General features: G+C 39.2%; 15 protein-coding genes, 2 long non-coding RNA genes and 7 pseudogenes across 28 annotated transcripts; 11 read left to right on the top strand and 13 right to left on the bottom strand.

Moving 5' to 3' along the window:
• Nucleotides 1–3,119: 3,119 nt before the first annotated feature.
• LOC148351392 (b(0,+)-type amino acid transporter 1 pseudogene) lies at nt 3,120–3,851 on the bottom strand (annotated as a pseudogene).
• Nucleotides 3,852–5,135: 1,284 nt separating this feature from the next.
• On the bottom strand, nt 5,136–30,830 carry utp25 (UTP25 small subunit processor component). 2 transcript variants are annotated; one of them, XM_088355052.1, is made up of 12 exons: nt 30,675–30,830; nt 29,177–29,216; nt 28,872–29,040; nt 28,562–28,798; nt 24,562–24,650; nt 24,077–24,487; nt 20,549–20,762; nt 15,935–16,137; nt 14,488–14,670; nt 10,442–10,551; nt 7,083–7,328; nt 5,136–5,573 (listed from the first exon to the last, which is right to left on the bottom strand). In XM_088355052.1, the coding sequence occupies exons 1-12, from the start codon at nt 30,773–30,775 to the stop codon at nt 5,321–5,323; spliced, it is 2,256 nt and encodes a 751-aa protein (XP_088211178.1). In that variant the 5' UTR covers nt 30,776–30,830; the 3' UTR covers nt 5,136–5,320. The 2 variants fall into 2 exon arrangements, with proteins under 2 accessions (XP_088211178.1, XP_088211179.1); XM_088355053.1 differs by having other exon boundaries at nt 28,878–29,040.
• A 2,844-nt stretch (nt 30,831–33,674) lies between these two features.
• grxcr1b (glutaredoxin and cysteine rich domain containing 1 b) lies at nt 33,675–34,877 on the top strand. Its single transcript, XM_088354864.1, has 2 exons — nt 33,675–34,295; nt 34,372–34,877. The coding sequence occupies exons 1-2, from the start codon at nt 33,885–33,887 to the stop codon at nt 34,414–34,416; spliced, it is 456 nt and encodes a 151-aa protein (XP_088210990.1). The 5' UTR covers nt 33,675–33,884; the 3' UTR covers nt 34,417–34,877.
• Nucleotides 34,878–35,770: 893 nt separating this feature from the next.
• On the top strand, nt 35,771–46,522 carry tmem151bb (transmembrane protein 151Bb). 2 transcript variants are annotated; one of them, XM_088354937.1, is made up of 2 exons: nt 35,771–36,024; nt 41,819–46,522. In XM_088354937.1, the coding sequence occupies exon 2, from the start codon at nt 41,897–41,899 to the stop codon at nt 43,226–43,228; it is 1,332 nt and encodes a 443-aa protein (XP_088211063.1). In that variant the 5' UTR covers nt 35,771–36,024; nt 41,819–41,896; the 3' UTR covers nt 43,229–46,522. The 2 variants fall into 2 exon arrangements, with proteins under 2 accessions (XP_088211063.1, XP_088211062.1); XM_088354936.1 differs by lacking the exon at nt 35,771–36,024 and adding an exon at nt 38,570–39,006.
• A 1,026-nt stretch (nt 46,523–47,548) lies between these two features.
• mtres1 (mitochondrial transcription rescue factor 1) lies at nt 47,549–56,914 on the top strand. Of its 2 annotated transcripts, none has more exons than XM_088354097.1 (4): nt 47,549–47,618; nt 49,754–50,207; nt 55,296–55,368; nt 55,455–56,914. In XM_088354097.1, exons 1-4 carry the CDS (start codon nt 47,600–47,602, stop codon nt 55,635–55,637), a joined length of 729 nt encoding a protein of 242 aa, XP_088210223.1. In that variant the 5' UTR covers nt 47,549–47,599; the 3' UTR covers nt 55,638–56,914. The 2 variants fall into 2 exon arrangements, with proteins under 2 accessions (XP_088210223.1, XP_088210224.1); XM_088354098.1 differs by lacking the exon at nt 47,549–47,618 and adding an exon at nt 48,243–48,550.
• A 2-nt stretch (nt 56,915–56,916) lies between these two features.
• Nucleotides 56,917–67,729, bottom strand: bend3 (BEN domain containing 3). Of its 4 annotated transcripts, XM_088354093.1 has the most exons (5): nt 67,585–67,729; nt 67,019–67,093; nt 65,681–65,735; nt 64,880–65,049; nt 56,917–60,891 (listed from the first exon to the last, which is right to left on the bottom strand). In XM_088354093.1, the coding sequence occupies exons 2-5, from the start codon at nt 67,025–67,027 to the stop codon at nt 58,702–58,704; spliced, it is 2,424 nt and encodes an 807-aa protein (XP_088210219.1). In that variant the 5' UTR covers nt 67,028–67,093; nt 67,585–67,729; the 3' UTR covers nt 56,917–58,701. The 4 variants fall into 4 exon arrangements, with proteins under 4 accessions (XP_088210219.1, XP_088210221.1, XP_088210220.1 ...); XM_088354095.1 differs by lacking the exon at nt 65,681–65,735; XM_088354094.1 differs by lacking the exon at nt 67,585–67,729 and having other exon boundaries at nt 67,019–67,220.
• A 19,196-nt stretch (nt 67,730–86,925) lies between these two features.
• On the bottom strand, nt 86,926–133,588 carry pdss2 (prenyl (decaprenyl) diphosphate synthase, subunit 2). The gene is made up of 8 exons (XM_088355015.1): nt 133,140–133,588; nt 118,968–119,102; nt 108,316–108,514; nt 98,913–98,987; nt 96,160–96,333; nt 92,414–92,545; nt 92,310–92,345; nt 86,926–89,131 (listed from the first exon to the last, which is right to left on the bottom strand). The coding sequence occupies exons 1-8, from the start codon at nt 133,385–133,387 to the stop codon at nt 88,976–88,978; spliced, it is 1,155 nt and encodes a 384-aa protein (XP_088211141.1). The 5' UTR covers nt 133,388–133,588; the 3' UTR covers nt 86,926–88,975.
• Nucleotides 133,589–138,821: 5,233 nt separating this feature from the next.
• On the top strand, nt 138,822–197,980 carry sobpa (sine oculis binding protein homolog (Drosophila) a). Of its 3 annotated transcripts, none has more exons than XM_088354403.1 (7): nt 138,822–139,127; nt 155,741–155,861; nt 159,091–159,300; nt 166,041–166,192; nt 189,305–190,412; nt 190,485–191,293; nt 192,032–197,980. In XM_088354403.1, exons 1-6 carry the CDS (start codon nt 139,032–139,034, stop codon nt 191,291–191,293), a joined length of 2,496 nt encoding a protein of 831 aa, XP_088210529.1. In that variant the 5' UTR covers nt 138,822–139,031; the 3' UTR covers nt 192,032–197,980. The 3 variants fall into 3 exon arrangements, with proteins under 3 accessions (XP_088210529.1, XP_088210530.1, XP_088210528.1); XM_088354404.1 differs by adding an exon at nt 180,758–180,853 and having other exon boundaries at nt 189,305–191,293; XM_088354402.1 differs by having other exon boundaries at nt 189,305–191,293.
• On the top strand, nt 181,791–181,909 carry LOC148351385 (U2 spliceosomal RNA; annotated as a pseudogene).
• A 5,161-nt stretch (nt 197,981–203,141) lies between the features above and the next one.
• LOC148351383 (U2 spliceosomal RNA) lies at nt 203,142–203,285 on the bottom strand (annotated as a pseudogene).
• A 4,259-nt stretch (nt 203,286–207,544) lies between these two features.
• On the top strand, nt 207,545–267,094 carry rock2a (rho-associated, coiled-coil containing protein kinase 2a). The gene is made up of 32 exons (XM_088353926.1): nt 207,545–208,404; nt 234,587–234,668; nt 234,752–234,852; nt 237,509–237,646; nt 237,740–238,000; nt 239,094–239,238; nt 239,327–239,465; nt 241,404–241,495; nt 241,572–241,731; nt 241,832–241,886; nt 242,460–242,548; nt 242,622–242,670; nt 242,997–243,132; nt 243,369–243,460; nt 244,463–244,709; nt 247,831–247,937; nt 248,110–248,269; nt 248,407–248,567; nt 252,718–252,902; nt 252,981–253,050; nt 253,181–253,284; nt 253,915–254,101; nt 254,191–254,281; nt 254,354–254,448; nt 255,479–255,670; nt 255,791–255,959; nt 258,014–258,084; nt 258,168–258,256; nt 258,370–258,448; nt 261,596–261,863; nt 261,936–262,149; nt 266,194–267,094. Exons 1-32 carry the CDS (start codon nt 208,306–208,308, stop codon nt 266,195–266,197), a joined length of 4,131 nt encoding a protein of 1,376 aa, XP_088210052.1. The 5' UTR covers nt 207,545–208,305; the 3' UTR covers nt 266,198–267,094.
• LOC148351382 (large ribosomal subunit protein mL52 pseudogene) lies at nt 208,545–213,925 on the bottom strand (annotated as a pseudogene).
• On the bottom strand, nt 249,796–249,926 carry LOC148351381 (U2 spliceosomal RNA; annotated as a pseudogene).
• A 6,841-nt stretch (nt 267,095–273,935) lies between the features above and the next one.
• On the top strand, nt 273,936–274,026 carry LOC148351379 (U2 spliceosomal RNA; annotated as a pseudogene).
• Nucleotides 274,027–274,364: 338 nt separating this feature from the next.
• slc66a3 (solute carrier family 66 member 3) lies at nt 274,365–295,820 on the bottom strand. 2 transcript variants are annotated; one of them, XM_088354577.1, is made up of 7 exons: nt 295,609–295,820; nt 286,492–286,574; nt 286,304–286,373; nt 283,805–283,862; nt 282,501–282,621; nt 282,386–282,427; nt 274,365–279,458 (listed from the first exon to the last, which is right to left on the bottom strand). In XM_088354577.1, exons 1-7 carry the CDS (start codon nt 295,752–295,754, stop codon nt 279,364–279,366), a joined length of 615 nt encoding a protein of 204 aa, XP_088210703.1. In that variant the 5' UTR covers nt 295,755–295,820; the 3' UTR covers nt 274,365–279,363. The 2 variants fall into 2 exon arrangements, with proteins under 2 accessions (XP_088210703.1, XP_088210704.1); XM_088354578.1 differs by lacking the exon at nt 274,365–279,458 and adding an exon at nt 281,234–282,055.
• Nucleotides 295,821–298,026: 2,206 nt separating this feature from the next.
• On the bottom strand, nt 298,027–301,739 carry cimip5 (ciliary microtubule inner protein 5). Its single transcript, XM_088354461.1, has 3 exons — nt 301,359–301,739; nt 301,252–301,291; nt 298,027–299,546 (listed from the first exon to the last, which is right to left on the bottom strand). The coding sequence occupies exons 1-3, from the start codon at nt 301,607–301,609 to the stop codon at nt 299,349–299,351; spliced, it is 489 nt and encodes a 162-aa protein (XP_088210587.1). The 5' UTR covers nt 301,610–301,739; the 3' UTR covers nt 298,027–299,348.
• A 3,538-nt stretch (nt 301,740–305,277) lies between these two features.
• On the top strand, nt 305,278–386,855 carry LOC148351376 (CAP-Gly domain-containing linker protein 4). Of its 3 annotated transcripts, none has more exons than XM_088353796.1 (15): nt 305,278–305,520; nt 313,818–313,967; nt 320,375–320,514; nt 325,960–326,053; nt 327,085–327,246; nt 336,124–336,242; nt 343,109–343,354; nt 345,596–345,731; nt 346,931–347,047; nt 357,886–358,074; nt 361,467–361,601; nt 367,081–367,204; nt 376,741–376,808; nt 376,887–376,965; nt 380,954–386,855. In XM_088353796.1, exons 2-15 carry the CDS (start codon nt 313,838–313,840, stop codon nt 381,315–381,317), a joined length of 2,103 nt encoding a protein of 700 aa, XP_088209922.1. In that variant the 5' UTR covers nt 305,278–305,520; nt 313,818–313,837; the 3' UTR covers nt 381,318–386,855. The 3 variants fall into 3 exon arrangements, with proteins under 3 accessions (XP_088209922.1, XP_088209921.1, XP_088209923.1); XM_088353795.1 differs by lacking the exon at nt 305,278–305,520 and adding an exon at nt 307,149–307,295; XM_088353797.1 differs by lacking the exons at nt 305,278–305,520; nt 376,741–376,808; nt 376,887–376,965 and adding an exon at nt 307,149–307,295.
• A 17,620-nt stretch (nt 386,856–404,475) lies between these two features.
• On the bottom strand, nt 404,476–414,932 carry LOC148351375 (creatine kinase, testis isozyme-like). Its single transcript, XM_088354957.1, has 8 exons — nt 414,701–414,932; nt 410,764–410,951; nt 410,382–410,536; nt 410,172–410,304; nt 409,943–410,114; nt 407,652–407,775; nt 407,396–407,585; nt 404,476–404,826 (listed from the first exon to the last, which is right to left on the bottom strand). The coding sequence occupies exons 1-8, from the start codon at nt 414,721–414,723 to the stop codon at nt 404,648–404,650; spliced, it is 1,164 nt and encodes a 387-aa protein (XP_088211083.1). The 5' UTR covers nt 414,724–414,932; the 3' UTR covers nt 404,476–404,647.
• Nucleotides 414,651–419,017, top strand: LOC148351374 (uncharacterized). Its single transcript, XR_015852920.1, has 2 exons — nt 414,651–416,808; nt 418,139–419,017. It is a non-coding gene; the product is annotated as an uncharacterized LOC148351374 (long non-coding RNA).
• A 2,352-nt stretch (nt 419,018–421,369) lies between these two features.
• Nucleotides 421,370–991,283, bottom strand: LOC148351372 (ALK tyrosine kinase receptor-like). Its single transcript, XM_088354005.1, is given in 30 exon segments — nt 421,370–427,459; nt 430,804–430,894; nt 446,068–446,202; nt 446,466–446,567; nt 463,430–463,522; nt 470,229–470,326; nt 473,010–473,139; nt 474,775–474,839; nt 474,950–475,040; nt 475,846–476,032; nt 481,292–481,405; nt 484,442–484,597; nt 489,838–489,936; nt 492,101–492,268; nt 495,904–496,045; nt 496,266–496,376; nt 514,219–514,366; nt 515,064–515,229; nt 520,927–521,046; nt 536,013–536,113; nt 541,195–541,367; nt 552,344–552,447; nt 553,886–554,014; nt 568,028–568,159; nt 614,840–614,970; nt 701,716–701,920; nt 752,255–752,404; nt 770,365–770,469; nt 990,103–990,246; nt 990,249–991,283. Coding segments are annotated over 30 exon segments (5,136 nt in total). The 5' UTR covers nt 990,814–991,283; the 3' UTR covers nt 421,370–426,478.
• Nucleotides 927,853–929,540, top strand: LOC148351373 (matrin-3-like). The gene is made up of 4 exons (XM_088354006.1): nt 927,853–927,868; nt 928,899–928,957; nt 929,033–929,149; nt 929,210–929,540. The coding sequence occupies exons 2-4, from the start codon at nt 928,925–928,927 to the stop codon at nt 929,393–929,395; spliced, it is 336 nt and encodes a 111-aa protein (XP_088210132.1). The 5' UTR covers nt 927,853–927,868; nt 928,899–928,924; the 3' UTR covers nt 929,396–929,540.
• On the top strand, nt 990,133–1,010,663 carry LOC148351371 (uncharacterized). The gene is made up of 3 exons (XR_015852836.1): nt 990,133–990,588; nt 990,685–990,842; nt 1,010,363–1,010,663. It is a non-coding gene; the product is annotated as an uncharacterized LOC148351371 (long non-coding RNA).
• Nucleotides 1,010,664–1,080,865: 70,202 nt separating this feature from the next.
• LOC148351370 (U2 spliceosomal RNA) lies at nt 1,080,866–1,080,987 on the bottom strand (annotated as a pseudogene).
• A 41,064-nt stretch (nt 1,080,988–1,122,051) lies between these two features.
• Nucleotides 1,122,052–1,151,282, bottom strand: wdr43 (WD repeat domain 43). The gene is made up of 18 exons (XM_088353704.1): nt 1,151,005–1,151,282; nt 1,147,012–1,147,146; nt 1,145,339–1,145,460; nt 1,141,974–1,142,094; nt 1,141,732–1,141,853; nt 1,141,538–1,141,640; nt 1,140,598–1,140,662; nt 1,138,995–1,139,154; nt 1,138,808–1,138,894; nt 1,133,733–1,133,840; nt 1,133,461–1,133,613; nt 1,132,836–1,132,922; nt 1,132,721–1,132,752; nt 1,131,963–1,132,026; nt 1,129,989–1,130,102; nt 1,129,749–1,129,818; nt 1,124,439–1,124,497; nt 1,122,052–1,123,672 (listed from the first exon to the last, which is right to left on the bottom strand). The coding sequence occupies exons 1-18, from the start codon at nt 1,151,209–1,151,211 to the stop codon at nt 1,123,532–1,123,534; spliced, it is 1,950 nt and encodes a 649-aa protein (XP_088209830.1). The 5' UTR covers nt 1,151,212–1,151,282; the 3' UTR covers nt 1,122,052–1,123,531.
• Nucleotides 1,151,283–1,153,433: the final 2,151 nt, after the last annotated feature.

The raw sequence follows: 1,153,433 nt of genomic DNA, 5'->3' as shown, positions 1-1,153,433 counted from the left end.
ATGCGTGGGGCAGACTGCTGGACCGACCACCGCATGATTCTGACAAAGGTCAGAATGCATGTCCGGCCCCTAGCACGTCAGGGTGGTTCAAAGAGGAAGACACTCAACTGTGCCAAACTCTCCAGTAGCGACACCCTTGACAACTTCCGTTGCTCCCTAGCTGAGAGGCTGGCAAACATTGAGCAGCTGGTCATGTCAGAGTCTGGGATGGATGAGAAGTGGACCTATATATCTACCACCCTCTTTGACACTGCAGCCCAAACCGTTGGTTTTAAAACTAAAAAACACCAGGACTGGTGTGACCAGAATGCCGGAGAGATCTCAACCCTCCTGGACAGAATGCACAAGGCGCACAGAGCCACCCTGAACAACCCACAATCTCAATTCCATAAAAAGCTATGGCAAGCCCTTCGTTCCGAGGCCCAGAGAACTCTTAGAAAACTGCAAGATGAGTGGTGGATCTCAAAAGCCAATGAAATCCAGTCTCAAGCTGAAAGAAGCGATATGCACAGTTTCTATGATGCAGTAAAAACCATCTATGGCCCCAGAAACTGCTCCCTGGCACCGGTTAGATCTGCTGATGGAACATCTCTAATCAAGGATCAGGCTATGATAGTGAAGCGGTGGGCTGAGCATTTCAACACCCTGCTCAACCAGCCCACCCCAGTGGACCAAATTGTCCTTTCAGAGCTCCCTGAACATTGACATTGCCAGACCTCGACCTCCCGCCAACTTTCAATGAAATCCTGCATGCATTCAAAACCCTGAAAAACAATAAATCCCCTGGACCTGACCATTCTTGCACAGTTCCATTCAGGGATGACGGCCAGAGTGGTAGTTGGAAGACACAGCTTATAGCCTTTTGGCGTGGAAACTGGAGTGAGGCAAGGCTGTGTGCTGGCTCCAGTTCCCTTCAACATCTTTCTTGTCTGTGTTACAACACTGCTACGTAGAAGGATGGAGAAGCAGGCTGGAGTTACCATCAACCTCAGGGTTGATGGTAACCTGTTTAACATCAGGAGGCCACAGGCAACTACCAAGCTGACTTCAGAGACCATCATTGAGCTACAGTATGCTGATGACTGTGCCCTGGTTGCCCATACACCAGAAGCTCTGCAAAACATTCTCTCGGCAGCTGTAACTGCATACACCAGAACAGGACTGACGATCAACACCCAGAAGACAGAGGTAGCCTGTCAGTGCTGACCTCTTACCAAACCCAATAATCCTCACAGCAGCAGGGCAACACCTGCTCATGTGCCCACCTTCAAATATCTGGGGAGCATAGTGTCTGACACCTGCTCATTGGATGATGAGATCCAGAGCAGTCTCACGCAAGCATCAGCATCTTTCGGTCGACTAAGGAGAAGGGTCTTTCAAAACAACAACCTTAGACTCTACACCAAAATGCTGGTCTACAGAGCTGTATGTATCACCACATTGCTGTATGGATGTGAGGCATGGACCATCTACAGACGCCATCTGAAGCCTGGAGACCTTCCATGTAAGATGTCTTCAGAAGATCCTTGGCATCACATGGAGGGACAGAGTGCCGCACACAGAGGTGTTGGAGAGGGCAGGCAGCTGCAGCATGGAATCCATTATGGCCCAACGCCAACTCAGGTGGCTGGGGCATGTTGTTCGAATGCCCAGCCACAGACTTCCACGCTGTATCCTCTATGGTCAGTTACATCTAGGCCAACGCAGTGCTGGTGGGCAGAAGAAGCGGTTCAAAGACCAAATGAAGAACATCCTGAAGAGATGTCGGATAAACCCCTCCTCACTGGAGGAACTTGCTTCCTGCCGAGACCTCTGGCGCTCCCACTGCTCACAGGGAGTGGATTACATGGAGGAATAGCGCATGCAACACCGTGCAGCAAAGCGTGCAAAGAGACATGCTCGCCAGGCCACCCCTGCTCCCCCCAGCACCCCCTTCACATGCTCTGTCTGTAACCGCATCTGTGGATCCAGGATCGGACTGTTCAAACATCAGCAGACTCACAATTAAAAGAAGATGGTCATCATCGAATCGATGGACAACCCCCAGCAAGCAGTGTTGGGACTAACGCGTTACAAAGGGAAGCGTTCCTGGAACGCAATTACTTTTCTTGGTAACAAGTAATATAACGTGTAATTAATAAAGCGCTATAATTTAAACGTCGTTACCACATGGAGCGTTACTGCTTACTGAAACCAGATTATGAATTGCTAAGTCCTCTGATTGCTGCATGTTACTGCATCGCTCACGTAGTTACGTCCAACTCGAGATTCGCCATAACAGCCTGGGCATGTTTATATATACCTACAATGTACAACTGTATACAGTAATGATGGCACAGAGTACGAATTTTTCTTCCTGGAGATCTTCCCCAGAGCGTACATACTGGCCTTTAAGTGGAATTTACAACTAAAAAATAAAATACTAAAATTAGGGGGTCAGTTTATATGTGCATATTTGGTTGTGTCACCAGTAGAGAATGGTAGGTAGCATGTGAAATGGTGGTGTAGTTTATACAGGAACAGGAAAAAAACAATAGATATCAATGGGGCAAATGTGGGCATACAATTTACTGTAAAAGCATCCAGAATTTTGGTCTTTTTATTCTTGCAATTCACAATACCCATAGCAAGAAAGAAGACGTCTCGGAAAGTACCCGTAAATGGAGATCTTCTAGTGGTTTGAAGCCCAGAGACAAAATTGATATGGAGTGTCTCAGCTAAGTGTTCGTTTGCAAGCTCTCTAGATTGCTCAAGCCAAGAAATATGAAGAATTCACTTCTTCCACAAGTTGGTTTATGCATTTTAATCTAATTCTTTAATTATGTGGGTATTTTGCAGCAGCTTCAGTGGGTCAGCTTCAATAAGAGTTTATACGGTAACTTGTAACTAGATGGATACTTTTAGAGTAACATGCTACTTTTTGGTGTTAGTAATTTGACTTTTTAAATGAAGTAACTAGTAAATGCAATTACTGTTGTTTCAGTAACCATCATTGCTCCCCTCTACCAAAAAGATCGTCCTAGATATAAACTTTACAATCATACAAACATTTTTTTACAAGCTTATTTTTTACGACTTGAAAAAGAGTCCCTTATCGACAGTGATTGTAAAAAAAGACATCAAGGCGTCAAATAAAAAATTATTTACTGTACCTCTGGACGTTTTAATTCCTCTGTCACATAGTTGAGATTGTTCCACCCATCATATGACCACAATCCTTGATAAAAAGCAATACCAATCGGTTTAATGCCAATCTTTGAGTTATCAAATGAGTCTTCAAAGTTTTCCGTGTGTCCTCTGGCAAGCATCACAATACCTCCCACAATAATAACCACCAGCGCCAGGACCTTGGCCACCATAAAAAACACTTGCAACGACATGGAAAAACGAACGTTAAGACAGTTTACGGTGGCCAAAGTGATAATGGCCGTGGCTGCCACGCACTTGATGACCAAAAAAGGAGGAGCGCAATCTGGGTAGAAGGGTGCCACCACGTACTGTGCGAAACTCAGCGCGATGCCAACCACGCCAGCGGGTCTTACGAATAAGACTGAGCTGAAGATCAACAAAAAGGCCACAACCGGGCCCGACGTCCTCAGGATATAGATGTACTCTCCTCCGGACTCCTTGATGACGGTCCCTAACTCGGCGTAGCAAAAAGACGCTAGTATAACCAGTAGGCCGCAGCACGCCCACACCACCAAACTGGCACCGGGGCTGCCGATGGTGGCGAGCACCGTCTGTGGGGACATGAAGATCCCGGAACCGATCATGGTTCCGCCAATGAGGGACACGGCTCCAACCAGGCCCACGTCACGCTTGAGGCTGAGCTTTTGCGTTTCAGCTTCCATGATCACAGCCCATAGAAAAACATCCGCTGCCTTGCGCCTTTTAACTGTAAAAATACTTGAATTCTGTGGCCAAGGTCCTGCATACAACAGCTTAGAAGTTAATGATTAAGTGACTCACACGTAAAATGAAAAGTAAGCGAAAAAGTAACACTTGACTGTTTTTATTACTGTATACAAGAGGTCGTACAGTAACTAAAACGGAGATCCCACACCACACCGTGGATGTTAAAAAAAGACTAAAACGTTTATTTATCAACAATAACTCAAATCACAATAATCATTTACACCGGGGGTCTCAAACCCACAGCCTGTTAGTTGCATGAGAAGTTTGTGGCCAGTCTAAATGTGGTTTCGGTGGTTTTTAGGGGTTTTTGGGTCGTCTCGTTCATTTGTCAGTTGATTTTAGGGTTGATTTTTTTGGTAGTTTTTCATATTTACTTTATATTTGTGAATTTCCCTGCGGGGATGAATAAAGTATCTATATACTATATATGTACTACCATACTTCTTAACACTTTTGCACGCTTTTCAGGAGTTTTACAGTTAATCTTCATACTTCAAATGTTTACAATTGGTTATAAAACGTACCACTAATAAAAATGTGTTAATTTGGTGCCACTAGGGCGCCAGTAGCTCAGGAAGTCGAGCGCTCGTCTTGGGATCAAGAGGTCGCAAGTTCAATTCCCTATGTCGAAGTTTCTTTGGGCAAGACACTGAACACCTAATGCCCCCAATAAGCAGGTAGTTGCCTTGCATGGCTGACGCTGCTATTGGTTAGTTAGTGTGTAAAGGGGAAAGTGTGAAGCACATTGTAAAGCGCTTTGGGAGGTCTTCATTGACATTTGCCACTCTTGTCCCCGGTGTCCCCAACATTCATACAGCCGGCCACATTTTTCTTTGCATCCTATTTCTTACCATGCATTCATTATATTTATCAATAAATTCATGAAATTTGATGAATAAAAATAACTTCTGCCCTAGATGCAATTGCATGATGTGTTTTACATGTTCTCAAATTTACTGCTTTAAAAAGGGACACAATTTATTACTTGCCTTTGATTTTGAGTGTTTCAAAACCAATAAATTGTCCATTTGTTCAGTTCATTGTTCCCTTAGAAGGACATTATGTTTTCATTTATTTTCGAGGTATCTGTTTCAAGACTATCAGCAGATTTACAGTTCTTAAATATACAATAAATCAAAATGATCCTTTTTTTTCCTCCTGGCCCCGCCCCAAATGTTTCTACCCAATATGTCCTGTGACTCAAAAAGTGGGCCAATCCCTTGTTTATGGTATTGAGTGTCTTTATTTTCATTGATAACATCATCGTGAAACATTGTATGCAACAAGATGAGACATGACTCTCCGAGGTAAACACAAAATAGGGTTTAAAGAGAAAAATAAAAGACAGTCAGGATGAATAGTCAAAATGTACGGGCTTGAGCGACAACAACTGTTCATTCAGGATTCAGGATCTCTCTTCCCCGCCGGTAACAAAAAGGTGGAGATTCTTGTTTGAGTGCAGCATTTGGCCAGCTCGCTGTGCGCCCGTGATAGCGGCTAATTTGTGGGCATCGAAGCGGCAATACAATGCCGTGCACGTCCAACTGGCTTCTTCCCCCTGAGACCCTGCCGTCAGCATGTTACACACTTCACTGTAGAAGTGCGGGAAAGTGGGAAGGCCGTAAAATATCAGATTCTTAATCCCTCTGATGGTATATCTGAACAGTGGAAAAGAAAGAAATTAAACATTTTTGGTAGGTGATGGCAACTGAAATCCAAACAGCAACAGTGGAAATGTTTACAAGCAGGGAACAATTGCATTAACAGTGTTGGTAAGAAAGGGTTCATGGAATGTAATTACTTTTCTCAGTAACGAGCACTCTTACACATTATTAATCAAGATTCATAACTTTACTGTTGATACTACTTGGTGCATTACCACGTTTCTCCGTTACACTATGAATACAGTTAAAAATTATAGTGTCCTCCAATTGATGAGCACTTTTGCTTCAATTATGTTGTCATATACAGCCTTCAATCCAGTAATAGCAATATTTGAAGGGTGTTTATATTTACTTAGAAAATACAACTGAATACAGTTATGGTGGCGCCGTCTAAAGCAGAGTTCAAGATCACTGAATTTCTCTTGTAGATATTCTCCCTAGCGTATATACTCGCACCTAAGCCGAATTTACAATTACGAAATAAATACCAAAATCAGGGATTCAGCTTATTCGTGCATATTTGATTGTATGTCACCTGTAGCGAATGGGTTGTGTGGCTTTAACAGGAACAACAAACCAACGAGAAATAAATTGGGCAAACATGAACACAGAATTTACGGAAAACAGGTACTGAATTTATGTTTATTCATAAAATGTATTTTTGCAATACACTGTGCATGTAGAAAGAAATTGTCTAGGCCAGTACACAAATATCTTCTTCAAATGGTTTGAAGCCAGAAGGCAAACTGGATATGGAGTGTCTCAGTTAAGTGTTCCTTTTGCAAGCTCTCAAGATTGCACAAAATATTAAATGTTAAACATGTTCAAAGGTTGTTGTACATCCTTTTTTTCCTACTTATTTTGTTATTGGGCTTTTTCGAAACAGTTTCAGAGGGTTGGCTTTGATGCAAGTAAATATAAAGTAATCCCTCGGTTATCGCGGTTAATGGGACCAAAACCACCCGCGAAAAGTGAAAATCTGTGAAGTAGCGACGCCCCTTCAAAAATGCTTAAAAAAAATAAATATATATATTTATTTATTTTTTTAAAATTATTTTATTTATTATTATTATTTTCTAGACCCGGTTAATGGGGACCAAAACCACCCGCGAAAAGTGAAAATCCGCTAAGTAGCGACGCCCCTTCGAAAATGCTTAAAAAAACATTTAAAAAAATATATTTTATCTTATTATTATTATTTTTTAGACCCGCGAAACTCTGAACCCGCGAAGTAGCGGGGTCCCACTGTACATTAATTTGTAACTAGTTTCTTTTAGAGTAACGCTCTACTTTTGTACTCTGGGGGTTAATAGAATTACTTTTTAAACAAAGTAACTAGCAATGTTAACTAATTACTGTTTTTAAATAACACGCCTAAAACTGGTCACGTTACACAACTAGTAGTAGCCTGCTACAATGGCTACATGTTTTTGTGTTCGACCGAAATAAAAAAAGAGGATTTATATTCCCAAGTAATTTTCGTAATTCTACCCTCGCACTCACCTCTTGTAGAAGTGAAAGCGTTCTGTGTACAACATGAACTGTTTATCGCCTTTCTGGAAAAAGTGCCTTGCTCGAGACACCTCAGATTTACTGGAATATTCGCACACGCTGGCAAAGCTCATCTCCAGTTTCTTCATGTGGTTGCGCAAGCGGACGTAATCGAAGTAAGATGGAATGTAGATCAGCGTGTGCGACATGACAGAGTCCTTGTACTGAGGGAGAACTTGGTCAACAAAGAACTGAAACCTAGAAGAAGCATAAACAAGTTTCATTTTATCTATGTTGAATGTCTTATGGCTGAAAAATAAAGGAAATTTTGAATTGTTGTTGTTGTTTACGCTGAATATGCATTACAAGTAGTACATTCCTGATTGTTGTCTAACAATCTCAAAACAGAAACATGTAGGATTAAAAAATGATGAAACTAGATAAACCAGAACACAAAGGAAGAGAAAACATATGACATTCAGAAAGGAGTGAGCAGAAGCAAAGCTTATTAGCTCTCAACCCTTTACAAAATAAAAAAAAGATATACATACGCTCAAACACACAAAGCAAGATACCTAACCTAATTACATACGTACATACATACATATATTCATAGTTACTGTGCCATATTACTACATGAATTAAATTTACTATTGATTGTCATTGTGCTTTGTACCCACTAAGGAACATATTTGATACATTTTCTTAAACACAGATTTTTGGACTTTGCTTCAGGTCCTCATTTAGATTGCTCCATAATTTTACTCCGGTTCCAGATATACAAAAACAATGTTGTTCTTCCATCTAAGATTTTGAAGTTATGTCTCCACCCTAACTGATAGCTGCCCTAACGATTCCTAAATATGTTCTAAAAAATTCTGGTAATAACTCGTTTTTTGTCTCATACTGTACATGATAATTGCTGCTTGATATATATACAATGTCAGGAAATTGCAACAGTTTTGATGAGTTTAGGGCGGCAGTAGCTAAGGAGAGAGCTCGTCTCGTGATCAAGAGATCGCAGTTCGAATCCCGGCTCCTCCGTGTTACATGTCGAAGTGTCCTTGGGTAAGACACTGAACACCTAATGCCCCCAATAAGCAGGTTGGCGCCTTGCATGGCTGCACAGCCGCTATTGGTGTGTGAGTGTGGGTGAATGGGTAAAATGTGAAGCACATTGTAAAGCGCTTTGGGAAGTTTTCATTGACTTGAAAAGAGCTATATAAATGCAGATCATTTCATTTCATGAGTGGATGTGTGTGTTTCAAATTTTCCATTTGATGCTCGTTTTTTACAGTTTAACAAGCGACTGTTGTGAAGTTTTATAGATATTCCCTCAAAACCCTTAAGTTTTTCTTTGCCTTTATGCTTGTGGCAAAAAAGCCATGCACATATGTATTTTCCAGTTTTTCTAATAGATTTGAATGTGATGAAACACTCTCATGTTGTCTAGTAAACATTCTACAGGTCAACGTACATGGGCCACACAAATGTGTTTTCTTTGCAGGGCCAAAACTGCCTTAGTTAAAAATGAAGAAAAGAGAAATTAAAAAAAAAACCTGATACGTTTATTCTGCATGCCTACAATAATGTGGTTATGTTTTTAATATTGGAGACCTGCAAATGAGATTGCATTGAATGTCAGGGTTGTTAGGTATTTTGTTTAGAATTGCTCACTGTGGTTCATTATTTTGACTATCATGCACCGTTAGATATACTTGTCACTTTCTGCCAATAATGGGCTCAGGGGAGGACTTAAAGAACAAGTTAGAATTTTGCATCTTTAATCTTTGTAATGTCCTCTCTTGTTCTCCTGCAGGTTCAAAATTAGTCGATGTCTTCTTACCTTATTTCCGAGTGTATACTAAAATATGTATTTTTCAAAAACCAAAAAACTCATATGAAACACTAAATACAAAGAAAGGCATCAGTGGGCTTTTAGAACAGGCTGGCATTTCGCATCTCGAGGGTCTTTGAACAATCATCTCCTGTTCTCCTTACAAGTTTAACATGCAGTGATATCTTCTCTCCTTATTGAAAGTCTGCTAAACTATAAACTTATCAAAAAACAAATAAGGACAATAAATAATAAAACTTAAGTTAAATACAAATACATTTACCTAGAACAGGGTTCCTACAGCCTAAGGCCAGTTAAATTCAAGGCTTTGGCAAAATACTGTAAATATTTTTTTAAATTTAATAATTCATGTTCATATGACAGTTAATGTATTTTTATTTATTATTCAAATTAATAATGTTTTTAATGAATTATTTTTTACCACAAGGATGTGCTAAATAATAAACAATGTCCTTTTAAAACTATAACAATGAGGATAAAATAAATCACACATAACCGTAGGAAAATGAAAGGCAGCTAGCCTTTTTACGAAAACATTTTTGAAATTCAGAACTAGAAATAGCTTTACAAATAAACACTCAAAAATACAGGAATTTACAAAGTTTTCATAGCCGATATATTAAGGAAGCACTGCAGCTCGACACAGTTTAAATACAGCAAAAATGTAAATGTACAAAGACCCCTTACTACTGTACGCCACGGTGTTCGCTGGTTCACTCTTTCCGGATTTTTAATTGAATTGTCTTTGTTATTGTTGATGTTAATGTATCGTACATTGCGTTTCTAATAAGACAGAAGATAGCGAGGGAAAGATTAGGGATGGCGTTTTGTGTTGGGAGGGTGTTACTGTGTGGGCGACAGTGATTGGCTGCTGTATGCTGTCAGTCAAACAGCCGGTTTGTGCATGCGTAGTCAATGTCTCTGAATCAAAACAAACTGGGAAGGATAGCGGCCGCTGGCTTTAAGCAGCTCATTACATTGACAATGAATTTATCAATTAAATTGGCACGGTGCAGAGGTTTAGGGTTCAAGTCTAGCTCCCGCAGCGTCCCCATGTGGAGTTTGCATGTTTTTCCCGTGTCTGTGTGGGTTTCCTCCGGGCACTCCGGTTTCCTCCCATATTCTGAAAACATGCATGTCAGGTTAATTTAGCTGGTCCAAATAGTCCCTAGGTGTGAATGAGCGAGTGAGTGTGTCTTGTGTGCCCCTGTGACCGGCTGGCAACCAGTTAAGTGTGTCCCCTGCCCACTGCCCAAAGACAGCTGGGATGGGCTCCAGCACCCATGCGACCCTACTGAGGATAAGCGGTGCAGATAATGGATGGATGGATTTCATAAGTGCAGCGGGCTCCAGAAAGCCATCAAGTTTCACACGTATGGCAGGTTGACACGCTCACATACACACACAGTAAGAGACTCAGTGATGCACAAAATGATCCTGTTATTTTGAAATACATGTTCAATGATTTCACCATGCAGCGTTGAAAAAATTATCAAGGTTGGTTCACTCTTACCGTGATTCGTGATTCAAGAAGCTATTGGAGGAAAACATATGGAAGACATGCGGCAGCTGAACAAGAACTTGGCATATGGACCCGATCTTTGGGATGTTTTTAGCAGAGATCTGAGGAAAAATAGAAAAAGAGGATGAAATGTAAGTCAAATATGAATTATGCACAGTTTTCAGTTGACAAAGATAAGACATTCTGGGGTGCGATTCAGTAGAACAGTAATCCCCCACTGTATCGCAATTTACTTTTTGCGGTTTTGATACTCTGGATTTTTATCATGCATTTGTTCTGCAGCAGACAACACACAGCAAATGCTATCACAGGGGCTGGTTGGAGAGGGCTTTGTGTGTTTGGGGTGGGTGAGATTGTCTGTGTGCACAAGACAATGCATCCACCTAAACAACATACTGCGAAGCATGGCGACAGCTAGTAATTTAGCACCATGTTACATTGAAATGAAATTTATTAATTCAAATCAGAATCTAAGGAAAGTCAAATGAGCGCAAAGAAATGCTGATCACAAGTTAATGCTCCGTGGGCGGTGTCAGGAGAGGAAGCATTAGCCATGCTGCAGGTCTGGCTTACTTCTGCGACTTCAACTCTCACAAGCCACCGCTGCAGAGCCTGTATCTCACCAACGCCAGATCCATTACCAATATAACTGATGACATGAAACTACAACTCGTGGGAAAACACTACATTTGTGTGTGTTGTGTTATAATGATCGTGGAGACCTGGCTAAACCACATGCAGGTACTAGCAAGCGGCTAGGCGGCAGCCCTCTACATCGCTTTCTAACACTGAAAGTATAAGCCCTACGTGAGTTGTCATGTAGCACGCTCTTTGAAGAAGGGTGACGGTGTTGCGCTAATTTCTGAAAAAACTACTCAAACTTACTCCCTGTACCTCTAATAATTATAAGGCATTCGAGGCTCTTGTTATGCGGTCCTCCTTAATGTCAATTTATGTAGTAACTATTTACCGCGCACCAGGACCATACTCAGTGTTCTTAGATTAATTCTCTGAACTGTTGTCTGACCTAGTAACCTATGCAGACAAAATAATAATTATGGGGAACTTTAAAAAGGGGATCGAATTTAATGATGAAATCCGAGAGATCAAACAAGAACCAAAAGCTTTGGCGGAAATTAAGAGCAAAGGCAGAATGTCACACTTTCACTCTCGCCGCCATCAAAAACGCCATCTGGACCTCCAGAAACCTTGTTAGAATATGATATGGTGAAATTGTGACTGTTTAACTGCTGTTAAAAGTGTCAATAAAAATTGTTCAAACCTAATATTGTTAGAATATGATATAATGAAATTGTGAATGTGTTTAATTGCTGTTAAAAGTGTCAATAAAATTGTTCAAACGAAAAATAAAAAACTCCCCACCCAGTTCACTTACTGTTGCGTTTCGGTCTCTAATTGATACATTTGGTTTTAATCAACTGGTTGATTTGCCGACTCAAAGATGGAAACACTCTAGACTTGGTTCTGACTCTAGGAGTTTCAACCTCAAACGTGACAGTGTTACCGTGTACTACCGTTATCTCTGATCATTATTTAGTTACATTTGAGGTGCTGGCTAAATGCTGTATTAAAAAACGGAAGGATTTAGCGGACGCAATATAAGCACTGGCATAGTTTCTAAGCTCTCTGATCTTCTTTCAGGAGTAGTTGAGTCGTTTCCTTAATATAAGGCTCTATTGACTCACTCATGAATGAGTTTAATGCTACCCTGGCTAGTGTCCTGGATTCAGTAGCGCCCATACGGCTTAAATCACGACCTAAAAGACGCACGCCTTGGTTTACTGATGAAACTAGATCGCTTAAACAAGAATGCAGGAAATCTGAAAGAAAATGGCGCGCTACCAAGCTTGAGGTTTTCTGTCAAACCTGGTGTGACAACTTGTTAAAGTATAAATCAGCCCTTGCCTCCGCAAAATCAGCCTATTTTTCGAAGGTGATTGCGGCACAAAAGAATAACCCCCAATCCTTTTGACACTGTAGCATTGCTAACGAGGCAACAGATTATCCCAGATAGTTCTACCCATTGAGCCCATGACTTTATGGTCTTCTTTAATAAGAAGATTCAACGCATACGAGAAGAAATTTCTAAAGACACTGTTAATACATCACATATTAAAGGGCTGAAATCTATAGATGCGCGACATGGTGGCTGTCCAGGGAATTTTTCCCGATTTCATGATCTGTCACTCGATAATCTTAAACAGGTGGTGAATACGGCCAAACAGACTACTTGCCTGTTTGACCCGCTTCTGGGTTCGCTGATTAAAGGTCTTTTTGGGGTCCTTGGACCTTCAGTTCTAAATATTATAAACATATCACTATCCTCAGGTGTAGTTTCAGCGGCTTTTAAGTCCGCCGTTATTAAGCCTACACTGAAACAACCCAACCTTGATCCAGAAAGCTTATGTAATTATAGACTTATGTCAAACCTACCGTTTCTTTCTAAAGTACTTGAAAAAGTTGTGGCACGGCAGCTGAATGATTTTATATCTGATAACAATCTTTTTGAATCAATGCAATCAGGATTCAGGGCTAACCACTCTAATGAGACAGCCCTGATTAAGGTGACCAATGATCTTCTACTGTCAATGGACTCCGGGGCTTCATCACTCTTGCTGCTGCTGGACCTTAGTGCTGCTTTTGACACTGTGGACATTAATATCTTACTAGAACGGTTGGAAAAAATGGATTGGTCTCTCAGGAACCGTCCTCTTAAGGTTCAGATCCTACCTCTCAGATAGGACGCACTGTGTTAAATATGGTGAAATGACATCTGATCCCTTTAGTGTTACCTGTGGTGTTCCGCAGGGTTCAGTACTTGGCCCCCTTCTTTTCAGCATTTACATGCTTCCATTAGGTGATATTATTCGCAAGTATAATATCAGTTTCCATTGCTACACAGATGACACTCAACTATATTTTCCAATGGAGGAATCTGCCACACTAAATTGTGGAAATTTGGAGGCCTGCGTCACTGAGATAAAAGAGTGGATGTCATGCAACTTCTTGAGTCTTCACTCTGAAAAGAACGAAATGTTGAGATTGGTCCATCTAAATGCCGTGACTTGTTCTCAAAAACTGCTGCGAACATTGACAAATGTAAGATCACCCAGAGTGACTCGGTTAAAAATTTAGGTGTCATATTTGACTCGATTTGTCCTTTCAAACACATATGAAGAATATTACTAGAACAGCTTTCTTTCATCTTCGCAACATTGCTAAAATTCGTCCTATGCTGTCTCAGTCAGATGCGGAGAATATAATTCACGCGTTTGTTACTTCACGTCTCGATTACTGTAATGCAAAGTCCAAAATCAAGATCCTTCAGCTGGTACAAAATGCTGCAGCGAGGCTTTTAACTAAGACAAGAAAGTTTTATCACATTACCTCGATTTTAGCTAACTTGCATTGGCTCTCTGTTAGCTTAAGATGTGATTTTAAGGTTCTGTTGGTATTATACAATATCATGCGAGGACTTGCTCCCTCATATATTTCAGATTTAATTTCCCCTTTGCTCTGAAAATGCTGGTCTACTAGTGATCCCAAGAGCCAAGAGGAGATCCGCAGGGTCGAGAGCGTTCTCCATCCGGGCCATGGTGCTGTGGAATGCTCTTCCCCCTGAGATTCGATCTGCAACCTCAGTGGAAATGTTTAAATCTAAGCTTAAAACACACTTCTACTCTATAGCATATGAATAACCTATACTTTATGTTGATAATATGTGTATCATTTGTAGGTTTTAGATGAGAGGATGGTGTCATAATAGTCTGTAATAATAGTTTGCAATAGTCTTTGATCTGTGCAGCCCTTTGAGACTCTTTGTGATTAAGGGCTACATAAATAAACATGACCTCCAATTTTGTTGTACTATTGAATAGAGAAATACTACACCCCAAGTTCAAGCACTTTAAAAACCTTGAAAACGCCACATTAAGATTCAAGCAATTAAAATAACTTCAAGCACCCGTGCTTTCTATTTTGGGTCTAGAAGCAAAAGAAGCTATGAGAAAGCGAACCTGTCCGCGGTAGTTGCTGCAATGTTTGGAGAGGATGTTGTTGATCTGAGGTTCTGGGATGGAACTGAACACAAGCGTTTGGCGGTAATGGCGGGCCCAATTGTTGAGGTTCCACATTCGCACCCGAGAAAAGTCGACTCCGTGTGAATCCAGTGGCTGCAGGTTCATGTTCTTCATCACATTCTGGTGGGGGGAGAACAAGATGATAAGCAAATAATAATACTTTTGAAGTAGTTTTGTCGTATATTTGTCAAATTTCCTTAGTATGACTGTAGTAATATTTTTTAGAATTTCTGTTGTTGTATGTTTGTAGTATTTCCGTGGAGGTATTTTTGTGGTTGTGTTTTTGGGAGTATTACTGCAGTAGTATTTTTTATTATTACAGTCATAGTATTTCTGTCGTAGTATTTTTGTATTTGAATAAGATTGTACAGGTATTTTTAGCATTTCTTTTTTTTCCCAAATAAAGAAATGTATTAGGATCATGTTTGTTAGCACTAAATTTGATATTTAGTTTGGAAGTAATTTTAAGGTATATTTGTCGTATTGTTTGTTGAATTTCCATAGTCGTTTTTTTTTAGTATTTTTTTTTAGTATTTCTGTAGTATTACTGTAGTTGTAATGCAAAATTTCTGTCGTATTTCTGTAATTATTTCTGTCATTTTATTGTTGGAGTATTTCTGTAGTAATATGGTACTATTTCAGTTGTTGTATTTATTAAAGTATTTCTGTCAATTTTTTTTGTACGTCTTTAGTTTTATCATTGTAGTATTACTGTAGCTATATTTTTGAGGTACCAGCATTTCTGTAGTACAATTTCTGTAGTATGATTTCTGTTGTATTTCTGTGGTAGTATTTTATTAGTATTTTTGTAGCAGTATTTTTGAGGTATTTTTGTAATTCCGTAGCAGTATTATTACAGTATTTCTGTAGCGGTATTTTTATTGTATTTCCACAGTTGTAGCAATATTTCCATAGTAGTATTCCCGTAATTGTATTTTTGTAATATGACTGTATTTTTTTCTGTAGTAGTTTTTTCTGTATTATTATTGTAGTAGTAGAATTCCTGTATAATTTCTGTGGTAGTGTTTTTGTAGCAATATTTTTGGAGTATTACTGCAGTAGTATTTCTATTTTATTTTCAAAATTCAGGCAAAAAAAATTATTAGGCTTTTGTCAAAGTTTTCCTATTATTTCTGTAGTAGACAAACAAAAGGAGGGTGCGAACAGGCTGACACCGATAAAAAAATAAAATGTCTTCATTAGTAGTACATTATTTACTATATACATACAAATATCTATGTATATATTGTCATGATACTTTTACCATTTTCGTTTGACAGGCCAGATTAAAAAGGCTAACTGCGAGCCGTAGTTCGGCCACCCTTGATTTGGAAGATGACCGTATACGAGTGCACACAATCTAAAAGGGTAAGTGTACTCCTACCAAAACGTGTTCCCAGTTCTGCATGAGGAAGACATCGGCCTTGTCTAGTACGAGTATTTCGATGGAGGAGAGGAAGTCAAAGTCTCTCTTGTGTTCTCCTTCCACTCCGATGATTGTACGGAGCCCCAGCGGAGAAGCAATGATGATGTCTGATGAGTAGAAGGGCGAGTAGAGGCGCATATTGCCCTTGATAATGGAGACACCTGAAGAAAGTAAAAATAAAATAAATAAGTATTTTTTTTAACCAGGTAAGTATTTTTTATTTGACAAAAATTGATAATAGAAAGAGTCAACAATGAATTACATTGTTGACTATCGTTTCCGGACTCAATTTTTTTCAACATAGATAGATAGATACTTTATTCATCCCCGAAGTGAAATTCACATTTCCAGCAGCATCCCTGAGCTGAGAACAGTACAATAATAAAGCCAAAAGAATACAATATACAAATACCCAGTGTGACGTGCAAATGCCCACTGTAGCGTGTTATATAGAGTAACTAAATAGTGCTACACAGAATACATATTGCAGTAAGATTCGGTAATATCCAATGTAGGTGGTGTGGTTTAATGTGGGCCTTTACTCTGCCGGGTGGAGTTAAAGAGCCTCATGGCATGAGGAAGAAAAGCCATCTCACTATTAATATGATCTCTGCTCACATTCGCACATGCTTAATAGCGTCTCGGTTTCAAGCGGTAACATAACAAAATGACGCGGGTACACCAAGTATGCGTACTAAAATCTCTAAAGTTTGGGACCATTTTAGTCTGCATAAGGCCAATAAAAGGATGACCTGCAAAGTTTGCATAGCACGCCTTGGGTATCATGGCAGTAGCTTAGAGATGCATGAACATTTAAAGAGCACATTGGATAGTTGAACGAAAATGAGTCGGACTTGCCTTGGTAAGATTCAAGCTAATACGGTTTGGATGAGATGCATTGTACATTTTCGAAGCATATATTTTGCTATAAAAAAAAAGAGTTGGAGTGTCATTTCATATCGTGTTTGACAGACTTATTGGAAATAAAATCCATGCAGTCTGAAAAACAAAGATCCCTACTTAAAACGCTAAAAACAACCAACGCCAGACTACAAGTCAAGGCCAACTGCTGATAATTGTTAAGTCTCTTTTGTTACAGACTGCAGTTGACTACTGAATGTACAAAATACACATCTTTTTTGTTTTGTTTACTGTTTCACTAATGCTAATGGGCCTGGTCTTGGATTTCAGGAATACATGTTTACTTGACTCCACTTACTTTTTTTCATGGCCAAATTCAAGCACTTTTAAGCTAAATTTTTAATTTTTTCCCCCAATACCTTTGAAGAAATCCAGCGTAAAAGTACCCTTTTTGTGGTTGACTTTGACGACAACAATAAAGACGCAATCTTGCAGCTAGCACATACTTTGTACTGTTTTGAGCTGTTTCCATCTATGATCTTTTTTGTGTCAATATGCTGCTATTAACTGACATGAATTCTGCCATCCTGCTTCAACAAGGCATGTGCAGCTCGTCTACGTCACACTTCTTTACAGACACGGAAAGGGTGTTTGGTAATGATTGAGATCAATGCAAAAGACAAAAAAGGAAGTACTGTATACAGGACTGTCTCAGAAAATTAGAATATTGTGATAAAGTTCTTTATTTTCTGTAATGCAATTAAAAAAACAAATATGTCATACATTCTGGATTCATTACACATCAACTGAACTATTTCAAGCCTTTTATTATTTGAATATTGCTGATTTTGGCTTACAGCTGAAAAAAACTCAAAAATCCTATCTCAAAATATTAGAATACTTCCTCAGACCAAGTAAAAAAATAATTTTATAACAGCAAAACTAAATCAAACATTTGAAAATGTCCATTGATGCACTCAGTACTTGGTTGGGAATCCTTTTGCACGGATTACTGCATCAATCCGGCGTGGCATGGAGGCAATCAGCCTGTGGCATTGCTGAAGTGTTATTGATGTCCAGGATGCTTCGATAGCGGCCTTCAGCTCATTTGCATTTGTAGGTCTGGTGTCTTTCATCTTCTTCTTAACTATACCCCACAAATTCTCGATGGGGTTCAGGTCAGGGGAATTAGCAGGCCAATCAAGGACAGTGATGCCATGGTCAGTGCACCAGTTACTGGTGGTTTTGGCACTGTGGGCAGGTGCCAGATCATGCTGGAAAATGAAATCCTCATCTCCATAGAGCTTTTCAGCAGATGGAAGCATGTAGTGCTCTAAAATCTCTTGGTACACAGTTGCATTTACTCTGGACTTGATGAAACACAGTGGACCAACACCAACAGCTGACATGGCTCCCCAAACCATTGCTGACTGTGGGAACTTCACACTGGATTTCAAGCAACTTGGATTTTGCTCCTCTCCAGCCTTTCTCCAGACTCTGGCGCCTTGACTTCCAAATGAAATGCAAAACTTGCTTTCGTCTGAAAAGAGGACTTTGGACCACTCTGCAACTGTCCAGTGCTTCTTCTCCATAGCCCAAGTCAGACGCTTCTTCCGTTGTCTTGAGTTCAGAAGTGGCTTGACCATGGGAATACGGCTATTGTAGCCCATTTCCCGGACACGTCTGTGAACTGTGGCTTTTGATACCTGGACTCCAGCTTCAGCCCACTGTCTTTGAAGCTCCCCCAAATTCTGGAAGCGGCTCTTCTTCACAATTTTGTTAAGGCTGCGGTCATCTCTCTTGGTTGTGCAGCGTTTCCGGCCACATTTTTCCCTTCCAACAGACTTTTTGTGGATATGCTTTGAAACTGCACTCTGTGAACAGCCTGCTCTTTGAGAAATTTCTTTTTGTGTCTTACCCTCCTGATGGAGGGTATCAATGATGGTCCTCTGGACAGCAGTCAGATCAGCAGTCTTCCCCATACTTGTGATTTAGTTTACTGAACCAAGCTGAGTGTTTTTAAGGCTCAGGAAACCCTCGCAAGGTGTTGCGAGTTAATTAGATGATTCAGGTGATTAGTTGAATAGCCTACTTGTATACTTTTTCATGATATTCTAATATTTTGAGATAGGATTTTTGAGTTTTTTTCAGCTGTAAGCCAAAATCAGCAATATTCAAATAATAAAAGGCTTGAAATAGTTCAGTTGATGTGTAATGAATCCAGAATGTATGACATTTTTGTTTTTTTAATTGCATTACAGAAAATAAAGAACTTTATCACAATATTCTAATTTACTGAGACAGTCCTGTATATATCTCATCAGCTGCACCGCTTATCCTCAGTAGGGTCGCGGGGGTGCTGGAACCCATCCCAGCAATCATCGGGCAGTGGGCAAGGGACACCCTGAACTGGTTGCCAGCCAATCGCAGGGCACACGGGTACAGACAATTTGCTCATTCACACCTAGGGACAATTTGGACCGGGCAATTCACCTGAAATGCATGTCTTTGGAATGTGGGAGGAAACCGGAGTGCCCGGAGGAAACCCACGCAAGCACGGGGAGAACATACAGACTCCGCACAGTAAGGCCGGGAGCTGGATTTGAACCCACGCAGGAGGTTCCCACGACCTCAGAACTGTGCCGCACACGCGCTAACCACTGCGCCGCCGTGCTGCCCTGTATATATATATATATATATATATTTATATATAATGTATAAAGCAGAAAAATTAGCCAAATTTGGACTTATTTTAATATGGATTACTCCTAAGCAGAGTGCGTTCATTCTTTTAATCATAGAGACTGCTGATGATCTTTTACTTTTTGTTTTACAAATAATATTTATGGCACGATTTTCAGAGGATCTGTGTCTGAACTGGTTAAAACAGAATTGTAAATCGTGGATTTGTTTAGCATTTTTTTCCCAATTATATATAGCATTGAAGAGTTAATATTCTTAATGTTTATTTTATTGTTTTGCATTTTGGGGGATTTAGTGTTGCTCTTGAACTTTAAATCTGTTCATTGTGTAAAAAGCTAAAATTGTTTTGTATTTTAAGTTGTATATTTTTGTAGATCTGTGAACATTTCAAATAATATTTAATGTGTTTTTTCAGGGACCCTCTGCAAAAATTACTAAATAATTTGGTGGATAATGTTTTATTGATATTCCTTGTGTACAATTAAAACAACCGAAAATCTGAGCAGTCGATTGAGAGCCGAAAGAGCGGGATCTCCTCAGTGAGCCGAGCCAAAAGAACCGGTTTTATAAACAGCGCTATCCTCCTGGGTAAGACCAGTGGGGGCGGTGACACTCCACATAACAACGCCATAATGACAAGCGTTCAGAGCATGTGCCCTGGGCGTCATTTTCACGCACTTGAAAAAAAAAAAGATATAGTCAGACTGCCAAGACACGTGGCAATGGCAACAATTTCAGGCATTTTCCAGCACTTCACCCAAAATCCAAGCATTTTCCTGACCTTGAAAACACAACATTAAAATGCAAGCAATTTCATGGATTTCAAGCACCTGTAAAAACCCTGGAATCAGCAGTTTCCGCATCATTAAATCGACTTCATAATGGATATAAGAAAAATATTTATCAGATTATTGGACTAATTGTTTCATTCAATATTTGGTGACCAGTTGACTATTAAAACAGCAGTTAGCTTTAATCATAAAGGGAATCTCTGGGATAGAACCTCACCAATTCTGAAGTGATCGTCCACGTTGCCGGAAAAGATAGCGTGATAATCGTCCGGTCTGTGCAGGTTAGGTGGTTTGTCTTCAGCCAATCCAAACTGGTCTTTGAAGCGCTTCTTGTTGCTGACCACTATTTTCTTGCCTTTGCTCTCCAACAAATGAATAAATGTGTTGACGATATGGAGGACTTCGCCACCCAACGGCACAAGAATCAGGACCTTTCGGGTTACAAGATTTAATTGACATGGCTTTAATTTACACTGCTGTGTGTTTTGGGCACGTTATATTTGAAAATCGTTACTCACTACTACTTCCAAACAATAACTGAGTAAGTGACGATTCACTCTATAGAAAAATAAACTAGTAACCAGAAAAATTAACCATTTCTGTTCCTTAAAAAAATAAATATCAGCATTATTCCCTACACTGACACACAGATAGTGCATGAACAATTTTGATCGTCTCTTCTAAGCCATGGTTCCTGACTTTAGACATCCGTTTTTAGACAACCAGAATGCTGCAGCTTATGTGACGATGCGGGCAAATGATTGAAACAAATTACGCTAGCATTCAGTCTAAAAGGCTCAGTGACCGTTAAGTCCCCAGGGTCAAAACCACCCTAAACAAGCGTGGAACACTGGAAAATATATATCGTGCCAGTTGTATTGAAAAATGGGTTAGCTGCTAAATATTATTTCACTACATGTCATTGCACTTCAGGAAGCTTTTCGTTCCAAAGAGCTATAATAGCAAAATATTTTGGTTTTTTTTACCAAGAGAGCCATATTCTATATTTTAAGACAAATTTCAGCAAATCCGCCAAACTAGCTCTTAAGACAAATCTAATTTTTGAGCGCAATTTATTTAACTGTGTAATGTAAGATGATTTCAAAAAAATTAGGAAATACAAAAAAAAAAAGTCAGAGCCTGTGTCCCATATCAACAATTATACGACTTTCAACTTGTCTCCCTCCCACAATTACTTAAGATTGTCGAAGCTCTTTTTGACCTTCATTTTTTTCATAAATAATGGTTTCAAAACAAGGGGCAAGCAGAGTTCCAACTCCAGTAAAAATGTCACATAATACTGCAAACGAGGATAGTGACGTATTTACCTCCAGTGCAAATGGTGCTGTGTGCATAGCTTCGCCTACCCCTACCACTTACCCAATCAATTTTGCTCTGTGTGCTTGGCTGGTGTTTCTGGCTCTTTACAGTTTTTGTGTGGGGTTTAATAATAAAGTGTCTCAACAGTAAACATTGTTCTAAACTGAATTAAAGAAATGTAATTAGAGGTATGATAGGCCCCCCAAAAAATAAATCCAGACCGACCTAACACGTGGGTATTAAAGGCCGAACCATCCAGAGCCCGACCGATTGACTTGATTTGAGGGACTGAGCCTGAAGCAAACCTGAAGTGCAGCCGAAGTGCGTCGAACACTGTACATGCTGTGCAGATCCTCAACTAAGAGTTAAGACCGGGCCTAAAAAAAATCCAGCCCGACCCAACAGTATAAAAGTCCAAACCAGCCCGAACCCTACGAATTAGCTTGGCACACACAACAACACACACACACACGCCTGAGACCTGCGCGGCTACTCTTAAAGGGCCGGAGCCTGGGCCGCAAAGTTCGGCGCTCACACGGGAGAAAGAACGAAATAAGAGTACCATTCCTCCTTCACAGGTAAAAGTATCGTGATCTAAAAATACTCAGGGAAGTACCAAATGTCCCAAAACTTTATGAAATAAATGTTAAAGAGTAAATGTAACTCCTTTCTACCCCCTTCTGGCCACTGCTTTGTTTACCAGAAAACAACAAGCACCCAACAGTAAGTGGGCGGGATTAGTTTTAATTTCTTGTTGGTTTAACAAATCTCACATCAAGCGAAAGCTTCATATAACATATTTTGGTTGCCAATTTTCTAAATTACAGTCGCTATTGTCGCATGCAAAGTAATCAAAAGTACACACAGCAAATAACTGACCCTCATGAAAAGTGTGTTGGTGTTGCGTGGTCTGCATGCTGTGCTTGTTTTATTTTGTACGTAGGGATTCCTCAAACTGCAATTATTGATTATTCCTCTATGGCCACCAGTTTTTTTACCATCTTTGCAGCTTGACGTAGCAGGCTGCAGTTGACCATTTTTTCACACTGATTGGCCACCGGCGCAGAAGATTGGTTTGAGTAATCCTTTGCTGTATCTTCCAATGTGAGAGTTGCACTGTCTGCCAGCCCAACGCAAACCACAATGACCAGATTTCAAATGCAACACTTAATAATAATAATAATAATTTCCTTTGTATTGTCATTCTTTGTAACAATGTACACAGAACGAAATGTCGATACATCTGACCCGTTGTAGCGAGTCGATGCAGCCGCAGCCAGAGGGCGCCGCCATTATACCAATTAGGTATGTCTCGGTCGAGGCGCGAACCAGCGACCCCCCAGTCTCAAAGCGGGCACACTACCATCTAGGCTACTGAGCTGGTAAGATGCCTGGTTCAAGTTTGGTGTGATCGTAGCGGTCTTAATAAAACAATAAAAGGAAAATAAATAATGGAACTTAATCTTCTTCCTTATGGCACAAAAGCAAATAAACTACACCTGTTAACAGGCCACAATCTAGTGGTTGGAGACCGCTTTGCGATAAAAGCAGATTGAAAGGACGGCATCTGAGGCTTTTGTAAGTTTGACAACTTTTAGGTGGAGTGTCATCAGGTACAAAATCATTTTGCTCTAATATTTTATTTCAAATCCATATATATTTGCATTGAATAGTATAGTGCGACAATATATGTTAAATGTTGTTCAAGCGACAATGTGGTTAAAACTTATAGGCGACGCACTGTATAGCCCAGGGGTGGGGAAACATTTTGAATTCTGAGCTGCGCTGGGTTAAAAAAAATCTACAAGAGGAACAACTTTTACACGTACATGGTAAATTTGCTTATAAATCGAGTGTTTCACCCATTTGATTTTAAAACACTCTGAATTAAAGTGAAGTAATAATGCCTCTTATTAAATCACTAAAATATGATAAACAGCATTGAAAAAAACTCCAAATGCAATGAGGCTAGCTAAGAAGTGTTATTGCTTGAAATGTCATAGCTCCCTAGTAGAAGTTGGTTTAAGTCGAGAACACACTCACATTCACCAAGCATTTATTCCACTTTCCTCTTCCCAACCTGACACTGAAAATGAAGCCCACAGCACCACATGGGGTAAGTTGTTGCGCCATGCAACCCTTCAGCAGAGGCCCGACAGCATACCATGATTTACCCCCTCTGCATCATATGGTTCAATTTTTATTTGGCAGGCCGGATTATGTGGTAATTTGCCCACCCAGGTATGGTCCAATAAAATACAATATATGAGTGAACTCCAAAACCTGGCATTATTACACCGGTGTGTAAACATTTTCCAGCAACTGCCGCCATTATCTTAATGAATAACCAATATAAACCAAAACAATGCTAGGTAAATTCACCTGCAAGTACAGTAATTACACATTGAGTGTAACAGGTATTTACCTTGGGCCTGGTTAGACCTTGGTCTCTTGGTTCATCTAGTTGCAGTTTTCCACACTTTGCCTGCTCCTTCTGCTCTTTGAGCTGAGCGTTGTGAGCTAGGACGCTCGAGTTGGCTTTTAGCACGTGGTTAAGAACATGGAGACAGTAAGCATTTCGAACTTGCGGGCCCAACTTCAGGGGGCAAGTCTCAGGGTAGTACAGGTCTTTGTATGTTCCCATGAGAGCCAACAGTCCCAACTGAAATGGGCTGGTTCCCTCTGAGTTCTCTTTAGGCTTTTCGGACATGTCGAGATTTTTCCAACTGGTTTCCAGGCGCTTGTGGAAAGCTGGGAGCTCAGTGTCTTTGTATGAGCTGATGGGGCCAAATCTCTCCAAGGGTGTAACGGAGAGAAGCGAGCCAAATTTTGGCCACTAAATTCAGAAATACACAACGGATCATATTGATGATTTAACAACACTCGAGAAGGTTACGTCAAAGACTGTACCGTGATCTGTGCCTTTGCTTTGCTTCCTGATGTAATCTTTTGCACATCTTCCTCACTAAGCTCCGTGTCCAAATGCTGGAAAAACAGATCTGAAAGTACATAATACCAGCACGTGTTTTTATTTGTAAAGGTAAATTTCAAAATGATTTGATTATGTTGCTACACCACTGAGTTAAACTTAATTTATGAAGACATCTCAGTGTTTCCGATACATAGGTTCGCCAAGGTTTAATGGATCCCGCCAGTCTTATGAACTTGCATTATAAAAATAATACAACATTTTAGAACATCGGATTCAGATTCAGATATACTTTATTGTTATTCTAGTACACGTGTATACAGAGCGAAATGTCGATACATCTGACCCGCACTGTTTCCTTGAATGTACAGATATAAATAAAATGTATTGAGTTGGAGTATTGAAGTACTAATAATATACTAAATAATTATGGCTATGTATAGTATTATACAATAGTGCAAAGAGTGCAAGAGTAGCAGCTGACCAGATGTGCAAAATGGGCAGTCAGGTAAACAAGTCACTGTACAGTATCAATAACACTGTAGTACGATAGTGCAGAGGAGAACAGATGTGCAAAGGAGTGGCTAGGTATAAAGAACTCCTAGTAGTGCAAAAAACAAAACAGACAAACAGATGTACAGATTAGCAGCAATGTAGACTTACTATGTGTGTGATTGACCATTTAACCGTCTAATGGCCAGGGGGACAAAACTATTGCAGAAACTGGTGGTCCTGCACCGCACACTGCAGTACCTCTTCCCAGAGGCTAGCAGAGTGAAGAGTCCATGATGGGGGTGAGAGGGGTCCCTAATGATGTTCTTGGCTCGGGATAGGCAGCGCTTCTGGCCAATGTCCTGAATGGAGGGGAGAGAAGTCCCGATGATTTTCTCTGCTGTCCTCATCACCCTCCTCACACTACCCCAGTCCGAGGCACTGCAGCCTCCACTCCACACAGAGATACAGCTGGTCAGGATGCTCTCTATGGTGCCCCTGTAGAATGTGATGAGGGTGGGTGGGGGCAGTTGGGCTCTCCTCATCCTCTGCAGGAAGTACAGGCGCTGCTGTGCCCTCTTCAACAGTGATGCAGTGTTCACGGTCCAGGCGAGTTTGTTTGTGATGTGCACCCCTAGGAACTTGGTGCTGCTGACCACCTCCACAGCCTTGTTGTTGATGAGAAGTGGGGCATGGTTGGGCTGGTTTTTCCTGAAGTTGATGATGATCTCTTTAGTCTTATCAACATTCAGGACCAGGCTGTTGTCTCTGCACCAGCCCACCAACTGCTCCACCTCCTCTCTGTAGGCCAGGTTGTCGTCGTCCCTGATGAGGCCCACCACTGTTGTGTCGTCCGCAAACTTCACAATGTGGTTTGCGGCTGACCTGGGGACGCAGTCGTGTGTCATCAGGGTGAACAGCAGGGGGCTCAGGACACAGCCTTGGGGGGAGCCCGTGCTGAGGGTGATGACATCGGAGATGTTCTGACCAATCCGCACTGACTGGGGTCTGTCAGTGAGGAAGTCCAGCAGCCAGTTCCGCAGGGGGGTGTTGAATCCCAGGAGTCTCAGTTTGTCTACCAGGTGTTGTGGGATGATGGTGTTGAATGCTGAACTGAAGTCCAAGAACAGCATCCGCACATGGGTGTTCTTCTCCTCTAGGTGTGTCAGGCTAGGGTGAAGCGCAGAGGAGATGGCATCCCCCGGAGGAGCGGCAAAACTGAAAAGGGGTCGAGTGAGGAGGGGAGACTGGAGGTGATGTGCTCTTTAACCAGTCTCTCAAAGCACTTCATTCTGATAGGAGTCAGTGCAACGGGCCGGTAATCGTTCAATGATGAGATCTGGGGATTCTTTGGCACTGGGGTGATGGTGGCAATCTTGAAGCAGGATGGTACCGTGTCTTGGTCTAGCGAGGTGTTGAAAATGTCTGTTAGGACACAAGCCAGCTGATCGGCGCACTCCCTAAGGACCCGCCCTGGAATGTTGTCAGGGCCTGGAGCCTTCCGTGTGTTGACCCTTCTCAGGGTTTTCCTCTCGTCAGTCGAGTCCAGGAGGAGTGCTCTTTCGTCCTGATGTGGCACCGCTTTCGCTGCAGGGGTGCCATTTTGTGCCTCGAACCTCCCAAAGAAGTTGTTGAGGTCATTCAGGAAGTCCATGCTAGTGTCCCCCACTGGAGCGGTGGTTGGCTTGTATCTTGTGATGGCCTGAATGCCTTTCCACATAGCCCTGGTGTTGGTTGTGCTAAGGAAAAAGGTCCTGGATTTTTTGACTGTACGATCGCTTTGCTAGTCTGATAGCACGGTTCAGGTTGGCCCTCGCTGATATCAGTGCCTCCTCATCACCAGATTTAAAGGCAAGGTTCCGTGCCTTTAGCAATTTGCGTATCTCAGCAGTCATCCAGGTCTTCTGATTGGCACGGGTGCAGATGGTTTTGGTGTTGCTGACGTCCTCTGCACATTTACTGATGAAGGCTGACACAGACATGGCATACTCATCTAAGTTTATTTTGTTGTTGTAAGTGGGAGCCGATTTAAACATGTCCCAATCTGTGCATTCAAAGCAGTCCTGTAGTGCCGCCATTGCCCCCTCAGTGCACACCCTCACCTGCTTCACTGTAGGTTTTTCTCTGGTCAGCAGGGGCTTGTATGCAGGAAATAGCCTAACAGAAAGGTGATCTGATGAGCCAAGGTGGGGGCGGGGGGCTGCTCTGTATGCTCCTCTGATATCGGTACACGGCAGTAATAATAGTAGCGCTAAACTCCCTCGGGAGGTAGAAGGGTCTGCAAATCACCGTCAAAAGTTCAATGTCCCGTGAGCAGTGATTTGAGATTATCTTAGCATTTCTACACCAGTTGTTGTTGGTATAAATGCATAGTCCGCCACACTTGCTCTTATCGGTGAGTTGGCCGCTACAATCAGCGCGGAATGCAGTTAGCCCCACAATGCTAAAAGCGTCATCCGGGATAGATGAGTTTAGCCATGTCTCCGTCAGAATTATAGCGCAGCAGTTCGTCAACCCCGGTTCGATGTAAGTTCCACTTGTAAATTGTCCAGTTTATTGTCCCGAGAGCGAACGGAGAGGAAAATGGATGGGAGAGGCGTTTTGAACGGTTTAGCCTTTAGCCTAGCTGATAGCCCGGCCCGACAACCTCGCTTCCTCCTCCGGTCACACCGCCTTCTCTTGCCACTCTGCTTCGCTGCTTTGTAGGCCGCTGGGTCTTGTTGAAGTAGCACTCCGAGGCTAAGTAAACACTCCAGAGTGGTCGTAGCAACGAGCGCTTGATTTCTGGATGATCGCATATCCAGCAAAAAACTGCGATCATATATTAATCTGCAGTTAGAGTTGACTTTGTTCGCCGTCAAAAACTGAGTCGAAGACTGGGTTTTATGACCAAAATGTAAGAAACTGTAGCGAGCCGATGCAGCCGCAGCTTTTAGATTTCTCATTACACAAGTATTCAAACTCCATGGCGTGTATTTGTGCTTTGTGTCTCTGTTAGTAAAATGGTATCTTGGTCAGTCAGCCCCATGCCCTGAAGTAGAGCCAGCACTTATACTGACTGACAGAAGACATTTGGTTGTTGTGGTGTACCGCTCCGGTTGCACTGTGTTTAAACGGCTGGGTAAAATGTGACATTGACACTATGGTATTAACAAAAGCTTACCACCGTGGAGCAGTGTGAACTATTAGCAATGAAGAGGAGGGCATATCAAATAAGCATACAGGACACCCAATTAAAGGACAAATGGAAAAAATGGAAAATTTGCTGTGTCATTGCCTTTCATAACTAGTGAATTCAGGATTCGATAGCTCAGAAGGGCACACATTTATCATAGAGATAACTTTCTCTGAAAAAGCATTACATAGATGCGTTTGAATTGAAAATATACACATATTCTTCTGGGAAAATATGCACCTGGACCCTGCTGGACCACCCACTAGGGTCCCACAAAATTATTTGGGATAAACTGCATCTTTATTTACCCTCACCTTTGTTATGGTCAGTAACACCATCAATGTCCCCTTGCACTCTTTCATTGGTCTCCAAGCAGAATTCAGACTCGTTCTCCTTGTCGATGAAATCCTCTCCATCATCCTCCTCACCATCTTCCTCGTCTTTTTCTTCGCCTTCTAATGACTGAGAAAGAGCCACACCAGAATCTTCGGTTTCCTCTTCTTCACCAGTCTCCTCATCACTATTGTCTGGGTCAACTTCGTTGCAGTTTTCTGCAATCAACACATCATTTGTTAACATTGGAATGATCATATTTAACTTCAAAATATGTCAGCAGTAGCATGCCTTCACCAAGAAGTTCCTCTTGTTCGTCACTGCTGCTCTCTTCACTTTGGGCATTGTGGTTGGGTTGGCAAAGAGTGGAAAGAAGTTTCTGATAAGCTGTTTTCTGCTCTGCCGCCTCCTCCTCCTCCAAATCATCGAGCTCAGCGTCTGACTGTTCTGGGCTTGGTGCCTTCGATTTTTAAAAAAACAGTGATTATATATTGGTCAGTACAAAACTGGTGGATCCTGATGAAATTTTAAATAGCAAATTACAGTAACAACTTTGTCATGCACATGATGTAAGGGATTAGATTTGGATCACTCACCAGTTCTACTATTTGTGTCTTTTCAGATTGATCATCAACACTGTAAGTAAAAAACAAAAAAACAAAACAAGGAACATTACAAAAGAAAAAAAAGGAAATAAATTGCAGCCTTTCTTGTCCTTGAGGGAGAAGAATGAGCTTGGATGCTGCACAGCGCATGCTTTCTGAGCCATCGTACGAATTAATGTACCTGATGCACACCATCATATAGAACACAGGTATCAAACCTATGGCCCACAGGCCAAATGTGACCCGCCACATTATTTTATATGGCCCACAAGAGCTTAAAATGTCTGAGTGTCTGAAAATGAAGTTGAAAGAGTGCTTTGAACAAAAACTATATTTTCCCACAATGCCTGTCGACTACAAAACACGCAAAGTGACTACTTACCAGTATTTCTGTATAACCTCAATGAGGGGAATTGAAAAACACATGACCCTAAAAATGTCCAAGTTGATTTCTGTATATTATTTAACATTATACATATGTTTAGTGACATTTTTTTTCAATGCAACTGTAATGTCCGGCACTCGAATAATTGCTTTACATGAAGGAGTATGGGTAGTTAGTAGTTACAGTTATCTAACATACCAGATTAATTTACAAGTAACATTTAAGGCCTTTGAGGACAGCCATTTGCTGATGTTGATGTGGCCCTCGGTGAAATTGAGTTTGACACTATAACGTGCTGCATACGTCGAGATTTTGCGACAGGAAGCCTGACGTTGCTGTTAACAGGACTTTTTGCATGTTTTCTATTACTTATATTTAATGTTGATTGAATATCTGGCGGCACAGCGGATGGGTGGTTATCGCGCAGTCCCGCGGTGCGGAGGTCCAGAATTCAATTACGGGTACCAAAGCCTCCCCGTGCCTGCAAGGTTACTTAGTCGGGTCAATTGGTCCTTAGGTGTAAATGAGCATGGTGTCAGTCGGCGACTCCCCTGCGGCTGGCTGGAAACCAGTTCAGGGTGTCCCCTGCCCAAAGATGGATGGTAGGGGCCCTGCACTACTAGTGAAGACGAGCGGCGCAGAAAATAGATGGATGGATGAATATCGTTTGCTAATGCCCCTGTAACATCAGTTGCAACCTTGTCATACTGGAAGACCGTTACCTCATGGGTACTCCCTTATCAAGTGCTTTTAATATTCCTCAAACTGAGTTTTTTAAGGTTTTTCCTTGCCCTCGTGTAGGTCTCAGATCAGGGGATGTTGTAATAGTGGAGAGAGAAATTTTGTGACAGTAAATAAAGCGACTAGACTTGTGAAATAAGTTCGTAATGGCTTTTTAAACAACATTAAATGAGCACATGGCCAGTCAACACACAATGCCACCATTTCATTGTCATTTATTAAGTAACCACTAAAGAAATCTGTGAATACTTTGTCGGCAAATCAAGTTATCATACAGAAGGAGCCCACAGCACGCCTCGTCATTGAACAAATTGGAGTATGAGTAACACATTTTGAGTAGTTTTAAGTTTTGTTGCCACTTACACATCGTGAAATGGATGCTCCTCTCCAAAGTCTTTCAAGTGTTTCTTCTGTTTTTTAGTCAGACTGGTAAGAAGCTCCTTATTGTTCCTTCTCTTCCCCATGTTGATACACTCGACCCACGTGAATAGCTAACTCTTCTATCATACTGTATGTAGCCACGTGCTACTGCCATCTACTGTGCCGGAGTTACACTACATGTATATTGAATGAATTATTGCTTGATAGGTTAAATTTTAACCTTTAAACGATTGCTTTTAATCTTGTTATTGTATTCGTTGAACATAAGAAAAAATAGTTACAGTTATCTTATTATTGTAATTTTTAATATCTCGTGGCAGGGAATTATATTCTGCTATTATTGATCTCAAATCTAAGATATCATATTTGAAAGCAATATACTATTACTTTAAAGCGGCAAAACTACAGCCACATGCGTTTGTCAAGCATTGTCATCAGGCTTGACAAACGAAAATGTTAAGAAATATAACAATGCATCAAATGGTAAATGGTAAAGTACTACAAATGAAAATCTGATTAAGGAAGAACTGTGCATTTTTTAAATACTGCCAGGTCAAGAATTTTTTGTTCATTACTACACACCAGGAGCCTCACCTATCTGACAATGATCTTGCATCTTAGGGTCCCCCCAAAAAAAACAATTACACACCTAGGCCTTCAGTAGTGCTACGTCTGAATTACTATTTCATCATCTCATTATCTCATTAGCTGCACCGCTTATCCTCAGTAGGGTCGCGGGGTTGCTGGAGCCCATCCCAGCAATCATCGGGCAGTGGGCAGGAGACACCCTGAACTGGTTGCCAGCCAATCGCAGGGCAAATAACTATTTTATGGCTATAAAAAATTCATTGCAGCTAAGCTGCAACACATATCGTATTAAAAAAACTCAGTAATAACCTCATGAAATTGCACTAATATTTAGGAATAAAGCCACAATTTACTCATCAAAAAACATTTTTATTTGTGCAAAAATCCATCCTCCTTTCTTTACAATTTTTTTTAATTACCCTCTTGTACAGATTATCCGTGCGTTTCAGTTCCATCACTAAGTATTTTATGTCGCGATCAAAACTAGTCCTGAAAGTCGAGCCTGTCCTGTCGTATTTCTGGGATACTCTTTTTTTAGATTTAAGGCTGAAAATGTCCGGTCTATAGAAGCAGCAGACATGGGAATTGTTTTCTTTACTTTTTTGTGTGGTACTGGCAAAATGTTGAATTATTTATAAAGTATTAAAGGACAAAAAAAATGAACATTACATGATTCAGAACTTTTTAGGCCAGCAGAGAAGGCCTCGCTGGCCCTGATGGCCTACCTTTGTAACACAGTGACATCTGGTGGTCAAATATTACAATGACCCTTTAATTTCAAGTTTGTGATTGTCAAAGGACGATTACATGATAACAATAAAAGTACTGCCATTACTGATACTTTGAAAAAAAAGGATAACATTTTTTAAGAGACTGTTAATGATAGTTTCTAAAAACTGATTGTACCAATTTATAACATTTTCTATAAACATATTTCCATATTTACAAGTTTTGTAGACTCTCACAAAGTCAGCTGTATCAATGGTAAACTATTTTTAACTTGTCCACGGACTACAGCAGGGGTCTTTAATCTTTTTCATGGGTCAAGCTACTTACTCATGAGCGCAAAGGGCACTCAGTTCGATATGCATTTTTAAAAATAGCAACTTAGCTAGGTGGCTTGATTAATTGCCGAAAAGGTAGCCTTAATAGTTAGCTTGAAAGGTAAACAGGTAAGAAACTAAACGGGAGCAAGGAAGCTAGCTAAAAGAGAAAAAAAGCCATCTAAATAGTTGGAAGGAACACCCAAAAAAAAACATAAACAAAAACAAAAAAGCTAGTTAGCTCGAAAGGAGACCAAAATTTTGCTTAATAACTAGCAAAAAAGGTGACATATTAGCCAGATAGGATGCAAAACATGTAAAAAGCTAGATAGATAGATTAATAAATAGCTAAAATAGTAGCTTGATAGTTTTCTTGAAAGGTTAACTGGTAGATTAAAAAAAAAAAAAAAAAAAAAACTAACAGGACGCTAGATAGCTAGCTAAAAGAGTAAAAAGCCATCTAAATAGCTGGATAGAAATCCTAAAACAAAGCTAGATAGATAGCTAGAAAAGAGCTCAAAAGTTTGCTTGATGAAAAGTAAAACGTGAGCTAGATCGCATGCAAAAACAAATTAAAAAGCTAGCTAGATAGCTTGCTAAAAAACTAAAAAGGTGGAAAGATAGCTAGCTACAAAGCTAAAAAGGTACCCATATACTTAGCTAAAACAATACACATTTTTTGGGATGATTTGCCTTATAAAACCCATTAATTGGAATTTTGTTTGTTGTATTTCCTGTGAAATAGATAAATTGACAGATGAATAAATACATTTGTTTAATACACTAATAGATTCCTATTCTTCTCTCTTAAATTATTGCGATAATATAATCATCAATACTTCAATAGATTTTCTTCATCAATGAAGGCCATGAACTGAAATATGTTTATGATTTAAAAAAAAAAAAAAAAAACTTATGTTATGACTATATTGATACTATGTCATTACCAGGTTGATTATTAAAAATAGGGTTAAATAGACTTAGTCAACAAATAAAAAAAATCTTACTAGACATTCACAATGACCCAGCACTGGTGAGCTATTTTGAGAAAAGATGCGCAGGCACTTCATTTGTTTTAAGGGGGCACTCTGATGCCTGCGGGCACCAGGTTGGAGATCCCTGGACTACACAGATCGTTTGAGCTGCTGGTTCAGGTTCAAGGTCAGATACAACTGAGGAGGGATTACTTTGCACAAAAGGTCATGTATAGTTCCTTGAGGGATCATTCTTAGTCACTGCCAGTCCATCACACCTCTCCTCGTAGATCTTTCAAAAACAAGACACAGATATCTGCTTCTTGAAAACAGACGGTCAATAATTGAACACGCTGACACGTATCGGCTGACAGTTTTCCTCTTTTAGCTGTTGCCATGACAACGACTCCTTCATTATTCAACAATTTGGCATCTCGTTTTTGTACTCAGGGTATTTCTAGTTCACTTTGGCGCGTCGGGATGTTTATGTTTCCATAATTACGCAGCAAGTGACTATGGCTTGAGCTGAACGAATATGTCCGGGCTTTTTGAGCAGAGTGTAAAATGTGAAGTATTCTTGTGTTTCCATGGAGGGTTCCAAATTGAAACAGGGGACTGTGAAGACAGTCAGGTTCAGGGTAGCTTCTGCCAACAGTGGACGAGTGTTGGCTGAAGTCTTCAAGGACGAAACGCTGCGCTACCATTCGGATTCCGATCCGGCGGACTCCAAAAGCCTCAACGGATTGGAAAACCAGACGAAGGTCTCGTCTCCTCCCAGCCAGGCCAACAGCCACCTGAAAGGTCTTCAGGTTAAATCTTACCAGGAAGAGAATTGTGGCGAACCCGACGACCTGCTTTTGTATGCGAGTGCCAAGAAAGAGACAATTTTCACCAACACGCGACTCAATATCTGCAGCAAAAATGGAACCGTCAGAGGCGTAAAAAACAAAGTGAGCGCAGGCCAAGTGCTCTACAATAATCTCTCCAAAATGTATTCTGTAAGTGAAATTTTGCACCGTTATCTTTAGGTATGAAGTGCTGTTTATCACAACTGCTATTTTGTGTTTCTTAAAGGGCCCGCTTCGTCACCAGAAAAGGAAACCTTGGGAAAAATATTAAAATTCTTTAAAAGTATGATTCATCATTAAATAATTACTATTCAAACTTCATTGACTTTTTCAAGATGCAGATAAACATTTGATAGGTTTCTATTTCCGTAGACACTCAAAATAAGGAGAGAAGACTTTTGAAGGGAATAATGTAAATGCACTATGCATTTGCTACAAATATTACACATTACAGGGACCTTACTGTGGATTAGAGTATTTTCATTGCTTCTGAGAGTTGTATCATTTGGTGGTCTACTCAAGCTCATCCACCATTTTTCCTAGAGACAAGCTGCATTGTCATATTGGTGTGATGCCGGTGTGTTTGATGTTCCCCTTTTTCTGATTGTAACCCCATGTAATGTCAGTTATCCCTCCCCTAATTCTATAGATGAATAAATGACGGGAGTTGTTGAGGTTCTGGTCGGATGAAGATCAGGACATGAGCTAATCCCATCTCCTCATGAGCTGAAATTGTTGTCTCTTGTCTTTGTTTTTTATTCAGAGATGAAAGGTGATAGATGGAACACCATCAATGGATTTTGAACTTGCAATGAGAATAGGAAAGGACCCAACCCCCAAATAAGACATTCCTACCTGTTCTAAAAGCCCTCCCCTGAGCCTTAGTAACAATGATGTAAACAGTCCAAATAATAACCAACAGGGATAATTGTCAAAATAACGAACAGGCATCCTAGGCAATCTCCTTTGAAAACAAAATAAAGTTATTATCACTGAAACAAATGTGTAAAATTGAGCTTTTAGATAGGTATACATGTTTGCTTATAAAATGTTGAATGTATCAGGTGAATGTACAGATATTGAATTAGACGTTTGGATTTTCATAGCATACATCGAACACTGACAGGTCTGTGCCTTTATATTTGATATATTTGTCGTGTTTATCATCACGAGACACCCTGTCACAAGCCAGAAACGGAGACAGGACCCAGTAGCGTTCGTTTACAGTTTTATTGATAAGAGGGAGCGCAGTGCTTGCTTCCACGATCCGATGATCGGCAGACACGGGTAGCAGATGGCTGGAACGCGGAAGTGGCACTTCTGTGTCGAGCGAGGATAATCGTAGACAGCAGGGATACTGGTCACTAGCCAGGACGGGAGAGCAAGGGCGGTATCTAGTTCAGTAACAAGGTCGGCACAGGTATCAGGCAGGACACGGGGCAAAACAGGTCGGAGGTCGGGATGGCAGATCAGGGCAGAGACGGGTCGGCAACAGGTATCAGGCAGGAGAAAACAGGGCAGGAATATGTCGGAAGGTATGAGCTTGCCTAGCTGGGAGCATAGGTTCGCAAACGGTCTGACGGCTTCCTCTTAAAAGCCGGGGGTTTAAAAGGAGTCTCTGAACCAATCAGCTCTCAGGGCTGTTGGCGCCAATTGGGCAGTCACAGGTGCCCTGAATCAGCAATCATGACACACCCTGTATTTATCGCGGATCAGGCAGACAAGGACCACAATTGCGTCACGTTAAGAAAGTTTATTTAGGGACGGGGAAACGGGAGAGAGGGTCTTGGATTGAAGAGAGATCTTGAAGTGGAGATTTGGGACTACCTTTAAGGAAAATGGCTTGAAAGATGGAACGAAGAGGAAACTGAGCAACCAGGTTGGTGAGCGCAGACAAACAGGTTCCGGGCGTAGCTTTGCAAACAATCAGACGTAGGTAGGCAGGGCTCTAAATACAGAGCTTGATTAGCTGGGAATTCAGAACAGCTGGTGGTAAACGAGAACAGACAGGTGGAACTGATCGGGGTGCAGTGATGATTCTTTTTTTTTAACTAGGACATTTTTTGTGTTGCAGAATATTAAGAGGTTGCTAACATGTTGCTTAGAATCAATCAATATTTAAATTGCTTTAACATTTATAACTTTTTTGAATAAGAGTTAACCAGCTGAGTCAATTTGTTTTCATTTATCTGAGGTAGCAGACATTATGCCCAGTTATGAGTTGAAAATGACATCAAAGATGATTAGGGCTCAGATAACAACAAATCTTACCTCACACTGCTCATGCTCGATTTATATTAGATCTGCAGCTAAAATACAAAAAGGTTAAGTCTAGAAAAAAAAATCCTTAGAGGGACCTTGTGCGATATTCAGAATCTCCTAGTGTTAAAATAATCATCTCCCAATTTCTACAGGGACCTTAATGTGAAGCTACATGATGAATCAGATTCTTGGTCTGGGTTGCCAATCGGATCACTGAGATTTTCAATAGTCCTCGGAATCGAGGAATCATACAAAACTCGTCTAGATCGGATTTTCGGTCATTGTGAATCACAACGTCACCGTTTAGTCAAAATGGAGTAGAGGAGAGATTTGGTTTTCCAAGCGATGTATTGCTCACAACTGCTTTTGATAATTTTAGGTGCTGTCTGTCGTTTCTCAAGGTTTCTTCATTTACTTCATGCTGAGGTTTTGAGTTTTTCCTTGTCTTCATGTAGGTTTTAAATCAGAGGATGGTGTAATAATAATCTGTGGTTTGCAATAATCTGTGGTCTGTGCAGCCCTCTGAGACTCCTAGTGATTAAGGGCTATACAAATAAACATGATTTGACTTGACTATATTTTTTTAAATGAATGACTTTTTACCACCAGAGGGCTTTTAATAGTACACACTGTCTTGTTAATCTTTCATGTCAAAGAGGGGGCCTCAAACTGTCCTTCCGTGGGCCTAAATTGACCCCTGGGCTGCGAGTTTAAGACACCTGGGTAAGAAATTGAAGGTATCACAAATTTTAAAAAAAATGCACCAAAGTGAAAATTCTGCTTGAAAAGCATCCTTTCACAAAAAGCTGTTTTTCTCAGAAGATTTCTCAGAGACGATTATTTTCAAGAAACTTAGCAATGTTCAACTGTTGTTTGCCAAACAATGGTAAAAGGTAGAAGCATGATTTTTTTCCCCCCGAATAAAAGATAAGGGTTCAAGTTTCCTTTGATTGGCCTATATAGCTTTAGAACTAAATTCTGTGTAGGCCTTCAAAAATGAGTCAAAACGGCAAAAATTGCCTGGCAATCGCACTTTCCATCACAAATAATTGAATGAGTTGTCAATAGTTTATTTCAATTGCTAGCCATATGTTCAAATATGTACTACAATGTGTTTCCAACCAAATTTCAAGATTTTGAATTATCTTTTTTTACTCATTTATTCACCAACAAGTGAAAAAAAAATATATAGATGGTGATAGATAGAAGTGGAGAGGTGTTGTGAAAGGATAGTGGGATTGTGGACACGTTCTTAAGGATGGGCTGGGCACCCATATGATGCGGCAGGGGTAAACCAGTGAAAGCTGTCGGGCCCTGCTGTTGAACAAAATAGTGTGTTGTGTCACCCTGACCCGAGTGACATGGCCACTTTCTGGTGTCCCATTTCATCTGAAGGGACGAAAGCATGACCGACTTGGGTGCCGAGGTGCTTAACTTGTTTGGGTGTTTGGGCAATTGGGTTGGCCATGGTCCAAAAGATTTTGTGTGTTTTTTTTGCTACTTATTTCCCTTTTATTTTCTTTGTTATTGTATGTGTGTGTCTTGCTGTCGGTCACCCCTCTTGAGGGATATGACCAAGGTAGATAGATAGATAGATAGATAGAACTTATTTATTAACTTCCTTTTTTAATGGGGGTTACATCCTCGCCTGTCCCTTATCATTTTATATATATAGACACACCGGAGCCATATCCCCCTAGTGGGAGGTGGCTAGAGTCAAGACACATTAACACATTAACATTTCGGACTCTTTCTGGAAGATTGATACAGAGGAGGGGATTCCCAGCCCCCTCGCTCAACCTAACTGGTGTGTTGGGAGTCATTAGGAGACCAAACCCCCCAATTTCAACCCCTAATGCCGAACGCCAAGCAGGGAGGCAATGAGTACCAATGTTGTAAGTCTTAGGTATGACTCGGCCGAGGCTTGAACCAGCAACCCCCCAGTCTCGGTCGGGCGCCCTACCCCCAAGGCCACCCTTATCATGGATTTTTAGTGGGGAATGCAATATAGGAAATCTTTTGTTTGTCTTTTTTTAAATTATGTATGAGGTATTCATTGAAAATGCAGTGGCAATAGGGATCTTTCCCTTTAAGTGACATCTGCAACCGTGTGGGCTACCTGCCCCCTACCTCCCCCTCCTACATCAGCGGCACCACGGAGAGCAACCTTTCACACGGCATCTTCTCAGGAAAGAATCAGTATCCCGGAAGTGCAGGTCAAGTCCTCCCCTGTGAGGTCTGACGAGTCGCCGATATTCCCCGCACCCATCTGCTCTCGCATTACTGCGGCACACCGGAGAAAAGGGGGTTGGGACTTGGGGGTCTGTCGCGGCACAGGCTTTTTCACACACTGCATTTGCATAGTTGGCTGCAAAATGCAGCTTGAGCTTTTTCTCAGGCGCCCTGAGCCGCAGCTAGCATCGATCATGAGGAGTCGGAATTAGAGAGGGAGTTCTCTAAGCTCTTTCATCAGTAACATCATTGCCATCATCATCAATCGCTTATCAGCATCATGTCTCCTCCGGCGTCGGCTGCCACTGCCAGTGAAAGCAGCAACAGCACCACTACCGTTGTGTTCGAAGAGGACGCCAGGGAGGAGGTATCTTCTCCATGCTCCTTGTTGTTTGGGGAATGCAAACCTTAAGCCAAGTGCATGTGTTCTAAATATGCGATCCTAATGTGAAAGCATTTGTCTATTCAGGGTTCATCTGGATGCTTGAAATCCTTGAGAATGCTTGAATTTTAATATTGTATTTTTATTACTTTTAAAACGTGCTTGAATTTTTTGGGCTAGGTTTGAAGCTTGGGTTTGGGCTTCAAATAAAGGTTAATGTTATTTTATTCTTCTGATATAGGGTTTAAGCTCCATGTTAGGGTTCTAAACGGAATGGAGGGTTCCAGAATAGGTTTAGAGATAGGGTTACTGTTTGAAACAGGGTTAGGGCTAGGAACTCGGATTGGAGCTCCATGTTAGGGTTCTAAACTGAATAGAGGGTTCAAAAATAGGTTCAGAGCTAGGGTTACAATTTGTAACAGGGTTAGGGCTAAGGTTACAGCTAGGGTTAGATGAAAACGCTTGGGTTTTGGCTTCAAGTTAGGGTTTTAAACCAAGTATAGGGTCCCAAAGCAAGGTTTTGGCTAGAGTTGGGGTTTGAAACTCATTCTTTTGATCATCGCTGTATTTCTTCTTGTAATGGTACTGGAAAAAATTGAATTTGCTTTGAGAGTCCCTAAAAAGTGCCTGAATTTTGCCATGAAAAGGGTGTACGAACCCTGTCTTTCGGACATAATAAACCTGCACTGCATTAGAAATAATATATACAACACACCTGACATATTAGGAATAATTTAATCACCGTTTCTCAACTGGTGGATCGGGATCTAAAAGTTTTGAGTTAGTGGGCTAGCCTTGGAAAACATTTTCAGGAAGAAGACAAAATGGAGGGTCGACTACACTCTTTAACAGTAGATGGAGATCTTTCCTACTGGTTCAGTCAATTGGCGCGTTTTAGAAGGACCACAAAACCTAATTTTGGGGGATTTTGTTGGATCTATTTTTTTCCTGCCTGTAATAATGTGTCCCAAGAAAGTTAGTGATAAGGGGAAGGAAAAGTGCGAGACAGTGACAACAAAGATCAAGTCATAGTTGTAAACTATTGCGAAATACGAAAATGGTGACCTTTTTTCAAAGTGCCATTGGCCTTTGTCCTGGCAAAGTAATGCTTAAAGAAGAAACAATTACACAGTAGATGGCAATATTGACGTACTCGATTTCCTCTTCCTGTTCTGTCAATTAGCGCTGTACCAAATCTTTTAAAGGGGGACCACATCTCAATTTATTGTGATTTTGTTTGTTTTATTTCCCTTTCATGCCAATAATAACGGATCTCAAAAAAATTAGTGATAAGGGAAAGGAAAAGTGAAAAACAGTGATAACAACGATCGAGTCATAGAAGTAAACTTGCGAAATACGAAAATGGTTTTCAATGGGTCGCGGCCTTGGTCCTGGAAAAATAAGGCTAAAAGAAGAAAAAATGGAAGGTAGATGCCAATAATGTCCTGCTCGATCTCCTCTTCCTGTTCGGTCAATTGACGTCATCACATCTTTTTTGAGAGGGACCACATCTCATTTTATCGTGATTTTGTATGTTTTATTTCCATTTTCTGCCTATCATAATGGATCCAAAGAAAGTTAGTGATAAAGGAATGGAAAGGTGGAAAAAACAATAGTCGAAGAAAATGTTTACAAAATACGAATATATTGTATGATTGTCTGCAATTGAAGCGCTACCGGAAGGTACAGTACTATTTCTGTGGTTTACATTATTTTGTATGGTACACACAAGTACTCGATGAAATTGGAATCATGTGCACATCTAATAGAAAAGGGGAATTTTTGAAACCAGGACACTAAGTACTATTCAAATCTGATAAGCAAAAAAAAGAAAGCTAGGTAGAATTTTGTTTATTTTTGTGTATTTTATTTTAAATGGCTTTGTCTATACATAACAGTGTAGCTCCCAAAGATTGTTGTCATTGTTTTGAAATGTGATCCCCAAAAAAGCACACATTGACTTCATGTTAACAATTCTCATGATAAAACATACACTGATCAAAGTAAATATCTCTAAAGACTTCTTTCATGCGTTTGCATTTGGACTATTATTTATGGATTTTTTATAATATGACTTGCTGCAAACGACAATTATTTTCACAACTGTAACATATGTGACATGTGTTTATGATTCGGAAACCATATGGATGCCCTGCAAAATTTTTGCATTCTTATTGAATAAAAAAATCTTGAATAGAGTAATCATTTGTAAAACAAAAAAACAAATACATAAACAAAACAGATAGTGCCCTGTTCTCTGGTGTTAATTTATTGTTGAGTAGTTAATTCTAAAATAAATAAATAAATAAATACACCTTAAATAAACATTACTAAACATTTTTCTTGGGTTATTTTCGAAACACGACTTCAAACAGCTCTCTGAAGAAGGAGGAAGTAAGATAACGGGCAGCACAAATACATTACAAAAACTCAAGGTTGGATAGATGCACAAATCTAACTGGGCACGACGCAGGTGTCAAGGGCTCAGAGAAGTAGCACGGATGGGGAGAAATGTCTCTGATCTGACGCTGGGGATCTCTTCGTGCTGTCTTTATATGCAGGGGCATATTGAGCGCGGTGTGCACTTAATTAGTTAATTAGTCTCTTAGTGCCCTCTGGAGGGTATTAGCTTGCTGGGTCCTCACAACAAATAAAAGTCCTGTCAAACTCCCATTTAATGCCCTACCATCAAGCTAAGCTTTAAAGACATACATTTATTTGCATGCACTTTTTGCATGGTTTGTATGTTTCACGCCTCCAGATTTCAAAGATTGCATTATTTTCTCTTCCTCTGCAGCAAAAACCCCTCAAGCAATCGTTGAGCAAGTCTCTATGCCGAGAGAGTTTTTGGAAATGCCTTATCCTCTCCATACTCATGTACGGCTGCATGGCAGCCATGGTTTGGTGTCACGTGACCGAGGTGACCCGCCTCAACTTTGACAGTGCATTCAAAGGGAAATCCATGATGTACCACGACAGTCCCTGTTCTGACGGCTACATTTACATTCCTCTCGCCCTGCTGGGCATGCTCTACCTGGTCTACCTCGTGGAATGCTGGCACTGCCATGTGCAGAATGAGCTTCAGCACAAGACGGATGTGGATGGCATCTATGAGCGAATCCAGAGGATGCAGCAGGCAAAACCTTGCATTTGGTGGAAAGCCATCAGTTACCACTACGTGCGCCGCACCAGGCAGGTCACTCGCTACCGCAACGGCGACGCCTACACCAGCACCCAAGTTTACCACGAACGGGTCAACACTCACGTGGCAGAAGCAGAATTTGATTACGGGCACTGTGGGGTCAAAGACGTCTCGAAGCAGCTGCTCAGCCTGGAGAAAGCGTCCCTCACCAAGATGCGCTTCACAAAGTGTTTCAGCTTCGCCAACGTTGAGTCTGAGAATTCGTACCTCACGCAACGAGCGAGGTTCTTCACCGACAACGAAGGCCTGGACGACTACATGGAAGCCAGGGAGGGCATGCATCTAAAAAACATCGAACTGAAGGAATACATCATGGCCCTGTCTGACCCGGAGCACTACCCTTGGTATCTATCCCATTACGTCTTCTGGGTGGCCTCCTTCCTCACATTTTCATGGCCTCTGCGGGTGTTCACCGAGTACCGCACCGCATACGTGCACTATCGCGTGGAGAAACTCTTCGGTCACGATTACATTCCAGTGACACCGTGCGAGGACCGGCCTTACTGGAGACGCATCCCTCGCGTCAACACCATTGACAGCACAGAACTGGAATGGCACATTCGCTCCAACCAGCAGCTGGTCCCCAGTTATTCCGAGGCGGGCTTGATGGACCTGGCTCAGCGCCCTTCCGGTTTCAGTGGTGTCCGCCAGAATTGCGAACGCTGCCACAGGGCCATCAGTTGTTCCTCTGTGTTCTCAAGGAGCGCCCTAAGCATCTGCACGGGCGCGAGCTCCCGGATCCCCTTCAGCGCCAGCCGCTTCTCCTTGGCCCGGCGCTATGGCTCGCAAAGGAGCTGCTTCTGGAGGAGTGGGAGCTTGGATGATCAGGAAAGCCCCAGCGAGAATACCCGCTGCCTGTCAGAACGCCTCACAACGGATGAAGAGGGACCCCCGGACTACGACGACGCGCTATGCTACCCAGTACTTATCGTCCACTGCAGCGAAAACTGCCATAATCACAGGTCCTTCCACAGAAACGGATCATGTGTGGAGACGTCGCTATGACTGTGTAAAATCAAAGATCTGTAGCATACAAACACTTGCCGCTGCATGTGACATACACAAACAAATGCCTAAATCCTGAATGTGTGAAACAGCAAAGCAATAACTGTGAGGAGGAAAAAGACTGTTAACATTGCATATCATTGCCATTGTTTTTAACCTCTCAATCTGTAAACAGCTGGACCCAGAAAAATGGAGACCTCCAAAAGTTCATTCATTCATTATCTACACCGCTTATCCTCAGTAGGGTCGCGGGGGTGCTGGAGCCTATTCCAGCTGTCTTCGGGTAGTTGGCAAGGGACACCCTGAACTGGTTGCCAGCCAGTCGCAGGACACACAGGGACCGACAACACACTCGCTCATTTCTACCTAGGGACGAATCTTACTTCCTCCTTCTTCAGAGAGCTGTTTGAAGTCGTGTTTCGAAAACAACCAATTAACCTGACATGCATGGAATGTGGGAAGAAACCATTGGAAGCACGGGGAGAACATGCAAACGCCACACAGTAAGGCTGGTAGTTGGATTTGAACCTATGACCTTAGAACTGTGCTGTGGACGCGCTAACCACTGCGCTGCCGTGCTGCCACCTCCAAAGGTTAACATTTGAAATATATGGAAGAAAGGCATCATTGGTAACCTGTTAGTGAAAACGTTTTATGAAATTCTTCATCTATAACTACAATACTAAATTGTAAAATTCCAAGTATAATTGTTTTAATGAAAGGTGAAAATAGTCTGTTCCACTGATATATATTAAGAGAATGAAATCTTTGAATATCTATGCCATACTCAATACAAGCTGTAATTTTCTATTTTTTTCTTTTTAAGGGTTGTCCAATCTGTTAGCTATAAATTATATTTTATCAATCTTATTTCATATTTAAAAAAAATGATTTACCTGCAAAATATTTTTCACACTTATGTTTTTTTGTATTAACAGAAAATAATTATTCAAAGAAATCTGATGTTATTAACAACAGTGATCGTTCTTTAAATGAAGAAATTTTAAATATAAATGCCATCTGCAGTATTAGTTAAATTTGTCCATTACAATTATTGTTTTAAATTTTGGGGGATAAAATTGGGCGCCATGGCAACCGTGACATTATATTTCACTGTAAAAAAATCTTCACCCGCAGATCATTTAGCTCAATTGATTTTTTTAGGTGTGCAAATGATTAAAATGAATCAAATAATAATAAGAATTATAACAAGAACAACCACAATAAGGATGATGATGATGATGATAATTATTATTAAAATATCTTCAAATAAAAAGAAACCCAAAAACAACTAAAACCTAATATTGTAGAATTTATCTATCGGCAGATTTTATTTTCTGTCTATTATTGTTGTTATTAAAAAATATTTTTAAATAAAATAAGAATACAGTACTTGAAACAGAATAAAATAGTTTGTTTGAACTTTTATTCTTTTTATATATTGTAAAAACAACAAAAAGACACTACTGAAGTAAAGAGTGCCGTTTATAAAATCCTAATATTGTTCTTTTAATCAAAACTTGAAAGAAAAGCTCTAGATGAGTCAAACACAAGTTTCCCAAAACCTTATGAGACATACCTCATCACACATTTAAAGCATCTTTTGTGTTGATATCAGATCAATATTGGGACACCCCCCTGCCTTATTCTGAAGAGTTTTTTTCAAGTAGAATGCTAGTCCAAAGATTATAATATGATTTGTTTCCCCCGTGTATTCCATGCAGACTTATTTTGTATTGGAATTTCATAGATTTATAATTTAGTAGACATCAAAGTAAGGAAAGAGGACATTGATGGATTTTGAACTGGCAAGGAGAACAGGACAGAACCATACCCTCAGCTAAGAAATTCCAACTTGTTCTGAAGGCTCTCCCCTGAGCCTTTTATTTTGATTAAATCTCCTAGGTTACAAAAGCCGATCCGTCCTAAAAGGGTGTGGTATCAGAGAACAGCAACATTATTGGCCAATAGTGACAATGATGTAAACGGCTGAGTAAAAGGGATGTACCTCACCTCTAACAATCGTTCTAGATACCTCTGATATACATTACAAGTGCCCCAGACACATCATCCGACCATTTTGAATCAACACTGTACGAGCGTGTGGATCATATATGCGTTGTTTGTGATCCAAAGAAGGCCCACCTATATCAGGTTGTTGTCTGCCTCGCGTTCTGATTACCCGAAAACAAGTGCTGTTGGATGTATAAATTTCAAGCCTTTACAAGCACTTCACCTACATTTTTTTTAAACGCGGCACTGCTTAGATTTTTTCAGAACAGGTCTGTGGGCACCTCAGCTGACCTCAGGGGGGCACCCTGGTGTCATGTGGTCATCTTTCAAACATCTGCACTCCGTGTGCATCATAAAGGCCTAATACACCAACGTATCGATTATGTAGCTTTACAAAAATAGGACTTGATGCAAACGTTACATCTCTGTTATTGTATACATTTTTTTTCCTACTCTCTCAAGTCGAGTTTCCCAAAAATGCAAATATATTAAGCGCACTTTTGTTTACAGTCGATAGACCATAAACATTTTATAATATCTGTTTTTGTATAAAATATAACGGGTGTAAGTAGTGATGCAAATATTTTGTGTTTGGTGTAGTCAAACCAGTATTATGCACTTGAAAATGACTAGGAATTGTACTGAAGATGAATGTCGTTATAAATTCACTTATACTGTATGTAACACCCGTACACTGTTGCCAATCCCTTGAGAGGAACGAAAAACAGGTTAAAGGGACAATGTGTAATATTCAACCAGTAGATGTCGCTTTATTGTGTAGTGCATCTGAAAAAAGGGCTACAAAGCTCATGGACGAATACAAACTGCATAGAAACATTGTTGCCTATTATTTAATCAGCACAGATATTTCTAACGGGTGATTTTTTTTACCACTAGGAGTCACTGAAAAAAACGCAATGTCCCTTTAAAGACCAACACGTCAGTTAGCAACGTTGTTACTATTTTTAACCCTTTCCAGGAGTCTAAAAAGGGACAGTGTGGAATATTTGACTATATTTTACCTTAATCCTCAAATAAATATAGATATATTTTAATCAAATGATTATTTTACCACTAGGAGGCGCTAAATAATACACAATGTCCCTTTAGGATCTGTTGTTCCAATCCATCATACATAAAGCAAATTTGTCACTTGTAAATTATAATCGTTGTGGTGACATTCAAAATGGCTGTAAATGTGACTATATTTAAAAAAGATATGTAAGCAATTTTATCTTATGCTGGAAAAAAGGTTTCTGCAATAAATGTTACTGCAACCCATATGTGTTTTTGATTTTTTTGGCCAGCCCTTTGCAAAGAAAGAAAAGTAAGGAAAAAAGGAATTAAAAAAACAAAAAGGGGAAAGGTGAACAAAGTTAAGAAAAAAGGAAGAAAAAGGAAAAAATAAGAAAAACGAGGAAAATGGAAAAAGAAAAAGGGGAAAGGAGAAAACAAATGTGAAAAAGGGGAAAAATGCAAAGGGGAAAAAGAATAAAAGGAAAAAGAAGAAAATGAGCAAAAACAAAAGAAAAAGGGAAAAAGAAAGAAACAACGGAAAAGGGAGACAAAAAAGAAAAAAGAAAGGGGGATATAGAAAAAAAAGAATACAAGAAAAGAAAAAATGAGAAAAATAAAAAAATAAAAAGGGGAAAACAAATAAAAGGGAAAGGGAAGAACAAAGGGGAAAGGGAAAGAAAAAGGGGTAGAAAGAAAAATTAGAGAAAGCTAAATGAGAGAAAAAAGTGGAAACGAAAGACAAGAAGGAAGAATAACGAAAGAAGGAAAGAAGAAGATTAACAGGCTTTGGGTACTCGTATCAACAAGATGGCTGACAATGATGTCAATTCCCTTCACTTTTGAGTACTTAAAAATACACCTTTATAAGATAGTTCATTCATTTTTCCTTATAATTCAAATCAATATTGTTTACTTTCAATTCATGAGGTTTTAGTTTTTGCCACCAGGAGGTGAAAAATAATACACACTGTCCCTTTAATAATTCATTTATTCGCTGACCACTTACACTCGCTGTGGTCGTGAAGTTGCCGTGGTCCTTTTTATCTGATTTTGGTCATTAGGCGGGGACAACCCTGGATTGGTTGAAGGCCAATATGAGTTTAAACTATTTTTCACGTAAAAAAGAAAAAAATATATAATTCTTGTGGGAAAAAAAAGTATTATTATTATTATTATTATCATTCTTGACAACAGTGCAACATTCACCGATTTCTGACAACTTTCCCTACTAGAATGTTGTGGAATTGTGATAACTCTCCAAAGCAATAGAGGGCAGCACAAAAGCTTAACAGCTGATTGTACTACAATAATAACTAAAAGAAGCAACGTACCATAATAGCAATGCGAGGTTATTTTCTAGGTGAGTTACATTCATGTGCTCGAAATCAATACAATGGATTAACTTCACGTGTTACAATTATCCTTCATTTTAATTCGATAAATTGTCTATTGCGATACCGACCTAAATGTAAAAGAAAAACATATCTTTATACCCACGTAAACTGTTAGCTTCTCATTCATCATAACCTGATTAATGTAAGGTTGAGAATCCAGCCCAACAGTGCAGGAAAAAAGAGGAAACATTTTTAGTAATGTTTGCTCGCTGTTAACAAATTATGCATGTGCTAAATGCTGTTAGGATAATGTAAAATCACTATATATGTTTATAATTGTATGAGGTTTCAATTTAGGTTTCATAATTGAATCATCACATTAATATTTAATAATAAAAAGACAACTGGAAAAAAATTCCATTGATAATCAAATGTGGAGTGACATATTACAATATTCTAACGATATCCAAAAAGTGCACGCTGAAACGTTGTAGTTGTCTTTCAACACGCTTACTTATTTCATAAAACTTCAAACTTCTTTAGCGTCTGTTCATCATAACCAATTCGTGCAGTAATCTCGCGAGAATTCAAGTAGCTACAGTGCCCTTTTGGTGCTTCAATTTTGTTTTCTGTGTATGTTTTTTAAAGGACATAGTGTATTATTTAGCCTGGCCTAGTGGTTAAAAAAAACGTCATTACCAAAACCAGTTATTTGACTAAAAAGCAAAAATACATGGAAATTGGGGTGCATCGTTTATTTACTCCATTGAGTATGTGTTAACAATGTCCAACTGAGTTCAAAGAGACATTAAGCCAATCTGCTTTTATCTTACTTTTACCGGAGCGGAAGAAACTCCCAAAAAGATGAAAAGAAGATTTTATTCGAGCACCTGTTACTCTGCCGCCATCTCCTGGTTTAAAGTTCTCCTGGCTTAAAGTCACGATTGAAGTCTCAAAGGTGGGGTGCGGAACTTAAGACGTCCTTAAGAAGTTTGAAATTAAACCTGTTCTCTATTAAGTATGCGTTAACAATGCCGAACTGTGTTCAAGGAGCCGTGATTTTTTTCAGTGCGATTATCTGCTTTTTACCTTTTATCATCAGTGTTCAGGCCACGTGGCACATTAGGTTGGAAGAAAGGATGGGGGGGGGGGAAGTGATTTCATGTTCAGGCTCTAGGTTTTCCTTTTTTCTAGGATGAAAATGGTGAAAGTAAATAACAGACTGTTTTAAATACAGTCCAAATGCCAGGCCAAACCCGAAAAGATTGGAAAACAAAAGCTTTTTTCGACCACATCTAAGACAGACACGCACTTGCATGTGCTAAACTAGCAGCTTGACAGAGGCTGTAATAATGATATCAGCCAGAATATGGTGTCAGCAAGTAGCATATTTTGAGGTTAGGGACACCACCTTTAAACTCTCTCTTTCTCTTACTCTCACACTTTCTCTCTGTCTGCCTCCTTCTCTCAATTTGTGTCTCTGTTTCTCTTTATTTTGCCATCTCCTTTTCTCCTTCCCTTTCTCTCAATTCATTTTTCTCTCCTCTCTCCTCCTTCTCTCATTATCCTTCTTGCTCAGTTTCTTGCTTTCCCTCTCTATTTCTTTCTTGCCCTCATTTTCCATCTTTTGCTTTTTGTCTCTTCTCTTTCTCCATCTCCTTTTTCTCTTTGTCTCTTGTTCTTTCTTTTTTTTCTAGCTCTCTTTGTGTCTCTCTGTCTGTTCTCTGTCCATCCCTCCCACTCTTATTCTCTTCCTTTCTCTTACTCTCTCTTACTTTCTATATATTTCTCTTTTTCTGTCTACATCACTCCTCTCTTTCTCTAATTTTCCCACTCTGTGTCTCTATTATCTCCCTTTTTTCTTTGTCTTTCTTTTTTGTCTCATTCTTTCTCTTTTATGTCTTTCTTTTTCTCTCTTTCTCCCCTTCTCTCTTAGTTTCTCTCTTCGTCTCTTTTGCTCTCCTCTCTGTCTCATTTTTTCCCTGACTCTCTTTTTCTCTTTAATTTTCTAGTCTGGCCCACTTGAGAGTCTCAAAGGAGTTTGACACCCCTGTTCTATCAGAACCAACACCTTGATTGATGCAATTGTTTCTATAGACAAACGTTCAACAAACCATGGCCTGCCTTTCTGCTAGTATTGCTAATTACCTTTGTTTGTTAGTGACTGGCTGGACCTCCAACATGCACAGTTTGGTGGTACAAGCTCTTACCATGAGGCAACTAGGAAGGTTGAACCCGCGCCATCTCCTGGCTGCTGGCTATGGACTTGCACAGAGCGAATGGTGCCCGAGGACTATCCACAAACGGCAGTTGTGGGGATGCTCCGCATATTCCTCGCTATGTTGCCACCGACCTGCTCTTTGCGGCAGAGACACTGCTCGGAGGTGGTCTGTTCATCAGTTTCGCTTCAAAAGCAATAGAAAAAAAGGGGCTGCTAAGACGACGCAAGAAGAAGAAGAAGAGGGTGAGGACGAAAATGATCCAGAGAGCAGCTATTCTGACGAAGAGGTGGAGGAGGATCCAAATATGCCGAAAGACTATAAAGACATTGAGAAACATGTACAGTCTTTCCGTTACGATGTGGTTTTAAGAGCTGGATTGGACATGGCGCGCAAGTAAGTCACAGACACTGATTAAAAATGTTTATAATTTTATGAATTGTAAACTCTAAAGCCATGAGGACAAAGGTGTCGATCGTATGTGAGACAGAACCAACCCTTCACGGCTTCCAAGATGGCTGTCCAAGACAACACAAACTGTATTCATTTACCCTAAATTCCGGACTTCGACCCGTTACATTTTTTGCTACATTTTAAACACTGTGACTTAGAATTAAGGATCGACCGATATGTTTTTTTTTTTTTGGGCCGATAACGATACCGAAAATTAGTATTACGAAGAGGCCGATAACCGATATTTGGAGCAGATATTTGTTTGCTGTAGAGGCTAAATATTGGTGTAGGGAAATGTTAATGTAAAAAGAAACAAAAAATATTCTTCATAAATTAAAAAAAACAACTTTATTAGCTCTCTGAAACCTTTTAAAGTAAAAACATTTGATTTTCAACACAACAGGTCAAAAAGTAACAAGTGCAGTAATTAAAATTGGGCAGTAACTAATATAAAGGCATATAAAAACCTAAATAGCTCCTTGATAATTAAAAAAAAATAAATAAATACAAATTTCAACACAACTAACATGACTTAACTTAAAACAAGAAGTGCATCAATGTTTTAGCGGAGCTCACGAATTGAAAAATGTGGGCACTCATCTTTTAGAGGCAGATTGACAAACTAATGTTATGGTAACAGCTAATCATTCAGCTTTTTACTTTAGCATGCAATTTCTACTCTCTATCAATCACAAACACACATTTAATTGACTAATGTCATGAAAGAGCTAATATATCAGTCTCCACCTGAATATGCTTCCCTAAAACAGGTTAACTACACTTTACGCTATCAATCACTCGCAGACCTTTCTACTACAGACTTTTTAAACTCTCAATACTATCAGCTGTCTTGACTCACAGACGTGTCGGAACTCAGGAGTTTGAATAGCTGCCGCTGTTTAATCTGCTCTAACATTATTCTTTCTGCTTCTTTGGCTCCGCCCCGGTCGCTTATCCAATCAGAAGGCGCGGGGTGGGTAGCGTGTGAGAAAGAAGGCAGGAGAAAGGGAGAGCGCCAATAACTATATCCGTCAATTTCCAAATATCGGTGCTGGTAATTTGCCTACCTGATCATTTGTGACATCTACTTTGAATATGGTGCGAGTTATTCTTTTTTTTTCTTTATGTTGGAACCGACGAAACAGCGAGTTGATCTTTTCCATAACATATGCGCTCTAAATACAAAACACCATGGTACGTCTGGAAACATTTGTGACACCTTTCATGAGAAATACGACATATTTTTACCAAGATATAACACACAACAGGAGAAAAACTTTTTAATGTTGTCCACATACCCATGAGATTTAAACTTTTTACCCTCAAATCCAGTGCCCAATTAAGACATCCTACTGAACAGCAGTGGAAGTCGACTCAAAAACGCTACACTTCCTTTCCATATCATCAGCGTCGATGTCAGCTCGCTGAAGTTTCCTTTAATCTTCGAGGAGCAATACAAGGGAATGTCATTTGTTCTCCTTTTGCACAAACCACCAATGACAACAACTCAAAGACATGTTTGTGTTGCACTCTGGCACTATGCTCCACAGTATGGCTGACCTGGTGCTGTCATAGCGGTTTGCAGCCAACCGCGTCAATGCCAAATTCACCACGCGGTTGGCGTCAGGTGTGCACTAGGACTATAATTTAAACATAGGAAAGTTAACTTCTCTGGCTGTTTAAGCCTGCAGCTTAAAATCCGGCGAGGCTTGTACAAAGACAAAGTGAAGTTTCGTTCTTAAACTTGTGCATACGGTTTTTAATCGGGTGCGTTCTGTAGTCCATAATTTACGGCACTAACATGGACTTTCGTTGCACATATTTTTGTTAATGTTCCACTGCAGGGGGAACTGACAACCTTCAAAATGACATCCTCAAGTATACCTATTATACCAAATTTGGTTGCGCTCAGTCTTGTTAAAAATAATCAGATCACTTCAATACATTAATAATTGGATAATAATTTTGAATATTAACTTTGAATCATTTGCACGAAAAAGAAAAAAAAAGGAAATATTTTGACCTATTTAAAAACAAACTAAATAATACTTTCTTACTGCCAAGGCATGCAATTGCACCCGTCCTACTGACTTAAGATCAGAGATGTGCAAACTACAGCCTGTGGGTCACATGTGGCCCGTCAAGCTTTTTATTCTGGCTCGCTAGGTGTTAAAAATATAATATCATGCGTATAATAGTTAAAAAAACAACTTCTTATACAAATGAGTTGATTTGGTGCCACTCTTGTCTCCAACATTCAAAAAGCTAGCTACATCTTTCTTTACTGGCTTTTTTTAATCAAGTGGAGGAAGACTCAGTTTATCAAAATAGTATGGATTTAAAAAAAAAAAACATCTGAGCTAGCCCTGTTGGATTTTATGATCTTTAATGCATATGCTCTAATTTAGTGATTAAAAAAGACCTAATTCACATACTTGCTTGCTTTAATTTAGTGTTTTAAAAACAATTTAAACACATTGTTTATAAATAGATAAAAAACGTTAAAAAACATACTCAGGAATGTGTGCATTTGAATTCACAGAGATCTTGGTGTTGATGATGTACATTTCTTAAAACAGATATTTTATACAAGACTTGCAATAGAATGTGCTATGAAAGATGCTATATACATTTGAATAGTTCACTCTGTATAGCATGCTTTCTTAGACCTTTAAATAACACCTACAGGAAATGTCCTTTAAAATTAGGTCCTAAGAATAATAATTCAGTCCAACAACCAAAACTCAGGAGTAGGGCTTCACTATTTTTGAAAGAAAACCTAATTGCGATTTTTTTTTTTTAAACCTGTATTGCAATTTCCGATTTTAGATTTTAGAAAAAAGGTCCATTTACGTGCTAGTTTACTTTTTTGTGGGAACTTAATTAGTGACATGCAAAACTTGCCTTAAATGATTTTTCTTTTCCAATGTAACAAACTGCAAAGGCTCCTAGAAATCGTGTCGCCGCTTGTTTTGACGACCAATTGGGCAAAACGTCTGGACAGCATACACCAGCCATTGACAGTCGTTCGCACACACACTGCATGCAAACTTTGCCTCACTTTAAATAGCTGGTGCCGTTAAAACTTGCCTCCCAATTCTGGTTGGCCAAGCATTCCATCACTCACAAGCATGGAACTATGAACGCTTGAAAATACCATAGTGTCTTGCGATTACGATTGCTACCCTTTGCATCGGGATATAGATTAGATTACGGTTAATCGTGAAGCCCCATTAGGACACTACTTAATCTATTTCACTCTCATGCTGAGTAAAATTCACACTTCTTAGAATTTAAGAATCTATTTTTCTAACATGTATTGAGAAACATAAAACCTACAACATAACTTTCAATACCTTTCACAGAGGTAGGCCAGACAAATTACTGGAAAATGATAAATTGAGTACACACTGAGAAGTCCCAATCCCAGCCACCGTTTTGGAGTAGGTCAGGCACACAATGGACCCTGTTACTACTGTACTATGAATCAGTTATCCGTGCCTGCCGTTTTTACTTTTAAAACTGTTTTGATATATAATGAATTGTCAAAGATCTTCAGTCCCTATACCTTGTTAAATGGCCCAGAGGTCACAGGATATGCAGCTTGGGGCACTTAGTGAGCTGGCACACCAAAACACTGAATGGAATGAGGGCACTACATTTGAGATGACTACAAAATGCGGGGCTGTCTAGGAAATAGGGCATTAGGGACTGAGAACACATTCGAAAAAAGCAATCGTATCCTTTCGCCATTAACGAGCACCGCATTGTGAGTAACAAATATGTTGCATTCAATTTATTCATCACAAAACAGCACCAATTGCTCGGTGTAGTTTGACCCCCTTCCTGATCTATGTATTTTTTGCATATTTATCACTCAAAGGTTTCAGATCATCAAACCAATTTTCATATCACACAGAGACAGCCCAAGGAAGTACAAAATTCATTTTTGAAATGTTAATTCCATTTATTGAGGCACACAAAAAATGAAAACCTATCTGGCCCGATGTGAAAAAGTAATTGCCGCCTGAACCTAATTGCAAGTTAACCTTCGGCAGCGATAACAGAAACCAAGCCTTTATGATAATTGGTAATGAGTCTTTCACAACACTGGAGAAATTTTGAAAATAGTTTCAAATCTGCCAGATCGAAGGGTTTTCAAAAATGAACTGCCGGTTAAAGGTCATACCACAGCATCTTAATTGGATTTAAATCTGGACTTTGACTTGGGCACTCCACAACCCTTTTTTGTGAGCCATTCATAGATGGTTTTTGCTGGTGTTTTTCGGATCGTTGTGTTGCTGCATGATCCAAGAGTGGTTTAGTTTAAAGGTACGAACTCATGGACGGACGTCCTCTTTCAGTATCTTCTGGTAAACACCATAACTCATTATTCAGTCAACCACAGCAATTTTCCTGGTCCTGAGGCAGCAAGGCTGCCCCACACCATTACACTGCTACCACTATGCTTTACTCTCTGCATTATGTTCTTTTCGTCAAATGCTGTGCCATTTTTTTACGCCAGATCTAATGAGCTGCACACTTTCCCAAAAGTTACATTTTCAGTCCACAAAAGAGAATAATAATGTGACAGTAGAGGTTTTTGCCTGGGAACTCTCCCATGGATGTTATTTTTGGCCAGTGTCTTTTTGTACAGTGGACATTGACCTTAATTACTTTTCCACATAGCGCCATGTAGGCCTGGATTTTTTTTGTGCTTTGATAAACGGAATCAACATTTCAGAACTGTATTTCCTTAGGTTGTCTGTGTGATCTTAAAATTGGTTTGATGACCTGAAACCTCTGTGAGCAACGGACAAACATAAAATTCAGGAAGGGGGGTGAATATTTTTCAGTGCACTGTAACTCATAATTACCAATGCTTTTAATTATTTTTCTTATAAATTGTATAATTGTTTCCAGTAAAGTGACTTCTGATATTTTGTTCTACTCTCTGATATTGGTTGTGATAACATGCAATACAAAAACACCCCTCATTCCATTCATTCAATTACTATTTCTTTCCAACAGCAAAATTGAAGATAATTTCTACAACAACAAACTCAGATTAAATGGACAAAAGCTTATCAAGAAAAGTAAAACGGTGAGTTTTCCCCTCAATATATTCCAATGACTTATTTTCGTACATTTTATGCATAGCCTGATTTGATGATGATGTACCTTATCCAGGTGAAAGTTGGGGATACTTTGGACCTGGTGCTGTCTGAGAACCAAGACGCCAACACTGTCACTTTAATGAGAGTTGTCCTGAAAAAGGTTTTGGGGCAAACCGCTAGTGCAGAAAAGTACAAAGTTTCTCTAAGGCGCTGGAAGTTTATAGCGCTTTCCAAGGAGGAGGCCTTTAAGCCTTGACCAGACCAATTAAGGCAATACAAATACATGGTACACTGTCTATATCTGTGGCATATAATATCATCTGGAATATTTCTACAAGTTTTCTAAAGGCTGGGAAAATCTACTGTTGTGAGTCATGACAGGGAGAAAAAAATTCACTTGCACTTGCATCGATTGCTAATTTGAGCTCACCAACATCTATTTTTGACGAAAATTCGTCTATGATGCAATCCGCAGGCATAGCATAACAGTGCATTTAAATATTTTTAAGAAGGGCATGGGCCACATTGGGTCAAAATATTTTACAAAGGAAGAAAAAAATGGATTCGTTGGAAAAAGTACAAAACCTTGGCAATACATGAGGAAAAAAGATCGCACTTCTTAGAATTTAAAATGATGTGCACAAGTTATATTTCATTGTATATTTATTTGTAAAGGAACGGTCTCATCTAATTGGTTCTTAAACACATTCATACCAATTAAAAGTAATTGAAGCAAAGCTATATTATATCTCCCTTTTTTAATCACTAAATGTGATCACTTGCATTGAAAAACTGCAAACACTAGTTAGGAAGTCTTTATTTCATGGAATTTCATAAATATAGTGCCTAGCAAATATATTGCCTCCCACCACCCCAAAATATTTTTGTAAAACACAATCGTGAAGTAGGACAAAATTATTTCAACATTTTACATTGTTTGCTATGAAAAAAATGAAAGCTAGAAGTTGCAAAAATATTGGCCCTCTGTTCTCTCAGTACAGCTAACTGATTCTAAAAGTTCCCTGGTGAATTTTAATATTGACATAATGACTTACCTGTCACATTTACACATCTGCCGGAGCACTAGTATCAAAATGCAGTGCCTAAAACTACTAGTAGCAGGCCTACCAAGACCTGGCCGCCCAATAAACATTCAGCCCAAACAAGGGAAAAAAAATATCAGATAGCCACCAAAAGGACCTTGTTGGCATTGGATGACCTGCAGGCATACATAATGTGGTGGGACAATCTGTGCATAAGCCTAACTATTTGCCGTACTCGGCATAAATCTGCCTTTTATAGAAGAGTGGAAAGAAGAAAAACCCTTTCTTGGAAAATTATCATAAAAAGGGGAGTTTTGTGTTGAGGTTGTCAATTCTTTTGCCAGGCACTGCATGTTAGCATTTATCTTTTACAATTTTTGTGGTCCATAGTTTGCTCTAACCCTGTTTCAAGAGGACTGAAGTGCTTGCTGCTAGACAGTGTTAAAATCAATGCCTGATCACAAGCGTTCAGTAAATAAAGTGTCAAAGTCCCAAAGTGTCATGTGATTTTTATTAGAAAAAAAGTGCTCAACCGCTGTCAGTGTTCACTATAAACCTCTACAACAAGGCTTGATATCAGCATGTTATTGAAACAGGTGAAACATTGATGACTGAAATTTTTGCTGGTTCGGGAAAACGGCTAGGAGGTACTATTATGACACAGGATAACAATACAGTTTGGACAAAATCTGTTGAGCAAGATTGCAACGCTGACTGAAACCAAATTTGGCGTGTTAATTCTGAAATAGTCAGTTTTTTTAGAAACACCAAATTTACCTCCACTGCTTAGGTTTCAGGTAGTAAAAAATGTGCTGATTGGCTAATGTGTGAAGTTTTTTTTGGTGTTAGTTTTTAAAATCTGTAACTATGCTATATTGATGTTTTATTTTTACGTACATAGAATTATTCCATATTTGGAAAAAAAGGACGACATAGCTCAGGGCGAGGAAATGCTGCCTTTTTAAGAGCCCGTTAGTTTTCCGTAACTCCCTCTGACAAAGCAGCCATGGACACAAGAGCATAGTTTTGGCATAGACAGAGGGGATGTGTCCCCACCAATATTATGTGATTACTTTAAGGGACAGTGTGTAATATTTGATCACTAAATGTCACTGTACAGTGTAGTGCAATAAAAAAAACAACTGCTCCAAAGCACATGGGAGAAAACAGACTTCAAAGACCAAAACACCACATTTTGCATCTCATTTTTATGCTCATCCTTTTGCAAAGAAAGACAAAAGGCAACAATGGAAATAAATGAAAAGGAAGAAACTGGAACAAAACAAGGAAAATAAAATGTTAAAAAGAAGGGAGAAAAACAACTAAAAAGAAACGAGCAACAAAACAAGGAAAATGTGAACAGCGGGAAAAAAAAGATATTGGAAAAAGTGAATGAGACAAAAAAGGGGAGGAAAAAGGGAAGTTTGAACTGAAAAATATAATTGAACAAAGAGAAATAAAGAAGGAAAAAGAAACATTCAAGAAAAAATAAAATAAGATAATAAAATAAAACTGAATTTTTTTTTTTAAGAGGACCGATTATTTTCATACCCATAGCAGCAAAATGGCTAACAACAATGTCAGCAACCGCTAGGTGAGCCTCATTTAATGTGAAATAAACACAAATCTCTCGACCTAAGAGTACTTTAAAATAACGCACTTTTATATGATAGTTCATGCACTTTTGGTTATTATCCAAATCAATATTTTTTTAAATGAATGACTTTTTTGCCATTGGGTTGTGTTGGGTGGATCCCTTAACCACCAAGGTTGTAGGGGCGCCATTTCTTGTGGTGTGTATTGGGCAAGTAAGGCCCAGTAGCGCCCATCCCTCTCCAGGCAGTACTAATTTATACACACTGTCCCTTTAGAAAATGTGCTTTGTCCCTTCCATTAACGAGAACAAACCTACGCCCTTGAACAAACAGTCCTGATCCAACTTAACATGTTCAAAAACAACACGTGTAAAGAACAACACTTAAGGATTCCGCATGCCAAAAGGAGTTTCAAAAACAGCTGACAGATCTAACTCAACAGAAATTATGCTCTCCCACGTATTCTTGAATGTAATATAAGCAATGACAGTTTTGGCTATTTATGCAGACACTTAAGTGAAGGGTAGAATTGTAGCAGGACTAAATGTGTTGTACAGAGGAAACGTGATAACGGTGACTTGTTGGCTTGATCCTACACAGGACAGCTTTGTAAATGTAAGCTTATATGCTGTGCAAAAAACACAAACTGTGTTTGGGCATCTGTGCGGGGGAGAGTCTTTCCCTACAATACCGAATTTGACCTCTTGGTCTTCTTCAGAATATCGCACTTCTTGCGATTGGGTCGCCTGCAGCGTTCATCGATGCTCGGTACGCACTCGTAGTGCCACACTTCCTCCATCTTCTCCACCGGGTACACCATTTCCACGTAGTGACGGATCAGTCGGAGGCGCGTCGGGTCCAGCTGCTTCTTGTTGCAGGCCCCCGAATGGTTGTACTGCAGCCGCAAGTTCTCTTGCGTAAATAGCTCTGGGAAGAGGCGCACCAGGAGGCGGGCGGCAAAGTTTCCGACCGAAAGCGACTGCTGAACTATCTCCCGAATCTCCGCATCAGAAAGCAAGTAGGCTGGCAGGACCGGGAAGTCAGGTTTGGAAACCATTAGTTTATCTAAGGGGATTTTGCAAAAGTCTTTACTGCTTTTCTCTGGTGGTAATGCTGGATTTTCTGGATCCTCCCTCGTGCTTTCCAAGTGGGTCTGGTTCAGGAAAAAGTCCTGCTCCAAATCGTGACCGGAGACTTTGCGGTGCTGCAGGTAAGATCGCCTCTGTTCGGTGTCGCGTCTCCGGCACCTCTCGTCCAGCTTGCCCACAAACTCAACCATCCACACTCGGTCATTCCTGGCTCGCGGGTAAACCAGCTGCACATAGTGGCGGATAAGGTTCACGCGAAGGGGGTCTAGCTGCTTTTTCCCCAGAGAACCACTGCAGTTGTACAGCTTGCGCGCGTTCTCGTGGGTGAAGAGTTCGGGGAACATAAGCACCAGAAGCCGGGACGCAAAGTTGCCGATAGACAAGCTACATTCGTAGTGACACTTCAGCTGCTCCTTGGACAGGAGAAACTCTTGAGGAACCGTAAAGTTAGGTATGGGTATCTCCAGATTGTCGAAATCGATCAAGGATAGTAGCGACTTTTTGAATTTGCGTGTGGTTATGTCATTGTCACACATCTCCGGGACTTTCAGAATCGGAACCTCTTCTGAGATGCTGGCCGCATCGAAGCGTTCTTCGTTGATGTTTTCGGACTCGCTCGCATTCCCGTTGCTGTGGGCTCCTTCAAACACCTCGTCCAAATGGTGAATACACACCTGAAGCCAGCTTTCCTCCGGCACGTCTGGAAAATTGCTTTCCATGTACCTTTTAATTATTTCCATCCTGTCTGAGTCTAGGATCTGCTGAGCCACGGTGTTTAAACAGTTCGAGCCCTCTGGCACTTTAGGTCCTTCTTGGAAAAGCTCAGGGAACAGTCGATGCATGAGGAAAACGACAAAGTCCTCCGGAGAGGAGAACTCATCAAGCTCCTCCGCGGCCTGCTCAGGGAACGTTTCTTGCTCCCCTTCCCCCTGCTTATTGAGGAACCCGTAAGTCGGGGAGCGCTCGGATTTTATCCCATTTTCGGCCATTGTGTGCTTCCTGAGCAACCTGGCATTTTCCATATCCCTCTGGGCCCAAAAGCGATTAAAGAAGTCGTTGATGTGAGGGAGGCACTCACCCTTCCACACGCTGTTGCTTTTGACGGTGGGGTAGCAAGCCTCCACGTAGTTACGGATCAGCTGCAGATGTAAAGATTCCAGCGTCCTCTTGCTCGCCATGCAGTCGTGGGAGCACTCCCTGGCCTTGAACAGCTCGGGGAAGAGATGCACCAGCAGGCGACAAGCAAACTCTCCAGGGTTGGAAGTCTGCTCGGCGAATGAGTTCAACTCGTCGCTTGTCAGTAGATATTCCGGCGGAGGTTGAAATTCGGCCACCGTCAGCCCCGGTTTGATCTGCTTCTTTATCCGCATGACTTCTAGACTTAAAAGGTCCACTTTGCTGTGCAACTGTGTCATGCTGGAACTGAGGCTATTGAGAATGAAAAACATTTTTTCGATCAGTGGGTAAATGCTGGAGTCTTTTGACCACGCGTGGCCTGAGTTTTCCACACTTGGGAAAGCCTCCGCTCGACCATTTTCCTGGGAACTTAAAGGAAAGGGTAAGAAGAGGCTGCCTGATTTAAGTTGGTTTCCAGGACCTTGACTGACTTGCTGCTCTGGACTCTGTGTAATGTTCTTCTTCTCTAAGATGCGGTGGGAGATACTGAAAAGAGGCTTTCTGTAGGAGATCTTGGACTTGCCGTGCTGGTTATCCCTCATCTCCCCGCTTGTGCTGAGACAAAGAGGCTCATGTCTGGTGCTTTCATCTGACAACTGCTGCCTCATCTAGATGTGATAAAGGATAATATGTGCACAAAATTACTCCATGGAAACGACATGTCGAAACGATGATGTGTCACAAAATAAATTTTACCAAACAGATTCTGATCTTTCTTTTCAATTAAAAAGCTGCATGCCCTCAAATTAACTTTTAAAGGAGTCTGTGTTGCTCATATTGGTTAAGTTGTGTTGGATTGAATCCATTTACCACTAGGGTCATAGTGGCACCATTTCTTATTTCTTATAGTGTGTCTAAGGCAAGTACAGCCTGGTGGCACCTATCTCTTTCCAGAGCATCAAATGTTTCCACCCGGTCTTGAACTGGGGACTTCTTGCAAGTTAGGCGAATGTGCTAACCACTGCACTAAAAGAACAACTGAACTGAATGTTAAGTCCTGTGATTTCATCCTTATAATACACATTACTGGCAGAATACAGAGATGGAGAAAATGTCGTATGAGTTATACTAGAGATTGGAAATACTGCGTTTACAACTATAGTAAACCTTTTTGTTATTGTTACTATTATATCATAATTGTTATTATTGCTGTTGTTGTTATTATCATTGTTGTCACAATATTATTTAGTGACAAGTAGCATTATAACATTAATAAATGGGTACTTCGATGATTAGTGGATAAAATAAGTGACTATTGTTGTTATTATAATTATTGATATCTGACCTAGGTAATATGTATATTTTGTTGTTTGTGTCCTGTTTTTATTTTATAATGTTCGAAATAAAGTTTTCATTCATTCATTCACATGTTTCAAGCTCATGGCACAACACATAATTTTATGTGGCCCAAGAGACAATGCTGAGAGAAGCACAAGAGAAAAATAAGCCGCATCACTTTTAAATATGTAAGTGGATGTCGCAAAAGCCAGGTGCCACTTGCAAAGGACCCACTGTAGCTGTATTTGCTGTCTAACATTAATCATCCAGAGAATTAAATCTATTTAAGGCAATATAAAAAACAGGACACTAAAATAAAAAGCCCCGTTTTTTTGCAGAAGTTTAAAGAAACTTTAGCTCTTTTCGATAACATATTATGAAATGTAATAGCAACGTTCCCATATTGGAGCAAACGCCTTAATTATCAGAAAAAGCAGACGTCCATGTCATTAAATCAATCATTTAACTTAGTGTTTGTACGCTATTTTTGTCTGTTTCCAATCCCTCATGTGTTTCCGAGTAAAATAAACCGTAGTGGAAATGAATTCCAATGTCGTTTTGCTTTTTTTGATGCACAGTTGATAAACACTACAAAAGATTGAATCTTAGTAAAGGAAAGAAATCTTGAGGAAAATAAATCCATCAATAATTGTTTGTAGTCAAATCCCTGAATCCTAACTTAATTGTGAGCATTCAAAAAGACCCATTCTAGCTAAGGCACATTTTTGATGCCATTAATTTACTAGTCCAGCCCCCGTGAGAATGTTTTTTCTATAATCTCGCCACTGAGCTATAATAAGTTTGATACCCCTGCTATTAGACATGTCTCTTTAAATAATCAGGTCGGTTGGTAAGGGTTGTGCACTCAATATTTGTGAAATATAGGGCAGTGACTACTTACTTTTTGTAGTTTATAAAACGTAAATATATGTGGCATCAAAACTAAGGGGGAAAATCGTGCTTTTTACTTTACATTCAGCTTTGTATAATCAAGAAGACAACATCCATGCTTATATCAGGCCGCCAAGGAAAACAAAGCACAGGACCATCAGAGGATCTTTGACAGTGCACGTCTCAGCAGTTTAAAACCCAACTTTGAGTTAGTCACATGACAGAGCTGTGCTCTAACCAGTTCTGTAAAGGCAGTAATAATTCAAAGTTTAATATGTCTTTTTTCACTTAGGAGGATCGTTCTTAATCAATAATTTTTGCTTATTCATAACTTCATGTAGAGAGAATATTTTTCAGTTTGGGGATTTCTTTTTTGGATGTTAAACAGAGAGACCTGACACCACAAACATTTGACTAAGCAATACTAGTGCTGACACCTTTAAGCTTTAACCCGTGCTTTAACTCTAGGAGTAACTTAGCATCGGCTCGCTACACTTTAACTGTGCGGGTCAGGTGTATCGACATTTCGTTCTGTGTGCATGGTTACAAAGAATGACAATTAAAGTAAATTCTATTCTTCTTAAAAAAGGTTAATACATATTAAAAGCTTCTTTAACTTTCCAGTTAATGCATCATAAAAATGTTACACAGAGTTGAAGTTTGAAAGATATTTTTACCTGAGACGACGGCAGGAAACATAGGGAAGGGAAAATAAACAATACACAAAATGGAGGAAAACAAATCGATAACAGATTTATTTTTCAAAAGCGTTGTGAAAGCGTAATGTGTGTACGTGCCCTCTGTGTGTACCAGGAGCGGCTCTGTCAAAAGTATATTAAGTCTAAATATTAAAATGAAAAGTAAGAAGGTATCCAAATAGAAAGGGAAAAATAAATCAAATATGTAAACGTAACCAATATGATCTAAAGATGATGTTGTTAAATATCTCATCGATCGAAAATAGTCAAACGCCCACTACTAGTTCCTAGTGAAATGGTTCATTTGAGATTGCGTCAGACAAAAAGCTTAATTTAACAAAGTAGAATATAAAGCGCTCTACCAGATATAAAGTGTCCCCTGCTAAAACAAGTGTTTTAACCACACATGGCACCTTGTGAGGACTGCATTTTTCTGTTTGCTACCACAAGGAAAAGCCTGATGGGTTACCTCTGCATCTAAACCAAAAAAGTTGATCTAAAATGGATCACAGAATAGTGAATATCTGTTAAATCACGATTAAGTTTGTTTGGAATGAGGCAAATAAAAAGTAAAACTACATGCAATGATACTTCTACATACAAGGATACGGGAGGCCATGCGAACAAATATCTTGCTTGACATTGGAGGGAAAATCCAAGTTACAATAATTTCCAGACACTACTAGTAAAGGGCAGAGAGCAATAGACTGCTCACTGTCAGCATTAGCTCATCTCAGTAAGCGCAAACGTTTCCCGCCATACAAACATGATCTTAAGCTCTTGTGTTTTTTTAGCGCATTGCTTATGTATTACCAAGAGTCTCTCATGCTCTCTTACTCCTTCCCAACCTCTCTCCATCAGTCCTCCACCACCATATGTTCATCTCCGTTAGCAAACGCTAAATTTCTCGATGGCTCATAATAAAGTCACATTTTATTTTGTTAATATATTCTTATTTATGTTATTACCGTACTGTATTTTCATGTTTAAAAACGATTTCAATATTTTTCTCGTGATCAGAAAGAAGTGTTTCAAAGCTATTCAGGGTTAACTTAGCTGCTTTTGAGAGGCTGGGAACTGATTAATTGGTCTTCAGTTATTGCGTATTAGGAAAGTTCCCTCGAGATACGAGATTTCTAGATAGGAGCACGATCTGTAGAGGGGTCACTGTATATTTGTATAGATCTGATGGCACTGAGCATTTTTAGTGATTGACAGTAAAAACACATTTAGAATTAACTTTTAGAGATTTTGCATTCGTACAAAATGTCAGCAAAATAATGCACTGATCCCCCAGAAAATAATAATACACTGGCCTACCTCCGCTGAGCAAAACCTATACTGTAAGCACCCTCTGTGATGCAATTACGGTTGCAGGTACATTCTGTACTTGTAACCACGGCAATAAACAAGCCACAAATTAAATGCTCATCATAATTAACAGGGAACTGGTCCAATGGGTCTTCACCCTGGATGTATTTGCCAAAGAGCGAACTCCAGTGAGAACTATCACGTGCCATAGCAACGCATCTTGGGTTTCATATTTAAAATGCTTCTACATGTTTGCCATCTTTCAACACTAACATTTTATTCCTTAACAGAAGCAGACCACATTCAATATCAGAGTTTACAGAGTAAGAGAAACTTTGATAATTTAGGAACGCTCTGCAATTTAAAAAAAACAAATGGAACATCCTACATCATCTTCAAATAGTCAGCAAAGACTCACTTCTCCTGCGACTTTCATTTTCTTGCCGCTGGAAAACTGCTTGCAGTCTGGCTCCATTTCCGAAGAAGTTCGTTTACCAGCTTCAGAAGTCCCAAGAGAGCCTCCATACTCTTTTGGCATCTCACCGAAAGCAAAGTCCTCTGTTTCGTATTCTTTACCATAGTTGTGTACTGGCAACAGAAGGTCATGTTTTTCAAAGTGACATGCAAAACTTCAAACAGATAGGTATATAACAAAAAGATGTGACGGTTCCCAAATGTTTTCTGCCCCATATAACAGCAACCACATCACCTTGAGGGGGAGAAAAAAGGGAAAAAAATATACTCCTAATTTCCCTTTTTAACCCTCATAGGAAAGAGTGGTGATTCCATGCTAGTAAGTGGTGATAATGAAGTTTACATAACGTTTGGCATATCTATCACAACACACTGGATGCCTGACAAAAAATATGAACAAAAACGTCAACACAGAACTGATTAGTGTCAGGTAACAGCCGGAGTATTTATGATATACAAATGCAGAGTTTGAACTAACAAACAAAGGCCGTAGTTTTGGCAAGGACAAAGGGGACATGTCCCCACCGATATCGAGCAATCAGTGTTTTGTCCCCACAGATCATGTATAAACACGTCTTAAAAAATGTGCTGCGTCCGCACCAGTGCCAAAATCAAACCTATGTTCTTGAAACAAACAAACTAAATAAATAAATTAAATAGTTGGAACTTTGTATAATTTGTCCTTTCAGTCATCAGGAATCAAAGATTTCGCTTTGGCATTTTCTTTCCTTAGATAACAACTCACCATTTCCAGGAATTATTTCATTTGAAGTGTTCCCATTCTTGGAGAAATTCATAGCCTACAAGACAATAATCCCTGTTATGTTCAGAGTTCACGAATCCCTGTATTTTGCTGTAAATCAAACACTCGGAAAGAAAAATTAGGAAAATGGTTTCTTAAAAAGTAAACATAATTTAGCCTTGACCCATTACACATGTCCAAGAACTAAATGAACGACCGGTGTTTGATGATGCATTACGATTCAATTTCTATTTTTTAACATTACGTTTGTACTCTCATGATGCCAAAATGCTAACATAATAACCAAGATTGACTGTTAACTCTCCCTATGTTTCCCTGTCTTTTCTCAATGATGAAACTTGCAACTTTAATTTTGTAAATTTCAGATGCACTGGAGTTGGTTTTAGCATCACAGGCTGCCCAGATTTTGATGTCATACTCCCTTGGCTTACTTTCATCTAGAAGGTCTGAAGTAACATTGTTGCCTTGAAAATACTCTGGAAGTTGGCAGCTTTATAATGAATTGACTTGACGTGTCTTGGCAAGCCTTTGTTTTTTTCTTTTGTGCAGATATACTTGAAAATGGCAAAATGAGAACCCCTTAAAGCTCGCGGGACAGGGAGAGTGGCTGGTTGTCACTGTGTAGGCTGACAGTGTACTTATTGTTTGTTTGTGCCGTTTGATTAAGGCACAGCACTCACACACACAAAAAAAAACCCAAAAGGAAACAATAGACTAATTGCCCACAAACAGCTGTATAATATAACACAAAGGGAATAGGCAGAAGCAGAAGCTTTTAGGTGCCTTCCCCAGTTCCATTTTTTCTTTGAAACAGAAATTTACCACACCAGGGAAAATTAGAAAAAGAAATAACATTTAAAACTTATAATAGTTTTGTTAGTGACTAATCATCACCTAATCTTGTTTAGTATGTTAATCAAAAATGTGTAAAGTATATGGTTATTTAAATTGTTGTAAATAAGGGACATTTTTAAGGTCATCATCTAAAGTGTTCCATAAATGAAAAGCTTTTCGGATGGCCTTTTAATTTTGTTTGAGTTTATTGGACCTTGAAGTTAAGATTTCAGGTTTGGTGGCAGTTAGTATTTTATAATCTTGTTCTTGTAGCTGGGCCGAAACTGACACAACGAATATATGTAATAAATTGGGGTTGGTGGCAACCCTTACACAGAAGGAGGATTATAACAGTTTTAGCAAATGATTCATGTTAATTATTTGATCAAAGTCATACACTTTGTAGGTCAACTCTTTGTCGTTGCAAACAATGGCACATGTGCAATAAGATTCCAGCTAACGATAGGAAGTCGCGTATTTTCTCACCTGTAGCATGTTCTGGGGTGCTTTACCAACCAATTTACATCTTTGATTCCATTGCGTCGTCCTTGCACTGCTGATCTAGACAACCAAAACAAACACACGGCGATCCGTTAGGTTTAGAGTGGCCACATGAGCGAACACTTATGGCTCTGAAAACAAAACGTGAAGCATCATGTCATCAAATAAGCAGTGAACTTATTGAACAAATGACACAGTGCGTAGCGTGTGATTGCATCATGTGTCAACAAACTCACTGCAGGCTAATGACGTCACGTCGATTCGTCAACAAGTCAGCTGTCCCCACAGTACTTCCGCATTCCATTGCCCGTCAAACCCCCTAGAACCAAAACAGCTAAACGGGTAGTACGAAACGCGGCAACTAACAAAGCAACCCATAGTTTTTATCTTTATTTTATAAGTAAACGAGACACAAACAAACAAACAGCAGTAAGAGTGAATTTGGGTGACGTCGGGGACGTTTGCGTGGACCCTTCGTCTTGCTAAAGCTATTGCTAACTTGACGGAACACAACTAGGAAAAGCAACACGGGAAATAACAAGTTTGCATACCTTCAATGGTCACCTTTGTGAGTCTTTGTCATCCTTCTAGGCAATTTTGCACAATGTCACCGCTTATAACAGTTGTTGACGTTGTTGGCCATTATTTCCTGCTGTTCCTTCACTCCAATGTGTTCTCGCGTGACGTATCGTGACGTCACTGCGCGCGCTCATGTGTCTCGTTTCCGTACCGTAACAATTTTTAACAAATAGCATACTTTCCTGTGCTAAATTAAATGTTCAAATTGAAGTTATGAATCACAAATGATATGAAGTGGATATGATTATTTGTTTATATATTTATTTTAAATATATCTTTAGCATACCTGTCAACCTCCACGGCTCCATGCCCTTACAAACTGTCGTATTTTCCCTTACAAAATACAAAATAATCTTACACCATATTTTTTTTTCAAACGTGTTTATTAATGTAGTTTAACATGTTATATTGTGTGTTTCGTTATATCTTATATATATATTGTTAATTATCATTTTGTTATGAGATACTGAGTTGCTCGAGATGAATTAGGTTTATTATGAAAAAAGTTCAAAAATTAAGGAGCTTGGATGTTCACTGTAGAAGGAGAAAATACAAGCGAATATAATTAAGTAGAATAATACATTTTCTTATTCAAATTATTAATTCATTTTCTGCAACAAAATTATTGTTGGTTACCAATAAAGGGATAACCACAAACCTGTCTTTTTTAATTTCCTTTTTTTCTTAACTTCTTTATACAATATATTAATCCGTAATATCATGCATCAAAGCAAGTGAGCCGTTTGAGAGCCGGCTCTCTTTAATGAGTTGAGCCGAAAAAGACAGTTCTCAAATTTACTCAATCAACCCCGCCTGTTGTTTTCAGATCAGAATGACTTAAGGCGTTTTAATTCAGGTTCGGCCATCGCAACTTGATGATTGTATCCCCAAAAAAATCAAAACTATGTTGTAATGTAGGCCTACTGCTCTGCTTTCGCTTTGGTCGCGTGTGATCGGAATGATGTATGATGGGAAATCCCCAGGCGGCAGACGCCTGCGCACAGTAGCATCAAACCGCTCGCTTTGTTTGCAACGAAAAAAACTATACCGAGATAGAGGCTACCGCGGCGAACTAGTTTGACTTGATTGGTTTGCCGTTTCGAGATAGTCGGTGTACTGTATACTGTATGGTACCCATAATTGACACGTTTTTCCGTACAGATTTTCTTGTACGTCGTACACGTCTTAAAATGCATAATAAACATACTTTGTACGGCAAAAACGTACAGGTTGACAGGTATGCTTTAGAGTTGATGTATAACAGTGGTCTTCAACAACTGTTCCGCAGACCAGTACCGAGCTAGACAGAAAGAAAGATAATAACAGTAACAATAATACATTATATTTCAGAGCGCCTTTTAGGACACTCAAGCTCACTGTGCACAAAATATAAAACAACAATAAAACCAGAATAAAAAAACAGGAGTTAAATTAAAAAATAAAACATAGTGAAGTTAAAAAGAAGGAGGGAAGGCATGTAAGGCAGTTACTTATGGATAAGCAAGTCGCAAGAGATGGGTTTCGAGCACAGATTTGAAGATGGACAGGGTGGTGGAATTCCAGGGGTCATGTAATAATGAGTTCCAGAGCTGGGGGGGCAGAGCGGAAGAGATGAGGGCGCAGGATGGTGCGGCAATGTGTAGAAAGTCAGAAAGGTAGGGAGGGGCAAGGTTGTGGATGGACTTATTGGTGTACAGAAGGATTTTGCAGGTGATTCTTTGATCAGGAGCTAGTGGAGTTGATGTGGTGGCGAGAGGGGGTTTTGGCGATGATGCGGGAAGCAGAGTTCTGTAGTTTATGGAGAGACTTTAGAGGTAGAATTACAGAATTGACAAGGCTATGGACAAGGATGGCGTTGGTGTGGGGGGCGACGGAGGGGTGAAGACTGTTGATGGAGCGCAGGTGAAAACGGGTGGACAGAGTGATGTTATTTATGTGAGAGTGGAAGGAGAGTGTACTGTCGAGTAACACACATAGACTCTTGACCTGAGGGGAGGGAAGACTGTAATAAGTTCCATTTTTTTCAACCCATATTTTTTTACTGACTGTGCTTTGTTTTAGACTAAACTTGAACAGGTGCTTTGAGGTGGCACTTTTGAATTAAAATCTGTGTGGTTCTTAAGGACGGGCAAAGTTGCCTGTCGGGGGGTAAAACTTTCACGTTGGAAACAAGGATTCTCGCCCGCTGAGGATACAATAAGGTATGAAACAAACCAAACATTTGTGCGTATATCCAATCATTGTGGAAAATTGTCAACCTCATCATGCTAGAACGATCGTAAACAAACTTGCCCCATGTCCAGTCACGTCACAAGAAATTTCCCCTGATCTGAAACCTTCACGAGGGCAGATAAACTCAAAAACTTCAGCATGAGGAGATGAAGAAACATTGAGAAGTGGCCGCACATGAGGTAATCCCCCGTCCAGGATGATGAGGCTGCAATGGATGTTACAAGGGCAATGCCGGAGTGGCTACTTTGGAAAAACGGAAGATTCCCCGAAGGGTCGGCTCATATCAAGGTGGAGTTTGTGCTGGCTGGTTGGGAAAAATAATTTGAACATGTATCTGTCACTTGCACTGTCTAAACTTCATTGTGGATTCATTTTTAAATCAGCTATTTGGCCACATTCAGTGCAACAGATCAGTTAACTTTTACCATCTGGGGAAATTCTCCCCTAGCAAATTTGAAGTTGGTCTGGCCCACTACCACACTCTGTAGAGGCAAAAAGAACACAGAATACTAATTGTGGACTGAGCAATTCGGAAAAACGCTGGACTGTGTAATGTAAGATCAAACAACCGCTCACTTCATTTGCAACGAAAAAAAACAAAACCGAAATAGAGGCTACCGCGGCGAACTCGTTAGACTTGATTGATTTGCCGTTTCGTGATAGTCGGTGTTTACCGGATGGTACCCATAATTGACAAATTTGCGTTTTTCCGTACAGATTTTCTTGTACGTCGTACACGTTTTAAAATGCATAATATACCTACTTTGTACGGCAAAAACGTACAGGTTGACAGGTATGCATCTGTGTGTCCCCAGGTGTGTGTTGTGCTATGTGTTTGCAGAATTAAGCAGTTAAATTACTTCACCGGGAAGCTCCTCACACTCAAATAAGCTCGTAGTGATAGAAATTCTGTCTCTTTCGAGAAGCTGCTTTTTCAGCTCGGCTCACTAAAAGCCTCTTTTTGTTTTTGTTTCTTATGTCCATATATTAAAAATGATTATATAACATTATGCACAAAGTCACTTTTAGGGGACAAATAAAGGCCAGAAAAGACAACAATGAAAGAAAAAACATCAGGAGAAAAAAATCAAATGAAGGCAAAAAAAGGAAAATTAACGAAACAAAAATAAATAGGGCAGCACGGCGGCGCAGTGGTTAGCGCTTGTGCGGCACAGTTCATGTCATGGGAACCTGTCGTGTGTTCAAATCCAGCTCCAGACTTCCTGTGCGGAGTTTGTATGTTCTCCCCGTGCTTGCGTGGGTTTCCTCCGGGCACTCCGGTTTCCTCCCACGTTCCAAAAACATGCATTTCAGGTGAATTGGCCGGTCCAAATTGTCCCTAGGTGTGAATGAGCGAATGAGTTGTCTGTCCCTGTGTGCCCTGCGATTGGCTGGCAACCAGTTCAAGGTGTCCCCCGCCCACTGCCCGGAGATGGCTGGGATGGGCTCCAGCCCCCCCGCGACCCTACTGAGGATAAGCGGTGTAGCTGATGAGATGAAAAATAAATAAAGAAAAAAAGATGTAAATGGCTAGAAAGGTTAAAAGAATACAGGCAACATGAGAAAAGGGAAGGAGAAAGCAGGGAAAAAAATAAGAAAAAGAGGAAAAATGCCAGAAAAACATAAGAAGAAAAAATTAGGGGAAAAAAGAAAAAAAAAAGAAAAAAAAACCTGAAAAAAAACAGGTCCTCTCACAATATAACTTCATCACAGATGCCCACCATTACATTGGGCTGGCATATATGTTCCTGTTGTTGTTGTTGTTAGATCGCTTCAAGTCGTCTAAAGATGATCTTTAGGAACGACATGGAACGCTTCGGTTGTGTTACGAGTTCCGCGAATTGGCCGCTCCGAAAGCGGATGAGGTCAGCTTTGGGTAACTTGTACCGAAGCGTTCGTGTAGCGGGTGGGAGACGCATTCGTCGGCCATGAGGCCGTCCACAGGACACCACGTGGAGGTTGCGTTCCTTGTCCTGCTATATGTTCCTGTTGACCCTTTCCTGTACTCAGGTTGCTTCCCTGCTTTAAAATGTGTGAAAACTAGGCTAAAAAGTTCACTGTCTTCATGCTGATTTACACTGAAAAGGAAATTCTCATGACTATGTAAAATGACATTGTCATCAACAACGATTTAGAGACCAGAGCTTTGCTTAGGGGGACTTTGATGTTGTAAATAGTTGACTTAAAATGTATGTATTGAAACTACTTCTTAAGAGTTATTTAGTGTAAAGCCTAACAATCTGTTGGGAAGGCAAATGCAATGTTCATTTTAAATTGCTGATACTGTACATAGGTAAATATGTTTCATCTTTATCCAAATATTTATATAGTTTTCCTTCGAATTAAAACGGCAAGAGTTTTCTGTTAACTTGTCAACATATACCTGAATATCTTCTCAATAAAAGTGCATCCTAAGAGCTCGCTGCTGCTCCATTCATTCAAAATTCTCTCCCATAGCCAAGTGGGCTGGCTTTGGGTAGAAAACTCGGGCTAAAAAAAGGGGTCCACTTCGGCCCTGCACGAGGATGAGCCAGAGTATTCAGAATGAAACCATTTAATATTACGAGTAATTCTTTATATCCTTTATAATCCGCCACTTTCCATCGCTATCCCTTTTTGTGTTTTATTGTTTTCTTCATTGATGAAACGTTCATTACGTCTGCTCTCCTCAGGGTTCATAAAAGGGACAAGCAGCCCCCTCAAGTGGTGACAGTATAGAATGACAGTTAGCGATGTGATTTGCGGTGCTGATTTATGAAACCCTCATTGGTAAATCTGTCATTCTTAACCTGCTTTAATTTGGTACTAAGAAACAAAACAGAAATCCACCAGAGTCTGTATTGCTGCCGTAAATACACCTCTTTGACAACAGTCGGCTGTAGAATGGATTTTTTAAGCAACTGCAGAGATCAGAAGTGTTACTAAGGTGGGACAGGCAGTGGCAGTACCCACCCAAGGACACACTCTGCCCACCCAAAAAAAGTGGATGTAGTACTGACGGCAATCTGGGCAGTGCATATGCTAACTCCTTGCTATTGTGTATGTCAGTCGACAGTAGCATGGATCCTCTTGCCCCCTACAGCACACAATGAGCGTCAGTCTCCACGGTGGTGGGAGCAGCCCCTTCCACAGCGTATCCTTTTGTTTTTTGTTTTTCTCGAAAAATGTCTCTTTCGGCTCGGCTAACCAAAAACGTCCGGCTCTTTTGGTTACTAAACTGGTGTTCAGATTGTTTTTGTTGTTTTAATCCAAATTTTACCAATTATTATTTAACATTATAAACATTTACTTAAAAAGGGGAATCACAACCCAAAATAACCAAAACAATAAAATCAAACAAAATATGAAAAATAAAAAAATAAAAAGGAAAACAGAGAGAACAGAAGAAAAACAAGAAAGAAAAAAACAACTAAACAGCTAGAAAAATAAAAATAAAAATGAAAAAAGAAAAAGGGGGAAACAGAGAAAAAAATAATAAAAAAGCAAGAAAAATAATTAAAAAGCAGGGAAGAAAGAAACAGAAAGAAGGGAACTAAAACAAAAAAAACTGAGACAAAGGAAGAGGAAAATGTGAGAAAGAAAAAACACGCAAAATTTAGGACAAAAAGACGTAAAAGAAGAAAAACATAAAAAGAGTTGTAGTACATTACAGTAATTGAGACGGGGATAAAATAAAAATGAATAAAATGGAAATGAAGAGGAATGCTCGGTAAAAGCCTTTTTGGCATTTGTTTAAGCACCCCCAAATTACACCTAAGCACCCCCAAAACTGATAGCATTTTAAAAATTCTCTTTTCCTTTATAATATGATGCAAAACGCTAGATTGAAAAAAAAAATCTAAAACAAAAGAAAAATGTGAACAACACAGCTTTCAATAATGCTCCACTGCCTTGAAATGGTTCAGTCCATTCAATTTCTAGCACCACATTGTTGTATTTTTGCAGTAGTATTTTTGTAGTATTTCTTATCATATAATTTTTGTAGTATATCTGTAGTATTGTAGTTGTATTTTTTGTATTTTTGTAGTATTTCTGTAGTCATGATTTTATAGTACTGTATTGCTGTAGTACTACTGTAGTTCTATTTTTGTAGTATTTTTTTGTATTTTTGAGGTTTTATTTTTGTGGTACTTCCATTGTATAATAATAATAATAATAATAATAATTTCCTTGTATTGTCATTCTGTGTAACAATGTACACAGAACGAAATGTCGATTGCACCTGACCCGTTCTTTGTAGTATATCTGTAGTATTTCTTTGTTTTACTATAGTTGTTTTTGGTGGCACTTTTGTTGTATAATGCAGTCAAATATTTGTATTATTTCTGTAATAGTTTTATTCTATTACTGTACTTTTATTTTGCAGTATTATTTAGTATTTCCATAGTACACTTTTTGGAGTATACAGTATCTAGTATTATTGTAGTTCTACTTTTGTAATATTTCTGTCGTAATATATCTTTAGAAGTATTTTGGAAGTATTTATGTTGTAGTATTTATATGGTATGGTTTTTTTAATTATAGTTTTACTGTATTGGTATTTTTGTAGTATTTTTGCGGAGGTATTTTGAAGTATTTCAGTACTAGTATCTTTGTAGTATTTAAGTATTTTTAACATTACTTTAGTTGTATTTCTGTCGTAATTGTTCTGTTTTAGTATTTTTGTATCATAGTATTACTGCGGTAGTATTTTTGTAGTCTTTCTATAGTATTTTTTCTCATTATAATAAAGATAAAGTATTATATTAGGTCCCAGTTTTGAAGCACTAAATTTGATGTTTAATTCTGTAGCATTTTTGTAGTATTTTTGTTTCAGACACACAAAAGGACAATGGGGATAGAGTTGGCACCCCCAAAAATAATTCTCATTACGAGTACCGTATTTTCCGCACTATAAGGCGCACCTAAAAGCCTTTATTTTTTTCAAAAGCTGACCATGCGCCTTATAATTCAGTGCGCCTTATATATGGATCAATATTAAGTCGCAAAGTCTTGCAACTAAGGCAAGCAGCCGCCGACTAGATTTTCCCCCGAAGGCGAAGTAGTCCGCGGTGTATGCTGGGATTTATATACCGTTTCATTTCCTAACCAATGTGTCAATCATCATTTGAATCAGTCACTATTGGCTAAAGTTATTCGGAGGTAAAGGGGGCGGATCCTTTTTATCATTTACAGGCTCGCATAGGCTAAAGGGGCGAAACAAAGAATGCAATTGGCCGAAAAAGATGAATGTGAATCACAGTTGGGTTGCACTATGGCATAGAGAAAACATTTTTTACTCTTCTGAATTGGCCTGTCCAAATTGTCCTTAGGTGTGACTGAACGAGTGAATTGTCTGTCCCTGTGTGCCCTGCGACTGGCTGGCAACCAGTTCAGGATGGATGGATGGATGTTTACCGGTCCAGATGAAGAAGCCTGATGGGCCACGGTTTTCGGGGCCCACTTTGGGTGTTGAACACCACCAAAGCTCCGAACCTAAAATCGCCGATTTTAGCAGCCAATGTTGCTTGGCGTCCACAAATGCGTGGACGCGAGAAAACGAAGAAACGATCTTAAAAGAAGGGAATGCTTTCGGTTGATGTGCTTCTCGTTAGTGCCCTAATGAGCTAATCCTCCGTGGCGGTCAGACGACTGCGCATGCGCGTGATGAAGCGGCGGCTGAGGGTCAGCCAGGCGACGGCGGGCGGCACTTAACACGGGGAAGGAGCTCGTTAAAGTGTCATTTTTAGCCAATATGCTCGTTAAAGTGTCATTTCTAGCCAATATTCTCGTATGTTGTCAAGCAGGGGCGCTCAGCCGTACTTGTGCCATCACGGGGAATGACTCTCATCCATCACTGTCAATTAAAGGCTCGTACTGTAGTCACGGGTGTTTACGGAAAGAGCATTTGGAAGCGCACCGATGGAGAATTTCATCGTGTAGAAGCGGACATAGATTTTGCAATATGCTTCTAATTTTCACTAGATGTAGGGGTGCATGTCTAATTTATGGATCTGCTAAATGAAAATGATACTTTAACCCTTTATTGACCAAGTATTATACGGGCCACTTGGAATAAACAGACCCGACAGCGCTTGTTTTCAACCAATCAGAACGCAAAGCAGGCCACAGCTCGCCCCCTTTTGCATACCTGTCAACCTCCACGGCTCCATGCCCTTACAAACCGTCGTATTTTCCCTTACAAAATACAAAATAATCTTACACCATATTTTTTTCCAAACGTGTTTATTGATGTAGCTTAACATTTTATATTGTACATGTGCTTCGTTATATCATATATTGTTAATTAACATTTTGTTGTGAGATACTGAGTTGCTCGACATGAATGAGGTTTATCATAAAAAAAAGTTCAAAAATTAAATAGCTTGAACGTTCACTGTAGAAGGAAAAATACATGCAAATATAATTAAGTAGAATAATACATTTTCTTATTCAAATTATTAATTCATTTTCTGCATTAAATTATTGTTGGTAATATACTGATTAAAGGGATAACCACAAACCTGTCTTTTTAATTTTTATCCATTTATATTTCCTTTTTTTCTTAACTTCTTTATACAACATAATAATTCGTAATATAATGCATCAAAGCAAGTGGGCCATTTGTGAGCCGGCTCCCTTTAATGAATTGAGCCAAAAAAGTCGGTTCTCTAAAAAGAGACTGACTTCCTTTCACTACACAACTACCACGGAATGATCCCTGATGGGAAATCCTCAGGCGGCAGACGCATACGCACAGTAGCATCAAACCGCTCGCTTCGTTGGCAATTAAAAAAACGATACTGAGATAGAGGGTACCGCGGCTAACTCGTTTGACTTGATTGATTTGCCGTTTCGTGATAGTCGGTGTATACCGGATGGTACCCATAATTGACAAATTTGCGTTTTTCCGTACAGATTTTCTTGTACGTCGTACACGTCTTGAAATGCATAATGAACATACTTTGTAGGGCAAAAACGTACAGGTTGACAGGTATGCTTTTTTATCATACACAATACATCGTACACTAGCGGCTTCACCAACTCATCGTGCATAGGATCGACGGGAACCGAAACAAAGTTATATGTTCTACAGTGTTTTATTTTTCTTACGCTGCTGTTGGGTCGGTTAGTTGTCGGTGAGAGAAGTTTGTAAGTTACTGCACGCCCTTCACTTGCACTTTCTTTGAGTATATCACTGCGCCCTCGTTAGCATAAACCGTTAGCATATGACCAAAATAAATACAAGCAAAGGTCGCGTTTCGTTATTCAGGTAAAACTTGCAAATTATGGGATGGATCGGATGTGCAGTTCGTGATCCGGTGTATGGGGTTTGTGAGGCTTGTGATGTAGTTTCCACATGTTCCTCGCCAGGGACTCGGAACGGGTGGAGATGGCACCAGTCGTTTTGAGAATTTGATGTGCTGGTTCACTCATTTGTATATCCTGTACATAACATTATCTCTCACAAATCTGACTATTTGTATGTGTTGTTGGTTTGGGGCTTCTGACTTCCTCATAGCTCGCCTACAATTTTAACGTCTTTGGACACCTATAACCCTGCATAGAATAATTAAGACCCTTTTCTACTGACTTTTGAGATAAGTTTGCATAATAAGGAAGAAATGATATGGCTAGCAATCAGGAATAGTGACTGAAGAGTTGATCGCTGTTGTTTCACTTAACTATGGTGGCTGTGGCATGGTGCTCTGTCGGTTTTATTAATTTTGTTTTATTTTTTCCATGAAAGAGTCAGAATTCAGACCGTTGCCAGACATGAGTCTCAGGGGGGCATATCAAATGCAGATGGAGGACAGAACTATTATAAGCCCCAACATTTTTATTTTATTCTTGTATTTTGGAGTTGATTTGTTGTTGCTCTGAAAAGTGAATATTTTCAACATACATTTTTGTTGTGTGATGCAGGCCTTCCAGTTTAAAGTTGCTTAGTATAAAAAAGTTGAAATAAGTTAAAAGTTCTCGGCAGAGTGAAAAAAATAAAGGTATATTTGTGTAGAGGGGCGGCGCAGCGGGTGAGTGGTTAGCGCATCCGCGGCACAGTTCTGAGGTCATGAGATCGAACCTTCCTGTGTGGAGTTTGCATGTTCTCCCCGTGCTTGTGTGGGTCTCCTCCGGGCACTCTGGTTTCCTCGCACAACTGAAAGACTCTTGCAAAAACACTACCTCACACGAATGTATAATGGTACTCACGTCTATGTTCTTGCACATGTTGACTGCACTATGTTTGTTTACTGCTCAAAACAGACACCGCACAAAAAAAAATGAAAAACTTGCAAAACACTACCTCACACGAATGTAAAATGGTACTCTTGTCTATGTTCTGGCACATGTTGACTCCACTATGTCTACTGCTCACCTTGCACTATGATGACTATGTTTGCACCAATGCATATGTTGACCATTTTTTTTTTTGCACTATGATCACTTTTGCACCAAATGCAAAATTGCTCAACCCTTACGATACCAACTGTATTACGATACCAACTGTATGTAACATCCTACATGCCGACATTTCTTGTGTAAATAGCATGTAAATTATAACTATAGCCTTATCCCCCTTGTTTTATAACCTTATCTTCCTTTGTTCCCTTATCTTCTTGGCTCATACCTCACTGTGAATGTGTAAAACTGGAGTGTCATGCCCAATTTCGTTGTCACAGTATGTTAACCCATTTTGTAACAATGACAATAAAGGTATATTCTATTCTATATTCTATATTCTACATTCCAAAAATATGCATGTAAGGTAAATTGGCGGGTGCAAAACTGTCCCTCGGTGTGAATAAGCGAGTGAGTTGTCTGTCTCTGTGTGCACTGCGACTGGCTGGCAACCAGTTCAAGGTGTCCCCTGCCCACTGCCCGAAGATAGGTGGGATGGGCTCCAGCCCCCCCGCGACCCTAATGTGGATAAGCGGTGCAGATAATGGATGGATATTGGATATTTTTGTAGAATAACAGATTTTTCAAAAACGTATTAGTTTATTTTGTGCAGAATAATACATTATTATTAGTAATATACTGAACAAAATGAACCCCCAAACCTGTCTTTTTTCCGGCTTTTTGATTTATTTTTTCTCTTCTTTTGTTCTTCTTTTGTTCGCTTTTCGTTCTTTTTAGTAAATTTCTTCTCCTTGCTTTCTTCTTCTCTGTCCTTTTTTACCTTCTTCTATATTTTTTCGTTTTTTGTCTTTTATTAGACTGCTCTCACCACTACATCAAGTTTTATTTGGGTGGGCAGGGCGTGTCTGTGGGTGCACCCCCTTTCTACATTACATTATTAACTATTTTTCACCATAACCAGGTACTTTATGAGCTTGTGTGGTAGATGGTGGAGCAATTCCTGGAGAGAGAGAGAGAGAGACCCGCATGACCCATCAATACCCCAATCCATTGCTCCTTTTACAATCAAAACTAATAAAGTAATATTCAAAGGATTCATATGTTTTTATTATTGGTTACAGGTAACAAAAAATGCTTTACAAAATGCATTCCTTATAATGCCCCATATGTGTCATTTCTTGCCTGTGATTATACCGTGCCACACAAGGATTCCTGTGAGATGCGATTGTGGGATGTTGCTGCTACCTTGTAGGTGTTTTGGATAACTACTTTGAATCAATTAGAATTTATTTTTCATATCACCGCAAAGCCCGGCTTCTTCTTCTCTATTATGCTTATTAATTAAAATTTCCTGTAAATTCAAAATGAACCATCACTCGTGAGCTAATTTGAGAACCTGTTTGCGGGCTACACAGGCGTTCTTGGGGGGGACTACCTGCACAACACCATGTAGCGACATCTAGTCAAATAATAGACATTGTACCTTTAAAAACAAAGAAAGAAAACATGAATTATAATGTGGTTTTCAAAGTGGCGCTTCAGTCGTTGAGTTTTTATGTGTCTGTCAGACAAAAAATGCAAACTTCTGCATTGAAATATCGACTGATTTAAAAAAGCCTCATAATAGAAAAAAGAAAAGGTGTACACCAACCTGTGGAAGCAGTGAACTCTTTATATTTCTTGGCTTGTGAAATCTTGAGAGCTTGCAAACTAAGACGGCCGAGACATTCCATAACCATTTTGTCGTCAAACACCTCGAAGATTCGTTTCTCAATTTCTGGGTAATTTCCAAGACGTTTTCTGTTTTTCTCCAGGCATTGTGTATTGAAAAAATACTTTTACAAATAAAAATACAAAAATTTAGCACTCTTATACTGTAAATTCTGTGCTCACGTTTGCCTTATTGATTTCAATGTTTCTGTATAAGTCACCCCTCCCACTCCCCCACGATCTGCCTACCATCCACTAGTGGTGACACACAACCAAATACGTGCATGTAAGCCAGGGGTCTCAAACTCAATTGAGTTGGGGGCCGCCGAAGCTAGAATCCGGGTGAGGTTGGGTCAAATGGGGTTTTCCACAAAAACAGCGCTGATAAAAACAGTGCACTGTTCTTAAAAGGGACAGTGTTTTATGTTTGTCCACTGGATGTCGCTGTCATGTGTAGTGCGACCAAAAATAAGTCCAAGTAAGACCACAAACTACGGAGACTGGAAGTGGGCAAAAAGCACCCTTTTTCTCCACATTTATACCCAACTTTTTCAAAGAAAGACAAAAAAATGGAAACGATCTTATTTTAAATATGAATCAAAAATAGGGAAGAAGAAATCAGAAAAGAGGCAAAAAGGGAAACTTGGAATAAAAAGAAAAGTAGGGGAAAGAAAGTGAAAAAGGAAAAAAGGAGAGAAAGGAAGAAACAAGGAAAGAACGAAACGAAGGGAATTAAAGAGAAAAAAGACATAACAAAAAAAATATATTTTTTTTCTCTTTTTTAGTTTTCTCATTTTTTTTCATTTTTCTTTTCCTTTTTTCCTGAGTTTCAGTTTTTGTCTCTTTTAAAAATGTCTCCTTTTTTCTTTATTTCTCTTATTTGCAAAAGTAATAAAGTCACGGTTACCATGGCGCCCAATTGGTCTCAGCCGTGTGGCGCCAGGTTCTGTCATGGTTGCCACGGCGCCCAATTGGCCCCGCCCATGGATACTGGCTGAAACGCGTTGACAGATTGCTCCCTGGGAGTACTTAAACGCTGTCCTTTGAGCCGTTAGTTGTCAGAGAGTCTGTGAAACTCCTCTTAAACTCTGTGTGAAATGCCTAGTTCTGTGAATTTGCCTGTGTTTGATCCTGTTTTATTTTCGGTCTGATCTGTTTGATTTCAACCACTCTTTTGTTCGGATTTCAATCCACTTCCGCGACCATCGATCCCCGGATTGAGTGTGCGCGCATTTCTCCTCTCCCCAATAAACTGTGAGTACGTTACGCTATTGGGTTCTCATTCCTGTTTCCTGCACTCGTTTTTGGTGGCACGACAGAATACAGCAACATCTTGTGGGAAAAGAATACACACTGTCCCTTCAACTTTTAAATTAAGGTGGGAGGCCTCAAACTATCACCCTGGGAGCTGCAATTGGCCCCACAGGCCACAAATTTGAGATCCCTGATGTAAGCAGCCAGCCAGCCTCATTTCATAGTTGTAAATACGACTTGATTAGAGTATTTACGGTAGAGAGAATATCAGAATATTATTAGGGAGAAATTATATGGCCTCCAACTCTGTGCTTGAGACGACACCACCGTAACTGTATTTCGTTTTTCATTATCTGTTTTTCATAAGTAGCGGAGTAAGGTTGTAATAAGGACAGTTGAGTAACAAAATTGCATTATTAACGCTGAAGGATTTGATATTTTATATGATTAAATACATGTTACATTTATTGAGTGCAATGAAGATTTTCACTGAGTGAGCTACAGGTCACGCCGTTCTGAATGCAAATGTTTTGTTTAGTTCTGTTGATAACAGGACTCTGACGCAGAAGGCCAGACACACAAGGACAGACATCCCGATGATCTTCTCTGAGATGGTCTGGCCACGTGGGGGCTTTTCTCTAGCCCGCCCATAGGAGGAGCTGACACGCCAGCTTAGGAGAAAGGCGTGGGCAGAGGAAGAACTTCAGAAGATCGGAGAAGACCGAGGGAGAATGAGAGAAAAGGCTCGACGAAGACTCGAGCGACAATAATTCGGCTAATTCGATGGAATTCACTTAGTTTATTATTTAAGAAATTAAATCTGCCCCCGTGTGGAAATGCCGGTCTCTTGTCCGTCTTTTCACAAAAAGAAACAAGCATGCATTGTTAGGTGAACGAAGGTTATGTTTGGTTAATGGAGTCAGATAACTAATTCGAACAATTCGGTAAACAGTACATTGTAATATATATTTCCTAACCACGCGTTACAGTTACCGAAAAAGTAATTGGGTTCCAGCAAGGCGTTACTCCCAACATTGACAATTGTTGTCTTCTCTACTTGAATATGACATGATATTCTCTCCCGAGAGGGAAACGGCCCGTGTACAGCTGTGGAATATAGATATCTGTGTCACTTTCAAGCATGTGTGATGCGATCTGAGTCAAGTTGGTGGCTGGCAAAGGTCACCCGACGCTTTCCTCTCGGCCCAACCAGAACGTTGAAGCTCCGCCAGGCAGTAATTATTGATGAAGAGACTTGAGCAAATGGACAGGAAATGCAGAGCTATCGATCGGGCTCCGAATGGCACAAGCTGGCGCCAGCTTGCGGGTCCGCCGTCGCTTTCAAGGAGAAGGTGTTAACCGTCGCCACAGACCGGTCTTACCTAAAGATTGGACCCTGAGGGCAGCCCAAAAGGTTTGAAGACTGAGCAGTTAGGATTATGCGCTGGACCCAAACGCAGGAGGAAGGAAGCATTGCAAGGTGCTAAAAAAATGATAATATTCAATCACAAAAACCTCAACAAAGTAACAAACAATTAAAGAACAATAAAACTGTCTTAGGCAAAAAACAAAGCCCATAAACCAAGATGGAACTGGGAAAAAGGCGATAGTGATATTGATGAAAAGGGTGACGAAGGTACGGTCACCGAAGGCGGGTCCTGCGACCGGTGAGTTCCTGTTAAGGCTTTTCAAAATAAAATTCTCCTACTGGTCGATTATAACTACAGTATGATTACTATTATCTATCTATCTACGTACCTATCTACCTACCCTGTTCATATCCCTCGAGAGGGGTCACTGACAGCAAGACAAACACAAAAACAAAGAAAAGAAAGTAGCAAAAAACACAAAAATTTGACCATGGCCAACCCAAATGCCCAAACACCCAAACAAGTTAAGCGAGAACATGAAAGCAGCCATGTCGCTCGGGTCAGGGTAACACAACACACTCTTCGGTTCAACAGCAGGGCCCGACAGCTTTCACTGGTTTACCCCTGCCGCATCATACAGGTGCCCTACCCATCCCTTAGGGCACCTGTATGATACGGCAGGGGTAATTATAATTGATAGTAGGCAACTTTTCATTTTAGACACGCAGTTAAATAATTCCTGGCATGAACATTACTCAGATGCAGATAATTACTCTTTTGATTAGATACTGGGTGGAGTTAAAGAGCCTCATGGCATGAGGAAGAAATGATCACCTCAGTCTGTCCGTGGAACAAGACTTTATTATACAGGTGGAAAGTGGTCACTTCCTGTGAATGGGGTGTGGGTCTTTCGAGGTGTGTGCAGAGTCAGAGGTTGGAAAATCGTCAGGAGAAATTGATTTGTGGCAGTGTAGTTCCTCTACAAAAACAACAATAAAACTGTCGGCAACAGAAAACAAACCTCTCAAAGCAGAATGACTCTGGAAAAAGGTGACGGTGATATTTATTGTGGAAATTGATAATGACTGACAACGGTTGCCTTCCGAAATGTCCTTATAAAGGGTCAGGCTACTTAGGCACAGGTGTAGGTGATTGGGCACACCTGTTCCAATTACAAACTGATCAGACGCCCTCTGGTGGATGGAGGCACGCCAGACCCTAACAGTAGTACCGTAATCCCAGAGAAAACGGTATACTTTATTTTCCGGACAACAACCCCCCCTAAAATCCCCAAATTGGCCAGAAATTTGAAAGTGCGCCTTATATACCGCGAACTACAGTGAATAAGATGGGAAATTCATACAGTATTTATACATGTGGGTTACTAGTTTTCGGTATACAACCATATCTATGCAATGACTGACCAATTGTTATAAAAACACTGACCAAGGTCGTAAAACATTGTATGCAACATGGATCGAAACCGAAACAGCTATACAGATGATATATGAAAAGGCATTAAATTATCCAGGAGTACTTCCGTAAATAATAGACGCATTCCATGTGACGTCACGTGTCCTCTTCTGCACAAGCGGGACACTTATCGCAAAGAAATCACAGTAGTTGGCATACTAGTCGCATTTAGTTGGATTTCACCCCAAATTTGGAATTGAGCAATATACCTGATTATCACACTATTTTTACTCACGATGCCAGAAACGAATGTCACCAAATGGAGAAAACCTAATGTCATCCTGAAAAATAGAAACAAGCGCAAAGTCCGATTCATCATTAGGACAGTTGTTTCCCTCGTTTATTTATATATTTCTTGATTCTCTAACGTAAAAACAGTGTGACAATAGGATAAAAGTTTATGCCTTTTCTTATTTTATTTCTGCCATTGGTAGTCCAGTGGTTAGGTTTCGGCGCTCTCATCGCCACGACCCGGGTTTGATTCCTGCTGCATGCAATGTTTTGCGATCTCTATCAGGAACCTTATTTGTATGCACTAATACAGTGGTCTCCAAAATGGTGCCAGTGGGCATCAGGGTGTACACTGAGAACAGCTGAGATGCCCGCGGACCTGTTCTGTAAACAGTGCTGGGATTTTTTTTATTGGTCATTAGTCAATTTACTTCATACTTCTTTTTCAATTTTTCATTCTTTCGCGATCTTCCTCTTTTTATTCTCTCATTCTTTCTCTCTCCCCCTTTCTTTTTTTCTCTTTCTTCAATTCTTCCTCTTGTTCTCTCTCTTCCTCTATCTGTCTTACATTCTTTCTCCCTTTTCTTCCCCTTTCTCTTTAATTTTTAAATTGCTTTCTTTCTTTTTGTTCTTTCTCTCAGTGTCTTACTTTATCTCGCTCTTTCTTTCTCTCCTTTCTCTTTCTTTTTCCCTCTCTTTCTCTCCTTCTTTGTCTTGTTCTCCCTTTTCGCTCTTTCTCTCTTTTTTCTACTTCCAATAATTAGCCTGGTAATAACATAAGTAACAAATTAGTATATCAGGAAAAGTTATATTAGAAAAGCATCAAAATGGGTGCCCTTTGCGCTTATAAGTAGCAAAAAGCAGCTCTCAGCTTAAAAATGGGTGGACCTCTGCACGAATATGTGTATTAAAATGCGCGACGGTTATACACGAATAAATACGGTAGTTCTTACCGTAGTTTTAATTCCATGCGCCTTAGGTAGATGAACCCTTAATGAAAAAATATGACAAAACACTATTTTTTGGAGTGCGCCTTAATGTGCGGAAAATACAATATATTCTTTTAACTTTATTTTTTTAGTTCATCAGCATTGCCGGACTCTTCTGCATCCACCTCCTCTCCTGTTTGGGCTTCTTTGACCATCATGGCTTCCAGTCCAGCGGATGTACCAAGGAAAGCCCGGGGCACTCCATGAAATATTTATCCTCGCTGTGAGGCGAATGAGGGAAGGTACATGGTAAGCTAAAATAACTAAACAAGGAAGATAGAATGTATTAAGCACTAAAAAACTAAACTTAGCACAGGAGTAACGTTAAGTTTTGTAAACATTCATAAGTAAAGAATAGTTTTTTGTTTTTTTATTTTTACATAGCGAATCCATTAAGAGTAGTCGCCGCCATGTTTGTTTGGCATCTTGCTGCTCATTTGGCACTGTTTTTTGTTAGTAATGAACAATACAGTGGTCAAATATTACATAGTGTCCCTTGAAGTTTACATTTATATTTCTAACCGACATTTTGCGTACTCAGGAGATAACACTTTAGTTTTAGACATTTACCTTTTAAATGAGCGATGAAATAGGCATTATCCATGACATTGTCAGGTATTTGGCAAAATAAACTTTACTTTGTGTCGCGGCATTCAACCAAAATGTACCGCTTTTCCAGGTTTTTCCAGCATCCTCTTGTGCTCTTTCCCATATCGCCTTAATATGTATGGTAAAGGGACAATGTGCATTAGTTTCCCACTCGCGGTATTGTGTCGTGCCACCAAAAACGAGTGCTAAAAGCACAACAAAATATGAAGATCAAAGTGAGCAAAAAGCACCATATTACTTTTGAAAATAAGAAAAGAAAAAAAGAACGGAAAAAAGAAACTAGGAAAAAAATGAAATGAAACAAAAAATAAAATGGGAACAAAAAGAAAAAGAAAAAAAAAAAAAGAAAAAAGAGAAAATTGCATTTTTTGGTTTGTCTTTTTTCCTCTTTGATTCCCTTTTTCTTTCCTTTTCTCCATTGCCTCCTGTCCCAGTCGCTGCTTGTTTCCGAACTACTCTGAGATGTATGCATCTGAATCTCGAAACGGTACCGGCTGTGTCTCCGCAGACCACTATTCTATGAGTAGAGCCCGACTTTTCTTTCACTTCATTTCAAACACCGAAAAAGAGCCGAAAATAAAAACCGTCGCCAACCGTAAAACCTTTTCCCTTGTTTGCTTTCTTCCCCCCTACTTTTCTTTTTATCCTCCGATTCCTTTTGCCTCTTTTTCTTATTCCGTCTTCCCATTTTTTAAAATTCCTTTAAAAAAAAAAAACTGCTTTGAGAAAGCCTGGGTAAAGATTGGAAGAGAAAGGGTGCTTTTTGCTCACTTTCAGTCTCCACAATTTGTGGTCTTCTTTGAACTAATTTTTGGTTGCACTACACATTAGAGCAACATCTTGTGGACAGATATAAAACACTGTCCCTTTAAGGACAGCGGAATATTTTTATCAACGCTGTTTTTAAAACCCAATTTGGCCCAACCTCACCCGGACACCGCCAACTCAATTGAATCGTGGTTAAATTTCTGCAATGACAAACTTAAATAAACTTTTTTTTTTTTTTTTCTACTTTAGGGCAAAATTTCAGTCTGTGCTGATAACCATGGAAACAAGAACAACATGAATAGGTTCTACACTTATATGGAGTGTGAACAGGTCGAAACAATGCTAAAATATTTATTTTTCTTTCAGGTATGCTTAAGCACAGTGGACATTTTAAAGGGTAAATGCACAGAGGATAAACAAGGATTGATAGTCCTATACACAGTTTATAAAATATAAAATAAATAAGCAATTTCAAAATGTTCACTTGTGCAGTGGTGCAACTTTTCTTAATTGTGTGTGTCATGATTGACTTCATTACCTCTTTTAATAATTATCTAAAAAGACAACAATCAAACTTCCTAAACAGGCATTTTTCATAAAAGGAGTCAAGAGCTGTAGCACCAAGTAGTGTCAATTTGTGCACACAGCTGCTGTTGCAGGCAAAATTCACGGCTGAGTTCAACAGAGCACCAGGTTTGCTTCCAAAGTCACGCGATTCCTTTTGGTTTTCCATTCTGACCAACGAGGCCATACCTTCAAAATCATCCGTGTGAGAGTATTTGTGTGTGTCATCTGAAACTGTTTCTCAACTGGTGGTTCGAGGACCTGTTTTCAGTGGGTCATAGGTCTTTGCTTTGGCAAAATTATGCTAAGATGATGAAAAACCGGGTGGGTCCATTACACTTCTTAACAGTAAATGGTGATAATGGCCTTCCTGATCTCTTCTTCCTGCTCATTTAATTGGCGAGTTTGAGTAGGAACACATCTCATTTTGTTGGGGTTTTGCTGGTTTTATTTTCCTTTTCTGCCTTTGATAATGTGTCCCCCCAAAAATAGTGATAAGAATAGGAAAAGTGGAAAACAGTGACAGCCAACAATCAATTCGATAATGCTTTACGACTGTCTGCCAATGAAGCGCTGCTGTAATGTACAGTAAATTATTTAAAAACATTGTTTTTAGCTCTTTACCAGTACAGTAATCCCTCGGGGGTTGTGTTCCAAAAACGTTCCGCGATAATAAAAACCGGCATATTAGATTTATTCATTATTAAAGACTCCAGAAAAAAAATCAGTTTATTGGCAAGTACTTGTTTAATGAAAATAGAAGTACTGTACTTTATGAACTTTTTTTTTTTTTAAATAAACAATTTCTGTACTGTCAAATTATCATTTTAAATATAGCCACATACATCTTGCCGTTTTGGTGTACAACTTATGATTAAGGACACAATCCACTTTACTTTACACGGTACTTTGTTGCCATCGTTATGGAAAACTACATTTACTTTCTAGTCATCCACCCAAAAAGCCCTATTGGACTCGAAACAAAACAACAAAAAATATTGTCTCGAACTGCAAAAAATGAAATGCCTTGTATACAGCTTATACAATGCTTTGACATTTTTTAATTTTTAAGAAAGAAAACACATACTGTATCCATCAATATTGATTGGAAAACGTTAACAATGTGTCCTGTTTTATCCTACAGAAACCATATATTTTTACATTATCAAACATGAAAACGCGCCAGGGAGCCAATATTTTCAGAGCAAGTTTAGCTTATTGAGAGGTCCAGCTTTTGTTGGCAATAGAAAACATCTACCTCTGCTTTGGTGCTCGTGTTTTCTATTTTAGGAAACTTAAAAAATGAAAACGATTTGCGCATACATAGTGTAGGTTCGTCAAGCTGTTTTACGTACGTGTTCAGACCGCATTGTCGTTGAAATTAGGGGCGTGGCAACTGTTTCTCCAATTCTTACAAGTACTGAAATCACGATACATAAACCAAGATACAGCAAGGGTTTACTTTATTTTCATCATTATTTTCTGCATAAATAAGTATCGATTTTTACACACATGCTTTATCAATATTTTGAATTTCTTTCAGTGTGTGGCTATTTTAAAGCAGTTTTAGGGGGTAGCTTATATACGGGTATATATGGTACTTGAAGTCGTTTTGGTGGTCATTTTGCTTTTTCAAAAAGAAAAAGGTCAATATATTAGACCATATCTGCCTCAAACTTCACAATCCTTTCTTTCCTTATATTTGAGAAGTGGATTTGTTTTTTCTTGATTTGGGCCGCTGTTTCTTATTTCGGTGGGGGGTTGGGGGTAGATGGGTCCTGAAGTTAGACCAGTTGAGAAGCAGTGATGTAATTGAACCCCGGTCAAAATTTGGTGATGGCGGAGGCGATGTTTTCCAAGGCGGATCGAGCTTCGGATGAGGGGAAAGCCTGGATGGCCTCCAGGGCTTTGTTGCCGTGGTAACGGCATAAGTTGACTGCCGTGCTCAAGCCTTTCTCCGACTTAATCGCTGCCAAAAGCTGTCGAGGGGACAAAACAGTCAAATTTAATAGTCTTGTTTGTCAGACAAAATAAAAGAATAACTACTCATATCCAAATGTTTGGGTCTGGGGCCAGATCAGTAAAATAATGTCAACTAAAATTTTAGCTTTGTTTTTCAGAATTATGTTTCATCTACATCAGTAAGCTACCGTACATATTATAATCCCGGATAGCAAGGGAGCGTTTCGAAACACGACACGTTTATTCACAAACAATGGGAAAAACACTGTTTTATGTTTGGCATTGTATGTTTTAACTGGTTTATCTAACAGTTGAGTGAATGAATGCAGTTTTATTGAACCAACTCACCACGCTTTACTAACTGAAGACTGCTCTTTAGCGGACGGAGACAGCATTTAGTTTACATGTGTTTGATAAAGTTATAACTTTGATAGAAATTTTTGACATAGTCAGAAGTTTACGGACGGATTAAATCATCCATTTGACATACCTGTTTTGGAGTGAAGGCTTCCTTTGTCGCTTATTTTTCTATTGCTTTTCTTTTGAATAAGGCAACGTAAATCAAGCAAAAAGTCAATTTCCGCAGCGCTGATTTCTTTTATACAAAAAGCGATCAAACCTGTACGCTGTTGACGTTTTTTTTTGCCGTGGGCTTCTTACCTCATAAATTCCAGCGGTGGGGAGCACTGTGGGCTCTTCTTTTATTTCTTTTTCAATAAGAGAGCCCGGCCTTACCATGGCACATTATCAATTTACAAGAGATTCATTTTCATCAGTCTGGTTGCACGTCGCATATTCAATAAGATTGTGGCACAATAGGCTACATTTGTAAAAGTGATGGAGAGGATGCTGCAAATACTTAATGAAGTCATGGAACTGGTTGGCAGAAGAAAAAAAAAAGATTATTTAATCATTTTAGGGAAGCGACATTTTTCAATTATGCTTCCATTGATCATTCTCATCCTCAATATGAGTCCAAAGCAAAAACCTGACAGGTCTGTGTGCTAACACATTTCATTCGATTTCATTAATGGGTAGTTAGTAAATCCATTTCCACAGCAGTTTCTGTGTATGTGTGTGATAACTTTATCCTGTTTTTAATATTGGACAAGTCAAGTCATGTTTATTTGTATAGCCCTTGATCACAAAGAGTCTCAAAGGACACCTGAAAAATAGATTGTACAGGGTGCCAGTTCATAAGTTTGACTGTTATTGCACAATGTTGTTTGTTGTTTTGATTATTATGCAAATATTTCTTTGTGAATTATATCCATCAGCACTTAATCCAAAGGACATTCGGTAATGCAAATAGATGTCCTGATTGTCCAAAACCTTAAGCTGCGAAATCCATATTTTAAATTTGGCGTAGGGGCAGAAAGAAAAGACTATTTGGACTTTATTAAGTTTAATGTTTCTAATATTTAACATCTGCAAAGAAGATCGCATAGAATCCCCATTCGTTATTTAGACAAATTCCCGGGTGGACGTCAACCTCTCACAAGACAAGATTTGTGAGCGGATTTGCTTTTGTAAGCTAGGTGATTTAATAAAAAGAAGGGGCTCAGCGAAGGGCCATTAGAAAGGTTGGAATTTCTTATCAGAGTTGTTCCCTACACTGTTCTCTGCATTTTAAAAATCTATTGATGTCTTATCTACTTATTTTTAATGGTCTACCAAACTTGAAACTTACCAGTGTATATTTGTTTTCCCCCACCAACACACTTGATGCATATACAGTGGTACCTCTTCTTACGGATTTATTTCATCCTGAGAGTAGCTTAGTAGCCTGAAACATTTGTAAGTAGGGACGCCTTTTGCATGTAAGTATGCTAATCAGTTCCAAACCCCGCAACAGTATGATATATATTTTTAATAGATCATAAAAGAGCAGCAGAACATGAAACATGTTGTGTACATGTTAAAATGTGATTACTGCACAATAAACATGAAACGAGGCCCATAATGTGATAAAAACAAAGAATAAAGGAAAAGATAAAAATAAATTTTTGAATTTAAAAGGGGCATGCCGGGATTCACCCATACGCATCGAGTTGCCAGGTAGAACTCTGGGAGCGGAAAATCGCAGCGCGTTCTCTACTGTATTTTTGACTTTATATACTCAAGCGCCTTTGTAACTAACTCTCATTTTTTTTAAGATTTAGTGTTTTATTGCCGTTTTGCGCTGATAACAACGGTTCTTGAGAAAGTTAGCGATTTAGTATATGGCTATATTTAAAAGCAGTTTTACAGGGTTGGCTTATATGAAATGTAGGCTTAAATTAAGAGTATGTAAGGTAGATCAATTTGATCAGACTTTCTGGCTTATTTTGGACCAAAAAAAAAAAAAAATTACGTTATTTTAATCCAAACGTTTTTTTGGGGTGTGATAACAGTCCTGTTATTCACAATTCATTTTGCTGTAGGTCCAGAACTTCCACAACCTGCATAAGTCAGGCTTGCTAGGATACCTTTTTAGAAATCCGGGTGATGTATACATTAAAATTTGTGCATACTTATTCATGAAATAACCTTCAGTAAATCTGGCCCTTTAACTAGTTCGCAATTGTGATTCTTCCTAAATTCCGCACGCGAAATAGTACTTGCAAAACCCAGCTCCAGTATCCTTCAGAACTTGAACTGCGATTAAACATATGTTTCAATACTAAGCTAATTGTGGATCCAATGACTGCAACATATTTAAAAGAGACATCTTAAGCTGTTAATGGAACCGGATGGTTTGATGACAAAATTTACTTCCAAATGTACTGATCATCTACCTGTGTGTGTGTATGTCTCAATAGTTGTATGTGAATGAAAAACATCTATTGTAGTGAAAGATTTTTGATAAATTGTTCCCACTTGAGTTTAACTCATAGTTAACATTTTGTGATATCAATCATTCATCCCTGGTCAAATTGAGTAATCATCTCCAAGACCAAGATCCTTCGATCAAACTTCTCCTGATGTGTCCTTTCGTGGCCAAATTAAATTCTACCACCGCAGCCATGTCTTAGAGCCTCAGTGTCTTCTCCACAAATAGGTCCTGTTAACCAATCTATGCTGCTCTGGTTTCGACGGGAGTATATATCCCCCATCCTTTAGTATCCCAATTTCCTTCCTCCCCTTAGTTAACTTTTTTTTTTTTTTACACCCCAACTTGGTAACACAATCATGAGTCAAAAAAACGTTTCTCACCTTGTAATAATCCAATTGGTTTCTCATTGTTTTTGCCTAATGAAAAAAGAAAATGACTTAACAACAGAAAATAAACCAATATAGTAGCCACAATCACCCTTTACATCATGCAGTTGCTGCTGCCATCGCTCGGGACCGACGATGAAGCGGTGAAAAACAACTGGGGCGGCGCTGAAGCTGAAAGACACCTGTTCCCCAAAGTTGCTCTTCACAAATGGCTGCAGGTCAGAGTTCAGCTGTGGAAAACAGAGCAAACCAAAAATAAATGTCTACGTGCACCTGTAGTAGGACTAGGACAAGCCCTTATAAAAAAATGAATGGCGTTTATAAATAAAGTTTATACGGGCACAGCAGAAAAAATGAACTAAGGTGAAAAAGGTAGTATATAAGATTGCTTATTCCTGTCGAATACATACCTGGTTAATTAAGTCAGTCCCAAAAAGACCTTTTTACATCATTTACATTTTTGGTGGTCCTTTAAATTGGACGGAATTTCAACAAATGGAATTAAAGCCCCACCAAGCTAGCCAGCAGTTTTACAGTGTCTTCTCTATATATAAGAATAATTCTTCCCCGGATTGAGTTGGTATTTTCTCGTATCTTGAACAAATGTTCCCGATGTTCCCAATATTATGCAGCCAGTCGTAGGGCACACTGAGACAGAGCTATTTCATACCTAGGGACAATTCAGACCAGCCAATTAACCTGACATGCATGTTTTTGGAATTTGGGAGGAAACTGGAGAACACCGAGAAAAAACCCATGCAACCATGGGGAGAACATGCTAACTCCACACAGAAAGGTTTGATCTCATGACCTCAGAACTGTGCCACCCACGCACTAACCACTGCGCTGCCGTGCTGCCCTTCCCGATATTAAATAACCTTAAAACCAATTAATCTGTTCCCAGCTAACCAAAATCATTCCAGTTATCCCCTAATAGCTATGAAACACATCATCCTGATAACTATAAACCAAATAGTAAATGAACATAAAAATACTATAATAAGATATTAACAAAATAAATTGCGCCTTCTAGGAAATTATGCTCTCCGTGATGGTTTCTCTTGCTATCTCTCTTCGTTCCTTATATAAAATAACATAAGTCTCTTCATCTTGTCATTGTTGTTGGTTCTCAATTCTGGAATTAGGTCAGTTTTTTAGCTTTGATGGCATTTTTCTGTTTCAATATCGTAGATAATGACCCATCGTACTGCTTCACTAGATCACTACCATGAACACCACGCTCATGTTAATCTGTTATTTCCTGCTTGGTTTCAATGGCATCATTCTCTTTTTTCTCAGATCACGAAAAGCATCACATAAAGGTGATGCGATGAGATTAAATAAACAACACAAGAGCACGGGATCATTTGTCTTTTGGCAAGAAATGCATGCGCCAACTGGGGCGAGCTGATGCTGGCAGGGAGTGATCTCGAGCGGTCTCTCGTGATTGCATCTGGAAACTCTCGTAGTTTGGATTTTCTCTTGTATGTTGGGCAAAACCTTTGTTCGAAAGACATCTTGCATCCCGAATTTCTCGTCTCTAGTATAGAGAGTTAGGGTTAAGATTAGGCCTAATAAATCCAGTCCGACCCGACCCAGGCTCTTTGGGATCAATGCCCAACCCAGCCCAACCAAATAGCTTGATGTGCAGGACCAACCCCGAAGAACACCGGAAAATTAATATTTTCTATTTTTCATGTTTTATATTATCTATTTAAGGCCTGTATTTTGTAATGAAATCCAAGCTAAACATGACTGTATAAACAATTTAATCTTTAATATAACTGTGTCTGCAGAAGTTACATTAAATGATAATTTTCCATCGTTAACAGAGTTAAAAGGACAATTGTATGGCTGTCGGTCATTTTGACTGGTGGAAAATTGGACCATAAACTACAGCAACAGTACTTTTTTCTATAGATGCGTTTTGGTTTTTCGTATAGTACCCAAACATCGTTTTAGTATGCATTGTTACAAACATAATTAACCTATTTTTTATGAAGTCAACGAGAGAGAAGCCCGGGCTGAAGTTTGGGTCGGCCAGCTCGGATTCAACTTGGACTTAAGATCTTACCTCTGATATGGAGGGGCACCTTTCTGTTACTATGTATTATGATTAAATGTTACAACACATCAAAATGCTCAGGGCTGTTTCATTGTTTTGGGAAACAAAAATGAAATGCAAACACAATATAGGCCTTACTGCATTATGTAGTCTATTGTATCCAATTTCCTATTGCACGCAATATGGACAAATGCATCATAAGGCTTCTTCTCCTATACAGGTCCTTCTAAGAAATAGCATATTGTGATCAGTTAATCATTTTCTGTAATGTGCTGCTAAACATGAGACTTTTATATATTTTAGATTTATTACAAACAACTGAAGTAGTTCAAGCCTTCAATTGTATTGCATATATAGTAAGGAAAAAAAAAAAACTATCTCAAATAATAAGGATATTTCATCTGACCAATAAAAAAAGGGTTTTTAATTAAAAGAAAAAGGTCAACCTTCGAAAAATTATGTTCAGTTATGGACTCAATACTTGCTCGGAAATCCTTCTGCAAAAATGACTGCTTCAATGTGGCACAGTGGGGCATAGAGGCAATCAGCCTGTGGCACTGCTAAAGTGTTATGGAGGCCCAGGATGCTTTGAAAGCAGCCTTAAGCTCATACACAGTGTTAGGTCTGGTGTCTCTCACCTTCCTCTTCACATTATCCCGCAGATTCTCTATGGGGTTGAGGTCAGGAGAGTTGGCAGGCCAAATGACCACAGTAACACCATGGTCAATAAACCATTTACCAGTGGTTTTGGCACTGTGAGCAGGTGCCAAGTTGTGCTGAAAAATAAAATATTCATCTCCAAAAAGCTTTCAGCTGATGGAAGCATGAAGTACTCAAAAATCTCTTGATGGTAAGCTGCATTGACCCTGCCCTTGATAAAAACAGTGTGCACCAACACCAGCAGCTGACATGGCGCCCCAGACGACTACTGACTGTGGGTACTTGACACCGGATTTCAGGCATTTCCTTCACCCTAGTCTTCCTCCAGACTTTGGCACTTTGATTTCTGAAGGAGATAAAAAATTAGCTTTTATCTGAAAATTTACTTTGCTTCACTGAGCAACAGTCCAGTGTTGCTTTGCTGTCGCCCAGGTCATCCATTTCTGCTGCTGTTATTGGTTCAAAGTGGCTTGATGTAGAGAATGCAGCACCTGTAGCCCATTTCCTACACACATCTGTGCACTGTGGCTTTAGATGCTTCTACTTCAGACTCAGTCCACTGCTTGCTCAGCTCCCCCCCAAGGTCTGGAATCGGCCGTTCTCCACAATTTTCCCCGGGATTCAGTCACCTCTTCTGGTTGTGCAGCGTTTTCTGCCACACTTTTTTCTTCCCACTGACTTCCCAAAGGTGCCTTGATACAGCACTCTGGGAAATTTCTTTTTGTGTCTCACACTATTTCTTGAGGGTGCCAACGGTGGCCTTTTGGACAGCAGTCTGGCCAGCAGTCTTACCGATGATTGAGGTTTTAAGTAATGAGTTAACTCGTTAACTCAGATGATTAGGTCAGTAGCTCGTTTAGAGCACCTTTTTCATGATTCGCAAATATTTTTGAGAAATTAATTTTAAGTTTTCATGAGTTGTATGCCAAAATACTTAATATTAAAGCAATAAAAGACCTGAAATATTTCATTTGGTGTGGAAAGAGTCTAAAATGTATGAAAGTTTTATTTTTATCATTGTGCTTTGGAAAATAATGAACTTTATCAAATGTATGCAATTTTTTTTTAGAAGGACCTATAATTAATTACACATGAGTCATTTCACTGCATCAAAGTTACCTTGTGGCCTAGCGAAAGGTGTTTGCCGTACTTGTAAGCTAGTTTTTGGGACTTGATATCGTGTTGTGCCAGCTCCATAGCAGCTTGGCAGCTCTTAGCAAGTAGTGCCCCGTTAGTCAGGAACGTCTGCTCCTCCCAAGATTTTGTGTCCACTTCAGGGCTGAAATTATTATCCTGCAAAAACAGGCAGACGCCATGAAATTATTTTGGGCCAGGGCTGAGCACGAGAATAAACTTCCAATTCAACAATTTCCAGCACTTTTAACAACGGATAAAAAAAGTCTCCACACCCATGATTAGATAGCATTAAATGCACTAATCACATAAATGGCATAATACATTCTGGAGGTTCTAACTTCTTTAACAACAAAACAGGCATTTGGAGAGGGGTGTATAGACTTGTGTCCCTCACTTGTGCTTCAAAACAAAAGTAGAAGGTAATTGACAAGTACATCCAGTTAAATTAAGAATGTTTTTAAAGAAAATGAATTGATTAAGAAATATTTCCCCAAACCTGTCAAATTCTTCCTGATGTTTTCTTCCCTCTACCATTATTCCTCCCCTCAAAATGCTAATGGAAAAAGATGCTTTCTTTCCCAGACAAGCAACAAAACAAAAATCACCTCATTTGTGCTTTCTCAAGCACTGTAATTTCTTTACAAAACTAGGTTTTGCTGCATTCTAAAAACAAAAATGTTCCATTTATGTGTTTGTGTACAGGAGACTTGGGTGTATTGTGGTGCTTGTGCTAATTGCAACTAATGGATTATTATTTGTTGTTAAAACAAGGAGAACATGTTTTTTAATAGATTCCCAGCACTGGTTTCAGTGCTATGTTTGAGACTGCTTTGTTATCTTGTCTTTTTTTTAAAAGAATTATAAATGGTTCTGGTACTTTTATAAGCTTTTGCCAGTATGGGCTTTGATTTCACTTAATTTGTCAACATGATTATTAAAGAAATTCCTTATTCACCCATCCCTCTTATCCCAAACACAATGGTGAACTACCTAAAAATACATGGCGGGCACAAAGAAACCATGTCAGGAAAAACACCCAAGGGTGGCTCATTTACAATGTCAGGGATAGCAGCCTGCAACAACAGAGAGCAGTCGTAGTAATGCCTATTTTTCCCCATGTCTTGATAATTTATAATTTCAGTTGTTTTTTTCTTCCCAAGATGCGTAAAGAAATAATTATGAAACAAGATTCTTCAGCTTATTTTACAACAGTAATAAGTTAAAATATGATAAAAAGAAAGAAATATCCATCTACCCTGCTCATATACCTCGAGAGGGGTGACCAACAGCAAGACCAATACAATGACAAAGAAAATAAAAAGGGAAAGGAGCAAAAAACACACAAAAATTTTTGGACCAGGGCTAACCCAAATGTCCAAACACCCAAACAAGTTAAGCACCTCGGCACCCAAGTTGGTCATGCTTTCGTCCCTCCAGATAAAACGGGACACAAGAAAGCGTCCATATCACTCGGGTCAGGGTGACACAACACACTCTTCTGTTCAACAGCAGGGCCCGACAGATTTCACTGGTTTATCCCTGCCGCATCATACGGGTGCCGTGCCCATCCCTTAGAACGCGTCTAAACATCCCACTATCCTTTTACAACACCTCTCAACTCATTCCTATCACCAACAAGAGCTCTTGTTTCTTCTCTTCATGTTTTGGTCCATTAGAGCCAGTTAGTTGCCAAATTATGGTCCGGGGTTTTGTCGTCCTGGCACAACCACTTTTTTTATATACATGTGTGAGTAAATTACTTCCACTATAATTAGACCTCTTTCTTGCAGTGCACTCATAAGACCATCCATCCACGTCAATCGCGGCCTTCCACTTGATCTTCCATTTACTTCTGCTCTGTAGATCCTCTTCAACATTCGCAAAAATACTTCAATTTTTTTAAGATCCTCTTTAAAAAAAAAAAATTTAATTGAGGAATACTTTGGGGTACCATTTTTTTTTATTGCCGCTGCAATATAGATAAATAATAAAATCAGAAAAAAATCGTTGCTGTCATAAGAAACAAATCTATCTTACATTGCAATGTTAACATTTCAGAAATGCAACAGAGAAAACAAAAGATGACAAAAATATGGAGATACCCTGTTGTCACATGACAGCGACAATACATAGGATATTTTAATTGGTTTCCCTAGAAACATTAACCCTAAAATTAGCAAAATTGGACCGCAGAATGTGGATACCATTCCTCATTTTACAAATGATTACATAGAGCATATTTTATATTTACAAAAAATATCTGCCATATTACATTTATTTGGGTTTCAAAAGTGGTGTCTACAGTACAGTTTTTTGTCTTGTATACAATAAAGTGGCCATGTGGATCAGATTATTTTGTTAGTTAAATGTGAGCTTAATATAAGAGAGACGACTACGTTTTATGTTACTGAAGTGGCAAAAAAAAGAATTCCTTGTGCGTGGGCGCTAGATGGGAAAAAAAACAAAACCAAAAAAAAAAAACACAAACAAAAAAAAGAGTTCAACAAAAAAGAAATTGCAACATGGCAGCAATTGTGTCTAAATGAGGATGAACAAGAATAAACATGTAGTATTAACGAGAAAAAAATGCTGTTAATTTTTTTTTTTTTTTTTTAAAGAATACAATTTTTCTGCTATCTGGCCCCCCATAACAAATTTTTTTTTTTGCAATGTGAATACATTTTCTACTTTTTTTAAGTTCGAGCAATTTTACAGTAATAATAGTCAAAGCTTACCTCGGGGTTAATGGAATTCTCATCGTAGATTCCTTGAACTAAATCACCAATGGCGCCGGAAATCAGTTCGACGACCTGCCAAAAGGCCAAAACACAAAAGGTTCATTTACGCAACCTTTAAGGGTAACAGTGCCCCCTAATAGTGAAGATTAAAAACTTTTTATTTTGAGAATATCACAGTAAAAATAGCATTCAAACAGAGGTAGGCTTGCGAGCCTATTACACACTACCTTCAATGAGCAGAATAACAGACACAATCTACAAAGTTATGTCCTGCTAAAGTGGTGCATGTACTACAAAATCATCTTGCCTTTGAAATCACATTTAAGACCAAGTAGACAGAAAAAAACCCACAGTTGGAAAAAAAACACAAAAACCCCACAAAAATACACTGTGCCTTGTACACGATACCTGGCACAGCTTTTAGCCATGGAGAAAAACGCTCATTGGACAGCACTTTTCAGTGGTCCAAAGTAAACGCCTCTGTCCGAAGTTGCTATTTATATTGTGGGTAGACAAAAGACATGCTTCTGCTCTGAAAGGCCTGAGTGAAAACACCCACTGTTTTGATAATTCCATTATTGTGATCACGGGATGTTGCCACGAAAGTAAATCAGTGAATTATTAGAAAGACAATTGATAAATGGTACTAAATTCTTTTAGTTAAAACAAATATAAATCTTCTTAGTGTTTTTACATTTTTAAGACTTTCTAAAATTGCATTCAAGACATTTTAATGCCAATTAAGGCCTTAAATTTTCAAACATTGAATGAAACGCATTTTAAGACTTTTCAAGGATCAGCACGAACCTTGCATGAACTCTTAAAGCAAATCAGATACACTGCTACCTCTTTCTATGAGACAGCTACACGTGAGGATTTTGTTACATACGTTTTTTTTAGTAACAAAAATCTACCTTACTTAATGCAAGAAAAAAGTCATCGTGCAGTCCCAGAGGCTACCAATAGAGACCGCTTGTGACTGGTCACCGCCATCAGTTTGGTTCAGTTTTCGCATTTGCCTCCCACAATCAGGCACCTGATTCCCGCTCTTGGTTATACCTGTAGAGTACCTGTACTCTGCAGCATGTTCATTTTGATCACATCTCTTTATTCACATTTTTTGTGAGGTGTCTAAGAAAATAAGTAAAACGGTGACAATTGAAACAAAGCAAAACAAAGCAGTGTTTGTATATGACCAAGCCAAGGTGGACGATAGGGAAGCAGAGAGCGCCGATCACAAAGCCGCGAAAAAATGTATGCAGAGCTTTGCGGCAATAATTTGTGAGGGAAGTTAAATTCTTGTTGTAGATAAAACAGTGAAGAGGAGGACAAACCAGAGAACCTGGTGTCTACTGAGAAGATTAGAAGGTGCTGACTAAGTGGGAAATAGTTGCGGCTTTCGTTGACAAAAAAAAAAAAAGATGAATGACAACTGATAAAGGCAAAAAAAGTGCTGTAAAATATGTTGTGTGTTCCTGTTCATTTAAAGTTAATTACTAATTGAATGTGTTTTTAGTGATCAGGAAGATGGATTTTACAGCTTTTTAGGTTTCACTTTGATCCTTTTGGGAGGTCGGGAATGGGCCAGTTAGTTTTAATTATTTTGTATCGGGAAAATTTGCTTGTTACACGAGCGATTCGGGCTACAAGCTCACACACATGCCCACCAGGCTTTTGAATCTGGCCCCCCATAACAAATTTGTGAAAATATTGTGACAATATTTATAAAATAGTCACTAAATTACTAAACTTTATTTGGGGGCCAGCTTTGTCCCCAATGTCCTTTTGTGTGTTTTTGTGTGTGCTAGAAAACAAAATATGTAATTTAGTGCTTAAAAGGAGGGACCTAAAATTGTATTTTGCTTTATTTCTGAAAAGAAAAACAATACGACATAAATCTTAAAAAGAAACTACTACAGTAATAATATACTGTAATACAAAATTCTACTACAGATATATTACTGCGGAAATACTACCACAGTAATATCACAAAATTACTGTGACAAAAATACAACAAAATACTAAAGAATCACTACAAAAGTACTAATAAAACACAACTGCAGTAATACTGCAAAAATACTACATAAATACTACAAAAACACTCCTACAGTAATCAGGTTACTTTAACTTGATTACTTTCAATTACTTTTGGATTACTCCAATACCAAATATGCTAATAAAAGACAAAGAAACTAAATATGAATACAATTACTAAATTTTGTGCAGGCTTGGGGAGTAACGGAACACATGGAACGGCAAAAATGATGTTGGCAAGCTGTTTGGATTTATTTTCATTTTGTTTCTGTCGCATTTTATGTTAGTTTTGCCGGAGATCAAATAGATCAAAGCCAGGAGAGAAAGCTTACCACGTGTTGTGAGTCATAATTGTATTCATATTTAGTTTCTTTTGTCTTTTATTAGCATATTTGGTATTGGAGTAATCCAAAAGTAATTGAAAATAATCAAGTTAAAGTAACCCTAACCAACCCTGACAGTAATACAACAGAAATTCGACTACAAAAGTAATAAAAATTTACTACAGAAATATTAGCAAAATACTACAAAACACAACCTTAATGATACAAAAATACTAAAGAAATGGCATTAAAATAAGACTATGGTAATACTACAAAGTACTAAAGCAATACTAAAAAATTAAATATAAGTATTAGTGCTTAGAGCATGGACCAAATATATTATTTTTCTTCCTCAGTGTTTCAAAACCAAATTGATAAAACTAAAACTATTTTAAAATAAATATAAAGAGAAATATAACTTGCATGTACAGTATATTTACTTATAAATGTGAATGACAAAAAATGGATAGGTGTCCAGGCCAGGGCCCCTGACTCCAAAAGTTTTCCCGCCACATGGGAAGTAGGGTAAAATAAACTCAATCAATCACTAAAAAAATCATTTTACAAGAAAATCCCTGTGGCCCATTACTTGTAATCTATTTTCAGATCAAGTCCGCAGGCACCTAAGCTGTCTTAGTGGGGCACCACATTGGAGAACTCTATTGTAGAAAAACAGCTTTCAACTGAATTTTAATTGGAATATTGCAGTTGCCTTGTTCCTCTCACAGAGGGCACGCACGACTATATTTTAGCTTCCAGGAACCATGAGCATTGTTAATCGAAAGGCTCAATGTAATATTGAACAGAATGAATCATAACACTCAGAGATTTTTCATGACAGACATCGTTGGTTCATCAGAAAAGTCTGGAGACACGTACAGTGCCCTTTAGGTAACGGGATCCATTTGAGGGAAAATATTGAGGAAACCCGAGCATCACCCGTGGACAAGGAAAGGACAATGTGCCTACAGTGTTACTCTGGTGTGTCTCCCTGTCTTGGGAAGCAGGGAGGCGGGAGGCTTTTTTTGGAAAGTATCAGATAAGCTCTACCTCTGCTCCCCTCTTACTCTGTTCCCAAATCCAGTCGGATCGTGTTTTGCCGACAGGGCCTGCTAAAGGGAAGAAACCAGAGCTGCCGGGCCGGATTGCTTTACTGAAGTAGAGGCGTGGGTTACTTCTCAAGGCCATGACACATCAACTCCATCACTTTTGTGTGCTCAAAAGCTCGATGTTGACCCATGTGCAGGTCAAGATCCTGGACATGCTACAATTTACCTTTGCCATCTGGAAAAAAATCTTTTAACATTAAGAGATGATATTGATTATTAAAGGGATATTGTGTAACATTTGACCACTAGACCACTGTATTGTGTAGTGCAGGGGTGTCCAAACTATTCAGAAAGTGGGCAAGATTTGGTAAGCTGAAAATGTGTGAGGGCCGACTATTCTGCCTGGCATTCTTTGAACAGTAATAAATCAACCCTCCATGAAAAGTTGGCAGAGCTTGTCAATCAGCGTCACGACCTCCTTGCTCGCCATCGTACCATTTTCATTTGACTCGAGGGACTTGTGGAAAAGTGCTGCTGTACCGTTAAAACAGCTTACAGTTGCTTCACCGTTTCACAGCCTTCATATCCATTTAGCTTTTTGTAGTCAGTGGGGTACCATCAAAGGTGGTGTCCGAACCTCAATAAAAATATTCTACTTACTAACACCATCTTCTGGCTGAAATCGTCATTGCAGCCTCTGTCAATCTGCCTGTCTGCCGCATGCACGTACGCGACTCTTTTAGGAGCGCTCAAATAGACTTCTTTTTTCATCCATTTTGGGGTTTGGGTTGGTATTTGGACTGTGTTTGAAACAGTCATTTTCTTAATTTGACCATTTCATCCTTGAATAAATGAAAACAACCAGAACGCTTGTGAAATCACTGTGCCCTTGAGAATTATCTTGGCCAGTCCTAATGATCTTGTGACGTGACCATACCACCATACCACAGTTCAGAACAGTTCTTTGTAGGGTCGAATGCTTCCTCTGAGGGTGTTGCGCACCATTTCATTTGTCACATGGGCTAAGTAGCTGATGCCTAGAAGTTTCCACTAGCATCACATCCCCATGACCTTTCTTTTCCAGTTTTTCTGTGAGCGTCCATGTCTCGCAATTGTAGAGAAAGATGGAAGTAACAAGCACTTGCATGAGTCTGATCTTTGATTTAACTGCTGTGTTCTTGTCCTCCAGATGGGTCTAAGTCTGGCAAGTGCGGCTGTGGTTTGAGCTATCCTGGCCATTATTTTTGGTTCTGACCCCTCATCTGATATGTCAGGTCCAAAGTATTTAAATTTGGTGACAGGTCCAAGATCTTGGTGGTTGATGGTGGTGTTCGTGGTTATACCTTCAGGGTTGCTTTTTTTCTGTGCTGATTTCATTCACACACAGGTCTTATGCTTTGTCCAGGCAATTAATCAGATCTCTTGAGTTTCTGTTCGTCTACTGCTAATCTGGCAATATCATCAGCAAAATGGAGGTAAGAGATGCTGTGTCCCCAGATACTGACTGTACCTTTATGTTGCTCCAGGGCTTCGGACATGATCCTCCCCAGGAATATGTTGAACAAAGTTGGAGAGAGAATGCAACCGTATCTCACACTGACTGTGGTTTGAAACCACACTCCAATGGTACCATTGATCAGTACCGCATTGTTGGCATTGGCACACAGTTGTTCAATGGTCTGAACTAGTTTCTGGCCCATGTTGTACTTCAGCATGGTGGCCCATAAAGCCGCTTGCCATACTCTGTCTAAAGCCTTCTTCAAATCAACAAAAATGTGATCGAGGTTTCTCTGAAGTTGTTGAAACTTCTCACATTGGATGTGCAGATCAAAAATATGTTCTGTGGTGCTCCTCCCATCCCTGAAACCTGCCTGTTCTTCAGCTAAAATATTTTCAGCTTGTGGTTTCAGTCTGTTCAGTGTGACCTTTAGCATAACTTTACTTGCATGGCTGATGAGGCATACGGTTCTGTAGTTGGAGCATGGTTGAAGGCTTCCTTTCTTTGGTAGCATGATTTATATGTGATTATGTCCATGCAAATGGTCACTTTCCTGTTTGCAAGATCTTTCTGCAAATGTTTGTCAATAAGTCTATAGTTTGCTTGCCACCATTTCGTATGGGTTCTGATGGGCTGTTGTCGAATTCCTGGAGACTTTCTAGTCTTCAGGGAGGTAATTTCTGCCTCTACTTCTTCTCTGAGGACAGAGAGAGAAATTGTCTTTTTCCTCTGTGCTGGAATTCTTAAGGATCTCAGGGTCTCCTTGTGTCGGGTGGTTGTAAAGTTTGAAGCAGTTTGTCCATCTATTCATGTTCTCTTTTTCTTCAGTTAGCTTATTCTCTGCAAAAAGTTTATTGTTAAAAAATATACATGAAAAAAAAAAAAAACGCAAAATGCTAAATAATGATCTCATTTGACAGTTTCCCTTTTCAATTACATTTTTTCAATGCTGTCGGAAAACCAATACTAAAAATTAGGGATGCACGGAATTTTCAATACTACAACTTGTGTGCCAATTGGCATGTTTGGTTTTTGCCAAAGAATCAACACAACCGAAAAAGGCGTAAAAAATTGAGACAAGCTATGCAAAGTTGATATTCACTCTGGGTTTCCTTTCGTTTTTGGCACGAGGGGATTGAATTTATTTCAGATAATTATGATAAATTGAAGTAATACTTTTTTTTCAATTTTATTTGAAAAACAAGTTCAAAATATTCTCAAAAAATACTTGAAACATTTTCTACCAGTTGGGTAGGAATGTTTTGTCTATGAATACTTAAGCTGTATACTGTACACTTCAACTCAAAATCCTACCCAAATGGCAAAAAACTATGCTAAATTGTAGTATTTGTCTCCATATTTGACTACATTTTGAACTTGTTTTCTAATCAAGAGAAAAATTAGACATTACTTAAAAGTTATTGACTAGGAAAACATGATATATGATTATAATATTTTAGTCCCCAAGAATTTTTGGAGACACATGAGAACCGTTTTTTTCCGACCACTATATTTTTTAAACTATATGTTATAGTTACAGCTTTATTTTACACATATTCTATTGCAAGTGCATCCTGCATTCAAAATAACTCAAATCCATTCTTATAGAGTTGCTGTTGGGCTTTGTGTCAGCGTGAAAATATCTACAATAATCTGTTTTTGGTATCGAACGTCCCTCGTGCAAATTTGGTGTTTAAGGATTCCATAAAACATATCTTGTAAAATATTTTCTGGAATTCCTATCCCTCCTTGTTTGGGTTGATTGTAAAGAGTCCTCACATTTGCTGTACACTTAAAGCGCACTACCCTTCATGAGGATTCGAGGTTGAATCAAAAACAATATTTCTGTTAAGCCTCAACATAACTGAACCAGGGATTGCTTTCATTTTCATTATAAAATGTAATGAAATCTGTTAAATTTAAACTTTAGTATACACTCAAAATAAGACGAGAAGACGTCAATGGATTTTGAACTTGAGAAAGGGGCTCTCTGTTAAGAAAATTCCATGCCCCTCTATACCCCTCCTCTGAGCTCCCTCTTTTTCTTGAATCTTTAAGGTTACGTAAACAGAACAGCCCCAAAAGATGTGATAATCAAAAATAGCAATAGAATTGGCCTAATGCGACAATGATGCAATAATCAAAACAACAAACAACAGTAAGTTAAAATAAGGAACTGGTATTCTATGAAATTTTCTTTACACTCGTAGTGGAAACAGAAAATAATAGAAACAGAAAAAAACTTTTGAAAATCATCCTAAAAAAAATTCAGTATTAAGTCAGCACTTAACGGAATGTTTACAACTATATACTGTATTCTTTTAGAAAAGAAATTTGTGGCATAGCTTATTTTTCATGAAGTTTTCCCCAAAATAAAATGAATGTATGAAGGAAATAGTGGAGCAAAGCATAACTATATTACTCCCCTCAATACAAACTATTCCACAATAATACAATAGAAATTAAAAGGAAAAGTTAGTACTAATCTACGGTGAGCGTAGCTGATGAAGAGGCTCTCATGAACATGTGATTTATGAAGGACAGAAAAAGATGTGCCTGAGTGATTGAGAATATAGACTGATGATGGGATCCGCCTTCAATTATATGCTTTGACTCAATAGCTTATAACAACCTGGTATTTGATTGCTTTTTACAACATCCAATCACGCCTTGGATAACCATTATCCAAACTCACTTTGAACATAAAGCCCTTAGTTAACATTGTTCAGGTCCCTGTCTCCTCTCATTTTGGTCAGATTTCTAAATTATGTTGTTTTATTGAATAATACTGGAACTTTTCTGGGAACTTCAGAATTTATTTGATCTTGAATGGTAATTAAAAGGACAGTGTGTATTATTTAGCACCCCTTAGTGGTAAAATAAAAAATCAGTCATTAAAAACAAGATTGATTCAAATTATAAGCAAAAATCATCATATCGTGCAATATAGTGTAATACCTTGCCTTTTCGCGGTTAGCTTATAGCGATTTCGCTACTATGGGGATTTTCCTCATGCATTGTGTTCTGCTTCCTGAGACTAAACCGAGGAAGATGCTTTCTATCGCCAACAAAGTTAGACATCTACACCCGTTAAAACAGCTCAGAAAGCCAAATGCGGGTCTTTGGCGCTCCCTGGCACTTTTTCAAAAATGTATGGTTTTTGTAGGACAGAACCAGATGGTGGCAAAGTATCATGTAATGTAAAGTGGATCGTATCCTTAATTCATACAGGTGTTCAACCAAATAGCATTTTTTTTAAATTTGACAGTACAGAAGTTATTTGTAAAATAAGATTTATAATGTACAGTACTTTTTTTTGTAAAACAAATACTTGAGCCTGTAAAATGGGTTTGTTCTTGAGTAATAAATACATAAATAGATCAAAGGTTCTACTTTGCAGGTTTTTACTAAATACTAGCATTTATTTAACATAACATGAGCCGTACCTAAGGGGAGCTGACATTATTGTCCAAAATTGCTGCTATGGGTACCCAAAAAACTCAACAAATTAGGTAAAAAATGAGAAGTAAGAAGTGTGGTTTGGTCGCTTTAAGCCTCCATACTTTGTATTCTTTCTCGTTATATATCACTCTTTTTAAGCTGCACTACATCATACAACAGCATCTTATGGTCAAACATTACACACTGTACCTTTAAGACTTAAACACCACAATACACAAAGGCTTAAAAAGGTTCTTAAACCACAAACACACTCTAAAGAGCCAACTTATAATGATCTACTACAGTCAACGATATTAAAAAGAAGTCAAACCATTTTTCTTTTCATTACCATGTTGAATGCATCTATACACTGCATTGTTATTGGGTGTAAATAATATAAAACTGTTTCTAACCTGTTAGGTGGGTGGCTATCTTAGCACTTGTAGTAGTAGTAATGAAAATATGAATTAAATGTTGAAAAGTCGATTGTTGCTTTAATAAGACTATTGAGGGTTTTCCAGTTTATTTGCATTGTGGAGTTGCACACAAGGGAAATACATATTCAGTGAACCCTTGTTTATCACGAGGGTTACGTTTTATAAAGATCCCATGAGAGACGAAATCCCAAGTAGAAACCTTTATCTCATTTTACTATTACACAATGAAATACTCTAATTAACATTAAAACCAAAGGACAAACATAAGTATTGAAATACTGAAATGAAATGAAATGATCTGCATTTATATAGCGCTTTTCAAGTCAATGACTTCCCAAAGCGCTTTACATTGTGCTTCACATTTCCCAATAGCGGCCGTGATCTGTGCAGCCATGTAAGGCGCTAACCTGCTTATTGGGGGTAATTGGGGGTTCAATGTCTTACCCAAGGACACTTCGACATGTAACACGGACAAGCTGGGATTCGAACTGGGATCCCTTAATCCTAAAACGATCGCTCTACCTCCTGAGCTACTGCCGCCCCAAGACCTACTTTCTTCGTCACTGTTTAGCTAGTCAGGATGCAGAACATAATGCACAATGAAAATACTAAAATTACCTTGGTGTTGTTTAACTGGGCCAATCCAGTACAAGCATTTGCAAGGAGGAAGTCCCCGCTCAGGACAGCCATCTTGTTCCCAAACTCCATGTCCTTCAGCAGGCCGTCCGAAGAAGACAACTCTTTCAGATCGACGACACCGCGGTGCACCAGGAACGCCGTGTGGATCAGCTCTGTGATCTCGGCCAAGTTGCGCTGGCTATGACACACAAAAACAAAACAAAAAATGAATGCATTTTACGAACATTAAAATGGGGTATTGTCCAGAATCTTGAGATTAAAGAGTCTTTCATCAATAAACAAAAAAAGCATAGTTATAAACCAAGTAGCAGGTAGTCTCAATTTGATTGCTTGGTTACTCGTTCCTGAAACTAAAAATTAAGGACTCACCAAATCTTTGCCACTGAAAATCTTTCTACCAAAAATGAACTAAAGAGCATTTTCAGTTTCGGCTAAAAGAATAAAATAAAACCAAAACAAGCCTTCCAAAAGAACAGCATTGAGATGACGTCACGCCCTAAGTAAGGTGAGACATGCAAAGCTGGCTTTTTACTCGGGGGAGGAGTTTGAGCATGAGAAACTGTCAAAACGAAAGCTTCGACATGCTTTTACCACCAAGTTATTTTTTAAAAGTTCTACTAAAGATATTTTCAAACAGACTTGATATTCTTTATCGAAAAATAAATTGTAAAGAAATAACAATATTAATAATGATAATTAAAAGTACAATAATAATAGTAATAATAATAAAGTTGATCTCGAAGCGCCTGTTAGGACACCCAGGTTGTTGTACACAAAATAAAGGACATTCATGTTCATAATTTAAAAAAAATTAATAAAAACAAGTGCAATGCATTCCAAGACAGTCAATACAGTTTTAGAGAAAAACAATCCTACTAGAAACTAAAAAAAAAGAAAATCTCTACCTGTATATAAAGTAAAATAGTCCATAGTCTGGATTTTCATTGGTTTGAAAAGAAAAAAATGATACTGTCAGCTGTAATATATTAAAGAAAAATGCAAAATATGGTATGAGTCGTATAGGCCATAACTGATGGCAGGCCACAAATGGGCTGTCATTTGGAAACAAACTCATTTTAGATATTTTTCCCGTGTAAAATAATTTCATTTCTGCATTCACCTCATTTATTTCATACACACTATTGATATAACGCTTCACCTGATGCAACCTTCTAGTAACACATTCGCATCCACACACATGCAGATGATTCAAAAAACACTTCCTGTCATTTCATTAATCTGAACTCTTCTAGGGATGCAACTAACAGTTATTTTAACAATCGATGAATCAATCAATAATTCTTTCGATTAATCTGATTTTTAAAAAACACATTTTTAACTTCCTCCTCTTTGGTTAAATATCAGTTGTGTATGGATAGAAAAATAGTCCACAACACAACATAATATTATAAGAAACATTAAAAAAGTTTTTGACAAATACCCTTAAAACATACAAATATACATACAAATGTATGCTATACACCTGCAAATGTGTAAGACACCTTTTCCTACCACCTTATCAAAAGATCATATTATATTTAGACTTATCACACAAAACAAAAGAAGAAGAAAAGGAAATTAATAAAAACTTTTGACGAGCAAAACTTTTATCCGCCATATATGAAAAATATAAAACCTCTTTTAAAACTGTTGTCAACAAATTTGATATTTTTGGGTTAAATCTTTGACTATGATCAACACTCTCAATGTGCAAAAAATACACTATATGCTTAAAACTGCCCCCTTGTGTTGAGATAAACATGCCATTATTATCATTTTCTTTTTACTTTGTATATTTTGTTCATTTATTTTCCTTTTTTTATTGGTAATTCTGCAGCACTTTCTTTTCCTTTGTTAACTTTGTATTGTTTGACTATTTCAGGCTAATTTTGTTTGTAATGATGCAATGTTCCCCCCAAAAAATCATTACAAAAAGTAAGATACTTTTATGCCGGACCAGTGGTATTACAACTTAACAACTTCACAAGATCCAATGCACTAATTTGCATTGATTAACGTGCTTAGCGGGGCATAAATTGCGCAAAACGAGAAATCAATGAGGTAATTAGTTGCCAACCCTTTTAATAATCGATCTTAATAAATTGTATCGATTCGCTGTTGCAGCCCTAAAACCTTCATTAGCATACAACAGTTTTTTTTGCTCCTGTTTGGTGAATTGAAGCCTTCTGGGAGGATATAATCAAATGTTGATTCAGGCGTTGGTGGGGGATAATTAGGACCTTCTCCATATAGAAGGGACAAATAGGGGTGCGGCAGGAGGGATTCATCGTGACAGGGTCGGGCGCCCTGATAGCCACTTACCTCTTTTTCAGCCACAGTAAGAACCTGATGAGCCAGCTCTGATCCCCTCGAACCCTTAAGCAACCCCCCCCGTCTATCCCAAAACACAGAAACCAGCACACACTCATCTCATATGCAGGCCAGGCAATTGCAAAGTTCAATGACAGCTTTAAAAAAAGATGTGATTAACATTCAGTAATGTACTGTAGTTTACATTTCTCAATCACATCTGTTGTCTGGTTGGTTAGACACTTGCTCTCGCAACTAAAAGCAACGTTTTCTTGCCACGGTCATTGAAACAAATAGGAAAAGATGCTTGGAAGTGATGGCAAAATCTTTCAAACTACAAGAATGTCAAACTAACTATTCTTACCCTTTTACACAGCGTTAATGCACGTTAAACATAATCATCCAGCAGCAGCTTAGATCAGGTTTCATTATTTAAAACAATAGACAGCCAGCTCCCTTCTATATGATTTTTTTCCTCCCTTGTGATTGGTCAATATGCATTTTTTCCATGGATTTTGATGTGTGGACCTTAATTTTGTTGAGTATATAAAAGGTTAGAATTGTTTTATATTATTTATGTTTCCAGTGTTTTTCAGAGATGTGTTTCATGATTACCGGTAGCTTTTGCAAAAAACTGTTTAGTTTATTCTTGTATTTTGTATTTTATCTGTTGCTGCACTAAAAAGATAAAACTTATTTAAAATTTACATTTTGATTGTGTTTCAGGCTGGGCGGTTAGCTGGGTGGTTAGCGCGCAGCCCCACAGTGCAGAGGTTCAGGGTTCAAGTCCAACCTCCCCGTGTGGAGTTTGCATGTTCTCCCTGAGCCTGTGTGGGTTTCCTCCGGGCACTCCAGTTTACAAAAACATGCATGTCAGGGCTATTGGCCGGTTCAATTTGTCCCTAGATGTGAACGAGTGGGTGAGTTGTATGTCTCTATGTGCCCTACGACTGGCTGGCAACCAGTTCAGAGTCTCCCCTGCCCACTGCTCCAAGATAGCTGGGATGGGCTCCAGCTCCCACACGACTATTCTGAGGAAAAGCGGTGCAAATAATGGATGTATGATTTTGTTTCACGCTTGACTTTAAAGTTGCTTCGTATAAAAAGGTTCGAAGTTTAAATGAGTTTTAAGTTCACTGGAGAAAGAAAAAAATGCTATATAATACATCATCTAAAAGAATAAATTATTTTATTTGATTAAAAAACAAATTAATTCATTTTGTGCATAATATTACATTATTATCGGTAGTTTACTGACCAAGGGACCACCTAAAATCTGTCTTCTTTTTTTTTTTTTTTTTCCCTTCTCTTTTGTTTCTTTTTTCCCTAGCCTTTCAAGTATTTTTCTTCTTTTGCACTTAATTTTCCCTTTATCCTTTTGTTTCATTTTTCCTACATGCACTTTTCTTTGGGTAGGCAGAGCATATCTGCCGGTGGGCACGGCCCACCTATGCCCCCTCTGGTAACGCTCCTAGTAAAGTGTTACGTTTGAAGTTTAGTAGACGTTCAAAATAAGGAGAAAAGACATTGCAAGGAGAACAGGAGTGGACCTAAACCTCATATAAGAAATTCCAACCTGTTCTAAAACCTATCCTCTTGAGCCCTTTCTTTTGATCAAATCTACTATGTTCCAAAAGCAAATCTTCCCTTAGGATGTGGAATCAAAGAACAGCAACATGATTGGCCCATAAAGACAATTATGTAAACAGTGCACAACACTCAAATCAATGAACAACAATGAGGTATAATAGTCAAAAAAACAAATTGGCATCCTAGGCAATTTCCTTTGCAGTTTTCCAATAGTGAAAAGAAAATAGACTTATCAAAAACAAACAGCTTCTCACTCAAAATGCAAACGTGTTAAAGCATTTCACCTTCTCTAATATCACCTGTGGAACATAACGGGCCAAATCATCATATGCCCACTGTGTAACGCGAAAATATAGATCCCAAGGAGGCGTTTGAGTGATGACAGGCCGAAGTTTTTGCCGCCTCGCTAGCTACCATATATCAACGACAAACTTGTCAGCTTCATCACAAAGTGAGTGAGCTCAGGTAGGCGACACCATCCGACATTATTTTACTCACAGTCCAAAGTCTTGGGATCGCTGATTAAGGCAACAACTACAACAACAATACTTTAAACATATTTTAAGTTTTCTGTTGCTAAATGAGAAGGCTTATTAAAAATGACTCGGGTTTAAAACAGCTATGTCAAACTTATGCCCCGCGGCCCAGACCCAGTCACCCGTTGGACAATTTAAACCTGCCAGTTAAGAATTTCTAGCTATGTTAAAAAAAGAAACGAGTCCGTGGGTCGTTTATATCAAAAGTTTTGATTTTTTTCAATAAATGCAGACCAAATGCTCCCTCTGGTCGATAGAGGGTAGTACTCTCAACTTGAGTTTGTATAGCATGGTGAATTGGCTCAGGTGAGAAACTGCATACAATCAACTGTTGAAAAAAAATGACACATTCAATGGCAAACAGGATTTTTTCTAAAATTTTTTTTGAATAAATGTCTTATGCTTAGAAAATATGCCTTGTCATCCATGATTATAAAATGTAAGATCATCTCATTAGCTGCACCGCTTATCCTCAGTAGGGTCGCGGGGGTGCTGGAGCCCATCCCAGCAATCATCGGGCAGTGGGCAGGGGACACCCTGAACCAATCGCAGGGCACACAGGGACAGACAACTCGCTCGCTCATTCACATCGAGGGACAATTTGGACCGGCCAATCCACCTGAAATGCATGTCTTTGGAATGTGGGAGGAAACCGGAGTGCCCGGAGGAAACCCACGCAAGCACGGGGAGAACATACAAACTCCGCACAGGAAGTCCGGTAGCTGGATTTGAACCCACACAGGTTCCCAAGACCTTAGAACTGTGCAGCACACGCGCTAACTACTGCGCCGCCGTGCTGCCCATGTATATATATATATATATATATATATATATATATATATATATATATACATATACATACAGTGGAACCTTGGTTTTCGAACGACTCACAGTTCGAACAAATCGGAGTACGAACAAAAAATTCGAGAAATTCTTGCTTCGTAGTTCGAACAAAAATCAGAGTTTGAGCGCTGGTACGACGCATGAGTGCGTACGCGAGGGTGGGATGCTGAGCGGCGTACGGGTGATGAAAATACGTGAAGTCGCAAAACCACGTTAAGTAATCCGCGATACAGCTATGGCTAACTGTAGTGTAGTGGTACCGTCTAGGGGAGAATGTTTTACATCACATTTTTTTTTACTCCTTTTAATTTTCTCAGGTGCAATTGCAACTCCACTACAATAGGGGGCGTCTGAGATTAAACAAATGTGTAGCAAAGACAGAATTTCGTCGAACTCCACCACCCCGATGAAGCTGGAGTCACCAGAGTCATCAATGACTTTAACGACACTGTCATGAACAAATTCCGAAAAGTGCTAAAAAGAAGGCAGAAGCAAGTGATATTGGATAGATATTTTAAGAGAAAAGAACATCCTGTAGCCGAGTCATCCGTAGCAAAGAGATTTGAACGTGTGAGCACCCCTCAGACAGAAGAGCTCCCCGAAGTTTTTATGGAAGGGGACTCTCCTTACAAACAATAATTTTCCTTCCTCCTTCGTCCCTCTCCACCGTCCACCTGCGCCTTCTGCTGACCACCACAAAGGTAAAAAATCCTATTCATAATTCTTTTCTTTATCCTTTTTTTTTATTTTTACATGTTCATGTTAACGTAATCTTTCGTACAGAAGATTACGATAACGCGAATGTACGATTAGCCTGGGTTACATTTATGTTTATGTTATTTGTGTCTTAAAGGTAAACAAAGGTAAACATTCAGGGTGTTGGAACGGATTAAAACGATTTACATTATTTGTAATGGGAAAAATTATTTCGGTGTTCGAACAAATCGCTTTTCGAACAGGGTTCTGGAACGGATTTTGGTCGAGAACCGAGGTTCCACTGTATTTTCCGCACTATAGGGCGCACCGGGTGGTAGGGCGCACCCCCAAAAAATAGTTTTTGGTCCTATATCTTCCATAGATAAGGCGCACCGGATTATAAGGCGCTACAATGGGAACGTCGACAAAACAGTCAGATGATTCAGTCAAACTGATTACCCCCTTAACATTCCCAAAGCTTGCTAAGAAGCAAATACGTGTCGTAGACATGTGCGGATGCAGTGTCCGTACGATGCCACTCAAATGCATCATTTCAAATATCATTCGGAAGGTTAAAGTCTTGGGATTCAAGAAATGCCAACCATTCCTTAGTTTCTATTTTCTTTTTCGCTCGCAACTTTACTGTGCATATGACAATAAACACTTGGAATTGAGTTTAATTCACTCAACTCATCACAGCAACATCAAGATCGTTCTAAAACAAGATACCGGGAAAATATAAAGCCGCATAGCTCACCTAAGTTCTCACGTTCAATAATGATACGCAACCATAGTCTTCTTACAACCGTGAGTGTAGTAAATCCAGGAGAGTAAAATATTTACAAATACAGACTAATGAAACATGTTTCTTTATGGCGTAGTTTAGAAAGCTTGCTATTCAGTCATCTTTTTCGGCCAATTGCAGGGTTTGTTTTGGCCCTCTAGCCTATCCGAGGCTCCGAATAACTTCAGCCAATAGCGATCGATTTAACTGATGATTGACACATCTTTTTCGGCCAATTGCAGGGTTTGTTTCGGCCCTCTAGCCTATCCGAGGCTCCGAATAACTTCAGCCAATAGCGATCGATTTAACTGATGATTGACGCATCTTTTTAGGCCAATTGCAGTGTTTGTTTCGGCCCTCTAGCCTTTCCGAGGCTCCGAATAACTTTAGCCAATAGCGATCGATTCAAATGATGATTGACACATTGGTTAGCCAATGAAATGCCGGTATATAAATCCCAGCATACACCGCGGACTACTCCACGTTCGGGGTAAATCGAGTCGGCGGCTGTTGCATAAGTTGCGAGACCTTGCGATTTAATATTGAGCCATATATAAGGCGCACTGTATTATACGGCGCATGGTCAGCTTTTGAAAAAAATTAAGACTTTTAGGTGCGCCTTATAGTGCGGAAAATACGGTATATATATATATATATATATATATATATATATATATATATATATATATATATGGTGGGTGGATCCCTTAACCACTAGACGAGGGTCAAAGGATTTGAACTTCTTTTCTAAACACTGTACATCGGGGTTGTTGGGTAAATCTCTTTTTATTTTATTGTAACTTATTTTGGATTCTCTCTTGTGCTAAATTGTTATTAAACTTCTTTTTGTTGCAACATTGCTCGGATGCACTATTCATTTACATTCACGAACAGTTATTTCACTCAGGCCAGTCTCTAAGCACTACGTTGTGAAATTTCTTTGCCTTTTATTTTAATAGTCTTTTCTCTTTATTTATCTTTAAAGTCTTTATCACATTTTTACACTGGAGTGCTATGTCCAATCCTGTTGCATACAATTTTTCACAACATTGATATCAATAACAAAAAAGATCTCATCTCATCTCATCTCATCTCATTAGCCGCACCGCTTATCCTCATTAGGGTCACGGGGGGGCTGGAGCCCATCCCAGCCATCTCCGGGCAGTGGGCAGGGGACACCCTGAACTGGTTGCCAGCCAATCGCAGGGCACACAGGGACAGACAACTCATTCGCTCATTCACACCTAGGGACAATTTGGACCGGCCAATTCACCTGAAATGCATGTTTATCATTCAAATTAATTAATGACATTACAGACAATCTTGAATCTTGAAAAAAGCTGGTACTTAAAGTTAATTTCGGGACATTCTGACGTCATGATTGTTGGAATTTCATGTTATTATAGTTCTTTTGGATCCACACATTCATAGTTTGTTGTTCACTATAAAAAAACAAAAACATTTTATACTATTTTTAGATTATTTTTTTGCGGCTGGCCTGGACCCCATGTGTCAGGGATCAAAAATAACAAACATTAATTCTGCCTACACTGCAGCGCCACTCATTACTGAGCAGAAAATAAAAGTGAACAAGAGTATGGTCGCCGTGAGTTAGTAGACCGTGACATAAATGCTTTGTTTAAAGTACCTTCACTGTGTTTTCACTGTGTTCACTTGAGTTAATCCATTCTGTAAATAACTCTTATTTTGGGGTGCTTCAGATAATGATGGGTAATCATCATTTCTCTTGATGAGTGCTGACCCCATTGCAATTGATAATTAAATTGCTTCACGCACCATAATAATGGCAGCACAATCTGCCACAGTACCCGGAATGGGCTCATCTAACAGCCCGATCTTTTGAGTATTCACGAGTAGGGTGGAAATGAAATGGTAAAATATCCGTCATTAAGAGCATATTTATTGTCATTTCAGGTAGCAGCATTTTATGCTCAGTTCAAGAGATAATAAAACCCAAAAATAATGATGCAATGGAACGGCTGAATAAAGTTGACATGCAGTAATGAGACAAACACTTTCTCCATGTGCCTGATTTCCAAAACCTTGCCTGCCTATCTCTCAGTCCAGTTATGTATCTGCGGGGCTTTGGGAGGAAAAAAGGGGACAAGGGGGTCCGTGTATAAATAGCTTTGGTGCCTGGTTGCATAGCAACTGATGCCATCTTGCACAGTTGTAACGCCCCTTACCACGCCTCTCGTCCTGAGTGTTCTATGCCATTTCCCTCCCTCAGCTGTCTGCCTTACCATCAAATACAGCCACCACCATGTGGCAGTGACTTAAAAAAAACATTGCTGTCTAGAAGATTGATAAAGAGATGTGCTCATTGGCATCTGAATACAGATATTTATCCTTCCGTCCGTCTATCCATCCATCCCAACATCTGTTCATCCATCCCCCTGTCTGTTCTTCCCCCAATCCGTCCGTTCTTCCCCCCTATCCGTCCCCCCAACAATCAGGCCCTCCATAGATCTCAAACATATTCTTTTGGTCCCCTCGAGCTATCAATACATCGCATCCATCCTCTTTTGTCCATCAATCATTTCTGTTTTGGCGAATCATCAGTGTCAGGCGGCAGAGTGGGGAATCTTTTACAAATGCTGCCTGTCAAGGAGGGAGGAGACCGTCCCCAGAGGTTTCAATAATAATACTCACTTGCAAACTTTGTTTATTAATTTTTTCCTTCATTACGTTTTCATTCAAAATTGTCATTGGTAGGCTGCCAACAGAAGAAAACTAGTTCATCGACAGCGCATGCCGTCTTCTTATTTGTAAGAGGAAATGCACCATGTGCCCTGGGTAAATAAAGGTTGGATAGAAGTTTATATTGTTTTTAAAATTGGACTTCTGCAAAAGAGATTACCAGTTTGTTATTTTGACTCTTAAATCTCAGTCTTGTTTGTTGTAATTACTATTATGCGCTATTTACATCATTGTCACCATTGTACAATCATGTTGCTGTTCTTTGATCTGCTTTCATAACCAAGGAGATAAGATAAAAATTATCAGAGGAGGGCTTTCAGAACAGGTTTGGTTTCTTTTCTGATGTTTGGGTCCTCTCCTGTTTAAAATCCATAGACGTCTTTTTTTTTTATTTTTAGTGTCTACTCAACTAAAGACTTAAAAGTTGGCAAACAACTGCAAGGATATAAATACATGGAACCAAAAGCAGGTGTAATTGTTACATTTCAAGTTTTGAATCAAATTGATATAAGCTAAAATTGAATGAATGAGTTCAAGTATTTTGGGGTTTTGTACACGAGTGATAGTAGGATGGAACGGAAGATTGACAGATGGATCGGGGTAGCGTCTGCCATCATGTACAGTGGGACCTCGCTACTTCGCAGTTCCACGTTCGGGGTTCAGAGCTTCGCGGGTCTAAAAAATAATAATAATAAAATTAAAAAAAATATATATATATTTTTTTTTTAAGCATTTTTGAAGGGGCGTCGCTATTTCGCGGATTTTTACGTTTAGTGGCTGGTTTTGGTACCCATTAACCGCGATAACCGAGGGATTACTGTAGTCCCTGTACCGGTCTGTCATTTGAGAGGAGCCAGTTGAGGTGGATTGGGCATCTGATAAGGATGTCTCCTGGACGTCTCCCTTGGGAGATGTTCCAGGCATATCCCACCGGAAGGAGGCCCCGCGGATAAACTAGGACATGCATGTGAGGCTATGACTCAAGCCTGGCCTGGGAATGCCTCAGGATCCTGTCAGATGAGCTGGATCAAGTGGCTGGGGATAGGGAGGTCTGGGCTAGCCTGCTGAGACTGACGCGACCCCAGATAAGTGGAGCAGGATGGATGGATGGATGGATAGATGGATGAATGGAATGACATGAGTAGCTTTACCTTGGGTAGATGCCACTGACCATGTCCTGAGCTAAGGGATCGGGCGATGTGTGGTTCGGTCCTGCGGCTTTTGAAAGCAGTAGGACAACCAGCCCTCTCATCTGAAGGTTGTTTCTGCTGTCGTAAACAAACCCCCTGCAAAGACCAGAGAAACATTTGAGTCAAATATTGTAAACAAAATTTGACTAACTGGGTGATTGCTAGAGAACTTCATTATCCATTATTCAACACGTCGCTGAAAACAGTTTTTTGGGAAATGTTTGCAGTTAGCTTAAAAAGTATGTTTTGAGGGAAATTGTGAGGAGAATCTTGAGCATAAAAAACTCACACACTGCTACTCGTTATTTGCTCACAATCCCAGTATTGTTTAGAGTAATTAATACATTTTCCCACTAGATATAGTATTTATAGGGTCGAAACAAACAATTATATTATTTTAAATCAATAAGTCCGACAAATATTTTGATGATAAATAGACCAATCTATGCACTTCTAATAATATGTTTTCTCACCATACATTTGTAAAAACTATCCAAATCATTCATTATAATTTTGTAACTACTTTGGCCCAAATGATGTCAGAAAATAGGTAAAAACGATAATCATGCCCTCCTCCCCAAAAAAAGATTGTTATCTGAGTCTTTTACACCAAATATATACATTCAGACTTGTTTGCATAGCCACCAATAGTCTTTAAAACCAATACAGTAGCAATTGGAATTTAATTATCGATCATTAGGCACACTGGCTCGCGAAACTATTTGCCCCCCTTGAACTTTGTGACCTTTTGCCACATCTCAGACTTCAAACATTAAGATATAAAACTGTAATTTCTTGTGAAGCATCAACAATAAGTGGGACACAATCACGAAGTGGAACACAATTTATTGGGTATTTTAAACTTTTTTAACAAATAAAAAAAACAAAAAGTGGGTGTGCAAAGTTATTCAGCCCCATTGAGTTAATACTTTGTAGCGCAACCTTTTGCTGGGATTACAGCTGCAAGTCGCTTGGGGTACGTCTCTATCAGTTTTGCACATCGAGAAACTGATATTTTTGCCCATTCCTCCTTGCAAAACAGCTCGAGTTCAGTGAGGTTGGATGGAAAGCTTTTGTGAACAGCAGTTTTCAGTTCTTTCCACGGATTCTCAATTGGATTGAGGTCTGAACTTTGACTCGGCCATTCTAACACCTTGATGTATTTTGGTGAACCATTCTATTGTAGCGTTTGCTTTATGTTTTGGATCATTGTCTTGTTGGAAGACAAATCTCTGTACCAATCTCAGGTCTTTTGCGGACTTCTTCAGATTTTCTTCCAGAATGGTCCTGTCTTTGGCTCCAACAATCTTCCCTGTCCCTGCTGAAGAAAAGCAGGCCCAAACCATGATGCTGCTGCCACCACCATGTTTGACTGTGGGGATGGTGTGTTGAGGGTGATGAGCCGTGCTGCTTTTACACCAAACATAACGTCTTGCATTGTTGCCAAAAAGTTTGATTTTGGTCTCATCTGACCAGAGCACCTTCTTCCACATGTTTGGTGCGTCTCCCAGGTGGCTTGTGGAAAACTTTAAACGACACTTTTTATGGATATCTTTAAGAAATGGCTTCCTTCTTGCCACTCTTCCATAAAGGCCAGATTTGTGCAGTATACGACTGATTGTTGTCCTATGGACAGATTCTGCCACCTCAGCTGTAGACCTCTGCAGTTCATGCAGAGTGATCATGGGCCTCTTGGCTGCATCTCTGATCAGTTTTCTCCTTGTATGAGCTGAAAGTTTGGGCTTGGTAGATTTGCAGTAGTCTGATACGCCTTCCATTTTGATATTGTTGCTTGCACAGTGCTCCTTGGGATGTTTAAAGCTTGGGAAATATTTTTGTATTCAAATCCAGCTTTAAACTTATCCACAACAGTATATCGGACCTGCCTGGTGTGTTCCTCGTTTTTCATGATGCTCTCTGCGCTTTAAACAGACTTCTGAGACTATCACAGTGCAGGTGTATTTCTAAAGAGACTTGATTACACACAGGTGGATTCCATTTATCATTGTTAGTCATTTAGATCAACATTGAATCATTCAGAGATCCTCACGGAACTTCTGGAAGTAAAGGGGCTGAATAATTTTGCAAACCCACTTTTTTGTTTTTTATATGTTAAAAAAGTTTAAAATATCCAATAAAGTGTGTTCCACTTCATGATTGTGTCCCACTTATTGTTGATGCTTCACAAGAAATTATAGTTTTATATCTTGATGGTTGAAGTCTGAAATATGGCAAAAGGTCACAAAGTTCAAGGGCGCCAAATAGTTTTGCAAGCCACTGTATTTGAAGCAGCTTAGGTTTGTAGGCAGCGAGATAAAGGGAATAGAGAGAAAAAAAATAATTAATCTTGATATCAATCGAGTCACAATCGAAAAACCCTACATTGGATAAATTAAATACAAGATATTTATGAGCTCTCATTCCCCCAACTACTGGCGAGGATCACTTGATGACGGGCAGCGCTGCAACTAGCGATTATTTTCATAAACGATGAATTGGTCGATTATTAGATTGCAGTTTAACATAAATATAATTGAAGAAAAAAAAATAGATGAAGGGTGAAAAGCACCTATTCAGAGGATTTGCAGACTTAAAATTAAATAGATTATATATATATATATATATATATATATATATATATATATATATATATATATATATATACATACAACAATTAATCAATTATTAAAGAATAGTTAATAATTATTTTGATTATCAAATAGCTGTTGAATAAATTATTAGTTGGCCTCTTCTTTTTCTACTCTTGTTAGATCCTGTATATACTGTATACAGTATATATATAAAGGGGGCAGGAGTATTAGACACAATTGTAGGAGATCTTAAGTTTCTTGACAATTCTTTGCATGAAACAGCCTTAATTTCTTATTGCCTGTCAAGTTTCCCATGAAAGTTCTCTTTATCTGGCCATTATGACTGTTTAATCACACTCACAAATTTGATGCTCCAGATACTCAACAAGTTCAAAGGAAGGTCAGTTTTATAGCTTCTCGATCCCGCTAAATTGTTTTCAGTTGTGCTAACATCATTGCACAAGTTTTTTTTTAATCATCTATTAACCTTTTAACAAAATTAGCAAACACAGTGTACTCTTAACTGGAGTACTGGTTGCTGGAAATCGACCTCTATACACCTTTGTGCAGACAATTGCAGCTAAAATAGTAATTTATCACATTAACAATCCATAAGGAAAGTATTTCTGATTAGTTAAATGTTATCTCCATTAAAGAAACAATGTTTTTCCTTAAAAAAATAAGGGCATTTTTAAGTGACGCCAAACTATTAGATGATAGTGTAAAATTTTAAACTAATGTAGACCTTCTTGTGATCAAAGTCTCACCCCATCACTATACTTGGAGTCTACTAAATAAATGTAAGTACACAAAGACAAACCCCATGAAGTGCAACGGTCGCTGCCTGTGTGGTAGCTAGATTAAATATCTTTTTAATGTCTCTTGGGAGCGCTTAGACCGAGCGCCTCTAATCCTGTCCCGATGGGAGCCCCTCGTGCAATGAATCAAGCTCTCGTTAGGGCTCCGAGGCAGACAGGCAGCCACACCCCCACTGCTCAATGCCCAGACATCAGCCTCACACTTCACACTAGCGCTCCCCCCATTCCCCTTTGCTTTAACCCACCCCTGCACCACAGAGTTGATGTGGGAGATGGACCATGAAAAGAAGGCGTGAATGCAGCGAGAACAGAGTGGAAGTAAAGCCCAGCCAGAACTTAGAATGCAGAACGCCGCATGACGGATATATGAGGGATACACGTCGTCATGGTTGAATAAAACAGACACGAGCCTTAGGTTTTGGAAACTGCAATCAACAAAATCCTAATGCCGCAGTAATCCCACACCTTTTTTCACATTTTGCATCATTGACCCTTCAGCCCAGGGGTGGGCAGACTGAGTGGCAGGCACAATGGGCTAAAAATGTTGGCCGAGGGGCCGGTCTTGGAGCTCATCCATTTGTTCTTATTTATGAATGATTTTACATGCAGACATCTACATGTTATATTTTTTTAGATCTGGTTTTATCATTTAAGAACAGTTTTAAGATTAGTCTCATTAAATTTGTTTTGAAACACAATTAAAGAAATAATATATTACGTCCCTGTTTTAGGCGCTAAATTTGTGTTGTTGTTGTATTTTTGTAGTATTTTCGTTCTAGTACTTTTGTAGTTGTATTTTCTAGTATTTTTGTATTATTTTGTAGTGTTAACACTATTTTGTAGTATTTATTTCGTAGTATTTTTGTAATAGTATTTTTGTAGTTTTATTTTGTAGTATATTTGTATTGTTTCATAATGTTTCTTAAAACTATTTTGCCGTATTTATGTCGTTGTATTTTGTAATACTTCTGAAGGGGTTTGGTTTGATTAGTATTTCTGCAGTAGTATTTTTGTATCATTTAAGCATTTTTTACTTTCTTTTAGAATTAAAACAAAAGTATACACTTGGTCCCTGTTTTAAGCACTAAATTTAATATAAAGCTTTGTAGTGTTACTGTGGTTGTATTTTCGTAGTATTTATGTCGTAGTATTTGTGTAGTAGTCGTTTTGTAGTATTTATGTAGCATTTTTGTAGTATTTCTGTAATAGTATTTTGGAGTGTTGATGTATTTTTTGTACTATTTCTTGAGTAGTATTCCTGTATAATAGTATTGATGTAGTAGAATTTTTGTATTATTTCTGTAGTATTTTTGTAGTAGTTTTGTAGTAGTTATTTATAATACTGAATTTCTGTAGTTGTATTTTTGTAATTTTTTTGTGGTACTATTATTGTATTGCTCTAGTAGTATTTCTTCTGGTATTTATGTAGCATTTTTTTCAAAATGAAAGCAAAATAACATATTAAGCCCCTGTTTTGAAACACTAAAGGTTTGATGTTTAGGGTTTTTAGCAATTTGATGTATTTTTGTGTTATTTTTGTTGTAAACTCACAAAGGGGCAATCGGGACAAAGCTGCCCCCCAAAAATATTTTTTTTTATGAGTAGTACTTTATTTCCTATTGTATATATCGTCAAATATAGTTTGACCATTTTCGTTAGGCGGGCCGGATTAAAAAGCTTGCCGGGACGTAGTTTTCACGCCCCTGCTGCAGCCCATCAAAGAAGGTTCAATTGTGGTCAAAAGAAGCAAACTAAAAATCAATTCTAAGGGGGTTTGTGAGTGCAGGGAAGTGATTAATATTTTCCTCATTCTCTTTAACAGGAAATATCAATCAATCACAGAAACGAGCAGATCTGGTATGATAAAAGTGAGCCAGCAAAGTAGAGGAGAAAAATGAGCTGCTGTCATGTCGGGAGGGTTGTGAACAGGTCACCACGCCTTCTACTTGGACTGTGAATGAGAACTTTCACCAGCCTACAAGCAGCTGCATTTCTAAAGATCAAATCCTAAATAACGTTTCCTTGAAAAGACACTGAAGCCTGCACAGAAATTGGGTTGGTCTAAAATGACGTCAAACTACTATTTTTAGAACGTGGGAGGTATTCAAAAAAACTTCCAGAAAAACTGTTGCACGCTATGGCCAGAAAGTGTGCGTTAACAGAACGCAAATTGTGAACCGATCCACTTTACTTCATCGCACATTCAGTATGTAAATCATGGTAAGCAATATGATGTTCACTCGCTGCTCTGTACCGGAGATAACACCATAAAAGCAAACAGTCAGTACATGCAGGGAGTAGTAAGATTAAAATCAGAATATAGATAGATAGATAGATACTTTGTTCATCCCCGAAGGGAAATTCACATTTCCAGCAGCATCCCTGAGCTGAGAATATTACTTGGCTTTTATAAAAAAATGTGAACAAAAATACAAAACCAAATATGCTCTTATTCTGTTTTGTCTACTTAAGTCATATTTATGTTCATGTAAAGAAAATGTGTCCATCATGTGGCCCAAGGGCCGGACTAGGCCCGCCAAGGGTTTGAGCCCGTCCCGCGAGACAGTGCCAAGAGAAGTTCAACAGAAAAATGAGCTGCACTTCAAAATGTGCCCACTTGATGTTTCCTAAGCCTGGCCCAGACACTCACACAGCAACTGGAGATAGATTACTTTTACTCTCTCTCTCTCTCTCTGTCTCTATTTCTTCCTCTCCCATTTCTCCCTCTTTCTCATACTGTCTCTCTCTTTGCCTCACCCTCTTTATTCATTTTTCTCTTCTATGTTGTTTTCTTGCTCTTTATCTTTTTTCTCAATTTGTCTCTTTTTTCTTTCTCTCCTCCGCTTTTCTTTTTTTCTGTGCTTTCTCTCTGTCACTATCTCACATTGTCTCTCTCTCTTATTTTGTCTCTTTCTGTCTCTCTCTTTCATTCTTTGTTCCTCTCATTTTTTCTTTCTCTTTTATCTTTTTATCAGTCTTTATTCTCTGTCTCTCTTTTACTGAATTTCTTTTACTTTGTCACTTCTTTCCACCTTTCTCTCTATTCTGTTTTTTTTCTCTCTCTCTGTGTGTTAGCCTTTCTTTCTCTCTCACTTTCTCTCTTATTGTTTCTCTTAGTGACTATTTCTTTCTCTTTCTCTTCTCCCTTTCTTTTTCTCTCACTCTCTAGCCGTGTCTTTTGTTTATCTCTCTCTTTCTTGGCATCCTTCTCTCATTTGTTGGTTAATTTACCTGCAACATTTTGATTATATTTTTTATCACTACAGTCAAATGCCACAATTATATTAATACATATATGTAGGTAGAAGTTTGTTCTCCTAGCAAGCAACTGAACACTACACAACTTCTAAACACGCAAGTGTAAACAACTAAGCAAACTTTTGTAGCATTGAGGAAACAAACAAGGTACTACATTGATTGTGGACATGAATAAAATGACGTTTTATTTGTTATCATGGGTTAAATGTAGAAATATAGTTTTCTTAGGTAATGACAATGCTCATGCTCTGCCCCTTACAGTCAGGTTTTTCCAAAACACCATTTATACTCTTGTCACTAGTCATCCAAACAGATTAGTCGGATTTGCCAAAAACCTGAATCTTGATCTCAATACAACTATTCCCCGCATGTAGACATACCCAGTGCATCGTTACTAGACCTGGAGTGTTTCCCACACTTGTGTGCTCATGCATGCAGCAGCTCTGTTATTTTCAATATAAGATAGAAATGTTATTATACTTAACATCGCCACAATGAACGTATTTATTCATTGCTTTGTTATATACTTTTTTGTTTGTCTGTGTGAACGGTTAGAGCTGAGACAATGACAATTTAAAGTCTGCAGTCAGTCTACGAAGTAGTTATTCACCAATATCATCTTTACTGTGCTAATCCTGATTAATGGTGGTACATGGGCCCAATAATCGTTTATAAAGCTGTGATTTAGGAGCAGAGCTGCTTTTAAGACAACTGCAGTAGGCTCACAACACTACCTCATGATCCCTGATTGCACACTCCATCCATTATCTGCACTGCTTATCCTCAGTAGGGTCACGGGGTGCTGGAGCCCATCCCGCTGTCTTTGAGCAGTGGGCATAGGCTGATTGCACAATGAATTGATATTTTAATAGATAAATAAATGAATAAATACATAATTGAATAATCTGTCACCTGTTTCTTACCAATAATGAAACAACAATCATTTTTAAATAAAATTATCCATCGTATATAGCGAAGGTTACGTTCCAAAAATAACTCCTGATAGGGGAATTCCGTGTAGTAGAATCCATATTTTTTTTGCAGTTACTTTACAATTAAATACTATGTTATACACTGAAATTAAAAAACAAACCCCTTTACAGGCTCAAAATGTGTTTAAATTATAAAAGCACTGTATAAAATGTTGTTTTCCCCTATTTTCTTTTCTTTTCTACAAATGAATACCGTACAATCAAATAATAGAGAATTAAAATGCAGAACACAATGCACCATTGAAGTAGCAAAACCATGAAAAGAAAGCTGTGTTATAGCGAAGGATTGCTGTATACACGTAAACACAGTATAGACACAGTAACAATGTGTGATCCTATTTGTACACACATTCAGCAACCATTATGAACCTTTTTCTAATATCATATTTTAACGTCAACATTTAGAATGGAAGGGGCGTTTTTTAATCAGATTTTAATTCAAATCAAAATTGATTTTAATTTTTTATTTTGTTTTTTACCAATAGGAGGTGCATAATAATCTACATTGTCCCTTTAAAGTAACAGTGTGTATAATTTGACCACTTTATGTCGCTGTACTGTGTCGTGCAACCAATTTATTGACCAGCCTTTAGTAAAGGTCTGGCTTAACAGAATGATTGTCATTTTTATATTTTTACCCAGTTCATGAAATACAATATACAAATGAAACTCAATTCAAAACCTACAACTATGAAAAACAATTAAGGACCTAGAAAGTAAAAAAACGGTTGACTAGAGAAAAAAAAAACTCTTCTTGGTCCCGTCCCCTTGAGAGTCTGCACACTAATCAAATTATGTAACTTGTCACGAAAAACAAAGTCTTATATGTTCCATGAATTACCATATTTTCTGCACTATAAGGCGCACCTAAAAGTCGTAATTTTTTTCAAAAGCTGACCATGCGCCTTTAATACAGTGCGCCTTATATATGTCTCAATATTAAGTCGCAAGGTCTCGCAACTTACGCAACAGCCGCCGACTCGATTTCCCCCCGAACGTGGAGTAGTCCGCGGTGTATGCTGGGATTTATATACCGGCGTTTCATTGGCTAACCAATGTGTCAATCATCATTTGAATCGATCGCTATTGGCTGAAGTTATTCGGAGCCTCGGATAGGCTAGAGGGCCAAAACAAACCCTGCAATTGGCCGAAAAAGATGTGTCAATCATCAGTTAAATCGATCGCTATTGGCTGAAGTTATTCGGAGCCTCGGATAGGCTAGAGGGCCGAAACAAACCCTGCAATTGGCCGAAAAAGATGTGTTAATCATCAGTTAAATCGATCACTATTGGCTGAAGTTATTCGGAGCCAAAACAAACCCTGCAATTGGCCGAAAAAGATGACTCTGAATAGCAAGCTAGCTAAAGTACGCCATAAAGAAACATGTTTCATTAGTCTGTATTTGTAAATATTTTACTCTCCTGGATTTACTTCACTCACAGTTGTAAGAAGACCATGGTTGCGTATCATTATTGAACGTGAGAACTTAGGTGAGCTATGCGGCTTTATATTTTCCCGGTATCTTGTTTTAGAACGATCTTGATGTTGCTGTGATGAGTTGAGTGAATTAAACTCAATTCCAAGTGTTTATTGTCATATGCACAGTAAAGTTGCGAGCGAAAAAGAAAATAGAAACTAAGGAATGGTTGGCATTTCTTGAATCCCAAGACTTTAACCTTCCGAATGACATTTGAAACGATGCATTTGAGTGACATCGTACGGACACCGCATCCGCACGTGTCTACGACACGTATTTGCTTCTTTGCAAGCTTTGGGAATGTTAAGCGAGTAATAAGTTTGACTGAATCATCTGACTGTTTTGTCGACGTTCCCATTGTAGTGCCTTATAATCCGGTGAGCCTTATCTATGGAAGATATAGGACCAAAAACTATTTTTTGGGGGTGCGCCCTATAACCCGGTGCGCCCTACAGTGCGGAAAATACGGTACATTTTATTATCAGTCATACGAACTAAGGTACAATTTTTAAACGCTACGGTAAATTCAACTCATGAAACTTGACGGACACGGAGAAAAGAGTTTGTCCTAAGTCCACAAAAGTGTGGAGAATTCCACACGACACAAAACAAAAAAAACGTGATATGGTATGGGAGCACCAAACCAACGAGGATGAAGGGAGCTCATTAGCAAGGTAAGCCAATACATTATTTGTTTTAATTCGTTTGTTATTTGTTTCAAAAATGTGGAAACGCCACCTTGGTCTCTGGTACCTAGCTGATGTAAGCGTTTGCTTTTTAGCTAAATAATGACCCGCATCTGTGTGTGTGTGATACTTTTTATTTCATTTAAATAATCGTAAGCAGTGCTTAATTGGGATTTGTACAAAAACACTCTACTTTTCACAAAATGGTGGAAAGATTAAGCATCAAGTTTTAATTTTCTGGCAAAGTCCAAGTGATTAAGTGAGGAAACTTAAATTTAGTCTCTGGTTGCTTGCTTATTGCTAGCGTTTAAATGTTAGTTTATTTATGAATTTTTATTTCAGTTGTATGAAAGAATAGAGTTTATTTGGGCACAGCACAAAAACAACAGTACCAATTACTAAGTTACAAAAAAGAACAACAAATAATTTCCACCAAACACACGGGAAAAAAAATCCGCTGAACAATACAATATTATCTTAATCATATGCCCAAAGGGAGTAAGTAGGCTCAAGTAATGCTTAATTTTACTTTAAAAAAAAAGTAAACTTGCACACAATGTTTTCAATAAGTTTAAGATTAAGCATCAAGTTTTAACTTCCTGGCAAAATCTGAGTGATTTTTGAGTCATTGTAAATTGTGCCATAATAATACTCATACTATACATTCTAATCTTAATACAAAACAGCAAACAATGACAAGCTTCATGATGAGAAAGAGACATCATGCACGCCACAGCAAGCAGCTGTCATTACTGAGAGCATCCTCAATAAACATGATCATCATTGACATGCTCACATTTTTGTGTTGCGATGCAAAGTTTTTAAAGAAGGAAGAGTGAGTGAGTTAGTAAACAAAGGTGATGGTGGTTACTTTTTGCTTGTTAATGTTGAAAATCATGTTACTGGGTTTTCTCATTTGCATCTTGTTCTTGTTCCAAAAGCTCATATCCCTTTAAACAACAAAAATACCTATTTCTTTGCACTTTTTAAAAATACTCTCTTATACATTTGCAGGTGTGTACAATTTATCTGTATGTATTTTTTTTATCATTAAGATATTTGACTTGGAATGCTAATGTTGATAAGTGTCACTGGGTTTTGTGATTCTCAATGATTTCTTACTCCAAAAGCTCATGTCCCTTAAACAACCAAAATGCCTTTTTTGCACTTTATTAATAAAGTATATGTTTGCAGTTGTATAGCAACATTTGTGTGTATTTTGTTTGTCATTTGACAAACACTGAATATTTTATTGTTTAATATCATAGAATATTTAGTTTTGTGCACTATCTTCTTAATTCTCCACAAAATTTCAATATTTAAATAAAGAAGAGGAAATTAATAATGTGTTTTTTTTTCTCGGATTCAGTGATTAATCCGGAAAAATAATCGTCAGATTAGTCAATTATTAAAATAATCGTTAGTTGGAGCCCTAAAACGATCCATGTTCATCAATGAGACACTTTATGATGAAAAGCCACATAACGATTTTTAAACACCCAGAAGCGATTGCAAAGCATTTGGCTGGTAGTTTATTTATTAATTTCAGTCAAAGAGATTTAGGCTCATTCAACACTGTTCAGGAGTGTCACTTCCCATTTGTAAACATAACATTACTCTTTGTGGTTATCAAAAACACTATTACTACGCCATACCCAGTTCATTTATTTCTAATAAAGTATACATACAGAGGAAAAAGCATGGTTGCACTCAATTCCATGCAGCCAAGTCTAATATCTGATAACAAACTCATGATATTGGGTGGTAAAATAGTAATTCAGAATAACCATCGTATAACATACCATAACCATAATACACTGGAGGAATCAAATGGATAGAACCTTTTCAAGGCAGTGTAGTAGTTCTGACGCTGTGTTATTTTATATATATATATGTATATATATATACATATATATATATATATATATATATATATATATATATATATGCAGTGTTCTCGTTTGCCCGAGTCCCTGCGTCCTAGACGCATCATTTTTGATGGGGACGCATAGTCTCAAATCAACGTGCGTCCCCGGGACGCAACTTTTTTGCCACAAAATTGTCATTATTACCCGATTACTTTTTTTAACAAAGATTTACTGCACTCCAAACTTTTCGTCAGGCAGATCCGCCATTGTTGTTTTGGTCTCGCGGTTCCGGTTTTCGTCTGAAAGCCGATCTCGGCCAACGAGATCTCATTGCTTCGAGGTTACGTCAATGTTGTGGTGCTTGTCGTCGAGCGGAGGTTAAGTATGCCTTCGAAAAAAAGTTAGTATTAGGTGAAAATCAGCACAAAATTGGTAATTTCTTCAGTGTCAGTAATAAGTCGAAACATAATGCCGAAAGTGATAACAACGGCAATAATTCCGGCAAAAAAAAACGGCGGAGAAATTCATACCTGTCAACCTGTATGTTTTTGCCGTACAAAGTACGTTTATTATGCATTTTAAGACGTGTACGACGTACGAGAAAACCTGTACGGAAAAACACAAATTTGTCAATGATGGGTACCATCAGGTATACACCGACTATCACGAAACGGCAAATCAATCAAGTCAAACGAGTTTGAGTTGTGTAGTGAAAGGAAGTCCGTCTTTTTTTAGAGAACCAGCTTTTTTGGCTAAACTCATTAAAAAGAGCGGGCTCTCAAAAGGCTCACTTGCTTTGGTGATTGATATTATGAATTATGTTGTATAAAGAAGTTAAGAAAAAAAGGAAGTATAAAAGTAGAAAATAAAAAATCGGTATATTACCAACAAGAATTTGATGCAGAAAATGAATTAATAATTTGATGATTAAAACTGAATGAATATATAGATTTATATTATATATTTGTCGCCGATTTACAATTTCAACCTCGATAACACTACATTTTGGGGACCCATAGATCTCCATAGAGATCCATAGATGTTTGAGCATGCTAGTCCCCGGGACCCATCACTTTTCAGAGGTAAAATGAACACTGTATATATGTAACCGCGGTGTACCCGTCCCACCAAAGATCCACATTCACGCTAGACTGAATGATGAGGCTTTTATTACAGTTGCCGCAATGAGCAACACAGCACATCCACAACATGTGGTTAGCACCTCCGCTGGCTATCAACGCGTTAGCAGCACGCTGTAGACTGCTCTAACCATATCAAATAGTTTTCTTTTCAGTTTACATAAAATACATTTTAGAATATCAACTATCACAATACATTTTACATACATTTTAACAAGATACTTTTAACAAGTAATACCACATACCACATATAGTGTTTTTTTAATTCAACATATTTTTTTTCCTGAATTTTAACCAACATCATCCTTTTTATATATATGAGAAAATAGAAATAATTACAATAACGAGTGTAAAAACGGGAACAATTTACCTGCAATGAGTCACACAAGATATCCACAACATGTGGTTAGCACCTCCGCTGGCTTTCAACACTATAAGGGGAATTAGCATTTTAGTAAAACGTGCAACGTCCGGCAAAACTAACATAAAAGTCGACAGAAACAAAACGAAAATAAAGCCAAACAGCTTGACAACATCAATCTCATTACTGTGCATGTTGAGAGATTTGTCAGCTGTGGTTTTAATGTTTAAAATTAACTTTTTGTGGAGCACTAAAAGATCGTGGCTCACGTTAGCAGCGCGATAGAGACTGCTAACAACATCCGCCTGCTGGTCACAAAATCAGAAACCTTACCCCCTACCAGCAGGTGCCACTGTTGGACTCGTCATTGCAGGACGCTTATACAAAAACTATACAAACATATTTCAGCAGGAATTTCAACAAAACAAGTTATTATTACACCCGTTACATACATACATACACATATATATATATATATATATATTATATGTATAGGGCAGCACGGCGGCGCAGTGGTTAGCGCGTGTGCGACACAGTTCTGAGGTCATGAGATCGAACCTCTTGTGTGGAGTTTGCATGTGCTCCCCGTGCTTGCATGGGTTTCCTCCGGGCACTCCGGTTTCCTCCCACGTTCCGAAAACATGCATGTCAGGTTAATTGGCCGGTCTAAATTGTCCCTAGGTGTGAATCGGCGAGCTAATTTTCTGTCCCATGCCCAAATATAGCTGGCATGGGCTCCAGCACCCCCGCGACCCTACTGAGGATAAGCGGTGCATCTAATGAGATGATATATGTATATATATATTACATTTTAATAATATTTAAGTTTGTCCTGGCCTTTATTAAGTAAAACAGAGGTTAAAAATGCTACATTTGTTGCGAGTGTTTGAGCACCCCAAAAACGGGCATGTGGATCGGGGAACAACGTGTGTCTTGGTTATACCTTGCGGTGTTCAGTAGAGGGTGTTGCGTTCCAACCAGCTTCTTGACATGCATGGCAACATTACTGAACTCGTCGCTTAGTAGACAACGGAGGCTCATGAAAGACGTTGGGTAACCGACAATTTTCTCGGCATCAGACACAACTTTACTCCAGTTTGAAGGTCCCGGGCTGGAAAATAAACTCAGTGTCCTTCGCATCGGTCCAGAGCAGACTGTGCACGGCAGTCGCGTAAATAAGGAGGCAAACATCTTCTCTTTAATATATCAGCACGTCTTATTACCCTCTACGGTATTTCATGCCATCATATCACAGTTTACTACTTCCGACGCCGCATGGTTTTGAATGGAGTTCATTGGATTAGTTTTTAAAAAGGAAAATCACTCTTTCGCAACTGTTTCACAAGCCACGACCTGTCACAGTGGGCTGCCATCTTGAAAATCATGTAGTGATGTCACAACTCTGGTATGCGTCACTTCCTGTCACGCCGATTTCATATGGCTATTTTTTTCCCGATAAAAATCACAAATAAAAAAACGTCTTAATTTTTGATACTAACAAATTATATTAAGGAAAATTACACACAATACGTTTTCATTGTTTACAGATTCCGAAGAGACGCAGCAAAAATAGACATAAGTCGGGGGGCCGCATTGTGTTAAAACTGTGGACAAGGGGCCTATCCTGGACACCTGTCCAATTTTTCCATTTATGAATAAATACACATGCATACATACAACTACATGTTATATTTCTTTATATTTGTTTTTTCATAGATTCGTTTCATCAAATTGGTTTTGAAACACTCACAATTAAAGAAAATTAATATATAAGGTCTGTTTAATTTGCTATTTAGTTTTGTCATATTATTGTAACTGTATATATTGTCCGAAGTATTTCTGTAGTTTTATTGTTGTAGTATTTTTGTAGTATTCACACAGTCGTATTTTTGTTGTATATCTGGAGTACTTATGTTGTATTTTTAAACCATTTCCATAGGAGAACGTGTGTAGTATATCAGTAGTATTACTGTTATATTACTGTAGTTGTATTTTTGTCGCATTTTTGTTGCGATATTTCTGTAGTATTTTTTTTTATAGTATTTTTGTAGTATTTTTGTAGTATTTATGAAGTAATTATCAGGACCAGAACGGAGACAAGACCCACTTGCGTTACGTTTCCCTCAGTTTTATTGGAAGAAAGGAAAGGGTTGCCCCCACGATCCGGTGATCGCTGGACGCGGGAAGCAGTCGCTCTGGACGCGGAAGTGGGACATCCGTGGCGAGCGATGACGGTGTCTGGAACGGAAAAACGGGTCAGTAGCCAGCACAGCAGAGCAAAAACGTGGTCGGGGTCGTAAGCAAGTCGTGAGCCAGGAAAGGAGAGTACACGTGGTCGGGGACAAAAAAGGTCGAAAGCCGGGACGAGAGTAGACGTGGTCAGGATCAAAAACGGGTCGAAGCTGGGGGACAGACAGGTGCAAAAAACAGGTTGGAGTCAGGGTCGAAAAAAAGGCTTGTCTAGTGTAAACTGAGATTCGCAGACGGACTGACAACAGGGGACAGATATGAGTGGGTTTAAATAGGGACAGAGAGCCAATCAGAGTCGGAGGCAGTTGGCGCTAAAGGAGCTGGCACAGGTGAAGCATATCGGTAATCATGACAGTAATTCTATAGGGGTATTCTTGTAGTATTTCTGTAGTATTTTTGTTGTTTTACTGTAGTTTTATTTTGTTGTATGACTGTGGTATTTCTGAAGTATTTCCGTTGGAGAATACTTTTAGTATATCTAGTATTTTTGTAATATTAGTGTAGTTCTTTGTCATTTTTGCAAAAGTATTTGATGAAGTAATTCCACAGGAGTATTTTTTAGTAATACATTAATATTTCTGTAGTCGTATTTTTGTATCATAGTATTACTGTAGTAGTATATTTTTAGTATTTCTATAGATTCATTTTTCTTTTCAGAATGAAAGAAAATAATATATTAGGTCCCTGGTTTTACAAAATCCTCTTACCAGTTATGCAAATAGCTGGTAAAGGAAGTGTCACTTTTCATCTGTAGTTTTCCCCTGAAGTCTTTCCATCTTAGAAAATGCAGTCCCTAGATAAATCCTTGTACTGTCGTGCTGTTTTTGATCGGTACGCTTTTGTTTGAGAACGGCGGTTGGCTCCAAAGGGTAGGAATTTATGTGGTTGTCCATTCGAGATTTTTTTTAGACCTTCAGATTGAAATTCAAAATCTAATACTGAGCGAATTCTCATGGCTTTCAGAGGGAACCAAAATATTTCTTCGTTGTACTTTTAACTTGGGCAGACCGGAAGAACGTCTACGCCAGAGGTCCCAAACAGACGGCCCGCGGGCCGGATCAGGCCCGCTAAGGGATTGAATCTGGCCTGCAAGACAACACCCACTATTTCTCCTTTTATCTCTTGTTTCTTACGCTCTCTCTCTCTCTCTCTCTCTCTCTCTCTCTCTCTCTCTCTCTCTCTCTCTCGCTCTCTCTTTTCTCTCTCCCTCTCTTTTTTTGTCTTTCTTTGATTTCTTTCTCTCTTTTTTTCTTTTTCTCTAATCTACTTGTCCGGCCCCTGAGAGAATGTTTCTTCTATCGTGTTGCCCCTGAGTTAAAATGAGTTTGACACTCCTGGTCTATGTTGTCTTTCTCATGCCATTGGTAGGATTCGGCCAAACATAATGCATGATATGTTACGTATGACAAAGTCGCGTGAAGTCTCAGACGAATCGCGAGCGTTGCGTAAAATTCAAGACACATAGCATTCGTTGTTGCTCTGGGCACCCATAGCAGTGCGACCTCAGACTAACATGGCGTCAACTTCCGCATAGGATGCCAATTTTTAGATGAAACTCAAATTTCTCGACCTATGATTTTTTTTTAATGAAAATTAACATTGGTATGATAGTTCATGTATTTTTGCCTAGTATTCAAATCAATGTTTTTCTTTTTACTGAAAGAACGTTTTTATTCGGCCACTAAGAGGCACTAAATGTTACATACTCTCCCTTTAGTGGATCCTTGTTCTCATGCCTACAAAGATTTCCTTTTGATCCTACATTGTTAATTTGGGTTAAAAAACTTTAAATAATTAATCAAATCCCATCCATTCATTATCTGCACCGCTTATCCTCAGTCGGGTCGCAGGGATAAATCAAATAACATGCCTATATGATGATTAATATTTAATGTATACATTTGTGTAGGTTGCTACAGGCCAAAAATTGCTCAAGTTACTGCTGGGCCCGCTACCTGAGTCTATGAGGTGTACTGTATATTTGGTTTGTTAAAATAAGTGCCCTTGCTATAAAAATGTTTTTGCACATTATTCATTTAGATCACACAGGCAACAAACATTTAAATAACAATGTCATAAAACGAATTGCATCATGAATTAAAAGTTGTATATGGAAAAGCATTTAACAATTTAGCTTAGGGCACAGCAGCGCCTGTACTTCCTGCGGAGGATGAGGAGAGCCCGCCTGCCCCCACCCTCCCTCATCACATTCTACAGGGGCACCATAGAGAGTATCCTGACCAGCTGTATCTCTGTGTGGTGTGGAGGCTGCAGCGCTACCGACTGGGGTAGTGTGAGGAGGGTGACGAGGACAGCAGAGAAAATCATCGGGACTTCTCTTCCCTCCATTCAGGACATTGGCCAGAAGCGCTGCCTATCCCAAGCTAAGAACATTATCAGGGACCCCTCTCACCCCCATCATGGACTGTTCACTCTGCTAGCCTCTGGGAAGAGGTACTGCAGTGTGCGGTGCAGGACCACCAGGTTCCACAATAGTCTTGTCCCCCTGGCCATTAGACTGTTAAATGGTCACTCAAACACATAGTAAATCTAAACTGCTGCTAATCTGTACATCTGTGGGTTCTGTTTGACTTTTTGCACTACTGGCAGTTCTTTATAGCTAGCCACTCCTTGCACATCTGTTTCTCTGCACTATTGTACTTACAGTACTTACAGCGTTATTGTTACAGTGTTATTGTTCTGTTTACCTGACTGGTTTACCTGACTGCCGATTTTGCACATCTGGTTGGCTACTCCTCTTGCACTATTTGCGCTACTGTAAAATACTATACATAGCCATAATTATTTAGTATATCATTAGCACTCAATACTCAACTCAATACAACATTTTATTTATATCTGTACATTCAAGGAAACTGTGCGGGTCAGATGTATCGACATTTCGTTCTGTATACACGTGTACTAGAATGACAATAAAGTAGATCTGAATCTGAATCTGAATCTGAATCTGAATCTGAGCTTGCAGCTAAAGAATTGCTGTCACAGAAAAGTGCCAATGATGTATTCTTGTAGTCAGTTCTTGGTAGAGTGATTGGAATGGGATCAATTATTACAGTATACCAGACAAACCTTAACTAATGTGCTTCGAGAAATTATGTTGATGGGTCACTCCTGTTCATCCCTCTTAAGCCAACAGAAAAAGCCTGCAGGCTCTCACGACCCACCACTGATGTACAGTATGTATTGCCTTCCTTATAAGCTTTTATTTTTTTGCACATCCAAACCTGTGTCAGGTGAAGTCAAGTCAAGTCATGTTTATTTGCATCCCCCTTAATCACAAGAAGTTTTACAAGGCTATACAGACTACAGACTACTATTATACCACCCCCTGATGTAAAACCTACATGAAGCCATGGAAAAACTCAACTACCTCCGCAGGAGGAAGTTAAGAAAACTTTAAAAGGGGCCACACATGAGGTAATCCCCCTTCCAGGATGACCAAGCTGCAATGGATGTTGTAAGGGCATCAACAAATAATACACATACATCATAAACGTTCATAAGATATAGAATTATACGTGTGTTTTAAGCCCTGGATTGCAGTTCCAGTGAGGTTTTCAGATCAAATCTCAGATGAAAGAGCATTCCGCAGCACCAGGGCCCCAATAGGGACTGCTCTTGAACCTGTGCATTTCTTCTTGGCTCTTGGGATCACTAATAGACCAGCATTTTCCAAGCAAAGGCTCAAAGTCAGAAACAAAATATAGTGACGAAAATAGATACATTTACGATTTGACTGTAATTCGGGATTATTACACTGGAAACGACTTCAAAGACAACAACACACACAAAAATCATTTTTTTTTCTTTTATTGATAAATAATCACTTTGAAAAAGAGCAAATCTTTGCCTTCAGCGATGTACAAACACTCATCCTTTCATGTAAGTTTGCTCATAATGTCACATTCAAAAGGTTAAATGCCACCTACTGGGCTGGATGTGCCACATAACACTAAATTAAAGATTAATTAATGATTATTCTAAGGTTTATTGATGTATGTATAAATCTTAAATAACGTAAAATTAAAACGTTTGTTATTTTGTTTGTTAATGTGTTTTTTTGTAGTTGGCTGTTTCGACATTTTGTCTCGCCAACCCCTGGCATAGGTGCCACACCTGTGTTTAGGTGTGCGTCTGCATGGGCACCTGTTTGCCTCTTGTAGTCTCCCCCCTAACCCAAGACAATCGAGTAGAACGAATGAGACTGAACTGATTGCGCCTCATTCAAAACTGAGAAGACACAATCCTACCTCTAATCATCAACACGTCATATAATGTTTCAGCTCAAGCCCCTCCCCCTGTCTCCTTTCCCCTCTCGCTCAACCTCTCCTTTGACTCTTGGACAGAGGCGGCAACACACCGAGCAAGGACCGGCCAGAAGATGGCTTACTTAGCCCGGTACGGCGAGTCCTCTTTGGCATCACCATCTACAAAAGGCTCGCTACGATCCTGGAAGACCTTCTCCGTCTGGCTACTATAGAGATCTCTCTTCCCGTCCCCCGTGCATCACCACAACCTCCCACCCCCTCAACAGCAAATATTGACAGAATTATCATCGCAAAACATGGCAGAGATGGAAAAAGAGGGCAGACCCCCGGAAAATAAACGGAGTCGAAAACCAGCTCACCCGGTGAAAAGGGAGATTAATGAGGAGATGAAGGTAACGGACCTGCATGCTGTATACGCGTGGAGCAGTTGTGCATGCGCCTGTTAAAGCGCCAGTTGCTATAAACGATGCACCCTAGCGTAATATTATACTGCGTGCCACACTCACTCACAACATATTCCCATTTATTTAATCACACGAATTATGTTGTTCCAACACATCTGCGCGAAATCTTCACCATCGCCGCAAGTTTGAAAGCAAAACGAAACGAAACAAGCGTTCATTTCTGTCTTTGTGACATGTAGTATTAATACACTTCGTGAATGCTTCATAAAAAAATCTTGCGCGCCGTGAAGGCACCTCACGCCTCCGCTACTATTACTATAAAAGCTATGGAGAGCTTCCAGTGCGCATAATGAGTACAAATCAATGGGGGAATACTCGCCTCCTCGTGGTGTGTTTACTTGCTCGTTTGTTCGCATGTGTGTGTCCTGCCCACAGGCGCCTGATCCAGATGTGCGTCTGTTGTCAGATTTTACGCACACGACGAGAGCACATTTTCAACAGAAACCAAACACCTCGTTTCATTTGAGGCTTTAATTCAGCACACATTGAAGATATTTGATTTTCGGAGGGGACAAATGCAATCGTTTGACGGCAGATGTTCCGAGTGTCGCTTTTGTCTCCCATCTTGGCATTGTGTGTGTACATATTTCAGCCAATCGGGCTCTAAACATTTCAGGTAACGCAGGCGTAGAATCTGTGTTGCTGGATCTCGGCGAGACCTTAAATACCCTTTTTTTTGTTTTGGGGTCCGTTCACTTTTACGTAGTTAGGATGCGTTCATGGTCAGCTTCCTCCCTGACATCCGATGTTGCAAGGATGCCTTTTTCTTCAGAATTAGGATAAGAATTGTCTTTATATTCATTACACATTGTTAGCAACCAGATCTGTCATAGCACTCCAGGACCAACATGTGATAAAAACTTAAAAGAGAAAAATAAGACAAGAAGAAGGTCAGGATAACATACCCGTCAACCTCCCCTGATTAGTTATATTAGTTATAAAAACCTTACAATCACAACATGGCACCTATTTAGTCACAGCAAGACAGACTATATAGAATAAAAACAAAATTGATTTAAGTAAACATCTCCATTTTTTTAAACAATTAACACAAATAATTGATTCAACATATGTCTTAGTTCTTTCCCCACTTGGACTAAATTCAGTGTTGCTTTTCATGTAGCAGTACAGAATATAAAAAAATCTGTACAAGCTAAATTATATATAAAAATAAAAAATTGTAATTTTTTTTTTGATAAGTCAGACACATTTGAAATGACCAAAAAATAAAGATAATGCGAGAAAAATGTAAATAAGTAGACAGGTGTGAAATTGTCTTGATCATACCTTACAAGAGTAGCGAGTTACGCGTTAGACTATCACTTTTCTCCCCTTAAAAAAACATATCAATTTTTAAAAAAACATCTGCCCCAATTAAATTTAAACAACAACTAAAAATCTTGATTCAAGACTACGATTTTAGTCTGCCACTGCTTCATTTTTAAGCAAGACAATGTCTTTGTGCACGAATACACTCCTCCCATGATCACATTAGATTTCGGTTTTAGTGAAGGGTTTGCACTCCCTGTTTCAAACTAGCACTTGGTATTTGTTTTTTTTATATATATTCTGGAGTCTGATTGCGTTTTATGCTTAGAAATAGACTGCACAATAAAATCTACCGCTTTTTAAGGTCAAAACTTTGGCATGTAGTAACAACGTAATAAACGCTCTTTGCAACGAGATCGGGTGTGACCCTCCAGGATAAACACATACTGTAAAAGAATGGTAAATGGTAAATGGTCTGCATTTATATAGCGCTTTTCAAGTCAATGAAGACCTCCCAAAGCACTTTACAATGTGCTTCACACTTACCCATTCACACTCACACACACCAATAGGGAGTCAGCCATGCAAGGCGCCTACCTGCTTATTGGGGGCATTAGGGATTCAGTGTCTTACCCAAGGACACTTTGACATATAACACGGAGGAGCAGGGAATCAAACCTGCGACGTCTTGATCTCAAGACGAACGCTCTACCCCCTGAAAAAACTTAAAAGAGAGAAATAAGATTAAAAGAATGGCTGGATAACTAGGCAAACATATTAACAAGGAAGTGCTTGGAGATAGGCCTATGTTGTAATAATCGTGAAATCGTGTTGTTGTTGTTTTTTTACTCACTGTTACCATAACGTTTTTTGAGGTGCAATTTCAACTCACTACCAATCTTAAAAATGATTGAATGTATTATTGTAAGCTAAAACGGTTTGATTTTAAAGGTGTTGTACTGAAATTAGAATTATTTACCTCATAGATGTCCTCTTCTGACTTGTGTCATCATTGCAGCCTCCATCAAGCTACTTATTTTGCGTTTGCTACAACTTGCACTTCTTAGAAGCATTTGAATAAACACCTTTTTTTTATCTTTTTGGGGGGTTTGGACTGTACTTGAAACAGGCCTTTTTGTACTTTTACCATTTCTGTGTGACACTGGCAAAAAACTGCGATAATGAGGATAAAATCTCGCTGGGACAGCTTTTCTTAAAGTAAGTTGAAAGAAAAAAGGCACAGGGGAAAAAAATAAATAAGGGCTATTTGAACTCACTTGAGCATCGTTAACACATACTTGATAAAGAAAACATTCTACTTTCAACCTTTTAAAAAATGCACCCCACCTTTAAGTTTCCTGTTCAAATTAGTGGGCATTTTGGCGCAGAGAATAGTGATATATTTTACACCATAATTAGCATATAAATAGTACAACATTTTAGAACTTATGATTCAAATGAATTGAACTAATTAATTAGAACAAATTAATTGAAGCATATACTGACATTTAGACTACATGTTCTGACTGCAAACGGATGTCAATGTAATTCAAAACAGCCGCTGATAAGTTTATAATTTAGTAAACATTTAAAATAAGTACAGAATACATCAATTCTGAACTTGCAAGGAGATCAGCAGGGGACTTTGCCCAAACCCTCTAATGCAAAAATTCTATTCCATTCTTAAGGTCCCCCCTGAGCCATTTCTTTTAAACTGTGTAGGTTACAAAAAACAGATCCTCCATTAAGGGTGCGGAAATTAAAGAAAAGGAACATTATTGGCCCTTTTTGACAATGACGTAAACAGTGCCTGATATTCAAAATAACAAACATCAGGGAACAGCAACGGCCACAATAAATAAAAACCCTGGAATCCAATCCCCTAGATGCCAAATTACCAAAAACAGAGCTACAATCTTTATAGAAAGCAAGCAGAATATACTTGCCAGCTGCCAACCACGGTAAAATGGTTGAAATTAAATCTCTCAGTTTCAAACTTAAGTGTACCTCGTTGTCTCAAATTGTTACGACAGCCTAACACCGCGGTGCCACACGATTTATGTCTTTTTGTTTCACTCTAAATTCATGTAAATATTGTTTGCCATTTTTGGGAAAATACACAGTAGTAATAATGTTGTGAAACATTTAGAGGATAACGTACAAAAAAAGGAAAAAATGTATATCACACTCACTTAGGGGATTTTAAAATGGAATTTTTCAAATAAGAGGATCATTTACCCACATATACACTGGACTTGTCATTTTTATGTGTTCTGTGACTTAAGACCATTTCGAACTGTTTGACTCTTGAAAGACAGTTTTCATTTTACAAGGAGAAGCCCGGTTAGCATGTCTCCATGTGCCATCAGTAATTCCAGCATCATTCCACCATATTTGTCAGAACCAGAACAGAAGGAGGACCCAGATGCATAACGTTTTCACTCAAGCTTTATTTTACGGGAATGGGGCAGTCATGCGCGTGAACACAAAACGGCAGTAATTCGGCGATCGCTGGGTGGAAGAAGTAAGACAGAAGTCCGGTGTGAAAAAACAGGAAGCCAGAGGCAGACGAGATAGATACCAGATACATGAGCAGATACCGCACAGACTGGGTCGATACCGGACAGGACGGGACAGAAAGGATGGATACCAGATACCGGACAGACGAGGTCGATACCGGATACTGTACCAGATACTGGAGACTGGAGTCAGATATCAGACCGGACGAGACAGACAGGATCGATACCGGATACTGGAGACTGGAGTCAGATATCAGACAGGACAAGACAGACGGGCTCGATACCAGATACCGGAGACTGGAGTTAGATATCAGACAGGACGCGACAGACTTAATTGATACCAGACACTGGGGACTGGAGTCAGATATATAACAAGACGAGATAGACGGGATCGATACCAGACACTGGGGACTGGAGTCAGATACTAAACAGGCCGAGAGAGACGGAATCGATACCGGACAGGATTCACAAGCAGGATACTTGACAGAGTCAAAACACACGCCTTGCGGGTGCAGAGGTTCGTTGACGGACTGACAAGGGGTAAGTGAGAGCACTGAGCTTAAGTGAGGGCAATGGGCAACCCTGACATTATTTGCACTACAATCAAAGAACATATACTTGGTTTATGCTTAATGGCTATCAGTAGACAGAACAACATTAGGGACAAGACCCCAGAAATGTTTTTAATATGAGTACAAGTTTCATCGAATAGATGCTGTTCAAGTATTCAATTTTACACACGGTAAATAAAACACACGCATAAAGAAAAAAAAACAAAAAAACCACAACATATTCTATCATATACTTGCTCCGTTTTTCATTTGAAGTATATTCGGCCATAACTGAAGCGGAAAAAGTACAGGTGCCTACACCACTACACAATAATCTTTTATAGTGCTCCACTAGAAATCGTAACAGTCTGACAATATTTCCTTCATCTGGCTGCAGTCTAATGTGTGCCACACACGGCAAGGCGAGTTCTGGTGAGTAATCACGGGGAAGAAGTATCGGACAGAGAGGGAAGACGAAAGCTAAGGGAAGGGGCGGATGGAATGCACGGAGGACGGGGGCCGGCTTAGCTGTAAAAACTGTAACCCGAGCGACTCTGGAGGATCCGATATCAAGCAAAGGAGAGGGAAATGAAAGCAGAGAGGGAATAGTGAGAGAAGGTAGAAGAGGGAAAACATGGACAAGGTGTCTGCAAAAAAGAGAAACTTTGGTCTTGGTTTTGGGAAGTGTGTTATGGCCTTTTGCATCCTGCTCTGGTTTCTATCCATTGTCTTCAGTGGACACCACACTGGAGTCCTCTTGATTGAGATTTTTCATTATATTATCTGGTTCTGAACCGGTTTCGGATGATTATGTATATGCAGTTTGCATCGCATACAGTAGATGAATATTTATCATCGTGGTCTTTCCTAAAAATGGCAATAACTTTAATAGTTTTTACTGTGTATCAATATGTACACCAGGGGGGTCCAAACTTGAGAAAGTGGGCTGAATTTGGTAAGCTATAAATGTGTGAGGGTTTATTATTCAGCCTGGCATTCTTTGAACCAGCCTTAATAAATTCCCCCTTTAATAAATTCCCGCGTGGAAGGTGTGTAGTGCTTGGCGATTACCGACGCCACCTCGTAGATTACCATTGTTGCATTTTCACTTGACTTGCATGTTATCATGAAAAAGCGCTGCGCTGCGGTCAAAACAGCTCCCAGTTGCTTCACCTTTTTAGTTAGCTTTTTCTAGCATGTTACATCTGGCAGTCCCTCTTGATATTATATTCTTTGAAAACAGCCACAGTGTCTTGGCAAATTAGACGGACGCAGTTATTTTGGATTTTGGTGAAAAAAATAGTCCAATTTCCACTTGTCTTGGAAGTGGCAGCCCTCATAGTCAACATTCCTTTTTTTATTTATAGTCACCATTTCAAAATAGGGTGGACTAAAAGTCTCACTGAAAGCCAGGGGCAAGGTGGGCGAAGGGCCAGTGCCATCATCTGGTGAAATGGTGAGTTTTGTTTTTTTTTGTACCAATTTATTTCATACTGCTGTCAAGATGACATATGGTTAATTTTATGACAGACACCTCGGGTCAGTAAAAACTTGATCTTGGGCTGTAACTGCCCCCCAAGCTGGACTTTGGACTTGTCTTATGTAGACAATTTAGCTCCTAGTCATAGTTTGGTTGTACAGTGAACCCTTTTTACTCACGAGGGTTACAATCTAAAAAGAACCCGCGATAGGCAAAATCTGTAAACGAGGAACCTTAATTTAAGGCTAGCGAAGGCTAAGAAGGAGAAACGTGGACTCGGCATCTGTTAAAAAGAGAAACAATGCTTTTGGATTAATGAAGTGTGTTATGGCCCTTTGCATCCTGCTCTGGTTTCTATCCACTGTCCTCAGTAGACGCCACACGGGCTATGTTGGATCAAGAAGAGGGAGAGGCTACTTTTCATTCGGTCATCTGGTTCTGAAAAGGTTTTAGATGATTATGTATATGCAGTTTGCATCGCATAACGTAGCTAAATATTTATTATCGTGGTCTTTCCCTAAAAATGGCAAAAACCTTAAGAGTTGTGACTGTATTTCCTCATGAAAAAGAATTAGCTCCCAGTTATAGTTGGGTTGTACAGTGAACCCACTTTTATCACTGGGATTACATTCTAAAGGGGCTGCTACAAGCAAAATATTTGAATGACAAACCTTGATTTTTATCTTATAATTACTGTATTTTCCAGATTATAAGGTGCACTTAAAAATTAAAAAATGGCCAGAAATTTTAAAGCGCGCCTTAGATACCACAAACTACAGTTGATGTAATTGGAAATGCATATAGTATTTAATCATGTATGTTACTTAACGAGGTTTTAAAGCTATACTATTGTATAACTGTAAAATGATTTATCGATCGAAAAATATCGTGTCTGACTTTTAACCACTGGACCACCATCTATGCAGATGTCATATGAAAAGGCATTGAATTTTACCCCATTATCCCACTTTTTTAAACTCACAGTACCAGAAACAACATTTAGAGAATGGAAAAAACTGTATGTCGTAGTGAAAGATATAAATAAACGCAAAGTTCGATTTATCATCATATAAACCAACAAGGTCTTTCCTTTGTCTTCCTTTGAGCTTTTTAATGTAGAACCTTATTACATTTTTTTTGACCTGATTTTGTCCCATCACATCTAAGAAGAGAGTGAAAATAGCCTACTCCATTGCTCACTTATGAATTTCAGTTTTACCTTGATATGCATTCACAGTTGCAACCAAAACAAAAATCAGAATGCCATGGGTGTGAAAAAAAGCATGTCATCCATTGTTTTTGAAGTTATTTAGGTCAAGAAAAATGACTAAAAGACATTGTAGCACGCCCCTGCACAGATTTACATGCAGCTATCATATTTTGATTGGGATACAAAAATGAATTCACTGCTGTATGTAACACAAGGAAAAATAAACTATACTTGTTGAGCGAATATGGATGGTAAATTAATTATTCTAACAAACAATTTATCAATAAATTGAAATAAAGAGCCATGTCTATTCTTTTCAAAACTCATCTCGCCTTTTTGGAGCACCACATACGTTTTTAAATCATTATGTCAGGAAAATCGATGAAAAACTTTGTTTTGTTAGGTGAATTCTCTTTATCGTTTTGATAGTTCAATGTACAAAACACACTCACTCTTGGATTTATGGACTTGTCTTTTACTAATGAGGCAGAGGTTGACTGCTGGTGGCTTGAGGCTTCTCTGAGGTTGTTGGTTTTATTCCACCGGTCTGGCCGCTAGCTTGATCAAGTTTGGCTGCTGACTTGGCAAGGTTCTCTGGCTGTTTGTTAAGCTGAGACTTGGTCAGGACCGGCCAGGGTTTTGGTTCAGTTCTTCTTGTTAGGATATGCCCTCTTGCCTTCTGGCTGGCCAAATTTAGACTGCCCTTGCAAGGTGAGACGTGTACTAGCTCTCAGTTCCGGTCTCCTAAGAGAGGCAAAACCCCTCTGGTGAAGTTGTCACGGCAACCTTTTGATGCACAAATGCAAGGTAACCCTCCCCAACCTCACATTCCACCAGTATCAGTCAGATATATCTGTGTGATTGATTTAAAACACAGTATTCACCTCACATGTTTAGACATTGTTTGATCATTTCCCGACATTGCAAAACGGAATTCTGACCAAACGTTGAATACTCTACACTTGTAAGAGCATTTCCAACGTTTTTAAAGATACAAATGCAGGATTTAGCCCCACTATGATTTTTCTTTAAGATAGTTTACCAAGTACACTATATTATTTTTTTGTTTTGTTTATGTAAACAGAAACTAAAATATATTCTTATGTGCTTAGTTTATAATTTCACAAAAATAATCAAAAAAATACAGAATTCAGTATAGTTAATTGTACATTTAAAAAAAGGAAGTGTGCCAAATATTTTGGGGGAGAGCATATATTTTAAGTTAACATGCTGTTGGCTGTTAAAAAGCTTGGTGGGCAACTGAAAAAAAACTGCAGATGTCCCTCAGGACCTAGGACATCCCTGCTCGATATTTTGGGGGGAAACGAGGACAGAATAATGAAATGCTCCATTTATTGACGACAAAGAGTACGATGAACCTGAGATTTGGTCTTATTCAATTCATTCAATTGAAAACACGTCTGCTTTGTGCTACATATAAAAATACATTGTGTATTATTTAGTGGCCCCAAGTGGTAAAAGAAATAATTCATTTTTTAAAAATCCAATATTGATTTGAATATTAAGTAACAAAACGTTAGCTTACATTTAAATAAACACGCATTTTATAAACACTCAGACGTCAATTTCTTTAAATTTTACATAACATGACCCGCCTAGGGTGGCACGGCGGAAGAGTGGCTACCGCGTCTGCAGCACAGATCTGAGGCTATGGGATCAAATCCAGCTACCAGCCCTCCTGTGCGGAGTTTGCATGCTCTCCCCGCGCTTGCGTGGGTTTCATCCGGACACTCCGGTTTCCTCCCACATTTTAAAAACATGCATGTCAAGTTAATTGGGCAGTCTAAATTGTCCCTGCGCGTGAGTGGTTGCATGTTTCGCGACTGGCTGTCGACCAGTTCAGGGTGTCCCCCGCCCACTGCCTGAATATAGCTGGGATGGGCTCCATCACACCTGCAACCCTACAAAAGATAAGCGGTGCAGATAATGGATGGATGGATGAGGCTAGCCTAGAAAGAACTGACATGATTGTCTGCCATCTTGATAGTACGGGTACCCAAAAACCTGAAAAAGCCCAGGTCACACAAATAATTGGAAATATTCTTCCTTGTGCTTTCTGCAATTTTTCTAATGGTCAAATAACAGACACTGTCCCTTTAAAGACACCTGGAAATGGTTTGAAATAGTAACAATGATGATTATTGGTGTGTTTGTCATTAGAGGGTCACTGTGTATTATTCAACGCCTCCTAGTGGTAAAAAAGCAAAAACCTTTTTATTAGCACATTCAGAGTGTGGGGAGCTCATTTTCAACAGTTTGGACGAGTCACACTTTTTTTTTAAAAACAAAAACCTTGTGAAAGGCTGGCCAACAAAATTGGAAAAATGGTGGGGTTTGGTAACTCTGAGTCTCTATAATTTGTATTTGTGCTTTGTAGCGCTCGTTTTTTTTTTTGTAGCACTCGTTTTTAATTGTACCACACCATACAGCGTCGTTTAGGGCTCAAATATTAGAGTGTCCCTTTGAGAAACCCAGATTTTACACTGATTAATCTGCTACAGAAATTGCGCATTGACATTATTTATATTCATACTGAAATAAATGTTGACTTCTGAGTTTTAGGTTTAAGATTTTCCAATGGTAAATATATGCCTTGGATAAATAAAGATTGGTAAACCTTGTGTACAACCATGGACACGCTATGCAGAGGTATTTATGGGGTGCAAATGCAATAAATGATGAATGTATTCTTAATTTATGCATGTGTGTATGAAGAAATTCTGTCAGTTAGGGGCTGATTAGTTTTTCCCTGCTTCTTCTGCAACTACACCAGAGCTGAAGTTTGTGTTTTTGCTTTGATGAGATGCCAACCAGGATTAGATTCCTCTCGTTATAATCCTCCCACTTTCTCTAAGTTGAGGGGTGACACAAGGGACACAGACACTGGGAAGAAAACAAATGCTGTCTTATTCTTCCTTTTGCTACCTTTGTTATATATTTCAGTTGTCTAGGATGCATTTATTTGACGCTGCCGTTTTGCATGATGCTGACCCTTTGAACCAGGGATCTCGAAACCCATGGCCCGCTGACCAATTGTAGTTTCCTAGCCCTAATATGAAATTTGAAGGGACATTGTGTATTATTTGATCACTCAATGTTGTAGAATTCTATGGTGAAACCGAAAACGATTGCTAAAAATCGCAGGCAACAGTGGAAATTACAGAGACTCAAGGTAAAGCATCTTGCATTTCCATTTTGAGCTCTGGTTTTGGTTTGGACATTGTTTGGTTTGATTTCGTCTGAACATTTTATTTTTTTGGACACCCCTTGTTTGTTTGTTACTGTGTTCTTTGCATTTCTATGTCCTATTTGGTCTTTGTTTCTGGTTTGGATCACGTCAGGTTTTGTTCTGTTTGGACATTTAGTTGTTTTATAGCGCCTTGTTTTTTTGTTACTGTCATGGTTGCCATGGCGCCCAATTGACTGCGCCGTGTGTGTCACGGTTGCCATGGTGTCTAATTGGCCCCGCCTGTGTGTGTCACGGTTGCCATGGTGCCCAATTGGCCCCGCCCGTGTGTCTCCAGCTGCGGCTCGTTGACAGATTGACTTTCTGTCTAGATAAAGCCCAGCGCTCCCTTGCTTTGGTTGTCAGCCCGTCAAACGAACTTCTGCCCCACAAGACGTGGGTTCTGATTCGGTCCTGTTTTCCTGTTGAGATCTTCAGTCCGGTATTGTTCCTGTTTATTTTTGTCCTGTTTAATTTTGGGTTCCAGTTTTGTTTCCGTCTATTTTGGTCCTGTTTTCGTTCCCGTCTAGGTTCTCCAGTTAGTTATCGATATCCTGGTTTGTTGTTATTCCTGTCTGTCCCTTCCTTTCCGGTTTTGACCTCATCTGTCCGATATCAACTCGGGCAATTGGAATCTGTCTCATTGGTCTCTGGCTTTCTGTCCTCCCACACCAGACCGGATTCCAACCGTGCATGACTCCCCATTTCCCGTAAAATAAAAGGCTTGTGTGAGAACGTCACGCGATTGGGTCCTGTATCTGTTCTGGTTCTGACTCTGTTCTTTGCTTTACGATTTCCTGTTTGGTCTTAATTTCGGGTTCGGACATTGTCAGATATATTTTGTTTGGATGTGTTATTTGTTTCGTAACTCCTTATTTGTTTGCTACTTTGTTTCTGTTTTTGTTATTAAATAACATCCTTATTTTGAGCACCCCTTTTTTTTTGCCCAGGCTTTTGCTAGTTTTTTTTTTTTTTTTGGCACCCATGGCAGCAAGATGGAGGACAATTTTGTCATCTCTTTGTTTAGGTGAAGCTTGTGTAATATAAAATAAATATAAATTTCTAGACATAAAACTGCAAAATTCACATCTATATGATAATTCATGTGATTTTTCCAAATTATTTCAATCAATCTACATATTTTTTTATGAATGACAATTTTTGACACTAGGTGGCACCGAATAATACACACTTTCACTTTAAGTGTAGCCCTGAATTATTTTATTGCTGATTAGTTTTCTTATGAATTCTTGAAGTTGTTTCTATTTTTAGATACATTTTTGTGTAGGGAATTAAAAAAAGTAATAACGATTTTTGAAAACAGTGGAATGTTTTTTGTCATGGTCGCCTTGGCGACCGGTCTGCCCCGCCCCCTGGGCTCCAGCTGAAGCAGTTCAACTAATTGAGTGTCTGCTATTTAAGGCTGGATTGTGGGTTTTGTGGGTGCTGGCTCATTATCTACACATTCCCCGGTCTGTTATGCCTTGTCCTGTTTTAGTTTAAAACATTGTCCGTTCTGTTATGCCTTGTCCTGTTTAGTTGAGTTGGGAGAAACAACTGTTTGTTTTGTCATGTCCCAGAGTTTTGGACAACTTTTATTTTGGTGAATAAAAGTTTTGGATCGTTACGCAATTGAGTTCTCCCTTCCTGCCTCCTGCCTCCGTTCTGGTCCGGTCACCCCTTTACTCCACCACACCTCGTGACAGCCCCCTTCCACCTCGCCACGTGACAGAATGAGCCAGCCAACATTTGAACTCAGCGAACGATCCCAGCGCGACTTGGGGAGAGCTGGAGAACGCAGTTTGCCAAGCGCCCACTGAGGTAACCTTCCCTGCCCATTCGAACCACGGCCCCGCCTGTCGTGGCCATTGCTGTGCCTCGAATGGGGTCCCGGGAAGAATTGACGCCTGCCTGTTCGACTCTCGCCTGCTATTCGACTCTTGCCTGCTATTCCGTCTCCCCTGCGTGCCAGTCCGACTGTGCTGCCTGCCAGTCCGACTCTGCTGCCTGCCAGTCCGACTCTGCTGCCTGCCAGTCCGACTCTGCTGCCTGCCAGTCCGACTCTGCTGCCTGCCAGTCCGACTCCGACTCTGCTGCCTGCCAGTCCGACTCCGACTCTGCTGCCTGCCAGTCCGACTCTGCTGCCTGCCAGTCCGACTCTGCTGCCTGCCAGTCCGACTCTGCTGCCTGCCAGTCCGACTCTGCTGCCTGCCAGTCCGACTCTGCTGCCTGCCAGTCCGACTCCGACTCTGCTGCCTGCCAGTCCGACTCCGACTCTGCTGCCAGCCAGTCTGACTCCGACTCTGCTGCCTGCCAGTCCGACTCCGACTCTGCTGCCTGCCAGTCCGACTCCGACTCTGCTGCCTGCCAGTCCGACTCCGACTCTGCTGCCTGCCAGTCCGACTCAGACTCTGCTGCCTGCCAGTCCGACTCCGACTCTGCTGCCTGCCAGTCCGACTCCGACTCTGCTGCCTGCCAGTCCGACTCTGCTGCCTGCCAGTCCGACTCCGACTCTGCTGCCTGCCAGTCCGACTCCGACTCTGCTGCCTGCCAGGCCGACTCCGACTCTGCTGCCTGCCAGTCCGACTCCGACTCTGCTGCCTGCCAGTCCGACTCTGCTGCCTGCCAGTCCGACTCTGCTGCCTGCCAGTCCGACTCCGACTCTGCTGCCTGCCAGTCCGACTCCGACTCTGCTGCCTGCCAGTCCGACTCCGACTCTGCTGCCAGCCAGTCCGACTCCGACTCTGCTGCCTGCCAGTCCGACTCCGACTCTGCTGCCTGCCAGTCCGACTCCGACTCTGCTGCCTGCCAGTCCGACTCCGACTCTGCTGCCTGCCAGTCCGACTCCGACTCTGCTGCCTGCCAGTCCGACTCCGACTCTGCTGCCTGCCAGTCCGACTCCGACTCTGCTGCCTGCCAGTTTTGCCGGTTCTGATTCCGTCTGTCCTCCGTGTTTGCCGGTTCTGATTCCGTCTGTCCTCCGTGTTTGCCGGTTCTGATTCCGTCTGTCCTCCGTGTTTGCCGGTTCTGATTCCGTCTGTCCTCCGTGTTTGCCGGTTCTGACTCCGTCTGTCCTCCGTGTTTGCCGGTTCTGACTCCGTCTGTCCTCCGTGTTTGCCGGTTCTGACTCCGTCTGTCCTCCGTGTTTGCCGGTTCTGACTCCGTCTGTCCTCCGTGTTTGCCGGTTCTGACTCCGTCTGTCCTCCGTGTTTGCCGGTTCTGAGTCCGTCTGTCCTCCGTGTTTGCCGGTTCTGACTCCGTCTGTCCTCCGTGTTTGCCGGTTCTGACTCCGTCTGTCCTCCGTGTTTGCCGGTTCTGATTCCGTCTGTCCTCCGTGTTTGCCGGTTCTGATTCCGTCTGTCCTCCGTGTTTGCCGGTTCTGATTCCGTCTGTCCTCCGTGTTTGCCGGTTCTGATTCCGTCTGTCCTCCGTGTTCGCCGGTCCTGATTCCGTCTGTCCTCCGTGTTCGCCGGTCCTGATTCCGTCTGTCCTCCGTGTTCGCCGGTCCTGATTCCGTCTGTCCTCCGTGTTCGCCGGTCCTGATTCCGTCTGTCCTCCGTGTTCGCCGGTCCTGATTCCGTCTGTCCTCCGTGTTCGCCGGTCCTGATTCCGTCTGTCCTCCGTGTTCGCCGGTCCTGATTCTGTCTGTCCTCCGTGTTCGCCGGTCCTGATTCTGTCTGTCCTCCGTGTTCGCCGGTCCAATTTGCCCGCCGGACCCCCCCTGCCGACCGCCGATTCCGATCCGCCCGACGCAGATGGCGCCTGCCTCTCCCCGTTCCTGCGCGTTCGGAGGAGGGAGCGGGGTTGCCCCAATCGTGAGCGTCGAACCATTCCGGGGCACGAGGTAGTAATTTTTTCTTTTTGGGACCTCGGGAGCTGTCCCTTAAAGGGGGGGCTCTGTCATGGTCGCCTTGGCGACCGGTCTGCCCCGCCCCCTGGGCTCCAGCTGAAGCAGTTCAACTAATTGAGTGTCTGCTATTTAAGGCTGGATTGTGGGTTTTGCGGGTGCTGGCTCATTATCTACACATTCCCCGGTCTGTTATGCCTTGTCCTGTTTTAGTTTAAAACATTGTCCGTTCTGTTATGCCTTGTCCTGTTTAGTTGAGTTGGGAGAAACAACTGTTTGTTTTGTCATGTCCCAGAGTTTTGGACAACTTTTATTTTGGTGAATAAAAGTTTTGGATCGTTACGCAATTGAGTTCTCCCTTCCTGCCTCCTGCCTCCCTTCTGGTCCGGTCACCCCTTTCCACTCCACCACGCCTCGTGACAGCCCCCTTCCACCTCGCCACGTGACAGTTTTTGCTGGGATTTTTTTGTGTGGAAAACCCTAATTGGGGTACTTCCCCCAGACCCTAGCTCTGGCAGCCCCCAGGTAAATTGGTTTTGAGACCCCAGATTTAGACATCGACAGTTGCCCCATACTTTTGGTCACAATATTGAAATGTAAATTAGAATGTGGTTTATCTCTGGCTTTGTCACAGTATCATAATTCCTGGTCATATTCATATGATGAAGTCTGTGTTTTAAAAAAAGAAAGGAATTCATTTTAGGGGAACTTTTTTGGATGCTGTCATGGTATACCATCTCATTTGAACAACTGATGTTGCAAATACTGAATCTGAAAATGGTCAACTCTAAAAAAATAATAAAAAAAAAATCCCTGAATTTTATGAATGAGATTCTTCAACAACATCCCACAGAGATTTGGACGGTGGCTTGCTTTTATGGTGTGTCCAAGCTTTGTGCAAGCCACTTTTGTGGTTTTTCATATCAATACAGATCAATAACTACTGTCAGTGGTAATTAGCAATGCAATTTAACTCCGAACTAAAAGAGCGCTAAGATAGTTCAGTTCAATTTAGATAAAACATACACTTAACTTCATTGAAACAAAACAAATGAGAACTCACCTTCTAAGTGACATTTTTTCAGGTTATCTTGATTGTAGGAACACGGTAAAATTGTATGGAAAAGTATGTGAAAGGGACTGTGTGTTTTACTTTACACACATTGTGGTACAGTTTTATTCGTTGAAAAAGACAACATTGATTCAAAAGTTGAGCGAAAATACATGAGCTATCACATAGTTTGATTTTTTTTTTAGATATACGGAGGTCGAGAAATTTGCATTTATTTCACATAACATGAGCCCCAGCCACCGGGGGCTGCCATTTTGCTGCGACGGATATCCCAAAACCTTGTGAAAGGATAGGCAATAGAATTAGAAGAAAGATTGTGCTTTCTGGTCACTTTTGAGTTCTGCACTTTGTATTCTTTCTTGTGCGTTTTGGCACTCGTTTTTGGGTTGCACTACAATACATCACATAGTCATCAAATAATACACATTGTCACTTTAACTCTATTTGTTCTCAGGTAACTGTGCTTTGTGTCAATATGTTTAACAATTGCATTGTTAATAACACTGTCAAAAAATATGTTCTTTTGGCAGATAATTTTGCTAATCGCAATTGTTTTTAAAGGTATTACAAGCTTAATATCCTTTCTTAGATTTGAACGGTATTGGTTTATGTTAAAATGCTTTCTTTTTTATTTCGAGAACTATTTCACTTATTTTGATACATTTTTCACCTTTTTGTTGTAAAATAAGAAACAGATCCAAAAGGACCAAACTGTTTGAATATGGCAGATGGCTGTATTATATATATATTTTTAATTTTATGAAATTAATTCCTAAAATGATAAAAATATAAAATAAATTAATACAAATATCTGCCAACAGAATAAATAAGTTTGTTCTGCTTTTAATGTTGGACACCTGCAAAGGAGATTGCATAGGATGCCAGCTGTTTACATCATTGTCACTATCGGCCAATCATAATGTTGTTCTTTGATTCTCACACCCTTTAGGGCAGAGTTGCTTTCCATAACCAAGGTGATTTATTTAAAAATGAGGACTTGGGAGAGGACCTTTAAGTTGGAATTTGGCATTGTGAGGATTTTTTTTTTTACAGTCCTCTACTGTTCTCTTTGCAAGTTAGAAATATTTGATATCTTCCCTCCTTATATTGAATGTCTACTAAACTAAAAACTTATCAAGTACAGAATATTTTTCTTTGGAAAGATAATCATTTTTCTAAGTTAAATACACATTTTCTTAAATTTTAAACTTGTCTCTGTGTGGATTAAATTATGTGTAGTTTGCTTTTATAATTTTCCATGCATCCATTTTCTGAGATGCCTATTCTCACAATAAATAGTATTATACTTTGTCAACCTTCCTTATCATCCTTCTGTTTTTGTGCAGAGCTTTGCAGAGAATACCATGAATGAGCTTTTGGGATGGTATGGCTATGACAAGGTGGACTTGAAAGACTCCGACAACTTGGATATGAATGAAACGCCACAGCACATCTCTGTCCTTAAAGGTATTCCCAAATTCCTAAACATGCAAAATGTGAGGACATTGTAAGTACATGGTTTTTGCATAAAATATATGTATATTTCATTGGTATATTCCAATTATTTTCCGAGGTATTGCATTTCGTGTTTTTGTCATCTTGAGCTGTGACATCATCGGAGGAACACCAGCAGCCTAGCAAGCCAGTGGCCATATTGTTTTAAGTGTTAATTAGTTGCAGAGGTTATGAGTGTTTAAAGCGACGATTTGGTAGTTGTTGTGGAGAATGCCTAGGTTTTGTGTCGCAGGTAGCTACAGTAAGGGTACAACAAGAGACAAGCGGGTAAAAAGGGGTTGAATGGCAAAAAAACATATAAAGACCCACCAAAGGGGCGGTAGCTAATCAGGACCGATCAACTAAAGACGACCGCAGCCTCGATGAAAAAAACACAAGGCTGGCTGACCAAAAAACACGCAGTGAGCAGCCATACTAACCTGGAACCTACAATGAAAAGTGGCAATGGCACTAAACGCGAAGCATGATGGAAATAAACAAACCAAGGAACAAGGCAAAACCGGCGATAATGCCAGGCCAGACGGCAAAACAACTCATGGTAGGCATCAAACAAGTGACAACAGGAGCAAACAAAACAGGAAATCCCTCGGGAGCCTCAACGCTAACAGGGAGCTATAAAAGAAAAAAAACATACCAACAGCGACACAAGCAGCGAAAAACATAGCGGAAAAGACACAATTGCCTATTTAAAATGAGGCGTAGGCAAATGAGGAACTTAGCCCACGCAGCTTTTGGAGGTTGAAGCACGCAACTCTGTCAAAGCAGTCACAAAGCAGGGTGAGAAAATTTCCTTTCTTCAAGCATAAAAAAGCGGTAATCAAATGCATTTCATAACAATCAATGCCTGTTTTGGAGCTTGCCTTATTTGTTGTGTTAAAGGGATTCCCCATTTTGAAAGTGTTGTGTTCATCCAATGGCGTCACAGCTCTACAATGATGATAGTGAGAGGGAACGCAACACTTTCTGTGCTCAATTAGGCAAAAAAAAATCTGTTTTGGAATACTTTTAAAGGTGCATCTTGCTAATATTTGTGAGACATCAACCTCCTAAAATGTGGTATAAATTACAATGGCAGGATTGATATTTTGTGCCTGGGCCTTAACATTACCTGAATTGATCTCTCTTAATACTGCCACTGACATATCACAATTATGCAAACCATTACTGCTATAAATTGAAATTTTGTCATTTGAGTCTCGGTTTTTTTTTTCATTTCAAGCCAGTGTCTAACCTATTGCACGGGTTGCAAAAAAAATGCAAAGTCCACTTTTACTTTACCTCCAATAGTTCTCGGAAAGCATTTTCTTCGGGGAAGAGAAGAATATGACCTTAGTCTACAATCCTAAATTGTGCCTGAGTAAATAAAGGTAAAATGTTTATGCAATGAGGCAAGAAGCAATGATTTTGGTATTGCCAGCGGCACTGCATCACATTTGAGTCGTGTATGTACTACTTCATTTCTATATTTTGGAAATTTAAAATTTGACCCCTAGATGTCGCTGTGGTGTGTACTCCAACCTAAAATGAGTGCTATAAAGTACAAGGAAGATTACAAACTATGGACACTCAAAGTGAGCAAACCGCATCATTTTTCTTCTAATTTTTTTTGCTCAGCCTTTCACAAAATTTGGGGTTTGGAAGGTAATTGTAGCAGCATGATGGCAGTAAAGTTTCCTTTAAGTTAGAATTTTTTTTTTTTTTTTTTTTTTTAATGGATGAAGGTTTTTTTCCCACTAGGAGGCACTAAATAATACACAATGTCCCTACAAGCAAAGTGTGTTATTTTTGTTTTTTTCCTTTTATTTTAATACATGTTTAAATACAAATTCCCCTTACAAAAATTCACAAATTATTATTTATCTAAAGTTAAAGGAATCGGGCAGCACGGCAGCGCAGTGGTTAGCGCTTGTGCGGCACAGTTCATGTCATGGGAACCTGTCGTGGGTTCAAATCCAGCTCCAGACTTCCTGTGCGGAGTTTGTATGTTCTCCCCGTGCTTGCGTGGGTTTCCTCCGGGCACTCCGGTTTCCTCCCACGTTCCAAAAACATGCATTTCAGGTGAATTGGCCGGTCCAAATTGTCCCTAGGTGTGAATGAGCGAATGAGTTGTCTGTCCCTGTGTGCCCTGCGATTGGCTGGCAACCAGTTCAAGGTGTCCCCCGCCCACTGCCCGGAGATGGCTGGGATGGGCTCCAGCCCCCCCGCGACCCTAATGAGGATAAGCGGTACGGCTAATGAGATGAGATGAGTTAAAGGAATCTGAAATTCGTTTTTAGAGTATCCAATTGTGATGCATGCCACTTGTTTGTCTAACTGATTTTGAAACTCTATCCCCAATCCAATTGCCAATTTCTCTTTCTTTGCAGAGGTCTCAAACTCAATTTACTTGGGGATTGTCAAAGCTAGGGCCTGGGTGACGTTTTACCATATCGTGTTTTCCACAAAATAAAAATATTCCACCATTTTCGTATGGACACTGGTTGTGGCATTATTATTTTTTCATAAAAATGTATCCAATCATCATATGTCACACAGTGAAATAAAATGCGCTGAAGAATTAGCTTTTGTCTTGAGAGTGGGTTTTGTTGAATTTTGTCTTAAAATGTATCGTGTGTCTCTCAAAGAAAATTCTAAATATTTTTGCTTTAATGGCTCTTTACGTCCTAAATGTTTCCAACATGCTAAAATAGAAAATCATTTATTTGTTGTCACTGTCAATTCAAGTTGCTGTCCATTTCAGTAGGCACAGACATCCACACATAACCTAATTTTGAAGGAATACGTAAAAATGTGACATTCTAGTACACATCTTTTATGCCTGAAATACAAAATCAAGGTGTTGGCTATAAACCATGACTATAATGAATAGGACCATACATAACTCTTTACAAAGTAAAACATTTCATAAATGTAAAAAACTTAAAGATGACAAAAATTGCATTAGGTATTTTTTAACGTGACAGCGATAATATGTGCAGAGGATGAATATCTGCTCTATATTCTCCTCATAATCCTTATGATGCTTTCAAGGCTAAAGCACACTGTCTGAAAAATACACAATTTATTTACTCTGGCAGAAAGTTTCCCCATAATTCACCTGTTTTTTTTGCGCTGTCATTATGGATGAACTTGCAGTGTGGTCAACAGCATCTCATCAGTGTTGCTTTTATTTTCCTCATAGAAAACCTTTTGCCAAAAACTCCGACTTCAAGCCAGAGCAATGAAGTGACTCCAGATCGAGCGAACAGCTCCCTGATTTTGCCAACAGCCAGAAACGGAGTCTCAGAGCACACCACCACACCGTCCACCTCTATAGCCAGCAGCAAGGAACATGGAAACCAGCCCATCACTGTGCCAGTTATACCACCACCACTGGTCAAGCCCATAACAGGTACAGGGTGCTTTGATTTCTGCAGAGATGTATGCATGTTTGGGACTTTGGCGGAATGCGAATACAGATTTCCCTTGCTTTAACCTGGTTCACCTTGCACCGTATTGCGGCTTCACGGATTTTCATTAGCATTTGTGTTCTTCATTCTGATTGGTTAAACAAGTGCCCCCCAAGATCCAGCGACCCCGCGTTTCAACATTTTAATTTTACAAGGGTAATAAGATTTTTTTATGCCCCTCATTTACGGCATTTTCTCTACTATACGTCTTCAAAAACAATTTATTTTGCATGCCTAAAAATGTATTAATTTTGCTTTGTTTATCAAAGGCAGAACAATTACCATATGCAGTATCATTGAACTTAACTATACCTTTCCAATTTTATCCATGGTATATAGGGTGCACTTTCATATTTCTGGCCAATGTCATTTTTTTGGGTGCACCTTATAGTCCAGTAAGTACTGTAATTGCGTTTCAGGAACTCTTTTTTTTTGGTAACACGTTTGTCCCAACACTAGCTAGCAGGAAGGACAGGTACTAATGAACAGTGTTGGACTCTTTACTGGAAAAAAGTAATTAATTACTTTTACTAGTTACTTCATCTAAATAATAATTTTGTTACCACCCGGATTAGTAACACACAGATTAGCACGTTACTCTATCTATCTAGTTACAATATTTGCTCACATTGAAGCTGACCCTGTAAAACTGCTTAAGAATAGCCCCATAATAAAAGATATGAAAGAAAATGTGTTCACCAACCTGTGGTAGCGGTAAAGCTTTCATATTTCTTGTGTAATCTTGAGAGCTTGCAAAAGAACACTTATACACTCCATATCTATTTTGTCTATGGTCTTCAAACCACTCATAGATTTCCTCCTCCAGTGAAGAGTATTGTCCAAAACTTATTTTTTCTCTAGGAATGGGGTATTGCAAAAATACTATTGCAAAACATTCAGAATTTGTTTACCATAAATTCTGTGCTTGCCCTTTTGATTTCCTGTTGGTTTATTTTTCCTGCGTAAGCCACATCCCTACCCATACACTGCCTACCATTTGCTACTGGTGAGTCGTGACACAACCAAATTTGTGTATTTAAGCAGATCCATGATTTGAATATTTTATAGTTGTAAGTACAGCTTAGATGCAAGTATATAAAGTATAGAAAATAGTTGGGAGAAATTATTTTATTCTGTGCTTGAGACTGTGCCACCGTAACTGTATTGAGTTGAATTTTGTAGATATGCCAACTCCTCTTAATTGATGTGAGTAGCCCTGTGATGGTGGTGGACTGAGGGTTCATGAATCTGTCATAGACAAGGGTGAACAGGTACCAATTAGATGGTGTTAAAATTTGTGAAACATTTTTAACGAGTAGCAGAGTAACGCACAAAGTTGTAAAGACGTTTGAGTTACAAATTGTGATTTGTGATGCGTTACAATACTCGTTTCTGGAAAAAAATAATTGGGTTTCAGAAAACAAAATAACGTGTTACTTGCACTAACTAAAACCCAAGCACCTTTAAATATTACAGCATTTTTAAAACTCCCGTTTTATTAATAAAGTACGGGTTTGGCTTACATATGATGAAAAACGCTAAATAAAAAATAAAAAGAGTTAAAAAAATACTGTCATTGTACGCGCCTTGTTTGACCTGCGCATGTTTGACCAGTGCATCCTTGTATCTTTATATATATATATATATATATATATATATATATATATATATATATATATATATATATATATATATATATAAAAATAAATCTAAACAGCTTGACAATATCGATCACATTACTGTGCATGTTGAGAGAAATTTGTCAGCTGGGGTTATAATGTTTAAAATTAACTTCTTTTGTGGAGCACCAAAAAATGTGTCTTACCGGTAGCAGTTCCCTCTGAAAACTGCCAACAAACCCCGCCTCCCGGTCACATGTCAAAAGCCAAAACCAAATCCCACCCCATACCAACAGGTGGCACTGTTGGACTCATCCTTGCAGGACACTTACCAAAAACTATACACATATTTCAGCAGGAATTTCAATAAAACAAAAGTTATTATTACACCCGTTACATATATTTATATATATATATATATATATATATATATATATATATATATATATATATATATATATATATATATATATATATATATATATATATATATATATATATATATATATAATTTTATACATATATCAGTATGTGTGTGTGTGTCTACTCTATTAGAAGTGAATAAAGGCTCAAACCAGCAACCCTCAGTCTCCAAGCGGGTGGCCTCCCCCCAAGTCCACCGAGCTGTTACAAAGTGTGATGTTTACAAATGGGAAGTGACACTCCTTAACAGTGTTGAAAGATCCTAAATCGCTTTAAGTGAAATGAAAAAAAGACATTAACTGCCAGACACTCTGGATGCTCAGCACCCTCAAAGCTCTGAACCTGAAATCGCCCCCTGCCTACGCTGCTAATGAGCTAGCCATCTTGTTTCGAGTGTCAATATTGCCCATAAGCTCTCCGTGGAAATATTCGTGTTCTTTGACCAGACAGGGGCATCATTATCTCCTGCGTCTGCTGTTGCACGAGAGGTTGTTTCGTCTTGTGGAAGGTATCAGCCTTATTGGCATGGCCCAAGAGGAGTCCCTATCGGCCCTGCCTTGGCAGGAGGGAAACAGATGGTGTTGTGCCACTTAAAGCCCGGTGCCTGGCCAACACCTCCTTGGAAAAGCTCCCCCTCTCCATGCATACGTTGAATTATTCATACGGCCGGCAAAATCTGACAAAGACTGTTTTCAAGTGAAGGTTTTTATACATTTATCAGGGCGGTTTGAATAATTGTCAAGAGTGTAACTGCCCCCTCATGCAGATGTGCGTTGCTTGGGATGCATGACCTTGTTCTATGACATTGAAAAACAGTATACCTCAAGTCTTGGCTATTTATATACAAGAAAAGACGATGCACTGGATTTTGAATTCACATTCGTCCCTAGCTCCTACTTTATTCTATTTGTTCGTTCGATTTTCTTCAACTATTTTGAGCCAATGTACTAAATTTTCAGTGAAAAATGTTGCTGCACTAAAGTATAAAAAATATTCTCAGTCAAAGAATTATTTTTCAAAAATTCAATTTATAACGTTTAAATCATTAAGGTGTTCTCATCAAAGTATTTTGTACTAGAACAAAGTAAATCAATTACTTTGAAGGGGATGTTCCATCTGACAATATTTATTTTTATCTTATTTATTTTTCCATTTTTATGATTTGCAATATATTCTTTTTAATATAAATATGATCATAAATATTTATATTGATGATTATATTTGTATTTTTGCTACAATAATAATACCTGAAATGCTCATAATGTTTCTCATTTTGAATATATATTTATTGATTTTATCACAACATATTCCTAAAGGGACACTGTGTAATAGTTGACCACTAGATGTCGAAAATGAGTTCTACTTAGCACAAAGGACAATACAAACCAAGAACATTTTAAGTGACCAAACCACACTTTTTTTCTGCTCAGCCATTAACAAGGTTTTTTAGGGGTACTAATAGCAGCAAGATGTCAGGTCCCTCGAGGTGAGTCTCATGTTATGTGAAATAAACAAACACATTTATTGACCTACAAGTATTTAAAACATTTTCGTTTCGCCTTGCATGGCTGCATGGCCGCTATTGGTGTGTGAGTGTGTGTGTGAATGGATAAGTGTGAAGCACATTGTAAAGCGCTTTGGGAGGTCTTCATTGACTTGAAAAGCGCTATATAAATGCAGACCATTTACCTTTTATCTAATGTATTTTTGCTTATTAAAAAATCAATATTGTTTCTTTGATAAAGCTTTTTTTACCACTAGGATGCACGAAATAAAACACAATGTCCCATTAAATCGCAAATTAATGTTTAATTAAGTACATTGATTTTTTTTTTTTAGTAAAACAATATTTTATCATTAAGGATATATATATATATATATATATATATATATATATATATATATATATATATATATATATATATATATATATATATATATACATACATGTGGGGCAAAAAATCCACTAGTAGAACACAAATACAAAAAAGATAATGGTTTGTATATTAGAATGATGACCAGAAGAAAAGTATCCCATTCTGTATGTATTTGCAATTGTTCTGCCTTAAGAACCCGAGGGAGTGATTCTCTTAATAGCGCATTTAGTCTTTAACATCAAATGGGTTTGCACTGCAGGTGCATTAATCCTAACATGAGGTGAAAAGCCTGGCCAGCATGTGTTGAAGGGGTCAGTGGGGGCCAGAGGCTAATGGCTCCCCTTTTTTTTTGCTTCACACCCATGAGTAAGTAAGATGCAGAAGGGGTCTTAGAGGATCTTTTTTACCTATCGCAATAGCAGCAGCGCTAAAAGCACAGAGACACAGAGACGCTGCTTAATACAAAGAGCCTTTTGAGTGTCACTGAGGGTCTCGCCTAATGATTTTCTGTCCACATTAAGCACAGTGCGACACTGCTGCTGTAAACGTTTTAAGGAGGGGTTGCACATTTTGAAGGGTTTAAAGATATTTTCATTTTCAATGCTTTATTCTGTTTACATGTAGGTGTAGTGCAGGGAAGGAAATAAACATGTTTATATCACACAGAAAAATCTTGACTGAGCTGGATAAACTCAGGTTTTTTTTTGGGTTTGAACAATTTTATTAACACTATTAACAGCAAATAAACAATGTGAGGTTTGAACAATTTTTTTCGACAATTTTAACAGCAATTAAGCATATTCACAATTTCGTTATATCTGACAATATGACGCTTTAAGAATTTTTTCTGACATTTTTAACAGCAATTAAACACAGAATTTCATTATATCATATCCCAACAATATGAGTTTTTATTGACAATACTATTATACTATTGTGCAAGGGCATAGCTCTGTCTTCTCAAGTGGGATTCCATCCCACCCTCCCAAGCAGCATCCTCCAGTCCTCTGCCCGGGATGCTCAGATGGGTCCTCTCCCTTCCTGTTTCTACCTTCCACAACCACCCAAATAACCAGGCCGTTGCTGCCGGGAACCCCACAGTGGAGCTCCGGTTCCCTCCTCCGGGTGGGTACCTCATTTGGAGACCCACCGGGGAAAACTCTGGAATCCTCTGACTCTCTGTCTGTGGTTCCAGGTCTTCCCATTTTTTCTGGGTTAGGGGGTGGGCCAGAGGACCTGTCGGGGGGTCTCTTACTTCCCTGCCCACAAGGGATCAGATTTTTTTCCTTCCCCGACTTCCTCCGGCTCAACTTCATACAGTTCCCTTGTGGGCGTTTTCATCAGCCATCGGCTTTCCTCTAAATCCTTTATCTTTGTTTCCGGTGTTTTCACCACCCCCAATTTTGCCCTATTTTTACCCCTCTTTCCAGTGGCCGTATGGGTTTTGGGAGAGACATTCGCCTCTTCGATTTTTTTGTCTTCTTCAAATTCCGGTAGTGGAGTAAAAAACAATTTTGTTTTTTTGGCCTCTCTTCCAGGCCCTTCCAGATTACCGTAAATTCCGGACTATAGAGTGCACCTGATTATAAGCCGCACCCACCACATTTTAAGAGGACAACCGCTTTTGTACTTACACATTCTCATACTCTGTGCTACGTACAAAACTCAATGCTAATCACTAAGACATAGCCCCATGTCATCCCCACTATTTGAAAACTATGTGATTATGATGAGAGTTGGTCAGTTTTGAAAGTTATGGTTCAGGTAAAGTGCTACATAGTCCATTTTGTCAAAGGATGTCCGCACAATATGTGCATAGATACTTAGGTATTGAGTTGTCTCTTGTCTTAAAAATATTTTGAGAAACAAAGCTATAGACATAGTTTGTGTTCCAAAAAAAAACCCCGTTTGTTTCCACTTAAATGTCATGGAACAGGGGGACAGGGGTAATTACAGCCACAGGCTGATAGTTTGAGCCCCCCTTGATTAATATTAAGCTATTTTCCCAATAGATGTCGCTGTATTCTGTTGTGCCACTGAAAATGAGTGCTAAAAGCACAACGGAAGAAGACAAAGAATGAGGGGATTCAAACCTTATAACTTTTGAAAAAAAGAGAAATAAAAAAAGAAAAAAAACACTAAAGAAAAAGAAAAAATAAGAAAAGACAAAGTAGACAAAGTAAAACTTAAGAAAAAAAAAAGAAAAAAGAAAGAGAGAAAGAAAAAAGAGAGAAAATGGCATTGTTTTCGTGGTCCTTTTTCTCTTTAATACCTTTTTCTTTCCTCCCTCTTTTCTTTCTTTTTCTCCATTTCCTCTTTTTTGTTTTACCATCCCCTACTTTTCTTCCCTATTTTTTATACTTTAAAAAAATATATTTTTCCCTTCTTTTATTCTGTCTTTATGAAAGGCTGTGTAAACATTGGGAGAAAAAAGGTCCTTTTTGCCCACTTTCAGTCTCCGTAGTTTGTATTCTTCCTTGGACTCATTTTGGATTGTACTACACATTACAGAGACATCTAGTGGACAAATATAAAACACTGTCCCTTTACGAACAGCGGGACGCTTTTATCACTCTGTTTTTGTGAAAAAGCCCATTTGGCCTTACCAAACCTAGACCCTAGCTTCGGCCGCCCCCAACTCAATTGAGTTTGAGACCTCTGTCTTAGAAACTCACACAGTGAAAATTATTTCCTGTATCTACGAAGTGTGTCCTCTCATTCGAGTTCAACTTTCCTATTGAGCAAACTGCGCTTTACCAACAGATGAAGAATCTAACGGCGCGCAGATCATGTGCGCTTGGTGCCAGAAGATCGGTGTCAAACGCTACTCACTCAGCATGGGGAGCGAGCTGAAGAATTTCTGCAGCGAGAAGTGCTTTGCTGCCTGCCGCAGAGCTTATTTCAAGAGGAACAAGGTAAGGAAACAAAGCCAACAAAGGCACCGCAGTCTTTTTGCAGAAGCAATATGTTGACGTTGAACAAAGAAAAAGAAACACAAAATAATAACAACAGATGATACGTTTATAGAGTAGTTCAAGCAGAGAGCTACTTTTTATTACGAATTAGCACAAAGGGCACCCAGTGTGATATGAATTTCTATAATCGCAACTTAGCTAGATGGCTTGCTAAATAGCTAAAAAGGGAGCTTGATAGTTAGCCTGGAAGGTAAACGGGTAAAAAAACTAAAATTGAGCTAGGTAGCTAGCTCAAAAAGTATAAAGATAACTAAATAGCTCGATAGAAAACTAAAAAAAAAAAGCTCCACAGCTAGCTAGAAAGGAGGCCAAAAGTTAGCTTGATGACTAGCAAAAATGGTAGAATGCTAGCTAGGGAGTATGCAAAAAAGTGTAAAAATCTAGCATGGCAAAAGGACATTTCCAATGTCTTGCCGCGTGTTCCAGACTGAGTATTCGGACTTTGAAAAATAGAGCTGGAGAGAAGCAATGGAGTTAAGGAAATTTGTTGGAAAGTTTCAAAATAAAGATATATCAGAGTACATTCAGGTCCAATCGATGGGAAGCATGTCTCCCACCAAGAAAAGCCATGAGTGCGCTTCCCCCAAAAGGCATCGAAAAATATTTCGGTTTTCACTTATAGGAGTTTTGGATTTTGCAAAACGTAAAAATGAACTCTAAGAAGCTCTCCCGGGAACTCACATTACAAGATAAAGGAGAGGATCTCAATGAACAAGAGACTTTTGTTAACACTGCAAAGCTGGATTTTGAAGGTTGTTAGATAAGATAATGGTGGAAGACCATTGCTTGGAAAGTACTGGTACGAAAGAATACGATAAGTAAATACTTCACTCAGATATGTGGATGAACAAAAGTGCATCTAATACAACAAAAATGAATAATGTAATTATTAAAGTAAAGCTGTGATAATCACATATTAAACTTAATAAAGCTGGAAAACTCATGTTTTGGTGACAACATTCTCATTGACCTGGTTTAATTGGTCTAACACTAGATAGCTAGTTGGATGATAGCTACAAAGGTAGCTAGGTAGCTAGTTAAAAATGTTACTAATTAATGCAAAGGGCAGCCATTTTCATATGAATTTCTAAAATACAAACTTAGCTGGATGGCTTTCTAAAAAACTAATGAAGGTAGCTTAATAGTTAGCTGGAGAGGTAAAAAGGGGATAAAAAACAAAAGGGAGCTAGATATGTAGCTAACTAAATAGCTGGATAGAAATCTAAAAAAAAAGCGAGATAGCTAGCTAGAAAGTAGGCCTAAAGTGAATTGGAGTTTGTTGTATTTCCTATAAAGTAGATGAATAAAATATTGATAAATGAATGTGTTTAATACATAAATATCTTCTCCTAATTAACTGCTTAAAAACATTTATTCATCCATCCATCCATCCATTTTCTGCACTGCTTATCCTCAGTAGGGTCGCGGGGGTGCTGGAGCCCATCCCAGCCATCTTCGGGCAGTGGGCAGGGGACACCCTGAACTGGTTGCCAGCCAGTAGCAGGGCACACAGAGACGGACAACTAAAAAAGAAACAATTATTAATACTTGAATATATTTTTTTGTTTATAAAGCCCTTAAACTGTTTTTTATATATTTGAATTTCTAAATTAAAAACGTATTATCTTATTACTATGTGTTTTCTATGTTGTTAGTAGAATAATTAAGGGAATCACGGTTAAATAAGAATATATCAAATCGCAATGACCCAGCACTGGTGAGCTATTTTCAGAACTGGTCCGCGGGCACCTCCTCGGTACTAAGGGGGCAACACGTTGAAGACCCCTGGTTTAGTAGATACTCAAAATAAGGAGAGAAGACATCAGTGGATTTTGGACTTACAAGGAAAACAGGAGATGAATGTAGGTCTCAAGATGCAAAATGTACAACCAGTTCTAAAGGTCCTCCCTTAATATATTTATTTTTATTAAATCTCAAAGGTGACAAAAATAGATCTGCCCTAAAGGGTGTGGAAATCAGAGAACAGCAACGTTATTGGCTGATAGTGACAATGATGTAAACAATGCATGATTGTCACTACAAACAGCAGTGAGGTATTATAGTCAAAATAATAAACTGGTGTCAGGAACCAGAACAGGATCAGGACCCAATCGCGTGACGTTCTCACACAAGCCTTTTATTTTACGGGAAATGGGGAGTCATGCACGTTAGGCAGCCGGTCTTGCGTGGAAAGACAGGAAGCCAGAGACCGACGAGACCGATTCCAATTGCCCGAGTTGATATCGGACAGATGGGGTCGATACCGGACAGGAAGGGACAGACAGGATAGATAATGAATCAGGATATCAAAAATTAACAGGAGAAACTAAAGTAGACGGGAACGAAAACTGGAGAAAATAATAAACAGGACAAAATAGACGGAAACAAAACTGGAAAACGGAATTAAACAGGACAAAATAAAAGGGAACAATACCGGACAAGAAAATCCAACAGGAAAACAGGACCAAGTCAGAGCCCACATCTTACGGGGCAGTGGTTCGTTGACAGGCTGACAAGGGAAGCGTGACAGCGCTGAGCTTAAAGTAGACAAAAAGCCAATTTGTTAACGAGCCGCAGATGGCACCACACGGGTGGGGCTAATTGGGCGCCATGGCAACCGCGACAACTGGCGTTCGATGCAATCACCTTTGCTGGGGTCCAATATTAAAAACTAAATTAACTTATCCAGGGTTGGGTAGGGTTACTTTAATTGGATTACTTTCAATGACTTTTGGATTACTCCAATACCAAATATGCTAATAAAAGACAAAAGAAACTAAATATGAATAAAATTATGACTCACAACACGTGGTAAGCTTTCTCTCCTGGCTTTGATCTCTTTGATCTCCGGCAAAACTAACATCAAATGCGACAGAAAAAGAAAAATGAAAATCAATCCAAAGAGCTTGCCAACATCATTTTTGCCGTTCCATGTAGTCCGTTACTCCCACAAGGATTTATTTTATTCAAATTTAGTTTCTTTTGTCTTTTATTAGCATATTTGGTATTGGAGTAATCCAAAAGTAATTGAAAGTAATCCAGTTAAAGTAACCCTACCCAACCCTGACTTATGAATAACAACAGAACAAAAATAAATTTTAAAATAATTTACAAGCCAATGGTGTAAGAATACACAGTTTATAATATCAGTTATTGGTCTGGGTATATGTCTGGAGCAGTAGGATGTTGTCACTTATCGTTATTGGTTGTGAAAAAACAGTTATCTTTACTGTATTTTAAAGGGACATTGTGTGTAATGTAGCGCCTACCCCTGGTAAAGAAAACAAATCATTAAAAAAATCAAACTAATTTGAAATAAAATGTAAAGTACATGAACAATCAGATTAACGTGCATTTTTTAAAATACTCATTGGTCGAGATATTTGTACATTATTTATTTTACATACCTTGAGGCTCACCTAGAGGGAGCTCACATTGTTGTCCGCCATCTTGCTACCATGAGTACCCCAAAATACCAAAAACTTTGTGTCTCCTTAGCTTGTGTACTTCGATGTACTTTGTAACACTTGTTTTCGTTTGCACCAAAAAAAAACAGCAACATCTCGTGGTCAATATTACACAGTGTCCCTTTAATTGTTAACATGGGTGCACACTACTTATCTCATAATTCTATTAGTGCAGTTGATGTATTATTGTATACAAAATTTACATGTTGTGACACTAACTTCGCCTTCCTCAATAAACAATCCTCATGTACATTGGTTGATTTCTCCTAGACATTTCCATTTTATTTTCCATCGCCAAGGCAGAAAAAAAGAGCTCCGTAAAGCTATATTGACACCTGGGAAAAAGCATACTTCTCTGTTGCCAGTCAGCCAGCAGCTATATTTTAAATATACATCACTAAAATGTTTGTCACTTTTGCCTTGAATATAAAATGTGAAATGCACTTCACCTGAAAGCATTGGGAATAAAAACCAGACTTTGACCATAAAAAACCCCGTAGGCAATGCTGTTGTTGAATATTGGCATCTTCTGTTTGTAAACTGGGATTTTCAATTCCACTAGGGTTTTGTTGAACTATTTCCACTTTATGTTATCGTAAGTTGACGTTGTGTATTATTGAGTGCCTCCTATTGGTAGATAAAAACAACTTAATTCATTCAAAACATAACATTATATATATATATATATATATATATATATATATATATATATACAGTAATCCCTCGGTTATCGCGGTAAATGGGGACCAAAACCACCCGCGAAAAGTGAAAATGCGCGAAGTAGCGACGCCCCTTCGAAAATGCTTACAAATTTTTTCCTTTTTTTAAAAAAATATTTTATTTCATTATTATTATTTTTTAGACCTGCAAAGCTCTGAACCTGCGAACGTGAAACTGCGAAGTAGCGACGCCCCTTCAAAAATGCTTAAAAAAATAAAAATTATTTTTAATTTTTTTTTTTTTTAATTGTTTTATTTTATTATTTTATTTTTTTAGACCCGCGAAGCTCTGAACCGCCAAGTAGCGAGGTCCCACTGTATATATATATATATATATATATATATATATATATAAGAGACGTAGTCTCTGAAATGATCTGCATTTATATAGCGCTTTTCAAGTCAAGACTTCCCAAAGTGCTTTACATTGTGCTTCACATGTCCCATTAGTGGCCAAGCAGCCATGTAAGGCGCTAACCTTCGACATGTAACACGGAGGAGCCGGGATTCAAACTGTGATCTCTTGATCCCAAGACAAGCGCTCTACCACCTGAGCCACTGCCGCCGCCCCTCATCTCATTAGCTGTACTGCTCATCCTTATTAGGGTCACGGGGGGGCTGGAGCCCATCCCAGCCATCTCCGGGCAGTGGGCAGGGGACACCCTGAACTGGTTGCCAGCCAATCGCAGGGCACACGGGGTCAGACAACTCACTCACTCATTCACACCTAGGTACAATTTGGACCGACCAATTCACCTGAAATGCATGTCTTTGCAATGTGGGAGGAAACCGGAGCGCTTATCCTCAGTAGGGTCGCGGGGATACATATATATACATATGTATATATGTATATGTGTATATGTAAATATATATATGTGTGTGTGTATATGTATATACATATAGTATACACTATATAGAGTTAAAGGTTTTCCCGTGGCACTTTTATTTTCTCTCGACATTTTAGTCAAATGTGGGAGAAGTAGACCTTTATTTAGTTTGCATATTGCAGGATTACTTTTTTAATGTTAATGTGTAAGAAGAGGATGCATGGACCAAGACACATGCCTGAAAGTTCTCTCAAAATAATTTTTAGAATGGGATCATTTTCACATCTGTGGACTGATGAAAGCGGTCAGCTGATGTGTAATGCATTAAAGTAGGTGTAATAGTTGACGAGTCCATGCTCATCTTCACAAAATGGTGGTTACTATTTTAAAAACAGTTCCTCCTTAAAGGGACGCTGTTTTGTATTTGACCACTAGATGTCGCTGTATCATGTAGTGCAACCGGAAAACAGTGCTACGAAACTAAACGAAAATTACAACTACGGAGACTCAGCGACCAATCCAGGCCATTTTTCTTCTGTATTTGTTGGCCAGCATTTAACGAGGTTTTTGTTTTTTTAGGGTACCCTTGGCAGCACTTCCTCAGATTTTTGGTGAATATCTCTAAGTGTGCAGTAAATAAATTTACTGTTTAAAAACTAGGGCTGCAACAACGAATCGATAAAATCTATTAAAATCAATGATTCTAAGCGTTGGCAATAAATTAGTTCATTGATTCGTTGTGCCGCGCGATTTATGCATCACTGAGCATGCCGCAGAGCCAATGACGTCACACGAACCGCAAATCGGGAGCATAACAGAGCGAAGTGGAGTGCTATTTAAGGCGCTATTTTCAAAAGCTACGGTCAATTCAGATCACGACAAGCAAAAGTGTGGGAGCACTCCACATTTCACAAAACAAAAAGAGTGATATGGCACGGGAACACCACGTTGGTAAGGCAGCAATAAAAACCAAAACGTGGATTCACCGACGAGAATGAAGGGAACTCTTTAGAAGGGTAAGTCACTACATCATTTGTTTTATTCATTTGTTATTTGCATTTCGAAGAGTGAAAATCTAACCTTTGTCTCTGGTTGCTAGCTGATGTTAGCGTTTTCTTTTTAGCTGATGACTCCGAACATATATATGTGTGTGTGTGAGATCATTTTTTTTTTTTCAATTAAATCATTTTTAGCAGTTTTTAATTGTGATTTATACAAAACACTCAACTTTCACTCAACGGTGGTAAGATTAAGCATTAGGTTTTCATTTTCTGGCAAAGTCTGAGTGTTTAAGTGAGGAAACGTAGTCTCTAGTCGCTCACCCGATGTGCTAGCGTGGGCATATTAGGTACTGCGTGAGTGTGAGTGAGCGAGATACTTTTTTATCATAAACTTGTTCCCAAAGGTAGTAGGCTTAAGCAGTGTTTACTTGTACATTATAAAAAAGCTCAACTTGCACACAATGGTGTCAATAAGTTTAAGACTAAGCATCCAGTTTTACTGGTCTGAGTGATTATTTTGTCCTTGTAAATTGTGCCATAATAATACTCATTCTTTACGTTCTTATCTTAATTGAAAACGAGAAACTATGACAAGCTTTATGATGAGAAAGAGACATGTATGCCACAGCAAGCCACTGTCATCACTGAGATCCTCATTGACATGCTCACATTATTGCATTGTAATGCAAAGTTCTCAAAGATGGAAGAGTTAGTGAGTTAGTTAGCAAAGGTGATAGTGGTTACTTTTGCTTGTTAATGTTGAAAATCATGTTACTGGGTTTTCACGTTTGAATTTATTTCTTGTTCCAAAATCTAATTTCCCTTTAATCAACAAAACTATTTTTTTTTCACTTTTTAAAATGGCTGCACAAATGTCAAAATTGTCAAAGCAAGGTAAATGTGGCAAAAGAAATTCAATCCCACTGAAATACTGCATCTCTCATTAAATCACGTCAAACTAAATTTTCTAAACCAGTGCAGCAATATTCAGTAATAAATAGCTCCACCGTTTGTGTTAATCGCTTCAAAAATTAATCCAGGCATGCTTGATGGAAGTGTTCCCAGGAAGCTAATGACAGCAATACTCAAAGTGCTGAGGATGGCTTCACGTCTGGAATCAATAGAAAAATTATTATTATTATTGTTTTCGAGCAAGACAGATAATACTTAGGAGTGGGTAGGTTAAAATATAATAAATTATAAAAATGTACCATAAAAAGAAAAATATTATCATCAAATGGGGCAACTTTTAAAATGTCAGTTGAAATGACAAGTACCCCTTGGAGAGTATTGACTTACCTGCAAGATTTTGTCTAGTGTGCTGCATGAAACTGCCCGATTTTATCTTTGCAAAAAAGCATGCTATGTCACGACCAGCACCACGGGTAGACCTAATCGCGTAACGATTCTCACAAATTTATTGAGATATAGAGGAAAGGCAGCGCGATCCGATGCTTGTTAGCCGCAGGAAGCAAGCCGCTCACAGGATCGGAGCGTGTTCCAAATGCGGAAGTGGATCTTCCGGAGCGAGAGATTGTGGTGTCGAAGACGGAAAAAACGGGTCTATAGCCGGGACAGGAGAGCAAAACGTGGTCGGGATCAAAAACTAGTCGTAAGCTGGGGCGGGAGAGCAAAACGTGGTCGGGGTCAAAAAACAGGTCGTAGCCGGAGACAAACGAGGAAATCAGGAACGGACGGGTGGAAAATGGGTGCAAAAAGAGGGGCCGACGGGAGTCAGAGTCAATGTGCTGGCCTTTTAGAAACAGAGGTTTGCTGACGGACTGACAACCGGAGGGTGACAGGACTGGGCTTAAAAAAAGACAGGGAACCAATCAGGTATCCCGCAGCGGCTGCCGCCAAATGAGCGGGCACAGGTGATCCGAATCAATAATCATGACATGCCATTGTTCAGCACCTTTGCTTTTTTGCATTTTTTTCTTCATACTAGTATTCTAGTTCTCTGCTCCTGAGGTAGAACAGGCATATAACAAGGACTTATTATGGGGAAAAAAAGCTGTTTGATACTGCACTCAAAACATGACACATACATTTGCTAATTTTACTTTCTTATTTCACTGAAAAAAGTTACATGGTTATAAATATTTTCCACGACCATTTTTTGTCCAATATAATTTGGGTTATTGTTCAGTTTGTTTAGTTTGTTATGTTTAAAGTTGAGTAGACACTTAAAATAAGTGTCAACTACAGTGTGGAATGATAATCAAAGTAACAAACTGGCATCCTATGCAATCTCCTTTGCAGGTGTCCAATATTAAAAACAGAATAAACTTATCAGTTGTTTTGGGCGAAAACAACATAAAAATAGATTGAAACTTGAAAAACTGGTTAAAGTATTGTTAGATACCAAAATATGGCAAAATTTTCAACCAATAACAATTACAAAGAAAATGCAAATGACGGCTTTTTATTTGAGTTGTTGTCATTAGTGGTTTCCGCAGTATTTAACCAAAATGCATTCACTTGTTATCGTTCCTCAAGATTTAAAGGAAACTTCTGCATTCTGACATTGAACCCAATGAAACGAAAAGAAAAGTGTTGCGTTTTTGATATGTTACTATTTCTGCTGTTCAAATTAGATGAATAAATTCAGGACTTGGTTTGATGAAACATTGTGAGTACGTTGTAAATAGTGAATAGAGTACTGTTACACATCCTGTTTTGCCCCTGTTGTGTATTATATGAATAATGTTGGCAAAAATTGAACTAATTTTTCTCAAAGGGCGCCATAAATCTTTCAAGACGTCTCTGTGGTGTTTTGTCTTTAAAGCGCATGAGTTGGCTAAAATCAGCTTGCCATTTTACTTGGTACAACCACGTAAAAAAGCATAACAAAAATGCCCCATATTTAAAGCTATAGTGTTTAAAATGTGGGAAGCACGGCGGCGCAGTGGTTAGCGCGTGTGTGTGGCACAGTTCTGAGGTCATAAGATCGAACCTCCTGTGTCGAGTTTGCATGTTCTCCCCGTGCATGCGTGGGTTTTCTCCGAGCCCTCCGTTTTCCTCCCACATTCCAAAAACTGCATGTTAGGTTAATCGGCCGGTCCAAATTGTCCCTAGGTGTGAATGAGCGAGCAAATTGTCTGTCCCTGTGTACCCTGTGACGAGCTGGCAACCAGTTCAGGGTGTCCTCTGCCTGCGGCCCGAAGATAGTTGGGATGAGCTCCAGCATCCCCGCGACAATACTGAGGATAAGCGGTGCAGATAATGGATTGATGGATGGATGTTTAAAATGTTAAAAAATAACAGTCCGTAGTCCAGAATTTAATATACAACGATGCTATTTGTAAAAGTAAAGAAAGAAACAGACGATTAGGACAGAGCCTATTTTCCCATCAGTTTGTTTCTGTCAAGATTTTTGTTCACACCTAAAAATATCCCCCCCTTGAGACTTCAGAGCGCCATCAGCATCTCATCCCAGGAGGCACCTTTTGGCATGAGGGTGCAGAGTGCCACTTCATGTCATCCAATAAATGTCACCTCACCTCAAACACAGATGTCAGCTACACTCCACACAACCTTGCGGTTGGTGCAGCATGGAAGCAAGATTGTGTGGCACGTGTGCAATTGTGTGGTGCCGAGATAGCCTCAAGGCCTGCATCTCACAGCTTCAGGGCATCGAGGGGAAGGTGATTATATTGTAGCTGCCAGCTATTCTCTTCGAACCTAGACCCAAGTATGTGTCACTAACAAGGCCCCTGGATTGTGTCATTTTCCAAACAGGCTTAAGTTAGCATTTGGAAGCACAGCATGTTTGCACCTACAAGTTTGGAGGCATTGGTTCACTTCCCACTAATTCATAGCATCAAAGTGAGTGTGAAAGGCATTAAATAATAGTGGAAGGTAAAAATGATTAACTCCTATTATTCAAACAGGTTCCAGCTTGAAGAAATGAAAATGAAAATGAAAATCGAAAAAACATTAAACGCTACAAATGGTCAATGGACTCAGTGTTCATTTTACCTCTGAAAAGTGATGGCTCAAAAATCTATGGGTCCCAACAGAGACCTATGGGTCCCCAAAATTTAGTGTTATCAAGGTTGAAATTGTAAATTGGCGATAATATATAATATAAATCTATATATTCATTCAGTTTTAATCATCACAGTTTATTGGTAATACAAATCATTCATCACTTCAAGATTTTTCAGTTCACAACAATATTTTACATTATACAAAATAATATTGCTGAAATAATTGTATTAATCTATATTCTTTTGTTTATTTTCTTTTGTCGAATCGTTCGCTTCAACACACTTGTTTTCCTTGTCTCCGCGATCATCCGAAGAATTTCTCTGCCGTTTGTTCGTGCCAGAATTATTGCCGTTGTTATTACTTTCTGCATTATGTTTCGACTTATTACTTGCACTGAAGAAATTACCAATTTTGTGTTGATTTTCTCCTAATATTAACTGTTTTTTCGGAGGCATACTCATACCTGTCAACCTCCACGGCTCTATGCCCTTACAAACTGTCGTATTTTCCCTTGCAAAATACAAAAAAATCTTACACCATATTTTTTTTTCAAATGTGTTTATTTATGTAGTTTAATATGTTATATTGTACATGTGTTTCCTTATATCATATATATTGTTAATGAACATTTTGTTGTGAGACACTGAGTTGCTCAACGTGAATGAGGTTTATTATAAAAAAAAAGTTCAAAAATGAAGTAGCTTGGACGTTCACTGCAGAAGGAAAAAATACATGCAAATATAATTAAGTAGACTAATACATTTTCTTATTCAAATTATTAATTCATTTTCTGCATTAAATTATTGTTGGTAATATACTGGTTAAAGGGATAACCTCAAACCTGTCTTTTTTCATTTATACAACATAATAATTCGTAATATAATGCATCAAAGCAAGTGAGCCATTTGAGAACCGGCTCTCTTTGATGAGTTGAGCCGAAAAAGGCGGTTCTCTAAAAAGAGACGGACTTTCAATACACAACTCAAACTCGTTTGACTTGATTGATTTGCCGTTTTCGTGATAGTCGGTGTTTACCGGATGGTACCCATGTTTGACAAATTTGCGTTTTTCTTGTACGTCGTACACGTCTTAAAATGCATAATAAGCGTACTTTGTACGGCAAAAACGTACAGGTTGACAGGTATGCATACTTAACCTTCCCTCGTTGACAACCACCACAACAATGACGTAATCTCGAAGCAACGACATCTTGTTTGCCGAGATCGGCGTGCAGACGAAAACTCGAACTGCGAGACCAAAACCATAATGGCGGATCTGCCTGACGAAAAGTTTGAAGTGCGGTAAATCTTTGTTAAAAAAAAAAAGTGATTGGGTAATAATGTCAATTTTGTGTCAAAAAGGTTGCATCCCGGGGACGTTGTTTTGACACTATGTGTCCCCAGCAAAAATTATGCGTCTAGGATGCAGGGACACGGGCAGACGAGAACACTGATGGACTGCATTTATATAGCGCTTTTAAAGTCACTGAAGACCCCCCCAAAGTGCTTTACTATGTATTTCACACTACAAAGTTAACAATTTTCAAAGGAACAGAAAGTGCTGCAGAAATACAAAGAAAACAAATCTGAAAATAGTAGAATAAATAAAGTAAAAAGAATAATAGTAAAAATGGTATGTTTTAATCAACACACATGGCAGATTCTGGTAAGTTTGTTGCTAAATTTAATAGATTCTCAAACTTATTATATATCATCTGCAAATTGAGAATGTGTATTCTGTTCAAAGATTCAACACAAAAAAACAATTAATTCACAAAATTTTGAAAGATGTTCAACATTTTTTTTAATTTCGTAGATCAAATAAATTTGATACATAAAAAATGAAATGTATTGCTCTTTCTTTGTGTTATTTTTGAATGAAAAGTCCAAATATAATATGATCTTTGGCTAAGGTGGTTTCATAATTGCAGGTGTATACACTATACAATACACCATACAATATTCTGCTGTTTTGTGTTTTTTCTATCCGCCCAAAACTTCAATAGTCAAGTCACATTTTATTGAATAGCCCTTAACTACAAAGAGTCTCAAAGTGCTGCACAGACATTGAAGTAAAAGTGTACCAAATCCTTCTGTTTCGTTTTTTGTAGGTTTTAAAGTAAAGAATTAAGTTTTAACTCACTATTTGCATTCAAATCAGGTCTTTAGTTCCTTCTTTACACGTTTGAATAAAGAGAAGGAAATAAAAGATGTGTTTTTTTAAAAATCCGCTTCATCGATTAATCAAAAAATCGTTAGTCGCGGCCCTAAAATTGTGTAACATTGGTGTTGTTTTGAAAACATTTTGAGCGGTCTAAAGTTTGTAAACAGAACCACTACATGCGGTTTTTGAGAGGTTTTGGCTTTACACCAACATTGCTTTTTATTTTGGAAACTCAACATTGACAATATTGCGTGTTTACTGACTTATGATAGATGGATGGATGGATGTATAGATACACGGATAGATAGACTGATAGACAGATAGATAGACTGATGGATAAACAGATAGACGGATGGATGAATGGACAGACGGTTCGGTAGATGGATGGGCGGACGGACTGACAGATATGTATGTAGGTTGATAGATGGATATCCGTCCATCTCTTTCCCCCTTTCACTTTGTTCACAGTGCCAGCACCTCATTAGTACAATATGTAAATAAAGTGGCGCATGTCCAGGGGGTCAGAACACAAACTAGAGTTGGAATAATAGTGTGAATGTGCAAATGTGCCAAGCGCACACGCAGATCTGGGCAGAGCTGCGAGTTTTTGTTTGATGAGACAGTTATGGGTTGTTCATTTGACCCAACACGCCTTGAGTTTGTTTAAAATCTCTTGTTGCCGTGGAAAATTTCGCTAATGCGTGGCGAAATGAGCTGAACAGGTTTTTTTTCAGATCTTGTATTCTTCATAGCACTTCATATTGGTTTCGCATAACACATTATGTAATAGAGTGGTTGGTGTCCATTGGATTTGAGTGACCCAGTCAGCTTTGTGGATACAAATAAAATGATCCAAGGATAGAGGATAATACCAAATGTACACTTGTCTTACTTTAAACTTGGGGTTTGCGGATTGTCCCTGTTTTTTCACTCTTTTATTCAGGTAGTTTTGCGTCCTCTAACATTCAGATTGTTAAATTTACAGATGGATGAACACCCTGATACATACTTCAACTTTTTGGGGGTTAGAAACACATCCTCTTTGGGGAACTTTTACCCGTGCTGCTCAACTCTGAATGAGAAAATCAATTGTATTTTGTTAAAACAGACAAAAGCTGGACTTTAGTTAGTGTGATCTCAGGAATGTTCTCTTTTAGACGTCATTAATTTAAATCAATGTTTTCTATTTTTTGTTGTGTATCCCACTAAATCAAGTAAGGTTATATTGTAAAAATAAAACAGCTGAAGTCATATAGTTGTACGAATTAAGATATTATAAGTGAAGAAATAATATAATCATATATTCCATATTTCAATCTTACAACACTAGTGTCAGCATGTTTATTGATTTATCTTTGTAGTAGTATGAATACTTGGTCGCCTGTCATTTCGTCAAGTGCGCAAAGGATGGGAAAGCTTAAGATCACCCGCAATGCACAAGTGTACTGGCCATTGTGAGTGAGTTTTAGTCACTACAGTACATTGAGTTTTGTTTTTAGAATGTCCTACGTATATGTTAATGCTAATTTTATAAATATTTACTGTTGTGGTAGTTGATTGAGATTGACAGCTGCGGACAGGGTCCGCAAATGAGTGTCCTTATGGCGGCACAATGTGTTACTTTGCTGTACTAGACATTTTCCCGCTGATTCTGCTTGGATCGCTATTTTACACCAAAGGGACAATTGTAATCTTGTTCATCCATTCATTTGTGTCACTAACTAAATGACGAGGCATTTGGCAACTGAAGAGAGTCATAATTACTCCCGTCGTTTACGCACGCTTAATTTGAATGTCTTAACTTTGACATTCAGAGCAAAAATCCGCGCGCCCTCGCAATGCTTTGTTACGATTAAATGATTTACAGTATATAAATTAGCATGCGTCAAGAGGCTCCTTACTGACACTGCAGCAAAATCCTAAATAACCTGTAAATTGTTGTTTTTTCTGATCAAGGAGACGTCCATAGTGTTAGTATGATTTACTTTTTATGATCATTACTGCCCCGAGATTGCTGGGATGGGCTCCAGCCCCCCGCGACCCTAATAAGGATAAGCGCGACAGCTAATGAGATGAGATGAGATGAGATTAGATGTTTTCTTTGTATTTGGCCATTTCAAGATGCGTTCTCTGCCCTGCAAATCATGCGCACTCACTTCAAGGTTGCCACAGTTTTGTTTCAAATACTTTTTTATTGGTTTACCTTTAAACCAATCTAAAGTATTATTTTACCCATGTTCTTCATTTGTTTTCCATTCTTGAGTTTCTTTGTTGCCTGTGTTCAAGTGTTCATTTTGTCCATCCATAAAAAGCCGCCATTGTTTCTCCCCCCCAGGCGAGAGACGACGATGGCCTCAGTGGGAAATTACTCCAGCACAGCTTTTCTCAGGAAACGCCAAGGCTTGTCTTCAAGACAAACAGCGATGTGCTTGTAAGGACCCAACCATTACCACCAGTTAGCGTTTCCATGTCACATAAAACATATGTTTTTTTTTTGTAATTAGTGAGGACCATTTTCATCCATCCTCAACAGGGGGGGGAATTATTTGGAAATCAAATGTCCTGGGAAACCACAATGACCCTCATTGGTGAGCTATTTATAGATCCTGTACGGAGGCTACTCAAGAGTTGTTAGGGGACTACCTGGTGCCCGCGGGCACCACGTTGTGGACCCCTGCAAGAGAATACTGGACAATATCCTTCCCCCTCAGTCATTAGTTCTTAAATCTTTTCTGCATTTCTTTTTTTAACGATTTGTACACATCCTTGATTTGGATCAGGGGTATCAAACCTGCGGTCCGGGGCCAATTGCGGTCCAAGAGACAACAGTTTGAGGCCCCACCTTAATATGAAATATGTGTATTATTAAGAGCCTACCAGTGGTAAAATAAATAATTGATTAAAAAGATATATTTATTTAAAAAAAGCAAAATATGATATTATCTCTCATGTTTTAAAATACTTATAGGTAGAGACTTTAGCATTGATTTTACTTAACATGAGCTAGTTGTACGCCATCTTACTGCTAAAAGTGCACAAAAAAACAAACGTTTTTCATCTTTGTTTTCCCTTTTTTTCTTTGTTCTTTCTTTTACTCATTTTATTTTTTATTTTTTTTCCTTTGTTTCCTACTTCCCCCCTTTTTCTCATTTTCTTTCATCATTTTTCCATCTTTCCTTTGTTCTTTTTGAAAGGCTGGGATAAAATGGTAAGAAAATTGTGCTCTTTGGTCACCTTGAGTTTGTGTAGTTATTCCATGTGCTTTGTAGGACTTTTTTTGGGTCGCACTAGACACTACAGCAACATCTAGTGGTCCTTTTCCCATATTCGCACCCTGTGAAAGTCCAAATGCGCCGGGATTCGCAATGACCGCTCGATCAACCAATGATCATTGATTTTTGCAATTGGGAGATGGAATAAGAGCTTGCTCTGTCCACTCCACGCATCGGCCCGGTATTGCAGTACCTCCGGGAACGGTGCATTCGCAATGATCGCAGCAAGGCTTTAAGGCTAGGACCTTAGCTTGGCCTTTTGGCTGAGAGTAAGAGTCCCGGCTCCTAGGCTTTGCAGCGTATTATGAACTGACCGATAACGGATAATGGATAATGAATAAAGAAGACAGAACAATAACCCTTAAAACATCCCCCCACCCTCCCCACCCTGCACAAATTATGGATTCATGTATTAATAATTCATTTTTTTCATTTTATATCTTATTTTGTGTAGCTATTTTTGTTTACAGTGCAATAGTGCAATACTTTATACCAAAGGTTTTCTGGTAGAAAACCCGATTCGGTCCGAACCTTATCCAGACCCTAGGTTCGACGAGTTTGAGACCTCTGTTTTTCTTGACATTTGTTGCACAAATTGCCCACATCTCCGCGACCACTTAATGATCATGGTACATTTCCTGTTAGAAAAAATCCACTGTATCCTTCTTTCATCTAATCCTGCATTTACAATCATCGGATTACTGAGGCTACTGGCATTGTCATTTGCAGTGTTGGGAATAACGGTGAGACAAATAGCGCCATTACGCTATTTGTTCATTTTTCAGTAACGGGGTAATCCAACCGACTGTTTTGTATTAAATGTTCTTTTTGGTAGATTTAGTTATATTTTGATCATATTTATTGTGTTTTTCAGTGTTAATATGTTTATATACATATGTAAAATTTATCCTTTTTTCCTTATTTTATTCATCTTTTTCCTTTTGTTTTTGTATTTTTCCTTTGTTTCTTTTTTCAATGTTTCTCTTTTCTCCTTTCTCTTTGTCTCAGTCTTTTTTCACCTTAATTCCTTTCTTTTTCTTTCTTTTTCCCTTTTGTGCTTTCTTTTCCCAAACTTTTCTTTGTATTCCCATTTACATTTTTTGCCCATTTTTCTTATTTATTCTTACCTATTTTTATTCCTTTAAAAATATTGAAGTGCTAGGTGAAAACGATAAGAAAAATGGTGCTTTTGCTCATTTTCAGTCTCTGTTGTTTGTAGTCTACATTGGACTCGTTTTTGGTTGGACTACACATGACAGTGACATCAAGTGGACAAACATAACACTGTCCCTTTCAATTGAGTTTCAGACCACTGATTTTCAGTAATTACGTGACTAACTCAGTTACTTTTTGCAAAAAGTAGTGAGTAACTGTAACTAATTAATTTTTTTAAACTAATGTTCTTAACACTTTGCCTTTGTCAATAGGTCACATGATACACAGATTAAGATTGTCCGTCATGGCTGACCAGTGAAAAGCACCATAATTGTCAAACTGCGAATAGTTAAACTACGAGTAGTCCATGGCCATGGTGGAAATAAATGAGCGTAATGAAATTCAACTGCAAACATCTGTGTGCAGGATGTGAAGAGCATAACTCCATTAGCTTAATGTGCAGCAGAGTTTCACTCACAGCGGGCTCGCGTTAAGTGCTCTCCATCTGTATTTAAGGGTGAAGAAACGTTTTAGCACATTCATATTTTAAATGTTATGATTTCCCCATAAAGTTCATCTGTAAAGAAGACCTTTTTCACTTGAATTTAGTTATGATTTATTGTGGTAACTAGGGATGGATAGCATACTTGTCAACCTGTCCGTTTTTGCCGTACAAAGTACCTTTATTATGTATTTTAAGACATGTACGACGTTAAAGAAAATATGTACGGAAAAACGCAAATTTGTCAATTATGGGTACCATCCGGTATACACCGACTATCACGAAACGGCAAATCACTCAAGTCAAACGAGTTTGCCGCGGTAGCCTCTATCTCGGTATAGATTTTTTTCGTTGCAAACGAAGCGAGCGCTTTGATGCTACTGCGCGCATGCGTCTGCCGCCTGGGGATTTCCCATCATGCATCATTCCGTGGTAGTTGTGTAGTGAAAGGATGTCGGTCTCTTTTCAGAGAACCGGCTTTTTCGACTTAACTCATTAAAGAGAGCCAGCTGTAAAACGGCTCACCTACTTTGATGCATTATATTACGAATTATTATGTTGTATAAAGAAGTTAAGAAAAAAAAGAATGAAATGAAAGGAGAAAATGAAAAAAGACAGGTTTGTGGTTATCCTTTTAATCAGTATAATACCAACAATAACTTAATGCAGAAATTGAATTAATAACTTCAACTTAATTATTTTCGCATGTATTTTTTCCTCTGTAATAGCTAACAAAAGCTACTATACCAAATATTAACATTCATTTTCTTAGGTGTTCAAATACTTATTTGCAGCTATGTCACACAAATAAATTGTTAAAAAAAATCACGCAGTTATTTCTGGATTTTTCTTTTTAGTGTATCTCTCTCACAGTGGAGATGCACCGATGATGAAAATTTCAGACCCCTTTATGATTTCTAAGTGGGAGAAATAGCAAAATAGCAGGGTGCTCAAACAGTGTTCTCGTTTGCCCGCGTCCCTGCGTCCTAGATGCATTATTTTTGCTGGGGACGCATTGTGTCGAATCAAAGTGCGTCCCCGGGACGCAACTTTTTTGACACAAAATTGTCATTATCATTTTTTAACAAAGATTTACCGCACTCCAAACTTTTCGTGAGGCAGATCCGCCATTGTGGTTTTGGTCTCGCGGTTCGAGTTTTCGTCTGCACGCTGATCTCCAGTTCGAGTTGTGTAGTGAAAGTCCGTTTTTTTGGAGAACCAGCTTTTTCGGCTCAACTCATTAAAGAGAGCCGGCTCTCAAACGGCTCACTTGCTTTGATGCATTATATTACGAATTATTATGTTGTATAAAGAAATTAAGAAAAAAAAGAAGTATAAAAGGAGAAAATGAAAAAAGACAGGTTTGTGGTGATCCCTTTTAATCAGTATATTACCAACAATAATTTAATGCAGAAAATGATTTAATAATTTGAATAAGAAGATGTATTGTTCTACTTAATTATATTTGCATGTATTTTTTCCTTCTACAGTGAACGTCCAAGCTACTTAATTTTTTAACTTTTTTATAATAGACCTTATTCATGTCGAGCAACTCAGTATCTCACGACAAAATGTTAATTAACAATATATATGATATAACGAAACACAATATAACATGTTAAAGTACATAAATAAACAAGTTTGAAAAAATAATATGGTGTAAGATTTTTTTGTATTTTGTAAGGGAAAATACGACAGTTTGTAAGGGCATGGAGCCGTGGAGGTTGACAGGTATTGGATAGGCTGTGACTTTGGTAAAATCCCGAAGAATTCCTTATGCTCCAAGTGAACTATTTCTGAGCAAAGTATGAAATTTTATAAAAAGGTGTGTCTTATCTAGCGTCTCCTACTGGTGAAAAAGAAATTCCTTTCGTGAAAAAAACAATATTGATTTAGATAATAAGCACAAATGCATTAACTATCATATAAACATGCATTGTTTTGAATACCCGGAGTATCATGTTCCAGCACTGGGATTCTGTGTCTCTATAGGTTCTTTATCTCTCACTCTCCTATCTCCCTCGACCTTACCCTATTTGGTCACTTATTTCCACTTATTTATTGCAACTCTCCTTCATCATTGTTGAGAGAGAGAGAGAGAGAGAGAGAGAGAGAGAGAGAGAGAGAGAGAGAGAGAGAGAGAGAGAGAAGAGAAACAAAGATAGAGAGGGAGAGAGAGAGAAGAGAAACAAAGATAGAGAGGGAGAGAGAGAGAGAAGAGAAACAAAGATAGAGAGGGAGAGAGAGAGAAGAGAAACAAAGATAGAGAGGGAGAGAGAGAGAAGAGAAACAAAGATAGAGAGGGAGAAAGAATAATAAGAAAAATAATAATAAGAAAGAAAAAATAAGAGTGAAAGGAAAAATAACAATAGTAATAATAATATTGGTAATAATAATAATATGAATATGAATAATGAGCCCAAATCATCTGTGTAAACACTAGACCACCGTGGGGATCTAGATGACATGGAAAAGGCATTCGATTTTATCTCACCATCACACTATTTTTGCTCGCAGTTGAAATGTGGAACTTCAGCTAAAAAGTGTGATGATGAGATAAAATTGAATGCTTTTTCTTATGTCAACTACAATCCCAGTGGGCCGGTTGCTAGTATTTGATGCTCTCATCACAACGATTAAGATTCGATTCCCGTTGCTTCCAATGCTGAGCAAATTAGGTGAACGACATAAGTTGGTTGATCAATCATTGCTTAATTAAGGTGATATATTACCGTAAAACTTGAATAAATAGAGCAGCGGTCAGGAACCTATGCCTCACAAGCCATAAATGGCTCTTTTCATGAGCACATGTGATTTGATAAAATAGAACTTGCGCAACTATTCTATACATGGGATTGTCACCCTAGGGAAGCCAAGAACGAGAAATTTGTATTTTTTTTTACATAGTGGAATCCATCCCCAAGGTCGCCGCCATGTTTTTCTGCCGTCTTGCTGCTTGCTGTGGCACTGTTTTTTGTTTGCATTAGACAACAGTGTCATGTAGTAGTCAAATATTACACACTAGGGCTTAAAGTAACTGCGAGAAGGAGGTGAATTTTAATTGGCATTTTATTAATATGGGACACAGGCTCTGGCATTATTAATATATTATATATTTTATGAAACCATCAAACATCACACAGTGAAACAAAACGTGATAAAGAATAAGCTTTTGTCTGGAAAGCGGGTTTGGTAGTTTAGTTGAAATGTGGCTTAATATAAGGTGTGACTCACTGAAAAACAACAACCCAACCCCTGAAATTGAGTATTAGCAAAAACAAAGGCAATTTATTTTACTTTCTGTGCAGCCTTGTACCAAAAGACACATGGCCCAGTAACAGTCGCAGCCCGGTGTTTGCCGACCACTGTCATTGGTTCTGAATAGCATATCCACCCTAAAGGATTCGGAAAAAGTAAATAACGGCAACATTATCATTTAATAGTGACAATGATGTAAACAGTGCATTATAATCAAAATAACAAACAACCTTTGCATCCTATGAAATCTCATTTGCAGGTATCCACTATTAAAAAGAAAAACAAGCATAATAAACATATCATTTCTACCTTTTGTTTTAAAAGCAGAATAAAATTATCAAAAACTGGGGTGCATTGTACGGTAAATAATGACTTATCAATTATTCAAACACAGTTCAGGAGATGATCTGCATTTATATAGCGCTTTTCAAGTCAATGACTTCCCAAAGCGCTTTACATTGTGCTTCACATTTCCCAATAGCGGCCGTGATCTGTGCAGCCATGTAAGGCGCTAACCTGCTTATTGGGGGTATTGGGGGTTCAGTGTCTTACCCAAGGACACTTCAACATGTAACATGGACAAGCCGGGATTCGAACTGGGATCCCTTAATCCTAAGACGATCGTTCTACCTCCTGGGCTACTGCCGCCCCAGGAAACACCTTCCTTTCTTTTAGAGGCTGCCAAAGAGCCAACTGTTACAATGCCGATGGCTAAAATAGTTTTTACTCTGCCCGTTTACCTCCTCCTGCTGATTAACATTCAGTACCCAGGGATCTTAAGGATGTGTGTGATGGATGATTGTCATTGACGGCTCTGACAACTGATTAATGCCTTAATTATCTCCAGCAAGGACCCGACACTCCTCCTTGAGCTGACAGAGTGAGCTGTGTGTGGCCTAACAAGTAACACTGTGTTTAGGGCTCGCCCACTGCTATCTGCTCTACCGGGGTCACATTCATTCTCTCCCTCAAGGAAAATGTGCCTTTTTTTGTTTGGACAAAATGCCAGAAAAAAATGGCAATGGCAGCGGGTAGCAAGTTGTTCAAGGGTTATGGATAGGGAAATAAACTTCACTTCTCATTAACCTACATTTATCAAATCAAACGATTTGGTTGGAAACACTAATTTGTACTATGATGATACAAAGTGAGATTACAGTAATCCCTTGCCATATTGCGTTTTACTATTTTGCGGTTTCCCAACTTAGAGAATTTTCATTTTGGATTGCGTTCTGCCTTCTGATTGGCTAACCGTCAGTGGCTCCCACCTTTTACCACATAATTTCTTTACTTTGATATTCAGAACACTGAGCCGGAATCACATTGCGTCACTACACACTGCCGGCCCTCGGGATGCTTTATTTTTAAATTAAACAATCAGATTCCCCTCGTCTGCACCAGTTCTAAGCAATTTGTTAGCCGTCATCCAAGGCGACCCACCAGGAGTGCACCGCAGCGTTACATGGTGCGAGGCTGCCGGGTGCCACAGCGGGTGAGATACAGTACATGGAAAGTGTCATGCGTGCGTCCAGAGTCGCCATCGACACCCGCTGCTCCAACACCCACCGCACCGACACCATCGCTCCATCTGCTTCCCTGGGCGGGCTGTAAAAAGATAAATTAAGGTTTTTACTTCGAGGAAAATGCCTATTTGCGGGTATTTTAGTAATGTAAAGTATTGCTAAGCAGAGCAATGTTTTTGGTTTGGGGGATGTATAAAAATGCCCCCTGTGACAATCAAATGTCGGGAACTTTCTCAGGACTGTGCCTTTATTAGGCAAGTGTTCATCACAAGGAAAGGCAGGTAGCAAGGCAACAGTTTTCAGAGCACCATAGGCAAACAAGTGTTACCAAAGAGACAGGTGAAATTTTTGGAGATCCAGTGAGTACAAACAACAAACTCAACAGTCCAAAAGATTATCGTAGTTCGTATTGTAGGTTATTGTAGTGTATCGTAGGTTATCGTAGGTTACCGTAGGTATTCGTAGTCCTGGATGTCAGGCAGGGGTTCGGTACTCTTGGTAGGCAAGAGCGCTGTGACAAGAGTGCTTGGAATGTCATGAGAAAGGCAAAAAAACTAGCAGGGGGGAGAGTTGAAATAAAGCAAAGAGGACGGGTCGTGATAGAAACAAAAACACGGGGAAATCAAGCAACAACAATTGTGCACGGTAAAATAAAAGAGAAGTGAGTGACCAAATAAGGTAAGGTCGAGTGAGAGTTAAGAGAGATAGAAAGAAGACGGGGAGAAAGAAAAAGGGAGAGAGAACACACACAGAAACAGAACTCAGACTGCAGGTTGGTGGCATCAAGAAGATAAGTCATACGAAACATGCATGGCTGGAAGGATGAGTGGATGAGTGGCTGAATCAATAAGTAAATGAATGCATGAATAGATGAATTAAAGGATGAGTGGATGAATTCATGGTTGTGCACAATAGCAGGGAACAACCATATTTCTTAATTGCTTAAAAAAAAGTTGGAACATTCCATGTTCATCACAGTTGTACAACACCCTGTACATTATCCAGTCAAAGTTAAGTGTTTTTTGCGAATTTCAAACATCATTGTACTCATTGTCTAGATGTGGTCCTTGCCCAACTGAGTACCTTAAACCAGAAGGTGACCTGATTTAATTAAAAACATGTTTTTCAAGCAATGTGACTGATGCAAAATGTGTACTGTGTTTTTGTCATAGGTATGCGACTGGTGCAAGCATATCCGCCACACAAAGGAATATCTCGATTTTGGAGCTGGTGAAAGACGGCTGCAGTTTTGCAGTGCCAAATGCCTGAACCAATATAAAATGGATATTTTTTACAAGGAGACACAAGCAGCATTGCCCGCAGCTCTGTGCAACCCAGGACTTGGGGTTGGAGGCGACGGTAAAGTAGACTGCAGTGGTGGCGTACAGCTCCTCACTCCTGAATCCTGGGGGACACCAATATCAGACATTTGCCGGAAAGTTGCCTCTCCTGGAGGGCAACCAAACTCTTCAGCTCCTTGCACATCATCTACAACCTCGTCTTCGGATGCTCTTTGTTCACCTCCCTCTGCTTCCTCCTCTGCTAAGATCCCCACACCTCGACCCCATGAAAACCCTGCACTTCCACTGCCTCCTCTACCTGCTTTGCATCCAGCGGTTGGTGTTCCTCCAGGGAGTCCTCCAATGGTGATGACCCCCCGTGGACCAATGCCTTTTTCTCTATTCATGGAACATCAGATGATGCAGCAGCTCAGACCGCCCTTCCTTCGTCCATCTGTCCATTCAGGAGGGCGCAACAGTCCACTGTCTAATCCCATCATCCCGGGCATAGGTCCCCCGCCTCCTCCTAGGACTCTTGGTCCTGTTTCTAGTCCCATGCACAGACCCATGATGTCCCCTCAAATACATCCCTCATCTAATTCCAATCCTGTCATCATCCCTCCCCACCATGGTTTCCACATACCAGGATTTTCTTCTTTCCCCCCAGTCAACATGATGTCTAATGGACCTGTTCCATTGCCTCCAATGATGAATTACGGCATGCCATCCTTAGCCCCACTAGTACCACCTCCAACACTTTTGGTCCCTTATCCCGTCATTGTACCCCTTCCTGTCCCAATACCCATTCCAATTCCAATTCCCTTGACCCCTAGATCTTCCAGGAACCAATCAGAAGATTGTAACCCTCTTTCCAGTGAACCTTTGGCTTCAGAGCTTTTAGCATCCGGACGATCAGAGTCTCCAGCATCCCTTGGAGGAGAGAGAGGCGAAAAAACACACAATTCTGATGGTGTAAGGTATCTCTCTCCAGAATGTTCAGGTAGAAACAAGTCATCAGTAATGAACATGAATGTGAAGTTAGAGGATAATATGAGAGGTTTATTCTCAACAGGGGACACTGGACCACCTGAAGGAGTAATTGACCTAACTGTAAGCCAGAAACTATGCCAAAATCACACAATCTCGCCGATTTTGCCCAAGGTTCGTGTTAAAGTAGAATCAGAGTCTGCGTCAAGATCTTCACCGGATGTTGTACTTGAAAAGGAAGTCAATGGATGTCATATTCTTGGAGAAAGACCTGCACTACAGCATTCCCACACTAATATTGATCTGTTTGAACCACTGGAAACATTGAATACAGCTTCCAGCAAAAATTGTATTTTCATTGAAACTGATGTTACTGTACCACCTGCTCCCAGCACACCAAGGACACAAGCCCACCGTCTTTCACAGATCCAAATCGACCCCAGAGATTCTTGTAATGTAATTGGCAATGGTACAGGATGCCCTTCACTTCACATGTCCCCTTTCAACTTAGAAAGTACTGGAGATGGGTTGACATCTGAGGGAAATGTTGAGGCAAACTCAGCAAATGGTGAGTTGGAACAGGATGCCCTAAAAGAGAATTGTTCCATCAGAGAATGCACATTTGTTAGGCGTGGCTCAACTCAGGACCTGATAGCAGAGCCTGTGGAGTGTACAGCAGACCCTGACTCCTTGGAAGAGGGTGAACATGCTATCACCTTACCATTGCTATCGACTGGGGGTTGTGTGGTTATCCAGCCCGTGCCCAAACCTGGCACTGAGAAAACGGCCATCCTTTCCTGTTCTTTCACTGCACCATTATCAGCTGCTGGAAGCTCTGAGCTTGAACCCCCAATGAAAAGAAGGTGTCTGCGGATCCGCAATCAAAATAAATAGGTCAGTTCACCATAATATAACTTTCTTTACCACATCAGTTTTTGCATGTATTATGTTTTTATGTTTTCCTGTTAATTTCTTTATTTACAGATTGGTTTTAAATATTTACTTTTTTTTCAATGGCTTGAAATGATACAATGCCTCCCCAAATGAATGCCGGTGTATATAGTACCGGTTCTTTTCATCAATTTAAGTAGGAAACGTGCCTTTGTGTTGGCACGGGGCTGATTGGTTGGCGTGTCTGCCTCGCAGTTCAGAGGCCCTGGGTTCAATAGGCACCGTGATTTCCTCCCGCATACCAAAAACATGCATTGCAAGTCAATTGATGAGTTTAAACTATCTCTAGGAGTGTGTGTGTGTGTGTGTGTGTGTGTGTGTGTGTGTGTGTGTGTGTGTATGTGTGTGTGTGTGTGTGTGTGTGTGTGTGTGTGTGTGTGTGTGTGTGTGTGTGTGTGTGTGTGTGTGTGTGTGTGTGTGTGTGTGTGTGTGTGTGTCTCTTTGTCTCTGTGTCTCCTGCAACTGACTGGTAACAAGTCCAGAGTGTCCCTTGTCCACTGCCCGAAGTCAGATGCAATTTGTCTCGGCACCCCATAACCTTCATGTGGATAAAATGTTGGAATATTAATGAACGGAAGATGTTTTCCTGTATACAGTATTATATGTGAAAACTTGGATTTTAAGACAGGTGGTTTCTTCTTTTCACTCACTGAAAGCTTCTCCTCCTATTTTGATTTGCAGGATACTCAAAGGACTGCTGTTTCCTCTCATGCCACAACCCACAATGTATACACACTCAGGCATGTGTCCTTGTCATCATTCGACCTACCAGCATCACAACTCACCTTAGACTTTGAGTCAGTTAAACAAGCACGTTGTAGTAAAAGGGTGTTACAGTCTTTTGGTCGAAGTTACGGATTCTGTCCTGGGAATTCTTGGAGAAGTGGTCTGCAAGATCACCTGTTAACTAATCTCATGCACACGAGCCCCGGCTTATACCAACTTAGCGTAGTTTGTTGATTCAGGTGTTCTCTCTATTATCTGTTATCTATTGCCTGGACCATGCTGTAAAGGAGTAATTTTTTAACTGCTACACCGTGGTCTGACAAGAGTCACACATAATTTCCTAAGTGTCCAGCTTCAACCATTTTCAATAAAACATACTCGTTACCCTCTTTCTTAAGCCTTATCATGACAACCAGAAAAGTGCACTTGGCAACATTGTTTTCAAATTTTGATGAGCATCCCTGCAAAAATCAACAACATTGTGAATTCATGATGACTGAGGACTCAACAAATAATCATGAATATTAACTCAGCAAATGTTTCATGCTGGCATTGTGCAACCTCTGCGTTCATCTGCGGTTTTCATTTGTTTTGTCTTAAACATGACAGACTGGAGAGAACCAATTCAGACCCCTGCTGTTTGAGAGCTGTGAAAGCACGGCAGCCTGAAATGGTGAAACGACACTGCGGGTTAGTACTTTTCTATAATAGATAAGCAGTGCTGTTACTGTCACAGGGCACTTTGAGACTGATGCGCTGAATTGAGACAGGTCTAAGAGAAGCCAGCTTTTATAAATAATTCTCTCTGTGCCTGCTGAGTAAAATGGGACTGAACAAAATTATCATCAAAAATGATCGCACACGACACCATTTAAAAATGTTGCAGTTGTATTTGATGTTTTATCTCTGCGTTTTATTTCTTAATTTTATTTTTTTGTGCCAGTATGAAGATACAATGTACAGTATTTCCACTTTTTGGGCTGTACTGTTTCGAATCAAACACTTTGCTAATTTAAACAAATATGATGCCAAATTACCAAGCACTTAGCATTAAAAAGAATGCTTGTTACTTGTGACTTACCTAATAAGCTTACATTGATCTTCATCTAAATCTTACTATGGTGTTTTTGTATGTCCGGCATTTTTGGGTTGAATAGTTCCTGAAATTGCGCATCAGTAGATTACACCCTCATGCAATGAATGCCCAAACTTGATGGGATGCAAGGGTAAGATTGAAAAGTGCAATCATCAGCTGCGTGGTAGTCATGCATTTAGCTTCACACAGCTACCTGCTTAGGCCTTGTTTTCGTATCTCTTGAAGCATTTTCATTCACATTTCTCTAATCATTGTCAATGCCAGAGAAAAAAAGGCAATCTAAATACTTAAGCGGCTCTTTTCTGCCCGCTTATTTCTGCAGTCTGCCTCTACTTCTATCACTGTGTTTAAACAAGGAGGAATACTAATTAAATTCTTTAGACAAATTTGATCTCAAGTGTGCTGGACAAATATGTAAGTCATGGAAAAAAAATAATCGAACCTCAAATTTCATAACAAAAATGGGAGCAAAATTTTTGCTGAAACACGAAACAACAGCCAAATGTCAATATCTTTTGATTAGTTGCCACTCTACTTGCCAATCTTGAGTGATCACGTTTTGCTTAAACAATTCCAAAATGCAGATTTGGTCATCTGCTTAGGCCTGATTGTGCAACTGTAAAACCATGCATATTATAAATACACTATAAATGATTGCCCGTTACTTATTTCCCAAAACATCGTAATGGACTTATACTCAAGATGCTCTTACATGATATTTTAAATGTGTCCATGTAAATCTATTCAGCATCAAGGTAGAAGAATAAGAGAGACTTCACAGAATGTACCTTTTTTGATAAAAACAACCCCAGCCTAATGCAATCTCTCTAGAAGAGATGCACAAAGATTTCGGTTTTATTACTTCTTGGTAAGAGCCACATATTAAGTAAGAAAAACAAAAAGAAAGGAAAACGTCTGTGCTACTTTTCAAAATTGGTCACCGCCAACATTACTGGTATGTGTATGTATTGGCACAGATACAGATATCAGCACTAGGAGGTTGTTGTGTTTAAAGGGACAGTGTGTATTTTTTGACCACGAGATGTCATGGTGTAGTGCGGGCATGTCAATCATAGAGCACGCTGGATGATGTAATCCTACCAACTAGAAATTTCTGAGTATGTCAAAAAAGAAGCAAGTGTCTAGGTCATTTATATCAAAAGTTGTGATTTGTTTTTGAATAAATCCAAACCAAGTGCTCTTTCTGGCTGCTAGAGGGTCGTGAGGGGTGTAACCTAAGCTCTATTTAACCCACCCTTGTAGTTTAATCTGATGTAGTTTAATATTATTGCCAATGTACTGCTAAAACTTTTATTTTAATTAATTGTATTTACTTCAAAACCATTAACATATTTAATGCCAAACATAAAGGCATTTTCCCCATTGTGTTATGCTTAGAAAAGATCCCGTGTCATCCATGATTATAATGTATGTTATATATGTATGGTAGGCTATTAAAGTAGGCTGAATGATGAAGTCAAGTCAAGTCACACTTATTTGTATGGCCCTTAATCACAATAATGTCTCTAACGACTGCACAGGTTACAAAGATACCACCCCCTAATCTGAAACCAACATGCGAATTCAAAAACCTCAGCATGAGGACAGTAGGAAACCTAGAGAAGGGGCCACACAAGTGGTCATCCCCCCTTATAGGATGACCAGGCTGGAATTGATGTTGCATTGGGTAACAAAACACAAAACATAGTTAATGTCAATTGAAAAAAGCAAAGGTAATATGTAACATTTTTCAAAAGGTCCGACATCAGCCTGCTGGTTGATGCGGATGATGACACGCTTCAGGCCCAGGTGCTGGTCCACTGACTCATCCCGATTCGTCATACTCCCTCATTTCGCCCCCAATGAGGCAGCCTAATAAGGCAGGAAAAGAAAAGTATGAGGTCGGCATCAATCATAAGCTATAGAATAGTAATGTGTCTTAAGTCTAGATTTAAAAACGTCCACTGAGGTTGCAAATCTTATCTCAGGAGGCAGAGCATTCCAAAGCACCGAGGCCTGGATGGAGAACGCTCTCGAGCTTGGAGACTTTTTCTTGGCTCTTGGAGTCACAAGTAGAACAGCACTTTCTAAGCGGAGGCTTCATGCAAGACTATAGGGGCAAATCAAATCAGAAAGATAAGGAAGGGCAAGTCCATGTAAACATATTTACGTTAGTAAGAGAACCTTAAAGTCACATATTAAGCGGACCAGGAGCCAGTATGAGTTAGCTAATATTGGAGTTGATGGTCAAACTTTCCAAACTTAATTAAAAGTATCACTGCCGCATTTTGAACCGGCTGCAAACTTGATGCTGAGAAATATATTACAGACAAAATGAATGCATGCATTTTAATATCAGCGTCTGGTTTTAAATGAATGAATGAATAAATGAAAACGTTATTACGAACATGATAAAATTAAAACAGGCCAAAAACCATGACTCAACAACAAAATAATGTTAATATAACCTGTTCGAAAAGGGTTAGTAAGAAGCAGGCAGAATTGGCGAATCTTAGCAATATTACCAAGGTGGAAGAAAGCTATTTTAGTAATATTTTTCTCATGTAACTAAAACGACAGATTATGATCAAATGTTACACCTAGATTTTTAACCGAGTCACTTTGAGTAATATTACATTTATCAAGACTAAGAGCAGTGTTTGAAAACAAATTACAACAATGAGCTAGACAAACGATCAGCATCTCGGTTTTATCTGGGTTAAGGCGCAAACAATTCAGTATCGTCCATCTTTGTATCTCAGTAAGGTAGGCCTCCAAATTTACACAGTTGTCTCCTGTGGCAGATACAGTTGAGTGTCATCTGCATATAAATGGAAACTAATATTATACTTGCGGATAATGTCACCAAGCGAAAGCATATAAATACTAAAAAAGGGGGCCAAGTACAGGGCCCCGTGAAACACCACAGGTGACATCAAAATGTTCAGAGGTCAGATGGCCGTAGTTCACACATTGCGTCCTGTCTGAAAGGGAGGACCAAACCCATGACTGTCCAGTTCCTGAAATACCAATCTATATTTCCAGACGTTTATATAATATGTTCTGGTCTACTGTATCAAGGACAGCACTAAAATCCAGCAGTAGCAGCATTGCCGATGCGCCGGAATCTATATAGGGAAGATCATTGGTTACTTTAGCCGGGGCTGTGTCAGTAGAGTGAATGCTGACTGGACAACGTCAAAGCAATTATTTTCAGATATAAAGTCATTCAGCTGCTGTGCAACAACATTTTCCAGAAATTTTGCAAAAAATTGTAGATTTGACATCGGCCTGTAATTAGTGTAAAGCATAATACTGAAAACTGTGGTAAGCTTAAAATTTTAAGTTGGCATTATTTTACTGTTTTGGCCCACCTGAGAACATAAAGTCTGAATTCTGCCCCAGAACCAAACTGAGTTTGGCATCCTGGTGTAATGCAACCAAAAACAAGTGCTAAAAAGCACTACGAAGAATACAAACTACAGGGATTCAAAGTGACTGAAACTAACCATTTTACTTCTTGTTATTTTTTGCCCAGCCTTTTTAAGGTGTTTGGGTACCCAGAGTAGCACATGCTAATTCCTCAACTTACGTGTATTCAAAAAAATGCATGCTTACATTATTTTTCGTGTATTTTTGCGTATTATTCTAATCAATGTTGTTTTTTTAATCAATGTATTTTGTTTTACCACTAAGATGCACTAAATAATATACACTGTCCCTTTAATCCCACATTTCTATATGCATGCCAGGCTAGGAAACTGCAAATCGGTTTATTTTCAACAGCAAAGTTGTCTGTTGTTTTGGGTATCGTCTAAAATTTTGCTCACTAAAAACCAAACTTCATACTTGCTTCCATTATGTGTCTTGTCATTTTATCAATGTGGATTTCTCAAGAAGTAATTTAATTTACAGTTTAACTGTTGTTTATTTTCACAACATTGATAAGATAGAAAATGTTGTTTTTACGTGCAAATGCTGCTGTACTGAATTATTGTTATTTTTTCAAACAAATAAAAACTTCTGAATCTGTTTTGAATATAAACTGCAGGCCGGGTCTATTGATCGCTATGAATTATGCAATGACTGCTGGCCCTGGAAGAGACGAAAAAAATCAAAGTCCAAAATAAGTTGCCTTATTTCTTGCTTGAATAATCTCTACAATTTAGACAATGATGCTCACACTGAAAATAACGTTTAATTTCTTTGTGTTGATATAAAATTTGCCAGACCTTGTTACCTTGTGTCTATGTACTGTGTAAATGATCTGTTTTTTCTGTATCTTTTACAAATAATCCCAAACTTATTTTCAAATTCAATGTCCTTGTTCTCAATTGTTTGAATGACCTTGTTGTGAACTGTCAATCTTTTTGTGCACATTTTATCTTCTTATTTATTGTCAACATGTTTTGCTTTTGCAAATAGTTTCTAAAAAATGACAACTTTTTGATCTGTGGATTCTGTTTCTATGTAAATGCTTGGAGAGAAATGGCATTCTTTTGTAATCATTAAAATGGTAGATACATCAGATCTTTTTTTTTATATAATTGTGGCCATAGTTACATTGGAAAGTAACTTTTTGTGTTGTAACAGTATTTGTTAGTGAATTGCTTCTGAAGAAAAATAAATTAGAGGCAGGCGCCTCTTATTTAAAGTTTCCATTGTGTTTATGAGAGTGTACTGTTGACCTGCACACTAAATTGCGTTGGAAAACAAAGTAGAACATGAGTTATTGGCCAAATACTGTATTGTCCAGGGCTGTGTTCACCAAATTCATGATGATTTTCATAAATAAAGTTTTAAAACTGCCTGTTTTATTAAGCAGTATTTTTTTTTTAAATGGGCCAGAAATTTGAAAGTGTGCCTTATAACCTGGTGCACCTTATACACCGGAAAATACAGTGAGTAAAATTCAAAACGCATATCCATAATTAAATGATACTGCATACAGTAACTGTTCTGCCTTTGAGAAACATATAGAGTGGTATTTAAGTGCCCTCTCTTGGTTAACATGTTAATTTTCCAGACAAGCTTGTTAGGTTTCAACCAAATGCTCATAAAAATATTATATTTCAGTGATAAAAACAAGTGTTCATAAGTTTAATTTATGTTCAATGAAATATTTTTATTTATCTAACTATGTATTCATCTTTTATGCAACCCTATCTCTTGCTGGAGTTTTATTTCCATGTGCCTTATAGTTGTATACAGGTATGATATACAGTACAACCCCTAGCAAAAAGTATGGGTTCGACAAGCCCTCACTCAGACATTTTATTCTGTAGAAAAAACTGAAAAAAAAATGAAACAATCGTAAGGCCATTCCAAAGTACAACATATTGGCGTTCAGAAATTAAGAAAAAAACATTACAATGGTCAGTAAATGTTACTTTAATAGAGCAAATTGACTGGATGTGTCCTTATTTTCTACTCAAAATATTACTAATATATTTTAGAGTTTCTGAATGCCAATATGTTGCACTTTGGAATGACCTTACAATTGTTTCATGTTTGTGATATGAGTTTTTTCTACAGAATAAAATGAGTGAGTGCTTGCCGGAGACTGGTGATTCCATACTTTTTGCTAAATGTCGTATATATAACAAACGACTATTTTTGGGCAACGCGCCTAATGAACACATGGCGTATAGTACAGAAAATAGCTACCTTTCAGAGTAAATAGTTTTTTTATGGCGGTGACATTACCTAAATTAACAAATAACTGCCTCGTTTTGAAATTCAAATAATTGTTATCTCTTTGAGATTGTGGAAACATCGACTTGATTAATCAAATAATCAATCAATTAAAAATTAAATGTCAAGTACGTTTTAGGAAATTAATTTGCAACTCAAAGTGTTGTATAAAACATTCAGTGTATAGTTATAAAATAAAATTCCCTCCTTTTTTGGTTTACATAAAATTTTAAAAAATCTGATAATATTAAAAAACAAAATGATAAAATAGATGCAATTATGACAGGGTACATACTTGAACATTGTAAATCAATCGATACTGGATGGAATTAAACTAAATCGATTTTTTTTTTATCGAATCGATTCAAGAAATCAGTATCACTATCCAGCCCTATTTTTTCCTTTATATCTTTGACACTGGTAAAATAGCCCACAATCCCCCGGTTTTATACACTACATTCAAGATAAATTGGTGCATAACTTATTAAGAAACGCTTGGATGCAAATTAGCACGTTCGATTTTATTTTCAATCAACATAACATTTTTAAATACCTGCAGTGGTCCTTGAGCAAGGTCATGGTGCTGCAGTAGGTTTAGCTGAATTGTAGCGCCATTGTGTGGCCTTTGCAAGTACTGACTGGCATATACGTCACAAGTAGTATACACTTGCTCACACAACACCTCTGAATGAAAATGTTCGGTTTAAGACCCAAAAATAGGAAAAAATAAAACATTTCAATGCAATACAAAGCTATCACATACTGGGCTGCCTCCTCATTTGAATACAATATCGTTGAGAAAAAATACAGGACGAAATACAACCTACTTTACACGAAAAAATACACAACAAAAAACATGATGAAAAAATATACATATACTATAATGGTTGGATTCCTTAACCGTAAACATTTTCACGTGGTGTGTCTTGAGCAAGTACAGCCTGGTGGTGCCACACTCTCCATATGCTAACCACTGCACAACTGAATCACAAATTTCATATCACACTACAAAATACAGGACTAAACGCAACAGAAGGACATGGTAAAATAAAAGACAGAGTATACAAAAAAAATACACGATGAAATATCTCACAAAACATACGACGAAATACATGATGAAATAAAAATGATTATACTCGACAAAATACATGACGATACATGTTAGAAAAACGGAACACAATGCAAAAAAATACCGTAATACATGACAAAATACATGACAAAATACATGATGAAATATGTGATGAAAGAAAGTCAAAATAGACGACAAAATACACAGCAAAATACAAGACAAAAGACATGACAAAATAGAGACCACAGTACACAACATACATACATGATGAAATACATGAAAAATACACTGCAAAATAAACATCAAAATACACAACAGCATCCTGTACAAGACAAAAAACAAATAAACATGCCGGAGACGGAACACAACGCAAGAAAGTACGGTAATACGCGACAAAATACACAGCAAAATACATGACAAAATACACGACAAAATAAATACTCTAGTATACAACATAATACACGACAAAATACATGACAGCATATATGATAAAATATATGACAAAATATGTGATATAGGAAATGACAAAATACACATCAAAATGCATGACAATACAAACACCAAAAATGACAAAATAAACACAGTAATACACGACAAAATACACAACAAAATACATGATAAAACAGATGACAAAATTTGCGATAAAATACATGAAAAAAATACACGATATAATTACATGCCAAAATAAAAAACAAAATGCTCGACGGTTCTTATATACACTTTTGGTGCAACTTAAAACACATCATCAGTGTTTGTCACTATTTGAACCCGGTCCTGTCCCCTGACCTGAAGCATGTCAACCCCTGCATTTACCAGCTGGCAGAGATGGGAAGCTGCGTCGTGGCCGTTATAGACTTTCTGTACTAGTTTACAGGCTGGGGGCGTCGTTGGTGTCATGCTCTTTCCGGACATTTTCAATATCTTACCTAGTGTTTACTATTCTTTGTACAGTAATGCTAATTGTGATTCACCCTGGTCAATCCTGGAAGGGGGATTACCACATGTGAGGTCCTTTCTCAAGGTTTCTCTTTTCTCCTCACACTGAGGTTTTTGAGTTGTTCCTTGCCCGCATGCTGGCTTAAGATCAGGTAATTATGCAATTTTGTAATTGTAATCCTTTGCAGTCCTTTGAGACATTTTTGTGATCAAGGTCTATATAAATAAATGTGACTTGACTTGACTTCACACTTGGGTTCACTGGGTGTTTCGGGTCTTACAACAGACACCCTCGCCTAGGGGATTCAGCCAGAGTTGATCAAGTCCTGGTTTGTGTCTTAAAACCCTGTGACCACGTGTCGCCCTGCTTGTTTTACAGTCATCTGGACGCCTTCTCTGCTGCGTCGTGATGTTACTGATGGCTCGCATGTTGTGCAGTCTCTTCACTCCGAACATCTTGAGTGCCCTGATGAGAGACTGACCGCAAATGCTCTGCACCCGACCTTTATGGGATTGCAACGGGTCATCTTCCCCCCTGCTTCGGCATTTGCCTGCCAGTTCCTCATACTTGGCTCTTTTTCCTTCCTCTGTACCTTGTTGTTGGAAGGTTTTGGGATACTAGGATTACTGCTCGTCCTTGTGCCACTGCTTCCCTCAGCTCACTGTGCCGCAGGCGGAACTTAACCTGGTCGACTGCCTCCTGAGCACACTACCTCTTGCCAGCCCTCACCTGTATGCCAGCCGAAGAGTCCCTGTACAGCAGCACCTGCAGGACAAAGACTATGAACCTTCCCGCGGTGTCCTGCGAAGGGCTCTCTCCCGGGGGAGCCTTACAAATCCAACTCAATCCACTCAGACTCGCTCTTTCTATCTTTCTTGGTCCTCTCTCCTTCTTTGTCTCTCCTTTTCTCTCTTCCCCCTTTTCACTCTTGTCTCTCATTTTCTCTATCCCTCTCTTTCCTACTCTCTCCCCACCTCTCTAACTCTCTTTTCCCCTTTTTTGCATTTTACTCTGTCTGTCTGTCTTTCTCTCTTTCTATCTGTCCCTCTCTTTCTCTCTTCTACTCTCCTCTCTTTGTTCTTCTTAGGGCGGGCGACTTCGAGAGCAACCCTGGCCCCCAGTCCAAATGCCAGTGTTGCTTTTGAACCATTCGCTGCGACCACACCCCAAACACCTGTACTACCTGCCCACGGGGCTTCCATAAATCATGCACCGGCCTGTCCGAACGTACTAAGGACTTCAGAGGCTTCGTATGCTTGGTTTGCTTGGGTCACACCCCGTCAGGCCTGGCGGCACAGGACAGTCGCAGCCCCCTCTCCTTCGGAGAACTACGGAGCCTCCCACGAACGGGTCTAGCGCTACTATAGATTATCTTAGGCGCCTTGAGTGTCTCAACAACAACAACAGCAGCATCTCTCTTGCTCGAATAACCATAAACTTTTCTTTCAGCCAGCTGAAGGGCAGATTTAATTTGGTGTTTCTCCTGGACAATGTGATGCTGCTGAGGCTTCGTGAAAGGCCAGCCACCTCCTCAAGAATGAACTAGCCATCCATTCGAGGTGCTCTAAGGTGGTGATTGGCTCATTATAGACCAGCGTTGGCCGGGAGTTGAGGCAAGATGCTATGTTGGTAAACGCAGCCTTTAAACTTCCATGGTAGCCCCGACTGGTTTCAAAGCTGTCAGCCAGGCTCACAACTCCTCTGATGTTGCCTGGAGTGCTGTGGCGTCCCTTAAAGTTCTGCCATAGATCTTCTACAGGCTCTTGAGTGGATTCTCTCCCACTAATGGAATCTGGGTGTCTCCTGTGGAGAAGTGGAACTTGTCTAAGACCTTCCCCTTCCTCACCACCAAACCTGAATTTGGACAGCTTGAAGTTAATCCTGGCCCAGCTGATGAGATGCTCGAGACACTGAAGGATCCATCTACAACCTGAGACGGATGTTGTAGTTACAGTCAAATCATCCTTGAAAGCTCTGTTGAGAGGCTTTCATGTACCTGATTCAGCTAGTGGTCCCCTACACTCCACATATGGTGGCTTCACCAGCATGTTCATAGCAAAGGAAAACCACACAACAGAAATGGTACACAGTATAAGATGCCCTTCTCAAGTGGGGGTTTTTAAGGGTTATTGTTCTATCTTCGTTATTCATTATCCATTATCCGTTATCGGTCAGTTCATAATACGCTACAAAGCCTAGGAGCCGGGACACTTACTCTCAGCCAAAAGGCCAAGCTAAGGTCCTAGCCCTAAAGCCTTGCTGCGATCATTGCGAATGCACCGGTCCTGGAGGTACTGCAATACCGGGCCGATGCGTGGAGTGGACAGAGCAAGCTCTTATTCCATCTCCGGAATGCAAAAATCAAAGATCATGGCAAAGGCCAAGCTAAGGATCGGCCAAAAGGCCAAGCTGTCAATGAAATTAAAATGTAACAGCTTCAGAAGTGACTCTCAAACTGAAGCTGCTGTAATAGTCCAATATGAGGTCCTTGAACTTGCCTGGGACATGGTGTTGATCAAGCAAGGTTTCCACACCTGCTTGTGAGGGATAGACCCATAGGCATTAGCAAAGTCAAGCCAAAGGACTGCCAGGTCTCCTTTGGCCTCCTGTACCTCCCGGATCAGCTGGGTGACCACTCCTGTATGCGCCATGCATCCTGGGACATTTGGGACTCCTCCCTTATGCACAGAGGTGTCAATGTATGAATTCCTCAGTAGAAACTGTGTCATGCACTACAAAAATATGGTGAAAAATATCTTCCTCTCTACGCTGAGAAGGGAGATGATTCTAAATTACTCGATAGTTCTTGAGCTCTCCTCTTTTGTAATCCATACACCCTTTGCGTGTCTCCACTGCTGGGCAACCCCCCACCCCACCCAGCCCCCACCCTTCAGATTACCCTGGGGATCTTCCATAGCCGCTTCAAGAGTATGGGGCACCTCTTGTAAACTTAATATGGCACTCCACTAGGGCCTGGTGATGAATTGGATTTGGCTGCCTTGACAACATCCTTAACTTCTTTTAAAGTTGTTTTTTTTTAGTGTTAAATGCCATGATGGGTTCTTGCGGGGTTATAAAGGTTCTGCAAAGTCCAAGATCTTCCTCTTTTTCACTGTCACTGTAGCAGGTATTGAGGTAGTTGTTAACCTCACCTTTGTTGCAGATGGTCGCTTGTTTTCTGACTGAGGATCTTCTATATGAATAACATGACAAAATAATTACTGTAATACATGACAAAATGCACGGCAGCATGCATGACAAAATAAATACCATAATACACGGCAAAACACATGACAAAAAAGATGCCAAATTACAAGACAAAATACTGTACATGAAAAAATACACAACAAAAAACAAGACAAAATCAATACTGTAATACAATACAAAATACATGATGAAATAAAAATGATTATACACGACAAAATACATGACAAAATACTTTACAAAATACATGACGATACATGTTAGAAAAACGACAAAATGCACGACAAAATACACGTCAAAATACATGATAAAAAAATGACAATGAACACAAAACACACGAAAAAGTACATGCCAAAATAAATACTGTGATACACGACAAAATACATGACAAAATGCAATGAAAAATAAACATCAAAATACACGACAGCATGCAGTACAAGACAAAAAAAATACATGCCGGAACACAATGCAAGAAAGTACGGTAATACGCGACAAATTACACAGCAAAATGCACAACAATATCCATCCGTCCATCCATCCATCCATTATCTGCACCGCTTATCCTCAGTAGGGTCACGGGGGTGCTGGAGCCCATCTCAGCTGTCTCCGGGCAGTGGGCAGGGGACACCCTGAACTGGTTGCCAGCCAGTCGCAGGGCACACAGGGACAGACAATTCGCTTGCTCATTCACACCTAGGGACAATTTGGACCGGCCGATTAACCTGCATGCATGTTTTTGGAATGTGGGCGGAAACCGGAGTGCCCGGAGGAAACCCACGCAAACACGGGGAGAACATGGAAACTCCACACAGGAGGTTTGATCTCATGACCTCAGAACTGTGCCGCACACGTGCTAACCACTGCGCCGCCGTGCTGCCCTACACAACAATAAACGTGACAAAAGAAATACTTTAACATATAACTGACAACAATGCTGGAGTGACTAATCTGGAAGAAAGAGATATTTCCCGAAGTCAAGGAGGAGTTTGGGCTGGCTGTATAAGAAAAAAATCATTTGAATATGTATCTGTCACTCGCACTATCTAATCTGATTCGTGCATTAGTTCTCTAGTCTGCTATTTGACCACGAGCAGCGCAACCCCGACATTGTGGCAGATACCATCTGAGGGAATTCTCTCCTCCCAAATGTTGAGTCAGTTCGGCCCACCGTTCTTCTTTTCTGTAGAGGTCAAATGAACACAAATTGAATGATATGAGTTAGGTACAATGGAGGGCAGGAAGGTGCTAGTGAGAGCCAAAAAAGCCATGAAAAGAAAAAGAAACCCTTAAAAAAAGGACTTATATTATTCATTTCACTCATCTTGCACTTGCACGCTTATGTGCTATGCTACCTGTTTGCAGAATTTAGCAGTTAACTGCCTTTACCGAGCAGCTTTTCTCACTCAGATAAGCTCGCGGTGATGGGAATTTGGCCTTTTTTTCGAGAAGCTACTTCTTCAGCTCGGCTCCCAAAAGCCTCTTCAGGTTGCTTTTGCTCTTTCTCCATATATTACCAAATATTATCTAACATTATGCAAAAAAAATATTTTGGGGTAAAAATGAGGCTAGAAAGAAAAATATACAGCAATGAAAATACGAAACGGAAGGAAAAAAATAAAGCAAAAAGAGAAAACAAAAAAACAACAATGCATGAAGAGAAAAAGAAGTAAAAGGCTAAAAGTAGAAGGAATATTAGAAAAAGTAAGGAAAAAATACAAAACATGTTAGAAACAATGAAGGAAGAACAAAACAATAGAAAAAAAAGAGAAAAAGATATGAAAAAGAAGGAAAAATCCATATAATCTCCTCACAGGTGCCTACTATGAGCTGGCATGTAACTCCCTGTTGACCCTCTCCTGCACTCAAGTTGCATGTGAGCGGAGCTTCTCTGCTTTAAAATGTGTGAAAACTAGGTTAAGATATTCTCACTGTCTTTATTTTGGTGTACTCTGAAAAAAGAAATTCTCATGTCTAGTCAAAATTCACTGTCATTAACAACGTTTCAGAGACCAATTAAAATGTGTGTAGTGAAGCTACTTTATGAGGGTAATTAGTGTGAAGCCTGTTGGGAAGGCAAATGCAATTCATGTATTTTCAAATTGCTGACACTGTTACAGTATCACTGTTCATAGGTAAATATGTTTACATCTATATCTGAATCTTTATATAATTCTTCATCCATCCATTCATACATACATACATCCATTATGTGCACCGCCTATCCTCAGTGGGGTCAGAGGAGCCCATCCCAGCAGTCTTCGGCAGTGGGCTGGGGACACCCCCTTAACTGCTTGCCAGCCTGTCGCAGGCCATAAACAGATTTCCTTTAAATTAAAATGCTAAAGGGTTTTTTATTAACTTCTCCATCCATCCATTATCTGCACCGCTTATCCTCAGCCCATCTCAGCTATCTTCAGGCAGGGGACACCCTGAACTGGTTGCCAGCCAGTCGCAGGGCACAGACAATTTGCTCGCTCATACACACCTAGGGACAATTTGGACCGGCCAATTACCCTAACATGCATGTTTTTGGAGGGTGGGAGGAAACCGTAGTGCCCGGAGGAAACCCATGCAAGCAAACTCTACACATGTGGTTTGATCTCATGACCTCTGAACTGTGCCGCACACGCGCTAACCACTGCGCTGCCGTGCTGCCCACCTCTCATCATATACCTGAATTTCTTCCCAATGAAAATGCATTACAAGAACTTGCTGCTGTTTCATTCATTCAAAATCCTCCTCCATAGCTAAGCTAAGGCTTTGGGTAGAAAACACCCGGGCTGAAAAAGGGACCCGTTGCGGCCTTGACTGACAATAGCATACCTGTCAACCTCCAGGGCTCCATGCCTGTACAAACTGTCGTATTTTCCCTTACAAAATAATCGTACACCATATTTTTTTTTTTTTCGAAATGATGCATGGTGGGAAATCCCCAGGCGGCAGACGCATTCGCACATTAGCATCAAACCGCTCGCTTCGTTTGCAACGAAAAAAAAAAAAAACGATACCGAGATAGAGGCTACCGCGGTGAACTCGTTAGACTTGTTTGATTTGCCGTTTCGTGATAGTCGGTGTTTACCGGATGGTACCCATAATTGACAAATTTGCATTTTTCCGTACAGATTTTCTTGTACGTCGTACACGTCTTAAAATGTTTAATAAACATACTTTGTACGGCAAAAACGTACAGGTTTACAGGTATGCAATAGAAATGACTAAATGCACGAATAAACAATTAAACAGCATTGGTGCCAATTATTTAGGCATTACGTGAATAGTTTATGTATTCATTTATTTATATGTCATATATTTTTAGCATTTATTTTTTACATTTATTTCTGCATATGGAACGATCGATCATTCGAAGGAAATAAACTACGTACTTAACTTTCAAAATAAAATCTATCAAGCGACAGACTTAATGCATCGAGACAAGACCGAACTGTTGAATCATGGGAAATAAAGTTCTCTCTCATGGTGGGAGGAGGCAGATTCTAGACTGCGTTTGTGTTGCCAATGCGAGTCAGTGTGTAGATGTGAGCCAATAGTGAGAAGTGGCTGAGTTCTGGGACGTTTCGTCTCCCTGACGAGCAAGGATTTTCAAATAAGGAAAACGAATCGTTTGGGACGAAACCACGGTTGGAAGACGTTCGAAAATGCGAACAACAATCCAGGAAGAGAGAAGCGCGTGCCCGTTAAAAATTGAGCGCGGGATCCTGCTCGTCCCTTCGTAACACTTGTGGCATCGCCGAAGATAAACTTTGACACCCAGCACCTAACAATGTCTACTAAATGGGCTGAATAGAAGCGTATTTCCTGGATTACCGACTCGGAGTTGACGTCCCCCCGACCCCAACTAAAAAAACGGGAACAGGAGGCGAGGGGGGCAAAGAAAACGCCCTGTTACTACTGCTGCCGTTATCTCCAAATTCGAACTTCGAAAAAAAGCATCTCCCACTTAACGGGAGGTGGAATGGAATGTGGGCCGTTATCTTCGTTGCTTAAAAGCGCGGCGTCTATTTCTTTGTCAAGGGACTGGTCTCTAGCTAAGTTTTGGGAACTCTTGTTGCTTTAGGAATATTATCCCCAATTTGGGTGGGCTTGGAGCCCCCAAGGCTGCCCCGCTAGGCCCCAACAAGAACGGCTTTCACATGTAAACCACATCACTCGAGGACCTAATAATAATTAAATTCCTTTGTTGATATTGTTTGACGAGAGACGCCGCAAACATGTCTCAAGGCGCCGAGAAGAGGATGGAAAGTCGGCTGAAGAAGTTGGAAGACTTGATGAGAAACCCCAGGTCTGCGTTGAACCTGGAAAGTTTGCTGGTGAGTCAAGTGGAATACGTCTCGTGCATTATTGAAAAAAGATGTGGCGGTAGCTGAAACGCGAGATGTAAAACGACCACAATAAAGTGACACTTAGTGGGGAGTGGGCGAATCGATCCAAATGTCGATATTATCAATACTTAGCTAGTGCTTGGATCGTACCAATACTCTTGTCTTGGGGTCTTGGGGATGCCCACCCATGGACACGCTCTGCCCCCCATGAAACCTGGAATCAATGGTGAGAGCAGTCTGAAAAAGGAAAAAAGGCAAACAAAAGCATATAAAGAAAATAAGTTAAAATAATAAAATAAGTAAAAAGCTGGGGAAAATAAACCAAATTATACGAGGAAAAAGAGAAAAACAAGAAGGAAAAAAGCAGAAAGAAAAGGAAGAAATGGCTAGAAAAAAAGAGAAAGCTAGGAAGAAAAACTAATGAAAATAGGGCATAAAAGATGTAAAGAAGAAATATGTGAAAGGTAGGAAAAATATTCAAGGGAAAGGAAGTAAGCAATTAAATAAGTGAAAAGCTGACTAAAATATTAAAAGAAATAGCAAGAGCAAAAATAAGTAAAAGAGGAAATAATAAGAAAAAGAGAAAGCTAGGAAAAAAGAAACGGAAGAAAAAAAAGAATATAAGAAAAAGAAGAAAAAATGAAAATAAAAAACGTGAAAAGAGAGAAAACAAGAAGAAAGCAAACAGATAAAAGTAGTAAAATGATGAAAATCCAAGAAAAAATAATAAAAGCTAGGAAAAAAGAAAACAAAAAATTAAAAAAGGGGAAAAATACAGGTTTGGGGGGTCCCTTTGTATAGTATTTTACTGATAATGTAATATTCTGCACAAAATAAATTAAAACATCATTCTACTCATTTATGATAATTAATAATTGTTTAACTTCCATGAATGTTTAGTTCATTTAAACTTTTTTTCTACTGAGCAACTTTAAACTAGACCCTGCGTGACACAACATAATGTCTAATAAAATATTGTCTTTTCATTGCAACATCAAATAAACTACAAAATACGAGAATGAATATACATTAAAAAGCTAATTGTAAAACACATCCCTGAAAAACATTGGCAAAGGTGCTGTGCAAAACATTTTTTTAGAAGTTGTAATAATTGTGCCCTATTTTGTGCACGGATAAAAACATTTTTGGCGGGTAAAATTTGCCTTTATTTATAAATAATATTGCAATTTATTAGGCCTTTATTGATGCATTGTTATATTGTAAAGCTGTCGCTGCAGTAAATGTTTATAGCCATAAAAAAGTTGAGGGTTGGGTTGATTCAGCCTACTGAAGGCCTAGGTGTTTAATACACTGCCCACCACGGCCAAAATGTAACCCCACTTTTGTAAATGGTGTCAACAAATTGTTTATTTGGGGCAAATCTTTAAATGTGATAAATAATTCTAATGCGCAAATGATGTATAATATACTTATAGGGACATTTTGCATTATTTAGTGCATCCTGGTGGTAAAAAAAACTCTTGCATAAAAAATATATATATATTGATTGTAATATTAAGCAAAAATGCATAACTTTAATATAAATATGCATTTTTCAAAATTGAGAAATTAGCATTTATTTCATGGCAGTCCCCATAGTTCAGGGGTGGCGAACAAGTGGCTCTAGTGCCGCATGCGGCTCTTGGCCAATAATAATGCGGCTCTTTTCCTCATTATATTTTCTATGTACTGTGGCTCTTTGTCTTGTTTCATGTTTAGGTTTTTTTGTGTGTATTGAGGGTGGACACTTTCCTTGAAATCAACACAAGAACAATACTTGTTGTATTGTAAGGAGAGGAGTGTGTTATGGGAAATAATATGTTCTTAATTGTGTGTGTTTGTGTGTGTCTGTCTGTCACGGCAGGTCAGTGTGTGGTGTGGCTCTTTGACCCTCACAGTTAAAAATTTCGGCTCTTTGTGTCAAACTTTTTTGCCACCCCTGCTTTATTGTCCCATACCTGATTGTTACTTGCCCATTCTTAACATAAATAATTCCACTTCTGTCTCAATATCTGCTATCAAAGATCCTGTATTGTGTTCCTTCTACAACCATGATTCTGAATGGATTTTGGTTTATAGTTTTCGCGGGCTGTGTCGCACAATACAATATAATCCGCTTCATGCAAGCTTTGTTCCTCACATCTTTTGGAGGGGGTGAACACATTAGCGACCAACAGGAGGATAATGTCTTAAGTGGAAAATTATCTGGGGAAAAAAAAAATCCTTATCCTTACACATCACAGATCTCCCAAACTACAGCTCTGTGGTCAGTTTTAACATAATATTAGGCCTACACTGCCTTGAATTGCAGTTTCCATTAAGTATGTTGTAGTGGCAAGATATCTGATTACAGGACTGACTGGAAAATGAAGTTTTACAGGGACATCGTGAACATGGACGGATCCTAGCAGCAGTCCCAAAAAACAAAGAGCAATGCTAACAGCTCAGAGCATGTTAAAGTGGCCAATAGCAAAAGCATTTATACAGTTCGAAAATGTAGAAGCCAAACCACGTCGTCACTAGGGGTTGGGTGATACTTAGAAATTACAAGAAAATACAAGGTAGTATTGATCGATACCAATCCAATATAGATACTTTTTGCTTGGAATCGTCATGATTATTGAAAAATTGACCTCCCCTTGAGTTAGTTTATAATAAATAGATAAACAAAGCAAAAAGTTTATTTTTATTAAATAACTTCAATGCAAAATTTAATGGGACAATTAGTATTTTTGACTACTGTGTGTTGCTGAGTTATGTAGTGCAGCCAAAACAAGCACGAGGAAGAATACCAACTATGGCATGCAAAAAAATGAGTAAATTTTTTCAAGAAATACCTCTATACCCCAACATAACAAATATCCCGAATATTGCATTTATTAAATGGCAAATTGCCATTGCTTCAATTTCAGGTCCCAGGTTGTTGAATGGCCACTGAAAATCGAGTACCAATACTTTAGCATTAGCGTTATTCGCCAAGCCTTAATTTTGAGTAAATGTTTGCAACTTGGAATTCTTCTCTTTGAACATATTGCAGTTTAGCAAGTCCCACATTCACCAAAAAGTCCAGTCATATTTATTTGTATAGCCCTTAATCACAAGGAGTCACAAAGGGCTGCACTGACAACAGATTATTGCAAATCGCAGACTATTATTGCAGCATCCCCTGATCTAAAACCTACATGAGGGCAAGGAAAAACTCAAGAACCTCATCATGAGGAAATTAAAGAAACCTTGAGAAGGGACCTCACACGAGATAATCCCCCTTCCAGGATGACTAAGCTGCAATGGATGTTGTAATAGCAATTAATACACAAAATATCATCAACAGGAAATTTAGGTCATTCATAAGCTATAGAATAGAAATGTGTTTTAAGCCTAGATTCAAACAGTTCCACGGAGGTTGTAGATCGAACCTCATTCACTGAAATGCTTGTACTCTCACACAACATAGTATCATAAAGTGCTTGGGAATTCACCCGTCATCTGCATTCACTGAGAAAGTGTGATGTTAATGTGAAGATTTAAACAAAGTTGCATTGAATTGAGGGATTTATTTTAAGAGTGGGTTGTTATAGTGCTACATTTACAAAAAGGCAGAGTGTAATAATAAGATAACTCTTCTTTCATATTTATCACTTTCTGTTTTTGTAAAATGTTACATTAGCTTGATGAATGGACAATCAACAGTGCAGTACTTTGCATCACCCACATGGTATTCACTACGCTTGGTTAGGTAGTGGACATAGGGAGTTGCCCAGGAATAATCCAAGTTGATTACGCAATTGTTTATTACACCGTGTAGATAAATGCACCATTAAGTTGTTCAATAAAATATTAAAATTTCAAACAAAAATGTATGCATACGTTAAAATTACTGACACTCTTGAAAACATTTAATGTATTAAAATTGTACAGATTAGCAGATGAAAATGCTGTAATGGTCCTGTTGTTTTTTTATCCTATGTACTAGCAAAAACACTCAAATGTAGGCATATTGTGATTTAAATAAAGGGGTAATCAGTGTTTAAAATCCCACCTATTGGCTGTAATGTTTTTGCCAATAGAACAAGATTTCTTTCATCAATTTTTTGCAGTGTTTTTTGAAGTGTCCCAAATGCCGTTGTTTTGCATTGATGCTACGTTTTAAGATATATTTTCAAATCACATGTACCCATATTTTTGATCCTAACTAATGTTTGTTACAAACAAAAACACTTAAGCGTAGACATGCTGTAATCTAAACAATGGGTGCCCCAACTACAGTGGTACCTTTTCCGGCTTTTGACAATCCATCGGATATGCGCAAGGGCAGACGTAGCGACAGCCTGACTAATCAACAATATCTCCGGGTAATTTGTTTCCCCAAATTACGATACTACATGGAATTTTGCTAAAAGGTCTTTAATTTGGGCTGATTGAATTATAGCTGCGCCTTGCTGGAAACCCTCCTCCTCCTCGTCTGTGAACTGTGACGGTGACACGAAGAGCATGCTGGGAGCACACATGTGTACTGGTTTCTAGGCAGATTTGAAGCAATAGCCAGTTTGTTTACGTCCTGAAAACTCTGGGAGCGGCAAATAGCTGCACGTACTGTACTGGGGCGGCAGTAGCTCAGGAGGTAAAGCGCTCGTCTTGGGATCAAGGGATCCCAGTTCGATATCCCGGCTCGTCCGTGTTACATGTCGAAGTGTCCTTGGGTAAGACACTGAACCCCTAATACCCCCATTAAGCAGGTTAGCGCCTTAAATGGCTGCAAGGCCGCTATTGGGAAATGTGGAGCACATTGTAAAGCGCTTTGGGAAATCATTGACTTGAAAAGCGCTATATAAATGCAGATCATTTCATTTCATTACTGTATGTTTGACTACGTAACTAGAGGCAATATTTTCCTGTTCAGGTACTTTGTAACCTGAAACTTTTGTATGTAGAGTCATTCAAGTAGATTGGCTCATTTTTCTTTTTTTGTCAATTGAACAAGATTTTTACAATCATTTTTGCAGTGTTGGTGGGAGTGTCACAAATCCTGTTATTTTGCATTGGTGCTACTTTTTAGAAAAAAATATTTTATTTCACAAAAGCGAGTCCCACGTGAAGACTATAGCGAAAAAGGTGTAAATTACCAGGTAACTTCAATGTCTGCGGTTCCTTTTCCTTCTTTTATAGTTGCCCTTTAGGTTTGAGCTGCCGTGACCTTTCATGCTCTTCAATTCTTGAGCTCCTTCTTGCCCCGATGCCTCCGTCAATCTCAGCATCAAGCATCCCGGTGCGCCGCGCCAATTGTTCCCTCTTCTGTCTTCTCAACATGCCCTTCATTTATGGTGCTGGCCTTCCATCTGCAAAAGATCAATTGGGTAGATCTGTTAGAGGTCCATATTCCATAGCAGTGGATGCAAGTCCATGCTCTTTCCTTCACTTTTGTACCCCTTGAACGACCTTCGTCGTGCCTGAGTGACCAGTACGTGTTTCTTCACGCTGAAAAACACAGGATCTTTAACGGGGCAGCCATGTTTCCTGCGCCTATACCAAACGACCACTCCATTGGTGCTACTTTTTAAGATATATTTTAAATCACATATTCCCATCGAAGTACCTTAAATTAGCCATTGTGTTTTACAAGTACCCACACTTAAGAAATAGAATTGGCAATTACAGTTTAATTTGCAGCCAAATGTGTGAATGAAACTATTTGAATTATTGCATATTAAAATGTACCGTGACCCACCACCAATTGTCTTTAGTTGGAGACATGCATGTCGTCTCCCATTTGCTATTGTTTTGACAGTTCCCATTCATGACAGTTCCCATTCTTTCAACAATTATTGAAGACTTAAACCACACACAGGCAATATAGAAGCAAGATTTTTTACTGCAATGAATTGAAAGCTTCAGACTCCTGCAAAAGTCCACCGAGTTGTGCTGAAGTCTTGCTTGATTGTATAAGTCAATCACAACCATTATATTTACCTTTTGAGTAATACAGTGTTTTCATTCTAATGCTTGGATTGATGTAAGCTGATGTGCCCTGGAAAGATGAATATTATGTTAAACCTCATTTGTTACTTGCAAGATAATTTAATCCAAGTCATGCAAGACATCTAAAATTTTTATTATTCTGTGGGTAAGCTTTTGAACTGCAGGGCCCTTACACTGTTTATCTATGTGCACCACAAAAAAAAACCTCACCCAAGTTTGTCTTTCTTCAATTTTCAACATTAAAGAGAATTATTGCTAGAACCACAGTTGTGTTCACTTCCTGCTTGAGAGCCGAAGCGGTGGTGTTGCTGAGTGTTTAAAAAAAAAAAGTTGAGTGGGAAGAAAAAGCTGCAGTTTTCCATTTTTAGAAGGCATGCTTTTGTCACTAGGATAGACGTTTTGCTCCCAAGGATGTGTTGTATCTACTTGTGTTATGAACATAGTTTTATGTGCCTAATTTGTTCTAGTCCCTTATGAGATTATTAGCAAATGCATTATTAAACTTTAAAAGCTGCTTACCTTGGACTACTTAAGTAATTGAGTAGTTCACGGTTTACACATCCCTTAACCACCAGGGTGTGGTGGGTTTTGGACAAGTACAGCCTGGTGGCACCTATCCCTCTGCAGGCTGTTTTTGGGGATAGGGGAATTTACATTATTCAATGAATTGATGCATCAGTGCGGTAACTTTCTATGTAAAGTTCCGTTCATTTAATTTGCAGAAACAGAACATTTCAAATTGGCATGTGCAGAGAATAAATTCTGAGTTACTAGTTTGGTTTCTAAAATGTCAGTCTCTAAGTGAACATAGAATTAACGCATCAGTGTTTGGTGTTTTGTGCACTAATTAAGTAGAAAGGAAGGAAATTCTATACTGCACACAAGCTTCTTTTTATTTTGCAACAAAAAACAAAACTGTGAATTCCCTTTTTTTTTTTGACATTTCATTCATTCAGTACATACAGTTTAGGCACGTCATTGTGAAGAATAGTGATAATTTGTATATTTTTCAGTTGTTTTTCAGTATTGGCTTCTTGTAGTTCAAAGAGTTATTGTTAAGCCCAAGCAATAGAAAACATTTTTGGTACAAAAGTAAGTCACAGAGACTTGATCTCCAACTGTCCTGTAACATGTAGGGAATTACCTCATTGGGTGAATTGCTGGCAACTATTCTGAATATGGGGCTCAAAGTCCATTCAATCGAGAGCACTTTCTGTTTTTACCTACAAGTCTTATCTCTTCTTTTCCTTTTTTGTTTGTCTCTGCCCCCTTGCCCGTTATTGCGACTTTGGTGAAAGATGCTGGCAGGTTATTCAGGAAGTGATGGATACAATTTTAACAGAATGGGGTTGTAAGCATTTTTCCCCATCTTTTGATAAAAAACAAAACAATGCAGTGATTTGCTAATGTTTTATTGTAAACGTGACATATTGCATTTTGGTTACTATTTGTCGTTTATCCCCCTGTACCCTATCTGATATCCTTTGGCGTTTGCATGCACCACTCCCCACTTTTTGTATCCCTAGTTTGGCTAAACGGATATTTTCTTCTGTCTCTGCATTTCCTGTTTACATTTTGTGTTCCATGTATGACACTATGCTCGTAAAGTGTTACAATATTTAAAACTTGTGGTTCTTCAAGAAAGTGTGGATAGTCTCTCCTCAACCTGACACTTGAACCAAAGCATTGGCTCCGTCTCTGGACTGTAGTTGAGTTGTTTCTAGACAAGCCAGAACAGTGCTGGTATCAGTGTGCTTGCTAGCAAGAAACACTGCCTTATAAGGCACTCGGGATGGTGGCCCAGGTCATTTTTTTTCCTTTTTGCAAAACAAGTCAGTCTCTCAACTCAGCACCTCCTCTGGGGAGACTGCTATGCCTCGTATTGGCCTTTTTTTGGTTTATTTGCTCCACATCAGTACCAAAGACCCATTGTCTGTTGGTGCACAAGTCCTAAATGGCTTCAAAATGTCACACTCCGCCTAAGCCATGAAGCTTGCATCATGGACGTGACTGAAATTGTTGAACTTGTTTTTGATTATCGTTAGAGCAGGGATGTCATACTCGGTTAGGCTCAGGGGCCAGATCCAGACTTTCTGTTCTGAGTCAGGCCGGATCAGTAAAAGAAGGTCAACGCCAAATCTTTAGCTCAATTTTCAGAATTATGCCTCATCATTCAGCCTATATTAGTAACCTACTTTACATAATACAATAACAGATTACAAGGGATCTTTTCCTAACACAAACCATTTATTCACAAACACTGGGGGGATTTTTATATTTGGCATTGTTAACTGGTTTATTTTAACAGTTGATTGGTAAATCGGTTCAGGTAAAAATATCAGACTATACAAACTCAACACTGCCCACTACCGTCTGGAAAGAGAATTTGGTTTCCATTTACAGTGGAACCTCGGTTCTCGACCATAATCCGTTCCAGAACCCTGTTCGAAAACCGATTTGGTTGATCACGGAAAATCGTTTTTCCCATTAAAAGTAATGTAAAATCATTTTAATCCGTTCCAACACCCTGAATTTTTAGCAAGAACGTAAACATGAAGCTAACCCAGGCTAATTGTACGTTTGCGTTAGTGTAATCTTCCGTACGAAAGATTACGCTAACATGAACGTGTAAAAATAAAAAAAAAAAGGATTATGAATAGGATTTTTTTACTTTTGTGGTGGACGGTGGGGAGAGAAAAATCATCAAACGTTTTTCAACCTCTTCCAAAACTTGCGGCAGTTGCTTGCTTATAGCGCTAACTTCCTTAGCCACATCACTCGATTTCACAGCCTCCTTATTCTTTACTATCGTACTTTAGGGCTAGGACCTTAGCTTGGCCTTTTGGCTGAGAGTAAGTGTCCCGGCTCCTAGGCTTTGTAGCGTATTATGAACTGACCGATAACGGATATTGGATAATGAATAACGAAGATAGAACAATAACCCTTAAAAACCCCCGTACTGATTGTAGATTTAGCCATGCATGATTTTTTGACCGAACAGCGAAGCAAGAATTTCTCGAAATTTTTGGTCGAACACCGATTTGTCCGAACTGAGAGGCGTTCGAAAACCGAGGTTCCACTGTATATAAAATATATCATAACTTTGGAAAGAAATGACGTAGAGATGCACTTATTTTTTGACATCCTCAGAAATTTATGGCAGGCCGGATTTAATCATTCAATGGGCTGGATGCAGCACGCGGCCTGTATGTTTAATATTCCTGCATTAGAGCTACTGACTTAGCAGTAAAAGCGCCATAGAAAGTTACCACATACCATTCATAATATTAATATAATTATCACTGCATGTATTATTGTTTGGTCAGACAACAATTGATAAATATTTCTGTTGATTTAGTGGACAATAAGTTGGAAGTAAAATGGAGAAAAGTAGACTCCTACAAACCAGTTATGCAACGCCAGCTTCTCCTATTTAACGATATATTATATTCATATTATTGCACAATGAGTGTTCTTTATAGGGGAAATTGTGCGTGACTTTATGTTCTTTTGAGGATGAGTGATTTGAAAATGAATGAATACATGTTTCCCAAGTGCAGTGCTTAGCACATTTGCCTAACATGGAAACAGCCCCCAGTTTGAGACCGGGTGGAAATGTATGTTGGCCTGGAGAGCGATGGGCGCCACCAGGCTGTACTTGCCCAAGACACACCACATGAAATGGTGCCCCTACGACCCTAATTGTTAAGGGATCCAACCAAACAACTAGATGAATTATTGTCATAACAATAGCATGATAATGTTGTCACTTCATATCACCAAGTACTGGTATACATACATCTATAGGAAGAGTAAATACTTGCACTCAGTCTTTTGCATCATAAGAAATGGGTCTCCGCTTTGGAAATGCTGATATATCTTCCTAAGGCATAAAGTAGGCCTGGGCAATATGTCAAAGAATGGTTATCACGATAACAGTGTTCTTGTTTCCCCGCGTCCCTGCGTCCTTGACGCATAATTTTTGCTAGGGACGCATAGTGCCAAATCAACGTGCGTCCCCGGGACGCAACTTTTTCGACACAAATTGTCATTATTACCCGATAACTTTTTTTTTTTTTTTAACAAAGATTTAAACTTTTTGTCAGGCAGATCCGCCATTGTTGTTTTGGTCTAGCGGTTGGAGTTTTCGTCAACACGCCGATCTCGGCAAACGAGATCTCGTTGCTTCGAGATTACGTCATTGTTGTGGTGCTTGTCGTCGATTTAAAGTGAAAATCAACAAAAAAATTGGTAATTTCTTCAGTGTCAGTAATAAGTCGAAACATAATGCAGAAAGTGATAACAACGGCAATAATTCCGGCACGAAAAAATGGCGGAGAAATTCTTCGGAACATCGCGGAGACTAGGAAAACACGTGTGCTGAAGCGAACGACTCGACGAAATAAAATAAACAAAAGAATACTCCTAGCAAGAAAAGGACATTTCTGCCAAAATGGACTAAATTATATTCCTGGTTACGCTATGAGGAGGATGATAATTGATTAGACCTTGCGAAAGCATTATAACTATGGCGGGACAGCAAACCACGAAGAATATATGAACTGAAAAATCTGAAGTGATAATTTGCTTTGTATTACCAATTAAATGTGATGATTAGAACTGTATTAATATATAGACTAATATTTCTGCAATATTATTTTGTATAATGTACAATATTTTTGTGAACTGAAAAATCTCAAGTGATAACTGCTTTATATTACCAATTAACTATGATGATTAAAACGGAATGAAAATATAGATTAATATTTTAGCAATATTATTATGTATAATGTACAATATTGTGAACTGAAAAATCTGAAGTGATAACTGCTTTGTCTTACCAATTAACTGTGATGATGAAAACTGAAAAATATAGATTAATATAACTATTTCAGCAATATTATTTTGTATAATGTACAATATTGTTGCGAACTGAAATCTTGAAGTGATAACTGATTTGTATTACCAATAAACTGCGATTATTAGAACTGAATGAATATATAGATTTATATTATATATTTGTTGCCGATTTACAATTTCAACCTCGATAACACTAAATTTTGGGGACCCATAGATCTCTGTTGGGACCCACAGATTTTTGAGCATGCGAGTCCCCGGGACCCATCACTTTTCAGAGGTAAAATGAACACTGCGATAATCATTCCAACCAGTAGATATTGACAAGAATCACACCTTTTTTTCTTTAACATTTTAAGTTTAATTTTTGCACCAGCGTGAAAGTTGACAAAACTAGAACCAATGAAACAATCTTTAATGTCATGGTGACAAACTACGACGCTGCAATTCACTAATATTAGGAAGATTAAAAGAAATTTAAAGTTAAGAAAATGAAGTAATCAAAACAAAAAATTGCAAATAATCTGAGGTAGACCAGCAACTCCCCAAACTTAAAGAACCAAAAATACACAAGGTAATTTTAATTTACACTCGGCAACATGTTAAAGCCTTTTGTGCATGCAGTCTTAGCGTGTCTGTTAATAAAATAAATAGACAAAAGAAATGTTTTCAAAAACAAACTTAACATCCACTCAGTCTCTCTGCAGTATTGGACTTTAAAGGGATTACAAAAGACCCCTTTTTAAAAAAAAATAGGCCCAGATTGTATATTGTTTCTCCCCACAATGATGCAGCTATGTGTCATAATATTCCATGTGCTTTGGATCTTGAGATATTAATTCTCAAAGTAGACGGTTTGACTTCATATCCCCTAGAGTTGTGACGTCACCAGACGATAACAAGGAATCGAAATAAAGGCGGGTCCCTTAGAAAAATATATGGCGACTACGATTTGTTGTACAACTGCTGAACCAACTTGCGTTACAAAGCCGAGGCCTTACATGGACTACCAAAACTTTGCTTAAAACACTCAAAATTTTTGATGACTTGAGATATAAAGCAAAATAGTGACTGGCTTGCTAGGGTGCTGTTGTTCTTCACATGACATCAGAGCTCATGAAGTAAAAGACTGTCTTAAAAGTGCATTATCTTCAAAAGAGATTGGACTATAACAATGGCATATACATAGATGATATGCAATCTTTTCACATTTTGTATGTTTTAGAATTTGGGTATCCCTTTATTGGTGCTCTGTGTTCCCACCTATTTGCAGGAATACACAGTTAGTGCCTTCCCAGCTAGCTGTTTGGGTTCAACATTCACTGGCCAGGTGCTTTTTGAAGGTCTGTTAGCACTCATTTGGAATTAAATTGTTTTTCCCCTCAGTGTGTTTTAGCGGGAGATACTGTTTAAAATGGTGGAATTAGTTTGTCATTTTGCCTGTCCTTGTTGGCACATGTTGTCGGCATAGTTTGCAGTCACAGTGCACATCACCACTTATTTTTATATTTATATTTTTTTGAGACTTTAAGTAACCAAAATACCTCCTAACAACTGGAGACGAGGGGCCTTTCCTGTCTACGACTCTTTCAGCATGCTTTGAGTGGGCATGCTGAGTGTTATCATTCGCTCACTTTGACTGTGTTGTTGTCCAATTAAGCCTTTACTCTGTGTGTTGCTCGTATGCTATTCCTGCGAAATGATTGGCTGGTCCACATTACCTTCTTCGTCCCCTGAATGTTTTTTGGGGATTATCTGCATGCCGTTGAGGATGTCTTGACACCATACTCTGACCTAACCACGTTACAACGCCATGACAGATGTAGTAAACCATAATTAACAGTTCTCCCCATGGGTAAGACCAGTAAACAGTAGACAATAACAAGACAAGCTTTACTATTTGACACAATTGTCAATGATTAGTCAAACAAATATAGTGCAGCTGTCAGATGAGGTGGGTCACCTTGTCGAAAAGCACAAAGCGGTATTTAGAGAAATTGTGGTTAGCATGGCTAGCTACCAACCCATACCGTCTTTATTCCCACATATTAACATATCTAACCAAATCGTCCATTCTGCCTGACTTCAGTCCACACGATCTGTACCACTATATTGTAAATGGAGTATCCTTATACAGCGGCACTGATCTAAAAGCTTATAAAAGTCTGGATGCTTACCAGTTCTTACCAGTACGCGTTGCTGCGCTGACTGGGAGCCACCTCATTTCGGCAATGGTAATACACTAACGTTAGCTGTGTTTTCCTTTTTGTTTTCTCCAGGGTGCCATAAAATCTCAAATCCACTGTAATCGAAAGCTGTTTAAAGTTTTTATCTTTTATGGACATTTTGAATAAGCCAATGTATTTATACATTGCAGACATCAGACACACCCAGCGACAGAAGCACTAGCTAACTTATTTGAAGCCACATTGAGTGTCTTTGACTTGACTCGTACCTCATCTCATCTCATCTCATCTCGTCAGCTGCCCCGCTTATCCTCAGTAGGGTCGCGGGGATGCTGGAGCCCATCCCAGCAATCATCGGGCAGTGGGCAGGGGACACCCTGAACTGGTTGCCAGCCAATCGCAGGGCACACGGGGACAGACAACTCACTCGCTCAGTCACACCTAGGGACAATTTGGACCGGCCAATTCACCTGAAATGCATGTCTTTGGAATGTGGGAGGAAACCCACGCAAGCACGGGGAGAACATACAAACTCCGCATAGTAAGGCCGGGAGCTGGATTTGAACCCACTCAGGAGGTTCCCACGACCTCAGAACTATGCCGCACACGCGCTAACCACTGCGCTGCCGTGCTGCCTGACTCGTACCTACTTAAGATAAAATTGTTCAGAAATACATAAACTGTACCTCGTAAAAAAATGGTCGCTGCAAATCTTGGAGTACTTTGATGGCTGCCAGTCCCTCTGATTGATTTCAGATATGCATCGCCATCTACTGTTTTCATCAAAAAAGATACGATAAAATGCCAAATTGGGCTTAGAACCTTGCCGGTTCGGACTGCCCACCGCACAGCAAGTTATCACCATTGTAAAAAGTCGTGGTTATATTCTTCTGTCGTGGTCTTGATTTTTTTTCAACTCAACTGTCTATTCAACTGCTGTCTGCTCCGGTACTTTTGCCCTCTGTCATGGCACTCATACTTCGGGGAATGCAACATGATGTCAGGTGCACAGGGTCAAGAGAGGATTAGTCATTAAGGGATATGGTGGGTCAACAGGAAAAGGGAACATATTAGTTTTACTTGGTTATTTATATGTTTTTTATTCTCTTTAATTTCGGCAACAAATATCAGTTTTGGTACTACAAGCCTTACCCTTTTCATTTTTTTTTTTTTAACGACTAAATAATGTTTTGTTTTAAAATAGTTAAGTTTAGGGTGTTCTATTGAATGTGTTGATTTATTCTAAAAAGGTTCAATGAAGGACTTAGCATGTCTAATTATTAATCAATCTAATGGGAGTCCTATAATAAAATAATCAGCATACATAGTATGGTAATCAAGACCACTTCCCCAATATTGTACATGTTGTGAGCTGACACTACAAAGTGGCAATACTCCTTCAATTTGGTAAAAGGACATTTTGAGCCAAAAAGTGTGTTGCGGGCAGCCAGGATTTTACATCATCATCCACCGAGTGTGAGTTCATAATACACATGTGTCAATACAACCTTTGCATTAAGATAACATGACCTAACCTGATTCAAGACCTCAGGTTGGATTTGTGGTGTGTAAATTAAGGAGTTTTGAGTCTCTTGTCTCACCAAACCCTCTCTCAATTCAACAATCCGAAAAGTCAAACATTAATGGCCTATGACAATAATGGGCCCACCAAAGCAACAAATTGGTTTTAGTTAGCCCTGCACTCATGAGATTAATAACTTGCTTCACTACATAGTGTAAGCGTTTAACATAATTTGTATGCACTGTACCTTACGAACATGACACATGGGTATTATGTCTTCTGTATTTATTGCATTCTAGTGGAGCAGCATGCATGTGAACTAGCGGACATGTTGCACAACAGTACAGAGTACAACAAAATGCAAAACAATAACTAATTGCAGTTTAAAGAATTGTTCATTAGCCCCAAAAGGAAAATGACTTATCACTTCTCATTTGCTTATAGCTTATTTATTTCATTGATCCTGTTAAGGTAGAACAATAGTCTGTTGTTGTTTTTCGAGAACAGCATAAAAAATAACTTGGATTGGTTAAAGTGCACTAGTAAAAGTAGGATAATAACAATTGGCCACAATGGTCAGTCCCCACTTGTGGTTGTTCTTGGTTTTGGAAAATACTTTGCAACCTTTTTCTTAGTATATTTTTAGTTAGATGAGTCCTGTAAATGAGCAGCACAGAGAACAGGAGGCTCCCACACATAACTCTCTCCATCTAGCATCATCTTCGTCAACCTTCTGTTGAGACATAACATCCCACACACAATATTTCTTACACGGGCACAAACACAGTATGTGAAGGGCTCTATGCACAGATTTATGTAGTCATGAATACACTCAATGCATCAAGTTTTAATAAACTTTATGTTGTCTTCAGCAGTTGTATAAAAACCTTAACAGCTAGTAAATTTTAATTCTTCTTCTTAAAGCTAAACAAATGTGGAATTCAGACTAACCCTTAGATTCAATTAAATGCTGTTTGGCCAAAACAAACAACTGATTTGTTATCATTGCATGGCCTTTCAAAAGGGAATTTTTACATAACTGTTTTCCCAGTTTAAATGTTCCAACATTAGAAAGATCCAGTATTCATCACATTTAACCACCCTATATTTGCAATTCTGAAATGAAGTCGATATGAAATAGTTTTCCCTTCTCATACAACTGAGCCCCTGCTCCCATCTTGCACCCTATAGTAAAGCCAAGGCCAATCAGGAGTGGCGCTTGTTCAGGGGAGACCAATTTAAGCACATCGCACAAGAGCTCTGTACAAAACGTGTTGAATGACATAAGCAAAGCTAGAGCGACTTATCGGGAAGAATAGATTTCTTGAAGGGCCGGCTTATATCAAGGCGGAGTTTGGGCTGGCTGGATAAGAAAAATAATTTGAACATGTATCTCTCACGTGTACTATCAAACCTTACTCATGAATTCATTCTCTAGTCATCTTTTTGGCCACATTGAGCGCACAGATGAGGTGAGTTTTACCCCCTGGGGCAAACCCCCCCAACATTTTAAGTTGGTTTGGCCCACCACCACTCTTCTTTTCTGTAGCAGTAAAGTTAATACAGAACAGCGCGAATGATATGAGTCAGGTATGGTGGAGGGCAGAAAGGGGCCAAGTGGAGCAGGAAAAGGAAAATAAATGTGTTAAAAGTTAATTATTCATTTTACTCATCTTGCACTTTTTGCCTGTCATCTGTGTCCTCCTGGATGTGTGTTGAGCTATATGTTTACAGTTAGGTAGCTCCTCTAACTCAAATCAGCTTGCGGTGATTGGAATCCCGTCTATTTTTCGAGAAATGGCTCTTTCAGCTCGACTCATTAAAAAGAGGTGTCTTTCAGCTCCCAAAAGCCTCTTTAGATTTTTTTTTTTTAGTTTATCTACATATTAAAAATTATTATGTAACATAATGCCCAGCATGACATTTGGGGGACAAGCGAAGCGAAAAAGAGGGCAATGAAAAAATAAAATTAAGGCAATAGAATAAAGAATAAAGAAAAGAATACAAGGAAAATGAGAAAAGTTCAGGAAAGAAAAAGAGGAAAAATCCTAGAAAAAAATAAAGAAAAGAGGATGTGAAAAATAAGAAAAAAGCAGGTCCTCTCATAAATTAAACTCAGTTGCCTACCATTGGGCTGGCATATAAGGTTCCTGTTGATCTTTTCCTGTACTCGGGTTGCATGTGCGCTTCTCTGCTTTAAAATGTGTGAAAACTAGGCTAAGAATCTCACTGTCTTTTCTGGCAACTTGTCAACATATACTCAAATTTCTTCCCAATAAAAATGCATTATAAGAGCTCGCTACTGTTCCATTTATTCAAATTCCTCCTCGACAGCTAAGTGAGCCGGGTTTGGGTAGAAAACTCCTGGGCCAAAAAAGGACATGTAAACTTTTGCAGTCATTTAATAGTACTATTGTGGCCCCTTTATGCTTATATCCATCCATCCATTATCTGCACCACTTATCCTCAGTAGGGTCGCGGGGGTGCTGGAGCCCATCCCAGCTATCTTCGGGCACTGGGCAGGGGACACCCTGAACTGGTTGCCAGCCAGTTGCAGGGCACACAGGGACAGACAATTGCCCGGAGGAAACTGGCGCAAGCACGGGGAGAACATGCAAACTCCAGACAGGAGATTAGATCTCATGAACTCAGAACTGTGCCGCACACGCGCTAACCACTCCGTCGCTTTATTAATTTTAGATAAACAGAACGTGCACATACTTATCAGAGAATGAGCATACTTTTATCAATTTGATTTTACTAACTGTTTACTTACTCTTCTTCAACTAAACTATAAAAAGAAGTACAATACAAATAAAAATATGCCATCGATTTTTCAACTTCCCTCATGGGATTCAAAAATAAAATTCAATTTGTAATAATCTGCGGTATTTAAAAACTACATAAATAATCTTTGTTAAAATAATATCCTGTGAGAGCTTTAAGTTCATTCAAGTTTGACCTTGGACCTGGAAGCACCAAATTCTTCCCGCTGCTAGATTTGTTTCTTGCATATTCTTTAATTGACTGCACTATCTTAGTACCAAAAACGCAGAGGGCGCAGGAGCATGGGACACAAATCATTCAATTCCAAGAGGACGACCCACTCTAGTCTCAGTGGGTGCCTTCACTTTGCTATCTACTGGATTCCTGCTGTTGTCTCTTAAGGATATTTTATGAGCCATGCTTACCCGTTACGGTCACTGAGTTTGGCCCACTGTTTATCTCGACAACTATTTTTAAAACGTCTGCTCTTCAATCAAAACAGTGACTTTTATTTTTTTTTCAATGATTTGTCCTTGGCTACTTTGTCTTTTTTTTTGCCCAGTAGGATAGGATGCATAAATCACTCTTCCCAGATGTTTCTTCATCACGCCTACTTCATTTGTTTTTCAAGGAAACCTTTGGTATGTTTAACTTTTAAAAACGTTTTATATTAGCAAAGCAACTTTGTTCATTAAAATATGCACATATGAAATTGAGATCTCCATTAAAACTCATCCACTCGTTGCATTTTGCTGTAGTTACTTAGCAACCATCCCTCATTGCATTTTGTGTGTTTGTGTGTGTTTTGGGGGTGGGGGTGGGGCGGGTTTTTCTTAATTTAGTAATTCTTACGAATTAATCTACCAGAAAAATACTTGTCAACAAATAGCACCCTTTGACAAAGAACTGGAAGGGCAAGACTACCGTATTTTAAAACGAAAAGCCCAAACGTTATCCGTTGCACATCCAAAATTGTCTTTGTCAAGTGAAAATTGTTCAGTCATCATCACACTTCCTCAGACACTTGCCAGTTGCTTAACATTAATAGCTATTTGACTCAACAATTGCCTCTTTATACATTGTGGCATTTTTTGTGAGAATAATAATGGCAGGAAATTTCAATCATTATTATTTATTTTTTTTATCTGCTTTGTCCCACTAGTTATTTTATTTGTCATATTTGCTTGTAATATTAAAATGTCTAATGCTACCAGAGGTAAATGACTTTTTTTATGCAAACATTTTGTTTTATTCACTTTATAAATGTGATTTACATTGGATTTAAGGGAGAAAGACACCATTAGGAACCAGTGCAAGCTGACATTTTCTACCAAAATAGATTCCTAGCTCAACTATTTTTTCAGCCCAATTTCAAGTGTTTATAAGAAAGACTAGTTTTTAAGGGGTTTTTAATCGAGACAAACCCCATCATATGATGAAGGCAGCATACCATACAGTTAAGTAAATAAGTATTTGAGCAGTGTTCATTTTACCTGTGAAAAGTGATGGGTCCTGGGGACTTGCATGCTCAAAAATGTATGGGTCCCATCAGAGATCTATGGGTCCCCAAAATTTAGTGTGCTCCATGCCCTAACAAACTGTCGTATTCTCCCTTACAAAATACAAAAAAATCAAACATGTTTATTTATGTAGTTTAACATGTTATATTGTACATGTGTTTCCTTATATCATATATATTGTTAATGAACATTTTGTTGTGAGACACTGAGTTGCTCGACATGAATGAGGTTTATTATAAAAAAAGTTAAAAAATGAAGTCGCTTGGACGTCACTGTAGAAGGAAAAAATACATGCAAATATAATTAAGTAGAACAATACATCTTCTTATTCAAATTATTAATTCATTTTCTGCATTAAATTATTGTTGGTAATATACTGATTAAAAGGGATCACCACAAACCTGTCTTTTTTCATTTTCTCCTTTTATATTTCCTTTTTTTCTTAATTTCTTTATACAACATAATCATTCGTAATATAATGCATCAAAGCAAGTGAGCCGTTTGAGAGCCGGCTCTCTTTAATGAGTTGAGCCGAAAAAGCTGGTTCTCTAAAAAACAGACTTTCACTACACAACTCGAACTGGAGATCAGCGTGCAGACGAAAACTCGAACCGCGAGACCAAAACCACAATGGCGGATCTGCCTCACGAAAAGTTTGGAGTGCGGTAAATCTTTGTTAAAAAATGATAATGACAATTTTGTGTCAAAAAAGTTGCGTCCCGGGGACGCACTTTGATTTGACACAATGCGTCCCCAGCAAAAATAATGCATCTAGGACGCAGGGACGCGGGCAAACGAGAACACTGTTTGAGCACCCTGCTATTTTGCTATTTCTCCCACTTAGAAATCATAAAGGGGTCTGAAATTTTCATCATTGGTGCATCTCCACTGTGAGAGAGATACACTAAAAAGAAAAATCCAGAAATAACCATGTTTTTTTAACAATTTATTTGTGTGACATAGCTGCAAATAAGTATTTGAACACCTAAGAAAATGAATGTTAATATTTGGTATAGTAGCTTTTGTTAGCTATTACAGAGGTCAAGCATATCCTGTAGTTTTTCACCAGGTGGGCACACACTGCAGGAAGGATCTTGGCCCATTCCTCCACACAGATATTCTCTAGATCAATCAGCTGTCACTGAGAAACACAAGAGTCCAAGTCTGAGTTGCCTCCAAAGATTTTTGATTGGGTTCAGGTCTGGAGACTGGCTGGGCCATGTTAGAATCTTGATATGATTCTTACGGAGCCACTCCTTGGTTTTCCTGGCTGTGTGGTTCGGCTTGTTGTTGTGTTGAAAGACCCAGCCATGACCCATCTTCAATTCTCTGACTGAGGGAAGGAGGTTGTTCCCCCAAATCTCACAATACACCGCCCCAGTCATCCTCTCTTTAATGCAGAACACTCGTCCTGTCCCATATGTGCAGAAAAAACACCCCAAAGCACCCCATGCTTCAGAGTCTGAATGGTGTTCTTCGGATTGTACTCGTCATTCTTCTTCCTTCAAACACGCTTATTGGAATTATGACACAAAGTTCTATTTTGGTCTCATCTGACCACAAAACTTTCTCCCATGACTCCTCTATATCATTCAAATGGCCATATGCAAACTTAAGACAGGCCTTGACATGTGCTGGTTTAAGCAGGGGAACCTTTCTTGCCATGCATCGTTTCAAATCAGGACGTCGTAGTGTAACCTTGGAAACGGTGGTCCCAGTTCTTTTCTGGTCATTGACCAACTCCTATCTTGTAGTTCCGGGCTGATTCTTCACCTTTCTTAGACTTATTGAGACTCCACGAGGTGATATCTTGCATGGGGGTCCACTCCGATTGAGATTGACCGCCATGGTTAGCTTCTTCCATTTTTTAATGATGCTCAAACAGTGGACATATTTTCACCAAGCTGCTTGGCAATAGCACGGTAGCGTTTGCCAGTGGTGGTGTACAATTTTGTCTCTGGTGTCTTTGGACAGCTCTTTCGTTTTTGCCATGGTACAAGTTAAAGTCTTACTGATTGTATGGGGTGGACAGCTGTATTTCTGCAGCTAACGACCTCAAACAGGTGCATCTGGTCTTTCAGGGTCAGAATTCTAGATCATACACAGGTGTTCAAATACATATTTGCAGCTGTTTAAAAAAATCGTTAAAAAAATCATGAATTTTGATTTTTTTGATTTTTTTTTTTTTTTTTTTTGTAGTTTATCCCTCTCACAGTGGACATGCACCTACGACTAAAATTTCAAACCAATCCATGAATTCTCAGTGGGAGAAATGACAAAACAGCAGGGTGTTCAAATACTTATTTTCTTCACTGTACACATTTTCCTGCAAAGACATTTAGAGCAACTGCTTGGTCTCTCTGAGCTGACAAGTCATATCCATTCTTACTTGATTTCACTCCTCAATGAATGAATGAATGCTCATTTAAGGTCAGAGTGAGCTTGTGGATTTAGTGATACAGAGTGTTTACTTGCTGATAGTAGGAGTTTCAAACATTGCAGAGCTGTACTTTGTATTCTTCGTGGTAACAAGAAACAATTTACTTACAACATTACTTTTTTGCCTAAAGTTGGTAATCTGTGAATTTGAGGCAAATTTGGTTGGAAGGAAATATTGCATTGCAATATTTTTCATGCTTTGGTTCAATCTTCAACACAGAAAGGTGAATGTAATCAGTAGGGCTGCACGATTTAGGGGAAAAAAACACATGGCGATTTTTCAGACCAGTATTGCGTTTTCAATGCGATTTTCGATTTTAAGAGTGCATTTTTCGTACTAGTTTTGTTTGTGGGTAACTAACCCTTGCATGCATGACCTACCACTCTTCCATGAGTAGGGTCGAAAATAAAAGATTTTGAAGAATAACAACCCATGGGGTCATCTTTGATGCAACTTATGCATCCGAGGGTTAATACTAGTGACATGGCCGTCAGACTGTTGAGAAGCAAAGACGTGTCTGTAGGATGTCACCAATCTCCAAAAGGCCGCTTTTGGAAACACTTTGACATACCCTTAGAAAATGTGTAAATCACTAAGACCAAGTCTGTGGAGGAATCGCTGATCAGCTAGTTGAATTAAAAAACTTTGTTTTCCACTGATTTTCAAATACAAGGTGACAATGAATTCAAAACAAACTACTTCGCTAAACAATTGACAAAGAAGAAGGTTTTTTTTTTTGCTGGAGCTTATCTTGTTCCCGTCCACTTGACGGTCTAAACACATTTCTTATTAATCAAAGAGTACCATATTTTCCGCACTATAAGGCGCACTTAAAAGTCTTAATTTTTTTCAAAAGCTGACCATGCGCCATATAATACAGTGCGCCTTATATATGGCTCAATATTAAATCGCAAGGTCTCGCAACTTACGCAACAGCCGCCGACTCGATTTACCCCCGAACGTGGAGTAGTCCGCGGTGTATGCTGGGATTTATATACCGGCGTTTCATTGGCTAACCAATGTGTCAATCATCATTTGAATCGATTGCTATTGGCTAGTTATTCGGAGCCTCGGATAGGCTAGAGGGCCGAAACAAACCCTGCAATTGGCCGAAAAAGATGTGTCAATCATTAGTTAAATCGATCACTATTGGCTGAAGTTATTCGGAGCCTCGGATAGGCTAGAGGGCCAAAACAAACCCTGCAATTGGCCGAAAAAGATGTGTCAATGAGTTGAGTGAATTAAACTCAATTCCAAGTGTTTATTGTCATATGCACAGTAAATTTGCGAGCGAAAAAGAAAATAGAAACTAAGGAATGGTTGGCATTTCTTGAATCCCAAGACTTTAACCTTCCGAATGATATTTGAAATGATGCATTTGAGTGACATCGTACGAACACCGCATCCACACGTGTCTACGACACGTATTTGCTTCTTTGCAAGCTTTGGGAATGTTAAGGGGGTAATCAGTTTGACTGAATCATCTGACTGTTTTGTCGACGTTCCCATTGTAGCGCCTTATAATCCGGTGTGCCTTATCTATGGAAGATATAGGACCAAAAACTATTTTTTGGGGCTGCGCCCTATAACCCGGTGCGCCCTATAGTGCGGAAAATACGGTAATATAATTTGTTATTGGTATTAATCAAATAGCTTTGCTTTGGCATGCATATGAATTTCACAAAGACGATGCAGTATTTAGTTGTGTTCAACAGATGTTTTACTTTTACCTTTTATATATGTAGTTTATTTTAAACACCCTCAAAGTAGGGGAAAGTCCCTATCTGGATATAACAGCAAAGGCAGAAAAGGGCCTTTTTATCTGTTTCATATAAGGAACCCCTTTTCTTTACAAATTCAGTTTGGACCTATATAAACAATGATTTAATTTTCCTTTCGTATTGCTCTCTGCAATTACTAATGCTAGAACACCACAAAATTGTTGAAGATCATTAACACTTTTAAACATCTGTTCATCTCATGGAATGCTACCGTTATGGGACAAAAGAAGCAGTGTTTTGGGGTAATTTTGTAACCGTATGTAGTCAAAACATTCAAATGCAGCAAAAGAGGAAATGAGTTGCTCTCATGGACTCTCTTTATGTCATAGTGAAGTTATCTGCCAAAGACTGGGTGGGTGGACCATTTCCTGAATTGCTTTTTGGGAGATCCTAGTGCATGTATTTGTATGTGCACTTCACTCCACACGTGCGCTTCTCCGCCCCTTGGGTATTTTTTTCCCTTAAATAGCTTTGTGTGAGGTTAGTCCTTTAATGGGGAAGTGCTGTTGAGCTGTTAAATCAAGAGTGCAGCCAAGCGGGGAAACATTTGAATTAGCCGGCGGAAAGACATATTAGACCACAGGTGTCAAACATGTGGCCACAGGGGCCAGTTCAGGCCCGCCAACAGATTGAATGTGGCCCTCAAGACAGAGCTAGAGAAGCTCTAGAAAATAAAGTAAAAATACAAGTTGCAGTTTTCAATAAAGCCAGGCGCCCCTCCCAAATCAATTGTAGCTGTATTATTATTATTATTTTTTTGCTCTCTTTCTCCACCTCTTTTCTTTTTTTACTTTCTCTCTCCGTTATTTCTTTCTTTCTTTCTATCTTTCTTTGCAACTCCTTTCTTTGCCATTTTCTCTCCTTCTATGTCTCTAATTCAATCTCTTTCTCCATCTCTTTTCTCTCTCTCTCTTTCTCCCTTTCTTTTTTCGATCTTTCTCCCTTTCTCTTTTCTCTTTGTCTATTTTTTCCTCTTTTCCTTATCTGTCATTTTTCATCTTTCACTCTCTTTCCCTTTGTCTTTCTCTCTCCTCTCTTTCTCCTTTATCTTTTTATCTTTCTTACTCCTCTCACTTCCTCCCTTTCTCTGTCCCCTTCTGTTCCTACCCTTCCTCTCTGTTTCTTTCTTTTTTCCCCCTCTCTCCTTTTATTTTTCTTTCTTTGTTTCACCCTTTTTTCTTTCTCTTTCTTTTTCTTTAATCCCCCAGTCCAGCCCCCCCCGTGATTTTCTTTTCACTGTGTGGCCGGAAGCTTAAATTAGTTCGACACCCCTTGACTCGACTGTGAAAAAGTTAAAAACTCCTAATATTATCTCCACTGTTATAAATGCGTGTGATACTTTGGAAATTATGTTGTGATTGCTGGTTAGAGTTTGCAAGGCATCCTTAATTTGATTGTAGATCATTTTGAAAGTAAGTTTACAAACATTTAATCTCTAAAATACAAGTAACATTTGACTTACGACCTGCTTGACTTACAGCTAACCGCACGTACAACCACAGCCATCAGATGCTCATTTTTTCTAGCAGACGCTCATACTTTTAAATGTAATGTCTGGCACTACAGTGCGTAGCAGCTCAGAAACATGTTCCACAATTTTGGCTGCCAGATGGCGTCCCAGCATCCCTCTTTTTAATTGAAATGTCTTTATTGTCATTGATAACATCAGGGTGAAATATTGTCTGCAACAAGATCAGACATGGCACACCAGGATAAAAACGTAATAGAGGTGTTAAAGATAAAACAAGATAAAAGACTGTCAGGGTTAGGGCTGTCATGATTAGGGTTTTCTGGCGAGGATTTATTGTCACATAAACAATCACGATTGACGAATACATTGTAATTTTTTCCTCTCTGCAGTATGTTACTACGATAATATGAGCTTATTATTACATATCCCCTACACCTTAATAAAGAAGAGCAATTTAATGGTCAATAAATAAAGTCGATGAATAATCAAGAAATCATTATTAACTCAACTTTCTGTTCCTTTTATTAAAACCAATTAACAAGTTGCAACCCCTGGATTGTTTACCATTCTTCCTTTGCCGACTAGCTCGGGGAATTGCCAGGTGCCTGAATTCCGAATGCTGATTGAGATTGGTTGTGTTTGCTCCTTTCACTGGTATAAAGTTTGCATACCGCTTCTTCAGTATTTTGGGGTTCACAGCTGTTGCTTTCTATCAACACAAAATGTGTCCAAAATACTCAAGTGGTGCGTGGTTTTGAAACTAAAGAAATGACCTGCCATGATGACCACACGCAGGGTGCTGAAGTTGTCTCTTTCTGCGTCTGCGTTGCTGCACGTTGACGTGTATTTATTTCAGTCAAAGGTGGTCACATAGGAGGGTGGAGAGAAAAAAAGACGGTAATTGTGAATGTGATAAATATTTGGGAATATGAAAAGTATTTGCGATTAGACAAATATATTCATGTTTGTGACATCCCTAGTCAGGATAAATAGTCAAAAATATTTAAAATATAGTGCTTAGAGACTTGTACTATAACAATAATATAATGAAAGAATAGTGTATCGTAACAATAGTTCAATAAAAAGTAGTGCAACAACATTTGTCCGCAACGAAAATTTCCAAATAAGCCGCAAGATGAATATTTTTCAGTTTAGTTCATTTGTTTAGGGTGGCGATGGCCCTTTTACATAGCAATCTACCACAATACACAGTAAAAACATACAATCGAGGCAACAGGTGGCCCCATTGTATTTCAACTTGTGTCCAATCAGATTTTACCTGAACAACAAATTGTAAATGTTCACATATTGTTTTGTCCTCTGTGAAAATGTTCCAAAAATGCTTTATATAGGACAGAAAGAGCTCTGGTTTAACTTGCTAAATCTTTAATTGGCAGGTAAGCTGCTGTATTACATTGTCTCATTGGGTACTTTTGGACATTCTCACAGATACGAGCACACATCAAAGCAACATTAATATTTTGAAAATAAATTATGGAAATGTGTCTGATATTATTTCATAATAACAAAAATGTTCTGGTCATATTGTACATGTTATTAATTTTTCAGGTAGTTTGAGGAGACTATCTAACACATGTTATTTGTGTGTTCTATTTCTTTCGAATTAACGTAATTCTGTCTTCTTCACCAGGACTCCCTAAATGCTGTCGTCTTAGATTTGGATTACCCTGCACTTCGCAAGAATAAAAATATTGAAACCTTTTTAAACAGATGTAAGTATTTTTTTAAGAATCACAGTAATGATGATTTTTTTTTTATAAATCTTCATGCTTCTGAGCAAATGTTTTTATCTCAGATGAAAATGTCATAAGACAAGTCAGAGATTTGCAGATGAAATCGGATGACTTTGACAGAGTTAAAGTCATTGGCCGAGGAGCGTTTGGTGAAGTTCAACTGGTGAGTAGCGTATTTCTTCGTGTATAACATGCACTTGTGTACAACGTGCACCCCTAATTTTTTTTGTTAAAAATCAGTATAAAATTTTGTTTGACTTATTTTGAGCTCAAACTAAGCATTACAAATGACCGATATATATGAATACATGTGACCATAATAAAAATATTGTATTGACAATGTAAGCTATGAACAACATATACCAACATAATATTTACAACATATTTGTTCAAAGTCCTTCATAAACCGATTCATCTTCAGATACACCAAAGAGTTGTTCCCCTTGTCATTATGGTCACCGATGTTTATCGACGGTTCAATCATTGCACAAATATGGTCATATATTACCATCATCTATATTGCTCACCCAAACTTTTAGGTTTCATTTAAGTAAAAAAGATGTGCATTATATACTTACAAATACGTGTTAAGTTTAAGGCACAGCCCAACTCATTAGCATTGGAGAGGACGTCAACCAACGATTGTCTAAACACTATTTTAATTAATATTACATTATTAGAATACAATGTAAAGCAAAATCTCCCTCTTTTTAATTCATCTACTAGGTCGACTGTTTTCAGAATACTGTCAAGTGACAAATACATCACAAGTGCTTCAGCTTAAGGCCATTCCCTTGCTTTTTGTGTAAAGCCATGTTTGAAAATCAGCTGAAGCATTTTTGTTTGTAAGGTATTCTTAATTCAAAACAGATGGATATTGTTCTTAACTCATATTTTCCAAACACAAAATGTCATGTTTAGAGTACTAAATACCCATATAAACTAATAAACTGGTGAGGAAAGCAAGCTCTGTTGTGGGCACAGAGCTGGACAGCCTGACAACAGTAGCTGAGGGCACTGGAAAAGCTGCGGTCAATCATGGACTATTCATCTCATCCACTACACAGCATTATCTCCAGACAGAAGAGCAGCTTCAGCGACAGACTGCTGTCACAGTCTTGTACCACGGACAGACTGAGAAGATCTTTTCTTCCTCATGCCATGAGGCTCTTTAACTCCACCTGGCGGAGTAAAGGCCCACATTAAACCACACCCCCACATTGCAAATTACCATATTTTTATTGCAGTGTGTATTCTGTGTGGCACTATCTAGATACTCTATTTAACACGCTACATTGGGTATTTGTGTATTGTATTATTTTTACTTTATTATTGTTTTGTTCTCCAGCGCAGGGATGCTGCTGGAAGTGTGAATTTCCCTGCAGGGATGAATAAAGTATCTATCTATCTATCATTCTATCTCTAACTCTCTAACTGTATCTCTATCTCTCTATCTCTATCTCTATCTATCTACCGTAAATTCCGGACTATAGAGCGCACCTGATTATAAGCCGCACCCACCACATTTTAAGAGGATAACCGCTTTTGTACGTACACAAGCCGCACCTGTATATAAGCCGCATGCGCCCACATTAAAACATGCAACACATGTTACAACACAAAATTAACCCAAACCCGACTTTGAGTCCCGCGATCGTAACTGAATATAAAGTATACAGTACAAAAACCACAACTGGCAAAATGAACGGAAAATGATACCGGTACTTAAGATTTGATGCAGACCTGCAGAGTCCGGGTACCCGTTGAATGTAATCCAAGGAAAAAAAGTCTATATTTCCAAAGGTAAGGGTAGGAAAAATATATATCCACTATTGTCCGCTGCAACATCAAACAGGTCTCACTCACCTTTACCCCACTTCCCGTCAGCCCGCGTTTGCTCCGCCTCTCTTAATTCGCAAAACATATCAGAATAAGTGTCTCAAATAAATACATTACAAAAATATACAGTTGCAAATACATATTATACATGGTTACACATATTTACAAAGAAAGACGGTACACCGAGAGAGTTTTCAAAGCTTTAATAATAATATTATAACTTTAATCCCAAACCGTGCCTGTGAAGGGTAGCAAAACGCTACTAGCAACACGCTCGCAACAGGGTAAACAGGTCTGTTAAAACAAACATAACGTTCATGTAGAAATCACGGTAAACCGTCCTCATTTTCCTCCTTATAACTGACGTCATCAAAGTCGTCTTCCTTCAGTATGGGAAAGAGAATTTGACATATAGACGTCGTCTCACGTTACCTTACATAAAAACACGCTAGCAATACGCTTGCAAGGTAAAGTTTACGTGCAGCAGCTCTGTTTCCTTCTTTATCAGACTGCTCGATTGCGTTTAGCTTTAAAGCTGCGTCATGTGCCTTTCTATTTGCAATTTGCATGATGAGGATATGTCTACGCTAATTTAATTCGTGCACAAGCTAAGAAGTTGCAGTCTTCCTCAGCGCATATATTCCACCGGTCTAAATCTTACCTTTTGTACTCGAGCGCCGCTGGCGGCTGTTAGAAAAATTACATAAATTGGCCGCATCACTGAATAATCCGCAGGGTTGAACTTTGGAAAAAAAGTAGCGGCTTATAGTCCGGAATTTGCGGTATCTATCTATCTATCTATCTATCTATCTATCTATCTATCTATCTATCTATCTATCTATCTATCTATCTATCTATCTATCTCTATATATAATGTATTATTCTTAAGAAATCCCTCGTGTTGACTCTTACTTTAAATGTAAATTCCCGCTTAAGCAGCATCTTGCAATTTCCTGAAACATGTGTACCCTATCTTTTAGGTCAGGCATAAAGCCTCTCAGAAAGTCTATGCCATGAAACTTCTAAGCAAGTTTGAGATGATCAAACGGTCAGACTCTGCCTTCTTTTGGGAAGAAAGGGACATTATGGCCTTTGCCAACAGTCCATGGGTGGTGCAAGTATGACTTTTACAAGACAACATTTCATTATCAGCTTTTTCTTCTAATACATTGTGTAATTATTGCTAAAAAAGCTCCTTTTTGCTTGATCAGTTATGCTGTGCCTTCCAAGATGAGCACTACCTCTATATGGTAATGGAGTATATGCCAGGCGGTGATCTGGTGAACCTTACCAGTACATACGATGTGCCAGAGAAATGGGCCAAATTTTATACCGCAGAAGTGGTGATGGCCTTAGATGCTATTCACTCAATGGGCTTCATTCACCGCGATGTTAAGCCGGACAACATGCTGCTCGACAGACATGGACACCTGAAACTCGCAGACTTCGGCACGTGCATGAAAATGGACGCTGTAAGTTTTATTTCAAACACAAAAATATAATGAGGTGGAACTCTTAAAGGAACATAAATTATTTTTTAGCAATATTTATTTAGCACGTCATAGTGATAAAAAAAACTGTTATTGTTAAAAAGAAAATCAATCTTGATTTCAAAAATACGTAAAAATACTATGATATAAACATGGATTTTAACAAAATACCTCAATCCTTCGGTTTTTTTGGGTTTTTGGGGAGCAGAGCCCCTTGTGATATGCAAAATCTGAGAAGTTGTGAAGCCTGACAAAACCACCACCCCTCTCATTTAAAAAAAATGTTTGTGAGCAATATGTGTTTGCGTCCTTAGGAAAAAAGGGTTAAAAACATAGGTATAAAGTGTACTTCTTGTAAATACAGCACATATACAAGTATCTGCTGAGCTCTAAAAGAATTGAATTAAAGCAAAATGGTATTGCTCAATGTTGTCCAATGAAAAAAAAGAACCAAGCGCCGAGAGGCACTTTTTTTTTTTTTTTAATTCATATTTTCTAATCGAAGCACAAAGTAGCGAGAGATAAAAGTACTTATAGGTCTATAAATTAATATTTATTTTACATAACATAAGCTCACCCACAGCAGTGTTTTTCAACACTTTTTGAGCCAAGAAACATTGCTTTCATTGGAAAAAATTGCGCGGGACACCACCAGTCTGTGCCGTTGCATCTCCGGTAAAAAGAAATCCAAATGAAAGATAGCTTCCGTTAGTCCACACAAGGGCACAATTTGGACAAATTACCACGGCACAGTACAACAATGAATTACTGTGCCCACAGTGGTTGAAAAACACTGAGGGAGCTTATATTATTGTCCACGATGTTGCTGCTACAGGATTCCCTGAAATCCCAAAACTTTGTAAAAGGGTGAGGAAAAAAAAGGAAGAAAAATGTTGCATTTTGATCACTTTGCATCACCGTAGTTTGAATTCTTCTTCGTTGTGCATTACTGCCAAAGTCTTTTGAGTCTTCTTTGCTTGCGTTGCTTGAAGTCTACATTTTCATTTCTACTTTCACATTATGATTTGAACTTTAAAAAATGTTTTGAAGATTGATGTTCTGTCTTGTGTCACAGACTGGTATGGTACATTGTGACACAGCAGTTGGAACCCCTGACTACATCTCACCCGAAGTCCTGAAGTCCCAAGGAGGCGATGGGTGTTATGGGCGAGAATGTGACTGGTGGTCTGTAGGGGTCTTCATCTTCGAAATGCTTGTTGGTCAGTGCCTTTCCTACCTATCTTACATGTAAAACAGCCAAGAGTATTTACTTATTAAATTCTGTTAAATTGTTTTGGGTACTTTCAGGTGACACACCATTTTATGCAGACTCTCTGGTGGGAACCTACAGTAAAATCATGGACCATAAAAACTCTCTCAACTTTCCTGGTGATGTAGATATCTCCAAAGATGCAAAGAATATCATTTGTGCCTTCTTGACTGACAGGTAAGGAAACGCTTTAACCCCTTTTAGTCCATAATATTATATATTTAAGTTTCCATGTTGTGCCTTTAAACTGTGTCAAGAGGTATAAGACAACTGGAGGATTATTATTGGTTTATAACGTGCACTTGTGTAGAACGAGCACCCTATTTTTTATTAAAAATCAGTATACCATTTTCTTTCACTTTTTATCAGCTCAAACTAAGCTTGTAAGTGACAAGCGTTGTTGAATACTTGCGGCCATAATTGAAATCATGTTTTGACAACTTTAACTATGAACACAATACTAAAAATATACCATGTATTCATTCAATGTCCTTCAAAGTCCGATTTATCAGCAGTTACACCAAAAAAGATATTTCCCCCGTTTTGCTTTTTCTGTGTATTTATATCTCTCAGGACAACTTTCAGTTTTCTATATTCTCTAACATTCGTCTCTGGTACCGTGAATAAAAATAGTGTGAAATGGAGATAAAATCGAATGCCTTTTCGTCATCACTATCACTCATGGTTAGGTTCTGTTGGGATTCGGCCATTCAAACCTCACTTTGTGTTTGCTGTTAAAAACGTAATATTGGAATATAATATTGTGAATGTGCTTAATTGCTGTTGAGATTGTCATGATTGTTTTCTGTTTTTAGTGTCAATAAATTTGTTCAAACCAAAAAAAAACCCCAAAAAATCTCACCGCCATGACCCTGGTTTAAATCCCGTTGCATCCTATGTTTTGTTCTCAACTGATAAATCATTTCACAAATATGGTCGTAAAACCTTGTGTTTAACGCCCACCTAAACTTTTAAGTTTTGTTTAGTTAAAAGAAAAATGTGCGTTATATACAGACAAATATGGTATGCTTTAGGTGACATTACAGAAAATACTTATTTATGAAGTGTTAATCTATGGGTCGGGAAACTGTGGCTCTTTTTATAACTAGATCTGACTCAGAGAAAAAAATCCATCCACTACAAATCTTCTCTATGTTGCTTCAATTTTATTGCGTGAAATCCAATTCTTTGTTCATGCAAAGCCAAAGCAACACTCACTTATTTTAGGGTTCGGTCCAGTATGTATAGGTCTCAACTACAGCTTACAATCAGAGTGTCAAATCAACATACCTGTTTTGGCTGTACGTCGCTAAGGAATAACTCTTACGGAAACTCAATAAACAATGTATATTATCTGTTGGGATACTTTCTTACAAGAGCCCACAAACTGTAAACACCCAAAAACGCTTGTCAAGCACCTTGTTTGCAGTATTTTGTGACATTTATACTGAATAATTTTGCTTGCACTTCGTTTTGAAACACTTATTTAGGTACAAATATAACGTTCAAAATGAGCCTCAACACTCTTTCATTAACTGCAGGAGGGAGGTTTGGCGGAGTTTGTCTTAAAACATGGTATGGCTCTCTTTAAAAAAAATAAATTAAAAAAAATAATAATATTTTGCCTTCATGCCTCTTTGGGTCAGAAAGGCTACTGACCTTTGGGTTAGTCCCACCAGTGTGTATTTGTCTGACTTTGATTCCAATACATTGCCAGAAAACAACATGTTTACCAGATTTAATGACAGATTTTTGAATATATTAGAGTGCGCTACCGTGTGATATATGAAACATTTTTGCTTATTTTAAGTAAACATTTTCACTTTTTTTCCAGATTCGCAATACAAAAACATGTAAATAAAATAACCAACATTTTCTGCCATCGGGATAAGGCGTGTTTTTCCTTTTCAGTGTTTATGAACTGAGTTTGCTCTGTCATCCAAAAATATTTTGTACTTTTACTCACGAAGTATCTGCGATGAATTATCCACAATTCTTTAAACCATCATATTCTCTTTCATCAATCCTCAAAAAAGGTAGCTTTAGGCAATCTTTAATTACCCTCTCTTTCGGTGTCACTTTTTCTTTCCCTTTTGCTCGTATTTTCTCTCACAGGGAGGCACGATTAGGACAGAACGGTGTGGAGGAGATCAAACGACACCCTTTCTTTCGGAATGATCAGTGGACCTTTGACACCATCAGAGAGAGTTTGTATCTGTACAAAGGATTGGATCTATATCTACGTTTATTGTATCTGACCTTTTTTATTTGTTTATTTCTTAGCTGTTGCACCTGTAGTTCCAGAGCTGAGCAGTGACATTGACACAAGTAACTTTGATGAGATTGAAGATGACAAAGGTGATGTAGAGACATTCCCCACACCCAAAGCTTTTGTTGGAAATCAGCTGCCTTTCGTCGGCTTCACCTACTTCAAAGAAGACCAGTAAGAAATCAAGCCAAGCATTTCATGATGTTCTTTATAATGCATTGAGAATAAGCATGGTTCTCTGTTGACATTTATATATTTTTTCTTTATTATTTAGGCTACTGAATTCTTCCAACAACTCCTCATGTATAAATGATAACTCAAAGGGAGAGGTATGTCAGTTCACTTTACATACCGTGATTTATTGTCTTAACCGGGTTTATCCTGCGTACTCATTATTAATTAAAAATTATTGTTTTACAATGTCTCCAAACTATTTTGAGCTGAGAAATACTTTTTGTGACCTATTAGCGCAAAGAGCACCCAGTTTGATATGCATTTCTAAAGTAACAACTTATCATGTTATGCAGAATATATTTTACAAGAATATTACAATGACCCACCACTGGTGAGCTATTTTCAGAACAGGTTCACGGGCACCTCAGCAGTCCTAAGGGGGCAACCTGGTGTTGGAGACCCATGTTATACACTGTTATATGACTTAGATATTGAATTTAATATATTCTATCAACCAAACTCCAACTATGTTGACCCAATGGCTTTTAAACATGCTATGTAATAGCATAACTGAATCACTTGTAACTTTACATTTTATCTTGTCCTCATGCACCAATGATATTTTTTTCCAAACCATTGAGGCATAAATAAATTTGTGTATCTTTATTGTCTATCATATGTTTTTTTAATGTCTTGACATACATCAGCAAGACATTTTCTATTCTCAGTCCATAGCATTACAGAAAAAACTTCGACATTTGGAGGTGCAGCTGAATAATGAGAAGCAAGCCAAAGATGACCTAGAGCACAAATTCAGGTAAATAAACTTCTTTATTTACAAAGAAGCTTGGATTATTGATTAGACTAGTTATGTATCTGTATCTCTTCAGAGCTTCCACTAGTCGTCTGGATAAGGTCACCAAGGAACTTGAAGATGAGGTAGAACCAAAACTGCCAAGAAATCTACTGTGCAGGCAGATTTTCTTCCAATATTTTATATTGCAATATTTTCATGGTGGTCAACTTCAGTTTTCCTTCCAGGATAAATGAGTTTTATATTCCTCATTCATTTGAGTGGCTTTTTGTTTTATTTGAACTGGATACCTGTGCTTTGGATTTACCAACGACCACATAAAATTTCTGTGGGGTTTAAACTTGTGTGAAGGATCCGATTTTACATTTATTTGTCGTTAGTGGAGTGATTAAATTGCAGGACTGAAAAAGCAACCTTGGTTGACATCTGACCCAAAATGAAATGTTTATAGGTGAGTAGCAGGAAGAATTTGGAGTCAAGCTTGAGGCAGCTGGAGAGGGAGAAAGCCCTTCTGCAACACAAGAGCCAGGAGACCCATCGTAAGGCTGAGAGTGAAGCTGACAGGAAGCGGTGTCTCGAAAACGAAGGTAATAGCAGAAATCAACACATTTTCTTTTTTTGAACCAAATCAATTATAACAATTCAACAAAATCATCAACACAATTAATACACTGTTGTATAGATTAAAATAAAAACATGTTTCCATCTTTTTTTTATACTCGAATTAAAAACCTATTAAATGCTTCCTCTCATTTGGCATTAAAGTTGGTGGAACAATCCATGCAATCTTTTAACATATGCTTTTTTGTACCAAACTTTTCAGTCAACAATCTCCGTGATCAGCTGGAAGACCTCAAAAGACGAAACCAGAATTCACACATTTCCAATGAGAAAAACATTCATCTCCAGAAACAGGTCAGTCACTTGGTTTTATGGTGCATTTGGGAGCAAATGTTATTATTTTTTGTCTTAATACTTAGTATACGGGCACACTCACACTAGAGCCATCTTACTGTGCTACTTCTTCTTAAGTCCGAAAATTAGAGGTAGTGTAAATACACTCAATCCCTGCCTGAATTTAACTGATCCTGCATGGGAAATGGGGTCCAGAGCAAGGTATGATTGCTCACACATATGCCCAGTCGTGGGAGTAGTCACGGTATGAAACCTAGAAATGGCGTCATGTACGTACATACATACATGCAAGCAATGTACACAGCCTTTGACCAGATCCAGGGAGAAAAACTTAAGTAATTGCGACCATTTAGTCAGCGTAGATCTCCATAGCTCTGTTGAGTTAAAAACGTTTTTTTTTTGACAATTATGTCTTTTTAGTCTTCCCTAAATCAACGATATGACGTATGTTTTGGAACTAACTGCGCCCAGGCACAGTTTGGTAGAGTAATTTGAGTACGAGCAGACGAGGAACAGGGGAGGTGGGAAGTCAGGCTGCAGCACGGAAGACATGTGACATAAACAACCTGGAATAGAGTTCAAATCAGCGCAGATGAAAACGGCCTCAGGTGTGCAGGGGTTCTGCAGCCAAAGGCATCGATGCCAGATTCCCCACGTGGTTGACTCCAGGTGTGCGCCAAGCTTAAAATGTAAGGAACAGACGTAAATACGTTTTATGGGTTATTAAGCCTGCGGTTTAAAATCTGGTGCGGCTTGTTCAATGACAATACTGAAATTCGTTTTTAATTTGAGCATGATGCTTTTGATAAGGTGGGCTTTGTAAACCGGAATTTACAATACTTTGTGAAAATTTCCTTAAATTTTAAGATTTAAATCAAAGTTACTCATGCTTGACTAACTTATAGATCGTGAGTTGCTTTACCCCTTGCTGACAAAGTTTAAGACTTCTAAAGTTTTGCTGAGAACCAATAATTATTTTTGATAATCTCATAATAATCTCAGTTGGAAGAAGCCAACATGCTGCTACGGGCTGAAACTGAAGCTGCAACAAGGCTTCGTAAAGCCCAGACGGAGAACACCAAACAACTGCAGCAGCTGGAGGCAAATTTGCGAGAGCTGCAGGACAAATGCTGTCTCCTGGAACACAGTAAGATAAGCCTCGAGAAAGAGTGCATCAGCCTGCAGGCCGCCCTGGAGACCGAACACAGCGAACACAGCCAGGGATCAGAGACGATCAGTGACTTGTTGGGTGCGTAAGATAAATGCTTTTGTAACCCACTAAGTTCTTTTAGGACCTTTGAGAAAAAAATGAGAAAAATAGAACTTTAGCAAGAACTTTTGAACATTTACATCAATGCAAAATATTTACTGAATATTGGGTTAATTAAATAAAGAAACATCGGGTGATACTTTCAGTAGAGTTTCTTTCAAAGGGGGAAAAAATCCAGTTCGGGTCTAGTCACAGTTAAGGTCAAGTAAAATGAATTCCAGTAAAAAAAACTAACACAAGCTTGCGGGTTGTAAACGGTGGTAGGGTTCATTCCTCCTAATGGGTGGCTTGCCATCAATCTGGAGTTATAAAGTCCATGGATCGAGGATGACTGGAGCTCCCAAGTCTACCTTGTAAACAGTTGGGGCTCCACAGTTTCCAGCCGGGTTCAAATAATAACAAAAAACATAGTTCTAAATTCAAGTTTCATCCAAATACGATTATGTACAAAATATCTATTTTTTTTAAGGTAGAAAAATAAAAAAAAACATTTTATGGAAATAAACAAGTTGTAATTTTCATTTACATTTTCAAGAACTCAAATACAATCGTAGAAAGTACTCTTAGAGGCCCACTAGCTTAGCTTTCATCAGTTTGGGTTTCTACTCACATTAAGAAAATAGCTTTGTAGAATTAGCTTACCAAGCTATTATTCAGATTCAGATCTACTTTATTGTCATTCTAGTACACGTGTATACAGAACGAAATGTCGATACATCTGACCCGCACAGTTTCCTCGAATGTACAGATATAAGTAAAAGTTGTATTGTATTATGGCTACGTATAGTATTTGGGGTCTTTTCTGATAGAAAAGGGTGTCACACAGCTTCCTAATGTTTTGGTGAACTTCTAAAAGGACATTTGAGAGTTTTACATTATTTAAGAATTTCGAATAAAGAGGCAATCAAAATTATTAAGTTTGCGTACATTTTCTCTCGTTTTTAATCTTCTATTGAGATGTAATGTTTTGATTGTGATATCTCTCTAGCGATGTGATGCTCAAGTGAGTTATCGCAAGAACAATATCCAATACCCTCCAAAACTTCTGGTTTCCAAAATAAATTTTTATTTCATTCAAAATCGAATGATAGAATGGTTGGATCCCTTAACCACTAGCATTGTAGGGGCACCATTTCTTGTGGTGTGTCTTGAGCAAGTACAGTCTGGTGGCCCCCATCCCTCTGCATTTCAACATGTTTCCACCTGGTCTCGAACCGAGGACCTTTAGCATCTTGAGCGAATGTGATAACCACTGCACTAATGCTAAATAAATAAAAACAGTGTGTAATCCCACTCCTTCCTGGTGGGTTACTGTACTTTGATTAGTGATGTGTGATATCCGTTGCTGATCACTTAACTGACTCATTAGGAAGCGTTGGAGGTTGTGCACAGCAAAGGGATCAAAATACAACTGACATTATAATACATTGGCTCGATAAATGATTTACTCTATCTGGAACACCAAGATTCTCCATGAGAAAATGCATTTTTAAAATTTTACGAAAAGATCTCTGACTCATTTGTGATTGTGTTCAGAAATGCACTTCTAAGAGAAGGGAGCATGCACCACTTCACTCTTACTTGTTACCAAATCATTGTTCAAATGTGCTTCTTGGTTATTTAGAGTACGCCCTGTCTAGCAGAACAGTTAAAGGAGCTGAAATTTGAAGTTTCAACTTGCTACCGCCATCTACTGGCATATGTCATCATTGCAGCATATGTCAGCTTGTTAATGATGTGCTTGCAACTACAGTGGAACCTCGGTTCTCGACCTTAATCCGTTCCATTTCCTTGTACGAAAACCGATTTGTACGATCACCGAAGTCGTTTTTTTCCATTAAAAGTAATGTAAAATTGTTTTAATCCGTTCCAACACCCTAAATGTTTACCACGAAAGTAAACATGAAGCTAACCCAGGCTAATCGTACATTCGCGTTAGCGTAATCTTCCGTACGAAAGATTACGCTAACATGAACGTGTAAAAATAAAAAAAATCAGGTCGTTTACACGTCATTTAGCACCCGGGTCTCCACAAGTGGTGAGCAGTTAAAGGATAAAGAAAAGAATTATGAGTAGGATTTCTTACCTTTGTGGTGGTCTGCAGAAGCCATGCTGTATTCCTGAAAGAAGGGAAACTCGCACACCTTCTTCATATTTCGCTATTATTTCTTTCTTAAATGCAATAGTTGTACGCACTACTCCTCTTTTTTCACCTGTAGCAACTTTGCTGCTTGCACCAACCTTCTTCCGAGGCATAATTAGGAGTTAAAACACTCCGTTCACTGCTTTTGAAAAACGAAAGCGGAGAAGGAGTGCGCATTGCCGTGACAACAGTTCTTCACGAGGGGTGGGGGCAATCTACACTCGTACGCCGCTCAGCATCGCCCCTAGCGTACCGGCGTTCGAACTCCGATTTTTTTGAACGAAAAGCGAAGCAAGAATTTCTCTAAATTTTTGGTCGAGAACCGATTTGTTCGATCTGAGAGGCGTTCGAAAACCGAGGTTCCACTGTATATGCATTTTAGTCAGGCTCAACTTAACTCAACTCTTTTTTTTTTTCTTCCCCTTTCTTGGAATTGGGTTGCGATTTGGACTGTACTTGAACAAGGCTTCTTCTTTTTTGGACAATTTTCATGCTACGCTAAGAAAGGGGAAAAAAAAAACTAGGGGTCGAACATGACTTTAATCTCCAACATTCTCTTCACTCCCCATTCCTCCTACCTAATATGTTTTGCCCCGAATAGTTTTGCTAAAAGTAAGATAAAATTAGATATGTGGAAAATAAAGTGTAAAGGGTAATTCGTATGCAGTTGAGCACTGTTAACACAGAAAAAAATACTTTTTTAGGTACATCTTAAATTATGCACCCCAACTTTAAGTATGTGAATAAACTGCACAAAGTCACTGTAAATCATATCAGTTCTGTAATAGTGTAACCCCTTGAACCAGCTGACTGCAATAAAATAATACATTCTTGCAATTAAGGGCAACAACGTGTAACCTTTGTGTTATCGTGTTTTTTTGTTTTTGTTTTTTTTAAGAAAAAAGCTTGAGGGTGTTCTGTGATAAATAATTGTCATGCGCCATGTCCATCATATAGGACGGGTTTCTGGCCTTGAGGAGGAGGTACAGCAGCAGAAACGAGCTCTCTTAAAAATGGAGACTGAGAAAAGGTGCCTACAAGAAAAGCTCACCGACTTGGAAAAGGTTAACATCATCCTCACATATTGTACATTAGAGAGTAACTTTGGAAGAGTTAAGTTGGATTTTTTTTCTTTTTGGTCTGTACTGGGTTCTGCCATGTTTTCAAATGTCTATAGTCCATTTTGGCCATGTGTGACCATCGCAGCTTGGTTGTATGTCTTTTTTTTGTACGTAGGAGAAGAGCAACAAAGAGATTGATCTGACTTACAAACTCAAGGTGCTGCAGCAAGGGCTAGAACAGGAAGAAAACTCTCATAAAGCTACTAAGGCTTTGCTGACAGACAAGAACAAGATAAAAGTAACCATTGAAGGTGCAAAATCTGAGTCTATGAAGGGTAAGTCACTTTTTATGAATGCATTTGATACTCATCCCATGCAGGGCCAAAATTAGAAAAAGGAAATGGGTTTGAAAGATTTCACTACTCCCAAATGTCTCCTAGAAATATTTTGATGTATCACTTATACAACACAGAGCTGGAGCAGAAGCTAGCAGAAGAACGGGCGGCCAAACTGCGGTTGGAGAATCGAATACTTGAACAGGAGAAGCACAGCAGCATGATGGACTGTGATTATAAACAAGCTCTTCAGAAACTGGATGAGCTACGCAGGCACAAGGACCACCTCACAGAGGAGGTGCGTGACTGTAGACACTATTAGGAATAATTTTACAACTTCCATTTTCACTTATTGACAAGGCAGGTATTACCGTACTTTCTAGATTATAAGGCGCACCCAAAAACCCTAAATTGGCCAGAAATTTGAAGGTGCTCCTTGTGTATGGGAAAAATGGGAAATGGATAATGGTGTATTATTAGATGTGTGCAATGATTAATCAGTCTATATCGCTGACCAAATTTGCATTACAATGTTAACATGGGGATTGAAACCCCAAGAATCCTAACCACCAGGCCACTAAGGACATCGATGATGTAGGAAAAGTTAATAGGTGTTTTCTCACTATCAAACTTTTTAGTTACGGTATGAAAAACAAATGTTAGAAAAATGAGAAAACGAAGTGTTGAAAACGATGTATACATTTATTTTTGTTTGACTTTTTTTGTCCTTTTTTTAACCTCAAATTAAGAATTGCAATTGACAAACATCGTTGATTCGTGTTGTCATGCGTTTATTTATACATTTCAGTATGACGGAATCACTTTCCACAATTCAGAATCTTGTGCACTTTTTTCAAAGACTAAGTGAGTCGCAATATATGACTGTATTTCAGTAGTCTTCAACCTTTTTTGTACCACTGATCGGTTTAATGTCTGACGATATCTTTGCGGCCAACCCCAATAATCAAGAACCTGATTCCGAGACTAAAAATAGTGTGCTGATGACATAAAACATAAAATGCCTATTCATGTGTCGTTTGTATCCCTAGTAGACTAGTGGATAGGGTATGGCGCGCTCCCTGCTGCGCTCCGGGTTGGATTCTAATTGTATAAAATTTTTGCAATTGTGATCAGAAATCTGTTGAACTGCTCAATCAAGGCACAAATATGGTACTTACCGCAAATTCCGGACTATAGAGCGCACCTGATTATAAGCCGCACCCACCACATTTTAAGAGGATAACCACTTTTGTACTTACACAAGCCTCACCTGTATATAAGCCGCGTGCGCCCACGCTAAAACTTGTAACACAATCACAAAATTAACCCAAACCCTACTTTGAGTACCGCGATTTTAACTGGGGGGGAGGGATTTTGTAAGGTTTATTGTTCTATATTCTTTATCAATTATCCATTATCCGTTATCGGTCAAATCATAATACGCTACAAAGCCAAGGGGCTGAGACACTTGCTCTCAGCCAAGAGGCTGAGTCAAGGTCCCAACCACAGAGCCAAGCAGTAATCAGTGCGAATGCACCGTTCCCGGAGGTACTGCAATACCGGACCGATGCGTGGAGTGGACAGACCAAGCATTTATTCCATCTCCAGATTGCAAAAATCGATTGGAACACCTAAATCTATTAAATCCAGAACCAATCACACTGAGCATAAAGTACTCAGTTCAACAACCACAGCCGGCAGAATGAACGGAAAATGATACCAGTAGTTAAGATATGATGCAGACCTGCAGAATCCAGGTCCCGTTAAAAGTAATTCAAGGAAAAAAAGTGTATAATTCCAAAGGTAAGGGCCCGGTCACACAGCCGTTTGCGTCTGTATCGCGGGTAAAATTTTGCGTTTTTTTTTTTTTGCCCGTGGTTGCCCGCGATGGAAAATGCGCAAAATTGGCCAACCCGCTGTTCATCGGTGGTATGCCCGCAAAACAGACGCCGGCGACTGTTCTGCTTCCTCATCTCGTCATTTCCGCGTCATTTTCTCGTGTGGACCACGGGTATAAAAGCTGCCGAGCCTGCGTTATGCCGAGAAATGCATCCTTGCCGAGATTTGCATCCCCTCGCTACTACAACCACTTTTACCTCATTTTATCTAACTTTTATATCACTTTTAGGAAATTTAATGGCGAACATATAACCAAAACCACTTCGTCTTGCATTTGTTGGGAATGTAATACAACTTAAACCATTCCGTCTTTGTATTTGTTGTGGATGTAATCGAACGGTAATGCACGCCGTATACAAATCACTTTTGAGCAGGTAACATGTTTATTTTGCCTTTTTCTATTCAAATCGCTCGTATTGAAACTGTTATGCACTCTACAATAAAGCTTATTTCTGCATAATAAGCTTTACGGTAGAGTGTATAACAGTTCTCAAAAGTGATTTATATACGGTGTGCATTACCGTTCGATTACGTTCACAACAAAACAAAGACGGAATGGTTTAAGTTGTATTACATTCCCAACAAATGCAAGACGAAGTGGATTTGGTTATATGTTCGCCATTACATTCCCTAAAAGTGATATAAAAGTGAGATAAAACGAGGTAAAAGTGGTTGTAGTAGCGAGGGGATGCAAATCTCGGCAGGGATAGATTTCTCGGCATAACACCGGGCTGTAGAAATCATAACCGCTCAAGACACAGTCCCGTGAAGATCAAGATTTCAAGCTATGGCACCGAAGAAGAAGCCAATATGTTATTATTGTAATAGTTTTTCATTTTTATTTTATTATCTTGTTATGAAATGAAAAGAAATGTCAAGAAATAAAAATGGATTAAGACGAGGTCACTACGGTGACTGGGATCCATGTTCACCCCTTGACGTCTCGAGCACAACTGACGTGTGCTCGGCAAATCGCGCTGTATATACGCGGAGAAAGGCGTTTGACCGTCACACGCGTAACACGCTAATTTCACGTAATAACACCGCGATAGAGGCGCAGAACATGCTATGACCGTGCTCTACCCACGATTACCCGCTAAAATTTCGCGTCCTACCCACATGTAACCACGCCCTGGCCGCGGCCATAGCACGTCGTTCCGCGTCATTTCCGCGTCATTACCTCGTGTGTACCACGTGTGCCGCCCGCGGTTAACACGTGGTCTAAAGTTTTGAGCAGCGCAAAACTTTTTCGCGCGGCCAACCGCGTGTGAATTTCCGACCGCGAGTAAAGCACTGCTGTATCTCGTCTATATGGCGATCTCAAAGCGTCCAACAGCGTCTGCTTCACGGGCAGAAATTTCTGGCCGTGATTCAGCCTCGATACGCCCGTGAAAGGCTGTGTGACCGGGCCCTAAAGTTTTGAGCAGCGCAAAACTTTTTCGCGCTGCCAACCGCGTGTGAATTTCCGACCGCGTGTAAAGCACTGCTGTATCTCGTCTGTATGGCGATCTCAGAGCGTCCGCTTCACAGGCAGAAATTTCTGGCCGTGATTCAGCCTCGATACAGACGCAAACGGCTGTGTGACCGGGCCATAAGGGTGGGAAAAATATATATCCACTTTTGTCTGCCGTGTCCACAAACAATCACCTTTACCGGTCCCCACTTCCCGTCATCCCCCGCGTCTGTTACGCCCCTTCTTTTTAATTGGTCAGTGCAAGACTTATCAGAATAAGTGTCCAAAATAAATACAAATAAATACATTACAAAAATATACAGTTGCAAATACATATTATACGTGGTTACACATATTTACAAAGAAAGACGGTACACCGAGAGAGTTTTCAAAGCTTTAATAATAATATTATAACTTCATCCCAAACCGTTTCTGTGAAGGGTAGCAAAACGCTACTAACAACATGCTCGCAATACAGTTAACTGGTCTGTTAAAAAAAACATACCGTACATGTAAAAATCACGGTAAACCGTTCCCATCTTCCTCCCTATAGGTGTCGTCATCAAAGTTGTCCTCCTTTAGTATGGGAAGGAGTCTTTGTCATATAGACGTCGTCCCACACTCCCTTAATCAAAAACACGCTAGCAACACGCTCGCAAGGTAAAGTGTGTGCAGTAGCTCTGTTTCCTGCGTTCAGCTTGTAAGCTGCGTCATGTGCCTTGAACTCGAGCGCCGCTGCCGGCTGTTAGAAAAATTACATAAATTGGCCGCATCAATGAATAAGGCTCAGGGTTGAACGTTTGGGGAAAAAGTAGCGGCTTATAATCCGGAATTTACGGTATTTATATTTTTGCAATGAGCCCTTCCTGTAGTTTTATTTGTATGTGCCTTTTGTATGCGCCTTATATATGTAAAAAAATTATCACAAATTCTAGGGGTTGCGCCTATAGTATGGAAAATATGGTCATTTTTTTCACATACTTACAGAGTTTGAGTTCTTGTTGAGTAAAGCGGAAGCTGATTACACAAAGTGTTATCTCAGAGGGTAAAAATCTCTCATTTTACTAGCTGCAATTTTTCTTCCCCATGCTTACAGGTGAAGAATTTAACGCTGAAGATTGAGCAGGAAACCCAGAAACGTAATCTGACTCAGAACGACTTAAAGGCCCAGAACCAACAACTCAACTCACTGAAAACGTCCGAAAAGCAGCTCAAGCAAGAAACAAATCACTTATTGGACATTAAGCGGAGCCTGGAAAAACAGAACCAAGAGTTGCGCAAGTCGGTTTATTTTTAGAGCTCATTTTTCGACATGCCTAAAGCTTTGATTATAGTAAAAAGTCTCACTTTTGTCTACAGAGAAAGACAAGATACAGACGGGCAAATGAAGGAACTACAAGACCAGTTAGAAGCTGAACAGTATTTTTCGGTGAGTCATACTCTAGGAAAGGAGGGCTATTGACAATAATTGAGTAATATTTTTTTCAGTGTAACATGATCAAAGCATATTATTTTTAGTCTAGCAATCATTTATTTGACTTCTGTTTTATTTTTTCCAGACTTTGTATAAGACCCAGGTTCGTGAACTCAAAGAGGAATGTGAGGAGAGGAACAAACTATTAAAAGAAGTGCAGCAGTCTCTCCAGGAATTTCAGGAAGAAAGGTGGGTTTTACATTTCGATAAATGAGTTGCTGCAACCCTGACAATAACTAATTGTTGACAATGATGGTGTAGAATTTCTGGTAATTACTCTATTGGTAATTGCAACCACTTGTGGCACAGGTTAACTGATGATTGTGCTAATTGCAGTGTTGCATGGATCCTCAAAAACGTGAGAACTAAAAAGATTTAGCAACATCTACCAATTGCTCTTTTTAATAATTCACCTCTTTACATTATTGACAACATTGTGAGACATGGTTTCAGTCAGGGATTTTCGAGCAGACGCATGTCTACCCACAAAACACATAGCAACTTAAGACGAAGACATTTAAGTAAATTTAATGAAGTGGCTGTCCCACCAATGTTTTGCGCCATGGCTTAAAGCACGTTGTATTGTGTGCAAGAAATATGTGTTTTTTGTTTTTTTTGTTTTAATTGTTATTTTCTGTTGTCGACTTGGTCTTAAATTTTATTTCAAAGGGCATTTAAAAAGTCTTCAATTCTACTTGCCTTCAGCTGTAGGAACCCTGATAACAAAGGCACTGATATTTCAGATTCTACAGTTTTGATGGCACATTTTGTTTTGTTTTATGACGACTGATCTTCAGCTTTTAAATGCAAATCTTTCAGAGACTCTTTGGCTGCCCAGCTGGAAATTACACTGACTAAGGCTGACTCAGAGCAGCTAGCACGCTCAATTGCCGAGGAGCAATACTCTGACCTGGAGAAGGAAAAAATTATGAAGGAGCTGGAGCTGAAGGAAATGATGGCCCGCCATCGTCAGGAATTGTCCGATAAGGACATCACTATTAATTTGGTAAATTCTGATAACTTCCCTCACGTATAACGATAACTCTATGATTAACGTGCAAAGCTACAGTACAACTTGTAATATTGTGGTTACAGTTAGAAGAGGCCAATAGGACCTTAACCAGTGATGTCGCCAACCTGGCCAATGAGAAAGAAGAGCTCAACAACAAAATGAAGGATGTTTTGGGTATTGAAAAGTCTGACCTAACGTACGATACTGCTAAGAATGTCACCAATGTTTCCTTTTTTGCTTATTTAGAAACGGAGAAGTCTAAGGATTGGGAGCAGCAAATCAATCAGATGAAGCAGACATTTGAGAAGCAGCTGCAGTCCGAGAGAACACTGAAAACTCAGGTTGCTTACTAACAATAGCTGTCAAAATTATCTCTTGTGTTGGTGGGGGTTGTGTTCCTCAAAGGTCCTAGATGGTCAAAACCCACAAAGTAGAAACTTGTATTTATTTATTGAATACTCTAATATACATAGAAACCAAAGCACAAATCCAATTCACAGGCTCAAGCATTTGTGAAGAAAAATAAAAGTACTGTTCTTTACAAACTTTTTTTTTTTTACAGCTAATTTCTGTTCTGTTAAATTATTTTTTTAAAATGTATCTTTTGCATTAAGGGGCGCAGTTGATTTTAGGACACTACGTTTTTACTTTACATGATACTTTGTCGTCATCATGTGGACGTTATGGAAAACTTCATTAAGGCAGGGAATGGCAACCCAAAATTTTGAAAGAGCCATATTGGACCCCCCAAAACAAAACATTATATGTTTGGAGCCGCTAAAAATTAAAAGACGTATGAGGAAGGAAACACTTACAGTAACCATCTATACTCATTGAAAAATGTTTAGAATGTGTCTCGTTTGTCCTACAAAAAACATACTTTTTCATTATCAACATTTTTGAAAAAGTACCAGAGAGCCACTAGGGAGAGCCAAAGAACTACACGGCTCCCAAGCAAGTTTAGCTGGTCGAGTAGTCCCAATTTTGTTGGCGATAAAAAGCATCTTCCTCTGCGTTTTGGTGTTTTTGTCGTTCCAGGACGTTTTGTTCACATGATGGCTTTCAGAGACTGAAAATTTAAAAAGATTTTATCACACTTAATGTAGGTTCGTCAAGCTGTTTTTCATGTGTTTACAACTTAGACCGCAACGTCCTAGACGCACATGCAGACACAGGCGGAAAAGGGGTGGGGCGACATTTTAGACAATCAGAATGCAGAACACAATGCACGATGAGAATCTGCGAAATAGCGAAACCGTGAAGAGTAAACCACGATACTGAAAGGGAATGCTGTATTTCTTTCAACATCACAAAATTCTTCTTTTGGACCAACACATACTGGAATTTGGTTTGAAAAATGTTTGTACGCAGGCTGTCAATAAGCTGGCAGAGATCATGAACCGGAAGGAGGTGCGGGGTGGAAGTAGTCGCCGTGGCAACGACACGGACATGCGCCGCAAGGAGAAGGAAAACAGAAAGCTGCAGCTTGAGCTACGATCAGAAAAGGAAAAACTTAACAGCACCATCATCAAATATCAACGAGAGATCAACGAAATGCAGGCGGTGAGTCTACGATTCACTAAAGAAAGCTTATTGAAATGGTGTAAATTCAAACAAAGTTCTTGTTGACGTAAATTCAATTTGCAGTCTATTTGATCTGCTGTTTTCATTGTATTTTTGTAGCAATTGGCAGATGAGAGTCAAATGCGAATTGAGCTTCAAATGGCACTGGACAGTAAAGATAGTGACATCGAGCAACTGCGGAATCTCCTACAGTCGCTCAGTGTTCAGTCAATCGACTCTGCCAGCATCGGTAGCGGGCCGGACTTTGATGCTGATGATGCCTTTACAGGTAAAAATAGTGTATTAGACCATTGCATTCTTTCTTCCCTCATTATTAACTGCATCTGGCAATAGTTTGTGCGGCGTTGTCATATCAAGCCCCATCGCCTCCTAAGGGTTTCACCCAAGAGAAAAGTGCATGATTTACGTAAACAGGGCACTATGAAAAGTATATTAGTGCAGGGATTACGAATCAATTATGGGCATTTATTATGGGCCGTGCAAAAAATTAGGTTGGCCTTTCCTAGTGGTAAATTGTAATGGAAAAAACTTCCTGCTACTGGAAATGTAAGCTACATATTACTGTCATTTTTACCAAACACCTATATGGGAGAGATTTGTCTAAAAAATAAATATAATTGTGATTTACTCAAGAGATAAAAATCACATGTCTTGATAAAAGCAAACAAAATGTTCAGAATCGCACATGTAAATCGCAGGTATATTTGAGGCTCTACAAAATACATGGTTCACACTGGATTTTTTTCTTTGAACAGTACTGGACAAATTGGAAAATTGGCTTGAAAGTCCTTGAATTTGGCCATGAAAAAGGTGTACAAACACGGTCTTCTGTCATGTATTTTCCACACATAAGGCGCAACGGACTATAAGGAATGTAAAATCGAGACTACAGTAAGAGCTACTACTGTTGTCTTTAACAGTGAGCACTTCGTTAAGTAACGCCAATTAAAATTGTTAATTATATTTTGCAATGGGATTGCATCTAGACCTCATGGTAGCTGGAACAATAATTTGCCCAGTGCATTCCGATAGGGTAAAGAGTCTCCACTTCTTCTCCTGTGCATCAATAACCCCTCAGTTTAATATATATATGTACGTAAAAGAGCATGTATATTATTGTGTTGGAAGATAATCTGTTTTCTGTTTCTGTCTATCACAACCTTATTGGTGCACAGGTAAAAAAGTGGAGGGACTGTAGAATGCACTATGCGAATTAGTGTTTCTGGCACCTTGAGTACAAATGATGTGGTACAGACGGTTCCCTACTTATGAACATTTATTTTGGGATGTCGAAAAATATCCGGACATTGCTGTAAATTAGATTTTGTATTGTGCACCTTTTTCCAAGTACAGGACAGTATTGTAGTACTCTTACCGGCGTGTGGTGCTGTGAGAGCTCCCCAAGCATCCGCCGGCCTCCTCTTCATGTCACAGTCCCAATTCATGTATAAACATATTGTACTGTATCTCCAGCGCTAAGAACTTGTACATTTTTTTGTTTAATACCTCGTGCATCAATGCAATATGGTTGGTGTGAAGTGTAAAGAAGAGGCGAGCCGTTTCATTTGAAATGAAAGTGAAATATGGAAGCTTTATATGGTTAAGAAAATGGTTGGATCGCATTTTTTCGTCCACTTTTTATCACGGAGGAGGAAGTAGCCTAACTCTTGAAGCCCATCTTCCAGGGGTAAGTTAAACTTGACTTTATTTATCTTTATAGAGCATATTATTTTACTAAATGTTTATTTTTTCAGTACAAAACAATACAGCCTGGGGTGGGCAGGTGTCTTTATGCAGCTAACAACCTCAAACTGGTGCATCTGATTCAGGATGACACAATGAGTGCAGGTAGACTTCTAATGGGCGGCTTAACAGGTCTTTCAGGGTCAGAATTCTAAATGATACACAGGTGTTCAAATACTTATTTGCAGCTGTATCACACAAATAAATTGTTACAAAAATCATGAACTGTGATTTTTGGATTTTTCTTTAGTTTATCCTTCTCACAGTGGACATGCACCTACGACTAAAATTTCAGACCAATCCATGAATTCTCAGTGGGAGAAATAGCAAAACAGCAGGGTGTTCAAATAGTTATTTTCTTCACTGTAAGGTGCGCTGGATCATAAGGCTCACTTTCAAATTTCTGGCCAGTTTGGCGTTTTTGGGGCTGCCCTATAGTTCGTAAACCAATGTAAATAAAACAATAGTGCTCATATAGACATTTTAAAAAAAGAATAGCGATATGTCTGAGTTAAATGGGTGATCTTCTACCCCCTTTTCCCTTATGAGGTTAACTGAGACTCTTGTTTTTCCTCTCAGAAACAAGGCTCGAAGGTTGGCTGTCCCTTCCTCTGCGTAACAACACAAAGAAGTTTGGATGGGAAAAAAAGGTAAATATGGCAAGCTAATAAGAGAAAGGCAACAAAATGTATTCTTTTTTTTCCCCACCTGACAATGTTCTCTCTTTCTGCAGTATGTTGTTGTGAGCAGCAAGAAAATTCTCTTCTACAAGAGCGAGCAAGACAAAGAGCAATCCATCCCTTATATGGTGCTTGACATAGAGTGAGTACAGCAAGTGATTCACAAAATAAGTTGTTCAAATACATGGCTCCATGAGAATAAGCAAGTATTGTTTAATAGTGCAGTGAAAGCATGTTTATTTTTTACACACACAGCAAACTCTTCCATGTGAGGCCTGTCACTCAAACCGATGTATACAGAGCTGATGCCAAAGACATTCCAAGAATATTCCAGGTTTGTATTTGCTATTTCAGTTTTCATCACCCTTGTTCCCTGCAACCGTGCGCAACTGCGCGCTGCCAAGATCCTACCAGCGCACAAGGAAATCTATTGTGCGCTTTAAAATCAGTGCTCCAAATTGCGAAATTAATTTACTACCAAATTCGGACAGTATTACAGTGCATGCAGGCAATCAACAACGCGGGTTACCTCTGCGGAGTTTTTAGAGCGGTATTGTGAAGTCAATGTCAGCACGAGATTGAGTCAATGAAAGTAAGCATCCATGTGAGGCCCAGTACTTGCGCCAGGAAAAAGGGGGAGTGGAGAGCCGGTGGGGGGAATGGAGGAGATCGCTTTTTTCAAAAATATATCATTATTGTATCATTTCTTATCACTAAGACATTCAAATATAGAGGAACAAGAGTGGATTACACGGATTATCACCTGCACTGTTTCACTACGCAGGTATGTGACCTTTCTTACTCTACGACACTGTTGCCTTGCAAGTTTCTGTTTTTATTTTCGAGAAGCGGCTCTTTCAGCTTAGCTCACTCAAAAGAGCAGTCTCTTTCGGTTCCCAAACGGCTCTTCGGATTGTCTTTGTTGCTTTCATCCAAATATTACCAATTATTATGTTGTATTATGCGCAAAATAATTTAAAAAGGGTCAAATAAAGCAAGTCAATAGAGAAATAAAATGAAAAAGAAAATAGAAAACAAAGGAAAAAGCAAGAAAAAGGAAAACGACACAAAAATGCAGGAAAAAAGAATAAAAATAAGGGTAAAAATGAAAAATCTAGGAAAGAGAGAAAAGAAGTGAAAAAATAGAAGATAAAAAGGAAGCTCGAGAACAAAAGAAGAAAAAATAAGTCAAAAGCTAGGAAAAAATAAACAAAAAAATAAAAAGCTAAAAAGAGGGAATAATAAAAAGTAGAAGAAAAAAGTACAGAAAAAAACTGTTTTTGGGATTACTTTGATCGCTCTTGTTACATTCAAATAATTTGCAAATATATCAGGTCAATCTTTTTTCCAACATTGTACTTCCACCAAAAAGTGTTATTAACTAGAGTTCTGTATTCTGCAACCAATTAAATAAATCCACAAAATGTTAGTATTATGTAACAAAAGATTATTTTTTTCATTTAATAGTTGTTGAAATATCAACTGATGTGTGTAGGCTGTGCAACCCTTCAATATTACAATAGCCAATTTATTAAAAATTTGTAAAAAAAATATCTAGTGTTGCCGGAAATCCAGCAGAATGTAACTTGATCTCAGATTTTGGACATGTTTGCTAATAATTTGCTGCCAAACTTGGGATTGATTGTTGCTAGACTTAGGGTATCCATTTAGTGCAATACACAAGACAATTTCCACCAAAACTATTGTAATGACATTGCTTTAGAAACAAGACTGTTCATCTGACAAAAGATTAAAGTAGATTAAACTTGTCTATTGTTATTTTTTTTCTGTATAACAACAGTCTCTGATGCATCCACAACACTTGTTCTTGCTGACTAGTCATCAGAATACATTGCTTAAAATGTAAAAATAATTGATGCAAAGGTAAAACTGCAGACAAGCAGGACATCTTTTGAACATTGTTTTTAATCAGAAATTAGTCAGAAAAAAAAAAGATTAAGATATTTTTAGTTTTGGCAGATTATAATATCTAAAAGTGTGTATTCCATATATATTGAATCTCACAAAGAACTGTGTTTCTATGCAACTGCTAATTCAAAGAGGTAAACAGCAAAAAAAAATATCCTGCACCTCTGGCAAATTATTTTGTCTCATTTTAAGTATTATCAACTTTTTCTACACTTTGAAAAAATTTTAGGGGAGTAAAATTAAATAGTTGTGTGGAAAGTCCTTAGAGTTGGGGTGTGTCGTTTGAGGTGTCCTTAAAAAGTTATGAGTACAATAATTTATCTTTTAAGTAAGTGTTAACAAGCCCCATACTCAGTTCAAATAGCCTTTATAAATTAATCCACCACACCTAGGTTTTAGACAAGGGGATGATGTAATAATAATCTGTAAAAACATGCATGTCAGGTTAATTGGCCGGTCCAAATTGTCCATAGTTGTGAATAAGTGAGTGAATTGTCCGCCTCTGTGTGTCCTGTGACTGGCTGGCAAGCAGTTTATGGTGTCCTCTGCCCACTGCTCGAAGATGGCTGGGATGGGCTCCGGCACCCTCGCGACCCTACTGAGGATAAGCTGTGCAGAGACTGGATAGATACCTCTGATAGTCGATATCCATTTTCTCTTTTGAAAACCTGATTATTTCACCAGTTTACATTTTTAATCTTATAACTGAACATTTTACAGCGTGGCAATTGTGCCTGTATTTTAGTATACTAAGCATAATTTCCTATTCATACAGGGTAAGTATAGCAACTAAAATGTAGGCCTCACAAATTGATACTCACTGGAGGAAACGCTGGCAGCTGTTACCCTAATTAATATGCAAAATGTAAAATTTGCAATACCAAACCAGTAATGAAAATACAAGAAATGCAACATTTATTTGCAAAAATGGTTGTCATGGGAGTAATAAAGGGCCATGAGCCACCATTTTTCTTCAAGCTGAAAGTCCTTCGAGGTGGGATGCGTCGTTGTAAGTAGAATATTTTCCCTATCAAGTATGTGTTAACAATGCCCAAGTATGTTCATAGAGCCTTAATTTTTTTGTGCATCACGCTTATCTACTCTTATCTTAGTTTTAGCAATGCTGTTCGGGACACGCAAGCCATTAGGAAGCAGGAATGGGGCCTGGGGGTGATTTGCTCCTCCTCGCCGCTATTGTTAATGTAGATGAAAATTGTGAAAGTAAGAAAAGGCCTGTTTCAAATACAGTCCCAACACCAACACAAACCCCCCAAAAATAAAAAATAAAGAGTTTATTCAAGCGCATCTAAGAAATGCACACGCCACAAAAAGAGCTTGAGTTCAACATTTCCAAATTCCCGACGGCGCTTTTAAAGTTATCAAAAACAACTCTTATTACCTATCTTCCATTGACAAGCCTTTTGCGAGAACATTTAATGATACGGGAATGTAGAAATGAATGTTGGGTAATTATTTATAAAAGATTGTTGAAACATAGGCTATCATGGTGAAGTGCCAAAAACAAATGCACAACTTTCTTTCAACCCTTCAGATTCTTTATGCCAATGAAGGGGAGAGCAAAAAAGAGCCCGAATTTCCTGTGGAGCCTCTGCCAATAGGTGAAAAATCCAGCTACATCTGCCACAAAGGCCACGAGTTCATCCACACCCTGTACCATTTCCCCACCAATTGCGAGGCCTGCACCAAACCTCTGTGGAACATGTTCAAGCCTCCACAAGCTTTGGAATGTCGGCGCTGCCATATTAAGTGCCATAAGGATCACATGGACAAAAAAGAGGAGATCATCGCTCCCTGCAAAGGTAAAGTTGAGCTCGGGGGGACATTTTAAATCTATGACGATAAAAATTTTCGAAACCTCCTCTCCGTTTCAGTGAAGTATGACGTGTCTACCGCCAAGAACCTGCTGATGCTTGCCACATCTCAAGAAGAGCAGCAGAAGTGGGTGAGCCGCCTGGTGAAGAAGATTCCCAAGAAGCCGCCCCCTCCCGACAACTTTTCACGGTCCTCGCCGCGATCTTCCATGAAAGTCCAGCCCACTCAGTCCATGAGGAGACCGAGTCGACAACTTCCTACGAGCAAGAGCAGGTAAGCAAATACAGTAATCCCTCATTTTTTTTGCGAGGGTTGCGTTCCAAAAGGGACCCGGATAGTCAAAATACCCCAAGTAGAAACCTTTTATTAATTTTCTTATTAACCCTTTTAAGGTTCCGACGGTCCGCCTGCAGGTCGCTGAACTCTTGATAAACAAATACGTGTCTGTACGATGTGACCAGTCACTGAAATACGTCATACCACATATCATTACAAAGCTTAAACTCTTGGGATTCAAAATATGAAAAAAGGTAAACTGGAAGGTGGCAGTTAGTTGCAGGGCTTCACAGTCTGGAATCAAATGGCAATTGAACATGTTTTTTTTTTGTTCATAAAAATGTTTTATCAACTTTTTATAAAAGTCATTGAAATATTGAGTAAATAAGGTCTAGATTAAAGCATAACAACAAAAAAACTTATACAGTACTATATACAGCTATTAAAATGTATTAAATCGAAAACCACAATAAGTCGTTCTAACTGTTATGACTTTTATTTACTACTTGTGAGCCCGTCAGTTGCGAGTATTGGCATTAGAGGTAAGATCGGGCCAAAAAAAAGCACCCGAGCCCGACGCAGGCCCGAGGGGTATTAAACCCGACCCGGACCGAGCCCAACTAATTAACTGGATTTGCTGGCCCGGCCCGAAAGGGGCCCGAAATTACATATTTTATTTATAAGGAGGGGTGATTTATGATAAAAAATTAAACTCTGCCTTTTGTTACAACATCTAGGCCTAAGTTAAATAAAACTGTATAAACATTTACATCTTTTATATTTCTGTGTCTGCACTGCAGATGTTACATTAAGCGACAATCTGTCATTGACGGTTTTTTTTTTTTGAGGTAGCGAAAACATTTAAGGGCGTCCGTCATTTTGACGACTTGATCATTGGGCCATAATCCACAGCAGCAGTACTAGTACGTCCTTAAGATTTTAGCGCAGCACTTTCATTGAGGGGGTGTTGACGTGTTGTGCCCTTTTCCGACTCCTATGCAAATTCCCCCCCCCCTGATCGTATTCTATATAAAACGCTTATTAAAACAATAAAGCGAGCTAATTATAATAATTGGGAGATCCTAGTCTATATAACGCGTTTATTTAAACAATAAAGCGTGATTTTATTCTGCAAATTGCGTTTTTTAACGCGGATGAAAACTCACTCTTACCAGAGTGCGTTTTCCTCGTCAGTTCTCCTCTCTTGAGTTTATCCTTAACTTCTTGTTGGTCCGACTCCATATCGGGGATACCAGGCCAAAATCACGCGAATTTGCGGAGGGGAAGATTATTAAGAGGACAGCATTCACGTCACGTCACGTGCACAGAGCATGCTCTGGCTCCGTTAAAAGCAATTACAGCTCCTTCTCCGTTTTATCCAAATTATTTATTTTATAACAAGTATTCCTTGGTCTAGTATCCATACATAGTTTAAGTATATATTTTTAATGAACATATATTTATAATTATTAATTAATTTAAAAAAAAAAAAAAAAAAAAAAAAAAGCAGGACCGAACCCGACCCGACCCGACCGTATGACTGACATTTCAGGCCCTACCCGGCCCGAAATTGCCTCGGGTTCGGGTTCGGGCTCGGGCCATAAATCTTAGGTCTAATTGGCATGTTATAAGCGATGTTTAATACAAATTGTACTGTATTTTCCAGATTATAAGGCGCACTTTGAAAACCCAAATTTGCCAGGAATTTGAACGTGTACCTTATATACAGCAAACTATGAATTTATTGATTCAAAAAAAAAGAATGTTGCTGACATTGCAACGGGAATTAAACCTGGGTTGCAGCGGTGAGAGCGCCAATATATATACAGTATAACTCAAAGTCCGATTCATCATCAGATACAACAAAGAGTTGTTTCCCTTGTCCTGCTTTTTTTTATATATTTCAGGACGACTTTCGGTTTTTCCATCCTGTAATATAAGATAAGATAATCCCTTATTCGTCCCGCAATGGGTAAATTTATTTTGTTACTGCAAAAAGACAATGAATAATGAATAACAGCTAAGAATATCAACAGTATAACAGGTATTTAGAAAAACCGGAATATTTTCAATGGCAGGTGTGGAAAATAGTTAAAGTAAATTGGCCAGAAATGTGCAAATATGCAAAGTCGTGGAGGGTGTGCATTCTATCGGGAGCACTGCTTATTATATAGTCTGACGGCTGCGGAACTGCTCCTTCACACACCTTGGGTGAAACAGCCTGTCACACCGAAGGAGCTCTCCAGTGCAGATAAGGTGTCCTGCAGGGGATGGGAGATGTTCCTAGTCATGGATGACAGCCTAGCCATCATCCTCCTCTCCTCTGCCACCTCCACTGAGTCTAGGGTGCATCCCAGGACAGAGCTGGCCTTCCTAATCAGACCAGTCTTTTCCTGTCAGCCATTGAAATACTGCTCCCCAGCAGACCACTCCGTATAGGATGGCTGATGCTACCACTGTGTCAAAGTTCTTCAGGAGTTTCCCCTGCACTCCAAAATACCTCAGCCTCCTAACCAGATAGTCTGCTCTGCCCTTTTTTGTACAGAGCAGTTTTGTTATGGGTACAGTCCATTTTATGATAGGGTGGTCGTTTGGGTTGTAACATTTCTCAGTATTTACTGTGTGAATATAAATTTTTATATTCCTAAATGCTCCTGCTCTGGTGGTTTGTCATTATAACGTTGTCATGTGAAGTGTCACTGCCCTCTACTGGTCGCATCCAAAATTACAGTTCTATAGAAAACCGTCTTTCTTGCCTAAGCTCAAACGGTTCCTCAATTGTTTTGTTTTTTAATGATTTATTAACAGTAATAACAAAACATTATGCACCAATTTATTTAGTAATTAATAATTTCATGTTTTGAAGTGGAAAAAACACACTAAACATTAAAAAAATGTAAAATGCAGAACAATTTTAGGTTTTTACACACTGAACAGGTCTAGAGATGAACCAAAAATCCCTGAAAATGCCAAACAATAGAATAGAAATGGAAAATATTAACTCTTCCGTGCTGTAAATAAATGATCAAATGCAAAAAAAAATACTATTTACAATTTTATTTCAACTAAGATAGACACAGAAAAACACGCGAAAAAAATTGAAATTAAAATAAGTAAAACAATGTTTGAGCAGCGCTGGATTTCGTACTTTGAAAGTACTGGATAAATTGAAAAAATGCATTGAAAGTGCTTGAATTTGGCCATAAAAAAAGGTGTATGAATCCTTAATAAAGCCGCAGTGCTTAAAATGTAGCGGTTCGTACTCTGAGATTTACAGCATTTTCTGAAACTCATGACAAAATGTTACTGGACACCAGGGCAGACAACTCTGAAAAGTTGCCTGCCCAGCCATAAAGTTTCCTGCCCCATATTTCACAACTTCAAACACAATAAGACAACTTATCGCAAAAAAAAAACAAAACATTGTTGCAAAGTATTAAGGATGGATAATCAGAATATATGACAGAACAACACTTTAAAATTCAGTTTATTATAAATCTACTTTTAACATTCATTTGCATGTATATGACATCGCTGTTTTCCATCTGCCATCAATATGTACCTGTATTTACTCATCTTCATTCATGCAATGTTTACGTTGCATCGTCTGCTACAATCCACCTGAACTCCTCTTTCCACAATGCTTTTAATGTACGTTTGTATTTTGTAGCGTCATAAATTTTGTTAGCTTCTTTTGAATCTTTCTTCTGGAGCTGAGTTAACACGAAAGTCCGCTCATGAAAGTCCAGAAGCACGAAGTTATTCGATGCAGGCTTCTGATCGGCTGCCGAGTATGCAAAACGCCAAACTAACCGAAATTTCCAAACCGAACGAAGATTTCGAAATCGGACTAGAGCAAACGTTTTGTATTTTTTTTTTTTCCTTGAAAAAGTTGTCGGCCACCAGGGTGGAGACGTTTTGTAAGTTATACGCCTGACGTAAAAGATGCACGCCCCGAGTGTCCGGGCAGACGTTATTTCAGACACCGTTTACAGTATTATATTTTTTTTAGATCTTGCAACTTTTTCTGTCACCCCACAGCTAACCTTATGCAGGAGGCTGGCGTGCATCCAGGCTGTTGAAACCGAGACTTTCTCAAATCACCCGTCTGCCAATCAGCACACGGATTTTCCACGAGTCACCCATTCCGCTTCATGCGGCGACTTCCAGCAGCTCAACTCCACTCGGGCTGTCACAAAAACCTTAAATCGGCAGACTGCGATTCCACTCGGAGTGCGTTAAACGCCAATCCCGGGAAGACACAACACGATGCGTACCTTGATGCGTAACCGAAGAACCTTCATCTCCACTTCTGCTTCATTGTGGCCAAAATTGTGTTATTGTGAGTATGATGAAGCATAATAAATCCAGTGACTTATTGGTGTAGTGTGCAGCTTTCGGGGTGGGTCCCCATTGAACAAAAGGGCCCCAAAGTGCTGCTCGGCGCTTACGAAAAGGAAAGGACGTTCCCCCTCCTTGCTTTCCAAGCTCAGCACTTGCCGTCGTTTGAATGTAAAACGTGGGATGTACCAGCAACACGACACACGTATTGTATTCCTCGGATCCAAACGTACTTGCCCTAAGAAAGCCAAGGAACTAACTTGCATGCCTGCTTCTTGGCGTTCCAGTCAACAATTTTCTTGGTGATTATTTTTCTATTGAAGATTACCAGATGTTAGTTTGGGCACATTGTTGTGTGGGGATGTGGCTTTTTTTATAGCAAGTGGACAGACACTTGAGTGCACTCTCCTTTAGACATCAAGCATGTTTTATACTTATGAGTATTCACACAGTATATATTTTACATGCCATACGGTGCACATATTATTTATACAGCTGTGTCCACTTTGTGTTGAAGGGCTTTACATTCAGACTGCATGTTGGATATCAAACAGGTCTTTGTCATAACCTCTTCAAAAATAAAGATGTGGATGTGCTCTTTTGTCTTTTCGGCTATCATTTCTTTGCTCAAAGAAACCCGGTTATCAATTTACTCAGACGAGGGTAATGTGATCACTCGGTTCTTGCGGTTAACGGGTACCAGTATTACCCGCAAAAGGTGAAAATCCATCAAGTAGTGGCTCACCTTCAAAAAAGCCCCAAAGGGTTAAACTTACCTCGAGATGATGTCACTACCGACTGAAAGGATTCAACTTCAAAAAAATAAGTACATCTACAAGTAATAAAACACAACACATGATTGCAGTTGATGGATGGTTTTATTGCCATGATACAAAGTAAAACAAAATTCGAGGGCTGGTCCTTTCACAGTCAAATTACAGAGTTAGGGTGAGGGTTAGGGTTTAGGTTAGGGTTTTTTTCATGATAAACTATAAAGACCTAGACGCGTTTGAAAAAAAAAAAAAATATATATCTCATCTCATTAGCCGTACCGCTTATCCTCATTAGGGTCGCGGGGGGGCTGGAGCCCATCCCAGCCATCTCCGGGCAGTGGGCAGGGGACACCCTGAACTGGTTGCCAGCCAATCGCAGGGCACACGGGGACAGACAGCTCACTCGCTCAGTCACACCTAGGGACAATTTGGACCGGCCAATTCACCTGAAATGCATGTCTTTGGAATGTGGGAGGAAACCAGAGTGCCCGGAGGAAACCCACGCAAGCACGGGGAGAACATACAAACTCCGCACAGTAAGGCCGGGAGCTGGATTTGAACCCACGCAGGAGGTTCCCATGACCTCAGAACTGTGTCGCACACGCGCTAACCACTGCGCCGCCGTGCCGCCCCATATACGTATATATATTATATATATTTTATATATATATATATATATATATATATATATATATATAAAAGGACACAACATTTAAAATGTTTTACTTTTTTTTGTTGACGCCTGAGACTCAAAACGTCCTAACAGCGACATCTTGTGATGATTTCTACAAAGACTTCAGCTAAGTTAAACGATTCAGCAGAGCTAAAATTTGGTCTGTTAAATATTAGATCGCTTGCTCCTAAAGCTTTACTTGTTCATAATATTATTCGTGATTGCAAACTTTACTTGATTGGTCTATATGAAACTTGGTTGAGACCGGATGAGTTTTTACCGTTATATGAGGCTTCTCCTCAAGACTACATGAGTTGTCATGTAGCACACGCTTTTTGAAGAAGGGTGGCGGTGTTGCGCTAATTTCTGAAAAAATACTCAAACTTACTCCCCGTACCTCTAATAATTATAAGGCGTTTGAGGCACTTGTTATGCGGTCCTTATTTAATGTCAATTTATGTAGTAACTGTTTATCGCGCACCAGGACCATACTCAGTTTTCTTAGATGAATTCTCTGAACTGTTGTCTGACCAAGTAACCTATGCAGACAAAATAATAATTATGGGGGACTTTAACATTCATATGAACTCCCCACTCGGTTCACTTACTGTTGTGTTTCGGTCTCTAATTGACACATTTGGTTTTAGTCGATTTGATTCGCCGACTGATAAAGATGGAAACACACTAGACTTGGTTTTGACTCAAGGAGTTTCAACCTCAAACGTGAAGGTGTTAACAGTTTACTACTGTTATTTCTGATCATTATTTAGTTACATTTGAGGTGCTGGCTAAATGTTGTATTAAAAAAACTAAGATTTAGCGGACGCAATATAAGCACTGGCATAGTTTCTAAGCTCTCTGATCTTCTTTCAGGAGTAGTTGAGTCGTTTCCTTTATATAAAGGCTCTATTGACTCATGAATAAATGAGTTTAATGCTACCCTGGCTAGTGTCCTGGATTCAGTAGCGCCCATACGGCTTAAATCACGACCTAAAAGACGCACGCCTTGGTTTACTGATGAAACTAGATTGCTTAAACAAGAATCGAGGAAATCTGAAAGAAAATGGCGCGCTACCAAGCTTGAGGTTTTCCGTCAAACATGGTGTGACAGCTTATAAAGTATAAAGCTGCCCTTGCCTGGGCAAAATCAGCCTATTTTTCAAAGGTGATTGCTGCACAAAAGAATAACCCCAAAATCCTTTTCAACACTGTAGCATTGCTAACGAGGCAACAGATTATTCCAGATAGTTCTACCCACTAAGCCCATGACTTTATGGTCTTATTTATTAAGAAGATTCAACACATATGGGAAGAAATTTCTGAAGACACTGTTAATACATCACATATTAAAGGGCTGAAATCTATAGATGCGCGACATGGTGGCTGTCCAGGGAAATTTTCCCGATTTCATGATCTGTGACTCGATAATCTTAAACAGGTGGTGAATACGGCCAAACCGACTACTTGCCTGTTTGACCCGCTTCCGGGTTCGCTGATTAAAGGTCTTTTTGGGGTCCTTGGATCTTCAGTTCTAAATATTATAAACATATCACTCTCCTCAGGTGTAGTTCCAGTGGCTTTTAAGTCCGCCGTTATTAAACCTACACTGAAACGACCCAACCTTGATCCGGAAAGCTTATGTAACTATAGACCTGTATCAAACCTACCGTTTCTTTCTTAAGTACTTGTAAAAGTTGGGACACAGCAGCTGAATGATTTTATATCCGATATCAATCTTTTTGAATCAATGCAATCAGGATTCAGGGCTAACCACTCTACTGAGACAGCGCTGATTAAGGTAACCAATGATCTTCTGCTGGCAATGGACTCCGGGGCTTCATCGCTCTTGCTGCTTCTGGACCTTAGTGCTGCTTTTGACACTGGACCATAATATCTTACTAGAACGGTTGGAAAAATTGATTGGTCTCTCAAGAACCGTCCTCTTTTGGTTCAGATCCTACCTCTCAGATAGGACGCACCGTGTTAAATATGGTGAAATGACATCTGAGCCCTTTAGTGTAACCTGTGGTGTTCCGCAGGGTTCAGAACCTGGCCCCCTTCTTTTCAGCATTTACATGCTTCCATTAGGTGATATTATTCGCAAGTATATCAGTTTCCATTGCTACGCAGATGACACTCAACTATATCTTCCGATGAAGGAATCTGCCACACTAAATTGTGGAAATTTGGAGGCTTGCCTCACTGAGATAAAAGAGTGGATGTCACTCAACTTCTTGCGCCTTAACTCTGAAGAGACCGAATTGTTAGTTATTGGTCCATCTAAATGCCGTGACTTGTTCTCAAAAACTGCTGTGAACATTGACAAATGTAAGATCACCCAGAGTGACTCAGTTAAAAATTTAGGTGTCATATTTGACGATCTGTCCCTTCAAACACACGTGAAGAATATTACTAGAACAGCTTTCTTCCATCTTCGTAACATTGCTAAAATTGGTCCTATGCTGTCTCAGCCAGATGCGGAGATTATAATTCACGCGTTAGTTACTTCCCGTCTTGATTACATAACTTTGGGTTATGACTGAAAGAACACAATCCCGGATACAAGTGGCCGGAATTAGTGCCCTCTGCAGGGTGTCTGGGTTTTCCCTTAGAGATAAGGTGAGAAGCTCAGTCATCCGGGAGGGACTCTGTGTAGAGCCACGGCTCCTCCGCATTGAGAGGTGCCAGTTGAGGTGGCTCGGGCATCTGATAAGGATGCCGCCTGGACGCGTGTTTGTGGGTCAAACAAAGTTCCCGAATGTTTGATCTTACATTACACAGTCCAGCGTTTTTCCGAATTGCTCAGTCCAGCGTTTTTCCAAATTGCTCAGTCCACAATTAGTAGATTTGGGAGTCCACAATTGAAAGGATTTGGGAGTACAGTCAATAAACATGCCCGATTAAAGTCGCCGTCGACGATAAAGCTCCGTTGGGGTAGTGCAAGCTGATGTTTAGCAGCGGGCAGGAGATATAGCGCTATGCTAACGTTAGCATCTGGTGAAACTGTTAGCGGTGGAAAGTATACAGCAAACACAAAGACCACAGTTAACTCTCCCGGTACATAGCTAGAAACTCCATATCGAGTGAGCATTGTGTATCAATGGTTCGACTATTATTGTAGCGCGTAGTCTCCAACCCGTTTTTACCGGAGTTCTCGTCTCGTTCGAGCCGGTGATGTAGTGCGGCGTCGGGAAAGCCAAGACTCCGTGATGGCAAAAAAAAAGTCCTCCAATTCCGGACGTTGTTGGTGGCGATCCGCAGCTCAATTCACTCATTGTGGACGGATGGATCTGGCGTTGGTTGAACATGCTTGGGTGCGCTGGTCTGTGTGGTCGCCTTCTTAGCTTAGCTCAGCCTTTGCTCCGTCGTTGTCATTGTCGGCAGGCGGCAAATCTTCCAGGGAGATCCGGTGGTCTCTGTATATCCCTCGGGATGTAGTGGATATTATTGTAAGTGCGAAGGGAGTCGAAGGGAAAATAAGAGGGATCAGGAGACACTGAAAAACAAAAGACGAACTGGAGTTCGAGCCGCAGCGTCTAGTAGACGCGCCGCCATCTTAGATCAGTATTAGAATATTTATGCATAAAAAGACACTAAAATTTCTTTTTTGCCCATTCGAATTACAGGGTTAAGGGTTAGGGTTATGGCTTTTTCATGATAAACTATACATATTTAGACCAGTATTAGAAAATGTATACATAAAAGACAGAAAAATTGCACATTTTTTTCCCATTTGAATTATAGGGTTAGTGCTAGCGCTAGGGTTTTTTCATGATAAAGTATAAATATTTAGACCAGTATTAGAAAAATTATACATAAAAAGACACAAAACTATTTTAATTACAGGGTTAGAGGTTAGGGTTACAGTTAAAGACACAAAATTTACAATTCTTTTTTTGTTTGCCCATTCGAATTACAGGTTTAGGGCCTCGGGTTAGGGTGTATTCATGATAAACTATAAATACTTAGACCAGTATTAGAAAATGTATACGTAAAAAGACACAACAATTGTAATTTTCTTTCTCTTTTCCCCCATCAAATTACAGAGTTATGGGTTAGGGTTTTTTCATGATAAACTATAAATATTTAGACCAGCTTTAAAAAATTTATACATAAAAAGACAAAAATTGCAATTTTCTTTCTTTTCTCCATTCGAATTACAGGGTTAGAGGTGAGGGTTACGGTTAGGTTTTTTTTTCATGATAAACTATAAATATTTAGACCAGTATTAGAAAATGCATACATAAGACACAAAAACTGCAATTTTCTTTCTGTTTTTTCCCCATTCAAATTACTGTGTTAGGGTTTTTTCATGATAAAACATAATTATTTAGACCAGTATTAGAAAATTTATACATTAAAAAGACACAATAAAAAAAATGGGGGGGGGGGGGGTTGTTTTACCCCGAACAGGCGTGATTAAAGTAAACCAAAAGCAGATCGGGGAAATGCGGAAAAACACAGGTGCTCTTTGAACTCAGTTGTGTTAACACATACTTAATAAAAAAAATATATTTAACTTTCAACTTTTTAAGGACAACTTAAACTTCACACCCCACCTTTAATTGGCATAACCATAAAAGTCATGAGAAGCCTTGCAGCAATAAATTCCATAACATGAATTATACCGTCTACAGAGTTTAATGAACTGACAATATAGCCCAGGGGTGGCGAACACACGGCTTTGCCTCATCATATTTTCTATATACTGTGGCTCTTTGCCTTGTTTCATGTTTAAGTTTTTTTGTGTGTATTGAGGGTGGACACTTTCCTTGAAATCAACACAAGAACAATACTTGTTGTATTGTAAGGAGAAGAGTGTGTTATGGGAAATAATATGTTTTTAATTGTTTTTGTGTGTCTGTCTGCCATGGCAGGTCAGCGCGTGGTGTGGCTCTTTGACTCTCACAGTTAAAAATTTCGGCTCTTTCAAACCTGTTTGCCACCCCTGATATAGCCTATATCTAAAATTGTAATGACGGATTATAAACAGGGATCAGAATGGAAATTTTCATTTTCAGCTGAAATAGCCAGGGTCCAGGGGCCGCAGGGTCCAGGGGCCGCAGGGTCCAGGGGCCGCAGGGTCCAGGGGCCGCAGGGTCCAGGGGCCGCAGGGTCCAGGGGCCGCAGGCCCCGGCCAGGTCCAGGGCGGAGCCCGGTGGGGGGCTCAGGGGGGCGAAGCCCCCTTGAAGCCAACAGCATTTATCTTATTTGCTATGTGAAAATTGCACTAGAATGAATTAAATCCAACAAAACAGAAACCATGTATTTTTTTCAGATTTAAGATGTTTAAAACAATTGGGGGATTACAATGTTACAACCATCACCATTGTTGTTGTGTTTTGATGCTGAAGATGGACCTTGTATTTAGCTACTAATCAACAATATATATGAAAATATATACATTGATAACCATTCATCATTAATTTGAAAATAGAATGCACAAACTGAACATGCTTAAAGAAAATACATGTCAGTCTGTGACAGTCTTCTCCAGCCATGACCACTTAAATTTATTCTTGATTCCTTTATCAATCTCAGAGACAAAAGCCTCGTCTTTTCTTAGTATTTTCATATTTACTTTTTCAAACACTCATTTCATCGTTTGAAAAGACCGGAAGGAGCGCCATGTTTGAGAAAGCCAATGCTCTGAACAAAAGCTCCGCTGATTGGTTATCAGCGAACCTATCGACCAATGGTAGGAGTCGATCTATTTGTTGCGTGTTATAAATCTAATGCGCTGCGCTTCTTTTTGCCGATTTTTCTCGCGATCTCTAACTGCTAACTTGGTGAAACAGTCACGTATCACACCTCACCCCCCCAAAATATTTTCTCATCGAATTTAGACGATTTACGGGAATGACCTTTGGGGTTCAAAAACAGCGGAAATCCGCGGAAAATTCTGATCCCTGTATAAAGAAATAATGCAACATATTAGAAAAGTCCATGGAAATGCTATAGAACCCATGTATGTAGTCATTCTAGAAATGTGTACTAACTGATTTTTGCAATCCGGAGATGGAATGAGAGCTTGCTCTGTCCACTCCACGCATCGGCCCGGTATTGCAGTACCTCCGGGAACGGTGCATTTGCAATGATCGCAGCAAGGCTTTAAGGCTAGGACCTTAGCTTGGCCTTTTGGCTGAGAGTAAGAGTCCGGCTCCTAGGCTTTGTAGCGTATTATGAACTGACCGATAACGGATAATGGATAATGAATAAAGAAGATAAAACAATAACCCTTAAAAAAATCACCCCCCCCCCCCCACATATAGTAGAAGTGACAGATGTATTTTTGCAGATGATCTTAACCTGTTTTTGCAGGCTAGCTGTCGAGAATAAATCACCAAATACCAACCTTTTGACTTTGGAAAATACACGATACGTCTTCAGAATATTAAAACAAAACACATGCATAGACACAAATCTTTAACTATATTGTAGAGTTTATTCATATGGAAGGACAAATATAAAAACACTATTCCAAAATTTAATTGACAGTGATCAAAAAGGCATGGCTATCTCCTTTTCGTGATGCTTGTCTGAAAAAATGAGCGCTTGTCCACTTGGATTAAAATTTGTGACTGGAGCTCTCAACTTTTTCTTTTCTGGTATCATCTTTCAGATTAGTATCACCTGTGAGATCGTGTCCACGTTACACCATTTGCATGTTTAAAACCAGAAGTGGCAAACCTTTACCAAAACGCGATCTAATGTGATGGTTTGGAGGGGTTTATTCATGCACACTTTGACTCGCTTCAAAATAAAGCAGCCATCGATCAAAATACTAGTCTCGAGTCATTGATTTTTATTGTTTGTACTTGGAACAAAAAACCAGTAGATTTCATTAGTGTAATTAAGAGGAGACAAGTGGTAGTCTACCACATAAAAGGGTAGTGTTGTTGAGTATGCCGTAGTAACTGAGCCAGGCTAAATTAAATCTGCTTTAATGCAACCGGCTTGGGACTAAATTTAGGCAAAATAAAAAACATATTTTTGCTTAAATCCCTTATTTTGGTTTCATGCAATACCCCCGCAGGCAAGTTGGTTTTGTCTGTATTTCTATAGCACTTTTCAAGTTACTGAAGAAAAGAGCTCTACAATGTACTTAACACTTATTCATAAACACACACACACCAATAGCGGCAGCAACCTGCTTATCGGGGGGATTAGGGGTTCAGTGTCTTGCCCAAGGACACTTTGACATTTAACTCTGAGGAAACAGGAATCGATCTTGCGACCTCTCGTTCCCAAGAAAAGCACTCCTAAGCTCTTGCCGACCCCAAGGAAAATAGGACAAAAAAAGAAGTTATTTTCAAAACAATTAATTATTTCCATGTTCACCCATTCATATGGAGCTTTGACGGCTTTACCAGTCGATGAATGAAAGGCAAAGAAAGGGGGGCGGGAGACCGAAAGGTCTCGCAAACCCTAGTTATAGGGTCACTAAATGTGAGAGGATGTGGAAGTAAAGCGACTGAGTGGAAGAAAGAGGAGATCGGAAGGATGATGACTAAAAGGAATGTTGATGTGTTAGCCTTGAGTGAAACAAAGATGAAAGGAAAGGGTGAATTACAGCTTGGAGGTATGTATGGTAGAAGGTCTGGAATTACGGGTGGACATGCTAGAGAAGGAGTGGCTGTGCTTGTGAGTGAGAAAGCAAAGGAAAAACTGGTGGAGTGGAAAGAGATATCTTCCAGATTGATGTGGGTGAGGTTGAAGTGGCGTGTAGAAGTATGGATGTTTATAAGTGCATATGGACCTGGTTCAGAAAAAAAACGCTGAAGAGAGAGAGGAGTTCTGGAAGGACTTGTCCGAATGTGTGGCAAGTGCGAAAGAAGGGTGGAAAGTGGTAATACTAGGTGACCTGAATGCTAGAGTGGGTGATGAAACGGTTGAAAATGTGATTGGTAGATATGGAGTACCAGGAAGAAATTGAGTTATGTGTGGAAAATTAGTTGGTGATTGGAAATACATTGTTTAAAAAGAGGGACGTCAATAAGTATACCTTTGTCAGAGTGGATAGTGGCAAGATGGTGGACAGAGCACTGATGGATTATGTAGCGGTTAAGAAAGGGATGGTAAGTAGATTGTTGGATGTGCATGTTTACAGAGGTGAAATGAGTGGTGTGGCTGATTATTTTTATGAGGAAAGAAAACTGAGAATAGATGGATTGTGGAGGGCTAGTTATAAGAAGAGTTTGAGGGAAGAGGTGAAAATGTCAGAGTTGAATAAGGCAGAAAAGGAAAGAGAGTTTAAAGAGAGGATAAGGGAAGAGTATGAACAGGTTAGTTTGAAGAGAAGTGGAGAGTGTGGAAATTGAATAAAAGTGGTTTAAAGAGGTAGTGTTGAGGAGTGCAAAAGAAGTGTGTAGAATGAGAAAAGTTGGTCGAGGTATTAGGAAAGGAAGTGAATGGTGGAATGATGAGGTATCAGAGGCTGTGACAGAAAAGAGACGTGCCTTTGAGGAATGGCTGCAAGATAAGAGTGGGGATGCGTATGAAAGATATAAAGTGAAAAAAAGGTTGGTAAAACCAAAAGTGGAAGCAGCGAAAAGAAAAGCAAATGATGAATGGTTTCGAAAGATAGGAGTGAACTTTGAGGAAAGGAGAAAAGTGTTCTGGAAAGAAGTGAAAAGAGTAAGAAACAGTGAGTCTGGAAAGGAAGAGAAAGTGAAAGATAAGGATGGTAGATTGCTGGTTAGCGGTAGTGCAGTCAGGATGAGATGGGCAGAGTATTTTGAGGAGTTGCTAAATGTGGAGGATGGGAGAGAAGTGAGAGTCGAGGCGATCGATGGTATGGAGAGAATGCCCGTGTTGGGTGATTTAAAGGTGAAGCCTGCGGAAACATGGGAGGTGCAAGAGGCAGTGAAAAAAATGAAAGGGGGGAAGGCACCTGGGTTGGATGGTTGTACTGCTGAATGCCTGAAAAAAGGTGGCACAGCTATGATTGACTGGTTAGTACGCTTGTTGAATGTATGCTTTTTAAGTGGTGTGGTGCCATTGTATAAGGGTAAAGGTGATAAGTATGATTGTAGCAATTCGAGAGGAATCAGTTTGTTATCTGTGCCGGGTAAGCTGTATGGAAGAGTTTTGATTAAGAGAGTGAGAGAAAGAACGAATGAGGTGGTGATGGAAGAGCAGAGTGGTTTCAGGAAAGGAAGAGAATGTGTGGATCAGGTGTTTGCAGTACGACAGGTGTGTGAGAAATATTTTGCAAAAGGTAAGGATGTTTATTTGGCTTTCATGGACTTGGAAAAGTAGTATGACAGAGTTGATAGAGAGGCGTTGTGGCAAGTGATCCATACATCACATGGAGTGGGTGGAAAGTTGTTGGAAGCATTGAAGAGTTTTTATATGAACAGCAGAGCATGTGGAAGAGTAGGGAGTGAGACAAGTGAGTGGTTCCCTGTGCTGACTGGTGTGAGACAGGGGTGTGTGATGTCACCATGGCTGTTTAATGTGTACATGGATGTTGTGGTGAGAGAGGTGAATGCAAGAGTATTTGGCAGAAGTGTAGACATGATGGACAACAGTGGAACAGTGTGGCAGGTAAGTCAGTTGTTGTTTGCAGATGACACAGCGCTTGTGGCTGATTCTGAGGAAACATTGAGATGGTTGGTAACGGAGTTTGGAAGAATATGTGAAGTCGTAAGTTATGAGTCAATGTTGGGAAGAGTAAGGTGATGAAATGTACACGTAATGGAGTGGGCATGACGTTAGTAATCAGGTTGCATGGAAAGGTGCTGGAAGAAGTTGAAAGCTTTAGGTACTTGGGTTGTGATGTGGCTGCAGTTGGTGGAATGGAGTGTGAGGTATTGCACAGAGTGAATCAAGGAAGCAAGGTTTTGGGTGCTCTGAGGAGAGTGATGAGCAATAATGCATGTTAAAAGGGGACTGTATGAGAGTGTGATTGTGCCAACTGTGTTGTATGGTGCAGAGACTTGGAGCCTGAATGCAGATTTAAGAAGGTTGAATGTTTTTGAGATGAGGTGTTTGAGGACTATGTTAGGAGTGACAAGATTGGATAGACTGAGAAATTAAATTGTGAGAGACAGAACTGGAGTAGTCGTGGAACTGAGCAAGCGTGTTGATAAGAGAGTACTCGGTTGGTTTGGACACATGGAGAGGATGGATGAGGAGCGAATGTTGAAAAGGATCTACAGAGCAAAAGTCAATGGAAAGAGACCAAGAGGAAGGCCACGATTGACGTGGATGGATGGTGTTATGAGTGCACTGCAGGAAAGAGGTCTAAATATAATGAAAGCTAAAGCTCTTGTTGGTGATAGAAAAGAGTGGAGAGGTGTTGTGAAATGATAGTGGGATTGTGGACGCGTTCTTAAGGATGGGCTGGGCACCAGTGTGATGCGGCAGGGGTAAACCAGTGAAAGCTGTCGGGCCCTGCTGTTGAACAAAAGAGTGTGTTGTGTCACCCTGACCCGAGTGACAGGGCCGCTTTCTGGTGTCCCGTTTCATCTGGAGGGACGAAAGCATGACCAACTTGGGTGCCGAGGTGCCTAACTTTTTCGGGTGTTTGGGCAATTGGGTTGGCCATGGTCCAAAAATGTTGTGTGTTTTTTGCTATTTATTTCCCTTATTATTATTATTATTTTCTTTGTTATTGTATGTGTGTGTCTTGCTGTCGGTCACCCCTCTTGAGGGATATGACCAAGGTAGATAGATAGATAGATAGATAGATAGAGTTAAGATCTTGGGCCCGGGCTGGAACGACACGAATATCAGTTTAACTCCAAATGATTTAATCTAAAGAAACTTTCATCTTTGGTGTTGGGGTATTGGATACGCCGCTTCCTCCTTTCACCTCTCTCACGTCAGACGTCATTTCTGTTTCTCACCAGTAGCTTACAAGCTTTACAAATTTTCTCTCTGCTGTTCGGCCAAATATTTTACTTTTTGCAGCTTCTACACTGCAGATAATGATTTTTTTTTCGGTGACAATTTGTTCACTTTCGTTCACTGCACTTTGGCGCTGAAACGTTTATTTCGGCGCTGAGCTTGCAGTGCACACTTGATTTGAGAGACTCGGTCCCAAGTAAACCCCAAGCTGCGTAGTTCAGCCGAGACGCGCTCGGTGTTGAAGTACGCACGGCCGAAGTAAAGCTTCCTGTTTACTTTGGGGGTGAAATATAGCTTTGGGTTTATTTGGGGCTCAGTTATCAAATCAAGTGAATCCATCGGGTTTGGGCGGGTTCGGGTTTGGGCGGGTTCGGGTTTATATACCCGCGACCCGGGTCGGGCTGAATTCTTTAGGCCTGGTCTTACCTCTAGTGTGTTCTAATTCTAAGCCCAGATAGGGCTTGGAATGTTCCTTTAAAAAAATACTGGGAATTCAAAGACATTTAAGAGATAGGAAAATGGTGTGCATAGTAACAAGACAGGCAAGATGGATGCTGCTAGGAAAAATGCTCAGTCGTCTTTGATTCCTGGGCGTCTTCGGTAACGGAGCACGCTCAGAAGCACCCACAGGTTTAGCAGGGTCATGACAACGAAGCGGATCAGAACTGCATAGAAACAACTTGAGTCAGAATAAGTTTTGGACATTTGCAATTGTGACGGATGCAATCATTGTAAGCAGGAGTTTAAAAAAATGCCATATTCGAAAACCTTTCCATTTTTGTGATATAATACATATACAGTGGAACCACGGTTCTCGACCATAATCCGTTCCAGAACCCTGTTCGAAAACCGATTTGTTCGATCACCGAAATCATTTTTCCCATTAAAAATAATGTATATCGTTTTAATCCGTTCCAACACCCTGAATGTTTACCTTGAATGTTTAACGTAAACATGAAGCCAACCCAGCTAATCGTACGTTCGCGTTATCGTAATCTTCCGTACGAAAGATTACGCTAACGTGAACGTGTAAAAATAAAAAAATCAGGTCGTTTACAAGTCATTTAGCACCCGGGTCTCCACAACAAGTGGTGACCGGTTCATTGGAAAGGGGACTGCATTCAAACACCCTGAATGTTAGGCTCTGTTCCAACACCCTGAATGTTTACCTTGAATGTTTAACGTAACATGAAGCTAACCCAGGCTAATCGTACATTCGCGTTATCGTAATCTTCCGTACGAAAGATTACGCTAACATGAACGTGTAAAAATAAAAAGATAAAGAAAATAATTATGAATAGGATTTCTTACCTTTGTGGAGTTCAGCAGAAGGCGCACGTGGACAGTGGGGTATTACCTAGCAAGATCAGACACTCGCACACCTCCGTCATATTTTGCTATTATTTATTTCTTAAATGCAATAGTTGTACGCACTACTTTTCTTTTTTCACCTGTAGCAACTTTACTGACTTTCTTCGGAGGCATAATTAGAGGCTAAAACACTTCGTACACCTATATTAAAAGCGAAAGCAAAACGAAGCACGCCCGCACGCGATAACAGTTGGTCTCGAAAAGAGCGATCTACACCTGTACGCCGCTCAGCATCGCACCCTAGTGTACGCATTACCGGCGTTCGAACTCCGATTTTTTGACCAAACAGCGAAGCAAGAATTTCTGGAAATTTTTGGTCGGACTCCGATTTGTTCGAACTGAGAGGTGTTCGAAAACCGAGGTTCCACTGTATAAATCTATATGTATGACAACATGGAAAATTGGGGAAGGGAGATTAAAAGGACATTTTGTTAAGGGTCGACCGATTATCGGGGTTTATCGGCAACATGATATAGGAAATTCACTGATATTGGTATCAGCATTTTTATTTATTTGAAGGGCCGATTAAATATATTCAAAACTGTTTTTTTTTTAGGCTCAAATGTATCCAATTCTCTCTTCCTCTTGCCTTCCCTCTGTCGCGGACGATACCCAACTTGCACCTTTCGAACGAGTAAGTGAACACTGAAGCAGTAATTTGAAATTTTATTTTAGGCACTTTTACTTGTTGGTTTAATTTAAAGATTAGTCATGTTAGTTGAGTTGAAATTGAAATGTATTGACAGTGAAAGGTTTCAAAGAGCTATTTTTGAAAACTTATAACAAATATTCTTTGTTTCTTTCTGCATTATTCAACATTTCCAAGCTTTCAAGCAAATAAATACTGGCGCCAAATATCTGTTATCGGCGTCCTCTAAATACTAATAATCAGTATCGGCCCTGGTGAAGCCATATTGGTCGATGCTTTAATTTGTATTATTTAGCATCTCCTAGTGGTAATAAACCATTGATTTGAATAATAAGCAAAACTACATGAACTGTCATATAAACATGCACGCTTAGGGTGATTAAAGTTTGTCTTTATTGACATGAACATAAAATGCCAATGACAGTTCCTTTGCAACCGCAGTGTACGATGTTGAAAACGTTTTAAAATTCATAAATAATAAAAAAATCAAATGTGTCTATGCAAAAAAGAAAAGACTTTGTACATATATTCTGTGCTGTTGTACATGGACATCAGAGTGCCACTGAGTGTGTTCTGCTTTGGTTCACAGCCTATAGCTTATTGTCCAGCAGTTAAGGAGGCTGATGATGACATATGAAAAGGCTTTAGACTTTATCTCACTATCAAATGGTAAATGACTACCTCCCAAAGCACTTTACAATGTATTTCACCCTTACCTATTCACACTCACACCGATAGTGGCGTCAGCCATGCAAGGCGCCTACATGCTTATCACACTATTTTCACAATACTATTCGTCCCTGGTACTGTAAGTAAAAATAGTGTAATTCTGAAATAAAATTGGATGCCTTTTCGCGTGTCACGTACATCAATGGTGGGTCCGTGATCCGGGTTCGATTCCAATTGCGAGGCTTTGTCAAGGGGGCCGCGGGCAAGTACTACTTACATCTACTACATTAGGGCGCAGCGGCACACTCTTGGCAGAGAGTTTTGTTCACAATTAGCATATAGCACAGAGTAAAAACATTGAGTATAAGGTGTTGACACAAAGTCGAATGGACCATCAAGTGACCCCATGAAAAAATGTTTAACACAGACAAAAAGACAGGCAGGGGGAGACGGGGTAAAGAGACAAACAAAAGTCTCCCCCCGAAAGGTAGGAAGAGGAAGTTTGTCGTAGCGTACGTAGCACTTCAGTGTAACTACGGAGGGAGAAAAGCAAGGAGAGGTCTGCTTGCTATCCTAAAAAGAATGGCAGGGGACAGCATGAAGCCAAATAGATTAAGCGTTCACTTCAAAATAATTAAACCCAATCACGCTGTATGGAGGTAGACTTGGCATGGACCGAATTGTCGTGTAAACACCAATATCGAGCAATCGATGTTTTGTCCCCACTAATATTATGTGATCACCTAAAAACAAGATGGATTTTGGGGGGCGTGATAGGATTTCTCCTTCCGAGGGAGGGGCATGACAGAAAGTAATTGAGAAGCACTGCGCCTCAGTGACATCTAGCGATCAAATACACACTGTCCCTTTAACTTTGATGATAATACAATGTACCCGGGTTACCTTGCATGTCTCCAGTTGTTGCTACGGTAGTGTAAATCCGACCTGAAAAGAAAACATTGAACATGAGATGAGGTTCATAAATCATGAACTGAAAAAAAGACTGAGTTTTCCTTACTTGCACACGTGTATGTGGCCAGCGCCCAGGTGATGGCGCTCACATGTCCAGCATCTTTGGACTTCCAGAGACATTGCAGTTGGGCAAACTTGCTTGCTGCACTAATAAATGTGCAAAGACTCTGGAAACAAAGAGACAGTAAAATGTTTCCATTGTATGCAACAGTGGTTGGGGACCTATGGCTCAGGAGTCAATTAACGGCTCTTTTCATGAGTACATATGGATCAGTGACAAAATGTTACTTGTGCAAATTCCTTTATAACGTGTCAATTTTGGCAAGCTTGATGTCAGGGTTTGTGCCTGCATAGCAGAAGCTAATCAAGACATACGTATCGGTCAGTCCAGTATATAAAGTACACATTTGTACCAACAACTTATAGTCAAGGTGTCACACCAACAGACTCTGTTTTGGCTGTATATCGCTAAAGAATATTTTATATAGAAGATCAGGAAATAAGGTATCTTCACTCTTTGAGACACGTTGATTAAAAACCGCCACAACCAACTGTAATTATCCAAAAACGCTAGCCAAGACCACCGAACAATTTGATTGGGTAAGCAGTAGGGGTGTAGCTATGCAACAGCAGCTCCCCTCACATGCGCCCATAAACTTTTCATTTGCAGCTTTTTGTGACATAAAATAACAAACTCTGCACATTGCTTTGAAACCATTATTTACAAAAAAATGTTCAAAATGAGCCTCAATGACCTTAAGTAACTGTGGGAGGGAGACAAGTTTAGAGTAGTATATTTGTTAATATGGGACGCAGGCTCTGGTATAACTCTTATTTAATATTTTTTTTATCAAATCTTCTAATGTCACAAAGATATAAAATGCACAGAAAAAATATGTTTTGTCTGGAGAGCAGTTTTGGCAATTTTGCCGAATTTTGTCATATATATATATATATATATATATATATATATATATGGGTTGTCACTTTCCACTTTGCATGAGTTTGAGTTGATGTATGAAGGGGAAATTAATTCAATTGTTGATTTGCTATTTATCTTGACATAAACACTACAATAGATTAAATCATAGTGAAGAAAAATATATGGTTGGAAAAAGAACCCTCAATAATTGCTAAATAATACAATCTTACACCACTGAATCATAATACTATTGATAATTTGTGAGCCTCTGAAAGATCCCCAACCCTACAGCTAAGGAACACACTTTATGCCATTAATTAACTAGTCCAACACCCGTGAGGGTTTTTTTTTTTACCTAAACTTCTGACCATACATAATATTCGAAAGCACTATAGACATTTTAATCCTCTGCTTTTAAATAGTCTTACCATAGCAAAATCAATTATCCATTTTTCCACCGTGAGGAGCCGCCAACCTACAACAAAGCTGAACGAACAAACGATGTTAAGACACTCAAACATTAGTTGATGTAAAAAAGGGCTGCAACAACGAATCAAAATAATTTGTTTACGATTGATCATTGAAAGCTTTTGCAATGAATTGCATCATCGATTTGATATGTCGCGCGATTTATGCATAACTCAGCACATTCATTTAATGCACATAAGAGTGCATTGAATGTTGTTGTGATGTTTTAGTGTAGTTAAGCTGTCATGCTTGTAGTATAACCATGATCCAGCAGAGGGGGGCTCAAGTATTTTGATGCAAAAGGTGCTCTTGATCCAGCGAAGCATTCTCATTCTCCTTGGATGTTGCTTCGCTTTTGTTCCCTTTATGAAAAAGTATCTTAAATATTTTCAAGAGCATTTGAACGTAATTTTGTTTATTCTTAAGTTATTCGACAAACTATTGGATGTTTTGTTTAATATCAGGGGTCGGAAACCTTTTTGACCCATAGTGCCATAAAAGCAAAAATATTTGGATTTTTTTGAGCGAGCCACACCATATATTTTAAGACATAATTCAACAAAACCGCTAAACCAGCTATCCAGACAAAGGCTTTTATTCAATTATTTTGAGCATTTATTTCACTGTTTGCCATTTGATGGTTTCATGAAATCTATAGAAAAAAATAATAACAGAGCCCGTGTCCCATATCAATATGAATATATCACTTAAACTTTTACCACTTCCCGCAGTTATTTAAGAGTTTTGAGGCTCATTTTGTCTGTCATTTTTGTCCTAAATAAAGGTTTCAAAACAATTTTGCAAAAATGTCACATAATACTGAAAACGAGAATACTAACATCTTTACCTTCAGTGCAGACGGCACTGGGCAAACGAAAGAGTACGCACATCCTGTCCTGTGTATAGCTCTGCCCATTCCTATTGCTCACCCAATAAAATTGCTCAAGGTGCTTTGCTAGAGCTTCTAGGCACTTTTGTTTTGTAAGTTTTCATCCTAAAGTGTTTTAACAGTGAACCTAACTTGTTTAATGAGGATTATTTAGCAATTTATACCCAAAACAAGGTCTGCTGGTGTGACACCTTGACTGTAAACTGTAGTCAAAATTGTGTCTTTATATATATTATATATACACACACACAGGACCGAACCCTTTGACTTTAGAATTGTTTCGGGTTTGCATGTTTGATAATCGGCTCAGCACTAAGCAATATAATAAAAATTAGAGAACTTCTATTTTATCTTCAAGCCAAACATACTCATGAGAAGAGCCGTACGGTATGTCACAAAAGTGAGTACCCCCCTCATATTTCTCCAGAGATTTCATTATAATGTTTAATAGAACATCACTAAAGAAAAACGCTTTGACACAATGAAAATAAGTATGTAGGCCATGGCTTACTGTAAACATGTCCACTGGTCTAATGAGACAAAGATTCATTTATATGGTTCAGATGCTGTGAAGCATGTGTGGCGACAACCAGGTGAGGAGTATGAACATGTTTGAGTCGTGCCTAAAGTCAAGCATGGTGTTGGGAATGTCATGGTTTGGGGCTGCATGAGTGCGACTGGAATTGGGGAGTTGCATTTCATGAACACAAACTGAAGAATGGAAGTGTACTGTGGAATACTGGAGCAGAGATTGATCCCTTCCCTCCAGAAACTGGGTCGCAGGGCAATGTTCCAGCCTGAAAACAGCCAAAAATACACATCTAAGATAACCAAGGCTTTTCTAAAGGGGCTAAGGGTAAAGGGGATGGACTGACCAAGCATATCCCCAGATCTAAATCCAAAAGAACATCTTCGGGGCATTCTCAAGCGGAAGGTGGAGAAGCAAAAGATCTTGAATAATTTGAATATCCCAGCTCAGTCATGTTGTCATGGAGGAGTGGAAGAGCATTCCAGTGGCAATTTGTGAGGCTCTGGTGAAATCCATGGCCAGGCTGATTAAAGTGGTTCTGCAAAATAATGTTGGCCACTCAAAATTTTGCACTTCAGGAACTTTTACTTAAGGGTGTACTCACTTTTGTGATGAGGGTTTAGCTAGGAATGGCTATATTTTAAGTATTTTGAGGGTGAAAATGTTATTTACACTGCTATACAAGTTTTACACGGACGACCTTTCATTGTGTCAAAGCGATGTTTCTTCAATTTTGTTCAATTAAACATTATGATGCAGAAATGTGAGGGGTGTACTTACTCTTGGGTAATACTGCAAATGGCTCGCGAGCAATAGCTTCCCGCCCCCTGTTTTGTACTATAGAATGTTCTGTTGCTTTGAGCACTTCTTTTCTATCTATTCAAAACTTTGATATTTGAATAAAGAGGAAATAAAAAATGCTTTTAAAAAAATTGATTAATCGATTAATCGAAAAAGCAGTCGCCCGATTCACCGATTATTAAAATGATCGATAGTTGGAGCCCTAATGCAAACATTTCCAAAAGTGGAGAAGAAGGATACACGGCGCTGTACACTAGGCTGTCTTTCAATCGACCGCTGTACAGAAGAATAAGGAGCAGAAGAACCACATCTGAAGAGAAAACAAAATACGAGACATGGCACTGAAGTTATGAATTTGGATTTGTAAAGAGTACAAAAATGAAAAACAGGACAAAACTGTCTTTATTGTTCCAATAATGAGACCTTACCTTGAGCAATGAGAATGGGATATTCCAAGTAAGTTGGAGCTGGGTAGTCGTAATAGACTTGGTATGTGACGAACACAATGTACCTGTGAAGAAGATGGGAAGTCAAAGATGGCTTGATCATCAAAGTTTAGAAGAGCAGCTAAGCTATTCTAAAGTAAGGACATTGCATATTTAGTGAGTACAAGATCGATTCAGTTTTAATATTAAATTAGTTTAAGTTTAAATAAGAAGAGAACTCACAAAATGAGTTGCCAATGTGACCAGTTTATTTCTTTTTTGATGTGTTAGCATGGCGTAATGAACATTCTACGATGGATTTACATATTAGTCTCTTTATTTTAAGTTGACTTTTACCAGATGAGCATGCAGTAATATGTGATTTGGTACATAATTAATGTCATTCTTCTAAACCGCAGCCATTCAACGGCAACATTAAAAACAAAACAAAAATAAGTTTACACTATGGATGCAGTTAAGCGTCACATTGACAAGTAGTCGGCATTAACACAAGCTTGTATCCATTAGACTTGCTTTCAAAGTTGGAAAATTAAACACTAAACTCATTTTATGACTTCAATAATTATTATCCAGTCCATTACAGAAGCGTACAAACCCCTAAAACAGCTTTAACAGCTGCAGGTTGTAGACTGTAAATTCAAGGAGAGATGGAGGAAAACACTTTGGTGTTGTTGAATTAGAACAGCCAACCAAATATTCAGTATTTCCTGAATGCATCTGTTGTGTGTTCGAGGGGATGTATGTGTCCACTTATAGAGGATTAGTCCCCTCGCAAATAAGTTGGAAAACAAAATGACAGTTTGTGCGGGACTCCAAAAAGGGCAACGCATGAGTTTGGGCATATTGGGAAGTCTAGGACTTTACTTAATATTTAAAAGATTGCCTTAGTAGTATTTTTCTAGATTTCTTTTGGTAGTATTTATGTATTACAGTGAAACAGTTGTCACATTTTTGTAGGATTCAAATGTTAGTATGTTTGTAATACATACCTGTCAACCTGTACTGTTTTGCCGTACAAAGTACTTTTTTTATGCATTTTAAGACAAGTATGACGTACAAGGAAATCTGTACGGAAAAACGCAAATTTGTCAATGATGGGTACCATCCGGTATACACCGACTATCACAAAACGGCAAATCAATCAAGTCAAAGGAGTTTGCCGCGGAAGCCTCTATCTCGGTATTGTTTTTTTCGTTGCAAATATAGCGAGCGGTTTGATGCTACTGTGCGCATGCGTCTGCCGCCTGGGGATTTCCCATCATGCATCATTCCGTAAAAAATAAATAAAATATGGTGTACGATTATTTTGTGCGGGAAAATACGTTTGTATGGGCATGGAGCCGTGGAGGTTGACAGGTATGGTAATATTTCTGTACTGTTTTTAGTACTGTATTACTGTGGATACGCAGAGGGGTGTAAGGATGGGGGCGGGAGGGTTGCTGTGTAGGGGTGAAGCGGAACCTTCCAGGAGGGCGAAACGCCACGCCGCCACATCAGTGTTCGAGACGGTTGGACAGAGGTCTGCGTGTCGGCTGGGCGACCCCTCCCACTCATTCCTTGGTACAGCCTGAACCCAGTTATACTTTAAATCACTCAACCACAACAGGTTGAACCCACACTTTTTTATCCAGAAGTTACTCCGACAAAGACAGACGGTTAGAGACCGACTGTAAGTAAAGCTTTGAATTAATGTCGCATTTTCAAAAACGTGGAAATCTGGATTTTCCAACGGACACATTGCATTTATCGGCCAGAGATCGATAAAGTAGGAGAAAATGAAAAATTTTACGCCACAATGTTCCGTACTTTTGTTAATTTACCGATTGAGTTATTTCTATATCACGCAGACAAGACAGGGGAAATGAAGACATTTGAGAGTTAAATGTAATACTTTTTCAATACCTATTTCAGCACCTGATCCTGGATTATTATGACAACTTCAGGCTTAGTTTCACTTCTGGGTCAGTAACATCAGACTGGCATCAACTTGGGAAAGGCATAATAACGGGTTGTACCATATCAGTTATCCTTTTTGCTTTGGCAATGAACATGGTAGTCAAAGCTGCAGAAGTGGAATGCAGTGGGCCAATCTCCAGATCAGGTGTTCGCCAACCTCCCATAAGAGCATATATGGACGACCTTACCATCACCACAACATCTGTCCATGGGAGTAGATGGGTCCTGCAGGGTTTGGAGAGATTTATAACATGGGCGAGGATGAGCTTCAAGCCCTCATAGTCAAGATCCATGGTTTTGAAGAGGGGGAAGGTGGTGGATAAGTTCAGGTTTTCGATCTCTGTAACTGAGATCCCAACCCTTTCGCAACAACCAGTTAAGAGCCTGGGGAAACTCTTTGACTCAACTCTGAAAGACTCTGCTGCCATCCAAGAGTCTGTTTAACAACTGGCAATGTGGCTCACCAAGGTGGACAAGTCCGGCCTGCCTGGTAGATTTAAAGCCTGGATCTACCAGCACTCTATTCTTCCCAGAGTCTTGTGGCCTCTCTTGGTCTATGCAATATCTGTATCAACTGTGGAGATCCTCGAAAGGAAGATCAGTAGCTTTCTCCGGAAGTGGCTTGGACTTCCCCGCAGCCTTACCAGCGCTGCTTTGTATGGGACAAGCAATACCTTCCAGCTACCCTTCAGCGGGCTAACTGAAGAGTTCAAGGTGGCACGTACTAGAGAGGCTCTTCAGTACAGGGATTCCAAGGACAGCAAGGTGTCATTAGCTGGGGTTGAAGTGAGAACCGGAAGGAAGTGGAGAGCTCAGAAGGAGGTGGAGGTGGCAGAGTCAGGAAGACTCTGGTTGGGGTCCTGGCATTGAGGAGAGCAGGTCTGGGCTTCTTTCCAAAGACCAAAGTGAGTCAAGCCCAAGGGAAGGAGAGACACCATCTTCTCCAGGAAGAGGTCCGAGCAGGTGTGCAGGAAGAGCGGGCAGACTTCCACCGTGTCCGGTTCCTTGTGCAGGCAGTTTACGATGTCCTACCAAGCCCAGCGAACCTTCATGTGTGGGGAAAGAGCGAAAGACCGTCCTGCCCCCTTTGCTCTGGAAGAGGCTCCTTGGAACACCTCCTCAGCAGCTGCCCAAAGGCCCTGGCTGATGGTCGCTGGCGCTGGCGCCATGACCAGGTTCTGAAAGCAGTTGCTGAGTGCATTGCCCTAGCAGTCAACAGGAGCAAACACCATCAAGCTACAAGCAAGACAGTCAATTTCATCAAGGCAGGGGAGAAACCTAGGGCTTGTGCACAAACAACATCCGGACTCCTCCACATTGCCTCTGATTGGCAGTTGCATGTCGACCTTGGGAAACAACTAAGGTTCCCCCAGCATATATTAGCAACATCGCTCCGACCAGACATGATAATTACCTCAGGGACTTCGAAACACCTGATCATTCTGGAGCTCACAGTCCCGTCGGAAGAGCGCATTGAGGAAGCCAATGAAAGGAAACGCGCAAAGTACCAGGAGCTGGTGGAGGAGTGCAGGGGCAGGGGCTGGAAAGTTTTCTTTGAGCCAATAGAGGTTCAGCTGTAAGGGTTTTGCTGGACGATCCTAATGCAAAGTCCTAGGACGGTTGGGTGTGACAGGGGCAGCCAAGAAGAAAGCCATTAAATCCGCTAGTGAAGCTGCAGAAAAAGTCACCAGGTGGCTTTGGCTCAAAAGGGCATATCCGTGGGCTGCTACATAAATGCAAATTGAGTGATCAACCTCGGCAGGGTCACCTGGGCGAGAGTGTCTGATGTTGCGAGACCCGAAACACACAATGAACTCGGGATACATCACTGACGATGCGTGCCAGTTGCATCCAGGAGATGTTTCTTTCAAGTCAAGATGGCTAACAAATTAAAGACTTTTTCAAGTTTTAAGACCTTGGGGGAACTCTGCAGAAACATGGACTAACACTATATGTGGATGGATACAGTTGTGGCGGTTTCACTTTGATGGCAGAAGATTAAACGGACATGTCCTGGAAAAATCGAAACTGCAATACTATGCAAGTTACTATAACGATTATGGTTTGCATCTTACTATAGTGTATATATGTTTTTACTTTGTGAAAATTCACTTAATACAACTCTGAAAAGACCGAAATATTAGTTATTGGTCCATCTAAATGCCGTGACTTGTTCTCAAAAACTGTTCAGAATATTGACAAATGTAATATCACCCAGAGTGACTCAGTCACAAATGTAGGTGTCATATTTGACCCAAATCTGTCCTTTCAAACACACATTTAGAATATTACTGGAACAGCATTTTTTCCATCTCGCAACATTGCTAAAATTCGCCCTATGCTGTCTCAGTCGGATGCGGAGATTATAATTCATGCGTTTGTTTGCTCGATTACTGTAATGCACTACTCTCCGGTCTCCCAAAGTCCAAAATCAAAAGCCTTCAGCTGGTACAAAATGCTGCAGCGAGGCTTTTAACTAAGACAAGAAAGTTTGATCACATAACCCCAATTTTAGCTAACCTGCATTGGCTCCCTGTTAGCTTAAGATGTGATTTTAAGGTTCTGTTGGTATTTAACAAAATCATGCATGGATTTGCGCACTCATATCTTTCAGATAGCATCAAACTGCTCGCTTCGTTTGCAACAAAAAAAAAACGATACCGAGATAGAGGCTTCTGCGGCGAACTCCTTTGACTTGATTGATTTGCATTTCGTTATAGTCGGTGTATACCGGATGGTACCCATAATTGACAAATTTGAGCTTTTCCGTACAGATTTCCCTGTACGTCGTACTCGTCTTAAAATGCATAAAAAACGTACTTTGTACAGCAAAACCGTACAGGTTGACAGGTATGAGATACCGATACTCGTCAAATCCCCAAATATCGCGCGGGCCATTTATCGGTCGTCCTCTAATATTGGGCAATGGTATGAGAGGCATCACGGAGGGAAACAGCTGAAAATTGGTGGAGATCCCTTTGTTCACTTCCAAAATATACTTTTTGTCTGTGAACGACACGAGTCGGGGTGCTATGAAATATAGGTCTCACATTTTTTCGCAAATCAACCCTCTTCCGCCTTTTTTTTCGGGCATTAATAAATACCATATTCGTAATGGCCATCTAACTATAAGGTAGTCGGTATTTTGAATGGTGACATGTTACGAAAAGATGTGACGTAAACAACTCTGAGGAGAGCGGGAACTAAACGGCATCAGGTGTGCCAAGGGAGGCAGGCCGCTGTTGGTGTTCTGCAGCCAAAATAATGCATCGCTTTTGACCATGAGTAACAGTAACTTCATAGCAGCGGCAGAAAAAAAATCATTAGTTAGATTATCCAGTTAGATAATGATGTTTTTTTATAACAGCATTATTCCAAACCGTGATTACAAATAACACTATTACTAACGGAGTTATTCTTTCAGTAACGGAGTAATCTACTAATGTTTTTTTCCGCCTTTACAACACCATTATCGTTACTCAAGGTCGAAATCGGTATGTTATTTTGTATAAATTGAAGAAACTACCAGCCGCAGCGAGTCTACTTTGTTTATTTGTCAACCCTAAATGTATGCGTGTCTTTAGTTGTTGGTCTTGTTTTGTCCATGGGGTGGCGCACGTTGATTCGGTGGTGTATAAAGGTAGCAAGGCTTGTATTGTCAGGCAGGTATCTGACCAGGAAGGGCTACAGTTTTGTGACCGCTATGCAAAGCTGTGCTACGCGAAAGCTGTGCTACGCGAAAGCTGGTTTGTTGTAAGCCTTAGTTTGAGTGTCTTTTGTGTTATGGAACCAGCTATCAGATGGGAGGTTTTAGAAGCTTTTGCTCCTCAGTACAAACACTGGTTTGAGACAGGGTGGAATAATCTGGTTGGCTGATACATGGTGGAAGAAGTACAGAATGTCTCATTTGTCTCAGGTTGTTAGATTTACACACTTGATGAGTACTTTATTGTTGAAATGTTTACTTTTGTTTTGAAAAAATATTTTAAGTACAGTAGTATATGTCTACTTTACCAGTTGCCTCAGGTTGTGAGTTACATTTGATCCATTAAACTCACTTTATCGTGTTCACTACAGATTGTTATTTTATTATACTGTTAACTATTTATTTTTGTTGCACTTCAAGTGTACAATTAATTTGTTGCTGGTGAGGTGCAATAAAGAGTACATACTTATATAACACAACTACCTGTCTGTTCTTCTCTATTCACCTGACTTGAATACTGCTCAGAAAATTTCAAATTCTTTTACCAACAACTTATTTTTAAAGTTGTAGGTCAAAGAAAGAAATAGTTAGACTCCCTGGCAACTAGTCACTTTTACTATGGAGTTATTCAGTTTCTAAATTGGTTACTTTTTGGAAGAAGTAGCGGGCAACTAGAACAAATTACTTTTTTAAAGTAACTTGCACAACACTGGTCATTGACATTTTCACTTGTACAACCAACACCGAGAACATAAAGTCTGGATCTGGACCCTAAGCAAAACTGAGTTTGATATGCCTGGTGGAGTGCAATCAAAGACGAGTGCTGAAAAGCACACTACGGGGATTCAAAGTGACCAAAACTCACTCTTTTTTTTCTTTTCTATTTTATTTTGCCCAGGTTTTGTGTTTTTAGGGAGGAGCAGCAAAAAGGCAGACTATTATGCTTATGGCATGTACAATAAAAGCTAATTTCTCAACCTATTGTTATTTTTAATACCACATGTTTATATGATAGTCCATGTATTTTCGCTCATTATCTAAACCAATATGGTCTCTATTTAATGAACTGAGCTTGTTTACTACTAAGAGGCGCTCAGGCATACACACTGTCCTTTAAGCGGAGGGAAAAGTACTTTAAACGGGAAAAACTTTCTGATAATGTAGTAATGTTTTTTTGTTTTTGTTTATATACAGTGTTACCTTTACTTACAAATTTAATTCGTTCTGGGTGTAGCTTTTGTAACCTCCAAAAGTACGATATATATTTTTTTAATAAATCATAAAAGAGCATTAGAACATGACACAAATACAAGTTAAAATACAATTACCGCACAAAAAAATAAAATGAGAGGCACATAATGTATAGAGAATTAATGATGAAATAATGAATACAATTAATCATTTACCATTGAACTTTAACTGGGGACGAGAAGAGCACGCCGGGATTCATGCACACGCACGGTGTTGCCAGGTAGAACTCTGGGAGTGGAGGATGGCAGCGAATACTGTATTGTATTTTTGACTTTTGTAAGAAGAACGAATGAGATGCGGAAGGAGAAGCAGAGTGGTTTCGGGAAAGAAAGAGGATGTGTGGATCAGGTGTTTGCAGTACAACAGGTGTGTGAGAAATATTTTGCAAAAGGTAAGGATGTTTATTTGGTTTTCATGGCCTTGAAAAGGCATATGACAGAGTTGATAGAGAGGCGTTGTGGCAAGTGATGGTAATGTGGGTGGAAAGTTGTTGGAAGCATTGAAGAGTTTTTATGTGAACAGCAGAGCATGTGAAAGAGTAGGGAGTGAGACAAGTGAGTGGTTCCCTGTGTGGACTGGTGTGAGACAGGGGTGTGTGTGATGTCACCATGGCTGTTTAATGTGTACATGGATGGTGTGGTGAGAGAGATGAATGCAAGAGTATTTGGCATAGGTGTAGAGATGATAGATAACAGTGGAACGGTGTGGCAGTTAAGTGAGTGTTTGTTTTAAGATGACACAGCGCTTGTGGCTGATTCTGAGGAAACATAGAGAAGGTTGGTAATGGAGTTTTGAAGAGAGTGTGATAGGCGTAAGTTATGTGTGAATGTTGGGAAGAGTAAGGTGATGAAGTGTTAACGTGATGGAGTGGGCATGGCGTTAGAAATAAGGTCGCATGGACAGGTGCTGGAAGAAGTTGAAAGCTTTAGGTACTTTGGTTGTGATGTGGCTGCAGTTGGTGGAATGGAGTGCGAGGTATTGCACAGAGTGAATCAAGGAAGCAAGGTTTTGGGTGCTCTGAAGAGAGTGATGAGCAATAATGGGTGTTAAAAGAGGACTGTATGAGAGTGTGATTGTGCCGACTGTGTTGTATGGTGCAGAGACTTGGAGCCTGAACGCAGATTCAGAAGAAAATTAATTGTTTGAGGATTATGTTAGGAGTGACAAGATTTGGATGGATTGAGAAATGAAATTGTGAGAGACAGAACTGAAGTAGCAGTGGAACTGAGCAAGCGTGTGGATAAGAGAGTACTCGGTTGGTTTGGACACATGGAGAGGATTGATGAGGGGTGAATGTTGAAGAGGATCTACAGAGCAGAAGTAAATGAAAGGAGACCAAGAGGAAGGCCGCGGTTGATGTGGATGGATAGTGTTATGAGTGCACTGCAGGAAATAGGTCTAAATATAGTTGAAGCTAGATCTCTTGTTGGTGATAAGAATGAGTGGAGAGGTGTTGTAAAATGATAGTGGGATGTTTAGACGTGTTCTAAGGGAAGGGCAGGGCACTTGTATGATGCGCCAGGGGTAAACCAGTGAAAGCTGTTGAGCCCTGCTGTTAAACAGCAGAGTGTGTTGTGTCACCCTGACCCGAGTGACATGGCCGCTTTCTTGTGTCCCGTCTCATCTTGAGGGACGAAAGCATGACCAACTTGGGGGCCGAGGTGCTTAACTTGTTTAGGTGTTTGGGCATTTGGGTTGGCGATGGACAAAAAAAATGTGTGTTTTTTGCTACTTTTTCCCTTTTTTGTTTTCTTTGTTTTTGTATCTGTTTGTCTTGCTGTCAGTCTCCCTCTTGAGGGATATGACCTGAGTAGATGGATAGATAGACCCTGAATCGCCTTTGTAACTAGAGGCAATATTTTCCCGTTTAGGTACTTAGTAACCTGACGTAGAAGTACCACTGTACTTACTTTTAATTTGATTTTTGAAGTGGTTAAGTATTCGAAAAATACGTCGTTAATGCACTGAATACTTTCTAAAGGACTTTTTCGCCTTAAAATATAATGGCTTACTAATTAGAGGTGGCAAATATTCTGTTTTAAACGCAATTTAATGATGCAATGTATGTAATAACAATAGTGTACACGGCAGCAGCCACTCAGTGAAAAAATGCATTATTCGTTTCAGTGCAAAACCCAAATGCTGCACGCAAATTGAGGTATATTAACATTTATATATCCACTCACCCAACAAGTTCGAGTACGAGACTGTTGAAGCTGATTCCAGTTGTAGATTTGGCTCGAAAAAGTAGGAAAATCTGAGGGAATTTCAGAACCATGCACGCCAACAAAGTAGAAACGTTGGCGACGTGCAAAAAAGTGTCCGATTGCATATTGGTTCGTTTTGTTTAAAATTCCCTAAACTTGACCCAAATATGCGTAATCCAAACACTGGGGAAGATGCGCTTTTTCTGAAATGATCATATCCGTTAGAATGTTTCAAAGTACATTTCAAAGCGGCTTATTGACCATACTTTTTGGGTAAAGTTGCACGATTGATTTTATTTTGAAGGCGCGTTTCTCCTGTATCCTTTATGGAAATGTTATCCGGGTCACTGTCACCACAGATGTTTACAGAACACTGAATACGCCAGCACGCTGTGGCAGCCTCCTAACTCGCGTGCCTATGTCCAGGCCGTATTGGTCGGGTCAACGTTCCCGTTAAGGAAACGTATGTGTATTGAAAATAAATCATAACTTGCTAATTTCACAACTTATTTTCATACATCAACGTCAACATGTGTTGTTATTACGTAATATTAATTAAAAATAAATAGGTAGGGAAAAGGTTTTTTTTAATGAAAAACGAACAATTTTTAAAACAATTTATGAAAAATTATACAAATTAGAAACAACGGCATTGATTTTTTTTTACACTTTTGATGAAACCCTTCGAAAAAACTAGTTACAATTCAAAATCAGTGTTAAAATTATATTTTAAGACTAAAGAAAATGTGTGTAACTTTTATTTAAAATTTTATTTTTATTTTGCAAATCAAGGTGAATGAATAACCACATATGAACCACATATGAACACAAAACCATATACATAACCTTATATAGTCACTCACATGTTAAAAAATAAATAAAAATACAAAAAATTACAAATTTTATAAATACAAAACACAAAAGTTAAAGGATGTTATCCATCTAGTTTTGACGTCTACTGACGTCATACTGTGTATGGTCACTTGCCCCATGAAACGTTGAAACGGTTGTGGAAACTGTCCAATTATAAAAAAAGGTCACTGAGAATGTTGTCACTATCACATGAGTTTTCTAGTGATATAAGATGTATTATTTAATCATAACATCAGTGCTTTGATAAACTCAGCAGCTGCACCGCTTATCCTCAGTAGGGTCACAGTGGTGCTGGAGCCCATCCCAGCAATCATCGGGCAGTGGGCAGGGGACACCCTGAACTGGTTGCCAGCCAATCGCGGGGCACACGGGGACAGACAACTCACTCTCTCATTCACACCTAGGGACATTTTCCGGAGTGCCCGGAGGAAACCCACGCAAGTACAGGGAGATCATACAAACTCCACACAGGAAGTCCGGTAGCTGGATTTGAACCCACACAGGAGGGTTCCAAGACCTTAGAACTGTGCCTGCACACGCACTAACCACTGCACCGCCGTGCTGCCCTGCTTTGATAATGATATTATTCATTTTTGTTGTTGTAAATGCACATCATATTCATCCAGATATTTCAATGAAGTACTGTATTTACTTGCTGAATGTATTATTTCATATTAGTGTATTTTCGCAGCAATGGTCTTATACAACCTTGAAGACTCAGCAATGTGCAGTACTAAACTTGTACAGGGTGTTCATATTTGTTTGCTTTGTAGTGAGGGGTCTTAATTTTGAGTGTCTGTAATGCTGCATGTACAACCTTTTAACAAAAAGAGGGGTCCGAAACATTCTTGCATGCCTTTTGGTGGGGGAATGCGTCTCCATCAGTTAGTCCAGAGTGCACTCTGATTTTACCTTTATTTTGAAACTTTGTAATAAATTTCTTCAACTAGATTGCTTCCTTCCAGCTCTAGTTTTTTTTCCAGAGTTAGAATACTCGGTCTGGTCCCAGAAAAGAACACGCGGCTAGATATTGGAATGTCCTTTGTCTTCAAAACCCTGAAATTAGACCGTTGTACAAAATTTTTCTTGTACTTCTACATTGTAAATCACGGAAAGTTAGTCTGGTGATGTGGTACAGCCTTATCTTTAAAGACATCGAAACAATGTAAGCCACCAAGAGGTCTGGAGCTACTGACGTTCTCAAGATTAAATATTCCAAAAAAATAGAACCATAAACAATTTTACCTGTGAAGGTTATTCCAGCTGTCCGGACTCTGGGGTATGGTGTTAAGTGCATCCTCCAAAGGCAGCAGAATAAGCCGGCATTCTCTTTTGGATTTTTTTGCCTCCGTTCAAACGTACTGAAAGAGTCTAACAGTTTGACCCAACTAGCTTAGGCTTGCAGTAAGCACGCCGCTTAAATGGGCGTGTCGTATCTGTTGTTCTGTACATACTGTATGTGACTGTCTCATGCTCACTTCCTTAAAATAGAGAAATCTGTTTAAGAAAACAAACAAATAATGCTGTGTTGTATTGATCATTTTAATGCAATGGCATAAGCATAAAACAGATTTTTGATAACAAGGAAAAAAAAAAATCATCATTTGATATTTTGGGATTTCCAGAGATAACAAGTGACACATTTATAGAAAGTACTATATTGTACATCATTAGGGTGTAAATGAATGAAATTGTTTTGCAAAAGTTTTTCTTAAAATTTCTAAGTTATCAAATTTTGATGACAAACAAGGATTTTGCATTTTTAGCACACTGAAAATCGGATCACCGTCTAAATAAACCAGGGGTGGGCAAACGACGACCCACTTTTTAACCCAGCTTCCAAATGTTAAAAACACAACAATAATATCTATTAAATTTTTTTTTTAAGTGTTACTAATAAAAGTGAGTTTATTTTGTGTGACTCTAGTCTCCAGTGTCCCCAAAATTAAATAATAGCTAGATAGGATCTCACAGCCTCTTCAACCTGCTGCCATCAGGAAAAAGACTGCAGAGTCTCAGAACCAGAAGGCTCAATGCTATATAAAATCTGCTAAATACACGCAAAACTGCTTTGTTTAGATTCTGGCTATCCTTTGCACATTTTTTATTTTAGCCTTAAATATTTGTATATGCATCCTTTTTTTAGTTTAGTGTTTTAGTTTAGCAGCTATTTGTTATTTGTATTTGTCTTGTTTATTGCATGTTGTCACACAGAGAAAATGAAGTTATTTCATCTGAGCTGTTATTCGTGCATATACCATATATGAAAAAGTTGAAGTTGAAGGAGATTTTTCTTTAAAATATATATTTTTAATCGGGTATTTATTTTATTTATCAAGATGATAATCAATAGTAATTTAAAACAAAACATTTTGAGCAAGTTGTGTTGGATTTGGAGTTTTCAATGTAGATTATTAGATTATGTGCTTAAAAATGACATAATTGATTACTTCTATATTGATTTTAAGTGTTTAAAAACTAATTTAATTGGTCTATTTACAGAATTAGAAAACTAAAATGAATATGTAGATGTTTGTGTGTTTAGAGCTGCTACTCTATCCTTTTTTGCATGAAATTAATATTAACCAAAACAAGACCAAAAATGAGATTTATCTTTATAAAAAAAAGCAGGACGATATGAGAAAAAAAAACTATCCACCATATTATCTCTTTTCCTCGTGTATTGTCGAAGTATCAGATTGCAGACTCTATTGGAATACAAAAAAAAAGTGTTTAACCCTTGTTCTTAAATTTTTTTAACCCAATGCTTAATCAAAAACTTTGCCCACCCCTGATCTAAACAGAAATATTTCAAGGGATGATGATTGTTTTGTTTATTTTTTGATTTAGAATGACATCATCTCTTGATCCTGTTTGCATTTGCGATGCCCTCCAGACCATAATAAAAGTCTGTCGAGTCTAATCAGTTCTTGTCCCAGTGGCGTGGACAATCGGCTTCCAAATATTTGGTTTGTCGTGTTGGGGCCACAATTAGAGAAGAGCGATGTGTTGTCAGGGATAGGCTCTTCGGTCCTCAGCTCGCCCTACAAACAAACATACAGCCAAAAAACAAAAACATAAAAATATCTTTTAACCGAACCTTCACAGTAGGGTTCAGAAACCTATGGCTCGTGAGCCATAAATGGGTCTTTACATGAGTACATATGGCTCAGGGATTCGTGTAATTCAGTAGTATAATGCTTCATGTTGAGCCGATTGTCATTTGATGTTGCCAAAGCCAAGAGCCACTCGCAAAGCAACCAAAGCTGTATGTATGTGTATCTCTCCATGTGTATCTCACACACACACACACACACACACACACACACACACACACACACACACACACACACACACACACACACACACACACACACACACACACACACACACACACACACACACACACACACACGATGTTTACAACTGACAAATCCTAACACTGACCCCCCCAAATCCTTCCCTAATTTCGGGAGTAATAAAGATTCCTGCTACGTACTTTCATTTGAATTCTCTCTATATCTTTAAGCTAGGGCATATGGGTCAAATTGACAGCCCACGGGCCACATCCAGACAATTACATCCCGCCCGCAAAAAGTAATTTTACATACATTACTATAATGGCCCAGCTACCAATCCCAAAATGCAGCGCTTCAGCTTCCGTTGTAAGACTTCCCGGAAACGTTCCCGTATCAAGTCAAGTCATGTTTATTTGTATAGCCCTTAATCACAAAGAGTCTCAAAGAGCTGCACAGATCAAAGACTATTGCAAACTACAGACTATAATGACACCATCCCCTGATCTAAAACCTTCATGAGGGCAAGGGAAAACTCAAAAACCTCAACATGAGGAAACTGAGAAACTGGTAAAACTACAAATGAACTAATCAATTAACAAACAACACATCAGCAATTAAAAGTGAATTTGAAGTGTCAGGAAACTGAAACGTGTTACCTAAGGACGAGCATCTATATATCACGCTGCAAAGGAAGGCTAAACAGAGACGAGCAGGGGGCGTTTCTGGTGGCGTGGATAACGTGGATGCTGCACCATCACAATGGCTAAAAGAAAAATTGATGCTAAAATCAGAGCCTTTTGATAAGATGTCGTTTTTAATGGAGAACAAAGTATGTGAAGTAATTTGATGTTTACGTTAATTCTGGTATAATATTCTTGTCTTTTTTTTAATTCATGTTCATGTTAAAAGCACACATTTTAGTGAAAAGCACAAATGTTATTTCTATCTTTTTTAAATATTTTGTCATTGTCTAGTTTGACAGGATATATTTTTACGGAGAACAAAGTATGTGAAGTCATTTAATGTTTGTATTAATTCTGGTATAATATTCTTGTCTTTTTTTTAAAAATCATGTTCATAATAAAAGCACAAATGTTATTTCTATTCATCTGTTTATATTTTTCATATTTTGACATTGCGTCGGTTTGACAGGATATATTTTTACTGTGAAAAAAGTATGTAAAGTTATTTAGTGGTTATGTTTGTTTGTTCTGAATTAATATTGCTGTCTGTTTTAAATTCATGTTTATGTTTGAAAAAAAAGGTCATGTTCTAATGTATTCAATAAATGTTTATCTTGTTCAGCCCGCCACCAAAGGTATGGTTTGAGTTTCGACCCTCCGTGCATATAAGTTTGACACCCCTGAGCTAGGGATGTTTTTTGTCCTTCTCCTTTACTTCTAGAGAAAGTTTTTCTTGATAAAAATCGTAAACAATCTTACGGACTTACCAAACGGTCGTAATTCCGTAGAAAACTCCAATTCTTTTCCCTGTGAAAGGCATTGTTATGAACAACTATCGTTGAAGAGGAATTGATAAAAGTTGCTTCGAGTTTACCATTCCAGCACGGCTTTTTTTTCACTCCACAGCATTTCTTTCCACGCTTGATCCTGTTTGACGGGATCACTTTGGTGCACTTTTCTCGTGGAGGTCGCTGGGTGGTCCTCTTTTCTCCTAAGCGGACTTTCGGCCGCAGGCGGCTGCTTCGTTGGCCCGTTTCCCTTCACTCGTTCCGGTAGCCGGTAGCCAGCGGATGACGCTCGTCTGATATTGTCGAAGTCCATTTTTTGGAAGAAAAAAATGACCATAAATAAATAGTCTAGATCCTAGACTGTTTCAGGAAGTCCGGCGAGCGTCATCTCAGGTCAGATGACCGATGGATCAAATCACTGCCGGATGTGTTTGTGTTTCTATGGAAACGGATAGGAGTATCGATTACGCATTTGTTTCTTACAAGGCAATTTAATATAAATCTGAGTTGGGGAATATCCCACACATTGGCAGGAACCAGCCTGTTTTTTAGGGCGGTAACCACATTTAACCCCCAAAACTTATGGCAGTTTTAAAACTCTTCATTTCTTAATAAAGTACAGAATAGGCTTAAATAGGACAACCAACGCTAAAAGAAATACGTATATAAAAAAGGAAAACAAAACAAAACAACGCAAATAACGCAGCATTGGAAATACTACACTTCCTTTAAACGGTTCAGTCCATTTGATTCTCTCACCGCACCATAGTATTTCTGGTGTAGTAGTTTCTATAGTAGAGTTTTTGTCTTACGTCTGGAGTATGACTGTAATTGTATTTTTGTAGTCTTTCTGTAGTCATCATTTTGAAGTAATGCTGTAGTATTACCGTGGTTTTATTTCTGTAGTATTTTGGTAGTATTTTTGCAGTTGTATTTTTGTGGTATGTCCTTAGAATAATCTTTGTAGAATAGCTGGTATTTCTGTAATATTAGTGTACTTGACACGGTTGCCCATTGCCCTCACTTGGGCCCGCCCGTTTGGCGCCAGCTGCTGCTCTTTGCCTGATTGGTTTCCCTCACATTTAAACTCAGTGCTCTCATTCACTCCTTGTCAGTCCGTCAACAAACCTCTGCACTTGCAAGACTTGTATTTTGACTCTGTCCGGAATCGATCTTGCCTGTATCGTCCTGTCCGGCATCTTCCACCATTCGCCAGTATCCGGTATCGATCCCGTCGGTCTCGTCCTGTACAGTATCTTGCCCCAGGGTCTGGTATCGATCCTGCCTGTCTCGTCCTGTCCTGTATCATGCTCCAGTATCGGGTATCAATCCCGTCTGTCTCGTCCTGTCCGGCATCTTGCTCCAGTCGCCAGTATCTGGTATTGATCCCGTCTGTCTCGTCCTGTCCGGTATCCTCCTCCAGTCGCTAATGTCCGGTATCAATCCAGCATTTCTCGTCCTGTCCGGTATCTTGCTCCAGTATCCGGTATCGATCCCGTCCTGTCTGGTATCAATTCCGTCTGTCCTGCCCTGTCCGGTATCTTGCTCCGGTATCAATCCCATCCTTGCTTTTGTATCCGGTATCGATCCCATGTGTCCCGTCCCGTCTGCTCGTGTACCTGGTATCGATCCCGTCTGTCCTGTCTGGTTTCGACCTCGTCTACTCATGTTTCCTGTTTTCCCGCGCCTGACTTCTCTGTCTCACTACTTCTACCCAGCGATTGCCGAATCACTGTTCGTGTTCACGCGCATGACTGCCCCATTCCCGTAAAATAAAGCCTGTGTGAAAATGTTCCGTCTGTTCGGGTCCTGACAGTACTTTTATTTTGTACTACTTCTAAAGTAGTATTTTTGTATTTTTATCGTGCAATATTTGTATTATGACAGGAGTTTTATTTTTGAAGTATATTGGCTTTTTCCTTTTTTCCCTCTTCCCTTTGTTTTGTTTCCTTTTTTCCCTTGCTTTTTTGTTTCTTGTCTCCTTTTTATTTTTTTTCTATTTTTTTCTAATTTTTCATTTTTTCTTCTTCCTTTTGTCTTTTCCCCATTTTAATTATTTTGAGTTTCCCACAGCTCTTTTTTTTTAAACTGCTTTCACCACTAGTTCGTGTTTCTTTTGGGTGAGTACTGCCCACCCCTGTCCCCCTCTGGTAACGCTTGTTGCTTACAATCAAACTGCATTTAAACTGGGTTCTGGGATATCACAACAAATGTCACACATATTGGCATATAGTGATGTAGCTTATCGTTTTATATTGACCTTTACTGTGCACATCACTTAAGGCAAAGGTGTCATTTAGTCCAGGGGCCACATTGTAGAAAAAAACATTCTCATGGGGGCCAGGCACAGTGCATACAATTGTGCCTTAGCTGGAGGGCTGGGGTCTTTTCAGAGGCTCACAATCAAATTATGATTCAAGGATCCAAGATTTGAATATTAATCGATGGTTGATTTTTTTTTTAAATCTTTATTCTTTCACTAATATTTAATCTCTTGTTGTGTTTATCAACTCTGCATTTGTAAAAGGAAAGCCCAGATGCTATCTTTTGTTTAGTATTTTTTATATTGCCTTAAACAGCGCGTCTGTGACGTTTATTTAAGTAAAATAACAATGGTTCGGTTTCCTTAATGTTCTCTGGTCGGTTAATGCCAGTCTGGAAATACAGCTTCATTGAGTACTTTGCGAGTGACACTCGGCTTTGGTGACATTTAGTTGACTCACTTAAAACAGCAGGTCTTTGTTTGCTCATTTTTCTCTTGTGTTTCTCTCAGAATGGTCTCACGAGCCACATAAATTTATGTGGCAGGTCACATTTGGTCTGCGGGCCATGCGTTTGACACATGCGACTCAGAGGGACATTATGTGTTATTTGGCGCATCCTAGAGGGAAAAAAACTTTTTTATTAATACAAAAAAACAACAACATTGATCTGAATAATAAGAAAAATACACAAACTATCACATAAATGTGCCTTTTTTTCTAAATACAGTGATGCACGTTTATCGTGGGAGTTATGCAGAATGTAGATATTATTTTCTTTTCTTTTCTGTGAAAAGTACCATATAACATACCTGTGAACATGATATAAAATGACAAGGAGAATGTTTGCCTGGATTAAATACTTTAGAGTTGTGCATTAAAGCCCCAGTGTGTAATATCTGACCACTAGAAGGCACTGGTGTCCAATGCTAACGAAAACCAGTGCCACAGCAAGCAAAATGACAGCAGACAAGGCATGGATTGTGTAAAAGAAATATGTGATTATTTTAAATAAAAATTATCATTGGAATGATGGTTCATGTATTTTTGCCGAATATTCAAACCACTGCAGGAAAGAGGTCTAAATATAGTGGAAGCTAGAGCCCTTGTTGGTGATAGGAATGAATGGAGAGGTGTTGTGAAAGGATAGTAGAATGTTTGGATGCGTTCTAAGAGACGGGCAGTCCACTGTATGATGCGGCAGGGGTAAACCAGTGAAAGCTGTTGGGCCCTGCTGTTGAACAGAAGAGTGTGTTGTGTCACCCTGACCTGAGTAACATCGCCGCTTTCTTGTGTCCCGTTTAATCTGGAGGGATGAAAGCAGGACCAATTTGGGTGCCGAGGTGCTTAACTTGTTTGGGTCTTTGGGCATTTGGGTTGGCCATGGTCTAAAAATCTTTGTGTGTGTTTTTTTCCTACTTTTTTATTTTCTTTGTTTTTGTATGTGTTTGTGTTACTGTCAGTCACCCCCTCGATGGATATGACCAGGGTAGATAGTAGATAGATAAATTCAAATCAATGTTTTTTTTTTACTGAATTAAAGTTTTCTTATACTGTATTACACACTGTCCATTTGAGAATAACGGTCATATTCCATAGCAGGAAAGGTGCTCTTAAACAATTGCATTACTTCTTATTGGCTGGGTAGGTGGTGGGTGGATACCTTAACCACTATGATCTTAGGGGCACCGTTTCCGGTGGTGTGCCTTAGGCAAATACAGCCTGGGGGCGCCCGTAACCTCTCCAGGGTAGCAAATGTTTCCACTTGGCCTCGAACCAGGGACCCTTTGCGTGTTATGTGAATGTGCTTACTTCACATTACCTGTTTTTAGATACATCAAAGTTGATACTTTTTTATAGGGCAAAATATCTTTTATTTTGAAGCATGGAACACCGAACCGGATATTCTTCTATTTCTGTAGAATCCTAACGGGACAATATTATTTTCTGTGCCGCAATTTCATATGAGCGAGGTCACCGAGTTAAGGTAAAACGAAAATATATTTTATACATTATATATATTTTTTCATTTGTTTAGCTTTGTGTCTGTGTACAAACTCAGTCGGACGATTTACTGCGAGACCCTACGCCAGGTGCGGAAGATGCTGATCTTGCAGCTTCAGCTATGCAATAGATTGGCTCGGTCGTTTGACATGTGCATTTTCTTTTCTTTTAATCATATACAACCTCATGTAGCACTTCTGGCATAAATTAAATAGCATTTGAGATCACACTAGCCAGCTAAAATATGTTAGGCACCCGCTAACATATCACACGTGTGACGTTTGATGTACCGCAAGCAGCATTCGAATAAAAACAAAAATGTAGTGGTATTTTTGTAGTATTTCTTCAGTATTTTGTTATTTTCCTGCAGTTGGATTTTGTAATATTTCCGTTTTAATATTTTGGTTGTAGTATTTTGAAGAATTTCTGTCGATTTTTACTTTAGTAGTATGTTTTTTAATCATTTTGTTACTGTTGTTGTATTTTTGTGGTGTTATTTTTGTAGTATTTCTTTAGTATTCTGCTGTAGTTGTATTTTTGCAGTATTTCTGTTTTAATCTTTCTGTTGTAGTATTTCAAAGTATTTCTGTCAAAATATTTCTGCAGTAGTACTTTTTTATTATGGAATTACTGTAGTTCTAGCGCTGTAATATTTCTTTAGTATTTTTGTCATTTTACTGTAGATGTATTTGTGTAATATTTCTGTTTTAATATTTCTGTTGTAGTATTTTTGTATTGCAGTGTTACTGTAGTTGTATTGAAGTATTTTATAGTATATTAGAACGAAAGTAAAATAATATATTATGGCCCACATTTTGAGCACTAAATGGTCTGCTGAAGACCTCCCAAAGCGCTTTACAATGTGCTTCAAACTTACGCATTCACACACACTCACACACCAATAGCGGCCATGCAGCCATGCAAGGCTGCCGACCTGCTTATTGGGGGCATTAGGGATTCAGTGTCTTGCCCATGGACACTTCGACATATAACATGGAGGAGCCGGGAATCGAACCTGCGATCTCTTGATTCTAAGACGAGCGCTCTACCTCCTCAGCTAATTTTTTTCTGATTTATATTAAATAATTTTCTGTCGTTTTGTGAACTATTTTTCCATCTGCCCAAAACATCTATAATTGAATATAGAGTAGGAAATTAAAAGTATTTTAAGAAATCCGATTCTTTGTTGAAAAAAATAATCGACCGCATACTTAGCATAACATTGCTCGGCAAAACATCAAACGTACCTTCTAAAAATGTTCGCAGCAAATCCTGGAATACTTAAAGGCTGCCTGTATTACTTGGCACAACACCAGTCCATGCGTTTGACTGCAGATGAACATTGTCATCTTCTGTCTTCATCAAAAGGGGATAAAATTCTAAAATGGACTTAGAAGCCTGCCTCAACCGCACAGGAATGAACCCCCATGGTAATAAGTGGTGGTTATTGGTGTTTGTTTCTGCCTATTCAACTTCCATGCACTCAAGTGCCTCCCACCATACTTCATGGCTCCCGTTCTGCCAGAAAGGGCAACCCAACGTCACGTCCAAAGGGTCAATAGAAGCAGACTGTTGGAGGATTAGCGATAGTTAATCAGAGGGACAGCTTGTGTTACTTCTGTGTACCTGGTGTTTTCAACAAAGCCATTTCGGTTAAGGTTTTTGCTCATCATTACCTCATGGCTTTTTGATGTTGGTAACTAGAACTGGATACGTTTATGGAATTCGGTGAGAAAATGGATACAGCACAAAATAACTGTGAGTGTTGGTTTTTAAATTATTTCTCAGCCTATGTGTGCCCCTACACATACTACAGTTTTTTGTGTTCCACATTTTCCTTAAAGGTAACCGTTCTTTATAAACTGACCATGAGGATTCTTTGTGAAACCCTAAAAGACATATAAATTCAAACAAAGATTGGTAATGTTTAAATAGAAAAATTAAAGAGTATACGTTTCTCAGGATGACCCTTTATAAATAGTATACAATGCAAATTATCAAAGAACATTCCAGTGGTGAGTAAATGCAGACATATATTTGACCAAAAAAACATCAGTGTATTGTAAATACAATTAATTTTAATGTATTTAAGTTATTTTCCATAGAGATATAGATACATATAGATACAATACAGAAACGCTTGTTCGGCTACGGTAGAAAACTGTTAGGTGTGCGCATACCCCTGGGTACAGAAAATTTACAAACTGTTTTTAAAATCCAACACGTTAAAATTTGAAAATATAGTTAATGTGAAATCTCTTTTGCTTGTACATTAAGCAGGTAATCATCAAATCATAACAAACATTCAACAGTTGCTTTTTTAGAGAGCAGACACTCATCATTCAAGGCAGGCATGTCAGACATATGGCCCACGGGGTGATTTAATCTGGCCAGCAGTAATTTTCCAAGTACAGTGGAACCTCGGTTTTCGAACGCCTCTCAGTTCGAACAAATCGGAGTCCGACCAAAAATTTTGAGAAATTCTTGCTTTGCTGTTCGGTCAAAAAATCGGAGTTCGAACGCCGGTAATGCGTGAGTGCGTACGCTAGGGTGCGATGCTGAGCGACGTACGGGTGTAGATCCCCTTTTTCGTGACCAACTGTTATCGCGTGCAGACGTGGTTCGTTTTGCTTTCGCTTTTAATATAGGTGTACGAGGTGTTTTTTGTCCCTAATTATGCCTTTGCAGAAGTCAGTGCAAGCAGCAAAGTTGCTACAGGTGAAAAAAGAAAAGTAGTGCGTACAACTATTGCATTTAAGAAAGAAATAATAGCAAAATAGAAGGAGGTGTGCGAGTGTCTGATCTTGCTAGGGAATACAGCATGGCTTCTGCTGACCACCACAAAGGTAAGAAATCCTATTCATAATTCTTTTCTTTATCCTTTTTTATTTTTGTTTTTACACGCTCATGTTAGCGTAATCTGTCGTACGGAAGATTACGATAACGCGAACGTACGATTATCCTGGGTTAGCTTTATGTTTACGTTAAACATTCAAGGTAAACATTCAGGGTGTTGGAACGTAGCCCAACATTCAGGGTGTTTGAACGGAGCCCCCTTTCCAATGAACCGCTCACCGCTTGTTGTGGAGACCCGGGTGCTAAAGGACTTGTAAACGACCTGATTTTTTTATTTTTACACGTTCATGTTAGCGTAATCTTTCGTACGGAAGATTACAATAACGCGAACGAGCGATTAGCCTGGGTTAGCTTTATGTTTACGTTAAACATTCACTGTCAACATTCAGGGTGTTGGAATGGATTAAAACGATTTACATTATTTTTAATGGGAAAAATGATTTCGGTGATTGAACAAATCGGTTTTTGAACAGGGTTCTGGAACGGATTATGGTCGAGAACCGAGGTTCCACTGTATGTCAAAAAACAGAACCAAGTCGTGAAATACATAGAAACCACATACTCCATCTCGCTGCTAGAGGGCACTAAGGTGTACAGGAGCTAAGTTTCAGCAAAGGTTCTTTCCATGTTTGGAACTACTCATCTTGAAAAAATAAATAAATCAAGGTAGGCAGTTAAAAGGTTCTGTTTCAGCCAATTCCCTTTAGGTACATATTTATGTGTATTACAAAAATGTTTTACTCCCCCCCTTTTGTCACAATTTTTAAAACCAATTACATATTTTTTCTTTTTTTGTTCTTGTTTTTCTTCTCTCCCTTTTCCTCTTCTTTTCTGTCTTACTATAGTCAAGTCAAGTCATTTTTCTTTGTATAGCCCTTAATCACAAAGAGTCTCACAGGGCTGCACAGGTTATTGCACAGACTATTATTACAGACTATCATTACACCATCCCCTGATCTGAAACCAACATGAGGGCAAGGAAAAACTCAAAAACCTCAACATGAGGAAAATGAAGAAACCTTGAGAAGGGACCGCACATGTGGTAATCCCCCTTCCAGGATGACCAGGCTGCAATGGATGTTGCGATAATAAATAATACACAGATATTGTCAACAAAAAATATAGGTTATTCATATGCTGTGGAGTAGAAGTGTGTTTTAAGCTAAGATTTAAACATTTCCACTGAGGTTGCAGATCGGATCTCAGGGGGGAAGAGCATTCCACAGCCACGGTGCCCGGATGGCGAACGCTCTCAAACCTGCGGAACTCTTCTTGGCTCTTGGGATCACTAGTAGACCAGCGCTTTCAGAACCAAGGATCCGGACCGGAACATAGGGGGAAATTAAATCTGAAATATATGAAATGAAATGAAATGAGGGAGCAAGTCCATGTATGATTTTGTATAATACCAAGAGAACTTTGAAATCACTTAAGCTAACAGGGAGCCAATGCAGGTTAGCTAAAATAGGGGTAATGTGGTCAAACTTTCTTGTCTTAGTTCAAAGCCTCGCTGCAGCATTTTGTACCAGCTGAAGGCTCTTGATTTTGGACTTTGGGAGACCGGAGAGTAGTGCATTACAGTAATCGAGACGGGAACTAACAAACGCGTGAATTATAATCTCCGCATCTGACCGAGACAGCATAGGACGAATGTTACCAATGTTGTTAAGATGGAAGAAAGCGGTTCTAGTAATTTTCTTTACGTGTGTTTGAAAGGACAGATCAGGGTCAAATATGACGCCTACATTTTTAACCGAGTCACTCTGGGTGATATGACATTTGTCAGTGTTCACAGCAATTTTTGAGAACAAGTCACGGCATTTAGATGGTCCAATGACTAACATTTATAGTTGAGTGTCATCTGCGTAATAATGGAAACTGATATTATACTTGCAAATAATATCACCTAATGGAAGCATGTAAATGCTGAAAAGAAGGGGGCCAAATACTGAACCCTGCGGAAGACCACAGGTAACACTAAAGTGCTCAGATGTCATTTAGCCATATTTAACACAGTGCGTCCTATCTGAGAGGTAGGATCTGAACCATGAGAGGACGGTTCCTGAGAGACCAATCCATTTTTCCAACCGTTCTAGTAAGATATTATGGTCCACAGTGTCAAAAGCAGCACTAAGATCCAGCAGCAGCAAAACTGATGAAGTGCCTGAGTCCATTGCCAGTAGAAGATCATTGGTTACCTTAATCAGAGCTGTCTCAGTAGAGTGGTTAGCCTTGAATCCTGATTGCATTGATTCAAACATATTGTTCTCGGATACAAAATCATTCAGCTGCTGTGCCACCACTTTTTGAAGTACTTTAGAAAGAAACGGTAGGTTTGACACAGGTCTATAATTACATAAGCTTTCTCGATCAAGGTTGGGTCGTTTCAGTGTAGGTTTAATAACAGCGGACTTAAAAGCCGCTGGAACTACACCTGAGGAGAGTGATATGTTTATAATATTTAGAACTGAAGGTCCAAGGACCCCAAAAATACCTTTTAATAAGCGAAATCGGAAGTGGGTCAAACAGGCAAGTCGTCGGTTTGGCCGTATTCACCACCTGTTTAAGATTATCGAGTGACAGATCACTAAATCGGGAAAAATTCCCTGGACAGCCACCATGTTGCGCATCTATAGATTTCAGCCCTTTAATATGTGATGTATTAACTGTGTCTTGAGAAATTTCTTCCCGTATGCATTGAATCTTCTTATTAAAGAAGACCATAAAGTCATGGGCTGAATGGGTAGAACTATCTGGGATAATCTGTTGCCTTGTTAGCGATGCTACAGTGTCAAAAAGGATTTTGGGGTTATTCTTTTGTGACGCAATCAACTTCGAAACGTAAGCTGATTTTGCAGAAGCAAGGGCCGCTTTATCTTTAACAAGTTGTCAGACCAAGTTTGACGGAAAACCTCAAGCTTCGTAGCGTGCCATTTTTTTTCAGATTTCCTGCATTCTTGTTTAAACGATCTAGTTTCATCAGTAAACCAAGGCGTGCGTCTTTTAGGTCGTGATTTAAGCCTTATGGGCGCTACTGAATCCAGGACACTAGCCAGGGTAGCATTAAACTCATTCATAAGTGAGTCAATAGAGCCTCTATATAAAGGAAACGATGCAACTGCTCCTGAAAGAAGATCAGAGAGCTCAGAAACTATGCCAGTGCTTATATTGCGTTCGCTAAATCCTTCAGTTTTTTTATTACTACATTTAGCTAGCACCTCAAATGTAACTAAATAATAATCAGAAATAACGGTAGTACACGGTAACACCGTCATGTTTGAGGTTGAAACTCCTCGAGTCAAAACCAAGTCTAGTGTGTTTCCATCTTTATCAGTTGGCGAATCAATTAGTCGACTAAAACCAAATGTGTCAATTAGAGACCGAAACGCAACAGTAAGTGAACTGAGTCGGGAGTTCATATGAATGTTAAAGTCCCCCATAATTATTATTTTGTCTGCATAGGTTACTCGGTCAGACAACAGTTCAGAGAATTCATCTAGGAAAACTGAGTATGGTCCTGGTGCGCGATAAATAGTTACTACATAAATTGACATTAAAGAGGACCGCATAACAAGAGCCTCGAACGCCTTATAATTATTAGAGGTACGAGGAGTAAGATTGAGTATTTTTTTCAGAAATTAGCGCAACACCCCCACCATTCTTCAAAGAGCGTGCTACATGACTGCTCACGTAGTCTTGAGGAGAAGCCTCTATTAACGGTAAAAACTCATCCGGTCTCAACCAAGTTTCACATAGACCAATCAAGTTAAGTTTGTAATCACGAATAATATTATCAACATGTAAAGCTTTAGGAGCAAGTGATCTAATATTTAAAAGACCAAATTTTAGCTTTGCTGAATCGTTCAACTTAGCTGAAGTCTTTGTAGAGATCGTCACAAGATGTTGCCGTTCGGGCGTGGAATTAGGCCCATCTTCATGTCCTTCTCTGCCGTTTGGCCGATGTAGCTCCTTTAGCTTCAAACACTTCTTTCAGCTTTTTTCCCTTTCCCTTTTTCTTTTCTTGTCTTTTTTTTCTTCACAACATGTTGGCCTATTGAGAAGACAAATAGTGTAGTTTGGTCACTTCGCGTCTCCATAGTTTTCATTCTCAATTGTGTATTTTAGCACTTGTTTTCGGTTGCCTTACCCAATACAGTGACATATAATGATCAAATAATACACACTTTCTCTTTGAGTTAAATGTGGAAACGACTTCTATTTGCATATTGACATTGCAATGTAAATGGTCTGCATTTAAATGGCACTTTTCAAGTCACTGAAGACCTCCCAAAGCTTTACAGTGTGCTTCACACTTACCCATTCACACGCATACCGATAGCAGCGTCAGCTATGCAAGGCAACTATCTGCTTGTCAGGGGCACTAGGGATTCTGTGTCTTGCCCAAGGACACTTCAACATAAAACGCGGAGGAACCGGGAATCGAACCTGCGATGTCTTGTCCCCAAAATGAGACTTTTCCTCCTGAGCTACTGCCGCCCCTTATTCGGCTTTGTTCAGTTTTCAATTTTTCGAATACAGGAGCATGATGTTGCATGTGCTTGCAAACGCCATGTATTACATGTATTACATGTATTATTACTTTGTCACTAGAATTGTAAATTATTTATTCAGATTGCTCCAATCAGCGACGAAGCAACTAGTCAATTCTCCAACCTGTTTGAGTGTACTGGCGCTCTTAAATTCATGCCGAGGATGCGCCATTCGCGCAAAAATCCGCATGACTAACTCTCACATCATCACGCTAAAGACCATCCCCGCAATTTTGTTCAGCTGCATAGCTTACTTCATGATTGGTAAGATGTAGAGGGACCCCGAGTTTTTCTCTTCATTTGTTTTAGAGTGTCCTGGACACACTGATAGGAAAGTGGCACCTTCACGGTTTTCACCATTCTGCGTTAGTATGTAAGCCAGGCCTGGGCACTCCGGACCTGGAGGCCCGCATGTCCTGACCCCTAATGTCCCCCGATAAGCAGGTAGGCACCTTGCATGGTTGACACCCTATCGGTGTGCGAGTGTGTGTGTGAAAGGGTGGCTTTGAAATACATTGTAAAGCGCTTTGGGAGGTTTTTATTGATTTGAAAAGCCCTGTATGAATGCAATCCATTTACAATTTTCCATTTATCTTACCTATATCTTTTTGTTTCCTTTTGTTAGTGATTGGTTGTTTTTTTGTGCTCTGCCTAAATAAAAAGCCACAATCAAACAAACATGCACCTTTTAAAAATTGTAATTGGTCCACTAAGTTTGTTACATAGGGGCCACGACTTAAAATGAACTCAAGTCTCATTCTGAAGGTACCACATTACCGGAAACAATGAAAAAAGCTACGCCACAGTGCTCACTTGCTTTCTTGAGATTAGACCCATTTAGGTTCTAAGAATAGGGCTTGTGATATCGTTCTAGCCGCTGGCCCTGAGAGGGACATGACAAAGGAGGACGTTTCGGAGCCTGCAGAGGAAGATGCTGCATCTCTGGATGCCCACAATCGTATTCATCCACATCAGCGTCCGGTCATCCACCAGGTGGCCTCTGCACCCATGCCAGATAACTGTGGTGAGAATAAGCATGATCTTGTACATTCTTCATATGCCTGTGTGGAAAGTGTGCATGTTCTCAAGTTGATAATTATCTTTTAAGTAAAATACAGTTAAATTGATTATTTGTTTGGTAACATAGTGCAGTGGTTAGTACATTCGCCTAACACACGTAAGATCCCCGGGTGAAAACATATGTTGGCCTGGAGATGGATGGGTGCCACTAGGCTGTACTGCACAAGACACACCACAGGAAACGGTGTCCCTACGATCCCAGTGCTTAAGGGATCCAACCAACCAACATTTCTCCAATACTGTAAACCGCACTCCGTAGGGAATTCTAGGGTTGTTAAATTTAATTGATTTCATTTAATACATTTTAATTATCGAATAAAGCTCTATATTTTTTATTTGTCAGGACCAGGACAGGAAACAGGAAGAGGAACCCAATCGTGTAACGTACTCACAGTTTATTGGGGAGAAGAGAAATGAGCGCACATTCGATCCGGGGATTGTTGGTTGCGGAAGTAGATTGCTCGGAACGAAGAAGTGGTCAACATCAAACAGATCGGGGCGAGAACAAAACAGGAGCAAAACACAGGCAAAAACAGAGATTCACAGGGCTTGGCAAAATAAGAGCAAAAAAACACAGGCAAAACGGGGATTCACAGGGCTTGACGTATCACAACAGAGTTTAGCAGGAGTTTCGCAGACGCTCCGACACCAGGCGACTCACAAGACAGCGTTTTAGTAGTCAGGGAGCAATCTGTCAATGAGTTTCAGCTGGTGTACATGGGCGGGGCTAATTGGGAGCAGTGGCAACCGCGACAGAACCTGGCGTCACACGGCGGGTACGAATTGGGCGCCATGGCAACCGTGACACTATTAAGATTGTCCAGCCTTTTGGAGAACCACATCAGTTTTTTCAGAGAACTCTTGAATAACTTAGCAATTAGTCTCAAAATTTCAAGTTTTGGTACAACACAATTTAAGTGAATTCATTGTGCTATTTTAGAGGTTTATGATATTTTAATGATGAGACACACTCGCGAACACAATTCAATTTGAATCATGTCGTAGCGTAATTTTGGTGGTAGGAAAGTGTTTAAACTAATAATTTATTGACCAATTAAATTAAAGAGTATTATTCGTTTCAAAACTCGTCTCACCTTTCTGAAGCACCACGTATGTTTTTAGATTATTATATCAGGTAAAACAAATGAAAAAACCTTTTAAGTTATTCTAAAGAAAGGCTACACACTTGAATTGAATTTTTTTACCGTTTCTGATAGTTCAATAAACTTTAATCAAGGCAATTTCAGATTTATGGAGTTTTTTCTTTACTAATCATATACAAAAGAAACTTAAATAGAACACAAAACAAGAATAAGAAAATAAAACGCAAAAAGATCTTAATTGGCATCATTTAGATCGAAAACAACATTGGCTTGATTATTATGTCATTGTACCGTATTTTCTGCACTATAAGGCGCACCGGGTTATAGGGCGCACCCCGAAAAAATAGTTTTTAGTCCTATTTTTGACATAGATAAGACGCACCGGATTATAAGGCGCTACAATGGGAATGTGGACAAAACAGTCAGATAGTTAAGTCCAACTTATTACCCCCTTAACATTCCCAAAGCTTGTAAAGATGCAAATACGTGTCGAGAACACGTGCGGATGCGGTGTCCATAAGATGTCACTCAAATGCATCGTTCCATCATTCGGAAGGTTAAAGTCTTGGGATTCAAGAAATGCTAACCATTCCTTAGTATCTATTTTCTTTTTCGCTCGCAACTTTACTGTGCATATGACAATAAACACTTGGATTTTAGTTTAATTTAAAAATAGACACTCCATTCCATCCATTATCTGCACCGCTTATCACAGAAACATCGAGTTCAGTCTGAAACAAGATACAGGGACAATATAAAACCCGAAGTAGCTCACCGAAGTCGTTGTGTTCATAATAATGTGCAGCCAATGTCCTCTTATAGCCGTGAGGGTAGTAAATCCAGGAGAATAAAATAATTTCAAATACAGAATAGAAAAAAATGCTTTCTCTATGCCGTCAGCCACGTGCCATAAACATTCATCTTTTTTGGCCAATTGCAGGCTTTGTGTTGCCGTTCAAGCCAATGCCAGCCTGTAAATGATAAAAAGGATCCGCCCCTTGACCTCCGAATAACTTTAGCCAATAGTGATTGATTCAAATGATGATTGACACATTGGTTAGCCGGTAAATAAATCCCAGCATACACCGCGTACTACTTGGCGTTCGGGGGAAAATCTAGTCGGCGGCTGCAAGTTAGTTGGAAAACTTTGCAATTTAAAAATTGATCCATAAATAAGGCGCACTGTATTATAAGGCGCATGGTCAGCTTTTGAAAAAAATAAAGGCTTTTAGGTGCGCCTTATAGTGCGGAAAATACGGTAACTTGATAGAATATACCTTAACGTCATATTATACCAAATCCTAGCACCATAAGATTCAGGTTCTGGTTTGATGAAGGTGACGGCCCATTCTTGAAGTCCTTGATGGTAGAGCGGTGAGGAATCCCGAAGACTAAAGACTCAGTCGGAATTAGGACCACGAAATGCAGTGTGTTGAAGGAGTCGTTTGCTGTGGGTGGCTGGAGGCTTTCTTCGAGGTAGCTGGCTCAATCAGGCTTGGGCGCTGGCTCAGCAAGTTTCTCTGGTTGCTTTTTAAGCTGGGACAGGGTCAGAACCTTTTAGTTGAGTGCGGACCAGGATTTTGTCCTGTGCTGCTTTTTTAGCTGGCTCCAGAGAACTCTATTTTTGCCTCCTTATAACTGAATTGCAGAATAGCAGGCATCCTGGCTTCCGGCTCCGGTCTGCCCCTCCTCTGGGGGGAAGTTTTGATGGTGACCTTTGATGTGCACATGTGAGAACGCCCCAGCAACCAATAGACACTCAGTATCAGCTCGGGATTCAATTCACATGTTTTGACATTGTTTGATAATTTTCAGACATTGCAAAACCCAAGATTGAATGCGCTGCAATGTGCATGTTAAATACTAAATGAATGAAAGGGAATTCATGAAAACGCAAAACACATGACTCAATAAGAATAATTAGTGGAAGAAATAAATAATAAACTTCTAGTTTACTGAAACAGAATAAAGAGGTAAAAAACAACAGTTGCTTGAAATTCTGTAAGAGGTTCCTAGTAAGGCAATTTGACTAAGTGTTGTTTTAGTCGAATAATTAAGCCCATTTTTTCTCGCACCAATTTATATGACCTCGGATGACTTTGATTCAAGTTTATAAGGCAATTTTTAATTAAAACCCGGAATGATGCATAATGGGAAATCCCCAGGTAGCAGACGCATGAGATTGACAAATTTGCGTTTTTCCGTCCAGAGTTGTACGTCGTACTCATCTTAAAATGCATAAAAAACGTACTTTGTCCGGCAAAACCGTACAGGTTGACAGGTATGTGTTATGCAGAGAAATGCACCCCTGCCGAAATTTGCATCCCGTGGCGGGAGCGCGCACACGTCACTCCCGCTACTATAACCACTTTTACCTCGTTTTATCTCACTTTTATATAACTTTTCGGGAATGTAATGGTGAACATATAACAAAAACCACTTCGTTTTGCATTTGTTGGGAATGTAATACAACTTAAACCATTTTGTCTTGTATTTGTTGTGAATGCAATCAAACGGTAATGCACACCGTATATATCACTTTTGAGCATGTAACGTGTTTATTTTGCCTTTTTCTACTCAAATCGCTCGTATTGAAACTGTTATGCACTCTACCATAAAGCTTATTATGCTGAAATGAACTGAAAAGTCATCAACAGATAAACGAGAGACAAACATGTTTTCTTCTCATCGTCAAACTCGTCAATAATTGTATTTTGTAATTTACTTGAATATACATATCATCCTGTCCCTAACATTGTCACAGCAACGGTGTCATTCATTTCTAGTACAAATGATCCAACGTCACGAAATGCAAATTTCGGCAGGGGTGCATTTCTCAGCATAACACCGTCATGATTTGTTCATTAATCGCGCGTGTGTGTTTCGTTGGCTGGGTCTCTCTCTCTCTGCGAGGCGCCGGGCAAACTCACACTGAAAAACCCACGTACAGCCTAACGTAAATCCTTTACATAACATGGTGCGCAACTGAAGTTGTCTAAATTTCAGGTAAATGCGCTTTAAAAAAAAAGATTATTATTTGGCCGTTCGCTCGCGTGCCACTGGTTAACCGCTCGCGTGCCACTGCTGGCACGCGTCCCATAGGTTGCCGACCCCTGCTATAGACTATTGATACACCATCCCCTGATTTAAAACCTACTTGAGCGCAAGGAAAAACTATCTGACTATTCTTGACTATAAAAAAACTGTTGCAATCATACAGACTATATAAATAAATGAAATGACAATATGCCTATACAGTGGAACCTCGGTTTTCGAACGCCTCTCAGTTCGAACAAATCGTCGTCCGACCAAAAATTTCGAGAAATTCTTGCTTCGCTGTTCGGTCAAAAAATCGCAGTTCGAACGTCGATAATGCAAGAGTGCGTACGCTAGGATGCGATGCTGAGCGGAGTACGGGTGTAGATCGTGTAGATCGCCCCCCACCCCTCGTGACCAACTGTTATCGCGTGCGAACGTTTTTCGTTTTGCTTTCGCTTTTTTTATAGGTGTACGAAGTGTTTTAGCCCCTAATTATGCCTCTGAAGAAAGTCCGTACAAGCAGCAAAGTTGCTACAGTTGAAAAAGGAAAAGTAGTGCGTACAACTATTGCATTTGAGAAAGAAAAAATAGCAAAATATGAAGGAGGTGTGCGAGTGTCTGGTCCTGCTAGGGATTACCCCACCGTCCACTTGCGCCTTCTGCTGACCACCACAAAGGTAAGAAATCCTACTCATAATTATTTTCTTTATCCTTTTTTTAATTTTTACACGTTCATGTTAGCGTAATCTTTCGTACGGAAGATTACGATAACGCGAACGTACGATTAGCCTGGGTTAGCTTTATGATTCGAGGTAAACATTCAGGGTGTTGGAACTGAGCCCAAAATTCAGGGTGTTGGAACGGAGCCCCCTTTCCAATGAACCGCTCACCACTTGTTGTGGAGACCCGGGTGCTAAATGACTTGTATACGACCTGATTATTTTATTTATTACATGTTCATGTTAGCGTAATCTTTCGTACGGAAGATTATGATAACGCGAACGTACGATTAGCCTGGGTTAGCTTTATGATTCGAGGTAAACATTCAGGGTGTTGGAACGGAGCTCCCTTTCCAATGAACCGCTCACCACTTGTTGTGGAGACCCGGGTGCTAAATGACTTGTAAACAACCTGATTTTTTTATTTTCAAACGTTCACGTTAGCGTAATCTTTCGTATGGAAGATTACGATAACACGAACGTACGATTAGCCTGGGTTAGCTTTATGATTACGTTAAACATTCAAGGTAAACATTCAGGGTGTTGGAACGGATTAAAACGATTTACATTCTTTTAAATGGGAAAAATGATTTCGGTGATCGAACAAATCGGTTTTCGAACAGGGTTCTGGAACGGATTATGGTCGAGAACCGAGGTTCCACTGTATGTTAAATTTTAATGCAGGATGATTAAAATAATAACGTCCATAGAATTGCTATATAGTACATTATTTTTTCACCCAATTGAAACTAGAAGTGTCATATGTATATGGGGATAATCTTAGCCTGGTTGTTAGCCTGGTCTGAAGCAGACTAGCTGTAGACAATAAATCCCCATAGTAACTGAGCTAAGCTAAATTTAACCTTCCTTCATGCAACCGGTTTGAGGCTAAATTTAGCCAAAATAACTTGAAATACAAATATTTAAGTGAAATGAGAAGAAATACTTAAAGGACCAGCATTATCTACAATTGTATCTCCTATATCATACAAGTTTGCTTTTATGAGCATTATTTTTCTGAAGCTACTAAGACAAAAATGTTCAACTATAATGGTAAATGATCTGCATTTATATAGCGCTTTTCAAGTCAATGAAGACCTCCCAAAGCGCTTTACAATGTGCTCCACACACCATTCACATACACAATCACACACCAATTAGCTGCCATGCAGCCATGCAAGGCTGCCGACCTGCTTATTGGGGGCATTAGGGATTCAGTGTCTTGCCCAACTATATTAAACATGATTGTTTGGTTGGATCCCTTAACCACTATGGTCGTAAAGGCACAGTTTCCTGTGGTGTGTCTTGGGCAAGTACAGCCTGGTGGCGCCATCCTGTTTAAAAAAAAAAAAACAACTTAAAATAAGTACCTTTCTCCCAATGAGTTAAGATGTCTTTTTTTCCTAGCAGTATAAGAAGGTGAAATTTTGCATCCAACTCAGTCGATACTTATTGTCTGTTTCTGTGTTCTCCGAACCCTCTCCGCCCAGAATACTCTTTCTTTGACCCCAGTGAACCGCAGTTTTGGGAGGTCCTGCAAGAACCCAGCACCACTATACCGGAACTGTTTGCGGTCCTAAGGCAATGGGTCCCCCAGGTTCAGAAGAACATCCAATTGATTGGCAATGAGGTGATGTCGGTGCCCACATGCGCAACATGGAAACAATGCACAGTGACATGCAACAAGGAATGTGCAGCGTACTTCTCACACACACTTATATACACGTCAACAGGCAGAAGTAAGACTGTCTTACTGGACTATGGCGCAGGGGACTTAGGTTTCTGTCTATTAAAAAAATTAATACAGCAAATTATAGTCCGAAGTCTTTGGACATATTGTAAAACATTTTTTTTTCAGTCATATTCAGTAAAAAGAGTGGACGTGCAGCCAATGTTCCCTCTAAGCTTCCACGGGTCTCAGCAATCAGACAAAGTCTGTGAGCATTGCTTGGATTAATGGTGAGCAACATCAACCCCAAGTGTGGCAACCAAATCATTAGCAAACATGTCTAAAATCTGAGATCAAATTAAATTACATTCTGCTAGCTTTCCGGCAGCACTGGTTAGAATTGGCTAATGTAATATTGAAAAGGTGGTACGACCCACAAATCAGTTGTTTTTCCAACAACTATTACACAACACTACCACCTTTTATCATTCTGTGGACTTATTTTTTTGGTTGCACAATACAGAACTGTATTTAAGCACCCTTTTAGAGTGGAAGTACATCAGTCCATCCATTATATGCACTGCTTATCCTCTGTAGGGTCACAGGGTGCTGGAGCCCATCCCAGCTGTCCTCGGGCAGTGTGCAGGGGAGACCCTGAACTGGTTTCCAGCCAGTAGCAGGGCACACAGAGACAGACAACTCACTCGTCCACTCACACCTAAGGACAATTTAGACCAGCCAATTAACCTGACATGCATGTCTTTAGAATGTGGGAGGAAACCCGGTGCCCGGAGGAAACCCATACTAGCACGGGGAGAACATGCAAACTCCACACAGAAAGGTTTGAAGTGGAAGTACAATTTTGGCAAAAAGATTTACAGTTACATTCAATTAATTTGCAATTTATTTTAATATAACAAAATATCGATCAGAGACCACTCCCCCACAGCAACCTTTTCTATACTTTTTCTTCTTTATATTTTTCTTCTTCTTTTTTACTTTTTTTCCTGGCATTTTTACTTATTTTTTTCTTGCCTTTTTTCTTCTTTTGTTCTCTAGTTTCCCTTTTTTCTTGCTTTTTTTTCTTATGTTCTCTAGTTTGCTTTTTTTACATCTTATTTGTTACTTCTTTTTCCTATTTTTCCCTTGCTTTTTACCTATTTCTTTCCTGCTTTTTCCTGGTTTTTCTTCATTTCCCCTCTGTTTTGACATTGTTGTCTAGTTTTCTCAACTACACCACCCAAAAATAAATTCATTGATGAAACGATTTAGATGTTGACGCCCAAAAATTATTTGAGTATGATATGTTATATTTGTCTTTAACAGCATAATTGCTGTTGTAAACTGTCATTTATTTTTTGCAAGTTTCCCGGATTCGTTTTTTTGTTTGTTTTTTTGTGGTTGAATTGAGTATGTTTAATTAAAATAGCAGTAGGGAGTTAATAGTTTCTGCTTCAGCCTTATCTCTTAGGGGAAATGTATATGTAATATGTGATTGTATTGTACAGCTGTTTTTGTGCAAATATTTTTTCAACCGTGGTATTTTGAAGTCAATGTCAGCACAATATTGAGTAAATGAAAGCAAGCGTGCATGTAAGCTTAAGTTATATCAAGAGAGAGGCAGCAGGTGGGTGAAGTAGTTTGCTTTAAAAAAAACAACATTATTGTTGCTTTTTTTTAATCACTAAGACATTAATATAGAGCAGGGGTGTCAAAGTCAAATGGACGGAGGGCCAAATAAAACATTTGGCTACAAGCCGAGGGCCGGACTGTCCAATCTTTACTGAAACCAAGATTTAACCTACTGAAAACACAACAAATACATTACAATATGATTGAATAAATAAAGCAATATTTTCTTATGACTCTGTCAGTCATTTTTAATTTCGGTAGGCACAAAATACAAATGTCCTTTATATAAAAAACTCATAACATATCTCATAACAACAACTCAGAACCATTTTCTATCATTCAATCATCTGAAATTATTAAAAAGAAATATTGCCTCGAAATACAATAAAATAAAGTGCAAAAATCTCTTGTTACTTAAAACCAATAGCAATCAACACACTGGACCTCATCTGTCCTGCTCAAATGTACATTGACTTTCCTTTCTGTGCTTTCTCTGGGTTAGTGTGAAAAAAAGGAATTACTGATTAACAAATAATAACAATCAAAAGTCATTTTCTCTGCTAAATAGGAGACAATTTTATCAAAAGACTGTTGTCCACATCAAGATCTATTTTCAATGAAAAGCCGAAAAACAAGAAACACTCCCAGGACAGAGTCGGCAAACAAAAACAACATAGTCAACATAGACAATAAAGCTTTAAAATTCCCGAGGGGAACAACAAAAAACAAGACCTTCTTTATGTGCATATTTAACTTTTAAACTTGAACGGATTAAAAACTTCAAATGTGTAATTGCACAGGAAACATTACTGTATTATTACTGTATTTACATACATTTATATACAGTACTGTATTACTACAACTCTACATTACTTGTTTGAAAGCCCCGGTTTTCAGTGTCCACCTTCCGTTTAGCCATTGTTGATGGGTATCTGTGGGCTAATTTTTGCTGTTATGCTAATGACTGCTGCTGATCGACTGCTGAATAAATCAAACCGCCTCCCGCTTTGCTCCCGCTCGGCGCGTCCCCGTTGCATTGTGGGAAATGTAGTATTCATGCGTACTGCGGGCTGCTGGCTTGCAGCGGCCTGCGGGCCGGATCTATTAATATATTGATATCGTCACGCGGGCCAGGTAAAACCCTCTCGCGGGCCTAATGTGGCCCGCGGGCCTTGACTCTGACATATGTGATATAGAGGGACAAGTCAAGTCAAGTCATTTTTATTTGTATAGCCCTTAATCACAAATAGTCTCAAAGGGCTTCACAAGTTATTACATATAAGAAGTTAAGGTTATTCGTATGCTATAGAGTAGAAGTGTGTTTTAAGCTTAGATTTAAACATTTCCACTGAGGTTGCAGATCGGATCTCAGGGGGAAGAGCATTCCACAACACCGGTGCCCGGATGGAGAACGCTCTTGAACCAGCGGAACACTTCTTGGCTCTTGGGATCACCAGGAGACCGGCGCTCTCGGAACTAAGGCTTCGGGCCGGGACATAGGGGGAAATCAGATCTGAAAGATATGAGGGGGAAAGTCCATGTATGATTTTGTATAATAATAGGAGAACCTTAAAATCGCATCTTAGGCTAACAGGGAGCCAATGCAGGTTAGCCAAAATTGGGGTGATGTGATCATACTTTTTTGTCCTTGTTAAAAGCCTCGCTGCGGCATTTTGTACCAGCTGAAGACTCTTGAGTCTGGTCATCGGAAGACCGGAAAGTAGTGCATTACAGTAATCGAGACGTGAGATAACAAGCGCGTGAATTATGATTTCCGCATCCGACTGAGAAAGTATAGGACGAATTTTAGCAATGTTACGGAGATGGAAGAAAGCGGTTCTAGTCATTTTCTTCACATGTGTTTGAAAGGACAGATCGGGGTCGAAAATGACACCTAAATTTTCAAGTGAGTCGCTCTGTGTGATGTGGCAATTGTCTATGTTCACAGCGGTTTTAGAGAATAAGTCACAGGACTTAGATGGACCAATAACTAACATTTCAGTCTTTTCAGAGTTAAGACGCAGGAAACTGAGTGACATCCACTCTTTTATCTCAGTGAGGCAGGCCTCCAAAGTTCCACAGTTTAGTGTGGCAGATTCCTCCATCGGGAGATAGAGTTGAGCGTCATCTGCGTAGCAATGGAAACTGATATTATACTTGCGAATAATATCACCTAGTGGAAGCATATAAATGCTGAAGAGAAGGGGGCCAAGCACTGAACCCTGCGGAACACCACAAGTAACACTAATTGGCTCAGATGTCAATTCGCCATATTTAACGTAGTGTGTCCTATATGAGAGGTAGGATCTGAACCTTAATAATAATAATAATAATAATTTCCTTTGTATTGTCATTCTTTGTAACAATGTACACAGAACGAAATGTCGATACACCTGACCCGTTGTAGCGAGTCGATGCAGCCGCAGCCAACAGAGGGCGCCGCCATTATACCAATTAGGTATGTCTCGGCAGAGGCGCGAACCAGCGACCTCCCAGTCTCAAAGAGGACGTTTCCTGAGAGACCAATCCATTTTTCCAACCGTTCTAGCAAGATATTATGGTCCACTGTGTCAAATGCAGCACTAGGACAAGTGTGGTTGGACTTTAATTATCGCCTGCGCGGTTAGATTATGTAGCTATGGGACCTTTCCTACCTTCGTGCCTCCGTCAATGTTGTCCCACAAGGTTCCGTCTCTTTATAGAGAAGCGTCTCTTTCAGCTTGGCTCATTAAAAAGAGGTGGCTCTTTTGGCTGCCAAATGGTTCTTGAGATTTTTTTTGTTGGTTTCAGCCATGTAACTTCAGTCACAAAACGACATAAAAAGGGGAAAAACAAAGCAAAAAAGGAAAAATGGACAAAAAAGAAACAAAAGGAAAAAAAATGAAGAAAAAAGAACAAAAAGGGAAAAGTAAGTATAAAGTCAAGAAAAAAGAAAACAGGAAGTAAGTAGATAGATAGATACTTTATTCATCCCCGTAGGGAAATTCACAATTCCAGCAGTATCCTTGTGTTGAAAATAAAACAATAATAAAGTAAAAGGAATATAATACATAAATACCCAATGTAACGTGTTGATATAGAGTATTTAGATAGTGCTACATAAAATACACACTGTAATAAAAATACGGTAATATGCAATGTGGGGGTATGGTTTAATGTGGATAAAAGTAAAGTAAGATCGAAAAGGAAAACTAGACAACAAATAAAAAAGGCAAAAAAATAAGTCAAAGGCTAGGAAAAAATAAACAAAAGAAGAAAAAATTAAAGAAAACGGGAAAAATAAAGAAGAAAAACTGAAAATCCTGTGTTACATTCAAATAATTTGCAACTATATCAAGTGAATCTTTTTGCCAACAATGTACTTTCACTAAAAAGTGGGATTACATACAGTTTTGTATTGTATTTGTATTCTATTGAGATACTTAAAAAAAAAAAAGGAAATCTCATATAATAGTTGTCGTTAGTGGGCCATACAGCCTCTGCAATATTACATTAGCCAATTCATCACAATTTGAAAAACTAATCAGTGTTGTGAGAAAGCCAGCAGAATGTAACTTGATTTGATCTCAAGCTTTGGACATAATATTTAGTGCCTCAAATAATAAGTCAAGTCACACTTATTTGTATAGGCCTTAATCACAAAACGTCTCAAAAGACTGCACAAGCCACAATTACACCATCTCCTGATCTGTTCTCACTTATCTTATATTACTTACATTACGCACGGTCAGTTTAATGGACGGTTCATCTTTTCTTTGTTCTGTTTTTGCTCAGATCCTTAACAGAGGTTGTGGTGTGAATGATCGTGATGGCTTGACTGACATGAGCCTTCTACACTACTGCTGCAAAGCTGGTGCCCCGGGAATAGGTAAGTATCAACTACTGTTCATCAAGTATTAGGATTGGAAAATTTAACCTTATGTAAAGTTATAACATGCTAACGTGTAGCCTTTTCAACTTTTTCAAATGGGGGCACATATAATGGGGTGGTGGTGGGGTAATGTAATTTCAGATATCATAAAGGGACATCATGTTAACTTTATGAGTAACCAATGTTTGAATCTATCATGCTTGGGTCTGCTCAGAGTCCTGTTTTTTATTCTACAACAGGGGCAGGAACCTTTATGATACAAAGAGCCATAAAAGCAAATTATTTGTACTTTTTTGGGGGGGGCTTGGTTGGGGTGGAAGCCATACTATATATTTTAAGACAACATTTAGCAAGACTGCCAAACCCGCTCTCCGACAAAAGCTAATACTTCAGCACATTTTATTTCTCTTTGTGACGTTAGATGATTTGATGACATCGATGAAATAATAATAATGCCAAAGCCTGCGTACCATATCAAAAAATATACCACTTTTAGATAATGGAGGTTCATTTTGACCCTCATTTTTTACATAATGTTTCAAAACAAGGTGCAAGCATAGTTCTTTTGTAAATATGTCACAAAAAACTGCAAATGGAAAGTTGATGGATGTATTTCCCTTCAAATTATGAGAGAGGAGAGCATGCTGTTTTGCATAGCTCTGTCCACCCCTACCACTTACCCAATCAAATTGTTTTGTGTGTTTGGTTATCGTTTGTGGGTAATTACAGTTTGTTTATCATAAAGTGTCTCTACAGTGACCATTCATTATTTGATGAGCTTCCGTATAAAGGATTTTTAGTGACATATATCCTAAACGGGGTTTGTTGGATGTGACGCCTTGATTGTGAAATGTAGTGAAACAGTTACCTTTATATACTGGATCGAAAAATGGGTGTATCAAAAGTAGCTCCAGCTATGCACGCGCCAAATTCGAAATTGATCTAACCTGAATTTATTGTTTCCCCTGCTCTACAACAACAGAACAAATACTTACTGTAAAATAGTGCTGATATTCTTCATTTGTTAGGTGATGCAGATAAAGCTGCCAACTTTGCTAGCCACCTCCTTGCACTGGGAGCTGATCCAAACCTTCGCTCTCGCTGGACCAACATGAGAGCTCTTCATTACGCTGCCTACTTTGACGTATCCCAGCTCATTTGTGTGGTTTTGAAGGCATCTCAGCCTGGAGGTAAGCTAAAAGCTTATTTCAAGGGTTATTTGGTTCCAAATATGAAAATGTATTACTGGCACCTCTTTTTTGTAAGACGGTTTAGTTCAAAGGGATACTCGCATTCTAAAATATACAAAATGTGAGAAAACAGTACAGGTCAGAAGCCTTCGTTCTGAGAGCGCCGGTCTTCTGGTGATCCCAAGAGCCAAGAAGTGTTCCGCTGGTTCGAGAGGGTTCTCCATCCGGGCACCATTGCTGTGGAATGCTCTTCCCCTTGAGATCCGATCTGCAACCTCAATGGAAATTTTTAAATCTAAGCTTAAAACACACTTCTACTCTATAGCATATGAATAACCTATACTTTTCGTGGACAATATCTCTGTATTATTTGTGATTGCAACTTCCTTTGCTGACTGGTAATCCTGAAAGGGGGATGCCACATGTGCGGTCCCTTCTCAAGGTTTCTTCATTTTCCTCATGTTGAGTTTTTGAGTTTTTCCTTGCCCTCATGTTGGTTCCAGATCAGGGGATGGTGTAATAATAGTCTGAAAAAATAGTCTGTGTAATAACCTGTGAAGCCCTTTGAGACTCTTTGTGATTAAGGGCTATACAAATAAAAATGACTTGACTTGACTTGACATGTTTTCTTGCATAATATCTATATAAATATATGTCATTGGTATATTCCAATTATTTTCCGAGATAATGCATTTTGAAGACAGCACACTGACTAATGAATCAGCCCTCCTGGTGGCAAAAGTCATTACTTGGGGCATGTCTCGTCTTTGACTTCCTGAGCTGTGATTTACGTGAAAAACACCAGCACCCTAGCAAGCTAGTCATCATTTTGGTTCAAATGTTATTTAATCAAAGGTTTTTTTTTTGAGTGTTTCAAGACGTGTTTTGGTAGTTTTCTTGAGAATTCCTAGGCCTTTTGTTGTAGGTGCGGCCAAAATAGGGTGAACTGGCTAAAATAACACAGAAATAGTTAACAGGCAGGCCAGCCGGCTGCTAAAAATTGCTACCCGGGACCCATCGGCGGAAAAACGGGAGACTGGCCAACAAAAAGCATGCAGTGGGCAGCCAGGATAACAGGGAGCCAACAACAACAAAAAAAAATGATTATGGCAGCAAACATGAACCCAGCCCTAAATATACCAAATGATTACGGCAAGCTAGCAGGATGCTACAGAGGACGGAGCAAAACCGATCTGCGGGAATAAAAAATAGGAGGCTGGCTCACTGGAACCCTGGAGTAATCATCCAGGATAACTACGAGCAAATGACAAAAAAAACTACCATGACAAAAGACACGGCAGAAAAAAACAATGAGCACGGCAGGCAAGCCAGCAAGCTGACCGCTAAATGTGCTAACCTAGTCCAAACCAAACTGGAAGCCTTCAGAGGCCTGCACGCTAACAGGGATTTATCTGGACAATATTGTATAAATTGCAAGACACACGGCGAAAAACACAATAGGAAAAGTCACAATCACATAGATAAAATGGGGCGAAGTCAGTAAAATGGTAATCTTACCCCATCAGCTTTTGATGATTGAGGCACGCAACTCGGACAAAACAGTCAGAAATCCCCCAGCGACACGGTTAGCAGAGTTCCAATTACTTCAAGAAGACTTCTTCTTCCGAGGGGTGTTTGCGTCAGAAATCAATTCATTGAGAAGCATTGCATTAAGTAAATGGTAAACTGACTCCATTTAAAAAGCACTTTTTCAAGTCTCTGGGGACCCCCCAAAGCTTTTTACAATGTTTTTCACTCTTACCTATTCACACACACACTCTTGCTCCATCCCCTGATCTTCAACCAACATGAGGGCAAAGAAAAACTCAAAAACCTCAGCATGAGGACAATGAGAAACCTTGAGAAGGGGCCTCACAACTGGTAATCGCCCTTCCAGGATGGCCAGGGTGCAATAGATTTAGCATTGGGAAATAGTACACAAAACATAGTGAAAATCAATTAAAAAAGCATAGCTAATATGTCAAAAATTGTTCAGAAAGTGGATGACAGTAATGACGCCTCGAGCCTGTAAAATATCCCAAAAAGTCCCTGACACCAATGAAACCTCGGGCCTGTAAAATAGTCTAAAAAGTTTATGACAGCATGCAGACGTTGACATGCTTCAGGTCCAGACGCTGATCGGTTGACTCATCTCGAATCTTCCTTCTCCCAATCACCACCAGCCAGGAAGTCAGAAAGGACAGGAAAAGCAAAGTATGAGATGCCAACAATCATAAGCGATTGTATTGAAGTGGGTCTTAAGTATAGTAGATTTAAAAACTTCCACTGAGGTTGCAGATATTAACTCCGGAGGTAGAGCATTCCACAAAACCGGATGGAGAATGTCTTGAGCCTGCAGACTTCTTTTTGGCTCTTGGAGTCACAAGTAGACCGTTATTTTCCAAGCGAATGCTAGGTAGGGACATAGGGGGAAATAAAAGGAGACAAGTACATGCAAACTTGAATATGTTAGTAAGAGAACCTTAATGTCACATCCTAAGCAGACTTGTAGCCAGTGCAAGTTAAGATATGGTCAAACTTTCTTATTTTAGTCAAAAGTCTTGCTGCCGCATTTTGAACCAGCATCCTGTAGTCAGTGTGGCACCAGCCTCTGCACACTAAACCACATTCTGACCAGCTGCCTAAAAGCTCTGGCAGATGGGCGCTACCAGTGGAGACATGACAAATCCTCACCGAGGTCGCCAAGTGGGTTGAACTACAGAGAAGCCACACCAATAAGCAGCCACCAGTACCACTGTGACTCACAAGCTTCCAACTAAATGGCAGTAAAGTCCCAAAGGGAAAAAGATCCAACTACCTACCATCAATGCTGCACAACGCACCGGATTGGGAGCAGCGGGTAGATCTCAAGAAGAAACTGGTCCTTCCTCAGGACGTAGTGGCAACTACCCTCTGACAGGATATTATCTTTCTTTCTTGGAGCTCAAAGTCCATCCTTTTAGCCAAACTCACTGTTCCCAGGGAAGACAGGCTAGCCATATTTCATCAGGCAAAAAGGGCTAAGAACCAGGACATTGTGGATGAGGTGACCATCTCTTGGTAGCATGCCACCCTACACCTAATTGAGGTCGGTGGTTGGGGTTTCCCCACAACATCTATGTGCATGTTACCTGCAGAAAATTGGACATGATTCCAAACAAGTACAGAAGGCTATTAGGGAGATGGCCATAGTAGCTGGACCCCATCTACTGGTGAAGGCTAATTCAGCACTTCCTGCCCCAATCAAGAAAGGTGTACAGCAGGGGTCAGCAACCTATGGCACGCGTGCCAGCGGTGGCACGCGAGGGGTTAATCAGTGGCACGCAAGCGCGCACGGTAAAGTAATAATGATTTTTTTCAAATGCGCATTTTTACCTGAAGTTTAGACATTTTCATTGCGCGCTTTCATTGAGCGCTTTCATTGTTTAACGGCTTTACGGTGAGCGTGTGTTTGCGCGGTGCCTAGCAGAGGAGATCTGTTTTAACCCTCCCACAGAAACACCGGTGCGCGATAAATGAACGAATCACGACAGCCAAATCATAACGGCTCCTCGAGCGGAAAAATCTCGTTCTTTCCAGCCAGCGTGGACAGACGAATGGGGCTTTTTGCAAAAAAATGACCGTGCTGTTTGTGCATTATTTCTCGAGAGCGTTGTACCTCGCACGCACCGCACCGCGAGTGAAGCTAGCGTAGCCGCTTATGTGCGATGGCCACGTGAATGCCACGATTTGGGCGTCTGTGGGTTTCGAAAAGAAAAGAAAGTACGGAGTCGACGTCGCCGTTGACTCGGTGGATTTCATTCGAAAACCAGTGCAGGAAGGAGGACGATTTGTCCTGCTTTCCGAGATCGGCCATTGGTGACACTGGCAAACATGGCGGCGCTGCCTTTTAAAGCGACCAAAGGCCGGGAAAACTAAGTCTGGCGAAATAACAGCCGGAGAGTCAGAGGGCGATCGGGTGAGGGTGATCAGCGGACGGTGCCATAAGAGAAGCTTGGAATTTTCAAGATTCCGAGCAGGGATAAAGAACTCGAGGAAATTAAATAGTCACTCGGCTTTTCAATGGACAAAATGGATATAGTCACTAAACAACAATATACAATCATGAGTTTAATGGCTGAAATCAAAGATCTAAAATCGAAAACATGGAGAAAGACAAGAGGATTATTGCGCTAGAAGGACGCGTAGCAGATCTGGAACAGTACACCAGGATCAATGACATTATTATAACCGGTCTGGACATCAAACCCCTCGGACCTATCTTAAGGCTGTGGCAAATAAAAGTATTGCAACGGATGCTGATCAAGATTCTGCTGAGAAACAGGTCATTGCTTTTATGAGCAAAAAGGGGATATCCATCAATGCTGAGGACATAGAAGCATGCCATCAATTAACAAGAGGTGAGAACTGATCTAAAGCAACCATGGTGAGATTTGTCAACAGAAAACGGAAACATGAAATCCCTAAGCAAGGAAAAAAACTAAAAGGGACAAATGTTTATTTAAATGAACACTCAAGCAAAAAAACTCTGACATTGTAAGACAGGCTCAATTTTTGAGGAAAACCAACAAGATACAAGGAACTTGGACTTCAAACTGTAGAGTATACATAAAGTTAAACGGCACTCCAGAAGAAGCAAAAATACTTTGGGTCCGAGAAATGCAGGAGCTGGACAGATTTGCCTGAAGTGATACAATGGCATCCTGGGCTGACAATATGGACACCTTTTATTACAGATCACAATAAAAAAATCCATCATAATATATTAGGCCATGATCTACCAGAACTGAGCATTGTTGATCACACTGACTCCAATAATTCAAGAATAGATGACTTCGACCCTGACCACAAATTTCTATCAACTAGCTCAGACAATTGCAAATATTATACTGGAAATGAATATAATACTTTTGTTAAACCTGAAGGGAAATTCTCAATAATACACTTTAACAGTAGAAGCATGTACACAAATTTTGATGACATCACTGAATGCTTACAGCAATTTGAGAACCCGTTTAGTGTGATTGCAGTTTCTGATATGTGGTTCAGTGAGGAAAGGGGTGTTCTCAGTTTGAATTAAACGACTATAATTTGAACTATGTAAATAGAACAAACAAAATAGGAGGAGGAGTAGCTATATATGTGCACAAAAGATAATCGATAATCAAAGATAATACAAAACATGTCATTTGTCATTGACGATTTACTTGAATGTATTACAGTAGATATTATAAATGAAAAAAGGAAAAATATTATAGTCAGTTGTGTATATAGATCACCGGGTTCAAATCTGGAAACCTTCACAAACTGGGCTGAAAAAACATATTCAACAATAGGCGCCAAAAGACTATTCATTTGTGGAGATTTCAACATCGATCTAATCAATCCAAACAAACATAAAAACATTGATGACTATATTAATATAATGTACAGTTTGAGTTTGTACCCAACTATATTAAGGCCTAGTAGATTCACTTCACACAGTGAAACATTCATTGACAATATATTTACAAATAATATGGAATTTACAAACGTCAGCGGATTACTGGTTTGTGATATTTCTGATCACCTACCAGTATTTACAGTGTATGATGAAAAGGTTATTAGACAAGAATCAACCAAGGATTATGTTTACAAACATTTTTTTTGGGGGGTTATTTATTTCCCTTTTATTTTCTTTGTTATTGTATGTGTGTGTCTTGCTGTCGGTCACCCCTCTTGAGGGATACGACCAAGGTAGATAGATAGATAAATAAATGATGACTTAGTTAAACAAAACTGGAATGCTATATATGGTACAGATGATGTGGATCGTGCGTTTGACATATTTTTGGAAATATTCACCAACAAGTATAACAAAAATTGCCCAATGAGACGAACTAATATTAAGAATAAATCTGTAAACGATCCAAGGGTTTGTATAATGCTTGTAAGAAAAAAAACACCTTATATAGAAAATGTATTAAACTAAGAACTGAGTAAGCCGAATCCCGATATAAAACGTATAAAAACAAATTGACAGGAATATTAAGATCGAGCAAGAAATTATACCATACCAATTTATTACATCATAACAAAAGTACTATCAAAGGTATTTGGGATGTATTAAATAGTATAATAAAAAGAAAGAATGTAAGTAATGCATATCCAAACCATTGTATTGATAAGAACAGTGAAAATTGTAATTTAAATCAAGTTGTGGAGAATTTCAATAGTTATTTTGTAAATGTTGGACCAGAGCTCGCTGCAAATATCCCAGAGTGCAGTGGTAAGCAATTTGAGTCACTGATAAAAATGAACTCCAAGACCATGCTTTTATCTGGGGTTACGGAATCAGAAATCTTAGACGTGGTTAACAACTGTAAAAACAAAACGTCTATGGATTGTTTTGACATCGATATGGTACTAGTTAAGCAAATTATAAATAGCATTGTGAAACCATTGACCTACATCTGTAATTTATCATTTCTAACAGGCAAATTTCCAAATCAAATGACAATAGCAAAAGTTATACCAATATACAAAAATGGAAACAAGCACATTTTTACAATCTATAGACCGGAATCTCTGCTTCCTAAGTTCTCTAAAATATTAGAGAGACTTTACAATAATAGACTAGAACAATTTGAAGATAAACATAAATTGATTAATGAAAGTCAATATGGTTTTTGAGCAAAATGATCAGCAACAATGGCTATTATTGATGCAGTAGAAGAAATCACCCATAGTATAGAAAAGAAGAGATACTCAGTCGGGGTATTTATTGACTTAAAAAAAGCATTTGATACCATTAATCATAATATACTATTAAAAAAACTGGAAAGATATGGCATCAGGGGAGTGGCTTTGCAATGGATTCAAAGTTATTTGACGGGAAGGAAGCAATATGTAAAAATGGGAGAGTTGTCATCTGAACACTTGGACATGTTGTATATTTGGACTGGTGTAAAATTACAGCTCTGTTGGATATAAAACAATTATTGTGCGAGTCATTAATCTTGGTGTGGCACACTGATTTACAAGGAAATTTGAAAGCGGCACTCCACACGAAAAGGTTGCTGGCCCCTGGTGTACAGGATAAGGGGCGAAACACTTCTGACCCTGAAATACCTGCTGAGGATGCAGAAGAGGTCCTTAGGAACACCACAATACTCCCAGTTAGAACCTTAACAACCACATCCTTGATTGCTCCCCCAATCTCTGCTTATAGCAGAGCACCTCTGGTCCTTATTTCATCTCATTTCATTAAAAAGAATTTCAGTAGTAAAATAATCATATTTACCCCGTAGTGAACCCTCTTCAAAGTTTCTGTGCTTTTTATATGAGTTTCATTTGTATTGAAGAAGACAAAACTTTCATCTATCTTTTGGTGGCTTTGTCATCAGCTCAATATCACATTTACAGGCCCAAAACCTTCAACTTGGATCAATATTCGAGCTTGATATCCTCCTTCACAATTTGTCTTTGGAAAACATCATTCTTTATAGTGCGGTAGTTTGCTTCTCACCTCCGGTTAAGAAATCTTTCTGGTCTTTTTTTAACTCTTGTTTTTATTTAGTTTCCTCATATTTTATATTTTCACTCATTTACATTTGACATACTTTTCTGAAATGTGTGGAAGCCATTTACAAACTCTCCCTGTTTCATAGCTTCTTTGCACTTTTTTTTTTAATTGAGCGAAAGTTTCCCTAAACCTAGAGATCGAATGAGATATAGGTGGATCAAAATGAAAATTCTTAAAAATTATTCAAGAAGCATACAAACAGAAGCTTTAATTATTCATTCAAAATTTAGTTCTTTAGATTCGATCATGTTTGCATACCACACATACATATATTCTGTTGCTTGTAATTAGGGATGGAAAAAAAATAGAAGGATTTTGATTAACTCGTAATTTTAAAAGTCTATTTTGAAAATTGCTCAGTCGAGAAACCGAGAATAGGAACTTTATAGATTAAAATTACTGTGGTCATCAAACTAGCGCTTAGCTTGTCAATTGCGTAATTCCTTGACGTTTATGAAAAGTTATTGTACGTGAAAAGTTTGTTCTGTGATAATTATTGGACACCTGCAAAAGAGATAGCAAAAGAGATCATTTGTTAATTTGACTATTATATCCCACTGTTGTTTGTTGTTTTGACTATTATGCACTGTTCACATTATTGTCCCTATTGGCCAATAAGGTTGCTGTTTTTTGAATTCCACACCCTTAAAAGAAAGGGCTCAGGGGAAGGCTTTTAGAACAGATTTGGAATTTGACATTGTACTTGTTTATTGTATACTACTTCTCTGTTCTACCTGAATGTTCAAAATTAATATATGTCTTTTCTTAATTAAAATGTCTACTCAACTAAAAACTTTTCAAGGAGCAAATGTTTCTTTCGCACAAACCATGAATATTAAAATTGTCTTAAGACTGATCTATGAGTGATTGAATGAGTGATTTTTCTCTGAACATTTTTACAATTTTTATTTTCAATCAAAACTTTCTTTACACAAATGTTTCAAGTTTATTGTTTAAAAAGGAATACAATCGTAGTTCTCCAGAGGGACCGATGATATAAAACAAAATGTTTTCGGGCCATATTGCACTGCCCAACTGTATTCAAAATATAAACTCCAAAGAAATAGTTTTCTTTATGAACACCTAATTATTTATCCAAATAATGCTTATTTGTTGTTTATATTCTCCTCAGTACTTTTTGACGTCGAAACTGGGGCATCCCAAATGGGATTATTTAGTTGTCCAGTTTTCATGCATGCATGAATCCCTGTATACGACTGCACCCATCCGACTCACATTTGTCTATTCTCACTGTTTGAGTGAGTGTTCAATTTTCTGACCTTAACAATGTATATTATTTATGTTTTTCTTAGATGTAGATGCCACCTGCAGCGACTTTGACTTCGGCACTGCCCTACATATTGCTGCGTCCAACTTGTGCATATCTGCAGTCTCATGTCTGTTGGAGCTGGGAGCAAATCCTGCCTTTAAGGTAAGTTACATCCTCTTAAAATATATGAATTTTTACATATGTGTGTGTGTATAATAAGCTTTTCTTCTCCTAAAAAAACAATTAAACATTTGGGTGCGCATCATACACGAGGTTCTACGGTGGTATATTGCAGTATTAGTGCAATGATTTGCTTCTGACTAACCCTTTTCGAACATATTATGTAATATTATTTTGTGGTTGAGTTATTGTTTTTGTTCTGGTTTATTTTAATGTTCGATTAAAGTTTTCATTCATTTGAATAATATTGCTGACCACAATCACAAAACATTGGATGCAATGAGAATCAAACACGGGTTGCGGCAGTGAGAGCAACCAAATACTAGCCGCTAGACCATATATAGATGACATGCAAAAAGACATTAGAGTTGATCTGTTTTTCACGCTATTTTTATTCACAGTAATAGAGACAAATGTTAGAGAATGGAGAAAACAAAAAGCGGTCCTAAAAAATGTAAATTATTATTAATTTGTAGGAAATCTCTTATGTGTTCGTAGTTTACATTGTCAATAAAATATTTTAATTATGGCCATGCATTTTCAACAACGTTTGTCACTTACAATGCTTGGATTGAGCTGCGGAAAAAGTGAAACATGATGTATACTGATTTTTATTAAAAAATAAATGGTATGTGTTATACACGAGTGCGTGTTAAATATGAATACATAAAATATTATGTCTTTATTTAGTAGCATAAAGTAGCATTTTGTTCTATATATCGTGTTGTTATATTGCTTTTATTTTTATGTTTTGCAATCATTTCTTCTCTCACCTTTGTCAAGTGAAGTTACATCGATGGACAGCGATTTTCAGAACTCTCCTGAGATTTTCATCCAGGTCTCCTGCTGGGCACTAGAGCAAATTCAGGACATTATAAGCTGCTGTTCAGTTTGTTCTTTTGTTGTGAGATTTTGTGAGGGTGAATAGTTGCTTCACTTTAATGTCCTTGACAAGAAAACTATTTTTCTTTCTTTTTCTTGTCCAAGGTTTTTCCGTAGTCTTTGTAATTGTCAGTTCGATAGCTGAGACTCCCAGCATGAAAGCTTAACACCCACTTGAATTGAGGCCAAGTTCCCATAGTTTTATCAGATGGCAGCATTTTTTAAACAGCGTGGGAGTCCCTTAAGCATTTTAGCAACTCAGTGCAGGTTTTAAAGTATTACGCCAATATGCCATAAAGCCCGGAAAGGTAAACAGCTTCCGAGTTTTAACGTTTGAAAATGAAATGTCTTGTTGTCTTTAATTTTTCCCATGAAATGTAAATGCAGAATTTGCATTGGCACAACCATTTCTTAAACCCTTTGTAACCGTTGTATCAATTTCTACATCTAATTTACGGTACTTTTTATTCTTTCAAATCAACATTCAAAATCAAGCCCAGATCGCTGCAATGAGAGCTCCGTTGTCTTGATTTCGTTTTACCTGACGGCGCTCCTGATTGGTCAATTGTTGTTCAACGTTGTTTTGGCTGAATTTATTACCATAATGCTCCATTAAACAACTTTCTACAATATTGCACTATGAATGAAAATAGTGTGATGCCTTTTCCTATGTCATCAATGGTGCTCTCACGCAATCCAGGCTTGACATCTGTTGCAATCATCTTGAACAAATATTTGCATCGACCTATTTATTATTGCCCATATACTATACCTTAGCACTGTAAAACCCCACAAACATAGAAGTTATTATTGGTTAAAAGAGAAATTGCCTGTGCTCATGAATAAAACAGTATAAGCAAGGGCAACTTGGTTTTCTGTCTGTGCGGCCTGCTACCAAACGACACATGACCCGCGAACGGTCCGTGGCCCGGTGGTTGCTGACCGCTGCTCCACAGCATACTCAAAATGGCCGCGCCCAAAACTAAGTTTAAATGGGTGGATTTTGCCTCCTTTCTTCTTACGAATTGTATTAATCAAAATATCATATACTACTGTGGGACCCTACAGCATAATACTTAGCGATGGGTGACTATCAATACCTAGTCTCGGTATTGTTGCCGATACCAGGTATCATATTAGCTATGGTATCAGATACCAGTATAGGCTGCAATCTAGTGACCATGGCAAATTGTCATTGAATGAATGCAATATGGCCAGCACGGCAGCGCAGTGGTCAGAGCGTGTGCGACACATTTCTGAGGTCATGAGATCGAACCTTCCTGTGTGGAGTTTGCATGTTCTCCCCGTGCTAGCATGGGTTTTCTCCGGGCACTCCGGTTTCCTCCCACATTCCATAAACATGCATGTCAGGTTAATTGGCCTGTCCAAATTGTCCCTAGGTGTGAATGAGCGAGTGAGTTGTCTGTCTCTGTGTGCCCTGCGACTGGTTGGCAACGAGTTCAGGATGTAATGTATGTATGTAACATTGCCCGAAGATAGCTGGGATGGGCTCCAGCACCCCCGCGACCCTACTGGGGATAAGCGGTGCAGATAATAGATGGATGGATGAATGCAATATTAAATAGACATTGAGTTAGGGCCCCCGCGTGGTAAAAAAAAAAGCCTTCAATTATGAAAACAACTAGATTTGAATAAGCAAAAAACATGAGCTATCATGTAAACCTACATTTTTTAATGCCCATATGTCAAGAAATTTCATTTATTTTACATAGCATGAGGCTCACACAGAGGGAGCTGACATGATTGTCTGCTATCTTGCCTCTATGGGTACCCTCAAAAAACAAAAACCTTGTGAAAGACTGGCCAGAAAAATGAGATAAAAAATGGTGCGATTTGGTCACTTTGAGTCTCAGTGGTTTGTATTTTTCCTTGTGCATTGTAGCACTCGTTTTTGGTTGCACTACAAAGTAAAGGAATGTCTAATGATCAAATATTACACAGTGTCCCTTTAGGGATTTTTTTGTTGCGATTTAAAGGTTTTACTTTAAGGAAAGTTTATGTGCTATTCTCATTGATATGAGGTACCGATGACTACTTAAGATTGGGGTGGCCCATCATATAATATTAAACATTCCTCATGTTACTGTCAGGAAATCTTTTGGGTTGATTAAGTTATTCATTACAACGTAAATGATAACTTATAGTAATTATTAGTAAAAGTAGTTGCTGTGAATTATTACTTTTTAAGTCTGCTGTCTTTCTTAGAGAAACTTGTGTACCTTCTTAGAGCTCATGGACGTGACTACAAAATATCTTTTAGTGCGCTAATTTCCGGTTTAAGTCTTTGCAATACAAAATCTACCCTATGATTTTTTTTCTGTAAAATGCGAAAATGCAGATTCCATTTCTTTAGGACAGAATACATCAAACTGTGTGCTCAACCCTACATAAGGCATGTCTTCAATTCAGGTTGTAGTAAAATCAACTAAATATTTTCACTCCTGAAAGCATTCTTACGGTAGAATTATTTGTCTCTTTGTTTATTAAATTATTTCAAAACTTCCCATCATTTATTTCATACAGAAAAAACACCAGGCTCGATCAGAAACACATAAAGTCTGGCTATATTTATACTAGACTGCAGATATTTATTATAACACTCAGTGGACATTTTATAATTCCTTGTATACATCAATTATTTCAGGGCTAGCGTTTATGTCTGTGGAGTGACGTTTTATTTTAAAATTAGTGTGTGTGTGTGTGTGTGTGGGTATATTTACATATTTATACGGTGCACTCTTTTTAACACATAATAGACAACTTTATAGCATCTCTCCACTGGGTGTCACCAAAGCACTTGTAATCCTGTAAATCCCTCATTTCGATCTGAGGCCATTCTTTGTTTTGTTACTTTTTTGGGGTGTTTTTAATCATACAAACCCTACAAAAACACCTTATGTGGATTTATAAAATACATTTGAAATCATTTCAATAGAAAATAATGGTTAGTGTATTAAATTTATGCCAGTGCTGCTGTAAACAATAATTTGTTCAAAAGAAAGGTCAAATTCGCTCTTAACTGTTAAGAGTATTTGAAATTACATTTGACCCATTGACGAGCCTAGTTCTTATTTAATCCTGATTGAGTGTTGCGTAATCATCTGGGCATTTGTAGTGCCTGCATGATGTAGAAACATTTTAAAACAAAACATTTGCAATCTGCAATGACTTTAAATCTGTTTGGAGATATAGATCTAAATATGTGATATATCATGTACTGCATATTAGACTAAAAACTGTGTTATTTGTTTCTACTAAATATTTCTTGTTTCAAAACTGCCACCAGCAAATCCTTATACTTAGTGCATTGAATTGACTTTGCTGACCAATGGTCACTTTTTGTTTTACCAACCCCTCTACTGCCAGAAAAAGACAAAATGAGAACTAAGAAAACTCACAAGAGACTGTCAACAGGAGGCTTTACAACTGCTTGGCTGGCACAAGTCTTGTAAAATCAACAGTAGACCACTGAATATTGTGATCATGCACGTAAGGATTTATAGAGTACTGGTGCAATAACTTTTCTATGACGCACTTGCTGTCTTGGATCTCTGTGTCTGTGCTCCTTTTAGCTAATAATATACTGTATGTATTGAGGTATGAGGTGCGTATATATGCACAATAACTATTTTTCCCCTACTGATAACTGATAAAATAAAAACTTCGCCCCTTATCCTGTAAAAACTACAAAAATCGTAATAGAAATATAGTCATTTTTGTATTGATATGTTGATTGTTCCTTGGTTATATAGTGGTTTGGTGCTATGTGCTGGACACTTGCTGTAACAGCAGGTTTGGTATGTTTTTTTTTGTCTGAAAACACTAAGCATGTCACTTTTAAATGCTGTAACAACAATTTCAAACTGATAAGATAGTATTTTGGTAAACACTCTATATAAGGGGATAAGACAGCTTTGAATTTTGTACGTGCAATGAGAACAGGAAGGACTGTCCAAAAAATATATCACAATGCCAAATTCCAAATATATTCTAAGGTCGGCTCCTGAATCTTTACTTTTTTTTTATTAAATCTCCTGAGTTACCATAAGCAGATGCGCTCTAAAGGGTGTGCGAAGCAAAGAACAGCACCATTATTGGCCAATAGTGACAGTGATATAAACGGTGCATAATAGTCCAAACAACAGTGACAAATAGAAGTCAAAATACTTAACAGTTTTTTCAACCCTTTATGAAAAAAAAAAGTTCCAAGGCACACCGTCCGTCGAAAATGTTTGAAAATGAAGTTATGTCAAATATTTCACTGTACTACCACATAAGCAGACAATTAGTATATAACAAGAAAATAATACTTAAAATAAAAAAGAATGATGTGCTTTATTAATGTTATTATTTTTTACAGCGCAATCTCAAACCGCTTTGTTAAACAAATTAAGTTATTAAAAGTACTGTGCTACCTCATAAGCAGATAATTAGAATATAAAAAGTATTTAAAAATCTACTGATATGGATGACTATTATTCCTCGTCTGATGATAGCAAAAATAATGAATAATGGCTTGATTTTTTGGAAAGATAAAATTGGGCAAATTCCAGCGGGACACCAATATTGTAGTTAGCACTCCCCTTTCAATTGACACCTCATGCTAGTTTTATTCATGCACAAAGTTACATTAAAGTTGCGTCTTCCTCCACTCATATATATCGCGTGTTTCTTTCTTACCTTTACTGCTTGGGCGTCCCAGGCTGCCATTAGAAAAAAATACACAAATTGGCCACATTGTTACACAAGCCACAGGGTTGAAAGAATGGGAAAAGTTGCGGCTAGTAGTTCGAATTTTACAGTATGTACAGTATATGATTATGGGTGTTATGGGTGTAAAATACATCACTCATTCTCATCAAGTGGTATTATCTTAGCTGTACACATTTGTGGCAATAAACACTTTACAACTAATAAAAAAACTACTTATTGTACTCACCTCAGAAACACAAAGTTAATCGGCAGCGCATTACACATTATCCAGGGTCATGCTGAAAAACGTTCTAAGACCGTTTTTTGGCCATATTTCGATTCCTCTTACAAAGGTAGAGAGGAGACATGAACAAGATGTGCCGTTACCTATATAGAAAATCAAAATGTCGTATAATTAGAATTGTCTTTATTGTCATGATAACAACGTTGTGAAACATTTTATGCAACCAGATTAAACACAATAATGAGGTAATGAGGAACATAAGTGCATGGAACCAAAAAGTAGTGTTTGCTGTTTTATATTTGGTTCCAAGTGACCAATTATCTTTTCAATTATTTTTTGTCTGTTATCAGCATGCTAATTGTCGTTCATTCCTTTATAAATGTATTAATCTATCTATGGATATATCAATGCGATGGCTCTATCGATGCAACGGTTTTATCGATGTATTGATCCATTTATTCAACGGTTTTATGGATAGCTAGATACGTCAATAGACTGATCGATTGATACATCGATAGATTGACAGATCGATCTACCTACCTACTTCTATGTCTCTCTATCTCTCTATCTCTCAGATATCTGTAGATTTTTATCTATCCAATTTCTTTAGTCGCCATCATATTTTTTGTTCATTATTTTTTTTAATTTAAGAATTTTGGATCCTCTATACTGTACTGGCACCAAAAAAAAGCCCCTGGCATTTTGATTAGAAGCTGCTGGCCTGGCTCCAATCCTAACCGCCTAACTCAGCCTACCAGTTTACTGACAATATCGTAAATGGGTTATTTAACTCGCTGCCAGCCTATTTAAAATATATCCTGCCCGTCAACACACAAGAATTGGATAATTGGCTCCTCACTATCGATTAAAAAGGAGTCTGTCAAAAAGCATTGTATTAATGGGTCATCACATATTGATGGGATCAATATTTTCCTGTCACATGCTTATTTTTTTAAGTTGAATTCAAACTTTTTATTGACCTTAGGTCCTTTCTGGTTTTATTTTACAGAATGACAAAGGCCAATACCCAGTTGATGTTGTTCCTGATCCCCTCGACATGCCCTTAGAGATGACCGATGCTGCTGTCCTGGCCAAAGATCTGCGGACTTTATTGAGGGAAGCTTTGCCCCGACCCGGCCTGTTACCTTTAACATTGCAAGTCCCGACCCTTCCTGCTCTTTCAGAGGAAGCTAGAATAAAACTTGCCTCCTTGGGAATCCAACTCGGTGACCGGGTGATGATAGCTAGACGAAAGGTGTGTATTATGTTCCTGAAAACCAATCCAGTCTAATTGTTTTTTGTTGTTGTTGTTGTTGTTAATAATCTTCCTCAAGAAAAAAACAAAAGTATGACATTTTTTTTAAGGTGAAGTATTGCATGTTGGTTATTGTGTGTTATGTAACTCCTTTTTTGACACACACATTTTCATTTAGTTTCTGTCTCATTTTATGTTAGTTTTGCTGGAGATTAAAGAGATCAAAGCTATGAGAGAAAGCTTACCACGTGTTGTGAGCCATCATTTTATTCATATTTAGTTTCTTTTGTCTTTTATTAGCATATTTGGTATTGGAGTAATCCAAAAGTAATTGAAAGTAATCCAGTTAAAGTAGCCTTACCCAACCCTGCCTTTACAGACTGAGTTCAATTTTTTTTGTTCTTTACTCACTATTAACTGGGTGAACTTGGAATTGTCCATTTAGGAATATACAGTGGGACCTCGGTTATCGCGGTTAATGGGGACCAAAACCACCCGCGCTAAGTGAAAATCCGCAAAGTAGCGGTGCACCTTTAAGGGGAAAAAAAAAAAAAAAAATTTTTTTTTTAAAAACGTAATTTTATTATTATTACTTTTTAGAGCCGGTTAATGGGGACCAAAACCACCCGCGAAAAGTGACAATCTGCGAAGTGGCGACGCCCCTTCAAAAATGCTTAAAGAAAAAAAACATTATTTTTTTTTTATTATTTTTTTTTATTTTTTATTTTTTTTTTTTAGACCTGCGCAGCTCGTGGAACCACGAAGTAGCGACGCCCCTTCAAAATTGCTTAATTTTTTAAATTTTACTTTTTATTTTTTTATTTTTATTTTTTCTAAATTATTTTATTTTATTATTATTATTTTTTAGACCTGCGAAGCTCTGAACCCGCGAACGTGGAACCACGAAGTAGCGACGCCCCTTCAAAAATGCTTTAAAAAAATAATAAATGAATAAATTATATTTTGTTATTATTTTTTTTTTTAGGCCCGCGAAGCTCTGAATCCGCGAACGTCGAAGCGCGGAATAGCTAGCTCCCACTGTAATACCAAAAAAATGACATCCTTGCGATCGGCCTTGAAAAAAAATACCTGAAGAACATTTAAATCAACCATTCCCCCCATACCCCTGATCGCCTCGACTCTCACTTCTCTCCCCATCCTTCACATTCATCAACTCCTCAAAATACTCTGCCCATCTCGTCCTGACTGCACTACCGCTAACTAGCAATCTACCGTCCTTATCTTTCACTTTCTCTTCCTTTCCAGACTCACTCTTTCTTACTCTTTTCACTTCTTTCCAGAACACTTTTCCCCTTTCCTCAAAGTCCTCCTATCTTTCGACACCATTCATCGTTTGCTTTCCTTTTCACCGCTTACCAACCTTTTCTTCACTTTATACCTTTCATACGCATCACCACTCTTATCTTGCAGCCACTCCTCAATGGCACGTCTCTTTTCTGTCACTGCCTCTGAGACCTCATCATTCCACCATTCACTTCCTTTCCTAATACCTCAACCAACTTTTCTCATTCAGCACACTTCTTTCGCACTCCTCAACACTGCCTCTTTAAACCACTTCCATTCCATTTCCACACTCTCCACTTCTCTTAAAACTGCTCGGAAATAATTCAAACATACCTTGCAAAGAATTTTCGCTGCAAATCCTGAAATACTTTAGGGCTCCCTGCGTTGTGACTCGGCACAACACCTGTAACATCTGTTTGACTGCAAATAAACATTGCCGTCTTCAGTCTTCATCAAAACGGATACCATTCCGAATAGGGTATAGAACCATGCCCACTGCACAGAAATTAATCACTATGGTAAAGAGTGGTGGTAAATCATCTATAGTGGTTATCTGCTTGTGTTAAAAACTCAACTGACTATTCAACTGCCGTGCGCTCAAGTGCTTCTTTCTGTCCGCCATGGCTCTCATTTTGCTAGAGAAGGTGACGTGACATCACGTTCAAAGGGTCAATAAGTTTGAACTTAAAGCACACAACAAATTTATGCAGAACACTTTTTTTATGAACTTACATCAAATTTTAGTCTTGTTTCATATTTCAAACACAGTCAATTGTTTTAGAGTAAAAAAAAAAAAAACCTCCCTGCCTGGCCTCGTAGGTCACTGTAACTAAACTTTGCAAGCAGGCAACAATGTTAATTTTTGAAGCTATTTTTACCCATCAAAAAGCACTTGTTTTGACCTCCTGCTAAACACGCATCTCGACACCTATCCAGGTTGGAACGCTTCGATTCTGCGGCAACACTGAGTTCTCCGGCGGTCTCTGGGCTGGAGTTGTCCTTGACAAACCAGAAGGGAAGAACGACGGCTCTGTAGCAGGTGTCCAGTATTTTACCTGTCCATTAGAGCACGGTAGGTTATCATAGATCATGAATTTTACTTGTTTAATTTATTGTTATTGTGTAAAGTAATTCATTATAATTCATTCGCACTGCTAAAAATACAATTTGACAGCGTTATAAGACTGTTTTGCTCATTCTAAGAATATATATTTTTAAGGGACAAAATAATAATAAAACGTGTACCTAAACAACCATAATTATATGTGTGGACAATAAAGATGAATATACTGTAAATGCATATGAAAATGGCTATTATTAGCCATTTATTGCACTTTTAAAGTGACAGTTATTAATATTTAGCGCCTTCTTGTGGTAAAAAACTTAATTCGTTTTAAAAAGAATTGAGTTACAGTAAATAATAAGCAAAAATACATGAACAGTCATATAAACATATGTTTGAAAAAATACTAGCATTTACTTTACATAAAAAAAGCCTCACCTAAAATGAGATGACGTTGTTGTCCGCCATCTTGCTGCTAAGGCAGGGTTGGGCAAGCTAAAGCCCGCGGACCATAAGCGGCCTGCTAAAAATTTTAATCTGACTGGCCCAACGAAAACGGTAAAATTATTATTAAAAATAAATAAATAAACGTTATAATGTATACAATGGTAAAAAAAAGTACTACTGATAAAAATGTTGTTTTGGGGGCATTCTTGTTCTTAATGTCACTTGGAGTTTTTCTTTTTTAAGTTTTTTCAATGTATCTAACAAATGTTCAAAAAACATTTGCATTTTGAGTTTTTTAAATCGATATCATCACTTTTAGTACTCAAAAGAGGGGCATAATATTACTTTCATTCCGAGTTTTTAAAACCAAATTTTTGAAATCAATCCATTTATATTCACAAATAATACATGCTTTTGTCCCTCCATATGTTTATCTAAGATAGTTTATCAGGTTTCTTGAATAAAATCATGCAGTATTACAGATAACAATTATTTTATCTAGCAGACAGATAATAATTCTGCTTATTCCAAAATATATTTTCTACCGGACTGAGATTAAAAATACAAAAATCGGATCAGGTAATTTCCTTTATTTTAGTTGAACATTTTCTTATTATCCTAGGAAAACCAGTTAAAATAACTCAAATTTGAAAAAAATACTTTTGGAGAGAAATTATTTTATGCCAAAGGGGCTGATTTTCTAGAAATGTGTATTAAGCACAATTAACTATTGAGTTTGATGTACTTCATTTTTTTTACAGGAGTATTTGCACCTCTCTCCAAGATAAGCAAAACTACAGAAAGATACACTTTCGGACACACACGCCATCGTAGGAGTGAACTCTCCCTCGTACCACCAAAGAGTAAAGCAGGTTCAGGTATGTAGGCCACATCTGATTATCTCATTCTTAACCGCTTTATGCACATTTTTATTTTATTTTTTCATGAAAAAAACAAAAGTAATAAATAAAAAGGAAACTCTTGCCTTCTGTTTGTACTGCAATTGTTGCTAAAATGCTTCTCTTTAAACACATGAACTTGGCCGTGAAACATTCGATTGGATCAAACTCGTGGTCTGCCACATCATTATTATGGCCCACGAGACAATGCTGAGAGAAACACAAGAGAAAAATTAAGCACAATGACTTAGTTTTGAATATGTGTAATAAATGTCGGCAAAGGAAAATGCCACGAGCAAAGCACCCACTGTAGCTGTATTTAATGACTACCATTAATCAACCAGAGGACATTTACCCATCTCGACGGTTCACGGATCCCTTTTAGGGTCGTATGGGTTCTATTTCTTGTGGTGTGTCTTATTCCTTGCAGCCCCCATCCCTATCCAGGCTGTTTTTTGGGGTAGCGGTTTGCTCCCCCACGTAAAACTGGTTTCCATGGTTACCAGAAGCAGGGTAAGCCTTCTGATCGGTCTACAGCACCTTCATCATCTGGTTTCCGTTGTTTATGAGTGTAAAGCGTCATCGAGCTCTTCAGAGATGACCTCAGTATTGAAAGGCAGCAGCATTTGTGTGACAAAAATGATACAAAATTTTAAATACCTTGGTTTCACTTAGTGACTTTATGTAATATCCTTTGCTTTTGTGACATATAAAAGGATTCATATACAAAAGTCAATTCCATTGAAGTTGGGAAAAAGTTTAAAATGTCAGTAAAATTAGAATAGAATGACTTGCAAACCTTTTCTAACCCATATTTAAATGAATACACCACAAAGACAAGATTATCCATGTTCAAACTCATAAACTTTATTTCCATAAGCAAATAATGATAAACTTAGAATTTTATAATTGCAACAAGTGCCAAAGTAGTTGGGAAAGGGGCTTCTTCACCATTGTGTTACATCACCTTTCCTTTTAATAACACTCAATAAACGTTTAGGAAGTGAGGAGACTAGTTGTTGAATCGTTGATAGTGGAATCCTTTCCCATTCTTGCTTTATGTACAGCTTCAGCTGTTCAACAGTCCGGGGTCTCCTTTGTCTTATTCTGCGCTTTATAATGCGCCACACATTTTCAATGGGAGACAGGTCAGGACTGCAGGCAGGCCAGTCAAGCACCCGCACCCTCTTACTACGAAGCCACGCTGTCGTGAGACGTGCAGTGTGTGGCTTGGCATTATCCTGCTGGAAGAAGCAAGGGCGCCCATGGTAAAGATTCTGTTTGGATGGCAACATACTTTGTTCCAAAACCTGAATGTACTTTTCTGCATTAATGGTGCCTTCACAGATGTGCAGGTTACCCATTCCTTGGCCACTCATGCACCCCCATACCATCACAGATGCTGGCTTTTGCACTTTGCGTGCATAACAGTCTGGGTGGTTCTGTTCTTCTTTGGACCGGAGGACACGACGTCCACAATTTCCAAACACAATTTGGAAAACTGACTCATCAGACCACAGAACACTTTTCCACTTTGTATCAGTCCATTTTAGATGGGCTCGGGCCCAGAGAACCCTGCGGCGTTTCTGGATGTTGTTGATGAATGGCTTACGCTTTGCAACATAAAGTTTTAACCCACACTTACGGATATAGCGTCGAACTGTATTGACTGACAGTGGTTTTCCAAAGTGTTCCTGAGCCCATGTGGTGATGTCCTTTACACATTGATGTCGGTTCTTAATGCAGTACCGCTTGAGGGCTCGGAGGTCACGGGCATTCAATAATGGTTTACGGCCATGCCGTTTACGCACAGTGATTTCTCCAGATTCCCTGAACCTTTTCACAATATTATGGACGGTAGATGATGATATCCCTAAATTCCTTGCAATTGTACTTTGAGGAATGTTGTTTTTAAACTGTTCAACAATTTGCTCACGCAGTTGTTCACAAAGAGGTGAACCTCGCCCCATCCTTGCATGTGAATGACTTAGCTTGTTCGGGTCTCCCTTTTTTATACCCAGTAACAACTCTCACCTGTTGCTAATTCATCTGTTCACCTGCAAATAGTTGGTTGATTTCCATTCATCCACTTTCTGAGTAGTTATTGACACCTGTCCCAACTATTTTGGCACGTGTTGCTGTCATCAAATTACAGAGTTGATGATTTTCTCCCAAAACAATAAAGTTTATGAGTGAAGACAATAAATATGTTGTCTTTGCTGTGCATTCATTTAAATATGGGTTGAAAAGAATTTGCAATTTACTTGGATCAATTTTTATTTGCAATTAACACACTTTCCCAACTTCATTGGAATTGAGTTTTGTACAAAGATCCCTCGGTTTTTGCAGTTAATAAGGACCAGAACCATTCGCGAAAGTGGAAATCCGCAAAGTAGCGTCGCACATTCATAAAAGCCCCCAAAGGGTTAAACTTACCTCGAGATTATGTCACTACCGACTGAGAGTATACGACTGTAACAAAAAACAAAAGCAATTATAGATCTGCAATTAATATGACACATAATAGCAGTTGATTGAATGGTTTTATTGTCCTTATACAAAAGTAAAGCAAAATTGGAGGGCTTCTCCTTTTAGTGTAAGAAAGCAATCTAGAGAGAGGCTGGCTACCTGCGCATTGGGTGTCCTTGAATGAAGACAGATTTCCGCGATGATTGAGATAAGACCTTCCCAAATGTAGACGTTTGCAACGAGATGTGGCTCCAATTCATACATTTCATGGCAGGATACAGTGTCCACAGAGTTGGCTTCGGAGCGTAGTTAGTATAGCCATTAGCAGTAGGCCGGACTAGCAGCACCGCTCTTACCTTTTCCCAGACGCCGCTTAAGTAATTTCTGGAACCCAATAATAATCCTCGACTTTACTTAAAATCCTATTAAATTGATTGACTTTTATTAAATGTAACAAGCCGCTAAAAGCTGATTCAAAGATGTTGACTTCGCTTGCCCGGCTGTTTGACTGACAGCATATAGCAGCCTATTATGGCTGCGCACACAGACAGTCACACCCACCCAACACAGAGCGTCCTCGCAAATCTCTACCTGCTGACACAATGCACGATATAACAACATTAATGACAACAAGACATAATAAATTAATTTAAAAATCCTCGAAGGAGTGAACCAGCAATAACCAAGGCGCAAAGTAGCGAGGGGTCTCTGTATTTTGTATCTATATTCAAATTACTTATGTATTTAAAGAATAAATAACTAGCTGGATGGAAAAAATTAAAATGCTTACTTAAAACAATGAAGGAATCAATGATTTTAAATAACTAACCTATCCATCTATCTACCTTGGTCATATCCCTCAAGAGGGGTGACCGACAGCAAGACAAACACGTACAATAACAAAGAAAATAAAAGGGAAATAAAATAGCAAAAAAACACACACAAAAATGTTTGGACCATGGCCAACCCAATTGCCCAAACACCCAAACAAGTTAGGCAGCTCGGCACCTAAGTTGGTCATGCTTTCGTCCCTCCAGATAAAATGGGACACCAGAAAGCCGCCATGTCACTCGGGTCAGGGTGACACAACACATTCAACTAACCTAAATACATAAATAGAGCAGTTTCATTAAAAATACATTAATAGATAAAAAATAAGATGGTTCCAATAAAAATACATAAGAACCTAATAACCCGACTAACTAGTAGCAGGCACTAAATACTTTCTTGTAATTATTTTTTTTCTATTTATCCTTACATTATTCCGTCCCACTCTTCTCCTCCAAGTCTCCACTATGAACAATACAAGAGATTAAATATTGGTGAAGAAAAGAAATATTGAGGGAAAAATCCCTGAATCAAAGTTTAACTGTGAGCCTCAGGAAAGAACCCCAACCTTCCAGCTAAGGCACACTCTCTATGTCATTAATCTACTAGTCCGGCCCTGACAGAATGGTTTTGATACCGTGTGGCCCGTGGTCTAAAATAGGGGTGTCAAACTCAATTATACAGAGGGCCAGAACTCAAACCACACCTTTGGGCGCGGGCCGAATAGGATAAATATTTATTGAATACACTAAAACTTTTTGAAAAATAATAACATAAAAAGAAAGAAAATTAAAACAGTCAGGAATATTATTCCAGAACTAGACAATTCCCGTGGCAATTGTAAGAGTTGTGATGGATCTGGAATATGATACCGGGATGTATATATAACCCCGGTTGTTGGAATTATGAGTTAGCATAAAGTTTTTAACTCAGAGAGATGTATCTGTCATTTTTTATTTGGTTCTCTGGGGGGAATAAAATTATGACTCACAACACGTGGTAAGCTTTCTCTACTGGCTTTGATCTCTTTGATCTCTGGCAAAACTAACATAAAATGCTACAGAAACAAAATGAAAATAAATCCAAACAGCTTGCCCTATATCATTTTTGCCGTTCCATGTATTCCAAGCCTGCAAAAAATTTAGTAATTTTATTCATATTTAGTTTCTTTTGTCTTTTATTAGCATATTTGGTATTGGAGTAATCCAAAAGTAATTGAAAGTAATCCAGTTAAAGTAACCCTACCCAACCCTGTAATTCATTAACATGTAGCAGTAACATAATTTGTAAACATGAAGTCGTTAGCATGTAGACATTAGTATAATTTGTAAGCATGAAGTAGTTAGCATCTAGCCGTTAGCATGAAGTGTTAACATGTGGCCGTGAGCATAATTTATCAGGATGTAGCTTTTAGCATAATTTGTTGATTTTGAACTGTTAACAAGTATCCATTAGCATAATTTTTAAAACAGTAGCAGTTAGCATGTAGTCATTAGCATAATCATACAAATTCAAAATATGAAAAAAACGGAATGATAAATACAATTTGTGCTTTTCACTTTGGGAATTTGCTTTGGTGAAAAACATCTTGATCTTCTTTAACCTTTCAACATTATGTATCTTTTCTCTGGATTCAAGCTTTTCAGCTTACTCTGAAGTTTTATCTTGTAGTGCCGTTTACATTAAATTCCTTTATTACGGCCACAAAACCTCCAGAAATAAGACACACGGGTGTCAGTTAACATAATTTTCTCGGCCATTTTGGTTTTTAGCATCCGTGTATGGTTTGAAAGTTTTCAGTGTTTCATAGACCCGGGCCATTAAAGTAGATGGATATAAAATGATTTCACGGGCCGGATATAATTGTACGCCGGGCCGGATGTGGCCCACGGGCCGTGAGTTTGACACCTGTGGTCTAAAATGAGTTTGACACCCCTGCATTGGAGAATCTTGATTGACTGGGTCAACATTCATTGTGCAGTACTATAACCATACAGAAACATCTTGTAGTAACTGCATCAGATGAATAAATGATGACCTAATATTCTGTTAGCTGAAGAAATAACTCTTTAGTGCTGTCGCTTGAGTGCTTTGGGACATAAACTGAAGTGCTGCAACCGCAGCGGCGGCAACCTTGCCATTACTCAGGGGAAGATATACTCAACATGACAGCAGTGTTGTTAATCAGCCTTCGTTTCACATTAACTGCATTGCTTATCTCTCGGAAAAAATTCCTCCTCGCAGCTGTATGGACCCGGTGACATATACAGTAAAATGGATCATTACGAAAGTCATGTTTACGCTGCCGTAACACAAGCAAATTTCCATTGAATCTGTTTTGCATCAATCCCTTGCTTTTAAAACTTGTTACCTTGTTTAAAGAAAGCATTTTTCATACTGTTAGCAAAACCATACATCACATTGCAGCAACACAGCAGTAACACAGCATTAACAGGGCACTAAAAAGCCTCTTTGCAAAAAAGACCAGGTTGACATTTGGTTCACAGGGAGTCCTTGGGGACAAGAGTGACACGAAGGTCGTTAAATTGTCTTGTGCGTGCTATGAATGCAACATACATGCCTTAGAATGAATTACTTCCTAATCAAAAAATGACCACGAATGAGCTTGTTAAATGCCACCAACAAGCACCAAGCTTGTATGTCATGAAACAAAAAAAAAAAAACAAAAAAAAAAACACTCATTTGACCCCATTTTAAAGTTACGTGCACCACTGGTGCTAATTACCATCATAATTGTTCTCTCTCATCTCTCAAATATTTTTACTGTGCTATCCATTTTTCATTTTCCTTGTTTTTTTATTTTCTTTAACGTTTACTATTCTTGTTTGGCGGGCCGGATTCAAAAGTTAATTGGCTGTGTGCGGGCTCCGGGCTGTAGTTTGTCCATGCCTGGGCTATACAGATTGAGAAATAATTCAAAGTGAATATGCCTGTTTCAGGGTAAAACTGCTTCTACCGTAACATTTGACATACCTCTCACTGTAGATTACCTTGTCAACAATCAGTAGTCATTATGTATTTAATGTTGACAGTACAGTAGTGGCAATGTAGGCCAGTTGTGTTCAGTGGTAGGCGGTTAGGGCCTGCTATGCTTTCTCTGTTGGCCTAAAAAATAACAGAAACATGTGATGTTAATTAGATTTTGACCATGAATTCACGGTTCACGGATCCCTTAACTGCAGGGGTCGTCAGAGCACCAATGAGGATGCAACTCTGGTCAGCTTTCTCCACTGTTGACGGTTCCTGGCCTGTTCTTGAGTCATGACAAAGTTGGCACCAGTCCATTCCTTAATCTCATCTCTCATCTCATTAGCCGTACCGCTTATCCTCATTAGGGTCGCGGGGGGGCTGGAGCCCATCCCAGCCATCTCTGGGCATTGGGCAGGGGACACCCTGAACTGGTTGCCAGTCAATCGCAGGGCACACAGGGACAGACAACTCATTCACAGCTAGGGACAATTTGGACCGGCCAATTCACCTGAAATGCATGTTTTTGGAACGTGGGAGGAAACCGGAGTGCCCGGAGGAAACCCACGCAAGCACGGGGAGAACACACAAACTCCGCACAGGAAGTCTGGAGCTGGATTTGAACCCACGACAGGTTCCCACGACATGAACTGTGCCGCACAAGCGCTAACCACTGCGCCGCCGTGCTGCCCCCATTCCTTAATGTTGTCTGCTAAGTTATTTTTTAGTCTTCCTTTCTTTACCTGCCCTCTTGGACTGTGCGTTCGAGAATGATCTTTGCCAGTACTGATGATCTGTTCTTCTTTTGCTGTAGCATTGCATCTCCATGGCCTGGATTTTTTTCTCCAGTTTTGCTGTGGGAATCCATGTCTCGCAAGCGTAGAGGAAGATGCAGTAACCACAGCTTGCATGATTTGGTTGCCACACTACGGGTTGATATTGCTCGCCGATATTCCAAGTGCTGTTCGCAGACTGTTTTATTGCTCCGACCCGTGTAAAATTATAGGGAACATTGCTAAGGAGGTAGCCAGATAGCTAGCTAAACGAACGGCACATTTTTTGCTCATTCGCTTTAAAATGGAATTTTTCCTGTAAAATAAATCAATAAAAATATGAATACATAAATGTGTCTAATACGCGATTAGATTCTAATTCTTCGCTCTTAATTGCTTAAAAATAGTTATCTATACTTGAATAGATTTTTCCCCATGAACTGGAGTTTATTTCTTTGAATTTGTAAAATGACAATTTATAGTGCTATTACTGTGTTATTACTATATTATTTCTAGATTAATTATTATATAAAAGGGTTAGTTAAATAGACTCAGTCAGCTAGTTAAAAAAAATCATTTTACTAGAAAATCACAATGATCCAGCAACTGTTTTCAGAAAAGGTCTGCAGGCACCTCAGCTTTCTTTAGGAGGCACCAAGGGCACCATGTTGGAGACCCCTGCTGTAGATAATATCCACGTTCTCTATGTTAGTTTGTTCACTTTGTTTTCTCCAACTTTTCCCTTTCCAACTTCTAGCTGCGACCCTGCATAAGACGAATGATGCATCTATGTTATACTGCTCAGAGTGTTGACGACAACTTCACACAGACAGTGCGTAAATTAGGTCGCTGACAAAACCATCCGTAGCTCATGCTCTCGCCCTTGGACTAATGTTGACCTGTAATAAAACGCAGTGACCTTAGAAAATAGTTGAAACCTGTCGTAGTAGATTTTTGTGGTTTGCGGGCCCTCCCGTGTTTCCAGATTTATTGTACAGCGGTAATATTCAAAGGTTTTGGTGGCTGATTGATCTTTACGTGACTGGAATTGTGGATCTGAGAGTAGCCAATGGTATGCTGTGATTGATAGTCCAATTAAGTAGAGTTTAATAACCAGGGCATAGACAGGCTGAATAGTCTTGGCAGCAATTCATCACTAGGTGCGAGTGTGAATGTATGTGCGGGGTGCAAGAAATCTGAGGTTTTGCGTGTCAGCACCTCCTTACTCCCCAGGAAGCAGACTAATTTATGACTAAACTTTCTTCGGGCTTTTGTTAGACATTTACTATCTAGGCTCTCAGTGCTACCTGAGTTTTTGTGACTTAACAGCTCAACAATGCCATGGTCTCTGGTAACTGAATTGTGAAAACTCTTCAAGCAAAAATGTTAGACTCTTGGTATGTCAGCTTTAGTTCGACGAATCCTAGGAACATAACCAAGAACAAGTACGGCAAAACCCTCTTTTGCGGCTTGCCTAAAGCGTATCTCGGTGCGTGCAAAGCATGGAAATTCGGCCGCTCCCTGAACGCTAAATGTAGAGACGCAAGAAATGTTTTGTATTCTGCAGTGTTTTTTTCTGCAGTCCAAAGGAGAGGTACTACCCTGATGCTGGCCGTTAAAAAATAGGAGGCTTGTATTCCAACTTGCAATGTCATCAATTGGCTCCCTGTCTAGCATGGAGCTATCACATGAATGTATTTCAAATTAGTTCATGGATCTCGCACTGTAAACCATGGCCCACTGTGTTTCATTGAAATCATTTCAATAGATATTAAACATTCACAAACAAATGGATACATAAAAACTACACTCAATGCCACACATTGTTTTTAATCTTAAAACTGAAGTATATACAGTGGCCCTTCTACATATGAGCTACTTCAGATAAGGGAAATCCCAGATATGAGATGTCTTTTGTGCAAAGATTTTTGCCCAACATCCATCCATCCATTTTCTACCACTTATCCGGCCGGGGTCAGGTCGCAGGGGCAACAGCAGGGAAGCCCAGACCTCCCTTTCTCCACCCACTCCATCCAGCTTCTCCCATATATCCCGAGGCGTTCCCAGGCCAGCCTAGAGCTGCACCTAGAAATTAAGTCCATAAAAGTTATGAACAGAACCCGTGACAAAAGGCAGCCTTGACAGAGTCAGACTCCCACTGAAAAGGAATCCGACTTACTGCCATCAATGCGGACTTGTATATTGTATATTGTATTCTTTTTGCTTTATTATTGTATTGTTCTCAGCGCAGGGATGCTGCTGGAAATGTGAATTTCCCTGCTGGGATGAATAAAGTATCTATCTATCTGGACAAAAAAAATTAAAGACAATTTTACTTTATTAAAATGTTTTAACTTGTAATTGTTTAAACTCTGGACACTGGGTATAGAGGAACTGTTACAGCCCTGATAAGTGCAGTACCCCATACTCCCGGAGCGCCCTCCCAGATGGCTCCCAGAGCAACCCGGTCAAATGCCTAGAAGTCCACAAAACACATGTAGGCCTGATAGGCAAACTCTCATGCACATTGAAAATTAAAATTGTTCAGAGTGGTTTGCTGGCATTTTAACCTGTATACAGTTTTTTTGTGGGATTTCATCATAAGAAATCTCAATAAAGAACATACATAGTTTAATGAGCTTCCTTTTAAAGGATTTCTGAGCGACCTCCTGCCAAATCAGGGAAAGTTGGTGTGACAACATGACTGCGCTCGGCATTAAGGGTTGGAATTGGGGGTGTTTGGTCACCTAATGACTCCCAACACAGCAGTTGGGTCTAAAGACCCGGCGCCGATCGAAGGCGACGAGTCACTTCGATAGATTCGCGTGACAAAATGATTTCCTGTAGATATCATGTTGATGGTTGATACTGGCTGAATAATAATTAAAAAAAAAAAAGTAAACTTTATTTAAAAGTGCCCTATATTTTCTGGACTGAACCGTTACTTCTCCAGTTTTGCCTCAGCTTCACATGTACCTAAAATAAGATCCAATCCCCTGACTTCAGAAATCTCCATATAAAATCGTGAAAAGAGCCATAAATGGCTCGCGAGCCACAGGTTCCTCACCCCTGCGATAGAAGATCAGTATAGTTAAACTCCAACTAATTAACCTAACTTGATGTGACTTGTAAAATAGGCCTTGTTATTGCTCTATGTTAGCCTAGCTTCATTTTCTTCTGCTAAAGCAGAGTTTTCATATACACTAGGCTTTTGTTCCTACACACTTATAAGTCCTATGTCATTTATCCGACACATTATTGGAATTAAATCCATAGGGAAATGGGTTACTGCTCCCTTCCATTATGTGGACTAGCTGTGTGGTAACTGAATCTAAGCTCCAAAGGTTAACGTTACCATGACTAGAGCCCTTTGGACAACAGCTAACAGGTAAGCTTTGATTGTTGAATAAAAAGTAAGGTTTCAAATGATTTATTATTTTTATCAATTAGGATTTCGTTGTCCATCGGAAATAATTGTGCTTTTAATTGTCCCTCGTATCACCCAACTCCAATAATAATGATTTAGCACAGTAGACATCGTACATTTTTATTAGTTCAACTGATGTACTTGCTCACATAGGCATTGATGGATGGTGTTATTAAGAGGGAAGTACATTTTGAATTTGGGAGTTTAACACAGCAGAAAAGCAGATCCGCCGCATTGGATTGATGAAGTTCTGAGAATTGTTTCCAATTCGGAGTTAGCGGAACATTTCTGTTGCCCTTTACGTAGGCTGTTATTTATTTGTTTGATCACAGGTAGTCTGGCCCAATCGCCCTCTTCGTCGTCTTCCTCACTGGAATCGTGGCACAGGAGCCGCCCTCGACCACGTCACAGATCGCGTTTTTCTGCCAGGCAGACACAAGAAAATATTTCTCAGGCTCCCTGGGCCACATCTGTACCTGGCTTCTGCTCCTCTTCCGCCGTGTCTGCAAATACTACTGCAGGTACAAATTATTTGATCACATCTGTGCCGTATTTTCAGCACTAGAAGGCACACCGGATTATAAGACGCTCCTGAAAAAGTATTTTGTGATATTTTTTCTTACATAGTCAAGTCAAGTCACATTAATTTGTATAGCCCTATATCACAAAATGTCTCAAAAGACTGCACGGGTTGCAATGCACCAATATATAGAAGACGCACTAGACATGGAATTGAAACTACTGTAAGGTAGAGGTTGTTCGTTGTCGGAGACGGCGAAAATCACTTTTGCGAGGTCTTCAAGTGTCACGGTTGTCCAATGCCCTCACTTGGCCCCGCCCGTTTGGCGACAGCTGCGGCTCGTTGCCTGATTGACCTCCCTCCTATTTAAACTCAGTGCTCTCATTCACTCCTTGTCAGACTGTCAACGAACCTCTGCATTTGCAAGACTTGTGTTTTGACTCTGTCCGGTTTCTTGCTCGTGTATCCAGTATCTGATATTGATCTCGTCTGTCTCCTCCTGCACGGGATCCTGCTCCAGTCTCCAGAATCCGATATCGATCCCGCCTGTCTCGTCTTGTCCGGTATCTTGCTCCAGTGTCCGATATTGACCCCGTCTGTCTCGTCCTGTCCGGTGTCTTGCTTCTGTCTCCAGTGTCCGGTATCGATCCCGTCTGTCTCCTCCTGTCCAATATCTTGCTACATTCTCCAGTATCCAATAGCGATCCCACCTGTCTCGTCCTGTCTGGTCTCTTGCTCCCGTCTCCAGTATCCAGTATCGATCCCGTCTGTCTTTTCCTGTCCGGTATTTTGCTCCAGTTTCTAGAACCCGATATCGATCCCGCCTGTCTCGTCCTGTCCGGTATCTTGCTCCAGTGTCCGGTATCGACCCCGTCTGTCTCGTCCTACCCGGTATCTTGCTCCAGTCTTCAGTATCCGATATCAATCCCGCCTGTCTCGTCCTGTCAGGTATATTGCTCCAGTATCCGGTATCGATCACGACTGTCCCGTCCGGTTTCTACCCGTGTGTCCTGTATCGATCCCATCTTTTCTGTCCGGCCTTGATCCGACTGACCCGTCAGGTTTCTACCCGTGTGCCCTGTATCGATCCCATCTGTTCTGTCCAGCCTTGATCTTGTCTGCCTCTGACTTCTCTGTTTTACTTCTTTGGCCTAGCGATCAGCGCATCCCTGGCGTTTGTGTTCACGCGCATGACTGCCCCATTCCTGTAAAATAAAGCTAGTGTGAAAACGTTACGCATCTGGGTCCTTCTCCTGTTCGGGTTCTGATATCAAGGTAGCGTGCATGCTGCACACATCGACGCCGAGCTTTGTGTTGTCGGAGATGGCCAAAATCACAACTCTTCCCCACAAATAAAAACGTGAAAATTTGGGTTTTTGTCAGGCTAGGTTGCTCAAATCGATCTGTTGGCTTTTAATGGGTTTGGGCTTTTATACCCTCAGGTCTACTGTAAAGGGCTAGGTATGCACAAACAACAATTGTGGTCAGCAAAAAAAATGTATCGACTGGTCAATAACTGCACAAATATGGTAGTGCATTTCCAATTTTGTACACATATAAGGCACACCGGTTTATAAGGTGCACCTTCAAAATTCAGGCTAATTTGGAGGTTTTGGGTAGGCCTTGTCGTCTGAAAAATACAATATTATAAATATACAAATAAAACATTATTTAGTTCATTATCTAACCACTTATCCTCATGAGGGTCTGGGGCCGGGGTGGGCGGTCATTTTTGGATTAAAATTTGGATTTTTTTTTGTATTCACCGATGCAGTCTGCAATCTGCTACTTTGGCAATACAGGAATATCCAATGTTTCTTTTTGCTTTTCTTGCCTTTTTGTAAGCATACCAATTGTGCAAACAATAAAAATTGTCCCTTTTAATAGCAGCAACGATCTTCATTTATGAATAAACATGTTGACATGTATATTTTATATTTCTCTTTTGAATATATAAATAGACCATTTAATTAAATTGGTTTTAAAACAATCTGAATTAAAGCAAAGTTATAGCTCGGTCGCCTTGGGGTAGGGCGCCCGCCCTGAGACTGGGAGATCGCTGGTTCACGCCTCGGCCGGGTCATACCTAAGACTTACAACATTGGTACTCATTGCCTCCCTGCTTGGCGCTCGGCATTAGAGGTTGGAAATGGGAGGTTTGGTCACCTAATGACTCCCAACATATTAGTTGGGTTGGGCGAGGGGGCTGGGAATCCCCTCCTTTCATTCTATTTTTAACATTTGGCGGGCTAGATGAAAAATTCTACGGGCCGCATTTGGCCCGCGGGCTGTAGTTAGCCCAAAAAGGCTAACTTCAGACAACGTTAAAGACACAGGCTGGACTGGTTCTCACCCTCATAGAATGCACAAAATAGAAGTTAACATATACAATTTTGAAAGAAGCATCTTTTTGCTCACTTATCTTTTTAGATTGCTAAGAAAAACACAAAAACATAGATTTTCATGCGCTCCGTTACACAAGCAATTATATTTATTAAAACAAAAGTGCTTTTTTTTAAAAAAAATTTTTTTTAACCAAACTGACTAAAGTGGAATTGATTTTGCCATTCCTTTTCTATTTTGTTCAATATTCCTTTCTGTTTCTTTGATAATACCCTACTTGTCACGAACCAGGGCAGGAAAAAGAATTGAGAACCCAATAGCGTAACATACTCACAGTTTATTAGGGTGACGAGTAATGCGCGCACACTTGATCCGGGGATCGATGGTTGCGGAAGTGGTATGAAATCTGAACAAAAGAGTGGTCAAAATCAAACAGATCAGGCTGAAAATAAAACAGGATCAAACACAGGCAAATTCACAGAACTAGGCATTTCACACAGATTTTAACAGGAGTTACGCAGAAGTTTCACAGACGCTCTGACAACTAACGGCTCAAAGGACCGCGTTTAAGTACTCCCAGGGAGCAATCTGTCAATGCGTTTCAGCTGGTGTCAGTAGGCGGGGCCAATTGGGCGCCGTGGCAACCGTGACAGAACCTGGCGCCACACAGTGGAGACAAATTGGGTGCCATGCCAACCATGACACTACTCTTAATTTTCCTAACACATATTCACTGTTTTCAGACTTTCTTTTTTTTTTCAAGTTTAGTTTGTATTTCGAGTCACTTTTAATAATTCGGATGATAAAATGTTTTTGGGACATTCACTTCACTTTGAAACAACACACACACACACACACACACAAACTCTTAAAATGAGCAGATTTTTTTTTTTTTCTCCCCTGAATGATTTAGTATTCTTCTGTGCATCATCAATGACAATTCCAAAAATCCAATTTGCCCTTGGATCCTATCATGTTTCTGTCTGTGGCCTGTGATTTAAACGATTGCAATTTGCTTAACAAGAACCTTTTTGACCTTTTCCATTCCAGGCTATCAAGGCCAAACTCCTTCAACTAATAGCTCTGTGTATGGGGTCCCTGAATTCCGCCCGGGGGATCGGGTGCTAGTCGTCGGCCAGAGAACCGGTGTTGTACATTTTTACGGAAAGACCAGCTTTGCTCCAGGTCAGGATTGATCTGATTGTACACCTTCCTCACTTTTTTTCTTGAAATTATTTTTGACTGAATTTTAGGCAGAACGAAATTAACTTAGAACAATATCACAATAAATTGGGCCTATTAGTGGACCAGTCCGTAAGGGCAGTAATTTAAAGAGATTGGGCTTTTCTTTTTTTTATCCATCCATCCTTTATCTGCACCGCTTATGGTCAATAGCCATCTTCAGTCAGTGAGCAGGGACACCCTTATTTGGTTGCCAGCCAGTCGCAGGACACACAGAGACGGACAACTAACTTGCTCATTCACAACTAGGGACAATTGGAACCGGCCAATTAACCTGACATGCATGTTTTTGGAATGTGGGAGTGAACGGGAGTGCCCGGAGAAACCCAAGCCGGCATGGGGAGAACATGCAAACTCCGCACAAGAATGACGGTAGCTGGATTTTCACACATGATCTCAGAACGGTGCCGTGCTAACCACTCAACCACCGTGCCGTCTGGCACACATTAATCCAGGGGTATATGCCTCGGGAGCCATATATGGCTCTTTTCATGAGTACATATGGCTCCGAATTAAAATGTAACTATTGCACATCTCTCTGTGGCGTTCCAAAGTCAAGTGATTTCGGTCCATATAAAGCCGAAGCATCTTAATGCAGAAGTTCAATAAGAATCCATTTCAACTGATAAATAAAAAAGCTGGCAAACAACTTTGATTGGGTGAGCAGCACAGGTGGGCGGATCCCTGCACACAGCGCAAGACACTTCCGTCTCTCTCTCTTGCTCAGTGCAGTCTACACAGAAAGTGAATATGATGATATGCTTATTGTTTGCAGTAATTTGTGACATTTTTACAAAAGAACTTTGCATGCACATTGTTTTGAAACCGTTATTAACGACAAATTTCATGGAAAAAAATTGCCTCAACACTCTTAACTGAAGGTGGAAGACTAATTGTAAATAGCATATTTACATTGATTTGGGGCACAGGATTGGGCATTACTATCATTTCATACATTTGATTAAATCATCAAATGACACACAGTGAAATAAAATAATTGGCTTTGGTCTAGAGAGCGTGTTTGGCAGTTTTTTCAATTTTGTCTGAAAATATATGATGTGGCTCTCTCAATTTCTTTTTAAAACATTCTTTGCTTTTATGGCTCTTTGGGTCAAAAAGGTTCCTGACCCCTGTATTAATCAATTAAATATAACTGTATGACGATTAATTTGAACCATTTGGGTATAAGCTTTCGAAATAACTTCAGTATGTCATCAATAAATAATGTCTATCTGTCCCAGTTTGCTTGCTGTAAATTCCAGACTACAAACCGTCTTTAAACAAATAAAGGCAAAAAAGAACGACGAGGGAAACAATTCTTTGTTGAATTTGACTTAGCGTTTATCTATATCTTTCAAAACAACTTTCTTTTCTCCATTCTCTCACATTTGTTTCTGGCACTGTGAGTAAAAATAGTGTCATAATGAGACAAAATCAAATGATTTATGGTATGTCATAGGTACCACTGGTGGTCTAGTGGTTAAGTGTCAGAACTCTCATTGATATATGCGATTTTGGTCAGTGTGATTTTTGATCGATCAATCATTGCACAAATACAGTAATGTACCGTAAAACCTCACGTAGTAACATACAGGTATAAATGCTGTATGCACTGTTAGGAAATAAATATTACAAATGTAACGTTTACCAAATTGTTCGAATTAGTTATCTGACTCCTTTAACCAAACATAACCTTCATTCACCTAACAATGCATGCTCGTTTCTTTTTGTGAAAAGACGGACAAGAGACCGGCATTTCCACGCGGGGGCAGTTTTAATTTCTTAAAGTATTTAACTAAGTGAATTCCATCGAATTAGCCGAATTATTGTCGCTCGCGTCTTCGTCGAGCCTTTTCTCTCGTTTGTCCCTCTCTATCTTCGATCTTCTGAAGTTCTTCTTTCGACCCACGTCTCTCTCCCAAGCTGGCGTGTCTGCTCCTCCAATGGACGGGCCAGAGACTCCCCACGTGGACTCCACCTCGTCTCCTCGATGTCTGGACCCCGAGCGATTATCAAATCAGTGCCTGGCCTTCTCCGTCAGAGTCCTGTTATCAACAGAACTAAACAAAACTTTCACATTCGGAACGGCGTGACCTGTCATCGAACTTAAAAATCTTCATTGCATTCAATAAATGTAACTTGTATAAAATCCTTTATAGTAAAATGTATAAAATCCTTCAGCATGCATTTTCAATTTTTATTCACTGTATTTTGTAGCAGACTTTCACATTTCTGTCCAATTTTTAGGTGCGCGTTATAGACCCCTCGTGTTTGTAAACAAGTGACAAAGCAAAGCTTGCATGCACATTGTTCATGTCAGTCTATACCAGCATATTGAGAGGAAAAAAACATGGATCCATGATCTCAAATAAGCACAAGGTTGTCAGGGGGTGTGGCAACAGAACTGCTGAGGAGTACATCTTTAGAGGGAGACTTGCGAAGGAAACTAGAGAGGGGGTCTTTAAGTAAAGAAAAATCTCCAAGGGGAGATTTTTGGGGCTACCTCAAAGAAATATGGTTCAATTGGAAAATCATTAGCTAAGGAGGGAACTGAAGTAGGTAGTTGAAGCGGCTGGTCTTTGAGTGGGTGAACTTGGAACGAGGAAGGAATGGAAGAAGGAGGTCGTGTGGGAGAAGCTAGTTGTTTTTGTATAGGTAAACCACTTTCACTATACAATTGCAATATACCATGTAGAAGCACTCAGTATTGCATTGGTTTCCAATGTGCCGCTTGTGGGCACCAGGGATCCCCATAAGACAAACTGAGTAGCCCGCGGACCCATTCTAAAAATGCTTATGGGTCATTGTGAATTTTTGTGTTTTTTTATTTTTTAAGAAATTTGATTTCTAACTCGCATGAGGTTTATATGTTGACTGAGACTTTTTTAACCTGCAATTATTACAAACTGGTAATAACATAGTATTAACATGCTATTTAAGAAATGTGTATCTTACTGGTAGCCGATGTTCCCTCTAATCTTCCACGGGTCTGAGCGTTCACACAAAGTCGGGGAGCAACACTTGATACAACAGTGAGCAACAGCAATCCCAAGTGTGACAACTAAATCAATATCAAATATGTCCAAAATTTGACATCAAGTTACATTTTGCTGAGTTTCCGGCAATGCAAAATCATTTTTCACTTTTGAATGAATTGACTCGTGTACTATTACCTAGATTGTTCGGCCTACTAACGTCATTTGTTTTTACAATTCTTTCACAAGATTTCCATTTATTTTATTCCTAGTATTTTTTGTCGCATATTAGTAACATTTTTGGTGGCTTATTTAGTCTGTTGCAAGATACAGAACTGTATTTAATTCCATTTTTAGTGGAAGTACAATGTTGGCAACAATATTAACTTGATATAATTGGAAATTATTTGAATGCAACACAAACGTTTTCCTCTTTTTCCCAGTTTTTTTTTCTCCTTTTTAAAAAATTCCTTTTAAAAAACTTTTTTTGTTTTTTTTGTTCTCTATATCCTTTTCCCTTTCTTTCTTTCTTTCTTTCTTTTTTTCTGGCTTTTCTTCTGATTTTTTTCCTGCTCTTTTTTTCTCTTTTTTTCTTAGCTTTTCACTACTTTTCCATTTTTGTATTTTTTTTCTTTTTTGCTTTATTTCCACCCCCCCTTCCTTTAAGCCATTTTTTGCATAATTTTATATAATATTTGTTCATGTTGGGATCAAAGAAGCAAAACAACCTGAAGAGCCATTTGGGACCCGAAAGAGGCGGTTCTTTTTAGTAAGCCGAGCCGAAGAAGCCAGTTTTCGAGAAACTCTACTTACTCAACTTTGTTCTACTTCGACCTTGACTTTAAAATACCACATATAGTCACAGCGTGAGGGGTACCCGTGTAATTTTACCTTCATGCACTGTAACTTTGAATTAATTCGCTTCTTAATTAGCAAGTTTGAGTCCTGATTTTTGTGAGCTGACTAGATTTTCTTGTGCGCAGAAAAGCTCTGGGTAGTGTGCAATTGCGCACACACGCAGCTTAGAGGGAACATTGCTGGTAGCCCTTCACGCGAATCTAACAAAAAAAGTAGCTTTCAGTGAAGCATAGTACAGTGTAAATGACGTTTTTTTGACCCAGACCAAGCCCATAGTATACTTGTTTTCAACAGAAATTCAAAATATTGGGTATTCTATTTAAAAAAAAATTCTATTGGAGCCAAGTACAAGTGTGTTTTTGACTGAGATGGCTCGCAATGTTAGCAAAGTTGTTTCGGCAGACTAAGGTGACTCCGCTTTTCGGTGCAGATGACAAAATCTTGGGTGGAGGCTGTCAAGTTGTTTGCTCTGCTATAAAACTTGCCGTGGCTAATCCTGGCACTTGTCGAGCGTGATACTGTCAATATTTCCACCACTTTTGCTTTTTTTTCGTGTTTTTGTGCTTTGCACTTGGGACTACACAAAGCTTTCTGGCAAGGACTAAAGCGTTCAGCATTGTGGCAGACTTTTTCTTTGCCAGCTTTTTACAAACTATAAATTGATTCGAAAGGGTCACCTTGTCAATCAAAAAACAGGCTGTGGTTTTATGCTGTCAAAAGAAACTGAAAACTACAAAGGCCCAAACTCGAATTTGCTAGTTGATTGCGTCACTGTCAATATTTTCTGTTGAAACGGAACGTGTGCGGCTCCGTTCAATACAGTACAGGTTAATAATGCTACTTTTATCCAGCAGCAAATGTCCTTCCCAGCAAAAAAGGGAATGTGAATGCTAACCATATTGTCTGAGAGCCTTGTGATTGACTGACAAGGTAATAGAATAAAATGTTACTGCATCGTGTTTCTTTTTCTTCGGACAAGTCATGTAGAAATGTTAACTATTATACAATGAAGTCTATGTTGTATTCCACATTGGACTGCAACAGAACACAAAACACATTCTGATCAATTGGAGTCAAGTCCTCTAATATCCATCCATTCAATTACCCTCCATGCATGAAATGCAGTGTGCATTACCCTGGCTACCCTCTCCCCTCCTCCAGCTCTCTTGCCCTTTCTTTTTTTTGTCGCTCTTTTCTTTCATTCTTTCTTTTTTTCGCTCTCTTTCTTTCTTTTTTTTTCTTTCTTGCTTTCTTTCTTGTTTTCTTTCTTTCTTTCTTTCCACCTTTGTTTCTGTCTTTCTTCATTTCTTTCCACCTTTTTTTACCACCTTTCCTTCCTCCTTCATTCCCCCTTCCTTCCTTCCTACCTTCCTTCTTTCTTTCTCCCTTTCTTTCTATCTATCTTTCTTTCTTTCCCCCTTCCTTTCTCCCTTTCTTTGGTGCTCTTGGTAAAACAAAGGCTATTTCAATATTTTAGCCAAACCTCTAAAAAATTAGCACACAGTCCAGTAGAAAAAAATGATAAAAGTTTTTATAATTGGGTTTTTCAGTTTTTCTAATAATTTTTAAATCCCTCTCCCTCCATCCAGGTCGCTGGTTGGGCATTTCTCTAAACACACCCAGTGGGAAGAATGACGGCTCGGTGGGAGGCGTGCGGTACTTCCAGTGTCCACCAAGACATGGAGTATTTGCACCACCATCTCGTGTTCAACGGTAAGTGCCCAAGTCACATTTGTAATAAAAATACTCCCTCGACTTAAAAGGTATTCTTGAATTCTCAATCCATTAACTTTCTGCTGGCGGGCCGCCGAGATCTTGATAAACAAATGCGTGTCTGTACGTTGTCATCAGTCACTAAAATACATTGTGCCAGATAGCATTGGTAAGCTTGGGATTCAAAATTTACTCACCACAGAAACATCTCGGTCAATCTGAAACAAGATCCAGAAAACTATAAAGCTGGCGTAGCTCACAAAATATGTCCCCTGGCAGTCATCAAATGTGTTAATTGTCCGCAAAAATGGCTTTGTTTAGATCCAGGACAGTCCAGTTCTGATGAAACGTCCTACCTTGTGGAGACATCTTACCATAGGCTAATCTGACAGCGTGTTTTGTTTTCTTTGTAATAAAGTAAAACCAGTAACACTGAAACTATATGTGTATATATATATATATATATATATATATATATATATATATATATACCCATAAAAGGATGACTAATACCTGTAATAAAATGACGTTTTTTTTTTTATGCAACAATGCGGCCAGTTTATGCTAATTTTCTAATGGCCGTCAGGGATACCCGAGCAGTAAAGGTGGAATATATGTGTCACGGAAGAGGCAAGTTATCAAATCTTTGTATCTTCGCACTTTGTGCATGGTTAAAACTAGCACGGACAGCCCCTCATCGTGAAAAAGGTGCCAATCGAAAGGGGAGATCTAACTACAATATTGGGAAAAAAATGAAAAGTCTGTTTATTTGCAAATGAAAAGAATATGGCAAAACGGATTACATGAAGCAACGTCCAACGAAGCAGAATCGTTTAAGGCAGATTCCTTTTTATCAGTCGGCATTACCGTGTCTCATCTCATTAGCTGCACCGCTTATCCTCAGTAGGGTCGCGGGAGTGCTGGAGCCCTTCCCAGCAATCATCGGGCAGTGGGCAGGGGACACCCTGACCTAGTTGCCAGCCAATCGCAGGGCACACAACTCGCTCATTCACACCTAGGGACAATTTGGACCGGCCAATCCACCTGAAATGCATGTCTTTGGAATGTGGGAGGAAACCGGCGTGCCCGGAGGAAACCCACGCAAGCATGGGGAGAACATACAAACTCTGCACAGGAAGTCCGGTACCTGGATTTAAACCCACACAGGAGGTTCCCAAGACCTTAGAACTGTGCCGCACACACGCTAACCACTGCGCCACCGTGCTGCCCTGCATTACCGTGTGTTTTGAGTAAATATTTTACACGGTTGGATTCTAGGGATTGTCGTTGATGTAACAAAGCCATTTTTGCGGACATTCAAGAAACTTGAAGATGGTCCAAGGGACGTAATGGTGAGTTACGCCGGCTTCATAGTTTTCAGGTATCTTGTTTCAGACTGATCGTGATGTTTCTCTGATGAGAAATGGTCATCAGAGGTTAAGTTTTCCAATGATATGTGGCATGACGTGTTTCAGTGACTGGTGACATCGTACAGACACGTATTTGTTTATCAAAAGACCAGCAACCCACCGGCGGAGCACCGCAAATGTTAGGGGGTTAAGGTACCGTACATTATCAAAACTTTGTTTCTGAGTACCGTCTTTCTTTGTAAATACCTCATGTTTCATTATAGGCACATGTGGCTTATAGTACGGTGCGGCTTACGTTTGTACAAAATGGTCTCTCCTTTAAAAATGTACTGGGTGCGGCTTATAATCAGGTGCGACTTATTATCTGAATTTTACGGTATCTTTATACATTACTGCTTAGCCTAATTGTATTTCCTGCACTGTTACTTTTTGAATTAAGTGAAAGATTAGTCATGTTAGTCGAGTTGAAATTTTAATTTATTTACTGTAAAAGTTTTAGGCAGCACCTTTATATAAATTGCTGCTAAATTGCTTGACATACTTATTTATTGACTGTAAAATGTTTCGGAGAGCTATTTAAGTTGTTTTTCACGTTTTGTGCCTAATTGAAAAAAATTAATAATACATTCTGTTTGGAAATACGTTTAATGTCCAGGGACAGAAAATACCCTCAGTGACAGATGTATTGATGAAACCAAACTAACGAGTCCCTTTAACGGTGTCATTTGTGCTGTTGTTAGCCATGATTTTGCCACATATGGCAGAAAGTCCCGTCTATAATTAAGAGGAGTCAGCGTGAGAGTTGAGATGCCCGAGGCTGACTCTCGCCATCAAGGCTGCGTTTACTGTGCTGGCTGATGAGTCTGCAATGGTAAACCTTGTTGTTAAATATGGATTGCTAACCTTTTTGAAGCTGAGAGCTACTTGAATTGTTTGCGTATAATGCACTTTTTTTTGCCTAAAAACGAACTCTTGGTTTGGGTGCATGTTATACTCAAGGTTTGAACTTTTTTTTGTGCATTAATTGATCAGTCAAAAATAGCACAGACCACAATTGCAAGACTTTGGATGCAAAGGAATCGAACTCGAATCGCAGTGGTGAGACCGACATATTTTAACCTCTGGACAGCAAGTGATATAGATGACATATAAAAATACATTAGGTTTTATCTGAGTATCAGACTATTCTACTCACAGTACAAGAGATGAATGTTAGAAAATGGAGAAAACAGAAAGTCTGAACGCAAAAAAAAGCCCGATGAGAGGGGAACGAATCTGGTGTATCTGATTATGAATCCGAATTTGAAACACATTAAATAAATACATTGCAAATTTTATGCGGGTATTGTGTTCATAAATTATTTCAATCATTTTGTGAATTACAATGCTTAGAATAGAATAAAACAGGCTTCTCCAACCTTCTTTAAGCTGAGAACTTCTTTTTGCCACTTATTAGTGCGAAGGGCACCTAGTGTGATATACATTTTTAAAATAAAATCGTATCTTGTAAGACTTATTATGTTGTTATTATGTTATCACCAGGTTAATTATTGAAGGTAGAAAGAAGAAAGGGAAAGAAAGAAAAAGAGAGCTAGAAAGAGCAATAGGAAAGAGAGAAAGAAAGTCAAAGTGAAAGAGAAGGGAGAAATAAAATGGAGAAATAAAGAGAGAGAGATAGAGAGAGAAAAAACGAGAGAGAGAAAAAGAAAGAAAGAAAGATAGATAAGTAGGATGAAGGGTTAATTTGACTCAGTCAACCACCCAAAAAAAAAAAAAAACTAGAAAGTCACAACGACCCAGCACTGGTAGGTTATGTTCAGAGCAGGTCTGCGGGCACCTCATCTGTCCTTCATGTTATGGTAACATGTGAGATGCACATGTAAAATAACAGAAGTCGCTGGTAACATGCTAAAAAATTGTCCAATAAGACAAAATGTAATGCCTTTTCATATGTCATCTATATCCCAAGTGGACGAAGGTATGAATTAGGCGTTATTGATTCCCATTGTATCCAACCTAAAAGTTTAAGTTTAGAAAAAGTGAAGCTACATTTTGTACCGATTTTTATGAAGAATTAGGGGAGTGTAGCTTAATACATTACAAAAATAAAAACCCAAAAAATCAAGAACACTAAGTACATTATAATCTGCTGATAACAGGAGGGAGGAAGTGCCAAAATACAAATGGGAAAAATGAATATCAACAATATATTTTTCTTTTGTATTTTCCGCACTTTCAGGCGAACCCCAAAAATTGTCTTTTGTAATAAATGTTTAATATATAAGGTACTCTGGACTATAAGGCACATGGACTAAAGTAAGAGCTAGGTTCTCATAAAAAATAAACAAATTCATTCGATAAAAAGAATGAATTTTATAGAAAATAAATCAACATATGGTTATCCACAAAAAAATATTTTAACAACAAACAATATGTTAACCACAAGAGGGCACTCGAAGACCTTTCTATATGTTTCTCAAAGGCAGAACAGTTATCAGACGCAGTATCACTTAATTGTATCTATGCATTTCCAATTTTATCCGCTGTATTTTCCAGTATATAAGGCGCACCAGATTATAAGACACTCTTTCAAATGTCTGGGCTGTTTGGGGTTTTAAGATGTGTCTTGTAGTCTCGAAAAGATGTCAATTTAAATGAAATCCTTCATAATATCAGAGCTCAATACTGTATTTTTCCAAATGACATTCAGTCCGCAGCCATTGTGCCTCCGTTTTGGACATCGAGTACTGTCAAACATTGTTTATGTTTTCAGAGACATAAACCTGGCAACTTTGGGGGTTTCTATTCTGAAGTTCTATTTTCCATACAAAACACTGCCACTTTCATTAAATGAATCATGTTCCCTTACTTGAGTATTTTTAGTCAATTATTGCCACCGGGAGCGTTAATTGATCCCTCTCATCTGTAAGGCAGCCAATTAAAGAAATCTACAGATGGTGTTTTGCTTACTTTGTTTTGCTATCAATCATGCAGTGTGAGCGCCTATTAGCTATTGTCAGCTTGTCTGAGTGTGCATGGATTGCTAATTAAACAGCATTCCCGTCAATTTTAGTGCAAATTTGACATTATTATGCTTGTTTTACCTGCTAACCCCTCCTTTTGTGTTAGGTAAGATCCTGTTGCTGTAAGGATTCCTATAGATTTTTAAGGATTTATTGAAAACTTAAAGTCATACTAATAGAAATATCGAGTTTTCTGGCAGGGTAATAAAAACATGTTAAAAACAGTACATTTAATTAACCCTTCAAAAACATTGTTTGGCGTGTAAGTGAACAACATGTCAATATCGAAGCCTCCCATTTAAGCAGTGGTATCCTTGCATACAATAATAAAACATATTTTTGCTTTGCTTAGGGTTGGGCGAATATTGAAACCCTGTATTAATGCCGATACCAGCCTTTTTTTTTTAACAGTACGCATGATAGAATCTGACACCTTCTAGCAACCATTTAAGAATAAGTTAAGTCAAGTCAAGTCACATTTATTTATATTGCCCTTAATCACAAAAATGTCTCAAAGGAATGCACAGGATTACAATTACACAATTACCTGATCTTAAACCAACATGCAGGCAAGGAACAACTCAAAACCTCAGCGTGAGGAAAAAGAGAAACCTTGAGAAGGGACAAGTGGCAATCCCCCTTCAGGACGACCAGGGTGAATTAGATTTAGCATTACAGTACACAAACATAGTAAACACTAGGTAACATGTTGAAAATTTGTCCAAAAAGTGCATGGCAGCAACGACGCCCCCAGCCTGTAAACTAGTCCAGAAAGTCTATAACGGCCACGACACAGCTTCCCATCTAAGTCGACCGGCATTTTCCGAGCGGAGACTCCGTGCAGGAACATAGGGGGAAATCAAATCAGAGAGATAAGAGGGTGCAAGTCCATGCAAACATTTGTATGTTAATAAGAGAACTTTAGAGTCACATCTCAAGTGGACTGGGAGCCAGTGCAAGTTGGCCAATACAGGAGTAATATGCTCAAACTTTTTGGTCTTAGTCAATAGTCCAGCTGCCGCATTCTGAACCAGCTGCAAACTTTTAAAGCTAGACATCGGGAGACCAGAAAGCAATACATTACAGTAATCAAGCCGAGAAGTAATAAACGCATGAATTAAAACCCCTGCATCTGATTGGGACAGCAATAAGGAACCTGACATTAAAAGGAATGATCATTGAGAGTAAAGTATGTCTATATTAAGGCAAGTATTTGTTGAGATTTAAAGGTATTTAAAGGGACGGTATGTATTATATAGCACCTTCTAGTGATTTGAATGATAAGAAATAAATAAACTATCATTTAAACGTGCATCTTATAAATACCTGTAGGTGGATAAATTTAAATTTTCATAACCTAACATGGGGCTTATCCTGGGGGAGCTGGGATGTTTGTCCACCATTTTGCTGCTACGTGTACTCAAAGACCCAGATGTCTTGGACACATTTAAAGTCCCCATATTTCCTAACTATGAATAGATAGATGGATAGATAGATGGATGGATAGATAGATGGATAGATAGATAGAGGGTGAGAGAGAGAGAGAGAGAGAGAGAGAGGGAGGGATGGATACTTTATTCATCTCCGTAGGGAAATTCACACTTCCAGCAGTATCCTTTTGTTGTTTAATAACAGATTAACAGGATGGCCTCGGGGTGCTGTGTTGTAGTTTAGCAACAGCGGAGTGGATGACATTACATGCTAGGCCAAAAGTTCGACCTCCCTGCAGCAGATGGAAATCTTTGTGCCCAGGGTTACACCACCTCGTGTTCACATAGATAGCGAGTCCACCTCCTCTTCGCTTCCCGCAGGCTTTTGTGTCTCTGTCTGCCCTAACAGCGCTAAAGCCGGGTAGTTCCAGGTAGCGCCACGTTAGTGTCCGTGATGCTGGACGTGAGCCACGTTTCCGTAAAAGACAGTAAACTGCACTCCCTGTACACTTTGATGTTTTTCACCAGCACAGCTAGTTTGTCGGTCTTATTTGGTGGAGAGTTCACATTTACCATGATTACGGACAGTACCGAAGGCTTATAACGCCGCTAGCCGCTTAGCCTTCACCTTGACTCCGGCTCTGCAGCCACGATAGGGCCCCCTCATCACGCCGGCACAAGAATTCTTCAGGGCAAGGAGTTGATTCTTCGAATTCTTGAATCCTCGCATTTTTGTGCGTTAAAACCCATAATGATAGGATAGAAAGTAATCCAAAGTGTAGTTGTCAAAGGGGACGAAAAACACCGAAGATAGAAGCAGACAATTAAAACAATAAATCACTAAAAGAATAATTGGGCTATTGATTTTTTTTTCTCTGTCCAGATCCAAAATGGCGCTCACTCAACCAGAAAAGGCGTTTGTGTGCATACATTTGCAAAAACTGAATCATGAACTGATATTCAACATGTATCTAGCACAGGGGTCGGGGAAGGTTTTTGACTCAAAGAGCCATAAAAGCAAAATATATTAGTTTTATTTTGGGAAAGAGCCACACCATATATTATGAGACAAATTTACTAAATTGCGAAACCCACGCCCCAGACAAAATTATAGTCTTCAGCACATTTATTTTTGATGATTTGATAAAAATTATGAAAAGAGAATAATGCCAGAGCCCGTGTCCCAAAATCAACAAATATACCCATTTAAACTTGTCTCTTTCTTGTAACTTCTCAAGATCGGTTAAACTCATTTTGACCCTTTTGTTTTATACATATTGGTTTCAAAACCAGATGCAAGCAGTTATTTTGTGAAAACGTCACAACATTCTGAAAACAGGGAGCCTGATGTGCTTACCTTTGGGCGAGAGATGGGAGGGAGTGCTTGCACTTTTTGCATAGCTCCACCAATTCTTCCCACTCACCCAATAAAATAACTTTAAATTCTCTTCCGGTGTTTTGGCGTATTTACAGTTTGTTCTATGGATTTCATCATAAGGTATCTGAACACTGAACACAGATTATATAGTGAGCTTTTATATATAAATATATATGAAGGATTCTTTAGCATTGTACAGCCAAAGTGTTTTTTTTTTTTGGGGGTGAGACACCTTGACTGTAAATTTTAGTTAAAAACGTGCCCTATATATTCTGCGAAGGACTGCTTTGCAATTCAGCTTTGGTTTGGCTTTGCGTGTATCTGAACAGGATTAATGGCTCCAGTTTTGAACAAGATGGATAACATTTGCATGCAATCAAATTTGTCTCTGAGCCACAGGTACTCATAGAAAGTGCCATATATGGCTCGCGAGCCATGGGTTCCTGACCCCTGATCTAGCAGAAAATTCAGAAAGGAGACACTAGATAGGCAGTCCATAGTGAGATGTCATGGTAAATTCATAACAGATGAGTGCTTATGCCCAGCCAGAAGAGCTTGACAAGTTGTAACTGCTTTCCAGCTGAGCCCCTGTAAATGAATCAGAAGAGTCAGTAGGGAACTTGAGTGTCTTACAACGTGGGATGTCTTAAGAAGACAACTGTGCATGATAGTTAGTCCAGCAGTTGAAGGACACTGATAAACCAGCTCATCGTTGCAATCCAAGAGAAGGTGAAAGATGATGGATTTGATGGCAGGCTTGATTTTAGCAAGTAAGCGTCTTTCCGCGTAAATGGAAAAGTTAACAATCATAACACTTGGATTTGGGGTACTGAGAACCAACATGAACTTCTTGAGCAGCAGCGACATTCCCTATAGGTGTCGGTGCTTTGTGCTGTGTCGAAGAAAGTTGTCTACGGACCATTCTTTTTTGAAAAAGGATCTGTCAATGGTGAGACGTACCTGGACATGCTTGGAAAACTGATTAATGGATAAAATAAGTGAGAGAAAGTCTGGTGACTTCATTTTCCAACAGGATGGAGCACCATCAAACTGGAGCCTCAGGGTAAGTCAGTTTCTGAACACAACATTGCTAGAAAGACGGATTAGACGGTCCGTGCAGAATGTTTACAATCTTATACCGTGGCCACCCAGATTTCCAGGTCTCACCATGCGATTCCTTTTTGTGGGGATTTGGGAAATAATCGGTCTAAGTACCCCCTATTCTAAGTGACGTTGATGAGATGTAGGCACGGAAAACAGAAACTGTTGCAACCATTGACAATGCAATTCGGGACGCATTTGGCAAGAATTTGACTATTGACTTGATGTGTGTCATGTGACCAATGGTGCTCATATTGAACATTTTTGAACATTGCATGTAATAATTTAGATTACATGCTTTCTGAATTTACCAGATGGGTGAAATATCTACTGTCAATGTCAAACTTTTGGAACACCCTGTTCTATGATGATTTATTTTTGCAATATGCTTAACATAGTGTCGTTTCTGATCATTACCTGGGTTCCTTGCATGAAAAATTCCCGCCATCAAGTGCTAGCAACTGAGTTTGCATTCCCAAAATTTGATGAAATATTTACTAATCACAAACTTTTTCGAATAGTTACCTCAAGATGAAGCAATGACTCCGTAAGCATATCAAGTGCTAAGGTAGAGCCTGGAGGAAGTCGTTTTCGGATTTAAAGTCGCACGCCAGTCATAAATTACGGCACTGGTTTCACCTAAGACTGACAGCTGATCTCGCTTGCCTCCTGGCACCTCGGCGCACCCGCGGGGTTTTTCCAGCAACTCCTCATTTCTTTATTGCTTTCATTACTCTCCTAACATTGTTTCTTTTAATCTACTATTTACACCTTCAAATGAAATAGGAGCTGCTTCAGGCAAAGGAGAACCTTTGTGTTTGCCCTTACTTTTTCAAGCTCTCTTTTAATGTCTGGTTCCCCTTAATTAACCCTGAGGCCTGAATTTCTTTCTTTCCTCCTCCACTTGCTAGCATTTCTGTCGTAGGGAGAACCAGACTTTCTCTGTGTCTTTGACGCTCCCTTTTTTCTCCTGTCAGCAGCTCCAACACACTATTAGAAAAACAAGCAGCGTTTGTTTTACTACAGGGAGATAAGATAATCCTTTATAACACTCGCGGTGGGAAAATTCACATCGAAGCACTTTTTCGGAGCCCGCCATCGTCTCAAGTCATCTGTTTGAGTTTAAAAGCAAAAGAATTGTATACACGAGTGGTCAAGGAATTAAGAGTGACTTTGCTGCAGGCGGGTTTTGCATGGCTGATTGTGTTGTGTTTATTGGTTTGCACGCCTGCAGGATCCACGGATCCGTCGATTGTCTCTCTGAGCTCTCCTCATCGCATCTCAACCGTTCGTCAAAAGGCGGTAAGCGTGCCGCATTTTTCGGTCGCCCGGTTAGTGGCACCTACTAAATCGCGCTTGATTCTCACGAGCTTTGCACAGGGGTGATCCGTCGCAGCGTCAGCACGACAACCGCTATCGCATTGCCCAAGGAAACCGGCCGAAGAAACTCCACAAACAGGTGTATTGTCTTTAGATTAAATCGAGATTTAATTTATTGGTCCCCTTGGGAAATTTCACTTACTGTCACTTCCTCATACTCTGCTTGAGACGGCAGCAACATAACTGTCTTTAGTTGCCAGTTTTGGGAAAAATGGCAATATAAATAATGCCAATACGTAACAGGGTGACGTTTTTCCGCCATTACAACGCTGTTATCGTTACTGGCGGTCAAAAGCCGTACGTTACTTTGGCTGCCGAACACCAACGGCGGTGTGCCCCTGCAAACCTAACGACGCTCAGCGGTGCGGTGTTCCGCTCTCATCTTCACGTCTTTTGGGATCATGTCACCATTCAAAATAGCGACTACCATATTGTCAGATAGCGATTATGAATATAGTATTTACTATACGCCAAAAGAAAAGGCAAATGAAGGATGATTTGTGGAAAATTTGAACACCCTGACTCGTGTCCTTCGCAAACGAAACGTCTCTGAAAGGGCCCTCTGGAAGTGAAGGAAGGGAGCCATCTCGACACCAATCAACAGCTGGTTCCCTCCGAGACGCCTTTTTTCTCCAATAATTGGTCAAAATACACTTTTGGGGATTCTGTGTTGTTGACTTTTATTTTGTTGAGCTTAAAAAAGATTAAAATAGTTTTGGTTTTATCTTTTTTTCTAGATCTATAAATATTTTAATTATATTCCCTGTGTTTTTTCACAATGGAGTTTCTTCTTTTTTCTCATTTTATCTCTCCCTTTTCTTGTATTTTTTTTCTTTTGTTTTTTTCTTTCCTTTTTTTCATGTATTTTACCTCTTTTTGAGTCATTTTGTGAATAATGATACATGATAATTGGTAATGTAGGGATCAGGGTTGGGTAGGGTTGCTTTAACTGGATTACTTTCAATTACTTTTGGATTACTCCAATACCAAATATGCTAATAAAAGGCAAAAGAAACTAAATATGAATAAAATTGACTCACAACACGTGCTAAGCTTTCTCTCCTGACTTTGATCTCTTTGATCTCCGGCAAAACTAACATAAAATGCGAAAGAAACAAAATGAAAATAAATCCAAACAGTTTGCCACCATCATTTTTGCCGTTCCATGTATTCCGTTACTCCCCAAGCCTGCACAAAATTTTGTAATTTTATTCATATTTAGTTTCTTTTGTCTTTTATATATTAGCATATTTGGTATGTATAGTAATTGAAAGTAATCCAGTTAAAGTAACCCTACCCAACCCTACTAGGGATTAAGCACCAAAAATAATCTTAAGGCCCGGTCACACAGCCGTTTGTGTCTGTATCGCAGCTGAATCACGGCCAGAAATTTCTGCCCGTGAAGCAGACGCTGTTGGACGCTTTGAGATCGCGATACAGACGAGATACAGCCGTGCTTTACACGCGGCAAGAAATTCACACGCGGTTGGCCGCGCGAAAAAGTTTTGCGCTGCTCAAAACTTTAGACCACGGGTAACCGCGGGCGGCACACGTGGTACACACGCGGATATGACGCAGTACAGACGCGGAACGACGTGCTACGGCCGCGGCCAGGGCGCGGTTACACGCGGGTAGGACGCGGAATTTTAGCGGGTAATCGCGGGTGGAGCACGATCATAGCACGTTTGTTCTGCGTCTGTATCGCGGCTGAATCACGTGAATTAGCGTGTGTAACGCGTGTGACGGTCAAACGCCTTTCTCCGCGTATATTCAGCGCGATTTGCACACGTCAGTTGTGCTCGAGACGTCAAAGGGTGAACATGGGTCCCCGTCACCGTAGTGACCTTGTCTTAATCCATTTTTATTTCTTGACATTTCTTTTCATTTCATAACAAGATAATAAAATAAAAATGAAAAACTATTACAATAATAACATATTGGCTTCTTCTTCGGTGCCATAGCTTGAAATCTTGATCTTCACGGGACTGTGTCTTGAGCGGTTATGATTTCTACAGCCCGGCTCGGCAGCTTTTATACCCGTGGTCCACACGCGAAAAGGACGTGGAACTGACGCGATGAGGAAGCGGAACAGCCGCCGGCGTCTGTTTCGCGGGCATACCACGTTTGGCCAATTTTGCGCATTTTCCACGGCGGGCAACAGCGTCTGCTTCACAGGCAGAAATTTCTGGCCGTGATTCAGCTGCGATACAGACGCAAACGGTTGTGTGACCGGGCCCTTAAGAGCGGTTTGGAACCCAAAGCGGCTCTTTTTAGTGAGCTGAGCTGGAAAATTCCCATCTCAAGTAAACTCTGGACAAAGACATCATCGCGGTGTATTGTGTTTGCTCAGAAAATTTCAAATTCTTTAGAATTTCATTTGAAAATAACGGAAATAGTTGCTTTCCCTGGCAACTAGTTACTGTACTATAGAGTAACTCAGTTACTAACTCAGTTTTGGAGGAAGTGGTGCAAAACTATATTGAAATACTTTTTAAAGTAACATGCCCAACACTGTTAGTTGCACATTGTTGGTAAATATACCTTAGATATTGCTATAAATGGATTGAGCAATTAAGAAGAAACTGTAATTACCGATCTACATGTATAGCGTAGCGGAATAATGTAATAATGAACAAAGTAAGTAACAGAGTTGCAAGTTTTAAAATGGTATTTAGTATTTAAATGTTATTTTTAGGGTTCAAAAGGTTTTGTCTTATAGCTATCAAGGGTTGTCAACTTGGATGTGTTTGGGAGGCTGGGAACGCATTACTTGGTCTTCGGTTATTCAGGAGAACTCGCTTAAAAATTCTAGATATGACTATAATCTGGGAACAAATTCATCTCATATGTAGATGTATCAAGATGTTCATTTTACTTTAAACTTTTTTTACACCCCTTGGGGTTTAAAAAAATGTGGACATAGGTTCTTGGTTGACTTTAGATCTGTATTCTTTATTTTTCGTCTTTATATAAGAATAATATGAGGCTATTGTCATTTATATCAATGTTTGTATTGCTAAAATATTTTCTGCCAGTGAGATTTACCCCAGTTTCCATTCTTGAAAATACGTATTTAAGGGATTGGGGAGGAACTGAATACATGTAACAGTGTTACCTAATTAGAATACAAAAAATAATGATTGTATTCCATTACGGCTACAGAAAAAAAGACGCAACTAAATTACAGTTCGATTTTGCTAAAATAAGAATTACATTTGTATTTATAACCATATTTATGCTGCACAATTTAGGGGACAATATTTAGGTCCGGTGTGCATTTTAACTGTTCTTTTTCTTTTCCTTCTTCATATTAGCTTTGTTTACATCCGCAATGTCTAATTGCGCCTCTCTCTCACTTTCTCTCTTGGTTGTCTAATTCAATCCACACACACACGCGCGCGCAACAGTGCGCTCACTCTTTGGACCCCCGCATCAGCCCGAGGTGCTTGAACATGAATAAATGACCAAAACGTTTGGAAAACTAACACAAAAGTGCAATGTAATTAAAGTGCAAATAACAAGACAACATCAACAAACAAGTATGAACATATAAAGGAAATAACTTAAAAAAAATGATTAATACAATTTAATGCCCTCTTCAACAACATTTATCAATTCACTTGATGCACTCATTCACATGTGTCTCAAATTTACATACAGTATATATATAATGCGCTGATTGACAGAATGTCTATCCTTATTTCAAACACTGACACTTGAGAGACGCAGAGAGATGACATCCCAAAAGTTGTTGGAAATTTAGAAAGTCAACCTTACGTCCCAATAGCGAAAATGATGTACACAGTTCATAAAAGACAAAATGATGGACAACATTATGCGATAATAGTTAAAATTACACACTGGCATCCTTTACAATATCATTTGCAGGTGTCCAATATCTAAAATCAGAAAAACTTCCTAAAAATATGTTGGTTGCTTAATATGTAAAATATGTTTTTGTAGATATTTCACTTCGGTCTGTTAACTTTGCTCAAAACTCTTAACTGTGTGCTAATTAAACCTATACTTTTTCCCCTCCCACACCTTAAATAAAAAAAAAACTAAAGCAAAAACCAGAGGAGTCATTCCGATCCTCACCGCCGGCGCTGGAGTACCCTGTGCAGAGGCATTCCAAGAAGCAGCACCAGTACCGTATACAGTTCTGACAACCGGGTTCGGCTCCACCAGGGCATGCAAGTTTTGCTCAACAGCGCCAATGAGATGGCCTCCATCCGATATGTGGGAACGACTGACTTTGCACCCGGCCTTTGGTTGGGCCTGGAGCTTCGGGGCCCCAAGGGTAAGAACGACGGTTCCGTCGGAGGGCGCCGCTACTTCCACTGCCGGCCGGGTCACGGCGTGCTGGTCCGTCCTAGCCGGGTCACCTATCGCGGCATCAACGGATCCCGCTTGGTGGATGAAAACACTTGAAGAATTGACTCGGCGCAGAGGGAACGATCAACGGCAGCTTTGATAGAACCCGCCGAATTGCTTTAGAAGGTTGAATCAACGCACCTTATTAAATTAGCTTTGAATTCCAATTTGAATTAGTTTCGGCGGGTAATGGCGGAAAAGATTTAATAGGACTTAAAGAATTGCACTACTTGTTATAATATTGCGATGTCAGGCATCAATTTTGTAGATTCGAACATGTCGGTCAGGTGAGGGTAGAAACAACCAGCAAGTGGAGGTGTGATTGTGCTGCTGTACATTTTCATTATTAATAACAACATTTGATACACGGATGTTATTTTTTTATCATAGGTGAATGCATTGACTCGAAGAATTCAGTCTCATTTGATGAGTTTTTCTAGCAGGAAATTTGTGGCCAAATATACTCGCTGTTACAATGTGGATTTGCATCTTGTTCTAGGTTTTGACGCTAGTTCCTTCTGCTAAGAAAAGATAGCAAGAAAAATCACTATTTTAATGTCAATGGCAAGTTCTATCACTAACGTACAGTACAGTCCAATTCAGTCATTTTAAAGTAATACCTTAAATCAATGTTTCCCAAACTTTTGCAGGCTCGTGCCCCCTTGGCTCCCCTGTGTATTATTAGCGCCCCCCAAACCTTTTAAAACTCGAACAGTAACAATTGTGGTTTGCCAAAACTCCATCGCTCACTACAAAACCTTGAAAAAACTGCAGTGCTTTGCGGTTTCACAACCGCACTACGTTCAAACTTCTGACTTAGACCCTACCGCCTTCTTCTTTCTCACCGCCCCCCCAGACCTTTCCACTGCCCCCAGGGGGCGGTACCGTCCACTTTGGGAACCACTGCCTTAAATTGTGTATTTAAACACTGCGTCTTTAAATACGGCGCAGCTTGTCTTTGGTTTTTGCGAGGAAGATGATTACAAGGGTTTCAGCGGCAAATGTGGGCCAGGCCATTCCCGCGCATCTCCCCAGATAATGTTCCTGTTGGGGCCCTGCATCGGTGCTCCCCACTATTTTTTGGTGGTGCGTCGCCAAGCAGCTGGCTTAGAACTAATGCGGACCAGAAAAATAAAAACCCTCACTTGTAATATGTTCCTGTGCAAATACTTAAGAGACGGCAAGCATACATGTACACCTACAAAACTGGAAACATTTATTTTAGAGAAATTAGTCCATATTTTTGCTAACATTACTCAACACATGACAGGAGCAAAACGGAAAGTTTGACAAGTAGGTATTTTATTAAATATTTACTACGTACTCACGGTATTTCAACATTTTTACCCACAAATCAAGTCCTAAATGTATACATCGAAATTGAACAGCAGTGGAAGTTATCCATCAAAAACGCTACACATCTTTCTGTAACATCATTGTCAATGTCGAATTGCTAGTTTTCTTAAATCCAAAAGGAAGGTTTTTAGGTTTAGGTTTGTTTTCACGCGGTCGTAAATAATGTACGTACTCGGCTTCTAAATCGCCATCCTAAATCGTCACATGCTCATGCTTAAGTACGTGACCTGTTTGGAGGAAAATGGTGCAGCTAAAAACATCACTCTAAATTTGCGCATGCATATTTTAATCAGGTGCGCTTTGTAGTCTAGAATTTACGGTACTCAATTGTTTAGTTTGTCACTTTTTCGGTTAATCAAAAAAATGGCCACTGTTATTGGCGGAATGCTTGCCTTTTGCGAAAGACATCAGCAATTGCTTACCTAAAGCTATTTTTCCTGTATTTTAATGACCAATATAACAGTATTTAGGAGGTGAAATGACGTAGTGTAATAGCATCCTCATTTTAGAAACTATAGCACTTAAAACACAGTCAGCAAAAGGGCCTGGATTTGGAAGTCTGAAGAAAAGTTAACTTATAATTATGCTGGCTTCATTGACTGGAAATGTGTTTATATTTTTATATATCGTAAAATTCGGACTGTGAGCCGCGACTTTTCCCCCAAGATTTCAACCCTGCAGTCCGTGCAATGATGCGGCTAATTTATGCATTTTTTCTAACGGCCGCCAGGGGTTCCCGAGCTGTAAAGGTAAGAGTGAGACACGTGGAAAATATGTGTCGAAGAAGCAAGTTTAATGCAACTTTACGCTTTGTGCTTAAAAAAAAAAATAGCATGAACAGACCCTCATCGTGGAAAAGGTGTCACTCAAAAGGGGAGGGATAACTACCATATTGGGAATAATTTTCGATGTCTGTTTATTTGTAAACGAAAAGTTTGTGGCGAAATGAACGGGTTACAAGAAGCAATGTCAAACAAAGCAGAAATGTAAAAGGCGGATTTTTATTTATCTGTCCGTTTAACGTCTGTTTTGGAGTAAATATTTTACAGTTAGATTCTATGAATTGTCCTTGATGTAACAAAGCCATTTTCACAGAGATTCAAAGAAGTTGAAGATAGCCAGGGGACAAAATAGTGAGTTACGTCAGCTTTATAGTTTTCGGGTATCTTGTTTCAGTGTATTGGTTATGTTTCTCCGATAAGTATATTTTTAAATGGTCATCATATATTAAATCCCAACAGTTTAAGCTTTCCAATGATATGTAGCATGAAGTATTTTAGTGACTGTTAACATCGTACAAAGTCCGGCACCACGCCGTCGGAACGTTTAAGTGTTACTGTATATTATTGAAACTCTTTCCGTGTACCATTTTTCTTAGTAAATATATCATGTTTTAATGTGGACACATGCGGCTCATAGTCAGGTGCGGCTTTTTATGTACAAAATGTTTATTCCTTCAAAAGTGTACTGGGTGCAGCTCATAATCAGGTCCGCTTCATAGTCCGAATTTTATGGTAATTTTCTAAACCCAATGTGATTTGTGTGATGTTTTAAAAAGCCCCGAATTTTAGAAAAGAAATGTACTTCCAACTAAGTTGGGGAAAAAGGGAATTGATTTGAAAATCTAAAGGAATGTTAATTTTGCTGATACTGGGTTCATTGAGGGGAAATGTGTTTAAATGTTTATATTCCAAACTCAATGGGTATTATCTAAATAATGCGAATGTTGCTTATTTGCGACAAACTTTGATGAAAATGCAGCCTACGACTCATGAGTCTATTATAAGAGAAAAAAAAAACGGTGGTGCCCTGACTACTTTCAGAATGGCTGAGCTCTGGTGTGTTGGTAAGTCAAGCGACTATTGTCAATGAGCATTTACCATTATAGCACAATTCAATTCGATGTTTACCATTTAAGAGTTCATCTTCTGATATTGCCGCTAAAGACACTTCTTACTTGGCCATTTTTTATGTTAGTATTTGTTATGTCATCTATTAACGTGTCCGAAAGACAATAGCATGACCAACTTTTTATTATTTAAATCTATGAGTTCAGTCAAGAGTGTCATTTTGATAAGGTATTCAAACATTAATGAAATCTGTGGGTATTGCACAAAACCAAGATAAAGGATTAAGCCTTGACGTGGTTTTTTGGCCTCAAATTTTTTGTTACCCTAGAGACATTTTACATCTGCCACGTCTACTGTCAATCATCTAAAGAATTATTGGGTTTTATAGTATGTCCATGTTTTTTTTTTTATTCACCCCGCGTCATAATTTTCCTTATAGACTATATTGTCATGTAATTAAATTCTGTTGACTGTAGAATTGCAACAGTCATTTTATAGTCAAGTCAACTTATCCTGTCATTTATGCAATAAATGTTTTGCTGTCAGGCCCCGTGTTTGATTACAATGCCAATTAAGAATGCTGAGAAATTGCCATTCATTTGTTCCCTCGTCAAAGGGAATTGTCAGAACCAGAGTAGGAGAAGGACCCAGATGCGTAACGTTTTCACACAAGCTTTTTTTACGGGCAGTCATGCACGTTAACACAAACGCCAGTGAGTGAAAGAAGTAAGACAGAAGTCCGTTGTGGAAAAACAGGAAGCCAGAGGCAGACGAGATCGATACCAGATACGTGGGCAGATACTGGACAGACGGGGTCGATACTGGACAGGACGGGACAGACAGGACCAATACCAGATACACGAGCAGATACCGGACAGACTGGATCGATACCAAACAGGACGGGACTGACAGGATCGATACCAGATACTGGAGACTGGAGTCAGATATCAGACAGGACGAGACGGACAGGATCGATGCTGGATACTGGAGACAGGAGTTGGATATCAGACAGGACGACACAGACTGGATCGATACCGGAGACTAGCAAGATATCAGACAGGACGAGACGGACGGGATCGATACCAGACACTGGAGACTGGAGTCAGAAATCCAACAGGACGAGATGGATACCCGATACTGGAGTCAGATATCAGACAGGACAAGACAGACAGGATTGATACCGGATATCGGAGCCTGGAGTCAGATATCAAACAGGACGAGATAGACGGGATCAAAACCGACACTGGAGACTGGAGTCAGATATCAAACAGGACGAGATAGACGGGATCGAAACCAGACAGGATACACAAGCAAGATACCGGACAGGGTCAAAACACACGTCTTGCGGGTGCAGAGGTTCGTTGACGGGCTGACAAAGGGTGAGTGAGAGCACTGAGCTTAAATAAGAGGGAAGCCAATCAGGTAACGAGCCGCATCTGGCGCCAAACTCGCGGGGCCAATTGAGGGCAATGGGCAACCGTGACAGGAATGAAGTTAGTTCTCTACGAAGGATAAATGAAATAAAACAAAAAAGGTATTAAAATTAGAATTGTTTTTATTGTCATCGATGACAGCGTAGGGAACATTGTTTACAATCAGATTAAACGTTGCGCTCCAAGATAAAGAATGTTATGAAATACAAATAAAAATAAGATAAAAAATGTAAGGCCAAATAGGCAAAATGTTGTCTTAGTTGCATTGTCCAGGAATTAAACTTGCCCCTATCGCATGACAGTAAAAAAATCATACCACTGAATAAACTGTGATTTACAAATAGCTTGCAGTTTTAGTAACCCTGTGTGCATAGGTGCCAGGCTTTATCCTTTCCTTTATAATGCTCATGTAACCTTTTTTTTCACATCTTTATTAAAATTCCATAAGGAACTGTTGTTCGGTGTTTGTAAAACAGGATGGACATCATTTTACCGTTTTCAAATCTGATTCTCCGATTGATCCTGGGCAGTGTTGGGCGCGATACTGAAAAAAAGTATTTAGTCAGTCATTAGTTATATCAGTCAAAAAGTAATTCCATTACTCCCCAGATTACTGAAACAAAAGAAAATGTGCCTTATTCTGATAGTAACTAGTTACAAATTACGGTATTTACTTGCATTGAAGCAGACCCCCTAAAACTGTTTTAAAATAGCCATATAATAAAATAGAAGAAAACATGTACACCAACCTGTGGAAGATGTGAACCATTTTATACTTCTTGGCTTGAACTATCTTGAGAGTTTGCAAACAAACACTTGGCTGTGATACTCCATATCTATTTTGTCTCGAAAGATTTCTTTCTCCATTTCTGTGTAGTTTCCAAGACGTTTTTTTTCTCCAGCTATGTTGAATATTAAAAATGATTTGACTAATAAATCGACCAAAATTAAGCACACTTACTGTACATTCTTTGCTCAGGTTTACTCAATTGTTTCTGTATCCACGCCCCCACACTAGGGTGGAGCTTATTTTCAAAGTTGCAAAAAGTCACTGTCTTACCCCCTAATTGTGTTCCATTACACAAAAGACCAATTGCTGTGCAGTCTGGTCTAAATAAAATCAATTTTAGAGGTAGCTCAATTGCCGAGAAGTTTGGCGTTTTCTATCATTTTTCTTAAAAGGGAGTTCTAGAGATGCTTGGATAAGCCACATATGTGTAAGTTTATATCTCAAACAATTGTTACCCACAAGTCATTGCTCAGCAAATCAGTCTAATTCAACTAGTATAATTTCCCTTGACCTACTTTTGAAGACAAGGCCAGCAAACCTTATTTGTCCTCCAAGAAGTGATTGACATTCAAAGATCAGCATCGGGTAAATATTCATTACATTGTTTCAACTAGGTGTTGGTATCTCAAATGGTAAAAGAGGCATGAAATACGTAACTTCAGAGTTAGCTGCTGCTTTGGATCGCGCCAAGATGTCTGGTGGAAAATCTACATTTGTAATTGATTCAGGAATACTGTGGTCATATCACAAAAGATGAAACTGATCTGCAGCATCTACTGCAAATTGCTAAAAAACACAGCAAAACCTTTCCAGACAGGCGTAAAGAGACTCTAATAAAGGACTGAGTTTTTCCTATTGTCTGTATTATGTACCTAAGCCATCATTATTTTGAGTGTGTAACCGGCTTAATGGGCGCTAATCCAATTTCATACAGTGATTGAGCTACCTCTAAATATCAATTTATATGACTGAAACTTCTGCTGTGTAGTTTTTAGTGGAAGTGGAATATTTTTTGTGGGGTAAGGTAAAAGAATACACGAAATGAAAAATTATTGGCCATATAAGCTCCACTCTACCCCACACGCTGACTATGATTAGCTACTTGTGATATACAACCAAATATTTGCATATAGACTGAACCCCTGATATAAGTATTTTGTGTTATAGTTGTAAATATGGCTTAGACGTGAGTATAAACGGCAGGGAGAATACCTCCATGAGGAGCAATTTAGTGTTCTCATACTTCGCTTGAGACGGCGCCACTGTACCTGTATTTAGTTGTACCCTTCTTCACCGTTGCTAATGCATAGTACATTAAAAGTTACATCATGAGCAAAGGAGGAACAATTACCAATCAGAGAACATTGTAATTTATTATCCGCTTTTAATAAGTAGCAGAGTAACACTACGGCATTAGCTCAGGAGGTAGAGTGCTCGTCTTGGGATCAAGAGGTCGCAGGTCCGATTCCCGGCTCCTCCGTGTTATATGTCGAAGTGTCCTTGGGCAGGACACTGAATCCCTAATGCCCCAAATAAGCAGGTAGGCGCCTTGCATGGCTGACTCACTATTGGTGTGTGAGTGTGTGTGTGAATGGGTAAGTGTGAAGCACTTGTAAAGCGCTTTGGAAGGTCTTCATTGACTTGAAAAGCGCTCTATAAATGCAGACCATTTACCATTTACTATGTTTAAACAACAGTTAGGTAACAAAGTGTTGTTGTTATCGTGTTACAGTACTCGTTAACAAGAAAAGTAAGTGTCTTTCAGGAACGCATAAGTCCCCACACTGTTCCTGGAGCCATGTTTGAAGATGCCATGCACGCGCATTTATCTCTTTGCCTTTTTTTGCAATACTCCCAATCAGTGTTTCTGAGTTGAAGAACAAGTATAATATTAGTTTCCATTGCTATGCAGATGACACTCAACTGAATGTGCCACTGGAAAAAACTGGACATTTAAGTTGTACATAATTACCTTGACGAAAAAAGGTGCTTTCATATCAAGATTGAAAAATGGTTTTACATAATAGTAGGTCGTGGGCGTTTGCCTTGACAAAATAATGCTAAAAAAGAAAAATGCAATAACTGATGGTCATTTAAACGCCATGACAGTAGATGATTCCCTGCAAATGTGAGTTGAGATACACATTTTACACAACGTTGGAGACCCCTGTCATAGAGTGTAACGTTTTGAGAGACGTTCTGCGGCGCACAGTGCCTAGCTAATTCCGTTCATCAAAGAGGTAAAAAAGATAGAGATAGATAGATAGATTCTTTATTCATCCCCGAAGGGAAATTCACACTTCCAGCAGTCTCCTTGCGTTGAAAATAAAACAATAATAAAGAAAAAGGAATATAATACATAAACACCCAATGTAACGTGTTGATATAGAGTATTTAAATAGTGCTACATAAAATACACACTGTAATAAGAATAGGGTAATATGCAAATGTATGGGTGTGGTTTAATGTGGGCTTTTACTCCCCTGGGTAGAGTTAAAGAGCCTCATGGCATGAGGAAGAAATGATCTCCTCAGTCTGTCTGTGGAACAAGACTATGACAGCAGTCTGTCGCTGAATGTGCTCTTCCGTTTGGAGATGATCCTGTGTCGTGGATGTGATGAAATGTCCATGAAGGAATAAAAAAGGAATAAAAGAGAAAAAAAATGTTATTAAATAAATTAATAAATTTAATGATTTTCTTTTCCTCTTTTTTTTATTTAACCCCTTCCCTCCCCAGGATGCTAGGCTTATTGTGTGCTGTAACGCCGTTTAACACAATCGTAACAAAAAAGTACACTTCCGGTGCTATGGATTTTTTTTTTCTTGATTTGTGTCGCAATTTGTAATAGAGGTGGGATGATGGGTTCTGAAGTAGGACCAGTTGAAAATCACTGCCCTAGATGTAGTTAAATGTAATTAAAGCAACCGACTAGTATCCCGGTTTGATTACAAATATCGGTCTGAATTTCTTTGTAAGCAAGTAGCCCATTGTTCATGTGGAACAACGGAGCGGCTGATATGTCAAGTATTCCCGTAGCATTTAATTATGGCGCGTGGGTCGCAAATGGAGCAAAAGGGTGTTCGGTGGGCTTCTGTTCGCAATCAAAAGGAAAGTTGCAGACAAAGGCTTGCTTTTGTCGGACTGCAAAATAGCAGATTCCAGCCGCAAGCCATTCCAGCTTTAAATGCGGCAACATAAATGCCTTTCGAAAAAGAAAGAAAATTACACATATGAGAAATCTCTGCGGTTAAGCTGCCGTTTCAGTCCTTTAACACGCTGAATCAAGATATGAGCATTTATTTTGCTGTTCTCTCTTTATTTAATTTAATTCCTTTAGATTCTTTTGTTGCATGACTTCTGTCGGCTGAATTTTGATGGAGTGCAAATGTAAATAATTTGATACTGTTTACATGACTTTAGCAAAAATACGAAATAAAACAAAGAGTAAATTGTGACGAATTGGACTGTTTGTTATTGCTTCTATGTTACTTTAAAGCCCCCATGTGTAACGTTTGACCACTAGATGGCAATGTTGTCTGGTAGGAGCAAGGGACAGTGATACACGACATAGCGTGTGGGCAGGATGCCGAACAAACAGAACCCACTTAGTACACATTACAGCAAGCAGGAATTCTACGATGTAAAATGAATATCGATTTCTCAGCTAATTATTTTTTTTTATTGAATATCAACATTGGTATGATAGTTCTTGTATTTTTTTCTTAGTTTTCTTTTACTAAATACAAGTTTTCCTGTACCACTAAGTATGTTTTGGTGTTGGGTTTTATGTATGTATGTATGTATGTATGTCAGCGTAAATCAATAAATAAAGTTCATTTCCTAGACCAGTGGTAATCAACTTGTCTGACAGGACTCCTCATTCCAATGCAGGTTAGCTAAAATGGGTGTGTGATCAAACTTTCTTGTCTTAGTTAAAAGCCTCGCTGCAGTATTTTGTACCAGCTGAAGGCTATTGATTTTGGACTTTGGGAGACCGGAGAGTAGTGCATTACAGTAATCGAGACGCGAGGCAACAAACACATGAATTATAATCTTCGCATCCGACTGAGACAGCATAGGGCGAATTTTAGCAGAGTTGCGAAGATGGAAAAAAGCTGTTCTAGTAATATTCTTTACATGTGTTTGAAAAGACAGATTGGTGTGAAATATGACACCTAAATTTTTGACTGAGTCACTCTGGGTGATATTACATTTGTCAATGTTTAGAGCAGTTTTTGAGAACAAGTCACGGCATTTAGAGGGACCAATCACGAACATTTCGGTCTTTTCAGAGTTTAGGCACAAGAAGTTGAGTGACATCCATTCTTTTATCTCAGTGAGGCAGGCCTCCAAATTTCCACAGTTTCCCCCTATGTTCCAGTCCGGAGCCTTCGCTCTGAAAATGCCGGTCTACTAGTGATCCCAAGAGCCAAGAAGCGATCCGCAGGTTCGAGAGCGTTCTCCATTCGGGCCCCGGTGCTGTGGAATGCTCTTCCCCCTGAGATTCGATCTGCAACCTCAGTAGAAATGTTTGAATCTAAGCTTAAAACACACTTCTATTCAATAGCATATGAATAACCTATATTTTATGTTGACAATATCTGTGTATTATTTGCCCTCATGTAGGTTTTAGATCATCTTGACTTAATACAACATTTAGCCAGCACCTCAAATGTAACTAAATAATTATCAGAAATAACGGTAGTACACGGTAACACTGTCACATTTGAGGTTGAAACTCCTAGAGTCTGAACCAAGTCTAGTCCGTTTCCATTTTTATGATTCAGCAAATGAATCGGTTGGTAAAAACAAAATGTCTCATAGAGACCGAAATGCAACAGTAAGTGAACTGAGTGGGGAGTTCATATGAATGTTAAAGTCCCCCATAATTAGTATTTTGTCTGCATAGGTTACTAGGTCAGACAACAGTTCAGAGAATTCATCTAATCAAACTGAGTATGGTCCTGGTGCGCGATAAACAGCTACCGTAAATTCCGGACCATAAGCCACTACTTTTTTCCCAAACGTTCAACCCTGCGGCTTATTCAGTGATGCGGCCAATTTATGTAATTTTTCTAACAGCCGCCAGCGGCGCTCGAGTTAAAGGCACATGACGCAGCTTACAAGCTAAAAGCAAACGAGCAGTCTGATAAAGAAGGAAACAGCTACTGCACGAACACTTCCCTTTGCAAGCATGTTGCTAGCGTGTTTTTGAATAAGGGAGCGTGGGACTTCTATATGACAAAGTCTTTTTCCCATACTAAAGGAGGACAACATCGATGACAACAGTAATAGGGAGGAAGATGAGAATGGTTTACCGTGACTTCTACATGTACGGTATGTTTTTTTTAACAGACTCGTTGACTGTATTGCGAGCATGTTGTTAGTAGCGTTTTGCTACCCCTTGACAGGCACGGTTTGGGATGAAAGTTATATTATTATTAAAGCTTTGAAAACTCTCTCGGTGTACCGTCTTTCTTTGTAAATATGTGTAACCATGTATAATATGTATTTGCAACTGTATATTTTTGTAATGTATTTATTTGTATTTATTTTGGACACTTATTCTGATACGTCTTGCACTGACCAATTAAAAAGAAGGGGCGTAACAGACGCGGGGGATGACGGGAAGTGGGGACCGGTAAAGGTGTGTGTTTGTGGACACGGCAGACAATAGTGGATATATATTTTTCGCACCTTTACCTTTGGAAATATACACTTTTTTTCCTTGGATTACTTTTAACGGGACCCGGACTCTGCAGGTCTGCATCAAATATTAAGTACCAGTATCATTTTCCGTTCATTTTGTCGGCTGTGGTTATTGAACTGTGAAAGTAGGGTTTGAGTTAATTTTGCAATTGTTACATGTTTTAATGTGGGCGAATGCGGCTTATATACAGGTGCGGCTTGTGTAAGTACAAAAGCGGTTATCCTCCTAAAATATGGTGGGTGCGGCTTATAATCAGGTGCGCTCTATTGTCCGGAATTTATGGTACTACAATAATTGACATTAAAGAGGACCGTATGAAAGTGTACCCAGCCTTGTATAAAATGCTTTATTCGAACAATAAAATAAAACTACACTGTATTACAGTGCATAAAGGCATACCATCTGCTGTATGAATAAAATCTATCAAAAAGGAAGCACTCGAATGAAATACACAGGGCACGGCTGCCACTCAAAGAAATTCCATTTGCAATCATGGCTTAAATATTCTATAGGATGGCGCTAAAGCGGAAATTTTCAAAATATGTCTTTAGCTATTAATATAGATTGGTGTTGCAAGTTAACAGCATATAAGATTTCATTTATCTATAGCAGGGGTCTAAAATTCACAGCCTGGGGCCCATGATTTACCCCCTGACCATATTTTGAACCTCCTGCTTCAATATGTAAAATCAAAGGACAGTGTGTATTATATAATCCATCAGGCTAGAATGACCTGATCCTTTTTATGCCAACTGCGGGTCAGTATCATCAGACTGGCATCACCTTGGGAAAGGCATAATAACAGGTTGTACCATCTCCGTTCCTCTTTTGGCTTTAGCAATGAACATGGTAGTCAAAGCTGCAGAGTTGGAATGCAGAGGGTCACTATCCAGATCCGGTCTTCACCAGCCTCCCATAAGAGAATATATGGATGACCTTAGCATCACCACAGCATCTATTCCAGGAAGCAGTTGGATCATACAGGGTTTGTAGAGACTTATCACATAGGCAAGGTTGAGCTTTAAGCGCTCCACGTCAAGATCCATGGTTTTGAAGAGGGGGGGAGGTGGTGGATAAGTTCAGGATTTTGATTTCTGGAACTGAGATCCCCAAAGCAACAATCAGTTAGGAGGCTGGAGAAATTCTTTGACTCAACTCTGACAGACTCTGCTGACATTCAGGAGTCTGGTGAACAACTGGGAATGTGGCTTACTAAGGTAGACAAGTCCGGCCTGCATGGATGTACCAGCACTCTATTCGACGCATAGTCTGGTAGCCTTTCTTTGTCTATGCAGTCCAGCTATCAACTGTGGAGTCCCTCAAAGTGGCTTTCTTCATAAGTGGCTGGGACTTCCCTGCAGCCTCTCCAGCGCTGCCCTGTACAGGATAAGCAACACTGTCCAGTTACCCTTCAGTGGACTCACTGAGGAGTTCAAAGTTGCATGTAATAGAGGCTCTTCAGTATACCAAGGTGTCATCAGCTGTGGTTTATGTGATTACCTGAAGGAAGTTGATAGCTGAAAAGTTAGTGGGGTTGGCAAGAGTCACGCCTGAGACGACACCGGTTGGGGTCCTGGCAACGGGGAGAGCAGGCCTGTGCTTCTTCCTGAAGACCAAAGTGAGCCAGGCCGAGGGAAAGGAGAGACACCATCTTCTCGAGGAAGTGGTCCGAGGAGTTGTGGAGGTAGAGCGGGTGAGAAAGGCAATTGGACTCCGGAAGCATGGGGAAGACGGGAGAACACATTACAGCACAAAGTGACTTGGTCAAACATGCAGGCAGACTTCCACCGTGTCCTGTTCCTTGTGCAGGCAGTTCACGATGTCCAGCCAAGCCCAGCGACCTTTCGTATGTGGGGCGAGACACCCTGCTGTCCCCTTTGCTCTAGAAAAGGCACCTTGGAACACCTCCTCAGCAGCTGCCCAAAGTCCCTGGCTGATGATCGGTATCGCTGGCGCCATGACCAGGTTCTGAAAGTGGTTGCTGATAGCATCGCCCTACCAACAAAGGCAAAAACCACCAACCCTGAAGCAAGGCAGTCCCTTTCATCAAGGCAGGAGAGAAACCCCAGGCATGTGTACAGACAACAACAGGACTTTTCCACACTGCCTTTAATTGGCAGTTGCAGGTCGACCATGGAAAACAACTAAGGTTTCCCCAGCACATACAAGAAAAATTGCTCCAAACAGACATGACCATCACCTCTGAGGCTTCAAAATTCCTGATCAGGCTGGAACTCTCAGTCCCGTGGAAAGAGCGCATTGAGGAAGACAATGAAAGGAAACGTGCAAAGTACCAGGAGCTGGTGGAGAAGTGCAGGGGCAGAGGCTGGAAAAAGTACTTTGAGCCAATAGTGGTCGGCTGCAGAGGTTTTGCTGGACAATCCTACTGCATAGTCTTAGGACGATTGGGTATCACGAACAGCACCCAAAAAGAAACAGAAACAGCTATTACATGGCTCTGGCTCAAAAGGGCATATCCGTGGGCTGTTACTTAGATGCAAGTTGAGGAGTGATCAACCTCGGCAGGGTCACCTCGGCAAGTGTGTCTGATGTCGCGAGACCCGAAACACTCAATGAACCCAGGATACATCACCGATGATGTGTCCCAGTCGCATCCAGATGTTTCTGTCGCGTGCCTCTGAGTAGAAAATGATTTATTCGTTTAAAAAAACAATGTTTATGGAAAAAAATAAGCAAAAATAAATAAGCTATGATATGAAAGTGCATTTTCAAAAATATTTCATACTAAAGATAATTTTTTAGTATGAAGTGTTTTTTTATTGACATTACAGGAGGCTAACCTAGAGGGAGCTGACATCATCAACCATTTTGCTGCAAAGTGTATCCCATTTTTTCCCCCTTCTCTGCTTCTTTGTTTTCCATTTTTCCTTTGTTCTTTTTTATTCTTTCCCCCTTCTTTGTTCCTTTTCTATCCTATTCCCCCCTTTTTTGTCTTCTCTTTCTTCGTAACAGCTGGGCAAAAAAAATATGTTGGATTTTGGTCAATATCCAGTCGTCAAATAATACCCACTGCCCCTTTCATGTAAGAGCAGCCCACGCAAATGGTAGATTCCTTTGTTACTGATTCATTGATAGTTTTCATTTTCATATCTTACTTTGTGTAGCAAAAAACTAAATACAAATTGAGAACACTAGAATCTTTTTCCTCAGAGCTTTTCTTGTGGAAAACACATTTGGCCCAACCAAAACTCGGACACTAGCTTAGATAACCCCAAAGTAAATTGAGTTTGAGCCCCTTGATCTATTACTTGTCTAAATGCAATTTGGGAAATTCTAGTAACACTAGTATTTGATTTTGTTTTTAGGGATGTTAGATACGGATACTGAAAACTTTGTCATAAATGTGGATAGCACATACAGTCCAGATCAGAGGTGGGTGGAGTAGGATATGATGGCAATTAGGCAAGAGACGACTTAGAGACACAAGAGAAAAAGTCGCATTAAGTTGGAAATGTAAACAATCTGACAAAAACATGGTATTTCACCCAATATTGTTGTAAGTCTTGACTCGGCCAACGCTCAAACCTTTGATCTCCGTTCTTGGATGCGAGCATTCAATCCTGAGGCCACTGAGCTGGTCCCTGTCTGCTCCTCTGCATGACAGACAGGGCACTATCTTCATGAATGAATGAAATCAGACTGAAAATACGGCACTTTAAAGGTGGGGTGCATAGTTTGAGGTGCCCCTAAAGAAGTTGAAAGTTAAAGATTTTCTCTATTTACTATATTTTAACAATGCCCAAATGAGGTCAAAGAGACCTTAAGTGTTATGTAGCATTCTACACTGCATAGATGCACAAGACCACTCTTATCCATCATGGAAAACACTTAAAGCAAGAAGAGGCCTGCTGCAAGTAGAGTCCAAATGCCAACTCAAAGCACAAGAAAGATTAAGAAAAAAGGGGTTTATTCAAGCACGTCTAAAAAAACAAGGTAGGAATATGATCAACAAAGGAATCGAGCAAGAATACACATTCGACAGGCTATTGAGCCATGAAGAAAGCTCAGAGCCGCATGACGGATGATTCATATTTGGCTCCACATTCACTCGAAAATAATAACAGTACAACACTAAGCTAGCTGTTAGCGGTGTCAAGGTAACATTGTCAAGTGTGTACAGTTTAGCAGTTGGCTCGCTATACCAAGTTATTGTAGAAACAGTAAAAAGAAATACAATCATTTAGATGAAATACGATTTCCCCTTGATAGTAATTTTTGTAAGCACTACCTTAAAAAAGAGGTATCCCCGCACTGCAGGTACACGTACATAATTACTTTGACGAAAAAAGGTGCTTTCATATCAAGAATAAAAAAACTTTTTTCAGAAGGAAATGTCAAATGCTTAATTCCAGCTGGGCTTGAAACTCAGTATCAATCTTGCAGGTTTCCAAAAGATATCCAAAATTATCAGAACAATTGGTCAGGTAGTCCTTGGGTAATTTACCAGATCAATGCACATTTGTTGTCCAATCCCGTCTCTCAAGTTACGACACAAATCCCTTGTAAGGCTTTTTATGCTGGCACAAATCTGTTGCAATTACCTGATGTTGTTATTGTTATGATTAGCACTCCTACTTTTTAATTCACTACATGTTCCAATGTAGAAACAGACCTGATAAATTTAAATTTGTGTTAAAATTGGGGTATTTATTAAAAGGTAGGACTTTATACAGAAAGAAATAGGTTCTATTCAACCTGACGTGTGTTGCCTATTAATGCATTAAACTCTGCAGAGGACAGGTACAATATGAGCGCAAAAGCATATTTGATTTGCCCACAAAAATGAAATAAATCTTAATTTATAATTAGATTATGTTTATGCTGATTAATTCAAAATTATTCTGTTTTGAGTTTTTAAGTAAGGTGTTTTACATCATTTTGTATGTCGAATTCATAAATATTGCATGTTTACACTAAACTTATGTAATGCAACTGTTACGTTTGTTTTTTTCAGGACTTGACTGAAATCTTCTAAAAGTGGACAAAGCATAGTCAGCTGCATAATAATGTAAAATCATCATGTATGCGAATGACCAAAAACAACAAATGGCAAAGTAGCATACTGGTATGATTGGTTGCTTTGTTGGTTGGATCCCTCAACCACTAGGGTCATTGGGGCAACATTTCCAATGGTGTGTCTGGTGGCGCCCATCCATCTCCAGGCCAACATATGTTTCATATGTGTCACCCGGTCTCGAACCGGGGACATTTCGCGTGTTAGGCGAATGTGTTAACCACTGATTTGTAAAAAAAAGTTTTCTTTTATTTTTGTCAAAATAAATCTCTGCGAGGTCACTCTGAACCTTGATTCTTTATACCCAAAATATACACCACACAAGGCAGGGTATTTCTCTCAGCTTAGAATCACAATAAGGTTGCTAGTTCTAGACACGTTGCCATATGGTGAATAGAGTGGAGCTTATATGGCCAATAATTTTTTTATTTTGTGTATTCTTTTATCTTACCCCACAAAAATGTTCCACTTTCACCAAAAACTACACAGCAGAAGTTTCAGTCATGTAAATTGATATTTAGAGGTAGCTCAATCACTGTATGAAATTGGATTAGCGCCCATTAAGCCCGTTACAGACTCAAAATAATGATGGCTTAGGTACATAATACAGACAATAAGAAAAACTCAGTCCTTTATTAGAGTCTCTTTACGGCTGTCAGGAAAAGTTTGGCCGTGTTTTTCAGCAATTTGCAGCAGATGCTGCAGATCAGTTTAATCTTTTGTGATATGACCACAGTATTCCTGAATCAATTACAAATGTAGCTTTCCCATCAGACATCTTGGTGCGATCTTAAGCAGCAGCTAACTCTGAAGTTACGTTTTTCATGCCTCTTTGACTATTTGAGATACCAACACCTGATATGTCATGACTTGTTCTTGGTTTATCATCTTCCGAACTACTACTGCTACATGATCTAGTTGAAACAATGTACTGAATATTTACCTGATGCTGATCTTTGAATGTCAATCACTTCTTGGAGGACAAAGAAGGTCTGCTGGCCTTGTCTTCAAAAGTAGGTCAAGGGAAATTATACTAGTTGAATTAGACTGATTTGCTGAGCAATGACTTGTGGGTAATAATTGTTTACCTACACATATGTGGCTTATCCCAGCATCTCTAGAACTCCCATTTAAGAAAAATGATAGAAAACGCCAAACTTCTCAGCAATTGAGCTACCTCCAAAATTGATTTTATTTAGACCAGACTGCACAGCAAATGGTCTTTTGTGTAATGGAACACAATTAGGGGATAAGACAGTGACTTTTTGCAACTTTGAAAATAAGCTCCACCCTAATGGTGAATTGTCGATTCGGAAAGTAACTGTAGTCCCTGTTGTCCGAGCCAAGGTATTGACTGTCGCGCAGAGCTAAAACATAATTCCAGGTTTGCTTGGCCAAATGCGAGTTGCCTTTATCTTGGCAGTAGAACTCCAAACGAGCACTTCGATTAAGACACTCATTACGATCTTGCAAGAAAACATGTATTTTCCAGGTCCGTAGGCATTGGTCGACAATTTTGGAAGGTTCACCAAGTTGACTGGCCTTCGATTTGTTGAACCAGTCCAGGAGAAAGCTACTCATGTCCCAGTATATCCATGAAAACTCCTGGCAGCCTTATTACAACTCTTTCCAGCATTTAATTTCACTCTTCCTGTGTCGGCTATTCCAAACAAGCCTAAAAATTAAATAGGTTTTGCCTTTTATAATTTACACTAAATCGTGATTTTAAAAGCAATACTAACGCATAACGCTGCAGTTCTGTCTAATGACAGTTGAGCAACTTTTTTTTTCTTCCCCACTGATAGCACCCATTCTTGTGCCACTCCTTTGTACTCTCCTTTGGTCTCTTCTTGCAACATTATTTCTGCCTGGCCCTCTTGCTCCTCTAGCTCGTTATCCTGTGACTCTACGTCTCACTTCTCCACTTGCCCTCCATTCTCCAGAGTCATTGCTCTCCTCACGAGTTGGGATTTCATAACTTGTTTCCTAGAGAAGAAAATAAAAAGGTTCACTTTTGCTGTTCTCTGTCACACAGCTACAATTATGCATTTGCATGTTACTCAAGTTCCCCTGAGGTTTTGTGATCTATAACAGTATTAATAGAAGCATTATTTACTAATGGACTTAGCATTAGTGTGCAATATGAAAAGTGCACTTTCTGTAAGAATTCACTGACCAAAAAAAGTACCTGTCGAAATGGTTATAATAGTGATGCGATCACATGATGAATGTAGCTGTTCTGGATGCATTAAGTACCATTACCTCAAACAGGATTAGTTATACTGTACAATTAAAAGCAGCTGCCGTTCTAATGAAAGTCAAGTCAAGTCAAGTCATTTTTATTTGTATAGCCCTAAATCACGAAGAGTCTCAAAGGGCTTCACAGATTGTTACACTATATTACACAAACTATTTTCAACCGACAAGAGGAGTAGGTTATTCGTATGCAATGGAGTAGAAGTGAGTTTTAAGTTTAGATTTAAACATTTCCACTGAGGTTGCAGATCGAATCTCAGGGGGAAGAGCATTCCACAGCACCGGTGCCCGGATGGAGAACGCTCTCGAACCAGCAGAAGACTTCTTTGCTCTCGGGATCATCAGAAGACCAGCACTCTCAGATCGTAGGCTTCGGACCGGGACATAGTGGCAGATCAGATCTGAAAGATAAGAGGGAGCAAGTCCATGTATGATTTTGTACAATACTAAGAGAACTTTGAAGTCACATCTTTGGCTAACTGGGAGCCAATGCAGGTTAGCCATAATCGGTGTTATGTGATCGTACTTTTTTGTCCTAGTTAAAAGCCTCGCTGCGGCATTTTGTACTAGCTGAAGAGACTTGATTCTGGACTTCGGGAGACCGGAGAGTAGTGCATTGCAGTAATCGAGACGGGAGGTAACAAATTATTGTTTCCGCATCAGACTGAGACAGTATTGAACGGATTTTAGCAATGTTGCGAAGATGGAAGAAGGCAGTTCTAGTAATTTGCTTTACATGCATCTCAAAGGATAGATCAGGGTCAAATATGACACCTAAATTTTTAACTGAGTCACTCTGTGTGATGTGACATTTGTCAATGTTCACAGCAGTTTTTGCGAATAAGTCCCGGCATTTAGAAGGACCAATGACTAACATTCCGGTCTTTTCAGAGTTAAGACGCAAGAAATTGAGTGACATCCACTCTTTTATCTCAGTGAGACAGGCCTCCAAATTTCCACAGTTTAGTGTGGAAGATTCCTCCAACGGAAGATATAGTTGAGTGTCGTCTGCGTAGCAGTGGAAGCTGATATTGTACTTGCGAATAATATCACCTAATGGAAGCATGTAAATGTTGAAAAGTAGGGGGCCGAGCACTGAACCCTGCGGAACACCGCAGGTAACATTAAAGGGCTCAGATGTCGTTTCACCATATTTAACACAGTGCGTCCTATCTGAGAGGTAAGATTTGAACCACGAGAGGACGGCTCCTGAGAGACCAATCCATTTTTCCAACCGTTCTAGTAGGATATTGTGGCGCACTGTGTCAAAAGCAGCACTAAGATCCAGTAGCAGCAAAAGTGATGAAGCGCCAGAATCCATTGACATTAGGAGATCATTTGTTACCTTGATCAGAGCTGTCTCAGTAGAGTGGTTAGCCCTGAATCCAGATTGCATGGATTCAAAAAGGTTATTCTCCGATATGAAAGCATTCAGCTGCTGTGCCACTACTCTTTCGAGTACTTTAGAGAGGAAAGGTAGGTTTGACACAGGTCTGTAATTACTTAATATTTCTGGATCAAGGTTGGGTCGTTTCAGTGTGGGTTTAATAACGGCGGACTTAAAAGCTGCTGGAACTACACCTGAGGAGAGTGATGTATTTATAATATTTAGAACTGAAGGCCCAAGGACGCTAAAAAGACTTTTAATAAGTGAACCTGGGAGAGGGTCGAACTGGCAAGTTGTCGGTTTGGCCGCATTCACCACTTGTTTGAGATCATCAAGTGACAGTTCACTAAAACCGGCCATTTTCCCAGGGCAGCCACCCTGTCGTGCATCTGTAAATTTCAGTCCTTTAATACGTGTGGTACTAACAATATCTTTTGCAATTTCTTCCTGTATGCATTGAATCTTCTTAGTGAAGAAGACCATTAAGTCCTGAGCAGAGTGTGTCGAACTGTCTGCGATAGCCTGTTGCCTTGTAAGCGATGCTACAGTGTCAAAAAGGGCTTTGGGGTTGTTCTTTTGAGACGCAATCACCTTCGAAAGGTAGGCCGATTTTGCAGAGGCAAGGGCCGCTTTATACTTTAACAAGCTGTCACACCAGGTTTGATGGAAAACCTCAAGCTTGGTAGCGCGCCATTTTCTCTCCCATTTCCTGCATTCTTTTTTAAGGGCTCTAGTTTCATCAGTAAACCAAGGTGTGCGTCTTTTAGGACGTGATTTTAGTTTTATGGGCGCTATTGAATCCAGCACACTAGTCAGGGTGGTATTGAACTCATTCATGAGTGAGTCAATCGAGCCATTGTATTTAGGAAAGGACGCAACTGCTCCAGGAAGGAGTTCAGAGAGCTCAGAAACTGTGCCAGTGCTTATATTGCGTCCGCTAAATCCCTCAGCTTTATTAAGTCTACATTTAGTTAGCACCTCAAATGTCACTAAATAATGATCAGAGATAACAGTAGTACACGGTAGAACCATAATGTTTGAGGTTAAAACTCCTCGAGTCAGAATCAAGTCTAGCGTGTTCCCATTTTTATGGGTTGGCAAGTCAACCAGTTGAGTAAAACCAAATGCATCAATTAGAGAACTAAACGCAATAGTAAGTGAACTGTGTGGGGAGTTCATATGAATGTTAAAGTCTCCCATAATTATAATTTTGTCTGCATAGGTTACTAGTTCAGACAAAAGTTCAGCAAATTCGTCTAAGAAAGTTGTGTATGGCCCAGGTGCACGATAGATAGTTATTACATCAATTGACAATTGAGGGGACCGCATCACAAGAGCCTCAAACGTTTTGTAATTATTAGAGGTACGTGTATTAAATTTGAGCGATTTTTCAGAGATTAGCGCAACACCACCACCTCTTTTCAGCGTGCGTGCTATATGACTACTCTCGTAGTCTGGGGGAGAGGCATAATTTAGCGCTAAGTGCTCATCCGGGCGTAACCACGTTTCACAAAGACCCATACAGTTAAGTTTATAATCACGAATAATGTTATCAACAAGTAAAGCTTTTGGAGCAAGCGATCTAATATTTAACAGACCAAATTTCAGCTTTGCTGAATCATTTGACTTAGCTGAACTCTTTGTAGTCTTTGTCGAGATCTTCAAAAGCTCCCGGCGTTGTGGCCGCTCGTGAGCGCTGAGTTTAAAGCGTCGGTTGTCCGGCGAGGAATGAATGGTGGAATTAGTTACATCCTCGCGTCCATCTTGCTGCTTGGACTTGAATAGTAAGAATAATGTATAATAAATGTTGCAGTTACAGTAAGGTAAGTCAATTCATGTTTACTTGTATAGCCCTTTATCACAAGGAGTCTCAAAGGGCAGCACAGACCACAGATTATTGCAAACTGCAGACTACACCATCCGCTGATCTAAAACCTACATGTGGGCAAGGAAAAACTCAAAACCTCGACATGAGGCAAATGAAGAAACTTTGAGAAGGGATCAAACATGAGATAATCCCCCTTACAGGATGACCAGGCTGCAATGGATGTTGCAATAACAAATAATACAGATATTGTCAACGTGAAATATGTCATTCTTAAACTATAGAAGTGTTTTAAGCCTAGATTTAAACAGCTCCACTGAGGTTGCAGATTGAAACATCAATAATGCACGGTCTGCCACCGAAGAAAACTTTAAACGTGATACTCAGGTTTTTGAACAGAAAAAGGTGGATGGAAGGCGGTAATACAAACGCCCAAATCTTCAAAAGTTCATCATAAAGCTGACTGTTATCAATATAAAGCTAATTTCTATACTTTCCATTGATACCAAAAAACCCAAATTTGATATTAACTCACTGTCTTGTTTTGGTAGATCCAGTCACAAATTAATATTTATAACATGAACCTCACCTAAACAAAGCTGACATATTGTTCCGCCACCCTAATATATCAAAAAGCTTCGGCAAAAAATGAGCAGTCAAAGGGTGTGTTTTGCCACTTTGAGTCTCTGAGGTTTGTATTCTTCCTTGTGCTTTGTAGCACTCGTTTTTGGTTGCACTACACAATGGAGTGCAATCTAGTGGTCCCTTAAGTGTGAAAAGTAGATAAATAGCAAGCTTAACTTTTTCATGAGCAAAAATCTTCTCTTTATACGAGTTACAACCAGAAATCAAACGTCCCCTGCCTTGCAAAAGAGGATTGCTGTCAAATCCTATATAGATGATTTCCTTTAAAGCCAATGTGTGATATTTGATCACTAGATGAGTGTGTTGTCCAGTAGGTGGGAGGGCCAGTGATACACGGCATGGCGCTGACTTAAGTGGAGATTATAGACCATCACATTGTTATTGAAACATTCAGAAATAAAGAAAATTACATTAACCATTTTTGGACATTGCAATAACTCATGGATGAGAATGTTTCTTCTAGCATGAAATTTAATAAAATACACGATCAAAAAGATAAATACAAAAAAATGAGGCCCGCTATTTTAATAATGCCTAATTTCACCATTAACGTTTCACGAAAAAGATTTTTAATATGGGGGCAGGGGTTGTACACACACAAAGTGACATTGGGGACAAAAATGACACTAAAACCAATTTGTATTACTTTATTTTATATATATATATATATATATATATATATATATATATATATATATTCACCATTTTCATGAGGCGGCTGGAATAATAGGGATGCCATGCGGCATGTGGCCCAAAGGCTGTATTTCCACACCCCTGCATTAAAATGGTATCTGTAACTCTGGCCATAACTATTAATGTTTTCATCTTCAGTGTCGACAATCTAAGACTAAATTCAGTGACATTGCTTCAGTGAATGCAAGTTATTTGCTGAATTGTTAACATTGGAAATACATTTCAAAACATTGAAACAGTTTATCAAACGTTTTTTATTCAATTTCATATTTGTAAGTACTAATGTCATTTTATTCATTGCATAAAATAATTTGTGTTATTCAAGAAAAACTTTCATTTTGTTTCAATAAGTTTGTCCTAGTTAGACAAGCCATTTAATTAAAAAGAAGGCAGGGGCATGGCAGTCCTATTTCTGGGCAGGCATTAATTCCTCGATGGACTCTCCCGCCTCCAGTTTCTTTTCCATGTCTACCAGAAGCTTGACACCATCTACGACCATCTGCACCAGTTCCACCTCCGAGAATCCAAGTCGGTCCGAGTTGGAGATGTCGAAGACTCCGTCCACGGCGTCAGTGTCCACGCCACCTAGTGAATGAACGACAATTTTGTTAAGGTTGTCACTTTATCATTTACGACCAGTGTTCCTGGAACGTAATCACTTTTCTCGGTAACTAATACAGTAATCCCTTGCTATATCACGGTTTACTTTTCGCGGTTTCGCTATTTCGCAGAACTTCCTTGTGTGTTGTGTTTTGCAGTGCGATTGGCTAAATGGTCGCCCGGACTCTTTTCTGCATAGGCGTCAATAAGTTGTACAACTATATAAAGCTACTTCGACGAACCTACATTAATTACACGCATGTGTTTTTTTAAATTTTGTATGTTTATGTCAACAAAACACTGTGTCATGATTACTGATTAGCATCACCTATGCCCGCTCATTTGTTCCCGGTCCTTTTAAGCCCCGTTCTGTCACTCTCCGGTTGTCAGTCGTCAGCGAACCTTCGTTTGGTACAAATCAACATTTTGACCCGGACTCCCGCCTGTCTCGTTTTTGCACGTTTTGATCTCCCTGTTTGTCTCCGGCGCTGACCTATTTTTGATTCCGACGTTTGCTCTTCCGTCCCGGCTTACGACCAGTTTGTGATCCCGACCACGTCTGCTCTCCTGTCCCGGCTTACGACCTGTCCTTGACATCGCCATCTCCCGCAACGGAAGATCAACTTTCATATTCGAATCACGATCCGATTGCATGAGCAGCTTCCTTTGAGCACCGGATCACGGGCGCTGCCCTTTCTCTTTCTATCAATAAACTTGCGTTTTAACACTACGCATTTGGGTCCTGATTCCATTCTGGTCGTGACACACTTGGCTGTCAAAATCACCAAGACAGGGGAGGATGCTTTATATCACAGACAAGTCGGACTTCTCCAGATACAGTACAAGGAGGGTAAAAGCATCTTAACGCCAGATTTATGTTTGATGAAATATCATCTGTCGTAAAAAAGTAGACTCCTGAAATAATTTCCACCTTTTATGGATCAATGATGATGTACAGTATAACAGTATTTCTAAAAAAAAAAAAACTTTTAATAAGCCTGTATGAGCCTGTGAGTATGGTTTATTCTGTGGCTTAGAAGTACAATAGATAATTGATTAAATGAATATTTTCCGGATTATAGGTCACAGGTTTTTTTAGCCAGGGGTCCGACTTATGCTACGGGGAGACTATCTGTGAAATTATTGAAATGAAATGAAATGAAATGATCTGCATTTTTATTTTATATATCAAATTATTGATACATTATTAATGGGTATACTATTTCACATGTTATTTTCTCACTCTGAGAAGGAAATTAAATGCTTTTGTGTTTTGAGGAGTATGTAAGGACAATATTGGATATTAAGAAATTAATTGTAAGAGACAACTGGAGTAGGAGTGGAACTCAGCAATCGTGTGGATAAGAGAGTACTCGGTTGTTTTGGAAACATGGAGAGGATGGATGAGGAACAAATGTTGAAGAGGTTCTACATAGCAGAAATAAATGGAAGGAGACCAAGAGGAAGCTAGAGCTCTTGTTGGTGATAGGAATGAGTGGAGAGGTGTTGTAAAAGGATAGTGGGATGTTTAGACGTGTTCTAAGGGATGGGCAGGGCACCTGTATGATGCGGCAGGGGTAAACCAGTGAAAGCTGTCGGGCCCTGCTGTTGAACAGAAGAGTGTGTTGTGTCACTGACCCGAGTGACATGGCCGCTTTGTGTCCCGTTTCATCTGGAGGGACGAAAGCATGACCAACTTGGGTGCCGAGGTGCTTAACTTGTTAGAGTGTTTGGGCATTTGGGTTGGCCATGGTCCAAACATTTGTGTGTGTTTTTTGGTACTTTTTTCCTTTACTTTGTTTTTGTGTTTGTCTTTCTGTTGGTTACCCCTCTCGAAAGATATGATCAGGGTAGATAGATTTTCACACTAAAACGGAAGAGGGTGCTTTGGCCTTTGTAGATTATTTCAACATTGTCGTGTGGTCCCAACAAATGCCCCCCCCAGCATATCACTCACGCAAACCTCATTAAAATGAAATGAAATGAAATGATCTGCATTTATATAGCGCTTTTCAAGTCAATGACTTCCCAAAGCGCTTTACATTGTGCTTCACATTTCCCAATAGCGGCCGTGATCTGTGCAGCCATGTAAGGCGCTAACCTGCTTATTGGGGGTATTGGGGGTTCAGTGTCTTACCCAAGGACACTTCGGCATGTAACACGGACAAGCCGGGATTCGAACTGGGATCCCTTAATTCTAAAACGATCGCTCTACCTCCTGAGCTACTGCCGCCCCATTAAAAGGACAATGTATCTTATTTTGGGGGGAAATGTAATTGTAAAGCACAAAGAATTTGCACCTTTATAGAAAAAACCTTTGAGTTAGTTGAAATTATTTACAAAATTGAATCCTGATTTTTGATAAAAAAAATTGAGGGTGGATCGTTATATACAAGTGTACATTTTACACGAATTGTTGATGATAAAACGATTTTTTCTTAACCATACTAAGATAGTTTTTACGTATTAGTTTGACGGGCCGATAAAAAAAGCATATGGCCCACAAGCCGTAGTTTGCCCACCCCTTTTACCAGTTGAAAAACATCAATCTTACCTGTTCCACGTTTCTGAAGCCTCAGCCTCTTTAGAATTTCCTCAAAGTCGGCCTGTTGGCTTAGGTTTGGAAGCTTGACGTGCACACCAGCGCGCAGACCAGTACCCAGGTTAGAAGGGCAAGTCAGGATGTAACCAAGATGCTCGTTCCACATAAATGAGAAACCCTTGTTCCTGAACAAAGATTCAATCTAAAACAGGCAACAGGATTATAAATCAACACAATTACAGGCAACTTGAAGTGCGGTTCGGCAAACCTCTGTGAGTCCTGTGCAGAAGCGAGTAAAGACTTCTTTCAAATTTCCGCCCTTCTGCATAGAAATTACTCTTAGGTGGTCTTCTTCGTTCACCCACACCAAAAATGTCTTCTTGTCATTAAACCTATAGATGCAAAAACGTCGTCAGTTTTAGAGCCTGACCCTAAACCGATTATGAAAACCGCTCAACAATCAGGTTGTTTTTTAAAGAAATTTGAGAATGCAAACAAGGGAAAGTTTATATTTTAAACAAAGTTTTATATTAGTGCAATATAATGTCAAATTTAATATCTATCTCTAAATAAATCATGTGGAATCATCTTGTTTTGTATGTATTTGTCCATTATTAAGAATTAATAATAGTAAAATAGTGGAGACATGGTAATAATACAATTGTTTTTTTTCCAAAACTAGATCAAACTGGAAGCCCATCCCACTAATAAGTAACCAAAACCATAGAGGGTAATCAACACAGCCCAGAAAATGAACTCTGCTCTCTGCCCAGCATGGAGACTTGCAACACCGCACCAAAGCCAACATTATAAGGGACTCCTTTAACCCCCAACCTCTTTGACTTATTGCCCTCTGGTAGGTGCTCCAGGTCCCTTAAAGGTGTTATATGAATAGGTTTTATTTTGTGTAGTCCTACCAAAAACCAGTGCTAAAAAGCATAAGGAAGCATACAAAACAAAGGCCAAAACAGAGAAATTCCAATTTTTTTCTCATCAGCCTTTTAAACTTCTTTATCAGGTTTCTCCTTTACCTTTTCTTCTTTGTTATTTTTCATTTTTTACAATGTTCTTATTTCTTTATTCATTTATATTTTAGTCTTTTCCCTTATTGTTTTTTAAATTTTATTTCTTCACGAAAGGCTTGGCAAAAAATAGTAGAAAAATGTTTTTTGTGGTCCCTTTGAATTTCTGTAATTTGTATTCTTCCTTGTGCTTTTTAGCATCCATTTTTGGTTGCATTAAGCAATAGAGCGAAATCCAGTGGTCAAATATTACACAGTCCCGTAAAAAAACCCACAAAAGACTTGGGAGAGGGCTTTCATATCATGTCGGAATTTCTTTTCCGGGGTTGGGCTCTCTTCTATTCTCCTTGAGTGTCTACTAACTCAAACGCATCAATTTCAATTCGGTCTCAAGCGCTACCTTTTAAATATTTTGTCTCTTTATCAGGACATTCTTCTTTATATCATTTTTCTCTCTTTATTACGTGTGTATTAGAGTGACATGTCTTATATGTAGCAAAAAACGTTCACTATTTTATCAATAAAAATAAAGAAAATTCTAAGCATATTTTTTTCAAGTGTTCACAAAATATTGGTGGCACATAGGGTTCGGGAGTAACCAAATACATGTAACGGCGTTACATAATCAGGATAGAAATATTTTTAAAATTGTATTGTGTTACTCAGTTAGAGAAAAAAGATGTAATTAAATTACAGGTACATTTAGTTTGAATAAGGAATGCTTTGCAGGATTACAATTTTATTGAAAACTATATTTCGTATACATAATGCTATGCTAATTTTGTCATAATTTTAATCACTAACACGAGGGAGAGAGATTAGGTTTACACACGATGAACTAGAGTATCTGTTGCACATATTGTATCGATGGCACTTTATCCAATATTACACGTTTGTTAGTGTTTTGCAGGTAAACACACAATAGCACCTTTTTTTTCTTTTATCAGCATGTTTAGTATTAGAGTAATAATACAACGGGCCGCACAGCTGCTGGGCAGTTAGTGTCCAGCTCCGCAGTGCTTTGGTCCAGGGTTCAATTCTAGCTAATGCTGTATCCCCGTGCGGAGTTTGCATGTTCTCCCCATGTCAGTGTGTTTAATCTGGTTTCTTCCCACATTCCAAAAACATGCATGTCAGGTGAATTGGCATGTTTAAATTGTCTCTAGGTGTGGATGGGCATGTGAGGGGTTATGTCTCCATGTGGCCTGCGACTGGCTGGCAGCCCCTGCCCACTGCCCGAAGCTGGCTGGGATGGGCTCCAGCGCCACTAATGATAAGCAGTGCACAAGATAGATGGTTGAATACAAAAGTAATCAAGAGTAATCCAGTACATTACTTCAATATTGTAGTAAATTTCGACAGGTAAGTGTATCAGATTACATTTTTAAAGTAATCCTCCAAACCCTAGTGGCGACAAAACAATGATTACTGGATATTGGTGAGAACATACCCCTGCCAAAACCACCCTCTTGATTGTAATTCTAAAAAAGATCTCTCAGCTTCAAAAAGATTATGGACCCCAGCGTTAGGGTCTCACCAGATTCCTCGGGCGTCAGGCCAGTCGCGGGCCATCCTGGAAGCCAGCAGCAGAGGGGACACAGGCTTGTCAAAGAGCAAATGGTCGTCAATCATCTGCTGCTGTTCTTGGTCGGACAAATCCCTCAAAGAATAGTATTTCCCCTGCAGATCTCCAGTTAGCGAGTCCAAGACTGTGGAGAGTCAGTTTTAGTCTCAAGTCATTACCCAAGCGGAGTTTTTGGTATTACCTTGAATGGAGAGCTTCTCTACAGCGCGCCTCTCCCCTCGCCTGCAGAGCGGCGGCAGGCAGAATCCTCGGATGCTGCGGCCCGTTCGGACTCTGGAGCTCAAAACGTAATCTCCATCCAGGTCGTCGCCCCCCTTCAAGCGACAGTTTAGCTGTCAGAGTCTGAACTGTGCTTGGATGCAGGCGTGTGATTTTTTTTTTTTTTTTTTACCATCAGGTTTTCCGGGTTTAGGTCTGTCTTGTGCATGTCGGTGGGTTTGTATCCTCCATGCCGGTCCTCGATGACAAGGTCCAGTAGCTCCTTGAAGACCTCGTAGGACTCCTCGTCTCCGGCTACGCAGCCCACCGTCATTATGAAGGGATGACCTACGGGAGGAAAGCATGCAAAAGGATTACTGTATATTCCGGACTGTAAAGCGCACCTCCTTTAAAATCACAGGCTTAAACTTCCATGAAAATGAACTAATTTACGTCCACATCTTATAAAATAGGCCGCACCGTATTTAAAGCTGCCGTGTTTGAAATGTAGCAAAATGTAGCGGCTTATAGTGCAGAATTTAAAGTATATCAAGTCTTAAGGCGATGCTGCTTACCTGGATTGTCGACACCGGTCTGGATGACACGGTCTATTGTGAAGCCGTTTGGGGTGGTCCGCTCCCGCAGTGTTTTGTACATGTCCATGTTTATAAACTTGGCCATGTGGTTGTTGTGCTGACTCAGATCTGGGAACTCGTCCTCTGCCGTCAATCCTTTGAGTTGAAGATTGGCCATTTTTTGACAGCTAACACATTCGCAAAAAAATTGTGGTAAAGCAGGTGCAGTATTTATTTTTTACATCATGATCATTCATCTTTAGAATATCTATTGATTAGTCATTCTCCAATCACTGAGAATTCAGGGTAGCCAACATGATATTGTGAAATCTGTATTCCACATACTCTCTTAATCAGTGTTTTTCAGTGTGCGTGGGCACAACAGTTTATCTGATCTGATATCATTTATCATAGTGTCATTGCTCTTTTTATTGTGCGTGCAATGTATGTGTGTGCATTTATGATTTTCATTATAAATCTTATTATGACTTGCGCAATTTATTGTGTATTTGACTCCTAGCTGACTCAAGTAGTCAGAAATCAAGCATAGGTGAATAGTAAATATAGCAATGTGATACCTGATTTGGTAAATGTTGTATTTCTACTGTCTTCTAATAGAACCAAAACAATTTAACCAGTTTTGTGAATTTTTCTTATTAATGAACACATTGAAGTCTATGGGTTTTGATTGAACGCCAGCAAATTTATGTTTCTTTGGACAACAATTAACATATACTTGGAAACTATCATATGAACTTGTACCTACACCATGTAGAAAGTTTTTGTTTTTTTAAATGTCACTTATTTAAAAATAAAGCTTGGTTTTTAAAAAAGAAAAGGTTACCAATAAATAGCCAACAATATTGGTGGAATAACATCAGGTCTACAACAGATCAAAATCATGACATCTCTCTGACGGCATAAAACAAAAAATGATTTTTCAAGTTGTATATTTAAAAAACGTTTCTCCTGGCTGCAAAACTTCACAATGTTAACTTAACTATCAGCACTTTTTACAGAAGTTGTAAAATGGCTGCCTGAGGAAAATAATTTACATTCAAACATACACATGCAAACAATTTTAATCATAAAGTATTTTCTATGCTTCTAGGGGAATATTTTTAGTGTAATGAAAGTATTTAGGTTGACTTTTCTTTTCAACTAGTTTTAAAATTATTTGAGCAGTTTTTAGCTTGTGTAAAATCTATTGAATCCAAAAGAAGTCCCGACTTGTTTGTCATTTTCACGTCAGAGGAAAAGGTGGCATCTACAGAACACAGATTTGTGTCTTTATTAAAAGGACAGTGAGTATTGTTTGCACACAATATTACGCTGCATTTTGTATTGCAACCATAAACTAGTGCTGAAAAGCACAAGGAAGAAAACAAATTATGGAGAATCAAAGTGACCAAAACGTTTACCCAAGCCTTTCATGAGGTTTTTAAGGACCCAATGCTGACAATTAATTATACCAGCTTCCTCATAGGGAATCTCATCTCATATCTCATTAGCCGTACCGCTTATCCTCATTAGGGTCGCGGGGGGGCTGGAGCCCATCCCAGCCATCTCCGGGCAGTGGGCACGGGACACCCTGAACTGGTTGCCAGACAGTCGCAGGGCACACAGGGACAAACAACTCATTCGCTCATTCACACCTAGGGACAATTTGGACCGGCCAATTCACCTGAAATGCATGTTTTTGGAACGTGGGAGGAAACCGGAGTGCCCGGAGGAAACCCACGCAAGCACGGGGAGAACATACAAACTCCGCAAAGGAAGTCTGGAGCTGGATTTGAACCCACGACAGGTTCCCATGACATGAACTGTGCCGCACAAGCGCTAACCACTGCGCCGCCGTCCTGCCAGGGAATCTCATGTTATGTAAAATAAATGCAAATCTATTTGTAAAAAAATGTATGTTTAGAAGATAGTTAGATTTCTGCTAAATATGGCTGCCACATTTAAACTAATGGGGCTATAAGGAAGAGTCCACTTTAAGGCTGATTTCGAAACTTAGTCGCGATCGACATCTGAATAGCTGGGAAGATAAATCCACCCTTCTGCTTCAGTGGTTTCCTATTAGCAGATAACAATTGAATTCTCAGAAATGATTGCTACAGTGAGCTTAGTGACATAACTTTAAGGGTCAATATTTTCACTTTTTTATGGTCTTTTCAGGGCTCACTTGAGTGTCTCTCGATGGATGCGTGCCGCATGCAGACCTCTACTTAAAATTGGGCTACACCACAAACGCCAGATTCGAAAAGATATTCCATTACAGAGTTAGGGTTGAACTTTCAAGAGTAGTATTGTGTAGGTTTTTTCTGGGAAAGGCCTTTAAAATCAAAAAATAATGACTTAGCCTCATATGACCTTAAAGGGTTATTGAAGACGTAAGACTTTTTAACACTTGTCTATGTGTATGTACGCTCCAAAATTTTTGACTATACTTCCTAGATTTTATTTCATGTTTTAATAATGTGTTTCAACCAGTGTGCTGTAGAAAATGTGTGTAGTTTAATTATATAATTTAATTTCCCACTATGTTCCTGTTTAGAGCGTTCACTCAGAAAACGCTGGTTCACTAGTGATCCCAAGAGCCAAGAAGAAACTCGCAGGCTCAAGAGTGTTCTAAATTCGGGAGATTAGCTCATGTGCTGTCCCTTCTCAAGGTATATTAATCTTCGTCAGGCTTAGGTTTTTTAGTTTTTCCTAGCCCTCATGTTGGTTTTGGATCAGGGTATGGTGTAAATATAGTCTGTAGATGTAATATTCTGAAATCTGTACAGCCCTTTGACAATTCTTGTGATTAAGTGCTATAAAAACAAACATGACTTCACTTGACTATTTTTTTATACACTCACTGCTCACGAAGTTACTGTATTTACCAGACTACAACGGTGATCTAAAAAAAAAAAATGCTGGACATTTGCAAGACTGGCTGAAGAAAAATATGTTTTGAGGGCTCCGTGGTTTGTAGTCTTCCTTTTTGCATTCTAGCACTAGTTTTTGGTTACCCTACACCAATGGTCACTAAAGCTAGGATCCAGGTGAGGTTGGGCCGAATGGGGATTTCCACAAAAGCAGCGCTGATAAAAACATTTTGCTGTTTTTAAAGGGACAATGTATTTGTCCACTAGATGTGGTTTTAATGTGTATAGTGCAACCAAAAATTAGCCTAAGGAAGACCAAAAACTACGGGGACTGAAAGTGAGCAAAAAGCACCCTTCCCCCCAATTTTTACCTAGTCTTTATCAAAGGAAGTCAAATAGAAAGGCAAAATATATTTTTTCCAAGAATAAGAATGAACAACAGAAGATATTTTCATTTTTCTTTCCCTTTTCTTTAGTTTTACATATTGCCTTATTCCTTTTTTGTTTTTTCTCATTTTTTTGTTGTTCTTTTTCTCTATTCTTTGTAATTCTTATTCTTTATTTACTTATTCCTCATCTTTTCAAACATAATAAGATGCACTGAGTATCAGTATTTTGTCTTCCTCAGTTGAAGTCAGCTTTTAGCAGTTGTTTTCGGTGGCAAAACTGAACAAAGCGACATCTGTGGACAAAAGTACACAATGTCCCTTTAACTTTGATATTAATTAAATGGCCCGCGGGCCGTAAGTTGGAGTCCACTTACCCTAAACTACAGTGACACCAAGTGGTCAAATAGTTAAGTGTCCCTTTATAAAACAAAACTTTTAACAAGTACCGTGAATTAAACAATTTCGACGGACAGTGTGCCTCGACATCTTGGTGTGAATAAAGTGTGCCTAGCTTATAAAAACGTTTGAGAAACACTGCTCTAATTCTTATTTTATGCATGCTATTAAATACTTTCACATTAAGAGACTGACACTAAATTAAATATTGGCTTAATAATATAAAAAAGCCACGAACATTAGCTTATTTTCCCACCCAAAGGATGTACATTGACTTACACTTGCTCAATAGTGTCTGACATGTCTCCTAGTCGTTTCCTGGCAGCTCCAGCACGAATGCGAAGAGATCTGGAGCAATTTTCGCAGACGTTTTTTTACAAATCCAGCTGAATTTTGACGTGAATTTGCATTTATACCACCGACGTGGGTGCTGATAAAGCGCATTCGTCATTGCCAAAATCTGTATGATAAAAGTGACTCGGCGCGACGTGGCCGAACGTCTGAAGGCTTCGAGTGGCCGACGTCCGCTTTGTTCACTTGTTCCAAACAAGGCGTCATTTTCGTCCACAACTCTAATGAACATAAGAAATGAACTATGATAAGTGCACACGCTCATGTGCACACGATGTGCAGAGGGGGATGAAACTAATGGTGGGCGCATCGATCCAAATATCAACATTATCGATACTCAGTCAGTACTTGGATTGGGCCGATACTATTGCCTTCAGATCAATACAGACTTCCCATTTCAACAAGTACTATTGCTGTGTTTCCCAACTTTTTGGATCCAAGGCACACTTTTCTACCCTTTTATTAAAAGAAATGCCCAGGCACACTTCCATCAAAAATGTATTCTAGGCACCAGTTTCATGTGTTTTTAAAAAAACTTAAATTATGATGTTGCCATTATTGACAGTTTCAGGAATTAGAATTGTCTTTATTGTCGTTGATATTAACATTGTGAAACATTGTATGCAACGAGATTAGACATGGCATTCCGGGGTAAAACATTTAATATAAATACTTTGAAGAGAGAAAACATAAAAGACGATAGTGCTTAGGAAAAAGGGCCTAAGTTATAATAGTTATAATAATATAAAATAATGATAATAAAGCAATGAAGAAGAAGAGTGTGTTATAATAGTGCAACGAAAACAAATGCATCACCGTGCAGCATAAAAAAAAAACAAAAAAAAAAACGCAACCCTACGTTTTCACAGTTCCGTGTCGTTATATATTTTGTTCATAGTTTTGTTTGGCAACAACAAAAAGAGAAATAAAGCCAAAATTGTTGAGGGTTATGCTTTCACAGTTTTTGTGATTGTTTAGGGTTGTTGGACCTGGGGAAGAAGGTGTCGATGATCGTTTGGACTCGGTTGATTAAGTTGATCATGAAGTGATAATTAGTCGATAAAGAAAATAACCTGCTTGATTCCTACAACTGATATATATGAATTTTACAGTTACTCGGCTGATCGCTTGAAAAAAGCAACAATATTGAGCAATGGCATACTTTTTTTCTAAAGATCGCGCAACTTCCTGCGACAGACTGGAAAAGGCCTCATGACATATGTGTGCCCTGGCATACTGGCTTAAAAACACTGTGCTATTGTAATGCTGTTAATGCACATGTATTAAACTAATGTTCCTCCACATCACTTTATGTGGACAGCAAGGTTTAAAAATGTCTGAGTTTCTAAAAATTGAAATTAAAGGGTAAAAAAAGTCCTTCAACAAAAAAAGAGAATTAAACATACATTTTCCTGAATGCTTTTCAACTATTATACTAGCAATTGGCAGCTAAGTGCCACTAAGTGCCAGTACAGTATTCCCATATCAATGCCAATGGGTGGAATTGATAAAAGAATTATCATAAATATGTCCAAGGAGATTTTGTTAATTGGTTGTATTTAGTTTATAACACATAGGAGTAGTAATTTTTTCAATGCAACATCAGTGTTTAGATAAGTAATCAGTTTTACATGAAGAAGTAGATATTTATTTTGTGTAGCCAGGGTTCCCTAGGATCCTTGAAATGCATTGAATTCAGTATTAAAAAAATGCCCAAATCTAACTTACAGAAGTCTTACAAATGTGAACACATTGATAAGATTATATGTTTGATCGAAAAATACTCAGTAACATTAATAAATTGTCTTTTTTTATAATGACCCAATTTACTTAATAGGCAACATAGCGTGCCCACAATAGATATCAAAACAATGATGTGGTTTCAGTCAGGCTTTTCATAGCAGATGCATGTCTTAGGCCTACCCACAATACACTTAGCAACTTTGGACAGAGAAGTTTAATTTGGACCATGGGAAAGTGTAAATTTAATGAGAAGTGGCTGTCGGACGAACATTTTCCGCTAAAAGCTGTGTCAGGTAATGTGTACGAGGCAAGAAACATTTGTGGGTTTTTTTGTGTTTGTTTCAAATGTTTTTCTTCCCGCCGACATAGTCTTAAATTTGATTCCAAAAGGCATTAAAGTCTTTAAAAGTCTTGAATTTAACTTGCCTTATGCTGATACCATTCATTTACATTTAGTTACATGACAAGGTGTGCTGCACAATATTAGTTTGACTAGTCATTGCCAATGGTGTTGATTAGTATAGATTTTGTTGTTTTTGTCCTCTGCTTACTGGCCTCGTCCACTGTTCACTACGGTTTACTACTGTCCGTCATGGTGTCGTAATGTGGTTAGGTCGCGTGTGTGCAAACGGTCAATACTTCTTGCTCTAAAGTGCCAATCAAAAAAGCCAATTTGTGATTGGGGCGGGATTTTATTTTGGGATAAAACCAAGCAGCCTGAGCGCAGAGGGAATCACATAAACCAAACACAGAGATAGACATTCACAGTAAAAACTATTTTGATGTTGTAGAAAAACTCACCCTTTGTTTTTTGAAAGAACATCAACAATGACTAGTAAACAGCAACCAAACTACAACTCAGTGCCGTGATGTCATCTGGTTGTAACAAGTCATGTCAGTGACATCATTTTGTAACTTGAAGCAATTGGTCAAAACAGTCAACCACATTAACAAAATAAAACACGCATCATCCTTTTTTCCCCCCCATCAAATTGATTTTTTTTTCTCTCATGTTGATTATTGAATTTCATGTTTTTAACCCACTTAATAACAGCAGGAAAGAGGTCTAAATCTAGTGAAAGCTTGAGCTATTGTTGGTGATAGGAATGAGTGGAGAGGTGTAAAAGAATAGTGGGACGTTTGGGCGCATTCTAAGGGATGGGCAGGGCACCTGTATAATGCGGCAGGGGCAGCGTTTCATCTGGAGGGGCGAAAGCATGACCAACTTAGGTGCCGAGGTGCCTAACTTGTTTGGGTGTTTGGGCATTTGGGTTGGCCATGGTCCAAAAATTTTCGTGTGTGTTTTTTGCTATTTTTTCCCTTTTGTTTTCTCTGTTATTGTATGTTTTTGTCTTGCTGTCGCTCATCCCTCTTAAGGGATATGACCAAGATAGATAGATAGATAGATAGATAGATAGATAGATAGATAGATAGATAGATAGATAGATAGATAGATAGATAGATAGATAGATAGATAGATAGATAGATAGATAGATAGATAGATAGATAGATAGATAGATAGATAGATAGATAGTCCACTTAAACTTCATGAACCTGACCTCGTCTAAATAATAAAATTAGGCCACATGGAGCTCTTGCAATTTATGTTTTTTACTCATTTAGATGGTGCTGCCCGTTCAAAGATTCAAGTCAAATCACATATGGCAGGAATGGCAGGAATCCAGCACCACTCATCATAAAAGGAGACTGTAGAGAGAATCCACTCCTTCAAATTTCTGGGTGTGCACATCTCCGACGACCTCTCCTGGTCTGCAAACACCAGAGCGGTGATAGGGAAGGCCCAGCAGCAACTGCATTTCTCGAGAGTGCTCAGGAAAAATCATCTAAAACAGCAGCTGTAGGTGTCCTTTTTCAAAGCCACAGTGGAGAGCATTCTAACATACTGCATTACGGTGTGGTTTGCTGGGTGCACAGCAGCAGACAGGAAAACGCTCCAGAGGGTCATCAAAACAGCCCAGAAAATCGTTGCTCTCTGCCCAGTCTGGAGGACATTGCCTGCTCTCGCTACCTCAGCAGAGCAGAAAACATCATCAAGGACTTTTCTCACCCCGGCCACCACCTCTTTGACTTGCTGCCTTCCGGCAAGTGCTACAGATCACACAAAACAAAAACGAACAGACTCAGAGACACTTTCTTCCCCAGAGCCGTTACCACCCCAAACAGACACAGCACAAAAAAACTGAAAAACTCTTGCAAACACACTACCTCATACGAATGTAAAATGGTACTCATGTCTGTTTTTCTTGCACATGTTGACTGCACTATGTTTACTGCTCACCTTGCACAATGTTGACTATTTTTATCACTATGATGACTATTTTTTTTGCAACAAATGCACATGTTGACTATTTTTTGCACTATGATGACTATTTTTGCACCAAATGCATATTGCACAAACCCTTACGATACCAAACTGTATGTAACATCCTACATGCCGACATTTCTTGTGTAAATATTTTGCAAATTATAACTATGACCTTATCTTCTCTGTTCCTTTATCTTCTTGTTTTTTTTTACCTCACTGTGAGTGTGTGAAACTGGAGTGTCATGCTCAATTTTGTTGTCACAATATGTTACCATTTTGTAACAATGACAATAAAGTTCTATTCTATTCTATTCTATTCTATTCTTTTCTATACTATTCTATTCTATTCTATATATTTGTCTATTTGTACATCTCTTAATCACACGGTGTCTAAAGGGGCTGCATAGGGCTACGATTACGGTAGAAAATTTAAAACCAGATCAATTAAAAAGATAAAAAATATCAGCTTGAGAAAAAAAACGGCTGGAGAATTTTCTTGTTCAGTCCTGATGATCTTGTAGCGTGAGCATACCACTGAACCTTCCGTCTGCACACAGTTGACAACAGTTCTTTATAGGGGCCACCGTTTTATTTGACACATGGACTAAGTAGCTGATGCCAAGAAGTTTCCTAACGCATCTCCAAGGCCTGGACTTTCTTCCAGTTTTGCTGTGAGAGACCATGTCCTTCAAGCGTAGAATAAGATTGTGTCAATGCTTGCATGAGTCTGAGCTTTGATTTCATTGCTATGTTCCTGTCCCTCCAGATAGGTTTAAGTCTGGCAAGTACGGCTGTGGTTTGAGCTATCCTGGCCACAAATTCTGGTTCTGACCCCTCTACTGATATGACAGCTCCAAGGTATTTACATTTGGAGACAGGTTTTAGGTCTCTGTGGTTGATGATGTTTGTGGTGATACCTTGGGGATTGTTGGTCATTACATTTCAGTTTTCTGCTCTAAGTTCCTGATCGTCTGCTGCTAATCCAGCAATATTATCAGCAAAACAGAGGTTAGTGATGTTGTGTCCCACAATACTGACTGTACCTTCATGTTTTTCCAGAGCTTTAGATATAATCCTCTAAAGGAAGATGTTGAATAAACTTGGAGATGGAATGCAGTCATGTATCACACAGACTGTGGTTCAAATCCATGCTCCAGTGGTACCATTGATAAGTACCGCACTGTTGGCATTTGCATATGGTTGTTCAATGGTCTGAACTAGTTTCTGGCCCTTGTTGTACTTCCACATGGTGGCCCATGTAGCGGCCTGCCATAATCTGTCAAATGCCTTCTTGAAATCAACAAAAACGTGACAGAGGTTTTTCTGGTTTTGTTGAAACTTCTCACATATGATGCGCATATTTAACTTTTGTTCGGTGGTGCTCCTTCCTTCCCTAGGATGTTTTCAGCCTGTGGTTTCTGTCTGTTCAGTAGGACCTCTAGCATAATTTCACTTGCATGGCTGAGGAGACTGATGGAGCATAATTGAAGGTTTCCTTTCTTTGGTCATACAATTACTAGCAATTTTGTCCATGCAAAGTGCCACTGTCCTGTTTGCCAGATCTTTCTTTTTGTCAAAATATCTATAGTTAGCTCACCACCATTTCGTATGAGTTTTGATGGGATGTTGAGTATTGAATACAATATAAAACATACGGATAAAAACTTGTCCGCTATTCTCAGCTTCCTCCAACTTGCGAACCTTCGATTCATTAATCTTCAAAAACACGGAAAACATTCAATGGAGGGTAGGTGAGGTTTTGGATTTAATACATTTGGGGGGGACAACTCTATTCAGCCTCAGGTAGCTGAATAACTTTCAAATTGCTAGATAAGCTACGCCGTTAGCATCCAAGACCACTTATGCTAACAATGCATTCTGTGTGAGGGCACTCGTTCTCTTACTCACCAGCAGCATATGATGGCAATCAAACAACAGTCGCTTATACGTCACAGGAGATGCATAGAAGTCGCACTGAGTTGGAAATGTTAACTATCTGACAAAAACATGGGATTTCACCCAAAAATGTTGTCTTTGCTCAGCCAAGGCCGAACCCTCCCATTCTTGGGAGCGAGCATCCGTCCCTAGGGCTCCCGAGCTGGTCACCAAGCTGGTTATTATAATTTTTTTAAATGAATGAAGACTTTTTTTTTTACCACTATCGTGTGCTGAATAACACCTAGTCCCTTTAAAGTACAAGGTTTTTAATCCTGCTTTATGTACCAAAAGCCTTTTTATTTGACCATACATGACTAAATTAATGTTTGAATTTCCAGTGCCGTGTCAGCACATGTGACATTATGCATGTATCATGCAGTATTTCCCAATTTTCTTACGTGGGGAAGCTTTCGGTCAATTTTTCATGAGTTAAAGTTTGCATTTTTAGAAACACAGTTTGTGAGAGTCAGATAAAGCCTCATGATTAATTCATTATTTTCATTTGTAAAAGAATTGGAGTATCCTCAATCATTTTACTGTGTGCTATGAATCCCGTGGACCTGTTTTCATATCAAAAACTATGGCATGAATCTTATATAGTAATTTATTAATTTTGGCCAATGTCTTCCCAAGGGAAATATACAGCATTTACTAGAGCAATATTACAATACTCTTTAATTACATCATTTACAAACTGACATGTCTTTGTACATTAAAAATGGTCACAAAGTGAATCAAAGCGATACGGCAACAGACAAGCAATTGACAACGTGGTTGCCTAGTAACGGACAACCTGTCAGGTTTTCCATCAGTTGACATTGATGTTCTAAAATCAACAGCTTGTGGCTCTTTAACAGAACAAGAAACTCAGATGTCAACTTTTTCTTTTTTCTTTTTTAAGTGGAGCACAACTCAATTGTATTTCACCAATGGCGTAGTTTTGGCATGGACGGAGGGGGCCACGTCCCTACCAATATCGAGCAATCATTGTTTTGTTGCCACCAATATATGTGATCACTGAAAACAGCGGTCCCCAAACTACCCTCTGCAAATTGGCTATGGCCCGCTTCTGCATTTGGTTCAAACATTACCAGCGACGCACATTTTGTTTTTACCTAAGAACAAACCCAAAGACTGTGGGCATTTTTGATTGTAAAGGAATTCATACCCATTCATGTCAGCGAGAGCGCCAGATTCTCATTACTGGGCTACCAGTAGTATAGACAACAAAAGTAATTGGGTTTTATCTCGTTTTTACACTACCTTTAGTCCGTACCAGAGACAAATGTTAATTTTGTGTATTTTACATGTTTCAATGAAAACAAATTAACATTTGTCCCTGGTACTAGAATTTATTTTCACTGTGACATGTAAAATGCACAACGAAATTAACGTCTTTGGTACCGTGCCTCAAAATAGTGTGATGATATTAATCCACTGCCTTTTCACAGATCATCAATATTAGTTGTTGGCAACCTTCTCTCTACCACTGACCGTTTTATTGTCTGACTATATTTATGGCCCAGCCCAATTACAACATTAGTAATTATAACAATAATTATATTAATAATAATAATAATCCTAAATCTACTATGACCACTGGGTATCTGGCTGACATAGAAAAAGACATTATATATGAGAAAGTCTTCACACTATTTTTACTCGTACAACGTTGATTTGGCTGAACTTTTAGCCATAATGATCTATTGCAACATTGAACAAGGTGGTACAGTGAGTGAAAATAGTGTGATGATAAATTGTAAAGCCCTTTCCTTCGTTTAATTTAGTACAATCTTTGTGGTTATCGATTTAGGCACTCTCACCACCACCACAATCCGGGTTCGATTCATGTTGCATCCAATGCTGAGCAAATGGTGTCAGTGATATTGGACTGATCAAGCAGCCAAACTTTAAATTTTTGAATGCGTGTATTCACAAAACAATACGGTCCAAGAAAGATGGCTGACTCCCTATTGGTGTGTGAGTGTGTGTGTGAATTGGTAAGTGTGAAGCACATTGTAAAGCGCTTTGGGAGGTCTTCATTGACTTGAAAAGCACTTTATAAATGCAGACCATTTACCATTTGAAGAATCCAGAGGATATTTTAGTATTATTTATTTCATTAATAATCTTATAATTTAATATCTGACTTTTGCTCTGTGAAGAATCCTGAGGGTTACTTGATCGTTGCTTTCTGGAAAAAATGTTTGCAATTAGGCAGTCCTGCAATCGTAGCAATATTTCCTGTTACAAACTGACCCTGGCCCTTCATCAGAGAAAGGGAACAGTAGCCTTCACAGAAAAAAGTTTGGGGACTCTGACTTAAAAAATGTACCATGTCTCCACCAATGCCAAAACTAAACGTACACCCTTGTATTTCACAACATTCATTCAGTAATAAAAAAGAAATATGCAAATGTTGGACTGCTATGAGACGGTAATGTTGAAGGTTAACAGAGATTCAGCAAATATCCACAATGTGCGTGTGACCACACACAAAAGTGCTAAAACATTGTTGATGTTTTTTCTGTATAGCTGGGGGGAAAAAGGACTTTTTGGGTGGGATTTGTCAACAGCAACTGTGGCTTAATTTTGGTCGCCATGGGTAACTCTTAAAGCAAGGGTCTCAAGCTAAATTTTCCTGAAGGCCGTTGGAGCTTGGGTCTGGGTGAGTTTGGGCCAAATCGGGTTTTCCACCAAATAGTTTGGTTAAAAATATTCCACTGTTTTTGAAAATCATTTGTTTTTAATTGCCTACATAAAATAGGACATTATGAATTCATATAAAAAAATATATCACCGATAAATTAATCCAGAATCATCTCAAGCTGGGGTCTCACACTCAAGGCCTGGGGGCCAATTGCGGCCCCCAGGATGATAGTCTGATGCCCCTGACCTAATGTGAAAGTTAAAGGGACATTGCATTTTTTGCCCACTAGATGTCTCTGTATTCTGTTGTGCCACAATAAAACAAATAAAGGAGCCCATCCCTGCTATCTCCGAGCAGTGGGCAGGGGACACCCTGAACCGGTTGCCAGCGAGTCGCAGGGCACACAGAGAGAGACAACTCACTCGCTCATTCCCATCTAGGGACAATTTGGACCGGCCAAAAAACCTTACATGCATGTTTTTGAAATGTGGGAGGAAACCGGAGTGCGCGGAGGATAACCACGCCAGCACGGGGAGAACATGCAAACTCTACACAGGAAGGTTTGACCTCAGAACTGTGCCACACATGTGCTAACCACTGCGATGCCGTGCTGCCCCTATTCAAATCGATATTTTTTTAAATGAATGAAGTTTCTCTCATCACAAGGTTGGCGCTAAATAATACACACCTTCTCTTTAAAGATCAGTTTAGGCAGCTGCCATGGAAGCAAAAGGGAAAATGTTGTTATTTCTTTGTGAACTCATTAGTTCTGGGACGATTTCAAACTGCGGTTAATCATTCCAAAAAGCTAAAAACATGAATTGATAAAGCCACATCCAAATAATAAATAAACAAATGAATAAATAAACAAGCAGGCAAGCAAAAGATCAACAATAATTGTAGTTTTTTCCCCCAGTATAAATGTCTGTAAAACACATGATTCTTGAAAATGGGGCAATTGCCAAGCTTTTTTTCTTGTTTTTTTCATTGGCGTGAAAAATGTGAGCAATTTTCGGTTCTTGCAATAGAAATGAAACTTAGCTGGCGCAGCAACTTTGAAATTGTTCGTCATCAGTTCGTGCAGTGGGCGTGCTGGCGAGCTTTCAAACGGAATAATGACCCGATAGTAAATATTTGCTATAAATCGTATCCTCTGCCGCCTGGGTCGGGTTCCCTTTTTGGTGAAAAAATACTTTTTCCCCCGGACTCCAAAACTAACCTTCGAATTCAATTTTCCATCTAGTGTTCCCCGATGTGCTTTTGTGTTTGATTGGGGGATTTAAGTTCCACATACAAGTGTTCAAAAAATGGATACACATTTTGGCAGCCGATAACTCAATTAAGTATTCTTTCCTTATAGACTGAACCTGTGAAAACTTGAAGAAAGGACATTTTATTCTAAAATCAAGGTTCACACTCCATTTTCATTTTTCAAGTACGTTTCAAGCCAATTTTTTAATATTTCTGTGCCATTATAAGAAGAAATACAGTCTGAATTAATCCATGGCCCTTTTGTTTAAGGTCACTGAATGCTGGGGTAAGGAAAAAGAACCAGAAAATGTGATAAATCTAAGCCAAATAACTAAACTAGCAGCTACTATTCACTTAATGGGGCAGACAAAATGTAAATGTGCCCCATTTCATTAGTGTTTGCGTTCATCTCAGACTGCCGACAAACATGGCAACAATTTCAAGCATTTAGAAGCACAACATCCAAAATGTAATCATTTTTCAAACCTTGAAGACACAGCACCCCATTTTTAAGCTTTATCAAGGAATTTTCAACTATCAGTACAAAACTTGCGACTGGAAGTATAAAAGTGCTATAGAAGCGCAAAGACAATTTTGGAGGGAGTTTAACACAGAACCACCAACTCAAATTATGATCACTCGAATATGGGATGAGTTTTAAGCTGATGGAGGTGTTCAGAAGAATACATTTCATTTCTTCAAAGTCATGTCTGGCTCTGCTGAATTCTACAATTAAGAATAAATAGCGTATTTTCCACACTACAAGTTGCACCGGATTATAAGGGGCTCCAAAAATAGTTTTAAGGCGGATTAAATTGATACCATAGTAAGACTTATTGTGTTTATTCATGTATAACTGTTGGGCACTTCATACACTTACAGTTTATATTATTGCAATAATTTATCAGTGTTGCTGACCAAAATTGCAAAGCATTGAATGCAATGAGAATCGAACCCAGGGCAGGGCGGGGACGATGCGAATACGTTACGACTACGACAACAGGACCAGTGATAGAGATTACATACCAAAAGGCATTCCATTTCATCTCATCACACTATTTTTACTCACGGTTCCAGAAACACAGATTTACATAGTTTATTTTGCTCTGCATTCTGATAGGTTAAACAGTCTCTCCACTTCTTCACCTGTGCGTCCATTATATTACCGTTCAATATGTATACTTTCATAAAAGAGCTTGTATAGTATTTTGTTGACAGACTTTCAGTTTTATCTATTATATAACATTTGTTTCTGGTACACTGAGTAAAAATAGTATGATAATGAGGAATGGTCTAATGCCTTATGTGTCATTTGTACCACTGGCGTTCTAGCATTTAAGTGTTGGCACTTTCACCAAGTTTGAGCATATTGCTCCTGTATTGGCCAACTTGCACCATAATTCTGTTTGGAATTTCATTGCATACAGTTTTTTTTTTCATTTATTGCACAAAATCGAGTGTATACCGTAAAACCATAGTGTAGTAATGCAAACTAATAAATACTGTATGCATTTCCAATTGTATCCACCGTATTACGCGGTATAGAAGGTGCAGTGGATTATAGGACGCCCTGTTAAATATCTGGGCAATTTGGGCTTTTTAGGGATGCATTACAGTCCGGAAATACAGTAATTGAGTTATCAGCTGCTAAGACATGAAAACATTTTGAGCACAACCTGTATTAAAAGCTTTAACGGTTGTTAATGCTTAAAATGTTGTGTTCACTGTAAGATTTGCTGACACAGCATGTTTTGATGACGCAAAGTGGGGGAGTGGGTTGACTGTCCCGGCGTGTTGGCTAAAGGACAGTGGCGTTGTGACCCTCCATTCTGGGCAGCCGGGTGTCCTGCACTGTCCCCATGGTAACCAGCAATGGTCGACTGTCCTCCGATAACCCCGAACGAGCCGCAGAGGTGGGGCTCCTCTGGTGGGCCGCCTGTTGAGAGGGAAGGAGTTGGGGAGGGGAGGTAGCCTCCACAGGCACACCTTGCTCCTGGTAGCCATAGCCAATGCCGCCGCAGGGGAACCGTCTCAATCTGTACAAGGGGGCGGGTGGCAAAGTGCCGGAATCTAAGAGGAGGGGGGCTTGGGTTGCAGGAGGAGGAGGTCCTAAGAGGGGTCTGCAAAGACCCTGCTGCTGCTGTTGTTGATGGTGCAGCATCTGAAGTTGGTGCTGATGCTGAAATTTATGCTGGAGGCCCATTGACCCGGCCACCTCGGCCACAGTCCGTCCCACATGCTCCTGCCCCTCGCCGGGAACCCTGCTGCCCACACTCAAAACGCTGCTAACTCCTTCTTGCCTCTGCTGCTGCTTCCGCTGAAGCTGCTGGAGGAACCACGATCCATAAGTGGGGTTCCACAGGCTGCTGCTTTTTCCATTGTGGTTCTCCTTCTCCACCGGGTGACCCTGGTTGAAGCCAAGGTTGATGTGGCCCCCTTCGGAGCCCTTGGTGGAAGCAGCCGCAGAAGTAACAGGGACTGTCAGTGCCGCTGAGGTCTGTATGTAAGGATGCTGGTGCTGGTGGAGGTATGCTTGGGTCTGGGCATTGACTTCCGGGCACACACCTGCCCCGACCGGGTGCTCCTTTGGGTTAGCTCCTTTGCGGCTATCATCGGTGGCACGGCGTACTTGCGGCTGTGCAGGGTCCCCATCGGGCACCTGAGGGCTTACCAGCACAGTGGCACCTGTTTCGTCAGACCTCACCGGTGCGTTTCCTTCTTCATCCTCTTGAACAGGCCCGTACTCGATTGGCAGGGACATGGTCACCACATCAGGGTCCTAAAATGTTCAAGTAAGATTGTCAATGAATTTCTAACTTGTTTACTCCTTGACATATATTTTTACATAGACAAAGTAGAGGCAGCCTACTAATAAATATTTGCTTCACACAGAAAAGTCTGAATTCAATGGTTTCACAATTTCTTTTTGACAAAAATGGATTTTATTTACCTTCACTAGTCTAAAGTTGGTATTGTAATTATATTGCACACGTGAAATATGCGTTACTGGATGGCCCTTTTGGCACATGCTGTGTACTCAATATGGTAGTATAAACGATCAGTTTGATAGCAAGTTGTGCAGGCCCTTAGTCAGTATCCGTTGCAGCCCTTAAAAAGCTTGATAACAAGCTGATCATTTAAATTGATTGTATTGGAGGAGAGAAATTTAAAAAAACTTGAAGGACTAGAGCGTCTAAATATGGCCCACCTACTGGTTTGGTCATGTGATCTTAGCGAGCTGATCCCTCGGGTCGAATGTCTGGCCAGTTGCCCACAAATATTTAAAACATCAGATATGTTATATAGAGGCAGGGCTGTCTCTCTAACAGCAAACTTAACCAGTAGCTGGAAGCCAACATAAGCGTTTGAAAACGGAATAAATGAATGTATTGTGGGCGCTGTCACGCATTTTCTTTGTTGTGAGCTGTCGGATGCTTTGTGTTCCGCATGCCTGAACGAATGAAATCCACTCTCAAAGCTCTCCGTCTAGCTGGCTTACTTCTTTTCTCCCGCTTCCTGCGAGGCAGCTTTCTTCTTGTCGGCTGACATCATATCCTTTTTCATTATTATTTTTTTCCCTGTAGTTGAAATGTTCAGCATAAATTTTACCTATAATCTGTTGTACTGTACGTTGTCCTCGCCATAACCTTTCGAAACGTCGTCGTTTCTGTAGGTGTCTTATGCTGTGTTAATGAAGTCTTTTAAACAAAACTTGGCAAAGGGATTGAACCACAAAATGTGAAACAGTCTTCTATGTCTTTTTTGAGCTAATAAAACAGGACGCGCCGAGCTGAGGTGTGGGTTTTATTGAATTGAGTATTCAATGAGGATTTGTGGACCGTGTGTCCTTACAATTGAGGACCCTTTTTGTGAAATTATTATTATTAGGGTCTGAGCCTGGTGAGGAAATACCCCAAAATGGCTGTTATGCCCCCCCCCCCCCCCCCCCCGCCTCTGGTTATTACTAAGTGTTAGGGTTTTGGTCGGAGCTAAGGTTAGGGGGTTCAGATTTTGTCCCTGAACAAGGGGCTTTAAGCATTTCGTATTATGCACTAATTAGGAAGGGTTACGGTTAAGAGTTTTTGTTAGAGTTAATGTTTCGGTTGGAGCAAAGGGTAGGGTTAAAAGTAGGTCTGAAGTGTGAACGTTTTTGGTTGAAGCTAAGGTTATGGGTTTGTTTGTGGTAGGGTTAGTGTTTTGGTTTGGGCTAGGATAATGGGTGGTGCTAGGGTTAGATCTGGTGTTAGAGTTGGAGCTAGGTTTAAAGTTGGAGCTTGGGTAAGAGTTTTGGTTGGACCTAGAGTTAGTTCTTTGGTTGGGGGGTTAGGGTCAGGGTTGGAGCTAGGTTTAGGGTTTTGGTTAGGGCTATGATTCAAGTTATGAGGCAACCATTACTGAGATTCAAAGGATGTCACTTAATTTTTTTCGCCTTAACCCAGGAAAATCTGAAATGTTGATTATTGGTCCAGCTCACTATCGTGAGTTGTTTTCAAACACTACCTTGAACCTAGACAAATGTAATATCACCCATAGTGACTCGGTCAAAAAATCTAGGTGTTATATTTGATCCTAATCTGTTGTTACATTCACACGTGAAAAATATTACTAGAATAGCTTTCTACCACCTCCGTAATATTGCGGAGATTCGTTCGATGCTGTCCCAATCAGATGCAGAGGTTTTAATTCATGCGTTTATTACTTCTCAGATTTAGATTCTCAGCTTGATTACTGTAATGTATTGCTTTCTGGTCTCCCGATGTCTAGCATTAAAAGTTTGCAGCTGGTTCAGAATGCGGCAGCTAGACTTTTGACTAAGACCAAAAGTTTGAACATATTACTCCTGTATTGGCCAACTTGCACTGGCTCCCAGTCCACTTAAGATGTGACTTTAAGGTTCTCTTATTAACATATAAATGTTTGCATGGACTTGCACCCTCATATCGCTCTGATTTGATTTCCCCCTATGTTCCTGCACGGAGTCTGCGCTCGGAAAATGCCGGTCTACTTGTGACTCCGAGAGCCAAGAAGTCTGCAGGCTCAAGAGCGTTCTCCATCCGGGCCTCGGTGTTATGGAATGCCCTGCCTCCGGAGATAAGATCTGCAACCTCAGTGGAAGTTTTTAGATCGAGGCTTAAGACACACTTCTATTCCAAAGGTTATGATTGATGCCCAACTCATGTTCTGTATTGTCCTGTCTTTTTCCGACTGCCTGCCTGGTGGTGATACGAAGGAGAAGGACGATTTGGAGATGAGTCAGTGGACCAGCGTTTGACCTGAAGCATGTGAACGCCTGCATGGACCAGAGATGGGAAACTGCGTCGTGGCCGTCATAGACTTTCTGGACTAGTTTACAGGCTGGGGGCGTCGCTGCTGTCATGCACTTTCCGGACAAATTTTCAACATGTTACTTAGTGTTTACTATGCTTGTGTATAGTAATGCTAATTGTGATTCACCCTGGTCATCCTGGAAGGGGGATTACCACTTGTGAGGTCCTTTCTCAAAGTTTCTCTTTTTCTTCACGCTGAGGTTTTGAGTTGTTCCTTGCCTGCATGTTGGTTTAAGATCAGGTAATTGTGTAATTGTAATCTTGTGCAGTCCTTTGAGACATTTTTGTGATCAAGGGCTATATAAATAAATGTGACTTAACTTGACTTGACTTGGAACTAAGGTGACCAGATGATGAAGACGGTGTATCTGAGTAAGATCAGAAAGGTTGTCTTGCTGCTGGTTACCATAGAAACTAGTACTAACTTTTCCATGTGGGGGAGCAAATCCCGAAAAAAAAAAAACCCTCTAAAGACGGATGGGCACATCACTGGAAGTTTTGTTCCAATGACCCTAGTAATTAAGGGATCTGAGAACCGTGAAAATTAAAACTTCCACTTAAGTTACAACACTTCTATTATATTTTTTGCTGTTGAACCATAGAAGTTTGTTTTTCCTTTTTAACACTTTATCGTGGCGGCTTCCGCATTTCAATTCAAGATAGAGGAGGAATAATGTGTTTTCCCACTATCTGGTGCAAAAATGATGATCAAATCCAACGGAAGCGACAAACATAAGTACGGATACGCTGGCAGTAAATCCCAAGATTCAATTACAAGCGAGATCTGTATTGTTACCTGCAAGCAGTAATCGATTCTCTCCAGGATAGTTGAGAAGTTGGGCCTGTCCTCGGGTTGGTGCTGCCAACTTTGAGTCATTATACGATACCTGTACACACACAAGAAAGTATGAAAATGATGTCATTGTTACAATTGACAATGCAGAAAACTGATGATATGTGGAAATGGAGAAATGCCATATGTCACAAAAATTAACTCAAGACACACTATTATTGTAGTTATTTGCCCACAACAAGTTATTTATTTTCTGAGGATAGTTACCCCCCCAAAAACTTAATGAAAGTGCCCTTTAACCATAATTTACTAAAACTGCGAGGAGTCGGAAATTACTAATGTTGGTTGGGATCAAATCCGCTAGAAAATGTGCTATCAGTGCTTTTCTTAGCCGTAATACTTCAAGGCTGATAGCAGCATATTCTTTTCTGGAACCCCCTGCCATATTTATTTGATCCTCATCAAAAGTCTTGTTTATCATTTGTACCCCTTAAAATTCAGGCTACCTCTAGACAAAAAAGGGTCTGGAAAATAGTTTTGCGTAAAGCCCATCTTTGGTACAAAGTAATTATCGCAGACGAACAGTTATTATACTCTCAAGGACATCAATAATGGCTGCCTGCTCCCATTATTTCATTCAATTGACTTCTCTAAGATTGCAAATGAACTCTGCGGGCACCGCACTTTCAAATTCTGACATCTGCCACTGATATTGAATCTTCCAGTTTTCCCACGTAATCGGAATATTTTAACGGGCAAATTGAGGCTGAAATGAGGACTAAGGCTCTTAGTAAATCACTGTCTGTCTAAGAGAGACAGTCTCATTAGTCATTCAGTACCAGCCACTATGACATCTTCCAACGCTTGACATCTTTCATAAATTATTTCAATCAGTACCATGGACTAAATGGTTGGAATCTTAGAGAAAAACATCTTTGGATTTCACTGAGAACGGAAATGGTGGAACACAACCAGCTGAATGGCTACAGCTTTATTCACAACAGAGTTAGGAAAACCTTTTGAGTCACAGAATGCATTAGGTAAAATGTTTTTGCCTAAGGGTCTGGAAAGAAAAAAAAATTATGTGCTCAATTGTTTGTATATGCCCATTAGGGATGGGCAGATCATTCCAAATATCGATATTATCCCTACAAAGCAAGTACTTGGATTTTGGATCGATAACATTTCCTGGGATCAGTACTTCGCTCCTCCACCAATTCCCTCAAAGCACAACTTCTCTCTCACCCGGTGCCCAAGGTGGTTCTATACTAGGTTTACACTGCAGGGAAATTGGACCTTTTTGCTCAGACCCGGCCTGTTACCGATCCGTTAAAGTCTATTTGAATGGAACAAATTGTTTGTTTTTTTACACCAGACCTAGGCCACATTCATATTTAGTCCTAAATCAGATACATATCTTATGGAATGCGACTTCCGCGTAAAGGGTCTAGGCGTGTTCAAGCAACATGCCAGCATCGAGAGGCGGGAGGAAGCATAGACTTAAACAACCATGGCGGACAAAAACACGGGAAGCGTTCAATTGAGAGAAAGTAAGGCTCTGGATTTATTGATATTTGGGGGACAACTTTGTGCAGCCTCTGGTAGCACACTAACGTTCAAATTGCTAGATAAGCTACGATGTTAGCATCCATTATTGCTTCCGTAAACAATGAGCGCACTGCATGTGACGTCACGTGTACTCTTCTGCTCAAGTGGGACACTTGTCGCGTTCACACAGGAGGTGCATAGAAGTCACAGAAGATTGCATACAGACTCATTAAGTTGGAAATGTGAACGATCTCACACACACAAAAAAAATCAAATTCTACAAAAATAATTGTAATGGAGCATTAAGCTCTGCAGTGTAAACCAAGCCTAAGTGTATTCCTGAGTGTGTGACTGACGGGGACACTTTTAGCACCTCTCCCTTTCTGGGCCTATGCTGTATCCAGCCTGTCAGGCAGAAAAGAGGCCAACGTCCATGTGCCCACCCCTACCAGAAGAGGAAAATAAGGAGCGGTTGTAGACAGTTGGAAAGTTGTCTAGAAAATGTTTAATACTATATTGGTACTCTCGGTTTTGATTACTGTCACAAAACCATTACCACATTAAGTGTCTTTATTCCAAAAGGGACATTGTGTATTTTTTAGCACCTCCTAGTGGTAAAAAAACAAGATTTTTTTCATATTTCGTTTGAGGGTTTACTCCACTTCGTGTATCCACTTCATACTCAATGCTTAATTCACTGCGTAGATGCTAAATATAAATACAATATTCTGAGGACACCACAGCGGCCTAGAGTCGAGGATGTGAAATTTCACTTTATTCTGGGAAAGTTAGAAATAAAAAAGTTCCTCAAAGTCAAACATGTCAGCGCCCCCCTTGATAGAGCCTCGGGCCCCCACCCGCACTACTATTTGAGAACCACTGCCCTTCGGTTAGACATCTTGACAGGGTAGGACCTTTCAACAGAACACCAACTTAAAACACCTGATAGGCCGCTTGAGACCCCCGGGCTGTAGTCTGCTTACCCCTGATTTGAAATAAAGCACTATGGGACAAGGAATTCCAAATGCAAACAGGTCTACTCTTTCTCCTGCAATAAACTCTGAAGTACTTATCAGTGCTTGAAGTATCAACTTGTTTACAACAACACTGCACTCCATGTCCAAACTTTTGGGTATGTCAATCACCTAGCCCAAAATGAGTAAGGGGTACTTCAGTGACTGCGTAGATGAATCTCTCCATGTGATGCAATCATCCTCTCTATAGCGGCTTTCACAGCAAATTGGAGAAAAATAGGGCGGTGCAAAAGAGTCTACTAGTCTTTGATTGTGTCTTTCAATGCAGCTCCAGCAGGTCATTGCACTCAAGTGTGTTCATACAGCTATTATGGCATTCTCATACGCTCATAATTAGTAGAGGTGATAACTATATTTGACAAAAAGGGCAAGGACAACAAATATGGGCTTAATTGTGTCAGTCGCCTCCAGAGTCAGTATGGTGACATTGTGCCCACCTCTCTTACATCATTACTACAAAAAGGAAACAAACCCCTCCCACCACTAAAAAAGAGGAAAAAGGAAAAAAGAAAACACGCTTTGAGAGTTTGTATAAAGTGTTTTTATATTACAAACAGTTTTGGGACTGATGTGTTAAAAAGAACACGTTCCTAGAGCGCAATTACCTTTTACCGTAACGAGTATTGTAATGCATAATTAATAACATTTTGTAATTCTATAGTTGTTACTAGGTGGTGTGTTACTACAATGTTTTGCTACAGGTCTGGCATCAGCTTCTAGGAATTCTGTCAGAAAAATTATTTGACTGAGGATGTTTCACTTGCGTTGATGGTGGACGCATCAGGTTAGCACTGCTCGTTCTATGCGTTTATACTGTCATTGGCGTCGGTTTTAAGAGTATTGTTAATTATTAATTTTACAATTCTAACCATTTTAACATAGTTAGAAGTAAAGCAGCCGAGTCCTGCCATGGCATTATACCGGCGGGCGGAGACGTAACTGCGTGAGATTCTTGCTCAAAGATGTTGTGGCAATTTCGGAGGGAATGTCAAGGATGGATTTTATTAACAAGTTTGTTGAAAAGATTCTGAAGTTTAAAAAGGAGGAGGTACATGCTGTCATAAAAATGACTTCTGGCAAAGGCTTTGATGTGAGTTTTGAAACGGCAGCTCTTTATCAAGAGTTTTGGAATCGCTTTGAGGGAGTGAGGTCCCAGTTTTCTGGATTTACAGTGGAGAAGCTGACTGATAATGCTAACAAGATTGTCATTGTTAGAATGTTTAGTGAAATAATCAGTGCTGATGACGTCTGTTATTGGTTGAGTAGATACTGCTCAGTAAAAGGCCAGGCTATGAAGGTGAGGTGTGAGAAAGGCTATTGGACTGGTGCCTGGAGGGTACCAGTCCAACTACGGCAAGATCCTCAGGGCTTTCAGGGACTGAAACAAATTCCGTCGACTATATTCCTGGGGGAAAATCGTGGCTTTATCCACTATCAAGGGCAACCGAAACTCTGTCGCAAATGTGGTGAGCATGGGCATCTGGCTGAGGTATGTGATCGAATTTTTTGTGGAAAGTGCAGAACAATTGGACATTCCTTTGAGGAATGTATCAATAGCAGAAAATGCAATCTCTGTGGAGAAACGAATCACCTCTTTAGAAACTGCCCGAATTCGTTTGCTAACAAATTGAAAGCTAGGAAGGCAGTTAACAAAGACAACAAAGACAATGAAATGATGTCAGACAACATAGATAATGAAATGAATAAATGTCACAAAGACAATGAAATGAATAAAGATAACAAAGACAATGAAATTAATAAAGTCATGGAAATACAAAATGAAAATGAACAAGAAATTAATGAAGTTATAGAAATACCCAATGAAGATGAACAGGAAATGAATAAAGTTATGGAAATACCCAATGAAATTGATAAAGAAATGCACAAAGAAATTGGACAAGACAAACAAATTGAAAAAACAGATGTACCTACCAAAACCCCTGGAGGAGAGACCAGAGAATCAAAATTGAAACAGGAAGAACCTGGAAATTCTAATTCGATTTCTCATAAAATACCTGAATTTGGACATGACAAACGAATAGAAAAAGCAACTGCCACTCCGAAAACACATATTAATAGGAAGGGCCTGGAAGAGAGTCCAAATTAGCAAATTTGTTTGCTACGCCATTGCCGGGATTTGGAGAAGACAAACAAATCGAAAAGGCGAATGACTCTCCAAAAACCCATACGGGCACTGGAAAGAGGGGTAAAAGTAAGACAAAATTGGGAGTGGTGAAAAAAACAGAAACAAAGATAAGAGATTTAGAAGAAAGCCGATTTCCGGTGAATAAGCCCACAAGGGAACTGTATGAAGTTGGGACGGAGGAAGTCGGGGAGGGAAAAAATCTGACCCTTTGTGGGCAGGGAAGTAAGAGACCCCTTGATAGGTCCTCTGGCTCACCCCCTAACCCAGAAAAAAGGGGAAGACCTGGAACCACAGACAGAGAGTCAGAGGGCCCCAGAGTTTTCCCCGGTGAGTCTCAAAATGAGGTACTACTCTTAAGTGATGTGTCTGACACAGGTGACACTCTCGATGATCTCGATGATCACCAAAGAATGGACTCAGATCCCACGGTTTTGTCTAACTAGTTTAAATACTTTAACAACAATTATGGTTTTGTCTAATCTAACTAGTTTAAATACTTTAACAACAATTATGAACATTACATTCTCTACTATCAATGTGAGAAGTGTGAGATCAAAGTGTTTTATCGTTCTTAAAAACTATCAGAACAGATGTGTTTTTACTACAGGAATGCTGCATCCCCTTTCTAAAAAATTATAAACAGTGGGAAGAGATTTGGCCATATCCGTCATTATGGAGTGGCTTGAATGAAAACCGTAACGATGGGGTAGCCATTTTAATAAACAACCCTCAACTCATCATAAAGGGGAGTACTGTGATGAGAGACGGACGCGCAATCTTAGCAAGACTTTCTTATATAGGGAATGATTTTAACCTCATTAACATATACGGCCATGCCGACAGACAACTCAGGTATGATCTTTTAGAGGACATCCAGTCGCATATGCTAGGCCATCAACCACTAATCGTGGGAGGAGATTTTAATTGCATCCTAAGTAGGAAGGATAGAAAGAGGAACGATGAGGAGTTTAAAGTAGATAAAACATCAACTTTATTACAAGACATGTGCCGGACATTTAAACTGGTGGACTGTTTCAAATCCATACATCCAGGAGAGGAGGGCTTCACCTGGTTCAGTAGTGACAATGCCAGAGCCTCTCGAATAGACTACATATTTACGAGGGGTTTAGCACAGAGTGATGCAAGATTAATTCCAGTTTTTTTTTCGGATCACTTGCTACTGTCCTGCTCTTTCTCATTTCCTTCAGGTATGACTGTTGGGAAGGGTTTGTGGAAGTTAAACTGCTCCCTGCTGGAGGATGAGGCTCTAGCCGCACAATACAGGGAGCTGTACAAAGACTGGCAGACCCTTCAAGACTCGTATGATTCACGAGCACAATGGTGGGAAATGACAAAGAAACGAACACAGACCTTTTTTAAAAATGCAGGGAAAAACAAGAAACTTAAAGAGATGAAACGCATGTCGGGACTACAAAGAAGACTCCAACGCTATTTCATCCTAACAGAAAAGGGGATGGACTTTAATGATGAAATCAAAGAGACCAAACAAGAACTAAACGCTTTGGCGGAAATAAAGAGCAAAGGCATCATAATAAGAAGCAGAGAAAGAGAAATAGAAGAAGGGGAAAAATGTACACGCTATTTTTAAAAAAAAATTATGGGCAAAAATGAGGGGCTTTTTAAACTTCAAAACGAAAACGGGCAAATAACAAAGGAAAGTAGTGAAATAACCAGATTGGTCGAAGACTACTACAAAAAATTATTTGAAAAGAAAGAAACATATGAGAATGAAATGGGGCATGTATTAGATCATATTTCAAGATCAGTGCGTCAAGACCCATTTTTAACATCGGACTTTACCCAAGACCAACTGAATGATTGCATAAAGACTATGAAAAAAGGCAAATCACCCGGGGAGGACGGACTCAACCTCGAATTTTACCGGACTTTTTGGGATATTTTAGCACCAGATCTGTTAACTGTTTTTAACGAATTTTCCAGTCGAGACCATATGCCAGACAGTTTCAGAATAGGGATAGTTACTCTATTGCACAAAAAAGGAGACAAAATTGACTTAAAAAACTGGCGACCCATAACGCTTTTAAACGTGGACTGTAAAATTTTCAGCAAGCTTCTAGCAACACGAATGTCTGTTGTCTTGGGAGACTTGGTTGATCCAGACCAAACCTGTGCCATTGTGGGAAGAGGAATATCAGCGACAGTCTCATGCTGATCCGTGACACCATTTGTTATGCAAGAGACAGAAACATGCGACTAGCGGTCCTAAACCTAGACTTTGAAAAAGCCTTTGATCGAGTCTCGCACCAATACCTCTTCAGGGTATTGCAAAAATGTGGTTTTCCCCAAAAATACATCAAGTGGGTAGGACTGCTATACCGAGACATCTACAGCAAATTCATGATTAACGGGAATTTATCGGAAGCGATCGAGATCAACTGCGGTGTACGTCAAGGTTGCCCTATGTCTCCCCTTCTCTATGTTCTTTGCATTGAACCTTTGGCACAAATGTTAAGAAAAGATAGATTTGTCGAAGGCATCAATATCCCAGGAAGTGGGGGACAAATTACCAAGTGTGTTTTGTACATGGATGATTTTAATATTTTATGTACTGACCGCGCATCTGTTGGAAGAGCCCTTGACTTGACTGACCTGTTTGGGAGGGCGTCTGGGTCAAGGCTAAATAGAGAAAAATCACAAGTGAAGTTTTATGGAATGTGGAAAGAGACAGAAAAGGCAGGACTCCCGCTGACGGTGTTAAAGACAGACCAGAAAATCCTAGGGATAAAATTCAATGCGGATGGAGGAGGCGAGACCAACTGGGATGACGTGACAAGGAAAGTTAAGCAAAAACTTGTTTTTTGGTCACTAAGAAAACTGACAATAGAGGGGAAGGTCCTAATCATCAAAGCGATCATCCTCCCAATGCTTTTGTCAATCAGTTTAATATTTATGCCTAAAAGAAACGTGCTGTTACAACTGGACCGAGGCATCTTTCGCTTTGTCTGGGGCTCAAAGTGGGAAAGGATAAAAAGAGATACAATGAAAAAGAAAAAGGAAAAAGGGGGGAAAGGAGTGCCTGACCTCCAGCTTTTCCTGGGAAGCAAATATGTCTCTCTCCACTTCCAAAACGCTGTGGGCCCACCCAACAACCCGAAAAGTCAAGCAATGACCCGGTTTTGGATGGGCTCATATTTGCGGAAGCTAAAGCTTGTACCAAACAATGGTTTGATTCCAGTTTCATTTAACTTGCCACCAACACATCTCTTTATTCGGGATTTTTTGAAGAAGTTTGATTTGGAAACACAAGAATGTCACACTTTACAAAACCACAGGGCCCTTATTGCTATTGTGCAAGAGCGAGCAACAGTAAGCCCTGTGCGGGGGCTTGCGTTTGGCGAATCCACAACGGTTTGGAGCAACGTCAATCATCCTGCCCTCCCAAACAGACTACGAGACTTGTCATGGATGGTGGCTCATGAAGTTCTCCCAGTCAGAGCCGTAATGCACCACCGAGGAATGTCAGCGACTTCGACGTGCCCTCGACCTGGCTGTGGCGCCCAGGAGTCGGTGAGGCACCTTTTTTGTGAGTGCAGCGCTGCCCAGGTCTTGTGGACAATGGCCGAACAACTAGGAAAGTTCCCGGACTTGCCAGCAGGAGAGGTCCCTGATGCACAGTACGTGCTTTACGGGGTGAGTCGGTCGAGGAGGCCTCGGAACGACTTTGCCAGGGACTGGCTCACTCTCGCCGCCATCAAGGACGCCATCTGGACCTCCAGAAACCTGCTGGTATGGAGGTGCAGGCAGATCCCCCCCGTGGCTGTGCTCCAAATGGCTGCAGATACCATACAATCTGCGAGCGGCGGGCCTAGGACGCAGCCATAAAGAAGACTCGTATGCACCCACCCGGAGGGGGGAGCCGGAGCTACACTGTGGGAGTCCCGGCAGCAACGGCCTGGGTTGTGGAAGCCAGAAGGGAGAGGACCCACGCAGAAGGGAGAGGACCCACACAGAGGACTGGAAGAATGCTGCTTGGGAGGGTGGGATGGCAGAGCTATGCCCTTGCACAATAGTATTGCCTTTTACACGCTGGTTAACTACTGTTAAAAGAAAATAACTCTGAAATTGTGTAATTGATGTTGAAAATGTCAGGAAAAAATGTTAAAACGTCATATCGTCACGTCATATTGTCAGATATAAAAAAATTGTGAATATGCTTGATGGCTGTGTTTTGCTGCTGTTGGTGTCGGTGGATTTGTTCAGACCGAGGACAATCGACTTTGGCCTGGACGGATCTATTGACACTAACAAAGATGTTATATAATGAAATTGTGAATATGTTTGATTGCTAATAAGATTTTCGAGAAGGTTTGTTCAAACCTCACTTTGTGTTTGCTGTTAAAAACGTAATATTGGAATATAATATTGTAAATGTGCTTATTTGCTGTTGAGATTGTCATGATTGTTTTCTGTTTTTAGTGTCAATAAATTTGTTCAAACCAAAAAAACCAAAAAAAAAGATCATGTATTACAATATCCTCTAACTGCTTTTTTTGGTTTGAACAAATTTATTGACACTAACAACAGAAAACAATCATAACAATCTCAACAGCAATTAAGCACATTCACAATATTATATTCCAATATGACGTTTTTAACAGCAAACAGTTCTGAGGTCGTGAGATCAAAGCTCCTGTGTGTAGTTTTCATGTTCTCCCCGTGCTTGCGTGGGTTTCCTCCGGGCACTCCGGTTTCCTCCCACATTCGAAAAACATGCATGTCTGGCCGGTCCATATTGTTCCTGGGTGTGACTGAGCGAGCGAATTGTCTGTCCCTGTGTGCCCTGAGACTGGCTAGCAACTAGTTCAGGGTGTCCCCTGCCCTCTGCCCGATGATAGTTGGGATGGGCTCCGGCACCCCCCGCGACCCTACTGAGGATAAGCGGTGCAGATAATGGATGGATGGATGGATCTTGCTATTATAGAAATGCACTTCCAAGTGGTAGCCCTTTGCGCTAATCAGTCAGAAAAAATTACCCATAGATTAAAAAATGTTGGCGACTGCCTTTTTAAATCATTCGATGATTAAATCTAAGGTTTTTGGTGAAATATTTTGAGTATTTTATTTTTCAAAGGTTATTGTAAAAGTAGCTCTGAAAATTAATAACCTTCATTAAAAATACAGTTTCTGCAACATTGTGGCTTTGTGGCTCTGCACAATCTGTTGTCAGGAAATGGCTGGAAAAGCAGCTTGGCTCGCGTATTTTGTTCTTAAAGCAGGGTTGGTTCAGTTTTATAAAACAAGGCTACCGATCAAGGGTGTTTCCAGGACATGTTAAAGTAGCCAACTCCAATTTCACGACTCGGTGATGCTGTGTGGGTGGTGTGAGAGTGAATTTCATTTTAAAAAATCCTTACAGGGTTAAAACAAAGAGTGTATTTTCAAACCATAGTATTTTCTTTGAGTCCTTGTGCAAAATAGAGAATGCCTGCAAATTGTAGTGCAAGCCAAGAATAATATTCTTAGCGCATTAATGTGATGTACTTTTCCTAGTCAATTACCCCAAAACACTGAGACTAGTATATTTATATATTTTCAAAACGGTACATTGCCTCAAAACAGAAATTTAAATTACAGAGCTGAACATAGGACAATCAACAATATTATTTCAAAAATGAGCTTTGCTTGATTGTTTTTTCCATTATCGGAAGTATCATAAAAATGTGTATTCCGTAAAGTTGGTTTAGTAAACTAGGATTTGTAGTATTTGGCAGCACTGAAATCAGAAAAAATGTCAAATGAGGCATTTAAGTAAAAAGTTTGTGTCATTTGGAGTTGGCCCACAGATTATGAACATAAAGGAATCATACATTTCTGTCAGAAAAGAGTCAGCAATCTCAAGTAGTTAAAAATGAAAAATCACATCTATGTGATAGTTCATGTATTTTTGCAAATTATTTCAATGAGTATTCTTCATTTTTTTTCCAAACACATTTTTATTTACCTCTAGGATGCACTCAATATTACAAACTGTCACTTTAAGTGCAGCCCCAGCAAATTATGGCTTGATTTTCTACCGATTGATTGAAATCTTTGAATACTTATTCTCAATGTTTTTAAGCTCTTTTTTGTGTGGGGATTAAAAAACAAACAATATTTAAGTAGAGTCGAATTATATTGTCAGATTTTTTTTTTGTTGAAAGCCCAATTTGGCTCAACCTCACTCAGACCCCCAAATAAATTAAGTTTGATACTCTTGCAGTAGACTAAGGAACTAAAGTCATTGCTAACAGCTGGCAATCAAGATTTCTAAGATTTTATTGTATTGTTTTCAATACAAAATGCCGTTTTATACAAACAGAAAAAATTCTAGACATTTGATATAAATGTAAATGTTCTGCATTTACATAGCGCTTTTAAAGTCAATGAAGTCCTCCCAAAGCACTTTACAATGTGCTTCACACTTCTCTCTTTTATACACTAACTAACCACTAGCAGCGTCGGCCATGCAAGTCAACTACCTGCTATCGGGGGCATATTAATGACATACATTTTGAAAGGAATTTGCTCTGTTTGGCTGCATTGGTTTTGTTTTTGGGAGAATTGTCAGCATTAAAATTACTAAAGTAATCAGTGAAATTAAATACGGAAGAATATAATTAGAATAAATGTACCAAAAAAATACATATCACTATCTAAAAAATTATTTGGGCGAGTCCTGACACCAAGGGTGAAAAAGCTGGTTAGGTATAAGTAAAAATAAAAAAATAATAAATAATACCACAATCGCTTTTAGTTCTGAGAAGAGTACCAGGCTTGCAAATAGTTGCAAGGGAAGAGACTGCAAATAGCAAATCTCTAGATGTATTTTAGATTCATATTGTTATCCTTGGAAGAGGAACAAAGTTGAAAGAATGGATGACTACAGACAAACTGATTGATAGAAGGCCGTGCGAAATTGCGCCGTTGCAGCTGTTCACCTTGTGAGACCGACAGAAAGATGAACATTCAGACATTGACAGATAGACATTGACAGAGTTCATTCCTCCCATGAGGCAACAAAGATTTGCTTGCGGTATAACAAAATTGAAGGTATAACTTTTGAAGGGGTGGGACAAGTCAAGCTTCTGAAAGCAATATTTTCAGTGGGAGCCTCACACAAAATGCATGCTGAAGGTTTGTGTGCACTATTGGCAACTGGCCCAGCAGTTGAGTAAAAAAAGGCACCACTTCTAGAAATGTGTGTTTTTTTTGTATTATATCTGCCACCATAAGACCATATTTCTGATCAAACACTATAATGCCAAAGAATCATATGGCAGTGCCGAAAAAATAATGTTATTGCAGAGAGGACATCACAGCGATTTAACAAATGTCATTGGACGGTTAATTTCGAGTTGGGTCAAAAAGCCGTCAACTTTTCTTGTTCAACAAAGGGGGTGTGAGTTTGGATTTTTTTTTTTGTATGTTCATATAAACATCCATCCATCCATTATCCGAACCGCTTATCCTGAATAGGGTCGCGGGGGTGCTGGAGCCCATCCCAGCTATCTTCGGGCAGTGGGCAGGGGACACCCTGAACTGGTTACCAGCCAGTGACAGGGCACAGACAATTCGCTTGCTCATTCAGACCTAGGGACAATTTGGACCGGCCTATTAACCTAACATGCATGTTTTTGGAATGTGGGACGAAACCGGAGTGCCCGGAGGAAACCCACGTACGCACGGGGAGAACATGCAAACTCCACTCAGGAGGTTCAATTTTTACTCAATCAAAGCCATTTGCGGATATAGAAATACAAAGTGACTACTGTACATTCTTGACTACAAAGCTAACTTGATATAAAGCCGCATGTGCAAGTATAAGGAAGAAACTCAATTTTGTTTTTATACAAGACACACTGGAAATTAAGCTGGAGGCTTAAACAGCCAAATAAATGAACGTGTTCACCTCCATATCAGAAAAATAACATATTGTGCCATTATTAAGACACTCTGCAGACCCTGTCCTTAGCTGTCAATCTTAATCAACTATCAAAGCAGTCAATATCAATTCAAAATGGCATTAACATAAACACACAAGTGCGAGAAAAATCATTATACATGAATGCTTGGAATCGTTCTAACAAGTAGTGTCAGCTGACTGAATATTATAATGTGACAGCAGGTGACTAATTATAGAGTTTACGTTACCTATCAGGACGAAAACTGTGACGCGATAGTAGGAAAATATACCTGATAATGAGTAACGCGTTGTTGCACAAAGAAATGTAAAAAAATGTGCTAGAAAGATTCCAAGAATTTATGTATAAGGAATTTTGTCGCACTCGTGCGTACATGTTAATGCCAATTTAATTAATATTGACCGCTTCGCTAGTTGATTGAAATTGACAGCTGCAGACAGAGTTCGCAGAGAAGTGTCCTAATCGTGACACTATGTTTTATTTTTCTTAGCCCTTTTTCAGCTGATTCTGCCAAGATCGGGATCTTATTCCACAGGGAAAATGGAGATCTAGTTCACCCATTCGCTTCACTTATTAGATGACGATGCATTAGGCTACCAAAGGCAGCCATAATTACTTGCACCGTTTACCCAGGCTTCATTTAGGTTCTTCACTTTGACATTTTGGGGCACCGCGGCTGGGGAGGTCCGCTGGAAGGGCCCTGCAAACGTCCGAAGTCGCCGCGGACACCCTTGCCACTATCGGCCTTGCAAAAAAGCTGTACTGTATTTAAAGCGATAGTGTTGAAAATGTAGGGAAAAAGGAGCGTTTTGTCATCTGGAATTTACAGTAAATGGTCAGTTAAATGGGCTTACATTTTGTCACTAAATCTTTTTGTTCTGTTCATAACAATTACAGCCCAGGACACGCTGGAGAGACTAAGTCTCTAGGCTGGACTAGAAGTGCTTCAGGATCCCACTGGATGTGCTGGACATAGTGAATGGGGATAGGGAGCAGTGTTCCCTCTAAGCTGCTCGCACATTCTCAGCGTACAAGAAAATCTAGCCAGCGCACAAAAATGAGGGCTCAAAATTACTTATTAAGAAGCGACTTACTGTAAGTCAAAGTTACAGTGCATGAATGTAAAAAAACACGGGTTCCCCTGACGTTGTGTCCTAAATGCGGTATTTTGAAGTCGAACGAAGTTGAGTAAAGTTGGTAGAGTATGTCGAGAACCGGCTTCTTCGGCTCGGCTCACTAAAAGGATTTCGGGTCCTAAACGGCTCTTCAGCTTGTTTTAGCTTCTTTAAGGCCCGGTCACACAGCCTTTCACGGGCGTATCGAGGCTGAATCACGGCCAGAAATTTCTGTCCGTGAAGCAGGCGCTGTTGGAGGCTTTGAGACCGCGATATAGACGAGATACAGCCGTGCTTTACACGCGGTAAGAAATTCACATGCGGTTGGCCGCGCGAAAAAGTTTTGCGCTGCTCAAAACTTTAGACCACGGGTAACCGCGGTCGACACATGTGGTACACACGAGGTAAAGACGCGGTACGAACGTGCTAGGACGTGCTATGGCCGCGGCCACGACGTGGTTACACGCGGGTATGACGCGAAATTTTAGCGGGTAATCGCGGGTGGAGCACGGTCAACAGCGGGTTTAGCCAATTTTGCACATTTTCCACCGCGTCTGCTTCACGGGCAGAATTTTCTGGCCGTGATTCAGCCTCGATACGCCCGTGAAAGGCTGTGTGACCGGGCCTTAAATCCCAACATGACCAAATATTAAGTAAAATTACGCACAAAATGACTTAAAGGAAGGGGGGAATAGAACAAAAAAGAAAAAAATACCAAAATGAAAAAGTAGTGAAAAGCTGAGAAAAAAAAGAAACAAAAGGAAGAGGAAAAAAGAAGGAAAAATTTAGAAAAAAGCTAGAAAAAAAGAAAAGAAAGAAATGTAAGAAAAAAGTAAACAGAGAACAAAAAGAAAAACAAGCTCGGAAAAAATAAAAACAATGAGATTTTTTTTAAAGGAATTAAAAAAAAGTAGAAAAAGTTTTTGTTGCATTCAAATAATTTCCATTTATACCAAGTCAATCTTGTTACCAACATTGCACTTCCACTCAAAAATGTGATTAAATACAGCTATGTATCGTGCAATCGACTAAATAAGCCCCCAAAAATGTTAGTATTATGCGACAAAAGATACCAGGAAAAAAAAAATGGAAATCTTGTGAAAGAATTGTTGTAAAAACAAATGACGTTTGTAGGCCTTACAACCTTTGCAATCGTACATTAGTCAATTCATTCAAAAGTGGAAACAATTTTTGCGTTGCCGAAAGAGCTGTAACTTGATCTCAAGTTTTGGACATGTTTGATAACTAATTATCTTGCCACACTTGGGATTATGGTGGCTCACTGTTGTTTCAAGCGTTGCTCACCGACTTTGTGTGAACGCTCAGACCCGTGGAAAATTAGAGGGAACATTGATAGGGAGGTTTGGGCTCTCCTGCTGAGGATGCTGCACCTGTGTCTATAGACTGGACAGGCGGAAGATAATGGATGGATGGATGGAGGGATTGCTAGAATAAATGCATGCAAATTCAGGTATACATACACAGGCCCAGGGCAGTTTTTGGGTGGGTCCATTCTCCCACCGTTGGTTACAAAATCCAGCACTTCTTGGTTACTGCGACTTGGATAAGGCATGTAGCCCAGTGAGAAGATCTCCCACAGCACAACCCCAAACGACCTGGCAAACATCAATAAATTTAAGAAACGAGGTGAGAAGAACATTTAGGTCAAATCACATGCACCATCAAAGCTAAGACTATAAAGGATACAAAGGGATTTACAAAAAACAAGACAAAAAGAAAAAAAGTAGCAGACATCAGAGTTGAGCACGCTGAAGGACAATGCATTGCAAGCTTCGCAAAGAGCTGAAAATGCAGAACATCTGAGTATGGTGTTCATGTTGAGGTGGTCATGCAATAATCTTGAAAAAAATCAGCTCACCAAGTATCAGTTTTTGATGTGAAAATGCCCTCCATAAAAGCTTCAGGTGGCATCCACTTTACCGGGAGCATGGCGCGACCACCCTTCCTGTAATAACTTGCTCTACACACACAAACACACACACACATGCAATTATGTGACTGTGAAGAAAAAATATAATAACAGGATTCGAGACCATGACTTTTGTGTGTCGTTGCCATAGCAACATATGCGAACAAGGATCAATGGAATCTGTGCATGATTAATACTTTTCAGCGTGCCATTCAACCCCACCCAAAATTGAACTGTTTATATTATGCACTTGTAAACAAGTATTATTGAAAGGATCAATTAAGCACAGGGTAAAGGTTCACAGCGAGTTTGAACATTGCCGACTCATTTGCGTTGCATTTTCCACAAAACTGAATTCTAATGCAATGCAATGTTTTCTCGGCAGTAATAATGTCATTGTAAACATTTTAATTCAAAATGTTTTCAAAATATGCGTCACTCGTGTCTACATTTATCGAGGGATTGACTGTTAATTTAAACCAGGTGATGTGGAAGATCATTTGTTTCTTAATAATTTATACGGTGTACCTCTGTATAGGTTTTATTGTGAATGGTACTTAAAACAAGAGACCAGTGTGCTTGCTATGACCCGTTTGTCAAATGCAGAATTAAATTGATGCTTTTTCATAGAAACAATTTTATTGATCATCAAGTCACAATTTAGAGTTAAAAAAAATCCAAATTTGCCTCTTTTCAGCATGTTGGCTACTCATTTTGTAAGCCTAGAGCCTGAGACAGACTGTTAACAAATGTCAAGGAACGCTGTTTATGCAAAAGGTTTATCGTGAAATATGTAAAGATCAATGATCCATTTATTGTTTAGTAGTAGTTTAGTAGGAGAGAAGGCGTCAATGAATTTTGAGCTGGCAAGTATAATAGAGTAGGACTGTACAAGAAACCCTCACAATGCCAAATTTCAAATCTGCTGAAGACCCCAACACCAATCGGCCTGAGTCGGTCAAGCCACAACAAGTCAGGCCCTTTTCTCACAAAGTCAAGACGACGGAAGACATCAATAAAATGCAGGCGTTTGTCACAGAGAGGGTTCTAAAACGTTACGGTTTGTCCAAAAACACGTGCTGTTTTTAAAGACAATTCTCTATGCAGCCCTTTAAAGCAGATTTGCTTTAGAGGTGTCAAATTTAAAAAACACAACATCATTGAGACGATGTAAACGGAGCATAACAGTGAGGTATAATAGTTAAAATGTCGAACTGGCATCCTATGCAATCTCCTTGGCCAGGTGTTCAATATTAAAACAAGAATAAACATATCAATAGGTTGTATTACATACGACCAAAAAAATCTAAAACGTTTCAGGCAGATTGTGGGCATAATTAAAAGACTTTTACGGAATATCCAGCTGAAGCGTAAATACCGCTAAGAAGAGAATGACAACAAACACAAAGCATTAGACTGAATTAGACGCATACATTGTGTATATTGTACCCAAAAGGTTTTGAGTCACAGACAGACTTTTATTTAAAGTATTAATTATGCATAAGGTAAAGGTTAACTGTCTCATTTGCGTTGCACTTTCTACAAAACTGAGCTCTAAAACAATAGTTAGCATGTCTTCTGGGGAGTAGTGGCGTTATTGAGTCATCTATTAATGTAACAGCACGTTATTTGCAGTCAATGTAATTATGACGTGGTTGTTAATAATTAAAGACATTTAGATGATGCTCTTTGGCACACCAAAGTCCCATGACACACTTCTTGAGAAACTCCAGCCCACTTTAAGCATTTACCAATTAGATTTCTCCTCATTGCAGTTTTCCATCATTGCCAGGCATTGTTTTGACATGTGGCTACTAGTGCTAACAGGAATATAGCTTCGATACAGACATTTTAACAACATTTCAACTTTTACATAGAGGATGCAACCCATGTATTTCAATTCTTTTTAAAAGCTGTTAAATCAAGTGAAAATGTCTAATGACCACACCAGAAGATCAAATAAGCTGTCTGGAATCTTTTAGTGACTAGTATGTCTGGGCTGGTGATAAGTTTGTTCTGCTTTTAATTTTTTTCCATCTTCGCAACATTGCAAACTTAACTTAACTTAGACAAGACAGTTTGATCACATTACCCTGATTTTAGCCAACCTACATAGGGTCCCTGCCAGTTTAAGATGTGATTTTAAGGTTCTGTTGATATTATACAAGATTATGCATGGACTTGCCACCTTATATCCTTCAGATTTGATCTCCCACTATGTTCCTGCTTGGAGCTTTTTCTCAGAAAAGGCTGTTCTACTAGAAAGCAAAGAAGAAATTTGCAGGTTCGAGAGCATTCTCCATTCAGGCTCTGGTGCTGTGGAATGCTCTGCCCTCTTAGATTTGATTTGCAACCTTATTGGAATTGTTTAAATCTAGGATTGAAACACTCTTATATTCTATAGCTTATGAATAACCTACATTTTATGTTGATGATGTATGTGTAGTGTTTGTCAATGCCCTTGCAATATCCATTGCAGCCTGGTCATCCAGGAAAGGGAATTACCTCATGTGCTGTCACTTCCCAAGGTATGTTAATTTTGTGCATGATGGGGTTTTGAGCTTCTCCTTACACTCATGTAGGTTTTAGATCAGAGGATGGTGTAATAATAGACTGTAGAAGTCTGTGGTCTGCAGCCTTTAAGCCTTCTTGTGATTAACGGCTATACAAAAAACATTACTTGACTTGCATAAAAAGAAAGGGCTAAGAGAGGGCTTTTAGAACACATTTGAAATTTGGTCTTGTGAGGGGGTTTTGTACAGTCCTCTACAGTTCTCCTAGCAAGTTCAGAATCTATTGATGTATTGACTCCATTTTTTCAGTGTCTACCAAATTATAAACTCATCAACTGGCTTTCAAAAAAAGCATTTTTACTTGAGTTGCCCTTCCATTTTCTTGTGTTTTTATAGCACTTGATGTGCAAAGATAAAAGAAGAAAAAGCACATAAGTTGAAAATTTGAATATTATGACTGGTCCAACCTTCTCCAATATGTTTCTTTGCCCTTTCAAAGAAACATTTTAAGATGTTTTCATACTGGATGTAAAACAGCGGGGCCGATAGATGTCTTTAAAGTAACTTGCTGCAAGGAAATGCAGCGAAATGCTGTTGAAATCACATTCCTTTGACGAAAGCGCTCATGATGATCAAAGCAGAATACAATTCTATGTTAAATTAGCTTTTACCACATGGGTGCTTCTTTGCAGAAAAGGGAAAAATGCGCCAGCTTTCACATTTGGTGCAAGTCGGTAAGTGCTGATCTGGAGTTCAAGAAGCCGTGTGGGAGGCAAGCATTTTATCCTTTTGCGCAGCACCAAAGCTTTGACCTTCCTGGTTTCTAGCACATGGAATGCATTAAACGAAAAAGACAATTTTCTATGCCGTGAGACTGTGCATAAATATGAAATTTTCTGTGATGCACATGATAGTGGCCCGCATTCTTTCACATGCGGAGGCAATTGCTCATCTTGTCAACGCCTTTTAACTCCACTCAGAGATTGATTAAAGTGTTTATTCTTGCTGACATTAACGGGATAGTTGACAATAAAAAATCTCACTGGTTTAAATTACGGGTCATCGCGCTTGTACTGCAAACTAAGGGTGGGCAATACTATGAATTTTATATCGATCCGATCAGGTAAATATATGGTAGCATCAATCAATACCGAAGAGATACTTTTTACCTTGAAAGGTCATAATCATTGAAAATTGGAATCTTCCCCCTTGAGTTACTTTAAAATTATGAGAAACACAGCACGAAGATTTTTGCTATCACAAATATTTCACTGTTTAAATGAATAACTACATTCTAAACTTTAAAAGTACAAAAAACAAATATATTCATATATACTGGTATATATATATATTCTCCCCGCGCTCGCGTGGGTTTCCTCCCACATTCCAAAAACATGCATTTCAGGTGGATTGGCCGGTCCAAATTGTTCCTAGGTGTGAATGAGCGAGCGAGTTGTCTGTCCCTGTGTGCCCTGCGATTGGCTGGCAACCAGTTCAGGGTGTCCCCTGCCCACTGCCTGATGATTGCTGGGATGGTTTCCAGCACCCCTGCGACCCTACTGAGGATAAGGGGTGCAGCTAATGAGAGATGAGATGATATATATATACAGGGAGTGCAGAATTATTAGGCAAATGAGTATTTTGACCACATCATCCTCTTTATGCATGTTGTCTTACTCCAAGCTGTATAGGCTCGAAAGCCTACTACCAATTAAGCATATCAGGTGATGTGCATCTCTGTAATGAGAAGGGGTGTGGTCTAATGACATCAACACCCTATATCAGGTGTGCATAATTATTAGGCAACTTCCTTTCCTTCGGCAAAATGGGTCAGAAGAGGGACTTGACAGGCTCTGAAAAGTCAAAAATAGTGAGATATCTTGCAGAGGGATGCAGCACTCTTAAAATTGCCAAGCTTCTGAAGCGTGATCATCGAACAATCAAGCGTTACATTCAAAATAGTCAACAGGGTCGCAAGAAGCGTGTAGAAAAACCAAGGCGCAAAATAACTGCCCGTGAACTGAGAAAAGTCAAGCGTACAGCTGCCAAGATGCCACTTGCCACCAGTTTTGCCATATTTCAGAGCTGCAACATCACTGGAGTGCCCAAAAGCACAAGGTGTGCAATACTCAGAGACATGGCCAAGGTAAGAAAGGCTGAAAAACGACCACCACTGAACAAGACACACAAGCTGAAACGTCAAGACTGGACCAAGAAAAATCTCAAGACGGATTTTTCTAAGGTTTTATGGACTGATGAAATGAGAGTGAGTCTTGATGGGCCAGATGGATGGGCCCGTGGCTGGATCGGTAAAGGGCAGAGAGCTCCAGTCCGCCTCAGACGCCAGCAAGGTGGAGGTGGGGTACTGGTATGGGCTGGTATCATCAAAGATGAGCTTGTGGGGCCTTTTCGGGTTGAGGATGGACTCAAGCTCAACTCCCAGTCCTACTGCCAGTTTCTGGAAGACACCTTCTTCAAGCAGTGGTACAGGAAGAAGTCCGCATCCTTCAAGAAAAACATGATTTTCATGCAGGACAACGCTCCATCACACGCATCCAAGTACTCCACAGCGTGGCTGGCAAGAAAGGGTCTAAAAGAAGAAAAACTAATGACATGGCCTCCTTGTTCACCTGATCTGAACCCCATAGAGAACCTGTGGTCCCTCATCAAATGTGAGATTTACAAGGAGGGAAAACAGTACACCTCTCTGAACAGTGTCTGGGAGGCTGTGGTTGCTGCTGCACGCAATGTTGATCGTGAGCAGATCAAAGCACTGACAGAATCCATGGATGGCAGGCTTTTGAGTGTCCTTGCAAAGAAAGGTGGCTATATTGGTCACTGATTTGTTTTTGTTTTGTTTTTGAATGTCAGAAATGTATATTTGTGAATGTTGAGCTGTTATATTGGTTTCCCTGATGAAAATAAATAATTGAAATGGGTATACATTTGTTTTTTGTTAAGTTGCCTAATAATTATGCACAGTAATAGTCACCTGCACACACAGATATCCTCCTAAAATAGCTAAAACTAAAAAAGCCCCACTCCAACTTCCAAAATATTCAGCTTTGATATTAATGAGACTTTTGGGTTCATTAAGAACATGGTTGTTGTTCAATAATAAAATTAATCCTCAAAAATACAACTTGCCTAATAATTCTGCACTCCCTGTATATATATATATATATATATATATATATATATATATATATGGGGTCAGCAACTTTTTTGGTGTGGAGTGCCACTTTCAAATTTCCTTGTGAATCAGTCTGCCACACCAAGATGACTCGCACGATAGATTTTTTTATATCCAACAGAGCTGTAATTTTACACCAGTCCAAATATACAACATGGATATACATTGAAATTGTATAACTGACCAATTTTATCTTCCACTATTCTTGTTCAACAAACTAAAAAAAATGAATGTGAGCAACACGTGGAAAGGCCTCCATGACTTCAACCATTCTTCATCAACAATGAACTACAATCAAAAAATAAGTGATATGGACAGCTACCATACCATTCATCAATAAAATCTTATTTCAGAAACTTGAAACACACACATGCACACACACATTAGGACTTTTTATTCAGGAGTTAGCAGGCGGGTGTATTTTGGCAGGCATTTTACCTGCCAAAATCTGACTCTCCTGCTAATATGGACCCTGTTTGAGATAAGACTTGTGACTTCTCGGGTAACCTTCTGTGACATGAATATGTCAGCACAGTGATTTTGAAGAGTTTCAGAACGTTTCTCATAATATTACTATTATTAATAACAATAATAGTAGTAATAAAACGAACTAGATTTGTCGAACACCTATTCAGTAACACATCACAAAGTGGAGGTATTCCTCTGTAGTTGATCCCAAAGCACAAAAACATAATAGGTTTAAAGTGTGTCTTACTTTGCAAACAGTATAGGCAGGGAAGTCCGATTTTAAATGAAAAAAAAACCCTGATTTGTTGACACCGTGGGATCCAATGCATTCAGGGTTTCATTCACAATAATATACATTACATATGGCTATTATAGTACATCAAATAAAGGCTATTTGTGTACAATTAGTTGTGATCGTGGATATCATAGCGTACTTTGATTCGTCTCCGGTGTTGGTGACATTTTCTTCCGCTTTGACAAACGCATTTTGTAGAATACAATCGCTCTTTATTGTTTTAATAAACGCGTTAATCAATTAATTGTTTTAGTTAGCTCGCTTTATTGTTTTAATAAACGTATTATATAGAATGTGATCGCTTTTGTCGGAGCGCAGCAGAATGCGCGTTCACGCGAGGGATGATTTTTTTAATGTAGATTCCTCTTTGAATTCATGTTCAGATTTTGTCGCGTAATGACGTTTAACACTTGACGTGCGATGTACAACGATTTCGAGGCATAATGCACAAACAGCATGGTCATTTTTTGCACCAAGCTCATTCGTCTAGCCACGCTGGCTGGAGAGAATGAGATTTTTCTGCTCGAGGAGCCGTCATGATTTGGCTGTCTGATTCGTTCATTTATCGCGCGCAGGTGTTTCTGTGGGAGGGTTAAAACAGATCTCTCCTCCTCTACGAGGCACTGCGCAGACACGCGCTCACTGTAAAGCCGCTAAACAATGAAAGCGTGCAATGAAAGCGCGCAATGAAAGCGCGCAATGAAAGCGCGCAATGAAAATGTCTAAATTTCAGGTAAAAATGTGCATTTAAAAAAAATAAATCATTATTACTTTGCCGTGTGCTCACGTGACACTGTTTAACCACCTCCTATACCTGGGGCAGTCTTCTAACCAGATTCAGATTCAGATTCAGATTCAGATCTACTTTATTGTCATTCTAGTACACGTGTATACAGAACGAAATGTCGATGCATCTGACCCCCACAGTTTCCTTGAATGTACAGATATAAATAAAGTTGTATTGTAATTGGCTACGTATAGTATTTTACCATAGTGCCGATAGTGCAAGAAGAGTAGCTAACCAGATGTGCAAAATGGGCAGTCAGGTTAACAAGTCAGGTACACAGTAACATTAACACTGTAACAATAACGCTGTAATTACCATAGTGCAGAGAGCAATGTGCAATGAGTGGCAAGCTATAAAAAACTGCCAGTAGTGCAAAAAGTCAGATTAGCAGCCGTTTAGATTTAAGTTAACTATATGATAGATTGACCATTTAACAGTCTAATGGCCAGGGGGACTAGACTATTGCGGAGCCTGGTGGTCCTGCACCGCACACTGCAGAACCTCTTCCCAGAGGCTAGCAGAGTGAACAGTCCATGATGGGGGTGAGAGGGGTCCCCGGTAATGTTCTTAGCATGGGATAGGCAGCGCTTCTGGCCAATGTCCTGAATGGAGGGAAGTGTAGTCCCGATCAGCCGTACAATTCATTGGCAGAGCAAGAAGGCAATATATTAACTGTAGCATTAAAAAAATATTTCATGTATTACCTTAACTTATAAAGTCCTTATACTGCCTTGTTGAATAAACACATCCCTGATCAAAGAAGCCCATCAACGCTTGTACATTCTCCGCATACTTCGGAGAGCTATTTTCCCGACAACCATCATGCCCTCACCCTGCAATAGCACCATCGAGAGAATACTGGCCAGCTGCATCACCGTGTGGTAGGGCGCCTCCACCGTGTCCTGCAGAAAAGGTCATTGGTGTCCCCCTCTCGCCACTTCAGACATATATAACTCCCGCATCAACCGGAAAGGCACCAAGATTTCAGTTGACCCCACCCACCGACCCCACAGCCTCTTCAAGCTTTCTTTCATCAAAGAAAACACGGATGAGTCTCTGAGCCAGAACCAGAAGGCTCAAGGACAGCTTCTTTCATCAGGCTTTCAGGACTCTAAACTCTCTCCCAAAACCAACCCCTCCAACCCCTCTGCCTTCTGCCAAATCAATGCACAACTGCACTTGTTAGATCCCACCTTATACTTTGCACATTTGTATTCAAAGCCTTATGTTAACATTTTATACATTTTATATGCTTACTTTTTTAACCTAATTTTTCATTTATATTTGTGTCCCATTTATTGCATGTTGCATGTGGAGTGAGAGGAAGCAATTTTGCTGTATGTTGTCCATAAAGCATATTTGACAAAAAAGTTGACAATGACAATAATAGCAATAGGTAGTTAATCCTCCATTATAAAAAAGTCCAGTTCAAGGGCAGCCTAGCTGAGTAGGTCTTTTGACTTCAACTTGATAGCTTGACTTGCTATCAGTGTGCTGATACTGTCCCTAATTATCTTGTTTGGGGCTGATGTGTGCGCCAAATCAGAATAATTGGTCTCAACATCGCTCTCTACTCTGAGGCAAAAGAATTGCATGGGTCAACTTGTAATAGTAAGTAATACGTTACATACCATTTATTTTGAATACAAGCATCCTCCATTAGGAAAAAAAGTCCATCCAACGAGAAAAAAAATACAGGATGGATTGCTGTCAGCTCGTTAATATCACTTATTCTATTGTTAAAGGCTGAGGTGAGTGCAAAATCAGAATCCTTGGTCTCAATATCGCCCCCTGCCACGAAGCAAGAGAAATGAGTGCCTCGTGGCATAACATAATAATAATAATAATAATTTCCTTGTATTGTCATTCTGTGTAACAATGTACACAGAACGAAATGTCGATTGCACCTGACCCGTTGTAGCGAGCCGATGCAGCCGCAGCCAACAGAGGGCGCCGCCGACCACTTTTTAAGTCTTAGGAACATGATGTTATATTAAGATATTTTGAAAAAGAAAATCTAAAAATTATGAAGTTAAATTAGAAAGTACTTGGCACTGAATACATAAAACCATTGGCTATATTTAAAATTAGAAATCTCTTCAATGACAGGTGAGGCACAGGCTCACCTGCTTCCCCTGACTGCATGTCACTGGTCATTTCTCTGTGAAAGAATACATAGCGCAGCTCTTTTTTTCCCACTAATATCAAGCCTTTTTTCTCTGGCAATGTAATTATCCTCCCACCAGGGAAAAAGTACCCAATTTTGAGATCTGCCAGCATCCTTTGTTGTGATGGCAATGTTCACTGCCACTCATAACAAAGGTGTGGGACAAGAGGCGGTTTCTTTCTCAACAAGCTTTATGACATTATTGTTTTGTAGTAGTTTAGTAGGAGGGAAGGCGTCAATGAATTTTGAGCTAAGTATAATAGAGTAGTACTGTACAAGAAACCCTCACAATGCCAAAATTCAAATCTGCTGAAGACCCCAACGCCAATCGGCCTGAACATTTTTCATGTCAATATTTATTCTGTAGGAAGTTGTGGATTCAAAATCTGTTTTTAATGCCACGTTCTTAAAAAATGCTCGATAGGTGCAAAGAAGATTTTGAACTACTCTTACAAAAATGGCACATTTCACGCTAAATCAATCAAAACGTTGTTTCTGTTGTTTTTCTGTAACAATAAAAAGCTTTCCGGTGGTCATTGACTATGAGATACGGTGGTAGATTAGCACTAAGTTTATATTTTAGTAGAGACTCAAAAGACATCAATGGATTTTGAACTTTAGGAAGAAAAGGAAAGGACCCAAAGAAATTCCAGCTTTTTCTAAAACTCTAAAACAACAACAGTATTGGCATAACATGACAATGATGTAAACAGTGCAAAAAAGTAAAAATAACGAACAACAAAGAACACCGATATTCAAATTAACGAATCGACATCCTATTCAATCTCCTTTGCAGGTATCCGATATCAAAAACAGAAACACGCAGAATAAACTCGTCAATCAGTAATGCTCATATAAGCTAAACACCCATAGGTATTTTAATGCTTAAATGCATCTCTATTGTTTTGGTTTTACTTTTACTTGAGTAAATTTCTGAGAAAGAAGCAGTACTCTTACTCCACTAAATTAGGCCACATTGAACCTGTCAGTTAAATCCCCCCAGTACGTGCATTACTCCTCTGCTTGTTTTCGCTTTCTCCGCTGTCTCTAAGAGCTGAGCTGAGCGCCCCAAGCCCCGCCCCTTTTAAAGGAGCAACGTCACAGCCAGGCAGGTAGCAAACCGGTGTGTGATTGTAATCTGCCATGGACCCCAAGGGTAAATAAGAGAAAAATAACAGCACAGAAATCAAACTTAAACTGTAAGTTTGTTGCCGAGATAAGTGGCACATAGAGAAACGTTTTTGTTGTTTTTATCCAAGAAGTTATTTTTAAAACATACAATTGACACCAAAAACATTATTTTTTAAATTGCATTTGTTTAATTTTATCAAAACAAACATTCCAAAATTAATTGATATAGTAACCAAGTTAATTTGAGGTGTTTTCATACAAAAAAGTCACCTCACCTCAACTTAGTCATTTTAATTAAAAGGCTAATATGAATACATACATGTTCATAAAAATAATTCTATTTTTTGTGGGTTTTTCGATATTTTTTTGGGTCCAATATGGCTCTTATAACATTGTTGGTTGCCGACCTCCTCGGCTCACTTGGTTTACTGACCGCAAAGTAAAAAAAAGAGTTTAAAAAAAGTACCGGGGCGTTAAATGTGATACTTGTGCTTAATTAATTTCTATGATTTATACTATTATTATTTTCTTGTTTATTAAAGTACTTTTATTCATCTTGATTAATGAGATTTTCCTTGCCCTCAAGGTGCAAATGACCCTTGCTTAGCTGTTTTATTACATTCCCCAAGACCTTGGATACAAAGTTGTTTTAGTACATTGGCACAAGGGGGGCACCAGGGGTGCATCTGTTAAAACAAAGCACAGGTACTGCTAACTGGTACAGATGTTTTGGACTGAAGTCAGGCAGACTCGACAATTTGTTTCGATGAATATGTGAGGAATCAAGACGGTACGGGTCGCTAGCTAGCATTGCTAATGCTATCCTCCTTTCCTCTAAATAGTGATTTTTGTGCTTTCTCACAAGGTGAGCCACCTCATCTGACAGCGGCAGAATATTCGTTTGATAGTCATTGCGAGGCAGCACGACAAATAAGTGGTTAGTTCTGAGGTTATAGGTTCAATTCCTACGCGGCATTTGCATGCTCCCCCCGTGCTTCTGTGAGTATCTCCGAGCACTCCAGCATCCTCCCATATTCTAAAAACATGCATGTCAGGTTAATTTACTTTCCAAATGGTTCCCAAGTGTGAATGAGTTGTCTGTCTCTCTGTGCCCTGCGACTGGCAGGCAACCAGTTCAGACTGTCCCCTGCCCACTGCTTGAAGACAGCTGGGATTGGCTCCAGCACCCCCGCGACCCTCCTGAGGATAAGCGGGGCAGATGATAGGTGGATAGTCATTGCCAATTGTGTTGAATAGTAAAGAATTTGTTGTTGTTGTCTACTGTTTACAGCATTTGTCCACTGTTTACTGCATCTGTTCACTGTTTACAATGGGTTAACTACCACCTGTCATGGTGTTGTAGTTGGGTCACGTGTGTGCAAAGAAGCAATACAAATAAACATAACTTGACTTAACTTTGATATCTCAACACAAAGCACTAGGACATTCTCGCCTCAGAATGTGCCCGATAGTTTGGAAGAGTGGTATAAAAAGCACACAACTGTATATAATGGCAGAGTAGGAGTCAGGGGGTGTGTACTGTACAACTCATTAATCTCAATGGACCATTCCCAAAATTTATGCTACTTACTAAGACCTCCAATAGTATTCATATGTTTTATTATTTGCATTACGAGACCCACGAGGAGCCACTGTAGTCTTCACGACTCCACAAATATTAAAAAATGACATGGCCCTAACTTCTACGACTGCACCTCGCACAGGGACTGCAACATTATCGATCTTGAAGGTTCTAAGGAAAACAAATGGGTTTGTGTTTGTGTGTAGGGATCAGATTTTTTTTCTGCAATTGATTTTGATCTGTTCATATTTGCACGGATTAGACCTGATAACGACCCTGTGTATCAGATGAGGCCATCCTTGTTTTTTCTACACATAATCCATCCATCCATCCATTATCTGCACCGCTTATCCTCAGAAGGGTCGCAGGGGTGCTGGAGCCCATCTCAGCTAACTTCGAGCCGTGGGCAGGGGACACCCTGAACTGGTTGCCAGCCAGTTGCAGGGCACACAGAGACAGACAACTCACTCGCTCATTCACACCTCGGGACAATTTGGACCCGCCAATTAACTTGACATGCATGTTTTTGGAATGTGGGAGGAAACCGGAGTGCCCGGAGGAAACACACGCAAGCACGGGGAGAACATGCAAACTCCACACAGGAAGGTTCGAATATCACGACCTCAGGACTGTGCTGCACACGCGCTAACCACTGCGTCGCCGTGCTGCCTTTTACACATAATGTTAAACAAAAAAAAAACGTTATTTGTGTATTTCCAGGTAAACAGTCAGCGATTCACATACCCCACACTTGGTAATAAAGTATTGAGCTCAAATGTAAGCCAAACAAAAGGGCACACGATCGAATCAGTTCAGAAAGCATTGTTAGGGTGTCTCAAGGCCAGGTTCACATTTTTTACAGTAATAAGAAAACCTCATTTTTTTCTGAGTTAACATTTTGCCTTCTTTTTATTTTCAGAACACATTTTTTTAAACATAAATTTCTCAGTCTAATTTAAATAACATTTCATTCGGTGGAGTTTCATGACATAATGTTAGACAATGCCACAGTATGAACATGAGTATGTACAGTACTTGGTTAATCTTTTTTTCTCAATCAAATATATTCATGTCTGTAAAAACTGTGTTGAAAATAACACTTGTAAATTTTAAAGCCAATTTGACAAAATTAAGGCCTAACCATGTCATTTTATAGTGCCCACAAGAGCTTAAAAGTTTTGAGTGTCTTCAAATAAATACCCACTATGAAGTTAAGACTGTGGTTCGATGAAAAACATTTCCCGCAAAGCCGTTCAACTTTGATATTTGCAGCAGTATTCTCACATCCATGCCAACAAGGGGTATTTAGATGTAGAATAATAATCCCAAAATTTCGAGAATGAAAAACTTTAATGCTGACGGAACGCTGTTTCAATACTTCTTTGTGTTTCAAGAGGAAAGACCACTACGTCGGTTGTGAAAGAGTACAATCTGCTTCATCATTTTGTTACTAAACAAGGAGTTACAGGAAAAGATACAAATTGCGTTTGCAGCAGTTTTTTGACAAAATCCACAGCTCTAAACGAGGCCGTAGCTTCATTGTAGCTGATGAAATTGTCGACAATTCCAAGCATTTTTCAGAGGGAGAGTTTTTGAAACAGTGCATAAAAATTCTAACAAAATTTAAAGGACTTATGTTACAAAAAAACAAGCAGACATGTTGTCCATCTGTAATTGTCAATTGAATAAGTGAAAATAAATATTGAGTTATTTAACATTAAAGGTGCTTGCCGGCTTTTGAAATGTTTTCACTCTCTGACGTCATCTCCTGGCTTAAAGTCATGATCACAGTTCTTTCATCAAGTATGGGCATTTCTGAGATGAAGTGGAGTAAATTATGTGTTTTTTCCCCTCATGTTTTTGGGGAATTGGGTTGGCGTTTGATCTGTCTTTGAAACAGGCCTTTTCTTACTTTCACTGTTTTCATGCTATCCCAAAATAACTGTGATGACAAGCAATGTTCCCTCTAATTTTCCTCGGGTCTGAGCGTTCACACAAATTCGGTGAGGAACGCTTGAAACAACAGTGAGCGACGGCAATCCCAAGTGTGGCATTTAAATCATTATCAAACATGTCCAAAACTTGACATCAAGTTACATTTTGCTGAGTTTCCGGCAATGCAAAAAAATATTTCACTTTTGAATGAATTGACCAATATATTATTGCAAAGGTTTTACGACCTACAAACGTCATTTGTTTTTACAACAATTCTTTCACAAGATTTTCATTTTTTTTTTCCTGGGATCTTTTGACGCATAATACTAACATTTTTGGGGGCTTATTTCGTCGGTTGCAAGATACACAACTGTATTTAATCACATTTTTTTAGTGGAAGTACAATGTTGGCAACAAGATAGACTTAGCATAATTGGAAATTATTTGAATGCAATACAAACTTTTTCTTCTTTTTCCCCTGTTTTTTTTCTATTTTTTTAATTCCTTTAAAAAAAATCGCATTGTGTTTTTTTTTCCTAGCTGTTACTTTTTTCTTTTTGTTCTCTATTTACTTTTTTCTTTTGTTTCTTTCTTTTCTTTTTTTCTGGCTTTTTTCTGAATTTTTCCTTATTTTTTCTCTTCCTTTTGTTTCTTTTTTTCAGCTTTTCACTACATTTTCATTTTGGTATTTTTTTCTTTTTTGTTCAATTCCCACCCCCTTCCTTTAAGACATTTTGTGCACAATTTTACATAATATTTGGTCGTGTACAGATGAAAGAAGCAAAAACAACCTGAGGAGCCGTTTGGGACCCGAAAGAGCCGGTTCTATTTAGTGAGCCGAGCCAATGAAGCCGGTTCTCGAAAAACTCTACTGACTTCGTTTGACATTGACTTCAAAATACCGCATTTAGAAAACAGCGTCAGGGGAACCCGTGTATTTTTACCTTCATGCACTGTAACTTTGACTTAATTCGCTTCTTAATTAGCAATTTCGAGTCCTGATTTTTGTGCGCCGGCTAGATTTTCTTGTGCGCTGAGAATGTGCAGGCAGTGCGCGATTGCGCACGCGCGCAGCTTAGAGGGAACATTGATGACAAGCATAAAGTCACTTTCTACCCATACTCGAGAACCCCAACTCCCTATATCCCCTTTTCTTCTACCTAATATGTTGCGCATCCCATAACATTGTTGCTCAAAGAAAGATAGAAGCAGATAGGTGTGGTAATTTTTTTTTGTAAAGGCTCTTTGAACTCCTAACTTAACACATAGTAAAGAAAGAAAATATTCTACTGTCAATTTTTTCATAGACACCTCAAACAATGCACCCCACCCTCACGGAGTAGTTAAATTTATTTTACATTACATTCAATAAGTTTTTGTTACATTTATAGGTTACATATGGCCATTTAAGGACAGCCACTATGCTGATGTGGCCCTTGGTGAAAATGAGTTTGACACCCCTAATTTAAAGAACATTGTGTTGCATTCGGCCACTAGACCTCACTGTATTGTGTTGTGCAACCAAAATCGAGTGCTAAAAGCTCAAGGAAGAATACAACTAGACTCAAAGTGACCAAACAACACAATTTTTCTTCCCACCTTTATGCGGTCGGGCTAAATCATACACGTTGTCTCAAGTATTTTATTAAAAAGCACGTATGATTGTGACTTTCACAAAATGTTCAAGTCATAGCGAAAATTATATAAAGCAATTGTTTTCTTTTGTCTTTTTTAGACCACTCGTGTGCCCACATACGTGCCAGGCTGTTTGACTGAAAAAAACGCAGGACCTTTGAGTGCGCCTGCGGCTCTCCTCTCAAAATATAAAAAGCTGACATTAAGCTCAGACCCTTCCCTTGCTGTGATGCCTTTAAAAGGACTTATGTGTCATTTTCAGACAAATAAGGACCACACCACCAAACAGCAATGAGAACTTGCAAAAGGGAAGCAGTACTGAGCGCGTGCAGCCCCCTCATTCTTCTGCACATAAAAGCCAGGCTGAGCACAACTGCTGGAGGCTGCCATATAAAAGCAAATCTTGGCGGGGCACCTGAAAAACTGACACCTGCAATTAAATCAAGCTCGCCTAATGTGGCACCCTGGGGGCAATCCGGCAAGCGCCTTAACCGAATGTGACTCCAGCCCTTTCCTCGTGCTCATCTAAGACTTTTCTTAGATTGCTACCATGATATAGCTGCATGTTGTGACACATTTCCCCAGCTACTGCCTCTCTCACATGAAAGGCTTGGATGATTTCCCTTCTGAATTGAGAACTTGTGGTATCATGTAGAACTGCACTGGTCTTATTAAAATTTTGAGATTAGAATAATGAGATGCGAGTTGGCCAGTTATTTGTATCTGAAAGCTCAACTTGTAGCAGAAACTTGAAGCTATCATTTAACATTTACATATCATGCCACTGGTAACCGTGGAAACCAGTGCTATCGTTTTTTGAAAAGGGGGAGCAAAAACTGAGGTTTAAGGTTTGGTGTTGGTTTAGTATGAGTCCAACAAACTTACAGTTCAAGGAATCCTTAACTTCCTTAGGTGTGTTTTGAACACGTACTGATGGCTCCCATCCTTATCCAGGCTTTTTTTTTGGAAGGGTAGGGGTTTTCTTCCTCACATGAAACAGATAATACTGGTTTACATGTTTACCAATAGCAGGAGAAGCCCGTTTTGTTCACATTCACATAGCAATGGTTGTCTGTGCAGGTTTTTGAGAATTTTAGAAGTCAATTCTTACCCCTGATAAAAGTTATGAAAGGGAATCTAACTTGTGTCAAAACCAGGGTACACAGCCTTATTGATGCTCGCCATTTGAGTTGCGGTTGGTTCTTACCTGTAGATATCCCGAGCCATCCCAAAATCTCCAATCTTGGCCACTCGTCCTTGTCCCTTGCATGTCAGCAGGCAATTCCGAGCTGCAATGTCCCTAAATAACAAAATCACATTGAGAAACAACCCTGAAAACACACATACTTTGCAAAACAACTTGTTTTAGGGCTTGTCTTTTAAATAACTTCATTACAGTAGCCGACACATTTGCATGTTTTAAAACACAGGGACATGTTTTTGTATAGGATCAGGGCTAGTCAAAGTAGAAAGCTGCTGTCAGCATCCCTGTATAACTCACAGTTTCCCGCAGTGCTTTTTATGACTCAACACACTCACATCCTGGGAAAAGATTGAAGTGCAGCATAAATGAAAAAACACATAAAAGTGGGATTTTCACAGAGCTTGGTTTGTTATTTTTGAATAACTCTATTCCAGTGCTCACAGTGTTCTGTTCCCTTGTGTTTACATGGGAAGTAATACACACTGTACCAAACCCCAGGACGTGAATTTTTCTGGTGAATCATTCTTTCCTTGGAGACTGCAAAGAGCACTGCGCATACGTCTTTTTTATCAGGCGCGACAAATGGGCTCCGGGACTAATAAAATGCCAAAACTGAGAATCAAAATAACAGCATGTGACAAGTTGCTTGAAGACTGAATGATGACAATGGAGGCAGAGCAACAAGAGACAAGACTAGAAGCAAAATGACCGCTGATTATTGGAAATGGGACAACACACAAGGGGCATTCTTTTTTCAAATGTTGCATGTTTTGACCGTATTAGCACAAACAACAAATATTGGAATGAATATTTTAGTCAGGGCTAAAAGCACCGTATCCTCTAATGTTATCATTAGGTGTGTCTACATTAGTGATGTCCAGTCCGGGGGGGCTATGCCGTACCTGTCATCATGGAAATATATAATTAAAAACATAATAAATGCTTAATTTTTATTACACGTTGAATTTATTTCTTATTCAACTTTTTTTTTTTGATATTCTCTTTCAAAATGGCTGACTTTTCCCATTTACAGTTCAAATACTGGGGATGGCTGGTACTGAGAACAAATACTGATTCAAAACAAACACTTTTAACTGAACCCTCCCACCATGAATGAGTTTTAATTTCCATCAAAACAACAACAACATCTGCTGCTTTTTATTAAATAACTACAATACAAAATTTAACAGAATAAATTAATATAAATATATCTATTATAACTATTTTCGAACAAAAGTCAAGAAAGTTAAACCAAAATAAAGCAGACATGTCACAAAAATACAAATATAACAGAGTGAATATGAGAACTATAATACATTCCACTCCACACTATTTTGAAAACGAAGTCAAAGTGAAAATAGTGTAAACGATCCTATATAAAAACCTTTACAGTAGAAAAATAAAATCTACTGCAACAATCGTTTCAAAACAAAAGAGACTGACACCAAGAAGCATTTTTGTAAAAAAAAATATATATATTAATAAAACAATGTTAGCAGGCAATTAAAATACGTTAGTTTGCACAATATTTCAAAAATAAAGTCTGTGGTTCAAATATGGTGTAAATACAATTGGATCAAATTTAAAAGTTCTAACGTACGCATAACCTTACATACACCTTCACCCTTTGTTCAAATACTAAGAGCGAGCGGCCATTGAGAATCACTTGTTTCATTATCGTTGTTATGCCCCTACAATGTCATTTTTTAAGACACCTCAATGTCGAAATACGCTTTGCACATGTTTGCCTTCAATTTTTACGTCCCTGTCTTGCTTGGCCAGCTTAGGGTGTGTGTTTCAGACAGCAGGAAACACTAAAAGCACATGACAAATAAAAAATACTCACAACAGGCTCCAAGTTAAATGTCAACAATAAAGTGTTGGAATATCTAAACCTATACGTTTATTTGATTTATATAAAACAGACATACGAATTCTTTAACAAAGGAGTCGGGAACCTCTTTGACCCAAAGAGCCAGACTAGATTTTTTTTTAAGAGCCACACAAGAAAAATTCAACAAAAACGGAAAACCCGCTCTACAGACAAAATTTAAATTTTCAGCGCATTTTATTTCTCTGTGTGACGTTAGATGATTCGATCGAAGTGATGAAATAATAATAATGCCATCAACAAATATACAACTTTAATCTTGTCTCCCTCCAGCAATTACTTAAGAGTAATGGGGCTCATTTTGACCTTATTTTTTTTCATAAATATGTCATTTTGTAAAAATGTCACAAAAGACTGCAAAAGAAAAACGTTTCTCGCTGAACAGTATTCCCCTTCAGTGCGAAAGAAAAAAAAAGCGTACTGTGTGTGCAGAGATCCGCCCACCGCTACCGCTCACCCAATCAAATCTGCCCACACCTACTGCTCACCCAATACAATTGGGAATTTAACGTTTGTTCTTGGGGTTTTCCTGATAAAGTGTCTTAATATGGAACATACTTTATTCAATAAACTTGTATAGGATTCCTTAGCGGCGTACAGCCAAAACGCGGCCCGTTGGTGTGACATCTTGACTGTAAACTGTAGTTGGAATTCTGCCCTATATATTCTGGACTGAACAAACTCCGTTAATAGTGTTACTTTGGCCTTGCATGTACCAAACTTCAATAAGGGCAGAATTGGGAAAACAGACTAAATTTGCATGAGCAAGTTTGTATATCCCTGCTTTTACAATTTGAGTTTAAGATTGCTTTAGTAGGATATTTGTTTTGATTGTTTTAAGCTAGGGCAGCATGGCGGCGCAGTGGTTAGCGCGTGTGCGGCACAGTTCTGAGGTCATGAGATAGAACCTCCTGTGTGGAGTTGGCATGTTCTCCCCGTGCTTGCGTGGGTTTCCTCCGGGCACTCCGGTTTCCTCCCACATTCCTAAAACATGCATATTAAGTTAATTGGCCGGTCCAAATTGTCCCTAGGTGTTAATGAGCGAGCAAATTGTATGCCCCTGTGTGCCCTGCGACTGGCTGGCAACCAGTTCAGGGTGTCCCCTGCCCACTACCCGAAGATAGCTAGGATGGGCTCAGCACCTCCCGCGACCCTACTGAGGATAAGCGGTGCAGATAATGCATGGATGGATGGATGTTTTAAGCTAATTCCTGATAGCACATTGTTGATTTGGATGCCAAACAGTTCACATAATAGATGTTTATATTTTCTGTATTTGTTTATACAGCTACTTACATATTTATGTTGCATGTAAACATTTCCTGAATGTAAAATGTTTGTTTGTGTTTATGTCTACAGTTTTACAAATTATGATTTATTCGTCACTAAAAAGCATAAACTACCCTCCGGTCTAGTAAGGATTTTTTTCATCAAGGATTATCATGTACGCTATCTGCTAAGGTAAACAGAAAGAAGGTAGAGCAGCATAACCACCCCCATAAGAGGGGATTTGAGAAATGCTTGCCCCAGGTCAGGTGGCGATAGTGTAACCACGAACCAGTGATTTAATATGGCAGACTCCCTCAGGGCCAATCAATAGAAGAAGTGGAATAGCAAGCTAACAGTAATTCAAGTGCAGCCATCCGGAATCTTGTGTTGCGTTGCTTGGCCTGTATCCCCCAAAATTGAGGATTGCATCTCAAATAAGTTTTCCAAACAGGTAATGATCTCCACTTAGACAGAGATTTTAAAACGTGAAAAAAACAAGGAGGTCTTTTGCAACCAAGATCTTGATGCTTTTTGAGACATGTTGAAAAATAACTTTTTCACAAAAGTATAATGGAAACACTTTTCACAATTAAAGTTACCAAGCCAGTTGGTAGGGGTGGAATATACTAAGAATGTTGGTACGGATCCAAATAAATGCATGGTAGCATCGATCGATACTGATTCAATACTGATACTTTTTGCTTGGAAATGTCACGATCAACGAATAATTAAACCCTCACCATTTGAGTTTGTTTTCTTATTACGATAAACACTGCACAAAGATTTTAGGGACTGAAAATGTTTCCATTTTGATAACTACATTGCCCTATGACTACATTGCAAACATAAAGGTGGTGTGTGTAATTTAAAAAAATTCTACTTGCTGGCGCCATCTTCTAGCTGAAATCATTGTTGCATTTCCTATTGCTGCACGAGCAAGTATGATATTCTCAGATGCGCTTGAATAAACATCTTTTTGGGTGTTAGGGTTTTCATTTGGACTGCATTTGTAACAGTAATTTTCTAACTTTCACCATTATCATCCTGAAATAAAAGAAAACTATCACCAAGCGTGTGACATCACCCCACTTTTAAACATTTCTATTACAAAAGCCAAGATAAGAGAACCAAAAAGCAGAAATGTGAAACAAGATATAATAGTCTGTGGTTTGCAATTATCTGTGGTCTGTGCAGCCCTTTGAGACTCTGCGATTAAGGGCTAACCAAAAAAACATGACTTGACTATCAATGTCAACTACAGAACTAAAATACTTTCCGTTGCACAATATTATTCATGCAAAAAAGTGTAACTTGTCCATCATTGGCTTTGTTGCCATAGTGACAATAGGTTTACAGTTTTTTTTAAAGAATACATTTTTGATTGCAGCATGTAGCTTTCTGCAGGGTGAGCTTTTTTGCCAAGTGTGTATGAATGTGTGGTGTTGTCTTAATAGCAGACCACTTAACTACACAAATTACACCTGGCATTGTTCTTTTCTGTAGTTGAAAAGAAAGCCTACACTTCATTATGCTTTCTGATGCCTCTGTCGCTTTAAGCTTAAACTAGCGGTGGGCCGTTTGATTTGGCTCTTTCTCTCACCTGGCCAGCAGGATGTAGATTCAGGCCAGGTATGGAGAGCTGCTAAAAGTCAAATGTGAGCAGTTTTTTCGAATACTTTATTAAATATAGGAAAGGATACAATTTACAATGTGGCAATACTCAAAGGAACACTAATGAGTATAAATGCATATAAAACCACCATTGCACATAGTTGCTGACTTACGGACTAGAAAGTTTTTATTGCACGATCAAAAACACGAGCAAAGTTCGTGTGTAAATATGCAGGGAACTTGCAAAAAAAGAAGTTTTGTTGCTCATCAGTGCAAGCTCTGGGCAGTTGGTGTTATTCATGGCCAATGTGTTCTTGTATATTTTCATCTTCGTTTTCCACTCGGCCAGTAAAACTTGCCAATCATTAGGAGTTCACAAGAGATGTCTACCTTCTTACTCTTTAATGGAAACACCAACAAGTCAAAATTCAAAATTCCTAATCAAAATTCTTAAAAACAAATTTAGATATATTTTACTTACCAAAAAACGTTAGAAGAAAGTTATTTTCTCAATCTTATTCATTCCCAAAGACGGATGTAGACAACAAGGTTTTTACTTGCAGGTACTAAATGAGCAAGACTTTTCGCTTTTGCAAGCTGGGGTGCAATTACTAGTTCAGTATTTTAATGAGCGTGTATTTACCAAACAATTTATGGGAGCCACACTTGATTACCTTTGTTTTGGGCTTGAAAACATTCCTATTCAACAACAGGCGGTGTATCTATTTCGTAGCAGGGGCACGTTAGGTTTATTCCCGAGGTGTTTCTGATTACTAACAGCACGCGGTCCCTTACACACTAACGCAGACAAATGCAAGTGCGCTAGTCCTTGCTTAATGGCTCGGAAGAAGGCATGCTAATGATTTGGTTGCACTGGTAGGCAAGGACAAGCCTTGGAACGCTGCAAGGGCTGTCAGACAGCAAGCGAAGGCCTTCGGGGAAGGGCATGCAGCACTTGCGCGGGTAGCACCATAATGGGAGTGCACTCACTCATTAAAACAACGTTAACAGGTCTGTAGACTTTACTCACAGTGAATAAGAGCAAGTTTCAAAGGCTCCTTTTGCGGCAGCTCTATAAACTGTCTTTGTTCTTGCTATTGAAGTATTGTTGTTGGGCATGAGTGCCTTGGTTGAGGCGCTTTACTGACCTTAACGCAACGTTTCACTTATGTGTTTAAAATTCCCAGAGTGCACATTATTTTCCACATTTAAAGGAAGCATGGGATTGGACTGAATCACTCTGTTGACGTTTATCCTTCTGGCCTCAGTCATTCACTCCATTTTCGTGTCAAGTGAACACACAAGGGTAAAAGTTGTAATTATCCTCAAAAATGTCATTAGCAACCATCTCAATACATGCAGATAAGTGAGCCCTATGAAAGGTCAGTGAACTGTGTAGAAGACTGTGCCATTAAGTAGATTGATGAGTTTTTAGCTTACACATTGGGCCAAATCCGCTTTAATTGGCCTCGTTTGTCAATGGCTAATTCGATCCAAAAAGGGAGAAACCCGTTAATTGTCTTGATGTAATTGTGGTGGAAAACTTGACCTTTCCCTATATTAACCTAGACTTGACCTTCCCAGTCAGTGACCTTTTCAGGGTTTAACAGGAGAGTCTTCAAAAACTGTTATTTTGTCGTTTTCTGAACAGAATACTGAAGGGTATAAAGGGCTATGGTGTATTTGCCTTAGGTTTAAGTCATAAAAAGCATATTCCACCTGGCTGTTCTGATGGAAAACTCAATATTTGTCCTCTAAGCTCACATGTCGGAGGCAAAATGCACAGGAATGTTCCTATTAAGCAGGTGCTGCCTCAATAAATCAAAGAAAAATTCTTGCCTTTGCAATTTCAGTGGATCGTTTGCGTCATTTGTATTCCATCTTAACGATGTACGCATACATGTATCGTGGTTTACTTTTCCCATTTGCTGCATCTCTTAAAAATACAGATTTATTTTACTCATCTGTAAGTCATATTTTTTATACAGATTCTCTGCATTTACATGTTTAACATTGGTGGATTGAGGGTACCTGTGGATAAATTGGTTCTCCTCCAGATACTGGCAGCCTTTGGCGATGTCTCGCGCTACATTGAGAAGATCTACCATGGTCAGGCTGGACGGTTGCTCCTGAGGAAAAGTCGGACTAGAGATTAGCATTCATACAGTTAGTTGCAAAACTGAATAATATATATCTAAAAAAAAGATTCCATTTGGCTCTTTTTCTGGTACATCACACATCAAATAGACAATAGTTATGAATGTGGTCTGTTGTACAGGGGTAACACTCACTTTTGCCCAGGGCCATGTGAGTATAATGGCTGTCTTTAAAGGGCCTGATGTTACTTAGAAATCTAACTAAATGCCTTGGGTATGTAATAAGAAACTACTCCTTCACGTAAAGTAACTCTAAATGTATTAAGTTTTAAAGTCCCAAACATTACAGTTACATTAAAAAAATCTCATCTCATCTCATTAGCTACACCGCTTACCCTCAGTAGGGTCGCGGGGGTGCTGGAGCCCATCCCAGCAATCATCGGGCAGTGGGCAGGGGACACCCTGAACTGGTTGCCAGCCAATCGCAGGGCACACGGGGACAGACAACTCACTCGCTCAGTCACACCTAGGGACAATTTGGACCGGCCAATCCACCTGAAATGCATGTTTTTGGAATGTGGGAGGAAACCGGAGTGCCCGGAGGAAACCCACGCAAGCACGGGGAGAACATACAAATTCCGCACAGGAAGTCTGGAGCTGGATTTGAACCCACGCAGGAGGTTCCCAAGACATGAACTGTGCTGCACATGCGCTAACCACTGCGCAACCGTGCTGCCCACATTAAAAAAATGTCACCACATAAAATATGTAAAAATAAATCGAGTGATACCTCTACTACAAGACATGAGATTTCTTTCGAGCAAAAATTTTGCCTGATATACAAGAACATTTTTTTCCAGACGTTACCACTGCAGACTAGAGGTTTAAAGTCCTTTATGATCGTCTTATTCATCTTATTACTGTTTGAATGTGTTTTAGTGATCAGCAATTATGTGTTTCATAACTATTTAGGGTTAACTTTTTTAAATGTTTTTGGGAGGCCGGGAACGAACCAATTGGTTTTAATTCATTTCAATTTAGGAAAATTAACTCAAGATACGAGCACCTATAGACACAAGCACGATCCAGGAACAAATCAAACTTGTATCTTGAGGTATCGCTGTCTAACAAAGTAGTTTGAAAAATAATATATGATTGATTATTTCTCAGTTCTACTCAGTGACATCGATATGGAAATACTGGCGTCTAGCTGGACTGAGCTGTCAATTTGTGGATATCTTAGTCACCGGGCATCGTAGAAAATGAAGTTTTGGGTCAAAGCACTCTTTCGACCCGTTTATTATTAGAGGCTCAGACATTTTAACCTTTTGTGGGCTGCATTTAGTGCCTAGTTTTGTAGTTAATTGAAATTGCTGTGTGCCAGCACAGATTCATTTGGATGTAGCTAGGTACAAAAAAACTATAGGTGTGTATGGATAGACAAATGGTGGTGCCACCACTCCTGCCCATCACAAATGACCCTTTGGAAAGTTCTCCTTTTATTCATTTCAGTTACTGTTTATTAAGTTCGACGGTTAATGACAGGATCTTTGAGAAATGTACCACCCGGAATCTTCCAGGGTTTTGCAAAATGTGCTGATATCCAATATGTCATCTTTCTTCCCTTTTTTAAACTACTGCAGTTTAAGATTTTTGTAGACCACATGGAAAACATACAAATGTTGTTTCATAGAATCGTTATTAATAATTTTTATAATCTAATGTAAACCTTATTCTTAATGTTGCCTATCTACGCGGGCCTATTTAAAAGAAGCTTAACTCCTGTCGTGTCGTTTTTCAGCATCCACCCCCCTATAACTTCTTAATAAGACCAAATAGAGTGTTTTTACTGGACAATCGCTCGGTGTGTATGTCTTGATTTCACAGCTTTTTATTTAGCTATTTATGTATTTTTATTGGAACATTTTATTGAATTATCTGTTTATGTATTTTTTAAATTAGTTTAATAATTATCTAATTATTTCAAATGATTTATTTTAAAGGAACCATTTAATTATTTTTTTTGTCGATTTAGCTATTTATTCATATTAAACGGGTAAGTCCTTTACTGGACAAAGACCGTTTGAGCCTTTATTACGTCCCACATGCCAAGTAAGGACGTAATACAATTCCCACAACATAGTTTTTCCCCAGCGATTCAGGATCTAGTATCAGTATTGTCACACGACGCTGCTTGTCTATGACGAGAACCAGCTCATCTATGATGAACAGGATGACGCTTTAGACCCAAAAACAACGGTGACCAGATAAAGGTACTGTATATCAGTCAGATCAGGAGGCTTTCCCTTGCTAATGGTAACCATGAAAACCAGAACTAATTGCTTAATGTAAGGGAGGAAACCCCAACCCCTAAAAAACTGCCTTAAGAGGGATGGGCACTGACATGCTGTACTTGCCCGAGACACACCACAGTTTGTCTTTCCCCGGGCTGTTATGGGATCTGTGTACATGAAACTTGATGAAGAATGCTACAGAGATTTTTTAAACAAAAGTAAACTTGTATAAACTTTGTTCTGAATAAAATGTTTTTATGTAGAACATTTATACATTTACATGGAAATGTGCCCTGTTTTGACAGTTGTTTACACTGAACATGAGGAGTTGGGCCTCTTTGTCCATAAGCTTTGACATCTGACTGACTGTGCCTGTAGGAATATTATCAACACGAAAAATGCAGAGCAGATAGAATTCTCACCACTCGAGGTCTCATCTCTCTGAGGAAGGTCTTGAGATCTCCTCCAGTCATCAACTCCAGCAGTATGAACCTGGGCATCGCCTGCAGACTGACCCCTACACAGCGTACAATGTTCTGGTGGCTGAATTTACTGCAAAAGCAAACAAATATAAACAATTACCCGATGTTGCGTGAACCAATACAGGGAGTGCAGAATTATTAGGCAAGTTGTATTTTTGAGGATTAATTTTATTATTGAACAACAACCATGTTCTTAATGAACCCAAAAGTCTCATTAATATCAAAGCTGAATATTTTGGAAGTTGGAGTGTGGCTTTTTTAGTTTTAGCTATTTTAGGAGGATATCTGTGTGTGCAGGTGACTATTACTGTGCATAATTATTAGGCAACTTAACAAAAAACAAATGTATACCCATTTCAATTATTTATTTTCATCAGGGAAACCAATATAACAGCTCAACATTCACAAATATACATTTCTGACATTCAAAAACAAAACAAAAACAAATCAGTGACCAATATAGCCACCTTTCTTTGCAAGGACACTCAAAAGCCTGCCATCCATGGATTCTGTCAGTGCTTTGATCTGTTCACGATCAACATTGCGTGCAGCAGCAACCACAGCCTCCCAGACACTGTTCAGAGAGGTGTACTGTTTTCCCTCCTTGTAAATCTCACATTTGATGAGGGACCACAGGTTCTCTATGGGGTTCAGATCAGGTGAACAAGGAGGCCATGTCATTAGTTTTTCTTCTTTTAGACCCTTTCTTGCCAGCCACGCTGTGGAGTACTTGGATGCGTGTGATGGAGCGTTGTCCTGCATGAAAATCATGTTTTTCTTGAAGGATGCGGACTTCTTCCTGTACCACTGCTTGAAGAAGGTGTCTTCCAGAAACTGGCAGTAGGACTGGGAGTTGAGCTTGAGTCCATCCTCAACCCGAAAAGGCCCCACAAGCTCATCTTTGATGATACCAGCCCATACCAGTACCCCACCTCCACCTTGCTGGCGTCTGAGGCGGACTGGAGCTCTCTGCCCTTTACCGATCCAGCCACGGGCCCATCCATCTGGCCCATCAAGACTCACTCTCATTTCATCAGTCCATAAAACCTTAGAAAAATCCGTCTTGAGATTTTTCTTGGCCCAGTCTTGACGTTTCAGCTTGTGTGTCTTGTTCAGTGGTGGTCGTTTTTCAGCCTTTCTTACCTTGGCCATGTCTCTGAGTATTGCACACCTTGTGCTTTTGGGCACTCCAGTGATGTTGCAGCTCTGAAATATGGCAAAACTGGTGGCAAGTGGCATCTTGGCAGTTGTACGCTTGACTTTTCTCAGTTCACGGGCAGTTATTTTGCGCCTTGGTTTTTCTACACGCTTCTTGCGACCCTGTTGACTATTTTGAATGTAACGCTTGATTGTTTGATGATCACGCTTCAGAAGCTTGGCAATTTTAAGAGTGCTGCATCCCTCTGCAAGATATCTCACTATTTTTGACTTTTCAGAGTCCCTCTTCTGACCCATTTTGCCAAAGGAAAGGAAGTTGCCTAATAATTATGCACACCTGATATAGGGTGTTGATGTCATTAGACCACACCCCTTCTCATTACAGATATGCACATCACCTGATATGCTTAATTGGTAGTAGGCTTTCGAGCCTATACAGCTTGGAGTAAGACAACATGCATAAAGAGGATGATGTGGTCAAAATACTCATTTGCCTAATAATTCTGCACTCCCTGTATTTGTGAGAACGGATGACATTTTCTAATACCTGATGATTAGAGCCTCCATAAGGAAGTCCAATTCATCTTGTTCTGAGCACACCTCAGGAAGAGTCTAGTTTTTCAAACAAAAATACATTTACTCAGTAAAAATGACTACTTTAATTAAAAGTCAAAGATAAATAAAAGGAAGATAATAGAACAAAAATGATTCTTAGAGGTCACCTTTACTGCTACATGGAGAGGACTCTGTTCGCCTGATATTCCCACTGCCAGCCCTTCATAGACTTCACCAAAAGCACCATGACCCAGGCCCCTGGAAAGAAGCAGCACATCATTTTTTCATAGCAGTCGTATCCAACATAGAGGCCAGATACGGCCCGTTTGATGATTTAATCCGGTCTGCCCTAAATTTCTGTCAAAAATAAGAAGTGAGTCTTCAGATCATTTCTATCAGAAGGTTATGATTTTTTTTAATAAATCCACTATATTTTAGACTAATTGCAAAGGGAAAAAATAATGTATTTGAAACATTGATTCACTGCAATCTGGCAAATTATGTCTCTTTTATGGCTTTAGTCAAAAGGAAATTTGGTAAATTTGGTTTGTAACCACTGACGGATTAAAAACACGAGTAAAATATCCTCAGGATACAACATCATATTCAACTTTTTAACAATTCTGTCATCCCGCCTACACAACTTGCAGTGCAAGATATAAAAATGATAAGTAGATGATACATGCACTATCCATCCATCCATTATCTGCACCACTTATCCTCAGTAGGGTCGCGGGGGTACTGGAGCCCATCCCAGCCATCTTCGGGCAGTGGGCAGGGGACACCCTGAACTGTTTGCCAGCCAGTCGCAGGGCACATAGGGACGGACAATTCGCCCGGTCATTCACACCTAGGGACAATTTGGACCGGCCAATTAACCTGAAATGCATGTTTTTGTAATGTGGGAGCAAACTTGGAGGAAACTCATGCAAGCACGGGGAGAAAATGCAAACTCCGCACAGGAAGGTTGGTAGCTGGATTTGAACCCATGACCTCAGAACTAACCTATTGTATAACAACAATAAAGATAATTTGTTCATGAACATAAGATGTTGTTATTCACCTGGTGAGTGAGATGTTGCGTCGCGGCACTTCTTTGAGGTCGTTGACCGATGCCGTTTTGCCAGCAAAGCAGTAGTTGGGATTATAGTCTGTCATGATGGTGGATGCCCTCAGTTTACTGATCTTGCAATCTGGACTCTGTAGCTCCAACTGGATCGACTGCAACTCTGTGTGTTTACGCCTGTACACTAAGGAGGGAAAACATATCAAAACAAGCCTTTTCATCCATCGTATATATTGAAAACGGTATTTCAGAATGTATATAGAGAAAAATAAAGTCGCATTTAAGAGCGCCATCTTAGGTTGTAAGTGTTCGTTAGACAATACCATGGTTAGTGTCTGACATACCTCCCTCAAGCAAAGGGTCACAAATGGCGTTTTGAACTAGGCACAGGTGTGTCCATCTATCATAGGCCTGTGCCTAATCACTGTGAGTGGTTTAAAAGGACAAAATTCGAGTTCCTACTAAACATTAAACCTATCATAGACTGGAAAAATCGCAGTTGCAATCATAAATGTTGACATTTATTACTTGGACACAAAGTGAAACTCTTAAGAAATTTATATTTTTTTCCCCTACTTGAAAGCTGTCTGCATCGAGAATATTTAAGACATTGCAAATGCAGACATAATGTCAACCTATTCAGAACAGTTACATAATCACAACAAGTTCATAAAAACAACTAATCCACACAGATAGACATAAAGCAGTTCAAAAAAGGAAGACACAGCCCTGGCCTGTGTTAAGAAGTCCACATGAGAACAGTTAATGTTGACGTTTTGGAATGTGAGCTATTCAACAAGTGCTGATTACTGTGGAAGAGTTGTCAGTTTCTGGCTAAGCTGCCATCCGTCATTACTACATCTCATTGGCGCACAGAGGTCGTGCTAACCCCCCTTCCTTGCCAATGAACATAGGCAGCAGTCGGAGTACGTTAATGCGTGTTCTCTACTCCAACGACAAGAGGGAGCGTGGGTGCACATATGAAGGAGATGGCCTTATGACTGCATGTTGTCTGCCGATAATGGTTGGAGAGCTACTGGGCCATTGAATGTGTGCACTCCCTGTAAGGTCTTCTTGTTCTGACAATATATTAAGTGCTGTCCAAGAGGAACCTGGCCAAATGCTGCATAACCTTGTGCATGTGGGTGGAAAAAAGATGTCTCCGGAGAAGATGGAGGCTCTAAGTGCAATGCGTGTAGCCATGTAAAATAGGATCAAATAGAATAGAATAGAACTGGCACTCCAGGATAAACATGTCATAAAATACTTTATGGAACATCGTAATATCTGATAACTAGATGTCACTGCATCGTGAAGTGCAACGGAAAACTAATTCTACGAAGCACAAGGCAGAATACAAAGTCTGAGGTCGGCAACCACTGGTCCGCAGACCGGTACTGGGCCGTGGGTCATTTGGTACCAGTCCGCGCAAAAAAAAAAGTTTGCCTTATTTTTTTCTTATACCTTATTTATTTTTGTATACACGCATTTTTGATGCGCGTTATACCAAGGTTTTACAGTAGTATATTACCACATTTGAACAATCAATAATGATCAGTCGACAAAATTGCTGATCACATTTGCTCACACGAATAAAACATGGATGGCAGCGGTGAGAGCACCAACTTCTAACCCCTTGATCACTGAAATTTCAAATGACATTACAACAAATCCATTACAGCAATAGTCAGCGTTCTCCAGATTAGCTTCGTGTCCAGTAAAATAAATACAAAATTCTCACCCTACGAGTAAAAATATCCATGTTTAAATGATAGTTTATGTATTTTTGCCTCTAATTAAAATCAAGTTTCTTTTTTAAATGAATTATTTTTTTACCATTAGGAGGCGCTATATAATACATACATATTGTTTTTTTATTTTTTTCTAAAAAATAAATAGAAAAATAGTAAAACTTGAAAAACAGGTTTAATTCCAAGTTACAGCTAAATTATTAGCCCAAAAAAATAATTACCTTCAGTGTTGGTGATAGGAATGAGTGGAGAGGTGTTGTAAAAGAATAGTGGGATGTTTGGACATATTCTAAGGGATGGGCAGGGCACCCGTATGATGCGGCTGGGGTAAACCAGTGAAAGCTGTCGAGCCCTGCTGTTGAACAGAAGAGTGTGTTGTGTCACCCTGACCCGAGTGACATGGTCGCTTTCTTGTGTCCTGTTTCATCTGGAGGGAGGAAAGCATGACCAACTTGGATGTCGAGGTGCTTAACTTATTTGGGTGTTTAAGCATTTGGGTTGGCAATGGTCCAAAACAATTTGTGTGTGTTTTTTTTTGCTACTTTTTCCCTTTTTATTTTTCTTTTTTTTGAATTTTATTTTATTTTCTTGATTTTTGTATGTGTTGTCTTGCTGTCGGTCACCCCTCTCGAGGGATATGACCACGGTAGATAGATAGATAGATAGATAGATAGATAGATAGATAGATAGATAGATAGATAGATAGATAGATAGATAGATAGATAGATAGACAGACAGACCACAGTAAGCACAAAAAGACAAAAGAAAAAAAATGTAAATTCAAGCAATACGATAACATCAACAACAATATGAATCTGGTGGCAGGACTTAATTTTAACCATTTCAAAGTGCCTTAAGATTTTTTTCAACTGAAAGTAAGTGTGCCTTGGCTCAAAAAAAGTTAAGAAAAACTGTTTTAAGGGACCTGTAGTGTCTGCAGGTCAAGAAGGTGGGCAGTGAGAGGGATCCTTAATAATGTTGTTGACTTAGGTGCAGCAATGTCTGAGGGAGCACTTGATGATTTTTTGAGATGTGTTATTGACTTTGTGTACAGGGGAAACTAACATGAATATAGACGATATATTGCTGCTTTACGAATACTATCCAGTTTCATGCTTTGGGCATATTACTGCTAAAGATTCTGTCATTTCTAACCTTATATAACTTTCATAAAAAAATAAGGGTGTTGTCTGCTTACCTTCAAAACTTTAAAGCCTGTCTTTTGGATCAAAATATCTATTAGAACTGGCCGGGAAGTCAATGCACAACAGGAAATGGGACAAATTGAGTGCCACTCTGGGTAAATTTCGCCTGCCTCACTTCAGTTTCTCTCTTTGTGTACCTATTCATTGAAGCCACCCACACAATAAGTGAGTGATTTATTACTGTTGCCGATTTGACATAATCAATCGTCCGGAAAACTTGCAGACAAAGGCTGACATGTAGGACTCACTAGAAATATTACACAAGCGTCCACTTTGACGTATAGCCACCAATTAGGGGCTAAACAGTTGGTCTACTTGTGTGAGCCTATACGTTGGATCAATAGCGTCCCCTAATCAAGACCGTTTTTAATTATTTTTATCTTTACTGTGACAAAGAATACTGCAATTTGCAAATATTAGCAGTGACTTCAATAAGTATGTTTGTGTTCTGCACAATACAGGTGACTTTGGTCTTTGATTAATAAAATTTGGGCAGCTCCATCGGTTTGTTGTGTGTAAGTCTGCCTTTCAGTCCAGATTAGCCAACATCAGAATTTATCTTAGGCTATGCTAAATTTTAAAAGCATGCAATATAGATTCTGTTACCAGGCCCTGCCTCAATGAATTTCTGCAAGTAAGAGATACCTGCCCTTCAATGGACTTTGCAATTGATTGAAAAGCACCATTACTGTAGTTTAAAAGGAGATTTAAAAATAAATGAATAAGTAAATTAATAGATAATTACAATAAGATTCACCGCTGACATCATTATAGTTTGATAATGACACAAAGTAGCATGCAAGCAGTGCTTTTTAATTTTGTCTAAAATTAAAAGCAAACGAGGTGAAAAAGGTGCAAATCAAAATAAGGGTGGAATACCATTGTTTGTGTTATTATGTACTATATGAACAAGAAAAAAATTGAGTTTATTCCTTGAGAATGAAAATACAACTTACTTTATAACCTTTTCACCCATCGCAACAAATTAAGTTTGTTTGTCAACCTCTGCCCATCTTCCAGGCTAACCAGTCAGTGTATCTCTAACTTTCTTCATTATTATGGGCAAAATAATGCAATAAAACACGCTTATGATAAAATGAGATGTGGTCCCTCTCAAACCTAATAAGAATGGCCCCTGACTTTGGTGGCTCTGCCTGTCATATGCCCCCTTGTGTCCATTTACGTTTTAAGCCGACCTCCTCATTTCAGTATTGTATTTCATAGTTTTTAAGACAGTGGTAACTCTACATACGGGCTTCATTCATTCCAGGATCATGTTCGTAGCATGAATTGCAAGCGAGTGATTTTGATCTAGCGGTAGGAATGAATGATGTTAGCATTTACTGTACACTGAAAAGAAAAGTTACTGTCACTTTAAACAAACGTAATCACAAAAAAATGTTTACAGCACAATTTTTTTTTTGTTTTGTCTGTTTGATTTCATTCGTCACTTTCTTTTGCCCTTTTAGGTGGACTCGTAACGCTATAAATTTCTACAGGTCTTTTGAAAAGAAACTTATCCAAGCAGCTTTATCGCTGCCTCCTTTTCAAAATGTTACGAAAATGCATAAGACAAATGTGAGAGCTGTCGCACAACCAGTTGCCACTTCCTCCCACTGGTTAGTACCTCTCTAATCTCCTTTTGTAGACACCAGCTTGTCCTTTTTTTAGTGTTTTTTGCAACAGGAACATAAACACCCACGGAAATCTTTGTAGCAAAGCGCTGCATAAATTCTTCTGCACTTTGTGATCGGCACTCGCTGCTTTTTGATTGTAGGCCTTGGCTTGGTCACTCACACAAGCACTTCATGAGTGTTTTTCTATTATCTCCTGCTTTGTCTGTTATTTCTTGTTCCGGTCATCGTTCTCTTTATTTTTAGACACCTTACCGCAGACCTGGGCCCTCTGGTCCTTGAGAGCCACATGGATGATTTTGGATGGTTCTCTTCTTTAACTCAGGTTATGCAACTTGCTGAGAACATGCGTACTCTTCACGTAGAACCGAGGGATCTAAAACGGGTGCCTGGGGAAGGCGCACAGGCAAACTGGACTGAGCTGATGTCTGTGAGTGGTCACGGGTATTGAGCGGTCTCAAGTGGTCTCTAGCAGTAGGCTCTGGCAGTGTTTTTCAACCTTTTTTGAGCAAGGGCATATTTTTTGCATTGGAAAAAGTTTGCGGCACACCACTAACCAAAAATGTTATAAAATGACACTGAAACAGTATGTTTAATACAATATAATTTATAATACCCCCGGTTTTCAAACAGGATAGCGCCTGGTTTGGTGACTCCCGTCATCTTACGCCCCCTTGCGTCCATTTTGTTTTGTGTGCATACAAACCAACAACCTGATTTCTGGTTTGTATTTCATAATTCTAAATCCAGGCAAGTATGTACGTCAAAAACCACTACAAAACGGGAAAACAAACAATCTAAGCACATTAAAATACATCTCATGGAATAATGCTTCATTTTTATTCTTACTTACTTATCATGACTCCTGACACGGCCAACAGCAGGGCGGCAATGAGCGCTGAGGTCCCGACTGACAGCCCGAGCGCCAGATGTGAGAGAGATGGCTGAGGGGGCAGAAGGGACACCTCTGCACCACAAGAGAAGAAAACAGTGTTACGCTTGTTACCTTCCACAAAGAACTATTAACATTCCAGTCGCCTCTCTGTTCCTCTCCTTAATTAACCACGCCAAGGAGATGACACAACAGCGCTTGAGGGGCCATGCAGCATATCAATTTCTCGATGCCTTGATAGGAGGATCTGCGAGGTAGGGGTAGGTGGATTGATCTAAAAATCGATATTATTGATACTAAGCAAAAACTTGGGTCGGGTCAATTTATTGTCCTGGGATCGATACTTCACCTCTCCACAAATTCCCTCAAAGTGCCGCTTCTATATGTAGATAGCGCAGTCCCCCAAATTTATACCTATTTGTCTGATTGACAGGCACACTTTTAGCACTTCTCGCTTCCTGGACTGCTGCTGCATCCTGGTTGCCAGACAAAAGAAAGGGCTAAATCTATTCACTCACCCTTACGTGAAGGTAGAATTGACAGAGGCAAACAGAAAAGGCAGGGCGGTGTGGACTTTTTTCAACGACAGAAAAGGACAAGGCCAGGTTTATAATTTGGGCAGTAAAGTGATCTGTTACTGTGGCAACACAACAAATGTAACTGTTCCTGAACAAAAAACATGTAAATCCGTTTACATGATGGCAACATAGCCAAAACGGCTTTTTTATTACATAGAATTTTTTGGTATGACTCTCATTGATCAATTATTCAATGATCATAACATTTCCATGCAAACGAGTATCGGTATCAGATCAGTATCAATCAATACTACCACATATTTATTTGGATTAGCTTGTTACTAAAATTCTCAGTATAACCCAACTCTACTGCGAGGTACAAATCTCCCTACTGTGTTGAAGCTGCCACGTTTTCTGACCTAACGATGTGCAATATTGTGCTGCGAAATATAGATTTGCAAACTATCAGCGGTGCGGACAAACTACAGGTTGCTAAGTGATTATTTGGATAAAAATAGAGCTTTTATATTGATTGCAACAATGTTGACATGTCACATATCATTTGGTTTAAGATCAGCATTCATGTGCTGTAATCATCCAGATAACAATTCATAATCGAGGAGGCAATTTTTGGCTTCACAGAGAGGCTCTTTATTCAAGCTTAACCCATGCAAAAACTCTTTTATTGGGCATGGGTGAAGCTGTTTTACAAAAACAAAAGGTGTAGTTCTATGACCACGAGCTTTGTGTATTAAAAAAAAAAAAAAAAAAAAAGAGAAAACCTTCCTAAATAATGTCAGAAAACCAGTTGGTGCTTTGCTAAGAAGCGTCACAGCCAGCCAGTCACAGGGCACACACACTTATACAACCACACCGAGAAATAGTTTCGACCGGCCAATTAACCTGACATGCATGTTTTTGGAATGTGGGAGTAAACTGGTGTGCACGGAGGAAACCCACGCAAGCACGGGGAGAACACGCAAACTCCGCACAGTAAGGCTGGTAAAGCTGGATATTGATCCCTTGACATCAGAACTGTGCCGTGGACGCGCTAAATACTCATTCGCCGTGCTGCCCCCATGGTGAGAAATGTTCCTAGCCAAATACTGGCATTGCCGTTGTATCAAAGGTAAGCTAATATGGAGTACAGATCATGCCATACGTAATAAAAAAATGCCAAAAAATAAAAGACCACATAAATACATCCTCAACCCGAATACCGAAATAAATGAGATCAATGCAACGTATTCATATATTTGTGGTTTCTTTTTTTCTGTATCTATTTCGATGTGTACATTATCGTGTATTTTGCAATAAGTTTTATGTTGCCTGACCTCTCCAGATATTGGTTGATCAGTGAGGAAACTTGCTACTACACCTATCAAACAATAAGTGAAAAGCTTAACTAGTTTGAACCAACCCCTCATTCGGATAACATTGTGTTGTGACAAAATACACGACCAATTACATTACAAGATACATGCCATAATACAACACAAAAATGAACGTCAAAGTAAATACTGAAATAAATAAACTAATAAATAAATAAATGACAGAATGAATAACAGAACATATAAATATTTTTTATTTATGTCATTTAGGTGTTGCGTGATTCATTTATGTATTCATTTATTTATATAGCATTTATTTCTCATACATTTATTTTACATATGGCAGCTTTGATCCTTCATAAGATATATTTCATATATTATATATATTATATACATTATTATATATTATTTCAAGCAGTTTATTGTGAAAGTGCACAGAATAACATACATGTCCTTTAAAACAAGCAAAAACATCTTCAGATAATTTTACTCATTTTATTGATTTTTCCGTCCAAATCTACTATATGTTACAAAACTATTTTTTTGGTAAACAATATAGTCTTATTTTATCATGATATTAATTAATTATATTTTTAAAATGATTTAAGGATTTGGCAGATCTTAATGTGTTTTTTTTTTGCTTTCTAATTAGTAAAACATGAATTATCGAGAGTTTTATAACTGAAATAAAGTTGAAAATATGGTAAAAAAAAGAAGGAAAAGTAACATTTGAAATTATAACAAAGGTCTGTTAACGGAACGCAGGGTCGCAAAGCAATTTTTTTTCCCAGATTGACTGTGCAAAAACCCGTTTGGGGACAACTCAGGTGTGTTTAAAATTAAAAACATTTTTAATAATGATTCACCCCTCTTTTGGCAAGCACTTGGGATCATGAGAAAATGTCCAATTCAAGACTTCATTAAGGAATCCCTTTTCCTAAATCCTTTACATGAGTTTTTTTTAAACATACCTTTACAGAGATAAATGACTAATCCAGCCAACAGTTGTTCTTAACACCATTTGCTACAGTGTGATTATCCCCAGTGTAATTTTTTAATGAGAAATAAAGACATTGAAACATTTACTGAGATAAAGATTCACTTAAGTGCTAAGCCTGGAAGACATAATTACATTTGCAAATGAATTCATGTTCCATTTTGAGAGTCACAGTTCATTAAGGTACACTTCCATTCCATTCGACCTATTAATGCCGACAGAGCTAAGGTGAAAGCGTGCAATGTAAATTGTGGAAGTGGCATACCTGTGGAGTTGATGCAGGAAATCCCGTCAGGCGCCAGGATCAGTTCTTCGTCGCAGTCGCAAATGATTTCGTCTCTTAATTCGCGGCATTCGCCACTTTCGCAGTGGCTGCAGTTACGGACTGGACTGATGATCACTTCGCCATCGCTCTCCATTGCTAAGAGAGGCAAAAGGAATTTACATGAGAAGTCAACATTTTCAGCTACTTCAAGGATAGTGGTTTGTATAAAGGGTTAGGGTTACAAGTTACTGTAGATAGCCGTCATATAATAACCTAAGCCTAACCCAACCCTAAGGGCTCCAAGTTAGATAACCATTTGTAATATAACCCTAATGTAACCCTAAGCCTAACCCTTAACCCCTAACCCCAATCATAACACTAACCAAACCTTAACCCTACCTTAACCCTGAGGGCTACTATCTATATATCTATATATCTATATATATCTAGCACACGCGCTAACCACTGCGCCGCCGTGCTGCCCATATATATATATATATATATATATATATATATATATATATATCTGTCTATATCTATCTATCCATATATCTATATATATCTATAGATATCTATATATATATTTATATGAAATTGTATAATTACCTTCATCCTGTTTAAGTAATGCCACAATAAAAAGAGGTAGTGAGTCTGATGTTGAATTTATCAGACAAGTGACATGATTCAGCCTTTAGTCTGGACCGTATCTTGCACATGTACACACAATGTTTGCCTGCATAGTACGGCAAAACTGCAAAAAGGTGTTGTAAGGAGCGATTTTGCCCCAATATGAGTATTTAAAGTCGTCTTTATTCTTGAGACACAATCCTCATTATTAACTAAGGTTCCATAAAAGCTATAGTTAAAACCTAATAATAATTACCGTAAATTCCAGACTATAGAATGCAGCTGATTATAAGCCGCACCCACCACATTTTAAGAGGATAACCGCTCTTGTACTTACACAAGTCGCACCTGTATATAAGCCGCATGCGCCCACATTAAAACATGTAACACAATCACAAAATCAACCCAAACCCAATTTTGAATCCCGCGATTGTAACTGAATACAAACTACACAGTCCAAAAACCACAGCCGGCAAAGTGAACGTAAAATGATATCGGTACTTAAGGTTTGATGCAGACCTGCAGAGTCCGGGTCCCATTGAAAATAATACAAGGGAAAAAAATGTATATTTCCTAAGGTAAGGGTGGGAAAAATATATATCCACTATTGTCCACTGCGTCCACAAACACGTCTCACCTTTACTCCACTTCCCGTCAGCCCCCGTTGTTTTCGCCCATTCTTTTTGATTCGCCCGTGGAAAACATATCAGAATAAGTCTCTAAAATAAATATATTACAAAAATATACAGTTGCAAATACATATTATACATGGTTACACATATTTACAAAGAAAGACACCGAGAGAGTTTTCAAAGCTTTAATAATATTATAACTTTCATCCCAAACCGTGCCTGTGAATGGTAGCAAAACGCTACTAGAAACACGCTCGCAGCACTGTAAACGGGTCTGTTAAAAAAACATACCGTACATGTAGAAATCGCGGTAAACCGTCCTCATCTTCCTCCTTATAACTGACGTCATCAAAGTCGACTTCCTTCAGTATGGGAAAGAGACTTTGTCATGTAGACGTCGTCCCACGCTCCCTTATTCAAAAACACGCTAGCAACACGCTCGCAAAGTAAAGTTTACGTGCTCTGTTTCCTTCCTTATCGGACTGCTCCATTGCGTTTAGCTTGAAAGCTGCGTGATGTGCCTTTCGTTTTGCAATTTGCATGATGAGGATATGTCTACGCTAATTTAATTTGTGCACAAGCTAAGAAGTTGCAGTCTTCCTTGGCGCATATATTCCACCAGTCTAAATCTTACCTTTTGTACTTGAGCGCCGCTGGCGGCTGTTAGAAAAATTACATAAATTGGCCGCATCACTGAATAAGCCCCAGGGTTGAACGTTTGGGAAAAAAGTAGCGGCTTAAAGTCCGGAATTTACGGTATTGCAAGCTTGTTTTTATGCTAGTTTGGAATACAAAAAAGAGTCTGCTAATCTGTTTTTACTATTTTGTTTGCTACCTGACGTTATGTCTGAGTTGCAACAACTGAATAAGTGATTTATCAAGTCAAAAATAATAATAATAATAATAATAATCATAATAATCATAATTATAATAATTCACAATCAGTTGGTGAATGAATTAAAAAAAACAAAAAACTTATTTACAGGGCAGCACGGCGGGGCAGTCGTTAGCGCTTGTGCGGCACAGTTCATGTCATGGGAACCTCCTGCGTGGGTTCAAATCCAGCTCCAGACTTCCTGTGCGGAGTTTGTATGTTCTCTCCGTGCTTGCGTGGGTTTCCTCCGGGCACTCCGGTTTCCTCCCACATTCCAAAAACATGCATTTCAGGTGAATTGGCCGGTCAAAATTGGTGTGAATGAGCGAGTGAGTTGTCTGTCCCTGTGTGCCCTGTGATTGGCTGGCAACCAGTTCAGGGTGTCCCCTGCCCACTGCCCGGAGATGGCTGGGATGGGCTCCAGCCCCCCCGCGACCCTAATAAGGATAAGCGGTACAGCTAATGAGATGAGATGAGAACTTATTTACATCATCAACAATATGAAGGGTACAGATGATCTTGTTTTTTTTTTTCCAAGTTTTAAAGGTTTATCTTATTTCCATACTGTATATAAAATAGGCAACATATTTTCTGAAGTTAGTTAAATTATGTAATTTGGAAGATAATTTTGCACACGTGAATCCTTTTTTTTAACTTTGGAAAATATACGTTTTTCCTAAATTACTAAAGGAAGTACATAAAATATATTATAAAAGGAGGAAAGTAGTATATTAAATGAACAAAAATCAATCTACCTGACAATTTTATTCTGCTTGCTTACCAAATGCTGTTTAGTTTTGACTATTGCACACCCGCCAAGGACATTGCATAGGATGCCAGGGTTGTTTGTTTATTTCGATCATTATGCACAGTTATCAGTTATCACTGTCACTTTTGGCCAATAATGTGTATTTTCTTTGGTTTTCATTTTTCTTTGTAACCTACAAGATTTAAAATGAAAAAGAAAGGCATTGGGGGAGGATATTTTCAACACCTAGAAAACTTTGCATCTTGAGGGTTGTTTGTCCAATCCTCTCCTTGCCAGTTAGAATTCAAATAGTCTTCTCTCCTTATTTAAGGTGTCCACAAAACTATAATTCATCAACCAAACAAGAACTTATTTCGGTTAAAGATAATTATTTAATATTTTTTTACCTTCCATTATTTTCAACAATTACCTTACTGGACTTTTTGTAGCATATAGCGTTTGTATTTATTATATTTTTTGTCATACTTTTTGATTTAAGAATAGTTAAAATCACAGATCGTTAACCATGAGTGACATTATTATAAAGTATCTTCTAGCAGGGCTTTGCGACTCAAGAATTATTTTGTGATATTACAGGGTTTCATAATTACAAATAAGTGACTATATAAGTCCGTATAGACTGAAACACATCGTTAAATATTTGTAAAAAAAATGATGTGCTCTAATAGTTTGAACGATTCCTAATTGTACCTTGTGAGAGGCCTAGCTGTCACAAATGAAAAATTTAACTCGGTGAATTAAGTGGAGCTAACCTGTTGAGAGCTGATTTTGCAATTTTGCATTGTCTTTCACGCTTTTTATGTTTTCCTATTTTTCGTTGTCGCTCATCATTAATCATAATCATCAGTTTGCTTTGTCTCTCCTCAAACACAAAAACTAATCTGTAAAAGTATATAATTCAAGGCCATTTAAGCAGATTCAGAAGTGTGTCCAAGTGGGTTACCATACTTGCCTAACATGTGGTCGATAAAAAAATCTTTGTGCTACTTCTTCTCTCTTGATATGAATTGCAAAATCACAGCATGATTATGCATTAACCAACCTGAAAATATGAACTGGTTGAGTCTTACAAAATAAGAATTGCCATCACATTGGCGCTGAGTCCTATAAATTGCCGTTGGGCTCTACTTTTTTAATTACTAGTGTGACAAATGGGCGCTTTCACATTGGCCATCGACGCTGGCTTTTCTTAGTCAATGTGAGACTTTCAGAGTCATATGAGGTGAATCTCCGCCTCCAGCCACACGTTTGATTTGGTGATTATAGGTGATGATACACTGGCTGTGTGGGAAAAAAATACTGGGCGTTATAAAGAAAGAAGACTAGGGTAATTTTCCCATTGAATCACTTACCGGCTGCTTTGTCTCTTCTATGATCATATCTAATATTAACTAACTGGTGTTAATTTTTTTTTTACAGATTTAATTTGGAAATACTCGCATATAAGCCTACCCCTAAAACTGCACTACGATAGCCACATACCAAAAAAATAAATAAAACTGTACCTAAAAAAAATGTGGCGATTGATAGACTCGCAAACGATTAAACAATGTTAAATCAATTGCTGTACCTTTAAACAACAGTTTGATGGCAGACACAAATACACTATATTCGTATTTTGCATCACATTAGTTGATCTGATTGTTTTTGTCACTGTTTTCCATATTCCCTTCCCATTATCACTAGGGAGCTTTGTCAAACTCATGGCATGGGGGCCAAATGTGGCCCGCCACATCATTTTATGTGGTCTGAAAATGTTTTGAAAAAATAAAATAATTTACTGTAATGCTTTTTGACTACGAAACCCTCAAATTGAAGGCAAAGTGCAGCTACATGCCAGTCTTCCTATAGCGATGCCAATTACTGGAATTAAGAAATAAATTATCTTAAAAAGGTTGAATTACATTTTGTCATTTTTTTTAAATTGAGTTATTATCTTATATCTCTAGTGACATTTATTTATACAACAGTATTTTATGTGACTTAACACGAAGGAGTAGAAACATACCATTCATTTACATTTCGTTGCATTCATAAGTTACATCAGGCTCTTTAAGGACAGCCATTGTGCTTATTTAGCCAATGGTGAACATTAGTCTGACGCCCCTGCTCTAAGGAACCGTTACTATCGGTAAAAAATTATATACGACATACAAAATCACAATAAATTAGATGTGGTCCCTCTCAAACACAATCGGGACGGCTCCAAAGTCTTGTTTGCAACAACCTTGTTCACTTATACTTTTGTTTATACAAAAAATAAAGCAGTTTTAAAATGGCATTTAAAATGTCATATTTTTTTAGGTATATCCATCAACCCACCAAACCCCCACACACAAATAAAAATTCTCTGGGTGTAAATTTATTGAATAAGACTAACTTAAGTAGCATGTTAGACAGCACTGTTGGTGACTTTACGGACAATTCCAATTCCAAATATTGCAGTCACCAAACCCTAAGATGAAACAAACATTTGCTTTTGATGGCAGTTCACCTTTGAGAGGATAGAGGTAGGGCTCCGCAGCTGGACCAAAGAAGGATGTGCCATCATCACCGTCGTGTTTGGGATTGTCATTTAATGAGGTGTTACCACCTGGAAACAAAATTAACAAGTGATTAATTTGTAATTCTAATTAACACCCATCCATCAATTCTCCATGGTCATTATCCTTGCTTCGGAGTTCATATCTGCTGACTACCAACAAGGCAACGAGGGTACGCTGTCCTGGCCAATTGTATTATTCAAATCAACTATAACTTTCATTAAAATGCGCTGTTCTGATATGAGTTGGATAAGGAGGCTTTTTCCAGTCCTGGTAACCAGTAAACCAGTACTATATGTTTCGTGTGGGGTAGGAGACTCCTAAGCCCCAAAAAATGGCCGGAGAGGGATGGGCACCACCAGATAATCCTCTTTGGATTCTTCACAAAACTAAAATAAATAAATTAAATAATACAACGAACTAAAATTAAAAACTAAATAACAATCTGTGGGTTCTAAACAGAAAAAAGTCCATGCAAGATAACATTTCTGCGGTTTCGTGCCCAGTCTTAACAGGTATAAGATACACTTAGTTGTCAGAGCACTGGACCACTTATTTTTGTGAAATTTTCAAGATTTATTTGTGTGATATAGCAGCAAATAAGTATTTGAACACCTGAGAAAATGAATGTTAATATTTGGTACAGTACCCTTTATTTGTGTTCACAGAGATCAAATGTTTCCTGTAGTTTTTCACCAGGTTTGCACACACTGCAGGAGGGATCTTTTCTAGATCAGTGCGGTTTCTGGGCTGTCGCTGATTAACACGGAGTTTGAGCTCCCTCCAAAGATTTTCGATTGGGTTCAGGTCTGGAGAATGGCTGGGCCATGCTAGAACCTTCATATGTTTATTTTGGGGCCACTCCTCTGTTTTCCTGGCTTTGTGCTTTGGGTCGTGTTGGAAGACCCAGCCAAGTCCCATCTTCAATGCTCAAACTGACGGAAGGACGTTGTTCCCCAAAATCTCACAATACATGGCCCCAGTCATCCTCTCTTTAATGCAGTGCACTCATCCTGTCCCGTGTGCCGAAAAACACACCCAAAGCAGCCCCATGCTTCAAAGTAGGGATGGTATTCTTCGGATTGTCCTCTTCATTCTTCTTCCTCCAAACACGCTTAGTGGAATTATGACCACAAAAATTTCTCCCATGAACGCTCTATATCATCCAAATGGTCATGTGCAAATTTGAGACGGGCCTTGACTGGTTTAAGCAGGGGAACCTTTTGTGCCGTGCATGATTTCAAATCATGATGTCTTAGTCTATTACCTACAGTACGTAACCTTGGAAAGGGTTGTCCCAGCTCTTTTCAGGTCATTGAGGAACTCCTGTCGTGTAGTTCTGGGCTGATTCCTCACCTTTCTTAGAATCATTGAGGTGATATCTTGCATGAGGCTCCACCGCGATTAAGATTGACCTTCACATTTAGCTTCATCCATTTTCTAATGATTGCTCCAACATTGGATCTTTTTTCACCAAGCTGCTTGGCAATTGCTCCATAGGCCTTTACAGCCTTGCGAAGGTGTACAACTTAGTCTATGGTGTCTTTGGACAGCTCTTTGGTCTTTGCCATGTTACAAGTTAAAGTTTTATAATTGTATTGGGTGTCTTTATGGAGCAAACGACCTCAAACAGGTGCATTTGATTCAGGATGATACATGGAGTGCAGGTGGACTTTTAATGGGTGGACTAACAGGTCTTTCAGGGTCAGTATTATAGATGATACTCAGGTGTTCAAATACTTATTTGCTACTGTATCACACAAATCAATTGTTAAAATAATCATGGATTGTGATTTTTGGATTCTTATTTTTAGTTTATCTCTCTCAGACTGGTCATGCACCTACAATGAAAATTTCAGACCTCTCTATGATTTTTAAGTGGGAGAAATAGCAAAATAGCAGGGGGTTCAAATATTTATTATTTTCACTGTAGTTCGGGCGAAGGGGGAGTAAGATTTAGGCACATTACAGGTCCCTAACTAGTAGCTTTGTTAAACAGTACCCTCAGAACACCATTGTTAACATCTACAGTGAGGAGGCAAAACCAAGATGCAAGCAAAAAAAACACAGACATTGGAGAACTCAATTGATAAATGATAAGTAAGATTTTCATGAAAACACAAAGTTGTCTGGATAACACCAAACTTTTGAATTGTAGTTTATGTGTGGTACCTGCATACTTTTTCTATACAGTAAATTCTTTTTTTTACTGACCTCTGTAGCCTCCACCGCCACCTCCAGCCATGCAGCCACCCCCTCCACCTCCAAAGCCCCCTCGCGTCTGCCAAAACTTCTGACAAGCCTGTCCTCCTTGTCCCCCCAGCACCAGAGGTTTGCCACCCTGACTGACAGGAGTGCTTGCGTTCCATCCCCCACCGCCACCTGTCACATGCAACATAGATTGGGCACCATACTGTGAATCATACTTGTTCTGTGTGGGAGGAGAATAAATGAAAAGGAATGAGATGCTCTAAAAGAAACAGTCCTATTGAAGTTTAAATATTAGTTAATAATTTATTCTTTAGGACAGGTATTCATCACATTTCAAAGGAAAAAATAAATGGCCATTTTTTTAAGGGGATAATGTGTATTATTTAGTGCTTCCTAGTTGTGGAAAACATAATTCAATAAAAAAAGCTACAACAATTCAGGAAATAAGCAAAAATAAATGCTCTATCATATAAATATTTGCTTATTAAAATAGGTCGTAGGTCGATAAATATGCATTACATAACCTACGCATCAAATGATACCAACTGCCCTTTAAATTCAAGTGTTACTGTTCTTATTTTACTATATTTTTAAGGGTCAAGTCAAGTCAAGTTTATTTGTATAGCCCTTAATCACAAAGAGTCTCAAAGGGCTGCACATACCACATATTATTGCAAACCACAGACTATTATTACACCATCCCCTGAACTAAAACCTACATGAGGGCAAGGAAAAACTCAAAAACCTCAACATGAGGAAAATGAAGAAACCTTGAGAAGGGACCGGACATGAGGTAATCCCCCGTCCACGATGACCAGGCTGCAATGGATGTTGCAATAACAATAAACAGATATTGTCAACATAAAATATAGGTTATTCATATACTATAGAATATAAGTGGGTTTCAAGCCTAGATTTAAACAGTTCCACTGAGGATGAGATTGAATCTCATACAGCTTGGAACAATCTACATTATCCAAAATTGTCGATAATATTACTTGATTTGTTTTTTGTTTTTACATTTTCCTTGACGAAAATGATACTTAAAATAATATATAATTTTCAAAAAAATAAAATAATTCAAGATTCTCAAAAATATTACTTGATTTTCTAATTTTGAGTATGTGTTTATGTTTCTACAATACAATTATGATTTTGATGATTTATTTATCTCTCTTTCTATCTCTGTCATTCTTTCTTTTTCTCTTTCATTGTTTCTTTCATTTTGTCTATTTTTCTGTTATTTCTTTCCCTAGTATTATCTCTTGCGCTCTTTCATTATTTCTTTCAATCTTTTAATATGTCATTCTCTATTTTCTTTTTTTCTTTTTCCTTTATTAGTTCTGTCTCTATGCTATCTTTTTCTATTTCTTTCTCTCTTTGAATTAATCCTTATTATTTTTTTTCTAATTGTTTATTTATCTTCCATTCTATTTCTCTCTCACCCCCCCTCTTTCTCTCTCTCTCGCTTTCATTATTATTTTTTTGATTTTATTCTCTCTTTCTGTCTATCATATCCTATTTTTCTCTTACATTATTTGTTTCACTTTTTATTCTCTTTATGTCTTTCATTTTCTTTCCTTCTCATTCTTTCTCAATTGTTTCCAACCAAAACAAGTTTTTCATTGCCGAGAGATACTTGGCTGATTTTTTTCATTTAAAAGAAAATCAGAGCTGCAAAATTGCTTCCTCGCCTACTCATCCCCAAAGTTTGATGCCAAATTGCTGCGAGGTATGAAATTCGTTCGGTTTTCTCATTTTGAACCGCAACGGGACAGTCATAAGAATAACTGAGGAAAATGGCAACGTTGAAATGTCGATCATAGACGCGATGAGGGGAGAGCGACTCTAAACGAAAATTGCCACACTAAGCTGACTCAGAGAAAGAGCACTCTGCCTTACATTTTTCGAGATCTTGGTAACCTTCTCCTATTAAAAATAGGTTGCTAAGTGGATATATAAAAAAGTCTAAACGTGCATAAACATGTATGTACAAAATTATTTTTTTCCCTTTTTACCACAAAAGGAAATTATGATTAAAGTAAAGCTTTGCCAACATTTATAACCAAACACAGGAACAGGTTATGTGTAGGCCTTTAATAGTCTGCTGCCAGAAGATTTAATTGCTATACATTGAAAATACAACATACTCGGTCACGTAAGTTTTCCATCTCTTAGCTCCGCCAACAGCGGCTGTTTAATTGCTGCCATCAGTCTTATCGCACAAGGTTCACCTCAGATGGCAATGAACCTTGGCCACAGAGTCACAAATTCAACTAAAGCGAGCAAGGCTGGACAAAAAGTCATAAACTCAGACCCTAGGCTTTTGCAGCACTTAAGAAGTGACTTTACTTTTTATTGCAAATAATATTTTGGTAGGCAGAGTTGGGACTAATACTTTACAAAAGAACACGTTCTCCGATGTGATTATTTTTCCAGGTATCGAGTATTGTAACGTGTCATTAAGCAATTTAGATAACTTAACTGTCATAGCTGTATGGAGCATTACTGCGTCACTTATTAAATGCAGATATTAAAGAAAGATTAGAGGTCAACCGATTATCAGGCTGGCCAATATTTGGGAATTTACAGATATCGTCATATTTTTTAGCCGATTATTAACCATAACACCAAGGAATAACCGGGCCGAACTTCTCTCTTCCTCTCCTACCTTCTGGCTCTGACGCTACCCACCTCTTGCCTTCTGACTCGATATTTTAAAGCATGTTTATTTATTGTACGTAGTTGTTCACTGATCGCTGCAACCAGAGAACCATTACGAATGAGACCCCGGTTTTCATTGGAGTTCCCCTACAAAGTACAACTGAATACAGTTACCTGGGCGCCGTCTCAAGCACAGAGCATAAAAAAGCCTTTAGATGATATACTAGCGTACAGTATTTACTTTCATCTAAGCCAAATTTACAACTATAAAATAAAATCCAAAAGTCAGGGGGTCAGCTTCTATGCACATATTTGGCTGTGTGTCACCAGTAGCAAACTGTAGGCAGCACATTAATTACCATAGTAGGTACCATAGTTACAGTTATAACAGTAGTCATATAGCAACATCAAACCAACCCGATTAATGGGGCAAATGTAAGCACAGAATTTCACGGTAAGTCTATTCAATTTTTGGTCTTATTATTTGTAAAATTACTTTTACAATACATCATACCTGGAAAAAAAAGATAAAAATGTCTTGGACACTACCCAAAAATGGAGAAGGAGTTTTTCGTGTAATTTAAAGTCCTGAGGCAAAATTGATGTGGAGTTTCTCGGCAAAGGGTTCGTTTGCATACTCTCAAGATTGCACGAGCCGAAATATATGAAGGGTTCATTGCTTTCACAGGTCGGTGTAGAGGTTTTCTTTTATTATGTGGCTATTTTAAAGCATTTTTAGGGAGTTAAATTGTATGTGAATGCATACGTAATTTGTAAGTGGTTACTTTTGGAGTAACACATTACCATCATTTTAAATGAAGTTGCTAACAACTGTAACCAATTACTTACTATTCAGTAACACGCCCAACACTGCCTCCGTGTAAGGTTAATGTTATGTCCAACAAATCGAAATATCCCGACCTACGAGTATTTGAAATAATGCCATTATTCTTGCCTATTATTTAAATCCATATTGGTTTCATTTTGGAAACGTGTGAAGTGTTTTTAACCGCCAAGAGGCCCTAAATAACAAAACAAACCTTTACATATTTGTCTTTTCAACTGCAGCATTTTTCTGGTAAAACAAAAACATGCAAATGTTTGCTATACAGTACAAGGAAGGCACTATAATAACAACATACCAGCAGCGTTTGACTTTCCATTCTGCCCCGGTCGGCTGAGGTCATAGTCCATTTGTTCCAGCTGGCTCCCAGATTGGCTGCTGTAGCCTCGGCCTCCTCCCCCACCAGCAATAATGAGAGGGACGTGAAACCCATTGAGCACCTATGTGATTGCAAGGTATTATTTCATGATTGCTGGCAGTATTCAATGCTGTTGCCATGTCAACCTCCTCCTAAGATCGGCACTGCCATGTGAGTAACCAAATTATTGTAACAAGCTATTACGTGAGCTGTGTATAAAAGTGCTGTTCTCGAATAGGCAATTGATGACGTAGCATGTCGTTTTAAAGAGGGGTTACAATAAAAGCAAGTCTTCTTCTCACCTTGAATACATATGAAGCCCCGCCTCCTCCTCCACCTCCACCCTTTACTTGACTCTTGTTCAACATTGGGCCGGTCTGTTCCAAGCAGATCCGATTCAGCATGGCGTTGGACTGCAGTTGGAGAATTGGTTTTAAAAATTAGTGTTTCAACTCCTGATGCAAAAGCAATTGAAGTGATGCATCTTGATTTGAGGATATTTAGAAAAAAACATCGGAGTCAGATTAGGAGGCTTCTCCTGCTACTGGTACACATGGAAACCAGTACCATTTGTTTCCTGTGGGGAGAAACTTCAACCCAAAAAATGACCTGGAGTCAGATGGGCGCAGCCAGACTGTACTTGCCCAAGACCAGTGTTGGGAATAAAGTGCTAAAGTAAAGTGTCCCGGAACACAATTACTTTCATAGTACTGCTTGTACTCTCTGTAGCATGTTATTGAGAAAAAAATGTAACTCAGATATCATTACATCATGTTGCATCACTTCGCTACTTATTCAAAACAGTTCACAAATTTCAAAGCCATCTAATGGGTACCTGTTCGGCCCTTGCTCTGGAAGGATTAAATGAACCCATAGTCAGCATCATGTCATAAGATGATAAATAGACTGCATTTATATAGCGCTTTTCAAGTCACTGAAGACGGTGTACTCCACACCCATTCACACACACACACACACCGAAAGCAGAGTCAGCCATGAAAGGCACCTATCTTATCTACCTATAGGCGTATGGACCTGCAGAGTACAACTCAATGTAGTTTTGTTGGCACAGTCTTAAGCACAGAGTACAAGAATTCTTCCCTGCTGACATTCTCCCTACCATATTTTCTGGCATCCAAGCTGTATTCACAACTACGAAATAGAATATTGAAAACAGCGAGTAAGCTTACACGGTTGGCTGTGTGTCAGCGGATGTTAAGGAGCATCTGGAGATGGGGGCGTGGCTTATACAGGAACAATAAACCAACTGTAAATACATGTGGCCAAAGTAAGCACAAAATTTAGAGTAAACGTGTTCTAATTTTATCTTACTTTTGTAAAATCATTTTCATAATACATCATGCCCGGAAAAAAAGAAAACGTCTAAGACAGTACTCAGCAATGGAGGCAGAACTCTTCGAAAGGTTTGAGGCCCATGGCCAAAGTTGATCTGGGGTGTCGCAATGTTTGTTTGAAAGCTTTCAAGGCAAGAAATATGAAGGTTTCACTTCTTCCAAACGTTGGTGTACACATTTTCTTCTATTTTTTTATTTGGCTATTTTTATGTAGTTTTAGGTGGTTAGCTTCAAGGTGTGCTCATGCAGTAATTTTTAACTGGATAGCAGAGGTGGGTAGCAACAAGTTACATTTACTCCGTTACATTTGTTTGAATACGTTTTACTCTCATTTGAGTAGATTTGTGAAGAAGAAATCTTATTCCGCTACATTAGGCTACATTTAACCCGTCACCAAGTAACTTAAAAACCGGCCACGTAAGTCAAATTTCCTTGCTTTTTTTCTCCCCGTTGAGAGCCACTGTGCAGCCCAAGCCATGACCCTTTTGAAGGGGCAGCATCACATGCCCGATGGGTGGCTGTTTTAGAATAACTCAACAGGAATCTTTAAACTGTATTAATGTCATTTTATATTTTTTCAAAAGTTTGTCTTTTTTTTTTTATAAATGCATGCTGTTTTATTGCACTCTTTTTGTTGGCTCGATACGGGGCACATTATGCTTGAGCGAGAGTGAGTGAGAAAGCGTGAACGAGCGAGTTGCTTGTCCTCTCTGCTTGCCTCCTCGGCTGCAGCAGGTTAAAAAACTTAACAAGTCTCTTGCCTGGTGTTTTCTACTGTCAGCCAACTCATAGCTCTCCCAAACGTCAATGGTCTGCTACTTAGACCCCACACTTGTGTTTAATTAATTTCTTTGATTTATACTATAACCATTTTATTGTTTATTAAAATACTTGACTTTACTTTGATTCTTTGAATGATTTTTTTATATTACATGTAATTTATTGTTGATTGGATGGATTTTAACAATCTGATGATCTATTAATTCATAATTTTTTCATTGCTTCACCAAGTACTTTTTAAATTTTACTCAAATAATTATTTGGATAAATGCTTTTTACTTCTACTTGAGTTATATTATTCTGAAGTACAGTACCATTACTTCAGTAAATTTTTTGGCTACTCTACCAACCTCTGCTGGATAGTTACTTTCCGGGGGTCTGAATTACTTTTTCAATGAAGTAACTCGCAACAGTATTTAATTTTTTTTTTTTTTTTAAGTAACGACCCAACACAGCCCCTGACTTTCCACAAAGGGTGGAGCCCCAACCATGCAGGTGGTTAAGCCGTGACAACCATTAAGTAGTTGTAAATCATTTTGTTTTTTAACTCAAAGTGATCGTGGCGGATAAGTCAGAAAGTCCGCCTCGCAGTTAAGAGGTCTTGAATTCATTTCCAACGACTAGCCTCCCTGTGTGAAATTTGCATGTTCTCCAGTTCCCTCCCACGTTCTAAGAACTTGCGCCCAAGGTTGATTGGCGGATCAAAATTGTCCTTAGGAACAAGTGAGTAAATGTATAGTTTTTGGTCGCTTTGTAACTGGCTGGCAAAAAGCCCAGTTTGTCCCCTCCCTAATACACAAAATCAGCTGGGATAGGCTCCAGCACCCCACGACCCTGTTGAGGTTAAGCAGCTGGAAAATGAATGAATGAACAAAAAATCTTAAAGTAATAGCGCGAAAAATTCACCCCTAAAGGGCATAATACATTTTATAGAAGGATACCACTTCTTACAACTTCCAGATCTTTTTGCCTAGAAAAAAAGCATTTCTGAAGTGACAGGTTAGTGTGAGCCAATGTTCCCTCTAAACTTCTACAGGTCTGAGCAATCGCAAAAAGTCTGAGCAACATCAATCCTGCATGTGCAACCAAATCATTATCAAGTCCAAAACCTGACATACAATCAAGTTACATTCTGCTGTTTTTTTTGGGTAAGACTAGTTAGTTTTTCAAAGTGGAATGAATTGACTAACGTAATATTGGAAAGGTTGCACATCAGTTGTTATAACATGAAATTCAGTTTTTAAAAAAGTATTTTTCAGATTATTTTGGTTGTTCAATAATATTCTGTAGTTTGCAATAATCTGTGGTCTGTGCAACCCTTTGAGTCTACTTGTGATTAAGAGCTACACAAATAAACATGACTTGACTTGGTTGCACCATACAGAACTGTATTTGGCATTACCATGAGGAGCAAAATCGTGGCAGCTCCCTCTGGTTGAGCCTAATGTTATGTAAAATAAATGCAAATGTGTCTTTGAGCATTTGAATATATCTGAATTACAAATTTTACAAAAATCGTGAAATTTTCAGCTTCTCAAACATAAATATTTCATATGTTCTATTTAGACAGACCACAATTTAGAATAAATAAAATAATACACTATACAATTTATCCAGCTCGGTGGCCTTGGGGGTAGACCGCCCGCCCTGAGACTGGGAGGTTGCTGGTTCAAGCCTCGGCCGGGTCATACCTAAGACTTATAACATTGGTACCCATTGCCTCCCTGCTTGGCGCTCCGCATTAGGGGTTGGAATTGGGGGGTTTGGTCACCTAATGACTCCCATCACATCAGTTGGGTTGAGTGAGAAGGCTGGGAATCCCCTCCACTGTGTCAGGGGGGTATGGCTCCAGTATATATACATATAAAATTGGTCTGTCCACATGTAGAGGTCGTACTGTTTTTACCATATTCAGCCCAACCTAGAAGTGTGAAAATACATTGTCAATGGTTGACCAAACCTTATAAAAGTATTAGAAGTGATTGATTTTTTAAAAATAATGAACGAGCAACAATTTTGCATTGCTTTCTGAAAATTTATAAGCAATCCAGAATTAAAATTATCCTTTTAATTGATGTTCTCTATCATGTTAATTAAAAATAATATTTAAATGCAGTGATATGAACAGTCAAGTCAAATCACATTTATTTTTATAGCCCTTATAATCACAAGATGTCTCATAAGACTCCACAGGTTACAGGTCTTATCAAATTAATTTGACTCGTGTTTAAAGTAATCAATAGGGCAAAAAAAATAACCATTGTTTTTTGTTTTGTTTTGTTTTAATTACACTTTTGACACAGTTGTGGGCTGACAGCAGAGAAATGATGATGAACTCCACAGATTTCTCTAGGGAGCATGACATGGGTGTGCAGGCAGTAAGACTTAGCTTTGAAATGTAAATTATATTTGCTTTCATTTTCCAGAGTGAGTAGGTTGAGGGCAGGAGCATGTGTGAACAAGTGCCTAGCCCACTTTGGGAGGCAACACACTAGCAGGGTCGCCAGGGGCAGTCGCTAAAATGAAATTACTGGTAATAAATAAAATCGTGCGTCTCAGTTGGTTATCCTCAAAAGCAATAATGATCACATGAAGACACTTTTTCAAAAAAATACTCAGGGTCCAGGATTTTTGTTACTGTAATACTTGACTTGAACGCACCTTGAAGAAATTGACATGCACCCAGATCTCACTACCACCTGTCAGAATGAACATTTAGCCAAGTTAGTGTCCCGATGACGCGTTTAGCGCTGATTTTGTTACGGTTGCCATGGCGCCAGGTTCTGTCACGGTTGCCACGGCACCCAAGTGGCCCGCCCATGGACCCGCCCATGGACACCAGCTGAAACGCGTTGACAGATTGCTCCCTGACTACTTAAACGCTGTCTGCGAGTCGCCTGGTGTCGGAGCGTCTGCGAAACTCCTGCTAAACTGTGTTGTGTTTTGCCAAGCCCTGTGAATCCCTGTTTTTCCCTGTGTTTTTTGCTCTTGTTTTGCCAAGCCCTGTGAATCTCCGTTTTTGCCTGTGTTTTGCTCCTGCTTTGTTCTCACCCTGAGCTGTTTAATTTTGACCACTTAATCGTACCAAGCAATCTACTTCCGCGACCATCGATCCCATGATCGAGTGTGCGCTCATTTCTCCTCTCCCCAATAGACTGTGAGTAACGTTACGCGATTGGGTTTTGCTTACTGTATCCTGTCCTGGTTCGTGACAGATTTAACGCTTTATCTGTTTGTGATTGTTGTTCAATCCAGTTATTTGTCTAGCAGTCACTTTTCAACCATAAATTTCCTTTCACTAGTTTTCACTGGCCTTTTTTCCCACTGGTATCAATCACTAACCGCTCATGTCAGTAATTTAAAGGTGGCCTATGTCTTGCCTCTATTGTTATTACTAGCCAATCCTTGTAAATGGTGCTCGCTTTGTCTGTATCAATTACCTTTTACAGCTGTTCATGCAAGCAAACGAGGCCAAATCCTGTATATGAGGGTTACGCCACTTGAAAATTTCTGGTTTGCTCTCGATGAGCTGCCAAGGTTAGCCACTCGTCTGTCCAACTTCCAATAGCTGCTCTTTTTAGCGACCCTGGATAAATCCATCTGATCCATTTCATCTTATTTTGATGGCAAATAGTCCAATTGAACGTGTTGTGTTCAATTCCAGCTACCACAAACTCCCCTTGTGGAGTTTCTGTGTTCTCCCTGTGCATGCATGGGTTGCCTTTGGACACTCTGGTTTCCTCCCACATTCCGAAAATATGCATGTCTGTTTATTGGCCAGTTCAAATTGTCCATAGGTGTGAATGAGGGGGTGTATGTGGTTCCCTGTGACCGTCAGGCAACCAGTTCAGGGTTTTCCCAGAAAATGGGTGGGACTGGGTCTAGCACCCCAGAGACCCTAGTGAGGATAAGAGTTGAAATGTGGCAATATGAAGAAAGTTTTGGGGGCTAATACTTTTGCTTGGCACTTAATTTTTTTGTGTAATGGATGATTTATCGTGGACATATATGTTTTATTTTCGGCAATACGTTGCCTGAATTGGGTCAAGTTATTGAATTCAACATAAATTCGGAGTCGGGATCCAATGTACATTTAAAAATGCAGTCAATCCGCAGTGAAAAAGTAAGGACATTTGAAAACCTTTAAAAGAAAGGCTCACAAAGGCTCACACTGGTTGCTATTCTGCTCAATGCAATTTTTGCATCATGAAACTATAGACTTACAAATTCTGAGGAGCATTTAATCTTGGTTTCTGAGCGCGTTTGTCTATTGCCTCACTCAGTTCTTCAGTTGTTTTAGTTTTTCTGCTGCACACCGTGTCGTTCCCACATAAAATGTCATATCTGGCGACCTAGCTGGAAGTTCAACAGCGACTCGTCTTATAAATCAACTGTTTTGCAGGTTTTTATCCAAATATCCTTTCACACTGTGAAGAAATTAAGGGGATAGAACTCAGCATTTCCAAATTATTCTTAGAAGTGTGGCAAAGCAAATTCTCGCCATGTGTCGAGATTATTCAAACCCAATGACTTTCCCTTCGAAAAAAATGGTCCAATAAGTTCAGTGGGTTGAAAGTCTCCATCAAACAGTGACTCCAGGCAAATTCAAGTGACGTTCCACTGTCTGATGATTATTTCCATGTGCCCAGTAATTGCAATAATGGTGATTCATCAGGCTGTTTTATTTTAATGTGGCTTCATCACTGTGGATCATTTTCATTGAACACGTATTATCGTCTGCACATCGTGCACAATACTCCTCAGAGGATTAAATCTTTCGATCAGGGTCATCTTTATTGAGAGCATTAACTAATGCTGGAAAAAAAAGTTTCCATTGTGCACTCTTCAAAGTGCGATGGACGCTCGATTTTGACATATTGATGAACAGATTATTATAGGAAATTCTTAATATAACCTATCACAACATGCTCTTCAGTTGGGCTTGTCAATGTTCTTCTTTTTATCCGCAAATGTCCCTTACTCATGCAGTGGACGGTCTCAAAGCAATTACCATTTGTGACATGTTAGGGCAGGGGTCGGGAACCTATGGCTCGCGAGCCATATATGGCTCTTTCTATGAGTACCTATGGCTCAGAGACCAATTTGATTGCATGCAAAATTTCTCCATCTTGTTCAAAATCGAGATTGTCTATCCTATTCAGGTACACGTAAAGCCAAACCAAAGCTAAATGCAAATGAAACACTTCGCAGTATATATAGGGCACGTTTTTCACTACAATTTACAGTCAAAGTGTCACACAAAAAAAGGGAAAAAAAACTCGTTTTGGCTGTACAACGCTAAAGAATCCTTTATTTAAAAGTTCACTGTATAATCTGTGTTCAGTGTTCAGATACTTTATGATGAATCCACAGAACTGTAAATACGCCAAAACACCGGAAGAGAACTTAGTCATTTGATTGGGTGAGTGGGAGGGATGGGTGGAGCTATGCAAAAAGTACAAGCATTCCCTCCCATCTCTCGACAAAGGTAAGCACATAAGGCTCCCTATTCTCAGAATGTTGTGACGTTTTTACAAAATAAATGCTTGCATCTGGTTTTGAAACCGATATGTATGAAAAAAAGGGTCAAAAGGAGTTTAACCGATCTTGAGTAATTGCAAGAAAGAGACAAGTTTAAAGTGGTCTGTTTGTTGAATTTGGGACAGGGGCTCTGGCATTATTCTCTTTTCATAATTTTTATCAAATCATCAAAAATAAATGTGCTGAAGACTAAGCTTTTGTCTGGGGCGCGGGTTTAGCAATTTAGTAAATTTGTCTCATAATATATGGTGTGGCTCTTTCCCAAAATAAAATTAGTATTTTTTGCTTTTATGGCTCTTTGAGTCAAAAAGGTTCCCGACCCCTGTGTTAGGGCATCTATGTGGAACTCACTTGAAAAGTGTCTTCACACTTCAGCTTTATTTGAACATTTGCTGAATGTTTGCAAAACTTTTTCTGCCCACACATAAGCGCAGTATTCACAATTCACGCAAACTAAACACCATTAACATGTCAAATTTGGTGACTAAGGCCATTGGCTCCAAAATACAAATGGCTTGTCCTCGGCAGACCAGGCGTAAATCTCTCCTCCTTCTACCCCTCATATTTCTGCAGAGATTTCATTATGATATTAAATAGAACATTAATGAAGAAACTTCACATTATGCGATTAAAATAAGTATGAAAACAAAAGCCATGGCTTACTATAAAGATAGCCACTGATCTGATGAGACTAAAATTCATGTATTTGGTTCAGATGGTGTTAAGTATGTGTGATGGCAACCAGGTGAGTAGTACAAACATGTTTGTGTTGTGCCTAATGTCAAGCACAGTGTTGGGAATGTCATGGTTTGGGGGTGCATAAGTGCAACTGAAATTGCATTTCATTAGTGAAACACAAACCAAGCCAGTACTGTGAAAAATTGTAGCAGAGAATGACACCCTCCCTCTAAAAACCGGGTCGCAGGGCAATGTTTCAGTCCGACAATGACTCCAAATACACTTCTAAGGATGACCATGGGTATTCTAAAGAGGCTATAGCTGAAAATGGACTGGCCAAGAATCTCTCCAGATCTAAATCCAATAGAACATCTTTTGGACATCTTCAAGCAGAAGGTGGAGAAGCACGAGATCTTGAATATCCCCCAAATGTTTTGAAGTTCAGGAACTTTTACTTAAGGGTTTACCCACTTTTGTTACAAGGGGTTTGGCTACTAATGGCAATATTTTTTTGAGGGGAAAAATAAATTTACACTGTTATGTGATGTATGTGATGTTACTGTATGTAACATCCTACATGCCGACATTTCTTATGTAAATATCATGTAAATTATAACTATAGCCTTATCCTCCTTGTTTTATAACCTTATCTTCTCTGTTCCTTCATCTTCTTGGTTTTTTACCTCACTGTGAATGTGTTAAAATGGAGTGTCATGCCCAATTTCGTTGTCACAATATGTTAACCCATTTTGTAACAATGACAATAAAGGTATATTCTATTCTATTCTATTCTATTCTATTCTATATACGCTTTACACAGACTACCTTTCATTGTGTCAAAGCTATGTTTCTTCAGTGTTGTTCAATTAAACATTATGATGAAATATCTGCAGAAATGTGAGGTGTGTGCTCACTTTTGTTACATCCTTTATTTCTAGACGACAGCAACAGGGCATTTTTGACATCCCCATAATAAATCTAACTGGAGAATAAGGTTATATTGCAAAACAGGCTTGAGAGGTATTTTGTTTCTGGCGTTTACATTGGTGATTGCCACTGTTCCAGACTGTATTATTTTTATTTGTCATTGTTCCTTGTGGAAAAAAGGGAACTCTGAGCAACTGGACAATGCCCCAGTGAAATGTAGCGTGCTTTTTAATTTGGATGAATAAATTGATGATTTTTGCTTGATTTGCGTGTGAACATGTTTAATCATTGCAAGTACTTAGTAAATACTGAATGAAGTATGGTCAAATCTCCTGTCTTAGAAAGCTTCATAGTTGCTGTGTGTCTTGTGTATTAGTGCCTATGCAACGTTCATTGTGGCATGGTCATCCTGGAAGCGGGATAACCTCATGTACATGCCCTTCCCAAGGTTTCTCATTTTTGTAATTGTGGCCTGTGCAGTCCTTTGAGCCTTTTTGTAGTTTAGGGTTATACATGTAAATATGACCTGACTTCTTTTGCTCCTATTAAAAATGAATAATGTTGTAAAAATATTGACAATTTAATCCTCCAGAAGGGCATCTGAACTGTTTTCAGTTTTATAGCACATGCCTTGTGAAATAAAGCTACACATCGTTTTCTCTGTGTCCTGCAGACGAGAAAAGTTTTAGTGACTGAACACCAAAATTATCAACCGTGTTTGATTCTGCAAACGCCTTTTGGGCGGCACATTTTAATCCTCCCAAATTTGCCCCTACAAATCTGTCACTAAAAGCAAAATGCCGATAGCCAGTGACATTGCTACGCGGATGGCTATTTATTGGCTATTTGAAAGTAAAAGTCTGAATAGATTAATTCGGAACACCTTTTATATTGTATGAACAACACAGCAAGGGAGCCCACTTTTGGTAACAAGCAGAGTACTCTATTGATTGTGGAAACATGAAAAATTCTCTATAATTTAATGTGAAAGTTAAATGCAGAAATTTTTTTTTATTTGCGTAATGACATCAGTCGAGCTTGCTCCTTTCCATCTCATTATTAAACATAATGTTTGCAGTTTGTCAATAAATGATATACGTTTCATTAGAATTGAATCAAAAATATGTGTGTCTTTTTTGCTAGTCGAGTGCGAAAAGTTAAATGGCGGCAGACACTTTCTGTTTTACCAACAGGCTTAATTGCAATTCATTCATTCTTGAGACTTTATAGTAAACAAATTAGGCTTGGATGCATGCAGCCATTATCACAGGCCACACCATTTTAGTGCAAAGTCTGGATGCATTCATAAACAAATTGACAGGATCCCGATAAGTCACGTATTGTGTCTGGGGAGGACACTCTCTGCAGGCATTTTTGTGTACAAATATTTATTCAATACTTCATCTCTAGCTAATATCAGGCACTAGACGGCATCTAATTAGCATATAATTGAGGCAAAATCCATGTTAATACAAGCTCTTTCCACTGCACTGCAGGAAATAATCATCGAGAGGGACTGCAGTACACTGAAATTATATTAAATATACAGGAAAACATCAAATTGTGTCTATTTGTGTATGGCTTTAAAGTCATTTAACATCATTTTTAGAATGTTTTCTCTACTAACAAATGCAGAGAACCATTCAGGGAGTATAAAGGAGTCTATGGAGTTCAAAAATATTCTCAAAAATCCCCAACATACAGGATTGTAAAATCTGTTTGAAAATCAAACTGTATTTATTTTGAAGCTTTGAATGATGTCTTTAAATTAAAAATAAATAAATCTTGAAATGTGAAAGAAATTCAGTTTTTTATTTCATTTTCACTTTTAGAAGAAAAGTACACCCGGGCCAGCCATTTGAGAGATTATTGCTTATTGTATTGTTCAGTTGCCATTTTTTCCTTAGTTTTGTTCAAGTAACACAAAAAACATGTAGCAAAAGTGAAAAGTTTTGCACAGATTGAAAAAAATACATATATAAACCTCCAAAACAGATTAAGCTAGATTTACAGGACAGGCTATAACTGCTTTTCCAACTACATTTCATGTTAAGTGAGTGAGCGTCAATTATTTAATGCAGCTATGATTTCATTTCTGAATTCATATAAAACCTTCTGTCAAACATGGCTTTCTAGCACAACTGATAAGCGGATTCTGTTTTTAATATTGGACTCATGCAAAAGAGTTTACATAGGGTTACAGTTCATTATTTTGACTATTGTACCTCACTGTTCTTCAATGTTTGGACTATTTTGTACTATTTAAATCTTTGTCACTATCTGTCAATCATGTTGACGTTCTTTGATATCCACGCCCATGAGGGTGAAGATTCTTTTGTAAACAAGGAGATTTAATAAAAAGAAAGGGCTCAGTGAATGGCTTTTAGAATAGGTTGAAATCTCTTTCCTGAGGTTTGAGCACTCACCTATTATCCCTGTAAGTTCAAAACTGTTGATGTCTTCTCTACTTATTTTGAATGTCTACTACAGTGTTATTATAATAATAATGCATTTATAACATATAATATTAATCATTTTCTTCCAGTCAACATCTGCCTTTGGCTCTGTTCTCAAGTTAATCTATGTACAGACATTTGGGGGGAATTTATTTGACATGATTTATGTCAAATACAATAGTATTGATTTGTTACAGTAAGTCTCCAACGTGAATAATGTACCAACAATGATTTTTACTTTGTTAACCATCACATAGTCTGGCACTACAATATCTGAATTGGAAATGATGGATGGTTCACTGGTGACTCAGGGCATGTGGATGTTTTTAATTTCAAACCTTTGTTTAAGCATACGGCAAGGCTGCCAGCAAAGAGCTCCAGAGCATAACGAATGACAACCACCTCTGACAAAACAACAAAAGTGGGAAGTGAGAGAGGGTGGAACCATTATGAACGTCTTTGCTGATTTAAATAACAGTTTATTGGCCTTGGCATGGAATTGGCTTTTCTTCTTCCTTACAAAATGTAGGTATAGACCTGGCAGGTTTCATATCCATATATCTACATTTCTCTTTCTGTCTCACGTTTGTGTGCGTAGGACTTGCAAGGAACATATAATAATGTCCAGTAAGAAAGTGGAGCTTGATGGACTGCCACAAAAAGTACCACAGGCTTACTTAAAAAAACATTCCAGTAACTGGAAAAAAACTGTACAGTACTCAAAAACAACTATTTTACCCATGAATCAATAAGAAATATTAGTTCCATATCAACCGGTTTGGACATCAAACCTCGGACCTATGCCAAGGCTGTGGCAATTACAAATATTGCAACAGATGCTGATGAGGATTCAGCTGAGCAACAGGTCATTGCTTTTATGAGTAAAAAAGGCATATCCATCAATGCTGAGGACATAGAAGCATGCCACCCATTAACAAGAGGTGACAACCGACCCAAGGCGACCATCGTAAGGTTTGTTAACAGAAAACGGAAACATGAAATCCTTAAGCAAGGAAAAAAACTAAAAGGGACTAATGTTTATTTAAATGAACACTTAAGCAAAAAAAACTCTGACATTGCAAGACAGGCTCGATTTTTGAGGAAAACGAACAAAATACAAGGAACATGGACTTCAAACTGCAGAGTATACATAAAGTTAAACGGCACTCCGGAACAAGCAAAAATATTATGGGTTCGAGAAATGCAGGAGCTGGACAGATTTGCCTGAAGTGTAACAATGGCATCCTGGACTGACAATATGGACACCCTTATTACATATCACAATAAAAAAATCCATCATAAAATATTAGGCCATGATTTACCGGAACTGAGCATTGTTAATCACACTGACTCCAATAATTCAAGATTAGATGACTTCGATCCTGACCACAAATTCATATCAGCTAGCTCAGACAATTGCAAATATTATACTGGAAATGAATACAATACCTTTGTTAAATCTGAAGACAAATTCTCAATAATACACTTTAACAGTAGAAGTATGTACACAAATTTTGATGACATCACTGAGTACTTACAACAATTTGAGAACCCGTTTAGTGTTATTGCAGTTTCTGAAACGTGGTTCAGTGAGGGAAGGGGTGTAAATTTTGAATTAAATAATTATAATCTGAACTATGTAAATAGAACTAACAAAATAGGAGGTGGAGTAGCTATATATGTGCACAAAAGATTAAAGTCGAAAATATTACAAAACATGTCATTTGTCATTGACGATTTACTTGAATGTATTACAATAGAAATTATAAATGAAAAAAGGAAAAATATCATAGTCAGTTGTGTGTATAGAACACCGGGCTCAAATCTGGAAACCTTCACAAACTGGGCTGAAAAAACATATTCAACAATAAGCGCCAAAACACTATTCATTTGTGGAGATTTCAACATCGATCTAATGAATCCAAACAACCATAAAAACATTGATGACTATATTAATATGATGTACAGTATGAGTTTGTACCCAACTATATTAAGGCCTAGTAGACTCACTTCACACAGTGCAACACTCATTGACAATATATTTACAAATAATATGGAATTTACAAACGTCAGCGGGTTACTAGTTTGTGATATTTCTGATCACCTACCAGTATTTACAGTATATGATGAAAAGGTTACTAGACAAGAATCAATTAAGGATTATGTTTACAAACGAGTTAGAACTGAAGCGACTATTATATCACTGTATGATGACTTAGTTAAACAAAACTGGAATGCTATATATGGTACAGATGATTTGGATGGTGCGTTTGACATATTTTTGGAAATATTCACCAACAAGTACAACAAAAATTGCCCAATGAGACAAATTAATATTAAGAATAAATCTGTAAATCATACATGGATAACTAAGGGTTTACATAATGCTTGTAAGAAAAAAAACTACTTATATAGAAAATGTATTAAACTAAGAACTAAGGAAGCCGAAACCCGGTATAAAACGTATAAAAACAAATTGACAGGAATATTAAGAGCAAGCAAGAAATTATACTATACCAATTTGTTACATCATAACAAAAGTAATATCAAAGGTATTTGGGATATATTAAATAGTATAATAAAAGGAAAGAATGTAAGCAATGCATATCCAAACTATTTTATTGATAAGAACAGTGAAAATTATAATTTAAATCAAGTTGTGGAGAATTTCAATAGTTATTTTGTAAATGTTGGACCAGAGCTCGCTGCAAATATCCCAGAGTGCAGTGGTAAACAATTTGAGTCACTAATAAAAATGAACTCCAAGACCATGTTTTTATCTGGGGTTACGGAATCAGAAATCTTAGACGTGGTTAACAACTGTAAAAACAAAACGTCTATGGATTGTTTTGACATCGATATGGTACTAATTAAGCAAATTATAAACAGCATTGTGAAACCATTGACCTACATCTGTAATCTATCATTTCTAACAGGCACATTTCCAAATCAAATGAAAATAGCAAAAGTTATACCAATATACAAAAATGGGAACAAGCACATTTTTACAAACTATAGACCGGTATCTCTGCTTCCTCAGTTCTCTAAAATATTAGAGAGACTTTACAATAATAGACTGGAACAATTTGTAGATAAACATAAATTGATTAATGAAAGTCAATATGGTTTTAGAGCAAACAGATCAGCAACAATGGCAATTATTGATGCAGTAGAAGAAATCACCCACAGTATAGAAAAGAAGAGATACGCAGTCGGGGTATTTATTGACTTAAAAAAAGCATTTGATACCATTAATCATAATATACTATTAAAAAAACTGGAAAGATATGGCATCAGGGGAGTGGCTTTGAAATGGATTCAAAGTTATTTGACGGGGAGGAAGCAATATGTAAAAATGGGAGAGTTTTCATCTGAATATTTGGACATCTGTTGTGGAGTACCACAGGGTTCTATCCTGGGACCAAAGCTATTTAATTTATATATTAACGATATTTTTAATGTTTCAAAACTATTGAAAATAGTAGTATTTGCAGATGACACTAACATTTTCTATTCAAATGATAACTATATGGATTTGGTAACCTGTATTAATCGTGAACTAATTAACCTAAAAGTATGGATGGATATAAATAAATTATCTTTAAATTTAAATAAAACCAAAGTAATATTCTTTGGTAATCGTAAGGCAAATCAAAATTTAGAAGTAAAAATGGATGGTGTCACAATAGACATTGTATCAGAAATTAAGTTTTTAGGGGTCATAATAGACAATAAACTAAGTTGGAAAACACACATCAGACACATACAAACAAAGGTATCTAAAAGCATTTCAATAATTAATAAAACCAAAGTTCTTTTACATTATAATGCATTGTATTTATTATATTGTTCTCTCGTTCTGCCATATTTAACATATGGTGCAGAAGTCTGGGGAAATAATTACAAAAGTTCACTACAGCCCCTTTTTATCCTTCAAAAACGTGCAATAAGAACCATACACAGGGTAGGATATCGGGATCATACCAATATTTTATTCATGCAGTCCAATTTATTGAAACTGGATGATTTAATAAAATTTTTCACTTCACAACTGTTATTTAAAGTCAACAAAAACATAGTGCCAGAAAACATACAAAGATTATTCACTCGGAAAGAGGGAAATTATAACTTGAGGGGCTGTGGTGAATTCAAAATCCCAAAGGTGAGAACCACCAGGAGAAGTATGTGTGTGTCTGTGTGTGGAGTCAGACTTTGGAATAATTTGCAAAATGAAATCAAACAATGTCCAAATATCCATGTGTTCAAATTTAAATACAAAAAAGCATTACTGGCGAAATACAGAGATGAAGAAAATGGGATATGAGGGAGACTGGAAATACTGCACTTCAAACCATGGCTAACTTGTTGTTATTGTGCTATTATCACATCAGAACTGTTATAAATATTGTGTTTATTTTTATTGATATTATCACTGGTGCCGCAGTGACATTATGCGCATTATGACGTTGAGGGATGGGTATTGCGAAGATTAGTGTATAAAATATGTGATTATTGTAATTTATAATTATTGATATCTGACCTATGTAATAAGTATATCCATGAGATTTTGTTGTATTGTACACAAGAGGGAGCTATCTATAAAATGTATTTAATAGGGAAGATAAAGGGGTAGGAAAAATAAGCATCTGCTTCTGACTACCCCTTTTCGAACATTTTGTGGGACATTATTTCGTTGTTGACTCATTGTTTTTGTCCTGTTTTTATTTTTATGTTCGAAATAAAATTTTCATTCATTCATTCAACCACATCATGCAAACCCGCTGTGAATTTTTTTTGCAAACAAGCCGAAATGGCCACAAATATGGAATGAAGATCCCAGAAAAAAGTTGGCTAAATCGCTTAAGTTGATTGAAAAGAACCAGGTAAAGTTTTGTATGGATTAACAAACTAGTGATACCCAACCAGCCCAACATGGGGGTGATAAACATTTTCATCCAGCAGTTGTGATAGATTTAACTCGAATATTAGAGTCTTTAGTACAAGGTTGGGCGAACCCTTTGAGTGACAGGCTGCATTAGGTTATATAATTTGCAAGATGACTAGGGGGAAAAAAAAATATTCATTTTATTTTTGTATCTACCAATTAAGTCTCAAATGTGACAAATTGATAAATAAAAGTGTAGCTCCTTCAAACGTATGAGTCTGATTGCTATTTTTATAGAGTGAACATAGTTCAGTAATACATGATGAAAAAAGATAATTTAGGACATTTTCAAAAACATATTTTGGGGACTTGTTGGTCATTTCAAAAATAAATGACAAAAAATGTGTCTTCTTTGAATATCAGTGACAATACGCCGTTGTGAATAAACAAATATGCAGACATTAACAATGTTATATTCGTTCCTCTGTCGATAAATGAACCATTTAATACAATAGGAGTTGAAGTTATCATAATTAAAGCAAACTAATAAATTATGTCCCTTTTTAAAACGCTAAATTTGATATTATGCACTGCGATACTCAAAATCAATATGGCTACTTTTAAAAAAAAATATGTTTGATAAATATTTTGATAAATAATTTATATACATGATAAGAACAGCAAGAAAAGACAAGTGTGGCCAGCTATTTGAATGATGGTGACACGGGGGACAAGAGTGGCACCAAATCAACACATTTCTATTAGTACTACTTTCTTTTAACCATTGTGGGATGATGCCTTTGCTACAGGGACACTGTCTCAAGCGCTTTGGGAAGTCATTGACTTGAAAAGCGCTATATAAATGCAGATCATTTCATTTCATTTTATTTCAAAGACGAGTCCTTGTCCCACGCACCTTGCTCTCCCGATCAAAGCACGCCAAAAGAACTCTGTCTTTCCCCTAGACTAAAGCTCCGGTTGACCCCAAACAAGCCCGTCTTTCTTTTTCTCCCACTCTCTTTCTTCTATTCTTTAGTATCCCTTTCTCTTGGTATTTGTAGGCAACAGAAAAAAACAGAACTGCCAATTTGGTGCTGGGGTCAAACGCTTCAAACACGCTTTAGAAAATTTCTGCTCTTTCTTTAACTACCTATTTTCACTTTCCACAATATACCCACCACTTTTCAAAACACTCCAGAAAAAAAAAATACATTCTGATTCCCATCCTGTTAAAATGATTGATTATTGACTTTAGTTGGAATCAATTTAGTTGTGTTTATATTTAATCAATCAATGTATGTGTGTGTGTGTGTGTGTGTGTGTTTGACGGGATCACTAATTCATCGTCAAATCAATAAAATGTGAATTGATATCTAAAAGTGTAGCTCCATTGAACTTATGAGACTGATTGCTTTTTTTCATTCAACGTCCTCTTTTGCAAGTTAACGGCACTCAGAAGTCCCAAGATTTATTCCCTCTAAACACAAGATAAAGACTCTACACAATTTTAAACACATTATCATTATGTTTTTTTACAATTTCATTTGACGGGCTGAATGAAAAAGCCTGATTGACAGCCTGCAGTCCACAGTCTATATTTCGCCCACCCCTGATTTAGAAGGAATTAACTTACATTTGGACATGCGTCCTCTCCTTTCTGCCCAACCAGGATGTAAAGCAGCTCTCCCTTTTTCATCAGAAAGTCCCCAGCCATGTACACGCCATGCGATCGGCTTGTGGCCATAACACTTCGGCCACCTGCTGCACCGTAGGCTGTGATCCTATCAAAAACACCCAACAGGAGACCAATTTCAATTTATTCGAATCGTTAACCACAAAAAAGTAGAACTTAGATACGTCATAAACATTTATATTCGAACAAGAACATACGAATACAAGCTAAATGAAAATCGGGAAACTTACACTCGGACTCAGGTTCTTTTAATAATTGGAATCGTCATTCAAGGCACGTTCCCCCACACGTTTGCGGGCATGCATTTAATATAATCCAGACACATAAAAGGAAAAATGCATAGACTTTCATAGTGCAGGACGTTCATTTTAACTGTCCCAGTTTTACCAGCCAGAAAAAAAAATGATTAGTTTCTGGGAATGCTTCAATATTGTGCTTCCCTTGTGGTCATGCTAGCTGGAGAGCGAATGCTGTCTGGTGCTTGCTAGCTACCTCATCTATTTGCCTAATGACTTTTGGGAGATGCAGATCTCACATTCATCTCTGTGGCCGTCTGTCAACTCCATTTACTGGCTACGCTAGATAACCGGGATACAATTCGGAAGTTTGGAGGGAAAAGGGTCTTCTTTGAAAAAAGCATACCTGTCGATGAAAACTTTTTTTGATCATTTCAAATTATGTATGTGTGTATATATATGTATATATATATATATATATATATATATATATATATATATATATATATATATATATATATATATATAAACAAAACAAATTTTCCTTACCTGTATGTGCCTGTTTCAGGGACTTGCCACATTTGAATGCCTTTAAAGGGACCTCGAGTACCCACAGTCACATTGAGTTTGCTGCTCCTATATGAATTGAGGCACTGGGAGGGAGTAGGACCTTCCGGGCCGCCAGCACCGCAGGTAGTAAAAATCCATTTTTTGGCTGTAAAACAAGTGAAAATAAAAGCATTAAACTCACCAGGCATACAGCATTGAGATATGAGACTGATAGACAGGAATAGCAAAGCTAGCAATGTCTTATGGACAGGGGGGCTTTTTTTCAGGGCCGTGCAGTCAGGGGAGGCAGGTGAGGCTGTGCTATGTTAAGTGGTTATGTTTATTCAGTGTTGTAATTTTTTATCATTTAGTGTTGCAATCTATATATTGCCAAATTTTCTTTATATTACGAATTTCTATAATACAATTAGTACGTAACATATTACTGTGCTGAGCATGTGCACATGCAGAGTAAGGCGCACGTTTCTCTTGCCTCATGACTTAGGGCAAAAGTGAGACCAATAATTCTTATTTGCCGAACACCTCAGCCACAAAGAGTTAGTGATAGACATTTCCTCAAAGAAGCCAGAAATTAAACATGTGGGCCTTCAGTTCCAAGACGATTGCTTTACCGCTTGAGCTATCGACAAAACTTTGTTATATTTTTGTTCAGAAATATTACAAAAAAATGCAGAATAAGAATTCCTTAAAGTTCACACCAATGGGAGAAGGGCTGGTAGTCACTATGTTAACTGAAAGTCTACTTCTGATTTAAGTTTTGACAGTAGTTAGTACTTTTGAATATTTGTGTTTATTCAAATGTAACAATTTAGATTTAAACATTTTATAATATACTGATAATTTTTGTTTTGGTGTATTTTGTTAAAGTAGATATTCCGAACAAAGTCAAGTAACGTTGATGGAATTAACAAATCTACGTGGTTTTGTATGCATTTTAAATCCAAAACGAGTCTGTGAACCCCCTGACATAACAGGAAGGTTAATCAAAAGGAATATCTGTTCTGCAGAGCCTGATTTACTCGAACAAAAAGCTGTAGTCCACTAAAGTGGAACTGGTGACGTCTGAGTTGTGCAGTTTCACTGCCTTGAAGTTGTGAACCTACACACTTCTCTCTGCCCAGTGCCGTTTGCAACGCAGGTAAATGTGTCAGTAGCCTTTTTGCAGTATTTTGTGACATATTTGCAAAAAATACTCTACTTGCAACTTGTTTTGAAACCATTATTTATGTCCAAATGAAGCTCAAAATGAGACAAGCTTAAAGTGGTATACAGTATTTGTTTATGTGGGACACAGGCTATGGCATTATTCTTGTTTCATAAATTGTATCAAAACGTCGACATCAGACAGCGAAATTATATGGTTATAATAAAGGTTCCTGCCCCCTGCTCTACGCCTTTTTTTCTCCAAAAAGTGCTTCTGCACACCTGACCCCAGAAGCAAAATGCCGGTCGACAAAAGCTTAACAAAGATTCTGATATAAACCAGATGGATCAAAGTTGGCACAGTAGCAGAGTAGAATTAGATCAGCATACAAATCAAGCCAGGGACTTACATTAATTTCAAACACTGGATTTGCATGGCACATTGTGTCTTTTCTTCAAACACTAATCCTCAAATAACAACAACAGCTCACTAACTGTTCAAAATACACAACAGCACATTCCAGCTTCCCAACTAATAAGCAGAAGATAATGGCAAAACCTGTCTGTGTGAAGCGGAAGGGAAGAAACATCTGCTTGTGGCGCAAGTTTAGAGTGCCAATTGGATTGTTTCAAGGGGGAGTTGATCATCTTGATTCGGGGCCACCTTTCATCTAATCCACAGTGCTTGGATTTGTTGTCTGATGTGAGCCGAACTTGAACACTTTGATATGAAAATGCAACCGCAGGTTCAAACAAGAGCTCACTTGTACATCCTGCCTCGCTTTTGCAGGTGATCACTTTTGGAAACGTTACATTTCGTATCAAACGCTCATTTCTGTCACATGTGCACACCCATGTGTGCAGTTGGAGCTCGCATTGAGGTTAGCGAGGCATTCTTTTCGCTGGGAGTGAAGCCTTCACAACCTCTGATGACGTTTTTTTCCTTCCCAATAAAAAGCAAAGGATGAGTCGGTTTTGAATGGAGGAGGAACATGAATGCAGATAAAAACTAAAATGTAAGGACAAGTGTGCAGGTGAAGCTGGGGTGAGGAAAAAATAGCAAAAGGAGTGGGTTTAGAGGCACCTGACAGCAAGATGTTAATGAAGGGGCACACACCTCAGATATCAATAAATAAAACTTCTAAGCTAGGGGGCAAAGGAACAAAACATTAAATTATTCCCCAACAAGTATGCAATCAAGAAATTTAGTCTCAAAGTTGACCCATACGCCTTGTTTGCTGTAAACCTGTGATGTCATTAAAGGAACACAGCACATTAAAAATGGTGAATCCCATTAAGACAATTTTAGTAAAAGGCGCTAAACGAAGGTAAATGATTTTGGCTTTTTTGTTTGTCTTTTGCAGCGTGTGTCGCGGTAGTTTTAATTTTGTCCGGCTGGCTCCCTGTGTCAGAGCCACCGAGGGCTTTCCTCTTTTGGGTCCTCCTTGTTGGTGCTCGTTGGCTGACCACCATATTTTGTTGGTGTAACAGAGTTGAAATTTTATTATTTTGAGTTTTTTTTTTTAATTCTCACAAAATCTTTGTTGTCATTGCATTATTGTTAAAATTCTGGTACCGCATTTATTTGTTAAGCCATAGGCGTGTGCGACTGTCTTTTTCATTTGGCACTTTATGGGGTTCTGCGCTTGCCGTACCGTCAGCTCGATCACCTCGTGTTGAAGGTAAGCTGTGTCCAATATCAAATTGGGTAAAAATGCATATTTTGCTAGATATAGGAGCTGCTTTCACGAACTATCTTTGTATATAAATGTACATAAGTTGTGCTAAATTATGTATATAAAAAAACACTCATTAAAAGTTAAGTAATGCAGCTTGAAACGATGATTACTGTGATGCAACATGTTTCAATGCAACCACGCCATGATGTGCGGCATGTTGAGTGATGTCCCATTTTTGTATTTTTGTTAATGTTTTAGATGATTGCAGTCGTGCACAGGCGCTCTGACTTTTGTATTGTTTTGTTTACTGAATGCAGGTAAGTGGGAAAGCTGTGTTCATTGTTATTATTAAAGTTTCACTTTTATTGTGCTCGCATGTTGTCTGCTGGCCATAGCTTCAGCTCGATCACCTCGTGTTGAAGATGATTGCAGTCGTGCACAGACGCCCTGACTTTTGTATTGTTTTGTTTACTGAATGCAGGCAAAAAGCCGAGTGAATGTGAACCCTTGTGCGCATGATTGAGGATCGTTACATTTGGCTGGGTAATCCCGGCATTTACGTTGTTTTTGCAGTGTTCTTTAGTTGATTCAGAGCCGGCTTCATATTAATTCCATAGCTATCAGCATTTCGATTTTGGCTACCGTTTAGCCTGGCTGTTCACTGCATGTTTTTTATTTGGCTAGGCTAGCATTGGTGCCGGTTTTGCCATGTTCCTTGCTTTGTTTATTCCTGCTATTCCCGTTCTTCCACCAAGGCTGCAACCGCTTTTATGCTGATCTGTCCCGGTTGCTGGCTCTCCGTGTGTTTTTGCCAGTTAGCTCCTTTTTGGGTTATCTTCCTTTGTTGTACCATTACTGCATCCACCTGCGACACAACACCTAGGAAACCTTTTTAGTAATTTACATGTAAACCATTATGGTGACTTGCTTGCTAGGATTCTGATGTTCATCCAGTTTAAAAAGTGGTCGGCGGCGCCCTCTGTTGGCTGCGGCTGCATCGGCTCGCTACAACGGGTCAGGTGCAATCGACATTTCGTTCTGTGTACATTGTTACACAGAATGACAATACAAGGAAATTATTATTATTATTATTATTAGTTTGAAATGAATTTTCTCTGAAAATAATTGGAACATACCAATCAAATGTACATAGATTTTAGGCAAAAACCATGAACTATTTCTTTATATTTTGTATGGTACCTTTAAAGACGTCAAAGAGATAGGTTGGCAGAGAAAGATGAAGGCAAGAGGAGACAAGCGGCATTTTGTTGGGGTTAATCGCAAAGCAAGTCAAGGGAAGAGAGGATTGACAGGATGGCAGAGTTGAAATCCCCATCAGACCAAGCTCGTGGCAAACGTCAGCCCCACAAGAGAAGATGGAAGACACCCAGCGAATGTTAAGCATTCTTGGCTGTCATCGGAAAAGCCAACTGACTGTGAGTTCAATATTTTCGCCCTTCGCGGTTACCGTCTTTGATAACGACAAGGGCAAGAGCAAAGACGATTATGCAAAGTAGGTTTTATTGCAACTGAAATATTCTGTTTTTCAAAAAGACAAATATTCTCATCAGAAGAAAGTTAAGACTAAAGTTTGTGGCTTGTATTTGGGATTTGTCGTCAGGCAGGTCAAATGTGACTGTGTATCAAATAAGTCAGTGGATTGTGTTCAAGTATGCCGAGTTATTGAAAAGAAACATTCTGAATTAGCATATTTCTATTTGGCACCCGTTTGACCATCTCTGGCTGTTCAACAGATTGAATAAGACATGCAGAATTGGCTGCATCTAGAGAGCATTCAATGGCTGCTACACTAATCCCAGATTTTTTGCAAAACATCTTGGTCTTATTAAACCTTGAGTAAAACTAAGCCCCCCCCGCCCAAAAAAATGTCTGAAAAACCTTAGTATTTTTCGCTTCACTGTTACTCTACTATATATTTTGCATTAGAATAGTTTTGGACGCATGATTTATTTTATAATTAATTCAACTCTCTATTAGTTTGTTGAATCAATTGGAAAACTAAAAATAATTTATTGTCAGTCTGTTAAGGATAATACACAACACAATAAGTCGTTATAGAAAAACATATATTGTACCAGTGGTAGGCTGGTGAGGGCCCGCAAGGCCTTCTCTGATGGTCTCAAACATACCTGAATCATGTGACGTCTGTCTATCAATAATAGAAAATAAACTACTAAGCCCAGAAATCTACCAACATGCCTTCACTAACACCAGTCTTTGAAAAGAGGTGTTGGTTTAGCCAATCAGATTCCGAGTTTGCGTCGTCATCGTGAATGGTGACATTATCTGAAAACATGTGATGTAAACATATCTGTAAATGACGCTGTCAGGCGTTATGAATGCAAGGCTTTGACGCTAGATTCCCCATATGGTTGCTGCTAGGTTTGCCCCGGGCTTAAAATGTATGAAATGCGTGTGAATTAGTTCATATTTATAGCCCATTAAGCCCGGTGATGCTTGTACAAAGACAAAATCCAGTTTTATTCTTAAATATGAGCATGCAGATTTTATCAAGTGTGCTCTAAAGTCCATAAAACCTGTTGGTGAAAAAAATATTTCAAAGGAGATGTGTTCTAACTAACACAAATGTGTGAATTGGGATATGAAGTTTGTTCGTTGTTGCCTCACTGAAGTAATAATGTAAGAGATCATGAGCGGGAAAATATCAAGTCTGTGTAAGCGTCTCCATTGACATTCTCTGCAGACAAATTGAAAGATTTTACACTTTGTAACTGCCCGTCCCGCTCCATTTATTGCCAAAGGAGATCTTTGCAGGACCCCCGCGGTAGCCTGCTGGATGCACACCTGTGGGGGGCGTGCTTACTTCATTACAGAATGTGTGTGATGTCCAATGCAGCGCATTGAGAGTATTTGTCAAGCTGTGCGAGCGTGTTTGTGTGCTGGCAGCTTGAAGCTGAGACAAAGACAGACAAGACTATGACAGGAATTGCTTCCAACAAACTGCAAATTTTGCACGTCTGGTGGAAATCCCTACTCACAATAATCCCTGGTAGGGGAGTTCATCAGAGGAATCCCGACGGATGGCGCGGTAGGAGGAACTGGCAGTCTGACAGGTGACCGTGTGGTGCTGCTGGCCACTGGCGGAAACTCCCCATTTGCTGAAATGAAAAGTAACATGTCATTCCTAACTCCTTGTACGGCACTAAAATTGAGTTACTTTCATATTGAATATACAAGCAAGCTAACCCCGACTGACTTTGAATATGTGAAATGCAGCAAGGGGTTTCATTTGGCTATAAAGAAGGGAGGGAATGCACATATCCAATTTTCTTTCCCTGTATCACTTCCAACAGCGAATGGGTAAGCAGCACATTCGCTCCGGCTCTTTTGTAGCAATCCATCAAGCCTTCCAGACTCAAGCATTTCCAGGTCTAGGATCATATGCTCCCTGGCACCTAGATCTCATCCTGCTTTAACTTTTCCCCGGGGATAAAGACTTCTCTGTAAAAGTGCGGCTGATTGGCTATTACTGCTCAAGATTGAGAAACTTCTCCCCCTCAAAAAAGATGTTAAAGTAGGGGTGACTAATTTTGGCGCCTGTGGTGGGAGGCAGGCCTGGAAAATTGTCACCTGTCCCTATTCTGTATGATTCAGTGTGGAGAAAGGATGAGTTTTCATGGTGACATCGCTCAAAGCCAGCATCATGAGTCACTGCGGGTGATGACGTCACTTTTCCAGTCAGTGGCCTGCATTGAACTGAGTGGCTAACTCAAAACCTGCTGACACACTTTTATTGATATCATGAACATGCACTCAGGATATGCAGGTGAAATAAACACTCTAGGACTGTGATTGGCTTGAGAGTAGCACGGATGTCAAAAGCACTCCTATTCACGTGACATTACTTTTTTTGTGGGCAGAAAATACTCTAACAAGAGTCCTAGAATCTCTTCCTTAACTCATTCAATGCCAGGTGTTTTCCTCAAATGGTTCCAGCCAGTTTTTGCCATTTTGACTCATTTTTAAAAGCCAACAGAAAAGTTAGTCGTGTAGCTATGGCCAACGTGCATAAGAAATATCAGTATTTCATCATAATACTGCTTCAGTATGCCTACTCGCTACGAGGGGCTGCCCACAAACTCTTATTTGCTGGAAAAGGAGGCAATAATAGGAAGTGGGGGCTGCCTCAATGAGTGGAAAAAGATCAGATCGAAACCATTCCTGCCATCTATTTACATTTTATCATACTTAAATCATCCCAAAAGGCTTGATACTTACGAATCTGCAGCTCCAAACCCTTTAGAATTGTTTTTAAAATTAAACAAGAAAGGCACAATTTAGCACCCCTGAATAATGCTTCTGAAATATTATACGTTATAGCATTAAATGAGTTAAAGTGACGTGCTGTGAGGGGAGGCAGGTCAGACACAGCCCCCAAAATATCATTTCCAGAATAAGCTGCAGTGCAAAAAAAAAAGAAAAATAATGTAAACTATTGGATTCTTTGACCATGTGACAGACCACAACGGACACAGGACTCAATTGCATGCCTTTCTCAGATTTTATTGAAAGAGAGTGAGAGTAAGGCTTGCTCGATTGCTTGATCCGAAGACTGGCGGCGAGCGGGATCGAGCAAGGCGGGGGTGACACTTCCGTGTCGGAAGGAGGCAGGCGGGAATGGCACGTCGTTTGACCAGGGCTGGAGATCAGAGGCGATGTCGAGGTCGTAATAGTAGTCGTAGGCAGGCGGCAGGCAAAACAGGCGTAGTCAGGTTCGGAAACGGGTCGAAAAACGGGAATCAGGCAGGAAACAGGTTTTAACAGGGACGAAGTCGGACGGGAACGCTCACTGAGTGAAACACAACAGCTCGCAACGATCTGACAAAGTTTGAACTGAGGTCGGGGTTTAAGAAGGATGTGGCCACCAATCAGCTTGTCTGGGCTGTTGGCGCCAATCAAGCTGCCACAGATGTTCCAAATAGGGCAATTATTACAGACCATGCTTTGTGGAGTCTGTTGATTTTTTTGTGCTTGTGTGGATTTTTCTTAGGGTTTATTATTCTCATTCTACTTCAATGTCAGTAGTCATTACATGAAGCTGTCTGTGGTAGTCATGGCAACGGGAGAACTGCTGTTCACCTAAAGAACTGAGAGTGGCCCATGCAATTGGTCTCAAACTACATCAATTCTATGACATTCCTTTTTTCTTTTGGTGCAACACGGACAGAAAATGGGTTCTTGCAAAATACTCTTTATAGTGCTATACCACGACAACAAACCCTATTTATCCCTATCTTACAATTAATGCAGAATAATTCATAAAACTACTGTACCGTTAAAGTTTCCCCATTGAAATCGCCAAGCAGCATGTGGTGCCGGGTGATACATGAACATTTGACACATACTTTCTTACGACTAACACATTTTTGAAGTCGCAGGCACTGGGTTAAAAAGTATGGCCTCGTTTGTGCATTTCACAAACAATATTTCTCTAGTAATTCTGTAGTACTATTTTAGTATTACACTATTAATGTACTAGTATTTATTTTTCTGTTCAAACTCAAATGTCCCTGTTTTAAGCATTATTATGTATATATATATATATATATATATATATATATATATATATATATATACACACATACTTAAAGGCACAGTGTGTATTGTTTGACATTTGACCACTAGATGTAGCTGTATAGTGTAGTGCAACCCAAAACTACTGCTATAAAGCACAAGGAGAAGTAAAGATACGGATACTCAAAGTGACCAAAATGCACCATTTTACTCGTGTTACTCAGCGGCAGCCCAGAAACCTGACAGATCTAGAAAATATCTGTGTGGAGGAGTGGGCCAAGATCCCTCCTGCAGTATGTGCAAACCTGGTGAAAGACTACAGGAAACTTTTAACCTCTCTAATAGCAAACAAAGGCTACTGTACTAAATATTAACAATCATTTTCTCAGTTCAAATGGTTATTTTATTTTGGCGGGCCGGATTGAACCAAAGCAGACCAAAGCATGCCCACCCCTGATTGAGAGCATGTGCAACAAGTGCATTTTTTTGTAATTGCTTCACTTCTTTACTGTATATTTTTATTGACTCCTCACGAAAAAAAATCCTGTCAACAATCACAAAGAAACAGAACATTTGACACATACTTTTTTACGACAGACATTTGACGTGTGCATTGTGCAATGCTTGAAATTTATTTATTTTCTTTTTTCCAAAAATCTATCCGTGTGCTGAATTTCTTTTTACCCGTTTCCTTGCAAAAAGAGACAGGCAAACACACGTAACTTGCAAACTGTTTTATATTGATGTATGTAACTTATATTATGCAAAACATATTATGAAAGTGAAATTTAAACAAGCGTAACAGTGCTCTAGGTATGAGATGCATATGTCATGAAATACATTTGAAAAATTTCCTGAAGCACTGAAACATTTTTTCTGTATAGCAAACAAATCCGCATAACGACAGTATCTCTATATTGCAATAAGAATATCTAACCTCAAACATTTTTTATCCCTAGCATGAAAATCAATAGCTCATTCCCAAGCCTGTAATCCTCAATGAATATGAATGTTTAAACACATACTGCTTGAGAGCAGTTTACAGAATTGATGGATTATGTTCAGTGTACGAAATGCATTTGCTAGACACACACTTTACAAACCATCTTGCAAGAGACTTCCGTGTTTTCTTTTAACACGTTTTTGAGGGAGTGAAAATCTGGAACTAATTTGCTACAAAGACATTATTATTCGTAGGAAAAGCTGTAGCATGTAGCGCCGGGAGGTTGCTAGTGAGTCGAGAGAGCAGGTTGACAAAGTAACATGAACTAGAGGCAATGAAACCCCTGACTGAACTGTCAGTATTCATTAGGAGGGTGCCAGAAGCTACCTGGGGCTTTCTAAAAGCCAGAATGTTAGAGGCAAACACTAATGGGGGATAACTGCTTGTCACTTAGCATCTTGAGGTAAAAGTTGTTGCTATGTCTTTCAAATAAAAAGCCTTAATGTATTTTTTAAAGTACCTCGTTATCCCCCCTATAAGGCACACCTGAATCATAATGCGCCTGTTATAAAAGGTTTTACTGGACTATAAGGCGCACGAAAATGAAAGAAGCACAGTGTTTGTGCAGATCACAATTGCATACAGTTGTATAACAATAGATGCAACAGGATTTGAACCAGGATCACAGCAGTGATAAGTCTTATCTAGGAGACGACACATGGAAGCGCATAAGGTGTTATCTCATCATCACACTATCTTTAGACTGTTCAAAATTGTTTCTGTTACTATTGGACCAGGCCACCAGTGTCACAGTCCACCCCATGATGAGAATATTTTCAGACATTAAACCAGTTCGTGGTATAGGAAAGGTCGGGGACAACTAAAATACATTATCATATCGCCAAGAAGTCAGATATGGAATGTGGGAACTAATTCGGTCAATCTGGATTGGTTAAAGGGAAACTTATTGTGGGAAGTAATTCAGTCATCCTGACAGATATCAATAAACGCATGGCTGCACATATTCATTTACAATGCTTAGGGGCCGGTCACACAGACATTTGCGGCTGAATCACGGCCAGAAATTTCTGCCTGTGAGGCGGACGCTATTGGACGCTTTGAGATCGCCATACAGACGAGATACAGCAGTGCTTAACACGCGGTCGGAAATTCGCACGCGGGTGACAGCGCGAAAAAGTTTTGCGCTGCTCAATTCTTTAGAGCGCAGGTAACCAGCCTTTCACGAGCGTATCGAGGCTGAACCACGGCCAGAAATTTCTGGCCGTGAAGCAGACGCTGTTGGGCGCTGTTGGACGTTTTGAGACCGCCATATAGACGAGATACAGCAGTGCTTTACTCGCGGTCGGAAATTCACACGCGGTTGGCCGCGCGAAAAGGTTTTGAGCTGCTCAAAAGTTTGAGCACGTGTTAAACCGCGTGCCGCACACGTGGTCAACACGGGGTAATGACGCGGAAATGACGCGGAACGACGTGGTCTCGCCGCGGCCAGGGCGTGGTTACACATGGGTAGGACGGTAAATTTCAGCGGGTAATCGTGGGTGGAGCATGGTAATAGCATGTTCTGCGCCTGTATCGCGGTGTTATTACGTGAAATTAGCGTGTTACGCGTGTGACAGTCAAACGCCTTGTATATACAGCGCGATTTGCTGAGCACACGTCAGTTGTGCTCGAGACGTCAAGGGGGTGAACATGGATCCCCGTCAGCGTAGTGACCTCGTCTTAATCCTTTTTTATTTCTTGACATTTCTTTTCAAGATAATAAAATAAAAATGATGCCATAGCTTGAAATCTTGATCTTCACGGGACTGTGTCTTGAGCGGTTATGATTTCTACAGCCCGGTGTAATCCGAGAAATGCATCCCTGCCAAGATTTGCATCCCCTCGCTACTACAACCACTTTTACCCCGTTTTATCTCACTTTTAGGGAATGTAATGGCGAACATATAACCAAAACCACTTTGTCTTGCATTTGTTGGGAATGTAATACAACTTAAACCATTCCGTCTTTGTTTTTGTTGTGAACGTAATCGAACGGCAATCCTCCCCCCCTCGCGTGAACGCGCATTCTGCTGCACTTCCAACAAAAGCGATCGTATTCTATATAAAACGCTTATTAAAACAATAAAGCGAGCTAATTATAACAATTGGGAGATCCTAGTCTATATAACGCGTTTATTTAAACAATAAAGTGCGATCGTATTCTACAAAATGCGTTTGTTAACGCGGATGAAAAAGTCACCAACGTCAATGCACGCTTCCAACAAAAGCGATCGCAGCAGAATGCGCGGTCACGCGCGGTCACGCGCGGGAGTGGGGGTGTTGCGTAGGAGTCGGATTTGGGCACAACACGAGAAAATGACGCAGAAATGACGCGATGAGGAAGCCGAACAGTCGCCGGCGTCTGTTTTGCGGGCATACCACCGATGAACAGCGGGTTGGCCAATTTTGCGCATTTTCCATCGCGGGCTACCACGGGCAAAAAAAAAACGCAAAATTTTAGCCGTGATTCAGCCGCAAACGGCTGTGTGACCGGCCTCTTAGTTTAAGGTGAGAAATTGTGAAAAAAAAGTTATAACACTTTTTAATCACCTTCTGTTTTATCATTTTTCCAACATTTTCTAGTACCGTCACTAAAAATAGTGTTTCATGTGAGGTCTGTATCCGTGCTCCCACCTCCGTGATCCAGGTTTGTTTTCCATTGGATCCAATATATTGTGAAAACCCATCCATGTCCCTAGCAGGCTGGTAGTTGGGATTAAGTGCTCTTACCATTGCCATCCGGTTCGATCCCCGTTGCCACCTTTATTTTGTCAATAATAAATTGATCAACTTATCAAAATTCGCCGTCAGCTACGTCAGTCAACAGTATTTAAAAGCAAGGAGGGATTCAAATAAGACTAAATCAAAACAAAAATTGTTTGTACTTTCCATAGGATATCACAATCAGCCTTGTGGGCATGCACACTAAGCATTGGTAGGACGTCTCCACAAGGTTGGACGTCTCCACAAGGTAGGACGTTTCAGCAGAACACGGTGCGCCATATGAACAAAATAAGTAGAAAGGCATCCTTGTGTATTATCAGTGTATTAGCTAATTTGTGCAACTATTAGACAATAAGTATTCATTGCTGAGTACAATTGCATGAAAATGGTGAATCCTAGCCATTAGGCTATTAGGGAAATGTATGAGGGAATAAACGATAGGTCTTATCTCATTAGCACACTATTTTAAGTCACAGTACCAGACACAAATGTTAGAGGAATGAGAAAACAGAAAATTTTCACAAATCGGTACAAGATTTTAAAGTGCGGCCATGCGTTTATATCTTTCAGGGTGACTGAATTTGTTTCCACAATGCTTTTTTCTTCATTCAGTTCAGAATATCGTACTTTTGTAGACTTTGCAAGATGACGATACATTACTGTATTTCCTATAACCTTTTCCGTATCACCAATGTCTAAAACCTTTCTTGCTGCACGGCCCAAAAATAACATCAACAAGGTGGCGTTAGAAGTAGTCTGATAATGACACAAAACGTAAAGCCTCTTCAAGTGTAGTATGTATCCCTTGCAGTCTAGTGGCTAGGATCCAAGGCTTTCCTCCCTCCACAATACAGGTTCAATTCCCACTGCATCCCGTCTTTGCACTTTATTTCTACAACTAATTTTTGGGGTTGCGCCTTACTATCAGGGTAAATGTAAATGTAACTCCCACCTCTGGCTGTTTGACAATCATATTTTTTTGTTCAGCTTATGCATTCCTCTAGGTATAATGCATTTGAAATCCTCCTTGATCTGCTACCTTATCGTGGTGGAGGAGTTTGTGTGTCCCAATGATCCTAGGAGCTATGTTGTCGGGGGCTTTAAGCCCCTGGTAGGGTCACCCATGGCAAACAGGTCCTAGGTGAGTGGCCAGACAAAACGCAGATCAGAAGACCCCTAATGATGAGAGAAAACTTTGGTCCTCGATTTCCCTCGCCCGGACGCGGGTTACCGGGGCCCCCTTCTGGAGCCAGGCCTGGAGGTGGGGTCCGCTGGCGAGCGCCTGGTGGCCGGACCCTTACCCACGGGGGCCGGCCGGGCACAGCCCGAAGGGACGACGTGGGACCCTCTTCCCATGGGCTCACCACCTGTAGGAGGGGCCAAAGGGGTCGGGTGCGCAGAGAGCTGGGTAGCAGCCAAGGGAGGGGTCCTTGGCGCGACGATCCCCGGCTACAGAAACTGGCTTTTGGGACATGGAACGTTACCTCTCTGGCAGGGAAGGAGCCCGAGTTGGTGCGTGAGGTCGAGAAATTCCGACTAGATATAGTCGGACTCACCTCTACGCACGGCTTGGGCTCTGGTACCAGTCCTCTCGAGAGGGGTTGGACTCTCTTCCACTCTGGAGTTGCCCGTGGTGAGAGGCGCAGAGCCGGTGTGGGCATATTAATTGCTCCACGGCTCGGCGCCTGTACGTTGGGGTTCACCCCGGTAGACGAGAGGGTAGCCTCCCTCCGCCTTCGGGTGGGGGGACGGGTCCTGACTGTTGTTTGTGCTTATGCACCAAATAGCAGTTCGGAGTACCCAACCTTCTTGGGGTCCTTAGAGGGTGTGCTTGAGAGCGCGCCCCCTGGGGACTCCCTCGTACTGCTGGGAGACTTCAACGCTCACGTGGGCAATGACAGTGAGACCTGGAAGGGCGTGATTGGGAAGAACGGCCCCCCTGACCTGAACCCGAGTGGTGTTTCGTTATTGGACTTCTGTGCTCGTCATGGTCTGTCCATAATGAACACCATTTTCAGACATAAGGGTGTCCATATGTGCACTTGGCACCAGGACACCCTAGGCCGTAGTTCGATGATCGACTTTGTCATCGTTTCGTCGGACCTGCGGCCGCATGTTCTGGACACTCGGGTGAAGAGAGGGGCGGAGCTGTCAACTGATCACCACCTGGTGGTGAGTTGGCTTCGATGGTGGGGGAAGATGCCGGCCCGACCCGGCAGACCCAAGCGTGTTGTGAGGGTCTGTTGGGAACGGCTGGCAGAATCTCCTGTCAGAAGAAGTTTCAATTCACACCTCCGGCAGAACTTCGCCCATGTCCCGAGGGAGGCGGGGGACATTGAGTCCGAGTGGACCATGTTCCGCGCCTCCATTGTCGAGGCGGCTGATCGGAGCTGTGGCCGCAAGGTAGTCGGTGCCTGCCGCGGTGGCAACCCTCAGACCCGTTGGTGGTCACCGGCGGTGAGGGATGCCGTCAAGCTGAAGAAGGAGTCTTATCGGGCCTTCCTGGCCTGTGGGACTCTGGAAGCAGCTGGCAGGTATCGGCTGGCCAAGCGGAATGCGGCTTTGGCGGTTGCCGAGGCAAAAACTCGGGCATGGGAGGAGTTTGGCGAGGCCATGGAAGCCGACTTCCGAACGGCTTCGAGGAAATTCTGGTCCACCATCCGACGTCTTAGGGGGAGGAGGCGGTGTGCCATCGACACTGTGTATAGTGCCGATGGGGCGCTGCTGACCTCGACCCGGGACGTTGTGAATCGGTGGGCGGAGTACTTCGAAGACCTCCTCAATTCCACCGGCACGTCTTCCTCTGGGGAAGCAGAGCCTGAGGACTCTGGGTTGGGCTCTCGTATCACTGGGGTTGAAGTCACCGAGGTTGTCAAAAAACTCCTCGGTGGCAGGGCCCCGGGGGTCGATGAGATCCGCCCAGACTTCATTAAGGCTCTGGATGTTGTGGGCGTGTCATGGTTGACGCGCCTCTGCAACATCGCGTGGACATCGGGGACAGTGCCTCTGGACTGGCAGACTGGGGTGGTGGTTCCCGTCTTTAAGAAGGGGGACCGGAGAGTGTGTTCCAACTACAGGGGAATCACACTTCTCAGCCTCCCTGGTAAGGTCTATTCAGGGGTACTGGAGAGGAGGGTCCGCCAGGAAGTCGAATCTCGGATTCAGGAGGAACAGTGTGGTTTTCGTCCTGGCCGTGGAACACTGGACCAGCTCTATACACTCTTCAGGGTCTTTGAGGGTGCATGGGAATTTGCCTGTCCGGTCTACATGTGTTTTGTGGACTTGGAGAAGGCATTCGACCGTGTTCCTCGGGAGGCCCTGTGGGGGGTGCTTCGGGAGTATGGGGTACCGCACAGTCTTATCCGGGCTGTGCGGTCCCTGTATGCCCGGTGCCAGAGTCTGGTCCGCATTGCCGGCAATAAGTCGGATTCGTTCCCGGTGAGGGTTGGGCTCCGCCAGGGCTGCCCTTTGTCACCGATTCTGTTCATAACTTTTATGGACAGAATTTCTAGGCGCAGCCTTGGCGGGGATGGAGTCCGGTTTGGGGGCCTCAGCATTGCGTCACTGCTTTTTGCAGATGACGTGGTGCTGTTGGCTTCCTCAGCCCGTGATCTTCAGCTCTCGCTGGAGCGATTCGCAACCGAGTGTAAAGCGGCCGGGATGGGGATCAGCACCTCCAAGTCCGAGGCCATGGTTCTCAGTCGGAAAAGGGTGGTATGCTCCCTCCGTGTCGGGGAGGAGGTCTTGCCCCAAGTGGAGGAGTTCAAGTATCTTGGGGTCTTGTTCACGAGTGAGGGTAGGATGGAACGGGAGATCGACAGACGGGTCAGTGCAGCGTCTGCCGTCATTCGGACCCTGTACCGGTCTGTCGTGGTGAAGAGGGAGCTGAGCCGAAAGGCAAAGCTCTCGATCTACCAGTCCATCTACGTTCCTACCCTCACCTATGGTCATGAACTTTGGGTCATGACCGAAAGAACTCGATCCCGGATACAAGCGGCCGAAATGAGTTTCCTCCGCAGGGTGGCTGGGTTCTCCCTTAGAGATAGGGTGAGAAGCTCAGTCATCCGGGAGGGACTCGGAGTAGAGCCACTGCTCCTCCGCGTTGAGAGGAGCCAGTTGAGGTGGCTCGGGCATCTAATAAGGATGCCTCCTGGACGCCTCCCTCGGGAGGTGTTCCGGGCATGTCCCACCGGCAGGAGGCCCCGGGGGCGGCCCAGGACACGTTGGAGAGACTATGTCTCTCGGCTGGCTTGGGAACGCCTCGGGGTCCCGTCGGATGAGCTGGAGGAAGTGGCTGGGGATAGGGACGTCTGGGCTTCCCTTTTAACGCTGCTGCCCCCGCGACCCGATCTCGGATAAGCGGAAGACAATGGATGGATGGATGGATGGCATTTATCAAAATGTATAAAAAATGTTTTTTTTTCTTCATGCGTTGCCCACGCAAAATATAGAGCAATCAGAAAAACATTGCGGTTTTAAAATGATAATGCTATTTCAACAATCATTAAATTTTAATGTCCTACATTAGTGAAATAAGGCTCACAAGTGACAGCGAATGCGTGTGACTTAACCCTTATTTTTAATAGCAATACTGCACTCCCTCAATTTTCACAGTGGGGGACTGTGGGGACTAGACCCAAATGTCTATCGGTTTCATCAGCTATGTGTATTTTTTTGTTTTTTTGAACCCTTATTATATTCAATTTAACTTTAAATGTTATTTTAATGACATCTAAAGTTCTAAAAAATATTTCGGTTGATTCTATACCCTACTGTTGTTTGTAAAAAAATAATTTGGTGAATCATAATAGGCATATGAACCAAAGTTGGATGACCTGTTTGATGAACTCAAATAAAAATAAAACAAGATTATTGAATATTCCAAAAATAAAACCAAATTTATGTTTAGTCAAATAACTAAAAATCCACTTGTGATTTCTTCGGTGAAAGTTTTGCATACCAAAAAAAAAAGTGTGCTGTATAATCCCCTAAGCATTGCTTTTCTAATGTATTGTCAATCATTTTCCTTAAATTGTAGACTTTTGTCACATATATTTTGACTGATGTTTTCGCGCAAAACCTGAAACTAGTCTAGTAACGTCTTCCTTCCTCTGCCTAATAGCATAGTTGCCACTCATAAACCTGTTAATACATTACCTACAAGACCAAAACAATGACTTACTCCATTCCAATCCTCATTAGATAAAACGGAGCATATGATTGTTTTTTAACATCTCTCATCAAAAGCTTGGACTGAATGGCTATATTGTGAGACCAAGTCAAACATAGATGGATGATATCAGGGGATTTTGGATTAAGGGTTTCCCATCTGTCATGAGAGTAAAGCATCAAAAGATTTCCCCCCAGTGATGCCAAAGCAGGTTGACCAATCCGAAGGCCATCAAGTGCAAATTGGAGCACAAATACAGATCTCCAAGAAAATAGCGTCTCTTTGAAGAAATCCCCTCTGACTCAGTAAGCCAATGTTGACAGAGGGTGATTGTGTTTTTCTTGCGCTCTAGACCAAATAGGACTTAAGTCTTAAATTCACACCACGTCCAAAGTGGCCAAGGCTTTATTACGATAGTCGATCGCAGCGTTTGACAACCACAGTTATCGTTTTCAAACTTTTGTTGTCTTCAATTGTTCTCAAAAGCATCAAGTGTTTGGTAATAACATTTAAGTTGTTAGAAGTAATATGAAGGATATTGATCCCAATAGTTTTTGTTTATCATTTTTGAGCCATCTTTGTTAGCAGTGTGCACTCGCCTAGTGGTAGTTGCAGGCACAGACCTTTTAGGACAGGGGTCTCGAACTCCGTTTACTGGGGCTATGCTAAGGTTAGGCCGAATCGTTTTTTCCACAAAAACATCAGATAAAAACGTTTTTATTTAATTCCCTACCTAAAAAAAAAGTCTAAAAAAGAAAGAGAAATAAATGTGAAACTCAATCAATCAGTCATAAATAATCGGGTTAGCAGTAGGAATGAGCGGAGCTAATATATGGGGGAAAACCATGGTCTAAGTGTGCCTTTTATATTATATTTTACATTTTACACCCAATATATAATTCATACGTTTCATATATCTTCATATGTTTATAAATTTTTCTGTATTGTACTCAAAACCAGTTAAGTTTTCGTGTTGTTCTCAGGAGAAAGCACCTTCAAGGTCAGGGCAATAAGGTTACCAAGCCAAAAAAATTTGTCTCTAATTAAAAGCTACAATTCAGACGCTCACTGGTAGACTTTGCTAACTATCTACAACTTGAAGGCCACTGGGTACATTCTGTTCTGGGAGAGTTTGACTTGCAAATTCCAAGCCCAGCTTGTTTTTCACCTCACAGAAACGCATTGTTTTTACAAAGTTCACTATCCCTATTGCTCATTTCTCATACTCGCACGCTATCTAGTGACCAACATTATACACTGCACATGGTTTATTTTGTCCTGCAATCAGAATCCACCGTATAAAAAGGAGGCGCACACCTCAGTCTGCGGAAGTAGATAGTTTTAATGTGCTTGTTTTTTTTAAATAAACGAGTTTCATTATAAATTAAAAGTTTCTTATTTCAACCGGACATCATTTTTAACCTGACACTATACACAAAACATTGGACGTGCACACTCCATCTCCTGGCCCAGCGCCGTCGATACCGAAGGTAGATATGTATGTATGGTATACTCGTTTGATGTATTTATTTTGTGACATTTTTACAAAAGAACTTTGGTTGCACCTGTTTTAGAATCGTTATTTCGGACAAAAATGACAAAATGATCTTCAACACGCATCACAGAGGCGCAGTGGTTAGTGTGTATGCGGCACAGTTCTGAGGTCATGAGATCGAACCTTCCTGTGTGGAGTTTACATGTACTGCCCGAGCTTGCGTGGGTTTCCTTCGGGCACTCCGGTTTCCTCCCACATTTCAAAAACATGCGTGTCAATTCCTAAATCGTCCCAACGTGTGAATGAGCGAGTGAGTTGTCTGTCTCTGTGTGCCCTGCAAAAGGCTGGTAACCAGTTCAGGGTGTCCCCTGCCCACTGCCCAAAGATAGCTGCGTTGGGCTCCAGCACCCCTGCGACCCTCCTGAGGATAAGCGGTGCAGATAATGGATGGATGGATCTTCCACACTCTTAAGTAACTGCGGGTGACACATTTTGAGTGGTTTATTGAAGTTGGTAAGGAACACAGGCTGTGGCATTATTATTATTTCCTACATTTGGTCATATCATCAAACACACAGTGATATCAAATGTGTTGAAGAATTAGCTTTTGTTTGGAGAGTGGGTTTGGTGGTTATGTTGATATTTTTTTCTTTCTTAAATATATGGCGGCTTTTTTTAAAGATTTTTGATTTTATGGCTCTTTGGGTCAAAGGTTTACCGACCCCTTGTGTTGTGCAACAGAAAACAAGTGCTCAAGAGCACAATGAAGAATACAAACTTTGGAGACTCAAAGTGACCGAAACATACCATTTTACTATTTTCTTTTTCCAGCTTTCTGGTGCCTTTATCTGCAAGATGGCAGACAATTATGTCAGCACCCTTCAGATGAGGCTTGTGCTATGTAAAATAAATATGAATTACTCGGCTATATAAGTCTAATACGTCTTCTTTGAAAAACAACATCGTCAATACTTTGCTCAGTTAAGAACATGTAGTCTTAATTTGATTGAATTTGTGAAGCTCCCACAACTAGCTCAGAATTGTTTTGCCCACTATTAATCAAGTTTGATATTAAACTCCAGCTGAAATGTCGCATTATTTTCCGATTGTAAAATTGAAGTCGGTACCAGCAAGCAGGTGTTATAAACTTTGCATATGAATTACCTGCATGTGCACATTTTTGCTTTGCTAATCATTGCACTTCACACAGTTCGTATTTTCTGATTTTGAAAATTAATCGAGAGAAAGAAAACAAATATTTTTTGTGTATTGCAATGTATCCTGATTGATTAATTCTGAGTAAATTCATTAATCGCGTTAAACCGGAGCCCTTATCGAGATTCGGAGCACACGTAATGTGGTATTCTTATTCATGTCACATTTTAAACATGTGTCTTCTGAAAGGCAGAGATGGAGGAGTCTTGCACTCTTAACCTTTTGTTCTCCTGCTAGACACAAATGTCATCTTATTCTTGTTTGGACTTCAAAAAAAATTTGAAAAGCTGAAAAATCCAAATGCTTGACCAAGCTTTGAGTGCCCTTAAGAAAAGCCCAGGAAATCCATTTCAATACAATTTTCTTTTTTGCAAAAATAATAATAATACGATACAGAAAGCTGAAATCATTCAAGTAGATGCATATTAGTGGACCAACTTGTTTGTGCCATCACTAAGATTTTCATTGAAATTTTATTGTCGACAAATTCTTCTTTGCTGAACAGTATTTATTCCTTACCTCAATTTTAATATATTGTTCAATATTCATTTTATTATTGGCTCTTATTTTAGTTTTTCAATCAGTGTTTTGCATGCAGCTTTCTCTGATTTATCTTTTGGAAGGTATTACAATTGATTGCTGTTGCAGACACAACGAGCCCTTGTAAAAGGCTCCCTGTTACAGAAGTAACAATTTGAAAATGTGATTTAACATTTTCAGTTTAGACCTGCCAAAAATTGAAAATCATGTTTGTATAAAGACAATTTCTTTCATGGTAGCATTGGAGAGCTCCACAGACCAACAAAATCCGGGAACCCATACGATACAATATGCCAATTAATTGTAATAATGTAACAATTATAATAATTATAAAAATAGTAAGAAGAAGAAGGAGTCTGTCACAGTCAAGAAAACAAAAAAAATACATTTCGATTGTACTCACAAGCCAGGAAGCAGTCCATACTGAAAGAGATGTTGTCAAGTGAGATAAAGGACCCAATGTCAGGTCCGATTCCATCTTCACATCCAAAATGAAGCCAGAACCTGTGTAAGGGTATCATGAATTAAAATAAAGAAAACAAATTAGGGTAGGTTCACACTACAGAGCTTAATGCACGATTCAAATGTTTTGGTTTTTGTGATATCATTCACATTTCCATCTAAATGCAACTTGAATGCAACTTAATCTCCTTTGTGAGTGGCACAACTGATTCGCATCTGCAGAACATGTGACATCTAGCGCAATGCGCTCATGTGCACGGAAGTACTCATGGATGTTAACAGCGGAGGGTTGTCGCCCACAAATAGTAATTAAATCTAAACCTTGATGCCCCCCGATTGAATGCTGTCTATGTGGTATGATTTAAATGTAAATAATTTTAGCTACCGCTAGAAGATCACTTTATCAATAAGCGCAACTGTTGTTCACAGCAGTAATGTCATGCAACATGTTAGGAATCCAGTTGTATGTGATGGAATATTGGCTGTTCCGTGAGTTAAAAAATAAGCAAGTGTTCATCGTCCATGCATGTGTAAAATCATGACACTCCGTGTTTTCTTCCGCCGTTGTTGTAGGCAGAATAGTGACGTCTGCTACCTATCGATAACATGCAGGACGCATGAATGCACCTTGACCATTCAGACAGAAGTAGAATTCCAAAAGATCAGATATTGATCGTGTTTAGGACTACATTTGAAAGTGGCCTGATTCTGGTGAGAAAAAAAAAATCGAACATGTTCCGTTCAAACGGACTTTAACAGATCGGATACAGGTCACGGCCTTGCCAAAAAATTCGATCCCCCTGCAGTGTCAACCAAGCCTTGGACAGTACCCAGAAATGGAAGATGAAATTTTTGAGTGGTTTGAAGCCCAGGAACAGAAAGGATATGGAATGTCTCGGCTAAGTGTTTGTTTGTAAGCTCTCAAAATTGCACAAGCCAGGAACTATGAAATTACTTCCACAGGTTGGTGTTCACGTTATCTATTTCATAATGTGGTTATTTTAAAGCCGTTTTAGTGGATCGCCTAGTATGCGAGTGTATATGACAATTAGATTGTTACTTTTGGATTAAAGTGCTAATTTGGGTGTTACCAAGTTAAATTATTAAAAAAGTAACTACTAATTGTAACTACTGTAATTACTATTTTTCAGTAACGCGCCCAACACTGCTCACAAGTCACACAACTACAACTCAGTTATTCCAATAAAATTGGCAGCTTGTTTGCCATTTAATACTATAATGAGACGGTTCAATTGTTTTCATAATTTAAGACCCTGAACCACAGTTAATTTGATCATACATGTTTAAATCATTAATGTAATTACCTGAGCAATTAGCATGGATAAATATATTTAGCATCCTTGCGTGACATTCGACTTGTTTTATTTCATAGCAATGTCGAGATTTAATATTATATCAGTCAATCTTTATCAATTAATCAATTATTTTCTTGATTATGTGACTCTTGGTCATGTTGTAACTGTGTTCTGCACTTTGGCATGCACTCAAGCTCTACTAAAGGTCAACACCGCGCAAACTAGAAGGTTCACCTGGTGGTTACGAACATGACATTCTAATTTAGAACACAAGAAGCGCTGACTACATAACACGAGAATAAAAAATTAATCACTCCCAGTCGAACAGGATTATCTGAGCTTGGATGGCAAAGAAAAGCGGCAGTCAGGCAAAGGAAGATGAGACGTGGGTTTCGTCTCTCTTTTCTATTGTCTATTTAGCTTGAATTCATCTTTTGAGGGGACACCAGGGACATAGCTAATTGTAAGGCAGGAGGATGACGCTTTGAGTATTGATTTCAACAATTCATCACAGGGAATGAAAATAAAAAGGAAAGCAAGGATTGTGTACATTGTGCTGTAAATGGGATTAATTAATTTAGTCGTCCATGAATTCTGTACAACAAGCCTCTTTTTTGCTGTATTTAAAACAATGTAGCTTTAAATACTGTGTCGGTTATTCTTTTTTTCCCGTGGCTGCACGGAAGAAAATAGTGAGCTGCTCTTTTTCACAATGCAGGCGCTCTAGATACAAAACACCACAGTTATGTCTGGAAACATTTTTGGCCACCTGCAAGATAGTCCATATTTTTGCCAACATTATTCATATCATACATCACAGGAGCAAAATGGGAGTTTTTAAAGTATTTAGAATAATATGTACAACGTTTTTGTGTGGGGCAGACATGAACTGGTACACTGTACAACCCAACAAAATATTGTTATGACTAATATCTTGGCTAAATTTAGCCTCCAATCAGCTGCATGAATGTAGCTTAAATTAAGCTCAATTCAGTTACTCTGGTGATTTATTTTATAAAGCTAATCTGCTTCTGACCAGGTTAACAAAGAAGCTGAAATTATCCGTAGAGATACATCTAGCACTTCCACTGTCTTTCATGTATTATAGTATTTGTATGGACTTTCTTAATACGATGCATTATTTCATCTATCCTGCATTCAACTTTTACCTGAAAGCGATATTTTCATTTCATTAAACACTGTTGACTGTATAATTGCAACAGTCGTCTTATAGCCATTCATGTGGTAAATTTATTGCTGTGAGGTCATGTGTTTTATTGATATACCAATTAAGAATGCCTGTCAAATGGCCATCAGAGCTTGATGAATATGTATATTATAGCTGTTTTCGGCATTTAAAAAGTAAAGAAAAAAACTTCCACGGGGTATAAATTCAGTTTTTGACAAGGGTAAAATAGTTGGATAGGTCGGATTCTCATTCTTCTCTTCACTCGTCACTGGCTTCCAGTCCACTTAAGATGTGACTTTAAGGTTCTCTTATTAACATATAAATGTTTGCATGGGCCCTCTTATCTCTCTGATTTGATTTCCCCCTATGTTTCTGCACGGAGTCTGCGCTCGGAAAATGCCGGTCTGACTCCGAGAGCCAAGAAGTCTGCAGGCTTGAGGGCGTTCTCCTTCCGGGCCCCGGTGTTATGGAAGGCCCTGCCTCCGGAGATAAGATCTGCAACTTCAATGGAGGTTTTTAAATCGAGGCTTAAGACACACTTCTATTCCAAAGCTTATGACTGATGCCCACCTCATATTCTGTATTGTTCTATCTTTTTCTCTTTTTCTGACTGCCTGCCTGGTGGTGATACGAAGGAGAAAGACGATTTGAGATGAGTCAGCGGACCAGCGTCTGACCTGAAGCATGTCAACCCCTGCATTTACAAGCTGGCAGAGATGGGAAGCTGCGTCGTGGCCGTCATAGACTTTCTGGACTAGTTTACAGGCTGGGGGCGTCGCTGCTGTCATGCACTTTCCGGACAAATTTTCAACATGTTACTTAGTGTTTACTATTCTGTGTACAGTAATGCTAATTGTTATTCACCCTGGTCAATCCTGGAAGGGGGATTACCATGTGTGAGGTCCTTTCTCAAGGTTTCTCTTTTTTCCTCACACTGAGGTTTTTGAGTTTTTTCTTTGCCCGCATGCGGGTTTAGGATCAGGTAATTGTGCAATTTTGTAATTGTAATCCTGTGCAGTCCTTAGAGACATTTTTGTGATTAAGGGCTATATAAATAAATGTGACTTGACTTGACTTGACTTGTCAAAGAAGAATAGAAGTTTGTTTTTCATGACAGATCAACCCCCCAAAAAAATAATCAAGAACAAAATTTAAAATTGGCAAAAAATGCAACCTATTAGGCAAAAATGTGCAGGCAAGACTAGTTCAGGCGGTGCTTCTTCAGTTAGCCTGGATTTCTTTATTCCACTTACCTTCTCGGCAACTCTGCGCCAACACACTGGGTACTATTGTAATGTTATCACGTAGAATTTCTTGCAAAAAAAATAATAAGAGACAAGCTCACCAAATAAATCAATAGAGGGTGTTGGTGTTTAGTTTTTTGTGTTGGGATTCCATTAAATGCTATGATCGATCTTAGTAATTAGTTTGTTTACGATCTACTATGTGCTTCATAACCTTCAGTTGACCATTCTCCACCCTGATTGGCTAGAAACGGATATATTTTGTTTAGTTTATACGTTGCTGTATCTTTCACAGGCTTTTATTCTCACTTTTAACTTAAAAGTTGCACGACCAAACTACTTCTTCCTATGCAAATGCACCACCTCAAATGCTCGGTTTAATCCCTGCAAAATCTCACGATCCCCCCCCTCCTCGTTCCCACAACATTTTCTCATATACACAATTCCCATAGGTAACCCTTTCAGACTGCATATTGTGAATTTCTCTGAAAGGTGAGAGATTCTCATGCCTGAAAGAAACATCTGTGTTGCAATCTAGTACTATTCTACATAGTATGGTTGCCCTGATGCTGTTGTCTGGAAATAAAAGGCCCACATTTTTCACCACCCAGCCCTTATTCACAATTTTATTTCGGAGAGAGTAGTGAATATGTGCTGGTCTTTGTAATGCCATCTTGTACGGTCTAATGATTAAAAAAAATGTGATTTAAACAACTCTGAGAAAAGCCAAATAATGACAGTTTAAAACGGTCTCAGGTGCGCGGGGATGCCAAATTCCTCTCTCAGTTGGTGCCAGGTTTGCATTGGATTAAACTGTAAGAATTTGACGTTGATTAGTTAATGTTTATGGCTGTCTAAGCCTGCGGCCTAAAATCTGGTGCGGCTTGTAAAATGACAAAATTAAGTTCCATTCCTAAATTTTAGAATGTGGCTTTTAATCAGGTGTGTAATCTGGAATTTAATGTAGTTCAGTCAAAAAGGGGAACAACACATTAAATATGAAGTTATATCCATACTGTAATTATTGCAGAGTAAGGACCAAGTATTTTGCATGCGATCATACTCCCCAACAATACAGTTTTATGTGTTAGACTACCTCTTTCCTTCCTTTTAAAACACTGGATTCATTTTTTTTTCTCCAAATCTACCAAAAAAAATAATCTTTATTAAAGACCAGTAATTAAGTCTGCGGCTGCTTATATTCTGTTTCACGCCTGAAAATAGAGTGCTCAAACACATATACCGTTTTTTAATGTCAAAAGGTTGTCATGTATGAGCAATTATGACAAGCACAACTCGAGGAATGTAAATGCGATCTTAGTTTAGACACATATTTGCTCTATAATCACAACGTTCCACTGCTGAGTTTCATACCAGTCAGCCAGCCCATAAAGTGGAACGGTGATTAAATTCCAGCCTCTTTCGGTGGTTGGCACGCTGACAGAGTACCACAGGTGGCGTTGCTCTTTGGGGCCCGTGCTGTTTTCCGCAATCCACAGGGACAGCGACCCGTTCTGCAAACCTCCAGAACACATCCAGAATCGCACCTGTCGCAGAAGTGTAAAAAATACTTGGAACATGTAAAACATAATTTGTCATCCCACCCAACCGCCCCCCCAAAAAATATATGTACTAAGTACAGTTGGACCTCGCTACTTCGTGCTTCTAAGTTCACGGATTCAGAGCTTCGCGGGCCTAAAAAAAATAAAAATAAAATAAATAAATAAATAAATAAATAAATATATATATATATATATATATATATATATATATATATATATATATATATATATATATTTTTTTTTTTTTTAAGGTGCGCCGCTACTTAGCGGATTTTCAATTATCGCGGGTGGTTTTGGTCCCCATTAACCGCGATAACCGAGGTCCCACTCTAGCATTTGAGCATAAAATGAGTAATGCATTTAAGAGAATATTCACATGTAATTATTGGGTAAAAATATTTTGTTTTGGAACAGATATTCACAGCGTTCTCTAAACTGCAAAATCCTGCAGATGATTTTGCCAATTTGTAAGGAGGACCTTTGATTCATAAACTTTTGTTCAAATAGATTGTGCGTGAACAATACTTATTTTCCTTTTCTATTCAAACTAACTTAATTGATATAATACTTTAAATGGCAACTATTTGACATATGAGACCTAACTCCCTGAACTAGTTGCCAGCCAGTTGCAGGTGACACAGTGACAGACAACTCACTTGCTCATTCAAACCTAGGGACAATTTAGTCCGACAAATTAACCTGACATGCATGTTTTTAGAATGTGGGATGTAAACTGAGGTACCCAGAGAACATGCAAACTCCGTACAGGAAAGCTGGTAGCTTGATTTGATCCCATTACCGTGGATGCGCTCACCTTTCAGCCGCTGTTTCGCCCTTATTTCTATCATATATGTTTTTATTAAAACCTCTAGTATTGCCTTGGTAGTCAAATTAGCTCTGAATAAATCTATTCAAAGTAAAATAAATCTTTTAAATTATTTGCATCACCTCCAACTAAGAAAGCCTCTTATTAATGGTACTTGGATTAATGAATATTCCATAGAATGCTATTTAAAACGTTTAGAAACCCTGGATTTTGCCACTACCTGGACCTAGTAGACTGATGGAAAACGGTTGAAACATATATTGTCATATGCCTTGGCTTCCATTTCACGTTAGCGATGACCTGATGGTTTTTGGTGTTGCAATCATCCATTTGTCACTTTCTCCGATCATTTTCCTCTTTCCTCAAAAGAAGACTCTGAGATACTTGACCTCAAATACTAAGGGGGTACCTATTTCAAGAGTTGAGGGCACAATTTCGGTCTGGTTTAAATCTGATTTGCATGTAGATTTTGTGCCACTAGCAGCAAAGTGTCCCAGTAAATGTTGAAGGTCACAACTTGATGAATTTGACAGGACAAAAAAAATAGAAAAATAGCAGAACTTCAAACTATTGTTGGCATTGTGAACAAAACGGCTTTTAAAATATGCATGGAAGGAATATTTGGCAAGAGCCCCCAAAGCTGTACTATTCGAACTCTGTAACAGAGTCTGCTAAAGCAAAAGGGAAAACGAATCTCATGAGGGCAGGTCTAACTCTTTTTGGGTCGTTTTATGTCATATCATCTGATGGGCTGAACCAATCAGGTTTTATTTCTAAGATAGGTTGGTGCACTAGTACTATAATACATAGAAAAATACATCTTTTTACCTTGTATATGTCTTTGAAAATGTGACATTATATTTAAAGACATATGTTACTGGGTCAATTTGTCAAATACAACTAGGAGTGTCCCAAAACAAGTTTAAATTTCTCTACGATGCCAGTATTGTAGCCTGGAGTATTGTCCCATACCAATAGCAGTCGATCCTATATCAGCATACATTATGCATGCTCCTGTTTGTGTTGTCCATCCATCCATCCATTATCTGCACGCTGATCCTCAGTAGGGTCATGGGGGTGCTGGAGCCCATCACAGCTGTTTTCAGGCAGTGGGCAGGGGACACTCTGAACTGGTTGCCGGCCAGTCGCAGGGCACACAGGGACGGACAACTCATTCGCACCTAGGGACAATTTGGACTGGCCAATTAACCTTAAATGTATGTTTTTTGAATGTTGGAGGAAACCGGAGTGCTCGGAGGAAATCCACGCGTTCGATCTCATGACCTCAGAACTAAGCCGCACATGCGCTAACCAGTTTGCTGCCGTGCTGCTGTGTAGTATCCTGTATAATTTAATTTTATTTAGAAACAAGGATTAACAATAAGTGTAAAATTTCAAGAAAAGTTTTAATTGGAAATTTATTTATTAATAATGTTAGTTTACCTGTGTATGTTTTTTGGTCGTGTTGAACCTTTAGTAGACTTACAAAATGTATAATGGGAGATTGAGTCTGAAAGAAGAAAGACGGACGAAAACAAATGCAACCATTCCGGGTGTTTTATAAAAAGTTGCCCCCAACGAAGCTGTAAGTGATTCTTGTGAGTCATTTCAAAGGGTCTATATTTGCAGTGTTAATTTTTTTTTTTTTTTTTTTAAATACGAGTTGGCTGTCTAAGTTTGGTTTGATGGTTGTTCTTCTGGTCAGGGGATCGGCAACCCGCGGTTCAGGAGCTTCATGCATTTTTTTATCGCAGCAGAGTGGCTCCCTGGAGCTTTTCCAAAAATTGAGAACGATGGGACAGGGAAATACATTTTACTTTTACATTGTTTATATAGGAGGACACACATCAAGGAAACACTTTTAACGTTAAGGGGTGTAACTATGAAACAGTTGACGGGTGGAAAGTGGTATCAAGTTGTAAAAAAACCCGTTTCTGCCTTGAACGCAGAAAAGTCATATATTAAGTTGTTGCTCTCAGGCTTGAACTCCTGCCTTGGTTGGAATACAAAGTCCGTCGCATTTCTCTTTGGCTTGTTTTACTCAATCCCATTTCACCTGTGTTAGAGCCGAGCTGAGCGGGCCCAAACCCCGCCACTTTTAAAGGAGCAGGGTTACAAGCTAGCCAGGAGGCCGTTTTTTAAAAAACAATCCGGTGGGTCTGTGATCTACCATCGACCTCAAAGGTATAAAGAGAAAAATGAATGCACAGAAATCAAACTTGAATTGTGTTAATGTGATTTTTTTTATTTTACTTTTTAAAATTCCAGCTATTTTTATAAAATGCTTGCTGCGTTTTATTGCACTCTTTTTTTGTTGCACAGAAAAGGGGCAGTTATGCACGTTTCATTTTGGTTTTTGAATACTCAAAATAAAAATGACTATACAAATTGGATTTCTTTGTTTTTATTAAAGAAATGTCACATACTGCAATTCATTAATATTGTAATGCTTGAGGCGGTATCTGAGAATAGAGAAGTCACATAGTGCATCACTCTCCACAGGATGTGTTGCATCCAACTTAGTCATTTTGACAGGGTAATATACAGTAGCTTATATAAGTACATAGTGTATGTATTGCATTCATTGTAAGGCTTATATAAGTCTTAACATTTTTTGCAGCTCCAGACATTTTTTTTTAATCTAATATTTCAGAAGGCACGGCGGCTGAGCAGTTAGCGCACAGCCCCATGGTGCGGAGATTCAGGGTTTATGTCCAGCTACCGAAGCCGTCTCGTGTCGAGTTTGCATGTTCTCCCGTGCCTGCGTGGGCTTCCTCCGGGCACTTCGGTTTCCTCCCACAATCCCAAAACCATGCATGTCAGGTTAATTGGCCGGTCCAAATTGTCCCTAGGTGTGAATGAGCGAGTGAGTTGTCTGTCCCTGTGTCCCCTGCCTACTGCCTCAAGATAGCTGGGATGGGCTCCAGCACCGTTGCGAGCCTGCTGATGATAAGCGGTGCAGATTATGGATGGCTGGACGACACTTTCAACAGTTTGATCAGCTGGCTCCTGCTCTGGTCAATTCGACAGGATTAGCCTTTATTATTATTATTATTTTTAGTCTTGATTCTCTTGATTTAGCAGTATTAATGGTAAACAAAAAACAAGAATTCCTTCAGACGATTAGTTGTTTAGATGACAAACTCTATGCATGCTGCATCCAGACACCGCTGGACAAAAGAGCGAGATTCGACAGCTTGTATATGAGTGCAAACATTCAGCATAACTGCGGACTTATATCCAATATTAACATCAGAATAGGACATCCCTCAATTCATCCATCCATTATCCGTACCACTTTTACTCAGTAAGGTTGCAAGGGTGCTGGAGCCAATTCCCAGCTATCTTAGGGCAGCGGGCAGGGGACACCCCGAACTGGTTGCAAACCGGTTGCAGAGCACACAGAGACAGACAACTCACTCACTTGTCCACACCTAGGGACAATTTGGACCGGCCAATTAACCTGACATGCATGTTTATAGAATGTGGGATGTTACCTGAGGTGCCCAGAGAAAGCCCACTCAATCACGGGGAGAACATGCGAACTCCGCACAGGTAGGCTGGTAACCAGGGTTGGGTAGGGTTACTTTAACTTGATTACTTTCAATTACTTTTGGATTACTCCAATACCAAATATGCTAATAAAAGACAAAAGAAACTAAACATAAATAAAATTACTAAATTCTGTGCAGGCTTGGGGAGTAACGGAATACATGGAACGGCAAAAATGATGTTGTCAAGCTGTTTGGATTTATTTTCATTTTGTTTCTGTCACATTTTATGTTAGTTTTGCCGGAGATCAAAGAGATCAAAGCCAGAAGAGAAAGCTTACCACGTGTTGTGAGTCATAATTTTATTCATATTTAGTTTCTTTTGTCTTTTATTAGCATATTTGGTATTGGAGTAATCCAAAAGTAATTGAAAGTAATCAAGTTAAAGTAACCCTACCCAACCCTGCTGGTAACAGAACTGTGTGCGGACACGCTAACCACACAGATGCCGAGCCGCCACCTCCCTAAATGTTTTGATTAATTATGTACCAAATTGCAGATCAGGATTAACCCGTTTCAGTTTTAATTCGTCGCGCTAAAAAGGTGGTTACTGACACAAAAACCTTTGACAAGAATAAGCAAAATAGGAACAAAGATGAGAGGCACAGCAAACTGAATATTTAATAACAAAAACAAGTGATGAAGACTTTGAGAAGAGGGCTGATTGGCTGACATTAAAGTGCATAATAGATGTGGGTATCTAGAGCTAATGACTAAATGAGCAGCATGAGACTAGCGAAGTAAAGAATTGAGGGGGAAACACAACTACTATTTAAACAGGCACAAACGTTGACCGTTTACATTTCTTTCAAATCAATGGCCCTAACTGGTCGGTGAAAGTTCAAAACCCAAGTTAATTAACCAGTGTCCTTTTTATCCTTTGAGGACAATTTAGCATTTTGACAGTCGTAATACCGTTACTAGAATGACTTCCCTTAGCCACATTTTGAAGAAGCAATTATTCATCCTCTTTCTCTACAGAGAGAAGTGTTTACCACTGACATTCTGTTCTGAAAAGCTCACCGGTGCTGGGTCATTGTGATTTTCTAGGAAAACTGTTTTTTATTGGTTGACTGAGTCTATTTAACAGTATTTTTAATAATTAACCTGATGACATAGTATCAACACAGTAATAACATAATAAGTTGCTATTTTAGAAATTCAAATAAATATATTCCAGTTAATGGGCTACATGAAAAAAAAAGAGTCTATTCAAGTATTAATAATTATTTTTGAGTAATTATTTTAGAGTACAATGACACTCCATTCATGTATTCAACACATGTATCTATTTGTATCTTTATTGATTTATTTTACAGGAAACGCAACAAACTAAATTCCAATTTATTGGTTTATAAAGTAATTGAGCAAGAAATGTGCAGTTTCTTTTAGTTAGCTAGTTGGCTAATATTTTAGCTTTGTAGATGGCTATCCTGCTACATTTAAAGCATTTTAGCAAGCTATGTAGCTAGCTTTTTACATTTCTTGCATGCTATCTAGATAACATTTTACCTTTTTTTGCTGGCTTTCAAGCTACATTTTGACCTCTTTTCCAGCTTTCTATCTGGCTATGTAGATGGCTTTTTACTCTAATAGCAAGCTATTTAGCTACTTTTTTTTTTACCTGTTTACCTGTCTAGCTACCTATCAAGCTACTTTTTTGCTATTTAGCAAGCATTCAATCTTAGTTGCTATTTTAGAAATGCATAGCAAACTGGTTGCCCTTTGCGGCAAACAAAAAGTAGCTCTCAACTTGAAGAAGGTTGGAGAACCCTGAATTAAGTAGTAGTAAGATTATGACGGGGGGTACCTCAAAAGAGGGGTATGTGAAAGTTTAAAAGTCATTCACAAAATTATCACCAATTAAAATTTAAAAAATAGTTCATGTTATTATTTCAAGAAATACAAGTGTGGCACCATTGTATTAAAAAAAATTACATCTAAATATTACATAAAATTGGTTGATTTAGAACAGGTATTCACAGTGACTTTTATTCTGCATATCTGGGGGCTAACTACGCTCATTTAGAGGGGGAGGGGGTGGTCTTGTTTGCCTACATTGAAACTTTTTTAGGGGCAAATAAATTAAATTATTCTATAAACGCTCAAAAGTATTTACCATCTGGCACAATGCATAGTTTCTTTTCTAAATTATCTGATGTCGCAGATGGCAAATCACTTTTTCTCATCTGGAGATTTTTTGTGTGTGTGAAAAATAACTGCTGTTTTCCATCTGTAATTATCCTTAACTACGGTATATCAGACAAATTAGCTCAATTTTATTTTATTTTCTAAAATGTTTCCATGATTTGTTTTGTTCCTATGAAAAAAGGTAAACAGAGAGTGTGTATTACTTAGTGCCCTATAGTGGTAAAAAACTTAAATCGTTAAAGACTAAATACAATATTGATTAAATAAAAAGGAAATATACATATACTGTTATATAAACATGCATAATTTTGAAATTTGTAAGACAAAACCTTGAAAAAAGCGAGGGCAAAATAGTAAAAAAAACATTGTGCTGTTTGGTCACTTTGAATCTCCCTATTTGTAATTTTCCTTTCGCTTTTTAGCACTTGTTCTCATTTGATTATTTCTCCTGTTTCTTTAGAGAGAGCAGTGTATACCACTTACAGTCTGCTAATAAGGAATAGCTTAACAAGGGCTGTTGCAATTTACATGGTGATGGAAGCAAACAATAGTGAGAATAAAGGAAAAAAAAGAGCGTCAGAAATATGGTAACACCACTTTACTCTTAAGTAAGACTATGGGTAAATAAAAATCTTCTAGTACAAACCCGCCAAATAAAAGGTGCACATAAAGATCTAACAGCAAGGAGGAGCTAGTCCAATATGAAGAGATATTAAGCAGGAGTCACGTTAGGCCCTTTTTGCATCACTACCCTGTCTGCTTGGTTCTTTGCAAATTAATGTAATTTTGTTGTTCCCTGAAGAGACACGGTCAAACTAATCTGGCCTCAAAAGATGCAGGTCATAACGCATCCCTTGGATGCAAGACCTACCGGTACATATACTTTTCCATGAGTGGGGTTGAAAATTAGTGGGGACAGAAAAAAATGCTAGGGGCATAATTAACATGTTTTACAATAAATACCTGGTATATGTTAATATTACAACTGTTTTAAAAAATGTATAACATTTTGAAGAATAACAACCAATGGGGTCATTTTTGACCCCACTTATGCAATTTAGGGTTATACCACGGGAAGTAAACAGCTCTTGGCTCTCCAACAAGCACAGCAGGCTAACTAGCGCGTATCTCAATAGCATTTTTGTTAAAGCCAACCACATAATTTGTCCCTTACAATTTCACCGGAATAGACGCTGGTTTTATTCTGAAAAGGGAGCATACCCACACAAATGAGCAAACCATCTTTATGTCAAACTCTTGACATAAAGATTACTTGACATAAAGGTTACTCTACTGGCATTACATGACATACTGAGTTGCTTATCCTCCTCTGAGGGAACATATGGTGATGTGGAAATCCGAAATTGTAGACAGTGTACATTGGGCAGGACATAAAAGTCAGCTGTGCTAAAACCCAAAGCGAACACGGTGAATGTGCTTGTCCAGGAGCTACCAGGCCAGAACGAACAGCGCCAAATCGGTGTTTAGAAAGCGGATTTAGCGTCTTAATCTGGAATCATGCTTAATCTTCGGCTAAGTGTCAAGAGACTGTTGGAAATCTGGGATGGTGCAGCTGCCTGCAAAAAAATACCCTTCTTAATCACCAAGAGACAAAGACAGACTTGTCTTGTTATGTACTGCTTTGCTTACCAAATACTTATCATTTACCAAAATGAAACTCTCAACGCCAATGGTTCTTAACCCTGTTGGAGCTACCATACGCCACCAGTTTCATATGCACATTTAGCAAACCCTAGTTTAGTGTAAAATACAATATGATCATCTTTAAGGAAGCTAGCTTTACAAGTGTTCCACCATAGGTGTTTGGCTTGCCCCACTTTGTGATCATGAACACAACTTTATATGATGCTCTGTGAATTGTTTTATTAAGGGGTACAAATCCATGAGCAGGACAAGTGACCTTATCTGGCTCTCTTCGCCCTGAATTATACTCATCACGTCACAGTTTCTGGAAGTGTCCCTTTAGTTTTGCTGTTGCAAGGCTAGAGTTGCTCAATATGGCATTACAAGTCATATAAATAGGACTCTGACTCCCATCTTTTCTATGATAATCCAAATTGTACATATTTGTCCGACCACTCTTTTTTTTTTTGTATGGATTGAATTATAAAGAAAGCAACTACACAACATACTACATATAGCATCACTCCTAAGTGTGCTATATAACGAGCAACTCCAAGCAATGTCATGTGATGATCTGCAGCCAGTGATGGCTAAGCGGGCATGTCATTGATTGCTTGTAGATATAATGACTCGGTGTGTCTTGAGCTCCGCGAGAGAGGCTCAACCAAACACCTGGGACTGATTCACAGTAAATTTGCTTTTATAGACTTTAAGAAAACATTGATTGTATTCTTTTAGTTCCAAAACACTACTCTTGATTGAACAATTTGCTGTTTGGGAGATTTTTTGCAACTTGTGCAATGTTTCTCACGTCCTTTCAGAATCCTTTAACCTTGTTCCAAAGTAGAGAGTGCACATTGAGTGGCCCAGGAGATGAGAAACATGTTTACACGTTTTTTTTAGACAACCGTAATTGGGACTTCAGGGATACAAACTCTTCATCTATATGCACCAGGAGCATCTTGCCTACCACAAGTACCATTTGTGTCATGATTTGCCCATTACCCTCACCTGTGCCCACTCGTTTGGCTCCAGCTGCTGTTCGTTTCCTGATTGGTTCCCCTCCTATTTAAACTCAGTACTCTCATTCACTCCAGGTCAGTCCGTCAGCGAACCTCCGCACATGCAAAGCAAGCACTTTTTGACTCTGGCTCCTGTCTGTCCTGTCCTGTATCCTGTTCATCTGCCCCCGGCGGTCAGCGCCTGACTTCTCTGGTTCCTCAATAATGCTTGGGGTAAACCATTACACAGTTGGGTCTACCATCTTCAGCACCCCCGTGATGTGTGGGTACGCCAAAGTTTTTGGATTTACAAGGTCAGACGACTGCTGACGCTTTGAGGAACAAGGATAGGCACGCGCACCCGTTTTAATTGTATAGATGTCTGGAAAATATTTTCAAGCGCATCTGCAAAAGATTATTGAGCAGCAGGTAGCAACTCTTGAACTGCATCTCGGGTTCCACAATTTGGCTCATGCTTTTGTTTGTTTTTTTTGGCAAGAAACTTCACTTGCTTTTTCTCAAGTGTCATTGTGACTGTCATGTGGGTAGTATTAGTAGTCAAATTGGTATTAGTACAGACACCAGTGGTAGTATTAGTAGCAATATTTCTTGTCCAAAATGTAGTCGTACTAGTGTTTGTTCAATAATAATTAGATTCACTAGTAATGGTAATGTTAGCATTATTATCAATTGCAAAATATGACTCCTTCAAGCAGGTTCTTTTCTTATGAGCATGTCAAACTATCCTTAAGCAAGCTTCAGAACTTCAAGTCATCGTTGACTTCTTTAGTACGTGTAGAGCACTTTAGGTGCCTTAACAGTTGCTAAAGTACCATTCGAATTGACAAAGAAAATATAATCACTTTCCATGACTTCCATTTATTCACTGCTGTAAAGAAACAGCCACATAGACCTCTAGGAAATATATATACTTCTTTAATTTGTTTTCATTTAACTAAAAGTTGCAAATTTTAGTTAATCTAAAAACAAATTTTGAATGTAAGGTCAAATGTACTTTTCTATTATTATTATATCTATTGTGTAGCACCACAACTATGTAAATCATTTTAAAAGAACGACCATACATTTTGTCAGTTTCTTATATGCTTTTCTTACAAGAGCCAAGCAAGACGCCAGGATCCATAAACCTTTTCACACTGTATTACAACTAAAAGATAATTTTGAGCGCTCGGTTATCCAAACTTGCATGTAGTAGGAGTTCTGTCAGAAAGAGAACAAGCTCTGACAGGTAAATATCAATATTCTGCACTCAGGTTCCTGATTCTCTGTAGGTCCCCTTTGTACTTTTCTCTGTTCCCTATCTCTTTTAACCTTACCGAATTTAGCAACCCAAATCCACGTTTAAACTTCGTCCTTTTGCATCACAACTACTGGCTGATGAACTCTTGGAGTGTCACCTTCACTGCTTGGGTCTACTTGAACAACAACCCCTCGCCTGTCTAATAAACCACAATTGTTGCCTCTCTACCTGACTCTTGGTGTTCCAATCCCTGTCGACTACTGTACCAATATGTGTTTCTGCCCTGTTCTTCCACGCCTCCAAGTGTGGGTTTTTGACAGTAAATGAGCTTTTATAGTCTTTAGGCAAACACTATTCATATTATTTGAGTTCTAGAGCTATCTTCTGCAAGTCATGAATCAGCTTTCTCTGAGTGTAAACTTAAATTTTCACTGCTACACACACACTATGTTACTACTGTCCCATTTTTGCAGACATCATTCTTAACTTGACATTCATAACGAAAACCATTGGAATGATATACTCACCGTGCATGGGGAGTTTCTTAAAGGAGGTGGAAAAAGAGGACTCCGCAGCAGTGCTGGGCGACGTTGACCTTTGAGCTGGTTCCCCTCCATAATGAGTGTTGCACCTTTTCAACAACAAATGAACAGCAGATGTGGTCAAGCAACTTATGCAAAAATCCCAATATCATTATTTTTACTGTTTAATACTGTCACACTGCATGGCAACGAGAGACATTCGTGATCAAGCCAGGAAGACACTTTCCTGTGAATCCCCGTCTTTGTTTACTTATGATAACTGCAACCGGCTACAATATAAAAGAAAAAAAGAAAATACTGGAGGTAATCCTACATCTCTATGTGCAGTTTACGGGTAATGATTCCAGGAGTCCTTGTTATTAACGGTAACAACCATTGTGCATGATAGAACTTGCAAACGGCCAGGAGTGTACCACCGTCAACATTAAGTCAAACAAATTGTGCTGTCGAGCCCTCTTGCGCAGTAAGGGCACCTATTTATTCGCTGCTCTCTACTGAAGGCCCTTTCAGCAACTTGGTGTTGTGCTCTTAATGCAAGCAACGATGTATAATGCAACAGTGTGCGATATGAAGACAGACGGCACACTGCATTTGTAATGTTCTTCCTTGTCTATACTGCCTACTTGGAATTCTGCCTAGTTAGTTGTTGTGAGAAGAACTGTAAGGCAAATGTGTTTTTATTTGTCTGCTTTTCTACTGGCAAAAGCAAGTTTGCCATACGATATTTTGGATTAAGTCCGTGCTGTATGAACATTCACTAAAATTGAATTGGTGAACAAAAAATTAACTTTTCAGTTAACTCTTTGTGTAGCTCTTTTTTAATTGTGGACTAGTTGGACAAACCAATGTACAATTATATCCACGTTTTAAAAACATCAATGTGTGAATAAGATTGCGTGTAAATTTGAATAATACGCAAAAATACATAAACTTTTATACAAATGACCATTTTTCTTTAATACTCATCGGTAAACAAATGTTTTATTTATTATTTTACATAACATAAGGCTCACCTGAAGGGGGCTGACATGTTTGTCCAATAATTTTGTTGAAGGCTAGGTAAAAAAAAAATGAAAGGAAAAAAGGTGTGGTTTGGTCACTTTGAGTCTTTGTAGTTTGTATTTTTCCTTTTGCTTGGTGGCCCTCGTTTTCGGTTGCATTACACAATACAGCGACATTGAGTGGTCAAATAATACACGTTGTCACCAGCGCACTAGAAGGTTTTGGGGAACTAGTGCCCCAATGACCCAGGTGGTTAAGGGATTTGTAAACCGTGAAGCTTTAATAATGACAGTTATGTACCGGAAATCACTTTGTAGCCTTTTTTAAGGAAGAGGTTACTTTAGCTCATTTGAGTCAACTCCAAATGATTACAATCTTGTAATAATTGATAACGTTTGTTATTTAAGAAGTCCATAAAAATACTTCACAATGATCCCAAAGAAGTAATTCTCAGCTTCAAAAGGTTGGTGACCCCTGCTTTAAATAATGCTCTAGCAAAATAATAGAAGAGATTATAATTGTCACCTGAGGATGGGCAGCTGTGTCTGGAAGGTTTGGCTGCAGACTGGCGTCTTCTCCAAGGGGGGCCGATCATTGACTGCCATCCGCACTCGTCTTCTTCAAAAGAACAGTAGCTGCCGTTCAGAAAGCGACCTAATACAACACAAGAGTAAATACATGAAGCCAAGGGAACAACCAGGTCTGTGCTGTAAAGAAATAAATGTTCTCCCCATGCCTTTATGGTTTTGCTCCGGGTAGTACAGTTTCCTCCCACCTTCCCCAAAAATGCCTTGCGGGTTTAATTGTCGTTTCCAAATTATAGGTATAGGAATTAATGAACGTGTGAATGGTTCTGTCTCTGTGTGGCCTACGATTGGCTGGCAACCAGTTCAGGCTGTCTCCATCCTACTGCTCAAAGATACCTGGGAAGGGCTCCAGCAGCCCCATGGCCCTAATCCAGATAAGCGGTGAAGAAAATGGAGGGATGGATTCTATACTAGTTTAGGGAGGTAGGTGTGATGTCTTTCAACATCACCCCACGATTTAGTTGTTTGAAGTTTCACTATTAAATCCAGGTGACCATTGTTGGGACCAAATCAAAACAAGTTTTTCTAGGTAATGTTTAATGTATTGATAACATTTTGTAACTCTACTGGCATTACTACATAGTGTGTTACTGCTTAACTATGGTACTTATCAAATGCAAACCAGGAATAACAGCGTCCTCTGATTGCGATTCGTACATGCATCACTCACATTGTCACAAACAACCTCTGGTCCAACTGAACACAGTTGTCCTGGTGCTGTCTGAGAATGCTGAATTTCTCGTAATGGAGGTATTTTACCCACCGATAATACTCACATCTGAGCCAAATTTACAACATGAAATACTCAAATCAGTGAGTCAGTTAATGTGCATATTTGGTTGTTTGTCACGAGTAGCGAATGGGACGGAGCGAATGAAGAGGGGAAATGGCTCATACAGGAACAAAAACCCAAAATGAAATCAATGGGGCAAATATGAGCACAGATCTTTTTACTTTTTTTCAATGATGCACCCATCACTACAAGGCAACACGGGTGCGCAGTATGAGATCAGTGAATTGGCCTAGTCAGGGATGTATGGTAGGTTTCTGTGACCAGGGGTGTCCAAACTTTTCAGAAAGCAAGACAGATTTGTTGAGGTGAAAATGCGTGCGGGCCGACTATTCACCCTGTCATTTCTTGAACTGTCTTTAATGAATTCAACCTCCGTGAAAGGTTTGCGATGCCCAGCGATCAATGCTACGACCTCGTAGCTCGCCTTCGTAGCATTGTTATTTGGCTTGCATGTTCTTGTGAAATGGTGCTGCTGTGCTGTTGAAAGAGCTTCCAGTTGCTTTCCTTTTTCACAGCGTTCATTTCTAGTTAGCTTTTTGTAGTCAGCATGTTTCGTCTGGCAGTGCCTTTTCATATATTATTATTGAAAAACTGCCACTGTCTCTTGGCATATTAGGGAGACGCAGTTGTTTTGGCCTTTACAGAAACTTTTTTTTAAATTTCCAGTTGAAATGTTGGAAATGGGGTGGGCTAAAATTCTGACGCAAAGGTGGCCAAAGGGTTACTGCCATCGTTTGGTGAAATGATGATTTATTTATTTTTCGTACAAATTTCTTTTATACTGCATCATTTCTGGTGGGCCATATAGTATTATTTATGACACAGGACGCGAGGCAGTAACAATTGGATCACAGGCCGTTACCTGGACCCCGGGCCGGATTTTGGACAGGTCTGTCTATGACCATCGCCATTAGATTTAGGTTTTTAAAGTTTCACTCTTTGATCCAGGTGACTTGTTGACATTCAGGGAAGGCAAGCCGGCTCTTGAGAGGTGAAAAATAGCATATTGAAAAGGACTGAGTTAAGGAGATGGCAAAAGAGCGATGAGGGAGACGCGAAAGGAAATGAGGCTGCTCGGGTGGCGCTAACGTGTGTTCCGAGGTGAGCAGGGAACGGCCTCTGAAACAGTTTCGGCATCTTACTGCCAGGATAGTTTAACCTCTCCAGCAGCCTATCAAACGCATCCCTCTGGAACGGCAAATGAGCGGTCTTCCGCGCCTTATTTCCGCGATGCTATCACAGAAAAAGTGCAAAGTCTTTTTTTTCTAACAAGATTTTCCCCTCCCATGTTTGTCAAAGTAATCGACTGCATAAACCAAATACAACTTTCTTATTTTAAGAGCAGTTGTCAAAGACATTGGTTTGGATTGATTTGTTTCGTCCATTTTGCACTCGCGCAATTCTTTTTTCGCTCGTCTCTAAGATAACAGAATTGGAAATTGAATGCATCACGCGGCTAAGAAGTTGACTCTTGGCTACTAAGGTGCATCAATGTCGATAAATGAAATAGCAGCATACACTTAACAGACAAACGCTGATATTATGCTTTTTTATATTACTCCTTGCTTACAACTTTAGCCTAGGTATTTTGGCTCTTGTGATTCTCTCCGTTTTCAGTCTTACTGTTCTTCTCATAGTTTCTATTACAATAATTCCTCACTGTGTCATCGTTTTAGTACTCATCGTGCATTTGATCTGAATTCTGTGTGGCCACCGCCAACACTCCCTCTTCCTGCCTGTGCCTACCTGTACCTGTACAGTAAATCTTTCTTAATTTGGAGTTTCTCTAAAAAGCAATCATGTCAACAAAATGCTCTGGATTGACAAAAGCACCTGCGGCCAGGCGCAATAGGGAGAGAAAAAGGCATTGTATCGGCGACAAAGTTTGACTTCTCAACATCCAAAAGCATCCCAAACATACAGCTTGCAGGCCAGATCCGACTCGTTGGACTATTTAATGTGGCCCACTGTACATTTCAATATACATGTCAATAAGATGCCATTCCCTAGGTCATTTTTATCACATGTTATGCTGTTTTAATTAATTTCAGACCAAATGCAGAGTTTGCTGAAATGAAAGTAAAGGGGCTGAATAATTTTGCACACCCTATATTTAGTTTTTTATTCGTTAACAAAAATATCCAATAAAGTGTGTTCCACTTCACGATTGTGTCCCACTTATTGTTGATTCTTCACGAGAAATTACAGTTTTATATCTTTATGTCTGAAGTCTGAAATGTGGCAAAAGTTCACAAAGTTCAAGGGGGCCAAATAGTTTTGCAAGCCACTGTATGTTCATCTGGTTGAAATGTTTTTTTTTATTGTTCTTTTTATTTTACACTGAGTTTCAGGTACTTTTGTAGAATTTTTAAACTTTATACATTGCGACATACTGTTCTCGTACCTGAATTACTGTTTTTGTTTTCAATTTTTTTCCCATTCTTTCTCAAGATTTGTGTGGGTACTCGTAGCAGCAAGATGATGGACAATTATTTGAGCTCTCTTTAGGTGAGACTAATGTTATGTAAAACAAATGAAAATAGCTAGACCAACGAGTATTTTAAAAACATGCACTTTTATATCATCGTTCATGTATCTTTAAGAAATATTTATATATATTTTTTTAATTGAATTATTATTTTTTTACCTCCTGGAGTCACTAAAGAGTACACAACATCCCTTTAAACTTTTGTTTTGAGGCAGGGTTTCATCCCGCTGTCCATAAATGCCCCCCAGCTGCAAGTTTGAGATCACTGACCTAGAGGGAGAGGACATGATTGTCCACAATCTTGCTAATAAGGGTAACTATAATCCTTGTGTAAGGCACGGGCAGCAAAAAATTGATGGTATATGGTGCTTAGTGGTCACTATAATTCTCTGTAGTTTGTATTTTTCCTTGTGCTTTGTAGCACTAGATTTCAGTTGCACTGCACAATACAGCGACATTTAGCGGGCAAAAAAAATATAAACTATTGCAGCAATTCATTCTAGGTAATTACAAGTTGACATATACTACAAGTAAATGTATCAAAAATATATATATTTTTGTCCATACCGAGCTTCTCTACTGTGCACCCATATAAAGACTTACTTATTAGCTAGATGTCTCTCATCCTCTCACAGCTGGACTTATCATATCAGCACAGGGAGGGCTATTCTTCTGCTTTAGTGCATTGGTGTTCAGACATTATGTCAGCGGACAATTTCCTCTGATTTGATTTCATGCTAACATTTTTGACAAAGACTACGGCACTTATGGGAAATGTGCATGAGAAAACGATTCATTTTTATTAATAAGGACTTAGCTTACAAATGTGACATGATCGCATTAGGAAACTAGCAGTGCATACAAAAACTTTTGTTAAAATAGCCTTCAATACTTTATTAACAGTATTGGGACTACCGCGTACTGTGACCTGTTATTAATAAAATTTTATAATTCTGTCTTTACTACTTGGTGTGTTACTACATTGTTTTGCAACTTTAGCATCATTAATTAGAACATCCTCGAATCAATGAGTGCTTTTGCTTCACTTAAGTTTACACATCCATCCCAAGATCCGATGAAGGCAATTCCTGAACGGTGTTTAAATTACCTACAAAATACAATTAAATACAGTTTTCAGGGTTCGTTCCGGTGCTTGAAATCCTTGAAAATGCTTGAATTTCAATGTTGTGTTTTCAAGTCTGCTAAGAAATGCTACCGACACTGCTCTCTGGTGACTTTGCCAATGCATTTCCTCTTCCCTCATGATTAACTGCAGCTGGTATTAGTTAGTACGGCATTGTCCTATGAAGCACCATCGCCTGCTACGGGTCGCGCCCAAGAGTACAGGTGCATGTTACACCTAAACTAAGCACTATGAAATGTGTATTAGTGCAAGGATCACATATCAATTATGGACATTTACTATGGGCCTTTCAAAAATGAAGGTAGCATTTGCCAGTGGTAAACTGTCGTGGGAAAAACTTTCTACAACTGAATATGCAAGCTACATATTACTATAATTTTTACACAACACCTATATAGGGAGAGACTTCTCTCAAAACAAAAATGTTTGCAATTTACTCAAGATCTAAAATTCACAAGTCTTGATAGATGTACAAGCAAGATTAAAAGTTGTATAGGTAAATCACAGAAATATTTGTAGCGTGTTGTGGTATATTGGAGTCGAGCTTGACATAGGGAGAACACATTAGTTTTAAACGGGAAATTCCAGGCTTGTTTTTCCCGAGTTTAAATGTCAGCAAGTGTTATTAATAAAAACACTCGTTTGGTTTGGATTAGCTCGCGAAATAACAACATTCCCCTGGCAAGCTGATAGGAGTTTAGATGTCAGGCCGACCCAAACGAGTTTCTTGGAAATTGTGTAACTTTCGAGAATCGAAAGAGGACGACAACATTCTGAAAAAACATTGTCAATTCCCAAAAAGCATGCACATTGAGGGAAAACAAGTGCGTCATCGCGAGGGGAGGCGCTAAGTAACATGAGATGTTGTCAGAGGATATAAAAAAAAGCTGATTGTCTCTTAGACGAATAAGAACTCTGTTTTGGAGTCTGACGAAGATCTCCGCCAAGATCTCCCTGCATCTTATTTTAATGTTTTTGGGGCGAGGCAATAAGGTCTGCTCCAAAAAGCGCTGAATATCTCCTTGTGTAGATATTTTCCCCACTGTATATGAGCACAAAATTTACAGTACTGAATCTTTTTATTTTATTTGTGGAATTATTTTTCAATACCCCATGCCTGGAGAAAAAATGTCTTGGACAGTACCCCAAAACGGAGAAGGAGATCTTGGAGTGGTTTGAAGCACAAAGACAAAATTGACATGGAGCGACAAAGCTATGTGTGTATTTGGAGGCTCTAAGGATTGCACAAGGCAAACAATATGAAGGGTTCACCGCTCCCACAGGTTGGTTCACAGGTTTTCTTCTATTTATTTTCATGTAGCTATTTCAAGGGATTTTTACGGGGTCAGCTTCTTTAGAAGTACATACAATAAATTGAAACTAATTGTAACTACTTTTGGGTGTTAGTCATATTGGGAAGTAACTGAATTACATTTTAAATGAAGTAACTAATAACTGTAAATAATTTATTCCACGGGCAGCACGGCGGCGCAGTGGTTAGCGCTTGTGCGGCACAGTTCATGTCATGGGAACCTGTCGTGGGTTCAAATCCAGCTCCAGACTTCCTGTGCCGAGTTTGTATGTTCTCCCCGTGCTTGCGTGGGTTTCCTCCGGGCACTCCGGTTTCCTCCCACATTCGAAAAACATGCATTTCAGGTGGATTGGCCGGTCTAAATTGTCCCTGGGTGTTAATGAGCGAGCGAGTGAGTTGTCTGTCCCCGTGTGCCCTGCGATTGTCTGGCAACCAGTTCAGGGTGTCCCCTGCCCACTGCCTGGAGATGGCTGGGATGGGCTCCAGCCCCCCCGCGACCCTAATGAGGATAAGCGGTACGGCTAATGAGATGAGAGATGAATTTATTCCACTATTGCTTCCAACACTGCATATTAATAAAAAAAGCAAGGTGGATTATGCTCAATATCCAGTATCATATGAATTGTTGTTAGGAAGATGTCATGTTTGAATAATTAAAAATACATTTTTAGTATATATAAGATAAATATCTTTTAATTTAATACTGTTTTAGTTTTATAATGTAGGGATCCTCTTCAATTGCCATAAGCACTGCACACGAGTAAATTCAAGAGAACTGCAATCTGGAAATGAGAGTGTAGCACACTTGATATTTATGTTTGTTTCTTTTGTTGTTTGACAACTGTGTGGGTATCCGTGCATGACATGTGCAATACTTTCAAGTTACCTTTCACTTTATTAGTTAGCGTTGGCGGAACAACAGCTGAAAGAAAAGGGAAGCTTCAAAGCGACAATTCTCAATAAGTAATAACCGGGATAAGGAGGAATCTCACAGATTACTGCTTAAATCACATGCCTGCATTCCCTTTGATGCAAGCAGTTTTCCTCTGTAGTTGGACGAAATATGCTGAAAAGCGGCGGAATCTCAATTGACTAAGATCAACCAGAAGAAGTTGCGATTGGAAGCAGAAAGATATAGTGGTTGTGTAATGATGCAGAGGATGGATTGGTGCTCACACTACATTGCATTTTTATGTCAAAAATCTTCGGAATTGACACATGCTTTTACGTTGCCCGCGAGTCCCGTGGCGCCTAGTAATTAGCCCCTCCGTAGCTTATGGGGGATTTAAATAGTTAAAAACTGAGAATTTCGCAGACAGATCAGATAAATGCATTGTGGGGTGTTTGCGGTTAGTGATGGACGGACCATAATCAGCAAGGGTGTCAAAATATTTCTGCTCGGGGCCACATAGTAGAAAAAACGTTCTCACGGGGGCCGGACGAGTAACTTAATGGCATAAAAAAGTGCCTTAGCTGATCGGGTAAGGGTCTTTTAGGAGGCTCAAAATTAATTATGCATCAGGGTGTTGTTTTTTTTTTTTGCTTCACTGAGATTTAATCTCTGGTAGCGATTATCAACTGTGCTTGGTAAAAAAAAAAGAAGGAAAACAACAACTGATTAATTTCCACTACAGATAATTCAACTCGTGGTAACTCATTAAAATCGGGATGTGACGAAAACACTCAACAAAATAATTTAATTGATTAATGTGATGATTTAATACCATTTTTAGTTTGTATATTTTCAGCTCGGTGGACTAGTGGGTAGGGCGCCCGCCCCGAGACTGAGAGGTTGCAGGTTCAAGCCTCGGCCGAGTCATACCTAAGACTTATAACATTGGTACTCATTGCCTCCCTGCTTGGCATTGGAATTGGGGGGTTTGGTCACCTAATGACTCCCAACACATCAGTTGGGTTGAGCGGGATGGCTGGGAATCCCCTTCTCTGTATCAATCTCCCAAAAAGAGTCAGACTGCTCTTGACTCTAGCCACCTCCCACTAGGGGGATATGGCTCCGGTATGTAGATATATTTGTCATGAAAATGTTAACATTCGTTGTTAGAAATCATATCTCTTATAGAAAGAAGCTAAAGCTACTTAAACCCCTAGCGTTCCTGTAAAATTCGCCTGAATACGGACCCAAAGTAAAATTAATGCTGTTCTTGAAGCATTGAGTAATCTGAGTTGGAACGCACAGAATTATCCATTGATTAATCCATTTTCATTGCCACCTATCCTCAATAGGGTTGCGTGGGTGCTGGAGCCCATCCTATCCATCTTCGGGCGGTGGGCAAGGTGAAGTGGTTCCCAGCTAGTTGCAGGGCCACACAACAATAGAACGATTTTATTCCCGCCTGATTTTTTTTTGCAATTAAATGCCGACAGATGAGTGTAGCATGGGCAAATTAGCTGGAAAACAGGTGAGACAATAGCTTAAAGCCTTACCTTGTACCCTGTCAAATTTGATCACAATGTGAAAAACTAAACTTTGTATTTTACACATTTTTCTAAGGGTAGATTAAGACGTTTCCAAAAGTGGCCATTTGGAAACGACCAGTTTACAACCAGAAAATATTTGCATGTGTACTTTACTTTGCCCTTTTTTTCAGACATTAGGACTTTTCTTTCCAAGAGTCAAATCAATTATAGCACATTTCCTAAATGCCTTGCGCATGTTTATTTTCGGCGGCACTGTGGCGCAGTGGTTAGCGCGTGTGCGGCACAGTTCTGAGGTCCTAGGATCGAACCTTCCTGTGCGGAGTTTGCATGTTCTCACCGTGCTTGTGCGGGTTTCCTCCCACTTTCCAAAAAACATGCATGTCAGGTTAATTGGCTGTTCCAAATTGTCTCTAGGTGTAAATGAGTGAGTGAGTTGTCTGTCTCTGTGTGCCATGCGACTGGCTGGCAACTAGTTCAGGGTGTCCCCTGCCCAGTGCCCAAAGATAGCTGGGATTGCTGGGATGGGCTCCAGCACCCCTGTGACCCTACTGAGGATTAGCGGTGCAGATAATGGATGGATGGATGTTTATTTTCGGCTGATTTAGATACCACCCTAGGAAAATGGCATAAAGCTAGTACTGGCTTTAGATATTTGGAGCTACCGGAGGGCATCTCCCTTTTATCAAACAGGCCCGTATAGGCCAAATCGGGCTCTGTACTACTATTGACCAAGGGTAGTAACAATCGAAAGCTAAGAGGCTAACAACAATATTGGGAATATTTTTAAAAGTGGGAATTATTTTCAAAAAGCAGGTTTGGAGCGAAACTAAAGCATTATTACTATGAACATCCAACAAAGCAGAAATTCATTTTAGCATTAAGATTTTATTTCAAATTATCTGGATTGTCCTGTATGTAACAAAGCCATTTTTGCAGAGATTGAATGAATTTGATAATGGCCAGCGGACACAATTGGTAAGTTAAACCAGCTTTATAGTTTACCGGTATTTTGTTTCAGGCCGCTTGTGGTGTTTCTGTGACAAGTAATGGTCATCATGCCTTGAATCCCGGGAGTTTAAGCTTTCCAATGATATGTGCCATGGCATATTTCAGTGTTTGGTGACATCGTACAGACACATAATTGTTTATCGAAAAGTTGAGGGGTTAAACTTCTGCAGACACACAAGTGTTTTTTTTATTGAAATATATTTTCTTATTGATTTGAAAGGCGAACCTGTGAAGTTTATTTAAAGTATAACAACATTGAATTCTGTTTGCCCAATGTTCTGTCGTTGATTAGTGCTAGTCAGCAAATAAAGCGACAGTGGGTGCGCTGCAAGTGGCGCCTGGCTTTTGTGACATCCAATGGACATATTTAAAACGGCAAGTCACTTTTTAACATGATACTTATCTTTCTCTTGTGCTTCTCTCGGCATTGTCTCGCGGGCCACGTAAAATAATGTGGTGGGCCACATTTGGCCTGCGGGCCATGTGTTTGACACATTTGGTATAAAGTGTATAAAGGAAATTGCTCCTAAAATGCAATTACTTTTCTCGGTAACGAGTACTATAATGCATTATTGATATTCCACTCTAATTCCATATAGTTTATTACTCAGTTATCTATTAAAAACTGATCTTGAAATACAATGTCATCTGGTTGCCGAAATCTCCTGCACATCTCAATGTGTCACATACAACCCTCAATCCACCATTAACACAGAGTAAAGGGTGGGCACGTTTATATTTACATACAAAGTACAGTACAACTGAATACAGTTACGGTGGCACTGTCGCAAAGACAGAGTGCGAGGTCGCTGGACTTCTGCTCATGGAGATATCGTCCCTACCGTATATACTTGCATACAAGCCGATTTTACAACTCCCCAAAAAAAAAAAAAACTTAAATCAGGGAGTCAACTTATATTAGCATATTTGGTTGTTTGTCACCAGTAGCGAATGGTAAGCCCCCAGGTCCAAAAGCAATAATGTCAACAAAATGCTCTGGACCAACAAAAGTGCCAAAAGGCAGAGAAGGGTACTTTCTATGGCCGACAAATTTGGACTTCTCTACATGCTAAAGGGAGGGAAAAGGCATTTTATGGGACATTTTTGTTTTCCAATATTGTCCACATGATGGTGACAAAATAACATCTGAAGAAAAAAAGTAAATGGTTGCATTTATATAGCACTTTTCATGTCAATGAAGACCTCCCCAAGTGCTTTACAATGTGTTCACATTTAACCATTCACACACCGATAACGGTGTCAGCCATGCAAGGCTCCTATCTAGTTATCGGGGGCGTTAAGGGCTCAGTGTCTTGCCCAAAGACATTGTGACATTTAACTCAGAGGAGCACGGGAGTATTCTAAAATTATTTCCACACCTCAATAGTGCAATACACGAGATCAGCAAGATTATAGATAAAGGGTTTTAATTCTCACATTTTGTCTTTCGTGGGTCCTTTTGGAACATATTCACTGCGAAAAAAAAACAGGTATTACTGTACAGTTATCCCTCGTTTTGCATGTGGGTTGCATTCCAAAAACGGCCTGCGAAATATTTAATAATGTATTTATTACTTAAGAAACTTTATTTACAGGCTCAATTCTTTTTAACAAATACAAGTACTGTACTTTGTAAACTTTATTTCTATGAATAACTTCTATTCTGTAGTGCAGTGGTTAGCACATTCATCTATGACGTGAAAGTTCCCCGGTTTCTAGACCGGGTGGAATCGCATGTTGGCCTGGAGAAGGATGGGCGCCGCAAGGCTGTACCTGCCCAAGACAAATCAAAGAAAATAGTGCACCGACAACCCTATTTGTTAAGGGATCCCACCAACCAACCAACTGAGTGGTCAGCGTGTCTGCAATACACTTCTAAGGTCATGGGTTCAAATCCAGCTAACAGTCTTTCTGTTCAGAGTTTGCATGCACTCCGTTTTCCTCCCACATTCCAAAAACATACATGTCATGTTAATTGGCCGGTCCAAATTGTCACTAAGTGTGACTGAGCGAGTGAGTTGTCTGTCTCTGTGTGCCTTGTGACTGGCTAGCAACCAGTTCAGGGTGTCCCCCTGCCCACTGCCCAAAGATAGTTGGGATGGGATCCAGCACCCTTGCGACCCTACTAACCGGTGCAATTAATGAATGGATGCATATGATATTCTGCAGTTGTTAGAGTGCAAAAACTGTACGGATTAAGGAAATAATCTATTATACCTTGGTTGATAATTTGCCGCCATCATGTGGATGTTATACAAAACTGTAATTTACCAATATTTTTCCATTATCAAACATTTTTTTAAAAGTGCCAGGGAGCCATCAAGCAGCACAAAACCCCCAATATTTCGCCAGAGTCAGTTTAGCTGGTCTATAAGTCCAACATTGTAGAAAGAATCTTCCTCCGTTTAGCCAATACGAATGCGGAGCAAATGCACAATGGAAATCTGCGATCCAGCGAAACCGCAATATGTTAACAACGTACAGCAAAGGATTATTTTATTGCTATATTTTTATCTGATTATTTGAATCATGAGGTTTCAATCAGTAATTGCATTTCCGAGATACATATTATCACTAAGGTTGTCGGGGTGCTGGAGCCCATCCCAGCTGACAGGCAGTGGACAGGGGACACCCTGGACTGATTGCAAGCCAATCATAGGGCCCTTATACAACCAATCAAACAAGCATTCATACTTGTGGAGAATTTGGAATAAAAAATCAACCTGGAATACGGGAAGAAACCCGGTGCCAGGAGAAAACCCATTTGGCCATAGGAAGAACATACAAACTCTGCACAGGGAGGCGGCTAGGCTGAATTGAACCCAGGACTGCTGAACTATGAAGCAGTCTTCCACCTACAACAAAGCCAACAAGGAATTAATTCAATAAAAAGAACGAAAAACTATGATTGACAATAAAGAATGAATACAAATGACAAACATAAGTCGAGGGTGAAGAATGCTCAGCAAGCATATCTGCACTCGAACAGATGCCTTTTTCTCACCCTCTTTGTTCGAAGAGATAGTGGGTAACACTCAAACATTCTTTCTCAGCAGGAATAATTACTGGTATTAATGAAGCTGCAGAATAGAGCCCCATTTTCATAACTTGAGTGCAAAAATCAAAAGATGAAGGTCGAAGAACGAACGTGCCCGCCTTTCGGTTAGCATACTATAAGGCGCAGCAAAAAACCTCAAGTTGGCCAGAAATTTGAAATTGTGTCTTATAGCCCCAATGCGCCTCATACAGTATGCCACAAAATACGGTGGATAAGATTGGAAATGTGGCACTGCGGATGGATGGTTCGCGTGCAGCCCAACGGAGGTCCTGGGTTCAATTCCAGCTACTGCAGCCTCATTCCTGTGCAGAGTTTTCTTGTTCTCCCTGCGCCTGCGTGGGTTTCCTCCGGGCACTCCAGTTTCCTCCCACATTCCAAAAACATGCATGTCATATTAATTAACCACTCCAAATTGTCCCTAGGTGTGAATGAGCGAGTCAGTTGTCTGTGTTAGTGTGCCCTGCGACTTCCTATCGATGGCTGGAATGAGCTGCATCACCCTCCGTGACCTGTGTGAGGATTATCAGTGCAGAAAATGGCTGGATCGATGGAAGATTGGAAATGCATACAGTATTCATATACACGTGTGTTATTATGCAATGTTTTACGGTATTCTTACAATGATTGATCGAGTGGAAAATATCGCTGACCAAAATCGCATACCGTTGTATGCAATGGGTATTGGTCCCAAGATACGTCACTAAGAGCCCCAAAACCACTCGACCACCTTTAAATACGTGGAAATAAAAGGCATTCGAGTTTTGTTCCTCTCTGTGCCAAAAACAACCAGAAATAACTTGTATTTATCGTTAGGGAAACTTATTTTTCCCCCCTTTTTCTAATATTTGTTTCTGGTACCATGAGTATAAATAGTGTCATAATGAGATATGATCTGTCAAGGGCAGGAAATACTCGGAAAGTATCGATTAATACCAATCAAATATGTTTGCTTGGAAATGTCACTATCAATTACTAATTCAACCTGTCCCCTCATAATTTTGACAAACAGCGCACACCTATTTCATGCACTCCAATTATTAAATAACTACATTACAAACTCTAAAAGTATATACAAAATAACTTCATAAAAATATTTCTATTACAACTGTTTCAGAACAAAAGCAAAGAAAGTCAAAGCAAAAAAAGCAGCAGTGGAACCAAAATACAAATGACCTAACATTGTCAACAAGACAACAAAAGTAGGGTACTATTTCACAATTTTTTGAAAATAAAGTCATAATACAAATAAAGTATCAATTGTCTCGCAATGGTTCTGTTGACATAGTTACAACTGATTTCCAGGTTATTTTTTTTTCAGGAACAGTAACATGTTTGTATTTTGTTTGCAGCCAATTTGCTCTCTTTTTTCATTAAAAATGGATTGGTGTTTTAGATGAGGGTATGGTGTCATAATAGTCTGTAATAATAATTTGCAATAGTCTTTGATCTGTGCAGCCCATTGAGACTCTTTGTGAATAAGGGCTATACAAATAAACATGACTTGACTTGACTTGACATGTGTTATTGTCAATTTGTGGAGTTGCCACAATAGCAGACGATTTCAAAACACAAACTACATTTGGTGGTGTCCTTTTCTGTAGTGGAAAAAAAGTCCACACCAAGTAACGCTTCCGGTTTCATTTTTTTGCTTTTGGTATTGGTTTGGCCCATTCTCCTTGCTAACATAATTAATAATGTTTTATTTCCATATGCCTTATAGTCTGGTGTAGCTTATTCATGAAACTGTATGACAAAAGACTATTTTTGGGGCGTGTGCCTCATAACCTGGCGCACCATATTGTGTGGAAAATATGGTTACTCATTCCTGATTAACTTACGACATTGCTCGCCCTCGTCATCCCCGTGTGGACAGTCCGCTTTGAAGTCACATAATTTGTCCAAAGGAATCGCCGGCCCCTCATGACAGTGGTACTGGCCTTCGAGAGTGATATTAGGGCCCACTGCAGAAGCTGGAAACATGCAAGAAAACATTATTCAGCACATGTTTATGAAAGCAGCCCTTGCCTCTGCAAAATCAGCCTATTTTTCGAAGGTGATTGCGGCACAAAAGAATAACCCCAGAATCCTTTTTGACACTGTAGCATCGCTAACGAGGCAACAGATTATCCCAGATAGTTATACCCATTCAGCCCATTACTTTATGGTCTTCTTACTAAGCATACGGAAAGAAAATTTCTTAAGACAGTGTTAATACATAACATATTAAAGGGCTGAAATCTGTAGATGCGCGACATGGTAGCTGTCCAGGGAATTTTTCCTGATTTAGTGATCTGTCACTTGGTTATTCTAAACAGGTAGTGAATACGGCCAAACCAACTACTTGCCTGTTTGACCCGCTTCCGGGTTCGCTGATTAAAGGTCTTTTTAGAGAGAGAGGGAGAGAGAGCACAATAGAGAAAGAGCATAATAGAGGCACGCAAGGAGAAAGGAAGAGAAAAAACAGAAAAAGAGAACAATAGAAACAGAAAATGAGAAAGATAGAGATCAATAGAATAAAAAAAGAGAGAGAAAAAGAGTGACCATGATAAAGCGACAGATAAAAAGAAGTGAGAATGATAGAAAACATGTGAGAAAAAAGGAAGAGTGAAAGAGAGAGAAAGAGAAAAAGATAGAGAAGGAGAGTGAAATAGATAAAAGGTAGAGAAAAGACAAAAAAAGAGAAAAAGAAAGCTGGGAGAGAGAGAGAGAAACATAAAGTGAGAGAAGAAGGAGAGACAGAAAGATGGAAGGAAAGGTAGCGAGAGAGTGGAAAAAAGAAAGAGAGAAAAAGAAAGAAGAAGAGAGAGGTAGATATAGAAAAAGTAAAGAGATCGATAGAGAGAGAGAGACAGATTGAGAGTGTGCGTGTGAGCAAGGGTAAAATAAACTACTAATACTACAGCTGCTTTGTGAGTCGTGCCTGACGTGGGCAACATCAAGTGGATGTATATAAAACTGAAGCTCATATTTCTCTCTTGCTTCTCTCAGTGTTGCCTTGCAGGCCAGATCAAAACCCTTGGTTGGCTTATCCAGCCTGCAGGCCACCTGGTAAAACATCGACCCACAAACATGGCATGACAAAAGTTCAAGTGTCGTTGATGGTAGGCAACTTGAGTGTGAAGATTCACAGTTTGAATTTACCAAACAATTTTTTCGACTAAACCAAAAAAAAAATATATATATATGATCTAGCCCACGAATAAAAAAGAAACAGGTGTTATGAGATCAGACTCCCACGCTAACCCAGTTACAGAAGTTATAGAAGATACATAACGTGAGCCCCATCAATTGCCTATGATGCTATAATGTTTTCCCATTCCAGTAAGATGTCAATATGAAAACACAAATCAGCTGACTTACAAAAAACTGAAAATTCAAAGCGTACATCAGTCATTGACAAGAGTTCATTAACCCTTTGTTGGATGCGAGGCACATGCTACATCTTAGAGCTAGCGGCCTTGTAAGGAGATACATAGCCTTGCTGGGGTCTGGATAAGCATGTGGCTTTTAGTGCAGTATTCATCAGGAGGGGAAGAAAAAGAAAAAAAACTTCGACCTAGATACTCTTGCTTGTAGCTAAATACACAAACATGAACTTGCACTGGTTTGATGTCATCTATCTGAACAACACAGTGGTGGTATTTGCATATCTATGCAAATCAGGGCAGTGATATTTCTGATATTCCCAGACTGTGGACACAACCCCAATCCTTGGAGGCTGATCCCAAAAAAAGAAAAGCCTATCCTCTTCCTTATGTAGGTTGTCTTGCTTGAAGAAAAAAACCGGCTTTGATCTGTTATACGCACAATTCTTTTCAGTGAAAGCCAAAGCATTATCTGAGGGATAATCCCGTGCCACTTGTTGCTCCTGAGATGATTAGACTGGCAGTGAAATTGTTCCCTGATAAAAGCTTCATTTTGAGGGTTGCTTGTTGGAAAATTACATGGTTGAAATGTCACACGTGTGCAGACAAACACAAGATAAAAGGTATGATTTGAGTAACCCAAAGACCTAAAAGCTGACAATCGAGCAACATGTGGGGAACATGTGGACATCCTGACCTTTAGAAGGAAGAAAAAGGTCTGAGAGGGTTTATAAGGTGATCAAAGAGATTAGGGGCTGATAAACAACTGAATCATTTTAAAAAGAGCAAAGCAACTTACAAATTAATGTAAAAAGATACCATAACAATTACACTGTTGTGAAACTACTGCTCTGTACAAGACGTCTTCGTTTTCGCACTGTAGCACATTTGTCAAAGTCAAGACCCGCAGGCAACGTACGACCCCACGAAGGTTTTCTCCTGGCCCCTGAACCAGTTTTGATTCAATATTGTATCATACACCATGAAATGTTGTTTTGTTTTCACTCTACTCCTTGCACTTAATCTAATTGTTGTTTACGTAACGATAAATAACTGTATTTTTATTTTCTTTACATTTAATGTTTAGGAATTACAATAAACAGTAAATTAAATTGGAAAACACATATCAGACACATACAAACTAAGGTATCTAAAAGTAATCCAATTATTTATGAATCCAAATTCATTTTAAACTATAATGCACTGAACTTATTATATTGTTCTTTGGTTTTGCCATACTTAACATACTGTACAGAAGTTTGGGGCAATAACTACAATAGCTCACTCCATCCCCTTTTTGTACTCCAAAAACGTGCAAAAGGTAGGACACTGTGATCATACAAATATTCTATTTATACAGTCCAAATTACTAAAACAGTTTCATCTAGTGGAGTTTTCCACTTCCCAACTACTATTTAAAGTGAACAAAGATATACTGCCAGGGAACATACAAAAATTATTCACACAAAATAAGGAAGCTATAACTTTAAAATCCAACCGGTGAGAACTACCGGGAAAAGTCTGTGTGTGTCGTTATGTGGAGTTAAACTTTGGAACAAGTTACAGGTGGAGCTCAACACTGTCCAAATAGAGGAAAATGGCATCTGAATGATGAACAAACGGTAGATGTGATCAAATCAACATTGCGATTGTTATTATTATCATTATTATATTAGGAATTTAATGAAATGAAATTAAATGATCTGCATTTATATAGCGCTTTTCAAGTCAAGACTTCCCAGAGCGCTTTACATTGTGCTTCACATTTCCCAATAGCGGCCGTGCAGCCATCTAAGGCGCTAACCTGCTTATTGGGGGTATTAGGGGTTCAGTGTCTTACCCAAGGACACTTCGACATGTAACACGGAGGAGCCGGGATTCAAACTGCCGACGAACTACGATCTCTTGATCCCAAGACGAGCGCTCTACCTCCTGAGCCACAGCACATTACAATAATAATCATTGTAATTACTATAACTGTTATTAATTGTTATTATTGTCATTATTGGTGATTCTATGATATTAGGTGATTACTAGCATTATGGATGTCAAGACCAGAAAAGGAAGAGGACCCAGATGCGTAACGTTTATTCACAAGTTTATTGAGACATAAAGGAAAAACAAATACCAGAGATCCGGACGAGAGAAGCAAGCCATTTACGGGATCAGAGCGTGTTCGGAATGCGGAAGTGGATCCCCCCGAGCGGAAGATCGTAGCGTGGTCAAACGGGAAAAACGTGTCGATAGTTGGAGCGATGGATCAGACCGTGGTCGGTAGTCCAAAACGGGTCATTAGCTGGGATGGGAGATCAGAACGTGGTCGGTGGTCAAAAACGGGTCGTAGCCGGACACAAACGGAGAATCAGGAACAGACGGGTGGAATACGGTCGAAAAAACGGGACAGACTGGAGTCAGAGTCAAAGTGCTTGCCTTGTGTAAACAGAGGTTCGTTGACGGCCTAACAAAGGGCGAGTGAAAGCACTGAGCTTAAATAGGAGGGGGAACCAATCAGGAAACCAGTAGCAGCTGGCGCCAAACAGGCAGGCACTCGTGAGTGCAATGAGTAATCATGACAATAGAGTTAATAGGTGGATAAACAACAGGGTAGACTGCTGGAAGTGTGAATTTCCCTACGGGGATGAATAAAGTATCTATCTATCTATCTATCTGTCTATCTGGAAGTAATGATGATGATGATGATGATAATGAAGGGACTGTGTATCCATAAAGCCAATGTAAATATGTATATTCAAGAGATGTTTTTTGTATGTAAATACACAGACGATTTAACTGTGGCACACAACTATTAATGAAGTCAAAGGGGTAGGATTTAATAAGCATATGCTTCTTCCTAATCCTTTTCGAACATGTACGATAACATTGTGTTTTTTTTTCTTTTTTAATTTGTTGTTTTGTTTTCGTTATGTCATGTTCAAAATAAAAGTTTCATTCATTCATCATTAGCCCAACTTTTGCTAAACTATAGGCTACTGATGGTGCCTGGAAGATACTGTTTCTTTTTCATTTAATGTTCACGTAATGTGGGGTTTTGGACCAACGACTTTTGTCTTTTTTTGTCTTGGATTCACTCTTGAGAAGATTTCTATGTTTGACGAATTTGTGACATTTGTAAAAAAACGGTTAAAATAAGACATTTTAGGTACCTCTGCATCATTTTCTACATTTCGCCAACTGGAAATGGAATTTATGCAGTCTAACAGTTTCTTGCCTGTAATTTATTTGCAGTGACATGTGGGGGGCAATGGTACGGTGATGACTCTCTAGCATGTCCACCTCAAAGTTCAAAAGTCACAGTGATTTTTGAAATTGTTTTTTAAACATTCTAGTTTTATGTTTGGAGTCTGATAAGTTATGAAAAGTTGAAACATTCAAGGGTGCCAAATAATTTCACAGGGCACATATAAGCGGGTTGATGGGTGGATTCATGGAGCAAAAGCTGTATGGAAGGATGGGTGGATGGATACAATTCATAACAGAACTTTTCTTCTGCAGGTCGAAAAAGCAGTCTAGCTGAACCCCATACGAGAATGTATTATGCCACTGAGGCAACACAAATTTATTTTTGCATGCGAGTGCAAGGCAAAATAATACAAATAATTATGATTATTTTTTAAAAACAAAGCTCATTTTTTACCAGAAATTAAGACATTTTCAGTTGCGTTCTGTGTTGTTTAGGGGCTTTACGGTAGCGCCCCTCCTCCTCTGCTTCGTGTGTGAGCGTGTGTCTGCGCCGCGCCTCGCAGAGGAGGATAAATCCCTGTTTTAACCCATCCACAGATACATCGGTGCGTGATAAATTAATGAATCATAACGGCTCCTCCAGCGAAAAAAATCTCGTTTTTTTGAGCCAACGTGGACAGATGACTGGGGCTTTGCGCAAAAAAATGACCGTGCTGTTTGTGCATTATTCCTCGAGAACGTTGTACCTTGCACAGCAAGTGTTAATCGTCATTATGAGACGAAACATGAACATGAATCTTAATGATGAGTCTGACAAGGTGGAGACATTAAAACGCGCTGTGTCCAGGTACGGCCAACAAACACAGACCCTAAAAACCTTTGTCACTACTAAAACCACCACCACTGAACCAAGTTATCACATTGCTCACAGCATAGCAAAGCACAGAAAACCATTTATATCTGCGACCAAATCAGCTGTTATTTCTGTTGCACATATTTTCAAGTAGCCTTCTGCCTTGCTGCTGTTATTTCAAGTTTTGATATTTTCTGCAATAAGAATTCATTGAATGGTGTGGTAGCTGTCCATATCACTTGTTTTTGACTGTAGTTCATTGTTGGTGAAGAATGGTTGATTCTGGTTGATTCTTGTGGTAAAAAGTTGAAGTCATGGATATCTACAGGCCTTTCCACATGTTGCTCACATTTATTTTTTGTTCATTGATGAACAAGGATAGTGGAAGATGAATTGGTCAGTTATACGATGCAATGTATATACATGTTGTGTATTCGGACTGGTGTAAAATTACAGCTCTCATTCATTCATTCATTTATCATCTGCACCGCTTATCCTCAGTAGGGTCACGGGGGTGCTGGAGCCCATCCCATCTATATTTGGGCCGTGAGCAGGGGACAACCTGAACTGGTTGCCAGCCAGTCACAAAGCACACGTAGACAGACAACTCACTCACTCATTACCACCTAAGGACAATTTGGACTGGCCAATTAACCTGACATACATGCTTTTTTTTGAAAATGTGGGAGGAAACCCACACAAGCACAGGGAGATCATGCAAACTCCACACAGAAAGGTTCGATCTCATGACCTAAGAACTGTGCCGCAGACGCTCTAACCACTGCGCTGCCGTGCCGCCCCAAATTACAGCTCTGTCGTATATTAAAAAAAATGTTGTGCAGGTCATTGATCTTGGTGTGGCACACTGATTTAAAAGGAAATTTGAAAGTGGCACTCCACACCGAAAATGTTGCTGACTCCTGGTATAGTTTTTTAGTCAGTTTCCACTGTATGTATACTTACAAAGATATAAAAATGCCATCTTCAAGGCATAAAAACATGACATAGAGCAGTGACAGTAATAAGCATAATATTCCCTATTCGTATAGTTTTTGTTGTCAAAGTGATTATAGATGAAAGAGGAGAGCTTTGAAGTATCTATTCAACAGTGGATCAGACATCACCTTCACGCAGTGCATGACATCCCACACATTCGCCACAAAATTGGAAAGTAAACAAGCACTTTTAGTGTTCTGTGGTAAGCAACATAGAATGCATATGGCATTTTTTTTTTTTTAATTATGCCGATGGGGGTGGAATGTTGTTTTTAAGTTTTTACTTATCAAGATTGTTGGCACCCATTAAAGTTAACTTACAGACACCGACAAACATACTTTTGGGCCGTTGTGGACAAAACACCCTTTTTCACAGATGTGATATGAAGAGGGATTTCTATGGGTAGCAAATCAAGACAGATGTTTTTAAATTGAATGGAAATGTCTTTACTGACATTATAATTAGTGACTATTACCGGTACTTGCAACAAGGTTGGACACTACAGAATGATACACATGTAATAAAGGTTTAAGAGAGAAAAATAAGATGAAAGAATGTCGGTGTAAATGGGCAAAGCTATTGACAAGGGATTGCTTGGACACTGGCCTAAGTTAAAACACTAGTCCAATAGAAAGTAGTGCATAATGACAAACAGTACAATGAAAAGTAGCGCAATTAAATATAAGCAGCGAAAGATATTCTCAAATAAATCGATAAATAAGATATGAATACGCAATTTTTCTATACATAAGCAAGATAAACATTTTTAGAGTTTGGCACGCTTGCTTGTGATGGCCCTGGGGAAGAAACTGTCTCTGAGTCTGTTAGTCCTTGTTTTAAGATACCTTTAGCACCTCTGCTCTCTGAATGTTTTTTTCTGTTCGCTGCATCCCTTTCGGCTTTCACACTGTGTTTATGTCCACAATGGCTAACAGTGAGTTTTTTTTTAACAAAAGCTAAGGGCTGCGCATACTAGCCAGAATTATTTTATAGCTAGCAGGCCTGAAGATATCTCCAAACTTCTTTGAGAACATAGTAGAGCAAACTAACTTCAAAAGTTCTTTGAATTATCAATGTTGTCCTAAATGACTGATAAAATTCGACGTTGTGTAATTAAAACTCGTTGCCATACGTTTGCAAAAGAAAATGAAACCTTAACAATAACTTCAGTATATTGGAATTGCGTGAAGTGTTGATGGCAGCTCACCAAATACAGTTTCCATGACAATGCATTATCTCCCAAGAAATACAAAACAGGTCTGGCAATATACACTTTAAAGGGTTGTTATTGGGTTCCGAAATTTACAGCTCAGTGACCTGCGTATATTTGACAAAGCAACCTTGTTTCAAAAGAAAATAAACTCAAAATCCAATTTCACAACAGAACAAGAATGTTTTTTCATGCGTTTCAATAGTTGTATTTCCCCTGCCTCTTTGTAGGTCTTTAGTTGAAATTCTAGACAGTTGTAGAACAGCATGTTCTTACTTTTCAGTTCTGATCTCCTTTACGACTCTCACCTCTGTCTTCGCCTTCCCAGTAAGAGGAGGTGCCTTTTCTTCTAGCCGTCAGCCAAAAGCGGCACCCCATCATCCCTCTCTCTCACTCCCTGCTCACTCTGCACAAGGTTGCTTTTTTGTTTTGCAAAAATAAGTTTTTGTACGCCTCAGTAGCATAATACATTCTCGTATGGGGTTCAGCTAGACTGCTTTTTCGACCTGCAGAAGATAAGAAGATTGTATCCATTCTTCCATACATCTTTTGCTCCATTAATCCACCCATCAAAAGATATGCATATGTAGACACAAAGTGGTGCTAGAGCTGCCCTGCAGGCTTTCAAAAAACCTTGTTAGTAAATATTAGAATCAGAATTTGAATTAGAATTGTCTTCATTGTTGTTGAAAACAACATAATGAACATTCTTTACAATGAGGTTAGACATGGGATTCCAAAGTAAATATGCAAGAAAGACTTTAAAAGCCCCTAAAAAATAAAAAGAATGATAAATAGGTGAACATATTTACAAACGAGTGCTCAAAGACTGGCTTTAATTGTAAGTGGATTGCAAGAACAGTACAATGAAAAAGAGCAGCAACAAAATTCCAGAAAGTAGATAAGTAAGATATGAAAACCCATATTTTCTTTACATAGGGAAGCTGTATTTTCTCCTCAGCCTTGTTTGCTTGTTTAGGGTGGAGATGGCGCTGGGAAAGAAATTGTCACTGAGCCTGGTAGTCCTTGTTTTAAGGGACTTGTAGTGCTTACCAGGGGTCAGCAAGTCAAAATTGTGGTTGCCAGGGTGAGAGTTCTTTATAAGGCTGTTAGCTCTGCTGCAGTACTGCAGGGTGGCAATGTCTTCCAGACTGGGCATAGAGCCACCAATGATTTTTTTGATCGGTGCTGATGACTCGCTAAATGTTTTCTTTTTTCTGTCTCCAGTGTATTCCAGAATGCTTTTTAATGTGTAAACTGTTTACCAGGTCAACTACAATGATTGTGAAACATTAGAACATCACCCACATTGAGATGCTAAACCAGTTTTGGGTGAGATTTTCCTTTAGGCAGGGTCATTAGCACACACACACACACACACACACACACACACACACACACACACACACACACACACACACACACACACACACACACACACACACACACACACACACACACACACACACACACACACACACACATATATATATATATATATATATATGTAACGGGTGTAATAATAACTTTTATTTTATTGAAATTCCTGCTAAAATATGCGTATAGTTTTTGGTAAATGTCCTGCAATGCTGAGTCCAACAGTGCCATCTGCTGGTATGGGGTGGGGTTTGGTTTTGGCTTCTAACATGTGACCAGGAGGCGGGGTTTGTTGTCAGTTTTACCAGAGTACTACAAAGGTAAGACATATCTTTTGGTGCTCCACAAAATAAGTTAATTTTAAACATTATAACCCCAGCTGACAAATCTCTCACCATGCATAGTAATGTGATTGATATTGTCAAGCTGTTTTGATTTATTTTCGTTTTGTTTCTGTTTTACTAAATATTAATTCCCCTTGTAGAGATCAAAGAGATCAAACCCAGCAGAAAAAGCTAATGTTGTGACTCATCCATTTGCAGGTAAATTGTACCCATTTTTATACTCATTATTGTTTTTATTCCTATTTTTTCATATACATTAAAAAAGGATGATGTTGGTTAAAATTCAGACTAAAGAAAAACATGTTGAATTTATTGTAAACGTTAAAAATCCACTATACGATCTCTTGTTAAAAGTATCTTGTTAAAATGTAAAGATGTAAAAATGTATTGTGATATTCTAAAATGTATTTTCTGTAAAGTGAAAAGAAAGCTCTTTGATATGCTTTGTTGTCAGTTTTACCAGAGTACTACAAAGAGATCAAAGAGATCAAACCCAGCAGAAAAAGCTAATGTTGTGACTCATCCATTTGCAGAAACTGTAATAATAAAAACCTCATCATCCAGTCCAGCGTGAATGTGGATCTTTGGTGGGACACGTACACCGCGGTTACATTGGTGCCGTGACCCGTGACTTCATTCAAACTCTCCGAACCGAGGACTGTCCTACCTGCCACATCGTTTCATGAAATCATCAGCTCACAGTATTTAAAATTGCTATACAGTGACGTGTTACTCAGGCTACTGATTTATTTTGTGATTTTGACTCATTTACATATTCGAAACATGTTTAATCAGAGCACGAGTGACATTTCTGAGGGTGTAGCTGATCAGATGAAAAATATTATTCAGGAGATAGGACATAAATTGGCTGATAGCATATTCTCAAATATTCAGTCACATAATATAGTAGCTCCTAACGCTGCTGCCACACAAGATGTAGCAAACAGATTGAGTCAGGTGGTTACGCAGAGAAAGGTTAAGGAACCGCCATCATTTATTGGGGATGGCTCAGACTCAATAACAATACATGAGTGGGAAGATCTAATGAGGACATTTATTAAAAGGAGTAATGTGAGACTTGAAGAGCAAGCAGATGAAATCCTTATACATTTGAGAGGAAAAGCTAAAGATGTAGTTAGGTTTGGCGTTAGAAACAGTAATATAGACGTCTATACCCGCCCTGGCATGATTTATAGTCTTCTCAGGAAATACTTTAGCTGTACCAAGTACTCTGCTGTCCCTTTAGCTGACTTTTATTCAACTTTGCCCAAAGACCAGGAAGACCCCTATGACTACTGGCTGAGACTAAACAGAGCAGCTGACCTTGCCTCTGAGTGCTTGAGTGAGCAGGGCAAAACATTTGACAACCCTGAAATAGAGGTTACTCGCATGTTTATTGGGAACTGCCCATGCAAGGAACTGGCACTCACTTACAGATCAAAAACCATCGAAAAGTGGTCAGCATGTGAGGTACTAGAGGTGCTGAATGAATACCACGCTGAGAAGAGCTACAAAACAAGAATTGTGCCTATGTGAGCACTTACAACTACAGGAACAATGTTTGATATTTCAGAGATGTAACAGGCATCTTTGAGTCTGTGCTTAGATAGGAGTTTGATCGCCTCCTTTCTTTTCACACTCCTTTTTTGGGAGAGTTTTAGAACTGACATGCACTTCAGTTTGTTCCTTGTAATACTGTACCAGTTTTCGTGTCTTTTTCATCAGTATTTGCCGTTTTGGCTGTGATTTTTTTTCTGTTTAGTGTAGCACTCCCATATTTAGCAGAATTTCAGGGGGGTGTATGTAACGGGTGTAATAATAACTTTTATTTTATTGAAATTCCTGCTAAAATATGTGTATAGTTTTTGGTAAATGTCCTGCAATGCTGAGTCCAACAGTGCCATCTGCTGGTATGGGGTGGGGTTTGGTTTTGGCTTCTAACATGTGACCAGGAGGCGGGGTTTGTTGTCAGTTTTACCAGAGTACTACAAAGGTAAGACATATCTTTTGGTGCTCCACAAAATAAGTTAATTTTAAACATTATAACCCCAGCTGACAAATCTCTCACCATGCATAGTAATGTGATTGATATTGTCAAGCTGTTTTGATTTATTTTCGTTTTGTTTCTGTTTTACTAAATATTAATTCCCCTTGTAGAGATCAAAGAGATCAAACCCAGCAGAAAAAGCTAATGTTGTGACTCATCCATTTGCAGGTAAATTGTACCCATTTTTATACTCATTATTGTTTTTATTCCTATTTTTTCATATACATTAAAAAAGGATGATGTTGGTTAAAATTCAGACTAAAGAAAAACATGTTGAATTTATTGTAAACGTTAAAAATCCACTATACGATCTCTTGTTAAAAGTATCTTGTTAAAATGTAAAGATGTAAAAATGTATTGTGATATTCTAAAATGTATTTTCTGTAAAGTGAAAAGAAAGCTCTTTGATATGCTTTGTTGTCAGTTTTACCAGAGTACTACAAAGAGATCAAAGAGATCAAACCCAGCAGAAAAAGCTAATGTTGTGACTCATCCATTTGCAGAAACTGTAATAATAAAAACCTCATCATCCAGTCCAGCGTGAATGTGGATCTTTGGTGGGACACGTACACCGCGGTTACATATATATATATATATATATATATATATATATATATATATATATATACATAATTTTCACCATCGGCCAATCATTTTCCTATTCTTCGAACCCACACTTAGGGTAGATCTGCTCAGGGGAGGGCTTTTATATAAGATTTGGAATTTGGCATTGTGAGAGTTTTCTGTACAGTATTTTCCGTTGTCCTAGCAAGTTTAAAATTCATTGATGTCTTCTTTTCTTATTTTGAGCGTCTACTAAACTATAAACTTATCAGGAAGCATAGAACATACTACAGTAAAGAGAAAAAAATGGAGATGCTTTCCCTTTAATGCACCTTGCATTGCATATTGTCTGAATGTTGCTCTAAACTAGAGATCTCCGAGTTATATTAGCCAGAGAGCTGCTTTTTCTCACTAATTAGCGCAATGCGAACCCAGTTTGACATGTTTTTAAAATAACAACTCATTGTGTTGTTACTAGTTTATTACCAGGTTTATTATCGGAAGTAGGTTTAAATAGACTTAGTCAATATTAAAAAAATCTATTTACCAGATAATCACAATGACCCTGCTTTTTTCTCAGGTGAGGTGTCCGCATACACCTCAGCTGTCCTTAGGGGGCACCCTGGTGCCTGTGTATATCTTGTAGGAGACCCCTGCTCTAAACCTTTATCCCACGTTCAATCATACCATACGACATAAAATGGGGAATTACAATACTACTAGGGGTGTTAATTGGGGTTCTGGTTTGCTTTTATGTGCTTTGCAACTGACTGGTAACAAATTTGGTTAGGTCTGGAATGTGCCAATCCAATGATACATTGATTAATGAAGTCAAATCAAAATAAAATACATTTTGTTGCCTGGATGGTACAAAACATCAAAGTATATCCCAGGTCCATATTTATTTATTTCGTATTCAGAAACTCAGTGTATTGTATCTTTTGTTTTGAATTTGTAAATGTTGTGCAGTGTAAATTTTCATATGACTTTGGCCATTCCCAGGTATTTATATTTACTAGCTGAGTCAAGTAGTCAGAAAACCAGCAGAGGTAAAAAGTAGATGTAGCAGTCTGATACCTGACTGCATCCTCATCAAAATGTCTATTTAATTGTTTACATATTTGTGAGAGATTCTGGAAAAGGTAGATATTTAATTGTATCCAAGCATTATGATAGAATACATAATATTATTATTATTGGTAGTAGTACATTTCAGAATCATTACATCATAGTGGGTTGCTTGTTTAAAAAAAGGCACATGACTGTACATGACTGCAAAAACAATTATTGGAAAAAAGGGATTGTGTTTTCGAACATAACAGCAGTGACAAAAAGTAGGCTAGTTCACATTAGATTACATGCCATAGTCTGGTACTCTGCACAATAGTTTACAATGCTATATTTGTCTGAAGCACTAATGGGGTCCTCTTTAAGCTAAACTATTACAGTGGCTAAAACAGGCCTTCACAAAAAAAAAAAAATAGCCAGTGGATGACTAAAACACTACAGTTGGAATAAAAACCTTTCTTTAGACGGAACTGTATGTGGCCCTAACAGTCTTACATTAAATTAAACCGGACCAAAAATAGCAGTTAGAGGGTACTAAAACCCAATAAATGGAATCAAAACTTTTTATCAGATGGTTAAATATTGTAGAAATATAATATTGCAGTACTACAATCTCACCATTATCATCCTATTAAATGGGGGTCTAAAATTGGCAGGCATATAAGTAAAATATGAATTATCTTTTCGTTATGTTTTAATTATTTTCTAAATACCAAGAAAACACATTTGCCTGTAACAGGTTTTCAGTATAACATAGTATCTGTAAAGGGTGCGGCTCCGTTTTTACAAGAAAAAGAGCCCTCAAGAGTAAAAATGCAATGTGCAGTGACATTTATGGGGCAAAAATAGACACAGTCAGCCCAGGACAAGGAAAATGTAGCATTTCAAATAAATGATGTGGTGTTTGTTTATGACCATACGGGTTTATGACTCTGGATGCAGTCTTACGATGGGCATTCATTCATGGTATGCATTATGCATTCAGAGGGCTTCCTTTCAGTTCAGCGCAAACACAACAGTGCATCACTAAAAGAGGAAAAAAAATGTCTCTACCAAAACCTTAGGGCACAGCATGCAAACCCATCTGTTATTATTAGCTCAGGGACAGTCGGATAAGCACCCAAAAGTGGTCGCGTCACTCAGTTTGGAGCCTACAAAGAGCGTAAATTGAGCCAGCGGAGTTCTCACCTGTCTCGCTCCCTAAATCATACTTCAGATTGCCAGAATAATCAGGTCAGTGTCGGATGAATTGTTTGCGGGACTTGGAGTGTTTTGTTATCTGGGTGCTAACTGGCTCCGTTTGCCTTGCGTGCTAAATAATGTGATGTGAGAAAACCTGCTGAGGTAACTTGAGGGCACCGAAGCTTCTGCTCAGGTACTTTGACATAATCTCTACGACAAACAGGCCATTTACAAGCCAGCTGCTTTGTAAATGGGATCTTTAAGCTCAGCATCGGTCCTGCACTTTAAAAAGTATGTGCAGGGATAAAATATAAAACTGATTACCGTACTGTTGGTATAGATCAGGGGTCGCCAACCTATGGTTCACGAGCCGTAGATAATAAAAAGTTCATACAATTTTATTATTCTATGCTGATCTGATTTTCTTACATGCAAAGCAGAGACAACATTGATTGTGAAAAGGTTCAGTCCAGTATATACAGGGCACAATTTCAACCACGGTTTACAGTCAAAGTGTCACACTAGCATATGGTAGCTGGTGTTTTGCACCCTTTTTAAGGGAAAAATGCTGTTGATGTGAGGCCAGGGGTGCTCCTCCTCTTTTGTCGTTTCATAGTCGGAATTGTTAAGCGACATTTTCAATGTTTCATCCGTAACAAACTTTTACCCCGCTTAAGTTGAATATGGTCACGGCAGTAGCTCAGGAGGTAAAGCAATCGTCTTGGGATCAAGGGATCCGAGTTCAAATCCCGTCTCGCCGTGTTGCATGTCGAAGTGTCCTTGGGTAAGACACTGAACCCCTAATACCCCCAATAAGCAGGTTAGCGCCTTACATGGCTGCAAGGCCGCTATTGGGAAATGTGAAGCACATTGTAAAGCGCTTTGGGAAGTCATTGACTTGAAAAGCGCTATATAAATGCAGATCATTTCATTTCACGTGACGAGGCTGCTACGTTTGATTGGTCAATCATGGTAGAGCTTGGCGGAGTTCTGCGTCAAAATAAATGTGCCTTAGCGGAGACAGACAGACGCGTACTTAAGTGGAGGGGATTTATTAAGAGAAGAAGTAACGTCTTCAATGTTGCCTAATGTAGCAGAGTCAAAGTACTGATTTTCCTTCACAAATTTACTCAAAAAAAGTAAAAGTATAGGGATTTAATAATACTCCTAGAAGTACACAATTTCCCAAAACTTACTCAAGTAAATGTGACGGAGTAAATGTTCCTCCCCACCTCTGGTTTCTACATACAACATTGATCCACCAACAACAGAAGTTGAAGGGTGTTTTTAATTACCTATAAGATAATACTAAATACAGTTATGGCAGCCCTGTCTCAAGCACAAAGTACAAGGATGCCACATGGACATATTTTTCCTACTGTATTTAATCCCACTGTATTCAAGCCAAATTCAAACCCATAAAATAAAATAGTGAAAGCAGTTGGTCAGCTTAAATGCGCATTGATGGTTGTGTGTGACCAGTAGTGAATAGTAAGGAACGTAAGGGGAGGGGGGCGTGGCTTATACAGGAACAACAAACCAACAGGAAAAAAATAGGGCAAACGTGAGTACAAAATTTACAATAAAATTTCTGAACTTTGGTCTTTTCATCTGTATAATTATATTTGCAATATGCCATGCCTGGAGAAAAGGAAATATCATGGGTAGTACTTAGAAATGGAGAAAGAGATCTTACAGTATTTGAGGCCCATAGACAAAATGAAAATGTAGTGTGTATGTTAAATTTTGTTTTCAAGTTCTAAAGCAATCTGTCAAGCCTTTATATTTCTTGCACAAGTCAAGAAAAATAGATGCTTCACTGCTTCCGCAAATTGGTGTACAGATTTTCTTTATTTCTTTCATTGTGTGGCTATTGTAAAGAAGGGTCGGCATGCTACTTTTGGGTGCCAGTACTGTATTTATTCATGTAAATCACATATTTTATTTGACAAAAAAAAAACTAAAAGTTTGAGTGTGCAATATACACATAGTTATGCAGTAGTGTTTTACCTTATTTGTGGAATGATTGATCAGTCAAAAAATATTTCTGACCACAATCGCAAAACACTAGATAAAACCCGAGTCATGGTAGTGAGAATGTCGATTTTAACTACTTTCCCACCAGTGATATGTATGACATATAAAAAGGCATTCAATTTGATCTCATTATGATAGGTTGGTCGTTTTGGTTGTAATATTTCTCAGAATTCACTGTGTGAATATAACTTATTTTTATATTCCTAGATATAAAAACAATCTTTCACACACACACACACACACACACACACACACACACATGAAGTAACGTTTCAATAATCAGTCTAATTGCATCTCTTGTACGTTAATCAGTCTTGTACTTTTTTATTTTCAAGTTGCATTTCTGGTGTATTTTACTATTTCCTGTGTGAATAAAGTTAGCTTCACACACGGGAGGAGTCAGTGCTGCCGAGGTCCTGGCCCGGATGGGCTACCCGACAGTGCCCTCCTGCTTGGGAATGTTATTTACCTTAATGCTTGTTCTTATTTTAGTAATTCTGCCAACATAGAGTTTATTTAAGTATTTATTTTAACACATTATCACACATTTTTTTGTCAAAATACCAGAGCCAAATGTTAGAGAATGAAGAAAAATATGAATAAACGCAAAAAGGTAAGATGAGAGCGAAATCTTTTTTGGGTGTAGCTGATTATGCATCCGACTTAAGATATTTAAAAAAATACATTATAAATTGTATTGTAGGTTTGTGTTCATATTCTTTAATAATCAATGAAGGAATTCAATGATGTACCTATTCAATATTTGTCACTTACAATCCTTCTTTTTAGCTGAGAAAGAAAAAAATATATATACTGTTTTTCAATCAAAAAATTAGGGGGGCGCGTTATACACAATCGCACGTTATATTCTAATAAATATGGTAAGCTGGGGGGTTACCGAATTATTAAAATGAATCACTCTTGTCACAGACCAGAACGGACACAGGACTCAATTGCATGCGTTTCTCAGATTTTATTGAAAGAGAGTGAGAGTAAGGCTTGCTTGATTGCTTGATCTGAAGACTGGCGGAGAGCGGGAACGAGCAAGGCGGGAGTGACACTTTCGTGTCGGAAGAAGACAGGCGGGAATGGCAAGTTTTTTGACCAGGGCCTGAGATCAGAGGCGATGTAAAGTTCGTAATAGTGGTCGTAGGCAGGCGGCAGGCAAAACAGGCGTAGTCACGTTCGGAAACGGGTCGAAAAACGGAAATCAGGCAGGAAACAGGTTTTAACAGGGACGAAGTCGGACGGGAACGCTCACTGAGTGAAAAACAACAGCTCGCAACGATCTGACAAAGTTTGAACTGAAGTCAGGGGTTTAAGAAGGGTGTGGCCAGCAATCAGCTTGTCCGGGCTGTTGGAGCCAATCAAGCTGCCACAGGTGTTCCAAATAGGGCAATTATGACAGAACCCCCCCCTCAAGGGACGGCTCCAGTAGTATCAAGGAAAAAAAAGGAAAAGTAATCCAACAGACAGGAACAAAAAAAATAACCCCACAGACAAAAAAAAATAATCCAACAGGCAGATAATCCAACAGGCAGGTAATCCAGCAGGTCAAAAGTAATTCAACAGGCAGGTATCAAAGCATCGGAACTCCTCGGAACGGACTGAAGCCCCATCGTCATCATCAGGAGGCGAGGCAGAAGAGGGACCAGGCGGGGACAGAGACGACGAACGGGAACCCCTAGGACGACCTCGGCGAGGAGCAGGCTGGTCCGGATACTGACGATGGAACTCCGTGATGAGGGACCGGTCCAGGATTTGTCGAGCGGGGATCCACGTGTGCTCCTCCGGACCCTATCCCTCCCAGTCCAGCATATATTGGAAGCCCCTTCCCCTTCGACGGGATCGGAGAAGGCGAAGTACCGTATAGTCTCAGGAACCAGCGGGCTCTGGCGGACAGGCTTGATCCTGGACAGGTGGAAAGTAGAATGGACCCTCATGGTACCAGGCAGGCGAAGTCTGACCGCAGTAGGACTGATGACCTTCTCCACCAGGAAGGGACCCAGGAATCAAGGTGCCAGTTTCTTAGATTCCACCTGCAGCGGAAGGTCCCTGGAAGACAACCATGCTTGTTGGCCCACCTGGTACACCAGAGCCTGAACCCTCCTACTTTTGGCCCCATTAGAGTAGGTGTTGACTCCCTGTAGAAGATTGGCGCGTGCCCGGGCGTCAGGCGTTGGCAAACGCCGAGGGACAGGAGACCTTACCCTCCTGGCTGGGGAACAGAGGTGGCTGGTAGCCATATACGCACTGGAAGGGGGACATGCCAGTGGACGAGCTGATCAGAGAGTTATGGGCATACTCCACCCACACCAGCTGTCGGGCCCAAGAGAGGGGCTCCCTCAAGGCCATACAATGAAGAGCTGGAATCGACCAACGCAGGTAGGGACTGGGGAATACCGGAAATCACGAGCCGAGCCTCGAGGACAGTTCTTGGGGTTCAGTAGGTTGGTATGATGGCTGAGCTCAATTGGATCCCTCCGTCGTCTGACGAGCTCTTCCTATTAACGGACAAGATGAAATTTGATGTCCTTTGCCGCCACAGTATAGGCAAAGCCCCTCTGAAATCCTTCGCCGGCGTTCCTCCGCAGATATCGACATGCGATCCACCTCCATGGCTTCGTGAGGAATCAGATTCATGGGTTGTGCAGTTGTGAAACCACTGGGCTCTTTGGGCGAGTTGGTGATCAATCGTCTCGGCTGGTCCCGCTCCTGTCTTCGTGCCTGGACTCGCCGGTCGATCCGAGCCATCAGAGCGATAGCTTCGTTGAGGGTAGTCGGTGGGGCGTGAGACATCAACTCATCTTTCAAATAATCAGCCAGACTGTGGAGGTAAGCGTCGACCAGCGCCTCGGCGTTCCAGTGACTCTGGCTGGCCAGGGTTCGAAAATCTATGGAGTAGTCGGTGACTGTTCATTTACCCTGGCGGATGTCCAGGAGGGAATTGGATGCATCGGCCGCTGAAGATCCAGCGTCAAACACTTTTACGATCTCCTGGGCCAAGAGATCGAATGGAGAGTATGCCACTGAACCACGCTCGAACTCAACGGTTCTCCAGAGTCTAGCTCTTCCGGTCAGATGATTGATGGTGAACGCCACTTTTGCCGCTTCGGACGCGGAGTTACCAGGTTGTAAGTTGAAAATTAGACGACAGTTCACCAGAAATGCTCGAACTTGAGCCGGGTGTCCACTAAACTTTTCAGGTGCGCCCACTCGCGGTGCTGCCGATCCGCTGACGTGCGAGGTCGGAAGCGGCATTACCAGCGTCGTCGATTGGGTGCTCGGGGACGGAATGTCGGAAGGCGGAGCTGATGACGTCAGTTGTTTTGACATGTGTTCTGTTAGTCTCGCTACTTGATGTTGCTGTTGAAGCAGGAGATGTTGTTGCTGATGTAGCAGTTGTTGTGTTCGGACTTGTTACAGCAGGGCGGTGACGGTACTTGTGTTTTGTTGAACTGCGCCTTCAGCCCATTGTAAACGCTGCAAGGCGGAAGGAGGCTCTGCGTTACTTGGGTCTCCACTCGGAGAATCGCGTGCTGAGTCCATATTTTCGGTCAGATCGCTCTGTCACAGACCAGAACGGACACAGGACTCAATTGCATGTGTTTCTCAGATTTTATTGAAAGAGAGTAAGAGTAAGGCTTGCTTGATCCGAAGACTGGCGGAGAGCAGGAGCGAGCAAGGCGGGCGTGACACTTTCGTTTCGGAAGAAGACAGGCGGGAATGGCAAGTTGTTTGACCAGGGCCTGAGATCAGAGGCGATGTAAAGTTCATAATAGTGGTCGTAGGCAGGCGGCAGGCAAAACAGGCGTAGTCAGGTTTGGAAACGGGTCGAAAAACGGGAATCAGGCAGGAAACAGGTTTTAACAGGGACGGAGTCGGACGGGAACGCTCACTGAGTGAAACACAACAGCTCGCAACAATCTGACAAAGTTTAAACTGAAGTCGGGGGTTTAAGAAGGGTGTGGCCACCAATCAGCTTGTCTGGGCTGTTGGAGCCAATCAAGCTGCCACAGGTGTTCCAAATAGGGCAATTATGACAACTCTAGATAGATGGAAAGCTAGATAGATAAATACTTTATTCATTCCCGTAGGGAAATTCACACTTCCAGCAGTATTCTTGTTTTGAAAAATAAAATGATAAAATAAAAGATAAAAGATATAAGATAAAAGATATAGAATACAAAAATACCCAATATAACGTGTTGATGTAGAGTATTTAAATAGTGCTACGGAAAATACACACAGTAATGAAAATAGGGTAATATGCAAATATGGGATAGGGTTTAATGTAACTTGCCTGTAACTTAATACTGTTTTTCAGGAATGTGCGCAACAATCGTTGTATGGCAGAAAGTTATCGTGTAATAAAGGGAAAACAAATATTTAGAAATGGCCAAGCATGTGGCGACAGAGAGAACAGAGAAAGATACCTGGCTAGAATTTAAAAAAATGTTATCACAGCAATGTTTGATGACACAATACCTGAAACAAAATGTTAAAATGGATAGGAAAACATAATATTGGATAGTGTGAAGCATGTCAGAAGGAAGAGTCAGTAGAGCATTTAATAATAGGTTATGAAAACGCAGAGAAAGGAGATGAGTAAGGGGCTGGTGGAAGCAGGAGAAAAGAAAATATCACTAAAATGATCATTGTACATTAACAACAGGTCTTAAAAAAGGATATCTTTTGCATTTTCAAGGAGCACGGGGCTGTGTTCCAGAATTTCAGGAGTCGGGAGAGTCATTGAAGTAGGTTTGTGGAATAAGGGGGTAAGATTTTGTATAAGTGCAAGCAGAGCCACAATATCTGTAATGATAGGGGCTATTAATGCACCAAAGTTATTAAAGATAGATAGATAGATAGATAGATAGATAGATAGATAGATAGATAGATAGATAGATAGATAGATAGATAGATAGATAGATAGATAGATAGATAGATAGATAGATAGATAGATAGATAGATAGATAGATAGATAGATAGATAGATAGATAGATAGATAGATAGATAGATAGATAGATAGATAGATAGATAGATAGATAGATAGATAGATAGATAGATAGATAGATAGATACTTTATCCATCCCCACAGGGAAATTCACATTTCTAGCAGCATCCCTGAGCTAAGAACAATACAATAATTAAGCAAAAATAATACAATATACAAATACCCAATTTCATGTACACAGTTCTGCCGTTTCACCAGGTTTTTTTTTATTCCAATGAATACCATACATTTGTTAATCTTTGTTTTGGATATTCCAGTATTTTTTGTTACTTTGTACCACGCTTTTGAGAGTTAACTAACACCTATTTTGGGTTCAGCTTTGACTCTGTGTTCCAGCTCCCTCCATTTGTGGTACTATGGAATTTCAACAATGTATTGTATAAGAAAGAATCTGCAAACTTATTGTAAATTGACAAGCTCTTCTAAAGCACTGTACACTTTTATGATGAGCAAACGATTCAATTGTGGTCCTACTCATAACAAGAAAGATAATTATATCAATGATATAGACCAGGGGTCGGGAACCTATGGCTCGCGAGCCATATATGGCTCTTTCTATGAGTACCTATGGCTCAGAGACCAATTTGATTGCATGCAAAATTTCTCCATCTTGTTCAAAACCGGGAATGTCTATGCTATTCAGGTACACGTAAAGCCAAACCAAAGCTAAATTCAAAGGAAACACTTCGCAGTATATATATATAGGGCACGTTTTTCACTACAATTTACAGTCAAGGTGTCACACAAAAAAAGGGGGGAAAAAAAACTCGTTTTGGCTGTACAACGCTAAAGAATCCTTTATTTAAAAGTTCACTATATAATCTGTGTTCAGTGTTCAGATACTTTATGATGAATCCACAGAACTGTAAATACGCCAAAACACCGGAAGAGAGTTAGTCATTTGATTGGGTGAGTGGGAGGGATGGGTGGAGCTTATGCAAAAAGTACAAGCATTCCCTCCCATCTCTCGCCAAAGGTAAGCACATAAGGCTCCCTATTCTCAGAATGTTGTGACGTTTTTACAAAATAAATGCTTGCATCTGGTTTTGAAACCAATATGTATGAAAAAAAGGGTCAAAAGGAGTTTAACCGATTTTGAGTAATTGCAAGAAAGAGACAAGTTTAAAGTGGTCTGTTTGTTGAATTTGGGACAGGGGCTCTGGCATTATTCTCTTTTCATAATTTTTATCAAATCATCAAAAATAAATGTGCTGAAGACTAAGCTTTTGTCTGGGGCGCGGGTTTAGCAATTTAGTAAATTTGTCTCATAATATATGGTGTGGCTCTTTCCCAAAATAAAATTAATATTTTTTGCTTTTATGGCTCTTTGAGTCAAAAAGGTTCCCGACCCCTGATATAGACGATCGTGGGTGCGACGTTTAAATTGTCTTCAGACACTTCGACAATATTTGCATTAAACAAAAAAAGATATCCATTTCAATCTTGCATCTGCCTTGAATTGTCAGTAAATACGTGTTGATGAAAAAATAATACTGTCTACTTGTGAGTTTTGACCTCCAGAGGCAGTGTGAAAAGCTGTAGTTGAACTGTATTGTATGTGTGTACGTTTTAGATTGCAAAAACTCTATTTCTTTCATTTTCTTGCAGGTTTGTCTTTCCACTGAAATTGTGGCTTAATATTTGTTGGGCTGCAACCGTTTACAACACTCAGTGCAAAGTCAGTTATGATTAAAAAAAAATACCAGGCTTTAGATATACAGTGAATGCACTATTTATGTTAAAATGTTTAATTGTACAGTTGCTTGAAAATAATTGTCACTAAGCAGTTAAAAAGACACTTGTGGTGGAGATATGCGACGACATTTGAAGTAAGGAATTAATAAAGCAGCGTTTGATGCAATAATCCATTTTCTTATGATTTAAATATTCGGTAAAGTTAAGATTGAAATTGGAGCCAATACGTTATTTCTGGTTGTTTCTGTTTTAATATCGACGACCTTCAAATGAGAATACGTTGGATGCCAGGGTTGTATGACATTTTTAACATTTCTCATTGTTGTTCATTATTTTTACTACTATGCACTGGTTACAGCATTGTCATTTTTGGCCAATAATGTTTCAAAATTTCCACACCTTTTAGGGCAATCTGCTTTTTGTAACTTGTGAGATTGTAACAAAGAAAGAGAGCTTAGGGGAGTACCTTTAAAGTAGATTAAGTATTTTGCATTATGTGTGTCTTTTTGTTTTTTTTGTACAGTGCTCTCCTGTTCTTCTTGCAAGTTAAAAATGATTTGATGTATTTTCTCCCTAATTTGAGAGTCTACTAGTCTATATGATTATCAGAAATGTAAGGAGATGTATTCTTACGTTAAAAATAAAAACATTCAAATGCAATAGCTATCACTCTAGACTTCTTATCAATCGCAAAGTTTGACTATGCAAAGATAGTAGGAGTAGGGAATCTTGGCCCTTGTGGGCAAGTGTCCAGCTGTTTTTTCATGTGTATAATACACTAACAAACTGGATTTTGATATGAATTGGTATGTAATTGAAGAGCTTTTTGATGATTTGGCAATATGATTCAGCTTCATTGGGATAGGAACATTTGAACAACGTTGGTTTTTGTGGACCAAGAATCCCCTGCATTGTGCTGGATCACTGCTGCTTTTACTACTTCCTAGTTACCCTTGCTATGAGTGCAGCTGCTATGAAAATGATCTTAACTACAGAACAAGACATTACAATGCATCCCACTTCCATGAAATTATTGACCTCAATAAAAAGTATAGGGGATTTTCGAACTCTCTGGCCTACCTCAGCTAACTGAGGGCCAAGTGCTGAAAATCGTAGATCCGGTGTCAGTCAATGAGCTGCCACGGCTTCCTATTGAGTGACAACCACTCACACTTGCATTCATTGAGTGGAAATCAATCCAAATAGCTGCTTGCGAGCCAGATTTGAGTTAAACACCTCATCAAAGCATGTCTAAGCGGGAAATAACAGGGCCGAAGTCTAACTCAGATTGCACAGCCAAGGATGCTGATGTCGGCTTTTTGCAAGTTTTGTTGCTCCCGATAACATGCAAATTATTTCAAGTGATTGCAGAATGTTCTACCTGTGTGTCTTATTTTTGATCTTGTAATGCTAAAACATATATATGATCATAGCATTCACAAATTGAGAATGGTAGGCTTACTAAGACACCTCAAACATCAGGCTTTACTTTCTTGCAGCAATATTGAAACAGCCGATACTAAGCACAAATTTGGATTAGTTGATACTATTGCTCGTGGAATGATACTTCGCACATTCACCAATTTCCTTAAAGCACCCCTTTTCTTTGTATTGTTCATTCTCTCACCCAATGCCCTTGGCCACTCTAAAAATCTAGTGACTGACAGGCACACTTTTTGCCCTTTCTTTAGGTAGATGGGAGGGCCAAATATATGCACACATCTCCCACAAGAAGCTAGCAGCGTAATGTGGACATTTTTTTCAACCACAGAAAAGGTCAACGGTAGGTGTTGTTTGTGCGGTAAAGTGATCTCCTATTGTGGCAACAGCACACATTTACCTAAACACATGAAAAACACTCACCCTCCAGAGAGCAACAAGCTGTCACCAAAAATGTAAACATGTTACTGTTCATCCATCCACACATTTTCTGCACTGCTTATTCTCACTAGGGTTGCCCTAAAGTGGTTGCCTGCCAGTCACTGGGGACAAAGGGACAGACAAACAATCACAAGTTTACTCACACCTAGGGACAATTTGGAGTCACCAATTAACCTGTCACACATGTCTTCAAAATATGGTGGTATTGCCCAGAGGAAACCCACGCAGGCATAGGGAGGACATGCAAACTCCTCACAGGAATGCTTAGTTTGAACTCGTGAACTTGAACCGTGCCGCGGAGGTGATAACCACTCAGCCGCCGTGCCACACACATGTTCCTATTCCTAAACAAAAACCTTTATATCTGTTTTCACTATAGCAACAGCCAATAAGAGACAATTGACACTGTTTCTGCATCACTGAGCATATTTTCAAAATATTGTGCAATTGGAGGTATTTTAGCTTTTAATTGACATTGTACTTAAATATTTGCATTTTAGTAACTTGCTGCTTTCTTGGTTCACCAGTCTTGGCTTTTGGTGTGGTCTAATCAAAATATTTATATTATTGGAAAACTGTTGACGTTTGACATGTAGTTATTTTAATAAAAAATGAAACATTATAGAATCTGAAATCTTTGTGCTGTGTTATGTTGAGGGGGTAAGGGTTTGATTGTTCATTGATAATGATATTTCTGAGCATAAAGTATCAGTGCCAGATTGAGATCGATCGATACCATGTATCAACTTTGATCGGATCAATACCAAAATTTCCAGTATCGCCCACACCTTGCAGCAATATTCCACAACAAGCTTTTATTTTATTGAGTGCGTACGACTGGTAAAAAGTAACAATAACAGCAACTGAGAAACAAACAGATTATAAAAAAGATTTGAAAACTCCGGCAGTTTCATGGAGAAATGCGTTAAAGATTTATCTGTTCCATTTTGTATTCCGAGCTCCATTCAAGATTCTAGGTGAGGTTATGCTCCGGAAAAAAATGTTGAAGAAAAAAGTCAAGGTAAAGGTTTCAAAATTGGATTGTCGCCTCAGAGCAAATGTCAGGTGGAAGTAAAAGGTTACCAGTATTAATTGCATCTTGAATTTGCTTTTAACTTCCTAATAATTAGTTACAAACCAGAATACATAAATAGTCATTGTTTGAAGGTTACAAAAGGATTTTTTTATAATTATGCTCAAAGCACACTCGTATATTTTGCTGATTTGGCTTGTTTCTAAGGACCGAAAAAGCTTAGAGATGTTAGCAGTTTTTCCGTCCAAGCCAGGCACTGTTCAAAAATAGTCAGGCAAGTATGAATTCCTATGTTAACATGTCTGTCAGGCTAGTCAAATTTGGCTAGAACTGTTTCTCACAACAATATATGTTACATACTTACCTTTCATACATACATTATAAGAAAAGCATTTTAAAGAAGAACTTTTTCTTCCTCTGGTAAAATAAATGTCAGGATAGAGCCGGAAACTTACAGTGGCTTGCGAAGTTATTTGGCCATGTTGAACTTTGTGGCCTTTTGTCACATTTCAGACTTCAAACATAAAGACATAAAATTGTAATTTCTTGTGAAGCATCAACAATTAGTGCGACACAATCATGAAGTGGAACACACTTTATTGGATATTTGGAACTTTTTTAAAGAAAATAAAAATACAAAAAAGTGCATGTGCAAAATTATTCAGCCCCATTGACTTAATACTTTGTAGCGCCACCTTTTGCTGCGATTTTTGCCAAAATGTTCGCTTTTGGTCTCATCTGAACAAAGCACCTTCTTCCACATGTTTGGTGTGTCTCACAGGTGGCTTGTGGCAAACTTTAATCAACATTTTTTATGGATAACTTTAAGAAATAGCTTCCTTTATGCCACTCTTCCACAAAGGCCAGATTTGTGCAATAATAGATTTCAGGCATTAAGACTGATTGTTGTCCTATGGACAGATTCTCCCATCTCAGCTGTAGACCTCTGTAGTTCATCCAGAGTGATCATGGGCCTCTTGGCTGCATGTCCAATCAGTTTTCTCCTTGTATGAGCTGAAAGTTTAGGGGGACGGCCTGATCTTGGTAGATTCGCACTGGACTGATAATCCTTCCATTTCTATATTATTGCTTGCACAGTGCTCTTTGGGATGTTTAAATCTTGGGAAATCTGTTTGTATCCAAATCCACAACAGTATCTCGGACCTGCCTGGTGTGTTCCTCGTTCCTCATGATGCTCACTGTGCTTTAAACAGACCTCTGGGACTATCACAGTGCAGGTGCATTTATACAGAGAGTTGATTACACACAGGTGGATACAATTTATCATTGTTAGTCATTTAGATCAACATTGAATCATTCAGCGATCCTCACTGAACCTTTGGACTGAGTTTGCTGCACTTAAAGTAAAGGGGCTGAAAAATTTTGCACACCCACTTTTTAGTTTTTTATTTGTTAAAAAAGTTTAAAATATCCAATAAAATGCGTTCCACTTCATGATTGTGTCCCACTTATTGTTGATACTTCACAAGAAATAAGAGATTTATATCTTCATGTTTGAAGTGTGAAATGTGGCAAAAGGTCACAAAGTAGTTTCGCAAGCCACAGTATTTACTGTATTTTCACGACCACATTTGATTGGGTTAGCGGTGGTTATGGCAGAGCTGTACACAGGACAGGACGCGCGCAGCCTTGACTCACTTGACCTACTAGTATTCAAACCATGGGTCAGAAACCTTTGTGTCGCGGGCCATATATGGTCATTTTAATGAGTACATATGGCACAGAAACAAAATAGAAATAGTCCAATAACCAATGTGTTGTTAATTTCTGTTCCAATTGTCTCATGTCTGTAGCCAAGAAAATATTGACTGCCATTAGGGTTCACACGAGGATATAAAGGGCACAATGTCCACTACAGTTTACAGTCAAAGTACAAAACCAACAGACCCTGTTTGGGATGCCAATCACAAAAAAAGCACATTAAACAACCTATGTTCATTGTTGAGACACTTTATCACGAAAAACTTGAAATACAGAGAAGCTCTAGCAAAGCACCCAGAGAAATATGATTGGGTGAGCGGTAGGAATGGGCGGAGATAAACACAAGGCGCACGTAGTCATCCTCACTTAGCGCCGTCTGCACTGAAAGTAAATGCGTTGGTATCTTTGTTTACGATATTTCGTGAGATTTTAACAAAAAAAAGTCAAAATGAGCCTAAACACTCTTAAGTAACTGCGCTTGGGAGACCAATTTTAAGTCAAGTAATTTATATCATATGGGACACAGGCTCTGGCATTACTGTTATTTCATAAAATAATCAAAGAAGAATTAGCTTTTGACTGGACAGCTGGTTTAGCAATTTGCTGCACTTTGTCTTAAAATGAGTGTGGCTCTCTTGGTTTTATTTAGTTATTTATTTTTAATTACCTTTTTTACTTTTGCTTCCAAGGCTCTTTGAGTCAAAAAGGTTCCCGACCCCTGATTTAGAGAGTGATACAATTTATTTCAATACATTTGCAAGTTAAGTTTTTTTTTCGCACATAAAGTTTTTCTTTCCCGGTTTGCCATTTTTCTTTTATTTTATCTTTAATTTTATTGACCAGTTTGGGATTTTAAATTCATTGTAACCTTGCATCTTGCATTAGTCTTTAAGCCGAGGCTCCTGGCAATTATTTTTTTTAACCCAATGCGGCCCCCAACTCCAAAAGGTTGCCCATCCCTGGCCCAGTTTTTTATTTGTTTTCATGGATTGTGTATGGGCCAGTAGAAAAACTATTGCAATAAAAGAGCTTTCAGTTGATGATTGATGATCATTGTCCTCTAAAAATGCAATTATCATTTTGCAGTTAAGGGCATCCGATTAATCCTCGATATGGCGACTTTACTTCAGAGTCTGATGACTCCTTTTCTTGTCCCGTGCACTTAGACTTTCAAGGGAAGTAGCATGACGGATAGCGATAGCGACTGGCCGAGCCATGGCCAATTGAGCGTCGCTCTTTGCACTTAATTGAATTCATGACCGAACACCTCTTGACCTGTCAACTGCTTAGAAAGAAACTTCCCAGCATCCATTTTTAGCATCCTGGCAACTGTAAATCGTTGTGAATATCTCACATCTTGTCTCCAGGCTTCCTGTGTGGGGACTCATTCATTTCTCCTCAGATAAAATAAGGCAGCTCTTTGTGACAGCGTACAAATTACATTTTCAATTTAGACTTACAGAGGCTTCCGAGATATTCTTTCAATTGCAGCAGCCACAAACACTATACATTTCTTGGCTCCTTGGCTCAGAGTGCACACGTGAGCGATCTTTGCGTAGAATGTAATGAGTTGCTGGTTAAAATTTTAAAAATCAATATTGCAAACAAGGACTTATTTGAATGTTTAGAAAATCAAATAATGGCATTTCTCTCATCTATTTTTATAAATACAAAAATGTGCACCATTTTTTGTTGAAAAAAAAAACAGTAAAATGTTCTATTTTCGTGGAAAAAAAAAATGTTGCAGGAATGTGTATCAGTCTTGTATCTCCACTTAATCTGTAACCTATGATTTGCTTCTCATTTTCATAAAGACCCATATCTCCTCATATTTAATCTTGTAATATTTCTTCAGTATTTTTGTAATATTTCTGTATTATTACTTTAGTAGTGTTTTTTGTAGTATCACTGTACTATGTTTGTAGTATTAACATAAGTATATGTTTGTTCATTTTTGTAGTACAGTAGTACTTTTTCAGTATGTTTAAGTCTGTAATTGTATTTTTTGGTATTGCTGTAGTAGTAATTATGTAGTAGTATTTATCTATACTGGATTTGTACCAGCATTTTTCAAGCATTTACTGTATGATATTATTACTGTATAACTGGAACAGTCCTCTTATGATAATATACAGTATGTAATAAATGTATTGCTGTCAGGCCATGTGTCTTATTACTCGACGAATTGAAAATGCATGTGAAATTGCCATGCGATCTTGATGAAATTAAACTTTTTTTTTTTAGATTCTTTAAAAGAGACATACAAACATGAAAAAGTGGTATCAATGATGTTTTTTACAAGGGCAATATGATATAACCCTAACACTAACACATATGTTTGCCGGGAGAGGGATGGGCCCCACCAGGCTGTACTTGCCCAGACACGCCAGAGGAAAGGGTGCCTCTACGATCTTCCTGGTAAGGGATCCAACCAACCAACCAACCAACCAACCAACCAACCAACCAACCAACCATACTATATCCGTAAACATTTATCATTATTATTACTATTTTAACAAAACCTACTCTCTTAGGGACTTTTCGGCCAATCAGAATGCAGAAAACAATGCATAATGAAAATCCATGAAGAAGCGAGAATGTTAAATTAAGCAGTGTGATAGCGAGGGATTACTGTACACTGTTTTTTTTTTTTTTTTTGTAATCGATAACTTACCTTTGAATCTCCATTTGTATTAGTTGTTTTGAGTAATCAAAAAAGATTATTTTTCAAAATGATTCGATGCTTCACAGTTTTTGTAGTAGGTAGACCATATTGGTTTAGTAATTTTGAAAGTAGCCCGTACACAGTAATTAGTATTTCGTGGGTGTTACGTTCCAAAAAGAACCAGTGAAATATTTGCCGTATAAACTTTCATATTTTTACATTTACTATAAAATAAATACTTTAATATACACGGAAACCAAAGAACAAAACCTTTTTTATAAGCTGAAGCATTTCTTTAAAAGATTAGTACTGTATAAACGTTTTTTTTTAGATATACATTTTTACAAATATCTTTTGTACTGTCAAATTCTAATAAGCGGGGAACCTCTTTAGCCAATCTAAATTACCAATTTAAGTGGGATTACTGCACTGAAAAGTGTGAGGACCACTGTCACGGTGCTGAAGTAGTTTCACGAGTATTAATGGAGGCTGTCTGTGCCCTGCAGTCTTGGTATTTTTCTCCGGTTCCAGCTTGAATTAATAAAAAACCTTGTACTTCCACACAACAACATTTTCAAAAGCAATCTGGTATTGCTCTCGTGCAAATGTCCTGTTTTCTTCCCTAGCGCCCCTCTCTCTCCTCCACAAATCCCACTGCGTCCATTGCAGCAGCTCCCGCAAGCCAATTTGTCCAGTTGCATGTGATTGATGGCCCCCCATCCCCTCCTGCTAGTGTATCGAATCGTATAGATGGGACGTGCCGCAACGTTCCATGAAGTGCCAGCAGTGTTTCAGCGTAATAGTTAAGGAAATGCTTCAGGGAGGGAGAGGTCACCAGTTAGAATTCCCTGCAGGGTTCACCAGACCCTTGTTTTGCACTGGATGTCCTCTTGGAAAAATGAATTCTGACAGCTTGCTGGGTAATACATGAGCACACACACTAAATGTGCTCTCCAGTTCACAATCAAGACAAGGATGACTTTCACATGGCACGTGGCTGACTAATAAGTGGCCAAACCTGTAGGACCTGGTAGCCCAACTACCACCAGAGGGCACAAACCATCCATTATCCATCCATTATCTGAACCGCTTATCCTCAGTAGGGTCGCAGGGGTGCTGGAGCCCATCCCAGCCATCTTCGGGCAGTGGGCAGGGGACACCCTGAATTGTTCGCCAGCCAGTCGCAGGGCACACAGGGACAGACAATTCGCTTGTCATTCACACCTAGGGACAATTTGGACCGGTGAACCTGATGCATGTTTTTAGAATGTGGTAGGAAACCGGAGGACCCGGAGGAAACACACACAAGCACGGGGAGAACATGCAAACTCCACACAGGAGGTTCGATCTCATGACCTCAGAACTGTGCCGCATACACGCTAGCCACTAAGCCGCCGTGCTGCCCGAGTACAAACCAGAATTGCTTAATCATCTTAACCCTTTAAAATGCCATTTTGGACAACACATGTCGTCGTTTCAGTTTATTTCCAATGTCATTTTTACCACTGATTAGTTTTTTTTTTTTTTGTTTACTGTTTCTGCTTTGGGCATTAAGTAAGTTGTTTTGTGTATGTTACTTTGTTCCTAGCAATCCCACTTCTATACCAGGTTTGTTTATTTTTATTTTTCTGATTTCCTGTTTGGGCATTTTTTAGTAGTTGCTTGTTTGTCTGTTACTTTGTTTTTTGCATTTCCATTTCTGGTTTTGGTCTTTGTTTCTATCATGTCCTGCACGGTCGTCATGGCACACAGCTGGCTCCGCCCCCCTCGACACCGGCTGAGACGCGTTGAATTGATTGCTTGTGGAGTACTTAAACGCTCCGTTTGGGAATGCCCGTTGCCAGATGATTGCTTAACCTGTCCATGCCTGTTTGTTCTGAGTAAATGCCTAGTTTGATTGCCTTTAAGCCTGTTTTGTTTTGTCTTTGGTCCGTTTGTGTTGGACAACTTTTCTTTCCTAAATTCAAGTGACAGATCGTCTACGCATTTGAGCTCACACTTCCTAGTTCCTGATTCCTGGCCCGTTTCTTGACAGAATGGTCTGGCCACGCCATGTGAACTCAGCGAACGATCCCCACCCACTTTGGGTAATAATGAAGTACGCCGCTTGGCTAACGCCCAGTAAAGTCACCGCCCTTTAGTTGCAGGTCGAGCAAGCTCAATGCATACATCGCCGGATAGAGCAATTATCTCAGCGGGCTGAGTTCCTGTCGCGTAATCTGAATGAGCTGTCCAAGGCGGCTGTCGGCCTCGACGCCGTGCCTGTCGGCCTCAACGCCGCGCCTGTCGGACGACCTTTCATACCTGTCTATCGGTCTGACTCCCCTGCTTGCCTGTCTGACTCCCCTGCTTGCCAGTCCGACTCCCCTGCTTGCCAGTCCGACTCCCCTGCTTGCCAGTCCGACTCCCTTGCTTGCCAGTCCGACTCCCCTGCCTGCCAGTCCGACTCCCCTGCTTGCCAGTCAGACTCCCCTGCTTGACAGTCCGACTCCGCCGACTGCCAGTCCGACTCCGCCGATTGCTAGTCCGACTCAGCCGATTGCCAGTCCGACTACGACGACGGCCAGCCCGACTCCGACGACGGCCAGCCCGACTCTGACGACGGCCAGCCCGACTCCGACTCGTCCGCCTTCCGCCCCTGCCTCTCCCCGTTCCTGCGTTTTCGGAAGAGGGAGTGGGGTTGCCCTCATCGGGAGCGTCGACCCATTCTTGGGGGTGAGGTATTTGATACCTTTTGGGACCTCAGGAGCTGTCCCTTGATAGGCGGGGGTTCTGTCATGCCCTGCACGGTCGTCATGAAACCCAGCTGGCCCCGCTCCTTGACACCGGCTGAGACGCATTGAATTGATTGCTTGTGGAGTACTTAAACGCTCCTTTTGGGACTGCCCGTTGCCAGACCATTGCTTAACCTTGAGGAAAACCTGTTCATGCCTGTTTGTTCTGAGTAAATGCCTAGTTTGTAATTTTGATTGCCTTTAAGCCTGTTTTGTTTTGTCTTTGGTTCGTTTGTGTTGGACAACTTTTCTTTCCTAAATTAAAGTGACGGATCGTCTACGCATTTGAGTTCACACTTCCTGCTTCCTGGCCCGTTTCGTGACAGTTTCAGGTTTGTGTCATGCTATGTTTGCTTTTGTTTGGACATTTTGTTGTTTTATGACCCCTTGTTTGTTTGTTACTTTGTTCCTGGTTTATTTATTAAATAAATTGCATTGCATAGTTCCTGCTTCCCCCACATTTGGGCCCACCTCCCAAAATTCATAACAAAATCAGTAAAAATACATTTGTCCACTTTTTACCAGTGTCGATGAGCTGAAAACCCATCAAAAAACTACACCACTTTTAGATGTTAAAATGTATTGCCTAAAAAATGTGTGAAAGTTAACCAGTTTGTCACACATTTTTTTAAATATAATGAAATATATTCTCAAGTTCTAGTTCAACATATAGGAAGAAACAAGTTGTGATTATCAGTACACACCGAAACATTTTTTCAAGTTATATAATTATCCTATTGTTATGATCATAATTACTGTAATTACATGATGATGATTGTGTTTTTTTCCACTCATAATGTTTTTTTAGAAATAAAGCAAATACTCAAATTATGTCTATTCATCACTATCATAGTAATTTTCATGTTGTTCACCTAAAATATTAGCACTATGGGTATCCATTCATCCATTTTCCGCACCGCTTTTCCTCACTAGGCTAGCTGGGGTGCTGGAGCCCATCCTAGCTATCTTCGGGCAGTGAGCAGAGTACACCCTAAAGCAGGGGTCGGGAACCTTTTTGACTCAAAGAGCCATAAAAGCAAAAAATATTAATTTTATTTTGGGAAAGAGCCACGCCATATATTATGAGACAAATGTACTAAATTGCTAAACCCGCGCCCCAGACAAAAGCTTAGTCTTCAGCACATTTATTTTTGATGATTTGATAAAAAATATGAAAAGAGAATAATGCCAGAGCCCCTGTCCCAAAATCAACAAACATACCACTTTAAACTTGTCTCTTTCTTGCAATTACTCAAGATCGGTTAAACTCCTTTTGACCCTTTTTTTCATATATATTGGTTTCAAAACCAGATGCAAGCAGTTATTGTGTAAAAACGTCACAACATTCTGCAAATAGGGAGCCTGATGAGCTCACTTTTGGCGCAGACAGCGTAGGGCGAGAGATGGGAGGGAGTGCTTGCACTTTTTGCATAGCTCCACCCATCCCTCCCACTCACCCAATCAAATGACTAAGTTCTCTTCCGGTGTTTTGGCGTATTTAGAGTTCTGTGGATTCATCATAAGGTATCTGAACACTGAACACAGATTATATAGTGAACTTTTATATAAAGGATTCTTTAGCGTTGTACAACCAAAACGAGTTTTTTTTCCCCCTTATTTGTGTGACACCTTGACTGTAAATTGTAGTGAAAAACGTGCCCTATATATACTGCAAAGTAATATCATGTTATTTAGCTTTGGTTTGGCTTTGCGTGTATCAGAATAGGATAGACAACTCAAGTTTTAAGCAAGATGGGGAAATTTTGCATGCAATCAAATTTGTCTCTGAGCCACAGATACTCATAGAAAGAGCCATATATGGCTCGCGAGCCATAGGTTCCCGACCCCTGCCCTAAAGTGTTTGCCAGCCATTCACAGGACACAGGGAGACAAACAACCCCTCACACCTCGGGAGAATTTATACTGGCCAATTGATATCATGCATGTCTGAGTGGGTTAGTTGTTGGTGCTAAGGTCCATGTTTACTTTTCAGCTAATGTAGCCTCCCCCGTGCGAAGTTTGCATGTTCTCCCTGTGCATGGGGTGGTTTCCCCTGGGCACTTTATTTTCCTCCCACACTGCTATGTTTATGATTGCTTATATTATAATTATTATTATTATTATTATTATTATTGTGTTTTTTCTGCAATATGACTATGGATACATCTAAAACATGATTTAAATAAAATTAGAAAAGGGTACTCTATTAAATAACTAATATGATTGCTAATACTATTACTATGATAATTATTGTGTTATTAATCGGAAAATTAGGAAGATGTCTACATCTAATGCCTTTGCTCTGTATTATTTGACCACTAGATGCGGCTGTACTGTGTAGTGCAACTGGAAACGAGTGATACTAAGCACAAGGAGGAATACAAAACACATACACTCAAAGTGACTAAACCGCAATATTTTTCCCAATTTTTTTGCCAAGCCTTTCACAAGGTTTTTGGTTTCAGGGTGTACCCGTTTATCTTAAACAAAGTTTAGCAATTTTATGTATATAAAGTTATTTTATTTATTTATTTATTTATTTTCATACCATTTTTTGTATTGGAGCAATCCAAAAGTAATTAAAAGTTACATTACTGCAGTGTTATGGCATTCAAATTACGTTACTGCATACAGTTTTCAACAGGTAACTAGCAACTGTATCAGATTGCATTTTAAATGTAACCTTTCCAACCTTTAACCAGCCTAAATGCTCCTGAACCTTCGGACCCTACCCTGCAGTTAGGTGGTAACACGCCCTGAGAGCAGACGGAAGCACCAAAATTGGATTGCTGTTGGACCTGTGACTGATGACTTCATTAAAGTGGAGTGCTATCGAGAAAGAAGTGCGACTATGGCGACATTCATTCATTTCCTATTGATGGTGTCCGTGTTCACTTCCCTAGCTTGAGTAATCAGGCTAAAGTGACTCACACAAAAAGCAGACATTTTTTTGAAAAGTTTCAAATACACATTGCAAAATTTAACAAACACACAAGTCGTTACTTTAGTCAAGTGTTCTAAAACTATTGGGCTGTGGGCAAATTGAAGCCCCCAGATGATAGTTTGAAGTACCCGATAAATATGAAAGTTAAAATGATACAGTGTAATATTTGACCAATGGATGTCACTGTATTTTGCTCTGTGAACAAAGATGAGTCCTAAACATTACGAGTAAGAATACAAACTACGGAGATTCAAATTTTGCCCAGCCTTGAGCCAGGTTTTTGTTTTTTCTGGTACCCGTGGCAGATTAGAGGACAATTATGTCATATCCTTTGAGATGAGGCTCATGTTATGTATAATAGACAATTCACGACCTATGAGGTTTTTTTGTTTTGTTTTTTTAAAGCCCATTCAGTTGATAGTTCAAGCAATTTGCTAATATTTAAATAGATCTATTTTTCTGATTAATATTTTTTACCAATAGGAGGCACTAAATAATACACTATGCCCCCTTAGTTGCAGCACCAGAGGACTATGAATGAATGTATTACTGATAGATTGATTTGTTCTCATATTAATTCTTAATTTTTATAATTTTTAGATCTTATTTTGCAAGGGATTAAAAAAAAAACTATATTTGAGAACAATGGAATATATTTATCTGAACGTTTTTGTAGAAAACCCGATTCGGCCCCACCTCATCCATACCCTAGTAAATTGAGTTTAAAACCCCTGCTTTAGTCAGAGTGTACTTGTTTTAAGAATGGGTGTTTATTTATATTGTGTTTTTATTGTTTATTTTTCCTATGTTGTTTTGTATTCTTAAAATAAAATAACAAATCATAAAGGGGTCACTACCTTTTTTTTTCTCAAGAGATTCTGTACTATTTAGCACCTTCTTGTGGTAAAAAACATTAAAACCCCTAATGCCCACAATAAGCAGTTAGGTGCCTTGCATGGCTGACTCCCTATTGGTGTGTGAATGTGTGTGTGAATGGGTAAGTGTGAAGCACATTGTAAAGCGCTTTGGGAGGTCTTCATTGACTTGAAAAGCGCTATATAAATGCAGACCATTTACTATTAAAAAAAAAATATATATATATATATATTTATTTGAATAATAAGCAAAAATACAACTATCTTATGAACGTGCAATTTTTAAATACTCGTAGGTAAATAAATTTGTATTTATTTCACATAACATGATCCTCACCTAGAAGTAGCTGACAATTATCCCGCATCTTGCTTCTAAGGGTACCCCTAAAAACCGAAAACCCTGTGGAAGGCTGCGCAGAGAAAATTGGAAAAAAATGGCACAGTCTCGTCACTTTGGGTCTTTGTAATTTTCATTGTGCCTTTTAGCACTTGTTTTTGGTTGCACTATTCGATACAGCGTCATCTAGTGGTCAACTAATGTCCTTTTAAGTTGAGATACGAGTCAAGTCTAAATAGGCAGCGCATTTTTTACAGTTTACGGATCGTCAGGAACCACTTCCCGTCGTAGTGTTTGGCAAGTTTCCATGGTTACCAGTAGGGGAAAGAAAGCTCGATTAACCGGTTCCAAAATTTTGAATGGGCATGTTTAGCCCACATTTACATTGTAATGGAGGTCCATTCATCCTTTTTAGACTTTGTGTGATTAAGGGCTGCACAAATAAATCCTGTATGACATATACATTGCATCACTTCTTTATGATTCATAAAAAGTAGGGAAAGCATTTATTAGGATTATTATTACAATTATTTTATTTTAAAAGTTTTGAGAATCTATTGTTTGAATTGAACTTGATTTAAGCCAGCAACTTATACTTTGCCCACAAGTTCTACACAAAGATCGCTTATTTTACGTAATATGAGCCTCACCAAGAGGTAGCTACCATTATTGTGAGCTATCTTGCTGCTACGGGTACCCAAAGACCCTAAACATTATGTTTGTGTACTGGAGAAATCAGCAAAGGCTGGGCACATATGTGAGAAGTCAAATTTTGTAGTTTGGTGACTTTGAGCCTCCGTAGTTTGTATTCTTATTTGTGCATTTTAGCACTCTTTTTCAGTTAGAACACACAATCCAATGACATCTACTTTTCAAATATTGCAGAGTGTCCCTTTAATTATTCTTGTTTTAATATGGCAAGTATGTTGTTACTTTGCTATTTTGTTGTGTTAGCTGTGTGCGTAAATCCAATTAAAAACAAATCTCTTTTGGACACCCTAGTACAACCTTTTGAGTCTACATTTAAATAAAACTTAAATCCACAGGGAGCAAATTAAAGTAGATTAGTTTAAGCAAAGTCTGACACCGGCGTCAGCAATCCATTCCAATTGTCTGACTACAGGTCATTAATAGCAATGAGTAGCTAATTTTGAGTGGAACAAATAAATCAAACAAATGTCTGGCCAAGGATCGTGTCGAAGAGTCTTAATTGTCGACCCTTGCTTGCCATCGTGCAAGGAAAAAAGAAGGTGGTGTGTGGTACTCGAAGACAGAGGTGCATAGTAAGGGTTGGCGAAACTAGGAATTTTGGTATCAATCCGAGCCATGTAAATATATCTAAGTATTGATTGATACCGATCCGATAATTATATTTTTTGCTTGTAAAATCATTGAAATTTTGAACCCTTACCCCTTGAATTGTTATATATATATATATATATATATATATATATATATACCACAGCCATATCCCCCTAGTGGGAGGTGGCTAGAGTAATTTCTGACTCTTTTTGGGAGATTGATTCAGAGGAGGGGATTCCCAGCCCCCTCGCTCAACCCAACTAAGGTGTTAGTAGTCATTAGGTGACCAAATCCCCCAATTCCAACCCCTAATGCTGAACGCCAAGCAGGGAGGCATCGGGTACCAATGTTTAAGTCTTAGGTATGACTCGGCCGAGGCTTGAACCACAACCTCCCAGTCTCGGGGCGGGCGCCATACCCCCAAGGCCACCGAGCTGGTTTTAGCCCCTTGAATTACTTTATATTTATGATAAACACAGCAAAAATGTGTTGGGCTCTAAAACAGTACTATGTTGTAAACATTTAAAGGCAGTACCTCATGAGGTAGAGTGCTCGTCTTGGGATCAAGAGATCGCAGTTCAATCCTGGCTCCTCCGTGTTACACGTCGAAGTGTCTTTGGGTAAGACACTGAACCCCTAATGCCCCCAATAAGCAGGTTTGCGCCTTACATGGCTGCACGGCCGCTATTGGGAAATGTGAAGCACATTGTAAAGTGCTTTGGGAAGTAATTGACTTGAAAAGCTATATAAATGCAGATCATTCCATTCATTTCATTTACACTATTGTTTTTTTAAATAAATATTTCTATATCAATTGTTTCAGAACTATATTTAAAAAAGAAGCAATGTAACAAATGCTGTATAACTATGTCAACGACAGAACTAGAGTAAATTCCAATGCACAATAAGTCAGTAATGCAATTACAGTGTCAATTGTTTTTCATTTGCAGGATTTTGTTAAGGAGGTGTAACATTTTTACTTTTTTGGTTGCAGCTTGTTGCTCTTTTTTCATGTGTCTATGTCGATTTGTGGTGTTGCCACAGTAGCAGACAAATTTACTACAAAAATTACACCTGGCATTGCCCTTTTCTGTCTTTGGAAAAAAGCACACACCGCGCTGAGCTTCCAGTTATTTTTAGCCTCTGGAAGCAGCGGGCACATTGATTTGGCTCTCTTTTCTGTCTAACAGGCAGGATGAAGCAGCAGGTCAGGTAGGGAGAAGTGTTAAAATTGTTCCTGGCAGTCACGATTCTGGCATAAACTTAGACAGTGGTGAAAGAGAGAAAGGGTGCGCTGTAAACATAGAGAAGTGTCGTTCCTCTATGTGGGGAGTGAAGTATCAATCCTGTGGGAGGATGAAGAATCAATCTGAGGACATTAGTATTGCTCCGATCCAAGTACTTGTGCAGTATCGATAATATCTATCTTTGGATTGATGCACCCAGCACTAGTGCTCAGGTGAAGACAACAGATGACCACACTGTTCTTTTTGACAAGCTCTTTGCCAGAAAGCAACCCGATAAGAGGAACAAGGCGAGCCCGTAGTTGAGAACAATTGGACGTTGTTGATCCTGGCTGGGATTTCCATGAGCAACGGCACCTGCACCACACTTTGAATCCCTGGCTAAGAGACATTTAGCGAAGGCAGATAAGCGCATAATTTTGTGTACAAATACAATTTTATAAATAAGAATTGTGAGAATTGTCTTTATTGTTATCAATAACAGCATAGTAAACATTTCTAAAAATGAGATCAGACATTACTCTCCAGGATAAACACATAATCTTGATTTAAAAGATAAAAAAAATAGAATGTAGGAATAAATCAAAAACATCCATCCATCCATTATCTGCACCGCTTATCCTCAGTAGGGTCGCGGGGGGTGCTGGAGCCCATCCCAGCTATCTTCGGGCAGTGGGCAGGGAACATCCTGAACTGGTTGCCAGCCAGTCGCAGGGCACACAGAGACAGACAACTCTTTCGCTCAGTTACACTTAGGGACGATTTGAACCGACCAATTCACCTGTTTTTTGGAATGTAGGAGGAAACCGGAGTGCCCGGAGGACACCCGCGCAAGCACGGGGAGAACATCCAAGTCCACGCAGGAGGTTCGATCTTTTGACCTCAGAACTGTGCCGCACACGCGCTAACCACTGCGTCGCCGTGCTGCTAAATCGAAAACAATATAGACATAATGTGATTAATTATTGGAAACTTATTGGAAGCTTAATTTATAAGTGCATAGTGAAAATAGTGCAATTACGGATATTGCAATAATATTTGGCAGCAACAATAACACCAAATAAGTTAATAAATAATTAAATATATGTTGTTTTGCCCTGATGAAAAAGAGTGCTCTCTTGTGATTAACATGATCATTGTTTTTGCTGGAAAGAAAGTAAGGAGAAACGCAGGACTTCGATGTCATTACAGACGGCAACTTTTTAACGCTCATTGCATATCTTTTTTTGTTGTTGCATACAGGATCTTTTAAAACATCGATAGTTTTTTCAAATGTAAATAACCCCCCCAAAAATCCTGATTCAATATTATAAGTATTTTAATCTACAGCTACTTTATTTTGAAGCGAGATTAAATCTTTTAGCGTGCGTAAACTGCTCAGACGATCGTGTTACTTTTGGTAAAAGTTGGCCACTTCCGGTTTTATCGCCTTTTACCGTCTCGTGGGCCTTTGGACCGCTAAGGAGCAAATATATGTCTGTATGATGGCACCTGTCGCTGGTCCTTTTGGAGTCTCCAAATGGCCACTTTTGACACACACACAGCTTGTGATCACCTTTGACCTTGGACGCCCATCCTAGAGTCATTTGCAGGCATGTGATTGCCCCCCCCAAAAATTCAGGATAGAATAAAAAAACCTTATATAAATGTGTAGTCCAACTTAAATCACTCAATGTTAGTAGCACTTGCAGTGGTTAATTCAGTTGGGGGCAAATCTTGTTACCTTTCAATAGAGACCGAACATCGTCCAGATTCTCCAAGCGGGTCAACAACAGCATTCAATTTACTTGGACTGGGATTTTAAGTGAATTTAACAGGATTGTTATAGGGTTAAACCAGGGGTCGGGAACCTATGGCTCGCGAGCCATATATGGCTCTTTCTGTGGCTATCTGTGGCTCAGAGACAAATTTGATTGCATGCAAAATTTCTCCATCTTGTTCAAAACTTGATTTAACTATTCTTCTCAGTTACACGCAAAGCCAAACCAAATCTAAAGAACATGGCATTACTTCGCAGTATATATAGGGCACGTTTTTCACTACAATTTACAGTCAAGGTGTCACACAAAAAAAGGGGGGGAAAAAACTCGTTTTGGCTGTACAACGCTAAAGAATCCTTTATATAAAAGTTCACTATATAATCTGTGTTCAGTGTTCAGATACCTTATGATGAATCCACAGAACTGTAAATACGCCAAAACACCAGAAGAGAACTTAGTTATTTGATTGGGTGAGTGGGAGGGATGGGTGGAGCTATGCAAAAAGTGCAAGCACTCCCTCCCATCTCTAGTAAATTTGTCTCATAATATATGGTGTGGCTCTTTCCCAAAATAAAATTAATATTTTTTGCTTTTATGGCTCTTTGAGTCAAAAAGGTTCCCGACCCCTGGGTTAAACAGTCACATGTTTTTTTTATTTTTTCATATTCTGGAGATGGATTGGGTTTTGCGCGTAAAAACAGGTTGCGCAATAACACCTACTAGAGAATATTCTTTATAAAACATTTTATTTTGTCAAAACATCAATATTATTATTTTGGAAAATAATTTGTGTGTATTTTACATTTAGAGTAAAACGTGACTTATGGTAATAATATTTGAGAAAATGCAAGCGTTTTTTGAGTTTTTTGAGTAAAATTTACAGTCAATACGCTACTCCCAGCACACTATTGTGACTACTACCTGGCAAACTTTGGTTTTATAAATGGATATTCATTAAGTATTTTTAATTCTTGGCTGACAATATGAAAGTTATGAGTTAAGTCATTATGATTTAAGCTAGAATGTTTTATCATATTTTATGTTCAATATAAATGTCAATGCCCATTTGTTGATGCTAATGCTTAGCTTCAGACTGATGTTAGCAACAAGTATTTGTTTTTGGCATGCAGGTGTGGTTAAATGGCATTAAAATCTGAATCTCTTCTAGGCTCAGAAGCATAAATAACAATCATTTAGGTCAATACAAGCACATACATTTTTAGGGAAAAAATAATTCACTACAATTTCAAAAATACTGATTGAACATCAAGTGAAACTGGTGCACTGCTGAAAAATAAATTATTTTTGCTTAGCTGGGTCGCGTAAAGTGTCGTACTAAAGTATGATTTACATTCACATTAAGAAGCTGATGCTTTTATAGTCATTTTTCTGAATATATATTGTAAACATTGTATAATTTTTTTCCAGGAAGTTGTGTTTGTTCCATTATGGGAATTTCTTCAGTGCTGCTAGTAATTACATGATTGAATTTAGTCAATCACAAGTAGCTAATAGGGAAAGTTTTTTGGTCAGCCCTTGTTCAATTATTCCCTTTTTCTGAGAAATGTGCGACTAAACAAGTAGCTGAGGTTTTGTATTTTAAATTATGAAAGTTGAAACACAGTTATTTCCTTTAAAAATCAAATACCTTGTATGTATGCATGCAGAAAAATATATTCGGACACATTTATAAACAAATAGGGAGAATCCATTAATGCAATATAGGGTCCCTAAAATCCTTCCTTTTGGGCATCTGTCAAGTGCATTTTGGAATTGGATAAATTAGAAAAAGAAAAACAACTGCTCACTTGAAATAATGAGGCACATACTCATGTGGTAGGAAATGGAAGCAGTCGTATTAACTCTATTTTAAGATTGCTCAAAATCAACAGCGAGGAATAGATTTCAGTCTCCAACGGGTTTCACATTTGATTCTGGAATGGACTTGAGTGGTGTAATAAAGAAAAAAATATATATATATCCCTGAATGAGCCTGAGCAATATTTTATTTGATATTCTTGACTGCTTTGATGGCTCAGTTGGTTTGCGAAAACATGAAATGCTTTTACAGTATTCTATTTGCATACGATTCAAAATAAAACTGCACAAAGAAAATAAAGTATTTTCATTAAACGCAAGGGAACAGCTCACCTCTTGAAATGTGTTGTAGTTTTCTCTGAACTGAGAAGTAAACTCTTAGTTTCAGAACTACAGTTCCCGTTGTTGTTCCCGTTCCCCAACCAGAACAACAAAATACACCAACAAATCTTGAATCACCAACACAAACTTTTATTCTACGGGAAATGGGAAGTCATGCACGTTAGGCAGTGGTCTGGCGTGGAAAGACAGGAAGCCAGAGGCCGACAAGATTGATACCAATTCCCAGAGCAGATATCGGACGGATGGGGTTGATACCGCACAGGACGGGACAGACAGGAACGATATTGAAACAGGATATCAAAATTAAATGGGACAAACTAGATGGGAATGAAAACTGGAGAGAATAATAAACAGGACAAAAATAGACGGGAACGAAACTGGAAACCAATATTAAACAGGACAAAATAAACGGGAACAAAACCGGACAGGATAACCAACAGGAAACAGGGCCGAGTCAAATCCCACGTCTTGCGGGGCAGAGGTTCGTTGACAGACTGACAACAGGGGATTGACCGGACTGGGTTTGAACAGGGATAGGGAGCCAATCAGACCCCGCAGCGGTTGGCTCCAAATGAGCGGGCACAGGTGATTCCAATCGGTAATCATGACAGCGTGCAGTTTTTTTTTTGTAATAACCACTTTAAACTTAAAAATAGCCCCCTTAAATGGTAAAATGAAAAAAAAAAAATCCCCAAATTCTCTCCACACTTTCTTAAATAGATTTTCTGGCGGGTGTGTGGTTTGCCCGTCCACGGCACAGTTATGAGGTCATTGGTTCAAATTCAGCTACTAGCTTTCCTGTGCAAAGTTTTCATGGTCTCCCTGTGCCTGCGTGGGTTTTCACCGGGCACTCCAGTTTCATCCCACATTCCAAAAACATGCATGTCAGGTTAATCGGCTCCTGCCCAACACCCTAAAAGTTATGTGCCCCTTTCTCCGATCTTGCTCCTTCAGGCTTGCATATAAAGAAAAACACCAATGCAACGAACAAGAAAATGATTTAGTGCAAATCTAGAATTCTCCCTCTACTTTCTGATTTAAAGATGATAGCAAAAAAGGCTCCACTAACACAAACACATTAAGAGACACATACAGGCTGTCCCAAAACATACACATTTTAGCAGCTGATACCTAATTTATTTATTCCCTGTTTGTAGACTGAACCCAGACAGAGACAGAGTTGCCTTTGAATATATGACATTTATTATAAAATGCTGCTGAATGTATACATATAAATATAGATATACACACACACACATATATATATATATATATATATATATATATATATATATATATATATATATACATCTCATCTCATCTCATTAGCTACACCGCTTATCCTCAGTAGGGTCGCGGGGGTGCTGGAGCCCATCCCAGCAATCATCGGGCAGTGGGCAGGGATATATATATATATATATATATATATATATATATATATATATATATACATACATACATATATACATATATATATATATAAGTGCAAAGACAATTTGAGAGGGTCTTTGACCAAAAAAAAAAGCACTAACACGACCTACTTTCACATGAATTTAAGATAAGCTTGAAGATGATAAAAGTGTTGCGGACTTCCAAAAGAGGCGTTGTGGAAGAATATATACATTTCAAGGTCGACAAAAAAAAAAATGATTGGAAATGTTTTAACGAAGTCCAAGCAAGTATTTGCATCAAGCTATTTGTGAGGTAGGTATTTCCAAATAATATGACCTTCGCATCATGAACCGTTGTCAGTCGGGACATTACATTCCAAGATTAGTCAAGGTTCTTAATCACGATGATCCAGACGGAAGAGTACACTATTGTAAGTGTTACTTGGAGTAATGTAAAGATAATGCACACTTTCTCACAAAAAAGGGCGTAATGCAGGGCTGAAACTAATAACTTTTTAATAGTCAATTAATCCCCGATTATTGAAAAGATTAGGCGGAAAATGGATAATTATTTTTTTCTTATTGTTGAACATGAAAATGGGTACAATTAAAAATACATATTTCATCAAACATACTGCGGATCAGTACAAACATTAAATAAAATAATCAGGCGCTGTGCTTGGTCACTAGAAACATGAATACATAAATGAACCTCTGTCTGTTTTTAGGGACAGACAACAAAATAATAAATTAAAATTAAGTAAACATTTTGTATCCCTGTAAACCAAGTACAGGCTCATTAGCTGCAGTAGATAAAACAAATACGATGTACAATGTGTGAATTACAGTGGTCAACAGCAAGATCTCAAACAAAAGTACTAAACGATTCTTTGAAACGGTTTTAACAACTGCGTGCATTAAATTTCAATTTGATTTGTCAGGAACAGTCTGGCATAACACTCAAGTTATCTTATAACAAAATATTTGCATATTGAATTTAGTATCAAAACTGTTTTTGGCTTGAACCATAAGTGAAGCTTATGAGGTGAGTCAGACAACATTTCGTTTAACTGTCCAACTTGCTCGTTACATGTCCGTGCGTTCTAAAATGTTTAAGTCTATTAAATATAAACTACTTTATAAATCCTGATTTGTGTGTGAGTGTGTGTGTTTTTATGTGACGTATAGGCCTCGGAAAGCCCGAACCGATTTTGTGAAAATTTACACATTTGTACTTTAGTTCTTTATTAGTGTCTTTTGCTAGGTTTCGTGTCAATAAAACCCCAATAAATACCAACAAAAAGATCAACATCTGTTTTGTGGGATCTGCTATCGAGAGTCTCTAACACCCCCGGCGGCCAAATTGGGTACTGCAGATACCGACCATGGACAACTCCAAGAAGCCGAATCCTATCTTCTTTCGGAAACAACACTTTGATTGTTGCACTTGTTTCTTAAGCAAGCATTTCAAGAAACCACGGCCCCAACAACTTTGCCCACGTAGAATGCCTGGCAATGTCGGGCCATTTGCTTGTCTGGATTAAGATGTTTGTTGGCAAGTTTTTTTTACTTAGAAACGCTTCAAAATGCAAATATGTTTACTCACCCATGGTGCAGTTGGTGGTGAAGTTTGGCTCGATCATAGCGCCGTCCTCAAGCGTGGGTTGGTCGTAGCCGCCAGAAATCTGGAAAGGTGAACCCCCTTGGGTCTCCAAGGTGAGGTGTGCCACAGCCCAGCTGCCAAGGAGAGAAAGCAGCAGCAGGATCATTGTGATGAGCAAGCACCACGGTTGACAGATGTTTTCACATCGTCCATGAGGCCGGAGTCTCGAGGCAGCTCGGTTCTGCTGAACCTGGACCCCCAGTCCCTGCCGGCATGGACTATCTGTGACATCTTCATTGCTTTCCATTTTGTCTTGCAGACACATTGCCGCTCTCTGAGTCTTATAGAAATAAGGTGGCTGACTAATTTGGAAAAATCCAAAGGACGTTGGGTCCAGGACACAAAATAGCCAAGAGTCCAGTTGTGAATTCTATCCTCTGACAAACATCAACTGACACTACTTTTGTTAAGTAAGTTCTGATTATTTCACTTTCACAAGCCGCATCTCTTTGCTGGTAGCTCCTCCCACTGGCTCTTCATGCTCAACCCCTAAATGTGATTTATTTACATAGCTAGCTCCGCATTGGGGTGGATGATACAGGGAATTTAGGTATCATTCCGATCCAAATAAATACATGGTAAAATCGATCAATACCTATCCGATACGCCTACTTTTTCCCCCTTGAGTTGGTAATAATAAACAAAAAACCCAGCACATTTTAGGCACTAAAAAACTTTCATATTTTTAAAATAATTGCACTACAATTTTAATAATATAACAAATTAATAGAGACATTTATATTAATTTGTTTTTGAACAGGCAGCACGGCAGGACAGTGGTTAGCACGTCTGCGGCACAGTTCTGAGGTCATGAGATCAAACCTTCCTGTGTGGAGTTTACATTTTCTCCCGTGCTTGCATGGGTTTCTTCTGGGCACTCCGGTTTCCTCCCACATTCCAAAAACATGCATGTTAATTGGCCGGTCTAAATTGTCCCTAGGTTTGAAGAGCGAATGAGTTGTCTGTCTCTGTGTGCCTTGCGACTGGCTCACAACCAATTCAAGGTGTCCTCTGCCCACTGCCCAAAGATGGCTGGGATGGGTTCCAGCACCCCCGGGACCCCACTGAGGATACGCAGTGCAGGTAATGGATAGATGGATGGATGTTTTTGAACAAAAGCCAAAATATTTTACTCTGTAACAACAACAAAAAAGACAGTAAAGCAATGCAAACTAGAGAGCTAAAATATATTCTTTTGCACAATATTTTGAAAATAAAGTCATTAATGCAAATAAAGTGTCAATTGTCTCTCATTGGCTCTGTTGCCATGGTGACAATTCATTTAAAAGTTTTTATTCAGGAACAGTAACAGCGAGAGGATATCTTCGTGCATCAACCGACACAAATTTTGTTAAGCAAATTCTGCTGTTTTCACTTTTGCGTCAAAACAAACTCACTTTTCTGGTGACTCCATCCACTGGATCGGCATGCTCCACTTCCAAATGTAATGTGATTTATATATCTAGTTCTGCATAGCCACTTAACCGAAAACAGACAAAAGCTATGGCCGAACCGAAGTACTGGATCTAATTGACCAAATGTCCATCTGCAACTTTATATGAATCAAGATATTTAAACTCAAATTTCTCCAATATCTCATAAAAAATGTGTAAACCAAAAATTCACCAATAATAATTATTCAGAAAACATATGAATCGATCAAGAGACAATAGAGACACCTCGCTCCTTCTCGCTTCGGTTATCGCTGGTTCACTGCTTTGCGGATTTCCACTGTGCATTGTGTTTTCCATTCTGATTGGCTAAGCAGAGGAGGATGCGATTATCACTAGGATAGACCTCTTCACCCACTAAAACATCTCAGGAGCCACATGTGGTTTGTTGGCCCTACCTACTGGCTCCCGTTTGTAAAGTAAAATACTTTCATTTGTTAAACAAATGCTGCTCGCAAATTCAGTTTGTTCTTTGTTAAAAAAAATAAAAATTAAAAATAAATAAATAATTATAATCTTCTTTGCTTAACTTCACATTTCACAGGGGATTTTGCCTGTCGATCAACCACAATACATGAGGTAGCACTTTATATATGGGACTTCAAAAATTGAATTATTATAGAGTATTTAAGTCAAATCATGTTTATCTGTATAGCCCTTAATCACAAAGAGTCTCACAGATTATTGCCAACCACAGACTATTATTACACCATCCCCTGATCTAAAACCTACATGAGGGAAGGAAAAACTCAAAAACCTCAACATGAGGAAAATGAAGAAACCATGAGAAGGGACCACACATGCGGTAATCCCCCTTTCAGGATGACCAGGCTGAAATGAATGCTGAATAAAAAAAAAAACTAATATTGTCAAGATAAAATAAAGGTTATTCAAGTGTTTTAGAATAGAAGTGTGTTTTAAGATTGGATTTAAACATTTCCACGGAGTTTGCAGATCGAATCTCAGGGGGAAGAGCACCAGGGCCCGAATGGAGAATGCTTTTGAACCTGCGGATCTCTTCTTGGCTCTTGGGATCACTAGTAGACCAGCGTTTTCAGAGCGAAGGCTCCGGACCGGAATCTCATCTTATCTCATCTCATTAGCTGCACCGCTTATCCTCAGTAGGGTCGCTGGGGTGCTGGAGCCCATCCCAGCAATTATCGGGCAGTGGGCATTCGCAGGGCACACAGGGACAGACAACTTGCTTGGTCATTCACACCTAGGGACAATTTTGGACCAGCCAATCCACCTGAAATGCATGTCTTTGGAATGTGGGAGGAAACCGGAGTGCCCGGAGGAACATACAAACTTCTTACAGGATGTCCGGTAGCTGGATTTGAACCCACACAGGAGATTCACAAGTCCTTAGAACTGTGCCGCACACGCGCTAACCACTGCGCCGCCGTGCTACCATCCGGACCGGAATATAGGGGGAAATTAAATGTGAAAGATATGCGGGAGCAAGTCCATGCATGATTTTGTATACTACCAACAGAACCTTAAAATCACATCTTAAGCGTACAGGGACCCAATGCAGGTTAGCTAAAATCGGGGTAATATGATCACACTTTCTTGTCTTATTTAAAAGCCTCCCTACTGCATTTTGTACCAGCTGAAGGCTCTTGATTTTGGACTTCGGGACACCGGAGAGTAATGCATTACAGTAATCGAGACGGGAGGTATCAAACACATTAATTATATCTTCGCATCAGACTTTGACAGCATTGGGAGAATTTTAGCAATATTGCGAAGATGGATAAAAGCTGTTCTAGTAATATTCTTAACGTGTGTTTGAAAGGACAGATTTGGGTCAAATATGACACCTAAATTTTTGACTGAGTCACTCTGGGTGAAATTACATTTGTCAAGGTTTAGAGCAGTTTTTGAGAACAAGTCACTGCATTTAGATGGACCAATAACTAACATTTTGGTATTTTCAGAGTTAAGGCGCAAGAAGTTAAGTGACATCCATTCTTTTATCTAAGTGAGGCAGGCCTCCAAATTTCCACAGTTGAGTGTGGCAGATTCCTCCATCGGAAGATATAGTTGAGTGTCATCTGCGTAGCAATGGAAACTGATATTATACTTGTGAATAATATCACCTAATGGAGGGATGTAAATGCTGAAAAGAAGGGGGCCAAGTACTGAACGCTGCGAAAACGACAGGTAACACTAAAGATTCCAGATTTTTATTTTCTGAACAGGAGCTGTTTTAAACATGACCTCTTACTGAATACTTTATTGTAACATTTAACTTCTGTGAAATACAGCCCAATTGTGTTTTATAGCCACGGCCACACACAAAACATGTTTCACACACTTGTCCCAAAGGCAGAAGCCCCTTGAAGCTTATTTGCGAGGTGCATTTACTTTGCTTTAAGCTTCAGTTAAACAGTAATGACTATCCCCTCTCTGAAAGTAGCAGCCACTTTGAACTCCCATGTTAAAGTTACATATCAAGGCAGGGGCCTCACAATATCATTCCACGGGCCACCACTGGCCCTCGGGGTGCATGTTTGAGGCCACTGACGTAAATCCTCCTTCTCCCGAACAAATCTATCAATCAATCCACTGTTTTTTGACAGAACTCATTCTCATTAGACTCATGGATAAGCTGGTACCTCGCCAGATGACTTTGAGCGAGAAGCGGATGACTTATCAATCAATCAAAAGACGCAGCAACCCTTCACACGCATATTAATATCTTTGAACATTTTAGATTTTTCAATTACCCCTACATGAATTGTTATGGCAGTACATGTGGAGAGAGAGGGTGATACCATTTCAAAAATCTACTGCTGAGCCAACTCCAAAATATTGTCTTATTGTGTGTGCATGTTTGTTCACAGATCTAATACTAACCTAATATATTAGCTTTACCGATGTAAAGATAAAAATAGCACGTTATATTGTTTATGGCCATTTTATGAAAAATATATTTTCATTGAAAATAAGTGATCGGATCACTTCCTGGATAAGCTCTTTTTTTCCTTCGGTGTTGGAATTAGACATGTCTTTATTGTCATTGATAACAACATAGTTAACATTGTTTACAATGAGATTAGACATGGCCCTCTAGGACTGCCACATGAAATGGGAAATTAAAATAAAAGGATAGGATTATCTACTCGGTTGTGCTTGGATACTTGCCTAAGTTGTAAGTGATGGTATTTTAGTAGCAGCACAATTCCAAATCAATGCAAGAGCTATGATATGAAAACCCATTATTCTGTACATAGGCACAATATATACATTTTAAGTAACTGTCGGCGGCTGAGTGGTTAGCGTGTCCGCAACACAGTTCTGAGGTCATCTAGCTACCAGCCTTCCTGTGCGGAGTTTGCATTTTTGCGTGGGTTTCCTCTGGGCACTCCGGTTTCCTCCCACATTAAAAAAAACCTCATGCATATCAGATTCATTTTATGGTCCAAATTGTCCCTACGTGTGAGGAGTGAGTTGTCAATCTCTGTGTGCCCTGTTATTGGCTGGCAACCAGTTCAGGGTGTACCCTGCCCACTTCCCGAAGACAGTTGGTATGGGCTCCAGCACCCCTACGACTTAACTGAGGATAAGCAGTGCAGATAATGTATGGATGGATGCATTGTCACCAGCTATTCCTTGTTTTAAGGGACCTGTAGCGCCTACCAGGGGGCAACATATCAAGAAGGTAGTGGCTGGGGTAAGAGGAGTCTTTTATGATATTGTCGGCTATGTTTCCATATTGCAAATATAGCAATGTCCTCCAGACTAGGCATACCACACCATATACCACACCGTAATGGCAATCGTCAGCATACTAGTTTGACCTCAGTTCAAGGCATTGTCAAGATCGGCCAATGGGCTTCATGCGATAGAAAACTCAGGTGAATGTTACACTTCATTTGAAGTTCTTTTTTTGGGGTCAAAATCTGCTGGACTTAGCTCCATATATTTATATGTTATAATCTTCGACAGAAGAGGGAATCATTTTTAAGTACTATGATGGCAAATCTTTTCAGATCGTAACTCCAGTCCACAAGCAAATTACCTCTGCAAATGGCATGATCCACCGATTTATTTTAACCGAAATTCAATGAAATAGTAATATTTTCTTAAAATAATATTGCTGAATCTTGACATAAACATTTTTTTTCCATTAACAATAACAACTTGATCCAGCTCTTTGGAATATTATCACTGAATGTTAAAATCGACACAACGTTGTAAGCACTTTTGACTTTTTCTGAATTCTCACCCCTACCCTTATATATAACCAGTAGGTTGCCAGTTTGAGACTAAGGTGGGACATAATCAAACATAATATAACACTACAGGTCGTCATGGATGATTTACAGGATACACATACAACTAGTCTCGTTCTCCATCATCTGCACCGCTTATCTTCAGTAGGGCCGCGGGGGTGCTGGAGCCCATCCCAGCTATCTTCAGGCAGTGGGTAGGCTACACCCTGAACTGCTTGTCAGCCAGTCTCAGGGCACACAGAGATGGACAACTCACCCGCTAATTCACACCTTGGCAATTTTGACCGTCCGATTTACATGACATGCATATTTTTGTAATGCAGGAGGATAACGGAATGCCTGGAGTAAACCCACGCAAGGACGGGGAGAACATGCAAACTCCACACAAGAAGGTTCGATCTCATGACCTCAGAACTATGCCACACACGCGCTAACCACTCCGCTGCCGTTTAACAATTAAATTACAACAAGCACATATAACTTTGTAATATATTTATGATGTAAAGGTCCTTATTTTTCCGTGAGGTCCGTGAGTTTTAATCCGGTGTGCCTTACAGTCTGAAGAATACAGTATTTGTCGGATATACATGTTTACTTGCACAGTTTTCGCAAAATATAAAAAATGTTCAAAATATAGTTATGTGCAATTGAGGATAAATCATTTCAGCTACATGAATACTATAGATAATAATAATATAATAACTAATTGAAACTTTGATTATACACACAAGTTATTCATTTAATATATATTCTAAGTAGAGCTTAGATAAAATCAATTGAAATCGATTTTTAAAAGCATTGGCAACAAATTTTATCATGGATTCGTTGTGTCGAGCAAATTATGAGCCACTCAGCATGTTAATTCGATGCAAATAGGAATTAAGGGGCAACGGGTGCCGTATAAAAAAGTATCCTAGATATTTGCAGCTGTATGGCATACTTTTGTATGCATTCATGTATACACTTTCATTTTTTATTCTTTTATACTATTCAATATCATGTTGTTTCATGCACCATTTTTCTTTCAGTCCGAAACGATAATATTTGATTAAAGAGGAGGGAATTTAAAATGTTTTTTTTTTTCGAAAAACAAATCGATCATTCTTTGTTTATTTAAAGAATGGTTTGTTGCAGCCCTAATTCTAAGCATTTTTCGAGTCATTAAAAACGTTAAGAATGTCTATCTTTTGTTTGTCCTACAGGAACCAGAATTAAAAATATGTATTTTAAACTTGTTATTTCTATTCCCTACCTCCCTCGCTTCTCTGGGTCTTTCTTAGAGAGGTGCGAGGCTGTTTACCAGATGGGAGTTGAAACTTGGGCACGGCACGGCATCATTAGAGGGCATCTGTCACATCCTATTGACAAACTGAAATTAAACACCCGATCAGATATTATTCTCGGACCGGGGGGAAACTACGTTGTTCAGAATAAAAGCCCCAAAGCGTAGTTGACAGTGGGGTGCTGACGAGCTTGTAATTAGGCGGGAATGTTTACTTGAAATATATGCAGACGACACATTATGATATCACCTAAAACCCAGATAAACTGGAAATGCCCACTTCAATACCCACAACTGAAACAATAAAAACATTGGCAAAGTCTATCTTTTTTAAGATGCAAAAGTGTAAACAAAACCAAGTGTACCTCGAGTTAAACTACATTTATCCATTTACTATTTGTATTTGTTATGTTTTTCAATGTACATACTGTACAACTATCTTAAGTAATACAGATGCCAACTCTTTTTATTTAGATATATAAAAGGGCTAACTACATGTCATGTCTTTAAATAAAAACTAAAATAATCACTGCAAGTACTCCTAACATTGAGTAATCTGAGTTTGAACAAACAAAAGTAGAACGTTTTTATTCTCGCCTGAATTCTATTTTTGGATCGCGGGGCGAAAGTAGCTCAGGAGGTAGAGCGCTCGTCTTGGGATCAACAGATCGCAGTTCGAAATCCCGGCTCCTCCGTGTTACATGTTGAAGTGTCCTTGGGTAAGACACTGAACCCCAATAAGCAGGTTTGCGCCTTACATGGCTGCACGGCCGCTATTGGTAAATGTGAAGCACATTGTAAAGCACTTTACAATGTGCTCCACATTTCCCAATAGCGGCCTTGCAGCCATGTAAGGCGCTAACCTGCTTATTGGGGGTATAAGGGGTTCAGTGTCTTACCCAAGGACACTTCGACATGTAACACGGACGAGCCGGGATTCGAACTGGGATCCCTGATCCCAAGACGAGCGCTCTACCTCCTGAGCTACTGGCGCCCCTAAGAGAGGAATTGTAAGATTTTTTTCTGTAGAGTAGGTTTGGCGTTTTTGTTAAATTTTGTCTTGAAAAATAAGTAGTGGCCCTCTTCAAAAGTGTCAAAATATTTTGCTTTCATGGCTCTTTGGGTAAAAAAGGTTCCTGACCCCTGATTTACACGGACATAAAACTTAAGGAATTGCCATCAATGGGAAAGTCATTGTTCGGGTACACCAAGATTTTATTTCAAGTATTTTCATGTATTTCAATTGTGGCTGGCTGAGGGAAATTCAAGGGGAGTCCTGAGTTATTTCAACTGGTCAATGGGCTATTGATGGGTTTTGGAGTCACCACATTAGTATCCTCAATCGTTATGTAAAGAGAGGTAAAGACAAGAAAATCTGACATTGACTGTATTTTGCTTTAGATTTTAGTAGACTTTAGCAACTTTGCTTACCCTCTTGTGTGATCACAGTTGGAACAGTATTTTCTTTTTACACTTTGATGTTTGTAAATGTCTGAATGCTTTTAAAGACCTTGATGAATGTTAGTAGTTTACTTGGACTTTTATTCCTGTGCGAACACTGAACACAAGTCTCCGGCGGGTGAAATTATTTGTATGTCTTATCACGCGTTATCTGCGCTGACAGCCACTGGACTGATTAGATGAACAGTTGTGAGTGGAGCTGCCAGTGCACATCACTCAATGCAGTTCAACTTAATTAGTGGTTGACCATGCATGGCACAGTGCCCGGAAATAAAAAGGCATACAAATGAGCTAAAATGACCAGAGAGAGCCCAACTCAGCTAACTTACTTCTTTATTTGTGCCCTTCTGTTCATGAACTGATTTGTTTGACTTTTAATGTATTCACTGTAACAAACCTGCAGTTACACCAAGTCTTGGGAAAACATGTGGCTCCAGAAAATAAAAAGGTTTGTTGACAATCATGACTTTTCCCCACGACACATGCTTATGTTAATTGATTGATGTATCTTTTGATTGAAGGTTTAAACATGTTTTCAGGCGTTTCAATCATAATGTATAATCACGTTAATCTAAATATCACTCTGTGGTTTAATATGACTTTTTATCTATGTTTGTGTCAGGCTGTTCTTGTTATTGATTGGAGTTGAAAACAAAGCTCCATCACACCCTTTACCCATGGATTCATGAATGGGGTCAAAATTGACGCTGGGTGTTCAAATTTTCTAAAAATAAAGGTCATAATATTGTCATTTTCCAGGTTTTCTTCATAAAACTTGTTTGTGACATGATGTCATCAGTATTTTTATATATATATATTTTCACTAGTTTGAAGAAATTGCAGTTTTTGTATCAATACCCTACTCTTCCATGAGTGAGGTCAAAAATGATCCCAAGCATTTCCTTTGGAATGTTCTATGACCTTTTTAACTTAGCAACAATAACTGTCAACTATACTTGTACTGTACTGCCCAGTGGGTTATTTTTTGAACAAAAACATACATGTACATATTATCTCTATTTACAAACTTCATTATTTCATGAATTATTTTTATTAAGAGTATAAGCTGTTACTATTTTAGCCTACTTTACTTTAAGCAAACAGTATGGTTAGCTAACACAGACAAGTCAAGTCAAGTCACATTTGTTTATATAGCCCTTAATCACAAAAATGTCTCAAAGGACTGCACAGGATTACAATTACAAAATTACACAATTACCTGATCTTAAACCAGCTTGACACATTTTAGGAACAAAGTAAGGCCAACTTTGCTAGCTCAAAAGTTAGCTAATGTAATACTAGCTTGTTTAGTAAGATAGTTAAGATTATTATATTTATCAAAATACAAAATATTATTTATTGCTTGTGGACTTGCAAAGCATCTTGCAAAGAATCTCCTGGAGAAAGGTCTGACTACTGGGGAAACTTTGTGACAAAACAAGCCAGCCTACACTCCAAGGTTAACAGAGGCAGGATGCCCACACTACTGAATATAGGTTCAGTGGCAGCATGACGATGATCGGCTATGTGATAAAAAAGAAGGCTGTTGTGCTCCTTTGCTCAATGGACTACTCAATGGTGGATAGAAATAGCTAAAGGAAAATACAGAAGGCATCCTCTTCTAAACCCATAACGAAGGAGGAGTGACACTGTGGACAATATGGTTGGTAACTGCACCTGCAAGCGCCGTATACACAGGTGTCACCAATGGACGATGACACTTCCTCACAGAGCTCTCAAAGGAGCCTGTGATTTTGTACACGAAAAGTCGAATGGGAAGGAAGCCCAAACTGCCAAACTATGTAAGTGAAGCAAATGACAAGGCGTGGAGTCACAAAAACTGACCCCAGTATAGATGCACACAGGGGAAGCAGAAGAGAAAAGGGGGTCAGTTGTGTCCAGAAAACCAAGATCGCAAACCCAACATAGCAGTTACAAATCCAGTATTGTATTATGTGCACTGGTCACAGCCACTAGCAAATAGTTTGTGACAGCTGCATGCAATAAAGGAGGAAAGATGTATGTGCGTGTACCTATGTAGGTACTGTGTTGTTGTCCTTTGACTTATTGAATGTACTCTGTTTGTCCTACATATAGTCAGACATAATGACACACAAAGTACCCGATTTATTGTCATTGGTAAAATGTGAATAAAGAGTGACAGAAGAACAGGTCTAAAACGAAATTACGATTTTGATGAACAAAATATATAATCTCTAACCATAATGAAAGTGTCTTAAAGGTCATTTATCTAAGAGTTAAGTGGACACTAATTGGTTGGCATTGTCTTTGGCTTATTCGACCATCATTTGTGCAAGGTAAAAGTGATATGTTTGTTCTGTTTTTATAAATCGACATGTGCAAAGGACGAGCAGAACGGCAGCACAGTTGTTAGAGCGTGTGTGGCACAGTTCTTAAGTCATGAGATCGAACCTTCTTAAGTGGACTTTGCATGTTCTCGCTGTGCTTGTGTGGGTTTCCTCCGGGCACTCCGGTTTCCTCTCACATTCCCAAAAACATGCTTGTCAGGTTAATCGGCCGGTCCAAATTCTCCCTAGTGGTAAATGAGCGAGTGAGTTGTCTGCCTCTGTGTCCACTGCGACTGGCTGGCAACCAGTTCAGGGTGTACCCTGCCCAGTGCCCGAAGAGAGCTGGGATGGGCTCCAGCACCTCCGTTACCCTACTGAAGATAAGCAGTTCAGATAATGAATGAATGCATGTGCAAAGGAGATTTCATGGGATGTCAGTTTCTTTTGACTAAATGTTGTCCGTTGTTTTGACTATTACATCATTGAGTTACTCAGTAATAAATGTAAGTGTCATGGTTGCCATGGCGCCCAATTGGCCCCGCCCGCGTGTGTCACGGTTGCCATGGTGCCCAATTGGCCCCAACCGTGGGGCGCCAGCTGTGGCTTGTTGAGAGATTGGATTTCTTTCTATATTAAGCTCAGCGCTCTCTTGCTTCAGGGCCTGCCCGTCAAACGAACTTCTGCCCCACAAGACGTGGGTTCTGACTCGGTCCTGTTTTCCTGTGATATCTCCAGTCCAGTATTGTTCCCGTTTATTGTTGTGTTGTTTAATTTCGGGTTCCAGTTTAGTTTCCATCTGATTTTGTCCTGTTTATTATTTTCTCCAGTTTTCGTTCCCGTCTAGTTTTTCCTGTTAATTTTCGATATCCTGATCCGTTATCTATCTTGCCTGTCACTCTCTGTCTGGTATCGACCTCATCTGTTCGATATCAGCTCGGGCAATTGGAATATGTCTCGTCGGTCTCTGGCTCCTTTCCACGCCAGACTGGCTACTTAACGTGCATGACTCCTCATTTTCCGTAAAATAAAGGCTTGTGTGAGAATGTCACGCGATTGGGTCCTGTATCTGTTCTGATTCTGACAGTAAGTGTCACATTTGACCTTAATCTGCCCTTCCAATTACATGTTAAGAATATGACTAGAACATCTTTTTCTACCTTCACAACAATGCAAAAACTCGCACGACGCTGTCCCAGTCTGATGCGTGATAAGTTTATTAATTCATGCGTTTGCTACCTTTCGTCTTGATTTACTTATGACTACAATGTACTATTCTCCAGTCTCCTGAAGTCTAGCATCAAGACCCTGCAGCCGGTAGAAAATGATGCAGCGAGACTTTTAACTTGGACAAAAAAGTTTTATCACATTACCCCGATTTTGGCAGACCTGCACTGGCTCTCTGTCAGATTAATATGTGATTTTAAGGTCCAGTTTGTATTATACAAAATTATGCATGGACCTGTCCCTTCATATCTCATCTCATCTCATCTCATTAGCCGTACCGCTTATCCTCAGTAGGGTCGCGGGCCCTTCATATCTTTTAGGATTAATTTCCCCCCAATTTCCTTCACTTGGCAAATGCTGGTCAACTAGCAATCACAAGAGCTAAGAAGTAATCTGCTGGTTTGAGAGCGTTCTCCATTTAGGCCTCGTTCCTGTGGAATGCTCTGCCCGCTTATATGTGATCTGCGACCTCAGTAAAACTGTTTGAATCTACACTTAAGATACACTTTTATTCTATAACTTATAAATGTCCTATGTTTCAAGTGTATTGTTTGTTGATGCCTTTGCAACATCCATTGTAACCAGGTTTTTCTGGAAGTGGGGTTACCTGATGTGTTGCCCTTTGTCAAGGTTTCATAATTTTCTCAAGTGAGGTTTCTGAGTTTTTACATCATGAGATGGTTTAATAATAGTCTGTAGTTTGTACAGCCCTTTGAGACTTCTTTAAGGGCTGATTAAGGGCTATACACTTACTTGACAAACATGACTTGTCACTATTGGCCAATCGTGTTGCTGCTATTTGTTTCCACACCCTTTAGGGCTGGACTGTTTTTTGTACACTGGAAGAAGTCATAAAAACAGGGGCCTTGAAAGAGAGGTTCAGGAAGGGATCAAATTATCTTATCTAAAAGCACCTCTCCTGGTCCTCCTTGTGGTGCCAAATCCATTGGTGTCTTCTCGCCTTATTTTGAGTGTTGAAACTTAATAAAGTAAGCATGAGTAATATACAAAAAGTTTTTAAACTGGTTTAGTTAATCGAAATGTCACTAAATGTTGTACGAGGGCCTTATTCTGCCTTTCTGAAACTGTTATAATTCAGTGTAACCAGATCAATTAGCAAGCCATATTTTTGGATTTCACATCAATTCATAAATATACCTCGTATTAGGTTTTTAATGATCTCAAACGGAAGGATTTGATGATATTGTATCGCTAGGTTTGTTGGTTGTAACGCTATGGTTTGTTTCCACCATGTAGATAGATGGATAAAAATCAATAGCTGGTGCTGATCCAGTGATAACAGAATTCCGAAACCAAAGTGGTAAGATGAGAAAGTGTACCAGAACCCAGCCGTGGTTGTGCGAGGGTAGAGGAGAGAGACCTCATCAGGGAGCCTCAAAACTGGGTTAGTGGTTAACGCATGTCAGCCACATAGTAGCAGTGCTGTTTGAGTGTCCAGCCAACACTCCCTACAACGAGACACAGCCTTATTTCCCCCAAAGACAATGACACCATGTCCTATATCCGGTGGGAGTTGGTGTGGAACATCAAGTGGGGCTTGTTCAAGTTTTCTGGTGCCAACCTCTACCAGATAATAAATGACCTTATGACAGACAGCTTGGAAATTGAGCAGCTGAGTGTGACGGCTGAGAAAGAAAGTATGAACTTTATCATTAAGCACATGCAGTCTGACGCATCAGCCATTTGCTGAGGCTGAATGACAAAGTGAACGAGATGATCAACAAAGTAGAGTCATCAGTTACCGCTACAATTCCTATTGGTACCAATACCATCATGGCTCCCTGTTCTTATCCCTAAGTCGGCACAAGCTTATCATGCAAAGTACCATTGTGACCCCCTCCTCCCACAGCATTAAAAGAACTGAGGATGATGTATGAGGAGCTTGGAAGGAAGTTGAAACTTTATGAAACCAATGGCATACCTCCCGTAACCACGCAAAGTCATCATGGAGGATCAGTTTTAAAAACCCATCCACAGAATAATTTAGAGACAATGTTTTCTGTCAAATACCTTCCCTACCTCTCGCAACGTTATTTCAAGGTTAAACATTGGCCAAATTGCGGACCAGAACTCTGAAATAAGCTTTAATAGCTTCAGCCCGCCAAGCAGAACAAAAGTCAACGCAGTGTTTAAGGGACATATTTCTTGTTGATCCATACTTCCCCAACTTGTACTCAATAAGGTGCAGGCTATATATTTTACACATTTTTCCCGGTGAAGACGGAGGGACTATCTCTTTCCTCTAAATGCTCAGATCAGCACCCAGGTTCCGCAAGACTTCAATGGGTGACACAAGAGCTTGAGCTGAGAGGTTTTGTTAAGGTTTTTACGAATATAAAAAGAAAGGGCCTGTCACATATAAATCAAGATTCTTAAAGGCGTCACTTTTTGTTGATCCATTTTTCTCCAACCTGTAATCCATCCATCCATCCATCCACTATCTTCCGCTTATCCGGGGTCGGGTCGGGGGGGCCATTTCTTCCGGTTCATCCGACGGGATCCCGAGGCATTCCCAAGCCAGCCGAGAGACATAGTCTCTTTAGTGTGTCCTGGGTCTCCCCCAGGGCCTCCTGCCAGCCTGTAATCAGGCTATACAATTTTATGCTATTCTTTACAGTCAAGACCACATGCTGAAGGCAACACAATCAATGAATACAAAATAGCTGATGGAGCTTGTTAGCGATCTTAGTGTTTAGAATAACTCGAGTTAAACAAGAGAGACCTGCAAAAACATGCAGAACATGCAGCACATAAGGACCAGGTTGCAGACCGCTGTTATAGACAATCGAAGCAACAGTGTCTCTAACAGAGCTGAACTTATGTCAACGTACTGTATGCCGAATTTGTCCCTTCACATGGTTGCTTTTTCTTTTCAGACTTTTGTGTAGCATTCTGCTGCCCTCTAATGTCACGCTCTTCCACAACTGCTTATGCCACCAACAGCGTGGAAAAGAAGTAGTTTAAATCCCCGGTTTTGTTAGGGCCAGCATAGTGTCTCAAATTCCACTCTCCAACCGCAGCTAGTATATCCCCTCAGCCTCTCTTTGTCGTTTAAGACTGTCACATTTCTATGGTTGTCCTCCAAGTATATTTTTGGATCTTAACAATTTGTGTGTAACCATTTTTAAGACGAAACTTTTTGGTGTTGGGTAAACATGACGGTAATATTTATCTTACATTTTCAGTTGCATGAAATTCTTCTCGTTGACATGTTCCACTGGGAAACGCTACACTATTTTTTTACATGGCCCTTTATAAATGTCTGTAATTAATACATAATCCTTGCACTAATACACATTATACAGGACTGTCTCAGAAAATTAGAATATTGTGATAAAGTTCTTTATTTTCTGTAATGCAATTAAAAAAACAAAAATGTCATACATGCTGGATTCATTACACATCAACTGAACTATTTCAAGCCTTTTATTATTTTAATATTGCTGATTTTGGCTTACAGCTGAAAAAAACTCAAAAATCCTATCTCAAAATATTAGAATACTTCCTCAGACCAAGTAAAAAAATAATTTTATAACAGCAAAACTAAATCAAACATTTGAAAATGTCCATTGATGCACTCAGTACTTGGTTGGGAATCCTTTTGCACGGATTACTGCATCAATCCGGCGTGGCATGGAGGCAATCAGCCTGTGGCATTGCTGAGGTGTTATTGATGCCCAGGATGCTTCGATAGCGGCCTTCAGCTCATTTGCATTTGTAGGTCTGGTGTCTTTCATCTTCTTCTTAACTATACCCCACAAATTCTCGATGGGGTTCAGGTCAGGGGAATTAGCAGGCCAATCAAGGACAGTGATGCCATGGTCAGTGCACCAGTTACTGGTGGTTTTGGCACTGTGGGCAGGTGCCAGATCATGCTGGAAAATGAAATCCTCATCTCCATAGAGCTTTTCAGCAGATGGAAGCATGTAGTGCTCAAAAATCTCTTGGTACACAGTTGCATTTACTCTGGACTTGATGAAACACAGTAGACCAACACCAGCAGCTGACATGGCTCCCCAAACCATTGCTGACTGTGGGAACTTCACACTGGATTTCAAGCAACATGGATTTTGCTCCTCTCCAACCTTTCTCCAGACTCTGGCGCCTTGACTTCCAAATGAAATGCAAAACTTGCTTTCGTCTGAAAAGAGGACTTTGGGCCACTCTGCAACTGTCCAGTGCTTCTTCTCCATAGCCCAAGTCAGACGCTTCTTCCGTTGTCTTGAGTTCAGAAGTGGCTTGACCATGGGAATACGGCTATTGTAGCCCATTTCCCGGACACGTCTGTGAACTGTGGCTTCAGCCCACTGTCTTTGAAGCTCCCCCAAATTCTGGAAGCGGCTCTTCTTCACAATTTTGTTAAGGCTGCGGTCATCTTTCTTGGTTGTGCAGCGTTTCCGGCCACATTTTTCCCTTCCAACAGACTTTTTGTGGATATGCTTTGAAACTGCACTCTGTGAACAGCCTGCTCTTTGAGAAATTTCTTTTTGTGTCTTACCCTCCTGATGGAGGGTATCAATGATGGTCCTCTGGACAGCAGTCAGATCAGCAGTCTTCCCCATACTTGTGATTAAGTTTACTGAACCAAGCTGAGTGTTTTTAAGGCTCAGGAAACCCTCGCAAGGTGTTTCGAGTTAATTAGATGATTTAGGTGATTAGTTGAATAGCCTACTTGTATACTTTTTCATGATATTCTAATATTTTGAGATAGGATTTTTGAGTTTTCTTAAGCTGTAAGCCAAATTCAGCAATATTAAAATAATAAAAGGCTTGAAATAGTTCAGTTGATGTGTAATGAATCCAGAATGTATGACATTTTTGTTTTTTTAATTGCATTACAGAAAATAAAGAACTTTATCACAATATTCTAATTTTCTGAGACAGTCCTGTATAGTGCCCTGTTTAGGTGTAGCATGTGGCAAACCATTGAGAAAAAAAACACATCATAGTTAAGCTAGTCATCTCAGTAAGTTATCTTTCATATGACTGGAAAGCGCTGACCCTCCCAATGTAATGAGTTGGATCTCTTTTGGGCACACTGCGGTATGCTGGGGTGGATTTGTTCCATGTTTTAACAATGTTTTCTCAGTAATCTGTCATTAAAACTCCAACCTCTCGGAATCTTGGTGTAATTTACGGGTTCTTCCTTTCCTAATGCACCTGTAGGTGGCGATGATGCTTTACATGACAACGTCCTACAAAGAGCTGCAATCTCGGCTTCAGTGTCTGCGTCACTTTTAAACCACCTTTATTGTTTCTCTTCCATTATTCAATGTGTTTTTAAGCACTTCACCTAAAATCCAAGCACTTTCTTGACCTTGAAAACGTAATACTAAAATTCAAGCATTTTCCCAGATTGACAAGCACTTGTATAATCCTTATGGTTTAAATTCACACAACTCAGAAGGAATTCAGTTGGAAAGTATGCAATCTTTGTTTGTTTCACCTCTGGTTGTTTGACGATCATGCCACGCAAACACTTGAAAATAAAGAGCCGAGTGTGAGAAGTGAGCAATATTTCTACATAATCGGAGCGTTAGGGTTACACATTGCAATTGGAATGAATGAAAAGCTAATCTTCGAACATGTCTTCACCTCAAAGAAGAAAACAAGACCATTACAACATTTGTTCAAACCTTTGATCAAATAGAGGATTTAGTCGACAGTCATCGTGACGGTTTCTGGCAAGATTTAAAGAAGGCACTTAATACAGTCCTTCGCCATCTTAGAGCCAGTGGATTTGAACCGGCAGAGGGCTAAACAGATTATTCTGCGCCATAGCTGCCAGGAGCTAATCATAGAGGATGAAAGCAAACTGGAGCAAATAAACAAATGCAGATTCAAGTGTGTCCTCGCTGTGACGTGTGTGTTTGCATTTCAACCAAAACATGCTGTCGCTCTGCCTAGCTGACTTCAGAATCACTGACTCTGTGCTAACTCGCAAAAGGAGCAAAATCTTGAGTCAACTTATCCTATAAAGAATTGCTGATCTAAACTCGCAAAATGATGCTCATTAATTCACACTGACTTGTTGAAAAGTAGCAATTACTATTTCCTCTGGTGTGAAAGAAATCACAGAGCCTTGGAAGGATCAGCAGTGGAATTGTCACCGATTTCATTTTATTATATTGCTGTGCTATATCTTTCTCTGTTAAGAAACACATTTTCAATATTTAGCAAAACAGTTCAAATATCTTTAAAACATCAGCCGGAAGACCACCATTGTGTTGGGTGATACTGGGAATTTTGTTATCGATCCGATCCAAGTAAACACAGGGTAGCTTTGAGCGATACACATACGATATTGACACTTTTTGCTTGGAAATGTCATGATTATTAAAAAAATCCCTCCTTTGAGTAAGTTCATTTTTGATAAACACAGCACAAATATTTATGCACTGAAATATTTTTATTTTTATTGAGGACCTATATTATACACTTTAAAGGAACAAACAAAAGAAATTAAATATTTCTAATAAAACTATTTCAGAACAAAAGCCAAGAGTCTAACAAACAAACAAAAGAAAACAACAATATAATGAAAATAAAATACAGTATAATATAATACTGCTAAACAATGTCAACAAGACAACTATAAGACTTTCTATTGCAAAATTATTTAAAAATAAAGTCAGTAAGAGAAATGCAATATCACCTGTATCTCTTTGGCTCTGTTGCCACAGTTGCCAAGTTTTTGTTGAGGAGCATTGACATGTTTACATTTTTCGGTTGCAGCCCGTTGCTTTCTTTTTCATGTGTTTATGCAGTGTCTGAAACTCATGACAAAAAGTTACAGGACACCAGGGCAGATAACTCTGAAAAGCTGCCTGCCCAGCCATAACTGAACAACATTTTAAAATCAAGTTTATTATAAATTTACTCATAACATTCATTGCATGTATATGACATCGCTGTTTTCCATCTGCCATCACTATCTACCTGTATTTACTCATCTTCATTCATGCAATGTTTGTGTTGCGTTGTCTGCTTCAAGCCACGTGAACTCCTCTTTCCACGATGCTTTTAATGTACGTTTAAGTTTTGTAGCGTCATCAATTTTGTAGGCTTCTTTCGAATATTTCTTCTGGGGCTGAGGTTTTGGCCTGATTCCTAACCACTTATCCATTTTTCTTGTGTTCTCTGTGCGTCTACTTTGGAAAATAATATGCAAATGCGCGACCTTGTAACCTTCAGGAAAGTCCGTAAGCACGTAGTCATTCGATGCAGGCTTTTGATTAGCTGCCTAGTATACGAATTGCCAAACGAACCGTAATTGTTCATCTGCACAATTTACTGGCGGCGGGCTGTCAGACTGTTAAGAAGCAAAGATGTGTATGTATGATGTTGCTGTGTCTGTATAATGTCACCAATCACTGAAATATGTTACACCTTATATCATTGTAAAGCTTAAACTTCAACCATCTGAAAATATACATATGCCAGAAACATCATGATCAGTCTATAACAAGATACCCAGAAATGGCAAAGCCAGAATGTTGAGGGGATAAGCATGCATGTTAGCGTATTTATTTTGAAAAGATGTTCTGCAGAGAGTTTGGCTCATACTTTGAAAATCAAAAGGGGTTAAATTTTTGAATCACAACAGTGATAGGTCCACCGTGTGTTTGAATTTTAATTTCTTAGCCTGCAACTGGCACTTGAGCTTATTCGAGCAACAACCAGAGTGAGTTGGACGCTAAGGGGCGTATAAATGGCTAGGTTTTTACCTAGGGGACCAGGATCCATTTTGCAGGGCTAATCATACAGTATGGAGCTCAAAACATTAAAAAAATGATGTGGCATGCAAATAACAAACTGGCTAGACATTATGTCCTTACACAACTTCCCATGCCTGGCCCTACGCTTAATGCAGTAGCCAGGATTAGCAGCTACATTTGACAACATTTGCGTTGTTTGTCGAGGAGCTCTCTGCCAAAATAGAAATAGAATTAGAAACTACTTTGTTTATGGATAGCTCTGATGCCACTGAGCATCTTTTAGTGATTAAAAAAAAAATGATTTCGTTATCGTACCCCAAAACTTTTACAATTATTGTGGAACAATGTATGTTTAGGGGTATTAAACACAAAAACAACCATTACCATAAATGTCGGAGAAATTCAATTTGCCGAACGACAAATATAGTCCACATATAAATTAATTTAGCCTATTTAAAAAGTTGAGTAGATCGGGTCTTTCTGCCATGCCAAATTACAATCGTGTGGAGAAAACCCGGGGGCTCCAGTGTTTTCCCATGTTATAACAATAGGCGATGAAATGTTCACGCCCCATGACCAAGCTGCTGCCGATTGGTCCACACTGATGCCGATGCAGACTTCCTAATCCCCCTTTGAAGAATGGGAGGAGGGGTGATAGGTCATCGCCCTCCGGACAGAATGGGGCAAGACACACTCCAACCCCCCAGGTGAGGTGATAAGTCATTGTTATCTGCAAAGAATAGAACAAAAGGCACATTCCAGCGCAACGCGCCGTTTACGACACCTTTCGGCCAGAGTTCGCACTTAAACGCTGATGTCAGTTTAGGACAAGTATATTTGACTTTACGTAAGATAAAACCGTGTATAAAATAGTATATAACTTCAATATGCAGCGTAGTTTGTTTGGGTCAAGGAACAGTACCGCTTTTACTGTCGATAAAGGGGAAAATCTACATATTAAAAAACTATGTGTGTATGTATAGCTCTGATGCCACTGTTCGAATTTTGAGTAGTTGAAAGTAAAAGAAAATTTTTCAGAAATGACCTACTTATCGCACCTCAAAACCTTTGCAACAATTCTCGTCAAAAATGGCCATTACCAAAAATAGGCCTTGATAACTTACTAATCACTTAATAAAATATTTAAAAAATAGACAGTAACTGATAATTTAATGTTCAATAAACTCTCATAATTAGAGAATGAGTTTTGAGCTTGCAAGGAAAACAGGAGAGTCCTGAACAAATACAAATCTGCTTAGAAAGACCGCCCCTGATACCTTTTATTTTATTATATCTCCTAGGTTACAACAAAAGAAGCTAATGGTTGTGGAAGACAAAAGACATAAATGGCCAATAGTGACAATGATGTAAACAGTGCATACTATTCAAGATGACAAAAAACAGTGAGACTAATAGTCAAATCAACGAACAACTGGGCAGCCTATGTATTATCCGACACAGATGTCCAATATTAAAAAAACACAAGGACACATAAACTTATCATTAACCTATAATTCACATACAAAACTGTGCAATATTATTGCACATTTTCAGGATAAATCTATAACAGCCTCATATCTTGCAAATTTACTACTATAAATAATGTCAGATATTTCTTGCAAAAGACTTCGAGCTGTGAATGCTGAGCTTCAATCAATGTTGTAGATAGCAAATAAATGAGATGCAATTGTTCTGCAATTAAATGGAGGTCAAACCGAAGACAGAATACAAGTAGATCGTTTGGACTCATTGGAAGCAATGAAAGAATTTTCTATAGGAAATTAAGAACTATACGGAGACGGCAATGGCGAGAGACAATGAGATGGAGGACTGGATAATGAGATGGATATGTGTCAAGGATCAGTTCTTCAACTCAGATTTTAAAGGGATAGCATGTATTATTTTGTGCCTCTTGGCGGTAAAAAAAAAAAAACTAAATTAAAAAATAAAGGTACACTTATTTCAATAATGAGCAAAATATGTAAACTATCCTGAAAACATGAATATTATTAAACACTTGTTGGTCAAGAAATTATCCTTTATTTGACATAAAAATGATCCTCGCCGAGAGGGAGCTGGTCACAATCTTGCTGCCAAGGCTACATTTTCTTCATTTTCTTCCTGGCTTTTTTCAGCTGTGTACCTTTTTTCTTTCACCCCACTTTTTATATTTATTATTGAAATTTTCATCGTAGATGCATGTCCACTGTGAGAGATATAAACTAAAAATCCATAAATCACAATGAATGTTTTTTTAACGATTTATCCGTGTGATACAGCTGCAAATAAGCATTTGAACACCTCAGAAAATGAATGTTAATATTTGGTACAGTCGCCTTTGTTTGCTATTAAAGAGGTCAAACGTTTCCAGTAGTCTTTCATCAGGTTTGCACACACTGCAGAAGGGATCTTGGCCCACCCCTCCAAATAAATCTTTTCTAGATCAGACAGGTTTCTGGACTGTTGCTGAGAGTTTGAGCACCCTCCAAAGATTTTTGATTGGGTGTAGGTCTGGAGACTGTCTGGGCCATGCTAGAACCTTGATATGCTTTTTACAGAGCTACTCTTTGGTTTTCCTGGCTTTGTGCTTCAGGTTGTTGTCGTGTTGGAAGACCCGGCCACGACCCTACTTCAATGCTCTGTCTGAGGGAAGGAGGTTGTTCCCCAAAATCTCACAACACACGGCCGAGTCATCCTCTCTTGAGTGCAGTGCACTCGTCCTGTCCCAGAAAAACACCCCCAGAGCATGATGCTACCACTACCATTCTTCACGGTAGGGATGATGTTCTTTGGATTGTACTCTTCAACCGTCTTCCTCAAGCACGCTGAGTGGAATAATGACCAAAAAGTTCTATTTTGGTCTCATCCGACCACAAAACTTTCTCCCATGACTCCTCTGTATCAGCCTAATAAAGCCTTTGGTGTTCCGCAGGGTTCAGTACTTGGCCCCCCTTTTCAGCGTTTATATGATTCCATAAGGTGATATCATTTGCAGGTATAATATCAGTTTCCATTGCTACGCATATGGCACTCAACTATATCTTCCGATGGAGGAATCTGCCACACTTAACTGTGGAAATTTGGAGACCTACCTCACTGAGATAAAAGAATAGATGTCACTCAACTTTTTGCGCCTTGACTCTGAAAAGACCAACATGTTAGTTATTGTTCCATCTAAATGCCGTGACTTGTTCTCAAAAACTGCTCTGAACATTGACAAATATAATATCACTTAGTGACAAAGTCGAAAATTGAGGTGTCATATTTGACCCCAATCCGTCCCTTCAAACACACGTGAAGAATATTACTACAACAGCTTTTATCCATCCTCGCAATATTGGTAAAATTCGCCCAATGCTGCCAAAGTCTGATACGGAGATATAATTAATGTGTTTGTTACCTCCCATCTCGATACTGTAATGCACTACTCTCCGGTCTCCTGAAGTCCAAACTCAAGAGCTTTCAGCTGGTACAAAATGCTGCCCCCTTGCTGTGGAATGCTCTGCCCACTGAGATTCGATCTGAAACATCATTGGAACTGTTTAAATCTAGGCTTAAAACACACTTCTATTCTATAGCATATGAATAACCTAAATTTTATGTTGACAATTTCTATGTATTATTTATTGTTGCAACATCCGTTGCAGCCTGGTCATAATGGAAGGGGGATTACCTCATGTGCGGTCCCTCCCCAAGGTTTCTTTATTTTCCTAATGTTGTGGTTTTTCCTTGCCCTCATGTAGGTTTTAGATCAGATGATGGTTTACTAATAGTCTGTGGTTTACAATAATCTGTGGTCTGTGCACCCCTTTGAGTCCCTTTTGTGATTATGGGCTATACAAATAAACACGATTGGACTTGACTTGACATGACATATTCAAACTTAAGACGGGCCTTGACATGTGCTAGTCTAAAGGCCCGGTCACACAGCCTTTTGCGTCTGTATCGCGCGTAAAATTTTGCCAATTTTTTTTTGCCCGTGGTTGCCTGCGGTGGAAAATGTGCAAAATTGGCCGGCGACTGTTCCGCGTCCTTCCGGCGACTGTTCCGCGTCCTTATCGCTGGTAACCGCGGCTGCATCGCTGTGCCGCCCGCGGTTACCTGTGGTCAAAAGTTTTGAGCAGCGCAAAACTTTTTCGCGCGGCCACCCGTGTGTGAATTTCTTACCGCATGTAAAGCACGGCTGTATCTCGTCTGTATCGCGATCTCAAAAGCGTCCAACAGCGTCTGGTTCACGGGCAGAAATTTCTGGCCGTGATTCAGCCGCGATACGCCCGTGAAAGGCTGTGTGACCGGGCCTTAAGCAAGGGAACCTTTTGTGCCATGTTAGATTTTAAACCATGACGTCCTGTCTCTGGTGTCTTTGGACAGCTATTTGGTCTTCGCCATGTTACAAGTTAAAGTCTTACTGGTTGTATGGGGTGGACAAGTGGACAAGTCTTTATGCAGATAACAACCTCAAACAGGTGCATCAGATTTAGGATGATACATGGAGTGGACAGGTGGACTTCTAATGAGCACACTATTTTTTTTAGATTGTATTTATTTATTCAGCCAGTATAAACCATAAACATAACATAAACATGATATATACAGGAAATCATTTGACACGCGAACCTCTCGACATGACGCGTCGCCTTTGATCGGGTTTTTAGACCCAATTGCTGTGTTGGGAGTCATTAGGTGACCAAACCCCTCAATTCCAACCCATAATGCCGAGCGCCAAGCAGGGAGGCAATGAGTACCAATGTTATGAGTCTTAGGTGTGACTTGGCCGAGGCTTGAACCAGTGACCTCCCAGTCTCGGAGCGGGCGCCCTACCGTCTAGGCTACCGACCTGGTCTTTCAAGGTCAGAATTCTAGATGATACACATGTGTTCAAATACTTATTTGCAGTTGTATTAAATTGTTAATGCATTGGGATTTATGGATTTTTCTTTTTAGTTTATCTTTATCACAGTGGACATGCACCTACGATGAACATTTCAGACCCCTCCATGATTTCTAAGTGGGAAGAATTGCAAAATAGCAGGGTGTTCAAATACTTATTTCCTTTGCTATATATATATATATATATATATATATATATATATATATATATATGTGTGTGTGTGTGTGTGTGTGTGTGTGTGTGTGTGTGTGTGTGTGTGTGTGTGTGTGTGTGTGTGTGTGTGTGTGTGTGTGTGTGTGTGTGTGTGTGTATTGAATATGTCGAATATTCTGATTTGAAAAACCTACTAATGTATCCTAGTAAGAAAAGATAAAGTTGTCCTAAATCAGATGCTGAGAGTAGGGGTCTGCGATATAGTGGCCCCTTAGGACAGTTGAGGCGCCCACAGACCTGTCATGAAAATTACTCAATTTCTATTGGTTGACTTGGTTTATTTCACCCTACTTTTGATAATTAACCTGGTGATTATATAATATAATGCCATGATACCTTGTTATTTTAGAAATTCAAATATATACATTTCAGTTCATCTGCTTCATATATATTCAACTATTGATAAATATTTTAGGAAATTAGTTAAGAAAATAGAGTTAAAATCTATTTGAAAACCCCATGGTTTAGTCAAGTTAAGGGGTCTCCTACCTCGCAAAGGGCACCCTGTTTGATAGGTATTCCTAAAATAACACATTATTATGTTATCACTATGTTGTTACTATGTTATTTTCACTTTAGTTATCGTAAGTAGAGTTAAAAAGACTGTTTCTAGTACTAGTTTCTGGTTGTACTGAACATTACCGTGACATCTAGTGGTCATTAATTACACAGAGTCACTTTTAATGGTCACGCACAATGGTAAAAAGGCTGTCAACGGCACAAATATCAATATTTGCAATATTTCAAAAGTTATCAAAATTCATATGTGTTCACTAATTTGGATGGACTAAGGTATTCGTCAATCCAGAAATTCCTGTAGATTCTTCACTTGTTTTATCTATGACTGACTGTTCAATGGTTTTGAAAACATCCTTTTCATGGTCCCGGAAATAGCCAACCTAATTTGGTGTCAATCGAAGCCGTTCTTCTCATTTAGTTTTAATGAATGCACAAGCTTTTAGTGCTTGACATAACAGCAGAAAGAGCTGATTGGCTCGAGTCCTGCGGCTGGTCGACTAACGCAAACTATCTTTATATAGAACTGAAAGAAGACCACCACGGGCGGTGAGGGCTAATGAGATCACAACTTTGAAGTCAGCACTTTGAGACCACCTTTCGCTCCAATCATTTTTGTTTATGTGTGCTACAGGTAATATGATAATTTGGAAAGCACAAGATGATTGAATTATAAAGTGATTCAAAGGTTCCAGTACACTGTTGTCGGATTATGAACTGACAATTAACACACCAACATTTTAGACATGTTGAATGTTTTTAATACCAAGGCTAAAACAAAACATCTACGATAAATTCAGTAAAGTACAGTACAGTACAATACACTAGTGACATGTGACAGAGGTAGGATCTTAAACCCTAATCCCAACTAAAATTCTGTCCGGGCATAAAATGTCAATAATTTGGTCAGGCAGGGCTTCTCCCTCGCTGACTTTTTGAAAATTATTATACACCCTTCATTGTTCTTATTTTCTCTCTCTCTCTCTCTCTCTCTCTCTCTCTCTCTCTCTCTCTCTCTCTCTCTCTCAGTGCTGCGTTACATTTAAAAGCAAATATTGCTGCTGTGTTCTATGGCTAAATTTTCATACCTTCAGAATGTTGGAAATCCCTGAAATATTCACGATGGAAAATTGTCAGTCAATGGATCCTATAGCCTAACCAATAAAATATGTATATGTTTGTAGCAGTGGTCCCCAAACTATGACTTTTGAAGTCGGATAGGGTCCGCCTCTACATTTGGTCTGGCCCCCTCAAAAATACAATACACATTTTTTTTTACTTGAAAATTAACTCAAAGTCTGTTTGTGCTTCTTTAAAAGGGACATAATTCTTTACCAGGTTGCAACGGTGAGAGCGCCATACTTTTAGTACTGGACTACCAGTGATATAGATGATATTTGATATTGGGTTTTACCTCGTTAACACACTTTGATAACGGTACCAGAGACTGATGTTAATGTAGTTGTGCATTTCACGTGTTACAATGACTATACATGTGTGACTTAAAATGCTTAGAATAGAAAGTAGAATAGAACCAAAATAATTGTCATTGTCACAATTATTAAGGAACATTCGTCTCTGACGTGACTAAACAAAAACAATCAAGTAATAATGAGATCAAATGTACTGTTTTTTTTCAAGTCATCTATACCACTTGTAGAAAATCAACTGCCTTTTTACAAGTCATTCATCTCACTTGTGTTCCAGGGCTCTGACAACTGAACTGATCTCAAACCTGTTAAAATGGTGCATGGCACAGAAAGTTTATGTTGCATTGCCCATTTTTTTCTGTGAAGAACCCACCGAGTGTTATTTTCTTTATCATTTATATGATGAAGTGTTATGATTTATTTTCTGACTCTTTGAAGAATCCAGAAGAGGTTTTGGATTGTGAAAGCAATACATTTTTAGATGTTATATGGTCCTCACCAAAATAAAATATACATTCTTGTTTAACTTTGCTTTTGTTACAATTGATTTAATTTAATTCTTTGTTCTCATGGATTACCTTTCCTCCTACCGAGTCCTATAAAATAAAATATGACATTATGGGTTTGCTTCTGGCCTTATTTTGCAAATTAAGTTAATTGGTTGGGTTTAGGCTGGGTCAGGTTTTAATACTTGCGGGCCAGGGTTAGGTCGGCTCGATTTTTTTAAGCCCGATCTTACCTCTAACGTGTGGTGGAGTTTGTTTCTGGTGAGCAACAGTCAAACTTACAAACAAATTAACTTACTTGTACAATCCTCCAAGTAAGTATGGGGAACATTTGTGTTAGTTTTGCACCAAGCTAACACGTAGCTGATAGTAAATGATAGTAAACATAGAAGACAGTAAATCCAAATTGTTTGGCAGCTTACATTCATTGCCTTTCCCCTGCTTGTGCTGCGTCCAGACGTGTGCTTTCATTTCTAAACATTTAACCAAACACATTTAGAAGAGAAGAGAAGAGAAGAGAAGAGAATATACCTTTATTATCATTGTTACAAAATTGTTGAACATATTGTGACAACGAAATTGGACGTGGCACTCCAGTTACACATTTTGACTGTAAAGACAAAAGATTAAAAGAGATAAAAAGATAAAAATAATTTGGATTTATCTGAACACAAAATATTTACACAAGAAAGTTTGGGCATGTAAAATCAGAAGATATTTACATTGGGTGTTTATTTAGATAGATAGATAGATAGATAGATAGATAGATAGATAGATAGATAGATAGATAGATAGATAGATAGATAGATAGATAGATAGATAGATAGATAGATAGATAGATAGATAGATAGATAGATAGATAGATAGATAGATAGATAGATAGATAGATAGATAGATAGATAGATAGATAGATAGATAGATAGATAGATAGATAGATAGATAGATAGATAGATAGATAGATAGATAGATAGATAGATAGATAGATAGATAGATAGATAGATAGATAGAGACTTTAGGGGATCATAGAAGTGCAATATGCAGTAGTGCAAATAGGAAACATTATGCAAAGTAAGCATAGGCATGAGGTAGTGTGTTTGCATTGGCATTCCTCCTTAAAAAGCATTTGTGGAGAGTTTCAGCTTTTTGTGCAGTGTGTATTTAGGGTGGTGATGGCTCTGGGAAAGAAACTATCTCTGAGTCTGTTTGTTTTTGTGTTGTGTGACCTGTTGTGTCTGCCGGAGGTCAGCAGGTCAAAGAGGTGGTGGCCGGGGTGAGAAGAGTCCTCGATGATGTTTTCTGCTCTGCTGAGGTAGCGAGAGCAGGGAATGTCCTCCAAACTGGGCAGAGAGCAACCAACGATTCTCTGGGATGTGTTGATGACCCTCTGAAGTGTTTTCCTGTCCGTTGCCGTGCACCCAGCATGCCACACCGTAATGCAGTATGCCAGAATGCTCTCCACTGTGGCTCTGTAGAAGGACACCAGAAACTGCTGTTCCAGATGATTTTTCCTGAGGACTCTCAGGAAATGGAGTCGCTGCTGGGCCTTCCCTACCACAGCTCTGGTGTTTGCAGACCAGGAGAGGTCGTCGAAAATGTGCACACCCAGGAAAAGAGGAAAGAGTGGACTCTCTCTACACAGTCTCCATTTATAATGGTGCTGGGTTCCTGCTTTTCCTCCTGAAGTCCAGTATGACTTCTTTCGTTTTCGTGGTGTTCAATAGGAGGTTGTTTTTCAAACACCACGTTGTCAGTGACAAAAAAATGTCACGATTACTTGTTCTTCGCATGTTCTTTGGATGTTGAAAGGCCTCGAAAAACATTACCGCATTCATAAACCACCTACAATGGTTGCAAGAGTTAACTGGATTTGATTGAAGATATACTGTCATAGACATTTTTCAAGACGGAACTTTCGAGAAAAGCTTGACGTCATCAAGAAATTGCAACAGGGAAACTGTTTTATCGGCTTCTTTCAGTCCACAAACAACGTGTGGTACATCACAAAAAGTATTTAAAGCTTCTTTCCCTCATTGTTGAAAGAGACACAGATTTACGTTTCCACCTGTCCACCAATAAAGGTTTTAGTTGGGCGTCAATGAAAATACAAAACGGCGTCATCACTGCTATTGCTGAAGTGATGGAGGAAGAGACCGTTTGTCTCTGTTTTGATGGATGAGACGACGGACGCAAGTAACGGTGTTCCGTTACGTGATGGATGCCGGTGTCAGTCAAAAAGCGCTTTGTCAGATCTGAACATTTTAACAGTAAGAAAATAGCTGATGACCTTTTCATGTCTACTCATCCGATTTTTGTGGAAAATGAATGTCTGGGTAAAGTTGTGACACATTGGTATGACGGTGCAGCTGTCCCGTCTTCTGGATTAAATAGGGCAAAAACTAAAGTTAAGGAGAGCGCATCATTGGCTTTCTGAGTTTTGTCTTTTGCTTCACAAATTTGATGGTATTTTGTACTCAACAAGTTTTAGGGCAACATCACAGAATACCCCCAAAAATGTGTCATTCAACACACAACTAATTTAGACTGGAGTGCAAGCCCAAGGGTAAAATTCACAGCACGCCACTGATAGATAGGTAATCCTCCATTCATTTTCTGCGCAGCTTATCTTCACTAGGGTCGCGGGGGTGCTAGAATCCATCCCAGCTATCTTCGGGAAGCGTGCAGAGCACACCCTGAACTGGTTGCTAGCCAGTGATAGGGCACAAAGAGACAGAAAACTCACTCACTCAGTCACACCTAGGGACAAACCCTAGCTTTCAACCGTCCATAGATGACAATACCTTCTGTTTTTGTTCTGATAAGAGCATGAGCAAACTTAAGGATCTTTTTATAGATCACTTATTTGCAACTTTTGAGCAACTTATCACCAAATTGAACATAACTCATAATATTTTGTGTAGATACCTTCAGGTCCCCAACTTTGCCCGTAATATTAATACCCGTTTCCCCACTCTTCCAGAAAATACGGCATTGGACAAGTTTCTTGACTGTCCACTTTACTTGTAGGCAGCCTGTCAGTTATGTATGGCCAGATATGCGACTTGACTAAAACCTCGTTGACCAAACCTTAAACAATATGGGAGCAGGAAATCGGGAAAGTAATACCAGATCTACTTTGAAAGGACGTAAGAGAACGTATACATATTATATATACGACACAGCCTCATTCAGACCAAAATTATTCACAGAACTCATTGGACCAAACAAAGAATGTCCCAAATTTTTGAGAATGTTAATTAAAATTGCACGCTACCAGCCATCCCCTGCCAATCCCACCCACATGTTCTGGTCATTTTTTTCTCTGCATAACTTCTGGAAGCAGATTTTTTAAACAATTTAAAAAATATGTGGCTCTACTATCAAACCGCATCATATGATAGCTTTATTTGGAACCTACTCATTCACATTAAAAGTACCTAAGGCCACAAAAAAAAATCGCCCTCATCAAATTACTAGCATGGTGCTTGATCCTAATAAAATGGAAACCAATAGTTCCTCCATCTCACACTATGTGGATCCAGTCTACCTTACAGTACTTGCATTTAGAAAAAAATAGATATACACTTAAGAGCTCTGGTAACATGTTCTACTCAAGTTGTTCTGCCATCCTTAATTATGCAAGGGAAATACATTTTGCTACACTTTATCCTATAATGATCACCCTACTGGATGTACTGAATTAAATGTCGCCTATCCCACCTACCCCACCGGATTCTTAATTTTGAAACATGCATCATTTACTTTTTATGGTTGTTTATCTTTCTTTTTCTTGCAATAATGTTAAGGTGTCTCACGTGTGAGGAACCACCCACTGCAGTAAGCCGACTTACTTTCCTCGATCTTCTTGAGTATGCTGAGGTACTTTTTTATTGCTTTGTTCTTTTTTTCTACTTGCTGTAGTTGTGCATACAATAAGTTGATTTTTTATGTTATACTGTCACCTTGGATGCTTTAAAAGTATTGTACGAACTGGGATAGTGTTATGTCTGTACCCCTGATAACCTTCTGCAGACACTCAGTAAGGAAATACATTACAATACGTTGTATTAGAAACATTCACAGTATCTATTTTTTTTAATAAAATAAAATCATTTTGAAAATGAAAATCCCCAAATTGTGGAGTTAAATGAGAATGCACCTTAAAAGTGAATAAACCCAACAATGTAATACATTTTTAATTGTATATTTCCGCAATGACAGGTAAAGCACAGCCTTACTTGCCTCCCCTGACTGTGAGTCACCGCAGTACCAGCAACATATCACTACTTGCTCAGTATAATGATATCTGAGCACTGTATCAAATATCCTGCCATTACAAAAGTATTACGGCTCAGTTTTAATTACAATATGGACTGTTTTCTATTTGCAACATTTAATGGTAGTGTAGAGCTTTATCAGATCACGACTATGGGTGTCACAGTTGCCATGGCACCCAGTTGGTCCCAGCCGGGTGGCGCGGGTTCTGTCGCGGTTGCCATGGCGCCCAATTGGCCCCGCTCATGGACACCGGCTGAAACACGTTGACTGATTGCTTCTTGGGAGTACTTAAACGCGATCCTTTGATCCGTTAGTTGTCTGAGCGTCTGTAAAACTTCTGCAAGACTCCTGTTAAAACTGTATGAAATACCTAGTTCTGTGAATTTGCCTGCGTTTGATCCGGTTTTATTTTTGGCCTGATTTTTTTGATTTTTGACCATTCTTTTGTTTGGACTTTAATCCACTTCCGCGACCATCGATCCCAAGATTGAGTGTGCACACATTCCTCCTCTTCCTAATAAATTGTGAGTTTGTTGCGCTTCCTGTTTCCTGCTCTGGTCTGTGACAGTGGGTGTGGTTAATTCTCACACAACTGTTTGAAGAGCTTTTTAGTATAATGCGATGCAGTTCTACGCCACAACAATAACAAAGATAAATAAGATGCACTCCGCATTCCCATCAACACAATAAGGGACTTTACTTGGCTCGTCCCTGTGCCTGCTCCAGTTTGAAAGCAGCAATAATTGGCTACCTCATGATCCCTGCTCTCTGTTAAAAGTAACTCCAGTGTCTTGCTGCAAAGGTGCCTGAATCAGCACTCCCCTCATAACCCTCCCAATACTTACCCAGAACACCGTGAAGGCAAAGCCCCTTGCCTGCTATAAAACTGACTGACACCATGTCCCTCATAATTCAACATAAGCACACAACTTCCCACGTTATTGCAACATGGGACTTTCCAGTGACTAATATTATCAGGGAGCAAAAAGTCTTACAATGGGAAGACACAGGTTTTGTTTTTAATTCATTAGATCTCATTGTGCAATGCTACAAGGTGTGGGCAATACGTTGAATTTTAGGATCGATTGTTGTGAAGAATAACAGTCATTTTGTAGGAACGTTTAAGGAGGACCTTTGCTGAGAATATTATTCTTTAACCAGTCATGCTTGGGTAACTGATGAAGGTCAAGTCACCCTGATTCGAACAAATCAACCCAAACCCATTTTTGGTTACTCTCTGCAGAGTTTTCTTTCAAGTGTTTAACAAATATTGTGGCGTTGCCACAGTAGCAGATCATTTTACAACAAAAATACATCAGCATTGTCCTTTTCTGCAGTTAAAAAATGCTTAGTGTGTATCTCATTTTTAGCAGGATTTTATGTAAACGATCCTTTCCTTACTTTTACCATGCTACACTAACATAATACTGCAAGGATAAGCATGGAATCACTTTCCACTCCCCCACATATTTTTCTGCTTCATAATATGTTGTAAGCTCTACTAAAGAAAAGTTAAAAGCAGTGACTTGTGATGGAAAAAAATGATAAAGGCTCTTTTAACTTGGTTATTGTTAGCACATACTGAATAGAGGAAATATTATACTTTCAACTTTATAAGCACACCTCAAACCATGCAAGCCACCTTTAAGATTCTGATTTTTTTTTAATAATGTTTTCTCCATTTTTTTTTTTACATTTCAATTCACAAAATCACAATAGTGATTACTGATGTATTTTTATGATAGAGGAAATACAAAGACACGGTGATTCATCATTGTAGTTGCTCGCTCGCTTGGCATTCACTATTTTAATTAAAGTTCCCGATATGCTTTCCTTCATTATACCACTGTAATCTATTATCCAGCCTTTCTGTGCTTGTCATGCCAACGTTTTGCCTTTTTGGGCCTGTGTCTGCCTGTGCTGCGGCTTCGGTTGTCTTCAAGCAAACTGCTCTAAGTAATTCAGACACAGCAGCACTTGAGCTCAAGTGCCTTCTAATGATAGTGTGACGACTGAAATGTAATTGCAAGAGTAGGACTGAATATTTCACAACTGGCAACTTGAAGTCTTTATCATGCACTGAAACTAACTGGCCCTCAAATGTGAGCAAGGTAAAATGAAAGACTTTTGAACAAATATGAAATCATTACACTCTTAATCGGCTGTTAACCGAAATGTTGGTGGTTCGAGTCCACCCAGGGACGACAACTTTAGGGCGGCCTTAGCTCAGGAGGTAGAGCGCTCGCCTTGGGATCAAGAGAAAGTACTTCCTTCCTTTCTTTTTTCCTTCCTGCCTGCCTTCCTTCCAGGCTGCCTTCCTTCCTTCCTTCCGTCTCTCCCATCCCTCTCACCCTCCTTCTCTCCCTTCCTTCCCTCCTTCCTTCCTTTCTTTCTTTCTTCTTTCCTTTCATCCTTTTTGCCTGCCTGCCCGCCTGCCTTCCTTCCTTCCTTTCTTCCTTCCAGCCTGGCTGCTTTCCTTCCTTCCTTCCTTTCCTCCCTCCCATCCCTCTCTCCCTCCTTATTTCCCTTCCTTTTTCCTTTCTACCTGCCTGCCTTCCTTCCTTCCTTTCCTCCCTCCTTCTCTCCCTTCCTTCCATCCTTTTTTCCTTTATGCCTGCCTGCCCGCCTTCGTTCTTTCCTTCCTTGCTTCCTTCCTTCCAGCCTGCCTGCCTCCCCAGCATCCCCCCTTCCTTCCTTCCTTCCTTCCTTCCTTCCTTCCAGCCTGCCTGCCTCCCCAGCATCCCCCCTTCCTTCCTTCCTTCCTTCCTTCCTTCCTTCCTTCCTTCCTTCCTTCCTTCCTTCCTTCCTTCCTTCCTTCCTTCCTTCCTTCCTTCCTTCCTTCCTTCCTTCCTTCCTTCCTTCCTTCCTTCCTTCCTTCCTTCCTTCCCCCCCTCTTGCTGATTTAGTATTCTCAAACATTACTGCTAGGAAGCCTCCGCTCACAAAATACTGGGCTCCTGGTAAGTATACCCATACCCTCATGTGTATCTAATATCAAGGGATGTTGTTACTATGTGTCAGCCCTTTGAGAGTCCTAGGGGATTAGGAGCTGTACAATTACTGTAAATGTGACATAACAAGATAAGTCAGTCTGCCCTAGGGCATCATGTTGCATACTGGTACCAAAGTGTGAATGTGTGAGTGAAATTTTAAAGCGTATGAACGTGTACAAGAAGTGCTACATAAATGTAAAATACTGTTTAAATGACATGACTTACAAATATATATAGTACAATAATTAAGACATTTTAAATCATCTTCTGGATAATAAATGGATAAATTATCTTCTAGATAAAAAAAAAAAAACATTTTACCTCGGAAATATGTAATTTTGCATATGTCGCTTTAGCATGTTCTTGGTTACTACTTCTGACAATTTCATTTCTTTGGTCTCACTGATAATGATAAAATTGATCAAAAAATGACTAAATCCCGGACCTGTGCTGTGTTTTGCTTCTGTTAAAGCTGACATTTTAGAATTGAGGGGGGAACTTGTCACAGAAGAATTCATGAATATTATGTTTTACAATGTAATTATTGGACTCTTCATCCCAAAGTCCTTGCAGTTCAGTCCAGGCAGTACTTTCCTCGCAATTGTAAGCCTTCATGCCGAATCAATCCAAAGCTAAAATGGGCCAAAACAAACCATCTGCAGTGGTGTCTTAAACACAAAAGAAAAATAAAGTAAGCCCATTTACTTTCAACTAAGCAAGAAACTAGCAAGAATCCTCATTAAAGCGAAAAGGAGAGTATTTTTTTTTGTTAAAAGTGGCAGCCGGATTCTGGGGGCACATTTGTCTGCCGTCGCCTTTGGCGGGGACCATCATGCATGGCTTGCTTCTGCATGATGAGTCATTGCAGTCATTTCCAGGAGCAAGCCAGCACTCATTTCTCCATTTTATCAAAACAAGAGACATTCCCTATCTATTAGGGGTGGACCGAAATGGACCAAAAACGGACAATGTGAAATAATTCTCCCAAAACAGATGATGCAAAATCCAAAACTAATTCCAAGAATTAGATAAATGAACAATTGATATCTACTGACTTGCTAAAAATGTACAATATAAAATGATAAATAACTGACAGGCATATTACTAAATGCAAAATGTAAGCGTTTCTTTTATCAAATTCCGATTAAAGTAGGTTCATATAATCTGTATCAGACTTTTTCGGTTTATGTCCATGTGGTATGCTGGGAGCAGGGCAGTGGACAGTAAAATTAGATAGAGAGTAATCAACACAGCCCAGCAGATCATTGATTGCTCTTTGCCTAGTCAGGTGGAGATTGTCGGTTTGTGATACCACAGTAAAGCCACCTGCATTATAAAATACTCTTCTCACCCTGGCTTGCACCTATTTCACCTTTTGCCCTCTGGTAGGCACTACGGGTCCATTAAAATAAGGACGAAGAAGCTCAGAGACAGTTTTCCCCTCAGAGCCATCACCACACTAAGCAAGCGCACGAAACTGAGAAAATATATATCTTGCGACCTATTTGGGATTTTTTTTACTGATAAATTAGGCCAGCCTCTAAGTACTGCATTGCAAATATGTTTTTCCTATTTATACTTATATTTTTCTCTTTAAAATCTTAATTAGATGTTTACCATTGAGTGCCATGTCTAATCATGATGCATACAATGTGTAACAATGTTGACTTCAGTGACAAAGACATACTACTAAAATATGAAGTAAGGTAGAAAATATAGATAAATACCACTTTTTTCAGAAAGATAAAAATAGTTTACGCTTGTGTTGTCATCAACATGATGTCATTATTATTATTTTTAAAGGAATACATTAAACCTAATTACTTTTTACTTTTTTTGAGTGAGGACAGAATAGAGATAGAGAGGGAACGTACAGAGAAATAGGAACCTGAGTGCAGGAATTTGGCAGTTAAACCCTCAATCGGTTATGATTTTTGGGGGGTAGAGGCTATCGGCATATTTGTATAGGCAATTCCTGACTTTTTGGTTTTAAAACAACACACATTCAAAAATACATTTCCATTGATAATTGTAATAATTAATTCAATTACTATTCTATTTCTTCAAGGTAATTTTGTTTTCATTGACGACCTTTCAGAAAAGGTAATCAGGCCTTTTTCACCAGATTTGAAAGTCAGCTCTCACCTTTACTACTCACGATTTATTTTGTTCCCTTGTATGCTAAAACTTTAAATCCATTTTAATAAGGAATGCTGCACAGACATGGGAGTGCTCAGCAAATTACTAAACCCCAAAGAGACTTCCACTAAGTGCTAACGTTAAACAAAGATGATATTCATGTGATCACATGGCTTGTAGGCCTTTTTAATGAAGCAGATTAGATTATTTTGTAAACCCTCACTTTCCAAGGACACAGGAAATTGCTTAAATCGGTTGATAGCCCATGTGATTATAACACGGTGAAGACGTTGCGTTCAAAACTGTCGTCAAAGCTTTGAATTTCCAAAGCAAGGACTGATTACATAGCATGTGTCTCTTGATCTAATAAATGTGTCATTTAAGTCATTGTCACTGAGGACAGCAAATGCTCTTTTGCAGCAAAACAACTTTGGAGAGCAGGGATAATGAAAATGACAAAGCTTTAATGCCTGCTCAAGTGTGAAGGCTTCTAGTGGAAAATGGGGAGAGGAGTCCCAAACTAAATTACAATCAGAAGTGCTATCACTTGGAGACCATTGCGGAAAATGGGGAATAACTGTCAACAGTGGAAACAACTGTCCAGAGCTGTGTCCTCATTGGTGCCTTTACGACTCATGTGGTTAAGAGATCTGTGAACTGTGATGGACGGATCAATCTTAATATTGATATTATCGATACTAAACAAGTACTTGGATTGCCAGGCCAAATTTACATGCACAAAACGGAAAAGCGCAGTGCGTTGTGGACAATTGCAGGTATCATTTGTGTGGTAAAGTGCTCCATTACTGCGGCGAATGTACAGAAAGCAACAACCTGCAACCGGAAATGTAAACGTGTTACTGTTCCTGAACTAAAACCTGTAAATCCGTTGTCACTATGGCAACAGCGCCAAAAGGTCTTGTTTGTTACATTTCTCTTGACTTTTGCTCTGTAACAATTGTTGCGGAAGAAGTAATTTATTTTTTATACCGTTAAAGGTTTTTAGATTGTATTGTTTACACTATTTCAACCTTTTGGCTATATTTTCAAAATTTTGCTCAGTAGAAAGTATGGTGATATGTTGGCATTATTGTATTTTCATTTTTGATACATTGCTGCTTTTTTATTTAACTCCTTTGGCTTTTGTTCTGAAACAGTTATATACAAATGCATTTATTAGTTTGCTTGTACTGTTAAAGTTTGAATTGTAGCAATATGATAAACATTATTTTAGTGCCTAAAATCTTTATGATGTGTTCATCATAAATGTAAACCAAATCCTGGGGGACTGTTCAATTATTCAATGATCGCCATATTTCCAAACAAAAAGTATCGGTATTTGATCGGTATTGATCAATACTACAATGTATTTATTTGGATCAGATCGATACTAAAAATCCCAGTATCACACACCCCTAGTATTTATAAAGTCAAAAACAGAGGCAACAGAATTTTGTATTCACGCCTAGAATGTTTATTATTATTATTTTGACTTGTTTCAGCTTCACTGAGCATAATTTCCTTGAGTTTTGAGTGAGGATTCATAGCATGAATAAATAACCTAGCTCAATTTATGTCTCACAAATGTATGCGTGAAATGCAACTCATTTCTGTGTCTATCCCGATTAAACATTTTGCAAGTGTAGTTCTATTCAAAAAAAAAACACGTTTGCATATTTTATTGGCTAATGACTGAATGATATGCAGATAAATCATTCCGTAGACAAATATCAAGTAATTACTGTGAATGTGAGTGGCACAGCAGATTTTCTTTGGAAGCAAATATTAAAGCATCATTACGACATGTCATACGCTATAGATCAGGGGCAGGCAAACTCCGGCTTGCTGGCCTCATGCTTTTGTAAGGCTTTTAAATACGGCCCACCAAACGGAAATGGTAAAAATACGACACAATTAATACCAAATAAAGTGCTTAAAATGGAGCTATAATATTATGATACAAAAATACTATCAGAGAAATGCCACGGAAATACTACTACAGAAATACTACAAAAGCACTACGAGAAAAATACTACAAAATACTACAACATAAATACTACACAACTAAATACCAAAGTGAGTGCTTAAAACAGGGAACCATAATACAAATGCAAACTATTTCTACAGAAATAATGCCACAGGAATACTACAAGATAATACAACAGAAATACGGCAAAAATAAAAAAGAAATAGTACAGAACTAAATATCAAATTAATTGACTAGGGGACCTAATATATTATTTTGCAGTAGTAGTAGATATGTCAGACCCTAACAACAGAAATACTACCAAAAAATTATTATGGAAATACTAAAAAGCAAGATTACAGTAATATACAGAAACACTGCTATGGAAATTCGACAAAATACTACTATTTAATACTACAGAAATACTTCAAATATAAGAGAGAAATGCTAAAGAAATATCTGTACAATAATACTAAAATACGCTGATACTGTTACAGAAACACTACTAAAGAAATACTTCAAATTGAAATAAAAAATTAAGTGGCTAAAACAGGAACCTAATATATTGTTTTGCTTTAGTTCTAAAAAGAAAAAATAAATACAACAATCAACAATACAACAATCGGACATCAGAAAATACTGAAATACTACTGCATACATACTACACAAAAATTACTTTGTAAATAAAAGTAAATATTCTACAGAAATAATATGGAGACATGACTACAGAAATACAAAAAAATATTATTAGAGTAGCCCTGCAATTGGCTGGCAACCAATTCAGGGTGTCCCCTGCCCACTGCTGGGATGGGCTCCAGCCCCCCCGTAACCCTAATGAGGATAAGCAGTATGGCTAATGAGATGACATTATTAGAGTAATAGTACAGAAACACTACAAACATACAATAGAGGCTAAAAACACCAATAGAGTGATAATAGAATTAAAAAAACACTACTACAAAAATACTACAAAATTACTACTATGGAAATACAAAAAAAATACTAATCCCGAAATCCTACAATAATACAACAGAAATACTACAAAACAAAATAGGTGCTTAAAACAGGGACCTAATGTATTATCTTGCTTTAATTAGGAGTGTTTTACAGCCAATTTAAGTCAAGTCAAGTAATGTTAATTTGTATAGCCCTTAACCACCAGGAGTCTCAAGGGCTGTAAAGACGACAGACTACCATAACACCATCCCCTGCTCTGAAACCGGCATGCAGGCAAGGAAAAACTCAAAAACCCCAGCATGTGGAAATTAAGAAACTTTGACAACAAACTATATAATATAAAATAGTATATTAGGTTCTTCTTGTAGACACTTAATTTGGTATTTCAATTTGTAGTATTTCTGTGGTAGTATTTCTGTAATAGTATTTTTGTATTATGGTATCACTGTACTAGTATTTTGGGAGTGATTTATTTTGTATATCTGTCGAAACATTTCAAAAACAAATACAAAATGAAGTAAAACATACCGATGTCTTTATAAATAATTATTGATGAATGCAAATGAAAAAAATGTGATGTCATTTTTTTAAAGCAATGCAACTCCTGCCATACATATAGTTTATGTTGTTTAGTAATTTTGTTACAAGACATACCAAAATGAATAAACTTGTTTTTCATAACCTTCCACAACAGGTCCCCATGTGCACCACTTTTTTTCAAATGAAGCACCACAAATGTGATTTTGACTCCCGTTCTTATCTTGTGTGAAAGTGGTTTTTTTTCCCTTCTGAGGATGTCATATGTAAAAATGTGTGTTTATCGTGCATTAGTATCAGCTTATATGTCATGACCTTATTTACAAGTTGTTCTGACGGGTGCAGATGTCCCTCAAACACTCATACAAACATATACAGTAGATGTAATAGAGGAAACGTCAAAATGTAGTATGTTTACCCTTTATTGTATATTATTTAATTATTTACCTCCTTGTGGTTGAAAAAAAAACCCATCATTCATAAAAAAAAACAAAGAGAAAAACACAATATTGATTTTAAAAATAAGCCAAAATACATGACCTGAATATCATATATATATATATATATATATATATATATATATATATATATATACATATATATATATATATTAACACCTGGAGGTCAATGATTTTTTATTTAATTTTCATAACATGAGGCTAACCTAGAGGGAGCTGATATGATTGTCCATGATGTTGCTTCTACGGGTATATACAAATCTTGCATTTTCATAGTTTGTTTTCTTCCTTGTGGGTAGCACGGCGGCGCAGTGGTTAGCGCATGTGCGGCACAGTTCTAAGGTCTTGGGAACCTCCTGTGTGGGTTCAAATACAGCTACTGGACTTACTGTGCGGGGTTTGTATGTTCTGCCTGTGCTTGCGTGGGTTTCCTCCGGGCACTCCGGTTTCCTCCCACATTCCAAAGACATGCATTTCAGGTGGATTGGCCGGTCCAAATTGTCCCTAGGTGTGAATGAGTGAGCGAGTTGTCTGTCCCTGTGTGCCCTGCGATTGGCTTGCAACCAGTTCAGGGTGTCCCCTGCCCACTGCCCGATGATTGCTGGGATGGGCTCCAGCACCCCGCGACCCTACTGAGGATAAGCGGTGCAGCTAAAGAGATGAGATGAGTATTCTTCCTTTTGCTTTTCAATACTTGTTTGCAGATGTTGATACACAAAACAGTGACATCTAGTGATCAAATGTCGCAGTGTCCCTTTAAAAAGTCATATGTTCATTCTGTTTTTACATTGGATACATGCAAAGAAGATTTCATGGAAAGCCAGTACGTTATTTTTACCATTATTGTGCACAGTTGTCCGTTGTTTTGACGGCCACTATTGACCAATCAAGTTGCTGTTTTTTGATTCCCACACACTTTAGGGCGGATTTTTTTTTTTAATCAAGAAAAAGGTCTCAGGGAGGCCCTTTAGAGCAGGTTTGACTTTCTTATTGGAAGGCTTCTTTCCCTGTCCTCCTTGCAAGTTCAAAATGAAACAAATCAATTACATTTTTATTAAAAAAGGTCTCCGCTGCTTATCCTAATAATGTACCTGATATTTAAACAAATATAAAACCAGTCCATATTGAAATGAATAAATACTTAATACATTAGTAAATCATGTATCATGTTATTGCATGGAGGTGTGCCTAAATTTGATATTATTATTCAGAAAGGCTACACAATAAAATAATAATCACAGATTAACAATTTGAAAAAATTACAAAAAATAATTTGACCAAAACATCCCAAAAAGATGCCATCTATTCTTCCTCCTGCCTCCCTACAAAACCCACTGCCCGATGATTGCTGGGATGGGCAGCTAATGAGATGAGATGAGATATATCTTATCTCATCTCATCTCATCTCATTAGCCGTACCGCTTATCCTCATTAGGGTCGCGGGGGTGCTGGAGCCCATCCCAGCCATCTCCAGGCAGTGGGCAGGGGCACACCCTGAACTGGTTGCCAGCCAATCGCAAGGCACACAGGAACAGACAACTCATTTGCTCATTCACATCTAGGGAAAATTTGGACCGGCCAATTCACCTGAAATGTATGTTTTTGGAACGTGGGAGGAAACCGGAGTGCCCGGAGGAAACCCACGCAAGCACGGGGAGAACATACAAACTCCGCACAGGATTCTGGAGCTGGATTTGAACCAACGACAGGTTTCCATGACATGAACTGTGCCGCACAAGCGCTAACCACTGTATATATATATATATATATATATATATATATATATATAGGGTCGAAAACGCCCAGTGACTGTTGGACACCACCTGACGACATCTTCTCCTGGTTGAAGGCTACAGTCACTGTTTGAGGGACTGCAGAAGTTGCACTGATTAGAAGTGTATGTAATAGTTCAGACGCTGGATCACAAGTGACTTCCAGGAAAGGCTGGATGGCAACCAAGGAAGATTGGTGACGCTGGAAAGACAGATGACCTCCAGGAAAGACTGGCATGGGTGTGGGGGGCTAGCAACCCCACCCACAGTACTCGCAAGAGGGCACCAACCATTGCTACGAAACAAAACAATGAGCAATACCCCCAGAGTCTCCCGAGAGGGGGGGGGAGAGTGAGAGACTCAAGAGGACAGATTCACTGGTAACGGCTACGGCAAGGACAAAGACGACGAGACGGCTTACCCAAACCACACTGACTGGGGACGTGTTTGAGGCAAAGTGCCACTGCGGGAAAATCTGTAAAAACGCAAAGGGACTTAAGATACACCAATCCAAGACCATCTGTGGGAAAGGGGTAAATCAGATGCAGCGCATAAAGGAGACACTCAGTGAGACGCAGGATGATTCCAGTCAGGAAGCACCCCACAGTACAGGAGACCTCTCGGCATCTGCGATACTCCTCGACCATAGGGTCCCCCCTCACACTACCCCAGGCGCCCAACCCCCAAAGAGAGGGTGAAGAGGCCTCCAGCAAACAACAACCTTGCATGGAACCAACTTGACCAGGACCTTGATAGAGTCCTAGAGGCCAAAGCAGAAAGGAAAATCAACAGCATGGCTGCATGGCCAAGGAGCATTTTGGTACAGAGGAGAAGAAAGGCAGCAATATAGCACCTGCAAAACAGTCCAACAAAAGGGAAAAACAGATCAAGAAGTTGAGAAGGGAAATCAAGGCTCTCAACTCGCAGTACAAACATGCCAGTCCCAGAGAGAAGGAGGGCATAAAAGACTTGACCACTGGACTTCAAGGACAATTGTGCAGACTAAGAAGGGCACAGAGGTCTCGGAGACTGAGAAAGGAAAAGGAGGTCTAACGTGTTCAGTTTACTAAGAACCCGTACAAGTTCACCAAAACCTTGTTGGGGGAAGCAAGATCCGGGAGACTGACCAGCCCTAAAGAAACGGTAGAAAGTTTCCTTAAAGAAAGTCACAGCGACACCTTTCGAAGCCAAGCTTTGGACACCCACCCAAGGATTGGAAGCAACAAAACCCCGGAAGAGAAGCTCAACACTAAGGAGCCATCATGGAGAGAGTTCCAGGACGTTGTGAAAAAAGCCCGGTCATCATCTGCCCCAGGACCCAGCGGTATACCTTACAAAGTGTACAAGAGATGTCCATTACTTCTACGGAGGCTGTGGAAGCTACTGCGGAGAATTTGGATAAAGGGCATAATCCCAACATCCTGGAAGAGAGCGGATGGGTGCTGTGTGCCCAAGGAAAAGGACTCATCTGACATAAGCCAATTCCGAACCATTTCTCTACTAAGTGTTGAATGTAAGATATTTTTCTCAGTCCTGGCACAGAGGCTGACAATTTACTTGGTCAAGAACAAATATATCGACACATCAATCCAGAAAGGTGGCATCCCAGGGTCCTCTGGATGTCTGGAGCACACAAGCATCATCAGCCAGTTGATCCGCGAGGCCAAGCAAAGTAAAGATGACTTAACAGTCGTCTGGCTAGACTTGGCCAATGCATATGGGTCAATTCCCCATGATCTCATCAACACTGCGATGGAGCATTACCATATCCCACAGCACATAAGATGGATCCTGAAGGCACTTGACGAGGTAGCAACCTGGGCTTGGATGAGATACAAACCTAGAAAGTCAAGAAGCATGGTGATCAGGAGCGGGAAGTTCATAAGCAGGTCATAAGCAGGTTTCAACTTCGAATCCAAGGAGAAAACATACCACCAATCAAAGATAACCCAATAAAATGCCCCGGAAAGTGGTACGATTCATCTCTGGGCGAGAGGGGCAGCGTTCTCAGGACAGTGGAGCAAGCTAATGAGTGGCTGCAAAGGATAGAGCGATCAGGACTACCAGGCAAGTTCAAGACTGCTAACAATCTATGAAATCTCTATGACGGCGGTCGAAAGAATAGAGAGGAGGGCAAATAAACATCTCCGCAGGTGGCTTGGTGTTCCACCAAGCTTCACATCATTAGGACTTTACATCAGGTCGGGGCAGCTGCAGTTTCCCCTGTCTTCGGTAGTAGAAGAGTTCAAGGTGGCCAAGTGTAGGGCGGTCATGATGCTCAAAGATTCTAGCGACGAGATGGTTAGGGGCGCGGGCGTGATTACAAGATCGGGGCATAAATAGGCAGCAGACAGCCAAGTACATCAGGCAGAAGGTAGGCTGAGGTTGAAAGATCTCATCGGAAATGCATGCGTAGGGCGTCAGGGATTAGGGTCTACTCATTTCCAGCAATGTTCAAAAGCTGATCCAAGGCAGAGGAGAGACATGGTGCAGGCCGAGGTCCGTCAACTGGAGGAGGAAGGCAGGTGGTCCAGGGCGGTGGAGCTTGGAGTCCAAGGAGCCTGGACAAAGTGGGACCTACCAAAGCGAAGGATCACCTGGCCAGAACTCTGGAGGTTGGAACCGTTCCGGATCTCTTTCTTGCTCCGGTCAGTGTACGATACTCTTCCAACACCAACCAACCTACACAGGTGGGGGTTGAGGGAGGACCCGACGTGCAGGCTATGTGGTGGGAGAGGGACACTGGCGCATATTCTGGCAGGATGCCAGATTGCTCTTAGCCAGGGCAGAAACCGCTGGTGCCATGACAAGGTCCTCGGTGCACTGGCTTGCATCTTGGAGCAGGAAAGGCGGAAGAAGCACCAACCTCAACCCGGTCCAACACATTCCATCCAGTTCGTCAGGGAAGGGGAGAAACCAGCATCCTCCAAGAAGACCAAAAAGAGCCTCCTGCAAACAGCACCAGCGTGGGAGATGAGGGTAGACCTGGGAAGGAAATTACACTTTCCCCAGGTAGTCCAAACTTCCTTGAGGCCAGACATTGTGATTTGGTCAGAAGAGGCTAAGAAAATCATCCTGATTGAGCTAACTGTACCATGGGAAGAAGGATGCAGCGAAGCCCATGAAAGGAAAAACACCAAATATCAAGAGCTGGTCCAACAGTGCAGGGACAAGGGATGGCAGACCTGGCTATGGTCCCTTTGTATTAACAAAACCACAAATGTTGCCTTTTGATTTTTTTTATTCATCCATTTATTGTCCAACTGTGTCTTATTTCGAGAGCCATTCGTTCATAAAGCCCTAACTCAAACTCTCCTATACCTTATGAATGACCTATGTTTCATGATGACAAGGTCTGTGTATGCAACATTCATTGCAGCTCGGTGATCCTGGAAGGGGCATTACCTAAAGTGTGATCCCTTCTCAAGGTTTCTTCATTTTCCTCATTTCATCCTTTGAATTTTTCCCTTGCTATCATGTGGGTTTTAGATCAGGGCATGATTTAATAATAGTCTGTAGTCTGCAATAGTATGAAGTCTGTGCAGCCCTTAGAGACTTTTTGAGATTGAGGGCTATACAAATGAACATGAATTGTCTTGATGTGTATATCCTAATAAGTTTATTCAGTTTTTTAAATATTAGACACCTGCTAAGGAGAGTGTATACAATACCATTTCATATTTTGACTGTAATACTACGACTGAGACTAACAATTATTTTAATACTCGATGGATTGGTGGAGTAATCGATTAAAATGATTTGAAAAAAACAAAGAAACTTTCTTTTTTTCTGTGTCTTACTCTATATTCAAACATTGAAATTTTGGACGGACAAACATAACACAATAAAACAATCCAAGCATTTGTCAAATAGCTTAACAATAAACAAAAATAAATACAAGCGTATGTTAAACCTGCAAGTATGTGTGACAGCTATTCTATAACAGTCACATGGCCTATTTGCGGCACAGTTCTGTAGTCATAGGTTCAAATCCAGTCACCAGCCTTTCTGTATTAAGTTTGCATTTTATCCGTCATTCCTCTGTGGGTCCCCTATGGGCACTCCAGTTTCTTCCTGGATTTCCAAAACATGCGTGGTATGAGTGAGCATATGATTGTTCCCTGAGACTTTCTGGTAGCCAGTTCAGGGTGTCAACCTGCCTGGAAATAGCTGGGATGGGTTCCAGCACCCCCGGGACCCAAATGAGAATAAGCGGTGCAGATGATGGATGGATGGATGGATAGATGGGTGCTCTTGACACGCCCTTTGCAAAATGCTACGAAAGGCATGTCCCCTCAATGTCACTATGGAATTCAATAAATCTTATTTACATTGAATTAACGTACTGAGTTGCGCATAAATAGCGGGACACAACAAATCAATGATTAAATTCCTTGCCAACGCTTATATTATCCAATTTGAATTGATTGTAAAAATTCGTTGTTGCAGCCCCACGTATATTAACTCACTATAGTTTATTGTTTTGACTATTCTGACTACGTCATTGTCATTATCAGCCAATGTCTATGGTGTTCTTTGAATTCCACACCGTCTTTTGTAAGTTAATAGTTTGAGTAGAAAAAAAGTGCTCAGAAGATGGCTTTTAACTCTTGGATGCATGCCCTACCAGTACATAAACTCTTCCACGAGTGGAAAGTTCATCACATTTGGTACACAATGGGAGAATGTTTAGATGCAGGTAATAATTCTTTTGTCACCAAATTTAAGTATCTTTGAGCTGTAATATAAGAAGAGAGGGTCAGGACCGTATATCATGGCCAGATTAGCTCAAACCACGGCCGCATTATCCATACATAAAACCATCTGGAGAGACACGAACATTGCATTAAAAATGTGTAGACATCAGTTACAAAGCTTACGTGACAAATTAAACTGTGCACAAAACTATCAAAGAGGACAGTAGACTCTACCTAGAATTGTTGACAAATGTGCACACACGAAACCAGCAGTGATATGGTCATGTCAAACATTATCATGACAGACCAAGTTCATCCTCCAGGGCACAGTCAAAGGGGATAGAAGGAGACCAGAAACAGTCATCAATGAGTCCACAGGAAAGGTGGACAAAGTTGTTTTTTATGGACCCTGGTTGCAGAGCTGGCCACCAGGTGCTCGCAAATGAGCCGCTGGTTTGGGTGCACAGGTGAGATTTATGGAGTGCAGGCGAAGTGTTGTGACTGTGAGGTTTGGTGGCCTCAATATTGGATCTTTGACTTTTGAACAGGATGTGTACTGTTGGCTTTCCTGAACCTTGATCTCCAACTAATACTGGAGCAATTTTTACCCGGATGTGAAGCATTTGAGATACATGCAAGAACTTCTAATAATAACCATAATCAAAATGGGTAAAGGGTTTCTCATCTTTCTTAGGGCCCGGTCACACAGCCGTTTGCGTCTGTATCGCGGCTGAATCACGACCAGAAATTTCTGCCCCTGAAGCAGACGCTGTTGGACGCTTTGAGATCGCGATACAGACGAGATACAGCCGTGCTTTACACGCGGCAAGAAATTCACACGCGGTTGGCCGCACGAAAAAGCTTTGCGCTGCTCAAAACTTTAGACCACGGGTAACCCCGGGCGGCACACGTGGTACACACGCGGATACGACGCAGTACAGACGCGGAACGACGTGCTACGGCCGCGGCCAGGGCGTGGTTACACGCGGGTAGGACGCGGAATTTTAGCGGGTAATCGTGGGTGGAGCACGGTCATAGCACGTTTGTTCTGTGCCTGTATCGCGGCGTTATCACGTGAATTAGCGTGTGTAACGCGTGTGACGGTCAAACGCCTTTCTCTGCGTATATACAACGCGATTTGCTGAGCACACGTCAGTTGTGCTCGAGACGTCAAGGGGTGAACATGGATCCCCGTCACCGTAGTGACCTTGTCTTAATCCATTTTTATTTCTTGACATTTCTTTTCATTTCATAACAAGATAACAAAATTAAAATGAAAAACTATTACAATAATAACATATTGGCTTCTTCTTCGGTGCCATAGCTTGAAATCTTTATCACGGGACTGTGTCTTGACCGGTTATGATTTCTACAGCCCGGCTCGGCAGCTTTTCTACCCGTGGGCCACACGCGGAAAGGACGTGGAACTGACGCGATGAGGAAGCGGAACAGTCGCCGGCGTCTGTTTTGCGGGCATACCACGGATGAACAGCGGGTTGGCCAATTTTGCGCATTTTCTACCGCGGGCAACCACAGGAAAGAAAAAAAAACGCAAAATTGTACCCGTAATACAGACGCAAAAGGCTGTGTGACCGGGCCCTGAGGTAAAGAGTGGCTTCCTGTCCCATGTGAATACATTCATGTTTCTTGAGGGTAGATGGAGTGTGTTCTAGAATGTGAGCTACGTGGTGATGAGGCTGAACCAAATTGAAAAAAGTTGTCAAATATATTTTTATATCTAACTTCACATGTGGCCACATGTGTTGTGACCGCTGTGTTGCAAAGAATTGAGCACACTTATCTCGGTAACAAATACTCTAACGCGCTATTTATGACATTCAGTGACTCTACTCTCGTGAATACATTGTGCGTTGCAGCATTATTTTAGCTACTTATTTTATGCAAATAGTGGGTTGTAGTGTTCTCTAGGTCCTGAATATGCATTCCGATGCCACCTACAAGCCTTGGTTCACCAGCCACGTGCTCTGTGAGGTGGCCATGTTCATGTTTACCAACAACGGTACAACTAATACAATTAATGGCGGCGGCGGCCCGAGCACATAGTATGAGTAATCTGAGTTTTTCCTCATGGAGTTATTCTTACTGGCCAAATTTAGAACTCTGAAATAAAATACTGAAATTTAGGGAGTTGTCTTAAATGTGCATTTTTGGTTGTGTGTCACCAATAGAAAACTGTAGGCAGCATGTGAGAATGGGGGCCTGGCTAATACAGGAACATAACAAAAACGGGAAACCAATGGGGATAACATGAGCACGTAGCTACAAAATTTGCGGTAAAAGTGCTGAATTTGGATACTTTTATTTAAAAATAAATTATCTTTGAAGTACCACATGCTTAGTGAAAAATTAGGCCTGTGTGCACTGGTGACTTCAAGCTAAAAATGATAAAGGCCATTGAAGAAACAAGCAACCTTAAGGTAACAAGAAAGTTAGGTGTGGCTAAAAACAATGTCAGACGATTAAAACAGGAAACATCGCTGGAAATTACGGGCAAATGTGCAAACAGTGGATTTAAACAGGGTCAGTTACCTAAAATAGGAATCTTAAAGTGGTTTGAAGTACAGAGAAAAAAATAATATAAAGTGGCTTTGCTAAGTGTCCATTTGCAAGCTCTCAAGATTGTACAAGCCAAGAAATAAAAAGAGTTCAATGCTCCCACAGGTTGGTGTACACATCTCCTTTAGTTTATGGGTATTTTATAGCAGTTTCTAAGAGGTCAGCTTACAGTCGGCTCGCTACAGTTTAACTGTACGAGTCAGGTGTATCGACATTTCGTTCTGTGTGCATTGTTACAAAGAATGACAATAAAAGTAAATTCTATTCTATTCTATTATATTCTATTATATGTGATGTACGCTTATATCCCAGTATATATGATCATTTGTAACTAAATACTTTTAGAGTAACAACTATTTTTTTGCTGTAAGTGTCAAATGGGTAACTGAACTACTTTTCAAATGAAATAAAAAGTTACTGCAGCTAATTACTGATTTTCAGTAACATGTCCAACACTGCACATGGCCACAAGATGCGGGGTCAGGCCTGAAATAAATGTATCCTGTGGAAGAATCAATTTTAAGCCTTTGCTTCTTCTTGTCTGGACCCGACACCTCAGAAGAGTTCAGAATACTGGTAGGGGTGTCCACTTGTCTCCTCTGAGTACTTTCCCCTGGCTGGAGGCCCCGGGAACAACAATAGACACGCTGCTTTACTTGACTGCCTGGGCCAGCAATGTTCTCAAAAGCTGTCCAGCACCAATATATCATCTGAGGGAAGCCTTGACACAACCTGATGGATGTGTGGGTGCCAATCAGAAGCTGACAGGTTGGAAGTAAATGTATGGGGAACCTTATTACACCTTTGAGCCTTTAAGACTCTGAAGGCTGGTCACGAACATGATGACAGACTGTACAAATACTTTAATATTGAGCAAGTGAAAAAGGCCCAAATCCCAAGGCACAGTTGTTTTTGAGCAAACGGCCTGGCATGGTTGCTGTGAAGGATCATTGCCTGGAGCTGTATGCTCCATTTTCAGCCAGAAGACTCCCATTCACTTGTACAAAATGCAGCATTATACATATTAAGGTCACATTTATTCCTGTAATTTGTATCCTAGCCCATCCTTTAAAGTGGCATATTTTTTATGTCGGTACAACACACAAGGAAGACCAAAACACAGTTTAGCATTTTGAATGAAGAAACTATAAAGAGACAAGAAGAGGCAATTTATTACGAGACTCATGTTGCCATCGACATTACATGTCAAAAGTGGTGCTCTGAGCAGATTTGACTTTACAAGCATCCATTCGACATTCATTCATTCACTTCATGCACTCATTTACGTTGGTCTCACACAAAAATGATAAGAAGCACGAACGAAATCACGAAAGTTAGTTATTTCTTTTCATTTTTCCAATTATTTTTTTTTTAATTGAGGGAAACAAATCACTTAACAATGCAGGCAACATTACAGGCCAAAGATGTTTTTTTTTTTTTTACATTATTGCAAAGAAATAAATAGATAATAAAACTGTATTCAATATTCAATATTCTCATTAATCCAATTATACAGTTATACTCCATATTCATAAAGGGTTTTTCTGTGTCAAGAAAGACCACAACCTCTGACTCGGACGAGATTGAGGAAGTGATATTGACCAGCCGTCTTACTTTAGCGAAAGAATACGTTCCCTTTATAAATCCTGTTTGGTCATCTGATTTCACCTTCGACATAATGCCTTCCAAATGATTCTCCAGCCCCTTGGTAAATATGTTCATGTCAACAGAAAAAGAGAAATTGGACGATATGAAGCACAGTCTGTTGGGTCCGTGTCTTTCTTTTGGATACGCTTGTCTTAGTGTGATCAGAAGGGTGCCCTCGTTGAATGACTGTTTGTACATGTCTTGTAGGAAAGGGGCAAGCAAATCCGAGAATCCTTTATAGAACTCAACAGAGTAAATACCTGGTGTGGTACCACTGCACATCGAATAAATGGCTTTTTTTATTTTCCCCAACAGTCAGAGGGGCCTCCAGTATCTTATTGTCAGTTGCTGAAACACTTGGTAGAATCAGTTTAGCAAAGAAATCGAGTAGTTGTCTCTCATCGTAGTAGATTCAGAAGTGTATGAAGTCAAATAAAAAGGCCAGAAGGCTTCCTTTAGCTCTCCTGGATCAGAAGTTAGAGAACCTGACATATTGCACACTTGAAGGATTCGGTTGCAGGCCGATTTGGTTTTCAGATGGTGTGCCAAAAGACAACCAGCTTTAATACCATGTTAATATAACACCCTACACGAGGCGAGTACAAGGATATCTGCTTCCGTGGTCAATAGGAAAGTTATGTCTTGAGTTTCAACCCATCTTTATATGAAGCACATACATTAGTGGGACACATTACAACATCCAGTTTACCTATAGATTCTGTCAATCCCTTCTGATGGAATCTACGCTGCTTGATTATATGTAAATAATCTGAAATGATTCTTCCTCTAGCATAAACCTTGAGAGTTTCCTTAAAGTAACGAGGGAGAAATCTCGTCACTTATGTTGGTCTCCAACTCTTAGTGGAGGAAAGTAATAAAGCAATGGATGTTTTGATGGAAGTTTGAGTCTGATTAGAATATGAATTGTTTTTTATTTTAGATACATTTCCAGCAAAAAATGCTTGGGTTGAACATAGTGGCAAAAATGTGGGAGTGCAAGTAAGAATGGGAACTTATCACAAGATAAAGCTCTTGATGCATGGTTGTATTTCCCCCAGGTCATATACTGTATCTCTGGAGTGGAGGGACATGCTATTCTATACTTGCACAAGGACTTTTAAAGGGATAAATGTTTTTTTTGTTTTTCTCTTTGTTTACAAACACTTTAGGCATTCAAATTACTGTTGCAGTCCAAATAACCTAATAATATGCATGAGCGGATATAATTTGGATTATTCTGTCAGAAAGAGCGGGACACGGACGAATCATAATGCAAATATAGATTGTCAACTTTAATCATCGTATATAGGATGAGTTATTCTTTCACTGTTTGTATGTTGCTTACCAAAACAAGTCACATGGATAGAAGCGCATCGTAATCAATCTGTAGACAAAAAATAACAATGCAATGCCACAGCGAAATAGACATAATTAAGTGAAGAGGCTCATGTTGCTAGTTAAAAAGTCTTAGCTTGTATAACTCATTCATGTGCTACACAAACCATGTGACGTTGCTAGGAAAAGAAACATTGTACAAGGAATAGGAAATGACACCGTTAGATAAAATAATAACCATATTTTGCTTCAATAAAACACATCCTGAAAGTGTTAACATGAACACAAATTCTGGTTATGAACAGATCAGACTGTGTAGAAAGAGTCCACTCAATAAAATTCCTGGGTGTGCACATCTCCGATGACCTCTCCTGGTCTGCTTACACCAGAGCGGTGGTAGGGAAGGCCCAGCAGGGACTCCATTTCCTGAGAGTGCTCAGGAAAAATCATCTGGAACAGCAGCTGCTGGTGTCCTTCTACAAAGCCACAGTGGACAGCATTCTGACATACTGCATTACGGTGTGGCATGCTGGGTGCACGGGAACGGACAGGAAAACACTTCAGAGGGTCATAAACATAGCCCAGAGAATCATTGGTTGCCCTCTGCCCAGCCTGGAGGACATTGCCTGCTCTTGCTACCTCAGCGGAGCAAAAAACATCATTAAAGACTCTCCTCACCCGGGCCACCACCTCTTTGACCTGCTGCCTTCCGGCAGACGCTACAGGTCACTCAAAACAAAAACAGAGTCAGAGACAGCTTCTTCCCCAAAGCCATCACCACCCTTAACACACGCTGCACAAAAAACTGAAACTCTGCAAACACACTACCACATACAGATGTAAAATTGTATTCATGCCTATGTTTACTTTTGCACAATGTTGCCTATTTATAATATTATATCACCTATTATACGAGGTGGTGTATCCCTGGACACAAAGAAAAAGATTTCCATCTGCCACAGGGATGTCGAACTTTTGGACTGGCGTGTGACGTCATCCACTCCGCTACAAGCACCCCTAGGGCATCATGTTAATCTGTTAATAAACAACAGGGTAGACTGCTGGAAGTGTGAATTTCCCTACGGGGATGAATAAAGTATCTATCTATCTATCTATCTATCTATTTTGCACTACCGCATATTGCACTAATACGATCCCAAAACGTACCAATGTAAATCTCTTCTGCCTCTACATGCCCACACTTTCTTGTGTAAATATTGTGTGAATTATCTTTTATTTTTTATTTTTATTATTTTAATTCTCTCAGTAAAATGTGAAACTGGAGTGCCACGTCCAATTTCGTTGTCACAATATGTTCAACCCATTTTGTAATAATGATATATTATATTATATTCTATTCTATCAGCTTAACTGTCACCTACTTATTTAAAAAGCTGAATGTCACTAATATTCAGGTTTTCAACATAAAAGCAGCCACACTCTGACAGTCTAAACTCCTCTAATGTATTTAAATGTTTGTCATGCTGCATTTTTTCCAATTTCTACCATTCTAGTAGACCAGGGCAGGGATTCCCAAAAGATGTCCAGCAGACGGGTACACGACCGTGCGACATTTTGTTACCGGGCACAAGGGAAATACAATTGTTTTTGCATAATATTATTTTATTGATGCTGATATGGTCACACAGAACATAAACCATGCGTTTGAGGTGGTACATCTGAGTTAAAGTCAGTGTACCCATCAATGCCGGGCAGTGGAAGTGTCACATTGGAAGCGATGATCCCACCTGAGGAAGATTCAGCGAGGAAACACACTTCCTGTGCTGTAGACCATTACGTCTTGTTGCAAAGATTATGCCAAAAGTGTCTTGAGTAAACAAACCAGTGGCCATGGAATAACTTTTTTACAGTCGACCAAAGATTGGTGTTTGCAGTTCGAGGATATATACACACATATTGCATATGATTGCAGTTGATTTCCACTTATAATTATTGTTTGTGTTAACTTTAATGCTGTTATTATTTTATCAGTGTTATCAGTATTAATTATATTATTATTTTTTTATTATCGTTATTATTATTATTATTATTGTTGTTCCTATTGCAGAAAAAGAACGGACATGTTCAAAGCCGCCTTTGGGCTAGGCCGTGATAATATTTATAGCCATTAAACGTGTTGTACAGAAAAAGATTGAGTTATATATTACATTCCCTTTTGTTGGTCCATCTGTACATCGCTCCATCCATGCACACTAATTCTTTAAAAGAAAGAAGGAAATGCCATGATGTCCATTAGAAATTCTGAAAGCGATAACCTGTCACATAACTGACTGATAAATTTAGTACATACTCAAAACAATGAAAGAATACATCAATTTTGAACTTGCAAAGAGGACAGGGAGAGACACCCCTAGATAAAAAAAAGGCCAACCTGTTCTAAAGAACCTCTCCTTAGTCCTTTATTTTTATTACATCTTCGAGGTTACAAAATCAGATCTGCCATATAAGATGTGTGAGTGAAAGAACCGCAACATGATTGGCTGAGTGACAATGATGTAATAGTAAAACCAAACAAACAACATTGAGCAATAACAGTCAAAATAACGAGATGGCATCCTATGGAATCCTTTTGGCAGGTGTCCAATATTTAAAATAGAATAAACCTATTGCTGACAATTGTCTAAAATAATGTAACAACATACTGCGACTTACTGTATTGTAGAATATATTTAAATTGCTGCTTGCCTTTACAGAAGGAGAATACATGTTTAAAGAAAATTACTGTTGCTGACTAATGTGTCAGTGAGGCTCCAATATGACTACTTTGCACCTCAAGTCTTTTTTGTGAGCTGTGAGGGCTACCTAATGATGGTTGTGCTGAGTCTTCGATTGGAGTTCTTCACAAGAACCAATTCAAAAGCTGGCAAAAGTAATTGTGGAACAACCTGACATTAAACTTTATGTTATCCAATTTAACTGTTAGCTTGCCATTCCAAGGCACAAATGCGGTGCAGTTCCATGCAGTTTAAACAACGGTTGATAGAGAATATTCAGTGAGAAGGCATTTTTTTAGCATTAAATTATACTTGCAGATTCATAATGTACATGAATCTGTGCATTTTACTGAAGACATTTGGAACATAGAAAAAGGATTGGAATTAAAGGGGCTGATTTACATCTAAAGTATAAAATATGCACTAGAACATCATGAACACAGAGTATTTAAGTGTAAGAACTCAACATTTTACAGAGCTTGGTTTTGTTTAATGAGCTTTTCACTCCGGTCCATCACTTCAAATAGCCATACCACACTGGCCTATTTTTTTGAGATAGTTACTGTATATGCAGCCGTTAATTTGATAGCAAGGCAGAGCAAGAAATCTCTTTAAGGGACCATACACATCACAAATTTAAGGAGATTATTAGCCAGGGAAATCATAGGTAGCTACTGATTGAGGACATTGGGCGACAATAAAGACAAACGTTAGAATACGGTATATTGACTGACGAGACACATTGAAATAATCCTATATGTTAAGTATTATCTCCCTTGTAGTGATAATTAACTGGAACTTTTATTAGTAGAAGTTATTTCGGGGAGCGGGTGAGCCATAACAAACCAAACACACAGTTTCCACATCAAGTCACATGTTACTAGTAACCGGTTGCTTTTATTAAATGCATAAAAGAATAGTGTGTTTTTAGCAACCCCTTGTGGTAAAACGAACTTTTGTCGTAAAATAAACAACTATATTAATTTAAATAATGTGCAAAAATACATGAACATTCATCTAAACGTACATTTTTATATAGTTGTAGGTCAATAAAATCTGCATTTATTTTACACAATACAAGGCTCACCTAAGGATGGCAGAGCATATGTTAATTAGTTTAAAACGTTTTGAGTGTTTTAAGCCAAGTTTTGGTAGTTTTTGTGGAGAATCCCTAGCCGTTGTGTCGCACATGGGTTCAGAAGTGATACAACAAGCAGCGAGCCGCCAATATGGAGCAAACTGACAAACACACACGTGTAGCTAATAGGGGCTGCACCAGCCGGGACATGGCAGGCCTACCGGGACCAGTTGGCTGAAAAACAGGAGGCTGGTTAATCAAAAGCATGCAGTAGGCAGCCAGGATAACAGGGAGCCACCAACAAAATACTACCATAGCAACAAACACAAATCCAGACCTTGATACAACAAATGAGCACAACAGGCTAGCCGGAAGCTATAGAGGACAAACCGGGACCGATCGGTGGAAAAAACGGGAGTCTGGCAAAGTTCGTCTTCCTCCAAGTGGAAATAAGAGCTTTGCTTTCACTGATTACGACAATTGCCATCTGTTTTCCAACAGGACACGCCATCGTTTTGAATCCTTGTCATTCGGTGACATCACAGCTAAAGAGGATATGAGGTCAAACTGTCTACTTTGAAAATTATTTTCTCGAGATCATAGCACGTGGGATATTTTGAACATATCTGCATGGCTGTAGGGAGAAACACTACACGTCCAATGACTAATTGAGAAAAAAATGGTCCTTAGTAATCCCTTCAAGTACCTTTTGAAGCTTTGCTTTGCAGGATTAATTTCTGTTTGTGAGAACAAATATTTATTATCTTTGGGGGCAAAATGTGTGCTTTTGACAAAAACGTAAAAGACTGTAAAAACTCTTTGACAATATTCTTTTTTTTTTTTTTCAAAGATTCACGCATTTAGGTTATTCAGTTTTCTTTTGGAGTTTTCTCAACTATGGAGGTCTGTCCTATGTGTTTATTTTTTCACCTCTAACTGTAATGCCTTTGGTGGAACATTTCTTGACAAAAAAAATGTTACTTATATATTTCAATTAAAAATGAATGGCAACATTTTAATATATTTTTCTGAGTGCATAAATTGAATTTTCAGATTTTGAAATGAGGAGTAGACTTGTAGTAGCTTTAAGTCCCATGTTTTAGTCAAATATGGTTCTTAGACGTTAAATCGCATGGCAAACCTGCTGTCGCTGCAAATGTCCAGCAGATAGCACTAATGCACCGTACATGACTAAGAAAAAGTACCATTGTTAATAAAAAAATATTTTATTTATTTTCTGAAAAGGTTTTATAGAAAATGTGTATTTCGCAATGTACTTTAAACTGGCATGGTCAAATATTCGGAGTATTTGCAGCACTGTATTAAAAAAAAAGTGCAAACAAACATTCTGACAATTTTTGCAAACCAATTAATGAAAAGCTGACTTTCCAAAACTTATTTTGTTTTTGTTTCTTCCTTCATTCTAGCCAATGTGTATATATATATATATATATATATATATATATATATATATATATATATATATATATATATATATATATATATATATATATATATATATATATATTTTTTTTTTTACAACAGTGCCCTGGTAAATACAGGTAAACACATACGTTGTAGGAAAAGGGACAATATTCCGTGTACTCTACTCCACAATTTTCCCTTATTTGTTTCTCTTTTACACAAAACAAGCACATTCTGATGTTTAGACAAAGGTTCAACGGGTCTACATCCTTAAGATTCAGCTCTTGCTGACATTTGTTGCTCAAGGAAGGAGCTGCATATTTAAACAGTTTTTCCTCATCTCAATGCAGATCCCAGCTACAATTAAGCATGCTGTCCTTCCACTGAATCCCATAGCTGCCGTCATTTTTATTTTTTTCCCCTGTAGCTAAAAGTTCCAGGTGTAGGGGAGCAGTCACAAGATGGCTTCATAAATTAAAATGTGCCAATGCATTCTTCACATACATAAAGAAGACACTGATGTGTGAGCCCTTTAAAAATGGTGATGAAATGCAGAGCACCATGATAAATAGTCTTCAGTGTACTCTGGCTATTCATGAAAGCATGCATGTATAAAGCAAGGACAGATATGACTTTATTCTCAGGTAAAATATAGGCTTGATATTCAGCCTTTTCTCTGAATCTCCATATGTGGTGAGATGTTAGAATAGAATAGAATAGAATTTACTTTTATTGTCATTCTTGTGCCCATGCACACAGAACGAAATGTCGATACATCTGACCCGCACAGTTAAACTGTGGCGAGCCGATGCAGCCGCAGCCGAACAGGGCGCCGCCATTTTAGACCCATCTGCTGTGTTGGGAGTCATTAGGTGACCAAACCCCCCAATTCCAACCCTTAATGCCGGGCGCCAAGCAGGGAAGCAATGAGTACAAATGTCGTAAGTCTTAGGTATGACACCGACCTCCCAGTCTCGGAGTGGGCACCCTACCCACAAGGCCACCTAGCTGTTAAACCAGAAAGGATAAGATCAGATAAGATAAAGGACTATTGCAGACCAAATAAAACCAAAACAACAACAACAACAGTAGGTTCTTACAATGTGCAAATAACTCTATAATCAAATGTGGTAATTGATTTCAGGTCCTCAAACGTTGACATTAAGCATACTTTTTAGTTTTGTTTGGGACAAAAAGAGTTTTAACTGAGACTGTACAGTGAATGACAGTGGTTGGCAACCCAAAATGTTAAAAAAGCAATATTGGACAAACAAAAGATGTATGTTTGAAGCTGGGAAAAAAAACAAAACTCTATGTAAGCCTTGTAAGGAGGGCAACCCCCGGGTTAGCCCATATGCCTCACAATTTAGAGGTCCTGAGTTTAATTTCAGGTACCAGCATCCCCATGTTCTTCCCGTGCCTGATTTGCATTTCCTTGGATTTGAACATGAAAAAGCCATGCACGGCATGTTGATTGGTGGTCTAAATTGTCCTTAGGAATGTGTGTGTGAGTGATTGGTTGCCTCTGTCCGTGTGCCTTGCTATTGACCATCAACCAGTCAAGGGTGGGATGGGCTCCAGCTCCAGTGTGACACTGATTTGGATAAGCATCTGGAAAATGAATGATGGTTTTAGGTAGTAGACATTTGCTTTACAAGGGGGTCATGTTGGTATGGCATCAGAACCAATGTTTTGTATGTTATTATCAGAGCAGATCGACTCTACACTGAAAAAACAATGGCGACCAGATGATAAATGTGCTATATCTGAGTCAGATCAGAAGGCTTCAGCTTCAGGTAACTATGGAAACAATAAGTATCTATTTCATGTAGGGTAGCTAAGCCCTACCAAAAAAAAGGGCCTCAGAAGGATGGGCACCGCCAGGCTGTACTTGCCGAAGACACACCCCAGAAGTGGGGAAATGATCCCTGGTGGTTAAGGGATCTGTGATCAATTTTGTAAAAATTAAATGTGCCTTTTGTATGATCAAAGTTACAGGCAATGAATGAAGAGTATTGGTTTTGAAGGTTTGATCACAAGAACCACCATTATTTGTTATGTTTTACAAGAAGGATGCTGTAAATTTTGGGCAACAAGCAACTATTTTTTTACTACATTTTAAACAGTGTGGCTTTAACTACGGTAAGGCTTGTTCTATTCAGTTGCGTGGCGAGAAAAACATTTTGCCCACCAACAGTAGACTAAAAAATGGCGCGGACTATCAAACATGGATGAGAATTTTCCTCAAGTGTGCAGTTGCCCTTTTTCACGACATATACGCTCTAAATACAAAACACCGCGGTGGCGTCTGGAAACATCTATGACATTCTTCTAGAGGAGAAATTAGTCAATGTTTTGGGAACATCATTCATATATTACATAACGTGAGCAAAGCGAGAGGTTTGTTTAAACTATTTTCAATATTGATACTCACAATTTTTCAACTTTTTCACCCACAAATCAAGTCCTCAATTTATACATCTGAATTTAACGGCAGTGGAAGCTATCTCGCAAAATGCTTCCATTATATTTCCGTATCATTAGAGTCATATCAGGTTGCTAGTGACAGGCGAATGCTGGTGGCAAGCGAATGCAATTTGGTCAGACACTGTTTCAACAACCAATGACAATAGCACAAAAACATTTTTGTGTTACAATCTATCACCCATTTTCACAGTACAGTAGCTCTGGCTATATACAGTACAGTATGTCACAAACCTGAGTACACTTCTCACATTTCTGCCGAGATTTCATTATTGTATTTACGGTAATTGAACAACACTTAAGAAACATCACTATGACACAATAAAAGGTAATATGTGTAAAGCTTATATAGCAGTGCAAATTTATTATATTTTATATTTCATAATTTAAAATAGCCATTAGTGGTTGAAAACTTGGTAGCAAAAGTGAATACTCCCTAAAGTAAAAGTTCCTGAAGTTCAATATTTTGTGTGGCCAATATGATTTTGCAGAACCAGCCTAATCCTCCTGGCCATGGATTTCACCAGAGCCTCACAAATCACAACAGGAATGCTCTTCCTCTCCTGCATGACAACATAACAGGGCTGGGGGAGTTTTTAGATCTTGTGCTTCTCTTCCTTATGCTTGAGGATGCCCCAAAAATGTTGTATTGGATATAGATTTGGTTGGCCAGTCCATTCCTTAGCCCCTTTAAAAAAGCCTTGGTCAACTTAGAGGTATTTTTGGGGTCATATTCAGGCTGGAACATTGCCCTGCGACCCAGTTTCTGGAGGGAGGGAATCATTTCTTGCTCTAGTATTTCAGAGTACATGCTTGAGTTTAAGTTTCCTTCAATGAATTGCAACTCCCCAACTCAAGTTGCACTCATGCAGCCCCAAACCATGACACTCCCAACACCATACATGATTTAGGCTCAACACATACATGTTTCTACACCTTGCATCAGGGGTGTCAAACTCATTTTAACTCAAGGGCCACACCATAGAACAAACATTCTGTTGGGGCCAAACTTGTAGATTAAAGAGAAAGAAAAATAGAGATAAGGAAATAAGAGAAAGAGGGAAGAAAAGGAGAGAGGGTGGGATAAAGAAAGAGAGAGGGGGAGAGAGTGTGAGAAACAAAAGAGGTAAAAAGCGAAGTCGTGGGTGAGGGGGAAAAGAAAGAGAGAGGAAGAAAGAAATCCGAAGAGAAATAGAAAGACAGAAGGACAGAAAAGAAAGCTCGAAGGGTAAGAGAAAATAGAGAAAAGGGAAAAAATGAAGTTAGAGCAAAAGAGGTTAAAAGACACAGAGAGAGAAAGAGACAAATAGCAACAAAGGAAGAGAAAAAAAAGAGACACAGAGAGTAAAAGAGAAAAGGGGTAGAAGAGAGAGACAGAGAGAGAGAAATAAATACAAGTCCAGTGTCTTGTTCAAGGCACCTGGCATTGTCAACATCAAATTGACATATTTCAACCTGCAGCTTGTTTTTCTCTTGCGCTTCTCTGAGTCTTGGTTGCGGGCCGGATTCAATCCCTTAGCGGGCCTGATCTGGCCCGCGGGCTGCCTGTTTGACACCTGTGCCTTACATGGTTGCTGCCACAGATGCTTCACACCATCTGAGTCAAATAGATTCATCCTTGTCTCATCAGACCAGTGGATTTATTTCCAGTAAGCCATGGCCTTTGATGACAGAATTATTTTCATTGTGTCAAAGCGATGTTTCTTCAGTGATGTTCATTTAAACATTCTAATAACGTATCTGCAGAAGTTTGGAGGGGTGTACTCGTCTATGTGACATACTGCACATAGAAATATAGGGCTCACATTCTACGTGATGCAGTCCTCACTCTTGATTTTTTTTCAGTGTAGTAGTAAATATCTGCTTGTTTTCGTACTCGCTCGGGTACTTTCCATCGTGATGGGTCACATGATCCGATGACATGTGGACAACTTGCAATAGAACTGAAAATGGCTTCAGGTGTGCAGGGGCACGTCGCAATTGGCGTTCTGTAGACAAAGTGCACCTGATTTTAAGTCGCGGCTTGTACAAAGACAAAACTGAGATTTGTTTTTAAATGCAGCCTTTAATCAGGTGTGCTCTGTAGTCTGGAATTTGCAGTAATTTCTAGAAGACACAACCCAATTGAAGTGCAAGGTAATCGTGCTCTACTTTTAAAATGTATCATTTGATAAACCTGCAGTTTATTTAAGGACTTCTCAGAAACTACACATTCTTGCTCTAGGATGTATCTCAGTTTCAGCAGGGCTTGAGGTTGTTTTCTTTTTAATTCAATCGGGACGACGCAAAGGGGTTGTATCTGGGACGAGAGATTATCATGTTCTACCAACCCGCCCCCACCTACCTGCTTTACACAGCTGTGACAAATGGCTTTTACTAAAAACCTTCATGTATTGAACTCTCTTCTTTGTGCTCATCCACCCTGAAGCTGCACCCCATTAGAGAACCTGCCTTGGGTTAGGTTACATGGTGGCTGTTACATCATCATTCTATTTTGCTTGTGATTTATGATCTTTGTAATTACAGGCTACAAGTGTGCTTTTTACTTTTTTTTCAGCAAATAATAATAATAATGTGCCAAAACACACTACAGTTAGTTCCTTTTTTATACCATAAGGGGCACCGCATAATACATACCAGACTCTAAAGAAAATCTACAATGATAAGACAAATATGCTCTTTTGAAATGGTGTATTAAAATCACAGTAGAGGAATCATATAAAAAAGAGACTTGTAGGATGTCAATATACATTGAACTATGATCCCATATTCTTCCGTACTAATCTTAAAAATAATTTAAAAACATGGCAAACATGAGTTCTTCGTTAAATTGAACAACAATCAACCAAAAATGTGCCCATGTTATTATAAGTTCTGCTACGAAAATCGTAATTAATAAAGATGTAGAACTTCAATAAAATACTTTGGCAACACGGTTTACGTCACCAAACAATTATCAGTGTACTACATAAAAAGCACTTGCATGGTGCAATGATTATATTTGGTGTGTGCATGTATAGAAACATCAAAGTAAAAGTTACATTGAAAGATAGAATTACAAAGCAGGGTATAAACTCAGTTTCTAGCCATTGGAATATAGACTGTGATTTAGGAGCCTCCAGAGCTAGTTGACACACAACATACTGTTGAATCGGGTTGAAGTTTTTTGACCACATTAAGCACTTTCTCTTGCAAGCAAATTGCAGACGAACACTTGTTCCCACAAATACCTGGTCTATGATTATATTCGTACAACAGGTGCATATCCCTATCAAGAAGGTTATCTTCTTTATGAACTGACCTCAGGTTGGATAGGGAGGGTTGAAGCAACAGTTTTTTTTCCTTTTCTCTCTGGGTATTGAACAAATTCATGCATGGGCTCGCCAATCAAAAAATAATCACTAACCTGCATGGAAGCCACTCCTATATTGTGGTGGCTCCATGATAAGCATTGTCCTGTTCAAAGTCAAGTGTTTTTAGATCTTTTTAATGGAAACATTCAAGCACTTTTCAAGGACTTTTAAAGCCATTTTTTTCAATTTCTCCTTTACCATCCAAAGAAGAAATCCGAATCATGCATTTTGCAATAATCCCAAACTATATCTGCTATTTACAAATGCAATTTTAAATAATGCGTGCAAATTTATCAAGACATATGCATTTTAGATATTTAGATATATTTGTGGATCTGAAAAATAGATATTTGCATATATTTTTTGGGACAAGTCTTTCCCAATTTAGGTGTTGGGTAAAAAGGACTGTACTATGCAGCATACATTTTCAGTTGCGGGAAGTTCTTCCCATTAAAATTTTCCAACTGGAAACGCAAACTTTTTTTTAAGAATTTGCATATATTTCCGTAATTGACTCATAATCCTTGCACTAATACACATTTGACAGAGCCCTTTTTAGATGTAGCATCCATCTGTCCTCTTCGGCGCGCGACTTAGCATTGTCTCGCGGGCCACATACTGTACATGATTTTGCGAGCTACATTTGGCCAACGGGCCATGAGTTTGATGCAAGTGATTTGTGTTCCCTAATTTATAAGTCATATATTCATAGTAATTGATTCATGTATACATGCAAGGTTTGTAAACTTCTTTTGTGGCCAAATTCGAGGAATTTTTACAGGCTTTCAAAGCCACATTTACAATTTCTCTATCAAAGGAAAAATCCAGCGTAAATCATGTATTTTGCAGAGCCACAAATATATTGGAAATTTGCACATGAGGTTTTTAATCTTGCGTGTGCATTAATCAAGACGTATGATTTTTAAATCTTGAGAAAATCTCGATCATTTTTGTTTTGAGACAAATTTTATGTAAAAATGGCAATAACATGTAGCTTACATTTTCATGTGCGGGAAGTACTTGCCATCTCAATTTATGACTTGGGAAACGCTAACTTATATTTTTCAAATGGCCCCAAATAAATGTCCTTAATTGAAACGTAATCCTTGCAATAATGCCCATTTGTAGCTGTCCTTTTGGGTACAACTCAACAATAAAATTTAAACATTTTCAAGAATTACAAGCGCCTGCACAAACCCCTAAAGTTAAACATTGTCTGAAGTATTAAACGTGAGTTTTCTGCAGTAGGATTCCATTCCTTATCTCGTTCCAGTGCTGTTATCATATTTCCCTTTATCCCTATTAATCCTCCATTTCACACAATAGGAAAAAATGTGCTTCAAAATTGAGATGTCATTGGTCAGGTAAAAAAGCACTGCCCGGTTCCTCCAAACTTAACACCTTGTATTTACAACATTGACACTTTAAAATAACATCAAATTTACCGAATAAACCACAAATGGACTCAGATTCATCTTAAAGAACTTCTCAAAAATTTGTAACAGGGACAGAGGTGAAGTGCTTGTCACACTTCCATTCCCTTTGGGTCCACATCATTGAGGGTCGAACTTTGAACACCAACAGATGACAGGTCCTTCAAAGGGCGCAACAAAGAAAAAGCAACACCAGACAAAAAAATGGCTGTGTCCTTTTACATATGCTTAGTTGAGTCAATAGTGATATACTATGTGTATCTGGTTTACGAGCTGCACTTAAGCCCGGAGATCTGCACTTTGGAAGATGATTTCAATGATATTGCTATTTTCTTTGTAGATTTTGTCGATTGCGGTGTGGTGTCAGACTCACTGTTTTTTTCTCGTTGTATGCTTCAGTTTTACTATGTTCTGGATTAAAGTGGAGCTTGGGCGCTAATCATGACTGTGCTTTGTTCTGAGAGGAGTTAGAATAATGCTAAACTATTTTTTAAACCCCTCATGAAGTTTTGTTGTGTTTAGCATAGTAAGTGTGGAAGAGAAAATATCTAAGTTGAAAAAATAAAGGGGGAAGAATATTTTCTAACTACACTATACATACACACTATCAATCCTTTGTTTGGTTATGTTTAACAAGCAAAATTGCTTCTGGCAGCTTGACCTTTCACAACACTAGAACTTCTGATTATCTTGGGCAGGCTTCACAGTGTGAATAGGAAACAATCATCAAAAGAACATGTGAATGAGTTGCAAAAGCCTTCACCAAGGGAGAAGTCCAGATGCCAAGCATTACCCCGAGGACTTCATTGAAGTCTTTCGCATGCAACAACCACAGTGTGGGAAAACACAAACCCAGTAAATGGATAGATACTGAAAGAAAAAACGTGTCGTGGACCCAACTGGAGTCTTTATGGGCTGTTTACAACAAACTACCATGGGTAGTCAATTTAATTTTGGCTGATTTACAAACAGGTTTGACTCAACCCTACATCTATGTTACCTTTAAGGTGACACGCCCCATGTTAGTGGTGAAATGAAATGAAATGATCTGCATTTATATAGCGCTTTTCAAGTCAATGACTTCCCAAAGCGCTTTACATTGTGCTTCACATTTCCCAATAGCGGCCGTGATCTGTGCAGCCATGTAAGGCGCTAACCTGCTCATTGGAGGCATTGGAGGTTCAGTGTCTTACCCAAGGACACTTCGGCATGCAACACGGAAAAGCCGGGATTCGAACTGGGATCCCTTAATCCTAAAACGATCGCTCTACCTCCTGTGCTACTGCCGCCCACAAGTGGTGACCCTTGTCTTAAATTATCTTCAAATTACACTAAAATAATTATACATTATGTATTCTCATCTATTGATTAGCTTTTACTTAACTCCCTTATCCCCCTTTCCTTTATTTCTTCTACCTGTTTAATTTATCTGAGTTTTTACTTGTTTTATTTCATATGTTTTTTCTTTATTGCTTTATCACCCCCATGCCCCATTTTTTTTTAAAGTCAATGTTTGTACAAGTTTACATAATATTTGTTTATACATGGATTAAAGCAACAGAAAAAATCTGAAGAGTTGTTTGAGAGCCGAAAAATATGTATTTTTTTAGTGAGCCAAGCCAAAAGAGACGGTTTTCGAAAAACGTTCCTGTTATTACTTGTGCAACTTTGACATGGACTTAAAATTACTGCATTGAAATCACACCGCCAAGGGAACCCGTGTTGTTTTTACCTGAATACACTCTAATTTTGGCTCATTTTGCTACTGAACTCGCAATCTGGATCCCTGATTTTGATGCGCTGGATAGTTTTTTTTTTGTGAGCTGAGCTTAGAGGGAACATTAGTGGCAACCCTAACACAAGATGAGGGTTAATGTAGAAGGCAGAGAACCGGGGTAGATCGTTTCTCAGGTGGGGATGTATCAATTGTGGTTTGCGGATGAGAGACATACTTTGTTCGTGTTGTTGATCAGCGCGGGTTTGTCCGACTTTTTTGGCGGCTAATGAACTACGTAAGTCGAAGCGGCCATGTCGGTGCCTAATGAGAAGAAAGGTGGCAGGTGTGACTGGGCTAACAAGATGAAGCCCCCGTTGCTCGAACCATCTCTGTCTGAAAAATGACAAATGCAATCTAATAAATGTAGGAACAAGCAAGCGATGAGAGGAAATGGTCCCTACTGAATCTAATATGAAATGTCATCGGCAATAACTTGGAACCAAACGGGAATGATTAGAATAAAGCACTGTAGATGAAAGTTTCACAGTGTATGAATTCAAAACATGCATATACATGGCAAATTGTAGTTTTTTATATAGTTCCTTCATTGATAGCAATTGCTTGGTTATTTGGAACATAATAACACGTGGTTTTTGACAAGTTTGAAGTTTACTTGATACTCAAAATAAGGACAGAATACATGTTTTTTGAATTTGCAAGAAGGCCAGGAAGAGAAGCCCCAGATAAGAGAGTCAAACATGTTTTAACAGACGCTGAGCTATTTATTTTTATTAAATCTTCTAGGTTACAAAAGCAGATCCGCCCTAAATGATCAGTTTTCAAAATCAAGGATCTTAAACTTCATTTAAGAAAAAGCAAGGTAAAGCAAAAAATAAGTTTTTATATTTAACACCCCAAAAGTATTTTATAATTATAAAGCCATTGCACCACTCCGATAGGTATTCATGGAATGTTTGACTAAATTACTTTAAAAATGTTCAGAATATGTATACAGAGGCCCCTTGCTACTTTGCTTTGTGGATTTTGCGTTGAATAGTCTTTATTGTCATTGGGCAAAGGGCTGACAGCAAATGGCATCACAGGGGCAGGTCAGGGAGGGTGTTTTAAATTGGGTAGGCGTGACTGTTTCTGTGTGTGACTGTGATTGGCTGGTGTATGCTTTCAGGCAAGCGGCAGTGCGAGCGCACAAGTCAATGTGTTTACCCAGAACAAACTGTGAAGCTTGGCCACCGCTAGCTTTTAAAAATATATGAATATAATCGGGGCAGCGCGGCGGCGCAGTGGTTAGCGCATGTGCGGCACAGTTCTAAGGTCTTGGGAACCTCCTGTGTGGGTTCAAATCCAGCTACCAGACTTTCTGTGCGGAGTTTGTATGTTCTCCCCGTGCTTGCGTGGGTTTCCTCCGGGCACTCCGGTTTCCTTCCACATTCCAAAGACATGCATTTCATTTCAAATTGTCCCTTCGTGTGAATGAACAAGCGAGTTGTGTGTCCCTGTGTGCCCTGCGATTGGCTGGCAACCAGTTCAGGGTGTCCCCTGCTCACTGTCCGATGATTGCTGGAATGGGCTCCAGCACCCCTGCGACCCTACTGAGGATAAGCGGTGCAGCTAATGAGATGAGATGAGATGAATATAATCGGACTCTAAAGAAAGTCAGCATAGCGCAAAGAAATGGTGATTCCCAGCAGGTGCTCTGTCGACTGTTATCGGGTTCGATAGTTTCGCAAGCCACTGTAGATCTATAGTTGTTGTTTTATTTCAGTTGTAAACATCATCTCAAGGTAAGTTTTATGAATGTGTGACGCCGCTTCCCTGATTTTCTCTTTTTAAATGGGGTTCTGTTCCCCATTGACAGAGGGATTATTTTTTTGTTGATTTCAGAAAAAATGGTGGTTGACTGGTTAGGATGTATGCCTCAAAGTGCAGTCCCCTGTTCAATTCTTGCTACCCGGCCTCCCTGTGTGGAAGTTGCATTTTATATCTTTGCCTGTGTGCTTTTTTTGTTAGTGCACTCATGTTTCTTTTCACATTCCAAAAAAATATATGGCAGGCTGATCGGTGAGTCCAAACTGTCCCTAGGTATAGATATGTGTGTGAATAGTTGAATGTCCCTGTGTGCCCTCTGATTAGCTGGCAATCAGTCAAAGGTGACCTTCTCACATTGCCTGGTGGAAGATGGGCTGTGCTCCAGAACCCCTGAGACCCTGGTGAGTATTAACGGTTCAAAAAAATCAATGAAATAATATGCATAAAACATTTTAATGAATATGCTTAATAAAACTAACATATCGAACGTTTATTTAGCATTGTATGGCATGGGAGCCATTAGCTTTATTCATTGCAGGCCTGAAATGTTCCTACTTTTGTATTATATATATCTATTTATGGCTGGCTTGGCCCTGCAAATTCAAGTTCATTGGCTGGGCTCTGTCAGAGTTGGTCTTTGATACCTGCGGCCCGAGGACAAGTGAGGCTCTACTTATCAGCTTCGATCTTACCTTTAATATTGATAATAATCTACATGAGTGCATCCAGGTTTTAGACACATATATGGGTCCATGCACATACTTTTTTCATTTACCATGTTTCGCTTTGAAGAGCTGTGACAAGAGCTTTCTGTTTTTGTTGTCTACAATAGTGGTTCAATTTCCTGAGGGTGCTCAGGGAAAACGATATGTGACTGAAGCTGTCCTGCTACAGGGAGAGAGGAGAGCATACAGAAATACAGCATCACGGTGTGGTATGCTGGGTGCACGTTAGTAGCCATCAATACACCAGAGAAAATCATCAGCTGTTCTTTACCCAGTCTAAAAGACATTGCTCGTGAGACATTTATAAGTCCCACTAGGGACTATTTGCAAGTCTAGTTCAATCTATTAAATATTTTCATGCCCCCTTTGGATCCTCAAAACCCAATGTACTGTACATCTTACATTAGGAATTCATCAAATGACCAAACACATATTCTCAGTTAACCTCCAGTGCAAAGATAAGGTCGTTTAAGTTCAATACTTAGCACCTTACATCATTACCGCAAATGTCTCCGTTGCTTGTACTTTAGATCAATGGTTCTCTAACAGGTGAATTATTGGAAAAAAAAAACTTCCTTGCTGTTACATTTATATAAAAAGGACAGAAGTCTCCAATAATACATCTGTTGTTGAGTATGATTAGCTTTGACGTGGCTAAAAAATCTAGTCGCTTACCAAGAGCAGTGGGATGTGTAGAAAATCACGGAGCAAAGAGTTCAGTACTCGCAGCGGATATTCCTTAGATCTAAAATTGCAGACAGTGTCTTGTTTGTATCTGGTCCTTTGGTTATCACGGAGAACTGGAGGAATAAATTGTGCTTTCAAAAGCATTGGTACACTTTCATCCTTGCAGAAATGGGCCCCTGGGCAGACAGGTGAAGCAGGGTTAATGATAAATCAGGGTGATGTCTGTGATCATTGGTAGGAGAGAAGCATAATGGCAGCAATTGGAGCAGTAAAGAACTTTGCATACCAGGTGGAGAAGTTATCTAAGCAAAATGGCTTTTATGACTTGACAGTGGCAATTGCTGACGACATCACACTTGAAACACAAAGGTTGCAATCCTTTGCCCACTTCGTCAAAATCAGTGTTGGGCCTAACGCGTTACAAAGGAATGTTCTCATGGAAAGCATTTACTTTTCTTTGCAACGGGTACTGTAAGACGTTATTAATCTAATCATGTAACTTTACTTCTAGGGTTTGGTCCATCACCTTCCACCAGAGGGCGCTCACCAGGTTTAGAACTGAGCACACCTGTCTCTAACTAACACACTGTCAGGTCATTTGCATTTTCACTGCCATGACATGTTTGTTTTCTATTGTTTCTGGTTTAATGTTTTTATATTTTGTTAAAAGCTTAGTCCCTGCTTATTTGATATTGTCAGTTCTTTCGTGCCCCCGTGTTCGTTTGTTACTTTGTTCCTGGTTCTGTTAATAAATACCATCCTTATCTTGAGCACCCCTTACCTCCATTCCTGCTTCCCCACACATGGGTCCACCTAAAAACCTAAAAATACTGGTGTTATTACATGGTGCGTTATTGCATTATGCTACTTCTCTCTTGTGTTAGCTTTCAGGTAACACCCCCTGTGTTAGTGGGTCAGTGGTGACGCATGTCTTAAAGCAGCTGTAAAATACACTAAAACATGAAAAAGTTGTTTTTAAATGAAGTAACAGGTAGCAGGAGAAGCCTCCTGAACTGATTCCGATACATCACCTTAATCATCTAGCTGGCATTTGTTTTCCTATGTTCAACCGTCATCCTGCTCTTTAGAGATGAGCCAGACCTCAGCAATGAAGGCCACTAGTGTGTGACAAGACTCATACATGATCCTAAATCACTGGGAAGGAAAAACTATATTGTTTGAAATTTTGAGTCTTACATTTACAATATGCTTTTATCACAAGCTGTTTTCATATTTCTGTTAAAAAACAAACTTTGTGGTGATGCCGTTATGTTCTTCGCTTTGTTTGACATATCAATGTGTCTTAAAGTGTTATTTATCGGATAAGGCAGTGTCTGTTTCGTATACTATTGTATGAGTATTTAAATTATGAACATAATAATAGAAACCAGTACTATCTGTGTCATGTGGGGAAGCAAACCACCACCCAAATAAACGTCCTTGGAGTGTTATGAGGGCCTCCAGGCTGCATTTGCCCAAGATACACCACAGGAAGTGGTCCCTTGATGACCCTGGCGGTTAAGGAATCAGTGAACAAGTATCTGTAACTAATTACTATTTTTCAGCAATGCGCCCAACACTGGTCACAATCATGTTTGCTACAGCCCAGTCTGAAAGACCCTTTCGATTCTTAAGGTGATTTCATCTTTTGCTGGGAATACGCGGTGTGATTGGCTAGTGAGCGGCAGGGTGTGTACCCCCTACCCCGCTCACTATCTGCTCAGGTCGACGCTCCTGCAACCCTAATGAGGAAAAGTGGTTGGAATCAATAAAATCGTGTGTGCTTTCACCTTTTAAATTGCAGAGTAATGAAATGTAAATGAGACCATCATTAGATTGGGCGAAAAATCAATGGAAGAATTTAGATACTTTTTTCCCTGGAATGAAAGCTTAAGTGCAAAAATGAAATTACTGCACATATTTCATTGGTGTGAACTTTTCCATTTTCATCCCGACAAATGAGATGCATGCAACAAAGTCTTTCCATTACTTCACCATGCCTAGCATATAATAACTCCATCTAAGGGATATTTTTGACATACCCATTTCTTGCAAAAAAGCAAGTAATAGTAGTTATTTGTTTTTTTTTGTTTTTTAAAGACAAATACACAAAAAATCACTGTTTAACAACTATCCAAGATTTTTAAGCAACATTTGGCAGCACACTTCTAGCCTCTAATAAAAACAATTCTCAGTACAACACCTGCTCCCTAGGTTTCGGAACAACAGAAATGCATTTCATTTTCTTAGTTCTATGTTTAGCTGGAGATTTTTCATTTTTTTAATAGAAATAAGGGGGCAATATACAATCCAAGCTTGCACACTAGAATGGGAAGACTCAGAACCACTATGGCATGCTCTGCAATACATGATAAGAACTTTTCAAGTGTGCCGAAGGAAATCACCCAATGTAATATTTGCAAAGCATGACATTGTTGGTATCCAGTCATAATCGGAGTAACTGTATCATTCATCCATATCAAACGGTAGCAGCAGATTACTATTTTTTTCCTTCCATACACTAATATTCTGCTCATCAGGTAAAGTAGTATAGGGAAAGCTAATTAACACCAGGTTTTTTGGGGGTGAATCTGCGTGAGATTGCAGTGCAAAAAATAATGAATTAAATATACTTTATTTAATGTACAATCTTTTTTATCATTTTTCACATAATCATCATTTACTTATTTCGATGAGGGGAGCTGTAGATAATTTGAATGTATTTAATCACTGCCGCCATCCCCAGGTTTGTGTCATCATTGGAGCTTCAGTCTGCTTGTTCATGATGCACATGTGTGGACGTGCATTTGTTAGAAGTGCTAGAGTAAAGCCTCCTTTTTTCCTTTTTGGGGAGTTAGGGATGGCGTTTGAACCCTACTTGAAACTGACCTTTTCTTGCTCTAAGCATTTTCATGTTACTCTAAAAAATATATTAAAAAAAAAAACAAATAAAGAAAACTAATGGGACAAGTATGACATCACTCTCCAGCACATCCCTCGTTTTTCATTCCTTCTTACCAATGTGTTCTGCCCCGAACAAGTTTGCTTATTGTAAGATAAAAGTAAATGGGGAGGTGGAAACAAATACAAATTTTATTTTTTTTAACTTGTTTTAAGGATGCCTCAAATGACGCCATACCTTATAAAAATAAAGTAATTAGAATGCAGTTAAACATATTTAGTTCCACTGCTAGATATTTTATTCTTGTTTATAATATGTTTTTTAGTCGTTTTTTGGAAAAAAAGAAAACCATAACCCTTTGGTAAACAGTTTTAACATATAGTGATGTCCAAAATTTCAGTATTATTATTCACCAAAATCATTAACCTGTAATACCTGGCCACAGTGACCATGAAAGATAAGAAAAACTTTATGCTGTCTGTTTAAGCAGCATGATAATTTAACGTTTAAAATAAGTTGGTGCTCTGAATCAATATTCAAATATTTTTGATTGATGGAGTGCCTCTTTTTTATAGTTTTTTATTTGCATTTTAAACATTTTTGCATTAAAGATTAGGATATACTTTACTACAACTCCAAAAGTCATTTTTAGTCCAGTGAAGAATGAAAAATAATTATTTGCTAATATTACTAGATCTGAATGGCTAGAATGTTCTTTTCTTTTATTCATTTATGATTGGAAAAATGATATGGTGTTCAGTGTTGGTGTAAAAGGGGCATTGTGTATTATTTAGGGCCTCCTAGTTAGAAAAAAAAACTTTTATTCATTGAACAAGAATCAAAAACACATGAACTTTTATCTAAATGTGCATTTTTTAAATACTCACAGGTCAAGACATTTGTAGTTATTTTACCTATATGAGGCTAACATAGAGGGTCACCATCTTGACGCTTGGGGAAAACCCAAATACCAAAAACCTTGTGAAAAGCTGGGCAATAAAATGAGAAGAAAGTTGGTGTAGTTTTGTGACTTTGAGTGTTTGTATTTTTCCTTGTAGCACTTGTTTTAGTTTGTGCGACGCAATACAGCGAAATGTAGTGGTCAAATATTACAGTGTCATTTAAAAGTGCTACAGAACTCTTTTAGTGAAACATTGCTTTACATTTCATTTATTTTTTAGTTTGGTATATTATTATTACTGATATCTAGTACTATATATTTTGAAGGGATAGAAAGAAATGCCAGTTTTCCTACCAAGGAAATGATTAATGCTGCTTATTTGCATTTAAATAATATACACCTTTATAGTGGGCAGCACGGCGGGGCAGTGGTTAGCGCTTGTGCGGCACAGTTCATGTAATGGGAACCTGTCGTGGGTTCAAATCCAGCTCCAGACTTTCTGTGCGGAGTTTGTATGTTCTCCCCGTGCTTGCGTGGGTTTCCTCCGGGCACTCCGGTTTCCTCCCACATTCCAAAGACATGCATTTCAGGTGAATTGGCCGGTCCAAATTGTCCCTAGGTGTGAATGAGCGAATGAGTTGTCTGTCCCTGTGTGCCCTGCGATTGGCTGGCAACCAGTTCAGGGTGTCCCCTGCCCACTGCCCGATGATTGCTGGGATGGGCTCCAGCCCCCCGCGACCCTACTGAGGATAAGCGGTACGGCTAATGAGATGAGATGAGACACCTTTATAGTTAGCAAAAATCAATTAAAATGTTCAGCGTCCAAAATAATTTTTCATAATATTCAAAGTGTATGTTGTTTTTTATATAAAGTCCCTCCAGTTTATGCATCACTATGTTGGAAGTCTACTGACATAGCTGCACCATTTTTTTAAGCGCTTGAAAGAAGTCGAGACTCCGAAGATAACATGCCTTGTGTCAGAGGTTTTCCTGGTTCCCGTCTGATTTTCTAGACAAGTACACGAGTAAGGTTTTTCATCTCAGCCGCGCAGCTCTCCTCCAAAGATTTTTATATGTGCTTAAAGATACAGTATTCCCTGAAGAAACAAAGGAACGGCCTCCTTCTCATGCTCTTTTTATTCTATGATGCATTGACTTGCTGCGGCAGAAATCTGAAAAACATCAAGATACAATCGTAAAGAGGAGAAATACGTTTATGGTTTTCCCATTCAGGTATAACCTGCACATACAATGAGATTTCTCATCTTTGGTGTCATTGGAGAGTGTGTACCCCTAATGGGAATTGCGCGGAAAAAAATAAAAACATTACAAAAAAAAAAAAATCGTCAGATAAATGTAACTGCAAAACTTGATGAGACAAAAGGAAATGCACCTACTCAATTCAATTGGATGTTGTAATAATGATTATTTCTAAACCTCAAAAGGGACTGTATATTTCAACCAGGAGAATATTACATCAGGTGGTGTCCTGCCCATCTTCTCCTTGTCCACAGCTGAATTCCCTCATCCTATTCCAGAGCCAGCAAGAGGTTCTCTCTGCGCCTTCCCCCACCTTACGGGCAGCTGTCTTCTTCTCCCTCCCTCTTATTCCCAGAGCTGTTAATGTGTCCCATACAGACTGCGCTCGGAAGCCCCTGCACCCGACCTCCATCGGGATTAGCCAGGTCTGCTTTCCTTTGTTTCTGCACTGTTGGACCAGTTTATGATACTTCATGTTTTTTCCTTTCATGGGCTTCGCTTCATCCATCTTCCCACGGTACAGTTAGCTCAATCAACTGGGTACTGATTTAGAATCCATATTCTCCATCCTTTTGTGCAAGTTTAACTTCCCAAAACAAACATTGCTTTCAGTCCCCAAAGAGCCAAACTTTCTTTCTAAAAGTACTGTCATCTTCTATACAAACAGAACGGGTGCTTTTACTGTTTTAATAATTTAGTTTCAGTGCTTTTACTATTATGCTGCATGACATTGGCACTGGAGCATGTGACGAGAAAATTTCCAATTTCAGTTTTAATTAAAGGATCCTAATAGCCGATTTGCATGTGGCAATTGAGGCTATCTCCAGCCGATCTGTTTGTTTTGTGATGAATTGGAGAACCTTTAAAGTGGAAATCCCGATATGCACATTTTGCAGCTGCTGGAGTGGAGTGTGCGGCACAGGTGCCGCAGGCCATGTATTGGAGCTGTAATGGAGTACTTGGAAATAATGAACGTATGCATGAGTGCAACTCAAGTGGTGACATGTAGAAGAGAAGCACTCATGAAGGTACCGTAACGACCATCTGTTCCTTTTCCAAATATGAGGCGAGGAAGGAATATTAATGGTATGGATCTATGAAAGCCCAACAAAAAAACGCAATGCAAGCTCAACTGACTGTTCCAAATCATTTTCTGTGTCTTCCATCATTAAGTATTCAATATAGTTTCCACATGCGGAATAAATGCCTCGCTTGTCCAGAAATCCTTTTCTTTTCAAATCCAATACCACCTAGTGAGTCAAAGTTGACAAAGTTTTTGAAAATCGACACCTCTACTCTTTAGGATCAGTCAACTAAAGTACTGTAATCATTCAGGCAAAATATATTAGTTACTGGGGGCCAGCTGGAATGGGGCAGAGACGCAATGTTTTTTTGGAACTCAGCAAGCACCAAAAAAAAAAAAAAAAAGACTAGCTAGATGACTGGTGCATCTCCCAGGCTGTTCAATGGACTACAATGATCTATGCAATGATGAATTTTGCAGCCAACAAAAGTAAACACTCAAACTGTGCCCTGCCCCGACAAACATAACATAGTTTTCAGCTGCCTAATTTTGAGTTTTGCTCCGAATTTGTTTAAGTCTCATTTTTTCAGATCGTGTTTACGTTCAACATGAGAATTTTAAAGATGAGCTCATATTTAGTAGTAAGCTGAAAGAAAACACAAACGTAATTCCTATATTTCTAGTTGACAAGGCTTGGGCAACCGTAATGTAAGATTGCAACACGGACGTGTCTTTGTGTCATTGTCATCGGTGGTTGTCTGGGTAATGGGACAAATTGCATTTGCTTTTTGTTTGTCCCTCGTAGATTAAAGACAACTTCAGGGACCTGACACTGACGCGGAAAGAGAAGCATCACATTTTTGAGGGATACATTTCACTGCCTTTTAATTAAAATGTATAAATTGAGGACTTGACTTAGGGGTGAAAAACTTTGAATATAACGAATATTTTGTAAATATTGAAATAATGATCATACTGTAAAATATTGTTTTCCTCATGTTATGCATTATAATAAATACTGTTGGCAAAAAAACATGGACTATTTTTTCTTAAAGGGCTTTATAAATGTTTAAGGACCACTGCGGTGTTTTGAATTAAGAGAGCAGGTGTTATGGAAAAGAACATATCACAGATTTTCTCTGTGCCACCACAAGGGCAAAACAAAAAAAAGGAGAAGAAGCTGAAGCATTTAAAACCTCAGTGTTTAAAATGTAGCAAAAAAGTAGTGGCTTGCAATTCTGAAAGGTATGGTAAATCTTCTAGGTTTCAAAAGAATCTACCCTAAAGGGTGAGGTAATCAAATAACAGAAACATGATTACCAGATAATGACAATGATGTACACAGTGCATAATTGTCAAAACAGCGAACCGTAGTGAGGTAAAATAGATAAAATAGCTAACTAGCATCCTATGAGATCTTCTTTGCAGGTTTCTACTGTAAAAAAGTATAGCAAGTAGTAGTAGTAAACAGATGAAAAACATACAGAAAGTAATCAACGTAGCCCAGAAAATAATTGACTGCTCTTTGTCCAGTCTGCAGGACATTGCCAGCTTGTAATACCACAGCAGATCCATCAACATTATAAAAGACTCTTTCACCTGGCCACCACCTTTTGACTTATTGCACCCTGGTAGGCGATACAGGTTTTCAAAGACGTTCCCAGGGCCATCACCACCCTGAAAAAAGTGCGCACTCTTTAAAAATATATTACTTATTTGGGATTTTTTTTTGTTGCTGCTAAATATTCTTGCACTACTTTTCATTTCAATATTGTTATGGTGCACTAATTTTCATTGCACTTGTATTACAACTGAGTCAGTATAAAAACACTATGTTGTGAATATTTATGTCTGCCTTTTGATCCTGACAGTCTTATCTGATTTTTCTCTTAAAAGTCTTTATTATTTGTTCACACACAAGTGTCATGTCTCTTCTCGGTGCATACAATATTGACATCACTGAAAATAAAGACAATTAAATTGAAAAACAGAATAAAATTATCCGAATTAAAAGAAAATGTTTTCAATTTGCCTGTACGCCAAATTTTAAACATGGATTTAGAGGCTTAACAATTGTGACAAACGGGACATCTGTTTCCAGAAAAATGGCCAGAGCATTACCAGATGACCTTTGGCTTAAACGCTGATGAATATAATTCACAAAAAATCTGCCTTGTGGGAAGTTTTCTGAGAAGTAATAATGTTCTACCGTCGCACCAGAACCATAAAAGAGACAAACCACTGCCAGCCACAATCGCCTTGTGAACACCTGAGATTAGCTGCACATTATCCTCATACCACTTGCTATTCTTGTACGAACATCGTCATGCATTTGATTGTGGTTACTTTCACGCAGGATTTGAGGAAAATTGTGGCATCAGAAAAATAACAGCTTTATTAACCTGCCCTTTTCAGACAGAAACTTTAAAGCGGCTTGTTCTCACTTCTGCACAAAAGATGCACAATACCCCATTTACATGTAGTTGTGCTGTGATGCCTGCAAGGCTTTGTGGCCAAATGGCTTGTCATTGGTCGTGTTGGTGATAAAAAAAAAACAAACAAAAAAAACAAGAGACAACAACAGTCAGAGTTGTTAGTCATGGGTGGGGATGCATGTAATGCAACTGCAGCGCACAGCGGGATTAATCTCTTCCAAAATGCAAAGATAAGCACCCAGCAAAAAGTACAATTTCATTAATGATACCATGCACTCAGGTTCCTGTGTAACTCTCTCTCTCTCTCTCTCTCTGTCTCTCTGTCTCTCTGTCTCTCTGTCTCTCTGTCTCTCTGTCTCTCTGTCTCTCTCTCTCTCTGTCTCCGGTCATGGCGCGCGATCAAATGTTTACTGGCCCGCGGCCTCTGTCATTAAATCAATAATGTGTTACTAATGTTGACCACAGTATAAAACTAATTTGTACCCCCCCCAAAAAAATCACTATTTCAACAGATGATGGCAGTAGCCCGTTGGCCACCTGGCCTTGGCTTTCTGTGAGAATTTTAGCTGACCCCATGTCCAATTGTGACTGTATATAACAAAAAGGAAAGTTGACTGTGAGGGCCGCCACTTCCAGGAAGAGTGGGATTTGGAGTATCTTCGCAGACATCCGAAGCAAATGCGTCCGACTAATTTGCCAAGATACTGTGTCTGTTATCAAATAATGTGATTTTGAGATGCACTGCCGGAACAAACATGCTGACTACAAAAAACTAACTGAAAAAAAAACGCTGTGAAAAGGTGAAACAACTCACAGCTGTTTTAAAGGCACAGCAAAAAACCCCGCGGGTCAAATAAAAATGATACAAAGGTGAGCTATGAGGTTGCGACGCTGATCGCTAAGCATGGCAAACCATTCACAAAGGTTGAATTTATTAAAGACTGCCAGCTTGAATCAGACCTCATACATTTTCAGCTCATCAAATCTGGCCCGCCTTCGGAAAAGTTTGGACACCCCTGCTCTAAACACTTAACAAAGTCTCTGTTTACGAACAAATCAGTTAACAAATAACAATTTTCGGTAAAAGTAGTGTATGAGTTCACAATATGTTATACATTGCCATTGGAGCATCCATGCAGAATATTCATTTATGCTTCCTGTTACAAAGTGTTGACCCATTTCTTCTGTCTCCCATTTTTCAGGTATGTGGTTTTCTGTAAAATTGCCTTCAGCATGGCTCCTGTGGGAAGTGGAAGCTGCAAGTGATTAAGCTATTAGGAAGCTCTGAAAAAGGCCACAATTCTGATGCTATCTGGCAGTTTTCAGCTGGCAGGCCTGGGCGCATTATTGAATTGTTACCTGTGAAGAGCAGTAAAGGCTCTCTGTATTGCAAAAGCAACATAACTGAGTTCGGTTTCCCATAACTACGGGAATGAGGTAAGTCGATGACGTTCTGCGCTTAGAGTACGTGAGTCTTCACGTCTTTCTAAATTGGGGATTTTTGATACGTCTATAAAATCAATCGAGTTTGAATTTGCCAGGAGAACAGTAGAGGATCCAACCCTAGGTTAAAAAAGCACATCCGCCCTAAAAGGCGTTAGGGACTCTAAGCCTCCTTCCCCTAAAGGGCCCCAATCAGTTTTGGAAACGGACACTGGTGCGTTATCAAAGAAATGCAACACTGTGGGTCGATAATGACAATGATGTAAACAAGGGGTGGGCACACTCTCAGTGTTCTTGTTTGCCCGCGTCCCTGCGTCCTAGATGCATCATTTTTGCTGGGGACGCATAGTGTTAAATCAACTTTTTTGACACAAAATTGTCATTATTACCCGATTCTTTTTTTTTAAACAAAGATGTACGGCACTCCAAACATTTCGTAAGGCAGATCCGGCAGATGTTGTTTTGGTCTCGCGGTTCGAGTTTTCGCCTGCACGGCGATTACGGCCAACGAGATCTCGTTGCTTCGAGATTACGTCATTGTTGTGGTGGTTGCCGTCGAGTGAAGGTTAAGTATGTATTCCTGTCAACCTGTACATTTTTGCCATACAAAGTACGTTTATCATGTATTTCAAGACGTGTACGACGTACAAGCAAATCTGTACGGAAAAACGCAAATTTGTCAATCATAGGTACCATCCGGAATACATCGACTATCACGAAACGGCAAATCAATCAAGTCAAACGAGTTCGGGTTGTGTTTTGAAAGTCCGTCCCTTTTTAGGGAACCGGCTTTTTTGGCTCAACTCATTAAAGAGAGCCAGCTCTCAAACGGCTCACTTGCTTTGATGCATTATATTACGAAGTATTATATTGTATAGAGAAGTTGAGAAAAAGTATAAAAGGAGAAAATGAAAAAAGACGGGTTTGTGGTATCAGTATATTACCAAAAATAATTTAATGCAGAAAATGAATTAATAATTTGAATAAGAAAATGTATTATTCTCCTCAATTATATTTGGATGTATTTTTTCCTTCTACAGTGAACGTCCAAGCTATTTTTTTTTTATAATAAACCTCATTCATGTCAAGCAAGACAGTTAGTATTAGGTGAGAATCAACACAAATTTGATCATTTCTTCAGTGTCAGGAATAAGTCGAAACATAATTCAGAAAGCGATAACAACGGCAATAATTCCGGCACGAAAAAACTGCGGAGAAATTCTTCGGAAGACACTTGTGTAGAAGCGAACGATTTGACGAAAGATAATATATTCCTGGTGACGCTATTAGGAGGATGATAATGGATTGGACCTTGAGAAGGCATTACAACTGTGGTGGGACAGCAAACCACGAAGAATATATAAACTGAAAAATCTGAAGTGATAACTGCTTTGTATTACCTATTAACTGTGATGTTTAAAAGTGCAAGAATATATGGACTAATATTTCAGCAATATTATTTTGTATAATGTACAATATTTTTGTGAACTGAAAAATCTGAAGATATAACTGCTTTGTATTACCAATTAACTGTGACGATTAAAACTGAATGAAAATATAGATTAATATAATTATTCCAGCAATATTATTTTGTATAATGTAAAATATTGTTGTGAAATGAAATATCTTGAAGTGATAACTGATTTGTATTACCAATAAACTGTGATGATTAAAACTTAATGAATATATAGATTTATGTTATATATTTGTCGCCGAATTACAATTTCAACCTCGATAACACTAAATTTTGGGGACACATAGATCTCTGTTGGTACCCATAAATTTTTGAGCATGCAAGTCCCCGGGACCCATCACTTTTCAGAGGTAAAATGAACACTGCACTATGACCTGCGAGCCACATGCGGCCCTTTAGGCTTTTTCATCTGGCCCACCGTTTTTCCTCAGTGTCCATCCGTGTCCCTGTCAATAAAAATATATTTATCATAAAGCATTAACGTTTACTGCCTCGATATTCAAATAGTATATATATTTTCCCCACATTTGCATTGTTTTCTCATCATGTATTTTATTTTCCCCCAAAATTATTAAAGGTCATGCCAAAAAAAAAACGTTTTCATTTTGAATTTGTTAATGCATATTATCAAATTTACTGCTGAACAAGTGGTCATAATATAAGACTTTGAAAAAAAAATATTTGATGAAATGCTCAATTAACAAACACATAAAAAAACTAAACCTGTGCATGCCAATGTCTGTATTTACCGTATATTGATAAATAAATAAATAAGTATGACCAAATATCTTATCTTTTTTTTGCTGAGATCAAACAATCAATATTTTTTTTCTCCCTGGGTCAGCCGCTGTGACAGATTTTTTAATATTACCCACCCTGATGTAAACAGTGCATAATAGTCAACATACTAAACAAGTGCAAACAATAGTTCATTTCAAGGGGAATTTTGTACCCAGCAAACCATGTCTGCCTATGTAAAAATGCATAGGCGGACAAGAGTCCTTCACAGATCCTCAAAAGACACGAAAGGGGAACTTTTAGCCCCATTTTCGAAATCTATATTTTAAAGCCTGCCTGGGAGCACTGGACATGCAGGTTGAAGGGATTATGGCGTATATGTCACGCTTCCATTCCAAAAACGACCAATTTCCTAAAGTTACCCAAGGTGACACCAAACTGTTTGACCTAAGGTATGTTTGCGGTGTTTTCTTCTGATTTTTACCCTGAATGTACCGATGTTGTGCCACACCAGTATAAAGCACACTTTTAGTGTACGGTCGTATTCTTGAAATCCAATCTAGAAAAAACATTCTAGATCCTTGACACTTTCTCAAGATTCAATGATGATACATCCATCTTTCTCCTGTTCACCTTGAATGGAATCTGTGTAGAAATGTTGTGTTATTATTAGTTCAAGCAAACTATAATTATGTAAATATACTTATTTTAAAGTCTGAACGCGTCATGGAAAAACAGATTTGCATGATTCAATCACAAGCGATTATTTACAACACAGCTTAATGCCAACAGTTGTAATGCGCACATTTGATATGAATTGAATTGCTTCTCATTATTTGTCATTAAAGCAATTGGTTTATACAACAGGATGACTCTCCCCATCAGTTGCAAAACTGTCAGTGATAAAAAATTGCACTGATAGTTTTCTGAAATTGTCTTAAAGGGACAGTGTTTAACTTTTGACCTCTAGATGTCACTGTAATGTGTTGTACAACTGAAAACAAGAGGCAAAAAGCACAAGGGGGAATAAAAACTACGGAGACTCAAAGTGACCTAACCACACTATATTACTTCTTGTTTTTTTACCCATCCTTTTGCAATGTTTTTGTTTTTTCGTGGTACCTGTGATGGAAGCAAGGCTGATAATTATGTAAGCTACCTCTAGAAGTGGCTCATGATATAAGTAAATGCAAATTTGGATGATAGTTCATGTGTGATTGCTTCTCATTTAAGTCAAAATTGTTTTTTGAATGAATATGTGTTTTATCCCTTGGGGTGAGGCGTGGCTAAATAGTACATTGGCATGATACAGACTTGCGTACATTCGACTTACGGATTCTGGCAGATACAATCATTTTTTCGGGATGTCAAAAAATATCCAGTCATTGCTGTAAGTTGGATTTTGTTTTGTGTGCACCTTTTTTCTGTACTGTAGTTCTACTTCCTACTGTGAGAGGTCACCCATTATCCACACCAAAGAAGAAGTCCGGCTTCTACTTCCTGGTTCGTGTGTAATCATAACAGCATGTACGGTATCGCTACGGTGTAAGAACTTTGACATTTTTATTGTTTAATAACTTGTGCATCCATTCAATATGGTTGATGTAAAGTGTAAGGAAGAGGCGAGCCATTTCTTATGAAACAAAAGTGGAATAAGAAAGCTTGATGCATTTGAGAAAATGGTCGGAACGCTTTATTTCTGCCACTTTTTACCACGGAGGAGGACCTGTTGAAGCGCAAGTAAAAAAAGTAAAAGTAAGTAAACCTCACTTCATCTATCTTTATAGAGCATATTATTTTATTAAATGTTTAATTTTTAGTTAAAAAACAATACAAGTTACTTATACAAGCCTTAAACATACTAATATAAACCACAAACAAACAAAATATAGCACTGAAGCAACTTTCGAACAAATTCAACTTACAAAATTGTCCGGAACCTAACTCGTTTGTTAGTCGGGCTTGCAAGGAGAACAAAAGAGGAGGCGGGCTACCAGGAGAAGCAAGTTGTCTGAAAGTTATGTCAGCTAAATAAATAACCTGTGTGAATATAAAATTCTGATATGATAGATCATGTTTTTTGTTTATTATCTAAAAAAGTAATGTTCTTTTTAATGAATGGTTTTTTTTATACAACTAGTCGCAAAACAATACACAATTTACCTCTAATATTAAATACCCCACAGTTGTAAAATACTGTTACTTGATTGTGAAGTTTTTTTATAATTTGTACGAATTGCTTCATAATTCGATTAATAACGTCACCATCCACAATAAAGTTGTGACCGTGCTTGTTTTAAGAACATCTAAATCGTCCCCAACTATCTGCTTTCCAGGCAAAAAGGATGGCCTGCTTCCAACTAAGCTAGCATTAAATGTCATTGAAACGCAAGTGCACTGGTTGGCTATTACTAAATTGAACACTGTTGATGTGCCTCTTGAGTTCTGTAGCCTCTTTTTGCAAGAATTCAGCAACCAACCGCCTCCATTCCTGAAACACTTTGTGTCAATTTGCCTCCAAAACGCAGAGAAAGACCTAGTGTGGGCGGATGATACATTTTGACTACAAATGAGCGCATGCAGAAACACAATCTGACATGTCACACAAGCAAAAAGCGTGCCCTGCTTTGCACGCCGAAGGGTATGAGCCCATACGTATAGTCATATGAAGGCCGTACGTAGTCATGACTATGACATCAATGCAAGATTACAGAGTCGTGAATCTGGCTGGAGGAAATAGGTTTAGACCTTGAAAGCAAATTAACGTCGTGCTAATACAACCGGGTCACCAATTGTGCAATATAAGGGGGAAATTTAGCCTGCCAACGATATGATGTGTTAATTAGTTTTTTTAGAGGAGGAACTACTACTACTACTACTACTACTAAACCAACACTACCACGATGATCACAACTATCTCCACTACTACCACCACTACCACTATCACCATCACGACTACATCTACCAACGCTACTACTGATACCACTACTAATACCACAAACACCACTACTCCTACCACAACTACCCCACAACTACTACTACCTAAACTAACACCAACACCACCACCACTACTAATACCATGACCACCACTACTACTACCACAACCACTACTACCAAATCTACTAAATCTACCGGCACTACTGCCATCACCACTACTACTACCTTCACTACCACACCACATCGTCTCATGCTCCTTTTCTCTTCTTCAGCTGGTTTCCACAGAATACAAAAGTAAAATATGTTTATTAAAGGAAGGTTAAAGGTTTAGTCTGTTCAGTCCATATTCTCCAAACGGTTCAAAAATAACATTCAAGTTACTTTGTGTACATCTTGGCTCTGGATTTTAGCCGAGTTTTAGAGGAACGAAAAGTGGTTAAACCCATCTAAAGGGACTAGAATGTTGCAGTGAAATAAAATATCTGACTCATGCAAGCACTGGTTATTTTCATCTTCCTCTACGCTTGTGAGACATGGACTCTCACAGCAACATTGGAATATAAATTCCTGGCCCTGGGGATACGATGCTAAAGGAAGCTTCAATGCATCAGCTACTTAACCCATATGACAAACAAAACAGTACGCAACACCATCAGAGGGCACACTGGACCATACTAGGAATTGTTGGCAACTGTGCGCAGATGAAAACTGCAGTGGTAAGGTCAGTTGCAAGATCATCAGGACTGGTCTAGAGCATTCTCCAGGGTACAGTCCAAGGGGGCAGGTGAAGAGGAAAACAGAAAAATAACTGAAGTGACAAAATCAAGGAATCGACTCATGTCAACTTTGCCACGACCCAAACTCAGGCCCAGATCCGTCAGCAGTAAAAAAAATATGCCCAGAGTTTTCTCAACCTATTTTAACTCATCTTCTAACAATTACAACTAGGTAATAACTTAGTAACAACATAGTAATGACATAATAAGTTGTCATTTTGGAAATGCATATCAAATCAGTGACAAAATGTAGCTTTCAGCTTAAAACCATTTTTTCCTCAACTATCCTGACATTCATTTATCTTGTTTTACTCTCTAAAGGTGTTTTGAATTTTGTGACTTACTTAATTTATATTGGCTGTTACAACCGGAAGTTTGCATGGCCACATAACCTACTTAAATCTGATTGGCTGTGACATCATTTCAATGTGTCAATTTGACAATAACAGCCTTGTTCTTTCACTTATTGTTATCAATAACAATAGAGACAATTCAAATCGATACATAGAGTAGTTTATATGAGCAAGTGATTGATTTATTTGCATTGCACTTAAGTTTGACAGGACTTCAGGATGAGTAAATACCAAAACAGCCAAAGAAAGTCTCTAGAAATCGAAAACCTTGAACTAAAAGCAAGCCATGTAAACAGGACGCACAGAAAGGCCAAGTAATGTATTGTAATTATCACCTGCCATAGACTTTGAGAAAAAAGATAGGAAGCAGCATTTAATCTGCCCAATTATGTCACAAGGTTGTCTTTTCCAAGATAAACACATAAAGACCTCTGACGATATTGACACAACACCTCTGCGTTTCAGCTTTGCAAACGAACCCAAGAGCAGTACTCACCCTGTGATACGAGGTAACGCATCCGTTGAGAAGAGAGCGACTTGAGGCTTGTCCCTCTCAATCAGCCATATTGTGTAATGCCCCCTTTGCTTGGGGTTCAGGTACAAAGCCATGTCTAGGCTGCAGGGAGTTGGGCCACTCCACAACCAAGGACTCAGCACCCAAGGGCCCCCAAAGTTGGAGCCGTTCACCCAAAAGAATTGACCTAGGAGCCAGAGAAAAGTAAAAATTGGCTTCAATCACAAATATAATTCACATTTTTGCACGATAATGCACACTGAACTATAAGGAGCTCCCCCAAAATATAATTTTGTCATATACATTTTATATACAAGGCTCACTGGACTATAAGGTGCATGAAATTATTACTATACTAAGAATTACCGTTTGTATAACGGTTGCTCATTGTATACACTCACTGTCTATAGGCAACGAGTGCAATAACAGTCTAAAGTGTTGCTGAACAAAATCCTAAATCATTGTGCGTAATAGGAATCAAACACGGATCGCGGCGGGAACAACACCTTAAATTAGACTTATTATTATTATTACTAGACCCCTAGTGATACAGATGACATTTGAAAAGGCTTTCAATCTTATCTCATTATCAGTACTTTAAAATGTTTTCCTGGTCTTATGCTGGTAAAAAATAGAAAATGCTAAGCATATTCACAAATGATAATCTGGAATGAAATTACTTGTTTTGATTTAAACTAGACTGAAGGGAAGCCTTAATATAGCATGAACATGAAAATGAAAAATGCATGAAAGCAAACCAATGAGAACCTCAGAAGGAGGAAAAAGGTCCAAAATCAAGTGTGGATAACAATGTTCTAATGGTGAAATGAAGTCTCATTTCACTTTTGAACCGTATGCACTCAGTAAGGAAGCGGCCGTTGGTCACAAAAGAGTTCGGAATTTAAAAATGTGAAAGTGATTAAAATTGCTGAATCTGATGGAATTATTCAACATTGTTATTCTCATGAACCGTTGAAGCCGTGTCTGATATGCTAAAAAAAGGTCAGCTCAAAAGGCAGTATATAGTATTCAATCACTACATGTCTCTGTATTATGTCATGCAAATAAAAACCATTGCCAAAAGAAAGAAAAAAAAAATTACAACACACGGATAATACAAACTATGGAGACTCACAGTTGTCCAATGAAGAAGAAAACAAAAAAGTAAGGAGGAAAGAGAAGAAAAAATAAAGATAAAGGGAAGTGGAATGAAAAGTAAAAAAGAGACAACAAGATAAAGAGAAAGGAAAAGTTAAAAGAAAAAAATGCATTTCAAATGAGAACATGGGGGAAAGACATTTGGAAAAAATCAAGAAAAAAGTTAGGAAACAACAGAAGAAATCAAAAGAAAATAAATACTGGCCAATTTAAACTATTTCTGAATTTATAAGGTATTTAATTTTTCTTCTTGGTAATTAACCTGAAAAAGAAATGACTTTTTTTCTTCAAGTGTAATTTGTACGTTTATACTTTGGTATATAAACTTGCAAGGAGAACAGGAGAGTAATGTAAAAAAAAACATCATATAAGAAATTCATAGCTGTTCTGAAAGCCCCACCCCAAACCCTTTCTTTTGTATGAAATCTCCCATTTCATAAAAAGCAGATCCGCCTTATAGGTTGTAGGATATCAAAGAGCACCAATATGACTGGCCAATAGTGGCAATGATATAAACAGTGCACGACAGTGAACATATTAAAGGACATTGTTAAAAACACTGTCCCTTAGAAACAGGTTTTTTTACGTTTCTATTTCTGTTTGTTTGCAGATCCGTTCCTCTTATAATAAAAGCAGCTTAACAAGGATGAGATTTTGTTTGAGCATCCTTTTCAAACTAGGTCACATGTCTCTTTGTGTATCTTGCTAGCTTGCTCTTAAAACTTTCTTTCCCATTACTGGTGATATGCAATTCATATGTTACTCTGGACGGGAGAGGAAGTGATAGGGCCACGGGAGCTAGCGACTTTACCACTCGCTCATTTTAATTTCTTCTTGTTTTCATGTCGCCTTTAAGTAATCTAACATTTTGGATAGTATTTGTTATGTTTAATCTCAGCGATAATAGATTCCTTATCAGTAGTATTGGGAGTTTTGTCAAGAGAGAGAGAGAAAGAAAGAAAGAAAGAAAAAAAGAAAGAAAGAAAGAAAGAGAGAAAGAAAGAAAGAAAGAAAGAAAGGAAGACAGACAGAAAGGTGTTACTGATGTGACTCAGCTGTGCACGCTTATTAGGCCCCAACTGCCGATTGGGTCCCCGTCATTTTTGGAACCCAGTCCTTTCAATCCTCTGTTGTCAGTCTGTCTGCGAACCTTCGTGTATTCTAGGCAAGCTTTTTTTCGACCTTGACTCACGCCTGTTCTGTTTTTTTCTCCTGTTTGTCTCCCGCTACAACCTGTTTTGATCCCGACCACGTCTTGCTCTCCCAGTCCCGGCTACCGACCAGTTTTCCACCCCTGATATCGCCATTGCTTGCTACTGAAGATCCACTTCTGTGTTCGGATCACAATCCAAGTACGAGAGCGACTTGCTTCCCACGCCCAGTGAACACCGGATCGTGGGCGCAGCCCTTCCTCTCTCTTTCAATAAAACTTGTGATAAACGTCACGCAATTGGTCATGTTTCCGTTCCGGTCCTGACAAAAGGAGAAAAAAAAAGAAAGTAGTGATCGGAGTTTTGTCAAGAGAGAAAAAGAAAGAGTGATAAAAAAGAAAGAAAGTAAGAAAGAAAGGAAGATAGAAAGAAATAAGATAGGAGGAGAGATAGGAGGAAATGACAAGAAAGACGCAAAAAGAGAAAAGGAGGAAGGTCGGCAGAGAGAAACAGAAGAAAACAAAGACGGAATAAGAGAGCCAAAGATAATTAAGACAAAGAGAGAAAGAGAGAGAGAAAGAGAGAGAGAGAGAGAGAAAATGGAGGGAGAAAGAACAGAAAAGAAGAAAATGAGAGAGATAAGGGACTATAGAAAAAGAAAGTTACAAAAAAAGAAAGACATATTATGTTTCGCTTGTTAGGTTTATTATCGCTCAATATGGAAGATATGCCATAATTGATAACGGGAACAATTGTTTAGGTTGACAGGTATGAGATTGAGAGAATATTGATGATACATAAGTATTTACAGTGCACTTAAATTTAAAGCAACTGTAACTTATAATAAACATACACACAAGGACAATTTACAGCACTTTTTAATTCACCTGCATGCGCAAACTGGACAAGCTGATGCTGGCAGTGAGCAGTCACGAGAAATCACGAGCAGCCTCTATTGGTCTCTAGTGTTAGCCTCTGGTAATGCTCATAACCTAGATTTTCTGATTTCTATATTTGTATATATATATATATATATATGGAACACGTTTTTTTATTCTAAACAAAACTCATATACCGAAATGATTGAGTTGCTTGCACAAATAGGTACCACTGTACTAATTGTTCCTAGTGTCCCCAACATAGATTGAGTTTAGTTCTGACATTTCAGGATGTAGTTTAAATTCCGCTGTGACTCGTACTATGACAAATCGAATTAAGTTCTTACATCTGAGCATGCGGCTTTTAATCAAGTGCGCTCTGTACTACAGTAATACAGTAATCCAGTGTTTCGCATTTGGCCCTGGTATTCAGGGATTTTGTCTCCGTTTGATTAAATTACTTATCACATCTTATTAGCGTTACATCGCTAGAATTGCAAGGAATCATAGATGATGGTGATTATGGTGCAATGACCGGTTGCTGGCAGGCCTAATTAATGTGCGTAATTTGCAAGTTGAGAGTAAAATGTGACACGTTCATTGAGCGGATCTGACACAATCGGTTCTGCTTCAGTATGTCACCATTAAACTGGATTACTTGCTCTACCTGTTCAAAGAGGATTCCAGTATAGCACAGGATGCAGTTGCTATGCTGGTAAAACTCAGGTAACATTTGAGGAAAATGTAAAAGAAACACACATTAAATGGGGGGTCTCCAATGTGGTTATCACTGACTCCTGCTTTCACCCTAAGATCACATGAGTGGCCTGCAGACTGGTTCTGAAAATATATCATGTATCCCCTTTTAGAGCAGAAAATGTGGTATATTAGTTGTTCCAAAGCAGAATGTTTTGTTTCTTACCTCAACAGGCACCTGAGAACCAATTAAAATAATGCCATGTTCATGTTCTCTGATTGTTTAATAGTACCATATTTTCCAGACTATAAATCTCGGTTATAGCAATTTATATTCCGGTGAGACTTATCAGTGAAAAGATTGACAAATTAGGTATATCATTTCACATGTTATTTTCCCGCTTAACTGCAAGAGGGTGCTCTAGGCCTGTATTAAAGTTTGTGCAAAACATGCCCCCTGATCCCCCTCCCTCCATCCCCTAGCATACATCACTAAAAAAAGTTGTATACTATTTCTAGGGGAAACGTAATAGAACAGTAAAGAACAGATAAATTGCACAGAGGATAGAAATGAGTTTTGGAGCAAATTGAAACTATTTAACTTGGGGAAATGACACCAACTTTTTTTACTAATCGAGATACTTTTCTACTTGTTCAAAAATGATTATTAATTTATGAAAACAACAGAACAAAGATAGCATCGGAATGGAAATCATATTATTCCGACAAACTGCAAATAGTGAAATATGCAGCCAAAAAGCAGAAAGCGGAGGTGGCAATGAGTGACGTAATCGGTGTAGAAGCGGAAAGTGGACCTGTTCGGATTGTTAACAGGACAGTGACACCAAGGATGAAAAAACATTTGGATTTAGAGATTTGGAGTGAAAATGATAGTTTGGTGAGCATGTTATTTATGCTATCGTAATCTAAATGATATAATACATCATTACTAAAATTAACAGTCATATGAATCATGTAACTTTTGTATACGATACCAACTTATTCAGCCTGTTGTACTCTTGTTTTAAACTGCCTTTCAAGATAACATATGTGCTTTTGGTTTTGATCAAATCAATTCCCCCCCTTAAATGTGACTCATACTCTGGTGTGACTTATATATGTCGTGATTACCGAATGAGAGCACCTGCGACGACTTAATTGGCGCCAACTAATAAAAACTGAGAAAAAAAACGCTAATGGTCTCCATTCCTGGTTCGTGACAATATATGTTCTATCTTCTTAGATAGGCATTCTTTGGCTGGTGCGACTTATACTCCAGAGCGACGTATATTCCAGAAAATACGGTAGTCACGGTACACCCAAATCTGAAGAGCTGCTTAGGAGCCCTTTTTTTGTTGATCCCAGGCAGTTCTCTTGGAAGAGTCTGAATTCCCATCATTATTCTGGATTGTCTTTCTGTGCTGTGTGTGCTGCTGGCCAAACTAGCTTGCTTGTTTACCTGGTGCTCTTAGTCATGTGACAGGCGGCACAACAAAAGAGGCAAAGGAGAGCAGAGTGTGTCGGCTGCAGGCTTGGACCGCCTGGAGCAGCACTTAAGTTGTGGGGAGTGACTTGCCGCACAGAGATACACTCGAGTTACTCGATCAAAATGCAGCAGCGCAAAGGAGGCGAGGAACATAAACTCACATTTCGATCACACAGCACAAGAACTACCAAACATTGAAAATCATATTTCAGATATGCCAAAGAAAACTTTCAGATTTTTGAAACTGCTTTCAAAGTAGTGTTTGAGAGCAAATGTTCCCTTTTAGCTTCCACGCGTCTGAACGTTCACACAAAAATAACAAGTGTTCATCTCCCATGAATGTTCTTTGACTAAAATTAACAACACTTTTGTTCAACTTCATTTCCTGGTACTAATAATAAAATTAAAAAAATGAACAAAAATCAAATAATTGTAAAATAAATAGTATGCTAACATATTTTTTTTCTAAATGTATTTTCTTTGAAAAAAAAAAAAAAAAAAAAAAGTGGCCTGAAACTATAACTTTAGAAGTCAAAATAAAAGGGACAAGGCCTTGTCCTATTTGTTGTGTTTGACAAGGCGTGTTGATATATTGATTTTGTTTCACACACTTATTATTTGATGTTATTGTGAGGAAATGTTTGTTTCCATAATTTAAAATATATTTAGGTTTTAACAGAACCTTCAGGAATAATACCGCAATGTACCTGAATTTACCCATGACCTGATGCAAATTTCTGTGATAGGGTAGCATTTTAGATTTGACGTAATTTGTGAGTTTACAACTGTTAATTACGACTGAGTGGAAGAAAGAGGAGAACGGAAGGATGATGACTAAAAGGATGGTTGATGTCTTAGCCTTGAGTGAAAAAAGGATGAAAGGAAAGGGTGAATTACAGCTTGGAGGTATGTATGGTACAAGGTCTGGAGTTACGGGTGGACATGCTAGAGAAGGAGTGGAGTGAGAAAGCAAAGGGAACACTTCTGGAGTGGACAGAGATATCTTCAAGATTGCTGTGGGTGCGATTAAAGTGGGATGTAGACGTATGGATGTTTTTGGACTTGGTCCAGGAAGAAGAACTGAGAAGAGGGAGCAGTTCTGAAATGATTTGTCCGAATGTGTGGCAAGTGCGAAAGAGGGGTGGAAAGTGGTAATACTAGGTGACCTAAATGCAAGAGAGGGTGATGGAATGGTTGAAAATGTGGTTGGTAGATATGGAGTACTAGGAAGAAATGAGAGTGGTAAGAAATTGATTGAGTTACGTGTGGAAAATGAGTTGGTAATTTCAAATACATTATTTAAAACGAGGAATGAGAAATTAAATGTTTTTGAGATGAAGTGTTTGAGAAGTATGTTATGAGTGACAGGATTGGATAGATTGAGACATGAAATTGTGAGAGACAGAACTGGAATAGTAATGGAACTGAGCAAGCGTGTGGATAAGAGAGTACTACGTTGGTTGGGACACATGTAGAGGATGGATGAGGATGGAATGTTGAAGAGGACCTCCAGAGCAGAAGTAAATGGAAGGAGACAAAGAGGAAGGCCGCGATTGAAGCATGGTGTTAGAACTCTTGTTGGTGAGAGAAATGAATGGAGAGGTCTTGTGAAAGGATAGTGGAATGTTTGGACGCGTTCTAAGGGATGGGCAGGGCACCTGTATGATGCAGCAGGGGTAAACCAGTGAAAGATGTTGGGCCCTGCTTTTGAACAGAACAGTGTGTTGTGTCACGCTGACGAGAGTGACATGGCCGTGTTCCGTTTCATCTGGAGGGACGAAAGCATGACCAATTTGGGTGCCGAGGTGTTTAACTTGTTTGGGTGTTTGGGCATTTGGGTTGGTCATGGTCAATAATTTTGTGTTTTTTCTATTTTTTTCCTTTTTTCTTTTCTTTGTTTTTGCATATGCGTTTGTTTTGCTGTCTGTCACCCCTCTCAAAGGATATGACCGAGGTAGGTGCAAAGATAGATAGATAGAACAACTGTTAATTAACATTGCATATTCATTCAGACAAAGTGAGAACATAAAAAAATGTATATGTATAGATTCATACATGTATGATTAAATGATATATAGAAAAATTTTACTCCACTGCAGTTAAGTTTCCTTAAGACATCAATAGATTTTTGACTTGCAAAGACAACAGAGGAGGGCCCAAAAATCAGATAAGAAATTCTAAATATGTTTTAAATGCCTTTCCTTGAGCCTTTTCTTTTTATTACATATATTTGTTTCCTAAATCAGATCCCCCCTAGAGGATGTTCGAACCAAAGAACCACAAAATGATTGGCCGACAACACAGTTCAAAATAGTTATACAACAATCAAATTTGTAATAATAATGAAAACAACAAACTAGCATCCTATTAGATCAGGTGTGCAATATTAACAGAGAATAAACAACAACAACAACAAAAACTTTGTTTAGATATTCTGCATAGTAGTAATACATGTTGGAACTAAAACAAACACCTTTTAAAAGTGAATGGGTGAATTAATAACCTGCAGAAACTATTTATTCATGCGTCTTGTTGGTTTAAGTATAAACATTTTGATATATTTTTTATGAAAAAATAATTCTCTGCACAAAGTGGGTCATGCGGCAGTGGCTCAGGAGGTAGAGCGCTCGTCTTGGGATCAAGAGATCGCAGTTCAAATCCCGGCTCCTCCATGTCAAAGTGTCCTTGGGTAAGACACTGAACCCCTAATACCCCCAATATGCAGGTTAGCGCCTTACATGGCTGCACGGCCGCTATTGGGAAATATGAAGCACACTGTAAAGCGCTTTGGGAAGTCTTGACTTGAGAAGCGCTATATAAATGCAGATCATTTCATTTTATTTCATTTCATAAAGCAGCACAAGCCATGACAACTCAGGCAAACTGCACGACAAGTTGACCATTAACATTTGGTATGCTTCTGTTTGGTTCACCATTTAGTTTTGTTCCATTGTGTATTTTGAAATTGGACCTGCAAATATTTTTTTTAATTATTATTATTATTCAGCCAGTATCAACCATCAACATGATATTTCATCTCATCTCATCTCATTAGCCGTACCGCTTATCCTCATTAGGGTCGCGGGGGGGCTGGAGCCCATCCCAGCCATCTTCGGGCAGTGGGCAGGGGACACCCTGAACTGGTTGCCAGCCAATCGCAGGGCACACGGGGACAGACAACTCATTCGCTCATTCACACCTAGGGACAATTTGGACCGGCCAATTCAACTGAAATGCATGTTTTTGGAATGTGGGAGGAAACCGGAGTGCCCGGAGGAAACCCACACAAGCACGGGGAGAACATACAAACTCCGCACAGAAAGTATGGAGCTGGATTTGAACCCACGACAGGTTCCCATGACACAAGCGCTAACCACTGCGCCGCCGTGCTGCCAACATGATATTTACCAGAAATAATTTTGTCACGCGAAGCTATCGACGTGACTCGTCCCCTTCGATAGACTGCCAAGCAGGGAGGCAATGGGTACCAATGTTGTAAGTCTTAGGTATGACTCAGCGACCGCCTAGTCTCGGAGCGGGCGCCCTACCATCTAGGCTACCGAGCTGGTCTGGAACTGTATCGCCTTTGTTTAGTTTTAATTGCTATTATTCTTTCCTTGCATGCGACACTGTAACAGCCTTTTGTTCACTCCCCATATTACCAAATAATCTTACAGAAAAGATTGTCCATCTGCTAGAGGCTGATTGGCGACCCAGCAAAATTCTGACATTCAGACTTTGAATTTCACCCACAAAGGATTTATATCAAAAGTGGTATTCACTATCTTTTTTCCCGGCACAAATTGCATATTGAAAACGCTGCAGGGCAACAAATATGACTGGAGTTAATATTTTTGTGTGTGGTGAATAACAAGCACTCGTGTATAATGCACACCCCTATCCATCCATCCATTATCTGCACCATTTATCCTCAGTAGGGTCACAAGGGTGCTGGAGCCATCCCAGCTATCTTCAGGCAGCGGGCAGGGGACACCCTTAACTGTTTGCCAGCCAATAGCAGGGCACACATTGACAGACAACTCACTCGCTCATTCACACCTAGAGACAATTTGGACTGATCGATTAACCTGACATGAAGGCCTTTGGAATGAGGGAGGAAACCGGAATGCCCATGCGAGCACGGGGAGAACATGCAAACTCCTCGCATGAAGGCTGGCAGCTGGATTTGATCCCATGACCTCAGAACTGTGCCACGGACATGTTAACCACTCAACCACAATGCCGCTTTGCGCACCCATATTTTTTTATTAAAAATCTGAACACATTTTTCTCTTTTTTCAACTAAAACTAAGCATTGTAAGTGACAAACGTTGTTGAATAAGAGTGGCTATGATTGAAATAATGTATTGACAACGTACACTATTAACAAAATACCAACATGAAATTCAATTGACAAATTACTTTAATTTCCTTAGAAGTCCGATGCTTCATCTGATACACTTCACGGATGTTTCCCTCGTTGCAATTATTTACGTCTTTAAGGACAAATTTCTTTTATCTCAATTTTCCAACATTTGCCTCTTGTACTGAGTAAAAATATTGTAATGAGATAACATCGAATGCCTTTTTTGATTTCATTCATATCACTAGTGGTCTAGTGGTGGATTTGGCCGTGACCAGGGTTCGATTCACATTGCATCCTATGTTTTGCGATTGTGGTCAGCGATCAATCATTGCACAGATACAGCAATATAGTACCGTAAATCCTTGTGCATAAGGTCCAAAAATTGAATTATTCCTTTAGGTAAAAATATGGTGCGTTATTCACACATTTAGATCTGTTGTGTCAATATTTGGCCCGCGGGCCTGATCAAGCGCACCAAAGGATATAGAGAGAGCCGCATAATTACAAAAATAAAAAAAAATAAAAAGCATGTGCACTTTTTAATACATTTGATGCCTTTAGAAGGTTTTTAGTTGTTCTCAGTGCATTTTTCACTTTTGTTCATTTTAATATTTGTTCAGTACCTTTCAGTATGTTCTTCATTTTGAACTTCTTTTAAGTAGTTTTTCATACTTTACAGCGCTTTATGTACATGTTTTGCTTTTTTATACTGAAGAGAAACACAAAACACAAAAACAAATATTTGGGTTATTTATAGCAAAGTATCGTATCATTTTAGTTGCTCTCCCACTTGATGTCTACCGACGGTGGCAGTGTGTAGTGAGTTTGACACAAGAGATTTAAATTTAGAGTTTTATGAGTATTCTCTTTTGTGTGTATTTCACTGGAATTTCATATTGTGTCTTCCTATATTCAAATATACGGTTTTGGGCTCAAACGATAGGACTAATGACAAAGAGCAAACATATATCATCATGTAAACATGCATTTATTTTTTTGAATACAGAACTTGGTGGTCAAAAATATACCATTTATTTGAACTAAAATCTTTACCCGGAGGGAACTGACGCTAATCTTGCTGCCATGGCTATCCTCAAAACATGTATTTTGTTTTCTTCTTTTCTTTTGTTTGCACATATCTTTAATTACATCTTTTAAAGCAAACAATAGAACAAAAATCAACATGTTAAACAAAATGTTCAATTATAAGATCATTTTGGGCAACCAAAACCTGGTGGTGCCTTTCTCTCTCCAGGCCAAAAAATGTATTACTGTAGTTTTGTTTTATTTTTTTAGTATTCTTGCAGTTGTGTTTTTGTGGTACATCCGTAGAAAAATCTTTGTAGTATATATGTAATATTTTTGTAGTATTATTTTATTTGTAGCAGTGCAGTGGTTAGCGTGTGTTTGGCACAGTTCTGAGGTCAAGAGATCGAACCTTCCTATGGGAGTTTGCATGTTCTCCCCGTGCTTGTGTGTGTTTCCTCCAGGCACCCTGCTTTCCTCCCATACTCCAAAGACATGCGTGTCAGGTTAATTGACCGGTCCAAATTGTCCCTAAGTGTGAAAGAGCAAGTGAGTTGTCTGTCTCCGCGTGCCCTGCGACTGGCTGGCAACCAGTTCAGGGTGTCCCCTGCCCACTACCCGAGGATAGCTGGGATGGCTCCAGCACTCTCGTGACCCTACTGAGGATAAGCGGTACAGATAATGAATGGATGGACTTTATTTGTATTTCTGTTGTATTTTTGTAGTATTTCCATAGTACGGTCTTTCTAGTGTAGCTGTAGTATTTCTTGTAATACTACTGCAGTTGTATTTTTTTAGTAACTGTGTCATAATATTTTGAGGTATTTCTGTTGGAATATTTGTATAGCAGTATTTTTGTGTTTTCAATGTTGTTGTAGTGATATTTTAATTGTATTCCCGTAGGAGTATTTTGACATATTTCCATACTAGTATCGTTGTATTTTTTTAATATATTAGTGTAGTTGTGTTCTTGTTGTATTTCTATAGTTATTTTAACATCTCATGTTAAGCCTATATTTTCAAGCACCTAAATTGATATTTAGTATTGTAGTATTTTTTTTCAGAAACAGAAAAAGACCATGGGAAGAAAATTTGGCACATTTTTAATTTTTTTTAATTTAATAGTACTATATTTATTATAATATGTATCTGTATCCCGTATGCTGTATCTTGACCATTTTGTTTGGCCCACAGGCTGTAGTTTGCCTACCACTGCTATGGGTGCTCAGCCATCCCTAAGCTCTGAACCTAAAAACGCTATTGCTGCATCCTCATGATTCATTCTTTCAATGCCGTTGACTGTTTTGGAGGACAGAGATTCATGTCGACTGGTCTCGCTAAGAATGGCTTGGAAAGGCGTTGGCTTACTTACACAATTAATTCGATAAAAATCTCATTTTAGCTTGAAATGAAATGAAATGATTTGCATTTATATAGCGCTTTACAGTGTGCTTCACATTTTCTAATAGCGGCCGTGCAGCCATGTAAGGCGCTAACCTGCTTATTGGGGGTATTAGGGGTTCAGTGTCTTACCCAAGGACAGTTTGACATTTAACACGGAGGAGCCGGGATTCGAACTGCGATCTCTTGATCCCAAGACAAGCGCTTTACCTCCTGAGCCACTGCCGCCCCTGTTCTTTGTTATCTTGTATGAAATATTTACTTCTTTAATTGTCAGTATCACCATCCTTTGCCAATGGGACATCATTGGATCCCGCTGAGTCATGAAGTTTTTGTTGTTGAAATACTGTGTTCTATGCAAGATTTCTCATTCTCCTTTACTCAACCATCCATAACTGCAGAAGTAGAATTGTCACTTTTTGTCCAGTCGGCGCATTTCAGTATTTACTGCCTATTCTGATTTAAAAAAACCTGCGTTACAATGGTGTCAAAAAATAGACTAAAAAGAATAATAATAAATGTTTTCATTTTAATGCAAGATTATCACGTACGAGTGTGCACAATCATTCCTTGACTTCCGGAAAAGGAAGTCAAACCTTTGCAACTCTTTCACAACGTTTAAAAATTTGCCAAAGTAAAATACATGGTTGCAAAGTTTTTAGGGCTGTAAACTGGTCGTCTACAAATGGCCACTTTAGAAAAATACGTAGAATACAATGTTTAAATGTTCAGATTGTTATTAAATTTGACCTGGGACCAGGTGAAGCTTAATGCCATTGTCCCTGCTGTATTTTAACTAAGATACCCGTGCTACACTCATCTGCAGGCATTTAATTGCCCAAAAAAAAAAAAGAAAAAAAATCAGTTGAGAATAAAAACCTTCGATTTCTGTGTGTTCCATCTAAGATTACTCAATGTTAGTAGCACGTGCATTGACTATTTACCTATTTATTTCTTACTTCAGCGTGTCACCACTTAAAAGAGACAAAATTGTCCCCATTCTCCACACAGTTCAATAACAGCATTCAGCTTACTTTGGGTACATCTTGGATTAGGATTATAGGCGCATTTTCCAGTAACATTAAGGGGTTAACAAATGTTCTTTGTTGTATAGCCCCTGTGAACATATTTTCTTTTGTTTTACATTGCACAGTAGCGTTCTAGGGAGAGCCGATGCGCCCATTGACCTCTTCTGAAAATAGCTCACTCGTTGTGATTTTCTAGTAATTTTTTTTTTTTTTTTTTGCTTGACTGAGTTTATTTAACCCTACTTCCAACAATTAACATGGTGAGAACATAGTAAGTTCATTAGGGAATGCATATCAAACCGGGTGCCCTCTGAACGAAATAGACTAAAAAGTTGTGAATCCCTGATAAACGGTTTGAGGCGCATTCTGCTGGACCAATGTGTTACTACAAGTATGTAACCGGATCAAAAGGATGTCACACAACAAAATGTGGTTTTGAGTACAGTGGGGCTGTATTGAAGTGGCACTACAAGCATGTCCCCTCAACGTCACAACATATTTCAATGCACTCTTACTTCCATCACATTAACATCCTGGTACAAATCGATGAAGTTTGTTGCCATTGCTTTTTTTGATAATCAATTTTGGTTGATTTTATCGATTCCTTGTTGCAGCCTTATTTTCTAGTGCAAGTCATTTGATCTAAATTTTAGTGACTACCTATGTATCTATTTAAAATATTGTTCCCGGGGGAAATAATAATTATTTTCTTTGGTAATCTTTTGTAAAAATGGTGTTGTTAAAAAATTCTTAAAACTGAAAAAAATGATTCAAACTGAATCTACAAGTTTGTGTTTTATATTGATGTGTAATAAATTTGCCCCAATTAAAAATTAAGCGTGTTTGCACCTGAGGGCAGTCTTGTTCCTCTGTCTCGATATGGGAATGTTTGTTATTGTTTTGGAGGACAAATGCTTTGAATGTGAAGTGAAGAGCAGCCAGCCAGAGAGCAGAGAGCCTCTCGGCTAGGTAAAGGAGCTGATGGATGACAACTACACTCACTGGGAAAGAGTCCACCCTTCCTTTTTATGCCAAAGCTTACTGCCTGGATAGCTGTTCAACAGCAAAACCTTGAAATGCTATCTCAAAGTGAAAGCAAAACAAAAAACAGACTGAAAAGGAAACCTGGTACCAGAGGAGGGTAGTATCTGAGTACATTTACTCCGTTACTTTTACTTGAGTAAAGTTGTGAAGAAAAAAACGATACTTTTACTACACTACTGGCAACATTAATGTTGTTTCCTCGTTCCTTAAATAAACCCCTGCACGTGAGTACGCATCTGTCTCCGCTAAGGCACATTTATTTGGACGCAGAACTCCGCCAGGCTCTACCATGTTTAACCAATGAAACATAGCAGCCACCTCACAAGATTATATTCATTTTCAGCAGGGGAAATTTTGTTTACCAAAGAAACAGATCGAAAATGTCGCTTAGCAATACTGACTATGAAAACACTGAAGTGGAGGAGCACCCTTGGCCTCACATCAAAAGTATGTTTCCCCTAAAAAAGGTGCGAAACACCAGCTGCAATATGCCATGTCTCCTTTGTTCAAGTTCATGGGCTAGCTTGTTGTTCTCCTTGTAGAGAGTATTGGGGCTTTCAATGTGCTACTTGGTGCTACATGTGCTTAATTTATGTATTTCATTTATACAATTTCTATTTTATTGTTGATTAAAGCACTTGATTCTACATTGATTATTTTAATCTACTTTTAAATTAAATGTATTTACTGTTGATTGGATGGACTTAAATAATTTGATGATATGATTGTTGCTGTTTAAAAAAAAATCAACAAGTACGACGTTGCTACAGTCACTCAGTACTTGAGTAATTTTCTAACCAAAAACTTAAGTAAATATTTGGATGACTAAATTTACTTCTACTTGAGTGATGTTATTCTGAAGTAACAGTTCTTTAACTTAAGTAAAATTTTTGGCTACACTTTCCAGCTCTGCCTGGTACATATTGAGCATGGGAACCCTAAACAAACCACAGTGTGACTAAATAATACGAACCGATGGAGGATCAATTCTGCTATATGCATAAACAAATGTACAAATAAAGAAATATATACCCTAAGAGAACTGACCCTAATATAGTCCATATAGATAAAAGAACACATAAAGTAATCCTGTAATACCTAAATACCTAAATAAATGACATAAATACCATTTATCATTATTTAGACAAACCTACTAACTTTTTGACATTAAAAAGTGTTCATGTGCAATTTTATTGCACACATTATTTTTCTATGCACGGAACACAATATAACTTTAAAATATTACAAAAACCAAAGTGGCAAACTTTTACTACAACACAAACCCAATGTGATCGTTGGAGCGATTCATTCAGAAGACTTTGTTTCGCTTCAAAAGCAGATGTAAGCAGACTTAAACACTCCTCAAGATTTTTTTTTGTTTTGGTTGGATTTGACAAAGTTTTTTTATTTAATCGGTAGGCATTTTTAGGGCAGGAAAGCGGTAGTTTAATGAGTAAAGTGGCAGAGTTGGTGAGTATTTTTATGTTTTTGGTTATTCATTTATTTCTGTATTTATTTTGTTGTATATTTTGTTCAAACAAAATGAGAGGGCAGGTCCAACTGGCTGCACTTTTCACCCATTGGTTGATTGACCACAAGCTGATTAGTAGACCTCCATGAATATGTAAATACATGAATTGCGTTTGTGTCGTATGTTTAGATCTCATCTCATCTCATTAGCTGTACCGCTTATCCTTATTAGGGTCGCGGGGGGGGCTGGAGCCCATCCCAGCCATATCCGGGAAGTGGGCAGGGGACACCCTGAACTGGTTGCCAGCCAATTGCAGGGCACACAGGGACAGACAACTTACTCGCTCAGTCACACCAAGGGACAATTTGGACTGGTCAATTCACCTGGAATGCATGTCTTTGGAATGTGGGAGGAAACCGGAGTGCCCGGAGGAAACCCACGCAAGCACGGGAAGAACATACAAACTCCGCACAGGAGGTACGGTTGCTGGATTTGAACCCACGCAGGAGGTTCCCAAGACCTTAGAACTGTGCCGCACACGCGCTAACCACTGCGCCGCCGTGCTGCCCTGTATAAGATATTATGTGATTTTTTTATTTGAAAATGTATTTACATAGCATATATCATAAGTAGTAATTAATGTATTTATCTATTTCTACATAGTATAGCAGGATCGATCTGCCATACGATTTTTATGTAGTTTACAATCTATGCATTTTCTATCAAAAACAAAACAATGACAATGTTAATCGTTCCTTGGTTATTTTGGGCGTGTTAGTGCTATCTGCAGGACACTTGCTGTAACAGCAGGTTTGATGTGCAGTTCAACATGGTCTTAGAACCACCTGCTTCAAAATGGTTGTTGACCCCTAGAATAGCCTAAAAGCCTATCAGTTTGATACATTTTCTTTCCTTCCATCCATCCATCCGTTATCTTCGCCGCTTATCTTCGGTAAGTTGGCTGGGGTGCTGGAGCCCATCCCAGCTATTTTTGGGCAGTGGGCAGCCAGTCGCAGGGCACACAGAGACATACGGCACACTTGCTCAGTCACACCTAGGGCCAATTTGGACCAGCCAATTAACCTACCATGCCTGTTTTAGAATGTGTGAGGAAAACAGATTACCCGGAGGAAACCAGCGCAAGCACGGGGAGAACATACAAACTCCGCACAAGAAGCCTGTAAGCTGGAGTTGAACCCCTGAACACAGATCTGTGCCGCGGGTGCGCTAATCACTCAGCTGACATGTTGCCCCTCAAATGTGAAAACATCTCAAACTATGTATAATCATGTTATTATGTTATTTACATATTAGAATCAAGGAAGTAAAAACAACAAGCACATCCAGACAGAAACAAAAATTGCCAGACACAAAAATTCAAACTTTCATAAAAGGGGAACAAGCAACTTTGTAACCATTACAAAGACATTGAAAAAAAAACATTTCTGAGTGAGTCTATTATTTAGAATTGATCAATTATGTTAGACTTTCCCCTGACAACTTTGTGAGAGCTCTGTAAACAAGCAAGATGCCATGATTTAAGGTACAAATATTTGCCCCGTTATTATTTGTAACTCATCTTTTGCACAAAATGAAGCAACATTTCTTTGCAATGCAGGCTTGCCGGTTGAGCTTCTGACCCTTAAGCAAAGCAAAAAGCCGTGTTTTGCAGTTTGCACGTGAAATACCCATTTGTGAGACCAGCCTTGCAAATTGTTTAACACTCCCTGAATTGATTGAATATCAGTGTCAGAGGAATAAAGAATCCCATTTTGATACAGTTTGTATACACTTGCCTGGGGAAGGATTCTCAAGCTCTTTCTATCTAAAGGCACACAAGCACACATCAACAGATTTTCGTGTTGGCAATTACTCACTGGATCAATACGAATTCACAAAACTTTACCAAAGGGGTGTCCAAACCTTGTGGAAATGTGTTCGGGCCGACTATTCACCTAGGGCATTTTTTGAACGGTCTTACATAACTTCACCCTCAGTGAAAGGTTTGCAGAGCTTGGTGGCCAGCGTTGCAACCTCTTAGCACGCCTTTGTAGTGTTTTAATTTGTCTCGAAGGGTCTTTTGAAAAGAAAAAAACCCAGCTATGCCGTTAAAACAGCTTCCAGTTGCCTCACCTTTTCACGGCGTTCATTTCCAATTAGATTTTTGTATTCAGCATGTTTGTCACGATTGTGTCACTTGCCCGCTAATTGCCCTCATCTGCGCTCACTCTTTCAGCCCCAGCTGCTACTCGTTCCCTAATTATCTCTCTCCCTATTTAAACACTTCTTTCTTGTCTGCTTTTTGTCAGTCCATCAGCGAACCTCCACACATGCAAGGCAAGCACTTTTTGACTCTGGCTCTTGTTTTGATTCCGACCTGTTACTGCATTCTGCCTGATTCTGTCCTCTGTTTCTTGTATCAATCCCCTGTCCCTGACCTCCCGTTACCCCGACTAGGCTTCCTTCCCCTGTCCCAGCCACCAGACTTGCTTTTGATCCCCGACCAGGCTTCCTACCCCTGTCCCAGCTATCAGACTTGCTGCCGATCCCCAACCACGCTTCGTTCTCCTGTCTCGGCTACCCGACTTGCTTCCGATCCACGACCTTGCTTCGTCCTCCTGTCCCGGCTACCCAACCTGCCACCTGTCACCGGCCACGAGGGCTTCCTGCACCTCCTGCCCAGCGAGCACCAGATCGCTGTCTTTTCCTTTCGCCCTGACTTCCCCGATCTCTTAACAAAGCATTGTCTGAAACGTTACACATTTGGTCCAATGCTTATTCCGCTCGTGACAATGATTTGTCTGGCAATACCCATTTATAGTAATCAACCCCAAGCTAAAAGTATGGAATCATCAGTCTTGGACAAGAACTTATTGAGTGACAAACAGTATTCTTCATCAATCTGGTGCAATCTCTCTTTGATTGCAGTTGCCAGATCATCTTTGCACGTCCTTTAAGCAATTTTGCATAGTTCGGTCCCTTACATTGACTCCAACTTCCTCCCATTTCCTCTTCATTTGTCATGTTGTGTATTTTCTGTTTTCAAGACATATGGCCTTTAGTTGTTTGTCTTAACGCCTATACGTCTTCCTTGGCCTACCAGTACGCTTGACTTTAACAACCTTCCCATGCTGTTTGTACTTCCAAATCTTTAATACAGCTCATTGTGAACAGCCCACATTTTAGAGTCACCTTGTTCAAGAAGTTTGACGATCCTGTCTTTTTCTCAAGAGACATATTTCTTGTTGGAGCCAGGATTCTTGCCAACCCACTTAGTCCAGGAGTCCTCCAAGGTGTGATAACTGGACCGTGTTCTTATTTGTTCCTCAAAATGCACTAATTCCATATTTTTTCCTCAAATTTGAGTGATTTATTGAGTTATTTATTTCTCTGCTCTTGCTCTATACAAGTAACATTACTGACCAATGCAATGTATTTTCTTAATTTATTTTAGTGTTTCTGAATGCCAGTATGTTGCACTTTAGAATGACCTTGTGATTGTTTCATGTTTGTGATTTGAGTTTTTTCATATAGTATAGAATGTCTTAGTGAGGGCTTGCCCCCTACTGGTGATTCCATACTGTTTGCCAGTTTGTTTGTTTTTTTATATTAATATTAGACAGACGCAGTTGTTTCGGATTTCGGTGATATCCGAGACAAGGCAAAGAAATGGGGGCGGGAGACCGAAAGGTCTCGCAAACCCTAGTTATAGGGTCACTAAGTGTGAGAGAATGTGGAAGTAAAGCAACTTAGTGGAATAAAGAGAAGATCGGAAGGATGATGACTAAAAGGAGGGTTGATGTGTTAGCCTTGAGTGAAACAAAGATAAAAAAAGGGTGAATTACAGCTTGGAGGTATCTATGGTAGAAAGTCTGGAGTTACGGGTGGACATGCTATAGATGGAGTGGCTGTGCTTGTGAGTGAGAAAGCAAAGGAAAAACTGGTGGAGTGGAAAGAGATATCTTCCAGATTGATGTGGCTGAGGTTAAAGTGGGGTGTAGAAGTATGGATGTTTATAATTGCATATGGACCTGGTTCAGAAATAAGTGCTGAGGAGATAGAGAAGTTCTGGAAGGATTTGTCCGAATGTGTGGCAAGTGCGAAAGAAGGGTAGAAAGTGGTAATACTAGGTGACCTGAATGCTAGAGTGGGTGATGGAACGGTTGAAAATGTGGTTGGTAGATATGGAGTCCCAGGAGAGTGTCAGAGTTGAATAAGGCAGAAAAGGAAAGAGTTTAAAGAGAGGATAGGGGAAGAGTACAAACGGATTAATAGAAGAGAAGTGGAGAGCGTGGAAATGGAATTAAATTGGTTTAAAGAGACAGTGTTGAGGAGAGCGAAAGAAGTCTGTGGAATGAGAAAAGTTGGTCGAGGTAATAGGAAAGGAAGTGAATAATGGAATGGGGTAGGATGCAAGAGAAGTGAGAGTCGAGGCGATCTGTAGTATGGGGAGAAGAGATGTGCCTTTGAGGAGTGGCTGCAAGATAAGATTGGTGATGCGTATGAAAGGTATGAGTTAAAAAAATATTGGTAAAAGCGGTAGTGGAAGCAGCGGAAAGTAAAGCAAATTATGAATGGTGACAAAAGATAGGAGTGAACTTTGAGGAAAGAAGAAAAGTGTTCTGGAAAGAAGTGAACATAGTAAGAAAGAGCAATTGTGGAAAGGAAGAGAAGGTGAAAGATAAGGACAGAAGATTACTTGTTAGCGGGAGTGCAGTCAGGACAAGTTGGGCAGAGTATTTTGAGGAGTTGCTGAATGTGGAGGACGGGAGAGAAGTGATAATTGAGGTATGGGTATTGGTATGGGGAGAATGCCCGTGTTGGGTGATTTAAATGTGAAGCCTGTGGAAACGTGGGAGGTGCAAGTGGCAGTGAAATAAATGGAAAGGGGGAAAGGCGCCTGGGTTGGATGGTTGTACTGCTGACTGCTTGAAGAAATGTGGCATGGCTATGATTGATTGGTAGTAGGAATGAGTGGATAGGTGTTGTTAAAGGATAGTGGGATGTTTGGACGTGTTCTAAGGGATGGGCAGGGTGCCTGTATGATGCTGCAGGGGTAAAACAGTGCAAGCTGTCGGGCTGTTGAACAGAAGAGTGTGTTGTGTCACCCTGACCCAAGTGACATGGGTGCTTTCTCAAGTCCTGTTTTATCTGGAGGGACGAAAGCACGACCAACTTGGGTACCAAGGTCCTTAACTTGTTTGGGTTTTTGGGCATTTGGGTTGGCCATGGTCCCCAAAAAATTATATGTGTTTTTTACTACATTTTCCTTTTTTATATCCTTTGTTTGTTGTGGATGTGTCTGTCTGGATGCGTTTGTCTTGCTGTCGGTCACCCCTCTCAAAGGATTTGACCAGGGTAGGTAGATAGATAGATAGATAGATAGATAGATAGATAGATAGATAGATAGATAGATAGATAGATAGATAGATAGATAGATAGATAGATAGATAGATAGATAGATAGATAGATAGATAGATAGATAGATAGATAGATAGATAGATAGATAGATAGATAGATAGATAGATAGAAATGTATAAGCAGATTCACCTTAAAGGGTGTGGAATTTAAAGAATAGCAAAATTATTGTCTGATAATGTCAAAAATATTACAATTTATAAACTCACTGCACATACTGTATACTGAACTATCATTTCTGTTCAGCAGCGCTTTGAGTGGGATTTTTTTTACTAATTACAACGCAAATATGTTTGGTTTGGTTAAACCAATGGGTGGGCTAAAAAGGGCAACCATGTAATCTGAGTGTGCCAGTGTGTGCCTCAAGCACACACTTGCAGCACGCTGCCTCACATATTGACATTCGAGAAAATGTGTTCCCTATTTCCCAGTGTGACACTCACTACTAGTTAATAAACAGATGGTCTTCTTGAGCATGGCTAAGCACACATGTACTCGATTTCGATGGTAGCTGTGGAAAGCACAAAATGATCACCGTCTTTCCTAGTACAGGCAAGGGTCATTTTTCGTTCGAATGACTTTAAAAGTCCTGCAGCAGACTTTCAGTTTGACTGACCAGCTACAAACTTGTTGTATAAGCCTCAGCATGCACGAGACAAGCAGAGAAAAATGAAAAAAAAAACAAAAAAACAAAACATCATTATGATTTCTATTCTTCTTGAAATTGTTTTCAATAATTTCTGGATCAGGGGCGCCAGACCAGTTCCGCCAACGGATTTTATCTGGCCCTCAAATAATCCAAAGAGAAGCACAAAAGATAAATGAGGCACATCACATCAAACAATGGCCTCTGGTTTTAAATACAATAAACCCTCACAGTATCTAGGTGTACATTTCACAGTTTACATGCATGATGGTTTTAGATCAGATGATGATGTAATTGTGGCCCATGCGCTCCTTAGAGACATGTTGTTTGTAAGATAAATGTGACTTGACAGATCTTGACAATTTTGCGGATATCCATTGTGGTTTGTGTTCTGCATTCTGATCGGATAAACAGTCACCCCGCTCCTTTTCTGCTTTTGGTCTGCCTGTCTGTCAGTGACATTGCGGTCCAACTTGAACGGATAGGTACAAGAGCTTGATGAACCTACATTATGTACATGCAATTATTTTTCAGTTTCGAGTTTTGTTAAAAGCCATCTTGTAAAAAAATACTATGGTTGCATAAAAGCACTAAAAAGCAGCGGAAGATGCTGTCTATTGCACACAAACTTGGACATCTACGCATGGTAAAGAAAGGTAATAGCAGTTTCATGCCACTTTTGGTTTTCTGTATAATGTCCACATGATGGTGACAAAATATCCTCTGAAGCAAAAATTGTTTTACTGAATACCTTTAAACCCCTTTCCAAAATCAGTGGTGCAATACAGAAGCATTTTGGTTTTTATAGTTATAATTTGACAGTAGGCCACAAGGTGGATGGGTGGTTAGCGCGTAGCCCCATGGTGCAGAGGTTTAGGGTTCAATTCCAGTTACCGCATCCTCCTGCACATTCCCATAAAACATGCACGGCAGGTTAATCGTCTGTCCAGTTTACCTAAGTGCGAATGGTCGTGGGAATGGTTATATGTCTCCGTGTGCCCTGTGACTGGCTGGCAACCAGCTCTGGTTGTCCCTTGCTTACTGTCTAAAAAAAGCCGGGATGGGCTCCAGCACCTCTAGTGAGAAAATATGGATGGATGGAATTTGACAGTACAGACGTTATTTTGTAAAAAAAAAAAAAAAAAAAAAAAAGGTCATAAAGAACAGTACTTTTAACTGTTGTTCCGAATGGCCTATTCATGTTAACATCTCTATGTGTGCACATAATAACGACAACAATATGTATATATTTTTTAAATGTACTATTATAATTTGGCATTACAGAAGAAAACTTTGTAGTATTAAAGACATAAATAAAGAAAAAAAATAAAGAAATAAAGCTCTTTACTTCATGGATTTCGACTACCACGGGTCATTTTTGGAATGCGACCCCCACAAAAAACAAGGGATCACTCTGCCCACTTCTTTTGAGGTTTTTATCCCGAATGAAAAAAAAAACATTAAACAGAATTTATGTTATGCATGAAAGTGGAGAACAAGGCAATATAGTTCCTCAAATTACGTATTCAAAACACACACTAAGATAGGGTCGCAGTGACAAAACCGTAATATTGTCCAGGAAGGCGTTGATACGACTCAAGGCCTTTTGATAACAGCAACAATCATTTGGAACTGTGTAAAGATGTAAAACAACTAAATGAATAGATATTTTGAGAAGTCAACTGAAAACATAAAGACACAAATGATCATGACTTCACTCAAATATATGAATGATGTGCCTTAATTATGACTAAATAAGTGAAGGAGATATAAATGACTGAAATAATAAAAAGGTCATTCCTAAAAACTCTAACAAACATGACTATATATGCATTGATACATTTCCATATTACACCACAATTTAAAAAAAAGTACTATTTGAAAAAGCAGTCAGAGAAGGGCTTTAACCCCCAGTGTATTATTCACAAATTAACAATCCAGCTGAATGACTTAACGCACAGCATTCGTGGCATAAAAATCTGGTGTGTCGCTACAAACAATGCATCATGGTGGGCCATAAATAAGGTGGAGCCTGTCTTAGCAGAAGGCTCTATATTTCTTGATATACTAGCAGTAAGCCAACCCCTTACCCTTGAGGCCCAAATCATCTACAGTATGTTGCTCTCTATTGTAATGTACTCTGCACAGATCCACTCATCATACTATGCCTCTCTCAATCGTCACTGTAGTCAGTTTACTTTGTAGGAATGGAAATAAATCAAATAAATGAATAAGAAAAGACAGCATCGCCACGGTAACCAACCAACGCAATCCATCTTCTGCATAGAGCTTTTACTCTTGAGGTTCTTAAGCTGTCCAAACGTAGGATTTCAATATTTAAGCGGTAATCTCTAGAGTGAATCCAGCAAGTTATTGGTGGTTCAACTGGTAAGATGCTTGCCACACCTACCTAGTGTTGTAGGTTTAATCTTCAATCAAGACAGTACTAATTGGATTCTTAAGGAGTTGGAAAAAGAGTTAAGCTTAGTATTTTAGTTGGAGCTAGGGTTAGTGTAAGGGTTTTGTTTTGAGCTAGGTTTAGGGTTTTGGCTGGATTTAAGGTTAGAGGTCTAGAGTTTCATCCATAAAGAGTTTAGGGTTTTGGATTACCCACCATTTGTACCAAATTTTGATTTTGCAACATTCCACATCACTGAGATTGAAATAATAGGATGCTGTCCTTACAAACATAAGGTTTTGGGTTCAATCCCCAATCAAGTATGAATTCTATGGTTGAAGCTAGGGTGTGATAAACATATGGATGGGTATTTCAACAGGACAATAATCATTAACAATATTCAAATTATACTAAGGCATTGATGCCGAAGTACATGTTTAGAGGCTGTGATATTTGCAAAAAGAGGATTTACTAAATATGTATTTAATTTTTATGTTTGGGTGCCTAAATGCGTGCATCTGCTTTTTCTTTTTTGTTGTTAAAATAATTATTGCACACTTTTCATAAATTCTGTACACCTAATTTCACTTGACAATTATCACTATGTTTGACTGATATTGTTGATATGAGCAATCAATCTTTTATAAATGAATGTCTTAAAAAAGATCAGCGTTGCACAAACGTGTTCATACGACTGTCATTTATTTGTTGGATACTTGAAATAGATTTCACAGGATGTACCATGTGTTCAATTGGGAGCGGTGCAAAATCAAATATAATGTGGATCATCGTCATATACTAAAGTGCTGTATAATCAAGTGCTGCAAAGTGCAATAGTGCTGAACACAAATGCCTTACACACAGGTTCGAGATTTTAGCTTAAGGAAGCCCTTTTCTATGTAAAATTAGCATACTCTCCGTCAGCTTCTGTTTCAACTTCATCCTGCCCTTTGTTTGATTGACAACCAGTCCAGATGTTACCCTACCTACGCATACGAATAATGTGTGAAAGTAGAACACAAGCTTCTGTGAATGTCAATATTTATACTGCAAACGGTTATTTCAACATCTAATCTAAACACATTTCTCTTTACCCCAGACCAGGCACTTCAAACATATGCCCGTTAGATGATTTAATCCGGCCTGCCATACGTTTTTGTCAAAAAGAAAGTCTCTATGTCATTTCAAACAAAACTTCTGATTTTTTAAATCAATCCAAACCAAATGCTCTTTCTGGCTGCTAGAGCAGTAAAGGATATACTATCAGTATAAATAGCCTAGCCTAGAAGTTCGAGCTGGTATAATCAAATTTGATTGCATGCACTGCTAAAATTTGTATTTTGCACTAGGAATCTGTCCATAGTGGTTCCCCGACGACCCAGGCGGTTAAAGGATCTTTGAACAGTGTGATTCATTTTAAACCTGTACAACAATTAGGGGAAAAATATCTATTTTTTCGAAGCTCCCACTTAAGTGTGTGTAGCAGAGTGAATTAGTTCAGGTGTGAAACTGCATTCACTCAAATAATCCAGGTATGCCAAAACATGCCATTTATTTTTTACCATTGTTTGTGAATAAATGTGTTATCCCTGGAACACATCCCCCTATGTTCCGGTCTGGAGCCTTCTCTCTGAAAACGCTGGTCTACTTGTGATCCAAGAGCCAAGAAGAGATGCGCAGGTTCGAGAGCGTTCTCTATCCAGGCCCCGGTGCTGTGGAATGCTCTTCCCCCTAAGATTTGATCTGTAACCTCAGTGCAAATGTTTAAATCTAAGCTTAAAACACACTTCTACTCGATAGCATATGAATAACCTATACTTTATGTTGATAACATGTGTGTCATTTGCCCACATGTAGGTTAATAGTCTGTAATAATAGTTTGCAATAGTCTTTAATCTGTGCTGCCCTTTGAGACTCTTTGTGATTAAGGGCTATACAAATAAACATTTATGTCAGCTACCTTTACGTGTGGCTTATGTAATGAAAAAAAATGCATAATTCCGGACCTACAATCATTTAAAAAAAAAGTGTTTTTTTTTTTTTTTATGAAAGGTCATGTATTTTTGCTTATTAATTGAATTAATAGTTTTTTTAAATAATGAGTTAAGTCTATTTTTTTTTATCACTAAAATACGCTAAATACTACAGCCTATCCCTATAAATTATCTAAAAATGAGAACATCAAAACTCAGCGAACTCTGTTTTCGCTTCATCGCCAAATCATTTGCTATCCTATGCTATGTTGCAAACAAAACCTAAAAGATCTACAAATATTCAGTCATGACAACATCCTGATTTTATTGGAGTTGTAAACATGTCATTCATGTAACTGACTGATAAGAAATCCAGGGTTCAGCGCTGAGAGAGGTTTTCCCTAAGAAATGCTGGATGGATTATGATTGGCGAAGTGATAACTCACGACTCAGAGAAGGAGTCTCAGGTATATGGAGTCCTTGAATTTAGTATACGCCATTCACGCCTCAGCGATATTTTGCAAAGGTTTCTAAACTCATTTCCATTTCGGGCACATGTCTATAGTAACTTTTGAAGGCATGACTCTTAAGTTCGTATGCCCTGAGGATAAAACAAGAAAAACAACATTATTGTATTTCATCTACCTTCTTGAGCTGATGGCCAGAGGGAATGGACCTCTCACCTTCTGAGTATCCCTTGTTACGGAGGTTCCATATCAACGCCTGCGGTAGATATCCTCGAGGTGTGTCGATCACGCAACCTACCTCTTTGAGCTTGTCTGGTTTTATTACCATTAACTTTTTTTTCACCTTACACAAACCACAAGCTATTCACTTTGACAACACTGCCTGGAGTGCGAGGAGGCATTTATTGTTTTATACTTTGGCGTCTTTCTCCATCTCATTCTATCAGTGTTCAATTCTGTTTCCACTCAGAATATACTGTCCAATAAAAATTGCATCACAACTGAATGTCCAAAGCATGGCCAGAAAGAGGCAACAAACGTAAGAACAATAAATGGAAACACACTTTTCTCGAACACAAATTTAATTTATTGCATTCATAGAGACATCATCCATTAAATAATGTCCCAAACCATTTATGCGCACCAGAATCGTGGAAGTGTCCACCCCGGCTGACATCAGGCAGTGGGCAAGGGACACCCTGGACTAGTTCCCACCCAATCACAGGGCACACAGAGACAGTCAACCATCTCACTCAGAGACAATCTAAGGCCACCAAACAATCTGCCATGCCTGTCAATACCAAGAGTGCCCACAGAAAAGCAATGCAGGTACTGGAAGAGCATGCAAATTGCTCAGGGAGGCCAGTAGTATCTTAAACTGTGAGACTAGAATGGTAGTCAGCCACCGTGTCACCCAGAAGAGAGTATCTGTAAAGCTAATATTATTTTAAATGTATTGTTTTCTGCAGAGGGTTACAAACAATATTCCATGTAGGCTTCCACAGGTCGGGGCATTCACACAAGTCTGTGAGTGCCACGACGAATTACAGTGAGCAACGTCAATCCCAAGTGCGGCAACCCAAAATCAAATTAAATTATGCTGTATTGTCAGCAATTATAAATGATTAATTCACATATTAATGAATTACCTAATGCACTATTGGAAAGGTTGCACGGCCCACAATTGTGTTGTTTTAACAACAACTTTGACTTGACATTTACATTTTGGAAACAATACTTTGTTACACTTACGAAAATATGTGGATTTATTTAGTTGGTGCACAAAACAGAAGTTCATTTAACCACAGTTTAAGTGGAAATGCAATGATGGCCAAAAAAACAAAACAAAAAGACTGTTACATTAAAGTTATTCGAATGTAAAACACGAGCGATCAAATAACTTCCAAAAATAAGTCATTTTCCCTGTTTTTTTTCTTTTACTTTATTTTTATTTGTTCTTCTTCCCCCCTATTTTGTGTTAATGTTTCTTAGTTTTTTTACTCCACTAATACGATCCCAAAACTGTATGTAACATCCTACATGCCCACATTTCTTGTGTATATATTGTGTAAATTATAACCTTTATCTTCTTTGTTCCTTTATATTGTGTAAATTATAACCATATCTTATTTGTTCCTTTATCTTCTTTGTTTTATTTCATCCTCACTGTTAAATGTGAAACTGGAGTGCCACGCCCAATTTCATTGTAACAATATGTTCAACCCATTTTGTAACAATGACAATAACGGTATATTCTATTCTATTATACTCTATTCTTTTAAGTTGTTTGGCTTTTTCTTGTTTTGTTCTCTAGTTTGCTATTTTCTATTTGTACCTTATTTTTTACTTTTTCCAAGATACTTACTTACAACTCTGAGTCCTGCCATGTGCAAAAGTTTGCAGACGACACTGCGATCGTGGGATGTATCAGAAATGGGCAGGAGGAGGAGTACAGGAAATCAATTCAGGACTTTGTCCGATGGAGCGACGCAAACCACCTGCACCTGAACACCACCAAGACCAGGGAGATGGTGGTGGACTTCAGGAGAACCAGAACTCACCCGGTTCCTGTAACCATCAAAGGAGAATGTGTAGAATTTGTCCAGACCTATAAATACCTGGGTGTGCAGCTGGACAATAAACTGGACTGGACTGCCAACACAGAAGCTCTATGTAGGAAAGGGCAAAGCCGACTTTACTTCCTCAGAAGGCTGGCCTCCTTCAAAATCTGCATAAAGCTTCTCAAAATATTCTATGAGACAGTAGTGGCAAGCGCCCTCTTCTATGCGACAGCGTGTTGGGGAGGCAGGGTCAAGAAGAAGGATGCCTCTCGTCTCAATAAACTGGCTAGGAAAGCGAGCTCTGTTGTGGGCAAAGAGCTGGACAGCCTAACAACAGTAGCTGAGAGACGGGCACTGGAAAAGCTGCGGTCAATCATGGACAATCCATCGCATCCGCTACACAGCATTATCTCCAGACAAAAGAGCAGTTTCAGCGACAGACTGCGGTCACTGTCTTGTTCCACGGACAGACTGAAGAGATCTTTTCTTCCTCATGCCATGAGGCTCTTTAACTCTACCCGGCAGAGTAAAAGCCCACAGTAAACCACACCACCTACATTGCATATTACCGAATCTTATAACAATATGTATTCTGTGTAGCACTATTTAGTTATTCTATATAACATGCTACAGTGGGCATTTGCACGTCACACTGGGTATTTGTATATTGTATTCTTTTTGCTTTATTATTGTATTGTTCTCAGCTCAGGGATGCTGCTGGAAATGTGAATTTCCCTTCGGGGATGAATAAAGTATCTATCTATCTATCTATCTATCTATTTTTTCTTATTCTTTCCTTTACCCTGTTCTTTTTTCTTTTTTCCTCTTCTTTTGTTTTTTCCTTCTTTTTTCTTTATTTCATTTTTTGTTTCTTTTTCATGTTTGTGTAGTGTTCTTTTTTTGCTTTATTTCTCCCATTTTCAAACCATTTTGTGCATAATGTTACATAATAACTGGTAATTTATCGATGAAATCAACAAAAACAATCTGAAAAAAAGTGAGCCGAGCCGAAAGATTCACTTCAATAATGCAGTCACGGATGTGAAAAAAGTCACATAGCTATGCTGTCCAAACGTGCAGGTGATAATAAAGTAAACCACACTTGGCTCTCTATTTTTCAATGTCTTAGTAAAATAGTAAAATAATGGTATATATTTTCAAAAGCAAACTCCTAATACTTCAAAAACTGTCAACTACAAGCAGCAACAGAAAAGCATGAAAACACATGAAATAGAGAGATAAGAATTTTACAAACAGGCTCTGCAGTTGCTGGACAACCCACTTGACATTTTAGGCCACATACGTCCATCACCAGTGATGTTGGTTTTGCTGACAACTGACAGAAACATGCTTCACCTTTTCAGCGTTTGCTTGGAGGGTGGAGGGATGAATTCATTGTTGAATATGGAAACACATTAGCGCCAAAGGATCATGTAGTGAAGGGGTGTGGAACTAATTTTAGTATGGGGGCCACATGGTCCAGAAAACATTCTCACGGGGGCCTGACTAGTAAATGAATGAAATAAAGTGTCTTCCCTTGAAGGCAGTTTTTTTTCTGAGGATTTTAAATAAATTCTAATTCAGGAATGTAAGATTTAATTATAAAATGATTATTGAGTTATTTTTCACTTAATATATTTTTTTTCACTAATCGTTAAAGGGGCGGTCTGTAATAATCAGTGACTCCTGGTGGTGCAAGAACTTTCGTTCAGTAAAAAAACAAAACAAACAAAAAAAAAAACATTGTTTTGGATACATGAACTATCATACCAATGTTATTTTTATTTTAAAAAATCGTAGGTAGAGAAATTTGTATTTCTTTCAAATGGTGTCTTGCATGCAAAAAAACAGTGCCACAAAACACAGCGCAAAAGCATCAGAAAATAATGCCATTTACTGGTCAAATATACACACTGGTGCTTTAATCTCTTGTAGTGTTTATCAACTGTACATTGGAAAGAAAAAAAGAAGCAAAACAACAATTAATTTCCACTTTAGTTTATTTACCTTGGGGAAACTCATGCAGACTGGAAAGAGACAAACAGCATACACACACTCATTTAAATGACTGATTTAATGATTATAAACTATTTCTGCATTTTATTTTTAATTTCTGATGAAAATGTTTACCTTAATTTGAGGATTCTCTGTTAGATATCAAATATTTTACATAAATGAGGTAAACTTATTTAAACTGAAAAGAAATCAAGGTATTTTTACATTTCTAATCTTTTTTTTTTTTTCGTATTGCACGTCTGTGACTTCTACAGGGGGCCAAAAGGTAAGGAGATAAAGCGCTCGTCTTCGGATCAAAAGGTCCCAGGTTTGGTTCCAGTTATACGTTGAAGTGTACTTGGGCAAGACACTGAATCCCTAATGCCCTCGATAAGCAGGTAGCTGCTATCAGTGTGGGGGTGTGTGAGTATGTGGAATCGGTTAGTGTGAAGCACATTGTAGAGTGCTTTGGGAGTTCAGTGAGTTGAAAAGCGCTATATACAGTGCATCCGGAAAGTATTCACAGCGCTTCACTTTTTCCACATTTTGTTATGTTACAGCCTCATTCCAAATTGTATTAATTTAATATCTTATCTCAAAATTCTACACAAAATACTCCATTATGACAATGTGAAAAAGTTTTTTTTTATTACTTTTTTTGAATTTATTAAAAATAGAAAACTAAGAAATCACATTTACATAAGTATTCACAGCCTTTGCTTAATACTTTGTTGATCCACCTTTGGCAGCAAATACAGCCTCAAGTCTTTTTGAGTATGATCCCACAAGTTTAGCACACGTATCTTTAGGCAGTTTTGCCCATTCTTCTTTGCAATAAGTCTCAAGCTCAATCAGGTTGGATGGGAGATGTTTGTGCACAGCCATTTTCAGATCCCTCCAGAGATGTTCGATCGGATTCAAGTCTGGACTCTGGCTGGGCCACTCCAGGACATTCACGGAGTGGTTCTGAAGCCAATCTTTTGAGATATTGGCTGTGTGCTTTGGGTCGTTGTCCTGCTGAAAAATTGACCTTCGCCCCAGCCTGAGGTCAAGAGCGCTCTGGAGCAGGTTTTCATCCAGGATATCTCTTTATATTGCTGCATTCATTTTTCCTTCTATCCTGACTAGTCTGCCAGTTCCTGCTTCTGAAAAACATCCTCACTGCATGATGCTGCCACCACTATGCTTCACTGTAGGGATGGTATTGGCCTGGTGATGAGCGGTGCCTGGTTTCATCCAAACATGGCGCCTGGCATTCACACCAAAGAGTTCAATCTTTGTCTCATCAGACCAGATAATTTTGTTTCTCATGGTCTGAGAGTCATTCAGGTGCTTTTTGGCAAATTCCAGACAGGCTTCCATGTTCCTTTTACTAAGGAATGGCTTTCGTCTGGCCACTCTACCATACAGGCCTGAAGATGGTTGTCCTTCTGGAAGGCTCTCCTCTCTCCACAGAGGAACGCTGGAGCTCTGACAGAGTGACCATCGGGTTCTTGGTCACCTCCCTAACTAAGGCCCTTCTTCCCCGATCGTTTAGTTTAGAAGGCCGGCCAGCTCTAAGAAGAGTCCTGGTGGTTCCAAATGTCTTCCATTTACGAATAATGGAGGCCACTGTGCTCATTGGGACCTTCAAAGCAGCAGAATGTTTTCTGTATCCTTCCCCAGATTTGTGCCTCAAGACAATCCTGTATCACAGGTCTACAGACACTTCTTTTGACTCCATGCTTGGTGTTTGTGCTCTGACATGCACACTCAACTGTGGGACCTTATGTAGACAGGTGTGTGCCTTTCCAAATCATGTCCAATCAACAGAATTTACTGCAGGTGGACTCCAATTAAGCTGTAGAAAAATCTCAAGGATGATCAGTGGAAAAAAGATGCACCTGAGCTCAATTTTGAGCTTCATGGCAAAGGCTGTAATAATAATAATAATTTCTTTTTTGTATTGTCATTCTTTGTAACAATGTACACAGAACGAAATGTCGATATACCTGACCCGTTGTAGCGAGCCGATGCAGCCGCAGCCAACAGAGGGCGCCGCCAGTTTTACCAATGTTATAAGTCTTAGGTATGACTCGGCCGAGGCGCGAACCAGCGACCTCCCAGTCTCAGAGCGGGCACCTTACCATCTAGGCTACTGAGCTGGTAAATACTTATGTAAATGTGATTTCTAAGTTTTCTGTTTTTAATAGATTTAAAAAAAGTAAAAAAAAAAAACTTTTTCACATTGTCATAATGGAGTATTTTGAGATATGTGATTAAATTAATACAATTTGGAATGAGGCTGTAACAAAATGTGGAAAAAGTGAAGCGCTGTGAATACTTTCCGGATACACTGTAATTGCAAACCATTTACATTTGCATTTAAAATAATATTATCATGTGTTTCTTTAATGTTTGACGTAATGCAAGCTTATTTTATCCTTTTGCTTCTCTCCGTATTGTTTTACGGGCAACCAAGATGATGTGGCAGGCCATGAGTTTAACACATGTGTTGTAGTCTAATCAAATCATAGTCCCATAATTTTATTGAATTGTATTGTATTGTGGTAAACTTTATGGGTAAGTTTGTATTGTAAAAACTGGACTATACCATCCAGCAAAATATATTGTAGCATAAAAACTGATAACTTAGTGTCTTGTGTCAGCAAAAGATAACACTAAATCCTCATTGGTTTGGAGTCAATATTAGGCAAGTACTTGGATCAGATTGATACTATTGTCTCGAGATCGATACTTTCCTCCTCCACCAATTTCCTCAATGTTCTGCTTCTCTATGTAGATAGCACAGCCCTTCCATCTCTCACCAGCGCCCTCTGCCACTTTTAAGTTTGTGCTTGAGTGTGTGACTGACAGGTCTACTTTTACCAACCCTCCCTACCTGGCCTACTTCTGCATCCTGCTTGCCAGGCAGAAGAGAGGGGAAAATATAAGCGGCAAACCTACCAGAAGTTAAAAATGACAGGCACACAGAAAGTGCAGCATGGTGTAGAATTTTCTTCAACTACAGAAGAGGGCAATGCCAAGTGTAATATTTGTGGTAAACTACACTGCTACAGTGGGAACAACAACAATTTACATAAACACATGAAAAAGATCATCCTCCGTGGAGCGACAAGCTGCAGCCAAAAAAAAGTAAACTTACTGTTGCATCAGAGCCAAAAGACAATAAACACTTTATTGGCAACACTAGTTGGCATTGTCATACAGTATTGTTGTTACTTTGTTGCTTTTTTGTTTGACTTTCAGCTTTCATTCTGAAAGAGTTGTAGTAGAAATAGTTCTATTTATTTCTTAATACTGCTTAATTTTAAAATTAGTTATTAAATTACAAATCATACATTTCTCTTGCCCAAGATTTTTATGCTGTGTTCATCATAATAATTCAATTAGCATGACATTTCCCAGCAAAAAGTATCGGTACTGGATCGTTAGCGATCAATATTACCATGAATTTACTTGGATCGGATCAAAATTCCTAGTATTGCCCACACCTAGTAAGTAATCTCAAGTGCTTTATCCTGTTTATATTATATATATTATACATGATAGATACTGTTATATGTGAGATTCACAGCTTCGACCCAAATGCTCCAATCCACAAAAAGTATGAGGTAGGCAAGCGATGTTGATTGATTTTAGGACTGATCAGCTCCCATCTCTAGTCATGGGAACAGCTCGCTGAGAGAAGGTACATGTCACTCCTGATTTGCTGTATGTGTGTGAGAGGGCAGCCATGCGAGAGTGATTGAGCAGCAAAGTAAGACTAAAGGACAGACACTGATGCTTGGGTCAGATACTGTGTGCTAATACTAATGAAAGCTATCAACAATCAGCATGACCTGGCCTCTGCTAGGGGATACCAAATGTTTCACAGGTTTCAGTGCCAACGCCATTAGGATCAAGGCCAAGCAAACTAAGAGATTCACAGACCATTTTCATTACATTGTTAGTGCTGACAAGTTCTATTCCTGACTGGAAAGACAATAACAAATTCCCACTAAGAGTTGAATTTTCTTGATTGTTCAAAGCAAGATTAGACGTGGCACTCCAAAATAAACAACTTGCAAGGGAGACAGGGAGAGAAACCTTCAAAAAGAAAGTCCAACCTGTTCTAAAGGCCCTCCACTAAGTATTTTATTTTAATTAAATATTTTAATCTCCTTGGTTACAACAGCAAATATGTCCTAAAGCGGTGTGGGTATTAAAGAACAGCAACATGATAGACTGATCGTCACAAAAATGTAAACCATATTTACCAAAACAAAAACAACAATTTAAAATAATAGTCAAATAACAGCCATTATATGCAATGTCCTTTGCATGTATCAAATAATAAAAACAGAATAAACTTATCAGTTACTAAAAACTTGAAAACTGTTTCTGTAAACATATGATAATATCTTGTGGGCACCTACCACTTAAAGTACGGTTTGGCTTCTGTATGAAGATTATATTTTGATTCCTTTTAAAATGTACTGGGAGAAACTAATAATCCCGTGCACTGTTTAGTCTGAAAATTAAAGGAATTCCAAGTAAATAAAAAGTTGATTAGAAAAACTTACAGACTGAGAATAGGCTTGTTGACTTTAAGAGGAAACGAGAGCTGAATCACAGCTGATAAAATATAGTCGAATCAATTCTCGGTGCTATCTATTTGCTAGCATTTTTTTTATTGTTTATCAACAACATTCTCCTTCATACATTTCATTGCTTTTCTGTTTCTCGTCTACTATAAAAGTTATTTCCTATACAAGTCTCTGGTTGCCATATCTAGGCCTTTCCTCGAATAACAATCAAGCAATTTCCTTCCATCCCTCTAAATTATTCTGCCCTTCATTGACAGTGTAGCTCAGATGTAAATATAATTTTATTATCTTTTTGACTTTCATGCTTTGCCATCATTTTTGGGTCTCTCTTCTGATTCAACATTTTCTGTCTGTTGTCATGAATACGTAATGAGCTCATAAATGGGAATAGGAAGGCCCCACAGCACTGTTGTTGTCTTTTTCTGCAAGAAAATTGAGTCCACTGAGGCTCTGCAGTAAAATTCAAAGAATTGTATGAAGCTATTGAGTACTGCTTTATGGCAAAGTATAACTTGATAAATGAACTTGCATACTCTGTATTGTTGGACACAAATACACAAAAAATACACACTAAAAATAATCATTAAAAAATGAACTGGCCTAATTTATATACTTCTCTTGGAAGTAACGGAAAATATTGCAATGATGTATTTGAATCTGAGCTGGCTTATTAACAAAACAGCGCTAAACGGATGTAACAAACCACACACAAGATTGAAACACTGGATTGTCCATCTAGTCAGTTACAATACCTCAAAAAATGTGTCTTTTTTACGGATACTAGCTCTTTGACAGGGATCAGCAGAGTGACTGTAGTATTCTCCTAATCAGTAGGCGGTACCAAATCTACTATCTTTATGATATTATTATCGGTGGTAACATTTTTTGGTAACTGTGTTAAGACAAAAGAGACAAAACGGTATAAATAAAAATCTTGTTCCACGGACAGATTATTGTGGATATGTTAAGTGTATATGTATTATTTAAAACAGTTACCGGTACTAGTAAATATCATGACATCAATGTGCATTTTTAACACAATTAGCTCCCTAAAACACATAGACTTTCATGACAAATGAAATGTTAACATATAAGACTGTGATCATAAAAGTTGAGAAACACTGCTGTAGATCTCCCCTGGTACATAAATAACACTAAATGGTTTTGTTGTTGTTGGTTGGTGACTTTTTTTTTAGACAACATAAAAAAAATAAAAAAATAAAATAAAAATAAAATAAAAATAAATAACAGATCAATAGAGACATTCTTTAAAGGGACTCGGTGTAATATTTGACCACTACATGTCATTGTTTTGTGCAAACGTTATGAGTACTTGTAGCAGCAAGATGGCATTCATTAATGTCAACTCCTTCCAGGTGAGCCTCATGTTATGTAGAATAAATACACCGATGAGTATTTGAAGAAAAACACATTTATTTATTAAATAATTCATGCATTTTTATTTATTATTCAAACCAATAGTTTTTTTTTAATTTAAGATGCATGCCATTTTTTAGCCCTAGCAGGTGTTACATAATACACAATGTCCCTTTTAACCTCAATTGCAATAGTATAAATAAAAATCAATGCCTTAAACATTGACTGCGTTAAAACAATAGTCCATTAGGATGATTGCAGCATTAAGATGATAATTGGCATTGCAGCAGTGGGAAAAACATGACTCACTGAGATCGCTAGGAAGTTTGTTGCTGTAGTGATCAATAAGGGAGCATGTAAAAAGAGTGGGCATCTGGCACAAAGTCGCTACTTAGATGATGACTGAAATGAGACTAGACGAGCCACCTCAAAGTCCCTGATGCAATGTTCTTGGCCAGCCAGAAAACAATTGCTGATGACAAAGATGCTTTCCCAGACTCTTGAATGACAGGTAAACAAGTCAATGTGAGCCCGGTGGATAGACTCCATCAAAGGTTGTCTGGCTTTCGCTTTCGGACTTGAATGCTAAGCTACAGGGCAAGTATCTGGTGATTACACAATGAGAGATGTTTTTAAAAATATGAATATAAATACTTGAAAGAAGATGCATATACTATCCCGTCATTCATAGTGTAATATCTGTTAATTTTGTGAGTGTTTGAGTGCAGACACCTTAAATGGATTTTCAACTAGGCACAGAACGCAAAGTGTTCCTTCCCACAGTCATGCATATATGTTCCATAATATTCCACGCACCATGGATCTCGATTTTTATATATACTGTATATATATATAATGTATACATACCATTAGAGCTATCCAAAACATAAAAAATTGTTGTGCCTCCCAGTGCTTTTGATATGCCCCCTTTGAGACTCATGCTTGAGTTTGCAGTGTCCATTAAATCACATAAGATGCAAGAAGGGTCAAGGAAGACACGTTCTATTTTGTGATCAAACAACCCATCTTTGCCAGTAAGTGGCAGCACAAATCTACTTTTTATCTTTTACTTGGGTGTTGTGGGCATATACACATCTACAGGAAGTATCTAATCATTCCAAGATGATGTTTCATTTCCCTGTCATCTCTCCGCCATAAAACTGTCTTGTGCACCAGAGCCAGAAACATATCTAGCATAGCACAGGTGGTCGACCAACTCCCCCGAAAAATAAACTCGGTTTGCATTGTAAACAAAATCAGTTTGGCTCAAATGTTGTGTGACGGCACAACTATAAAACCAAGTCATGTGCATTGCAGGATCAATAAGAAAGTATGTTGTGTAAGGACAGAGCCTGAAGGACTTTGGCCCTCAAGAAAGAGAATGATTTGACCTTTAAAAGCCGATGCTTTGCTGCAGGCAAAGTGATGACCGCATTGCAATAAAAAAGAACCATTTGATGTTTTTGTCGGATTGTATGTATTGAAGTGCAAACACACACTTAAAAAAAATATATATATATTATTCAATTTCATAAAGCCTCATGTTTCGTTTTTGTTGCGCTGGGTTATCGTGTGTTTCTTGTAATTAATGGAAATTCATACACATGTTGCATTTTTTTTTCCTCCGAAAACCTATTTTGAAAAATATCGAACCATCTCACAAGGGATAGTGGGAGAGACTAATTTCAAAGTGAGGGGACGAATGACAACAAGATGGGCACATTTTACAAAATATTGTTTCTGAAATGTTTCCTAAACATTCATGGTAAAATGGAAATTTAAAAAAAAAAAAAAAAAAAAAAAAAAAACGTTGTAGGATATTGTATCTTAAATGCAGATGAGACGCAAGAGGCAAGCATTTGCTTGAGCCCAGTGACCAGGAAAGGCCACATTTATCAGCAAAAAGACAATGTACTGGTATACTGTATATACTCTGGTTACATAACAGTTTGAACACTAAAAACTCCACATTTAAACATTTAGGGCGCCACAACCTCCATCGGTTACACAAACATCCCATGTCTGTTTATATAAGGAAATTTATTACATATATTTTTATGTGAAATGTTACACAAATTTTACTGTTTTCCGCCACAATTAGCACGACAAGAGACTGAAAGTAAAATGTTACAGAAGAATCAACATATTCATATAGGCTTGTTTAGTTTCTGTCTACATTTCGCTTCTGTACTACAACCAAAGTCCTTTGCGGAACAAACAAAGATTAAAAAAATACAGGAACAACATAACCATAAGGTATTGGAATTGCCAAATGGATTTACATGAGCGAGTACTCCAAATATGAAAGGTCAAACAGACCACTGTTTGCGAGATCATGTTTGTATTTCTTACCAAACATAGCTTTACATAACCCAAGTGCTACAATAGTCTGAGTTTAATCAAACTATTCCTTAAATGTAAACATACTGAAAGTGTTGTCACTCTTTAAATGTGTATTTTGTCTTGTCTTATCTTTTATCCGACTGTAATTTGCAGTGTAACCTGGGATGGCAAAGTCTACTACGGATAGGCAGATTTATCCAAAAATCAACATACATTAATTTTAAACAAGTACTTGGATCACATACTATTTTTCTGTAGCGACATTCCACCAATTTCCTCCAAGCGCCACTTGTCTATGGAGATAGAACAGCCCTTCTCCCCCTTTCTCTCTCACCTAATGCCCTCATCCACACTCTAATTTTATGCCCGGGTTTATGACTGACAGGCACACCTTTAGCATCCCTCTCTGCCTGGCCTGCTACAGCATATTGCCTTGCAGGCAAAAGACGGGACCGTATCGAATCACGGACCATTATCAGAAGCTAACAAATGAGAAGCAAACTGGAAGCGCAGCGCGGTGTGGACTAGACCTAAGATTTATGGCCCGAGCCCGAACCCGAACCCGAGGCAATTTCGGGCCGGGTCGGGCCTGAAATGTCAGTCATACGGTCGGGTCAGGTCGGGTTCGGTCCTGCTTTTTTTTTTTTTTTTTTTTTTTTTTTTAAATTAATTAATAATTATAAATATATGTTCATTAAAAATATATACTTAAACTATGTATGGATACTAGACCAAGGAAATACTTGTTATAAAATAAATAATTTGGATAAAACGGAGAAGGAGCTGTAATTGCTTTTAACGGAGCCAGAGCATGCTCTGTGCACGTGACATGACGTGAATGCTGTCCTCTTAATAATCTTCCCCTCCGCAAATTCGCGTGATTTTGGCCTGGTATCCCCGATATGGAGTCGGACCAACAAGAAGTTAAGGATAAACTCAAGAGAGGAGAACTGACGAGGAAAACGCACTCTGGTAAGAGTGAAGTGTCTCTCCCAATTGTTATAATTAGCTCGCTTTATTGTTTTAATAAGCGTTTTATATAGAATACGATCGCTTTTGTCGGAAGCGTACATTGACGTTGGTGACATTTTCATCCGCGTTAAAAAACGCAATTTGCAGAATAAAATCACGCTTTATTGTTTAAATAAACGCGTTATATAGACTAGGATCTCCCAATTATTATAATTAGCTCGCTTTATTGTTTTAATAAGCGTTTTATATAGAATACGATCAGGGGGGGGGGGATTTGCATAGGAGTCGGAAAAGGGCACAACACGTCAACACCCCCTCAATGAAAGTGCAGCGCTAAAATCTTAAGGACGTACTACTACTGCTGCTGTGGATTATGGCCCAATGATCAAGTCGTCAAAATGACGGACGCCCTTAAATGTTTTCGCTACCTCAAAAAAAAAAACCGTCAATGACAGATTGTCGCTTAATGTAACATCTGCAGTGCAGACACAGAAATATAAAAGATGTAAATGTTTATACAGTTTTATTTAACTTAGGCCTAGATGTTGTAACAAAAGGCAGAGTTTAATTTGTTATCATAAATCACCCCTCCTTATAAATAAAATATGTAATTTCGGGCCCCTTTCGGGCCGGGCCAGCAAATCCAGTTAATTAGTCGGGCTCGGTCCGGGTCGGGTTTAATACCCCTCGGGCCTGCGTCGGGCTCGGGTGCTTTTTTTTGGCCCGATCTTACCTCTAGTGTGGACTTGTCTTTTCGACAACAGTAAAGGACAATACCAAGTGTAATTTGTGTAATAAAATAGAGTGGCATTTTTGTATAAACCCATGAATTTAAAAAAGGTACCCTCCAGAGAACAACAAGCTAGAGGAACTAAACAACTCTATCCCCTTCACCTTTTTAATCATAATTAATGCAGCATACAATTATTAATAGTTTTAGTGTATTTGTGACCATTGACTTCTCGAAGTATACATGCTACTGTTTCTGAACAAAAATATTTAAATCCATTGTCACTTTGACAACAGAGCTAAAAGTGTTTGGTCCGTTACATTGCTGACTTTTTTTATTTGACTCTCTCGATTTTGCTCCAAAACAGTAAAATTAGTTTATTGTTTATCCTGTTAAAGGCTTTTACATTGTATTGTTTACAGTACTTGGACATTCTGACTTTAATTTCAAAATTATTTGCAATAGAAGGTATACTTGTCATGTTGACATTGTTATATTTGTATATTTATTACAGTACTGCTTTTTGTTAACTCTTTTGGATTCTGTTCTGTAAAAGTTATTTTTTTAATTTTACTATTTTGTTAAAGTTAGGGATGTAGGTATTTAATAATTTTTCAAACATTTGATATTAAGTGCCGACATATTTGTGCTGTGTTTATCTTCAACACAAACTGACTCAGGGGGTAGGGTTTAATTATTTAATGATTGTGACATTTCTAAGCAAATAGTATTGGTATCGATGAATACTACAATGCATTTACTTGGATCCGATCTATACCAAAATCCCCAGTGTTGCCCTCTCCTATTATCTGGTGTTGAAGTAAGTTGAATTCAAACAATTATAGTTAAAGTACAAGTAAGAGAGAGGCTAAGTGTGGAAGGCAAGGTCGTTTGAATCGTTATTTTAAAAAATATCTTTAACTGTCGTAATGGGTCTCCTGAGTGCTGTTTATTACAGCATTACTTGATAATTAAGGTAGATACCTTCCAAGTAACAACAAATAGAAGCAGGGGTCTCATCGGACATATTATTGATCCAAAACGTCATTGAGTTCAATGACGACAAATGTGATTTCGAAGGCAGGGGGGAAAACTGAAGAACTTGAAGGTGAGCCTGTGCATTACAAATGAGTCTCTCAACACTCCTGTTTCTTCATGATGCAGTAACCTCTTGGATCAGAGGAGCCCTCAAGGTTCAGTCATCAATGAAAAGAGAAAAGCAACCTTGGCTAATCCATACTAGATCATTAGCAGTGACTTATCAGGTGGGACCGGGGCTTCTGGGAAATGAAGGGTGAAGGGAAAAGCCCTCGCGGGTGTTTTTTTTTGGCATAGCCTTTTCTGATGAATCGCAAAAAGAAATAGAAGTTTTAGCAAAGTAATGTTGCAGGAAGTGGAAAAAAATAACTCTGGTTGAACTCTAAAGAGACAGTGTGCATTATTTAGCACCTTTTAATTGTTGGCCGAGAGAAGGATGGCTGCCACCAGGCTGTACTTGTCCAATACACACCACAAGAAATGGTGGGTAAGAGATCGCCCTAAACACTCGGTTTTAAAAAAGGATAATTTGTTAAAAACAAAAACAAAGCAACAACAACAATTAAAATCGTAATTAAATAGTAAGCAGAAATATATGAACCAACCTATAAACGTGCATTTTAAGAAAAAATAATAAGTAAAGAAATCTGTATCTATTTTACTTTACATGAACCTCAACTAGAGGGAGCTAACATAAAAATTTGACATTTTGCTGCTAAGGATACCCAAAAACCTCCAAAAGGCCAGGAATGAAAATAAGCAAAGACATTGTGTATTTTGGTCGCTTTGAGTCTTCGTAGTTTGGATTCCCTTCTTGTATGTTTTAGCACTTATTTTGGGTTACATTAAGCAAAATAGTGACATAGTGGTCAAATAATACAGACTGTCACTTATATGTAGAAATCAATCACGATGAGTGTAAACCTGATTCCTGAAATGTAATATGTATTTGCAATTTGGATACAATATCTGCATTTATTTGTGTATGTTGTAAAATTGAGGAAATTGATATTTGATCATTGCTATCTTGGTTTTATGATATGTTTATTGTTTAGTAGACACTCAAAATAAAGAGAAAAGACAACAATAATATTGAACTTACAAGGAAAACAGGAGAGGACTGTACAAAAAACCTACTATGCCAAATTCCTAATCCGTTCCATCCGCTCTTGAGCCCTTTTTTCAATTAAAGCTCCTAGGTTACAAAAAGAAGATCTTCCCTAAAGGATTTGGATTTCAAAGAACTGCAACATTGGTAGCCGGTAATGACAATGATGTTAACAGTGCATAATAGGCAAAATAACAAAAAACCATTGAGGAACAATACTAAAACAATTGGAATCCTGTGGAATTTCCTTATTTTGACTAATATGTACTGTTTACATCATTGTCACTATCGGCCAATAATCTTGCTGTTCTTCACCCTTTAAGCCAGACTTGCTCTTTGTAATCTATGAAATTTAATGAAAAAAATAAGGGTTCAGGAGAGCTTTTCGAACAGATTTGAATTTGACATTATGAGGGTTTTTTTTGTACAGTCCTCTCCTTTTTTTCTTGCAATCTCAAAATTAATTTATCTGTTCGTTCTATTATTATTATTATTATTATTAATTATTATCGGCTATATCTATCCTGAACAGTATATGGGTAGATTATAAAGTTAGTTTTATAATACTGTCATGAGCTCTCTACCGGTAACAAGCACCAATCATCTCCCTGCTCGGTCACTGCATCCCAATCAGTTCCACCTGTCTTTTTTTGTTTACCACCAGCTGTTCTGAATTCCTTGCCAATCAAACTCTGTATTTAAAGCCCTGCCTTACAGTCTACCTGCATCAGATTGTCTGCAAAGCTATGTCCGAAACCTGTTTGTCTGCTCTCACCGACCTTGGTGCTCGGTTTCCTCTTCGTTCCATCTTTCAAGGCATCTTCCTGAAAAGTAGTCCCAAATCTCCACTTCAAGATTTCTCTTCACTTCAAGACCCTCTCTACCGTTTACCCCATCTCTAAATAAACTTTCTTAACGTGACACAATTGTGGTCCTCGTCTGTCTGATCCGTAGCATATTAAAGGCATTGATTCACCCAAAAGAAAAAAAATAATATTGCGAGTACATTGTGCTCATAATCATGCCTGACACCGCCATAGATTTATACATACATTTCTGAATCAATTATCACTTCATATTTACAATCCTACGGGGTCTTGTTACAAACAGTGTCGAGTCAAAAAAATCAATGGCAAACATCGTATTGGTTGTCACTGGCCTCTAATCATCCTGACGCTGCATCCGTGAACAAGTTTTGTTTTTGTTGCTTCGTTTTTAAATGCCAATAACCACTTTTTGTTTCCCTTTCCACACAACATTACTGGTCAGTATATCAAATGTGATGTACGAACTTAACTCTTCACTGTATACTTGATGTATTACATTATACGTTTTTATGGTGCTGTGAAACAAACACAGAAAACGTGTTTGCTCCAACTAACAACGCTTGAGTAATGATTTTTCTACATGTTTGCTATAAGAAGTTTAAAATGCTGTTTTTGTTTTTAGAAGTGATGCGATGACTGACCATCACCTCAATATTAGTCATCTGCGAGGTGTCAAACGAGTGAAACTGAGCATGTATTAATTTAACATAGTCAACTTAATAAGACCTGCCACCGCCCTATTTTTGGAGGAATTGTTTTCGACAATTCTAAGAACAAGGAACAAAACTGACTGTATAGGATCAGTTCGGGCGATTCTTGAGTGGCCGCAGTCTTTGGTGTGAGAAAGTAGTATCAAAACAATTATTATTGCTATTATCAGTAGTAGTACCGGTTGTGGTAAACATGTTTGCTTTACTTCTTATAATTTCAAGTATAATCATTATTATTATTAGATTTGTTGTAATATTGAAATGTCACATATTGTCATGATGACTGATTAATTTCACCTGTGCCCGCTAATTTGGCGCCAGCCGCTGCTGGCTTCCTGTTTGGTTCTCCGTCCTATTTAAGCTCTGTCTTTCACGCGCCTGTTGTCAGTCCGTCAGCGAACCTCTGTTTTCACAAAGCAAGCATTTTTGACTTTGACCCCCGTCGGTCCCGTTTTTTTCACCTGTTTTTTGACCGTTCCTGATTTCCCCGTTTGTCTTTGTCTCTTACCCGTCTTTTTACCCAGACCACATTTTGATCCCCCGTCCCGGCTAACGGCCTGTTTTTCCATCTACTACACTCTGACCTCCTGCTTCGGAAGATCCACTTTTGCATTCGGAACAGGTTCCGATTCTGTGAGCGGCTTGCTTCCCGCGTCCAGCGAGCACCAGATCGCAGGCGCTGCCTTTCCTCTATACCTCAATAAACTTGTGATTAACGTTACGCATCTGGGTCCTACTTCTGTCCTGGTCGTGACACATACTGTATATAGTCATGCTTGTATGAGTTTTTACCTGTAACCATTTTTTTATTTGTCATATGTACCTCCTTCATTTTTTTAGTCACGATTAATTCACCCATTATTAAATATATATATATATATATATATATATATATATATATACAGCGCAGTGGTTAGCGCGTGTGCAGGCACAGTTCTAAGGTCTTGGGAACCTCCTGTGTGGAGTTTGTACATCCCAAAAACATGCATTTCAGGTGAATTGGCCGGTCCGAATTGTCCCTAGGTGTGAATGAGCGAGCGAGTTGTCTCTCCCTGTGTGCCGTGCGATTGGCTGGCAGCCAGTTCAGGGTGTCCCCTGCCCACTGCCCGGAGATGGCTGGGATGGGCTCCAGCACCCCCGCGACCCTACTGCGGATAAGCGGTGCAGCTAATGGATGGATGGATGGATGGAGATATATATATATATATATATATATATATATATATATATATACATATATATATATATATATATATATATATATATAAATGAGTGTCATTTTGACCGTTTACCTCTTGATGTATACATGTACAATATATCAGTAATTTCAGTTGTTATACTTTCTCTACATTGTACCAAATTATGTTGTTAGGGGTAGGCCTTAAGGTGTATCAAAACCTGCCTGATCCAGTCTGAACACCTTTTTGAGTTTTTCCAATAATGTTATGTTTTTGTCATAGCCCGCCCTCTTGGTATATAAGTTCATATCAGCCATTTTGAATGTGCATTTTGTCAAACTGATATTTATTCTGTTTTCAATACTAGACAAATACAAAAGATATTTCTTTAGATGCCAGTTTATTATTTTCACTTTAATACCTCACTGTTTTGATGGCCCATCATACTGTTCCTGTTCTTTGAATTCCACACCCTTAAGCATGGATCTGCTTTTGTAACCTGAGATTTAATAAAAATAAAGGTCTGAGAGGACAGATTTTGAACCGGTTGGAACCTTTCCACTGTCCTCCTTGCAAATTCATAGTCCATTGATGTCTTCTCTCTCTTTTTTAGTGTCTACTGAACTATACATTTAACAGAAACTATACAGAGTGATGCTGTATTCACATACCAGGAGGAAGGAAAAATAGTGTATCATCCTTTAGATTATTATGATGCATTTGTACATTGTTTTGCAAAGGACACCAATATGTTTATAGAAATATAAATGATAAATGTGCCAGAGTGACACAATTGTAAATTTAGTTTACATTTCCAGTTGTGTGTCAGTGGATGATAAATATTAACCGTTCACAACATGGAGTAAGAACGCAGTGAGGAATTGAATATTAAAAGTAACTACTGTAATTGCTTTATAAAGTGCAAAGAGTCATAACCACAGCACCAGATGTGAAATGCATGATTGCTTGAGTAAAGCTTGACATTTTATTGTACTGTATTTATAAAAAGCCAGTCAGCCCAGTGGGGCAAGTAGTCGCCGTTTGGATACAGCCAACCTGCTTGGGTTGTCCTACTACTGTAACGATTGCTGTACATAGAAATCAAATATTTTGTAAAGGCAATGAAAACAAAGTGCATCAACGATATAAAACACAAGATCTGTGGCTACTTTGCAGTGAAAATTTGTTATAATGGCTAAAATATAGCATAATGGCATAGCTATAGAAAACTAGTGATCAAACAAAAATGGGTAGAGCACAGTTTAAGGCAAGAGCTCAAAAGTCAAGTGATAATAGAGAAAAAATTGTAACGTCTAAATAAATAAGAGAGGTTGCAGTTTTATGGTGCTAAGTAAGACAATAGAGTTGTGTTGCCTTAGCTACCATTCATGCCAAAGATCCATCCATAATCTGAACCACTTATCCTCAGTAAGGTCGCAGGGGTGCCGTAGATCATCCCAGCTATCTTCGGGCAGTGGGAAGGGGATAGTCACCCCTCTTGAGGGATATGACCAAGGTAGATAGATAGATAGAACATTGGACACCTGCCAAGGAGATTTTATAGCATGGCAGTTAAATATTTTGACTATTACTGTGCACTGTTCGCTGTTTTGACTACTGCATCATTGTTATGAAAGGCCAATAATGATGTGGGACTTTGATAGCCACACCCATGAGGGTGGATCTGTTTTTGTAACCCAGGAGATTTAAAGAAAAAAAGCGCTTATATAACTCTGAGGTTTGGACTCATTACCCTCTTCTTCTTGGATGTTCAAAAGCCATTATGTCTCTCCTTCTTTTAAATGTCTACTAAACTTTAAACTTATGAATATGTATTCCCATTGTCCCTTTAAGCAATTTAATTCTAAGAATGGAGCTTAAACATCTTGATTCCAAAACAATACTTTCATTAAAACCAGATTAAATGGATGTTTTTGCAATAAAATCATGTATTTTTCACAGATTACTTTAGATTTGTAAAATGTTTTTAAATAAATAAATCAATGAATAACCATATACAGTCTGACCAATTTCATAATTTGATTTTATTCTGAAATCAGCATAGAAGTGTAGTATTAATGAACAACAATAAAAAAGTGACATAATTGAAGGAAAGTTCTTATTTTGACAACTTGCCATGCAAAAATAATTGTACTTGATCAACCGATTCATTTGTTCATGATTAAGTGAAAAGTTTTTTTTCCCATTAATTTTTGGCCTCATATTAGGTATTCCTGGGCACATGTGCATCTCACTACCCTCTGTTTTTGAGGGGACTATTGTTTTTTGTATATATATATATATATATATATATATATATATATATATATATATATATATATTATTTATTTATTTTTTCTATTTTTTTTTTTAATCATTTTGAGCTTCAGCTTCACCCTTAACTCAGTTTCAACCCATCTGAAGATCGTGATCTGAAGAAAACTGAGTGTGCGAGACTTAAATCCGGACATCTTTAATGTTGCAAGCCAAACAGTGATAAAAACAGCTCCAGCAAAGATTACAGCCAAGAAGAATTTATCCCTTATTTCCATCCCTTTTAAATGCTTATAGCAGTGAAAATGTGTGGAGACAGCACCTTTCTCAGCCCAATTGCTCAAAACACAGCAAGTGTATTGTTGTTGAGCGAGGGCTTGAACATGATTATGCAAATATATTTCCTTTGTACTTCGTGTCACCTCGCCTCAGATTACCATTGGCTTTAGATCGGGTTGGATGTTGTCTTGCAAAATTTACGCCTGTAGGACTAAAACGAGGACATTAGGTGAAGAGAAAGGAACAGTACATAGCATTTCTATGTTGCTAAGTCTAATACATGATTGGCGAAAGTATCATTAGAGATGCCGGTTATCAGCGCTGATATTTGGGATTTGACGGTTATTGCCGTGTCTGAAACTCATGACAAAGGCAACTTTTCAGAGTTGTCTGCCCAGCTATAAAATTGCCTGCCCCATTTTCCACAACTTGAAACACAAGAAGACGACTGATCGCAAAAAAAAAAAACATTTTTACAAAGTATTAAGAATGGTAATCAGAATATATAACAGTACAACACTTTAAAATTAAGTTTATTATAAATCTACTTATAACATTCATTGCATGTATGACATCGCTGTTTTCCATCTGCCATAATTATCTACATGTTTTACTCATTTTGATTCATGCAATTTTTGCGTTGCTTCGTCTGCTACAAGCCACGTGAACTGTTGCCATTTTGTTTTTCTATTTTTTTCATGAATTTGTTGATTTGAGAAAAAAAAAACTGAATTTGGATGAACAGAGGGAAAGACAATTGACAATCAATCAATCAACTACTTCAGATACCCCCTTCCCCAACAACCACTAATGAAATATCATAAAAGAAACAACCACATTTTAAATGAACATTTACAGAATGAGAGTTAAGTGTCTATAATTATAATACAGATATCATATTAGTTATACCACTACTACTTATAGTAATAGTACTGCCTACAAATTTATTGTCAACACTATATTTGTTATCTTTATAAACGATGTTGGACTGTTCAATGCTGGGGTCTCCTACCTTTTCCAAGCAGAGAGCTACGTTTTGTTAATAAATTGTCCCAAAGGACACCCAGTTTGATATGCATTTCTAAAATAACATCTTATTTTATTAGTATGTTATTGCTATGTTGTTACCAGGTTACTTATTTAAAGTAGGGTTGAATAGACTCAGGCAAACACGAAATAAAATATTTTTACTTGGAAATAACAATTACCTAGCACCTGTGAGTTATTTTCAGAAGAGTTTCGCACCTCAACTGTATTAAGAAAGCACTCTGGTAACCGTGGGCACCACGTTGGAAACGTCTGGTTTAGTGTTTTAATGTGTCATTATCTCAACATAAATTACACAACAAGATGTATACAAAGAAAAAGGAAATCTGTATTGTCATCTTACTATGCAATACAGTAATCCCTCGGTCATCGCGGTTAATGGGGACCAAAACCACCCGCGAAAAGTGAAAATACGCGAAGTAGCAACGCCCCTTCAAAAATGCTTAAAAAAATAAAAATAATGATATATATATAAAAATATATATATATTTTTTTAATATTTTCTTTTATTATTATTTTTTTAGACCTGCGGAGCTCTGAACCCGCGAACGTGGAACCACTAAGTAGCGACGCCCCTTCAAAAATTTTTAAAATAAATAATTTTATCATTATTATTTTTTATACCTGCGAAGCTCTGAACCCACGAACGTGTAACCACGAAGTAGCAACACCCCTTCAAAAATGCTTAAAAAAAAAGACTTGAAATGAGTGTGACTTTCCCAGCATGACATCAATTATTTTTTTCCTTTTCTATTTTAAAGCATTTTTACTTTCCAATCATATTTCATTCACCTGCTTGCTTAGTATACTGGCAACAACATAAATAAATGGACCTCTACGTCTACCTGTCGCTCCATCACCTCAGAAGATAAATGACAGAAAAAGCTTTCTTATTTTCCAAGTTGTGAATATGAATGTGGAAATATTTCAGACTATTGACCCTGTAAACTATGTTCTGAGCTCTCAAAAGGTACATCACGTCAAAAGATAGCATCTAAATAGCTTTTTTGCAAACACAGCCGACCAAAGTGAGATGCTTGCAAAGTAGCTACTCTGACCTCAGGAGTAATGGATGACCGCTTCTTCATAAAATTGAATGAAAATGTGGTGAACGTTCGTTGAAAGTAAAACTCCAATGCAATGTCTTAGAAAGTCAACATTTGGCCCCAAGTGCAGGGAAGCAGGACTATAAGCAGAGCATTTAATAATATCGATCTATAGTATCTGGGATTTTTTGGCAATTGTAGCTGACCAAAGTTCCAAATAAATTACTTTGACCCTGAGAGAAACAGATGACTTCATCATGAAATTAAACGAAAACCCGGTGTATGTTTATTGAAAGTGAAACTCAACCGCAATGAAGAGGTTACGATACCTTCACTCTTACCTTCCTCCCACCCCTGGGGACTTTGGGCTGTTTTTTCGGTCTTTTGCTTGTGCTCTTCTTGTGTGTCTCCTGTAGCTACTACGCTCCATGTAAACTCAGGGTCAGCGGCGACTTTCTGCTCACATGTTTTGCTTCCTCCACATGCAGCATCTGGGAGAGAAAATGGAATAGAATAAGATTAAAACTCAGTGCAATGATCAGTCGTTGATTGAAATGTTTGAATAGACGCAGGTGTGCAAACAGACACTACGGGTGCGAGACTTCAGATCCTGTTGTTTTTATTTCAAGCCAAATAGCATTGCACTACTTTTTCAATGCACTATTGTCCTGAGGCACTTACAACTTAAGCCAGTCTCCAAGCACACAGAAAATATATTTGCTTCATGATGCTCTCTGCGCTTTAAACCGACCCCTGAGACTATCACAATACAGGTGCATTTATACAAAGACTTGATTACACACAAGTGGATTCCATTTATCACCGTTAGTCTTTTAGATCAACATTGAATCATTCAGTGATCCTCACTAAACCTCTGGACAGAGTTTGCTGCACTGAAAGTAAAGGAGCTGAATAATTTTGCACACTCACTTTTTTGTTTCTTTTTTGTCAAAAAAGTTTAAAATATCCAATAAAGTATAATCCACTTCATGATTATGTCCCACTTATTGTTGATTCTTCACAAGGAATTACAATTTTATGTCTTGATGTTTGAAGTCTGAAATGTGGCAAAAGGTCACAAAGTTCCAGGCGGCCAAATAGTTTTGCAAGCCACTGTATGTAGACAAACAAAAATAATTTTGTGCAAAAAGTAGACTTTAGTTTTTAGTTTTTTTTCTACACTGACCTGAATGAACTTCCTCAAATTTGTGGTCCTGCAACCTGACTAGAAGTCATAGTTGCCAAAATATGTACATCACAATGAAGCATTGTATAACAAAGTATTAGTTTTTGTTCCCTTTTTTAAGGTCTGGTTGGAGCACTCAACTTTTTCTCGTAAAGCACGACATACATTTAAAAAAACAACAAAAAACAAAAAACAAACAACAACAACACACTTAGTGATTAATGCATGAGAGTGACCTCTCATGCAAGTGATATCTTTCACATGCTGACTTAGCTTCAAGGTCAGAAATTAGGTCTTCAGTATGCATGTCACCCTTTACATGCACATTTGTGGCCCCTGGATTGACTAAGCAGGCCAAATAAAAACACACAAGGGAATATGATCTGTCAAATCATCAATAAATTATTGATTTTTAAATGATGACATGTATTACAGGGAGGTTCTTTTTATGAATGATTCATACAGTTATGCCGATCATGTTTTGTGCTTCTGGTTGAAATCCGTGCGCATAATGAAAAATGACGTCTTGATTCCAACGTGAGTATTGCATATTAGTTCAACTGGATGCTGCTTTTAAATAAGCAATATCGATTTAATTCATCCGACTGTTTTGTCGCATATCTAATCCTCTTGAGGTTTGACATGTGTTGTTGTCCTAGAAATGAACACTGTCTCTGCCCAGAGCCCGTGGTTGATAACGGCGGGGCTTTTTGTGTTTGCACATGAAAACATCTACACCAGGGGTCGGCAACCTTTTCAGTGAGGAGTGCGACTTTTCAAATGTCCTTGTAAATCAGTGTGCCACACTAAGATTAATGACTCGCACAACAATTTTTTTTATACCCCACAGAGCTGTCATTTTACATCAGTCCGAATATACAACATGGATATACCAGTGTTTGAAATAATGTTTGCCCGGACGCCCAGGGCGTGCATATTTTACGACGGGCATACAACTTACAAAACGTCTCTACCCCGAAGGCCGACAACTTTTCAAGGGATTTTTTTTTTTTTTTTTTTTTACTAATAAAACGTTAATTACATAAATACAATTATTCCGATTTCGAAATCTTCGTTCGTTTTGGATATATTGGAATTTAAGTTTGTTCAGAAATTTTAGAATTTTGGTTCAGTTGGCAATTTGCATACTCGGCAGCCAATCAGAAGCCCGCACGGAATAACTTCGTGCTCCCGGACTTTCCCGAGCGTTATAATGTTGCCCATTTGCATATCATTTTCCAAAGTAGACGCACATGGAACACAAGAAAAATTGAGAAGTGGTTAGGAATTGTTGTGCCCCGACGGATCACCACCTTATCGTGGTGGGGCACTTTGTGCGTCTCAATGACCCCTAGAGCTATGTCGGCGGGAGTCTCGTACTCCTGGCAGGGTTACCCAAGCCGAACAGGTCGAAGGGTAGAGTCCAGACTAAGAGTGATCCCAAAAGCTGGTGGCGGCACGCTTTGAGGCGGTTTCCCACAGACCTGGATTCCGGCAGCCGCCTGCAGTTGTGGGAAGATGCCGGTCGTCTAGGGTCTCCCTTGCCACTGGATCCATCTTCTCTACAATCAAGATAGTGGCGTTGGGGAAAGCGCACCCCTTACGCCACTTTAAAAACCATCATTGCGCAGGTATCTTCTTTTACCTGAGTCCCCGACCACAAAAGTCTGGCGGCGATGGAGTAACCAGTGACGGGAGCAGGTTTGAATGAGCTGGAAGCTCTTAGCTGGACCTCTGCACGTCAGCGGCACAGGGCAAGGGTCGTTAGCAGCTGGGATTGAGTGGCAGCTGTTTCCGGCAGACCCCTGTGCGTCTGAGCAGCACTATTTAGTGGCCGCACTGCTCACCCCAATTGGGGAAAGGCCTAGAAAAGGTGGCCTAAAGATTGCCCACTCAGCACAGTACCCGGACAGGAAACCGCGCCTGTCGGGACATTCCACTATGCGGTCGAAAAACAATAGCATTTAGAATTGCAGCATGGAACATAAGGACACTCCTGGATACCAGTCTGGACAGACCACAGCGCAGAACAGCACTCATTGCCAACGAGCTGAAGCGATATAATGTGGATGTGGCAGCGCTCAGCGAGACCAGACTCCTTGAGGAAGGCTCACTCAATGAAGAGGGGGAGGGTTATACATTCTTTTGGAAGGGATACCCCATGGGCGGACACCATCTTCACGGAGTTGGTTTTGCAATTAAGAACACTCTACTGCTGAAGCTCGCAGAGTCACCAGTGGGTGTCAGTGAAAGACTAATGACTCTTCGCATCCCACTTGCAAAATGCAGACATGTCACATTAGTTAGTGCCTATGCACCAACACTGCCATCGAATGATGAAGAGAAGGATCGCTTCTACCAGGCACTCGATGACATCCTCAGTCACATCCCGAGGAATGACAAAATCATGCTGCTTGGTGATTTCAATGCAAGAGTCGGAAAGAACTTGCAAAACTGGGATGGTGTGATTGGTGCCCATGGCATTGGAAAAGTTAATTCCAATGGCATGAGACTTCTTAGTCTGTGCGCGGAACATAACCTTACCATCACAAACACCATCTTCCAACAAAAGAATAAATATAAGGCATCCTGGATGCATCCCAGGTCCAAACACTGGCATCTGATTGACTACGCGATCGTGAGGAGGGCTGACCTGAAGGACGTGCTCATTACAAGAGCTATGCGTGGGGCAGACTGTTGGACCGACCACCGCATGATTCTGACAAAGGTCAGAATGCATGTCCGGCCCCTAGCACGTCATGGTGGTTCAAAGAGGAAGACACTCAACTGTGCCAAACTCTCCAGTAGCGACACCCTTGACAACTTCCGTTGCTCTCTAGCTGAGAGGCTGGCAAACATTGAGCAGCTGGTCATGTCAGAGGCTGGGATGGATGAGAAGTGGACCTCTATATCTACCACCCTCTTTGACACTGCAGCCCAAACCGTTGGTTTTAAAACTAAAAAACACCAGGACTGGTTTGACCAGAATGCCGGAGAGATCTCAACCCTCCTGGACAGAATGCACAAGGCACACAGAGCCACCCTGAACAACCCACAATCTCAATTCCATAAAAAGCTATGGCAAGCCCTTCGTTCCGAGGCCCAGAGAACTCTCAGAAAACTGCAAAATGAGTGGTGGATCTCAAAAGCCAATGAAATCCAGTCTCACGCTGATAGAAGCGATATGCACAGTTTCTATGATGCAGTAAAAACCATCTATGGCCCCAGACACTGCTCACTGGCACCTGTTAGATCTGCTGATGGAACATCTCTAATCAAGGATCAGGCTATGATAGTGGAGCGGTGGGCTGAGCATTTCAACACCCTGCTCAACCAGCCCACCCCAGTGGACCCAACTGTCCTTTCAGAGCTCCCTGAACATCCTACATTGCCAGACCTCGACCTCCCGCCAACTTTCAATGAAATCCTGCATGCAGTCAAAACCCTGAAAAACAATAAATCCCCTGGACCTGACAACATCCCAGCTGAACTTCTCAAGGTAGGAGGCTACCTCTGTACACGGACACTGTTTCAATATATTTCAGAGGTGTGGAGACGAGAGTGTGTCCCGCAACTGTGGAAAGATGCGAACATTGTGACCATCTTTAAGAATAAAGGAGATAAATCCATCTGCTCCAACAGTAGGGGTATCTCTTTGTTGGCCACTGCTGGAAAGGTCCTTGCCAAGGTCATGCTCCGCAGACTCATCTCCAAAATATCGGAACGCGTCATCCCAGAGTCACAGTGTGGTTTTCGAAAGGACAGGGGAACAGTCGACATGATCTTTGTGACACGTCAGCTCCAAGAGAAATGCCGGGAGCAGCACAAGGACTTGTTCATCGCCTTTGTCGATCTTTCAAAGGCATTTGACACAGTGAACAGGGACCTACTGTGGCAAGTCTTGAAGAGATTTGGGTGTCCACCCAAGTTTCTCACCATTCTTGCACAGTTCCATTCAGGGATGACGGCCAGAGTGGTAGTTGGAAGACACAGCTCAGAGCCCTTTGGCGTCGAAACTGGAGTGAGGCAAGGCTGTGTGCTGGCTCCAGTTCTCTTCAACATCTTCCTCGTCTGTGTTACAACACTGCTACGTAGAAGGATGGAGGAGCAGGCTGGAGTTACCATCAACTTCAGGGCTGATGGTAACCTGTTTAACATCAGGAGGCTACAGGCAACTACCAAACTGACTTCAGAGACCATCATTGAGCTACAGTATGCTGATGACTGTGCCCTGGTTGCCCATACACCGGAGGCTCTGCAAAACATTCTCTCGGCAGCTGTAACTGCATACACCAGAATGGGACTGACGATCAACACCCAGAAGACAGAGGTACTCTGTCAGTTCAGTGCTGACCTCTTACCAAACCCAATAACCCTCACAGCAGCAGGGCAACACCTGCTCATGGTGCCCACCTTTAAATATCTGGGGAGCATAGTGTCTGACACCTGCTCATTGGATGATGAGATCCAGAGCCGCCTCAAGCAAGCATCAGCATCTTTCGGTCGACTAAGGATAAGGGTCTTTCAAAACAACAACATTAGACTCCACACCAAAATGCTGGTCTACAGAGCTGTATGTATCACGACATTACTGTATGGATGTGAAGCATGGACTATCTACAGCCGCCATCTGAAGAGCCTCGAGACCTTCCATGTAAGATGTCTTCAGAAGATCCTTGGCATCACATGGAGGGACAGAGTGCCGCACACAGAGGTGTTGGAGAGGGCAGGCAGCTGCAGCATGGAATCCATTATGGCCCAACGCCAACTTAGGTGGCTGGGGCATGTTGTTCGAATGCCCAGCCACAGACTGCCACGCCGTATCCTCTATGGTCAGTTACATCTAGGCCAACGCAGTGCTGGTGGGCAGAAGAAGCGGTTCAAAGACCAAATGAAGAACATCCTGAAGAGATGTCGGATAAACCCCTCCTCACTGGAGGAACTTGCTTCCTGCCGAGACCTCTGGCGCTCCCACTGCTCACATGGAGTGGATTACATGGAGGAACAGCGCATGCAACACCGTGCAGCAAAGCGTGCAAAGAGACATGCTCGCCAGGCCACCCCTGCTCCCCCCAGCACCCCCTTCACATGCTCTGTCTGTAACCGCATCTGTGGATCCAGGATCGGACTCTTCAAACATCAGCAGACTCACAATTAAAAGAAGATGGTCATCATCGTATCGATGGACAACCCCAAGCATTTTCCAAAGTAGACGCACATGGAACACAAGAAAAATTGAGAAGTGGTTAGGAATTGTTAGGATTTGTCAATTTAATAACGCTCTTACTGGTGGTATTGTGGTGAGACGTTTTCCATTGCGTGACGTCATTCGTTTTGCTAATTGTTGATCGCCATGTTGTATTGAATGGAGCCGTGTTGTTGTTTGCTTGCTGTTGAGGAATAAATATGCTTGAAGGCTGAACCACAATGTCCTGCTTATCTTCTCATGCATGAGAAAACTGCACACTCTGACATATCCTTAACAGGAATTGAGCCAAAACCTCAGCCCCAGAAGAAATCTTCAAAAGAAGCTAACAATATTTATGACGCTACAAAACGTAAACGTACATTAAAAGCACTGTAGAAAGAGGAGTTCCCGTGGCTTGTAGCAGATGATGGAACGCAAACTTTGCATGAAAGAAGTTGAGTAAATACAGGTACATAGTGATGGCAGATGTAAAACAGTGATGTCATATACATGTAATGAATGTTATAAGTAGATTTTCAATAAACTTAATTTTAAAGTGTTGTTCTGTTATATATTCTGATTATCAATCCTTATTACTTTGCCACAATGTTTTTTTTTTTCGCGATTAGTTGAATTATTGTGTTTCAAGTTGTGAAAAATGCGTCAGGCAACTTTATGGCTGGGCAGGCAACTTTTCAGAGTTGTCTGCCCTGGTGTCTGGTAACTTTTTGTCGTGAGTTTTAGACACTGGATATACATTGAAATTGCATAACTGACCAATTTATCTTCCACTATTCTTGTTCATCAACAAACTAAAAAATGACTGTGAGCAACATGTGGAAAGGCTTGTAAACATCCGTGACTTCAACTATTTTTCATCAACAATGAACTACAATCAAAATCAAGTGACAGCTACCAAACTATTCATCAATAAAATCTTATTTTAGAAACTATCAAAACTTGAAACACACACACACACACACACACACACACTCACAAACACACCCACACCCACACACCTTTAATATGTTTGCCATCAGTAAATGGTTTTCTGTTCTTTGCCATGCAGTGAGCAATGTGATAGCCTGCTTCAGTGGTGGCGTTTGTAGCAGTGACAAATGTTTTCAGGGTCTGTGTTTGTTTGCCGTAGCTGGACACAACGCGTTTTAATGTGTCCGCCTTGAATTCATGTTTCATCTCGTAATGACGCTTAACACTTGACGTGCGAGGTACAACGCTGCCGTAGCTGGACACAATGTGTTTTAATGTGTCCGCCTTGAATTTATGTTTCATCTCGTAATGACACTTAACACTTGACGTGTGAGGTACAACACTCTCGAGGCATAATTCACAAACAGCACGGTAATTTTTTTGCACAAAGCCTTAGTCATCTGTCCAGCTGGCTGAGATTTTTTCGCTGGAGGAGCTGTTGTGATTCGTTTATTTATCGCGCGCCTGTGTTTCTGTTGCTGGGTTAAAACACGGATACTTCTTCCTCTGCGAGGTGCGGCGCAGACACGCCCACACACGGAGCAGATGAAGAGGGGTGCTACCGTAAAGCCTCTAAATAAGACAAGGTGCAACTGAAAATGCCTGAATTTCACCCAAAAATGCGCATGAAAGAAAAAAAATATATATACAGTATATATTATTTTGCCGTGTGCTCGTGTGCCACTGATTAACCCCTCGCGTGCCACTGTAAAAGTTCCTGATGTACAATATTTTTTGTGGCCACCCTGATTTTGCAGAACCACTTTAATCCTCGTAGCCATGGACTTCACTATAGACTTACTATTTGACACTGCAATGCTCTTCCACCCCTCCATGACCGTATGACTGAGCTGGGGGAAATTCAAGGTCTTTTGCTTCTAAACTTTTCGCTTGAGGATGCCCCAAAGATGTTCTCTAGGATTTAGATATGAAGACCTGCTTGGCTAGTCCCTCCCCTAATTCTTAGCCCCTTTAAAAAAGCCCTGGTATCTTAAAAATATGTTTGGAGTCATTGTCATACTGGAACATTGCCCTGGGACCCAGTTTTTGGAGGGAGGCGATCATTCGCTGCTCCAGTTTTTTAAAGTACATCCGTGAGTTTGTGTATCCCTTCATGAAATGCATCTCCCCAATTCCAGTTGCCCTCATGCAGCCCAGAGCCATAACATTCACAACACCATGCTTGACTTTAGGCACGACACAAACATTTTTGTATTCCTAACCTGGTTGCCCGAACACATGCTTCACACCATCTAAACCATATAGATGAATATTTGTCTCATCAGACCATTGGATATCTTTACAGTGAGCCATGGCCTTTGTTTACATACTTCTTTTCATTGTGTTGAAACAATGTTTCTTCAGTGATTTTCCATTAAACATGATGATGAGATCTCTGCAGAATTGGGAGAGGTGTACTCCCTTGTGTGACATACTCATACATACTCATTCAATGCCATAACATGTGAATATGTTGTGGCAAAAGTATTATCCCTCAGTGCAAAAACGTAAAAAATATATTTTTATTGTTTTATTTTAGAAAAATATTATAAATGGTTTGGTGCTGATCAGTGGTAAGTATTAAGCCTCTGGGGATGGTTTCAGTATGATACATCACCATTAGACGGCAGAAGTGGCTTTAATCAGATTCTTGTCCAACACATGGAGGAATACCCCACCTACTATATCAGGCAAAAGAGTTTGGGTAAGCGGCCATGTATGACAAGTAGTCGTAGTAATGCAGTGAGGTGAGAATCGTCGGGCATTGAGTGCATGGACACAAACCGGCAGTAAACTCTTTTCAACAATGCCCTTGTTTAGACACGTATTACCCAAATAAACTCCATGTATTAATCTTCTTGCCACTATTAACTTATATCTGTATATACAATTCACTTAGCTATGAGCGCATTCAGCTTTTTAAATCAATTTGCTAGTAACTGTAAGTTATCACTCTTTGAGTAACGCATCCACCGCCGGTCTAGAGTGAGGGGCTCTTTTTTAATCTCCAGTTTCACAAAGACAGGAAGACTCCAGCGAGACGATGGAGAAGGAGACAAGTGAAGCATGTTTGCAGAGTTTGAGAATGGCAGAGGCTTTGTAAATGCTATTGTGAAAGTGTTCCTTTAATGGCAGGGCACTTGTGCTTCGCTCATTTTTCAGAAGACAGCCCTGGTCGCTGATTGGCTCCTTGCCACTTTTTAAACCCCCCGGCTCTCTGTTACCGGCGTCAGACTGTCCTGCGAACCTACGCTTTTGCTAGGCAAGCACCGTACCCTCCGACAATCTCCTGCTCTGTTTTCTCTTGCCAGATTACCTGTTGCTGACCTGTTTCTGGACCCGTTTCTGCCCTGCTCTTCTGTACCGGCCATTGACCTGCTTTGCCCTGTTTCCTGCCTGATACCTGTTGCCGACCACGACCTGTTTTGCCCTGTTTCCTGCCTGATACCTGTTGCCGACCAAGACCTGTCTTGCCCTGTTTCCTGTCTGATACTTGTTGCCGACCTTTTTTCTGGACTCGATTACCGCCCTTGCTCCCCTGTCCCAGTTACCGACCAGCTTTCCTGCCATCCACAATTATCCCTGCTCGGCACAGAAGTGTCACTTCCGTGTTCCTGCCATCAGCTGCCCGTGTCCGACGATCGTCGGATTGTGGAAGCAAGAACTGCTCTCTTTTTTTCAATAAAACTGAGTTAAATGAACGCTATTGGGTCCTGTCCCCGTCTTTTGCTTTCATGGAAGTTTGATTTGCGAGAAGCTATTGCAGTATCAAATTTGTCAGGACCATAAAAGGAATCAGGACCCACTTGTGTAACAGGACTTCCGATGGCGGTGTCTGGAACAGAGAAAGTCGAAAACCAGGAGAGGAGAGTAGCCATGGTCGAGGTCGAAAAACAAAAACAAAAACACAGGCGGGTGGGGACAATTGGGTGCCATGGCAACCGTGACAGAAGCTGGTGCCACACGGCGGGGGCCAATTGGGCGCCATTGCAACCGTGACAGAACCCCCCATCAAGGGATGGCTCCAGAAGTACCCAAAAAACAAAATACATTGCTCTCCAGAATGGGCAGATGCCCCCGAGTAGGGTGGCCCCACTTCAGCCTCCGAAGGCCGAGTCAGGCAGGTAGACGGACGACTCAGGCAGGCGGACAGATGAGTCAGGCAGGCAGACGGACGAGTTGGGCAGGCGAACAGACGAGTCAGGCAGGCGGACGGACTAGTCAGGCAGGCATACAGACGACCAGGCAGGCGAGCAGACGAGTCAGGCAGAGGGATGGACGAGTCAGGCAGGCTGACGGATGAGTCAGGCAGGCAGATGGACGAGTCAGGCAGGCAGACAGAAGAGTTAGACAGGCAGAAAGAAGAGTCAGGCAGGCAGACGGATGAGTCAGGCGGTCAGACAGGCGAATCAGGCAAGCAGACAGAGGGTATGGTAGGCCGGCCGCCGGGCCTGGCAGAGAGGCCGACGTTTGCGGCGGAGAGGCCGACATGCGCGGCGGGGAGGCCGACATGCGCGGCAGAAAGGCCTACGCGGACCTCGGACAGATCTGCCCCAAATCTTCCCGGAAACCCCATTTGAGGCACAGCAATTACAATGGCAGGCGAGTCCATGGGACGAATGGGCGGGAAACGCGATAGCCCGGAAGGAGGAGAGCCCCCAGGAGGCAGGGCTGTTGCCAACAGCCGACGCGACAGGTGCTCAGTCAGCTGAGCTATTTGCTTCTGCTGGCGCCGCTTGCTCTGTAGATTTTACTGGAACAGCAGTTGAAGGATGGTGACCTCACCTGACAATCGCCAGACCTCGCCCTCTGTCCGGTGCAACTGCTGCAGTGTGTAGGGAGTTTCCAGCTCTCGCAAATCCGTGGTTGTGTGAGCGTTCGCTGGGTCCATTTTGTGATCGGTCCGCACTGTCAGGACCAGAACAGGAAACAGGACCCACTCGCATAACGTTACTAACAGTTTTATTGGGGAGAAGAAAGGAGAAAGCGCACAATCGATCCGGATATCTTTGGTCGCGGGGAGTAGGTTGCTCAGCTGCTCAAGTGGGACTTCCGTGGCGAGCGATGGCGGTGTCGGGAACGGAAAAAGTCGAAAACCAGGAGAGGAGAGTAGCCGTGATCGAGATCAAACAAATCGTAGCAGGAGAAAAACAATAGCAAAAACACAGGACAGGCGAAAAAAGGGCTTGCTGTGTAAAAACAGGGATTCGCAGACTGCCCGACAAAAGGGGGCTGACTGGACAGAGTTTAAAAACTTATAGGGAGCCAATCAGTCAACAACCTCCAGCTGGCGCCCACGGGCGGCGCCAATTGGGCGCCATGACAATTGTGACGAAAGCTGGCGACACACGGCGGGGGCCAATTGGGCGCCATGGCAACCGTGACAGTATTGTATGAAAATCCGATGATCATATTGATAAATTAACACGGTCTTTACCACGACTAGTATTACAAATCATATAATATTAACAAGGCATATTGTTCTGCAAAGATTGCAAGTAAAATGATATGTGGTTTGACAAAAAAGAAAAATAAATCCTGTGCAAATGACGTGAAACTTTTTTTCCATAACACTTGCTTTGTTGACGATACTGTACACAATGGAATCGCCAAATGAAAAATACAGTACACCATTTTCTGTACACCGGAGATAAATTGGCATGGATCCTGATTAAAGTTATGCAAGAACTATTAAGTCTTCCTGATGCCTCAACTCAATTTATTTAAGTTATATATAATTCAATCAAAGTGTTGTTTCTTATATGTTGAATACTGCTAAGGCAAGTTGTTTTTATCATCGTCACACATTTGATAAACTTACAATTACACAGCGGCACTATCACAAGGTTGCGCAGTGCATGCATAGTCATCAGGCTAGTAAAACTTTGGATGCAGAAGTGGTCAACTCAAGGACAATTTCTGCATTAAAATGTGATCACGATTCTTGCTTGGATTAGTTTTTCAATGTGGCATTGTCAAGCATTGTGATTGTGATAACTTGTAGTTAAATGTTCAATTCTAATTAATAAAAATGAAAAATAATAATTTTGATCATTTATATGTTGTCTTTTTTGGTTTAAATATTCATCCTATTAAATGATTTTTTGGGTAATTATTTTTACTTGTTACTGGTAAATAATTGTGCTCATTTAAACATTGTTTTCTAATTGATTACAGTTGTTTCAATAGATACTAGTCAAAATGTATTTTACAATTGTATGTACCGGTATGATTTTTGCAATTTATTTTGAAATGAATTGTTTTTTTTTATGAATGGATAATTTTGCTTTTTATTATGATTTTTTTGGGGAATTATTTGTATAAGTTACTTGCAAATCAAGCTGATTTGAAATCTTGTGTCTTTTATTTATTTTGAAATTAATTCTGGGGCTACTGGCAGGTATTTCTTTAGTTGTATGTATCTAATTAATCTTATTCCCCCCAAAATATATTTGACAAAATACCAATGCATAATTTGCATTGATGTTTTAAACATTATATTTTTTTTCAAATTTAAAAAAAAAATTAAAACAATTTTTCTTAGTTACTGGTAAATATTTCCTTTTGTTCTAAGTATACGTGTACTAAATTGTTATTAGTAACAAGGGCTAATTTTGATCATTCCAAATATTTATCTGATTTAACTTATAAAATAATTATTTCATTACGTTACAAACAAATAATTTGAATTCATATTTTTTTTTTCTTATTTTACAAATAATTACAAATATATTTTACAAGTGATCCATCCTTTAAGGTATATATGTATGTTAATTTTCAACAATGTACTTGTTTTAGGACTTCCTTTTATTGACAGATATTTTTAACTATTTTAAATATATATTTTATGATTAATTAAAAATAATTTTTAGTAGTTACTGGCAGAAGATTTCTATTAATTTATTATATCATGTTTCTTTTAATGTTTTATCTTTTATTTACAATCAATGCTAACAATTATTTGTTTGTAAAATTAGAAAAAAAAAATAAGATAAACAACTAATGGTCTGGATGGAAACCCTCAACTTTTTCAAAGCATGCCATCCATGTTTAAAACCACAAAACACTTAACTGTTAACTGGAATAGAATTAGAATAGATTAGTCCACAAATAGGCGGCACGGCGGGGAAGTGGTTAGTGTGACCACCACACAGTTCTGAGGCCATGGGACCAAATCAAGATACCAGCTTTCCTGTGGAGAATTTGCTTATTCTTCCATGCTTGCATAGGTTTCTTTCAGTCACTCCGGTTTCCTCCCATATTACAAAAACATGCATGTCAGGTTAATTGGTTGACATTTTCCCTAGGTGTGAATGAGCAAGTGACTTATCTCTTTGTGCGCTGCGACTGGGTGGCAATCAGTTCAGGGTGTCCCACTGCCCGCAGACAGTTGGGATGGGCTCTAAAACCCCCGCCTCCCAACCAAGGATAAGCCGTGCAGATAATGAATAGATGGATAGTCCACAAATATTGCTGCACTCGTACCATAGGCTAAGAGTCTGTGAAATGTATTTGGAGGCATTGAGGAAAGCATTTGTCAATAGTAAGAGACAAGGGAATTAACAAGAGTGTTGATTTGTTAATGAGCCCTTCATGAAACTGACACATTCATCAACTGGAGCACAAATTAAGCGCTGTGTCCTATAAGGTTGTCTAAGGTCGCTGAGATATTGACAGACTGTGACTGTTTTAATTCGTACAAAAAAGTGTGTCCTAATTGCAAATAAGGCTTGATTGCGTAAGTTACACAAAATGTGAAGTGAAAATAGCTTAAGTCTGATACAAATATTTATAATGGGTAAGACATACTGTATTAATACCTAAATCAATTTGGAATACAAAATAGATCTTAATTATGCAGACAACATATGGCAAATGATTCAAAAATAACAGGATAAGCTTTTTTTATGTCCTGTCCTACACTATTTAACAAAAAAATATATCATTTTGACCTTTCATCTTTTGTTGTTGTTGATGACGTTCTAGTTCATGCATGTCAGGAAAAACTGCCAACAGGCTGGACCTGGCCCATTGGATGACTTAATCCGGTCCGGCATCATTTTCTGAGCATACATATATATATATATATCAAAATAAAAAAAATAAATAAATAAAAAAATACAAAGATATATATCAACCCCTTGATAATTCCTTTGCCTATATTCCCAATCCAAGAAGTACCCAAAGTAAAGCATATGCTGTTCTTGAACCGTTTAAAGAAGATGGACAGTTTTGGTCTCTTTTGAAAGATAACACTTTGAAATAGTGCCCCAAACTAAAATACCCCCTGCAAGTGCTACTAATTTTGAGTAATCTGAGTTGGAAAACACAGAAATTCAACGTTTTTATTCTCAACTATGTATTTTTTTTTTGCAATAAAATGCCTCATACTAAGTGTAGCATCGGCGTTTTGGTTAGAAAAAAGGCGAGCCAATAGCTTGAAGTTTTACCTCTTAACCTGTCAAATGTAATCACAATCTGAACAGCTAAACATTGTATTTCACACACTTATGTAAGGGTAGGCTTAGGCCATTTCAAAAGCGGCCATTTGGAGAGGACCGGTTTACAACACTAAAACCTTTGCAAATTAGTGTGACAATGGTGCGTGAAAAGAGATCCTGAGTAAAATTTCCACACATTTATTTTCGGCTCTGACTTTAATATACATAAAAAAATGTATACATTTATATTGGGAATTTCATAGGGTAACCAATGTCTTTATAATCATTTTATACGGTTACCGTTGGCGAAAGCTAAAAAGGCAATATATTTTTTTATCAATATAGGCTAATGTGTAATGTGGACCATGAAAAAAAGACAGAGGCTTAGGGCCATATTGGAAATAATTTTACGAGTATGTTTTTTGTAAACGAAAGTTATGTGGCGAGACGAATGGATTAAAACAAGACACGTCCTATTATGCAGAAATGCTTTTAGGCAATTTTTTTATTTGTTTTGTTTTTATCAGTCAGCATTATTGTGTATTTTTGAGTGCATAATTTACACCACACATGTTTGAAGTCCAGCCCGCGGGCCAGTTAAGATGTTATAGTTGGCCTGCAGCATTCTTCATTAAATACATGCTGTTTATAAGTAATGTTGACTGCATTATAAAATACATTTGTACAAAATACATTTTTACAAAATACATTTGTACAAAAAAAAAATCACCAGATACCTGGCAGTTTTAAACGAAAAAGGAAAGTTTAGTTTGGAGTATTGTTTTCACCGATGTCCGAAACAACTGAGCTTCCAGAACTTAAAATGGGAGCGTGCCGGTTAATGTGCATTGGAGCTCTAGTCAAGAGAACTTAAAACGTTAGCGTGTGTGAAGGAAAGTGAAACGCCACCTGTAAGTTCTCCTTCATTTTGCTCCAGTTTGACTGTTGTTGTTATTATTTCCGTGTGTGTGTTGGTTTATGATGCTTTAAGCCGTTTAATATTGCTCTTTTTGTGATTGCTGTTTTGTTTGAGTTTTGCTGTTCACAGTCTAGACTCGGTATGGTCACATGACCGCAGTTTTATTTTTGATTTATGGGTAGTGTAGCTGTTCTATTCTATTGTTTGTAGGGAATTAGGATAGTAAACATTGCCTGAAAGTATGAATAATTTAATTGCTTTATTGTTTCTTTGGTACTTGAAATGAAAGTGAAGCAAATTATTTTTATTGTATTGTAGGTTTATAACCTTTCTGACTGACTGTATGAATAACTGAATCCTGTTGGTGGATCCAATAAAGGAAATCAAACCTTTAGTAAGGCACCCCTTTTGATGGGATGTACCCAAAATAAACCCAACAACTCTAGTCAAATTAAAATGCTACGAAGACAAAGTATGAGGTCGCAACACTGATCTCCAAGCACTCGATCCCTTTTACGGATGGTGAATTCATAAAAGACTGTGACTTAAAATGATCAAAAAAATCTTTTGCCCTCACACATTTTTAGCTTACCAAATCAGTCCCACTTTCTAAAAAGTTTGGACAGCCCTGTTTTACACGGTGGATTCACTAGACAATCCTGGAAGTAACAACCTCATTTTTGCGTACATTCAACTCAATTGATGATTGCAAGGGAACATAATTAGTAAGGTACACCGGACTTGTAGTTTTTGGGTATCTTGTTTTAGACTGATCGTGATGAATCTGTGATGACTACATTTCAATGGTCAGCATATATTGAATCACATGGGTTTAAGCTTTCCCAGGATCAGAGGCGGGTAGAGTAGCCAAAAATGTTACTCAAGTAAAAGTACTGTTATTTCAGAAAAAAATATTACCCAAGTAGAAGTAAAAGTAGTCATCCAAATATGCACATGAATAAAGGTAAAAACTACTTGGTGAAAAAATTACTCAAGTACTGAGTAACTATAGCAATGTCGTATGTATTGTTTTTTTTAACATCAGAACATCAAATTACCCAAGTCCATCCAAATTACATTTAGTGTGAAAGTAGATTAAAATAATCAACGTAAATTCAAGTGCTTTAATAAACAATAAAATATAAATTCATCTCATCTCATCTCATTAGCTACACCGCTTATCCTCAGTAGGGTCGCGGGGGTGCTGGAGCCCATCCCAGCAATCATCGAGCATAGATAAAATATGCAAATTAAGCACATGTAGCACCAAGTAACACATTTTTATCCTAACAGGCTCTGCAAGCAGAACAACAAGCTAGCACATGAACTTGAACAAAGTTGACATTGCATATTGTAGCTGGTGTTTGGCACCCTTTTCAAGGGGAATATGCATTTGAGGCCAAGGGTGCTCCTCCACTTCAGTGTTTTCATAGTCAGTATTGCTAAGCGACATTTTCGATCTGTTTCATCCATAAACAACTTTTCCCCCGCTGAAGTTGAATATGGTCAAGTGATAAGGCTGCTATGGTTGATTGGTTAAACATGGTAGAGCCTGGTGGAGATCTCCGTAATAATAAAGATAGACACCTGCTTAAGTGGAAATGTATTAAGGAACGAAGTAACGAAATCAATGTTGGCTAAGATAGTGAAGTTTTTTTTCATCACCTAATTACTCAAGGTCAAGTATAGGGATTTAAAAATACTCATAGAAGTACAACATTTTCCAAATGTACTCAAGTAACTGTATCGGAGTAAATGTACGGTACTACCTACCTCCGCCAATAATATGTGGCATGCCATATTTCAGTGACTGGTGACATTGTACAGACTTGAGTCCAAAAGTTTTTGTTTCGTTTGTTTTTTCCCCAGGTTTACTGATTTAGTCTGCCTAAAATCAGAAAGTCTGGATCCGGCCCCAAGGCTAAACTGAGAGTGACATGCTTGTTCTAGTCGCTAGGTCAAGGATATTATAGTCAAGTTTTTGTCCCTGTTTATCAAACAAAATTTCTTTGTCTTTGGCTTATTAACTATAGATGTTTATCTATGTCTGTTAAAAGTGTGCATACAATAATCCGTGCACTTGAACCTTAGAAACAGAACAGGAAGCTGTTCAAGTTACAGGTGTTCCCACCAACGTCTCTTAACACAAGGTATGTATAACAAATTTAAATGCCAAAAATTCATTTTTTTTTTCCAGTAATGACTACTAGAACCATTCGTATGCATTATGTTTTTGCCTCAATGAGTTTGTCAGAACATTTTACCTGAAAAAACTTTTAAACACTCATCTTTTTTGGCAGTCCCTCTCCTACCGTGGTATATAGCGCATAAAACTGCTGGAAAGGAGAGTAGTGGGGTTTCTCTGCAGTGTGGGCTAACAGTAAAGTTTTATAGATACATGTAGACCGGGATGTAAAGTTCACAGTAGTGGATGTTAAAGATGTTTCATGCTTGCATTTGTTTAACGATCTGTTTACCCGTTCTACTTGCAGCCCATGCAGACATTAGGGCAACCACTTTGCATAGACACATTGGTTATTGAACCTGCTCATGTATCTACGGTCCTAGCAATGGCTGCCTACATGTAAAAGTGGAGGTGGAGGCAAGACAGAGATGTTTATTTGTTGTGATGGAAAACTGATGCGACAGGTCACGACCAATTGCAGTGGAGCTATTGTGCTCGGCCTATCCATCGTGCTGAGCAAGGTTAACAATGTGCAACTTGCCTGACGCCGGTATCCAGTTGTTAGAAAAGCTCAGATTGTCTTCAGCTACCCAGGAAAATCTCCAGTACCCCTGTGGAATGCCGGTCCTCTCTGCCAATGGCTCGCCTGGAAAACAGGAATCGTTATATCAATTAGTGTCCAGTAGGGCTGCAACTATAAGTCAACATTAACGCCAAAATTGATAATATAAATAGTTGACAATGGGATTCATTGTTGACTATTGTCGCCAGTTTTCCAACAGACTGTACACAATAGCATCTCTGTCTCAAGCTGTAACACAAATGTACAGAAATTGTGACGTCAACATCAAGTATGTGTACCAAAACTTCTAAAGTTTGGGAGCATTTTAGCCTAGGTATGGCAAATATATATATTTTTTAAATAATAATCTATCCATCTATCCATCTACCTTGGTCATATCCCTCAAGAGGGGTGACCGACAGCAAAACAAACACATACAATTATAAACAATTTAAAAAAGGATAAAAAAAATGCAAAAAACACACAAAAACATTTGGCAGGTCCAAATTGTCCCTAGGTTTGAATTAGCATGTAATTAGTCTCTGTATGCCCTGCCAACCAGTTCAGAGTGTCCACTGCCCAAAGATAGCTGGGATGGACTTAAGCAGACCCTAGTGAGGATAAGCAGTGCCGAAAAGGAATGGATGGATTATATTATGCTCATGGTAGTATTAGGCTGGGCTGCGACGTCAAACATTGAATAAGGAAAAAGTTGCCAAAACTGATCAATATCACCAGTGTTCTAGTGGTTAAAATTCAGCGCTCTCGCTGCTGGGGCCAGGGTTTGATTCCTGTTGCAGCTAGTGTTTTGCGGGCAGATATCTTTTTACTCTCCTACTGATCAATCATTGCAAAAATACTGTATTACTGTAATACCTCATGTGTGACACGCCTGCAATAGGTTAACAATAAAATGAAATGTGAGCAAGACACAAATTAATACGGTAGTTACTTTTTTATGCATCAAGTTGTTTACTCAAACAGCAAGTGTTTTTTAGTAAGGATACAGTTTAACTTTATTACCAAACAGCCTTTCTATAAAGCACGTATAATATATCAGGACCTAGAGGGTTAACTCATGTTCAGATTTTCTTTTCAACAGTATCCCAAGAACAAAGGAATGTGGCTCATTATTGTCAATCAATAGATGCAATTTCCTGTGGACCTTTTGTCAAAACTTTTCCCATCATTTCCCCAACGACTCTCCCAAGTCCACGTATAATAAGTGGACGGTCACAGTCCAGTAAACAACAACCAAAGAAGCAGATGCATTAATCAATGTGTTCAAATGAGCCTTAAAGAGGGGATTGATTGTTAGCATTTCCTTTCTATTGTCTTAAAAAGAGCAGGAATGTTTAGAACCATGTCAACACTTTTTTTCACCTCATTTTGAAATCTGGAGCTGCAGCATTTTCTTTGTCCAAGATTATTGATAAGTTGATAGTTCAGTAAACACTCAAGATAAGGAGAGAAGAGAACAATCAATTTTGAACTTCCAAGGCGAACAGTAGAGGACCCAACCCTCAGAGAAGAGATTCCAACTTGTTTAAACAGCCCTCCCCTGAGCCCTCAATTTCATAGAAACTCCTAGGTTACAAATAGCATATCCACCCTAAATTATGTGGGTATCAGAGAAAATAAAAATGATTTGGCAATAGTGACAATAAGGTAAACAGTGCAGAATAGTCACAATAACAAACAACAGGGTATAATAGTCAAAATAACAATCTGGCTGGCATCCTGTGCAATCTCTTTTGCAGGTCTCCTATATTAAAAATATAATAAACCAGTCAGTTATCCATGGTGGTATCTGGATCATATTTCAGCTCGGGATGTTTAAGCATATTTTCTAAAACAAAAACATGTAGGCCCTCCACCAAAAAGAAAACAGGTTGAATAAAATATACAGTGCTTACGAAAACAATCACAAGACACCCAAATCTTACACACAACACAGCAAAACTTAGAATTTCTTGATCACATAAGAGGACTTGGGAATCCCCTTTACGCTATTATTACACATCTATTCTCCATAATATGACGGACATAGATTTTTCATGATTCTGTTTGTAATTTTAACATCATCCCAGTTATTCATTTGCAATAGAAAAGGGTAGCTTAATTCAATTCACATGTCATAACTCAATCAGAAAAACAAAATGTTTACAAAAAAGTTCCAGACAAGGGTAATGTCTCAAAAGTTGAGTGAATAAAAAATGTAAGTTCGTTAAATTCATTCATATATTAATTTTCAACCCCAGGTGATGTTGAATAGAATCGAATCGAATCGAATTGAATCGAATAGAATAAAACAGAGCAGTCTTTATTGTGATTGATAGCAACGTAGTGAACACTATTTGCAACAAGATTAGACATGACCCTCTAGGATAAACAAGAAAATCACATAATAAAGACCACACGTAATAGGGATAACGAAGTAATGTAAATAAAAAGAGATAGGCAAAAATATTTACACGGTAGGGCTTGGAGACTGGCATTAATTTTATGTGCAATGTCCTTTCGTAAAAATAGTTATAAAAAGTAAGGCAAGCCCCGTGACCCTACTGAGGATAAGCGGTGCAGATACTGGATGGATGGATGGATGGATGGAAGTAAGGCAAGGGCCAGCTAGGGTAGAGAAATATTTTTCACTTGTTTTTCTTTATTTTTTTAATGTAAAGTGATTAGTTTTAAACAATTGAAACACAATAATTAAAATGATTGGGGAAATAAAATGAAACATCTGTTAATACAATATATTAACACCTGTTTATTTGTATTGGGAACGACAATCCTTTTTTTTTTTAATCTGAAAAGGCAGTATCACTTCCCAGGGACTCGCATGCTCAAAAATCTATGGGTCCTAACAGAGATCTATGGGTCCCCAAAATCTAGTGTTATCGAGATTGAAATTGTAAATCGGCGACAGATATATATAATATAAATCTATATATTCATTCTGTTTTAATCATTACAGTTTATTGGTAATTCAAATCAGCTATCACTTCAAGATGTTTTAGTTCACAATATTGTACATCATACAAAATAATATTGCTGAAATAATTACATTAATCTATATTCTCATTCCGTTTTAATCATCACAGTTAATTGGTAATACAAAGCAGTTATCACTTCAGATTTTTCAGTTCACAATATAATAATAATAATAATAATAATAATAATAATTTCCTTTGTATTGTCATTCTTTGTAACAATGTACACAGAAGGAAATGTCGATACACCTGACCCGTTGTAGCGAGTCGATGCAGCCGCAGCCAACAGAGGGCGCCGCCATTATACCAATTAGGTATGTCTCGGCCGAGGCGCGAACCAGCGACCAATATTGTACACTATACAAAATAATATTGCTGAAATATGAATCTATATTTTTCAGTTTTAATCATCACAGTTAATTGGTAATGCAGTTATCACTGCAGATTTTTCAGTTCACAATATTGTACATTATACAAAATAATATTGCTGAAATATTAATCTATATTTTTCAGTTTTAATCATCACAGTTAATTGGTAATACAAAGCAGTTATCACTTCAGATTTTTCAGTTCACAAAAATATTGTACATCATACAAAATAATATTGCTGAAATATTAATCTATATTTTTCCGTTTCAATCATCACAGTTAATTGGTAATACAAAGCAGTAATCACTTCAGATTTTTCAGTTCACAAAAATATTGTACATTATACAAGATAATATTGCTGAAAAAATAGTCAATATATTCATTCAGTTTTAATCATCAGTTAATTGGTAATACATAGCAGTTATCACTTCAGATTTTTCAGTTAATATATTCTTCGTGGTTTGCTGTGCCGCCACAGTTGTAATGCCTTCTCAAGGTCCAGTCCATTATCATACTCCTCATAGCGTAACCAGAATATAATTTAGTCCATTTTGGCAGAAAAATCCTTTTCTTGCATGAAGTATTCTTTTGTTTTTCTTTCGTCGAATCGTTCGCTTCAACACACCTTGCCGCCGCGAACTTCCGAAGAATTTTTCTGCCGTTTTTTTTTGCTGGAATTATTGTTGTTGTTATCACTCTCTGCATTACGTTTCGACTTGTTACTGACACTGAAGAAATTACCAATTTTGTGTTGATTTTTAACTAATACTAACTGTTTTTTCGGAGGCATACTTAACCTTCACCTTCCCTCGACAACGACCACCACAACAAAGACGTAATCTTGGAGCAACGAGATCTCGTTTGCCGAGATCCGCGTGCAGACGAAAACTCGAACCGCTAGACAAAAACAACAATGGCGTATCTGCCTGACAAAAAGTTTGGAGTGCGGTAAATCTTTGTTTAAAAAAAAGTAATCGGGTAGTAATGACAATTTTGTGTCAAAAAAGTCGCGTCCCGGGGATGCACGTTGATTTGACACTATGCGTCTGTAAAGTAAGCTACTATTAATTATTGTGTATTTCTCAGATTCCTATGTTACAAATTAACTTGCTAAGAAATTAACTTGTTTAACCTGTTTTTCTATTTTAATACACAAGTAATAATTTACACACACACACACATATACACATGTATAGCCTCACTCAAAGATCAACGCATTTCAGTATTTTTTCATTGTATGTAATGAGCATGCGTGACTTTTCAATAAATGCGCTACTGAACCGAAAGTAGACCAGAAAGATCCGGACAGCAAAACGTGCCACGTTGCATCTAGCTGACGAATCTTTTTCCTACTGCAGTAGCAAAACTTTAATTCTTGCCTTTGCCTGAATTCCTCGGTCAGCCGTGGGGCCAGGTTTGTCTCTTTTAAACCCGACAGCGTCCCCAGCAAAAAGGATGTGTCTAGGACGCAGGGACGCGGGCAAACAAGAACACTGTTTCATCAAATAAAATTTCAATTGACATTTTTTACTTTGATGCTACACTTATTTTTTTAATTAATTCAAGCATCACGTAAATAGAAAGTTGTAATATGCCAACAGAGTGGCGTGGTTTATAAGAGTGGTGGGTTTCCCTTAACGACTAGATTCGTAGAGGCATTTTTTCCTGTGTTGTGTCCATCCCTTGACAGGCCAACAAATGTACACTCATAAAAATACGAGAGGTCTCAGATGCTCATGTTTAAAATGTGTTGCAATTGGTGCTATGAAGGGACAGAAGAGAAAAAATATTTGAAGCAAAATTGTTGAAGTAACGTAGTGCCTTTCAGGAGTCTCAAAACAGTGACAAAAAAATAATAATAATTATCCTTGAAAAGAAAGTAGACCGGTCGGTCTGTCATAACTATTAGATTGTGTTATTAATTTGTATTTGCCGCAAGTGCTGTAGTGTTTCTAGCAGTTAGCTATAGTATATGTACTAATAATAAGATCCTGTTAAACGGCTTAAGACAACTGGATAGTTAGCTGCAGTGTTCAAAGCTCATTGAAGTGGAAATCTGTGACTTTAAGTTTTTACGATGCTTAGCCACTCTACCTCGTGATTTTCCTCCCCATTTATGCGTATTAATTAAAGATTTACCTTACTGCCCACATGAATGGATTACCTGTCTGCTCCTGGGACGCACTATTAACCGGTCGTCAAAGTCTCCCGCCTCGTATCAGGCAGCTAAGCTTTGGATTGGCTGCTTTCTGCACATTACCGAAGAGCACATTGATATCCATCAAAGACCCCCTCATGTTCAATAAGCATTAGTGTGTCCAGAATTCCAATCACGTTGCTCCCAAGAAATAAACCACTTTCATGCTCACATTGTCATCCGTTTACACTTTTCTCAAAATAGCTCCAACAGTCAAGTGGCGAGCAATCACCAGTCTTTATGAAATACCGAGATATGTTTCGGGTGCTGATTAATGCCAAATGCTGCCAGTTTGGGACTCAAATCAGAAATGTTCTTGTTTTATTTTAATTGTATTATTCCAATATGAAAAATCCGACTAAAACGTATCATGTACAATGCTGGTGACCCAGGAGCTGGAGTGACATTTTTTCTAATGAAGTAATGATAAGCACAATGCTCCAATGACCTACGCACACTTTCACTTATGAGCAAACATATACCTGTATTAACACTCTATTAGAGTAAAATTAACAGCTAATACAACATTTTCTGAGTATAAATTTAACAGTGGCTTCTTTGAATTGTTCATTTTAAAAGAGTGCATTATATTCAGATACAGTGTGTATAGAATGTGTATCCATGTAGTTTGAATTGGTGGCAGCATATCAAAATAGGGAACATCAGGATTCCCCAAATGATGTATGCTAATTTCCCTAATTCCCGTTTTACTCTGCGATGACTGCACTGCAACATCAACAGGTAAAGTCTTACAATTCCAAAGTGTTGTGAAAGACTTCACACCTCAGTTAACGCTGGTTCTCTTCTTTGTAGATTTTGAATTGAATTTATTTTGACTTTATTGTTTTTGATATCAACATATTGTTTTCTGCAGACAACAGGGATTGATTAGGGAGAGCACTCTTTGTGGGTTGGTGTGATTGTCCGTCTCCGTAACTGTGATTGGCTGGTAAGACTGTCTGTGTGCACAACTGTGATAGGCTGGTGTATGGTGTCAAATAAATTCATCAATTAAATCGGATTCCAAGGAAAGTTAGAAGAGCGCAGATACATGCCAGTGGGTGCTGTGTGTATTGTTATCACGTCTGGTAATCGACTGAGGCGGCGTTGGAAGGGAAATCAATAGCCTGGCTGCAGGTCCGGCCAACTGCTAACGGCTGGGCTAACAACTCTGTTAAGACACCGCTGCAGACCCTGTTCTTTCTAACGCCAGGTCCATTAGCCATGAAACAAATGACCTGGAGCTACACAGTGGAAAACCGCTACATTTGGGAGCGTTTTATTTTAATCATTCCAGAGATGTGGCTCAATCCCAGCGTGCAGCTAGACAGCCGCTCTCTAAATTGCTTCCTTACCCTGAAAGGAGAAGCTCTCCAATGTCGTTTTACATTTGTATAAATACAATAAAACCAATAATTCAACTGCAATTTTGTGTTGTGTGTTATCATTTGTGGATGTTTAATTGTTATTTTAGTACGGATGGATACTCGGTAATGATGCCATCTTGAGGTTAGTTAAACCCTTTGAGAGCTTTCATAAAGTTGCGACAATACCTTGCGGATTTTCACTTGGTTCTGGTCCCCATTAACTGCGAACACTGAGGAATATCTGTGCATCAATCTCCACTGTTAGTGAGAAGACTGTAGAATTCTAGGACAAAAGCAGGCTGTGCTACTCATAATAATATGTCAAAATGGCGAGTAATAATTTTTTCCTTTTCCAAAGGCTAATACAATGAGACTAGTATCATTCAAAGGGGGATGAAGGTTAAGTAAGAACAATGATTGATGTTGTAGATCTAATGAGTTCATATTAAAAATCTAGGGGTGTAATAAAATACTACCATATATTAATATTGTTGGCTTGGACATTGTATTGTAAACAAGATGGAATTTGTATTCAAATGTCAGCTGCATCTCATAAAATCAAGAGTAATGCCTAAAAAAGCTGACTTCAAGCTACCAGTTAAACAACCAATCACAGCAATTATTTGGACGCAGAAAATCATATTTTTGGATTTGAAAGAGTAGTTTAACAAGGATAGACAGCTTTCAGGATTGTGACTTTGAGTCATATTGCAATTGTTTTTTTTTTTACACTTTATACTATAATGATAGTTAGACATAGCCGCTTAATTGAAACAACCAGACACATGCCTCCAGCAGATCATTTTAAAGCATTTTGAGCTAGGGCGAGTTTCAACAACCTATGGCTCTAGAGGCACATGCTCCCTGGAAATTTACCCTCAGATAAAAAAATGACAAGCTGATCTAAAAGCCCTCCCCTGGGCCCTTTTGTGTTCTTAACTCACCTAGGATACAAAAGCAGATCTGCCCCAAAGTGTGTGGGCATCAAAAAACATGATTGGCCGAAACTGAAAATGATGTAAAGAGTGCATAAAGGTCAAAACAACGGACAACATTGAGTCAAAAAAGTCAAAATAACAAACTGTAATCCTATGCAATCGCCATTGCATGTGTCCAATATTAAATAACAAAATAAACTTATTTTGGACCATGTTGGAGACCCAGTAGCAAGAGCAAAACCAGAAATATTTAAAAATCGGAAAAGATGGGGGACAATACATCATTATAGTTTTTATATCGTTTATGAAGGACTAACATGACAGAAACTTCATTTTCTGTCATGATTACCGATATGCTTCACCTGTGCCCGCTCCTTTGGCGCCAACTGCCTCGGACTCTGATTGGCTCTCTGTCCCTATTTAAACCTACTCCTATCTCTCCCCTGTTGTCAGTCCATCTGCGAACCTCAGTTTACACTTTTTTTCGACCCTGGCTCCAACCTGTTTTTTGCGCTTGTCTGTCCCCCGGCTTCGACCCGTTTTTTATCCTGACCACGTCTACTCTCCTGTCCTGGTTTACGACTCGCTTCCGACCCGACCACGTTTTTGCTCTCCTGTCCCGGCTACTGACCTGTTTTTCCCGACGGCGCCATCGCTCGCCACGGAAGTTCCACTTCCGCGTTCGGAGCAACCTGCTTACCGCACCCAGCGATCACCGGATAATGGGGGCAACCCTTTCCTTTCTTCCAATAAAACTGAGAGAAACGTAACGCAAGTGCGTCCTGTCTCCGTTCTGGTCTTGACAATTTTCCAATCCTGGTTACATATTTAGAATAGATATTAGCTATTTAAAGTAATAACTTTTATGTATTAATCCCCTCCGTTCTAACTTAAATATTAGCCTGTAAAAAGACCTATGTTTTTAGGCCCCAGACATTTTGTTGTTGTTTTTCTTTTGTTTTTTGGGGGCTTTTTCAGCATGTTGGGTTGCAAAACCCCTGCGTTAGGGTTTCCAACTAGGGTTTGGGTTAGATAGTAGGGTTTTTAATGTCATTCTGGGGTTCCAGATTACGGTTTCAAAGCATTTTTATTAGTTCCAGCTAGTGTTTACAACCAGGGTTTAGGCTCAAATATAGGGTTTCAAAATCTTCCTATGGTTTTCCAGCTTTATCCATTTGAAATGAACAGTGCTTATTTTCTACAGCCATTTTCAACATGCCCACAACTCTGTGGAGAAGCAAAACCAAAAATTGAATGTACAGATGTTTAGCAGCACTTAATATTTAGATTAGAATCTTACAATTTCTTGTGATTCAACATATCATCAAACCATCCCTGTTACGGTGTGGGAGTTCAATTTAAAAACACAGATGAAACAAGAGTTGTCTTGAAATGAATGTACAGATGATTAACCACCCTTCTTTTTGGGGTCCTTGGACCTTCAGTTCTAAATCGTATAAACATATCACTCTCCCCAGGTGTAGTTCCAGCGCCTTTCAAGTCCGGTTTTATTAAACCTACACTGAAACGACCCAAGCTTGATCCAGAGAGCTAATGTAATTATAGACCTGTGTCAAACCTGTTTCTTTCTAAAGTACTTGAAAAAGTTGTGGCACAGCAGCTGAATGATTTTATATCCGAGAACAATATTTTTGAATCAATGCAATCAGGATTCAGGGCTAACCACGCTACTGAGACAGCGCTGATTAAGGTAACCAATTCTACTGGCAATGGACTCCGGCGCTTCATCACTCTTGCTGCTGCTGCTGGACTTTAGTGCTGCCTTTGACACTGTGGACAATAATATCTTACTATACCAGCTACAAAATGCTGCAGCGAGGCTTTGAACTAAGACAAGAAAGTTTGATCCCACTACCCCGATTTTAGCTAATCTGCCTTGGCTCCCTGTTAGTTTAAGATGTTTGTTTAAGGTTCTGTTGGTATTATACAAAATCATGCATGGACTTGCTCCCTCATATCTGACAGATTTAATTTCCCCCTATGCTTTGGTCCGGAGCCGTCACTCTGAAAATATCACATCTGGCACGGTTGCCATGGCACACAGTTGGTCCCAGCCGGGTGGCGCCGGATTCTGGCGCGGTTGCCTCTGCTCCCAGTTGGCTCCGCCCATAAACACCGGCTGAGACACATTTGACTGATTGCTTCTTGGAGTACTTAAACGCGTTCCTTTGAACTGTGCTTTGCTGGAGCGTTTGCTATACTTGTTAAACTTTGGTAAAACCTCTGTGAGATTTCTGCAAGTTCTGTTTGATTCTGAGAAATGGCTAGTCTGTAAATCTGCCTGCATTGGATCCTGTTTTGTTTTTTTGGTCTGATCCGTTTATTTTTGACTTTTCTTTTGTTTGTATTTCTAATCCACTCCGCGACCATCGATCCCCGGATCGAATGTGCGCACCCTCCTTATCCTCCCCCAATAAATTCTGAGTACGTCTACGCGAATGGCTCCTTATTTCCTGTTTCCCGCTCAGCTCTGTGACAGAAAATGCTTTTCTATTAGTGATCCCAAGAGCCAAGAAGAGAACTGCAGGTATAAGAGCGTTCTCCATTCTGGCCCCGGTGCTGTGGAATGCTCTTCCCCCTGAGATTTGATCCGCAACCTCAGTGGAACTGTTTAAATCTAGGCTTAAAACACACTTTTATTCTATAGCTTATGAATTTCCTATATTTCATGTTCACAATATCTGTGTATTATTTTTTATTGCAACATCGATTGCAGCCTGGTCATCCTGGAAGGGGGATTACCCCATGTGCAGTCCCTTCTCAAGGTTTTTTCATTTTTCTCATGTTGAGGTTTTTGCCCTCATGTAGGTTTTAAATCAGGGGATGGTGTATTAATAGTCTGTGGTTTGCAATAATCTCTGGTCTGTGCAGCCCTTTGAGACTCCTTGTGATTAAGGGATATACAAATAAACATGACTTGACTTGACTTCACTTTTTACTTGAAGCTGTTGTTAGAACAGGAATCTTTGAATCTTTCAAATTCCTTCATTCACAAGATTTTTTTCAACTATTTTGACATTTCACTGTACTTCTGCACGACTGGTTGGAACTATGTATCAGCTTTGCTGCTTCCCAGCAGCTGGTTATAGTAAAGGTTTCACGTTCTTTGCCATGACAACGGATAATGGTACAATAGTTGTTTGTTATTCCCAAGTTTTAGGATCACTCTTCTAAAATAAGTCTTTCTATGGTCTGGGCTTACCATATACAGATGAACATTTTAAGAACAGGTACAAGCGACTAACGGGAGTGGCTATGTGGTGACCCTTAAATTTTGGCTTTACGTCAATATATTTTTCTTGATCCGTCTACTGTCAACTAATATCTAAATTCTGAAGGATTGAACAGATTGGTATTGTGCTGGTGGATATGTTAGACTTATAGCTTTATTGTTCATTATATATTCACACATTCATCAAAAAGTCATCTCAGCTGAGGTAACTAACAGTACTCATTTGTCCTGGCTGCGCAACATAGGAGCAGTTCCCCAAGGTAGAAAAGGAATCCAGTTGTGTCTTCTAGGGAGTGAGGTCTGGGAGTATAATTTAATGGTCCTTATAATTTGAGCAGTACAACCATTGTCAGATTTTGAGCCCCATTGTCTGAAGAATGTTTTGGCTGATCATAACAGGGCCCTAAGGCACTGCTCTGCAAATTTATCCGAAAATTAGTTGTATCTTAAGTTTTTACATAAGAAGGACAGCCATAGACAGTCTGCTTTTGTACTTGATGTACATTGTTGCAAGGTAAAGGCAGTGGTAGGGCAATGAACCCTGGTATCCATTAAAAAATAATATTAAAATATTTTACATTTTCTCATGATATTTTTGGCTACAGAAATATTTCTTGATTTGATCATTTGAGGACATTGGATAGTTTACAGATTTCATGGATGATTGGACTAATCTATAGAAAATCCTGATCACACTAGGTTCAGTTCTGTTATCCCGAGTTCTGGGCAAAATGCAAGTTGCAAAAAGAAAACTTTATAAAGCAGGGGGTGGGGAACATATGGCTCACGAGCCATATATGGCTCTTTTTATGAGTACCTCTTGCGTAGAGATCAAATAGAGGTTGTGGAAAACATCGGTATAATACTCTAGGCAGAGGCCATTGTTGTACATACAAAGTAAAGACAACTGTGAAGTAAAAAATGTATGGTCCAATATACTGTATATAGGATTCAATTTTAACCATAGTTTGGAGTCAAGGTGTCACCCCAGCAGAACCCTTTGTGGTTGTAGATCTCTAAACAACATTCAAATTGAAGCTCATTAAACAATCTATGTTCATTGTTGAGACAATTTAGGATGCAAAGTCACAGAAAAACCTTGAATCAATGAATGAATTAAAGTTATTTTCAAACATAATAGAAACAAAAAAAGTAAAAAAAATAAGACATACTACAGACATTTTCACCAACAGCTGCACAAAAGACGCTCTGCATCATGAAGGACCTCAACCATTATACGTATTTCCTCTTTCATCCTAGAGACTACAGAGCAGTAAAGCAGGACCACCTGGCTGAGCTCAGCTGCTTTCAGGGTGCTGCGAGCAAGTTGAAGAGTCTTCCGCAGCCCATTTGTTTTCAAATACAAACAATAACTAGTCGTGGCATATTAAGGCCACATATAAAAACATTTAATGTAAAGTACAACCATCCATTCATTAATGCGTAGGTCAAAAAAAAAAACAATCAAAATAAATGTATATATCATTTGAATATAGATTTACCAATATACAAACTGCAAAATCCTTTACAAGACCAAGCGCCTTTATTGTGTCACAAAATCATATAATGCATCATCATTGCTATAGAGTTTGTTTTTCAAAAAAATATGAAGTGATGCAACACACATTGTACAGTGTAAATGTGAACATAATGAGGATACACAGAATGGGGGAAGCTTAGCTTTACATGGACAACAATGGTGACCAGATGATGAAAGTGCTGTATCTGAGTGAGATCAGTTGTCATCTTCTGATACCGGTCTTCATGGAAACCAGTACTAGCCATTTCATGTGGGAGAGTCAGCCCATTACTGAAGAGCAGGAAGATTCTTTACACCGACAAAAAGGATGAGCAGTTAATGAAAGTGCTGGATCTGAGTCATATCAAGAGGCTTCTCCTGCTACTGGTAACCATGGAAACCAGTATTAACTGTTTCATGTGGGAGAGCAAACCTCTACCGAGAAAGCAGGCCTGGACAGGGATTGTTGCCACCAGGCTGTACTTGCCCAAGTCAGACCACAGAAAATGGTGCACTGAAGACTCAAGTCCGTTAAGGTATCCATGAAATGTGATTATGTACTGAACATACTTCGTTAGAAGGGGTCTAACTGTGAGAAAAACTTCAATTAGAAAATAACAAAAAAAGCAAACAAACAAAAACAAAACAAAAAAAACAAAAGGCTACTTGGTCCAGAATTCTATGCGGATGTAGACTATATATAAAATGTTTGATCACCGTTGAAGCAATTACTGTCTTTAGATTTTTTAAACCCGTCTGAATAGCATTTTATATCTAATGACCTATTTTATTGTGAGATATTTTTTGTATCCAGAAATGCTTCAGGGTGGATCCATCTCTATTGCCACACTTATGGGCCTCCAACGTAGAAACTTTCATTTTCTGGCTGATGATTAATGATGAAATCAGTAAATAATACAACGTAGAAACTCTACACTTCTTAGAGGTCATTTTACACTCTTTCATTTGGCATAGAATCACAAAATTATATATTTGTGGTCTATCTTTCAAAAATGTGCCACTTTGCAAAACCGTCGTGACCTTTTTTTTTTAACCATATTTTTCTTTCCAGAAACATTATTCAAATGTGGGAGAAAATATGTATTACAAGTGGACCTTACACAATGGCATTTTTGTCATAAAACATTGCTGTTTCTTGGCGGAGGATAATTGGTACAAACATTCGGTAAGCGTGAAATAGGAGATGGGAACTGACCCCACTGATAATGAAATTGACAAACCTGGAAGCCACATTATCTGATGTTGGATTGGGACTCACAGTAAGCTCTGTTGTCAAGGGGAAAGGGCAGCCTCCATATCTCCTCAGTATGAGCACACCTCTAGCACAAGGCACTCTAGAAATTGTATCATCATATTTGTCGATTACACCATGGGGATTCTCATCTCTAAATGAGTGTCCTTATCTGAATGGGAAAACATGACCATTTTTGTCATTAAACAATGTGGTACTCAGCTCCACCAGAATAAAAGCAGTATGCAGGCAATGTTCTCTCTAAGCTGTGCGCGTGCGCAATCGCACACTGCCCGCACATTCTCAGCGCACAAAAAAATCTATCCAGCGCGATGTTCCCTCTAAGCTGCGTGTGTGCGCAATTGCGTACTACCCAGAGCTTTTCTGCGCACAAGATAATCTACCCAGCTCACAAAAATCAGGGCTGGAACTTGCTAATTAAGAAGCGAATCAAGTCAAAGTTACAATGCAAGAAGGTAAAAATACAAGGGTTCCCCTGACGTTGTGTTCTAAATGCGGTATTTGGAAGTCAAGGTCGAAGTAGAAAAAAGTTGAGTAAAGTCAGTAGAGTTTTTCGAGAACCGGCTTCTTCAGCTCGGCTCACCAAAAAGAACTGTCTCTTTCAGGTCCCAAACGGCTCTTCAGGTTGTTTTTGTTTCCTTAAACCCTATACGACGAAATATTATGTAAATTGAGCACAAAATGACTTAAAGGAAGGGGGGAATACAACAAAAAAGAAAAAAAATGCGAAAATGAAAAAGTAGTGAAAAGCTGAAAAAAAAGGAAGGAAGCGAAAAAAGAAGGAAAAATTCAGAAAAAAAAGCCAGAAAAAGAAAAGAAAGAAAAAAAAAAGAAAAAAGTAAATAGAGAACAAAGAGAAAAAAGTAACAGCTAGGAAAAAAATAAAGGAATGTTTAAAAAATTGAAAAAAACAACAGGGAAAAAGTTTGTGTTACATTCAAATAATTTTCAATTATACCAAGTCAATCTTGTTGCCATCATTGTAGTTCCACTAAAATTGTGATTAAATAAAGTTCTGTATCGTGCAACCGACTAAATGAGCCCCCAAAAATGTTAGTTTTATGCGACAAAAGATAACAAGAAAAAAAAGAAATGGAAATCTTGTGAAATAATTTTTGTAAAAACAAATGATGTTTGTAGGGCGTGCAATCTTTGCAATAATTCATCAGTAAATTCATTCAAAAGTGATTTTTTTTTAAATTTTGCATTGCCGGAAACTCAGCAAAATGTAACTTGATGTCAAGTTTTGGACATGTTTGATAATGACTTAGTTGCCACACTTGGGATTGTTGTTGCTCACTGTTGTTTCAAGAGTTGCTCACCGACTTTGTGTGAACGCTCAGACCCGTGGAAAATTTGAAGGAACATTGAATCCAGGTATTATCCATTAAACTCAGGTGGTCAACACCCCTTTTAAACTCAGTTATTGGTATATGTATTCTATATTTTGGTTTACCAGAAAATTTCTTAACTGTATAATAGTGGTGAGAAAGACGGGGGAGGCACGGCTACACGACACCTGGGAGGTAGAGGTCCAAGGTTCGATTCCGGCTACTGCAGCCTCCCTGTGTGGAGTTTGCATGTTCTCCCCGGGCCTGTGTGTTTCCTCCAGTCACTCTGGTTTCTCCATACACATTATATATATGCATATATATATATATATATATATATATATATATATATATATATATATATATAAATGTGTGCGTGTGTTTTGTGTGTGTATATTTACAGTGCACACTTTTCTCTCAGAGTGGTGCTCTAAAAAATACTTTTCAAAAATGTCTTACCATGCTCTTCTATTTTCAGCTTAATTAAATGCTTATTCTCATTGTTTTAACATCATCCACATCTTTTATGATTATTGCTTTCCTATCTAATGAGCCACGAAGGGCTATTTGCTGGAAAACAAACAATGTAAATACAACCTATTGTGGTAGAACCCTGATAATACTTGGCCTTGAAACTGAATTTAATGTAACTGGTTCATGTTACTCACATTCATCATAACAATTGTCATGCTAATAAGTGCTTATTTGCTATCTGCTCAACTGGTTGACAACACTAGGTTTAGTTTAAAAATAGATTTGAGGTAAGTAATAGAGCAAAAGTATAAGATCCAATCATCTAAGAAGGATCATGACGTGTGCAATCTAGTGTTGTGCCTTCGTGAACATAATGTTTTACACATTTTGAGCATCACATTTTATATTGCAAACAACAAACTAAATAGGCAACGTTTGTTTAAAAAAATACATATCTTGTTTTTGTGAGCGTATTCACCTAAACATCAGCTGAAAGTGATTTGTAGGCAGCCCTGTTAATAAAAGACCTTTAGTACTTTGGGATAAATCATGTTGTTACTTGTATATTTATGTACTACTCTAGATTTGGGCTTTGCTTTCTTCAATTCTTACACAATCCTTCAATGCTGGCTTCAGGGTATCGATCATTCGCACAGGCTGGTTTATTGTCGCAAATTTACGATGGCTGGGTGTTCATCTCCCAGGGCTTCCATGAGTGGCATGAAGTGCAAGTATTCGGGCAGGCCTGCCATTAGTGTCAAGTTGTATCAAATACAATCGAAAGCAGACCTTTTTCTTGAATTTTGCTGGTGGTAAATAAATCAGAATTGTGAAAAGTGTAGCAAATGTTCTTATATGTTGTTCATACAGTGTGTCATTTGGAGAGAATAGCGTCAAGGAATGATGCGGTGGCAATTGTATGTAGTCCATGCACAGCTCAACTCTGTCCTAGATTCAATTCCAGTTGCTATAATCTCCAGACTTCAGGTCATTACTATTTTGCTACAGTGATGCCCAGAAACAGTTATGACACACTTTAAGAGAAATTAGTTTATGCTTTTGACAACATTATTCATATAATACGTCATGTATCATTTGGTCACTCACTTCCGGGTTCGAGCAGAATAGGATGTTTAACAGTGCTATATTTAATATTACAAGATACTCATGCTAATCCTACATTTTCACACACAAATCTAGCCCTCAATTTATAGATCCAAATTGAACAACAGAAATATTCCATCATAAACGCTACACTTGTCTTTATGTATGATCCACATCAATCTGCGGTCCCTTACCGCGGGAACCACTAATTACAGAAACACAAAAATATGACTTTCTATATCTGTATGGTTGCCCTGGTGTTGTTGTTTAAAAATATAGGGATCACATTTTACACAAAGCATTCTTCCTTTGCGATTTCTTTCGGGGTAGTAGTATCATGTGCTTGTCTTTGTAATTGCCATTTTAAATGGTCATATGACTTAATTTAGTTAAAACAATACATTTTCTATTATATTCTATGCTGCAGTTTGTATATTGCTTTCTTGCCCAGCCCGGTGGCCTTGACATAGAGTGTCGCCTCTAAACCTGGGATGTTAGGAGTTCAATCCCTGGCTGAGTCAAACCAAATACTTATGTAAATATTGGTACCAGTGTCTTACTGGGACGCTTAGAGTATTAGTAGTAGGGGTTTTGGTTGTCTATTTATTCATACATAGGACCCCCTTAAATAGGGTTATCTTCGAAACAAAAACATACACTTAAATCTAAATTTCATGGATCTTAAATGAAATAAATGGTAAAAAAAAAACACAATTCAATGCCAGATGTACCTTTCAAATAGGAAGAGCCGGTCACAGCCAATTTTGCCATTTTGATTCATTGCTCAACTGTAGTTATACTCTATGTGACATCTCAAAAGAAAGCCTGAAGCCTCATCTTTTTTTTTTAGAAACACAGTTTGTTTAGTGAACAATCGTTTAACATTTCTAAGTTTCTTGAAAATACTGGTTTTCAAAATGAAACTGAGAAACACATGATTTTGTGGAAGGATGCATTTCAAGCAGAACTGAGATTTTGGTGCATTTTGGATACCACCAATATTCAAACAATGCTTTCCATGAACACAGGGACACTTTGCTTGCAAGAACACTAAATGGATGCATGAACTTTCAGTCAACATGGCGAACACGTACATAACATCATCCCTCTCCGACCAGACTCTTTGGGTCTGGTGCGACTCTGTCAACCAGAGGGCGCCTAATTGGTTTGTAATTGGGGAATGGGTGTCCAATCACCCCACACCTGTCCCTAATTTGCGTCACCCTTCATAAGGACATTTTGTACAGCACTCAGGGTCGGCTGATTTTCAGCAGTTCCATTCTGGTGTTTGAGTTGGTTTTTTTTGTTTTTCTGGTCTAGACATTTTTTTTTTCACCATTTGTGACTTTTTGATGATTTTGTAATTGAATGATATTTGTAAAGCAGCCTTTTTCCTGCTTCCTGCGTTTGGGTCAACTGCAATATCACAACATAATCACCCAGCTCTGAGTGCTGTCCCAAAATGTCCCTGTGAAGATTGAGGGTAATTAGGGACAGGTAGGGGGTGATTGGACACACCTATCCCAAATACAAGCTAATGAGGCATGCCAGACCCTACCAAAAACGATGACAATGGGACATTGTCAGCTTTTATTTTAAGTAATAAGTTCTCTTAAGCAGTTACAACTGTCTATTAATATTTATCCATATCATATTTATTATCACTACACTGCATCAGTGTGCCTAATCACTACTTTGGGCTGCCCACTCCAATTCATCTGAAAAAATAAGGTCTCTCTTGATGTGTGGCCAAAGATCTGATTGATGTTGTTCCTGCCATTTAATTGTAATTTATCATACTGAAATATATCCCTGAGGCTTGATACGCAAAACATTTTTTTTATGTTTTGGCACTTAGGGATAACGCTTCTCTTTTTTCACATGTTTGTACTAATTGTAGCAATATTTCATATGTATGAATACCCAAAAATTGATAAGCATATCGGTCATCGTAGGTGCTGGGGCAAACAAAAGGTTGTCTGCAATGCTGCGAGGGTTTGTCTGACAGACTGGCGATAAATGTGTTTTAAATTGAAAGCAGGGAATCATGGACATAGGAGTCTATTCTCTGACTTGCACCCAAGAGGCCAAATGGGACAAATGGAGTGAAGTGCAGGTGAAATAATAATGAGAGCGCTTGGTCCTCCCTTTGCTATTTATCTGATATGGACAGGTCCAGTCGAGGCAACCATAAAATGAAGTACCAGTGACCAGACTTCCTCTTCTTTACTCGTGCAGTAATTTAATCTCCCTTCTCGAGAAACGGAGCAATCCCCTGTTAAATCTTCATGTCCGAAGAGTTCCAACATTTTTCTCCCTCATCTACGATTCTGACATTTCGAAAATCCCGGCCTCAACAGAGCTCGTTTCTGCTAACCAAAGGGCACTGAAGGTTGAGTCATATGAATCCACATTTGTCTTAGAAACAGATGGAAATGGATATGAATCACTTTAATAGCCCTGGGTGTGCATGAACCATTGTGGCTGCAGCTGCTCTAATGTCTCGTTTTCTTCACAAAGCCGAGAAACACTGCACCGTTGCCACTTTACAGTAAGCGCCTCCATGCTCCAAGGGTTGGAAATGATGACATCCCACCTCACAGTAATGATAATATTTGGAAGCCGGGACATGGGCAAGGTAGTTAAGAGACTGTCAGTTTGGAAGTCATTGTGAAGAAGACACTGTCACAAAGAGAGGGTGAAATGGCCAACAAAGCGTCAGATGGCACACTTGCAAACCATTTTGTGTCAGACAGCTGCCAGCGTGACACATCAGGGAGTTGCTGAGGCAAAAGTCACGATCCAGAGTGGCTTTTAGGATGAATAAATACACGTTTTGCACCAAACTTAATTCAGGGGTTGTAAAATCTTGCACTGAGTTCAGTTTTTCTGAATGTTATCTATCTATCTTTCTCTGTCTCTCTGGTTCAAACTTACCTCATTTGGTCACTCACTTCAGGGTTACATTTTCCCCCATACAGATGTTTTAGTTTACCTATGTTTTCCCTCTACCACGACTTGTCCTTTTTCCTTTATTAGTAGTTACCCCCTTGGTTCCTTGCTAGTTCGTTACCTTTTCACACTACATTCCAAGCACCCCTGCTATTGTCTACCCAATGTACCAAACCCCTTGTCTGACCTACCAAACCCCTGTCTGACCCGCCAGGCTACAAATACCGCCTGATCAACTTTTGGACTGTCAACTTCACTGCTTGTACTCAGTGCAACTTTAGGCAGATTAGCTGGCTCCTTTCTTAGCTGTTATTTGGTTGATCATACTTTCATTAGTCTCTTGGCCTGGTCCTAATTTGTTTTGTTGAAGTTTCTGTTCCGTCATCCTATTTTTATTTTTCAATACATTTTCTGTTGTATTACACTGTTAGCTTCTTTTGATTCTATTCTTTGCTCCAGCACACTCGGGTTCCTATTTTACAGGTTGTAGTTTTTTTTTCTACACTTAATATCATAGAGCTTATGGGTTGTTACAGCTTGTCTATTTTGTAAAGCTTTTTTTGTCTCTCATGCTCTGGATATTTTCGCCTTGCTGCCTCCCTTTTTGTGTGACTAACACTGCTCTGATAAAAGACAACTGTTTGATTGGACTAATCTGCGCTTCTGCATTGTTCTTACACACCATCCTGAAAGAGCTCTGATATCACCTTCATGTATGACAACTTACAAAGTGTGATGAGAAATGCAAATTAGCTATATTTGCAGATGTTTCCCGTCAGTGGAATATTGGCTTAACCAAAGTAAGATCGCCACCATCTTATGCACAAACGTCTTCATGTCAATGTAAGCTTTAAAAATGTCAAGGGTGCGAAGCATTTTAATTTTAAAGAAGTAGCCGCTTTGATTGTCTGAGTCAGCTCCTAACCATCTGAAATCAACATACGAAGCAAAGACCGCACTATTTGTGCACTAGCTATACAGCCTGATTAACTTTCGGACTGTTGATAACTTTCGGACTGTTGACTTTACTGCTTGGAGTGACTGGATCTCCAAACCTTTTTCCTGTCTATTTGGTAACACTTGTTGGCCTCCTGGGCCCTGGACACTTTTGTCTCGTTGTCTACCTTGACTTGTGTCGAAAACTTCCCAAATAAACTGTCTGTGCTGATCCCAAGAGAGTTTCTTACACACCTGGCAACAATGTCCGCTAAGAAACCCACATTCAGTATCTTGGATGCTTTTTGTGAGAGGAAACATCACAATTGTTATAGTAGATATTAAAACAGAAAAGTATTTGCAAAATGGTGTCATTAGCGATTTTTGAATCCAGGGGTCGGAACATGTTTGACCCAAAAAGCCGTATTGGCTGACTATTTTGATTTTTTTAGGGCGGGAGGGAGAGAGCTCTACCATGTATTTTACGACAAAATTCAGAAAACCGCCTAACCCACTCTCAAGACAAGCCTAAGTTATCAGCACATTTTATTTTACTGTTAGATGATTTAATACATTTTTTGAAACAATAATAATGGCAAAGCCTGTGTCCCATATTAACACATATACTACTTTAAACTTGTCTCCCTATCACAGTAACTTAAGATTGTTGAGGCTCATTTTTTCCCAATTATTATTTCAAAGCAAGTTACAAGCATAAAAATGTCACAAAAAATGCAAACAAAAAGTTCAGGAAAGTATTTCTATTCAGCATGAGAGAGAGAGGATAGCGTGCTATATGCCTTATAAAAACGATGACTGTAAATTATGTGGTCAAGGTGTTGACAAATGACAGACTATTAACATTTTGTAAACCCCACCTACAGTAAAAAATGATGTAAAAAGTGGACTTAAAATACATTTTAAAAGTAACTTTTCCAACGAAGTGCTTTACGCGCCACATTTCTATTCTAGCTGCAATTTTCTCTACTTCAATGGGCAGCCCTGTCTCAGGCAAGAGAGTGATGGATATACTGTTGAGCCAGTGGCAAGTACGTATGTACTTTATTTTTCATCCCCACGACTGCAATGTGTGTCACAATAAATTGAAAATGTAAGCTGAGTTTACCTGCAGTAAGTTCGGAGTGTAACCAAAAGAAAAAAAAAACAGTAGCAAAAAATCAGGGTGTTTGCTAAAAGTTATCTAGATTTGCAACTACGGTATAAGCAGAAAAAGTCAGCATTTGGAAGTTATTTTGTAATTGGCTTCGAATGTTACATGGCAGGACATTCCTAACGGTTATCACAGTCACTTTTTGAGAAAATGAAATATAAGCACAAAAGAACACAGCTTTGCCTGATTTTGTTAGATGTGTCATGTGTAAGAATGCACTGTTTGCACCCAATAGTTATTGGCGTTCACTTCAGAAGTCTATCTATCTATCTACTTTTGGTCATATCCCTCAAGAGGGGTGACCGACAGTCAATCGCGGCCTTCTTCTTGGTCTCCTTCCGTTGACTTCTGCTCTGTAGATCCTCTTAAACATTCGCTCCTCATCCATCCTCTCCATGTGTCCAAACCAATTGAGTACTCTCTTATCAACACGCTTGCTCAGTTCCACGACTACTTCAGTTCTGTCTCTCACAATTTTATTTCTCTATCTATCCAATCTTGTCACTCCTAACATAGTCCTCAACTTAACATCCCTTTCTTAACCACTGCATAATCCATCAGTGCTCCGTCCACCATCTTGCCACTATCCACCTGACAAAGGTATACTTATTCACGTCCTTCTTTTTAAACAATGTATTTCCAATCACCAACTCATTTTCCACACATAACCCAGTCAATTTCTTCCCAATCTCATTTCTTACTGGTACTCCATATCTACCAATCACATTTTCAACCGTTTCATCACCCACTCTAGCATTCAGGTCACCTAGTATTACCACTTTCCACCCTTCTTTCGCACTTGTCACACATTCGGACAAGTCCTTCCAGAACTCCTCTCTCTCCTCAGCGCTTCTTTCTGAACCAGGTCCATATGCACTTATAAACATCCATACTTCTACACCCCACTTCAACTTCACCCACATCAATCTGGAAGATATCTATTTCCTCTCCACCAGTTTTTCCTTTGCTTTCTCACTCAGAAGCACAGCCACTCCTTCTCTAGCATGTCCACCCGTAACTCCCTACCTTCTACCATACATACCTCCAAGCTGTAATTCACCCTTTCCTTTCATCTTTGTTTCACTCAAGGCTAACATATCAACCTACCTTTTAGTCATCATCCTTCCGATCTCCTCTTTCTTCCACTCAGTCGCTTTACTTCCACATCTTCTCACATTTAGTGACCCTATATAGGGTTTGCGAGACCTTTCGGTCTCCTTTCCACCTTTCTTTGCCTTGCTGTCTCTTAGAGAGTAGAGATAGAGAGGAGAGGATCCCCAGTCCCCTCGCTCCCTCCACTTTAGTCGCCTCTTACGACACACAGCGGACCATGGTGGGAGAATTATCTTACCTCTCACAAGGAGAGGCCGCCTCACCACAGCGACAAGAAGTCTGCCAATGAAAAAACAGCACATTTTGTTTGTTTGCTAAGTTATAAAACAACCATGCTGCCTTTTAATGCGTAAATGAACTTTATGAACTGTTTTCCTATTTCCAGAGTAGTAACACAATTATTTCTTCAAACAGGACTCCTTCACATAAATTTACTTTTTTTTTTTCTGGAATATAACAACTTGATTTATCTCCAATTGAACAATACACTGGCATGACCAGAACGGAATCAGGACCTAAATGTGTAACGTTAACCACAAGTTTATTGATAGAAATAGGAAGGGCAGCGCCCGCGATCCAGTCCTCGCTGGATGCAGGAAGCAAGCCGCTCGCAGGATCGGTCCGTGTTCCGAATACGGGAGTGGATCATCTGGAGCGGGAGATGCCGGTGTCTAGGAGGGCGAAAACAGGTCGATAGCTTGTACAGGAGAGCAAAAATGTGGTTGGGATCAAAAACTGGTCGTAAGCCAGGACGGGAGAGCAAACTTGGTCGGGATCAAAAAACAGGTCGTAGCCGGAGACAAACGGGGAGATCAGGAACAGACGGATGGAAAAACGGGTGCAAAAAGCGGGACCGACGGGAGTCAGAGTCAAAGTGCTTGCCTTGTAAAAACAGAGGTTTGCTAACGGACTGACAACAGGCGAGTGAACGGACTGGGCTTAAAAAGGACAGGGAACCAATTAGATAGCCCGCAGCGGCTGGCACCAATGAGCGGGCACAGGTGATACTAATCAGTTATCATGACATACACACTACTTAGCATTATGTGCCTGTAAAAATGATCTTTTTGTGTTTATATGATATATGCTACTTGTGCTCTGACCGAACGAAAAAAACGTTTTCCCTTTGAGTATTTAGATTAAACTGTTATTTATTGAAGAAAGTCCAAACCGTCTTGTACCTTCCCCTTTGACAGAGCAAGAGAGTGTACTTGGCATTTATTGTTTTACATTTGGAATCCGAGGGAAGAGTGGACAGAGTCCGCTGGCTCTCCAACCGGGTCGAAATCCGTGGAAAGTCTAAAGGTGCAACGTTCTAATGCCCTTCTCTCCGGTTTAGACAATCTGACTTGCCAAGCAGAGCTCTCAGAGCAGATGTGCCTCAATCGGTCTCGTGAGCTTTGAGCAATGCGCGTTGCTGCTATTGGTGTGATCAAATTGCATTAATGTGTGTGTTGCAGTTTGAATACCATAAGGACCGCCATACAAGGATTTGCCATCTGCGGTGTCTCGCCCAGACTCTAGGTTAACGTCTAATCAATGACAGGCTTGGCCATGTTAGATTATTAAAATATGTCACTAAATATGAAGTCATGATTGGATGGTTTTTCCAGCTATATACCTTTTAATATTTAATCATCACAGCATTATTTTGTTTATCCCATTATTCATTTGGAATAAATGCACCCTATGCTCATCCATATAGTCAACATAGTTGAATGAAGTATTTACCTTTGGTTGTATTCACTTGACGTCTTAATGTATCCATTCATTTAGTGGTTGTACTTTTGCAACATTTTTTTACAAGTACTGGTCTGTTTGACTGTCATCAGGGAGACCTTAAGTCAGCCATAATCTTATCAACATGTTTCAAGGATCCCTTAACCGTCTGGGTAATAGGGGCACAATTGAGGACGCAACTTTCTCCAAACCTGAAGAGTTCTGGCCTGTTTTGTGGTCATGCAAGCTGGCTCAAGTCCATTCCTTGATGTTGTCAGACAGGTTATTTTTGGTGTCCTCTCCTCCTGTCCCCTTGGACTGTACCCTGGAGAATAATTGTGGCCAGTCCTGATGGTCTTGTGACGTGTCCATGCCAACGCCGTTTTCTTTTGCGGACTATTGACAACAGTTCTTTGTAAAGACCAATGTATCCTCTGATAGTGTTGCACACTCTTTTGTTTGTCACATGTGCTACGTAGCTAATGCCTTGAATTTTTCAGGAAAATCTCGCATCCATGGCCTGGACTTTCATTTCCAGCTTTTCTGTGGGACTCCATGTCTTTCAAACATAGAGAAAGATAGAAGTAACCAGCGCCTGCATGAGTCTAATCTCTGATTGCACTGCTACTTTCTTGTCCCTCCAGCTTGTTTTAAGTCCAGTAATATTGCTGTAGTTTGAGATATATTGGCCATGATTTCTGGTTAAGACCCCAGTTCTCATATAATAGGTTCAATATATTTAAATGTTTTGACAGATTACAAGGTCTTGGAGCTTAATATTTGTGGGTAAACCTTAGGGGTTGTTATTCATTATTTTTTTTCCATCGATTTAGGTGATTGAACAGATTTCTGACTTCCTGTTATTCTCCTGCAAGTCCAGCAATATCATGAACGAAATGGAGGTTAGTGACATTGTGTCACCCAATGCTGACCGTATCATTATGTTGTTCCAGAGCTTCGGTCATGATCCTCTCCAGGAAGATGTTAAATAAAGTTGGAGAGAAAATACAGCCTCGTCTCACACAGACTGTGGTTTAAAACCACGCTCCATGGTGCTGCACTGGCATATAGCTGTTTAATGGTTTGTACAAGTTTCTTGCCTATCTTGTACTTCTGCATGGTTGCCTGCAAAATCCAGTTATATCGAGTCATGACAGAGGTCAATTGTGAGACTTTGACTTCCTGACTTCGTATGAAAGGTCCCCCTGCACTTAAGTTTCAAACAGTGGTCAGCCATTTGGAAAGTGGTTGTTTGGGTGGGACCTTGTCCTGTTGACAAGCCCAGAACTAAATCTTCGAAGTATTTTGCTTGTTTGGCACGTCTTACAGTAAAAAAAGCATTTTGCTTCTCATTTAGAAGAGAATAAATCATACAATTTCTCAATTATCCATCAAGAACTAATAATCACAGAGAATGATGGATGGAGTTCCCTCCAAATCTTGATAGAAGGTATGATGAGAAATTATCTCAAGTTAAGCATGGGTAAAAACTCCCCCCAGGACGGTTGATTTCCATTGAAAAAAAGACGATTTTTATAAAAAAAATTGCATTTGTTGATGGGGGTAATTAACTGTGAGAGGCAGCCTTATTAACTCACTTAGAAACTGCGATAAGACGGTACAAGACACCTGGAGCATTGATGTAGATTGACATCTGCTGTACAAGTAGCAATGGTGGCCACGGTTGATACTTTAAGGGCTGTTTTCTGCCAATTCATAAAAGGGACTTTTGCAAAGTCTTGCATGGTGTATACAAACAAAAAAGCTATTAATTTCTTCTTATTGGCGTTACATGATTATCTTCCGGCTGTCGTTATATTGTGTAGCATATGCTTGTTGAACAAGACAGTTGTTAGTTGTAATGTGGCAATTAATCCATGCATCCGGCAGATAGTGCAATATGTTTTATAATCTTGTGGTAATAATCTTGCAGTAATATTTCTTTCTTGCTAGATACCACATAACAGGAGTATTATTCTTAATCACAAATGCCAACGGTTGTTAAACCTTTTAATCCAGCCTGCCAAAAAAATGGTACAAATATAATGTTAATCCATTGTCACGCCAAACTTTCCTGCTAGAATGAAAAACATATTAACCAAGTATGGCAGGAAAACATGTCAAACTGTCTTGCTTGGGGGCCGGATCCAGATGCCAAATGTGTAAAAATAAAAAAATAAAGCGCAAAATATTTAGCTTTGATTTTCAGTACTTTGCTTTATCATTCAGCCTAGATTTGTAGCCTAACCCTACAAATTATTATCATGGTTTATAAAATATATTTTCTAAGTACAACACATGTATTTGCAATGTGGAAAACTATTTTCATGTTTGCCATGAAAGTGTTTTAATCAATAAGCAAATGCAGGTTTACATCCAAACCAACTCACCACAAACATCACAAACGTAATAAAAACTCAAGTGGGAGCTATGACCCCAACTGTCACATTGATGAATAAATCATTCTCAGTCTTTCTTTTCCTTGGAAAACCTTGCACTCCTTGTTCATTTGTTTTTTGTTTTTGTTTTTTGGCATTGGCACTTTGGGAAGGTTGCATTGACCAAAAACGTGTGGTGTTGTGTTAAATGGTGAAGAAAGTCGTTTTTTTTTTTTTAGTTGCACACATCATTTTGCAAATGTGTATTTCCTGGAATTAACTTGTGTCAGTGCCGAAAGCTGGATGTCAGCTCGTCTGCTCCTTTACTGCCCTCTTGCGATGGGAAGGAGCATTTGGTTTGCATTAAAAAAAAAAAAATAGAAATGAGTTTGAAAATTGCTTCTTTTTTTGTCATACTCAGACTTTTACTGTATTTCAGCTCGCAGGCCATATGTTTGACATCACTGTCCTAGGGTCAAACACCAAGGGAAATGGCGACAGTCTTGGCTTTGGGACAATGCTGCACTGAAAGCTGACTAATGATGTCAAGAAAGGTGGCCAGTTCAATTTCAATGGTGACAATACAGAAACTGAACTCTCATTTAATGAGGAAGCTTTTTCTGTTTCTATTCATAACGCTTTTGTTCTGAGTGTTGCGGAAATGCATCTTTTTGACTTCACAGTAAAGTGAGGACGCCTGCATGAGTGTTGAGAAGTTTTAAAGGGTGCTGGGGTATATGATTTTCAGTTTTCTGTGACAAGTATAGTGACATTGCTATGAACAATTATAAGATAATCTATGATTAATATAGCTCTATACTTAATCTTGGAAGGTTTATATTTACCCACATCCCTACCGAGTATAAATGGTGCAGATAATGGTTGGATGGATGGTTGATATCTATTTGTTTGTATTTCTTTTTTTGCATTGTTGTATTTTTTACATTGAAAAAGGCGCAGAAAATAAAAATGAAAGAAACAAATCAAATATGTCCTTTTTGAAATAGCAGTGATGATATGTGTTGTAGTGATGGGTTTAGCGTTTAGTAGGCACTCCCAAAAGGAAAGACATTAATTAATTTTGAAATTGTAACCAGAGCAGAAAAGTACTGGACAAAAAGACCTCACAATGCCAAATTCAAAATGCGTCCTAAAATAATAACAAACAAGTAACGTATAATAGTCAACATAACAAACTGGCATCATTTGCAAAGGTCCAATATTAGATACATTATGTCTAGAATTAATTAAATAGTGAATAAAATGTATAAAATGAAGCAAATCATGGAATTAGATTAAGGGTGTAGCAACTAATTGATTAATTGTTAACTAATCGATTATTGAAACCAAAAATGTTGCTGAGGATGGTGCCACAATGATTTGGTTACAATCAGGTAAAATTGATGTTTTGTATTCTCAAAATGAGTTAATATTCGTCATGCCACATGGTTGGTTATTCTTTTATAAAATAACATAACTGCATACTAATCAGCATATAAAAAGTTACTTTTTAAATGTTTCCTGCATGCGGCCAGTGTCATGTTTTGTTCAACCTGTGAAAATACAAAAACATAGTCTATCCAGTACCTGTCCAAATTTACACTGTGCCATACACCAAACTAAGACGGTGCCTTAAGCATATTCTGGAAGAATTTGTACTGTATGTTTTTTTAATATTAATACAATTAGTAAAGTCCTATTGCTAAATCGAAAATATTCAATCTGAAATTAGATGTCGTTACAACAGTTTTGAAAGATTGTTTCATTTCAACAGATTTAAACAATAAAACATAGGAAATGTCTCTAGAACCTGTGCTTGCATGTCCAAAGCCATAACAGATTGAACAGGATTATCCCACTGCGACCAAAAAATAGAGGCGATGGTTTGGATTTGGAAAATAGAAAGTCCAGGTAATGGGAAAGGCACTGCAAAGGCTCAAATGATTGCAATAATAGAAGTGATTCTGAGAGAAGACCAAGAAGAAACATGCATAAAAAGAAAAAAAGAAGGCTGCAAGCCGAGTTAGAAGGAAATACATTGAAATCAAATTCAGTTCAGCAGGAAAACATGAAGGCAAAGGAAGTATTCAAGTGGATATTGTTGAGTCCTGGAGCGGCTGATGGGATGTCATTTGTCAAGGCCATTTCAAATTGTCTTTGAATGCATCAGCAAATGTGGCTCACCACAATGCAAATGTAAGCTTAGAATGCATTTCCGTCCAGCTTTTTAGTCTGGCACAGAAGGCGTAAAGGTAAACTCATTAGAATAATAGCTGCATTTATGCACAAATCGCAATGCATGATACTGGCATGACTTGCTGGTTCAGTAAAACCTATAAACATTTATAGTTTTGTGCCCTAAAATAATCAGCATTTTACAATCCAATCAAGTAGATTAAATGAGTGCAGTTTGCATAAGAAATAGGAATGAACAGCTCTTTTTATTTCTTTTAACATGTTTGTATGTTTCCCTTAACATTGAATCTATCACAATAATGAAGATAGTCTCAACACAACAAGGTTATTTTAATTTCATTGTGATTTTCTGTCCCTACTTTTTTTTTTTTTTTGACAAGTGTTACAAATTGAAGGACTGGCTATTTTCTATTTCTGACCCCAATGCTTCACTTAAGTTTTATTATCTTCATTGTATGCACGAATTAAATTAGATTGCAACATGGCATGTTAAAGCATCTTCTACTGTGGTAATCTGAAAAAGATATATTAAAGAACAACACATTTATTTTACTTAAACCCTCAGATTCTCTCGATGGAGAATTATTTAAATGTTGACATATGTTTAACCAAATATCAATATATAAAAAAATATTTCCCTCCGAATTAAAAGTATACAAATCAGGACTCACATTGGCACCGGCTCTGAATGAATTTACTCGGATTTGGAATTAAACAAATCATGTAGGTAAATAACTATAAAAATTAAAATAGTTAATACACCTAATGTTAATGTGGTAACTATAAAATAGTATTTCAACATTGTTTTATTCTTTTTTGTTGTAAGATTAAAAAAATAATAATAATGTGGTGAAGCAAACTCATAGCATGCAGTGAGAAATAACCAAATGGAGGAGAACAGAAGATGACCTGACAAAACAAAAGAGCCTCAAAGTGCCACATTTCAAATCTATATCCTTATTTGTATTAAATCTCTCAAAAATCAGAAAAAATAACCACAACATTGTTGGCTGACAGTGACCATGAAGTAGCAGTGCATAATAGTCAAAATAACAAACAACAGTAAGGTAATGCTTGTCAAAATACCAAAGTGGCATCCAATGCAATCTCTTTTGCAGGTGTCCAATATTAAAAACAGATTAAACGTATCTAGTATATTCATTTGAGATTATTCAAATTAAAGGTAATATTGGCTTCCTTTCTGCAGAAGTCAGCTCACAGCCATTTTTAAATTCAAATGGCATAAAAAAACTACTCGCAGAGAACCGATTATGAGACAAGCATAAGTTTGCACAAATCCCTAACCATTTTGGAATCATCAAATTCCTCTCACACACACACACTTAAAGAAGTCTTAAGACATTTCACTTACTTTTTTTGTCTTTCTCTGTGTCCTCCAAGCATTTTTGCCACCCAAGATTTCCTCTCAACCTGTTCTGTTTTAACTCATAAAAACGAGTATCCGCTTCTACAGTATTTTCATATCTGCAGGCACTGGGCTCAGCTCCGATCTCTCAGACACAAGTAAAGCCTTCAACTCCGAAGTCTTACTCCTTCATTTCACAAGGCACTCCATGCAGAAAAGACATGTTGTCTTTTTTTTTTTTTAATAATTTGAGATAAGGAATAAAACCTCTTTATATACTCCAGCAAAAACCAAGTCACCTCGCCCTCCGTGTGCTATGTTTGGAGTGTCAGATATCTTACTATTACAGTTACTTTTACTTTCCAGAGTGGAGTAACGAGCAACTAGATTATTTTCTGTGCATGCCAGATGGTGACAGCATTGTTAGATTTTTCCATAAAACGAATTATTTGGGGGAGGCTCTGATAGGGATTGATATGTAAATTGTTTAATATTTGTTCTTTTTTAAATTATTGTTCTTACATTTGAAAACCTATAAAAACGTTTGCTGAGGATGCCACGGTTGTTTGATTTGTTTACTTTTATTGCACACAAGCATTTATTTTGACTGTCATTTATCAATGTTGCTTTGTTCTTTTGACAACTATGCACTGCCTACATCATTGTCCCTATTAGCCTATCATGTTGCTTCTCTTTGATTTTCACACCCCTTATTGCTTACCTGGTACACGTATTTGGGACCTAGTAGATTTTATACAAAGAAAGGGCTCAGGGGAGAACCTTTCGAACGGATTCTGAATTTTCCATTGTTAGGGTTTTTTTCTCTGCAGTGCTCATCTTTTCTTCTTCCAAATTCCAAATGAAGGCCTTTAGTCTCCTAAATTATAAACATATCATGGGTCGACTTAATGGTTGATTTAGAATCATTCAAGTTTCAAATGGTCATTCCCCTTTTTTGACTCAGAAATCATCACATTTTCTGAACAGAGAAGAATCAATTGGCTACATTGTATTTTTTTCTGTGTCTCTTGTCTTCTAGAGGTACTGTGCGTGCTTGGTTGCAAATAAAACAGATAAAAAATAAATCAAGCAGTGATTGGTTCCTGAGATGTCAACTACATAGTGTCAGAGACTCTTCTTCCATTAATTTAAAGTTAAATCAAATAACTGTGTAATATTGAAATGTGTCACTGCATATAGGTATGCTTAACTTAACTTGTTTGACAGTCTGATTTTACTGTCGGTGTCGGGGTTTTCAGTCTTGCCTTGAGTCTGTCTAACCACCTACCTGATTAGTCTGTTAAAATGCTGGTGAGAAACTGGGATCTGTGAGATGTTTCACTGACTTAGTTTTGTTCTTGTCATAGCCAGTCCCTCTGGTATGCACATAATCGTGAGCCATTTTGAGAGAACACTTGGGAAACCAGAACATAGCAATGAAATCCATGCTATTGTCTATAAAACTATTTACTTGAAAAAGCTGAGATTAAAAATGCCTCTGTTTTTATCATGTAAATTCTGTCTTTGAAATTGAACGATTAACCCAATGTGTTTTCAATGCAACATCTTTTTGTGTGTTGAAAGAAATTTCTGAACGATCAATTGGAACCAGAGATCATTTATTTAAGCAGCCTTAGATGATGGACTAACTAACTAACTGATCGACCAATATAATAGATAAATGAATAAATGAATGAATAGAATATATGAGAATATATGCATGGATTGGTCTGCTGCCACTAATTGTTTTATGTGACTCAAGTAAAAATGTTGTCTTTTCCTCTGTTTTTACTCTCTCATGATGCTGAGTTGATGGGGATGTCATTTTGAAGTATCACACTGCTTCATCTCTCTTTCACTCCTCCTGGTTTTCTAACTAAATGAATCTTCTGGGAGTGGAAATTGCGCAGGAATGGCCAAAGCGCCACGAAAATATATTATGAATAGCACGAGTGCACACACGATGGCATACTAAGAGAATAGATCAGAAACAACGGGCTCCTTGGAAAAAGAAAAGAAAAAGAACACTAAAATATATACAGAATTGATCTACCACTTTCAAGAGTGCAGAGCCCATTTTGGAAATAAACAATGGAAACATTTTGTTTTTGTGAGTGTTTACATGACCTTTAAAAATCCTAATAATGACAATGTTCAGGTTTTTAGAGACATATTGACTGCATGCCAATTTATTCTGTTTTTATTTCTGATTTAGTTACCATAAATATGCATGTTATGCCTTTCAGTCCTTGTTAAATATTGATTTATGAACCCCTCCCTCCATACTATTTGTGTTTCTATAATAGTTACCTAACCTGTCAATTTGTTTGTTTGTGTCATATTCTACTTTATTTTTTGTTTTTTTACTAACTTATTGCAATACAATCATTTTTATAAATTCATACAATTTAATTTAACACATGATGTATTTATTGTTTTGCTTGATTTGCAGAATTCCCTGCTTTTGAGCATGCTGTTCATTTAAAGGACAACTTTAAAAAGTGGATTTGAGGTAGTTTGTATTACATATTTATTTTGAAGGAGATAGGAAGTTAGCCATATTGGTTCAGTCTATTTGAAAGTTCTCATTGGCACAAGGCATTATCGCTACCAACAGCTTTAACTATTTTGTTGAGGATACATGTTGAGTCACTCCAGCTTTTCATTATGGAAAGATTCAGCTAAAGCTTTTTGCAATGTGTTTTTACTGACAATTAACCATGCAATTGACCATACAAGAAATTAAGGTAGCGTTTTCCAAAGATACATTGTAATGGGTAGAACTTTCTGCAACTAAAAATGTAAGCTACGTATTATCGTCATTTACCCAAAATCTATATTGGGAGAGATTTGTCTTAAAAATATCTACATACACAGGTATTGATCAGATCCACAAATAAATTTTAGATTTAAAAATTATACATCTTGATAAACGCACATGCAAGATTAAAAATAACATATGTAAATTGCAAATATGTTTGTGAATCAAAAAAATGCATGATTCACACTGGTTTTCTTTAACTGGTACTGGAGAAGTTGAAAAAAAAATGGCTTTGAAAGGCATTAAAGTGCTTGAATTTGGCTATGTAAAAGGTTTACCTTCTATTTGCAAGTCAAACACTGAATGCTTAGTTTTTCTGTTATAAATTAAATCAAATGAATGTACATTGAGATAATGGGGATAGGTCACTGCTTGTCTAAAAGTGCACCTTTAAACCATAATGGCTTTTTTAAACAACATTAAAATAAGCAATTTGCTTTAGTGCATTTCTAAAGTATGAATGTTAATGACAAATGACCCTCAGAATGACCTATATGAGCATATAGTCCATGTTGTTGTTCTCCAACAGCTGTCTAGATTAGGCATCCAGGGTTCTTATGTTAGCCTCCCAGGTGGTGTACTAGCCAATGGAGTTACATGTTTCTGGTGTTAATGAAGTATGACCGTCCTCTGAGCTTGTTCCTACTGTGCCATTTGTTTGCCTTAGCCACCAGCTCCCTTGATATCAGTCGGCCAGCACAGCACATAAGTTGTTTTATAGGTCATCGGAGCGCCATGTATCCTTTTGGCACATTACACTATGCACAGATATCATCTTTACATAGCCATCAACCTATTTCATGAGACGTTTTGCTCAGATATTACAGTATGATCATATTCCAAATTTGTTCATTCATCTTGCAAAAACAGTAATCCTCACCAGAATCGTTGAGGTGCCAATTTCAGCTGACTTCAGGCAGTGGGAATTGAACACTGTGGACTGATTGCAAGCCAATCACATGGCACACAGAGATACAGGCATTCTTTATTCACTTTTTCCTGGGGACAATTTTGAATCGCCAATTGATATGTGAAAAGAAACCAGAATTGATTATATAACCATAAAAAAGTATTACAACATTGTGAATTTGATATTTGATTATATATATATATATATATATATATATATATATATATATATATATATATATATATATATATATATATATATAATAGAATGAAATAGAACCCCTTTATTGTCATTACACAAAGTGTCAATACAATTCAAAGCTGCCCCATGTAGTGCACATATGCACATAGAATGTCCCCTTTTTATGTTAAATAATGCACTCAATTAAAGGTGGTTGGTGTTTGTATTTGAAACAGGCCTTTTTCTTTCTTTCACAATTGTATTTTCATGATACACTATCAAAGAAACACAGGGGCTTGCATAAATTATTCACATCCCTCTTCCACCTAATCCCCTTATTCCTGCTCCCTAATGTGTTATGCGTCCGGATCATGTTGCTGAAAGTAAAATAAAAGCAGACAGGCACTGTGGGAAAACAACACAAAGGCTTTTTTAACTCAGTTGGGCATTTTTACCACATACCTAATGGAGAAAATATTATGTATTCAACTTTTTAAGGACACCTAAACTGAGGCACCCAACGTTTCAGTATTAGCCATGGCATTTGTCAACTTTGCTAGAAGTTATTTATAGTAACATAAAACACTTAAAATAAAAGTGTGACTTTTCAGTAATGCTGTTGTCACTTTAAATATAAAGTAATTGGTAAAGACACGTGTAACCCTGCTCACATGTATCAATTGCAACTTTAACACTGAGTGATACATTAATTGTAGGCATGTCGATATTATCAATACTCAAAAGCACTTGGATTGAAATGTTACTGTTTTTCCTGTGTTTGATGCTTTCTTTCCATTTTGACTAGCACTATAATTATGTCCCTAATTTATTGTAAGATTAAACATACATTCTATCTTTCAAATGAAATCAAATTGTGTTAACATTGTATTTGAACTGCTGACTGTATTTTAAAAATATTCTGCAATCGCAGGTACCTTTGTTGTCTTGTTAACATACGCTTTTTTATGTTTTGGGTTTGTCAAGTCAAGTAATGTTTATTCGTATAGCCCTTTATCACAAGGAGTCCCAAAGGGCTGACTTTCTTGTTTTGAATCCGTTGATTAAATAAAGTTTTATGTTTTTATAGAGTCAAAGGCCAATGTTATACATTCTATTTTTAACATTATTTGCACTTTCTGACTTTATTTCCAAATTTTAGTGCTACGGAGGGTATTTTAGTTGACATGTTGACATTGTTATATTTGTGATCCAGTCACATTGCTGCTTTTTTTTGGTTTGACTCTCTTGCCTTTTATTCAGAAACTGATGTTATAGAAATATTTATATATTTATACTGCTACAGTTTGCCTTGTAGTTATTTAATAAAAGTTAAAACATTTCACTGCCTAAAATCTTTGAGATGGGTTTATCGTAATTATAAATGCAAGAGGGGGTGTCAATCATTCAATGATAATGACCTCTCCGGGCAAACAGTATCGGTATCAGATCTGTATCAATTTGTCTTCCCTGGATTTATTTTTATCAGCTTGATACCAACATTTTGAGTGTCGCCAAACCCTTGTAAAAATATGCTAAACCAGAAGTTCTTGCCTCCAGTTATGCCCCACCAGTAAATGACATTGCGTTATTTACAAACTCTTGTGGCATGTACAAGAACAAAATGGCTTATCACTGTCTTCCCCCAGTTAGCGTGGGAGAATCATTAGGCAGCCCAAGTATTATCTGCATAATCCAGCTATCATTTACACCCACACTGATGCAGTTCAGTGAATACATTACGGACGTAGAGGATTAGAAGGTAATGATGGCTTGAGGAAGTGATGATGATGACGAGTGAAATTAGCAAAACTGTTCCTGTTTTTCCAGACTATAATGAAAAAAATCAAGTTTGCTAGAAATTTGAATGGGCGCCTTCTGGACCAAAAATAGGGTGGATACATTCAGAGGTGCATAATCAAAATGAAATGTTTTGATATATGGTAACTAATCATGAATACATTCATACGCTGCAATTGTGAAACAACAATTTCCGTGATATTTATGAACTACGGTTTTCTAAATGCAAACTTGTTGTCACTGTATTCTTTGTTGAGCCTTCCATATGGAAAAACTTTTCACAAAAGAATATGTTTGAAAATGTGCCTTATAATCAGTTGGCCCTATAGTCCAGAAAATATGGTTCTTAGTTTACTAAAATACCGACAGTATCTCTTTTTGGGTGGCTAACTAATCACATGAAGATTTTTTTGTATATTTATATCATCAGAGACTGAAATAGCACTACCGGTAGCAGTGGGCAGGAGGTTTTCTTTAAGTGTGTATACATTATCAAGCATAACCTACTGTACATGGGTACACAGGAGAAAAATCACTGCTTTTTCACTCTTTAAAAGCACACCCCCAAATATAGTGTTGTGTGATCCATTTTTTGTATATAAGGTGCACTGGAATATAAAGTGAATGGATTTAAAATCACAGTAAAGCTAGGGTTATATCAAAATAGAAATATTTAAATTATTATTATACCACTTTATGATTGAGCCACAATTTACAGCCCTTTATTTGTCCAAGGGCGGACTTGTGACATGAGGTTTCTTAAGAATATATCAACAGTGGTCAATAAAGTGCTCATCCACGAATCAAACCTGAGACTACTTACACCCAAAGCAAGCATCATACCACTAGACCAATGGGCCACATTTTACAAGACTATCGCACCTTATTTGTCCAATGGCGGACCCTATGACAGGCGTTTTTCTTTAATGTATCGATGAGTTTCCACAACCTATTGAAGGGCTCGTCCAGGAGTTAATCCCAAAATATTTTGCATACTGCGCAAGAATTATAACCCTAGATTAAGAGCCACAATTTACATGTTTTATGGACCCAATGAACGGCACGTCCATGTGTTAAAATCTGAGACCATTCACACCGACAGGGAGTGTTTTATGACTTGAATCTGATCTGATTTCCCCCTATGTCCCGGCCCGAAGCCTTCGTTCTGAGAGCGCCGGTCTTCTGGTGATCCCAAGAGCCAAGAAGTGTTCCGCAGGTTCGAGAGCGTTCTCCATCCGCGCACCGGTGGGCTGGAACACTCTTCCCCCTGAGATCTGATCTGCAACCTCAGTGGAAATGTTTAAATCTAAGCTTAAAACTCACTTCTACTCTATAGCATATGAATAACCTAAACTGCTTATGTGTAATAACCTGTGAAGCCCTTTGAGACTCTTTGTGATTAAGGGCTATACAAATAAAAATGACTTGACTTGACTTGACTTATTTATCTAATGGTTGCTTGTATGACAGAAGGTTTCCTAAAGAATAAATCAACAATGACCTGATAAAGGGCTCTTCCAGGAATTGAAGCTCAACCACTCACACTCAAAGTGAATATCATACCAGTGTCCACAACCTAATAAAGAACTTGTGCAGGAGTTGTTCGGGGAACCTCTTGCACCCTACGCAAGAATTATACCCCTAGACCAACAACCGCCATTTTACATGATTTGTGGCCCCTTATCCCTCCTATGACACGAGCATGCCTCTCATGTGCCGCCCACATACTATGTTATCTTTACTTAACGTTAATCAGCAGCAGTAATCATATTCGGGGTAGCAATGTTGTCTTCTTTGAGTGTGAAACAGTGGCGTCACCAGACCTCTGTCGCAGGGGGGAAGATTCTCAAATGCACAACTATTAATACCCTCGAAAAAAAATTACAGAGCAATAATACACTTAAAACATGACCAACAGCACATCCAGCAGCAGCTTTATCAGGTTTCATTATTTAAAAAACCAGAAAGACCACTCCCTCCTAGATGCTTTTTCCCCTTGTGATTGTTAACTGATTGTTTTTTTCCATGGATTCTGTTGTTGACTTTAAATTTGTTGAGTATATAATGGGTTAAAATTATTTTCCATTCTAGCTTATTTTTGTAAAAATTTGTATGTTTCCAGTCGTTTTCATAGGACATATTTTACAATGGAGTCCAGTACAAAGAGGTTTGAAGTTTAAAAGGGCTATATAAATGCAGACAATTTACATTTACATTGACATTCAAGTTATTTAAAACTTCAGTATAATATATATATATTTCTATGAACTAAAATTAATTAAATAATTTTGTGCATAACACTACATTATTATTGGAAATACAAGTCCTTCTAAAAAAATAGCATATCGTGATATTTTTTTTCAAAAATGTAATGATAAAAAATTAACTTTTATATTAATTTAGATTCATTGCAGACCAACTGTAATATTTAGGTCGTTTAATGTTTTATTATAAATGATTTGGGCAAACAGCTCATGGAAACCCAAAATTATAATTTAAAAAAAAGACAGCATATCATGAAAAGGATCTCTAAACCAGCTACTGACCTGATCATCTGAGTCACAAAGTTAACAATAAACACCAGAAATGCCAAAATACCTCAAGTCCAGTGTCAAGTACCCTAAGTCAGTGATGGTCTGGGGTGCAATGTCAGTGGCTGGTGTTTGTGCACTAGGTTTTTATCAAAGGCAGGGGCAATGCAGCTTGCTATCAGGAGATTTGAGAGCACTTCATGCTTCCATCAGCTGAAAGCTTTACAAAGATGAAGATTTTATTTTTTAACACCTCGTGGCACCTGATCACAGTGCCAAAATCTCTGGTCAATGGTTTACTGACCATGGTGTTACTGTTGTCAATTGGCCCGCCAACTCCCCTGACCTGAACCCCATCGATAATCTGTAGGATAATAAGAGGAAGTTAAGAGTCACCAGACCCAACACTGTGGATGAGTTTAAAGTCGCTATTGAACCATCTTGAGCCTCCATAACACCTCAGCAGTGCCACAGGCTGATTGCCTCCATGGCTCGCGACATTGAAGCAGTGGTTTCCTCAAAGGGATTCCCTACTGCTTCAGTTGTGTGTAATCCATATAGATACTTTTATATATATATATATATATATATATATATATATATATATATATATATATATATATATATATATATATATATATATATATACATACATATATATATATATACATATATATATATATAGCACATCTCAACATGGGTGATGATCCACTGGCAAACATCCTATTTTCTTTCCCCTAGAAATATGACAAAAATAATATTTTAAAAAAGAAAACAAGAAACTAGCAGTGTAACAAACATGTTTTACTACATTGAATGAATTTGTAGTTTAGTATACACTCAAAATAAGGAGAGATGATATCAATTAATTTTGAACTTGTAAGTAGAACAGAGGACAACTTTACGAAAATACACAAGATAACCAAACGCCAAGCCGTTCTAAAGTTCCCCTCCCCTGAGCCTTATTTGTTTTAAAAATTAGATTGTATTGTTTTATGCCCTTGCCTGGCCCCTATGTATATTTGTGTAAGTTTGCCCATACCTGTTATAGTCCAACAGCAAAACTGAATTAATAACAAAAAAATAAATAATTGGTAGAATTAGCAGTTGCATTATTCGCAATAGCTTGTAGATTCAACTGTAAAAAGCACACTTTTCAACTTTTCATCAGTTTTGTAATTTTTTGTGTTATCAGAAAATCAATAATCACACAATAACTTGCACTGAGCTTTTTACCCCTGTTTGACATGCAAATGGGAGATTTGGGCGAGGACAGTGCGGGTCTTCTGCAATTGTGCTGAATAGCTAAAAAATTCCACATCATTATTTGACTGTGAGCACATCATATTTGAAAATAAGAGTTTTGCTGACTCGTCTCAAAGGGACCATTCTCCTTCTGTGCACTGAGTGACCCTGAGCGAACAATCAAGAGTTTTGATTGAAGCCTTGTTGAAGCCTAGTTGAGTATAAAAAAAGTTGAATTTTTTTGTATTCTATAATTTATTATGGTAGATCTGTAAATACTAATTCATATTTCCTGTGTTTCACAATTATACTTTTTATGTAACAATATATATTCTCATCTAATCTCATCTCATTAGCTACACCGCTTATCCTCAGTAGGGTCACGGGGGTGCTGGAGCCCATCCCAGCAATCATCGGGCAGTGGGCAAGGGACACCCTGAGCTGGTTGCCAGCCAATCGCAGGGCACACGGGGACAGACAACTCACTCGCTCATTCACACCTAGGGATAATTTGGACCGGCCAATTCACCTGAAATGCATGTTTTTGGAAAAAAACATGCAATATATATTCTGATATTATTTATTTTAATGTGATGTTGCACTGAAAAGTAAATATATTTAATTCATATTAATTTGTGTCGTATCTTTTTCAGGGATTCTGTTTTTCTTGACTTTACAGTTGTTTAGTATAAAAATGGTTATACATTTAAATGAGTCTAAAGTCTACTGTAGAGTTAATACAAGTAAATGCTATTGTGTTTTTGTATGATAATACATTTTTTAAAAATATATCAATAAGTCGTTTTTTAATCATTGTTAAATGATATTTAATAATGTATTGATTAAAGCAACAACAAAAAGTCCGAAGAGCCGCTTAGTAACCAAAATAGCTTGCTCTTTTTAGTGAGCTGAGCCGAAAGAGCCAGTTATCTAAGAGGAACATCCCCATCACTAGTCGGTAAACAACAGTGTGGGATTTTCTGTGGGTAGATGAATTTAAAAAGTATTGCAATTCAATATGAAATACTTACAATAATGTGAATTTAAGCTTTTTTTGTTTAGTATCTGGCGACAAAAAAGTACTCTAACATCCAAATAAACAATTCAGTGAACACTCGCTACACTTTTCATTTTTTGCTACTCTATTGATTTGCATCAATTTTACATTCTGATTTGCTAAACAAACTATCCTTACTTCTGTATCTGTTTGTCATAAGGGGCCGGTCACACAGCCGTTTGCGGCTGAATCACGGCTAAAATTTTGCGGGTTTTTTTTTGCCCGTGGTTGCCCGCGATGAAAAATGCGCAAAATTGGCCAACCCGCTGTTCATCGGTGGTATGCCCGCAAAACAGACGCCGGCGACTGTTCCGCTTTCTCATGGCGTCATTTCCTCGTCATTTTCTCGTGTGGACCACGGGTATAAAAGCTCCCGAGCCGGTGTTGTGCCCAAATCCGACTCCTACGCAAAACTTTTTCGCGCTGCCACCCGCGCGCGAATTTCTGACCGCGTGTTAAGCACTGCTGTATCTCGTCTGTATGGCGATCTCAAAGCGTCCAATAGCGTCCGCCTCACAGGCAGAAAATTCTGGCCGTGATTCAGCCGCAAACGGCTGTGTGACCGGCCCCTTACTCTGAATTTTGATATGTACATGAACATAAAACTATGTGCAAAACAGGGGCAAAGGATTTGTCCTTTGGATTTAAGCCCCTTTTCAATGTTTTGGTAGAATGGATTGTGCATTGCATGACAAAACAGGACATGTGGAAATAAGCAGATAGCATTGATAGGTTTTAGAGTGCCACACTGACTGAAAATTATCATAAGCTGTCAGAAGAGGCGTCAAGAGCAAATGTACATGTTGGGAGAAAACAGCAAGTTATCAGCAAACAAGGACTTGTACTTGTCTTTGATTGATCTCAACTAAAGCTCTGCTCTTGAAATGACCCATATAGATATAGTATATTCAGTGTCCATCCATACATTTTCACCCAATCATTAGAGTCCTACCCAGTTTTGGGACTAGCACATTACAAAAGAACCCATTCATCGAGCACAATTACCTTTTTTTTGGTAACATTGATAACACTTTTTAACTTAACTGTTGTTACAACATGGTGCCTTATCCACTACTTACTAAAGGCAGACCTTAGATCACAACGTTCTTTAAGAGATATATGTTCCTCTTTCACACATGATGTAACAACTGATATATATCCTGCCAAGTTTAAGAAAGGTTGGCGTAGTAGAACTGATTGCAATTACGTTATGCAGCACTGTCTCAAGCACAAGGTACGAGGGGGCTGATTTTCTTTTGGATATATTCTCACTACTGTATATACTCGCATCTAAGCCGTATTTACATCTATAGAATTAAATGCTAAAATCCGTGGGTCAGTTTATATGTGCCTACTTGGTCGTGTGTCACTGGTATGCTAATATGGTTTTGTATGCAGCGCGTAGGGAGGGCTTATACAGTAACAACACAATACATTGAATTTACGGTAAGACTGTGCTACATTTTGATCTTTTTATTTGTACAATGGAATATACTACGCCTGTAGAAAGATAGAAAACATCTTGGACAGTAGAAAGACATTTTCGAGTGGTTTTAACCCCAGAGGCAAAATGGATATGGAGTGCCTTGGCAAAGTGTTTGCTTGCAAATTCTCAAGTTTGGGAAAGCCAAGAAATATGAATGGCTCACTGCTTCTAAAGATTAGTGTGCAATTGTTTTATAAATGTTATGTGGCTAATTTAAAGCAGGGCACACAAAGACAGACAACTCACTCACTTAATCACACCTCGAGACAATTTGGACCGGCAAATTAACCAGATATGCATGTTTTTGAAGGTGGGAAAAAAACAGTGTCCAGAGGGAACCCACGATAGCACTGGGAGAACATGGAAAAATATCTTTCAAAGGGGAGTATTTTGAAGGTGCATCGTATAATCAAGTGCACCTCATAGTCCGTAAAATATGGTACCTTTCATATTTAGAAAATAAAATCAATAGTGCAAATAAAGTGATACTACAACTTGATCAAATATTAAAGCTAGAATATATAAATAATCATAAGGCACACTAACAACATTATTATAGTGATAGTTAACATTGGGAGACAGTATCGATGTTAAGACAATAGTATATATCCAATGCAAGTATTCACTCTGTATAGGTGGTCATTTTTAACATGATAGTAGCTTCCAGAGTAATGTTATTCTTTTGGATTAGCGCTAACACAATTACCTGTTAAATAAGGTGAGAAGTATCAGTAATTAGTTCGTTTTTCAGTAACACGCCCAACACTGGTCCTCACTCACTGGAGCCCTGTTAATATCAATGTATATATGTATTATACCAGCACAAAACACACCCACAAAGAGTAAATGATATGATGAGGACGGGGGATTTTTGCTGGCTTGATTTCTAGGGGCTCAGATTTCATCCTCAAGGATAAGCTGAGCAACCCTTCCAATCATACTTTGGCATCCGCGATGGCCAAATTGAAGTCTCAAGAGAGAATTGGCGATTTAATTTGAAATTTGCACAGCCAGCTCTCAGCTTAGCGCACCACGGGTTTTCCAGGTACTCTGGCTGATGTAAATAGGCAGGTCACTGTGATTTGCTCTGGTTTGGTCATGAGGGACCCACTGAGGCTCGCAGCAGAGTAAAATAGGAGCATGCAAGATAGCAGGGCGAACATTTTGTTACCCCCTTAACGCTCCTTTGAATATACCAATATACGAAAATAGCAACATTGGCTTTTATAGGTTCAGTTTTGGATGCTAGAGTGCCAAATTGATTTTTTCTTACTTGAGTAGTACCTTACTTTCCGTATAATAAGGTGCACCGACCTTTTAGTCAAAAGCCGAATGTACTAACCAATTTCTTGGACTTGCTCTGGCAGTGATTATTGTGCTCTATAAAAACGATTTACTAAGTTCTTAAGAATTTCAAAAAAACACTGGAGATTAGAGATAAAAAAAAAACAAAGATAAGTTTAGAACTCGTGTTTTTTACATCAGCATGCATGCCTGAGTGGAGTTGAACCACTACATTGCGGCAGTAGCTCAGGAGGTAGAGCGCTCGTCTTGGGATCAAGAGATCCCAGTTCGAATCCCGGCTCTTCCATGTTACATGTCGAAGTGTCCTTGGGTAAGACACTAAACCCCTAATACCCCCAATAAGCAGGTTAGCGCCTTACATGGCTACAAGGCTGCTATTGGGAAATGTGGAGCACGTTGTAAAGCTCTTTGGGAAGTCATTGACTTGAAAAGAGCTATATAAATGCAGATCATTTCATTTACATTTTAGGTAACAGCCTAACACACCAACCCATTGCTCCACGGAGATTTCTTCAAGCATACAGTGCCGTCCTCTAGAATAACTCCAAGTCCTTGAGTATAACTTAACACTGTGTTACTTAATGTTCTGCACTAAACAGTTGCACCACAAAGGTGTATTTTGTAAACTAAGTCCTTGAGTAAAATCCTGCTAAATCTTAAACTTGAGGTTACTTAATGTTCACTTTGCATGTTCACTTCTAGAGTAAACTCAACTTGAGTTAAAAAGAAAAAGTAAAATTTTGTAATACTGCAGTCATGCCGCCTACATGCATGTAAGCATTAGGTCTTTAAGTCATGTGCGTCGCCCACTCTCTTATGTACTATATAGTTATCTTTCATGTTTATGGTGTAAACTTTTTTTTCAATGGGTTGATTAAGGCCCGGTCACACAGCCTTTCACGGGCGTATCACAGCTGAATCACGGCCAGAAGTTTCTGCCCGTGAAGCAGACGCGGTGGAAAATGTGCAAAATTGGCTAAACCCCCTGTTTACTCGTGGTGTGCCCGCGAAACAGAATGTTCCGCGTCCTTATTGCGGGTAACCGCGGCTGCATCGCGTTTGACCGTGCTTACACGAGGTACACACGCTAATGCTCGTGTTAACACCGCGATACAGGCGCAGAACAAACGTGCTATGACCGTGCTCCACCCACGGATTTCGCGTCCTACCCGCGTGTAACCACGTCTTAGCTGCAGCCGTAGCACGTCCTAGCACGTTCGTACCACGTCTTTACCTCGTGTGTACCACGTGTGCTGCCCGCGGTTACCCGTGGTCTAAAGTTTTGAGCAGCGCAATACTTTTTCGCGCGGCCAACCGCGTGTGAATTTCTTACCGCGTGTAAAGCACGGCTGTATCTCGTCTGTATCGCGATCTCAAAGCGTCCAACAGCGTCTGCTTCACGGCAGAAATTTCTGGCCCTGATTCAGCCTCGATACGCCCGTGAAAGGCTGTGTGACCGGGCCTTTAATTTACAAAGAAGTCTGTATGCTTTTTTGAATTCGTGATGAATTTTGCAAACATGGATGTTTGATGGAAAGGGAATCTTGAAACAGAATAAATACAGAAAAAAATGTATAAAGTCTCCCAAGGCTTCGCACTTTGTCCTTCAGATAGTGGTCAAACGTTTTGGACTGGCTGAGCAAAGGATTGAGGTTAGAAGCGACACTGAAGGTCACTAAGATTAGACTGTCGTTGGTGAAAAGGAGGCTTTTGTATTGGAGAAAATGTGTTGGAGAATGGACAATGAAGTATTTGGAATAAGTGCAGAAAATAAGCTTAAAAATAAATGTTTCACTAATTTGGTACCGCTGCAATAATGAGGATGTTCAAAACTCTTAACAACCTTGACAGACATTTGAATTTCGAAATAACCAAAATGAATGACATGGAACATTAAAAGTATTCAAATCTGTTAAATGTATTTAGTTGTAGTTTCGAGGTATGTTTGGTACTGTGTTTTACTCTCAATCACTCACACACGAATTTTTTTGGACCATCGCCAACCCAAATGCCCAAACACCCACAAGTTAAGCACCTCGGCACCCAAGTTGGTCATGCTTTCGTCCCTCCAGATGAAATGGGACACAAGAAAGCAGCCATGTCACTGTGTTTCACAATTATATTTTTGTCATGCTTTCACTGGTTTACCCCTGCCGCATCATACAGTGGCCTGCCCGTCCCTTAGAGCGCGTCCAAACATCCTACTATCCTTTCACAACACTTCCTCCACTCATTCATATCACAAACAAGAGCTCGAGCTTCAATTATATTTTGACTTCTTTCCTACAGTGCACTCATAACACTATCCATCCAAGTTAATCACGGCCTTCCTCTTGGTCTCCTTCCATTTACTTTTGCTCTGTAGATCCTTTTCAATATTTGCTCCTCATCCATCCTCTCCATGTGTCCAAACCAACCAAGTACTCTCTTATCCACATGCTTGCTCAGTTCCATTACGACTCCAGTTCTGTCTCTTACAATTTCATTTCTCAATATATTCACTCCTAACATACTCCTTAAACACTTTATCTCAAAAACATTCAAAAATATTATATATATATATATAATATATATATGTACAGTGCATCCGGAAAATATTCACAGCGCTTCACTTTTTCCACATTTTGTTACGTTACAGCCTCATTCCAAATTGTATTAATTTAATCTCTTATCTCAAAATTCTACACAAAATACTCCATTATGACAATATGAAAAAAAATTGTTTTTACTTTTTGTGAATTTATTAAAAATAGAAAAATAAAACATCACATTTACATAAGTATTCACAGCCTTTTCCATGAAGCCCAAAATTGAGCTCAGGTGCATCTTTTTTCCACTGATCATCCTTGAGATCTTTCTACAGCTTAATTGGAGTCCACCTGCAGTAAATTCAGTTGATTTGACATGATTTGGAAAGGCACACATCTGTCTATATAAGGTCCCACAGCTGAGTGTGCATGTCAGAGCACAAACACCAAGCATGAAGTCAAAAGAACTGTCTGTAGACCAGCGAGACAGGATTGTCTTGAGGCACAAATCTGGGGAAGGATACAGAAACAGTTCTGCTGCTTTGAAGGTCCCAATGAGCACAGTGGCCTCCATTATTCGTAAATGGAAGACAATTGGAACCACCAGGACTCTTCCTATAGCTGGCCGGCCTTCTAAACTAAACGATCAGGGAAGAAGGGCCTTAGTCAGGGAGGTGACCAAGAACCCAATGGTCACTCTGTCAGAGCTCCAGCGTTCCTCTGTGGAGAGAGGAGAGCCCTCCAGAAGGAAAGCCATCTCTGCAGCAATCCACCAATCAGGCCTGTATGGTAGAGTGGCCAGACGAAAGCCACTCCTTAGTAAAAGGAACATGGAAGCCCGTCTGGAATTTGCCAAAAAGCACCTGAATGACTCTCACACCATGAGAAACAAAATTCTCTGGTCTGATGAGACAAAGATTGAACTCTTTGGTGTGAATGCCAGGCGCCATGTTTGGATGAAACCAGGCACCGCTCATCACCAGGCCAATACTATCCCTACAGTGAAGCATAGTGGTGGCAGCATCATGCAGTGGGGATGTTTTTCAGCAGCAGGAACTGGCAGACTAGTCAGAATAGAAGGAAAAATGAGTGCAGCAATATATAGAGATATCCTGGATGAAAACCTGCTCCAGAGCGCTCTTGACCTCAGGCTGGGGCGAAGGTTAGGTTTTCAGCAGGACAACGACCCAAAGCACACAGCCAAGATCTCAAAAGATTGTTTTCAGAACCACTGTGTGAATGTCCTGGAGTGGCCCAGCCAGAGTCCAGACTTGAATCCGATCGAACATCTATGGAGAGATCTGAAAATGGCTGTGCACAAACGTCTCCCATCCACCCTGATTGAGCTTGAGACTTATTGCAAAGAAGAATGGGCAAAACTGCCTAAAGATAGGTGTGCTAAACTTGTGGGATCATATTAAAAAAGACTTGAGGCTGTATTTGCTGCCAAAGGTAGATCAGCAAAGTATTAAGCAAAGGCTGTAAATACTTATTTAAATGTGATTTCTTAGTTTTCTATTTTTAATAAATTTTAAAAAAGTTAAAAAAAAAATTTTCGCATTGTCATAATGTAGTATTTTGTGTAGAATTTTGAGATAAGAGATTAAATTAATACAATTTGGAATGAGGCTGTAACATAACAAAATGTGGAAAAAGTGAAGCGCTGTGAATACTTTCCGGATGCACTGTATATATATATATATATATATGTATATATATATATATATATATATATATATATATATATATATATATATATATATATATATATATATATATATATATATATAAAATACATATTGCATAGCATGTTTTCAAACAATAAATTGTAACAATGAATACATCTGTACACTTGGGGCAGCGATGCAAATACATATATTGCGCTATTTCTATTAACTTTTCAGTGGGAAAAATAAAATAAAAATGAATAGGTTTGTAATAAGTTGATTCTGTTTTTAATAAAGGACATCTGCAAAGGAGATTGCATAGGATGTCAGCTTCTTGTTTTGTCTTATATACATTTCTGTTGTTCTTCATGTTGACTCTTATTCATTGTTTACATCATTGTCACTGTTGGCCAGTAATCGGTGGGTGGGATTTTTAGAAAAGTTTGAAATTTCTTATCTGAGGGTTGGTTCTTTTCTTGTTTTCCTTTCAAATTTATAATCAATTGACGTCTCCTCTTATTTTGAGTGTCTACTAAACTACAAAGATGTCAGTTTGTGTTTTTTGTACTTAAACAATTATGCACATCCTTTTTTTGACTACACAAAGAGAGAAGTCAAATATAATGAATGGGATGCTCACGTCTAACTGGCTTTATCGTTTGTAACATCATGACAGGCAAAGCATCAGATAGAAACCAACCTGCCATGTATTGGATTCTGATAGGAAAGTACCTAATATTAGTCTGGGATCATTTAACGCGAAGCACGTACAAGGAAAGGCAGGTATCATTACGAGAGATTTGACGGGTCTTATTGCAAATCCTTTGTCAAAGGTGAACTTCTAATGAAGCACCGAAAGTACACAAGAGGCGAAGGTGGGCACAAACAAAGTGCAGTGGCGGCAGCCGGGGATTTATCTGATTCAGCCACAGTTTCTTAAAGCTTTGCTTTGAGTTCTGTCATGGTTTATGTGTCTTGTTAAATTAGTCACACTGTATTAGGCTCGTCCATACAACCTGAGGTTAGGAAGTTGAAGCACACTTTAAGGGAGTCATTTGTTGTTTGTCTGGGGACCGTTTTTGAGAAGTTAAATATCAGATTTTCTCCTTTGGCTATTTTTTTATTTTATTTTTTGAAACTCCTATCATTGGGCCAGTGTCGCTTGGCAACAGAATCCAAATAGTTCTTCGCCTTCAAAAATAGCGACGACCCCAGAGAACTGGCAGCTAGAGCCAATTTTTTCATACGTTTCTTATTCTTGCCACAATATTTCCCCATTTTGGTGAATTGCTTTTCAAAGTCAATGTGTTATCCAGTTAAACAGAAAATGGCGGAGGAAGAAGTCCTCTCGCTGTCACGTTTGTGGAGATGGACCCAAATGTAGGGAAGCTGGAACGGAGGTGGGTGTACTCAACAATGGAGGGTATTCATTAACCAAAAAAAAACAGGAACAAGCAAAAACAAACCAGGTCTTAAAACAATAAAAAACCCAAACCTGACATGGTAAAAGAAGACAAGATGTATTTGCCATTTTCATGCCTTTAGCTTTATTTGAAAACCTATCCACGGGCTTCACAGGTGTTACCGGCGCCATATTGGAGACCATTGATCCAGATGATTGTCAGTATTGGCCAAAAATGTTGCTGTTCTTTGATCACCACACCCTTCAAGGTGGAAATGCCTCTGCAACCAAGAAGATTTACCAAAAATAAAGGGCTCCGTAGAGGACCTTTAAAACAGATCTGGACTTTTGCATCGTTTAGGTTTTTTGGTACATTTCAAAACTCATTGATCATTGATATAGTCTGTTCATATTTGGAGGCCCTATCAATACATCACTTTTGAATGTGAATTTTCTTCTGGTTGGACAGAGAAGATGCACTGTGCACAATGTTGCATTTTTTTGTATCTATTATGTATGTTTTTACTGAAGAATAGCTAGCCCAACATGAAACCTTTGAATAGTAACACCGTTGGATGGATTATGCACTATTTAACTTTCATAATCCCACACAAATTTGATAACCTCTTCAGGCTTCATCAGCGAGTCAGAAATGATTTGTTTGTGCTCAGCAAGGTGTGGACAAGGCCCACTCTTGCTATCAGCGTGACGCTTGACATTCAAACTCGAGACACGAAGACGGGATTGAAAAACCTGAATGGAGCTGGGACATTTCCCCTCCATTTTGGGAGTCTGCCTGTCATCTCGAAGAGCTTTATCAGGCATATGTCACCTTCAATTCTGACTGCATATGTGTACGATGTCGCTCGTTTTGCATTGGCAGCCTGTAGCTCGGGGTGGAAAATAGTCGGCTTGCATTTGTATGAACGACAGGCTAAATTGACACATGGAGTTTTATTTTAACGTCGGATGACATGCGGGCTTTGGGATGAAAGGCAATGAGAGATTTTCTCCCATGGACTCTTTAGACATTTTATTTTTGACAGTTTGGAAAAGCCTCGTTGTATATTTGCTTAGACATTTTTGAGAGCATACAGTAGATCTATCTTACAGCAGTTGTCATATTGTAGCTGTCACGTTAAAAATATATATCTATATATATATATTTTTTTTGTTTGTTTGCACGTAATCGAAATGTAAGCATTTCAAATACACAGTCCATTGGATGATTTAATACGGCCCACCATGCATTTCTGAGTATGTCAAAGGGAGTTTCTAGGTCATTTCTATCAAGTTATACGTTTTTATAGTGTCGTGAGTTTGTGCAGGTCTAAAACTGCATTTACTCAAAAATTAACCAGTCAATGCATTAAATGCCAAATATGAAAATCATTTTCCCTATTGTTTGGGAATATATGTGTTGTGTTCAGAAAAGATCCGTTGTCATTGTGATTATAATATTTAGGGTGTATTACTAATGTAGGCTGAAAGATAAAAAATGATACTCAAATACAAAACTATAAAAATTGAGTTGACATATTTTATTGTTTTGGCCTGCCTCGTAACAAAAAGTCTGGATCTGCCTCGGAGCTAAACACAGTTTGACATCCCTGATCTTAATTGTTACTCAATGGTTTATTAGAGAGTTATTGCCTGGTATACATTTTTCTATTTTTTACCTTTTTACCTGCACGTTAAAAGCATATACCTTACATTTTGGGGATATACTATTTGATTATTTTTTTCTCTTCCTGACAAAAGTTTTTTTGAGTTGAGTTTTTTTTTCACATCAAAGTAACAATATGTTTCGGTTTGTATAATTCATAATACATTTGATATGTTTAAACTTAGGTGAACACAACAAATAAGGAGAGAATAAAAATAGATTTAGAATTATCAATGCCATTTTGAAGACTTTCTGAAGGCCCTAACTTGAGCCACTTCATTTTTTCACACATCCATACTGATATAAGTTACAAAAGCAGATCTGCCCAAAAGGGTGTGATAATCAAAGAACAGCCACATGACAAGAGGAGAGCAACAGGGATGTAATAATCAAAACAACAAATAACAGTATACAATTATAGTCAAACTAAGAACTGAAATCTTATCAAATATCCTCGACACCTGTCCGATATTAAATGCAGAATGAACTTATCAATTATAAAAAAATATTACAAATATTTCCTAATCGGGTATTGTATTATCTAGCACCGCCTGGTTGTAAAAAAAACTCATTCATATAAAAAAAGCAACATTAATTCGAATGTAATACTGTGAATTTCTTTAAAATTATCATAGGTAGACATTCATATAACATAAAATGAGGCTCACTCATAAGGAAGAGACATATTTGTTTCGCCATCTTGCTGCTACGGCTACCCGAAAAACTTAAAATGTCCGGTCACTTTGAGCCTTTGTAGTTTGTATTCTCCCCAGTGCTTTTTAGCACTCATATTTAGTTGGACTGCACAATACAATGACATCTAGTGGCTTCTAATGCTACATGGAATGCATTTGTTTCATGTGGGAGAGTAAAATCCAACCCAAAATAACAGCCTGGAGAGAGATGCCAGGTTGTCAATTGCCGAAGACTCGCCACGGAAAGTGGTGACCCAACGACACAGACAGTTAGGAGAATCGTGACTGTGATAGCACATAAAAAAAATGTACCAAAATTTATCTCAACTCTGTGTAAGCTTTGCAGCTTTTGTACGTGTAATGCATAAATATACCCTTGGCCATGCTCACCAATTTACATTGGATCAGCACTGAAAAATTACCATCTGCCAGGAAAATTTTCGGTCCCAGACTGCATTTCAACACCAGTTTGTGAAACTTTATGGGTTCTACTCCCAAAGTCATAAAGCTTTATCCCTACCGATTTCAAGATGCTGAGCATCATTTTGTTCCGCTGGAAGACATCGAACAACCTAAAGTCAGAATGCCTAAAGCTTTAAGACACACAGCATGTGTGAATCAAGTTTGTTTATGCTGTGGCATGTTGGCTTCATATCCATTCTCTTCCACCGTTTTGCTTTATTTGGTATTGAGAAATTAGCTTGGTTTACTGGCTGCCAAATTGTGGGTGTCTTGTAGTGGCCATGACTTTTTATCCTGCTGCCTTGAAAAAAAAAAAGTATGCGAGCCATTGGCATAATTGTGGCGGACCACCCACAAATACTTGGTAACTAATGCAGCATGAAAATGTCCTTTTATGTTCCTTCTCCATGCAAATCCACTTTTTTTTCCAACTGTGGCTCATCCAAGATTTAAATACGTTTTTTTAAGTGATTAACTTCATTCCTGCCCAAAAAGGTCCTGTTGGCAAATAGCTCGGCTAATTTAAGATGTTATTTTTGTTTCTAATGTGTTTATTTTGTTTATTTTGCCATATCCAACACCATTCCAAACAATGTTTACTATGTTCTTATCAATGCCAATAAAGTATATTTTCTTCTATAATTTATTATATTATAATATCTAAGAATTCTTGAAATTTAAACTATGTCATTTGACAATTAATTTTGGTGTGATAAAGTTGGATTAGAAATCAAAGATAATAAACTGCTACTTTTAGCGGAAATAAATAGGAATTAAATTGAGCATTGATGGTGAACCCCAAACAAACAATGGAATGTTTGTTTTTAGCATATACCATTTTGAAAAATACCATATTTTAGCATCATTAATCCAACAAATTAATTATATATGAAAACAGAATTGTAAATCTGGCTCCCTCTGACTTAATTAGTATTTATATCATATACAATATAAACATTCAGCATAAATTGAAAAAAGATATAATTTATAAAGTACACTTCTTGTCAAGTGTTCTCATTCTGGACTTCACATACATTTTGAATATGAAATAAAGTATGTCTTGAAAACAAAAAAAATATAACATTGTTCATTTTAACATACTATATTAGGCAAGGCAAGGCAAGTTTATTTGTATAGCACAATTCATACACAAGGCAATTTAAAGTGCTCTACAGAAATGGCAAAGAGAGAGGTTAAAAACACACAATTACAGTTAAAGATACACAGTGTAATATTTGACCATTAGATGTCACTGTGTTGTGTAGTGCAACTGAAAACAAGTGTTACAAAGCACAAGTAAGAATACTAGGAACTAGAGAGGCTGAAAGTGTCCAAAAATCTACAAAAATCTTATTTTCAAAATCAACAATGCTTTATTAAAGAATTACATTTATTATTTAACCAATAGGAGGCGCCGAATAATTCACACTGTCCCTTTAAAATTCAAGTCAAGTCACCTTTATTTGTATAGCGTTTAACCACAAACTGTCACAAGGAACTTTACAGGGCACAATTACTACAGTACATTAACTTTAGTCATTTCATATGGCAAATGGCCAATCATTTGTATTTTAAATATTGTTTTCCAAATTTGTGAATTGTGTTTAAAATAGTTTTGCAATTCTTGCAAGAAGTTTGGTCACACAAGATGTAGTCGGTTTCCCTTCTTTATTTTTTTATTGAAGTTTGAAGTGGTGATGAAAGGATTCCTTCTTACAGTGGTAGTGGTAATGGATTGTGTACAGTTGGGTAACGGGTAACAAATAACATATAGTACTTATCAGTGGGTTAACAGTAATTAACACTGTTTAATCAGGTTGAAAACATTAAACACTAGAGCAGAAAAACACACGAGGGTGCCCATTGCAGCATGTTAAAAAATAATATTAATTACTAATTACTGTAATTGCAAATAACCGCAGATTAAATTCAATGCCCAGGTAGCTTAACATCCAAAATCTTAGCATCAGGTGGGCTCATCTCAGACATCTCTAGGTTTGAGATTGAACTAAATTTAATTGCAAGTAACTCAAATAAATATTAATCACATGCATCAGTATTCTACTAAATAGATAGATAGATAGATAGATAGATAGATAGATAGATAGATAGATACTTTATTCATCCCCGAAGGGAAATTCACATTTCCAGCAGCATCCCTGAGCTGAGAACAATACAATAATAAAGCAAAAAGAATACAATATACAAATACCCAGTGTGACGTGCAAATGCCCACTGTAGCGTGTTATATAGAATAACTAAATAGTGCTACACAGAATACATATTGCAATAAGATTCGGTAATATGCAATGTAGGTGGTGTCGTTTACTGTGGGCTTTTACTCTGCCGGGTAGAGTTAAAGAGCTTCATGGCATGAGGAAGAAAAGATCTCTTCAGTCTGTCCGTAGTACAAGACAGTGACAGCAGTCTGTCGCTGAAACTGCTCTTCTGTCTGGAGATAATGCTGTGTAGTGGATGCGATGGATTGTCCATAATTGACCGCAGCTTTTCCAGTGCCCGTCTCTCAGCTACTGTTGTTAGGCTGTCCAGCTCTTTGCCCACAACAGAGCTCGCTTTCCTAGCCACTTTATTGAGACGAGAGGCATCCTTCTTCTTGACGCTGCCTCCCCAACACGCTGTCGCATAGAAGAGGGCGCTTGCCACTACTGTCTCATAGAATATTTTCAGGAGCTTTTTGCAGATTTTGAAGGAGGCCAGCCTTCTGAGGAAGTAAAGTCGGCTTTGCCCTTTCCTACATAGAGCTTCTGTGTTGGCAGTCCAGTCCAGTTTGTTGTCCCAGGTAAATGTACATAGAAGTAATTGAATTGATTATATTCAAGCATAAGCCAAAGTAATTTTTGGCTTAGACCTCCATAGGTCGAATAGTCTGATCAGTCAAACAGTATTAGCTCTTCAAAATTAATATTTCTGTAAAAGACAAACAATGTAAAAGTAAAACATTAATCATATTTAACTTAAGCAACCAATTAAAAACACTGAACACACATCTTTCTTATTAAAAGCTCTTGATTTCCTCATTCATCAACAGGCAAGTATGTACGTGAAGTCAATCTCCTACTGTTTCCGTAGTATAGTGATGAGCACATTTGCCTAACATGCAGGTTTGAGACTAGGTGGAAACACCTGTTGGCCTGGACAGGGATGGTGCCTTCAGACTGTACTTGCTAAACTAAATATGAATACAATTACTAAATTTTGTGCAGGCTTGGGAAGTAACGGAATACATGGAACGGCAAAAATGATGTTGGCAAGCTGTTGGATTTATTTTCATTTTGTTTCTGTCGCATTTTATGTTAGTTTTGCCGGAGATCAAAGCCAGGAGAGAAAACTTACCACGTGTTGTGAGTCATAATTCTATTCATATTTACTTTCTTTTGTCTTTTTTAGCATATTTGGTATTGGAGTAATCCAAAAGTAACTGAAAGTAATCCAGTTAAAGTAACCCTACCCAACCCTGCTGATTAGCAGGTTTTTGTTCAGAACAGTCAAATTTATACTTCTGATTGCAGCCCATTGCTCTCTGTGGGGTGAGTTTTTTTATTTTTTTTCATTATTACATTCTGGAATTGGGGGGCAGACAGATCTGGCTCCTCTTTCACGTTCCCATTGTGCTCTCCTTTGCCATGCAGGCAATGCAGAATGCCAACTAGTGGCTGGCCAGGTAGGGGAAAGGGCTAAAAGTGTGCCAGTCAGTCACAAACATGGGTATAGACAAAGAGAGTAGACAAAGGCATTGGGTGATAAAGAGGGGAGGCGTGCGGTATCTGCGCTTTGAGGAAATTATTTGAACAGCAAATAGTGACCCAAGACAATAGAATTGATCCGACACAAGTACTTCCTTAGTATCGAGACAATATATGGATCGATCCACCATTCCCTAGAAAGCAGCAACCCTAGGTGGGCACATGGGCTCCAATGGGTAACTCGTTCTAAAATTAAACCTCACAAACTAGATGTTAAGATTTACCTGCTAATCTGGAATGGTGATGCTGACCACAAGTGAATTCAAATTGGACGGGAGCATGAGCTCCAATTACCTTACAATGCAATAGAAACTTTGCTGCAAAATATTGATCACGTTCCTACAACCTGCTCTCCCTGGCAGCCTGCAGAATGGTTGGGTAACCTCCATTCTTCTTGACAGTAGAAATATTCTGAATCAGTGGCAGACTCACGACTCTCCAGGGAAATCTCAGAGAGAGAACTTGGACCCTGTGACCGCCTGCTTGCTGCTGATAAAGAAGTTAAGTCATCGCTACCATGATTTACAACACACACATATTTCATTTAATATTATGATAACCTTTGAAATTAGAAAAAAGAAAAAATCTGAGGTAAACATTGAACCTTTTGGTAAAAATTCTAAGTAATTTTGAGCGGTATATTTTAAAGCGGTATATTTTACTGCACGCTTGTGTGAAACACAAGCCGTCTCCAGTATATTAAAAAACAACAACAACATATGCTTGTTTTAAACGGAAAGTGGGAACTTTTACCAAAACGGAAACCTAATGCAATAGTTTATTCATGTACATAGATGAGGCAGCTGTAGACTAAACCACTAGTCCTGAATGATGTTTTTTATTATTCAATTTGAAAAAGCAAATGTTTTTTTTGTTTTTTTTTTTGAACGATATGTGTTTATGCGGAGAGAAAAGCGGTAGTCTAACACGTGAAACAAACTCATAGGAAATGGTCTCCAACATCTATTATTTAATTCGCAATAAATCGCGCCGAACTCGGATAGCGAATTAAGCACGCGGAGTGAGTCAAAGTCTCTTACCTTGCAAGAAATATCTAAAAAAAAAAAGAAATGTATTGTCCCATATTTCCAACACACATAAAAATGGTATGGTTAAGCATGCATAGACTATAAAACAATGTATCCTATTTATTTGACGGCAGTAGCTCAGGAGGTAGCGCGCTCGTCTTGGGATCAAGGGATCCCAGTTCGAATTCCGCCTCGTCCGTGATACATGTCGAAGTGTCCTTGGGTAAGACACTGAACCCCTAATACCCCCAATAAGCTGGTTAGCGCCGCTATTGGGAAATGTGGAGCACATTGTAAAGCCTTTGGGAAGTCATTGACTTGAAAAGCGCTATTTGAATGCAGATCATTTCATTTCATTTGTGTATAACGTGCACCCCTATTTTTTATTAAAAATCTTTACAACATTTCATTTCACTTTTCCTCAGCTCAAACCAAGCGTTGTAAGTGACAAACGTTAAGTATGTGTGGTCATGATTAACATAATTTATTAACAACATTACTATTAACTCACTACCAACATGAAATGTATAATGTGTTTATTTAACGTCCTTCAAAGTCCAATACATAACAAAGAGTTGTTTCCCTTATCAAGCTTTTTTTTTCCGTTTATTTATATCCTTTTGTACGACTTTGTTTTCTCCATTCTCTAGTATCTGTTCAGGTACTGTGAATGAGAAGAGTTGGAAAATGACATAAAATCAACTGTTTTTGGTGGTCCAGTGGTTAGGATTTGATGTCCTCACCATTGCAATCATAGTTCGATTCCTGCTTCACCTAATGTTTTGCGATCGTGGTCTGTGATATATTTTGACTGATCGACCATTGCACAAATACAGTAATTTACTACCATAAAACCTTATGAATATCACGCACCCAAACTTATATTTTAGATTTGAAAACATCCCCATTATCAGGATTACAGTGAATATGATTTTAATACCACATGTTGCAGCAGTTTGATTGACCCAGAATGTGATATTATTTGAATCCAAACTAATGCAAGGTAGTTGTACATAATGCTAAACTACAAAACAGCAGGGCAGCAAGCAGGTAGTAACATTAGTTATTTTCCCATCATGTGACAAGAGTAAAATCTAGTATTGTGTGATTGGTGTAGAAAGCCTGATCTAAAAACTTTGCATGTAGGAAGAGCAAACACATCTGTTTAATGATCTTGTTCCCTGAGGGCGTTGTGATGGATAGATGGATGGCAAAAAAGGGACGTGCAAATACTCAAGCAATTAACAAGGAGCTATTGAACCTTAATGCTAAAAGAGACGAGCTGGGTTAAGCCTGCAGAGGAGAATCAACCCGTGTTTATTTTCTGTAGTTGTTACCGTTTAAAGCTGCTTTAAATGGGCCAGTGATAACCTCGCAAAGAGCTAATGGACCTTGGAGATTTGACTCTTTCACATCCATTTAGTCAGCGGAACGTATACAATTGCTAGGATTTATTTTGCTGCTTGATTTCTTTACAGAGAGTAAAATGGTATCTATAGGATGATAAGGTGAATATGACTTGGGGATATGTCAAAGGTCTCAGTAAAATGAACAAAGGGACGAATCAAAAATTTGAGCTCCGGACTAATGATAGTCGCTAATGTTGTGCTTGTTGCAGCTAGCTAGACAATATTAAAGCTAACGGCTAACTGCTAAAACTAAATATGGATTAACTTCAGGCATACAGCAGCCAAAGATCAAAGACAGGTATTACTTAAAGTAAGACATTTATTCCCAGTGCATTATTTTTCCAGTTTTAAAACTCAGCAACGCTAGAGGACAATGTGAGTTGCTAATGCTTATGCAGCTAGTGACAATGTGTGTGATGTCAACTGCTAAAGCAAAGCTAGTTGCTAATGTTGTGTTAGTCGCAGCTAGAAAAACATTTAAAATGATGAAGATACACATAATAAAGCTATCAGCTAACTGCTAAAAATTAAATATGTTCTCACTACTTAAAGTGAGAAGAAGTCTGTATATGTACCTAAGGAAGGACCTGGGGCAAAGATTGGAGGAAAAAGAGCTTTTTTTCTAGATTTTAAGAAGAGGAACAGCAGCAATACTGAGCTTGACATGAGATGTCAAATATATGTGCCATTGGGGTAGGTTATGATTGCTGTTGAATGTTTACATTTTAAAAAGCAGGAGTTTAGTGATTTTTTTGGGGAGGCAACCGTGTCAAAGGACTTTAATCAACTCAATATGTGTTTATGTTACGCAATAGTAGGAAGGAATGAATGAACTGTGTGTGTGTGTGTGTGCGTGTGTGTGCGTGTGTGTGCGTGTGTGTGTGTGTGTGTGTGTGTTGTTTGCGTAAAAAAGGTGCTGTGAGATAGGGAAAACCAATGGGGCACTGAAAAGATAGTTGCGGCAGATGAAGAAGAATAAAAAAGAGTGAAGCACAACGGTCGTCCAGCAGCATACTAAGAAAGGGAAAAGGACAGGGAATGGGAAAGAAAAAGGAGAAAAAAACAAAGAGGGTTGGTGAATAAACGGATCGGGTCAAAGTCTGGTCTTAGTCTTGGTATCACATCATTTTATTCTGCCCTTAAACTTATGTAATTGTTCAAGCCTGTTTTGCTGCTTGATTTTGTTATATAGTTAAATGGTATAAATAGCAGAATGAGGTATATAATTTGACTTGTTAGCGTGCAAACCCAGTGAGCATCTTATATTGGCCTTATACTTAGTTGGCCTTCAAGAGAATAAGCCTTTGCATATTTGTTTTATCTTATAGATAATACATTACAGGCTTTTGGGGAGTGTACAATCGATAGCAGTACTATTCTCTATACATACTGTACAATGATTGTATCACGGTTGCCATGGCGCCCAATTGGGCCCGCCCGTGGGTGCCAGCTGGACCTCGTTGACAGATTGGCTCCCTGTCAGTATTCAAACGGTATCCTGTCAGCCGACTTTTGTCGGCCCGTCTGCGAATCTCAGTTTTTTTCTGTTTTTGCTCTTGTTTTTCTCCCGCCACAATCTGTTTGATTTTGACTTTTTCCGTTCCCGACACCATCAGCGCTCGCCACGGAAGTCCCACTTCCTGAGCAACCTACTCCCCGCGACCAACGATCTCCGGATCGACTGTGTGCTATTATCTTTTTTCCCCAATAAAACTGTGAGTAGCGTTACGCGAGTGGGTCTTGTTTCCTGTTCTGGTCCTGACAGATTGTTTCTGTTTTTTTATTTGTATTTTTTAACCAGAACCCACATTTAAGATCATTTCATATTATATATACCTCGTCTAGAGAACCTTTCAGCGAGCATCATCACCACCACCAACTATTTCAGAGGAGGCACCCAGCTGCTGCAATCCTGGTTTTGGATTTGTCGTTGGTATCGGTGGATGAGTTTGGATGTTTACTATACAGAGCAGATGGCAGCTTTTATGAAGCCCAAAGCGCTGATCGGGTTTGCGGTCATGGTATGTGTGTGTTTATGTTGTGGAGAGGTTCTCACAAACACATTTAGGCCAATTAGTGATTAGTGTCTGAAAGGAATAAGCCTTTTGGACATATAGGAAGACTCTTACTGGTTTAAGTTAAGTTTGAGTTAGGTGTAAATCATATAATTTTCTATCGTCAAACATTTTTGAAAAAGTGCCAGGGAACCACTTGGGAGCGCTACAAAGCCACATGTGTCCTCAGCGCTCCCTGTTGCTGACCCCCAAGATAGGAGAAAATGAAAATGCTTCTGTGTATTTCTGACTCGTTTTAGGAATTGACTTGATTTTAAGCAAATACTTAAGTGGTTTGTTTTGTCTGTATTAGGATGTTTAATGCTTCCACAATGTGTTGAATGAATAACTGAATGGATGAATTAGAACTAATGGTAGCTAGATTGATCCAAATATCGATAGTATTGATACTGAGCAAGCAGTTGGATCGAATCAATAGTATTGTCCTCAAATCGATGCTATTTTTCCATCTTAATTAACACTATGATAATGTTGTTAGTAGATTGTAAGCTTAAACATACATTATAACTTTCAAATTTGTGTTTACACTTTATTTGCACTGCTGACATTATTTTCAAAATATCGATGGAAATGTAAATGGTCTGCATCTATATAGTTCTTTTCAAGTCACTGAAGACCTCTCAAAGCGCTTTACAATGTGTTTCACACTTACCCAGTCACACACACTCAAACACCGATAGCAGCGTCAGCCATGCAAGGCAACTAATTTTTTTAGTTTTCTCATTGATATTCTAATATAGCTCAAATTCTTATACTGTATGTGTTTTCATTAAATTATTTTTATTTTGGTTCGACTCTATGGAATTTGGTTCAGAATCAATTGTTTAGTAAAAGGGTTTTATTTCTATGGTGTTAAAGTTGTTTTTTTTTTGCATTGAATTGCTTACACTATTTGTACTTTCTGACTTTATTTTACAAATGTTGTGCAACGAAACATATTCGGTTGTTGAGTTGACATTTTCATATTATTATTTGAGTTACTGGCAGCACGGCAGCGCAGTGGTTAGCGCATGTGCAGCACGGTTCTGAGGTCATGGGATCAAATCTTCCTGTGTGGAGTTTGCATGTTCTCCCCGTGCTTGCGTGGGTTTCCTCCAGGCACTCCACTTTCCTTCCACATTCCAAAAACATGCATGTAAGGTTAATTGGCAGGTTCAAATTGTCCCTAGGTGTGAATGAGTGAGAGAGTTGTCTGTCTCTGTGTGCCCTGCGACTGGCTGGCAACCAGTTCAGGATGTCCCCTGCCCACTGCCCGTAGATAGCTGGTATGGGCTCCAGCACCCCCACGACCCGACTGAGGATAAGCGGTACAGATAATGGATGGATGGATAGATAATTTGAGTTACATTGCTGTCTATTGTAATTCGACTCGCTTAAAAGTATTACTATCTAACTGGTATCGATTGATACTACCCAATATTAACTCGGGAAGGATTACCACCAAATTTCCAAATAACACCCACCCATAATTTGAATCGCAAAGCAATGTAGTGAACAAAAATGGAATGAATGAATGAATGGATGAATGAATTAATATATTTGATTTAGAAGGCATCTATATAATGACAGTATTATTATTTTTTTTTATACGCTTATTGTTTGTTCTCCAGTGGTCCGCGAATGGGGGTACAAGTTCACCTGGGGCTAAATAAATTAATGAATGAATGAAAATGTTATTTCGAACATTAAAATAAAAACAGAAAAAAAACAATAACTCAACAACAAAATAAAGTTACATAAAAGGTGTAGTAAGAAGCAGATGCTTATTTTCCCTACCACTTCATCTTCCCTATTAAATACACCAATAATAATAACAATTATAGTAATAATATTAATATTTATTTTTATTTTTAAATACTCGTTAGTGAAGACAGTTTTATAATGTTTCTAACATGACATGCGACACACCTAGGCTGACGATTGCAGCGAGGACCATTACCATTTTTTTCCGCTATAAAGTCCGCTATAAAGGATAATGTTACAAGAAAACAATGTTATTATGAAATTATTCAAAATGAAAAGAAACATGGTCGAATGAAAAAAGATAGTAAAGTAAGTACAATGATGTTATGCCAGTCAACAAATATATTAATTTGTCTATGTGTGTTTTATAAATAATTCCTTTCTTTAAAAAAAAATAAAAAATAAACAACCAAAACTCAACCAAACAATCCACTGGCTGGACATCATTCATTTTTCTATTTATTCAGATAATTATTTGGGGTACAATATTACACATCCTCAGTGAAAAATTGGTTCAGATGGTACTGGAAAAATATTTCACTGTTTAAGAACCCAGAGTTTCAATGTCTCCCTTGTTTAATACCCCCAATCAATATGTAAGCCGTGTAGAAGCCTGATAACAATGTTCCCTATATCAGCTATGTTGAAGGATGAAAACAATGGAACCAAGAAAGCCTCAAGGTCTCCAAGGCAAGATCTTCCCATCTTTGCTGTTAATTGTTGTCAAAGCCTCCAGTCCAGGAAACATTTTTTACAGTATCACCTCATGTGTGACAAAATGCAAACTGAAAAAAACAATGGGGCATTCAGCATTGTTTTTCTACACCCTCTGTCATGTTTAGTTAAGGTATGCCATTGTTACTCCTTGTTATGCGCAACTTCAATGGTGGGCATTATCCTCCACTTCATTGGGAATCCAGTGAAGCAGTAAGTTGGAAAAAGCAAGGTGCGAGTCTTGTTTACGAGATGTATCTTTTGGCTGCCATGGCTCTTGGGGGTCCGCTCGGAGGATAGGAAGACATGGTAACCGTAGCAACTTGGGATGGTCTTACAGCTGAATAATAAGGAAAAAAACTCATACGCTGTGTTTTTCTTTTCTTCTTCTTTCATTCTGTTTTGCATCAAACGGAGTAATGTTTTTATTTATTTACACATTTATTTAAAAGTTAAAAAGTTTAGGGTCACCTATGTCCTTTTTTTTTCTTTTTTTTTAATGAATGTAAGGTGAAACTACCGTAATTTCTGCACTATAAGAAGCATGGGATTATAAAGCACACCCACAAAATTTAGTATTTTGTGATTTTTTTTTTAATATACATAAGGCGCACTAGCCAACAAACTGAATGGGATGTAAACCACAGTGAGATATAAGGTTGAATCAAAAACAAATACATTTACACAAAAATAATTTATTTCATAGAGGAAACATTGATGTTATAATGTCTGTTTTCACCACTAAAATTAATGCTTGCAACAAACAATTAACATGTTAACCAGAAGAGGGAACTCAAAGATCACCCATTATGCTTCTCAAAGGCAGAGCAGTGACCATTTGCAGTATTATTGTCAGAACAGGAAACAGGACCCACTGGCGTAACGTTACTCACAGTTTATAAGGGAGAAGAGAAAGAAGCGCAGACTCGATCCGGAGATCGTTGGTCGCGGGGAGTAGATTGCTCGGAACGCGGAAGTGGTGTTTCCGTGGGGAGCGAAGGCCAAGTCGAGTGCGGGGGAAAAAAACGATCGATGGCCGGGAGGAAAACATGAACAAAAACACAGGACGGATGAAAACAGGGCTTAACATGTCAAAACGGAGTTTCGCAGACGAAGCAACAAAAGGCGGCTGACAGGACAGCGTTTATATACTGACAGGGAGCCAATCTGTCAACTGGCTTCAGGTGGCGGCCAATTGGGCACCATGGTAACTGTGACAGAAGCTGGCGCCACATGGTGGGGGCCAATTGGGCGCCATGGCAACCGTGACAATTATTTAGAAACAATTCAGAAAGAGTACGTAGTTTTGGACAAAACTTTATCATAAAAAAAAAAAATCTTCATTCAAGTAATGACAATAACCGTTACAATTATGGACTATTATTTTCCAAAGCAACAAGAAAATATGATATGCAATAGTGTACGCAAGTGTGCGTCTAGGGCCTAGGCAAAGGTCTATGCATCGCTTTAATTTCATTTCAGCTATCAACAATTAACATGGTTACCCGTCAGATGGCACTCGAAGACCCTTTTGTGTGTTTCTCAGTGGCCTAACTGTTACCATATGTTGTATCCTTTAATTTTAACAACACATCTCCAACTGTATCCACCTTATTTTCCGGTATACAGTCAAATGTGCAACAGATTATAAGGCGCACTTTCAGATGTCCTTTTCGGAGTTTTTATGTCTGCCTTGGGAAATTCAATTTTTACAAATACACCTCATGTAATCTTAATGTGGTAAATTACTACTATAGCTGCAAGTGTTAGTTTTTAATGCAATATCTACATAGGTGTACATAGACCCATTTCCAGAAACCAGTCCTCCTGTGTTCAAATAGTATATTGTGTTTGCTAATGGGGTCAATGCATTGCAGCCGCCTTCCAGTCTCAAAGTCACGTGATCCTGCTGTATACTGGCACCACTCTGGCATTAAAAATGGCCGCCAAGCATAGCGAAGCATTCTTTTCCATCGCCGATTATTCACTTTTTTTGAAAGATTTTAGTTTGGTTAACATTTTTAATACTCATGCAAGGAAAGCTATGCCACCCGGCCTACTGCATTGATAAGCAACCAAGTGAACATCATCCCGCCCCCATTCCCCAAGGCCACAGTCAAACTATTAAACTTACAAACAAAAAAAACCACATTGGCACTTTCGTAAAAAAACGTAGGGTACAAGGTCAAATCGGTTATACCGCTCGCCATCAAACGTTTACCAATTTGTTATTTCTATACTTTTATTATTACAGTAATATGATTATTGCTAAAAAGTTAACAAACACATAGTGACACATAAAATCCTCTAGCCAGCTTACCTGTACAATTTTGGTATTCGAAGGACTCTTCTTCAAAGTGGTGAGAACCAAGCATGCTGTATTGTATGGAAAGAAATGAAAACGTATCCCCTTTACATTCATTCTTGGTGGTGCAATTGGTACGGCCAAAAGAATCGCAAAACCCCATGCCGAACGAGAAAAACACGTGGCTCTCGTGTGCTGACTGCAGGCCGCTTGTGAAGCATCCTACTGCGCAAAACAACAGATTCACGTGACCCTGTGGCAAGCCGCATTGACCCCATTGCATAAGAAGGCGAATAGCTGATTAGAAAAACCTTGTGCTATTATGTTAGTATAGCTAACGATGGTTGATTAGCAAAGCTATAAAACTGACATATCTTTGAGATAGTCAAGCATCTGGATCATTACATTTGTTGCTGTGATTAAATGTTCAGAATGGCCAGAAATAGATTAAAAAAAGATGATTTTTGTGTAAAACCTGACAGTCTATTCTTGTACTAAGAAATAAAGCGGCAGTAGCTCAGGAGGTAGAGCGCTCATCTTGGGATCAAGGGATCCCAGTTCGAATCCCAGGTCGTCCGTGTTACATGTCGAAGTGTCCTTGGGTAAGACACTGAACCCCTAATACCCCCAATAAGCAGGTTAGCGTCTTACATGGCTGCAATACAAGGCCGCTATTGGGAAATGTGGAGCACATTGTAAAGCGCTTTGGGAAGTCATTGACTTGAAAAGCGCTATATAAATGCAGGTCATAAAGGCTATTCCAAGCGAGAAGTTGTCAAGAAACTGAATATCCTTTCAAAGAACAACACAAACGGGCTCTAAACAGAGTAGAGGTGGAAAGAGGACATATATAACCGAGTTCCTAGTTTACAGGTTCTCAATAAGCGGCTCCATAGTTGCAAAAAATCAGTATCAACATCCACAGTGAAGAGGCGATTCCGAGATGCTGACCCTCAAGGCAGAGTGGCAAAGAAAAATCCATATTTGAAACTGGGCAACAAAAGGAAGAGGACACAAGTAAAAGAAAACAGACATTGGGCAACTCATTTGAAAAAAAAGTGTGACTTTTTTATGGAAATACGAAATTGTGTGGGTGGCCTAAACTTTAGAACAATATTGTATTTAAAGGGGTCATGGGAGTTTGAATTAAGACTCAGGCTCACCAAACCACAATCTTCTACTTCTTCACCCCACAGACCCCCTACACCGTTGCACAGCATTGAGTCCAAATCTTCTGTAAAATGTTAAAGGGACATTTTCGGATCAAAATTATTTAAACACAAGTCTGAGACCTGCTTCATTCAAAATAACACGGACAAGTAAAAAATGCTTTTTCACCAAACATCCCGTTTAACTGTTTATAGGAATCCTTTAAAGTTTGGCAAGGTACCTTACAAAAGCAAGTATAAAAGCAAAAAAGACAAATTTTGAAATAGAAATTGACTTGAGATAGAAAATCTAAGCTCCCTGACAATAAGGATTGTATTCTTTGCATGTGCAAAGAAAAAAAAAAGTAGCTCACAATACCACCCTTGACTTTTATCATTTCAAATCGGATGGTGGGTTAAGACGTGCACAACAACATAGAAGCAGATAAACAATTACACACCAAAGTAATATTAATCCACTGCAAGATAATTTAGCTCTATTATAACTCATATTTTACTAACTGTTTTTTACTTGACCTGTTTTTCATGTTTTTTCCCCATTTTAGTATTGTTTTTTATTTTATTATATTGAACTTTTTTTTAAGTTATATTATTTTGGCACATACAAGTAATTATTAAAATGTATAAAGCATTTATATACAAATACTTTAAATAATTAAATCATTATGCCAAGAAAAAGGAAATCGACAATTTCACAGATTGTTTTGAACTATTCTAAAAACTACATAGGTGTCAACTCATACAGTTTTTTTCATATTTTATATGTCACAAATAAGTAAATGCAAACATATTAAGAGATTAATATAAGTTTTATTTTACATACAATGTCTTGCTCACTGTGCAAATTGTTCTGCTTTTAAACATACTGTGACTTTAAGAGGCAACATGATGATGTAACTGGTGCTTATTTAGACATGCACAATGTTTTTTTGACCTGTTTAGTTTTGCAAAAGTTGTGAGAATTCGACTTTTATTTTGATTTTCATAATATCATATACCTGTCAACTTATATACTTAGGTCATGATTTAAGGAATTGATATCACAAATATTTCAATACAACAATTTCATTTGATACACAATGGTTTACCTACTGTGCTTCATACCATCCTCTCAAATATGCTGTTAAACACACCAAGTATTTCTTGACATCTTTTTTCGTGTAGACGTTGTGATACCAGCAGCACAGCCTGTCTTGGACCTTCAACTTGAACTATTTTGGGGTGCGTAATTAACTGTGCAGGTACACTACTTCTTTGAATCGTACTTCAGTGTGAATTGTTTCCTGAAAAAAAAAAAGGAATTTCCATGTGTACAGCGTCACATCTGATTGTTTTAGTATTTAGAGATCCCTTGTGGTCATTCTGTGTAAAATGTCCTTGCAAAAATGTTTTTGCTTTGTTGATTTAACGTTTTTTTTCAATTTATGAATTAAAACAGTGAACAATTGAGGAGACTGTTTTTATCAAAAATGTCCCCAAAAAGCTAAGCTGCCTGGCAGGCATAAAATCTCCAACAAAAGCAGCTGATAAGTACCACACTTTATTTCATCATTTGAAATTGAATGGTAGTTGATCTTTAAATGAAAGCTTTCTACACCACAAAATAAGATAAACAATGACACTCCAATAAAGAAATACTGGTCATATATCTAATTTTAATTAACATTTTCTGTCTCTAATATTTGACCAATATTTATTGTTTTCATTTGAAAACACTCTCTTTTATAACTACATGTTTCCTTGTAATCATTATGGTAATACTACAACTACTACTACTACTAATAATAATAATAATAATAATAACTATTTTTTGAGCCCCCTTTTGGAACTTTATTTTAGCCAAGTGTACCAAAGGGACACAGTCAGTGCTGTTACCGCAGAGAGTGCGCCAAATAACACATTTACAACATCTGGTTTGTCCATCCAAGTACTAACCAGGCCCGACGCTGCTTATCATCCTGAGTTCAGGCGCTCGCATGGTGGTATGGCCATAAACGGGTCATATTTACGATAAAGACAGCAGAAATATTTTAGGCACTAAACATGTTTCTTTTTTTGGTTGTTTTTTTTTTCAATAAACTAACTACAATTCAATCTTTAGCAGTATAAAAATAATACATAGAAATAATTTTATTCCAACTGTTTCAGAACAAATACCACAACTGTTAAACTAAAAAGCATCAATGTAACAAAAATAGACTTACTGTAAAATCGATGACTAAAATACCTTTCATTGCCTAATATTGTAATAAACTCATTGTAAATATAGTCTCATTGTTGCCCATTGGTTCTGTTGCCATGGTGATTTTGGATTTACACTTTTTTCCAGGAAGAGCAACATGTTTACATTTTTTGTTTTCATTGCTCTCTGTAGGGCTAGATTTTTTTCTTGATTTAATGTAAATTTGTGGTGTTGCCACAGTAGCAGACCACTTACCACCCAGATGAAATCTGGCATTGTAATTTTCTGAAGTTGAAAAATAGAGTCCACAACACAGCGCACTTCAATTTTGTCTCTGTCATTTTTAGTGTTTGGTTAGAGGTGGGCACTTAGATTTAGCCCTCTTTTCTGCCTGGTAGATGGGATGCAGCACCAGTCCAGATAAGGAGAGGTGTTAAAGAAGGTGCCGGAAGGCACATGCTCAGGCAAAAAACTTACAGTGGCCGTGGGTGCTCGAAGGGAGAGAGGTTTGAACATCTTAATAGACATCGGCACTGTGAGAAAATTAGAGTAGTGAAGTATCAATCATTGGAGAATAGTATTGATCTGATCCACGTACTAGCTTGGTGTCCATAATATCAATATATGGATTGATCCACCCACTCAGAGTGAAGAAAAAGTAATCTAAAACAACATAATGCTGGTGTGAAATGTGTTTTTTTAAAGTTGTACCTGAAAGGTGAGTGCGCCAACATGGGGGCAAACCTGATTGCTCAAGCTAACAGATGTTGAAGCTGATCAGATTATTGGTCACAGCCAAGATTTTCAAGTTGGCGGAGATTTTAGGCAGGTGCAAATCAGCATCGGATGTCGTGCCAGAGAAGGCAAAAAGAGAGAGAGCTTTTCTAAATACTACTCATGTTAAGTGATTGCAGTGGCAGGGTGTGTATTTCTCACTTAGGCCTTCAGTTATTTAGTTATGTCTGATGCAAGCCCACGCTTAACAACACATTTACCACAAACAACAATATACATATATATATATATATATATATATATATATATATATATATATATATATATATATATATATATATATATATATATATATATTATACATACAGTATATATAAACCTCTTTTTATTAAATCTCCAAGGTCAAAAAAAACAGATCAGCCCTAAAGGGTGTGGGAAACAAAGAACAGCAATATGATTGATCGCCACAATGATGTAAAAGTCAAAATAACTAACAACAGTGGACAATAATACTCAAAATAAGGAACTAGCATCCTGTGAAATCTCCTTTGCATTTATCCACGATTGAAAACAGAATAAACTTACTACACATATTAGCTAGCCAACTTGTTTGTGAGATGGATAGTGAAATTCATACTGTACATGAAATATATAGGCTACTATGAATTAATGTTTTTGTGCATACCAAAAGTTCAAACTCATGTCAAAAAGTATAATAACTACAAGATCACAGTAGCGACTTTAAACATGACTGATGAAAGAAGATATCGTGCAACTTGTTATAGCAAAAAACTGACAAATTTGCTGCTAACAGCAAATTGTGGAAACCAAGAGTTGATTAAATTGGCTGATAATATGGAAAATGTGCAAACGATGGAAAGCAGAAGACTACAGCTGTGGGTTCCAATGGAATTTTTGCAAAGCCTCAAAAAAGTATAAATGCTTGCTTCAAAATGTCACTGACACACTATTGTGGCCTTTGTCAATATCAGCCTCTGATTTACCAACATTCTCATTACACTAAATTCAACAGACATGTGAAGGAAAAAAACAGAAAAATACCTGTTAGGTAAGTAGGTAGGTAGGTGAATAGGTAGGTATATAGATAAGTACTTAGGCAGGTATTAACACCCATTTATCCAAGCGAAATTGTCACAGACCAGAAACGGACACATGACTCAATAGCGTAGGTTTCTCAGTTTTTATTTGAAAAGAGAGGGAGAGTAAGGCTTGCTTGCTTGATCCGAGGACTGACGGACAACAAGAGCGAGTGAGGCAGGAGTGACACTTCCGTGTCGGACGAAGACAGGGAATAGTTAGTCGTTGGCCGGGGCTGGAGATCAAAAGCGATGTCGTGTTCGAAAGCGAGGTCGTTGGCGGGAGGCAGGCAGGTAATGCGGCAAAACAGGTCAGGTGACAGGAGGCAGGCAGAACGGGCGTAATCAGGTCCAGTTACAGGTCAATGACAAAGATCACGCAGGAAAAAGGCTTAGCAAAAACGAAGTCGGAGGAGAATGCTCACCAAGCGGAATGCAACAGTTCGCAACGATCTGACAGCAAACAAGAGGAAGCCGGGGGTATGAAAAGGGAGTGTCCACCAATCAGCTTTCCGGGCTGTTGGCGCCAATCAAGCTGCCGCAGGTGCTCCAAATTGGCAATCATGACAAAAATTCAATCTGCACAAATGCTTACACCAAATATCTTTGGACTTTTTTATAAGGACAAAAACAATCAGTCAACAACAAAATTATCTCACATAACATGTTCGAAAAGGGGTATTCATAAGCAGATGCTTATTTTCCCTACCCCAAATCCTCCTTTCCTCTTATGTCTAATATATTAAAATCTCATTCAAAGCTGGGCTGCGATACAAAAATATGAAATATTCTACAACTTTATCCCGGACCTACCTGGTGTGATATTTTCGCAAGGCACTGTAAGTGTAACTGTAAATATGACAAAGAAAAAGCAAAATTAAATGAGAAAATACTTTATGTGGGAAAAAAAGAAACAAACGACTATAATGTTAGTGCGCTGTCGCTTCAAGTGACCTCATACGTTCTCGATGGTATGCCATAGAATATGCAATCAAACATCCGTCAACAGACACCATCTGCAAACAAATCATACTCACTATAATGCAAGTTTTGTGATTGATGATCAAACTGTCACATTGATTGACTTATTGAGCGTCAATTAAACCATTAAACTAAACCAGCAAGTGATGCTCATTATTTTTGTTACTGCTGTCTGCCGACAGTGACAGAACATAGGTTCTGGGATCCATGCGGAGAGTGATTTATTTTTCATCCATCCGACCATTATCTGCACTGCTTATCCTCAGTAAGGTCGTGGGGGTGCTGGAGCTCATCTGTTTAATTTTGGGTTCCTGTTTTTGTTTTCCGTCTATTCTTGTCCTGTTGGTTAGTTTTCTCCAGTTTTGGTTCCCTGTTTATTTTCGTTCCCCTCATCGGTCTCTGTTGTCCTGTCCTTCCACGCCAGACCAGCTTCCTAATGTGCATGACTCCTCATTTTCCATAAAATAAAAAGCCTGTGTGAGAACGTCACGCGATTGGGTCCTGTATCTGTTCTGGTTCTGACAAAAAAAAGTGTGCCGTGCACTTGCATTGGTGGACATTTTTTTTTTAAACATAGGTATAAACTTACATACATGTAAATATAGTAGTGCAGTGAATGAAGTAATGTACAGTTATGATAGTACACAGTATAGGTAACAGTACACATTAAGTGTAACAAGCATAAATATAAACATGATTAAAATTCTCTCTCACACATATAATTTAATTATCACTGTTGTTAAGTTGCCTTAAGCCAGTCATGTCCAAAGTCCGGCCATTGACGGACGGTGATCAAACGTTTCTGGCCCACTGACTCTGTCAAAAAATTATTATTATGTGGCCTGCCAGTAGTATTGACCACAGTATAATATAATTGTGTACCCAAAAAAAAAAAAAAATCAACAGATGATGGCAGTAGCCCTTTGCCACTTTGCTCTTGGCTTTCTGTAAACCTCTTTAGACCACCCAATTTCTGACATGGGATTGTCAATAAAGAAAATAAAGGTTTAATGTGAGGGTCGCGGCTTCCAGGACAAAACTGTATCTGCATAATTTGTCAGGAGACTATGACTGTTATTAAATAATATAATATCAAGGGGCACTGCCGGACAAAACATGGTGACACCAAAAATCTAACTGCAAACAAATGCTGTGCAAAGGTGAAGCAACTGGAAGCTGTTTTAACAGCACAGCGGCGCTTTTTCTCAATTCACTGTGAGTCAAATGAAAAAAAAATACAAAGGCGAGCTATGAGGTCGCAACGCTGATCGCTAAGCACTGCAAACCTTTCACAGAGGTTGAATTTATTAAATGCAGTTCAAAGAATTCAAGGCCCTTACAAATTTTCAGCTTACCAACCGTGGCCCGCTTTGTAAAAAAGTATGGACACCCCAGCCCCCAGCACATGAGCAATGTGCTATTTTATTTTCATGGCAGCAGTTTTTATATTTATTACGTGTTTGACACTCTTCAATTAATTGTAGATACATGGAGGATTATTAATAACAAGACATATGTTTAAAGAACTCTTTCATATTCAATAAAAAGGTCAAGATGATGAAGATCTTACATGGTTCACTTCATATCAGGAGTGGAGTCGCAATAATTTTTGAGACGTATTCTCTTCTCGAGACAGTCCTAAATCTACACGGACAAAATATTTTCCATTCTTTCATTATTGCTTTTCGATGAGTCACAACAGCTTCATTTTTTACAAATGTTTGCATTGTCTCTTTTTACATAGCGAACCATTTTCAATGCCATCACAATTATTACTTGTAAAACGAAAACGGTGAAAAAAATGACAAACGAACCCAGGACTGTCAAACGTGTGTTGAGTTGAATGTGCTCACGGGGCACTCTCGCTATGAGATTTGTATTGGCAGTTGATAAGTGTGTTCTTTTTTTAATAGTTGGAGACCCGTAAAAGTGATACATTTTGATGCCACTTTGTTAATTTGACCTCATTGTTGTTTGTTATTTTGACTGCCATGCATCATTGGCATCATTGTTACTATCAGCCAATCATGTTGCTGTTCTTTGAGACAGTCATACTTAGTGCATTTATTGCTGATCTGTATGAAACAGTAGGTAAACCATTCCACTCTACCTAAGAAAAGCCTCATGGCGCAAAGACAGAAAGCAGAAGCGGGGCTGTCCTGCAGGGAAGCGTGTGAAGTCGAAGGAGCAAGAAGGACATGAAGATGTGTCTAATCCAACCATTATTTCTTCATCGATCTTGCGGGTCAACCGACGCCTGAACCCCAACGCACCCGAACGGCGCCATCTTGTGACCATCTCTACAAAGACTACAGCTAAGTTAAATGATTCAGCAATGCTAAAATTTGGTCTTTTAAATGTTAGATTGCTACCTCCTAAAGCTTTACTTGTTGATAATATTATTCGCGATTATAAACGTAACTGTATCGGTCTCTGTGAAACTTGATTACGTCCGGACGAGTTTTTACCGCTAAATCACGCTTCTCCTCAAGACTACGTGAGTAGCCATGTAGCACGCACGCTGAAGAAGGGTGGCGGTGTCGCGCTAATTTCTGAAAAAAACGCTCAAATTTACTCCTCGTACCTCTAATAATTACAAGGCGTTCGAGGCTCTTGTTACGCGGTCCTCTCTATTGTCAATTTATGTAGTAACTATTTATCGCGCACCAGGGCCATACACAGCTTTCTTGGACGAATTCGCCGAACTTTTGTCTGAACTAGTAACCAATGCAGACAAAATTATAATCATGGGGGACTTTAACATTCATATGAACTCCCCACTCAATTCACTCACTGTTGCGTTTCGGTCTCTGATACATTTGGTTCTAATCAACTCGTTGATTTGCCAACTCATAAAGATGGAAACACGTTAGATTTGGTTCTGACTCGAGGAGTTTCAACCTCAAACATGACGGTGTTACCGTGTACTACAGTCATCTCGGATCATTATTTAGTTACATTCGAGGTACTAGCTAAATGTAGTACTAAAAAAGCTGAAGGGTTTAGTGGACGCAAAATAAGCACTGGCACACTTTCTGAGCTCTCAGATCGTCTTCCAGGAGCAGTTGCGTCCTTTCCTTCATACAAAGGCTCTATCAACTCACTCATGAATGAGTTTGATGCTACCCTGGCTAGTGTCCTGGATTCAGTAGCGCCCATACGGCTTAAATCACGACCTAAAAGACGCACGCCTTGGTTTAATGATGAAACTAGATCCCTTAAACAAGAATGCAGGAAATCTGAAAGAAAATGGCGCGCTACCAAGCTTGAGGTTTTCCACCAAACCTGGTGTGACAGTCTGTTGAAGTATAAAGCGTCCCTTGCCTCTGCAAAATCAGCCTACCTTTCGAAGGTGATTGCGTCACAAAAGAACAATCCCAAAGTCCTTTTTGACACTGTAGCATTGCTTACAAGGCAACAGACTATCCCAGATAGTTCCACCCATTCAGCCCATGACTTAATGGCCTTCTTTACTAAGAAGATTCAATGCATACAGGAATAAATAGCTAAAGGCAGTATTAATACAACACATACTAAATCGCTGAAATCGATAGATAGATAGATAGATAGATAGATAGATAGATAGATAGATAGATAGATAGATAGATAGATAGATAGATAGATAGATAGATAGATAGATAGATAGATAGATAGATAGATAGATAGATAGATAGATAGATAGATAGATAGATACTTAATTCACCCCCGCAGGGAAATTCACACTTCCAGCAGCATCCCTTCACTGAGAACAATACAAGAACAAAACAAAAGGAATACAATATACAAATACCCAATGTGACGTGCTAATAACCACTGTAGCGTGTTGTATAGAGTATTTAAATAGTGCTACATAAAATACACACTGCAATAAAAGTACGGTAATATGCAATGTAGGGGGTGTGGTTTAATGTGGGCCTTTACTTCGCCGGGTGGAGTTAAAGAGCCTCATGGCATGAGGAAGAAAATATCTCTTTAGTCTGTCCATGGTAAATGACAGTGACAGCAGTCTGTCGCTGAAGCTGCTCTTCTGTCTGGATATAATGCTGTTTAGTGGATGGGATGAATTGTCCATGATTGACCACAGCTTTTTCAGTGCCCGTCTCTCAGCTACTGTTGTCAGGCTGTCCAGCTCTGTGCCCACAACAGAGCTCGCTTTCCTCGCCAGTTTATTGAGACGAGAGGCATCCTTCTTCTTGACGCTGCCTCCCCAACACGCTGCCGCATAGAAAAGGGCGCTTGCCACAACAGTTTCATAGAATATTTTCAGGAGCTTTTTGCAGATGTTGAAGGAGGCCAGCCTTCTGAGGAAGTAAAGTCGGCTTACCTTTCCTACATAGAGCTTCTGTGTTGGCAGTCCAGTCCAGTTTGTTGTCCAGCTGCACACCCAGGTATTTGTAGGATGCACGACATGGTGGCTGTCCAGGGAATTTGTCCCGTTTTAGTGAACTGTCACTCGATAATCTTAAACAGATGGTGAATACGGCCAAACCGACGACTTGCCAGTTCGACCCGCTTCAAGGTTCACTTATTAAAGGTCTTTTTGGCGTCCTTGGACCTTCAGTTCTAAATATTATAAACATATAGAGAATATAGTATAGAATAGAATATACCTTTATTGTCATTGTTACAAAATGGGTTAACATATTGTGACAACGAAATTGGGCACGACACTCCAGTTTTACACATTATATCACTCTCCTCAGGTGTAGTTCCAGCGGCTTTTAAGTCCGCCGTTATTAAACCCACACTGAAACGACCCAACCTTGATCCAGAAAGCTTGTGTAATTAAAGACCTGTGTCAAACCTACCGTTTCTTTCTAAAGTACTTGAAAAAGTAGTGGCACAGCAGCTGAATTATTTCATATCTGAGAACAATCTTTTTGAATCAATGCAATCAGGATTCAGGGCTAACCACTCTACTGAGACAGCTCTGATTAAGGTAACCAATGATCTCCTACGGGCAATGGACTTCATCACTTTTGCCGCTGCTGGACATTAGTGACGCTTTTGACACAGTGGACCATAATATCTTACTAGAACGGTTGGAAAAATGGATTGGTCTCATCGTTCAGATCCTACCTATCAGATAGGACGCAGTGTGTTAGATATGGTGAAATGACATCTGAGCCCTTTAATGTTACCTGTGGTGTTCCGCAGGCTTCAGTACTTGGCCCCCTTCTTTTCAGCATTTACATGCTTCCATTAGGTGATATTATTCACAAGTATAATATCAGTTTCCAGTGCTACGCAGATGACACTCAACTATATCTTCCGTTGGAGGAATCTGTCACACTAAATTGTGGAAATTTGGAGGCCTGCCTCACTGAGATAAAAGAGTGGATGTCACTCAATTTCTTGCGTCTTAACCCTGAAAAGGCCGAAATGTTAGTTATTGGTCCATCTAAATGCCGTAATGTATTCACAAAAAATGCTGTGAACATTGACAAATGTCACATCACACAAAGAGTGACTCAGTTAAAAATGTAGGTGTCATATTTGACCTCGATCTGTCCTTTCAAACACACGTGAAGAAAATTACTAGAACCGCTTTCTTCCATCTTCGCAACATTGCTAAAATTCGTCCTATGCTGTCTCAGTCGGATGCGGAGATTATAATTCACGCGTTTGTTACCTCCCGTCTCGATTACTGTAATGCACTACTCTCCGGTCTCCCGAAGTCCAGAATCAAGAGTCTTCAACTGGTACAAAATGCTGCAGCGAGGCTTTTAACTAGGACAAAAAAGTCCGATCACATCACCCCAATTTTGGCTAACCTGCATTGGCTCCCTGTTAGCCCAAGATGTGATTTCAAGGTTCTCTTATTATTATACAAAATCATACATGAACTTTCCCCCTCATATCTTTCAGATCTGATTTCCCCTTATGTTCCGGCCCGAAGCCTTCGTACTGAGAGCGCCGGTCTTCTGGTGATCCCAAGAGCTAAGAAGTGTTCCGCAGGTTCGAGAGCGTTCTCCATCCGGGCACCAGTGCTGTGGAATGCTCTTCCCCCTGAGATCCGATCTGCAACCTCAGTGGAAATGTTTAAATCTAAGCTTAAAACTCACTTCTACTCTATAGCATATGAATAACCTAAACTGCTTATGTGTAATATTAACCTGTGAAGCCCTTTGAGACTCTTTGTGATTAAGGGCTATACAAATAAAAATGACTTGACTTGACTTAACAGCAGCCAATGAGAGATATGTAGTCTCTGAATTCTGGGATATGTGTTCTTTTTCCTACTTTAAGCATCTTTTGCTACCAACTTTTAATGGCACGAAGGCAACTTGCCCGGAATTTTGTTTTTCTAACAAATATTTTTATAACCGATGCACTGAGTCTGTGAAGTATAAGGCACAAAGTAGTGAGGTATTACAGTATATATCAATTTGGATCCATTCTGCTTGCATGATGTATTATATTTTCTGGACAATAAGTTGTATTTTAGCAATTATAATCAACTTATACATGGAATAAAACAATGTCATAGACAATACCAGTAAATTATTCGTATATGTTTAAAAGCTTTCATGCAAGATTTCAATTTCTATTATTGGAAGATAGTCATAAGGCTTTCAAATTAATTCATGCACATTTATTGTAGTTAGCATGATTATCGTATGAAATATAAGATCAAACATTGTTTATATTATGTGCGCTGCATTTTTCAAGAGCACCAGAAGCTAGCACAACTTAAAGCAAGTGTCATCTTTGATGCTGGAATGTACTTTTTTCTTCTGTAAAAATTAACTAAATCGTCTTTTTTGTTAAAAAACAAGTCTTGAAAATCATTTTCTGAGTCTAGTTTTCTTTTTAGAGCACAAAAATAGTGTCTTGCTCACTCCTATATGTTCAACCTTTACCTTTTTTTTATGCCTTCGACATTTGTTTCTATGCCAAGAACTAGCTTATTCTTTTATGCCGGAAGGTAGTGTCATATTTTTATTTCATAAAAGACTACTTCTTTTCTGCCAGCAGCATGTTCTCCATTGCTGAAATATAGAGTGTCTATTCTTTTATGTCAGGAGCTAGAGTCGTCTTTCTTCTGTAGAAGACTAAGAAGAAGGCTATTCTTCTACGCCAGCAAAGTGTTCTTCATTGCTGAAAACTAGTTTCTTCCTTCTCTGCCAAAGACTAGGTTATTTTTAAATGCTGGAAACTAGTAGTTTCCCTCTTCCCTGAAAAAAAGCATTCTCAAAATAAACATGTCATCCGTTTCCACACCAAAAATTATAATAATTTATCAACTCATCTCCACCAAAAACTAGTGCTTTCTATTTCCCAGCTGAGAACTTTCATCATTTTCTCGATTAAGTGGTAGAGTGCTCATCTTCAAACCTGAGGGTTGTCGGATTACTCCACTTTACTACTACTTTACTTAGTTCATGACCGTTGTGTCCATGGGCAAGGCACTGAACTCTGTTTTGCTCCTACTGGTAGGGCAGTACATTGCAAGGAAGAGTCTGGTGCATTAATGAGGATGTGAATGGAGTCTTTGTAAAGTGCTTTGGGCATTATCTCACCTCATCTCATCTCATTAGCTGCACCGCTTATCCTCATTAGGGTCGCGGGGGTGCTGGAGCCCATCCCAGCAATCATCGGGCAGTGGGCAGGGGACACCCTGAACTGGTTGCCAACCAATCCCAGGGCGCTTTGGGCATTATATTGTCCATATATATATATATATAGATATATATATATATAGATATTTATATCGAGAGCAATTTATTGTCTGGAAAATAAGGTATAGTAGATTGGGTTACAGTGACCCTTGTTTAGGATATGGTCAATTAACAGGTGGAATAGTGCGTTATTTTGGTTCCTCATTGTGGCATTTTCGCAATATATTTCACATGCCCAAAATTACACAAAATTAAAAAAATGTGAGTTGCGTGCCTCAACTAATGTTAATGTTAAAGAGCACATCACCTCCAGTCTCCCCTCCTCATTCGACCCCTTTCAGTTTGCCTACAGGACAAACCGCTCCACCAGGGATGCCATCTCCTCTGCGCTTCACCTGAGCCTGACACATCTAGAGGAGAAGAACACCCATGTGCGGATGCTGTTCCTGGACTTCAGTTCAGCATTCAACACCATCATCCCACAACATCTGGTAGACAAAATGAGACTCCTGGGTTTCAACACCCCCCTGCGGAACTGGCTGCTGGACTTCCTCTGTGACAGACCCCAATCAGTGCGGATAGGTCAGAACAGTTCAGATGTCATCTACCTCAGCACGGGCTCCCCCCAAGGCTGCGTCCTAAGCCCCTTGCTGTTCACCTTGATGACACACGACTGCGTCCCTAGGTCCGCCACAAACCACATCGTGAAGTATGCTGACGACACAACAGTGGTGGGCCTCATCAGGGATGACAACGACCTAGCCTACAGAGAGGAGGTGGAGCAGTTGGTGGGCTGGTGCAGGGACAACAGCCTGGTCCTGAATGTTGACAAAACTAAAGAGATCATTGTCGACTTTAGGAAAAAACAGCCCAACCATGCCCCACTTTGCATCAACAACAAGGCTGTGGAGGTTGTCAGCAGTATCAAGTTCCTAGGGGTGCACATTACAAACAAACTCACCTGGTCCGTGAACACTGCATCACTGGTTAAGAGGGCACAGCAGCGCCTGTACTTCCTGCGGAGGATGAGGAGAGCCCACCTGCCCCCACCCTCCCTCATCACATTCTACAGGGGCACCATAGAGAGTATCCTGACCAGCTGTATCTCTGTGTGGTGTGGAGGCTGCAGCGCTACCGACTGGGGTAGTGTGAGGAGGGTAACGAGGACAGCAGAGAAAATAATCGGGACTACACTTCCCTCCATTCAGGACATTGGCCAGAAGCGCTGCCTATCCCATGCTAAGAACATTACCGGGGACCCCTCTCACCCCCATCACGGACTGTTCACTCTGCTAGCCTCTGGGAAGAGGTTCTGCAGTGTGCGGTGCAGGACCACCAGGCTCCGCAATAGTCTAGTCCCCCTGGCCATTAGACTGTTAAATGGTCAATCTAACATATAGTTAACTTAAATCTAAACGGCTGCTAATCTGACTTTTTGCACTACTGGCAGTTTTTTATAGCTTGCCACTCATTGCACATTGCTCTCTGCACTATGGTAATTACAGCGTTATTGTTACAGTGTTAATGTTACTGTGTACCTGACTTGTTAACCTGACTGCCCATTTTGCACATCTGGTTAGCTACTCTTCTTGCACTATCGGCACTATGGTAAAATACTATACGTAGCCAAAATACAATACAACTTTATTTATATCTGTACATTCAAGGAAACTGTGGGGGTCAGATGCATCGACATTTCGTTCTGTATACACGTGTACTAGAATGACAATAAAGTAGATCTGAATCTGAATCTGAATCTGAATCAAATGTCTCTAACATGCCTGTCTGTTATTGGTCAACATCAATTAAGATGCGGGTCTGCTATTAACTTAATTAGAACAGCTTCATCAAGATGATAATATGCTATTGGCTGAACTCCCTCGTTCATGTTTCGTTATTTTTTAGTATATAATTTTGTCGTAACAAACTTTTTTTTATCTATAGGTTTAAAAACTTGCAATGATGCTGAATGGAAATAAAAGCTTGGACACAGAACTTAAAACAAAAAATAAATACAAAGAGAGCATACAAATCATTACCTTCTCCAAGGAACACGGCTTTAACCAATAGACCTTCGGAACTTTTATCAAGAATAAGGAAACGACTAAAGAAACAAAGTATTGTGAGGGCATACAATCAACACAAGTGAAGGTCAGTTCTAACTTTAATCAACCTTCTGCATCCAACCAAGAACTCAAATGTACCAGCTCAAGTCATGTCACTCCGGTGGAAGATTTTATTTGGGTTTTACTATACATGTACATTCATTCCTAAGCCCCTGAGCTTCCTGTTTGATTTATGTCCATGCATGTAGACGCCATGTTTTAGGAGGTTAATTATATAGAGTGCACCCATATTACAGAAATAAACGTGTTTTCTTTTTATTTACTAATGTTTAAATGTATATACAATTTTAATGTTTTTTTATGAGTGGTACCAAGGTTTGAAATGTATCAGTGAAATAACATGGGTTTTCCATGCAACAAATTCACTTTGCAATCTCCACCTCCAAACAGATGGATTTTGTATTCCTCTAGTATTCTGTACTTCCTTTATCCATTGCGATCACATTTAATAATAAAAAAAACAAAATGATGGTACGAAGTTTATAATTTGACTTATTAATTGTACTTACAAAATATAGAGCTACATAGCTAACACGGATTATTTTAGCTAAAAGAGCAACGTAAGATTCTTATTACCAGCAAATTCACACATATTCAGCCCATGTATGGATATATGTGTAGGAGCTATTTATGTTGACATTTCTCCAGGGCTGTTAGTCTAAGTTGCTCACCCGCGCTCATTAAAATAGTAAATTCAGACAACGTGTGGGCAAAGTCGTACAAAAGGAATGACTTTTGCAAAGACAGGACGGAAATATCACCGACACTGTTGACATTTTATTTACAAATTCAGATTCAGATCAAATCACAAATTTCTTAATTCTTGATCTTCCATGATTCTTAAAGTGCACTCTCCAACCCTAATGAGAGATTGCTTGATCGATTTTGCCGGAGGTGATTGTTTCAATGTAATCAATTCCGATTAAAAATTCAAAGATGCTCACAATGTTGCAAAGGCCTGAACATCATGAACAACGGTTTTGAATGCACTCAAGCTTCTCTGTTATATAGTCTGGAATGCTGTGGTGGGCACTGAGATGATTGCATTAAGTACAAAAAAAGGCAAACTTAATTGCCCTCTGCCTATTTATCTCTGAAGCATTGCTTTAGCAAAGCTGACAATCTCGGAACATAGATTCCCAGCAGGATAATGCATAAAATGCAAAGGAATTTAAAAAAATAATAAAAAAATATGCACACTAGAAGACAATAAAAAAGATAAACAATGATCATACATCCAGTCAGAGTGTGTCTGAGTGTGGATGCTGCTAGAGTCATTAAGTGAGTCTAAATTGCCTCGAATTACATCTGTAAAGCTGTTTGGACATCAAATATGCAGAGGACACTAATCCACACTGCCAAATTGTCGGTGGCCCAAATGTCAGATTAACAGTAAAATGTGCTACTTTAGAGTTTCATTGTAAATGGGTCACTTTTGTATCACTAAAAAACCTTGGTTCATTATAAGCTTACAGATAAGTTTCAAAATGTTTTCCCCCTCAGATGATTAAAAAAGATGGATGTGGTTTCTTATTATTCACAAACACACAGTAAAAAATGTTGAAAAACGTTTGAGTTGAATTTCACTTTCCACTTATATTTTGTACATCTGTTTGGGTTGTTATCAACAGCTGTCTGTCTTCTCGTGCAGTCCCAGTCTGAATTGAATTGTATTTATTATAATCAATAAAAATGCCATGAAAATTGTCTGCAATAAGATTAGACATGACACTTCAGGATAAACATGTAATAAGAGTTGGGCGGTATTGGGTATGTTGGTATAATTTCGATCAAAGCAAATACAGGACAGTATATATTGATAATGATCCAATAACGGTAAGTATTGCTTGGAATTGTCATGACCAATGAATATCTGCGCAAAACATTACGGTTCAAGGATATTGGTGAAGGAGACAATATTGAGATCGTATCGATAGGATCCAAGTACCTCCTTGGTATAGATAATACTGTTTTGCGTTTTGTGATCAATACGCCCACCCTTTATTTGCAAATCAGCTTTGATATCCTAGGTTTAATTCCAGGAATCAGGCACTTTTCTCCACGCATTGCTGTCTGACATGTAAACTTCCCACAGCGATGCTGGGAGCTGGAGTTGAGCCTAGGACCCCAGAATTTCGAGCCAGACGTGCTCACGAATGAGACCCCCATGCGCCGTTCAAACAACACGCAAAGGAATTGTGAAACCTAAAATGGGCAGCAAAAAGGCTGCTTTACATTCAAAAAGCATTTGCTTGTACTTTTTGTGTTTCCCACATCCATCACATGGCAAAGTTTGTAACTGAGATTGATTGGCAAGCATTTGAGTTTAGGGCTGCACTTGCATGGTGGCTTGGTTGGCAGTTACGAGGCAATCAGGCCCTTCGCTTCAATGCGGACTGTAAAGGATTTGGCATGATTCAGCAGCAGCACCAGCAGGGAATGAGAATAGAATCCCAGAGTTTAAGGTTTTCTTTTTTTATCCTTAAACTCGCCAGTTGTGACAAATAAACCCATGGGGCTTTGTGCAGCTCTTGTCACATCAAAATTACTTTTGTACATTATTTTTGTTTGCAAGCATAGTTTCTTATAGATCAGCAATAAATGCACTAAGTATGATTGTCTCAATTAAACCCAGTGTCTCTAGCTAGAAAATCTCAAATTGAATGGCTTTGAACACTATGACACATTCAGTTTTTTTCGTTTGAAGTTCCGTTAATCACAATAGTGGATCCAGAGATTTAGCATGCTGTTCATGGACAGTTTTAAGTGTCAAAAAGAACTTTACATACTGAATTAACATTTGTTCAAACTGATGTTAAATATCCTCCCAGAAACAGAAGCGCAAACATGCACTCATGAATAGTAGGGGACTCTTAAACAGGACATACCTTTTCAGACTATCCATCACAAACTAAATCCTTATTGTCAACCCTTTTTTTTTCATATTCTCACAGATGTATTTATTTGCATTAAGTTTATATGGAGTTATGGATTTTTGCTTATTATTCAAATCAAGCTGTATCGAATTTGGAACCTTTACTCGCTTTCACCAACTACTGGCATTTGTACATTTTTCAAGTAATGGTATTTCTTGGACTTGATCGAGTAAACTGTTCTTTCTTGGAATTTCGGTTGGCTTTTGGACCACACTAGAAGAAAGCTTCTTATTTTTATCATTTTCCTGCAACACTAACATATCGAAACGAAACAAAAAAACACAGCGACGAGCATGACGTCACTATCCAGCACTTTAACATATTTTTTACCCAAAAGCTCAGGCAAAGCTCCTTGAGCAATTTGATTGGTTGAGTGGTAAGAATAGGCGAAGTTCCTTACTGGGCGAGTGCAATCTTTCTTCTTGCTCACCGCTGTCTGGACTGAGGGTTTCACGATCGTAGTTTTTTGTGACATCTTTACAAAGTAACTTTTCTTGCACCTTGTTTTGAAACCATTATTTAAGACAAAAAAGGCAGTCAAAACGAGCTTAAATAATATTGTTTAGCCTTACTGCGGGAAGGAGATGCATATTCATTGGCATATTTATATTGATACGGGACATAGGCTATGGCTTTATTCTTTCATTGATTTTATCAAACCATCAAAAATCACATAGAATAGAATATACCTTTATTGTCATTGTTACAACATGGGTTGAATATATTGAGACAACGAAATTGGATGTGGCACTCCAGTACCACATTTTGCAGCGAGGATAATGATCAGGATCCAAGCAGCGTTTGAGCTGGCTGGGGGCTTTTTTTTTTTAAGACTTACGAGGCGCTGACACGTTTTGGTCTGCGATTGCGAGCACTTCCCAACCTGAACGGTCACAACATAAGCAGGACTCCTAGAGTGATCTGCAAAGACATCACTTTGTGTAGATGACAGCCTTATGTCAGATTTCAACTTGCTACCTTTTCATGCGAGATAAAGCGGATAGTTCTGCTCTTTTTTTCTTGACATCATCATTGCTCTCCAGCACCGAGGCTTGAACGCAGCTTTAGAAATGCAAACTAGCGTGGTCCTCAATTTTCAAAAGAAGCTAAACTTGCATATAACAAAAAAGGGACAGTTTGGGGGGTGAAGGATGTCTGGCTAAATTAAATTAAATGAAACTTAAATAAGGCAAGGGTGTGCTTGCTAAGCATGTATGAATGAAATGCTTTTTTTGCTAAAACGGCTGCTTGGATCCTGATCATTAAAATTGCACAGTCGATGCCTTTGCAACCTAGTTCTGCAAACGAAGCCGTACCTTGCCGTGGAATAAAAGACGAACAAAAAGAAGGACAATTTGTGCCTGGAAAATGAGATTGCGGCAAGCGAGCAAGCAGGCATGATTTTAATTGGCTGTTTGTGTTTCATCAGTCCCAAAAGAGACAATATTTATGATTTTGATCTTTGTGTTGCTGAGGAATAGAAAAAACAATGCAATAGAATGTGACATGTAATGAATCCCTTGTATTTCCTTTTTGTACATGCCTGTATATTTTATGAGGGCAATGGGATCGCTTGATGTAGTTCTGCAAGCTTTTCATGACAATTGTAAAAATTCACAGGCCTCGTATGGGCCCCACTGGAACACAACAATCACATGATGACCATGCCTATAACGTGTTTGTAAGTGTATTACTAAGTTCATACAACTGGCCTAGTTCAATGGAAAAACAAGATAATTTAACAAAAAACACACATAAAAACCTACCTAGGCCTCTACAAGTATTCAATTCTGGAAAAACAAACATATAAAACAGGTATGTGCTTAAACAGAACAAAGATGTAACATTTATAGTTGAATTTATGCTGCTATTTATATGACAAAAAACATTTTTATAGCTAACTGAAGAAATTTCGCATCATATTTCCATGAATAGGCTCAAGTAAATCTATAATGGAATATAATGAATTGCTGAAAATATTTCATTGAATTGCGTAGTGCAAGCAAAAGCAAGTGCTATAAAGAAACAAGGAAGAAAACAAACTATGGTGGTTCAAAGTGACCAAACCACAACGTTTTTGTTCTATATTTATGCACATTCTTTCACAAGATTTTTGTTTTTTTCGAGTACTCATAGCAGCAAGCAAGACGGCTTACAACTGTGTCATCTTCTGCCAAGTGAGGCTCATGCTTTGTAAAATAAATGCAAAACTCTTGATTGACAAGTATTTTTAAAAAATGCTTGTGTTTATATGGTAGTTTAAGTATTTTTGATTAGAGCCAATTTGTGACCAGCAAACCAATGCAAAATGAAAGTGTGTGAAAATGTTTTGAAACATGTCAAGCTGAATTTGTTACTTTTGAGAAAAGTTGAAATAAAGTACACTGAGATACATCCACTCAACTACATTTGATACTCCTTCAACATTGGAAAGTAGTACACTGTGCTGTCTTAATCCTACTATTTCGAAGCGCTGTCTGACATCTGCTGTATTCATTTTATGTTGGACTTGTACAGTTGTGTGGAAAAGGAGTTTGCCTTAAGGGACCGTAAAGTCTAAAGACGACATGACAAAGGGGCTGGTTCCACACAACTTCAGCTGAGGTTCTTCTGCCCACGCACACCAACACCCCCCCAGGTCCTGCATTTTTCAATGTCTCCATTTCTTTAAAGACCAGTTGAAACTAAACTCTACATCCTTTTTGGCTTAAACTTTCTTCTTCATACCTGTCTCTCTTCAAACATACATACCAGAGGCGTTTTATGAAACGAAAGGACCAGAAGGGAATGAATTATAGATGGTATTCTTTTCTGTGAGGTTACAAATTCTGATATGACAGATCCTGTTAGGTCAATTGAAGCTGCCGCAAAATGCCCACAGGTGTGAGAGGGAATGTTTTTTTTAATGTGTCCTACAATTGGTTGGCACACGGCCCAGTTTGTAAGCTGTCTCTCGCCCAGACTCAGTCGGGACCAGCTCCAGTTCACTCTTGAGCCAAATGAGGTTTAAAATGGATGGATACGAATCTAGAGTAGGGAATGATCCAACACACTTGATTATGTTCTGAGGCACATTAGTTAATCATATTAAATTTTGTTCTAATGGCATTTTGTATTTATAGTCACGAGTTCCAGAAAGGGAAACGTAAGATGTTTTCTAAGAAAAAGGGAGAATGATGTCAATTGAAATAAAATAGAAAATAATCAGGCATGAAGAAATCTCCCTTTCAGGTGAAATTCACCGCTTGAAGTAAAAAAGGGGTAACTCACATGAATTGGAGAATAGGAGAAAATGTTTTGAGTTGTGGAGAGGGGTATAGTGAGAATTCCAAGAGTGAATCACTACTACTGTTTATATATATAAACCCCCTATCCCCCCAAAAAACAACCAAAGAGGGATGGGTGCCACCAGACTGTACTTGCCCAAGAGACACCACAGATTGTTAAGGCATTCAGGAAACGTTATATTATTGTTTACAGATATGACCATTAGATGTCACTATCACAACTTATCCACACTTCACAAACGCATTTAGGTGTTGGATGCTTATCAGTTAGCAAGAGGTAAGAAACGAGAGGAAATGTATCTTTTCATTGCCTCTGTACAACAGTATAGTTCACACTAGACATGATTATTTTTATTTTCTTGTGGTGTGATTTGTTTTTTTTTACACATTTAAAGGACATTGTGTAAGTTACATGTATTGGTCATATTGTTGTCATCTAGTAGAGTCATTTTGAAAAATATATTTACTGCAAGCTGTATTTGAATAGGTCACACGCTCATCGTAAACATGTAGTGGTTATCCAAAAATACAAACCACTAGGTTTTTAAATGATTAAAGACAAAGTGTATGATCTGTCCACTAGATGTTGCAGTACTGTGTAGTGCAACTGAAAAAGTGCTGAAAAGCACAAAGAAGAATACAACCTATGGAAACTAGATTGACCAAAATAGAGCAATTTACATCTTATTTATTTTGCCCAGCCTTTTTTAGTGTACCAGTAGGAGCAAGATAGCGACAAATGTTTTCAGATCATTTTATAGGTGAGGTTTATGTTATGTAAATAGATATAGATTTCTCAACGAGTATTTAAAAAAATATATCTTGTTAGTATGATAGTTCATATATTGTACAGGACTGTCTCAGAAAATTAGAATATTGTGATAAAGTTCTTTATTTTCTGTAATGCAATTAAAAAACAAAAATGTCATACATTCTGGATTCATTACACATCAACTGAACTATTTCAAGCCTTTTATTATTTGAATATTGCTGATTTTGGCTTACAGCTGAAAAAAACTCAAAAATCCTATCTCAAAATATTAGAATACTTCCTCAGACCAAGTAAAAAAATAATTTTATAACAGCAAAACTAAATCAAACATTTGAAAATGTCCATTGATGCACTCAGTACTTGGTTGGGAATCCTTTTGCACAGATTACTGCATCAATCCGGCGTGGCATGGAGGCAATCAGCCTGTTGCATTGCTGAGGTGTTATTGATGCCCAGGATGCTTCGATAGCGGCCTTCAGCTTATTTGCATTTGTAGGTCTGGTGTCTTTCATCTTCTTCTTAACTATACCCCACAAATTCTCGATGGGGTTCAGGTCAGGGGAATTAGCAGGCCAATCAAGGACAGTGATGCCATGGTCAGTGCACCAGTTACTGGTGTTTTTGGCACTGTGGGCAGGTGCCAGATCATGCTGGAAAATGAAATCCTCATCTCCATAGAGCTTTTCAGCAGATGGAAACATGTAGTGCTCTAAAATCTCTTGGTACACAGTTGCATTTACTCTGGACTTGATGAAACACAGTGGACCAACACCAGCAGCTGACATGGCTCCCCAAACCATTGCTGACTGTGGGAACTTCACACTGGATTTCAAGCAACTTGGATTTTGCTCTTCTCCAGCCTTTCTCCAGACTCTGGCGCCTTGACTTCCAAATGAAATGCAAAACTTGCTTTCGTCTGAAAAGAGGACTTTGGACCACTCTGCAACTGTCCAGTGCTTCTTCTCCATAGCCCAAGTCAGACGCTTCTTCCGTTGTCTTGAGTTCAGAAGTGGCTTGACCATGGGAATACAGCTATTGTAGCCCATTTCCCGGACACGTCTGTGAACTGTGGCTTTTGATACCTGGACTCCAGCTTCAGCCCACTGTCTTTGAAGCTCCCCCAAATTCTGGAAGCGGCTCTTCTTCACAATTTTGTTAAGGCTGCGGTCATCTCTCTTGGTTGTGCAGCGTTTCCGGCCACATTTTTCCCTTCCAACAGACTTTTTGTGGATATGCTTTGAAACTGCACTCTGTGAACAGCCTGCTCTTTGAGAAATTTCTTTTTGTGTCTTACCCTCCTGATGGAGGGTATCAATGATGGTCCTCTGGACAGCAGTCAGATCAGCAGTCTTCCCCATACTTGTGATTTAGTTTACTGAACCAAGCTGAGTGTTTTTAAGGCTCAGGAAACCCTCACAAGGTGTTTCGAGTTAATTAGATGATTCAGGTGATTAGTTGAATAGCCTACTTGTATACTTTTTCATGATATTCTAATATTTTGAGATAGGATTTTTGAGTTTTCTTAAGCTGTAAGCCAAATTCAGCAATATTCAAATAATAAAAGGCTTGAAATAGTTCAGTTGATGTGTAATGAATCCAGAATGTATGACATTTTTGTTTTTTTAATTGCATTACAGAAAATAAAGAACTTTATCACAATATTCTAATTTTCTGAGACAGTCCTGTATGTAGGAAGTTTTTTTTTAGTTTTGTTTTGTTTGTTTTTTCACCTCTTTTTACGTGTCAGCTTTATCACAATAAAAAGCGTTAGATTTTGTCTCCCACTCTTGTGTCAAAGACAACTAAAGTACCTTCCATTGCACATTATTTTGAAAATAAAGTCAGTAATAAAGTATCAATTGTCTCTCATTGGCTTGGTTGCCATAGTGACAACAGATTTACAGGTTCCTGTTAAGGAACAGTGACATGTTTGCATTTTTGGTCGCAGCTTGTTGCTCTCTTTTTTATATGTGTTTATGTCAATTTGTGGTGTTGCCACAATAGCAGAGCACTCTACCACACACATGGCACCTGTCATTGATCTTATCTGACATTTAAAGAAAAATCCACACAGCTCTGCACTTCTTATTTCCTTATGTCATGGTTTAGCTTCTGGTAGGCATGGTCCCATATAATTAGACTCCTTTTCTGCCTGGCAGACAGGATGCAACAACAGGTCAGGTAGAGAGAGGGGCTAAACATGTGCCTGTCATTCCCACACTCAGCATACACTTAGAGAGTGGCAGATGGGCTGGGTGAGAGAGGGCAGAGCTGCGTTAACTACATAAAAAAAGTTGGTGGAGGGGCGAAGTATCGACTCCAGGAAAATAGTATCAAAGTACTTGCTTAATATTGACAATATCAATATTTGAATTGATCTCCCACCTAAGTTTTTAAAAGGAGAAAATCTTTAGTGTAAGGCATGAAGTGGTAGAGTATGCTAGGTGGTGCTAAGTAATACACACTGTCCCTTTGAGTTGTTTTTTTATGTCGAGGAATGCTTATAACATAATTACTAAAATACTGTGATACCTACTCAAGCTCTAGAACATGTGTTTGAAGATCGCACCCAAATTTACATGTCAATTAATTTGGCTTCGTTGAAAACACCCGCGGGTCTCGTCAACCGAGCTCTTGGCCAATTGGGTCTTGTCCTGCAGTCTGTCTGTCAAGTTTGATCACTCAGGTATTTTGCAGGGCAGCCCAGCGGGAGCACGAGAGCAGGCGGCATCACAGCTAGTTGTGGCAAAAGAGAGACTGGAAATGAGGCCTCGCTGTGATCCCTGTCTATAAGCTGCTTTGGTGTGCCGCTTTGCACTTTTTCAAAGAGCCGGCTTGGGCCACGGGCGCCGTGCCTGACACCGAGGCCAGCAGGCAGCCGTAGGATGAGCAATGCAAGAATGAGTGGAAGAGAGACACATAAAAGAAAATACGTAGAAAAAGATGAAGAGAGGTGGGTAAGTGCACACAACCAGATCACAAGTACTTTTTATTAGCCATGGAGCATCAGTAAGCAAGAAAGCATACACACATGTACCATGTGCCATAAGCTACCTCTGAGTCAGAGCTAGATTCTTGGCCTATTGCTTATCTCAATTCAAAGCTCTTTCTCGAGATCTGTGTCGCATAATTAAGGGTCAATGAATGATTTAAATGAATAATAAATTGTTATATTACTGTATTTTTCGCATTGATAGACACACTGGATTTTAACTCAAGTCTGTCTGGTAGTGTTGTGTTCAGAAACTGTCTCTGGTGAGGTGGTGCCCAATACTGTTGGAAAATGTAGTCACCAGACTCTTTCTCACTCAATTTATTCATGAACCAGATTTCCAGTATGTCAAGTTACATCTTTAGTAGCCGGCTGTCAAATCCGTAACATTCCATCTTCTGCTACATTGAGATGCAAACGTCACAACGAGCTGGTTAATCAGTGTCCTTGTAAGGCTTGTAAAGCATCATGTCAATTTAAACTTTTTTACATGAATTCCTGGGTTTAAAATATGTTGGGAAAATTTTAGTCCTCCAAAGCCCATTATTTGGAATTCCAACGTGTCTTTGGCTGTTAAAAAGATAAAAAAAAGTTAATACTATAAAACTAAACAAAAAAAAAATGTTGAACAAATTAAAATGTGTGTACTTTGCACTTTTACTCTTTCTTTGCGTTTCATCTTTAATGTGATCTGGATACTTGTATCCTAACAAATATTTTAGAAAATCTGAAACTCATAAAATATTTCTGGTTGTCTGAAGGTTGCAGAATTAATTAGCAGATGAAAGATTTAAACGGAATAAATAAAGTAACATTTTCACAACCTGTCTGTTATAACACCCAGTTAAAATAAAACCATTTTTATCTATTATAGTGTTTGTGTTTCTTGCTGAATTCTACGTAATGCATCTGGAATCAATTGCCTACTTCCCTCTCCCACTGCTATTGTAGCAGATAGAATTTTTTTTTTTTTTTTTGAATCAAGAATTCTTGGCCTGGTATCTTGCGTGTCAATGGCTTTAAAGCAGCTAAAGAGATTACAGAGCACAGCGCCTTGAGGCTGTAGTGGAAAGCTCCATCTGCATTCTAGCACAGCATTGAGGGAAAGAATGCTCTGATGATGCTGAAACACAAAAGTAATATGAGAGATTTGTAAGATCAACTACAGACAAATCATGTTTCTTATATGTACAAAAAGCCCTTTAATAAAGACAATGGTGGGTGTCAAGAAAGCAAGTCGTGTCTTCCCCAGTAGCTGAGAGCTTTCACAGGGGATTTGTGCACTTGAGCCTCCTGCTTATGGTCCTCAAAATCATCTTGTGAATGGGTGCTCCAAACGAAATGCAACTGCGCGTTTTTCCCCAAAATCCAATCAGCAACATTTATTATGCAGGAACTTTTATTACCCAAATTGAGGAATTACAGTTCTTGTCACAGTTTTTTTTTTGCAAACTACAGGGCATTTTGAAAAACAAAAACAAAAATGTAATATTATTGGAATACTAATTATTATTTTTGATTATAAATAAATGTTTTACCAGTCCTCGCGAGCAGATCATTTGCATACAAAAATATTTTTTTACCCAAGGATGTTTCAGCGTATTTAAAAAACCGCTGAAGAACTGACCTGATGGTGTGCATACTGAAAATTTGTGAAAACGTTGAGATAATCTACACGCTTTTGAATTTCACTTTTGGATTTAGAAGAATACATGTTATGATATTCAACATTTATACTTTTAATCTCACTAGCCTTAATCATGTATTGCCTATGATACTTACATGTTAAATAAAACCACAAAATAGACGGACACAAAATAACCAGCAGTCCAACATGGCAGGGAGTTTGAATGGAAAGTAAAAATGCGATACTTCTATAAACCTTTATCACCTCAAAATATAAAAATACATCCAATATATGTTGGCGTAACTGTAGGAGGGTCGGAGATTTCGTGCATATTTTCTGGAAGTGCCCTGTGATAGTAAATTTCTGGAGATGTATTTAGACAGAGATAAAATTAATTATTGGTTGGGAGTTGCGGTTGTACCCAGTGACCTATGTATTAGAAATTTTTCCAGAAGAATTATTGACTGGTCAACATAAATATGTTCTAAGGGTTATGCTTCTGGTAGCAAAGAAAATGATCACAGTTTCCTGGCTGAAACCGCAACCTCTTGACCTAAAACAATGGAAAGAAAAATTAAAGCAAATGTACATTATGGAAAAAATCACTGCAAGACTTCAATGAAACTAGATAAATTCAAGAAAAGATGGAAGCTTATCACACGATTTTTAGTTGATGTCTAAACACCTCATCTTTTGTTTCATTTCAAATATAGGGTCCAATTACTACAAGCATGGTATTTCCACATTAAATTGTCCTAAACACATTTAATGCAAAAATAATGATTTTAGCACATGAATCATACTGTATGTAAAACATGGTCTTGATTAATGTTCCAAAAAAACAAACCTTTTTTTTAGGTATCAGACTGACAAATATGAAGAGTTCAATACAGTAATTCCTTGCTAAAACACGGTTTACTTTTTAAGGATTCACTACTTCACACATTTGAAAGGTACGTTGCGTTCTGCATTCTGATTGGCTAAACAGTTTCCCCGCTTATTATTTTTTGACAGTACAGTACCGTAAAATTTGGACTATAAGGCACACCTGATAATACGCTGCACCCAGTACATTTAGAAATGAAAAAACATTTTGTACATACAAACATACATACATACATATATACATACATAAGCCGCACCTGAATATAAGCTGCATCTGCCCAAATTTAAACATGAGATACTTACAAAGCAAGATGCTACACAGAAATAAGTTTAATAATATATGGTACCTGAACCCTTTAATGTTCTGACAGGTTTTGATAAAAAAAATAAGTGTCCGTACAATGTCACCAGTCATGATCCATATCATTTCAAAGCTTAAACTCTTGGAATTCAAGATATGATGACCATTTCTAAATTGACTAATCACACAAGCATTACGATCATTCTGATATAAGATACCCGGAAATTATAAAGCCAGCGTAACTCAACTATGACGTCCCCTGGCCTTCTTTAAATTCTTTGAATGTCTCAATCCATCGAGAAAAAAAAGTGGTACCAAATTAGAGAAGGGCTAGTAATTGTACCAGATGCTACATGAGTGCCGAGACTAACCTTATTTGAAGTATCAATACTCGCAATGGATTCACATAGCTTATTATCGACATTTAACAAACCTGTAATTCAAGGTATGGTGTATTGTCATGAGAGAGAAAGAACCTTTTAGAATTTCTTCAAAATTTCGACTCAATTTAACTGCCGGAAGTAGGGTTTGAGTGAGGTTGGTCTATGTCTCGTGTTGAAAGGCAGACATTCAATAAGAGTTGCATGTATGACACATCCCTTCAACAGTAGTGACTATTTCCTTCCACTGCCAGTGTGTATGCAGTGCCATGGGTCAAACCTTAAAGCACCTAGCCAATCACAATGCAGGGCAGACCTACATCGATATCAAACAACAGTTTGTAAATTTTGAGTTTTGCTATATTCATTAACATGCACAGGCATTAACATTAAGCTTTCGTATTATGGATGGAGTCTCAAACTATTATCTTAAGTGCTGCATGTGGCCCATTGGCCTCGAGTTTGAAAACCTGTCCTTAAACCTTCTCCCCCCGTGATATCAGCAACTGAAAACAAAACCTCCACTTAAAACATCATGAAAAAAAGCCAAATTCTTGAGTCGAGAAAATCTTTTCTGAAGCAACAAACACATTCTTGAATAATCAGTAGTGTTCATGAACACTTTTCAAAGCTCTGCATTTGACTGTATCATTGACCTTTTGGTTTCCGTCTCCCTCACTATTAGCAGTAAGGTGATGACCTCAGTATTGAATAAGAGGCATCTGCCCGATTGACAATGTTTCCTTGATTCGAGCTTATAAACCGCAGCAAGACTCAGTAGAAGGATCGTTACACTAGTAATCAGAAAAGCTATTGATTCATAGAACACCATGGTTCACGGAACACTTAACTGCCTAGGTCGTTGTAACTCGCTCACGAAGCACGGCGGTGCAAGAGGTTTCTTTAACGAGTTTATTCATTGGCAAAAAACGTCTTCAAACCTTGAAAACTCGTTGGCTGCGTGCAGTGAGAAAGTTAAGTTTATTATATTTAGTCTTTGCTCCACCTCTTGCGTGCCTCTTTTCGGTGGTCAAACCCACACCGGGCTAGAGTCCCTTTAAATTGTGGCTCACTGGCGCCGATTATGCACATCACATGCCCACAGAGGTTAGATTTTTTCAAAACAAAAGTTCCCGTTTAGGCACTCGTTTAAATATACAAAATATCCAAATCACATCAATCATTAATGTGGGATTTCTCTTATCTTACATTTCGAACTATCAGAACGGACACTAAGCGTTTATCTGTTTTAGTCGTAGGTTTACCCTTACTGTCAACTGTAGTGTCACTAACAACCTAACCTTTCTTACCCTATAATCATGGATAGACATCATGCACTCTGACTCGCTTTCATTCACTGCTTGGTGTTTGCTCATCCTTCAGGAGCACAAAGTCATTCACCGTCCAGTTTGTTTTGTTCTTTTGCCATTTTCGTCTTGGCTGTAAACCTAGTAGATATTCCTTTAGCCAACAAATCCAAAATTCAATGGCTAAATACTAAACTTTACGTCATCTTTTTTGTAGGTATAAATATTGTTTTAACTTTCTTGGTAAGGAAGAATGACAGTAGACTTCATGGTAAGAATGTGATTTGGGTCAAAGGTGAGGAGCAGATGGATCATTCAAATACTTAACAGTTAGTGGTCTGCTATTGACGGTCGCCATTACCTTATAGAATAAGGTTCTCAAAGAGGACCCGTCTAATCTTTGTGCTAACTCATTAAAAATAGCTGTGAGAACACTTCTTATAGTTCTAATTTGTCTCTCCTAGATGCCAGCCATGTGACTCGCTGCTGGAGAATTCATGATAAATTCCCTTCCATGAGCTTTGACTCTTTCCCCACCTATTTGCTTTATGAGTTCAGCAAACTCCCTTCTTGCGCCATTGAAATTGGTGCCTTGATCACTCTTCAGTTGACGAACACTACCTCTTACGGCAATGAACGCTCTTAGTGCATTGATGAATGCATCAGTTGTCATGTCGTCAAGCTTTTCTACATGAATAGCTCATGAACATCAACAGGTTAGTAAAAGACCATATATTTTAACTTCCTTCCTTCATTCTTTTTCTTAGAAAGGCCAAAAATAATATATGCCTGTGTAGGAGAATGGAGGAGCTGTTTCCATTCGATCTGAAGGTAAGTCACTCATTTTTGTTCTTTGGTTCATCTCCTATACTTCCGACACTCCACATACTTATAGATGTCCGACGACACTGCACTACTGCTTCCCAAGATCCACCATCCATTGGCTCGCAGTTCATTCAAAGTCATTCCACATCCCTGATGACTCTTTTGTGGAAGTGTCTGATAAGCAGAGTTGACATTTGGCAGTTCCTTAAAAGTGTTACCCTACATGTGGGTGTAACGCAGCATGACTTAAACGCCTGCCCACTCTCAGAACTACATCTTCATCCAAAATTGGATTCAACTTGTTCACCTTACTGTGTTGGGTATTTGTCATAGCCTCATTTGCTTTCCTTCTTTTCCCTTGTAAGAGGTGCCTGTCAGATTTTCATGTTTCATTTTGCAAATCCATACCCCTTCTCTATAAAACAGGGGGAGAAACAATTTTCCATGCCTTTTGGTGGGAGCACACTCTTTGCCATGGGTGGGAGGGGGCTTCCCGTTGACTGGTCCTGATTGCACTCTGATTTTAACTTTATTTTGAAACTTTTTAATTAATGTCCTCAACTGCAGTGCTTCTCTCCAGCTCTATTTTCAAACTTAGAATACTCAGTCTGGTCCAAAAAAAGAACATGCGACAAGGCATCTGAAATGTTGCCTTCACTCTCAAGGAAGATGTTAGATGAAGTTGGAGGGAGAAGGTAACTTTGTCTGACACCGACTGTGGTTTGAAACCACTCTCTAATGGTGCCATTGATCAGTACTGCACTGCTTGCATTGGCATAATGCTGTTCAATGGTTTGAAGTGGTTTCTTCCACAAAGTACTCTGTCATAAGCCTGTCATGGTCGCCGTGGCGACCGGTCTGCCCCGCCCCCTGGGCACCAGCTGAAGCAGATCAGCTAATTGCGTGGCTGCTACTTAAGGTTGGGTTGTGGGTATTGCGGGTGTTGGCTCATTACATCTTTTCTGTTCTGTTATGCCCTGTCCTGTTTAGTTTGAGTCGGAGGAAACCTGTACTTGACCATTCGGAGTGTAAGAATGTTTTTGTTCTGTTTTGTCCCAGAGTTTTTGGACGACTTTTATTTTGTTAAATAAAAGTTATGATTGTCTACCCAATTGAGTTCTCCCTTCCTGCCTCCTGCCTCCGTTCTGGACCTCGTGACAGAATGAGCCAACCAGAAATGAACTCAGCGAACGATCCCAGCGCGATTTGGGGAGAGCTGGAGGACGCCGTTTGGCAAGCACCTATTGAGGTAACCTTCCCTGCCCGTTCGAACCACGGCCCCGCCCGTCGTGGCCAATGCTGTGCCTCGAATAGGGTCCCAGGAGGATTTGACGCCTGCCAGTCCAACTCCGCGGCCTGCCAGTCCAACTCCGCGGCCTGCCAGTCCGACTCCCTGGCCTGCCAGTCCGACTCCGCGGCCTGCCAGTCCGACTCCGCGGCCTGCCAGTCCGACTCCGCGGGCTGCCAGTCCGACTCCGACTCCGCGGCCTGCCAGTCCGACTCCGCGGCCTGCCAGTTCGACTCCGATTCCGCTGCCTGCCAGTCGACCCCGACTCCGCTGCCTGCCAGTCCGACTCCGCCTGTCCTATTTTTGCCTGTCCTGTTCGACTCCCCTGCCTGTCCTGTTCGACTCCCCTGCCTGTCCTGTTCGACTCTCCGGCCTGCCTGTTCGACTCTCCGGCCTGCCTGTTTGACTCTCCGCCCTGCCTGTTCGACTCTCCGGCCTGCCTGTTCGACTCTCCGGCCTGCCTGTTCGACTCTCCGGCCCGCCTGTTCGACTCTCCGGCCCGCCTGTTCGACTCTCCGGCCCGCCTGTTCGACTCTCCGGCCTGCCTGTTCGACTCTCCGGCCTGCCTGTTCGACTCTCCTGATTCTGCCTGTCCTGAGTCCGACTCTTCTGATTCTGCCTGTCCTGAGTCCGACTCTCCTGATTCTGCCTGTCCTGAGTCCGACTCTCCTGATTCTGCCTGTCCTGAGTCCGACTTTCCTGATTCTGCCTGTCCTGAGTCCAACTCTCCTGTTTTGCCTGTCCTGAGTCCGACTCTCCTGTTATGCTTGTCCTGAGTCCGACTCTCCTGATTCTGCCTGTCCTGAGTCCGACTCTCCTGATTCTGCCTGTCCTGAGTTCGTCTCTCCTGATTCTGCCTGTCCTGAGTCCGTCTCTCCTGATTCTGCCTGTCCTGAGTCCGACTCTCCTGTTTTGATTCCGACTCTTCTGATTCTGCCTGTCCTGAGTCTGCCTGTCCTGTTTTTGCCTGTTTGCCTGTACTGATTTTGTCAGGTTCTGATTCTGCCTGTTCTGATTCTGTTCTGTTTGCCGGATCTGATTCTGCCTGTCCGACTCCCTTGTTTACCTGTCCTGTTTTCGCCGGTTCTGCCTGTCTGTTTTCGCCTGTCCAGTTTGCCCGCCGGACCCCCCCTGCCGAGCGTCGAACCATTCCGGGGCGCGAGGTAGTAATTTTTTTGGGACCTCAGGAGCTGTCCCTTAAAGGGGGGGCTCTGTCATGGTCGCCGTGGCAACCGGTCTGCCCCGCCCTCTGGGCACCAGCTGAAGCAGATCAGCTAATTGCGTGCCTGCTACTTAAGGTTGGGTGGTGGGTATTGCGGGTGTTGGCTCATTACACCTTTTCTGTTCTGTTATGCCCTGTCCTGTTTAGTTTGAGTCAGAGGAAACCTGTACTTGACCATTCTGAGTGTAAAAATGTTTTTGTTCTGTTTTGTCCCGGAGTTTTTGGATGACTTTTATTTTGTTAAATAAAAGTTATGATTGTCTACGCAATTGAGTTCTCCCTTCCTGCCTCCGTTCTGGTCCGGTCCCACCTCGTGACAAAGCCTTTATGAAATCCACGAAGACGTGATTGAGGATTTGCTCGTGTTGTTGAAATGTCTGGTCAACCTAAGTTTGTTGCTAATACAATAATAATGTCAAAAAAGTAAACAAAAAAGAAATATCCAATCCGAAACCAAGATTAAACATCTTCATCTCCATTAACATGTTGATTATCTGACCAAAAAAAGGCCAGATTGGCAATTGCTTATCCTTCATAAATTTATCCAATTCGTCCCCACAGCTCTTTATCTCCATATTGACATGTATGGCCGGGAATGTACTGAACATTAATCATGATGCCAGCTTCTCCTAATCATGTCATTCAAAAATAAACCGAACGTTACCATGTGAATGCAAGCTGGTTGCTAGCAGCAAATGTGATGTATGCTGTTCTTTCTTTCTAAGTGTGCTCTAAGCTGTTTACTGACACTCCGGTTACAGTTTAGGGTAAAAAATGAACAGCAAAAGAGAGCTGCACAAGGTGAATGTTTGGACATTAAACCTCATTACAATGCAGAACCATTCTTTATTCAGGAGTGTCGCTCATGCTCATGTTAGCTGATATAGACTGACCTACCAAAAACAGCACAAGAAAATTCTGTTCAAAATAATTAATATTCACATTCAAACACAAATATCATCATGACAATGTGTGTGGGCAATTATTTTTTCCTAATCCTTAAGAAATATGTGATGTTACTATGTTGCAGTTTTACAGAACCTAGCAAAAGTATTGTATTGCGAAAGCTTATATTAAATGCACCTGCTCTGTAATGGGCTCAGAGTTCTGTGTAAGTAGGCATTATCATTATGAAATAAAAATAAACACAACAGACAGGCATGGGTTGAAGTAGAAAAAAAGTTAAAAGTAAGAATGAAATACAAGAAGATTTCACAAGATTTGTACATCTCCCGGAGCACTCTGCGAACAATATTATCAAAATGGAGTGAGTACAACACCAATGGAACCCTAACAAGACCTGGCCATCACTCTAAACTTGCAGACCCAAAAAAATAAAATAAAATGAATAAAAAAAAAAAAAGAATCAGAGACCCAACGAAGAGGCCCATGGTCAAATTGGAAAAACTGCAGGTATACACAGCTGAAGTGGGACAAGCTATACACAAGACACTTATTAGGTTGACTCAGGACACATCTGTCCTTTGTGGAAGATTGTCAAGAAGAACATGTTAGTGAAATTACACCATCCGCACTGTCAAACATGGTGGTGGCAGCATCATGCTCTGGGGTTATTTTTCTCAGCAGGGACTGAGAAGATCGTCACAGTTGATGAGAATAAGAAATGAGCCAAATACAGAGCAATTTTGGCAGACCTAAGAATAGGGCACAAGTTCACCTTCCAACAGGGCAACAACCCTAAGCATAACGCTAAATATACAATGAAATGATTCTAAACTAACAATATTATGTCAAAGTCAAAGTCCAGACCAAAATTCTACAAAGCAGTTGTGGAAAGATGTAGAAAATGCTGTGCACAAACAATCTCCATCAAACCTAAAGGAACTTAAGCTCTTTTGTAAGGAAGAATTGGCAAATATTTCTGTTTCGTTATTTGCAAAACTTATAGTGACAAAGTAGATCACCATATTTTATCAAACATATCTAGAAACCTGTTGGGTATCTCTGGTACTGTTTTAAACTGGTTACCTTCCTATCTCACAGACCGCCGTTTCTTTGTAATTATGGATACATGTGTTAGAGCTATTAAAATATTAATACACTAATGGCTAGAGTGATCAGACAGGAATGCAAATGCAGTTTCAGAAACCATTGCGCAGCGGTGGAGAGAGTGAGACATGGTATCTCCGGTTCCAGGCGGTACCAAGACTCCCCTCACACCGTTTGCAGATAGACCGAGTATTATTCAAAGTTCGCGCATGCATGGAAGTTATCATGAAATGAAATTAAATGATCTGCATTTATATAACGCTTTTCAAGTCAATGACCTCCCAAAACGCTTTACAATGTGCTCCACATTTCCCAATAGCGGCCTTGTATTGCAGCCATGTAAGACGCTAACCTGCTTATTGTGGGTATTAGGGGTTCAGTGTCTTACCCAAAGACACTTCGACATGTAACACGGACAAGTCGGGATTCGAACCGGGATCCCTTGATCCCAAGATGAGCGCTCTACCTCCTGAGCTACTGCCGCCCCTTTGGATTATAATGAAAAGGGTGGGCGTTATTTTCGACTCTGATTTCAATTTAATTCCACATAGCAAAAACATAACTACAATTGTTTTTTTTTCATCCCAAGAAGTCTCGTTTAGATTATTGTAATGCCCTGTTCTCTGGTCTTCCCCCAAAATAGTATTGCTAGCTTGCAGCTATTGCAAAACACAGCAGCATAGGTGCTTACGGGGACCGGGGGGTCTATACTGTTGAATGTTTTATACAGCACTTCGAGTGGTATTTTTTTTGCTTGAATAGTGCTTTACAAAAAAATTTCCTTTGATGTGATTTGATCCCCAAAAAACACAAAACAGCAATATGTAAAACACCATTTTGGGAGGGGGAATACTTTTGCAGGGCACTGTAAGGTATCCAATATAGTTGTTTTTTTTCACATAAAACAAATGTGAATTTACGTGCATACGCTTCACTAAAATCCATGAATGTCCACTGCAGAAACCATGGGTATTTAATTGTGTATTGATGAATTTATATTCATGTGTGTATTTAATCATTTATTTATTTATCTATTATTATTATTTTTTTTTTCAATTGCATGGACTTTTAACCTGAATTTACCAACCAAGCTCTCATGCCTACAGGGTACATTGGTTCTGTCTTGGATCAATAGAGCTTATATTCTACACTTTATGATGAATGCAATTGTTCTTTCCAGCTTTTACAGGTCTTATAAAACAAAAATGACGATAAAGCCTCTCAATAATATTGTAGCCGCTATTTCAAAAAGACGTATCTCAATTTTGGGAGCATTTGTTTTATTTGTTTGCATTTGTGCACTTTTTTTCATTGTATACCTTCCATTCATGCAAAGAAATATTAAATGACAAAAAATTATGATACTTTTTGGTACAGCAAAAACAATATGCAACTTTAGTTAGCTACACCAGTGCATCAACAACATTGTGGTTTAATATTTATACGTTTGTAAAAGTACGTATAGTATTTTGCGGAAATACTTTCTGTTTTCTGTCTTTTGCAACATTATTGACTCGCTGGTAAATAACTGAAGGGACTGTTTAACCAATCAGAATGCTCTATGCAAATCAGTGATTTGGGCCATGTGATTAAAAATAATGTGATTATGAGATAAGCTCTAATGCCTTTTCATGTGCCATCTGTACCACTGTTTGTCTAGTAGTAAAGTGGCGGGGCCCTCACCACCACGACCAGGTTCGAATCCTGTTGAACACAATGTATTGCAAGCATTGAATATTGATTAATAAATTGTTGCTTAAATACAAAGGTATCCCATAAAACATTATGTAGCAATGCACACCATGAGCAAAACCAGCCCGTTTTTGGGGGTGCTCAAGCACCACCAAATGCAACCCAAGCACCCCAAAAAATTGTGGGTTTTCCTTAATAAATGAGAGGATAGGCCTAAATGTGCTGAAAAACGCTTAGCGATTCTCTTACTCTAGCCCGGTTACATCGGGAGTTTGTACTACGGTGAGAGTTATATAGGGCAGCTTTGTTGAACAACTAATTTCACACAAAAACCACGACTTTGTTATCATCAACTGATATTAGTCCTCATTTTATCTGGTTTAAATTGAATGCAACAATGATCAGCCTAACTTACTGTAAAAAAAGCAGCATGTTCAGTTGAGAGTCTATTACACACATTAACTATAAAGGAATAAACAAAACCTCCTCCTGATTCATTTGTATATGGTTGTCAGCGCTAGGAGAGAAAGGGGTAGATAGGGAGAAGAGGAAACATGGAGCCCCAGAGAACACAGGTACCACACTCAAAATATGAACAGTGGCTGAAGTTAAAAACACCCCATCCAGAATTAAAGATATATTCTAATACTGATGTATTTTTCCGCATGAGTTGACCTGGTTATCACTATATTGTGATGGATTATCTATTATCCATTTACTTTTGAAAAAAAAAATAATAATAATAATAATATGATAGGAATTTTTATAATACTGCATTATTATGTTCTTGGTAACGAAACAGGTTGTGTTTGAGAACACGGAGGTATATTATTTATTTATTATTAATAACTTGTTAAATGAATTGAATTACTACTTTTAGTGACTAAGAATATTTGTATGTGGTTGTTGGTAGAAATGGACCGAAACAAGACAGTCTGGATGAGCAGCACCTCCAGATCTCTGAAGTTAAAACCCCCCCGACGCACACCTATGAGTTCTGTATGTGGTTTAAATTGTATGCACTGTATTCTGCAATACATAAGGTGTACCTGGTTATAAGGGGCCTTTTCAAATTTCTGTCCAATTTGGGTTTTTTAATTGCGCGTTATAGTCTGGAAAATTCGGGATATAAAAAGAAAAAAGTAAACTTGCACCACCTACTGATACGGATGAATGTAAGTTACTCAGTTGATCACTGCAAGAAAAAACAACATGAGGCATGATTTTTTTGCAAAGATAATGCGCACTTTCGTGCAGCAAACTATACAAGGTCTCACAACACACTAGTTCAAATACACATATTTATACATTTTAACCCAATCAAACTGCACTCTTTCAGCAGAAAGACATACAAAATTCTTCAAACATCAAATTAAAGTGGCTTATCTTGTACAATGAAGATTTTTTTGTCTCAAGACTGAAAGCACCTAGTCAATTTTATTGAAACAAAATATTAAATCAATGCAGCACTTTAAAGAAAATAATAGCTTGCAAAAGTTACTCAAATATCTTCAAAACTTCATCATTTGCATCTTATTCGCACTTCTGGGTACACAAAGCGATCCTTCTGATAACAACAACTCTTTGTCTTTCACCCATGCTAATTTAAATGGCCAACGTGTTTTTGTACTGCCAATCAGCTGTCTTATCCTGTATTTTTTGTTTTATTCATCACCTTCCTTCCAAACTCTATACATGACATTCCGGTCGTATTTTAATTTTGTTCAATCTTGACAGATATTGAAGTTCATGGAGACGATACGGGTCAAATTAAGACTTTATTGTGACGAATTATAAATGGAGCAGTAACACCCTAATGACATCCAAATAGCGAACAAACAGCTTGTGTGACAGTAATTTAAATTTGTTTGTCGACAAAGGATGCCTGCCCTCCTTTCTTCTAAAGAAACGGCATCTTCATAGGTATTAAGTCTGATGGACTATTTTTCCCCTTTAGGACTAAATCATATTATGTATCCTATAGTTGACAAAGTCTATTTCAAGTTGCCATCCATCTCGCTGATACTTGCCGTAAGTGAAGTCTATTCTAGGTGATTGCATAGTAAGGCAGAATGCGCACTCGAGATCAATTCCTTATCTCTGCCTCGATGACATAACACTGCATTTCTCAATTTTTAAGTTTTCTATTTCATGATGTAACTTATTTCATATATTTAAAGGAACAATATGAAACATTTTCCAATTATATGTCACTATATTGTGTAATTCAGGGTTCTCCAACATGGCACCCGCAGGCCCAAGGTAGCCCCCTAAGAACAACTGAGAAGACAGCGAAATGTTCTGAAAATAGCTCACCAGTGATGAGTCATTGCAATTTTCTTTTAGATTAGATTGCTAACTGATGATATTTAGTAGCTGACTTAACTTTTAATGATAACAACATAGTATAACACAAGTTGTTGTTTTAGTGAATTGGGTCTCATTGCCAAGTCAAAACCCGCTAAGTAGAAAACCTTTTTTATGTATTCATTAAATAGTCTATTACTCTATTACACTTTGAAACCAAGGAAAAAAAAAACAACAACCTAAAGTATCTGTGTAATAAATAAAAGTACTGTACTTTATAAACATTTTTATGAATAACTTCTGTACTGTCAAGTTGTATTAAGGACACAATCCACTTAATTTATTTTATTATCGCCATCATGTGGGTAAAATCACTTGAAAACATTGAGAATGTATTATATATTATATTATATAATATCATATCATTTTAGCATTATCAAACATTTTTGAAAAAGCACCAGGGAGCCATTAAAGACCCCTAAACATTACAAATTTAGTGGGTCGAGAATTCCAAGTTTGTTGGCAATAAAAATAACTTTCCTCTGCCTTTTGCTGCTTTTGTCGGTCCAGAGCATTTTTGATGGCTTTTAGAGAAACTTGAAGTAAAAAAAAAATATATGTACAGTATGTGTACAACTTAAACTACAACCTCATTGACACGCGGGCAGACACAAGCTGTTGAGGGGCGGGACGACGGTTTAGCCAATCAGAATGCAAAACATAATGCACAGTGAAAATCCGTGAAGTAGCAAAACCAAATTAAGTTAACAGCAATACAGCATTGGATTGCTGTATATAAAAGTGGTAGCCCTTTGTGCCAATCAGTAACAAAAAACAGCTCTCAGCTTCAAAAAGGTTTATGACCTCTGATGTAGTGCAACCGAAAACGAGTGCAACAAAAGCACGTTTTTCAGTTCGGCTATGCGTTGCTTATGTTGTGTGTTTTCGGTTCATGTGACCGTTCAAGGTGACGTTTTTGTGAGCCCTTTATTTTTAGAAGACAGTGTGAGATTTCAACACAAATATATCATTATGTGTTGTTGTCATATATGGATGCTGCAAGAATGGATCAAATTACATTCACTTATTATGGTCCCTCGAGCGTTGGAGGAAACTTCAGCCAACAGACAATTGCACAGAAAGAGAAGGGTAGCATTTTTTAACACACAACTCCACAGCTGTTCAAATTAGGTGTATAAATCGAGGACTTTATTTATGGGTGGAAATGTTGAAACATTGGGAGTATGTTGTGAATATTGAATAAAGTACTCTCAATACTCCCTTCCTGCTATTCGTATGTATTACAGGTATAATAATAATATTGGCTAAAATATGGACTACTTTCCCTCAAAGGCGGTTATAAAACAGGTGGAATGGGGCATAGTCAGTTTCGGAAACAGGTTGGCAACAAAGATCAGGCAGAAAAAAGCAGGGCAGAAACGGAGTCGGACGAAAAGGCTTACTGAGCTGAAGGCAACAGTTCGCATAACGATCTTACCGCTTCCAAGAGGAAGCTAGGGGTTTAAAAAGAGTAGAATTGTCCGTGCGTCAATTAGCAGCTGCACTCAATCGGCATTCATTACATGTTTATAACATAGTAAATATATTTTTACTCAGTATTAAAATCAGTATATTATTTTTTTTTAATAAAAGAGGTCTACTGCATCACTTGGAGTTGCTAAATAATACATAATGTCCCATTCGTAATTATCCATCCATCCATTATCTGCACCGCTTATCCTCAGTAGGGTCGCAGGGGTGCTGGAGCCCATCCCAGCTATCTTCGGGCAGTGGGCAGGGGACACCCTGAACTGGTTGCCAGCCAGTCGCACGGCACACAGGGAAAGACAATTTGCTCGCTCATTCACACCTAGGAACAATTTGGACCGGCCAATTAACCTAGCGTGCATGTTTTGGAATGTGGGAGGAAACCGGATCGCCAGGGGGAAACTCAAGCAAGCACAGGGAGAACCTGCAAACTCCACACAGGATGTTCAATCTCATGACGTCAGAACTGTCCCGCACATGTGCTAACCACTGCCCCGCCGTGCTGCCCATTCATAATTATTTCATTCTAAATTCTAAAAAGAGGCCGACTGATAATCATATTCTAATTTTATATTGGACACTTCCAAAAGAAATTTTTAACGGATACCAGTTGGTTATATGGACTAATTTTGCTCACTGTTGTTAGTTGTTTCGAAATAAATCTTTGTCACTTTATGCCAATTATGTTGCTGTTCCACATTGTTTCGGGCACATCTGATTTTTTAACTTAGTTTATGTAATATAAAGAAACATCTCATTGGAAGGCCCCGAGAACAGGTGGGACTTTCTTATCCGGAGGGTTCTCTTCCTTTCTTATTTTCAAATCAAATCCATCAATATCGTCTGTCCTTTTTTTGAGTGTCTACTAAATTTTAAACTTACAGTATCTCTGGCTTTTATCTTGAATCTTCTTTGTATAAGCAGTATGCATTCCGTTTGTTCAAATGTAGCAAGATATTGTAGAGAAAGTAGTCCCTGTGTATGGTTGTTGTGTGTGTGGGTGTTGGAGGTGGGGTGAATACACGCATTGTAATTAAATTGCCACCTTGGGTTACACCAGACAAACTGGTGTTTATGATTATTGTTGTGCTTGTTCTGACACCATGAGAAGCAAACGAGTCCGAGGGAAGCTACAAGGTGCCAAGACAAACCTGTATCATGTCTTTGCAATCTGCTCAATTTGCTCTGGGCCTGATTTCATATCTTGGCGGAATTTAATATCATAAGCACACTTGTTTATTGGTAAAGGTGCCTTAGATCTGTGTTTCTGAACCTTTTTGGAGCCGAGACACATCTGATAAAGCAGAGGTGGGCAAACATTTTGATACCCGAACCACATTGAATTCTTTAAAAATGGCAGAAAGTCCAGGGCCAGTAAGAAAAATGAAACATGTATGTAATTTATTTCTTATCGAACAGCACAGTCTGCAAACTGAGACTTTGTGAATACATGAAGAAAAAAAAGATACAATAAGCATATTTACTATTTTTAAGATCATCGCTGCTATTTCAATAAGACGGAGACTCATTTTTGGCCTTTATTCCATTCATGCAAACAAATAATAAATGACAAAGAAAAATGGTGATCGGTCCTTTTAGGATAGCACAAATGAATAAACATGCAGACGTCTAGATGTACATTACGTATATACATATACATACACACACACAATGTATACATATATCCATCCATTATCTGCACCGCTTATCCTCAGTAGGGTTGCGGGCGTGCTAGAGACCATCTCACCTATCTTCGGGCAGTAGATAGGGGACACCCTGAACTGGTTGCCAGTCAGTCCCAGGGCACACAGACAGACAACTCACTCGCTCATTCACACCTAGGGACAATTTGGACTGGCCAATTACCCTAACATGCATGTTTTTGTAATGCGGGAGGAAACCGGAGTGCCCAGAGAAAACCCACCCAGGCATGGGGAGACCATGCAAACTCCACAGGGCGGGGGCTCGGGTTGCTTGACTTGAACCCTGAACCTCTGCACTATACCCCCCACCCATACATATATAACCTCAACATGCATTATGGGTAGCTCAGAGTGTTGTTTTCTTCCCCATTACTTGTGTTAAAATACATACCTGATCAAAACAAAAACTGTAGAAGGCTATTTGAATGTTGGGACACTGTGGACAACAGTGGTTCCAATCAACTCATTTTTTTATTTGCAATACTTTTTGAAAGAACATTTTATTCATATTATCATTATGTTTTTAACAGTTGATGGTCCGGATTATAACGCCTGACGAGCCGTGTGTGGCCTGCAAGCTTTGTTTGGTCACCCTTGATATAGAGGCTCACTCCGTCTTAAATGTTAAAAAATAAATTCCAAGCACATTTTTTGTTACAATATCTTATAAATATTTAACCTGCTTTACTACATTTGTATCTTGTTTATTCAGAAACATGACGTAATAAGAAAGGTACCTAGAATTCCCAAGAATTATCAATTTCAGCGGAACCGTTTATTTATTATGTTCTAACCCTTTTTTGTAAAAAAAAAACTGTGATTAAACATGGGTTAAAAGCTTACTATTATTTGACAGTACAGAGGTTTCATTTTATTTTTTAAATGGAAGTTTATTCAGTCCTTTTATATATTAAACATATACCTTAGCCTGTAAAAAAGGTTTTGTGCTTGGTTTGGGTGCATACAATTTAATTGCATACTACTTAATGGAATAAATGAGGAACTTCTGCATTTATTTTTTTTGCAGCACAATCATATATAGCTTCTTCAAACAAAATAAATTATTGTATATATTTAACTGTATTACCTCAGAGCAGATCATTTGGATACAGAAAGAAAATAATAGTAATTTGCTGCAAACCTACTGATACGGATAGATGTTACAGTTACCAGGGTGATCCCTAGAAGAAAGCCACTGTATTGAAAAATGGTACGGTATCACTCAAATATAAAATTGGGCAGTTTCCTGTGGTACATTAAACAAGGTCTCACGGAATACTGATTGAAAAACACTGCCCTTGATACTGAATCGTTTGTTGTACTACTATACATATATTGATATTTTGAAAACTTTCCATATTGCAAATATACAAATAAGTTTGCCTATTTCTTTCCAATGTCAAGATCAAAATAAAATCCAAGTTAGCAAGCATTCAAGTAGGGCCAATCATAACTTCAATTGAGCTTTAATGAACATGAGGTATCTGTGTCATACAGTGAGATTGTGGCAATTTAATATAGGGCGGTATCGGTTGCTGTAATATCTGCACAACATCTGTGCACCAGAGGTACAGCTGTTCACGTCCTGTATTCCACTCAAGTTCGCTTGTGTCGAACAGCGGCAACGACTGCAATTGAGAGCTGCAGATCTATCATTCTTAACAGACCGTTTGATGACAAACTGTTCATCAGAGCCATCTCTTTCGGGAAATAGCCTTGGGATTTGGCGTTTTGCAAGGTGCTTGTCGAAGAGAATGTTGCTAAAATAGGCTGCTGTCAACTCACACTGAAAACAGCTGTTAGGATAGAAGACAATTAAAATATTTCTCAAAGTTGCTTAATTCAAAATATTCAGCTAGCTTGCTGCACACAGTTGTATAAATGTTTCAGTGGAGGTCTGTGTTGGGTAACTTACAACACTATTAACATATTAAATAAACATCCTTTGTTTTTACAGTAAGGTTGCTTTTCTGTTTAATTGTACAAGGCAACAGTTTTGGTTGCGTTATCATATTATGCATACTATATGCATAGAAAAAGGGTAGCTACATTTCCCACGTCTATGGTTTTTGGTGACGGCACTTTTGCTTATATTATTTGAATGTTATATGTCACACTGTATGCACATGGTAGAGGTAAGATCTTGGGCCCGGACCCCGACATAAAATGTCAATGTCATGGATGATCTGCGCGGTATGCACGCTACCTTGACGACTTTAGAAGGACACTTTTTGCTGTCCCTGACAAGCCGTTTGTTATTGGAAACGGCAAATATCACGTTTTCTTGGTAGTCATGGTAGCATGCATGCTGTGCACTTCCGAGCCAAAGTGCGCACCTCGGCGCAGGACTGTTTGTGGTTGAAGACGGCAAAAATCACCCTTGCAAGGTCTTCAGGGTAGCGAGGGCACCTTTTCTCTTCACAGATAAAATGTGAAAATTTGGGATTTTGTCGGGCTTGGTCGCTCAAAATAAGTAATCTTTCAAGTTCGGGCTGGTTTGGGCTTTCTACCATCGGATCGGGCCTGGCTGGACTTTTTAGGCCCGATCTTTCTCTAGCACAGGGGTGGCTAACCCGGTCCTGGAGAGCGTCTTGCATGTTTTGGAGGTTTCTCTGCTCCAACACAGGTGACGCCAACTTTCAGCTTGTTAGCAGGCTTGGTGAGAGCTTGATAACGATCCAGGTGATTGGAATCACCTGTATTGGAGCACATTGCTCGTTGAACAAACATTTATATTGTGACATAATATGCTATAAAGTAGCTGTACGGAATTTGAAAATGTTTTTATTTGCTGCTGCCACCTCTGACCTGTGTTATCTTTGCAAACTCTGTCAAGCAAGTTCATGAAGCGCGTGCAAGTACGTGCATGTTGACGAATAAATAAATTAAAACAAAAGTGTGATGTTGGACGCAGATGAGAAAACACAAAACTGATGCCTTACAAGGGATTTTGTATCGTAATAAACGCAACAGGGGGATTGGATTGCCCAAACAACCATGCATTGATCTGGTATATTAGCTAAGACCAACCTGACGAAATTAATTGTATATACATTCTGATAACTTGAATGATTGATACTGAGTTACAAGTCTAGTTGGAACTAAGCACGGACATTTAATGGATAGCTCGCCTCCAAAGAGATAAGGCCTTTGTTATTCTTGCTATGGAATAACTTTATTTTATTTTTTTCATCATTTTCGTTCGTGTCAATGGTGTATGCACCAACATTAATAATGTACGTCTGACTGCAGCGCTGGGATACATATCTTTTTAGGTAATGCTTACAGCAATTATTTTACAGGGAAACTGAACTATTTTTCTCTAAATGGTTGATTTTCTATTGTTTCTACAATCACTTGATGATAGCGTTCAAACTGTTGAACTGTATACAACTGCCAATGTTAGCAAACAGCTTTGTGTTTTACCTAATGTTATTTTCTCGTGCGTAATGACAAAAAACTTCACCTTTCAAGCAAATGTAGAGCAAATGATGAGTCGTCCGCCATACATCGATATAGAGACAAAAAAAAAAAAACATGATGTGAGGCATGCCGTCACTTTCCACCATTCCCAGTTCCCCATTCTCCCTACCTAATGTCTTGCTCCCCGAACAGCTATGCTAAAAAATGAAATAAAAGCAGATACGTGTGGTGGGAAAAAAAACATAAGGGCTCTTTGAATTCAGTTAGGCATTGTTAACACATACTTAAAACAAAAAATAATAAACTAACCATATTAAACTTTCAACTTTTTTTAAGGATGTCTCAAATGATGCACCCACATTTAACAGCAAAAGGACACGCTATTTTTTCTTCCTGAAATGTCTGTGTATTTGTAGTTGTGATATTTACAATATTGTCCCCCAGGATGCATTGGTTGTTGACAAATGAAATAAATAAGAATAAGAATAATAAACAAATAAATAAATACAACTTGCACTTTTGCCTCCTGAATACATGTCATTAACATCTGTGATGTTAAAGCTTTTAAACAAACAAAAAAAAAAAACATTTGTGTCAAATACATTTTTCTTAGCTATGATGCAATGGTGATGAAAAGTTTTGCAAAATACTTGTTGTTCAAGTGGAGGAGGTGTATTGGATTCAAAGGCATGACATGCAGTGTTGGTTTTTTTTTTCCAATTGCGTTCCAGATGGTTGACGCCTTAAGTTCTTACTTCAAAGGACGTTTTTCAAATCCCTATACAGTGTTAGGAGGGTTATTTTAAAAATGCAATACAATAACTACTTACCTATTGAAAAATGTAAACAGTAACATAATCCAAATACTCTAACATTAGGAATTTAACCTGGTTACTTTTGATTACTTTTTGATTACTCCAATACCAAACAAGCCAATAAATAAAATGTAATACACAGTAAAGACAATAGACTTATAATGAATAAAATTAAATAAAAATAAAACTTGCCTACCAAACCGTGTCCGACCTACTTACTACCGTACCTGCATGTCTTTACCGAGTTAACTGCCTGCCCAATGAGCTGCCTATGTACATACATACAGCTATACCTGACTCACAGTTCTGCGTACGAATATAACTACCAACATCTGCATACCAATCAGCCTGCCTACCTATCTGCCTTTCTACCTTCCGACAAACATACCTAGAATGTTATTTACCTACCAGCCTACTAACCTATGTATTCTACTACCTACTTTCGCACCTACCTGTCTACTTATTTGGCCACCTGCCTTCTCACTTAACTGCCTACGGACATACCTACCTTGTCCGGACATACCTACCTTATACCGACAATTGGACCTACATATCTACATATCTACTTACGTACAAACATACCTACAAATTGACCTACTTACTAGCCTCCCTAAGTCTCTGCCTCAAAACCACCTGCCCAACTACTTACCATCGTATCTACCTGTCTACTTTCTTGGCTACCCTCTTGCCCACTGAGCTATCATCATATCTTACTACCAGCCTACAAACATACCTAACAACTTACCTGCATACCAATTACCCTGCCTACTAACATGCCCATCTAACTACCTCCTGTGCCAGGCCAGTGCTCGCATTTTGAGGTCTTGTATTTTTTTCCTTTAAAAAAAGAAGAATATCACCCTTATGAGCCTGGATGATTATAATGTGACCTTTCTCAAAGTGTATAAGGGTTACCTCTGCCAAAAAATCTTTCCCCCATTATAACAGTAACCGAGATAACATGGAGACGGGTTTGTTTTCCTAATTAAGAACCCGATAAGAACACAGATCTTCAGGGGTTTGTGTAAGAACCGGTCTATCTGAAGATCTCATCGCGCCACAGTTACAATAGCCCGTGCAACTGCCATTTAACGCAGCTATCAACCTGCACACCAGACGCCAATAAATGACACAGTGCATTTGGCCTGAAATGGACTGAAATCATATACATTTGGAGATAGCCGAACCCAGACCTAAAGAAGTTGGGGAAATCACATTTTGGAGGATGGGCTTTTAGCTACCCTATTGTAATTTTTTAGATGCTGTGAAAGACAAAAATTTGCATGCCAATGGCTTTGGAACACACATGGTTCTGATAAGGGCTGAGGTAAGGGTAAACCAAGCCATTTTGTCTGAGGCTATCTTAATTGATTCCTCTGTAATTGATTAATGACAATGTAATGTGGTGCCTCTTGACTCAGAACACATTTCCAAAATAAACATTTTTATACTGTGAAGTGTTCACATAATATGTGTTTGTGTCTATGTATGTGTAGTAGGATAAGTCTGAAGATTAAAACGAAAAAAATACTATTTGCATGTTTTATTGTTTCTTTCTGAAGCACTCAGAGATGTTAAAATGCATCTCAATGTTGCGTGTGTGCTCTTTTTTTTCGTATGCACATTGATATTCATGATCGGATGATGAGTCTGCAAGATGTCTTTGAGGTGCTGCCAAAAGTGCATCACAAACCGAAGACATCTATTTTTTGCCATATGTATGCTTGAGCATCAACTCAGCTTGATGTTTGTGCCAATCCAAGTCTCTTTGCACAAAAACGTTAATTAATATATGAGAGTTGACAAGCAAATAAATAACACTCAGGTGATTTCAAAAGTCACATCATGATTTATGTCCATTTTAATGTGTTAAAAAGTATTTCTCAAGTGGTCTAAGCATGGCGCACGGTTGGCATGGAAACAGCCCGTTATACCAAAACCATTAGAAAAACTTGAACACAGAGCACAAACCAAAGTTTACTCATTTCCCAGAATCACATGAAACATATTTTAAATAACATATATATATTTTTTTCATTTAGGGGCGGCAGTAGCTCAGGAGGTAGAGCGCTCGTCTTGGGATCAAGGGATCCCAGTTCGAATCCCGGCTTGTCCGTGTTAGAAGTGTCCTTGGGTAAGACACTTAACCCCTAATACCCCCAATAAGCAGGTTAGCGCCTTACATGGCTGCAAGGCCGCTATTGGGAAATGTGGAGCACATTGTAAGTGCTTTGGGAAGTCATCGACTTGAAAAGCGCTATATAAATGCAGATCATTTCATTTAAATTAAACATAAAGCTCTATGTAATCTAAACCCCTAAAGCACTGTAAATAGAAATCTCACACTCTCTCTTCAATAACGCTCACAAAAAAAAACTACGTAAACGGATAGATCAAGAGACATAAAAAACAGGTGAGGAAAACCAGCCAGCAACTATTGTCAACCCATAGTCCCCTTGACCAGGTTGCTCTACACCAGGTATATGAAACATATTTTTGTTCTGGGGATGGATCTAAACATTCTGCAGGCCAAATCAGTAAAAGAACGTCAACCCTGAATTTTTTGCTTTGTTTTTCAATAGTATGCTTTATCACTCGGCCCGCATTATCAACCTATCCTACACATTATAATTAGGATGACAAAAACCCAACTGGGATCTGTGAATAAAAATATGATTGTCTCATTTGTCATACTGCTTGGAAATAAATCCAAAATAAATACAAAATAAGAATTTTAGCAGTTAACTGACAACAAGATCAGATCAAACTACTATCCTGGGCCTACCCAAGATCAGAGAATAGTGCACAATATCATCTTTATCGTGAAACCAGACTAGAAGTCAGCTCTGCTACACTTTTGTATTTTTGACACCACTGATCTACGTAATCCAAATAACAAAAAGCACTGTTGACAGAAACATCACACTCTCTGTTAGTGTCTGGTGCGCCTCGGTCCATTAGAGGGCGACTAATCTGTTTGTAATTAAGACAGGTGTGTCTAATCATCCCACGCTTGTCACTAATTAGCCTCGCCCTTCATAAGGACATTTTGGACAGCACACAGTGTCGGGTGATTACGTTATGGCTTTACTATAGACTCAAATGCAGGAAGCACGAAAAGACAAGGTGCTCAAAAACAGATGGCATTCAATAGCAATATATCTAAAAAAGGAACAAATAATTGGTCAAAAACAACAATAAAACCGTCAGAACCAGAAACAAACCTCACAAATTGGGATTGCGCTGGAAACAGCTCATGGTGCTATTGATGGTGGGAAAATTGTGTGGAAATTAAAAATCCCCCGACATTGTGAGCTGTCCAAAATATCAATTTGAAGGTTGGGAATGATCAGGGACGGGTGGGGGTTATTGGACACACATGTTCCAAATCCAAACAGTTAAAACGCCTTCTGGTGGATGAAGGCATGCCAGATCCTAACACCCTTCCCTCAAAAAACTTACCAGAACTGTGTGAATGATAGAGGAAGGCAAAGAAAAAAGGTGAGGAAAACCAACCCACACTGGGCATTGTCAACCGAACAAGATTACTCCACACGAGATGTAAATATCACCCCAGTCCCTGGGGCTTTAGATCCTCTCCACCCCCCGTCTATGTGAAGACAAAAAAACCCTCTTGAGTCACCCTTTCGTGACAATAATCTGGAGATAAAAACGAAACACCAAAACAAACAGCGAAAATCAATGCTAAAAGACAATCCAATTAAAGAAGCTAATATAACATAGTATTTACGTAAGCCCCCAAATGGGATAGCATATATTTTGGTAATGATAACAGATTGACCAAAAGAAATTATTATGTTTTTAATTCCACCAAATCCTGCTGGACTAATTAATGCTAATCTTTAGCACATTTTTTTGTGGCTCGACAAATGAACAACATACTGTTGGCACTATTTCCGGTTCATATCTGCTAATGACACCAGATGATTTGTATATGGTTTAACATCCATTAGAAACAGTCTAGCGGGTTTTTTTGAGGACATCTAGGCATAGATAATTCGGGGGAAAAAATGTTGTGTGAAGCTTTTCCATGTAACTTTTCTGCAGAGCTGCACTATTTATGGCTATTGGCAATCTGCTACAAACACTGTATTTTATTCCCAAGGGTGTCTGCTGGGTAATTTTTTCAATGAGTCTCCTTACCTGCGACCCAAGAAAATTGCCTGTTCTAGTCGCAGTGCTTAGTCTCCTTGCCAAATGCTGTTTGCATATTTCAATTAATTAACACCACATATGCTTTAGGCAATTAGTGTATGCTTGTGTACACCTCTTGCTAATCATGTCGTAAAAATAGTAGAATTTAGTAGAATTTTTCTCAACTTATCAAAGGTGGGTGAGGACCGATGCCTGGCATACGTATTAGTGCTGATCCCAGCCATCATTGAGGTTTTTTTTCACAATCGTATCCCATCTCTGAATCGGCTGTCTTCTGGTGACCGATTATCATTTACCTGGTCATGTTAAAATAGTTAATGCCCCATTTTAGAAGTAATTAGATACTACAGATACAGATATCAGGTTTCCATATTCTGATACCAGCCTTTTTAAGAATAAATCAAAATTGGCGTCCAAGCTCCATTTTATTTCAAAACACAGCAAAAATAAAACATACACCCAAAATACAGTCAGTTCAATACCACACCAAAAACCATAAACAAAATCCTCAACTCAGTTATCAATTTCAATCAAATACTTAAAAAATATCTATCAGCAAAAGGACATCTTTACAATCTTCCTGACAATGGGGTCGAAGACACAACAACAGAAGCAGGTGGCTGTTGATGGTGATGATGTCATGTGTCAATGACACTGTACCAATATGGCTCTCAATGTGGCATCACTTCCTTTCTGAGAGTCTCCTTCAAAATGAAAATGGATACCAAATTATATAAACTTCATATTAACTTATCCTGGGGAGTATAGCGCAGTTAAATCCCAAATCCTGCTTCTAAAGTCCAATAACATTTTTTTTTTACTTTATTGTGTTGGTACTGCAAGTAGTTGGCAACCAGTCCAGGGTGTCACCTGCTCACTGCCCTAAATCATCTGTGATGGGCTCCAGCACCCCTGCCACCCATGAGAGGACAGGCTGCTGCACAATGAATGAATGAATGAATCAATCAATCAATCAATGAATGAATGTTATTGGTATGAGTGTACTGTTTTTCTGCACTAAGCAGAAACCATTACATAGAGTTATATTATGCCCCTTCTAAATAGAATACAAGTGCTCGAACCTTGATGTCACACATGCCTTATCTGAGAAATATGCATTGCTTGTTCTTATTCAAGTGGGATAATCATCGCTGTACACATTAGTAGCTGTTATACTGTACATAAAAATAAATGTATGGATGCCGAGTTACAGAGGAAAAAGTAAATTGAGCAAACCCAATTTTAACAATTACGGCCATGGAGACCTTATCATAGCAATACAAATATATGGCTGTGATGACCTGCCAAAGGAGTAAAACTATCAAAATATGTATACTAAACCTCAGGCATCTTTATACAGGTGTGTCATTAATAAGAAACCCGTTTGTGGACTGTACCCAAAAGTGTCAATTGTAATCCTTAAGTGTGCACTTAGCGCTGTTTAATCACAAACACAGACATTAGAATGTGACAACAACATTGCATAACCCATTCGAAAGTCCTGCACTCACTAATTTTGAGAAGCCCATGCAATAATAACAGCCTGTACACATCTTGAGCCATGGGACTATCAGATGCCTCAGAAAGGAACACATTTTTTGTAGAAAATTTAAATTGTGCTGAGAACCATGAATACTTGGGATCTTTCTGACGACTAGTGTCAGCCAACTACAATTGTGCAACCTCTAGGAAAAGTATGGAATCATCAGTCTTGGACAAGTACTCACTCTGACATTTTAATATATAGAACAAACACAGAAAAAAAGCATGAAAAAATAGTAACGTTTTTCAAAAGTGCAACTCCTTGGCATTCAGAAACACTAAAATAAATGAATAAAGAAACTTTGTGGTGGTCAGTAAATGCAACTTTTATATACCAAGCACAGGGAAAAAATATGGAATCACTCCATTCTGAGGAAAAAAAATATGGACTCATCAGAACAAAAAAAGATAACATTTAAAACATGTCACTAGTATTTAGCTGCACCACCTTTGGCTTTCATGACAGCTTGCAGTCTCTGAAGCATGGACTTGATGAGTGAAAAACAGTATTCCTCATCACTCTGGTGCCAACTCTCTTTGATTGCAGTTGTCAGATCATCTTGCTGTGGATTCAATATTCACTACATGTTTTCACATGGGTTGAGATCTGGGCTATTCGCAGGCCATGACATTGACTGGATACATCTTTCTCCAAGGAATGCTTTCACAGTTTTTGCTCTGTGGTATGGTGCATTGCCATCTGAGAAAGTGAGTCCATCATCCCCAAACATTTCTTTCCTATTGAAGGAATAAGAAAGCTGTCCGAAATGTCAATGTTAACTTGTGTATTTATTGCAGATTTGACCACAGCTGTATCAGTCAAGTCAAGTCAAGTCACAATTATTTATATAGCCCTTAATCACAAAAAAATGTCTCAAAGGACTGCACAGGATTACAATGACACAATTACCTGATCTTAAACCAACATGCGGGCAAGGAACAACTCAAAACCTCAGCGTGAGGAAAAAGAGAAACCTTGAGACGGGAACTCACAAGTGGTATCCCCCTTTCAGGATGACCAGGGTGAATTACCAGTGCCTTTGCCTGACATGCAGCCCCATATCATTAAGGAGTATGGGGATTTGGATGTTTTCTTTAGGCAGTCCTAAACATCACCAAAACAGCACCAATCAAAAGTTCCAGCATCAACACCTTATCCAATGCAGATTTGTGATTCATTGTTGAATATAACCTTCACCGAATCATCCACAGTCAATCCTTAGCCCATTGCAGTCTTGTTCTTTTGTGTTTAAGTGTCAATGATGGCTTATTTTTTAGCTTTGCTACGTGAATTCCATTTCTTTGAGGGGATTTTGCACAATTCTGTCACATACATTGACTCCATGTCTTCCTTGGCCTACCATGCTGTTTGTACTTTGTCCAAATCTTCGATACAGCTGACTGTGAACAGCCCTCATCCATGGTAACCATACGAGTAGAGTAACCCTTTTCAAGAAGTTTGATAAACCTGTCTTTTGTCTCATGAGACATCTCTCTTGTTGGAGCCATGATTCTTGCAAATTCACTTATTCCAGGAGCCTTCCAAGGTGTGATAACTGTACTGTTTTAACTAACAAGCACTCTTAATCTAAGCCAGGTGCCCAATTAAGGAAAGGGAATTGACTGGGTGTGTCTTTTTTTCTTATCAAAATGCACTGATTCCATTTTTCCCTCAAAATGGAGTGATTTTGTATTTGTTTTCCTACAAAAAAATGGGAATAATGAAAAATTAGACAAAATAAGAAAAAGAAAAAAAGGAGGGAAAAATGTGACTAAATATAGTTATGTTTTATGCAACCAACAAAATCAATCAAAAACCGTTTGTATTATAGGCCGTGCAACCTTTCCAATAGTGCATTGGCCAAGTTTGTTAATATGTAAAAAAATATTTTACTCTTGCTGGAAACTCAACAAAATGTAACATGATTTGAGATCGTGTTTTGGACCTTTTGGATTTTGTTGCACAAGTGGGATTGTTGTTGATCACTGTTATTTCAAGTGACGCTCACAGACTTTTTGTGATTGCTCAGACCCGTAGTAGCTTAAAAGTAACATTGTACCCTGCTCCAGCTGGCCTTGTCACATGGTTGTTTTTGGGAGGTAACCACGGCGGCGCAGTGGTTAGTGCGTGTGCGGCACAGTTCTGAGGTCTTTGGAACCTCCTGCGTGGGTTCAAATCCAGCTACCGGCCTTACTGTGCGGAGTTTGTATGTTCTCCCCACGCTTGCGTGGGTTTCCTCCGGGCATTCCGGTTTCCTCCCACATTCCAAAGACATGCATTTCAGGTGAATTGGCCAGTGCAAATTTCCCCAGGTGTAACTGAGCGAGTGAGTTGTCTGTCCCCGTGTGCCCTGCGATTGGCTGGCAACCAGTTCAGGGTGTGTCCCCTGCCCACTGCCCGGAGATGGCTGGGATGGGCTCCGAAAAAAACACACACAAAATAGGAATGTGTTGGGCCTAACACACAAGACAAAGTGATCCTAAAAAGCAAGAATTGATTTGCAAAGTTGGCTTTGGGTGCCATAACTCAGAGGACTTAAAAACTTGCCTTATCACTTGCAGACCTGTGCTCATTAAAGATATACAGTATATAGTGTCTAATTATTGTACTTTATTTCGTGGAGTTGAATTCATTTTTGGGCTGTTCTTATGCTATTAGGTGGTCGTTGCCTTTGCTGTCCCCCTTGTGGGCGTGTTGTGTAAAGCCTTTAAAATGTGACTTATTTCATCTAGTCAAATCAAGTCATGTTTATCTTGTGTAGCCTTAAATCACAAGGAGTCTCAAAGGGCTGCACAGACCACATATTAATGCAAACCACAGACTATTATTACACCATCCCTTGATCTAAAACCTACATGAGGGCAAGGAAAAACTCAAAAACCTCAACATGAGGAAAATGAAAAACCCTCGAGAAGAGGGAAGAGCATTCCACAGCACCCATTATTATCGGCAAAAAAAGGAAATAAACTATATAACAATAAATAATAAAAAAAATAAAATGTTAATAGCAACACACTCTGGTTGTCATTGTACTTTTTAACACAAATCAATTGAAAATACAAACTTAGCCGATAAACAACCCCTGCAAAAAATGTTGGTGTTGGTCACTGTGTCGTGTTCTTAAGATAGATAGATAGATAGATAGATAGATAGATAGATAGATAGATAGATACTTTATTCATCCCCGCAGGATAGGGATCCATGCATCCTCAAAATCGGTTATCAAGAGCTTTTCCATGGTGATTAGTTCGTATACTATCTTTGTAACATGGCGTAGTATGCTGCAGTGGACCATTCTCCTTGCTGATTGGCTGTAAGCACAGAAAACTGGTTTGATTCATCCGACGCTGTATCTTCCACGAGTGAGCCTTGTTTCCAGCATTACTCTTGCACTGCCCAACGGGCATCTACGCTGCTGGTGTAAGGGCCCGGTCACACAGCCGTTTGCGTCTGTATCACGGGTAAAATTTTGCGATTTTTTTTGCCCGTGGTTGCCCGCGGTAGAAAATGCGCAAAATTGGCTAACCCGCTGTTAATCCGTGGTATGCCCGCAAAACAGAGGCCGGCGACTGTTCCGCTACCTCATCGCGTCAGTTCCACGTAATTTCCGCGTGTGGACCACGGGTATAAAAGCTACCGAGCCGGGCTGTAGAAATCATAACTGCTCAAGACACAGTCCGGTGAAGATCAAGATTTCAAGCTATGGCACCGAAGAAGAAGCCAATATGTTATTATTTTAATAGTTTTTCATTTTTATTTTATTATCTTGTTATGAAATGAAAAGAAATGTCAAGAAATAAAAATGGATTAAGACGAGGTCACTACGGTGACGGGGATCCATGTTCACCCCTTGACGTCTCGAGCACAACTGATGTGTGCTCGGCAAATCGCGCTGTATATACACGGAGAAAGGTGTTTGACCGTTACACACGCTAATTCACGTGATAACACCGCGATACAGGCGCAGAACAAACGTGCTCTGACCGTGCTCCACCCGCGATTACCCGCTAAAATTTTGCGTCCTACCCGCGTGTAACCACGCTCTGGCCACGGCCGTAGCACGTCGTTCTGCGTCTGTACCGCGTCATTACCTCGTGTGTACCACGTGTGCCTCCCGCGGTTACCCGTGGTCTAAAGTTATGAGCAGCGCAAAACTTTTTCGCGCGGCCAACCGCGTGTGAATTTCTTGCCGCGTGTAAAGCATGGCGATCTCAAAGCGTCCAACAGCGTCTGCTTCACGGGCAGAAATTTCTGGCCGTGATTCAGCCTCGAAACGCCCGTGAAAGGCTGTGTGACCGGGCCCTTAACCACACTGATTTAATTCAAACGCTCTGCCTCAAACCCTTTTAGTGATAATGTAACAATCTCAGTAAAACAATAACAAGCAAAAAAGAATCGAAGTTTCTTTTCTTTTTGTATGGCACGTTACAGTACCGCCCCGCTGCCTGGTGGTTGGAAACCCCTGATCTCGACTCCCTCTAGCCAGCAGTTTCCCACAAATATGAAAGGCTATATCGGGCCCCTAAGGCTTTAATACAAGCAGAGGCAGTGAGTGTCCATTCATATCAAGTCACAGTGATGATTGTTTAAATCACGCCAATCGATACCAAGGCCATTTCAGATGTTCTGGGCAAGGTTATTTGCAAGCCGCACACCTTCTCCACCCTTGTGGATTACTGTTATCTAACGGACACAGATGGGGCCGATACGCACACTTGCATGCGGACTTGGCTCTGCGATGCACAAACATGCCGCCAATTGACACGTGTGTCTATTAATCAATGCACTGTGTGGACACAACAAGCACACGCGTACACACAGAGAGGAACAGCACTCGCGGGCATATGCTCATCAAGCCTGCACGTAGTCCCTGATAAACGACAAACAGTAAGTAAATCGGCACACATGTCAGGATTAGTGAGTCTTTGACAAAATATGGAGGCACATATTTCTTGTCCAATAATGACAGCTTGGCTGTGCTACAATGTTTGTGCACCACAAGTAGTGCAAGACCGTCTCCTAAATCTCAGGTGGTAAAGGTTTGGGCCACAAAACAGAAATGGTAAAAATATATAAAATTAGAAGTAGAATTAGAATTGTCTTTATTGTCATTGATATCAACGATGTGAAACATTGTATGGATTAAAATTAGACATGGTACTTCAAGGTAAACATGTAAAATAGAGACTTAAAAAGAGAAAAGACATAAAAAATAAAAGGGTGAATAGGCCCAAAAAATGATCTTAATGTGCCGATAAAAACTGTTTGCCCACTGCTGTTTTAAATCCATTTGCCTCATTTTTAAAATGTATTATTGCTGCTTCCTGATTTTAACAAAGGAGGAAGTATTTTCTGTCTTTTCACAAATCATTTTTGAGCTAAAAGAGAAAAGGAAGTTTCCATAAAACCAGCCTCTGTTTTAATCAGATACAGAGGCACACTCAGAAGCCTTTACCTGAACAGATGCCTCACTTTATGGAGGGGTGTACAAAGATAACTGGTTCTGTCTCTACATGTTAAGCAAACTCCCTCCAACCATATTTCAATTCTGTTTTGGCAATTCCCCCACGATTCTGTTTATTTATGTACAATGGCACACGATATTACAGGCACATGGATTGCGAGCCAGCTTGCAAAACGGAGATGTTTTTCAGATTAAAGCTGATTGTGTTTGAATTACTGTTGAGTATTTAAAAAGACATTATGAGGAGGAATGCTTGAGCTTGAGCAAATATTTGTAATCAGATACGGTTCAGTTTGGACTGAAATAGCTACTGATTGTGAAAAGCAAATACATCACAGGCTGTTGATGAAATTAGCATCATGCAAGAAAAACAAAAATGCCAGAATTGTTTTTTAAAGGCACAACGCTAAAATAATCTTTGGTTTTGTCATACTGCTCCAAACCAGTGTTTCATAACCTTTTTTCAGTGATGTAAACATCACCTTGATTAAAGTTTTTTTCAGGCAAGTAAATTAGAGAGCCACAGATAGAATGGGCGAGAGCTTTTATTATTTTATTGCTGAATGTGTGTTTTTATTGCTTTAATATTTCTGATAATATCAAAAACTCAAAAATACCTTCTTGAAATATTAGAATATCATAAAAAATAGTAGTCTTCCAGCTATATACAGCAATACTAAAATAATAAAAGGGCTTTCAATATTTCAGTAGATCTAGGGTAAAGTACATAATTTTTTAAATTGCATTACAGAAAGTCAAGTCATGTTTATTTTTATTTGTATAGCCCTTAATTTCAAGAAGTCTTAAAGGGCTGCACACACAACAGACTATTGCAAACTACAGACGATTATTACACCACCCCCTGATCTAAAACCTACATGAGGGCAAGGAAAAACTCAAATACCTCAACATGAGGAAAATGAAAAAACCTTGAGAAGGGATCGCACATGAGGTAATCTCTCTTCTAGGATGACCAGGCTGCTATGGATGTTGCAATAACAAATAATACACAGATATTGTCAACAGGAAATATAAGTCATTCATAAACTGTGTTTTAAACCTTGATTAATATAACTCCAGTGTTCTCGTTTGCCCGCGTCCCTGCATCCTGGACGCATCATTTTTGCTAGGGAAGGATAGTGTAAAATCAACGTGCGTCCCCGGGACGCAACTTTTTTGACACAAAATTGTCATTATTACCCAATTGTTTTTTGTTTTTTTTAACAAAGATTTACCGCACTCCAAACCTTTCGTCAGGCAGATCGGACATTGATGTTTTGGTCTCTCGGTTCGAGTTTTCGACGATCTAGGCAAACGAGATCTCGTTACAAGATTACGCCATTGTTGTGGTGCTTGTCTTCGAGTGAAAGAGAAGTATGCCTCCGAAAAACAGTATTAGGCACAAATCAACACAAAATTGGCAATTTCTTCAGTGTCAGTAATAAGTCGAAACACAATGCACAGAGTGATAACAACGGCATTAATTCCGGCACGAAAAAAACGGCGGAAAAATTCTTCAGAAGATTGCAGAGGCAAGGAAAACACGTGTGTTGAAGCGAACGATTCGCCGAAAGAAAATAAACAAAAGAAAACTCCTAGCAAGAAAGGGACTTTTCTGCCAAAATGGACTAAATTCTATTTCTGGTTATGAGGAGGATGATAATGGATTGGACCTTGAGAAGGCATTACAACTGTGGCGGGATAGCAAACCTAAACTAAAAAATCTGAAGTGATAACTCCTACTGTATTACCAAATAACTGTGATGATTAAAACTGCATGAATATATAGACTAATATTTCAGCAATATTATTTTGTATAATGTACAATATTTTTATAAACTGAAAAATCTGAAGTGATAAATGCTTTGTATTACCAATTAACTGTGATGATTAAAACCGAATGAAAATATAGATTAATATAATTATTTGGGGCGGCAGTAGCTCAGGAGGTAGAGCGATCGTTTTAGGATTAAGGGATCCCAGTTCGAATCCCGGCTTGTCCGTGTTACATGCCGAAGTGTCCTTGGGTAAGAAACTCAAACCCCAATACCCCCAATAAGCAGGTTAGCGCCTTACATGGCTGCACAGATCACGGCCGCTATTGGGAAATGTGAAGCACAATGTAAAGCGCTTTGGGAAGTCATTGACTTGAAAAGCGCTATAGAAATGCAGATCATTTCATTTCAGCAATATTTTTTTGTATAATGCACAATATTGTTGTGAACTGAAAAATCTTGAAGTGATAACTGATTTGTATTACCAAAAAGCCATGATGATTAAAACGGAATAATATATAGATTTATATTATATATTTGTCGCTGATTTACAATTTCAACCTCGATAACACTAAATTTTGGGGACCCATAGATCTCTGTTGGGACCCATAGATTTTTGAGCATGCGAGACCCATCACTTTTCAGAGGTAAAATGAACACTGTAACTCCACTGAGGTTGCAGATCAAATCTCAGGGGGCAGAGCAATAAAAAAAAGTTTATGTCATATTTATTCTCAATGTAGCATTTCTTGTAAAATAACAAAAATAATGCTTACTATGTACGATACTTTTATTTTTTAAACAATAGATTCAGACTTGATATTTGGTTTCAGTGTATAATAGAGTATCTAATTTTATAATAATTGTAAAATAAATACATGTTTGTATATCCCACCCAATAAACCAGGGAGTAATACAATTAATTACAACTATATTTTATATTTGTTTTTCAAGTAAAAATGAGTAAAAATATATTTTTAAAAAGTGTTTTAAAATAGTTAAACAAGCAAAACGATTATCTTAAAATTATAACCTTTATGGGGATTTTTTTTCTGTAGAAAATAAAACTGATAAAATATGGGGGGAACAATTTTTCAATGAAAATGACATTTTTCAAGCAAAATGCATTGGATTAACATCAATCAACCCTACCCTGTATTTACTTTGATCTATTCAATACCAGAAGTATGCCCACGCCTGTAAAAAAAGATTTTATTTTGCCATAGTTCTTACCGCTTAATCCCATTATGACCCTTAACATGTTAAAGAGATTACAAAAGACCCTTTTTTTCAATTTGGCACAGAGCATGTAGTGTTCCTCACCACAGTCATGCATATATGGTTCATAATATTCCACCCGCAATGGATCTCGAGAATTTAATTCTCAAAGTAAACCGTTTGACTTCATATCTCCTAGAGCTGTCACCGGAATACAACATGGAATCAAAACAATGGCAGGTCCCTGCGATTGTAGAAATCAGCTAATGCCATATACAATTTCTCACATTTTGCATTTTTCAGAATTTGGGTGATCCTTTACAATACAACTCAGCCCCTGAGTGGTTTACCTTTTTAATACAGGGGCTTGCAAAACAATTTTGCCCCCTTGAACTTTTTGACCATTTGCCACATTTCAGACTTCAAAAATCAAGATATAAAACTGTCATTTGTTGTGAAGCAACAACAATAAGTGGGACACAATCATAAAGTGGAACACACTTTACTGGATATTTTAAACTTTTTTAACAAATAGACAACGAAAAAGTGGGTTTGAAAAATTATTCAGCCCCTTTACTTTCAGTGCAGCAAACTCTGTCTAGAAGTTCAGTTAGGATCCTTGAAGGATTCAATGTTGATCTAAATGACTAACGATGGTAAATCGAATCTACCTAGGTGTAATCAAGTCTCTGTATAAATGCACCTGCACTGTGTTCGTCTCAGAGGTCCGTTTAAAGCGCAGAGACCATCATGAAAAACGAGGAACACAACAGGCAGGTCCGAGATACTGTTGTGGATAAGTTTAAAGCTGGATTTGGATACAACAAGATTTCCCAAGCTTTAAACATCCCAAGGAGCACAGTGCAAGCAATAATATTGAAAAGGAAGGAGTATCAGACCACTGCAAATCTACAGAGATCGGGCCGTCCCCCTAAACTTTCAGCTCATACAAGCAGAAAACTGATCAGAGATGCAGCCAAGAGGCCCATGATCACTCTGGATGAACTGCAGAGGTCTACAGCTGAGGTGGGAGAATCTGTCCATAGGACAACAATCAGTTACAATACTGTCAAAATCTGGCCTTTATGGAAGAGTGGCAAGAAGGAAGCCATTTCTTAAAGATATCCATAAAACGTGTCGTTTAAAGTTTGCCACAAGCCACCTGGGAGACACACCAAACATGTGGAAGAAGGTGCTCTGGTAAGATGAGACCAAAATCCAACTTTTTGGCAACAATGCAAGACGTTATGTTTGGCGTAAAAGCAGCAAAGCGCATCACCCTCAACACACCACCCCCACAGTCAAACATGGTGGTGGCAGCATCATGGTTTTGGCCTGCTTTTCTTCAGCAGGGACAAGGAAGATGGTTAAAATTAATGGGAAGATGGATAAGGCCAAATACATGACCATTCTGGAAGAAAACCTGATGGAGTCCGCAAACGACCTGAGACTGGGACAAAGATTTGTCCTCCAACAAGACAATGATCCCAAACATAAAGCAAAAGCTACAATGGAACGGTTCACCAAAAAACATATCAAGGTGTTAGAATGGCCAAGTCAAAGTCTAGTCCTCAATCCAATTGATAATCCGTGGAAAGAACTGAAAACTTCTGTTCACAAACGCTTTTCATCCAACCTCGCTGAGCTCAAGCTGTTTTGCAAGTAGTAATGGGCACAAATATCAGTTTTTCGATGTGCAAAACTGATAAGACATACCCCAAGCGACTTGCAGCTGTAATCGCAGCAAAAGGTGGCGCTACAAAGTATTAACTCAATGGGGCTGAATAATTTTGCATACCTACTTTTTTGTTTTTTATTTGTTAAAAAAAGTTTAAAATATCCAATAACGTTTGTTCCACTTAATGATTGTGTCACACTTATTGTTGATTCTTCACAAGAAATTACAGTTTTATATCTTAATGTTTGAAGTCTGAAATGTGGCAAAAGGTCACAAAAGTAACACATCATCAAGGTCTAATCGTCTAAAAAAGTTGACGGAAAAAAAGGTGTGGCATTTGTATTTGTATGTTTGTATTACGGCGTGTGGAAAATGAAAACACTAGGAATTGTGAGTATAATGGTTGTGAATGTCACTGATCATTAATCCGGTCATGACCCAACATATCTGCTGCTATTGGTATTGTTTGTTACGCTTATTTTAATTAAGTAATGCCGCTCCAATCTGGGCACTTTGATTGTGCTCTCAAGCAATTTCCTCTAAACACCTTTCTCCTAATTAGATCCGGAGGTCTTTTACTATCCTCTTGCACGCACATCTTTTCATCGCCTCTGCACAAACACTCCCCTTCCTCTTAATCCTGCGAGATTTGTGGCGAAGTTCAAATGAAGGCAACAGAGCTAATTGCATTAGTATTCATTTACTGGTCCAGCAGAAGACAGCTGTGCCATCTACAGATGCACGGCGTCTTGCTATGACTCCAAAAATGTGTCAGAAACTTTTTATGTGACCACATGAACGTGTGCCTGAGAGGATGCAACTGAAAGCAAGCGTGTCAAACATAGAGGCTGGATTTGGCCCATGGAGAGATATATGTATTTTGGCCCGCCAGACTATTTTGTTTCTTTCACTCAGTCTCTTTCTTTCTTTCTTTCTTTCTTTCTTTCTTTCTTTCTTTCTTTCTTTCTTTCTTTTTTGTTGCTCTTTGTTGCGCTTGGTTGCTCTCTCTCTCTTTCCCACCATTTTCTGTCTTTTAATGTATGTTTCTTATTTTTCTTTCTTTTAATCTCTGTCTCTTTTTTCTTTCTGTCTTTCAATCTCTGTTTCATTTTTTTTACTTCTTTAATCTACAAGTCCTGCCATGGTGTTTTTTTTTTCTATCAATTGTCACCTGACCTCAAAGCGTGTCTGAAATCCTTGAGCCAGTATGTTTATGTGCACAACAGATAGATAGATAGATAGATAGATAGATAGATAGATAGATAGATAGATAGATAGATAGATAGATAGATAGATAGATAGATAGATAGATAGATAGATAGATAGATAGATAGATAGATAGATAGATAGATAGATAGATAGATAGATAGATAGATAGATAGATAGATAGATAGATAGATAGATAGATAGATACTTTATTCATCCCCGAAGGGAAATTCACATTTCCAGCAGCATCCCTTCGCTGAGAACAATACAATAATAAAACAAAAACAATACAATATACAAATACCCAGTGTGACGTGCAAATGCCCACTGTAGCGTGTTATATAGAATAACTAAATAGTGCTACACAGAATACATATTGCAATAAGATTCGGTAATATGCAATGTAGGTGGTGTGGTTTACTGTGGGCTTTTACTCTGCCGGGTTGAGTTAAAGAGCCTCATGGCATGAGGAAGAAAAGATCTCTTCAGTCTGTCCGTAGTACAAGACAGTGACAGCAGTCTGTCGCTGAAACTGCTCTTCTGTCTGGAGATAATGCTGTGTAGTGGATGCGATGGATTGTCCATGATTGACCGCAGCTTTTCCAGTGCCTGTCTCTCAGCTACTGTTGTTAGGCTGTCCAGCTCTTTGCCCACAACAGAGCACAAATAGCAAACCGATGGCAATGGTAACCTGTCTGTAAATGTTAGAACAATGTAAAACAGACACCAACACTTCCAATTTTCATTCCTCCCCATCGGCTACAGTTAATAGATTGTCAACTTTCTATTTCACCACAGGCTACATGAATCATGAATAATTTAGGACGGTTACACTGCTCCATTCTGTATTTCTCTTTCAATTTGTCCTGGAAGCAAGGCATTGGGAGGATGTCAATTGAAGCCTACAACATGGTGCTAAATGATGAAACGTCATTTATGATTGAGTACAAGGGTAGGAAAACTTGTGAGTCGTGGGCCCATTGGGTGACGAGGGGCCGGTCCTGGCCTTTTTCTCATTCAATTCCAATTCATGGGAAGTGCCAGTGACAGCCATTTTTGGCAATGTTGGCTCATTTTTTAAGGCCTACAGAAAATTAGTTCAGTAGCATCAAGAGAAAGTGTGAACCCTCATCTATATATATATATATATATATATATATATATATATATATATATATATATATACCATCTCATTAGCTGCACCGCTTATCCTCAGTAGGGTCGCGGGGGTGCTGGAGCCCATCCAAGCAATCACCGGGCACCCTGAACTGGTTGCCAGCCAATCGCAGGGCACACAGGGACAGACAACTCGCTCGCTCATTCACACCTAGGGACGATTTGGACCGGCCAATCCACCTGAAATGCATGTCTTTGGAACGTGGGAGGAAACCGGAGTGCCAGGAGGAAACCTACGCAAGCACGGGGAGAACATACAAACTCCGCACAGTAAGTCCGGTAGCTGAATTTGAACCCACACAGGAGGTTCCCAAGACATTAGAACTGTGCCGCACACGCGCTAACCACTGCGCCGCCGTGCTGCTATATATATATATATATATATATATATATATATATATATATATATATATATATATATATATATATATATATATATATAGGCATTCGATGCAGGCTTCTGATTGGCTGCTGGGTATATAAATTTCCAAACGAACTTCCAAAATTTCCAAACCGAACATAGATTTTGAAATCCGAGTAAAGACAAAGTTTGATTTGAAAAAATGAAAAATAAAAATGATTTTTTTTTTTTTTTTTTTAATGGAAAAAGTCGTTGGCCACCTGGGCAGACATCGTTGTGTGAGCTGTATGCCCAACGTAAAATTATTTCAAACTGATAAATATATATATACATACATTTAAAGTTTGTCACAACATAAAAAACTTGAAAGGTTAGATTAGTCCAATTCAGTGTTGGGAATATATATATATATATATATATATATATATATATATATATATATATATATATATATATATATATATATATATATGTATATCCCAACATGCATCGCGCACTACTTTTTCTACTGGAAAAATTAAGTCAGGGGCTGCTTACCGTAGTTACGAGACCTGTTGCAACTCAAAATTGATCCATATATAAGGCAATCTGTATTATAAGGTGCAGCTTTTTAGAAAAATGAAGGCTTTTAGGTGCACCTTATTGAGCAGAAAATACAGTCCCCCTAAACTGTTTTCAGACTCAGATTATAGATTCACTTCATGCCCTCAGAAATTGTGTGCAGCTTCTTTGGCCACACAGCATTACACAAATCCTGCATTTAGCACTTTACTTTTTTGAGCTTATAGGAAGAAGTTCAGTACACTGTGTAGTATTCGACCAATAGATGTTACTAGTTATGTAGTGCAACCTTCTAAGGTGAAGCAGAAACCCAAACGTATTTAACACTTTCTAGAGGTACACAAATCTTCATGCATTGAAAAAAAAGAATTGATTTAAAAATTATGCAAAAACGAACGAAGCATTTTTTAATATTTGTAGATCATCAAGAAATGTTTATTCATTTTACATAACATGAGGCCAGCCTAAACGAACTTAATGTAATTGACAACATCAACATCTTGCTACCACAGGTACCCAATAAAACAGAAATCTCGCGAAAGGCTGGGCAAATAATGAAAAGAGAAATGCTGCAGTTTGGTCCAAATTTAGATTGTTCCTTGTGCTTTTTAACACTCATATTCAGTTTCATGACACAGTACAGTGACATAGTAGTCAAATAATACACATTGATCCATTTAGTTCACTTATAAAAACAAAAAAAAGTGAGCAACTCCACTGCTCAGAAAAGTTCTGTTGTAAGCCCGTTGTCTTGTAGACGTTTGATTCAAATTGTATTGCAAAAGTGAGGAACTGCATAGACGATCCTCAATACATTATCCAGTTAAAACGGGTTTTCACTTAATACATTTAAAGTTTGTCACAACATAAAAAAACTTGAAAGGTTAGATTTGTCCGATTCAGTGTTGGGAATAGAGGGTGTGTAAAAACAAAGAATGAATCAACACAATTATGTAATAATCAAAACGACGAATAACATTGGACAATAATCTTGAGTATTACAAGGAACTAGCATCCTGGGAAATTGATCGACAGTGTAATTTTTCTGTAAGGAGGTAATCTAACTAATTATGTGTTACTTTCACTTTGGCTGCGGAACACCCAGCACCCCTGACACTCTTTCAGGAAGCTCTGTTATGGCGCCAGAGGATTTCTTCTTCCAAGGGGGGTGTGATAGAAAATAAAAGAGAAGCACTGCAGGAGTGTCAAGAAAATGAGTGTCAGATTACTGTGTTAAAGTTACGTCAGACAGATAATACACTTGCAACTAGACAGGACAAAAATACCATGGCATTCCCTGAAAAGCAACGATCTTCAATCAAAAAAAAGGACCTGGACAGTAAAACGGCTCCTGAAAAGTTCCTCCGGTTGAGTCAATGCCACGTTTACGATATGACTCACAACCTGGCGCTACCATTTGAAGATTTCCTCATCAAGTGCCTCCATAGTGCACACTGAGGGACATCATAAAAAATGTTTGAGGTCGGCACTGAAATATAAAGTTTTATGACAGGGCAAATATTACAAGAGCATATCCTTCCATAATAGGATGTGCCAGTGATCGCTTTGTACTTAGTCATAAAGAACTATTTAGCATTCCATTAGGAGGATGCTTTTATATGAAAAACAAACACTTCATTAAAATAAACATAAAACAGAGAATCACCCAAAGTATCATCCATGTTTTTCTTGTTCTATTGATTTTTATTGTGTTGTTCCCCTCCTATTTCTTCCCTTTCGACAACCTGAAGTTTTCCTTTGCCGACACGAAGCAAAAGGCCAAAAACGACTGGCTCGATTTATGGTCCACAAATTGTAACGTAATAAACCACGCAGACCACACTTTAATTTGCGATTTAGTCCAAAACATCACGATGGAAATAAAACTGTAGTTATCAAGCCGGCACAGCACTGCAGATTAAGGGAATAGTGCCGATTAATTTAAGATAAATTTATGGCGCGACTATAACTATAACTCCCTTATGGTGCGCTAAAAAAATGCAATGTAGCCAACGAGGATGTTTTCTTTCTTCTTCTGAAAAGAACTATGCAGAGCCATTCCATTGGTGTGACAAAGGCATAACAACTTCCAAAAAAAACAAAGATATGTCTGCACCTTCCTGAATTTATTAAACTATTCCAAATGACCCCTGTTCTATACAGTACTAGAGTGTATAGGACAGGGGTCTCAAAGTTGCAGCCATTTGTGGCCGGCAGGATAACACTTAATATAAAAGTTTAAAAGGGTGTATATTTAGGTGCCTCCTTGTGGTAAAAAGGAAAAAAAAATATTTATTAAAAATACATTATTGGTTCTAAAGAATAAGCAAAAATACATGGACGATAGTTAAGTTAGTAGTTTATTAAATGGTCTAAATAAGGAGAGAAGACATCAATGGATTTGAAACAGTGGAGAGCCCAAACCTCTGATCAGAAATTCCAACCTGTTCTCAAAACCCTCCTTCTTTTTATTAAGTCCCATGGGTCACTAAAGAAGATCTGCCATAAATGGTGTGGTAATCAACAAAGAACAACACGATTGGCCAAAAATGACAATGACGTAAAAAGTTCCTGATGGTAAAAAATAAATGAACAACAGTGCTAAATATAATATAAATATAACAAACGGGAATCCTGTGCAATCTCCTTTGCAGGTGTCTAATATTATAAAATCTATAAATTATAATATAAAAGCACTTTAAAAAAAAAAAAACTTGTAGGTCGATAAATTACCATTTGTTTTATAGAAAATAAGGATCACCTAGAGCACGGGTTAGCAACCCAAACATTTTAGAGAGCCATAACAAACAAATACGCAAAAAAACTAAAATCATAGTATAAACATTTTATTTTAATTAAAAGGAGGGGCAATTCATGCATGGAATTTGTCATTTCATATTGTAAATATGTTTTAAGTATTGGAAAACGTTAAAATCATACGCTTTATGTTTGCCCTACATAAAACCATCAAAATATAGAATAATTTCATTCCCCTATAATTGACAACATCAACATCTTGCTACCACAGGTACCCAAAAAAACAGAAATCTCGCGAAAGGCTGGGCAAAAAATGAAAAGAGAAATGCTGCAGTTTGGTCCAAATTTAGATCATTCCTTATGCTTTTAAGCACTCTTTTTTAGTTTCATGACACAGTACAGTGACATAGTAGTCAAATAATACACATTGTTCCATTAAATTCACTTATTAAAACAAAACGAAAAACCAAAAAGCCAATAGCAGCTTTAGATTGGTTGCTGACCTCCTATCTTAAAGGGAGCTAACATAATTGTTCACCATCTGGGTGCTACAGGTACTCAAAATAAGCAAAAACCTCCCAAAAAATTAGAAGAACAATGGTACGGTTTGGTAGTGGTTTGTATTCCACCATGTGCTTTTTAGCACTCATTTTTGGTTGCATTGCATTGATTGACTGATTGATTTTATTTTATTTTTTTGCATACGAATTGTTACATTTTTTTTTTGTTTTTTGTTTTTTGTGGATGATTTTTTTGAGTAGGAACCTAAATAAATATATTTGAGAACAGTGACATGTTTTTACCGGACCTTTTCTTGTGGAAAACTTGACTTGACCCAACTTCAACCTGACCCTAGCTCTAATGGTGTCCTTTGTAAATTGAGTTTGATGCCCTTGGTTAGCATATTTGCTACAAAATACAAATCAAACCTCCCACCTTTTATTGAGCATTGGAATCCTTTAAGTTTTAATGCGTTATTATATTGGCAAAGCAGAACAATGTCTGTGTTCAAGATTTGGTACTTCTGTTTCTCCAGTCGTGGCTGTGGAGGACATCTCTATGTGTAGTGGGCAGTGACCAACTGCTTGCTAACCATCCCCTTGGTCTTGAATCATAACTCATATTACCTTGGCTTTGGATTGTACTCCCTGGAGCTTTGCTTTAAATATCATGTCACATCCCTTTATTGCACAGGGACACACACATGCATACACACTCATGTGGCAACTATATGTGCCTGCAGATACACCCTAGTAAATGCCAGCTTTTGACACTCATGCTGATGCTTTCCAGGCCCCTTTCAGCTAGAAAGCATCCACACAAAGCTTTTAAACAGGATCCTTTCCTCAACTTAATTTAGTTGTTTACTCAACTGTAGAGTTCCATAGCACATTTTTAACTCTTTCACAGGCCATTTTCGGGAGACAAGTTGACAAGTGTCACAAAATGTGTTGTATCATTAAACAACAGCTTGAAAGAACTACAAAAGAATACTAACACAAAGTTAGAAATAAAACATGGTGATCCATCCATCCATCCATCCCTTACCTGCACCGTTTATCCTCAGTAGGGTCACAGAGGTGCTGGAGCCTATTCCAACCATCTCCGGGCAGTGGGCATGGGACACTGGTTGCAGGGCACACAGAAACAGATAACTAACTTGCTCATTTACACCTAGGGACAATTTGGACCTACCAATTACCCTGACAGCAGGCACGAGGAGAACATCCAAACTACACACGGGGAGGCTACTGTAGCTGGACTTGGACCTTGAACCTCTCCACTGTGGGGCTGCACGCTAACCACCCATTCGCCGTGCTGCCTCACTCTGTGCCAAATATATTTAAATATTTTCACATCATGATTTCTGAGACAAACTTTTGTTGAAGACGTCAGATGAACAATACAAGCCTGGGACCTTCTCCCTAAAACATTTTTTTCCGGTTATGGGATATTTAAAAACAGCACAGCGGTTAAGTGGTTAGCCCGCCCATGGCATAGTTCTGAGGTCATGGGATCAAATCCAGCTACAAGCCTTCCTCTGCAGAGTTTGCATGTTCTCCCCGTGCTCCCCCGCACTTCAGGTTCCTCCCACATTCCAAAAATATGCATTTTATAATAATGGTCCGGTCCAATTTGTCCTTAGGAGTGAATGAGCGAGTTAGTCTCTCTGTGCCCTGCGACTGGCTGGCAACCAGTTCAGGGTGCTCCCGCGACCTTACTGAGGATAACCGTTGCGGAGGATAGATAGATAGAGAGAGAGAGAGAGAGAGAGAGAGAGAGAGAGAGAGAGAGAGAGAGAGATAGCGCTTTTATTATGGATATTTACAGCAGTATTGTATGAGTACTTAAGTGGTTTCGGTAAAGAGGTATTGAGACTTCCGTAACAGAAGGTGAAAGCGAGAATTCCCCTCTAATATCAGAGATCTAATGTGTTTTAAACATACAGTGACACCTTCTCATACAAGATACAATAACTTCGAGATGTATTTTAACTGTGTTGCGCACCCATACCCCTTCGCTCATCAAGCATACATCTTAGAACCATTTTTTTTTTGTAAAATATAATTTTATTACTGTATTTTCATTTTTAATGACAACTTGTGTTTTTAGGGATCAAGATATGTATTTGATAGCTTTTTATGGTTAACTTGGATGATTTTGTGAAGCCGGGAATGGATTAAATGTTTTTCAGTTGTTTTGTATCCAGAATTTTTTTCCAGGAACAAATATACCTCATATGTAAAGATATCCCTGTACTTATTAACCTTTGCATATTGTTTGTTTTTATCGAAATATTTGACTGGGGAATAAATGTGTTAACAAGAGTAACACATTATGTCTTACTCTCATCTAGATTTGTTGTGAAATTGTCCTTCAACACTTTTATGTTGGAACTGGGACAATATAAGTACAATCACTTTAACTAACAACTCACTCGAAGACTGCATTGGCTATCGGGATGAACGGGACACACACACCTCTCGTCATCTTAATTGACAGCTCAATAAGGATTGTCACTAGAATCGCAAAGTTAATAAGTCAACACATATTCTTGAATTTGCCTATCGTCCAACCCACGCCCGCAAGAAGAAGGGGTAGAGCAGCTCAATGGTATATTTGCTTCCATCGATACAAAGCAATTTCAAGAAGGCAACTGGGCAGACAATCTATAGGCTCCTTTTCTATATGGCAGGACTGGGAAGACTTTATAAGCTAGATAAAACTCTTAATGAATCAAGTGTGACCACTGATAAGAGGGGGAGGGTAAATTTATTGAGTGGCGGGCCGCATATGTAGTACGCGTTTCCTTCCTTATACGCCTTTTATTTCCACTGCTCCAAACATTTTTTTTTTTTTTCTGGTGCTATACAGCTCTGTCAAAATTTTGGGTGGCCAACCCATGGACTAAATTTTAATCAGCTTTAGCATGTGGGCTCAAAGACAACATAGGGAAAATAAACATCCTCCTATCATGAGACTCTCAGACTGACATCAAAGTCAATGCTATCACACACATCTGTAGTTTTTGTAGCGTAGCTGTGAGCCAAGTCTGCTCCTACTCAAGTTTTTTTTAATCTTTGACGGCATATTAAAGGATGGGATTGAACGTGCCTCTTTCCTTAAGAAATCTGTCCTTTCCATATCAACATCAATGATATTCAAAGGTCACGTAAGCTTTTCTAACCGCAGGGATGAAACTGGAAAAAATTGCAAAAGGCCCACCGCAGATACGCACAGCATGCTGTTGCCCACTTTGTTCCGCTGCCTAATTTAAAAGTCGGAAATCTCGTAATGTGCCGCTCAGCTTTTAGTTGATACTATGGTGTATTTACCGTATTGTTTGGACTATGAGGTGCACCCAAAAACACCAAATTGGCCAAGGATTTGAACATGTGCTCTATATTCTGTCACGCCTTCCATGCGGAAAAAAAAAGGAAATGTGTTACCTTATTTGTTCAATCATTGATCGATCAATACATTTTATTGCTGACCCCAATTGAATGTAAATGGTGTCAACGGTGCTCGAATTGGATGGCTGATAAAAGCCTTGATTCTTAACCACCTAGCTGCTACGAGTACTGATGTTGTCAAATAACATTAAATGCAACTAGAATCAAACCAACCCGAAACATGGCAGGGATTGCACATAATTGTTTTCACTAGACCAGGGTCTCGGGTAAATGTAGTCCACGAGCCATATATTGATCTTTTCATGAGTACATACGGCTCGGAGTTATCATAGTTTCGGTACAATTATTTGAAATATTGTTACATGCCGGAACAATCAAGGCGCATGCGAAACCGAAACGGTACTGGCTTCTGCAGAGTTTAGTCCAGTATATATATAGGACACAATTTTCAAGGTGTCACATTAACACCTTGTTGTGATTGTTAATCGCTAAATGGCCCTTTATATGGAAGTTCATTAATCAATCTATATACATTGTTGAAACAAGGATGAAAAACCACAAATTAAACTTTAACCCAAAGCAAAGCATTGTCAGTGACATTTATCTATTTAAGGCTGACAAAATTACTTCCTACAATGCCTTTATCACCATTCAGATCAGCACCTCTTGCACTTTGTAATGACTTAGCTAGTCGGCTGAACAACAGGCCAGTTTAAATCTTATAATGTTCTTGCGACCCGGAAAAATAGTAACATCAAACATTTGGTATCATGAGTAAAACAGTACGATGATGAGATAAGACCTAATGTATGTTTGTGTTTGTTGATTTAATTCCCTTTGCATCCAATGTTATGCAATTGCATGCAATTGTTACCATTAATATATTCCGGCTGATCAACCAGTATGCAAATACAGCACTTCATACATTTGAGTGCAACCATAGTCGTTGCAGTTGTTTTTACTCCATGCACTTTATAGTCCAGTGTGCCTTCTATATGAGAAATATTTTTCCTTTTTTTAAAACGCTGCAGTTTTGGATACAGTGCTACGTGTGTTGTTTTTCCTGAGTCGGATGGTCACAAAGATGTTGGACATGTCCCAGGCCCTTCCCGCTGATCTCTCAAGTTACATTGCCCGTCAGCACCCCGCTTCAAAGCTGCGGCATCCCAGGGTTGCCTCGGCCGGCTCAAGCAGCTGGCTTAGAACTGGTTCGGAGCAGGGAATCCAACTGTTTAATCAAAACAAAGCATCACAATTTCTGCCAGGTGCTCGGAATGTCAAAATAAATAAATTCTATGTAGGACGAGTAAACAGTACGAGTAACTATGACTCCCTTTGGTAGCCATCATGTAATTAGTGATGTACATAAATGGGTGAATGAGGTTCCCATCGTCCCAATAGAGTAAGATTTTAGTATTGGCAGAATCAGCTGCAAAATATCTAAGAAAAGTAACACATTTTTTTGCGGACAGTGTCTGCAGCTGTTAATCTCAATTAACTAACGCAGCACTCAATTTTAACCAAATTGACGTTGACATATACTGTATGCACAAGTGCGAAAAAAATCATTATACATAATCTCTTGGGATCTTTTTAACAGGTATTGTCTGCTGATGGAAAATTTTAGTGTGGCAGTAGGTAACTATCATATATATTTTTCCCAATTGGACATCACTGTTTTCAGCCTGGTAGAAAAATGATACAGAATAATTAGTCACCGCATCAAAATATTCAATCAGCCAATAAACTGATTTACTTTCTAACAAAAACTGTCCCAATTTAGGTTTGCAACAACAATGTCAGTGTATAAGTCGCAAATGTTTTCCCAATCTCTTTGTGTACATTCTCACATGGCTGAAAACAAACTGTTGGCATCCACTACAAGAAACTTTCATATAGATTTTACACAGAACGCAGAATGAGAAATGAGGACCTTTTGTTGACGAGTTAATCAATTCAGCATATTCTCCTTAGAAATATTCCCATGTTCTATTGTGTCTACGTTATCCGTAAGTTCTTCTCTTCTTAGTTGTCGATTATTCAATGCTTACTTTCACAATTATAACTGGTTGATTCATCAATGTTAACACAAACACCTAACTTCAAAATACATAATAACTGATATAACGTGATGCGCGTGCTCATATAATGCTTTATCGACAACCCAGCAATTCACTCAGGGAAAAAAAAGCTTGATTGAGGATAACATTTTCTATTGTTCCGCCACCTCATTAGCTATCCATGATTATATTACTGTCTGCAACCAGTGACCGAGATGATCTTTTATCAGAAATGAAATGGGCACGAGAACGGTTTAACAAAAAAACTTGTATTTTAAAAATAAAAATCCTGTACAAAAGTTGTTATACAGCGTACACAATCTGAAACGATCGAAAAAAATGTACAAAAAATACTGGGAAAACGGGTAATTTGTCAGATATGCAGAGGCAACAAAATACACAGTTCCATTCTATCCATTTAATTTTAAGATGGCGACGTACATGGGTTCGGGGGTTAATGGCTCTCCAGGAAGCCTTTTTAAATCTTACTTTTTTCTTGTCTTTTTTTACTTACTTTGCTTGATACATTAAAGGCGACAATGCCTAAAGTAGCGAGGAACTCGATGACCTGGGGAAAAAGCACTACCTTCCTAGATATCTAAGCCCTTTCGGGCAGATCTGCTTTGTTAACCTAGGTGATTTAATAAAAAACAAAGGGCTCAGGAGAGGACCTTAAAAGAGCGTGGAATTTCTTATCTGAATTTGCTCTCTCACTAGTTCTCTTTGAAAAAGCAAAATCCATTGATGTATATTCTCTTGTAAAGTAAAACTGATCAGTTTACAATATGCTATATAATATCGGCCACCAGTTTCCTTTAGAACGGTTTCCAATATGCTCATCTCTCATCTCATTAGCTGTACCGCTTATCCTTATTAGGGTCGCGGGGTATCCCATATATATATACATATATATATATATATATATATATATATATATATATATATATATATATATATATATATATATATATATATATATATATATATATAGATGGGGCAGCACGGCGGCACAGTGGTTAGCGCGTGTGCGGCACAGTTCTGAGGTCACAGGATCGAACCTCCTGTGTGGAGTTTGCATGTTCTCCCCGTGCTTGCGTGGGTTTCCTCCGGGCAGTCTGGTTTCCTCCCACATTCCAAAAACATTCATGTCAGGTTAATTGGCCGGCCCAAATTGCCCCTAGGTGTGAATGAGCGAGTGAGTTTTCTGTCTCTGTGTGCCCTGTGATTGGCTAGCAACCAGTTTAGGGTGTCCCCTGCCCACTGCCCGAAGATAGCTGGGATGGGCTCCAGCACCCCCGCGACCCTCCTGAGGATATGCGGTGCAGATATTGGATGGGTAGTTAAAATGTAAGACAGTATTGATTCCAAGAAAATGGTATCGGTACTTGAAATTCTAGTATCAGTCTAATCCAAGTAAATACAGCGGAGAATCGATCGATACCATACCAATATATTTTTGCTTGTAAATGTTATGATCATTAAATAGTTCAGACTTTCCCCCTATGATTTAGTTAGTCATTTTGATCAAAAGAGCTCTAACATTTTAGGCACTAAATTTACAATTTTTAGGATAAGCAGTGCAGATAATGGATGGATGGTTGCTGTATGTCTTTAATATATATTTGCTTTAGCTTGTTTTTTTCTCTTGTAAAGTAAGGAAGAAAAATCACAATAAGCAAATGCGTATAATATTTTGCATTTTACAAAAATAAAAAAATAAAAAACATATATATATATATATATATATATATATATATATATATATATATATATATATATATATATATATATATATATACAAACATTTTACGATTGCTATTTGGCTCATTTTATGTATTTGTATTATTCAAAAATATGTTTGAAACGAGGAGTGCATATATTTCTCTCTGATTTTATTAAAAAATACTGTAAAATAAAATGAATGATACTTGAACCATCCACGCGCCATACAAGTGCAATCGTATCACCTTAAACAGCGTGTCCGTGCCTTCTATTTTAAGTAAAATAACATCCGGACAGCTGTTTCCTCAAATGATAAATGGTAGTCAGCAAATACAGACACATTAGGTGGTTTGCTATGGGAGTCGTACCAGGTTTTAGTGACATCCTCAGGACATATTTAGAATTGCTGGTTGTTGTTTGGCTTGCATCTGTTTTTTCTCCTGTGCTTCTTTCAGCATTTTTTCAAGGGCCATATTGAATCCGATGGTTGGGCTGATTCATATTCACGATATTTATTGTTGTTGTCAAATCAAAACTTCATTTGGGGTATTCATTCATCAAATAATTAAAATAAAATCCAAAACCCACGGAATAAATATACATATGACACCCCTGATGCAGACCCAATCCAGACCCGTATCTATAAACACATACTATTTTTTTCAAGAATCAACACCGATATGTTCCACGTAATAAATATGTTTGCCTCCTTACTCCATTTACTATAAAATCACATGGGCCTACAATTCATGCGGTGATATAACTGAATATTAGGTCAAATGATGATGATGCCATAAAAGAGGCATTTATGGAGAGCATAAAAAAACAACCTGTATAGAGCAATGCGAGCAACACATTAAAAAACACTGATCAAAACCTACTCGTGTGTTCTTTTATACAGGGTATTTTTTGATCCTATGTAATAAATAGCGCTACAAATGCAAGTGGCGGATTAGTTCAAGCCGACATTTTAAGAACATCCTTTCTGATGAAACATGATTTCTATGAAACAACAAGCAGTTTAGTTGATGTATTAAAGCAGCTGGGAGGGGAGATAATGAAATATGCAAACAAATAGCCAAGTATTGAGGCTGGAGAACAAACTGTGGGCCCGATTGACAATTTATTTCCTAATGAAAAACACACTTGCCTCAAAATGTCCATGGGGTGCCATGCGAGTCCCTCTGAGAAACAAAATTAAACTGGCGAGACAAGCGATTGTCTGCCCTTGCAAACTGAAACCACAAAAATTAATTAATCAAGAAGCAGACCACAATAATACACAAAGGAGTTGCCGATGAAATTGGAGCATTCAGTGAATTTAATAGACAAATTAAGCAAAAATCTCTCAATCGTTACGTGCCTTTGACAGAAACAGTTGGCAATGGTCTCTGAGTGGTTTGTCGTTTTTTCAAAATGTCCTTCAAATCAACCACTAGCAAATGTGCCGTTAATATTTTTTTTATAAATTTGTTTTCTCTTATTGACGTAGTCGTTTTATATTAATATTATCTGATGCTTAGACTTAAACTGGTTGCCAAGTGTCAAGTACAAACAAATGTCATTGCGTGACGTTTACCACAAGTTTTATTGAAGGAATGAGGAAGGGCTGCGCACATGATCCGGTGTTCGCTGGACGCGGTAAGCAAGTTGCTCTCGGATTCGGACACGGAAGTGGATCTTCCGTAGCAAGCAATGGACCGCCATTGTCAGGGACGGAAGAACTAGTCGGTAACTGGGACTGGGAGATCAAAGCGTGGTCAGGGTCGGAAACGAGTCGTAAGCCAGAACGGGAGAGAAGACGTAGCTGGGAACAAAAATGTGTCGTAAGCCGGGACGGAAGAGCAGACTGGTCGGGATCAAAACAGGTCGTATCGGGAAACAAACAGGAGCAAATACAGGACAGGTGGGAGTCAAGCTCGAAAAATGCTTGCCTAATATACACTGAGGTTCGCAGACGGACTGACATTGACAGGACTGGGTTTGAAGGGAGCCAATCAGAGCCCGCAGCGGTTGGCACCAAATGAGCGGGCACAGGTGATTCACATCAGTAATCATGACAACAAAAGAGATTCTGTTTAGAATTTAAAGGCAGATTCTATTCTTATACTATTTAGTGTTACCCAGTGGTTAAAAAAACAATTTGAGTCAATTTTACCGTTTGTTCTAATTCACAATTACAAACAAAATAATCACTATAGGTATATTTCTTATTTTTATAAAAACACAAAATAACAATCAAACAAATGTGGTGGAATCCTTTTTTTTCTCCTGGAAAAAAAAATCTGTAAATAATGTAAAGTTTGCCAAGTTTATCTACACAATTTAAGGACATTTAAAAGAAGTGAAATTTGCATAATGAGAGCTTTCAAAATACAGTCCTCTCCAGTTCTCCTTGAAAATTCAAAACTAATGGATGTCTTTTCTCCTTACGTTGAGTGTCTACTTAATCGTTAAAGGACTGTATTTTAAGTCAAATGCAAAAAAAAACAAATATTTTCCATATGGCTCAAAACATGCATTTGCAGGGTTTTATCTTATTCCACTTTCAGTTCAGTTCAGGAGAGCACCTCACTGGTGTCTTTGTTGGAATCTATTCAGTAGAGTGTAGTGAAAATTTGTGTTTATATAAAAAAATCTAGTTCTTTTTCCACTTAAGGACGATGGCAGTCAACCTAGAGAAATGGGCACTTGGAAACCGCCCTCGAAGCATTTTCTTCAAACGTGAAAGGAGACTCACACTTGCCTGAAATATGAAGCTCTGTAAAGAAAAACTGCATCATGGGGCGGCTGACATTCTGCTATTTTTTTATTCATTTCTGATTTTTTTCCATGGATACTTTGACGGTAAACATTTTTTTTTTCTAAAGCACGTTTTTTATTGTTTACATCAGGAGACATTTGAGACAGAAATTGTGCATGTAATGGAAATGTTATTAGGAAAGCAAAAAAAAAAAAAAAAAACAACATCGGATGCTCTCTACCCAGTCTGGGGGACAGTGCCAGCTTGCAGCACTGCACCAGAGCCAAATACATTACAAAGGACTCCTCTTGCCCCGGCTACAATCCTCTTTGACCTTTGGTATGTGCTAAAGGTTCTTTAAAACAAGAACTACTAGGCTCAGAAACAGATTTTTTTCCCGCCAGGGCTATAACAACCCTAAACAAGCACACAAGCCTTTGAAAAATACATATCTTGGCTATGTGTTAAAAAAACGAGTATTTGTATCTAAATTCTCTCCTTTTTCTTAATTCAGTTGTGGCTAAATGTCATTTCACTGCTTTTTCGTTGCACAATTGTTCAGATGCACATAGTTTGTTCTAAGAGCACTCTCTTGAAAATTGTAATGCCTATTTACCATGACATATTTTATTTTTTCCCTTTTGAGTTGTTTTATTGTTTGTTTAACGTGTTTATCCTACAGTACCATGGCTCATCTAATTATAAACAATGTTCACAACATTCTTATCAATGAGAACAAAGACAATTAAACTGTAATTCTACTTAATGAGGCCTCCCAAAAAAACAGTATTTAATATTATGTCCTCCCTCTTTTCATGCTTCATCGTGGGTGGTAAAAATGAGAGTTATTGAGTAAAAAGAACAAGAAGAAAATTTTGTTCAATTGTGTCATTAAAATAAATAAAAATCTGCTTTGTTACCTTAAAATCTATGAAAAAATGCCTCATACACTGAAACAAAATGCTATGACGTGTTAAATTTACTTTTCTCACAGGGTTGCACACAAAAAAAAAATAATTCATTAAAACACATAGGTTAAACAGATGTATTGTCCAAAACAAATCTCGATCTGGATCATTTTGTTTTCTGGAGCATATTTACAAAATATAATTGAGTAATTTCAAGATCCATATTTTTAGTGTATAAAAAAATACTTGTGTGGAAAGCAGAAGTCAATACAAATATTTTCTCAAAAATACTGTTCTCCAGGGCAATCAATATATTGATTGATATTATGTTTGTTAAATACAAGTTATAAATCGATTTATTTTCATTTTTACCCATTCTGTCACTCTGTAACCATTGTAAAAATGACATTGGAGCTGTTCAGGGATCAGAAAACGATAAATTACTGTTCACCTCTTCTGAAGCTCCAGCGTGAGTGGTTGTTATTGGAGCTCTAAGCAAGAGAATTGACATTTTACAAACATATATATATATATATATATATATATATATATATATATATATATATATATATATATATATATATATATATATATATATATATGTTTGTAAAACATTTAACCTGGGACACAGTAGTGAGAAACAATGGCCTAATTCATAATACATAAATGTAACATGGGCAATAAAGTGAACCATTATTTATCATGGGGGTTACGTTCCCAAAAAAATGTGAAGCTATATGTATTATTTTTACAATTAAATACTCTATTATACATTGAAATCAAAGGGCTAACCCTTTTACAGGCCCAAACATTCATTTAACAGATACAAGTATTGTGCACATATATTAGTTTACTTATGACTAGACTCTGTGCATAGCTGGCGATCGCTTCAGGGTGACCCGTGTCCACTGCCCAAAGACAGCTGGGATGGGCTCCAGCACCCCTGCGACCCTACTGAGGCGCAGATAATGGATGAATGGCTATTACCAGGGATGGGCAAACTTTTAGAGTTGTGAGCCGCATTAGTTAAAAACATTTGCATAGGGGCCAGTAGAGAATATTAAATGCAATACCTTGGCCATACATAAAGTCAATTCATTTTTATCTTCTTTGCATTTACCTGCACAAGTTTTATTTTATTGTCTATTTGTTTATAAAGGGACAATTTCATCCAATTGGTTTTGAAGCCCTCAAATTATACAATTAAATAAAATAAATATTAAAATAAAAATGTTGCTTGAAAGTATGAGAAAATGAAAACCTTTCCTTTTAAGCACTTATTTTTTATATTGAAATCCTTAATGCAATAGGGCTTCCTCAAAAGTTTTTTTTGTTGCATGAAATTAAATAACTTTATTTTAATATATTTTTTAAATAGATTGCTTTTTAAAGCAAGCTCAGACACATTTAGCCAGCTATTTGAATGTTGGCCAAGAGTCCAATGAATATATATATATATATATATATATATATATATATATATATATATATATATATATATATATATATATATATATATATATATATACTGTATATATATTTGAATCTGTGACATCTATTTTATGTCAAATAACATGGGGTCGGTTGGTTTCTTTAATTTTTTTCTGGTTGATAAATTGTAGTCAGCAAGTACATCTAAAGTGGGTGGTTTATTTTTTGAGTGACCTTTGGCTTTGACAACATCGACATTTCGTTCTGTGTACATTGTTACACAGAATGACAATACAAGGAAATTATTATTATTATTATTATTATCCAGTGGACATATTTAAAACAGCAGGATATTGCCTGACGTTATGCCATTATTTTTTTTCTCTTGTTTGTCTCTAGCTTTGTCTCACAAGACATATAATATCGGTTGGCGGGCCTGACTTTTGCCCATTCATGATTTAGCCAGTAAAAATGCATATCACAATGAGTGATGAAAATCCATGAAGCAGCAAGACTGTGAAACTTTAAGTGCGATATAGCGAAGAATTGCTGTCTTAGAATGTTGCCTAGTGGGGAGGCATACAAATTGAGTATATGTGATTGAATTACTGTTAACATTTATTTACATCCTTTCAAATGACATTATGGCACAGTTCAATACATTATGACACATTGCCATGTTTCCATGAGCATGCACTTGGGACTGTTAGTATTTAAGTGGCTTTAAAATCACTATTGGTCAGCATAATGTATAATTTTAAAGGTAGGGTATATATTGACAGTACATTTTTTTGGGCCAACAAATAACATCGAGATTTACTGACATAACCTTGAATGCAAGGGCATTTGCTGTAATTGTGATGAAAATCGAGTCTATAAATCAATACCCCCAATAATTAGCTACAGTTAATACTTAGTTTTTAAAAGTGATTTAGTTAACCCCACACCCACAAATAGAGCATTTCTCTGAAAGTAAGTATTTAGTTACAAATTATTGTATATACAGACAAATAACTTAACCGCCTATAACTGCTTTAAAATAGCCATATAATAAAAGAAATAATAAAAAATATGCACACCAACCTGTGAAAAGCACTAATGCCTCAATATTTCTTGGCTAGTGCAATCTTAAGAGCTTCCAAACACGCTGGGACACTCCATATCAATTTTGTTTTTGGGTTTCAAACCATTCAAAGATCTCCTTTTTCTATTTCGGGTTAATGTCCAGGATTGTTTTCCTTTTTTTCCCCAGGCATTATGGATTACAAAAATAATTTTGCAAATAAAATGACCAAAATTTAGCAGACTTTTACCGTAAATTAAATGCTCACATTTACCCCTATTGATTTTTCATTTGATTTGTTGTCCATTTCTAAGCCACACACCCCTACCATGCACTGCCTAACATTCACTATTGGTGACACACATATGTACACATAAGCTGATTTCCTGATTTCAGTATTTTATTTTACATTTTTTACTTCAGCTCAGATGTGAGTATATATGGTAGGAAGGACTATTAAATACTTTGAGGAGTAATTAAGAAACTCTCTGCTGTCACTGTATTCAGCTGTTAACAAGGGTCTTGTTGGCTGATTGGGGATTGCAAATGACAATGTTAGTGATGCAAGAAATTACTTTTTAGCAATCTGCATTCAACAAATACGGGAATAATATTGTAAAGCATCATGTAGTTACAACGGTAAAGTAGCTGAATTGTATTAATATACATATTTGTATCTGTACATTTAAGGAAACTGTGCGGGTCAGATGTATCGACATTTCGTTCTGTATACATGTGTACAAGAATGACAATAAAGTATATCTGAATCTCTGAAACTCTCTTAATAATGCGTTACAGTACTTGTTGCTCGGAAAAGTAATGTGTTCCAGGAACGCATCAGTCCCAACTCTGGTCAGGAAATAACCCTGCAGGTATATGTAGATGTCTACGTTTTTTTCAGCCAGCAGATAAAATCGATATTGACATCGCATGGCATTCAAGAGCATTTGCTGTAATTGTGATGAAAGTTGAATTAGTAACACAATCACACTAAAGACATTAAATTCGTAAAATATATGATCAACAAGCGGCTAAGCCAAGCTGGTAAGGATAGCTATAATAGTGATAATCAATGTGAGCCGAGTTGTCACAGGGAGAACGCTATTCTAGCTTCATCGGCTGCGTCTGACAGAGCATTGCTCTCCTCTGTCTCAGATCAATTAGATGCTAGCTCAGCCCAGCCCAGTGCAGGGAATTTTAATTAATCCTGCAGATGTCGACTGTGTGGTGCGTCGTACAAACTGTGTTCTGGTATAAAGTGTCGCCTGCTCATGTATAGAAACATTTTCCAGGCTCCAACCAATATGTCAGCAGAGCTTTACAAATGCATGGGCTCATTTGGGAGGGACTGGCGCTGCAGTTGTGACAGTAACTTGTCTGCAGTAATAAAAATCAGAACAGTGACTGCAATCAAATGATGGCTGATTATGCATATTTTCTCTTTTCGTGTAGTGAAAGCATGATTAGGCATCTTGTATTGACTGCAAGATCTGTTTTGAACATTTGTACTCATTATTGTTGCTCGGTAACAAGTTGGGATGGGTGTTGTAGCAAATCAAGGCAATGCATTACAAATTATTCATGCATGTATCCAGGGTTGGGTAGGGTTACTTTAACTTGATTTATTTCAGTTACTTTTGGATTACTCCAATACCAAATATGCTAATAAAAGACAAAAGAAACTAAATATGAATAAAATTACTAAATTTTGTGCAGGCTTGGGGAGTAACGGAATACATGGAACGGCAAAAATTATGTTGGCAAGCTATTTGGATTTATTTACATTTTGTTTCTGTCGCATTTTATGTTCGTTTTGCCGGAGATCAAAGAGATCAAAGCCAGGAGAGAAAGCTTACCACGTGTTGTAAGTCATCATTTTATTCATATTTAGTTTATTTTGTCTTTTATTAGCATATTTGGTATTGGAGTAATCCAAAAGTAATTGAAAGTAATCAAGTTAAAGTAACCCTACCCAACCCTGCATGTATCCTATTGCATTGTACTTTTGGGTGGATATAATATAGCCCTCGGGATCAACGTGGTTAAACCTTATAAAAATTGTATACTAGAACAATAAATAAACACTTATGAAATTGTCTATCATTACAGATATCTAATGTGATGGCACATCTACAATATTAAAGATGTGGTAAGTTTATAGTTAATAAAACACAAAAATTTAAATTTGAAATTTTGACTCTCTCTGCCGCCATCTCCTGGCTTAAAATTATGATCAAGCCTCAGTCAGTTTAAGAGCGTTCTCCATACGGGCCCCGAGGATGTGGATTGCTCTGCCTCTGGAGATTACATCTCCAACCTCAGTGGACATTTTTAAATCTAGACTTAAGACACACTTCTATTCAATAGTTTATGATTGATGCCCACCTCACACTTTTCTTTCCTGTCTTTTTCCGATTGCCTGGCCTGGTGGTGATACGAGGGAGAAGGAAAATTTGAGATAAGTCAGTGGACTAGCATCTTGACCTGAAGCATGTCAGCACCTGCATCGACCAGCCGGTAGATATGGGAAGCTGCGCCGTTGCTATTATGGACTTTTTGGACAAATTTTAAGGGCTTGAGGTGTCGTTGCTTACATGCACTTTCTGGACAAATTACAACATATTATTTATTCTTTTCTTGTATTGATGTTCACTGTGCTTTGGTTACTGTTACCCAATGTTAAATCTGTTATACCCTGGTCATCCTTGTGAGGCCCCTTCTCAAGGTTTCTTATTTTTCTCCTGCTAAGGTTTTGGGTTTGTCCTTGCCTGCATGTTGGTTTAAGATCAGTGGATGGTGTAATTGTAACCGGTGCAGTCCTTTAAGACATCTTGTGATTAAGGGCTGTACAAATAAATGTGATTTGACTTGAATTAACTTGACATGCACATTAGGGGCCGGTCACACAGCCGTTTGCGGCTGAATCACAGCTAAAATTTTGCGTTTTTTTTTGCCCGTGGTTGCCCGCGATGGAAAATGCGCAAAATTGGCCAACCCGCTGTTCATCGGTGGTATGCCCGCAAAACAGACGCCGGCGACTGTTACGCTTCCTCATGGCGTCATTTCCGCGTCATTTTCTTGTGTGGACCACGGGTATAAAAGCTCCCGAGCCGGTGTTGTGCCCAAATCCGACTCCAACGCAACATATGTCCAATGACAACAAAAAATAACTGAATAATTGCATTGCAAACCTAGTCGTACCTTATGACTTGAATCAAAACCCCGTTTTAGCTGAATTAATTTGTTGCTTTTCAATTCAACTGCCCTTGAATCGTTTAAGCCCCTGGTATGAAAAAACAGCTTCGGGTTTCCCAAATATGGATGGTTGTATAAATTAGGTGTCCACCACTGCCGTCTGTATTCCGTTACCGAGTTTTGGGCGTATTTGGTACTGGGCTCCATGCAAAAAAATATAATTTCCAATATTTAGTACACCACTATGATCACAAAAAACGTGCCAGGGGTATTTGAGGCAGCAAGTTTGAATTAAAGCTGCAATGAGCAACACTAGTTTTGCTTCTCAGTTATGGCACATCACATACACTGCTTCACAAAAGCTATCTAGGTCACCTTTCGTCATCGGGCTTTCCTCCATTGTTGGTCAGATAACTTGTGAATGAGAAGGACAAAACTGAAATATTCAATCCTCTTTATTTGGTGAAGCTAATTATGGATCTTTGTATTTGGGGGGATTAAATTATGCAAAGTTCTTTGGTTTTAAATGAGACAGGGAAAAAGCACTCAGTTTGAGTGAAGAACATACACTACATCACATGGACAGGGAGTTTATCATGCATATATATACATATACACAACATATTCTTTAGATGCTTTATTTTTGCCTTTTCTTTAAAACCCATTGTTTCTAATATAGTAAACAACGCGTGTGAAGAGTATCCTTTTTTGAATAAATATGTTTCCTGTGAGGGAATATTTGGTTAGTGGCCTACCACCATCCTGCACTCTGATTGTGTGTATGATCTCTTGCTTGACCTGACCTATTTTGGTCACTCACTTCTCGGTTTTATTTTCACCCTCATAGCAGTTGTCACTTGTCTGAGTTCCCCTCGTTTTTCCTCCTATTACAATTTGTCCTTTTCCCTTTTTAAGTACTCATTCTCCTTGGTTTCTTGCTAGTTTGTTGATTTTTAGGGTCTGTTACTAACATACAAAAGTTTGCATATACTTGGCCCGCTTAGCTCCCTATTTTGATTTCCTCCTAAGTTCCTGCTCAGAGCTTCCTCTCGGAAAACACTAGTCTACTTTTGACTCCAAGAGCCAAAAAGAAATCTGTAGGCTCAAGAGCGTTCTCCATTCCGTCCCCTGTACTGTGGACGCTCTGCCTTTGAGAATGGATCTGCAACGTCAGTGGATTGTGTAACCATAAGAATATTAAGCGGCCTAGAGAGGGATGGGCGCCTCCAGGCTATACTTGCCCAATACACACCACAGGAAGTGGGGCCCTTACCACCCTAACGGTTAAGGGATCTGTTGAATAATCACAAAAGAGTTAAAAATAAAATAACTTTCCAAAGTTTAGGAGCTTGCAGGGAGGCAGAATTCTACCACCACCACTGTTTACATCTTTAACTCCACTATGGCTATAGTATTTGTTTATATATTTCGAATAGAAGCGGCAGAAGATTGATAATATTAATGATGTATTTTAAGTTAAAAGCTCATTGTGTATTATATAGCTCCAGCTAGTATTGAAAAAATAAAAAAATGAAAGAAAGTCATGTCAAGTTATGTTTATTTACATAGCCCCTAATAACACAGAGTCTTAAATGGCTGCACAGACCACAGATTATTGCAAAACACAGAATATTATTACAATATCCATATCCACCTAAAACCTAGATGAGGGCAAGGGAAAACTCAAAAACCTCAACTTTTGGAAAATGAAGAAACCTTGATAGGGGAACAACATGAGGTGACCCCCTTTCCAGGATAACCAGGCTGCAACGGATGTTGCAATAACAAATACACATACTGTATATTGTCAACATGAAATATAAGTAATTCATAAGCTTTAGATTGGAAGTGTGTTTTAAGCCTGGATCTAAACAGTTCCACTGAGGTTGCAGTTCAAATCTCAGGGGTCAGAGCATTCCACAACCCCGGGGCCGGATGAAAAACGCTTTAGAATCTGCGTTTCCCTTTTCGGATCTTGGGATCACTAGTAGACTAGCATTTTCAGAGCGAAGGCTCTGGACCGGAACATAGGGGAAAATTGAATCTGAAAGATTTGAAGGAGTAAGTCCATGAATGATTTTGTAAAATACCAACAGAAAGACAAAAGCAATTTTAATTTTAAAAACAAACAAAAATACATTACCTGTCATTTAGACCAGTATTTTTTTGTAACTACTCGTTGGTTGAGAATATAGTATTAATTTCACCAAACACAAGGCTCCCCATACTGTCCGCCATCTTGCTGCTACAAGTATCCCAAAAAAAAAAACTTTGTGAAAGACTGGGCAATAAAATGAGAAGAAAAACAGTGCGGTTTCTGCGGTTTGTATTCTCTCCTGTGCTTTGCAGCACTCGTTTTCGGTTGCACTCGTTTTCGGTTGCACTAAAAAGTACAGTGACATCAAGTGGGCAAATATTACAGTGTGCTATTTTATGTTAATATGAACCTCACTTATTTGTTGTATCAAAAGAAATTGACAGCATTTTCAGCTGAAAACATTTGGTTCATTGGCACTTTGCATTTAATGTTTTAGACAAATGTTCTATTTGATCTCCCCTTTCTATTTCGACAGCTGCAGTTAGTCCCTGGATGATTTGAGATTAAAGTTCTGTTCATGTCTGATTTGGGGAAACCTACTTCAAATGCATTTAATAATTGCTACCTGCAGAATCATGGGCCGACACAAATTTGGAACTTTGGAGTCTCAACGGTCATTAGAATATTAAAACTAGTTCCTTCAAGGTGTTTACATTGTTATTTTTCTGTGTTTAATAAAGCCCTGTTATCGCTGCAGCGTGTACACATTAGAACTTTGAAGTTTCAGAAGGCATGCCGAATAACATAAAGCAGCTTTGTAGTTAAGAAATACAAGTCAGAAGGGAAATTATTACACTATGTTGTGTTGGCTCATGGTAAATGTTACCCACTAGGCCACTGTTTTATTATGAAATCAGGTGTTACTATAAGGCAATCTTTGTAGTATTTGTCTTATGTGGTCTTATTAAGATGTTTAAGTGTGTTTTGTGATCTTGAGCCACTGGCAAAAAAATATAACTAAAACAGTAAACGTCACTTGACTCAGTTTACCCTTTTAAAACGCTCCAATCAAGTTAGTATTCATACTGATAAGGAGATAAACACAAAACAAAATGATATGTCTTTTTTAAAATATAAATGTTTATATTTTTGGGCAACAGCATTATTCAAGATTAATGTGAACAGTTACCTTTAGAAAGTAATGACCATATTTTTCAAAATGCATCATATTTTCTAAATTGTATTACTGATTAAGTGCTGTTTTAGTGCTTTAAAATGAGCATTTTGCGTCTTTAAAACAGTGAATCTCTGAATACAAAGTAATTATCAACAGTTTAGCGCAATAATTGTCAAGAGCACTGTTTCTCAACCAGTGTTCCATAGCAAATTACTGTGCTGTGAGTCTTTTTCTTGTGTTTTGCAGGAAAATGTTCAGTTGCACATGAAGAATGAAAGTTAATTGAACATTTAAAAAAGCATGCTGTTGTTGAGTATTTCTTCTGTGTTAATAGCAAATAGATATGTTTCTAACTATGTACACAGGAGGTAGTACTAAAAATGCACGTGTTGGGTGAAGAAAACATTACGGTAAAAGCAACCATCAAAGGAGATTCATGTATTCCTTTATTCTCAAATATAAATTTTATCTTTGTTTGAATTCAGTAATATTGTTGAAATCTGCATGGGCAGGTATTATCACACATGCTTTTGTATCGACTGAATTTCGCCTATTTGTGCAGTAGTCTACCTTTATTTTAATTTATTTAACAGTGCACTATGTAGAAAGCTCAGAGAGTCTTGATATGAAAAATGTTTCATCAAATAAGGCCCAAAATAGATACAGCACACTTGCTGATTTATAATGGAGATTGTCTGAAAAAGTTGCTGAAGTTGCACAATTCCCATGAGCCAAATGAAACTGCGGTCAATACTATCAAAAGGCACATTGGACCCTACAAAGAACTGTTGTCAACTGTGCGCCGACGAAAACTGCAGTAGAATGGTCACATCACAGGATCATCAAGACTGGCCAAGATCATTCTCCAGGGCACAGTTGAAGGAGGTGGAGAAAGAGGCAGACAGAATAAGAATAAGGCTGACAAATGCCAAGACTGGACAGGTTGAAACCTTGCCCGACCCAAACAGGACAAGAACCGTCAGCAGTGAAAAGAGCTGTCCAGAGTTCCGTCCTCAGTGGTGCCCTCCCCGCAATGGGGATCCGAGAAACACACAATCGACAAATGCGTCCACACCACACCAAAGGTGGTTGCTTCCTGTATTTTGTTTTACTAAACATTGCGTTGCTTAGTAATAGGTTTATTGAGTGTCTTTTTCAAGTATATGTACGAATGGGGTCACTCTTTCTGACAAAAATGTTGCTTGATCGGTGGCATATGTTGCTTCAAAAGATTTAATCATTAATTCACAGGACCATAGGACTTAACAAATCTCTATAATATAACAGATGCTGCATTTTGAACTTTGAGCTGAGAACAATCTGGAAAGTCTTAAACCTCTTGTTCTCAGAAACAAAGACTTCCATAATTTTCCCCCCAAAAAACGAAATATTGAACTCATCAGACCAAATACAAAAAAGGGGCTCTTCTAAATATTGTTGATGAACATGTGGCTTTGTTTTTAATGGTAGCAAGTTATGTTAGCTCATAATATTGAAAAACATTTCATGAAATATTCCTGAACACTATCTTCGACGTGGTCACACACAACAAAACCGCATACTTTTTTAATGGCGTACCGCCTGAAGGATGGAAGGTCATGAACATTCAATGTTTGCATTCAGCCTTGCTGCTTACGTGTCAAGAATTCTCCACATTCGCTGAAGCTTTTGATCAAATAACCTGTTGACAATTTAATTTCTGAAAATAAAATCAAACAAAGAACCTACTGTAAGTAATGATAACAACAAAAAGTCAATCAGTGTCTTTTGAAAAGGTTTCAAAAACGTTTTCAACGTGTTTAGTTGTTGGTTGATGTCATTGAAATGGTGACTTGAAGTTTCATTCATCCTAAATGGAATCCTAAAATAGACAATGTATATTGAATAAAGCGATAAATCGAAAATATTCTTTTCTTTTTGTCAAACTGCTGTGACTCTAAAATTGAAAGGCATGAGAAGAAAAAACAGCAGAGATGAACTGAAAAGTAATCCAGACTGCTGTACTGTATGAAAGGTCTGTCATCTTAATTTAGGAACTTCATACAACTGTAGAACATGTGGTTTAACATGCAGAACAATGTTATCATTTCGTGGAATTCTTGTCGTTAATCTTCTGCTACATAGATGCACAAGTCCTTGGCACTGAATGTCTTTTTTTTTGGTCTCATTCTCAAGCTATGTTGCAAAAAACTAAAATTGTAGCATTGTTAAACAATCGACAAAAAAGTTCTAAACTTTCAGGAGCACACAATGTACTCTCCAAAACTATTCTTGTCATGATTGCTGATTCGGGGCACCTGCGGCTGCCCCGGTGGCGCCGGCAGCCCTGGTTACTGATTGGCCACTTTCTAAACCCCCCGGCTCCTCGTTACCAGGGTCCGATCGTTGTGAACCTTCAGCTCCCGCTAAGGCAAGCCTTCCGAACCTGATTCCCTGTTTTTGACTCCCGTAGGTTTCCCAGATTCGACCTGTTTCCGTATGATCACATCTGTGCTCCTGCGCCCAGGCAACCCGACCTGCTTTTCCCTCTTCGACACCGCTATCGCTCGCCAGAGAAGTGCCACTTCTGCGTCACAAGCGTCCTGCTCCCCACAATCAACGATCACTGGATCGTGGGTGCCAGCTTACGTCTCTTTTCAAATAAAAGTAAGAAACTAACACAATTGGGTTCCCATCTCCGTTCCTGGCTCCTGACAATACTCATATGAAATGAAATGATCTGCATTTATATAGCGCTTTTCAAGTCAATGACTTCCCAAAGCGCTTTACAATGTGCTCCACATTTCCCAATAGTGGCCTTGCAGCCATGTAGGCGCTAACCTGCTTATTGGGGGTATTAGGGATTCAGTGTCTTACCCAAGGACACTTCGACATGTAACACGGACGAGCCGGGATCCGAAATGGGATCCCAAGACGAGCGCTCTACCTCCTGAGCTACTGCCGCCCCCTGATGACATTGTCTGCCTTCTTGCAGCTACGGGTAACCTCACGCTAAGATAGTTTAGAAAAGTGTGTTTTGGTCACTTTGAGTCTCTCTAGTTTGCATTCCTCCTTGTGCTTTATAGCACTTGTTTTCAGTTGCACTGCACCATACAGCAACATGGTTAATACACACTGTCCCTTTAGTCTGGATTTAAAGTAGAGGAAATTGCACAGGTTAAGAGTTAAGGAGTGTAGTGCAGCTATAGGACTCAATGAACATGCAACAGTCTTAAAAAAACAGGATATATCGGTGTTAACTAGATTTATTGTCTGTTACCATATCTTAAAGATTATCCTCAGGGGCCAAAATTAGGCATCAAAACTTAATTAGGGTCTCAAACTTAATTTACCTTGTGGCCACCGTACCTCTGTTCTGGTTGGGCTTGGGTTTAACCGGGTTTTCCACCAAAAAGTTCGGATCACGTTCCACTGTCCTTTAATAGTTCTCTATTCTCAAACACACTGCAGACATGAGCGGAAGTTGATTCCTCAAATCTGAACGTGGAAATTATTTATGGGACGGGATGCATCAAGTTTTGCTCTGTTTCAGCGTCGGGGAGTCGACTAACCTGGCAGCGGGGCTCCTTGGCCCCGCCCCTTCCGGCTCGATGGGCAGGATGCCGTCCAGCTGGAGTGAGCCGGTGTCTCTCGAGGAACCCGCGCTAACCACTGACCTTGTGCTTTTTTGTATCAGGACCTGGACCAAATTTGGGTCTCGGAATGGGGAGGAGGAACCGCCCGGAACCAAACGTTGTCAGTCTTTGAACACAGGAAATATCGCTCAAAATTCAGCTCAAAGTCAAAAGTAATTTTGATTTTTGCCTTCAGCCGGAAAGTCGGGTGGTTGTGGTGAAATATGAGAGGAGACCGCTCAGCAACAAGACCTTGTTTTCTTTGGCCGAACCTTTCGGACATCTGCGGGAGCACCTGGTCCTCAAGAACAAGGTAGATCTGCCACCTTGCCTTTCCGCTTAAAACATCTGACGGCGTCTTCGGCACTTGCAGGCCTTTTTGGAGCTGGCGACGCACCAGGAGGCCAAGGACATGGTCAACTACTACCAGAAGAATCAGGCCAAGCTGTACGGGAAACCCATCAACTTATACATGTCCATATCTCTCCAATGTATTGGCTATACTGGCATATTTCTTCATAAAACCATAAGAATATTTTTTTTAACTTTTGTGAGTTAAAAAAATCCCAAAGAATGTATATGAATGCAACTCCTCATTTCTAATTTTATTTCAGCTGTCCACCCCAGAACAACTTGAGAGCTCCAGATTGTCTTTCTGACTTTGAGTCATTTGATGATTGAGTAGTTTCCATGAAAGGCTTGCCTCTAGTCACATCAATTAACTCAACAAATGCCATTGACAGCTCCAGGCGTCAAAAGATCTTTACTGAGCTACAAAAAAATGAGTTAGGACAACGTTCATACATTTTTAACCTTATGGAAACATGTCCTGGTCTCCTTTAAACTATTGGAAATACTGTTCTTCCTTTTGCATTAATGCACCTTTGGGATACAATTCCAGCATAAGTGACCATCTCTGTTGAAACATGTATTTGTAATGAATCTACTCAGATAGGAAGCAGTTCAAGTGACTGTGTGTATTATTTGACCACTGGATGTTACTCTATTGTGTAGTGCAACCATAAACGGGAGCTAAAAAACACAAGAGATAATACAAATTATAAAGAAAACTTGCTTCTTTTTTTGTCCAACCTTTTTGATGTTTTTGGGTACCCGTAGCAGAAAGATGGCTATTACAGTTCAGTATTATGGTTGAGAGAGTATAGTAGTGTGTGTACAAGAGTATAGTGGTATGGGTGAAAGATTATAGTTGTGTAAGTATCATAGAATAGTAAAGTGTGAGTGAGTATGGTGGTGTGTATATGGTAAATGGTCTGCATTTATATAGCGCTTTTCAAGTCAATGAAGGCCTCCCAAAGCGCTTTGAAATGTGCTTCACACTTACCCATTCACACACAAACTCACAAACCAATAGCGGCCATGCAGCCATGCAGCCATGCAGCCATGCAAGGCGCCGACCTGCTTATTGGGGGCATTAGGGATTCAGGGTCTTGCCCAAGGACACTTCGACATATAACACGGAGAAGCCGGGAATCGAACCTGCGATCTCTTGATCCCAAGACGAGTATATATTTATGAGTAATGTAGTATGTATGAGAGTATAGTAGTGTTTTTTTCATGCGGATGACCGTGTCCGTATGAGAGCATAGTTGTTCATGTGTCAGAGCAAGTATGATTTACTTCTCAAATGGCCTCTAATATTTAGAAGAAGTCCACAGGCACATTGGTGATCCCGGCAATATAACACACACGTGATCTCATTTTAATCCAAGCACCACGTAACAGGCACATAAAATCAAAGCAAGTCTGCAGAAGCAAATCCTCCACGTAAAACCGACAGTTTAATTTTTATGGCTAATTACTTAAAATTGCTTGAGGTGAAACATTCGTACATGAACATTGCTAGGAACTCTTTGCCTTTATGCATTATCTTTACGTATGCAAACTTTGGTCTTAAATGGAGTTCACGGATAGCCTGTGGCCACACAGCTGTTTGCCGCATTGGGGAAACTGCTGCTAATGTACATGTTAATATTAAAATACTTTCAATAACTGCAGAAAATGACCCATTTGTATTCAAATTATTACCACTGTTAGCGGCAAAGACATCCAACTGCGGGTGAATCGGTAGCAGTTTAAGCACTCGTTCTTCCTGAGGAGGTAAGTAACCCCGCCAGATGGACGGCAGTGCACAAAGATGTAATTAATCACTTCCCTATAGGTCACCAAAGAGGGGGGCTGGATTTGCAGCTTTACTATTGAGCGTTAAAAATATTCAAGTGAGACACAGGCTGCAGAGATATAATTAATTTAAACGAGGCTGGCAAGTCTTTGAATTTCCCCGCACATTGATTTCTCATCAATTATCCTTGAAAATTTTAAAGCTGTTTTTTGTGCAATGTTTTACCTTTTTATCCAAGTCTATTTCCTCATTAAACTGGTCACCATTGTTTTATCCAATTCCATTACTGTGGATGATACTGGAAATTCTGATATCAGTCTGAACAGGGGGAGCATTAATCAATACCGATTTAATACCTTTTGATTTTAAATGTCATCATCTTTGAAAAATCAAACCCCCTCTTTCCATGAGTTAGATTAAATTAACAATAACTACAATTCAAATTTGACATACGTATGAATCTTTTTATTACAACTGTTGCAAAACAAAAGTATAGTAATGTCAACAAGCCAACTAAAAAAACCTTCCATTGCACAATATATTAAACTATTAAACATGAAGTAGTGCGAATAAAATGTAAACACAATTGGATCTCTAATCTTACAACCCACTGACATTATTACAGAGATAGTTCAGATGTGGCAGCACGGCAGCGCAGTAGTTAGCGCGTGTGCGGCACAGTTCTGAGGTCATGAGATCAAACCTTCCTGTGTGGAGTTTGCATGTTCTCCCCGTGCTTGCGTGGGTCTCCTCCGGGCACTCCGGTTTCCTCCCACATTCCAAAAACATGCATTTCAGGTTAATTGGGCGGCCCAAATTGTCCCTAAGTGTGACTGAGCGAGTGAGTTGTCTGTCCCTGTGTGCCCTGCGACTGGCTGGCAACCAGTTCAGGGTGTCCCTAGCACACTGCCCAAAGATAGCTGGGGTGGGCTCCAGATCCCCAGTTACTCTACTGAGGATAAGTGGAGCAGATAATGGATGGATAGTTAAAATGTAAGACAGTATTGATTCCAAGACAATGGTATTGATACCTGCAATTCTAGTATCAGTCCAATCCAAGTAAATACAGCGGAGTATCGATCAGTACCATACCAATATTTTTTTTGCTTGTAAATATCAAGATAATGAAATGGTTAAAACGTTCCCCCTATGTGTTAGTTTGTCATTTTGAACTACAGAGCTCCAACATTTTAGGCACTACATTTTTATATTTAAAAACCTACAGTATTATAAGACATTGACAACACGTGTCTCACCATTATAGCCACTAGGATTTCTGCTGACCCCACCCAACCATCTCAGAGCCTTTTCAACATGCTGCCGTCAAGAAAAAGACTACAGTCTCAGAGCCAGAACCAGCAGGCTCAAAGACAGCTTCTTACACCAGGCTGTTGTGACACTGAACTGTATCCCTGCCCTATCTCTGCCCACCTCTCTGCCTTCTTCCGAATCAATGCAAATTAGATTCAAGTTATACTTTGCACATTTTTTTTATCCATCCATCATCTGTACCTCTTTTCGTACGAGGGTCGGGGGGTGCTGGAGCACATCCCATCCATCAATCGAAGACCTGCCTGTTCGCAATTAGTCTGCTCTCTACTGTGGGATGTCCTAACTAGAATGGCTGTATGCTATTAGAACATCATTCGACTTTTGACGCGAAACAATTTTTCTGGTGGCATTTTCTTTTTTGGCAGGGTCATCAATACATGAAAACGAAAAACCCAAATAGTAACAGTGAATTTGGATAGAGACTAAAAACTCAAAAGGTGTGGTGGGTTTTAGAGATAATTAGTATAACAGTAAAAGAATAATACTTCTACAAGAACAATTGTTTTAGAACAAAAGTCAAGAGTGTCAAACTCTAAAAATATTATTTCAATATAATTAATCTAATAAGACAACTAAAATATTCCATATCACAATATTTTGAAAACTAAGTACAAATAATAAAGCAAAACAATCTAAAAACATAAATAACAGAATTAAAAAGAACATACATCTACGACAAGCACTATTTCAGACAAAAAGTTAAGAACCCAAACCTGTAAAAACCTTAAACGTTCAAAATTTAAAAAAAAACTTTTACAAATTCAACATTTTAAGAATAAAAACCAAGAGTTAAACTCAGAAAAGACGCAATGAAAATAGGAATTCTGTCAATACGACACCTAAAATACATTCCCTAGCACAATATGTTGAAAATAAAGTAAGTAATGCAAATAATGTGTTAAGAAAAAATGTGTCATCTTGGGACCCACATTATAGTGAATTTAAATTGGAATATAATATCAATCCCAAAACAATAGTATAGATCCAATCCAAGTAGTCACTCAATATTAATAACATCGATATTTGGATCAATCTGCCCATCCTTAGTTAGAAACTAGTTGTTACCAGTGAAGCAAATGGGATTTCTGAAGGTGTGTTGTTAAAGGATTGTGATTAAAGTCGAGGTGCCGGGGGTGGGGGGCAGAGAAATAGAGAGCACACTCTTAATGGCCCCCTTGGGTGAGTTTATGACCTTTCAGTGATAAGAGGCTAGTCTTTTCAGCTAGCAAATTTATGAGTGGAGAGGGTAAAAATAGCTTTTAAATCGTATGTGGCTTCTGTGGTTTCATTCACCACGTACTGTATTGGTGGTGAACTGGATATTATTCGCTTTCAAAATTGCGTCTTTGTTCAAGGGACATGTGACTCAACGTTTTTTATCTCATCCTATGAAAGTGTGTAAATAGAATTAAAAATACAAAATTAAAATAGCAAAGGCATCTGATTTTGTAAAAACTACTGTTTGGTGGTACTTTGTCAAAATACAGTAATGATACATTAAATTGAGCACGGTGAAGTATTGTTATTATTTTCATAACCAGTCCACAGGCTATTTGGGTGGTCTGAGGGGGCTACCCGGTGCCTACGGGCTCCATGTTGGAGACCCTTACTCTAATACACATTGATATAAAAAACAAACCCTTTTTAAAGAGTCAACCATTCGTTTAACAAATAAAAGTACTGTACACAGTTCCTGTAAACACTTTTTTTTACTACAGAATTATTTTGTTAGTATTTATATAGTATTTGTTTATTTTCAAAATGAAAGCAAAAAAACTATATTAGGTCCATGCTTTTGAGGACTAAATGTGATACTTAGTTTTGTAGTAATTTACTAATATTTCCTTACTACAGTAGTATTTTTGTTGTAGACACACAAAGTGAGAATTGGGACACAGTTGGCACAGAAAAAAAAACATGTTCTTGACCGTAGTAATTTACTGTTATATATATTATATAAATATATATATATATATATCTCGTCTCATCTCATCAGCTACACCGCTTATCCTCAGTAGGGTCACTGGGGTGCTGGAGCCCATCCCAGGAATCATCGGGCAGTGGGCAGGGGACACCCTGAACTGGTTGCCAGCCAATCGCAGGGCACACGGGGACAGACAACTCACTCGCTCATTCACACCTAGGGACAATTTGGACCGGCCAATTCACCTGAAATGCATGTTTTTTGGAATGTGGGAGGAAACCGGAGTGCCCGGAGGAAACCCACGCAAGCACGGGGAGAACATACAAACTCCACACAGAAAGTCTGGAGCTGGATTTGAACCCCCGCAGGAGGTTCCTAAGACATGAACTGTGCTGCACATGCGCTAACCACTGCGCCGCCGTATATATACATCATATATATATATAATATATATATATATATATATATATATATATATATATATATATATATATATATATATATATATATATATATATATATATATATATATATATATATATATATATATATATATATATATATATATATATATATATATATATATATATATATATATATATATATATATATATATATATATATATATATATATATATATATATATATATATATATATATATATATATATATATATATATATGGTTTGTTGACTTGGTATTTTGCCCAGAAAGACATTCCAGTCTCTCAGACTACAACAATATTGGATATCAAGACCATCTTCTCAGGCAGTTCGTACCCCAATTTAAAATGTTAGTCTCCATCTGGATTCACTATTACTATTTGGGTTTTCCATTCTCATGTACCAATGACCCTGCCAAAAAAGAAAATGCCACCAGAAAAATTCACGTCTAAAGTCAAATGATGTTCCATTAGAGCACAGCCATTCTAGTTAGAAAGTGGGCTGATTGGGAGCAGGTGGGCCTGTGACAGGTTATAATACAAGCTCCAATATCCAACAGTTTAGTGCCTGACCATTATAAAAAAAAAAAATAACTGTTGCTTCTAGTAAAAAAATAAAGAACAGTATATCACCCTTGTTGTGTTTGATTGCTTCCCATTCCTTTTCATGCAATCTCCATGTATGCACAATTTCCCTCATTAGCGAGTCACGTTTGGCCCTTAGTTTCCCACAAAGATCGCTGACGGATTCTAAGCCTCACTTCTTTCTTTCACGACTTGTATTGACTCCACGGATTGGCTTGTGGCACCCGGCGCTTGAATATTCCCTCTTATTATTCAAATGAGAGCATTTGTGGTGAGGGCCGATCAATGGGAAAACGTCTCCCGAGCGGCTCGTGTCAAACACCGTGTCATGGAAAAGATTATTTGGCTCGGTGGACGCTTTCTTGACTGTATTTATTATTTTGCCCACCGGTGCCGGGAAATGCGAGGTGAAAATCAATCATTACATTTCTGTCAGCGGACCGCTCATTGTCTTGGTCTGCTGATGAATTACAGCATGCAGTAAGAAGCAGTTGTTATCTTGTAAGATGAGTTAGATTCGAAACTGACACTTTTGACTGGGGAGGGAGTGTCAAACTGTGACTTAAAACTGCCACGTTGAGGATAGCAATGAAAATTGATTGTAATTGCAGCCATGCAGTATTCCCTCATCATTTAGCAGTCTGACTTTCTTGTCGTCTGAGGATCAATGAATTTTTTCTATGAATAGGTTCTTCAGATAAGTACTTTGTGCAGATTGCAGCATCACCCTATAATAGGTTTCTCTAACCTTTTTCAAGAAGATAGCTTATTTTTGCATTCCTAAAATAACAACCAATCATGTTATTACTATGTCATTATTACACTATAACCAGGATAATTGGAATTTGGGTTATATAGGACTCAGTCAAACACCCAAAAAAATTTAATCAGAAAATCACAATGATGCAGCACTGGTGAGATCTTCAGAACAGGTCCGCAGGCACCTCAGCTTTCCTGAGGTGGCACCTGAGTGCCTGTGGGCACCACATTGGAGACCCCTGCCTTCCAGTAACCTTACTGAAAATCAGTAATTAGTTGCAGTTATGAGTTATTTTATTGAAAATGTAACTCATTTATCTGCAAGACTACTGACTGCAAAAAGTAGCACGTTATTTCAGAAGTCAATTCAAGTCAAGTCAGGTCATTTTTATATGTATAGCCCTAAATCACAAAGAGTCTCAAAGGGCTTCACAGATTATTATACTATATTACACAGACTATTTTTCAGCCGACGAGAAGAGTAGGTTATTCATATGCTATGGAGTAGAAGTGAGTGTTTAGATTTAAACATTTCCACTGAGGTTGCAGATCGGATCTCAGGGGGAAGAGCATTCCACAGCACCGGTGCCAGAATGGAGAACGCTCTCGAACCAGCAGAACACTTCTTTGCTCTTGGGATCACCAGAAGACCGGCACTCTCAGATCGTAGGCTTCGGACCGGGACGTAGGGGCAAATCAGATCTGAAAGATAAGAGGGAGCAAGTCCATGTATGATTTTGTATAATACTAAGAGAACCTTGAAATCACATCCAAGGCTAACTGGGAGCCAATGCAGGTTAGCCAAAATCGGTGTTATGTGATCGTACTTTTTTGTCCTAGTTAAAAGCCTCGCTGCAGCATTTTGTACCAGCTGAAGAGACTTGATTCTAGACTTCGGGAGACCAGAGAGTAGTGCATTACAGTAATCAAGACGGGAGGTAACAAACGCATGAATTATAATTTCCGCATCCGACTGAGACAGTATTGAACGGATTTTAGCAATGTTACGAAGATGGAAGAAAGCGGTTCTAGTAATTTTCTTTACATGCATTTCAAAGGATAGATCAGGGTCAAATATGACACCTAAATTTTTAACTGAGTCACTCTGTGTGATGTGACATTTGTCAATGTTCACAGCAGTTTCTGAGACTAAGTCACGGCATTTAGATGGACCGATGACTAACATTTCGGTCTTTTCAGAGTTAAGACGCAAGATATTGAGTGACATCCACTCTTTTATCTCAATGAGGCAGGCCCCCAAATTTCCACAGTTTAGTGTGGGAGATTCCTACAACGGAAGACATAGTTGAGTGTCGTCTGCATAGCAGTGGAAGCTGATATTGTACTTGCGAATAATATCACCTAATGGAAGCATGTAAATGCTAAAAAGAAGGGGGCCAAGCACTGAACCCTGCGGAACACCACAGGTAACATTAAAGGGCTCAGATGTCATTTCACCATATTTAACACAGTGCGTTCTATCTGAGAGGTAGGATCTGAACCACGAGAGGACGGTTCCTGAGAGACCTATCCATTTTTCCAACCGTTCTAGTAGGAAATTGTGGTGCACTGTGTCAAAAGCAGCACTAAGATCCAGCAGCAGCAAAAGTGATGAGGCGCCAGAATCCATTGCCAGTAGGAGATCATTTGTTACCTTGATCAGAGCTGTCTCAGTAGAGTGGTTAGCCCTGAATCCTGATTGCATGGATTCAAAAAGGTTATTCTCGGATATGAAATCATTCAGCTGCTGTGCCACTACTTTTTCAAGTACTTTAGAAAGGAAAGGTAGGTTTGACACTGGTCTATAATTACTTAAGATTTCTGGATCAAGGTTGGGTCGTTTCAGTGTGGGTTTAATAACGGCGGACTTAAAAGCTGCTGGAACTACACCTGAGGAGAGTAATATGTTTATAATCTTTAGAACTGAAGGTCCAAGGACGCCAAAAAGACATAATAAGTGAACCTGGGAGCGGGTCGAACTGGCAAGTTGTCGGTTTGGCCGCATTCACCACCTGTTTGTGATCATCAAGTGACAGTTCACTAAAACTGGACAATTTCCCTGGACAGCCACCCTGTCGTGCATCTGTAGATTTCAGCCCTTTAATATGTGTGGTATTAATAATGTCTTTAGCAATTTCTTCCTGTATGCATTGAATCTTCTTAGTAAAGAAGACCATTAAGTCATGAGAAGAGTGCGTCGAACTATCTGCGATAGTCTGTTGCCTTGTAAGCGATGCTACAGTGTCAAAAAGGACTTTGGGATTGTTCTTTTGCGACGCAATCACCTTTGAAAGGTAGGCCGATTTTGCAGAGGCAAGGGCCGCTTTATACTTTAACAAGCTGTCACACCAGGTTTGATGGAAAACCTCAAGCTTGGTAGCGCGCCATTTTCTTTCCAATTTCCTGCATTCTTGTTTAAGGGTTATAGTTTCATCAGTAAACCAAGGCGTGCGTCTTTTAGGATGTGATTTTAGCTTTATGGGCGCTATTGAATCCAGGACAGTAGTCAGGGTAGTATTGAACTCATTCATGAGTGAGTCAATCGAGCCATTATATGAAGGAAAGGACGCAACTGCTCCAGGAAGGAGTTCAAAGAGCTCAGAAACTGTGCCAGTGCTTATATTGCGTCCGCTAAATCCTTCAGCTTTTTTAACACTACATTTAGCTGGCACCTCAAATGTAACTAAATAATGATCCGAGATAACGGTAGTACACGGTAACACCATAATGTTTGAGGTTAAAACTCCTCGAGTCAGAACCAAGTCTAGCGTGTTTCCATCTTTATGGGTTGGTAAATCAACCAGTTGACTAAAACCAAATGCATCGATTAGAGACCTAAACGCAATAGTAAGTGAACTGAGTGGGGAGTTCATATGAATGTTAAAGTCCCCCATACATTTTGTCTGCATAGGTTACTAGTTCAGACAAAAGTTCAGCAAATTCATCTAAGAAAGTTGTGTATGGCCGAGGTGCGCGATAGATAGTTATTACATAAATTGACAAAAGAGAGGACCGCATCACAAGAGCCTCAAACGCCTTGTAATTATTAGAGGTACGAGGGTTGAATTTGAGCAATTTTTCAGAAATGAGCGCGACACCGCTACCCTTTCTCAACGTGCGTGCTACATGGCTACTCGTGTAGTCAGGGGGTGAAGCATAATTTAGCGCTAAATACTCATCCGGGCGTAACCAAGTTTCACAAAGACCCATACAGTTAAGTTTATAATCACGAATAATGTTATCAACAAGTAAAGCTTTAGGAGCAAGCGATCTAATATTTAAAAGACCAAATTTTAGCTTTGCTGAGTCATTTGACTTAGCTGAAGTCTTTGTAGTCTTTGTAGAGATCGTCAAAAGATGTCGCCGTTGGGGAAGTTCGTGAGCGTTGAGTGTAAAGCGTCGGTTGTCCGGCGAGGAATGAATGGTGGAATTAGTCACATCCTCGCGTCCTTCTTGCTCCATAGACTTCGCACGCTTCACACATCTGCCCGCACGGCAACCACGCTTTTCTGTCTTTACGGCGCCGTTGTCGTCGTTTATTAGGAGGAATAGTTGTCCACAAGGATGCCGGATCTCTTTGAAGTTCGCTCGGTATATCATAGGCGGTGTAAAAAGTGCCCGAAAAGTCGAAATTTAGACGCCCACCCAACCGAATAAGTCCGTCCCTACTGTAAGTATTTTTGGCCACACATGTGTCCAAAAATGAAAGCAAAAAATACAAGAGAACGGCATTAATAGAAGATTAGCTGGAGAGCAACTAGCCGCAGCATCCATGCGTGCCGCCATGTTGAATCCACACTAAGTAACTATGTTGTTACAAATTATCGTGTCTACTTGCATATAAGGCCGACCCCCTAAAACGTCTTTAAATCATTCGTATAAAAAAAGACAAACATAAAAGATAAAAGTACTGTAAGCCCATTATCTGCCATTCTTACATGAAAAGCAAACCTGGAATAAAGACAAAGTTTATTGGCAATTGAAAGTCACTAAGTGTGTATATTATATATATATATATATATATATATATATATATATATATATATATATATATATATATATATATATCTTGTCCCAAAGATTGCAGCGTGACTTCGTGGGTTGCTGCCATTCTGTGTACGAGATCCGTGTGACTGAATGATGACTAAACTGCAGTGACGGGATCCTCTTGAGCATGAGATGAGTCAAAGTGAAAAGCACTCCGTGACTGAAAATATAAATGTTTCTAACCTGACCAAAAAAGGAACAATGTACCTAGGAGGCAGACATTGTGATATTTGTTCTCGAGGTATTTATAAACCATAGATGATTCAGGCTCAGGTAACTAGTCAGGCTGTTAAAGTTTGAGGTCTAAAGCTTTGGATTTGAATTCATTCTTAGAAAACTGCTTTAAGTCATTAGCTCTCAACTCTTAAGGTAACGCTTCAAAACAGTTTTAACTTCCGAGTTGAAGCTTTAAAAATAAAAATAAAAGCAAATCAGTAAACAATCAATGCAAATATTAAAATAAAAATGTCGGGATCCATTATTTAATTCAATTTAATGTTTTGGGTTGTTTGTGCCAAATTTGTTGGGTGTCGCCATTTAAAATTATTTAATTTTCTAGTTTATTGCACATTAATTTCACAATATGGCTCCCTGCCTGTTTAAGACAGAGCCAGGCAAACTTTTTTAGTGGCGGATCACATTTGGTTAGAAAAAAATAGCAGAGAGGCTGGGCGAGGAAAAAAAAACAAAATATTGATTTGACTATTATGAGGCAGGCCTCGGCAGTGCATGTAGAAAAACAATTGTTTTCACACAGGAAGTTCATTCTCATGACCTCAGAACTGTGCCGCACACGCGCTAAGCACTGCGCCGCCGTGCTGCGTTTGTATACATATGTATGTAGAATATGGGTATTTTATTTTTGTTTATCAATCGAGAAATTCATCAAATTAAAATGAAAGCAAAGTCAAACACGATACCCCTTTTAAGCACTTAATTTGATCCTGTGCATTTAAAAACACAAATTGCAAGAAATCAAAGCAAATGCTGAAAAATACACATTATTTTCAGTTTGGAGCAGTCCACATTAATGTTTTGTGAAAAATGTATTTTTATGAACAAAGACAAAGAGGGACACTAGTGACAACATTTTTTTGGTATTATTTTTCAAAGCATTTAGTGTGGCGGGCCGTAATAAAGCGCCTTTCGGCGCCTGTCAGTTTGTGGGCTGTAGTCTGCCGACCATTGGTCTAAGATGTGGCATTATGGTTCTCTTACATTAGTTTAATTGATAGTGCCCCCCTTATCTTTCTGATGTAGTTGTGTCATGTGTTCCTGCTTGGAGCCTCTGCTCAGAAACAAGTGGATTTATTTTGACTACAAGAGCCAAAGAGCAATCTGCAGGCAGGCTCCAGAGCGTTCTACACTTTGGGTTGTGGAATGTTCTGCGTTTAGTGATACCATTTGCAACCTCAATGGAAATAAGTATAGACCTAAGGCACATTGATATTCTATAGCGTCTGATTTATGTTGATCTGATAACACTGTTTATTTTTTTTTTCTTCCTGCAACCTAGTTGATGTCTGTACAAGGGAGAAGAACAAGCCCAGATGCTGCATTATGCATGCATTCTGAGTAAACGGATTAGCACCTGGACCTGATGCAGGCCATCATCTGGAGCCTTCTGGATCAGTTATTATGTTTATTGTTGATGTTGACTGCATGTGTATTGTCTGTTGATGCCCTTGCAACAGACATTGCTTTACCTGTTACAGGGATCACCTCGTGGGTGGACCCTTCTCAAGGAACGCTGTAACTACCATAATTACCACCTGTAGACTCTGATTGAAAGCCATACAAATAAAAGTGACTCAAAATGTAATCCGGATTTTCAACAAAAACTGTTCACCAGGGCATTGAAATCTACTTGGCTACCTGCTAGTAATAAGGGATTTCCAAGGACTGTAAGGCCATATTTTTATCAGAGGGAGCTGCTAGGCAGTTGCTACCAGTATTTTTTCTATAAGGGTCACCAAACGTTTTAATGCTAAAACCTACTTTTTTGTGACTGATTGGTACAATGGGCTACAATTTTGATACAGTATACTTTTCTAAAATAATAACGTATGTTATTTCTATGTTGTCACTTTGTTATTATCATTATTTAAAGTTAAGTCATAAATATTTGCACCCAGCAAAGTATGAATACTTAGAGTATGCTTACAGTAAGAGTACTTTTACTTGATAATTTCAACTTCATTCAAAGGGCACTGTAAAATGGCTACAAACATTGATCAAAAATGTGATAAATGCAATATTTATTGTAGTACAAACTCGAAATCAAACCAAATCCTCTGGCTAATTTTAAATTCTTGGCAGTACGGTTAACTGAAGTGATGGGATCGCTTAATAACAGCTGGCAATTGGAAATTATGATAGCATCTGATTTTATGACTGCTCATTGCAACTGGTCTGCTGTAAATGAGAGATTGCTTCTTATGGCTCCGCCCTCCTGCTCTCCTTGACTTTGGAAGTCCAATATCATGCTTTTAGATTCACACTCGGCTATTTTGTGATATTTTTAAGGGAAGCAACACTCGTGACCTGAAACACAAGATTTGTGTTACAGTAGGTTTATAAATCTTTATGATTTTTATATTAAAACTATTTTCTTTTTTCCATTTCACCTGATGACAGCTTTGATAGGCATCATCGTGCAGTTTACCCTAGTAAAGAATAGGCGGTTCTGAAAATCGAAGGTTAGATATTGTATTATTTATGCAGGGCTTACATCAGTTTGTTTTTTTATATTTCAATTGTTTAGACTGTTGTTGCTGCTGTTTCAAAATGACAAACAGTGGACCCTCGTTTATCATGGTTGTTATGTTCCAAAAAGAGCCCGTGATAGACAACATTTTTGAAATTAAAACATTTATTTTTACAAATATTTTACAATTAAATAATCCATTACCAAAATACAAACGTTTTTTAAAGTATATGTTTACCAAGTAAAAGTCCTGTATAATGTACCTGTAAACATCTATGTTTGTTTTTTTAACAAATAACTAGTTTATTAAGGACTATTTAGCCAATCAAAATGAGGAAAACAATACATCATAAAAATCTCTGACGGAGCGAGACTGAAAAGTGTTATAGAAAGGTATTACTATATATCCATTTTAGAGCATTTTTCAATATTTGCATTCTTTGACTTTCAATGTAAACATTCCATTCATGAAACGTGACAATCATAGAGCTAAGTCTTCATATAAAACAGCGAAAATATGCAACATTAAGTTTTGTTTTATTTATTTTTTTTAATTTGTATTTTTTATTTAATATACATTATTTTGGGAGTTTAAAATTAAAATAACGTTGAGAAGTTGTATGTAAAGTAAAACTTATAAAGGGAAAAAGATGTATACTAATTTTGAACTTGCAGGAAGAACAGGAGAGGAGTGTTTAAAAATCCCTCGTGATGCAAAAATTCCCATCCATTGCAAAGTTTCCCCCCCAAGCCCTTTTTTTTGGGTAAATCTCCAGGGATACAAAAAACACATCCGACCTAAAGGGTGTGAGTATCAAAGAACAGCAACGTTATTGACCAATAGTGTCAATGACGTAAACAGTGCATAATAGTCAAAATAACTAAAAATAGTGAGAAACAATAGTCAAAATAACAAACTGTCAATCTCCTTTTTTTATCAAATAACCATAACAAGCACCTTGAGTACAATTTTTAGCAATCTAGATACAAGCACCGGGTATACACTTGTTGGCATTTTTCCTAGCTTTAATTTTGAGAATTGTTAGGATTGAAAGAAGTTATTCTTTACTGTAATCAGTAAGTGAATTTGCCTCTAGGTGTTGTTTGTGCTCCACCATAAATCGTTATTGCTCTGAAGGATGCTATAATTTCCTACACTGATTGTTATTATTGTTGAGTTATTTTAAATTCTGATATGAACTCAAATCCCAAGAAAACTGAATCAATGAACCAGGCTGATGGAAATATTCACACAATTTAATAACACAGAGATTTGATGATATGAAATTAAGGAGGGGGACCACTGAAGGTTACTAGCACAAAATGAAAGTTTGCTGGTATAACGTAAGTCGATTTGAGTAGATTCCCTTGTACAGAAAATGACGCTTTCTCCCAAGAACCAGCAAACATGGTTAAATTTGAAACCGTCTTCTTACTTGTTGTTCCAGAGAGATTGGTCTCGTGCTCCGGTTGGCTGCAACGTGTGGCCAACGTCCTAGACTCAGGACCGTGGTGTAGGCCTTCACAGCCCAATCTAGCACCAGTCATTCGGGACTGAAGGCAAGTGCCAGTCGGAAAGAGAGAGAGCGAACTTTTGAACAGTTTCCCTCTATAAATGTACCAGAGACGCTTGACCAGAACATGCCTCCATGGGCGTGGTGTTAGATATCTGATACTCCTAGTATCAGGTAACAGCCTAGAAGTTGCTTTTTTGAAAGCCAAAGAAGTGAGAAACTTGCGTAATGTTCTGTACTTGAGAATGCCCCTCCAATCGACATAATTACAGACATTATTTTATCAATACATTGCCTTGGATGTTTTAATTACATTCAAAACTTATGGTACATGGTGAATTGGTACGTTCGGGAACTGGCCAAAAGGGGACGCAGTTGTTCCATCCATCCTGAAGTTAGTTACTTGGAAGTCAATTTTGTGCTGGGCTTATTTGCTCTACACAATCAACTGCCACTTTATTAAAAACATCTGTTCAACTACTCGATAACACTTAATTTCGAAACAGCCAACCACATGGCAGTAACTTAGTGCATTTCGGCATGTAGACATGGTAAAGACAATCTCCTGCAGTTCAAACCGAGCATCAGTATACGGAATAGAGGTGATTTGAGTGTTCTGAGAGTGAGAGTTCTGAAGGCAAAAGAGGGTCCGACCCATTGCTAGCAAGGTATAACTAATAAGGTGGCCGATGAGTGTATGTGTGACCTTATTTAACTGACTTAAAGCAGGACAGAAATATGTTTACCTTTATGTATGTGTAATGTATTGAAGTTATTGTTTTATCCAAAAGTTTTGTTTTTATTTTAATTATTAGCAATTTGTCCGATGTACATTATTTTCCAGACTATAAGGCGAGAAAATATTGCCAGAAATTTAAAAAGCGCACCTTATATTCTGAGGCACCTTATAGGCTGGAAATTGATTGGTTAATTGGTTGGTTGGTTGGTTGGTTGATTGGTTGGTTGGTTGGTTGCTTGGTATGTTGGTTGGTTCTCTTAACCACTAGGGTCTTAGGGGAACCATACCCTGTGTCTTGGGCATGTACAGCCTGGTGGTGCCCATCCCTCTCGTGGGCAACATATGTTTCCATAGCTTTCAAACCGGGTATGCAGTAGATAGAACTCAGAAATGCATTATTACAATAAAATATGTCACCACATGGTAACCATGTATGAATAACACTAGTTAATTTGATTGTGAAACCAGAGTTCTTATTATTTCTTTTCTCTGAAATATATATTTTTCTTTTTCTGATTTTTTTTTATCCAACCCTTGCTCTAACTGATGTTTTAATTTCATGAACCTTATATTCAGGTGCACCTTGTATATGAAATATATATTGCTCTCAAAGGAATATTTTGAGGGTGCACCTAATAGTCCGGAAAATATGATAGATTGCGATGTTCTTATAGGTTGCAAACCGATTGTGTCCTTTTGTTATCAGTAAGAATGTTATTTTATCATTCAGTCTTCAATTATTATTATTTTAGAATGTTCATCAGTTGAGGTTTGTGCTGATTTGTGACCGCATAAGAAAGCAACATTTTGTATTCTAGCCAAACGATATTTAATGTGTAGAAAGGAAGTTTATTTTTTCTTTTATTTGGCTGGATTGCCGTTGTGAACAAAACCCTGGAGGCATGAGTGTATTTCGAACCCTGATCCTACCACACTCATTGAAGTTAAGACCGCAAATTTTATTGTGCTTAAAAGTGCATTGCAAAGATTGGCATTTTCCTCTCATTGGAAAGGCCACCTTCACCCTTAAGTATAACTTCAGCATCGTTGTAAAGTTTCTAGTGAATTGTGTTGCGTTTAACCTAAAATGATGAAAAAATAAAGAAAATAATTAAGTTGCAGCCTCAGTTAAAAAAAAATTAAAGGTCGTTTTGCTTCTGTGGGTATTCATTTGTGGAACATTTATGATGACCAACAATGTTTAGCATTTTAAGATCCGCCATTCACATTTAACCTCAAAGGAGTTTTGCAATCGTTTTTATTGTTCAAGATAAAACCACAACAAAATTGATGTTTTCCATGGGTCAATGCATGTTTAGTTTTAAAATATTTCCATCTTACGGGGGGAATGGGAAAGATGAATTTACACATTTTTATATGTATATAATTTTGCTATTTTTAATCATATTTTTTACTTTTATTTTTCAATACCGTAAACCTTATGCGATTTAAATGTGTAGCACATTAAGGCCCCCAAGCCACCTTTTGCCCAACTCTCTATGGCTGTTTCAGTTTGTGAGTGTGTGTTGAAGAATGTTCAATTGTAGTACTTAATACAATACATTTTTAAAATGAGAGAGATAGACAAGAGTCTATAACGAATGAACATCCATGTTGACTAATTGTCAAAAGAAAGCTAACTGGAGCTTAATCATTGATAAAAATTAAGGGATTTAGTTATTGGACTCATTCTAAATACAAATGTCAGTCATATCAAGTCGTCATGCAGAGTGGAACACATCGTCAAAATTCATCATTTTGACACATTAAACAGCAAAACACTCAACAGAACTATTAGTATTATGTTTATGCAAGTTCGACGGTTTGCTCAGTGTTATCATCAGGAATATTTTTTCAGTCAAACTTCTAACCCCCCTTTTCTGAGGAATTTAAATTGTCAGCTTAGGAGTCCACCCCATAAACGTATTGTAGTTCATGTCAGAGTACGTCAAAGATGTTTGTCCACTTGGAATACTGTCCAAAAAGTTTTGACCCTACAAATGTATTTACATAATTAAATAAGTGCTTCAATGAGCATTCAAAGGCATGAAAATAGAAGAAATTGATTTTGAAGATCTTTGTACAGTCAGGTGGCAGCAGTGATTTTGCAAGTGGCTTATTTTCCAGGGAGTCCTTTTTTAATTTTACATGTAAAAATAGAGGACAGTTTTCCTTTTCACATGGATAGTTTACTTTTATGTGTACATATATTGAGATGCTTGATGCCCAAAAGAGTGTTTGAAATTTGAAATATAATCTGGTTTACTTAGTTATATTCCAAGTGCACGGACCATTTTGGTCACAAATACCGCCTGGCACACAAATTAAATATATATGACCCATCTTAAAATGAACAGGGTTCACCCAAACACAATTTGTAGCTTGACCAGCTCCAGAAAACATCTCGTGAATTTTCGCCTAACACATGAAAAGTCCCTGGGTTTGAGACCAGGTGGAAACATTTGTTGGCCTGGAGAGTCACCTGTGCCATCCGGCTGTACTTGCACAAGACACACTAAATGGTGTCGTTATCAAAGAAAAGTAATATGATTGCCCCAGAGAGACAAATGTGTAAATATTGCATAACAGTCAAAATTGTAAAAAAAAATGGTATTCCATGCTATCTCCTTTGCAGTCTTACATTAAAAACTGAATAAACGTATCAAAGACGTTTACTGTATATGGTAGCTGTTCAATCCAAAAAATACCTTTTCAAAACACAGCTTGCATTTGACAGTGTAAAACAGGTAAACTTGCTTCAAATGGATGAGGAGATGTTTTGTGCAAAACCATGTTTAATTCTGCTAAATATCCACAATATGTCTTCCCCTTGAATTGATCTTTGACAAAAACGCCAGAGCTCATACTACTAGTCTATTCAGAGTTTGCCACAAACCCAATGCAATCCATCACTAATGGGTTCGTCCTGTGTGATGTGTAATCAGAGTAAAAGCTGGGACTTGTTTGGTTTTCACTGGCATGCATTCATGTGGTTTCTCTCTTGCTTTCTTTCATTCATTGTTGTTGTATTCCTTTTACTTTTTATAGTCTCCTCAGCCAGCTGGCATTCATTGCTTGCATGATTGACTTCTGTTCAATACAAATGCAGCGACCCGAGCTACTGGAAATGAATGACACTCAGTCGCAAATGGCAGGTGGCTTAAACGTGGGCACAAAACTTGCAATTTATTTATCCGAACGCAAGCCAAAATATATTTTAAGTTTTCTCCAGTTAACACTATATTATCAGATGTATGTTTGTTATCACTTTTCCCTAGTGAATTACCATGAGGGATGAGCGGACTAATTCAAATTTACAATTAATTATCAATACTTAGTAAGTACTTTGATCGGATTGCTAATATTGTCCCGGAATCGATACTCCACCAATATCCTCAAAGCTCCGCTTCTATATGTAAAGCCTATTCTTGTGACTGACAGGCACACTTTTAGCACCTCTGCTGACCTGGCCTGCGGCTACATCTTGCCTACCAGACAGGAGAGAGGGGCAAATCTACGCAAGCACCCTCATCAGAAGCTAAATATGACATAAATTAAATTAAATAAAATGAAATGATCTGCATTTATATAGCGCTTTTCAATTCAATGACTTCCCAAAGCGCTTTACAATGTGCTACATTTCCCAATAGCGGCATTGCAGCCATGTAAGCGCTAACCTGCTTATTGGGGGTATTGGGGGTTCAGTGTCTTGCCCAAGGACACTTCGACATCTAACATGGACGAGCCGGAAACTGGGATCCCTTGATCCCAAGACAGGCGCTCTACCTCCTGAGCTAAGTCTATTGTCACTATGGCAACAGAGCCAAAATACCTTTTTTGTTACATTGCTGATTTTTTGGTTTGACTCTCGTGACTCTTACTCTGTCACTATTGTAATACATATATATATATATATATATATATATATATATATATATATATATATATATATATATATATATATATATATATATATATATATATATATATATATATAGATTCATCAATTTTTACAGGTTCATCAATTTTAATGGACACTTTTTGTGGAAGTGTGTTACGAATTGAATTAGCAACAAAAACATTGAAACTAAATAAACTAAAAAAAAAATCCCTCATCGATCTTATGTTGACCATTTCACCATATATTACATGCAGTATGGTGAGGTCAAAGAAAGAGTCACTCTGCCTTGTTAGGACAATATAAAAAGGCATCAGTCAGGCAAAATGAAGAAACAGACAGCAGTGATAAAATGTGGTAAAAAAGATGGACAGAAGCGATTTTTCCATGTGTTGGTTGTTGATGATGACGGAAAAACATTTTCGGTATACATTAATAACTGTCCAGCAGAGTGCATCCCAAATAAAAAATAATAATAAAAAATGTTTTATTCAAGTGCATCTTAGAAAGACACGTAAATGCATGCGGCACACAGATTAAGGGCTATACAAATAAACATGACTTGACTTGACACAGGTGGCTTAGGGGGGCTGCAATGATTATTTCAGCCTGAATGAACTTGTTTCACAATAGAAAATTATCAATTAATTAAACTTACATTTAAAAGCAGTACGGAACAGATTTCTGTACTGAATGTCTGCAGATGAAGAGCAGGGTTCATAATCTCTGTCCCATTGCAGAGGGACGTATTGCGATCCCAAACAACCCCAAACACAAGAATTAGTGATAGTCCTAGCAAGCTAACGGAAAGGAAAACTATTTGGCAAATCAAATAAAGACTACATATGTGTCTGATCAACCACCTCAAGCATACTAGAGCACCAACTTTCTATTGATGTCTTCTTTTCTAAAGGATCAGCGCACAGACCTCATTTTTAAGTGAAGTCATGTCAAGTCACATTTATTTGTATAGCCCTTAATAATAAAATGTCTCAAATGACTGCAAAGGTTACAATTACACCATCGCCTGATCTTAAACCAACATGGTGGCATCTCAAAAACTTAAATAAGAAACCTTGAGAAGGGGCTTCACAAGTGGTAATCCCTCTTCCAGGAAGAAAAGTGTGCAATAAGTTAAGGCAAGAAAAGTAAATGGTTTTTTTTTTTTAATCTTACGCTACAATTAATATACTACGTTCTTGCTCTGCCAATTAAATGATGAATCAAATGTTGGTTCATTCATTCATAGATGAAATGAAATGAAATGATCTGCATTTATATAGCGCTTTTCAAGTCAATGACTTCCCAAAGCGCTTTATATTGTGCTTCACATTTCCCAATAGCGGCCGTGATCTGTGCAGCCATGTAAGGCGCTAACCTGTTTATTGGGGGTAATTGGGGGTTCAATGTCTTACCCAAGGACACTTTGACATGTAACACGGACAAGCCGGGATCCGAACTGGGATCCCTTAATCCTAAAACGATCGCTCTACCTCCTGAGCTACTAGATCTGACTAAGTCCCACCAGAAACGAACATCTCGCACATAACTGCCATTGTGATGTTTTTGCTTGATCAACATCAAAAAACAGTTACAAGGTCTGCTTGTCTAAAGTATACCAGTAGAGGGCAGATAAAATTCATAGTGTCATAGTGTACTCTGCAACTACCACCTACATAATCTGCTTAAAGCCAGTCTTTTTTCTTCCTTAAATCAGTCGCACTTGCAATTTATCTCTGGTGTGGTGCAGCTGTCCGATGTTATTCAAATAATTCACCTTGGTGTGGATAAAGGCCATCTCACACATGTCAGTCAATAAAAGCACAAATCCCTGGGTAAATTGCAGCTGAATCAAGCCAAGCTTTCATCTGAATGGCGACTGAAAGGGAGAGATTTGCCCGTTTTTAATTATCAGCTCGCTTGCGTCGTTAAAAATGAGATTGCATAGCTTCCCATTAGTTAACTTTAAAAGACGCTTCCCTCAGGTTTACGACTCCACTTCATGGTGCATTAAATATCATATTCAAATGCTTCCTATGTACAGTGAAGGCGGCATTTAAAAGTTGCTTCCCTAGCCTGTTTATTTCTTTAAAGATTGCAAATAAAAGATGCAAACTGCCTGAAGAAATAATTGTCTTAAAATGCTAAGCTTGCTAGAGTTTCAAAGTTTAGTAAAGCATTAAAATAAATACAGTTACTGTTGAGAAAATGTTTATTCCTACTGAGCCCTCCACGAACATCATGCGCAATCCTTCGCAAGCAGCATTCCCAGGGAAAGGAACATCTTTAGTGACATGTTGCTATCAGAGGCCTACTCAATTTACAGACAGGGAAATGCAGATTTTGCATTCCATCTTCGGAAGGAAAAGCAAATATCACATTCTCTCAACTCTGTCTCCATCTTCCACATTGATCAACATGTGCATTATATTAATCATACCACACTAGTAATATGAATTGGAGTTTATTAATGCGTCTAAAACTGGAGTCACCAACCATTTTGAAGCGAAAATATAGTTTTTGTTACTGATTGGCGCAAGGGACCACCATTATGATACACATTACAAAAATAATGTATTTATTACTATGTTATTACCAGATTGAAACAATTTAAAGTTCAGTCAACCACTAAAATATCACGTCAGTGAGAATTTAAAGTTACTAGAATATATCAATGACACATCACTCGTGAGCTATTTTCAGAATGTGTTCGCAGGCTACTCAGGTGCTTTTACAGAGCTACCTGGTGCCCATGGGAATCACTTTGGAGACCCCTGGTCTGAAAAGACAAATATTAATATTATTTCCGAGATGTTTTTAAGGACTCACTGTGTGTATGTCTAGGTGGCGACCACTGTTGATGTCAGCATACTTCATTCATATATAAGAGATACAATTAATGTGGCGTCATTTGAGGTGTCCTTAAAGAAGTTGAAGGTTAAATACTTTCCTGTAATACATATATGGTAACAATGCCCAATTTCAAGTGGTCGTTATGCTTTTTTTCAACGCTCCAATTTGCTTTTATCTTGATTGGTTGGCTGGTTAGTTCATTTAACCACTAGGATCTAGGGGCACTTTGGCATGTCTACAGAAGGGTGGCGCCCATCCCTCTCTGGACCAGAATGGTGAGTGTAAGAAAATGCCTTCTTAAAGTAGAGTCCAAACGCAATCCAAACCCCACCAAAAAAATGAAAGAGTTTGTTCGAGCACTTTAAAAGAAATGCATGTACTTTTTGAAGGTTTAGAACAGGGGTGGGCATACTTTTTTAGCCGTAGGGTGCATTGGGTTAAACATCTTCTATACATTACATGCACAAGTTATATTTCATTGGATAGTTTATTGTAAAGAAAATGGTTTATCAAATGGGTTCTGAGGTTGCAAGTTTGATTCCCGGCTCCTCCGAGTTAAATGTCAAAGTGTCCTTGGGCAAGACACTGAACCCCTAGTACCCCCGATAAAAAAGTCGGAATCTGTGCCCTGCATTTCTGACTCCGCTTTTGTTGTGTGAGTGTGTGCGTTACGTAAAGTGTGAAGTGCATTGGACAATGCTTTAAAGGTCCTCAATGACTTCATAAGGCACTATATAAATGCAGTCCATTTAACATTTTAAGCACTAAATTTGAACACTTGCATATAAAAACTCAAACTGTAATTGGGCTAGATCAGAAGAGTTTTTTTACTGCAATAAATGTAAAGAATATCTTCGTGAATAAATTTGATAAATGCAAAAAAGAAAAAGAAAACTGGCAAGTACAAAAAAAAAAGAATTAGCCAGCTATTTGAATGTTGTCGATAAGCACAATGAATGAAAAGTATAGTTTTTATGGGAGCACCTAAAGGGACACTGAAGATAGGAAAGGCACTAAAACAACAACATATTTTTTTAACATAAGAGTGTTGCAATATGTTTTTACCATTTTTGTTTGGCGGGCCAGATCAAAACAACCCTATGTGGCCCACAGTAATAGTTTATTTTTGTAGGAGCGTCTCCTGGTAGCCGCTCAGGTTAGCCACTTGACAGGGGCCCACTCCAGCTCTGACGAGGTTAAACTCGCCGCTCATTTTAGATGTTTCTGGTAAATATTGTCTTTGGTGCTCGCTAGTTCACTCCGACTAATGTCCTGTCACTTGCTGACAAGCTTCTTTCCTCCTGCAAAATGAGAAAATAGACCCGAAACTTTGCTTTGTGTTATCACTTTGGTCTTCTGTAATGCAACTTGAATATGTACGCTTTGGCTCTATTCGATAAAACAGTGACCTATTTGTAAAGCTCTTAATCACAACAAGTCTCAAAGGGCTGTAATGACTATTATTACACCCTCCCCTGATCCAAAAGCTACATGTGGGCAAGGAAAAACTCTAAGCCTCCGCATGAAGAAAATTAAAAACATTGAGAAGGGACTGCACATTAGGTAATTCTCCTTCCAGGAGGACTAGGCTGCTATGGATTTTGCAAGGCTATGAAATAATAATACAGTAATTACACAGACATTAGTCAAAATGAAATATAGATCATTCATAAGCTAAAGAATATAAATTTATTCAAGCCTAAATTTGAACAGTTCCACTAAAGTTGCAGAGCGAATCTCAAAGGGAAGAGTATAGCACTGAGCTTGGATAGAGAAGGTCCTTTGAACCTGCGGACCACTTCGATTCTTTTCTCCTGGTGAATTATTACACACTGTGACTTTAACAACGGATTAACGTACAATTTCATTACTTCTTATTTCCCCTACCCACTATGTTTTGTTTATCTCTTTCCTTACAATTCTACATGTTAGATGGGGGCTAAGGAACAATTCCTATAGGAATTAGGAATGTACTAACGTGTACCATGTCTTTACTTTGAGCCCTGCTTGTTGTGATGAAGTATTTGCGACAATTGTTTATCCCTCTTTATCTTCTTTCTTTTTCACTCACCTCACTATAATCTCACATTGGAACTGGTCACAACAATATATTTACTCTTTGAATTTTAAAAGGAATAAGTATGTCAGATGAGTAGTGTAACTGTCATGATTACCCAAGTGGAGCCACCTGGGGTAATCATCTGGCGCGCTGGAATGCGCTTCCTGATTGGTTTATGTTCCCTTTTTAAGTATGCTACGCGGAGACCTCTTCGTCGGAGGATTACTTTTTACCCCGTTTGACTCGCCTAATTTTCCTGTGTCTTTTTGACTTGTTTACCTGATTCTGCCTGCCTCCGATCCGACCTGCTTCCGTTCCACGCTACGATCTTCTCTCCACTCCCGGTAAACTCGACCTGCTTCCGTCCCACGCTACGATTGGCTACGTGTCCCGAAGTTGTCTTCACGGCGTTGCTCCTGACGTTCGACGGTCATCGCGTCTCCCGCTAACCCTGTACGCTTCCCCGAATAAAAGACTTGTAACGAACGCTCTGGGGTCTCCTGCTCTGTTCTGGTCCTCCCTGACAGTAACTCACTCTATATGGTTCTTGACTTCCCAGCAATCATTTCTCCTAGGATACTGATAAGATGTCACTGCTTGTATCAGTTTTTAATATTGGACACCTGCAAAGATCGCATAGGATGCCAGTTTTTTATTTTGACTATTATTCCTCACTGCTGTTCAGTATTTTGACTATTAGAAACTTTTTAAAATTATTGTCACAATCATCTAATAATGTTACTTTTCTTTGATTTTCCACAACCTTCATTGTGAATCTATTTTGTGTAAACTATGCTATTTCATAAAAAAGAGGGTGTTTTAGAACATATTTGGAATTTGGTATTGTGAATTTTTTTTTGTAAAGTCCTCTCGTGTTCTTTATGCAAATTTAAAATTAATTGATGTCTTCTCTACTCATTTTGAGTGTCTACTGAACTATAAGCCCATCAGCTCCATAACACAACACAAACACTTATAATTGGTGGAGTTCATCCCTTGATGGTTTACATCTAGTCATTAGTGCTGAAGGGGCGTAGTTGCAAAGAGGCTATTGCGACCTGTTTTTTTTTTATTATTATTTTTCAAGCTAAATACACTAGCTGGTACTGCAACCATTACACAGGCCAAGGTAGGTTGGAATGGGACAATGGGCCTAGTTTAAAAAGGGAACTTACGGCCTTCCCACAAGGGTTTGCCCAGGAAGTAGGCCCCTGTATGGCCCTTTTTGCCCTTGGGACCCTTAAAGTAAATGATTGAAAGTAAATAAACTTTATTTCTGTCATGGCAATAACTGTGCAACTTTTTTTTTCTAAAAACTTGCAATGACAAACATACCAACATTGGGTCTAAACCACCCTTGCAGAAAACATAACGTTCCATTTAGCTGAGCATGTTTTTTTCCCATCATCTGGCGTGGTATTTTTTTTTAATCATCTGCAAAATTAGTCGTAGTTTAGACACTTCTGCTTTTGAAGCTTTTCCCAGATGGGGAGATTAAAAAAAAAACGATAGATAGCAAAATCATTTAAACGAAATATTGAAATGTCCTCATAATTTTGGGTATAGCTGATGTTAATTGTATTATTATGTCATTTTGATTCAGGAGATTACAGCGGCAAATTATTTCCCCTGAGGAACTTGATAGCTAAATTGTTGAGCAACAACACCTGTTATGTCGATCTCCCTCTTTTGGAGTAAATTATGAAAAGGCATCTTTGTGAAAATAACTGCAAAATACATCATCTGTTTTTTATTTTGTGACTTCAAGGCTGCAACAACGAATCAATAAAATCAATTGGAATTGATGATTAGAAGCGTTAGCAACAAAGTTGATCGTCAATTTGTTACTTGATATATGGACCACTCAGCACGTTATCCATCCATCCATTATCTGCACCGCCTATTCTCAGTAGAGTGGCGGGGGTGCTGGAGCCCATCCCAGCTATCTTCGGGGAGTGGGCAGGAGACATCCTGAACTGGTTGCCAGCCAGTCGCAGGGCAACTCAGCATGTTACTTCAGTGCAAGTAAGAATGCAGTGAATTTCTTTTTGGCGTCAAGGGGACATTGTAGTAGCACTTTGATTTGGTATAAAAAAAAAAAAAAACAGTATCTTAAATATTTGCAACTCCAAGTGCTTCATGAAAACATTAACATATGCAATACGATGACATCTGACGAGGTACTTTCCTTCAATGTTGTCTTTTTTTTTTTTTGCACTATATAAAACAGTAAGATCTTACCTGAGCCCGAGCCCAGCCCGAGCCTAAATTGAAATGTGGCCAAAATCTCCCCAACTCCATGTCCTCACAGATAAAACATGACATTTTGGGTTTGCTTGGACTCGGTCCTTCAAATCTGGTTATTTGGTCAGACTCGGGCTGGATTTGGCTACAATGCACACGGGCCCTGATCTGGCTGGATTTTTTTAGGCCTCTATTTGCAGCCCTATGATTAATATTATGGATGACCCACAAACAAAAATAGAAAATAAATAAATTACAATATGTTGTCCAGCTGGCAGGCAAGTGGAAAAAAAATGGTTACGATGTTTTCTTTTCTTTCCTCCCTCTGTCTGATTCTCTAATATGGTTTTGAGCTGCTGCTTTTTGGACACAGACCCCCAAACCCCCTCTCTTACCACAACAATGAGGGCAGCAAGTTGTTAAGAAGTAGCTTCCTGAGTGGAAGATGCTCAGTTCTCCCCAGTGGAAGAGCAAACATGAAAAAAAACACAAGTTTAGTGACACTAAAATGCGCATGAGTGTCTTCATTAAAAATTCTGGCTGCCTCCCACTAGGTATTGTGACCAGACTTCCATCCTATCTTAATTGGATCGAACAGTATGTGGTGTATTTTATTAATTTTAATCTTGTGATTCAATCAATGGATTGCCTGGGCAAGTTGAACCGAGAGAGATGATTGCCTCGGGGTTTATTTTACAAATAAAGCACATTGTTCCTAGGGAGGTTGTGAAAAGGCATGTTAAAAAAAATAAAACTACAATATAATACCATAGTACACAATAACCCCAAATAAATTATATCACTTGAGACCTAAAGAATCGGTGAAACAAAAATTGTATTGGAACACAATTTGAGTTGTATTGTAAAAAATAATCCCACCTAAAATAAAACACACAAAATCATTCAAATTGGGGATACCTTGTTAGAGGTGTTCTTATGGGGTTGAAAGTAGAATAATCTCTCTATAATGAATCTGTTAACAATGCCCAAGAGAGTTCAAACAGCATTTATATTTTCTATCCACCATGCCTATCTGCTTTTATATTAATTTCATCAGAACTGTTCGGGACTTGCAACACATTAGGAAGCAGATTGATCGTATGCAAGTGGTTGTGGCTTCTGTTAGTGTAGCATTGAAATGATGATAGTAAGAAAAAGAGTGTTTCAAATACAGTCAAACGCCAACCCAAATCCCCCAACGGATGAAAAAAACCGAGAGTTTATTTAAGGGCTTATAAGAAATGCACATACTTTCACGCGCCAAACAAGTATCTTGTTAGAGCGTGCAAATTCTGGACAGCAAAGTTAAATTTTCTTGCTGTTGTTTTTTAAGCATAACCATACTTGGTTTGGGCTACTTTTTTGAAATTAATTATAACATCATCTCGTGGATGTTACTTAATAATTGGTAGTATATCAGTTAGAGCAACAACAAAAAAATATTAAGAGCCGTTTGGAGGCTAAGACAGCATGCTCTTTAAAAAGAGCTGGGATTCCCATCACAACAATGTGGCGACATGCTTTTTGAGTGAAGGTAACTATTTCTCTTTAAATATGTCATCAATGTCATTATTATCTAAACCTCTTGAAGAATCCTGATCTGCGTGTGTGTGTATGTGTGTGTGTGTGTGTATGTGTGTGCTTGCGTGCGTGCGTGCGTGCGTGCGTGTGTGTGTGTGTGTGTGTGTGTGTGTGTGTGTGTGAGTGTGTGTGTGTGTGTGTGTGTGTGTGTGTGTGTGTGTGTGTGTGTGTGTGTGTGTGTGTGTGTGTGTGTGCGTGTGTGCGTGTGTGTGTGTGTGTGTGTGTTTTGTGTGTGTGTGTGTGTGTGTGTGTGTGTGTGTGTGTGTGTGTGTGTGTGTGTGTGTGTGTGTGTGTGTGTGTGTGTGTGATCAAGGGGGATTAAAATATATACTATCTGAATTAAAAAACAGATCAAACCAGACACAATTAGTTTACCTTTTTCTGAATTGTGTGTTACAGATATTAACGTTTTTGCAACTTGCTGGGCACTTTCACCCTCAAATTATGTCTTCGGTCACAATGCACTTGCACTTCCATGGGTCCGCTGTATTTAAACGGATTTCCCAGGAAACCAAACTCTTTAAGAGAAAAATAACAAGCAGCAAAAGACAAAAGCAGTCTGTCTTTATCTGTTAGGCAAGGAAAGAAATGTCCAGCTGAGCACATTGTTCCACAGATGCACAGCGCATTTGTGGCTCATAATAATGTCAACCATGACAGCCGGAATGAGCCGATGGAAAGAGTCCCGGTAGAAACGCGGCTCTAAATAAATCCCATTCCAAACATTGGTGAAGCGTCTGGCCTTATTCTGTGACAGGAGGGTGTTTATATCGTTTTAGGAGAAAGCGCAATGAATGTTTTAAAGAGCTTCCGTTTAAGCAGATGACTGGTGTCATTTTTTTTTCTTGTCACACTTGTGGTACATCGTCATGATGATTTAAAAGACCCTCACTGACATTGCAACATTTTAAAAAGGAGAATAAAGATATAATTTGTGTAATATATGCGTTAAGGAGACACTGTGTGATATTTGACCATTAGATGTCACTGTATTGAAGAATACAACTACAACGAGTTCTAAGAAGCAAAAGAAAGCTTACATACTACAGAGACTTAAATTTACCAAACCACACTAGTTGTCTTCTATTTTTTTTTTTGCCAAACCTTTCTCAAAGTTTTTGGTCTTTGGGTGTACCCTTAACAGCAAGATTATGGAAAATAATCGGTACCCTCGAGGTCAGAGTTTGTCAAGACCCTTTTTCAGTGAGTCGCAGGCCTTTGACCTGTCAAAAATAATGCTAAGAAGAAGAAAAAAACGAAGAGTCAACAACAAAGTTGATGGTGATAATGCCTCGCTCAATGTCCTCTTCCTTTTCAGTCAATTAGTGCAGTCCCAATTGTGTTTGCAAGGGAATTAATTAAACTTACTGAAAAATTCAATTCAAATCCAAATCCAAAATATAACAAAAGTTAATTGAATGCTGCTCTTGAACCGTTTGGAGAATATGGACGGTTGTGGTATTTTTTGAAAGGTAACACGCTAAAGTGTTGTCCCAAACTAGAATAATAACTGCAAATGCTACAAACATTGAGTTTAAAGTTACTACTGGCTAAAGATATTCAAAGCTGAAGAAGGCGATCTGGGTTTTATCATTACTGGCCCTAATACTGTAGGCCAATGCAGGCTGTGGAACGTGGAAAAACTCGCTGCTATTGGCCAAGAATGATGTGGTAATGTGTTAAGGCAGATGTTTTTATATCTGCCGGCATTACCATGTTTTTGGCAACTTTTTTACACTGTTGGATTCACTGTTCGGTCCTGGATATAATGACTCCATGTTTTTCGGGGAATCCTATAATCTGAGAACTACCAGGGGACTTATTGGTGAGCTATCCCAACTTTACATTCTTTGGGTATCTTGTTTCAGAGTGATCGGGATGTTTCTGTGATTACTACATTTTGAAATTGTTAGTATATATTGAATCCTAAGTGTTTGATATTTCTAATGGCAAGATGGCGGCTGCGCATGGATACATGCTTGCGGCTCGTAGCTCTCCAGCTAATCTTCTATTTATTGCCGTTCTCTTGTCTTTTTTGCTTTCACTTTTGGACACATGTGTGGCCAAAAACACTTACAGTAGGGACGAACTTATTCGGTTGGGTGGGCGTCTAAATTTCGATTTTTCGGGCACTTTTTATACCGCCTATGATATACCGAGCGAACTTCAAAGCGACCCGGCATCCTTGTGGACAGCTATTCCTCTTAATAAACGACGGCGGCGGCGCCGTAAAGAAAGGAAACAGAAGCGTGGTTGCCGGGCAGGTAGATGTGTGAAGCGTGTGAAGTCCAAGCAGCAAGATGGACGCGAGGATGGACGCGAGGATGTAACTAATTCCACCATTCATTCCTCGCCGGACAACCGACGCTTTAAACTCAGCGCTCACGAACGGCCACAACGCCGGGAGCTTTTGAAGATCTCGACAAAGACTACAAAGAGTTCAGCTAAGTCAAATGATTCAGCAAAGCTGAAATTTCGTCTGTTAAATATTAGATCGCTTGCTCCAAAAGCTTTACTTGTTGATAACATTATTCGTGATTATAAACTTAACTGTATGGGTCTTTCTGAAACGTGGTTACGCCCGGATGAGTATTTAGCGCTAAATTATGCCTCTCCCCCAGACTACGAGAGTAGTCATATAGCGCGCACGTTGAAAAGGGGTGGTGGTGTTGCGCTAATCTCTGAAAAATCGCTCAAATTTAATACACGTACCTCTAATAATTACAAAACGTTTGAGGCTCTTGTGATGCGGTCCCCTCAATTGTCAATTGATGTAATAACTATCTATCGTGCACCTGGGCCATACACAACTTTCTTAGACGAATTTGCTGAACTTTTGTCTGAACTAGTAACCTATGCAGACAAAATTATAATTATGGGAGACTTTAACATTCATATGAACTCCCCACACAGTTCACTTACTATTGCGTTTAGTTCTCTAATTGATGCATTTGGTTTTACTCAACTGGTTGACTTGCCAACCCATAAAAATGGGAACACGCTAGACTTGATTCTGACTCGAGGAGTTTTAACCTCAAACATTATGGTGCTACCGTGTACTACTGTTATCTCTGATCATTATTTAGTGACATTTGAGGTGCTAACAAAATGTAGAGTTAATAAAGCTGAGGGATTTAGCGGACGCAATATAAGCACTGGCACAGTTTCTGAGCTCTTTGAACTCCTTCCTGGAGCAGTTGCGTCCTTTCCTAAATACAATGGCTCGATTGACTCACTCATGAATGAGTTCAATACCACCCTGACTAGTGTGCTGGATTCAATAGCGCCCATAAAACTAAAATCACGTCCTAAAAGACGCACACCTTGGTTTACTGATGAAACTAGAACCCTTAAAAAAGAATGCAGGAAATGGGAGAGAAAATGGCGCGCTACCAAGCTTGAGGTTTTCCATCAAACCTGGTGTGACAGCTTGTTAAAGTATAAAGCGGCCCTTGCCTCTGCAAAATCGGCCTACCTTTCGAAGGTGATTGCGTCTCAAAAGAACAACCCCAAAGCCCTTTTTGACACTGTAGCATCGCTTACAAGGCAACAGTATCGCAGACAGTTCGACACACTCTGCTCAGGACTTAATGGTCTTCTTCACTAAGAAGATTCAATGCATACAGGAAGAAATTGCAAAAGATATTGTTAGTACCACACGTATTAAAGGACTGAAATTTACAGATGCACGACAGGGTGGCTGCCCTGGGAAAATGGCCGGTTTTAGTGAACTGTCACTTGATGATCTCAAACAAGTGGTGAATGCGGCCAAACCGACAACTTGCCAGTTCGACCCGCTCCCAGGTTCACTTATTAAAAGTCTTTTTAGCGTCCTTGGGCCTTCAGTTCTAAATATTATAAATACATCACTCTCCTCAGGTGTAGTTCCAGCAGCTTTTAAGTCCGCCGTTATTAAACCCACACTGAAACGACCCAACCTTGATCCAGAAATATTAAGTAATTACAGACAAACCTACCTTTCCTCTCTAAAGTACTCGAAAGAGTAGTGGCACAGCAGCTGAATGCTTTCATATCGGAGAATAACCTTTTTGAATCCATGCAATCAGGATTCAGGGCTAACCACTCTACTGAGACAGCTCTGATCAAGGTAACAAATGATCTCCTAATGTCAATGGATTCTGGCGCTTCATCACTTTTGCTGCTGCTGGATCTTAGTGCTGCTTTTGACACAGTGCGCCACAATATCCTACTAGAACGGTTGGAAAAATGGATTGGTCTCTCAGGAGCCGTCCTCTCGTGGTTCAAATCCTACCTCTCAGATAGGACGCACTGTGTTAAATATGGTGAAACGACATCTGAGCCCTTTAATGTTACCTGCGGTGTTCCGCAGGGTTCAGTGCTCGGCCCCCTACTTTTCAACATTTACATGCTTCCATTAGGTGATATTATTCGCAAGTACAATATCAGCTTCCACTGCTACGCAGACGACACTCAACTATATCTTCCGTTGGAGGAATCTTCCACACTAAACTGTGGAAATTTGGAGGCCTGTCTCACTGAGATAAAAGAGTGGATGTCACTCAATTTCTTGCGTCTTAACTCTGAAAAGACCGAAATGTTAGTCATTGGTCCTTCTAAATGCCGGGACTTATACTCAAAAACTGCTGTGAACATTGACAAACGTCACATCACACAGAGTGACTCAGTTAAAAATTTAGGTGTCATATTTGACCCTGATCTATCCTTTGAGATGCATGTAAAGCAAATTACTAGAACTGCCTTCTTCCATCTTCGCAACATTGCTAAAATCCGTTCAATACTGTCTCAGTCTGATGCGGAAACAATAATTCATGCATTTGTTACCTCCCGTCTCGATTACTGCAATGCACTACTCTCCGGTCTCCCGAAGTCCAGAATCAAGTCTCTTCAGCTAGTACAAAATGCCGCAGCGAGGCTTTTAACTAGGACAAAAAAGTACGATCACATAACACCGATTTTGGCTAACCTGCATTGGCTCCCAGTTAGCCAAAGATGTGACTTCAAAGTTCTCTTAGTATTGTACAAAATCATACATGGACTTGCTCCCTCTTATCTTTCAGATCTGATCTGCCACTATGTCCCGGTCCGAAGCTTACGATCTGAGAGTGCTGGTCTTCTGATGATCCCGAGAGCAAAGAAGTCTTCTGCTGGTTCGAGAGCGTTCTCCATCCGGGCACCGGTGCTGTGGAATGCTCTTCCCCCTGAGATTCGATCTGCAACCTCAGTGGAAATGTTTAAATCTAAACTTAAAACTCACTTCTACTCCATTGCATACGAATAACCTACTCCTCTTGTCGGTTGAAAATAGTTTGTGTAATATAGTGTAACAATCTGTGAAGCCCTTTGAGACTCTTCGTGATTTAGGGCTATACAAATAAAAATGACTTGACTTGACTTGACTAATGATATGTGGCATGTTGTATCTCAGTAACTTGTGGCATAGTGAAGACAGGACTTTGCTTCTCAGCAGGCTAACGTGAAATGGGTGACTATTTGTCGCTATATCGTGATGTGCAACCAAAAATGAGTGCTACAAAGCTAGAATACAAACTATGGAGGCTCAAAATGAACAAAGCGCACCATTTTTCTTCTAGTAAGTAAGTCTCTGGTGGTACTAAAAGCAGCAAGATAACAGACAATCATAACTGCTCCCTCTAGGTGAGCCTCATGTTATGTAAAACATATTTCTCGACCTAAAATAATTTAAAATATATCATGTCGGTATGACAGTTAACTCTTTGTTGCTTAATAGTCAAATCAATATTGTTTTTTCTCTTAATTGGTAATGTTTTTACAACTATGAGGCACTAAGTAATACACACTCTCCATTGAACAATTTTTTTTAAAGGTATGTGCACGACCTTGTCCACCAATCACAAACATCAATAATAACTGTATGTAAGTAAGATTCTGTTTTGATGGTCAATTATGTGTATATTGTTTTCAATGGAGCCCTCTTTTCATTTTGTTTTATCAAAAGGAAAAATGTAAGATACTAAAAGCCGTACCACGCTTTCAATATGATAACATTCACAGCAACTTATTTTAGTTTGTTTGCTTAGTAGATTGTTTCCAAAGACTGCAATCATAAAATGCTTATCATTCACTTTGAACTTTGACTAAAAATATTCTATGTTTTATTTTCAGGTAGGATAGTATAACAGTATCATCTTGACCTTGGCACACATTTGAAGCATCTTAAATGAAAAATGTCCTTTAGTCAATAGAGGTTTTGCTTTAAAGATGACAATGATGTGTCTGATTATGGGGAGTTTTGACCTTTAACCCCTTGGACCTTGACTTGTGAGGACTACCTTCTAATGTTCCAGATTTCAATTGCTTCAAATATTAACATTTTAATTGTACTGTTTCCTTCAACATTTTGGATGATGAAACACTAATACACTTTAGTGGCATAAAATTACCTAACAAGAGTCCTTGTTTTCAGTTGAATAACAGTGCATTTTATTAATAATAATGTGATATATTAGAGGGCAGCACGGTGTAGCAGTGGTTAGCGCGTGTGCGTCACAGTTCTGAGGTCATGAGATCGTACCTCCTGTGTGGAGTTTGCATGTACTCCCCGTGCTTGCGTGGGTTTCCTCCGGGCGCTCCGGTTTCCTCCCACATTCCAAAAACATGCATATGGTTAATTGGCCGGTCTGAATTGTCCCTAGGAATAAGCGAGCGAATTGTCTGTCCCTGTGTGCCCTGCGACTGGCTGGCAACCAGTTAAGGGTGTCCCCTGCCCACTGCCCGAAGATAGCTGGGATGAGCTACAGCTCCCCCGCAACCCTACTGAGGATAAGCAGTGCAGATAATGGATGGATGAATGGATTTATTAGATTTCATTATAAATCATATTACATCCTTGATCTTCTGAAAGCCAATTGCTCCTAAATAAGAATTAAATTAAACATTTACATCGTGCACCAGGTGTATGACTGTTTAAAATGTGTTCCCTACAGTTCAGACATCTTGGGTTTCGATTCCAGCTACTAGCCTCCCTGTGTTGAGTTTGTATGTTTTCTCTCTGTTTTCTCTCGAGGCACTCTGCTTTCCTCCCACACCCCAAAAACATGCATTGCAGATTTGTTTGTTTGTGGCTTACTATTTGGGTACGATAAAGAAAGGAATACAAAAAAAAAATCATCCAATAATCAACAAAAAAAAAAAATTGCACAAAAACAGCTGTACTATATCATTAAATGATATATAAACTTGTGCCCAAATGGAGTTTGCCGAAAGCACCAGCTCTGGACTGACTACCCATATTCCATATATCCAGAGGGGATATATTTATATTTTGAAACCTGCAGAAAAGTGCAAATATGTTGACTGTTGATTATTTTTAAATAATTTTTAATGTTTTATACTTTAAATGTTGTGTACTGTTTAATATCATTTTCCCATTACCATACTTAAAGGGCCATTGTGTATTACTTAGCACTTTAGGTGTATAAGAAAAACACATTCATTAAAAAACAAAACAATTCTAATTTGAACAATAAGCTAAAATACATGAAAGGTGATATGAACATGCATATTTGTATATTCTCAAAGGTAGAGAAATTTGTATTCATTTTACGTCACACGACGCTCACATAAAGAGAGCTGACTGCCATATTACTTCTAACGGTACCCCCAAAACTAAAAACCTTGTCAAATGATGGGCAAAAAAAAAAAGAAAGAAAAAAAAAATGATGCAGTTTGGTTACTTTGAGTTTCCGTAGTTTGGATTATTCATTGTGCCTTGTAGCACTTGTTTTCAGTTGAACAACGCAATACTGAGACATATAGTGGTCAAAAACCGCAGTGCCCCTTTAAAAGCAGCATAACTGATTCACTCCTGGTTCTCACGATTGTCTGTGTGTCCAAGTACTTCAAGTCCTTGAAATTCATCATCATTTTACATTTGATTTAAAGCACTTTCCAGAACAGCTTTGTCGTGCCATAACGAGATGAAAAAGCTCTCCCAGGATCGCAGGGGTCATTTCAAATGAATGTTGACATTTCATATCAGCGGAGCCCTTCACAATTCCTTTTGAGCTGTAACTCCAGAATATTAGTTTTATTCCCTCCCAAAAAAGAAAAGAAAAGCACGTCTTGGTATGCAAAGGACTACCATATTTAATAGAATATGACAAAAATAGGGAAAAAATATTAAACACACAAATTGACAAGTTCAAACCTCATGATTGCTGAGTGCATTGTTGAAAAACTGTAATTATGTACAGTGAATTCATTTAAAAAGTAATTCTGTAACTCCCCCATTACTGACACCCAAAAGAAGCATGTTACTCTGAAAGTACCAAATCTTCATCACTATAAAGTGAACCAGATTATAAGTATCTCATCTGAATCACTGGTGATCTAGTGGTTTAGTGTCACAGATCTCACCACTGCAACCCAGGTTTGGTTCTTGTTGCATACACTGCTTTCCAATTATGGTCAGAAAAGTTTTGCACGTATGAGTATGCACTTTCAATCTAACCCCCTTTATTTTGCCGTACTTAAGGCACACCGGGTTACAAGACATACATTTTCACATTTCTGGCCTATTTGGGGTTTTAAAGTGTGCAGTATAGTCCAGAAAATACGGTAACTATCTAGTTACAAATTACCCTATGTACTTTCAAAGAAGTCAACCCCCTAAAACTGCTTTAAAATCGCCACATAATAAAACTAGAAACAAACGTGGACACCAACCCATGGAAGTAGGGGAGCACTCATATTTGTTTGCGTCTTCCATTTTGAGAGCTTGCAACCAAACATTTAGCTGAAACACTCCATGTCAGTTTTACTTCTGGGCTGCAAACCACTCAAAGATTTCCTTCTCCATTTATGGGTACTGTTCAAGTCACCTTCTTTTTTCTCCAGGTATGATGGGCTGAAAAAAAAATACTTTTACAATTTAAAAGGCCAAAATTCAGCAAGATTTTACCAGAACATTTGAACTTACATTTGCCCCATGGTTTGTTGTTCCTGTACGCCCCCTCCCCATGTACTGCCTACCATTCACTACTGGTGACACACGACCACATATGTGCATTCAAGCAGACCCCCTGATTTGAGTATGTTATTTTATGATTATGTATTTGGCTTGAATGCGAGCATATACAGTAGGAAGCCTATTTGCATCAGGAGAAATTCTGTGAGCTTGTACCCTGTGCTTTTGACGGCGCTGCTGTAACTGTATCCAGTTGTACTTAGTAGGTAAATATAAACACGCTCACCTTGTTTCACCTGCTGGCAGATCGAAGGTGCAGTAGCATTCAGTGATCAGAGGCCAATGTAATTTTTTATCTGCTTTTAATATGTAAGAGAGTAATACACCATGTTGTAACAACAGTTGGATTACAAAGGTTCATTATATATTAAAGTACTTGTTACCAAGAAAAGTATATATTTTTTTGGGTACGCTTTAGTTCCGACACTGAAACTCATCAACGAATGCCTTTGAATCCTGGCAGAAATGATAAGCTGCCTAAAATAAGCATTTCAAAATGTCCCTAGAGCCATTAGGAATACGCAGTTTTCCACAACCAGAGTCTCAGGTGGCCCTCCTGCAGCCTTTCTTGTTTTAGAACCCTTGTGTCCCACAGGGACGGCATGCGATATGAGGTCTGGTCAATCGGCGGCCTTTGAACGCAAGGTGAGCGTGAAGGCTTCAAGAGATGAGCAGGTCCACTAAAAGGCGCCCCTCGCCTGACCTTTCATGACAAATTAAATCCAATTAAGAGGCTTTTGTTCTGTGATGAAGATGCTGCTGGTGCTCTTTAACAATCCCATTACGGATCATAAAGGGAGTTGGGGCTGAGGCTTGAGAGCTTTCAGTCTACTCTCTTTTGGCGCCGGCCAGCTGAGGCATTTTCTTCATTCTTTCTCATTCCAGTAGCATGTTAGGGCTTTCGTTCTTTTTCTGCTTCATTTGTGAGCCTGCAAGACATTTTGGAAGTCCTGCTTCAATTACACAAATGAATGTGAGTTTGGAAAATGAAACTAAGGCGGAGTGGCAGACAGACTGGTTCCTGTGTGTCCGTGTATTCCCTCTCTATACCTCCCTCTTTCTCTATGTGTCACAAGCAATGTTCCCTCTAATTTTCCACGGGTCTGAGCATTCACACAAAGTCGGTGAGCAACGCTTGAAACAACAGTGAGCAACCATAATCCCAATTGTGGAAAGATAATTAATTATCAAACGTGTCCAAAACTTGACATCAAGTTACATTTTGCTGAGTTTCCGGCATTGCAAAATTATTTTTCTCTTTTGAATGAATTGACTCATGTACTATTGCAAAGGTTGTACGGCCTACAAACGTCATTTGTTCTTACAATTCTTTCACAAGATTTCCATATATTTTTATTTCCTGATATATTTTGTCGCATAATATTAAAATTTTGGGGGGCTTTTTTAGTCGGTTGTAAGATACAGAACTGTACTTAATCACATTTTTAGTGGAAGTACAATGTTGGCAACAAGATTCACTTGATATCATTGGAAATTATTTCTTCTTTTTTCTGTGTTTTTTTTAATTCCTTTTAAAAAATCTCATTGTGTTTATTTTTTCAGAGCTGTTACTTTTTTTCTTTTTGTTCTCTATTTACTTTTTCCTACATTACTTTCTTTTTTTTCTGGCTTTTTTCTAAATTTGTCCCTCTTTTTTTCTCTTCCTTCTGTTTGTTTTTTCCTCAGCTGTTCAATACTTTTTCTTTTAGGTATTTTTGTGTGCATAATTTTACATACCATTTGGTCATGTTGGGATTAAAGAAGCAAAAACAACCTGAAGAGCCGTTTAGGACCCTTGTGCGCTGGCTAGATTTCTTGTGCGCTGAGAATGTGCAAGCAGTGTGCAATTGCGCACGCGCAGTTTAGAGGGAACACTGGTCACAAGCCAGAAATAGAGACAGGACCCAATAGCGTTCGTTTTACCCAGTTTTATTCAAAAAGGGAGCAGTGCTTGCTTCCACGATCCGATGATCGTCGGACACGGGTAGCTGATGGCAGGAACGCGGAGGTGGCACTTCCGTGTCGAGCGAGGATAGTCGTGGGCGGCAGGAAAGCTGGTCGATAGCCGGGACAGGGGAGCAAGGGCAGTAACGAGTCCAGAAAAAAAGTCGGCAACAAGTATCAGGCAGGAAACAGGGCAAAACAGGTCGATGGCCGGCACGGAAGAGCAGGGCAGAAACGGGTCCAGAAACAGGTCGGCAACAGGTAACAGGCAGGGGAAAGCACGGCAGGAGATTGTCGGAGGGTACGGACCTTGCCTAACAAAAGCGTAGGTTCGCAGGACGGTCTGACAGCTTTCTCTTGGAAGCCAGGGGTTTAAAAGGAGTCAGGGAACCAATCAGCGCTAAGGGCTGTTGGCGCCAACGGGGCAGCCGTAGGTGCCCCGAATCAGTAATTATGACACTATACCCCCGTATATGTCTTAACTTATTCGGCCACTCACTCATTCACTTTTATTTTTCCTTGTCACAGCTGGGGTCACTTTTCATAATTTCCCTCCCATTACGACTCTCCCTCATCCCTATTTTTCCATGCCACATCACAAGTTCTCTTGTCTCAGCCTTTTTGTTATTCCAGTGTACTGAACATTTGCCAGCCCTTCCAGATCACAAGTACCGTCTGACAAACTCCTGGATTGTGTACTAACTAGAATCATCTTGTTCTATCTGTCACCAAAAATTATGGCAATGCTAAATAGTAGGGGTGGGCGGATCCATCTGATTATGGATAATATCGATACTAAGCCTCTACTTGTTCAGATGGATACTATTGTCCTGAGATATACTGGACTGTCTCAGAAAATTAGAATATTGTGATAAAGTTCTTTATTTTCTGTAATGCAATTAAAAAAACAAAAATGTCATACATTCTGGATTCATTACACATCAACTGAACTATTTCAAGCCTTTTATTATTTGAATATTGCTGATTTTGGCTTACAGCTGAAAAAAAATCAAAAATCCTATCTCAAAATATTAGAATACTTCCTCAGACCAAGTAAAAAAAATAATTTTATAACAGCAAAACTAAATCAAACATTTGAAAATGTCCATTGATGCACTCAGTACTTGGTTGGGAAACCTTTTGCACGGATTACTGCATCAATCCGGCGTGATGGAGGCAATCAGCCTGTGGCATTGCTGAGGTGTTATTGATGCCCAGGATGCTTCGATAGCGGCCTTCAGCTCATTTGCATTTGTAGGTCTGGTGTCTTCCATCTTCTTCTTAACTATACCCCACAAATTCTCGATGGGGTTCAGGTCAGGGGAATTAGCAGGCCAATCAAGGACAGTGATGCCATGGTCAGTGCACCAGTTACTGGTGGTTTTGGCACTGTGGGCAGGTGCCAGATCATGCTGGAAAATGAAATCCTCATCTCCATAGAGCTTTTCAGCAGATGGAAGCATGTAGTGCTCTAAAATCTCTTGGTACACAGTTGCATTTACTCTGGACTTGATGAAACACAGTGGACCTACACCAGCAGCTGACATGGCTCCCCAAACCATTGCTGACTGTGGGAACTTCACACTGGATTTCAAGCAACTTGGATTTTGCTCCTCTCCAGCCTTTCTCCAGACTCTGGCGCCTTGACTTCCAAATGAAATGCAAAACTTGCTTTCGTCTGAAAAGAGGACTTTGGACCACTCTGCAACTGTCCAGTGCTTCTTCTCCATAGCCCAAGTCAGACGCTTCTTCCGTTGTCTTGAGTTCAGAAGTGGCTTGACCATGGGAATATGGCTATTGTAGCCCATTTCCCGGACACGTCTGTGAACTGTGGCTTTTGATACCTGGACTCCAGCTTCAGCCCACTGTCTTTGAAGCTCCCTCAAATTCTGGAAGCGGCTCTTCTTCACAATTTTGTTAAGGCTGCGGTCATCTCTCTTGGTTGTGCAGCGTTTCCGGCCACATTTTTCCCTTCCAACAGACTTTTTGTGGATATGCTTTGAAACTGCACTCTGTGAACAGCCTGCTCTTTGAGAAATTTCTTTTTGTGTCTTACCCTCCTGATGGAGGGTATCGATGATGGTCCTCTGGACAGCAGTCAGATCAGCAGTGATTTAGTTTACTGAACCAAGCTGAGTGTTTTTAAGGCTCAGGAAACCCTCGCAAGGTGTTTCGAGTTAATAAGATGATTCAGGTGATTAGTTGAATAGCCTACTTGTATACTTTTTCATGATATTCTAATATTTTGAGATAGGATTTTTGAGTTTTCTTAAGCTGTAAGCCAAATTCAGCAATATTAAAATAATAAAAGGCTTGAAATAGTTCAGTTGATGTGTAATGAATCCAGAATGTATGACATTTTTGTTTTTTTAATTGTATTACAGAAAATAAAGAACTTTATCACAATATTCTAATTTTCTGAGACAGTCCAGTATACAGTAATCTCTCGGTTATTGCGGTTAATGGGGACCAAGACCGCCCGCGAAAACTGAAAATCCGCGAAGTAGCGGCGCCCCTTCAAAAATGCTTAAAAAATGTATACAGGTATACAGTATACCCCCTTGTATACAGTACACCGTATAGAATACGGGTAGAGAGAGAGAGAGAGAGAGAGTGAAATTCAGGTTATAACAAATAAAATAAAACTAAAATATGTTGTATGTACACGGAATAGGACTGCGGCGAAACCACTACGAACCATTCAGTATGATTTTAATAACCGCTCTCAACCACATGCAGCAATCGCAGTTTATTTCGCTTGTTAACACTACCGGTTACATATTGAAAATAAAAACAATGAAAGTGTGATTATTTGATGAGTGTTTGTGAAACGTTTTGGTAACAACAGTTATAAAAATGGTCTGTGTTCATTTTAATGAAAGTGAAAGAGCTACCTTCTGACAATAACAACATACTTAAGCTAGTGGCATCGAACGGCTTTTACAACAAATGCACGAACCACACACAATTGGCCGTGTTTAGGTAGTACAAACAACCGCTCCCTTTTGGTAGAATAAAGTCAAACTTGAGATGAAATGTGACAGAAGAGAATATACTTACGTCGCGTCGCCGAATTCCTCCATGATAAACTGAGCGCCACATAAGAAGGGGGTGAGGTGGGAGGAGTTAAAGAAGCGGTAACGCACCATGACTAAGCATTGTGTCAGGGCCTTACCCTCCCCATCACAATAAGAGTGTCCACACCGTGTCCTCAGTTGACATAAGCTCGCGCTTAATGGCGTCAAGTCAATAAATGCTTTTATTGAGAAGGAAAGGTATATTTTTTAGACCCGCGAAGCTCTAAATCTGCAAAAGTGGAACCGCGAACTAGCGAGGTTCCACTGTACTTCCCTTCTCGATCAATTTACTTTAAAGCACCGCTGTGTAGACAACGCATTCCACTCCCCTCTTTTATTTTTTTTTTTCAATGGACAGTATTGTATGTATGACATTCCATACTGAATTTGTATTTTTGTTACATTGCTGCTTTTTTTTTGTTTGCTAAAGTATTCAACGGTCATGACATTTCCAAAAAGAAATACATCAGTATTGGATCGGTATTAACCTGAATTGGAAAATCAAGATTCCAAGTATTGCCTATGCCTACTAAACCGATCCTCACATTTTGAATTTACATAAGAGAAACAAAGTATATGTATATATATTTTTAACACCTCCCATTCTTTGATTTTTTTTTATTCTATCCCTACATTTTAGTTATTTTTTTGTGAATAATAACAATGTGCATATAATTGCTTCTCAGTGATTTATTTTTTCATTTTTTTTAAAAGCATTAAAGGAACTTATGGGTTTTTAATTGAAATCTAAAAATGGAATGGCAGTTCCAAGTAAATATGCAAGCTTTAGTAATCCCATTTATATTTAAAGCCGGTAAAAGAGTTCCAAGAATAAGGATCATTGGTTATTTGTTAATGTGTTGCTCAAGGAATGTCTTAAAAATATGCAACAGCCATGTTGTAAAACTGTCAAGTTAAAGCTTTAATATGAGTAAGATACAGAGTTAGGGGAACTTTAAAGTATATACTCAAGACTTAAAACTTTAGGTCTAGGTTAAAGCTTTCAATCTTGTTAAAACAAGAGTTAAGGGTGCTTTGACCCTGAGTTAAACCTAGAAATCTCATTTAACGCAAGAGTCAAGGTTGTAGTAACTCTGAGTTTAAGTTAGAGCTGTTGGAAATTTTAATTTCCTTGACTCCATCTTCTGGCTCAAGTCATCATTTCAGCCTCTGTCAGGCTTCTTATGTTGCGTGCGCAAAAATTGTATTTCTAATAAACTCTTCTATTTGGGTGCTTGGGTGACTATTTGGACTGTTCTTGAAGAAGGCCTCTTCTTACTTTCACCATGTCCATGCTACACAAAAAAAAAACTGTCACTCTCCAATCCCCCCTCCCATTTCCTAGTTGGTCATAGTTAACACATACATGAGAAAAAATATTGTACTTGCATTTTTAAGGACACCTGCTACAACGCACCCCATTTTCAACACCTTGTTTAGGTTAAATATGAGTTAAAGTTTCAAATGTGATTTACATGTGAGTTATAGGGCACTTTAAAATGTAACTCATTGAACACAGCCGATTTATTCGATGAGGTTGTTATGAAGCAGCCAATTAAATGATATTTATCAATTGTTTTGAGGCAGAAAACAATGAAAATCCTGCCGGATTTGAGGACCACATTTGTGAGTAATGCAGAATCATGCAGCAGAATTCTTCGCGTATTCTCCTATGGTATTGTGTACTTAAAAACATAAAGGAAACCTTGTTTCTCTTACTCTGAAAAGTAGCCAGAGCAAAAGTCCAGAATATTTATCATTTTGATGCATTCATGCCAAGCAATCAAGTCAAAGTGAATAACGGAGCAACTAACTATTGTAAATTGAATGTGCTACATCACTCAAGATTGGACTTGAAATTGCTGTCCGTCTCAGTAAAACGACAACCACTGGCTACTCTACACAACAATCAGAAAAAGAAGATCACTTTAAGTAGCATGCTAAGAAAGCAAAAATGGAAAATATATATTCCATAGAACCATATGGGCTCCAACTCACCTTCAACTCATTTACCGTAACTACATTACACCCTCAACAGACGGTATTCTGATTACTGGTCGGTCCAAGATGTATTTATTTTTTTACATTCTCCTTTTTTTCACCATTAAACAATATAACAGGGGTGGGCAGACTACAAATGGCCTGTCAAAGCTTTTTAACCCGGCCCACCAAATAAAAATTCTAAAAATGATGATACATATCAAATGGGAATTTTCTTTTTTAAATCAAAATAAGTACTATCAATAAAAGTGTGTATATTTTAGGGTCACCCTGGTCTCCAGTGTTAAATATTAAAAGTATTAAACAAAATCTTTATATTAAAATTCATAACATTTTATGAAAAAAAGACAATTCTGAGACGAGATAAGATCTTGAGCCTGAGCCCTTTAAATGCATGTGTATGACAGTTTATACATTTTTGCGCAAAAATTAATTTAGTATTCGTAGTTCTAATAAATACCAATGGAAAGTGCTGGATAATACACAATATCCCTTTCAACATTGGCATTTCAGTCAACAGGGAACTTCAACACTGAGGACTTTTGTTTTTTAATGGCTTATTGAAATGTAGTGAAAAATTGACATATGACGCACACCTATCCAAAATTGGGTGTGATTTTTGTATTCTTAGTATTGTGGCAAATGTGCAAGCTCATCCAGTAAGTGTCCATTGCAAATTCCCCGAACTCAAGGTGCCTTTGACTTGTGAATTCCCTTTTCACTTCTTATTCAGCACTGTTTCTCTGTCTCTTCACCTGATGTTTTAGCTATTTATATATGCCTGCGAGCTGCCTGTTTGATTAATGGCGATGCTTTTAAGAAGCTTCGGTGCCCGAGTAATGCTTAAGGGTTGCTATGAAGAGAAGTACATGCTGTACTCGAATGCCTCCCTCTGATGTTCCACTTCCATAATGAGACAAGTGAGCAAGTTGGAAAGTTGCTTTTCACATTTTTTTGTATACAGTTAGTACTTATGTATTTGTTTTGTTTTGTTTTTTTGCCTTGAAGTGAATAACATCTCTCCTGTTTCCCCCATCCCTAAATAAAGTTTCTTAAAGTGATGCAATTGTGGTCCTTGTCTGTCTGATTTTTTTTAATGTATGTATGTATGATTAGTAGGCAGTCATCCACGTGTATATTATATTTCATGTTTTGTCTATCAATATAAGATTTCATCAAATTGTTTTTGAAAAACACAGAATTTAAGCAAACAGACTGATTATGTTTTTACCACATAGTTTGATACTATGTCGTACAAATGCAACAGAGCTAGGTCAGAAAAAAAGGTAAAACCCGAGCCCGACCAAATAACATAATTTGAGTGACCAAGGTCAAAGCAAACCCAAATTTTCAGATTATATTTGTGAGGACTCGGGAGAGGGAGAGGTGTTTTTGGCCAACTTTGTTCCCTACCAAAAGCTTAAGGTAATAATTGATATTTCAATTCTTAAATCGTACCTCTTACTTGGCTCAACTCTCTATTCACCAAAACTAGGTCGTTGTTTTTGTTTTGTTTTCTTGGACATTCAACAATTGTGCCTAGTAGGTGAAAGAGGATCATTCTTTGCATGCGTTTAAAATATCAAATCTACGTTAATTTTTGAAGTCCCAGTTAAGAAACAGCACCGCTTAGCATAGATGCACTTGATGATGGGCAGGATGGGCCCGGCGGGATGTCACACGAAGCTGCGCAGTCAGTTGATCATAGGCATGCATTAATAATACAGGGGCTTGTCATTGTGACTCCCTATTGATTTTCCCATTAGCAGCAGATTGATACAAGCTTTTAATGTCAGCATCGACATTGATTACCCTGGCGGAGTCGGTCACTTTCCTATGACTCTCGGTGCAAATCACAGGTGAGAGGAGACATCGGCACTGAGGGAATTTAGTTGTTTTGCCATTTCAGTCTGTGTTTAATCTATTATGATAGCATGGTTAGTACTTAACTAGTGAGTAGTCACCAATAGATCAGAAACAACATATTGTTTGAATAATTTAATAACCTATTTAGGACTCAATTATTGAGGAGTTGCCAATAGGGCTGGAACAGCTATTTGTATAGATATTTAAATCAGCGTATAGATATTTAAATAATCAACTATTATTGGAAAGACTGAATCCAAATTCTCCTTAGCTTCAGTTTCTGCCTAATCGTTTTTATCTTCAGGATAAAAGACAGTTGTAATGAAGTAAAACTAAGATAGATAAATACTCAGTAAAATGATCAATGTTGATTCAACACTCATAAATAAGGACCATATGTTCTCTGAGGTAGTGTTAAAAGTTTACTCTTTGAGTATTGATTTAACACTGGTTATTCAAGTGTACTGAGTAATAGTTTTAATTTACCTCTTAAAAAGTAAGCTTGCAACACTACATCAGTAAACATAAGGTCCTTATCTGCAACCGTTAAATTAACCTTTTTTTATGTAAGAAAGTATGTACGTAGGATGCATAGATAGGTGCAGTAGGTAGGTAGGTAGGTAGGTAGGTAGGTAGGTAGGTAGGTAGGTAGGTAGGTAGGTAGGTAGGTAGGTAGGTAGGTAGGTACGCAGACAGGTATCTACTGTTGGTAGGTAGGTAGGTAGGTAGGTAGGTAGGTAGGTAGGTAGGTAGGTAGGTAGGTAGGTAGGTAGGTAGGTAGGTAGGTAGGTAGGTAGGTAAGTAGGTAGGTAGGTAGGTAGGTAGGTAGGTAGGTAGGTAGATAGGTACGTAAGTATATAGGTAAGTTGGTTATGTAGATAGGAAGGTTATGTTAGGTAGATAGGTAGAAAAGAAGGTAGGTAGGTAGGTAGGTAGGTAGGCAGGCGGGTAGGTAGGTAGGTAGGCAGGTAAGTAGGTAAGTAGGTAAGTAGTTAGCAGACTGGTAGGTATGCAGACTGGTAGGTATGCAGACAGGTATGTACTGTAGGTAGGTAGGTAGGCTGGTAGGTAGGTAGGGAGGTAGGTATGCAGACAGGGAGGAATACAGACAGGTAGGTATGCAGACAGGTAGGTATGCAGACAGGTATGTACTGTTGGTAGGTAGGCAGGTAGAAAGGTAGGTAGGTATGTACGTAGGTAGGTATGGTCAGGTTGTAGGTAAGTTGGTTATGTAGATAGGAAGGTTATGTATGTTAGGGCCCAGTCACACAGCCTTTTGCGTCTGTACCACGGGTAAAATTTTGCGGGTTTTTTTGCCCGTGGTTGCCCGCGGTAGAAAATGCGCAAAATTGGCCAACCCGCTGTTCATCCGTGGTATGCCCGCAAAACAGACGCCGGCGACTGTTCCGCTTCCTCATCGCGTCAGTTCCACGTCATTTCCGCGTGTGGACCACGGGTATAAAAGCTGCCGAGCCGGGCTGTAGAAATCATAACCGCTCAAGACACAGTCCCGTGAAGATAAAGATTTCAAGCTATGGCACCAAAGAAAAAGTCAATATGTTAATATTGTAATAGTTTTTCATTTTTATTTTGTTATCTTGTTATGAAATGAAAAGAAATGTCAAGAAATATAAATGGATTAAGACGAGGTCACTACGGTGACGGGGATCAATGTTCACCCCTTGACGTCTAGAGCACAACTGAGGTGTGCTCGGCAAATCGCGCTGTATACACGCGGAGAAAGGCGTTTGACCGCCACACGCGTTACACACGCTAATTCACACGCTAATTCACGTGATAACACCGCAATACAGGCGCAGAACAAACGTGCTATGACCGTGCTCCACCCGCGTATACCCGCTAAAATTTCGTGTCCTACCCGCGTGTAACCACGCCCTGGCCGCGGCCGTAGCACGTCGTTCCGCGTCTGTACCGCGTCATTACCTCGTGTGTACCACGTGTGCCGCCCGCGGTTACCCGTGGTCTAAAGTTTTGAGCAGCGCAAAACTTTTTTGCGAGGCCAACCGCGTGTGAATTTCTTGCCGCGTGTAAAGCACTGCTGTATCTCGTCTGTATCGCGATCTCAAAGCGTCCAACAGCGTCTGCTTCACGGGCAAAAATTTCTGGCCATGATTCAGCCTCGATACGCCCGTGAAAGGCTGTGTGACCGGGCCCTTAGGTAGGTAGGTAGATAAAAAGGTAGGTAGGTAGGCAGGTAGGTAGGTAAGTAGGTAGGTAGGTATGCAGACTGGTAGGTAATCAGACAGGTTGTAGGTAGGTTTGTTATGTAGGTAGGAAGGTTAATTATGTTAGGTAGGTAGGCAGTGTTCCCCCAAAGCTGCACGCGTGCGCAATTGCGCACTGCTCGCACATTCTCAGCGCACAAGAAAATCTAGCCAGCGCACAAAAATGAGGGCTCAAAATGACTAACTAAGAAGCGACTTAAATCAAAGTTACAGTGCATGAAGGTAAGAATACACGGGTTCCCCTGACGTTGTGTCCTAAATGCGGTATTTTGAAGTCGAGTCGAAGTAGAACGAAGTTGAGTAAAGTTGGTAGAGTTTGTCGAGAACCGCCTTCTTCGGCTCGGCTCACTAAAAGGAACCGGCTCTTTCGGGTCCTATACCGCTCTTCAGGTTGTTTTTGCTTCTTTACGCGACAAAATTGTATGTAAAATTATGCACAACATGACTTAAAGGAAGGGGGGAATAGAACAAAAAAGAAAAATATACCAAAATGAAAAAGTAGTGAAAAGCTGAGGAAAAAACAAACAAAAGGAATAGAAAAAAAATAAGGAAAAATTTAGAAAAAAGCCTGAAAAAAAAAAGAAACAAATGTAGGAAAAAACTAAAGTAGTAATAAAAAAGTAACAGCGCTGAAAAAATGAACACAATGACATTTTTGTTTTAATGATTTTTTTAAAAAGTAGAAAAAAAACACGGAAAAAAGAAGAAAAAGTTTGTGTTGCATTCAAATTATTTCCAATTATATCAAGTGAATCTTGTTGCCAACATTGTACTTCCACGAAAAAAATTTGATTAAGTACAGTTCTGTATCTTACAACCGACTAAATAAGCCCCCAAAAATGTTAATATTATGCGACAAAATATATCAGGAAATAAAAAGAAATGGATATCTTGTGAAAGAATTGTAAGAACAAACTACGTTTGTAGGCCATACAACCTTTGCAATAGTACATGAGTCAATTCATTCAAAAGAGAAAAATAATTTTGCATTGCCGGAAACTCAGCAAAATGTAACTTGATGTCATGTTTTGGACATGTTTGATAATTAATTATCTTGCCACACTTAGGATTATGCTTGCTCACTGTTGTCATGTCATAAACATGTTGTATAAAGAATACCTGGAATATTACAACTTTTCTTATGTATAAATGTTTTGAACAATAACAATCCATGGTGTCATGTTTGAACCCAAGTGTGCATCCATGGGTTAAACACATTTAACAGAGTATTTCGGTGTGCGTGTGTCTTGATTTAAATATTTTGAACCACTAACACAGTAAAGGTAGGTAGGCAGGTCTGTCGTTTGGAAATCGATTTAAATGATTGATTGTTGGAACTTCATTGGTCTTTATTATGTATACACAATATTGGTAAGCAGAAAAATGTAAGTGTCTTTCAGAGGTAGGATCTTAAACCTGAGCCCGACCCTAAATTTGGACAGAATTATCCTACCACTTAAAATACGTAATTGTGGGGTTGTTTAGACCTTGTTTCCTCAAATCAAGTAAATTTGGTCGCGTTTTGGCTGCATAGGGCTTCAAAACGTGCAGACCAAGGTTGGGTCTGCATGGATTTTTTAGGCCCAAACTTATCTTTAGTGTCTTAAACAAACTACAAAATGAGCAAAATATTTGTCGCTTTTTGGGGTCTCACAAAAAGTGCTTACTTTGGCGATGCACGTTTCTGAACGGCTTTGGTAAATGATGTAAAAAATGTATGGCTTTTTTTGGTAATAAATGTATGCTATCTACGATATAAATATGAATAAGAGCTTTTTTGGGGAACATGGAGATTTAAATGATAATGTTTTGAGTTTATTCAATTGATTAATATGAAAATAGTCATTTTTGCAGCCTTAATCACCAATAACAATCATCAATAGCACTAGTACTTATCTTCCATGAAAGTTGCCCCCCAAGATAACAAAAACACCATCTATATTACATTTACTGCTTTACATTTTTTTTTAGGGAACTAACGTAAAATTCAGACTATAGCGCGCCCCGGATTATAAACTCTACCCACTACATTTTTAAAGAAAAAAAACCTACATTTTTTACATATATAGACGGCACCTGACAATGAAACATGATACATTTACAAAGTAAGACAGTACAAAGACTGCCAGACTTTGGGTAAACAAATATGTGTCTGTACGATGTCACCAGTCACTGAAATGTCTCATGCCACATATAATGGGAAAGCTTAAACTCTTGGGATTCAAGATATGATCACCAATTAAAAATATACTATGAGAGAAACATCACGATAAGTCTGGAACAAGATACCCGAAAACTATAGAGCCAGCGTAACTCACCATTACATACCCTGGCTATCTTCAACTTTTTTGCATGTCAGTGGAATTGGCTTTGTTACATCAAGGACAAGCCATAGAATCCAACGGTGTAAAATATTCATTCTAAAACACAATATAATGCCTACAGATAAACAGAAACAATTCTGCTTCATTTGACATTGCTTCTTGTTATACGTTCATTTCCGTTTGTTTGCAAAAACAGATTCGTAAAATTACTTCCAATATGGTAGTTAGCCTTGCCCTTTTGATTGACACCTTTTCCATGATGAGGATCTGCTTATGCGCGTTTCATTCATGCACTAAGTGCAAAGTTACATTAGACTTGTGCCTTCCTTGATACATATATTTCACCGGTTTCACTCTTGCATTCACTGTTCAAGTGCCCCTAGGGGCTGTTAGTAAAACTGCATGAGATAGTCGCATCATTGCATAAGCCGCAGGGTTGAAAGCTTGGGTAAAAAGTATGTTCTGAATTTTAGGGTACGTTTATATCGTTCAATAATATTTGTCCCTAAAATTGCATGAAATGAATGCCAATTTCTTATTTCTAATTTTGTATTAACTCATTCTCATAGCCTCACTGATATCAATGTACTTCTGCTGGTAATCTTCCAAATAGTCTGTTATTAACTGGCATCTGGTAGATAAATTTGAAGGGAACATTTGTTGCATTCCACTTACATCACCCGTGTCAGTGTTGTGCACATCTAAATCAAGTCAAACCATGGCGTGATCAAATGAAAAACATCGCCACCAGTTTGTCATGATAACCTCAATAAATTCCAGACAATTTCTACCCTGTGAACAATTTCTGTGAAGGCAAATATGACAAACATTTTTCTCTCCCCTTGGAATGATTGTGATTCTCTGCTCAGATTGAACCTTAATCTGATAATGTTAGCATGATAGTAATCATTTTCTGTCTGCTAACATAGTGATTGCAGCAGAATTACACCAGCGTTCCATTTAGAGGCTACAGGAAGGTAGCGAGAGCTTTTAGATGAGATCACATGGATGTTTATTTGTTTTGGGGCAATAAGGGGGAAAAAGCCAGCAAATGGCTCGTTTCTTACAAGCACGTTGGCAGCAGATTTTCACCGGAGGGTAGGAATGTGCATATTAGCAAAACTGGGATGCCCTTTGTGTTGTTTGTTGTTTTGATAACTATTAAAGCACCACTTAGTAACTTTATCGCAGGCTGGAGAAGAAGAGGTCAACTTGATCACACCTTTGCGTGGTTTCAAATGGTTGCTCTTGTACAAACAACTCACAGCAATTATTTCCCCCGTAAGGTCCACTGCCCAACCAAGTAATAAATTCATCATAGCGGAGTTGTACGCAATGATTCCTGCAGGCCTGTTTGCATGCTTGTCAAATTATTCAAGGTGCCATAATGGTCGTTTATACCAATGCTAATAGCTCATATTTGACTGGGGCCTGGGGAGACCCAAGCAAGCGCGTGAAACAGAGAAATGTCAAGCCCAATCAACCAATCAGGTAAATACTTTATTGTACATGGCAAAACAAACAAGTATTGAGTGAGTCACACTTGCTCCTATAAATCAAGTGAACTACGAGATTCAAATTCGAATATCAGTATGATAATAATAAGGGTTGTAACGACAGTACAGTTTTTGTATTGATCTTAATCGCGCTTATTACCGATCCCCAAGTGTGACCAGCCTATCCACATTAGTCTGAATCAACTTTTTGGGCTTTTGTAACTGTGTATTTCTCTCAACCATAACAAAAATAAAGAAATATTAGTCATCTCAAAAAACAAAGATTTCTGAAGAAGATGGGCTTTATAGCAAATGATTTGTTGATAGTCCACCTAAATTAATGAAATGAATGCTGTATTTAAAATAATGACACACAGTTTTTAAAAAAATAGTGTTTTTCCTAAATGTTTTTTGGTATCAGTATTTTGTTCATGGTTTCACTACTTCGGGGATTTGCATCATGCATGTTCTTTATTGAGATTGGCTAAACAGTTATCATTATTCGGTCTCTGTGTCACTCCCTCTGTCTTTGTCTCTTTCTCCATCTCTTTGACCCATTTTCTAACTCTCTGCCTCTCTTTCGCTGACTCCATTTTTGTCCCTCCCTCTTTCTGTCCGTCTTTTAATCTGTCTTTCACGCCCTGTCCATCTCTCTTTGTCTTACGCTTTCAATGGCAATGGACAGCCAAGTACACTGACTTTTAAAGACTCTGTTTAAAACACACTTCATTTGGAACTCTCGTTTTGCTAGCTAATTTAGTTGTGTCTGTTTTTTAAACCCGCATGTACTATAACTGTGACTACATTCGTGAGAGAATTGTTCCCAATTCCGGGCCCTAACTAATTAGCACAGAAGTACAGCTCATATCAAACCTGCGTGGGCCATAATGACGAAAACCTTCAATTTATGGCGGAGACCTCAAATTGCAAGTTTGGGACCTTTGGGTTACGACTTATTTTACTTATTCCTAGCAGCAATTTCATTTTACTTATTTCAGGAAACTTAGAGTTCCTAATATGATGGACGAAATATGTTTTCTTGTGTATTATATCATAAGTATGTTCGATTTATTTATAGTATCCAGGCTGGTATATGACGTATTGCAAGAACATTGAGGCACACCATGGATGCTAATAACCCAGTATTACATGAGTCACATTAGTCTTGTCAAATGACTTATAATACTACATCACATTATTCCACCACAGCAATTTTCAAAGTGTAATTGCGTGTTCGCCTGACTGATTGGCACATACTGTGCATGTGCTTGTTCCATGTAATCACCATTATCATCCTTTGTAACACCAAAGCTCTTCTTTTATGAAGTAAAGGTGACTTGATCCCAGCCACGTGTTTTGTAAGTTCTGTAGGTCAACAGCCTGAGGTGCAACGAGTGTCATGTGATGACACGGCCGCCAAGCCGTGGATCAGTTTGACATTTCATGGCTGTGCTGAGGTGGCGATAATTAAAAGCATGACCTTAAAAAGATGAATACATTTTTTTTAAAAAACATATCTTTTCCTGCTAGCATTTTCACTCGAGTGTGCTTGAATGTCTAATGGGTGATGCAGCAGAAGTAAAAAATGTGCTGGTTTAGGAGTGTGTGTGTGTGTGTGTGTGTGTGTGTGTGTGTGTGTGTGTGTGTGTGTGTGTGTGTGTGTGTGTGTGTGTGTGTGTGTGTGTGTGTGTGTGTGTGTGTGTGTGTGTGTGTGTGTGTGAAATAATGCGTCACGGTTGCCTTTAATCATTCACAGATATCCCTTTGGCATGGAACAAGATATAAATCCCATCACACATGAGGCCTCATCAGATTGTGTCCAAAAGACAAGATATTTACCCCTGAATACCCCCACCACAAAAAGAAAAAGTAAATACTGAGGGTCATGATCGTTATGTTTGCGGGGGGACCGAAACGTAGGGAAGCCAGAACAGAGGCCGGTGTACTCTTGGGGTGGTAGAGGGAAGAGGGATGGTATAATAATAACAAAAGGAGGTACAAAGTAACAAAACACAAGAGGTCAAAAAAACAACTAAATATCCAAATAATAAGTGCTGCTGGAAGTGTGAATTTCCCTACGGGGATGAATAAAGTATCTATCTATCTATCTATCTATCTATCTATCTATCTATCTATCTATCTATCTAATATTCTACAAACAATGATTTTCCTCTCCCCGTGTAATTACTGTGATTTTCTGCTCACATTAAGCTTTATTCAGATAGGGTTGGCATAATAGTAATCATTTTCTGTATGTCATTGTAATCTTATCCATGACATTTTTGCTGTCTTCCGCTCTCATGTCAAGTGTGATTTTGTTTAGACGTTTTGTGATTTTATGACCACTTTTTGTTTGTTACATTGTACTCTTTTTTGTTATTAAATACCACCCCTCTTTTTTTAGCACACCTGGCTCTGTTCTGGCTTCCCTGTGTTTGGGTCCACCCGCATATGTGACAATTACTGTATAAGACTCAGTATTTGTTTCCGTCTAAGATTTCACTAACCCATATCTACTTCTTCATTTCATTGTTACTCATGTTAATTGCCTCTGGTAGGTGCTACAGGTCCCTTAAAACAAGAAATAACAGGCACAGAGACAGTATCTTCCCCACCCCAAACATGTGTACAAAACTAGAAAAAAAAATAATAATAATTGTAATATATATAAATATATATATATATATATTTATATATATATAATATATAGGCACCAGCTGAAGCAGATCAGCTAATGTGCGTGTGTGCTACTTAAGGGTGGGTTGTGGGTTTTGCGGGTGCTGGCTCATTGCATTTTCTGTTTTGCATTTTCTGTCTGCATCTCCCGTTCTGTTTTGCTCTGTCCTGTTTTGTTTGAGTCGGAAGAAACCTGTGTTTGCACGTTTTTAGTTAAAGCCTGTTTGTTCTGTCTTGTCCCTGAGTTTTTGACGACTTTTTTTTTGGTAAATAAAAGTTTTGTTCTTCCTCGTGACAGAATGAGCCAGCCAAGAAATGAACTCAGCGGACGATCCCATCCGACTCCCGTGCCTGCCTGTCCGATCCCCCCTGCCGAGCGCCGAGTCCGATCCGTCCGACGCCGATGGCGCCTGCCTCTCCCCGTTCCTGCTTGTTCGGAGGAGGGAGCGGGGTTGCCCCAATTGAGAGCGTCGACCCATTCCGAGGTGCGAGGGGGGTTTTGGGTATTGCCCCGGGAAGAATTGACGCCTGCCTGTTCGACTCTACTGCCTGCCTGTTCGACTCTCCTGCCTGCCTGTTCGACTCCCCTGCCTGCCTGTTCGACTACCCTGCCTGCCTGTTTGACTCCCCTGCCTGTCCTGATTCTGCCTGTTCTGATTGCGCCTGTCCTGTCTGCCTGTTCTGATTCTGCCTGTTCTGATTCCGACTCTCCTGATTCCGCCTGTCCTGATTTCAACTCTCCTGATTCCGCCTGTCCTGATTTCGACTCTCCTGATTCCGCCTGTCCTGTTTGCCGGTTCTGATTCTGCCTGTCCTGTCCTGTCCTGTTTGCCGGTTCTGATTCTGCCTGTCCTGTCCTTTTTGCCGGTTCTGATTCTGCCTGTCCTGTCCTGTTTGCCGGTCCTGATTCTGCCTGTCCTGTCCTGTTTGCCGGTCCTGATTCTGCCTGTCCGGTCTGAATCGCCGGTCCTGTTTGCCCGCCGGACCCCCCCTGCCGAGTCTGGCCGTCCGACGCCGATGGCACCTGCCTCTCCCCGTTCCGGCGTGTTCGGAGGAAGGAGCGGGGTTGCCCCAATCGAGAGCGCCGACCCCTTCCGACTTCGCTGCCGATCGCCTGTAAGACCGCCCCCGCCGAGCGCCGAGTCCGATCTGTCCGACACCGATGGCGCCTGCCTCTCCCCGTTCCTGCGTGTTCGGAGGAGGGAGCGGGGTTGCCCCAATCAAGAGCGTCGAACCATTCCGGGGTGCAAGGTAAAAAATTTTCTTTTTGGGACCTCAGGAGCTGTCCCTTAAAGGGGCGGGCTCTGTCGTGTCCAGCATGGTCGCCGTGGCGACCGGCTGGCCCCACCCGCACGGCTGCAGTAGATCAGCTAATCGAGAGCGTCAACCCATTCCGGGGTACGAGGGGGGTTTTGGGTATTTCCCCAGGAAGATTTGACGCCTGCCTGTTCAACTCTCCTGCCTGCCTGTTCGACGCCCCTGCTTGCCTGTTCGACTCTCCCGCCTGCCTGTTCGACTCCCCCGCCTGCCTCTCCGACTCCCCTGCATGCCTGTCCGACTCTCCTGCCTGCCTGTCCGACTCCCCTGCCTGCCAGTCCAACTCTGCTGCCCGCCAGTCCGACTCCGCTGCCTGCCAGTCCGACTCCGCTGCCTGCCAGTCCGACTCCGCTGCCTGCCAGCCCGACTCCGCTGCCTGCCAGCCCGACTCCGCTGCCTTGCCAGTCCGACTCCGACTCCGCTGCCTGCCAGTCCGACTCCGACTCCGCTGCCTGCCAGTCCGACTCCCCTGCCTGCCTGTCCTGATTCTGCCTGTCCTGATTCTGCCTGTCCTAATTCCGCCTGTTCTGATTCCGCCTGTTCTGTTTTGCCTGTTCTGATTCCGCCTGTCCTGTTTTGGCCTGTCCTGATTCCGCCTGTCCTGTTTTGGCCTGTCCTGATTCCGCCTGTCCTGTTTTCGCCTGTCCTGTCTGCCTGTCTGTTTTCGCCTGTCCAGTTTGCCCGCCGGACCCCCCCTGCCGAGCGCCGAGTCCGACACCGCCTGCCTCTCCCCGTTCCTGCGTGTTCGGAGGAGGGAGCGGGGTTGCCCCAATCGAGAGCGTCGACCCATTCCGACTCCGCTGCCAATCGCCTGTCCGACCCCCCCCCCCTGCCGAGCGCCGAGTCCGATCCGTCCGACGCCGATGGAGGGAGCGGGGTTGCCCCAATCGAGAGCGTCAAACCATTCCGGGTTGCCAAGTAATAATTTTTCTTTTTGGGACCTCAGGAGCTGTCCCTTAAAGAGGGGGCTCTGTCATGGTCAGCATGGTTGCCGTGGCGACCGGCTGGCCCCGCCCCCTGGGCACCAGCTTAAGCAGATCAGCTAATGTGCGTGTGTGCTTCTTAAGGGTGTGTTGTGGGTTTTGCGGGTGCTGGCTCATTGCATTTTCTGTTTTGCATTTTCTGTCTGCATCTCCCGTTCTGTTTTGCTCTGTCCTGTTTTGTTTGAGTCAGAAGAAACCTGTGTTTGCACGTTTTTAGTTAAAGCCTGTTTGTTCTGTCTTGTCCCTGAGTTTTGGAAGACTTTTATTTTGGTAAAAAAAGCTTTGATCATCAACGCAATTGAGTTCTCCCTTCCTGCCTCCGTTCTGGTCCGGTCTTCCTCGTGACAATTAACATTAACAAGTGAAACGCTAATGCTATCAACTGTGTCAGCAATCCAACATTTCAATCAGAACTCATTGTCCAGTGCTTGCAGCTGCGTTTTTCATGCTAGGAGCTAGAATTAGTAGCTGGAGTACTAATGCTACAGGCCACGTCAGCAAACAGGCTGCATTGCAATTTGCACGGTACTGTAGTTGCTAATGCTTGCAGGCACATTTGTGACCCTAACACCTTGTATTAGCGACTAAAGGGCTAATGACAGTAGCCGCATCAGCAATCTAACAACCTTATGATTTGTGAGTTGTTGTTTTTTTGTTTTTTTTGTTTTTGTTGTACATTAAGACTTCGCTTTTATGCTGTTCTCCTCTCATAGTCTTTCAGCTAAGGGTGTTCTGATTTTCTGATTTCAAACAAGATATCCTATATTGACTTGGATAAATAACCCAAATAAAAAGAGACTATTCCAGATTCTGCAGTGTCTAAAATTAAAGGGACGCTGTGTAATATATGACTACTAGATGATTCTGTATTACGCAATGAAACAGAAATTGAGTGCTACGAAGCTAATGTTAGAATACAAACTATGGAGATTCAAAGTGACCACACTGCACCATTTTTCTTATCTTTTTTTGCAGCCTTTACAAGGTTTTTTGCCAGGTAATGTGCTTAAGGCAAAATGTATGTTGAGCAAGAAATCTCTCTCTCTCTCTCTCTCTCTCTCTCTCTCTCTCTCTCTCTCTCTCTCTCTCTCTCTCTCTCTCTCTATATATATATATATATATATATATATATATATATATATATATATATATATATATATATATATATATATATATATATATATATATATATATATATATCTCATCTCATTAGCTGCACCGCTTATCCTCAGTTGGGTCGCGGGGATATATATATATATATATATATATATATATATATATATATATATATATATATATATATATATATATATAGAGAGAGAGAGAGAGAGAGAGAGAGAGAGAGAGAGAGAGAGAGAGAGAGAGAGAGAGAGAGAGAGAGAGAGAGAGAGAGAGAGAGAGAGAGAGAGAGATGGATAGATAAAGATATAATGTCTTTAAAGTCTTGTGATTAACTTGCCTTAAACTGTAGGAGCCCTGATATAATGCAAAATATCCTTTTAAGGTCGATAATGCTAACCTGTTCCACTAGAGGGAGCACAGATATCTAAATCCACATTATGATCAGAAATACAATAAGAGGTGAAAACGTTTCTAGTAATGTAAGATTTTTTTTTCTTAATTGGTCTTTAAATGTAAATGAACAAGTGATGCTGACATTTTACTGAAGTAAGCGGGAACACAAGGCATACATATGAAAAAAAGGTCAAAAATGAAACTGACTGTTACAGTTTTTAACAGCAGAAAGTCTTACTTCTGGTGGGATCTGCAATATTGCCTTCATCAGCGTCTTCCCTCCCACTCATGCACTCGTGCATCCACCGAGCTAGAGCCGAGCTCATCTTTGCTTTTGTCTGATGGGTTTCATTGCCTTTTTCTAGGACAGCCTTCCTCATCAAAGCGATTAAGCAATTACACTGACTGCGCCCATCCTCAGAAGAAAGCCAGGATAACCCTCCGAGTATTGAGTGTCTGAGCATTCTAGGAGATAAAGACGTCATTTGGGTCTAATCATAATAATGCCTTTTTCCTTCATTTCAACCTTTTTCCTTCCCTTCTGAGTGGGTGGCAAGGGGACGTAAGGAAAACCAAGAGGTCTGTGCGGGAGGTTGAATCAACACACATGTTAGAGCCATGATATTGCTTTAAAAAAAAAAAAACACTTATTCCCTTTTTCTGTTTAAAAACGATCAGATAATGCACTACGGAGGCTCTGCGATAACGGAAAAAATCCAAGACTGCAAATTCAATCAATATGCACTTCATCTTTTAGCGGTGCTGGCGGCATTAGTGATGAAGTGGGAGGGGGAGGCAAATGGAGCTCGATCAGATTGGCTGTTTACTGTTATTTCCTTTAAATGCGCTAACAGTCTTGCACTGAAATGATAATACAACAGCACCCCTGGAATGCAGACGTCAACAGGGGTCAGGCATCCAAAAAACCGACAAATAACACAACACATAGATACTTTACTGGCACTCGTTGACTATTAAGTGAAATGGATTCACACAGGGGTAGGGAAGATGTTTAACTCAAATAGTCGTAATATAATTTTTATATTATAAAATATAATTTAGATTCTTTCTTTTTTTTCTAGCCACAACATATATTTCAGGACAAAATTCAACAAAACCACCAAACCCGCTCTTCAGACAAAAGCAAATTATTTTTATCTTACAAATATTTGATTTCACTGTATGACGTTTGATGATTTGAGAAAATCTATGAAATGATACTAATGATAGAGCCTGTGTCCAAAGTCCACTAATATACATTTTACAATGTATCTCCCTCCCCAGTTACATAATGTCATTGAGGCTCATTTTGATTATCATTTTGTTGTAAATAATGGTTTCAAAACAAGGTGCGAGCAGAGTTCAAATGTAAATGTGTTAAATGATACTGAAAACAAGAAGGATACAAATGTATTTACCTTTTGCGCAGAGGGCACTGGGTGAGGGAGGGAGGAGTGTGCTATGCGTGCAAGTTTCGCCCACCCCTTCCGCTCACTTAATCAAAATGCTCTGGGTGATTGCCTGGCATTGTTGGGTCTTTACAGTTTGTCCGGTGGGTTTTCATGATAAAGTATCTCAACAGGGAATATACATTGTTTATTGAGATTCCATTTACGGGATTCCATAGAGAATTACAGCCAAACTGGAGTATGTTAGTGTAATTCTGTGACTGTAAACTATAGCTGGGGCTCTGCCCAAAATATTTCGGACTGAAGTTATTGCCATATGTGACGCTTTGACTTTGCAAATACTAGAATGGGAACGATAGAGAAAAGTTTGGCATGGTTCTCAAAGTTTCTCCAAGCCAGATAATACTCATAAAAAGGGCAATATCTGGCTCACGAGCCATATGTTCCCGACCCCTGGTGTAACATAAACATAAAGCCCATCAGGTATCAGCCATGCCCACCATACGGAAGTTCAGCTGTGACGTCAACGCAGGAATAATTCCCAGGAAACAGTGTGTTTTGCAATGGAAAACTCACCCCGTGATAAAATCTGAAGGAAGAGGCGAGGGTCTGCAGCCCGTATAGCTGCAGTGTATCGGTCCTCGACCCCAGGCACTTGCGCCCTTTTCTCTGGCATGAGCCGGACCCTCAGTCGCCCCCCGTCAGCTCCAATCCACCATTAATAGTCGTGAGGTCCATTTCCAGGTCGAGTGCCGGTGCTGCCTCATACACAGTTAAGCCTCCGCATGCAGTTTTGACGATATCCTCTCCGATTTCTACCACCACTTGATTCGATTTACGACTGGCTTTCGTCAGACCCAATTTCAGAACTTTGGACAGCGGCCTCTCGGAAACAAAAGGAACCTGCGCATTGGGGGACGCGTTACTCCTCGCTGGCTGAACAAACGTAGAAATTGATTTCTGAAGAGGTACGCAGCGCATTTTTAAGTTTGCGCTCACTGTGTAACATCCTCGAAAAGTCTGGCAGTTTCCGTTCAGGGGTCGCTTAACAAACTCCGCCAGGTACGCACGCAGCAAAGAGGGAACCGCGAAATCTACAGCCAGGGTTTTCCTCTTTAGCCTGGAGTTGATGGTTTGATTTAAATCCCTCTTCCCAAGGTTTTCCCCAACACCGGTGTGGTTACCGGAGAATGCCGTGAAGGTGTCCGTCGCCCCCAGCGCGGCGCATTGCAGCCCGGCCAAAAATACCGCAGAACCGAGGAACAGAAACGAGAATCTGGTGTTCATTCTTGAAGCCTTTTGGAATCCAGCAGCTGGTAAGAAATCCAGCGTTTTCTCCTGCGTCCTTCACATATGCGCGACGCAAAAATCCGGGAGCGCAAAAAGGAGCTCCTGCGTATTTTTATCTTCGGGTGCGTGTGGACGTGCGCGCACACGCCTCGACGAGACGAGAGCAGATTTTTTGCAATTATTCTCCAGTCCTGGTTTTAGTCATTACTCCAGCTTGCCTTCCTTGTGGGTTTTTGGACCCAGTCAGTCGCTAATTGATATGCCGGTCCAGTTCTGCTCCAGAAGCACTGAAAGACCCCCTGTCTCCTGGCACAGTTGCGTACAAGTGCTCTCTGTCAGCAGCCACTCGCGTCCATGAGGGGAGGAAATACGCGCACGCGTGCGCACATGCAACCTTAAATATGCTGAATGTCTGCAAACTTGGGAAATTGATACTTTGTGTCTTTACATTTCATTGTGCAGATGCCTAGAAGTGATGCAAGATCAAAGTCGCCTCTGCTAAATACTAATTCATGCATATAAGTAATGCATGCACGCAATTAACGTCATTACCACGACTACTGCGTGACAGACCAGTCAAAATTGGCAATAGTACGTGGATTTATCGACGTGTAAAAAGTTTTTACAGGATATGTCAGCCCTTCCGCGGATCACAGATGACATATGTGTTTTGTCAAGTCACATTTTTCTGTATACCTCTTAATCCCCAAAAAATGTCCTAAAGGACTGCACAGGCCACAATTACAGCACACCCTGATCTGTAACCTGAATGAGGGCAGGAAAAAAACTAAAATACCCCAGCATGGAGAAAATAAGAATCCTTGTCCTTATCTACCACTGTAATACTTCGACAAGGATTCTATTTATTTGCACGCATTTGTAAGTTCTGTTAGAATAGTGGTACAAATTTAAGATGAACTCATAATTAAGTGGAATCAAACTAAAAACATGACAGCTACTCTCTATCTATCTATCTATCTATCTATCTATCTATCTATCTATCTATCTATCTATCTATCTATCTATCTATCTATCTATCTATCTATCTATCTATCTATCTATCTATCTATCTATCTATCTATCTATCTATCTATCTATCTATCTATCTATCTATCTATCTCTTTCTCTCTCTCTCCCCCTCTCTCTCTCTCTCTCTCTCTCTTTCTCTCTCTCTCTCTCTCTCTCTCGCTCTCTCTCCAAACAGCCGCTAGATGGCATTAGCACACATACTAAAATTTAACGCTCACTCTATTTTCACTGAACAATCCATTTATGCCTGTTCACTATTCATTTTCAGTATCTAATTAGAGCTGCGTGTACCATATAGGGCCATGTACAGGAGAAAGGGAACACAAAATGAGAGGATTAGAGAGTTATAGCATGACAGTGATGCAATTAATCCAGGAAGGGGGGAAAGAAAGTATCAATATTATTTGACCTTTCTAATGTGGTAAGTGTCAAAAGTGAAATGTACGAAGAACACATGAAGCATATGTCAATTGCACAGCTGTCTCACATGTCAAGTCAAGTCAAGTCAAGTCAATTTTATTTGTATAGCCCTTAATCACAAAGAGGCTCAAAGGGGCTGCACAGGTTATTGCACAGACTACTATTTCAGACCACTATTACACCATCCCCTGAATTGGAAGCAATGTGAGGGCAAGGAATAACTCAAAAACCTAAACATGAGGAAAATGAAGAAACCTTGAGAAGGGACCGCACATGTGGTATCCCCCTTTCAGGATTACCAGACAGCAAAGGATGTTGCAATAACAAATAATACCGAGATATTGTCCACAAAAAGTATAGGTTATTCATATGCTATAGAGTAGAAGTCTGTTTTAAGCTTAGATTTAAACATTTCCACTGAGGTTGCAGATCAGATCTCAGGGAGAAGAGCATTCCACAGCACCGGTGCCCGGATGGAGAACTCTCTCGAACCTGCGAAACAGTACTTGGCTCTTGTAGACCGGCGCTTTCAGAACAAAGGCTTCGGACAGGAAAATAGGGGGAAGCAAGATCTGAAAGATATGAGGGAGCAAGTCCATGTATGATTTTGTGTAATACTAAGATAACCTTGAAATGACATCTTATGCTAACAGGGAGCCATTGCAGGTTAGCCAAAATCGGCGTGATGTGATCGGACTTTTTTGTCCTAGTTAAAAGCCTCCCTGCAGCATTTTGTACCAGCTGAAGACTTTTGATTCTGGACTTCGGGAGACCGGAGAGTAGTGCATTACAGTAATCGAGACGGAAGGTAACAAACGCGTGAATTATAATCTCCGCATCTCACTGAGACAGCATAGGACGAATTTTAGCAATGTTGCGAAGATGGAAGAAAGCGGTTCTAGTAATTTTCTTCACGTGTGTTTGAAAGGACAGATCGGGGTCAAATATGACACCTACATTTTTAACTGAGTCACTCTGTATGATGTGACATTTGTCAATGTTCACAGCATTTTTTTTAAATAAATTAAGGCATTTAGATGGACCAATAACTAACATTTCGTTAAAGTTAAGACGCAAGAAATTGAGTGACATCCACTCTTTTATCTCAGTGAGGCAGGCCTCCAAATTTCCACAATTTAGTGTGGCAGATTCTTTCAACGAAAGATATAGTTGAGTGTCATCTGCGTAGCACTGGAAACTGATATTATACTTGTGAATAATATCACCTAATGAAAGCATGTAAATGCTGAAAAGAAGGGGGTCAAGTACTGAACCCTGCAGAACACAAACAGGTAACACTAAGATGTCATTTCGCCATATCTAACACACTGCGTCCTATCTGATAGGTAGGATCTGAACCATGAGACCAATCCATTTTTCCAACCGTTCTAGTAAGATATTATGGTCCACTGTGTCAAAAGCAGCACTAAGGTCCGGCAGCAGCAAAAGTGATAAAGCGCCAGAGTCCATTGCCAGTGGGAGATCATTGGTTACCTTAATTAGAGCTGTCTCAGTGGAGTGGTTAGCCCTGAATCCTAATTGCATTAATTCAAAAAGATTGTTCTCAGATATGAAATCATTCAGTTGCTGTGCCACTACTTTTTCAAGTATTTTAGAAAGAAACGGTAGGTTTGACACAGGTCTATAATTACATAAGCTCTCTGGATCAAGGTTGGGTCGATTCAGTGTAGGTTTAATACTGGAACTACACCTGAGGAGAGTGATATGTTTATAATATTTAGAACTGAAGGTCCAAGGACCCCAAAAAGACCTTCAATAAGCGAACCCGGAAGCGGGTCGACGGGCAAGTCGTCGGTTTGGCCGTATTCACCACCTGTTTAAGATTATCGGGTGACAGTTCACTAAATCGGGACAAATTCCCTGGACAGCCACCATGTCGTGCATCTATAGATTTCAGCCCTTTAATATGTGATGTATTAACACTGTCTGTAGAAATTTCTTCCTGTATGCATTGAATCTTCTTATTAAAGAAGACCATAAAGTCATGGGCTGAATGGGTAGAACTATCTGGGATAATCTGTTGCCTGGTAAGCGATGCTACAGTGTCGAAAAGGATTTTGGGGTTGTTCTTTTGTGACGCAATCACCGTCGAAAGGTAGGCTGATTTTGCAGAGGCAAGGGCCGCTTTATACTTTAACAAGCTGTCACACCAGGTTTGATGGAAAACCTCAAGTTTGGTAGCGCGCCATTTTCTTTCAGATTTCCTGCATTCTTGTTTAAGGGATCTAGTTTCATCAGTAAACCAAGGCATGCTTCTTTTAGGTCGTGATTTAAGCCGTTTGGGCGCTACTGAATCCAGGACACTAGCCAGGGTAGCATTAACCTCATTCATGAGTTAGTTGATAGAGCCTTTGTATGAAGGAAAGGACGCAACTGCTCCTGAAAGAAGATCACACAGCTCAGAAACCGTGCCAGTGCTGATATTGCGTCCGCTAAGTCCTTCAGCTTTTTTAGTACTACATTTAGCTAGCACCTCGAATGTAACTAAATAATGATCAGAAATAACGCTATTACACGGTAACACCGTCATGTGTGAGGTTGAAACTCCTAGAGTCAGAACAAAGTCTAGCGTGTTTCCATCTTTATGAGTTGGCAAATCAACCAGTTGATTAAAACCAAATGTATCAATTAGAGACCAAACCCAACAGTAAGTGAACTGAGTGGGGAGTTCATATGAATGTCAAAGTACCCCATAATTATCATTTCGTCTGCATAGGTTACTAGGTCAGACAAAAGTTCAGAGAATTCATCTAAGAGATCTGAGTATGGCACTGGTGCGCGATAAATAGTTACTACATAAATTGACAATAGAGAGGACCGCATAATAAGAGCCTCGAACACCTTATAATTATTAGTCAAGTCAAGTCAAGTCACATTTATTTATATAGCCCTTAATCACAAAAATGTCTCAAAAGACTGCACAGGATTACAATTACAAAATTACACAATTACCTGATCTTAAACCAGCATGCAGGCAAGGAACAACTCAAAAACCTCAGTGTGAGGAGAAAAGAGAAACCTTGAGAAAGGACCTCACATGTGCTAATCCCCCTTCCAGGATTGACCAGGGTGAATTACAATTAGCATTACTGTACACATAATAGTAAACATTAGGTAAGATGTCGAAAATGTCCGGAAAGTGCATGAGATCAACAATTAGAGGTACGAGGAGTAAATTTGAGTGTTTTTTTCAGAAATTACCGCGACACCGCCACCCTTCTTCAAAGAGCGTGCTACATGGCTGCTCACGTAGTCTTGAGGAGAAGCCTCATTTAACGCTAAAAACTCATCCGGTCTCAACCAAGTTTTACATAGACCAATCAAGTTAAGTTTGTAATCACGAATAATATTATCAACAAGTTAAGCTTTAGGAGCAAGCGATTTAATATTTAAAAGACCAAATTTTAGCTTTGCTGAATCGTTTAACTTAGCTGAAGTCTTTGTAGAGATCATCACAAGATGCCGCCGTTCGGGCGTGTTGAGTTTCAGGCGTCGGTTGACCGTCAAGATCGATGAAGAAATAATGGTGGAATTAGGCACATCTTCGTGTCCTTCTCTGTCGTTTTGCCGATGTGGCTCCTTCGGCTTCGCACACTTCACACACTTCCCCGCACGACAACCCCGCTTCTGCTTTCTGTCCCTACACCGTCTACGTCGCTTCGTAGGTGGGGTGGCCGACCACGGAGATCCTGGGTCTCTTCGTATCTCATTCAGGATATCATAGGTGAAATAAAAAGTGCCCGTAAAGTCAAAATTCAGACTCACACCCAATTTAATAAGTTCCTCCCGACTATAAGTGTTATTGGCCACGCATGTGTCCAGAAAAGAAAGCAAAAAAGACAAGAGAACAGTAATGAATAGAAGATTAGATAGAGAGCAACGAGCCGCAGCATCCATGTGCACCGCCATCTTGCTCTGAATTTCAATCTTGTTCACATCGTAATCCCCATTGTTGGTATTATATTTAATTTCTGGAGGTATTAGGGTCTCTATCTTATGTTATATTAAATGATTATATTTTATGGTAGGTTAAGGTAATTTAGGTTAAGATAGGTTCAATTATAGGTTAGGTTAAAATAGGCTGCAAGCCCCGACACAATCATATTAACAGTTTAGCCAATAAAATAGATGTGAGGAACAGGTAATACACCTACAAACCTACCAAAACTACCCTTTGAAATGTTAGACTACCACATTTCTCCCCTTAAATTGGCTATCAATAAAAAGAAATACTGTTTTTTATCAAATATATATTTATTTTAGAGAACCCCCTTAAAAATCTTCACCTGAGACCTGTATTTTAGTATTACACAAAATCATGCATGCACTTTCTCCCTCATATCTTTCAGAATTAATTTCTCCCTGTTCGGAGCCTTACCTCTGAAAATGCTGGCCCACTAGTGATCCCAAGAGCCAAGAAGAGATCAGCAGGTTCGAGGGCGTTTTCCATTCGGGCCCAGGTTCTGTGGAATGCTCTGCTCTCTGAGATTCACCTTGCAACCTCAGTTTAAGCCTGTTTGAATCTAGGCTTAAAAACCACAAATATTGAATAGCTTATGGATGACCTTTATTTCATGTTGGCAGTGTCTCTGTGTTGTTTGCAAATGCTACATCTATTGCAACCTGGCCATCCTTTTCACTTTACTTTTTGTTTTATATTTTATATTATACTTTAATTGTTTTACTGTCAGGACCAGAACTGAAACAGGACCCAATTGTGTTACGTTTTCTCACAGTTTTATTGAAAGAAAGAGGATGGACAGCGTCCGCGATTCGATGCTCGCTGGGCGCGGGAAGCAAGTTGCTCCCGCAACCGGACTGTGATCCGAATACGGAAGTGGATCTTCCGAAGCGGGCGATGGCGGTGTCAGAAACGGAAAGACAGGTCGATAGCCGGGACAGGAGAGCAGACATGGTCGGGATCAAAAACAGGTCGAAGCCGGAGACAAATAGGAGGACAAACGGGACAGGCGAGAGTCAGGGTCTAAAAAGGCTTGCCTTTTATCAGCAGAGGTCTGCAGACGGACTGACAACAGGGGACTGACAGGACTGGGTTCAAATAGTGACAGGGAGCCAATCAGAACCCGCAGCGGTTGGCGCCAAATGAGCGGGCACAGGTGAATATCATTGGCAATCATGACATTTACATTTTATTTTAATTTTTATTGTTTTTTAATGCAACATCCATTGCAGCCTGGTCATCCTGGAGGGGGATTACCTTATGTGCGGTCCGTTCTCAAGGTGTCTTCATTTTCATCATACTGAGGTTTTTGAGTTTTTCCTTGCCCTCGTGTAAGTTTCGGATCAGGTGGTGAAATATCAGTCAGCAATTAGTTTTCAATAGTCTGTGGTCTGTGCAGCCTTTAGAGACTACTTGTAATTGTAGGTTATACAAATAAACATGACTTAACTTGATTTCAATAGTTCATGGCTGTTTTTTTTTTTTGTTTTGTTTTTGAAGCAAGACTAACGCAAAGTCTTCTGGGAAGTCACTTCGTTCCAAGTCAGCGACCTCCCTCCATCTGAGGGGGTTATTTTATGGGTTGAAGGGCACTTCTCCTTCGGTCTTGAGCGTATTGGGACACATTACACACGTGCACACGCAACACCAAGCGCCGAGGGCAAATAGCGAAGGAAAGTAACAAGAATGGACCACAGCATAAGTCTTAGAGTGAGAATAAACTGCTCCAAAAATTGCATTATATTTGCATTTCGATAAAGGTTTTCCACTTCCAGTTTAAACAAACACAAGCACTGTCGGGGGTCGATCCCTTCAATGTCTCTGCGATGTAATATGCATACGGAAATACAGGTTTAACCAAGTGGGTGGGAAACACATTTGCTAACTGGTTGTACTGGCGTTGAAAAATCTTGAGCGGTCACTGTTGGTTGCCTTCGGGAGTGCTCGTAACTTCGGACTGTCAGTATTATGTCAAGTAAGATTTTTGTTTCGAATACATTTTGATTATAGAAATTCTTGTTTCTAGATGTGCTTTTATATAGAGATTCTACTACTAAGTGCTAAGGCTTAATTAGGCAAATTATGCCAAAATTGGAGATGTTAAAGGAACAGTCTGCCCAGATTTTCACATTTAAAAAGGTTTTTGCCCAAAACACGCACTCTTGAATTTCCTGAACTGCACTTAAGAATCACGCCTAGGCGCAAACTCCCAAAAAACACAACTAAATGTGACCAGGCGTTCATTGTTTTAACTATTTTTTCCACAGCCATCATTATTATTTTGCTTGCTGACTCCTGAATCGCAGTCGGTCAACGCCTTCATTTTTTGCACAAGTTTCATATTTTTAAATGAGCGCTTCTGTACCTATTTTGAGCTCAGGCACACTTTTTTAATGAAAAAATTTTGAAGTACACCATCTGTGAAAAATGTTTGAAAATAAATTCCAGGAACCAGTTTGTGTCACGACTAGAACTGAATCAGGTCCCAGTTGCGTAACGTTTACTACAAGTTTTATTGAAAGAAAGAGGAAGGGTTTAGCCCACGATCCGGTGTTCGCTGGACGCGGGAAGCAAGTCGCTTCCGCACTCGGATTGTGATCCGAATACGGAAGTGGATCTTCCATAGCAAGCAATGGCGGTGTCAGGGGCGGAAAAGCAGGTCGGTAGCTGGGACAGGGAGAGCAAAAACGTGGTCGGAAACGAGTCGTAGGCCAGGACGGGGGAGCAGGTGTGGTCGGGATCAAAACATGTCATAGCCGGAGACAAACGGGAGCAAAAACGGGACAGGCAGGAGTCAGGGCCAAAAAGGCTTGCCTTGTATTAACAGAGGTTCGCAGATGGACTGACAACCGGAGAGTCACAGGACTGGGTTTAAATATGGACAGGGAGCCAATCAGAGCCGCAGCAGTTGGCGCCAAATGAGCGGGCACAGGTGATTCACATCGGTAATCATGAAAGTTTGGTTAATTCAATTTCTTATTTATGTTTTTTTTTTCTTTTTAGCTTAAATTGTTATGTTGTCTGGATAAGTGTCTCTCAACTGGTGTGTCGCTGACCTTTTTTCAGTGGGTTGAGGGCTTTAGCATAATAAAGCTCGGAAGAAGAAAACACAAAGGGTCAATTACACTCCTTAACAATACAGCAGATGGCGTTAATGCCTAGTTCCATCTCTTCCTGTTCAGTCAATTGGCTTGTTTTAGAGAGACTACATCGCATTGTATTGTGATTTTGTTGTTTTTATTAAAATGTTCTGCTCATAATCATGTTTCCCAAGAAAGTTAGTGATAATGTGCTTTTTTGGGTGAAGCGGGGATGTGCATTTTTTTTAAGGTGAATGCATTTTACTATCTGCTTAAACTGCACAATCCTTTCATCTAATTCATTTGGGAAGTCGATTTTTTATGATATGACTTGCAATTAGGGTGAGGCAGCCGAGATTGACAGTACAAAGCTGTTTTTGACATTTGTGGTCACCGTGGCACAGGAGAAAATAAAGGTATACATTTTGGCTAATGATTTTAATTTAATCTATTATTTGTAAATATTTTAATCTGCTTTTCAGTTTTCAGTATTTGTATATTTATCTTAATAGAAAAATAACCATACAAAAATAATATAATGTGAATATAAAAATCTAATAATAAAACTACTCAAAATGAGCATTTTATGGCCCAGTAGAACAAAAACATTTTTTTTCTTTGACATTTTTAATAAAACAAAATAATGATTAAAATATGCAGATTAATTTGTAATACATGATTTGATTTGTTCTTGTTTTTTTCAACACAATCTTATAATGCCTGATTAAACTAATCGAGTTATATGATTTATTGACCTGTACTACATCAAGAGCAGATAACTAGTTTGTAAAAAGAAAAAAAGTTACCCCATATGCAGGGGTTGCCGAACCCTTTAACCCGAGAGTAACGTTTTTGTTACAATAACTAGCTACAAGTTTTAAATGTTTTTTTAAGGTGGCTACTTATGTTATGATTAGGTTTTTACACTAGTATTAACATGTTATTCCCAGGTTGTTATAATCGGAAGAAGTCATTGGCTAAAACATAGTTTTTAAAGACATTGATCATGTACATGCTTTCACATCCCAGTTACAAATCAAATTTCCTTCAAAATCACTATGAGCCATCACTGTCTAGCTATTTTCAGAACCTTTCAGTCCACGAGCACCACATTGGAGACCTCTGATCTCTGATTACACTAATGTAAGTGACTTTGCTAATCTCTGAAACAAACCAAAGATACTGAACAATGGAATGTTTTTTGTAAAGATAAAATTGGGCAATTTCCTGTTGCAAACTAGACCAGGTCTCACGGAAAATTAGTCTTTCACGACACACTGGTTGAAAAAAACGTATAAAAACATGTATTTTCGGACACCCCAGGACCCAGCACCCAGGTGTCACACAGTCTCCAAGACAGCTCAATAAGTTAACAATGGCATCTTGTTGGTCACGTAATCTGTCGTTTCAATGGAGACCACACAACAACAAAGAGAATTTTCATTTTTGTTTTGGAGAAAAAGGACACAACCTTTTTCTGTCACCTGTTCCTGCAAACATTGGAGCGAACAAATGAACAAACGCCCACCCTCTTCTTGTAAATGTTTCTTTTGACGAACCGCAAAATAAGAATGCCATAATTGCGTTTGCATACGTTACATCTAAGGCCAGTTGCTCTAACTCGTGAAGTTTTTTATCTTGTTTTTAAAAATAGTATAGCTGAGGGGCCAAACTCGTTTTAGCTCTGGGGCCACATGGTGGTAAAAATATTTTGACAGGTTTCCGACCAGTAAATTAATACCTTAAAATGTTATTGCCAAGAACCGGAACAGGAGTGACATTTCTCACACAAGCTTTTATTTTACAGGAAATGGGGCAGTCATGCACGTTAACACAAAACGCCAGTGATTCAGCGATCGCTGGGCGAAAGAAGAATGACAGTAGTCTGGCGTGGATCAACAGAAAGCAAGAGACCAACAAGATCGATACCAGTTTCACGAACCGATACCGGACAGATGATGTCAATACCGGACAGAACTGGATTAAAAGGATTGATAAATGGTAAATAGTAAATGGTCTGCATTTATACAGCGCTTTACAAGTCAATGAAGGCCTCCCGAAGCGCTTTACAATGTGCTTGATAACAGATATGAGACTGGAGACAGATATCAGACAGGACGGGAACGACGGGCACGATACCAGACACTGGAGACCGGAGACCGAAATCAAAACAGGACGAAACCGACGGGATCGATACCGGAGAGGATACACAAACGGGATACCGGACAGAGTCAAAACCCACGTCTTGCAGGTGCAAAGGTTCGTTGACGGATTGACCAAAGGTGAGTGAGAGAGAGTACTGAGCCTAAATACAAGAGAAGCCAATCTGTCAACGAGCTGCAGCTGGCGCCAATTGGGCGCCATGGTAACCGTGACAGTTATGTTCTTGTTTTCCTGCAAGTAGTGTGTGGAAGGAGGCGTTGCTGGCTTCTGCTCTGACGACACACACCTGCCTCTAATCAGCTAATCGGCAGACTATACAAGCTTGGCTGTTGCGATTTGGTTCCTGTCCCATTGGTTTTCCTGATTCTGGCCAACCTGCTCTCTGCCTGAGCCACCTGATTTCAACTTGCAGCCACGGTTTTCGGTTCACGGATCCCTTATCCGCATGGGTCATCGAAGCACCCATGTGGAAACAAATCTGAAAAGCATTCTCCACTGTTGACGGTGCCTGGCCTGTTCTTAGGTTGTGGCAAAGTCGGCCCCAGTCCATGCCTTAATGTTGTTGGACCAGTTTTTTTCGGTGTTCCTCGTTAGTGATAGCGGGATGAAGCCCTGTGAATCTGTCGAGTCTTTTGGGCCAATTGCTTTGCCAAAATTTAATGTAAGATTTGCCTCATTAAATAGCTCATTTAGCAGTGCTGACATCTGCTGGTCATTTGATGTAATGCAGATGTTATGTGGTTACCAGACAACAAACCAGTAAATATATAGATAGATAGATAGATAGATAGATAGATAGATAGATAGATAGATACTTTGTTCATCCCCGAAGGGAAATTCACATTTCCAGCAGCATCCCTGAGCTGAGAACAATCGAGAACAATCGAAAATAACACGGGAGCTGCTGGAGTGGCTGCCATTCGTGACGGCGCCGGAAGAAAAGATTCAATTTGAATCATGTACAAACAAACAAACAATTGAATCATGTACAAACAAACAAACAAACAAAATATTCATGTTTCAATAAGTGGAGTGTTAATAAAATGGGGGGAAAATAATTTCTGATACTGATATAACCAGGTAAAACTAATTTTAAGTTACCTGTCCAAATGAATGTTGTGCCATCTCACCTTTCCCACTCTCTCTCCTCTCACCTTTCCCACTCTCTCTCCTGCAGTTGACTTGCTATGCACAAAATAATGGAAGTTTTGTCCATTAAATATTGTCCGTATATTTGTCAGTTGTATGTTCAACAACTTAATGTGATTGTGTAACTGGGATACACATTTGATAGAGGGAATAGTGTATTTTATTGATTTTTTTATTGAGGAATAAAATCTTTGAAATTTGTATCTACATATATAATGAAATATAATTATCATATCATAATCTGTGTGACACACACACAAAAAGTGTGTATGTTTATAAATATAGAGACCTATGCTGTGCTTAATTACACGTCTGTTTATACCTTGTTGGGAAATCTCATCTCATCTCATTAGCTGCACCGCTTATCCTCAGTAGGGTCGCGGGGGTACTGGAGCCCATCCCAGCAATCATCGGGCAATAGGCAGGGGACACCCTGAACCGGTTGCCAGCCAATCGCAGGGCACACGGGGACAGACAACTCACTCGCCCATTCACACCTAGGGACAATTTGGACCGGCCAATTCACCTGAATTGCATGTTTTTGGAATGTGGGAGGAAACCGGAGTGCCTGGAGGAAACCCACGCAAGCACGGGGAGAACATACAAACTCCGCACAGGAGGTCTGGAGCTGGATTTGACCCACGCAGGAGGTTCCCATGACATGAACTGTACCGCACATGCCCTAACCACTGCCCCGCCGTGCTGCCCCTTGTTGGGAAATATCTGTTCGAAATGCTCCCAAACAGGTGAATTCCTTCACTTTTATTGAGCCTATTTATTGAGCACGGATCACGACACGAGTCAATCACGTGAGCTCTAAAAACAGTGCCTCATTTACCTTCATAACATGAGGAAAAAACAAGACGGACTTCAATACAGGCTCCGTTTAAACACGCCCCCTTTGTGTGGAGCTGACTTGCGACTCGTAACATCACCATTCCTCGCATCCTCTCCTCTTGGACTGTGCCCTGGAGAATTATCTTGGTCAGTCCTGATGATCTTGTGACGTGACAATACCCCTGAAGTTTCCGTCCGCGCACATTGACACCTGTTCTTCGTAGGGTCCAATGTGACCTCTGATGGTGTTGCGCACCGTTTCGTTAGTCACATTGGCTAAGTACCTGATGCCTAGAGGTTTCCTGTAGCATTGCATTTCTAAGGCCTGGATTTTATTTTCCAGTTTTACTGTGACAGTCCATGGCTCGCAACCGTAGTGTGAGATGAAAGTAACCTGCACTTCTTTGATTTCACTGCCCTTGTCAGATTGGTTTAAGTCTGGCATGTGCAGCTGTGGTTTGAGCTATCCTGGCCATGATTTCTGGTTCTGACCCCTCTTCTGATATGACAGCTCTAAGATATTTAAATTTTGTGGCAGGTTCTAGTTGCTGGTGATGTTTATTGTGATATCTTTGGGATTATTGGTCATTACTTTAGTTTTTTTCTGTGGTGATTTCCATTCCATACTCGGTAGATGCATTGTCCAGGCGATTGGCCAACTTGCAATAAACTCTGTATAACTTGTCCCGTCTTACATCTCTGCATTTCAGGGTCCAGCAACTTAGAAAACATAAAAACTGTGCCTCAGCTGGAGTTCCAGGATTCTTTTTGAAGGCTCACGATTAAATTGTGATTCAGGGATGTACTTTAAGATTTGATTATCAAAACAATTTTATTTTTTTCCTGAATATTTTTTTTTCTTTCCTAAGATTGATTCTCTTGTGGTGTTTTTCAACTGTGCATTTTTGCCAGCTCTCCCTACTGTAGACATCCTGAAAGACTTCTTACACCCAGCTACCGCCTTTCGAAAAGTTACCATTGGGCCAACGGTTCACAAGGCCTGAACAGACAGACTGGTATAATTTTTTCCCCAAAGTTATCAACACACTAAACCAAAGTTTTGAACACAGTTCTAAGTAGAATATCCCAGTTTAATGTGCAATATCTTGGTTTCAAGTGCAATGTGCTGGTTTGTATAGCTTTTATTTTAGATGTGAATACTTTCTATTAGAGGTTATAATGATATATTTTTTATTAATATCTTTATATTCTATTTTTTTGCAAACTGGAGTGCAACCTTAATATTGTTGTAGCAACACAATGATAAAAAAGGTGAATCCTATTTGTGAAAAAACGTTCCTGTTGGATTTCATAATGATTATAGAAAGAAACTAAAGCTTTGAATTTCTCCAAAAGCACCCAGTGGCTAGTTTTATATATGGTATTTTTTCATTTTGGCTTTAACCAAGGGTGTCCTAACTTTTTCATTAAGCGAGCCAGATTTGGTAAACTGAAAGGATACATGGCATTTTCTGACTAGACTTGAATAAAATCTTGCTAAATAAAAGGTGCCCGGAAAACGGTGTAAGGTTGACTGTTTTTGGATGTGTATTTCTCAGACTTCCATGCCATGAAATTAACCTGTTTTTATATTGAGGAACATAAAAACCATCATCACACACATACACATGGTCACGTTTCAAAGATCAGTCTAATTCCATTTTCTTGTCAAGTCGCGCTTAAGTGTGACTTCATTTCCTGATTATGTGTCAAGAAAGAAGAAAGAAACCACGCCTACTGACCGATTGGGGGGAGTATGGCCGGGGATTCTGGGAAGATGGCTGCTCCGTTGTGCTCGTTCCATTCGCGAGGGAGGTTAAAACCTAAATGAGTGTTTTCATCTGAGTATTTCTGCCAACAGAGAGTTTATATCTTGTATATCTCTAACAAACAGCTTCCAGGTGCTTGACATTTTCACGGCGTCCGTCTCCATTTAGCTATCTGTGGTCAGCATGTTTCATCTGGCAGTGCATCTTGATAATATGTTTCTTGAAAACAACTGCTTCCCATGTCTGCCAGCTGGTCAATGCAGGCGTTGACATGCTTCAGGTCAGACGCTGGTCCGCTGACTCATCTCAAATCGTCCTTCCCCTTCCTATCACTACCAGGCAGGCAGTCGGAAAAAGATAGGACAATACAAAATATGAGGTGGGCATCAATCATAAGCTTTGGAATATAAGTGTGTCTTAAGTCTTGATTTAAAAACTTCCATTGAAGCTGGAGATCTTATCTCCGGAGGCAGGGCATTCCATAGCACCGGGGCCCTGATGGAGAACACTCTCGAGCCTGCAGACTTCTTGGCTCTCGGAGTCACAAGTAGACCGGCATTTTCCGAGCGGAGACTCCGTGCAGGAACATAGAGGGAAATCAACAGCATCGAACGAATCTTCACAATATTACGGAGGTGGTAGAAAGCTATTCTAGTGATATTTTTCACGTGTGACTGAAACAACAGATTAGGATCAAATATAAAACCTAGATTTTTGACCAAATCACTATGGGTGATATTACATTTGTCTAGGTTCAGGGCAGTGCTCAGTGTTCAGGTAAGGGGGGCAAACAGCTACTGCCATCATCTGGTGAAATGGTGATGTATTAATTTTTTTGTACAAATGTCAATAATTATACTGTGGTCAACATTACTAGCAGGCCACATATTATTTATTTTATGACAGGTTCAGGGTGTCAGTAAAAATTTGATCGTGTGCCGTAACTGCCCCCGGGCCGGACTTTGGACATGCCTGCCTTTAGACATGCCTGCCTTAAACAACACATCCATGACTTTTATTTAGGTAAATAACACCAGGAAGGGTTTCTTCAATGTTCTCTAGTTCATTAATTGTAGTCAGCAAATACAGCCAAATGGGTGGTTTACAAGTGGCGCCTGCTATTGGCAAAAACCAAGGTCTAGGACTTTTCTGTTGCAACTAGTCTTAAAACCCATTTTTATTCCTTAGGTTTTGACCAAAAGACTTTGTTCTTGCTTTACTATTTTATTATTTTTAAATGTTTTAAATATATTTTTTAAGTGTTTATTTTTATTGTTTTATGGTCCATTTAAGGATCTTTGTTAGCTATCTTTGATTTTTGTACAGCACTTTGTATTCAGCTGCGGCTGTTTTGAAATGCTTTATGAAGTTTAGTTGAAGCAACATACAGTCAATATATTAAGAACAATTCAGATATTCTTTTCTCTTGTGCTTTTCTCAGCATTGTTTCCCGGAAACATAAAATTATGTGGCAGGGTACTTTTGGCCCGCGGGCCATGAGTTTGACACAGTTTTTCAGAATCCAAAGGGGTGAACCTTGTCGGGTTAGTCTTATTTATGTTTTAACGGCAGGAGAGCACGGCTATTGATTGTGGATCGCGACGGGTGAGCGGGGATGACGGGTACGGCTGTCTGCGGACTATGATGGGGTTACGCACATGGTCCTTTTTTCTTGTCCAGGCAGCCGGCATGTGTCATGTTGTTGTTGTTCCGCAAAAGAGAGATGGGCCTGTGGAAGTCGGTCCTCTTTTAAGATGAACTTCTTATGAAACATGAAAGCCCCTGGTAGGACCTGGAGCAGTACCTTGAGGCTTCATTTTCACCAGCTTGATTCCTTTAAAAATTGCATCATACATCTTATCAATTATCAAACAGTTATTAGAAGTTACTAAAAAGAACACCTGATGGGATACACCCAGGATTAAGGTACTTTGCAATCAGAAATCACGATAATGCAAGCGTAAAATCATGACACAACAACGAACATCTATTTTCTGCTCACATCCAATTATTTTGGGGATTTGAATCTTTATTAACTACATATACAGAGTCTCGAATGTACATAGACCCCTCACTACTTTGTGCTTCGCTTATCGCTGCTTCACGGATTTTGAATTGAATTGTCTTTTTTTTTATTGATATCAGCGTATGATGTGTTTGTATTGAGGAGACAGCAATTGCTAAAAGTTAAGGAGGGCTCTGTGTGTTGGCTGAGCATGACTGTCTGTGTGCGCGACTGTGATTGACTGGTGTATGCTGTCAGTGAAACAGCCGAGGTGGGCGGATGCACAACTCAGAAAACCGCAGAGCTACAGCCGAGTTTCTATATTATCAGCTTGTTACTTAAAATGAAATTCGTTTTTGGAGATCTACAGTTGTTATTTCTTTACAGTTAGTTGTATACTCTCAGTTGGTAAGTACATCAAGGAAAGGTTGACCCTTGAGGTATTTTTAAAGGTAAGATTGTTGAGGTTTGTTTGTAGATGGACCCATGTGGGGGAGGCAGGAACTGCAGGCAGAGGCTCTCAAAACAAGGGCGATAATTATCGACAAAATTGGGACAAAAGTACCAAACAAACAAGTAGGCACAAAGCAACTAATAAACTGTCCTAACAAGAAACTAGAAACAACGACCAAAACTTGAATTAGAAAATGCGAGGATCAAAGGAACAAAGACGGCAGAAAACAAAATAACCTGACATGAAAGTGCATCTAAAAATGACGCATGCTCTGAACTTCGACGAATGTAATATCACCCATAATGACTCGCTCAAAAATCTTGATGTTATATTTGAGATTCGCCCATTGCTGTCTTAATCAGATGCTAAAAAAATATAATCCATTCGTTTATTACTTCTCGGCTTGATTACTGTAATGTATTACTTCCTGGTCTCCTGATGTCTACCATCAAAAGTTTGCAGCTGGTTCAAAATGTGGCAGCGAGACTTTTGACAAAGACAAAAAAGTTTGCGCACGTCACTCCTATATTAGCAACTTGCTCTGGTTCCTAGTCCGCTTAAGATGTGACTTTAAGAATTGCTCACTAACATACAAATGTATGCATTTGATCTACCCTTATAATCCAGCACGGAGCCTCTGCTCGGAAAATGCCGGTCTACATGTGACTCCAAGAGCCAAGAAAAAATCTGCAGGCTCGTGAGTGATCGCCATCAGGGCCCCGGTGCTGTGGAATGCTGTGCCTACAGAGATAAGATCTGCAACCTCAGTGGAGGTTTTAAAATCTAGACTTAAGACCCACTTCTATACATATATATATATATATATATATATATATATATATATATATATATATATATATATATATATATATATATGTATATATATACTGTATACACATATATAGGGTTTAGGTATGGTATATTATTAAGATTTTCTTCTGTGTACCGCCTTTCTTTGTAAATATCTTATGTTTCAGTGCGGGCACATGAAGCTTAAATTCAGGTGCAGCTTATGTATGTATGAAATGTTGTTTTTCCTTTACAAATGCGTGGCTTGTAATCATGTGTACGCTACAGTCCAAATGTTCAGGAAAACATTATTATTTTAGTGTAGCAACCTTAGGATAATAATTATCCATTGAGTTCTTTCATTTGGTGTCCTTGGGCAAGACACTGAATCCCTGATGCCCCCAATAAGCAGGTAGTCGCCTTGCATGGCTGACTCCCTATTGGTGTGTGAGTGTGTGAGTGTGTGTGTGAATGGGCATGTGTGAAGCTCTTTGGTAGGTCTTTATTGACTTGAAAAGCGCAGACCATTTCCCATTTACCATCTGTTAACTCCGAAAACAAATATGACGTGATGCCCCTTCATGACAGGGCTCGAAACCCATTGCATACAATGTATGGCCAGTGATGATTATTAATTAATCAATTAATGAAATATATTGTAAAAACCTAGTGTAGTAACACACAGCTATGAATGCAATATGCATTTTCAATCATGCCTACTGTATCCTGCGCACTTTAAAATTTCTAGTCATTTGAGATTTTTATGTACGTTTTATATGATTCTTTACAGTTTAGAGACAAGACCAAAATTATATAACCGGTATATTATTAAAAAAGGTCACTGAGTTTGTTATCACGATAACACGAGTTTTCAAGCTATATTTGGTCTATCATTTGATCATCACACCATTACTTTGATAATCACATTATTCATTACCAATGCTCTCCTGTTCATCCACATTTTTGAGTGAAGTATTTATTTTGTGTCTTCTTTCGGATTGTACTTTCCCAGAAATGGTCTTCTACCCTTATCTTTTCAAACAACCTTTAAAATCCTGCTGTGTGCAGTTTCAAGCAATGTTTCTTGTTTATTAAGATCATTTCTTTAACTTGTATTTTGAGTTCCCAGGAGAGTTTGTTTCATGTTCTATTTTGCATAATTCACGGCTTCCTCCTATAAGAAAGGGGTTCGAAACATTTGTTGACGCCTTTCTTGGTGGGAGACGGACTTCGCTTCGATTGGACCAGAGTGTACTCTGTTTAAGTGTGAAAGTGTGTATTACAGTGAAAAAACTCAAATTATTCAGTCACCTTTAGTTGGGATTGCTTATTAATCATAAAAAAATGTTCAAGGCAACACACTGGATTAAAAAAATATATTTACCAGTACGTAATATTGTAATTCCTGGACATTTAATTATCTGATGATCCGATCTACAAGAACTCTGTTATTACAATGATATACAAAGAATTCATTAAAAAATCCCAACCAACCACGTTTTTATGGTTAATGTGATGTGATCAGTGAATTATAATAAGTACACAAAAATTTGATTGCTAAACGGACGGTGTGCAATTGCAACACAATCCTCACTTCATTGACTTCATTGAAAATCTAGCTAAGAGTATATAAGAAGTATTATTGATTTGAGATTTATCCATCCATCCATCCTTTATCTGCACCGATTAGCCTCAGTTGGGTTGCGGGGGTGCTGGAGCTCATCTCAGCTGTCCTCGGGCAGTGGACAGGTGACACCCTGAACTGGTCGCCAGCCAGTCGCATGGCACACAGAGACAGACAACTCACCCACTCATTCACACCTAGGGACAATTTGGACTGGTCAATTAACCTGAAATGCATGTTTTTAGAATGTGGGAGGAAACCAGAGTGCCCGGAGGAAACTCACGGAAGCACGGGGAGAACACGCAAACTCCAAGCAGGAAGGTTTGATCTCATGACCTCAGAACTGTGCCGTGGACGCGCTAACCACTCGGTCACCGTGCTGATCATTTGAGATTTTCTTGCTTCAAATTCAAGGTAAACGGGACCGGAACCTCTTGATTGGTAAACTGGGGTTATGGTCCTCCCTTTTTCTCTCTCCAATTCTCTCTCCCTCTTTCATTTTCTTTTTATCTCTCCCTCACTCTCCATTAAATCTACTGTTCCAGTGTTGTGCCTAATTCTAACTCCCCTGAGAAGCATAATGTGTGTTCACGTGAAGGGGAGTTAGATTTTGCACCATGTTGCCCCCTAGCTAAAAATGCTGTGCCTACAGAGATAAGATCTGCAACCTCAGTGGAGGTTTTAGAATCTAGACTTAAGACCCACTTCTATTCATCAGCTCATACTTTTCTTTTCCTGTCTTTGTCCGACTGCCTGGCTGTGGGTGATACGATAAAAAGGACGATTCGACATGAGTCAGCAGACCAGCATCTCGACTTGAAGCATGTCAAAGCCTGCATCGACCAGCAGGCAGAGATGGGAAGCTGCGTCGTTGTTGTCATGGACCTTTTGGACTATTTTACAGGCTTGAGGCGTCGTTGCTGTCATGCACTTTTAACATATTATTTTCTTTTATCAATGTTTGCAACTTTGTTGTACTGTTATCCATTGCTAAATCTATTGCACACTGGTCATACTGGAAGAGATGGTTGAAGATCAGTCATTTGAGACAATTAGTGATTAGGGTATATATAAATAAATGTGACTTGACTTGACAGTGTCTGCTGTTGACAGTACGAACTCAAAACTATTTTGTATTTCCAAAAAAAAAGGAGGATTTGGCAATCCTAATGTTTCGTTGCCTGACCACAGTTTACCTATATCTGCTTCACAACATGGTGGCACATTTCAGTTGTCATTTCACTTCATGATTCCTTAACAACATTCCACAATACATTTACATATCTTGGTTTTGCTTCGCACACATAATTTTATTTATATCACCCCACAAGTTCTTGGATTGGATTAAGATCTGGGGATTTGGGCTGGCCACTCCATGAAATTAAGTTTATTGGTTTGGAAGCAAGACTTTGCTTGTGTTCTAGTGTGTTTCAGGTAATTGTCTTGTTGAAACACCCGTTTCAAAGCCATGTCCCCTTCAGCAAAATGCAACATAACCTATTCAAGATGGCGGCTGCGCATGGATACATGCTTGCGGCTAGCTCTCCAGCTAATCTTCTATTTATTGCCGTTCTCTTGACTTTTTTGCTTTCACTTTTGGACACATGTGTGGCCAAAAACACTTACAGTAGGGACGAACTTATACGGTTGGGTGGGCGTCTAAATTTCGATTTTTCGGGCACTTTTTATACCGCCCATGATATACCGAGCGAACTTCAAAGAGACCCGGCATCCTTGTGGACAGCTATTCCTCTTAATAAACGACGCCGACGGCCCCGTAAAGAAAGGAAACAGAAGCGTGGTTGCCGTGCAGGTAGCGTGTGAAGTCCAAGCAGCAAGATGGATGCGAGGATGTAACTAATTCCACCATTCATTCCTCGCCGGACAACCGACGCTTTAAACTCAGCGCTCACGAGCGGCCACAACGCCGGTAGCTTTTGAAGATCTCGATAAAGACTACAAAGAGTTCAGCTAAGTCAAATGATTCAGCAAAGCTGAAATTTGGTCTGTTAAATATTAGATCGCTTGCTCCAAAAGCTTTACTTGTTGATAACATTATTCGTGATTATAAACTTAACTGTATGGGTCTTTGTGAAACGTGGTTACGCCCGGATGAGCACTTGGCGCTAAATTATGCCTCTCCCCCAGACTACGAGAGTAGTCATATAGCACGCACGCTGAAAAGAGGTGGTGGTGTTGCGCTAATCTCTGAAAAATCGCTCAAATTTAATACACGTACCTCTAATAATTACAAAACGTTTGAGGCTCTTGTGATGCGGTCCCCTCAATTGTCAATTGATGTAATAACTATCTATCGTGCACCTGGGCCATACACAACTTTCTTAGACGAATTTGCTGAACTTTTGTCTGAACTAGTAACCTATGCAGACAAAATTATAATTATGGGAGACTTTAACATTCATATGAACTCCCCACACAGTTCACTTACTATTGCGTTTAGTTCTCTAATTGATGCATTTGGTTTTACTCAACTGGTTGACTTGCCAACCCATAAAAATGGGAACACGCTAGACTTGATTCTGACTCGAGGAGTTTTAACCTCAAACATTATGGTTCTACCGTGTACTACTGTTATCTCTGATCATTATTTAGTGACATTTGAGGTGCTAACTAAATGTAGACTTAATAAAGCTGAAGGATTTAGCGGACGCAATATAAGCACTGGCACAGTTTCTGAGCTCTTTGAACTCCTTCCTGGAGCAGTTGCGTCCTTTCCTAAATACAATGGCTCGATTGACTCACTCATGAATGAGTTCAATACCACCCTGACTAGTGTGCTGGATTCAATAGCGCCCATAAAACTAAAATCACGTCCTAAAAGACGCACACCTTGGTTTACTGATGAAACTAGAGCCCTTAAAAAAGAATGCAGGAAATGGGAGAGAAAATGGCGCGCTACCAAGCTTGAGGTTTTCCATCAAACCTGGTGTGACAGCTTGTTAAAGTATAAAGCGGCCCTTGCCTCTGCTAAATCGGCCTACCTTTCGAAGGTGATTGCGTCTCAAAAGAACAACCCCAAAGCCCTTTTTGACACTGTAGCATCGCTTACAAGGCAACAGGCTATCGCAGACAGTTCGACACACTCTGCTCAGGACTTAATGGTCTTCTTCACTAAGAAGATTCAATGCATACAGGAAGAAATTGCAAAAGATATTGTTAGTACCACACGTATTAAAGGACTGAAATTTACAGATGCACGACAGGGTGGCTGCCCTGGGAAAATGGCCGGTTTTAGTGAACTGTCACTTGATGATCTCAAACAAGTGGTGAATGCGGCCAAACCGACAACTTGCCAGTTCGACCCTCTCCCAGGTTCACTTATTAAAAGTCTTTTTAGCGTCCTTGGGCCTTCAGTTCTAAATATTATAAATACATCACTCTCCTCAGGTGTAGTTCCAGCAGCTTTTAAGTCCGCCGTTATTAAACCCACACTGAAACGACCCAACCTTGATCCAGAAATATTAAGTAATTACAGACCTGTGTCAAACCTACCTTTCCTCTCTAAAGTACTCGAAAGAGTAGTGGCACAGCAGCTGAATGCTTTCATATCGGAGAATAACCTTTTTGAATCCATGCAATCAGGATTCAGGGCTAACCACTCTACTGAGACAACTCTGATCAAGGTAACAAATGATCTCCTAATGTCAATGGATTCTGGCGCTTCATCACTTTTGCTGCTGCTGGATCTTAGTGCTGCTTTTGACACAGTGCGCCACAATATCCTACTAGAACGGTTGGAAAAATGGATTGGTCTCTCAGGAGCCGTCCTCTCGTGGTTCAAATCTTACCTCTCAGATAGGACGCACTGTGTTAAATATGGTGAAACGACATCTGAGCCCTTTAATGTTACCTGCGGTGTTCCGCAGGGTTCAGTGCCCGGCCCCCTACTTTTCAACATTTACATGCTTCCATTAGGTGATATTATTCGCAAGTACAATATCAGCTTCCACTGCTACGCAGACGACACTCAACTATATCTTCCGTTGGAGGAATCTTCCACACTAAACTGTGGAAATTTGGAGGCCTGTCTCACTGAGATAAAAGAGTGGATGTCACTCAATTTCTTGCGTCTTAACTCTGAAAAGACCGAAATGTTAGTCATTGGTCCTTCTAAATGCCGGGACTTATTCGCAAAAACTGCTGTGAACATTGACAAATGTCACATCACACAGAGTGACTCAGTTAAAAATTTAGGTGTCATATTTGACCCTGATCTATCCTTTGAGATGCATGTAAAGCAAATTACTAGAACTGCCTTCTTCCATCTTCGCAACATTGCTAAAATCCGTTCAATACTGTCTCAGTCTGATGCGGAAACAATAATTCATGCATTTGTTACCTCCCGTCTCGATTACTGCAATGCACTACTCTCCGGTCTCCCGAAGTCCAGAATCAAGTCTCTTCAGCTAGTACAAAATGCCGCAGCGAGGCTTTTAACTAGGACAAAAAAGTACGATCACATAACACCGATTATGGCTAACCTGCATTGGCTCCCAGTTAGCCAAAGATGTGACTTCAAAGTTCTCTTAGTATTGTACAAAATCATACATGGACTTGCTCCCTCTTATCTTTCAGATCTGATCTGCCACTATGTCCCGGTCCGAAGCCTACGATCTGAGAGTGCTGGTCTTCTGATGATCCCGAGAGCAAAGAAGTCTTCGGCTGGTTCGAGAGCGTTCTCCATCCGGGCACCGGTGCTGTGGAATGCGCTTCCCCCTGAGATTCGATCTGCAACCTCAGTGGAAATGTTTAAATCTAAACTTAAAACTCACTTCTACTCCATTGCATACGAATAACCTACTCCTCTTGTCGGTTGAAAATAGTTTGTGTAATATAGTGTAACAATCTGTGAAGCCCTTTGAGACTCTTCGTGATTTAGGGCTATACAAATAAAAATGACTTGACTTGACTTGACTATTTAAATTTGGACTGGCCAATTAACCTGAAATGCATGTTTTTAGAATGTGGGAGGAAACCAGAGTGCCCGGAGGAAACTCACGGAAGTACGGGGAGAACACGCAAACTCCACACAGGAAGGTTTGATCTCATGACCTCAGAACTGTGCCGTGGACGCGCTAACCACTCAACCGCCGTGCTGATCATTTGAGATTTTCTTGCTTCAAATTCAAGGTAAACGGGGCCGGAACCTCTTGATTGGTAAACTGGGGTTATGGTCCTCCCTTTTTATCTCTCCAATTCTCTTTCCCTCTTTCATTTTCTTTTTATCTCTCCCTCACTCTCCATTAAATCTACTGTTCCAGTGTTGTGCCTAATTCCAACTCCCCTGAGAAGCATAATGTGTGTTCACGTGAAGGGGAGTTAGATTTTGCACCATGTCGCCCCCTAACTAAAAATTACTTTGACACCCCTGTCTTAGGAGGTAAGTGTGTCATTTTTCCTACGAGGAAAACATTTTAAACAAACGATGTATACATCCTGCCATGAATCTGGTCAGAAGACAGTACAAGGTCGCCGTGCTATGGAATGTAGAGTGGCGCTCATCATCAATGCCCGCCACATCATGTGTCAGGAGGCATTACAACGTGTATGCTCTGTGTAGGACTGCTAATGGATTAGGCTTTGCGTCAGAAAGCCGCAGATGACAGCCACTAGGACAGTAACAGCCGCTGCTTGCGAGTAGCCAAATAACATAAAGCTGACGGGAAAGCGTGGAACGTTGAACGTCGCTAATGACGACCCAAAACATTCTTAAAATGATGCAACAAGACGGAACAGTCTCACGTTTTGATTTGCACAAAAAAAGTGCTTTTTCGTTGTCCTAGACCCCAAAAAGAAATGGGGAAAAGGAAGAATGTTGAACAGCGTTATATATGCCTAATTAAAATTAATCTCCATTTTTATTGTTAACACTTATCCTTGGGATTTTCAAATTTCAATTTGCAATTGTTGAACCGCATTTGAAGTAAGACAACTTTTGGAAAGGGTGTAGTTGTCAAAGAACATCAACATTGTTGGCCAAGAGTGACAAGGATGTAAACAGTGCATAATATTTAATAATATTTAAAATAACAAATAACAGTAAGGAATAATAGCCAAATTATTGAACAACCCTGTCATCCTATGCAATCACCTACACATATTTGTTCCATTGTTTGCGCTCGTTCTCTCTCTCTCTCTCTCTCTCTCTCTCTCTCTCTCTCTCTCTCGCTCTCTCTCTCTCTCTCTCTCTCTCTCTCTCTCTCTCTCTCTCTCTCTCTCTCTCTCTGTGGTTATTCAGTATTACAAATTAGCATGTGCTTCTACCAGGAAAGCTACAGAAACTTGCGGTATTTGTATAACAATACAGAGTGCTGGTATCTAGGCAGAGACTAAACAATGATCACAATTACCTTTTACTTTGTCTGCATTGCATCAGTATTGATAAACGGGAATAGCCACGGTGAGCATAGTTTAGAGGGTTAACAGGAGGCCAAGAATGGTGTACCAATATACTTATATATTGGAGCTCAATGATTATTACGTCAATTGATCTGTGTTAGCCAACAAACTTGTACATTTAGAAAATTATTTTTTTACCTTCTTATAGGCGAGGGGTTATATATTGGCAGCACGGCAGCGCCGTGGTTAGCGTGTGTGCGGCACAGTTCAGAGGTTATGAGATCGAACCTTCCTGTGTGGAATTTGCATGTTCTCCTCGCACTCCGGTTTCCACCCACATTCCAAAAACATGCATCTCAGGTTAATTGGCCGATTCAAATTGTCCCGAGGTGTGAATGGGCGAGTGAGTTGTCTGTCCCTGTGTGCCCTGCGGCTGGCTGGCAACCAGTTCAGGGTATCCCCTGTCCATTGCCCGAAGCTAGGATGCATCATTTTTGCTGGGGACGCATAGTGTCAAATCAACGTGCGTCCTCGGGACGCAACTTTTTTGACACAAAATTTTCATTATTACCCGATTACTTTCTTTTTAACAAAGATTTATCGCACTCCAAACTTTTCGTCAGACAGATGCGCCATTGTTGTTTTGGTCTCCCGGTTCGAGTTTTCGTCTGCACGCCGATCCCGGCAGACGAGATCTCGTTGCTTCGAGATTACGTCATTGTTCTGGTGGTTGTCGAGTAAAAGCTAAGCATGCCTAGAATTAGGTGCAAATCAACACAAAATTGGTAATTAGAAAATCGCAGAGGCAAGGAAAACACGTGTGTTGAAGCGAATGATTCAACGAAAGAAAATAAACAAAATAATACTCCTAGCAAGAAAAGGACTCTTCTGCCAAAATGGACTAAATTATATTCCTGGTTACGCTATGAGGAGGATGATATTGGAGGCTACATGTTCTGTGATGCGTGACAAAAAAACTGGATTGCATAAATCATTTCGCAATACGAACTTTCAGAAAATCACCTTGAATCGCCACAACGACAATGAAAACCACAAATTAGCTATGGAAACTCCTTTGCTGCAGGAAGAGAGATGCAAGTATGAACGGATACACAATATTGTGAACTGCAAAATCTGAAGTGATATATATATATATATATATATATATATATATATATATATATATATATATATATATATATATATATATATATATATATATATATATATATATATAGTGCCCCATTGGTGGCAGGTAATATTGTTAGTATGGTGTCACGAGGCGTGGTGGAACTGGAAGGAGTGACCGGACCAGAACGGAGGCAGGAAGCAGGAAGGGAGAACTCATATGCGTTGACGATCATAAGTTTTATTTAACGAAATAAAAGTCGCCCAATACTCCGGGACCAAAACAGAACAATACAGAGTTCCTCCGGCACGAACTCAACAGGACAAGGCATAACAGACGGAAAATGTTTAAACCTAAAACAGACCTGGGATTGTGTATATATATAATGAGCCAGCACCCGCAAACCCCCACAATCCAGCCTTAAATAGCAGACCAGCAATCAGCTGATCTGCTTCAGCTTGAGTTCGGGGGCGCGGCAGACCGGTAGCCATGGCGACCGTGACAGAGCCCCCCCTTTAAGGGACAGCTCCTGAGGTCCCCAAAAAAGGAAAAAAAAATAAAAAATACTACCTCACGCCCCGGAATGGTTCGACGCTCGGCAGCGTTGGGGGGGGCCGGCAGGCAAACTGGACCGGCAAACACGAGGACAGACAGGGAATCAGAACCGGCGAACACGAGGACAGACAGGGAATCAGAACCAGCAAACACGAGGACAGACAGGGAATCAGAACCGGCAAACACGAGGACAGACAGGGAATCAGAACCGGCAAACACAGAGGACAGACAGGGAATCAGAACCGGCAAACACAGAGGACAGACAGGGAATCAGAACCGGCAAACACAGAGGACAGACAGGGAATCAGAACCGGCAAACACAGAGGACAGACAGGGAATCAGAACCGGCAAACACAGAGGACAGACAGGGAATCAGAGCCGGCAAACACAGAGGACAGACAGGGAATCAGAACCGGCAAACACAGAGGACAGACAGGGATTCAGAACCGGCAAACACAGAGGACAGACAGGGATTCAGAACCGGCAAACACAGAGGACAGACAGAGATTCAGAACCGGCAAACACAGAGGACAGACAGAGATTCAGAACCGGCAAACACAGAGGACAGTCAAAATTGGCAAAAACAGGCGAGAGTCAAAATCAGGACCGGCAAAACAGGAGAGAGTCAAAATCAGAATCGGCAAAACAGGAGAGAGTCAAAATCAGAACCGGCAAAACAGGAGAGAGTCAAAATCAGAACCGGCAAAACAGGAGAGAGTCAAAATCAGAACCGGCAAAACAGGAGCAGCGGAGTCGGACTGGCAGGCAGCGGAGTCGGACTGGCAGGCAGCGGAGTCGGACTGGCAGGCAGCGGAGTCGGACTGGCAGGCAGCGGAGTCGGACTGGCAGGCAGCGGAGTCGGCCCGGCAGGCAGCGGAGTCGGAGTCGGCCCGGCAGGCAGCGGAGTCGGAGTCGGCCCGGCAGGCAGCGGAGTCTGAGTCGGACTGGCACGCAGGGGAGACTGAATAGCAGGCAATCGGCACGGGAGTCGGGCAGGCAGGCATGAGAGTCGAACAGGCAGGCGTCAATTCCTCCCGGGACCCCATTCGTGGCACAGCAATGGCCACGACGGGCGGGGCCGTGGTTCGAACGGGCAGGAGTCAAAGTCGGACTCAGTGGGCGCTTGCCAAGCTGCGTTCTCCAGGTCTCCCCAAATCGCGCTGGAATCGTTCGCTGAGTTCTTGTCGTGGCTGGCTCATTCTGTCACGAGGCGTGGTGGAACTGGAAGGAGTGACCGGACCAGAACGGAGGCAGGAGGCAGGAAGGGAGAACTCATATGCGTTGACGATCATAAGTTTTATTTAACAAAATAAAAGTCGCCCAATACTCCGGGACCAAAACAGAACAATACAGAGTTCCTCCGGCACAAACTCAACAGGACAAGGCATAACAGACGGAAAATGTTTAAACCTAAAACAGGACAAGGCATAACAGACCTGGGATTGTGTATATATATAATGAGCCAGCACCCGCAAACCCCACAATCCAGCCTTAAATAGCAGACCAGCAATCAGCTGATCTGCTTCAGCTTGAGTTCGGGGGCGCGGCAGACTGGTAGCCATGGCGACCGTGACATATGGTTATTGTAATTGGAAAAATAATTGGTCACACCATTTTTCAATTGTGTCAGATCCCAAGTGTAATCTTAAATATTATATGTGTAAACTAATATATGATATTTTTCTGAATTTCAAATTGGTTTTTAAAGAGACACAATTATATAGTGCCTTCTAGGGGTTTAAAAACTCAATTCTTAATAAAAAAAACAGTATTGATTTAAATGAGAAACATAAATACATAAACTATCGTATAAACATGTTTTTTGTATTCATTACTACATTAGTATTTATTTAAATAGTATTGGAGTGTGGATCCTGATGCAAGAAAAGAATTCCAGGAAGCAATGTCAGTTTTTATTGCAATTAATTGCTAGTTAGCACTGGTGTTGCTTCCAAATAATTCATCTCTTCAAATTAGGCTAAATAAAAAGACTTTGAGGCACGACATGAACACATGTGGAGGTTCAAAATAAATACTCGTCTAAGAGGTTATCCCAAATCTGATTGCAGACTGTTTTGACCTGTCAATGTCTTTCATGAAAGTAGCTGTGGCCCTAATCTTTACATTTGAAAAGCGTAGGTTTTTGGGGAGCATTTGGATCAATAACCCCCTCATCCTAAAATTTGAGCAAAACCCTAAGCTTAATTTCTACCTTAACCCTACACTCCAACCCTAAACAAACACCTCTAACCCTGACCCTCCAAAAGTAACCCTAACCAATTAAATAAAGTTAGGTATAAATATTTTAAGCATGACATTGTCATGATTACTGATTCGGGGCACCTGCGGCTGCCCCGGTGGTGCCAACAGCCCTGGTCGCTGATTGGCTTCTTGCCACTTTTTAAACCCCCCGACTCCCTATTACCGGCGTCCGATCGTTGCGAACCTTTAGCTCCCGCTAAGGCAAGCCTTCCGAAACGGACTCCCTGTTTTTTGACTCTCGTACGTGTCCCGGCTTCGACCTGTTTCCGTTTGATCACGTCTCTGCTCCTGCGCCCCGACAACCCGACCTGCTTTCCCCTCTTCGACACTGCTATCGCTCGCCAGAGAAGTGCCACTTCCGCGTCTCGAGCGACCTGCTCCCCACAATCAACGATCACTGGATCGTGGAGGCCAGCTTACGTCTCCTTCTCAATAAAACTAAGAAACTAACGCAATTGGGTTCCCGTCTCTGTTCCTGGTTCCAGACAGACATGAACACAAGTGGAGGGTCGAGACTTATTATTAACTGTCATTTAATTTAAGGAGTCTGTAAAAATCCATCCAAAATAAGATTTTGAACTGTTTTGACCCATTAATATCTTCCACGTAAGTAGCTGTAGCCCTAATCTTTTCCATTTCAAAATATTATTTATTTTTCTGTGGGCGTTTGGAAAATAATTGAAATTACTCATAAATCGATGATGGCAGACCACATTAGAAAGATGGATCAATTTGTTTTGGGGGCGTGACCTGTACTGCAATTCAGATAATCAGATCATTGGCCCCAGGGGTCATCAGTAATTGATTTTTGGAAAAACAATAAATATTTAAGTGAGGAAAAAATTCATGTTAATTTTTTCGCGGCAAGGCCAATTAATGGGTATTTATTGGATTTCTAGCCATTAATTGGTAATTTAATGGTATACTAGCCGTGTCAATATGGTCGAACAAACTGGTCCCTCTAATCTTTACTTTTAGTACAAAAAATATCTTCTGAGTTATTGGTGATCACATCAGCTACCGTCATGTTGGGGCTTGTTTTTATTCATGTGTTAGCTGTACTTGAGAACCTCAGAATAAACGGAGCGAAATACAAATGAAAGTGGCGGACCTAGATTGCATTCCAAATAACGACATCAATTGATTCAATTGATTGACAACATCAATCTGCGTGAAGTACTCTCTAACCATTTTTTCCTTCGGTCCCATAACCGTGCGAAGATTACAATCAATACAGCGTAGTAGTAGTGTACAACGTGTGCGTATGTGCATCCACGACGTACGTGCTTGAGGCAAAACGTGAGCCAATCAACAAGCCCGATTTTGTCCCGACCAATAAAAAGCTGCTTTGCAACCACACTACGTACGTACAGCTACCGTGTTTCCCCGAATATAAGGCCGGCCTTACTTCAAAATCATCGTCAAAAATTGAGGTTTTGAAATAAAAATATGTGCAAAAGTAATACATTTTCGCTAAAAATTTCTTAGAAAAGCATTGCCGTTGTTAAATAACGTTGATATCTACGGTTTTCATAGGTAATATGAGCCTCTTATTTGCAGGAAAGTTGAATTTCATTTCTCATAAAAAGCTGGGCCTTATATTCAGGGTGGGTCTTATAATGGGGGAAACACGGTAGCTTACGCGTATGCATGCACTGTCCCGATTGTGCGTGTATGTGACCTTGACCGCATACGAAATGCTCGCGCGGCGTGAAAATTTGCACGTTTGTTGACGCAATCGACTAACAAAAAACCCGAATATTTTCGCAATTAATGGGTCGCAATAATTGATAATTATTTAAATTTTGCAATAAATGGATTTATGAGTTTAAGCAACCATTCCATTAATTGTTCGCAATTAATGGCATTAATTTTTCACCAATCATTTATTGCTGACCCCTGATTGGCCCTGCTCACCATCTTCTTGAATCGTATCAGATACACTAATTCCATGTTGCAGACTCTAAATTTCAGGGCACACAGAGAATAATACACCACAGAAAGTGAGTTTCCCCTTCAAATACCCGCAATCTGACATTTAATGTCTTGTAAATTTCATCCAGCACAGAGGAGAACCTTAACAAGACTGCAAAGCTGTAATATTTCAAGTTATCGCTTAGGATTTTAAATTGAGTTTCGGAATCACAAACATTATTCCTTGAGTCAAATCCATACCCATACCTTCAATCAAAGCCCACTTATCTTTTTTATGCCAACAAATTCTTGCATGTGTCAAAAATATCTATGGTGCTTAATCTTGGCAAGATTTAGCCACTATACAATACTTTTATTCGTTAAACAACTGCTTTAGCCTGTAAAGTGGTTTGTTATTTACTTTGAGTGCACAGTTAAACTACCTGTGTTAATTTTAGACTTGTAGATAAGGGCCAAATGTTTATTGAGGTGGTGGTAAAAGTGTTAAATTAGCACAATTACTTAGTACCTTAAAATGAACGTTGTTAGATAATAATTTGAATATTGGGATGCATCGAGTAAGGTGTCCATAAAGTAATTAAAGGTAAAATCTTCTCTGTTAAATATGCGGAACTGAGTTCAAAAAGCCCTTCTGCTTTATTCCCACCGTGCCTATCTGCCTTTATCATAATTTTAGCAAAGTTCTTCAGGGCAGAACACATTAGGTAGGACAAATAGGGGGTTGCAGAAGTGACGCCATGCTCTCCCTGCGAGTTTTTGTTCTGTATCTATTTATTAGCCATTATTTTTTTATTATTATAAAAATGATGAACGTAAGAAAAGACCTATTTTGAGTAAAGTCCAGATGCAAACCCAAACCACAAGTAAGATGAAAAAAAAAAAGTTTATTCTAGCGCGTCTAAAAAATGCACTTGCAATTGCATCATTATCAAGCTAACAGAGACTGTAATGATGACACAAGTCAGGAGATGGCAACAGGGGAAAAAGTTCCAAATTCCATACAACTCCTTTAAAGAATAAACATTAAACATTACCTCAGGTAACATGAAAAATGAGGGGATTTCTGTACACTTGTAAAATATTAAATGGTAAATAAAGGTTGTTCAATTTTGTATTGTGGCGTGGTCATTTTAAACATAAAAAGCCCTGTGGGCAGGAGGGAAAAATTGACCCCCAAATAAAATTTTGCTCAGGGCTTCATCTGGATGTGGGCACCCAAGGAATGCAACCAAAACTTGCCTCATTGATATTAAAGATATATATATATATGAAGTCAGAGTTTCTTTTTTTGTCTGTTTGTTGTAGTTGTTTTTGCTTTTTAGGGTAATAAAAATGCTATCGCCTATCCAGTAAATTTTGGATATGTATAACATTTAGAAGTGTCCAAAGTTTTTCTCCATGGTGCCACATTAAAAGATAAACAGCCACTTTCATTATATCTTATTTGCAACTGTAATCTAAACCGGACAGAGAAATATGTGGATATTTTGTATCTTTGTGTTAAAACAGAAGTCCATATAGCTTTTTTTAATTTTAGTTTAAATCATTTGAAAAAAAAGACAATTGCATGCTTGCAAGTAGTTAGTTTGGATGTTTCTCTTAACTTAATGCAATCAGATAAACGTGGACAAAAACGAAGAATTAATTCAGAAAAGAAAAATATTTTGAAACGTTCAAAAACGACTCTTCACAGGGACATCTGGCTGTTATTTGTGAAAGATCCCGTTTCAAACCGGTTGCCAACTGTCTGTGATCATGTACTGTATATTACCAAATGACAAAATTTACAAATTTTGCATTTCATAAGATAAGAGTTTTCCGTCCTATCATTTTCGGGATTTGTGTCCGTATCACAAGAAAAACGAGTTGTATACAGTGAAAAAAAAATAAAAAAAACACTTTAATTTATCAAAATCATTCAAGAGTGGAGCATGACTTTGCTTGTGTGTGCGCGTGTGCTTGTGTGTGTGTGTGTGTGTGTGTGTGTGTGTGTGTGTGTGTGTGTGTGTGTGTGTGTGTGTGTGTGTGTGTAAACATCAAAACATGTAGTTTGAATGAAAAAAATCTAAATCTTACACTTCACTTGCTGAAAGAATACCTGCGAGTCGGCGATGTTTCAAATAAATCAGGTGCATAAAAGAATGGAGAATGGAACAGTCCTATGACATTTTTTGTCTGATGCAGGCTGTTCATCGAATGACAGGTATGTAAATAAAGCCTTAGACCCTCGATACTTTTAACCGAAGGTTTTTGAGACACCTCTTTAGCATAGGGATGATTTTTTACTCGTTATAAAAAAGGTGTTAGAATGGCCAAGTCAAAGTCCAGACCTCAATCCAATTGAGAATTTGTGGAAAGAACTGAAAACTGCTGTTCACAAACGCTTTCCATCTAACCTCACTGAGCTTGAGCTGTTTTGCAAGGAGGAATGGGCAAAAATATCAGTTTCTCGATGTGCAAAACTGATAGACATACCCCAAGTGACTTGCAGCTGTAATCGCAGCTAAGGTGGCGCTACAAAATATTAACTCAATGGGGTTGACTAATTTTGCACAACCAGTTTTTTTTTGTTTTTTTGGTTAAAAAAGTTTAAAATATCCAATAATTGTTTCCCACTTATTGTTGATGCTTCACAAGAATTTACAGTTTTATATCTTGTTGTTTGAAGTCTGAAATGTGGCAAAAGGTCACAAAGTTCAAGGGGGCCAAAAAGATTCGCAAGCCACTGTATATTCATATGTGATAAGATAAATAAAGCAATGTTTTATTGCAACTTTGTCAGTACTTTTTTTTATTTCAAACAGCCACAAAAGACAAATTTCCTTGATATAAAAATCCCCTTTACATGAGCATTAAATGAAAAAAGCCAATATTTTTCGGGCACCATTATTTTATATACTGTATTTTATATTTTATCAGAAGTCGGCTAAAATCACTCAAAATAAAATTAAATACAATTTCTATTGTTCACGAAACTACACGAAAATACATTTTATGGAAAAGTGACGTATAGTAAAAACAAGTTCACAACAATTTCTTTTTTGCGATGGAATAAAGAATAAAGCTAAACCCAGGAGCCAAAGAAAACTCCTCAGGGGCCTAATGTGGCCCACCAGCCTTGACCTTGACATAGGTGCACTACACAATACAGCGACATGTAGTCGTCAAATATAATGGTGTTGCTTTAAGTGTGTGATTTAGTTTGATATGATTTTATTGTTTCGTTGAGTTAGACAGCATCAAGCAATTCGCTAGAACTGGACATTATCTTGCCCCAACCCCAAATTTAAAACTGTGCATTTCGTTTTAAGAGATAAAAAGGGGCACAAGAAAAGTTATTGCAAACCACACATGAGCGCTCAGTTCACACACACTGACACACCTGTTAATCTTATATGCTGATATGGGATGAGTTCTCTGTGGTTTAATATGTACCTGAGCCGTTTTCTTCATGTCTAGGCTTATCCCTCCATCTGAAAACATTTTTGTGTTACTTAGAGACCGCTGCACCGTTCAATATTTCATACGTTTTAAACAAAGCGGATCTGCAGGACTACCCAACTGCAGTTTTGAATGTGAAAGACTAGATAATTGTGTCACATTGTGCGAAAAATCCTACGATTAGAGAGGTCACCACGTGATGAGCAGGTAACTGGACAGCAAAATGTAATCACTTTCACAGAAAGAAGAAGCATCGTGCAAGCTCAGAGTTAGAAGCAGATCGTTTTTCAGATGCTTCATGTCAATACAAGCGTGCGCCGCGCTGAAGGCAGACGTGATGTATTATCCCAAGGGGGGATAATACAGGCCATGCCCGGAATTTGACGCTACCAAATACATCACGAGGGAGAGGTTAGAGGGGAATTAATAGTGAATTATCTGTTGGCTGAAGTGGTAGGCGGATGGCTTGGATACGCTTAAGAGGAGGTGAAAACAAAACAAAAAGTGTATTGTTACATACATCATTGAGAAAACAGTCCCTGCGCTGTAGCAATAGCTCTTGTCTGCCTATCAAGGTAAACTCATAGAGTGATATGCTTGGAATAGACTGCAACTAGGTCACACAACTTTTGCTTGAGTACAAATTTATGAATTTTGACTCAGCGGTGAACTAAATTTCATACAACACTCACATAAGAAAGTCTAAAAAAATAATAGAATAGATTCCACTCTTTATGGCCGATTAAATGCTATTGGAATAAGGTGTCTGGATCAGGGACCACTCAATATTTGGTTATAGTATCAGTTTGGAAAACAATGGTATTCAAAATCTTTTGTATGGTCTAATTTTGTTCCCAATAGATGAATTGTTCTCTTAGAGCTGGGGTGCCTTTTTCGATGTGTCCTCAAAAAGTTCATGGTAGAATATTTATCAATGTGAAGAGTAGAAAGGTAACGGCTTTAGTTAGTGTGTCCGTGTGTATTTATTAGTGTGTTTGCCTCACAGTCCCAGGTTCAATATCCACGCAATCCTGTGTTTTCCATGTACCTGAGCAGTATTTCATTTTTCGCATAATGGAAGTTTCAAAAAGCATAATGGAAGTTGACTGGCAAGTTTATAGTCTTCCGAATTGACAGACCAGGGGAAAACCCCCCTGAATGCCCCCTCAATTATTTTCAGAATACTGATTTGATGAGGATGTAGTCTGGAAGTGTTACACTACTACTGTACATCTATCTACATTTCAACAATTCTTTCCTGACTGTTTGAGTCAACTGGGATCTGAAAATACATGGGAATGGTAGAAGCTCTATGAAGATTTACTGTGTGCTAAAAAGCATGAGTACACGCATGCATGCAGACACACACACACACACACACACACACACACACACGTACATACACACATACACACACGCACACGAACACACGCACACACTCTCACACTTACACAAAAAGAGCATCAATGCAATCAAAAATCATCGCACATCGGTTACACTGAGCTCCTAAAAAATAAAAATAAATTAAAAAAACATTGCCAAAGTGAGTGGTCATGAAATTAAACAGGATATAATTACTATCATTTGGAATTCATTTACTAAGAACATTGTTGTAACATTGAAATGAGTCACTGCATATATATATATATATATATATATATATATATATATATATATATATATATATATATATATATATATATATATATATATATAGTCATGATTGTATTAGTTTTTGACCGAAACCTTTTTACTATTTCAATCGTTCACAAGTTCTTCACTTTTTAGTCATAATTAATGCACCTTATGATCAATCAGATATTTGAGTGTAGTTATGATAATTTACTTCTCGATGTTATCACATGACTTCTCAATATATCCAGTACATTAACTCCATTAATATTGTACAGTCTCTACATTGTTCCGAACTATTTTTTAGTTTAATGTTGGGAAAAGGCCTTGGGTCTTATCAACACCTGCCAGACCCAGTCTGGATAAAGGTGTTGGGTAGGGTTTTTCCACGAGAGTTTGATTTTTTTGTTATAGCTTGCCCCCTCGATATATAAGTAAATGTAAGCCATTTTTACTGTACATTTTGGAAACTATACATCCTTGTTCTGGACTCACAATATATTCCATTTATTGATCGTGTATTTATGTTAAAGACTTTAAAATAACTGCTCAACTCCAGCGGATGTTTAACTGGTCGTGTCACGTCGGGGTGGAAACGTGAAGAATTTTTGTTTTTTTTGTTTTTTTGTTTTTAATGTAAACATATGTTTCAATGAAATTCCAAAACAACTCACAAATGAGCATATCTTGTAACAAGTACAGTTACAAAGAACAACAAAAGAGAAAAAATGTGTTTTTTCGTGATTTTTTTGGGGGGGGACCTCGTCTTCTGGAAAATATTTAAAATTATTGTCTGGGGGAAATTTATTTTTTATTTATGCATTTTGAATATTAGAAGGAAAACCATTACTTGTATTCACTTTGACAACAGCAATTATGCACATTTTACAGCTGCTTTTTGTGCAGTATTTAAAATCATCATCACAATAAGGAACAAAGAATCCATTAGTAAAAGTTGAAGCTATGTATACCAGACTAAACGCAGCTGGATAAACCTTTTTGAATTATATCGGTTGTGGGTTTGACGTTTTGAATGCTTGGACCTTATACTTGTACAGAAGAACAGGAAAAAGTCTTAAAAGCCCACCAAACTTGGTTGGGGTAAATTACAATGTAGAATGAAGGACTGTTCTAATATTGATCACATTGCTCCTTTTTAATATGCTAGTGTTGAATTTGCAGTGAAATAAACATCTTACAAGGAGTGGGCATTCATTTTCCATTGACTTAGATATAACATGTAAGCCTTAACTTTTTATGAGGTGGTTTTGGGAGTAGAATGGAAAAAAAAATCTAATTTACAAACATTGATGCAGAAAATTAGAAAACGGGTTGCTGGCTGTCAAGCGCTGGCAGGTAAAAGAGTATCCTCGTTATATTAACCTGTTTTCTTCAAATTGCAACTAGTGAGAGCAGATGTGTTCCACCCATCATTTCAAATTCTATCTCCAAAACACAATTTGGTGTACATGGTCAACACAGTGCTCGCTGATTAACCTAATTACCCTGCCAGTCACACGGATTAGCACCTTTGTCATTTCAACCTCTGTGGAATACTACAATCGAGATCAGGGGTTTGTCATGATTACGGATGTGAATCACCTGTTCCCTCTCATTTGGCGCCGAAGGCTGCAGGATCTGATTGGTTCCCAGTCCCTATTTAAACCCAGTCCTGTCATTCTCCTTTTGTCAGTCAGTCTGCGAACCTCTGTTGATACAAGGCAAGTCTTTTTTGACCCTGACTCCCGCCTGTCCCCTTTTTGTACCCGTTTTTCCACCTACCTGTTCCTGATCTCCCTGTTTGTCTCCGGCTACGACCTGTTTTGATCCCGACCACGTTTGCTCCCCAGTCCCGGCTTACGACACATTTTTGATCCCGACTACGTCTACTCTCCCGTCCTGGCTTAACGACTTGTTTCCGACCCCTGCAACGTTTTATCTCTCCCTGTCACTTCTACCTACCTGTTTTTCCGTCACTGACACCGCCATCTTTTGCTACGGAATATCCACTTCCGCATTCGGATCACAATCTGAGTGCGAGAGCGACTTGCTTCCCACGCTCATCGAATATCGGATCCCTTCCCTTTTATTTCAAAAAAACTTGTGGTAAATGTTACGCAATTGGGTCCTGATTCCGTTCTGGTCCTGACAGGGTTGGGATCCTTTAGACCCAAAGAGCAATAAAAGCAAAGATATTTCGGGGTTTTTTTAAGCGAGCCGCACAATAATTTTTAGAATAAAATACAACAAACACCTCCAAACATGTCTCCAGACAGAATCTGATTCTTCAGCGTATTCGTTTTCACTGTGTGACGTTAAATTATTTGATAGAATCTATAAAATAATAATAATGCCAGAGCTCCACCACCCCCACGGCCCTACTGAGGATAACTGGTGCAAGTAATGTATGTATGTATGTATGTATGCATGTGTGTGTGTGTGTGTGTGTGTGTGTGTGTGTGTGTGTGTGTGTGTGTGTGTGTGTGTGTGTGTGTGTGTGTGTGTGTGTGTGTGTGTGTACATACATATATACATATGTGTATGTATAGAGAGAGAGAAAGAGAGAGTGACGTGGGTTTGTTCTTTGATTTCAGTGTATAACAGAGTGTTTAATTGAAAAGGTTTTTCAGGAAATGAGCTCTAAAGCGTATGTGCTTTGTGGCTTTACTGGAATACTGTAATTACATTGCTTGTTGCATATATTGTAAAATGATGATAAGTATCTATTCATTTTCTTCTTCATTATTATTATTATTATTATCATTTTTACGATTAATATTAGTCTTTGGATAGTTTCTATTTATTTTATCTCTTTTCAATGTAAATGTAACGATTCCTGTATTCAACAGTAGACAATTATACATCATTTATATTAACAAAATTATAAGGGGAACTGCACTACTTACAATGTTTACTGTAAAGTTTGCGACCCTAAAATAGTATTATACTCATCCCGTGTGTGCAGATCGCGTTCAGGCCATCCTGAAAATGAACATAAAAAAGTAAACAGAATAAATAATGTATCATAGTCAAAAGAAAATATTACTTTCGGTGCATGTAGTTCTATTATAAGAAACCACAGCACCGTCAGCAGCAGGGAGTGAGCAAAGAACCAAACCATGCGCTCAAGACAATCTACTCCTTGAATTAGTCTCACTGTTCTGAGATCCCGTGACATTGAAGAGAAAGGCATGTGAACAAGAGCGATTGCCAAGGTCGGATTCAAGGTCACTGTGCTTTCATGCTGTATATATCTCCCTTGGACACCAAGCACACCCCTCTGCCAACACTCTCCTCTGCAACCCACACTTACACATCCTAAGAAAAAATTGCCTCATAAAACTGCCACAACTCGTACTTCCACAAAACTCCAGCATAAATAACACTGGACAGAATCTTACTAGCTCCCAGCAGCGTGTAACCCTCATCATCGGGCTCTAGCTGCATCGTATTAAGCCCATTTGTGTCCATTGCCACCATCAAAGGTAAGCTTTAGTGGACACAGACTTCAAGAAAAATGTGTGCAAATGCCAGTGTAACCCCTAGTTAAAAAGCAAATTACAAATAAATGAATAAATAAAAGAATAATTTCCTTTTTCAATAAAAACACATTAGAGTAAGTCTCATCTCATCTCATCAGCCGTACCGCTTATCCTCATTAGGGTCGCGGGGGGGCTGGAGCCCATCCCAGCCATCTCCGGGCACTGGGCAGGGGACACCCTGAACTGGTTGCCAGCCAATCGCAGGGCACACAGGGACAGACAACTCATTCGCTCATTCACACCTAGGGACAATTTGGACCGGCCAATTCACCTGAAATGCATGTTTTTGGATTGTGGGAGGAAACCCGAGTGCCCGGAGGAAACCCACGCAAGCACGGGGAGAACACACAAACGCCGCACAGGATGTCTGGAGCTGGATTTGAACCCACGACAGGTTCCCATGACATGAACTGTGCCGCACAAGCGCTAACCACTGCGCCGCAGTGCTGCCCCATTAGAGTAAGTATTTGATTGATTGTAGTTATTGAATAAAATCAAGTCAAGACATTTGTATTTGTATTGCATTAATCACAAGTATCAAAGGGCTGCACAGACTACAAAGTAAAGATGATTAAAAATGATTTTAATTAGCAAACAATGATTATTATTCATTGTTTTAATGTTTTGTGGAAAAAAAATACAACCTGGACATAATAGCGAGGGCTGCTTGCACGTTTTGGAAAAAACAATGTCTCCATTTCAAACAAAACCTTTGTTTTTACTCCACTCGGTCATTTTGTGATGCACAAAAGATGAGAAAAACAGACCTTTTTTTGTTTTTGTTTTTATCCGCTTCTCTTTGTAGTTTTAAACTGTTGCTCTGAACCACTAAGAAAACGTTACTCATGGTAGTCGATTTAATCAACATTTAAATCAAATTTGGGATCTCCTTTTAATATTCGATGTGTCTGTTGATATTCATATATTGTTACTTGACTTGACCATTTTCTGTGTAAAGTTATTGTAACTAGCTCGGCATACAAGTACTCACCCCTTTCATGTTCATCGACACGAAGCCAGAGGGCTCAACATTGTCAGAGTTTATTCTTTTTTTTAAAAAAAGACTGAATATATTTCTTTTTCTGGCTTTCGTCAAGGCCAGGTTTTTTTCCCTCATGGGAAAATTCCTTGGTAACAGCGGCCCGGCTGGCGGGCTACCACAGACCAATAATCTAACAAAGATCTGATTCATCATAGAACTACAAATCAAGGTTGGGGTAGGAATTTGGTTATTCCTTTGGTCTTGGCAGTGGATTGCTGAACTTTGAGGAACCGACAGGTTCTAATGGCAAATACTCATGAATTTATGATTTAAGTGGAGGATATTGAAATGATCTTCTCTTTACTTATTTGGTTAACCTTCTTGTCAATCATTTGAATTGACATTGGAATTTGAAGTGTGTGTCTGTATGCATAAAAGTTAATTGAATCATTTATAGGTTCATCAACCAAAATTTTAGTTAGATTACTGATCTTTAAACTGGAATAGAAATAAAACTGGATTATTAAACAAAGATCAAGTTCATTTAGGACTTCTGATTCAACACCTTCAATGACTGTTCTTTTACCATAATTTATATTAAATGTTGTCTATTGTCTTGTCTATTGTTGAATTAACTGACGGCTATTGTTCAAAATAATTTTAACTCTGATTTTTCCTCTATTAATCCTACCACTCATCAAACCTTGAACTAGTCTAGTAGCTCTTCGTCCCTCTGTGTTGAAGCATAGGTGCTACACCAGTATCTTTAATCTCTCCGCCTATCTCATAGAAAATCAACAAGAGGCCAGAGCAGGACTGAAATGAGACACTCAATCCTTTTGCGAATAACTGCTCCTCATTTAGATTGAAACAACAATTAAAGTTAGAGAAGGCCAATCAGTTCATAACATGCTTCCCCAGTCTAGGCTTCTTTGCAAAATCCTCAAGGGGAGAGTGCAAGATACGTGGTCAACATTGGGAATGCCTTTTTCCGTCATCTTTCACAGTTTAGATACTCTTGTGGAGCAAAACAAGAAACAATGCCGAGTTTAAAGGCAGAAATCTTCCCAAACATAAGGGGATTGCAGACCATATTTTTTTGTTGGGGGTTCGAGATAGGAGAAGATTCCACCCACATGTAGTTGATTCATCCTTGTTTGCACAGATATCAAATATGATATCCATTTGCCTAGGGATTCTTTCCTTCGAATCTCGCTTCTTTGCCTCAACTTGGCACCCCAATTTTCCTCCCACTAACGTCACTCTGGCTTTTATTTATTCCAAAAAGCTGTCAATCTGACTGCAGTCACACTTGTTTCTTGAGTTTACATCTATGTATGAAAAAAAAAACATCATACATGGAGTTATTTATAGGAACTATGTTTTAAAAACAAAAACTAGGGGTTTTTGTTTACTGAGACCCCTCATTGCTTCGGTTATTGCTGGTTCACGGCTTCGCAGATGGTCATTGTTTATTCTGTTCTGTTTTCTCAAAGGCTAAACAGATGAAGATACTTTCTATTGCCAAATAAGTTGGACCTCTTCACAGGAGCCACATGTGGGTCTTTGGCACTTTCTTGTGGCTCCCTGGAGCTTTTTTAAAAAATGTTAGATTTCTGTTTGACAGAACTGGGAGGTAAATATAGTTTTCCATAAGGGCTATAATGGTGGATCTGCTACTTAATACTTAAAGTTGTGCAATAAAACAGCAAAATGATGTTTTAAATTATAATTTGACAGTACATAAGTTATTAAAAAACGTACTGTTATTTATTAAACAAATACTTTAGCGTGTAAATTCGGTCTGTTCTAAAGTAACAAATAAATGATTGAAGAATTAAAAAAATAAACAATAAAGGTTTATACTTTGCGGATTTTCACGTTTCAGCTCCCCTATTAATTGCAATAACCGAGGAATTACTGTACATCAGACGATATTGTTTAATACGACAACTAGATGACGCTCTATTTGTGTAGTGCACCTGAAAACGTGTCCTTCGAAGCACAAGGAGAAACACAGAATATAGAGACTCAAAGTGACAAAACAATAAGTGGGACACAATCATGAAGTGGAACACACTTTATTGGATATTTTAAACTTTATTAACAAATAAAAAACAAAAAAGTGGGTGTGCAAAATGATTCAGCCCCTTTGAGTTAATACTTTGTAGCGCCACCTTTTGCTGCGATTACAGCTTTAAGTCACTTGGGGTATGTCTCTATCAGTTTTGCACATCGAGAAACTGATATTTTTGCCCATTCCTCCTTGCAAAACAGCTCAAGCTCAGTGAGGTTTGATGGAAAGCGTTTGTGAACAGCAGTTTTCAGTTCTTTCCACAGACTCTCAATTGGATTGTGGTCTGGACTTTGACTTGCCCATTCTAACACCTTTATCTGTTTTTTTTTTCTGTGAACCATTCCATTGTAGCTTTTGCTTTATGTTTTGGATCATTGTCTTGTTGGAAGACAAATATCCGTCCCAGTCCCAGGTCTTTTGCGGACTCCATCAGGTTTTTTTCCAGAATTGTCCTGTATTTGGCTCCATCCATCTTCCCATCAATTTTAACCATCTTCCCTGCCCCTGCTGAAGAAAAGCAGGCCCAAACCATGATGCTGCCTATCCTATCCTGCTACTAATACTGCCTGATGAAATTTTGGACTGTCGACTTTCCTTCTTGGACTTGCTGAATCTCCGTACCTTTCTCTGTCTATTCTGTAACGCTTCTTTGCCTCTGGTGCTCTGGACACTGTTGCCTCGCTGCCTGCTTTTCCTTGCAACGAACCCTGCGCTTATAAAAGACAACCCTTTTATTTCACCGGTCTGTGCTTCTCCAATGTATTCACGCACCATTCCGAGACGGTCCTCGACAAACAGAGTACAAAACATTAAAATATGTACGGTACATTTGTGTATGCCTTGTACATAAAAGAAACACATTGTGTCTCAATTATGACATTCTTTTATGGACTCGGTTGGGCAGTTGTAAGTCTTAATCAATGAGCGCAACCAAACTCTCAATGTAATGAATTCGGGATTCACACACAAACACACACAAGAGTGAGACCAAAAAAAAAAAAAAGAAAAAGGCATTCTATGAAGAAAACAAAACCCCATATATTAACTACAGTTCAGATGACTGCACAATCACAACAGCCTGTACACAAGCAACTGAACATAGCCAAGCTCTATGATGCTGTGAAGAGGCAAAGAGGAAACACAACCAAGTTGTGCTCCTACTTTTATTTAAACAAATGTTTTGTCATGAGAAACCGAGATACTTATTTTATCTCATCTCATCTCATCTCATTAGCTGCACCGCTTATCCTCAGTAGGGTCGCAGGGGTGCTGGAGCCCATCCCAGCAATCATCGGGCAGTGGGCAGGGAACACCCTGAACTGGTTGCCAGCCAATCGCAGGGCACACGGGGACAAACAACTCACTCGCTTATTCGCACCTAGGGACAATTTGGACCGGCCAATTCACCTGAAATGCATGTTTTTGGAATGTGGGAGGAAACCGGAGAACATACAAACTCCGCACAGGAAGCCTGGAGCTGGATTTGAACCCACGCAGGAGGTTCCCAATACATGAACTGTGCCGCACATGCGCTAACCACTGCGCCGCCGTGCTGCCCACTTATTTCATCATTAAATATATATTATTTATTGTATATTTTGAACAAATAATGTCAGCAGATTGTATATTTTAGCATGCCGTCAAGCGAGGGCATAGTTTTGGCATGGACGAAGGACACGTGTTCCTACCAATATCTAGTAACCATTTGTTTTTTTTGTTTTGTTTTTTTAATTACCACAGGATATACAATTACAACTGAACATCCGTTGTACTTTCAATCATTGTTTTGTCCACACCAAAACTATGTGATTACTTGATATACATTTTTTAAAAGTCCTATATCCCCACCAATGTGAAGACCAAACTTGTGCCCCTGGCTTTGGGTGAATAATTATCCGGTATTTTATTCTATCTGGCCAATAATGGTGACATCAAACTTGGCCAATATCAGTCTGAAAGCTATGAGCCTTTCAACTTTCAAATTGATTCATTACTTTAGTATACCCATCCCTATTATTTGAACATGCCACAACTGAATATATTGTAGTTTTTCATTATCTTGACTCCATAACTGTTGTTGACAGCAAGATGCATTAAAGATCCATTTGAAACAGGTTGGCAATCATTGATCTAAGAAAAAAACAGATGTTTCTCATGGCGGGTAGAAAACGATGACTTGACTCCAGTTGGATCGATAACATGATCGTACCTCCATTTCATTTTAGTTTATATTTTATAATTTTCTTTTACTGCTTACTGTTTGGCTATCTAACTTATGATAAATTGTTATCGGGAATTGTCCTGAAAAGGGAGCCGGCTTTTAAACAGTTTTTTGTGAACACAATGAAATTGATGAAGCACATTACCATGGTTCAGACCAGATCATTGTTGTTACACTTAATTTTATACATGTATCAAGATGACACAAAAGGTAGGGGGAAAATTGCTTGGAAATAAACCGTTCCTCCTTTGAAAATCTGTTTTTTAAAGATTATACAAGTTTCAGGTTGTGAACCCAACAAACGTTTACCATTTTCTTTAGTGTGAAGCAAAAGACATACACTGTTTTCCTTTGTCAATGATCCAAATTGTGTGTGTTCTAAGACAATACTTTTGTGATCAGACTTTTTGTGATTAGAGAAATGCGACGTGTTGATATAAAAACGCATTATTAATTATAACTCTCATGACCGGTACAGCAGGGGACCCAAATCCGTACTGTTTCACACATATACAGGTATATATATATATATATACATATATATATATATATATATATATATATATATATATATATATATATATATATATATATATATATATATATATATATATATATATATATATATACAGTGAAGAAAAGAAGTATTATTATTATTATTATTTGCTTACCAGGAGAAGGTGGGAGTGGAGGATGCTATGGTAAACATGTTACACCGATCCCTCTCTCACCTGGATAGGGCTAAGGGGACTGTGAGGATTACATTTTTGGACTTCTCCAGTGCCTTCAATAACATACAGCCTCTGCTACTGAGTAGGAAACTGACAGAGACGGGAGTTAGCTCACACCTTGTAGAATGGATTACTGACTACCTGACAGGCAGACCCCAGTATGTGAAACAGGGGGCCTGTACATCGGACACTGTGGTTAGCAGCACAGGATCTCCGCAGGGGACCGTGCTCTCTCCGTTCCTATTCACTCTATATACATCGGACTTTAAGTACAACTCTGAGTCCTGCCATGTGCAAAAGTTTGTCGACGACACTGTGATCGTGGAATGTATCAGAAATGGGCAGGAGGAGGAGTACAGGAAATTGATTCAGGACTTTGTCCGATGGAGCGACGCAAACCACCTGCACCTGAACACCACCAAGACCAGGGAGATGGTGGTGGACTTCAGGAGAACCAGAACTCACCTAGTTCCTGTAACCATCAAAGGAGAATGTGTAGAATTTGTCCAGACCAACAAATACCTGGGTGTGCAGCTGGACAACAAACTGGACTGGACTGCCAACACAGAAGCTCTATGTAGGAAAGGGCAAAGCCGACTTTACTTCCTCAGAAGGCTGGCCTCCTTCAAAATCTGCAAAAAGCTCCTGAAAATGTTCTATGAGACAGTTGTGGCAAGCGCCCTCTTCTATGCGACAGTGTGTTGGGGAGGCAGCGTCAAGAAGAAGGATGCCTCTCGTCTCAATCAACTGGCTAGGAAAGCGAGCTCTGTTGTGGGCAAAGAGCTGGACAGCCTAACAACAGTAGCTGAGAGACGGGCACTGGGAAAGCTGCGGTCAATCATGGACAATCCATCGCATCCACTACACAGCATTATCTCCAGACAGAAGAGCAGTTTCAGCGACAGACTGCTGTCACTGTCTTGTACTACGGACAGACTGAAGAGATCTTTTCTTGCTCATGCCATGAGGCTCTTTAACTCTACCCGGCAGAGTAAAAGCCCACAGTAAACCACACCACCTACATTGCATATTACCGAATCTTATTGCAATATGTATTCTGTGTAGCACTATTAAGTTATTGTATATAACACGCTACAGTGGGCATTTGCACGTCACACTGGGTATTTGTATATTGTATTCTTTTTGCTTTATTATTGTATTGTTCTCAGCTCAGGGATGCTGCTGGAAATGTGAATTTCCCTTGGGGAATGAATAAAGTATCTATCTATCCATCTCTATCTATCTAAATGAATAAGTATTTGAACACCTTTGTATCATCTATAATTCTGACCCTGAAAGACCTGTTAGTCTGCCCATCAGAAGTCCACCTGCACCCCATGTATCATCCTAAATCAGATGTACAGTACCTGTTTACCCCACACAATCAGGGAGACTTTAACTTGTAACATGGCGAAGACCAAACAGCTGTCCAAAGACACTAGAGACAAAATTGTCTACCTCCACAAGGTGGAGCGATTGCCAAGCAGCTTGGTGAAAAAAGGTCCACTGTTGGAGCAATCATTAGAAAACGGAAGAAGCTAAACATGACAGTCAATCTCAATCAGTGTGGAGCCCTATGCAAAATATCACCTCGTACGGTCACATTGATTCTAAAAAAGGTGAGAAATCAGCCCGGAACTACACGACAGGAGTTGGTCAATGACCTGAAAAGAGCTGGGACCGCCGTTTCCAAGGTTACTGTAGGTAATACACAAGACATCATGATTTAAAATCATGCACGGCACGAAACGTTCCCCTGCTTAAAGCAGCACATGTCAAGGCCCGTCTTAAGTTTGCTATGACCATTTTGATGATAGAGAGAAGTCAAAACGACAACTACCCAAAGCACACAGCCCGGAAAAACAAGGAGTGGCTCGGTAGGAAGCAAAAGATCTGTGTGGAGGAATGGGCCAAGATCCCTCCTGCAGTGTGTGCAGACCTGGTAAAAGAATATCTATCGCTCTCTCTCTCTGTATATATATGTATATATATATATATATATATATATATATATATATATATATATATATATATATATGTGTGTGTGTTGTGTCCTTGGCAAGTACAGTCTGTTGAGTACCACAAATCACATCTCATCATCACACAACAGAAACAGTGATCAATGTAAAAAGAAAACAAATCTGCATCAGCATAATCATGTGTAGACTAAAATTTCGATTTCATTGGTTATTTTTTTCTTACTTTTTCTTTTCATTTGATTGACTCTTTTAATATTTTAATCTTGAAATCCCCCCAATTGGTTTTCATTTCTTGTAATTTGGGATTTCTTTTATTTCTATGGAAAGAGCCAAAAGTCAATCTTGATTCGATAAAGTTTAGCTAATCTGTCAATCTATAGTTTCCGTTTTGATATCTGAATTCATCTGCTAAATCGCCATACCACTTGAGATTACTTAGCATTGAAACTCAGGTATGACCAGTCTAATATAGTCTAGCCTCCACAGCACCACACGAACCCTGATGTTGATTCGTCACCTCTCCCCCGGGAATAGATGGCTTTAACACCATTGCAGAAAAATTCAAATGTCACCCCTCCTTAGAACTTTCACTCACTTATTTATGTCACATTTTACTTCATTCTCCACTCTGTAAAGTAACTGTAAACAAGCCCGAGGAGTTATTGCTCCAAACACAAGCCCCTTCCAGATGAAAGGCCAACATCCACCAATGGTGCCGTCCACTAGGGGGAAAGAGACCCGGGAAGAACCACCAGAACCCCGTCAGAAGATGACTCTTGTACAAAGATGTTAAGATGGTTTCATGTGCTGGGTTGACACACACTTGAAATGTGCTTGGTACCAGTGAAGGCAGTGCTCTTGTGGTTTGAGATTCAGCAAGCAATGTGGGCATTTGTGAGTGTGTGTCTTGTTTTAACCTATTTTTTTAAGAGTCCCGCTGACGACAAAGTTTTACATAATGCTCTTATGAAAGTATCATATTTGCTCAATTCCCACACAATGAGTGAAGCAAAATGTCAGCGCCTCATGTGAATTTTTGCTTTTAACATGGAGACAAAAGAGATAAGGAACTTTTCAAGTTCTCGGTGAGGATTTAGGGAAAAAAACTAAAGGCTGTCATAGATTGTTTGACATAAATCTATTGCAACGACAGGCATCCAAATAGTTTCATTCTGATCACTTAGAATGTTATTTTTTGTAACAAGGTTTGGGATCCAGTGCAGCCCAATACAGTCAAGGGAGGCAGGTGAGGCTGTACTTTCCCTGTCATCATGGAAATATCTAAATTAATATTAAATATTGATATGAAAATTAAAAATATATTGAATGGTTGAATTTATTCAGTGAACGATGCAACGCATTATTGTGCTGAGCGTCTGCAGATCCAGAGTGAGGCATGCAATTATCGGGCCTTATGGCAAAAAGCAATACTGAGACAAAGAATTTTGATTTGGTGCACACCTAGGCCCTAAACAATTGAGCTATTTATCAGTGGTGGGTGGTCAGGGCCTGCAAGGAGTTTTTTTGCTGGCCTAATAATATCTGAATCATGTGATGTTAATTATATTTTGTCAATAAATACTTATTAAATTATTCCAAATAGTTTATCAGCTTCGTTCTATTGCTTTTCTTTAGGTTTTGCTGCTTTCAAATGTGTGCTTTTATCTTCAAGCATTTAACAATCACATTTGATCCATTATTTGTTACCAGGGTCAGAAAACTACCCAGAAGCCTTCACAATTAGTTATGCAGGTCCTGAGGCATAGCATCACTGTCCTTAACGCTGTTGGTATAGTGAACAGTTAGTTTAGATAAATCACAATGTCCATATCATCATTAATTTGTCTTTTGAAATAACTCTTCCTCCAACTCACATACTTAATTTTGGTGATGTGGTTTTGCCATTTGATATACAAAACCTCATTAGGTAAGTCAGTCCAGCTTCCTTGAAAGCTTCCAATCAAGCTGGCATCCATTTTTTACGTGTGCAGTAAATCAGACACCTCATCTTTGTCACTACAAGCTAGTGTTGTGTCCTCTTAGTCTCCAATCCTATCGAATCTCAAACAACTGGAGAATTTATGACTCGAAGCAGCGGCTAATTAAAACCCTTGTAAACAGCTAATTATTCCGTCATTGTTAAGTGCTGAGACAGCAATTAGCTATTGTAGTTTAGAGGGAGGAGAGGATTGGGATCTCATTAAGCATCATCAGCATTTAAATGGTCTGCGTTTTTTGGGGAACAGATGTTTTGTACAAGTACGCTAACTACACAGGTGTATAAAATCTTTCCCAAAAGCATGTTTAAGCGATGATGACAATGCTGTCAGGTGGGCTGAAAGCTAACTGGTTATTGGTTTGCTAACAAGAAACGTTTCCACATGTTTTTACAAAGATTCTTATAGAATCAGAATCAGAATCACCTTTGTCATGATTGTGTTGCTGCAACAAAATAAGAGTTGCAACCCAGTTGGCAAAATATACCAATATCAAATATTGTAAAAAAATATATATACAGGTATATAAGTATTGATTGATTTATTGACATTTTTCCCACTGGTCATCATCTGCAAAGTTACAATAATCAAAAACTTTGATTAACAACTAGAATGGCAATCTTTTAATTTATGTTGGTTACACGAAGCAGGACAGCTGGGTGTCTTTCATTTCCAGAAGTCTGGTAGCAGCAATCAACATTTCTTGTGTTGATGTTTACATCCAGCTCTTCGAGTTGAGAAATAACTTGTTCAGCTATTGTTCTGTATTTGTATCAGAAACATAATTTCAAGCTCTCATGACTTGTCCATAAGTATGCGGTTTGATTTTGATTCCATGGATTAAAAGCTCATTCAGGCAGCTTTTTTGATCAAAATTATATACATGGTTTTGCAGGGATCTGATGAGTCAATCTTTTTCATCAGCATTTTTTTGTATTGAAGAACATATTTTTATATCTATTTAAAGGCCTCCAGTTTTTATTTTCAACGTTGTCTAGCTTGTTGAACTTGTATTCCATCCCCTTGATCTCATCTTTCATCTCTTTGAATTCAAATTTAAAATTTGTGTTTCATCCCCTTAAATTTGTCTTAGATAAAGAGGCGCAGTTCTTCCATATAATGATGTTTGCCTGATTTACCCGGTTTATTATTTTTCAACATCAGTTTTCTCCTCTTTTTTTCTTTTCTGTTAAAAAGCAAGAGCACAGCTGTAGCAAAAACATTGAGCAAAAAGAGCTCAGAGCTCAGCCGGGGGAGGCTGAGTTGAAGAGCGACAAGGCAACAGCAAACAAAGACAAAAAGCATCTGTCTTCTTTAAGATAACGAAGTCAAATGTTTGACCTCCATGTATCAAAATAAATTAAATACGCTGTTATACATTGAAACTGAAGAACAGGCTCAAGCATTTGTTTAACAAATAAATGCACAGTACTTTATAAACTTTTTTTTTACAAACACATTTGTACTGTCAAATTATACTTTTAAACACTATCTTGCTGCTATGTTGAACTATTGATTCAGGTAACATACATGCAGTGTACTCGTTTGCCTGCGTCCATGCGTCCTAGACGCATAATTTTTGCTGGGGACGCATAGTCTCAAATCAACGTGCGTCCCGGGACGCAACTTTTTTGACACAAAATTGTCATTATTACCCGATTAAATTTTTTTAAACAAAGATTTACCGCACTCCATACTTTTCATCAGGCAGATCCGGCACATGTTGTTTTGGTCTCGCGGTTCGAGTTTTCGTCTGCACGCCGATCTCAAGTTGTGTGGTGAAAAGTCCGTCTCTTTTTAGAGAACCGGCTTCTTCGGCTCCACTCATTCAAGAGAGACGGCTCTCAAACGGCTCACTTGCTTTGATCCATTATATGACGAATTATTATGTTGTATAAAGAAGTTAAGAAAAAAAGGATGTATCAGTGTTCATTATACCTCTGAAAAGTGATGAGTCCCGGGGACTCGCATGCTCAAAAATCTATCGGTCCCAACAGAGATCTATGGGTCCCCAAAATGTAGTGTTATCGAGGTTGAAATTGTAAATCGGTGACAAATATCTAATAAAAATCTATATGTTCATTCTGTTTTAATCATTAAATTATCAATTTTCTGCATTAAAGGGATAACCGCAAACCTGTTTTTTTTTTCTTTTTCTCCTGTAAACCGCAATACAGAAAGGGAATACAGTGTCTCTCAACCTTTTTAACAAAAGTAAACATTCTCATTAAAATAATATCAAGGCACATCTGATGGCCTGTAAGACCTTTTTCAATAAATGTATTTCTTGGCTCCAGTCTCTTTTCCTACAGTTTTAGTTGGTCAAGGCAGGTTAATTTATGACCTAAGTTGACAATTTCATTTGTTCTTATCAAGAGTTTTCAATAGATATATTTTTTTGTTGTTGCAACTTCGGTCAGTAGGTAGGATTGAAAATAAGTCTTGGTTACCAATGTTGTCGTACTTCTAATTTACTATACCGTATTTTCCGCACTATAAGGCGCACAGGGTTATAGGGCGCACCCCGAAAAAATGGTTTTTGGTCCTATTTTTGACATACACAAGACGCACCGGATTATAAGGCGCTACAATGGGAACGTCGACAAAACAGTCAGATAATTCAGTTAAACTTATTACCCCCTTAACATTCCGAAAGCTCGCAAAGACGCAAATACGTGTCGAGAACACGTGCGGATGCAGTGTCCGTACAATGTCACTCAAATGCATCGTTCCATCATTCGGAAGGTTAAAGTCTTGGGATTCAAGAAATGCCAACCATTCCTTAGTTTCTATTTTCTTTTTCGCTCGCAACTTTACTGTATATATGACAATAAACACTTGGAATTGAGTTTAATTTAAAAATAGACACTCCATTCCATCCATTATCTGCACCGCTTATCACAGAAACATCAAGTTCAGTCTGAAATAAGATACAGGGATAATATACATAGCCAGAGTAGCTCACCGAAGTCGTTGTGTTCATAAAAATGTGCAGCCGCGGTCCTCTTATATCCGTGAGTTTAGTAAATCCAGGAGAATAAAATATTTACAAATACAAAATAGTAAAAAAATGCTTTCTGTATGCCATCAGCCACGTGCTATACGCATTCATCTTTTTCGGCCAATTGCAGGCTTTGTTTTGCCGTCCAAGCCAATGCCAGCCTGTAAATGATAAAAAGGATCTGCCCCTTGACCTCCGAATAACTTTAGCCAATAGTGATCAATTAGACTGATGACTGACACGTCTTTTTTGGCCAATTGCAGGCTTTGTTTTGCCGTTCAAGCCAATGCCAGCCTGTAAATGATAAAAAGGACTTTAGCCAATAGTGATACATTCAAATTATGATTGACACATTGGTTAGCCAATGAAACGCCGGTAAATAAATCCCAGCATACACCGCAGACTACTTGGCGTTCGGGGGAAAATCTACTCGGCGGCTGCAAGTTAGTTGCAAAACTTTGCGAATTAATTTTGTTCCATAAATAAGGCGCACTGGATTATAAGGCGCATGGTCAGCTTTTGAAAAAAATAAAGGCTTTTAGGTGCGCCTTATAGTGCGGAAAATACTGTAATCTGTTTTTTTTAATTTGCGCTAGCTTTTTTATGTCTTGTTTCTACTTGTCAATTGGGCGAATTTTTTAAAATGCATTTTAAGTTTTTCAAATTGAATAAAAAAAAAAAGATTCAAAAGGAACCTTTGATTTTGGGGAGGGGGGTTCAGTATAAGGTTAGAAATAATTTCCAAACAAAATAAGTCCCAAACATTTTTTACGCGAACTACCTCATCAGATCATAAAAAGATAATTAAAATAATGATATACTGCATGGCAGCACGGCGGCTGAGTGGTTAGTGCATCCGCGGCACAGTTCTGAGGTCATGGGATCAAATCCAGCAACCGCAGCCTTCCTGTGTAGAGTTTGCATGTTCTCCCTGTGCTGGGTTTCCTCCAGGCACTCCAGTTTCCTCCCGCATTCCATAACATGTATTTCTGGTTAATTGGCCGGTCTAAATTGTCCCTAGGTGTGAATGAGCGAGCTAGTTGTCTGTCTCTCTGTGCCCCGCAACTGGCTGGCGACCAGTTCATGGTGTCCCCTGCCCACCTGAAGACAGCTGGGATAGGCTGAAGCACCCCTGTGAACCTATTGAGGATAAACGGTGCAGATAATGGATTGATGATATGCTGTCACCTACTGGCTATGGAAAAATATGACTTAGTCTATGAATGACTAGAGGACTACCCAGATACTCAACAACAACGTTCTGTCTGCCCCTAATTACAATTACAATTTCATATAGCACACCTAAGTACTTCTAAAGGCACACAAGTTGCTAGTTCAAAAACACCAATACAATGCCTTTGCAAAGTATTGGCCCCTCCAAGAAGTTTTTGACATATTGCCATAGTTCAGGCTTCAAGATTTTGGATAAACAAACTCAAAATATTTTCTAAAGATCATCAACATGTGAGACACAATTGTGAAGAGAAGCCAAATGTATTCAACATATTATACTGTGATAACAAATACCAAGACAAAGTAGAACTTGGACTAGAAGTTGAAAAGTAGAACTTGCAAAAATATAGGCATCTTTGAGTTAACAATACGTTTTTGGAGTAAGAATCTATAAGTTTTGCAAATCTTAAAACATAAATATGTGCCCATTATTTACGTACAAAACAGCTCAAATTCCTTGAGACTTTTGTGCACTGCATGTTTGAGGTCTTTCCACAAGTACCCTGTAGGGTAGAAGTATAGTTTGGCTTGAGCGTTCTAAAACTTTTATAGTGTTGGTTTTAAAACATTCTACTTCAGAGTTGTGCTCTCTGTTTAGGGTTTTTTTCCTGTTGGATGGTGAACCTGTGCCCCATTATCAGGTGTCTTGCTTACTCCAACATATTTTCTGTCAAAATCTCCCCTGATTTGTTGGGATTTTTGGTGGACTCAAATAAAGGATGGATGAAGCAAGGCAAGGTGCTCAAAAACGGTGGTAATTAATTACAAACTCATCCACAGAGTAAAAAAAAAGGTAAAAAAAAAAACTATAAATCCGTCTGAACAAGAAAACAAACCTCTGAAAACAGAAAAAACTGGAAAAAAGGTGATTGTGGAAAACGAAGAATGACCCGACAACAAGTGCAAGTCAAGTCAAGTCAAGTCACATTTATCTGACACCCCCAATAAGCAGGTTAGCGCCTTACATGGCTGCACAGATCACGGCCGCTATTGGGAAATGCGAAGCACAATGTAAAGCGCTTTGGGAAGTCATTGACTTGAAAAGCACTATATAAATGCAGATCATTTCATTCATTTCATTTCATTTCACATTTATTTATATAGCCCTTAATCACAAAAATGTCTCAAAGGACTGCACAGTATTACAATTACACAATTACCTGATCTTGAACCAACATGCGGGCAAAGAAAAACTCAGAAACTCAGCGTGAGGAAAAAAGAAACCTTGAGAAGGGGCCTCACAAGTGGCAATCCCCCTTACAGGATGAAATAGATTTAGCATTACAGTACACAAACATAGTAAACACTAGGTAACATGTTGAAAATTTGTCCGGAAAGTGCATGACAGCAACGACACCCCCAGCCTTTAAACTAGTCCAGAAAGTCTATGACGGCCACGACGCAGCTTCCCAGCTCTGCCAGCTGGTCAATGCAGGCATTGACATGCTTCAGGTCAGACGCTGGTCCACTGACTCATCTCAAATCGTCCTTCTCCTTCATATCACCACCAGGCAGGTAGTCGGAAAAAGACAGGACAATACAAAATCTGAGGTGGGCATCAATCATAAGCTTTGGTATAGAAGTGTCTCTTCAGTCTAGATTTAAAAATTTCCACTTAGGTTGCAGATATTATCTCCGGAGGCAAAGCATTCTATAGCACCGGGGCCCGGATGGAGAACGCTCTCGAGCCTGCAGACTTCTTGGCTCTCGGAGTCACAAGTAGACCGGCATTTTCCGAGCGGAGGCTCCGTGCAGGAACATAGGGGGGAATCAAATCAGAGAGATAAGAGGGTGAAAGTCCATGCAAACATTTGTATGTTAGTAAGAGAACCTTCAAGTCAGTTGGCCAATACAGGAGTAATATGCTCAAACATTTTTGTCTTAGTCAAAAGTCGAGCTGCAGCATTCTGAACCAGCTACAAACCTTTAAAGCTAGACATAGGGGGACCAGAAAGCAATATATTACAGTAATCAATCCGAGAAGTAATAAACGCATGAATTAAAACCTCTGCATCGGATCGGGACAGCATCGAACGAATCTTCGCAATATTACGGGGGTGGTAGAAAGCTATTCTAGTAATATTTTTCTCGTGTGACTGAAACGACAGATTAGGATCAAATAAAACACCTACATTTTTGACCGAGTCACTATGGGTGATATTACTTTTGTCTAGGTTCAGGGCAGTGTTTGAAAACAACTCACGACAATGAGCTGGACCAATAATCAACATTTGAGTTTTTTCTGGGTTAAGGCGCAAAAAAATAAGTGACATCCATCTTTGAATCTCAGTAAGGCAAGCCTCCAGATTTCTACAACTTGACTGTCCAGTTGTCTCCAGTGGCACATACAGTTGAGTGTCATCTGCATAGCAAAGGAAATTAATATTGTACTTGCGGATAATTTCACCAAGCAGAAGCATATAAATGCTAAAAAGAAGGGGGCCAAGTACAGAGCCCTGTGGAACACCACAGGGGACATTAGAGTGTTTAGAGGTCAGATTGCCATAGTTAACACATTGCATCCTGTCCGACAGGTAGGACCTAAACCACGTGAGTGCAGTTCCTGAGATACCAATGCAATCCAGACGAACAAGTAATATGTTGTGGTCGACAGTTTCAAAAGCAGCGCTGAGATCCAGCACCAGTAACATTGATGAGGCACCGGAATCTATTGCTAAAAGGAGATCATTGGTTACTTTAGCCAGGGCTGTCTCAGTAGAGTGTTTTGCCCTAAATGCTGACTGAACAGTTTCAAAGAGGTTATCTTCCGACATGAAGTCATTTAGCTGCTGTGCAACAACCTTTTCAAGTAATTTTGCAAAAAAAAAATGGTAGATTTGACACTATAATTACCTAGGCTTTCTGGGTCCAGGTTAGGTCGCTTGAGCGTGGGTTTAATAACGGCAGACTTGAAGGCTACAGGAATAATACCCGAGGAAAGCGATATATTAATAATATTTAAAACTGATGGTCCCAAGATCCCAAACAAATCCATCACCAATGAAGCTGGAAACGGTCCAAGCAGGCAAGTAGTTTGTTTGGCCCTATTGATCATCTGTGTAAGACTATCAAGGGACAAATCATTGAAACTGGAGAATGTTTCTGAACAACCGGCGACACGGTCAATACCTAATACCTCTGCATCTTGAGGTAGGACGAGGTTACAGAGCGTTCATTTAAGATTTCATTCCTGATGAGTTGAATCTTTTTATCAAAAAATTCCATTAAATCATTAGCAGAATAAATAGAACTATTTGGGTTAAGTTGTTGTATGGTAAGTTTCGCCATTGTGTCGAACAAAAATTTCAGATTATTCTTATGTATAACAATAATCTTAGAGTAATGATGCTTTAGCTGAGGCAACAGCTACTTTATATTTCAGCAAGCTGTCACACCAGGCCAGTCGGAAGACCTCCAGCTTTGTAGTGCGCCATTTTCGTTCAAGTTTCCTGCAACGTTGTTTGAGTGACCTTGTTTCTTCAGTAAACCAAGGTGTATGCTTCTTAGGTCGAAATGTATGCCTTAGGGGCAAAATGTCTTGATGACGAGCCAGGCTAATTAGAGAAACTTTTGGAGTAACTAAACACACGTCCCAATTACAAACCAGTTAGGTGACTTCTGGTGGACGGAGGTGTGCCAGACCTCAAAAGTTTTTCGATTCATCCATCTTTTATCAACTCTAACTGTCTTTCCAGTCCCTGCTAAAGAAAACAAACCTCAGAGCATGAGGCTGCCACTGCCATGTTGGACCAAAGAATGGTATTTTCTGAGTGATGTTCAGGATTACTCCTACGCCAAACGTAAGGATTTGCATTCAGAACCAAAATTTTAATTTTGGTCTCAACTGACCAGAGCACCATGTTTCACCGGATTATAAGGCACACTTTCAAATATCTGGATAATTTGAGGGCTTTAGGCGCCTTATACTTTAGAAAATACGGTGAATAGTTGCACCTCTTTACCCGAGAACTTATGTAGGGGCCTGTTTCCCAATATGTTAAATCACCTTTCATTTTAACAAATAAGCTAACACTTATACCCTCCTACTGATATGTCCAATTGTAAGTTGAAACCCAGAACCACCCCTTTCCCCTCGCACAGCTTTGCTGCAAGAGGACTGTTGCGATGTTTGCTCCATTCAAGCCGTAATTGTTTGCACTTCCCACCCACCATTAATCAATGCCTCCATTTCCACAGCGTGACACCCACACAAGCTCAGTCAAGATTTTGCGGTTGTACCATACACTCCATATGAAAAATTCATAAGCTCCTTGGCAACCAGGAAGGTGAGCCGATACTAGAGGGAACGGTGAGGGGGATGGAGCTCATGCCGAGATGACTGTTGACGTTGAGCAGAAATCATTTAAGCGCTAACTGTCTCATTATCTTTTCCTGTCTCGTTTTGGTTAACCGGCTCAAGAGGTCTCAGAGGAACAGAGATGGCCGTGAAGCATGGACTTGTACAGAACAGAAGGGTTGATCCACAAAGAGTGAGATGTGCGATACTTGGGAAGCTACAAATAACATCAGTGGGATCTCAAAAAAATCATGGACAAATTGAAGTCTGGCAGTCTAGGAATTATCCAAAATCACACATTTCAAGTTCAAAGTTTGACACCTATGGCATCTTAGTTAGCATTTATTCAAATCTTTCAGCTATCATGGTTTTTCTACATTTACATTTACAGTAACTGTGGTAACCTGGTAAATATCTGATTAAAAACATCGGTCAGTGTCACCTTTGTTTGACTGCTCTTAATGATCTGCGTGGTTATATTTGATCACAGCTCACTTAACTTTATTGAGCCACTGTGCTCACCCCAGCTCTACTAACAAGAAAATCAGAAACTATTTTATTTTTAATCTAAATTGAAAAAAATAAGTATTAGTGAAAGACTTAATTAATAATTGTACCATGCATCTGTTACTGACTATAGTTCTGCAAATCACGATGTATGAGGCTCACATTGATTGTTTTGCGGACTATATGAATTAAAAGGAGGGTACTACAATATTTACGACATATCTGATAAGTGGATATATATAACTTCCAAGAGCATTTATTTTGAAATTGTGTTTTTTTTAACTTATTATATTAAAAATTTTCCCAAAGTTTCCTACTGTATTTTCCTGACGGTAGGGCACACAGTTTTAAAAGGCGCAGTCTCCATAGCTGGTTCTCTTTCTGTATTTAACACTACACAGGGCGCACCGCACAATAGGGCACCAATTACATGCAACATGTATGCGATTTCCTGTGACTTTTATACCTTCTAAAGTTTCCCATAAGCAGAAGAGGAAACGTGACGTCACATGCAATGCATTCTTTGAACAAACAGTGAGGCTCTCCTTCTAAGGAAATAGACCATTTGACCGTTAGATGCCGTTTACATTAGCCACCACATGTTTACGGTTGTTTTTGTTCTATGCGCTTATGCTAAAGATAACCGGTCATTGTGGAAACTTCTTGACATAGTTAGCTTCTGGGAATCCACGCACCCTCTGGCATTTATGAACGAATGATTTACACAAACCGATGATGCTCAGATTATTTTGAGTAATGTTGTCTTAATGTGGTGTATTGATAAGAATATAATACAATTTATTATTTTTACACATACATAATCCTTAAAACATTTTTCTCCTGAGTGAGTCTCCATTAACTTTAAGGCTGTTGTTTACATTATTGAAATGTTGAATACTGTGGACAACCGAGGGGTAAAAGGACTATAAAATGCAAGCTCAATACATCATCATTACAATATCCACCGGGCCTGCACACACCTCTTTCGTTTGAAAGAGGTTGTGTCCAACCCCCCAGGCTGTAGGCTAAGGAGCATCCGGAAAAAGAAGAAATTCTTGGAAGTTTTATGAAGAGAAAACTCAAATATAAACACATATATCAGAGTTCATTTTACCTCTGAAAAGTAATGAGTCCCGAAGACACGCGTGCTCAAAAATCTTTGAGTCCCAACCAATGTTCCCTCTAAGTTTCCCCAGGTCTGAGCGTTCACACAAAGTCAGTAGAGCAACGCTTGAAACAACAGTGAGCAACCATAATCCCAAGTGTGGCAAGATAATTAATTATCAAACATGTCCAAAACTTGACATCAAGTTACATTTTGCTGAGTTTCCGGCAATGCAAAATTATTTTTCTCTTTTGAATGAATTGACACGTGTACAATTGCAAAGGTTGTACAGCCTACAAACGTCGTTTGTTCTTACAATTCTTTCACAAGATATCCATTTCTTTTTATTTCCTGACATATTTTGTCGCATAATATTAACGATTTTGGGGGCTTATTTTGTCGGTTGTAAGATACAGAACTGCACTTAATCACATTTTTTAGTGGAAGTACAATGTTGGCAACAAGATTCACTTGATATAATTGGAAATTATTTGAATGCAACACAAACTTTTTCTTCTTTTTTTCTACTTTTTTTTTTAATTCCTTTAAAAAAAAATCTCAAAGTGTTTATTTTTTACGAGCTGTTACTTTTTTCTTTTTGTTTTTTATTTACTTTTTTCCTACATTTCTTTCTTATCTCTTTTTCTGGCTTTTTTCTAAATGTTCCTTCTTTTTTTCTCTTCCTTTTGTTTCTTTTTTTCTCAGCTTTTCACTACTTTTTCATTATGGTATTTTTTTCTTTTTTTTTCTATTCCCCCTTCCTTTAGGACATTTTGTGCATAATTTTACATACTATTTAGTCATGTTGGGATTAAAGAAGGAAGAGCCGTTTAGGACCCAAAAGAGCTGGTTCCTTTCAGTGAGCCGAGCCGAAGAAGCCGGTTCTCGACAAACTAACTTTAATCAACTTCGTGCTACTTCGACTCGACTTCAAAATATCGCATTTAGGACACAACGTCAGGGGAACCCGTGTATTTTTACCTTCATGCACTGTAACTTTGACTTAAGTCGCTTCTTAATTAGTCATTTTGAGCCCTCATTTTTGTGCGCTGGCTAATTTTCTTGTGCGCTGAGAATGTGCGAGAAGTGCGCAATTGCGCACGCGCGCAGCTTAGAGGGAACACTGGTCCCAACAGAGATCTATATGGCAGCACGGCGGCGCAGTGGTTAGCGCATGTGCGGCGGCACAGTTCATGTCCTGGGAACCTCCTGCGTGGGTTCAAATCCAGCTCCGGACTTCCTGTGCGGAGTTTGTATGTTCTCCCCGTGCTTGCGTGGGTTTCCTCCGGGCACTCCGGTTTCCTCCCACATTCCAAAAACATGCATTTCAGGTGAATTGGCCGGTCCAAATTGTCCCTAGGTGTGAATGAGCGAGTGAGTTTTCTGTCCCCGTGTGCCCTGCGATTGGATGGCAACCAATTCAGGGTGTCCCCTGCCCACTGCCCGATGATTGCTGGGATGGGCTCCAGCACCCCCGCGACCCTACTGAGGATAAGCGGTGTAGCGGATGAGATGAGATGAGATATATATATATGTGTGTGCGGCACAGTTCATGTCTCGGGAACCTCCAGCGTGGGTTCAAATCCAGCTCCAGACTTCCTGTGCGGAGTTTGTATATTCTCCCCGTGCTTGCGTGGGTTTCCTCCGGGCACTCCGGTTTCCTCCCACATTCCAAAAACATGCATGTCAGGTTGATTGGCCGGTCCAAATTGTCCCTAGGTGTGACTGGGCGAGTGAGTTGTCTGTCCCCGTGTGCCCTGCGATTGGCTGGCAACCAGTTGAGGGTGTCCCCTGCCCACTGCCCGGAGATGGGTGGGATGGGCTCCAGCCCCCCCGCGACCCTAATGAGGATAAGCGGTACAGCTGATGAGATGAGATGAGATCATATATATATATATATATATATAGATATATATATATATATATATATATATATATATATATATATATATATATATATATATATATATATATATATATATATATATATATATATATAATTTTTCATGTATCTGTGCAAACACACAAGCTCCCTGAGCAAACTGAGCACTACTGTGAGCAACATCAGATATGCACGCTTTATTTTTGAATAAGTAATTTGGTCCACTTAAAAAGAAGACAAAAATCTGAAAAATGGGATGTGTAGATGTTATACAGTGTATGAGGGTCCTGCTTTGGCCATGGGAAGAGTCCTGCTTTGGCCAGGCTGAGGGTCCTGTTCTGGAAGATATGAGACATATACACCTTTTGTCAGGCAGGACAGAAGGAAAACTGAGATCACTTGCACTCGTTTCTTGGTTTTTATTGGAAGGAAGGAATGACAAGGCGTGATTCTTCGATCCGTTGTTTGACGGATTGACGAAGCTTGACAGGTGAATGCTTGGCGGGAATGGTCGCGGACAGGCGGAGTCGTCGTGTTGTTGGTCAGGGCTGGAGAAGGGCGTCGTCGTGTTTGGAAATGTGATCAGGAATCAGACGGGCAGGGCAGGTTGTAGGCAAATTCGGAAGCGGGTCGGCAACGGAGATCAAGTGGAAAAACAGGAGGCAGGCAAAGAGTCGGAGCTACGGGCTATCTAAACAGATGGCAACAGGTAGCATAGTACAATCAGACAGTTTGTTTCCGGAAGCTGTGGATTTAAATGGACAGGGTGCGGCAATCAGCTGTTCTGGCTGTTGGCGCCAAATCCTGAGCACAGGTGTTCCAGATCCGGGTGATTGTGACACCTTTCAGACGTAACATTTCAACATTCACATTTTGCACAATGATTTGTGCAAGCAATACTACCAAAAATACTACAGAAAGACTACTATGGAAACATTACAAAAACACTACAGGAATAATACTACAACAATACTACACAAATAATACTAAAAAAAAATATGACGGGAAAAATTACTAAAGAAATACTTAAAAAAATACTACAGAAATATTTCTATGGAAATACTACTGTAACACTACAGAAATACAACTACAATATTACGACCAAAATACAACTATAAAAATACCACATCAATTCCCCTACGAAAATACTACTACGGAAATACTGCAGTAATACTGCTATGGAAATATGAAAACCGAAAAACAATGTTTTGCAGAGTAGACCTTTCTCACTTGAAAAAGAAAAAATCTCAGCCAATTTCTTTTTCTTCCATTTGCACATACTCCGTCAACCATTCCATCTTAAAAGAACTGCATTTCTTTTTTACTGTGGCTTGGTGAGTGGATGTGTTGCTACCTGTTCGTTTCGCCACGTGATTCACCAATTCATGGATTAAAATTATCTATTAACCCGCTAGCTAACCTGCACAGCGCATATAGGCGGGGCCCAGACGCAAGCACCGCCAATGCCATGATTGGCTTTGTACTGTAAGTGAACTGTATCGTATCATTGGCTAGACACCTGTCACTCACTGAGTGAGAAACAAAAATACAATATTATTGGGCGAATTAATTAGATTAAGTCTAATATTAGATATTAATTAATACGTTATGTTGTTTATGCGCTGGATAGATTTTCTTGTGCGCTGAGAATGTGCGGGCAGTGCGCAATTGTGCGGGCAGTGTGCAATTGCGCACGCGTGCAGCTTATATATATATATATATATATATATATATATATATATATATATATATATATATATATATATAATATGTATCCATCCATTATCTGCACCGCTTATCCTCAGTAGGGTCGCGGGGGTCTATCTTGGGGCAGTGGGCTGGTTGCCACCTTTATGCCTTGTATATAATTTTTTTCAGCAATGCGGTCCAGTGGTGAAGCTGCTAAGTATTATGCATATTAATTATAACAACTACTACAACTTTTAACAGGAACTTCTATGACCTGCAAATGACTTGTGACAGTTTCACTTTTTCAGTTTCCTGCGTCATGCTTTAAGTGTACCGTGACAAGCTCCGGCACGCCAGCGACCCCGGTAAGGAGAAAAAGTAAACGTCAAGATGGATGGATAAACAAAGTGTAATTAAACATAATCGCATTTGAGTGCCTCATAACATTTGGTGATAATTCATTTCTTCTGATTAGATAAATCCTATTAAGTCGACTATATTACGCCTCTTCAATAAAATGTAAACTCCGTTGATCTGGGACAATTTTGTGCCAGGGGCTTCTTAAAGTAGGTTTCTTTTTAAGTAGCTAGATAACACGCATGAGCTAAAATTATGTTTTAAAATGCGTTGCGGGCATTGTTTTAATAAAGCTATCTTGGTTGTCATGACAACAAGCAAGTCAGTGGCCAGTGTGCCATTGAATCGCTCAATTAAATGCCATTGTTTCAACTGACGAGCTTTGTTGCGGAACACATTTGATAACTCATTTCTGGTCTGAGCCTGCTTCCTAACGTACGCTGAGCCAAACTGATATTCTTCGCACATACTGCTCCTACAATTTCTTTCCTCAAAGAACTTGAACTGCACGACCCGTGTTTCGCATCCTTTCTGAATCTTGAGGAGCAGATGTTTGGTACAAGAGTGCCAATCCATTCGTGCCGCTCAATTTTGTCCCTTTGTCAGGAGCAGAAAGACTACAGCACAGTGGTAATATGCATGCAATGTAGGCGAATCAATCTTGTCTTCATAAACTTTTTTTGACTGAGAATGGAGTATCCACATTTTTTTAGATTTCCAATGAACTACGCATAGATTGCTAGCTCACTGCACAGTAAAATGACAATTGGTAATTCAACACTCCTAGATAAAAAACATATGCTCACTGATGTTGCGTTAAAAGTTTACTCATCTCATCTCATCTCATCAGCTGTACCGCTTATCCTCATTAGGGTCGCGGGGGGCTGGAGCCCATCCCAGCCATCTCCGGGCAGTGGGCAGGGGACACCCTGAACTGGTTGCCAGCCAATCGCAGGGCACAGACAAATCATTCGCTCATTCACACCTAGGGACAATTTGGACCGGCCAATTCACCTGAAATGCATGTTTTTGGAACGTGGGAAGAAACCGGAGTGCCCGGAGGAAACCCATGCAAGCACGGGGAGAACATACAAACTCCGCACAGGAAGTCTGGAGCTGGATTTGAACCCACGACAGGTTCCCATGACATGAACTGTGCCGCACAAGCGCTAACCACTGCGCCACCGTGCTGCCCTTAAAAGTTTACTCTTCAAGTTTTAATTTAACACAGTTTGTTCTGGAATAAGTTAATTTAACAGTTAAAGAGTAAAACATTTACCACTCCATCGGTGAACAGTGGTTAGTCCGATGTGTCCAATATTTAAAAAAAAACTAAATGAATCAACGATAGTTTTAAAAAGACGGACGGACAGTCGGACAGAGAAAATAGAAAAACAGGAACCTGAGTGCAGGATTGTGACTGTGATACACAAATTTTCACAAAATTAATATGAAACTCAGGATACAATTACTACATTTTTATTGTTTGTCTTTAGAAGTCATATTTTTAATTGACACACAAAACAATGCTGTTCAAAAATTCCCGATGGGAAGCAGTGCATAGTGGTATATAATCATTTTTTGATGATGTTCTAATGAGTGTCAGGATAGGACAAAGAGACGCATTCTGTTGACAGCACGATGAACACCCCACATTTAATCTCACAGGGAAATACTTACTCCAGTCACAGTCTGTCAAACAATAATCGTGACACAAGATCAGAGATGTTCTATTGAATCAACCAGTAAGACAATCACATTACGCCGCGCCGCAGCCACATATTTCAGACTGTAATCTATATGCAAATATTCAGCGCCATTTTCACCGCGCCCTCTACGGGTCACCGTGAACGTTGGTGGCAATCTCTGAAGTAATTCCAAAACAGGTGGCGTATCTCACCTCAGTTCCTAGCGTTTTTTGCGGCCTGTGTGCTGAATCATCACAAGTTCTAACATTTCCGTTTCACGCGTCCTCAAGCACAATATGATAAATGGAAATGTTGACGCCAAACCGGGCCTGTCTGGCAAGGACGAGAGAACGTTGCGTGAAATCAAGTAGCAATGCGGTGCCAGAAGGACACTATCAGAGTCGCATCAGGACTCTCAAACCGGCTAATCCTCTCCTTACAATAGTAAATGTTTGATGAGTCACTTCAACAGGAGGGGCAGGCCTGGAGTTGATATTCACATTAAAGCGCCAACTGTTTCCCAGCGTGTTTTCGGCCTCTCACAGTGCACATCACCCTGGCTGCATGGCCTTCTTTTGTGTCCAACAGAACATCAATATTCATACAGGGAAAGGAAGCGTTTTGTCTCCAAATGATTTTGTACCATTAGCTCTGAAAAAAAACCTCACTTATGATGGACAGAGAAAATAAAAAAAATGAATGAATGCATGAATTATTTGAATAAAATGTTCAGACAAAACACCCTATTTTAGTTGACGAACACTCTTGCCGTTGGCATCGAAACAGCATTACAAGGGTTAGGGTTAGGGTTAGTCACATACTCTGTCATGTGTTTGATATTAGACAGCTGAAAAGAAGATCTCATTGGATGCCAGTTTGTTATTTTGACTACTACACTTTACTGTTGTTTGTTGTTTTGACTAAAATGCGCTGTTTATATCAGGGGTGGCCAAACCTTTGGCGGGCCACATTGGGTTAAAAAAATTGGCCAGGGGCGTCGGACAAAAGACCTCCAATTATTGTAAATATACATGTGGACATCTACATGTTATATTTCGTTTAATATTTGTTTTTAAATATATTAGCTAAAAGTGAGATGAGAATAAAAACAAAATAATATATTGGTTTTAAGCACTTCATTTGCTATTTAGTTTTGTGGTACTTTTATAGTATTCCTGTCGTTGTATTTTTTTTGTATTATTTCTGTAGTAGTGTTTCTATAATAGTATTTTTTGTGTTATATTATTGCTTCAGTGGTATTTTTGCGGTATTTCTTTTTTTCTTTTCAGGATTAATATTATTATTAATTTGCAGTATTTTTATAGTATATCTGTAGTAGCATTTTATAGTAGATACCTAAAGGGACAATGGGGACAAAGCTGGCACAAAAATATGTATTTTTATTAGTAGTAGTTTATTTACTGTTATATACATAATGCCATGTTATTCTTACCATTTTCATTTGGCAGGACGGATTACAAAGCTTGACGGGCTGCATGTGGCTAGCGAGCCATAGTTTTCCCACCCTTTTTTACATCATTTACTATCGGCCAATCATGTTGCTGTTATTTGTTTCTCACACTCATTGGGGCCGATATGCTTTTGTACTTTAGAAGAATTAATAAAAAGAAAGGGCTCAGGGGAGGGCTTTTAGAACAGGTCAGAAGTTCTTATCTCGTGTTTGGTCCTTTCCTGTTTTTTAAGTTGAAATTCCATTGAAGTATTTTTTGCTTATTTTGAGTGTTTACTCAACTATAAACATCAGTTATTGTAACCATTGTTCTTAACATGTGAGTGTCAAGATTTGCCAATTATCCTCACCTGCGCTCACTCGTTAAGCCCCAGCTGCCACTCGTTCCCTAATTAGTCCTCCTCCTATTTACATACGAAATTTTTGTTCACTCCTGGTCAGTCCGTCTGCGAAACTCGGCGCATGCAAGGCAAGCACTGTTGACTCTGGCTTCCGTTTTGATCCGGACCTGTTTCCTGTATTGATCCCTGATCCAAGCTTCGTTCTCCTGTCCCGGCTACCCGTATCCTGCCCAATTCTGTTTCCTGTATAGATCCCTGATCCCTGGCTTCCTGCTTGTCCCGGCTACCCAACTTGCTCCGATCTCCTACCACGCTCCGTCTCCCTTACCGGCTGCCCGACTTGTTCCAATATCCGAACAAGCTCCGTCTCCTGTCCCGGCTGACCGTCTTGTTCCGATCTCCGACCACGCTTCGTTCGTGAGGGCTTCCCGCTCCTCCTGCCCAGCGACCACCAGATTGCTATCTTTTTCCTCTCACCCTGACCTCCCCGATTCCTTGATAAAGAATTGTGTGAAACGTTACGCATTTGGGTCCCCTGCTTGTACTGGTAGTGACAGTGAGTGTGTAAGCAATTAAGTTTGTTGCTAAATTCTTGTTTTTTCATCTTTTACTTAGAAAATGGTTAGAGGTGCAATACAGATAAAATTATAAATGTCTCTGCTAAGTGTTTGTTTCCAAGCTCTCAAGATTGCACAATCCAAGAAATATGATGGGATCACAAAGGTTGGTGTACAATATTCTTTAATGTCCTTTTATGTGGCTGTTTAAGTCAAGTAACATTTATTTATATAGCCCTTAATCACAAAAATGTCTCAAACTGCACGCTTTAAATGAAGTAACTAGTACCGAACTAATTACCTTTTTTTTCAGTCGTATGCCCAACACTGCTCGTTTGTGCTTACCTGGCCACTTGTTGAAATTAGTAAAGTAATAATGAATCCCTTTTCAACCTTTGAAAAAATATTTGAGAAAGTTATTAGTTATCCTCCCCTGTCCATAATTCATTTTTGAAACGGAAATTCGAACACACACAATTCTTTGATTGAAATTTTAATCCATAATTTGGTTTCAAAAATATTTTCTCCTTGCCTCTCTAGCCATAGGGACTTAAATTGGTGAATCACATGCCCACTTTACATTTTATTCTCAGTTGTTCCCAAAACATTCTACTGAACTATTATCACCCTGAAATTTACCATGGAAATATATTAAAACGGCCTTGTAATTAGATTCATAAAACATGTGCGTCCCCTTCTTCCCCCAGCAAATAGCTTGAAATATACGAGTGCAAATGCAATTTCATATAAAAGTCCAAGACTACTGCTAGCTTTTTTTAATAGATCTTTTTTCTCAGCAGCCAATTTTACATAAGACAGTAAAAAGTAACGACAAAAACTACTAATGTGTTTTAGACGGAACTTTGTTGAGAAATGGGGGGACCATGAAGATCCCATTTTTTTTCACTCTTAAGATTTTAGGGGTCCGTAACTTTAACATGCAAACTAGTGAAGAACAGATTACTAAAATAAGAAAAAACCTGTCAGATTACAAAAGATAGCAGAATTGCTTTAAACGTCTACCGACGCCTTTTTTTCAACCTGCAGCAATGTTTCAAATAAATGTCGAAGATCTTTTCTCTGCAGGGAGTTACCAGCTGCTCTCATATATTACACAGCGTTAACCTCAGAGAGGCTGTTTGAGAAGTAAATCATATGCACAACAATACAGACTATCATACCCATGCACATACACTACTATACTCTCATTCGAACTAGGAGTGGGTAATTCTGGGATACATATATATACATATATATACTTTTCAAACGGCATTTAATATTACCCCGAGGTGAGCGCTACACGGTTGTCACAGATAAATCAGTCAGGTGTGTTTTCTGTAAAGAGTGCAAAGCGGTCTCACCACTGTTGTCCATTCTCATTTACCGTCTTCATCACGCTATTGCTTACAACTGCCACTTTCTGACTAAAAGTTGAATCAGCGGAGGGCTGAGTTGTGCGACTTGAACCACTCACGGCAGATACTATGATTTAGTCACTCAGCAGCTGTGGAAGAACTCTTTGGATTTCAATTGCTTGCTTCAGGGCCTCCAAACTTGCATCATTACATTCATAAAAGCTCAAATGGCCCCAAATATGACCAATACTTTTTTTCACAGTGATTTATCAATTTTATAATCGATCTGCTCCTGAGGGTTTGCTGTTTTTGGACATTGGGGGACTCAAGAAAATGAGCTGCTAAATATCAGTGCACAGTTTTACTGCTCTAACAGTCATCATACTAAAATACATAAAACGAACAAATAGTACAATCCAAAAGGGAGCCTACTTTTTATAAAAGTAACATGGGTTATGTTTCAGCCTACATGTGACCCCAATTAACTCATAAAATGACGGAGATTTGTCCCAAATTGAAAGAGCCAGGGCCGAACATCTTTTGCCATTTCCTTATCTTTGAAGACCTACAGAAAATTTAGTTTTGTAGCCATATAGCCTTAGGACATGTTTAAAAAAAGATGGAACCATCATATTTTATTTTAAAAAAAGGTATATAGCTTTTACAATTAATAGTAGTAAATAACAATCGAACATTGTTGTTTCTCGAGAATACGTCTGAATAAAAAAATGTTTGTGAAACAATGCATTTCAAGCAGAACTTTCTCTTCTGTGTTTTTCTTGCATTTGTGATGCCTCAAATACCTAAACGATGCTTTACAGAAACATAGGGGCACATTGCTTGAAAAAAAAGGTTTATTCCAAAAACACTGAACTGATGCACGAATGATGCTTGAAGTTTGCAAGAACTTTTCGACACCCCAGTTTTAACGGTGAAGTTATCACACAATTTTGGTCACGATGGCGATTGTTTTCCCTCGGGTGACTGGATTCCAGCGGTCGTGAACGAAACGTCATCCGTCTCTGACCAGACGATGACAATGCCTATAACTATTTTTCCATATCTTTCAACCCTCACCACTCTGCTTCACACCATATGGGGCCCCCTACATACACTCATTTGACGGATCCAAGAAGAAACACTAGAAAGTTGGGCTTTCTCTATGTGTAGATAAAGATCTAACTAATGAAAGCCTCTCCTGCCACCTAATGGTTACTTAACACAATGAAATCCTTCCCAGAGGCTTGATACTTACTGATGAGCAGCACCAAACCCTTTACAATGATTTTTATCATAAAACAAGAAAATGTATTTTCACTTTTTGACATTCTGGGACAATGCTACTGAAAATGTATTTATACATCATGAGTTAATGTAACTTAACAACATGACTATTTTGATGGCCAATAACATACATGATTTTAAAAAATAGCATTTAAGTAAAAATTTAGCCATCTTTTTAAATGTTGGGGACACAAGAATGCCAGCAAATCAACTGACGGGCCGCAATTTGGAGTTCAAGTTGCCCACCCCTGCTTTATACTATACTATAAAATAGCGTAGTCAAAAGTATTCCTATTTGCGTCTCTACTTGATAATTTTTATTCTCCCCAAAGTGCTTTTTTAAAATACTAAATTAACAGTTGAACGTTTTTAGCTTGTTCCTAATTTTCCAATTAATGGAGTAAATTTGTCTTAAACCCTAAATGTTTGGTTGCTTACACAACACAAAATATTTGGGGGCATATTGTAAAAAATTCATCTTAAAACTTGAGCTGTTTTGTTAAATTAACATAGTTTAAATTCCCCAGTTGAAATGTTTGCGACAAAAATTATTAAGTAAGTAAGACTGTATTCATTTCTTTGTTTTGTTTTTCTTTTAAATTAATCTATTTGTTTTGAATACTCCACCCTAACTGACTGAAATCGTTTTGTTCAACTAAATGTGTTATTGTTCAACTAAATGTGTTATGTACATTATTTAGTCTTATTAAAGTACACCAAATCTATTTCTAATTTCATATACTTTTTTTCTTTTAAGATATCAGTCTGCAAGTATCAGCTGCGTTTTATTGACCATTTTACGAACTCGATTTTACAATTTGAATTATCAAAGGAAATATTTTGTAGTAACTTCCTTCTAATATGCATGGCGTAACTTTGAATTGCAACATGAATTCTTGCAAAGCACAGAATAAAATATGACCGTTAATTTGATTAAAAGATATATTTAATGCAAGGGCCAAATTGCCAAAATCATTAAAACGATATAAACTTTGGTTTGAAATTTACAAAGAACACAAACTGGTTGTATAGTTCAGTATTCCATTATGTGCCGTCATTTTTATAGGACATATACTTGGAGAATCACGTTTATGTCAATACCCCGGCAGCTCGTGTTCTTGGACACATCTAAACTTCTATAAGACCCAATTTGACTGCAAAACTGTATGGCTGGTGCCCAAAAAATTAAATTAATCACGATCAACTCTCCTTACCGCAACAATAGTTGAAAGTTGTTCTTGTATATTTATACTTAAGTATTTAAATAAAACATGGCAATAGATATCAGAACTCTAAATCCAATAAAAATGAATTAATCATTTGCATACCGCTTCTTTTATTTATGATTATGGGAAACTGGAGCCAATCCCAGATGACTTTTGGAAAAAAAGCAGGTTGCATTCTACTCGACAGCCAGGATTTATGTGTGTGCCTATGGAAAAACCAGTATATCCTCATTACATCACAGACATTAGTATTATTCTTTATCAAGGCAGTTATTTTTAAGATGCAATACAAGTGAAACATTTGGTGGAAGGAAGTAGTTCTAAAGCCTATACCATGTCTAAATTGTAGGTAGTCTACTGCAGCTTGGATTAAATTGATTGGGACAACTGCATTTCTTGGATGTGACATGGTTGTAAAAAGTTCCACAATCTCTGATTATATTTTCAAGTTTTTCTTTCATAAATCGTCAGTTTTGTCAGTTAAATATATCCCATAGCAAACAAATACAGTGATATTTGTCAAGTGCAATGAAGTTTATTGGATTTACAGAAACCGTGCAATAATTGTTAAAACAAAAGTAGGCGCGCGCATAAATTTGGGCACCCCAACAGAAAAATTGTATCAAGGCCTATCAGGTGAGGCAACAATTAACTCGCTGAAGAACGGAAAGTCTCCAGGAATCGACCACATCCCATCATACTAAATGGTGATTAATTAAGTATAGACATATTGACAAAGATTTGCAAAATAATTTGGCAAACAGGACAGCGGCCATCAGGTCTTACTGAACAGGCTACCATGGGTTGATACCATTCCAGCCAAACGACAGGCAGGTTTCAGGGAGGGAAGAAAGGGGCACCACAAAACACATTTTTAATCCGCGCATTCTATGAGAGAAGTATCAACCCTACCAGAGAAGCCTCTATCATGTCTTTGTGGATTAAAAGAAGGTGTTTGACAGTGTTTGACAGTGTATGGCAAGCTGCCTTGTGGAAGTACAACATGGGCCAGAAATTAGTTCAGACGATTGAACAGCTGTATGCCAAGGTCATGAGTGTGGAAGTGATTAATGGTACCATTGGAGCACGGTTTCAAACCACAGTCAGTGTGAGACAAGGCTGCATTCTCTCTCCAACTTTATTCAACATCTATTCTGTGGAGGATCATGACTAAATCCCTGGACCAACATGAAGGTACAGTCAGCATAGAGGGACACAACCACACCAACCCTGTTTTGCTGATGATATTGCCAAAATGGCAGAAGAGCAGGAACTAAGCGATCTGGTCAATAGTCTGGACAAAGCATCAACCCAGTATGTAAGGGAAATCAGCACAGAAAAGACAAATCGACCAACAACCCCAAACTATCACCACAATCATCACGATCACCCACCAAGAGCTGAACCCGTCACCAATATAAATGTTTTGGAGCTGTAAGAAGAGGGGTCAGAACTAGAAACCAAGACTGAAACGAACTAGGCTGACAATATTAAGAAATGGACTGGTGCCAACTTTACCATGCTTTGAGCACTGGCCAGGAACCGTCAGCAGTGGAGAAAGCTGTCCAGAGTCGCGTCCTCAGTCGTGCCCTGACAACCGAGGCAATTTAGGGATACTGTGATTACTGGTGAGGCACAGCCTCACCTGCCTCCCCTGACTGCATATCCCTGAGTCATTCACACCCACTTGATTGGTACTTCGCTTTCAAATGAAACTTGTTTTTTTTTTAGAAGATTGTTTTCCAACTAATAATCAAATTCATGCGAGGTCCAGTAATTGTTGGTGACAAATGCAAAGCAGCTCTGTTGTCTGCGCAGTTAAAGGTAATGAGACATCAAGTTTGCAGCACTTCATTTGGCACTAATGCTTCACGGCAGCAGTGAGTCAGCGCCTCAAGTATTGTCCGTGGAATTTTGTTATGCTACAATCTAACCCTTTGGAAAAAATAATGGTTCACTGCTCATTTTATTTTGTTTACCAAACTTTGGAACAGGGGAGGAATATATTTGAAATATCATTATGGAAAGGCAAACAGCTCCTTGGTGAGTATTAACAATCATATCTAAAAGGGAAAATTTGGAATTTATGAGCGTATTAAGCAGCTTCATTGATGGGGACACTTTGCGATTATGATTATGACTGAGCGCGGAATATTAAGAGTATTGGCAGACTACGTAGGTGTGCTGTTTGCCGGTGAGATTTATGGGGGCGAAGAAAAAAACAATCAGGCAATAATCAGGCCGCTTCAAGCATGTTCTCAGCTTTAATGAGTAATTTCAAGATGTAACACAGTCGGAATCATTTATAGCATTTCAAATTACATTGTGCCAGAGCTAATTGTCCGAGCTGGTTTTATTATGTGCTTCAAATTTGATCTACACTGTCACTTGCTTGTTATTGTTTAATAGGCACCGGGGTTATAATTATAAAGGCAATTTTATATTTATTTTCATTTATTTGCTTTTATTTTGTTTTAAATTAGTATGAAAGGAAACCATTAATTTTTAATAGATTTGAGTTATCTTTTATGTTTAGTCTTATCTATTTTATTTATTTAGTTTGTAGTTTTGTAGACCCTCTGATAAGGAAAGAAGACATCAGTGGATTTTTATCTTGCAAGGATAACAGGGGAGAGCCAAAACCTCTCATAGGAAATTTCAACTTATTTCACCTGAACCCTCATTCTTTGTTAAATATCGTTGTTGACAAAACTCACATCTGCACATGAGTGGCTGATAGTGACAATAAGGTAAACAGCGCCATAATGGTCAAAAAACAAACAACAGTTAGGTAAAACAAAGAACTAGCATATTATTCGAACACATTTGCAGGTGCACAATAGTATTTCAAATTTGAATTATAATTTTTAACTTGCAAAGAGAACAGGAGAGGGCCAAACCCTCAGAGAAGTAATTCTAACCTGTTCTTAAAGCTCTTCTCAAGCCCTTTTTATTCATCCCCACCAAAAATGGACAAAAATTTAAATTCAGTTCCGCTTTAAAGCGTGTGGAAATCAAAAAACAGCAACATTAATGGCCGATAGTAACAATTGTATAAACAGTGCATAATAGCCTAAAAAACAAACAACAGTGAGGTATATTTGTCAAAATAACGACATCCTATGTGATCTCATCTGTTAAGTTTTCCTTTCCTTGCTTCCATGTAGCATATTTCTCACGAGGTTTTACGTCTGTTATTCCTCTTGAGAAGCCGCTACTATATTCCAATCTATAACATGGACCTGCTTGTAATTGCAGCAATCCTCGGTAGGCTGGAAGGTAATTAGATTGATTGACTGGCGGGTAAACCGACAAATGTAAAAGGGTCATGCTTTAATTTAGTCGTAACACACAGCACTGATTGGTTGTCAATAGAGTGAATAAGAGTTTCTTTTTTGTTTTTCCATTTTTAGAAAGATACTTTTGTTTGGCTTCCAAAAAGGTCCAAAATCAGAGCTCATATTTCCTCCTTGTTTCTTTTTTTTAAAACAGATCAAACCAGAATTCTTGACGTACATATTGACTCTGACTGAACTCTAACATCCGCTTTTCGCCATCACTAAAGCCAATACCTTTACTGTGCTTCCTCTTTTGTTGACCTACTCGATCCCGTTCACTTCTATGCCATGACTTTTAGCCACGCTAGATGTGATGTAATATTTAAAATGTTTACTCCCAACAATAACTTAAATGTTCGACAACAAGCAAGGCACCCAAACGCAAGCGGCTGACATTCATTGAGAAGCACAATCACTATATTGTTCTGTCTGTTCAGCATTTTGGCTATTCTATTCTATTCCAATCTATTTTCTCCTTCTGCAAATGCGGCAGAAACTGTGTCAGCGGTGTCCACCTGGTCCTCTCACAAATTAACCAGATGCCTACCATGTCATTGGGCTGGCATATAAGTTCCTGTTCAGCCTTTCTTGTACCAGGTTGTATGTTAGCGGAGCTTCTCTGCAATGTGATTTGCTTGGGAGTAGTTTGATGTTTTAAGTGGCCTACCTAAAATGTGTGTAGTGAAGTTATTTCATAAGAGTTATAAGTTTACTGAAAAGCTTAACATTCTGTTGGAAAGGCAAATGCAATTTTGATTTAAAACTACTGATAATGTCCATAGCTAAATATGTATAATTTTCCTTTAATTTAAAATGGTAAAGTGTTTTCTGTTAACTTATCATCATCCACCTGAATTTATTCTGAATAACAATGCATTATAGGAGCTCGCTGCTGTTCTGTTCATTCAAATTCCTCCTCCGTAGCTAAGTGGGTCGGCTTTGGGTAGAAAATTCCCAGGCTGAAAGATGAGTGCCCTTCTTGATTGGGACAAGTTGTCTGCACAGTTTGCAGTGACAGTGTGCGTCTTTCTTTTTAAATCAGACTGGTAACCAAAATACCTCCAAAATACTGAAGATGAGGGGCCTTCCCTGTCTATGACTCCTTTTGCATGCTTTGAGAGGGTATGCTGAGTCTATTCTTCATCTCTTCATCACTCATTTTGACTGTGTTGTAGTCCAGTTTTCTTTTCACTCTGTGATCCGCTCTTCCGCTATTCCTGTGAAATGATTGTTTTTTTTGTCTCCTGGATATTGGTCTGGAAATTCTGTCTTTATTACATTAGCGCTCCCATGTTCTCCGGGATTCGGGTGGTGTAATTACTGTTTAAATTATCAACATTTATCAAAAATTTTATACCACGATAATTATCTTTATCGTTTCATCTCCCAGGATTACATACAGCTTTAGAAAACTCAAATACCTTATTTTTAAATATTAAGGAAAAACTAAACTAGTAGGCTATTTAACTTGAATCATCTAACTGATTCAAAACCCATGCAACCATTTCTGTAAGATTTGGCAGACTTCATCTGTTCTACAGATAGTTTTACTCTGTAACAGAAACTGCGTTATACAATTTTAAAATGATCAAAAAACATATTAAATATGGGGAAAACTTATAAGTTTCCAGGTATGCAGACGTGACCGAGAAAAGGGCTGCAAAAGTTTATTCCCATTATAAAGATACATTTAAAGTGAGGACACTAGAAGCATTTGACCTGGGCAATGTAAAAGTAGCACTGGACAGATGATGAGCCTTGAAAGCCAGTTTTGTATTCCACGTAAAAGTCAAGAAACCATAGTCTGAAGAACACCTGGAGAGGAGCATTACCCAAGTTGCTTGAAATCCATTTGGAATTTCTCACTGTCAGCGATGGTTTGAAGAGCCATACTGTTGTTGGTGTTGGTCCACTGTCCACATTGTTTGAGAAAATGTAGCTTTTTGTACCAAGAGATTTTAGGCCATTACATGCCTCCGTCTGCTGAAACCTCTATAGAGAGAATGATTTCATTTTTCATCATAATCTTGCAAACATTACAGAACCTGCCAGTAACCTGAACCCCATTGAGAATTTTGGGGTATTTAAAGAAAATTTTGATGTACACCATACCCAATAATGCAAATGAGCTAAAGACAGCTGTTGAAACATTATGGGCATCCATAACACCTCAGCAATGCCACAGGTTGATTGCTTCAATATCACACCACTTTGAGGCAGTATTTAGTGCTGGACTTTTAATAAACAAATACGTGTCTGTACGATGTCACCAGTCACTGAAGTATGTCAAAGCATTGGAAAGCTTAAACTTTTGGGATTCAAAATATGAATATACGCATCAGAGAAATATCACGATTAGTGAGATACCCTACAAGATACCCAAAAACTATAAAGCCGGCGTAACTCACCATTACGTCGCTTAGCCGTCTTCAACTTCTTTGAATGTCCGCAAAAATGTCTTTGTTTCATCAAGGACAATCCATAGAATCTTACTATATAAAATATTTACTTCCAAACACAGGTTAAAGCCGACAGATAAATCGAAATCCAAAGCCTAAATCGAAGGCCTAAAACTGCTTTGAATGGACATTGCTTGTTGTAATCCATTCGTTTCGCCACATTATTTCCATCTAAAAAAAAAAAAACACTCCTAAAATTATTCCAAATATGTTAGTTAGCGCTCCCCTTTCGATTGACACATTTTCCATGATGAGGGTCTGTTTATGCTCATTTTATTCATGCACAAAGAGTGAAATTACATTTAACTTGCGTCTTCCTTGACACGCATATTCCACCTGTCCCATTCTTACCTTTACCTGAAGCAGCATCATTTCATAAGCCGCAGGTTGAAAGCTTGAGTCAAAAGCCACGGCTTATAGTCCGGAATTTAAGGTACATGCATTGTAATTCTGTCCTAATTTGCTAGTGAATTATGATTATGATTTTATGTGCAGGATAGTTTTTCTTGTTTGGGGGTGCGCAATTGTTCACAGGTGCAGCTTAAAGGGAACATTGATCCTGATCAATTTTCATGAAAGGTGGCTTGTGTCCCCTACTCTTCCTCTTTCACCCTTTGCTTTGCAAAGGAAATAGACTATCTTCACCTTATCGTGAATTTGCTTTCTTCATACTCGTCTATGTACATGTTTTCCCAACATTTTTAAAGTTTTTTTAATCATTTAGAAAATGTGTAAGCCATTTAACAATTTTTAGGTACCGGGAAAAAAATAATTTCAAAAACTCGTTTTGTGGTACAGTGATCTCATCTTGCCTATTTCATCTCGGTCACTGGTTGCAGACAACAACGCCATAGTAGATTGCTAATATTGTCACAGTACACCAGCAAATGTACACTGTTCGTTCTACTGTGAGTAAACAGATGCCGCGTTGTGTTTGGAAAGTTTATTATCGCTTAGTTGCAATCGTTAATGAGGGAAGAAATTTGATGTGTTTGACAGGTATGTATTTTAAAGTATGGAGAAAAGTGGAGGGAGTAGGTAAGCAATGAGATTGGCCTCCAAATGTGGCCTTTATATCTACCTCTAAGGATTTTATGTCTCAACTTCACAAAATAATGAGTTTCTTTTTGCTTCAGTAGGCTTAAAGAATGCAGTAGTATCTTCAGAGGTCATTGGTGTAACTTTTTCAATCATTTAGGAAAATGCAGTTCACCGAAAAGCTCCTAAAAACGAGTATTAAAGTATTACTAGTAATAAACGAGTAAGGTTGTGTTACCTGGTAATCAGTGTATGTTGGATATAAGAATTGTAAAATTATAGAGAGAGGAATATACAAGAGCAATCAAGGTAGATAACAAAATTAATGTGGACCAGTATGTTGCTGTAATTAGTGTGGAAAAGTAATAAAGACGTTAAAGAAGATAATGAATAGAAAATGACTCTTGTTTACATACGTACATATGGATTTATGGTTCTATAGAATATTACAAATCCAATTGTATGTGCAAACCTTGTGTTGGAGGAGTACATAGATCAGGGGTTTCAAACTCGCAGCTAATAGGCCAAATGCTGCCCCCACAATGAGACTTTGAGGCCCCTGCCTCGATACAAAAATTAAAAAGACAGTGTATGTTTTAGGTAGTTAGATATTGACAACACAGGATGATTGAAAACTGAACCATTCATGCTAATATATATTTATGTATTCAAAGAGATATGTCACTGCATAGTGTAGTACAACTAAAAAAAGAACAAGGCAGAATACAAACTACAGAGACTTAGAGTGACCAAAGCACACTATTTTTCATCTGATTCTTGTATTTGTCCTTATTATTTAAATCAACGGAAAGTTTGACAAAAAGCAGAAGTGTTATGTAATTTAAGAGACCGTTGCGAAGTGAAGGGCAAGCTGTAGAGTATGGATTATTCCCAGTGTACTAAAAAGCCTCCAGAACATAATCAGTTCTTCTGAGCGAACAAAACTAGTAGCAGTTTTTGACAGAAATTAAGTGTTTTCACACATCTTGGAAAACCTCATATGGGATTGACCAAGTATTGTCTAATATCTAGTGTTTATTGTAAACATTGGTACTGGCCACCCATACAGGTTCACAGTTAACCGATCCCTGAACAACCAGGGTCATCAGGACACCACTTCCTGTGAAAACGTTTTTTTTAGCGATTTTGTTGGAATGTATTGGATGTGCCTTGACACAAAACCTAGCTAAAGGCCCGGTCACACAGCCTTTCACGGGCGTATCGAGGCTGAATCACGGCCAGAAATTTCTGCCCGTGAAGTAGACGCGGTGGAAAATGTGCAAAATTGGCTAAACCCGCTGTTTACCCGTGGTATGCCCGCGAAACAGACGCCGGCGACTGTTCCGCGTCCTTATCGCGGGTAACCGCGGCTGCATCGCGTTTGACCGTGCTTACACGCGGTACACACGCTAATGCACGTGATAACACCGCAATACAGGGACAGAACAAACGTGCTTTGACCGTGCTCCACCCGCGATTACCCGCTAATATTTCGCGTCCTACCCGCGTGTAACCACGTCTTGGCCGCGGCCGTAGCACGTCCTAGCACGTTCGTAACGCGTCTTTACCTCGTGTGTACCACGTGTGCCGCCCGCGGTTACCCGTGGTCTAAAGTTTTGAGCAGCGCAAAACTTTTTCGCGCGGCCAACCGTGTGTGAATTTCTTACCGCGTGTAAAGCACGGCTGTATCTCGTCTGTATCGCGATCTCAAATACAACAGCGTCTGCTTCACGGGCAGAAATTTCTGGCCGTGATTCAGCCTCGATACGCCCGTGAAAGGCTGTGTGACCGGGCCTTAAAGACACTCATCGAGGCTGAAAGTACAACTGTGAAAATTTTCACAAAAATCAGTTTAGCCCTTTTGGAACCTATAAGTTACACACACACACACACACACACACACACACACACACACACACACACACACAAACGCACACGCAAACGCACACACACCACACTCACCCCCCTACCCAAACCCAACCCGCACCCCCCCCCCCCCCACACACACACACACACAAACACACACACACACACACACAGGATTTATTAAGTAGTTTAGATTTTACGCAAAACCATGTACGATTACCCCACATTTTGCAAGTTTAAGAATTTGGGAATGCTTTGAACAGCATCAGATGTCTTTGCATACCTATCACAGAAACAACCACAGCCAGGGACGGAAAGTACAGGGCAGAGAAAAAACAGAATATGTGGTTGCAAAGCTCTCAAAGTGACGCATGATTACATCAGCCTATGTCGTTTGAAGTTCGTCATTTGCAGAATCCACCTTGTCCAAACCAAGCCGTGCAATGACTAAACAAATCTTCTGAAAAGCGCTTGGAGAGACTGCCAGTACCATTACAGACCCCTCTTTGATGATACCAGAAAGCAGCGACCATCACATTAAGTGGGCATAACTAATATTTTCCGGTCTGACACAGACACACATCACTATGATCCATAATTTATTTCATTACAATGGAATTGTTTTATTTTCGCTTTCCGCTGTCCACATTGTCACAAAGCAGTTATAACACGATTCCGTTGATTAGCTCGGCGGCAAGAAATGTCTGTCCTTGCGCTAGTCAGGCAACTGACAAAACAGTGGCAATCTGGAGTATGTTATTATGTTTGTATTGTGAAACGAATTTCTATGTACAGAATAACAACATTAAACTTTTGGATCCTACAAAGAACAAGGTCCCTACACATTTTTCGTGGCTAAATTCAAGCACTTTTTATGGTCTTTCCAATTTGCCCATTAACGTTAAAAAATAAATCCAGCGTAAATCATGGATTTTGGAGAGCCACAAATATATCTACAATCTTCAAATGTGATTTAAATTTTTGCCTGAGCATTCATCAAGACGTAAGATTTTTAGATCTTGAGTAAATCGCTAACATATTTGTGTACCTGAACAATATATTTGAGTATTTTCGAGATCCCAACCCATATGGGTGTTGTCTAAAAATGATGGTAATATATATACCGGTATATATATGTATATATATATATATATATATATATATATCTCATCTCATCTCATTAGCCGTACCGCTTATCCTCATTAGGGTCGCGGGGGGGCTGGAGCCCATCCCAGCCATCTCCGGGCAGTGGGCAGGGGACACCCTGAACTGGTTGCCAGCCAATCGCAGGGCACACAGGGACAGACAACTCATTCGCTCATTCACACCTATGGACAATTTGGACCGGCCAATTCACCTGAAATGCATGTTTTTGGAACGTGGGAGGAAACCGGAGTGCCCGGAGGAAACCCACGCAAGCACGGGGAGAACATACAAACTCCGCACAGGAAGTCTGGAGCTGGACTTGAACCCACGACAGGTTCCCTTGACATGAACTGTGCCGCACAAGCGCTAACCACTGCGCCGCCGTGCTGCCTATATATATATATATATATATATATATATATATATATATATATATATATATATATATATATATATATATATATATATATATATATATATATATATATATATATATATATATATATATATATATATATATATATATATACACATATGTGTGTACTGTGCATCCGGAAAGTATTCACAGCCCTTCACTTTTCCCACATTTTGTTATGTTACAGCCTCATTCCAAATTGTATTAATTTAATCTCTTATCTCAAAATTCTACACAAAATAATCCATTATGACAATGTGAAAACGTTTTTTTTTTTAACTTTTTTTTTAATTTATTAAAAATAGAAAACCAAGAAATCACATTTACATAAGTATTCACAGCCTTTGCCATGAAGCTCAAAATGGAGCTCAGGTGCATCTTTTTTCCACTGATCATCCTTGAGATCTTTCTACAGCTTAATTGGAGTCCACCTGCAGTAAATTCAGTTGATTGGACATGATTTGGAAAGGCACACACCTGTCTATATAAGGTCCCACAGTTGAGTGTGCATGTCAGAGCACAAACACCAAGCATAAAGTCAAAAGAAGTGTCTGTAGACCTGCGAGACAGGATTGTCTTGAGGCACAAATCTGGGGAAGGATACAGAAAAATTTCTGCTGCTTTGAAGGTCCCAATGAGCACAGTGGCATCCATTATTCGTAAATGGAAGACATTTGGAACCACCTGGATTCTTCCTAGAGCTGGCCGGCCTTCTAAACTGAGCGATCTGGGAAGAAGGGCCTTAGTCAGGGAGGTGACCAAGAACCCGATGGTCACTCTGTCAGAGCTCCAGCGTTCCTCTGTGAAGAGAGGAGAGCCTTCCAGAAGGACAACCATCTCTGCAGCAATCCACCAATCAGGCCTGTATGGTAGAGTGGCCAGACAAAAGCCACTCCTCAGTAAAAGGAACATGGAAGCCCGTCTGGAATGTGCCAAAAAGCACCTGAATGACTCTCAGACCATGAGAAACAAAATTCTCTGGTCTGATGAGACAAAGATTGAACTCTTTGGTGTGAATGCCAGGCGCCATGTTTGGAGGAAACCAGGCACCGCTCATCACCAGGCCAATACCATCCCTACAGTGCAGCATGGTGGTGGCAGCATCATGCTGTGGGGATGTTTTTCAGCAGCAGGAACTGGCAGACTAGTCAGGATAGAAGGAAAAATGAATGCAGCAATATATAGAGATATCCTGGATGAAAACCTGCTCCAGAGCGCTCTTGACCTCAGGCTGGGGCGAAGGTTCATTTTTCAGCAGGACAACGACCCAAAGCACACAGCCAAGATCTCAAAAGATTGGCTTCAGAACCACTCCGTGAATGCCCTGGAGTGGCCCAGCCAGAGTCCAGACTTGAATCAGATCGAACATCTCTGGAGAGATCTGAAAATGGCTGTGCACAAATGTCTCCCATCCAACCTGATTGAGGTTGAGACTTATTGCAAAGAAGAATGGGCAAAACTGCCTAAAGATAGGTGTGCTCAACTTGTGGGATCATATTCAAAAAGACTTGAGGCTGTATTTGCTGCCAAAGGTGGATCAACAAAGTATTAAGCAAAGGCTGTGAATACTTACAGTATGTAAATGTGATTTCTTAGTTTTCTATTTTTAATAAATTCAAAAAAAGTAAAAAAACACTTTTTCACATTGTCATAATGGAGTATTTTGTGTAGAATTTTGAGATAAGAGATTAAATTAATACAATTTGGAATGAGGCTGTAACATAAAAAATGTGGAAAAAGTGAAGCGCTGTGAATACTTTCCGGATGCACTGTATATATAGATGTATATATGCAGGGTTGGGTAGGGTTAATTTAACTGGATTAGTTTCAATTACTTTTGGATTACTCCAATACCAAATATGCTAATAAAAGACAAACGAAACTAAATATGAATAAAATTACTAAATTTTGTGCAGGCTTGGGGAGTAACAGAATACATGGAACGGCAAAAATTATGTTGGCAAGCTGTTTGGATTTCTTTTAATTTTGTTTCTGTCGCATTTTATGTTAGTTTTGCCGGAGATCAAAGAGATCAAAGCCAGGAGAGAAAGCTTACCATGTGTTGTGAGTCATAATTTTATTCATTTGACAGTTTCTTTTGTCTTTTATTAGCATATTTGGTATTCGAGTAATCCAAAAGTAAATGAAAGTAATCCAGTTAAAGTAACCCTACCCATCCATGTATATATGACATATAACAGATACTGTATATATAAACTCTCTTTTTGAAGCCTGGCTTCCTGGCTGCCTGGTGCAATTTCTTAAGCCTCATAGAAATCCACAATAGGGTGTCTTAGAGAAATGGAAATATTGTGAATAGCTTCACGCTGATTATATTGCTTTGTATTTGTCACGGCGTCCATATGGACACCGGACTTTGGTGGGGTTTAGGTTTCTGCTTTGCTTCTTTGGGATCCCCGCTAAAAAGTCGTTGTCCAATGGCACACACATGAAGGTCGTTTTGCATTTTCCGCCCTCTGCCACCTCCCCAGAGGACAGGGGGGGAAAAAACACATCTCCCTGGCTAAGCCTGCCAAAGGCATTTGGGATAAGCAAATTAAATTTCATTCCTGTGCGTGAAAAAGAATCCACGGTGTCTTTGCCTCTTGGTTGCGCATTCGACTCACATTCATTTCAATTCAGATTTATTAATCCCATTGGAGGAAATTGATTTCAAAGCCAGAAAAGTGCCTCAGACAACAAGATAAGCAGCAGGAAAATTGAGCAGAGTTTACTGAGAGTGAGCTAGATGAATTGAAAATGTGATTGTGTTGTCTCTTTCCTATTTCAAGGGGTAATCCAAACGTATTAAAGGTGAATTAATTGTTGGTTTAAAAAAATGAAGAATTTATGAAATTTGAAATTGTGATTGTGTTGTCTCTTTTCTATGTTCAATGGGTAATCAAAATGTTTAAAAGGTAAATTAGTTGTTGGTTTGAAAAGAAGATTTAAGAAGATTTTATTTAAAGCACCATTCCATAAAGAAGTCTGTTTTTTTTAAAAAGTCTTCAGGGAAATTCAGAAGGTGCATCTCCGAAGTCAGGTCAGAAGGCGGATTTACAGGGCATAGACCGGTGTAGCAATATCAGAGGAGGGACACAGGACATATGCCGCCGGAACAAGGACGTAGGGATCCCACAGGAACATGTGACACCAAAATAAGGTCGTAGCACGGATTCAGGAGGTGCATAGAAGAAGCCAGGTCAGAAGGATGGCATATGACTTGCACCACCTGGGACCCTTTCTAAAATGTTGACAACGGTATTTGTCTAACTGAACAGATAAGTGGTTCATTACCATTTTCAAATGCTGCATCACATTCTCCAAAGTATTAATGGGACGGATTTCCTCTCCAACAATTGTATTCTTTATAAAATAGCATTGTATAAATTATCTGCTGTGTCCCTCTTAAATTGGGTCATACTGTAGTAGAGTAAATTGCTTGAAATTATGTCTATTTAATTCAGAATCTAATTCGCTGGTTACAGATTCAGCAGGTGGTGCCAACAGTTTTCTACCCAAATGAATTCGACATAGCCTCATATTGTCGCTATTGTTTATCATACATACTTACGGGAGCCATATCCCTCTAGTGGAAGGTGGCTAGAGTCAAGAACACATTCCTGACTCTTTCTGGGAGATTGATACAGAGGAGGGGGTTCCCAGCCCCTTCTCTCAACCCAACGGATGTGTTGGGAGTCATTAGGTGACCAACCCCCCAATTTCAACCCCTAATGCCGAGCGCCATGCAGGGAGGCAATGAGTACCAATGTTGTAAGTCTTAGGTATGACTCGGCCGAGGCTTGAACCAGCAACCTCCCAGTCTCGGGCCGGGCGCCCTACCCCCAAGGCCACCAAGCTGGTATATACGTTTATCATGAAGGAAGCAATTCTCTTAACATATTTTAATTTTAGCTTTATATTACCGATTTTCAGTTCATTGATACAGATGATGATTGATCAGTCCAGAAAGAAAATAGTAGCAACACATAGATAATTAATGCATGTGTTTGATACTAACAAACAACATTTATTTACATGACAAAGGAGAATTAAATCACACAAAATAAGAATATGACATTGTAGACACAAGCCTTCACAGTCTTAAAAAATGTAAATGGGGAAAGTAATTCGGTAGCAATAATACAATCATTGATCGATAAGCGTGGCTAAAACACTCAACTTATTTATATGATCAAGAACTTTTTTCATTACATTTTAGAAACGAAATATGATTTGCTCCTGCACCAAAACACTCCGTTGTAAAATAGTTTCTGGGTTTACCTCAAGGGAACCCAAAGGTGTCTTGTTGGAAGAGTTTGTTGAGAAAGATGGCGGACCAGAATTCGGCGACCTTCTGCCTATAGGTCTGGGCCATATTGAGTCTCTGCCTTCTGAAGAAACATAGGCCAGCCCATGCACTCCTAAGGTAGAAGCTCCGGTGAATTCCATGTCGGATAAACTTCTCCTGCAGCTGTCAAGAAGAGTACACCCAGTCTTCCATCTATCACTGCTAAAAACCAGTAGAGTCCAATCCTGTTAGCTCTGCGACTCCAGTCGCTTCTACACTTGCTGGATGGAGACCCCGTATAAGCAGTCAGGCAAATCCTGGATTCTTGGCGTCTCAGCCAGGTAGTTCAACACCTAGTCAGTTGTGAGGATTATGTGACTAGGGAGCAGCTGTGTACACATTCTTGGATCTCGCATATGTCCTTTCTTTGGGCTTTTTATTCCACTCATGCCTGAAAGCCAGTCTGTCCGGTAGCAGTCGTCTATTGGGAGGAAAGTGTCAATCTTGTGCCCTTTGTTCTGTTTGTTTGGGTTTCAGGTAGTTGGGTGTGTGTGTGTGTGGCTTTGGTTGGCATAGCTTTGGCCCATTACAATCAATAGACTATTAAACCCTGCGACATCGGGGTGCCAGCATCGGAGGGTTCTCCCTCTCTTTATGGCCAAGCCTGGTCATGATGATTGTGGTACCCATCCATTCATCCATCCATTATCTGCACCACTTATCCTCAGTGGGGTCGCGGGGGTGATGGAGCCCATCCCAGCTATCTTCCGGCAGTGGGCAGGGGACACCCTGAACTGGTTGCCAGCCAGTCGCAGGGCACACAGGGACAGACAATTCGATCGCTGATTCACACCTAGGGACAATTTGGCCCGGCCAATTAACCTGACATGCATGTTTTTGGAATGTGGGAGGAAACCGGAGTACCCGGAGGAAACCCATGCAAGCATGGGGAGAACATGCAAACTCCACACAGGAGGTTCGATCTCATGACCTCAGAACTGTGCCGCACATGTGCTAACCACTGCGCATTGTGGTACCTTTGCACCTTAATAGCTTAAAGTGTATGTAATTTTTGTCATATCGCTTTTTATTCTGTTGTTTTGTTAAGTCTTGCTTCTGATGAGCATTCAGTTTTCGACCTCGCCTTTTGCAGTTCCAGTTTGTTCTTCTGCAACTTCCTGGCTTTGATTATTATGTTCTATTGCACGACTTATTTTTGTAATAAATCCTACATTTGCAACTTCAGGTTTCTGTGATCTGCGTTTTTAGGATCTTTTTTCCTTTTTTTTTGTTATGCTGGTAATACTGCCAGCATAGCAGGTTGTTAACTGTATAATCTTTTTCAACTGTAAGTTACTATCACCACTATTTTTCGACCTTACTTGAGTAAAATTCGAATAATAAGCTGCAACCCTGCAGCTTATGCAACGAAGCGGCCAATTTATGCATTTTTTCTAATGGCTGCCATGGTTGCCGGAGCAGTATTAGTAAAAACGAGACACGCTGAATATATGTGTCACTAAAGACGTAAGTTCAATGTAACGTCACGCTTTCTGCATGAAAAAAACAAGCTTGAACAGGCCCTCGTCATGGGAAAAGTGGAGGGCTAACTACAAGGTGGGAATGGTTTTACGAGTCTGTTGTTTTGAAAATAGAAATAATGTGACAAAACAAACAGATTACATGGAGCAACATCCAACGAAGCAGAAATATTTAAGGATTTCTAGTTATCTGTCGGCATTATCAATATTTTACTGGCATCACATTTCTTTGCATACCGGCGGGCCAGAGAACGTTAAGGGGTTAAGGTACCGTATATTGTTAAAACTCTTTCTGTGTGCTGTCTTTCTTTGTAACTATATGTTTGATTGTGGGCACTTGCAACTTATAATCAGGTGCGGCTTTTGTATGTGCAGAATGTTTTTTCCTTTAAAAATGTACTGGGTGCGGTTTATCACCAGGTGTGCCTTATAGTGTGAATTCTACGGTATTTGTTTTCTCCCTTTAATTTAGAAAGAAAAAAAATGCTATTGCAATGCATCTTTGGCTATTTTAAATATTTGCACTGTGCATAGAATCGATTTTATGTTGCAAGTATTCGCGGTATATTTTATGAGCTGCTGAAAAAAGGTCGGCAGTGCTCGTATAGCACCCAAGCTTGAGTGTGAAAAAAACCTACAAAAATAGCTCACACGTATGATGCAGGCTCAGTTTTGTCCTTTTTTTCTCATGTTTTGTATGCCCTCCAGAAGTCATGAAAGGCTAGTTCATGGGGGTTTGTTGAGGACCATCCCAATCAAATAACATGTGGTGTGGACGTTTGAAGAATATTTTTTTCACTGTGCAGCCTTGGGTGCTTTTAGATCTTTTATTGTCCTGGTGGAGACCACATATATTTTTGGAGGGGTTTCGGATCCGTTTTGTCAGGACCAGAACAAAGATAGGACCCACTTGCGTGCGTTTCTCTTAGTTTTATTAGGAAGAAGGGAAAGGGTAGTATACACGATCCGTAGATCATTGATCATGGGGAGCAGGTTACTCGGAAGCGGAAGTGGTATTTCCGTGGCGAACCGAAGGCAGTGTCGAGAGCAAGGAAAAACAGATCGACCGGGACGGGGGGGAGCAAAAATGTAGTCAAGTTCAGAAAAGGAGTTGGAGCCAGGAATCAAAAAGGAATCACGACAGGAGAGAATCAGGGTCGAAAGGCTTGCCTAGCTTGAGCTAAGGTTCGCAGACGGACTGACAACGGGTGACAGGAAGACGGGGGTTTTATAAGAGACAAGCAGCCAATCAGCGTCCGAGACAGTTGGCGCCAAAGGAGCAGACTCAGGTGCCTCGCATCAGTGATCCTGACAAGTTTCAGTGGTACCCTACTAGTAGTTATCTTGGATTTGAGATTTGTTTTTTAATTTGATTTTTATTAGTTAGTTAACAGTAAGGCAATCAGTTGTGACATTTAGGTTAGGGTAAGGTGCTGTGTTATGGTTAGGGTTACATAAACTTTACTCAAGGGTTCAGACTGTACTGTGCTGTTGCATTGCAGACTATTTTATTTTTTCACCCATCACTTTCATGTCTAACCATATGTGTAACTCCAATCTTGTGCCTGGTACCACCTCCCCAACCCTTCCGATGGCATCTGATATAAGCAATCGTAGACAAAAAGTATCTATCTGTTCACCCATTGGAGGGGGGGGGGGGGGGGTGTTGTAAGGTTTATTGTTCTATATTCTTTATCGATTATCCATTATCCGTTATCGGTCAAATCATAATACGCTACAAAGCCAAGGGGCCGAGACACTTGCTCTCAGCCAAGAGGCTGAGTCAAGGTCCTAGCCACAGAGCCAAGCAGCGATCAGTGCGAATGCATCGTTCCCGGAGGTACTGCAATACCGAGCCAATGCGTGGAGTGGACAGAGCAAGCTCTTATTCCATCTCCCGATTGCAAAAATCAAATCGTTGTAGGTTCGCCTACAGCATTGCTGCAATTTGGTCAGGTTATCAAGGACCTGGCCTGACCGACACATGCCGACATATCTAGAATCTTGAACCACAGCTAACCGACACTTCTAGAATCACCCATTGGAGGAGGATGGATAACTACTTGCCTATAAAACTAAACTATTCTGCCTCTGTCTGGTCTTAGGCATTTATGAGGTTTATAGTCAACCTCTGAGTGCAGGTTTAGCAAGCCTTTAAAATGCAATACAATAGACGTTTTATCTTACCATTTAAAACAAAACCTGTTGACCCATTTATAACTAAAAGGGTTACGTACCTTTTAAAATCACCTTGCTATAACTCAAACTAGATACCACACCTTAAGTATTTTGTAGTATGGAAGTGGACATACACTCATGTTCAATAAACCCAAAGACCTGTAATGGTAACAATAATTTGATCTGTACGATTCAAAAATAAATAGTACATGCAATTTTTCTCATTTAATTTAGTTCTCTTTGAACTAGAAAAAAACATGTCAAAATATAGTTGATCCTTTTGCTATTTTTAGGTATTATTTTTCAGATTTTAGGTATTTTAGACACAACACTGTTCCTCATTTCAATAAACAGCAGAACCCCAATTTAACTTTTTTTGTCTTTATTCAAACAGTTCTTTGGATTGAAGGTGAATAAGTACAGTTCTGGTCAAAATAATAGCAGTGAACTATTTGCCCAATTGCACAGCCCTCGGGGCATTCCAATTGTGAATGCTGGGTCTTGTTTGTTTTATGAACATCTACTGCACCAACTGGAAACTTGACAATCATGTGACAATATAACAGGGGATATTCTGGTCAGTCATATTGCCATTATTTTGTACACCACTGTATTTGCTGATCATTGTGTGTCCGAAAACGTTAATTTTACCGTGTTCGGACTGTGACTCAAAGCAGCCTTTTCAGAGTGAAACTAACTGGTAAAATATCAATGCACCATTCACCCAAAGTATCATCATGTATCTCTGCTCCAAATGATATTTTGGAGCCAAATAGGTGCACCATGTGAGCCAGTAAACATAAAAGCATATTTGTCTCTTCTTGTTCCATGCAAAGTGAGCTCATGAAGCAGAGGCAGCTTTTCACGCTTAAGCCCAAAATTGTGATAAAACAACAGATGACTGCAAAAACAAAAGGAACTAACAGGCGTGACGTGCAAATAGAAAACCCAAGATAAGACAATTGAGCATTCTTTGTGCGTGCTTGTTCATGGGGTATGCTTGTTGATCCTAGTGCCTGTTGCACAATAACGTTTCATTTTCTTTTACGCTACTAGTCAGTGCCCTCTAGTGAGCAATAACAATAGTGACGATTTCTTTCTTCCCAGTCTACTTTTAATGTTTATTTTCTTTAGAGTTCAAATTATTAGCCTGAAGATATTTTCACACCATTAGGTGCCCCAATAGATGTTGTAGTATTCTGTCATACAACTGTAAACAAGTGTGAATAATCACAAGTAAGAATGAAATCAAAGTAACCAAAAAGCACCAAATTTTAAAAACGTGTTTATTTTTGTTAAATCGATCTTGTCTTGCCCCTTTCGGCTTTAATCTTGATCGTATTGGTCACTGGTAGGGAAAACATCCAGGTACATTTCTAAAATTGTCCCGGCAAACTAATTAATGTTATCCTCGATCATGCATTTATTTGGTAAATAAAATAAACTTGTTAACAAAAATTGTCTTTATTATTATACATAGTCTGTCTTGCTGTGAGTAAATAGGTGCTGCATTGTGTTTCAGGTTTTGTACAGGTGCTTGAAGGCCTTGAAAATGCTTGAATTATATTGTTGTATTTTTAAGGATTGAAAAACGCTTGATTTGTAGGTGTAATGCATGTAAATTCTTTGTTTGTTGCCATGTTTCACAGCAAGTTGCCGACGCTGCTCTCTAATCCCTTTGCCTTGCCATTGCATTTCTTCTTCCCTCGTGATTAAAGGCAGCTGCCATTAGTTTGCATTACCTTTTCTTATAAAGTGTCATCACACCCTTCAGGTCGCATCCGAGAGGACAGGTGCATGATACACCTAAACAGGGAATTTTCAAATGTGTATTAGCCCACAGTATGACTTATGGAAACTTTTTATGAGCCATGCAAAAATTTAAGGCATCATTTCCCAGTGGTAAATTGTAATGGGAAGACCTTACTGTAACTGAAAATGTAAGCTACGTATTAATGTCATTTTACCCAACACCTATATGCGGAGAGATTTCTCTAAAAAATATTTATACATGTGTCTTTCAGAACCACAAATATTTTTGCAATTTACTCAAGATCTAAAAATCATGTCTGAATTAATGCACACACAAGATTAAAAATCGCATATGTGAATCGCAGATATATTTATTGGTCTGCAAAACGGATTTCTTCTTTAAATGGTACTGGAGAAATTGAAAAAATTGGGTTCTAAAGTCCCTAAAACACGATTAAATTTGGCTATGAAAACGGCGTACGAACCCTGGTGTTTGTAATGTTATTTATCGCTTATTGAGGGGCGTTGCAATCATTAAAAATGGGAGCAATGCCCTGTGTTGACAGGTATGAGAGACCCCTGAACTAAACGTACCACGAGTTCTACACAGGTTAGTATTTAACTCCAACTTTAGTTTTTAAATATTTATTTGCCATTTTTCTTCTTCTAAGGCCATTTTAAAATGAAATGAAATGAAAGTCCTTTCTTGTGTTATGTAGGACATGGAGCTCCTGGGAGTCCACCAGTAATGCTACACCGTGACATTTTCCACAGCCATACGGGAGCTCGAGCAAGGAAAATGGGCTTCTTTTCACCAGGCTTTGTGACTAAAGGCTGAGATTAGACTTTTGAAAAGGGATCGCCGAGAGATCAATGATTCATCTCGCTTTATTACTACTATGCATAAGTCATGACCCGAGGGCTTCATTAGGCTCTTTTAAAGTTTTACATCTTATGAACAAATACAGAAGTGTCTCACCAAGTCAACGCAAACAGTAATGCGCCTTTGGTAAAGTTAAATTGCAAAGGTTGGTTAAGGTCGTGTTGATTTGCGTGGAGAATAATCTCAACTGGTGTCATCCGTCTAAAACAAGAGTCTACATTGTGAGGCCAGCAAGCACCAAGTAACCCCCTAGACAGGGGTCAGGCACCTTTATGACCCAAAGAGCCGTAATAGCAAAATATTTTTATTGTGTTTTATTTCCTATTTTAGAAAAAAGCCATACCATATAATTTAGGATAAAATCAAGCAAAATCGCCGAACCCGCGCTCCCGGCAAAGACTAATTGTCAGCACATTTTATTTCTCTGTGTGACGCTAGATGATTCGGTAAAATTTCTGAAAGAATAATAATGCCGAAGCCCGTGTCCCATATCAACAAATATAAACGTTTACAATTTTCTCCCTCCCTCAGTTACCTAAGATCAGGCTCATGGCCAATGAGGCCCATTTCAACCTTCATTTTTTTGTAAACAATAGTTTTTTAAGACAAGGTGCAAGCAGATCTTTTGTAAAAATGTCACAAAAACTGCAAACGAAAAGCGCAGTGTGAGAGAGGGGAGAGTTGTCTGTGTGTGGATAGCTTAGCGCACCCCTAACGCTTACCCAATCAAACTGCTCTGGGTGCTTGGCTAGCGTTTTGGGTAATTGTTCTGTGGGTTTTTATCATGAAGTGTCTCAACAGTGAACATACCAAAACGGTGTTGGTGTGATACCCTCAGTGTAAAGTGTAGTTAAGACTGTGCCCTTAATATACTGGACCAGACAGCTTGCATTATCAGTGTTGATTCGGCTATGAACACACCAATCTCAACAATAAGTTTATCAGACTTGGAACACTTTACAGTAAATTTGTAAACAGTAGCATTTTATCTCCGAGCCATAGGTACCCATTAAAAGAGCCACTTCTGGATGGTGAGCCTATAGGTTCCCAACCCCTGCCCTAAAGGCATCTGAATTGCCTACTGACTGGTTCTGAAAATAGCTCACCAGTGTTGGGTCGTAGTTATTTTCTAAGAAATTTGATTTCTTCCTGGCATGAGAAATCATTGACATGATTAGTGTCTTTAAATACAGTAATGCCTCATTTTTCGCATTCCAAATTGAACCCCAATAGTAAAAACCCGTGATGTAGAAACATTTATTTTTCCAATCAAATACTCTATTACCCATTGAAAGAAAAACACAAACCCTGTTTACCGGCTCAAGCATTTGTTCTACAAATAAAAGCACAGATTATAATTATTTCTATTGAGTGATGATGAGATGGGATTTGTTACATAAAATGCCTTGTTATAAAAATCTCCTAACATGACATGATTAATGTGAAAATTGTTTTGATTGTCAAGCGGACAGGACCACAATAAGCTCCGGCTTTTTCCTGAGAGCCCTTTTTTTCCTTCTGTTTTGTAATTCTTTTAATCAAAACTGTTGATTTTAAACGTATTATAATTTTGTATATGAAGAGCAGTGGAAAAAGAATTTAAAAAATTGACAACTCATATGCTGTTATAACTTCTATTACAAGAGTAATTGCATGACAATACAGTCACGTGCACGCAGAGATTCCGATAATAGTCAACAATATATTTCCGCCAACGCTTTTACGTGATGATGGGACAGTAACTGTAGCAGTAGGAGAAGGCTTAAAATGAAATTAGCATATAGTGACTATCACCTTTTGACACGCTCCCTGGAGACAGCTGCTGTCCCCGCTTTTATGTTGTGTCATCAATCGTGAGCTGTGAGGTCCACTCGCAGCAACAGAAAGGGGTCCTTGCATGCCCTCAAGACCTGCCCGATGATTTGTCGTACCTGTCGTCAACGGCATGTTCACCCCTTCACAAAAGAGGCTTCCAGTTCAGAAAGGTCGGACAAATCTGACTCTGGGCCATGGCACAATACTTATGGATAATGTGGAGTTTTTATTCAGTGTGCAATTCAGTAAAGCGGGAGATACACTTGAATATTTGGAAACTCTGGTACTCAAGAGCCTTAACACGTTTGCTAGTTTCCCTCATCTGACACAGCTACATCTAGTTAGCAAGCTGTTAACAACGGAAAACACCAATATGGCTCTGCAGCAGGAATATCAGAGACAAAAGGACGGAGAGCCGAATCAAAAGATTGAAAGAGCCTCACTGATCAATTGTTGAATATGAAAGAAGCTGGCAATGTTAGTTGCTACTGTTGTGCTTGTCGCAGCCAGCAACCCCTAAAGTATTGCTACACAATATTAAAGTGAAATGCTAAAGCTAAACATGTGCTCAGTGTAAACTGACAACAGCAAAAAGCCAGAATAAAAACTATAATCTATATAGTCTCTATTTTAGCAAACGTAGGCTAAGTTGACTTCCAATAAAGACAATAATGCCAATTTGTATCATTACCTCAACTAAAATATTTCTTCAATACAATTGGATTGTTACTTACCCAAAAACGAGAAGTATCCATTGAAAACAAATACATAATGATACATGCTGTGCGATACCATACTGTATCAAAATCATCTCAGGCGCCGTAGAAAACCTTCTTGTGGACCACATCTAGTCGGCAGGCCTTGACTTTGGAATAAAGTGCTCTAGAGCATTGTTTTTTTGGATGTACACATATATATATATATATATATATATATATATATATATATATATATATATATATATATATATATATATATATATATATATATATATATATACATATATATATATCCATCCATCCATCCATCCATTATCTGCACTGCTTATCCTCCAGTCGGGTAGCGGGGGTGCTGGAGCCCATACCAGCCATCTTCCCATCACCCATGACCTCAGAACTGTGCGGCGCAGTGGTTAGCGCGTGCCCGGCACAGTTCTGAGGTCATGGGTTCAAATCCAGCTACCAACCTTCCTGTGCAGAGTTTGCATGTTCTCCCCGTGCTTGCTCCGGTTTCCTCCCACATTCCAAAAATATGCATGTCAGGTTAATTGGCCAGTTTAAATCGTCCTTAGTTGTGAATGAGCGAGTGAGTTGTCTCTGTGTGTCCTGCGACTGGACAGCAACCAGTTCAAGGTCTCCCCTGCCCACTGCCCAAAATTAGCTGAAACGGGCTCCAGCACCCCCGTGACCCTACTGAGGATAATCGGTGCAGACAATGGATATATATATATATATATATATATATATATATATATATATATATATATATATATATATATATATATATATATATATATATATATATATATATACGTGTGAGTGTGTGCATTTTGGGTCAGGAAATTTCTAATTAGGAATAAGAGAGAACAAAAAAAGAAAAATAATTTACTACGGTCTCCGTACATTGGATTCCTCTTTGTGCCTTTAAGCAGCGATCTCTTGTGCCCTAATATTACAGACGGCCCCATTTAACATAGCAACACAGTATTATGAAATAAAAATTTACTTTTAAAGGTTTGTGCGTAAGTAACTATGATTAAGTAATTTCTGGTAATCTTCTGGTACAGTAATCACTCATTTTTCATGGGGGTTACATTGCAAAAACAACTTGAGATTCATGAAATACACTACAAAATACATGACAAAAGAAATGAGAAGAAGACAAAATGCACAATAAAATACACGACAAAATTTATGACAAAATGAATTACAACACAGCAAAACACACGACAAAATACAATAGATAACAAAATAAATACTGAAAAAAATAAATGACAAATAAATAACAAAACACATGAATTAATTAAATAGAAAATGATGTCAAATAGTTACATACTACTTGATTTGTGTGTTCATTTATTTTTTATACATAGATTTGTGGGTATTTATTCGTTCATTTATTCATTTATACATTTTTTTCTTCATACTGTATGTCAGAATCGGTCCTTCATAGAGATAAGCAAGTCAATTCTACCTCAGGGGAGTTAAAGTGACAAGGGAATATTACAATAAACTGGCGCCCTCTATTCTTGGAGATTGGTACTGGCACAAGGTGACACAAATTTGCTATGATAAAATGGGATTTACATTTATATTGAAGATGTAAATATTCCACCGATTTCTGGTTCTAAAAACATATTTCTGCTATGATAAAACCTTTGACGGTTTCTGCTTGTTTAAAAAGATGTATCGTTGCATCGTCGTGTACCTGCTTCTGGAGTCTACAGAAAAGTCAGCTGTGAATTTTTAAAGCATTCCGTGTTGGGCGTTTTTAACTTGGTGGGGCGGTGCTGCTGGACCATCAATTATGTAGCTCCCCTCTGTTTCTTAATTTCTCGTCTCACTGGTCGCGAGACATGAATTAATAACTTCATTTAATAAGCGATTCGTTTTTTTTGGTCTTGCTCCTGTCACAGGCCTATTAGCGAATTGTGTTTTTGGATGGCAGAAAAGTGTGCTGCAGTTATTTGCACTTATGGTGTGGACCTCGTTAAATGACGTAATTAATTATTTTGGGTAAGACACTAGCGTGCGGTTGTTAACCTGAAGTCTGTGTGCGCTGTTGCTTCCTTTCTTTTGTTGGTCGGTGACACAAGGAAGTAGTTCATGTGTATAAAGCTTCTATTACCAAACACAAAGTTACATGAAAACAGGCATGTCAAACTCAGTTTGGATTTGGGACCGGATTTATGTTCTCGGGTAGGCCGTATCAGTAAAAAATGTCGACCCCAAATATTAAGCTTTGTTTTTCAGAGCAGTAATCCCTCGTTTTTCGCAGTTAAACCCCTCGTAAAAAGTGAAACTCCTCGAAATAGGGAAGTCCCTTCATAAAAGCCTCCGAGGGTCAGACTTACCTCAAGTTCATGTCCTTAGCGACGGAGACAATACGATAAAATAATTATAAACCTACAAGTAAAAATAAAGAATACATAATTACAGTGGAATATTCATAATAAAAAGTACACTGAATTCAGAGGACTTCTCCTTTCAGTGTAATTAAAGGGATTTAAAGAGTGGTTGACTAGCTCCACACTAGCATCAGGTATCTTCAAGTTGAGCCAGAACTCCGTAAATTGTATCTCCATGTCATTCGTTTCATGGGTAATGGATGTGGTGGGATACAGGCTTGGCTTGGCTGCCTCGAAAGGGTTTTCATGGACCCGATAATCCAAGGACTACCCAATCGCAATCAACATTTCTTTCCGACTTTCTTCAGATTTGATTGACGGATTTCTTTTTTAAGTAGTATAAGAATTGTTTTTATTGTCATTGATATTGAAACATTGTATTCAACGGGATTAGACTTGGCACTCCAGGGTTAAACCTCTTCATACAAAGACTTTGAAAAGAAAAACTATAAAAGACTATCGGATGAATAGTCGAAAAAGGGCCACTAAAAGCTAGTTTTTGCTTTACTTTAGTTTGTTCTGGTGGCCACATTGATTTGTAGTTGTTTGCTTAAGATATTTAATGTATCAAAAGCATGAGTGGTACCTCTACTGTACTGAGTGTACACAAACACAATGTTTGAACATTAGTACTGCATTTAAATTAACAATGTGTAACATAAAATGTTGCTAATTCAAAAAACTGCTTATTCAAATTCTATAAAATCCATTGCACCCTGCATTTGATATTATCAACATAAATTGATATTAATAAAGGTTTACTGAACTGAGGCTTACTTTAATATGCACTGCGCATGAAAATATGATAAAAATGTTACGGGCACCTTTTGAATATTGACCTTGCAATTAAATGTTGTAGAATTCCAACCACGAGATGTTTCCTGGGGGTTGCCTACGGCTGCACCGTTGGACTAAAAGTTGAATTTGTGTTCTGCCGCACAATATGTCATTTCCAATGGGATGGTTTCATGCATTTATTGCTAATAACTCGGCCACCTATTACACACCCTGTCCTTGGCTCTTCCTATATGCTGTTCAACTCCAAATAAAAGCAATTTTAATGCCTTGGGAGTCATATTTTCTGTACTCGACGACAAGCAGAGGCTACGGTTAGCGCCTGAGCTCGTTTCCACACTCACCCAGTCGTGCTTCAATACTTAAATTACTTTCTAGATCAGTATTTTTTTCCCACAGACTTATTAACTATGAGTAGGCAATATTGTGAGTTTTGGTATTGATCAGATCCAAGTCAAATATATGGTTATATTGATCAATGTTGATCCCATACCGATACTTTTTGCTTTGAATTGTCATTTACATGAATAAAGAGCTCAAAGATTTTAGCCACAAAAAAACTTTCATATTTTATTAAATAGCTACATCGCAATCTTTGACAAATTAGATAGAGGTATTGCAATTTGAACTGTTTTAGAACAAAGGCAAAGAGACTCAAACTAAAAAGCCAGCAATATCAATGTCATCTAGAGAACTAAAATACATTCCACTGCACAAAGTGTTAAAGTACAAAGTCAGCAATGCAAATAAAGTGTCCATCATATCCCAGTTATGACAACAATGTTTCAGGTTTTGTTCAGGAACAGTAAGATATTTAAGTTGTGAGAATCTTGGGTGGCAGTTTAGAGCTAAAGAGACAAAGAGATAAACAGAGGAGATCAATGAAAAGTGGATACTTAAAAAAAGAAAAAAGAAAAAAAAAGGCAGAGAGCCCAGAATCATGGCCCGACTCGAACGTAATGATTGCCATCTTGGACTTTTGTACCGAAATTTAGGTCGGGTCGGGGTCAGGCTTCAACTTAAGATCTTACCTCTGTTTCTCTTCTACATGTTTGAAAGCCTACGATAGGTTAGCCTGACAATTTTCTTCTGTTGGCTAGCCTATATTGAGCCTCCTGTTTAAGTTGGAGCACTGGATATGGAAGTCCCACATTGCGTCTTGGCCTACGGCCAGGAGCTTTTAATGCTGTTTTGATCGTGTTTGAGGCAAATACGACGACAAGAATTGTGACGCATTCTCCCAGTTCGATGTCTGACCTCGTTCTTCATCCATTTCAGTCTTCAAAGCTTTCAAAATGAACATGGACTCTCCATAGTCTCTTTTGTAGTTTCATCATGGCTTTACTTTCTGCGATAACATTTGGCCTTTTTGACATTTTTCTCCCCTGGCAAAGCGTTCTTATGCTCTATTGTTATCACACCCACACAAGCCACAGGTTTTTGTGTGGCGTTTGTGCCTGTCAAATGGCCTACTAGCAATATTCTTGGCACCTTGCCTTTCCATCTCGTTGTTGACTGTGCAAAGCCTGCTTGATATTCATTAGCCTTTGCTTTTGTCTGTTACTGCAGTTCAACACGCATGGTTATTGGTTTTTACAGTAATGCATCTGTATTTATAAACAGTGCTTTTGTTTGCTAGATTCTTAAGCGTTGTAAGTTGATGTGTTTTCATGTTGATTTGATATGTATCGTAAAAAAATATTGATTAGGGATACAGTTCCTGTTAGCTTGCAGTTATCTGCTGGTGGGTGAAAAATATTGGTCCCAAAAATAAAGCTTTAATTTATCACCAGCATTTCTACTCCAAACAAAAGTTCGAGTTAGAAAAACGTAGAACACTTATAACATTTCCACTTAAAACTGTCTTGCACTGCTTGGAATGTGATATTTTCAAGTATTTAGGTTATTTTGAAAGATAACAGTTCGAATCTCAGTAAATGAATTTATAGTTTAGTAGACAATCAAAAAAAGGAGAAATGACATCAATGAATTTTTAACTTCCAATGAGAACAGGAGAGGACCAAACCCTCACATTAAAAATTCCAACCTGGTCTAAAAGCCTTCCCCAAAGCCCTCTGTTTTACTATATCTCCTAGGTTACAAAGCAGATCCACTCTAAAGGGTGTGGATATCAAAGACAAGCAACATGATTGGCTAGTCGTGACGATGATGTAAACAATTCATAATAGTCAAAACAACAGCAGCATGCAATAATAGTAAAATATAAGAAACTGGCATCCTATGCAATCTCCTTTGCACCTGTCCAATATAAAAACCAGAATTGTCAGGCGGGACGGAAGAAAAACTGAGATCACTTGCACTCGTTTCTTGTTTTTTATTGGAAGGAAGGAATGACAAGGCGTGATTCTTCGATCCGTTGTTTGACGGGATTGTCGAGGCTTGACAGGCGAGTGAAGGCTTGGCGGGAATGGTCGTGGACAGGCGTAATCGTCGTGTTGTTGCTCGGGGCTGGAGAGGAAGGGCGTCGTCGTGTTCGGAAGAGAGATCAGGAGTCAGGCGGGTAGGGCAGGTCGTAGGCAAATTTGGAAACGGGTCGGCAACGGAGATCAGGTAGAAAAACAGGAGGCAGGCAAAGAGTCGGAGGTAGGGGCTTTCTGAGCAGATGGCAACAGATCGCATGGTACAATCAGACAACTTGTTTCCGGAAGCTGAGGATTTAAATGGACAGGGTGCGCCAATCAGCTGTCCTGGCTGTTGGCGCCAAATCCTGAGCACAGGTGTTCCCGATCCGGGTGATTGTGACAAGAAAAAACTTATCAATAACTATGAGTTAAACAATACTTGAAATTATTAAATTATTTTCTATATAATAAAAGCAGAAGCTCAGGAGGAAGAGTGCTCATACAAGTGTGGGGCGGCAGTAGCTCAGGAGGTTGAGCGATCGTTTTAGGATTAAGGGATCCCAGTTCGAATCCCGGCTTGTCCGTGTTCCATGTCGAAGTGTCCTTGGGTAAAACATTGAACCCCCAATTACCCCCAATAAGCAGGTTAGCGCCTTACATGGCTGCACAGATCACGGCCGCTATTGGGAAATGTGAAGCACAATGTAAAGCGCTTTGGGAAGTCATTGACTTGAAAAGCGCTATATAAATGCAGATCATTTCATTTCATTTGACCTAAATGTCGCAGGTTAATGTCCTGGCTGACCCCATAAGTGTGAAATACAGTGTAAAAGCGCTTAGGGAGGTCTTTAGTGACTTGAAAAGCGCTATATAAATCCATAAGTCCATTTAACAAAATAGTCAATCTAGTTGAAAAACATTGTGCGAGTGCTAAGCCACCATAACCTTTTTTTTCATCCTGTCATCTAGTTTTTCGATAAAAAAATTATAACAGCGGAAAGGCAAAGCAGATGAAAACTGGCACCCTGGAAGACCAGATGCCAAAACATTTAGCTGACTTCAAGCTTTAAAGTTTGATGCTGAGTAGTTGAGTCTGTTACAATCCCGGCTGATTACAAGTTATGATTATTACTGTTTATAGATTTGTACACTGAATGATCACACTTCCCCAGGCTATGCTTGCTATGAGTTTCCATTTTTTCAAGTCACTATCTTGGATGATGTGTGGCTAGTGAAAGTATTGCCCCCCAAAATATCTTTTTGTCGTATTGCCACATTTCAGTCTTTAAACTACGAGCTGAAAATATTTTATACTTTTGCAAAGTACTGTATAAGCAACCAAATATTTAACAAACAAAGCACCTGTTAAAAAGGTCAAGTGAATTGAGTTTGTTCATTTTAATTTGTATCTTTTATTGATACAATGTGTGTTTGAAAAATATAAGGGTTTATTTCTATTTATTTTATATATGTAATTTGCATTCCTGGTGTCTCTCTTTGGAAGAAGCAGAGATTATTACAATAGAATGGTTGTAGTGTTGGTCAAAAGGGAAAGAAAGCAGCGAGGTGACCATATTCTGAACAACAAAGGCAATTAAAAATTACCAAATAGGCATTTTCTTTTAGAGTTTCAGTGAGTAACTTCTATTACAAGAGTAATTTCAGTGAGTGATTTTACTTCTGTTGATAAGTTTTGAAATTCTTATTCATGGGTTTGAACGTACGTGTTCAGAGACATCTCGCTAAATATGAAATGGGTCTCCTCAGTCCAAATGTTTTCCTACTCCGTAATGTTTTATTGAAAACCTTGCTTTCGTCCAAAAACGCGCACACACATTACTAAATATTAATGAATGTGTGGCTCTTGCAAAAGCATCTTAACCGAAATGCTTAAGGCGACTTACAAACTGAGAGGCGCTGTCGTGGTTTCAATATTGAGTGTACGATGTAGAACAGGGGTCTCGAACTCGCGGCCCTCGGTCCCTTAGGATGATAGTTTGAGGCCTCTGAAAAATAAAGAAAAAAGGAAAGGTATACAGAAAAAAAAAAAGGGTAAAGAAGAAAAGGGGGAAAAGAAAAGAAATGGGAAAAAGAAGAGAAGGGAAAAATAAAATAATAATAAAAAGAAAGGAAAACAGGAGAAAGAAGGGGAGAAATGGGAAGAGTGAAAAAATCAAGAGAAAAATAAAGGCAAAATGAAAAAGAAAGATAAAGAAAAGAAAAAGAGGAAAAAGAAAAAGGAAAGAATGAAAGGTAACAAATGAAATGAAAGATAAAATAAAGGTGAAAGGGGGAAAAAAAGATGAGGGGGAAGAAAAGAGGAGGTAAAAAAGAATAGGTCGAAAAACAAAAGAAATGTAAAAAGGAAAAGAAAAAGAAAAGGAAAAAGAAAAGTGGTTAAAAATGGAAAACATGAAGAAGAAATTAAGGAAAAAAGAAAGGGAAAAAAGAAGGGAAGAAAAGGTGGCAAAAATAAAATTGAATAAATCAACACATTTTACCAGCTCGGTGGCCTTTGGGGTATGACGCCCGCCCCGAGACTGGGAGGTTATGGTTCAAGCCTCGGATGTGTCATACCTAAGACTTTAAACATTGGTACCTGATGCCTCCCTGCTTCACGTTCAGCATTAGGGGTTGGAATTGGGGGTTTGGTCACCTAATGACTCCCAACACCTCAGTTGGGTTGAGTGAGTGGTCTGGGAATCCCCTCCTCTGTATCAATCTCCCAAAAAGAGCCAGAAATGACTCTAGCCACCTCCCACTAGCGGGATATGGCTGCGGTATATTAAAAAAAAAACACATTTTAGGCTGCAAGTTGCAACAGTTTATTGAAGTCTGGCAAGTTTAACACTAAACTAAATGAACGAACAAATACATAAATAAATTAATTAATTAATAATAAATAAATCACTCAAATCAAGTCACATGACAATCATCTCACTGTGGCTCTCATTTTGGTCCATAACAAGTGAACTGAGATTTCCATCAATACAATATATTGGCGCTGTCAAAAGCTCATGGATATTCCTTAATTGTCATCTAATTATGGTTTCCAGACTTGATGAAACACTGACTCAGCATAAATTCCAGCCGCCTACCAATCTATAATTTATTCAAATCAAAGTTTCCATTTTCCATTTTATTTTTTATGAGGTTTTAGAAATAAGTCACACTTTGACTTGATTTAATTCCTTAATCACCCTGTAAAATAATTGCCGAACATAAATTCATGTTGAACGTGCACAATTGGACCAAATTAAATGTAGCGTGTTAGGCTTGCGGTATTTTAAAGATGATTTTCTACATCTGGGTTCTCAAACTCAGTTCACCTGGGGGCCGTCGGATATATGGTCGAAGTAAACATTTCACTGTTCTCAGATATTTCTAAAAAAAAAATCCCTTTCCAAAAAGATCTTTTTTTTTAAAAAAAACATGAAGAATTCATATGAAAATGAATCAACCAGTAACAAATAATCCATGTTCAGCTAGGGCTGTACTTAAAAAGACACTGGGAGTTATTCAGTGCTTCCTATTGGGGAAAGGGAAATGTTATTTATTTAAAAAAGACTAATAATCAGCAAAAATAGATGAACTATCATAAAGAATTCCTAGCGAAGGTATTGAGAACTTTTGGTCATTTTGCCACATTTCATTTTTCAATATACAACAGAAAAACTGAAAAGTAGGTGTTGAAAAAATGTGCCTCCTGTTCTCTCAGCTCAGCTAACTGAATCCAGAAGTTTCCTAATGAATTCTGAATGATGTCGACCTAAATGACTAACGATGACATTAAATTAAGTCTCAGTTTTTTAAATGCACCTGCTCAGCGATTCGCTCGGAGGTCTGTAAAATCAGACACTGGAGAACAGACAGCATTATAAAGAACACAAAACACAGCAGGCTGTCATGATTACCCAAGTGGAGTCACCTGGGGTAATCATGAGGCGCGCTGGAATGTGCTTCCTGATTGGTCAATGCTCCCCTTTTAAACGCGTTACGCGGAGAACTCTTGGTCGGAGGATACTTTTTACCCCTTTGACTTGCTTGATTTCCTGTGTATTTTTGACTTGTTTACCTGATTATGCCTGCCTCCGATCCGACCTGCTTCCGTTCCACGCTACGATCTTCTCTCCAGTCCCGGTAAACTCGACCTGCTTCCGTCCCACGCTACGATTGGCTACGTGTCCCGAAGTTGTCTTCACGGCGTTGCTGCTGACGCTCGACGGTCATCGCGTCTCCCGCTAACCCTGTACGCTTCCCCAAATAAAAGACTTGTAACGAACGCTCTGGGGTCTCCTGCTCTGTTCTGGTCCTCCCTGACAGAATCCTCCGACCAGAATGGACCCCGCGTTCGTACATTTGCCCCCTGACCACTATCAAAGCCTGAATCAGCAGCGCAATTCACCTTCAGAATGCGCAGTTCGGCAAGTCCTTTCCGACATGGCGAAATTGGCTGAGGCACCTCCGGCCGTATGACTGCGCAATGACTCCCATGCCTGCCTGTTCGACTCCCATGCCTGCCTGTTCGACTCCCATGCCTGCCTGTTCGACTCCCATGCCTGCCTGTTCGACTCCCATGCCTGCCTGTTCGACTCCCAAGCCTGCCTGTTCGACTCCCAAGCCTGCCTGTTCGACTCCCAAGCCTGCCTGTTCGACTCCCATGCCTGCCCTGAGTCTGCCTGTACTGATTTTGTCCCGTCTTTCCTCTCCTGTCTTGTCTGTTCCCTTTCCGCTCCCCGGAGTCCGACTCTTCTGAATCTGACCCCCCTGAGTCTGGACTCTTCTGAATCTGACCCCCCTGAGTCTGGACTCTTCTGAATCTGACCCCCCTGAGTCTGGACTCTTCTGATTCTGCCTGTCCTGTCTGATTCTGCCTGTCCTGATCTGCCTGTGTTTCCCTGTGACGTGTCTTGGGTTCAATTTATTTTTATTTTTTTTCCTGGGGAACTTCTGGAGCCGTTCCTTGAGGGGGGGGTTCTGTCATGATTACCCAAGTGGAGTCACCTGGGGTAATCATGAGGCGCGCTGGAATGTGCTTCCTGATTGGTCAATGCTCCCCTTTTAAACGCGTTACGCGGAGAACTCCTTGTCGGAGGATTCACATCTGTACCCCGTATGACGCTCCCGATTACCTGTGCCTTGTTTACCTGGTTCTGCCTGCCTGCCTCCGATCCGACCTGCTTCCGTCCCAAGCTACGATCTTCTCTTCAGTCCCGGTAAACTCAACCTGCTTCCGTCCACGCTACGATTGGCTACGTCGTCCGAAGTTGTCTTCACGACGTTGCTGCTGAGTTCGACGGTCATCGTGTTTCCCGCTAACCCTTACTCTTTCCCCAAATAAAAGACTTGTAACGAACGCTCTGGGGTCCCCTGCTCTGTTCTGGTAATCCTCGTGACAGCAGGCGGGATAAAGTTATAGGAAATATTAAAACAGGAATGCGTAACAAGAAGATTACGCAAAATGTACAGTGCACTGTGCGCGCAATAAGATAAAAATGGAGGGAGCATAAACCACTGCTAGCCTGCAAATACCTGGCCGTCCCTTTTACCCATCAGCCTAACCAATGAGAAAACTATTTAGAGAAGCAAAGAAGAGATCCATGATCACATTGGATGGCCTGCAGGCATACACAAATGTGGGACAATCTGTGCATAAGACAACTATTAGTCGTACTTTTCATAAACCTGCCCTTTATGGAGGAGTGGAACAAAGAAAGTTCTTTCTGAAAGAATATCATAATAGGCCTTTCCAATAAGCTACATAGGAGACACAAATACCATGTGGAACAAGCTACTCTGGTCAGATGAGACCAAAATTGAACTTTTTGGGCTGAATGCAAAGTAATATGTTTGGCGTAAGAGTAGAACTGCAGATCACTCTGAAAACACCATTCCTCCTCACAAACATGGGGATGGCAGCATTATGCCCTGGGGTTGATTTTCTTCAGCAGAGACTGGAAAGGCGTTGATGGGAAGAACTTCCTAAATAATAAGAAAAATATACAATGGAATGGTTTACAACTAACAAAATACAGTGGAACCTCGGTTTTCGAACGCCTCTCAGTTCGAACAAATCGGTTCTCGACCAAAAATTTCGAGAAACGCCGGTACGCTAGGGTGCGATGCTGAGCGACGTACGGGTGTAGATTGCCCCCACCCCTCGTGAAGAACTGTTATCACGTGCGGACTTGCTTCTTTTTGCTTACGCTTTTAATAGCGGTGAACGGAGTGTTTTAGCCCCTAATTATGCCTCAGAAGAAGGTCGGTGCAGGCAGCAAAGTTGCTACAGGTGAAAAAAGAAGAGTAGTGCGTACAACTATTGCATTTAAGAAAGAAATAATAGCAAAATATGAAGAAGGTGTGCGAGTTTCCCTTCTTTCGAGGGAATAGAGCATGGCTTCTGCAGACCACCACAAAGGTAAGAAATCCTATTCATAATTCTTTTCTTTATCCTTTAACCGCTCACCACTTTTTGCGGAGACCCGGGTGCTAAATGACGTGTAAACGACCTGATTTTTTTACTTTTACACGTTCATGTTAGCGTAATCTTTCGTACGGAAGATTAAGCTAACGCGAACGTACGATTAGCCTGGGTTAGCTTCATGTTTATGTTTATGGTAAACATTCAGAGTGTTGGAACGGATTAAAATGATTTTATATTACTTTTAATGGGGAAAACAATTTCGGTGATTGAACAAATCGGTTTTCGAACAGGGTTCTGAACCGGATTATGGTCGAGACGGAGGTTCCACTGTGAAGGTAATAGAAAAGCTGAAGTCCAGACCTCAACCCTGTAAAGCATTTGTGGAAAGATCTGGAAAATGTTAGGCACAAACGATCAGCATCAAACCTCAAGGAACTTGATGTGTTTTGTAAGGAAGAATTGGCAAATATTTCTGTTTCAATACGTGCAAAACCTTTGCAGACAACCCAAAAAGACTTGTGGCTGTGATCGCAGCAAAAGGACATTGTGCAGAGTACTAACTCAAAGGGGGGCAATATTTTTGGAATCCTTACTTATCTATGTTTTTTTTTTGTTAGCACAATATAAAATTATAAAATGTTGAAAACATTTATTTTCACGATTGTCTCGCGTGTTATTAATTTAATATTTTAAGTGGTGGTTGGGCGATTAGCACGCAGACTCAGGGTGCGGAAGTCCAGAGTTCACTTCCAGCAAACGCAGAGTTTGCATGTTCTCCCCATGCTTGTGAGGGTTTCCTCTGGGAACTGCGGTATGTTCCCACATTCCAAAAACAGGCACGGCATTTAATTAGGTGGTCCAAATTGAGTGGTTGTCTGTCTCTGTCTGCAACTGTCTAGCAACCAATTCAAGGTTCAAGGCTTCAGGATCCCCATGACCCTAGTAAGTATCTGAGGTATAGGAGATCCATGGATGGATATATCTATAAGCTGGACACCTGAAATATAGCAATAAGTCGAATTGTTCTCAGGGAGCAGATAACTCTGCAGGGCACTGAAGATGTGTCATGTTGGTAATTATTTGTTGGAATTTTCTCTTCATTTTACAATAACACGAGCCTTGCCTAGAGAGCGAATGAAGTAATTGTCTGCCATCTTGGCGCCATCTTGCCGGAGAAAAACCCCGTTCTATTTTGCTGAAATCCCACTCCACAAATATGGGTTTTATTAAAACAAAAGTTAACCATGCGTCAGAATGAAACTTAGTGAACATATTTGAAGTTTATAAAAAAAAAAAATCTTATTTTAGTGACAATCAGAGGGAAAAGGCTAAAAATTGCGGACCAATTTCTCGGTAAGTACTTTCTTTTCTTTATGTCATATATAAGACAAACGAGTCCCACATGGAAAGCATAGGCATCCAGTAGTGGTTGGATTGATTCAGCCTACTGAAGGCCAAGGTGTGAAATGCATGGCCCGCCACTGCAGAACACAATGCATAATGCAAGTCTGTGAAGAATCAAAACTGTGAAAAGTAAACCATGTTATAGTGAGGGATAACTGGACAATAAAATATCATATCTCAAAATATTACCACATATTATTCTATTTGGCAATTCAATTTATCAGCAATATTAAAATAATAAAAGGCTTGCATTTTTGGTGTGGATTCGTAATCAATCCAGTACAACGTTTTTGTTTTTTTTATTGCGCCACAAAAAAATGAAATTAATCACAATATTCTAATTGTTTGAGACAGTCCTGTATTGTACTACTGTATCAATGAACATATAACCTGTAAGTTGTTGATTTATCCCTTCTCCAAGTGTTCACTCAACAGAAGTTGAAGGTGATACCGATAAAAAAAAAATGCATTGGTGTTTCAAAGATAAAGTGCACTACACGTGTCAGACTTTTATTGTTTTCATCATTCTTTTTGTATCAGGCACAAGATTTATTTATGTCGTAATGTCCTCCAAAAATTTCCTTCCTTCCTTCAACATGCTGAAAAACAGGTAGAATCTTTCTCTGTCACTATGCTTAGTGCTAACAAGGTTCAACAAACTAGGACAGTAAAATACAGTATGAACTTTACCTGACAAGTACGTCAGTTAGGAATGTCCCAAGACAACATTGTCACTTCCTTTCAGATACCAGATGGTGGGCTGTGCATTTGACACCTAGGCCTTCAGTAGAGTTTGAATTAGTGACATGTCGTTGGCGAACGAACCAGCTCTATGCAAAGGGCCTCGCACCGCACGTGTCCTGATTACTCAATCATTTCACCAGTGCCCGCTCGTTTGGCGTTTGGTTCCCCGTCCTTCTTAAGCTCAGTCCTTTCACTCGGCTGTTGTCAGTCCGTCTGCGAACCTCTGTTTCTACAAGGCAAGCACTTTGACTCTGACTGCAGTCGGCCCCGCTTTTTGCACCCGTTTTACACCCGTCCGTTCCAGATTTCCCCGTTTGTCTCCGGCTACAACCTGTTTTTTTTACCCAGACCACGTTTTGCTCTCCCGTCCCGGCTTACGACCCGTTTTTGATCCCGACCACATTTGGCTCTCCTGTCCCGGCTGTCGACCTTTTTTTCCCATCATCGACACCGCAATCTCCCGCTCCAGAAGGTCCAATCCCGCATTCGGCTCACGATCCGATTCTGGGAGCGGCTTGCTTCCAGCGTCCAGCGGGCACCGAATCGCGACGCTGCACTTACTCTTTTCTCAATATACTTGTGGTAAACTGTTAGGGTTAATATTTTCGTAATAGGTTAAACTGGAGTGATCAGTAAGAGAGGCAAATGTAGTTTTAGAATTTATTCACTGCAGTGGGCAGACGGATTCAAAAAGTCTCACCGTCTCACAAGTTTCCCGCGTTGCAACCGGGTTTTGTTCAAAAGCGTGCGCATGCGCAGAAAGTATCAATGACGTCACACATACGTCTACGGTTCAAAGTTCGCACATGCGTAGTAATAACAAGCGACGTCATATATATCTTTCGGTTCAAAAATAGTACAAAACAGCAGAAAACGAGTTGTAATATAAGTCAAGCACATCAGGATTATTTGTAACATAGAAGACAGAGAAATACACAATTAACTAAATATGATTAGCTTTGACATAAACGTTACGCGATTGGGTCTACCATTTGTTTTGGCCGTGACAGCATGGACTTTTGTAACCAAATCCAAATTAAACATGAATTTATTAACAGAGAAAACTAAGAACAACGATGGGTGGATAATTTTTAGAGATTCAGCGAGTGTGGCTTGGCCCGACAGGAATGTACCAACCCGGCCCCAAAATTCAGATTGGGTCGGGTCTGTCTTGGGTTCGGGCTAAGTAGCTGACCTCTAGGCTCTATGACAAAACTTTTTCCGGCTTGCTCGCCTTGGAGTTGTCCAACCTTTCACTATTAAATTAACACAATATATATCCTTGCGCAGCTCAGTCGCTTCAAGTTCAATGGCTGTTGGCACAATCACTATAGTGGATTACCACCCCCTAGCCCAGGGGTAGGCAACCCAAAATTTTGAAAGAGCCATAGTGGACCAAAATAATAAATTTGTCAAGAGCCGCAAAAAATGAAATGCCTTTTAAAAGCCTTGTAATGAATGCAACGTATGCTCTTTATATCAATATTAGCTATGTTAGCTTACTATCAAAATGACTAAGTTGGATGCAGGGCATCCTCTTGATAATAACGCACCACGTGACCACTCTGTTGTAGGAATGAGTTTAACTTCATTACAATATTAATGACATACAATACATTTTATTGTTTTGATAAAGAAATAAAGAAATCCATCACACCACACGACTCGTCACAGCCAATTGAGTTCTTTGCCGCTGAATGTCCTTAATTTCATGTTGTGATGTTGCTTGCCATTTTAACAGCATTTTCCTTCACTGTCTCAGGTGGAGAGAAGAATTACTTTAATTTTCTGCATTATTTCACGTTTGTTCTTGAAGTCTGCAAAAAGGTGTTCCAATATCTTGATGAATGCACTGCCATTTTTGAACGGTTTTCCTAGCTTTATTTTCTTCAGTGTTGCAACAAAACTTGTAGTAGTGTAGTTTGGAGATGCAACTCACTTCTTAAGTCTACTTTTTGCGCTCATCTAATTTCTCCAGAAATAATTTTTCTCTTACTTCCAACTGGGTATTCTGCCCCGAATGTATCATGCTTTCCCTGGAAAGTTCGTTCACTCTCATACCTGTCAACCTGTACGTTTTTGCCGTACAAAGTACGTTTATTATGCATTTTAAGACGTGTACGACGTACGAGAAAATCTGTGCTGAAAAACGCAAATTTGTCAATTATGGCTACCATCCGGTTTACACCGACTATCACGAAATGGCAAATCAATCAAGTCAAACGAGTTCCCCCCGGTAGCCTCTATCTCTGCATCGTTTTTTCGTTGCAAACGAAGCGAGCAGTTTGATGGAGTGAAAGGAAGTCTGTCTCTTTTTAGAGAACCGGCTTTTTCGGCTCAACTCATTAAAGAGAGCCGGCTCTCAAACGGCTCACTTGCCTTGATGCATTATATTACGAATTATTATGTTGTATAGAAAAGTTAAGAAAAAAAGGAAGTATAAAATGAGAAAATGAAAAAAGACAGGTTTGTGGTTATCCCTTTAATCAGTATATTACCAACAATAATCGAATGCAGAAAATGAATTAATAATTTGAATAAGAAAATGTATTATTCTACTTAATTATATTTGCATGTATTTTTTCTTTCTACAGTGAACGTCCAAGCTACTTAATTTTTGAACTTTTTTTATAATAAACCTCATTCATGTTGAGCAACTCAAGATCTCACAACAAAATGTTAATTAACAATATATATGATATAACGAAACACATGTACAATACAACACGTTAAACTACATAAATAAACACGTTTAAAAAAAAAATATGGTGTAAGATTATTTTGTATTTTGTTAGGGAAAATACGACAGTTTGTAAGGGCATGGAGCCGTGGAAGTTGACAGGTATGCTGACTCTTTTTTTGTTATTTGATAACTGCCCTCTACAGAGCAAACATTCAGGCATTTTATCCACATTGGCAATGAATGTAAAGAATTCGGTCCAAGAGATGTTGAATCCTCTTTTCTCCTCAGTTATATTTATCTGAATACCATTGGAGTCTATGGCCGATTTTTTGAAAACAGTCGCCTGCCTTGCTGTTGCGCTTTCCCTTTAAAAGAGGCGGAGCCTGGGGAGCGGAGTTCAGGTTGTCGCCTGTGAACTCCTTGTAATGTAATATCTTTTCTAGATCTTTTTATTCCATTGTAAAACATTAAAAGTGTTTGAGACATGTTTATCCTCCCAAGAAACGATATAAAAACAAAAATATTTTTTTCTTCCCGATTTTTTCAATGTGTAAACATTTTTGGAAATGCTCCAGGGACCCACATGTCAATGCTGAAGAGCTGCATGTGGCTCCCGAGGCTGGTGTCGCCAACTCCCGCCCTCATTTTCTGTGAAACCAGTGACGATTCTAAATGCCCGCTTGCCGTCGCACACGTCAACTCGGAATCGGAATGGCTAAACCATCAGCTTTCTTGAAGACGGATGTTACAGGACACGGCTAACAGGATTGTTTGTGGAGGCCTCAGGGTACATTTTTAAACCTAGCATCAACTAATGACTGAAATGTGATTGCTTAAATCCTTAAATATGAAAGAATATATTTGGAAGCAGCACCACAAAGGGAGAAGCATTGAAAAAAAGCTGACAGACAATTTGGAATTATTTGATAAGTATTGATGGACAAAATTTAATTGACATCGGATGATTTAAGCCAGCCGTAAAGGCCTTTTAGTCCCTCATGGCCCACCAGTGTCAATTACAATATACAATTACAATCCTAAAGTATTTTCAGATAACCCATATCATCTGATCTGATAATAGCAGGTATAATACATGCTGTTATTGTTGTTGTTTTATTAGGAAATTTGAATTGGGCACACACAGTTTAACTTTCAACTTTATAAATTGATTTTCTTATGAAATTAAAAAGAAACGAAAAACAATAAATCAAAGTGTACACAGATAGACAAGTTTACCACTTTTAGAAGCGTGGAGGTGAGTGCGGGAATCAAAAGTTTGCACCTTTTCTTTTTTTCAAAAATCATTCACTTTTTACTCTTTATAAATGCGGCCATGACTTTCGATTGCACTCAAACTGCATTAGATTTTCATTGTTGTTTGCTTTTTACGTGGAAGTACGAAATTGATGACATGGAATGTCAGCGAGACTGATTGAATGAGCCAATCACAGCCAAGGATAGAGGAACGTCTCCATTTAACCACTGTGTACAATCTACAATACAGAACTGAAAATACAGATTTCCACAGAGAGTTAAAACTAAAAGAAAAAATACCTTTTTCATTTGTGGAATCAGCAATGTAAGCACAATTGCTAGTAACATGATTGTTGCTCTTTACAAGATTTATTTTAGTCCAATTGCGATACTATGTGATTTAAGATTCAAGATTGTCTTTATCGTCAATAACATAAAACGCTTATTATACTGTATTTTTTGCAACCCTGGTGTATAATGTTTATAAAAAAAGTTAAAACAGGAAACTGAAAAATAAACGTTTAATAAAATAATATGCTCTATAACGTTATAAAGCAGCCTTAATGATAAAGCATAGTACTGAAAAACAAAGCTACACATTAGGCGTTGACTTATTGTGGTCTGTGAAGCCCTTTGAGTGTCCTTGTGATTAAGGGCTATACAAATAAACATGACTTGTGGCCCACGATGCCCCATGCTGTCTTAACCACTCGTGCCAGATGTTTCCTCTCCTGTGCTGTCAAGCTGCCTTACCACACGGTCACATTGGAGCAGAGAATGCTCTCAATTGTTGCTCTGTAAAAGTTGAGGAGCAGTCAAGGGGAGAGACAAGCCCGTTTTAGTTAACTAAGAGAGGAGATCCTTTGCTGAGCCTTCTTCACCAGGCATCAAGTGTTCCTGAACCAGGAGAGGTCTGATGTGATATGAAAGCTTAAGAACTTGATGTCCTCCACACGCTCCACCACATCTCCGTCCTACAGGGGGTGTAGTCAGTCTTTCTGGACCTCCTTAGGTACACAATCATCTTGTTGGTCTTCTCAGTGTTCAGCATCGGGTTTTTGCTGGGCACCATTGTGAGAGCTGGTGTACTTCATATCTGTATTGGGTCTCATTATTGCCTGAGATAAGACCCATAATTGTGGTGTCATCCGCAAATTCTACGCGATGGATAGCAGCACGATCGTAGGTAACTGGATGAAGGCGACTGGACTGAGCACACAACCCTGAGGTAATGGGTTAGGGTTAGGGATGTCATTTTCCCTATCCTCACCACCTGATGAATTCTCTGATCCATTGGCACAATGGCGCAGGCAGACCCACAGGGTGTAGCTTCAGTGCCAGCTTGTCTGCAATGACGGTTTTGAAAGCTGAGCTAAAGTCTACAGACAGCAACCTGGCATATGTGTTTGGCTGCCATAGATGGGTCAGGGCATTGTGCAGGGTGATGGAGACAGTTTCCTTAGTGGACCGATTCCTCTTGTAAGCAAACTGGAGGTTGTCAAGGTTTGTTGGGGTGATATCTCTTTGGTGATTGAGACAAATCAGCTCAAAGCAACCATTATTGCTTCAATTTATCGCCCCCCAAAGCCACATAGTGATTTTATCAATGAATTCTCCAGCTTAATTACACATTTATCCACTCTCTCGCCAAATTTAATTTTATTAGGAGATTTCAATATTCACATGGACAACCCCAACCTGCCACTCACCAGAGACTTCACATCCTGCCTGGAGAGTCTCGGGATACACAGCCTTATTGACTTCCCCACCCACATTAAAGGCCACACATTGGACTTGGTTTGCTGCTCTGGCCTCTCTACTTCCAAGCCCACTTCCAACGTTTTTCCTGAATCTGATCATGTCCTCCTCACTTTTAACACCGTACTCTGTCTCTCTACTGTCAAAACCTCCCGTCTCATTTCTTTTCGTAATACCAAAAATATCAACATTGACACCCTCTGCTCCATTATTGACCGTTCCCCACCCCCAGAAGCTCTTTCAAGCCCGGATGAGCTTACCACTCACTACAATACCTGCCTCACAAATATTCTAAATTCTCTTGCCCCCCTGAAAACCAGGACTGCCTCATTCTCCACATCTGCCCCCTGGTTTACACCCGCTCTTCGGTCAATGAAATCAAAGAACCGCCAACTTGAGCGACTCTATAAGAAAACCGGCCTCACCATCCATAAGGACATGTATACTACCCATACTGCTAAATACAAGGACCAAATTGCACAAACCAAATCCAGCTACTACTCCGGCCTCATCCTTTCCAACGAAGGAAATTCAAGAACTCTCTTCTCTTTCATGAACAAAATCCTCCAGCCACCAAATTCTCTCCCCCTCCACCTGTACTCCACAGCAACCTGCAACTCCATAATGGAGTACTTCAATCACAAAATCCTTAAGATTCATCACCAACTCCATCAAAACCTGTCTGCTCCCTCCCCATCTGAATTTCCTTCTCCTTGTCACTTCTTCTCCAGTTTTGCTCCACCCACGACTGCTGAATTATCCAACCTCATACTCAAATCCAAGCCCACCACTTGCCAGCTCGATCCCCTCCCTTCATCCCTTGTTAAATCCTGCCTCCCTTCCCTGCTTCCTCTCATATCTGCCATTATTCACTCCTCACTCTCTTCTGGTATTGTCCCATCACTTTTCAAAACCGCTGCTGTTACTCCTACACTTAAAAAACATGGTGCTGACCCCAACAACTTCGACAACCTCCGCCCCATCTCCAACCTTCCATTTATTTCAAAAATCCTTGAAAAAACTGTTGCTGCTCAACTCTACTCGCACCTGTCCCTCCACTCTCTCTATGAGCCCTTTCAGTCTGGTTTCCGCCCCCGCCACAGCACAGAGACTGCCCTAATCCGTATTGTAAATGATCTCCTCATAGCATCCGACTCCGGTTTAGTCTCCATCCTCATCCTCCTAGACTTGAGCGCCGCCTTCGACACAATCTCTCACCCTATCCTCCTCAATAGACTCTCCTCCATTGGTCTCACCCATACTCCCCTCAGTTGGTTCCATTCCTATCTCACTGGCCGCACTCAGTTTGTCCAGCTGAAATCCTTCACCTCAAAGCCCTCCCTAGTCACCACAGGTGTACCCCAGGGATCTGTCTTAGGTCCTCTTCTCTTCATCGTCTACCTCTTGCCTCTTGGTCATATCCTCCGCAAATTTAATATCCACTTTCACTGCTTTGCTGATGACACCCAACTCTACCTCTCCTGCAAACCAAACTCCATACTCCCACCTCCCTCCCTCACCTCTTGCCTTTCCGAACTCAAAACATGGTTCACAACAAACTTTCTTAAATTAAATGCCAATAAAACAGAATTCCTCCTTCTTGGCACCAAATCCACTTTATCCAAAGTAAACAACTTCTCTCTCAACATCGACAGCTCCTTAGTGTCCCCCTCCCCCCAGGTCAAGAGTCTGGGTGTCATCCTGGATAGCATGCTTACCTTCCACTCACATATCAACACCATCACCCGCACTGCTTATTTCCACCTCCGCAATATTACCAGACTCCGCCCTTCCCTCACCCCCCGCACTACTGCTATTCTCGTCCACAGTCTTGTCACATCCCGCCTTGACTACTGCAATGCTCTCCTCTTCGGCCTTCCCCAAAAGTCCCTCCATAAAATTCAGCTGGTTCAAAACGCCTCTGCTCGCATCATCACAAAAACATCTTTCCAGCAGCACATCACCCCCGTTCTCCAACAGCTACACTGGCTTCCTGTTCAGCATCGCATCAGCTACAAACTCATCTTATATACATATATGGCCATTCACAACCTGGCTCCTCCTTACCTGTCCGACCTTCTCCAGGTGCACGTCCCCACTCGCTCCCTCAGATCCTCGTCCTCCCTCCGACTGTCAGTGCCCCCTGCCCATCTGAGCACCATGGGAGCCAGAGCCTTCAGTCGCGCTGCTCCCAAGCTTTGGAACAATCTACCTCCGGACCTCCAAAACTGCACACCTCTCTCCACTTTTAAGTCCCGTCTAAAAACACACCTGTTCAGGACTGCCTACAACACATAGCTTCTCCATTTCTTATGTTTTTATGATTTTATGTCTTGTTTTTATTTATTATTTCGTTTACAACTTTTTAAATTGTATTTTTTTTTTCTTTCATTGTTTGTACAGTGTCCTTGGGTGGCCTGAAAGGCGCTTTTAAATAAAATGCATTATTATCATTATTATTACAAAGGTCAAGGCAACTTGCCTGTAATAATTAATGTAGATTGAAGTTATCTTCTCCTGTAATGGGATTTTAGTGGAAGCTTGGTTAGCTGCAGGGAAGGGTTGAAGATGTCAAGGAACACTCCTGCTAGCTGGTCAATGCAACTTCTCAGACTCCAGCCCGACACCTTGCTGCTTTGCAGGTGTTAATTTAGCCACTTCATACACATATGTTTGATTAAAAAATAAGATGATATAGTTTTAAACTTTACTTTATTTTAGGGTTTTAAAATACAATAGTATTACTTGCTCAAAGTTTTTAGAGATGGAACAAATTAAGTTAGCAAGTGCTTCTGTGAATTTTTGAGGTGAAATAAATGTGGACTTAAAAAGTTCTGAAGAGAATAAATGTCGCTTCTCACAAATGTGTTCATAACATTTCTTTTCAATTTTAAAAAAAAAAACATGTTCATTAAAGTATTAATTCATATGGAATTTTCACTTCTTTAAGGAAATGTGCATATGCGGCACACTGTGCCAAATAGCCTCCCTGAAACTATAAAACCAACAGATGAGCTGACGACCAATAAATTAGAAATTGTTTTAGGCTACTCAGTATCCACATAACGCAACATTTTAAGTAGTTGTAAAGGAAAAATCTAATGTCATATAAACCTGTCAAACTATACACAAAACAAGTGTTGTTAACAAGCCTGCTAAACTTAATACAGATCATGTCGTATATAAAAGAGATCAAAGTGTTCAGCGAGTGTGTCGGGTGCCAAATTGTGTTTTCAGCACATATTTCTTTAGAAAGCTAACCTTAGTGTTGTTAACATATGCTTTTAACACATTTTGATTATATCCTACACACACATGACTACTTCAACATTTTTGTATGTGCATGGACATTTTAAACATGCACAGAAAACCATAATTAACTCTAAAGCATAAAAAAGACCCAATCCTAACAACATAAACTTAAAGGCATTCTGTATTGTAACGAGCAAGTCTTTTGTAGAGTAACATTAATGATGTTTCATTGATAACTCTTACACCGCGTTCTAATATGTTTCAGGGAATCGAATCCAGACCCATTATCTCCAATTAATATCATAATTAAAGTTTGCTGTACTGCTTGGACGGGGTCAAATGATTAACGATAAAAAAGTACAATAAAATATATGCAGCTATTTCACAGTCACTGTCCAGGATTTCAAAATTAGATAACACCCCAACATAAGATGAGCGCAGCCACAACGTGTTAGGGAACAGTGAGGTGCTGTTAGGGAGGCAGACCCAAATGCAGTAAAGCCAGAATGGAGGCAGTTGTACTCAACGGAGGTCGGTATTTATTAACAACAAACAAAAAAAAAAAAAAAAACAGATTCTAAAACAACTAGTTATGTGTCCAAACCAGAAACAAAACCTGACATTGTAATACAATAAATGATGGATGTTGTTATGACCTGACGGAGTGTGCCGTCTGAGCAATCAATATAAAGTCTCGGGATGATTAGGGAAAGATCTGTGGGGACCATGTTTCTTAAAGGCGGCATAAAAAAACAGAACAAAACCACATCAAAAAACGTTCACACATTCTTTAGCAGACTAACCCTCTGCTTTGGAACTGGGGTGGGCTGAAGTTCCTTGTCTGTCCCTGGTCAAATAGGAACAGAAACAGTGGAGGACGCCTCTCCTAGCTGGCGGGACAGGGACCTTCTCGTCACAGATTCAGGAGCGGTCGAGTCAAGTCACATTTATTTATTTATAATAATAATAATAATAATAATTTCCTTGTATTGTCATTCTGTGTAACAATGTACACAGAACGAAATGTCGATTGCACCTGAGCCGTTGTAGCGAGCCGATGCAGCCGCAGCCAACAGAGGGCGCCGCCGACCACTTTTTAAGTCTTAGGAATGACTCGGCCGGGGCGCGAACCACCGACCTCCCAGTCTAGCCCTTAATCACAAAAATGGCTCAAAGGACTGCACAGGATTACAATTACACAATTACCTGAGCTTAAACCAACATGCGCGCAAGGAACAACTCAAAACCTCAGCATGAGGAAAAAGAGAAATCTTGAGAGGGGACATCAAAAGTGGTAATCCCCCTTTCAGGATGACCAGGGTGAATTACATTTAGCATTACAGTACACAAACATAGTAAACACTAGGTAACATGTTGAAAATTTGTCCGGAAGGTGCATGACAGCAACGACGCCCCCAGCCTGTAAACTAGTCCAGAAAGTCTATGACGGCCACGACGCAGCTTCCCAGCTCTGCCAGCTGGTAAATGCAGGCGTTGACATGCTTCAGGTCAGGCGCTGGTTCGCTGACTCATCTCAGATCGTCCTTCTTCCTATCACCACCAGACAGGCAGTCGGAAAAAGACAGGACAATATAAAATATGAGGTGGGCATCAATCATAAGCTTTGGAATAAAAGTGTGTCTTAAGTCTTGATTTAAAAACTTCCATTGAGGTTGCAGATCTTATCTCCGGAGGCAGGGCATTCCATAGCACCGGGGCCCGGATGGAGAACGCTCTCGAGCATGCAGACTTCTTGGCCCTCGGAGTCACAAGTAGACCGGCATTTTCCAAGCGGAGACTCAGTGCAGGAACAAGGGGGGAATCAAATCAGAGAGATAAGAGGGTGCAAGTCCATGCAAGCATTTGTATGTTAATAAGAGAACCTTAAAGTCACATCTTAAGTGGACTGAGAGCCAGTGCAAGTACAGGAGTAATATGCTCAAACTTTTTTGTCCTAGTCAAAAGTCTAGCTGCCACATTCTGAACCAGCTGCAAACTTTTATAGCTAGACATCGATTGACCAGAAAGCAATACATTACAGTAATTAAGCCGAGAAGTAATAAACGCAAGAATTAAAACCTCTCCATCTGATTGGGACAGCATCGAACGAATCTTCGCAATATTACGGACGTGGTAGAAGCTATTCTAGTAATATTTTTCACGTGTGACTGAAACGACAGATTAGGATCAATATTAACACCTAGATTTTTGACCGAGTCACTATGGGTGATATTACATTTGTCTAGGTTCAGGGCAGTGTTTGAAAACAAGTCACGACAGAGTTTTTAAAATCCCTTTTGAAGGAACAGGGAATAAATGCAGCCGAGTGACCTTCTCGTTGGCACGACAGGAACCTTCTCTCCACCAGGGCAGGGACCAGAAGCGGCTGGAGGACTGTTCCCTCGCTGCCGAAACAGGGTACTGAAGTGGCCAAGGGTAGCTTCTCTCGCTGCAAGGCCAGGGCACAGAAGCATCCACGGGACCCTTCGTCGCCACCTGGACATGGCTCGGAGATGGCCGTGGGACCCTCCCTTTGCCGCTGGGACAGAGATGTGGAAGCTTCCTGTAGGGTCCTTTGATAGTCACGTTGGTGGAGGTGGACCCAAATGCACTGTAACCGGAATGGAGACTGCTGTGATCAACAAAGGATGGTATTTATTAACAAAAAAACAGGAACAAACAGAAATAAATTAAGTTTTAAAAAATAAGAGGGGAGTGGCCATCTCTCTATCCCTTTGTTGACTGCATGGTTCATTTTTTTCAGCCAATCGAGAAGGAGAGAAATATGGGCAAACCCAGCCTCATGGCTGGAGCGTGACAGGCGTCCTCGCCGAGGGGCCAGGGCTGTGGATCTTGGCTTCTTTTGTACTCATGTTCCCCAGAAGGTATAGCTCTTGTTTTTGGTTGCATTACTCAATAGAGCAACATCTAGTGGTCAAATATTACAAACTGCCCCTTTAAGGAAGTAAAAATGATGTTAAACTTGTGGTTGTGTTCTTATAAAGAAGTTAAAGAATTTTAAAAAGATGCCTGACTAATATTGTCCACTGATGTGCTGACTGTTACATCATAGTCGCTGTCGGCCAATCATGTTCTGTTCTTTGATTCCACACCCCTTACGGCTGATCTGTTTTTGTAACCTTGAAGATTTAATAAAAACTGGGGCCTCAGAGGAGCGTTTTGAGACGTAACAGAATTCTCTTATCTAAAGGCTCCTCTCCCAGTGCCTTTGCAAGTTCAAAATCCTTTGATGTCTTTTTTTCTTATTTTGAGTGTCGACTAAAGTTTAAACTTAACATTTGGTATTTGGAGCCGGATTCCAACCAGCAGTCTTAGAAACAGATTTTTATTTCAATCACAGCACAAGACTTCTGAGTTTCTTTAATTAATCCATCCCCCCTTCTATGCACAATTAGAGGAGGCTAGAAGCAAGCAGATCGCCTCAAGTAATTCTGTCTTGCTAATGAGCAGTGAGGGCGAGAGAAACTCAGTCGGGCTTTTGCCGTTTCAAGCTATTGATGAATTGTTCCTGTCCCAGTGGCTCATTAGTCCCACGCCAGACAGGAGTGAAGTCCAAAAAGAAAATGGAAAATTGATTTACCTCGATCGTCATCCGAGGAAAATTCCTCATCCTCGTAATCCTACGCAACATTGCGCAGAGCGATTAAAGAATTACCCGTGCGTGTTTCCTGATGCACTCGTGTGGAAAGAGCCCATCCTAATTAGCCTTTTCATTCTCTGTTCAGTACGCTGAAACCAGATTAATGTAATGTGGAAAAAAGGTGTCACGAATGCACGCTAATTCGGATAACATTGCCAGGAGACTTTTTAGAAATCTGTTATAATTGTAAAAAGGAATTACTGAGCTGATCATATCCTAACACAGAAGGAGGATATTTGGCACGAATAAGCAAAAATTAATGACGGAGTCGGCGTTACAGCAATAAAAAAGAATACGGTTGAATGGAATTAATGAAGAGATAAATAAAAGGGATGGACAAGTACCAATAACAGCCCTGCTTTAGGATATCAATACCCAAGACTAACAACTGCCTCTAAGTGGTCAAAAAAATCAAAAAGAGAAGAAAACTATTTTCTAAAGGAAAAATTACTTTTGCTACACAGGAGGTCAGGTAGCAAGGCAACAATCGTTATCCAAGATGCAGGCAAGGGTTTGTTGTTCCAGTAAGCCCAAACAGCGAAAGCGACAGTTACCAGGTGATCTGGAAAGGCAGGCAAGGGTTGGGTACAACAAGAGGCTCCGAGTGCTTGGGATGTGTCATTGAAGATAATGAAGTATCACTGAGTAAGGTAAACAGTATTTAATTAGTGACAAGGGAGAGTTGTGATAGAAGGGAAATCAGGACGGGTGACATCAGTAGTGAATAGGAAAATTGAGTTTTTTTTTTTTTCTAGAAAACTAACAAAAATAATTTCGTACTCAATATGAGCAAAAAAAAAAAAGATCTGCCAGCGAAACTCTTTATTTTGATATGTCTTAACTTTTTGTGTTTTTGTTTCAGTAAAATAAAAAAAAATGATATTTAAAATCTGGCTGGGATGGGCTCCAGCCCCCCGCGACCCTAATGAGGATAAGCGGTACGGCTAATGAGATGAGATGAGATATTTAAAATCTTCAAAATTCTATGCAATATTTTCCCTTTATTACTTAAAGTGGCACAGCGGCTGAGTGATTAGCGCATCTGCGGCACAGTTCTGAGGTCATGGGATCAAATCCAGTTCTGAGCCTTCGTGTGCGGAGTTTGCATGTTCTTCCCGTTCCTGCGTGAGTTTCCTCACACATTCCAAAGACATGTATGGCATGTTAATTGGCTCTTTCCAATTATATATATATATATATATATATATATATATATATATATATATATATATATATATATAATTATAACAATATAATCATATACATGTCATACTTTGTAGTGCTTTGTAGTGCCACCTTTTTCTGCGATTACAGCTGCAAGTCGCTTTGGGTATGTCTCTTTCACTTTTCCACATCGAGAAACTGATATTTTTGCCCATTCCTCCTTGCAAAACAGCTCGAGCTCAGTGAGATTGGATGGAAAGCGTTTGTGAACAGCAGTTTTCAGTTCTTTCCACAGATTCTCAATTGGATTGAGGTCTGGACTTTGACTTGGCCATTCTAACACCTTGATATGTTTTTTTGGTGAACCATTCCATTGTAGCTTTTGCTTTATGTTTTCGATCATTGTCTTGTTGGAAGACAAATCTCCGTCCCAGGCTCAGGTCTTTTGCGGACTCCATCATGTTTTCTTCCAGAATGGTCCTGTATTTGGCTACCTCCATCTTCCCATCAATTTTGATGCTGCCACCACCATATTTGACTCTGGAGATGGTGTGTTGAGGGTGATGAGCTGTGCTGCTTTTACGCCAAACATAACGCCTTGCATTGTTGCCAAAAATTTCAATTTTGGTCTCACCTTTTTCCACATGTTTGGTGTGTCTCCCACATGGCTTGTGGCAAACTTTAAAAGACCCTTTTGTGGATATTTTTAAAAAGACGGCTTCCTTCTTGCCACTCTTCCATAATGGCCAGATTAGTGCAGTATACGACTGATTGTTGTCCTCTGGACAGATTCTCCCACCCCGGCTGTAGACCTCTGCAATTCATCCAGAGTGATCATGGGCCTCTTGACTGCATCTCTGATCAGTTTTTTTCTTGTATGAGCTGAAAGTTTAGGGGGACGGCTCGATCTTGGCAGATTTGCAGTGACCTTATACTCCTTCCATTTCAATATTATTGCTTACACAGTGCTCCTTGGGATGTTTAAACCTTGGGAAATCTTTTTTTATCCAAATCCAGCTTTAAACTTCTCCAACACAGTATCTCGGACCTGCCTGGTGTGTTCCTCGTTCTTCATGATGCTCTCTGTGTGCTTTAAACAGACCTTTGAGACTATCACAGTGCAGGTGCATTTATACGGATTCCATTTATCATCGTTAGTCATTTAGATCAACATTGATTGATTCAGAGATCCTCACTGAACTTCTGGACAGAGCATGCTGCACTGAAAATAAAGGGGCTGAAAAATTTTGCACGCCCATTCGTTTTTTATTTGTTAAAAAAGATTAAAATATGCAATAAAGTGTGTTCCACTTCATGATTGTGTCCCACTTATTGTTGATGCTTCACAAGAAATTACAGTTTTATATCTTTATGTTTGAAATCTGAAATGTGGCAAAAGGTCACAAAGTTCAAGGGGGCCAAATAGTTTCGCGAGCCACTAATCAGTACATTTTAAATCTTGGTGATAACAAAAACTGTATACTATTAATTAAACTTAAACCATGAATTGCTACCGTCAAATCATTTTTAAACATTTTCTACAGTGTGCCTGCCGAAATTGACAAGATACCAGGTAAAGTTTCGAGCTATTGTCTCACCTGTTTTCCAGCTAAGATGTCAATGCTACATTCATCTGAAAAAAGATTTCTGGCGAGAATAAAAACGTCTATTTCTTGAATAGAATATACGTACTTTATTTGTGGTTCTTGTACACATATATACAGAAGTCAAGTCAAGTCACATTTTTTATATAGCCCTTACTCACAAAAATATCTCAAAGGACTGCACAGGATTACAATTACACAATTACCTGATCTTAAACCAACATGCGGGTAAGGAATAACTCAAAACTTCAGCGTGAGGAAAAAGAGAAACCTTGAGAAGGGGCCTCCCAAGTGGTAATCCTCCTTCCAGGATGACCAGGGTGAAACAGATTTATCATTACAGTACACAAACACTAGGTAACATGTTGAAAATTTGTCCGGAAAGTGCACGACAGCAACGACGCCTGTAAACTACTCCAGAAAGTCAATGCCACGACGCAGCTTCCCATCTCTGCCAGCTGGTCAATGCAGGCGTTGACATGCTTCAGGTCAGACGCTGGTCCGCTGACTCATCTCAAATCGTCCTTCTCCTTTGTATCACCACTAGATAGGCAGTCGGAAAAAGACAGGACAATACAAAATATGAGGTGGGCATCAATCATTCGCTTTTGAATAGAAGTGTGTCTTAAGTCTAGATTTAAAAACTTCCATTGAGGTTGCAGATCTTACCTCCCAAGGCAGGGCATTCCATAGCACCGGGGCCCGGATGGAGAACGCTCTCAAGCCTGCAGACTTCTTGTATACAGAACAGAATTCGATACATCTGACCCGCACAGTTTCCGTGATTTTTAATAATACATTCATCCATCCGTCCATTATGTACACCGCTTATCCTCAGTGGGGTTGCAGGGGTGCTGGAGCCCATCCCAGCTATCTTCGGGCAGTGGGCAGGGGTCAACCCAAACTGGTTGCCAGCCAGTTGCATGGCACACAAGACATACAACCATTCACATGCCCATTCACACCTAGGGACAAATTTGGAACGGCCACTTGAGCTGACATGCATGGATTTTTAGGGGGAATGAGGAGGCAAACCGGAGTGCCTGGAGGAAACCCACAAAAGCACAGGAAGAACATGCAAACTCCGCACAGCAAAGCTGGTAGCTGGATTTGAACCCATGAACTCAGATCTGTGCCGCAGACGCGCTCATAATGATATATATGGAGTAAAATAAGTACGTAGTAAAAATTGGAATCTTTGAAAAAGGATACTGTACAAGAGTACCAAAGAATTGTGAGGATTATACAATGTACAAATATATAGATGTGCAGTAGTAGGTAAATGATCATAGTTATGAGTACTGTACAGTAGCGCAAGAGTGCAAGAGGAGCAGCTGAACATATGTGTGAAATGGTCGGTCAGGTAAACATGTTAACTATACAGTAGCAATAGAATTTAAAAGACACAAAAAAAACAAAAGAAATTTTAAAAAATGTAATTAAAACAATTTTAAAACAGATGTGTGAAAGCAGCTAGGTTGGCTTGCTATATTTGGGATTGACCGTTTACCAGTCTAATTGCCAGGGGGACAAAGCTGTTGCAGAACTTGGTGGTCCTGGACCGCTCACTGCAGTATCTCTTAGAGGCGAGCAGAGTGAACAGTCCATGATGGGGATGAGAAGGGTCCCTAATGATGTTTGTGTTCTGAGATAGGCAGCGCTTCTGGCCAATGTCCTAAATGGAAGGTAGAGATGTCCTGATGATTTCTCCGCTATCCTCACCACCCTCCTCATACTGCTCCAACCGTAGGTACTGCAGCCTCTGTTGTGGAATGTAGATAATAACTGATGATAAGTATGTAGGCATCTGGTGAATGTCGTGGGATGACGTTGTTGCAGGAGGTCACAAGCTTATATGCTGGGGGAGCCGGGGCGGGCGACCTTCACGTGATATCTCAACTTTATTTGAGAACACTATTAAAGCCGATGTTGAACATCTGGAACTTTGAACGTGTCTCGAATGTAATAAAGAGCTTTCCCTTTTTAACATATCTCCTCTCTGAGTATATTTTGGGGCGACGCCCAACGACGTTCTCTCCAAAACTTCCACATTACACAGAAATACTGTTTGTCAGAATACTCTCTATGGTGCGTCTGTAGAATGTGGTGAGGGGTGAAAGGGGGCTTAACGGCTCCCCTCATTCTCTGCGAAAAGTATAGACGCTGATGCGCCCTTTTCGCTATTGATGCAGTGTTCACAGACTAGGTAAGTTTGTCCATGATGTGCACAGCTAGGAATTTTGGACCGATGACCACCTAAACAGCCTTGTCGGCGCTAAAAAGTGGGGCATGGTTTGGCTGTTTTTTCCTGAAGTCAACAATGATCTCTTTAGCTTTTTAAACATTCAGGACTAGGTTGTTGTCTGCACCAGCTCACCAACCGTTCCGCCTCCTTTCTGTAGACCCTGATGAGGCCCCCTACTGTTGTGTCGTCTGCAAACTTCACAAAGTGGTTTGTGGCTGACTTTGGGACGCAGTCATGTGTCATCAGGGTGATCAGCAGGGGCCTCAGGACACAGTCTTAAGGACCCATCCTGGAATGTTGTCAGGGCCTGCCTTTCAGTGTGTTGACTCTTTTCAGGGTTTTCCTCAAATCAGCCTACTTCAGGAGGAGTGCTCTTTCATCCTAATGTGTAACTGCTTTTACTGCAGGGGTGCCATTTAGTGCCTCAAATCTCCCAAAGAATTAGTTAAGGTCATTCAGGAAGTCCATGTCAGTGTCCTCCACTAGAGGGTGGTTGGCTTGTAGTTATAAATGGCCTGAATGCCTTTCCACGTATCCCTGGTGTTGGTGGAAAAATTACTGGATTTTTGACTGTGAGATTGCTTTGCTCGTCTGATAGCACGGTTCGGGTTGGCCACTGCTGATCTAAGCGCCTCCTTGTCACCAGATTTAAAGGCAAGGTAACGTGCCTTTAGCAATTTGCGTATCTCAGCATTTATCCAAGGCTTCTGATTGGCACGGGTGCAGATGGTTTTGGTGTTGCTGACGTCTGCCATGCATTTACTAATGTAGGCTGACAGTCATGGCGTACTCATCTATGTTTATTTTGTGGTTGTACATGGCTGACTGGAATTGTGGACGCGTTCTTAAGGATGGGCTGGGCACCCGTATGATGGGGCAGGGATAAACCAGTGAAAGCTGTCGGGCCCTGCTGTTGAACAAAAGTGTGTCGTGTCACCCTGACCCGAGTGACATGGCTGCTTTCTGGTGTCCCGTTTCATCCGGAGGGACGAAAGCATGACCAACTCAGGTGCCGAGGTGCCTAACTTGTTTGGGCGATTGGGTTGGCCATGGTCCAAAGACTTTTGTGTGTGTTTTTTTGCTATTTTTTTCCCTTTTATTTTCTTTTTATTGTGTGTGTTGTCTTGCTGTCGGTCACCCCTCTTGAGGGATATGACCAAGGTGGATAAGATAGACAGACATGGCTGACGATTTAAATATGTCCCGATCTGTGCATTCGTGTGCTTCCATTGCTTAAGTGTGCACTTAGCGCTGTTTAACCACAAACACAGAAACTAGAGTGCGTCAAAAACATTGCATAAACCATTCGAAAGTCCTGTACTCACTAATTTTCAGAAGCCTGTACAATCACAACAGCCTGTACTCATCTTGAGCTATGTGAATATACCGTATTTTCCGCACTATAAGGCGCAACGGGTTATAGGGCGCACCCCGAAAAAATAGTTTTTGGTCCTATTTTTGACATACCGGATTATAAGGCGCTACAATGGGAACGTCGACAAAACAGTCAGATAGTTCAGTCAAACTTATTACCCCCTTAACATTCAGAAAGCTTGCAAAGACGCAAATACGTGTCGTAGACACGTGCGCATGCGGTGTCCGCACGATGTCACTCAAATGCATCGTTCCATCATTTGGAAGGTTAAAGTCTTGGGATTCAAGAAATGCCATAATTCCTTAGTTTCCATTTTCTTTTTCGCTCGCAACTTTACTGTGCATATGACAATAAACACTTGGAATTGAGTTTAATTTAAAAATAGACACTCCATTCCATCCATTATCTGCATTGCTTATCACGGAAACATTGAGTTCAGTCTGAAACAAGATACAGGGACAATATAAAACCCGGAGTTGCTCACCGAAGTCGTTGTGTTCATAATAATGTGCAGCCAATGTCCTCTTATATCCGTGAGGGTAGTAAATCCAGGAGAATAAAATATTTACAAATACAGAATAGAAAAAAATGCTTTCACTATGCCGTCAGCCACGTGCTATACACATTCATCTTTTTCGGCCAATTGCAGGCTTTGTTTTGCCGTTTAGCCAATGCCAGCCTGTAAATGATCAAAAGGATCCGCCTCTTGACCTCCGAATAACTTTAGCCAATAGTGATCGATTCAACTGATGATTGTCACATCTTTTTCGGCCAATTGCAGGCTTTGTTTTGCCGTTCAAGCCAATGCCAGACTGTAAATGATAAAAGGGATCCGCCCCTTGACCTCCGAATAACTTTAGCCAATAGTGATCGATTCAAATGATGATTGACACATTGGTTAGCCAATGAAACGCCGGTAAATAAATCTCAGCATACACCGCATACTACTTGGCGTTCGGGGGAAAATCTAGTCGGCGGCTGCAAGTTAGTTGGAAAATTTAATGTTGATCCATAAATAAGGCGCACTGTATTATAAGGCGCATGGTCAGCTTTTGAAAAAAATAAAGGCTTTTAGGTGCGCCTTATAGTGCGGAAAATACGGTACATGAGGAAGCTCTGAGAAAGGAACAACTTTTTGTATGAAATCTAAATTATGATGAGGACCATAAATACTTGGAATTCTTCTGAAAAGTAGTGTCAGTCAATTTAATTCCACAACCTCTAGCAAAAAGTATGGAATCATCAGTCTTGGACAAGTACTCCGATGTTTTTATTCTGTAGAACAAACTCAGATATTTGCATGACAAAATAATAACTTTATCAAAAGTGCAACTCCTTGGCATTGAGAAACACTCAAGTAAATTAATAAATAAATTGGGGTGTCAGTAAATGCTACTTTTTTAGACCAAGCACAGGGAAAAATATGGAATCATTCAATTCTGAAGAAAAAAATATGGAATCACGAAAATAAAGAAATAACATTGAAACCATATTACAAAGTATTAAGTTCAACCTCCTTTGGATTTTATGACCACTTGCAGTCTCTGAGGCATCTACTTGAGTGACAAACAGTATTCTTGATCAATCTGGTGCCAACTCTCATTGATTGCACTTGCCAGATCATCTTTGCAGATCAAAGCCTTGCTTCGGACAATTTCTTTTAAATTTCCACCACAAGTTTTCAAATGGGTGGAGAGTTGGGCTATTCGCAGGCCTTTGTCTCATTGATTAGATGCATCATTCTCCAAGTAATGCCTTCAGTTTTTGCTGTGGCAGGATGCATTGTCATCTTGTAAAATGAGTTCATCATCCCCAAACATTTTTTCAATTGAAGGAATAGTAAACCTGTGCATTTATATCAGATTTGAACACAGCCATAACTCCAGTGCTATTGTCTGACATGCAGCCCCATATCATTGACTGTGAGAACTTGAATGTTTTCTTTTGGCAGTCCTCCTTGTAAATATCACCAGAACAGCACCAAACAAGATTGCGTGTGTTCTTATTTTCTACTCAAAATGTACAGGTTCAAAATGTTTTTCCTCAGAATTGAGTATCCATATTTACTCCCCTTCATTTGCTCTACCAAAGTAACATTTACAGTCCACTGCAATGTTTTTTCTCAATTTATTTAAGTGTTTCTGAATGCCAATATGTTGCACTTTGGAATGACCTGACGATTTTTTCATGTTTGTGTTGAGTTTTTTTCTACAGAATATAAGACGCACACGCCCACACACACAAAGATTGTCAGGAAATAGATTGCCAGGTAATAAAACAGAAAGAGTGAATGAAAGCAAAAGAAAGGTGAAGAGAAAGATTGAAAGAAGGGGGATTATCAAAGGGAGCTAGCTTTTGTTCACTTCAGAGACAGCTCATAAAGCCATTTTGTTCAAAAACAAGCCATCACTGTCAGACAGAAGCAACCCTAAGAGGAGTTGAAATGAACAGCTCAGCTGCCATTTCTGCAAATAATAATCGCGTCATTTTCTCAGCTCGTGGTCAAGGAAGGTGTGCAAACTGTCAAGTCCGCGTCTCAGGGCGCCTTTATTGATGAAACCGTGGCAGCTCGAAGGACGTCCGGAAGGTCAAAGTAAATCTAACATCAGATGAGCAGTTTACAAGATGCAAACTGGAGCCTTCACAAATTTACATTAGGACACAGGTCAAATACAGTCAAGATTGAACGCCTTTGTCTTTCCTGGGATTTGTTCGAAGGACAAAGCTGTACGGAACAGGACAGAACGTTTCATCCTAGATTAAACCACTGCCAGGGGAGCAGGATACATACCGGTACTCACTTAGGAGCGAGATGTCTATAGATCTACAAGGATTATTAATTTTTTTCAAAGTGCACATTATGGCTGGTTTTGTAATTTTGCGTAATCAAACCAATTGTTTTATGATCATTAGCGGCGATAAATAAATGTTAAGATGTAGGCCCAGAATACAAGAACCTTAATGATATGTAGGGCAAATGGGGAAAAACTGACATGTAAGCTTAAAATACGTTTTTAATAAATAAATGGCAGATTCAAACTAAAAATTTGTTAATAGCAAAAACAAAACAAAAAAACTAAGTTTAATGGACATTAAAAGAACTGTTTAAAATTATGCATACAGGTCAGTTGCATAAGTCACCATCATAGCTTTCCTGTTTGATGCAAGGCATTTACTTTAGTGACTAATTGCACTCACTCACTCACTCACGACGTATAAATTCCAGGCCTCGTCCGTGCCATGAAACAAATCCCTTGAGGATATTAAAACCACTGTGTATTTGACCACTAGATAGCAGTGTTGTGTAATGCGAAGAAAATAAGGATTTCTATATTTTCACAATGGCACGTTTATGACATTGCTAGCAAATTTGGAAAATAATAAAAATTGATAAAAAGCATTCTAGGAGATTTGACCGAAAGAGTTCCTTTAATCTCAAGGACCTCGGCATCATAGTTGAGGAGGAAAGAGCTCATACAAACAATTTACATACAGATTTACATTATTTTGTTTTCGAACAAAAATGCATGGTCTGACTCAGTCCAACATTGGATCGGATAATGCTCTGTACATAAAGAGTCTGCATCCAAGTTTTAGCAACCAGGCACAAATTGGCAATTGAGGCTATAGTCAACCAATAGGCCAATAGGCTGCCAGATCCTTTGCAAGATGACACAACAATTAAAATGCTGACTTAACCTGGAAACTGCTTCAATTTTTTCATCAGTCATTTACAACCTTGTGTGGTATACAGACAAAACTTGACAAAGTTGAGCGGCTTTAATTTGAAGTCGAGTCAATTTCCGTCAGCGAATCAGTCTTTCCACTGTCAAAGACTGAACCCAGATTTCTGTGGAGGTCAAGCGTGAAACAGAGGTCAGACTTCTAATTCCAGCACGTCCGTCCATTGTGTAAAACTTTTCTTTCCCATAATAAAACCAAAAGCATAACTCTAAAATGAAAGAATAATTAATTCTTTCAGGTCCATTTGGTGTTTGACTAGTCATTCCTCTTCACTGCCGTTATCGTGCTCCATGATTTCGTCCCCGTTTTCTTTGGGGTCCATCCTGCTCTCAGCATCCTCTTCCTCCTGGTCCGTCTGCTTCTCTGTGTCTTCTTCCATCAACTCATCCTCCTCCCAGTTCTAATGATGGATAATAAACACAATGTGGGAACCGTATCTTGAGTTGTTGCCACGTTGTTAACTCACAACAAAAGTCTGTATAGTATATTCATATATATATATTAAAAAAACATCATGCAAACTTGAATGTTTACATCGAGACAATATTAACTATTTGAATATTCAATGTCACTGTGTTGCAGGAGATACAAGTGCTACAAAGCAGAAAATAAAACTACAGCGACTCAGGGGCAGAACTGCACCCTTTTCTTCAAATCCTTATTCATGGCCTTTTGCGAAAAAATAAAGGGGAAAATAGGTAAAGGATCAAAAATGGAAAAATCAAGAAAAAAGAACAAAAGAAAAATAATTAAAAAAGGGAAAATGGGAATAGAAAAGAAAAATAAAGAAAAATTGAAACAGAAAAAAGAAAATGATAAAGAAAAACTAAGGAAAGGAAAAAAGCTAGAAAAAATAAAAAGAAAAAAGAAAAGGAGAAAAGGAGAACAAGCATAAAAAGAAAAGGAAAATAAAAAAAATTAAGAGGAAAAAGAGGAAATAAAGGAGAAAAAAGAAAACAAGACAAACAAAAAAACTAAACAAAAAAAAGTTTTTTTGTTTTTAGGGGTAGCTGTAGCAGCAAGATAGGACAGTTGTGTAAGTTTCCTCTAAGTGACTCTCATGTTATTTATAATGAATACCAATTTCTCGAACAACAAGCATTTGTTTAAAAAATGCACTTAATACACAGTCTCTTTATAGGACTAAAATCTTTTTCAAAACTTACATCATCTTCTTCATCGGCAAGACCTTCAGGACCAGAAACCTCATCTTCGTCTGAAGATTCTAGGCAAAAGGGAGAAAGACATTTAACAAAAATGGATGCAGATTTCAATTCATGAGGAAACATCTGCGCCCAAGCACTGCAAATTCTGAGATGAGTTATAAAACTGGGTACATTCAAGGTTCTTTAACATTTCTTCCCAAGTAAAATGTTCTTGTTGGGTAGGCAGATTATTAATAAAAAATACCCAACATATTTTGATTTATTTCTTAAAAAAAAAGCTGTAGACACATTCTTCTTGTCTAATTTTACTTAAAATGGTAAAAATGTAAGCATGCGGATTTTAATCAGGTGTGCTCTCTAGTCTAGAATTTACAATACTTAATGTGTACTTTCAATTTTTTTAATATGAATCTGTAATCCTGAAGAGCTATGCGTAGTTGCGTACCTCCATTAGTGAACCACACTTGTACAAGATAATACAAGAACTCATTGGAACGTAACACCAAATCACGAAGCTCTAATTGGAAAACCAGAAAAGGGAGTCGGGAAAAAGCAAACGCATACAACATTTAAGCAATGTTGTGGAGACATCCATCAGGCGAACCGCTCAATCGCATAACAAGTGACGAAGTTGGATCGACAAGGCGCAGCTCAGAAAGGTTAACGCCTTCACAGGCAAGGAAAGGCTAACAATTAGTTCCCAATAGACATGTTCCAATCCAATTTCTTAGACTTTTTGCATCAACCGATACCAAGTCTTTTGCTCATCCACAGCAATGCAATGCTAAGCAATGGATTGGGAACAATGGGACCACATCATATAAAGAGACCCCTCACTACTTAGCTCTTTGGTTACTCCTGGTTCACTCGTTCGTGGATTTAGAATTAAATTGATTTTGTATTTATTGTCATTGATATTAATGTGTTCTGATACAGCGCACTGAGGGACAGATTAGGGAGGGTGCTCTGTGTTAGGTGGGTGTGACTGTCTGTATGCAGAACTGTGATAGGCTGTTGTGACTGTTGGCATGACTGACAGGCTGGTGTATGCTGTCACTGATGGGTGGGCAGTCCATGTCTCTGAATCAAAACAAAACTGGTAAGCACCATGATCACTACCTTTCAATGGCTTGTTACATTGAAAAGAAACTAATCAATTGAATCGGGCTCTGAGGAAAGTCAAAAGAGTGCAACAAAATTTGGATCACAAGAAGGTGCTTATTGGATTATTATCGGGTTCCAGAAGTGACTCGGGCAGTGTCTGGGAGAAGACAAGAGTGGTGCTGCTTGTCTGGCCTACTGCGTACGGCTGGGCTAAAAACTCAATAAAGCCACATCTGCGGATCTTATATCTTGCCAACGACAGGACCATTAGCCATAAAACGGATAATCTGGATCGACAACTGGTGCATTCGAGACCGTTTCATTTTTATCATTGCGAAGATCTGTCTCCATTCGGGGGCAGCTGATGCTAGCGCGCAGCTAGCCGGCAACTCACTGAATTGCTTTCTTACACCAAAAGGAGAAGCCCTTAAATTAGGTTTCACTTTTGTATAATGAAAATAAAACCATTCAAATGCATTTATGTGTTGTGTGTTATTATTTGTTTGACATTTTAGGGCTGTATTGATTTTTTCAAAATATCTGTATCTTTTTAGTGGCTCGGGCATCTGATAAGGATGCCTCCTTCAGGAGGTATTCCAAGCATGTACCGGCAGGAGGCCCCGGGGACGACCCAGGACACGCTTGAGACTACGTCTCCAGGCAGGCCTGGGATCGCCTCGGGATCCTGTCAGATGAGCTGGATGAAATGGCTTGGGATAGAGATGTCTGGGATTCCCTGCTGAGGTTGCTGCCCCTGTGACTCGACCCTAGATACGAGGAAGATAATGTATGGATGGAAGGTGTTATTTGTAGATCCATAACTGTCATTCTTTTTTTACAATCGTACGTCGGTAATGTAATTTTGAGGTAAGTTTAACACTTTGGGGGCTTTTGTGAGGGTGGAATGCTACTTCGCAAATTTTCAATCTTCGCGGGTGGTTCTAATCTAATTTCTGTATACCGAATTTGTTTCCTCAAACCAAAAAATCAAAGTTAGGTTGGGTTTGTCTTCATATTATAACGATGTAATCTGTTCGATGGCATCTCAGGCTGAGAATAGGAAACACTCAGCATGCAACCCCCTTTTAAAGCTCAATGTTACCAATAATGCGGAAAAAATGGAAACAGAGTAGCGAAGCAAATTTCAGAGATTTGAGAAAACAGTACTACAAAAAGATATAAATGAAACCAAAAAAAGCACGACGAGGCAAACAACCTGGTGTATCTAATGAGAAATAGGACTTTAAGGGACATTTAATGAATATTGTAAATTTATTTTGGTATGGTGTTCATAGTTAACATTGTCAATAAATAATTTTGATCATGGCCGCGCGTATTCAACCACCTTTGTCACTAACAATGCTTAGTTTGAAAAGTGAGAAATCTTTTCGATTTAAACCAAAACAAATGACGGTTTGTAAATTTAAAACCCTTTTTTGGCATCTAATTTGCATAGTGTTATACATTATTAAAAATGTCATGCCAGCGTTTATGCGATAAAATATCAGCTTTTACATTGGTTATTGACCTCTTACCAATAATAGTAATTTGCTTTAGATTTTTGTAGTAAACGACAAATGATTCAGATTACAGAGTAGCACTGTCGCTACGATGTAAAAAAAAAAAAAAGGGGGGGGGGGGGGGAACACTTTTTACTAAGGTCAGACAATTTATGTGGTCATTAAAACCTTAATTTTCTGAGCAACAATATACAATCAAAAAATAATAACTGGCCTATCTCAGTATGAAGTCTTGTGATTCCTTCATCAGGAAAATTCAGTTTGGTGCAGTTTTATATTGTCCAGTAATAATCGGAAGAAAGTTAACCATAGTGAGGCTTTACTCTGTTCAAGACACAAAAGCTACTGTACATGTTGCCAGGCAACAAGACAAATGTTGTCATACAGTGCACACCAAATGATTATAGCGTTACGAGCAACACTGAGGACATAAACGTTAAATATTAATAGCTTCAATACAATTAAACTTCGTCAAGTAGGTCCATAAACTGATATGTGAACCTGTTATTCAAATTCAGAAAAATACTCGACCTAATTACAAAAACCTATACATTACAAAAATACACACCCGATAATTTTTTGAAAAATGAATGACATGCTTAGTTTAAAAAGACCATGGTTTCAGTTAGGATACGATTATTTATCAAAAGGAGCTTTAAAAAAATACTTCAAGGGCTAATCAAGCAAAGTTTCTGGGGGCAAACATTGCGCATTGCAATCCAAAACCCATTCGCAAAACACAAAAGTTATTGTGCAGGCCAAAACCGTAAACCCGGTCACCGTAGCTTAAACAGGCATTAATGATGTGATGACGTAATGATTGATCAACATGGCGGCGCATGGATGTATGCATGCGGCTAGTTGCTCTCCAGCTAATCTTCTATTTATTGCCGTTCTCTTGTCTTTTTTGCTTTCACTTTTGGACACATGTGTGGCCAAAAACACTTACAGTAGGGACGAACTTATTTGGTTGGGTGGGCGTCTAAATTTCGACTTTTCGGGCACTTTTTATACCGCCTATGATATACCGAGCGAACTTCAAAGAGATCCAGCATCCTTGTGGACAGCTATTCTTCCTAATAAACGACGACAACGGCGCCGTAAGGACAGAAAACAGAAGCGTGGTTGCCGTGCAGGTAGATGTGTGAAGCGTGCGAACTCTAAGCAGCAAGATGGACGCGAGGATGTAACTAATTTAGACCTGTACTGCAATTTCAATATTTTTTACAGAAAAGTGAGTGTTCTGTTCTAGTTCTTTTTTGTGAGAACCTAATAGTGACAAAGCAAACTTACCTCAAGAGGACATTACCAACAGAGTACAGTATACGAATATAACAAAGTTACAACTACAAATAAAGAGCTACAAATAAAAATTGAATTGCAGTTGAATAATTGGTCTTTATTGTCATTATACATGAATATAGCAAAATGGGGGCAGAGGGCGCTCTCTTCTTAGAGAAGAGAGTATTTTAAAGAGTGGCTAGAGCTAGCTGTTTTTTGGAGTGGTAGTGTTTTGTTGTTGACTTTCCGTTAGCCTGGCCGTCTACAGCATGCATTCGGTCGATCAGCCTCCCTTTTTTCTGACGATAGGTCAAGGTTAGACTGCTAGCCTGCCATTTCCCCCAGCTGGTTTAGCTCCTGTTAGCCCTCTGTGTGTTATTTGTTGTAGCTGCACCCACGTGGGACAAAACACCTAGGTATTCTCCACAATACAAAAGGTGCTTGTGTTCTTCACATGACGTCAGTGCTCATGAAGTCAAAGACGAGACGGACTGCTTTCAAAATGCATCATCTCGGAAAATAATTGGAATGTACCAATGACATATATTAAGATACTACGCAAAAAATTATGTAATATTTTCCTCACATTTTGGATGTTTTAGAATTTGGGTATCTCTTTAAAGGGAGTTTTAAGCCTAGCCGTAGCCTGAACCTGTTAGTATCGCTATTGCTTTCACTCCAGAGATCCCCTCAGTCGATTCCTGGAGGCGATAACAATCCACAACACACTGGAGATCACCATTTCTTTGCACCCTTCTGGCTTTCCTCAGAGATTGATGTAATTGATGAATTTCTTTTCAGTGTAACAAGCAGCCAAGGGTTCTTCTGTTTGTTTCAATGGCAACAGCCCGTTTTTCTAACACTAACGGCAGGAGCGCTAAACCATTTTTTTTGGAACGGTATACGTGGTTATGATGATGAGTGATTGTGAGAGATCAGGTTCTTCTATGGGTCGGACAGTGCTGATTTTTTTCAAAACTCCACTACAAGTAAAACAAAGCATGTTTCCAACCATTTATAATTTTAATTGACAATGTTTATTTAAAATGACCGTTCAGGGTGTTAGCAATCTGTAAGATGAGGGCTTGCACTGTACTTTTAAACACATCAGTGATTGAGGGATAAACAAATGTGACCAACTAGATGGCATATCATACATTATGTTAATTTAAATATGGCAATGCACACACATAATAAAGTGGTTTATGAGAAGATTGGCTTTATTACAAACACGTCTTATAAGTTTTATCTATGGCACTATTGTGATAGATTGACAGCAGCTTTTAACTTTACCCAATGATGGAGGAACTTGAGAGAACAGAAATAGGTGAAAATAAACATTTCAAATGCAGTTGTGGTAAAGGTAACCAGCAAAACGCACCCCAAAAAAGTAAAAGTCACTTACCCTCTTCATACACCAGCTTGGCTGTGTGCTCAACATCAGATACTTTGTCGCTGCTGGTATTTGCTTCCATCTAGTGTTAAAAAAATAATAATGCCGTGTTAATGTGGACTACTTGTCAGAAATGGTTCTCAGCCTGAAGACCTGCATACTCAAAATCAACTCTCCTACATTTTTGTGTCATCTCTTACACATTGTTACAAACGCAACCAACCAATAGTGTGTCAAGTGCCACTGATATACCTGTGTTACAAGGAGGTAGATCTTTCCATGTAACTTGGTCAATTTGTGGAACATCTTTACTCTGCTCTCAATCAGGTGATAAAGGACACCCAGCTGGGAAACCAGGTCAGGTAACTGTTGGACAACACAAATATTTACCAGAGTTTGCAACAGAAACAGAAAATACTGCTCAACTGTATAATCCAACCACTTAAAAGGTACATATGACCCCGAACACATGCACATTTTCTTTACCTAACAACAATATTTTTATCACTATCACCAAAATAACAATGGTGTGTTTTATTTCCAACTGGCAATAGAACCCTTTGAGTCAAAGGTTGCGAGCATATTTCCCCCTGAGCCAGGAGTGGCTCTTTTCAAAAGTACATCTGGCTTGCAGGTGAAATTCAAATTTTAATGCACTTAGTTTGGGAATGCAACAGCCTGTTTCTAACACTAGCGGCAGGAGCGCCAAGGCCCTTTTTTACCTTTAAGGCTGGTGATAAGAAATGTCAATAGAATTTTTTTCATGTTCTTAGCCAAAGAGATGCATGTGCCGTCTGCCTTGTACCATCTCCTGGTTATTTTTTGAAGCATAGGTTTGCGCAAAATTAGGAACAATAAAAAATGATAAACAATACACATGAGGACTTTTGAGATGAATGTTAGTAGACTTCAAAGATGTCCAAGACTCACATCAATGAAACAAAATGGAGGACAAATAATGACTACTCGACAAGGTTAGCAGAAGGCAAATATTTATCCTCCTCAGAGGATGTTGTGACATCTTAACAAATGTTCTGCTCGAACCTTGTTTTAAAACCATTATTTTCGACAAAAATGGCGGTCAGAATGAACCTAAATGATCTTACATGACTGTGGGACAATGAGAACTTATGTATCATTGTATTTGTTGATATCTAGCATCATTATTATTTCATATACAAAGTTTGTACACCTTTTTCATGAACAAATTCGAGCACTTTTAGGGACTTTGAAAGCCAATTTTTAAATTCCTACAGTACCATTAAAAAAAAAATCAGTATTTTGCTGAGCCACAAATATGTCTTCCATTCACATATGCGATTTTTAACTTTGTGTGTGCATTTTTAAGACATGATTTGGGAAATTGCTACCATATATAGAGGTAAGATGTTGGAAATGTCAATCATCAAATCGGACTGGGCTTCTCTCTTCCCGATTTCATTTTTTTGTGGAGATTCTGCACACTGCACAAACATGCACACTGTCCGGCGCTGCACCTCGTTGCAGCTTTGGGTCTACTTCGGTCAGTCCCCAACATCAAAATATTCACTCGGGCTTTGATACTAAGGGGTTGGGTCGGATTATTCGGGCCCGATTTTGCCTACCATATATATATAAATAATCCATATTTGATCCAAAATCATTGCCCTAATACACATTTCATAATGCCCTGTGTAGGTGTAGCGTAAACCTGTCTTGGGCACGACCCGTAAGGAGCGATGGTACTACATAGGACAATGCAGTACAAATTAATGCCAGCTGCCCTTTATCACGAGGGAAAAGGAAATGTAATGGCAAAGCGAAGCCACCAGAGAGCAGTGTCAGCGTCATTAAAAACACTTGAGAAAGCTGGCAACAATTTCAAGCATTTAAAACACTTTTCAACCCTGGAAAATACTGTTAAATTCAAGCATTTTCAAAGATTTCGAGCATCCCTACAAACTCTGCATGTATTTTATGGAATTATCTAACGTCACAACAGTGAAATAAAATGCATTGAAGATCGGCAAATTTGTGAAATTTTGTCTTAATATATATGGTGTAGCTCTATGGGGAAAAAAAAGTGTAAATAATTTACTTTCATGGATCTTTCAGTCATAAAGGCTCTCGGCCCATGACACACAACAATATTGTTATTACGGCATCCCAACATTTTTTGAAGTGGCACTAAAATTCTATCATTTTCGATAACTACCACAGCCTCAAACTAGCACCTGCTTGACTCACCGAGGACAGATAGGATGTGTGGTGCATTAGCACTGCTTTGAGCCACCGGACCATCGTCAATCCCCTGATAAAAGAAAATAAATCCATTAATTCATCCAAATTCTATCCTAGGTCTCCAGCTTACAGGCATAAAAGACGCCAAAAGTCAATCACCTACTGAAGGAAAAGTTGTGGGTAGGAGTTGACCTATAGCTAAGCCATGACCCCAAACATGATGACCCAAACACAGTGCGCACATAGTCAACTCATTAGAGTCGGACAAACTATGCTCCTACGAACATTGAAATACATTGCAGTTCATCAGTTCTCGTCCATTTTTTTGTGATTACTTACATTTCAAACTTTAACATGGTCAAACAGTGTGAACGAGGTATGTGCAAATTTGATTCAAGGTATCCTGAGAGGTTGGGCAATGAGGTATATTTTTTTACACAATTTAGCCACATCCAAATCAAGACAAGTCTGCGTTGGATTAACACAACATGGATAAAGTAAATAAGGATGTCTGTATATATTCTTAGGTAAGTCAAAGTTGTATTTGAGGCAGCATATTGCCACTTTGCTCAAGAGAAATATTAAGTTATTTATAAGGCTAACATCTCTAACATTAGGCTGAAGTGGTACGTCACGTCACCTTGTTAACTGGTAGTTCAGTGGCCCATTATGTCACGCTAAGTGAGAACTGCAGACTCTAAGGACTTCCAGCATATTCTTAATTGCCTCAAACAACTAACTGCATACACCATCACTGCACTTACATGAAAGGGTGGCTTTGGATTCTCTTTGTAATCTGTTAAAAAAAGAAAAACAAAATCACAACACTGACGAAAATCTAGGCTAGGTTCCATTAGCACTGTATTAACCAGTACTCACCTCTTCTAACAATGGTAAAACAGCAGGGACGGGTAGCCGAGCAACAGTTTTCTTTATCACTGGGTCTTTGCGAGTAAGAAAAACTTTCTGTGAAACAAAAAGAAGAAAATACAGATGAGTCAGAGGAATAACTACCAATCCTTCAATACAATTTGATGAGTAAAATTCAGAATCATTGATGGATGTTGAAAATATTTTACTCAATATGGTAAATAAAAAAAAATACACAGTGCAAACAAACAGGATGACATGGTAGCTCCAATTTTAGTTCAGACACAGCATGGAACTGAATGACAATCAGCTATGAAAGACAAAATGTCCTGCACAAATAATGAGCAATATGCATGCAATTCGACAGGGCATTAATGTTCTCGCGTCCACATAAATCTAATTTTTGCAGCAATAACACAACATCTATATGTTTGCTGTAAAATGGTTTACTGCTACAGCTAGGGATACATAAATGTCTGGAATTCTAAAAAACATCATTTCAGTTATTACTTACCAGGTTCCTAATTTTTAAACAGACTTGAGAAACATGGCAACAAATGATGCCCCTACGACCTGAGTGGATTCCCCTAATCAACCAACCAATTGAGTGCAACACACCTAAAAAACTACTTACATTTAAGATGTTGCTGTCATTGCTCTCAAGGCCCTGAACCAGCAATACTGCGAAGTTGTCTGTCTGTAAGGAGGGCGTCCCTTTGGAGGCTCCTTTTTCAGTTGACGATGCACACTGCAAATCAATTTCACCAAGTCGCTCTGCTATTGACATCTAAAGAAGGAAGAGAAACATTAATGAGGACCAATGACTAAATGGTTTTATCCCTGGAAGCGTTTACACTTAATGTGAAATTTGTTTTTTTTGTAGTTTTTCAAGTCCATTAAACAAACCTCTTTGGATTCCGAGTCTTTCTTCCTTTTATCAGTCTTCAGAGCTTGGTGACCAGGAAGTCCAGGGATCAGCACTTTGCTCTTGGCATTGACAATAGGCGTTTTCACCTGACCATGAACAACAGCAGTTTATTTTAGGCTTTTTCTCACACAGTGTATAATTTAAGACATTTTAAGTGCAATGACAATATTTAATACCGTTTTATTTAACACGACAATGTAGGTTTGGGGTTCAACATTAAGAATAGAATATACCTTTATTGTCATTGTTACAAAATGGGTTAACATAGTGTGAAAACGAAATTGGGCATGACACTCCAGTTTCAAGACGATAAGGAACAGAGAAGATAAGGTTATAAAAGGAGGATAAGGGTATAGTTATAATTTACACAATATTTACACAAAGAAATGACGGCATGTAGGATGTTACATACTGTTGGTATCGTAAGGGTTTGTACAATATGAATTAGGTGCAAAAAAAAAAGGGTCAACATTGTGCAAGAAACAAACATGAGTACCATTATACGTTTTTTGTGCGGTGTGTATTTAGGGTGGTAATGGCTCTGGGGAAGAAACTGTCTCTGAGTCAGTTTGTTTTTGTTTTGTGTGACCTGTAGCGCTTGCCGGAAGGCAGCAGGTCAAAGGGGTGTTGGTCGGGGTGAGAAAAGTCCTTGATGATATTTTCTGCTCTGCTGAGGTAGCGAGAGCAGGCAATGTCCTCCAGACTTCCCTACCACCTCTCTGGTGTTTGCAGACCAGGAGTGGTTGTCGGAGATGTGCACACCCAGAAATTTGAAAGAGTGGACTCTCTCTACACAGTCTCCTCTCATGATGAGTGGTGCTGGATTCCTGCCATTCCTTCTCAAGTCCAGTATCAGTTCTTTTGTTTTTGTGGTGTTGAGTACGAGGTGGTTTTTCGAAATACCAAGTTGACAGTGACTCCACCTCATCCTTGTACGCCGCCTTGTCCCCTTCAGAGATGAGGCCGATCAAGGTCGTATTGTCGGTGAACTTAATGATTGTGTTTGTGAGGTGGGCGGTGAGCAGTCGGAGGTGTAGAGGGTGAAAAGCAGGGGGCTCAGTGCACAACCTTGGGGGGGAGCCAGTGCTCAGTGTGAGGGTGGGAGAGACGTGGTTACAGAGTTTCACGGACAGTAGGCGGTTTGAGAGGAAGTCCATTATCCAGTGGCAGATGGAAGGAGAGAGTCCTAGGTGTGAGAGTTTCTCCACCAGGATCTCCGGAATAATGGTGTTGAAGGCTGAGCTGAAGTCCAGAAAGAGCATTCTGACGTAGCTCCCCGGTGGTCCAGGTGTTTCAGCACGGTGTGAAGTGCTGTGTTTATGGCGTCGTCAGTGGAGCGGTTTGCCCTGTAGGCAAACTGGTGGGGGTCCAGTGTGAGTGGCAGGGATTTTTCGATGTACTGGGACACTAACCTCTCGAAGCACTTCATGACCACAGGCGTAAGAGCGACAGGCCTGTAGTCGTTGAGGCTTTCCACTGCTGACTTTTTGGGGATGGGAATGATGGTGGAGGTTTTGAGGCAGGGTGGGACGGTCACCTGTGACAGGGACTGGTTGAAGATGGTGGTGAAGACCGCAGCCAGCGGATCGGAACAGTCCGTGAGTACCCTGCCTGGTACTCCATCAAGGCTAGCTGCCTTCCTGGGGTTTATGGTTTTCAGCACACGCCTAACTCGTGCTCCTGAAATGCGAGTGTGTTGCTGCTGGTTGTTGGTGGGTGTGATGTGGCTGTTTGTGGCCTTCCAGCTTCAAAGCGAGCAAAGAACTGATTAAGACCCGCAGCTAGTGAAGAATCAGCCTCAACAGTTGCTAGGTAAAAGGTGCTCGATCCTCCTTGTGTAGGCTGCCTTTGCTTTCTTAATGCCCCTCTTCAGGTCAGCCCTGTCCACACTGTAAAGAACCTTGTCTCCAGACCTGAAGGCGGTGTTGCAGTGTTTGAGGAGGGTGCGCACCTTGCTGGACATCCAGGGTTTTTGGTTTGGGTAGACCTTGATTTTTTTATTTACTGTGACTTTATCCGTGCAGTATCAAATGTAGGATAAAACTGTCAGTGAATTTCTGGAGGTCATGGTGTTCAAATACCTCCCAGCAAGTTTGATGAAAACAGTCCTGCAGCTGAGAGAGGGCTCCCTCAGGCCATGTTTGTGTGGTCCTTGTTACAGGCTTGTTTTTTCTCCGGATGGGGGTGTATGATGGGGTGACGGACAGACATGGGTGATCGAAATTGACTAGGTGGGGGAGGGAGAAGCCTTATATGCGTTTTTGATGTTGCTGTATACGCGGTCCAAAGTTTTTTACCCCCTTGTTGCACAGTTCACATGTTGAAAGAATTTTGGAAGTAGTCCTTAAACATGCCTTATTAAAGTTGCCAGCGATAATGAAAGCTCCGTCGGGGTGTGCAAGCTATTGTTTGTTGATGGCAGCGAGCAGGAGGTTTAGGGCTGTGCTAACGTTAGCATCCGGTGGGATGTAAACAGCTATTCCAATGACCACAGTTAGCTCTCTCGGTAGATAGAATGGTCTACACGATTACTGCTAGAAACTCTATATCGGGCGAGCAGTGTGTATCAATGATTCTGCTGTTATTGCACCACGCGTTATGCAGGTAAGCGCAGAGTCCCCCACCTCTTTTTTTTACCAGAGTCTTCGTTGCGGTCGTGTCGGCATAGCGTGCGGCCTGCTAGCTGGACTGCAGCGTCGGGGATACGCGGGTCAAGCCAAGACTCCGTGATCACAAAAATACTGCAATTCTGTACGAAGCTGTTGGCAGCTATCCGCAGCTCAAGTTCACTGATTTTGTGAATGATGGATCTGGCATTGGTCAGGAAAATACTCTGAAGCACTTGTCGGTGTGGTCGCCTTCTTAGCTTCTCCGTTAGGCCTCCCGAGAGCCTCGTTTTTGCTTACATTCCCTCCGCCGTCTGTCGCTTGACGGGCGGGCAGATCACCCAGGGAGATCCCGGTGGTCTTTGTATGTCCTTTGGGATGTTGTTGTAGTCGTGAAATGAGTCGAAGTCTAATCTTAGACCCAGGTTAATAAGTTCCTGGCGACTGAGGGTGATTGTTGCCGAGCAAGTATTTATCAAAGAAAAGATGAGGGATAAAAGAACACTAAAAGTAAAAAGATTTACTGGAGAGACATGTGAAGACGCTGCACTCACGCGCGAGCAATACTGAGTTTGGTTGTGATTTATTCAAATATTGATTACCAGGTAAAACACAAAGTAAAACTTGTCCGAGTTTGTTTTTTCAGCTTCCCCTACTTGTGAACTATTGATTTCTTAATCTTCATATCTCTTGCTGCTGCTCGTTTACCATGCTCTTCCGCGTGGTGCAAAATTCAACACACCATGGCGGATGAAAACATGGAAAGCATTCAATGAAGGAAAGTACGGTTTGGGATTTTATTAATATTTTAAGGGGCCACTATGTTTAGCCTCCCGTAGCACAATAACTTTCAAATCACTGGGTATGACTCAGCCACCAAGCTTGTCTACACCCACCACTTTACATCACACACAGGGCGCAACTCAAAATTTGAAGAAAATCAGACTTATGTGCGCCTTATGGTCGTAAATACGGGAGTGGGTTTTTTTGCGGCGACTAAACCAGTGGCTGTGCGAATGTGCAGGCAATGGTACTGCACTCTGCCCCACCTCTCCAAAGTGTGCCCAACTACGGATCTGTGCCGTGCTTGCGCATGAATTGATTAGGCTCTTGCTACTTCTAAAATAAAGACTAACTAACCGCAACCGCGCTTAGGCGTGGTACAATGGCCCAAGCGAATTTTCCGTTTTTGTCATCATTGTTACATTAAAAAAATAACATTAAAAACAATCACCCACATATGTATACACAAAGTTTTTCTTTTGGAGAGGTGTAAACTACTTTAATAGTTCAAACAACAGTTACCAACATACAGTGCTGTGAATTTTTCACCCACCTTCCTGATTTCTTAACATACGTATCATTCACCAAACCAATATAATATCATTCACAAAGAACTTAAAGAAATAAAATTTGCAGTTTTGAAATGTTAATTCTATTTATTAGAGCACAAAACAATGTAAGGCAATGACTCGTTCATACAGGGCCAGATAGGTTTTCAGAACGGCATTTTGCATTTTCTGTCTCCGTGTGATATAAAATCGTTTTGATGATCTTTGTGAGTGGTAAATATGCAAAAAAACAGAAATTAAGTAGAGGGCAATTTTTTTTTCGCGACAGTGTATTGATTTGCTTGTAGCAACTTATAGCCATCACTTTTGGTTATGTAAGCAACCGGTAGAAACCCCCACATTTAATCTCTTTTTAGGCAAATATAACTTCCGAATAGTTATCAACAATCAGGATTAGAATGATTGTCAATTAAGATTTTATTAGCAATAACTATACTGATGTGGCTCGTTTGCTTGTAGCATTGATTTTGTTGTGTTACTTCAGATTTCAATATTATTGGTTCAAAACTTTCTAAGAAACTAGATGGACGATTCCCAACAGGGCTGCACGATTTTGGGAAGAAACCTAATTGCGAATTATTAGACCAGTATTGCAATATTAATGTGATTTTTGATTTTCAAAGGAAAGTGCATATTCTGTGATTGTTTTGTTCTTTTGTAAGTACTTGAATGCATGACCTACTGGTACATACACTTTTCCGTGAGTGGGGTCAATACTAGGTGGGGGGGGGGTGTTTCTTGGCATCATGTGACACACATGCTTTAGGAGGAATAGAACAGTATTAGACCTTTTTTTATTTTAAAAGATGTTAAAGAACAACAACCCGTGGGGTCATTTTTGATCCCACTCATGCATCCAAGGGTTATTACTAGTGACATCTCATTTACCAGGGTTTGCTGTCAATAAATCCTTGAGAAAAAAGCACAGGGTTATGCGATTGCACGATCGCACTACGTCACATCGCAATTTTAATTAGATTTCGGTTAATCGTGCAGCCCTATTTCTCACGTTTTAAAAGGGCAAAGTTGTGTCATTCCAATTCAGACAATGCACTGCAACAAATAAAATATGCATGCAAAATCCACATTGGCTACCTTGGTAATAGTCGATGCGATGGAAAGGGACAACGTGGTCTGAATATTCCGTGTTAAGCAAACATGCTTATCAGCAGTGTTGATGTCCTGTAATGCACCCAAAAAAAGAGAAAGTGTTGGGGTGAATGAATATCTTTTCAGCCATAAGAAATGTTGACTACGCCATTAGGCAACAGCTTACACTCACCACTCTCTCTATGACAGGCTGTAGATAGCTGCCATATGCCAACATCACAGTCCGAGACTCCTCAACCAGGGCAGCTGCAAGGAGATGGACTGGCAATGGGGAATCATTCGTATCAGACATCTGCACCGTGCAGGAAGGTGACAGGGGCTTCTTGCATGGCCTGCAGTGACAAGTAGACTCATCTATTTCACTTGCAATGGTGCATTAGGAATCCACAAATTCAAAAGTGTATTTCCACGAAGGATATTAAATAACAGACCAGCACATAAGACCGTGCGTGCAAGGCTTCTAACAATGGCTCGGTCATCACAATCGAGACCTCAAAACTAATGGCCTATCCCAAAAAAACGAGGAAATATCCCTCTATGAGGTGTGCACTTATCATCATGGTGAATTTGCAAATTGACATTGCTTGCTTCCAAGCCAAAATATAGCTATGGCTTGTAAAAACTGGAAATGTACTAGTTGGTGAGCTAAAGCAAGTTTCAAACCTTGGTTGTATAAATAATGCTACAAGACAACACATAACTAGTATAAATATGTCTCTCGGGTCTTAAGACACAAATTGGCTGATGGCATTTCGCCATTTTATTTGGTAACTGACCTGAAAATTTCTGAGGGTCAGTTTTGAATAAAATGTAGATAGATAGATAGATACTTTGTTCATCCCCGAAGGGAAATTCACATTTCCAGCAGCATCCCTGAGCTGAGAACAATCGAGAACAATCGAAAATAACACGGGAGCTGCTGGAGTGGCTGCCATTCGTGACGGCGCCGGAAGAAAAGATTCAATTTGAATCATGTACAAACAAACAAACAATTGAATCATGTACAAACAAACAAACAAACAAACAAAATATTCATGTTACAATAAGTGGAGTGTTAATAAAATGGGGGGAAAATAATTTCTGATACTGATATAACCAGGTAAAACTAATTTTAAGTTACCTGTCCAAATGAATGTTGTGCCATCTCACCTTTCCCACTCTCTCTCCTCTCACCTTCCCACTCTCTAACACTGGTAGTAAAGCTGGGCAATTGATCAAAATAATTTGACTAACATGTCCATTTAAAAACTTGCCAAATCAACAGTAGAGTCATGTTTTAAATACTCAAAACCGGTGCTGGTGAATTAAATGTTGTTGCATTCCAGCAAATGAGTAACATTTATGAGTGTTTTTCACCAACTATGACTTAACAAATTGTCTGAACATTGTGGATGGGGTTTATTTTAATCAAAACAACTAATTCATATAAATGTGTATCCTGTGTGGCTTACTGCTTAAAATTGATAAACATCATAATCCTCAAGTTTTATTGTTGGGCTATAACGTCCAGCCCTAATTTGTTGAAGTACGCCTTTAAACATCCCTACAGAATAATATCCCAGTTTCATAGACTCCAGAAGAGTGATTATGTGCCATCACTGGCACTTAATATGAGGTTTATTCCAATTAAAGCTTTGTTTTTAGATTACGAGATATAAAGGCTTTTAGAAAAATAAGGAAAATAACCTAATTGTTGTTTAGCTGCAAAACAGGTACACTTTTAAAAAATGCACTAATATCGGTAAAAATATATAATGAATGCATCCATGGCTTACCCATTTAAAAAGTGCTCAAAGAGATGGAGCTGTCCATCTTTAGACACCACTGCTAACCTCACAGCCTGTAAAGAAAACATACAACACTTGCATTTTGTCTAAAACCAAAAAGATTAAAACATCATTGCAGACATCCTAACATAATCAATGTACAGTGGAACCTCGGTTTTCGAACGCCTCTCAGTTCGAACAAATCTGTTCTCGACCAAAAAATTGAGAAATTCTTGCTTTGCTTTCCGTTCAAAAAAAATCGGAGTCCGAACGCCTGTACGCTAGGGTGCGATGCTGAGTGGCGTACGGGTGTAGATCGTGTTGATTGCCCCCACACCTCGTGAAGAACTGTTAGGACGTGCGCGCGCACTTCTTTTCGCTTTTAATATCGTGAACGGAGTGTTTTAGCCCCTAATTATGCCTCAGAAGAAGGTCGGTGCAAGCTGCAAAGTTGCTACAGGTGAAAAAAGAAGAGTAGTGTGTACAACTATTGCATTTAAGAAATAAATAAAAGCAAAATGAAGAAGTTGTGTGAGTTTCCCTTCTTTCGAGGGAATAGAGCATGGCTTCTGCAGACCACCACAAAGGTAAGAAACCCTATTCATAATTATTTTCTTTATCCTTTAACCGCTCACCACTTTTTGTGGAGACCCGGGTGCTAAATGACGTGTAAACTACCTGTTTTTTTATTTTTACACATTCATGTTAGCGTAATCTTTCGTACGGAAGATTACGCTAACGCGAACGTACGATTAGCCTGGGCTAGCTTCATGTTTACGTTCATGGTAAACATTCAGGGTGTTGGAACGGATTAAAACGATTACTTTTAATGGGAAAAATGATTTCGGTGATCAAACAAACCGGTTTTCATACAGGGTTCTGGAACGGATTATGGTTGAGAACCGAGGTTCCACTGTATTCTGTGAGGTTGTATTTTTGCTTTTATTACCTGCTCCTTGCTTTTGGATGCGACAAGGTCAATATGTTGAGGCTCATCCGAAAGTACAAACGACACCACCGAGTTCTTGTCCTTGCCATTTTCTTTAACTTGCCTGGAGTGAAATAATATCCAAATTAAACCACAGCAGAATTATCGTGTGACAAACTGCAACGTAACGGGCAAGACACTACATGTGTACATACCATACGCTAAGCAGTCGATTGTGAGCAGCACCAGATAGAAAATAGAGACTACTGTTGCTGTCTGGTGGCCTTGTGGTAGCAAAGCGGAGGGTCGTCACAGCAGAGGAGTGGCCAGTGAATTTCTGGAATGAAAATGAAACACACAAATGGTAAATCGTAACTGTAGGAATCTGGTAGAATATAAAATGTGTCCTTTGTTGGGAGTGTATGTAGGAAGACAACGTCAAGACAGAAAGTATCACCCTGTAAATCTCCTTGGTGTCCAAATCCCACATCTTGATGGTCTGTCCAGCTGAAAGTAGCAGTTTACCATCCGGGCTCACACACAAACTGGTAACTGCAGCGCGGTCTGCCTTCCACTTACTGTCAACAACAATCAGGCTTGTGTTTAGTAGCTCGCATATTGTCTTGAAACCCCAATTAGACATAGACTTAATCGTATTGACAGCTCCTAAAGACTTATCAAGCAGCAACAAAGTAAGAATGTATGAAAAATTCAAACTGCAGATACATCTTGTATGAAAATTAATGGCTTATAACCACAAAAGTGTGGGTAAGTAGATGGCTGATCTAAACTCACAAGGAGTGTCAAACTGAGAAAACTACCATTCCTCTAAAACACGGACAATACCCTCGGTTACAGGAACGAAAGGGAAAAATACAACAATAAACAGAAACTTTACGCCCAATTTTTTTGTGGTCATGTCGGGTCCCTTCAAAGTTTCTCATTTAAATTAGGGATAGTGGTTTTGAGGGGCAAGGGATAAACAAAATCCATTTCAAAACCGCTATGCTGATATTTAGAAACAGGAGTGATTGATCATATTAAACATGAAAAGTGTAATAACACGCACCATTGTCTTTATTATATAATTTAAAATTGATGCGACGGCAAAATCGTTTTGTTTCAAGTATAACACACACATTTAAATTTTTCTTGAATATGACAGTACTATGAAGGATTGTTACTTTGTTAAGATTATGACACGGCTTGGCAACTTAGAATAATGAAAGAATCCCGCTCTTACAGCTAAAACCATCCCAAAAAATAAATGTATTTTTTTAGTTATTTGCTTCAATAGATTGTTAAAGGTTTATCACAATTATCGAGGTCAAATAATCTTTCTCTCTATTCAAATTGAGTTGGGGGGTGCTAAGCATATTTGAAATTAAATGGAGGAATTAAAACAAAAGTTGTAAGAGCCTTTGAAAAGCCTCTTCCTGGGAATAAAGTACTCAGTTTGGGTCCTTAATGCAAACAAGTCTAATGTTCCCAAGTTTTGAAAATTCAACATGCAGTGCTTTGAAAATTATGGTGGCCTTTCAGAATCGTTATCTTGAGTATTGCTTGATTGTTGCAAAAACATCATGCATTTGCTTCAAAATATCATGCGCGATAAAATATTATCTTTACAAAAAAGATGTGTGAACACTTATGACTGCAGAGGAAGGGGCCCCTAGAAAAGTTGGTGGTAATCTGAGTGCTTCATGATTACGAAACGATCAACAAAGCTTTATTTTCAAAAATGTTTCCTTTACTAATATTTGAACACACGGGTTATAATAGTAAATTTTCTTTACAAAACAAAGCACGAATTGAATTTCCAATTCAGTTAATATATACTACAAAACCCTCAAAATAACACAAACACCAGTTTGTGGAGTGCAGACGCCTCCCGACTTACGTACATTCGATTTACGGATTCCGGCAGATACGATCATTTTTTTCAGGTTATCGAAAAATATCCGAACATTGCTGTAAGTAAGATTTTGTATTGTGTGCAGCTTATTCCAAGTAGAGGACAGTACTGTCGTGTTTCTTCCCACCGCATGGCGCTGTGAGAGGTCACCCAGCATCCACAACGAAGAAGGAATCTGGCTTCTACTTCCTGGTTCGTGTGTAATCATAAGAGCATGTACTGTATCGCTAGTGTGTAAGAACTTTGACGTTTTTATTGTAATATCTCGTTCATCCATTTAATATGGTTGGTGTAAAGTGTAAAGAAGGGGGATAAGAAAGCTTGATGCGTTTGAGAAAACTGTCAACGCTTTCCTCGGCCACTTTTTACCACGGAGGAGGTAGCGCAAGTCCAAAAAGTAAGTAAAACTTCACTTTATCTTTATAGAGCATATTATTTTATTAAATGTTCATTTTTAGTACAAAACAATACAGGTTACGTATAAAAGCCTTAAAAATGCTTATATAAACCATAAACATACAAAATATAGCACTGAAGCAAGTTATTAACAAATTCAACTTACGAACGATCGCCCGGAACCTAACTCCTTCGTACTCGGGCGGCGTCTGTACAAATGATTACTTCGGTATCTGAAACTTAAAAGTATGATGATTTGATGTATTTTTTTTTAAACGTTTCAGAGTTTGCAAATGACACATTTTTGATGCTGTGCGTCAATCATTAATGAAGCTGAGGCCTGTTCAAACTTCCGCCTACACCCAGAAGTTGTAATGTAAACCCCAACTTTCATTCATTGATAAAAGGCTAAGTAATAAATGATTAAGTGGAGACATCCACTCGCCACATCTATTTGGTGTGATCGTTCTGCCTTTAAAATATGTACATAATATCCCTTATTTTAAGTAAAATAATGTCATGAATAATGTAGTGTGTTATTGCATACACTCATACACTTTCTGACAAAAAATAAAATACAGTTCGGCCGGCTGTCACTCGAACTCTTTCGGGAAGTTTATATATTAGTGTGGCACAGCAGGCATTTTGTGTTCCCCAGTAAACATTACAGGAGACAAACTTCAACATTCTTGTACTTGAATGAGAAAAGGTTTGTGTATAGAGGCCTGCACAGGGTCCGGTGCCCACTTTAAGTCTCCGGGTAGACAGATTTGTTTTTTAGTTTCACCCTTTATAAAACTAAATTTTTCGTGTTATTTGGCGTATTTTACAATTGAAACTTTGACATTTCTGAATTGGCTTTAGAGAACCCCAGACCTTTGAGAAGCGTAAGTACTCACACAAAATCACACATATAGTCTAACATACTGTAACCCCTCGACTCACATTCTGAGAGTACTCCCTAAACAGGTTTTGTGTTTACATTCTCTCACACATCAATACAACTTACCTTACTCTGTAGAGTTAAAGAATGCACTACTTTGCAAGGTGCACAACTTTTGTTATCCTTCTTATCTCAAAGAAAGGAAATGTTGAAGGGCTTGCATTCTCTTCAAAATTTGAAATTAATGACCCTGTCTCCAAATTTGGCTTAGTTATAGTTGATAACATGAGAATCATATGAAATATCCAATTGTTGGTAAGTTCCTCAGTTGCAAAAGGCTACAACTGAAAATATGGGTGACAACCAAGTCCATTTGGTGTTTAATATGGAGGATTTATTTAAATCACATGTCGTTCAGAGATTTGTTTTCCCCATGCACTGAGAAAAGAAAGTTTCAAAATAAAATATTTTGACAAATTATGATGTCGTATCTTACAAAATCAGGTTGATGCATCAATTCTGGCCCAAAAAATGTGGAACAGCAATATTTGAGATCTCTGAGTGGACCTAAATAAAACAACATGTCTCCCCGGCATCATTTAGATGTCCACCCATATATCAAACTGACCTCCTCGTCTTTCCTGTCTGTAGGTCCCATTCCACAATGTGTGTGTCATCTGAGCCACTGTACAATAAACTGTCTTCAGGGTGCCAATGAACACAATTAACTCCTCCGCTATGGCCCCCGTCCTAAAAGAATAAGGAACAACAGAGTTAGATAAAATTTGTTAATATTGAATAGATGGGTACACCTCTTCTGACAGCCTTATTTAGTCCCAGGCTCGTCCTCATAGCTCAAATTGCTCGAGCATTAAGCAAATTTTTGGATAAGAAATAATTTTAAAATAATTGTTCCACTCCAGTCCTCCCAATAACTTACAAGTGAAACCTAAAAAGCTATAAAACACATCTTTCAAATCACTAAAACTTATTCAAACAGTAATTCAACTTGAAAAATTCTGTTATAAGATATGTAAGATACCAATGAAATAAATTGTGAGTTTATTACGAGTCCTGTTACAAATGTGTGCATGTGCTGCAGAGGAAGGGGCGGTGCAAGGAGGAATCACAGATCAATACCTGACAACTGTATTTTGCCATTTATTGTATGTTTTTTTTTTAAATAATCTCACCAGATCATTTGTCAACGCCATCGTAGATCACTAATATTGTCGAAGTATTCTACATGGTCGACCCCACAATGAATAAATAGTTGGCAAGTTGTGTTGTCTCTGGAGATAAGATCTGCAACCTCAACGGAAGTTTTTAAATCAAGGCTTAAGACACACTTCTATTCCAAAGCGTATGATTGATGCCCACCTCATATTCTGTTTTGTCCTGTTTTTTTTTTCGACGCCTGCCTGGCTGATATGAAGGAGAAGGACGATTTGAGATGAGTCAGCCAACCAGCGTCCGACCTGAAGCATGTCAACCCCTGCATTTGCCAGCTGGCAGAGATGGGAAGCAGCGTCGTGGCCGTCATAGACTTTCTGGACCAAGTTTACAGGCTGGGGGTGTCGTTGGTGTCATGCTCTTTCCGGACATCTTCAACATCTTACCTAATGTTTACTATTATGTGTACAGTAATGCTAATTGTAATTCACCCTGGTCAATCCTGGAAGGGGGATTACCACATGTGAGGTCCTTTCTCAAGGTTTCTCTTTTTTCCTCACACTGAGGTTTTTGAGTTGTTCCTTGCTGGTTTAAGTTTAGGTAATTGTGTAACTTTGTAATTGTAATCCTGTGCAGTCCTTTAAGACATTTTTTTGTGATTAAGGGCTATATAAATGTGACTTGCACTTGCACTTATTATTGTCTAATGGGGGGATTTGCAATACTTAATAATGGGAGCAATTGGCGGAGGTTGACAAGTGTGTGTGTGTGAGAGACTGTTGATGTTGATGATATGCAAACACCTACTACACACTTAGCATTCAATTAACTTTAAATGAACATACCCGCAAAATATTTTCACACCACAATTTTTTTGGCCTTAGCAGTTTGTATGCGCATACAGGACGAGTTGATGTTGTCAGCAAAGAATTATAACCAGCGAGCGGTCTTTAGTGGTAGCCAGTTGAACTGCATGTTGCTTCATATACCGAAGTGTGGATGCCTGTATAACGGGTCACCACTGCCTTTTTGATATTTCAAATTTCAACAAATGTCAACCATTCAATTTACTGAATATTTTCAATCTCGAGAATTTAAGTTTTGCTTGACATTGATTTGGAGACTCACCAGGGTACACTGGAGAGCTCCCTTAGCCGCACTGTATATGAGCACAGTGCCAGTCACCGTGCCCATTGCCAACAGGTCAGCCTTTTCCTCCTGCTGCCCTGGCTCCGATTTCCTCTTTTTCCTCTGAGGGCCCTCCTGAAAAACATTGTAAATTTGTTCATTTTAGACGTATGATCAATAGACCAGTAGATTACCTGAGGCGTGTTCAGGAGAGTGATCAGACATGTAGTCTCTTGTTAATCGCTTGCCACGCACTGCTGAACGGTTGTAATCGCTCACTGTGATTGCCTTACTGATCCAAAATGGCCGACGACAGTACAATGGATTTCGTTCTACAGCTTGCTTTGAGCGAGTTGGCTGATATGAGCGACAATTCGCATATTGACACAGTTAAGGTTATCCTAAACGCAGTGGAAGGGTCATACCTGTCTTGCATTGTTCACAAACATTACCAGGCAATGTAAGACGATATATTTCATCGCCAACAGCACTCGTCAGGGTGAGATCCTCCATCTTCTGCACTGTCGACGCCATGTTGGAAATCAAAGTAAGCGGTCTTTCTCCCGTGATTACTCGGGCACGCGAGCGCTCAATAATCACTGGCCGTTCAGAAGCTAGCGATAGCTCGCGATAGCAATCACTCACTCTCCTGAACACGCCTCAGACAGACTCCTAAATATACTTGTCTATTTTTTTCAACAATATTGGTCAGCGCACATGCTGGTGTTGATGGTCTTGAGGTTATCCTTTTTAAAACATTAGAGGACAATGGAGGAGGATGCTTTTGACCTAACATCAACAATTTGACAAAACATTCAAAAATAATAGATTTCTGACAGAGCATTGATAAACCACTAATGAAATAGTTTGAGTTGTTCTTAAAAAAAGGGGCCAAGAGTAAGCAAGCATAACATGATTTCAACAAAAGACTTCCAGGCATGATACTTGGTCAATAAAGGGTTAATCAATGCCTTGCATTTAAATGCAAACTAATAATTAAGTTTCATCTATCCATTGGTCCAATTGAAATGATCTGCATTTATATAGCGCTTTTCAAGTCAATGACTTCCCAAAGCGCTTTACATTGTGCTTCACATTTCCCAATAGCGGCCGTGATCTTTGCAGCCATGTAAGGCGCTAACCTGCTTATTGGGGGTGTTGGGGTTTCAGTGTCTTACCCAAGGACACATCGGCATGTAACACGGACAAGCCGGGATTCCCTTAATCCTAAAACGATCGCTCTACCTCCTGATGAACTGCCATAACAATTAAGTTACATAATGGAATCAATAAATATATTTTTTCAATTATCAACAAAAAATATCAGAGATGTAAAACCACTTTTCAAAGTTTCAATCAAGGGAATTGTTTGAGAGTTTAATCTTTAAATGTGATAAACAATTCTAACAACAAAAATTAAGTTCCATCGCCTTTCAGCTTTCCATTTTAGGTCAATGAATCAATTAATCAAATGGCCATTTTTTTTGCCATATATATATATATATATACTGGACTGTCTCAGAAAATTAGAATATTGTGATAAAGTTCTTTATTTTCTGTAATGCAAATAAAAAAACAAAAATGTCATACATTCTGGATTCATTACACATCAACTGAACTATTTCAAGCCTTTTATTATTTGAATATTGCTGAATTTGGCTTACAGCTTAAGAAAACTCAAAAATCCTATCTCAAAATATTAGAATATCATGAAAAAGTATACAAGTAGGCTATTCAACTAATCACCTGAATCATCTAATTAACTCGAAACACCTTGCGAGGGTTTCCTGAGCCTTAAAAACACTCAGCTTGGTTCAGTAAACTAAATCACTGCTGATCTGACTGCTGTCCAGAGGACCATCATTGATACCCTCCATCAGGAGGGTAAGACACAAAAAGAAATTTCTCAAAGAGCAGGCTGTTCACAGAGTGCAGTTTCAAAGCATATCCACAAAAAGTCTGTTGGAAGGGAAAAATGTGGCCGGAAACGCTGCACAACCAAGAGAGATGACCGCAGCCTTAACAAAATTGTGAAGAAGAGCCGCTTCCAGAATTTGGGGGAGCTTCAAAGACAGTGGGCTGAAGCTGGAGTCCAGGTATCAAAAGCCACAGTTCACAGACGGCTACAATAGCCGTATTCCCATGGTCAAGCCACTTCTGAACTCAAGACAACGGAAGAAGCGTCTGACTTGGGCTATGGAGAAGAAGCACTGGACAGTTGCAGAGTGGTCCAAAGTCCTCTTTTCAGACGAAAGCAAGTTTTGCATTTCATTTGGAAGTCAAGGCGCCAGAGTCTGGAGAAAGGCTGGAGAGGAGCAAAATCCAAGTTGCTTGAAATCCAGTGTGAAGTTCCCACAGTCAGCAATGGTTTGGGGAGCCATGTCAGCTGCTGGTGTTGGTCCACTGTGTTTCATCAAGTCCAGAGTAAATGCAACTGTGTACCAAGAGATTTTAGAGCACTACATGCTTCCATCTGCTGAAAAGCTCTATGGAGATGAGGATTTCATTTTCCAGCATGATCTGGCACCTTCCCACAGTGCCAAAACCACCAGTAACTGGTGCACTGACCATGGCATCACTGTCCTTGATTGGCCTGCTAATTCCCCTGACCTGAACCCCATTGAGAATTTGTGGGGTATAGTTAAGAAGAAGATGAAAGACACCAGACCTACAAATGCAAATGAGCTGAAGGCCGCTATCGAAGCATCCTGGGCATCAATAACACCTCAGCAATGCCACAGGCTGATTGCCTCCATGCCACGCCGGATTGATGCAGTAATCCGTGCAAAAGGATTCCCAACCAAGTACTGAGTGCATCAATGGACATTTTCAAATGTTTGATTTAGTTTTGCTGTTATAAAATTATTTTTTTACTTGGTCTGAGGAAGTATTCTAATATTTTGAGATAGGATTTTTGAGTTTTTTTCAGCTGTAAGCCAAAATCAGCAATATTCAAATAATAAAAGGCTTGAAATAGTTTAGTTGATGTGTAATGAATCCAGAATGTATGACATTTTTGTTTTTTTATTTGCATTACAGAAAATAAAGAACTTTATCACAATATTCTAATTTTCTGAGACAGTCCAGTATATAATAAATGTAACACCGCTTCATAAAGCTGTATCAGGTAGGTATTTCTTCCGGGCAAAATGTTTAAATGTGATAAACAATGCCGCTGTACTAACTATCATATACTTGAGGATCTCCTCTTGTGTTGAGTTAAACATGTCCTTGTTATTGTGTATTTTATTAACATTTCAGACACGATTCTGTAGTGTATATTGTTCCCTTGAAACTTGTACCACTGGCCGCCAGCTTCGTAAAGATGAGTTGTTCAAACAAATGCAAATAAAGAAGATTCTGATGTGAAGGAAACAAACTACGGCGGAGCAAGCATTTTGATTTTGGATGGCCTTGTTCAACCATAAAAATACGCAAAGCCTTCGACGTCACGTGACACGTATACATTCATCAATGTTAAAAGTGCAAGTCGTTACATTTAAATTTTGAGTGTTCTATCAATTTAGATCAGGAATATAATGACGGTGACGAGTTTTGGGGAGCATCATGTAATGAACGCCATAGAGGTAAAACGAAGTTACTCTTTAAACTACAAAAAAATTGTTTTGAGAGAACATGACTACTTCGACAACCAGAAATTGTGTGGCTTTAATTGTAAATTGGTAAAACTATCCAACAATTGCAAAACATAAGGGCTAAATTCACTTTCATCACACATGCCCATGTGGGACTAACATGTGCGTTTGGTGCAGCTGGCGAAGGCTAGAAGTCAGCTAACCAGGCTACTAGGCGCAGTACTGAACTAGACCCTAGACACGTCAATGTAACAAATCAAAGTTGCCATGTCATTGTGTGTTTTCTGTCAAATGTTGTCACTACTCGTCTATCTCAGAAGTTTAAAAACAGCGTTGCGGGCGCTGAGGTTTAGGCCGCGTTAGCACAATTAGCTAGCTGCAAGGTAGCTTCACGTACCTTGACTATCCGGCATGGTCCCCAATGTATGCATGTACAAGTGGCACTTAAATGGGCTGAAGGCACGTATTCCTGGTGAAGTGTTTTACTATCTGTGTTCCATATTCGTAGTCTCCCGTCCTGGGCGCACACGGCCAGATATTGGCGTGGTTTGGGCGAAAAAACGCAAGGTAGCGGCTGCGAATAGCTGCTCTTGCCGTCCGCCATTTCTGAAAGCGCTCGGATCTGCGTGCGTGGTTTCGGAGAACCACGTGTGGACGCTTGTGCACATGCGCAGTGACGCCTAACAGGCACTAGCGGAGGAAATTTCGGCCCCTTTTTAGAGAAGCGGCTCTTTCAGGTCGGGTTACTGAAAAGAGTTGGCTCTTTTGGCTCCCAATGTTTTTTTATAGTGTTTTTGTTGTTTTAATCCATATGCAACCAAATACTATGTAATATTGTACACGAAATTACTTAGAAAGCGGGCGCAGGGGAGATTGAAATTAATGAAAGAAACAAAAGAAGGACAAGAATGAAAGTAAGGGAAAAGGAGAAAAGAGAAGAACAGATAAAAGTCCAAAAAGAAGTATAAAGCTTAGAGAAAAAAAGAAACAAAATAAGAAACAAATAAAAGAAACGCTAAAAAAGAGGAAAGGGAAGAAAAAAAACAAGACTGTAAAAAGCTAAGGAAAAGGTAGAAACAAAGAAGGAAAAATGCCAACAAAGTAAAACTTCCGGGGGAAAGAGACAAAATGAGAAAAAAAGGGGGAAAGGAGAGTGAGGAAAAGGTAGGAAAAGGCAGAAGAAGAAAAAGAAGTAAAAAGTGAAAATAAGAAACAAAATAAAAAGATAAAAGAAAAAAAGGAGAAAAAAGGGATCAAAAGAAGAAAATGAATACAAAAGCCTAGAAAAAAGAAGAACAAACCACAGAAAAAAAGGGTATGAAATAAGTCAAAAGCTTGTGCTTGGTGTAGGAAACAAGAGAAGTAGAGAACTAAAAGAAAAAAACTAAAAGAATGGAAAAAACAAAAAATGGGTAAAAAGAATAAAAGAAAAAGTGAAATTGAAAACAAGGAAAGAAAAATGATCAAAAAACGTGCGAAATAAAGAAAAAAGGAAAGAAAAAAAGAAAAAAGAGATTCAATTAAAAGAGAATAAACCAAGAAAATAAAGAAAGAAAGAAAGAAAGAAAGAAAGAAAGAAAAGGGTGGGGGAAAGGTTTCTGGGATCCCTTTGATCTGTATATTACCAATAGTAATGTAACATTTTGCACAAAACTAATTAATAATTTGAAAAAAATATATATTATTCCACTAAATATAATAGCATTTTTTTTAAAACTTTTTTTATATCAAGCAACTGTAGCGAGCCAGAATCTCGGTTAAACACGCGCCAAAACGAAATCTAATTTAAAAGTGCTGTCTTTTCAATGCAACAACAAATAAACTATGAATTACAAAAGTAACTTATTATTTTGTATGCAAAAAAAGCTAATCGTGAAACATATTTCTTTATCCCTGAAAAACATAGGAAACATACAGTAACTTAAAATATTAACAAATCTACAAAAAAAGATAAAAAACGAAAACATGTTTACCTTTTTTTATACCTAAAAATTTAAAGTCAACAGCATGGAATCTATGGTGAATTATGCATATTGACCAATCACAAGAGAGAAAAAAACGTCTCAGAGGGCTTGTGATTGATGTGTGTGTGTCGTTTACTTCGAAGAGCAGTTTCGGCTGCAGACAACAGATCACTAAGGTTTGCAGTGCATGTCAACGAGCGCCGCAACCTCGTAGCTCGCCTTTGTAGCATTTTTATTTGATATTATTATCAGTCAATTACTGTTCTCGTTTATTATTCTTTGAAAACAGCCGCAGTACCTTGGCAAATTAGGCAGAAAAAAAACATTCCAATTTCCACTTGTCCTGGAAGCGGTGACCCTCATTGCCAACTCATCTCATCAGCTGCACCGCTTATCCTCAGTAGGGTCGCGGGAATGCTGGAGCCCATCCCAGCAATCATTGGGCAGTGGGCAGGGGACACCCTGGACTGGTTGCCAGCCAATCGCAGGGCACACGGGGACAGACAACTCACTCGCTCAGTCACACCTAGGGACAATTTAGCCAATTCACCTGAAATGCATGTTTTTGGAATGTGGGAGGAAACCGGAGTGCCCGGAGAAAACCCACGCAAGCACGGGGAGAACATACAAACTCCGCACAGTAAGGCCGGGAGCTGGATTTGAACCCACTCAGGAGGTTCCGACGACCTCAGAACTGTGCCTCACACGCACTAACCACTGCCAACTTTCTTTCTTTATTTACAGTCGTGATGTCGGAAAATTGGGTGGGCTAAAATTCTCACAGTAAGCTAAGGGCAAGGTGGCCAAAGGGCTACTGCTATCATCTGGTGAAATTTTGATTTTTTTTTGGGGGTAAACATTT

The sequence above is a fragment of the Urocampus carinirostris genome, chromosome 15, assembly GCF_059441175.1.
Source record: "Urocampus carinirostris isolate Australia breed hairy pipefish chromosome 15, RoL_Ucar_1.0, whole genome shotgun sequence".
NCBI classification, from domain to species: Eukaryota; Metazoa; Chordata; class Actinopteri; order Syngnathiformes; family Syngnathidae; genus Urocampus; species Urocampus carinirostris.
The sequence above is the reverse complement of the archived record's forward strand: the minus strand, read 5'-3'. Positions and strand labels throughout refer to the sequence as shown.

Coding starts and splice junctions, on each gene's coding strand:
- utp25 (XM_088355052.1), bottom strand. CDS start 30,775: ATGGGGAAGAGAAGGAACAATAAGGAGCTTCTTACCAGTCTGACTAAA. Junction 29,041..29,176: donor AGACACAAATAGTAGAACTG/GTGAGTGATCCA, acceptor TAAAAATCGAAG/GCACCAAGCCCAGAACAGTC. Junction 16,138..20,548: donor GGACGATCACTTCAGAATTG/GTGAGGTTCTAT, acceptor TACTTTCTTCAG/GTGTCTCCATTATCAAGGGC.
- grxcr1b (XM_088354864.1), top strand. CDS start 33,885: ATGGAGGGTTCCAAATTGAAACAGGGGACTGTGAAGACAGTCAGGTTC. Junction 34,296..34,371: donor ATCTCTCCAAAATGTATTCT/GTAAGTGAAATT, acceptor TGTTTCTTAAAG/GGCCCGCTTCGTCACCAGAA.
- tmem151bb (XM_088354936.1), top strand. CDS start 38,920: ATGTCTCCTCCGGCGTCGGCTGCCACTGCCAGTGAAAGCAGCAACAGC. Junction 39,007..41,818: donor AAGAGGACGCCAGGGAGGAG/GTATCTTCTCCA, acceptor CTTCCTCTGCAG/CAAAAACCCCTCAAGCAATC.
- mtres1 (XM_088354097.1), top strand. Junction 50,208..55,295: donor GGATTGGACATGGCGCGCAA/GTAAGTCACAGA, acceptor TCTTTCCAACAG/CAAAATTGAAGATAATTTCT. Junction 55,369..55,454: donor TTATCAAGAAAAGTAAAACG/GTGAGTTTTCCC, acceptor TACCTTATCCAG/GTGAAAGTTGGGGATACTTT.
- bend3 (XM_088354093.1), bottom strand. Junction 65,050..65,680: donor TGAAATAATTCCTGGAAATG/GTGAGTTGTTAT, acceptor TTCTGTTGCCAG/TACACAACTATGGTAAAGAA. Junction 60,892..64,879: donor AAATGAAAGTCGCAGGAGAA/GTGAGTCTTTGC, acceptor TATCACATCTAG/ATGAGGCAGCAGTTGTCAGA.
- pdss2 (XM_088355015.1), bottom strand. CDS start 133,387: ATGTTTGCCTCCTTATTTACGCGACTGCCGTGCACAGTCTGCTCTGGA. Junction 108,515..118,967: donor GTCAGTGGCATCTACCCAAG/GTAAAGCTACTC, acceptor TGTGTGTCATAG/CCAGCGCAACTTGGCCGAGA. Junction 96,334..98,912: donor AGAATTCCATTAACCCCGAG/GTAAGCTTTGAC, acceptor CTGTTTTTGCAG/GATAATAATTTCAGCCCTGA.
- sobpa (XM_088354404.1), top strand. CDS start 139,032: ATGGCAGAGATGGAAAAAGAGGGCAGACCCCCGGAAAATAAACGGAGT. Junction 155,862..159,090: donor GCACATCTCTGTCCTTAAAG/GTATTCCCAAAT, acceptor TTTTCCTCATAG/AAAACCTTTTGCCAAAAACT. Junction 159,301..166,040: donor ACTGGTCAAGCCCATAACAG/GTACAGGGTGCT, acceptor CTTTACCAACAG/ATGAAGAATCTAACGGCGCG.
- rock2a (XM_088353926.1), top strand. CDS start 208,306: ATGTCTCAAGGCGCCGAGAAGAGGATGGAAAGTCGGCTGAAGAAGTTG. Junction 258,085..258,167: donor AGTTTGGATGGGAAAAAAAG/GTAAATATGGCA, acceptor CTCTTTCTGCAG/TATGTTGTTGTGAGCAGCAA. Junction 258,449..261,595: donor ACATTCCAAGAATATTCCAG/GTTTGTATTTGC, acceptor TCAACCCTTCAG/ATTCTTTATGCCAATGAAGG.
- slc66a3 (XM_088354577.1), bottom strand. CDS start 295,754: ATGCAATCGGACACTTTTTTGCACGTCGCCAACGTTTCTACTTTGTTG. Junction 286,374..286,491: donor TCCCATTCTCATTGCTCAAG/GTAAGGTCTCAT, acceptor TTTTCTCTTCAG/ATGTGGTTCTTCTGCTCCTT. Junction 282,428..282,500: donor GGCCACATACACGTGTGCAA/GTAAGGAAAACT, acceptor TTTTCTTTTCAG/GTCGGATTTACACTACCGTA.
- cimip5 (XM_088354461.1), bottom strand. CDS start 301,609: ATGGTCATTTTTTTCTTCCAAAAAATGGACTTCGACAATATCAGACGA. Junction 301,292..301,358: donor AAAAAAGCCGTGCTGGAATG/GTAAACTCGAAG, acceptor TGCCTTTCACAG/GGAAAAGAATTGGAGTTTTC. Junction 299,547..301,251: donor TACGGAATTACGACCGTTTG/GTAAGTCCGTAA, acceptor GTTTGTTTGTAG/GGCGAGCTGAGGACCGAAGA.
- LOC148351376 (XM_088353795.1), top strand. CDS start 307,256: ATGGAATTCGGTGAGAAAATGGATACAGCACAAAATAACT. Junction 343,355..345,595: donor TGATGATAGCTAGACGAAAG/GTGTGTATTATG, acceptor ACACCTATCCAG/GTTGGAACGCTTCGATTCTG. Junction 361,602..367,080: donor AAAGACCAGCTTTGCTCCAG/GTCAGGATTGAT, acceptor CCCTCCATCCAG/GTCGCTGGTTGGGCATTTCT.
- LOC148351375 (XM_088354957.1), bottom strand. CDS start 414,723: ATGTCAGACACTATTGAGCAAGT. Junction 407,776..409,942: donor CCTGACGCCCGAGGAATCTG/GTGAGACCCTAA, acceptor TTGCATCTATAG/GTTTAATGACAAGAAGACAT. Junction 407,586..407,651: donor TCTGCACAGGACTCACAGAG/GTTTGCCGAACC, acceptor TGCCTGTTTTAG/ATTGAATCTTTGTTCAGGAA.
- LOC148351373 (XM_088354006.1), top strand. CDS start 928,925: ATGGGGAGGAGGAACCGCCCGGAACCAAACGTT. Junction 928,958..929,032: donor ACCGCCCGGAACCAAACGTT/GTCAGTCTTTGA, acceptor TTTTGCCTTCAG/CCGGAAAGTCGGGTGGTTGT. Junction 929,150..929,209: donor ACCTGGTCCTCAAGAACAAG/GTAGATCTGCCA, acceptor CGGCACTTGCAG/GCCTTTTTGGAGCTGGCGAC.
- wdr43 (XM_088353704.1), bottom strand. CDS start 1,151,211: ATGGCGGACGGCAAGAGCAGCTATTCGCAGCCGCTACCTTGCGTTTTT. Junction 1,142,095..1,145,338: donor CAGACAGGAAAGACGAGGAG/GTCAGTTTGATA, acceptor TGTTGTTGACAG/TAAGTGGAAGGCAGACCGCG. Junction 1,132,753..1,132,835: donor TTTTACCATTGTTAGAAGAG/GTGAGTACTGGT, acceptor TTTTTTTAACAG/ATTACAAAGAGAATCCAAAG.